A 1,153,433-nucleotide genomic window follows, 5' to 3' on the forward strand; every position below is an offset into this window, starting at 1 on the left:
GCAGTGGATATCTTTAGATTGGGTTTTCATCATATACTTTAATTTTCTAGGCCGGGGGATGACCATAATTGCTGAACAATTCAATGTAATGGAATGGGCTAATTCAGCGCTTTTTACTGCATTTTTCCACATAATATCTAAAATCTTTTTTCCACCATAACCCATGTTTATGAAAGCAAGTACTTAACCCGCACATTTCCTGGGCTTGAATCATTTCCTTAATAAGGCATAAAATTTTGCAAAATCACTCCCTTTACATTAACACAACACTATAAGGAGATATCAGTGTTTAGCACGTCAGAGGCATACCTGAGTCTGTGCAATGTACAGCTACACCGCTCAGCTTCAGAGCCATGTACCATGGCTTTTGAACAATAGTCATATAAAAGCAAGAGCTTTCCTTTTCTTTTCTTTCTTTCTTTTCTTATGTTTTTAATTCAATGTTTTCTTCTGAGCTAGTTATAGGTTGTTCTCTTGCACAGGATGAAGTATGTCAAACACGCTAGCTTTACTTTTAGTTTTGGCTTGGAGTTTGGTAGTAGAAACAAAGCAGCAAGCAATGGCAATTTGAAACTGCTATAACTGCAGTTCATAAAATAATATTAAAAAATGACAAAAGCCATAAAAATCTCTGTGTTCCCTTTTATTGCTGTGTTTTGTCAGACAGAAATCTCCCTTTCTACGGAGACAATGGAAAGGCTGATATAGTACCTAAAAAAAAAAAAGAAAAAGAGTATATAAACCAGAATTTCCCTTGTCAAGGGGCCGTGAACCTATTGTACTCCCACCGAATGCTTGAACTTTCAGCACCCAGAGAACCGGGCGTCCGTTCTGCATGCAGGTAAAGCAATTCCTCTGACACAGAAAAAATTGCTTGCATCAAGTTAAACATGCGCTCAGGACCTGGTCTTCACAAGGATTTTTTGTTGCTACATGTGAACTATGGTTTGGAAACAGACTTTTTACCAGAGCAGTTACAGTGCAACAGCCTTTTGAGTAGATGGGGTCACCGAGCTCAACGCTGAGCTATATACGGGCTTACAAGTTGACCGCCTCTTTGAGTCCACTGGAAGGGGACAGAGATTAAGGCTGTTCAGAGCAGGCTCCAGGGATGTGAGTTCGGGGCTTCCTCTGGCTTTGTGCCATGGGCTGCCCTCAGACAACATGGAAGTAAAAGGCGATCTAACTATCCAGACGAGAAAGCCAAAGGCAGCTGCAATATGTTCAGCTTTGCTCCCCCGTGGGATGTTGGCTAAAGAACCTGGTATGCCTGGTATAAGTGCTTTTATTTCTCTTAAGCACCCTCTATGCTGCTGGAATTGTACTCCTTTAAATACAGGCAAGTAGCTGAAAAGACAAAGTTGATGCACTGACACAAGGCATTAGTCTTTGCAAGCACAAACACGTAGTACTTGTGTGTAGCAAATAAGGGATAAACCTCCTGGTTTTGTAAAAAGTACCTCAGAGGGTTCACTCGGTCTTTCCTTGTTGGGACTATCCCTCAGCAGCCCCAGAACAGACTTCTGAGGAATAAAAGCAGCTGTGTTAACTAACGTCACTAACTAACATCAGGAAACACAGGCTGTTTCCTAGGAGAAGGTCTCGCAACTCTTGAAAAATTACTAGTTTGTCAAATCTTGCTTCATTTCAGATTTGTGATAGAGGTCAGGTCACTTCAGACGCTCAGATCTTCCACCTGAGAAGGCAACCTCTTCTCACTTGAAGGCTGGTAAGCCGTTTTGTTCTTGGCTAAAACATAGTGGGCTCAAGTTTACATTAATAACAATGTTGTTAATTGAAAACTCTTAAGATGTCATCATTCTGTAAGCCACCACAAATCATACTCTTTCTGCTGGTTCCCCTGCGCCTTCTCCTGTTTTGTAAACATGCAATCTGAGTTTTGACACATTTAGATGAGCATATAAAGAGTTAAAAAAATCACAGATTTAATGAAGAATGTGATGTTTTGCACTCTGAATGGTAGAGGGTTAATGAAAAGTAAACACAAGAGGGCTAGCCACAACCAGAATTAGCACTGGTAGCCTGCTGGTTCAGGTCTTTATAGCGTGTTCAGGATTAGCATGAGTGGCTAGCAGCATATTACTACAGTGAGGCTATTTGTGTGGGACTGGGCTTATTTCTCTTGGAAATGAGAAATCATAATTATTGGGTTTCTTTCAGTTTGAAGCAATCCAGAAATGATACATCTTCTAAGTGTGTGGGAGGAGAATTTCCTTTCTTCCTTTTTTTCTTTCTCTCTCTCCTTTTTTACTTTTTGATCCTAATGTGTGACAGGAAATAGTACTGAGAGAATTATTCATACTGAATGATTTAGTCGATATATTTCACCCTGGAAGCTCTGCAAGCATGTTGTGATTTCTCTCCAATGCATTTTAAAAATCCACTAAATTTAAGCCACGTGGTACTGTTTCCCTTCCCCAGTTGGATGACAGACTCTGTGAGGAGGACTCTGATATGAATGCTCAGATAGGTCAGGAATATGGAGCACATCCAAGTCCTGTGAATTTTTCATGAGCTGCAGGATTTCCGTCAGGTCAGAGCCCATTTCTTTGGTTAAAAAAAAAGCAAGCTATAAAAAAAGTTAATTCCCACAAAGTTAGCCAATTTCATCCAAATTTGACAAGTAGCTGTGTCAGGAACCCTTATTTCCTACAAATAAGCAGATGGGTAGAGGAGAGAAGCTCTATCAACATACTTGGGGAGAGTAGTCAGAGTAGAAATCCAACTCCCTATTAGACACCAGAGAAGCCACAGGGAGAGGCGGTATCACAAATGCTCCAAATAAGTGAAAAATTCCAAGTGTCAAGCTTTATTTCAGGCCAGAGAATCCAACTGCAACAGTCATTGGGAAAAAAAAGGAGCTGCACAAGAAGAAAAATAGTTTAAATTGTGATCACTAACAGGCAGCAAATAATTAGGTGTATACATGTGTGTGTTTGCATGGGGTGAATGCCCCAAAATGAACTCTTGAACTTTCAAGCAGAATCCTGCTACTTGCAAGCTACAAGTGGTACAGGCTTGTTGTAAATTTCGATAACATCCGAATTAAATGAGAGTAGCAAGTCCGAAATCCTCCAATTGGTGAAGAGACATGGGGCAGAGCCACCAATTAGGAGGCTGATCACATGCTGTGCTTCTGCACAGAGGCTATTTAGACTGGGGAAACCGGCGTTTTGCGTCCCAGAAAGATAAGGAGGCCAAAAAGAAGGGTTACTATAAAGAAGAAGTGACTTTGGAAAGAAGGGAGCTCAGAAAGGAGGTGAAGTTCCTGGCTGCAATAAGGACCCTGCAAGTGTGAGGAGATCGTGGAGATCAGGGAGATGTGGTAGCACTGGGCCAGTCCAACTCAGTCACAGTACCATGGCCAGCCCAAGCACAAGTGGTGTGAGGACTGCAGGTTGGGCACTGTACTTACCGTCCCGCAACATGTGCTATTTCTGCATGCTTTCCCTTGCCTGCCAGGGGTTTGCAGAGCTTGGGAGGTGTGTGCAGCGTGGATGTGTGGTGGGAAGAAGGAGCAGGGCAATGAGTGCATGGCGGGCCGAAGCATCATTTAGCGATTTGGGTGTAAGGACAAACAATTGTATTTGGAAGATCGACAAGCCAGCTGGGGACAGCTAGGCTTGTGGCTTGTGAGAGCAGTGCCACCTCTTGTCCCTTCCCTGGGCCAGCCCTAAGTGCTGAAGGGAAATCATCACACAAGGGGGATGCTGCTCTGCCCCGAGCTGGGGGCAGGGGGCATGCTCCTGGGGCTATACCCCATGGCGTGAGCGTATGCCTGCATTTTCACCACAGCCTCATCACACGGCACGTGATTATGACGGACCTGTACTACGTCATACATGCTGGATATGTCAGAGCTATCGGGCCCGCAGGAAACAAGCACATGGCGTGTCTCGTGTGCGGGGCATGAAACCCATCATGAGACCTGGCCACTTTGCTGGCCGAGGCAACAACTATCCATCCTCGAAATATCTGGTGGCCCTCACATACCTTTCGCATCAGTTGTCTAGCTGAAAGCACTACTGGTTTAATAGGGACCTTACCCAGGGCCCTATTTCTGGATAATTTTTCTATCATATTCAACCACGTGTGGTTATGCTTGCGTGGAAAAATGCTCTATCTAAAAAGACCATTTGTGATTTGGAGGGAAACATTTTCGATGAAAACAATTGATGAAGGTGCTGAGTAATCTGGGGAATGAAAAAAAAACAGCTAAGGCCTGGAAAAGTGGGAAAAGTGCTGATCATCATGGTGAAATTGTCCCTCTGCAAAGGGACAAAAAAAGGACAATATATAAGGTCATGATGACAGCTTTTCTTTTTTCTTCTCTTCTCTTTTCTCTTCTTTTCTTTTCTTTTCTTTTCTTTTCTTTTTTCTTTTCTTTTCTTTTTTTTTCTTTTCTTTTCTTTTCTTTTCTTTTCTTTTCTTTTCTTTTCTTTTCTTTTCTTTTCTTTTCTTTTCTTTTCTTTTCTTTTTCTTCCTTCCTTCCTTTTCCTTTCTTCCTTTCTTTTTTCTTCCTTCCTTCCTTTGCTTTGCTTTGCCTTGCCTTGCTTCGCTTTGCTTTTCTTGCTTTGCTTTCCTTTCCTTCCACTTCCTTCTTTCTTTCTTTCCTTCTTTCTTTCTTTCCTTTTTTTCTTTGCTTTTCTTGCTTTCTTGCTTACTTTTGCTTTCTCTCTCTCTCTTTTCTCCTAGTAAAAACAAGGAAGGTGGTAGAAAGGTTGGTTATAGCTCCCCTCAGGTGGGAGGTAAGGAGCATCTTGGGGTCAGGAGTGATCACAGCTGGCATTAAGGTTTGTACTTATTGCCTTTCTGTTTTTCAGTTTGAGAACTAGATCCTGCCTGTTGCTCATGTTGGTGATGGTAGATCAAGGTGGTTTGCCTAGTTATTAATTCTCTTTCCAACCCACAGAGACCTAGTTACATTGAGGCTGGTTGCTAGAACCCTAATTCACAATTTCATAAGAGGCTGCTGTCTAGGCCGTTTCCATGGACTGGGAGCTGGGACTTTGGTGCTCTCAGCAAACTGCAGAGGCTCCTAACAGCAAGGCGTTCACAGGCAGCGTGACCTTACTCTGCTCCCAGTGTGAGTGCCCTCTCTGACAGAGACACGAAAGCCAAAAGAGAGAGAGAGAGAGAGAGGGGGAGAGAGAGAGAGAGAAAGAAAGAGTGAGGGTGTGGGAGAGGGCAGGAAAGAGGGGGAATTAAAAAAAAAGTTTAAAATGAAGACTCACAAAGGGTCTTTTACTGAGGAGTCTTGAGCTTGGCATAACACAGAAGGTTACCAGGAAGGCACTAGCAGAAGCATACAGGCAGGTTAATGTCCCTAAAATAAAGTGTGAGCCAGTAATAACAGGGTCTTACAAATAGCAAGCTACAGCTGGTCAGAAAGTCTGCACAGTAACACACCATTAGATTTAGCAATTGCTGTATATACAGACACATGTCCCTGCTTCCCAACGGGCGCCGCAAATGTGTAGAAAAGGCTTTCCATCCAAATGACAACCCAGTTTAAGTCCCTCAGGAGTTAGGAGAACCTGAATATTTGAAGTTGTTCTTTGTGCCCTTGGCTGCTGGGGTCAGATCGAACTGGAGGCAGCGAGGGCTGGCCGCAGAAGCAGGGCTCGGAGCCTGGGAAGCCAAGGGCACTCTTCTGTATGGCTGCGGTTTCCTATGCATGGTAGCAAACTGGATGCTTGCTTAAAAAAGGGAGGGAAACTCGAAAGCTTGACCATTAAAGTTCTGTCAACATGGCAAGGCAATGGCTGGGACAAAGATCATCCTTTCTTGCCAGATTTTCGTAACCTTTGGGAACTCTGCAGGCATAAATGACTTTTTTCCTGTTTTTTCTGACAGTGAAATTCCTCTTCATGGCAAAACTAGAGCTACTACATGAAGAGAAAGGAGACACAGCTACCTATGCCTCTAAAATGCAAAAGAAGCCAGAATTCACTTGTTAAAGTAGTTCACATCATATTTTTGTTAGTGAAGTCTTTCTTTAATAGATTTTGAATACCAGTTCTCCTCCCTGTCATGTTCATTTGCCTCCTAATAAAACGTGCATATACACAAATATTTCTTCAAAACATGTAGTCTGAAAATAATCTACATCTTTAGGGGCAATGGCAGCTATTTCCCAGCTCCCTCCTGTCATTTTCTGAGAGTGAAAGCACAAAAAAAAAGCCACCTGGACATGAAATATTGTATTTGCAAACATTTCATACAGGTGGAGAAGCTTAAAAACTATAGGAATGAAAGAGTCGTCTATTCACATGTATTTGAGCATCCATTTAGCAGTTCATGTGCTATGTAGTCCCTGAGAACTCAAGACCCCACCTCTGGGCTCTACACCCTGCTCCAGGTTTTTCACCAAGTAGCACAAAGCCACTGCCAATGTAAGGGCAAGCAAAAACCTGACACAAGGAATTAAGAGTGACTCAAGTGACTTCACCGAGGATTGGTCAAGAGTGAAGGAAAATGGCAATGCTGATCTGGTCAGGTAGTGGCAAGCTACACCTGGGTAGGAGCAAATCCTTACGTGGTCTGCTCATCGGTAGTTTTGCACAGGATAAAGATTGTAATTTTTCTGAGAGGCCTAATGACTTAATAAAATAAAATTAGTCTTTTTTTCTTGGCACCGATACACTTTGCGGGACCTTCCTGTCCGCAAGACTTGAAGTAACTTGAAAGGTTATAAGCAAACAAACAAACTATCAGGCAGCAAGAATGGAGAAGGCATCTGTCCATGCACAGACATGCCGCTGATATTTTGGGGAATAAAGGAAGTTTCAGTAGTAGAATGAACTTACAACTTACACAATTAAAAAGAAAGGGACCAAAAAAAAAAAAAGGAACGCATTTATATTACCCAAGGTTTTTTTTTTTGGTTAAGGATGTGACGAATTTGTTAGAGGATGAAGTTTGGGGGGGTTAATGTTGGGGGTAGGTGTATGTGTTTGATATGGATTAGATGTATTTATTAAAAAAAGAAGGAACAGCCACAATCTCATCTCGGAAGGATCTGCATCCCAAGACAGTATAATGCATGCTTGCTTTATGTATAGCTCTGGACAAAACGGGCCCACTGAGTAGAGATAGTGCTGCCTGAAGAGAGGAGATTTGGCTTCATTTGCCCAAAAAAGGACCTTCTTTGCTCTTGGCACTTTCTGGCTGCTCCTGTGTTTGTCTGAACGCAGAAAGCACCAAGTCAAGTAGTTGGGACTAGGATGTGATGCTGCATCTATTTTTAAAGCTTGACTACTACAGACCAAGCGATCACTGCTCTTAGCCCTGAATTGCCTACTAATCTACTGCCTCTCTTGGGCCAGTTCCCACTGCTGCTGGTTTTAAACCCTTGTAATGCCATTGATTTCAGTGGAGCTAATCTGAAAGGTACACATGTGGGAGATAAGAATCACTTCACTCCCATGCTGAATGACATGGCCTGCACTTTATAGTTGGCAAATGTGTATGTTTAGTGGCACCACCACACACTTGGGATAGTAGATGTTGAAATTACATTAATCTGAATCGAATATTCCAAGCAAAACTACTGCCAAAACACACACCCGTTTTGGTAGTAGGGATGGACGGAAGCCAGCGCTCCTCCTTCAGCCCCCTACAAAGAGTTCATGCAGAGTCTTTAAAAAGTTACTGAATGCATAAAGCGGGGGAATGTCATCGTCACCTGACAGTAATGATCACATTTCATGGCAAATAATTACCAGCTCCCAATTACAAATGTGAGCTTCTTAAACTGCCATAATTCATGGCAACATGCGCGCTGCCTCCAGCCATAAATCACAATTTTTGCTAGGGTGTGGGTGAAAGAGCCATCTGTGCTGATTTGCAGCAAAGCCTTCAAAAAGCCAGATTTATCAATATTACATTCGTCTTTCTGCCCATTCCTGCTGGCTTGAGCTCTTCTGAATGACTCTCCTAATTCTCCCTCCCAGTGATAGTCACCAGGACAGGTCTCCCAAAACACACGTCTGCTCCTGAAACAGCAGTTTCACAGACCTGGGGACCCGCTCAGCAGTTCCCTTTGTCTGCCTGCAGCACTGGAAGGACGTTTTAACCAATGTACACTGGTAAACACTCATTTTAACAAGGCACCGATGTGCCTTGCTCGGTTTTCTGTAGCGCGGCATCTCTTTTGAGACTAGCAGGCATTATTCTTTTTTTGCCTGGCGGTACACCTAACAGCCAAGTGCCTCAGTAAGCAGGCAGCACAGCAAAACTCCTACCTTAGTATTCACATCTCTATCATGGTCCAAATGACTCACATACAGCTGTTTCAGCATTCTAATTTTTTTTGAAGTCAGCTCTATTGGTGACTGAAGCTTATGTAAGTAATCTAAAACCTCAGCGTTTACAGTATAAAAGCACCGCAAGAGACCCCTCTCAGACTTTAAGCTTCTGTAGGATTTTATCTTGGGGCATTTTATTTAAAAATGCAATATTCCTTTTACTGTCTTTTTTTTTTTTTTACTTTTCTTTCTTTTCTTTGGGGAATTAAAAGAATAGAACTCAGATGGCAGTACAGTATTTTTAAAAAGGAGCTTACCTCATTTGTGTAAGAAATGAAAGACTGTCAACGTTGATTAGAAAGCAGTAATTCTTAAAAAGAGTCACGTAAGGTTGAATATTACTATCTTCTCCAGGCCTGAAGTGATAGAACTTTTCAGGACTTCTTTTAAATAAAAAGTGAAAAATGAATTTGCAACTCAGGAAATCAGTGTATCTGAGAAGCACTGCCAGGGTTGGTTTAAAAAAATATCCAGAATAGCTCATCCTGTTTTAAGACTGGAAATTTTACAAATTGAGGGAGTGCTATTGAACTATGCTCCATTCTGTGTTTTACTACAACAGGCACGACTCCAGCCTGACAACAGAGTCACACTGAAGCACTGCAGTGCTGAATCAGGTCCTAAGTGTCGTTCCTTTATCTGGTTGTTTCATTCATCTTTTAAATTCATGCTCCTTGGCGCAACAGTGGGATGCAATCTACACAAAATAGGTTTAAAAATGATTTAGTTAAACTGGTGCAAGACTTGGTCACTTAGAGTGATTTAAATCTGCTCTATATCAATTTAGTTTAACTCATTTCCAGGTCAGATTAAGCTTAATCAATATAAACCAACTTTAAATAGATTCCAGGGTTTCCACTGGCTTAAAATTTGATTTTAAAATGCACCTTTAATTAAACCAGTGCAATTCTGAGCATGGAAAAGCCTTCACAAGGAAGAACTTCTTGACGGTGAGAATTGGCTAAAATTTTACCATGTTCTTGTGTTAATGGTAACCTGGAAAACACAGTGAAAAAAACAAATCTGTGTGTAGGAAGCGTGACAGTAGGTGTGACTTAAAAAAAGCCTATACTTCCCCCATGGCCTGGGGCAGTCCAGATGTGGGCAGATAGCTGTGGCCTGTCGAAAGACAACTAACATATTTACAAGGAAGATGTGTTTCATTTCTGAAACTAGCCACTCTCCAAATAATAGACAGCATTGGGAGAAAGTGTTTGTACTTCCTGCTTGGGGTATCGGGGGTGTTTCAGTGCAGTTTTTATTTTGTTTCAGGCTTTTTGACTTGGTTGTTTGGAGTATTTCTCACTATTTTTTTAGACGTGCAAAAGAGAAATTTTTACTGGAAGCACTGGCCATTTTTTCTGCATCATGCAGTAATGTTCATGAAAATACTACAGCTTTATTTAAAGAGAATGTGAAATTTACAGTTTATTCCAGGGTTAGAATTATGACCATTCTTTTCTATTTTTTTTTTGCTGTCAGTGCAAGCCTATTTATACATATTCTGCTAGTCACATAAATTCTGAGCTTGACTCAGATTCAGAAATTCGCACAATATTTTTGGTCAGCAGTACCAAAATATTAGAAACATGCATATTTTCCTGAAAAGAACTGATGCTCCAGATAGTGAACTAGCCAGGAAGTCTATGTTTTATTACTGCCATTTTGCTAACGGCAACCTGAAATGCAGGGAAACTCAAAGCGGAGACCCGGGCCACCTTTGCTAGGTGCCTCATGTATCACCAAAGGTGGGGCCATGCTACTAAACCGAGCTGCCGGCAGGCCGCGGGGGGAGGCGGGTGGGAGTGAAAAGCGGCAGAGAAGGAGCTGCTCAGGGTCGCTCCGATTCCTCCCTCACTCTGCCAGTTCTGCAAGGAAATTGAAGTCCTCCAGGGCTGATGGTGTCTGCTTGAGCAAAGCGCCAACTTCTTCCTTAAGGAGCCACAGAACCCACACGAAACATTATGTGTCTCCAGATACTTAGGATTCAGGTTGCCCTCTTCTGAGGGCAGGGCAAAAATGTGTATTAAGTATGTATTAACAGCATATTTTAAGTGCCTTGTACCTGGTTTTGTTGTCCTTTAGACTGTTCTATGGGAATAAAGCAAAATGAACATTATGAAGCAACCAGGTGGTAGAAAAAATCCATCTCTTCCATATCATGAAATTTTTATACGGTTTTGTCACCGTGTCTTAGACGTCTGCAAAAAAAACCCGAGCCTGGGCAGGCAGGCAGCAGTGTGCACATTTAGTGATTTTTGCAGAGTTTAGTGATTTTGCAGAGTTGATCAAGAGACGGAGAGAGGAAACGACCTGCTCCCTATGTTTCCCTGCCGTGTCCTGGCACTGTATAACCGGTGGAGGATGACACTGCTCTGTTTTGAGGAAGGAGAGCGGGGTGTTCAGAGTTGCTGTCCTTGTGCTCTCCCTGTCCTCTCAAGAAAGCTGGAGCAGAAGACATACTGTGTTAAATACTTCCGGGGCGGGGGGACAATGCGGAAAGGCTAAGCAGAAGCCTTGCAAGCGCTGTGAGGTGTGGAAGCAGCTGTGGAAGACCTTAACTGACAAGGGTCTTCTGAAATGGCGTACATGTATCTTGTGTGGTCTTCTGTGCACATCTGACCCCGAAGGGCCAGGGCAGGAACGGCAGATGCAATCTTCCATCTCAGAAAAGCAAGCAATGAATAAGCAGCTGAGGGTAGTACAGGGCAACTAGCCCTGACTAAACTTGGCTGTGCTTGGGCTAGTTCGCTGGTAGCTAACTCGGGTGTTGCTGCATGCTGCAGCCGTCTGCCCAAGGAAAGTCAATAGTGCTGCCTCGTTCCGCACGCACCTTGGCTTTACTGTGGAAGATGCACCTAGAAGAGTCCTCACTTACACACCATGGATGAGAAGGAAACTTTCTTTTAGCTTTGGTGCAATGCTTTGATGTCTAGAGGCCAATGTCACCCAGGAAGTGCTGTGTGGCAGCCTGCAGCTGTTCTCCTTTTTTAATTACAGAGATGAGTTCATGGAGCCCCAAACCCCGTAATGCAATGCCCTATCGTGACTAAAGGGTGTTTCCTCTCATCAAGATGAAACAGAACGTACCGGAACCTGCAGCCTGGAGGCCTGCCTCCCAGATGGATATTGTAGCTGCTCTATTTAATTAATTCAAATTGGTTGGGACCCTGACAAGCTGCCAGTGTGCCTAACAGGCAACGGTTAAACATGGCCTTGCTTAGAATGCTTTTGTAGAGCATAAAAGAAGTTAAGAATGTACAACCTGACACATTTTAACAACTTGCATCCCACCTTGTAACTTCTGTTTTTAAAACCTATCTGGATGAATCAGAAGAAGCATACAGAGAATTCAGCCGCTAGTGCAAAGAAAGCACACCACCCAGGACCCCTTCTTTAATTGCAGGACTGAAAGTTGCTGCTAAAGCCCAAAGACTCGATATTCCCCATGTTGGGTTGTTATTGTTATTCACAGTGTCAAGTGTCCCAATAGATATTTGGGGCTGGTTACTGTAAGGCCCTTAGGAAGGCTGTGAGAACCAATCCCTGCCACCTAAAGCAGATGAGCAGAACTGGGAAGGTGAATGAAGGATGGGATGAGGAACGGAGGAATGGAGAGATGGAGTGATTTACGCAAGATCACGCAGTAAGCCAGCAGCGACAAAATTAGACATCAGAGCTGAAAGTTAGATCTGGAGTAAGAGATTATGCATTCACTATTTGAGAAACAGAAGCGAAACTCCCTTTGATGGGGATCAGACCTGCTCAGGTACACATTTAAGGAAGGCAGGCTAGAGTGTTATCCTACAGGCAAAAACACCTCAGCAAACCACCCACCCTGAAACTCCTGCTCTACCTGTTACAGGGCTTACCATTGGTATTCAAAATTGCACAGATGACTGAAAGTTGGACCAAAGTTTGCCTCTGTTAGTGACACACAAAAAGTCTGGGCAGAGGAGATGCGAAAGAAAAATTGTGAGAAGCAACCTGAGGTGGGGTAAATATTGTTGAATGTGGAGGCCAGTGCATACCCACTTACTTTGCTAATTGTAGGTGACCTCCTAGGGAAGAATCATCATTCCTTAACAACAGGCTTAATCCAAGCCAGTAGCGGAGTCAGTGCAGTGGAGTCGTTTGTAGATTATGAAGGACTGGGAGAGTGACACACTGCTTGAGCAGGAGGGGGCTGTGTTACGAAGTGAGCCAAAGAAGGGTGAAGTCCTAAATCAGCCCCATGAACAGCTGACACTAGGAGACAGTAGGATCTGCAGATATTGCTGAGGACTTAGGAAGATCGTCCATAGTGGGTGTGAGGGATGGAAAAAACCAAGAGTTTTGCAGAGTCATGTTCACCTCTACAGTAGGATAACAAACAGGACCTTCTTTCTCTGATGATATTTTGATGGATAAAAAATCTGTGCCCGCAGAAAGCTGCAAGTGCACATAGAAAGCTGCAAAGATAATACTGGAGGGCTCTACAGAAGAGCGAGTTCACATACAGCTCCTCACCAGCCACACACCCACACCATTCTTGCAAACTCCTAAATGGAAAATTTCCAAAAGCAATACCACAAAGTATATCTCTGCCCTTCTTTTTGTGATAGGCAGTGGTGTAGTTAAGGGTAGACTTGGTTAGACAGAGTATAATCACTTTTTATTTTTGGAGGCAAGAGTTTGTCCACTTTCTGGCAGCTATAAGTGTGGGTACACCAGGAAAAAAAATACAACAGCCCTGTTTACCTTACATAGCTTCCAACCCTTCCACTTACTGAAACTGCCCCCAAGATAATATCCTTTATATACACCATGGTATATGCAATGGGGTTGTGATAGAATCCTTGATAATATCTCAACCGCTCAATGAATCAGACATTGTCTTCTGCATAATTGCCTGGGACGCTAATCAAACAAAACAAAAGAAAGCTAGAACTTCAACTACAGACTCTATTTTCCCCCTTGCAGGACCTATTCTTGTCAGTTCCAAGGACAGTGGGCTCTCTAAGCCGGCTCCTGTCTGACTTGTTCTCCACTGCAGAGCATGAAACAGCACCGCTCTTCACATAAGTCCTTCTTCATGGCTCGGGTTTCAAGAATTTTCAGCCGCACTGACGTAGATGTATAAGTGACAAAAGCACTGCGGTAAGTCTTATCTGGCAGCTAGATTGCTGAAAGGGACCAAAATGGAACAGGCAATTTGCTGTCTCTACATCGGATCTCTGTCTGACACTCAGATTTTTAAAAACAGCTGACCAAAGTAAGAATTTTTCAGTACGTGCAGAGGTACCAAAAAAAGTGGTCTGATTCTTACTGTGATGAGCATCCTCCGCCTTTTGTTCTCCTCTAACGATGCAAGCAAAAGTCGAGATAGGAGAGTAGCAAACAATGATAATTTATGGACCGACATCCTAAAATTTGTAAATGTTATTTCACGAGTGTCACATACCCAGTCTACGGAGCTAGGCAAGAAATTAAGAAATAATGATAATAAAGATAATTTATTTACATTTCCCTGGGGGGTGCATTAACATTGTAAGACCTGATCTTATGTCTGATGCACTGAATGGACAACTTTTCACTGTTTTTAATAAGCTTTGGATCCAGCCATTGACTATCATTAGGGCAGCTTTACTCAAAAGCTGGAAAACGTCAAAGTCGATATGACTTTGTTTTGCTACGTTTTATTTTGCATAGCCAGCACGGTGCAAACATATTTACAAAATACTTTTCCAGTAAACAGCCCTTTTCAAAGATATTTTTATAAAATATGTCTTTAGGATCACTTGTTTTTACTATAAATTGAATCACCTTTGTAAGACTACATGCCACTGGTGAGAAGTGTCTAATTTTTGACGTTGCCTGACTTTGCGTGTTTTAGTTAACTTTTACATTTCAGGAACATGGATTCTTTTCCCAAGAGTCTTCAATGCTTATTAAGAAAAAGAAGGGCACAGGAAATAGCTAGATCTATTGTTTGGAAATTCAATTTTGCAAAGTTGGACAGTTTTTGCAATGTTTGGCAGGAGGGTTTCGAAGTTCATTAAGGAGACTTCTGCAACCATATCAAGAATGTGAGGACCCATTACCTTGGGACTCATCCCTCTGGGTGAAGAAAACTGGAGGAGATATAGGTCCAACGCCCTATTTGGATCATATACACAGCTTCTCAAAGCTCAAGAATGTTCTCGTCCAAGACTGAGTTTATTTCCTAATAAATAAAGGAGGCTAGATTCAAAATTTGCTTGTGGACCCAAGTCCAAACTTCTCCACAGTTTATTTCAGGGCTGAATATTTCTGCTCCTAAATATTCAGGAAGAGACTCAGTGGAGAATTCAAACTACCGGAGTTATATGATGGTGTAATGTGTTTATCTTTTACTATTTCTCCATGTTTATTTAAAGAGCACCCATCAGGATGACTCCACGCACTTGGGTAATTATTTAAAATATACACAGCTATGGATGAAAATCCAAGATATCTTAATTTGCTATGCTGCAACAGTTTGTGCGCCAAAGCAATAGCCTCCCTCAACTTGCCATCTTGATTCGCTCAGCCTGTCATCTCCAATAAAAACTAGGAAAATAGATGCATCTTGCCAGGATGCCCCCAAGTCAGTAAATCTGAGCTTTTTCATACAAAGAAGGTGGAAGTTATTCCAGAATGGAGGACCCTGCAGGGGAAAATACCCGATATCAGTGCCTCCTTTCTAAACAAAGGATCTCTTTGCCCAGGATTACACCTGTGGCGATATCATGTTTGGGAGAAAGATCTCTTGAACAGCCACAAGCCAAGTATAGGGGCTAAAACCATCTATTCCACTTTGACACTTTATATTCTGACTTACTTTCCAATGGTTGTAAAACACTAGCCTTTTGGAGCTTTTCCACACTGGAAAATTGCATCATGATAAAACACAACCCCGAGGAATCCTGGTAACTAAGACAATGCTAAACACGCTGCTAAACACTGAACACAGACAGGGGCTGTTGTGTTTAACATCACATCAGCTGGTTGTGGTTAAGCCCAAGGGCTGACCAGCTGCCACAATGTTAAACATGATGGTGTCTGCCTGTGTTGAATATTTAACAGTGTGTTAGTGGCCATAACTCTCGAGGGTCTTTTTTTTTAACATGATCTAGTTTTCCAGCACAGACAAACATTACACTGATATATGTGACTGTTGCGAGGTACCAGAATAACCAAATTAGGGCAGCTTAAATGTTACTCTGATTTATGTCAGGGATTTCACTCTCCTAGCTGAGCTCCTAACTAGAGCAATTGCAAACACCACGATAGTTCATGCCTTTCCTTTATTCCTGCACTAAGCATATCCGACCCCAAAACAGATAGAGAGTTATTGCAGTGGACTGATGGTGAAAATAGCAGAAAAATGGCACCCTGACATGTCACGGTTTTTACAGAGGTCTTATCCTAGCACAGGAGAAAGGAGAGACAGATACTTGAAAAGTATTTGTGTACCAGCAAGATGGTGAGGAAAGAAATGACAAGCATCTGCTTTCCTTCATGTGATTGGGCATGACGTATTGGAAGTAGTCTCAGCTCTGTAATGTAAAAGGATAACACAAAGTTAACTCTACTAATGGATCAGTTCCAGAACTATTTCAGCCCTAAGAAATATGTGACATTTGGATGTCTCTTTTTATTTATTACCAGATATCAGACTCCTGCAGAAACAATAGATCAGTATGTGAATGGTCTAAAAATTAAGGCCAAGTTTGTGAGTTTGTGCAGCTTGATTCATGACAAACTCTCCATAAGACTGTTGGGATGACCAGATACTTGGCTTTTGAAAGGGAAAATAAAAGCATATAACAAGTGAAATTGGTGCTTTTCCTGAAAATGAGCGAGGAAAAAAACCCCTACACATATGGCTCAAAGGTAGGAAATGGAAACCTAAGTAAGTGTTATTAAAACAGTGTGTAATCTGAGATGTTAGATAATCAAGTGTGGAAAGAATAATTGGACACATTTTTTGGTAATACGAGGTAGAATTCAGCTCTTGATTCAGACAACTAAGTGTAGGTGACTACATGTGAGCAAGGTGTCCAAACTCTCACTGCAGACACCGGAAACCTAGTCAATATGCTGGTCTTTAGCATCTGGAGAGTGATTCAGCTGGTTGAATGTACATGTCTATGTTAAAATGAGCACAAAGGCTCTCCAGGCTCCAAAGACCAAAGATTTAGTACTGACTAGATCAACAGTTATTAAATGGGAGCTTAGACCCAAACGCACATATAGACAGATACCTACTTTTCTATATGAGAAAGCCTCCTGCTTTCAGGAAGACTACTGGTCAGGTGAAGGGCTGTCATCTAAGCTGCTCTACTCCCTGCTGTGTCCCTTCGCTTTTGACCTTGGGAGTTGCAGACTGTTGTGAGAGGCAAACTGGCTGCTTTGGACCTGACAGCTGGCCAAGACACAAGTGCTCCTTGGAAGGTAGTGGGCTAATCCAAAAAAGCAACCGGTCAGATCTCATTGCAGCTTTTCCATGGGTAAAGGACTGTTTGGGGTCTTTCTCCTCACCTTATCCACTGATTTCCAAATCACTGAAATTACGGTTTCAACTGCAGTACTTACAATTTCAAAGCTGTTAGAACTGAATATTTTTGAGATCTCTTTTCTCCTGTCAAATTCTACTGAAATGAATCAGTAGCTTCTGCTGTGAGGGAGGAATAAACTGGTAAGCAGAGAGACTCTGAGATCATGTAAATTTTGCTGTCACTAAAAAAGTGGGTTAAAATTAATGTGTAACGTACTATTAGTTAATGACAGATTTTTCTTTTATTTATAATTTTTGATAATCTTTTATAATTTTTCTATCACTTTATATAAAGTTTGGATTACTGTAAGAAAATGTAAGAAAAGCAGGCAGTAAAAGACCAGGTATTAGTAGTGAGGGATCGGATATAAGAGAGAGATTGATAAGATACAAAGGGTGAGTCTGACTTGCAGAAACAGAGAAACATAGAAGGAGAGCAGAGCTGGAGGACAAGATGATCTGAGAAATGGGGCAGGAATAACGAAAGGGCTGTGAAGAGACCACTTAAAAAACAGAACACAGAGACTGAGCTTTTCATGCGAGCACTGGGGCTCCTCAAAGATGGGGTGGGAGAGGTGCTATGAAGGGTATAGAGGAGAACAGTAAATTCTGCTAACAAATGAGTTGAAGAGGGAAGAGATGGGAGGACAGAGGACTGTAGCAAAGCTGAACCCTATCTGACATCCTTCTCCTATCTCCACTTGCACTTATTATGAAGCCTTAAACCTGGGCCCAGATCCTTCTAAGTAGAATAACATCCGTTTTGGTGAACTGATTTCATACATGATCATCAGAGTCTACACAGCAGCTTGTACCAAGTGAGCTTTCCTCCAACTTTGTGGTGTACCCAATATGTAATTGGGCTCAAGAGCTCTTCTTCTTCCTCCAGGTGCTGCTAGTTGGCTCCTCCCCAAACCTTTCATCATCGCTGCAGACTCAGAGGAGGTAGTCACTTTTCCACATTGGGCTAGAAGCTGACCCTTTATCCAGTCTTTCACTGGACAACAGACCCTCAAAAACTGCACCTGGAAGATGACTAACCTATAGATGGAGATGGAATCCAAACCTCTCAAAAATCTGACCAATCTGTGACAGTGCGGTTATAGAGTAGTTTTAGGCAAGATAGGGATGTAACTGTGGGTAGGGCTGTTGGCTGTGGAGAGGATGAAGAAGGTCCTGACCACAGAAATTTTGCACAGAGGAAAGCAGCAAGATTGGATGAGAAGAGAGCAGAGCAAAAAGGACAGTACCAATACAGCCTAGGATGTTGAGCATATGTTTCAGAAAGAGGAGTTTAGAAAGCATGGGAAAATGAAGAGGGCACAGAGAGGAAAACTGTTGTTTTTGCCAACTAGTATAAGGAATTTGCAAGATATTAATGAAGCGTTTTCAAATAGACGTGAGCCTGAGCCAAGGCGGGGTTGACTTAGGGTAGAGAAGATTTAGGAGTCATCAGCATAAAGATGATAAAAGATATGTCGGGAGACAAGGTGGTGTCCCACAAGGAAAGAGCATTAGAGAGGGAGAGAAGGAAAAATGGAGGATCACAGACAAGCTACCGGGCATACCAGCTGAGATAGGAAGGGGACAGAAGAAGGAGATTGCTAGAGACCTCTGAGAAGCTGAAACAGCTGGAGAAAAAAGGAAGGAAAGAAAGGAGATAAGAAGGGAAGAAAGAAAGAAGAGAAGAAAGGAAAGTCATATTCATAAAAAGAACAGCTGAAGTGTATGGATCCATGGACGGTCTTCAATAAAATTTGACATCCAACTGAGAGTTCTTAGTGCCTGAGGGTGAGCCAGAGAAGTAACAGTCATAAAGCTCAGGTCAGGTTGCATGTTACAGAAAAAGTTCTGAATATTATGACTTTGGGATGATTCAGAGATGAATGAATGTACAGAGCACTGGAAAAATTTGAAGATGAGATATGGGTACAAGGGAGATGCAGTGCATACCAACAGCCTTCACTATGCCAGAGAAACTCTGGTGGCACTAGTGAGACTATAGAAACCCTTCCCTCAGCAGACTGAGCAACACCTTCAGAGCTACTGCGCTGCTCCATGGATGCTTCTCACCAGATGGGGAGCAGGACAGCTGACGGTTATGTGCTGCCAATGCCAGTTGACCTCGGTACGGTGAGGGTTTCACTTCTCAACTGCATGGCTAAAAAAATCCTAATTTGACCTAAATTCCATTGCATCCCTTAGGTCAAGGATTTCCTAGCTCTGCCTAGCCTCTAAAGTGCCCTGGTCAATGGGTGCGTGGGCACTAAGCTGGAGTTTAGGTGAGATTAGTCAGGGCCAAAGGGACCACTGTGTGCAGCCTGAGTCTGAATTCCCCCTTAACACAGTCCATGGACAGCTCTGGTTCTGCGCCCATGGTCTCCCAGTGTTTTGAAGGAGGCAGATATTCCCCAACAAGAAGTGGTGACAGCAACCAGTCTGCTCCCAGGATGTCTAGGGTCCTTGTTTCCTGGCCCCAGAGTATGAGGCAGAGTGAGATGATTATTTATTATCTGTATTGCCACAATACTTGGGATTATTCACCCTCACCACGGTATCTGATCTTGAAAGGGGAAAACTGCAGTACATAAGGAGGCTGTGTCACGGGGTCACTGTGTTCTGGAAGAAGCGCACCTCAGCAACTGGGGATTTCGCGTTTGCAAAGGCATAGGGTTGTGAAAACCCTTCTTGTGTAGCCCCCAAATTATCCTGTCTAATGGGATAGTAGAGTAAGAAAGCAAAACTGTTGAAGGATTTACTTACTGAGCCAGAAAAGCCTGTAAGTAATTAACCAGTGTTTAGCCTTGCTGAACTTTCACAACACTGCCAGTGATAGCCAAATGGGACCTGCACTGCACAGGCTCATGGAAGAAAAGATCTAGATTCGTCCTTTCTCAATTATAAGAAGTCTCTTAAGCCATAAGTGGTGAAAGATGTCAAAGCTAAGATGCTAGTAAAAAGAGACAGCTGGAGGCAAAGCCATTGCCCATTTTCTTTGACAGAATTATAATAAATAGGGTGGTCTGGCAGCATGTGTAGTAGGACTTATATTGTGTTCCCCCGGCATGTCAATCTGGGGGACAAAACTGCAGGAGATACAGGGAATGTTGCTGCAATGGACAAAACTTTTGTGCTCAAATGTTTGGGTGAGGATGCTGAGTACATTGTAAGTAAGAAGCCACAGACAGGTTAAGCTGGGGGTGTTCTCACTTTTATTTGCAAGACTGAAAACAAGCGAGTTTTTATATGCAGGCTCGTTTTTAATTTGATTCCCAGAATTCAAAGACCCATAAAGTTTGGCACTTTTTTGTTGGATGAAAACTGGGACTGGAGTGGGTTTTACATGAGATTTTCATTTGATGACTCTGCCATAAAACTAAAGTAAGACATCACTCAAAACCATGCTAAAGTTTTATAAGTACTTTTCCCACCATGGGGTGGATTCAGGTAAATACACAACTAATTAGCAGACACATATCTAAACTTTTAGGCAGTTATCTTCCAGGCTTATGAAGCCCAGTTAGAGATGTTCATTTTTAAAATATTCTGTGACCATTCTAAACTGATGACGAGTGGGAACCTAATTCAATTATTCCCTCTCTTCAGGAGTCTCTGAACATCCCCAGACATCAAGATATATATGGTCTGACTCACCAGAGCAGGATGGCCAGATTTCTGAGCTGCATACCAAAATATGCAAATAGCCAAGAGCTATTGCACATCTCATCTGTCAGAGGAGTGACGGAAGGGAAGACCCAGAAGCAGCTCCTAGGCAGGAGCTTCGCAAAGGTTGCACCACCACAGTCTGCCATGGGCTGCCCGCTGGCTTTGGGCTGAGCACACAGCTGGGGCTCAGGACAGCCAGTAACGCTGGCCTGAGCTGCCCTCCTGGCTCACTTTTCTCCCAGCTGGGCAAGCAAACTACGAACCAATCCTGGCACCTGATGAGCCCCAGCTGCTAATCACCTGAAACAACCTCAGGGAAAAGCTGCACTAAAGCTATTTGTAGACCTGTACAGCTTAAAAGCAACAGGGTGCCCCTGCATCCCCTACTGCGAATTATTAATAACTCAGAGTATTTTATACGAGGGGATATGGCATGTGGGAACTTTATATAGCCTGTCTACACTGGGTTACCTAGTCTGAGAAAAAAGGCAAAAATACAGAATGTATGTAAATATACTTCTAAGAACATAAATTGAGGGTGTAACAAAGGGGGGAAAAACAACTTAGTGTCAATCCTGACTGCAGAGTAACAGTCCTGGACCTAGCACTGCTCTGATCTCATAGAGGCAGATGGTATAATATGGTGCTGACCTCCTGAACCGCTTTAAGACCTGGAGTGGCTGTTGTGGGACTGTGCTGGGCACCTCTGCAGCCAGCTTGCTTTTCACATAGTCTGCCTAACACCCTCACTGCACCTAAGTTCAAACTGCTCAGGGTGCATTGTCATTGCTGTCGGAGTCATCAGTTGCTATTAAAATGGCCAGTTTTCTGTTTTGCATTTAACTGTACTACGCAGCCAGGCAATTTGTGAGGCTGTGCTCATTCCATGTGGATGTATACATACAGCCCTCCCTCGACAAAGCGCAGTTTGTAGTGCTGGTAGTGGAGGCAATGAGCAGCATAAACCTGTGGTCCTGCACTTAGATGCTTCCTTTCCAGACATGCATGCAAAACAAGTTCCAACTGTTCGTCATGTTAGGTGGTATCTGCCTGAAATGCTACATTTGTGCACGGATCTGTAATGATGTGTGTTTATTGTGGCCTTTCTAATAGCTGCCAGATCTGCTGAAGAACAGTCAGAAGATCACATTTTCCTCTGAATTCAATGGACTTCTCCAAACAAGTTTGTAAGCGTAAGGAGAATCAAGCCCAGGAAGCCTGTAATTATCAGCTAAATAAATAATTTAATTAGTACAAACTCTGGACTAGATCCTAGTCTGACTTGGCAGTTTTATTCTGTTTTGGGGAGGTAAAAATCAGTGCTAAAGCCCCCAGATCTAGCCTTTAGGAATTATTCTGTTAGAAAGTCCAGGTGTCACATAGAGGGGAGGACCTAGCCCTGTAGGCTAGCAAAATATGTTAGAAATAAGTAAGAATTGACCCAACTGAACAGTTTTTATTCTTTTAGCTTCTCAATATCTCAGCTCAGTTCTTCACCCCCATCTTCCATCATTTTTTTTTTCATCTTTGCATACCTCTAAATTTCCTGCCTTTTGGCTAGGATCAGACATGTAAGAGCCAAATACTGTTATAGCTGTTTTTGTGTTGGTTCCAGCCCAACTGGAAGCAGGAAATACTAAAAATCTCCTGGGTAGGGCTCTTCTCAGGAGACTTCAAGTCCAATTTTGCAGATTCATGAGTGTTTCATGCTTTGGGTAAAGTTCAGAGATGTAACCAAAGCCAATCGCTACAGATACATAGGCATGGGACATGCAAGGAAGCCAATTGAGTTTTTTTATATCTGCGTCATCCCTTGATGGCTGGGTGCTTGCTTGAACTAAACTACTGCAGAGTCTGTTTTGAGCTGAGTCCAAAACTGTGTTGTTTCTGCACACCTCCAGAACTTGCTCTGCACTGCTCAACTGAGGGTTGAGATCGAGGGTCAAGCCTCCTCTGGACCTGAGAGCAGGGACAAGAAAAAAGTAAGCTAACTGCGTCATGCTCACTTCTATCTGCACCTCTGCGCTCTTTGAATTTTTTCTGTTTTATGACATTGATGATTTCAGGTTGCGGCATACCTCCTAACACTATTTTCACTCCAGATGTGACAGACTTATTCACAATCGTGTAAGTGGCTGGAGACACCATTCCTACCACGTGCAATGGTAGTGGCAAGAATTCAGGATTGGGTGTTTATACAAAGGGCCAGATGGGTTCCCCTGTCCTAAACACAGCTTAGCTGCACCCTGTCCCTGCCCCGGGAAGACTTCGTGCTTCTCTAACACTTTGGCCCTACAGCTTCTTTTGCTCCACCAAAGCTGTCTCCGTGTTTTCTTTCTTATTTACACTTGCGCATGCTCTTGCTGTGTCATTGCATCATGCTACTGCTGGCCCTCTTTTTCGCCTTAGCCTATCTCTTCCCTGTGCACAAGAAGTGATCTTACTGGCCTGAACTGAAAGTTAAGTTTCAGGCAGGGCATGCCTCCGTGTAGGAAACAGAAGAGACTTCAGCATTTGGGTAAACAGCTCCTTGGCTTCCCACAGAACAGCCACTGGCATTGAAGACAAACCCACTGGCTGCTGTACATGTTGGCGATTATTTGCAGTACCTATCTTTAGGCATTGCAGCTTGCTTAAAAGACTAGCATCCTCACAGAGCCTGTGCAGAAAAAGATACTTTTCCCAAGACTGGTTCATAAGAAAGGTTTAGCTCTGTTGCTGTCCTGGCTCTGTCTATACTGTGAAGGTTTTCAGCCCACAGTCACAAGTTCCTTAGGACACTGGTAGAGGCTGACTTGTGCTGACGCTGCCCACTGTGAAACCTACTAGAGTAAACCCATCCATAACCTGTAACACTTGCACACATGCGAAAATCTCTTAGTTTGAGCTTCCTCTGAGCCTCATGTGATGTCCTGAGGTCCTATTGAGCCCTTAACACGTATGTATTGTGTATTATTATTATTATTATTATTATTATTATTATTATTATCGTTGCTGTCGTCGTTATTTTCCATTCCAGGCCTTGGAATAATGGGATCATTATCCCATACATCAGAAATAGTGTTTTAATGGTGCAGTGATGGAGAGTGTGCATTACACGCCCTTGGGAATGGGAGGAGGGTGCTTGGCGAGGTGCCTAGGAAATGATAGACACCTCCAACTGCCCTGATGCTGAGTGGCACTTGCACTGGATGGGGCAGAAATGGGACACTCGAGCTTCGTCTGAGACCCTCAGGACTTCTTCTGCCAGCTGCTCTCTCCTGGAGGCCTGACAGCAGTTTTAAACTGATTTCTTCTGAGGAGAGCACGCAGGGATGACAGCTCTGCAAATACAGGTTCTTCTGCACAATAAACTGGAGCACAGATCTGCTGATGGCAAGCATGTGTAGGGCAGTCCTTTTTGGCACTACCATGCAATGGAAATTTCTACTGGCAGTAAAAACAATAAAATCTTTTGGGGAAAGGAGAAAAAATGTCTGCGAATAACCCGGGGAGCCCTTGGAGGAATGGAAAAGGAAGAGTGCTGAATTCTCTTCATATCAATGTGATTTTTATCACTAGTGCACAAATAATCCCACATAATACCCCTGTCCTCACTGTGTGCTCAGCAAACAACATGGGCATACAAAGATTTATGGACATCAGCCACTGTCAGTGAACCAGGGAGATTTACTCCATGAGGCCTGTTTCTGGGGAAAAAAATGAGAATGTGTTTCTTTGCCTGCTCTGGAGCCGATCAGAAGATATTTGTTTAATAAGACTATTATTTTGTATTGTTTGTATGACATTAGCACTACATTAGCATGTGTTAAAACTGGAGACCCATTTTAAGTGGCTCTGTACCCAAACACAGTAAGAGACAGTAGTCTCTATGCTTATCAGCTGAACAGTCAAGAACCTTTCCAAATGGGGAATTGATACACATAAACGATGAAGTAATCTACCCCACAGATATGCAATATGCAAACTCAAGCATGACAGCCAGCTGCAATACTGAACCACGGTAAACGATTTAACAACATGGAAAACAATAGGCATTGTATACTGTAGGCTTATAAAATAGGCCTGGAAAAAAAAAGGTTCTCTTCTTTTCCCCCCTGAGAAATGATAGATTTTTGTCAGACACAATTTAGCTGAAAACTGGAATATGTGCTGACTGGAGTATCTTTTGTTTGGTGGCCTTCACTTATTTTAAGGCAAAAAACAAATTTTTTCTCCTGGAAGCAGACACCTCTCACAGATAATTTGTTTTTAACCAAAAAAAGAGAAGCAATTTTCACTGAAAATTTATTCTGATGGAAAATGCGCAGCCAGCCCTGATGCAAAGTACCTTGTCATAGGTGCCTTCTTTCAGTTTGCTCTTGCATCCAGCTCTGCCCTGAGGTCTCCAGAGTCCTGCACCATTTTTGGCCTTCATTCAAGTACCACCTTCTGCTCCTAGTATGCTGTGGCCAGCTCCAGCAGCTCTAGCAGAAATCTTCCCAAATTTGAATGTTGAGGTGTTGCTCAGAAGAGATGGAGGAGAGGGGAGAGAAGCAACTCCGAGCTTTGGAAGACATGTCTACCTTTGGTTAAAAAAATTAAAACGGAAACTAAGTTTTAGCTGTTGTGGTCATAGAGAAAAGCTAGAAAATGTGAAACTCACAGGCTCAAAAAACACCTGTCCGCAGGAGAGGATTCCTGATTTGCTGCTCCATATGTAATGCTTGGGGCTGAGGACCTTGTCTGCACCAGGTGTGCTGTGAATAGCTGTGGACATTGATGGCATTTCCCCCCAGACCCTGGGAGGAGTCGGCCAGTGTCTCTGCCTGGCTCCTGCCTCCAAGGCTGGCCCTGGGCTGCTGCCACCCACTGGCTGCCTCCACTTGCGCATGGCCTCCTCATGGCTCCTGGAGCTGTGCCCCAACCCGTCAGCCCCATGCAGGAGGACGAAAGAGCAGCCTTCTCCCCACTGCTGACTGGAGACCCTTAGACTTCCTTTCTTCTGTCCTATCACTGGCAGAGCTGGAAAGTCCATAAGAAGAAGCAAGGAGGACCTTGCAAGGACCATGTTTGGGCTTTTGTCTGGAGCAGCTCTGCTACAGCGACACCAGTTGCAAGTAAAATGCCCAATAACTGCACAGCCACCTCTCTTTGACCTGTTAGGGATACTTAAATTAGATATTCCACTCTGGTTTTGCCAATCCAAAATGCATTCTTTCTTTTCCAGCGTGAGCTATCCTTGTGATTTTTCTCTACGCCTGGATCTCTCCCTTCCGTTTGAAGAGCAATGTTCATTTCTCCCTGAGGAGCTGCTTCTACAGTAACAACAGAAGAGCAACCAGTTTTCCTTATCTTGGGTTACTCACTCCCCCACTTTGAGCTGTGTCCGTCTCCTACCTGCTGCCCTGGGATACTTTTGCTGCAGGACTGATCACTGTGAGTCTAGAGGATAGCTCGAATAAGCTTAGCAAGGGTGTTTTCCTGCCCAGGACTGCGGGTGATAGGGAGTGGTTCTGGTGCCATTTTTGGCTTCCAGGTGCACCTGCAAGGAGCACCGGCCTGGCCCGAGGTGCAGGGGACACAGAGGTAGGCTTGGGCTGCAAAACTAGTGAGTCTGGGGACAACTGGTACAAACGGGAGCCGAATAGAAGTACAAAGGCAGAGGCGGGTTATGAAGTTAAGAGGAACTGAGCAAGCAGAGATTATTTACTGCAGAAAAACACAAGTGTGTTCAGAGAGTCCAAGCGAGGTGCTTCCTGGCGGAGCTGTGGAGAAAGGCGGAAAAACACTGCACTGGGAAGGTGCAGCTCCGAGGACCGCCCCCACATGTCAGGAAGGCTGCGTGGACTTCTAGGACTGCAAGGAAATATGCCTTCCCCTGAAGCTGGTTGCTGGGGTAGCAGAGTTGAGTAGCTAGGCACATTTTTACCCTAGTGTTTAATAATAATAATTTAATAATAATGATTAATAATCGTAATTTAATAATAATGATTCTGTGAACAGACTCGTGCCAATGTGCTTAAAATGGTGGAAGACTGTCATGTTTGAAGCTCTTGCGTATCAGCAGTTCAACTCTTATTCCTAGGTACATGCCGCTAGACCTGTACAATACTACTGGAAACGTGAACAGAATATATTTATGGATTTACAAAAGTGAGTATTTCTCCTCTATTGAAAAATGGTATCATTTAATTCTTAGAAACTACTGAGTACTTTACTGTGTGTATCAAAATATCTAGGTCAAATGTTCTTTATCAAAAACATTTTATGAATTCTAACACATTAGAAGAATATTTCAATCAAAGCTAAGACCAGATGTTTTGTAACATAAACTACACAAAGAAATACACTCAGATATTTTGCTCTTTGCTGCCTGTTACTTTGTGTGAGAAGTATACCACGGAGTAATGGAAAGGTTGTGCCAAGCGTTAAAGAGAAAACTCTCAGCTTCAGATACTATATAAAAACGGAAACATAAACACAGTTTTCAGAAGGATGTGTCTCCAGGGGGCAGACTGGGTGGCCCTACTGGTAAGAAAAGCCTCATTGCACAGGGCATCTTTCACATACAGTTACTTGGAGGACAACACACATTGTTTGTAAATTAATTCCGTAGCAGAAAATGAGTTGAAACGGTGAAAACCACAAAAATGTAGGCAAAAATGTTTTGCAGAGCTGCCCGTATCTTTTGAAGTGAAAGCAACTGAATAGTTACAGTAGCATTAAGACTTGTTTGGGTGGAAAAGACCAGGGCAGTATATATTCGTAGAAATTCCTAGCATCTCTGTGTTAGCATTGCTTGGGGATTTTGTGTTGTTTTTCTCTTTTCCAGTTTACGGCATTGAAATCCTTGCACAAAGACCCCTTTACTGAAATGTTGGGTGAATGAAAGATGTGCCATTGGGACAGGATGCTTTTTTAACGTGTGAGATTGGCACGTAGTCAGCACACAGTGAACACTCTATATATTCCCTACCTGAATGCTTCTTACTAGCCGTTGAAAATTAACTACAGTGACTCTCAGAAAGGAGGAAAATTATTTATATAAAGTTTGATGTCAGATGTCACTGGTCAGTTATTAAGGAATTTGTTTTGCTAAGTCATCTCAGGTCATCAGCTGTTCTCAATACAAATTAATATATGCCTGCAAGGGTTGTAAGAAATCTCTTTGACTGACTTGCAAAACTTTCGACATTCAGAATTGCCCTTTAAGTTAGTGGGTACTCAGTGCTAGAAGGGACTATATATGGAATTGAAACGCGTGTGAGCAGCCCAGTGCAGATATACTTAACACTGAATCCCTGTCTGAAATGGCCTCTAAGCCAAGACTATCTGCATATCACTTATTAGGCTATGGGAGACCTTGAAACACTTTTATTAAGTGTTTATCAAAGCATGATATAGACCATCTGCCTGATGTTATCACCTATTCTCCATTTGTGACCGAAAAGGTATACCTAATACCAATAGCTCTTTTTTCTTGTGAAAGTTTTAGGAGAGCTAAAATTTATATTTCCTCTGACCACAGAGAGCTACTTTTTGTATACTTTTTCCAACTGCCTGTGTCTTTCTTAAGCTCATATTCATCAGCAGGTGATAAAAACGGTCTGTACTTTCTTAGCTCATTTTGATTGCAGAGATACTTCTAAGCCCCTGATGGAAGCTTTACTTTTTGTCCTTGTTATTTTGTCCTACAAAAGTTGCCATACAAGCACAATCTAAAATTCAGGAGAATGTACATATGTATATAGATACATATGTGCACACACACACACACACACATATATATATATAACCATGGACAAACTGTGCTGATTACAACTGAATTGCAAATAGCTCTTCTAACAGGGAATCCCCCAACCCCACGTTATTCTGTACTACTAAAGTAGCAGATGAGTCAGGTTTCCCAGTAAACAGCACCAGAAAGCAGCAGCAGTGAGGAAAAGCAAGTCTTGTCACAAGACGACTGTCACGCTTACCTTTTTGTCTGTTAAGTAAGTACTAATAAAGGGAACATCAGTTACTAAGTTATTACTCAAGGGACTAGAGGTAAATCAGGGAGATTACAATTGCTTTCTACAAGAATGGGGGACCCGGAGCACTTTCTGAGCCATTAATTCACTAAAATTCTCTAGCAGAGAGTTAAAAGTTTCACATATTGCATCATCAGAAAAAAGCTACCATTGGCTAGTGAATTCCCCAGGGATCTGCCGTGGTAATAGCAGCTTCTGGGAGCTCAGTAACCCTTTGGTGTCTGTTAAACATATCATACGGCTGGGGAAATAACAGAAGGGCAGAGTGACTGCCCTCAGTGACTGCCCCTGCTATATAGATAAAAAGATACAGATTAGGGCTGGGTAAGGAACTGTTTATTGGTTTGACAGCCACCAAGTAATTTTCTTCCCAGAAAAAAATAAAAACAGGCAGCAAAACTGGTTTAGTTTCACCTGACATTTTCTTCCAGTCTTCCTAGCTTAAGTAAAAACCTGCATCTGTTTTGGCCCGAGTGGAGTCTTGTCCCCTTTCAGATCATAATGAAAGAACTGAAGGGGAGGAAGGGCTAGATGTGAGAAACAGCTCAGGGAGGAGGGGAAACCGGGCCGCTTTTATTCACGGGTCCAATGTCCAGGCCATGCAGCCACCTCTAGTCCTGTTCTACCAGGGGGGCATGAAGGGCACCAATCTTGGGGACCAAGACAGCCAGGGGAAGAGGAAATGTGCAGGGAAGCTGAGCCCGGGAAATCACTGACGGGTTTCTCAAGTGCCAACTTTTCTCAGGTTGAAGTTCATGAGAATTAGCAAGTTGTTTTAGGGCAGCTGATTTGTTTTTTCTTTTTTTTAACTAAATAAACTGTCTCTCAGAAAAACAACTGCATAGGTCTATGATACATAATATTAAAGATCATGACTCATTGAATAGCAATTGGCTCCTAAATAGTTTTTGCTTAAAATTTTAGTATTATATGTACTGCAGTATTATACCAAACCTTTCAAGTACATAAACGTAGCAAGACTTGGAAGCTAATCCTGAAGGTGCTCCAGATTTTAATCCTAAAAGGTCCCAAGAGCTCAGATAACAGATATTTTAGTAGGCTAATAGAAAGGGGAGGACGCGAGAACTCTATGTATGGTGGCTGGCAGATATTTTTTAAAATGCTGGGGGGAGATGTTTCAGTGGAAAACAGAGAGGCAGAGCTGAGCAGAGCCTCTAGAGCGACACCTGAGACAACAGCTGTATATGGCAGTTTTGATAAATTTAGGTAGGAAGAAAAGAAACCAGAGGGAAGGGAATGGGGAGCTGCAGGGCTTGCAGAAACACTCTGGTATCTCAAGCAAGGGTTTGAAGATAGGAGGGGATGTCTATTCCTCGGTATTCCTGAATTATGTCTCCAACGTATGTGTGCATTAGATTGGTCTGTCTGTTCCTTGCTGCCCGAAGCTCTGACCTGGGGTTAATAGTCGCTATGTACTTTTTCAAAAAGTAGGAGTAAAGAGGTCGCAATAAAATTAAAGTGAAAAACTACCTGAATTCCTACTTCCCTTACAGCGTAAGTGCAGAGAATTGTACTCTTTATAAAAATGCAATGGGAGGTTGCTGCCCCCCAGGATGCAAGGTATAGTTTACACACAGAAACTATTCGTGTTTCATTTAAGCTGCCTTTTAAATCAGTCTAGTTAAAATTAGTTACTTCTGTCCATTCTGGTCAAGCAGCTCATTTGGTTTAGCTTAAGTCCTTGAAGAATCAGCTGCAATGTCCCAAGTTAGCAAAATTGTTTTAAAAACACACCCTTGGTTAAGTGGCGCACGTCAGGGTAGATAAGGCTGGAGTGTCGGCTGCCCGTGCGCTGTGTTTCCTTGCCTGCAGCTGACGGCACAGCTCTGACCCGAAGCTGTATTCCTCATGTTGATTAAGGTGATAATGACTGTAGCAGGGAGCAACACGCAAGCCCTCGGCATGCCTAAACTCAGCCCTCGGCAGATAAGTGAAGGAGGCACTTATTTTGAATAAATTTGCTTCAAAATGCATTTATTTGTGGTTCTCACTTGCTCCTAATAGCTTGCGACTCCATTCTGGGTTTGAGATTCCTGCAAAGTGGTGTTGGGGGGGGGTCTTCATTTGCAAATCTGTTTTACAATCTTTTGCTTCGCTTCTAAAGCAGACAGATTGATGGAATAACTACGGTACGACAGTGCCACGGTTGTAGAAGTGCACGTTCTGCTACATTTTGGTGTGGTTTTGTTTTCACACACTGGCTATTTTTTTGTTGAAGTAACTTTTTTTTTCCTAATACCTCCAGCCACAAAGTAGTTTCATCTCAGCAGATGTCTTAAGTGTAGTTCAGCTGCATCAGCAGATATTCCAGCGATGGTATTGCTCCCCTGTGACTCTCAACAGGGATTTTATTTTTTTTTTTATTTAAGTGCTGGCAACATGGTTTATTTATAACAAGGAACATATTTCAAGAGCATTTTCTATATCCATATCTATTTCTTCAATCTTTATCTCGGTAAATAGAACTTTGTGTTCACATTTCGATTTTCCTTGCCCCCTCCACCCCGCCCCATACTTTTTGCTCTTCAAACAGCAGCACGGTTAAGAAACGTTTGGTGAAAGTGCTGTTTGACCGGTGTTATAGTCTAGAGCAGACTCAGCGGCACTATGCAAACATTTTCTTTACAGCATTAGTTCTTTCACCTACCAGATATATCAAGCTAAAAGTTCGTAACACTGCTTTTTTCCCTCATGTGCGTTTCAATCTTTCTGACATCTGGAAAAAGTGGTTTCTGACTTGGTCCTTCCTGCATAACTTCTGTTTAAACTCGATTCACAAAAAGATATAGTGTTTGCCTAGGGTTTGGGTGATTAAGACCATTTCTCCTTTTGCCTGGCAGCGCTACAACTCTTTGGTAGAAGGAGCCCCAAAAGAACTACTCTGGGAATTGTCACGTTTTATGATGTATGAGCTTCTTTTTCTTTATAATTTTACCACAAGAAAAGAAGAAGCAGGCTTCCATCTGCACAGATCTCCTCAGCCCCTCCGAAGGTCGAGGCTCGAAGCTGGTTAACTGTTAAAATGAAAGGCCTAAATCCCGCAGATTCCTTCAGGCAAAATTCCCATCAACTTTGGTAGGTGCTTGTCTTGTTTAAACATGGAGGGCCAAATCCTGAACACGTGAATAAACTGACCTTGTTTGACGATCTCACCCTCTGTAGCCAGGGCTGGGACAGGGTATTTTCCCTGAGGGAGGGACAAGAGCACTGCTAATGCAACCCCTGTGTTACCAACAGTTGACACACTTTTGTCTCCTTTTGGATAATTTTTTTTTTTTTTAATCAATGAATTCTCACAACTGCACACCCCCTGGCTGATCTCCATTCCCATTTTCTCTGTGCGCCATTCCTGAGCAGAAATGGGCAAGGAGCCAGTCACCTCTGTGGCCCCAGGCATGTCAAGTCCTCACCACAGATTCAGAGCCAGAATGGTTGGTTACATCATCGGTCTAGGAACTAGGGCAACACCTTTTGCTAGAAGTTTCCACTGGCATAAAACAACCAGGTTGGAAGACCTTCAGCTTCTGCTTCTTAGCTGCAAGCAAGGGGAAAGCTGATTGAGCTAAATGAAATTTGTCTGTAGGGTAAGCTGGTCTGGAAGTCACTTCTGGTGTGAGCTTATCTATTGATAGCAGCTGAATGGGGGCAATTTGCATATGTAGGCAAGCTCAGTACCTCTTGCTCTTCTGGATAGAGGAAATATTCCTGGGCACTGGAACACAAATGCAATCTCCACAGCGCAAATTTGTCAGCAGAGCCCTTAGCATGGGTTTCACTTGAGTCAACGACTGTGCTCTCAAGCTGGTCCTGGGTGATGGGTCTGGAGCTGGCACAGGTGAGGAACAACCTCAAGGGAGCTATTTGGATGTGGCCACTCCATTTTGGGGAGTAAGGGAAGTTTGTAATACAGATCTGGGCTGTTCCAGGCCTGCTGGCCTCAGGGCTAGAGCCTGGTCCTGGGCACATTTAATGTACTTGTATATTTACTAGTAAATTATATAGACTTGTTTGCCCTTAATGTTTCTGAAACATGAAAGAACAAGCTACAAGTGCCCAGAAAAAATACTTCAAAATCTTTCTGCATAACCATTGCTTAAAGAAATATTCCTTTATTGTGTTCATCAGGAGATTGGGCTGTTATAAAATGCTAGTCGAAGGAACAATGTTTTTCTCTTCTCGCTTTAATCCTGTCATGATTGATTAATAAAGCCATTTAAAAAATATTTTCCATTTCTCTTTTCCAACTGCTCTACCTTGCTCTAACCTTGAATTAGTTAAACGAAGTGGTGACCTTCCTGAATGTGCCTTCTCTTTCCATATTGTAATACCAAAATTTGTTTTGTCCCACCTAAAACATAATTATAAGAATTAGCTATCCACCTCCAGTGCTGCTTTCATATCATCCCAAGGTAGCACTACTTTACAATCCCCTTCATTCATGACTGCCTCGTATTTTCACAGGAGCGCCATGGTGGATAGTAGAAATGGGAAGAAGAGAGAGCTTCTCCTCCCCATTGTCCATAATCACAAAACACAGTCTGACCACTCTGCTGAAAAAATCTTCAGAGCAGGACTTTTGAGACCTGTTCTTCTTTTCATTCCCAGTAGTGTTACCTTAGAATAAAATTGATGCAAACGAGAAGATAATCAAACCTCTGTCCTTCATACGCATTTCTAAAATGTCTAGGGCAGTTCTGTGTATAAATAGTGTTGATAATGTGCATTATTTTATGCACCCATAATAACCTCCTTTTGGTGATAGGGAAGCTTTCTTGCAGGGGAAGGAGTGGTTAAATGATCTGTTAACAGATGATTTTGGTTATAGAGCTAGCAAGGTAGGCACTAGCTATTTATTTCTCTTTAGGAAAGGACTGTCAGGAGACCATCAAGGGTTAAGGGACTGTTATGCAGTGATGGCCAGGGCAATCTGGGAAGGCCTCCTAGTGCCAGCTGCGTCCCAGAGCCAGCACTAGATCTGCTGTGGGTCTTGGGGTGCCTGTGTGCAGTTGCGTTCTCACTGCAAGCAAACGCATCCTGCCCTCGCAGCATCAGGACTTTTCAGGCAGGATCCCGCATGCTTTCAAGCCTTCGCAGCCTGATGCGATAAACACAAGGGCAAATGGGTGGCTGGAGACCTGGGACCTGTGTCTGCACTGGAGACAAATTTGCCTTTGGGTGGCACTATAAAATCTTGCAAAAGCTTAAGTTTCTCCCAGGGAATAACATCAGGCTTTCTGTGACCTGGCTGTGTAGATGTTCCTCCAGGTGGGCAATGAGGGCTACCACCTCCTCGTCCTCGGACCTACCCTTTGGGCCACTCTCTGCAGCAGTGCAGATGGAGACACTTGGGATGTCAACAACACGGTATTTGCTTAACCTGATTGAAGTCATGAGAGTCTTAGCAATGGTGACAACTGAGCTGGAGATGGCAGCAGACCCTTATCATGAAAAAGGAGGCCTTTGGTTTCAGTTCGCCTTTTAAATTGTCTGTTTCCAGAGTGTCCTAGGTACCTTTTCTGAACTCATGTACTGAATTGACTCCTCTGCAGTTAATCCTGCTTTATCGTGGCGTAAATGCTGTGATTAGGTCCTGAATCACCTAGAAAATAGCCTGCTGGTAGCACTGGAAAAGAAGTCCCTTTCATCCACAGACACACTGACCTCATTGTTTTAGGTAGCTGGAATCTACATCGCTGCTGTCAAGGTGCAAATCCTGCCCATGGTATTTATTTAATCAGCTCTAGTAGCTCAGTGAAACAGTTTCTTCTGTGAAGTGAAGTGAAATATTAGGAGTCTCACGATAGAGCCTTTAAACATCAATAGCAGCAATAGTGGATGCACTGTTGTTTCAGATCCCCTTTCTGCCATCTCGATTATTTAGGCGCAACTCCTAAATCCACCTTCATGCCAACCAACCTACAGGAAGCCTCCTCTGAAAGTCCCTCTGGAGTCTCAGCGCAGGGCTAATCTTTCAATTTCCTTCAGATTGAAGCAAGGGCTGTTTCACCCGTCTGGGAAAACAAATGAAGTTTCCTGCATCGTTTTATTCTTCAAGGCTTCTTTAGTGTCCTCAAAATGCTTAAAAAATGAAAAGGAGAGCCCGTGGTGGCACCTGCAGGAGCTGTTGCTGCCCCTGGCCAGTACAGAAGCAAGCCCTCCTTCCCTTGGCTCAGCCTCCTCTCCGATACTCTGTGCTTGGTGGTATCTGCAGCCTGTTGAACTTTTGGAGGGTTCAGCATCTTCACCTTGTCACTGGAATCTGTCACAGAGGTAATCCGCTTTTCCTTCTCTTCTTAATAGAGAGGGGCAAATGTGCAATGTTACTATTCCACCAAGCACTGGGGGACTCACCACAGACCTGCACCCCTCAGAGATATGGTACACTGAGGTACCATCTCAGGTACGCTGAGAAGGTTATATTTTTTTTACTTGTTGAAAGGGGCAATTCCACATCCCTAAATTTGGTGAGCAGCACGCAGTTAAATGTATATTTTTCTCTGTCATTTGGTCATTTTTTTCTCTTGATCCTGTTTCCCCTCTACTTTGGGACAAATTCAGTGCTGGCAAATGAAAGTTGACCTATGTTGAATTTAAAAGAGCCACATCTATTTTCATTTCTCCTTTGTAGGAGAAATTTCTACTTTGTAGGAGAAATGATGTAGGAATCATTTGTCCTGACTTTCGCTCAGAAATTGACCGGGTAATGTTCTCTTTAACATTTTTAAAACAGTATAGCCTCTTAAAGAGTCTGAGTGTTTATGCAGTGGGAGAGGGGAAATTTAGGGAAGTGGCATGTTACATCACAGCAACAAAGAATTTCAGCAGGTTGTATAATATTCTATTTCCACTCCTTCCCCTAGCATCTTTGTGAAGATGTGGCATTCAGGCTTTAAAAAATATATTTAGCAACAAAATCCAGACCAATTAAACAAGGCTGAGCAGCGTCTGTCTAGGATCATGACTGAAAGTCGCTTTTCACTCTATTTAACTGAGAAGGCTTTAAAGCACAATAACTGTTTGCAAGAAAAGAAAAAAAAAAGAGTGGCAAAGAAAAACTACTAATTTGTAATTAAAAAGAGTTATCATTTTAAAAAAATCACTAAATAATAGCATTGAACTTTTTGTGTGCTGACAAAACAAGGTTCTGAAAGTAATGTGGAAAAAGTGATTTCATTTAAACACCTTTTAGCCAAAAAACCATATGCTGCTTTCAGTGCAGCCTAATAGCTGAGCTTCGTAGGGCACTAACTAGCCTACAGAGTCTTCACATCTTGATGTCTGTGGTTTGACTGCTTCCTGCAAGTTAAAACTACAGCTGTGTTGAAGGGTGAGCGTTGGAGCCCTGCCGTGAGCCGTCTGGGTGACGTTTGTTCTGAAGCACTGGTACCCTGGGAGAGGGCAACATTTTAAATGAATGCAAGAAAGCCACTTGGTGCCAGATCTAAAATAAATTCGTTGGCACCTTGGTAGTTTTTAGGTGAATAAATCCAGATCTGCGATCCCCAAACTCTTTTTCCTCTTTTTCCATGTGTCCTCATGTAGCCATTTCCTTTTTGTCCTGGAAAGCCTTTAGATGCCTACAGATCAAGGTAGCCCCTTTGGGCCTTTACCTGAACTGCACCGTGTTCCCGGCCGTCAGAAGAGTATTTATCAGGGTCATCTCAGGGATGTGATTGTAGAGCCATGCTCCATGCACTGTGAATGTGAGACGAGAGGGTGTTCACAGTGTGCAGTCCTTCCCTCATTTAAAAAAAAAAAAAAGTCAGTCCCTTTACATATTAGGCCCAGAGTTAGATGCAATGACTAAGGGGCAGTAAAGCTAGATTCATCCCTTTCATCAGCCTGAGGGCATTCAAACCCACATTCAGCATTGAACTGGGGAGTACCCTGAATCATGCCTTTGGAAGTGAGGTTGTGTGGGAGGGCTCGTCCAACCCTTCCTACTGAAGTGGAGCTATGGTGTAGCAAATAACATAGGATTCATGTAACAGGAATGAAAACCAAGAGGGAAGATGACTCAGGCTGCTAAGGGTGAGGGTGCTCAGCTGGTGGAGTGCACCTGGGGCTGAGCTGTGCTCCCAGTGCTGCTCATAAATTTCTGTTTAAACAGACCTTGAATTAAAAAAGAAAGAACCATGGGATACTGTCTGCTGGGTTACAATGTTACGTGTCCTCACGTTCCCTTTTTCTGGATGTAGCTTTTGCCATTTTTATTGTGTATGTGCAGGATGGAGGAGGATGCTTCCTGGAGACTAGTTTGGTGGCAGGAAGAGAGGGAATATGTGAATGGAAGCCCTTCAGACTGAGGTCTTCTGCTTCCCAAGCAAAGAAAAAAAAAAGCAGATATTTCCACTGTACGCCCCCAAGGTTATTAAAAGAGTGAGCCTAGTTCTGCATTTCCAGAGAGCATTGGCAGATCCCATGGAGCACGCTGCAAACACTGAGTAGATGGAGGCAGTTGCTGCATTTGGTAATCAAGCTCCAAAGTGGTCCAGAAGTTCAGCCCCACCAATATGACTCGAGGCTCCTGTTGACCCCTGTGGAGTGCGGGTTTTGGGTTTTGGGGAGGGGGGTTAGATTATTTTTCTATGGCCTCAAGTCTTCCCTACCTGAGGGAGCCAATCTGGGTTTGGGGTTCTCTCCTGGAGACCAAGACCCCTGCAGATGTGACAGCATCCATCTTTGTCTTGGCCTGGCCTTTGGTGAGTGCCTTTGAGCTGCTACATGAACCCCACCACTGGACACAACGTGCCATGCCATCTACTTCTCTCAACCCGCCAAGTGCCCAGCATTGTCACTGCTTGGTAACTAATGCATATAATTTTGACTTTACACAATGCAGTGCAATATATTTGGCTCAACAATTTGAAAAGGGTCTGCCCTTTGTCTCTTGTTATCAGTATTATCCGACACTGAGTTATGAGCTGCTAACGACCCAAAGATAGTGAAAGTCATGTCTCAGAGAGTTCACAGTCTGAAACACTGATGCAAGAAGGCAGGAGAACCATTCAGGAAATCCAGTGGGAAGAATAATCTGTGCTTTGAGTATAATATAGATATTAATTACCGTTTGTTTGGCTCACTGATAGGGAACATAGAAGAAAAAAGCTTTTAGGAGAGTTTTCAGTGGGCTGAAGGCAGTGGTTTCATTTTCTTCAGCTGAATACCCTCCCCTTAGCTTCTCCTTCTCAGAGTACTGACACTTTGATAAGTGTTGATGGAAAACTGTCTTCCTTGCCTAGTATGAGCACGGCTGTTGGAGAGAGTATATTGAAGGCACTGCATCCGAGTGCCAGGAATGCCTGTGGTTCCCACACTCGAAGGACCAGAAAAAGTCCCCCTCTGGAGGCCCAGCAGTATCAGAAGGCGCAAAGCAAAAGAAGAGATGGGCTATGGCTTGAGCTCCACTCTCTCTTGTCTCTCCCCCAGGTTTTCACTAATTTGGAGAATCTAGCAGGAATGCCTAAGTTAGGAGTTCAGTGGCCTGGACTGCCTTCTGAAGTTGTTTCTCTCAGGTGTCTTCATGACGAAGTCCCACAGACTTTGCTTAGGCCAGTCTCCTGTTGAAGCCTATTGGCTGCTTACTCTTCTCAGTTGAAACAAGATAATGATTCTTGTCTAAATTTTTCAAGATTTACACTGGTATGATCTGGAGCAGGATCTGGTGCAAGTATCTTACAGATATGCCAAGAAAGGAGGCAGCTCTATGTGAACACATTCGTTATACATATTACCCTACAGAAGCAAGCCACTGTCTCTGTTTGCCACTTCAAAGGAGCAGAGTGGGTCTGTTCAGAGAAAGGCAAAATCCTCAAGATGCCTCGAGGGAGAAAAATTGAGATTTCGTTGGTTTGCACAGACAGCGATGGAGACAGAAATCTCACGCTTGATTTTAAGTTTATACAGCACCCTTTTCTCAAGCATGCTGTTGTATGTGAGTCTGAAATCTTTAGCTAAACCACTGTAACTCAACAATGAAACTCCAGGATCTTCACAATATGCCTTTGTTTTTTTTTTTTAAAAGTCAAGAATATGCAGCTGATGAAAGTCAGTCACAGATTTCCTGCAGAGCACTCCCAGTCTGAATCTTTCTCTCATGCAACCAGAATGAATCAGTCTGTAGACAGCAGTTTCTAGCAAAGATGGTTTATTAACCAGGGCTGTGGCACCCACTAGAATGAGGAAACTCATTACTTTTAGAAAATTATTCTTACGTTTGAAGTTCTTTCACAACCCCAAACTGGAGAAATTGCAAGGCTCCACATTTCTTTTTTTTAACGAGAATGAATGCACTGGATGTCTTTGATTGGACAGAGGTGAAAATGTATTAATTACCAGTGGATGAATTTCCATCTTCAAGTAGTGGTACAGATGGAGTGGCCTGAGCTCCCCACAGTAATAAAGCATCCTGGCATGTTGACTCACAGCCTGTGTGCCTGCTGGATCAAAAAGAAGTGAGAGTGGTGGATATTTCCAAATCCTCACTATCATGAAATACCATGAACAAGCGTTATATACCTTTGGAATACTATTTGCTAATATTACATAGCACTTTTATCCTGTGTCATCGATTTACATATGAAAAATAATTGATTATTGCATTTTCCTCTCTGTTTCCACACCATCCTTATTTTAGCAGCAGCTGTCTTGAGGACAGAAGCAGTAGACTGTTTAAAATCTTGTTACTTCCATTTTCAAGTAGAAAACAATATTTGCTGAGTCTAGCAGTTTGTGAGAAGCTTGGTTGCTAAAAATCTTGCTGAAACTGAAGAAGGGGAAGGAGAGGAAGGTGATAATCAGACCAGCTTGATTTTTAAGTGGGACTGTCAATTAACTTATTCAGTTTGAGTTCCTTTCTGCTGTTGGTCTTTATCAGCCGTTGTTATTCCCTCATCTGTTACAAATGCTCACATAAATTAAGTACAGAAAAACATTGGATGTCAAAAAATATTGACTGAAATTCAAAGTGTTTGGGAACAGTTGCAGCTCCTATGGCTTGAACAGGGAACAAGCAATTGTTTGTGACGGCAGCAAAAGCCCAAGTGCGGAAAGCCCTTGGCTGAGTTGAAAGGTAATTATTGACATCACGGTTTGCAAAAATATTGGAACTTTATTGTTAACAGAAGATATTGCATTTCTGTGCTGAATGTACACTTTTGTGCCTCCAAACATGGCTGGAGGCTTCAAGGACACCCTAGGTACTTGCTGGTTCTGATCAATTTTATTTTTAGATATGACGACTAAAAAGCAGGTAAAGAAAGTCTAGTTCTGTTGGCCAAGGTGATTTAGTCAGTGGAGAGTGGTATAATTAACTTAGCTAACTGTCTCTGGCCCTCCCAAAAATCCTCTGTCATCTTGAATGGTGCGTTAGCTTATTGTTTTGAACGCTTGCCTGAAAATGATACAACAGACCATGTTTGAAACTGTTCAAGTAATTAGTCTACAATCTTTCTGCTGTAATAGTGTCTTGTGTGATATTGTGCTTGTGTGATATTAACAGCAGGTCTCAAAGTAAGGAAATGATATTGCATAGTCACATTAGGGGTGCATGTTAGTACTTTTCCCTGCCGTTAACCCTTCAATTCATTAACTGATTTCAACAAACTTTAACAGAGGAGTGGAAGTCTCAAAGACAAGACATTTCTGCAAAAGGTCTGTGAGACGTATGGCCAAACCCCATTTATTTGACACGCACTATGCCCTGTCTTCTCCCTCCAAACAGGTATGGAGCAGAATGGTTCATGAGGTGGCTGCAACATAGTGGTGGACTGGGCTGTGGAAAAGCATTTCTCTCCTGACCAGCTAGCTGGTGTGTCTCTCTACCGGGCAGCCAAGCCATGCTTATGTAGTCCTGTACCCTACAGAGGTCCCGATGTCTCTTTTCCCATTAGCAGGCTAGATAAAGCTGCTAGAAGATATTGGTGGGTGGAAAGAGAGTGGAAGGGATGCAAGGGTATTGTGGTAGGAGACTTGGGAGTCTTGTAGAGCTCAGAGATGAGGGTGCTGAGGTTATTGTGGTGGGGCTGCAGGTGATATGAGGATGAGTTCATTGTTGTAATTCATTTGAAGATTCAGTCAGCCATGAAGCATAAATCCAGAGGAAATCAGAATTAATTAGTGATAAAGTTCATAGAACTGCTTGTTGACAGTATATAGCATTCCTCTGCTCAGTTTCCTTTGCCACATCAGGTTCTTCTTTTCAGACCTAGTTATACAAAAGATCATCTTTTTAACCTTAAAATAGTTATGTAATGGCTTTAAATAATGGATTGCTCTGTATCTTAATGATGGTGGCACTTGAAAAATGTGGTAGTGATGTACGGATGAGAAAGACATGGCTTAGACTCCGGTCTCATGCCAGGGTGCTGTTAGTCAGGGTCTCCTGTATTTTGTTTTGTTGTGTTCAAGTACCCATATAGAACCCAACACTGCATGCACTGCACCTGATTTCAGCAATCAGTTTAGGCAATTTATTGGTCTAATTCTAATCTAATAGTAAGATAAATCAGGAGTGATTTGAGTTACATTGACAACGACAGAGTAACATATTTAAGGCGATGACATCAAAATCAGGCTCCTAAGATCTGATCTGACTTCACTGTACTCATGCAATAACTGGAAGAAGTGCTGCCTATTAAACGATAGTCTCTTTGCTTTTTTGACTTTATACAATTTTTACAGCTGTCTCTAAAGAGTTGAAGGCCTTTCAGGAAGAACTGTAGGTTTCAGGCCCCTATTTATCCCCAAGCCAGGAGCAATGCTGGCAGGTGAAATGTGAGCTTCTCTATAGCTCTGTAAATGACCTCCACTTGGACCCAGAGGGCCATCTTCTCATGGGGTAAGAGGCAGTTTGAATATAGCTTAGTTTTCTGAGTTAGCTTTACAGCTTATGATTAGAGGGCCTCATGTTGAAAGAGTGAATGTGCCCTTTTTCCTCCTCCAATTTAATTCTTTCTGAAATGCACGTCAAATATGGTAGCATGTTATGAATGCCTCAGTCATCCCAACAGTCCCCTTCTGGCTTTGAATCTGGTGATTCTATTAAAGTCAGTGAAGCGGAACCATTGCAAAACTGAGCAGCTATGGGCTTTCTTGTGATGCATCTTGTTTTGCTGCTCAATTCTATTCCTGGTGGTTTCTACTTGTATATAGTCAATGTTATTCATCTTTGCAGAGATTATTCTTGTAACTATGTTCTAATCATTTAACAATTTTCATCTTTCGGGAAGGATGCTACTGACTGGAAACACCTATCTTCTACAGAGAGAGAGCAATGGCTCATACCTTTTGCTAGAGCTAACAAAGTTTGCGTTAGACACGAGTCAGAAGTCATTTCTCTGCCTCTTGATGAAGAACATTAGCATCTAAGTTTAGCGTGACTCAGCAAAGAGCCCTGTAGAGCTCCTCAGCGTTGCTCTCCTGCTACGCTGGCAGGTTGATTCATACAGCTTCAGTGGAGATCAAGGACTTCAGTTAGCATTTCATTTGAGTACAGGTCCAAGAGCCCTCATTAGGACTCCTTAAAGGACAGCCTACTCAATGGGAGGGAATGAAATCATTATATTACAACCAATGATTTTATTTTTAACTAGTGAGTTAAATCAATCCCTTTTCAAAACAAGTTTGACTATAACCTGCTACCTCAATTGTTTTAAGGTAATTTTGAGGTGAAAGAGAAGAGAAAAACAAGAAAGTATCAAAAAGGAAAGATGGAAAGGTGAGTGAGAAAAATGCTAATTGAAGAGCGCTACGATGCTATTTCTAGATAGGCACTCTTGCCCTTGAGTTGAGGGAAGGTTTTGCCAGCAGAAGATGGCAAAATGCTTTCTTCCTTTTCCATTTCCATTTCAGGATATAAATGTATTTACTACCAGTCAATAGGTAATACTCCCTTTCTCTTGTGATGTGGTACTACCCAGCAGCCTTTAGAAAGGATTGCTTTGTATTACCACTTGCCTGAGAGCTGCTCTCCTGCCCTGATGAATGCAATGTCTGGGTCATGCTCTGTTTTATAAACAAAATGTTCTATTTCTGTTTCATGTACAAAATGTGAAATGGTTTACCATAAGAGTTTGATTCAAGTAGTTGAAAAGACCAAGAATTGCTTGTGTGGGATTAGTTTTGCTTTGATATCAAAGACCCTTTGGCTTTGGCTTTTTCTTCAGAAGGGAGAACAACCGTGCAGAAAAACCACTTTAGTCTCTGTCTGCCTCAAATAGCACATGGGATATGAGAAGCTGGAGACTGCTTCTTCTATGCCAGGTTAATGCCAGAACACTACAAAAAGCTTTATGTAGAATTCGGCCTGGTATGGAATCAGGTGGGTAGCTTGTCTGAAGGTCTTAAGAGCTTCCAGCCCTCCCAAATGCACACCTGTAGGTCACTAAAATGAATCCTGTCTTGCCATATTGCTGTTAGATACTGTTCCGTACTGAAAACTTGCATGTGTGAGTACATCATGCATGCCAGTGCTAGATGTAGGCATCTTATAAGTAAAAGCACGGCCTGTAACGTGTGTTTGCCGCATTTCCCTATGACGTGCCACGTGCCGTGTGTTTCCCACAGTGAGCTCCTGTTAGCTCAAGAAGTAATAACCATATGGGTACTTGGGGCTGGATGAAAAGTGTTCTGCCCAGGGTATTGCCATGAACTGCTGGCAGTCAATATTGGGTACTGCCTGGCCAGCTTGATACAGTATGTACTACCAAAAGGATTAGAGAAAGTAGCAGAAGAATTTAAGATTTCCTAACTAGTTTATTAAGATTCCTTGGACAAAACCCATTAAAACTCACATTTTTCAGAATCCCAGTCACTTTTTCAAATATAGCTTATAGTCTGAGACCTATCTCAAATTAGCTATAATTAAACATGTTTAACTGTAGCCTTTTCTTAAGAAGAGTAGATGTAAATTATGCCCTTCTCTATACAGCGGTTATACCTAAATGTTTGGTTTCAGGTGTGTGACTGTGAACAAGATCTGTCTTTCAGCTTTCTTTTAAGGTGGTGAAAAGTTGGATGATAATTCATTTCACTTTTATACCATGCTCATCTCTGTAGTGCTTGAGTGTTTTGTACTACTACTGTTGAAGTAACTTCTGCTGCATGCTTGTTCTTTCAGTTTCTTAGGGAGCGAAACGTGCATGATGAATAGTTTTGAGTTTCAACTGTATGAAATGTGTATGTATTTTTAGGTTCATGTGCACACACCCAATCTGATATATTTCTGTCTGAGTTACTTAATGATCACAGAGGTCCTTGGAAGTTGATTAGCATGGTAAAGTCCAATCAACTGAGACTTTGAAAATTTGTTTCAGGTTCTCTTATACTTCAAACTTAGTCATCTTGCATGGGACGGTAGCCAAGAGGTTTCATTGCTACATGATGTACTATGAAATCAACACACAGTACAGACTAAACTAAAACTGGTGTTAGATAAACAGACCCAAGCATGGAATAAGTCTGGATGACCTGAATGGATGTGTCATATATTGCCATGAGTTATTGATGACCTTTCATAATTCACAAGTGGCTCAGGTTCCCTCCACCACTTCTGAGCTATGAGATCATTAATAATGTGTGGAAATAAATAACACATCTTGAGTCAGCTCATTGTATTTCCTATCGCTCTCTCTTTCCCTACATGTATGGTATGTGTGTGTATAATATTTATTTCAGAAACAGCAAAATTCCCACCAGCAGCTGTTGAGAAGAAAGTTATATCTCATAGTTATATCATTGGAGAGCTATATTTCATAGCTGTGAGGTTATAGTCATAAAATATAGCCTTTTAATGTGTTAAGAAAACTCAGAAAAACTTCTATAGTTGTTTAAACCAATAGGGCTATTGTATTCAAATGAATTAAACTTTACAGTACAGTCTACATTTGCTGGGTCAAATTCTACCCTGACTTACACATTGAACACATTGGGAATTGCAAAAGGCATCAGTCAGTACAAAATTGACTTTGCAAACCCTCCGGGTATCGTGGAATCACACCAGGGGTGGATTGGTCCAGCAGTAAAGGTCTTTTGACCCTAAATGTGCTGTAGCTTCAGTTATCCTTTGCCAAGTCTTCTCTCTTTTAACTTGTAGTAATGTGACTCTCTTAGCCAACAGCTAAACTGATCCCAAGCCCGCTGAAGTTAAATCTTTCCATTGAATTCAGTAGGCTTTGGATCAGCTCCTAAGAGCAGCTGCCATGTTGGAAAAAAAACTATGTGAAAATTGTGCTTGATTTCACTATTAATGACCCTTTCCCTTCAGTTGCTTCATTCCCATATTTTTCCAATACTGTATGTAAATGCTGTTTTCCATTCTTCATTGTTCATGCAGCTTTCGAGGTCTGTTCTCATCAGTGGGTTTCTTACTGTGCTAATAAGAAAAATATTGCTGTTTCTAATCTCTTCTTTCATCTTTGTGTTTATTATCTTTTGAGAATATATGCAGTTTCATGGGTTAGTAATGCCAGTGAAGGAAGTTTTGTCGTATCTCTCAAACTCCCTGCTCAGTTTCTGGTGGGCTCCTCCTGGAAAATGCTATACATTGCTGAAAATGAGACATACTGTGGCGGAGGAGGGGAAGTAAGCTAATGGGTGTTGTTAGGTTATGTGGTAAAAAAACTCGTCTCTGCAAGAGACCCAAATTTGGAGAGGAACCAAATTACCCACCTAGAGGAATGGGCAGCTGCCGGGCTCCTCCCAGGAGAGCATCCTCGCTGTGACCTAGGTGCGAAACCCATAATGAGGGGGCGACTCTTTGGAGCACCATCTGGACTTGGGACGGGGCAGGGGGAGGGTGTTTACTGCTGAGGGGTGTGGGACACATTGTGGGATGCGGGGGAAGGACACTGGGATTGGGCAAGAATTACTATGGGATGTTCAGAGGGGGAACCAAAGGTGCAGAAAGGGAGGGATGTAGGTAATTTGGGGAGGAACAAACATGAGAAAATAGAAGAATATGGGGATAAAAAGGGATGGATTGTGTGTAAACAGTGCTGGTCAGTATGTTTGTCTGGCCATGCCCTGCACCTGATCAGTACAGTTTACATCTCATTAATTTCCTATCTAACTATTTTCCTGGGTGAGGGACTCTATTCTGGGTGCGTGTGTGTCTGTGGAGGTCCGAGCGCTGGTAACTGGAGTGGGGCCACAGGTTATAGGTACCCTTGTGTCTGGGGTGCCAGCAGCTGGAGCGAGTGAGGGGACGCAAGAGAGTGTGCTGAGAGTGTCTGTACATGTTGATCTTCACGGCTGCACATGTATATATATATAATGTTGCATATGTCGGTGTGGGAGCCTCCTGGGAATACATGCTCAGCCTCGCTACCAGTGTTACCTAGGAACATGGCACTGCGGCAGCCTTGCCCCATCTGGCAGCCAAGTTCGGCCTCCTGTGACAGGTATAATGTCCGTATTGCTGCTGTCTATATTCCATATATAGCAGTGCCCTGATAGTTAATTGATTGATTATTTATGGCTCATTCCTCAGATGGGCAGTAATCCAGTGTGCCAAACCTGCTTTAACAGAAGCCAGGTATAGCAGTGTTCTCTTAAACATGATATCAGATTAGTATCAAATTAGTAAACCTCTGCATTAACCTGGTGCCTACATTAACAGAAGCTAGGTTTTCAGGTAGCAGAACCCTTAAATAATATACACAGAGGAATCTTATTCAGACTTTAAGATTGCTTCTTCTCTTTGATATACGTTGGACTGTGATTTTGCAATTATTTAAGTAAAAGAGAGGGGGGGTAAGAAATGTGCATAAGTGGAGTTTGTTCGGACACCTTTAGTCGCACTGTGTGGTCCTTCATTCCAGGACAGAACGGGAACATTTTGGTCCCTCTACTGATCATCCTGGGAAGGCTTTTACACTGAAAAGCGATTTTAGCAAGTGCAAGCACCCAGGGTGAGGAAGCCCAGGAGTAAGGAGGTGCAACTGGTTTTAATATGGCCCACTGTTTATTCCTACTCAGCAGTGCTTTGCAGCAATGTCTGAGTGGCTGGAGAGTGAGGCAGCCTGAGTAGTTTCCTTAGTTTATCTGAAGCTAGATGTCCAATGGAAACTCTCGGAGGAAGAGTTTAGTTGCAAGAGAGAAGTGGTTGAACTCCAGACGTGTTGCCCAGAAGGCAGATTTCAAGGTCTGGATGGGGAGGGGGGGGAGGTCCTTTCCCTGCAATGAGGTGATGCTGATGTTCAGAGTAGCTGTTTGAGATTATGACTGAGCTAATTTGAGATTATATCAGTGCGTTCACTGAGGATCCACTTTCCACATCTCTCAAAGAGATCAGGGAACCTGATACTTCCCAAACTGCTATTGAAGCCACTGCTACTGCTGGATCACAGTGGCTACGTCCTTCAAATAGGAGCATCCTTCACTTCAAATACAATTTTTGGGGGGTTGCCCAAAATGTGAGTCATTTCTTCACAGACTGTTTTTCAAAAATCTCTGCCTCTATGTTAGCGGATACCTGTCTTTCTGCTACGTAAGTCAAGGATTCTGCTAGTTGGACTAGCTGCGCAGAGCGAATCACCCTTTGGCCCCCGCACGCAGTAATCTTTCCACTATAGCCATGAAGGAATTGATGCAGTAGCACAGGAAAGCTTGCATTCTTACTGTCTGGCAAAACAATAAATAAAAATGTATCATTTCTTAGCAGACTTTGGAGAGGTGAGGGACTTAAATCTGGTAAATGTATGAGAGCTGCAGCCCTTTTTTGCTTGGATAGTAGAGGAAAACAGTGCTTTAAAAATCATTCCAATATCTTTTTGCATTTAGTGGAAAAATGTTTCTAATCCATCTAAGAAGAAGTAACTAATATTTTTTGTTCTGGCTAATCAGTTGTAATGCTATCCAGAGGGTTTCATCTTCTATGGATGGAAGTCAGCATGGAGTCTTTCGATCTACTCTAATGGGGTTTGTGTTACTCAGTGCTGATTTGAGAATAATAATGAAGCCAGCAACCAAAAGCTATTGTGAGTCATCAAAACAAGGAGCAGATTTACTCATTGTAAGAGCGCATAGATAATTACTTCCTGAAAAGTTTGATAAATTAAGAAGCTCAAAACTTGCCCATGGCCTCTTTGATGTGAGTGGTAAAAATCCCACTGGCATTAGCAGAAGCAGGATTGAAGCTTTAAAACTATTAATGGGAGAGAATTAATTAAGGTACAGCAGATTGTAGCTTTCCTCAAAACGGAGACTATGAAGAACAAGTATAGCCTCAGTGTAGCTTATTCCATGGATTGGGACTTCAGACCACAGTGGAACACCACGGAAAATAAAATAGTGCTGGCAGCAGGAAGGGCAAAGAAACCTAGCCAAGAATATTCAGAAACTGTTAATAACTGTTATATTATTGGTGTGGGATAACAGTAAACTGAAGAGGGCAACGATGAACTTGTTCTTGTATAGTGCAAGTTAGTCATCAATTTTTTTTTCTTTTTTATCCTTTCTTTTCTTTTTTTCTTAGGAGAAAAGGCTCTCTTCTACATGAATGAAGTAAATAAAATCTTTATCTTTGATTTTTAATGGATGCAAGATAAAACCCCTCCCGAAAAAAAATCATTAAGTTAGCACACATGTGTAATTAGTGATAATTCTGAGACTGAGATAATGAACACCTTTATAAAATATTTCTCTAAAAAATAAAAATATGACATTAATTTAGATGGTAAGTTATGATATGATGCAAATCTAAGGGTAAAGGGACAACACTTAGAAAATATGAACTGTGTCTTAACGATCTGACAAACTTACCAAACCATGCACAGTTACTTTTTAGAAGGGTACTGGGAAATTACTAGAATGGGAATAGAAATGTTCTAGCAATCCTCAGAAAAGGAATGATCTTAGTAATTGCCATTTTAGTTAGGTATTTTTAATCTGGAAGCCAACATTTTATATGAAAAATAATCTTTAAACATCTAGAAGACAACAAAATTACGATCAGTAACCAGCACTATCTCTCAAGACTGATGTTGACACACAAACTATTTTCAGGGCCTAGAGTAATTAGTGAAAAGAAAATGAGGTAAATGTTATACTGAAGGTCAGAGTCCCAGCTGGAGAAAGTGAATGTAGGCATATTGACTTCACCGTACTTATTAAAACAAGCTGAAGATCAGCCTTTATACTTTAAAACAGCATTTCTCAGAGTCTAATGAAGTCTTATCTGAACAATTAAATTGAGCTGGTTCTTAACATTTCTCATAACCTGGAATGTTGTAGAATAAGTACAAAACTGAGTAATTTGGAATGCTTTTAGACTTGCCAGCCAAGACTGTTTCTAAAATCTGTCTTATGTCCTGACTTTGTTAATAACCCAGGAAGGGTTTAAAATTTATTGATTCTAAATCAATAAATGCTATGAACATGCTATGAACATTAGAGAAAAAATAATCCAGAAAATACATAGAGTTAGGGCAAAAGGTGGGAAATAAAGATGTGATACTCTTAAGGAAAAACTTTCAAAATACTTATTCAGAAAGAAGAAGAAACCTGATAGCAGTAGTGCAATTTTGCTTGCACAAGCGAGTATGTAACTCCAATTTTATTATGTGTGCATTTTAATATATAATCTATATCTTCTATGTAAAATCTCTATGTTGTATATTTCCATTTGAAATAAATGAAATCAATCCCAGGATTTCTCTTCTTTTCCTTACATTATCTCCTGAAAAAATTAATTGATAGCGATGTTATGTAATTGATAACATATATGTTAATAAATGTAACCAAAAATATGTTGTTACATAGAATAAAAAAGAGCAGTCCTTTGCAAACTATGAGACAAGAGATAAGGCATGGATGCGGACAATCAAGGAGAACATTCACTATTGGAAACTCATATGTCCAGACTTGCACACAGATTATATGCAGTATTAGTGTTCCCATGTTCCAGTTTGTAGTGAGAATGTGGGGCAATTAGGAAAGTGAAATTTGCTTTTTCTGCAGTATGTGCAACATCTATTTAAAGTGAATTGTTCCAGGGAACATCTTTGCCAAGAAACTCTTTCAGGAGATAATTTAAGGAAAATGATCACTAAAGAATGGAAATTATGGGATTGAATTCACTTAATTCAAATGGCGAATGTCTTCATAGTTTCTACCCAGCAGGTAACGCATATGTTTATTGCATTATAGAAATTACAGAGCTAGTTAAATTATTTCACTATTTTTGACATTCTGAAGATCTTTCCATTTTTTGTGATCTGAAATTGATCCTTTTTCCTGCTTATTTTACAATATATTTCCATAGATCTTTTGCCAGCATTTTTATGAAAGTCATTTTAGAAAACCTTGTTTACTAATAAACTCTCTTCTTCCTGAAAGTAGGAATAATAATGAAACCAATGTTAAATCATATTTTAAAAATATTGACATAAGCAGTTACCAAAATTTTAATGAGAATTAATGATACCGCTTGAAACATTCCCTTTATGAAAGGGCATGCTATTTTCAACAACAAAGTCACACGAGATTTGGTAGGAGCTATCATAAATCATTGTTTTACAGAAAAATTCAAGCCAGAAGTGACCTCTGGAGATCTTCTAGTTCAACCTTCAGCTCAAAACAGCGCTAGCTTTGAAGTCAGCTCAGGTTGCTCAGTGTCTTGTCCAGTTGTGTTTTGATTGTCCCTAAGGGAGAAGATGCCACAGACTCCCTGGGCAACCTCTGCCAGTGCTCGACCACCATCATTGTGAAAGTTTTCCCTTAAGTCAGATGAGAATTTCCCGTGTTGTAATTTGTGACTGTTGCCTCTTGTCCTTTTGTTGCGTACCCTGAGAAAAAGGGGAGCCTGTGAGGGGAGCCTGTTCTTCTCAAGGCTGAGCAAACCTAGCTCTGTGAGCCTCTCCTTCCACATCTGAACCCCTACCCGTCTTCTTGGCTCCATCTCCTTTGGACTCTCGCTATTTTGCCAATATCACTCTTGCACTGGCAGGCCTGAAGCGGGACATGCTGTTCCAGACTTGGCTTCACAGGTCCTGAGTAGAGGGAAATAATCATGCTCTTGCTAATACAGCTCAGTAAGTGCTTAGCCTTCATTCCCACAAGGGCAGACTGTTGACTCATGTTCAGCTTATCCACCAGGACTGCAAGGTCCTTTTCTGCAGAGCTGCTCCCCAGCCGACTGGCCTCCAACCTGTACCAGTGCAGGGGGTTATTCCTCCCCAGGTGCAGGGCTATGCATTTGCTTTTACTGCACTTCACAAGCCTCCTGTTGGCCCATTCCTCCTGCCTGTCTGGGTCCCCCTGAATGGCACCCAGTGCCTCTCACTTTGGTGTCATCAATAGACTTTCTGACAGTTTGTTACATCCTGCTGTCCACGTTATTGATGAAGACACTAAGCAATATTGGCCCCAGCATTGACCCCTGAGGAGCACCACCAATAGCCAGCTCCTTGTTAGGCTGAAACATTGAGAGCCACTCCCTGAGCATGACAGTCCAGCTGTTTTTTCATCCACCTTGGAGTCCACCTATCCAGTCCCCTGCTCCCCTCTTTGCTGCTATGGGAGATTGTGTTAAAAGCCATGCTGAAGTCAAGGGAAAGAACATCCCCTGCTCCCCTCTTCTACATGGAGCCAGAAGTCAATTGTATTAATCAAGCTTGATTTGCCATTGATTAATCCATGCTGACTGTTCCTTGTCACTCTCTTTCTCTTCACATGCCTTGACATGGCTTCCGTGAAGACTTTCTCCATAATTTTCCCCCAAATTGAGGGAAGTCTGGCTGACCTGCTGTTCTCCGGATCCTCTTTTTTGAAGAATATATTTTTTTCCCTTACTGCCAATCCAAGAGTGCTGTCCTTTCTGAGGACATCTTTTCTTTGTGGAGACATTTGCCCGAGGTATCCAGAAGTTAATACATGAATCTGTCCTCTCCTAAGTAAAAATATTCCATACCCTCAAGAAAAAGAGGCCTTCACGGGGCACAGCATTCTGTTGTCCCCGGGGATGTCAATGCTGTCTATTAATCATGAGTCTTTTCCAAATCCCACATCCAGGCTTATCTGCTGTCCACATTCTTTACATGCAAGCATATACTCAAGCATAGACACGGGCTGAGTTTTGGAGCTGTTTATGAGAGCTGGGACGTGCCTGGCACTTTAGCACAGGGCAAAGATCTTGTTCGCTTGAGTAGGCTGGATAGAGTCAGGACCACACACTCCGCTGCCGCGGCTGCTGACCTGTGCCCCAAGCTTGGCTATTCCTCAACACATAGCGAAAGAGTCAAGCCTAGGCCACATTTGAAGAAATACCCAGTGATAAAGACAAAAATGACAGTAGGTTATGGGCTCAGCATACTTGTGCTCTGACCCACTGTGAAAGGAGGAGGTGCGCAGTTTCTTGTTCTCCTCTACCGCACGGGAACGTGATGAGCCTGCAGTGTTGTATGTTTTTTGTAACTGGAGGCTGTGGGAGTAGATAGGCTTTGCTTGTATCTCATGCACTTATTTTAAAAGAAATGCTAAAATAACATCTATGGAGTCAAGTAAACGAGGGCACATTTTGTTTGTTTGTCTGTTTACTAAGAGATTCTAGATTAAACAAAGTCAATAGAGAGAGGTTGACTATCAGGCTATAAAAGGGAAGCGTTTCAGCTTTAGCTTTACTTCACTCTGCACTGCGGCTGAGCACTCTCTAGGATGCAATTTCAGCCAATTTTACATGAAAATAAAATAGAAATTAAGGACTTGATCTTCATACCGTTCAGGTAACAAGCCTTTTATCTTTCCGAATCAAAGAATCTCAAGCAACTCCTGTTTTCATTAAGTGATAGTCAGCAATGAAGGTGATACTTCAGTGGCATGTTTGTCTGGAGTGACATCATCTTATTTTGGCTTTGAAAAATCCTGTTGCCCCTGTGAAAATGCAGGCGGATCAACACTTGCTTCTAATGTACTGCTGATGGCTGAGCTCAGCCTGACAGTTCCCAAACAAGCCTGTACATAAACTGGCATTACCTCATATGTCACTGTGATATTTTAAAATGGTTACATAATTACTGACTGTTGCACTCAGACTGGGTGACAGTACTATGAGAACTGGAATTTGTTCCAGAAAATGATTGGATTTTGTCTCTTTTCTCTTTCTTGTTTTTCCCCGATTGTAGCCTAGGGGCACACGGATTCCCCAGGCGTTACGTGGGGAGGGAAAGTTACAGAGGAGGACAAGAAGAAACAGTGACTACCAGAACCTCATATACTTTCCTTTGTTCCTCCAAACTTGCAGGAAGGGTGCACAGCCTCCTTTGCTTCCATGACCATCACAGGCCTAACCGATGCTGCTGCGCTGAGCATGTACATCTCTTGTGGGTATTTCTGTATGAAGTGACTGTCTCCCAACCATGGTACTGTCTTAGGAGAAAAGACAGAGCCATGCTCAGAGACGCCATCCTATGGGACGCGCCACGTCCAGAGCTGGCAGTGAGAATTTCAGTTTTAAGCACTCCTCTGCCCTTTTTGAGGCAATGTCTACTGATCTCTCCCAAAAGGAACTTTTTGGGCCTCAATAATGCCCATCCTGCATTCAGAGCATGATCTGTGGTCAGAGGGACCACAGGGCCCATGGTCCTGCCTGACCTCTGCTTAGCTCAGTACCTGTTGGGGGCGGGAGGGCTGGCACCTCAGAGCTGTGTGGGCCCTCACACTAAATGATGACCCTCAAATCAGCATATAATGAAGTTACTCCATGCAAAGTAAATGCCCTTGGCTTTGAAAGGAATAGGAAGAAAAAGAAGTCTTTGTTACTTTTATAATAGATATTTACAGTCAGCCTTTAGACCATGACCCATGCTATCTGATTCAGACTAAACTGCCATTAATTTTGGGACCTCACAGGACCGTACTTATGATGAGCACACTTTGAAGCATGTGAGGATCTACTGAGTAGTCTGAGTAGGCTGGGTTTCTTATACAGATTTTATAGGGCAGAGATGAAAAATGAGTATCAAGAAAAGCATTTCTTACAGACATATAGAAAGCCCTTTAAGTATGGACTGTGCTCCACACAAAAAAGAGAGCACATTAAAAAGACATTTAAACCCCTTAAAGTCTTTTTGACTTTTGACTTCAAAAGAGTTTCCTAATAGAACTGTACCCACAGTATCTGCCTCCTGATCATATGGTCAGGCATGAGGGAAATTCAGCTGATTTCTCTATCAACTATACAATGAAGCATGTTACAAAATGAAAAATTGGAAAATTATGCTGGGTTCTTAATCTTTTTGTGTCAAACAAATGGATTCTTTCTTTCCCACTGTCTCTACTGGAAATGCAGACTGTGATGTATGAGATGAATTTAGAAGCTGGAGGTTAGTAAGGTTAAGTTTTTAATTTTTTTCCAGAGACTGGGAAACCTCCTTGCTGTCTTGTCTAAACTAATAAGATGACTGAACCTCTCAGGCACTCTTATTACCACAGTTCAGTGATGTGGTCCTTGACAAGTACCCTGCTGGGTAGAAGATGCCAGAGAGACACCTGGGATAATTTGAAAACAACTGACCTGCTTCCATCCAGACAACATCTACATAAAACAGAAATAGGAGAAATGGGGGTAGGGTTGTACAGACAACTAACTAATACGTTTGCTGGCTGATCTGAAAAAATAATTAAACTCAGCTTCATAATCGGCTTTCCACGCAGTAGATTGTTTTCCTTGCCAACGTGGAAGGAGTTAAAAAACAAAACAAAACTTTGGGTAAAACGTAGCAGGAAGTTTTCCTCCTGAAGATTTGACATAAAAGCCAAGAAAATGAAATGGCAAACTCACACAACTGGCAGCAGGTTGTATTTCCCTTTGACTCAAGGGGAACCCCCTGGTCCTGCGTAACCCAGGCTGCGAAGGGATGTGGGCTATGCTGACACAGCCAGCTTTGCCAGTGTTATGCCTGACTTGAGCTCCCTCCTTTGCCTGGTTCATGTCACCTCCCCACAGTGTCCCACTCCTCATGCCTCAGAGCGCTGGTTGGAGCATCCTCAGCCTGCTCACTTGGCACGGGCTGGCTGTGTACTGCGAAAAACAGAGGAACTGACAACTGGTCATGCAATTCCTGTCCTCCAAAGGTGACTTTAGTTTAAGTTAACGCTCTTAATCAGAAAGGACACGCTTGATGAACAAGTGTTTAGTTAGTCTATGGAAACTACAGCACCATCCACAAGGACCTGTGAGAGCGGAGATCCACCGGCACTGACTGATGGCTAGCAGACTGCTCTGGGACAGGGGTTCAGCTCCTCAAGGCAGAGGGAGAAATCAGACCTGAATCTTTCATTTTTCAGCTGAGAGCATTACTACTGAGCTATTGGGTAAAAGGTAAACCGCCGCCAGTATACCTTTGTTTACATGATTTTTATTGTAAGTATCTAGAAAGCTAAATATTTCCAAACTGTCAAGAGCTTATGTTCGGAAAGTGTCTAAACAAGCTGCTTCTGACTCCTAAGAAAACCCAGTCTTTATTTGCTTTGACCAAAACTATTTATTGAATTGGGTAAAAATTCAGAAATTCACCAGCCAACCTGAAATGGCATTTTTTTGGGTGACTAATGGTTTACCAAAAGAAGCATGCTCTCTTCTTCCCAGGAGGCATATAACTCATTTGGGAGCTTATGGTGGATTTTCCTTTCTTCTCTTTTATTCCTTTACGAGGGTGATCTGCGCTTCCGCAGGAGGTAGTTTGCTGCCTTTTACTTCACTCGTGATTTGGGCTTCCAAAGTGGAAGAAGTTGAAGCCAAGTGGATTGCAAAATCTGTGCACAGTAGGTGTCTTGCCCAGCCTGCTAAGGTGGCTCTGGGTGGGCCACTTCTGCATGGCGCAGGATCTTCCCAATGCCTAACCTTTTGGCTAGAGCAGGCCAATTTATCCTCCAATGGACAAATTCAAAGACTATTTCTCATAACCCTGCTTTGTGCAGAGGGGGATGTTATGTGCATCACCCACACGAGGGGCATGGCACATCCCCAAGCACCGTGCTGCCCTCGGGGACGTGCCATGCACCTCGTGCGGGCAGAGATCTCACCTGTCACATGCCAAGTGCCGTACGAGGGCTCTGTTACATTAGCTCTGAGTCGTTAAGATGTTGATTACATGTGAAGCGGAAATCCTCCTGGAAAAGTGGGTGGTTATCTTTTAAAACGATCTTTGTCTGGCAAAGCAAGGCTTCGGTTCAGTTTTGCCAGTGTGGAATGCTCCCATAACCTTAAATCATATCAGGGTGTGATTGTGAGTCTAAATATAAGTAGCAAACATTAAAATCCTATGCAAACAAAGATCAGACAGAGGCCAAGACGAGCTGAAACGTAAGCAGCCATATTGTTCCTTCTCCACTCCAAGAACTGGATTCCTTCACAAAACCCTCTGCGTAGCAGTGATAAAAAGATGAATATTTGACATAGTTGCAAGATAACGCTCAGATGCCCTAGTAAACATAAGTGAATTAGTACTTATGAAAGGGAGTCTATGACGCGGTTGCTTGCAAGAGCAGTGAGTTGGATGCAGTGCCCCAGAAGGCCCCTTCCAGCCTGGTCTTATCATTTGTCAGCATAGATTCACGAGGAGACGTTCAATGGGATTTGGGTTGCTGTGCTGTTTCGGTGCTTTTGAAAATATTTACAAAACTTTACATGTTTACCGTTGCTACATAATGTACTCAGTGTACTGGACCCTCACTTGAAAAAACAGGGTTGGATCCCTCCCTCCCCCTCTCTCTCTCTCATTGGGCCAAATTGTCATACTTCTACTTGCACTGGACTGTAATTTATGCTGCAAATAATCCCCTGAAGGTCACTGCAGCTACTTGTGAAATAAGCAGTGCTGAAAGCTCTCCCCTCTCTGCTCTGTTGCATGTCCAGGACACACTGCTGTAACTTGGTGGGGTCATAGCCACAGCAAATAATACAGTAGTCCACTGAATTCAGGGGCCTGCTGGAGAAGTCTCATACCCGTATTCCTGGGAAACAGGAATGCCAGAGACTAGCTGTAGAAGAAGGAAAGGTGGATAGACTTTGGATCTATGCAGGCTGTAGCTTGTAAGTTGTTAGTAAAACGCTCAGAGGGGACAGTTTACCAGAATGAGTTCCATTTAAAAATTGAAATAGATGCAATTTTAGAATCCTGTGCAAATTGGCATATCAGACTTACAACAGCTTTCAGAGTCCTTGTCCCTCCTGAAGCATAGAGGTTTTTTATTCCTTCAACTTGGTTTGTTAACATGTCTGCTGTCAAAAGGTCTGTTTCTTATTTTTTGTTGAGTTATACCTTAAATGTGTCTTTTTTTGGCTACTTATGTTCTAATTTCTGTACAGCAGCAGCAGCCAAGCGGGGGCCCAAGTGCTCATTCCTGGCCCTAAGATTTATTCCCACTGCTTTGATGGGTTGAGTCTGGTGCTGCCTGTATCACAGAGCACCTGGATGGGCCGAGCACAGACATTCATTGGCACTGCAATCTCAGCTGTGGAAACAATTTTGCTGGCAGTGGAAGTCTCGTTTTGTTCGGGAGGGGCCCATATTTCTTGTTTGAAGTGCATGAAGCCTCATAAGAGCTTTGTTATCAGGCCCATTGGAATTTTTTTCCCTTGTTCTCTTCTTGGTCCACCTTCTCTCACCCCCCTAAATCTTACTTTACTTCTGTTTCTTTTCAGAGTCCCTAATGTATCTTCTCTGGCTTCTTTTGCTGTAACCTCTCCTTCATTTTTTCTTCACCCTTTAGCTCTTCCCGCACTCTGCTTCTCCACTACCCACTCCATTTTCTGTATCTCTCCTCTTCATTTCTCAGGAGCCTTGGGTTTTTCTTCCTGTGTTCCCATTTTCATTCCCTCTGCAGGAGCGCTGCAAATGGCAATTGTTTTAATAGGGCATGTTCCTTGAAAAACAGCTCTCAGTCCTCAAAGATGCTGCGAACTGGAGGTCCAGGTGCTGTTGTTATCATTAGTATTTTATTAACAAGTGACACTGGGGCCCCATAGTGCCAAGCACTGCAGAACTGAACAGCTCTTGCCTCAGAGGCCTCACACTTCATATACTCTAAAAAAGGGATTTCGACCTTCTTGTTGCACATGGAGAACTGAAGCTTATGGAAAATAAAGACAAATTTACTAAACTATTCTGGTATATAAAGATGCTGATACATATCTTTCCACCAACCCGAAGTCCTCATGCATGTTAACCGCCTAACTTTGTTTAACCTATTGATTTTACCAGAATATAGGGACAACACCCAGGTAGAAACCTTGGAAAACTTTGCTCAGGGTGACTGGGTCAGGGCCACACAGTGCGCAGAGTTCAAGAGCATCCATTTCTCTGTGTGGCTTCTTGGGGAACATGAAAGCTAAGCATAATTTAAGGAAAAGAGAGAAAATGGAGGGAGAAAAACAAAGAAAAAAATCATATATTACGCTCATTGTGCTGTATCAGACTCTGGAAAGCCTATTTTCCTGGGGCAAGACTAGAGTCTTGCTTTAGACTAAAATACACAGCACGGTCCTTACCTTCTGTACAGCACTCATGAATACTGTGTCAGCTTCATTACTACATTAAGATGGAATACTGTAATGAACTAAGGACGAATATCATTATCCACATTCTCCTATTTTGAATTATTTCGATGTTTACACAACACATATTACACTTTCTCCCAATAAGCAGGTTTTGATGTGCCACAGCTGTTACCTGTTACCTGGAGCACACTTGGTGCTTTGCCAATAGGGCAGTGAATAAGTGGAACTGCTAAACTTCAGAGGAGTGCAATGGTTAATTTGGTAATATTTAACTTACCAGAATCTTAATTTACAGAGATAACATGCTGGTGAGCTGAACAGGGCAATCTGATCTCCCTTAGCTATCATTTCAGGTTGCCTGCAGAATCAGGAAGACTATGTATCGGTTTACACTCAGCTTGGTAATCTTGCATGGGGCCTGTTTGTATCTCCTGTGCTGAAGGCTGAATGTAAAATGTACATTGTTAGCCAAGAAAGCAAATAAAGGGAACTATTTCCCAAGGCATTTTACTCTGTTTATTTAACGCCTCTGAACAAACCCCTTTCCACATCCTCTGAACCTACTGGCCACTTCAGATAGCTCCGTTTCCTGCTGGGTGAGTTTTTTTCTAAAATGTTTACTCAGCTCCAGGAAATGATGATTTCCTGAATATTCTAAAACTTCATATTTTTGTTGTATCCCTGTTTATTTAATAGTCTTACTTATTGTGCAAGTGTGCAAAGCACAGCAACACCCCTTGCCATGTAACTGCAAGGAGGTAGTGGAACTAGATGTAGTACATCAAAAATTAGTTTAGATGAAACTAAATGTGTATTTTCTAATTTATGCACTGGTGTGTTTCCATTAGTTTAAGTAGTTGCTCCTTATTTTTACTGCCTCTAATGAGTTCAGAAAGACACTTTCTCCTGCTCTTTAAGAAAAAGTGCCTAAAAATTTGAGCTAGTGAAGGAGAATTAATTAACTTAAAGATCAAGATTTTATAATCCACAGTTTTCATTAATGTCTTTTTGTTTATTTTTTAAGCAGTAACCTAATGCAAGGGACTATCTATTTTCCTCACCCTATACTGGAGATTAAATAAGAATTGCTTATTTTGTGAGCTCAAAGCTAACCTATAGCCAACACTCCAGCCTGACATGGATTTCACTGAACAGAGTGAAAATTATACATCATCTTGATAAAAAAGCCATGATACTTAATGCACAAGGTTGTGATTCAGAAGCAACTATCCTGAAATGAGAAGTGTAACTCTAAGGTAAATCAAACAGGATTGGGCCAGATGAGCCTCAGGAGTTACATAGTTTTGTCATTAACCCTGGGCTGAGCCATGCATGTCTTCCATGCTTTCCTCTTCTTTTGTCATGTCTACTTATTGTCTACCTGCATCTGCTGGTGCCATTGGCTGTCACTCCTTTCAGCTTGTTGCAGACAAAAGCAAGGCTTCACATCACTACTAAGTCTAAAGACAAAGGCGATGTGGGCGTGCTGGACCACCATGTCCCTAAATGAGGAATTAATATAGTGTTCAAGTAAAATTGCCTCATCCTTGTCTGGAACTTCTACTCTCATGGAAACCACATCCTTCGATTACCACCCACGTCTCCACTTAGAAAGGATTTTGATGGAGGAATAGACTGAGCACTAGACTTCCCTTTTCTGAGCCTTCCTTTTATCTGTTTTGCTCCAGAAACTAGTCTCCTCCCCTCCTATGAGTCATTTGTTGCTGCTCCTATATTGTCTACGGTTAGGAGGCAGGCTGCTTTCCCCTGATTAAAATGCTCTTTTTTGGTTTTCTCTCCTTCCTTCCTTCCCACAAGCTGTTTCTACTTCCTAGTTTCATGTGAAAATTTCTGTGTTGTTATGCATTCCAAATTAATCCACTATTTTTTTGTAAATCAGGTAAAGACATGCTGTTGGTGGACTATTGCCTGCATGTCTCTGTCGGTGATGAAGGCTGAACCTTTTACAGGAGTTAGCAGGGGTCTGCTTTCAAATCACCCCCTTATGAAGAAATACGATACCACTGAGACTCTGAGCTGAGCACTCTTGGTTTTAACATTGCGAATATGTGATTTCCACACTGCTGAGCTAAGTATATTCCGAGGTGGTATTTCTCCTCCCCGAGTTTGTGCCACACTACTGGCAACTGGGTGAACTCTTCTTCCTCCTTCACTACCTCCTGTGCAATGTTACTGCTGATATCTGAGTTAAAAGAATGTTAATTTTACTGTAACTGATTCTGAGCCCTGCTTGGAATGCTATCTCAGCCAGACTGTCTGCTCTCATTTATAACATTTTGGGAAAGCCCTTCAGTAGAGCAGAATTTAGGTCCTGAAGGCTTTTCGGTGTCTCTCTCCACCCATCCTCTCGTAAAGCAGGGAAGTCGAGTGAAGACCTGTCATCATGTCTGCGCCCTCAACGAATACAGCTCTGCGGGTTTTGTCCCATTTGGGGAAGTCTCAAAACAGGAATAAAGAGAAAGGAAAGATATGCTCCAGGTGAGAGAGAAGAGGGAAATGGACAGACAAAACATTTCCAAGAAGACATTTTCAAGTTGCTGTTTATATGAGGGAGCAACTAGAATGTATGGAGCTCTGCCTAGGGGTAGGTGAAGAGCGAGTTGAGAGCTTATGGGTAAGGATTAAAGGGCAGGCTAACATGGGTGACACTCTTGTGGGGGTTTACTGCAGGCCACCTGATCAGGAAGAAGAAGTTGATGAGGCCTTCTACAGACAGCTGGAAGTAGCCTCACAATCAGAGGCCCTGGTTCTCATGGGAGACCTACTTGGAGGAATCTCATGGGTTAGGGCCCTAGAAGGAAAGGGGGGTCCAGGAGAGCTGGTTAATATTCAAACATCACTTCCTTCAGGCTCAAGACGGGTGCATCCCTATACATAAGAAGTCCAGCAAAGCAGGCAGGAGACCTGCATGGATGAGCAATGAACTCCTGGCAAAACTCCAACAGAAGAAAGACATCTACAGAATGTGGAAAAGGGGACAGGCCGCTCTGGAGGAATATAGGGACACTGTCAGAGTATGCAGGGATATGATGAGGAAGGCTAAGGCCCATTTGGAATTAAATCTGGCAAGGGATGTCAAGGACAACAAGAAGGGCTTCTACAAATACATCAACAGCAAAAGGAGGACGAGGGAAAACGTGGGCCCGCTGCTGAACGGGGCTGGTGCCCTGGTGACGAAGGATACAGAGAAGGCAGAGTTGCTGAATGCCGCCTTTGCTTCAGTCTTCACTGCTAAGGCCAGCCCTCAGGAATTCCAGACCTTGGGGACAAGAGAGCAAGTCTGGAGAAAGGAAGACTCTCCCTTGGTCGAGGAGGATCGGGTTAGAGATCATTTGGGCAAACCCGACATCCACAAATCCATGGGCCCTGACGGGATGCACCCACGAGTGCTGAGGGAGCTGGCGGATGTTATCGCTGGGCCACTCTCCATCATCTTGGAAAGGTCCTGGAGAACAGGAGAGGTGCCTGAGGACCGGAAGAAAGCCACTGTCACTCCAGTCTTCCAAAAGGGCAAGGAGGAGGAGCCAGGAAACTACAGGCCGGTCAGCCTCACCTCCATCCCTGGAAAGGTGATGGAACAGCTCCTCCTGGAGGTCATCACTAAGCATCTGGAGAACAAGAAGGGGATCAGGAGTAGACAGCATGGATTCACCAAAGGGAAATTATGCTTGACCAACCTGATGGCCATTGATGATGGAACGACTGGCTGGGTAGATGAGGGGAGAGCGGTGGAAGTTGTCTACGTGGACTTCAGCAAGGCTTTGGACACTGTCTCCCATCACATCCTCCTAGGTAAGCTCAGGAAGTGTGGACTAGATGAGTGGAAGGTGAGGTGGCTTGAGAACTGGCTGGATGGCCGAGCTTAGAGGGTTGTGGTCAGCAGCGCAGAGTCTAGTTGGAGGCCTGTAGCTGACCTGGAGGAAGGGACAGAGTGCACCCTCAGCAAGTTTGCTGACACACCAGAAGACTGTGCTGCCATTGAGAGGGACCTGGACAGGCTGGAGAGCTGGGCAGAGAGGAACCTCCTGAAGTTCAACAAAGGCAAGTGCAGGGTCCTGCACCTAGGGAGGAAGAACCTCAGGCCCCAGTACAGGCTGGGGGTTGACCTGCTGGAAAGTAGCTCTGCAGAGAAGGACCTGGGTGTCCTGGTGGACAGCAAGGTCACCGTGAGCCAGCAGTGTGCCCGTGTGGCCAAGAAGGCCGATGGTCTCCTGGGCTGCATTAGGCAGAGTGTTGCCAGTAGGTGGAGGGAGGTGATCCTCCACCTCTACCCAGCTGTGGTGAGGCCTCACCTGGAGTACTGTGTCCAATCCTGGGCTCCCCAGTACAAGAGAGACATGGCACTACTGGAAAGAGTCCAGCAGAGGGCTGCAAAGATGATTAGGGGACTGCAGCACCTCTCCTATGAAGAAAGGCTGCGAGAGCTGGGCCTGTTCAGTCTGGAGAAGAGAAGACAGAGGGGATGTCATCAATGTATACAAATATCTGAAGGGAGGGTGTCAAAAGGATGGGGCCAGACTCTTCTCCATGGTGCCCAGGGACAGGACAAGAGGCGATGGGCACAAGCTGAACCACAGGAAGTTCCATCTGAACCTGAGGAAAACCTTCTTTCCTGTGAGGGTGATACAGAGCACTGGAAGAGGTTGCCCAGAGAGGCTGTGGAGTCTCCTTCACTGGAGATATTCAAAACCCATCTGGATGTGATCCTGGGTAACATTTTTTAGAGGACCTTGCTTGAACAGGGAGGTTGGACAAGGTCATCTCCAGAGGTCCCTTCCAACCTTGGCCATTCTGTGATTCTGTGAAGACCTCAAGAGGACCAAAGCCAGCCAAATCAGGTTTCAGATTATTGTAATTTGGGATACCTTACATTTACCTCTTCTTTGCTAGGAACATCAAATGTAGGAGGAAGCAGAATAACAAAATACGGGAACTCAATCAAATGCATAAAGCACCCAGCATGACAATTCTCATGAAACTCCATGAGTTGCAAGGTGCTTTTTTCTCTGGAGGAAAGCTCAAGAGCTTTTTTCTCTGCTACTTCAGTTGTCTCTAAGTGGCCTTACTTCCTTGTGTGAGTTGTTTTCTGCCTTTGCAGGGGGATATTTCCATCTCTTCATCTTGTCTAACATGGTCAGGTAGAGCTGTAACACTTGTGTCTTTTTTCTTTTCAGGAGCCTTTTCCCTCCTACCTTTCATGTTCTACTATAGCTATGATACCTGACTGTCAGCTCCAAGATCCTCTTCCCTAACTTTAACAAAAGATTGCATCATCCTGTGAAATCTGTTCTTTTTTCTTCAGGCTTGGTGAAGTTGTCAGAGGGTGTAGGAGAGTCATGGAGAACGGTTTTTACCTCCTATGGAAGTTTTGGCTACTTGGCCTCTATTATCACTTCAGCTGAGGCTGCTGGGAGGCATTTTCAGCACCATGTTTAAAACTGAAATTTCATGAGAAAAATCTACCCCAGGCTGCTATCACATTTGTGAAGTAAGTTGCTAGGTGCTGGAAAGTGAGAGAATCACACAAATAAATAGGTTTAAATTAAATCCAGGTCCTATACTAATGTGAGATGACATTTACAGCTGCCTTGGCTTACCCTGCCATCTTCTGGTGATACCTGCTGCAAGATCAAAAGTTAGAGGTGAAATGAGATGAAATGTTTTACTACTAAGAACACAAGGGTTGGCTCCAGTCCAACAGAACAGTTTCCTTAAATAACCATTTTTAATATACAGCACCATATAAGATTCCCGCAATAAAAGTTAGGATTTTAGATTTTGATTTAACTCCTTTCAATAATGTATTTATTTTACTGAATGATACTTCGCTAGGCTAAAGAAATGTTTCTGGCCTGACATTGCCTGCCCTGGCAAAGGCAGATGAAAAAATGTACCACTCATTTCTCTATCATTATAAAGCAACCAAGGATATTGAGCCAGCCAGAGTGGCTGACTGGCCAAGTATTCAAGACTGTGACTACTTGATCTCCAAGTCTTTAGATGTTCAGTTGCAAACTGCTTCTCAGCCATCCAAAACCTGACTATTTGACACTTTCCACAACAAAACCACTGATCTGCTCTCCAATTCTCTCACTGTGTCTCCCCACCTAATAACTTTAATGATTTTCTTTTTGCTGGTTTTCCTGCTTCTTTCCATTCCTGTTTGCAGCCTGTCCAAACTTATGCTGTTTGTCTGCTTGGTTTTGCTCTTTGACCTGACCTCAGTATTCTTCCTTTAAAAAGGCTTCAGTACTGACCATTCCTTAAGGCAGGAATTGGGTTTGAATTTTTCCTTTTGACATTTAAAAATCATTTAAACATTTGACATTTAAAGTACTGCTGGTTTGGAAATTCCCCCCACTTACCCCAAGGAAAATTTTGACTTTTTATTGGAAAACCAAAAAATATTCAGTATTTGGCAACAAAGGTATTAGTCATGTCTCAAACCTACAGGCCATTCTTTAATGTTCACTAAAAATGTTCATTTTTTTTCAGAAAATGTTCAGTTGCCATGAACAGAGGTTTGGGATTTTTTTGGTGTTTCCACAAAATGTTGGAAATTTTCATGAAAAGCAGCTGTTGTGGGCAAAAAGAAAGAATATTAGAATAATCATATAAAAGCCCTCTTTTACTGTTGTGTAGAGAAGTTTTGATGGAAATTTTTGACTAGCCCTGCTTTAAGACCTTTTATGGTGCTATGTTATGAAAGGATTAGATTTAGACACTCTATCTGGCTTCCTCACTTATTTCTGTTTATATTTCATTATGTTAGCCTCTTTGTTGCCCTCAGGTCTGTAATCCCATTTCTTTTGATATTTACAGTATTTATTCATTTGATTTGTTTAAAATGTTTTTCTTGTTTCTAGTTTCATTTACTCATCTGAGTATCTTAGTTTGGTCTTTTGTCAATTTACCTTATTTCGCGGTGGCTGTACAACTTTGCTTTGCAAGATCACTCTCCCGGGCTGCTGTAGTGGCATGGTACTAGGTCTTTAGGGCACTTTCATGTTGCAGACCTTCCTGGCTCCTTCAGAGTGCCCCAGCAGCATGAGGCTCCCTAGCATCCTTGCAATATCTTCATCCTGGGAGTGAGTAGCAAAATCAGATTTTTGTCCTCCTTGCTGTTTCACCATTGAGGAACTCCCAGTTTATAGCAGAAATCATTGTTATTAGTCACTAATTGCAGGATTTCCTACATGGTATTGTTGCATTTTATGTCATCTGTAACATGCCTCTTCTTATGGTGTTCAAGTTTTTCTTGTTTTTCTGGCTCTAAGCCTGCTTCTGACCCAGCTCGCGGTGGCTGTTCTGCAAGGAACTGCACCCGGGAAGGACTGTGTTTCTCTACAGGTCCTGCTCCCACACCAGCCCTAATTATGACCCTAATTATGGCAACCTGCACAGCCTAATTCCAGATGTTGAAGGCTCCTGGTATCCCACAGGGAAAAACACCTAGGGGATGCAGAAACAGGACTCTTACAGGCAGTAGGGCTTCAGAAAGACAGAGATACATTCCAATTGAATGTGTCACCTCTGAACACTTTTGAATTCTTCTGCAAATGGCAGAAAACAGTGAAGTTTATAAAGCATGCACAGAGCTGTGTCCATTTCAGGATTACACAAGTAATTCTTTTTTTCTTTAATGCATCAAAGGTCTCCAGGGAAATGGTAAGCTGATTTAGGCAATTGTTTTGTTTTTTCCCCCAAACTGTGTTTATCAGAACCAGGACTAATTAGCTCTCCAGACAGTATGTAAATGCAAACGTATCAATCTTTTATTTTCCTTCCTCTAACTCCCACCTGATCATATTTTGGTTTCACCTTCAAGCACTGAACACATTAAGTTTGCTGCCAGTGTCTAGAGCCCAAAAGCAAAGGATACGACGGAAGCGGGGTCTGCTGTGATTCGTGAGGTCATCGTGGGCGAAGCTAATGCCCACAGTGATGGCAGGCAGGCAGTCCTGAGTCTCCACCACCTGTCATCTCAGGCACTTTCAGTTCTAGCTCAGCAAACAAGTTTGAAATCCAGTCAAGTCAGGCTACCTATACCCAATATCCCATTTATGCTTTTAATGCACTGAGGAAAGTATCATTTTTCTGTTTCAGGCAATCAAAACCCTGGGTCCATTGTTGCAGGCAGGGCAATAAACCTGCGTGAAGCATTGGTTCAAATAAAGCAGGGAGTTTCCTGCACAAAACTAGACCCATACAGGCTATGTGGGTTCTGGCTTTCTCTCAAACCTTGCCAGGATGCGTAAGTGCAGTCTCAGGTAGCACCCAGGCAGAGTAGCGACCCAAAATATTCTCTAGGCAGTGACATTTTGTTCATCACTAAGTCTGGTCCCTTGGTGCCTCCTGGAGTACCCACTGCTGCAGGACACTGTGAATTTTTACAGAGGTAATGGTAATATCTGAAATAAGAATGACCAGATGGTAAGAGGTTTCTAATAACCACGGACATGCTCTTAGTCTGTGCCTGTACTGTAGAAAAGATATTTTTTGGCATCTTTTGCTAAACATTCATCTTAAAACAGGCAGAGAAGCAGAGTCTGATCTGAGTGGCGCTGGTGTAAGTCCAAACAACCTGCAGTGAGGGACTGAATTATGCTAGATTCACAGCAGGATAATGAGATCAGACCCTGATCTGCAGTGACTGGTCTGCTCCGCAATAGGCGTCGGAAATTCTTATTTGAAATTGGTAGGGACTGCAAACGTAAAGGCTGATCTTGAAAATTAGAGAGTTTTACAGAAAATGTGACTGTTAGCTGAATCTCTGTGACTAAAGAAATATGAAAACACCTGAATTCTGCCAGCGCTTGTTTTTGTCATTTCAGCGACCGATGGCGCATCGCAGGTGGTGAATTGCAGGCGGTTTGCGAGGGCAGCCGCAGCCGTGGCCTGCTGGAGCTTCTGGCTCTCCTGCGCGCAGCGTGAGAAGCCGGCAGCTTTCCAGAAGCATGGCAAAGACTGACACAATTTCGTGCTGCAACACTACCAAGCAAAGCCTCATTAAGAAAAGCGGAATTCCTTCTCTTTCTGTCTTATGGGAAGATGGCACAGCCGTCTCTACAACAAATATTCTCATTAGACTGCCTTTCCGAGACATCAAAAACTTATTTAGTCATCTCTGAAGCATGTGGTAGGTGTTTTTATTAAATCCCTACAAGAGAAACTAAATAGCTATTCTACGAAAAATGCAAGGGATCAGAGCTGTTGAACCCTGGTACATGTTATAGCTGTTAATTTAAAGGTTGTAGCTGTGAAGACTGTGTTGAAATGCCAAGAGACAATACAGTCCTATGGCATTTAGGGGAAAACTCTCTGAAGGAAACATAAGCAGCCCCTCCAAAAGGCAAATTGAACACAGATATTTCACTTAAAACAGTGGGTGAAATGATATATCTGCAGCACTGGGATATTTTGATTTGAGGGAAGCAGGAGCAGGTAGCAGTCAGGATGGTAGAGCCTGGATAGACATTGCCAAACATAGATCCAAAGTAACTTTGTCTTAACTTTGGTAGCAGAGTTTTAAAACCAAATTTTCTGACACTGCCTGCCATTTTTCAGTGTTTCCTTGGCTGTGCTTCCTAACTGAACAATTCATATTCTGATGCACTTAAAAATAAATAAACCTGTAAGAAGATTAACTGAGAAAAGAGAGGCATTTGTGAGAAATTTGTATTTTTAATTGTAGCTTGTATTCTGCAACAGTCCTTCAACAGTTCTGCCTTCCTGCTGTGGATTTCCTCATCCTACCTATAACAGGATCTCCTAACAAATCCCAGGTTTCAAGGGTGAAAAGCCATTTCTATTTTAGGTGGGCTTTTTTTAAGGAAGTGATGCAAGCAGAGCCACCAGATCACTGAGTCTGGGTCCTGCCGTACCATCCTATCTTACTTTAAAAAATAATTAGCTGCAAAATGTGTGAGTAGACTTGAAACAGTGAGATCTTAACATTTGAGTTTGAGATTGACATCCCATTGGGGCTAACGAGAGAGGGTATTGAGAGCACTCAGCTGTGGTTTGGGGCTGTGGCAGGCACACACCACACTTTTTATGCCTGTTTGATGGTCGGAAAATTATTATACCTGGCAGGTCAAAAGCTTGACTTTAAAAAATAAACAAAGAAGTGGAAAATGGGGATCCTGTAGAATCCAGACATGCCAGGTAGACAAAATGACGTTTTCACGAGGGCCAGATACAGCTTGCATGTTAAAGCCATCTGTGCAGCTTGGCTGAAGCTGTGGACCCTGGCAAAGGCTTGTCACAGTGTGAGACAACGCAGGCGTGAGTGTCACCCGACACCAACCGCTGGGGTGGGAGCAGTCATCGCTTTGCTGGGTCAACACAAACAGCAGATAGGAAGCTAGGTGAATTTAGCATGGCCTGTGCCAACCTTGAGCCAGAGGCCTCAGCTCGGCACGGTGACATCATGACCAGAACCCAAGCATCTGGGATCAGGAAATTAAGAGCCATAGTTAGGGGCCAAATGCTTTGATGATATGCAGAGTTGCACCTGAGGAAAGTCCTATTATTAGGACTCAAAGTCAAAATATTAAGCTGTCAAACAAATCCTGAAAAACTAGGTAACTTTTCAGTTCTTTTTTCCCTTCTGAAATAAATTATTATGGAATTTACATTTACGAGATTGGTAACTGAGAGAGCTTTTTTGAAATGGGATTTAAGCACCCAGATAAATCTGATAGGACATTACCTTCCTGAGTTATGTACAATATTCCTTGGCATGCTGCTTGTTACTTAACACAGCCATTAAATGTGGTTTATCTGTGGAAGGGGAGGGAGAGATTAACGAGACCATCAGAAATGATGAATTAACTGACCGTGATGAGGTGTGCTAGCAGAGTGAGCTACCGAGGTGAATAGTTTTGTAAAAACAAGAAATATTAAAGCTATATCCTCTGGAGAGGGTGAAAGTGTTATGACTATAGACAGGGTTTCTGCTACAAGGGTTACAGCAGACTCGCTCCATGGGTATAGGAAATGGGATTTTTGTAGGACTTATGGGAGTCCTTTAGGACTCATGGCTTCTGGCACCTATGGGCCTACCCTGTGATCCTACAGTGATATGTTGTACAGGCCTAATGTATGACATCCCTCTAATGCTGGGCATGCAATTTCGGCAAGCTATTCAGCATGCTTGTTTCAAATGTAGACTCAACTCATCTCAAAGTTTCTTGGGATTCCTGAGTGGCTTACAGTTCAACAGAGTGACAGAGCCTTGGGACACACCTGAAAAGGCCTGAACACAAGAACCTAGCATTGGCCTGACTAAAGTTAATTTAGTTAAATAAGTTTAATTTGAATGAAATAGCCATGAGGAGATAATTTAGTGAAGCCTGTTCATGATCCTGAAGACACGTGGGTGACACCTGAGTCTTCCAAAGACCTGATGCTCAGAGGCAGTATGACAGTGCCATCAAGTGATTAGGAATATGGGGCCAGAGGAGCCTTGGAGGGGCTGGACAGGGTTTTCTGCCTCCACTAAGCCTCTGCTTCCTACCTGGTCTGATCCCATGGGGGAGCTGGGACCTGTTCCTTGAGCTATCATGTAAGCTGCAGCACAAGGCAGAGGTAGGAGCCTATGCAGCTTCACCACCCTCCTTGGGCCTTAGCCCAAGACATGATCTCTTCCTTCACCCGCTCCCCTCCTAGGGCCCCCTGAGCTTTTTAGAAAAGGATCTGTGCTTTTTAGAAAAGGAAGAGCTTTGCAAGCTCAGTGGGAGTCTGAGCTCCTTCCCTTCTGTTTACTAGAAGAGACAGAGAGTAACAGTAAGATATAAGACTAACATTTCCTTTAAATCCTCAGGAGTACTGGCATCTAGCAGTAAGCAACATGATAGCATCGCTGGATGTTACATACATTCAGAACGGTGACAACACCATACACCCCATTATTTCTGCGGCTGCTACCTTTGGCTTAATTGATGTAGGCTTGAATATGAGCCAGGTTAAGACCAGATCTACTCCAAAACCAATTATTTGATTGAAGGTCATGATTATTTGTGTTAAAAAAACCGCAATGACGCCTTATTGCAAACTGATTACAAGAGTTAGGTTGAGATCCACTAGTGAAGAAAGCTGGATAACTACTTTTGTTTGGGATTTTTTTTGAATTAATAAAGGTGCCAAAGAATGGTATTTTGGAGGAAATGAAACTGTCTGCTGACCAAATGTAAATTCAGCAAGAAGCTTCGACTATAAAAGAAGGGAAGAAATTTTTCTGAAACCCACATCTCACAGGAACATTTTCGAAACAACACTTTTTACTGAATTGGGACACAGAAAAAAAGACTTTTTTTCCCAAAATTAAAGTAAAAATTGTATACCAGGTCAAATGTGATGGTTTGGGTTAACTTGATATGAAATGTGCCAGTTTAGCTTACAGCAACGTTTTCTCCCCAGTTAAACCATGACTGCCCAGCTCTGCTAATGGCTGACCTATAGCTCCTCGTGGTGGCTGAGAGGCTAAGGCTCAAGGATTACTCAGTTCTTCTGAAGGCAGCAAGGACTTGGCTGCCTCAGCCAATTGTGAAATGTCAGATGATACCTTCAGAGCTGGCCCAAGGCACAGGCAGAGTATCCCTGTCCCCTCTTGCCTTTACCTTCAACTGCCAAGGTATAAATTGCAGAGTGTCTGGAGAATGGTTACCGCTGTGTTGTTGACCTGTCCTTAGAGGCGCCAAAGCAGAAGGGCTTCTTCTCCAGGGTTGTCCTCTGGCCACCCTCCCTGGCAGCACCTTTCTTCCTCTCCCCTAGGAAAGGGTCCTGGCCCATCTCTTCACTCACATTCATCCTGTGTTGTGGACACTTGTTTCTGGGGAAGGAGAGTTGGGGTTGCTTCTAGTAGCTTGGAATGGCAATAGGAAGCAGGGTTTATGTGTCCCTGCACCTTCAGAAATGGAACTGGGGAGAAAGGGAAGGGGTCCCATGAGGGAGAGCAGGAACAGGAGAGCTTTGCAGGGAAAAGATGTCCATCTTCCTGGAACAGAGCTGGTTCTTCTTTCCTCCTCCATCCCTTCAGCTGTCTATTCCCTGGTTGTCACTACAGAACTGAACTTTGCCTCTGTAGCTGCCAAGCCTTGAGTTAGGCACACTGGGATGGGGTAAACAGTGTTAGGAAATAGTAGAGGGGCTGGCTGCAAGGCGTTGTTCTTCAGAGAATAAGGAGAGCAAAAGGGAGCACAAAAACTTGGTTTGATCTCTGACAGGGTGGGCTGGGTGGCAGGATCTTGTGTCATACCATGGAGAAGAGAGGAAGGACCTTATCTGGTACCTTAGTGCACATATGTGATACCAAGGCAATAAACTTCAAGTCCTAGGGAAAAAGGAAGGGTGTGATTCTGTGGGAGGAGTGTCTGATACCAAATAGAGGAAGCATCATGCTGGGTCAGACTAAAGGCCTGTCTAGTTTGGTAACATGATTTTGGCAGTGGCTAATAGTGGATGGATGCTTAGGGAAGAGGGTTCAAATGTATTCGTTAATTCCCCTGAATACCCTCCCAGCATTTAATAATTTGCAGGTCAGGGGCTTCCTGAGGCAGGATTGGCTTTAATACATCTATCCACCATCAGTGGATTTTTCTTCTTAAACTTATCCAGTTTACCCTTGAGCCCATGTGCACTCTTAGCATCCACAGCATCACACAGTTTGCGTTCAAACTCTGTGCAAAAACATTGTCTTGCTTGTTTTGATCCAACCACCACCTGTTACCTTCATGGTGTGCCTCTGAATTGTTGCGCTGGAAGAGGCAGTGAACAGTCATTTCCTATTCCACCTCTCCATGCTACTCATGATTGTATGATTTTTGACTCTGTTAGACCCTTTACTCCACTTCCAGGTCTTTTATTTTCCAGGCTGAAGTGTTCTAGGGTAATCAGCTGTTCCTGTGTGGAAACCGCTCTGCACTTTGACCCTCTTTGTTGCTTTTCTCTGAATCTCCTCCAATTTCCATTCTATCTTTTTTAAGATATGGGGGTGGAAGAACAACCAGGACTGTACAAAGTGTTCATGATGCAAGTCCATCATGGCTTTATGTGGTAGAAATGCTGCTGAGCTAGTTTTTGGCTCATCCATAGCACTCTGAATGGTACTGCAGTTAAAAAAAGATAAAGGAGCTCTGGTGGGGGCAGATTTTCTGGAAAGGGGCAAAGTGCTTCCAGGCAGTTTAGGTGCCCTGTGCCTAGGAGACCCCACTGACCTGTTAGGGCAGAGCTTCCACAGACTAATTCTGGAGGAGAAAGAGAGAGGAGAGTAGGAGACCTCTGATCCTTCTCCTTTGCAAAAGATTCAAGCCTATAGGGCTGTGACATACAGCACCCGATCCCTGGTAGGGGACTGCACAGGAGCAAGGGAGACAGGACAGAGAACTGGCTGTTTTCTGAAGGATATGGTCCTGGAACAAGGCTGGGTTGATAAAAGCGCTAAGCTTAGGAAGGGAAAAGACCTCAGAGATGTCTGGAAGCAATAGAGGGCAACTGCTTTAAAGCAGGCGATCTGTTAGGATCTGGTACAGGATCCTGAGAAGGGGGCATTTATACAGGCCACCCAGGACACAAGCCTTCTGCCAGGATTATTCCTTTTCCAGTAAATTAAAAAAAAAAAAAAGAAATAGATGCAAAAGAGGTCCCAGTTACCAAAGGCTTTACTGGCGCAACTGTTCATGCCAGTGTAGCCAAATGCTCCATCCGATGTACAAAACAGTACGGAAGATAACCTCTGAAAATCTGTCTTCTCTGAGGTGTCTCATGATCTCTGCTGCAAGCAGTAATTTCTATGATAATTAAGGGAACAGGATTGCATTTTAATCTAATTCATTCCCCTCCAGTATGTGAAACATGTGGAAGAACTGAAAATCACTTGTCTAGTGTATGCACCTTCATGGACATTGCTTATTAAAAAAATTGCTGTTTGATATGAACTTATTTTAACATGAGAAAGGTTTTTGAATAAGGGACACTAAATGCCCTTAGGTTTGGAGGCCTTGATACACCAGATCTCAGCTTCCAGCTGTGTCATCTTTTACTTCAACTTTTACCACATTAATATACTCCAACCAAGGAGCTGGCCTCCCATCTCAATTACGCTGTATTTGCTTCATAGGTATATTGTTTGCCAAAGGCTTTAGCTCTGTCTTTGTGGCTCAGTTTATCAAAAGCAGAGCCAATGGAGGCTGCTGTAAGGGTGGGGCCACAAGTTAAACTCTCAGTGCTTACAATTTCTGCTTCAGATTAAAAAGAGATTTATTTCTGCATTTCTGTATTTCATTTTGCAGAGGGCAGGTAGCTCTTATTTACTTCAAGATATTTTTACATCTTCTTTTTGGGTACTTGATATAAGGTAGGCTGCAAAAAGGGAAAGTAGGAAGAGTTAATCCAAGTAGAAGTTTTGACTGCAGCTGTGTGAAAAATGGGCCAAAAAGTGTTTTATACATTTATCTTTGTTTCAACAAAGCCTATTTCTTTTTCATACTTCAAGGACATGAAAGGGAGTAGTCAACCTGAAATCGTTTATTTAATCCAAAATAGAACATCTTGGTTTTGGCCTGCTTAATCCTAATAGAAAAAATAAATAAGAAGAGTCAGCCTCTAAGTGAAAACACCTTCTAAACACCAATTTGAAAACATTTCAGTTTTGAGAATGGTGAAAGAATACATCTAGGCTGTAGGAAAGATGATTGTTATTTCTGGCTGAAAATCTTGTTTAAAAAAAAAAAAAAAGAAAAGCCTATTGGGGGAAAGAGAGAAAGAGAGAGAAAGTTTACTTTTTGGTGTTCACAGTTAGGTCAGTGACAAAACTTACTGAGTGGGACTGTTTCGTATGTGTAAGAGGCATAGGTACTCTGAGTTAGACGACTTTCTAGGCCAGGTTACCTGCACCTTAGACAAATCTGATGCTGCTGAGGAACAGAGGGCACTTAACTGGCTTTTGGTGGTCCCTGATCCTGATGGTCCTTTGAGCCAACTGAGTCAAGGTCGTCAGAGGCAGCTGGTCTTTGCAATATCACGCTGCACATGGCTACAAAGAGGCAACGCAGGAGGAGCACGCTGTCTCTCCCTCGAGTCCTCCCTTGGCTAGCCCCGTCCTATGTCCTCTCGGTGCTTTTCCACCAGATTCCAAACTCTCATTTGGGTATTTGGAAGCTCGTCAGCTGAGCAAAGTGGCCCAGAGCTGGCAGAGCCAGGTCGCAGACCTTGCTCACCCTCTGCTGCTGTGAAAACCAGGGTTGGTCCCATGCAAGCACCAAGGCTTCAGTGGGCTGAGCTGCCTTGGACAATTATTACAGCATGTAAGCCAGATAAAATCTTGATTGAATCTAGCTTGATTGAATCTAGAGTAACTCACTGAAAACTCCTTGAGTTACTTGCACACATTTTTCTAATAAATGAGCCATGGAAATACTTAACCCTATTATTGCTTCTTAAGAGGAACATAGTAATAGTTTATGTTTAACAGCACCCTGATTGAAAAGTTATCTGTGGTGCATTATAATTTATCATAAAATTTAAAATCAAATAAAAAATCAAAGAAGACCGTAGAAGACAGGTAACAATGAAAATAATGTTTCACTAAGCCTTCTGATTAAACATTTGTAGTGGGTGAATGAGTATTTTCCTGCAAAAAGAGCCTTGTGGAAACTTACAGGTGTCAATGAATTTACAGGCAAGTTTCTGTCAGGAATCAGTGCAAGGAGTCCTCAACAGCCTGCTGGCTTCGCCAGCACCGCAGGTGCTGAGACAACTCTGTGGCTGGGGACCTCAGGCCTCATGATCCAAACCGCAGGGAACAGCACGATTAATTATTCTGGAACAAATCAGCTCCAAATTCTTTTTTATTAGTTTCCTTTCGAAGGATAACCTTTTGAACGAGTAATCTTATTTTTAACATCAGAATTCACATGCAAAACGGAAAATCCTTGCTTCCACAAGCTGTTTCCATGATGGAGGCAGTAATGCAAATCCATGCCCTAGGTTTCATGTTGACTGTTAGCCCCTACTGGTACATGGGATGCATCCACGAAGTGCCCTCAAGCTGATGGAAAGCGCAAACAAAAGACTCTCTGAGACTTTGAGAATAGCTAGCATGAAGCAATGAGGCAAACTGGGTGATCGTTTGCTGTTTGCAGGAGATGTAATCTGGCACCACCAGCTTATCCCTTTGCCATCTTCTCACAGTGCCACTTGGCAGTGCCAAGACTGTTTTTTTGCTCATTCACTCCCTGTTTTTTCCCATCTCTTCACCTGTCCCGCCTATTACAGTCTTTCTCCTGTTTCTCACTTTCTTCTCCCTCCCTTGCTTTCCAGCTTTCTGTGTATTTTTTTGCACAACCTCCCCTCTCCCTGGAGCATGAGCAGGGAAGGGAGCCCCAGGACATACTGCTGCCCAAATCCGCAGCCCTGGATTTCTGCAGTAGCTGGGGTGGGGTAAGGGGACAGGCGAGCAGCTGCTTTTACAGACCCCAGGGGCCTGTGTAAGCATTTGGGCATGAAGCAAAGGGAGCTCAAGAACTGTGCAACTTGGCTCCTCTCTCCTGCTCCGCTTATCTTCCACCTTCCCAGTTTAGGAGATACTGGCTACAGATCTCCCTCGGCTTAAAGAGAAAAAGAAAGGACCGTTCTGGCTTTTGAGCCGTGCTGTATAGTGCGGGAGCAGCCAAACGTCGGCCGAGCTGTTGCAGAAACCTGACCCGCGTGCTGAGTCAGGCCGGGATGAGCTGGCAGGGCAGCGGCTGCCGTCTGGTGCTCGTCGTCCCCACCTCGCTGCCGCGGCCGCCAGCCTCGTCCCTTGATCCCTTCCAGGATGCGCTCCTCTGACTGGGAGCTGAGCGCGCTCCTGCTGCCCGGCCGCTTTCCCGTGGGTTGTAGGACACCACACCCTGGGCAATACCTGTCCAACCAGCTCCCACATCTCCCCAAGGAAGCTCGTCGGCGTTTGCAGGCAGATCGTTCCAGCGCGTACCTGTCCTCAGTGTTCAAAGACTTTTCCTCCTGCTGAAACAACACTTCCCCAGTGCTCTCACTCTTCTTTCTGTTTTTTTCAGTGTGGCATGGGGGAGCAGGCTTTCTCGGTCATCCTGTCCAACACAGGACCAGTCCTTCAGTCTTCCCTCCAGGATTATTTGTGCTTGACTTCCGATCACCCATATTTTTCCCTTTTTCTGATTGCTTAAGATCTATTGTGGTGGAAGATACTATTTTTCCCACTGACAGTGAAAGTGTTTTCAAGGACCTGTGAGATTTCTTTGCAGGTGGTAAAAAACCTTTACATCATCTGCCAGATCAAACTTCTTTTGTTACAAAAAGTTGCTATTTGGTCCCCTTGGCCTATATATTTGGGTGTCAGCTGCATATGTAAAAGCAAATTCAGGGACCTGGCATTATCTAGCATGAAAAAATAAGAGGGTGAGGAAGTCTCAAGAAAGGGAGAGTATTTTTAAATCAGTATAATATCTTTTCCACTATTTAAGAAGCAGTAGGTCTTTTTGTAATGACACGCTACATGACAGACCTTCGGCAGATGTAAATAGGTACAGCCCTGTGATGGAGGTATGGAGTGGAAAATCTACCTCTGTGCTGACATTTTGGGTACTTTCAAGGAAGAACATCCAATTTAAAAACCATAGTTTTTAAAAAAATTTGTGTTGGTGTCCCAAGATACATAACTGAAAAAGAGTGGAGAAAATAATTCTATTTTTGTTTGTTTGTTTGTTTTCTGATGTTTTAAAACTGAGCTTTATGTATCACTGAGTATTGCCTATTCACTGCTTCTGAATACAGGCGCTTGTTCCTTGTGCAGGTCTCCCATGCACCTGGAGGAAAGAAAAGCGTTTTTAAAAAGGAGTGAGCAAGTAAAGAGCCCTAAAGCCGGATGAGGGATTCAGAAGTGTAATGCTTGCAGCATATTTAACATTATTTTTATAACTGATTAGAATTAACCTGGGACAGAATCAGCTTTGAAAGGTAGGGAACCTACCCAGAAATTAGAAAGTGGTTCAAACCATGCCTCCCTGCCCCCAGGTCATTTATTGCAGCTCTAATCATCGGCGTTAAAGGTCATTCTGAAGAGAGGGGAGAATAAGGAAGGTTCATTTATATATTGTATGAATAAGTCAATGCTATCACCTTGCACGTTCCTGGAGGAATATTTTTAAATGAAAGTGTTTTTACTGTACTCTTTATTGGTCCTAATTCAACCATACACTTAGTGGAAATAATACTGTTTGGGCTTACAGCGTTACACAGCAGTAGAAATATGTAACAAACGTTAGCTACAAACATTGCAGTGGGGACATTTTTATTGCTAATTAAATAATTACTTTATGCAAAAGCAGTGTAAAATGACATCAAGTATAAAATATGTTTAATAAAAGCGGTTACTACATTTAATAAATCGTTTTGCTAGAGATCTTTTCCGTTGAACTAGAATTTATGTTAAGTTTTGTAAGTGCTTTTCCCATATTGTCTTACACTACAATGCAACAATTAATTAGTGGCACAGATGACTGGTTTTATTGTATGCTAACTTAAAAGAAATACTTCTTCAACTGTAACATAGGAAAATGTGTGCCTGTATATTGCTACAGCAGCTATCATTTAGATGACAGCATTTTGACGTCAAAAAAATCAGTTAGAAATAAAGGGCTATAAAGCAAATTGCAGTGGTAAGTCTGCAAATGGTCAAAGTATTTCTGTGGTCCTTTGAAATTTTACCGTTGCTCTCAGTAAAATTAAATTAAATTGCAGGTACTGCAGGGGATGCCTTAGTTGGCGGGGAGTGGGCTCCCTCGAGGAAGGCTCTTGGGATGCTCCTGAAAGATCATCTCCCCCTTGGCATCTCCCAGACCTGTTAAAGAAGGGCTGCACAGGGAGCAAAGGGCTGCCGTGCTGGGCCTTACCCTGCCAACGCACCGGAGAAGTGGGAGGAGGAGGGGAAGAGTTGCAGCATTGCCTGGGGGGGACCTGGGTTTGAACAAACATTTCATATCTTTGGAAACCTTGGCAAGGAGCACTGTGCTGTTGTCAGTAACAAGCACCAAGGAGAGTAATTTCCAGCCATGCCTGAGTGTTTATTCTACTTTCTGCGTGTTGAAGAGCACAACAAAGTTGAGGCAACGGGTATACTGCAAGCACTATGCTTGTTTCTGGCTCATTGCTTTTCCTTCTCCTACCCTGTTGTTAAAAACTGTTGTGTGAAATCCTGTTCTGAAATTCTCCTTTTCCCGTGGCATTTCAATGAGAGTAATTGATCTCCTGGCTTTCTCCGAGGGGGACTGCGCTAGCAGAACAGGCTCTCCTCATGTTATTTCAGGAGAATTATTTATGGGAAAAGAGCTGAGGAAATAGGGTTATTACGAAGGACTTGGGAATGGAGGAAGATGAACAGAACGGGAGGTTGTAAATTAAATAGAGAATGGGACTGAAGGAAAAAAAAACACAGCAAATCACAGGATCCAGTTCTGCGCTTGCCTTACGCCGGTTTGCTGTCACTGATTTTAACACTTTTATGCAGCTGTGAGGAGAGTATCAGAGTCTGTGTTGTTATTGTGTATAATAGGCCTGAATATGATTGCTGGGCAAAAAATTAAACCATCAGATAAGTGTTCATCCTAGGGTAGATCCTTAGACAGGAATGAATGGCATAAATCTTGGGATTCAACAGAGCTACACTGAGGTGGGCTTTTGGAGGACCTGCTGCGTTTCATTTCTTGGTGGTATGAATAGCTGATAATTAGGCAAACTTAATAAACTTGGTTGACCATTTTGTGTGTGGCTTGCTATTTTAGAGGTGTATATGCATAGCTGGATCTAATACAGAAATACCCATCAGATTGCCTCCGTCTCCTGGATTTATGCTGCCACAATACAAATCCAAATCTCAGTTTGATCTTTAGGTGGTTTGAAATAAATTACTAAATTGCAACCTTGTTATCTTGCTTATTCGATTCACTGTGCAGTCGCCTACTAATTCAGCAAAGTGGCCTTTTCAGCCTGAAATTTTTTCTTGCCCCGTGAGTAGGACAGATGAACAGCTAACTTCTGAGGAAAAATGCTGGAAGGTACATGTAACTTCACAGCCGTGCCTTCTTGCATGTTTTGGGAACGAGCTGCAAATCTGCGTGCTGTATCTTTTATAGGACATCAGAAACAAAATGATCATTGAATGGAAAATTGCAAGAGTGAGTAATTCATTCACAGATTAAAGAGGTCATATCTAACTATGAAGCAGAATGAACTGCCACTTACCTGAATGACTGATTTTCTACATCTGAAGTGTCCTTTCTGTCCACATGCTTGGCTGAATCACTTCCTCGGGACTTCTTTTGATTATTTAAATCTCTTTTTAGCCAAATAATTTTTTGTTTTTCTGTAGCATTTCAGATAAATGAGATTGTACTGAGAGAAAACGAGAACTAACATCGTTCCAGTGTAGAATTTCTTGGCTCTGCAGCTTGTCTTTTCTCACTTAAGAGACTCTCCAAGTAACAGAACATATAATATAGCCTTTTAATGTGCATATTGTTTCCAATGTTTTCTAATGGCAGTACTGTAAATTGAACTAACTGTTTGGTCATGTTTTAATGATTAACACTTTAACACAAAAGAGTCTTTTTGGTATCCTGTCATTGAGTGAGGTTTCATAGGTGATTTAAAAAGTCTGTTTTGTCAATCTATTCTGCAGTCGGGAGGAAAGATGTTCTAAATTAAACCTAACAACGGGCCTTTTTTTTTTTTTTTAAAGGGCCTCAACCTAGGTTTAATTTGTGTCTGTAACACGGTAGTACAATATGTGTGATTTTACTGCCTCACTGTAGTAACGGCTCCCGCAACAGCTGCCGGTTTTGTTGTAGCGAGAGGGGCTCTGCGCCCCGGACAGCCCAGGGCTGCGTTTCGGGCGCTGAAGGTGCAACCCTTGTGCTGAATGTGATGTCCGTGTGGGATATGGCTAGTTACACACCCGATTTAATGGGAAACAGGTCGAATTTCCAGAGGGAAGGTGGGCTTTTTGGGGTCTGTTTCCGCAACCACCGTCAGGGTCGGCGTGAGGGAGCCTGGCACTGCCCGGCTTTGGGTCTGCACAGATCTGGCAGAGCTAGGAAGAGCTCTGCTTTCTTATCCCTGATGGGCTATTTTTTGCTATTTATCTCCCTTTGAAGGGAAAAAAAGGCAGCCAGTCAGTGGGCCTCGGTGCCGCTTGCTAGAAATTGCGTTTCCCATAATAAGAGCAGGAAATGTTTAGCAGACAGGATACTGGTGTAAACCATGGTGCGACTGCCTAGTGCTGTCTTGTAGGAGGTGTGTGCTGGGAGAGGAAAGTGATTCATATTCTGACATAATTCAGCAGTGTTTGCTCTAAAGATCTATTCACATCACTGCACGTCAGGCACACACCTGAGGTGCTTAAATTAAGGAGCTGTTCTCCTTGGCTTCATCTCTGTAGTCAGCTGGGGAAAAACGTGTTCCAGCTCTTATTTGCCCTCTGGAAAAGAGAGGGAATCCGCTGTGTAGAGGGAGACTTCCTTCCGACCATAAACACCTACCACAGGTGGTGACTGAACCGTGACTGAACAGAAGTGACATTTCTTTGCTCCTTGTGTGACGAAGAGGCGTATAACAATTCTCTGTGCAGCCTCTGCCATGGCTTTCCAATGCCAAATGCTGAGTCCCCCTCCTCTTTCCTACTTACTGCTCCTAGGCTGCTGGAGAGCCCTCAGGTGTGTTGATACTCTGTGGTCGAGGGCTCTACAGAGGTATCAGGGCCAATTTTGAGCAGTGCGGTGTGGTACTGGAAGCAGGCTAGCAGGGTGCCCAGGAGAATGGTATGTTCCTCCCTCGTGTAGTGCAAGAAAAAAAACAGTCTGCAAAGAATTTAATCCAGAAAAAAATCTATCTACAGGGACCACACCCACAATATGAACCTAAATTGCCAAATAACCCCCTCTCCTTGTGAAATAAATATATAACCGCAATGCTGCAGTGAAACGGAAAAAGCAATTTTGCCCAGAGAATATTGTTGCTAAAGGCCCTGTGTGCAAAGCTCAGAGCCCACCACACCCAAAAATCAGGACAACAGCAAGAAATAAAATCTCATAAAAATAATGCAATCTTGTAATGAAAAAAACAAATTATTTCCCTCCTACCCGCCCTGCCTCACTTCCTTATGTTTCTAGTCCTAAGCAGATTTCCAGATAGCTGCATAACTGTATGGAATTTGTAAAGAGAAATCCAGATACTGGCCATGTACAGCACCCTTTCTCTTTGAAACGTCTTGTTTCCTTAGCAAGTCGGTCTGTACCTAGCACTCAGCCTATGGTTGGGAAAAGCAGGGCACTAAGTGCTTTGAAGGAGCATTTTAGACCTGCATGCCTTGTTTGGCTGAAACCCTAGCAAAACACTCCATCATCGGCTAGTTCTCTCACACCATTTCTCATTATTCATCCATCTTGCCAGCATCTTTCTCTCACAGTTGCAGAATACACAGGTTAAATCTAGTCTTTCTCCATTTTTTCCAGTTAGTCAGGAATTTTCCTAGTCTGATATTATATTAATAAGCTGTTGCTGCCGGTTGTAACATGTAAATAGTTCAAATATAACTGGTGGTTAGGACTTCCAGAGGTGTTCTCCATTGGTCTAATTCTGCATGCACTAAGATGTGCAATAAAACTCCTATCAGCTTCGAAAGGAGTGGAGTTTGGACAACAATGAATCCTCCTGGAAATGCTGTCCTTTGTGTTGACAACTTCTTTTTTTTTCTTTTCTTCATGAACTGAAATCAAAATTACACCAATTTCCCTCTGTCTCTACTTACTCCTACTGAGTCATGAAGACGCAGAGCAAATCTCTGGCTATTTCAGTACCCTTCAGTGCTGCATGTCATTACACCTAATTCTCTCTTTAGTACCCCATTTTAATGCTTTTATTCCCCTTAATTAGGCGTTTCCAATAAAACCAGGGCAACCTTCTTTTTCTTGAATTAAGTGCTTTGCCAGGAAGTTGAATTCTGCAGGAAGCTGAATTCTGTGTAGAGGTAGCGGGCCCAGACAGATGAGCTCTTTGGAGTTATTTTACTAGAGGCAATTGATCGAGGTGGTTTGTGAGTAATGATGGCACTGAAATTACCACAGTTAAAATCCATGCTTTTAGGAAGGGAACCTTACTGAAGTGCCTGGGCAAGAGGAGCCAGGCATCCCTCTTAAGGTGCTGATACATGTGGTCAAATACGTCAATGTAATACTCTGATGTCATTTACCAGAAGGAACAAGGTGCCTGGGATTTCTCTAATGCATTGCATTCAGCACAGCCTTCTCGACACTAAGATTATTTAGGAGGAAGGAGGACACTGGACCGATATCTCTCCTCCAGAACCAGAACGTTTTGTTGTGGCCTCGAATTCGGTGAAGATTGGCATCTTCCACTGCAACAGAACAAGCAGTAATAGTGAATGAGGCTCTGAGGTCTCGAGCTCTGTTCCCACCTGGCCACTGTCCCAAAACTGCAATCCCCGAGTAGTAAAAATCATGAGTCAGCTCCCCCTCCCTTCCCAACAGCGTGCTAGAGTGCAGTCAGGTCATGTTTTCAAACTTTCCTCCGCAAACAGGAGGAATGGAAACTTCTCTTGCAGGAATGAAAGTTGAGGTTTGTATTCAGTTTCCTCATTCCAGCAGCTGGGACTTGAAGATCAGCTTTAAATTTGTGAAACGTCGGATAAAATCATGACAGCTGGCAACCCTGAGGAGTGATTTTATGCTGGTTTTTGTAGGAACAGAGTCCAAACTACACCCGAGGATATGAACACTTGTGGGTTTGAAATTCAGTGTCCCATTTTTGAAGCTCTTTCTATGCTGAAATATGCTTTAAAGGGGAAAAAAAATGGGAAGGGGTACCTACAAGGCACAGTGCAATGCAGACAGACAAACTTGCTCGGGAAGTTTTAGAGTAACTCACTAAGCACACCAGTGTAAGGTGGGAAGTGGGTTTTCTGGAACAACTGCTAGATGCTTCCCTTTCCTCCCTGAAAAGTTAGACTGATTAAAAAATGACTTTAGATGAAAGTAACAAGTAGGTTTGGCCATTAGCAAGAAGTATAGGTGTATGAATGCTCAGGAGGAGGTTAAATTAGCTTTTGCGACACACTGTGCTAAGGAAGCTGCCTTGTTTCTCGTACTGAAGCAGGCCTGTTCAGAGCTAGTTCACAAACAGAAGAAAAGAACAAGTGCAGGGGGGCTGAAATGTCTCACTTTCCTTTTCTTGGAGGCGGCAGGCTGTGATCCACTGCTCCCTGACTGTTCCTGTCCTTGACTCTTAAATGAAAAGGCAGTTGTATAGTCGTCTTCTTTAGAGTATTTTTAAAGAGAGCAATGAGGGAGTAAGATTCAAAGAGAAACCAGGGCACCTTTGGATGAATGAATAATGGAACAGCACCATCATTGCGGCCACATGTGGCATTGTTTACTCGTGTCAGTGTAAATGATTAATGCAGAAAAGCTGCATTTGAACAAGTGAGATTGATGAGAGCTTTACAGGCTATTTTTGTGTAATTTAAAACAGTGCCTATATTGGATGGTGAAAAGAAGAAGGAAGATGAGACAGCCAGTGCTGTTAGCTTTTCTCCCTCCTGATTTGGTCTTCGGCTATGCCCTGTCTCCGGTCCAGAAAGTCAGAGTTTCAGACGAAGATTGGAAGGAGAAAAGCAGGAGGCTGGGGGAAGGTTTTGGTCATGTCCACGCTGGTAGGTGCAGAGATATTTGAGCTCGCTCTTCCACGTTAATCCTGGAGCTTGTAATGAGAGAAAGTTGGATGGTGGGGTGCAGAGACACCTGAGTGGGCTGGAGGTGTGCCAGCAGGGGTCCGGATGCAATTTAGCTATGTTTATCTGACCCTGGGCCCAAACTAATAAGCTCATAGCATTGATACTTACTAGCTGCTGTGCAGCATCCAGGTTACTCGGATACATTGCATCTGGATCTGACCTAGTTAAAGGTCAGGTATCATGCTGTGGCTAGCGGTTTGCACTAACAGTGCTAACCCTACTGCATTTCTTCTTACCCTGAAGATATACCTTTAAGGTTCTTTACATCTGAAAGCCCGGTTTTCATAAGTCTTTGGAGCAAAATAGAGGTTACAGGTAAGTGTCTTTTATAGTTGAGCAACTCCAGCTAGGAGATAAACTGAGCTGCTACTTCAGCATCTGTTAATAATTTTTTGGGGATGTGGAAAATAACAACAATAATCAAAAGGCAACTGAGAAACTTCTCATGCATAACTTCAACCAGAGGGCCATTTGCTGCTGATCTCCAGTGGCCAATAACAAATTTCCTTAGTGTTTCTATAAATAATAATGTTGTCTTCTCAAAACAGGAAGTCCTGTATCTAGTGCAAGGTAACTCGATATTGGACTGAAGTCCAGTGAATAGAAAAGGGTTAGTCACAGACCCCCAGAAAAGCAGTTGCTGAAGTACCAGAGACCATAGTCAATTTAAATTTATTACATGCAAACAAACTAGGGCACTGACCAAAAATCTGCACATTTGGAACTTTAACAGGGCCAGTTTTCCAAAGCTTAAGGCATTTGTTGGCATAACTGACTGAGTATACACGTCTTTAGTGGGAAGGCGTTGAGAAAAATCAAGAATTGTTCAAGAATACTGTACTAGCTGTTCCAAAACCCATGACTCCACCAACACAAATAGGGTTATGTAGAGGGGAAAAAAATAAAAGAAATAAAAAAGAGAACCCAAAATTGCCTCAGTTAAATTGAGAAACAATAAAACGTTAAAGACTGTATTAAGAATAAAAAAAGGAGGTCTGATTCCAGTGGAGTAAAAAAGATAAGGAATTTTCTAAGTCTGTTAGGATTCAAAACAGGACTGTGCCAGGTGAAAGTCAACTGCTAGATACAAATGATAAAATCATGAACACTGATACAAAAAGGCAGAAAGACTGATAAATACTTCTCATTTGCGTTTATTTTGCCCATTTGAAATGATGGACTATGGGACAGGGGCTTTTTTGGCTGTAACAAAGAGGAATATGAACTGTTCTGCTAAAATCAAACACTTAACCTATGCCATGGAGATGTAAAGTTATTACTTAATGAGGTATCAAATCATTACTATTAATTTCTTACAAAACTGAGAGAATGAAGGAGTTCTGAAGGCCAGGCATACGTTAACTGTAATTTTGCTATCTGGGACAATAGATGGTCCCTGAAAAGCTGCAGTTAAAACGTTGCATTTTACCAAAAAAAAAAAAAATCTCTTGTCACTGAATTTTATGAAAACCATCAATTGAGATTTCTCTTTCACTATTTCCTGAGACTGGCGATTGTCAAGCTAACTAGGTTGTTCGACCTAACTAGCGCTAACTAGTGCTGTTGGACCAGCTAATCACTAGCTAATAGGAATAGAGAGAAAGAAGAGTCAGAGATGCACATTGATAAGACAGGAGGCAACGAACAGGTGTTGCAATGAAAGAAGTTCAGATTGGTATTAGGAAATATATTTCACAGTGAAGGTGGTCAAACATTGGCACAGGTTGCCCAGAGAGGTTGTGGCTTCTCCATCGTTGAAAATGTTCAGAACACAACTGGAGAAGGTCCTGAGCATCCTGATCTAGTTGGATCTGCTTTGAGCAGGCTGGACTAAATGAGCTGCAGAGCTCCAATCCAAATTTTTCTGATCCCTTTTGTATATCAGTGGTTAAACTGACTGCTTTATTGCTTAAACCTCCATAAATTCAGAAAGGGAATCAAAATGAATGAAAAATTGATTTTAAAGTAAGTTCCAATATAGCAGTATTATTATATGTGATTTCTTAAATCTGTAATATCCCCTTGGCATAGTTTCCGACTTCTCTCCGTACTGAAACTAACTAAACATGGGACTAAAATACTGGACAAGATAGGAAACCCACTGCTGCTTGAGTCATTTAAAATTAGAGAAGCCATGCTTAACACAGCTTCTGACAGAAAAAGAAAAGATCTATCTTGGTTGCACTGGGTCTGTTCCGGGCGGTTGGGGTACCTCTTTCAGTCTCTCTGCTCATTCCCTATTCTTATGACCACTGTAGGAACCAGCCTGCGTGGCCCTCAAAACTCTGTCAGGAAAATAACTATGTATCAGATCTCAGACTACAGTGTTTCAGCCCGTGACCTGTAGAGTTTGGGAAGACTTCCACCTGCTCTCTCTTATTTTCCTCCTTAGTTACGAAAGGGTAGGCTATGATGACAAAAAAAAAGGGAGTCGTGCTTGCTGCAAGTAAAAGCGCTGAACCCTTAAGGGGTAGGAAGAGTTAATACCGTATTTCAAAATTTCTCCAATATGTTGCAGAATCTAAAATTATTATAATAGTAGCATTGCCAGGCACATAAAGAAGGCAATATGAATACCTTTTTGCATGGTTTTTATTAGGCTGTGGTAGAGTTTGGGTAAAGGGATGAGGTTGGAAGAATTCCTACCGAAGGCCACTCTGTTGAACTTTAACACTTTGCACATTTACTTATTTTGCTCAAAAATCACAACCGCTGCAATCTTCTGCTTATTCGGAACTCTGCTAGTCTGTTAGGGTGGAATGAGATGCATTACTGCCAGCTTCACACAAAACACCTGAAGCAAAAGGAAGAAGAATAGAAGATTTGCGCTATATTAAAGTATTAATCTGGTTCTTGTATATGTTCCTTTTTTTTAATCAACGAAAGGTTCTGTACCTTCTGCCACTGTTGGGCAGGGAAGTCAAGGTAATCTGCTCCATTTTAAAGGCAAGTTTGCACAGCCTTTTGGATACCTAAATATCCAAAAGCTGGTGAAGTACTGGCTAGATAAGCAGACAGAGAGGTGGAAAGAAAACTGACTGAACTGCCAGGCTCAAAGCTTTGGGATCAGTGGCACAAGGTCCAGCTGGAGGCCAGTCATTACTGGCGTCCCCCAGGGGCTCATACTGGGGCCAGTACTGTTTAACATCTTCACTAATGACTTGACTGATGGGGCAGAATGCATTTTCAGCAAATTTGCAGATGGCAAAAAACCGAGAGGTCTGGTTGATGCACTAGGTGGTTGTGTTGCTATTCAGTGGGGCCTTAATGGCTGGGAGAAACAGGCTAACAGGCATCTCATGGAGTTCAGTAAAGGGAAATGTCAAGTCCTGCACCTGAGGATGAATAATCCCATACACTAGTACAGGCTGGGGGCTGACCTCCTAGACAGCAACTTTGAAGAGAAGGACCACAAGCTGACCATAAGCCAGCAACGTGCCCCTGTGGCAAAGAAGGCCAGTGGTATCCTGCGTTAGAAGAGCATTGCCAACAGGTCAAGGGATGTGATCCTTCCCCTCTGCAGAAGGAAATGGATAAACTGAATGGGTCCAGAGAAGGGCCACGAAGATGATCATGGGACTGGAGCATCTCTCATATGAGGAGAGCCTTTGAGAGCTGGAATTGTTCAGAGTGGAGAAGAGAAGTCTCAGGGAGGATCTTATAAATATTCATAAATATTGTATTGGAGGGTGTAAAGAAGAAGGAGCCAGACTTTCTCAGTGAGGCCCAGGGACAGGATGAGAGGCAATGGGCACAAACTGAGACACAGGAAATTCCATCTGAACATAAGAAAACAGTACTTCACCATGACTGTGGTTCAACACTGGAACAGGCTGCCCAGAGTGGTTGCAGAGTCTCCATCCTTGGAGCTAAGTATATGAAAAGAAATTTGCAGTCTGCTAGTTGTGTGCAAGGAGACTGTGAAAATGAATTGCAGCAACTTGGTTGAATACCTGCTCCGAGTACTGAGCATTTAATGTCATTAATGGAGGTTGTTGGAAACGAGGAGGGGTATAAGACTGTCTGCAGAAGCAGTAAGTGAATGTGACAATTATGTCCCATAAGACCATATGGGTCTACCAATGAGATATCTAGATTAGCCCTTTATGCAAAAGATAGCTGAATCCTTCTCTGTTATGTGAATATCTTCCAAAGGGGCTCTGGATCCGGCATGGCTGGAGATACCTAATTTTTGACCAGAGTCGGCTAAGAGTGAAGAGCCCAGAACGTGATCACAATTCTCATTTTTAACAAGTGAGCTCTAAGCAGTTCCGCAATCAACATGGAGCTTCTTAGGGTGCTCTGCAGAGATGCCTAAGCCTTTCTGAGTAGATGGATATTGCAGAATGTACTGTTAGCAATCTCAATCTTGCCCTTAGTGCCCTTAGGGAAATCTCCTAGCTTCAGTTTCAGCTTCATAATGCTATTAAGCAGACTTACAGCTTGTCAGACCTAGAGATTTAAAGTTTTGCTGGGATCATACTCATTAGACTGCTGTTACATGATAACAGTTTTTACGGTGGTTGTCTTGTCAGAACAAGAAGACATCCTTTTGAACAAGGTAGATGGATGTGTTGGGACACCATTTCAGTAAAAACACTGTCCACATCCTGGGAATATTTACACCAGACACTCAAAATCAAATTCTGTGTTTTTATTTCCCCTTGGTTAAATAAAAGATTTCTATTCTTCTCAGGAAATGCAGTGCTGCAGGCAGAAAACTTCAGTGTACAAGGCAGAGACCAGAGAGTCAACAAAACAAGCTATTCTCCTTCATTATCTTGCCTCAGCTCTGTCCTTTCAGGTAAGCCTTTAGCAAAGCCAGTTTAATATATTTTTATTTCCATATTCATCAAAACCACTAAAGATTTTTCAAGAGTTATACTGAGTTTGCTGCTTTGACTCAGGATCACTGTGAGGTACTCAGACTGGGACCATATCTGAAATGTGTTTGAGTGTTATGGGCTCAGAGTGCAAAATGTTTATTTAGTGCAGCTTTGGATTGATTTTTGAATGCAGCGCACTACACAGGTTATTAGCATCCTTCCATGCTGACTTCTGCCATCAAAAGGGAACAATTCAAGAAATGAATCTTCCTCTCCAAGGTCCAAATTTTCTGCTATAGTAAAAATTTCTACCCAGAAAGAGAGGCGTATCAGGAGGCAGATGTTCAGATTGTACGTTTGTAGTTTTTTTCTAAGAGAACCATTGCATTTTTGATGCAATATAAACTAGCGATGATTTGTATTCATTAATACTCTATCTGAAATATACATTAAGCTGTTAAGTGTTCTGCAGCCATCTAAGTTCTAGCCACCTAAGATCTAACCATCTAGAAATAGTTGTTATAGAAAATGGAATTGAGAAATGGACTGAGTTTTGCTCATTTAGGGTTGTATTCAAGTGTTCACAGACCCAAAGATCGTTCCTTTCTGAGGATAGGTTGATGTCTGCAATCCCTATTTCCTTTTGAGGAATCAATATTCCTCGCCTCTGTAAAGATGAAAGGCAACCTGCTTATGATGACAGGATAGATAGGAGGGGACTGGTAAAGCCTTAAGTCCTGAGGAAGCCGAGTTGTTCTCCCAAGATGCTGAGAGGTAACGTGCAACTCAAGCCATGTTGAGGCATCGAAACCACTTTAAGAGCAATGAATATCAGGTTTGACTTAGTTTTACATCTTTTAGTAGTTGCTAATGTACTTTTCAGTGGTAATGACTTCCATATACCATGGGACTGAACCAGACTGAATCTGCGCTTGAGCTAGTCAAGACCTTCTATGTTTTGTCGATCACTTTGCCTCTGATTTAGTTGCAAAGACTAAACTGTTTTGAGTGTTCATGTTCTATTTGGGAAGAGCCCATAGGTTTGAGGACTATGTGGAATTTGATCCATTCAGACTCAGAGGTCTGTAAATCAACTGAAACACTTTCTGCGAATACCTTCTTTTTAACTCTGTGTGATTTCCAGTGTTTTGGGCTTCTTCTTTCTTTCTCCAAGAAAATTGCTTTCTCCAGGCAAATTTGCAAGCCTGTGTCTTTTTTCCTAAGGACTGAATCTTGATATGTTTGCTATATAATACTTCCACAGTCCTTCAAGGAATAACATGATAACTTTCAGCAGAGGAAAGCTATCCGAACTTGGTCAAAATATGGTATCTGGAAAAGCAAGCTGTGCGCCATTTCTTTTAATGCGACAAATCTAAATAGAATGCAGACAGCTGGCCTTCTCAAGCTTCCCTGAAAATTTCATAGACAACTAAGATCAATATGATTTAAAGGTAAGGATTTGCTTTTCCATGTTTCAAAGTGGAAAAATGAGCTATATATCATGAGCTCCAGCGCTTTCAGCACCGGGTTTCTTCAGTCTGATAAAACAGGATATGATGTTTTGAGAGGAACTGGCTAAAAGTGATACCGTCTGAGTGAAAAGTAGACAAAAAATGCGGGAATTTTGGTGGCCACATCTTTCTTAAGCTGCTGATTTGATTTCTGCATTTTGCAGCTATACTTTTAAATGCAGGTGGAAGAATAGCTTTTTCAAAACACTAATTCCCATCTGCCTAGGTTTCTCTATCAACCTCTATCAAAAAATGTTTGCATATCAACCTCTATCAAAAAATGTTTGCAATGAACTTTAGGAATAATGTTATGAGAAGCATTACACTGAAATATCTTCAAAAAATAAATGATTGCATTCTCACACAGTTTTCCGCCATGGTTTTTTTCCGTTGCCTTCATGTTCCTCTTCCTATTCTGATATGTGACCACCGGACACTTTTCAAGGGCTCTAGGGCTCAGGCCTTTGGTCCAGAGACCTGCTGCTCACAGAGGGGCCAGAGGAAGGATATCAACAGCTCCCTCTTGTCACAGGGCCTGGATCTCAGTGAGGAGGGAAGGCGGAAGTGAGTTTTCTGGAGTTTGTCAATAAACCCCTAGGTGAAACTGAAGAATTATGCTTGCACTTCAGGTCAGGTCTGCTGAGAAATGCCTGTGAACACTAGTACGCTGGAGAAATGTATTCAAGAACATTTCATCCTTGTGAAAATATTACCCTGTTACAACTGCCAAGGTCACTGAGACCCAGAGTGATCTGTTGTCTGAGTGCTGGTCATGAAAGTTAAAGATGCCTGGCGGCTACTATAATTAAGTTATGAGTGCTAGGAGAATAGTGGAAGCAGTTTTCCCACAAATATTTGTTTGAATTTATCAGTCACTTCAGACACTACCATGCTCAGAAATCCTCTGCCTTTTGTTTTTGTTTTTTCTCCTTGAAAATATTCAGATGAGCAAGCTGGATGTGAATGCCCAGGGCATCCCAGGTTTCATAGGCTTTCACTTGCGCTGTGTCAGCCTGAGTGAAGAAGAGAAGCAACACGTCACAGCTCTCTGTGAAACACAGTGGGTGTTTTGGATATGTTGCCTGGGTGAACTAACAGATCGATAGAACAAGAAATGTATTTTAAATGCTCACCAGGGCCTCTTTGTGGATAAACAGCCAAAAAAAAAAAAAAAAGCATTTGGATAAACTGCCTTGACAATCAATAGAAACCTGTTTTCGTACTAATAGATGTCTTAGGAGAAAAACTGAAGAATTCATCTTGCTGCGTATTTTGAATCACTCTTTGGTCAGCTTTAACTGCTGCTTTTTGGATTTCAGTTCTTCTTTTCCTTTCCCTCTAAAATGCTGAGTTAGCAAGTTCCCAGCCAGTTAGGAGACGACCCTAAAATTCAGAGTGCACACACTTGCAAAACTGAAGTGCAAGAGATGGAGATAGTACAGATTTTGTGTAGCGGATAGGACTGCTATGCCTCTAGGCCAGGCACTTAATTTTCTGTTGTTGTTTACAACGGAGAGATTTAGAAATTGAAAAAAATACAGCAACAAATGACAAAAGCCCTCTAGCTGTGTCTCATGTGCTATTTTAGCATACACTTTGTAATGAACATTCAACCTCTTTAAGCACAATTAACCTGCAGCTAACTGAGGGATTAGACATGACTATTCTCAACTTGAATGACCCTTTCCCCTAAGTTGAGCTGCCCATTTAGCGCCTTTAATAAATACAGGGATAATTTAAACCATGTGGCTGCAAATTGGAAACATGGGCTTTTGAACTATGTATTTTCTTTCTCATGTTGGAACTCCTCCCTGGAGATAGACTCAAGTCCCATGATCTTGTAAAAGACAAATCTGTGTATCTTTTTTATTAAGTGTTTCATGATATATATTTTTTCAGCTCCATTGCAGTGGATGCATTTGAAAGATGTATTCTGCTGACAGTACACAATACCCTCAAAGACTCTTGATCCATTTATCAACTCAAACTAATAAAAGAAGGATAATACTTCTATGAAAAAGAATGAGTTTTAAAAGCAGCTTGACAGCTTGGTAGAATACATCAATTAAGTGTACCGAGAAACTGGAGGAAAAATGGCGATCCTACTTTCTTTGCTAGCATTAGAATTAATAAAAAAATATTTAATCTGTCCTTCAACAGGAAAAAAATAGAGTTCATTCCCAGCTTGCATACCTTGTGGTTTGTGCTGAAGAATGTTACACTCAAGTCTATATTCAACCACTGGTTTAAATTATACCCTTTAGAAAATAATCTACCATTCACTTTAATTAATATCAACAATCACATAGTCAGTTAAAAAACTCAGCACAACATGCTAATGTGAAATTAAAAATGTTTCTGTCCATTTTTTTTTCATAGAAAACATCAAAGAGTCTCATCTACTGGCAGCTTTGGTACCCCGTAGCCTTAGGCTTCTTTCATGTTGATCCAAGGAAGGTTCACAACCAGTTTTCTCTAGTCGGTGGCCCATGAGACACATCTGGCCCCATCATTTCATCTGCGGTCGGGAGAGACACAAAGTACTCTGCTAGACTATTTTACCACAAATGCTCTTTTAGTACCTTCTTCCCCGAGACAGAATCCTTGGGCTTGCCTTTCCTACCACTGTTTTGCGATTTATCTCCATGGTAAAAAGAACGACTGAGATTCTCCTGCAGCTTTAGGTCAGAGACGGCACCTTTCAGGATTCTGTCTCAGATCCTGCTCAGTGCCTCAGCCGGGCATTTTTCCTGTTTAAACTGGCAATGTTGATGCATCAGATACCGTCACGTTGATGGACTATTCTTGCCTTCAGCTAAAAAATCCAGATGTCACTTAAAACAACAGGGCTGTAGCGATTCAGAAAAGCAAGGAAGATACTTCACTCATCACAGCTTACATGCAAGGACCTGTATGCAGCCTAAAATTGTTCTGTATAACTTTGCAGAGGACAAACCTGGCCTCTGTAATGTTGTGTGTGTTAATAGCCAGTTCCCCCTTTAAGAAGAAAAAACCAGGCAGCTAACTTGCCAGACCAGGCTTTTGAAGTTGCACCTGACAGAACAAAAACCCGTCACAGAGAAGTTACGTGCGTAGGTTTGTGCGCGTGTGTTTGTTACACTTGTCTGCTAGGCAATTTTGAGAATCATTTATTTTAGGTAGAAACTTGTTTTCATACTGTCAGTTTTGAATCTACGTGCAGCCCTTGGATCAACAATGCTTTTCTTCTGCTGACAATTTACTAAAACAAACAGAGTTGCAGTAAACTCAGTTTAGGGCATGAGATATCAAGGGGTCAGAGTAAACTACTACTTTTTGGCTTGCATGGTAAAGCAGTTGTAGATATAACATTTTCTAAACTATGTTTGCCTGGAACAGCAACTTTCATTTGTGTTTTGTTGTTCTACCACCCTACCAGCAGCTCTATAAAGCTCCTCTACAAAATACATATGTACAGCATTGTCTGCAGAAACATAGCAAATTGATAGCAACTAGCCAAGCCAAGAAGCTTTTTTTTGAAACAATTTTTCTATCTTCTAACAGTTCACTAAATAAATAGGGATTGTCCAGTTGTGTCTGTAAATGACCCTTATCAGTGATAAGCGTTCACCAAAGTGTATTTCTTATGCTTATGTGACAGTGTAGGATGAGGAAGTGAATCCTATGCTTTCAGATCTTAAGAGGTGTTTGTGCAGGACCTAACTTATCAGTTTTCCATCTCAGCAATGCTGAGTAATGCAGAGTAATGCAAATAGCAGTCCAGCTCACCCTTGGGAATCTAGCAATTGGGATGTTCAGTATTGCTTGTTCAGGTCACTGTGCAGTGCCACAGGTTTGGTGAGAAATCTTCTATTAATATATCTTCATTTTTCTTGACTTGGTTTTTGAATTTGAAGAATGTGGTGGGGAGAAAGTTGAATTACATTCCTAAATTTTTGCAAGGCTGAAAAAATGATAACTGGCAATTTTACTTGACGAGCCAGGAATGCAGTTATTACATTTTTCCTTTTTTTTTCATGGACTATGCTTAAAATTTTATGACTCTACTCTCATTGTAAATGTTCCTTGCTTTGTATATTGCCCTCCAGTTCCATTTCCATTGCCAAGAGGCTATGTTTTTCCTCAGCATTTTCCTCCGTGCATGAGATGGCTCAGTCCTGCAGTCTCTTGGTGCGTACTTTCATGTCTATAAAAGAACGGTGACCCCATGCAGCTTGTTGGCAAGTCAAATTGTTGCTCATTTGTCAGAGTTACATCACCTTACTGGCATCAGGAAAGCCTCGATATATGAAACCAAAAGACAGGAAGGTTGCCTTACCTCTATCAGAAAGGCTGCCAAATGAAAAAGAGCAATATTACATACTCTTAACTCGTATTATATGGCTCATTTTAGATGTGTCTCAATGCTTTGTTAAACACGGCCCTTTCTGGATTTCTAAAATAACAGGTCTTCTGTGGGTGCTTTCTTTTAGTCTTGTCTCTGCATTTGTCTTTGTGCTAGTTCAGTGTTGCTTACTTACCTTATAAATACCTACTGTCAACAAATAATAAGAGAGATGTTGATGACTGCTGTTGACTGAACATCATCGGCTAATTTCTGAAGTTTAAGTTAATATTTCAGTCAAAATCTCCAACTCTGAAATGGAGCTTTGTCTTGATTTAGTTTATTCCTTATAGTATCAAAATGTGGTGACAGCTTAAAAAAAGAAAAATAACATACAGCTTTAGGGAGTAAAACCAGAGTACAGCATTTTTAATGGTTTTAATTATATTACAGCACTGTTGGTCTTTTTTTCAAATATTCACTCCTCATATTTTTCTTTTGTTAGTAGCCAGTTGACAAGGGGAAGCCCTTATTCCCTCTTTGTATTATTGTATTTTCCTCTGTAAATTCTAGTCAGAAACATCCTGTTTATCAGAGATATATGAAGAGTTGTAAGTGGATCTTCTTTAGCATCAGTGTTTGAAAGACTTGTTTCGTTGAAACAAAAGTGTATAATTCCTCTTTTCCTATGTTCCCACACTGATTCTCTTTTTATCAACTCCTTGCCTCTGTGCAAGGGAGATTATATTAGATTCAGCACAAGGAAAACCCACAGAGTGTAGCATTTCTGCTTATAAACCCTAGCAAATAATGAAATAGCTGAGTAAGAGCAGTACACAGCGGAGCAGCCCTGCACATGCGGTTGTCTTCTCTGCTTTCAGGGCTTATGTGCATGGAGCCTTTCCCAAGCACCCAATATTTGGAGTATAAAGCTTCCACTGGGATCGTGGTAGTCTGGGAGGTGATATCTGTTGGCCTGCGGCCCTACTGTAAACATATAGTAGATAGAAGAGATTTGGAAAGGACTGTCTGGGGCAGAGTGTCCACCTGTATGAACTTGTGAGCATGGTGATTCCTTGAGGAATGTTCTCAAAAGGAAAGTGTTGTTACAAAACTGCAGGTTTGTTAGAACATTTTGAGCTTGTGTAAGATTCCTTTTGGGACCTGTAAAAGATGCGTTCCATTTCTTCTGACCCTGAAGCCTGCAGAAGCCTCATGAGGCCTTCAGACCCAAAGGAACCCTGTCAGAACTCAGTACAACCGATGGTCTTGCCAATGGAGTATCCACGTCAGGGAATCGACCAAAAAGGGGTCTTTTTTTAAAATCTAGTTTGGCCGAAATCAGCCTTGAACCAAATGAGAGGGGAGAGAAGGAATGATTATGTTTATCCTTTACCAGGAAATGTCTGCTATTTTGCCACCTCCAGAATGAAAAATTATTCTATGGCTGAAACACTGCCGAGAAGGTACCAAGTAAAGTATCAAGGTCTGAGTATAGAGACTCGACCTTTTAAAACGTTTTCCATCCATCTCTTCTGAATTTACCACATTTATTGTAGTTGAAAGAGAAAAGAAAGGAGTAGAAAAGTAGAAAAATGGGGAAAAAAGTTGATTATCTCAATTTGCTTGAACCTGCCCCAGAGCAAGGAAATGGACTGGAAGATCTCTCGAAGTCCTCTCTAGCTCTTCACTCTGTGATATTATTATGGGTTTTCTACTGGCAGTATACCATTTGTTATTATTTTTGGAGCACCAAGTAACGCAGCAACCTTTATGAAATGAAGCCTTTGCTTTAATAAGCAGGTACACACTGATGGGAAATCAAAAGGCAGCAACAAGAGGTTTAGAAAACATAGCCTACAAGGTAAGCTTGAAAGAATGGGGTTTGTTTTCTGGAGGAGAAGAGGTAAAGGGGAATGTGATATATTTTCCAGAATGCAAAGGCTGTAAAAAAGAGAACAGTGATTAAAATTGTTCCCTGTGGCTGTTAGGAAAAGGTCAACAGGGAATTTAGCTTAATTTGCAGCCAGGAAGATTTAGGTTCCACATCACGAATCAACTTCCCAGCTATAAGGGTGATGAAACCCAGCCTGCTTAGGGAAACTGTGGATCTCTCCTTCATACATCTCCGAGAGCAGGTGAGAGTAACATCTGTCAGGGGTCACATACTCGTTACTGCCCCACAGGGGAGGCTGGAGCAAATGAACCTGAACCTGAGCCTCCTCCAGGTTTTGTTAGTGAAACGACCACAAGTGGTGGGTGAATTGCTACCACTGATGACTCCCGGCAGGTTGGCCTCTAGCTTGGGCCCATGAGAGGTAACTTCCCCCAAAGCACTGACTTTCAGGCTCCCAAGCCCCCCTGGCCTCTGTGTCCTGGTGGGATGGATGTCTTCTCAGCACCGGCCACATCCCTGAAGGTGCAGGTCCCATGCAGGTCTTCCTGTACCTTGATTGGGCTAATTAGTGGAGGCAATGCATCCTTAGGTTATCCAAATTCAGCCTGTGCCACCTGGCCACGCCAGGCTTCAAACAAAACAACTTCTTTGCCAAGTGAGAGGTAAATGCCTAGGGCGACAGCTCCAAGCACTGGAAATGAAAGGGGTTACAAATGCAGTGAAACCTAAAAAGACACCCAATCTGACCTCAGTGCAGCAGCTCATGATGCTCTTCCCTGACTTGGTGTAGCCCACCTGAAAGCCTCACCCAGCACTGCTCGTCTAGCACCCACCGCTGCTCTCTGTGAGATAGTTGCCTCTGATTTCCTGGCCAGGGACCATCAGCAATCCCTGCGCAGCAAACTGTTGAGCCTGGCAAGGGGGTTTGGGTAAGCATGGTATAGGCTTGCTCTGTTTTTCCCCAGTGAAAGGAGAAAGGCATTTTTTCCCCCGGTTGGCCACTTTCAGAGACAGGATACTAGGCTAGACAGGGCTTTGGTATGAGCAGATATAACCATTCTTTGTTCTTTCCCTGCTCATGTTCAGGACCCTTTTATCAGAAGGAATGCCACATAAGAGCAAAACAAGAGTTTCGTCCAATCCATGACAGAGAAGCACTTGTTCCTCCCATATCTAGCCCCCTTCTGTCAGGTTTGTGATTGTCACCTCACCTATCTGTGACTCCAAGGGGTAGAGGTCCGGCAGTACAGGACGTGAGCGATCAGCTCCTGCTGAAACTGGTAGAAATTCCTTCTGCCTTCCCCAGGAGGAAAGTGAAAGCCATCATTGTGCTGCCTTGGCCAGCCTTCTCGCTTTTGTTGTTAAAACTTACTGGAAACGTAGCCTATGTATAGATACCATCGCTTGTGAATCTATGAGTTATTTCTTCTAATGGCCGCTTCAGGGAAATACTTGTAACATTGCAAAGCTGAATCCCCATGTTCCCTGCAGTAATAAAAGAACAATAAATAGATTTCCTAGCGAGGCACTACACTATTTGCAGCAATGAGCTCCCTCTGACTATTCAAATCCCAATAAATTATTTCACTCCGGAAAACAGATTCCACTAAACACTTGTCAAAAGCAATGATCGAGGAATCTTAGCCTCAAATACGCAGGATTCAGGTGCAGCAGCACCTTGTACCATGCTCCCAGCATGCAAAGTAATGTGCAGAAAGGCTGAATTAAAAGGGCTGGGGCTTAGATGCTCACCTGAGGGTTAAACGGTGACTAAATGTTTGTAGGCCCTGGCGACTTGCCTCATCAGTCTGCATTTTTCTTATCCTCGAAAAGACTCAGCATTACCCAGTTCAGCCGGGAGCTGAATTTCATCCCAAATGATGTCCCAGCATGTTGTATTTGAGCCATAGCAACGGCAAGGCAGGACAAACAGCCCTCAGAGAGGGTGCCCCAAAGGGACAAATATGCCTAACCTCTGGAAGCGGTTGCTGGCACCCAGATAAAAGTGTTGAAGCCAGCATTTGAGCAGCCTGCAGGACCTGAAAGGAATGAGGTCCAGGCAGGGGACCCAGGGGGTTGAGAGTGGCACGGAGGGAACGCCAGGCATCATAATGTCTCTGTTGACTGCACTGAAGATGGCACATCCACTGCGGAGCCCTGTGTGGAGCTGAGCTCAAAGGGGTCTTTGTTACAAGGCCTTTGCAAAACAGTTGTATCATTTTAAAGTTTTAATTATTAAAATATTTTGCAAAGACTTTTTGCAAAATGGCAACTTTCTCTAGAAAGAGGCTTAGCAGGCCAGAACACTGAAATGCCAGATCCAAGTTTCAGCAGGCCCAGCAGTCGCTAACATAGAGCGTGGCGGCTAATGACGGAGTCATGCCAGCTCTGAATGAAAACTAAAGCTAATTTTAAGCTAATCCTGTGCTGAATGTTTCCTTTGGTCTGGCCACAGGGAGCCGTCTACAGATCGTTTCAATCTTGTCATTTTCTTTAACGTTCCTGTGTCTCATTTTAGAATAGAGCGTGTTCTGCTTTTCAAATTCAAAATCTATTCTGAATTAATTTACAAACTAGGCAATGTGAAGATCAGAATATAGCTAATGACTGATATAACTAGTATTTATAATCTGAAGGGTCTTTCTTTCCTGCATTCCCTTGCACTCTTTGACCTACCTCCTCCAGTAAAAGTATATTTTTAGTAGTTCAGTTTAACTTCAAATGGGAAAAGAAGTGAGAAAGTAAAGCAGAATACTTTCTGCATTTTATCAAACTTGATTTGTGATAAATAGCTTTCTTCAATTTCATATCTACGGTTTTGTAACCTTTTTAATTCCTTCACCATCCCTTCTCCCCACCCCCTGCCAGCTCTGGTTCATTTCATTCCTAAAATTTTCCAAACTCATAATGTCAAAACACAAACTTTAGCCCATGTAACAGCTTTGCAATCCTGATGGCCATGAGGGACTGGGTTTTCAAAAGAGCCCTGCTTCTCTGTTGGGATGAGACCAGTCCCTTTGCATGTTGAAACAAGAGCTGACTGAAAAAGAACAACAACAATAATGACAAGAAAATTTGGCTCAGCTCCACCTCCAGCTACACCCCTGTGGCCCCTGGATATTTTTTCCGTTTTCTGTTCCTGAATTAAGTGCTGAAAGCCTTAATGCACCCATTTGACTTGAGACAGAGCATTTTGGCAAGCAGGCCACTGTTGCAAAGATTTGGCCCTCTGATTTAACACAGATATTCTGCTACTATCTCCTCCGTAACGGGTCTCTCCGGATATCCAAACTTTGCCTCCGCAGAATACAGTGAAGAGAGAGACATCGCAGCCTCTCCTGCCACTGCTGTGTCCTTCCTTTTCAAACTCAGCTGTGTGACCTGCCATTCCTTTGGAGTCATTTCAAGCCTCCAAACCGACAAAACTAGTTCACAAAGTCTTCGACTGTATTTATCTTCTGTGATTACTAATGCAGCCAGAATGTTGTTAAAACCTGGCCCAGATTGTCCCCAAGTCCTAATTCTGATTCTGATTCTGAATTTCTTTGGTCGTTGGCCCAATGCTGCTCCATAGGCCGGACAGCTGTCATTCATTGCTTTCCTTTATTGTTGTCTCTTTCGAGAGGCCAATAAAGTGCTCTCTCCCAGTAACGGAGCACCTTACTCGCAGCTGAGCAGCTGTATGGGGCACCTCTTGCAATGCCTCAGGCCCTGGGTTACAAGCCCAGTAGGTCACAGCAGGCATGCTGGCATTTGGTGGTGCCAAAGGCCCTTCCCATGTCACCCCTCCTTCTTAGAAGAACTCCCCTGCTTCATCTCCACCACACAAATACTGTCTTGTGAGTTTAAAGGCATGTGACCCTTGCTGCATGTTGATTTTCTGAGACTTTCCAGGATCTTTATCAAATCATCACTTGTTCTTTATACCTGGACTTCTTCCAAGTGTAGCTACACTGCCTTGCAACTCTCTTGACAATATTTCTAGCGGTCTCCCACTGGGAAATCAGCCTACCCCCATACCCTTCATGCATGACTTTATTCTAGAGTCTCAGACTTCTTGGTTGGTTGATATTCCAGTCTGTAGTTTTTATTCCCAAAAGATTTTGTGTTGCATTTGCAGCTCAGCTGTTTCCTTTGGTTCTTCATCACGGAAAGTCTGTCTTTCACCATAACTATTACCAGGTAATGCTTTGCTCCCTTTGGGCTTCTCAGAAACTGGAATTTATTTTTGTGTCTTGAATCAGTAACTTTAAGGTTGACCTGCCTGGAGGTGCTCCTTCTCTAAATTCCCAGGTGCTGCTGTGGATGCTCTTACAAGGGAACACTCACTCTGCGCAACTGTTACTTCCTTTTCTCGTAGCCTGCTATCACTTCCCTTGTGCCATTTGGCAAGGGTGTTCATCATCAGTTCAGGCCTATATGGGATTTGGTCATACTCCTCAATAAATGTAGCTGTTTTTTCATGACGTTGGGCAAGTGTCAAGATTGGCTCGAACCCACAGGTAAGGAACAAAACCTACCTCCTGGTGCCTTTGCTACCTCTAACTTTCTCTCTTTCCTTGCTACATGCTAATTCCTGTTATCATTGAAGACAGTGTCTGTACTCTCCTAATTTTTGTAGTGGGACTAGGTTTGGCCGTTACCCTGTGTCAGGCTAAAACGTCTAGGTTTTTTTTATCATGTTCTCCTACCTGTACGGCTTGGATATTGGAGCCCTCCTAGCCCCACGTTGCATCACCCACACAGCTCGCGTCCCATGCAGTTGAACTGCTGCAGCCTGAAAGAAGTGGCTTCAAGGCAGATGAGGTGTTTCCCGACTGTGCAACATTTAATCCATTGACAACTGAGGAGTGAAGCATTGCTGATACGGGAGTCAGGAGCAGTAATTTTGCATCAGCAGAGTGAAGGCTACTCAAGGTAACTTTAATCTGATTTTGGTAACAACTCAAGGTAACTTTAATCTGATTTTGGTAACAACAGCGGTGAAGATGTAGCAGTAAGGACCACAGCATGTGAGAAAGCTGCCTAAATACCTTGAGTCCCTGGAGAGTTCTTCTAGCTGATGCTCCCGCTATTTCCCGCACTACCTACGGTGTATATACACATGCTGTAATCACGCCATTCAGCATAGCCCTGCTTTGGTTCAGCCTCAGCTTTTGCACTCTGAAGCAGGAATTAATTTGCTGCAAGACTCTAGGGCCTGTGTTACGCACAGTGGTCTTTCTGCTCTTAAACGACCGTGCAAGTTCCTCGGGCACAGCACCATCCGTTTTCCTCTGGCACCTAGCCCCTCTCAAAATGCTCTTTTGTGGTTCTGTTGGCAATGCAGGAAGGAGACAGAATTTGCTCCAAATGGAGGCACCTGTCAGGGACCTGCTTTGAAAGTCCCTTCAGGACTCGGCTCCGGGAATAACAGTGGCTTTTGAGAAATGTGAGAGGAGTCCCAGCTCCCCCTCCTCACGCAGCTCCACCAGCCAAGGCAACGGGAAATCGTGGCAGGTTTCTGCCCGGTGAGATGGTGCGGCGCCCAGCAGCCTGGAGAGCCACGGGAGGGTTAAAGCGGTGCGTGCCCAAACCACACCTCTTCGCTCGCCTGCCTTTGTTCAGGCTGAGCCGACTGCGGGCACGGAGGTTGTGGGCAACTTGCCACTCTCCAGATGGACTTGCTGCCTCTAGTTCGCTTTTTTTTTTTTTTCTTTCCTTGCTGCAGGCTAAATCCTGATCCCGAGGAAGTCAGTGGCAAAACTCTCATCTGTTTCTAGGGGACCCAGGTCTGGCCCTCTGTAAATGAGTCAGGGCAAAATGGCAAATGGGTTGTGACAGAATATTTGTACCAAGACGTGTAGGTGAAAACTTGAATCGTCTCTCATAATTTTGGCTGCTGTAACAGCTGAGCTAATACTGAATTCCCTGAACACATGCTGAATTATCCATGCTCTTGAGATTGCACTGAAGCATCGAAATACATCTTTTTCCCTCAGAGTCTGTATGCAGCCCGACGTGTTAAGGTCAAGATCCGTACTCCAGAGAGAAGCAGATGGTATTCTGAGTGATGTGTTTTCACTCGCTGAGCATGAATATGAAAAAGCCTTCTTATTTTCCAAGCATATGAAAGTCAGTAATGTAGAACAGTCTCAGAGAATCTTAATATGTGAATAAACATGTGTGCTGCAAGAGTTTATTTTGGTCTTTGTGCTCACTATGAATTCCTAAGACTAAATGATACCCGAATACTATATATCATTGTTTTTATTAACTTGGTTCAAACATCACATCTGTGCCAAAAGGCTATTTCAACTTGTGTAGATTTATAATAATTCTGACCTTGGTAATGAATTAAACAAAAGCAATCCTGCAGTCAGTAAATGCTCACTTTGCAGAAGTCCCTATGTATGATAAATACCAAATACCTCAGGGATGTTCTGAAGTGTGTATGACATAGTCAATCTATATTGTGGAGTGAATGTGACGAAGTCAATTGCTGGAAACTCTCAGCAAACAAGTTACATTGAGTTTTAAAGCCCGTTCCTGCTCTCTGCATCATGCAGCCTCTAGGAAGGAGGCTTAGGCCAAAGGCAGGTTTAATTGCACTAAGGACCCTTCCCATCCTTTATGTCCCTCAAAGCACGTCTCACCTTGTCCAAGTGCACAGCCGTGTGTGTCCCTCTCCCTAGCACCTTCACCACCAGGCAGCTCAAAGGCTTGTGCCCTCCTAGCTTTATTTCTCCCGTTCCCCCAGCTGGGTAGAAAGGGAGGGTACCAGCCACACAGGGAAAGAGCAAGACATCTTGCACCATCTCCTACCGCCTTGGTACCCTGGCTCACTGTTTAGCCCTACAGTGGGCAGAGTCAGTCAGGTTGTTTCTCTGAGTATATGCCACATAGGGAAGCCAGCTTCTGTTCCCTCTCTCCAGAACAGTTGAGCTTAAGAGGGGAGAGAGGGAAAACAAAATGTTTTTAATATTTGGAGTGACCACGTCAAGTCCTATTGAGTCAGTGGAAAGAGATCCATTGATTTCAGGGAGACTTGGAATAGACTTTAAAATTGCTCGTACATCTGAGAGGGATACAAAGTAGAAAATCAGGGAAAAGGTTCTTAAACATTTTTCCCTCTAATCCTTCACCTGTACCAGCTGTTGGAAAACATCTTGCCAAACATCCTCTCTCATCATGCTCACTACAGAAATTTCCTGAGCTTGTCCAGCCAACCAAAACATTAATTTCTACTAAGACACACACAACCCCCCACCTTTCTCGCCAGCTCAAGTAACATTAAATGTTTCACTCAAACACAGAAAAACAGAGATTCAGAGCCGAGGCTGCTGCTTCTCCATGAGCACTGTGTATTTTTAATGTTTCTGGCTAAAGATGTGAGGTAAGGAAGAAGTGGAAGTGAGAACAGTGAATTCCATGTTAAAAGAGTCATATGCAGGTTTTAAACAGCATTTTTAAGTGCACCTAAAGAATTTGAAGCTATATCCATTTTGTGCACAGAAAATTGCATGGTTGTGCCACTTCTTTGTGCACAACAAAGAAGAAACTGCAAATGCCTGTATAAAATGTCATCTCTCTGCTCATTTACCAGCTTGCCAAATGCAAATAGATGTGCCTGCAAATTCTGCAAGGGCAGTGTGGGAGTCTGTGTTGAAAATATGCCCTTTTCGTGGTGTTTAGATGTTTCCTTAGCTTGTTCTTATCTGCTTATTTTTCCCCCGTACCTCTAAGCCATGTAACCAAGAGTAAAAAAAAAACCTCTGACAGCCTGAAGTACCCCAATAATCAACAGGTCGTTGACTCTCAAGAGTATTAAAGCCCAGAAATGAAGGCTGCTAGAAACTTTATTTGAAAGCTGACTGACTGATGGATGGAGCAAACCACAATGGCAGGCATTTAAAAACCCAGTTGGCTGTGCCACACTCGCACTCTTGAGTGTGAACAGAACGCACTGTACCTCCTCTGAAAAGTCTTGCAGCACAGTAGTTCCTTTATGAATTTTGATAACCAGGTTGCACACCATGCATTTTAAATACCCCAAGACACCAACCCACTGATTATCTGCACTTGTTTTATTTATTTCAAATGTGATTTTTTTTTGAGTGAGATAACTAGCAGCATACACTAATGCTAACAGTGGAAAATTGACATTAAAACACTCTTTTGCCTTGGAATAGGTGGAAAAATCCTTTTAAAATCACAGATTTCTCGTGCACTCTTTTTTTTTTGGCCAGATCTGTACTCTAAATCTGCTTTTAACCCATTTTGACCCTAAAGCTTATTCGTTTGTTAAGAAAATAGATCCCCAGAGACTTTAGTTGCCCAGTATGTGCACAGTAATAGATGGTATTGTATGGTATTTGGAAGTAGATCTCTGCAGTCTTAATTCTTTTCCTAGTTCTGATTCACTGGCTGACTGGGGGAAATATTTTACCAAGTATGCTTTATTTCACCTCATTCCTAACAAAATAACTTTAGCCTTTATTATGGCTGTAGCTTGACCCACCAGAACACTGAATACACGTCCCGGACTTGCGGTGCTGCTGTGTGGATTCTCAGACCCCTTAGCACGGACCCAGGCTCCTCAGCGTAATCAGTATTATGATGAGGAGGAGCTGGGTCCCCGTAGCCAGTAGGATGAAGGAGATGTTAACTGGTGATAATGCCCAAGGATGGACTGTGGGGCAGCCTCAGTGAAAGGGAGCTGCAGCCCATCTTTCAAAAGTGAAGCAGCCAGCTTGGAGGAAGGGCAGCCTCTGCTCCCAGCTCCTCCCTGCCCCTGAGGGTTGCCCTAATCCAGGGACAGTTTAGTGTAAAAGCAGCCCTGCTCTCTCCTATCGCCGTGTGTTGTGCTGAGCTCAGGGAACATTTACCGCCTGGCAGCAAGGTGGGAGGATCGTACTGAGCCTATGCATCCTCGAGCAGGCTGGGTACTCCTGCATGGCCCTGTCAACACCCAGGATGTGCTAGTACCGGAGAGAGTGTAAAGACAGGCAGTAAACCTCAGTCTTCCCTCCTGTAATCCGTGCCTATCTCTTCTCATCCTACGTGCCGTAGCAGAAAAATCTTCTCTTCTCAAGTGACCTTATTATTTTAATCTTTTTTTATCCTGTGCTGTGTTTAGAGATCTCTTATGAGACCTTCTGCTTTTTTCTGGACTTAGGGCAATTCAAGCCTATCTTTCTTGCAGAACAGTGCCCCAGACTGCACACAGTAATTCCCAGTAACTTTATAGAGGAGAAGGCTGATTGTGTGTCTCATGGAGAGTAATTCTGTTTGTGCATTGCTGGTCTGGGGCTACCTTCTTTCGCAACAACATGCAGTTGCTGTTCCCGCTTGTGATCCACTACAGTCGCTAGACTGGTTTCTGCAGAACGGCTATCCAGGCAGCTGTTCTGCGTCCTACAATATATAGTTGGCTACTCCTGGTGAAGTGCAGAATCTATAAGCTTGTCTCCAGAGTAGCATGTTTTTCTGTTAGACCTTAAAAACACCAGTTTGCCAAGATCATTTTGAATTCTAATCCTGTCCTCCAAACTCCTGACAATCCCTCCCTGCTGGCTGCCATCTGTATATTCTCTCTGTTCCATCGTCTGGGGCATGAATAAAAAATATTGAATATGACTAAACCTGGGAAGGACTGTGCAGCACCTAGTCCCTATGTCCTTCCATTCTGACTGGCAATACAGCTATTCTCCAAGTATGGCCTTCCTGCCTTATTGTGTCTTCCTCTAGACTATGCTTCTCAAAGCTGTCTTTTACGACAATTTTCCCGACTCGGTACAAATGCCATACTAAAGTGAAAGGCTGCTATTCAACTCCTTTCCTTTTGCTATGCTTGTGTTTACTATTGCTAAATTATTATTTGCTACAACAACATCAGTTCTGAGAGGAATGATCTGATGGGTGCGTTATCTCCTAGATCTGCCTCATTTTCCACTTTAGAGGTAGGCACCGCATTTGCCCTTCCCTACTCTCCTGCCTTAGCCAAGGTGATCTCTTTTGCAAGTGAAATAGTGAGTAATTCTAACATTAATCCAAGTTTTTTAAGAAGTGTCCTGCCTTCTTTAAGAACTTCTGGTTTAGATACATTTCTCAGGGAGTCTTATCTATTTACTCTTTGATCCTTTCGAGATCTGTGTTCTAGACCTCCATTATTTTATTCTGCATCTCCTCCTTGTTGTCTCACTCTGCCACACTGTTCCCAGAAGGTGTCTGAGCAGCTAACCCCTTCCCCTCAGTAACGTCATGGTGTAAGAGCAGCACTGCCTCGAATTTTGGAGATTGCTGTCACTTTTCAAAAACACTGTCAAGCCAGTCTTCCTGGTCTGAAGGCCCAAAGTAGCTCTGTGCTATAACAACAATTGTGCAATTTTTCCCTTTTATCATTTCCTAAAAACCTTCCTCAGGTCTATCTCCCAGTTCGATCTGAACCTTAGAGCAAATGGGTGCATATTGGTCTGTAGGGCAACATCTGCAACCTGATTTCCCAGCCATTCTTCCCAGGCACATGACATGCATTTATATTACTATATCCCAGATACGAGAAATGTTCCATCAAGTCCCTCTGCCACTATCAAAATAATAATTGAATTGGTATAAATAAATCAGCTCTTTCTGCAAGGTCCCTGTACATCCAGGAACGCATCGAGCTCTGCAGATCCTGGAGGGTGTTCAGGAAGCTCCACCTGCCCCCTCATCTTTCCCAGGGCAGGTTGTTTCCTAGCCCTTCGCAAAGACTTCGGCCTCTCTCCAAGCCACGGGAGCTGATGCTCACAGCCGCCTGCATGAGGCTGGTCAGCCCTTGTGCCGAAAAAGCCGGCAGCAGTGCTCCCAGGAGCTGCGGCAGCAAAGAGGGGGCAGAGCGTCCGGCTCCTGTGATGCTTCATCTGTGCAGGAAAGCTGGAATTTTAGGCTTGCTAAATTGCCCTGTCATTATAGGAGTGCTGCAGAGGCTCTGATCTAAAACCTACCCCAGCAGATTAGGAATGTGTCAGATGCCGAACCCCTCAAAAGTGCTAATACCTTGCTGCCCTTTTATGTGGTTTAAGTCCTGCATTTGTTTTGGAGCCAACCGACAGTGCCAGGAAAGAAGATGAAGCAACCTTTGCCAGTCCTCCCTTTGTAAACCTACATTGCACAGTGGGAAGCAGGAGAATTTACTTTAACTAAAGCCAAGTCAGTGGTTTAATCTTTGTAAACATGTCTTAAGTGCTCTGCCTCTTATCTTTATGCCATGGCTTTTGTACCAAAAAGAATGGGTAAAAAGCTACTCAGCCAGAAATCACAGTTCTGACATAAAAACTGTTCATTAATCACTTTCTGTTGAGCTCTGTGTGTGTGCGCCTGCGTCTATGTCTGTATGTATTTGTACTCTTATTTTGTTCAACCAGCTACTGGTGACCTGTAACGCAAACGCAGGCTGCTCCTAAAAGTGCCAACACACTTAGAAAGAAAGAAAGAAAGCAGGCGAGAAAGAAAGAAAGAAAGGAAGAAAGGAAGAATGCAAGAGAAAGAAAAAGGAAGGAAGGAAGGAAGAAAAGCAAAGAAAAGAAAGAAAGAAATGAAAGAAAGAGAAAGTAAGTAAGAAAGAAAGGGTTAAATAGTTCAAAAGAAAAATCCTGGTAGGACAAAATTTGGATTCTTTCGGATTCTCTGGAAAAGTCTTCCATGGAGTTAAATGTCTTTTGGACCCTTAGGATGATAGAAGCTAAGTTCAGGAACAGAAAGCAGTCTAGCACTCCATATGTACGTGTGTGCGTGTGAATCAGAGAAGTGTTTTAAATTGTTGTTTATTGAAAAATGGAAATCCTTATGCAAGTCTTGTTTGCTGCCTTTTTAGGACTTTTTAAAATAGGTTATCATTGTGGATGCTGATAACACACAAAAAACAGTCATTGCCAAACAGTAGTGTGAAGACTCAGCTTTTCATCTAAGACTTTCAGAAAAATATTTCCTTCCCACTGCACGTAAACATAAATATATGTTTATATTTAATTTGCGTGGAGCAGGACAGCCTCATATATCACTCCCCGCTGCAGCATAAAGAATGTCACATAGAGTATGAGGAAATTTGAGGCACAAAATAATACTGCTTTTTGCATGTAACACTGAGTAACTGGACTTCTAAAGTGAAAATAGGAGAATGATATGGACTTAAAAATGTTGGTGAACTAGAAAAAGTCAACAGCGATCCCTTAGATACAAGGTGAGCTTGGGGATCAGCTGTTTCTTTATTTGTATGAGGCAGTTTTATGTATGTCTTATCTCTATGCTATGCAGTTGCAGGCACTCAAGGCACATTTTCTTAGGTACTGTATTTACAAACCTTTCTTCAGGTAGGTTTCTTTTTAGCCCTTTGTTATTATAACGGTAAAGGACAAATTGAGTGTACTGTGCATGAAAAAGGTGCATGAAAACTTCTTACCCAGAAGCTTTAGGACATAACCACAGCCAGACCATTTTGGTATTGACATCAGAAGGGGTCCCTTGGTACAAATGAGGCACAAGTGAAGAACCTGTGTGTCTTCTGAATCCCTTCTGAACTGGGACACTAACACGACGGTGACATTCATCGTGGGTTGCTGAAGCGCTGCTTCTTTTGAAGACTGTAAAACGTCGTGAGACTTCAGTCCGCAGAGAGGCCAGCAGGAGAGGTTTCCTTGGAGCACAATCAGCTGCAAAGAGAAGTAAGGGATATATGTGTGCATGTGTGAATACATATATGTGTGTGTATATATATTTTTTAACTAGATTTAAAATAAAATTAAACAAACCCTCTGTAGCACAAGAAGAAAGACCTGTGAGAGCGGAGGGTCTTCGCAGAGCCTTCAGGAAGGCTCTTCAGTGGACTCACTCACAAGGTAAAGCGCTCAAGAGAAATAAAGCACGAGAAGTCACTCTGGGCTCTGAGAGAAGCTGGGGCTGGTTTCTTGTTGACCAGAGGGGCATTGCACTGTTTAACATCTCTGAGACGCAAGTCTGGGCTGGAGAGAAAGGTCTTCAGAGGCACTGCAGGCTCATATGTCCACCCAGCAAGGCTTGCTAGCCAAGCAAGGCGTTATGCTGCCATGGCTCCCCTTTTCCCAGACCTAACAAGGTTTAGGGCTCGTTAGTCTGGGTATCAGCACAGTGCAGTGCTGCATACTCCGCGGAGGTACTCCATACGCCCTATTGACATGGCTGCACACTTTAGCCACAGGCAGATTTCCCAGATCGCTACAGAAAATCAAGGGCTGTCTCCTTGAATAGTTTTTTGTCTTCTACCTTTTGTTTGCCCTATTTTTTTAAAATAGCCCAGATTTTTCTGTATGAGAGGAAGGCTACCAATGCAAATGTTATAGATTTTCCTGTTAGATCCAGTTTTCCTATGATAGACCTCCTCTTGACTGTAGCAGAGAGACTGATTATAAAATGAACAATTAGAGATGGCTTGGGTGTAACTGATGACAGCTGGATTATATTTATTGTTATCTCCAAACAGAATGAAGTCCAAACCAATGAAGTATATTCATTGTGCCTTAAAGAGCAAATTTCCTTTAGCTGAAAACAATGCTGGGAGAAACTCAGCTGGGAGAAAGATTTTATTAACAGGAAAATCTGAATGATGATTGAGAATCACTGGATAATACTTAAGTAGATGCCCAAAAGCCACACCCAAGAAAGAAATCTGCACTCATTAAATGGTCTGCCTCAGAAGGGAAGTAAAACTTCTTATGCGTATGTGTATATGGACCCCAAGAGAAAATTCAAAAAAGGCTTAATGACAATGCATATAAATTAGAAGGCAGGATTTTGAGAAAATTGGTAAAAGGAGTATCAGGTCACAAGGAGAGCCACGACAAGCAGAGCTAAGGAAATTTGCCCATTGAGGAGTATTTTGTTGTATGTTTGGGATTTTATTTAAGTATTTCCAGAACATAAAGGAACCTAATAATGACACGAGTTCATTACGAGATGGAAATAGTAAAACTGCCAATAATAAGGAAGTAAAAGAAGGCTTATTCTGCAATATTTCTGTTCTATATCCAAGGGGAAAAACTTTAATCATTTATTCATGTCACCTAACGGTAATCACATACTTTTTTGTTCTAGTCGTAACTAAAGAGGAGGTTAAACAGCAGATAATGAAGTCGGGCAAAGATCTGAGTAACCTGCATCCAGCAGTCGGAAAAAAGCCAGCCAAAGAAAATAAATCTTAGTACGCTGGGGAAGTTCCAGATGCCTGGGAGAAAGCTAGCGTGATGAATGGCACAGCCTGGGTAATTTGTGGGCCTGTCAGCCTGACACTGATCCCAGGGATTCGACTTGGTACTGCACAACATTTTGATCAGGCAACAAGGGTGATACAAAATCAATGGGGCACATGCCAGATGCACTGAAAGCAGGCACACTTCTGGCCTCAAAATACACTTGCACATAGGGTATGTTCACTATTAATAGATGTTTCTGGTGTGTATGTGTTTGTGTGCGCACAGAGGAAGAGAGAGCCGGATGAGGAAGGCAACAGATGGGAGTTAGATCTTCTGGCCTTACTGAGAGTTAGACCTTATGGTGGTGGTAATGTTCCCGAGACTATTCAGAAATAAACCATAAGAATATCCTGAACTGGAAAATGTAGCTAATAGTGAAAGATCTAAAGGGACCATCCAGGCAAAAGGTGGTTTGATCACAACATATAGCCATCCATATAATAACAAATGCCGCTAGAGGCTGTTTCAGTCTGGCAGCCAGACACACAAGATTCAGTGGCTGGAGTTTGAAATAAATTTCCAATTAAAATTAATTAACTGTAAAAAAGCACTTCATCGCTGGAACAACTCACAATGGGTAAAAAATGTTTATACTGGAAAATTTTCTAGAACGATCTGTTTTATTCCAACCATTGTCTTTGGACCTGAAGCAGGAGCTGATCTCAGCAAGTCCTGTGCCCCATGTAAAAAGGACATTAGACTGAAGGTCCGCAGCGAGCTAGGTTCTTAAATTCTATGACCTGCAAAGAAACAAAGGCAGTGGTGCTCGCTGAGGGACTTGCTCCGCGTCACGTGCCTGCCAGCAGAGGCTCCACTCCTGCTGAAGTGAGTGGTTTCTGAAAATGAGGAGATGCTTCATTCCAGATGAAATTCATGTAGGGGCAGCATAACAGGATGGCACCAAACAGCTTGGTGGTCCGAAAAATAGCAGCGTGGTAATCTAAAGGAATCAGTGAAGAGCATGGTGGGAGAAGGGTGGTTATTCTCTATCTCCAGCCTTTCCTTTAGCATATTACATTCAAATAATTCCTTGGACTTGAAGTGACACTCCTTATCACATAGATTAGATTGAGCTATTTTGGGAAATCAGAGGAAAATATTAGGGTTTTTGCTTTGTTCATTTTATAGTCATTTGGATCTTAGTGTAAAACTATTGTTGAGCAAGTTGGCAATACTACCAGTTCCCAATAGCACCGTTTCATCCCCTCTCTGCACAAGCCAAAAAAAACTCCAGAAAGTGAGAAGCACTATGTAAGGTAAAAGACGGTTAAGAAAATGGCCATCAGAAGCTATCAATCAGAGCTGCTGTCTGTAATGTCTCCTAGCTAAACCAGATCAAACTTAAAATAAACTGTAACCAGCAGTGGGAGGACATCTGTGGACTGTCAAATTTGGTGCAAAGGTTGGCAAAAATCATTGTGGCCAGTGTGATTCATAGATATCAACCAAATACAAACAAAAGCTGTTTCTTTTCTGACACACGTGCTTTTGTGGCTTGAGTCACACAGAGACCTATTGTTGAATTATTTTATCTTTTTTCTTTTGCAGATTCCAGTGGAGAAATAAGCTCAAAGAGCTGTTGAGGCAGAGTGTGTCCTGCATGCAGACTAGTGAGATGGGTCTCTCATCTCAGGCTCTTTTCTTACACCTTTCTGTCCTTGTTCCTTTTTTCCATCCCACTAACTGTCATCCAGAGATGTGATTGTAAATGGTGGGGGTCACACTTTCATGAGCTCAGGGTGTTGTGACCACAGGAGACCTCAGTGCTGTTTTCAAGAACCACCGGGGCTCTGGCTAATTATTTGGGTGTTTAAAGCATAGTCAAGTCCAACTACACCAACAACACTAGAGGCAGTGCCGATCTGGGATGTTAAACCTGGCTCTACACATGTCCCAATTACATGCTGCTTTGGTCTGCAGCAAAACCATGCCAGGCAAAAGACACACATATACATTCTTTCCTACCCTGCACAGCACCTAGCTGGGCCTCAGCTCTTATAACAAAACAAGATGGTCTTCCTCTCATTGTAGAACCAAAACTCTAATGTCTGTTCACCCCCCGATATTGACCTAATGTGATATTGCTTATATATAGCCTTGGCCCTTGCTGCCAGCATTTCAGCTGGTTTTACTCATGTGAATAATGTGCCCTGCAGAGGACTGGCCTCGAAAGTAGTTTGGATAACCATGGGATGGACTTCTGGCTGGTCTGTGAGCCACTTGATTCCTTGATTCTGTATTTCCTTGGCAAAAATGATGAACGAACATAAAGCAAAAACAAAAGGCCTGCCTCCGTGAGTGATCTGTGCTAGGGGCTGCTAAATCAAGCAGCCTGACAGAGGTGAGGCTACCACAGCTCCATGTCCCCAGGTCTAGCCAGTAGCAAGGCAGACAATATATCCCTGATAGGCGCACAGGCACACACAAGCAAACGGGGCTCTTGGCCAACCCTCAAACCACACTGTTTCTCCAGTCTAGTAGCCAGATGGTCCCTCCAGTCGCCAACTCCTAGACCCTCTGGTGTCTCCAGTGTCCAGCTCGGACGGATGGCCACTTCAATACTGAGCTCCCAAGCCTCTTATTCTGTTCACCCGCTAGTCCAGTTTCACATTCACTAGTGATCACACATTGACATGCATAGCTGCACAATATGCACAGACTCCAGTCTCCCCACTTGCTGGCACTTAGACCTCCAAACACACAGGTAAACACATAAGGGAAAGCTCTTCACCCAGGAAAATACTTAGAAATGGAATTTAATGAGAAGACAGGACAGACTGTGCTGACTAGGTGCAGGGCACAGCCAGACAAGTGTACTGACCAGTCCCATTTACAAGTAATGGGTCCCATTTATCCCCTTAACCTTCTATTTTCCTGTGCTTTTTCCTTCCCAAACCACCCTGATCTCTCCTTTTTCCCCACTTTGGTTTCTCCTTGAAACATACCATAGCAAGTCTTGTACAATCCCAAGGTGCTCTTCACCAGCTTCACATATCCCTGCAGGCAGGAACCTCCCTCAATCTGAAAGGGGATCCTGAGAGCCTCTCCCATGACTCATGGTGATGGGTGTCCCCACTGGCCCCTGGGGCTGATGCTCTTCTGGGACAGCCCCAGGAGGAGCTGGGCCACAATGCTCGGCTTTCTCTGAATAGGCTATTGGGTCCCTCACCAGCCAGTGCACCTCCATGCTCCTTCGTGTGTGTGGAGATGAGCCAGATAATCCGACTACTTGTATCATGCCCAGATACCTCAGTGACCAGCTGTGCAACTTCAGTGCCAAATCGTGGCAAAGGGCAGGGAAGAGAGACGGCTGAACTTTTGAAGCACCACTGGAGAAATCTAATTTGGAAAAAGTTACTATAGCACATAGATCAGCATGAGTCTGCTCTGTGTGGATACCTCATTGCAAAGACTAATGTGTAATTTGCTGTAATTTTGCATCTCTGAAGTTTTACATTATGTCAAGATTCCTGATGCTTAGGAAGTCTGTTATACCGTTATACACTAATGAATGTCAGGACAGGCAATGTCATTTTCCATGCCCTGTGCCATAGAAAGTGCGCTCCCTAATCTGCCTGTAGCATGCAATTTCCAATAACGTTAGTGGGGCTCATTCACTGGCTCTCCTAAAGCTTCTCCTTACTCTGGAAATGAACAGAAAGGAGCTTAGAGGAAAAGGTAGAAAGTTAATTTTCTTCTCATTAGACCTGGACGGCTACCTACAAAGTATTTCCTAAGTGTGCCAGCTCATATAAAACATTTACTTTCCTTCACCCAAACGCACATTCCTGTCTCTGCTTACTACAAATATTTTAGCAACAGAGTTTGCTGGCAGGACGTCTCACGGAAACAATAGTTAAGTGAATAGCAGGCAATATTAGATTTACAGATAATAGATAAGTGCAGATTAGCAAGCCTGAGACATTTTGAAAATCCACTTATCAAAAATTAGGTCATAGCTGGCGGAGGCAGTAATGGGATCTCTGGCCATGCTGTGATCGAAGAGGACTTTGAGGCTTTTTGTTGAAAGCTCAAGCCCCGAGTCTGGCTTGGGAAGGTGACTTATCATCCATCTCCCTGCAGAAAAACTGTGTGTCCCAGCTGAAAAGAGGAAAAGAAGGTACAAGGTTGACAGGTCTTTCTTCTCTTATTTGATGTGCGTGGAGTCTTGTGAGCGCTCTGCCGACTAGCCACCACCTCCATAAGCCCCTTGTTACACCACTGATGAAGAGGAATGATGTCATGATGACCTTTGCCTTCAGCAACAGGCTTCTCCCTCCAAGCTTCAGCACTAAAACCTCTATGGAGAAAGGTCAGAGTTCTTGCTTTAACTCAGTGTGATCAGAGCAGATATCTCAAATGTGTATGGGTCCTTCACCAGGATGCTCCATGAGTCAATCTTTGATGTAGCCATCCCCATCATAAATGTCCATCACTGAAGGTCATGCTGAACTTTGCTGCTGCCCTTACCAGTCTGGCTTCCTTACAGCTGTTGTCTCAGAAAGGGAGGGCTGAAAGAAAGCGCAGAAGGTTTTACACAGCTGATTAATCAAAGGCACTTCTTCTGTCCTCAGCTTCTTCACGTCAGTCAATGGGCTCCTTCTCTATTGCTTTTTTTTTTCCCCCAGGTCTCAGGATTTTTAGGTGGCTCAGGCAGTATTCACTATTTTCCTTACTGTCCACATTCCCAGAGGCAAATAATTCCTCCAGAAGCAAAGGGAAATTTATGTTCTCAGCTGAAGTATCTAACAAGCTGACCAAGTGATCTCTCAAGACTTAAATCAAAAGGCAGGGAATCTAAAAAGTCACTATTGTCTTGTTCAAACTTAGTTTTTCAGTGCTGACTGGTGTTTGAAAACAGCAGTAGCTTTTCTCATTTTTATCCCCTTCTTCTCCATTTCTTTCCCACTTCAGTCACCAATGAAGGAGTTGTTGAGATGGTCTTAGTCTAAGCCTGAACCATTATCCAGAAGAAATTCCAGTCTGCTCTTTCTAGATGTTAGTGGCAGTTATTAATATTTACCTTTCCTGCAGTGGCTTTGGAGGGCTGACATGTGATTTCACAGTACTGTATTTACAGATCCTCCAAGGACAGAGCACTTGTATTATTTTGCTAATGCCCTTGTCCTCTTCTATGGCAACTCTGCTGCCTCTGAGCTAATGTATGCTTCAGAAGAAATAGAGCCCAAATGCATGCACTAATTTTTGCCAGATAGCTCCACAATACGTTAGAAACTGGAATCTATCTCTGCTACACACCTGTTGAGAACTACACTACTGTCATCTTTTCCGCCTATTTTCCCTTCTGATATAGCCAGTATGTGGAAACTTTCATTAAAAAAGTATTATTCTTACTAAGGCAATATACGGATTTGCTGTTGTGGATAACTTGCTTGGCAGTTTACTGACACCAACAACAGCAAAGCACACAGTGGTAAAAGGAAGCTAAATTCTTGTGCTGGCTTTATGCTGAAGGTCTTTGTGTTTGCTGTTTCCTAATTCCAAGAATTGTTTGGAAGGTTCTGCAGGTATCAGCATTTTAATATAATAATTTCCATATAGTCAAAGAGAAACTCAAGATTTTGGTTTTTGCACCTGAATTTGCAGGTTTCAGAGCGAACTGAAAGACTTCTGAAGGATATCCTTCTACAGTTACTTCTTGAAGTGTAAAGCTTTTGAGGATGATGATTCATAAAGCATTAATGCCTGTATACCAATGCACGCAGCATGGGGAATAAGCAGGAAGAGTTAGAGATCTGTGTGCGGTCGCAGGGCCATGATCTCATTGCGGTTGCAGAGACATGGTGGGATAGTTCACATGACTGGGATGCGGTCATGGATGGCTATGTGCTTTTTAGGAAAGACAGGCCAGGAAGGCGAGGTGGTGGAGTTGCTCTTTATGTGAGGGAGCAACTAGAATGTATGGAGCTCTGCCTCGGGGTGGATGAAGAGCAAGTTGAGAGCCTATGGGTAAGGATTAAAGGGCAGGGTAACATGGGTGACACTGTTGTGGGGGTCTACTACAGGCCACCTGATCAGGAGGAAGCCATAGATGAGGCCTTCTACAGACAGCTGGAAGAAGCCTCACGATCACAGGCCCTGGTTCTCATGGGAGACTTCAACCACCCTGATATCTGTTGGGAAGACAGCACAGCTAGGCACAAACAGTCAAAGAGGTTCCTGCAAAGCATTGATGATAATTTCTTGACTCAGGTGGTGGAGACGCCAACGAGGAGAGGTGCAATGCTAGACCTTGTACTAACGAACAAAGAAGGTCTAGTTGGAGAGGTGAAGGTTGGAGGCAGCCTTGGCTGCAGTGACCATGAGATGGTGGAGTTCAGGATCCTACGAGGAGGGAGCAGGGCAATGAGTAGGATTGCAACGCTGGACTTCAGGAGAGCTGACTTTGGCCTCTTCAGGGACCTACTTAGGGGAATCTCATGGGGTAGGGCCCTAGAAGGAAGAGGGGTCCAAGAAAGCTGGTTAATATTCAAGCGTCACTTCCTCCAGGCTCAGGATCAGTGCATCCCTCTGAGGAAGAAGTCCAGCAAAGCGGGCAGGAGACCTGCCTGGATGAGCAAGGAACTCCTGGCCAAACTCCAACAGAAGAAGGAAGTGTACAGAATGTGGAAAAGGGGACAGGCCACTTGGGAGGAATACAGGGACATTGTCAGAGCGTGCAGGGATGCGACAAGAAAGGCTAAGGCCCGTTTGGAATTAAATCTGGCAAGGGATGTCAAGGACAACAAGAAGGCCTTCTTCAAATACATCAATAGCAAAAGGAAGACTAGGGAAAACGTGGGCCCGCTGCTGAATGGGGCGGGTGCCCTGGTGACAAAAGATACAGAGAAGGCAGAGTTATTGAATGCTGCCTTTGTTTCAGTCTTCACTGCTAAGGCCAGCCCTCAGGAATTCCAGACCTTGGGGACAAGAGAGCAAGTCTGGAGAAAGGAAGACTCTCCCTTGGTCGAGGAGGATCGGGTTAGAGATCATTCGGGCAAACCCGACATCCACAAATCCATGGGCCCTGACGGGATGCACCCACGAGTGCTGAGGGAGCTGGCGGATGTTATCGCTAGGCCACTCTCCATCATCTTGGAAAGGTCATGGCAATCAGGAGAGGTGCCTGAGGACTGGAAGAAAGCCAATGTCACGCCAGTCTTCCAAAAGGGCAAGAAGGAGGAGCCAGGAAACTACAGGCCAGTCAGCCTCACCTCCATCCCTGGAAAGGTGATGGAACAGCTCCTCTTGAAGGTCATCACTAAGCATCTGGAGGACAAGAAGGTGATCAGGAGTAGTCAGCATGGATTCACCAAAGGGAAATCATGCTTGACCAATCTGATAGCCTTCTATGACGGAATGACTGGCTGGGTAGATGAGGGCAGAGCAGTGGAAGTTGTCTTTCTGGACTTCAGCAAGGCTTTGGACACTGTCTCCCATCACATCCTCCTAGGTAAGCTCAGGAAGTGTGGGCTAGATGAGTGGACGGTGAGGTGGCTTGAGAACTGGCTGGATGGCCGAGCGCAGAGGGTTGTGGTGAATGGCGCAGAGTCAAGTTGGAGGCCTGTGGCTAGTGGTGTCCCCCAGGGGTCAGTCCTGGGTCCAGTCTTGTTCAATATATTCATCAATGACCTGGAGGAAGGGACAGAGTGCACCCTCAGCAAGTTTGCTGATGATACTAAACTGGGGGGAGAGGCTAACGCACCAGAAGACTGTGCTGCCATTGAGAGGGACCTGGACAGGCTGGAGAGGTGGGCGGAGAGGAACCTCCTGAAGTTCAACAAAGGCAAGTGCAAGGTCCTGCACCTAGGCAGGAATAATCCCATGCACCAGGACAGGCTGGGGGTTGACCTGCTGGAAAGTAGCTCTGCAGAGAAGGACCTGGGAGTGCTGGTGGACAACAAGTTAAACATGAGCCAGCAGTGTGCCCTTGTGGCCAAGAAGGCCAATGGTCTCCTGGGATGCATTAGGCAGAGTGTTGCCAGCAGGTGGAGGGAGGTGATCCTGCCCCTCTACTCAGCCCTGGTGAGGCCTCACCTGGAGTACTGTGTCCAGTTCTGGGCTCCCCAGTACAAGAGAGACATGGCACTCCTGGAGAGAGTCCAGCGGAGGGCTACCAAGATGATTAGAGGGCTGGAGCATCTCTCCTATGAAGAAAGATTGCAAGAGCTGGGCCTGTTCAGCCTGGAGAAGAGAAGATTGAGAGGGGATCTCATCAACGTGTACAAGTATCTGAAGGGGGAGTGTCAAGAGGATGAGGCCAGCCTCTTCTCCGTGGTGCCCAGCAACAGGACAAGAGGCAATGGGCAGAAACTGAACCACAGGAAGTTCCATCTGAACCTGAGAAAAAACTTCTTCCCTGTGAGGGTGACAGAGCATTGGAACAGGTTGCCCAGAGAGGCGGTGGAGTCTCCTTCGCTGGAGATATTCAAAAGCCGTCTGGACGTGATCCTGGGCAATATGCTTTAGAGGACCCTGCTTGAGCAGGGAGGTTGGACTAGATGATCTCCAGAGGTCCCTTCCAACCTAAACGATTCTGTGATTCTGTGATTCTGTGATTTCTTCCTTCCTCAGGGAACCAAGCCTGCGAGTGGAAACAAGGTCTGCAATTCCAGTGAGGAAGTCAGCACAGGAGTGTCAGGGCTCACACCACAGGAGACGATAATGAATTGATGGGACCGCATGACTGGACCATGAGAACCAATTGACTGGGTGAAAGAGAAGGCAGGAACAGAGGAACACCGTTAGTCAATCCAAAGATGAGACAAGAGAGACCTCGGTGCAAACGAGTGGCAGACCGGAGGAGTCCGTAGGCTCATAGCTGAAGACAGCATGTGTACATGGCTTTCTGAAGGGAAATCTCTAGCAGATGGAAAGTCACTGAAGACCCCACTTGGTACCCCACTTAATACTGAGTCACAGGGCATCAATCCACAACACTTCAGTGAATCCTGCAGGAACAAAAAGCAAGTTTGGCTCAATCTATAATTCAGCTATATATTTAAAAAGCAACATAGGCCTCACTAATGCCATGTAGCTTTGTTCCTGAATTATTTAAGCTTAGCTTTTTAAATCAGGAGGAAATTAGACAAATGTAAATGTATTATGAGATGGAGCCAGAGCACCTGCCTATGCCTCTTTACTCATCATCCCCAAGATAACTCCAGTGGTGAAAAGAAGAAGCAGTTAGCATTTCTTCCACAAACACTAAAAGCAGCACCAAGTAATGATATGTATGAATTACATCTACTCTTGTATGTATCTTGTATTGTTTGCACCTTCCTTTAAAGCATCTGCAGCTAGCAATCATCAGAGGCAGAATACTAGATTGCAGGAGGTATTTGTCTTACCTACAATGGCAATTCCTATCTATCTCACTACCGGCTATATTTTGTTTTCCTTTCACCCTTTCTTTAAAAGGTCATCAGGGTGCATCCATGTCCCCACTATGAGAATGTATCAAGAATGCCATTCAAAGGCAAAAGATGGACATCCAATATTAGATCCGCCAGGTAATGAAATGTTTCTTTTTCATGCTTCTTTAGTCATAGCAATTTCTGTGATGCTGTAATATATATCTAATAAAATGATGATATCTTGCTTCCGTTGATTATATGAGTATCGTGCTTAATGCACTCACGCTTCCGAAGGTTACTGCTCCTTTTGTCTTGTCTCCTGCAACAATACTCAGAAGACCATACATTTAAAGAAGCAATTAGCACATTGCAGTGGTACAGACGTCAACTATTCCCCATGGTGATGAAATCCCAAAGGCAATGCATGTGCTAACAAACTGAATAATGCCAGGGAACATTCCTGGGCACTGAGACTCAGTCATCCATATTGCTAAATTGTCATACCCGTTTCAGGCACATTTTTATCCCAGCCCAACTAGCAGTCTCTCAAACATCCCCCAGTTTTGGAGTCAGTGTGGGCCGCTGACCATTTCCCTTGGGTAGTTTGGATGTGGTCCAACGCCTCTGCAGCATTTCATAGCGTATGTGTAGGTCCTCCTGTGCCCAGTGGCCTTATTTCCGGAGAGCAGTGATGGACATGGTTAATTTACCAGCCTTGGTCCAGCCAGAGTGTCCTGTCTGACGTTCACATCTTATCTTCATTCCTCACACTCCTAGTCTCGCTACGCTTACCAGGCCTCTCCTGTCCGTTAACATGTCACAGAATGCACAGCTAATGAGTTGGGCAAGGATAGTCATCATCCTTCGTACTCCCTTACAGTTAATGTGTTAAGGTCAATAGGACTCTCAAAGGGTCTTGGGTGGAGCAATTTTTCATATTTAGGGCTCTCCTCACCCGCAGTCAGGCACTGCATCCATTCTGCAAAGGGTGGGATCTCCAGTGGCCGGCAAGCTGAGAAGCACATGAGAGAGCCGATGGGGAAAGCTGTGGAAGAGAACGGGCTGTACCCCCGCTTTGGGGTGGGGTGCCTACGGCTGGTCCCTCTGGCACAGACTCATGCTGCCTGTCATTTTTCGGAATTAAATTCTTAAACTAGCCCTTTCTTAAGGGCTGTTAACGGAGACTTTCCAGGCAGGCAAGTTGCTTTCTAGGTGCCATAGCTATTTGGTGAATAGGAGGGTTGAGGAAACATAATATGTTTACACCTTTAGAGGGGAAGCAGGTTGCCCTTATTTGCCTAAATGATCTGTGGATCAAGCCCTCAGTCGGGCACTGCTGAGATTTACAGAGTTGCCTGCCAGTCAAGCACCGTTCCCTCCTGCGGGATCTCCGTAAGCCTCGTTGTAGCTCCTCTATCGCTAAACCCCACTGCAGCTTCCTGAGCAAGCGCCCCATGGGGTGCGAATGAAATGCAGCCCCCGCGCAGAGGGCCAGGACAAGGTCAGCATCCCTTCAGAGTCACTGTAACGGGGCCAAAAGGAAACTCAGGCAGTGTCGAGGCGCTGTGGTGCTGCAGGGCACGGCATTCCCTCTCTCCTCAGTAGCCCTGTGCGTCATCTGACACTGCGTGACATGCAGAGCCATAAGCACAGGCTTTCTCCGTCTGAGCGCACACCATATGGGTGCCTCGTTGCCTTTACATGCTGCTGCAGGTTTCCTGCAGCATATGTTCAGCCTCTCGCAGCTGGAAACAGTAAGAAGTAGTTTGATCTGCATGTTATACTCAGGAAGGATTGGAGTTTGCAAATTTTTAGCACTCTGCACGCTAGCAAGCCCATAATAATCTTTATTGGCTGGTTTGCCTGCTTTACGGCTGCAGTTTTCATCCTCCTATGAGAGGCTGCAAGCGCTTCCTGCAGGAGCAAAAGGCTATTGTCACTTTATCACTTCACCATCATGTACCTCCATCCGCTGCTCGCTTTTTTGTGAGAAAACCCCCACATTCTGCATTGCTTCTGTCCATCAGACGAAAGGGTAGAGCTGGCATTTTGCCATATTTGGCAAGTGTGGGTTGATATAAACTGTCTGGGGCTTTTTATAGCACCTATCACCAGAGTATCAAAGCACTGAAATACTGTTGTTTCTACTTGCCTCCCTACTGATCTTATCACCAAAGGCCAAACCTGCTAGAGACCATGGGTCTTCCATGTGGTATCACTTAGAGGTTTTGTTTTGTTAGATAGTCAACACTGCGATAGTCTCTAATGCCTGAGTCAGATTCCAGGCTTTAATTAGAAATGATGGTAAATGCGCTGTTCATAGGAGCTTTTTGCAAGGTGACTTTAACACAGTTTATAGAAGTGTTTTCTTAAATTCATTTCTTTCATGCCATGAAGCCTTTAGTGCTTGAGGAAATCTACGGACATTGTAGCCATTGAAACTGATGTCACAAAGTTCTGCCACAGGTGAAGCCCTCATAGGAAACATCACAGAAATGGATTTATAAGAGATCCACACTGTTTAGAAAATAGCTGGCTGTGCCATTCCGATTTGACTGATGGTTTTGTCCATAATCTATATAGTAGTTATATTAGACCTTTTAAATTTCAACATATTTTTATACTTTGGCACTCTCCAGACACTCTGAAATAAATCTTGTGGGTTTCTTTGCATGTTGCAACAACTGGGTGTGTGTAACTGTGGTCAGTTTTAATAGGTATTAATACAGTGAGTAGCAAGCAAATTATAACTGTTTCACATTAGACATAATTTTACAGCAGACAATTTTATAAGGAGAATGGAATGAATCAAATACAGTAATTTGTATTAAAATATCTTTTACATTCCCTGTGTTCCAGTGGAACTGATGACAAGCCTAGAGAAGCATGCTAGGACAAACAGACCAGAAAATTAAATTCTTCTAGCTTTCATATGCCACAGCAGGAATAATTTGCATTTCTTTTTCTTTCTCAGCCTTTCTTTTTGTTTTCTTTTTTGGAGAGAAGATAACAATTTAATCTTACATTTCCAGATCGTATCAAAAATATTTTTTTTCATTTTCATAGAACTGTCATCTTTTTTGGTTCTTTTGGATGGAATCTAGTATGGTATTCATGATAAATGGCATTCACTTTGCACACGAATAAAGCCAAATGGTTAAAGCCAAAGTTGGAATCTCAGGATTCCAGATCTTTGGGGAAAGTTTATTCTCTTAATTGAGCATATATATGTGCCAGATGTCCAAGATCCAACTGTATTTTTGACCCACACCCCGTGATAAAAGGGGCTGTGCTCAAGCACATATCCCACTGAAAGTGGAGTACTTAAATACGCTGGGTGCCTTAGCACTGAGGCACTGGCAGCTTTGAGCTTCGTGCATCCCTTTAGTTAGGAGATACCTCCAAGGGCTCTGAGGGCTTCATAGCTGTTGGCACTGTGGGAAATCTGAGGTCAAGATTTCCTTAGCATAATAACTCCCTCAGCCTGATCTTAACTGCCCATAAATTTAGTATCTTGCCCAAGTCACTCATCTAGCAATAATCAATGTAGAGAGAGATAGATACACTTGTAAGGGGGCCATTTATCCCATTCTCATATGGGTAGTCAAGATAGGTGTGAAGACTAAGGTCCAAAGGTGCCTGTCTTTATCTTTGATTACAAAGAGAGCCCGAACAAAAAGCTTAGCTTGATGCCTGACATTTAGATAGCTGCCCTAAAGTTGGCAGGCTACCACTGCGGCAGAGGCAGCAGTATCCATGGAAAGCATGCAGGTAATGGACGGCATCACGTCTGAGGTTTTGTTTTCAAACCCCTTCTTTACCTTGCAGCAGACACAGCCTCGGCAAGTCTCTGAGTTAATCATAAATCAGAACAATTGCTGCCTTCTCCACCAGATCTTTACCACTTGTAAAATAAGGGCTAGTAAAATATTTGCAACAGCTCCTTACACAAGGCTAATGCACAGTCATTAGTCAACATATGCAAAGGGCTGCGTGATTCATGGAGCAAGGACGTTGAGTCTGCCTCTTTGTTTTAGAGTTTTCCATAACACTCATCAATTGCTCTGAAGTTCTGACCCTATAAACACTTCTGCATGGCCATAACTTTTTTTCATATGAGGAGTTTCATCGATGAGCTAAGCCCTGATATCACTCACCACACAGTTACTTATACCCACTCACTTTATTTGTAAACTCAAAGACCTTTTCTCAGAAGGTCAAAAGCCCAAGACACTTTATACTACTTACATGACTAAACTCAGGTACGTCTCCTGAGTGTCTTTGAAGACATTTGAAGTGTCTTTATTTCTTGGCAATAGATAATATTTTCTGTTTTCTTTAGAAAAATACAAGCTCTGTAAATACATGAAAACAGTTTTTTTAAAAAGCACTAATTCTTTCTTTCTTCCCCCCTTGCTTTTTTATTAATCTAGCCTTATGCCATTCCTGCGGAGAAGGGCTTAATTTTTTGGGACAGCTAATATTGGTGATATTCAGAGCTAAGTGATGGGAAAGTTTAAAAAAATGATTGATCATATTTCTTTTTCATATTGTATTATTTATTTTTTCATAGGGTTGATACACTGCTCTGCATGCATACCTTTAAGAGATACTGAAACCCAGCAAAATCTTACCCACCAAAATGGTTTTTTTCTTTTAGATAACTTGTTTTCTCATCACTGGCACAATGTGGTCAGATTTGAGGTTTTATCATAAGTCTGGCAATGAGACTTCTTTTTTATGAAGCCTCAGTTTATAAGGTCATGTGATTACATGCAGATTAAGGCTTGCATTTGAAGAGGAAAAAGTTGTCGACGGGTGCAGAACCTGGAAACTACACTCTAACATTAAATGTAAATTTTTCCAACAGGCATCCCCTTGAGAAGTTATTGGGGTCTTCACAGCACTAGGTTTTATTCTGAGGCATCTTCAGAGGGAAAGAAGGGGCAGAAGTGAGGATGAAGGCCAGGAATGAAGCTGTGGGGCTTTAAGACAGAAAGGAGAGAACGATTCAGAGGAGGAGGGAGCTGTGAAGGGATGGTGATTTCCCAGAGAGCTCTCCAAGCAGCTGCTACTTCATGAGCCTTTCACAGCCCGACTGAGCATCTTGGGTGAGCCTCAACCCTCCCATGCATCTCGATGAGACAGAGATAAGATGGCCCCATGGTTTGGAGCCAACTATCCTTCCATCCTCCGCTATCCACCACATGCATGCAATTTAGCTGCTCAGTGTGGTTTCTGTACATGCATGTGGCCACAGAGTGGTTGCGCAGTTCTCCTGGCCCATGACATTATTTCATGCTCAACAAAAGCTGTTGCTTTTATATTAGCATTTTATACAAGATTTTTAGGGGAAAAAAAGATTGCTTCTGTACAGTGGAGCAGAAGGCTCAGATCTCTTGACTGCAGACTAAGAGCACTAACTGTAGGTCCACCGCCCAGGGATAAGGACAAGGAGGGGAAAAGGAGGTATGGGCTTTTGAGAGCAAGAAATGTGGATACAGGAAGGGTGCGTTCTGTTTCCAGCCAAGCCAGAGAGATTTTCTTGATATTGTTCTTCTTGAACAATATGTTCTCTTCTTACACTCCGCATTTGTTAAACAGGTATAACTTCCGCACATCTGTTTGCCCCGCTGCAGAATTATGGACACTCATGTCTGCATATCATTACTAATATGTCAAGACCCATATAAATAAATGACAGGTAGTGCTACCTGGGGACTCTGCTTGCAGGCCAGGTGAGTATAACATGGCCTTGAGGCTTTTCCCTGTGTTGCCTTCCGAAAGCCTGTCTTTTGCCACAGCTCAGGAGAATTTGCTACTCCCTTGATCCTTTTAACATATTCTTCTTTCAGGCTGTCTCAGCTCAGCTTGGTCTGTTCTTGCTCTAATTTTAAGCCTTCAGCCAGTCCCCAGCTGTCTCGTGTACTGAAAAAGTGCTATGCATCACTAGTGTATTGTTTGCAATATGGCCTGTTCTCCATGCATTTTATAACATAACTAATAGCTAACAACAGCTAGTAGTTGTGCATAGATTTTACATGTGTAGTAATAAACAGATGCACTGCAGACACCATATTTGAGTATTAGGTCTGCTCTCCTCAATCAATTGCATTAAAAAAAACCTTCTTTCCTGTGAGGCTGACAGAGCATTGGAACAGGTTGCCCAGAGAGGTAGTGGAGTCTCCTTCCCTGGAGATATTCAAAACCCATCTGGATGTGATCCTGGGCAATATGCTCTAGAGGACCCTGCCTGAGCAGGGAGGTTGGACTAGATGATCTCCAGAGGTCCCTTCCAACCTAAACCATTCTGTGATTCTGTGATTCTGTGATTCTGTGAAAAGTCAAAATAGCTATAGCAAAGTTAGTACAATTCTACCAGTGCCTTCTAGTATCACCAGTGAGAGGGTTAGCAGCACTTTAAGGTCACTCTGGTCAAAGACTAGCTGGAAGCCCAAGTAGAAACATTACTGAAGGTGTTTGGAGTTGCCTTCCCCACCTCTTGGCAGCATTCAGAAAAGAGATAGTTCACCTTTGGATCTTTTCTGGTGTGGTAAACTCTCTGGATCTGCTTATTTTTAGTCTAGGCAGATGCCGAGGAGGAATCTGTGACGAATTCACACTCTTTAGCTGACTGAATTTTCCAGGTATGTTCCCTCTGATGTTTTTGCAGAGGGTGAGATTCTCACAGTTGAATAAATGTCATTACATTTTCTCTGTGTGTAGCACATCTGCCAAAAAGTGTGAAGATCTACTATCTAGTCAAGACACTTCTAGTGCTTTCCTTTTACTTGGCATAGTAGTTAGAAAGATCATCACAGGCTTTCCTTTTACTGTAATCAGTGTTATTGAATAGCAGACATTGAAACACTGGTTTCAATGGAAATAGAAAGAGTGGAAATATAAGAGCAATGCAAGCCCATCCACATCTATGAGACAATGCCATTATATGCTTCCAACCATCCTGGAAAACAAAGAAATGTACAATGTATAACACTGCAGTCACAGCCTTAAAACTCTGAGCAATAAAGAAAACAGCAGCGAGTATCATGTTAAAATTTAACAAGTTGGAAAGAATAATCAACCCGTGCTTAGACAACAGTCACATGAAAGTGTCCTAAAAATATTTGGCATCACGGTTGTCTCCCTCCCCCGACTAAAGGGGTAACCACTTTCCAGCAGCCCCAGGGTTGATTTGCCTCTCATTCCCTCCAAAGTAGCTGATGAAATAACTGAGCTTGTGCGATGACCAAGTGAGCCACCTGTGGAAGGCTGACTGAATTTGACAATGAGGTGGACCGCTATGAATTAAGGTCTTAGGAGCTTGTCTTTCAAGTAGCCCTGTGCTTCGGAGCCAAGGTGTGCACAGGAGAAGAAAATAGTTATAGACAGAGCTAGTGTAAGAGGGAAGCCCTCTTGGCAGCTATCCAGGACCTTGAGCCAACACTGCCCTGGTAGGTCTGGCTTATCAGAGAGGCATCCAGCATGCAGATGGAAAGCAGGAACAGCCCATACCCCAACCTTTGCCCTGACTCCCTATGGGTCTGATACCATCTGTAGAGCAAAGCTCTCCTGTTTGCAGACAGCTTTGTCTACAGAGGTGCCCAGAAAAGATGAGTTTAAAACCTCTGCTGACTGCCCAACTTGCACTGGACACACTCTTCACCAGCTCTATCATGTAGGTATTTACCCAATGCTGTCCCAGCTCAGGTCCTGTATCCAGGGCAGTCCAGAGGGACTGTGACACCTTGTGTCCTTCAAGATGCACTTGAATTCTTTTCCAAGTATTTTGTAGAGACATAGGACTAGATGGGACTATCTGGTTTATCACGTCTGTCCCTCTGTAGCTGTGGAGAGTACAGCATTCAGCCAGTCAGAAGTACTCACAAGGCACTCCCTGTCCCACTACTAAAAACCTGAAGCCTGTGCAAAGTCCAAAAAAAGTCAAAAGTCACAAACAGAATGGCCACAGCAATGCCATGGCTTTGAAGATATATGTTCCTACTCTGTTGAATTACTTTTCCTTACTGTGATATCAATAGAGGAGGCAGAATTTGCCCAATGTACTGAACTGTGAAAAACTATTACAGCAAAATCCTTTTCCAGTTAATCTACTCATGTCTCATTTTGTAAGAAAATTAGGCTGATCTGGACTCCTGCTGCCGTCAGAAGCAAGGCTACAAATGATACCCAGCCCTTATGGCTGATGCCCACTTGGGAGAACGTGATGCCCGTGTGGCCCAGCAGAGCCACCAGGCAGAGCGCATGCCAGGGGCTGCACAGTGCAGCCCCCCGTGCACATATTGCCCTGGACATTGCTGACATGGGGAAGAGGGGCTCCCACCTCCTACCACAGTACTTCCATTTCTGGTTTCCAACTATTTCTGCATAATTCTGCGTATTGTATTTGATACTTTCTGCCTCACTGAGATGATTTTTTAATGCAAACAAATTGGTGTATCTTTGTCTCTCTGTTTTTTAAAGATGTCCTCAATTAAATAAGATTCCTGAGAAATGAGAAGTAACAATTGATTTAAGACCTGATTGGTTGTTTCTGGACATATAAAATGATGGTGTCTTTAGACACCTCTTTCATATCTCCTCCTTTCCAATGGAGATTTGGCTCTTACCTTTTTTCCACAGAAGTTTCTTTCTGAGTTTTGAGCTCCGTCCTCTGCCTATCCCTCTTAGTTTTCTCTTTTCTACCAAAGACCTGAGCAGCACTGAAGTCTCACAGAATACATCCAACAAGACCCAAATGGCTTCTAGGTAGCCTCTCTGCACAGAGATAAGACTTTCTCCATGTGCAACTCCAGTTTTTTATAAGATCTTAAATGTTATGAGAGTCACAATAAAATGATGCTATCTGGACATGCTGACCAGCTCATGTGTCTGATTTGTTCCTTGGACAGAGTTTCCCCCTTGCAGGAAGTTCTAGGGCTCATGCCCTCGGTCCATGAGCATCTTTGGTTCTCTGTATCTCCAAGGCGCTATCTGTATTGTGGTGGTTGCTATGGTTGCCACTGTAAGTGCTCATATAAAACCTTTGCTGGCTGGAGTGCAAGTCAAAGCAGCCCCTGAGCAGGCTTAAGTCATTCAGTGGCCTGCTGGGGAATAGCTCTAAATGTTTATTTTTACGGCTTGTCTTTTCATACACTCAGTTTGTGCAGTTTGCAACTTCCCCTTACTCCCCTGGCTCCCCCATGTGGACCACGATTTGATTGACCACTGATCCATGCAGACCTCCTGGAAATATTCTTCAATCCTATGCACTTAGGGAGGAAGATGTCTAAAAGAAGCCATGCGTGCTCAGCGTGTGCTGTTGTGCTGCAGGAGGAGGCACAAGGGAGAAGGAGCTCGGCACCGAGGAAGTCCAGCCTTGGGTGACACCCATCCCACCGCACAGCCTGAGGCTATGGGGAAAAGATATGCCTTCGCATCGGCTGGACACCTTTGCTCCAGAGCCAGGAGAGCTCACGGGCTCCATATGCCTCCACGCACAGTCCCCACATGCTGCCACAAGTCTCAACAGTGCTGCAGCTCCAGCCCCTGAGCTTGGGTTACACTTTACAGTGGCATTTGTTAGTTGTTTTACAGGTTCAGTTTGGGTAAATGCAGTTTTAGCTTTTTTTTTTCTGCAGGGAACAGATTAAATCAATAAGGATAATAACACATATTAGGTGCAGCTGATCTATCTGGTTCCCCTAAGCAGGTCTGCCACACTGTTTCTTAACGTCAGTCCTAACCCAACAAACTCTTACAAATCTTGGTAAGTTTTACACATGGGAATTTTTCCTGTTGCATTGGTTGGGACCGATCAAAGTGCAAAGTTGAGCCCTAACACAAGTGTGTGCAGAACTGAGCCCACAGTTGGAGTGACTAAGTCTAGTCTAGTCTGTTGCCATTCTTAAAAAAAAATCAACTAAATTATGAAACATTACTACAAAAAAGACCAAAGAGTCCTCTATTGCTTTACACGTGCCCTGACCAAATCTTGATGAATATCTTGATATAATTATGTTATTAAAATGATCCTTTTCATCGTAGAAATAGTCTTGCCAAAGTCTGTGGCTGATTCATGGCTGTGTCTCATCTTAATGATGTACAAATCTGAAAAGCTACGTACTTTAAAATTTAAGAATGAAGTCCTTTCTGTACATCTGGAACCAGGTAAATAGTTATCTGAAATAGGGAAGCAAATGGAAAATAATTTACAGTCAATCTTTTTAATGTGTAGCTATATCTGGTGTATTTATGTGTTGTAGAACAAGCAATAGCTTTCTCTATATTTTTAATTTTTATCTGTAATATGAAAAACAATAACATAAACCTTAAATAAGAAAATAGAAATGAAGATAACCTAAGTACTACCATAAAAACTACAGCAAATCATTTATTCCTCTTAATTACATATATTTGTATTGGCCATTATGGTATAATGCAACTTACAGTATACACAGTATTTTAAAATAGTCTGGGTTTTTGCATATCCAAATACATTTTTTCTGTACAATGGGAATAAAACTTGCTTCACAGAGAAGCTGCAACGTTAGACTAATCTTTACAACTCATGTAGAAATCCTCACACAGCAGATATAATACAAAACATTTTCCAGTTTCCAGAATGATCAATATTGTTTTAATCAGGCTTGAAGACTAAATAACTTAAGTTTGTAATAGTTCAAGAAATTTTCAGGATGTTCCATAGATGTTTCAGGACATGACCCTCAGCTGGATAACAGTCGTAGTTGAGTCTCTTGTCTAACAGTTGAAGACGACTTCCATTATTTTTTCACATTTGTGATTTTTAAATTCAACTTTCGTATTTTCCTGTCATTGCATTGTGGTTTTTCTTAGTTTCTGCCCCCTTTGACTATGGTGGATAAAAGCAGTAAGCTATTGTGAGGCACTCAGAGACAGAGGGGGAGCAAATTAATTCTGCACAGGGCATCTGGCATCCTTTGAATTTTGCAGACTTGTCTTTGCCACTTAACAACGTCAGGAAAACATTTGCATTTAATATAGGGAAAAAGCAGAGGAGAAAGTGAAGGACAGCAGATCTAGCTATGACCTTAATAGACAGTGAAAGGGAAAAGAAAAAAAACGTATTACAATGCTTCATGTAGCTGGAGGCCAGCGCCTTTGGCTGTTGTTCCAACAACAGTGTTAACAGTACTAATAACAGGAGAAGAGATAGATGATGGAACTTGGAAAAACGTTTTTAAGGAAAAATGACCATTCCTCCATTAGACTTACAGGCACAGCACGGTTAGTGTTGCAATCCTTCTTTGGCTGAACAGCAAGAGACTAGTTATTGTTGGATCACTTTGGGTACATTAACAGCAAAACAAAAAAAAAGTGGCTAAATAGCGCAAAATATAATTTGGAAACAGGAAGGAAGTTCTTGTAGGTGAGACAGATGGCAGAAACTTCTTCAGTAACTGTAGATACTTCCTGTTCTGAGAATAAAGAAATAAAGTCAGTTATAGAAATATTTTCCCACACATTCAAAGTACTTGCTTAGCATAGAAAATGGACGGCATCAAGTTTGCACTTGTTGTCAGTATCTTTGATGGAAGTTTTTGAGCCACAGTCAGTGAGGAGCATGAGTAGAGATGCAAAATTGATAATATCTGGAAGAAGTATATGCCTAACCAGAAAAAAACGTCTTGTCGTGGCCAGGGCTATGAGGGGACAAAACTCAGCTCTTTCTTGTTCCTCGTTTTGTCTGGAAAAAGAGCTGTGGAAAGGGGAAGGAGCATAGTTCCCTGAACAGAAGGGAGGTATAAGCTTGATAGCATCACTTCTTGGAAGAGAAATCATATAACAATGGGTGTCTTTTCTTCCTTCCTTGCCAGGAGAGACTACAAAGGAAGCAGTTCAGCGTATTTTTATTTGTGGAGGCATCCTAAAACAGTCAGATCACCATACAGAGGACAGGACAAAAGCTCGGAAGGGTATGTATCTCGAGTGAGGACTTTATGAAGGAGACATAGATAGTTCTTGATAGGAATTAAATGACATAAACAAACTTTATGAGGATGCTGTTTGAAGGTCTGCAGGAGTTTTGGGGAGGCAAAGCCTTGCATGTAACCCTGAGGAGACATGAAGTGGGGATTGTTTTCTGTTGGTTTGAGTGCCTTTACCATGTAGAGCCTGAGTTTGGGTTTTGAAGAGGAGCAAACGGAATCCCTGTGTGGTTGCGAAGGAATACCTGGGAGTATTCACCTCCCTTTGGAGGAGGTGAATCACCTTACTTTGGGAAGAGACAGGGGTCTGGAATCATGAAGGGCATATGGGAGCGAGGTGGGGAGAGGAGATAGCAGCTCGGAAGGGGAGGATCTGGATGAACCAAAAAGGTAGGTAAAGATAAGAGATAAGGTAACATTGTTATTCTCATTTGATTTTGGATTTCCATTTCCTAGAAGGGAGAGAGGACTTGGTTTACATTGAACTATCTTACCAGTGGGAGGACAGCAGAAGGAAAATGGAAAGCTGCCAGCCCAGGAAGAGGCTATTCCAGGGGCATGTCAAGAGCAGTTCCCAGTTAAGCAGATCAATCATTTGACTCCTAAAAGGAAACTTCACAGATGTGTCCTTCCCAGACACATCTCCCGTTCTTTCCTCAGGGATATCTGGATACTGGTATCTTCCTGTGGATAGCTGGACAACCTGTGCTGTATTGGCTGGATGCAACCATAGGCTCCAGTCTCTAGTGGCAATCTTCCAGTCAAAACAATACTCTTCTTCACCAGTGATACAGACCTAGCAGATATCTCATACCATAACCATTTACTCTTCCTTTTTTTCCTTGTTTTTGATCACCAGGCAGTGATTTTATTTTGAATGAGCATGACAAAGCAGGAGGCCATGGTAGCAAGAACACATTGTCGGAGTTCTGCGCAAATGCAGTTAAACTGTACCAGGCATCCCCGTTCTTCGTAGCTAAGGCTATTCTTGCATCAGTGAGGAGAAGAAATCTAAATGTAACCCCTGCACTTACATGTCAAGCCTTTCAGCTGACTGTTTATGAGGCGGATGCCTTCAGCAAGACCCAGGAAACTCAGGTAGAGTGAAGATTTATCCTTTTCTAATGTTTCTTAGATCTAGGTGTCTCTTATCTTACTCTAAATTTTTGGGTCTTGTTTGAGAGATTCAGACCCCCTGTAGGCTTTTAAGGCCCTTTTAAGGAACAGAGAAAATGTGTTTGCATTCTCAATACTGTAGGCTCAGAGGGGACTATTCACCTGTAGAATTACAATATTGCCAAGCAAATTCATATAAAGAAGAAATCTCTCAAAGTCAGCAAAGCGAAAGCAAAACCAGCTCCACACAAAGTTGTGTATTTTTTCCATTCTAATGGTAGAAACACTGCTATTTTCAATAAATAAGAGCAAATTGTCCTCTGTCTGATGGCAGCTGACGGTGACCAGCTCAGATGCTGAGGTCTCCTCTGCGAGGGTGTGTTGTGAGGAGAGGTGAAGCCCACCTCGAGGTTTTCGAATCTCCTTTTGTTTGGGATGTCTAGGACAGAAGCTCTGTGGAAGCCTCGACCCTGGGAAGAAAAGTACACATATATTTAAATGTGCCTGCAGGCCAGCCTGAGCCTCTATGGCTGTTTGTGCCAGCACTGATTTTGGATATCCATGTGCAAAGTGCAGCCCTGCACGGTATTTCAAGCAGGCAGAAGAGCAAAAAATGCGTGGGAGGTTTGTGCAGGAGAACAATGCAGCATCTTTCTTTCAAAACCTGGTTGCCATAGAACAAAAAGCAGTTAGCTAGACTGTTTGGAAAGAAGAGTTTCTTTCTAATAAATACTTAGGACAGTGTTTATTCCTTGCTTAATAGAGTCTCTGTAAGACAGCAGACTTAATTGTAATTGTAGTCTTTTGAAATGACATATACTTTCCTGCTCTGTGATCTAAGATCTGTTGAGACTGTCAGAGATTTAGAATATAACCAGATAAAGCTGACATTTTTCATGAAGTGGAAAATTGGAAACATTTGATGATTTGAGAAAGCTAGCTCATTTCAGAATTTCTTTTCTTTAATTTTCATTTAGCTAACGTAATGTGATCTTCGTTTTTGTACTTAATAACTTTATTTCACAACATGATATTAGTGATGGTATATAATTACTTAATTGAAATATTCTGTTATTTTAATTATCTTTAAAAATCATGGAGGGGCAAGTGCTATTTAGCATATTTAAATCTTGATCTTCTTTTCTATTTCAGAATGTCTCCTACTTGTGATATTTGACACTAGCATAAATGTTCCCTCCCCCCCAAAAGACCCTTAAAATTTAAACATTGACCACTTCAAAACTAGATAATGAAATTCTGAAAATTCTAGAATTTTTTTAATGGAAAAGTAATAAATTGACAACTTTTCCTGAGATGTTATGAAAATTTACTTCTTTCAATTAAGTTTAAATTTTATGAAAATTATACTTTCACAGAAAAAAAAAAAGACTGTGAATGAGTTCACACTGGCTTTGCTATAGAACATTATTCCCCATAGCAATTTTCATAGAGATTTTGTTCAAATGCATAGACCTTTGGTCTGGAGCTCTCTCCTTAGAGACAAGACTGTAATTCCAACTAAATCCAAGAGATATGTGCATGCCATTGCATGCACAAATCTGGAGAAAGAATTGGGCCTAAAGTTTGAACACAACAGAGTGATCACATAAGCTAAATAAATCACAGTGATGGAAGACGTGACTACCTAGTGACGGCTAAATTAATTTAAATTGCCTCATGTTTGCCATAGGCAAACACATACCACAGGTTGGCACTGAAACTTGCTGCAATATTGGTTTTTTGTGTGTCCTGATTTGGCCTAGCTATAGCTATAGGTGATAGAATTGCTTTAGAAATAAAATGTGCATTGATATTATTGTTTTTATAACATAAACATTGAATTAGTTAGATATTTCAGTGTAGCATATATATGAGGGAGAGTGAAAACACGTCAGTATTTAGAGCGACAAAAAAGCATTATGTGCTTAAAAAGTTATTGAAGTCCTAACCTGGAGGTTAGCATCTGAGCATGTAGAAACATAAGGGTTGTTGGACTTTCACATGTGTTGTTTTAAGGAAGAAAAAAACCAATCTAATGGGAAGAAAATAGCCCTGCAAAAGTGTGTGAAGTGATGACCCAGCGGTGGGCAAAGTAAGGGAGAAAAGAGACCCTAGTGGAGCTCCCCCACTTTTCAGACTTGGCCTCTGGGCATTGGCGAATACCCCAAGAGGGAAAGGGGGAGAGGAGAGAGATGGGGTGCAGCGAGGTGCTGGTGCCAGTTGGGACTCCTCAGGTCATGCTCTTGCTCCCCTACACAAAATCAGCTTTACGGCTCCCAGAAGGCATCACTGTATGGGGCATATATGAGTCCCCACTACAGCTCTGGCATTCAGAGCTGAAAACCTATCTGCTGAGATGAGATAGCATCTGCTGCTGCTGCTGCTGCTGCTGCTAGATGATATTAGTTAAGTAGTTCAAGCAGTAGCAGGCTGTGCAGCAAGGGAGAAAGTTCAGGTTTAAAGGCAGCTGTCGATGCATGGCTGAACAGAGCGGGAGGGAGACTCGCTATAGCTGCACATGATGGCGTTTGCTTTTAGGAGGGCTTTTTTTTTCCCCCTCATTTAAATAAAACCTTGAAAATTAATTGCTGCCTCCAGTTAGGGCAAGAGCTGATCGGGGAGCTTCTAGTGCAAAGAGGCCCCAAGGAGACACACGCGCACTGATCGTGGCCAGCAAACTTGCCAGTGTGTCAAAGCTGCCTCTTTCCCTGCACATTTCACATCTGCAACCTTACAGCAAAAAACATGAAAAAAGTGCTTTAACAGCACTTAAAAAACCCAAAGTCACCCCACCCCCTTGAAACAGAGGCCAATTCCACAGCTCTGTCCCTGTTCCACATGTGTGATAATTTGTATTCACCCTGTTGCTGGCAAAGTTGTCATATTTCCAAGCCGCCTCTCACGTGACCTCAGCAGGTCCTGAGTCGCCTTAATAATCCTGAGCAAAACCGCGAGGGCTCTGGCGGGTGCCTGCTCCCGCTTGGACGCTGGAGGGGCAGCAGTGCCTGCAATGGGAATAATTTGACCTCCAGGTATCGCAGGAATGGACCTGCGATGACCTTGGCCATTCAGCGTGGGCATCACGGGCTAACAGCAAGGTTTCCATGTCACCTCCTATAATTTCATGGAGAACATTTTGTCCCTGTGCCCAAAGCCGGACATTCAAGCACTCTGCAGAAGACCCCCAAACCTGGCCCTCGTGGTGAGCCCGTGGCAGCTCTTCTTTTGACTGTTTGGCTGTTATCCTGCTTTTTGGGGGTTGGGGTTTTATCGATTTGGGTTTGGGGTTTTTTTGACAGCCTACATCAACGGAACAACGCCGTGAAAAATACAGCAAGGGTTAATTTCTAATGGAAGAAACGTGCAGACTTTTGAGGAACATAGAGCAAGAGCCTGTGAAGACAGCTTGAAAAGGATCTAGGATGTGTTTTCTACAAAAAGGGTTGGTTTCTCCCTGATTTCACACAGTGTTCTGGGGAGAGAGGGAGAAAGTGACGCTCTTAATGTCTGCAGCCGCCTCTCTGTGAAAACGGTGATAGGCATGCACACGCCGGTCCTCCTCTCGCCAGCGTAAGCCCGCCACGAATCCGCTGGTTTCAAGCAAGCGGGCGCGATTTATACCTCTGCCCCGTCGCTGTGCCGCCCCGGCGTCCCCTGGGGGCCCGGCAGAGACGGCGAAGCCGGCCCCGCGCGCTCGGCAGCGGGCAGGGGGACGGGAAAGGCAGGAGCGGGCGGCGGCGCCACGTGACGGAGCGACAGATAGAGGCAGCCGGGCAGCGCCCGGGATGATATTGATTTCACACAGCCCCGGCCTCTTCCAGCTGGAGATGCAAACTTTGACTTCTGCGTTTGAAAGAGATATTGTTGGATGGAAGTGTGTGGGTGGCGAGTAAAACAAGCAGCTAAGTGTCAGCGCAAGAAGCAAGCACGCTCCTTCCCCCCTCCCCCCGCCACCCCGGCCCGCCCCGAAATGTAGTTTTTGACGTAATGAGCATCGCTCCCAATTTTCCTTCCAAATAGGCATTACAGCGGTCACCATGGCAACTGTCATGCTCAAAAGATGTCCTGTCAGGAGCCATGAAAGGCCGACAGACATTTGTATTAGCTGGTCACAGCCGCGCTAGCTCGCGCTTAACAAATGCGCTGCTCAGCTGCATTCGTCAAAATGAAGAGCACAAACATTTGTGTTCCATTAAATAGAAATTAATAAGATTCGAATAGGAAGAAACCAAACTGGACTGTTTTTTTGTGTATACAGCTGTGTTATGAAGTAATACAGGGAACGTTAGTATGAATAATGATTGCACATGTGCATTCAATTTATTTCTTTTACTTCTTATACGGTCTCCTTTAACCCTTTTTCTCTATAGGGTTTTCAGAAATCAAACACAGGTTTAACAGCTGGGTTAGACAGGGATTTCGACTGTTCCTTTCACACTGCAGAGGTCCAATACCACTTCTTTATTTAAAGGCACTCTGGGTCACTGGGAAGTTGTGCTTTTGAAAAATATTCACGTACTTGATGATTGAGTACATGAATGTGGTGGTCTAATTTTTACCAAGGAAAGAAAAAAAAAAGTTCCAGCCTCAAAACAATGAAGGACGTATCCTGAGCTCCTGTGAATCCTCATACCTTCCTCAGCTATAATGAAGCAGAGCTGATTTATACCAGCTGAGGATCTGGCCTTGGATCCATACATTAAAAAAAAGAAAAAAAAAAAAATCGAGTCTCTAGCTCAGCTGAAAATCAAAAGTGAAAGTTCAGGAAGAAAGCAGAGCCTCCTCCTCCTCCTCCGACAGCCCTTCTGCTGGCTCCCTGTCACAGAACATAATTTAGAGCAGTTCCTTCCACTCCTTGCTACAAGTAAACAACAAAAGTAGACTGTGTTACACGGTTGGACAATGACAGTCTGTACTCAGCTTTATAGGCCACAAAAGGCTATGGTAGCTTTGCTTTCTCCTCCGGTCAGCTTAACCTCACTTCTTTTCTTCCAAGAATAAAAAAAAAAAAAAAAAAAAAGGAAAAAGGAAAAATTGGCCGAGATCCTGGCTCAGCAATGGGCCCGGGCCAACTGCCCGGCACATGTGTGCGTACCAGTGCCTGGCGTCCCTCTATCATAGCTGCTCGTAATTCTTCCTCACTTATCATTTTCCTGTTTCAACGTTCAAACTTCACAGGCAGCAGAAATAATCGTCCTAGAGGCTGTTTTTCTATCACACCAGGCTTTTACTCCCGTGAGGCCTGGTTTTGCAACAGTGTGAATGCTTGAATTTTTGTGCCAGGACTCTTACCTCCTCCCCCTCCCCTCCCCCCTTTCTCCTCTCACTCCCCTCTATCTTTCTTTTAGTCTCTGAAACTCCTATTATCCCATTAAACCTCCATCTTTCAGGCTGAACTGAATAAGACCCTTATCCCAGGCTGGGCAAGTGGGAGGGGGACAGCAAATGGAAAACATTTATCTTTCTAGATGTAATTGCTAAACAGGAATTTGCTATTCCATTAGCATGCACACGTCCAGACCTGGAATTCTACAGAAAAGCAACTTTTGCTAAATCCTTTGGACAGGTATCCATTCTTCTGAAGAGGTTTTTCCATGTTGTATCCCCCAACTCCTGCCCTTTGTTTCCCCACAGTTTCAGGACAGGACAACAACTGGAGGAGATTAACAGTACCTCTGCTTCCCTAAATCAAAACACCATGTTCAAACACAAAAGAGCTCTGAGCAGTTCTGGATCCCTATAAAAAAGTTCTGGTTTAAGCTCATCCCTGTTGTTAAGTCTTGTCTGTGTGCCATGTCATCCCATGAGCTGATGGGCCCTCTTTACCCATGCTGAGCATCTTTCACCTTAAACACCTCTGAGCTCTGAAGATACTCAGTCTTGGAGTGCGGCAGGAACTGCATATTTTAAACTGGGAAATGCCTATTTGTTGAAATGAAAATCTTACAAATAAATCCTTTTCAATAGAACTTCTTTTCAGAGTTGCCAACCAAGCTCTCCCCCACAAAGAGAAAGGAGACAACTTCCACAGAAGCACCACTTGGTTCAGCCACTCAGCCAGGATTCCCAAGACTCGGCTCCAGTCCTGGCCTGAAATAGGGAAAAAGCAGTGATTTGAACTGTGTCTGCCCCCTTCCAGGGAGGGTTGTGCTTCAGGAGATCACTGGTTATTCTGGAAACAGGGTGTGTGAGTACACAGATTGTAAAAATCTGTTTCTCTCCTGAATATTTTTGAAAGGGCTTAGTTTTGCCTTGCACTAGAAAGGAACAAAATGTGATTTTTTTAGTGAAATAAAATTCTCATAGTATCTTCTTTGTTTCTTTTCTTTATCCAGCAGCTCGAAGGAGAACAAGCCAACATCCAGCATTCCCATAATGGGTTCAGCTTTCCTTCAGATTAGCTAACCTACCCAATGTGTGTTATGAACAAATCTTCCCATGCTCATGAGCTAAAAGCACAACAATGGATGTCACTTATTACTACTGAACTTCTTATGAATAGTCTATATTTCCGTCATGCCCATCTACATATAAAAGACTGCAAGCTTTCATGACCTTGCATTTGGCATATCACACACAGATACTTGCTCTGCTTAGACCATTGTTTTGGTGAACCCTTGCAGTCCTTGCAGACTCCAAGCTCACACAGAGAAACTTCTCTGAATGATGTTGCTGGGCTAAAATCAGATTTCAGGTTTTTATATATCTGTCACCTCTCACCTGAACAACATGGTAAATGATACGAGCCTACAGCACTCAGGAAACAAATGCCATGCACCACTTCAGCCATGCAAGCTACCATAAGCCTTTTGGACTCATTCTTTTCTCTCTACAATTCTTTCCTATAATGTTTAAATGAAGCTTAAAAGCTTAACGTTTAAAATTTAAATGAAGAGGTGGAAGCAGGGACAGTTGACCCAAGAGCAATACAGAGACACTGTCTAAGCATTGAGGGATGGCGTTAGGAAAGCCAAAGCCTTCCTGCAGTTGACTCTAGCAAGCGATGTGAAAGGCAACGAGAAGGGTATTACTTGTCTATTAAACAGGTGTTACCTATCTGTTAGCAACAAAAGGAAGACTAGGGAATATGTGGGCCCATTTGCTGAAGGAGGCAGAGGACCTGGTGACCAAGGACATGGAAAAGGCCGAGGTACTCAATGTCTTCTTCACCTCTATCTTAAGTGGTATTTCTTGCCTCAGGAATCCCAAGCCCTTGATACCAGTGGGAAAATCTGGAGCAAGGAAGATTTACCTTTAGTAGAGGAGGAATAGGTTAGGGAATATTTAAACAAACTGGAGATAAGCAAGTCCATGGGCCCTGACAGGATGCAGCCATGAGTGCTGAGGTAGCTGGCCAATGTCACTGCCACTCTCAATTCTCTTTGAAAGGTCATGGTGATCAGGGGAGGTTCCTGAGGACTGGAAGAAAACAAATGTCAACCTTATCTTCAAGAAGGGCAAGAAGGAGGATCTGGGAAATTACAGGCTGGTCAGCCTCACTTCAGTCCCCGGGAAGGTGATGTAGCAAATCCTCATGGATACCATTTCCAAACATATGAAGGACACAAAGGTGATTGGGAGTAATCAGCACGGATTTATGAAGGGGAAATCAATGCCTGACCAACCTGATAGTCTTCTACGATGAGATGACAGACTTGGTGGATGAGGGAAGAGCAGTGAAAGTTGTTTATCTCGACTCTAGCAAGGCTTTCAATACAGTCCCACATAACATACTCATAGACAAACTAATGAAGTGAAGGCTAGATAAGTGGACAATGAGGTGGACTGAAAACTAACTGAACTGCCAGGCTCAGAGGGTTGTGATCAGTTACACGAAGTCCAGCTGGAGGACAGCCATTAGTGATGTCCCCTAGGGGCTCATACTGGAGTCAAGCTCTTCTCAGTGGTACTCAGGGACAGGACAAGAGGCAATGAGCATAAACTGAAAAACGGGAAATTCCACTTGAGCACAAGAAAACACTTCTTTACTGTGAGGGTGGATGAACGATGGAACAGGTTGCCCAGAGAGGTTGTAGAGTGTCCAGCCTTATAGATATTCACAACCCGACTGGACGTGGCCCTGAGCAACCTGCTCTAGGTTGATCCTGCTCTGAGCAGTGGGGTCAGACTAGACAATCTCCAGAGGTCTCTTCCAATCTCAACCATTGAATGATTCTGTGAAGTTTGAAGGCTTGGCTCCTTGTCTTAAGAAACTCAAAGTTCTGGGCCTAGCTCATCCTGACAACTGTCTAGGGCTTTGAGAAGAATATTGGTCTCAAAAACTTGATTACTGTCTACATGAGGAATAATGTTTATAGGTACGGGGATAAAAGACCAACGGGAGACTAGAAGGAACTTCTCCAGGGAAACCCTCTCTCAAGGAATAAATGCTGCCATATGCCTCATCACCTTTTACTCAGAGTACAATCTAAATTCCTTTGTCTTACCTTTCCCCAGCATAAACCTGCAGCAACATGCATACTGAGAAAAAACGCTAATGAAACAAGGCTGCCTTCTTCCCTGAGGTGAGAATGGGAAAAGACCAACATGCATGGCACATGCGAAGCATGTCACTTGGCATATTATGGGAAGACAGCCAGACACTGCAGTGATTTGTATGCCATAAGAACCTGGATGGGCTACAACTGAATATGCGCACATGCTCTGATTTTTCAGCATCACTAAGCATGCTCATTTCTCACCAGCTGCAGTGGGGTTCGTGGTTGTTTTACTCCTATGTAAACCTTTTGCTGCTGAACCTTATACTAACAAACAAAGAAGATCTGGTTGGAGATGTGAAGGCTGGGGGCAGCCTTGACTACAGTGACCATGAGATGGTGGAGTTTAGGATCCTGCGAGGAGGATGCAGGGCAATACGTAGGATCGCAATGCTGGACATCAGGAGAGCAAACTTTGGCCTCTTCAGGGACCTACTTAGGGGAATCTCATGGGGTAGGGCCCTGGAAGGAAGGGGGGGTCCAGGAGAGCTGGTTAATATTCAAACATCACTTCCTTCAGGCTCAAGACGGGTGCATCCCTATACATAAGAAGTCCAGCAAAGCAGGCAGGAGACCTGCATGAATGAACAAGGAACTCCTGACAAAACTCCAACAGAAGAAAGAAGTCTACAGAATGTGGAAAAGGGGACAGGCCACTCGGAAGGAATATAGGGACACTGACAGAGTATGCAGGGATATGATGAGGAAGGCTAAGGCCCGTTTGGAATTAAATCTGGCAAGGGATGTCAAGGACAACAAGAAGGCCTTCTTCAAATACATCAACAGCAAAAGGAGGACGAGGGAAAACGTGGGCCCGCTGCTGAATGGGGCGGGTGCCCTGGTGACGAAGGATACAGAGAAGGCAGAGTTGCTGAATGCCGCCTTTGCTTCAGTCTTCACTGCTAAGGCCAGCCCTCAGGAATTCCAGACCTTGGGGACAAGAGAGCAAGTCTGGAGAAAGGAAGACTCTGCCTTGGTCGAGGAGGATCGGGTTAGAGATCATTCGGGCAAACCCGACATCCACAAATCCATGGGCCCTGACGGGATGCACCCACGAGTGCTGAGGGAGCTGGCGGATGTTATCGCTGGGCCACTCTCCATCATCTTGGAAAGGTCCTGGAGAACAGGAGAGGTGCCTGAGGACCGGAAGAAAGCCACTGTCACTCCAGTCTTCCAAAAGGGCAAGGAGGAGGAGCCAGGAAACTACAGGCCAGTCAGCCTCACCTCCATCCCTGGAAAGGTGATGGAACAGCTCCTCCTGGAGGTCATCACTAAGCATCTGGAGGACAAGGAGGTGATCAGGAGTAGTCAGCATGGATTCACCAAAGGGATATCATGCTTGACCAATCTGATAGCCTTCTATGACGGAATGACTGGCTGGGTAATTGAGGGGAGAGCAGTGGAAGTTGTCTACCTGGACTTCAGCAAGGCTTTGGACACTGTCTCCCATCACATCCTCCTAGGTAAGCTCAGGAAGTGTGGGCTGGATGAGTGGACAGTGAGGTGGCTTGAGAACTGGCTGGATGGCCGAGCTCAGAGGGTTGTAGTGAATGGTGCAGAGTCAAGTTGGAGGCCTGTGGCTAGCGGTGTCCCCCAGGGGTCAGTCCTGGGTCCAGTCTTGTTCAACATATTCATCAGTGACCTGGAGGAAGGAACAGAGTGCACCCTCAGCAAGTTTGCTGATGATACTAAACTGGGAGTAATGGCTAATACACCAGAAGACTGTGCTGCCATTGAGAGGGACCTGGACAGGCTGGAGAGCTAGGCAGAGAGGAACCTCCTGAAGTTCAACAAAGGCAAGTGCAGGGTCCTGCGCCTAGGAGGAATAACCCCAGGTGGGGTTGGGGAGGAAGAACCCCAACGCACCAGGACAGGCTGGGGGTTGACCTGCTGGAAAGCAGCTCTGCAGAGAAGGACCTAGGTGTCCTGGTGGACAGCAAGGTCACCGTGAGCCAGCAGTGTGCCCTTGTGGCCAAGAAGGCCAATGGTCTCCTGGGCTGCATTAGGCAGAGTATTGTCAGCAGGTTGAGGGAGGTGATCCTCCACCTCTACCCAGCTGTGGTGAGGCCTCACCTGGAGTACTGTGTCCAATCCTGGGCTCCCCAGTACAAGAGAGACATGGCACTACTGGAAAGAGTCCAGCAGAGGGCTGCAAAGATGATTAGGGGACCGGAGCATCTCTCCTATGAAGAAAGGCTGTGAGAGCTGGGCCTGTTCAGTCTGGAGAAGAGAAGACAGAGGGGATGTCATCAATGTATACAAATATCTGAAGGGAGGGTGTCAAAAGGATGGGGCCAATCTCTTCTCCATGGTGCCCAGGGACAGGACAAGAGGCGACGGGCACAAGCTGAACCACAGGAAGTTCCATCTGAACCTGAGGAAAAGCTTTCCTGTGAGGGTGATACAGAGCACTGGAAGAGGTTGCCCAGAGAGGCTGTGGAGTCTCCTTCACTGGAGATATTCAAAACTCTCCTGGACATGATCCTGGGCAACATGTTTTAGAGGACCCTACTTGAGCAGGGGGTTTCGACTAGATAATTTCCAGAGGTCCCTTCCAACCTCAACCGTTCTCTGACTGTGATTTTCTTTAGTTGCTGAAATAAAGTAAGAGAGAAAGATTGATTCTTTAGGGGAGTTAGGCACCTGAAGTGGGAGAATTAGACAGAATACAGATATCAAAATTATCTTTGTACTGTTTCTCCCTTTAGATAGCTCCAAAAGAGATATGGCAAAATCTCAAGCAGGATTCTGGCCTCCTTCATATCTGACCAAGCTTGTTTATATGTGTGGGCAGTTAAGTACCCAAAATATCTGTAGTCAAGGTTGAATGACCTAATTTGAAAGAAGTCATACTCCAGAAAAGATATTGCCCTTTGTGCATTATTCAATATTCTAAGCTTGAGTATGTTGTTTGCTGGAAAACTGTATTGCATTTTGTTAGTCTACATGAATATGCAATAATGATTGCAGCATGAACATTTTGGTAATAATTTTTATAACAATGAATGCCCTGGCCCAAATATTTTCCTTTATGTCAGTGAAATTTCTGACAATGAGTTTTGACATTCTGTATTCAAGAAGCCCTTACTGAGCTTCTTGAGCCAAAATTGTAGCATAATACTCAGAGCAGCAGACTGTCAGAAGGATGTTTGATTTGAGAAAATGGAAATGTGTCACAGCATCTTACTCAAACTTTGTCACATAAATGTAAATATGACATTTAATTTTAGCTTATTGAACTGTCCTTAAAGTATTCCATGACGGTCTACACCACTGAAATCTTTGAGTTTTGAATTCAAATGCTGCTCTCTGAATGACAGAGCTGGAGAAGGTTAGTAAGGGCCACTCTTTCATTGTCTCATCTGAGACAAGAACAGGGAGAAGGAAAGGGAAGAGGCAAGAGGGAGTCAAATGCATGAAGCAGATGTCAGGCTGAAAGCAAGCAAAAGGAGATACTTTAGTGTGTGTTTAAGCTGAGGAGCTCCTTCACACGAGAAGTTATAAAAGCTAAAAGTTCAGGGGCCAAACCTTTTGAGGGCTACTATGTACAAAGACACCAGCTCTGGCACACAAAGTCTCTGAGCCACAAATCATTGGAGACTAAGAGCACACTCTGGTGAAGAATCGTCATTTGCTTGCTGTTAGGGATTTTCCTAAGGGAGGCCTGGTTTTGAGCAAGATGCATCTTTGATCCTATGTTTCTGGACACGTAGGAAGTGCTATTTCTGACTAGCTCTAGTAGCAAAAAATTCTGTTTTCATCTGTGCACTTTCTATCCATTTGTTCTATCCTCATCTTTTGCAGGAGAAAAATAATAGTAGTCAGAGATTTTTATTACAAATGATGAAATTTGCTAGGGAAAACCCAAACTTTGTAAATTTTCAAGTTTGGAGTATAAATAATACGAGCAAAGGAGAAAACAGCAAAGGATATGAGAGAAATTATTCAGTCAAACTCCCCTGAAGCTGAGAGCTCAAGCAACAGGACAGGAGCTAGCAGAACAAAACATTCTTTTTTCATTTCAAACTAACACTCTGTCCTTAATTCACTTTGTTCTTTCTGCAAACTGTACCCTGCGCTATATAACATCACACAGAGATGCTGTTCAATAACCAAGCCCAACTTACAGACCTTCATTTCTGTAAGCCTGCAACCTAGAAGAATTCAGGCCAGGTGTATCCTCAGTTTTCGGGAGGAGGGTTTCGTCCATTTTCTCAGGGGACCAGCAGAGGCCTGAGTGCATGAAAATTACTTAGCTGGGGTCAAAGTCTAGATTGGAGATGTCATCTTTAATTTTTTTTGTCTTTGGCTTTTCCTCTTGGCAGGAGAACTGCAATGTTTTACTATTTTGGAAAGTTTACTTCTTTTTATTTTAAAGTAAACCCTAAAAAAAACCCATGATTAATGATTCCAGGACTAAACATGAAAATCATTAGAAAAAGCCTTTATAGCTTATTGAAACTATTGCTAAGTATTGTGTGAAGATATATATTTACTAGCCCTTTAAAACTACGATTTTTTTCCAGGACATTGGAAGGTCTTTTAAGATTGGAGATTTCATATCATAAAGTATCAAGCTATTTATCTTTAGGTTATGCCTCGCACATATATGTAGCGAGTTTGTAAGTTTTAGGCTGTCATGAATATTTCTTGAGAAACAGCCTTGGACAGAAGTCACTTTTCTAAATTAAATAAATATGTTGTTTTGGATTTTCCAGAACACCCAAAGGCACTAGCTCGCATTCTAGATCAATGTGCTATAAAATTTCACTTTGAAATATGATGACATTTTTTACTTAGTGAAGCACAAAATATCTCTGGAAACAAAGAAACCCTCTGCAAAGGATCTGATCCTGCAAACCTGCAAAATGAAAGTTCTCCAAGTAAGTTTCCCTACTGACTTTAAGGACCGTTTATCTAGTTTTTCCTGTTAGTTGAATAGCAAGATGGAACATTATGCACAGGTTTCGGTACAATCAAAATTATTTTGTAATTAAAGCACCCAATTGATTAATGCTTTGCATAATATTTAGATTTTTAAAAGAAATCAGGATTGTTGAGTTTTTTTTAGAAAAGATGGAAAATTTCAACCCTCTGAAGAATAAGGATTTTTGAAGGTCAAATTCTTAATCATTTTAGACATAACACCCAAAATCTTTTCTGCGTTGTGGGTTCATATAAACTGCATTTAAGCCTCCAAGTTAAGAAGCGTGGGGGTAGGAAATGAAATCTTTTGAAGACTCTGGCCTCTCTGAAGGCAGTCACTCAAAATGTACTGGGAGGTCTGAGTACAGCAAACTGCTACAGATACGAATTCAGTCTGCACAAGGTTGTTGCTGGGTCTGTTTCAAATGTACTGAGAGCAGTGACTAAAGCCTTTAGAAATCAATGGAAAAATGCCCATTGATTTCAGCAGGTTTGGATCCAGCTCTAAACGAGCACTATGGGATAACAGATTCGTTACAGAACAGGGGAAAGAACATCAAAGAACTTCTGTAGCCCAGATACCATGGGTGCATTCAAAATACCAAGGCAGAAATATGCATGCAGAAAGAGACACCAGCCCCAAACAAATTCAACCATCTTCTACACCCACACAGCACCCACGAAGAACCAAAGGCAAAATGGGTTCCAGGATGTTTATGACTTCACTGTTTGCTTGCAGTTATACATCACTTTGGCTTAAATTTCTTTACAAGCAGGGCTTTGTCTTGCGTAAGATCCGCTTCTTGTTAGCTTTGGCAAGAGCTGTACACAGCTACCTCTGTTCTAGGTCCTCTGCCAAAAAGGTAAATTGGATGTGCAGAAAGACTTGGGCCTGCTCCACAAAGTGTTATCCATAAAAATAGAGTCAGAGTCATATGGACATGCCCAGAAAGGCTTTTAGAACATCAAGACCGATTTCCCAGGATAAAATAGGACACACTTTTGTATTTTTTATTAATCAAGCTACTTCCATATCACATTCTCTAGCTTGATTTTCCCTGAAACACAGTCTTCCATAAAGGCATCCAGTCTTGAGATGAAGACTTTTGGTAGTTCAGGCCAATAACTCAAATTATTCTGGCCTTCTGAAACATCTACTTTGTTTCTCTTGTGAATTTGTTTCCTTTCTGCTCTTGATTGCTCATCACAGTAGCTTTCCCCACTTTAGAATCCATTGGCCCAGAGTAGCATCCTGAGATGAAGGTACTTCCGACATATTCAGATTACCTATTCTTCCTCTTTTTGATCAAGTCGTTAGGGTCGCAGGGTGTAGAATTCTTTTTGCAGACGTCAGATATTTTTTTTTGGCTCATTTGCTGCATCTTCTTCAGTTTTTCAACATCTTCTTATAAACGTGGAACAGGCAGAACTGCACATAGTGTTCCAACATCTGTGTCACTGTAGCTATGTACAAATGTAAAATTGCATCCTTACTTATTTCCACCAATTGTTCTTCCCTTTTTACATTTAGGACTTGCTTTAGCTACAGCATTGTATTATGAACTCTAATCCAACTGCTGTCCATGAAACTTAAGTCCTTCTCCAAGGCGCTGCTTTCCAGAGTCCCATATGCCGTGGCCATCCTTGCCTTCTGTGGTCCTACATGTAGAATTTTGCTTTTTGCTTCTGTTAAAGCACATGCTCTTTATATGCCAAGTCTATATGATTTTGTACATCTGCCCAGTCCTCACCATTACGTACCGCTCTGCCAGTTTTTATGTCATTAAGATACTTTCAATAGTAATTTTATATTCCCTGCTAGATCACCAACAGAAACACAGTACTAATTTGCACAAATTCTATTATAAACATCTGTGTGATGATCTGTGTGGTTTTCCGCTTAAAATGCTATTTTAGGATCTATCTGTTATTCAGCTCTTCACCCATTCCAGAATTGCTTCACAGGTGTTGTATTTTGCAATTCTTCACAGATATATACTTCAATATTAAGCCAAACAGTATTTGTTAAGTATTGTACATCTATACAACTCACTTTACCAACCAGCCTTCATCAGAAAGTGAAATTCTTTTGTTTAACAAGATTTATTTTTCTTTAAATCATTTTAGCTGGCAATATATTCTCACCTGTTATTCCTTATTACAGTTTAGTAAAAAGTTTGTCTAGACTTTCTTTTTCCCGCTGAAAATGCAGATTGAAATAAACCAAGGCATCTTCTGAATTTATATTATTTTCCTCATATTACTTCAGCTGAAAACAAATGCATCGCCATATGTACGTACTGGGGGGGCAACCTGCAAAAAGAGATCAAAGACATTGGTTTAACATTTTAAAAATGGAACAGTTGGGATTTTTGGTCTGAATTACTTCATTTCAAAATTTGTTTGAGTTTTAAGTATCTTTTCTACTTTAAAGTCAAATAAAATATTTCTTTGAGGGTCAAATAAAGCACTTTATTGAATCTGAACTTTTTTTTATATTAAAAAATCTCATCAATCTAGAGCAATTTAAAGAATGCCATTGCAAGCGGATTAGCAAGGACTTTTATTCACACAGCTGCTTCCTTTATTGCTTGAAGACTACTTAATTTTTCCTGTGTTTCCTAAAATTACTATTAGACTAGGGTATCTCAAATTACTTTTGTTTATAATAACCTATTTGCTTTTATGGATATTGGCAAAAAGTTGACATATCCTCAGTTACCTGAAATTATCCTGATACTCCAAAATCTCTTACATATCTCTTAAATATCTCTTAACTAGAAAGCCAATATGCCAAAGGTCTCTTCTCAGTTAAATCTGCCTCAGGAGCAGGTGCTTTTTAATAGTCTCCTTAGCTAAATTATTCTGCAATGCTTGTGTGATCTGCATGTGCTTTATTTTGCTACTTCCCGAATATCTAATGGAATGATTTATTTCGAATGTCACTGACTGCATCTTTATTAGAAATTTTACCGTCTGTAAATATTGCAAGGCCTATAGCACTCATATGCCTTTTTTCATTCATGATCTATTCACATAGTTCTGCCACTGAAATATAGGTATTTAACAGCCTTATCCGACTCGTTTTTTCCTGATGTCTTTACTTCCCATATTGCTTTTCTACATTGTCGTACTTTGTGTCTGCTTCCCCTTTTTGCCTTCACACGTTATACATTTTCACTATTGCCGTTCTATTTCTAGGTACTTTTCCTCCTCTCTCTCGTTTGTGGGATTAAAGTGGTTTGGTTCATGCAGTAAATGTCTTATAAACAACTCCCTGTTTCTCACCATGACTTCTTTGGGCTGTTCTTTCTAATCAGTGAAGACATTAAGAACCTATCTCCACACATAGTTGAAACTGTACTAATTATTGTGTATAAAGATGGGTATTTTTCACAGGGTGTTTTTTTAGCATCATTTGCCTGAGCACCCTAAACTAAAGCTTTTCGTCGTATACTACCAGCACAACTGCACGCAAAGCATGTGCAGGTTCACAATGTGGCTCATTACAAAAAGGTGAGGTATGGGAAGAACCTACTAAATTCAAAGTTAATTTTTTTCATGTGGCAATGATTTGTTTTTTTCCTGGATATATATTGTTTAAGGAACTTATCACAATCATTTAGAAAACACCACCATTCTCTATCTAGTTTGGTGTAAGCAAGTCTGGGTTTGGAAGAGGGCTAAAAGTCCACCTGCCCCCTCACACACTCCTGCTGATGAGTGGGATTCACAGTACAGCTGCGCACCCCTGGTCATGTCCACTCGGGGTTTGTGCACTTTTTCTCACGCCACCCGCACGGGAGAATGCAGCCAGCCTGAAAGCGTGATATAAAGACTAGGAGCGTGGCCTCTCAAGTGTGAATTGATTGCAAAGAGGAAGAGCACTGGAACAAAAGTTAACTTTATTGACACCGGTGGGGAAAGCCCTGTTCTGTGGAGCTAAGTGTGTAAATGGTGAATAAAGTCACCTCTAACAAGGAGAATCTCAGTGCATAAATAACGGGATCACAAGGTCATATGAAATCCTCTCTAAGGATTCATTATATAAATCATGGGAGCATAATCTCTCTGAAAAGCACAAATAACAAAGAGGACTCAGTATATAGATGGTGGGACCACAGGTCACTCAAGTTTAAGTCTCCTATAAAAAAGGAGAATTCAATACCTAAATACTGAGAGAACAGTGCCGTTGTGTACCATCATAGCACTATGGAAATTATTTTGAAGATGGAAAAAGCAAACCCTTTTGCTCCTCCACAGAAGTCTGTTGATAATGTTGCAAGAAGCATTTCGGTGCATGTGTACAGTAAGAACTGCTACAGCCACTCTGAGAGGCTGCCTGGGATGGAGGGATCTCCAGGCCATATTAATAACTTCCTCGCCAGGGTGAGCATGTGTCTTTGTACCCAGGAAATACACCAGGCAGATGGTGTCCACGCTTTCCCTCTGTCCTCCTCCCCTTCCACGTTCTCCCTCTCTGCTTGTATCCCACCTGTGTGTCGCTGCATTGTGCTCACAACCTTTGCAATGGTCCTGACTCCATCATATGGCAGCTCTTATTTGGTCTGAAATACTGATGGCTGCCCCGGTCCAAGGCAGAGGGAACCTGAAAGCCTTCTCAGGCCCATCAGGAGAAAACACACTGCTTCCTGATACAATGCATGGAAGCGGGCACTGCCAGGACAGGTAGGGCTATGTGTCCATCCTACGCATTTGATTAAAAGCAGCCACCCCTTCCCACATCCCAGATGGGAAACCACCTGGCCACGCCGCAGCACGGCTGCCTCACTCCCACACCACAACTCCTCCTCCCAGTTAAAGCTGGCCAGTGGATTGAAGAGCTGGTGCATGGAGGAGGACGGGTACCACTGCTGCAAATGGGTACATTAAGGGCCCAGCTGCAAGGCAGCATGAGGGACAGCTTACTCTTCCAGAAAGCTTCGGACCACTGGCAGCTCGACCCCGGTCTTTCCTGAATGATGCTATCAAGATCCTGTGGAGTGCTGCACAAATCAGTGACCTATACGTCTGAACCCAGCCTGGTATTTCTTCGAAGAGCTCAAACTGGTTTTCAGATTGCACTTGCGAGGGCAAAGGGCTATTGTCTTATCCCATGAATTATCCTGCTCCGCAGACTATCACTTCGAAGATTGCCATGTAAAGAGCATTTATACTAAATTTGCAACATTATAATATAAGAATCAGATTACACACAAATATTCAGCCATAAAATGAACTATAAGTGTTTTATTACATGTTCACAGGCAAAACATTTTATTACACTTTTATATGTAATGCGGTCATGTCCATGTCCATATGTGCACTTAGCGAGAGAAGAATAGCTCCCGTTATGAATGTACACACATACATCTTCAACTCAAATGGGCCCTCTTACACAGACATAAATCCAACTGAAAAGGGCAAGTCCTGACAGTCTTTTTATGTGTTCTGTTAAGAAGCAGTACATCTGTCTGGTGTAAGATCAGAATAATGTCTTTTGTCTCGAACAGAAGTTACAATGCTATAATTGAGAGTAAAATTCCTCTCTGTGTTTAACAGAGCTCCGTGTCATTTGGATTACATGTCTATATATATTTCTGGTAAAAGTGTTATCTTGGTTTAGTTCAACAAAAAGAACTGCACAGAAAAGCAAAGGTTTCTGTTGTTAAAATAATACTGGCTTGTGCTCTGATCAGATAACAGATTTACACGTTTTTGATTAAACAATAAAAACATATGTTTGTGTGCATGGACTGAGTGTGTGCATATATATGTATAAATAGTATATGCATATTTTTCAAATATGCCATTCTAAAAAGAGACAACTCTGGTAGTCCAAGATGCTGAGAACCTCAGAAAATGGAGGCCACATATGTACATATCAGATTTATAGTCCTTATTTAGGCCTGATCCTGAATGATGAAATCAAAAGCAAAATTCTCCTGACTTCAGAATTCCAGAATCAGGCCTGCTCTGCAACTGCAACTGAAATATTTCAGTTAAATTTCAGCAGAAGAGAAAAAAAGAGTGGCAGGCCGTATGTGTTGAGAGGAATTTTAAAGCTAACTGCATAGCCACAATAAAATGCGCTGTATCAGTTCAAACTTGGGAAAATGAAGGCATTGGTCCAGCATGCAATGTGTGGGTAGCATCTCAAGGTGTAAGTCCTCACACTGACTTCAGCAGAGATTTCCAGATGTTTAGAGTTAAGATATGTGTTTAAAAAATGTTTTGGATTGGGACTAATTACCGCTAGTTTAAATCATGTGATATAGTCATGGGTACGAAGGTCTGATCAGTGATTAAAGAGATGGTAAGGGGCTTTAACAGCCTTGTTTTGTCTGTACACCTTTTGCCATTTGCATTATATTCCCTCTTTTCTGTGCTTGTGATCAGTCCTTTCAACTTTTTTGAACAAACTAATTTTCCATACCTGTCATGAGTGTGGCTTTGGCCTTTTTTATTCGTCCTGTGAAGTAGTTTAACTCAGGAAAACCCTGGAGAAGGTAAAGGGTTGCCAAGATCATGGTTCTGTCTTGGTAGGACCTTTTCCTTTTCCCCATTAAAAGCACCTTAGAGGACAATTTTAGAGCCGGATTTGGTTGTGTGTCAGAAAAGTGAACTGGCTGCTCATTTTGCCCCCATTTGTACTCCTGGGACAGACAATCTTGTCCTGATGTGGGACGTCCTGGCCCATAAGTGGTTTTTGGATAACAAAGTGAAAAAGCTGAAGTGATGCAGCGCTGAGCCTCTGAGCCCCAAGGCTGCAGGAATTGCTTCTATAGCATTGAGTTTCAAGTATTTTTCTTGCCCGTGTTTCCAACGTCTGAGCTAGCTTATGAGCTTACCTTTTGTTGTCCACTGTAAGCTCAATCTCCTGTCTCAGTTAAGAGTGCATTAACCCATCACTTCACAATCCAAAGTGATGGAATTCAATATCCCACCTCCTCCCAAAAGACTTTTTAGATCAGGTTCCCTCAGGAGTTTTAAAACATTGTTCGGGGGCTTTTAGTCTTATATTTCTAATAGTTGTATTTTTTTGGCATGTGGCACCTCTTTCCAAACTTACTGGTTATAAAGATCCGCCTGCGATGTACCTAACGGGCACTATACAAATTAACGTAAATTGTAAATCATTTCAACAAAACATTTGCTCTTTGAGGCCAAATCAAACTCCAGAAAGGCTGATAGTTAAAAAAAATAGAGGGGGATGAGGAGAGAATTATGTTCGTCCTGCAGGAAGCAATTACCACTTGTCACCAGCAGCCTGTGAGATACCGAGACCCACCAGTCCGTTTTTATGAGGAGAGAAGCGACTGCCTCCAACTTTGGGCTCCTAGGTTGCTTCTCTGCTGCACCCACAGTGTGCAGGCAAGAGGGATTAAAGGTGAAAGAAAGAGCCCAACCTTTGCAGCTTTGGACAAGAGGCAGTGTGCTGGCGCAGGTCCTCCTGCCTCTCCCAACTGGATGTGCAACTTTCAGGCATAAAACTATTGTTTTGCTTTCTGGGCCTTCCACAGCAGCCGGGCCAAGCTTCCTGCCAGGAGCCAGGATCTGCAACCTTATGAAAGTTGCAGGGCCCGGCAGGCTGTCGGTATTTTCAGCTGGATCAAGCCCAGAACAATTTTATTTTCATCAGAAATGTTCCCTGGCCCTACCACATGTGCAAACCTACATGAAACCACCAAGAAGGCTCCCTCCCCCAGCTATCTTATTCAGCTCAGACTCAGCTGCCCAGCAGAACTGTTTCTTATCCAAGCCCTTAGAGACTGGAGAGGAGTGCAGAGATTTAATTATAGTCTTTCTCTCTCTCCACCTCCCACAGAACATTAATGCTTTTCATTAGCTAAAGCCAAAACCTTGCTTTATAAGCTGTGAGAGCTGTCTTTAAAAAAAAAAAAATACCCAGCTTTAAAAGAGTTCTGAATGGTAGTAACAGCAGCATAACCCCTCATCCACAGGTGTGGGAGATTCACTTGAGGATTGCTGGTAGAGAGGCAAGTTTTATTTGAAAGACATCTGATTCCTATTTCTGTCCATTGGCTGATTACCTCTCACGATACAACACTTCTGTGCCCACTGACAATTTCACATACACGTCCAAAAGAATGAGAGAAAACCTTGGCATCCAGGAGCTTTGGATGATTTTTATAACTATCCAGATGTTCAGGCCTTTATCAGAAGCTTATCCAAAAATGTGAGGCTGCTCCTAGCAGCAGCCTGACAAATATCCACAGCCATTTATTCTCTGTGTGTGTAGGTCTATAACACACATTTATATGGACATATTACTGGCATAGATGCATCTGTTGACCTCAGTAGTACATAAATGCAGGTAAATGAAGAACTAAATTTTTGATCCACGATGGCAATGTGCTTTGAGTCATCTAATGGAAAGGTGCTGTGTTAGTATAAGATGCTAACCTATTTGTTGTCATTGCTTTATAGAATACATAAAACTGATTGCCATCCATGAAAAATTAGACTTTCCTTGCAGTACTTCCCCAGAGGTCAGAAAACACTAGCCTAAAGATGGAAACTGGCTCCTCACGGCAGTTGGTTTCTTTCTTTTTTTTTTTTTTTTGGATTAAATATTACTTTTCCTCTCATTCCCTTGTGATCTGCCAGCTTTAATGGTATAAATAGACAAATGGACCTCAGCAAATCGCTAGGATGGCTTCAGGAATATTTGTTATCTGTATTCAGTAGCACTTGGAAGCGTCAAGCAGGCAGCTCTGTTGTGGCGGATGCTGTGCAAACATGCACTACAGTAGGAAATCCTCTCGTGTGAAGAGCTGACAGTCTACTTGGAGGGAAGATGCAACAAGCTGCATAACAAATACCTGCCTGATTGATAAAGGACAAGTGAAAGGGCCACATGGGATTACGTGGATTACAGCTGCTGGTTACATAGATTAACCAAACAATTAAAGGCAGCAGGAATAACAAATATCCTTCCAAGAGAAGGAGCTGTTATTGGGCTGCAGGCTGAATTTAATCGTTCATACTGTAAACTATTTATGCCATAAACACAAAAGCGTAGCGAGAATGCTTAAGGAGAGGGAGGACTCCCTGGAAGCAGTCCCATGAGTAGGACACGCTTTCCTTGATTCCTAAAGAAATTTTACACAGTTGACTGGTTTTTATGTACATTTTGATGGTTTCTTATCTTACGTTTTAATAGGAAATTTGCTGAATGTCTGAAATGCCTTTTGGCAGTCAGATCTTTTGTTGCTGATCTCCGTGACTTAAAAACAGTTTAACTTATCGTGATGCTTTGGTGTAGAGCTGGTGTAGAGCATAGGTTCATTTGGTTTTTAAATGCTTTCCTTTGGATCATTTTTAATCATCACTTACACTGCATATGGCCATTTATGCACTGACAGGTTGATGGGGACTTTAATGTACATAAAACTTTCTCTGTCAGGACTTCTGCCTCTCTGTCAGATTTTATCCTGCAATAGAGAGGGTTCATGTACAGTTGCTGACAGATAAAATAAGCTCCTCTAGCAGCTGCAGTTCTGCCTCCCACAGATTTTTTCTGCTGTGATCCTGTGTCCCCAGTCAGACGTTCAGAAAACACAGACAGTAACAGGGGAGGAGAACAGCGCGAGAACCTGGAAGAGGGTAAATCTCTCCTAGAGGATTTTGAAAGTCACTACATGGAAGAGGTGCACAGACACTTTTATTCACATTTGAGGATGGTCTCACTGGGGCCAGCTCCTGTAGTCTGCCAGTCTGATACTTGGCGTTTTTCTCTAACCCCAGCTGCAGAAGACAGGCAGGGACAAGAAAAACTTAGGTTCTGTTTTAAACAACAGTGACTTTTCAGTTCTGATTCCTGCGGAGAAAACCAAAAAGGCAAGAAACCTACTTTTGAAAGTTTAAAATCTCAAATCACAGAAAAACTGGAAAAGCTCAAGAATTTTAAGTCAGTCCCATGATTTTAAGGGCCAGAATCATAAATTTGAAATGCTTGGGTTTGAGAATATTGGGACCTGCACTGTGCGGTTTGGAGGGCATGCACTATTTCTCATGTCTGGTACGATCAGGGTTGAGACATGCTGATATTATATCTAATGCTGAAAGGTGCCCAGCATCTGTCATTTCCACAGAAGCCAATGGAAACTGCAGACCCTCAGCTCATAGGGATCAGGACTTTAATCATTAATATGCTTCCAGATCTATAAAAAAATGTTTCCTAAGATACTTTATTTCTGCAAGAAATTCCCTGTTGGCAAGAGAATTTTCATAGCTCCTCAAAGACCTATAAGGAACTGTGGAAGAAATAAAGTGGGGCTTTACTTATGGAAATCAGACCTACTGGAGAGCAACTGGAAGTGTTTTTTATGAGTCTTTATAATGGAACTACAGTAGCAGTTCCATGTTGATTTTCATTCTAAGCCTTTATATTTTTTTTCTTCTTTTTAAGCCAAATTTTTTCCCACCTGAAACTTCACGTGTGGTCTCTTGGCAAAGAAGAATATTTTTGGAAAGTTTAAGGCTGATCTGATAAGCCTTTTTTAAGTAAGGAGATTTGAAAACAGAGAGATATTTTACCTTCTTAAAATCTTCAAACCTTTCATTGCTCATTTAGATGTTGAAAACTGCTTACACTAAAAAACTTCCATTTTGTTTTTATATTTGCTCTTAAAGAGATTCAGCTCATGGACATATTTTTAGTAATTTTAGTTGTACCAAAATTTTGGGATTTGATTAACTATTTTGCAAAGATAACTTTAAGAAGTGGAATAAAATTGGCACTAAAAAAATCAGAGAGATATTATATTGATAGAAAAGTAGCATATTACACACAGATGTGGCAATCGACACAAGGATGTATACCGAAATCTTTCAAAAGATCAAGAAGAATATTAATTTTTATTAAAACTATTCAGATTTTCTTTTGCATTGATGATAGGCCTTTTTCATAAATAATTTGGTCCAAATCTATTTAACTCAAACTACAATTCATGTCTAATAGCTGATGTAGCATGTCTAATAACTGGTGGGCTAGTAGCAGCTGAAAACTGGCATGTGCTCTCACCGACTTGGTAGGCAAGTAGCAGATTCTTTTAGGACCAAAATAAGAAAATGGTAGTTTCAGTGAGAATATCATACTGAATTTTTATATAGACATATCAAAGTAGACAACAGTGATATATAAACAATAAATATGGTTCTGTAGCAATACTTAGAGATCTGAGTATCCCTGAACAGTGCTTCAGGGCTGAGAAACTCGTCCCTGGAGCAGCCCAGAAAAGAGCACATAGTAGGTCCTTATCCTGAGCTGAAGATGTCTCTTCTCATTTTTAAAAAGACTTTGAATAAAGTTTTCGCAAACAAGTCTTGGCGTTTTGATAACGGGCACACTTTAATTTTAAATTGTGATGTCTGGCCTGAATGTCAAGGTCACCAAATGTGAGCTCTGTTCATGACTACTCGCTCCAGGCCTTCCTCCACAAGCACGACCACGTCCGTGCAACCCTCAGACTTGCCTCCCTTTCAGTATGCTGAATTGCTGGCTTGTCCTCTGCCTTTTCAAGGTCTTTGATGGACACTTGATTTTCAGCCTGCAGAGAGTTTGGCTCGGTTTTTGCAATGGTTGTTTCTTGAGCAGTTCTGCGCTTTTTGCTACTTTGTTTTGTTCTAGATTTACTTGCCCTGACAAAAGTCTTTACCGGAGATAAAATAATCCCTTTCATCTTTGGGAAGAAAGTTTTGAAACAATCTCCTTCCAGCAGATAAGCAGCACCTTTTCATTCCACACACTCCTTTCCTTCTTCCCTCCAATTCTCCCTTCCTATTCCTCCCCTCACATTGGTAAATCCATGCCTGCTCGTTTGCTTTATTTTCTTTCTTCACTAAAGAGTTGTTTTCTTTCTTTTCTTATTGATACTTTCTAGTGCCTCCCTTTCTTTTTAGAGCAATTTCTATCCAAATGGGGCCACGTCTGATTCTCTATGCCAATGCACCTATCATACACGTAGTAGAGGTACATTTAGATTTTTCTTCAATTACAGCAAAATATGAATCCACCTGATTCTTAACCATATGCAAATACACCATGCTGAGCAGGGAAGGAATTGCTTGCATGGTAAACCTCTGTCTACTTTTGATGAACAGCAAATGCATGCTTGTGTTGACAGGTCTCCCCTACCAGTCGTTTCATGACCGTTACGGAGTTTTCCTGCTCTTCTGCCCTCCTCCTATATGTTGTTCAAGGGACCAAGGGACGTGGCTGCTAAAATTTGGCTCATTATAAATTCTGTCAGGTCAGAACCTCATTTCAATAAGAATGTGGCTACTGTACAGTCAAATGTTATATCCATGGTAACAGTAACTTCAGTAGCTCTGTATTTCTCTTTTAGGGAAAGACTATCCATCAAAAGTAAGGGCAACATTCAGTAGGCAGAATATAATGTAGTTGGTCAGCTTCTGATATGAGGGTCAACTTGAACTCCTAATCTGAGCCAAATATATTTCAAGTTCCACAAAAAGTGAACAGCATCACTTTTTTCCTTCTTATGTATTTTTGCATTTCTCATTTTAATGAATACCTGTAGCAGAAATTCCAATATCTCACACAAAACTTTTGCACTATTATTTCTGGTATAATTAGAGATGAAAAGCAAGAGTAATCTCATTGAAGTCATTTTTCATTATCAGGGTTAGATGGAACGGACAAACCTCTTTCCAGCACTCAGTGCTTTTTATGACTGCTTGACCCAGATTTACAGGGATTTGCCCATCATTACTAATCACTGTGGCTGGAATTTGGTCTGCACACCTTGTCATAGACTGATAGCTGTTTTATGTCATAGCACTTATGGTGAGGTAATGCCGTGCAGTGCTTTCCATATAGCATCCCCTTTAATGCTCTCCCAGTTTGTATTGCATTGATTTCAGTGAGCTTTGTGACAGATCTTGGACTGAAGATTTGGGAGGCAAGACTGAATTTGCAGGCAGATATTAGCATAAGCTGCAATTGTTCAGTGATTTCGTATGCAGACTGAAGGATAGGACATTTAGTAACTGGAGACGCAATATCAGTGCAGGTTGTTTCTTGGTACTGAAATAACTCCTTATGCGGTATTTGAATGGCTCCTTCAAAAACATAATCTGTCTCTTTAGAGATAGATCCTTATTGGCAAATAATCTTTCTTAGGTCATTAGGCTGGCCACAATAGTGTCCTCCTCCAAGCAAACATGGCGGCAATGATATATGAGGGCTTGCTCGCATTATCAGCTTTCTCAGATGTTTCCTGGCTATATCGAGTTGCTATGCTGCTCTGTGTGTTTTATATATGTATATACGTTATGTGTAATGTGAAAAAAAGATACATACATATATATTCTATTATTCTATTTTGGGAATCACCGTTTTTTATGTTGATCATATTGTCTGGGAAAATGCTACTTGTATAGGTTATCTCAGAGATAGAGCAGTAGCCGACTATTAAATTTTTGGCAGAAATTGATAGGGAAATCCAGGATTTGAGCCTAAATGATGAATATGTCATCTCAGGTACAGGTTGGACCTGGTGGTAAAATTTAGAAACTCATTTAGAAACTCTTCTGCAAGGTGGATCATGAAAAGTTTGGCATATAGTCAGCCATTTTAACTCTCATATCTGTACATACATTCTGAAGAAATATGGGTTACTGGAAGTAAAATTGTTGTGGGTGAGGATGATGTCTTCACACTAATATGCTGGATGCTGGTCTCACTCAAAAATATTCAAGTCAAGTTCTGATGCTAACATGATCACAGAATCACAGAATCACAGAATCACAGAATGGCCACTGTTGGAAGGGACCTCTGGAGATCATCTATTCCAACCCCCTGCTCAAGAGGGGTTGGACTAGATCTGGGCTATGGTCTGGATTCTGGTATACAAGCAAGGGATATATCTGGGAGCTAATAAGGTAACGATGAAGAGGTGGTTTACAGTAAGTATTCTATGGCAAAAATCTATTGTACCTTGAAAAAAGGTTACTTTTTAGTTAATGGGGATGTTGGAGATGGTTCTGATGGATCTGGTAAATTCTGGTTCTGATGAATCTGGTAATTCTTCAGAGAAATTCCCTTGGTCAGATATTACCAGCCTGCCACAATTGCTTAATTTGTGGATCTTGTAATAGAGGAAGAATAGGAGATGAGGGCTCAGGTTGTACAGTTTCTTTTGCAGCTGTTTGAAAACTAACCTGAGGTTTTCTTTAAACTCGAAGGTGAAGGGGAGCATAGGATCTTCCTCTAGTAAGTAGCAGCAAAAATTTGTCTATTGGCTTTATTGCTACATGTAGTTATTGAGATTTAGGATTACTATGTCTTCTCACTTAGGTTTTGGCTGAACCATTGGTAAGCTAGATGAGGCAGACCCTTTGCCTCCCGTCTGAGAAAAAGAAGGGTTCTAATAATGATATTTTAGGTATTTAGAATGGCATTCATCTCTCCAACTTTATCCACGGAAGAGTTTGATTTCTACCATTCCAAAACAAGTGCCTAAAGTAAGTGGGATCATTCCCTTTCTGCCAATGCCTGTCTCTGTTAACTCTAGAGGGAACCTAGAAAAGCAGCTGAGACTGCCCTTTGGAAGTGGAAAGGGGATACTGTCAGGTCCTTTAGGGCATGGACACGGCAATCTATCAATTTATTGTGGTTTAACAATTTATTCATCATCAACTGAGCCACAGTAATTGATTGTGTGCATGTTCCTAGCCCACCCCAGTTAAGTGCTTGCTTTAATCATTCTCTTGAGACACTCATTAGGTTGTGGTAACTTAATCGCTTGTGAATGTCTATTCAGACCTTCATTTCTCAAACTGCATGATCATATTCACCAACTTTGTTCCAGAAACCTAACTAAATGCTAGCTAAAACTATACACATAGACTGAGACACACAAGGCTAGAATAATGAGATAAGTAATAGGTTTTTCTTCTTATTCCTATTAAACCTTCCAAATAAGTAACAGTGCAAATGAAAAAAGTAACATAAATCTAACATTCCTTTTGGTGAAAATTTGATATTATTGAGAAAGAAAAACAATAAAGCTATTAATTGTTTTTTAAATGATAACAGTCACATTATATTTTTATTTGTTTTCAAACAGGAGCTGTGTGGCTCAGGGAAGGGATACACTGACCTTTCACTTCTGTACTCTCCGGCTCCAACGCTGCCACAGGCCTTAAGTGAAAATGAGCCTATTGGCTTCATCCAAACCCCTGCGCATGTTAGCCCACATTACAAAACACCAGAGAATTTGGCACGATCAGCAGTTTCTGCTTAAGAGAGGCCCAGGACTGCAATAGCAGAGGTGTTAGAGATCAGGACTCGGGAACACTGGTTGAGCTATGTGGGAAAGCAAAATTCTCAGTCTCTCACTTTCATCGGGACTACATTCACTTGCACAATAAAAACATACTATGTACAATGCAAGAAAATATTTATATCACACTAAATGATACCTATGAATAAAGCAAACAGCTCATTACCACCATTCATTCGAAGGTCACAAACTGCTTTTTAAGCAGAGATTTAGCTGTGTAGTACACTTGTAAAGCACTGTAACATCATTCTTATTTTACAGATGGAAAAACTGAGGCACACAGACACCTTCCTATCCAAGACCGCACAGGAAATCTGTGGCAAGACCAGCAAAGATTCCTGATCACTGGAGTCTGCATCTGTCAGGGTCTGGAGAGGACTGACGAACTCATTTCCACTGAAGACCCGTGGCAGAGTTGCAGCTGAAGAGTACCAAAGTGAAAGGTCAGTGTATCCTCCCCCTAAGCCACATAGCTCCAGTTTGAAAACAAGTATGAATACAATATGACTTTTATGATTTTGTTTAATGTTCACACTTTCATTTTTCCTTTCCCCTAGAAGTCGACTTTACACCAAAAGGAATTATATGTTAGATCCTGTTATTTGCACTTTCTCTAATTTGGAAGGTTTAATGAGAATAAGAAGAAAAGCTGTAGATCACTGGAGTCTCAGGCTGCTATTGTCCACTTAGCACCACCTAACGACAAAATGTTCTGGTTGAAATGGATGAATGTCCTCTTCCCCCTCTTTTTCCATGTTATTGTTTTTTCCTGAACTGACATCCATGTTACTTGCTCCCTACACCCTCTGAGCTGTAAATTAAATTGGTCATGGTTCTGGGTCCTGGACTTCTGGTTGTAAATGTAGTTGTATGGAAGAAAAGCAAGAGTTCAGGAGAAATTAGCCCAGAGGAAGCAATGCTAGTGTACTGCGAAAGAAGTGGCTTGAACAGGCAGTGACCTCGCAGGACAACAGTCGCTCCATGGCTGGACACCCTCCCAAGCCTTCTGCAGGGCCAGTGATGCTTGGCACGTGTCCCCAGACTGCAACTCCTACAAACTATTCTCCCAGCTCGTTTCTGGTTGCCTGATCAAATAACTCAGATTGCTTTCATGGACTTACATGCACAGCTGCCTCTGCCACCCCACGCGTGCTTTGAAGACTGTCTCCTAATGTGTTGTTTGCTCCCTGCAGAAATAATGTGGTGTGAGTCATCCCATGTGAACTTCTCTGTGGATTCCTTAATTAAAAAGAATGACTTGGATGCTTGCCACCCAGTTACACTATGTTACAGTGAGCCCCCATTAAGTGGGATTACTGGCTGAGGGTGCAGCTATGCTCACTAAGCACTAATCTGGTGTTTGCAGTGATGTGGAGCTGCAGGAGTTCCCAGAGTTTCCAAGTAACTCAGGGCTCACCGACAGTCTTCGACCAAGGGGGCCTTCCACTGGGGGAAAGCCCCTTGCATTAGAGTTGGTATTTCAATAGCACCACTCATTTGAGTTTTACTGGAGAGGAATGGGAAGTAATGGAAAAGAGGACTTGATCACAGCAAACATCTGCCTGGCTACCGAGCAGGTTCTTGTCTCCCCAGCTCCCAGCTCACGGTAGTACCACTGGCTTCCTATGTGAAGCACAAGCAGAAAATACTACAGGGAGGCCACCAGGAAGAACAATAAATCAGTGAAAAGTCACTCTGCATGAAAGTTTCTTAGTGCTGAAACATCTTATTAACTTTTAAAGCCAAAGTGCAATGGTAGCATTAACGCTGCTCAGGGTGATATTAACTATTCCACTTTCTTAAGACAACGCTGGAAGAGCGAAACTCAGACTGAAATAAGAAAAGTTTCCCAAAGGTGAGTTCACAGATCACAAAATGTGGAGATGGAAAGAATCTATTCACTCATCTATCCCATCTCCCTGCCAGTTCAGAATTACTCCCCATGATGTTTTTAACATAACTGCTTTTCTCATTAAAAAAAAAGTGAAGGAAAAAAAATACCTAGAAAAGGTCTATGAAAATTTCTATCAAAAAAATATTTGGTTCCTTAACTAGTTCTAGTGTCTACTGCTGCTCTGCTCAGATTAGTTCAGCGTATGCCAAGATGAAGGATGAACCAATATTTTCTGAAGGGACTCTTCCACCATCTGCAATACCTAGCAATTGGAAAAATCCTCCTGATGTTTGGGTTGCATCTGCATTTTCTTAACTATTCATTTTTTCCTCACTTTGCGTGAGACTGAGGAGTCATTCTTTCATGGTGCTGTTCTATGTAGTTATGGACTAGCCAACCTGGAAAGTGCTACAAGTACCCCTATTTAAAATACTACATGCAGACTGAGACACACCTTTGCTAAAATAATGGAAATAAGCCATGAATCTGAGAAGTGGTTTGGACGGTGCACTTATGAAAGAAATCGTGCTATTTTAGCATGGAGAAGAAGAAAAAGCCTTTTTTCATCTCTGAGGAATCCATGAGTATAAACTTTTTTTTTTCTGGTTTAATTTAGCTCCTTGTGTTGCAGCGTCTGGATGCCTTTTTCCTGGTTGATTAGACAATGAAGCTTGTCTCATCCCTAGTTTAAACTCCATATTTTCCTCACAGAGGCCAAATTTTACGAAGCTCTTGCAGGGCTCTTTGATGACACAAATATTTGGGACAGCACTGTCCATGTGAAATGTTCATGAAACCAAAGACAACCCCACCTTACTCAGATCATCCTCATAGCTCTGTTAACACAGGTTAAGCTGTGCAGGAGCAAGAGTCATCCTCACTGACTCTGGCCCTGACGTTACAATGGGCTCCATGACAGCTGGCGCCATATGGAGTCCACAAATTTTGGTTTTGGACACCTCAGCCTGCACCAGGGACACTGCACCTAGTTACACATTGCTGAGGTTGGAAACCCTGGTCCAGAAGCAGCTAATTTTGTCAATGTATTATCAGTGACTTTCAAAAGGAACAAAAATATTCCTGCAACAGTGTGGTGTGCTGTAAAGACTCAATAGGTTTTGTAACATCAGAGCTGACAAAGCTGTATTTTGTCAACTTATACTAACAACAATCAAACACTTTTTGCTCTGCTCCTCCCTTGTATTTCTCCCAGAGAAAGGAAAAAGCATGCAGAGAGAAGAGTTGTGCCACAAGCTGTCTCAGCAGCCCTAAAACCAATGGCCCACACAGGCAACTTTCCCTTTTATACAGTCTTGGTATTTAAGATTATTTAAAGGTAGGAGAAAGCAAAGCAAGAATTTTTCCTAAAGAGAGCACTTCAGCCACTCTCAGAATGGGTTTGAGTTTTGACAGCAGTGTCTACCCACAGACACAAGGAATGAATTGCTTAATTATCTGTGAAGATTAAGGGAGCCATGTCATGCTTGACTCACCAGTGGTTATTTGCAAAGCAAAAACATAAATGATTAGCAGCTCCTTCTGGAAAGTGAGTTTTCCTAGCTTTCCTTTACGTGCACATCAGTACCACCTTGCGTCTCCAAACAGGATTCTGCTGACCCTCTCTCAGTTGGCTCTCCCTGGGGCACAGCTCCCATCCAGTGCATAGGACCGTGCTGGGGTGCAGGGACCAAACAAACCCCCAGGCTTGGGCATTGCAGAGCTAAAGGCCTTCCAGGGGTCAATGCAGTGAAACAAAAGAGAAACTGGAAAATGCAACTTCCTTTAAAAAAAACAAATAAACAACATTTTGGGTTAAAAACTACCATATTAAGCAACTTTCCCTCATCCGATTTTATGTACAAAGCTTTCAGCATTCCCGAAACTGGCATTAAAAGAAGCGAGATCAAATAGTACTACATTCTGCATAGTTTCATATTACAGATAAGGTTTGATCCTATTCGTTTAACTCTGACCATAAAGCATACCTATTAGATGCCATAGCATAGTCGAAGTGGCACAGCCTTGATCAGGTGGCCACAATTATACCACAGATAAGCCACTTGCCTGTTAGTATATTTTTTTCCTCTTTGGTAGAGACAGATGCTACACTGGCACATCGTAATACTAGTGAAAGCACAGCCACGCTTGTGATCTCACTAAAGCAAGTACATGATTAAGAAAATAAATTTGTCTGCTGATAGAATTATGATGGTAAAAAAAAGACTGTTTATAGAGTGGGCACTGTTCAGAAATTGGGCTGAAAGTCTCGCAGAACACCCTCTTTAGATTTCTAGTTGGAGTTTGGCTGACTCGAAAATATTATTTTTGAAAATAGCCTTCCTGCAGTATTTGTGTTTCTCCACTTCCAGTGTTAGCATAAAGTGTGGAAGTGAGTGGAAATTTAAACAAAAATATAGTAATAGTTGACTTAATTATTTTGAACTTCTGAAGAAGTTGTGCAAAAACACAGAGCAGTTTGTTTGCTCTTTTTTTCTTTTTCTTTCGCTCCTCCTCCATCTCCTTCCTTCCTTCCTCCCTCCCTCCTTTCCTTTCTCCATTACATTCACCACTACAGCCCAAATTCTGCCTTCCCATCAAACACCAAGCCCTTTTCTGCCTCGACGGCAACATCACAATTTCTACTTTTAATCTGTCCTGAGTTTTAATCCGTCCCAACTTTTCATTTGTCCTGATTTGGCATTTGTTCCAATTTTATAAGTCAGCCCGATTTTACGACCTATCCCAATTTTCAATCCCTCCCAATTTTTAACCGTCCCAGCTCCTTTGCTATACCCCTCCGCCTCCCGCTCCGGGCGCCATCCCGAGTGGCCGGCGCTCCCCGGCGGGCCCGCTGCTGCGCGCCCCGCCGGTCCCGCGCAGCGCCCGTGCAGCGCCCGCGCAGCGCCTGTGCCGCTCCGCGCAGCCCCGCGCCGCTCCGCGCCGCCTCGGCGACTCGACAGCGACACCCGCTGGGCGGCGGCGGGAACGGCGCTGGGGGGGCGCGCAGCGCTGTAGGGGCCGCGGAGGAGCCACCTAAGTTGCGCGGGTTATTTTAAAGATGGGAAGTTGCGCGCAGGCAGGTTACCCCGAGCAGGGTGGCAACACGAGAACTTAGCAAACGCCAGATGCATACGCCTTCGACCTGGCCCACTGCGCATGCAGCTTCCGAAACACTTTCAAGTCCTCTAGCACTGTGTGCTGTGCTCGTTTTTAGTTCTTTTAATTCATTTAAAATCCTCTAAGCAAGTTGGTACATCGTCTGTTCCCGAGGGGTGGCTGAGCCCAGGCCCCTGGCTGGGTCTGGTGTGCCGGTGGCATCAGCCCGGGGCTGCAGCGCAGAAGTCAGTGTGGTGGGCTCAGCCAGGAGTGCCGGAGGTGTGATGAGGGCCACCAAGTGCTCAGATAGACGAGGCGGTCGCCAGCTGGGCCGCCTCTGCATGCGTCGTCCCTCCTCTGCCGAACAGCCGTGCCTCCCACCTCCTCCTTGCACGGCGGTGATGCACACAGCAAGCACGAAGCCGTGCGCTCTACTCAACCCCATGTAGCTGCTCGCTCAGTGAATGCTGTCCCGTCTGTGCACTGAAATGGAGCAGGGGCTGTGAGATAAATGGTTTGTGATCCTGGGATTAAAAAAAACACTCACGTGCCACCTGTGCCAAAGGGACTAAATTGAAGGATGAGTAGGAAGCGTAACTCTGATTTCCATGGCTTGCTTGATCTTTCTACTGCACAGTGTTCTTCGCACTGACCTTCTTCTGTAGCGGACACAAATAAAACTGAGAAGGTAAAGATAACATACTGTGGTGGGGTGGACTACCGAGTTTTCCTAGTGCAGCTTTAGAAGTGCTGCTTTCCGTAAACGCAGCTTAACCATGTTAAAAACACTCAGTTTCTAGCTGTAGTGGTCCAACAGATATTGCATATAGAGCCTGGCATCGATCTAGGACCAAGCATTTGGAGCTGGCTGTGAAGGAAACACACTTTAATGTTTGACAAACAAACAGCGATGAAGTTAGAGCAATTTGAAGCTGCTCAGGCATTTGGAATGCTAAAGCAGTCTCAGAAATACAGATTCATGAGTGCAGGTGTGCTGCTCTAAGGTGAATGATAGGTGTAATTTATTACAGAGATATTAAAAAGTTACCTAGATGATAGGACTGGCCAAACCAAAAAATAACACCTTTTGGAAAAATGTTCCAGATTTCTTTTTGATTTTAAATCTCAAAACAATTTCAAGCCACTAAAATAGAATGCAGGGCAGCTGCTGTAAGGTTTATTTAGGAACAAAAATCAGTGAAAAAGCACTGACTTTTTTCTAATTGATTTTTTCAGTCTTGAATTTTCATCAATATTTATATTTTGGAAATAAAATGCAAGTAGTTCTACATATGTAGTAAAAGAGGGTGTGCAGGCACATACTTATTGCCTTACTGCATACATTTTGTGTTTTCTTGGAGTACTTTGCCACATGTGTTAACCTGAGCCTCACCTGCTGAGTGTAATAGGAAAATACGTTTATCAGATAGAATTGCTGATACACCTCATGATTAGGATTTCTTTGCTGGTTCAGATTCTTACACACTAACTTCCTGATGTAGCCAGTGTATCTTGTGCTTTGAACCTGGCATACTGTGATTTGGGTAGTAGGGAGACCCACTATGTAGGGAGACCCACTGGAAGCAAAACGGTATGTGTTCAAGTAAGGGCTGCTCAGGGTTGAGTCGTCAGAGCCCAGAAGCACTGTTAAAGAGGAGGAAGCTGTTTCATGAGAAGCCTGGAAGCAGAGGATCTAAGTCCATAATCCATCCAAACAGTCTGATTTTGTGGCTCTCAGGCACAGCAGTTCTGCTAAATGGGGTGATGCTATTTGGAGAGCTTAACAGAAAAGACGCGTATGCAGGGCTTTGAGACACGGCCGCTCTGGAGCAGAATGCCAAAAAGGGTATATGAAGTCGCAGAGGTGCAAACAATGTTTGTTCACCATCAGAACCCGAAGTGGAATATTTTAGCATGGAAAAAGTCAGCTTCGGGGGCTGCCTCTGTGACAGCAGCGTGTGTGTTGTATGAGCTGGTGACACAAACACAGCTGAGCGAGGACAGCTCTTTCTGGGCGGTGCCAGGTTCCCCGGCACATCAGGCAGCTCTTGCTTCCCGTGTCGGAGGTGGGAAGGGGCACTTCGAGTCATTCTCTCTGGTGCTCTGAATTTCGTCTATCAGGTAAAAAATGCCATGCACCACACAACACAGCCCACACTCTTACTCGAGGGCTGTTTGCAATGACAAAGGTCCGTCAGCTCGCGGAGGCCACAACATGAGGTGAGCTGCAGGTCCCCACTGCAGATGCACGTTGGATGCTAACATCTTTCACTATGCTTCATCTCAATTAAAGTATGATTAAACAAGACCTTGAGCCTCAAACGTGCTAATGGATAACTCGATATCATCGTGCAACTGTGCTGATCTCCTAACAGTGGGTGAGCTGCACGTTTTGCAATTAGGGTGAGCTAATTGTCTGCACACAGGCAGTTGCCACAGCTCAGTTGATGGGTGGTAACTTATTAAACCACAGTAATGTGAGCACGTTGAGTCATGAAACCATACCTAAACTGTTTGCAGATTCAGGGCCTGAGAAACCGTTGCCCTCTGATTCAATTGCACGGTCATCTTGAAGACAAGAAAACGAATCAGAAATCTGTGCTGTATAGTCAAATGTAGGATGAAGTTTCTCAAGGGATTCTTAAATTTCTGGCCAGAATTTCAACGAATTGAACAATGTTTTCTTTTTAAATGACCTCGACTCAAAATATTCATTTTAAGTGGGAATGTTTGGGAAAGAAAGAGTTCTGGAAATTTCCAGCATAAACACAGTAATTCTTGTAAAAAGACAGGAAGGGTCATGTTCAGAAGGCCTAAATTTCCCCTAAGTCCCTGGTCTTGTGTTTCTTACCTGCTGGGAATCTCTACAGGCCTAGAGCCATCCAGCAAGGAACCTTTCTTATTTGATGGAACTGTGGCTGGAGCATTTTTTTTAGATATAATACTTTATATCTGTACTTTAGATAAAATACTTTTGATCTGTTGGGCTTCGCAGTTTCTTAGAAGCTTGAAAAGAAAGCTACCTGCCAACGTTCCTCTGTACCTGGTCATTAATTTTGTGAAAACATGCATGTGACTGGGCAAAGGGAGTTGAAATCTTGTTGTTAGTTGCTCTTTTTCAGAGCCTTCCTAATGCCAACCCTGTTAGCAACACTGATGATGTGAGATTTGACCTTAAGAGCATAGATCAAATTCTCGCCCTAGTGAAGACAGTGGGAATTTTGCTATTACTTTTTTGAGACCAGGATTTCACTGCACTGAACTGGATGAAAGTGAGGGATGTAGAGCCCTTGGGGAAGCTTTACTTTTAAATGACTCTCTAATGAAACTGGAGATCAAAACATTTGTGTTCAGGGCTAGTGTCCTGCTGAAGTAACTGTAACGTGAACACTGTAATATTGTGCTTGTATGTGAGAGTGGATTGAGTGAGTTTAGTAGAAACAACTGTGGAAAGCCGGCAAATGAACTGCCTGAATGATGGAGAATAAAGAAACGTCACCCTTGTGGCCAGTGCTGGAGGAGAGGCAGACAGTGTCATCTGGCATCCAGTGGGCGACAGTCACTCCAAGAAGGGGGTAGGATGGCACCGCTTTGCAGAGCACAAAGTAGGGGGTTGTCAGGTCTGCAGGCCTCACCTAGTGCTCCCCCTTAACACACACACCCCAACTACCTTCACCCAGTCAGTTTTCGTCCCCTCGCCTCTCTGCTGGCCACATCTTTCCTTCAAGGGGACAATATTAAAAAATCACCTAAAGATATACTTCTCAGAACTTCTTCAGGACTCTGTTCCTTTGCTATGAGGGGTGATGCCAATGGCAGTAGATACATACTCATAAACGCCAACGTAGGGATGTATGTAACACCTTTGTGTAAATCCAGCCTAGAGAGATCCTTTGTTTGTTTGCTGTCTGCCTTTCAGCTCAGCGTTGCCCGGGAGATCACAACATTTTGGCAAACACCACTCTATTCTGCACCAATGGAGCCCTTTTGCCCATTGCCCTTTAGGGGGGAGTTATTCTTTAAAAAAAAAAAAAAAAGAGAGAGAGAGAGAGAGATTTGATTTTGGCCAAATTTTCATGGATTTTCTTCTCGTTTCTAAATGAACTCTAGGCTGAGACATCCCAGCTAAAATTTCAACCTAGGGCAGTTGTCTGCAATCAAAGTAAGAACCAATGAATAAGCGTTTTGAGGTAGCCTTAATTACAGCTGTGAGAATGACACCAGTGTAACATTTAAAGTGTGAACATAAAATATGGCAAATCAATCAGAGTATGGAACCACACTCGGAAAGTATTCAGCTGATGATGTTCATGATCACACATAAAAAAAAGAAAAAAAAATCACATGTGGAAACTCACTCCTCCAGCCAATGGAAAGAGATACTTTTCTATCTCATAGTCTACAAAATTCCCTCACCTACTACCCAAATCACAGTTAAAAGGAGCTTAATTTATCCCTTTGAAAAAAAATTTTTACAAGCCGTTATTCCTGCTCAGCAATCACACAGACATTAAATCTTATTGCAAAAAAAGAGGTTGGGAATGCCTCTTTTCAGCATTACAGCTGCAGCTGTTTGACAGAAGTAAGTGACTTCATAAACTCTCCTGATTTGGCAGTAGGAGAGCAGGATTTTATGCTGTCTGCTACACAGTCACAGGGGCTGAGAAAGCTCTGCAAAGCAATCTTCACAAATGTTTCACCTCAGTTTATAAATACCTTTGCTTCACTGTGTTAATGCCCTTTTTGCTTTGCTTTCCATTCCCCTCCACTGGATCATCTACCAAGACCTTTATTGCTTTAAAGCAATTGCTCCCACTGGTCCCACATATTTCTTTTTTTCTTTTCTGAACAGAAGACACTGCACCTTCACCTTTCCATTGATTTGTTGGTTTACTAGAGTAAAATGTGGCACAGATTTAGAAAGCTATCTTTATTTGCACTGTAATCAGGCTGGTTACCTTGTGCGTCTTCTCATGAAAGCACCAGTACTTAAGTGCTATGTTTTTTCTGTCTCTCAAGTGCCCACTCCACAAAGAATTACTTGAAAACACATTTTCCCAAGCTATGACGAAAACAGACAGATTTCTGATGGTTGTCTTCTCAATCTCCTCCTTTCTGTTTTCATTTTGAGACCTTATTATTTAAGAATACATTCCTGTTCCTCCAGAGCAACTCCTGGATATGTTCCCAGCTCCCATTAATATGACTTTGATATGAGTAAGATATGAGAAGGCTATTCAGTACTTTGCAGGAATGTCATCTCCATTAGGAAGTCTTCACTGATGTAAAGTCAGCAGGACTCTTGCTACAGTAATATCTTCAGGATTCACCTTTCAAGTTATTTGTTATTTTTATAGGACCATTACAGCTCATACGCATTCCCTAGTGCCTTGGCCAAACATCCTTCTGTTTTACATTGCCAGGAGATTTTGTAGGATTTGTCTCAGAGCTGATCGGACTGGGATATAAGACTCTGAGGGAAAAACTGCCAGTGAACAAATGAGTTTCTCAATGATGATCTTCAAACACTGGTGGGCTTCATATAAGTCTCTCTCAAATTGCTGTCCCTCTTTCTGTAAAGCCATATGACTACAGATGTTTCTAAACTCAATGCTATCCTAAAAGCAAAAGCAAAAAGAAGGGAGTGAAAAATAATGTTTCCCAAGTTTTCTAGACACAGTTTTCTAGGCAGAAATTTCCTAGCCCTGAAAGTTCATCTCTGATTTAGTGTGAAACAATTTCAAGTTTTGAGATACATGTAGCGCGACCATTAAATACTGCTGCAAACTGTCTTGGCAGGAATTCGTGGGTGGCAGTTTCACCTATTCACTTTTAAGGGACGCCTGCCTTTCCCAAGCATTAACTATTAATTTTTTTAATCCTGTTTCTACCAGACAGAGCTTTTGTGGCTGTCCTCAGTAATTTAATGGCCCCAACCCTAACATGCAAGGGTTGGACCTCAGGCAAGTGTTACATTCCGGATGTCCCGGTAGAGCTCCCAGTAACTTTCAAGGAAACTTCATCTGTGACAGTGACCCTTGCTGAAGCATCGCTTCTGTGTGGGGTCCCTCACCTGTGAGGTGACTGAAATCATCAGTGAGGCAGGTAACCTCAATAGCTCTGACAATTACACACCACAATGAAGCATGAAGACTTCCCGGTCCCTTGGATGTAGCGTGACCTGCAGCATGTGAGAAGTGCTACTCTGCTGCCTATATGTGCTAGGGAAACGCACTGAGGGAGGCAAAATGTGTTCATGTAACCCATTTCAACCAATATCACACTTTGCAATTTGTGGAAACCCTTGCCTGTTGTGTTTGAAAAAAAAGCTAAGTGGAGCCAGTTCATCCCAAAGAACCCTCTTACGCTGCTGGCTGTAGGACCTTGCCTACAGCAGGGGCAACCTTTTGCCTGCTTTTGAGCAGGGCCAGCACATTTTTATGAACCCTGTAAGGTGGTGCAGGCTGACACAGCTACTAAAAGAAAAACATCTCTCTCTACCCCATCTGCTCCTACTGCTGCCTAAAAAAGGGCTAGAAGCAGATGGTAGGAGCAGAGTATTAACTCATAATGCTACACCAGCCTAGTTCACTCTACAAAAGCGCTGTATCAGCACAAAGGAAGGGCCTTTGTGGACCTTTCTCAGTGGTGGAAATTAACATCTGGAGGTGAAGAAGACAGGATATCTTGTTCTGCCAGCAGCATCAGCCTCTGGCAGCCTAAAAATCCATGTGCAAGTGTGGTCTCAGTGACAACCTGTGCTTTCACAAACTCCTTTGTGCAATGAACACTTCTGGACAAACTGTAGGGGATGAGGGAGCCCTCTCCCATAGTGTGTGGCACATATGAGATTTTGGCATCTGTTACCTCCTTCAGGTGATGTGTTTACTCTTTTAGTAGCAGCCTGTGCTTTTGGCTGAGAGGAAATTGAGTTCCAATGTTATTCTTAAAAGAATGCAGGTTCAGACTTCTTAAGGGTTTTATCCTTGTTATTAAAACAAACAAAGAAACCAATTTTAAAAACTTAATTTCACCTAGACAATCCAAGCTCCATGACAGTAACAGCAAAAAGGATTTGCAATCGAAGTGTTAGAATGTGGGTTAACACTGAATCTTGTCCTGAATGGCAGCCTCAGCCAGCATATAGAAGGCATTCAGCATGGGAACAACTAAACTAACCATCCAACAGCATTCTTGGGTCCTTAGGTATTGTAAGATACCAGTTGTGAGTCTGCTGTAGGCAAGGCAAACTCATCACTCTGGTACGCCTTGACGCTGAAAAGCCAGGGAGTCCTGAGTCAGGAGGTTAGCTGAAAAGCAGCTTTTTCACATATATTTCCAAAGTTTCCTTTTTCAGGAAGATTTTGATGTTTCCTTTGAAGGTCACCTTTCAAATCTGTTCTGTAAAGTTGCCTTAGGTATAAAGTCCTTACTCAAATATATTAAAAGGTCAAATAAATTGCACTAAGTAAACAAGCTAGCTTTGCTAGCTTTCGCAGGTGTCCAGCACATGGGAGCTTTAGGATACATGACAGAGAATAAAAACTTGACTTATCTCTCTCCTTTCAGTAAAACTGGGCAGTAACTTGCTGAAGCAAAAGAAAAAGTTTCAGACCAAAAATTCTTTCCATTCTAAATTCAGGAAGTAGGGCGCTTGTGAGCTGAGCTGATAGAGAGCAACAGTTCATGTAGTATTTTGCCATTTAAGAGAAGCTAACAGGAATATCTGCAGTGATTTGATTTTAAGCATTTTCAATTGCAGGACAGGAACATAACCTCCCTGCATCTTTCATTTGTCAAGACCCACATGTTTAGACAGATGAGTTAATAAAGAACCTCCCCTCAAAATAAAACCAGCATAGCCTACTAGTTTCAAGGCTCTCTAATTTATGGCTTAAAATTTTCCACTGCTCTGGGTCTGTTTCATGCAGTTGTCACTCAGTGGTAGGCTGAAGTTTCAGGATGTTTCTGATGGCTCAGCCTTTATTTTTTAACCTTAACATAAAATTGATATTATCCACTGAGTTGCTTTGAGTTTATGAAGAGGGCACTTTCATAAAGACCCCCTCAGAGAATGTACAAACCACTTTCTTCTATCTTTTATTTTACTCTGAAATGCCAACCTGACCCATCAAACAGATTCCTACAGCTGGCTCTTACAGACAGCTGCCTTTTTCTTTAGCATACTCAAATTTTAGACCCCAGCCCGCTGCCAACCCTCAACATTTTTTCTTAATCTCCATGTGCCGTGGTAGACAAAATTTCCACTGAAGGCAGAGTGGCAGTGGTGGTGCCTTGGCTCAAAGGCTGATGCTTCCCACAGCCGAAGGGCGGAAGTTTGGGAGTCGCAGCTGGAGTGCCAAAGTTCCTAATGTCCGTTCCTGGTAACTCAGCGCCTTTACCCCCTCACCTGATCTATTTTATATTATAAATATAAATATGTTATTTATATATTTAATATTAATTTTTACACATTATATATATATTTAATATATTCTATATTTTTATATATATATATTTTTCGCCAAGAATTTCTCAGGATGGCTGAACTTCTTCTGGAGGAATAAAATGGTAATTTAGAAAGCGATTCCTGCAGCATCCCTTGGAAGTCTAAGCCTGACCTTCCTCCTTGAGGCTTTCCACGTGGTCAGCAGGGAGGAATGCGTGCAGTTTATCTGACCCACCTTAGATACTTGTTTTAGGAAGAACCGAATCTGGAAGTGCCTCCTTCTCTCTGACGACGCTGAAGAGAATCTGGCTTGAGTAGCTTGGACCTAGTTAATGCCAGAAAGCCTCCACAGGGCAGACAAGGCCCACCTCAAGTCTGTACCCATCTCTCATCCCCTGGCTTTTGAAAGAGTTGTCCTTGGAAGACTTCTCCTAAGAGTTACATCTCCAAGAATGGTGGAATTATTAATAATTCCTTGTAAAGTCACTATTTCTGTGGGAAAAAAAAACCCCAAACCCCCACTGTAGTTCATTCTGCGGTTTTCTGTCATAAAGCATCTTTCTAACACAGCAGGTGCAGATGCATGCAGAGTGAAGCATTAGAATATTATTAAAATGGAACCACTTACGCATATTTCCTCCACGCTTCCATAAAGATCTTGGAGGCAATTCTTACTTGAAGAACTTCAAATTGTCCATTTGTCGGTATTTTAAAATATCCACACAAACTAGTATTAATGCCTACAGCTTGCAAATAACTTTATGGATGGTGAGACTTTTTTTTTCCAGGATCACTCTTCATACTAATTGTTTTTAAAAATGAACACTCAAAGTGTTTAGGTCCACGAATAATTTCATAATATCAGTGGCCGCAAAATGAAGAATGTGCTTGCTGGCACATTTCTTTAATCCGTGGTGGCAAGCAAGGATCATGCTGCTGTTTTATGCGAATTCTAATGAAAGCAATTCATCTCATTTCCATCACCCTCTATGCCATTATTTATGAATCAGTCTTCAGATCTCTTGCATAAGGAAGAATTTTGGTAGTGAGAACTGATCTCTGATTTGTGCTAGGAAATCAGCAACCGGAAAACAAGCTTACTAAGTACCATTAGAAATGTCATCTAGCAACAGCCACTGGCTCCATATTCCTCCCCTAAAATGTGCAGATCCCATGAGTGCAGAGCTCCGTGCTTATGCCACGCTGAATGGCTGGCAGAGACATCTGGCTGCAGCAGTGCTCGCTGGCTGCTTCAAGATCTGCTGTGGAGAAGGACCTTTCCAGGTCCCCAGTTTGCATGCAGCCTAAGGCAGCAATGCCCGAAGCTGGGGTGCTGGTTCCTTGGCTATTGTTTGGCTTGCGAGAACTTGTGGCTTCAGCTTCGTTCCCCAGGGACAGGTCTCAATGTATTAGGAAAACAAAACCTCCTACTGACACTGCTGCAGGCCGTTTCAGCAGAGGGAATACACCGTGCCCCTGCCTCTGCCTGCTTGTGGGAAGTCTGACGCAGCCATCTTCGTGCCGCTACTGGAATCTCAGTGAAGCGACTCGCTCTTGATACAAATTAAGTGCCCCTGGGCTGACTTCACAGGAGCTGCAGTTACCCCAAATCGAGGTCTAGGACAAAGGGACTACAGGTAGATAGAAGTACAGGCCTGCTGAAGTTGGCGCTTTCCATTAGGAGCGCCGAGCCTGCCGCCCTGTCCTTTTCCTTTCCCCATGCTGAACAGAGCAGGGGCATCATAGCACGGGGGCGGGAGCAACTTGCACAGTCAGAAGTTTTTTTATTAACCCGCCCTGCCAATCTGGCACCTTTTAAGGCCACTATTTTCTTTTCCCCTTTAAAGAAAATACCATGACTGTTTGGCAAATGGGATGGCTATTTTAACTTCTTAGCATGATTTATATTCCATTCCCTGCTGGCTGCCATCAAGGTTAGTCCAGTCCAATCTGCTACACGTTTCTGATTTAGTACCATTCTAGCAACCCCTCAGTAACTCCAGTGAAGGAGACAGGATGTTATCAAAAAGCTAGAGTAATGCATAGCTGCACCTGAGCACAGCCAGGGCAAGCCACACACTGCTATTTCGGGAAGCTTTTATACCTTTTATTTTTCCTTTTCAAATGCATTCAAACTGCTGCTTAAAATACAGAATCTCTCTCTGTTGACAAGGCTGTTCTGTTCGCTTTGGCAGTGCGTGATTATGGGAGACAGAAATGTGGACATTATTACAGAGCATCTTTGTGAAGTTAGAGGGCTCTAGGCTCTAGAGTTTGCTTGTGGGTGACGATGCCAGTAAACAGCTGGTTAGCCAGTGGAGTGATGTGGTTGTCTGCGTCCCAGGCCAGCGGGGAAAGAGAAGCCCCTTGCCCTTCCACATCTGCTCACGGACCCTTTGGCTAAGCAGTCTCCTTGCAGTTGTACTGCCTGAAAAATCAACACTCTTGCTGTCACTTAAACTTGGATTCACTCCAAGTTCTTGCAAGGTTGTCACTTTTCTTCAGAAATTAACACCCACTTTTAGTTGTTGTGGACTATCATTGTCTAATGTGCACTGGAACTTAGCAAAAAATACTGCTTCCTGTATCTACAGAGGCTGGACTACATGTTTTACCCTTCTAGTTCCTTGAATCTATTTTTTCTTCAAGCCTGCATGTTTCTATTTTGGGCCATTTTATAGAGTGACTTTCTGAACCAGTTCAGCCCATATACCAATAAAAAGAAAACGAAGAACAACCCCTAAACAAATCAGAAACAGGAAAGCCAGGATTGTCAAGACAGAGCTAAAAGAGACTGCACTATAGTAAGAAATCAGAATAAGTGTCAAATATTGACTACCTGCATCTGTGAGTGTCTCTGAGACATAAAACCAGCTAGAGCTTTTCTTAAAGTACAGTGACTAGAGGGGCATGCTACCAAGGGCTGCCATTTTGGAGGTGTTTTGGCCAAAGTCATTGGCTTAGCACTTATTTTTAAAGGCTTGTTCATCTGAATTTCCCAATGGGGTATAATATATAAGGAACTCTTGGAATCTAAGTTACTTTAAAATCATATCTGCCGCAGGGAAATTACTCATAGCTAAAGGGGCTGGTTATCAGTGTTGCAGATTCTGCAGAGACCTGCTGCAGAATTTATGCAACCTTGCTGTAAAAGCGAAGGCTTACAAGTCCCAGAGCTCCACTGGTCATGATAATGGATTTCCAGTGAAAAAGGACCTAACTTTGCTTCATGTAGGATACGAAAATCAGAATCCAAAGTAAACAGTATTCCCAGTGGCATCTAAACACATACTTTCACACACACAGATATTAAAGTAGTTCTGGGAAAGAAGAGGAAGAAAATAAAACCTGGTTGCATTTCATCAAGCTAGCATTTGTTTGTACAAAACACGAATGTCACTAATCTTGTTTATTTAAAATTATAAGCAATGAAGGAGTCTTACTGGAAAATTGGTTTTACAGTAGTTCAGCCCATCACAGTACTCTCATTTTTCAAGAGTAATGTCTAACAATTTTAGCTGATTTTTTAACATGTTCTTTTCGTATCGTAAACGGCATCCAACATTGCCCCTACCATCTCTAGATTAATTTATTCCTAGTAAAGTCTTTGACTGTTATTCCTGGAGACTAAATCTGGACCCAGATTGTCAAAGGTCGCTTCTGATTTTTGATGACTGAGTCTGCAATGGAGTTTTATCTTGACTTGAGATAAGCTGGATTTGTTTCTTCACAAACTGAACAATCACAAACCTAGCTGGACTCTGTACATTGATCTAGCACCCTCCAAATGATAACATTGCAATATCTCAGATTTGTCCCTCAGATACTGAGAAATCTGAAGTCAAAACAAAATGTTATTCCCAAGTATGTATCAAGCCGATGAGACTCTAGGTGGCTGCAACTTTGCTGCTCCAGTCTTCCCAAACATCCCACATTGTGCTGGTCTGTGCTGGGAAGGTCAGGCTACAGGTAAAAGGATAGCATCTAGTTTTAGCTTAGCTGGGCCAGCAATTGGTGGCAACTAGTAACAGTGTTCCTGTGATATATACCTTTGCAGCCAAAAATTGGGCAAGGACTGCCATCTTGTTCTACGTGGTTCACCCCAAGACTCATCCTAAGATAACAGCTTTTGGCCCATGCTAAGGTAATCTAACTTGGCATGAGAGACGTTGGACTCCTTAACCAATGATGAAACTCATGAGTTGCAACCTCCTGCCTAGACCTGTCCTTTTCTGCAAAACAGGTAACAAGAGTTCTTCCTGGGATAATATGCATAGTCATTATAGTGACCAGAAAATGGAAGATTTCTTTATTATATATTCACTGGATCTCACATGCTGGATATATAGCAGATCATTATGGGACAGCCATGAGCTCTGTTGGTCATTCATGTCTCACGAGTTACTGGTCATCTCTGCATTTCTTGTTGTCTTTGGCTCTTTTAGAATTGCTGAATAGCTTCAGAGTTTACGACTTTATGTATATAAATTTATAGAAATTTAGACATATAAAACTAGCTTCTGAAAAAGCTCTAAATAATCTTTCCTGGCTCCTCGGCATGTGAGTAAACTTTTGTTCTGCCAACAGCGTTTTTACCTCCCGCACCCCTGCGATGCCGCTACTCTGAACTGTCGGTATTTCGTCGACCGCGCGCAATTACTTAACTAAGTCACTTAACGGAAAATTAACGTTACGCGAAGCTCGTCCAGGCCGCTTGGCAAGACGCAGCACGTGCAGTTATCAGGGCGGGCACCTGCCCTTCTGCAGAAAGCCCGAGATCGGAGCCCTTCAGTCTCTCTCCTACTTACTTTCAAGTGGACGGGGAAAGGGCGCTCCTGGAGGAGAGGGAGCAGGAGGGTTCGCTCTGCCTCCACCAGCCGGGCGGCCGCCCCCGCGACGCGGGCCAGCTTGCTGCGCAGAGCGGCCTCCCGGAGCGTCCCAGGGCTCGCCGGGCCCGGCTGCGCCGCCGGCTCCGGCCCGGCCCCCCCGGGGTCGCGAGGAGCTGGCTCTCCGCTTGCTGCTTCTCCCTTAGGGCTTCCCCCCGGGGCTTTTCTCTCTGCCTCCAGCCCCCGAGTCCGGCCAGGCCCGAACGCCTCTCCCGGGCCGTGCCGAGACCCGCCGGCACCAGACGTTTGGGTTTGGGAAGGGTGGTGGGAGCGGTGGGGCGGCCCGCGGGCTGCGTCCTCGTGCCCCCGGCGCCCTGCGCCCTGGAGGAGCCGCAGGGTCCGGAGACCCCCCAGCTGGTGACTGACAGAGACCAGCAAAGCGGCCGGACCCGCCATAGCCCCGCTGCCTCTGCTCCCGCGTCGGGGCCTCGCGGCGGCCTTTTAAACCCCGCGCGGCCCTCTTCCCTCCCGCTCGCCTCGTATCTCTCGTCCCGAAGTGGGTGGCCGCCCGCCCTGCCCCAGCCCGCCCCTCCGCTCCGGGCTCCCCGGCCCGCCGGCGCGCGCCTCGGGCACGCTGAGCGATCCCCGCTCCGCTGCGTTTCTTGGCCCCGCGCGCCGGCCCGGCGGGGCGGGTGCGCGGCCGAGCGCAGGGCAGTGTCAATCCCCCTGCGGTCCCCGCGGGGACGGGGACGGGGACGGTCGGCTCACGCGGGGCAGGGGGCCAGCAGGAGGTGGCCCGCTGAGGGCAGCGCTGTGGAGTTCGGTGCTGAAGGGTTTTACAGTGCGTGTTTTGATGAGGAGCTGAAACGGAGAGCAAGGGCCGGGAGCGAAACCAAACCCCTCCCAGCTTCAGGGACGTCCAGCACAAATTAGGTCCATGCTCCTCCATCCCACACCGTCCGAGCTGGGCACCTCTGAAGCCCAAAGACCACCAGAAAAGTCCTATTGGACTTGAGCGGAGGTGGCCCATCGGTTTCCACCAGCAAGCTACAATTGTTATCAGTTAAAACTTCCCAGAGTTACAACGTCCCAACATATCCTTGGTTTTCTTGCTGTTATTATTATTAACCACCCTAAAACGCACCAAGCGCATCTAGACCTGTCAGTCTGACAGTACGGCATTTGGAGCATGAAGGAAAAAAAAAAAAAAAGGCTCAAGTAGGAAAACAGTGGGTTGGAAACGGGAAGGTTGAATGAGCCCCACCTGAAATAACTCCAAAAAAAAGCATTTCTGGCTTTGGTGAGGCAGCCAGAAGGATCCTATATGTTTTTGTATACGGTTCCCAGAGGATTTAAAACTGTAAGATTTGATGCTAAACCTATTTCTGTGCTCTGAAACTAAGGACAGCTGTACAAATATTTGCTGCTTTTAATTAAACCCAACATTGCTACTTCCTTGATTTAAGTTAGGTCAAAGGACTGGCAATTTTATGCTTTGATAGATGAAGAAAAACAGTTGTGGGTGTTGTGTTTTAGAAATATGTTATAAAATAAGAAGGCTGAGGGAAAAGGCCTCAGAGGCTATAATAGCTCTCCCCTTGTGCTTTCTTCTCAGAGATGTTTTCCTTGTCAAATATTTTGCCTTATCCATATAGCAACTGTTTCTACTGTAATTCTGCTCATTATTTTTCCTAGAAAGACTTTTATCTAAAGTTTCCATTTGCTCTCAGTTAAGCTTTACATAGCATTTTCTCAGTTTTGCATTCTTTGTAAATCTAAATACATTTGCTTTGTTAAGGGGAAGCGAGGAGGGAAGTGCCCAGTCCCACCTGCTTGGACCCCCATATGTCACCTAAACCACGCGGCAAAATATGTCACAGAAATTTTCTCAGGAGAACTGCTGGTCTTTGCTGCTACTCCTCAGGACACACACGGTCTCTTCCAAAATCTGATGTATCTATTCTGTCTCAGTGCTAGAAATAAACTGCCAACTTGCAGACCCATTTTTTTGTCACACAGCAAAGAAGTCAGAGCACTAACGCAGGACTCAGCAGAGTAAAGTTCTCATTTCAGCTCTGTGGCTGGTTTGCTACCTGTCCTGGGACAAGTGCCTTAGACTCCACTATGGGAAATGACGATAATAATACCGACTCCAGCATCAAGGTGTTTTGGTACCTATACAGTAACAGAGCTATATATTAGAGTTTTTCAGGCTTTTAGAGGTCAAAGATGACTTTGAATTAAGCAGGAATTTCCCCCTGAATTGTCTTTTTGTCAGACAATCCTGATTTATCAATATGCATTTTCTACTGGAAAACATCCTTTTTTCGTCAACTTTAAAAAAAAGGGGAGAAGTTTCTAGAAAGTCAGAATAATGCATTTGAATATCCAAAAATATATTTATAAGTTCTTTTTTTTTAATACAAGTTTTTCAGTCTGCATTTAAGCCAAGGTAAAGACAAAAGATTCCAAGGAGGAGTTAGATAAATGTTTTGCTTGCCAGGACTCATATTTTGCTTTTTTTTTTTTTTTTTGGTGGGGTGCAATTCCTTTTAAATTTTGATTTACAAAGATTTTTGAGATTTCAACTTTTCGTCCCCAGGGAAAATCTCAATTTTTCTGTGGAAAAAGTAATCAATTTCTTCCACTTTGGTACATATAATAGAAAGACTGGTGGGATTGTCCCTACTACTAGCATAATGTTATTTCTACTTTAATAGTCACGTATCCCACTGTGTTTAGTTTTCACTCAAGTGAAAACTAAGTTTCACTTACTGTGGTAGGACTTAAAGATTCTTCAATATAATTTCAGTAAAGTTCTTTGTTATTATTACTAACATTAGTATTATATTACTGCTACCACTAGTTTTATTGCTGCTGTTGCTGTGGTGCTCAGTATTGGTATTGATTTTAAAAGATATCTGGCTCCTTTTCTAAAGATGTAGCCCTCATCTATCAATAAGAGGCATCTGCTCATAGATAGATAGACCTCTCTTCCTATATGGGATTATCAGACTAGACCAGCACTAGTGCAGGACCCACGCCAGGCATTCAAACAGAGCAACTGCAACTGAGGTAAAAGAGCAGAGAACTGTGTGTAAGAAAGTGAAAAACAACTGATGCCTTTGCTTAGTTTATCAGCTTACTTGCTTCCTAAGTTCTACAAATCTGGTCTCTGTAGTAGTGCAAAGTTTGGGATAGAATAATATTTTACACATTTTTTTCTACAAAAACATAAAGAACTCCAAACTCTCTAACAAGCCCTTATTAGGAATTCTGTTAGACAAACATTAGGTTGGGATTATAGTAAAAATGAAGAGTGTAAGTCAGTCTTTATTTCCAGCATCTGCCTCCCTATCTGTTCATTGTTTACTCATGTACCATGTGGAATCCTGAAGATGTTGAGCCATCAGTCAAGTAGAGAATAAGCCAAGAAGAGATATATCATGAATTGATGTTAAAAAAATCATACGGTGGGACAGCCACCTTCATTACTGCTAGTACGTTTCACCTCAAAACTAAAACTGTGGCAGAATGGGTCTGTTATATGCTTTTAACAAGGTTCTGATGTGTATGCATAAATCCAGAGGTTCTCTTCCTGACACTGATGCTGGCCTATCTGCTTTGCAGCGTACGTGCAAAAGGACAGACATGAATGTAGGAGATTCTGCCCCTTAATCCAGGATGTGTAAGGAAGTGCCAAGTTTGTCCCTACTGTGCTTCTACTATAATTGAATGTATTTTTATAGTCAATTACTTTTTCTCAATGAGTTAACCATCCTTTCAAAAGAATAAGATGAATAGCTACTTTTTTAAATCTGGCAGTACTTTGAGCAAATACAGCATTTTTTTTTCTGTCTCAAATAGCTCAAGGCTAAAAACCCAAAGAGCAAGAAAACTGCTCTTTCTCCCCCTCTTTCAAAATGAAAGTTAAGGTTTTGTGGGATTCGGCCCAATCCGTGGGATTTATGCTGCACCTGTTAAATTCTCACAAGAAAAATCAATTAAAGTATTGTGACTTTGGAAGAAACATAGGAAATCTGCTGGGAGACTCTAGCTCCATGGATTTTCTGCACCTGCAGCTCTCTGCAGTCCCAGCTCAGTGCCTTTTGGGTAAGGAGGGGCTCTTGGGCCAGTGCCACAGGCCACTCGCTTTCCCTCGGCACACAGGGAGAAGCCCACTTCTCTGATCTGCTCCTTGTTTGCTCTCTCTTGTTTGAGTTGGCATCTGCTGATGGTGTATGGATGATGAGGCCTTCCAGACACAGCACTAGAGCATTTGGTCATGCAGCTTTGGAAGTCCCCGTAGTGGATGTGGCTGGCAGTTGTAAGAGGGCTTCACTGCTCTCAAGTGTCTGGCCCAGGGTCCAGGAGGCCGAGATCTTGTAGCAGTTAGCTCCAAAACCAAACCAAATCTGATGGTAATCTTTAAAAAATTTGGAAGGCAATAAGCCCGTAAGCCTTCATCCTCAGTTGGCTAAAGTGGGATTCACCAGGAATGCTTAGGCCATTGCTGATGGTTATTACTGTTGTTGTTTGCAAGTTAGAGTACTCATGGGATGGCACTAGGAGAGCAGGGATATAGGGAGCACACAGTTTTGGAAGAGGATGTATGTCCAGGAAATGTGCTATGCATGTTCCCAGAATGTGTTGATCTAGTTTGTACATAAACACTAAGTGGCAACCAGGAATATATATTTGATTGTCCCGATCATGTCTTTTTTTATGTGAATGTTAGCAAAGAGAACTCTGGACTGTTACAGAGATAGATTAAACATTCATTAACAGTCATAAACCTACTAGCTTCAGCACAAAATCCAAGCAAGAACTGATGAGGATTAGGAAGAACTTTGTCTCTGGGGAAAAGATAATTCCATGGTGTCTCTTTACAGTATGTCTTGCACTTTTATTTTCTGGCACTAAATATGGTCAAGGAAAGAGGCATAGTCCAATCCAGGGGGGTTCAGGTCAGACTCATTAGAGGATCTGGGTTTATAAAACTCATTGCTATAGTAGATAGTTTTTAGAGCAATCCCTACTGTGAGTGCATGAAGAGTTTCAACCTTTGGCCTCCTTATGAGTTAAGAAGATATTTGTGGAAATGTTCTATCCCTTCTCTTCATGCTATGTAAGAAAAGGGTCCAATGCTTTGCTAGAGAAAGAGGAGAAGGGAATGAGATTTTGCAGCCCACAGAAGGGAACATGATATTGTATGTAGCCTTGCCATTCTGGGAAGAGTGGGTGCTGGATCCCAGTCTATGTGCCGGGGCTGTTTTGGCTTTTCACATAAAATTAGATATAATATAGATGGCATCACGGAGATAGGCATTTGTACTCTCCCCTGTGGTCCCTTCCTGCCATTCCTGTGCCCTAGCCAACAGCCACAGCCACCTTGCTCCCCACTCATACTGGTTTCTGGACTGGGGAAGTATTTCCAGCAATGCGGCAGTGTCAGCAGGAGGTAGGAAGACCATGGCATAGTGTGCAGGGCACACTCGCAGGAGCTCTCACAGGAGCAGAGCAAGTGGGACATCCCTGCTGCACTTCCCTCCAGCAGGGCAAGGTGCGCAGATAGGAGGCAGCAGATATGCCTGAGCTCTGCTATAGCTGCTGCAACGTGGAGGGATGGGCAGCAGGAATAAGCATGAGAATGAGAAAAGGCAAGTAAGGTGTAGAATTTTTCAACCTAGTATTTCCACCGCCTCTGACCATTTTAAGCACAAAGGATTTTCCTTAACTGTGGTGATCTCTTTGTTTAGTAACCTGTACTGGATCCCTCTTCCAAGTGATTGTCTACTCTCTTTTTAAATCTATGTAAAATCGTTGCAGCCACAAAGTCTTTTGGCAAGGAGGCCCACAAGTATACCTACTTGTTGCTTGAAGAACCGCTTCCTCACATTTGTTTTCAGCCTGTCTCCCTTATGGCCCATTGTTTTTGTAGAAGAGGCAGTGAGTAGTCAGTCCTCCTCCGTGACACCAAGGATTTTGCAGACCTTTATCATATTTCCCGTAAGATACCTCTTCTCCAGGCTGGAGAACCGTGGCCTATTTAGCCGTGGAAGACACTTCGTAACTTTGATAATCTGAGTTGCTCTTCTTTGAGCCTCTGCCTTTCTGAGGTGAGGACACCAGAAGAGCAGGTGAGCTCTTCAAGGAGTGGGTGAACCCTGAATTTAAACACATTCACTGCTGAAACAGCCCTTGAGGTGTTACTGCTCCTTCCTGGCCTCTTCCCATTTTCCTGCTGGAGGTTATTGCCCCCACAGAGGGCCAGATGGGAATATTGCTTGTCCCAGAAGCATGAAATCAGCCTAGCTGAAGACAAAAATATTTTCATGCTCGTACGTGTTGTTCACAGGAAACATTTTGCCCTTAGAACCAACCTTTTTATATAACAGCAACTAAATACACGTTTCACCTAAGTGGAGATACTTTGTTAGAAATAAATATGCTTATAAGCATTTGGAAGCATAAAGGTGATATTTATAAAGTGATCAGAACACCCACTATGCACTGCATAAGCCAGTGAAAATAACAGCTGCTGAGTTTTATCAGCTTTAGAGCACCACGGGAGCAGCACATGGACCAGTTAATCTGTGATGTGTCGGTGCTGAGCACAGCTGACTAATGTACTGCTGTGGCTACAGACGGAGTGATCATATATAGACTGTAAGTAGATGATAAAATAAGATGCAGTTTTATGGCTTTTCAAATGCTTCCTCCTAATATCCACATCTGTACTATATTTGAGAGAGTAGAAGCAATGAAAATTCCTGCAGGCCAAAATAACTTTATTCTTAAGAGTATACCTAGGGTGTTGTCTTCCCTCCACCCAGTGGTAAACATGTTGATGTTGGAGTAAAGAAAGGGCTGGTATTTTTCCTAGGCGAGTGAAGTACAGCTTTATCATTCTCCATTAACTCTTTCAGGTGCTGTATTTACTTTTTTAACTACTGAACCGTCAGCTAACTGTTTATAATTCATAAAAGTTTTTTTTTTTTCTGAAAGCACTAAGATCAGAAGAAATTCTGATAGGAGCTGAAGAAAACGTAACTACCTAAAGTGAAAGTTTTGTTCTCAGAACAGATTCCACCATGGAGTGGCATTACTTTTTAAAATTTTCTATGTCTTTGGAAGAAATGGGACTCACTTTTTCCTTAAGGGTGAACCCTCAGGTAAACTAATTGATGCTGCAGTTAATTGACACTGCAAGCCATTATAAAGTGACAGCAGTGCTGAGAGAAATAGTCCCACCTTTGCCTGATCCCTTCTTCATTCCCACTTCTGCACTGCCTCCTCCCTTGTAGCTGTGCAGTGAGCTGGAGCGAGAAGCTGATCTGGGTTAAAACTTACCCAGCAAAAAAAAGGATCTTCAGATGGATTCCTTCCCCAAAGTAGCTCATTTTACAGATATGAGGACTCCTATGCTGACCGAAGGAAAGGATGCTACGAGGCAGCAACAAGTGAGGCAGAAGACTGGGAAAATGTGAGGATTACTTTTCTCAGCAGCAATACTAGCTTTTACCAATCTGCAGTCTTCATAGCACTGCTGCTACAACTAATCTAACAGTAGCAACATTAGTTTTAGCCAGGAATAATCAGGAATTGTTATTTATCTGTAAAAACCAGAAATAAATGTAAACCTATATGTTTAAAGTAGGGATAAGAGGATGGTTTAAGTTCTTCTAAAAATCTACATACACATTATTTGGCAGGAAGTGATTTGCTACAGGCTCAGTCTCACCTATGTTAGCTGCAGTTCACTTTGCAGATGTGCTGAAGGATGTTTCGTGTGTTAAGAGCAAGTGACTCATAATTAGACCTTTTGGGAAACATTATGGGTCACCTGAATTCAGCAAGGAGTTTAGGGAGAGGAAGTTGAGCTTAAAAAAGCTGGGAGGCTAGAGCTTGTGCTGCACACGGGATATCAGGTGGCAGGAGGAGGAACTGCCTCTGACCAGAGGGGGTTGGAAACAAGCTTGTCTTGGTAGGGACAGACCTGAAAGGCTCCCAGCAAGCATGTGAGCTGGCTAGGGAGGTGGGAGGGAGCCTCAGGATAATTTAGAACTTTATGTTAATAAACCTGGTTTCCAAAGGGGGAACATTCTTGGGAAAACAGGAAGAGAAAGAAGTTGAGGCAGAGCCAAAAACTAGACTAGGTGAACAACAGGAATCATAAATCTATGTGCAGTTTTCACCTGCTCTTAAAGAATCCCAGCCATGAAAGAAAATCAAAATTTCACATTAGCAATCTGCATAGCAGCATGTGAGCACTTTACGTGAGTGAATGCTCAACTGAGTATCCATATGAGCGACTGAACATTGGTCAAAGAGTTAGTGACTGCAAAACAGAGCTGTTTACGTAATTGAGGAAAAATGGCACACAAATATCCTATTAAAGAAAAAAGGTCAGGTCAAATGAATCAGAGGGATAAGACATAATGTTCAGCTAACAAAAGACGTTGAGTCAGGGCTTCAGATTAAGATGGGGATGAAGCTGCATATAAACACTAACACTAATGAATCTGTCTGTCAGTATTGTACTCTGGTTTGCTGTTTATTGCATGTGGGTTGGGTAAATGTCCTACTAAGTACACATTTAGTGTACTAAATTTTAGCTGTCTAAACTTAAGTGTCCCCATCTAAAAGGAGTGCTCTATATTCTCTTCTGTCAATGGAGAGAGAGAAGCAGCTCCAGGGGGGCGATTCAGTCCATTCCAGAATGGACACAAAGTTCCCTTTTAACGATGTCTCTAAATGAATGGCTTAGACCAGGAACCTATTTTCTGCATGCTTGAAGTCAGGTACGTGAATCCCTGCTGTAGAAGCTAATTTTCTGTTTGAGTCACTGCAGAGTCTTCAAAATGCAAAACTCCCATGTCTGAGAAGCTGAATGAAACTTGCTGGCACTAATATTGATCTGCAGGTACAGTTCCATCTTCCCCACATTATTTATTCCTGGATCCACACATCTTTACATTTATGATGGCAGCTCCTCCTAGATTGGACCAAAGAAGTATTGTTTTGCCATTGAGGATCCTGTAGTTTAGGGCCACAAAGATGCTGAGGGGACCGGGGCATCTCTCCTATGAAGAAAGGCTGCAAAAGCTGGGCCTGTTCAGCCTGGAGAAGAGAAGACTGAGAGGCGATCTCATCAACGTGTACAAGCATCTGAAGGGGGAGTGTCAAGAGGATGAGGCCAGCCTCTTCTCCGTGGTGCCCAGCGACAGGACAAGAGGCAACGGGCAGAAACTGAAGCACAGGAAGTTCCACCTGAACCTGAGAAAAAACTTCTTCACTGTGAGGGTGACTGAGCACTGGAACAGGTTGCCCAGAGAGGCTGTGGAGTCTCCTTCGCTGGAGATAATCAAAACCCGTCTGGATGTGATCCTGGGCAATATGCTTTAGAGGACCCTGCTTGAGCAGGGAGGTTGGACTAGATGATCTCCAGAGGTCCCTTCCAACCTAAACCATTCTGTGATTCTGTGATTCTGTGATCCCATGATACATGAGTTCATCAGTCTGCTGTTTGAAACAAGCATATAAGGGGCCAATTCATTGAGCACAATTTATTCCAGATCTTTGCAGAAATATACGATGCTCTTGAGCCCGTACAGATGTGTAGCCAATAGGGAGCTGTCTGGCTACACAAGTTTTTTATACATTTTTCAACTAAATCAGAAATCCAAATGCAAAAGTCAGCACTCAGGGATGTCTACATGGATTTGTGACTCTCCTGCCTGAGTTCTAAGGCTATAAACCAATGAAGGGATTAAACTCATATGTACATTTTTTTTCTTTATGTGACAGACCTAACGTGAATAATATTGCTCGTTTACAGAATCAGAGAATGTTTAGATGGGAAAGACTTCTTCAGGCAGTCGAGGTAAAATCCTTGCCCTATTAAAGGTAGTTTTGAGACAGATTTTGATAGCATTCAGTGTCACCATTTTTCACAGGAAGACATCTTTTCTGCCAGCTTTGCTCTTTCCCCTGTGCATTTTATAGGGCCTAGTTCACTCCAGATGAAAAATATCCAGAAATGGGACAAATGTTAGGCAATCCTGAGGTATTTACTAACACAAAATAAATTGAACAAAACTGTAATATAATTCACTTTATTCAGTCCTTTCAGGAAGCCGTGTGTGAAAGAAATATGGAACGGAGTAGAAAAATGATGCTGTTCTCAGTGTTTCTGTTTGAATCCACGGTAATGGGAAGGGTTGAAGGAGAATTACAGCTCCGTATACATACACATTATGCACCTGAATCCCGTCATGCCCATCCCTGTGACCCCAGTGCTGCCTTCATCAGAACTGAAAATCAAAGCCACCAACAGCTAATCAGGTGCTAAGCTAAGTACCTAGAGGCTGTGTCACACCTGCTGCAGAGCCCTTGTTCCAGAAAGGGGGGGTCCGAAATCACAGAGGCTGCATTCTGCTGAAGTAGGAGCATTAGCGCTCAGGGAGCCTTAAATTATGGCATAGGGGAGCACTGAGCAGTGGGAGCCTGATGGATAACTGCCCCTACTTGCAATCAGGTGCAGGGAAATGCTAAATTACTATGTTCCTTTCCGTCCCTGCCCCTGCTACTGGAGAGCTACTTTGAGCTGGTGGGCAGCACAGGGCACTAGCACTCATCAAGGCAATGCAAGACCCCTTTGTATCAAGGCACAAGCAGCACAGCTTAAATTTAGCAGTGATGTGGAATATTTGGCCCAGCATGCCTTGTAGGCAGGCCCTCCTTGTCAGCAGACCTTAACTGCTGGCAGCAAGCACAAACTGAGTGAGGGCATCTCTGAGTATTTCTACAACGCTAAGTAAAAGAGGACCAGGAGTGAGCTTGAGGACTGGACCCTCGATTGCACCCGCTGTCAACTGGTTTATCCTCTCCCTGGATCTATTTTAGACCTCTCCAAATAACTCTCTGCAAGACAGTGCCCACATATAGCTTTGGATAAGCCTGTGCCGGGTGTACTTTTCTCTGCCTTACAGAGTCCCCCTACTGCTATTCCAGCAGATTTTGCATCCCTAAACACCCCCATATAATACCTTTATAGCATAGCCCAAAGCATGAAACATGGACCCTTGCTATAAAACATGAGTCTGGTAGGCTGCAACTTTGTCCTTGCTTTATTTCAGAAACTTTGAGCTGAAAAGGATACACAGAATAATAATGACCTCTGAGGGCAAGGAGTACCACATGAGGCTTGCAGGAGAACCTGAGCCAAGTACAAGGCAACGTAGATAACGTAGATGCAGTCTGCTCCAGAGGGTGTTTGTCCTATGCAATGTCGATGAAAGCCAGTTAGTGCATCTTGACCCTTCACAATTGTTTCTCTGGTCCTTTCAGGACTTTAATGCCTGAATTGACATTCTTGAATTGTAGCTAGATGCTAAGGCAAAGCCAGGACAGGAAGATAAGCACCAGTCATGGGCTCAAGCTGGTCCCAGTGCTCTGGAAATGGCAACCTTGTTCTATCCTTATCATTGCAGTTGTGAGGTCTGAAGAGACAGAAGTGAGGAGCTTGTGATGGAGAGCAATAACTATACATAGGGAAAGGCAATGCAGGCAGCTGCTTCTAAACTGATGTTATTAATCCAGTTAGACCTTGTGCTGGGGTCCAGAAGCTGAAAAAAACTGATATCCATTCCAACTTTCAGATCATGTGCTGACTTTCTTTTCGTCTAGGTTGCATTTCAAACAGATCCCAGGTTTTCCCGGGATTTTGGTTTGATTTTTGATTTTGGTTGGAGTCACTGCTGGGAAAATACCACAGACCCTACAGCTGTGGCATACTGCTGACTAGAATATAGGGCTGTGTAGGTCAACTAACTCCTACCCAGGAAGCTCCAGAAGAGATAGTCCCTGAACTATGTCATCTCACCATTGCCTAATCACAGAAGAAGGAAGGTTTTGTCTTTTATAAATGGCTGGAAGAATCCAGGATGAGGATGTGAAGCAAAAGTAAGGCCAGCTTAGGAGAAAAGTTTTGTTTTTTACAGTTAGCTTCTCGGTGTAGGAAGAAGTGATGACAGCCTGTTCTCTTCTATCCAGAACCCTTTCTCATCTAGTCCTGGGAGACGATGGGGGTCTCTACATGGGCCACAGTATATTTTTAATCCAATTATAACATGGCTCAATTCAAACTGAACCATGAACACAATTAGGCAGCAACTGAGTTTAACAGCCATAACCATAAACTTGATGGTTTGCATAATTTAGATGGGGGATTCCTCAGAGATAGCCAGGAAATACTGAAGTTCAGGTTTGCTTCAGTTTCCTCTTTCAAAGGCCAGAATGAAGACTATACAGCTCTTTTGCAAAGGCTATAAATATCTTACAAATAAAGGCAGTTTCTCTAGAAATATGAGCCTATGAGGTCCAGTCTTGTTTTGAGAATGCCATTGTAGTCTGCTATTAATTTCAGTGTGGCTTTGGGCTTTAAGTAAGAGTCTGCAGTTTACAGGATTGGGCCCAGATCCGTGAGATTGCATGCCAACCCTTTCCCACATCCAGTGTTACCTTTTTGTAACACAACGTGCAGTTTTTACAGATAGACTGAAGAGTGCGGATACAAAAAAAAGACTGTGGGACTCTTTGAAGGTAAAAGTCAGGCAAGTGTTTAAAACCAAGGGTAAAAATGATGTTGATCTCCTGCTGGCCAGAGTGCCAGCATGCAATGGGAGTATCTGTGTAGCTCTACTGCTAGCCTCCACCCAGATCAGAGAAATATCTGTGACCTTGCTAGTGCCTCACAATATAGTCCACGAAATGGAAAAGAAAGCTCAGTTACTGAAAACTTCCTGGTGCTTGCTGTAGGTGATTTGGTTTCTAATGTCATTACAAATTAGTATCCCATTATTATAGTAGGAAAATTAACTCAAATTTAATTTTATTTTTTGCTGGCTTGTTAATTTACTGTAATATGTTTTGGCCATGTAAGCATTTAAAAATGTAATCCAACAAAATTGCTACAGTTATTGTGTGCCCATGACCAAAGAGCACTGACTTCCTTAACACAGAAATTTAGACAAAACACAATGTCTTATTATTAAGGCAATGTGCCTAAAAAGAATCAGGTTCTATTAGATGTGGTAACAGGGTTGTAAAACATGTATGCATGTTTTGGTCTTGTTCAAGTAGGCAAGATATTATCATTTTCTTAAATAGTTGAAGGAAGTTGTTAGTTTTCAGATGCAGATCTTTGTCTGCACATGTTTGAAGTTGTAATGGGTGATTAGACCTTTCACAATGAATCCTCTGTATCTTCACTCACCTGAATGCCCCGTGGTCAAACTGAAAGTTATTTGGAAGAAGTTCTACTTTTCATTACAGAAGAAAAGAGAAACTTTAGGTTCTGGTAGACTTCATTTGAACCAGTTCTAATTTTACTTACCTGTAGATTCGTACCATGTGGTGATTTATTCAGAGTCAATATTACGGATGGTTATACTTAATGCAAGAACATTTGTAAAAAAGACATGTGCATTGGATACAATACCCAGTCTCTCTCTTCCCAAGAAGAAAAAAACTTACAGAAATCTTCCTCCCTCCCCTCCCCAAAGATCTGGGACTCTGTCCAGGTATCTGTCTGCTTTTGCTCCTAATTTTCTATCCAGAGCTTGTGAAATGTATGTAAAGCTAATTCTGTAGGCCATTCTCATGGCAGAGCTGGAGCTAGTTACACAGGGCTCCCAAACCAGAACGGGCAGTTAGCTAAGCAGGTGAATGGGAAAACAGACATGTGCTGTAGCAGAACAGGCAGACGTATGCCAGATTTCTCCAAGTTCACCTTTGACTTCCACTGAATGTGTGTTGATGAATGATGTTCAGCTCAGGGCCTCAAAAGAGCGATGGGGAAGAATTGGCCTGTGGTCAGTTGTACGTCCAAGGATGATGGCATGCTGTGAAATATTTGACGACATCCACATAGGGCTGACAGATGAGACATAGGACTATGGCAGAGCACTGTCCTACAAGAACAGCAGCTGGAAACCAGGTGAGATACACTAGCACATCTCAGAGACCACTGCCTGGTTACACTTAGGCAATGGTGTGAATTTCCTAGAAAATTTTCTTAAAATGATTTGTAATCAAATTTTCCAGATGAGTTAAAAAAAAAAACCAAATCAGCTAAATAAATAACCTCAAAGTAAATATTTAATAAAAATTTTCCAAAAATAAATTTTCATTTTTTTAATAAAATCAGTATTTTCCAGTGGAAGAGTGTTGGTTTTGCAGAAACTACCCTTTCATGTGTGGAAGGTCATTCCAAGCAGAAGATTCCCAACAAGCTCTAGGTCTTTAGCAGGTTTTTTTCAGTCTCTAAGATGCCGAAAAGTACATGCTGGGCCGACCATGGCTTTTCATAGCATGTCATACTGGCTCATTTGTCTTATTGTTTGTATAGATAGGGGGCTGCTAAGAAGTCTGTTCTGGAACTTCCCATCTCAGATGTCTGGGACACTTTTTACTCCTTCATTTTGAAATTAGAATGAAAGGTTCTTTTCTGCTCTTTTTTCAGTTTTTATCATAATGCCAAAAGCTGTCTTAAATTATGCAGCTTTTGTAAAATGCCTTGAAATGTGTTTATATAAGAACAAACCGTAGAAATTGAAGTGAAAGGACCAAATCCTGCACTGCACTTGCTATCCGTTGATCAGGTACTCAGAGAAAGCCTGAATGGCAGCATGTGAATACGGGTAGAACAGAGATTAAATTATTCTCTTGGGGAGTAGAGGCACCATGGGCAGGCAATGTAGATCCTTAACATATTCCCCTATGGAACCAATACGTAATGATGGAATGAGAGTTCATTTATGACACCGCCAGAAAATAAAGATTGAACTTCTTACCCACTTTGCATGACAAACGCTTGAATTAGCTCACAGCCATTTTTGCAGCAGTTACACTTTGAAAATTCAAGTACTGGTAAACAAAACACAGTTAGCCTTCTCTTTAACGGCTGGTTTCTCCATGGCTAGGGCATTAGCACTGCCCAGTATGTGATGCATGCTGCGTCATGTCTGGAAAAAAGACCATGAGAGAGCAAGTCTCCTATATGGGGGCTACATCCTACTGCGACAAATACATCCGGGTCTGTAAATATCCTCCAAAACTAGAAATCTTGAAGGTCACTAGAGTCCTTTTTCTGTCATATTCCCTGTCACAGTCATTGCTGTCAATCAAGTTAATATCATATTTTAGTATATTTTTAATTAAAACAAAATCACTAGAATCTCCTTATTGTAAATACTGCATTCAGACCTCAGCCACTGAGTTCCCCTCCCCTTTTTCCAGGGCATGGGCAGCAAAGAATCTTTGGATTTAGAAAATGTATAAAATCTAGAGACTTAAGGTCTCTCCAGAGAGAATAGATATTCTAATTGCTCCAAATTTAAAATTCATCTTTTGAAAATTATGGAAGCAGACATGTTTGCATAAGCATTCAGGGGGATTCCTGCAAGAGAAGGGGCTGGGTCTAGAATTTGAACTGTTTTGAAGGTGTCCTTAGCAACACAGATCTAAGCTTATGCTTTTATGTGTTAAGAACCATGTTCCTTCACCATATTAATAAACTTCCCAGTCAGTTCCCTGAACACAATAGAAAAAGTGACATTTTCATCTCCTTCTAGAATTTACACTGAAGCCAGTGTCCGAGACTTAAAATATTTATTTTGTTAAACATTTAATTTATTATCATATCAGAAATCATAGAATCACAGAATCACAGAATGGTTTAGGTTGGAAGGGACCTCTGGAGATCATCTAGTCCAACCTCCCTGCTCAAGCAGGGTCCTCTAAAGCATATTGCCCAGGATCACATCCAGACGGGTTTTGATTATCTCCAGCGAAGGAGACTCCACAGCCTCTCTGGGCAACCTGTTCCAGTGCTCAGTCACCCTCACAGTGAAGAAGTTTTTTCTCAGGTTCAGGTGGAACTTCCTGTGCTTCAGTTTCTGCCCATTGCCTCTTGTCCTGTCGCTGGGCACCACGGAGAAGAGATTGGCCTCATCCTCTTGACACTCCCCCTTCAGATGCTTGTACACGTTGATGAGATCGCCTCTCAGTCTTCTCTTCTCCAGGCTGAACAGGCCCAGCTTTTGCAGCCTTTCTTCATAGGAGAGATGCTCCGGTCCCCTCAGCATCTTTGTGGCCCTCCGCTGGACTCTCTCCAGTAGTGCCATGTCTCTCTTGTACTGGGGAGCCCAGGATTGGACACAGTACTCCAGATGTGGCCTCCCCAGGGCTGAGCAGAGGGGCAGGATCATCTCCCTCCACCTGCTGGCAACACTCTGCCTAATGCACCTCAGGATACCACTGGCCTTCTCAGCCACAAGGGCACACTGCTGACTCATGGTGACCTTGCTGTCCACCAGGACACGCAGGTCCTTCTCTGCAGAGCTGCTTTCCAGCAGGTCAATCCCCAGCCTGTCCTGGTGCATGGGGTTCTTCCTCCCTAGCCTTTTTTGTTGAACTTCAGGAGGTTCCTCTCCGCCCAGCTCTCCAGCCTGTCCAGGTCCCTCTGAATGGCAGCACAGCCTTCTGGTGCGTCAGCCACTCCACCCAGTTTAGTATCATCAGCAAACTTGCTGAGGGTGCACTCTGTCCCTTCCTCCAGGTCACTGATGAATATGTTGAACAAGACTGGACCCAGGACTGACCCCTGGGGGACACCGCTAGCCACAGGCCTCCAACTTGACTCTGCGCTGCTGACCACAACCCTCTGAGCTCGGCCATCCAGCCAGTTCTCAATCCACCTCACCGTCCACTCATCCAGCCCATACTTCCTGAGCTTACCTAGGAGGATGTGATGGGAGACAGTGTCCAAAGCCTTGCTGAAGTCCACGTAGACAACATCCACCGCTCTCCCCTCATCTACCCAGCCAGTCATTCCGTCATCAATGGCTATCAGGTTGGTCAAGCATGATTTCCCTTTGGTGAATCCATGCTGACTACTCCTGATCACCTCCTTGTCCTCCACATGCTTAGTGATGACCTCCAGGAGGAGCTGTTCCATCACCTTTCCCGGGATGGAGGTGAGGCTGACCGGCCTGTAGTTTCCTGGCTCCTCCTCCTTGCCCTTTTGGAAGACTGGAGTGACAGTGGCTTTCTTCCGGTCCTCAGGCACCTCTCCTGATCTCCAGGACCTTTCCAAGATGATGGAGAGTGGCCTAGCGATAACATCCGCCAGCTCCCTCAGCACTCGTGGGTGCATCCCGTCAGGGCCCATGGATTTGTGGATGTCGGGTTTGCCCGAATGATCTCTAACCCGATCCTCCTCGACCAAGGCAGAGTCTTCCTTTCTCCAGACTTGCTCTCTTGTCCCCAGGGTCTGGAATTCCTGAGGGCTGGCCTTAGCAGTGAAGACTGAAGCAAAGGCGGCATTCAGCAACTCTGCCTTCTCTGTATCCTTCGTCACCAGGGCACCCGCCCCATTCAGCAGTGGGCCCACGTTTTCCCTCGTCCTCCTTTTGCTGTTGATGTATTTGAAGAAGCCCTTCTTGTTGTCCTTGACATCCCTTGCCAGATTTAATTCCAACTGGGCCTTAGCCTTCCTTGTCGCATCCCTGCACACTCTGACAACGTCCCTGTATTCCTCCCAAGTGGCCTGTCCCCCTTTCCACATTCTGTGTACTTCCTTCTTCTGTTGGAGTTTTGCCAGGAGTTCCTTGCTCATCCAGGCAGGTCTCCTGCCCGCTTTGCTGGACTTCTTCCTCAGAGGGATGCACTGATCTTGAGCCTGGAAGAAGTGATGCTTGAATATTAACCAGCTCTCCTGGACCCCTCTTCCTTCTAGGGCCCTACCCCATGAGATTCCCCTAAGTAGGTCCCTGAAGAGGCCAAAGTTAGCTCTCCTGAAGTCCAGGCTCTCCTGAAGTCCACCTTATTAAGTTAGCTCTCCTGAAGTCCACCTTATTCCTTTAAAACTAGTTGGCCTCAGCTCACCATCCACTCTCACCCCAAGGCCACATTACAGAGTTTATTAGGGACTTCACACTTTTGCAGTAAAGGGAGACTGAAACTGCACATGTTTGCCTGACCTTTGTGTCCTCCCTTGTAGCTGTTTATTCCCATTGTATCAGTGCAACACAGCATCAGTACAGGACTGACCCTCTCTAGTGCCTCTCACCCCCATGCTGAGCTGCTCTGGACAGTGATAAGAAGCTTCCCTACTTCTTACTGTCTTATAAAAAGAGGATACGTTTGGCCTTACGAATGTGACTGTCCCTGATTTTGGAGATACTGACACAATGTATGTTTGCAAAGAGTGCTCCTTCCTCTGGCCATCCAAGTACAGTATTTGAGAGACTATTTATATTTAGATACATGAGATCAAAGAATTAGGCGAACAAAGGCTTCAACAGAAAAATAATAAATATAACACACTTGCAAGAGCTGAACAAAGTTGACAGCACAATGAATACGATAAATACAGGTTCCTGTGCTGCTGTATACGTGAAGGAAGAGACCAGGGATAGATACACCAGTTTAGCACCACGGCCACGTGCTGCAGACCCCAAAGCAATTGCAAACCATGTCCATCAGGGAGTGCATGAAACAGGATCTGAACTGGGTACTCTGAAAATCTTTGCATAGAAGGTCTCATCTAACACTCAGAAAAGGCAATGGAAGTTCCAGCTGAGCTTTGGAAGGACCTAGAACAAAACTCAAAGACCCAAGATTGCATTTTTCCGACCTGTCAGATCCTACACAGTGTTGCCACGTGAGATTTCCCAGTCTGCTGGCCCAGCCCAGTCTTTTCCCTCCGGTACTGAGAAACTGTTGTCCTGTCAACCCATCTTTCACTGAGATGGAAGAGATTTCAAAGGATTGCTTTTCTGTAAGGTAAGAGAGCACATGGGATTACCAAGATATGACATGTCAGTGGATTTGCAAGCTGCTCTTCCCCATGGTAGTTTATCTCTGTCTCAGCGGAGTCTAGTGCAATGCAAAGCTGCAATGCAATTAAACATAAAATCACTTGGGAGGAAAATTCCTCCTAAACAGCTACACATGCTGCACTATCCCTTAACTACCTCTTGACTTTGTCTACTGCTCCATTCTTTCTGAAACAAATAGCATGACCATTTGATTCTCACGTTTTTTCTCGTACTAAATCTTCCAATTCATTTAACCAGAGAGAGAAACTCTTTCGCCCCAGCTGTGAATAAATATGTTGAATGCACATGAACCTTAAAACAGTTCTCTGAAGATCTTTAGTGTTGTGCTCAGTAAAATAGCTTAATTTGGCATTAAATTAGAATGACAGGTACAGGAATGCCTGAATTCATGCACTTTTTAGCTCATAAAGGACAGAGATGAACAGTGCTACCAGGACTCATGCCACGAACAGCAGTAATAACATTCACAAAGCAAAATAGTGGATATACAGTAACTAAGTGCACATGCAAGCAGACAGAGAAATGATTGCTCAGACTAATGCAGAGTACAGCAAACAAGGCATCTTGAAGTAAGATATGTATACAAAAATCAAGATGACCAGAAAGCAGAGCAACTGACATATCGCAGGAATTGTATATTTTCCAGTGTAGGATTCCATACAGGTCATGTACCTAGGGGCTACGTGCTTTACAAGAATCAGTCGGTTTGGTGCCTTGACGCTGGCGGTTCTTATCTGCACACTGCCTGGATGTCTGGTGGTTCTGGTTTGCAGTTCATAACAGCAGTAATGCTGAGAGCAACATTTTATTTGTGTTTTCCATTTTCTCACCAAAAAAAGCCTAAAAAATTTGTCATGTCATTTTAGTGGGGAAAATTGTAGTTTCTCCTCCTTTTTCTCCTCGTGTACTTTCACTATCTTTTCTCACAGTTTCTCTCAAGTATCTTCTATTATATGAAAAATTGGAAAATTTCCATAGAAGACAATTTAACAAATAATATGAAATTCAAATAAAAAATACAGTGAGTACACAGCTAAGTGTTAGTTAAATAGCACACAGACCCTGAAAAATATATGAGAGAAGCTTAAATTTGGATGTTTTAGGTTGAGTAAGGCTGATTTACTGTACAGACTCACTGAGAGTCCAGGCTCATGCGGCATGGCCTCCTAATCCTTTCCTCTGAAACATTAAGGGTATGGCATACGTACCTTCACAGTAAAGGTGGGTGATGAACCTAGTCTTCTCTAAGTCAGTGTTCAAAAGTCCTTTTTCCAGAAGCCTCCTGACTTGTCACTTAAGGTAGAGTTTGGCTTCTATCAGTGCCTATCTGCAGGTGTTTATTTGTGAGCCTGTTGTGTAAGCTCCTGACACAGTCGACAGAAACCTGTTCATTACAGTCCCTGGAGCCCAGCTGAGGTGCCTAAACACAGATGTCCAGCTGAGATTCCCTAGCACCATGAGGAACCATCTACACAGGGAAATAATCTGAGGTATCTCTGCAGATGCCTGGTAGATGCAACCCAGGACTTAGGGCAAATCAGCAGCAGCAGCTGGATGCTACAGGGGTACATTTGACCATCTAAAGTGACACTTTATTGTGTTTGGGCAGCTGAATGAATCCCAGTAACTTCTGGTTTTGGCTTTACTCTGATTTTAATAATTGCACTTTTAAGTGTATGATTTATTTAGTCATCTGGGCCTAATCTTGACATATAGGATAATTCTGGAGAAGCAGTAAACAAGTTTTTTAAAGGGTCATGATACTCCCTGCTACAGAGCAGTGAGTATGGATAGTTCCTTACAACCAGCTTAAAAAAATGTTAAACATTTCTTCAGACTAAAAGCTGCTCTAGTGCTGATGGTGGTCCTGCTTTAAGAAGGAGGTTGGACTGGATGACCTCCAGAGATCTTTTCTAACCTACGTTTCTCTGATTCTGTGAGCCTGGTTTGCTCAGTCCTACACTACAGAGCATCTTCCTAATCTCTTCATGAGGTCTGCTTTGTTCTTGAGTTGAACCAGAAGCTAGTATTTATTTTTATTTTAAGGCATTTCTATGTGAGTCTGAGTTGGTTCATCAATTCCCCAGAACATGGGCTGTGTCAAGACACTGCAACTGTTCTTCCACTATGTCTAATTATACAGAGGCCTTATATCAGGAAATCACTACACTCAACATTGACTTAAGGACGAGTTAAATGTGCACTTAAAGTAGAGCAAATATTTAAGTGGTTTCCAGTACATAGGTAATAAACAAAATAGTAAGCACTGTTTTTTAATCAGACTAAGACACTTGTTCTGCGAGCAGCAAAGCCTCCCGGATTGCGAAAAGGGAGGGAGAGATAATAACAGCGCCCCAGGTGTGCCTCTGCAAGGGCAGCCTGGCTGGGTCCAGCCCCGGGAGTTCTGTCGAAACAGCGTCACGGTGACTGGTGGCACAGCTAGAACAGACACATCAGCACTAATGCAAGAGAAAGGCCCAGAACAGGGGATTTATATGCCATTTATCTTTTTCACCTGAGAAATTAATTTCAGAACAGAATGAAATAACTGCATGTAATTGAACAGACATCTAGCTTCATACTTGTCTTTAAAATATACAATAACTATATATTTCTTGGAGAACACAGTGTTGGATTCTCGCTTGACTCATTCATTGTACAAGTATCTATTAGATTTCCAACCACTGAGATTTATTTCTTTTCATTAAAAGTCCACATTATTATTTATACAGTCAAGGGCATAAGTGATGTTGGAAAAAATAAGTATGAAAAGTCAAAGAAAAAATATCCAAGTCAATAATAACAGAAGAAAAGAAAAATATGTAGTACATATTAAAAATGAAAACAATTGTTATAAATATAATGGCCTTAAATGTTTGCTTTTATGTGACAGATGTTTTTAACAAAATGTCTGTGTTGGCAGTTTGAGCACGCTTATGATTTTAATTTGTGTAATATTCCCTTTTAGTATTGATGTCTATTTACAACATCTGTGAAGGGTCTGTAACCTGAATGTGACAGGGAAAAACTAGCAGACTGCTATTGGAATCTTTCCACTGGGTCCATGTAACAGACTATTAACAAAAATCTTAAATAGCTATTCTAATCATCAACAGCAATCTTGCGCAAATTATATCAGACCCAAAGGACCCAATTAACTTTAAAATGCCTTACAGACCTGAAACATAAATTTTGCTCCTCCTGCGGAGTCAGAATCAGATCATATCACATGCACCAGTTTTAACTAGGCACACACAAAATCAGTATGCAAGGCAGGCTGCAGACACGCAGGCAGGGTTTCATTTTCATGACAAGGAAAGCACATTTCTGAGCACTGAAATTAAATGTAGTCCTCTTTTTTTTTATCTGTTGCTCTTCTATAAATCTCCAGGCTGGAATTCCCATTCCATAACAACTCTTTTAACCAGCTGGAACTCGGACAAAATCTTGGCACAGGGAGGCATTAATATGTCAATGCAGAGCTGCTGCTAAAGTGATACCACTGATAGCACGGTAGATTCAGGATATCTATTTGAGCAAAACCAAATCTTACTGACTGAGATGCAGCAGCAGAGCATGCAGTTTGCTCTTGGAAAAGGGTGAACGGGAGAACATGAGCTGTGCTTTGCTATTAATTGCTTAATAGTTGCACCAAACTTTGAAATGTTAAGTATTATTGTGCTTTGTCCCAAAGGCCTTATCCAGAGAGTTCTCGCTTGTTCACTCCTAAATCAGGAGCCAAGATTCCCCCCACCTTTTGCCACTTAGGCCTTCTCTTCCCCTCCCTCCCACACATGCCCTTTGTTTGACCCCCTCTACACTACAATAACTATTTAATTAACAACAGTTTTTAAATTTGTTTATGGCCTGACCTTATAACGCAGTTTGGCTGGCCAGTTTGGATGGAGCCAAACTGTTTTATATCTAGATTAAGAAAAATGCCTAGGTAGAGACCTAAACTAAAGAGCTTTTCTATAAGAAATAAAAAACAAAACACAACAAAAAATATAATTCCATTTATATTACCCTTTGGCATTGCCCACGCTGGCTGTCCAAGCTGCATTATAACCAGATCTTTAACAAAGGAGTCCTAGAGGCATTGCTAAAGTTTGTCGATTTTCATACAGTGGAGGATAGAGGGGGCAGTCCTTTGAGAGCTTTTATTATGGCACTTCCTTTCAAAGCAACAATGCAAAAAGTTCCCTTCATCTCTTATCCCCGTTTTCCTTGATGTTTGGAAGTTAGGTCCAATTTCCGGAAAGAGAACCCCAATGTCTCTGACAATGCAGGTCTCAGCTGGGCACAAGTGCTTACTTCTGAGCAAATGACATGGTCTGTAGGGTAAACATTTTCTGGTATTACTTGCAGTCATTCTTTTTTTCCTTCTCTCACACTTGACATATTTCATTTTTCTTTTTCCTTTTCTTTCCATACCTTTTTCTCCTCCTTTGCCAAAGTCCCCAGTTTCCTGTGTTTTCATTTCCCTTTTTTTTTCCTTCTTTTGGCCTTCATCCCTCAGAATTTCCACATGAATGAGGAGGGGCAAAGCACTAAGAAGTAGAGTGGCAAAGTCTTAGTATTAAAGAAAAAAGCTATTACCTTCTGTTTGCCAGTTTTAAGTGCATTGGACGTGGAAATCCTGAGGGCTGAACTAAGAAATTCCCCTAAAGGCTTCTAGATGCATTCTATGTAATTCACAAATTATACATTAGACAAATAAAGCCATGAATGTTTCCTATAAAATTTAGGCTTTCTTCTTTTTCAGAAGCATTCACATAATGAATTTAGTACCTGTAGTATCTTTTGTAGTCCAGTGCAAATCTCCTTCTCTCAAAGTCCGGAACCTTTCCTCAAGCATTTTGCTACAAAAGCAAGGCTGAGTCTCAAAGTTTTATTTCGTCTCTACCTGTGAAGAAAAAGGTGACCTCAGATGGGTCACTTCATCACAGAGTCGGAGGGTATTTGCACATCTGAGAAGGAAAGAACCAAGGCCTCACTGTGTGTGAATAGGAGAAGCATAAGGAACACACCTTTCTGCCCTCTGAAGAGAGGATGGTTATTTAATAGGGAGAATATTCTTGGTTGTGCCAATGTCACAAAGAATAGATGGTGATTCAGCGCTGCTGCAGATGTTGTCTGTAAGACAAAGCAAGCCTAGGCAAATAGAGATTCCTCAGCACATTTCCTGAATGCATGTTCTTGCCAAGCTGGCACTCAAATTGAAAAAAAAAAGAAAAAGCAAGCATGCTAAGAATAGGTAGCAGAACAGACAACTACTCCATATTGTAAATGTCAGGTTTTTATAGTAGAGTCTTTGAAGATTCGCTGAAGAAAACCATATATGTTCGCTCTCACCCACACTTCTTTCGTCTGCACAGCTGAACTAGAAATGGACTTCCTGTGAGATTTCATCCATTTCACATGTGTGCTTGAGTTAGAGAGAGCATAGTAGTGGAAGTACTATCAGAGTATGTCCTCATTCCTGCCTCACCCCAACAGAGCCAAAAGGGCACAAAACTGAATTTTCTAATGTAGTCTTTGTTTAAACAAATGCAAAAAAGTTTTCAGCTTGAAATTGGTCATATTTTTGGATACTGGCTCAGGCTATTTCTTATTTTATCCAAATTGACCTATATGAAATTCTGTTAATGTCCTTTTGAACTGGTTCGTGTTCTCTTGCTCTCTTTGTGTAATGAACTGTATGTGTTCCAAAACAGTTGAGTGCAGTTAAATCATAAAACTGTGGATATCTGCTGAACCTGAGTGTCAAGCAAAAATTAAAAACATATTTCTGAGAAAGGTTAAGGAATCACATCAGCCACCAATCTGGGTAGACTCAGAAGTCTTAGGAATATTAATAAACTGTCTGGGTTCAACTGTTTTGCACAGCTTTTCTACAGGAGTTTCTGTTCAAAAAATGTTTTAGTCTTCTGTTCAGTTCACTTATGATGTATGTAGCAGAATTAGTTCCCATACCCAAACAGACATCTTGGAATGAACTGTTGTATATTTCTTGAATTAAATTGTTCCAGGTAGAAATAAGTTTTGGACTGGTATTCACCTTCTCGTAAAAAGTTTTAATGGTACTAAATGAGAATTTATTGTATTCTTTGCAATACTTTTTCTGCATTATCTATAATGATCTTAAAGCAGATAAATCACTATATTAAATACATATGTTTCCTAATTGCTAATATTTTTAGCTTGATTTCCCATGATTCCTGCAATTGGGCAGTCTCTTCTGAACATAGTGGCAAGTTTCAACCAAATCAGAAAAAAGGGTGAGGCCCAAAGACAGCTGCAACTGGAATCTTGTCTTAGGTTCCTAACTTGAACCAAAACTTCGGGTAACTGGAGAAGAAGCCATCCTAGAGCAAGGATCCTCTCTACAGTCAGTGGAGACAGAGCTTGTCTGCCAGGTTTAGGTGTCCAGTCTTAGGCAGAGAGGCCCTGCTGTTCTTCTGTTGCTGGTAGTCAGGACAGAGCCGCTGTAAAAAGTCTGGCTCACTAGTTTCCTTAAATTTAAGTTCAAGTTAGGTGCCTAAGATAGGCAGGCTTGATCCCATCCTGAGTATCTACAGAACAATGAAGTCATGAAGGAGAGAGATAAGAGAGTCAGACAAGTTGCCCTCACTGAGAGGGAGATGCACTGAATTTAGCTTTTGCATGGTTCAGCAGTGGCCAGGGAGCTAACCTGCATATGCACAGCTCTAGACTAGATGCAGTATATGCCAAATCTTGGCAGATTGAAACGCTGAAGAGAAACTGGGCTGGGGAGCTGGAGCTGTTATGGCAGGGGAGAATGGAGAAGAAAGGCTAGAAATCCAGAAGAAACAATTTGTTCCTATTAGAATTTTCTTCTATTAGTTGGTTCTGCTGCTCACAAAACAACTTATTTAAGTAGGTCAGTTACTTTTGTTTACTCTTTTAAGCTCCAAATGCATTCCAAACTCAACCGTGCTGGAGTAACTGGTAAGGCTGTCTTTACCCTACCAATTGCTTTTCCGGGACATCAGATGCAAACCCTGCATTGTAGGAATATATATTTTGTGGGAGGATTTGCTGCTATTGTAGTCCAAAAGCCTAACTCTTACAGGAACAACCATTGCACTGACTCTTGCTTACATTTTTAATCTTTCTTTGGCCTCCGGCCATTTTCTAAATAAATGAAACATGCCTGTATTGTTCTGTCCAGACAGAAGACAAAAAGTCTATTTCAGACCATAGGCAAGTCAGTCTTCAGCCAGTCACTTCTAAAGATATGGAACAAGTACAGCCGTCTAAGTTTAATACTACCCTTTCACATTTTAAATCAATTTACAATCTTTCTTTGTAATCAGTTTGGTTTCCTCCCAAATCCAGTATGAGGTATGATTTATTGCCAATTTTTCATTTCTGCTATGATGTTCTTGATAAGGGTTATGTCAAAGACAACACTTCTTGATTTGTACAGAACTTTTGATACAGCATCTCATACAGGCCCTTTGTTTAAAAAAAGCTACAGATAGTGCATATACCTTAACAAGTCATAGTGATTTGCTTTGAAGGTCACAAAATACTGTTAATGATGTTTCAAATAACAAGGGCCCTTTGCCTTCTAGAAATCCCCTTGAGTACATACTTGGCTGAAATCTATTTTTATGCATATTAACAACATAATCTCCTTGCAGTGCTCACCAAATAATAGACTTACTTGCATTAGTGAAGACACAACACTTCATAAGCCAACATATAATTCAGCTGAGCTTTCTGATTTTCACTCAGATTTAGAAGCAACCTTAGAATATAGCTAGTTTCAGTATGATTAACACGTGCAGCAAACTAAGAAATCACCAAATACCTAATTATCAGTAAGATTTATTTTGCACGTGAATTTGGAAGACTTTTAAAAGATACATGAAAAACTGTTGTGAAATGAAAAGCTTTATATAACGTGAGAGCCATTAACTCAGAATAAATTCAATTACAAATCTTAAATATGTAAGTTAGGTATACCTGCATATTTCCAGAGACAACTCTCTTTTTCCACCTAGAAATTTTGTAGCATCGAAAAAAGAAAAACATGGTAATTTGTCAAGGATTTTTGCATGTCTGTCTTCGTTTGGAGTGATAGTAATAGCTCTGGCCAGGCTGTCAGTTCTGGGCAAATGGCCACTGTGCATGCACCAGTACTCACTCTCCTGTGCAGTTGTTATACAGTCTATTTGCACACATTACCGATGCAGATGTACAGTGTGCTTTCTGCATGTGCAATAAGCCGAGATCTCCAGAAATGTCAGGCATGCTATGCATGAGCTGGCCACCTCCGCATGCTATTCATCCACAATGCCTATGAACAGAAGAACCTTATAAAGTTTATTTGAATATTCACCTCTTGTTTCTGCTTGCAGAAGACCTATTTGGCAAAAATTCTCACTGACCACATTGTGACACACACATTGAAGCAAGGCTGTGTCTATACTAGCAAATCAGACAGGCCCAGGCCTCTTCCATTGCCTTAAGGGAAGAAGCAGGCATGTATCCATGATGCCATACTCTCTTTATCCCCAAAACAGGGTGGCCTGTTTACACTGTCCACTGGAATTGTCATGTTGTCCCTTAAATAGTGCCAGGCCGCTGTCTGGGAACACGCTAGCTGGCACAAAGCACAAAGCTTTACCAGGAGCAGCTGACAGTTGGACAATACAGATAGTCTCAGGATAATGTTTGAGGCCATGCTCTCACTCTATTTATTTTACCTCTCCTGATGTCACCTATGGTTACAGTAAAACAGCCATAACCAGGAATTGTAGAACAGGCAAGCGAAGCAGTCTCTCTGTGTTTTGGGACGCTGTGCTGTGACAGTCTGCTTTCACAGCAGAAATACTGGATCCTGGTCTCAGAACTGCACAGAAGCAAACAAGGAACAAATAATTTGAATTAAATATATTTGTATTAAATATATTTCTATGTTTGTGAAGGCAGTGTTTGTGTTCTGCTTTAGATTAAGCCCTTTGGGTTCAAAAATCAGATGCCTTGGTCTGCTCTAGGCTTGGTCATTCTTTTTAACTACACTCATACCAGCAACCTTCAGCCTGCTTCCACCTGTAAGCAATGTTCAGCCATCTCACAGTCCCTGTGCAACCCATTTTTGGCCCTGTGGAAGTATTTTTGTGCATAAGCATGGCTAGAGACTAGGCACATCACCCTTCACAGTCTTTTGGGCCTTTAGGACACAAAAATAAGAAAATAACCAGAAGTTCCACATCCATCAGAACCAAGGAAGCCTGGTTTGGAGAGGATTTGTGTCCCACAGCTGATTGAGCTTTCCATTGAATTGCAGCTTGAGCTCAGCATCTTATTAGACATCAGATAATCCACACAGAGTATAGCCAGTTTATGGACATTGTCATTCATAGCGGGAAAGGCTTCAGTAATATTCAGGCCTAGTCTGACACGAAATAGTTCTTAGAAAAGCAAAATCTTAGCTATGATGTTGATATTCCACTGACTTTTAGGGCCTAAACATCAAAATACTCATGGTTAGGTCATTTATAATCTTTATTTCTCCATCATATAATCCTCTCCTCCCCCAGAAGGGACAATAATGTCATCTCTAAGATACCTTAGGGTATCTGAGACATCCATACGGAGCTAGAAGATACAACAAAAGATCTATGGGAGACCAAAGCCCTACTGGATCAGAAGTGGGTGGCCAGGTGTTATCGTTCAGCAACCAGATCAAGCCTGCAGTTAATAAATGCCATGGATTCTAGTGAGCTGTTGGGCTGTTCAGAGATAGGCATCTGTTTTAGGAGGAGCTGAATGTCACCTGAAGAGTGTTTCCCTCCTCTACTTAGCTGCTTGTTTTCATAAAATATGCAGGAACTTGTGTCAAAGATGGCTGCAGTCAGGCACCGCTTACTGAGAGAGGACTCTCAGATGTGCATAGTTACGCACAGTAAGGCGTAAGCCCCCCATAAGGCTCCCATAAGCCTTGCTTCCTTCGGAGACTGGGCTATAAACACCGCTCCAAGCTTCTATAATTATTTTTCTGTTGTGGTTAGTTCCCCATCTCTTTCTGTCCTGGGCAGAGCACAGAAACCCTCCACCCAACCTAAATGAGCATTAGTATGCCATTTCTGGTGACAGAAATTTAATGGATCAGCTGGGGGCCAACTCCGCTTTTTGAAGCACATGAACGACCATCTTTGGCACCAGCAAACTGGCATATTGTATTTGCCAGAATAAAGATCAAGCCTATATGGAAAGATGTATCTAAAGAAAGTACTATAAAGAGTGTTGTCCTTGAGGATCCCACCTGGAGGGTTTCCTGTAAGAGGATAACTCTATCGGTTTATATTTGTGAAACTCTATCGGTTTTTTATTTCTGAAAGCAGAAGTTGGCTATTTAAGTTTCACAGTTAACCATGATGGAACTCTGTAATGATTTCTGAATATATAATACTGTCTTGATTATTAGTGGATATTAAAATTGTGAATATGTTGGTTTAATAACAGGCTTCCTACCAGGAAAAAGTGGGGAGGAAAAAAACTGGCAGCAATTAAGCCATTAAACACACAGTGATTGTTCAGAGAGAATTCCTCAAAGGGGAAAAATGGGAGCACAGAAGATCAAAGGGAACTATAGCTGTTTAAAGAAGGATGAGAGGAAGGAGAGGAGACATTTTCTGAACTAGATAGATAGCATTCTAGAACAAAAAGTGCTGATTTGTCTGAGAAGTCTTCTCTTTCTCAACATCAAAGGGATGAAGCCTCAGGTCCAATAGGCTGGCACATAGACTTATGAAACATTTCAGTGCACACACGCACACACATACATGCACAAAACATACGAGCAGATCTATAGCACTCGTTTTTGTATATAAATTAGATAGTTATTAAATGTGTGCGTGTGTCTGTGTATGTTGATACATATGCATATGTGCATGTGTAGGTGAACTGTGACAGGAGCGTATTGTTTCCTTTTTTTACTTAAGGTTACTACATTTCTAACTGTTGATACTATGGAGGAAAGGTGCAGGGTCAAAACTGCTCAAGTGCTTTTGGCTTATAGTAATAATGCTATTGCGTCATATTTATACAGCTAACTATATAACATTTAAACTCAAGAACTGTCTTCTTTCTCACCAACCTAGATGTCTTTTGTTTTCTGACCTGTTCTATTTGGCATAATTTCTTTTTGTGCTCTGTTTATCAAATGAGCACTTGTTTTCTGAGACTCTCCCGATGGTGCTGAGAAATTCCTTGAGATCCACAGTATAGGTAGGCAGGGTTAACATGACCACAGTAACACTTTTAAGTTAACATTTTTTATTCTGAAAACGTTCAGAAAACGTCTCCATACGTTTTTTAAAGTATGTGTTAGTGTCTTTTTTTTTTTTTTTGTCAGTGTCTGAGTCATAATCTGGAGGATATTTTGCAGTAGCTTACTGCTATGGATGAATGTATCATGCACATTAGACAAATGTTGCTACCATTCACTTCAAGCCAGCTCACAAACTGTATACTCATTCAATTTTTTTCTCCAAACAGTATACATCACACTGAGCAGTTTCTATAAACAGACCAAGTTCTACTTGCTATAGCAACACACTTCCAACAAGTTAATTTGCTGGTTGTTTAAATAGAGAGAAAAAACCTCAGGTGCTCTAAAAGAAAATTGTGAAATTGCATCATTCTCAGGTTGACAACTATCTATTTCTGCTAACACCACAATAAAGTTCTCTCCATCCTTAGAGTGTGAAGGATGTACAAAGACATAAAAAGTAAGGGATAATGATAACAACTCTGTATAAAAAGGAGCCCAGTAAAGAGAAAAAGTAAGCGGGCGAGGGGTTCCTTTCTGCTAATCTGAGACATCTACAGTTTGGATATCTACCTCTAGCTAGCTGGCTGCCTCTGAGATAAACTTACAAAGTAGGTCCAATGAATAGCCATCCTGTTTCTCTCCATTCCACTAAGAGGCATTAACTGACCAGTTTATAGGTAGGTATTTGCAGTGCAGATGCCTAAAATCAGGCAATATGAATCTCATAGTTTCTATGGGTGTGCCTGTCTTTTCCCCTTCTCATTCTGATCTCCTCCTTTTTCCATCTCTTATCTCTATTAAATCTGACATGTAGGCAAAATCTGGAATGCAGTGGGCTATTTCTGTTAAGGCAAAAATTACTGATAATCATCTATAGATGTGACACAACCTTGATTAGTATAAAGAACAAAGCAGTTGCAGGTCAGAGCTGATTAGAAGTTTTTTCATTGCTGTTATTTAAATGCTTCTATACAAATATTGCTGTTTAACTCAAAATGGAATAACTTCAATGAGAAAAGCACTTTTTTAGATCAATACTATCATGAAGAACTATTTTAAATGATTATTTTTCAGCTTTAAAAACTGATTTAGAATTTCAGTTAGAAACTAAAACACAGTTTTGAGAGTTATTTTATAAATTCTTAATGTTTATAGTAACGCATGTGTTCTTTTTAGACATGACATCTTTATTTTAGGCCTATGTAGGTTCTTCTGAACAATTGCAGCAGAACATTTTCAGGTCACTAGGATTTGAATGGAGGGATTAACCAGCTCTTAAGTATTTCTGAAGTTATAAACCTGAGACTGGGAAACTGTTATCAGAGTCAAGGAAACCTATTCTGGAGGACAGGAAGACCACATAGTTTGATCTCTGTCCTCTTATGTGCCAGGATGTAAGTGCTTCATGTGACCAAAATGGCATTTTTTCCTGCTGCAGAATGAAACTGTGCCAAGGCATGTGAGAAGAGATGGTCCTGGTACCCGAACTCAGGGAGATGGATGTTGCATTTTAGTCACATCAGAAAGTACTTTTTGGTAATGAGGAAGGACTGTGATTTATTTTGGTGAGTCAGAACACAGATACATCATCACTGTTTTATGCTCTGTTAAAGTATGCTTTCTAAGACTATAACATTTGTCATTTAAATTAGCTTATTTTAATGTATAATGAAGCATGATTCATGTTTCTTGATACAGTTTGATTAGGCTTTTCAGTTTTCATATATATCTAATGTTTTCTTTTTTGTGTATATCCATCATTAATCACGAGGGTGAAGGGGAATAATTCTTGTCTAATACAAAGAAAAACAATGAAAATAAAGACTAAATAAAATATTTTCAAATAGTTTCAACGCCACACATATTTTGTTTTTAGTAAAGCCAAACAAAACAATAATTTGACTTGTAATGAACAGAGAGCAGTATTTCAAACTAGACAATTTTAAATGAATCATAATTACTTTTATATTCTAGTACATCAGCTAAAGTTACATGTATCAATAGACCTCTTACTAGGATGAAATTTAATGCTGCTGCATGCATACAGATGACCCTTAAACATGCATGTCAATAGATTTGAAGTTATGCCTATAAATCTTTGAAGCATCAGAGTATAAAATAGCATAAAATAGCTAAACTTGGCTCATAATTTTAATTTGTTTGTTGGAACATTGTAAAGTGAAACATAATCGTAAGTGGAAACATTTTTGTCTTTTAAGTGACAACCTTGGCTTAAAAAACAATCACACTGCTTTCAAACAATGTTTCAACTCTTCCCTCCAAGCAAGATTTAGAAATTGCTTGTGTAGCTGAGGAGGAAAGGATAAATTCCACATCTGAAGGTGGACAAAGGTAGCATTTTTTGACAGCAGAAAGTAAGTAATTTTTGTCTGGCAAAAAGGGATGCTTGCATCTGTGTCACGAGCCCACTGTTGCAATCCAGGCATATGCTATGGCAACTTGCAATCACTTTGAAAGCAGAACTTGCCTGTGATTTCAGTAGGGACTTCTCTTTCAAAACGCATGGTGTGATTGTGGTCTTTGGCACTTATATTCTATTCCACTTAAAGCAGAAAAAAAATGGGAAGATTAAAATAAAACAAGTTTAAATTAATGTAATCTCAGAGTTATGAATGTATATGCCCAAACTTCAGGAAATTGTTTTTTTCAGCCTTACATCAACTCAGCTGTTTTGCATATGTTGGCCTTGGTTAATTTTGCTCTGTTTTAGGGCACAAATGTCAGTATGTTTTTAATATTTGTTTCATATCTCTGAGATTAGCAATTGATATGTATACTTTAATGCTTTCGATATCACGTAATATTTGTCTCTTAAATCTCTGGGACAGTGGCCATCAACCCATTCTTGTGTTGGTGAAGCTATGTATGTCTACTTATGTACATATACAGGTTTATGAAGATATACGCAAGTGCAGATCTTATTTAGTGACTAGGGCTCCTTGGTGCTATCCATAGGTATAGGACATATTTAACAGGGTCATATTATGGACCACAGAAGATGACAGTTACGAGGAAGGTCTGGATCTCCCCCTGCCCAGCTCGGAGGACTGGCATTTCAAAGAACCGTTTCACAGCGTCGCTGAGGTGGGCAGGGACCTCTGGAGATCGCCTAGTCCAACCCCCCTGCTCAAAGCAAGGCCAGCTAGAGGAGGTTGCTCAGGACTGTGTCCAGTCGGGTTTTGAACACTTCCAGGGAAGGACGCTCTGCTGCCTCTCTGGGCAACCTCTTCCATGTTTGACCACCTTCACAGTATAAATGTGTTTTCGTAAGCTTAAGTGGAATTTCCTGCCTTTCAATTTGTGCCCATTTCCTCCTGTCATTTCACCGGGCACCACCGAGAAGAGTCTGGCTCCTTCCTTTACACTCTCCCTTCAGGTATTCATACACATTGCCATGATCCCATCCCCCCCCCCCCCGGGCCTTCTCTTTTCCAGGCTAAACTGTCCCAGCTCTCTCACCCTCTCCGCGTGCGTGCTCCCATCCCTTAATCATCTCTGCGGACCTAAATCTGTGCCACTCGGTCCAAATTCACCACTTCTCACCGAAGCTGTGGCACCTTTAAAGACAGCATTCGGCAGAGATGCTGCCTCCCTGCCCGTGGGGCAGACGCAGCCCTCGGGTGCGCCCGTGCTGAAGCCCGACACAAGCCACCTGAGAAACGGGCCCCCTCCGGCCGGCAACCAGCCGGGGGTTAAAAGGCGGGCGCTGCCGCTCAGCCCTCACCGCCCGCCCGCCTCTGCGCGCACAGGGGGCAGAACGGCTCCCTCCCGCCCTCCTCCCCACACGCCCAACGGCCAACCGACAGCGGGCAGGGGGAGGGGAGGAGCTTTGCCGCCCTCGGTCCCGCCCGCAGTGGCTCGTACCATTCCCCGGAGCGGAAGGGGGGGAGCGGGGAAGCGACGGCGCAGCCGCAGCGCTCTAAGCGCCCCGCTGCCGCAGCCCCCCCCCCGCCCCCCGTCAGCGGAGCCCCGTGGCGCGCGGCCGCCGGCTGCGGGGGCACGCGGCGCTGCTTCCCGCCTCTTCTCGCGCTGCGCTGCGCGGCCCCGCCCCGGCCGCCATGTTGCGGCGGCGGCGGAGGCGGCGGCAGCGGCGGCGGGAGCGTGGGGCGGCGGCCGGGGGGTACGGAGCATGCACGGCGCGAAGCAGCGTCCCACGGACGCGCACCCCGGCCAGTGGGTGCTCATTGCACCAGGTAACCCGCGGGGCTCGGCGGCGGGACAGGCTGTGCCGCAGCGCTGCTTCTCTCACTCGCCTGCGCGCCCCGCTGCCTGGCCCCGGCGGTGCTCGCACGCCTCGCGGCGGAGCTGGGGCCGTCGCTGGGGCCGGAGACGGGTGCCCTTCTCCACGGGGCGGGGGCCGATCTCCAGGCTGCTGTGTGCAGCCAGCCCCGGTCCTGGTGTGACACGGACGTTTTGTGACACAGCTTCCTTCCGTACGAGCCCCGACAGAGCACGCCCCCGACCCCGTTTCTCTCACAGCCTCTGGGCGTTTTATTTTTCCATGGTGTTGGAGGAGCTTTGCAAAGGTCAGCTGGTTTGCAAACGGCATTGGGAACCCCGGAGACACGAGCTCTAGGAGAGCAGTCTTGTCACCAGGGCCCCGATGGAGCCTCGCCGTTGTATCCTTGCTGCTGCTGGCCCACCTCACCTCCGCCCTCTGCCCATTCCTGTGTTTTCCGAAGAAAATAGTTTCGTGCCCTAAGCATCAGCTTTCAGACAAGCTCCTTGGAAGCCATAAATCCTAATCTGGAGTGAGATCTGCTCAGCATTTTATACACTAAACAAGCAGAGCTCGACTTAGCAGCCCTGCGGACATGATGGACTCAAGGCCTTAAACGCTACATAGGCAGCATTTCTTTCACTTGGTGTTCAATAAATGTGAAGTTGCCTTTCCTCCTTTATGTTTATTTCTGCCCGGCGTCAGATTTTAAAATTTCAAATTCACTGATCACGAAGGGTTGTTCTGTTAAAGAGTATGCGCAGAACAGGGTGTTTTCAAGCTCCAAGACGCTAAGAGGAGAGAGACATGTCAAAGGTGGGGTTTTTTTAGTTTGGTTTCCTAAGGAAATGAGACTTACCCAGCTGCCATCTTGGTGGGTCAGCTTTGTACAGCGCTCTTTTCTTATCCTACTGACAACTTTTGAGCCTCTTTATTAATTTTAACGAAATATGATAAAGAGGATGTGCTCTTAGGGATATTTTAGAGTTTTGTGAAAATGGCAGTTATGAAGTTGGAGCAAATACCTTTTCTTCAGTGGTGCCATTTATAGTATTGCATGAGCTTAGTTCAGCAAGGGTTTAAAATGAGGCAGGAGCTCAGTCTTGAGACATGCATCCTTCATAACGCAGACTTCTTTAGTTACGTGAGCAGCAGAACCAATAGTTATGATTTGCTGATTTCTCTCTTCCTCTGGGTTTAACTTTTCTATTCCACCCTTTTGGTATCTGACATTCTTGATGCCTAAGAAAGGAATTTATAAGTGAGGAATTCATTTTTCTAATATTGACTCTCTGCTGTAAGATTTAAAGCTAAATATTGTATCAGATGACTGGCTATGCCAACAGATGTCCGTACTGTGCAAATATTTACAAATATGCTTAACTTACGCGCAAGTAGTCACTTCTGTGCAGTAAGTTAAATTCTTAAGTAAGTATTTGCAGGATTGGAGCCAGAGCTTGTAACTTTTGTAAAGCCAGACAGTTTGTATTAACAATTATGCCAGCACAGTTCTGAAAATTTTATATAGTACTCCAGACCTGTAAGAAAGTTTATTAAGCTTTAGTAGAACCTCAAAGCACACAGTGATTAAAAAACAGCCTCAGGCGGTAACTTCAGAGCTCAAATGCTGATGAAGCTTGCCTATCAAATGAATAGGACTGCTGAAATAGATTTAATGATTTTAGAATGATTTTAATGATTTTTCAGAAATATTTTTAAAGTTATGAATGATTTTAATGATTTTTCAGAAAGGAGATTTTTAAAGTTATATGTATCACTTTTCAAAGTTCTGCATTTCTGAACTGAATTTTCTGATGGATCTCAGAAGTTCCCTGTTGTTTAGCAGAATTTGTGACAGGAAGACCTGACTGCCTTTAGGAAATAAGATGGACAAAGTTGCTTTTTTTATTGTGTCTTTACATCTTTGCAAAATGCTTTTTTTGTTTGACAATGTTCATTTTTAATCATGCAGCATATTGTCGTAATATCTGCATGGTATTATGCTACACACGTGCTTAAGAATGACTTGTGTAAATAATTGCTTGCAAGGTGTGGTTCTGGTTGTGAGTTTAGTACCATGTGTTCGTAAGTCTACCAACATCTTTGCAGGTGTACGTAGCATGTTTATAACCCTGTATCTTTGGCTGTTATCCTGAACTTAGTGGGAAGGAGGAGAAAGCCATGTTTTAATGCTGTGCGGGAAGCTCCAGAGACCTAATTGATAGTTTTCTTGTAAGAAAAGAACTTTCTAAGGCCCCAGTTTCAAGTCCTTAGGTTAGCTTGTAACAACTCACCTGGGTAATCTGTCTCCCAGAACAGCTTATGAGGTTAATAATGTTGTATATCATCCTACACGGCCTAATAGCATCTCCGTTTGGATATGTCATTCATCTTGCTCTGCTTATGACGTCTTAAAAGTTCCTGTATGGCTGGAGATGCTGACTAGCGAAGACGCTAGAAATCTTAGTCTAAAGGAGAAGGAGGTCTGTCAGTATAAGGTCAAAGCAGTGAGAACTGAAACTTGCTTCCTTGAGTATCTGTATATCTCAGTCCCCTAAACCTTCAGAAGCACAACAACAGCTTCCTAGAACAAGGCGAGGATATGGCTGGAGTTTTGAACGGTGACTCCTGTTCTGCTCCCATAGTCATGCCACTGCACTGAGAACGGATCTCTGATTTTACGGAAGTCTCTGACCAGGGTTTTGCTGCTAATGTGGCACATATACTTTTTAAATCTAGTTAGGTAATGCTAATGTGGCACATATACTTTTTAAATCTAGTTAGGTATTTCTATGGAAGAGGAAGGTGAGGTCCTTTTTTCTTTTGGACTTCCACAGCTGGCAACATTGGATTGATATTTGCAATACAGCAGCTCAAAACCAGGCAGATTTCATTTTCTAATATTCCCTAGAAAGTAAGCAAGGTGTATTTATGCGCTTTAGGATGGAGATCTATAAAGTGGTTATTTATTTCCTTGTTTCACTACACATATATACAATATATCATACTGTGTAGACAGTAAATTGCTGGTGTGGTGGTTGGAGCGTGATTGTTGAGTGAAAAGGTAAATTTCAATTTTAATTCTGATTTTTTTTTGTTTTTATATTGCTTTCAGCGTTCTGGAATCAGCTCAGAAACATGGTCTTTGTTAGAGTCATGATTATAACAAGAGGAGTAATGCAGTTGGAGTGGCTGTTAGATATATGCTGTTCCAAGCTTCCTGAACAATTCTAGAAGGTCGGACTCCATCATTTTGTGCCACAAATGATTAACTGTATCATTATATTTCCAGTACTGTAAAACTTTGATCGCTGATGTTCAGCTCATGCCACACATTACAGGACAGAGCTGCAAAACACACAGCTCAGGGAGTATTTTGTGTGGACTAGAGAGGTGAGTGATGATGGGAAGGGGGAGCAAAAGTGCCTGAGCTGAGAGACAGAGCTGACGTCCGGTCAGCAGGCCAGTCACCCTGTGCTTCATCTCAGTCTGCCTTTGCCTACCTTAATTCCTTTCTATGGCAATGAAAGAACATCCTTTCCTGTTCTTATCTGTGTAGCAGCCTGAGGATAGTCTTTATTCTTACCAGCCCTCTGTTATGCCAAGACTCTCAGGCCTGCCTGGCATGGGGCAGTCACACAAGGCAAATAGGTGGGGGAAGGAAGAAGAGCCTCAGACACTTATATCTAGGCTGGCAGGTAAGCAACTTCAAAGTGATGTAGTAGATTTTATCCTTCAAAGTGGTTCCTTCCCTGGTGAGAGCTCTGGTGGTGGTGTTTCTACTGATACCGCTGCTAATACTGTTTTTTACCATGGAGGCAGGATGAATTGGTATGCCAATACAAGCATCTTTTGTTTTTATAACTGTAGTTGTTCCCATGTTAGGGATTGAAAGGCCAAGGGCAGGGCAAAGAGGGCAGCCTTCGCTTGAGAGTCAGGAGCAGAGTTAGAAAGTGTCAGTCTGACGGAGAGGGTGGAGCAAGGAGAAGGTGGTAGCCGTGATAATTACTCCTAAAAGACTGAGAGCCACCGGTGTACATTGCGCAGCCTTACGGACATTTAGAAGAAGATTGAGAAATGGAGGTCAGCAGTCAAGAGATATAAGGATGAACGGACAGGGAGAGAGTGGTGTGTGGTAGATGGAGTGCAGTGACGAGAGCAGAAAACTTGGGCCTCAGGGTGGGAGTAGAGCTGTGCATGTTGGGCCAGAATTAGAGTCCACTCTTTCAGCAGTTTCTGCAGTTGCAGATTAACTGTGCTATGGATATAGAGGCACCAGGTTTGGCCTAGAGCAGACTAAGCTTAGCACTAGCAGGGTTTATTAGTTCAAGTGCAGTGCCATGTTAACACATCTCTGCTGTTTCCAGGACCAGGTCTGCAGTGCAGCTGCTTTCAGACAGTGTCTGAGCTAATAAGTCCTGATGGACCCAAGCTGGCTCTGTGCACACCCACTTGGGTGTTTCTACACTGTGCTCCATGTTCCAGGGGATTTTATTAGCTTGGCTGGAAAAATGGATCTGAACTTGCTTTGTGCAGGCTAGTTGGCATCAACAGCTAAGAAGACCTCCCAAATCTAGAGCTTTGGGGGTTCATGGTACAGAGACATCAAAGTTCTAATGTTTTGAAGGACCCGCATGAACTTCACTAATGGGTGTCTTGAATTTCCAGATTGTGCTCTTCTGCATTTCTTATGGTAGTTAGATAACCAGAGTTGTTATATTATCCATGTATCTGAGACCTCTTCACCTTGGATAAGATAGAGCTTCTTGTTGTATTGGTCTAGCTACTGAATAGATACAAGGGGGAAAAAATGACTCTTGAGGATTAGAAGCTGGCCATCTCAGAGCTAGACAAGTGCTAATGCTACACGTTAGTACAAGACGTTCTGTCCATGTTTACTTAGTATTCATGTTGTTTTTTAAATCATACTACCTGGATCAATGACTTTTTTTAATGTGCATATGGATATTTCTACTTGTTTTGTGGAGCTGGGCCCGTGGAGCTACCATTTTCAAGCTTTTTTCTGACACCATAAGGACTAGAAATTTGTCTTTAGAAAAAGAAATGCTATTCAGATCCCACCTAGTTGTAGGGTTCTAAGAGTAATGACTCTAAAAAAAACCCTGAAATACTATGATGAAATCAGTGTGTGACATAGATCTGGTCTGGGTTTTGTATGACAAATACACCGCCTTCTGTAGCGGCTTCAAACTAGTCTTGCCAATAGCAACTGAAATCACACACTGGCTGCTTAACAGGACGTGTGTGAAGGGCAGTCTCTTTGCAATAAAGTTTTCAGGGATAGGTGTTGTGTCAGAACTGGAACTGTTTATATCCTTTGCAAGTTTTAGCAAAGAGGTCGGGGGTTGAAGACAGTTTTCTAAGTCTGTTCCATTCTGCACTTAAGGCTAAGACTGTTGTACTTAATTTGTTCCATGTTTGTCTGTGTTAGTAAAAGAAGCAGGGATTAGATGCAAGCTGAAGATTATTTTCAACCTTTAGTTTCCTAAACTAGACAGATGTAGATTTTTCAGCCTGCTATTTTCTTAAACTGTAAATTGATTAGCTTTATTATTATTTTATGGGAAATGCCGTATGAATAGCACTGGAAGGGTGGCAAGGCAGGGGGAATTTAACAATCCTATTATTTTTAGGAATTACTTATTTAAAAATAAAAAGAGCGGTTTCACATGAGACTTGTCAAGATTTTTAGGCAAATCTCATATATGCAAAAGTCAGATGGAAGCAGGAATAAATGAACGGTGTTGCCAAACCATAGGGCATCAGCATGCATTAAATTAATGCTCAGTGCCTTTAAATGAGACTAGGGAAGTTCTGTCTCCCTGCAACAGAGGAAGCATTTGACTTGGGAATTTTGGGTCATACTGAGAGAACATGTCATATGAAAAGACACTCTAGAATACATAGTACGTAAAATGTAGTTTTCTTCAAAATCTTAGGTCAACAGTTTTTATTTTTACTCTTTTCCATTCTTGCACTTTGCACTTAAAAACAATTTGACACATGCTTTTATTTAGTGTTTAAAAAAATTAGTTCAATTTACCTGCTACAGAATAGACCACACTGCTGGGCTGTTAGGAAGTTTGATTCGGAAGTTTTAATGAATATCAAAATTTAGCTGGGCACTTGAACCTTAATATTTCCGGAATAAATTATGTAAAGATCTTTGAAATAATGTTTACAAAAAAGAAATATAGATTTAACAGCTGACTTAAAACGTTACAAAGATTGTATGAATAGATGCGCGCACATATGTGCACCTTCTTAATAAAGTGACTGTGAATACACTTATTTTAGACATTAGCACTCTGTTGGTATATTTTACTTAACCTTCCCCTAAACTGGCATTTGTATCCCTGAACAAAGCCTTTTGCCTGCAGGTAATTTGCACCATTTCTTGTATGTCATCTCTTAAAAGGGCGTACTGAGCTCAGCTGCATATAAAGCAGATATAACTGGCAATCTAAGGAGCCAGAAGGAAGCGTAGCAAATAAAATAACTGAAAAGAGATGTTTTAATGTGTAACACCATCTCCTACTTCTGCTTTCTGCCATCTGGCTTGGAAGAGACCAGGTTATGCCAACTTAGGTCTCTCTGCACATGGGAATAGGGCTGATTCAGCCGGTAATACAGCTGCAGCAATGTTGACCCCATAAATACTGAGAAGGGGAGTCTGAAATATTTATGCTTCAAATGATAACCTGTTCTTGAACTTCTCAAGACTGACCTCCCCTTTAGTCAGTACAAACCCCTGCGTGACCTGCCTAGCATCTTGATTTCAATAATTGCTGAATTAATGCTGTGCATCTCTGCTAGTGAGTCCGTGAGCATATTTTTTGGCCTAAATGAACTGTGCTGGCTGTCAGGTGAAGCTGAAGGATGCTCTCAGACAGTAAGTCTTAATAGCCTCATTGTTTAGCTGTGTACAGGGGCAAAGAAACAGTTGGTAGCATTTCTGTGTGAAATTTTGTTCAAGATAGAGATCTTAGCGCCATTTTTGGATGGCAATGTGTTGTATGTTAAGATTTCCAGGTGAAGTGAGAGTTGAAAATTTAGGGGGTGTAAGTTACACCACATTAAACATTATTTGTTTTAGGGCATCAAATAATAAATCTGTGATTACTAAGCTGACTACAATTCTAGCTTTGACACAGGCATTGTAGAAGTCCTCTCTCACTGGTGAGGGGACTACGTATGGTACTATATATAGTACTCCCGGTACTATGTATGGTCAAGGAAAGCAGAAGGTGGTCAGATAACATCAGGCAATGGATCGTAACTGAGTAACGAATAAGAAGAGCGTTTCCAAAAATCAAGTGGGTGCAAGTGCATTTATATGTAAGCATCTGAAAAAAAAAACCAAAAAAACCCACTCTTTGCAGAGGTAATCAAGCTGTGTGCTATTCAGTATTCTGGGAGCATTGTGAACCAAGGAAGCAAAAGTATAGTCTTGTGTGCTGACTTGCTTTCCCACCTCCGTGAAGTCAGGTGAGACCTAGCTGTCTAATGAGCTTAAACTGATCAAAGACACCACTGTCACATGAAGAATAAGTTATTTTCCATGTCATCTGCCCCTGACATGGGTTATCTCCCTTTGTTCTGGTGATCATGTAATCATATGGTGAGTCAGAATAGCTTACCTTTATGGCTGAAAATTAATACTTCTCTTTCGTGGCTGGTTACTTCTTAGCAGGATCAGTGAACTGATCCAGTGAACTGATCCAGCTCACCATGTGTCCACAAGATTGCTAGCTTCGATTGAAAGAAAGCAGCAGAGGTGTGCAGTGAGGAGGGAGAAGAGGTGAGGACCTCAGGACTACCCTTTTTAATGGTGTGTGGTCTTAGGACAGTTGAAGTTGATTGTGAAACTGCATCCTAAATCTATGCATACTTGAATTTGTTCATTGTGCTAACACATAATTACCTTGTAACTTATAAAATTTGTCAGAAGTTTGGAGGATATAAAGTGCTAGCTTTATTAATTAATTTTCATTGGGCTTTTTTCAGGGCATGGAGCAGGATCGAGGACACCTTGCTCATATGCCGTTAGCACAGGCACAGAATTAAAACCATTTACTTAAGAGTTCACTGATTCTAAAAAGAACATAAATAAAGTGAAATTATTAGCACTAACATATCTGCAGCTTTAGACTACGTAGTTTAAAGTCTTCCATAAAATGCCCATTTAAATGAGCTCTATCATAACGTCTGCATCAGACTCACGTTTTGTGCACAGCTAGAAGTTCAGGAGGGAATGGAAAAGACTTGTGTAGGTGACGTATGGTTTAATATCTGTTTTTAAATGAAATCCTAACTTTATATTTCCAGACTTAAATGATTCTAGATTTTGCAGGGTGATGGTGGTGGGGAAATTTGTGCTCTCAAAGGGTTTTTTTCTTTTATGCAATTGACAGATATTTACAGCCTTTTTGCTTGCATGGCTGGCAGCTTTTTGCATGGGAATTCCATATAACTTGATATTGGTCTGTTATATATAGTATTCTATAAGCAGTTAAAAAAAAAAGGTGAATAGACTTTGCATCATCCATAACAGTTTTGTAGTTCTTGGTGGGAGTTTTATATTCTTTTCCAATTTATTCATGTAGCAGTACCAGCTAACACTTTTTTTTTTCAATAGCCAGATTCATTAATGCCTTATATCTAACCATTGTGGAAGAAATTATTGCCAGAAATCCTTTGACAGCTGGTTCGTTTTCACTTTGTTCTGTTTATATATTTTATGGAATTTGCCTGGTTATATGTCTGACCTCCATGAAATATGATAGGCTTTCCTCCTTTTTTGTAATGGAAAGCTTCTTTTAAGCTTTTATAGTCTCTCTAACTCAGCTTCAGGATTCTGAGGTTCCCTTTGTAGACTCTTAGAGCTAATGGATCTGTCGCCCACATTTTTAGATAGCCTTAGTGTAGTTTGATTAATGAAGAATAAATAGTAGACTATAACTTAAGCAAAGTATACATATATATCAGCCCACTGTTGGCACTTGTTTTAATTGTTCTGCATTGGGTTTACATCAGAACTCCCTCTTCAGGTGTAGCTATAGCAGTACTGTGGTCCAGATTCATTCTGCCTTGCTGAAGATGTCTGTAAGAGGGAGGCATAAACTTGCAGGGGGTGATTCAGGCTTTAGGTACATTCAGCTGCCTACTGAAAGTTTCTGTTTTCCCTGGCAATTTAAAGAGGGGCCTCTAACTGAGGTGCCTCTTTGGAACAGGATTAACTGAGCCTCTCTGTACCTTTACATCAGTTTTTTGTATCCTTCTAGTGAATGTTGTCCTAGGAAAAAAGCATGCTCTATTGGCCTATCTGTTAATAAGCTAACCTGTGCTGGCTGTGTGTTACCTGCAGTTTACAGCTGCAAGACAGTTGATAGAGGGTATAACATTTAATTAGAAAGATCTTATCCACTCTCACATGTTATTCCTTTGGATGAAGCAGGTTTACCAGGGCTGAGTTATGGTAACTGTGGTAGTGAGTGTAATGGCAATCATCTGATGTTTTCCTTTAGGATTTAACAGAAGAGCTCTTCCTGTAACGTCCCTTCGGTATGCTTATTTTCTGTAGGGTTGTTTCTTACCTGGTTGTGAATTTTAAAACTCAAAAAAAAAAAAAAGAAGTTGTTGTTTAACTCTAAATTGCTACAGTACTGCTTTTTAAGAAGTCTTTATTTATTTAGCTGTAAGATATCCTTGCCCAAATACAAGGGCTGATAAATGTAATGACATTGAAGAAATCCACTTACCTTTCCTGGCTGAAGGCCAGAATACACATAGGAAAGGGTTTGGGCACCTAAGTCCAAAAATCTCTTGTTCAGCGTTTTCCTAATTGTGCAGTACTTAAATTCAGCTATGTAGGGCCTTCTTCACCCATGAGGCCAAGCTGGTATTGCATCCAGTTTTCCAAGCAGACATTCTCCCTGTTGCCTCTTTTTATCTGCCAACTTGATTTCTAGAAGAGCCAATGTCTAATGAAAATATACCTCAGCTGCCCCTGGAAATGGAGTGGGAAAACTGAGATTACAAGAAACTTGGAGAAACTCCCTTTGTGTTTGCCCACTTCTTTCCTTCTTCATATGTGTGTGTGTGTGGTTGTGGTTGTGCCTGCCCGTTCTGCGTGAAGAATGTGGCATTTACATTGATTCCATGGGCAAGAGATGCTGGGGCTGATGGCTGCAACTCGGACTCTGTTCGTTACGGGCTGACTGGTAGGAGCTGCTTTTCTCTGTGCAGTGATGAACCAAGCTGAGCTGGGGGAAGGAGGAAAGAACTGACCGGGCAGAGCTGTGCTTTTCTTCATGTGGGGATCCAGGGCCCCTGGCTGAGCCACAGCAGCTGCAGGGACAGGCTCCGTGTACGGTGGGGGAATCCTTGTCAGGCTGGGGGGTACTGCACCTCAGGTAGCACAGGGCTGGGGGAGTGGGGTTGGGGGTGTTATCTGCTCTGGGAAGGCAGAGAATTGGCAAGGGCCGTTGTAGCCCTTCACTTTATGACATTGAATGTTCCTTACATGCAGGTATCATCCAGTCTGAGTGGGATTGGATACGTTCAGCATGTTAATACAAGACTAGGAACGGGACAGATCAACTAAACGAAGATGTGAACTTCATCAAAAACAGCTACATTAGGAAGGATTGTCTTCTTGATTGTTCATGTTATACAAGATGCAAGTTAGGGCTCAGCTGGACTCCTTCCCAGTGTTCATAAATCTATGCGTGAAAAAAGCAGAGCAAGTGAGCGCTAAAAGTTCCTTTGGGGTTTTCTTTTGTTTTGTTTTTTGTTTTAAAATTTAAATCTCACATTTAGTATGTATATTTTAACATGTTCATGTGAAACACATCAAAGTAAACACATGCAGTATGTTACTTTCACTGTCATTAATCACTGTAGTGATTTAAAAAGTACGCTGATGTTAAACTGTGGTCAAGAATTGAAACATACACAGCTTTAGAAATTTGAAGTTCTCATTTGCCAGGACAAATGTAGCTTGACAGCCATGTGTGTGTTTATGAATCAGCATATGAAGCAAGTCTGGTTAGAAAATATGGACATTTTTTCCATTTAAAAACCAACTTGCTTTGAAACGTTTTCAGGCACTTTTTCAAGCCACCTGTAGACTTGACTAAAAATTCGAGGAAGGAAAATGACTGTAAGTTCTCCAAAGCAGCTTTGAGAACTGTTATCCTCTGATACATTACCACAAAGCACATTTGCTTTTTAAGTCCAGCCTATGTCTTTATCCAGGCAATCTCTGTATGGCATGACTGCATAGCCAGGAGTGGATGTGAAAGATGAGGGTTATTTGGCCTTTTCTGCCACTGAAGTACAAGTGAACAGATTAAGAGAAGTCCACTTTTCCTTTTCTTCTGTTGGGAATGGGCTTTTAGACAGAGTGGACAGCTATTCTTGGTTGTATTTGAAGTTCCTACTTCCCTGTTGCGCATGGAAAAGAACTGTGCTATTCCCCCCATCTTACCAAACCTTCTAGGTGCCACGGGAAGGTAAAGGTAGATGTGGCACTTGTATGCCTTCCAACAGCTCCCCTCTGCTTTCCTCAGCAGCACCATAACCCGGATGTCAGCCTGGTCCCTGTCAGTCCTCTCTCTGGGGATTGAATGGATGGTGGTTATATATGTGAAATGCTGTAGTAATTTTCCTTGCTCTGATGAATGCCTTTATGAGAGGAATCAGGACAGAACTGGCAGTCTGCAGGCTAAGAAAGATGATGCTGTCATGTTGCTCTTCACTCAGATGTGAGAAGTTGTTTTCATAAATATAAGTTAGACTTTCCCTACAAAGAAAACTTGGATAGAATATAATTAACTGGGGACCCTTATAAAATCTTTTTCGGATTTGAATCAGCATTCTTAGGGGAGCTGTTTCCTTTAAATTTTTTTTTTTCTGATTTCACAGAGAAGTTGTACTTTTCTGGCTTTGCTTTCTGTTTGACTTTTTTACTTTAAGACACAGAAAAGGGAACTGTCAGGGGCCTAAGCCAGAGGTGCTGTACTCTCTCAGCTTCTTTTTCCTGTGGAGAGAATTAGATGCGGTCTTTATTTTTCAGGATTTTACATAACAGATAAACAAGTGTACATATTTTTCACAGAAATAACAGCCACACAGATAATTCCTGATCCATGCATTGCTACACAGACTGAGTCTTGAAAGGCAGGCTTTAAAGGACCACTGTTTCTTCCTGCAAATATTCTGCCTTCTGCACTCTAACTTCTTAATGCCATGCGCTATGCTTAGTCTAACTTACCACAGTGTTTTCATTGTCTTTCAGACTAATCAAGGCAACGCATCAGTTCATCTCACTTAACTGAGATGTCAAACTTAGGAGCTCTGTGGCCTAAGGCTCTTTCTGGGGGAGTGGTTTTCAAAATCTAAATCATCCCCAGGTGCATGTGTCTTTCCTGTGGCAAAGAGAGGATGCCAGGATGTCTGGAATCATAGTTTAGGTGCCTTGGTCAGGTTGGATGAATTTGGGCTGTTACATATAGCTTTTAGGCAGAAAATGCATGTACTTCCAAAAAGTGTCAAACCAGCTAATTCTCAATGTCTTGGAGAAGCATAGCAGAGCGTGAAATAATTCTCAATTTACAAGTTCATAACTTTTTCCTTCCCCCAACAGAGGCTGCTACTGACCTCCCTAAGACACCTGACGGTGAATCTTTGTTTACGAAACTACGCAATCCAAGCACAGGCAAGTTTTGGAATTGTGACATGAGCCTGTTAATGTTCTGGCTGATTCCCTCCATCACCAAATTATTCATATTTTGCAAGCTGAAGTAATGATGATAGTGTAAGTCCTGTGTGCCAAAGATATTGCTGGCGATGCCAGATAGTTAATGCTATGCAAACATTTAGGATTTCTTTTATAATTTTAATTGGTTGAATTGTTTATTCATCAGTACTATTGGCAGCACAAAAAAGAGGTATAATTTAAGTTCTACTTTTAAGTGCGTTAGTTTTGGGGAACTTTAAGTGTAGGGAGTTGAGCCTGGGTTTTTTTTTAATCCAAATTTAGGCTTCATAGCTATTCCGTTTATGCTATAAAATAAATAATCGGAGTTAGAAGAAGTGATTCAATTATACTTACCAAGCATTTGAGCCTTTTTTATTTTTAAATCTAATTTTGTTCTTTCCTTGGTCCAAATGGTGGTATCCCTTTTCATGTTAGTAGATGATGAGGCACTTTGAATTAAAAACACGTTGGAAAGACCAAGTAATGCTGGTAGTTTAATGATCCTCCCTCCATCCCACGAACAGTCACTTTCCTTAGTCAGATTACCCTTTTTTGTCAAGGATTTGTTACTACTACACGAGCAATGTAATAACTGCAATATGAAATACGGCAGCAGAAACTTGCAATAAATCTAGGTTAGGGTTAACTAACGTATTTTGTTTGAAAAACCTGATTCGTACTGTTATTTTCTCTTTTCATAAGCTCATTTGTTTTGTATAGAATTAAGCTATATGTTTTTGTTTTGAAATTCACTGTCCGTGTTCACTTATGTTTGTAACAGAAATCTTCAGGTACATTTTAATATTCCAGTATACTGATTGCTACTTGTTCTTGAAAGAGGAGACTAATTTAAAACAATAGATACAGAATGTGAAATCATTTATTCTCATCAAGGTTTCTGTTTTTTTGATTGTTCAGAATTTACAGGGAAAATATATAGCCACCTGCTTTATTATACTGGTTTTGTAGTTTATTATGTCTGAAAAAGCATAGATATTAATTTGTGTTTTGCTGTGGAAGAAGAGATCTATTCAGCTTGTAGAATCAGAGATCTTGGGAAAGCTTTCTGGGGAAAACCTAAAGTACAGTGATTTGACCGAAAGCCTGGGTGTGTTCCTTTAGAATTTACAGAAGCTTATTTATAGACCTGCATAAACCTTCAGTTATGTAGCCAATTATAAGTATAGGGTTTGGAAATGGAAGAACTGAGAACACCCTGTTAATGTCTTTTCCTTACATTTGGGTTTAATAGATGAGTTGTTGATGTCAGGTATTGTATAAATACCCAGTGAAGGAGTCGGCACACTATAGAGTTCTTGCTAACCACTTTATTAAATAAAAGTACTCATGGTCCTTTTTATAGACAGGTAAAAAGGACAAAGTCTCTATCCCTTACGGAGAGTGTAAACCAGGGTTTCAGCCTGCAATTCCGAAGTAACACAAGAAACATTTGTCAAAGTGCTGAACTAAAACACGGGGAAGACCTGTGTTACTTGATTTAAGCAACTAATTGAAGTCTTGAAGTTGGGAGCAAAGTAGGCTCTCTCTCCAGCCTCTGCAGTTTCTGTCTAGCGACACTGTTGGGAACCTGTACTGTCCTTTTAACATAAGCAAATAAATTAAGGAGCTAAAGTTAGACAGTAGGAATGCTCCCTTTCCAAACATTCCCCAGCTCTGCAATGCTTTTGGCTAGTGTGCTCACTGGTAGGAGTCTTAAATTGTTCAATGAGCACTTCTGTGAATAGTTTGATGTCTGGGGCTGATCAGACTATGGTGTAGACCCTTCACTGAGAAGCGCATGGTAATGCTTGAAACCCCTGCTTCCCCTTCCGTCTACTCTTTGCTCCTCCTCTCCTTCCCTCCCCAAAAGAAAAACGATGATCAGAGAATTGAAACTATATCCTTAGGTGAGGCTAAACATCTGGTCAGCCTTTTGGATAAAGGGAAAAAAAGCATCATCAGTCATTTCTGTGCAGAGATGTATCTGCCCAGTTTAGCTGGCCTCCCTGTGCCTCTGGGGATCTCTAGAGACTGAGAATAGCAGTGCTGACATCAGCTTGCAGGGGCCCGCACTGGGACTTTTTTGAGCCAGCCCATGATCTGCAAGTCAGTGCAGCTTTGCATTTTATGTATTGTGAGCAGGACTGCCATGTTGCAGTTGTTCTTGTCTTACCCCGTTTTCTTTGTTTTTCTCAAAGATGGATTGATAGCCCAAGGAAGACTATCAAGCCAACAGACTCAGCACACCAAATTTTAGTGGCCCCTTCTGTAGTTTTAGTGACTTCCTGTTTTAAATGTGGTAAAAGCCAATCCTGTTTGCAACTTCCCCATCATCCCTAGAACTAACGTGAAATGGCAGAGCTGTGCTATGTGGTGGTGTGAAACAAAGCTTTTCTTTTCTTTCCAAAATCTCAAGATACTTATGGACACTTTGAAGCAACTTCCTTCAACTTTCTTGTTCACCTTATTTGTCTCCCCAAACTGAGTCATCTGCAGTCTGTTTTAATGAACCTGCAAAAATTATTTCAAATTGTCACTTGAAGGTTTGAGAATTTTGTTCCCCTACTCCTGAGTCCGATATCTCGGAGACTGGCATGAAGAAGGGAGAAGAAGTTTTCTGGTTATCCACCTTCCTCCTTCAGTACAGACAAAAGCTAATTTCTTGTGTGATTTGGATTTGGATCAAAGGCTTTATGTTGTAAGATGAACTATTCACACATCTTATTTATTGATTCAAATTCAGTTTGGTTTATAGAGCTGGTAAACGAACATCTGTATATAATAGTTTTCTTTGTCAGAGCTTTCTTTGTAGTGAGTTTATGTGGAATGTGTGTGTGTCTGTGTGTGTCTGTGTGTGTAAGGCACATTCTTCAGATGTATTGGATATTCTTTTGATTTTTGTGAAAGCTTACAAATGCAAACCAGATTTCTTTTCAACAGGGGAAGCAACCCTTTACTTATTCAATAGTGGTGCACAGCAGCTGTTTGAAGTAAAAGTTTTTCAGGAGGAATATCATTCCTGGTTTATAGGTCAGACTGTTCAACAAGGTGAGTAATATAACGTATCCTTCCCCCAACTGTAACTAGTGTTCGTACTCAGACCTTCTCTCTCTCTTATAATAAATTTACAGGTGTTTCTCCTAGTTGTTGAGGCATGCTGCATCACGTCCCCACCTTCTGACACGCTTGTTTACCATCTGGACTTAACCAGGGCTCGGGGCTTTGTGGTCTCCTTTTAAAAGGCTGCCTTTGGCAGCCTCAATTAGACAGATGTTCATTTGTCTTTTGAAGGAGAGTCATTCAATTGTATTTAAACTGAAATGCCATAAAGTACTTAGCTTGCCTTGTCAATCAAACCAGCAAATCCTCCGTATGAGTAAAATATATTTTATTCTAGGGGAGAGCGAAGGGGCTGGATGGCCTGAGCTACCTAAGCAGAGCAGTGTGTTAGAGCTCCAAGCATTGCGATGCATGGTACTACTTTTACTTACTGCTCTAACTCTAATCTCCTGTGTGAGTGCTGGGATCTCAAGATAGGGCTACTGTCTGAAAGCGCCATTTCAGAGTTTTGTTACCTGAAGTGAGCTCATCTATCGAGTCCCAGCCATTTCCTGATCCTAGCTTGACTTTCTGAGTATGAGACAAGATACTTATGTAGCTGCTTGTAACAACTGTAACAATCCAAACAACTGTAACAGTCTGTTATCAATAAGGATGTCACTGGAGTAGCGTTTCTCCCTGAGACTGTCCATGGACCAAGTAATAGGTATTATTAATTCAGGAGATAACACTACACTTATTTTGTCCTTTCTTTAACTAGAAAAAGACCATTTATAATAATAAATAAATAAAAGCAACCCCACCAGAGGTACGCTTCCTTTAATGGTAATATCCCAAAGCGTGCGTTAACTTTTAAACATCCTTTGCAGGTGCGTATAGCAATGCAAGTGGTATGTCTGTGAGCTTTGCCTTGCTCCATCTGGAGGCGAGCCAAGAAACTGGGTCTGCTCCCTGCTCCCAATTATGTCCACGTTGTATTCCCCACCTCCCTTTCTAACCTCTATTTTGGTCTTGGGAAATAGTCGCCTTAAGGAGTCCTCACCTAAGTTTTCTTTAAGAGATACAGGGGAAAAATTGTTCCTGAATGTTAGGGCTGCTGCATCTCTGAAATGCTCAGGGGAAAAATAAAACACAAAAGCTATGTGTTTGCAGTTAAAGCAAATTATCTAGTTACCTGCAAGGAAGAGCAGAGGGCTTTATAAACCTGCAGTGTGTCTGTGCACTGAAGGTACAGTGGAAAGCACGTACATGGGAGCTTTGGGAAAGTGGCAGGGTTTTTTTTTTGATTCCTTCCAGTTTTGTTATCAAATCTCTCAGGTTTGTGAGTAAGAAGTCCAGGTGCTTTCTTTGCTAACGGCTGTGTAGCTGAGATAGAGAACTCTCTTTGCCTGGTCCTTGTCCAGGGAATGTATCCTCTTGCAGCTAGCGACTTTGCATGTGGCAGTACCAGTTCACCAACTCACTTAGCTGGAGAAAAATTCCCCACCTTGAATGCCCTCGACTCCTCTTGTTTCTGCTTGCATGTGCTGATCTGTATCAGTTTGTCATAAATGCGAAGTGCCTTATATTTTTCTGTTTCACCCAGCTCATATTGAGTACTAGACCCACTTTTGGAGGCTTAAGTTTTTACTACAGAATTGCAAAATGGGGATGGCAGAGCGCAGTCTAAGAGTCCACTCCACTCCAGCCTTCTTTACTAGGTGTCATTTAGGATCTTTGAGGCTTATCCTGACATAGAAGGACTCCTTGATGTTCTCTCTGGAGAGAAGAAATGAAATTAGCTCGGAATAAATGTGAACTGGATCTCCAAGCTAATCTGGCTGTACAGATTTATTGCAGAGACCTCATGCAGTGCATCATGTTAGTAAAATGGGTGTTAGACTGGGTATCAGCTTTGCCCAAACCACCTTCTTCCCACCGCATTTTTGTGTTTCAGGGTCATCACAGTAGGATTCCTTTTCTTTAAGTATCTTAATCATGTGGACTAAAAATACTCTGTCTCTATTTGCTTTTGGTTTGCTAATTAATGTCAAATTGTCGTCAATTATTGGGTCTCATTAGTGCGCTTTCTTCATGTTGCAGTTTCCAATTATCTGCATTCATATGAAAAGCCTGACTAAGCCACTGTCCTGCAGTGAGCTCCATGTGGGCAGAGGTGTTTGTTTTAATGGAAGACCGAGGCCTGCCTTTGTCTGCAGTTTTGAACACACTGAGCTGTATTTTCTGGTCCATTAAAGTTTATTTTGTTCTATAAGAAACTGCATGGACATTCTCCCCTTGCAGATGGTAACTCTTGCGCCTTTGTAAAGCAGGCAGAGGCAGCTCTAACTGATCAAGCTCTTGAAATTATTTTTTGCATTGAGTGTGTCTTCTGCCAGCGCAGCATTGCTTGCCCAGTATTTGGGATGAAGTATACCAGGCAGAGTTGATGTACCAGAACAAGGGTATGTTATGCCCAATTTTGCCAATAGAGGGCAACTTTAATTTTGCTGTTTTTAATATAGTCCAGAAAAAGACAAAACTGAGTAGGAGTATTTGAAGCTAGCAAACGTGCAACAGAGCTTGTAATTTGGTTTGGCATGGCTGACAATTGAGCTCTCTCTGCATTTTTAATATAAAGTCACAATTACTATTTTCCTTCCCATTTTATTGAAATGTTTCGTGTAAAAACCCCTTCCTCCTACCCAACCCCTGAGAAACATCCTTACAAAAAAAAAAAGTTGAGCAACATACTTGTGCTTCTTGGTACTAAGCTTTCTTTTACGTGTCTGTCACTTAGATGGACGGCTACTGTTTGTGACACCGATGGATCCCTTATTTCTGATACTTTATTACCTCATAAAGGCAGACAAAGAGGTAAGTCTTTTTATTTTCATCGAGTTTTGTTGATCAGTAAAGTATGTTTCAGGAGGCACCTTGCAATCTGAACAGATACCCTTGTGTTTGTAAGAGAAGCAAAGAATCTCTTTTGTCCTTTTGTGAGAGCCTATCCCTGAGCTATTGAATTTAAAGTGATCAGATGTCATCAGAATAAAAAAAACTGATGCTCATCCCAAGGCATCAGTAGATGAGTCATTTTGGGGAAGAGAGAAAGATAGATAGATGATTTGGTTGCTATGCAGAAGGAAGAAGAAACATTTCTGTGGCAGGTTGATCGTAAAAGTAAAAGTTGCCTTTTTAGAAACAGTGTTTGTAGAGATGGTTTATCATAGAATGGCAAAGCAACAATCAAGTACAAAAGATGAGTAATTAATAAATTGGTTTATCACAAATATAAATTTAAGTAGTATCTCAAAAGGCATAAGCAATGCTTTTGATTTATTGTTTGTAATCTCCTGCCTGTGAACTAAAGGGCGTAAAAGAAAACGTAAATGTCAATCCTTGTTATTTTTTTGATGGAAGCAGTAATTTCACTTTATGCATCCTAAGAGCATTTCTTGTAAGGTTGCTTGCTGTTTTCTGCTTTAGGTTGCAAGTGGAGAATGCAGGAAAACAATTTTTGTATGCTGAAGAAATAAAGTATTGTTAGAGATTTGTAATTAGTAATCTATTACTCTATAATTATTTTTTAATTTTTTATGATACATGCTGTACAAATGTTTTCTGTATTTCGGTAGTCTAGTCCTGCCTCAGGGTGGTCCATGAGAAGACATTTCACAGCAATAGTTTAGCTGATTCTCTGCACACTGTGTTCTGCTTGAATTTAGCACCTCTTTGAAAGCTTTATACCAAAGTTAAATTATGGAAACAGTAAATCTCCTGTCTACGTGATAGAGTGCTGAGGTAGCCTGAATAAAAGAACACTGTTGCTCTTTCCATGTGTGGGAAGAGTCCTGTACTGCCCTTTACTTCCTAAGTACCTGGTTCTGGGAGGGTTTTCTAGGCCAGGCATGGTGCCAGGTAAGTGCAAAGAGCTGGTCTGGGATCCACATCAGGACAAATACATTCCTGTAATGCTATGCTCAAATTAGTATATTCTCCAGTAAAAGGAAGTTTTGAGGACTGTGGTCCGGATACCTCATGTGAGACCAGCTTGAATGGAGCGCTGTCACTTCTGGCTTGAACTGATAGGGACGTTAAGGTTCCCACTGGGTAGTTTTGAATCATCCTTTGCACCATTATTTGGTTCTGCTAGTGTAACACAGGGTTGCCTAAGTGTCCCTGAGCAGAGCCAGCTTCTCTCCAGCAGGCCTTCTTAGCTTAGGTTCTGTGCCACTGCACAACATGAATGTTGGCTGTAGTGCTTCTGGACACAAGCTGGCTTGTACAGGTAAGTTTTCTGTGGGTAACAAAGGAGTTGATTGCAGCTTTTTTGCTGCCTCCTACAACCTTCCTTTGCCATTGTAATTTTGTCTTTTCCTCTTCCATAGGAAAAAATTAAAATCCATTTTGTTTTGTTTTGGTTTTTTTACCAGATTTGACTATGGATGGTTATTTTTATTAGGCCTCTGACTATCTAGTAGGAGGATTAACTAATAATGAAAGCTGTTCAGCTGGTTCAGCACCCAGGTGCTTTTTTTCATGCTGACCAGTGTAATGACTTCACCTTTGGCTCCCTGAGAGCATGCCCTCTGTCATAATGGAGAACTCACTGAATCTTTGTACTGATGCACTAACGGATCTTTCCAAGGGGAAGGCTGCCAGTCATGCCAAACTGTGCTGAATGATTATGCATTATTTGGCAACGGCAGGATTTGTTTGATAGTTCTGTCATGTGTGGGGCTATTTAAGTTTTGCCAAAATCACTTTATATACATACTCTAGCCAAACTGGAATTGACTTTGCAGAGGTGAAAGGTTAATACTATGTTCCAGAAGCTGCACTGCTCCTTCGAGATTTATCTTTATGGAAGAATAAGCAAAATTTGAATGGAAGTTATGACGCTGGGTTTAATCCAACAGATTTTGGTCTAAAACACTATTGGCACACACTAACTGCTGTGTCTTCTGTCATCTTCCAAAAAATCTCCCTGTGCTTCACATTAGTTTCTCCCCATATTGTTTTAAATTTGGACTTTTAAGTGCATTAATCAAAGAGTTCAGCATTTTGCAGGTATTCACTAGTTTGAAATAAATATTCATAGTTGCTTTGTAATCAGTTTCTGAATGTGTCACGTGGTACCACTTGAAATATGACCTTCTCTAAATACTTTATTTTAAAACTATGACTAGTGCATGCATATATATGCACGCACACACGTATATTTTTTTTATATATATGGTTTAACAATGACTTACTATTAGTCTGTTGTTATTTATGATAATGCTTTCAGAATTCTTTTGATGTTTTTTCAGAAAGGAAAGTTCCAGCCATTGAATCAAGTTGTGCTAGACTCTGAGTACCCTTGCTGCTCATTGTTGTTGAAGTGTACAGATGTTAAACAGTCCATACATCATATAACAGAAGAAAAAGGTAAAAAAAAAAAAATTGAATTTATTAGTTCCACTGACAAACTCAAATATAAGCAATAGTTTACATTGTACAAGGTGTAGTTCTTTTGACTGACCACTTTGCTAGGGGAGAAGCCACTTTGCAAGATAGAGTTAAGACTGGTTCCTTGTGTCTTTAAAGTTATACTGCTGTGTACTATACAGATGTGGTGTTAGAACTAAAATAGATTTGTGTGTTGTTAGTACTAAAATAGATTTGTATTGTCTGCTTTCATTTTGGTTGGGCTATATTTGCAGAATGAATGGTGAGCTCGATTTCGTTCTTTGTATGCTTGTATTTAGATACCAAGTTAAGTTTGTTGAGCTGGTCTTTAGAAGAGCCAGTTATTCATTCACTAAAATGGATACATTTGAGGTAGCAAAACAATAATGGCCTTAGTTTCTCTCATCTCACTTGATCTAAGTCTACGTTAGCCATCTAGACATTTTCTATATATGTAGTGGTAGAGAAGAAGTACTTCTGGAAAATGGTTCATTCATCTGTCTTAATCAGCTTTCTCAGACTGGAAAGAAACACTGTTTGAATGGTATCTTTCCCTCAGTTGACTACAGATAGAATCTAGTTAGATACCTACCATTAGGTGACGTGCATCCCAGCACTGTCGTCATTTGCATGGTGCCGTTTCTCAGGATGGAGCAGTACCGTAAAAGCAGAAGCTTACGGTTAGAAGTCTTCATTGCAGTATTGTAAATGGTAATATGTGGATGTCAGATTATCTGCTGTAGGTCTAAAATAGTTGTTGCTTGGTGGCATAAAAATGATAAATTGTTCAGAGCTGGCTTCTTGGATCTTATTGTACATGCTGTGAACTTTCTTTGCCTTTTGCTGAAAGTTGCACAACTCTGAGTTCTTTCGTTAGAGTAGGATGATCTAGTATGGAAGAAGTGAACCACTGTCCACGTGGCCTTTTTTCTCCCTTTGTAGTAGAGCATTCAACCCATAAGTAGGCAAAAGCTGGAGAAGGGCGAATACGCTGCTGAGAAAGCCAAGCAGTTTTCTAGGTTGGCATAATTTGGTGTGTGTTCAAAGACATGCAGTTTTTTTAAATAAGAACCTTGCGTGGAATATGTTAAGTGTGTATAAGGGAAAACCTAAATGGAAAAAAGTAGTCAAGTATCAATTATATCTATTTTGCCCTCAACCTTTGTCCAGAATTCCCTTTGTTGTAGGGGGCTTTTATTTTATCTGAGGACAATGTATGACCTTTAGGGAAGAGAAAGGAATATTACATAATTTTCGCAGCTTGGCAGACCTGCAAAAGATGGAAGGCTTCAGTTTTTATATTCAGTCCTTTAAAGAGCATTATCTTTCTGTTTATACTGACTTCCTGATAGCGGATGGAGATCTAACTGTACAGGAAGGGGTACAGGAGTCTGAGAACATGGAATCTCGGTTGGGTTTCCCTTTTCTTCCCTACCGCCAAGTGAAAAACAGCTGAACTGTCAGACCCCTATGTATGTAGAGCTGCTCTAAGGCGTTGAGGTATAGAAATAAGAGGCCAGAGATGTTAGGAATTTGCTTTCACAAAGCACTCAGCCCTTGTCACTGGTATCTACAGAAGAAACGCTTAGGTGTTCTCCTACAGATAACTGGGAAGTGGCCGAGACAGGATGTTGGAGAAATAAACACCCTGATAAGAAGTAAAATACCATACCTCTTTATTGCTGCATGGAACATCAACATGGAGAGGTGTAAATTTTTCCTGAAAGATTTAGATGCATGAGTTTAAATTTTTCCTGTATGAAATGGTGCATAGGTAGTAAAGTGAAGCAATTGCTTCCCCCCCAAAAATTGATTTAAACTTAGAATAGGACATGTTCCCATTGAAAATAATCATCTTATCTTAACAGAGGAGTAGGAAATTTGTGCAACAAAACAATTTTTACATTTTGCTGGGACTGGGATAGTTGGAATTGTGTGCTTCTGTGATATTCCTGGATTTCCAAAGGAACCTTCAGAAAGCATTAAGTTACATTCAGTATCACTGGGAACAAGCAACCTTTTTCCTAGGGTGAGTTCCGACTTTTGAAAAGGCTTGTCTGAGACAGATGCATCTCAGTTGCAGTTACTTTCTGCTTTTGCCTTCCCATGAAATGCTTAATTCTTCCAATAAAAACTAATAGTAAAGTTGCAGGCAGTTGCTGTCCCCTACAACTTGTCTGATACTGCCTAAGGAGTTAGGGGTGAGGGTGGGGTTACTAGTGTTTAATTCACCAATCTGAGAAGGTGAAAAATCTTGCTGTCGAGTTGAAAGGCTCAAATAGAATACAGAGCAAGGTCAGGATTATTTTTTTTTTGGAGGGGCACTTCCTCTGAACAACTGTGCTGTCTTTGGGCAATATTTATGTAGCAAAGGAAAATTAAAAAAAAAAAATCGATCTTTGCCATAAAAAAGGTCTTACATCCTGCTCAAACCTCTGTATCTATTCTGGAAATCAGATTTGCAGTTGTTATCCACCAGAGCATCCTCTGAAAGTGTACTTCATTAGACAATTGAAAATGCCTTGTTTTGATTTTTGCTTTATTGTTTTTAATAACATATTATGTATGCCTGTAAACTTGAGTTGTCTTTTCAACAGCTGATATTAACCATTCAATAAGTTATTTTCACTTCCTGTTCTTTGTTTTGAAAGGTAATGTAAAAATTACTGTTGACATTAATACTGTACGCACATGCAAACACTGGCTGTACATGATGTTCTTGGATGCCCCTGGACGTGTACCTGCTGCTTCTTGTCTTACTTGGGTTTGGTTTGGGTTGAAAGTACTAGCAATGTGGCTTATTCTTTAGAAATGTTTTCATTTTTTAGAATATTGTTATGCAACAAACTTGGGGCTTGCCTGTCATGCATAGATCACCCTTCTGTTCGATCCACTTCTCTCTCTTTGATATTTTTATATCTTGTTGTTACCTGTAAAACAATATCAATATTATGCCTAATGTACTCTTTTTAAGAATACTTGTACTTTTCTAGCTGTATGACCAGTTGTCTGCTTGTAGCCTTTCCTGTTTAAGGTGTACAATCTTAGGGCAAAAAGTATCTATTGTGCTGAGTCTTCTGTAGCTCTGACCTGTTTGGCAGAACCTACTAACATGATTATCTAACCCTTAATTTAATCTTAAGGCATTTAACATCTGTATAACAAATTCTTATCCTAGAGCGCTCACAGTTTGCAGTTACTGAATTAGTAGAAAGTCCACCTTCTCTGGCCTCCGTGGTGAAGAACAATGAACGTTCATTTTACTGGATTAAATTCCCATTTACCTGGTTTAGTAGTTGGGGAAAGGGTGTGTTCCAGCTGGCTAAACGTGCGTGAGGCAGGTTGTTTGCTTATAAAATCAAACACAGGGTGGAGGGTAGAACAGAGAAAGTTTAAGAAAAGGGTTATGAACTCCAGTTCCAGAGCATTACTCTTTGTTTCATTTTGCAAGGCAAAAACTGCGCTATGATCTTGTCTGATGTGATTAACATGAAGAGCCAAGAAAACTTACCTGATTAGAATAACTAAGTAATATTGCCAAGCTTGTATTCCCAGAAGGTAGGAAAAAAGGGGCCATATGAGTTTCTGAGTTATGGAAAACACTGAGAAAATGGATGTTAAAATGTGCTTTAGGCAGTTTGCTCAACAATACATCAGGGAAACTTCCAAGTCGACATAGCGATTACCCGATCGCTGAACATATTATTTAATTGTAGAACCACTTATATTCCATCTGTATTTCTCAAACCCAATCTTTCCAGATGTCTCAGACCAGTTTTATAGGCACCAGACACATTAGGGAACAAAAGGCTTTCCAATATATACTCATATTATCAAACATAGTCGCTTACTCTCTCACCAATATCAAATGTGCATCACATGTTAAATCCACGTTCCAATATTGAATCCTTTTGTCAGCAGTTTGTGACTTTCATAACTCACTTTAATTCTTCAGAGGTCTGAAATATTGTCAGTTTCTAGAGTTTAATAGTCAAAACTGTCAAGCACACAAAATATTTTCAAACAAAGTGATCTCTGAAGGGTTTGGCATAATTATTTTTCACATGTTTTAATGAAAATGGCTTCACAGTTCTGCATTTCCTTTCCCTAACTGAGTCACTCTGAATCATGCTGTTGTGGGGGAGTCTGCCTGGGAATCTGGACCAGAATTACTTTTCAGCATGGGTTGGGGGATGGTGGCAGGAGGATGTCCCTTCCTCGAACTTTCTCAGATAAGAGAGGAATCCACGAATCGTACTCACTGTACTTGGACCTAAACCACGTTAGCTCTTTGAGAAGCAGGTTCATGTATCCAGAGCCTCTCCCCCGTTTTCTGCTTCTTTTCTTTCAGAACCATTTAGAAACAAATGTTTAAGTCCTGAAGGTTGCAGCCAACTGCATCACAGCTAATTACTTTACCTGCAACTCGTCAGCTTCATGAAGCAAAGTTTATTAGGGTTTTTCCTTTTTTGCTCTAAAGAATTTTTGCTTTTCACTCTTCTACAACCATTGAGATAGATTTAAACTTTATCTTGTATACAGCTTTCCCCAACCTTTTCATACCCCCGCCATGAATACACAAAAAACACGTAATAGTTAGATATTTGTATGCAATTTGAAAGAGCCAGAATAAACCCCAAAGAAGGAAATGCTGAAGGAATCATAAATAATGTGTTGTTGATTGTTTGCAAAGGGGAAGAAAGAAAGTCCGTGAACTTGGTGCTGGAATATGAAATTGGATCGGTAAATGACATGAAACAGATGTAGGTATTTATGGGAATGGTATACAGGAGATTAAAACTTAACTGAAATACCTGTTGAAGAACAAGATTGGCTTCAACAGTGGGCTAGAAAATCTCCTATGTAATCTTACTAGGCATTTCATTCCTTTTCTAAAATTCAGCAGTCTGTGAATTGAAACTCAGTAATTTTTATTGTTAAAACTTCTATGAGCATTTGTAGTTTTTTTTTCTCCTTTGCCTCAGCATCCTGAGCTCACATACCTCCAGATAACTGATCACATGTGAATAGTGAATGTTTGTGGTACCCTAGTTATCACAGGGGAAACACTTTCTGAACTTCTTATATCATCAAGTTAATTTACATTGCTCAATAAATCATAAATTAATCATGTACTTCCTCCCACAAGGAGTGTGTTTCGCTATTTTGAATTCTGGATTTTCTTTTGACGTTATATTAAACAATGTAAAAGAAGGATGGAAGTAAATGCTTTGCTGTAGTCACCCTGTGAAGTGAGGGGGGAGTTGATAGGAAAAGAGATTATTGAAAGGACAGCTGGTTTATCTTCACTAACCATCTTTCTCTCGGCCCCGTTACTAGGTGTTGGAATGCATAAAGTAAAGATTTAAGGTTTTTAAAAAAAAAAAAAAAAAGAGGAGTCATGCACCTAACATTTTATGTTACAAACTGGGCAGTTAAAATGACCATTCTGATGATACAGGGCAGTAAAGGCTTGACAGACCACAAAAGCTTGAGAAGAGTCTTAATCTATGAAGCCTAGGATTACACAAATATAAATAAAATATGTGCTTTGATGGATTAGGGCCTAATCAGAGAACTGTCACGTTGTTCAAACTTGCGCATATCAGCTCAGTCTGTTTATTTTTCCGTATTTGCAATATTTTTGAAACTGATATCAAACATGTGCAAGCCACAAATTAACTTTTATGCTATATCTGCATCTTATAATGTTTTTAATGTATGGAAAATGCAATCTAAACCACTCATAACTGTCTTCTCCTCATTTGATTTATCTCAGAGATTGGCAGTCAGAAATTTCACAAATACAGTCAAGAGAAGACATTGAAGTGGTTAAAGAAAAAGGTATTGTGATTTTCTTTTGCTTTTAAATTTGCTTTCTATTCACAATGAAAATGCTTGCTAACTTGTCCATATCTCTGTTTGAGTCACATAGCATGGCTCAATTCAAAAGCCGTGTCCCGTCCAAGGATGGACACTGCATTAAAGCTGTTGAATTAAGGCATGTGATGAAGTATTAGGGAAACACCAAGTCTGTTACAGTTCTCTTTTTGGTGGTGCTGGCACGCAAGGGGATCATGAAAGAGGGGTAAGGGCAGAGAAAGGGGCTGGAGTGAGCTGTGACTGTATTCCGTACCTTTTGCTCAATGTGAGGGGCTTCATTCACTTCATAGGTGGGCTAGACTTCGGAAGACTCCAACTGTTTCCCCTCACAACTTTTAAATCCTACCACCCAGTAAAGCTGGATAGATATACCTTGGTTTTGTACTATAAGTGTATTCTCTTTTGAAGTTTGGGCAGTATCTCCCAGAATGGTGCTGGTATGATTGCTGCTGTCCTGATCTCATCACACTGTATGAAAAGCCAGTACAATACGCTGAAAAGAAACTGGTACTATAGCTAAGCTTGCTGTGGTCTCTGCTTTGACATAAAGAAGGCAAACCTCATTTTACACAGAAACACACGTATACACATGCACACATGTGCCGCTGCTACGATGGGACTTTGTAGGAAAAGACTGTATGCATCACATGAAGCAAGGAAGCCTTGTCATTTAAATTAGTCCCCCCAAGCACAAAATTTATTTTGCTTTCTGCCATAATGATGGGACTGTGGAAAAACAATATTACTTTTCTTTCCTGTTAAAATAAATTGTGTTTTATGGGCTGGTAGGAATACTGTATGGCTGTGGTAAAGGATGAATACAACAGAGACAAGTTGAGGTATCAGAATATCTTCTTTTGCAATGAATGCTTGAATATTTATGTTGGAACAGGTACCTGTTTGTGTTATTGAAAATTCCTTGTTCTGCCAATGATCTCTGTGTGACCTCCAGTATAACAATGCCCTGTAATGTCCTGAAACGTAAATTGCCATCAGGATTACCTTGGAAATCCAGCTGAACACAAGAATTCTCTATTTTCCTAGCAGGTGTATTTCTCACCTGTATAATCGTGGCTGTTGCATCTGAATCACTCAGCTCATCTTAGAGTGCTGCAAAACTGATGCCGTGTTGCCAAGGCAACATTTTCAAAGACATGCTAGTTTCTTTGGGGTTTTTGAGCTCATGTGCTAGTCATTACAAATGTATATTAAATTTCACCACAGTCCGTAACTTGAGTGTTTTATGTGCTTCAAACAAAATTACAAGAGCTTTGTCACTGCATTAACATGTGCATAACAACACTGATACAGACATTTCATTCTATGGTTTCCTGTAGGTCAATCAAACAGTGAAAGCACTTAAAAGCAGCAATGTAACTGTAGGTGAAAGGGTACAATCAGCTACTTTTATCAGCGGTAAACAAACCACAGATGCTGAAGAAGGTAAGAACACTAAGCATTGTAATGATTGCATTTTTGTGAAATAGCATACCTGGAGATAAAACACGTGATTAGAATCTAAAGCTTATTGAAAATGGCCTTTGCAGTAAACATGTTCCTTGCACAGAAAAATCCATACATGTTGTGACTGTGCATCTTAACTGTTCTGAGTTGTTTGATATCTTAATCAGGTAAAGTTGTAATTAACACTAGATCTTAGCTGGGGTTCTTTTAGCTTCTCCTTAGCTCAGGAAAGGGGCATATGTTGTCAGTGAAAGATGTGTGGAAATGCTTTGCTGAACTGAGACCATTTTGGACAGTATAGCACGTGCATATAACATGTATGAATATTCACACAATAAGCATAACTATGTGAGAACAGACTTTGTTGTTGTTATTAGCATGCAAATATGCTTTGTAGAGTTCTGCAAAAAGGAAAGGGATCTTAGGAAAAGATAGGATGCGTGCTTCTGGCCCAAATATAATTATTTTATATGACAAACTTATAGAATTACACAAGTATGTGCTTTTTAAGGGCAAAAAATTTAATAATGTGTATATTAAATCTCCTTGGAAGTGACAGTGCTGATACTAAAAAGTCTAAAGTAATCCTGTTTGCTTCTGGTCACCTTTTTCCTGAGGAGGGCAACATCCTGAATGTCTCTGGGATATGAAATTGTCTAGAGGAATCTACCTGAAAATGGACTATGCTAAGAAAATACTATGACATGTTAATGAAAATTAAGACAGGTTTAGAACAAGATGAGCGAAAGCAAGTTATTTCTGATTACTAAGGCATTCAGAAGTCTGCCTGCAATTGAAAAATAAGGAGAAACAAAGCAACTTGCTGACAAAGTGGAAAATGAGTTACCAAGTAATGATATCAAAGGAAACAACATAAATGAGATTTAAGAGGCAGCTAGACAGTTTTATAGAACAGGAATTGTAATATATGGTTTTTGAAAAGAGGCAAAGCTGCAAAACTTATAAGTGCCTTTAACTTTACAGTAGCTTTTTATCCTTTTCCCAACCCTCTCTTTTTAAAGGAGGGGGGAAATGACCTGTTCTGACAGTGACTATCTTGACTGTATTTAAATATTTTGTCTCTGAAATTTGTAATTAAATAGCTAAACATGTATGTACTTGTCTTCTTAAAATGTTTTAGAATTAACAGAGCAGCACTGAGCTGGGGAATACTGGGCATTCAAAATAACTAAGTTTTGGATGCAGTCCCACTGTATGTTGCGAGGTGAATGACAAGAAGTCAAAATGGACCTTACCTAACACTTAATTTTAGTAAGCGTAATTTTCTTGTCTGGTCCTTTCACTACCATGACAGTGCAATTTATTTCTGTTCAGAATTGCTTGCATAGGGGTATTGTCAATACCCTATAAATGTGTGGGTGTCTGTAGTTAGCATCTACAGATGTGGTAGGGCAAAAACCTGGGAGGATATAATGAGTGCTAATGGGGAATGAGGGAAGGTCTGATACTTTGGGCCTGAGTATTTTGTTAGGAAGACAAAGAAGGGAGGTGTGCAAATATCCCTAATGTTTGACAGGAGGTTAATAACAAAGCAAGGCTGGGGTGAGAGAGCAGAGTCCCTGGATGGCAAACTATGATATTTTAAAATTGGTAAAGGAAGTCAATGAAGGCTGCTTCAAGGCAAAAAAGCAAAGACAATGGATTTTATATTTGAATTATAACAGTAGTTGACTTGGCCTCACCATTCAGCAAAGAGTGTGTTGGTGAGAATATTTTTCTTAAGCGATAAATTGGACACAATGAGTGCTGAGGTGAATTTGTCTTGGTTTGGAATCCTTTCTTGTTCTCTCCTGCCCCTAAAGCGGACTTAAGGAGTTGACAAATATTTGATGAATGTAGGCAGTGGAGGCAGAAGTGGTGCAGGTAGGAGATACTGCGTTTGATGCCATTCTAGCTGAAATGCATGTTCTGGTTTCAGTTTATTAATGCTTTCTGCTTCATTGCCAATTTACACTGGGCTTAGCAGATAAAAATAGAAGAAACTATCTCTGACATAGAAGAAATAGTTCTTTACTAGTCTGAGGCCAGTTTGCCACGTGTTTCTGAACTTTCTGAGCACATAGGAGTATGAGCAGCTAGAACTGGTCTATTTTAAATGGAATCCAGAGGTGAGATTTTAGCTCAGGGTCTGGCAAATGCCTCTTATACATGGGTGAAGTTACTCGCAAGCAGCCTTAAAACCAGCAAGTTAAAAAAAAATCCAGCCCATGATCAGTAAATGCTTGTGTAGAATGGGACCAGAAAATGTGATTTACGACTTCATGTTACAAAAGGGTCACTTTTTTTTTCCCCCCTCTTTCAGAAAAACATTTATAGCAGGAGTGCCCTGTACTGAAAACGGCTTCTAGTAGTTCATATTTCCACAGATAATTATCCTGTCTTGCCAGTGATGTTTAGATAGGCCTTGGCATTTTCTGTAAAGTACTGAAATGAAGTACAAGACTTTGAAATAGACTCATTGTCTCATCTAATTGTTTTCAGTTGAAGCCAGAAAATGTACTTTAGTACTGAAGCCCTTGCCAAATAATTGTAAGGTCCAGATGCTTTAAAATTAATGATTGCGTGTTCTGTTGAGTCAGCTTTTTACTTTTGCAGGTTTTTAAAATTTAATTTCTTTGGAAAAATACACGATATCTAGTATACTCGGAAAGTGAACAGCTTTTGTAGAGTACATACAGCAGAGATTAATAACATGTGCTGACAAAGTGAGTGTAGTAAGTCTTTACTTTTTAAATAAACCTACAAGTGTCATATAACATAAACTACTCAACACAGAGAAGCATCACAGTGTATCCATTAGAAGTCTCTTACTATTAGCTCAACCTTATGATTTATGATAGCGCACACACAGCATGGCTAAGAGAGCATGACTATATAATGTGAATTTTCTTTTTCTCCTCCTTTCCATTCCCTGGCCTGTTCCCGAAGACTACGTACGATATGCCCATGGGTTAATATCAGAATATATTCCTGAAGATCTGAGTAAGGAGTTGTCAAAATACTTAGAGTAAGTACTGTTCCAGCTGCTAGTTTTATGTGGCATGCACTAATGAATCTTCTGGTCATTTCTATTGAATATTGAAATTTAATCATCCAGGTTAGAGTGAATGCAGTGAGATTATATTTGCCGCACTTTAAAAGTGGTATTTTCAAATGCGAGTTGTGGATGTATTGTTTCTTTGATGCTAAAAAGCATGGGCGGGAGGAGAGAGGTAATAATATCTAAGTCTGTTATGTCTGTTATCATAGTTTCATCATAAAGCCCAAACAATTTGTCCCCTTTTAAAGGAAAGGAAATGGAAATCCAAAGAGGTAAAGTCGATTGTCCAGAATTGTCAAGCACAAGAAGCGGAGCCAGCAATAGAATCCCCGTCCCCCTGCCCCCCTCTGTCCTTTTCCATTCTCACTCATTCTCTCCCCAGTGCTGCTGGGGATTCAGTTCACATATCTAACCTGTGTTAGTTCATGCTTAAATCTGGAAGGTGAGCCAGGATTCCTCATCCTGGTATTTGTTCTCTGCCAGCAGATTTTGCCTGGAGCATCAGTTGGGCCCTGTACCTGCCCTTCAGTTCAGTGCTGTTCACTGGGTTGTATTATTCTGGCTTAGGGAATAAAAGTGCAATTCAGAAGTCTTGTAGCATAACAGAGATGCTGTATAATATCGTCTTACTAATAATAGCCAAGGTTATCAGAAGTGATATGAGGTTCTCCTGTTTTGGCTGCTAGACTTAACCTTTAAAAGAGCCCATGTTTTTGTTTGGTGCCTGGCTCTGTTTTAGGTATCTGTCAGGCATACAGTGTCCATGAGCCACTTTTTTGCAAACACGTGCCGTATGTGAGCAGCTGATATCCAAAGCATCCTTTATGGGGAAAGAATTGAGCTTCAGATTGTGTCATTCAAAAGTTTTATTTAGCTGTCTTAAGTTACACTATAATCTTTTGTTCTGCAGACTCCCAGAACTTACAAGCCCAGCACTGGAGCCGCCACTGAAGGTAGGAGGATATGAAGAAGAAGATATTGACACATATATTATGTTGTCAGCTAATTTCTCGGTGTTATTATTAAAACTAGGCTAAGCCAAGCACTGGGTACACTATACAATGAGTAAAGTAAATTGACCTTGTAAAAAGCCAGTCTGAAATAACACAAGAAAGTTACCAGGTACTTTTATATTTCTTATTAAGCAATATTTTGGTTGATTTTCCTATTTAAAAAAAGGGGAGGGGAGGAAAGAGACATACTTTATGTTTTCAATCAGCAGTCTTACGTGGTTTGCTCATTTAGTTTTATTGAGGTTGATGGGACAATATGACCTCATAGGTTTTCTTTCATATGTAATTTATGAGGACCCTGGAAGGGACCTCCTGGGTCATGGATTCCCAGACAACCATGGTGGATAATCTCTCCTACACTGACCGTTCTCCACTGTAAGTCTCATTAGAGTTTTTATTTTCTGTTACTTCTCTGGGAAGGCTGTTCTATAACCTCATTCCTCTGATGCTCAGAAACCTTCCTGTAAATTCCACCTTGAATTTATTCGTGGCCAGTTTATTCCCCTGCGTTTTTATGCCAACTTTATAATTCTTTTTTTAATCAAAATGGCTCTTTTCCCTCCCTAACACTACTTCTCTCAGCGTGTAAGGGGAAAACATATATTCTCCCTGTTTTCATTTTGTGAAGCCAAACTTGATTGGGTAGGATGGGTTTTCTGTTCTCTCGTCATTGCAGGAACATTTCTCTGCACCTGTTCCAAGATGATTCAATTCCTTCAATACAGGTGACCAGAATTATGCATAATTATTCAGGATAAAATCTTTACCAGTGTAATATGATAGCATTAATCCCTTCTTATCTTAACTGGAAGGATTTTATCTCACTACATCTTAGAATCCCAGTTGCCTCTCTTGTTGTGTGATCACAGAATCACAGAATGGCCAAGGTTGGAAGACACCTCTGGAGGTCATCTAGTCTAACCCCGCTGCTCAGACAGGATCACCTAGAGCCCATTGCCCAGGATCCTGTCCAGGTGGGTTTTGAATATCTCCAGGGAAGGAGACTCCACAGCCTCTCTGGGCAACCTGTTCCAGTGCTCTGTCTCCCTCACAGGAAAGAAGTTTTTTCTCAGGTTTAGGTGGAACTTCCTGTGTTTCAGTTATGTGCCCGTTGCCTCTTGTGCTGTCACTGGGCACTACAGAGAAGAGTCTGGCCCCATCTTCTTGACATCCTCCCTTCAGATATTTACACACATTGATGAGATCGCCTCTCAGTCTTCTCTTCTCCAGGCTGAACAGGCCCAGCTCTCGCAGCCTTTCTTCATAGGAGAGGTGCTGCAGTCTGCTAATCATCTTTGTAGCCCTCTGCTGGACTCTCTCCAGCCTTTTTTCGTACGAGAGATGCTCCAGTCCCCTAATCATCTTCATAGTCCTCCGCTGGACTCTTTCCAGTAGTGCCATGTCTCTCTTGTACTGGGGATCCCAGGATTGGACCCAGCACTCCAGATGCTCCCCAGCACTCCCAGGCTGAGTAGAGGGGGAGGATCACCTCCCTCGACCTGCTGGCAACACTCTTCCTAGTGCAGCCCCAGGATACCATTGGTCTTCTTGGCCACAACAGCACATTGCTGACTCATGGTGACCTTGCTGTCCACCAGGACACCCAGGTCCTTCTCTGCAGAGCTGCTTTCCAGCAGGTCAACCCCCAGCCTGTCCTGGTGCATGGGGTTCTTCCTCCCTAGCCTTTTTTGTTGAACTTCAGGAGGTTCCTCTCCGCCCAGCTCTCCAGCCTGTCCAGGTCCCTCTGAATGGCAGCACAGCCTTCTGGTGCGTCAGCCACTCCACCCAGTTTAGTATCATCAGCAAACTTGCTGAGGGTGCACTCTGTCCCTTCCTCCAGGTCACTGATGAATATGTTGAACAAGACTGGACCCAGGACTGACCCCTGGGGGACACCGCTAGCCACAGGCCTCCAACTTGACTCTGCGCTGCTGACCACAACCCTCTGAGCTCGGCCATCCAGCCAGTTCTCAATCCACCTCACCGTCCACTCATCCAGCCCATACTTCCTGAGCTTACCTAGGAGGATGTGATGGGAGACAGTGTCCAAAGCCTTGCTGAAGTCCACGTAGACAACTTCCACCGCTCTGCCCTCATCTACCCAGCCAGTCGTTCCATCATCAATGGCCATCAGGTTGGTCAAGCATGATTTCCCTTTGGTGAATCCATGCTGACTACTCCTGATCACCTCCTTGTCCTCCACATGCTTAGTGATGATCTCCAGGAGGAGCTGTTCCATCACCTTTCCCGGGATGGAGGTGAGGCTGACAGGCCTGTAGTTTCCTAGCTCCTCCCTCCTCCTCTTGCCCTTTTGGAAGACTGGAGTGACAGTGGCTTTCTTCCGGTCCTCAGGCACCTCTCCTGTTCTCCAGGACCTTTCCAAGATGATGGAGAGTGGCCTAGCGATAACATCCGCCAGCTCCCTCAGCACTCGTGGGTGCATCCCGTCAGGGCCCATGGATTTGTGGATGTCGGGTTTGCCCAAATGATCTCTAACCCGATCCTCCTCGACCAAGGCAGAGTCTTCCTTTCTCCAGACTTGCTCTCTTGTCCCCAAGGTCTGGAATTCCTGAGGGCTGGCCTTAGCAGTGAAGACTGAAGCAAAGGCGGCATTCAGCAACTCTGCCTTCTCTGTATCCTTCGTCACCAGGGCACCCGCCCCATTCAGCAGTGGGGCCCTCGTCCTCCTTTTGCTGTTGATGTATTTGTAGAAGCCCTTCTTGTTGTCCTTGACATCCCTTGCCAGATTTAATTCCAAATGGGCCTTAGCCTTCCTCATCATATCCCTGCATACTCTGTCAGTGTCTGTATATTCCTTCCGAGTGGCCTGTCCCCTTTTCCACATTCTGTGTACTTTTCTTCTGTTGGAGTGAGTGTAGCAGATAGCTCGTAGTGATGCTGTGAACAGTTAAGACATAGAGGTCTTCTTTCTCCACTGCAATTTCTTGTTGATTAACAGTCAGGTTATACCAGAAATTTATACAGGTAGTTATTAGGTACATAACCTTATACATCTGTACATTTCATCCGTTTGTAATGTTCTCAGTCTTCAAGTTTCTCTGACTTTTCCTTTGCAGTGTTACACGCTCTTTAAGTATTCATAATGCTTCTCAGTGATGTATAGTCAGCAAATGTTAGCATGCTGCTACCTTTAATTAACAAGTAATGAGCATTTTGAATAAATATTATTCATGGAACTCCAACAGTAATCTCTACTCAACCCAATATCATCCCTTTATGCATTACCTGCTTTTGTTACCCTTTCACCCAATTTCTTACCTACCTCCAAATTTTTATGCAATCTTCATTTTCTCTAATTTCAGTTCCTTAGGTAGCTCCATGTCAAATCCTCTGGTAATCCCTTACACATTCAGAAAATGTGTTATCTTTGAGAAAAAAGATATGGGTTAACAGACATTACCTACATTTATACTCTATATCTTTAATTACTCCTAATCCTTTCAATTTTTTTCCCCTTCTTTTCTGCTGAGGTCCAGTTAAAGGACCTATTATTGAATACTGAATCACTTTTTCCTCCTCGTTGTATGTAAATGAGTATTTTGCTATTCTGCAGCAATATGGTCCCTACGTTTGCCAGGTCTTGCTCCTGGACTTATGATTTCTGAAGTAGTCTCCCAGCTTTAGCATACTGAGTTTTACTTCTACCATGAATCCAGTGATTTCCATTCTCTTCTCTGCCGCTGTGTTTAACCTTTTCATCTTTATTGAAAACATTTAAATGAGGTGAAGGATTTACTTCATTTTGCAGCTATACCTAGGTTAGGTTTAATATCTGACCAATCCTTTACTGCATAGCAGCCTTGCTTTGCCTTTTCTGATTCCCTTTTTGTTTCTATGGCTAAACAGCCTTGAAAACTGTTTGTTTTAATTTCTTGTCTAAGATCTAACTCAGCTTGACTTTTTGGCAGCTCTCACTTTATCCCTATATTACCTGACCCCTGAAACAAATCTCTTTTTTTATCAAACTTTTTTCCCCTTTCATTGTAGGCTTTCTGCTCACTTCTAATATATTATTTTTTCTTTTTTCTTGGGGGGGATGTGTTTCTTGTGTGTGTGAGCGTGTATAGGGGGAGAATTCATCCAGTTTAGTCTGAGACACCCTTTCCTAGAAGGCTTTTCACCTTATTTGAAGTAAAACATCCAAAAACACTTTTTCCATCTTTTTCTTTTGCATTCCAAGGATCCTCTTCACACATCAAGTCCTTTGCTTTGGCTTTGAGAAGTAAGGAAAACGGTTTGCAAGGTCTGATCCTCTGGACTGAGGAGCCCTACTTTTGATTATCCTTTTCATTTAATTTAAACTGAGGCATCCTATTTCTGCTGAAACTAGGTTACTTACTGGAATGACCTTTTCTGCAATGTCCCTGCTACTTACCAAAACCAAGTCTAAAATAACATCATTTCTGGCTGGTTCAGTGACTGTTTTTTTAAGCAGTGTGTCAGCTAGCACATGCAGGAATAATTGGGCCCTACTGTTATTAATAGCATTTGTTCTGCAATGTATATCCATGCATATAAGTTATTTCCATGTGGTTGGATAGTTGTTCTGGCTGTGCAGTTACTTGGCCCTTTGATTCTGTTAAGAATTATCTTTATGTATTGTAAGAAATATTAAACACACATCAGGAGCCAACTGATATTCATTAGCCATATAAGCATGTTACAACTATATTAAACTACATGTGATGTGCATTACATATTATGTATGAATAGCTTTTATACCATTGGGATAGTTCTGAGAATCTATTTTTAAAAATAGTTTTATTTCAGCAGTTTGGTTACAGAGGAAATGAGGCTTAGAACTATGTTCAGTTGTTGGGTAGTGAAATCTTTCTGAGGATCCCATTAATTTCCAGAGGACTGACCAGGGTGTGCATGATGCATTTGTGTTCAAGTCTTTGCGGCTCCAGAGCTTAAAACACTCCTTTATTTCACAAGCTCAGTGGAGCAAGGCAGACTTGTTCTCTGAAATGTGTAGTCTCCTTCAGATCTTTTTTTTATTCACTTGCATTTAAATTTCTCTTAATGAAGGCAAGGTGTATTCACAGGCACAGTATATGATTATTACAAATAAAGAAGGATCCAACATGTACTTCTGATTACAGGAAAGAAACTACCTGTTCAGAAATAATGTTAAAATACATTTTGAAGGGAGGAGAGATTTAGAAACTTTAATGCTCAGCATAAAAGCTACAACAGATTCTGTCTTGTGTACTACAAGGGTCAGCTGGGTATAGTCTGGACTTTGTGATTTAATGATTAAATCAAAAGTACATGTTATACTTAATCTTTGTATTAATTGTAAGACATTGATCTTGTGTTGTAATCATTGTACTGTCCAGCTTTTCAGCATAGGGAATCTGGCCCTTGGCAGATCATAACAGGATATGTAGGATTTGCTACAACTAAACACCAAACGCTCTGCTGAAATGCAAATGTTTTATCGTAAGATTTAAAAACTTGTTTATCAGATTCCAGAAAGAGGAGAATAGTCGTTATTCATTAGGTTGTCATTTGAAAATGTAATCACAGTGAAGTAAACAGCCTCCCAAAGAAGCTGATCCAGATCCCATTGAAATCAAAAGAAAAGGCTGCTGCTGGATCTGGTTCTGAGAGCTGAGAAATCTAAGCTGCAGACCTGGCTTCTGTGCCAAAGAGAGAGAGAGAGGAATAGAGGGAGGGAGGGAGAGGGAGAGATCAGAAGTGCCATAAACAAAATGAATATAACAGGATCTTAAAATGGTATGGTACCATCCAAGTTGCTTGCAAAATCACTCTCTCTGGCACAAAAACTAGGAAGGCCACAGCTTAGATTTCACAGGATATTAAGGACAGGGTAGTAATATCAGATCTATAATAATAATATAGCGTTGTAAAATACTATGTACTTTTTTTTTCCTTTTTGGAAGCATACCAGAAATTTTTCACCTTTAAACTAAACACATGCTCACAGTTTATGGAAAGAAATATTCATTCTTATGGCCTGATCATGTGAAGTGCAGAGAACCCTTAACTTCCATTACTGCTGAATTTAGAAGGCACCCAATACATGCAGAGTCAAGCTTCTTAATATACTGTTGAATTCAAGTGATAGAGCCATCAGTAGATCTGCGCCAGTGTTTCGTTGTTGCTGAACTGTAGAAACTGATTACTCTGAGAGGTTGTGCACAAACAGATAGAGACTAGATGATGATCCACTGATGTTGGCAGATAGCAATAACACTGGAGTTGCTGGTCCTTCATGGTTGCATGAGACCATGGGGACCTGAGTGTAGCTTCCCTGGCTGTTAGACAGTAACTTCCAACACCTGCTCCACAAAGGTTCTCTACATAGACTTTGAAACCAAAGTCAAAACCATGGAAGTAGAAAACTGGATTGAATTGATTTCTGTAAGTCATTCCTCAGGAAGCTAAAAAGAAGAAAATACCTCCCACAACATTAAATAATCTCTTCTAAATACTGCAGAGATGCTATATGTTCATGCCTAAAGAAGACAATTATGAGACGAGATCTACTGCTGTTACTGCGTATTCTTCAGATGGTTCCAAGCCCTGTTTTGGTGCTATGGTTACATTATAAAACCAGAACTTTAAACTTCCTTGCGTGTACATCATAACAGTGGTTGACAGAGCAACTTCATCATTCTTAACGTTTCAGAAAAGGAAATTATCAGATGTCCCTGTGGAAGCAGAAGACGACTATACTAAGTTTAATAGCAGCAATCTGAAAAACAAAAAGGTAAGCAAGCCTTGCGCTCATGCATGTTTTGCTAACGCATAGATTAGTACCCAGTAGCTGCACGTGGTCCCTTCTTTTCTCCTCCAAGCGTGTCGGAAAAACAAATAGAAAATGGCCGATATCTGCAGCTGTATTCAACCTGGCTCTGACTCAGGACAATAAGCTTCACTTTTTACATGACTTCACCTCAACAAAGCCAGCTCTTCTGAACCAGTGTTTTGAAACATTTGGTGGTGAACAATTTAAGAGATATCTTAAGACTAGAAAACGGTAACATTTCCCTGCCTCTGTTCGAGATATGGTTTTTGATACTGGTTTCAGAGTGCTGAGAGAAACACAGAACTGGCAATATAATCTCCTTGAACTTTTCTTTCAGTTTTACTTGGACCTTGATACTCTTAATGTCTCACTCTAAACTCCTCTATGCTGTCACTGTTTGACTATATTTTATCAGTGAAACTTCTACTGACCCTCAGAGATTAATAGATGTGTTAAGGTGCTCAGCTAATGTTGCAAAACCCTGAGCTCTCTAGGTGAGAAATCCCATGGCTTAGTGGTAGCAACTGTTAAATTTCAGTTATTTGAAAAAGAAACAGAGATGGCAGCATTCACTTAAGTTTTAAGACAGGGCTTATTTTTACCAGAAATGTTGCTTATGCACTTATTTATGTCAATTTAATGAAGTTAAATCAACACAGAGCTTGCTGATTGCCAACTTCAACGCAAGTTTTGAGGCCAATTCAAGTCTGAGTCCAGTAGTGTCTGCCACTGTACCATTCCTAGGGGAGCAACAGAGATGCGAAAAGAAATAGAGTCTGTCTGTGTGTGCCAAGCTTGTGAGGCTTTCACTGGGTTGTTTCTCTGAACACTGACGGAAAAGAAATCCTTCTCCAGTCTACTGGGAACCAAAAAGGTCCTCTGTGCTGTTCTTGTGACCTTCAGATTAATGCTGACTACTCTTTATTCCTTTACAAAGAGCAGCAGCTGGTGATAGATGCGTTCCTTCCCTTCCCCACTATCCCCACAGACTTTTCTGTATTTGGGGCACACGCTAGTTTTGAAGTGAGAAAAGGATTGCCCCCTAAACAAGGTGATAAATAATTTAAAATATGCATATTTTCTCCCCATAAGGTTCTATAGCTTTTGATCTGAGCATAAAGATAGAACAAGACTGATGAGAGGTAATTCACTTTAACATTAAATATGATTTACTTGTAAAATAATGAAGCACGTTGATGAGAGAATCTGGGAGAGAAAAGACAGCTCTTGGATTCTGTACAGTATACCACTCTTTTTTAAAAACTTTGGCAATGTTTTTGTTTGTACAGTAACACAGACGATTATACTGTAGTTGCATATCTCCATCCTATCCAGAACCTTCTAGCTGATCCCAAGTAGTGGAATTGTGAAGTCCTACAGTCTGAGATGTATCATAGGAAAAGGTCAAGGCAAAGATTTCTTAATAGGGAAAGCAGCTAGAGATTTAAAACATAACATTTCAAAATGTAAGAAAGAAAAGAGGTCAGCTCTATAAAACGTGGCTTATAAAATGTGTTTTAGGTGTCTGGGAAGTTATCCCAGTGGCCTCAAAATGCTTTGCAAGTGTTGGTTACCTTCTTCCATCTTAGTTCTTCCGTCTCTTTTCCCTTTATTTCACTGTACGGGGAGATTTTCATAATAATTCAGTGTGAATTATTCATCATCTCTAATGCAAGGCTGTAATTCATTCTGCTGACAGCATAATCATGAGATTGAGTCGGAGGGTACAGTATGCATCTGTTATATTGCATGCATTATTCCTCTTAATGTACACTCAGGGATTATTCCAAAGTAAACGTTTGAGTCAGGATACCACATTCTGCAGAAGGGGAAGATGCTTCACCTCCTTGTCCTTGTAATTGATTCTCTATCTTTGTCCTAGGTTAAGTAATTCATGACAAGTATTTTTCTGTTTGAATAATCTCAAATTTGTTTTGTAAGGTTTCTCCCTTACCATTTATATCCTGCATAACATTATCTTTACTCCCGCATGCTAAAAAAGCAATTCAACTTCTTACTTGACTTCCATACCTAAGATTTGATAGCTTACACCCCACTCCTATAGAGATGCTGCTTAACTTTCTCTGTTTTTCATTTCACTAACAGGCAAACAGCAAGATGTCTGCAGCTCAGAAGGCTCTGGCCAAAGTTGATAAGAGTGGAATGAAATCCATTTCTACTTTCTTTAGCGCCAAACCTAAAGCATCAAAATAAAGGCTTGTTCCTGAAGCAGTTTTATACAGTTTTTTTTTTTTTTTTTTACATTAAACTAAAGATGTCCTTTGGGGCTTTTTTTGTTTTTAGTATATTTAGAGCAAGCATGTCTGCATATACAGTGGAGTGTGATGAAGAGATCTGTGAGCTAGTGTGGGCAGAGCTGTTAAGTTTCGCTGGTGCAAGGCAGTGCCATACAGAGATCCAGCCTGGGTCTGGAAGGCAGCGTAGCTGCATTAGAGTGTCCTGCATGCTGAGAGTCAGGGCTTAGCATGGCACCATACAGTGCGGCTGTACTTCTTATTCCAGAGCAAGCTTAGTCAAGGCTACCACAGAGTTTTCTCCATGCACTCCATTCTGTGCTGGAAACATGCCTTTCACTGCCATATGTTTTAGAGGAGAGTTTTTTGATTCATTAGGAGCATTATTTTTTGAGACTGTTATACCAAGTGTCACACCAGAGTAGGATGGCATCTTCAGATTTCTATGTGGACCTAAATCTAAATGCTGATATAAGCATTGCCATTGGTTGCAATTTATCCAGGCAAAGAGAGTGCCTGTATTGAGGTTTTGGTTTTGATTTTGCCAGAAACAAATTGCAATAAATGTCAGTGTGAATGTAATACAATAAACTGCTTTATGTAACAAATTTGTGCATGTTGTGCTTCCTGTACGTTTCTAGAGTTCAGTTAGGCTTCAGGACATTAGCTATGGGCTTTTGGTATTTCCCTGTGCATAAATCTTTAATCCTTGAAGACTTAACAATATCACTGTAGTCTTATGTGATAAATCTTTTAACGCATAGCAATATAGGGGTATTTTTTATGTTTAGTTCCAAGGTCCATAGGTCCTTACAAAAATAATTAGAAGAAGATTTATTTAAAGATGAAGCTGAGAGTCTTGAAGAAGCCTATTTGGAGCTGGATGCATGGTTCAGAAGCTTAAACATGGATGTCTTAAGACAAGGTTTAGCTTTAGGAAGACTTTCACAAGGTAGGATCATTATTTAAATGATATTTAAATTTTTTTATTTAAAAAGCACTACTCACTCCTGGGTGTGTTCTTTCCTCATTACAGAGTATTTTTATATAGGTAAGAGGATAGTTATCTGCTATGTTGTAACTTCCCCAATTCACAGAAATGGAAAGGGATGGAGTCACTGGGATCATTTGTATAGTTCTACCCGGTCCTCAACGACACTGGTTCTTAGTTTCATCTAGTAATTCTTTCACTGCGCCATAACTGTGGATGAAATACAATGTGTGTTTTAGAAAGACAGACAATCTTTATATACTTCATTATTTGCTGCTTCAACTCAGTAGAGTGTCTGCTTGTATCCCTTGATAATGGGGACTTCAGAGAAACTAAGAGTTTCTTCATTCTTAGTAAGTATACTCTTTTTCCACTTCAAACTTATTTGTCCTAGTTTACAACCATCAGATTAGAGTGTTTCTCTGCTAGGTTAAAAGAGCTCTGTGGCATTTTCTTCCAACTGTAGATGAATGAAAAGTCATGCTGAGTGTCATACGCTGTTTTGCAGTTGCAGTTTGTTGGGATTTGTATGCCTTCCAAACTAGTGGTTTTTTTCAAAGTTTTGTATGCAGTTTGTAAATAGGGAAGTCAATATGGGTGGAATTTCAGATAGAGAGAAATCTGCTATGAAAACCTCTCTGATTATGGGAAGATTTATTTCACAATTGTGGATGCCCCTTAAAGATACTGGGTCATGTATTCCCAATGAAATTAGACTAAACAGAGAACAAGTGTAGAACTAATGCTCCCAGTTTTAAAAATGTTTGTCTGAAGTGGATTATCTGGACCCAAAATGAAGTTCCTTGTTAAAATGCTTTCGTTCTGAGGAATCATTACTATGTCTTCCTTATCTCTGAAAATCAGCCTATAATATGAAAGTGTTTGAATGTAGATCAAGAAGTCAGTGATTCAGATGCAGAGGTTTTATTGATACTTCAATTCAAATCATTCTCCCAAGTCATTTGGTACTTCAATAAAATTCTCCTCATTCATGATAAATTTTTACAACAATATAAGAGATGGGAGCAAAAGAGAACAGAAGAACGTGGGAAACGCTATGCAGAGTCACAGAGAAATTCTTGCTATATCATACTGCCTTGGTCTTCAGCTATCTTAACCGGAGTTCAGCAGCTCTATCGATAGAATTTCCAACTCTGACGTTAGCTATCAGACAAGTTTAAAAAGTAACGCTAGGTGTCATTGCATGTGACATTTCTCTATGTGCACTACCTTAAGAATTGCCATCTTGCTTTTTTCTGCCTTAACTTGTCTAGGGTGTAAGTGAAGGCCAGCTCTGTAGCCGCATGTATTGCATTAACAAATGGGTCCTTAATATGAATTGGATGGAAAGAGCTAGCTTTTGGTGAGCCCAGAATGAGCAAGTGTGATCATAAGCTAGAAGGATGAGATTTTAAAAAGCATTCAGCCTAATCCAGCAGTTTCCTTTGAAGTCATCTCCTCCCCCTGCCCCAATTCATATCAGCAGGAGCAGGGATACGCCAAAGGTGACAACTTTTGAAAACCGCCACTCAAAGTGCAAGATAATATTATGAGAAAAAAACTAAACTGGGTACATACTGTCATGTTAATAGAGAAATTTTGTGCAGTAAAAAGCATCTTAGGGAGCATTTTGGTCAATGAAAGGAACTGTGTGTCTGTTAATGAAAAAACAATTTCAAGCACTGAAAGATGATGAGAAAGCAAGCAAGCATGGGAATGGAAATGGAATGGAAAACCAAGAATGGAAGATAGTTCCGTTGAATGGAAAACCACTTGAATGGTTCCTTTCCACTTGAATGGAAAACCAAGAATGGGAGATAGTTACACTAGAAACAAAAAACTGAGGTGGGACAGATGCGTGGTGGAAGCTCTTATTCTGGATATTTAAATCTACCAGTTTCAGGCTTTTTGGTTTTAACAATTCAAATATTTTGTGAAATAAATTTTAGAAACATGTCTTGTCATTGAACAGTTTGAGAACATTTCTTCTAGTAAGAAAGGCCTGGTTTCTGTGGTCAGAAGTTAGGACAAAAGGAGGACAATCCTGATAGAGATGGAAGGTCTTTGTTTTGACTTCTGATCTGGGATACCTTTTGTTTTTCTTCTTTTTCTGTACATGACATTCACATCCGTCTCTGCACATGAGTCTAGAGTTCTTCTTTCATGCACAGATGCATTGTGCTTTAGTGTGTCACATCTCAACTTCCAGCTGTCAGCTATGCCATAACTTACAGGAATAGTAATTTTATTAGTGACTGTCTCTGGTTGAGCAGAAGTTTGTGCATGACAAAAAAACACAAGCTATTTCCAAGAGCCATTAGAGCTTTCACATGAAAACAAAAACTCTCTTCCCATTAGGAAAGAATGAAATACATTTAGTGACTTTGAAACTTCCTTAACATGTAGCCGTAAGAAGTTATGAAGAGCATATGGTGCCAAATACATAAAACAATATTTCCTACCACAACGAGGATTTGAATATAGTTGCTGTGACTGGCCAGCAGTAGCAGTAGGTCATTATGAAGTGCTGCTTTGCTAATTCTTGCTTGCTTAGCTTAGTATGAAACAACATGCCAGCACCATTGTAGAAATGTGGTCTTACTTTATTTTTCTGGGATTAACATGTCGTCTCAGATTAACATGTCGTCTCTACATATTCGTGTAAACATCTGATGAGGTGTATTACTTTTATAGTTGTTTGAGGATTAAGCAGCTCTTATATTTGCACTTTTTTAGTCTTCTCATTGCAAAACAATTGACATCACTGGATATGGAAAACTTCATATGGAAATACCAGTATTGACTTGGGGATATTTCAGAGTTGGACTTGCACGTCATTTTCAGTCTTAAGTAATAAACTTATTTCTATCTGTAGAAGTGACAGTTGTTGATTTGAATATTTTCAGTGGAAAAGGTGGTACAACTGGCAAAATTTAGATTCAGATCTGAAAATTAGGAGGGTTCAGTGATTCTGGTTTTCAGGTATTTAATTGTATCTGTCTTTAAGCTTTTTGGAGGGAAACTAAATGTATGGATGCTTATTTGAATAGATTGATGTTTATGCCTAGGGTTTTTTCTTCTCTTTTTAGATGCCTGTGCAAAGACATTCAAAGAAGAAGTGAAAGGAGCCTAAGGAGACTTGCTAGTATTATTTTAACTCGCCATAATCTCAAAGCAGCTTTTAAAGGCTTTTTTAACGCACTTTCTGAAAATAAATGCTTAAAGTTAGGCATGCCCTGTTCCAAGAAAAAGCGAATCTCAGCAGATTAACATTGTTAAATATGCGGTGTGTTAAGCATACACTGCTTTAAATTTTATAGTTAATACACTATTGGTCTATCGGGCCCTTCCAGGAAAGCACTTATGAGCATGCCTAATGTTAAGCACATGAGCAGTGATCTTAAAGTCAGCAACATTGTTCGTGTGGGTAAGTGCTTTGCTGGATCAGCGCCTGAAGTCCTGTTAGGTGCTGAGCATCCTGATCTATATCCAGCAAAGCACTTACGTCCACGCTTATCTTGAAGTGGAAGAGCCAGTCTAACTAATATTTGTGCATTAGTGTTCTCCATAAAATCTCTCCTGGCACAATGACTCACATGCTTAAAATTAAGCACCTGCCTAAGTATTTCGCAAGGTCAGACCAACAGCATCCTCAAGTCTTAAATAATTACTTGATTTTGTATGAATTTTCTTTGTTGTTTTTGTTGTTTTTTGATGAGCATATGATTTTAGTGGCCATAAATTCAAATTTTAGAAGATACGTAACAAAAAACGTTTTACACAATTTTCCATTTTTTTCAAAATCTAGCCAAAATCAGCAAAATACCTTTTTGGACTGAAATGTCCAAATGTTCAGTCTTAAAATAATCAAAAAAACCCTTTATTTTTTAGGATGTTTCAATTTTTCTGACAAAGCCTATTTCACTGAATTTGATCAGAATAGTTTTGGCGAACCCTGACCTGTTATCCAGAAAAAGTAATCTAGCTCTGACTCTGTGAGCAGTCTGATTCTTGAAGTGCTAAGGTTTGAGCTAGGATATATGTTCGGAAGGGCAGCTCTATAAAAATAGCAGAAAGGATGGAGAAGTTGTTTTTATTTTACTTCATTTTTTAAGAGAGTGATACCTAAACGTGCATAAAATAGTTGTACATTTTGTGTTGAGAATTGGAAGTTTCATTTTTCTTTTTGAGGCCACTAGTGTGTTTATTGGGTTCTTGTTGTCCTGTGTAATCCTGCAGGTAAAAAAAGAGACTTAATTTTACTCTTTTTTTTTTTTTTTTCTCATGTAAGAGACACTTTCAGTGCAGTGTACTTCAACCAAAATGTCAGCCTGAGACTACATAAAACATACAGGAAATAGATGCTTATGAGATGCTTAACTGCTGTGTGTCATATGCATAGTTTATGTATTTTTAACTTAAATACCTGGTTATCCAACTACCATTAATATCTACATCTTTGTTAAAGGACTTTATTTTAAAGTAATCATTGACGAGATTTTGAACGTAACGAGTGTATATTTCTGTAAACTTTAATTATGACCCCAGTTCACAGACACCTACAGCAAATAGTCAAAATGTTAATGTAAAGCTTAACTGTATTTGAAGCATTCCAGATAATAAGTAAAAAAATATTTTGCTTCCACCCTGGCAAATCCTACATAACCTCTATTCAAGTCAAATGAGAGTTCCGAGTAGAATATATTAGGACATTTCTGAAAAATAAATTCCAAAAGGAAGAAGCAACAGCAGCTTTCTTTTCAGTTTCTGATCAACTCACGTTTGGAATATGAAAGAACTGCACTGTTAACCGTGTTTAAATCATGTATGAAAATAAATGTAATCTGAATGGTTGCTTTAAAAATCTACACTGAATTTTCTCTGTTAGCTTTAGGTAAGCAATGTGCGCTGTCCCTTTTCAAGGAAAAAAATATTTGTTTTAATGTAGGTTTCTAGGCACTACCACAGAAATATTAAATGGATCCAAGCTGAAATTTCTGTTTTTCTAGCCTATATTTAAAAAGTATTTGAAGTATAAATAAGATTCTATATTTCAATAAAGAGTGTGGTTTAATTTTTATTTCAGATTTTCTTTTTAATTCATGTGAAACAAAGAAATAAATACCTTTGGAATAATTTTATTGACTATTACTTCATTAACTTCACAGAGCAATATAGTGCAATCAAACTACTGGTACTGCTAGCCTCTGCAAGTAAATGGGTAAATAATTCTTAGTCTGAGTTGAGGGGAGAAATGGATCCTGAGATAAATAGGTATAAATCTAAAAGTTCATTGAAGCAGATTCAGTAAAGCAATTAGGCTAATCCTTGAGGGCCTTACTGTACAGATGTTCTAGTGAAAATTTGTTTATGGGTACATATAATATTGTTGTTGGCCTTTGTGCTTTGGCCGTTTGATTTTCGTGAACCCAGGAGTAAATCTCAGGGGATGAGAAGAGTGGACATGGAGAGAATGAGGTGATATTTAGGTCATTTTTGACATATTTCACATTCTTCACCATCACATACGTAGTATATGGGTGTTCAGCCACGGAACTATACAGAACCGATAGCCAAGTCTCTTCCTTGGTTTTTGTAGCAGACAGTTAATCAAGCACAGGGGACAAGCTGTTCTTTTGCCAAAACACTTTGGTGTCTATATGATGCTGTGTGAGGTGCTGACATAAGGTGTCATGACTCTTAGGAGACTTAATTTATTGCCATCTCATTTGCAAAATCCAGAGAACAAGGGGAAAGCAAAGGTGATGGTGTTTTTTATTTGGTGGTCATGTGTGTTTATTGGTATTAATGAGAACTGAGCAGGAAAGGCAGTAAGATTTGTACCTTTTCATAAACTCATCACTCACCTGCACTTATCTGTAGAAACAGAATTACCAGTGCTAAGGACAAAGCACTAAGGCAGCTTCTATTTTCACATGAAATAGCATTTACGCTGCGTGGCTCAATAAAGTCAATTCTCAAAGTAATGCAAAGACTAAAGAAAATGGCACATCGCTTTTACATCTTTAAAGAGCTGCCACAGCTTGAGTGTCTAAGCTTAGCTCTCCAGTATCCTCTCTGTGCACAACAGTTAAGTCTCTTAGGGTCTATTACATTGAATTGCCTTAATTTTTCCAAAGCTCCTTTTTAAAATGCATTTGGTACCCTGAGCAAAGGAACCAAGTGGCTGGTACTTTGATAGTTGCAAAGCAAAGCAAGCAGTGTTATCCCAGCTATAACAATGCCACAGTGAGGCTCAGCAGTTTCGAAAAGGGAAGCTAATTAATAGAAAAGTGAAAAGCTATGCTTTCAAATCTGACTTTTAATTGGAGGGCGTGTTCATTTTTGTGGTCGTGCTTTGTCTTTTCACTCTAAGGGCCTGATGCTTTCTCAAAAGATGCTAAGTTAGTGCAGCCCCGCCTGGCCTTGACTTCAGGTGAGCCGAGCAAACTTACTTAAAACAGGCACCCATATTTAACAAGATAACCAAAATCAAAGCTTGCTTCGAGCCTGCAAATGAATAGAACTGGTCCTGGCTGTGGATGGAACCACCAGCCACTTCCTTTAGCCTCACTCTTGGAAGTCCCTATTTGCACTTGCCATTGCTATAGGTTCTTCACAAGCTGTCCAAGCTTGATCTAGTAGCAGCTGAACCAGCACAAAATAGTTGATGTACTTTCTGATCTTGTAGTCCTACGTCTGAGAAAGTGAGCAGGATGCCTACAGAGATTAGTAGCTAATGAGAATTGTAGTTTTATCCTTGGGAGGTTTTGGTGTTTACAGACAACATACGGAGCACACAAACATCTCCATGACTTAGGAACAGAAAGATAAACACGAAGAAGATACCGGCAATGAGTCAGATGTTGCCGCAGTTCCTTATTTGTTACAAAACAGGAAGCATCACTACATTACCAGTGGGTTCGCCTTTCTCAAATGCGGTGTATAAGTAAAAAGTAGCTCATTTGACAAAGAGAGAAAGGCTGGCCCTTTGATAAAGGGATGCTTTGGGATGTAATAGATTCCACGTCTTAATCTTCCAAAGATTACCTACCTGGCATTGGTAGGTCATTAAGGAGTCATTCCACCTATTTTAACCATCCAAAAGTTAGGTATCTACTCGTAACGTCAATTCTCTGTTATTAATAGCATCCTGAAAAGGTGACTTCTGTTATTCCAGAAAGAATTGTCCATTGGAGCTATGGCTTTTTCTTGTTTACTGTAAGATGCACCTGGACAACTATGTGTGCCTGCATACAAAATTTATAGATGACTGTCTTCAATATCACTGTACTGTCTTCAAGAGTTGGAGGCAGTGCTGTATTTGAAGTATAGGATTTGCCTTGGACAATACAGTAAAGGCTCTCAAGATCTTTTTAGCTTGCCACTAAGTATTCTTTCTCTTTCTCTCTCTCTCTTTTTATAAATATATAATCAACTTAATTTTTAACCTATTCTATTCGGGGGAAAGTCTCCGCCCTCCAGATCTTATGCAGTGTTGCCATGTGGTTTTTCTTTACAGCCCACTAAAAACACAATCATTCAAACTTTGCCCTATTACTTTTATCCCTCCATGTTACACTTCTGTGTGTGAGCGGGTACATTTGTTTGTAATCATTTTGCAGTCCACTTTCAAATGCCTAAAACGCTCCCATCATCCCACAAGCACTGAGAAACTGGAGTAAACTATTTGCTTAATTTAAAAGTGGTGAGGTTAGGTAAGTGGATCTGGACCCCCCTTTCCAGATGTACTCATGTGACTGATTTTAACGAGCTTTAGCTCCTTAATTTCCAGTTCTTTTTTCTCGGCTGTTAACTGCTCCTCCCACCTCTGTGGCTGCGATGCTGTGACTTATTATGTGAGGTACATTCAGCCGTTCAGTGTGAATTAAAACAGCAACCAGCAGCCAAAGGATTGTAACTGTTTAAGCTGTTAAGGCTCAACTGAAAGTATATCCAAGTGTACCCTTAAACTCTCTGTCCCTCAGCCTTCCATCTATAAACTGTGAATTATGTCTCCCTACCTCATCACAGTAAGTTGTGACAGTTACTAGCTCACAGGATTACAGCTTAAACAAAAATATATTTAAAACTGAATCCAGTGAACTCAGCCTGAACTTTTTTGAATTCCCATATGCCCACCAAAAGGAAGAATACCTCTTCAGAGAGCAGAGCTGCACAGAGACATTGATTTGCTCTGATTCTGGGCAAGGCAACGTAAGATTACCTCTTTGTTCATAACAACCTGTGAGGGAGATGACCTGTTCCAGAGTAGCTGGGTCCTGACCCAAATCTTGGTGGAGGGAAGTTTTTGTCTAGATCCAGGTTCTGAGTTATTGGTTTAGGCTGGACTCTATAAGTTTTGCAGAGGAAGATTTAATGCTGCAATTTTTTCCCACAAACAAATGCCCCTGTAGTTCTTGTGCTGCTTTGGCATAGTTCTGGCTTTAGTAAGCACAAATTGTAACTTCTGAAAGGATGTTTCTCCCCCAAAGCACACAGTGGTTGTTGTGAGCCTGAGTTTGCCACAAACCCAGCAAAGAACACGTTCATGGGACTGCAGCAGAGTGGTTGTTCCCAAGATATCATATTGAATGACAAATTAATTGGACAACTTGCAAGATCTCTGAAGACAGGGAGAGATTTCCTGTGCAGCTCCTCCCAGGCTGGACAGTATTTTAACCTTTGCAATCAATCCACACCCAGCCCAGGCATAAGTATGTACTCTGTTCATCTCTAAGAGCCATCAGCTGGAAAAGTGGAGAATTGGAGTTAAATTAAAATAGAGAAGTAGGAGTTGAGTATGGTGGGGAAATCCATAAAGGATGTATTGCAACAGAGATGTGCTGAGTTTGCTCTGCCCTTTTTCTCCAACAATTTGGTTGGAAAGTGCAGCTTTGACAGAGAAATGTCCTCAAGGAGGGTTGTCTGTTGAGTTTTATTTCCAAGCTAAGTTATCCCTGTGTGCTCACAGGGAGGTTGAAGAGACTGAAATTTCCCTTTCAGGGCTATTGCTTAGTGACCAGCAGCATGGGCCAAATGCTCTCTTACAGGGATCACAGTATTCTTTGTAGGAAGTTAAGGGAGAGATAAGGTTCAAGATGCAAAATGAAGGAGTAGAGACAGGAAGGGCAGATGGGAGAGGTCAAGCTTAGACAGAACAGGGGAGAGAAGAGTAACTTGGTTTAGCACCTTTCCATCCTCTAATTTTGTGTAGGAGTTGTGCAGAAAATGTTCTCTACCAGTGCCAAGGGTATATGAAAACCCCTAGGTAGCAGACAAATGCTAAAAAACATTAAGTTATTGGAATGGACATGCTACCCCATGGCAGGAAGAAAATGTTAGTGGACCTTTTAAATTTAAGAGAAATCCACCATAGAAATTAGTTTGCCAGTAGCAATTAGAAGTATCAGAGAGATTCTGGGTCCAGAGTTTTCCTGAGCCCTTTTCAGCAGTTCTTCATACAGGACTGTTTATCTTCACAATGCAGAAAAAAAGTCCTGCTTAACTTTGAAGACCACTGAGAAGATATCTGTCACAAAGAAATGGCAGAATAATTTCACACAGTAACATTCTCGATGTCCTTATAGTTGTCTCCATGTGTTCTGCTCTACGTGTGTGTTTTAGTTTTTCAACTTTGGCAAAGTTTAACTGCACAAATTTTACTGAATGGAATGGGAGTTGTGTGGCTAAATTCTGTCCTGGGGTTTGGAAGTACTGAATTTAAATGAACAGTTTGTATCATCATACTTCTATTATATTTATAGGTTAGCAGTGTCTAAGCCACTATACTCATCATAGCTGGTCTCCATCAGTGAAGGAGAAAGGCTTGGGGAGGAGCAGAGGGATTCTTTAGGTCAACACTTGGTTGTGCACCTGCTGTCATCAGCAGAGATTTGGCATTTACAACCGTGGGACCCACTCTGAGGACTGAGGACTGCTAGGGAGAGATGGAATCCGCCTGACAAAGTTGGGCAAAAGCATCTTTACCAACAGGTTGACCAACCTGGTGAGGAGAGCTTTGAACCAGGAAGGATAGAGGAGGGATATGTTGACCCACAGGCAAGTGAGGTAGCAGTGTACAGGGATCAGAAGCAAAGGGTCCAGGGTGTTGGGTACAAGAAAAAAGCTCTGGAATGATAAAGCAGGACAAAGGGACACCCACCTCAGGGGTATGTATAAGCAGGAGGAACTAGAGTTCTGCAGGTGGTCACAGCGTTACAACAGCATTGCAATAACTGAGACATGGTGGGACAGTTCACCCAACTGGAGTCGTGTGATGGGCTGATAAAAGCTCTTCACGAAAGACAGGCAGGGAAGATGGGGAGGGGAACTGTCCTCTCTATGTGAGGGAGCAGCTCACCATGTGTGGAGCTGCTCCTTTATGGGACAGATGACAGGCCGGTTGAGGGCTTGTGGGTCAGCACCAGAGGAGAGTTCAGTAAGTGTGGCATCATGGTGGGAATGTATACAGACCACCTGATAAAGGAGAGGAAGCCTAGGAAGTGTTTAAAGCATTTGAGGAAACCCCTGAATCACAGACCCTCGTTCTCATGGAGGACTTTAAGCTCCCTGACATCTACTGGAAGGGCAACTCAGCTGAATGCAAGCAATCAAGAAGATTTCTGGATGGTGTCGGGGATAGCTCCTTGATACAGGTACTGGGTGGGCCAGCCAGGGGTGATGCATAGCTGGATCTGCTATTCTCTAACAAGGAAGACCTGGCTGTGGATGTGATAATGAATCACTTGGCCTTGAGTGTAATGACTGTGAAACAGTGGAGTGAAAGATCCTAATGGGAATGAGGAAAGAGAGTAGCAGAGTACAGGCTCTGGACTTCAGGCAAGCAGAATTCAGCTTATTCAGGGAACTGGTAGGTGAGATCCCATGGGGGCTGCTCTGAAAGGTAGCGGAGCTCAGGAAAACTGGCAGGTCTTTAAGGATAGCATCCTCCAAGCACAGCAACAGGTCATCCTAAAATTCATGAAAACAGGTAGACATGTCAGGAGACTGACTTGGCTAATCAGGGAACTCCTGGCAGAACTCCAGTGCAAAAAGACAGCATACAGGAGCTGGAAGCAGGGCCAGACTACAAAGGAGGAATTCAGAAACATTGCCCAGGCATGTAGGGATAGTGTCAGGAAAGCCAAAGCGCAGCTGGAATTGACACTTGCAAGAGACGTGAAGGGCATCAAGAGCTTCTACCACAACATTAATAGTAAAAGGCTGAATAAAGAAAATGTTGGCCCACTGCTGAATGGGATGGATGATTTAGTCACAGCAGACACCAAGTCTGGGGTGCTATATGGCCTCTTTGCCTTAGTCTTCACCAAAAAAAGGTCTCCCAACCTCTGTGCTTAGTGAAAGAGCTCAAGGAGGAGAAAAACGACCACCAGTGCAGGGCTGAGTCAGGGATTACTTGAGTGAACCCAACCCATACAAGTCCACGCGACCAACATGCTGCATCCAAGGATGCTGAGAAATTTGGCTGATGTCCTTGCAAGGCCTTTCTGTATCGATTTTGCAAGGCGATGGAGACTGAGAAAGGTCTCCAATATCTGGAGAAAGGCAAAAGTCACGCTAATCTTCAAAAATAGCCAGAAGAAAAATCCAGGGAAGTACAAGCCAGTTGGCCTCACTGCAGTCCCGGGAAAAATTATGGAGCACGTTTCTGGGCACATGAAGGAGAAGAAGGCGATGGGGAACAGTCAGCATGGATTTACCAATATTAAGTCATGCCTGACTCACCTCATTGCTTTCTGTGATAAGATGATTGGATTTGTGATTGAGGAGAGAGTAATGGATGTCATTTACCTTGACTTTAGCAAGACTTTTGACACAATCTTCTGTAGTATTACTGTATCCAAGTTGGGATATTATGGTCTGGACAGATGGGCAACCAGCTAGTTAAAAACCTGGTTGGATGGCCAGGCTCAGAGGGTCATGGTTAATGGGTTGTACCCTAGCTGGATGCTTGTGACAAGTGAGGTACCACTGAGGTCTATCCTGGTCTGTCCTGTTTAACAGCTTCATCAGTGACTTGGGGGAGGTGAAGGATTATGTTCTCATGAAGTTTGCAGATGACACCAGATTAGGAGGACCAGTTGATACGATTAAGGGGCGCTGTCATTCACAGGGACCAAGGCATCTGGAGGAATGGGCTGATGGGAACTTTTTGAAATTCAGCAAGGACAAATGCAAAGTCCTGCCCCTGGGAAGGAAAAGTCCCCTGCAGTGACACAGGTGGGGGATGCCCTGGCTGTGGACCAGCTTTGCAGAAAGTACATGGAGGGCAGGGAACAGTGAGCTGCACAGGAGGCAGCAGCGTTTCCCTGCATTGCAGAAGAGCAACAACACCCTGGGCTGCATTAAAAGGAGCAGAGCTGGCTGGTAAAGAGAAGCAGATTATCCCCCTCTAATCATCACTCATTAGACCATGTCTGGATAGTGCATCCAGTTTGGGTTCCTCAGGACAAGAAAGACATCAACAAACTGGAGCGAGTCCAGTAGAGGTCCCCAAGCTGTTTGGGAGCTGGAGCACTTGCCTTCTGAAGAAAGGCCAAGGGAGCTGGACTTGTTCAGTCTGGAGAAGAGACAGCTTCATTGGGACCCAACAGCAGCCTCATGCCTACAGGGAGCTTATTGAAAGGATGGAGCCAGGCTCTTCACTGTGGTAAAGAACAAGAGAAAACAAATGGCAGTGCTTAAAAGAGAGGTTCTGACTGCATGTAAGGAAAAACTTTTTCCCCATAAGGAGAGTCCTGCACTGGAACAGGAAAGAGGTTGTGCAGCCTCCACCCCTGCAGGTTTCAAGACCTGATTAAATAAAACTCTGAGCAACCTGGTCTGACCTCATAGCTGGCCTTGCTTTGAGCAGGATGTTGGACTAGACACCTCCTCAGGTCCCTCCCAACATGAATTCTCCTGTGGTCCTATGATAATACAGGACCTGGATGAACTTCTATATAAATTAAACCACCATTATTAGGAGAATAAGAAGCATCCAACCTTGATTTGCTCATACTGTGCTTGGCAAGGTGTTCTTGTGCTTAAAGACCCTCCCAATTTTATCCTAAATATATTGGATATTTTATTTTTATCCTAAATATGTTGGGCTTTACCTTCCAGCCACTGCCTTTATTCCTCCTTTATGGAAAACACATTACTGTCCTTCTATTCCCTGTGTTGTCACCCTTCAGCTTCCTTCAGGGAAGCTGAATAGATTGCAGACTTTCATCACTAAGACCTATTTTCTTGTTCTCTTGGTTCAGGTCTGATCCCTCTCTATGTTTCTCAGATCCTACTTGGGAATCTCCAGTTCTATATCCCAGGATCCTATTCTCTCTTCTGACCACAATATTGCATGTGGTGTGGATGGTCTATCAACAGTCCACTTGGACCCACACCATGCTTTTTTCTGAGATTCACTGCTTCCCAGGATGGTATATGCCCTTTATCCCTTAACATAAGTACTCGGAGTGGCAGTGCTGCCATGCATAATGATTGTTTGTGGCCCGCTGTCCTGACAGTCAGTGTCACTAACTTATTTTCCTTTTTTAGCTCTCTATGAGGCATCGTATCAGCTGCAACTACTCCTATGAAGGACTTTTTATGCATTTTGCCAAGTTGCTGGTAAAATATGTTTTTGCAGAAGTCCAAAAAAAGTCCTTCTGCCTCCCTCCCACCTCAGTAGAAAGAAGCCCAGCTGATGCTGATGCCCCTTCTGCCCTTGCAGAGAGCTCTGTCATTTGGATTTATTTGTTATTTTATCCACCTAATGTGTGGGGCACTGATTTTCATTTCTTTTTGAAGAAGCCATGTGGTGTTAACCCAAGTGGTGTTACAGCAGTGCTGTTCTCTTCCTCTGGCAATCTTGTAATCTCTTCAAGGAGCACTTTCAGGTTTGATGGGGTTTATCTTCTGTCAAGGGGCTGAGAATGAAATAAATGAGAGGGAAGTAAGAATCAGGAGAGGAGCATCTTAATGAACAGGGATGTGCTGGCCTGGAAGAAGGAGACACCTTCCCTTTCCTGAGGGACTGGGAAAAGGTGAAAAAGCAGAATCTGAGGCTAGGGTAGCTGGGTAGGTAGGAAAAAGGAGTGAGGAGGTGGAGAAGACAGGGTCAGAAATGTTAATATCCTCCATCCAGTGACATCCGCACTGGTTACCAGCCAGAGGGTTATGAATGGCAGTTCACACAATTTACTAATGAGGCTCGTTACACTGAAGGGGTACTGTAGAATAGTCTCCAGTTCAGCACATGTGTCTGGGTTCTAACAAATACTTCTGTATATCTGGAAGAGTAGACCCTAGACACCTACACCCCCCCGGCTGTGGGTTTTAGTCCCATCTCACACAGGGAAGCCTGACCTGACCTGACCAAAGGAGGTGTTTAAAACACTTGACTGACACCTGAGGTGGGTTCTGTTCTTGTCTTGCTCCAAATTTCCTTTGTGACCTGGGATGAGGAAGTTACCTTTTTTTGCCTCGTAAGTGGGGTGTGTGTTTGTGTAAATCTCCACTTTTGACCCTGTCTGCAGTTTTGTGATCCTTTGTATTTTTAATGTGAACTCCTTGAGATGGGCTTTCTTTTCAGCTATATTTATGCAGCTTTTGGCTAACAGGAGTCTTGATCTCCAGGTGGCCCTCCATAATCTCAATCATAAGAATTTTGCCTTAGTGAAGACTACAGGGTTTGCCTATCTAAAATATCCATTAAACAAATAAATTCTCCCTGAACACTGCTAAGTGCTTTTTGATCTAGCCTGGAAATCCATTTAATTGGATGCTTAGCTTTCTATTTACCCTGCTACACTGCTTTACAGCCTTGCTGTATAACATGTGTGTTTACTGGTGAATATTTGATTGAAGCATTAAAAAAAAGACTTTATTTTTCAACATACTCCATTCCTTGGGCCCCAGATTCCTGTTGATTTCAAGTGGACGTTAGTACAGCCCCTGGTCTGCATTCACTGGCTGCCGACTTTGTAATGCTGTTGGTCTATTACACCCTGGAGAGTAGTATGAAGCTAATGACCAAGGGCAGAGGAAAGTTACACAAAAGACTGCTCAATAAAGCCTGTAAAAAAACAAAAATAACTGAGGGAAGGAGAGGAGGAGGAGGAGGGTGGGCAGGCTGCGCACCACGAGATTCTGGACCGACGTTGCGTGCTGCGTTACGACTGCAAGCTCTGGGCTAAGCAGAAAGCACCCACCACTATTTCATAGACGGCACCAGAACTGCAGCACATGGTTCTTGCCAGGCAAATGCTCCTGAGTTCCCTGCCCCAAGGAAGCGACACAGCTAGCAGAGCTGGAGAGCTGATCATCGATAAACTGGGATGCAGCATGGCTCCTAGCTCTTAGAGCACTTGCACCCGTGGCTACTTAAACAAACTCCTAACAAAACAGTGCAAATAGTAAACATGCAGCAGCCTCCTGGTTTAACCGGGAGTGGAGGTGAAGATAGGGTTGAAAGCATTTATTTGTGTTTTCAAAGGCTACTTGAAACCGCCTTTTCAAGGATGAGTTAAGTAGTCTCATTCTCATGTCATCATTGCATTTTGAAGTTAAACAGCTATGTGATCTATGAACTCGAATCACACAGTTAATTACCCTTGTGTTGCCCCTCCTCGCTCCCCTCCCCCTCCCGCTCCACTCTTGAAATACATTATATTTCTTTGACAGTCCGCCGAGAACAATGTCTGCTTTTGTGACAGCGACATTGCCAGTGGTGTAAAAATCTATGCGTCTGTCAGGTTTCCCCATGTGAAACATAATTGCTTAATTTCCATTTGAAAGTACATCCCTGACATTAGAACAACGTAGACACACCAAGGATAACAATGATTTCCTGACACCTACAATGGGGCATAATGCGGTAATAAATATGTGTGCAAAATGAATGCTCTGCACACAGAGGGAGCAGGTCTGAATTTACAGCTGCAGATGAAGTGTTCCTCAGTAAAAAAAAATAATAATAATAAAGAGAAAGAAACCAACAGATTAGCATCAGTGTGAGTCTATGTCAACCAGATGGCTTACTATGGAAAAAGAGCTTCCCTGCTTTATTCCAGTAACCCTGGCTAGCAGGCTGAATATCTGAGATGAGAAGAGAAAAATGATCTCATTCAGCTATTTTTTTCCTCTTGCATACATGCAGCTTGAGCTGGAGCAGAGAAAAAGGTCTGAAAAGAACACAGAAGTTGTCCCTGAACAGTGGTGTGTGAGATGAGATGGACCAGGAGAGCTTGCGGAAAAGGGTTCAAACACGCAGAAAGCAAAGCGTAAAAGCACTGAGATTAAAAGGGGTGAGCTGAGTATGCTTGGAAGAGGGGAACCCTCCTGCTACTTGCACTGTGCTTTAGGCCTCCCACGGACCCCTCTGAGGAGTGGTTCACCCAAGATGTAACGGGAGATGTGGCACCTTGGGGAAGTCGTACCATTTGGAGATAAACTCAGGAGACACAGCAGAGACAGTGCACTGGCTGGGTGTCCACACTCATAGTTGGAGGAGAGGCCTTGCTGAAGCACAGACCTGGGCCTTGGGTAACCCGAGGTAAGTCTGAGGCCTTGACACAGTCATCATGTGTGGATACCATGACTCCTATCTATGCTACACCTTGAAATGATGATGTGCTTTTCCTTCTACTTCTCTCACATTTGTGTAGCCCCTAAACCATTCAGAGCTGAGGCCACCTTCCCAGGCCCCAGGTGCACTTCTTAGATGCTAACGTGATGGCAGAGGCAGCTAGGCATGTTTATAAAGTTGGTCTTCATTTGCCAAGGTACTTGGCAATGGCAGTGAACCGTATAGGCAGTTCATGTGGAGGCAGTCACACCAGGGTATTATCTGGTCCAGGGTTATCCCACCTCATTTTAGGCGTTGAACTAGAATGCTTATGTTAGGAGTTCAGTTCCCTCTTTGAGTCACTGGAGACAGAAACGTGTCTTCAATTGAATGCTGATGGAGGCTGTGGTGGTGGGTCTTTCTATTGATTGTGAAGAAAAAAATCGCAGGGTAATAACACTCTCAGTTTGGCTTTAAGTTAAAACAGGATGAATCTAGGCTCGGATGTCTACCTTCAGGGCAGTGATGCCTTCCCTTTGCAGGTCAGGACGTCCTCACAAGCAGGCTATCTGAATCACTTCTCACTGAAGACACCATAGGTTTGACAGCTAAGTGAGGGACCTGTAACTGGCAGTTTGAAGAAAGCCAACTGTTCTTATCTTTACAGGCTTTTGAGACCCAGTACTAGATTTATGGCAATAGCTTGCTGCTAAAGTATCATTTCAAGAAAACTCTGATACAGTGGTTTCTGGGTCAGGCATCTTCTTTGGACAATGTGCTTTGCAGAGCAGGCAATTTGGCTTGGAGTTTCTGGATTCCAGTGAGAATTAAATGCATTCTAGTGACAATGTGATGAGAGCTGTTCTACAGAGAGGTTGTAAAAGTAATCAGGGTGATTTGACCTGTCTTATCTGCAGCAAAGGATGAGATATGAGTATGCACCAAGAAACAGGAGCTGAGTTCTCCTTCTCATGGAGAAAGTGTCAAAACCTGCATCACGGCTGCGGCATGATTCACAGAGGAAGGGCTGAATAGTTACTTTTTGTTTTTCTTTGTTTAAATTCTGTGCCCAATGGAAATTTCTCACAGTAATAAGGGAGGATGTTTAATTTCAGTTGGGTCTATGGTCGAATTAATGTGCATGGAATATCCAGTCCTTGATTCTTTGCTTGTCTTTGGCAGTGACTGAATGTCTGTCATTGCAAATGTCTACAAAATTACTATTTTAATGACCTGTTTGCTTCAATTAAGGCCTGGCTATTATCTTTCCAACAGGCAGAGGGCTGAGCAGGGGGAGACAGACTGGGAGAGAAAGAGCTGATCACTGGGACATGTGAGCAGAACATTTAAGAGGCAAGCAGAAACAGAGAGTAGATTTGGAAGGGCTGTGTGATGAATCTGTGACATTGCAATATTTCAATCATCACATTTCAGATTCTGGTTCATGCATCATTTGCTATGAAAGTTTTGAGATTTTAATCAGTGTTTCAAGAGTAAATTGATACAGCCTAATCATTTAGAATCTCTGGCACAAGACCAAAGTGTATTATGTTAAGTGTATGTTATGTATTATAAAAGCTGCTTGCTGAAAATTAATTGAGTATTCCCGTGCTAGATAATGTTTCTCCATTCCCCAGAGCCCGTCCCTTTGCGTGCGAGTGTTTTCCCAAGTGCAATGCAGATGCCAGAGAAAAGGTGAATATCTAACATATGTAAAAGACTGGCTCAGTTAGACACAGCACAGTATCATCAAGCCTGCTAACCTCCCTGGCTAGATTGTGTGGCTGTTTATTTGTCTGCACGATGTGTAGGAGGAAAACTGCTGTGTGCAAAATAAAAAAATAAGTATTTTCCATCGAAGTGAAATATAAGAGAGCCTGTACTGTGACTCTATCTCACATTAAAAAACGGAAATGTGTTTGCATTTCTCCTGATGACCTATGTGGACTTGGCAGAACAAGCAACCTAAGTAAATGACACAGTTAGCAGCCAGTGAGTCTAGGTTAATAAATGAACATGCCATCACACTGTATATTCAAAGGCTCTATCGCTTCCCATGTTATCCTTGTCCTTCATTTTGTACCTGAGACAATGCTGATAAAAAGAATGTAGGGAGTTGGACACACCTTTAATTTGCCAAAAGCTTGCAGTGGGTGGCCACCAGCATTATTTATACTCAGTGCTGACATTTCCAATACAACCCATTTCCACTTGAAGGAGAAGCTTTCTCAGGGGGCTTGGGTCCCCTTTGCAAAGTGGGCGTTGTCGTTAGAGCTCCCCCTAGCTACCTAGTGTACAGGCAATAGGTTCAAATACTTTTGACCTGAGTTAAAATATCTCTGCTGCCTGAATAGAACTGGGGCTGTGGACACAGGCCCCCCAGCTGAATCTTCTCGCCATGAGTGTATCCTTCCCAGTGTCCTGGCGGAAGCCACTGGGGTTCATTTATGTTTTTCAGTCCTTCTCAGTGGCAGGTGCAAGAATGTGGATTCACTTCCCACTGCTGGAGCTCACTTCCTTCAGCTCCAGCCTCAAGTTAGCCTCACACACTTGCTTCCTCCTGCCCTTCAAGTAACTATTCTTAGACACTGGAAAAACAGCAGCACCCAGAGTGTGTGTGTCCACCCTATCACCTTCTCATAAGATACCAATGGAAATCCTTTAGTTTGAACAAAGCAGACCAAAGGTTGGAAGCCTGTTCATCCACGTCCCGCGCAAGAGCCCCAGTCACTATTGTTTAAGACCTTTAGCCACAAAGTGGGGAGAAAGGCAACATTTCTTTCAGTGGCTTTGCCTAGGACACCAAACCACCCCATGTGACTGTCCTTTTTGCCTCATTTTAAAGCCCCAAACAATGGAAGGAAAACGTTTGTTTGGGGTCACTTGAAAAGCTTTAGCCAGCAGAATTAATTGTTTCAGTTTGCTAAATATTTGGTAAATTTTTCTTTCTGTTTCAGTTCCAGCTACATTTTTCTCCTCCAAGTGGAAAATCAGTCATTCTCGGTAGTCTTCATCAAAGCACGGTCATTACCAGGCTTTGTAAGGTCCAATGCGGTCCATAAGATGGAGTGGTAGATGGACGGGAAGGTGTCATTCTGCTCTGCTGAGGAGAGAACATCCTATGGCACTCAAGTGACTCCTTTCTAGTTTGAAGGTATGCAGCCCTTTTTGGCTCCAAGGGGACTCCAAGGGCCCAAGCTCATTGAGGCCATCACAAAAGGGCTGTGAGTACCTATTCTCGGTGCAAACATACTATATTTCATTTTCCGGGTAGGAAAATCCCACAGCCGGCTTCCCCTTCAGGGCCTAGTCATTCTGCAGCCTCAGCCATAAGTCATATATTTGCAGTGCTGCTCTGTGGTGCTTTCCCACTCTCTGATCTTCCTTTCCAGTGACAAGCTGTGAGCAGCTTATCATCATCCTGCAGCCACAAAATAGCTCAGGGGTATCCTGTTAGTCGGCTCCTCGCTCCCGAAGGAGTCCTCCTGCAAGCTGTGGCTGCAGCCTTTGCTCTATCACCTGACTAGTTGATGTGCCATCTTTTGTCACTAAAGAAGACACTTTCATGTCCCGTGAGAGAGGCTTCATGCTCATGATAACAAGTGATTTAATATTGCAAGGAAGTGTGTCTTAACTATCAACTCTGCTCTAAATAGTAGAAATAATCCAAGCATTTAATCGTTAATTCTCTGTTCATATTAGCACCTTCTGGTAGGACATTGAGGAGAAAATAGAAATGGGGTATCCTAGAAGGTAAAATACCGTTAAGGTCACAGCTGATATGCCTCTTCAACACTGAGGTGTAGACAGGCTCTTCTTTAGGAAGAAGTGCTTGCTTTAGTGACCGTGAAATCCTCATCTTCTTTCCATGTGTCATTTGGATGTAGATAACGTGCCCCCAAGGATGGAAGGCCATGCTGTTTTCACATAGGTCATGGAAGAGCTTGAGGAACTTCCTTGGAATATCCTTCAAAGGCATTGTGGTCTTTACACTGGGTGGCAGAAGAGACGGATGCTTCAACTTCGTTTAACGTGTATGTAAAATGACTCAAGCAAGCATAAAGCCTAACAAGGACCTAGAAGCTCTGGGCTGGATGTCACAGTCTCCTACCTAAAGTTCAGGGTCCAGCACTTGCTTCCTGTTGCTAGCTGTTTATTCAGCATAGTGCAACAGCCATCCAAACACACGTGGTCCTACTTGCTGAGACTTTCCACAGTGAGCCTGTGCCTTGTAATAACACTGAGTAGCCATGAAGAATCCAGACAAACTAGCAAACTGGCAGCCTTGGGCCAGATGTGCCCTCACAGGGAACCTCCTTCCAAACTCCTTCCTCCTGCCTGCCCTGTCTCATCCAGCTGGTCTCTAGCATGGGAATTGCTATGATCCACTCTAATGCTATTGCTAGGTCTCTTGTTTCTCTAGCCCCATCAGTGCCCATCAAGGCCCCATTCACCTCTCAGCTCATAACTGCATCTCCCAGATGTACAAAGGGATGAGGCAGGATGGGGACCTTCCCTCTCTCCCCTGTTCCCTGTTTCCTTTACTTGGGCCAGCTAAATGCTCTGCTGCTAAATCCCTAACCTCGTGCAGGCAGCGATAGCAGTGAGCATGATGTCTACATGATCAGTTGTGGGCTGGGTGACATGGCTCTTCCAGGCTCCAGACTGGCTGGAAGTTGTGTGAATGTTGTTAACCCAGTGAACTAAAACAGGCCATAATAATGACCCCAGCTCAGTGCTGAATTCACATGGTTTCCAGCCAGGGAGGGTGGAATGAACTCATGGCCAGAGGGAGACAGGACAGCGTGAGTTAATGTTTGCCTGCTCCAGAGGAGCGATGAATTCTTTTGTCTTCTAATACCTCTCAGGGCCGGGCTTGGGTGTGCTTGCGGGACCTTTTCTCCAAATTACCACACAAAATGGTAATGTTGAGATAATGGTGGATGTTGAGAGCTCCAGCTCTTTTTGTTGTTCACATCCTGACTTTTGCCAAGTTATTTTGTCTTTCTTTGTCTGCTTCCTCTTGCACTAAATCAAACAGTGCTTATGCAGCATGGTGAGGCATCTAGTGCTCTTACAATGAAAAGGGCTAAACTGTGTCAAGGAGTAACCAAGCTACTGTGAGCTGTTTATGATGACTGACCTTAGGAACATATGCAGCAGAAAAAGAAGAAATCACAGGAAAAATACTCAGATGGGCTGTCCAGACATAAAGTGGGGACAGATCCCCATCATCATGGAAGTCAAGTAAGTGTCAGGGCCAGAAATCACAGCTTTACTCAATTCTGTGAATTGGTAATTTCCAACCTTTTCCTGCTCTGTTTGCAGACCCCTAAAAGTTTTCCTAAAGGAAGGACATATTGCTGTTTAGTGCATTTAAGTCTACTGGCAAAAGGCATTCCTCCTCTCTGTAGGTCACAGAGAACCCAGGTTGAAAATATCTGCTGTAGCTGTAAGTAATAAGTCTTGGGTACTTGCTGTTCCAGACCTTTAAGGATGAAACAATCATGGATTCTTAGCCAAAGTATTACATGGACCGCCTACTGCCGGATCTCTGGCTCCCCATGCTTAACTTCATGCTGTGCTTCACTTGTGAATGAAATCAAGCATAAGGAGCCAAAGTCCTTGGTCAACGTTACCTCAGAATCTTCTGTATAATGCAGAGGACTTGAATTATGGATCTAGATACAGCTCATAGATACCTGCCCTCATTCTGTATGGTTTTTATTAAAATAGTCTCTCAGTGAATGTCATATTGGCAAACCAAGGTTTGGGCACTCTTTCCTCATTTAAAGGGCAATTGCTATGTCATAACATTATATCTCATCATCTTTATATTAACAGCCAAAGAGAAAAGCTCTAGACTGCATTTGATTTTTTAAAAATACATAATAAAACTTCTTCTTTTTTCATTCTGGGACTCTACAGCAAAAGCACTGAACATTGCTGTTTACCTTTTTTTATTACACAGTATTGGCATTCTTAAAGCCTGGACTGGAAACTCATCTTTTTTCATTAAAGTTCTCAATATCAGGCTTTCTGCATTTTATTGTTCCTTATTTGCCAGGTATTACAACAAAACACAAAGCCTAGGATATCTGTTGCCGTTGCGAAAATGCTGTGTCCTTGTCTGATTGGAAAGCCATTCTTCATTTTTCCCTTTTGTACACTCTCCATTAAAGCCAACTGGCTTCAGCTTCTGACAGATAAGAAGTGAGAACAAAAAGAGGTGTTAAAAAAAAAGCCAGGAAAATCTCCAAGCAGTTCTCAGTGTGAACAGATCTAGCTTGTTAGCCATCCCAGGAGAAAACTCTAGCAAAGTTGACAATCCCCTTTCTTAGATGCCTGTGCGGTCCCTTGAGAATTGTTTATTCTCCTGGTAATGGCTGGGGCTTTGAGTACAGCTTTATCTGACAGAGCTGCTACTTTCCTTCTGGTTTCTATTGTCATCCGCCACATCGCAAGTTCTGCAGTTCATATAGCAAAAAAAGCAATGACTAAACCAAAAGCCTCAGAGCAAAAGTGTGCTAGAAACTTGCTTATGGGACAAGGAAGAAGACGAGAACGCTAGAACATACCCAGAGACAGAGAGTGAGCGTGAGGGGACTTGAAGAAAGGCACCAGAATAAAAAAGCAGAGGGCAAAGTCCTGAGAATAATTCCCCTCCTGCTTAGTAATAGTTCCCCAGCAGACCAGTGGTGAGGATGATGGGCTGAGGAGTAACACTACAAAAACATGGGGTGTCTGCATTCTTATATCCCTTTCTCTTTTTTGGATTTATACTGACTTATCTGTCTGCATTTCCCCATAAAGCCCATAGTGATTGCACGATGTTTCTAGCAGATTCCAAAGTCAGGAAGAGACAAGTGGAACAAATAAAAAAACTCTTTAAAAGCCAGTGATGAAGGTGACTTGTGATTTTGAAGTGGGGATACTGCAGTGCAAATGACTGGGAGGCAGGTGATTTGACATGAGCATGGCTGGCTGCTGTTGCAGCCTGGGATGTGATGGTTTGTTCTACACAAAAGTGAATGAGCCTCATAGTAACTCATCATTAACCCATAAAACTCTGAGTTCTGCTGTGACCAGACCAGATTACTGCTATATTTGATGACAGCAGTGTTCAGAGTAAATAAGGCCAAATCAGCTTATAAAGCTGCTTTAACTTGTGTTAGGGGGTCCCACACAGGGCAAGGTTTGTAATTTGGCTTTTAGCACACATTTTGGTATGGTGGGAACCTAGTGGTGATACCCGTTAGCTACAGTTGGGTTTAACACTGACAAAAATCCCTGCTGTCAAACCTCGTTGCTGCTGTGCAGGCCCATCAGGCTGAAGCACCACTTTTCACTGGCGTCACTGTCATGAGCATTTGCCCTGGGAACAACAGGGACCAGGTGCAAACTCAACTCAGCTAACAAAGCCACAGCTTCTGCCAGCAACACACAGAGGTAAATTGGCTGGGATGTGGGTACTCCAGTAGCAAAGCCTACGGGCTAGATTTTTAAAGGGACTTAGCTGCCTCACTCCCAGGGCAATCAGGCAGAGTTGAGCACATAAATACTCTGGAAAAAATCTGGCTCTCGGGGTGCTATTTGCCACGGTAACCAGATGAGGTATGACCTGGCATTTAGTAGGCTCATCTGGATCATCTTCAGCCCACCTCCCCTTGTGTGAAATAAAGTGTCAGGACCATTTTAAAATGAGCCTTTGACGTACTGACCGCCAGCAGTGCTGCTTGTGGTGAGCAGCTGGTCATCCTCAGTGCACTCCATCACAGTGACCGTCTTGCTGCTGCGGCTTCCCACAGCATCTGCCTCTAGGAGTGGAGCGAGAGGAGGAAGAAAGCAGAGTTGACAAAAAGCACACTCCATAATAAACTGAGGAGCTTAGAAACCAAGGCCTGAAAAGAGGAGTGAGAGGGAAGGAAGGCTTTTAAGGGCCAGACTTTTTTCCGTTTTTATTTTCTTTTAACGAGCACAGGCTTGCTTGGATTCTCACATACACAGAAGGGCGTGCGTGTAGTTGCCAAGTTGTGTTTGTGTGTGCAGCTATCAAAGAGTTATGAAGTAATAGGTCCAAAAAGGGATTAGACAAATTCAGAGAGGGTAAGTCCATGGTGGCTGTTAAACTTGGTGGTCTGGACACAGCCGTGGGCCTAGAGAGTCTTTAAGTTGCTGGTTGCTGAAAGCCAGGAGAGTATGCCAAGTGGAACCTCAGTCTCTGCATTTCCCATTCTTAAGGATCTTCCCTAAGGATTTTCTGCTGGCCTCTATTAGGATACTCAGCTAGATGGACCTTTGATCTGACCATGTTCCTCTACCTCCATGCTCCTGTTTTCTTATGTAACCTGGGCACACAAGTGGGAAATGAGCTTAGCTGCCCTCTGTTTTCTGAGCATCGATCCCAGGGCTATTGCCAGCATGCCCAGGCACCACAGGCTTAGCATGTGCTGGCTAAAGGATAACGGCTACATGCATCTAGGAGGAATTCATAAATCTGTTACTGTTTTCACACTCCTGAGGTTCGAAATGTAGTCTTTGCCAGAAACAACAGTCTTTTCGTCTTGCTAGATGGCAAGTGGGATCTCACTGACTCGCTTTCTGCCATGGATGTTCCCGCTTTGTCAGTATTTCACTCCTTCAGTGTGGCAAAGTCCCTTCTCTGCATGGAGTCATATATGAGCAAATGAATAGGCAAAGCGTTTTGCATCTGGACTGAGGTTCATGGGCCACTCCATGGCATCCATGGGGTAAGAACAAACATTCTATTGATAGGTGTTTCAAAGACAAGCAGATAAGCTCATTTTGAAGCAAAATACCCTCCACGCCATGGCAGAGGTGCGTTAGTCTAGGATTTTTCCTGGCTCCCGCTGGCAGAAGGCAGAGTGATGGCGTACGGCATGCGAACAATGTGCAGCCCAGAGATGCACCTTTCTAGGCAAACGCATATTGACTTTGTGTTGTGTCCTCCAGTTCCAAGACCTCTGCTTGGCCCTATCCGTTTTGGGCCAGGACAGCATTTCCCTGTTTTATGTGAATGGTTTCCCAAATATGGGGAGGCATAGGTATAATTCCATGTCTACTGCTTACATTTTCCTCTCCATCCACTTTCAAAAGATAACCTGCTACCTCCATCCAAAGTGCTCACTGACAGCCAAAGGGGAAGGAAACAAAGGTCTGTCTGGCCACTATGATATAAATTGAATTTCTTGAAGGATTTTCTTTGGGCTTTAAATGAAGAATGGCTGAATTGCCTGAGACTTTAAAATAAAATGAGCTTGCTACCATTTCCTGGAATTCAGAGCAATATTGTTTTATCTGTGGCATACTGGGCGGGCAGGCTCCCTCTGCATCCCGTTCTGGTCAGCCTGTTTGTGGTGAAGCTCTTTGCTTCTCCCCATGATTTCTGCTTGCATGCAGATTCTTCCTCAGAAAGTATGTGGTCATTTTCCCTTTTCCTTTCACTTCAGTTTCTCCTCTTGCATCAGTTTTGGAGCCTTGGTTTTGCACAGATCTGCGGAAGAGAAAATACCGTGGTTAGGACAAGGAGGCCTAAGGTAACACTGGGACCAAGAATTATCAAAAGGGGATTAAAAAACAAAATGACAGTGCAGGATCATTAGTACTGGATACACTTTGATGGCCGGAACAGAATGATACCCAAAGCAGTAGCTTATTGTTCTAACTTGGTTGCCCATGCTGTAATTGGTTCTGGGGGTAAACAGCTTCCTATACTATACTATATACTATACTATATACTATACTATATCCTTTTTCATAGCATTATATAAAAGCACCAAATAGTTTAAGCCCAATCCTCCAAGCCCTCAATATACCACAGAGTCTTACTTTCAATAAGGAGCCAGCTGGATTGGAAGGGATGTAAGAAGTTTGCTTAGTTTGAGAAAGAAGGCAATTTTTGAAAAGCTAGAGGGTGGGTGATTTCTCTCAGTATTAAATAGCTATGCAAATGAATTCAAGCCATGATCCAAGCAGAAAGCCCAAAAGCCTCGTTCATGATATACAGCACATGGGTAGACAGCTAAACTACAAGGAGCCTCCTGCTTCCCTCCCTGTACATGAGGTAGCACTCTGCCCAAGCGTGACATGTTGCAGGATGGGGGTTCAGTGAATCCTGCGATGGCGTATTTGATTTAAGAATCCAAAACGCATACATAAAACAAAACAAAACAAACAAGAACGTGAAAAATCAGCCTGTAAGGAAAGTGTGTGAGAGTCCACATTTGTGGCTTCTGTTGTGATTTGCCCATTTTTTTACCAAGAAATCTTTTTCATGAACACCAGCTCTGCAACCATTCAGCCTTTGCTCTTTTTTGGCTCATGCATCATTACCAGTAATAAAAGATTTTGCAACTGGAACTTAACAATTCCACCGCGAGGCATGAATCAGAAAGGAATCCGGAGTTCTCTCCTAGAGCTCCATTAGCGCTGCAGTGTTAATAAAAATTATTTGTTGCTAGCAAATTTTTTGAGCAGAGAAGAGCTTTGCAAGACTTCTCAGAGAGGGATCTGGTCTGAGCATTTAAGACTTCATTTGCACACTTATTTTGCTCTTTGACATAGCGCTTCACAGAAGTTGTTGCTGGTGTGAAATATGTGAAGTTGTTATATGTATAGCACTTAGCATGCAGAGTTTCATGGTTCTATATTTAATGAGTATTTCTATGTTTTCATGGGAGCCTGTGTCTGTAATGCACAGTGCAAGTCAACGAGACTCTGTGGTGCTGAACTCTCAAACTGCATTGCAATAGCATTTTTCCTGCTTTGTATAACAACATGTGAATGTTTTGATCTGACAAACTGTGCATTGTTTTTCCTGCGTTGTTTTAAAGCCAGAAACAATCATTCTGGGTTGTACAATGTGAAGTGATGCCTGAAGTGACTACAGTGTAAGGATAGCCAGTTGAGAAGGGAGCTGAGCAGACTAGCTTCAATCAGCAATGTCACAACTAGGACAACTGTTGAGCCCATTTTAGTCTAATTAGGTGAAAGTCCCATTAACCCCAACAGAAATTTTGCCTGAGTATGGAATGCAGAGTAGGACTCTTTATTTGTTCACTAGGGGAGGAAGTAATGCCACAGTAAGAAAACTGTTCTTGTAAGTTATTTATTGCTGAGTTTGGGGTTGGTTAGGACTGGTGCCAGGTACTAAATCACTGCAGGTCATGGAAATTTTATTTTAAAGCATTGCTGTTTTGGATGCCCGAAAAATTGCTTTAGCTGTGAATTATTCTGAAAGACCATGACCAATAAAAATGTGCGAACCATAAATCAGAGCCAACATGTCCTTATTGGAGAACGTCAGTACGAAATAGGAAACCAAAATCAGGAGTATTAGGAAATAAGTGGGGGAAAGGGGTTCTTTTTTCTTCTACAGGTACAGGTAAGTGTAAATCCTGAGGGTAAGTTTTCAAAGGGGCCACCCTGATTATTCCACAGAAGATACTTGCAAAAAATGCATGCTTACGTGCCCAAGCAACTTCCCTACATCCTCTATATATTTCGCGTTCTTCTTCCCTCTGTTCTATGTTCTGAGTTTACTGCATATACACAGAAGGCCTGGTTCCAGCTTATCTGCCCCACATTTAGCACTGCTGTAATGCAACTAATCTTCTTCTAAGCTGCTCTGGAGAGCTCAAGGCCAAGTTGTTCAAGGACTCTCTAGATCTTCTGCAGCTCAACTTTCTCCAGGTAAAAGCCTGAACAGAAAGAGAAGGAGAGTAAGTCCAGACACAGAAGGTAGTGGATGTTATACTCTTTCTAAATTATTACTCCACTCAGCACAGCCTGTTGCTCTGAGAGGCTTTGAGCCCAAGGAAACCTATCCAGAAAGAGAAGCACACTTACTGCAGAGAGGTCTAGGTCTGTCTGCCAACAATTGACTCTTGTGTGGGCAAAGCATTTGCTAGGATTTGTTTAAAAGGTGAGCGTTAGTAGAATCTTGCTCCTCCATTTAAACACCTGGATTTTCGGTGGTGGACGGAGATACTAAGTAACGTGAAAATGATGCCCTTCATATGCATGTGTGTCTGTGGGTGGCAGCATTCACACTTAAGGCTTCCCTTGAGGTCTCTCTTAGACATGCTGGATTGTCCCCCTCAAGCACCTACTTTTTCCTACTGATTCAAGTGTTGAATTGACTGATGTTCTAAACCATCCTAAGTGAAATCGCTCAAGCAGCCTGTTGTAGGTAATATCAAAACCTCTCTTGTCTAGACTGTTCTAGGCAGAAGTGATGGAAAAGAAAATACTCAGGTTGGCTTTGTTCCATTTGATACTTTTTTAGCCTACTTAACTGCTGCTGAGCTGAGATGGATGCTGTTGGGAAGGCTGTGACTCTGCATCTGTGCAGCTGTGTTGACAGCGTCTCCACACAAGCAGTACCTTGGCATTTTCTCACCAACAGCCCCAGCCAGGACTGGTCCAGAGTGGATGCCACCTCCTACCTGATCTGTCTGTCATTGTGACTCAAACAGGAAATCTGGTCAATGATACTGGCTTCTCATTGTCACTACCTATAATGCTTTAGCAGTCTTTCTTGAACCACCAAACTATGCGTAGCCTTGAGTAGACTCTTCCCCACCTCCCTTTCTGGGGATTAAACAACAGCTTACTCCTTCACTGAACCCATGCACTTGCTTGCAGAAACAAGAATATAGCCTTGGGCTGTTGGTAGGGAGTGCATTGTTTGTAAGGAGGAGAAGAGGATGAGGAAGTGTAACAGTTTAACTGCTTCCCAATCTTGTGACCTCCCTTGTCTTGTGACTGTCACACTGGTGGTGGTATTCAGCAGAGGAAAGAAAGATACCACAGCCCCACTGTATCCATGGTAAACACTACTTTGGACACCTTTCCACTGGACTGTTCCTTTCTCCCCATTATAGCGCACTGCAAAGTCTGTGCTCTGTGTAATATACAGTTAATGTTATGCTTTTATAGCTGGCCAATAAAGTGTTGTAAAAATGTATATTATCAACAAACAATTTAATGCCTGCCCTTGTTTAAGCAGCTCTTACAAGAAAGAAGCAAGTTTAATTGTCGAGGCAATTACTTTTGTCTCCACACAGGAGTTACTAAGTGACTTTCTAATGGTATCTGAACATAAATTCCAATAACAATAGGTTCTATGTTTGAGTACTCACTTCTCTAAGTTGTCAATGTACTGGCTACGTGGCTACTGTTAAATGCATGCTTCTATGCAGTACCGGATTCTGGACTGCAAAGTTCTGCTTGCTGCAAAATTTAAGCACCACAATTTACATTTGGCAAAGCATTTGTGTGAATATTAACTTGAAGCACAAGTTTGTTAACTTTCACTGGAACTTGAGGTCTTGCTTAAAGCATCTACTGACATATAGCATGTATTTCAAGGCAAGAATTCAGCAAACCCTACCTAAATGGGCTCCTCAGTGATGGGGTTCATCATCTCTTGGAAGGCAACTCCCATACTAAGCACAGGAATGGCTACTCTTGCTTCATGACTAGCTTTGGGGACCAGGACTTGTCTGCATCTGCTATTGTTTCTGCAACTCACTAAAGTCAATGGAAAAGCTTCCACAGATGTAAGAAGGACTTAGATATGAGTCAAGTGCCTCCATCTTGTTTTAATGGCAGGGGTGTTTACCCACTGACAAGAGAAAGAATGACCTGTATCTTGGAGATACAATAACTTTTTCTTATTGTTTCAAAGATTCTCCATTGACAAATGTTTAGTTTGTTATTTTTTTATGTGCTCACTGTGGCCATAGGAAAGACTCATCTTCCTCTACTTGTGTTGGCATCTGGATTACACTGGCTTGAGGTGTAGACACCTCACTTTTCAAGTGTTTTTTGACATCCTAGCCTGACTATTCTAATATACTGAGATATATTGGACAGAGTTTGAGTAATTTATATTTTGCATCTGTTTACAAAGTTATCTCTTCAGATAGGATTCTTTTTGAGAAGTGCTAGTGGCCAGAGCCACAGAGCAGACCTCATGTTAAACAGCAGGGTGAGACCAAAGGAAACTTCTAAGCTGTGCTGCGGAGGTGTGCTATGGAGTTGTGGGCTAAGGAGCTGGGGACCAGCTACCAAGATATCTCAGTTCTTTCCTCAGTCAGTGATTTTTCCTCTCTGTAGAAACTACTGAGCTGGGGTGGGAGGTGGGGATAGGGGAGGTGGTGTGTGCCCGTTGTGCAGTTGGGAAGGACCAGGACGTGATCTGGACCCAGAAATTACAAGCGCTCTTGCGCCTCCCAGTTTACCCCTAATCAGAGAATCTCTTTGAACCCCTATTTTCAGTGAAGAATTAAAGGAGCAATTTTGCAGAAGTAACTCCAAATTCATGGTCACCACTTTGTGCAGACAGGCTTTGAAACTCAGAGTTCCAATGCAAATAAGCACATGCAAATTGGACAGCAAAACACATGTGCTAAAGAGCAGACATCTCTCTGGAGTGGCTAGAAAAGCACTTGCTTAGCAAGTGTTGGATGGGACTTTGCTGAGCTAGTAGATTCCAGATTGAAAACAAAGCAACGCATACTCTACAAACGCCCTCCTTTCCTGTTGCAAAGTAGGCCTCTACTTCTTCACAACAGGGTTCTCTCTTTAAAGCTTTGTATTGGTGGTACTCAGGCATGAATTTATGAAGGGCCCTTCCCCATAGCAGGAGTTTCCAGGCAAGGCATGCTCTTCATGTGCAGCCGTCTGTGCTCCATCATCATGGAGTGTCCCTGATGATGCTTATATTCTCTCTGTGTTGTAATTCATCACGTAGGAAAAGAAACTGCTCTGGTAAATACACTGTTATAAATGGAACTGCACCACAGTTTAGACCAGACACACTGGAAGAACCATAAGCAGAGGAATAGAAAGTAAACTCCAGTACTGGCATCCACCTTTTTCCCTTCCTTACGCTGACTGGCATTGTGTTTGGCAGCATGGCGTACAGCAAATTCTCTGTTGTCTTCTTTTCTGCCTCCAAATTCTTGGAAAACATCCTGAGCTCTTCCTTCTTCTGCTCCGGCTGGTTGGACATCTCTGTCTCTGCCAGCTGCTTGTGGTTCAGCAGAATAAGGACCCTCATCATGTCAGGAGGTGCAATATCAGAGAGGTGCATCCTCAGTTCCTCCATTTCCTCCAAACGGTGGAGCTTGAGAGAGCGCAAGTAAATCATGCATGGGCCAATGACGTTACCAACACATATGTTTTCTCCTTTACACCTTCCCAACCTGTGGATTAGTCTGTGATAGAAACAACATACACAATCTAGCAAAACTTAATATTTTTCAGACACATCTCATATTGCTTCTCACAACACACTGAGACACTTGCAAAGGAAAACCGCAGTAACAGGCTAGCATGAATAACTCAGTCAAGCCTCCTGCACAGGCTGAGGCACAGCCTTGGCTTCCTGTCATCACACTCCTTTGTAGATAGAGCTATACCTCATCTACTGGCAACACAATGCTCTCTCCCAGTTTCCATGTCATAGATGCAGTTGGTAAACCCTGCTATGTGTTTACTTGCTGTATCTGGCCATGGAATAGGAGAAGACCATGAGTATGCGTTGCTTTGTTTTCAATAGATCTGGCCATCTAGGAAGAGCTCTATACACAGAAGAGCCTTCCTAGGAAATCTATCCTCCCTTGGTGCAACCTACCATTTGCAGTCCCTGCCCTATGACCTAACTAATGCAGGACCTGTCTCATGGAGCAGAGAGAAAAGATATTTGGAAGGTTCTTCAGACATTTTAACAAACATCTATTATCTTCATGGAAAGAAGGACAAAGTGTCATGAAAAAAAGAAACTGTTAGAAACAAGATAAGAGCTGACATCACTGTAACAATGCATTAGTGAAAGGCTTTTCCAGTGTGCTCACGGGTGTGTTACCTTTGTTCCCATTGAAGTCAGCACTAAAATGCTGACTGGAAGCAGCTATGGCGATGCAAAGAGAATCTGAACATACCAGAAAATGATATTTGGGATCTTGGGTGCTTGGGAATGGAGGAGGCTAACACGAACAAAATCTCCAGAAGATTTGATATGCTGTGTCGGGCTTCTTCTTCCATAAAACATGTATTCACAGAGGCTCAACTTGCTCCATGTTTTTTTTATTTTCTCCTCTCCCTGCTTTCAATCCACAAAGACAGCAGTAAAAAGATACCTCTGAGCTTCAGCATGGACTGGTTTCTCCATGATTTAGATAAATTTTTTCCTTTCATTTTGAGAACAAACTAACTGTTGATGCTTATTGATCCTTATGCTGAAAATGGTGAAGGTATCTTGTGGATGAATGATGGCAAAATATTTGTCTAAACGGATCCCTGGGTTCCATATTCCTGGTATGAACTTCTGAATATTCACACATGCTTGCTTAATCTATAGGTAAGTGAAAGAAGAATGAATAGAGATAGAATAGTTATGAATAGAGATAAAAAAGCCCTCTTTCAAAAGAAGCGTAAGATATTACCACAATGTCTGTCTGCAGATGTGTGAAGAAAGGAGAGAGAAGGAAAGAGTAAGATCGTGGTGAGAGAGGGAAAGAAGAAAAGACACTCTGGATGGTGTGCAACCCTGTTTCTCATCCCCACTTTGGGAGAAGGGTCTGCTGCTATTATTGCCTTAAGGAGGATCTCGAGGGCAGATATTTATAAATACATATACTAAGGCACTTAATGTAGGAACACAGACACTTTAAGTTCCCTCTGCAATCAAGGGATAAAGACAGGTACCTTAAGAGAGTACCTCAGCTGATCTGCTCTCTGAACTCTGGACCTCTGAGGAGGGTATTCTGAAGATATCTCTCTCCTCTGCCTATAGAGCAGCCCTTAGCTGATAAAACTCCTATATTTTGCCCTTCAACTTTTGATAGATTTGTGATTTCACAGATGCCAGAGCCCTACTCTGGCCTCAGCCCCATTGTTTGGGAGTCACGATAGTACGATTTAACAGTGAAGATCAAAGAAGCCCCAGCCTCCCGGTCCTAAAACAGATCTCAATCTGGGAACACTAGCTCAGCTGGTTTTCATTTCCCAGTTTAATTATACAAATGCAAGCATCAAGTCAGCAGTGTGACACTCCTTGATTTCCAGCATAAGGGAAGAGTCTGCAAAGAGTCAATTTATCATCTGCATTATTTTCATGGCAGCCTGGGGCAATTTATGCCAACAAAGGAGCCAGCCCATAGACTTATTTCTCTGCAATGAAGTTTTAGCTCTGTGTTCAGAGCTAAAGGAGGAAGGAAAGGAAAAGCACAGCAGAATGTTCTTTCTTCAACCCAGAGCCTCTGTGGATAAATAGGATCAAAAATAAGTAACGAGTTCTCTGTTAAAGAACAAAGCAAGACAAAATAGACACTATGTGGACAAGGAGAGGATTTTAAAAGGCATAAATGATACTGATGCAAAAAAATCTCACTGAATTCAAGTAGATATTGGATGTCTTTCTGCTCTTATGCCTTCAGAAGCCTTCTTTATCTATAATAAACTAGTCTTAGAGCATCAGACAACTAATCAAAAAGTAATTTTATTTTCCAAAAAACAAAAAATCGTAACAAAACTGATTTGTAGAGACTTTTCCAACATTTCCAAATGTGTTTTTAATGGGACAATAGAAAATATTTTTGTTTTCAGATTTGCAAGGAAATCAGAAGCATTTCTGAATTTCAGAAGCAGTATACTTACTTTTTATTTTGCTGCAGAAATATTTTTGTTACACCTTTCATCAAAGGAATGAATTGAAAATGTGGCTAGCTAATATAGTCTAATAAGGAGAGAAACACAAGCTAATGCAGTAGTTTGAAATACTTACATGAAGGAGGCTGAATGTGGTTTTTTTTTTTTTTTAGTCCTTGTGACAAGGTGCAGGTACACCGTCTTATTCTTGGTGAATGCAAACTTTAAAGTGTCAGGTTCATATTGGTGATCCAAGGAAGAGCCATAAAAGCATTACAGGGAAGAAGTTTGTGCCTACCTGAATCCAGGCACAGTCACATGCAAATTAGCAATGACCAAATTAATTTTCATTTCCCAAAGTAAACCTAAAAACAAAACGTCAGAAAGCCTTAGTTATCAAGTTGAAACTGCTCCCCTGATGCCAAATTTCGGCCCACAACATGGTTTTATGGAAAATGTAGTAAGTTCAGAAAACAAGTTGTGTGAAAATGCTGTCAGAAAAAGATCTGGCTATAATAATACAAACAAGGTTATTACTACTGGAGAGATCTGCTCTGTATAACACTGGAAGCTACCTCAGTGACTTCTGACATGATGCTTTTGTCATTACAAATGTTCTGGAGATCACAGAAAAGCATTAGTAGCAGTTCATGTGGCTTGGTAGGAACAGCAGTAACTTGGCTCCCTGTTGAAATCCTTGGCTCCCATTGAAATCATGTGGCTGCCCAAGAGTGGAGTTATTTTCTAATTGCCAGTGGAGGAGTTCAAAGAGAAGCCAAAGACAGTACCAAATAAACATGGAACTGCAGCATATCTGGGAATGAAGTTTTAGGGGAGTGAATTAGTCCATTAGATTTTCACCTCCTGGCATCCTGTCTTCAGCTACCAAGGAGAATGAAGGTTTCACCCTAGTTAGGGCTCACAGTACCTGCAGAACAGCTGGCTGCCTTGCGTTATGAAAGTCCTTTGACTCTCAGATTTATTCCAATTTAAGAGGTGAATAGGAAGGTGCTTAAAGAAAGGGGGCACGAGGACTGTTCGAGCTGTACCACGCATTTATGTTACTACAGCATCAGTGTTAAAAACTACTTTGTTTTTTTACTGTGTATGAATTCAGCCATGCTCTAGATCCATGCTCCTCAATACTGAGATCCCATCTTTAGCTGGCAAACATATATTTATATACACTGGCAGTGGTAGTAGACAATGCGTCACTACTCAATAGTTCAAATCCAGTATCTGAGGGGTTATCATTCTGATAAGGAAAGAACTGGTGCTTCCTCTTCATCATCCTTCCAAACATCAGTAGCTCATCTGAGACCACTATCAAAGATGCTGACTGTGTTCCTTTTTTTTATTTCCACTTCAGACACTTCTCAGGAAAGCTAAATGAAAACGGTTCTTGTGTTCCCTGGTTGTATAAGCAACTGCAGCTATTATGTAACTGCCGAAAAACCAACCTCCTTTCAGGACAAAATGTACATAAAATAATTGAAAGAAACAAAAGAAGATCTAGAGTATATATTTTTCCTTAGCAACTAACCCAATGCATCCAACTATACAAATGAAAATGAAGCACAAGATCTACTAAAAACAGAAGAAAATAAACTCACTGCATATCATGATCTGCCTGTATTTAGACAAGAAAACCTCTCCCAGCAAATCCAAACTGCAGTCCCTGCATAAATCAATGACATCATCTTTGGTGACTCACTGCCTACAATATTTATATTCAGCAGACTATCTCCCTCATGGGAAAGTGTCTGTGCAGCTGAGACCCATATCTCATTCTGATCCCTGTAGAGGAGGTAAAGAGGATGTACTCTCACCTTGCCTTAATTTCACAACACTTTGCACGATATCCCAGTAGGATTTCTTCTCTCAATTTCATTACACTGTTGAATAGTTCTTTGTCTGCTGAGAAGCTTCATCTTGTGCTGCCTAGGGACTACCATAGGGAAGAACATATGTGAGTATGCTCATGTTCATATGTATAACATGAATCATCTTAGTAAACCATTTTAACATGATACACTAAGATAACATGAAGGCTGAAAGATAAGCACTTACTAAACCTGAAATGGCAGCAGTGCATGCAATATTCATTTTGCTTCAGTCTATGAAAGAGTGATGATGCATTCTTTCATTACTTGCTCACATGTTCATTGTCAAATATTCTCTCACATTTTGTATTATGCTTTCCTATTATTTGAGCTGGTCACCCCAGGCACCTTTTACAGTCAATAGGAAGAAACAGGCATTTTTACAATGCAATTCATCTAATCTGAAAGTAGACATCTAAAATATGACAGCTGAATCACACCGGAGGAGTACTCTTCAGACATTTACACCTGCATAAAATACACCCCTTGGCCTCATTTAGCTCATAGGCAATTGCCCTGTGTGAATAGCAAGATAAAGGACAATTCAACATCCATCTCTACCCCTCTTTAAACTTTAGGGCTGTAACATGTGTGTTATCTCTAAAATATTTCTGGTAGATGAAAAGAAATCCAAACTGGAATAGAGAATTGTAAGTAATTTTCCTCATTTCTGTAAATCATTGAATGCACCTCATTATCTTTATGAAAGGCTCCATTTTCTGAATTTGTATCCATTCTTGTTTTCCTCTCTGGGCTGTTAAACTTCTGCAGGACAAGGAAAATCACATGCTCCTTTTTCCCTGTATGCTCCTTTTTTTCTCCTTGGTTAAGAAATACCATTGTCACTTCACTGTTGAAGAACTCTCTGGCAACCGACTAGGGTACCTGATTTAAAAGGAATCACAGCTTTGTATTGTGGCCTAATAATTTAAGCAACATTATTCTACGTCAAACCCTTCCATTTTTTTATATTTATTTATGAAACATCTTTTCTCTTCTCCCTCTGGCTTAACCTGCATTTCTCATTAATCTCTGCTGTTATCTATCTAGCTCAGCAACAGCACTATTTGGTATAAAATATGCCATATAAAGGAGAATTATAAGCAGATTCAATAATGATTTACTTTCCTGCAACTTTGTAAATCTCAAAGAATTTGAGTCAAGGCAGAATGATTCCAGATTTACACCAGAAGAACTGAGGTCAACATCTGGCTCAGGATTTCATCCAGAGTAAGAACGGTTCAAACTGTGAAGCTTCTGTGTGCATGTGTTGGTGGGGGGTGGAAACAGCAACAAAACCGGTGTCTTTGAAAAGGAATCACCAGGCAGTTTTATAATTATGTTATTAAAAGCTGGGAAAGCAAGTAATGTCTCCCACACCCAACATAAAATTATAAACCCCAAAACACAATGTTCTTCTGACCTTTTAAATGCTATTTCAATTACTTTCTATCTGACTATGGTATTTATAGAGCATCTGTCACTGCATACAGGCACCAGCTGCATAACCACAGCAATTTGGATACGATCAAGTTAAAGCCATAGCACTAAGAGGAGCAATCATTAGTTTCTGTTACGACTTTCACTGTCCACAACAATGTGATGCACAGTAATACATACATATGTACAGAAACGAAATCCTGAACTTCAGATGAACAACCACGTTGTATGACAGTGCTGTCTCCTTGCAGGTGTATAGGTCTTAAACACCCACAGAGATCTAGGATCTCAGGCCCATTCTGAAGAAAGATAATGCAAAAGCATGTGTTGAAGCCAGCGCAGAGCATTTCTAGACACAAAGCAGCTTAGGGTTCATTCATACAGCCTCTTCCAGTTGCAGTTGGACTCATAAAGGGACTAGCACTCCCAGCCTGCCCAAAAAGTGTGTCACCATTCTATCTGCTGGTCAGATCTGCTGGCTGTGCTGCTTGTGTGATTGCTCCCTATCTATTTCATTGAAAGCCAGGCCTGTAGAAACAGCTTGCTAATTCAAAGGAAAAAAAAGATGAAAGAGTAGTAGGGGTCTGAGGGGTGAGAGACCTAAGTATGTTAGCATTATGGATCTCTGCATGTGACTGCACCCCCTCCGAAAGTGTCCTTTATTCACAGGTTTCCTTGAAGCAAGGGCATGCCTGGCCAGGTGCAGTGCCAGTTAGATAGCACTTCTGTCTGTCCTACCTGGCATGATAGGACAAAGGCTTCCTCTGTCCTCTTTTCCACATAAAATGATGGTGGATTCATTTCCTAGTGCAGAAAGGTAAGACCCAGATTTTTGCATAGCAAAACTTCATAACCTTTCCAAAGGACTACAGACACTAAAAACATCTTGGGCGCATCATCTGATAGTGAAATTAGCATAGTGCCTTTTTGGCCTACAAAGACATGATGTCTTGACCAAGGGTCAGAAAAATAACCCAACCTAGTGGAATAAGGCAGCCTCTTTTGCTTACGTCATGAACTTTAGCTGTATCTTGAGATATTACTAATGAAATTCAAGGCTAATTCAGGGCAGACCACACAGAACTGCTGCCAATCTGTCATTAACTTCAATTGTTGCCAGAGAAACACAGAGAGGGCCATTAAACTAGTGAAAGTGTGAATCCAGAGAATGAGGCACTGCCTCTTCGTGCAGAGGTGCTGCCCTGGCCATTAGCCTGACTGGGCCATTCCTGCATCATGCTGTACGGGTGGTCTCTAGAATGGGCTCCAAGGGAGATTCACTGCCCACCCTTTAGCGGGGTAGTTACGAAGGGCATCTAGCTTATCAGTGAATTCTTTCAGGTTCCCTCCCAGTGTCTGCCGCATTCAGTCACATCCCGAGGCCTTACAGAAATGAAGAAATACTCTTAAAAAACTTTCAGAAACCCTTCTTTAGATACACTCAGAATGACAGCTCTACCTCAGCTAGCCAAATCCTGTTTCATTGAAGTGCTTTTGGGAGCTGAATGAGATATGGACAAACAGGTTAGGTGCCAAATGTGATCTGCAGTCTTTCCAGGATCAGCTTTCTCAACTGTTATTAATGTAGCTGGCTGTCCTGAAGGTGGTCAGGAAGCACTGTGTACAATGGAAAATGCTGAGATCTATTTCATACTTGCAGGAATTTCACTGAATTTCGTGGAGTGAAACCTTGTTTACATCTGCGTAAATGAGATCATCATTAGACCTGAGAAACAAATTTCTTTGGTTTATGCCTCTTTTCCTCCAGCCAAACAGATCTATGGGTAGGATTAACTCCAGCTTGGAAGTTCCTACATTAAATTGTTCACATGTAGGTTTCTGCCTGTGACCTAGATGTCTAAACTAAACTCCCATGAGAGTCAACAGACTGCTCAGGCTCTTTTCCATTGCCTGAATATAGGTCTCTAGTGCTATTTAAGACATTCTAGGGTCTCACCTGGCCTGCCACTGCTGCTCCAGAGGGGTGTGAGTATCCCAAAGGTTATGTGCCATATTTACCAGCGTGTATGGATACCTTGGATACCAAGAGCATCTCAAAGGGACAATAAGCCTAACTGAACTGAGCTCCTAGTCAATGAGTACACAGAAGAGTTTAGTAGTAGTAGTCTGGAGAGCTATTCAGTTAACCTAAAGGCAGATATGTACAGCCAGTCAGCTGAATAACTGCAGACTCCATTAGCTCTATTGCCTACATCTCCGTTGTCTTTCATGGGAGCTTTGGCATCTAACTCATGCATGGATACCCCCATACAGACACCTAAAGTTAGGTGCGCACGATCTGGAGCTGAATCCCACACTTTGGGCTCAGTTCAGTTACCTACTCATTGGTGTCTCATGGCATGTTAGGTGCTGTAGGGTATCTGAAACATCCACCTATTGTGGGCAGGTATGATACAGGCTGTGGGAGACCTGTGGGTCTCTGGGAGCTGACCTTTTGGAATAGCACCTGGAGGCTAGGCAGTACACCCCAGGGAACCTCAAATGAAAGCAGACACCTTGATGTGGACATCTGAAAAGAGCCCTTTGGGTCCTTACTGGTCATTAAGTCCTTGTTTAGAACCTGGTAAAGCAGCTCTGTGTAAACTCTAGAAACAAAGCATACGGATTGTCTGAAACGAGTTCCATAAAAGAGGTTTCAAAGGAAGCAGGTGTAGGCCAAGTAACCTGCAGCTGGTATGAGCAACAGTTAGCATAATAATACGTAGTTATTATAACTTATTGTCCACAATTTATTGTCCATAAATCTCACCTCAAGTAACAAGAAGAATACTTGCCGTTGTATGACTCCATAAAGAGAAGGCAATGAGGTAAGGAAGCTTTATCTCTTTGGAAAGATAAAGAAGAGAATGTTACTGCTGAAGCAAGAAAAGCAACTGATGAGGAAAGCAGAGAAGATACAGGCCTCAGAGAACTGAAATGATGACAAATCGTGACAGGAATAAAGAATCTGTGAACACTTTTGGACTTGGGAACACTGAACAACCAGGACAGAGTTCTGAAAAATACCATTTTTAGGATGAGATTCCAAGGTTGTCTGGCCAACAGATCGGTAAGATCTTATGAATGGGGCTATATTTCACTGCTTAGTTTTGCACAGTAGTGATGATACCCTGTGAAACTTATCTGTAAGAGGACTAACTACTCAGCTGCTGGCCATCTAGTTGTATCACTTTGGCAACAGAGGGAAAGGCCTGGGACACAGTCTAATGCAAAGGCTCCTTTGCAAAGGAGTAAAAGGAGAGTATATGTCCTACCTCTACAGTCCATGTCCTTTGCATGTCCATTCACCACACGAAAGTGAGAGACCTATCTTTCTGGAGTACAAATCCTCATAAGGCTTACCCTGGATTGGGAAATGATCCCTCTTGCCCTCAGAAAGAGGCTATGGCAGATCTGCCACAATCTTAGCATGACAGCAAGGTTTACCAGAGGGCACTGAGCGGGATATCAGCAAATAGTCTTTACTTAGCAACTCACAGGCTTCTTGAATCAGCTGGAATGTCACATAGCATCATCAAACACGGTACAGGTCATGACCCTTTTGACTCCTGCCTCAGTTCTGAAAAATACAGAAGGTGATGACTTCAGGTAACATAGAGGAAAAATCATCTAGCCTAGTTTCCTCCTGAAAATGATCCAGCCGTTGATAGAGAAGAACCAGAAAGCAGGGCTCAGCATACTCTAAACTTCTTGATGTTGTAAATACAAATCCCAAGGAGTAATAAAGAAAATGCATCAATCCCTGTCAAGAAGTTTCTGGAGCAGTGGCTGAAGGTAACTCCAGGAAGGTGAAAGAATTGTTCTCTGCTCTGTCCAGGAGGTACAGTTCCTAAAACAGAAATGCAGGTGGAACAAAGGTCATGTGTGCCTGCTGGAAGGAAAATATAGTTGTTTAGCCTTATTTCTTTAGAGAATAGATTTTATGTCTGTTCATCCTAGGCATTCTCATCTGTGTACAGAGCTCTCTACTCCTTCTCTGTTAATAAGGAAGGTCCCTGTTCTAGTTAAGAAAACTAGGCAGAAAGTCACAAACGATAGTTGTGCAGAGCATCTGTGTAGTCTGCATTCCTTAGCATCTCCTGCACTTAAGTAACATCTAGAGGGCTCAAACAAGGCTTTGATCCTGGTGTGTCAGATGCTACAAACATATGCATAAGAGAGAGCCTCTGGCCCAGTGGGGGCAGGCAAAGGCTGAGAAGGAAAGACAGCTATGTGTGAGTTTAGGGGAGCTATTACCACCAAGATTTCACAACTAGCCTTGTGACTCCCAGTTTGAAATATTTCAAAGGCCCTGATCTTAAGCCGAACACCCAAAATCACTAGAAGTTTTGAAAAACCTTGACCTATACCACTGTATTACAATCAGAGAAAGTCAGACATTAATATTCCCTCTACAGAGGCAACATTCAGGATCAAATGCTGATCCGCCCTACCCTACACTAAATGTTACTCATATCTTCCCAGTGAAGCTCCTGATAGAGCGTCACGATTGGTCTCTAGATCTGAGCAAATAATGGCATAAAGCAGCCAGCAGTAAATTCAAGTTTCTTCCCAGGGAAGTTGCTGAAGTTGATCTAAATTTCAGTCCTTTACTGCTGTCCCTGTAACGATCATCAAAGTAGCATGAAAACTACAGAGGAAGGGGCAGAGGTATACTCAGATCACCCACAGCAGACTTTTAATTTAAGCATATGACTCCTTTCTACTTATGATCAAGAGGATTGGATTTGAGCAGCTCTGGGCAGCAGGCAAGCTGAATGGCGCATTGCTCTAGATGTTGCAAAGACAAATTTGCAATTCATTTCACCTAACTGTAGCTAGCTAAAGCTTATATACGTAGGCTGAGCTAATTGGCCAGGCCCTTTTATAGACTATGAGAGAGAGGTATTTTCAGAAGGTGATTCATCCTACCCTATAAGACAGGTGCCTCAGAGAGGCAGGATGAATAGCCTGCAAAAAAGGCTATCAGCCTCCAGTGACTTTACAGGGAGCCTAAGCATGGCTTAGACTAGATGCATAAAACCTTAGATGGTAAGAGTTATCCCAGTCAGAGCTAGACAGGCTAAATCCCATCTAGTTCTGAATCGGAACAGGGCCCACATACCATGTTCAGAAGAGTTCAGGCATAGGCATTTCCTTATATTTAACAGAGAATGCATATATCAGTCAGTCCTTTTTCTCTCTGTGCTCTTCCATTTTGGCTATATCAATCGTTACATTTCTCTTCCCATTCTGCTGACCTCAATGCAGTAACACAACCAGAGAAATACAGTTTTTTGTATTTCTGGGAGAAGGAGGAAGAATAAAACACAGTCATATACAAATACCAGCGTGCAAACCCATTTCAGAGGTTGAGAGCAGAAAATCAGAGTACAGGCAGAACAGTCTGTGTGTTTCTGGCATGCTTGCAGGCACAACACCAGTAAGTATCTGAAAGACAAAACTACTATCGGCTCAGCATAGAAAGAGAGTTGCCAGATTCAGACAAAAATAAGTGCGAGGCCCAACCTAAGCATGTGTGTGCATGCTGAAGGGAGCCAGGAAATCTCTACAAATGTCACCATCCACTCCATTTTGATATACAGACCCCAGAGGCCAAGAACTGCACTCCCGGATCTTTTTGTGCAAACTGTGACAAGTCAGACTCACATCAAGAGCTCTCTATATGTTTTGGCTCGATATCTGCTCCCAGTTATGCTGGTGGAAGGAACTCCAGATTCACACCAACCTAACAGAGTTTATTTTGCCATCTGTCTGTGTTTAGTCTTCATATTAATAATTAAGGCAAGCAATGCAGATCGGGATGGAAATTCTTTCCTGGGGAACAGAGCTGTGTGCCACGCAAACCACCTAGGAGCCACTGAAACTGTTGTTTCAAAAATCATTAGTGAGAAAGCTCACTGCTCATTTTTCCATAAGTTTCTGCACTTCTAGGATGCCCATTGCCATGGGCCTGTTATTTAGCATTTCTGCTGAACAAGAGCATGTCCAAAAAGCAATGATCCCTCTTAACACTATGCTGTGAACTTTGTGATTTTCGGGGGTGCTATAAATGTGCTTTCCGTGGTTTGTTAACAAAATCATCCTTCCTGTCAATGAATTAGGGCTGTGGGGAGGCAAACTGCATGACATTTCCCTTAAGGAATTTTTCCCAGTTCACTCCACCAGGGGAAATAGAGGGTTCCAGATCCATCCCCCTGGCTTTACACACACACACACACACACACACACACACACGTGACACACACACAGGGTCTCCATTCTGCCAGCAGCTGCATAGGCCGTAGGAGATCTGCCAGAGGCACAGTGCAGGGTTATTTGCATGGAGGCCCCTGCCCCTTCACTCATTCAGGAAATCCTTCTCATCAATGGCCACGTAATTCTAACAGAGGATCCGCATTTAGTGCGGCCTTGGCTTTCCGCTTTCCCCCACCCAAAGCATGGGTGGAGGGTCACTACCTAGCTAAGGGGGTCTCTGTCAGCCATTCACTGCTTTCCAGCGCAGGTTGTAAAGGAGCAGGTCTGAAGAAACAAGTCTGCTTTATTGTATGCAACAAATGAAATCCCAAAGGAGAAAAGCAAATGTGGCAAAAGGTAAAGGCATTATTAATCTCATGGACAAATGCGTCTGTCACCACTGATGTGGGATGTCTTTGCTTCTTCTGGTTCTTTCCTGATTTACGCTGAGCACAATCCGCTCTGCTTCTGTGGGGATATGACTCAGCACTCAATTTTGGCACAGGCTGCTCGTAATTAATTATAACTGTGAAGTGCAGAGCTGTGGGGGCCCCAATTCTATTGATAAACCTTTTCACAACATAATCAGATTTTAACCTCATCCAGTCCCATTACAAAAGTCCCCATTGAGAATCAGTACTTCTCCTCTGAAGGATAAAATACTTCCTTGAGCTTTTCCCAGGTCTCTTTACCAAATCTCTCTGTAATAAGAGATTTCAGACAGGAATTGATAAATCCATACTAAAGGGAGGGAAAATAAGATATTACAGTCATGGAATAGAAGAGAGCTCTTGAAGTGCTGGTTAAAGAAAATGCAATGGCAACCCTTTAAAGGAAAAAAACAATGTCCTCATTTTGTATGCACTTGTTTTTTTAATAGCTCTGCTCATTTTGACTCCCAATCCTAAATTCTTGACATCATTAATTCCAGTTTCCATGGACGAAATACATTAAATTTTGAAGCCAGAGTGTAATTAAAGCTAGTTACAAGAAAATCATCCCTGAGCAATTTGAATCCTTTTAGAACCAATATGGCTAAACTTTTGACAGAATAAAGAGGGGAAATTAATGGATCTCATATCAGACTTGAGTGAAAGGCAACTGTTTTGTTTGGGAAAACCGTACTGCAATTGGCATTTAAATCTGACTTACAAAGCTTGCTATTGAATTTTTTTAAGTGTTCTCTCACCGCATATTTTCATCTTAAACAGTGATGCTGAAAGAAGCTTACCACGGTTTGGCTGTCTGCTCTCAGCTTCTGCAAGGCAGGTGCTCTTGGCTCTCCGCAGCAACTGAGTTGCTCCTGCTTGTTGCTGTTCTGCCACACCAGCTGTGAGTTTCTTTTTTTTCTTCTTTCTTCATTTAAGTCTATCAATTTTGAACATCTAAAGCCCATGGTACACAGGACTGAGAGATTCACAGAGAAATAAAACCCCCAGCATTTGCCTTTCTGTGTATCCTTGTCCAGGAAAACAGAGCATATTGCTCTGAAGAAAACAAAGAGAAGAGCATTTTTGGTTTGCCTGAGTTCGAACCAAGTGTTTCAAGGTGAAAACCTGAAGGTGCTCAGGAGATATTTGTGCATGGGAGGGAGAGGGTGTCTATTTCTGATAGAACAGCCTCAGTTTCAAAATCCATGGATTCTAGGATTATACTGCTCACCCTTTTAAGCACTGCTGTTAAGCGGGATCAAATGCTGCCCGCTTGTGCCTGTCTCAGGGTATGTCTGTCCAGCCAGGTGCAGGCCATTGCCTGCCCAGCCTCTCAACTGACCGGATGGTCTCCAGAAGCCCTGCAAGTGCACGCCAAATGCATCTGGTAAGTCCTGCCTCCATAAGGCCTCATACCCTACAAGAAGTAGAAAGACCAAATACTGTGTTTATAAAGGCAATATTTGCACTGAATCTCTTCATCCTTAGATCTTTCCCTAGGTTAATTTATTCCTTCATGTTCTCTATTTCCTTTTAGCCTCCTGAAGGCAACAGAAGAGATTCAGGTCTACCATAGTAACAGTGATCCGAATCTGGTCCTTAATACCTGGCTTCACTGTAGAATAAGAAGTCCAAAATCTTCCTTTGAGGAAAGAGGTGCATGGTGAGATGTTGCTCTAACAGAACAGCAGGTCTGTGGAAAATGCCATGCTGCCACATGCAAGTACCCCCAGCGGTGGGGTACTTTTGCAAGTGCCCCTGGACATGCTCAGGCAAATATAAGAGCAGCAGCAGTTCTTATATTCACATGACATTTATAGAAGTTCTGCTTTTGAGAGTGATAGCACTTCTAGGAATATTATCAGGAAATCCTGTAGGGCCTAAGTTGCATGGGAGCATCAGTAACAAATAACAAGCCTGCAGGAAGAGAGCGGTAAAGGTTGTGGAAATGTAACAAAGCTGTAGGACAATCCTTTCTTTCAGAATTACATCACTCCAGAATTTACATGAGCAGTGTTAGAAACAGGCAGACTGGGCTGATTCTGGACTTCTTGTGGATCCAATCTCATTGCTAGAAGTGGAACTGTGTCTGTTGAAACTTGGCTGCATACCATCTTTTCCAAAAGAAGTCAGACACCACTGCAGTTGTCAGAGTCACCTGACTCCCACTGATGCTAGTTATATGCCTTTTGAAAAATCTCACTAAGGACCACTGAAAATCTGGCCCCAAGTATACTCACTTCAGTTTACTCAGCTGTAATTATGGGTCAGCTCTGCTCACACTGGAGTCCTTCCATTGAACTGCTCTCTTTCCTGGCACAGCAAAGATTTATATCATTGCGGTGAGGGGGCAAAAATTAATTCTGCATATTGGAAACTGAAAAGTGAAGCTATTGAAGGGTAAGAATGTGATGAATCAGTTCTGTACAGTGAAGTGATACTAAAGCTAGCTCTAACTTATGAATAGCACAAAGTATTTTATTGTTTATCAATTCCCTTCTCCCTTTGCTCTTCCCCATGCAAATATCTGGAGACAACGGTACTGTGTTTGTTAGTTAACAAGGATACAGTGTCATACATCAAACCAGAAGCAAGCCCAGGCTGAGAGCCTGCGTGTGAGCAGTCCCAGCGCTGAGGTCATACCTGGGCCTTATTAATGCAGAGAACCTCATTAATCTGAACACTGTGGGACTGACTACAGAACCATCTGAATTAATGAAAGTTCCTGTTCCCGGTGTACAGTCATAACTAGTGCAAGGACATATTCCTTTTCTTTCTGCAAATGAATATTTTGGCATAAAACAAAGCAAAAAACCTCAAGAAGTTTAGAGTGCGTGCACTACATATAAACATTCTCCTGGAAGCTGCAGCAGCAGCTGACGCAGGAGCAGGTTAGCTTTTGACTGAGCTGCTTGGATTAGCAAATTCTGGAATAATGATGTTGCAGACTCTAAGAAGCTGAAAACCTCAGATATTGATTCTCACGGGCTTTGGAAGGAACTTCAGAATCAGGTCAGAAACTCTCAGCTAAGGCCTATTTCAAGACTGAACTTTTGAATATTCAAATCATCTGCTCATTATTTTTAATCTATCTCTGTATTTTCTGGGCCTAAAAGTGCACTGGTTTTGGCAGTGACAATACTTTGTCCATTTGCTTCCAGACAGTCAGAGGCAAGTGGTCAGCATCTCGGGAATGATTTACTGGGGTCTCAGTGTCTCCTATGATATCATCGTTATTTATTTCCTAGGGAAATCATCTCCCTGGAAGAATAAACTCATTTAAAGAACTAATGTAAACTGGAAACTGCCAAATAAACATTTATGAATTAAGGAGTCTAGAAGTGACAAACAGATACACATACTGACCTTCTATTGATGAAGCAGGACAAAACACTTCTACTTCCCTATCATTCTCACTTCTCTTGCTGATCATAGATATAGGAGGGCTGCAGAATATTTAGGAATGAACTGCCACCATGTGGCCAAGAAACAGTTCTAGCTATTTTCTAGAAATCTGCAAGAGCTGTTGCTCTAAGATCAGTGACAGTCCACAGCACTTACTAGTGAAAGATTTCTGCTTATTCACACACTTCCCTTCAGCAGTACTTGCTGTATGGTGGCTCATTACTAGTGGCCACAGCCGCCTTTGCTCCCGTCTTATTCTCACTATAAGAAGTGAAATGTGTATTTTTTGTTCCATAAATTCTTTTTATATTTTCTCTAATGGGTCCTCTCATCTCTTGCCAGGTTTCAGGGTATCATATTCACTGAGTCATGTAAGTGATGATGCCTGGTCTTGAGTTAGAAAGGACTGATGAATTTTTAATATGACATTCTTGTTAGTAGAAAACATCCCAACATGCACTAAATAACTCCTAATCGAGTAACGGACTCTACCCTCTGCTTCTCAGACCAGTCTGAAGCATCTGGCCTCGTATCCTCTGATTTGCCCTAAAAATTCTTTCAGAATAAAATGCTGTGCTAGCCCTTAAACTCAAGAGTAATTCCACTGATCTAATGCGACTCAGTTCCACTTTACCATGGGCTTAACTCAGAGCTAGAGGCCCGAAAGGTGGCAAAGGCCCCTAAATGTAGGCTGTGGCTGTCCAGCTTTGTTTTGCCTACATCTCCTTGTGGACTTGCTGCACCATGGAAACAGAACTGGTGCGCTCCTGAATTTGCACAAGCAGAACTAGGAACTGGCCCCACAGTTGAGAGAATTTTGAAGACAGCTGTTAGGTGTTAATCTAATATTTTTCACACATCCCACTCACTCCTGAGCAGCAGATAACCATATATCTTTCTTATGTATTACCTTGGAGGACTTCCTGCATTACTTAATACAGTGCTGACACCTTCTGCCGTCATTATAACTTTACAGCACTGAAAGATTCAAACCAGAGTGCACATCTTGTCCGGTTGCCAAATTTCCATTAGCTGCCTATATTTCTTCTGTTTCTGTCAAAGACACTTATGATTTCAGGTTACTTACGTGCTTACACCATCATGGTTGCAGCAAGTTGCTGGACACAAAAGGACGTTATAAATAACACGATTTCTTCAGCACGATTTCTTCAACAGACTTCATCTCTCTTTAAATTACTGGGTTCTTGTGTACCGTATCTTTAGTTTCTCATAGATGATTGGAGGTGTGGCATGAGAGAAATTCATACTTAGCGTCCCTCTAGTGCTAGTGCTCTAGCTAGAGGAACTTGAAATACCCCCGTACTTCAGCTGAGCTGGACTTTGAAACAATAAAATAAGAGATGCTCTCCTAAAGATTTTGCCTACTACTCCAGTGCATTATGGGAAATAGCTTTTGGAAACTAGTGCTGCAAGGAACGCTTACCCAAAGCGGCCTTGATCAACAGAGCTCCTAGTTTATGCACTTCATTATCAGAGCCCAGGGATATGACTGAAAAAGCTCACTAATAATCTCTACAAGGGATCTAGGTCATACAGAGCTCTGCTGGTCATGAATAATTCGGCTGTATGATTTGCATAGTCAGAGCACCTACGGTAGATATTTAATTTCAACATCGCAATGCCTGAAAACAGCTGCATGTCACCACAAGGTGATTTAGAGGGCAGAGAGACTCCTCGGTCTCCAAAGTCCTTGTGGAAACAATTCAGAGTAGCTGGTGAGGCACCTTTCTAGGGCGACTGACTGATCCTGGAAAGGTAGTTGGAAGCTGCCTACAGCATGTTAGGCAGAGGCATGTTTCTGTCTCGGGGCAAGACAGAGAGTGCTTACATCCACAGTAAACCCTTCTCTGAGGAGGCAGCTAACTGCCTGGGAGATGAGAGAAGAAATGTCCCCTTTTCCTCTTCCCGACTCCCCTTCTGCACAGCAGCCCCGTTCCAGGACGGGCAGCAGAAGGCCTGCCTCCTGGGCTCCTCTTGGCTAGTTTGAACACTCAGCTCCCACTCCCTAGAGACAGCTCCCTAATTAACAGGCTAGGGCCACTCTCCATAACTCTGTTGGAGCTAGGCCATGTCTAGCTAGAAGCTCAACGGGGGCTCAAAAGCCAGAGAGAAAACGAAGAGGCCTGAGTCTGTGGGCTAGGAGGCAGATGTCCTCTGAGATATCTTTGTTTTCCTGGCTTAATTTAAATTCCTAAGACAATAATAGGTTTGGAGTGAGCTTTAAGTAAAGACCAAAACAAGAAAATACAGAATCCAAAACAAAATTACAAATCTTTTTTTTTTTCTCTCTCTCTCTCTCTCATTCATAAAAGCAAACATATATTTCACACTGGAATTTGTGCGCTGGACAGCAGGGGGACCCTTACCCTCTGCAGCAGCAAGAGTGATCAGAGATACCTCAGCTTACAAGGACAGTCAGGAAGTTACAGGACAGGTACCAGTGCTCGAGTGCACTGATTTTGCACATCATAGTGCATCCTTAAAACAAAAACAACAGCAAAAATATTGGCCACTCCCAATGAGTAAAACCTTGGCACTATGAATAAGAAGCACAGCCCAGGGTGGAACACCACCGGAAACCTTTTCTTCTTCTTTCATCAGTATTTTAACAACATATGTGTCTAATCCTGCTATAGTTTTTCAAAAAGATGGTGAGGTTTTCTATAAGTATCCCTGTTATGGGTTCCAGTAGCAGTAAAGGTGACTAGAGACTCATTAAATATGTTCCTCAAAAACTTCAGCATGAGATTCTGAGAGGGATTTCAGGGTAACAGAGTTTCCAAAATAATGCGGTTTTAAGCATCCTCCCCCATTTCATATACACAGAGCTGCAGCCATGAGGTACCCCAGAGAGGACACGGGTGTTTGGAGCATGTTGTGCTCTTCCCATCCCACCTAACTGTGGGGCCTTGAATGGACATATCAAAGCTGGAACGGCTTTAAGGACAGTTATGATGTTCAGTTCAGGGCAGTAAGGACAGAACTGGGGAAGTACGAAGGCAGCAGTACCATCCGCATATAGAATACTGACACTGAATAGAACCGTTCCTGTGAGCAAAAGCAAAACGTAGACCTTCATTTGAACTTTTCACCATGATGCATCAATGATGTTAGTTAAACTGGTCATTTTGAGGAGGTTATAGGCTAGACTGAGAGTAGCAAGAGCACTTCTAGAACTGAAGTACTACGGAAACAATTTCCCCCTCCCCTTCATGAACACCACTAGAAAAAGAACAAAAGGTTTTATTCAGTCAGGAGATGCCAGTTCTAAATAGATGAACACATACTTCTTGGCACTTTCCTATCTCATGACAGAAAGTGTCCTAGGCCAGCAAGATATGAGAGAGGTGCTTCCACCTAATGGCAGAAATGCTGGTTGAATAACTCAATCCCAAAGATTAAGAGCATAGATCAGCAAGAATTGCATTCTGCCAAATGTTCTATGCAGTGGGCACAAGGTTTAGGAAGATTATGACATAGCAAATGTGTTATATTAATGGTTAGTGCCTTCAGGAATTTATCCAAGTGTTTGGACACAAAAACTACTGAACACAGAAAGAGTAAATCCCCCATGACTCATTAGCTGGTTATATTAGTGTTGCCATGATCCTTCTGTCACAGAGAAACACTGATTGAACACCAGTTGAAAAAAATTATATCCGAGTAAACAAAGGCTTGCTCCCAAACATCTTATCAAATTCTTAAGACAAAGCATGAACTGGGAGATTTGGCTCAAACTGATGCCAGATTTACAAATGGTATTGCCCTATCTGAAGGGCAGCAAGCTAGTACTTCCATAGGATGCTAGGTCTTGGTCTATGCATTTTTAAATTACTGTACATCAGTAAAACAGGCAGAGAGTGTGACACAACAATTCCAAGTATCACATGGAAGACATCTCACCTCTCAGATGAAAGAGCCTGAAGGAGAACACCTCTACACTGTGTTCTTCCTAATGTTTAGCCTTTAATGATGAACTGTGCAGAAATCCAAATACTGGGTATAATCTAATGCTGATGTAATGGGATTTATCTGCAAATTGCCTCCTGCCCTTGAGAACAACCTATGCTCCAGTTTGCTCAAACTGTTCTGCTCCAAGACATTAATAAGCTTTTCTAGTGTACACTGGGATGCTTTAGATTCCTAGCATTTAAAGAAGATTCGTTCTGCACTTGGCTGTTGAAATAGATGAAAACTGAGAGAAGTGTAACCATATAAAAAAAGCTGTAAAAATTTTTGCGTGCAATGAACCCCTTGATGTTGTATCCAAGAACAGAACTGTTCCTGTTAGCAAGCAGAGTACAAGATACCTTAATCTTTCAAAACACACTGGAGAAATCCCTCAAAACATTCCTCTGTGCTGGTTTCTTCACTGCAGCTCCTTTTGCTTGTACCACAGCCTCTTCGCAGTGCCACTGGATACTCCCAGATGGCAGAGTCAATGATGGCACATTCTAATTTTCACATGCAAAAAAAAAGGAGAAAACTCTGCTTCGCTGCTCTGAAGTTGGAGACATTGGTGCAAAAACTAACAATGTATTAGCTGAATTGCTTTGCACTGCTGGAATCAGAAGAAAAGTTACTGCACCAGGCAATCTTTGAATCATTGCTTTCAAAACAGCACTATAAAAAGGCTTGTCAAGTTGGAGTTCCCCCCCAGTACGATGATAAAGCAATATTGTTAGGCACAATGAACTTGATGAGCAAAACACTCACATGAGTCCAACACTGGAAAAGCCATGGCTTAGAATATATCCCACACAAAGAACCTTCAGTGGCTGCACATATGACTTCTACAGGGTAAGATACAGACCAGTGGTAAAAAAAGAAGCAAGTCTTACACACACAGTCTCATATATATCTTCAGCTGAAGATGAAATATGCTTTCAAAATTCTTTCTTATGTGTTTTGGGCTTAAATTTTAAAGTGTTATATGCCCCTTCCACAGCTTTAGGCAAGTACATGGGATGTCTTTCCAGCCTCTTTCTAGAGCCAGTGGTTCTCCACTGGTTGTTTCCTTGAGATTGGTTTGCAGCCTTTGCTGTTTGGGCAGTATCTTGTGAGTATCTCCGGGGAGCACGAAGGATCCAGTTTGAGTGTAAACTGTGTTCACTTGTGCTGGTAGCAACTGAAAGACAGAAGATAATCTGGAGTTAGCAGAGTTCAAGAGTGATATTTTTACATCCACCGCAAAAGAACAAGGTGTCTGCTATGTCCTTCCTGGAGGTAATGCTGAGAAATCAAGCAAACACTTACTAATGGCTTTCAACCTGTTTCACTTCAGGATGCCGCTTGGGATGGGATTCACCTTACCTAATATTTCAATGCTTGAAGTGTAAATGTGTATATCGGGTCTAGTCTCTTTACAGGCACTTTTAGGGACAGTTAATGTGACTTGTTTCAGATATCTACTTTAGCCTAAGACAAAACACTTGCAAATGCCAATTTCTCTCCACTGATTATATAGGATGGATGAAGAGCTCAGGTGGGCACATCTTCCTTTAGTCAGGCAAATCTCATCCTTTCTAATGGAAATGTACCATTTTTTAGCCTAATCTCTAAATGACTTCTGTTTTGCTGGTTGGAGAGAAAATATCCAGCCATTTCTTAATGAGAAAAATGAAAAACACATGTAGGAAGAATTATCTTTACATTTTTTATAGCTCTCCTCCAAAGATGGCTGAGGGTAGAGATGCAAGGGTAGAATTCAGCCCTGAGCAGAAGGTAAGCACTACTCCACGTGCTACATTTCCTCATGCAATGACTACACATAAAATAGTGCACTCTTTCAGTGGGGAACAGTGTATTACTATAGTTTCACATAGATGCACATAGTGATCCTAGATTTGTGAAGCAAAATTGGGATGGAAAGTGTGTCTATTAAATAAACAAATATGGTTTCACATCACCACTCCTCCACCTACTCTCTACCCAGCAAGAGTAATCATATTTGGGCTGTTTTATACTGCACCATCAAAATCAACATCCACATTTGGCAGATCCACGTCAGGAACTCCCCGCCATCTCTCTGAATCCAGGTCTGCAATAACTGAGTCGAAGAAAGCTATTGCTTCTCTTACATCTGAACTGGACTGTGGAATTTTTCTTTCCATAGGTGTCTGTTGAACAGATAGGTAAGAGTTAGCTGATAATTCAAACTGTCAGAAAAGGATATAGGTCCAGATTACTCCAGTTTGTAGCCATCAAAGAAAGCAGGACAGCAGACTAACAAATATCCATCTTGTCACTTGCTCAATACCAAACATTTTCCACTCGGACATTGCTAGCCAGGTTTTCCAAAATCCCTCAGAATCCTAGTACCAGGCTATTTGATTGGGTGCCTAAGTGACAGCTAAGCTTTGTGGGCAAATTTATTCTACCTAGCAGTAGGCACCTAATGAGACATGCACATTAGAACTTTAGTCACGCAGGGTTCCCTCTATAATTAATGCAAGGCTCCAGTACCCTCAGCAGATGAGTCAGGCCTTAGTAGGCTGAACACCCCTCTGCAGACAGCTCTTGCTGTTAACTGCAGAGGAATCGTAGGGTAGCTTGGTTACTAATTTAAGCACCTCATTAAAATGCTTAGGTTAGGTGAAATAAATCCAGACCTAAATTGCTGGAATCTTTTTGAAATGGAAAAGGACTATGTGCATTAAAATACGAGTCATTCAATTCTGTGATGATAATTCCCACAGGAAAGCCCTGGGTCATGGAAAGCCATAGGAGCCTGTCTTGATAAAAAAGCAAACGCCTGTCTGTAAATTCTGAAACAGTCATAAAGCCTTGGTTAGCAAGTCTGTAGGTCTGTGTAGGATGAACTCTTTCTGCCATTCACAGGGGTTCCACCTAATAAAGGACTGTGTATTTTCTCTGAGAGTCCAAGCCAGGCACCTTGCCAGACAGAAATACAAAGTCAGAACATTACTACCTTGGGTTTCAAGCCTACAAGGAAAAGGTACATGCTCTATCCCATCTCAGAAGGATCAGCTTGCTCCGCATTCTGTGAGATGATGGGGGCAGAGAGATGAACTAGCTTATTCCCCTCCTGCCATTATGGGTTGATTGACATCCTCAGAAGTGCTAAAAGATAACTGTAAACACATATCTACTGAGAACAGTGACAGCTATTATGACTAAGCCCTTAGTGGTTAAAAGGCATTTTAAATAAATGCTTGTTTTTCAAATATCTGATACAACTCTATTTTTCTCTCTCACTAGACCCAAGCAGCAAATTTCGAATCCGCAGTCAGCCTTGAAGTCCAGGCCCCATTCAGAAGCCAGGCGTTAGTTCAGCCCATTTTTTATCCAGTAGAATCTTTGGGACCTGAGGACAGGGATGTCTGGACAAAGTACATTCCCATTAATCGTGCAGCAACTAGGGGAAAGAAGAGGATTTCCACTGACAGCTGATTTAACACAAACAGGTAGTTAGGTACAAAACCATTCAAGCCTGTTGATAAAATGAACCTTGCAATCTGTGAATAAAAAACTTGCAGTTAGGAAGCAGGGGAGTCATCTGTATATTCTAGAAGTCTTCTTGATCTCTCCTTAATTTTTGCAAAGCCAGTACTGTGCTGCTGTGACCCTGGCATGTGTTGGCAGGAATGACTCAGTTTATGGCATATCTTGCTGATGTTTCTGTCTGTTCATGAGGGGGAGGCTTGTGGAGCTACAGCGCCAGCCTGTATCAGGGCTGTTCATGCATAAGAGCTAGTCAGCCACAGTCAGATGACAGCTTCAGCCTCTATGAGATTCATTTGTTTACTAAAATAAAGCTTTTGGCATTTTTTAAGTGGAATTTTCAGTGGCAAACCTCAGGAAGTCACAACCCTACATGAAGCCTAGATGTGCAGAGTCTATTTCACAGGCTCTTGGCCCATAGTTAGAGTATCCTTTCCTACTCTTTTTTCCCCACCTGGCTGATGGTTAGTCACATACTGCTGTGATGTATGGCCACTCAGCTTACCGGGGGAACTAGCGTGCTATAAATCTGCTCTTCATTACGCCTGTCTTTGCGAAACAGGACACAATGTCTGTTCACAGACTGTGTACTGATAGTGTGGGAATCATCTCTTGGCACCTAGCACCACCATGCAAGTCTTTCTTCTATATCTCAGTCATTCCTTTGGATGTTTCCCTAGCCCTGAATCATTTTATAAATTATAAAAAAATTCTTTATAAAACTTTAAAAACTTTTTATAAAACATCTTTATGAAAACTGTCTCCTCCAGTTCAGGGAGCTGAACATTGTTTCCTGCTATTATTCCTAGATTATGAGAGTCACTGTTCAAACCATTATAAAGGTGATACAAAGCCCAATAAGACCAAATGAAAGATTCCCACTGACTAAATGTGTATTAGATCAAAACTTAAAATAAAATATGTGGTATATAGTCCTACAAATGTGAGGCTTGTGCTTTGGTTAAGCAATGTCTGTAACAGAGCTCTGTTTCAGCTATTTTGAGATTCTGGAGTGGCAGAACATATAAGTGCAGCAATACCTTTCTGGTAATGTCTACCTGCGCTATTCAATAAGTCAGCCATATGTCCCTTCTTCCTATGATCCCTGTTGGTGTCCAGTTTAAGGGCTGCACTAGGCAAGCTGTGAGTCTGCTGTTAAAGATGTGTTTGTGATCATGTTACCTGAACAGATCACCCCTCCTGCTGGAATTCTTTCCTTTGTCCCCACTGAATCAAGTCCAGAGTCAGATCAGCCACTGAACTTTCTAACCACATGCACTCCATAAAATGCAGCTAGGAGGAAGCTTTGCAATCGTTTCCTCTCTAAGGTATATGGAGATATCAAAGACAATATTTCAAGGTTATTTTGTGATGTCATTACAGTAAAAGGTGAGGAATTACAGTCTCAAAACTTCCTGCCAGTTTCTTAAGTAACAGAGAAGGGAGCCCTAGGAATGCCTCATGTCCTATCAGTTAAGCTTGTACTCATGACAAAAGTAGCATTGACAAGCTGTCTGATGAGTCATAGAAAATTCTAGCTGTTTCAATGTATTTAAAATTACTTTGTATAAGTAATTGTAAAGCCAATAAAAGTACTGCCCATAAACCCAGGGATTGCTGTGCTTGCCAGCCAGTAGCAGCTATAAATAATCATAGGAAGAACTCTGTAGCTTGTTAGAGTACTGAAAAAACAGCTATCTTTCAGAATGTGTTTTCACATACTTCCCATACTCACATATCTATTTTCTTCTCCTCTTTTTCTCTCTCTCACACACAGAGACATCTGATCAGTCATTTATATTTGACCTCACTATTCTAAAAGAAACTTTAAGGTATTTAGTAGCATTACATATGATGTAACAGAAAGAAGACAATCAGCTGGAGACCAATAAAGTAGAAAATTGTAGGTCATATGACTAATTGCTTCATGGCTTAGGACTAATCACATGGCAAAAGTTCTTAGGAATTACCTTAGAAGAATCTTTGAAAGGAAGAGGAGGTGATGACTTTTCTCCAGTTTCGGATGATTTTGTGGGCACCGGGGAATCTGCAGCCGTATGCATGGATTTTAAGTTATTGATACTGTCAAGATATTTTTTCCTCAAGGCTAACAGATCCTGTAAGTACTTCAAGCAGTCCTGAGTCCTGGAGTACATCCAGGCCCTGTCTTCCTCTTTTGGCTGGAAGTAAGCACAGGAGTCGATGCTGGTTGTACTTTTGCATTTTTTCAGTGGTTCACTAACTTTCTCCTGCTCACCACCAAGAACATACATAGAAGTGCTACGGATCAGTCTCACTGCAGAACCTGTGCCATCACAGTAAGGGATGTTGTCTGTCACATTTCTTCGGTGGGAGTTTGGGTGAAATATAGAATGGATCTTTTTGAACATAGTGTGTCACTTCCTCCCCTTTGCACCTCTTCTCTTTGGGCTTCTTAATTTTGACCAAAGGTCTGGTAATCCAGTAGCTGCAACTATTGCCTTCAGCTGACAGACAACTTTGCCATTTACTGATCGAGGATAAAAAAATCTAATACTATTCAATTGCTGTCAATCTAATACATCATGAAGAGCATGATGGTAAGGCCAAAGTGAGTTTTCTGTCCCATTTGTGTCAGTTATTTAGCTTTGCTCTTCTCTTGGAGTAAAATACAGTACAGGAGGTCAAACGTCATTCTTTGACCCTTTCTTTGATTGCTCCCCAAACAAAACAGCAGCACCTGACGGAAGTTCCCTCTTCAGCGTTTCCTTCGCTTTTCCCTGTCGGCCTCAGCGTCACACCGCTGTTTCCTTCACCGTCCGGCGCCGCGGATGGGAGGGCTGCTGCCGCTGGCCATGGTGCTGAAACGCCTCCGCCGTCCCAGGAGCGTCCACCCGCCTGTGCAAGTCCCGGGACAGGCGGCCCAGCAGGCCTCTACAGGGTATTTTTTGGAAGAGCCTCGATCAACAGGGACTAGCGACTGACTGGAGGGGAATCGTTTCTATCAGATGGAATTCAGCTGCTGAGAGAAGTTGTTCTGGGTTTCATCCTATGGTAAGCAGGAGATGGTTACAGCTACCCGATACCACAGTATTGCTAGGAGTGGTGTGGATTCAGATGTCAGGATCTATTACACTCAATACAAAGCTTCACTATGTAAGAGATGCTGTAAAATAAAACACTCTTCCAAAATACTCATCTGTCAAAATAATGCAAGAGAAACCAATGCATCTCTATCTTTCCACATCAGTTCTTTTCCTGGATTAATGCATGAGCATTTTAATTCAGTGTTTTTGATGACTGGATTTTGGCTGAAAACTATTGAGAACATTAACTATTAGTGGCATATTCAAGCACTGCTAATACTTGTGATAGTATAGCACCGTCATGAACGCTTCAGACAGAAATAGAGTGAATTTGATCAGCTCTCACTGCTAAGACAGTCAAGAACTTTTTGAAACTAAGTAGGAATGTCCAGGCTTAAAGTGTTCAGAAGAGTTTTGACAATTCATCTTGCTCAAGCTTTAGGTGCTTGGAAAAAAAAGCCTTTATTTTGAAAGCCTGTGACTATGACTCTGCAGACTCTGCTGAGACAAATTCCCACTAGTGCCACTGGAAGTGTTGACTGAAGGCTTAAGCGGTCTAAGAGCTGTGGGATTTCAACAGCAGAGAGAGCCTTTAATATACATCCGCATGCATTCTCTCAGCAACTCTGATCCACTAAGCACTAAAAACATGCCACCATTTTGTTAAAATATGCACTTTGTCCTTGACTTTAACTTTCAGGGAAAGCTGAAATGTGCTTAACACAAAACTAAAAAATGAGGCAAACTAGTGTCTTGATACTTTTGCAGCCCTCTATTAGTAGCATACATATGACTCCCACTGCAGTGTAGAGCAGCCTAGAGATTGCTCTAAAATATATTCAGCTCCTTGAGATGTAGCACCTGCACAGAGGTATTCTATGATTGACTGTCTCCCAAGTCTCACTCAAGTCCCCAGCTAGGTCATAGATCAAGGTGACTTAGTGCTCCTGTAGCCCATTAGAACTATGGAAAAAAAAATCCTAGTTCTGATCCAAAATTGCAAGTCTAAGATGGAGAACATTTCTGGTCATCAATAACATCAAACAACAAGTTTTTTCATCCAGGGATTGATTTCCTTTTCTGAGTAAAAGGCTACAAGGAGCTTGTAACACATTGTCCTGAAGGGGTGAGGTACATATCAATCATAGTCATTTTAGACCCTGCATATGCTGGCAAAGTTTCAAAAATGAGATTGTTCTAGAATATCCCTACTAAAAAAGACTTAGATTTGCTATACTGGATACTGGTTTTGGTTATAGAGATGATCTAGTACAAGTGAGCCCTAGAGAGGCACTCTTTAACTGACCTTGTAGTCACTTAACCCACAAAAACCTGTGATTCAAGATAATCAGTGGGAGCTCAAGGAATTATTGGCAAGGACTGGAAATAGTAAGGGCAGTGGGAACTCCACAGAGCAACTGCTTATAGGACAGACCCTACCTTTCAATAGCAGATTGATTTCTAAGCTCATCTGTATTTATAAAGAGCTACAGGGAAAAGCAAAAAAAAAATTTAAGCCACTGTTCATGAAACAAAAAAGATGTATTATGTACTGTGAAGAGTAAATCTGATGTTATACATATGATTTGAAAAACATTTACTTAATATGAGCCAAAATTTTCCTATCCTGCTTCAATAAAATAATTGTAACATATGCTGATATCTCACTGATTTCAAATGCTTTCAGGCTCTTAAGAGTGTCCTCAATTTCAGGTAAGCTCATTTCTCATTTTTAGAAAAACTTGCTGGGCCAGATTCATTCTTTGCCAACATGTGTGTGGCTCCTGTTGTTCACTGTGGTGTTCAAATAAGGAGAGATTAATAAATTCATGAGTCAATACAGTAGTTGCGTTATATACTAGAATTTCCCTTGGAGTAAATAAAGGGTCATTTACAATTATTTCATACATTAATATTTTATTCTGTACACTGGTTATGGGCAGTGGGAATACAGAATCTTACACTTCTATTGTAAAAATAAACATTCATTTGTATTCTTCAGAGTCTCTAATGTAATTTAAATAGCTCCATGGATTTAGGAAGTTAAATGGCAAAACTATGGATATCTTTAAAGGTCACAATTGTCTCCTGCGTTTTTTGTGAGAAAAAGAATGCTCTATGTCTTTTCAAGATATTCTCTTATAAGGCATTTGCATTCAAACGTACTTCTTAAATATGACCGTATTTATTTAAGGTCAAACTCTAGTCCTCTTGTATCTGTAATTTAGCCAGCAGATATCACAGTTCTCTTCCCCAGTCCCCCAGGGACTGAATATACTAGTATATCTAAGCCTGCTGGTAATTAAAAACCAAGCTCTTACTCCACAATGATTTCTTTCTGCACAAAGACACTCATCAAGTGGCAAATGTGGTTGAAGAAGAATATTCAGTCTGTTCATTCAAGGTACCAAATTTACGGGCAGCTTTCAAATCATAAACAAGACCTCCGAAAATAGGAGTTTGTGAGAAGCAGATCAAATGGGCCACACTAAATATTTAAAGGCATCTAAGATTACTAACTTTGACAAGGCAATGCTCATATCTTATTTGTTCATTTGGCTACTTGATTTTGACTTAACTTAATGAAGATTTTTTATTTTTAAAATGACTCTTTTTCTACGATTGCTTTCAATGTGTCTGTTTTGCTTTGCAACTGAAGGAGAGGTGTAAGTTCCACAGAACACCTACCAACAGCTCACAGAATTGCCTTTGTTATCCACCCATAGTATTGCGGCACTTCCTGAACCCTCGTGTCTGGGAAAGAAAATACAATTAGAAAATCAAATGTATGTGTTCTGTTTAAATATATTAACTACACAGTTGAATAAAACCCATTTAATCCAATGTATAGACAAATACAATTAAAATAAAATAGGTTGATGACAAATTTTCCTGATTGTCGGGCGTCTTAAATCATAAAATCACACTTCTTTATCATTTTTTTTCAATAATCTATTTGTCAAATCTTAGACTTATCTCCAGAATAATATGATAACATGAATACAAATTCTTTCTGATAGCTACATTTCACCTAAATTACTAATACAAAAGAATGCCAAATCATCCTTGAGATAAAGTAAAGTTCTAGTGTCAAAGAAGGAAACTTTTGGCACATTGTAGATGATAACGTATTCTTTCTCTATCATAGAGTTTACCAGATAGTTCTATCTCATTCAGGATAATATATTTTATTACATTTAAAATATTAGAGTAAAAACACTTTCCCAACTTAAAAAAAAAAATCCCCACTTACAAAATGCACACATAGATAGTGAAGTTATTGATTCTGGTGCTATTTTAGATGATTCAGAAACTAAAGTGCAGTTGTCAATCTCTGTTAAACTCTGGCTATATCTATCTATCTAAATAAAAGAGCAGATTGTCTAGGAAAGAGCTGGCTGAAGCTGTCCAAAACAGATCCAAAGCATCAGCAAACAATTAATCACTGTGCGCAATAGGTATCTACCACTTTAGTTTGCTCCCTCGTCCTTTACTATTTACTGCTTCATGTGTCTCCTTTAAGTTCTGTAAAGAGACACACACACAAATACGCAGTCTCCTTAGAGATGCGTGAAAAATTCAAAAAATGCAGACATACTGAGGCCACAACCTAATACTAAAATAAACAAACAAACAAAGTCTGACACATATATGTAGTAGTATATACTCTATATAGTGGTTAACATGACTCTTACTGTTTCAAAATCCATCCATACTTGAAAGGACTAGCTTGGGGGGACATTCCCAAATCATAGACCAGGTGCTGAATGTCATTACTTTTGGCAGGTGGTGAGAAACAGTAGATACCTGAGGTGCAGTACTGCAGGATTCCTACCTTCCATTGACTAAAAGGGAAAATGGAAAAACAGACCTTCTTATTGAGTAAAAAAGCATCCTCAGAAATACTTGCTTCTTTATATTCTTTGGAAGTCATTGATACATCCTAGAGGATTAAATAGACCACCTTATGTGAACAAAGTTCTTCGTCTTTCTGGAAGTTCCCAAAGTATGGGAAGAGATAGCAGTTCTGATAGCATGCAGTTGAAATAGTTACTATTGCTTCTCTGAACTATAAAACTGAAGACATTAGTTTCCCAAGAATTGAGATGTTACAGTATGAGATTTTCATCTGAGCTTTTTTAGATGTAAACATGATGAAATCTAGGTGTGTTGCCCATGCCAGATTTAACAGTGGCCTTTTTTTTTTTTTAAGGGTATACACTTGAGTCATGCTGTCACCAGGGCAACACTGACCTGCAAAACCAGCTGAATCATCAAATGAAGGCTTCTGTCAGAGGATGAATAGAATTTTTTGTCAAGCTGGAGCATCATCTTTCTATGTAGCCTACATTTTAATCTGAATATTTCCATTTGACTTAGAACCTGCATGTTTTCCATAAATTTTCACTGCTGCAGCACTTGAATTCACTGAATAGTTTTTGTTGCACCATTAGCACTGACTTCAACCAACCAAAGGAGCGACTGCATTTCCATCAAACACGAGAAAATTAAGAATTGCCATTTATGTATAGAGAAATGCTTAGGAAATGATTATAGAAATGAGATATCAGTCAACATTTTTTTAATTTAAGTTACCCTGGCATCTCTGTTTGGCAATGTTTTGTGTTCATTCTGTGACAAAGTAATAAAATCCACTCTAGTGGAGCACTGCCACTTTAGTGCTATCTCTATAGCTGTTGCCTGGCAGCATTTTCAGAGGGTGAAAGGTTACTACACTTATCCACTGCTGTATCTAGCCTTCTCTTTCCCTTTGTTTCCTAGAATAACCCTGCTGTCATTAAAAGCTCCACCTCTGTGACAAGCCTGACAAGGGAACTTTGTCTTGTCTTCTGTCACAGAAGGTCAAGGGACAATCAGTTGGCCTAGCTTGCTGCATTGGAAGAATTCATGTCCTTTTAGTATAAACATTGTTAGAACCTTTTTAAGCTTTGTTAGTCTTTGTAGAATTAGTTATTCTCTCGTCTCTTGAGGCTTTTGTTCCAAGGATGGCTGAAGAATTATTGTGATGTCTAACGTGCTGCCTGTCACATCCATCATCTATTGATAAAGTCTTTGCCAAGAGAAGGTGATAAAGAGTTAAGATTCCTGCATGATAGCTCAATGAAGAATGGATATTGTAAGCAGCAGTTCTTCAAATTAGTTTACAGAAGACAAACTTTTCAATGACCTGCCTGTCTTGATCTTTAAATGGATCATCTGTTTCTCACTCCAATTAAATCCTAATACACTATTCATCCTTCTAACAAAGGAAGCCCCTAGGAGGATTTATGAGAGGGGAGAGTCTGGATCCCTAGCCCTTGGGTAAGTCACAGAGTGGCCAGACCGTATCAGTCATCTCCGGGCAAGGCCCGCTCAGGACACCTAGAGACATTTTCACAGGTACCCTTGGATTCCTATCTCCCATTTGTATCTCCTCCCAACTTTGCTGACCCACGAAACAAGGCAAAGACTCGCTAAGCTGAAGCCAGCAAAGAAGGCGTAGCTTGACAGGAAGTTAGATAAAAATAACCAAATCATTATCTATTCATGTTATTTAAGCAACCTGAAAAGTCTTAGGAAAGGTACATGGATAAGATTCCAGTCAGGCCAGAGAACTACAAAGACACGTAGGTGTTGGCAAGCATGCATGGTGGGCTAGGGCTGCAGCTTAGCAAGATGATTGCAGTAATCTGCAAAGCCCTGAAAATGGCACTTTCCAGGCTGAGCTATAATGTCATTAAATGTATGAATCTTTCAAGAGAAATTGAGTTGTGCTCGAAGGAATATGGAGATTTACACCTTCACTCTAAAATCAGGTAGAACATGTGCCTTTGACTCCAAAGTGAACAAGATATGGACGTTCTTTTTTTTTTTGGAGACCTTTAGGTCAGGCACAAGGGAATGTGAGACTAGGTTAACTGAAACTGAAGGAACTATTTATGTGAACTGAAACAGCTGAGTCTACTGAGGTAACTAGCGTTCCTCTTGAGAATTTTTCTATAACCATTGTTAGTAAAAAACATATCCAGGAAACTGAGGTAGTTACAAAAGTGCACAGCCCGAAACAACATATGAAATCATGGTCAGAGCTAGCAGCAAGCAAAGGTCACTGTATGTCTGATTCAAAACACAGTAAGCAAGGACTTCATTGAGGATCCTTTACTTGTCTATTGGAGCTAAGTGGATACAATAGAAACATCCACAAGAAGTTGCTGCAGTGGAAATGAACTGCAGCCTATCATCCATAATTCTTCCTGCATACAGAGAAATCCAATTGCTTGAAAATAGGAGGCAGCAGGAACTAATTAATTTAATATTTCAATTTAATTCAGTTCCGTTCCCCTTATTGACTTCAATAGTATGCAGAGCACTATCTTTCACCATTCCAGTGTCACATCTCTTCATTCTTTGAATATAAATATGGTTATGGCTATTGATATGCATATCTAACATGCACTTGGGTTCCTGCACACTCTATCTAGATTTGTGTTTGTGGGTATCAAGTATTGTTTTATTTTGGGGAGGAGGATTGGAAACGGTTGGCTAATACTTCAAAAGCAGTCTCTACAAGGTTGCAAACCTCTTAATTTATCCACTGCCTGACCCAGAGCCTATAATGACATTACAGTTTCCAAGAAAGACTCTACTTGTTCCGTCTCTTTGGCATATCCTTGCAGAGGAGATTATGGGCCTGACTACAGTTCTAAATAATGTGACGGAGAAAAGACTATCAAAGGCTCTTGACAGGAGGATCTCAACTTGGGAAATGTCATACTCCTCACCCTCCATGACAGTGTCATTTTTTTGAAAAGGAAATTTGAAAATACCTATTAACATGCAGAGATCAGTTCTGCTTTATGCCGTATGCCTGAGTCCAGTACACCTGACTGCCAGTACCTCTTTAAAATGTCATGCTTGATTTTAAATAAAAGACAATACTCACTCCAGTGAGCTGTAATCCCTTTCTCCTTGAACTACGCTGGTCCTCCTGAACCTCAGTGATATTGTGGATTGCCTGTCTGCTTTTTGTAGTTTTTTCCATTGTTTATTTTCTTGCTGTTCTTCTCAATCAGTTGTAATTTGGAATTAGCAATCTCAGTCCTAAGAAATCTGCAACACTAGCACCCTAGTGAGCAACGCTTGTCAGCAAGCGTCTCCTCTGTGAGGTAGTGATATATAGACCAGCTCAGTACCTCAGCCATTAGCTCTGCTCACAACAGAAACTTGCCACTCTTTCTCCTACCTTTCTGCTAAGTTAGAGGCACAAACCACTCCTATTCAGAAGGGAAACAAGGCATGTGATTTTTTTTAACACCTGTATGTTAACTTTAAGCATATGCTTAACTAGCAGCTGAATGGAGACCTCATAACAGTAGTCCTCAGGTCCCAGCCCTGTGAGTACAGTTTCTCCAGTGGTCTCTTCCTCGGTCTAAAAAGATGCTGCACTGCCTGTATGCTCATGTGGCTGTTTACAAGGACCTCAGACATTCTCGTTCCCACAAACAGCAACTTTTGCACCTTTCCATTTTACCACTAGATGGAAGCCTTGACCTCCAGAGTTAACTCAGTTAGCTTCCTGACCGTTTAATAGTATAGCCCAGTTTCTTAAAGAGTTGTTCACCTATATACAGTTAGATATTTAAGTAAGAATTAGCTGGGCTCAGGCATTATTTTAGTTTATTGATTCTTATATGGAAGGCATAAGACCGCATGATTGTCCCAGGCATTCACAGATAGAACTGTATAGACTATGAGGGCTATGTAACTCTTTACTGAAAATATGGAGCTAGACTGGGATCGGCTTTGGCTAAGGAAAGAAAGAGAAGGAGATCAGTGCTTCCATCAGCCTCATCTCAGGGTGTGGTCACAATGATACATACTTGGGGTTGCAAAGATTGTAGAAGGCTATTCCTTTCAGCAGCCCTAAGCTCCCCAATACGTTGCTGATGTCCCTCATGTATAAATGGTGGCTATCTCCTCTGAGTTTCCCAAAAGATTTCCAGCTGCAAGCATAACATTAACCAAGTGTGAGTTTTCAATTTTTATTTATTATAAGAAATTAATCACCAAATACTTCTTAGGAATGAATAATTTTTAAATTTTGTTTCCAAGTGCCTTACTGTGAGTTTTTATGTTCAGAATCTGAGATGTTTAGGACATGAGATGTATTCTCTGACTGGGTAACTAGCTTATAGTAATGGCATGTGAACTATGAACACAAAATTTGCTTCTGAAGAAAAAGAAGCAAATTGGCTCATATAGCCAATGTCAGTGAAATCAATAGGAGATATTCCTTGTTCTGAGTGCTAACTCAGGTCCTGAGAACTCTACTGGTTTTAGCAAATAGTAAATTCATTCCAATACTCAGACAAAGCTAATAGGAAACACAGTTTATAGAAATTTGCTTAAAAACTCAGGAGGCTATTTCTGAAAAGAATTTCTGCTACTCATTACTCTTTAATCCTTATTTTTATAGGGCTACAGAAAGCTTTGGAGGCAAAGGTAAGAAGTTCCTTGTTTCTTGCTCTTCAATTTTGAATATAATGCAAATATTTACATATCCCAGTCTTTATCTCTACAAGTGTTCTCGCATACAGTACTACAACTGTTATTTCTGTAGAGCAACTGAACTATAGAGCGGTTTACATGGGATGGTGTGTGTGTCAACCCATGGCATCAGAGGCTACGTCTATATAGGTACGTCAAATACTATAAAGTCTGATCTCTGGCTCTGAGGGCAATAGACACGCCATGGATTATGTCCATCTGAATAAATGCTGTTCTCCCTCAGAAAATCTGGCTTTTTATCCATTACGCCAATTGGACAGATCCCTGGACCGTGCTGTTGCTTAAATTGTGCTGGGCACTGTTGGAGTTCTGGTTAACATAAGTTATAGCGGTGTCAAGAGTATGTAACCAGTATGGACATTCACAGGCTACTCATGATCCCATAGTGCCATGGCTCTGTTTTGCCTACCAGTATAGACATACCTCTTACAGTTTAGGCCCTGAGCTGGCAGAGATGAGCTAATTCAATGGATTTACATGCATTTATGCTAGTCAGGGTTTTAGCCCACACTACCACAGATCAACAGAGGTTAGAAAAAAAGATTTGTTCTACAGATTTGCTTTCACCATATCTTACCCGGAAGTTTCACGTTACCACTGCTCACTGTCATATGCAAATGATTTGCATGTAGTACTAATAGCAAAAATAGTTCTCTAATGGGCTTCACAGGTGGCATTTTTCTCATGGGCTCTGCTGGGGTTAGGACTGTGTTATCATTATTCTAGATGTAATTAATCTGTTTTGTTCATTTCAGTCAATTTGTTTCATGGTCCTGTTTGTTTGGTTTTATTGGGTGCCCTCCTTATGGATTGGGGCAGGAAGCTGTACCATAGTTGTGAAGGATTATTCCTAGAAGGGGAATACTTCATGTATATGAGCTAGTCCAGATCAAATACACTGCTACCCAGTGGGAAACCCTATTTAATGTCTGAATGTGGTATGTCCGAACTTCAAAAAGACATCGTAAAAATTATTTTTCCCGGGAAATTGTTTGTTTGGTGTTACCGCTAGTAACACTGGAGATTACTGTAATTGAAAGGGATGAAAAATTTTTGGCTTGGCAGTGGTTTCTTTGTGTATGCATCCCTGGTAGAGCATTGTGTGTGAGACAGGGCATGGTCCTACAGCAGTTGGAGTCTCTGGCTAAGCTCTCTGCAGTGGCCTGAAGTAATAATATTCAGCTTGTACGTGTCTTTTATACGGGTTCTCATTCCTGTAGCAAGGGAAGGAAGAAGCCGCAGTTAAATGCAAAAATTTGGCAGGAATCATCAGTGACTGTAATATCTAAAATTACTTTGAATTTGTTTCTGAGACCAAGTGCATTTCAGGTTGACATTGTCCCTTTAAAAGTGTTACTTAGTGTGAACAAAAGCTATTTAGAGAAAAGAAGCAAAAATCTCATGGATAATGGTATCAACATGGAATCGTGGATGATGTCACACCATTGCATTTCTGCCTTGTGTAATAAGGCTAGTGTTTATTGAATGGAAAACTGTAAATAATAAACATGTGGTAAGCCTCTACAAATAGCACCCTTTTTTCACACTAATCATTTTCAGTTTTCCATGATTTGCAGACTCCTCAAATTTTGTCAGTGGAAAATTCACATATACAGAGTATATGGGTAGAGGTAAGAATGCCAGTCTGGTGGCTAAAATTTAAATTCATATTTGAGTTTCATTTTAGTCTATGGTTATAACAGTCATGTGAACGTTAATTTTATGGGCAAAATTGCTTAAATTTTTTCTTCCATTAATAAGCCAGCTGCTGCCCAGAGAGTCTAACCAAATTCAGTAGATTCACAGTCTGTTCCTTAATCTTATTACTAATAAAAGTAGATTGGTCACAGAAGATTTTTTAATATTGCTCAATTTTACATAGTTTAACATAGCTTTACCAGCCATATATATAAGTCAAAGGCTGAGAGATCTGCACTGGTTCCAGTGTCTGATACAATTAGGTTAATGGAATGAAGCTGCTGGAGTGGAGAAATGCAGGCAGACTGCTCTGTGCCCAGAAGTCACATCCATGATCATGTTTGCCCTTATTGTCAAAGAGGAGAGAACAGCAGTGACAACAATGGCTAGAAGGGTCTTTCTAGAAATAAAACCTGTCAGCCTCTCCTTACATTCTCATGCCCTTAGGTAGTTGTCCTACAAAGTACTCTCACTTCCTAGAAATTTCAGTAAGTTTTCCTGGACACTGACAGAGAACTTTCCACAAAAAATGAACTTGGTTTACTGAAATACATGAACTGCTGCGCTCCACAGGCCTGTCTTTTCCTTATGTATATGGTAAAATCACAACATAAGGAGAGATCAGAATCAAGTCTCCCTGGAAGTGAGAAGTCATATAAATTGATTTCTAGATCAAGAAAAGTCTGTAACTTCTCAGACATTTTGCAGCAGTCTTCCTAAGTACAGGAGCTTCCCCCATTTTTTTCCCTGCTCCTTAACTTCATTTTGGAGGCATTTTTGCCAGCTGCTGACATCCGGCCTCAAAGTTGTCTTTATTTCAGCTGCACAACATCAATACATGAATGGCATACCGTCCTCCTTGACTATTATTCTGGCTATATTATGGCTTACCTCACTCATTCTTCAAATTTGTGATCTGAATGACAAGCCTGCAGGGCTATCTTTCCCTGCTGACTGTCTTTTGTCTCTAAGCAAGTTCTCATCCCCCCTTTTCCACACAAAGATGCCATGTCTGATGTCACATTTATGCACTCCTCCCACAACTGTTTCTTTTCTACAGAGGTGTAGATAAAGTCAATTTCTACACCTTCCATCATATAGGTTTGCTTGTGCATTATATTGAAATCATCACTAAAGGTTACTGAAAGAGAACCTAGTTTATATACAAATGAAACCAACTGTCATTAAGGCAGTCAGATTTCAGCTATTTATAGATTGGTTCTAGCTTTTTCTTTTCTTCTCATAGAAAAAAGGACTCTCAGTCATAACCCAGTTCTTGTTTAATGTTGAAAAGGAGGCAGCTAGGAGGGACTAGAAAACACAGGATAGATGAGGTGGAACGTCCTCATCGGTGAGATGACTAATTATCATGACAGGGTCAGACTCAGCTCTCTGCTGGCATTACCCTGAGGGCCAGATTAGCTGTTGGGATACACTATGCTGCATAAGCACGAAAAAACATCAACAAGAGCCTTAAAGAGGCCAGAGATGCCTTGGGAGAACCCCTTGATACCTTTTTACTGGTGGTATCACAGACCCAAAGTCTGCTCTGTTTGCATCAAGCCCAGAACCAGAAGTGATGTGGAGAAGGAAGGGAGGTATCTGGATATGGTGCAGTTCAGGTCTAGAAGCAGTTTGTTTTCACATGTCACTAAACCCAGTTTCACAACCCTTATCTCAGATACACTACTTTGTGAATTCAGTCAGAATGATTTTGGACTTAAGCTGGGTAGTCTACACAGCTTGGGAACATCTCCATTAGCTTGGGAATTTCCGTACTGTCATCCATTTCCTGCTATAGATATCCCTTCTAACATCTCCCCTCCACACATGTATAGCTTCACCAGGACTAAAGGAGTGAGGGTTGCAGTTAGGACATTTAATTGTGGGGTGGGAAAGGAAGGGCTTGACTGCCTTTCGGCACACAAACCTGGGCTCACCCCAAGTGACAAAAGCTAAAGTGGATTTCTAATGCTCTGCAAGCAGTCCCTCTCTCCTCTTGCCCTCATGTAGTAGTGGAAAATAGAGTCTGTGACTTGTAGAGAGATTTTCTTATGAAGGGCTCTTGAGTTACTGGGGACTTTTACCATATCTTGAGTGCTTCCAGCAGTCCTGAGATACACATCTTTTAAAGATTTTATTGTAAAATGGAACTCAGACTATCAAAGATAAACGCTAGTGGCATCTTATCATTCAACTTCTGTCGTCTATGAAGCTCATTTCTGTCTGCCCTGGCCTCCCCTCTGCAACGGACCAGTGACCCATGAAGATCAATAAATGTGCATTGCAAGTACATACATGGGTATGTGAACCTGAAGCAGTGAAATTAGGTGTTTAAGATAACACTTTCTTGCAACAAGTGTGCTGTATGGACACTTGGAAAGGAGCAAATTCCTCCAGTGATGACGCAGAGCACCTATGACTTTGGAGGCAGTCCAGAGAGATTAGTCTCCTAGCCTGGGTGTCTAAACTTTGGGAGTCCAATCAGTCATCTGCAAATCTGCTCGAAGAATCTCAGTTTCATGGGAGGCCAGAAAGCCCTCCTGGAGCGCAGCCACATTCCTCTGGCACTGCATCCCTAGTGCTGCAGGACAGCCCTGTGAGGCAGACTGACAGAGCAGACAGGCAGCTCGTGGACAAAGTCCTTACTGGAACAGCCTTACTGATCCTCCGTCTCTAGGCATCTGTCCCCTGAACAGGGAATTCAAAGGCAAGGAAGCTCTTTTCTGCACAAGAGCTTTTTACTGGACTATGGTGCAGGCGAATGAGGGCTGGTCCTAGTAAAATTCTTCACTGTATGGAAACAGAAAAGAAACCTGGGCTGTAACTGAGGAGCAGCCCTAAAATCAGCCTAAAAAACAATGATGTGATGAATATAATGGAAAGGTTTCCTCCTAAAGCTGGATCTGTACAAAGAGTGAAAAAGGTAAATAGCAATGTCTCCTTACTATAAACTACATAAATATTCCACTACTGAGGATGCTGTTGAATGCTACTGTTCCGCTGTTGAGGATACTGAGAACTTACTCTGGGTAAATAAAGAGACCAGGTTACCAGAAGGATTCATAGCCTTTTAGATTTACTAACATATGCAGAAAAACAAAGGCAACAGCTTTACAGTGCTTCATATCATCATAGAACTGTGTTAACATTACTTAGTCATATACCCTAGAAACAGCAGTATCTTCACAATGCCCCAGCAAGACCTAGCTTTAACCAGACACCTGCTCTGTCAGAAGGCTGGCTTCCCTATCCGTCCAACCTTGGCTCTGCTACAAGGTGGCTGGATATGGCTGTAGTATTCTATCATTTACACAAGGAGAGAAACCCACAGCAGACAAATAACTATATAGTTACTGGGCTGTAAACCACTTCTGTTTTTTCTAGGCTGCTGAAACGATCCACAGCCCACACTCAGTTCTCTGAGCCATCTAATACCCTTTGCATAGCCATTGCAAAATTAGTCTCAAACTATACCATAAACTTCCACCATTATCACCCATTAAAATTCTTCCTTACTTAGAGAATGTTTAAACATGTGTTATTATATCATGGCTGATAAAATCATGGCTGGCGATGTGGGTGGGGAAGTGAATAAGATGTTTTTGGTCCATTTACTTCTTCCAGTGCCCAAAAGCTTTGCCAAAAATACAAGAAAGGAAGCAATCGCTCCAACAATCCAATAAACATTTTCTTCACGTGGGTGATCTCATGATACAGCAACCACAGAAACGATAGTAGTTACTTAAAGGAACTTTTCCACCCTAGATAAATGATGTTATCCCACAAGAAAGGTTTGCCTAGCAGAAATAGTCAGTAAGCTAAGACAGTTACATTAGCTGCAGTTTATTAGATGGTATTATAAAGCTCCTTCAAGAACCAGGAATTTGAAAACATTGGTCTACATACAAGATACTTTTAGAAGCCTGGACACACTCCCCCCTACCACCCACCTAAGCTAGGAGTGTGGTCATTGTAGGCTACTCCTGTAGTGATATATACCGACCCCATGCAACGTGAATTACCTTGAGGGTGTTTATCTTTCTCCATTGACTAAAGAAGGCAGATAACTAGGTCAGCTAAGCTCCTCACCTAGAAGTCTTCAGAGGACTGCCTAAGACTAAATAAAATTAATTCTGTCCTATATATTTTTGATATGGTCACTGTTCCCCTGGAAAACAAAATGAAGCTGCACATACATTTTTATACAATGAACTCACCCCCTCATTTTCATCCATTAATAACTTTCCTTTTTCTGTTTGAGGATTTTCTTTAAGACAAATCTGTCCCTTTAAACTTTTCACTGAGGGGAGACTTCTGCTCTATCCTGCGCATGTACTATGGGCTGGTGACTGATGCATCTGTCTTTTACCTATAAGTTAACACCACTAAATTCTCTGGGCAAAAACAGTTTCTCTCTCATATGCTCAGCACAGACTCCTGAAGAGTAAGAACTGCTCTGAATGGAAGGAGAGGATTACAGTGCCCTTGTTTATACTAGTACAGATTTCTCTATGCTGCTGTACTGCCTTATACAAAGTGTTCTTCAAACTTCATCTGTCTAAGAACAACAGGCAGTGAGATGCTGCAACAAGTAGTAAAATGCATTTTCTCTGTGGTTCCCCATGAGCACAAGAAAGAAGTGGATTATTGAGAGAGACATAAAACAAATAGGGTAGGGGCTGTGAAGATGAACCATGGCAGTCAAAAAAAGATACTTCTAAAAATATTATGCCCTTAGAGAAATAGGCCAAAAAGAAAGGGCAAAAGAGGGGAATGGATACAAAAATGTGAGCAAAATAAAAGGATGTTGTAAGCTTAGAAATGACGACAGTATCCTCTGTGCTCTTCTATCAGTCTCTCCATCCCTTTCTTACATGCTTGGGTGCTTTCTTATCCCCTGCAAACAACATTGGAACTAATGGCTCATATTCAGAATAGTAAGAGACTTGGATTTTGAGGCGTGCTCAGTATCTGCATTGCCCACAGACAGCATACTCTGAAAATCTTATCAGTTCTATGTGGGAGCCTAAATATGGGTGTAGATACCTAATTTTGAATGGATAGGCTTGAAAGTGATTGTCTACATGTAGGATAAGATTTTATTTGATAAATCCTAGGTAAATAAATTGGCATCAAAAGTAGTACTCCATGCACTAAACTTCTGGAGAACAGCTATGGGAGTAACTTCTGGACAAGCAGAGGTAACCAGCAAAACTTCTTTCCACATTCTTTGAGTAAAGGCAAGTGCTTAAAATCTTACATTTTTCTTCTTTCTTTGACAGCCCTGGAGTAAAATTTTTACAAGCTTGTAGGCTAAATCATTTTTTTTTACGCTTTAGTTTTGCTTAAGGGTTTTTGCAACTCTTATAGCTATAGCATTCTTATGAAAAACAGTTGGAAAGGAGATGAGGAATTCATGAGATGAGGAATACTGTCAGTAGTGCATATTCCAAAAAAACAATGCAGATCCATAAAATGCTATTCAGTAATAGCACATAGTAAATGGTCTTAGAAATGCCAACATGCACACACACATACGTGGCTATAAAGAACATATATATTCAAAATGAAATTTGAAGTACTAGCACCACTTGCTGAACAGATACTAAATAACCAACAACGTTGCCTTAGTGTTAAGATTACCATTTCATTTTCAGACAATGAATCTTGCTGTTTCGTTGTTTTCATGTATTTCTATTTTGCCTAGAATGCATGCCTAAGCCATTTCATGAAAGTCACCCACCATTTCTTGGAGCATAAACAATATTTCTTGCTCACAGACAAGAGTATGATGATCAGCTTCCTTGAGTAGCTAGTTAAAGGAGAGATGATGAATTTATTTCTCATTCTCCCTGCAGACTGTCATTTTTCCACATGTTAACGTGCTGCAATGAGCACTTCACGATGCATAGATGACTGGCTCTAATACCACTGATCCTTTATAATTTAAGAGGAAAGAGGCTCTAGCCTATCATGTAACTCCATTACTGGGATTTGGATTAAGAGAGTCCTGCCTATGCTATTGTCTTTCCTTTAGTTGCTACATCTAAGGTGTACTGAGAATAGCTTTTGCAATCCTTTTCTCAAATTGTCCTTTTACTACCCATCTCAGAATCCAACAATCAACAGAGAAAAAGAGTAAGGTTAGACAGAAATTTTCCCATTTCACTTCCCTCTGCCTTACCAAACCTGACCCTGGCTAGTAGAGTAAATGTCTTTGTCTGCATTATAACTTCTAAACTCGTCCTATAAGCATTTTACCTATTATATTATGGAAATCACTGCCTTCCCAAGAGATCTGTTATAATAGCTATTCTGTTTATAAAGTAAGCCTACTTGTTTCCTTCTAATCATTAGCTTTTTGCCCGGACATTTCCAGATATTCCAAAATTCTCTGCCTCACAGTACCTTGAGTACCAGCTTTCTCTGCCTCACAGTACCTTGAGTACCAGCTAAGCTTGTTAGACAAGTCAAAGGGAGGTCTAGCAGCTCTATGCTTTGGAAATTGGTGATACATGGTTTGTGTTACTTAATGACAAGTAATACCAGGAAGGTATCAAGATGCCCTCAGGTACAATAACACTGTCAGACCTTTCGGTTTCATCTTCGAGAGTGAGTGGCTTTTTAAAGCCTAGGGATTGCTCTCTTTCTCTCTTGCATTTCCCAGCAAATGCAATCTAGCTGTTCAGCAGTCTCCCATTCTCGAGACATTTTGGGATGGCTATAACACATAGCGGTAGTTTCTGTGGCTGCCATGCTCCTGCATTCTCCTGGGGTACAGAACTTCCTACTGCAGAGCACCCCTCCTTCCTACACCGTCCCTACATATTCAGCAGATCTGCTACTCTATCATCTTACAAGAAGAAGTAAAATTAACTAGGATGAGGGATATGAGTTTAGACCACGTCCTCCCCTCTGCCAGAGTGGGGAGGCCACACTGATTCCAGCAGTGGCAAAGGGGAAGCAAAGCAGAAGACCAGTGCAACTACGCAAGGTTGAGCCCCGCCAGGGCAAATCCTGTACCATAATACAGAAGACATATATTTCAGTCTTGTTCTCATGAACAGGACCTTCTTCGTCTTGAAAGGAAAGATATTTAAATTCAGCTGGGTTTCTTTACACTTGTGAGCAGCTGGGCTTTGGTCTGTGCATCAAATAGGTTGGAGCCAAGAGGTTCAATTAGCATCTTTGACACATCTTCCATGGTGATTGATTGATATGTTGCCTTTGTTTTTCCAGACAAACTTTCTCCATTAAATCAAACAGATATATTCAGAGAAGATATATCCACCCATCTGTGTGCAGGGTGATACACATATATCACTAGAGCTCAGCTTCAGGCGAGTGGCACTGCTGGCCACTAGTGCAGAGTTCCAGGTAGGTCCATCAAGAGACCTTTGATAATCCTGACTGAGGCATACCAGAGTTGAGGACAAAAGCCATTAGATGTTCTGTCATCTACAAAACGCAGACTTCCAGAGCAAATTAATTTCAAGTATAACTGCTGTCAAGACAGCTTTTCTGTTTCATTAAGGTTTTTTCCCACCGCTAGCTAAGTAGCATTCATAAATCAGCCACGTATTCTGACACATGCTCATAGTCAAACTGCTCCCACAAGCAGACAAGAGGGTGGGCTAAGTGTACCCATACTCCATACAGTTCTTTCGCTCTTATGATTCCTGCCCTTCTTTAACATCAAAGCTGCTTCTTGAGATGAATCAGGGAAGGTTCACTAGATGCTTGTTCTATTCTTACACTTTTCTTAAATGTCTGCTTTTGGCCATTGAATGAGCTATTAGGCTAGATGGATCTTGGATATGACCTAGTACAACCCTTCTTATAGTCTCTAATAAAAGAAGATTGAAGAGCAGCCAGGGATTCCAGGAGGCACTGCTATTCTCAAGAGAAGGCATTCAGACACTAGAGTGATGGGAAGCCATCCAAAACTCTAAGGTACATAGATGGCGATAAACTACAGAGATAAACAGATGGTTCCCAAGCAGAAAAAAAAAAAGGATTTATAACAACAAATATTAAGAGTCTTAAGCCACTTTATGAACTTCTCTCAAAATACCAGAACCAACTATTATATGTCTAGGCTTCGTAAACATTAAAGCATTTTTTAAAGCTGATTTATACAAGCCAAAAAAAGTTATGTAATTTTCAGTTAAAACTTGCAGACCACAGAAATAGCATCCAAAATTTTTCCTAATAATCCTTTCTGGCTAAAGGATTTTTACGCCAAGTTTCTGCCCTCAATACTTTTACAGAGCCCAGTTATAGTTCTGCAACTCTTTCAGTGCAGTCGACAGCAGCAGCTGAAGTCAAAGTGAATCAGGGCTGGTGTAGGACTGTCGTCTCCTCCTGCCCCTGAGGAGGGTAGCCATTTTATTCTGACCTCCTCTACTGTCTCAGTACTAACATTTGTGCAAGCAGGAAATTAGTCTCTTCAGGAAACTGATTTATCCCACTGAGGACTCACAACTTCCTTCTCTTGCTGGGTTGTTTTTCGGTCAGATCAGCTACTTGAAATTCTCCAGGTAGTTTGGAGATGGGGAGGTACAACCACATGGTCAGGGAGCTAAGGGCAGAACTTCTGCAGTTTCAGATTAGCTGTCAAGGAAGTTTCTAATGCTAGCAAAAATATAAGGACATCCTGGTTCTGCAGAGCATTAGAAGACCCAATTTGCAGATTTAGTTGAGACCTTTAATTTGATTCTTCAGCTCCCAGAAAAGGCCATTCCAGTACAAATGGATCAACGTGAAAACTGTTCGCCCTCAGGGACGGTTTACATTCTTTCAGTAATCTGCCTTCTGCGAGAGAAACATTAAAGCTTTGTCTGGCACGTAACTTGGGGCACAGTGCTCCCCCTCAAGTCCCAGGGATGTTCTTTCTATGGCTCCTGTACAGGACTCTGCTTCCATTCATCGCCAGTTTTTAATGTAAATTCACATTTTTATCAAGTAGAATTTCTAAATCACCTCCCCACACACCCCTCCCCACACTGATAGTCGGAGATGGTGTCTCTCAAGTAAAGGATACCTGACTGAGAATTCACTGGAAATCACTGTCTCCTAATATTCTCAGCATAGCTAGAGACACCATGCATGTCTGGTTACTTCCAGCATTAGAGAAGGGGTCTTTTAACACTTCTTCCCCCACCACACCAGCAAAAGGAGTGACTATAGCCTCAGTCTATACAGGGAAGACTGCACCGCCTGCAAGCCACAACCACTGCACACAGGAACTCTTACAGCATCAGCCAATGTATATGGGACTTCGGCATCTCCTCTGGGACTGTAAGTCTACTCTTGTTTACAGTTCTCAGAAGTAGAAAAAGCACCAAATATCTTCTAGCAAAAATTAAGTTCTATTCCTATGATCTAATTCTTAATGACCACTGTCCTAGAACATGCATAAAACAGGCATTTTTGCTGCTTGCTTGATAAATCAGTTACTGCACTACTGCTGGATGAAAGGCTTTAATACAAGCATCATTTAAAGCTAATACACCCATCTAATTTTCCATCAATCTTATGATAAAAAAAAAGTATATCAGAGGTAATTCAATGCGGTAAAACAATTAAGAAATGAAATCCCCAATGGAGATCCAACAGTGTTTTAAATGGAACTGTTTCCCAGAGTAAAACGTTCTACTGTCATGACAAGCTGCAAAGGAAAAAAAATAAAGAATATCATTTTTTCCTTCAGAAGAATCTACACGTAAAAATTGCTATAATATTTACTACTACTGTCCGATGGGTTTAATCCTTCCTCGTTGAACACCGGTGGGTACAGGAATGGGCCTTGAAAGCAGATGTTTCCTCTGCCTTCTAAAGCTATCTTATGAAAAACTTCATTTAATGGGAGGTGTCAGGGTTGCTAACATAGGACTGTTTATATGAATATTATAATCATTCCTAGTAGGGCAGTGATACTGAGTGTATCTGAGCGGCTCTAGATGCTCCCCAGAAGCCAGAACTGTCTCATAAAACTGACCTCATAAAACTGATGCAAAGTTCTTTTTCCTGGCAAATTTTTCACACCTGGCAGTTTGTTCTAAGATGCTTCTAAGATGCGTGGGCACAATAAGAGACTTGTTAGCGCTCCTTTAAACTTGACAACAGAAACATTTCCACTGAGCTTTAATAGATATGTGCCAAATTAACCTAACACTCCCATCACGGGAGGAATCAGAAAAACACCTAAGCATCACCTAAAACCCACCCCTGACTCTAGTGTTACCCCCTCCAGCTCAGCAAATCCACAGAAGGCAACTACATTCTCCCTCCGTAGGTGAACGCAGATCAGAGTAGTCTCTGGCCAAGTGGGCAAAGAGTACCTGTAAGTATGTGTAAATTTGTAGGACCATTGAGATCTTGACAGCACCTCTCCACCTCCAAAAGGCATCCCAGATGGCCTTGTTTGGATTGTACTGATGTACTCTTTTGTAAGGCATCAAAGGAAATTCCTCTGACAATTCCTGTGCCTGTTTTGACACTGATGCTTCTTTACAAGAGCTGGTAACAAAAACAGGGGAATTCACCTGCATAATCTCCACATCCCTTTACAAAACCGTGGCACGTAGCCCTTGTACACCACGTTTTCCACATTCAGGTTGCTCAAACTGGTGCTAAGCTCTTCTAGGAGCCCAAGCACCACCTGAAAGCTAGGTTAAGATTTGGAGTGAAGGGTTGTTTCTTACACTTTGTCTAGGATGTCAGTACAGATCAGTCAACTACTACCAGCCTGGGGACTGATTCATTACCGCCACAGAGCTACTGCCCTAAAACCCAGGGCTGAGTGCCAACTCACTTCCATAGAGTAAACCCACTGATCACAGAGAGTGAAAAGATCTGGCTGAACAGATCAGTTTGTAATGTGAGGACAACTGGAATTTCTTCAGGTCCATGATTGAATTACCTCAGCGTTATACCCCCTGAAAAGGGCTTTCCACTGCCCAGCCTAGCTGGAGGCTAGTTAAGCCTCCAGCTGGATGCCTGCACAGAGAAGGGGGTGCAGCTTTGCTCGCTTTGTAATCCCATTGAGTTCCAGGGTTCAGGATGGTGCAGAAAGAGACTCCAAATGCTCAGGTTTTTATAGTGGTTGTTACTGAGTGCTAGAATTTCTCAATAAAAAAGTTAATGTACTAGAACTCAAGTAAAAAAAGGCAATTTGCTTATAAAATACATATTTGCTGTGCTGTACTATACAGGACTGTGCATACTAATGTTTTCAAATGAAACTTACAGTAGTGGGACCTGGGAACAAAATTCCCTTAAACTCCACTGAAAACCCTTGCCTCAATGCTTTGAAGAAACAGCTTTTATTGCATAGTTATATTTTAACTCAAAATTGTAGAATTTTAGGAGGTTGGGTGTCTGGCTTGAGACCTACCACAAATGAAACTGACCTCATCATAACCCTTAAAAAAGCCAACAACCCAACAGTCTATGTGAGAAACTGCCACAAATATTTTGGCAATGTGCACCGGTCTCAAAGTTAGCCTGTTAGGGCTGACCTAGCATGAAGACTGAACCACATGCCAAGCTGTAACTCCCCTCTTCCTTCCAAAGCTGCAACTGTCTCTCTTTTTTTTTTTTCTTTAATTCACAATCCAGTTTCTTAAGTTCAGTACGGAATGTTAACAAAATCTTGACCTACAGCGTGCTAAATTTCTCAGGGATCGCTAAAGGAGAAAACTTCTTCTAAAAAGGTCAGATATAGTAAACCAAGAAGTTAGTCACTGCAGCACCTAGAGTGGAATAAAAGGTGCCTGGAATAGAATCCAGAACCCTGTATTAGCATACAGATCCTACCTACAGACTGAGGCAGCACAGGATGGAGACATCAAGAATATAGTCCATTATGAAATCTTTTAGTCAGCTATGAAAAATCCCATCTTTCAGTGACTTTGTCTTTTTTGGGTCCACAGTCCTGAATCATCTGCTAAGCCAGATCTCTGTTCTGTTTTTCAAAGACTAGAAAGACTCACTAATTTATAGTGTAATGCAGAAGGAACTGCAGTGGCATCTGCCCCCTTTTCTTTTGGAATTGCACAGAACGGAAGAGACTCAAAATGTCACATGAAAAGAACTGAATCAAATATTTTTTTCCTAGCAGATTGCCCTGATAACTACAATTTTCTCTTCTCTCTCTACCCTACAGTGAAGTTCTGCCACTGTGCAGAAAGAAATATAAGGAAGAGATTAGAAACATCCCATAAGTGTCCTTAATCATTAGGACATTCATATGGGGCAGTGGAACTGTCACCTCTCTTCCTTCACTTCTCTTTAGGCTAGAGAACCAGACTCATACTCTTTCTTCCATGCGCACTCTATCCTCCTGGCTGAGGCAGGAAAGATGATAGACAAGTAGACAGAACTCCATGAGTAGAAAAAGAGATTGAAATTTGAATCCAGGTGTGGCTTCATCAGGGAAATCGATGCTTTTGCTTCCTCTTATCCTTCAGCACACGTATGATCTGACATGGGTTCATCCACGCAGCTCTTCGTGATGTCTTTATCCCCCTTCAAGGCTGCAGCTATCACTTTTCCGCACTGTGTTCTCAGTTACTAAAGACTAAGATCATTATGTGAGGGAGGTGGGAGGAGGTTTTACTGCCTGCATTTGCTTCTGCAAGGATGGAGGTCTCAGCAGCTGGTGGTTGCAATTAGGTACTGCTCAGCTCTGGTATGAGGTAAACTGGTTAGCCTTGTAAATTCTAGACATATAGCATTAGGGATATTGAAAATTTTAAATTAAAAATGTAAGTTGCCTTTGAAGGTTAGGCATCTCCTAATCAGCCACAGTGTGGAATCACAGATTCGAACTCAGGCATTTAAATTTTCTTTACATCCTCCTTTAAGTTAAGTTATATTTTAGATCTGGTCCTACACAACTAACAGCAAGAGAACTCTCTGCAGAACAGGCATTAATTTCATGTCCTCAGTGTTAGTTCCATTACTTTTTGATAAGAGAGTGGTTTATTTTTTTGGCTTCTTTGAAGATTTCTCCTGATACTTTTATGTCTGACAGCCTTTGTGACCACTGCTATTAAATGCTGCTTAATGAAAGGCTTGAAATTTGGGGAAATTTAACCCAAGAATATTTTCACTATTATCCTTACCTTGAAACTGGTATCACAGACTCATAAATACAAGAGAGTAAATAAAACGTAACTTCTTTTTTCAACAGACCATACAGAAGAGCTAATGTGAAGAAATGATAACAGAGAAATGCTAAGTAAAAGCAAGGACATAACACCTCATTCATTAGAATCTCTGAAATGCCGAGAATTTATTGCAGAGAAGACTTCTTTTCACCATAATTACGTGAAAGACCAGAATAAAACTGAGTTAAATGAGGCAAATATATAAATAAGAGAGTCTAGAGTTTGTGGTAGCTTTACTTACTGTCTTAATTATATATTTTCTTTAGAATGTTTCTTTTTTCCCTCCCTTGGACAGATGGAGTAAATTAATCCTAAATGCAGCATAAAATCTATTCCAGATCCTCTCATATGCCAGTGCTTAAACATAACTAACTAGGATAATAAAAGTCAGAGACAGAAAAGATGTATTAGCTGACCACCTAAAATTTTACATGCAGAAATGTATCATTTTAACTAAATCTATTTCTAAATATTTAAGAAGGTTTGGTTACATCTTAAATCACATCAACAGTGGCTAAACTCAATTTATTTGACTTTGAGATTACACTTAAAAGTGAGTGGGAATGACCTGCTTTTAAATAGAGTTGTACTGATTAAATAAATTTGTGTGTGTAGACTAAGAATCAGAGAGACAGCAGGGTCTGTGCAGTGCTGGTACTACAGAATACTGAATATGTCCTTTGGGACGTTCAGTGTCCTCCATAGTCATTACAGTCGTTAGAGAGGAAATCTTTAGCTGTTTCAGAACAGGAGCCCGAACTGGGAAGCGAGATATACTGAATTCTTGTCTCAATTTTGCCATGGTGTTGCCTTGGGCAAATCACTTAATACACAATGTCTGAAAACATGTTAAGGCCTTTTACCTGAATGTGGTGATTCCAATACTAAGAAGTTGAGGACCAGATTCTGCCACAGTTATTCTCACAGCCTGGCACAGCGCCTTGGTCCCAACCCTAAAAAAAATTACACACATTTAATTTTGCACATATAAGGAAATTGCTTTAGATGGTATAGTCTACCAGTCAGGAAGGATGGAAGAGTTTGTTTTTGTATTTTTGGAACTATTATACATATGCCAGTATAGAACTGATGTGTATCAAGAACCTTTTATAGCATTTTGCCCAAACTAGCATTTAGTAACTTGCTAGAGGAAAGAGGGAAGAGGGACTCCAGTTAAGGGGGCTTCTTCCATACCTAGCGCATTATTTTTATTGGGATATTATTTATGTTAAGCCCTCCACATAAACTGAAAAATCATCTATATTGTTTTTAAAATGACATGTGTGCAAATCAAGGCAGATAGTCAAAACATTTTAAACACTAAGGTCCCCATACACCACTAGGATTTTTTTCCAGTACTTGATGAATAGATACAGGAACTAGAAAGTTTCTTCTAAATATCACTGGGGATACATAGTGGACTGATCTGTGATACCCACAGGTCCCAGGGCTGCACATGAGTTCAGTGTCCCTTCCGTGGTGGGACAACAGGAATTCACTGCTTTATCGACTTAGCAGTTTCGTTATGAGCATTTCCGGCGTTGATGCATGTTCATTGCTCCTACAGTGTGCTAAAAAGACCTTTGGTGTTGTTTCCAAGTCACTCTTTCTGTTTGATTTTACAATGTTCCTAGCTACATATAGATTATTTTAGAGAGCCAATGCCATACACCACTAGAGACATCAGTGGCACGAAGTACACACAGCTTGAGCCTGCTAAACGATGTTAGTTGTTACTATTAAATTGTGTTAGCGCATGCCTACACATGGCTCACTCTACTACTGACAGTATTCAAATGAAGGACATCGATGTCAGACTATGTAGACAACTAAACTAGCTCAGCAATTCTTTTGACAATGTAAGATTGTCTTGTACAGTGCATTTCTACAGTCTGGTCCAGTCTGGTATTTTATGTTTCAAATACTGAGATTTTCATCATTTTCCTTCTTCCCTGTGAGGTACAAATAAAAAAAGGTGGAACAAAATACTTATTTTTTAATTTTTTTTTGCTTGTGATCTGGAAGTGGCTGTCTCCTGCAGCTGACAGAAATTAGGCAGTCATTGGTGATTTTTTGAGAGAAAATTCCAGTTCCTCAAAGGTGAAATTTTCCATACAACATTAATGGAAAAGGTTTCCTAGTTTCCAAGGTGGAGTCATCATCTTCTTTTTTTTTTTTTTTAAGTCGTCCCATAACATCTCAATTGCAGGGAGCACAGGAGTACTGACTTTTAGCTTTATGCTTGACCCTGATTCAGGAGACGCATGATTTGTTTCAGGTTGGAGACAAATCAGTTCTGCCCCCTTCCCTTATGATCTGTTCGGGCCTGAACAACCAAACAGACTAACAAATGACTGACGTTTTGGCTGAGTGCGATCTAGGTTCACATCCCTGTGTTGGTGAATATTTACACCAAATGTGAGTGACTGAGAAAAGGAGAAGTGTTCAAATACAAAACAAGGCTGGTGGGCAGGAGATGTGCAGAATACAGGAGCCCATTTCCTGCTTATAGTTCAACCTCTTTGAATGCAACTGCCCCACTAGTGGTAAGTCTTGCTACATCAGTATTTCTCCCCTGGAAGCCTCAGAGCAAAGTGGTTTTTCCTTCATTATTACAGAAATTCTCACAGGGCTAGGAAACCATTCCCTGTCCGTTTTTGCACATCATTTCAAAATAATGATATTTAATATAACGAGTGCGTGCCAGGTGACACTCAGGGGGCAAGAGAAAGCTCAGCACAGCCTAAGACTTCAAAGAGAAGACAGGGATAGCACCTACCCCAAAAATGAAAAGAAGATGGATAGCAAAGAGACAGGTGCCTTTAACTTCCAACAGATACAGGCACCACACCTCTTAGCCCTTCTCTCTACTGGAAGAATAGCAGCGATATAAGGAGGCTGCGGCAGTGCTTGCTAACGCAGGCATGATGATGCATGAGGAGTTTCTAACACGTGAGGGCTGGAATAGGACGATCCCTCAGCACGTGCGAGCGCAACAAGGGTGCCCCGAGGTATTTTGCCGGCGAGATTGGGGTATTTTGGGGTGGGGGGAGCACCGAGCCCCATGATGCAGGCGCTCCCTCCCCCTCCCCCCCCGCCTCAGTGCTCCGCGCGGCCGTTAACGGCTGAAGAGGGGGGGCGCGCGCGCGGCCGTTAACGGCTGGGGGAGGGGGCGCGCGCGCCGCCGCCCTGCCCCGCCCCGCCCCGCCCCGCCCCGCCCCTCCCCTCAGCGGGGCGTGCGCGCGGCGGAGCGGTTCTCTCCGCCGCCGCCCGCACACGGCGCAGCGGGACGAGCAGCTCCGGCGGCCATGGAGCTCTGACGCCTCCACCATGGACAAGAAGCCCGGCGGCGAGGATGAGTGCGTGGACTCGGGAGCCGAGACGGGCGGGTGAGTGAGTCGCGGGGTGACCGGCGGCCGCACCCCCCCCCCTTCCACCTCCCCGCGGTGGCGGAGCGGCTCCTGCCCCGCGGCCGCAGCTGCTCCCGCCCGCCCGGCCGCCCGCCCGCTGCACTTGTTGTCGGCGCCCTCCGCCGAGCGCGCCCCGCGGCGGCCCCGGGGAGCGGGTGTTTCCTCGCAGGCTTTGTGTCCCGGCATGCGGCAGCCAGCAGTGGGATTTTTCCCTCCCTGCCTGCCGGGCAGCACCCCTCGCGTGTAGTTTTCTGGCTAACTGTCATGTTTTAACCCACCCGCGCTTGCTGTGGGTAGGTGAGAGGCCGCGGGCCAGCGTGGGGTTGGGGGGCGCCGAGGTGGCTGCGGCGGAGCCCTCCCGGCCGCTGCGGTCCCCTGGGGAGCAGGGAGCACTCCTACCTCGGAGGATTGCCGTGTTTTAAAGGCCCCGGTGGTCCGCCCTCTCCTGTGGTCGAGTTAGGGAAGAGCTCCCCATCGTCCTCGTCTTACACGTGGGGACCAAGATGCGAAGGTGTCACGGTGCTGTGTTTCAAGTGTGAGCCCCAAACCAACTCCTGCGACTTCACCGGTGGGGCCTGGTGCTGTGCTTCATGGGCCATCAGCAGGTGCCAGAGTGTGGTGCTCAGGGTTTGGTTCTGCCCCATCCCTCTGTGTCCCCTGATAATCCGTGTTAAGGATGGCTGGGAAGGTGCCTGTCCTAGCCTGTCACCATCTCCCATCAGCCCTTGTGGCAGAAACCTTGCCAGCATCAGGCAGACAGGCTGAGTCCTTGGAGGGACCATCGGAGCGCCACAGAGGCAGGTTAGGTTGGTAGCACCCCGGAACTGGGTTGCTGCTCTCGTGATTCTCACCATACTGACCTGTGAAGTGCCATAAGCTCTTTTGGTAGTTGTCCAACCTGTAAGTGTATAAGAGGCATGGAGAGTGACAGTTCAACCTGTGTCATACAAGAGTCAAGGAGAGTTTTATCTGGCTCTGTGCCCCAGCTGCCAGAGGTACAGTGTGTTTGAAAGTTAGATGACTTGCCCTAATATCATGGGGCTGCAAGGATGAGTCATGGGATCCCCAGTTCTGACTGCTGCAGATCCCAACTCCAACCTGTCTCTGTGGTGGAGAGAGGGAGGCTCTTTCCGGCCCATTTTACATGCTGTTGCCGTGTTGTCTTGTCAGGAACGGTGGTGAGCCCTTGCTCATTCTTTGGATCCAGAGGGACAAAATGAGGTTGCCTGTTCGCTTTGCTCTGTTCTCTCCTAGGTCTTCATTTTCCTCCATCCTAGCTTTCTCAGCCGTGTTCCTCCTGGCTCCTCGCCTGGTCTTTCTCCCTTGGTCTTGAGTCTGACCGCCTCATGGGTGTGAGGGTGTAACACACAAACGGGGTTGGACAGCGTTCCTGTTTTTTCTTTGACCCTGTCTGCCTTGCTGCTGTAAAAGCACATGCTGAGATTCAGAGAAAAGGGAGCACCCTAATCTCAAACTGATGCAAGTAAATAAAAGTGCTTACTGTTTGTGTCAGGGCACTGTGCTTAAGTATGAGACTGAGAGCATAAAGGAACTGTAAAGCTAATTCTTGATTGTGAAGTGGTGGCACTGTACCCAAATTAAAGTAGCAATATTATAATCTTTTTTTAAAAGTTTTGGATGAAAATGGAATATTGCAATCTTTTTTCGTACATCCAACTATTCATTTAAATCAAAATTTTTGGTTTTGAACTCCTCTGTCATCAGAGAAGTTGTGGACTCTTTTCCTTTCACTATAAATTGTTGCAGTATTGCAGTATGGTGAAAGTTTTAAAATATTTTATGTGGCATCAGCATAAAGGAAAAAATGCAGGCCACCTTCCTAGTCCTTGGGACAACAGTTTTTTAGTTCATCTTTGGGGAATGTGGATAAGATTAAGACAGCATAATTGGTGAATTCATGGCTAGTTGAAAGCTCAAGAAATCCCTGATGGGTCAAGTCACTCTTAATTTGTTGAGCTTATCCAGAATAGAAAAACCTGCATTTTGTTGGGAGGGGCACTTGGAAGGATTTGACCCAGATGATAACATTAGCCTTTAGACCTTAGTGATCAGCAGGACAGCTGCTCATGTCTGGCGCTGATGAGGTGTTAAAGCTGATGATTTTATGAAGCATCTTTGTTGCAGGCTTGACACTGGAAGGCAGAGTTTAACAGTAGAGGCTGTTGGAGGAATTTTAATCGTGGCATATGGTAATTAATAAGTGCAGTTCCTTTCCCTGAATTTTATTTTGGGGGGGAAAAAAACAGACCTCTGCATTTCAGTTTTATTTTTTGTTCTATTTAGCAGCTATTTTTAGTTCATCTAGTTCATTTAGTCTGATAAACATGACACGTATGTCCCTTTCACAATGTTTATATTTCAGTTTTCTCACCAAGCCAACTGTTCACAGTGCTTGCCTTTTCTTCTTAGTGAAGATCTGCCTTTTACTTTATCTAAGTCCTATAATAGCTATTGCCAAATTGAACTGTCCTTGTTCTCCAATTACTCAAATATTAAAAAAAAAAAAAAAGGTTTTTAAGTTCAGCCATCATCCTATGAATGTCCTATGTATTAGGAGAGACAACTGTCAAAGTAATTCAGTAACAGTTTCACATCAAGTGGTCTCTTTCTGTCACTCAAAGAACAGTATTGTATAGTGACTGTAGAGTAAATCCAGGCGCTGCAAGCCATTGTCACCTTGATGATGGTATACGAGGATGTGTGAGCTCTTATGGAATCTGTAGTGCTGAAACCATTTATAGCAACTAATAAATCTAATACATTAAATGTTCTAGATGGCATATGTTTCTTCACGTTTTGCTATGGCTTTTGCTATGGCTTCCAGCTACAGAGCAGGCAAAACTCTGTGCTACAGGAAAGATCAGTTACAGTTTTAAATCCTCATTTTACCAATCCATTAGAAAGTATCTTTATATTACTGCATTTGCCTCAGTAGATAGGAATGGCAAAGAAGCTGCAGAAACAAAAATAGTATATTTTAAGTTACGGAATCCAATAAGAATGGATTGAGGTGTTGTTGTCAAGAACCTAAATAAAGGAAATAACACACACAAACCAATTAGTTTATATTGGCTCCTCATTAATGAGATCTGAAAGAGTTTCACCATCCTTGGTCTTAGATACTTTGCCTGTACATAGTGTATTTTCTTGGAAAATTTATATTTCAGCTTTTTAGTATGAAAACTTAATTTCATCTGTTACTGAAATCTTCCAGCTAAGAACTATGGGCCACAGACAATTTTCTGTGGTAATGATTTAATCAGTGATTTTGTACCATAGAACCTGAATTTTTAGAAAGAACTTCATCTCTTTTTTTTTCTTTGATTAGAAAGCAAACAGGAAAAAACATGAAAGAAAGAATTTTAAGGGAGGAGAAATACATGTTTAAAGAATTGTAGTTAAAATATAATGAAAAATGCTAAAAATCTAATACTAAACTGCTAAAGAGAATGAGATGTAGAAATGTAAAACAAGACATCTTGAAAATGCACAAGCCATGCAAATATCAATTTACTATCCCTACTCTGAATAGCAAAGCAGTTTTCTGTGTCATTCCTTATCTCTGAGGCTGAAATACCTAAACTGACATAAGCTTTAAAAAAAGTTTAGAGGTGGTTAGGCATATAATTTTAAAGCACGGGGACACATTCTTGCTGCCACTGATGTCAGTGGTGAAGTGTCAGTTGAATTCATTGTATTCGCAATTGAGATCCAGAGTGAAGCATAATCAGTGTGAAAATCATGTAGTTTCTAACACCTAAAGCCTTAAAATTTAATTCCTAAATTAGGTCCACCTACCTGCATTTCAGGATTTTTTTCTATAGGCATGCTCTTTCCTATCTATCAAGTGTATATGCCTTAACTGAGCGTAACGCTTCAGTGAGATAGCTGTCATTAATGGAGATTTTGATACATGTGACAATTCCCAACAGAGCCTCACTTGTTCCCTTATACAGCTGTAAGAGCCAATGCCTTTAAGAGCTAACACTTCAATCATTAGCTTACTAGTAATGCCAAAGTTACCAAGCATCTAATTTTTCCCTTCCTTCGTTAGCTGTCCAAAATTATTAGACACTAACTTCTACCTTTCTCTTGAATTGCAACTTAAAAGAGCTTTTCTGCTTTTTTCAAACAACTCATTAATTTTTTTAGAAGAAGTGGGGAGAACACCATTGAAGTACCCTTTTTCTGTATAAGTTAGAAATGTAAAATAGAGGTTTTACTTATGATGCAAACTGAATTCACTAGTAGTTGATTGCTGAGTAATTTACACATTTTAGGAAGAAGGCAAATTGTAGTATGTATTTGGTAGCCCACAACTACCAAGGAATAGCTCGACTATGTGGAGAGATCCGTTTCAAAGTCGACAGTCAAAAGGTATTTAATGCTTAGGATGCTGTGCACTGTGCAGCAGTTAATTTTAAGCATATAGGAATGGAATTTGCTCAATATTTGTTTGCAGTTATTATTTGGGGGTTTTGTTCCATCCCTTTCCCTTCCTCCTGTGGTTGTAAATTCCCAAAGTTAATTTCTACAGAGCTTATGTTAATTTCTTGACTGTGCTGTAGCTGCCAGTGAGACCCTCAATAAATTAGCAGAACTATTTCAGCCTCTGTTCATTTATCTGTTAAAAAGGTTAAAAAAAAAAAAAATCCTTTCTTTGTTGCAGCTCTGTAAGCTGTGAGGTTTTAAAACAGAAAAATGCAGTTGTTAACTGAAGTCAAAGTAGCCTATAGAAAAGAGGGTGTATCCACTTAAAAGTATTAACAGTGTTGTAATTCATTGTGTCCTCAGTCAGAATTGGCTGTTGAAAATACGAAACAGCCTTTTTTTTTTGTTTGTTTTCATGCCATTGTTCCATCCTTCTAGCTTAAAGGGTTTAAACGTTTATGACTGTCATCTGTGTGATAGTCCTTCAGTTTGAGGCATCTCTTGTCACACATTGCATCAATTTATGTGAAACTCAGGAACACAAATCACTGCTACTGAAACCTATTCAAAGTCTATTTTTTTACCTTGGGGTTTCTTCTTTTTTGCTGAGACATTAACTTTCTGCATATCAGTCACTCTGGACATGTCAAGGTATACAATTTGTCTGTGATTTGACATCCAAATAATATAAAATTGAGCTTTTTGTTACAAATTGAGCTTGGGGCACTGTTTCTAAACAGATGTGATTGGTGGAGTGTAACTATTTGATTGAATCTCTAGCAGAAGACCTGTTAGTGTGTTGCACTAGGGCTAGTCACTAAAAGCAACAGGTAGGTAGGCTTTAAAGCACGTTCTGCTGGCCAAGGAGATCTGTGCTGATATTTGTGGTGGCTCTGTTCCAGCAGAGAGGGAGCTTCACCTCTGCTAGCTGTGGGAAAGTTGAGCATTTGGTAGTGGTGAATCATTTAAGCTTCTTCTGCTCTGGAGCTAAAAGCTCCAGGACCACGGGAGGATGGCAAGGGTTACCAAATGCTTTGGATGCCCTGGTACATGTTAGCTGAGTCCTGATGCATCCCTCTCGACAATGCTGTGTGGCCGACTAGTGAATGAGGTGCAAAGGCAGGTATACTAACACACTCACCTGCTTGATCACATTTTGGAAGACTGTAAATGACGCTTCTTCATGATCCTCATCATGGGGATGATAACGTATCTTGCTTAGGGCGTCAAACACTGTTTTTGCTAATAATCTCCCTAGTATGGAATTTACAATTGAGGCATGGGACTCCATCCTCTTGAATTTGCTCACTCACTCTACTAGAAATCCAGAACAACTCATTTTGAGACAAGTTGCTCTAAGTTATTCCATTGCAGTAGTCTTGATTACAGAAGTAGAAGTGTGATGAAGGTAATGGATTTGCTTTGGATTTATATCAGTGAAACAGATTGTAATCCAGCCCACAGGAATATGATGAGAAAAAACCCATGACAGAATCACACACTTAAATCTCCTGACTCACACGTTCTGCTTAACTGCTCTAAAATCCTCCTATGTGCCCTGTAGAACACTTTCCTGGGGATGGAAGTTAAAGAAGCTGTTAAATGCAACTCATATGAAACAATTATTTCCTAGGTAGAAAAGGCAGTGAAAAAGTGTGACTACAGCAGGTGCCATACCATCAGTTCTAGGCAAGCTAAGGTTGCAGACAACAGAAGAAGTAATGAACCATATAGAATTTCATTTTGCCAGGGGATTAAAGAGTTCTGGCAACGGTGACCCTGGGCATATTGTCGTGGAGTATTGTGTTAGAAATAACTTGAAAGACATATGTTCATTTTACACAGTAGTGTGCCTTGTGGAGATGTTCTTTGGCTCAGAAACTCTAGTTATATCTATACCAGTATGTTAAACACCACTCGGGAGAGTTCCTGACCACTGCAATAGAGTTGTCCTTATTTCTGAACACTTAAAGGGTTCATGGCATCAGTTTGGGCAGGCCCACTATAGCCCTGTCCCACATGATTCCTGGGTGTGTTTTAGCATGGGCCAGGGACTTGTTTTCCCATGTTACCATGGGCGAGGGATTATTCCCAGGAGGCCATTTGGATGCAACTACTACTCTTTAGGAAGGCAGGAGGTTTTAATGGCACAGGCTGTTTCATGGCAATTGGCCTTAGTCCCGGAAAATTTTCTTTGGCACATTTATTTATTAGCATAGATGTCACCACTATAGCCATGTTAATGTGATGCTGGGTCGTGATTGATCAGCAGGCCTAAGTAACCCAAGCACAGAACCATCACAATGTAGCTATATTGCTTCTGTGATTCGAAGAGACGTAAGAAAGCAGTGCTTCTGGAGCAAAGAAGCAGAGGTTTACAGTTTTTTTAGATATCTTATTCAATAACTGCAAGTTGTGCTAGCTGCTACTTGCTAGTACTCATTGGTGTATTTTCTCTTAGATATTCTGAAGCTCTGTATTGCTAATCGGGAGTGAGTAGAGTGTGATGATCTCAGAGACCTGCTCTGGTTCTCTTGCGCTTATATGGTCTAATGCCCTACAATAATGCACTGCCTTGATCCTTCAATAACTCCAGTGGGAGCCTAGGTCCCACATCTCTCAAACTTCTACATTTCTATTTTAATGTTTCTTGACATGTTCACAACTAGTCTTTGCTGGTGGGCTGACCCTTGAGCATGAATACTTTGCAGACTGAAGTGTCTTTTGACTCAGCAGTGAGCCCTCTTTTCAATACCTCCCACTGCTTCGATACCCTTTTTGATCATTTTTTCCTCATTATATGCCTATAAAGGGAACAGTCCTTCATTAGTTCAGATTTTATCCTGAACGTCTCTTTCCTTTTCTCTATAAAGTAGTATCTATCAGTTGCACAGAGGAGGTAGCTTGCTGCAAAACCAAGTAATTGCCCTGGAACTTCTGAGCAATATGGCCCCAGCCTTTCACCATTAAGGTCGCTAAGTGCTTTACTGTTGAATTATCTTAATGAGAGAATCATCTACCAAGGGGACTGATAGAAGTGTATACTCAGGATGTTTAAAGCAGATGGAAAGAATTGGAAGGAACAGAATTGCTTGATGACCAGAGGGTCTTCATGACCTTGGAGATGTTTATTTCTATATTTAATTTTTCTAATACATAACCATGTCAAATGGAATGTTTATTGGGTACAGAACTCTGAAAAGCTTATACGACTTACAGGACCTTAAGAATCCAATATCCTAAATAGTTGACTATAAGAAAAAAGTAAAAAAGGTTCTTTTTTTATTTTGTAAGCAACTTACCACTGCAGGTCATGAATCTGAATGATTAATAGCTAATATTTTGAAAGTGTCAAGGATTTTATTAACACTATCATTTTTGCTTTAAGGACTAGATTCAACTCAAAGTTCAAGGAAAGAAATTAATTGGAGAGAGAGCTAGAGGTGATTCAGGTTTCCACTGAGAATACATAGAGACATGCATATTCATGCCATTGGATTTTAGGCATGTAGCCGAGAGTCCCAGATTAGGAGTGTACCTTCTGTAGGTTTCCTCTCCAGACAATGGGGAGAGAGAAGCACTTCATACTTCCCTTGCTATTGACTGTAGTGGTAGCTTAGGTAGAGTACAAGCCTCATTTAGGCATCCAAGGTTAACATAAGCCTTTGAACTTAATTATCTTTTTTTTTTAATTCTGTACATGTCAGTTATGCTACAAACATGAATTAAATATTAGGTTGAACCATATTAGAATTACCAAAAAAACCCCAGTGCAATTCTAAAGCCTATTAAAATGTGTCTGCAATTAGTCTCTGAGCACACTGTTGTATCCTCCTTTCTCACTCCCCTTCTTTTTATTTTTCCTCGTGTCTCATTTTTCATGTCCTACCTGTATGTAGAATGTCAGTTCCTTGGTTCAGGACTCATTAATTCTCAGTGCCCTATAATGTGCCTGCAGCACTCTGGGGAAAATAAAATAGCAGTGTGAGGTAATAGAAGGCTGCTTTTACTCACAATAAGCAAAAGACAAAATGTTGTCTCGCTTCTATCTAAAATCTAAGCAGTGTGTATTTATATTAAATTAGCCACCAACTGCTGAACACAGATACACTGAAGGACAGCCTCAGGCTATTTTCAAACAGAAGAGCAGACTAACTGAATCCTTGCTTGAGATGCTTGGAGGCAGCTGGATGTATATTGCTTGCCTCCGAGTTTGTGAAGGGTGACATGTTACAGTTGTATCTCTAGTCCAAATATACGGGATGCCAAATCATACCAACATGACTAGCTGATGGAAATACCATGCAGTTTTATGGCCTGCACCACAGTACCTAGCTAGCCCCCAACATCTCTTTCCCTTGGTCGCTGTTCAGAACTGGACTGGGTTGATGTACATGGCCTTTCCACTGGTACAAGTGGGAAGGGGAGGGCTGGAGACGAGGGATGTTCTCCCTTCCTGCCCTTTCCCAGCTGCGCAAGGGTCCTGGGGGACATGTAGTTGAGCGATAACGTTTGATTCACAGGGAAGGTTCTATGTAGCAGGGTGTATATATACAGGTTGAATGAGAGGGACTCCTGACCACCTGATTCTGTAGTTTCTGCCACGTGTAACATAATGTCAGGAAGCCAAGAAATATCTTTACCAGTGACTGGGGTGCAGGGGGTTAATAAAGGGAAGAGAGCAACACTGAGCTGCAAGCTCCTGTTAGCAGCTCTCCTCCCCCACGCTGCACAGACCTCTTTCAAAAGCTTTGGTAGCCTCATAGTACTTGGTGGTATTGGGGGGTATCTTTTGCCATTAGTGTTGTTAAAAATTCAAATTATCCCACCTCTGACTGATCAAGCTGGATGGCAAGAAGAATTGGGGGCAATGCCTTGTCCTCTTTCTCACCTGAACAAGCAGTCTTTGGCATCAGACCTGCAGGAGGCAGCGTGCCAAATAGAGGGTTATGAAATACAGGGACGACAGTAATTGCTTTGCTCCTTCTGCAGAGATATGTCCCTATTAAAACCCGAAGTAGTCATGATGAATACAGGGGTTGATGGCCTTTATTCCCTTGGATGCCAGCAAGCATGAGGTATGAAGGTATCCTGAGAAGACGCCTAGATGGTATTTGTTTCCAGACAAATGCCATAGGAGTCCAAGTTCACTTTTTTTTTTTAAATTTAAAGCAATATTGCAAACTTGTTGCAATTGTTTTATATAAAACAAGCATTTAGATTTGGATCCAAGAACTGTGTTATGCCTCCCTGAACAGTTTGCCTTTTCTGTTCAGGGCACTGCAGGGCATATAAGTATGCAAGAAGTTAATTGTAGCAAAGAGTTCTGGAGAGTGGGGTTCTGTTTGGGGGACCTAGAGAATAGTGGAGTTGATGATGTGTGGCTGTGAATTCCAACACCAGCGCTCAGAAATCATATGTATGGCCTCACAAATGGAAATGAATAAAAAAAAATCATTCAGTGTTGGCATATTTTTCTTACCTTAGTATTTCTGAATCTTTAGGACTTAAATGGGCCATGTTTGTGAGTTTAATTAGCCCAGAATTGGGTTTCCAGAAGTTTAGGGTAATATGAACCTGCAAAATAAAGTGCAGTATCGCTCAAAATGCTTAACATTATAATGGATAATCGAGTATGCACTGAAGTAGAATCTTTGGCCTATAGTTTTGCTGAGATGATCTGAGGAGGAAGAGGATTTCCTAAAGCAAAATTCTTCCTAACCTAAATGCTCATATTTCGGTACCTATTTTCTGTCTTCCCTACCAGTTGTGTCCAAAGGACAATAAAAATCCTACTCTATATAAAGAGTTGCCTTAAAAGAGATTAGCTGCAAAGCTGCTTTTAGAGGATAAAAGATGAAGAAGATGGAGAAGGGGGTCAAAATCTGGCAGGCTTTGACTCTAAACCTGTGTCTGAAGCAGTTTATTTTTTTTCCCTTGTAGAGAGCCTTTTGAGCTCTAATTTTTTGCCCAAAGTTGAGTGGTATAAATAGCAACTCCCATCCCTAATTAAAACCTCTTGCTTCACTCAGTCTGTGTAGATGCTTTTATCATTTCTGCAAGGTGCCAGTTTTTCTGAGGCCATGTTCAAAATGTTTTCCAGTTATTATCTTAGTGTAAAATTAATACTAAGTGGGCTTTAAACTATTTTTAGATTTGATACATTTTTATTGTCTCTTTTAGATACCTAGCCCTGTTTAACCAAAATCTTTGTCTTGCAGGTCTGAGTACAGCCGTATGTCCTCTACGAGCAGTGAGTATAATTTTGAGAATTTAAAAAATGGAAAAAGGTGAAATTCCCGTTGTTACTATTTATTAATATCAGCCTAATGTTGTAAGGGAGAAAACTACAAGTTTTGTTTTGGGGAGAAGTCCTGGGTCCTTCTATCTTTCTGTTTATTACCAGTAGCATGAGGAAGAAAAAGTAAAGAAAGTCAATAGCTGTTCCATGAATGGTAGCATTTATGAAGTCTTGTTTCCTGTTGTTCATTCCGATGTGGATTCTGTAATGTTTAACCATATGATAGGCTTATGTGTGAACTCTTTCCCTCAATGGGAAACATTCATTTTTGTCTGTCTTTTTTATGCAGTTGCTTGTTTTCATAAAGTTCATAGAAGCCTAGTTATCTTTGAAATCTCTACCCTTCTGTCAGTTTTGTTGAAGTTGGCCAACACTTCAAAAGTTACTTGGCTGGGGAAAGAGAGGACAATGACAGAGTATGATTGCTTGAGCCTGTTTCCTTAAGAAGAAAATATCAGCTTTGGCTGATAAGTCTCCCATAAGATTTCAAAACCCTGTCAGCTAATCATTTTTAACTTAAACTAGCTTTTTAGTGAGAAGATTAGTTCTTAGGTGCAAAAACAGTGGCACTGCTGTAATGACTCCTGTTGAGGTGATCTTGTCTTCATCTCTGTGGTAGATTTCGTGGAGAATGCAAAGGAAATCAGACAGGAGAGTTTCCTATTCCCAGGCAAACAAAAATGGACGTTATACTTCTTTATGAATCTAGTCCCTTTTGAGACCTATGAGGATTTGTTCAGGGTGAGCTGGAAGGGCAGAAGGGAGGGGAAGGACCAAATTAACTCCCAGAAGACCAGTCCAGAGGGAAGGAAAAAAAAAAATTAGAAATGCCTGAGGGGAAAGACGGACATCATAGGGATATGTCTAAATAGCACAAGTCATGAGTTGGCTTATCACTGCACAGCACTGAAGTTCAGTATCAGAAGTAGTATGGTTGCATTGGCACAGGATTTCACTTCCAGCTGTAATGCTTCCTGTCACCTAAGCTATTCAGAATGAGCATGCTAATATATTTTTCACTGCCTTCTGCTTCACTGGGCCTTCAATATGCCATGCATTTCATACCATGATGAAAACCTCTTTTCAGAGGTTTTAACAAAAAGACCCTGGAGTTCTCACTGGGACAGTATAGCTCTTTTCATTGACAAATTCCTGCTCTTCCTGGAACTACGTTTAGAAACAATATATAAATTAAACTGATTGGATGTTCATGGCCAAACTCATGAGCACTAACATTTATGACTTTACGCATGGCTCTTAAAGTGCAAGGCAAAATGAGAACAGAATTTGTAAACGTGGTTTGGCCAGTGTGAATGGGTCTTTCCAACCCAATGAGTTTGTGATGAAGAATGTCATTACAACTGGGGCTGCAGAAATGATTGAACTCTTACTGTAAACTGATGCCAAGGAAGTACTTGAGAGCTAATTCTATGAGACATCTCTTTGATTTTAAAGACAGTAGATGCTCTAGTGAGTGTCCCAACCTTTCTAGATGTTTATCATAAACCAGTTGAATTTCAGTTTAACCAAATGATAAAAGATGAAACCTGCTATGAGTTACTTTTTCTTTCTTTTTTGCTAATGCAAAATAACAATTTTAAGTTCTATCAATAGGAATTTCACAGCATGCTTTTTCAGTACTCTGTCTCCCCACTCTAACCTTTTTTCGTAATGCTTATTCAAGCACAAATACTAGCAGTTCTCTCTCATAAAACGATAGGATGATGTCTGTCTCCCTGATTCACACATAAGTGTGAGCTTTATTTATCCCAAATAGGCCAAAAATTCAGAGGTGACTAATCATATTTTGTTATCTGGATCTTTAATCACCATGAAAATCAGAGGGGAAGAAAGTTGTCACTTTCTCTTTGATCACACATTCTGGCTGAAGCATGGAAAAGCTTATTTTCCATCTCCCGTGGTCTTCAGTGGAGGACTTTTGTTGATTTCAACAAGAGTTGGATCAGACAGTATTCTTAATGTCTGCCTTCTGAGCTGAAGTGACTAGCAGGGAGCTTGCTGTCTGTTTCCTGCCTGCTCTGTGTATGTGTGTTTGAGAAAAAATTTAGTCCGGCTTTTTCCTAAATTTTGTTGTTAAAATATTTCTAGTTTCCTGCTGGCAGGCATAATTCTTGAAACAATTGGGAGGCAAAATCCATTCAACCAACTTTTTCCATGATAGTAAAAGGATTTTGAAGTCGATTTGTTACCCCATGTGTGTACCTCCACCCTCCCAGCTCACACTTTTTGGTAATGGGTTGGTGAATATGCTGCCATCTTCTCTGTTTTTGGGCAGTAACTCAGTTATTTGCCCAGTAAGAGTAATTATTTGGCAAGTAGGTTCACAAGACAAGGCTTAAGGTAAAGTATTTCTCATCTAAAAGTTTGGTTTTGACCTATTATCAACCTTTTGCAACTGCTGTGCTTTTTATAAATAAAGGTAACAAGTCAAAGCTTTAGATCTTCATTTTTATTAAATTAGCTGTTTGTATAGGTAATTTTTAGTTGTATGCCATCTACAGTTTGTCATGTTAATTCTGGTCTTACTGACCAAAGCTGTCCAGAACATGTGGGGATTGCAATTATATTTCAACACGAGTAGTTTGTTGGTACAAAGATGTATTTTCATTCCAGGAAAGACACAAAAGTTCAGGAGACAGGACTGTCTTTCTCCCTCTTTTCTGCTTCCAAGGCAAATTATTTTGATGCAGCTTCACAAGTAACAGTATTTGTGTTTTGTGTGGTCAATTTGGTCAGACAGTGCAAGAGCAACAATAACATTTACATAAAAGAATTTAAGTGAAATAGAATTGCTTTCATGTTAAAGGCTGTCAGTCAGGGGGTGTGTAACATAATTGAAAGCATTTGAAGAAAATAAGATAATTGGGAAGAGATATTAAAGAACCCCGATACTTGGTCATTTTAAGTTCTTTGGGGAAAAGATTCAGAAAGTGATACCATTTCTAGCACAAAAAGCACTCTAGTGGTTCTGTTAGGTGCTGATGTAATACAAAATAAGCAATCCTAAATTAAAAAGCAAAGAGTCTCCTTTATCTACAGCTGCTGCATCTGAAGCCCCTGTTCCTATGAAGCAGAGTTTATCTAAACCAGAAGGATTATAGGCTAATTTAGTTTTGCAGAGGTTTTGTTCTGAGGTACTATTGGGGCTCAGGTTTCAGTGTTTAATAAATGAATAATCCATTCTGTTTGGTAAATCTCTGGATGAACTCCACTGGACAAACGTTTTCCTCAGGCAGGCCAAAGAAAAGGATAGGAAAGATTTGGCAGGTGAATTAAGTACAGATGCCTGCACTGCTTGCTCTGGGGACAGCAGCTGAACAAACTGCAGGACCTTGCACCAGTGCAAAAGTATATAGGAACCCTTGACCTGGGGGAGGAGACCATCCCCAACAAAGCTGGAAGCAAAATCTGATAGGGTACTGTATGACAATCTTTGCACGCTTCATTTTGAGTACTTTTCACTAAGCAAATATCACCAGTTATTGTGGGAGACGTAATGCTTCGCCAGCTCAAAGGCCTGGGTGGTGGGTTCGCTGGGCCATGCTGCATCTCAGTTCTTTTATTCTTTACTCCTGCGTCCCAGCTCTGGGCAACCAAAGAATGCTTTTTGGCAGCACCATTCATCTAATGTTTGTGGGTTCATATAGCAAGTACTTCAGAAAAGAGTACCAAAGTTTGCCAAGTGTATCTCTTTGTATTTCTCTAAGAAAATGCAGCAGTTCATCTGCCAGGTCTGCTCTGGCTGTTGCTAAGGTGACAGTGTGCCACTTTTTTTTTTTTTAATTGAGCAGAGTAAATAGGCCAAGCAAACCCATCTACAAGGTGTGTGGTTTTGAGATATTACAGCTTTGAAAGGTTCAGCACTGTGGTGTCATGGAAGAGAAGTGCTAGATTAATTTCTACCTTTTTTTCCTCTCCAGTTATGTGTATAGCCCACTTCTCATTTGTTCTTTACCAGAACGCATGTGCCTCTTAATAGGATGTTTTCCCACTGGTCTGCCCTGCGTTCATCAAGAAATGTAATAAGCTTCTTGTTATTCATATTTTCAACCACTGTTTTCAATTACCATTAGGGATTGCTAATCACATGAGAGAAGCAATTGCGCTAGCCCCTTTACATCCACAGAAGAGTCCCTTCTCTGAAGTACATAGAGGAGGCATTTGGATACAGGCATTTAGAATTACAAAGAAATAATGAATTAGTATTGTTCAGCACAGTAGGCAACAGTCTCTGCTCACCGCCATTTCAGTTATCTTCAAGTTGTTTTGAGCTGTATTTTTTCAGGGATGATTTTCAAAGAGAGGACAAGTTTTGATGGAAAATGCTTATTTCCTCTTCTGCATAGTCCTGCATTTGTAATAATGGGTCTTCAGAAAGACTAAAGCCAGGAGTGGACATTTTGAAGCAAGATTTTTGTGATTTGTAACATTTAAAGTATTGGTGAGATCTGGAACCAATTTTACCAGGTCGTGTTAAAAATAACTGTTGAAGTATGTGATTTTTTTTTTCTTTTCCTCCTGACATTTTTCAGCTATTCAGTCACTAGGGAGCTGCCTGGATGCACTTTTTTACTCTCTCAGCTAAGTCAGTAAATGAAGAGCAAAGCTAGCCTTATGGGATAAGATGTAGGCTTGTGACAGGCTAGAGCATTTGAGATGGTAAAACTATGTAGCATGTTGTGGTTCATGCTGCACTCCTAAGTGAAGGAAAAGGCTTGTCACTAACTGGCTTTGCAGTTGAAAAGCTGATAATTCGCCTTCCCCAGCTCCCCTGGCTTTCATTTAGCAGCTGGGAAATGATTCAGAGCTTCTGGGATGTTATTAAATTGTTTATATTCTTTGACTATAAACCCGAGAGGTGGGATATTAAAATTTTTATTTCCATGTTGTTTATACTTCCTAACCCATGGAATTTCACCCATGTCCTGCTTTTAAAAATTAAGTACAGGACAGTTTTTTTTGGCAGGTTTACAACTATGTAGGTTACCAATGGTGTTTCTTTTTCTTTTAAACAAAATTTATCATACAGTTATTTTCTATTTTGTATTCTGTTCCTGTGTTGGTATAAATTCAGATCTTTGTTTTGAGACTTGATGGATGTTTTATCAGTGCTATCTGTATCAGCTTGCCTGGACTGTTTTTGGACTCAGGTTTCTCAACAATGAGTGGCAACAGTCCTCTTCTGTAAAAATGCAGTCTTTATTGTGGGATAGTAAGGGCAAGGTTGCTGTTATTCTTGATTCCAGCAGAGTGAGTTGCTAAGGCTGTATCTTACCTCTACTTGCAAGCTGTAGATTGAAATAGGCAGATGATTGTTTGGACAGTGCATTTTATTTCCTGAGTGATTTGTTTGCCTGAGGGGATATACCGGTCCTCATACTCTCTCCTACCCCGTTACTGTTTTCACATTATTGGTCTAAAACGTTACAGATGAGCAAGGCTACATACAGCAAATGAGTAACATTCTCCTAAGTTACTCTCCTAGTTTTCTTCACTTCTGAATCCTTGTGCTTGATCCCGTCACAGAATGGCCAAGGTTACAAGGGACCTCTGGAGATCACCTAGTCCAGCCTCCCTGCTCAAGCAGGGTCCTCTAGAGCACATTGCCCAGGATTGTGGCCAGGCAGGTGTTGAATATCTCCAGGGAAGGAGACTCCACCACCTCTCTGGGCAACCTGTTCCAGTGCTCCGTCACCCTCACAGGAAAGAAGTTTTTCCTCAAGTTCAGATGGAACTTCCTGTGCTTCAGTTTCTGCCCATTGCCTCCTGTCCTGTCACTAGGCTCTACTGAAAATAGTCTGGCCCCATCCTCTAGATACTCCCCCCTTCAGATACTTGTACACGTTGATGAAATCACCTCTCAGTCGCCTCTGTAGCCTTCTGCTGGACTCTCTCCAGTAGTCCCATGTCTCTTGTACTGGGGAGCCCAGGACTGGAGCCAGCACTCCCGGTGAGGCCCTCACCAGGGCTGAGTAGAGGGGCAGGATCACCTCCCTCGACCTGCTGGCAACACTCTGCCTAATGCACCCCAGGAGACCATTGGCCTTCTTGGCCACAACAGCACATTGCTGGCTCATGGTGACCTTGTTGTCCACCAGGACACCCAGGTCCTTCTCTGCAGAGCTACTTTCCAGCAGGTCAGCCCCCAGCCTGTCCTGGTGCATGGGGTTCTTCCTCCCTAGGTGCAGGACCCTGCACTTGCCTTTGTTGAACTTCAGGAGGTCCCTCTCCACCCAGCTCTCCAGCTTGTCCAGGTCCCTCTGAATGGCAGCACAGCCCTCTGGTATATCAGCCACTCCCCCAGTTTAGTATCATCAGTAGTGCTGAGGTTGCACCCTGTCCATTGATCCAGGTCATCAATGGCTATCAGATTGGTCAAGCATGATTTCCCTTTGGTGAATCCATGCTGACTACTCCTGATCACCTCCTTGTCCTCCACATGCTTAGTGATGACCTCCAGGAGGAGCTGTTCCATCACCTTTCCAGGGATGGAGGTGAGGCTGACCGGCCTGTAGTTTCCTAGCTCCTCCTCCTTGCCCTTTTGGAAGACTGGAGTGACAGTGGCTTTCTTCCGGTCCTCAGGCACCTCTCCTGTTCTCCAGGACCTTTCCAAGATGATGGAGAGTGGCCTAGCAGTAACATCCGCCAGCTCCCTCAGCACTCGTGGGTGCATCCCATCAGGGCCCATGGATTTGTGGATGTCGGGTTTGCCCGAATGATCTCTAACCCGATCCTCCTCGACCAAGGCAGAGTCTTCCTTTCTCCAGACTTGCTCTCTTGTCCCCAAGGTCTGGAATTCCTGAGGGCTGGCCTTAGCAGTGAAGACTGAAGCAAAGGCGGCATTCAGCAACTCTGCCTTCTCTGTATCCTTCGTCACCAGGGCACCCGCCCCGTTCAGCAGCGGGCCCACGTTTTCCCTCGTCCTCCTTTTGCTGTTGATGTATTTGTAGAAGCCCTTCTTGTTGTCCTTGACATCCCTTGCCAGATTTAATTCCAAACGGGCCTTAGCCTTCCTCATCATATCCCTACATACTCTGTCAGTGTCCCTATATTCCTTCCGAGTGGCCTGTCCCCTTTTCCACATTCTGTGTACTTCTTTCTTCTGTTGGAGTTTTGTCAGGAGTTCATTGCTCATCCATGCAGGTCTCCTGCCTGCTTTGCTGGACTTCTTATGTATAGGGATGCACCCGTCTTGAGCCTGAAGGAAGTGATGTTTGAATATTAACCAGCTCTCCTGGACCCCTCTTTCCTTCTAGGGCCCTAACCCATGAGATTCCTCCAGGTAGGTCTCCCATGAGAACCAGGGCCTCTGATTGTGAGGCTACTTCCAGCTGTCTGTAGAAGGCCTCATCAACTTCCTCTTCCTGATCAGGTGGCCTGCAGTAAACCCCCACAAGAGTGTCACCCATGTTAGCCTGCCCTTTAATCCTTACCCATAAGCTCTCAACTCGCTCTTCACCCACCCCGAGGCAGAGCTCCATACATTCTAGTTGCTCCCTCACATAAAGGGCAGCTCCATCACCTCGCCTTCCTGGCCTGTCTTTCCTAAAAAGCACATAGCCATCCATGACAGCATCCCAGTCATGTGAGCTATCCCACCATGTCTCTGTAACTGCAGTGATATCATGGCCCTGCGACCGCACACAAATCTCTAATTCTTCCTGCTTATTCCCCATGCTGTGTGCATTGGTGTCCAGGCATTTCAGAGAGGCAATCGAGCATGCAGGTTTCTCAGGAGAGGTGCAAGAGGATCCTCCATAGTCATGTCCTGAGCACACTTCCCCAGCTGCAGGCACCCGCAGGAGGCATCCTGACTTGAGCTGTGTTTTGCTGACTGCCCTGTCTCTGTAACTCTCTCCTTCCCCCATCTTTCCTAGTTTAAAGCCCTCCTTACCAGGCTGGCCAACCTGTTGGCAAAGACATGCGTGCCCCACCTAATGAGTTGGGTCCCATCTCTCTCCATCAGCTGTTGATCTTCAAACGGGGTCCCATGGTCATAGAAACCAAAACCCTGCTGTCGGCACCAGTGGCATAGCCATTTGTTAACTTCGAAAAGCTGTCTACTCCTCTTTCTGTCCTTCCTCATCACAGGCAGGATTGAGGAGAAGATGACCTGGGCTCCCAGACCCTTGACTACCATCCCCAGAGCTCTGAAATCCTGTTTGATGGTATCCCCTTTACCCTTGTCATGAGGAACAGGAAATTACCAGCACTCCAGTAACAGCTCTATGAAAAGAGGCTTGAAACCTTGTGTTTGTGTATGCACTGTTAACTCATCAACGTTCTTTTTCTTACAGATTTATTCCCAGTCTTATTTGGACACTTAGCAATTTTCATGAAAGACAATTAGTCAGGTGCTGATATTCAAATAGGAAAAAATTGTAGCCCAAAAGTTGGATTAATTTTGAGGTAAATCATTGTGGTTTCTTGAAGCTGTATTACACTTACTTGCTCACTCAGTTCTATACTTGTCTGCTTTTATTTTGAGCAATTCTTTTTACTTTGAACCCTGCTGTGAGGTCAGGTAGTTGCTGCACCAGGTAACATAGGAAGTAGAAATTTAGTATTTGCATGCACTTGCATTTTTGAAGACTCAGCAAAAGCTACTCAGCTTTAGCTTTAATCCATGAGATAGACTGCAAGGAGTCAGTATTAGGCCATCTTTCTATCAAAGCTCAGTGCTTTTCAGGGTGCAGTTACAAAATAGTTTTCACACCATATGCGTGTAACAAAACACTCCCTCTCTCTTTTCCCCTTTCTGTTTTGTCTGTCTGTCTCTCTCTCTCTCTCCCTCTCTCTCTCTTTTTTTTCCTGACCATGGCCTCTAGCTCTTGATGTTACCTGGCAAGAATCTTATTCTTCCCTGCTTCAGTTTTTGTATTGTAACCATTGTTGGAAGGAAACGTGAAGAGGAAAAAGTACCCTTGAATAAAAGAAAATGTAAATACCAGCCTGAGGACTAGACCTTTTGTACAGGAAAGCAAAGTGAGTATCTTCACAGGTTTTCCCATGTCTAATTCTTAAGTATTTGTATTACCAAGCACTCAGACTGAGGAATCACATTTGTCAAAATGGGCACTGCAGAATAATTTCCAGTATGTTCTTTTTTTCTTTATTGTCTAATAATGGAGTTTTTCACTAAAGATAATAGATTTGGCCTTCCTGGTTGCAGAGATAAGGGGAGCTACAGAAGCTTAAGCAGCTACAGTAATACACCGATTTATAGGCAGCCCCTAACAATAGCATATGGAGGAATGGCCTCCCTTTATTCATGTGTCATTTCAAAATCCGGTTGCCTTCATTTAACACTTAGAGGTGATCAAAACTAACTAGGAACAGAAAGGAATTGGGTTAGATTTTTGACTTTAAAAATATTTTACAGAAATAAAATTTCATAATACAGTTGTTCGCTTTAAGCTTGGTTAGTTCAAACCAATTCTGTCCCAGGCACTGCTGGACTAGGGATATTCTCAGTCTATTTCTCCAACTAACGTCATTTAATAAATGTAAAGGTATAATTATATTATTTTACTGCAACACAAAGGCACATGATAGCATATTTTTTCTTATTTCCACAGAGAACTGAGATGCTTTTACAGTGGCTGGCAAGAGGCTATATTAAGTACAATTGTAAAACCAATTTCCAGTGGGCTTGCCAGCATCATGTTGCATTTCCAGAAGGTATTATTATAAGAAGAAGACTAATTAAAATGTAATAAAAATGAAAGGGGAAATGGGGTCCAAATCATCTGGAACTCTTAGCCTGCAGTGTCTGTCAGTATTACAAATTAAGGGGTTTTATACTGAGGTGAAATTGGAAATATCTGCTCCTGAAAATGTAGTGAGCATCTTCTGCATATCTTGCCTGGCCAGTGTCATGGTGCTAGAAGTAAAGGGCAATGCTGTCTCCCAGTACAGCTGTGTGAAGAAGGAAAATGTCATTGCCACATGCTGCCAGCAGTATTCAGCTGTTTGTGTAACTGCTTGTCATCAAATTCCACTGTAATAAAGGAGGATATGCTTGCATACAGGATAAAATGTCTAGTAGTTAATCACGGAATAGTTGAGGTCAGAGAGGACCCCTGGAGATCATCTGGTCCAGCCCCCTTGCTGAAGCACGCTCGACTAGAGTAGGTTGCCCAGGACCGTGTCCAGTTGAGTTTTGAATATCTCCAAGGACAAAGACTCCCCAACCTCTCTGGACAATCTGTTCCAGTGTTCAACCACCCTCACAGTAAAGAAAGTTTTTTTTTTTTTATTTTTTTTATTTTTAAAAGGAATTTCCTGTATTTCAATTGGAATCATCTGCCCTGAACAACAGCAGGAGGCCCTGTTGCTCTAGCCCCTTATTTGCTGTCTCAGCTGCATAATTTTTAATCAACCTCTTCTTGTTTTGCTATGGTATTTAGCCACACAGCACCATTCTTCTCCCAGGCCCACCAAAATCCCAGCTTCGTGCACAAGCAGATACAGGTGATGATTCCTCATTTTTCAGGAGGTGCATGTGGAGCATTGTGTATGTCAGACCTACCCGGAGTTACCACTACTGCTGAGTACCATTGCCTGGAAACCATGATTAAATTATTTGCACTTCTGGCTTTTTAGAAGCTGAGCTTAGGACTCTATCCTGGCAGGGAGATACAGTAAGACCAACCTCAACATGTTACATGGTTATTCAGAAGCATAAGAATTAGAGAGGAAACAAATATCCTTAAAGACATGATTAAAGATGGCCAGTGACCAGAAAGAGAAAATAAAGAGAAGATAGACAAGAGCTGATGCACAGACACATGTAAGGACATACAAGCAAATGTATGACTGTGCTTGAAATCAAATCTAGATTTAATTATTGCATGTCAAGTGTGTTGCCTTAATCACAAGCGTACTCTTTGCCTTGTGAGGACTGAAGTTCCTGTTTAAATGCATTTTAGCCTGGACTTACCCATTGTCTCTTGTGCTATGTTAAAATAAGAATTTCACTCTTAGCTCAATGAGTGCTAAATAATCCCTGTGTGTTGCATGGTTAAATTACTCCCTACTAGCTTATTGCTTTATTGGGATTTCTGTATCAAGGGGGTGTAAGTGTACCCTAAACAGTTACTGGACCAGAGTTATCAGATCTCTGTATTTGTTGTTCCTTATATGATTATTGCATATAGTTTTCTAACTGTGTCTAGTCAGTTCTTTTTTCTGTCGTATGGACACAGCAGATAAACACCGGACTAGTTACATGGAAAAGAACTTTAGGTATGAATAACAACCTGAATTTTTTTCTGGATCCTGTTTTAAGCACATATAATGAAAGCTAGCAAAACAGTTTGTCTTTCTCATTACTGGGCATGATTTACTGAAAAGAATTCAAAGAAAATTAAGTCAGATTACTGAGTGATGTGGATTGTATTTCCCTTTGTGGAAGTGTTACTGCTGCTGTCCCAGAAAACCGTGACGATCTAGGTAGGAATTTAGTGGATCTGTCATCCTGAGCAAAGATTTACAGGAAAGATCAGGAAAATTTGAGAACTGTTGAGGCATCTACCCAAAGAGAGAAGTGAGTGACAGAGAGAAGCAAGTGAGGGGAGGGGGGAGTATCCCATGGTAATTCCTGACTCAGAGGCGCTAGTTATGATAGAACAGTTGAAAGGCTGTTTGATTCATTGAGTCAAATGACAAAACACTTGTGAAGGCAGAAGCTCTTCAGACAGCTGATTAAAGGAAGTGCTCTGCCTGAAAATTAATATTTTTAGGCAGATCAGTTCTCCAGCTACAACCAAAAGGCACAATCATGATTACTCTTTGTCTGAAGGCTTCTTTTCAGTCTGCTCAGCAAGCTGCTTCAACTTGCACGTAGAGCTGACACATGGGAAGCAGTAGAAACACTTAGCTGGGAATGGTGGGGAGGGTGCCAGCAGTGAGGTCTTAAATTGTCTTAAGCCAATCATAAAATCACACTCTCAGTTAACTAGAGTACATTGTGTGAGGTATGGAGCTCATTGTTGGACCAAATTCATCAGCTGCTCAAGTGTACAGAGCTGCTTTTTTTCGTTTTTTCCCAAGGCAATGTTCTTTCTACCCTTTTATAAAAACCATATTTTTGTGAACCTCAGCTTTACACAGGATTCTGATTTTAAGAAAATACAATGCTTGTAATCAGAGGACTTTGAACAGCCTATTGCTGGACACAGTTTGAATGCTGACATGCATTGTACAGCTTTTGATTTATTGGTGGATTATTAATGGGAATTTTAGTGAATTACTACACCTTGCAACTCTGTATAGAGATCTGAAATGAATACCAAAGATCAGTATCTGGGTTTTTGCCAAGTACAACAATCCATATCTTTATTTAGAAAAATTTTATGATTGAGAAGGACTTACATCTTTACAGAGCTTAAATCTTCTAAAACGGAAATCTGGAGTTGTTTAGAATACAGCTCTTGTCGTGTTTCAGTTTTAAGCCATCTTTTTCCTCCCGCCATTAAAAGTTAGGCAGCTTTGCTAAATTCTGTGTACAGTATCAAATAGCCATAAAACAGATTAATAATTAAACATTATTAATTAATGCTCCTTTACTGTATTTTTCGAATGGACTGAGTTTAGCAGTGGCGTAGGCTGCTACTTAAAGCCCTGTGTTTTACCCAGGTGATGCAGACTCATTTGTGCCAGTAGTGTCATTGAACTCACTGGGACAAATCTTGTGAACAGCAGCTTGCTGATACGATTAAGGGTTTCCCATATGGGATTTTCTGATTGCTGGTTTTTCTTGCATGTTTCTGAAAGATGCAGAAAGACAATTGACAGCTGTTCTGTCCACGGATCAGGAATACTTTTCAGGGTGACAATAAAAAAAATTCTTAGTATTGTTTTTCCCATGGGCTTCAGATCTCCTGTGAGAACTGTCCCCTGTGGAACCGTTTAAGCCCGTAGATGGGGAAATGGAGGTAGAATTTGGCTTTTGAGTGAGGACAGCTGTTGAAGATGCCAAATCGTGTGAATCTGTTTTGTGATATTGACACATGTGCAATGCAAACTGGACTGAAACTCCAAGACAGCTCGCAAATTGTGGTAAACTTTGTGGGAGGGAAGAGGGGAAATTCCAACCGCTGGCCTCCAAGAAAAATGGCTCAAAATTCCTTTAACAATACTTTATGCTAAATTTCTCCATTCTAGCTTACATAGCTTTTCAGTGAACGATTGCTCCAGACTGTTTTTGCACACGTTGAACTGAAAACGGGTAACGTTTGCAGAGACCCAGGATCTGAAATGCGTCCCTTCAAGGTGTTTTTTCTGAAATCGTGGCTGTTGCCTGCAAACTCTTATATGTTTTGTTCGTTGCGAGTATACATAATAAGTTAGGAAGCGAGCTGTGGAGTAAAGGATGAACATGAATTTGATGTAAATGAGGTTGAAAAGCTGATATCTCCGGTGAGAAGGAGGGTCCCATGCAGATTTGGATTCATTATATAGTGTAGATGAGTGTGTCCAGAAACACAAATGCAGCAAGCCAGCATTTTGTAAGCAACAGGTAAAAGTTCAGAGTGAGTACCGGAGGTAGAACTCTAAATGTGCTCTAGAAAAATCAGTTAGACATCCCTAGCACCATCATGATAGATGAAAGCACAGGCAAATAGAGCTAAGTGTTGCCTATTTCTGCCATTTTATCCCTAGTCTTGCCATAGTAGTGAATTTTCTTAAATCTCAATCCCAGAAGCAGTATGAGGATATTAGCACTTTGCTGTTCTTGCTTTCCAGCAAGTTTGTAGCTAAAGTTGTAGTTAAGAGCACTAAAATAAGACCTCCATGCTCTCCAGAGAGTAAATAATAAGGATGTTCTTAAAAATTTAAACTCTATTTGTAACATTGCAGTTATCAATATAGGGTGCAGTGTCAGCAGCATACTTTGGGGGAGGAGAATACCAGGTTGAATGAACATCATGCAGTATGAAGAGTAAAGAGCTTATGGAGAAGACCACAATATTGGTGAAAAATCTTTATCCTTGGGGGTATTTATGAGGGATTGCCAGACAGTTTGCTTGCTTGCTTGTAACCATGGTGTGAAAGCACCTGCTGTGGATTCCTACTGATTGTTTGTGTGAGGGTCTCATATACCTTCTTTTTGGGGTTGGAGGCCTTTTTTGCGAAGTGCTTGATACAGAGTAAAGCACAAACTTTGCTTTGATGTGCCCACAGGATGCATAAAGCCTAGACAGAGCACATGGGTGTTGCAAAGAGAAAGCAGTAGTGTCATGGACACAGGATTACAAAGCACAGCTAGAAATGCAATGTGGCACTCAAAGTTCCTTTCTCTTTAGCCCTTTTTTTTTTTTGAAGGGATATATATGATATGATTATGCCATCTGTCTAAAAATCATTTTTCGACCCCTTGCCTATGTTCAGGGAACTTTGATAGAGAAATGATCATCTCATAGATGTTAAGTTCCCATAGGTTTCATCAGAATCAACCACTGGATGGAAGACAGAGGGACAAATTTTTGTCACTGTGGAAAAAAAAAAGGCTGTGATATGAGGTCAAGTTACATGTTCTCTCCGGCGTACAGCTGGGCATTCGGCACACAGGCAGCACGTACATAAGTTTATACGAAGTGTGAACTGCCTCTTGTCTGCCAAGTAGTTAGGGAATATGTGAGAAAGCTGAAGTGCTGTGAGAAGGGAGATGAGGGAAGTAGGGATTGAGGGTATATTCATGATCTAAGTAAGTGTTGCTGTGATGTATTAGCAGTTTGACTATAAAGGAATAAAATAAGTTGGTTTCAAGGATGTGAAGGAAGACATGGTAGTCCCATAATTCCAGAGCATTTCTTCCATAATGGTCATTATAGGAGCATGTATCATTTGTTGACAAAATGGTACAACAAGATAAGTTACCAGAATGAGAATGTTCTTAAAGATAAGCACACTGACCCACAACCCATTCTCTCTAATTTTAGTTGCGTAGCTGAGGTGCCCAAGATGGAAGGGTAATTACCCTTTGGCTCCCACTGTAGGCATTGGAAAGTAATGGGCCCCGTCACAGGTTTGATTCTCTCTCTCACTATTGACTACAAAAGGAGCCCCAGACAGCCAGCCTCTGAATGGGGAACATCTGTTAAGCGCCTAATTTTCCACTGGATGACTCTGGGCCACAATGTTTGTGTTTCCTATGGGTAAGAAGGGATGGTTCTGAAGGCAAGCTGAGATGGTGATCTAGGCACTGTTGACTGGGCTTGACTACAAACAGCTGAGTGAGTGTCAGAGTGCAGTTTCAGGATCAGCTTGAGCTGCATAGCTGCATGAGTACCCAGGCCAACATGAGGGAGTAGGCAGGAGTGCATGGGGAGGTGAAGGAAGAGAGAGATACAGCACCTTTCAGCAGCAGCTTAAGTTGATTGTGAGGTTTTACCCTTTGGTAAGTCAGGGCAATGGTGCAGGTGAGGGAGGGATGGGAATTCTCTTGAGAGCTGTAGCACTGCAGGGAGTTACAGTAGAGACTTCATGCTACGAGGGAGAGCTGCAATTGCTGCAGCCTGTAACAGTAAAGATGCCAGATGGTAAGAGCTGCCGTTGCCTTCAGTTGATTATGCAGTGTCTGGGTAGACCTTAAGTATCACTTGGAAAGATTCACTGCTGCAGGGTTGGCTGTATGCTGTACACTAAGGACACTGGCATCTTGTCGTAAAACTGTTCATTTTAATGTATCAGAGAAAGCTTTTTCCAGCATGCGGATAATGAGCTTCATTTTCCAGCCTTATTTCTGCTCAATATGGGTTTTTTGGGTCCGAGAGTGACTGGATAACAGCAGAGAGCACCTTTATCTTTGCCTATCCGGAGAAGCAGACTGAACATGTTGCATTACATGTCAGTACGCTGGTTCTGCTCTGCAGTGTCTATAATACATTAGTAAGGATGGAGAAGGGAGCACGATGGCACCATTATCTCCATCAGAGAACATCCTCCTCAGGAAAATGCTGCTTTGATGGGAGCATGAAAGAAACTTCTTTCATGCTATGAACTTCTTGTAGCTATGGCATGCAGAACATCCCCTTCCTCATTGCTTCTGAACGTCCTTCATGAATTTGAAGTGGTCAACAAAGGAGGGCATGCTGAGAAACACGTTATCCTGTAGTCCTGCGTTTGTCAGATGCTGTTAAACTCAGGGGAAAGAGAATGGAGTTGCTGGTGAATCTGTCACATCGTGCTTGTTCAAAAGATTATTGGTGCTGCATAACTCATCAAAGCCTGACCTTCCAGTGGGTTCTGCTGCCGGAGGTGGCCAGGAACCACTTCAATCACAGCTGCCCATAAAATGGTGCTGCTTGTTTATGAAAATAGGCTCTCTCTTTGTGGCTGCCCGGAAGCCTTTCAGTTACCACGCCAAAAGGGTCAATCTTGCATTAGAGTCAAATAAAATGTGAAGGTCCTGTTCAATGATAAATGCAAGCATTTCAGCATTTGTTTATGTTTCTGAATGGAATTAAAATAGGGAAATACTGAAATTCCCTGTGCAACAGAAATCTTGAGAAGTATCAATTAGGAAATAGTATGTTTTGTTCTGACATTATTATTACAATTAAAATTCTTCTGATTCCCACAATTGAAATGTTTCTATTTGTTAACAATAAACAAAATATCTTCTAATGATCTGTAATGATTTGTTTTGAATTATTTTATTGTTTCCTGATAACCATGCACTGCCTGGTGGGAGCTGTAACTCAGGAGCTTAACGTGCTCGTTCCGATCCTCTGTCCCTTCCTGGTTTACATCCCTTGTAAAGTGTTGCACAATTTGGTTAGAATGAAATTTGAAATCTTGCTGCCTCGTGTAGCAATAAGGCAGTTCAGTATGTAGGGGAGCAGAGAAGTTCAGACTCTGGTTCTCAAACAGCATGCCACATCAGGAAAATGCAAGTTAGAGCGCTAGTGTTCACAATGCAATGTTGTAGGCCAGCTCAAGAAATGATTTATGTCAAATATTTGTAGGATGAATATTTTTTCTCAGTTTCCGTGATAAGAAAATTGAAAATGTAGGTGCCTGGAAATCTGAAATTATCTAACAGTTTGCAAATGCATTTTCCCATGCAGAAACTGGGTTTGGGATCCAATGTGTCTAAAATCTGTCTCTGCCTCAGACTACATCCTAACTCACATACTTTCCAGGTTTGCCTAACCCTGTAGGTAACTCAGTTCATTAAGCCTCTCCCTGGTGAGTCTGAGGGATCTTTGGGTCTATATTTTGATTCACCAACAGAAGTTTAGGAAAGATGTTTTAGGGAGACGAGTGCTTATCTCCTACCTAAGCTCTCCTATGGTCTGAATTTAGGCAGACAGCCAACTCCTGCTAAGTCCACTGGAGAAGCCTGGAAAATGAGATGTCATTAAGACTTCCAGTAATGGGGATGATTTTTTCTGAAATAGAAGAGTGCTTTTAGCACTCCTCCAAGAAAGGAAGGGCCATGGGCTGTTCATGGATGACAGCTTTGGTGGGAGTGTATCTATGCCTCCCGCATTGTAAAAGAGAGACCAGACTGCCAGGCCACGGCCTGATAACTGCGGTAACCCTTCTCCACCTGGTGGAGCCAGGTATGCAAGGGTCCTGAGGCCAAAAGGCAGATGCAAGAGGAACAGTTCTCTGATCCTGCGGGGGGAAACATCTGCTCTTCTGTGGACATTTTGCCTCTGGTGTGGTCTAATGTATAAAATTCCCAGGGAGAAGGGGAAGCAACTGCAGTCCTGCCTACTTCCAGCTGAGCCTAGCTACTAGCTGCTGACCTAAAATTATGCTTTCTTGTGCTTCCTTCGGCATGAGGAATCCTGCATTCCTGGCCGGGTTCAAGAAAAGCGGTGTTACCCAGATACCACAGAGGCTGAGCTTTATAACATACTGCCCTCCAAAGGAAGCAGAGCACTTAACTCCTTCCCACTTTGTGCTTGGGTGTTGATGTCACTAAATCACCACTGCTCCCACCACCATCCCACTAGGCACGTCTTGTTGAGGTGGACTAGGCAGTCGCTGGACGTGAGAGAGAGGCTCTTTCTGTGGAGGCATCTCCCCTCTCGACAGAGAGGGAGGGGAGAAGAAAGAAATTAGGCAGGCAGGATCAACCTCTGCAGATTTTTTCAGAGGCAGCAGCAGCCTCTCTCCATGTACTGAGCAAGAAAGGAATGAAGACAATTAGTCTAGACAGACCGCTCCCTGTCATGGCCATCCCCAAGACAAGGCAACTAGAATTGCACTGAAGTAGTATCCAAAAGAAGCAGCTAGCGCAGACCAACTTGACACCACCCACTGCTTTTTGTCAGAATATCTTTTTGACAAATAAATCCTGATACTGGGCAGGGAAAGGAGGGGAGGAAGAATGGAGGGCAAGATTACGGTTCTGCTTTAGAGAACTTTTTTTTCTCTGCTCAGGAAGTTTAAAAAGTGTGTAGTTAAATATTGCATCAGCAACAAAATAGCACATAAAGACTAATCATAAAGTAGGCAGGCCAGCTTCAGCTCGCAGCTTTAGGACATGAAGTGTAACAGCCTCTCAGCATTTGGGCTGTCTTGTTTGCCAACAGATCTGTGCTTTAGCCTCTCAGGCTCGGTAGTACTAGCTAACAGATGAGTAAAAAGTTTATAATTATAAAATGCTCTAAATCTTGGTGGTATTTACCTCTTAGCAATGTCAGTGCTTTGCCAGCTCAGAAGGAACTAATTCCCTTCTGTCATAGGAAAAAAAAATTGTAATAGCTGTGAGAACTGTAGAGCTTATTTTCAAATAGATGCCTCAGCATTTTCATATTTTCTGTGGGATTAACTAGTAACACAGGAAGGCTAATACATATGCAGAGCTTTCATTTGCTTCTGTGACAGTTTGCCAGAGGGCAAATTGAACTATGTCATGAGAAATGGTGCCATTTCCCCCCTCCCCTGCGAGTTGAAGCAAAAAGACTTGTTAGTAAAATAGAAACAATTTGCAGCTTATCGCCAGCTCAGGGGAAGTTTTTCTCAGCTTCTTGTCTCATATTTCTGCTTTTCTTATATTTCTGTTTTTCATTTCTAAGTGAAAAGGGCTGCCATTCTATAAGTACAGAAGCCACATAATGAGAGATGTAAAAGTGTCACCCGTTTACAGGAAAAGTACTTCTGCTAACATAAAATAGGTACTGAAGCTCTTTCTGTACTGATCTGTTACACTTTTTCCCCTTCAGCATAGTTACTTCTAGTTTAAAAAAGGATAGTTTTCTCTGCTGTATGTATCACCTTAGCTCCTAATGATGGTTTTGTGCAGAGCTTTGGTGGCCTTCCGGGGCTGGCTATTCTGGTGTCTGGTGCTGATGGGCACAGTCGGTGATAACTACAGAATACTAATACTGGCGCTGGCTCCCCCAAAGCCTCACTTTTGAAAAATGCTTTAGACCATTCAGTGTCTGTGCACCATGCTGAGCAACAGGAGGGCAGAAAAGCCATGCTCAGGGATTTTTTTCAATGCAAAACAAGTAGCCCACAGGAATGATGGCTCTTTGCTTTGCATTGTTGAGCCCAGGCTTCTTTCAAAGCTGCAGTCATTTATATGCATAAATATCAAGCCTGTCACTTGTTGCAGGCTTTGATAGCATTTGTGTGACAAAGGAAATGGCAGGAGAAGAGAGCTGAACATCTTCAATACCAGTCTTAGAAAACGAATGACTACGTAGCTATGGTGATTGTTTTCTTTCTAGTTTTATTAGATCACTGTACCCTGCAATTTGTTTTCCTTCCTGTTCTGCTGCCCCATGCATGGGGCCATGAGCCATCTACCCCCATACACAGCCCTTGACTTTCTCCCACACTGTGACTATCTGCAGGAGATAGCTCTAAAAATTACCTACCAGTAACAAGTGTTACAGCAGAGCCTCCTATGATATACTAACAGAGTTTTTTTTGCTTCAAGTTTTGGTTTTTTCCATTAACCATGTGACAAAGTCACTCCACATCACCCTTTTCATGTGGAGATACAAGAACTTTGCTGTAATTGTATTTTTGATTATCTGCTCAGTTTTTCTAAACCTCTTCTAGGTAAAATTCGTGCTCTATTTGCTCTGCATACTATGTTTTTCAGGAGCACCGAAATGGAGACTGGTGGTATATTCACTGTTCACCTTTGGAAAGCTACACAATTGCACTTAGCTTCTCTGTGTGTCTTGCGGCTATTCTGCATTAAAGGCAACTAAAATACTCTGCTTGTATAATATTGCTTTTCCATTAAAGCAGTGGCTGAAGTATCACAGGAATGTTATTCAGATGCGAGGAGGGAGGAGGGAGAGGTTCATACAATTGCCAATAGGAGGGGAAGCAGTCTGTGAGACAATCCCTCTATTAAATGTGGTCTGCACAATGAAAAGTTTGGGAAGCCTTTCTGAGTTTTCACACATTTAGGCTTTGTGCTCAGGCTTGGGTCTCATACCCGTAGGTAGTTTCAGAGCACCAAATGGAGCCATTTCAGCAACAATATCCAGATTACGTGGATGATGTATTAAGCCATCTTAGATCTTTTATATGTACCTTTTTTGGCACGCAGCTCCAGCAGAACAGTAATGACAGTTTCTCCCCTGCCCTCCAACCAGCCATTGCTCTGCTGCTGAGCTGTCAGAGAGATTTTAGGGGCCATGGCATACAGAGCCCCTTTGAGGATTCCCAAGGATAACTAGAAATTTCTTTTTTCCCTTGAGTGAGTAATTTTTTATGCTTCCTGCTTTTACCAGTCTTCCCTGATCTTATAAAATCCTTGAAGCTGTGGTATTGTTTTAGTCATGATGGTCTAAAGATATAAACAGTGCAAGATTTGTATAGAGAGGTAATATCTTTTTCTGAAGAAGGGCTTGTGTGCCTGAAGGCTTGTCTGTTTTTTTTTTCCTAGCTGTATTGGTTGGTCTAATAAAAGATATTACCTCTCCCTACAAACTTTGCCTTGCTTGTTAAAGCAGTTGCCTTCAGGACACAGAGCACTCTTAGGCTGGTGGAAAACTCCAATGGCAAGGCGGTAGAGTGAAGTTCAGTGGTGTAATTTCCATGCCCTGAGCCAGATAGCAACAAATTAAAACAAGATGAGATGAATGCTATCCACCCCAATCATTCTGCACATTATTAGTGCCCCTTCCATCCCCACTCTGTATCAATTTTTTTGTCTTTCCTACCTATCAGTTGTTTTCTAGCACGGAAATTCACTTTGGGTAACCTCTTTTGGATGCAGCCTCAGTAGATAACTATTGTGGTATGCGTGATAAAACTTCTCTGTCTTCCTAGTTATTTTGTTTGTTGCTATATCTCTGTAACTTATTTTTAGATTATTGTAGGTGAGCTTGAGAGAGAGCAAAACAAAGCTCAGTGTGACTGAGTAGTCTTTCTCCTTTAAAGATCAGCTAAATCTTTACAACAGTCAAGGAAATTAGTAGGTTTAAAATTCTAATGGATATTTTTCGTTTTATACTATCAGGTGAACTTTCTGTGGAAGATGTACAAGACCCATTCCTTGTTAGTGTACATATTATCACAGACCCAGGAGAATCTAAGACTCTCCAGCAAGCCATCGATAAGCTTCTAGCCTGGATCCATCCAGACCTCCAGCTGTTTCGAGTCTCAGAGAGACGAGCATCACAGAAGCGCAGGAAGCAAGGTAAGGTTGGTGTTTCTCAGCCAGCCCTTGCTATCATTCTGTTTCTGCAGGAGGAGTATGGAGAAGAGCCCATCTTGCAGCTCCATGAAAGCTTTCAGCGGCCACCTTGGCATTACCATCACACAGAGCGAGTGCATGGGAAGTTCCTGCCTTACATGCCATGCAGCCAGGACTTCTACACTTTGGCTCCAGGGACTCCTCTGTGGGCCATTCGCCCAGTGCATTATGGAAGAGAAATTATCCGCTTCACCATATACTGCAGGAATGAAAACTTTGTTGACATTTTGAAATTGTATGAATTAATCCTGAAAAGACCGGTATGTCAGAAAAAAGCAGACTTTTGTGTTTTCCCTGTCTATTCTAACATGGACATAGACATTCAATTTTCTTTAAAAAAACTCCCAAAGGGCCAAATTCCAGCCCCGACTGAGTCAGCAGTGCTGGAGTTCAGAGTAAAAGATGTTGGACAGCTTGTTCCTCTCTTGCCCAACTCCTGCAGCCCAATCAGTGAAGGCAGGTGGCAAACTGAAGACCACGATGGAAATAGGATCCTTTTGCAGGTAAGTTCAGTATACAGGGAAACAGAAGCATATTTATTGATTTTGCACAGGAAAGCTTAACCTAAGACAGCAACCACGAAGGGAGGCTTTTCTAGTGCTGTGTCGTAGCTGGAAGAGCTAGGATGTTATTGCTAAAGAAAGAACTCAAAAACCCTTACTGTGTGAGTATAACTAATCAGAAAAGTAGTTGGTGATGCTGTCCGGATATCAGTCAGCTTCAGTTTACACAAAAAATGATTTGAGATGAGGTAATAGTTTAAAAGAATGAGGGGAGAAAGAATTACGAGTCCAAGTGGATGATGGGTGTTGTTTTATGAGAAATATAGGCACAGACAGAGTTTTATAAAATAGCTCTCAATTAGCAGTTTTTTATGAAAGACAAGTGGAATTCCTGATGGTGCACAATGTTTTCTTGAATCAATTTGGAAAAACAGGATGACAAACTGCACCTCTCTTCTGCACAGTAATTATCAGGATGGGGAGAAAGGTGGCAAAGGAAAAGAAATGCACCTTAAAGAGCAACCTAGCAGACACACCTTCATAGACTCTCCTTTCGAGCTAATATCAGGTGCTCATAATCAGATCCTAAAAGAAAATTTACTTATGAGGACATCTGCAGTCATCATATCTCTGCGTTGTATCAGCTAGCTTCACCACATTGCATCCGAGGGAGTTAAATGGGATAACAAGCAGCAAGCTTTTAATAGCTCCCCTCCTCTGCAGAGGGGTATATGTGGCAATCCAGAGAGAGGTTAATGTGCATTCCTTCATTGCAAAGGTATTTATTGCTGCTAAGCATGTCAGTCAAAGAGCACAAACCCTCATCTTTAGAAGACTGCTGTTTAGACTTTAGAGTAGGGTATATTTTAGAGAGAATTTCATTCATAAAGCTTGCCAAGTTGTCCAGCTTTATTTCTGCAGAAGAGGCATTGTGGGTGTGATCCTTCTGCTGCGTGGACCTCTTGCAGAGCTGGGTACCTTGCATGCCCACTGCAGCATAGTGCCTCTGGTTACGTAGCTGTGTGACTGAAAATCCATGTATACAGGGCCTCTGCACTCTGGTAAGTCACATCCAGGTGGTGGTGAAACCCTTTGATGCCTTCTGGTAGATGATGCCTGTAGAGATGCCTCGTGTCAGAACTGAACAGCACACATGCAGGGCTTAGGAGGCAATTCGACTTCCCTACCCCTCTGCCAAGTTAGTCACCAATTTGTCAAGATGATTGCTGGCACTGTAGGCATATCTGTGTTAGGCTGAGATAACTTGCAAACTTAAGTTTACAAGAGCCATCACAGTGCTTTTACACAGTAACCACTCATAGCTATATCCGTTTTTCCCTGTTTTTTCTGTAGATCTCTTCTATGTGATATAGCCTTGGTTTATGTGATCTTGCACTGCCTTTGAGTAAATTAAAGGGAAGGAAAAAACCGAGAGGGCTTGTAAATAAGGCTTTCAATTTCAAAACAGCAGTTTTTGAAAAATAACAGGAAGAAGGCAGTACAGAGGAAAAGCAAGACTTGCCAATCACCAGGCTGAGGTAAACCTTGCAAAGAAAATTAAAACACAATTTTAGCCATATGCATCAAAAGAGAAGAAGAAAAGTCTGTTAAGAGAGGTCCCTAAATTAAATTATTTTTTTCTGCTTTCAGTGAGGGTGATTGTGCTGAACGGGAGGGGAAAATTGCAAATGGGCATGAAGCTACAGAAATGGAAATTATCACATTAGAAGTGCGGTGAAACAAAAGAAGTTTAATATTTACAAAACAGGGGAAAACAGAGACTTTGGTTCTGAATTATGAAATTGTAAAGTCATGAAGCCTAGGTCCTGGTATACAGGTTTTAAACAAGTCTGTAGAATCAGAAGTGTATAACTTCTGTATAACTATATGAGAGGGAATATATGAGCTGTTTGTGCTCAGGTGACTTCAAGTTTCCAGTGCAGCGTGTCCATGAAAAGAGAAATGCAGTCCCAAGCATATATGAGACATGGTATCTGCTACAGAGTGTGGGAAGTGCTAGTGCCACTACAAAAGATACTGCTAGCCTTACCCATGTGCAGTTCTGGACTCCAGAAAGGTGACTTCATACAGGAGCAAGTACAGGGAAGGGACTGCGGCTTATCTCCGTCAGAGGGATGGAGAGACTGGACTTTCTTACAAATAGAAACTGAAAGAGTTGGGCAACGTGAGCCTAGCCAAGATAAGTTTGAGGAGAGCTCTGACTGCTCTCTAAAAATATTTTGGAAGGTAAACAGCAGGGATGGGAAAAGGCTATTTTGCTTAAGTGACTCTTTTGGCACAGGAACAAAAAACTGGCAATAAACAGATTTAAGCTGGCAGTTATTCATATTCATGGCCAACTTCATAACAGCCATCCAGCAGGTGCAAACAAGTTAATACCTTAATTTAAGACAGGATAATCATGAGTTCAAGCGAAAGGATTATATGATGGAGCATGGGCTATAGGAAGCACTGAATTTGGTGATACATGGAGTCCTTATATTGTTTTAACTCATTCTGAGTTAAAAACAAATTATAATATCTACCTTTTAAAAGTGAGGTACAGGAGTTCTCAGAAAGTGTAGCTATTAATAATAATAACTTTCATCTTTTCACAAATATGTGACTCCAAACAATGACACTGTAATATTTTTCAGCCTGCTCGTCAGTTAGTATTCAGTAGTCGACAGAATATTTTTAAATGCTGCATTGATTCTATGCCTCTCTACAGATGAAAATTAGCAATTATACCTAAATGGTAGAAAGCAGTGTTTAATGTTTGAAATTTGAATGTACTTCCATGATTAGACTAACAAGATGCAACTTCTGTGTTTTTCTTGGTGTGCTTACAGGGACTGGGATACTTGCCAGCAAGATTGATCCATGTTCTTAGCCCATTTTGCAAATGCAGTTATCAAGGGGCTTAGATAAAGTCATTGCAAGAGAAAATAAAGATATTCATGGGCAGGACAAGTCTGTTTGATATCAGAGTCCCTATTCCTTCATTTGCAAGAAAGCCCTTCAAAATTTTTCTGTCAAAGTATCTTTTCCATATCGATGAGTTAACACTGAGGGGCTACCTATATACCAGCTGAAGCATAGGACTAAGCCTCAATTGATTTTAGCAGGAGCAAGACTAAAGAGCACGTCTGCATCCCGGAGGAGGACACCCACGTTGCTTCACTGGTGCTAAGCACAGAAGCAGGAGCTCTGGGGAGGTATTGTAAGAGCAGTGGGAAAAATATGCGGACAGAGTAGCTAAGAATGTACCATGTACTGCTGGTTTAAAGGTCTCGTCCATATGCCTGGTTGCCTATGGGCATAATCCCCACAGAGACAGCTGAAGTGCTAATGAATTTGCATGCCAGGCACTGCAGTGTGGGAAGCAGGGAAAGTTAATAACTGACGGGCTAGCTTGGCCATGCATGTTTGGGAAGCAAGGGGTAGTGAAGAAAGAAAGTGCACAGATGGCCTCCTTAAGTTAGGAGGATGTCTTTGAACATGGTAGGAAAGGTACAAAACATAGCATTTTGGCAGTATTTCCTAGATGCTCTGTGTATGTATGCACATGCAGACATACCTGGGGAGAGGGGGGAAGATCAAATGAATATCTCATCTAAGTAGTGGCTCCATGCCTAAGCATAGGATGTACTGCCATTTTACATGCCTGAGGGTACCTGAGATACCCAAAAGAGGTCTGGCAGGCTACACCCAGCACCCACAGGAGAGCTGTGCCCTCCTGGAAAGCCAGGCAGGCAACCCTAGAGAATATCAGATAGTACCGAACACCTATGTTCAAGCACCTAGTTCAGTCCTGTAACAACCAATTTCTTGCTGAAATCCTTCTTCCTTCACCGTTTCTGGCAGCAAGAAGTGGACAACATTGCTGGAAAGGCAAGAGAAATAAATCACAGACTCATTGCCATTAAAGATTATACTGATGACCCTACACTGCTTATGGGACGGGAATTTTCTGTCTAGTGTTGCTTTATAGAACATCATTGAAGTAATACTGCAAATGCTAGCTGCCTGCAGGTTTTAATTAGAGCAATTTTTCAGCTGAGTTGCTGAAGTAATCAGGTAACCTGCTGGTTACCTATACTGGGCAACTATATTCTTGAGTTCATATACAGTATAATCGTATTCAGGAAACATGGTTTATTCACTGAAGCTTTGGCTTTGAGAAAACATTGCTTGTGGACCCAGCCATTAAGTCTCCTCATTAATTGCTGCTGTGCTACCTGCAAACTCAGGTCCCGGCTACCTTGAAGATTTCTCCATCATTTGGTGTACAAAATGAGTATCCTACATCTATGGTCAGGCAGTATTCATCCCCTCATGGTTTCATGAGGTGATCTGTAGTCATTTATGTATTAGCTCAGTATGTAATTGTTGCAAATGTCTGGCATACAGACATGCAAAAAAATACAAAGTACAGAAATCTGGGGTTGCAGATGTGTGCCATCTGCATGCATAAGGGCATTCTGTGATAAGAATTTACAGTGCAAACGACTTACAGATGAGAAGTAGCATGAAGGTTATAAGCCTGAGTGGACATCAGCAAATGTGTTATACAGAAAAAAGAATCAAAAGTTTATAGCTAAATACCTCTTAGTTTATTCAGTGTGATATATACAGGTGACTATGAGATTCATGCTCTTTTCTTCATGGCCTTTTGTCTGGGGCCATGAAGAGAACATAATTGCCTTATTGCCTTTACTTCCCACAGCTTACTTAAAACATGTACATATTTACATGAAAAGTGTTTTATTTCATTTACATGAAATGCTGTCAAACCTTGCACCTAAGATGGCAAGTATTTTTCCATGGTGCACAACTGACCGAATGTATTTTAGGCTGAGAGAAGGGAATGGGGATTGTGCCTTCTTATAAAGTACTGGAGCCTGGCCTAACTGAAGCAAGGAGCTGGGACAAGAGGACTCCAAAAATGCAGAGAACATCCTGTCTTAGATATGTGGGCAGCAGGGGTGGATGTTATGTAGCTGCTGAGGGCCAAACTAATTACTGGATCTGAGGTTAGGATAAAATTCTTCCTTTTCAATTCCCAACCCCAACCCCAACTGAGGGAAACAATTTACTGTCTTCTGCAGCATGAGGAGAGGTTTGCATACCAGACTTATCTTGGCCAAGGAGCGCCAAATCCTGCAGGCTGAGGAACCACTTCTGTTTCTTTCCAGACATTTAGGGGACAGATCGACATGGTCATGGTTGCATTTACTTCCGCTGACCTAAGAAATGCTGCCAGACCGCTCCTGGGTCTGCATTTCCGTTCTCTCACACAAAGCAATAAAGCAATATTCCCCCTCTTTCCCTCTGCTTTCACTTGGGTCATCCGACATTTGTATGTTTTTGATAAAATGTGCAGATAGTCTAGGAGCGTTAGTCAGTCCTCAGCTGTTACAGAAGCCTTGGGCTTTGAGGCACCTAAGTGTCTTGTGTGCCCTGCCTGAAGCATACAGCAATTTAGTCTCAAGAAAACTGAAATGCTTTTGTCTAGCTAAAGGGTCAGTAGGCTCAGTGAAGGAATGGCTTAATGATTTGTGAAGTCATAAACAGGAGGTTAGACTGGATGATATAATGGACCTTCAATTCAGTTAAATTACCTAGTCCCTGTTCTTCAAAGGCATCACCAGCTACAGACTCTGGGAAATAAATGAAAGAAAGCACAGTTCCACTGTTGCAGTCTTGAACCACTACAGTTAAGTACAAATATAAGAGAGAAAGAGGAACAAGTAAATCAGGAAGCAGAAAAGGCAAAAAGGAAAGACAAAGATGGGAAAAGAAAGCGCGCTATTGCAGGGAACCATTTGATCTGTGAGAAGAAAACATGTAGAAGAGAAAAGAGCTGCAAGTTTGATTAAATTATTAGTGCAGATAGAGCAGATTAGAACCCAAAGAAAGGCAGAAAGGCAGGAAGAGCATAAAGGACAAGGGAGAATGTATAAGAGGGACCTTTACAAACATTCCTTTCAATTTCTGTTGAAACTGGTGAAAATGACAGACTTAAGGGATAAAAATTGACTCAGTCAAGACAGGTACCTAAATATGAATTAATTCATCCAAAAGTCTAATACTAGCCTCCCATTTTTAAAAATCTTGTACTCTCAGCATTTTCTCCTTTCCTTTTAGTGCCTTAGGTGTTTGGTTCTTCTTAGTGCTAATGATCCTTTTTGGTGGGGACACAAAATCGTGAGCTGAAGTCATGATAGCTATCTCGAACAGGAAGGGATTTTTCAATTGTTTTTTCTTCATCGCGCGATACTTTCTCTATGTCTTTTCTTTTAGTGCAGTTATCTTTCATGGCATAGCAAGACCTCTGATGACTCTATTCCTATAATACATCCAACAAAAACTATTGACAGTGAATGTATATAGTGCTATCTGCTACCCACCCATCTTAGTTCAGTAAGCATAGTACATGCCACTTTTAAAAATACATTCACTTCAATTTTCAGCTGAATTTGTACATCCTGTCTTTTGATATTCTGCCCTTCTGAATACATTCTGCCTTTCGAGGAAGATCTGTTAAGAGGGCCTCAGTACTTTGTGTTCTTTTGAGGTATGTGACCTCAGTTTTGTCAGGCATAGTGAGACAGTGATTTCTCAAATCTGAGAGACCATGATTTCATCAACTGGAGAGCAGCAGAATTCAGGATTCCTGACGTGTGGCCTCCTGGCTGTTAACTGTTGTCTTACATTGTTTGCCTGTGTATAGACAAATCTATAAGTCTTCTCTGGAAGATAAATAAAAAGAAATTAGTGTCTTGTCAGTTTTTCACTAGGAAAAAATTATATTGAGAACTAAACTCTGCCACTTTTTCTCAAATTGAATTGTTTTTTATTTCTGAATCAGTCCTAGTGGTTTAAAGCAGTTAAACGAATGTCATCAAACTCCTGTTGAACAGGCTAGCAAAATCTAATGGTGATGTCACTGCTGTAATGACTGTCTGACTGGGTTCTGAGCTCAGCTGAGGCCTGTTGACAATGCTTAATGCAGATATGTATAAGATGATCAGTATCTACTTTCTTAAAAAGCAGATAACAAAATAGACTGCACAAACATGCGGGGATTTTTCTCATCAGCTATAGGCAGCCCAAGGGAAGCTGAAAGTACATTTCTGTGAAGTTCTCCCCAAGTTGTTTATTGAATTTCTGCATATTTATCATGAAATTCTTCTGCAGTCTATTGTAATGTACTAAATCCCGCTAAATCCCTCCAGGCTTCACAAAGGTTTGTGCAGAGATTGTAAATGAATATCAGATTAGCCCTAGATGAAAAAATGTGTTCTAATAGAGAGCTAATCTGTTCAATCAATAGCCATTTTTGTCATGCATATTTATGCAAAGGTCTGACATATCTCTCCTTGTATTTTGAATTTCAATCCAAGTCAGTTTTTCAGATGTGGTAGAAGCTTGTGTTAGTGGCACATGCGTTCGTATCAAGGCTTTGTTCTGTCAGATGGCTGATTTCTTCTCCAGCATCTTGTTCCTGACAGGCAGCACAGCTATACCAGGCGATGCCTTCTCAGGCTGCACTGAGGTAATAGCCAGTGGAGAAAGCAGACTGTGAGGAGGCTGAGGGTAAAGACTTAGAAAAGAAAAGAAGAAGAATTAAGAAAAATTAAAGCTGGCAGAGCTGCTTCCAAAGTCAAAGGAAGACTCTTAGAGGGGAAAAAAGCCATTCTGCTAAAAAGAGTAACTGAGTGTGCATGACACCGCCTTTAACGCACAGAACCATATTTTGCTGTTTTCAGCACCCCAAGACCCAAGCAGCAGTGGAAGATCAGCATCTCCCATTTGTTTATCATTGTGTCTCCTTGTGAACAGTCACACAGGGAAAATGCTGTTTGGTTCTTAAACGTCATAGAATTATAATGCACAGTATGATCAAAATAAAAAGGAGCAGTAACATGAACATGCACACTGTGTGCTGCTCTTGCATGTACAGTTTGAGAGTAATATGAAGGAGCACAACCTATGGCCTTGGCACAGGAGTAGGAGCTCGTTTTGCCTGAGTTTTAATCCTGACTAAAACACAGAATCCTCTCTGTGATCTCTGACAAGCAACAGAATGTAGATACAGAGAAGTCTTATTAGTCCACATAATCCAGTTCTGCAGATTATAGGATTAGCCTGTAATCTCCATTCATCAGTCTTTCCTCCAGTCTCCCTCGTGAGATGGATCTTCTGACACTCTACCTGTAGCACAGTTGTGCAGTCTAGTGTCCTCACAGTCAGGAAAACTTTCAGTTATGTTGCTTTAAGGCCAAGGTATTAAAAAATCTCCCCCTATTATTTCAAGCGTGCATTCACCCTTTCCACCCATGTCATGAAGAGCAGCATTGGAAAATAGGTCTTCTAAATCATAACATTTCTAAACGAAAAATGAGCAAGGTAAGCAATTCCTCCCATAAACAGAGCTGTTCAAAAATAAGCTGCATTAGTGACATCGCTCAGCCTCTCCTGCCAGGCCAACCGGGCTTGACCAGGAGCTGTGACCCAGCTGTGACAATAACAGCAAATAGCTTGTACAAAATCAAATGTTCTTATCTGTCCACAGATATGTGAAAATAGCTAAGAAAAAAGTGATTAAAATAACCAAAACTTAAAACATATACCTTATCTAAAGTAAAATTTCCTCTTCGTTTAAGTAGGTTCCAATTAGGCAACATACTTAAAGCTCTTCAGCTGCCTCTTAGAACTGCATTTCCCCTTTCCTTTGAGTCTCTACTTTTTACCTGCATCTTGGTTAGAAAGTTGCTATTTAAGAGCCCTCAGGGTTTCTAGCAAGGGTGATCTGTCTCACCTTATCCATCTATCCTGGCCCTGACCTGCCCTCTGCTGCACTCCCCTGCAGGCAGTGCATCAGGTAAGCATCCTCCTGAATCCTGGGAATTTGGTTGTGCCTGTAGTCTTTGTGTTGCATATCTACAATCCAAAACTAACACAAGCTTATATAACTTGAGGGATATGTCAGTATTAGAAAGAGCTTAAAACATGTATTCTCGTGTCTGTGCTTTATTCCCACATGGGTTAAGAGTTTATCTCTGTTAATAAATTAAACATCACTGAAATCCCTGACATGGAATGGCACTTGGATGTGCTTGCAGGCCAGAGAGGATATTTCAGACACCTATGATTAGGCAACTATCAGACCCAGTATTCCTCAGTGTCCATTGAGGGACCAAGTTACCAAATTAATTACTTGTTCTTTGGAACACGTCAGTAAAAAGTTATGTCAATAAATAAGAATAATAAACTAATACCATCACTTAAATGCATGAGACTTATAGCAGCGTCCAAAATACCTTTGCATAAATCAGATCAAAATAAGCGTGTTGGAGTTGTTTCTGTAGGACTTGGGTTCAGCTCCAGATTGTAGTCACCTAAAGTGATGTCTAACTGCGGATATTTTTATGTGACCTACACTCTGACTCATGTTGTAGTCAATGGATATCTAGTCAGTACAGTCCAAGGATCTAGAGAGCAGTTCAGCTAACGAGATACAGGAATCTCCTTTAGGGAGAGCTGAATTGCTCTCCAGACTCCATTAGCTGTGTTAGCTAGACAGTTAAATTCTATCTGTGATGTCTGTGGTCTCTGTTTTACCTATGGTGTGGTCCACTCAAGATAAAGGAGAGGCTTTCACACTGCCCAAAGAACTGTTCCTCCTGTAAGTGTCTGATCTGTCCCAAAAAGTTCTGTGTTTTCTGGTACAGCTTCATCTGAGTTGCTATCAGTGCTTGTGGCCCCAAAGGCCTTACCTTTGCGAGGGAGTTCAGAAACAAGCACTTGCTTGGAGTATTGGGTTCTTTAGGTGCTTGATGGGCCAAATTATCAACTACATGTGCTTAAACACAAGGTTATGACATAAAAACAAGCAATGGCTGCCAGGCAATCCACAATCCTCTCTCTAATAGGTAGAAGAAATCTGTAGTACTTTTATCAACTGATCGAGTGTAGTGATTGATTCCATGTAGTTTATCTGATATCAGAGCTACTGCACAGAACAGATAAAAACTCTTGGTTAGTGCAAACAGCAATATAATGAATGATTGCTTGTACAAACCCACTGAAAGAATTTGTTTGTGTACCTTCAGGATATAATACTCTTTTTGAGTTATCTATAAATGCCTTTGGTTAAAAAACAGCTAGTATTTTCTCTTGCTGAGTAATTTCTAAAACAAATTAACTTACCTATTACGTGAGTGAAATAATGTTGCACATACAGATGTAACTTCATTTCTGGTAATGTTTCACTGATAGTTTAATTCATTTTATTTGACTCTTGCACTCTTGATGCTTTATCAATTAATGAAAGTGCTACAGTACTGTTAATTTTACTCATGAATTCATTTAATTCTTTACGGCATTAAGGAAAACAGCTTATTATATTATGCAAAAATAGATTATGAATTAACATACCTCATTAAGGACACATTGGAATATATTTATCTGCAGTGCCTAAGTGAACTCCTAAGTTTTGGCCGTCCTATAAATCACCTCTAGCCAGGCAATCACAAATAAGCAAATATTTTTTGCAAATGTGAAAATTCTTTTTTGCCTATAAAATCAGTGCAAAAAGAAAAAAAAGATAAATATGACAGATCTGGGTCACTAAAACAATACAACATGCACTAGCAAGATGTCATCAGCAGCAATCTAGAAAGCTCTTTTAGAGATGAGGGATTAAAAAGGACCTCCTGGGTTGCCAGGTTTCATCTCTTTCTGTCACATCATATAATCTCTTGTGTGAACTGATCAAGCTCCATCTTTATCTAGTCCTAGCAGGAGGCTCTTGCACTTCTGTTGTGACTAGAAATCTATTTTTCATTTGCAGTTTTAAGTTTTTTAATGGATAGTTCATTCATTCTTTATTTTTCCCTGTGCCTACAACTTTTTTTAATTCTTTTTCCTATTTGGGTGGCTTGAGTCATGTGCAGCATTCCAGATGCGACCTTCCTGGTGTCCTGTGCAGTGCATTAATACTTACTTAAATCACCTGAGACTGCCTGGAATCATGTTTCTCACAGCCTTGTCACTTTGATAGCACATAGTGACTAAGATACCTTATTCTTTCTCGTCTGCTGTTTCTGACTGACAAGTCCCATAGCTGAGATTATTGTTCATCCTCAAGGGTATGATCTTGCACTTTGTCCCATTACTTCCCTTCCTGTTTGGAACAAAAATCTAGAGTTTTGTATCGTGAGAAATTCCAGTAAGAGGAATTTTAAATAAATTTTTTTAAATGCAAAATTCAGAAAGCTTTGCAGAGATAATTGGGATGGAGAAAAAGGTCATGCTTGCTTGAACATCCATATCTAATGCCACATGAAATACTCAAGGCCATCTGGCCTCCTGCTGCTGAGGGCATTGGCTCCCCAGTTGTCACAGCTGCTAGCTTTTTGCAGATTCTTAAACGTCTGGCATGTAGAAAGCTGAATCCTGCCCTGGGAGTGAGATTCGGGATTCAAGTTGTAACTGTCAGGTGTCTTTAGTCCAGGTATCTACATGCAAATAAGGTGTCTAAAGCTCTGCTTTTAGTCATTGGTTAACACAGCATGTGGATTCTAGAGTACCATTCAGCTACCAGGCATGAAAGAGAATATGTGAAAGAGAGAGTTGAAGGGAGTGGTGAGTTCCTGTTGAAGTGAGGGAGAATGAGGTTGCTTTGCTAAAGGCTTTTTGATCTTTCAGAAGAAAAAATAAAATTATTTGCACCACAGTAACAAAGAACATATATTTCTAGTCTCTTCATTTTTGTTCTTTAGCTTCCACTAAGACGGTAATGATGGAAGACAGAACATGAATGAATTGGAATCAGTCAATAATAAGTGAGAATTCCCAGCTAGTATAATTCAGCCCACAAGGCAGGGCTTCTCTCCCATTTATTCTTGTTGCCTTCAAGGCTCCTTATGTAAATATTTGGGATTTTGACAGGGTGTTTTCTCTTTGTTATAGAAATGAAACATTTGCTGTGAGCATACTGAATGAAGTCTGCTTCATAGTTATTTGCAGTAGCAGCTCAGCAGTGGAGACTTAGGATTGTAAGACTGCCAATTCTGCATTGGTATGATCTTTCTTCTTTTCTCCCTCTCCCTGTTGCAGCAAGCATCTAGTTGGTACAGGAAATCTGCAAAGCAGAACAAGCTACTGTATCCATCTGTGTCAACAGATTCCCGCCTCACCCCTTTGCCAGCCTGTCTTCCTCAGAGCCACCAATCTGTCCCTGAGCAACCAAAAGAAATGGGTCAAAACAAGGTGCATCACACAAATGGCCTTGGTCATTACCTTGGTTTCTCCCAGCAGGACTTGAGACACAGTGATCAAGGAGACTTCACACGCAGATCCAGCAGTGCCTCCAGCATTTCCTGGTCATTTCAACGAAGCAAGTCTCTGTTCTGCTTGCCCACAACGAGCTCCTCTTCAGCCTCAGAGACTTTTCATTTCAGTGAACCATTTCAGTTTTTAAATCCTGGGTCACCTGCAACCAGGTTAAAAACGTGGAGATGCAGCCCCAGGCTTAACATTGATGACTTGGAGGGTGCACAGGAAACTGATGTGGACACAGGGAGGAAGCTATCCTTCTCAGACCTGTCTGTGGTCTCTGCATACTCTGCCCTTAATGGATTTGGCAGTGACTTGGAAGCCTCTCTTCCCCCACAGAGGCAAAGTGTCAGTAAGACTAAACAGGCTGCAACTAGTGGAAGACCTGTATCAGTCATGTGCAATACCTTTGAGCCAGTGGGTGGTTCATTGCCTTTGCTCTCTGAACGGTCTTCCAGCTCATTCTTGTCCTCTTCAGTTTCTCCTTCAGGATCCCTCTCCAGGGAGCCCAAACAGTCCTTGGGACCTACCCCTTGTTCTCTAGATGATCGTGTTAGTGTTTGCCCAGCTTCACCAACTAATGAAGAAGAATTTTACATCTGAAGTTTCTCTACCTTGCGACTTCCAGGTAAAATGTGTTCTGTTTGTGAATGACAGCAGTGGACCCACCTTGAGCTTGCAGAAGGTTCTTCACTGAGGAGAAGGTGATGCAGTAGAGCATGCTAAATATTTGAAGAAAGCACTCAGATCCCTAAGAGATAAGTGCTGAAATATGTACAGTAAGGCAGTGTGAGGTGGGGCCAGTACCTTTGTATCGGAGAGGAAGATCTGCACAGAGGCTTGTCCATAGCAGTGCAAGATAGATGATTTCTATAACTGACCAACCCTTGGACTGGTGTTGAAGGACATGCAAGGAAAGGCACATAATAATCCAGTTCTCCATCACAGAAACGGAAGAGTGATTTGTGACACTAAACTGCTTTAACTTTTCGATGAAGTTCCCTCAGCTCAGAAAAGATGGGAGGTTAAAGGGGTCTTCTTTCCTCTGTACAAGTTCCAAAGGCAGCTCTAAGCAGAGCAGGTCCCAGTAGCGTGACTCCAGTAGAGTCAGACAAGAAGACACCTTCTTGAAAGGTTTCTTCTTGAAAACCTCCATGTGAAGACACACATGCTTGCAGCTAACCTCAGAGTTTACAGTGCTGAGGAGGAAAAAACTTTCATTCTTTCCACAGGGAAGAGGATACTCTACTATATCTCTTACTTTGACAGTCCAGGTTTTGGAAAGTGCCAAGAGAGAAACCTTGTGGAACATTTTCTACCATCCCCTCAAAAAGCCCCACCTTTCCAATGGGGAGGGAGCAATCTGCTTGTTTGAAACACTCTGTGCAGTCAACAAGTAAACAATGTTTACTCTTTTTAGCTCAGGCAACACAGAGTTTATCTATTTAGAATACAAAAAAAGTAAGATAATTCACTGTTTTTTTTATATCCCTACAGCACCAGTTTCTATATATATCAACTCCTTATTTTTAAGGGGTTATTTTACTGTCGAAAATATTTCATGCAGAAACTTGTACTTCATATTTCCAGCCCAAGGACACTTGTTTCTGGGCAAAACAGATTTCTACTCAAATATATCAATCCAAAGGGAAAATAGGTCAAATTTTATGGGCTTTGTTTTTTCAAGTCACATTTTTAAAATTTGCATTCTTGGTTACCTGTTTTGCTTCAGTTAATTTTATATTAAAAAAAAAAAAGCAGGTAAATGGCTGTTAGTATGACAAATAGCTAAGTACATTCACCAGGATTTAGGTCATGTAAACGGATTGCATCATGCATGTACTAAAAACTTAATTTTGTGCCAGAGAGAAATGACACTGATTGCAGCTGTGGAATAGCCAGTAAGAAAATGATGATATTAAAAAATATATGTATAAATCTGTATGTAATCTATATACAGATGCAGATAGTGAAGATATGATGTTTGTTGTATTACCAGGGAGTTTTACTCAGAAGAATTGCTACTTTAGAAAAAGCACACAAGTACTCTAAATAATAGTTACAGAAAATGGAACAGCTCTGCAGGCCCATTGTGAATGCACACTTTTTACAAGCAATTCTGCAAAATGTCTGAGGGAAATTGCATACGGATTTATTGAGGAGGAGGGAGAAATGCCATTAAAGTTGTATCCCAGATCCAGAAGAGGCCAGAGGGAGTGTCAGGGTCAGGATAATACTCTTTTCAGGCTTTTTGCTTTCATTTTCTCCACATAGAGAATGAAGCATCGTGAGGTAAGCCTTGTTTTTTGTAATAAATACAAAATAAGAGTAGGAAATTTTATGCTCTAAGAACATAGGATATTGTCAGCCTTCTCCTGCCCTCAGAACTGCTTAGTTTTACTGCAGTTGTTGGTAAACTGTGCTGTTAAGAGAGGACTGGAAGCAGAAGTATCACCAGTGAAGGATTTGTCATGCTATGCATGTGTTTCTCTGCTCCGTAGTCCTTCTAAGTCCATAGAGACTTTCCTCTGACTTTAGTGGCCTTTAGATCAAATCCTCTTAGAACACAGTGGAACTGATTTATTTAAGGTTGTGCTCCATGTCAGGTCAGACCAGCAGTATTTTCCATCTACCTGTAAATGACTGGGCAAGCAGCAATGCCTGGGACAATCAGGCTCCACAAGTTTAAACTTATGATTCAGGATTTTTCTTTCATATTTGTGGTGGAACAAAAAAAAAAAGATGAAATAGCATTGTGTATCCATTGGGCAGCCATTTTATTAACACAAGCTGCTTCCAGATGTGCCCATCAACAGGGTAAAGCTGGTTCAAACCTGTCACAAAGTTTTAATATTTATTATTTAGAAGAGAAAAAAAAAGTATTTTCAAAATATTTTTAATAATACAGATAGCATTTGGTCTGAACAGTAAATCAAAAAGTCTTCGGAGATCTGATTTCAGCTGATATGTCTGTTAGATCCTGGAATCATGCCAACATTTAAACTCTTGACAAAAGCTAATTGGGGCTATTAATGGAGAGGAGGTTTGGAAATATGTTTCAGCCTAGAGTGTGCCTCTGCGATAAGTAGTTCAGCCCATCTGGGGGCCATCTCGCGACATGGCAGGAAGCGCTGATATTGGAAGTCTACAAGCAAGCACAAGATAGCTCAAGTATCAGTTGTGAGGCTCATGTGTGCTATTAACCTGCAACTGTACAAACATCTAAACTCACAATTTTACCACATTAATGCTAACAGGAAGAAAGCCAAATTAAGTTCCACAGACTCTGAATTTGTATTGTCTCCGTTGATTCTGTCTCCCCAGTGTTTCTGTTCTGTTTACTGATACTTGCCTAGAAATGAAAGTTTTAATTGTTTGTATTCATTGTGCTTGTAATGAAATTTTGGAATAACTTGAGCGTTCGACTGTCAGGAAAAGCAGTGATGATAGTGTACTGAAAACTTTTTGTCTGTAACAATGAAAGTCAGATCTTGAAGAGTGTTCTGTTGAAGGTAGTATTCATTAATACTCTTTCCATTATTTAAGCAGCGGCTGATCTATTCAGAGTTGAGTATGCACAAGTTTCAAGGCACTTACTTATGTATCATATTGTTGTGGTTAAATTATGAACAGTGTCATTAGAAAACTGCAGGTTTTCTTTAAACTCCTCTCCTTCTCATCCAGAATGTGTTGCTTTTATTAAATAAAATAGAGACAAAAGATCATTTGTGCTTAACCCTCTGTGTGTTCATTTATGAGGTATTACAGACTCGCTGACTATTTTAAGTAGGCTTTGCCTGACTTCAAAATGAGTGCAGTGACACAAGCTCTCCAGTTCTTGGCAGTGCGTGTCAGTGGGATAATTACAAAATAAACACAGCAGAAGTATTTTTATGTTAGGCTCAGCTTTGCCTCTGCAAACCGGATCTTTTTTTTCCTCACTGTATTATGGTAAATCATTTGCTCCAGTAAAACTGAATGATTAAATAAGAGCTGTGACAGATACTGGTAATCCTGCACACTTAAATCCCATCCTAGTTCATTTCATGTACATTGGCCTTCATGGTAGTGCTTGCCTCACATTTCCATCAGCATGGTGTTATCTATTATATTTTTTTACCCTTTTCCCCTGCCCTGTGGGATTTGTCTGTATGTCATCGTTACATTGTACATGCAAAGGTATGTAAGTTTGGTTTTGTTTAGTTTTTACAGTTTTATGGTTTAACAGTGCTGTTTTATATGTTTATGTGGTAGTTACAGAATCATAGAAACATCAAGAGTTCAAAGAGCCCTCTGGAGACAATCTAGTCCAAATTATCTGCTCAAAGCAGACTCAAAGCTGCTCAAAGCTTCAAAGTTAGTTCAGGTTGTTAAGGGCCTTGTCCAGCCAAGTTTAAAAAATCTCCAAAGGTGGCAATTCCACAGCCTCTCCAAGCAACCTGTTCTAGTGCTTAACCACTGTCATGGTGAAGAATTATTTCCTAATGTCCAGTCAGAATTTCCCATGTTCAGACTTGTGACTTTTACCTCTTGTTTTATTGTGTACCTCTGAGAAGAGTGTAGCTCTGTCTTCTTTGTAATCCTCTGTAGGTAATGGAAGATTGCAATTGCTCCCACAGCCTTCCCTTGTACATCATATGCTCCAGCTCCCTAACTATCTTAATGGCTCCAGCTCCTCTGAGCTCTCTCCAGTTTGTCAGTATCTTCCTTCTACTGGGGAGGCCAAAAACTGTACACAGTACTCCAGATGTGATTTCAGGAGTGCTGAGTAGAGGGGGAAAATCATTTCTATCAACCCACTGGCAGCTTTCTTGCTTATGCTGCCCAATATGCTATTGGCCTTATCAGTGCAAAGGTGCACTGCTCGCTCCTGTTCAACTAGTTATTTGCTGGGACTCTTTTTCTGAAGATCTTTTTCTGAAGAGTTGCTCCCAAGCCAGTAGGTACCCAGCCTGTGCTGTTGTAGGGGGTTAGTCCATGCCAGGTGCAGGACCTACATTTGTCTTTATTGAGCTTCATGAGGTTCTTGTTGGCCCCTTCCTCCCGCTTGTCAAAGTCTCTATGAATGCAGCCCTGCCCTTAAGTGTATCCCAATTGGATGTCATCTGCAAACCTGCTGAAGGTGCGTTACACCCACTTATATGAGTCTCAGATGAAGATGTTAAATAGCATTGGCCCCAGCATTGACCCTTGAAGAATGCCGCTTGTAACTGGCTGCTAGGTAGACTTTGAACTGTTGGCCAGTTTTGAGTCTAACAATCCAGCCAGTTATTCACCCACTTTGTTTGTGGCCCTTGTTATTCACCCCAACAGTTTGTGGCAATGAACTGCACTGGATTCATGCACTACTTAAAAAGATGCTGAACTCCTGTTTCTTTGAAGCTCATGTGTTGGCTTTGCACCTCCTCCAGCAGCTTTCTGCAAGACGGTACCTGGAGTGCGATTCATCCTAAGGACTGTTCCCACTGTGGAAGGGGCTACATCTAGTCTGCATTCCTTTTGCCTCCAACACTGTCCCATCAAACTGCGCACCCTCATGTCCTTCCCATTCACAAAGGGGAATTAACAGACAAAACAAGGCAATATAGGAAAACAGTAGGTGATATAAGAAACAATTAGCCAACAATACAACTTATTTACAGGTAAGTGCACAATTCAACCTATTTACACAGAGATTGGTGTTCATTCACATTCATATGAACTTAAGTTATTATCACCTGTTGTGGCTATTACCGGGAACAGGGAACGGGAACGGGAACAGGGAAGGGAGGGAAAAGGAATATGCAGCTATCCTGTATTGAATCCCCTGTTGGAGGGAAAAGGAATATGTATGTATCCTACAACAAGCCTCTCTCTCCTGTGTGGTACCACTCACTCGCCCAGTCCCAGTGAGCCATCTCAGTATTCCTTCATGCCTATCGATCTTCGAGTGGCGTCCCAGTCCGAAGGGAGTTCCTCTCCTCCACAGAACCAGCTGTTTCAGAATGGATGGTCTCCACAAGAAGTGAACACTTTCAGCTCTGTGTATATGCCTATGATCAAATTGTGAGTGGGGTCATACCTCACCCCGTGTCTGTTTGAGCATAACCGAGGTGGTTCTGGCAGGTTCCCGAAGGTTCCATAATTGACAAGCATGATTGACATTGCCTGCATGGTGGGTGGAGGTTAGTTGCGTCCTCCAGTCATCTCCTGGTTGTAGGCCGAACACCTAAAGCCACCAGGTCTACTCTCAGAAGGTCAACTGGAGGTTAACCGAAAGGCTATCATCTGATCTATCCATTATTGCCTGTAGTGGGGGGATGCACCACCACAGGCTGCAGGACAGCACTGACATTATTTCAGATAACAACCACCACCCCAAAATGTGATAATTGTGTCCTAGAGCCATAAGGATCCTGAAGCAGGCCAAGAGGAAACTCGAGCCAAGAGCTATACGGTGTATTCGTGGCCGATGGGATAGCTCTGGAGGATGTGGACGTGAGTGAAATAGTGCTGTTCTGGCTTTGGAGCCAGAGATCAGCCTTTGGCCCTCTTTTGTTTAGCAAGTTATACATAGACTGTGTTGTTTCAAGTTTGGCCACAGAAAGGGCAGCTGGTCTCTTAGCTTCGCAACTGAGCAGGCTCACTCTATCTCTGTATTTTGGGTCAGCCTTTTGAATTAAATGTAGTTCACTTTAGAATCAGTTGTCTTTTTAATTACTTTTCTCCTGAATGTATGAGGTGTAAAATACAAAATTTGCTTCGTACATGGAGGCCATTACTCTAATCTGTCCATCATAAATAAAACCTGCTGACCATTAACGTATAATGAAATGGCAAATGAAATGGATTTAGCCAAAGCTAACCAGGCAGTGTAGTCCTGGTAACAGTAAGAGGAAACACCCCAACCAAAAGTAGGACTGAAGGTAGCTCTGGGAGTTCATGTGTCTCAGTGACTGCAGAATATCTGCGTATTTAGTTTGGGATCACAGCAATGTAGCAAGCTACTTATCCCTGCCTCTTTTAGCATCCTAGGAAGCCGCAAGCCTGCAAAAGTTGCTAGTGCCATCTCGTGGTTTTGCTGAACACAAGTGCTCAAGCAGGAAGCAGCTTTTCCCTGCCAGTTCGAGTGAGTGACATCCTCACAAAGCACACGGCAGTGGGACCCTGCAGGACCCCTGCATCCAGCCCTCTGCACCCAGGCGGGGACTGCCTGACAACAGCCACAAACGTGCCCAGTTCCTGAAAGTCCATCAGGCTCTTTGTAGAAAGGGTCCCCAAAGAAGGTAGCGTCATGAATGTAGTGACACTCGTTTCACAGCACAATAGAAAGCAAGCCTTGCTTCAGCGACCTGCCGACTCGCCCTGCCTGCCCTCCTGCTCTGTGTGTGCTGCATTTCATTAGTATTTGCTGACAGTGTTTGTGCTGGGCTTCCATCCTCTCCACGGGTTTCACTGTGCTCCCTTCAATCACAGAGCCAGCGAGTGGAATAACTGAATTGCCTGATGGCCCAAAGGGGTCTGCCGGGTCGCGTTGTTTCACTGGTGCTGAGAGCAGTGGCACCTGCGTGCCGTGTGCTAGCAGGTGTGTGCAGCCCATAAGGCGACTGTTCGGCGCTGCACCAGGGATCGAGCTGAGCATCTGCTGTGAGCAAACCCTGGAGCACAGCGCTATAAGCTGGCTGGTCGTCACAAATTCCACTATTACTTTGATGAAAATTTTAGCCCTCCTGGTACGGCAATAATCTGCTAAGTATGACCCAGCTCCAAGACAATGGTTCTTGTTAGGCCTGAACTTCCAGCGATACCACCAGAGCATTCCTGCTCCTTCGATGTAATGCACATAGTGACAGGGCTCTACAAAATGATACAGTTTAAGAACACAATACATACTTTGATACCAATTTTATAATTCGTTCCACTTTAGCAAATTAAATAGATTTTTGTGGCCTGGAAAACAAGGTAAGAACACCAGAGTATTTGCAGTTCACTTGCACTATTACAAGGGCAGATTTTTTTTTAACAGAATAGCAATTGAGTGTTATCTTTTTACATGGTTTGCCATTAAACAGCTATGACTTTCCTGGGTTTTACACTCCTTTTTTTTCCTTTGGTCACAAGAAAACAAAGCTTTAAGTAATTGCTCTGTGGTTCGACTTCTGGATTTTGACTGGTGGCCAGCGTTCCCTTGTTGTGCCACATAAATCCACAGAAATGCAGCCTCTGCCCCTAAATTTCCCTCCCTGCCACTTCGCTGCCCTCCTTTCTTTTAATAGGTGCCCCTTGGGTTCCCCACAAGGAGGAATGAGGATGCTTGTCCTCCCCTGCCGTATTTACAAGGGCTATGTGGAAATGTCTAAGAAAGGAGTTTCAGGGCTGCCTGTGGCAGCAATGGGGACAGCGGCTGCCAAGGCTGCCTCTCCCTACTGCTTGGGTAGGCACTGGGGAGGTGAGAGCTAGCAGTGAGGTCAGGAGCATGCTGGGCTTAGCAAAGGATGGGAGAGGAGCGGAAAGATGGGATCTGGACATGACCTTCCTTGCCTTTTCTGGTCCCAAATGGTGCATCAGCTCTGGGCACGGGTGCCATGCAAGGCTCCCCTCCTCAAGACATGCTGTGAGAAAGAGAGGCAGTGGAGGGCAGCTGTCAGCCTGGGTGCTGTGGACACCAAAGCTGTCAGGTTGCCAACAGAGCCTGAGTGTGCAGAGTGTTTTCCACAGGTTTCCAGGACAACCTTTGCTCTGAGCTCATAGGCTGGCTCATCCCTTCCTCCCCTTTCTTTGCAGATGAGATCTGCATGCTCTCACAGACCCTTCTCTTTGGTTGCCACAGATCCTCCTTTTTCCTGTCGTTACCCTCCTCTCCTCAGTCCTCCCCTTTTCTTTGGCTTCTTGTTCTGCTCATCCCTCTCCCCCAACCCCAACAACCCACACTCAGAACAGCACCAAAGCCTCCTTGGCCAGCACGCCTCTCTTGCTTAGGATCTCCTTATTATGTTGATGGGATTTGCTACAAACCTTAACTCTAGCATTCTACACGGTAAAAAAACTTTGCTTTCAGCATCACTGGGAATTGCTTAGTGACGTCCCTGAGGATGCAGCTGCAGATGTGCCCTGCTCTTCTCTGCTCGTGGATGGCTTGTTATCTGTCAGATATACCATGTCACAAAATGTAGCTTTACTGATGCATGCCAGTTTTCTAATTCTGGGACAGTTGCTTGACTTTGGAAGCTGTGATTTTTGGTAGATGATCCAAAGAAAACTTGTCTGCTCTCTGCAGTGACAGCGAGGCCTCAGCCTGACAAGAATGAATAGCATAGCAAGATTGAACAGATTTTTACCTCAGACCATCTCCTGCTGATGCGTTAAGTTTGGCATCATCATTTGGTGAAGAAGTGAATCAACCTTACTAGAGTTGTGTGCAAAAGATATTGCAAAAAAAAAAAGAGAAAGAGAGAGACGATGTGTGAATCTATGTTGATTATTTTGAAACCATAAACAAATGGCATCAGAAAAAAAATCTGACAACCATATGGACTTTCAGAAGTGTGAAATCTTCTGAAAATGATATGCAATGATGTAAAGACAAGAATGAAAGAAAGACGTGAGATAGGGATGGACGAGAGGTGTAGACAGGGGACTGCAATGCATGGTACAGAAGTTAAGATTTTGGGTATACAAAATGCATGCTAGATAGCAAACAGTATATAAGGTAAATTAAATTAAAAGAAGTTACATAAAAGAATTCCCCTAAAGGTGACAGGAAAAACACTGTAAGCCCTATTTCTTGTTGCTGATTGCCAAACTAGACGCTTTAGGAAACTACAGTCTTAGGGATTGAGCCTGCAACAACTTTTCTGTGCTTTTCATGGGAAATTCACTAAAGATGCCTTAAGCAATATGAGTTTTGCACTGGGCAAAAACTACAGATACAAGAAACCAGGACCTAGCTGGAGCTAATCAGGTTCTTTCCACTGACTTTCACCAATGACACACTTCCCATCCCAGATTTTGGGAGATATTGGCTTTGCCACTAAGAGGCAAGTGGGACAACAAGAAACCAGACTCATGAATTTTGTAGCTTCAATATAGCACATTTCCGTATACATTATGTGTCCATATGGCAGGGCACACCGCAACAGGCTGAAGGTGAATGACATGAAGTCCTGCACATGCCGGGTTCACCAAGGGTCTGGCTGCACCTGTTTTTCCAGCTCAGAGGGTACAGCAGCCTGCTCCCTGTCCCAGAGCGTGTAGGCACCAGGGAAAAGCCAAGCAAAGGGCATTGAGCTTTGGGGTTTGTGTAGCTGAGTCTAGTTAGGAGGGGAAAGGCTAACCAGAGTGATGAAGAGGGAGGAAAAGATTGTCCTGAAGGCATCTGTGGAGTGAAGGAGATGGGAAGATGGCAGGCATTGATCATTTTTATCTCATTCAGTGATCAGGGTGAAACTCTGCTAACTGGTTCCTGTCCCGTTTCTCCCCTAAGCCCGTAACTCATTTAGGGTGCTACCCCTGGCATCCTGCCTCCTCTACGGCCATGTGCATGAATTGCAGCTGGTTAGGCTGAACTGTGATCTGCCTACCAGCTGCATCTACTCCAGGGCGGAGGGAGAGCCTGACGTCGGGAAAGGAGCTGAACTCTTTGGTTTGCCCACTTGGCGGAGAAGGGGGCTGTTGGATTTAGTGGCAGACAAGTGCCACCATGATGCATTATTCTTATCTGCCGGCAGAAGAGAAACTTAAGAAGTCTGGACTCTAGCCATGGGGCTTTAAATGCTAGCACTCTTACTCGCTTTACCCACTGAACATTTGATGCTTTCTCCCTTGTGAGTATTGCAGCGCACAATTCCCTAAGACGTAAATTGCAGAAAGTCTACTGATGTTTGATTTATTAATGGCTCTTCTTTGCCTCTTTAGTCTTCCCATGTGGCAACAGTCAAGATCTAAATACTGATTTCTAATACTCATCATGATGGAATGGGAAAAGTGGCTGAAAGGTGAAATACTGAAAGTGGAAAACAAACTGGTTGAGCCATGCCAAAGAAGCAGGAAGAAAAGTAGGCTGAATGCACAGAGGAAAAGCAATCATGACAAAATACAGATCAGAGCAAGAACTGGCTTTCAAGCAATGAAGTATATCTAGTCAGGCAGTTTGGATTATCACCATTGGGTCCAACATGTCAGCAAAACTTCAGCTGTGGTGTTGCTGTGGTTTGGAAAGAGAAAGATGATGCTATCTGTGCTTCTTGCAATGCACATCACTGTGGCTTGTCAAAGTACTGTCGTCTTGGCCCAACGAAATGCGTTTGGATAAGCAATACAGGGGAACCCAGAATCGTTTTGAAGATCTTGGCTTTTCTCTCAAGGGAGCACTTGTGGTAGTTCAAAAGCCCTCTCAAACATATGTTTGCTTAGCTTAGCAGAGGTGTGTGAAAGCTAGTAACAGTCAATGCTTCCCCCTTCAAAATGACAGTCATTTGTTAATAGCCTAAATGGAAGTGCTACTATTTGAGCCCCTTCTTAGCTCATTTAACAGCCTCCCAGGAAGGAGCAGCAGGTGGTGGTGGCTGTTCCCTCTCTGTTGATAACATATTCCCTGAGCCTCAGAGAAAGCAAAAAGCCTCTCTACTACATGCTATATAACCAGGCACTCTCATGGGAGCTCCATGATCCAGGTATCTAGGGAACAGTTCAAAATTTCTTAAGTGGCTGATTTATTACTACAACCTTAGCAGTCTGGAAAAGGCTTAGGTGCCTGGAAGTGTCTCTTGGCTACATCCAGTAAAAGAAACTGTGTCTCCCTACAAACTCATTGGCTTTATACAAAGTGGAAAGGTTCAGCAGGAGGACTTCAAAGAAGCCTACCTCAACTGCCCAGGGAAGGTGGCAGGAGGAAAGGAAAGGAAGCTCTCCAGAGAGATCCAGGCATTAAAACTTTGCTGCAGATAAAGCAGCGAAGGTGGGACTCAGTCCCTCTTAGCCCAAGTATGGTCTCCCATTACTAAGGCATCGCAGGATACCTACTTTGGAAATAGCTAAAATGAGGTGAGGTGAATCCCAACCTCTGGGACATGTCTGTCATTGCATGGGGCTAATATTGAGGAGACTGCAGAGGTGACACGAAGCACTGAGCACAGCTGGGACATGTTGGAACTGGACAGGTTTTTCCACCCTGAGCGCCAGTAATGGGAAGCTTCAGGCCTTTACGTCCTTCCTGCGTTTGTGAGAGGCACTAGGTTTCTGGGGAAAGCTCTTCAGGTTTTTTTGCCTTCAGTCCCTCACCCCTCTCACCCATATTGCCCAAAGGCATTTTCTGCTTTTTTCCAGTGTGGTCTGTAGCTCAGCGGGGTATATGTTGCAGAAGTCCATTCCTGGATTGTGCTTTGCACCCACAACAAAGAATACACAGAATCCAGGACACATGCAAACCTAACATCAACATTTTTGAGGCCCTTCTTCCATTCTGTAATATTCCCATTGAATCACTGTGTCTTTAAGAAGGCAGCACTCACACAAAGGGTACACACAAATTTTCCCACATGTTACCTTCTAAATATGTCCTTTCTATCTTTTCCATTTGCTTTCATTACGCCATCGCAACACTGAACAACCTTTTGTTGCTTGGTGACATTAGCAGAGTCACCAGTAAATTTAATGTCGCGTGCTGCTTTGGGCTACATCCACCGCTGAAACTAAAGCTGGTAGCTGAAGATAGTCCTAAAAGGGACTAGCAAGAAAGTGACACTGATGAGAAGGCAGATTTACAGAGGAACATTAGGCTCTTCTGCAATTTAAAAAGGAAAAACTCGGGAGAATAGTTTAAGAAGCAGTAATATGTATTTCAGACAGTGGAGTGACAGGCCTGAAGAAGAGTGCATCAAGATTTCCTTATTTCTTTATTTAATGAGGCCTTGGATTTAGCCAAGGAATTTAAATGATTGATTGATAAGTATTTAGAATTCTTGAGGGTCAGAAAGACCAAGGCAAATGGATCCATCCAAAATAATTAATTTTGACACCATGACAACTGCTAGCTGTATTTTTTCCCTAAGCAAACAGTCAACGTTTTTTCTCTTCTTGAAATACTGAAGTAAAAGAAGAGTCTTATTTGCCAAGGAACTGCAGTGTTAAATGTCCTGGTATTTGAAAGGAGCACTTACAGACAGATGTACAGGTTCGATCTCCAAAATAAAGAAAACATTGAAAAATAGCACTCTTAATTTCATGATTCATTTGTCTGCTGGTCCTTTGACACTTCTTCTTAATTAACAGAATTGTTAAGAGACAAAGCAGAAAGAGAGAGAGAGGCATTAAGCAAAGAGAAAAAATCTGTTGAGGAATAAATGTTTTATATTTAATTACAGCAATCATGCAGTGAGCATACGTGCTATGCCACATCTCAAAAGCAGAATCAGAGCATCATTGCACTCTTAAAGATGTGACCCTCCAAAAGAACAATTAGCTTTTTAACACTTTTTCTTTTCTATTACCTGTAACATTTCTCTTGAAACACAGATAGTTTAACAGTCGGATTTTTTTTTTTCTTCCAGAACACAGATTACAGATTTGCCATGTTTACATTTCTAAACACATAACACCAGGGGGACTGGGGATATAGCAGTGCTCAGGATCCTAGTTTGGAAGGGATCTTAAGACAAAAGTGCATCAAGAACAACTCGAGATGTAGAGTTTAACCTGAAATACCAGCCATGCTAGGGTTTACGGTACATACCTCCTGCATGGCTTCACGTAAGCTCCTCAATCACAGAATGCCTTGGTTTCCCTATAGGAGAACTGAGATTAGCAATACTTTGTTACTGAGCCTAGGTTTACAATAATGTAGAGAGGCTTACTACAGAGAAGCATATTCCAGCAGCCTTTGGGATAAAGGCAGAGAAGACATTGTATGTTTTCTGCGTTACAGAGCCCTAAAAGCTCAGCATGGAGCCAGCTCTCTGCTGCTGCAGTACTCCAGCTGCCTCAGAGGAAACTCGTTGCCAGAAATTAAGGAAACTGCTCACTGATACAAGAGAGGGCACCTTCCCAAAATTACTGCCACTCTGCATATTATTTGAGCTTTCTTGATCTCCAAGAGCTGCTGTGACCTGGGGAAGAAGGTTTCAGCATTGAGAAAAAGAAGAAAGAGCTTAGCAAGCTGATGAGCTTCATGTCGGACACCAGCAGCTGTTTGCATGAGTGCATGCTCACCTGCTCCTGTGGCAGGAGTCAGTTGTTGATTTTGCTGTTTGGAACCAGCTTAGCAAAGGTAAACCCAAAGTAATGAATTATTTCTGTGCTCAGAGCTTCTGAGGTGCCCCTGTCACTGCTGCGTCTGTGAGACCTGAGGAAAGTCCATCCAGCTACTGGGGGAATTTGCCTCCTTATTTGCTGCTTCCAAATCAGAGAGGTGCTTTTCAGGATGCCATTTTTGGGAGATCCTTCTCCCCGATCTTTGCTGTGCTGCTTCCACCCTTTCCCCATCTGTACAAACATCTGCAGCAATACAAAGAAAAAAAATCAATTTCAAAGTTGTTTTCCTGAGCTGTAAAGATGATCATATCTTCCTGCCTTTATATGCCATGGAGGTCCTGAGCTACTATCACAAATGAGGTGAAATTACAGTCCAGCAGGACTGAGGGCCTTTGCAGAGCCTCCAGGTTACAATCCCTGCTGTGCCCAGGACCCACCCTTCTGAAAATTACAGTTTTATTTTAAGATCTTGGTTCCCTGCTCAAGTCCTGGTCTGGCTATGCCACTGTGGTGAAGATCAAGTAACCAGCACGGCTAACATTCAGCATGAACACTGAGTAGGGCTTTTTCAGCTTCATAACAAGCTTTTCCTACTACCTTGTGCATGCAGTTTTCTCTCTGTCACGTTAGCAGATAGCAGGCCCAACTCTGATAGGTGCTGAGCACCATCACATCCCAACAACAGTGTGGTAGGAGGGTACAACTGCAAATCCTTGCTTCTCCTGTGGGACTGAAATCCATGAAGCCCAACTCATCAGCTTCAGCTCTAATCCCGCACTGCATTTTCCTCCATGTAGTCACCACCCCCATCTGGCAGTGGAGAAACGCAGCTCCCGTGGGTAACCCACTGGTACCATAGCCTGCAGCAGCTGCCAAAGGTCTCAGCCTGCGATGGAGGGGGGAGGGAGGAGGCCAGGACTGGAGAATGGTCACCAGGCCACACCAGGCCATTACAGCCTCCCAGAGAAGACTCAGGGCCTGCCACTGGCAAGAAAACCAGGTGGATGATTTACTAAGCTCTTCTCTGAAGAGTAAAGAGATCTGCTTTGCCTGCGTTGAGAAAAGCCCTTGTTTCCCCAGCTTCTTCTTAACAGCTAGCTCTCTCTCAAACACAGTGACAAGAGACAGAGAACTTCCTTCCAGATGAGCGATGATACCCTCAGAGAGTCCATCTGGAGAGAAAGGACAAACACTGGCCTTAAGTAGTGGGTATTGGACTTCCTTGTTCAGCAACCCATGCCAGGTGCGGGTTGGAGTTGGCTGAGACCTGCTCATGCCTGTAAAGGATATGTGCGTGGGCAGTTTCCTTGCTGGAAGAAGGAACTGCTCTGAAAGCATAGGTTTTACAGAAAACAGCCACCAAGATAGCAATGGTATATGGCTGGGGGACTTCACTCATGCAGAGCTGGGAGACTTCAAAGTGATGGTCCCTTTCTTAGCCAAATGCACCAGGCCACATTAAACTGGGTATCAGGAGGAGGTGCAGCCCATTCACCGTGCTGTAAATTAACCATTTGTTGCCATCTTCTGTACTAAATTTGGCTAGCTTCAACCAGTAGTGCGATATTTTCATTTGAAAGGGGAACCCATTGAACTTCTTTACTGATCCAGTTCTGGATGTTCTGCTTTTCCCCTGCTCTTATCCGTATCAGTCCAAATTAACTTTGCCTTTTTTCTAGCAGGATTCTTTATTCTTCTGCATGGGTGACCCTCGAGTTCTGCTCAGCTCCTGCTCACGGCAGTCACAAGGACCGACTTAACTTGATTTTTGCCTTGGCCGCTAAGCAGAAGGACTGCACATCGCAGTTCCTTTGTGGAGTCCAGTAAACCACAGGTAAACCTCTCATTAGCTCACAGTGGTGCAAGAAACCATGGGTTATTTATTGATCCCAAGTCAGGCAGAGGGGAGAGCAGGATTCAGGCGTCATGAAGGCTGTTTCAGGCCTGTTGTTTTTGCTTTACATTGCTATCATAAAGACCTTCAGCCCTCTGCTTTCCCTATCACATAGGGAGGGCAATTCAGCAGCTCAGCCCAAGGTTTTGTAAGGAAAGATAAAAGCCACAGTGGGCAGAGTGCAATGAAAGATGAAGCCGCTCGCTTGCACTTTCTTGAAGCTCCATCAGAAATGGTGCTTGTACACAGGAATGAAGCAGAGAGAAGGAGGAGGCTTATACAAAAGTCGTGTTCCTTTACTGCTGAAAAAGAACAAGAAGCTGTTCCTTTCTTTGGATTTTTACGCTTTTAAGTTTCTACCCTGTTCAAGTGCCACAGTGACAGATGTTGCCTATAAAAAGGAAACTGAGAAACCTGGACAGAAAGCTGTTAGGAAGAGGCCTTTCAATTAGTGGTTACCAGATTCCTTAAAACTTCAGCTTCCTGCAGCAATTTCCATGCTCTGCATCTAAAGCCGTATCTGCCTGGAACTCAGTCACAATACCAAGTACTAGACCTCCCTCCACGAAGCACATGCACCGGCAGATAATCCAGATCAGTTTACCTCTGTGTACCTGGCAGCACGCTACTGTGCAGTGACCAAATATCAGAAGAGTTTGTGGTTAATTAGGATCAGATTAATCCCGGCTGACTGCCTGTCTCTGTGTAGAAAGGGCACTAGAGGTTAGAAAGTATTAAGTACCTTAAACATCTACTTGCATAATGTAAAACCTGCTGAAGATCCGGACTTTGTGTTTGAAAGTGTCGACGTGAAATAGTTTGCCCCTAGAAGCATTTAAACATTCATCTTCTCCTACCAAGACAAGAAAATCCATTTAAAAATTGCAAGGAGGAAATATAATAAATACTTGACCACAAAAAAAAAAATACCAGTGGAGATATCTACCAAGAAAAGAAAAAAAATGAAAGAAAGAAAAGGACTTAAACATTCTGAGCCTTTAAAGTTTAGTTCAGCATATGAGGTATAATTTTTTATAGTTGCAGTAAAGCTTTTCTGGGCTATTATTGTACCTAGTTTTCCATTTTATTATTTCCTGTTTATCACAAAAATAAAATATGTAATAATTAGATAGCTTTATATTTACAGCCCACCTGTGACACTCCCTGTGGAGCCCAGGTTCACAGAAAAGACACCTTTCCGTATTTTTATATGTTCATATTACTGAACATACTCATAATTCACTTAGGTGTCTTTAAGCACATAATTCTTTACTGGACATGTTAAGATAAAATTTGGAGATTATTTGTCTTTTTAAAAGAGAGGAAATCTTGAGGTTGATTAAAGCAGTTGAGTAGCCATATAAAAGGAGATAACGGCAGAAAGATTTTTAGGGGCAGGACAAACCAATAAAGGATCTACAGATCCATGGGAAAATGAAAAGTCTAGACACATCTTCACATGTGCTGGTAGACTGCAGGTCCGTCTTCCTTTCTTATTTTTTATTACTAGTACATAAGTACATAAGTATTAGGGACTTTTATATAATGACAGGATATTGGTTCCTTTTGAGGTCATCTGTTCTTATGGCTTATTCCCCATTTACAGTCTTAAGCTTCTCATTGTGACATCACCCTGGCTGTCATGGCAATACCTGTGATGTCACCAACACGGGATTATGACTTGAGGTCGGCTGGAAGCTGCAAGAACAGATCAGCTCCCAGAGAATAAAGGTTTTGTTTTGCCCAGCTAACAATGAAGAGGAAGAATCCTACTTGCCCTTTCTGCCACAGCCTGTCATGGTTAAGCAGGACCATTTTTAAAGTTTTTCCATTGTACCACAAGGAACTATGGAGAATATTGCTTCCCTCCCTAGCTGAGGAGCACATCACAAGCCGGCATCATAGGGCAGGACACCGGCAGCGGGAAGGAAACCCATGCAACAGCCTACAGGAAAGCCAATAGCAGAGTTTCAGACCTGATCTCCAAGATGGAGATCAGTGGATCTGCTGTGTTTCTGACCTGATCTCCAAGGTGAAGAGATGGTACCTGTGGGATGCCGGGCAGCATACGTTAGCTGCGGCTCAGCACTTAGTTTGATAATGCAGCTTTCGAAGTGGAGCTGCCTGGTTGGTTCAGGCCACAGGGGAAGCAAAAGCACAACTGATGAATTGGCCTGTGTAGAACTGCCCTGTAAATAACATTTTTCCACTTTATTCACTCTGAAAGTTTATATTTGATTTCACATCTCTCTTTTCTCCTCTAGAGCCCTGGGTGGCCACGAGGCTGCTTGTCACCCCAGTGCTGGGGAGCTCCTGCAGGAAGGAGAGGAGTTTGGTCTGAGCATCCATCGCTTTCACAAGGTCCATCGGCTGTTTTTTCTTTTAGTAAAACCCCATGGAAATGATTCACTTTGCAGCTGATGGTATGGTTTTTCACACTATAACGCTGCTTGTTACAGTGGCACTGAGTTGTTACATTCGGCACCAGTGCTTGTCCTTTGAAGGGCCAGATTTTGTCTCCATGCCCCAGTAGGGGAGCAGTGCAAGAAACAAAGGCAGCAGTGGCTTTTACTTGACACACGGATAGTAGTAAGTAAATTCACTTGTACTTGCTTGACGGGGTGTTTCACAGCTCCACAGCCAACTGCTTCCCCACAGAATAATCTCCATATGTAATCGTGATGCAAATTTTTGTTATCCTGAAATTCAGCAGAACCTATTTTCTAATTGAACAAATGTGTTAGCATCTTACAGCGAGAGCTCTCTTGTGGACCACAGATGTAAGCAGGAAGGAAGCTGGTGTGGATTCAGTTTAATTTCCCAGAGGTTGTATATGTTAGAGAGAGCAAGCACAAAAAAAGACACAGACAGAAGGCTAAATTCCTTTCTCATTTACGATGGGGTAAATCTACAATAATTTTGCTGATGCCAGAGTTGTCCTAGAGTAAAAGAAAGGTTATTGGAGACTGAACCTGATATAGAAAAGCAAATGAGGCTCTTCTAAAGAGAAAAACCTGCTTCACAGCTTGCCCTCTCTGCTTTTTCTTTTCCAGTCTTTCTTTGGGCTCAGTTCTGCTCTGAATTTCCTTGCAAAGTTAGTGCAGCAGGAGCCCAGGTTGGCCAGAGCCTAAAAGCAGAACTTACCCTTTCCCCCTTTCCTTTAGGCAGACACTCCAAACCCAAGGCTTCATTTTATTAGGAACAATTAATACAATTTAAACAACTAATACAAATTAATATAAAAGTCCAGTCTCCTGGGAGAGGAGAAAAAGTACAAAGAAATCTTCGTCTGCCCACAATGTCTAGGTAGACTGTGTCTTTCTCTCCAGGGCTGCTTTTTAGTCCAGCAACATTTAGGGCTGGTTGCTGCTGGCAGTGAGACCCCCGTCCTGCCTTCCTCAGGGTTCCTCCAACCCAGCGTGAGAGAGTCGAGGGGCACAGTGAGCCAAGCTGTGCAGCCATCCCCATCATAAGTGATGTACAGCATGTAGGCACCCAGCTGTGGCCAATCCGCACTACCTGCCACCGTAAGTAGCACAAGTTGTAAGTTGACGCTGATGGCAATAGTTTGACTTTACACTCCTGTAACAGAAGACAGAATTTGGCCCACCAATACCGTGAGGATGAAGGCCTGGAGAAGAGCCACTCTCCCGTGTCTCTCCTGCCCCAGCTCTGCTCTCACTTCTTTCCTTTGTGCATTCTTTCTGCTCTTGAGCGTTTTTCACAGCAGACATTGAGGAGATACGTATGACTATTTTTTAGTGTTCAGCAGTTTGTCCCCATGTTCACAATGATGTTCACATGGGAGGACATGGAGGGCTCTTATAGCAACAGCTTTTGCACGCAACAGAGGCCGACAGGATCAAACCTGTTGGCAAAAGGAGCTGTCACCCACAGCTTCTCCCCAGCACTTTCCATCAGCCTCTGGTGTCTGGCTCTGCTGATTTTCATGAGATATTTTGTTAGGATACCCATTCCCCTGGTTTTGTTCCCCATTTGGGGGTTTGCTCACAGATCAGGGGCCTGTATGTGATTTTGCCTCCCAAACACAGTGATTTGTTCAGTTCAGTGAGGAGAGAGGTGCTCCTTCTGAAGCCCTCTGAGCTCCGCAGAGCCCACAGCACCATGTGCTCCAGTCTCTGACCAGCACAGCAGAAGGCCATATTTTCTCCAGATGCACTGGGTTTGTGCCTTTCATCACTTCCCTCAGAGGCAGTCTAAGTTATTTCAATGTCAAGAAGCATTTCTCAAAATATAACTTTTTCCTCTGCCCTTTTCCATCTTGTAAGAGCTAGCTTGAACACTAACTGCATTCTTTTTTTAAAGGCTTCTCTATTTTCAAGCAAAATGTGTTCCAGAAAATGTATCATTATTTTCCTCAGGACTTTGTGATGCATATCCAGATTAAGACTAAAACAAGGATGTGATGCTTAAACTAGGACATAGGCAAGTTTTAAGAGCCTAAATAAAAACTAAAGAAGAGCCAGAAAACCCTTGTTCAACAGTGGCTCCAACCTAAGGCCTCTACAGTTTCAAAACCACCTTTCTTTCTGACCTGAAGTTTCTATAATTGGGCCAAATGGTCTGCAGTCCCCGGGGATATGCCCCAAACTACCCTTGGTAGTGCAGCTCAGCTCCTCACTTATGGCTAATCCTGCCAGATTTGGACAGACGGCAGAGGGGGCTCGCAGGTCCCAGGAGAGGTCTAATCTAACAGATGTGCTCAAAACACATCAAAAAACATACTGACATTTTTAAGCTCAGCATAAAACAGCTACCATGAACACACCTGACAAATGCAGCAAGTGAAGCTCAACCACATGGGCCTGTGGAGTCCCTGGCCAAGCTATCACCTCTCCTGACAGCTGGATAAATTTAAATTCTTCAGTTTGGGAGCTGTCTCACAGTCGTGGTTAGTGTTTGAGATGGCTTACTCCAGGTGGACCAGCCCTGCCGTCTTGTCTGAAGCAAAACGTCTGCTCATACCTTCACCTTACCGCCGCCCAGCAGGCTCCAGGCTCTGGATCTGGGGGAAGGTAGCTCCCGCCCATGGTCCACAGCCGGACACCCAGTTCCTGGCCAGCTTGGTAGTGTTGACTTCTGCCTCACCCTCATGTCACACCAGCTGCTCTTCATACACCATCTGTGAGGTCTGGACCCAGTTTGTAGATGAGGAACCTAAAATTTGGACACTGGCGCTGCTAGCAGGAAGGGGCACAAGTTGCCCCAGGCCTTCACCATCCTCATTTTCCCCATGTTTATATCCCAATATCTCATCATTTTTACTTCAGCTACAGCTAGTTTCCTAGACTCTCCCTTCCTTTTGTTCCACTGCCTTTTACCCTTCTGATCATTCGCTAATGAGTTTTCTTTTCTATTTGTTTTCCATCCTTATTCCCCAGGAGCTTCTTTAGGTAGCAATGTTTCGTCCTAGTTTTCTTAAGTCCTCTTTCCTTGTCTGCAAGCTCTGTTTATGCTGCCGAGGAGCGCCCCCACCTTTCCTTTCCTAAACCAGGTGTGTGCAGGGTGGAGGGGGATGTTAAAACAAACAGTCTATTTTCTAACTCCCCTCTCTGAGGACATATGGGCCAGATTTTTTTTTTCCTTTCCCATAGAAAAGGCATCTCCTGCACCATATTTATACCAGGTCCAATTCTCAGTTGCATCTTCCATAGATACTTAGCCCAAATCTGAATGGCAACATGGGTTTCATTTTTGCCAGGTGGGAGTTGAATACATAGCATTCTTAACAGTTTTATTTCCCTTGGATGTGAACGGCTATGAAAAAAGGTTGATTTTTGACAATAATGTCTAAAATCTTCATGGGCTCCTTATCCTTTTTCTAAATCTTAGTAAATCCACAGGAGAGAATCAGCCAGGGCCTCACAGGCCCTGCAGCCTCTGGCAACATCACCTCAAACCCAGGTGTACAGTCCTTACCAGTGACCATAAGCAATTTATTGAATGACGGCTCCAAGCCCTTTGAGAAATCATTTAGTGGCCTCAGTTTAATCCCCTGTGAATACCTGTCTGCATGTGAGTGCGCACCATTAACGATGGCTTCAGCAGAGAGGTCCTTGTTCAACTCTTCAGCCCATGTGTAACCTTCAGCATGCAAATACTGCCATTGAAATCGATGGCAAAACCTGCATGCTTGCTTGTCCTAGTCTTGCCCTTCTCCATCTATCCTACCAGGAATATGATCTAAATCTCAGGATGCTGAGGCAGCACCCTGGATCAGCGTTTATTTTGTCATCTTCTAAAAGAGGAATAGCACAAGCCCAACTAGATCTGCCCATTGCTCCAGTGCTCCTTTGGGCCCTGATTCAAGTGGGTGGCTGGTTCTTCCCTGCTAAAGAGAAAACAATGGCACCTAAACACGATTACTTTATTATAATGATTTTTTTCTTTGTGTTTCTTTCCCAGTTGCAACGGTACACTGTAAAATAACTCAGAATATATACATATTCTCACCGGTAGGCTGCATTTTTACACTTTTTTTTTTTTTTAGGCTAAATTCCTGCTTGCCTTAGGTGGCATTGTGAGGCTGAGTCTGCGAGTACGATGAGCAGGATTTCATCCTGTCACATGCAGAAAGCCATGAGCAGCTGAAGCTGTGTTGAAAGTGGTTACAACCCCAGGTATTCTGCTTCTGGCTCATTCCAAGCGACCTCCTTCTCATTTGATCGCCTTCTAGTGCACTGCTTTGTCATTTCTTCCCACCCAGAAACTAAAGAGTAAATGAAAATCTTATAATTTGGGATGGTATTAAAAAAAAAAAGAAAAAGAAAAAGAAAACACAGCAAATAAAGACATTTTAATTGCATGGGATTTCTGAATAAGGTTTCAAAGTGGAAAAAAAAAATAACTATGCGCCTGGTACACAGAGAGCCCTTTCTCTTCCCCTTTGTGGCAGAGGAATCAATGGAATTCATATAAAAGGAGGAGGGGGTGGGAAGAGAGATAGGAGATGCCTTGCTTCGTACCAGCAGGTCACAAGCCTAATGAGGCTTGAGCAGTGTTTGAGAGGAAGCTGCTGACCGTATCTCCATGTGTACCTTTTTGTTCCTTGCCTTGGATTTGCTGGTCAGTGGCATGCTGCTTTGCCTGGCTCTCCATAGAGCCTGTAACCTACAGGAATTTGGACAGAGTGGTACAGACATCGCCGACAGAGACTCTGATCACTGACTATCCCTTTAAATGCAGTCTCATGACTTAGTCTTTCCTCCATTACCTATTAAAGAAGGGGACAAGACGTGCATAGACAGCTTCAAGTCAGACACCCAGAAGGACCCAGAAAGGCGAGACAATTTCACAGAGCTAACTGTGAGTAAATATAAGGCGTTAGAGGTGCTCTCTGGAGCAAAGGGCATAGAGAAAGATTTGTAGGAAATCCTGAAGGGAAAGAAGGTGCCGTATTTTTTACGATATGTTTGCATACTGTAAAATTCTGTAAAGAAAGTTGTTCTGTCATTTCAGCATTTTCCCTTTAAATACAAATCTATGTCTCGCTTAATATAACATTGACCAAGGCTTGATTTCCCACAAAAATCTAAAGCAGTGATTCTGTGCGGCAGGCATTTGTGCCTTTTGCAAATACCACCTTTTTTCACCGGGATAAATTTCATATAGATTGAATCAGAGGGGCGTATTTTGCAGCCAGCTTTTTGCAAACTTAGAGCGAAACCCCAGACTGGAGCTCCTGGTTGAACACCCGCGCCTCCCAAGAGGTAGCCCTCCTGTTGGGGGGCTGTGGATGGCACCCTTTCTGGTGGGGCAGAAAGGAGCTGCGGGTGCCCGGCACTTCCCTAAAGTGTCCCATCATACATGCAGGTAGCTAGCTTTTAAGTGGATGGGCACCGTACTTCCATGTACTCTAAGGGTCAATCATCCTCTGTTGGTACAGCATCCTGGAAAAGCCTGGTCCTTGCTAGCCAACAGAGTCATCAGTAAGTCCCTCCATTTTATTTTTTATGGCAAAAGCTGCTGGCTAGGTCTGGAGAGGTTTTATACTGGTAATAGTTACTATTGCAAGTGATAGTTTAATGCTGATGTAAAGAGAAAATTCCTCTGTCACCTTGGCACACTGCTTTTCTAAACACCTCTATTATTAACTCTAGGTATGATTATCTGTTGGGGACAGCGCTCTGGCTTGCCTTCATGTCGCCCATTTTCTTCGCTGCGTTCGTCCTTTCCGCTTACTGCTTAACTAAGGGTGACTGCGTCTCCCACGATGAGCTGAAAGAGCTGAAGACTGAATTTGCCATCAACCTCTACCAGCACCTGGCCGAAGCAGAGAACAAAACCAACCTGGTGGTGTCGCCAGCCAGCGTGGCGGTTTCTCTGGAGCTGCTGCAGTTTGGAGCTCGAGGAAACACCTTTACGGAGCTGCGGGATGCCCTAGGATACAGCATTCACGGTAACGTACTGTTTGAAAAAAATTATTCTCAGTAGTGATTGCCTTACATTTTGCAGTCAATTCACAGCTTTACTAAGGAGGCAGCAACTGCACACACTGTACTGAATTTCTGTCCTATTAACAGGCACTGCAAGAGGTAATTCAGGACTGCTTTCTCCATATTTGCTAGCTAAGTATGAACTAGACAAAGGAAACTCTTTCAGTAGTTTATATGCACATATCTCTCTTTCGGTGCTTACTCTTACTGCACCAAAATACAACTCCATCTAGGGTAGCTCCTTCCAGGCTAGCAGAATTTCTCCTAGTTTCCTGGGGGTTCCCGGTGCACAGCGTGCCCCAATCTCCCCCAGTCTTCCCCAGCTGCCCTGCCCAATGCCACCGAGCTTCCCACCACTGGAGCAGTTGTTTCCCGTCCTGTCCCCCTGACAAGTTGTACAAAACCTGGAGGAATCGAATAATCTTGAAGACTCTACCCCTTTTTCTAATTTTATTACAATTGGCCAGCAAGGTGAAAAGTTATTAGGAGGAGACTGGCAGACGGAGAGCTACACGGACAGACAGATGGTGCGATTGCATCTTTTCCTGAAAGCAGACTAAAATAAAAAGCTCCCTGAAAATCTGGAGGGAATATGGAAAAGGCAGATGTCTTGGAATCCAGCATTAAGTCAGATGAATTGAAGGATGCTGTCTTCATTTTAACTCTGGCTTATCTTACCGTGTCACACCATATACCAAAAACTATTTTACGTTATGGGCCCAAGGTTTATGAAAACCAAATGACTGCCTCATCTTCAAAATTTGCAGCTTGCATACAAGACAATATAGAGGTGATACCACTACCTCTTGGCATAAAATTTACTTTCATCATATGAAGACTAAAGAGAAAATCCACAGTAATTTCACTCTCCTGTGCTGTAACCTGCCTTAGTCTTTATCGCTGTTCTGTGTATCGTTCATAGTCAAAACTAACACAGTACTAGCACTGGCTAATACACACAGATACTGCTACATGCACTGGCACAAGGACAGTGCATCTTTGTTATGAGCAGCCAATGTAGTGAAGTCTTGCTTATAAGACTCCTGTTTCTGTAAATTCAGCAAGGTCATTTTAAACAACGTTCATTCATGCAAGGATTTTACCTTGCTAATTGCCACACTGCTTGTCAGGTAGGTGCTCAGTTATAAAGAAAAAGTCTTAACAAGCATATCGCACAGCGAAATTTAGGCAAAAATCTCCACACAATGTATAACACAAAGTGCGGAGGTGTTTTAGAAGCCTGCTAACTCTTTTGCTGGGTGTCCTACTTCTTCTCCTGTGGCACATAATGTCAAACAGACATTTTCTCACCATTTTAGTGGTGTGTGTATGTCACCAGTTTTTGGCTTTCAGAAATATTAATGTGTGAATGGGAAAATAAAGCAGGACGGGATTACCACTCCTGGTTATGACAGCGCATTTGCAGTGATGCCTCTGTCCAGGAGGAAATCACTTCTTCAAATGGCACTTTAAGGCCAAATAAACAAATCAAACAGTTAGATCTTGTTTCCTATCAGATGAGTAAGACCATATTGTATATACATATGGATATCTGATAATATTCTGTTCTTCAATTAAATGTTTGCATTAATGTTTCTGTTGACCGGTCTTCAACAATAATGAAGGACACGGTAAAAAAACTTAGCAGGCTGAAAACAATGAAAACATCGATAGTTCAGCCACTACTCAGGGAGAATCAGCTCTTACATGTACTTGTAATCTTCTTTTAACATTTGGAAGATTTTTTTCACCTCCATTCTGGTACTGAGAAAAACAAAATATATAGAGATGTCTCTCTAGACAGCACAGAAAAAATGAAATACTTTAAAATGTTTTCTCCTCGCTGCTTTATTTTATCCATGGTAGAATATTTTAAAGCAATTTTGAACTGTTCTCTGAGTAAGAATTCAGGACTTCGGTTAGCTAAACACTTTGATATTGAAGTTACAAGCTCAGGATACCGCACCTCACATTAACATCTGCTTCCAATTTACCATCTTTGATTTCTTACATCCTCAAAAGAACATGCCAAATGCTAGCGCACTAATGCAAAACACATGAGAAAAGCGCTTTACACCTCAAACCGTGTGATTTTTCTTGACATCTGTTTAAGGAGTCCAATGTTTTATCCCTTAAAGAATAAAAGATCTAAATTTTAATACCGAACTTCATACAGGTCTTCCCAGGTTATTAAAGGGACACTATTAGATTAGAAAGCGGGCTGGATTCTCAGTTGGTAGCAAACCGTATATATTAAACTCACCTTCTGCCTCATCAAGGTAAGGTCTCTCTGGAGTCATAAACAAGATTTCGAACTGCGGTTATAGCAGCAAGCCCTGAATTGCCTGGTTTGGGGAGCTGGATGCCTGTGACCTGCCCAGGATGCCCCAGGTTTCAGACTGAGGCAGAAAAACACTTGAGCTGAGCACAGCACCCTGGAGGTGCAATATTGGCCTCCTCGGACACGGTGGCCAACAATTCTTTTCAGCAGTGAGTTGCTGAGATTTCACACAGGAATCAGGACACCTGGATGCTGGCGTCCTGGGAAATCAGAGAGGCCACAGTGGTCCCGCAGAGCCAAGAGGTGCTGATTTCTTGACTGAAGAATAGCAGTCCTCCAAACTTTTCCCAGAACTCAGGGAAAGCTTATTTATGAGAGACGGAATCAGTTATTAATTTCTTAAAGGCAACTGACAACCTAGACAGGACTTTTATTTGGTGAGTGCAAGCAGGTCACCCCTGAAGCACACTAAGGGACACAGGAAAGGGGCTGAACCACAAACACGAGGAGATGTGACAGAAAACCCACCAGCATCGCTCAGACTGGGTACAAGTCCCGGGCCGGGGTAGGTCACCTCAGTATTAACCATCCCATCACAAACCACTAGCACGAGCAAAATAACAACAGGCAGAAATGGCTGCTAAATCACCCTTTAGGATAAACTACTAGAAACTTTTTGATTTCATATACACAAGATTCTCCAAGACTGCAAAACTCCTTATCCTGTGTGGCCCAACCTTGTATCCGTCACATCAGCCACTACCCCTGACCTACCGTGAACTCCCAGGAACAGGAGACTGGGGCACTATTCAGCTGTTTTCATTAGCGGGTTGGACAATGCACTAGAGAATAAGTTAGTGAATTTCTGAATGACACTGAGATAGGAGTTGCTACAAGCATTTTGGAGCACAAAGATAGAATTTATAATGATCCTGGCAAATTGGAGGAAGGTATGAAATAAATAGGATGTAATTCAATAATGACAAGTGAAAAGTTCTACATTTGGTAGGAATAATCAGCTACCCCAGCCGGGGGCAGTGGACTAAAGAGCAGTTTTTCAGGAAAAGGACTTGACGGGGGGCTCTTTGGAATTAAAAAAATGAACTTTGAATGGAAAACATAATTGTGCCACAAAAAAAGCAGACACTTGTGGTTTCTATAAATGGAAGAGTCATTTGTAACTTACATAAAGCAGCCTTTCAGCTCTAGTTAGCATTGCCAGGCCTCACCTGGAGCACTGCACCAGCCTGGGGCACCATCATCAAGAAAGAAGAAACAGAAGTGGGGGTCCAGCCCCGGGGTAGTCAGAAAGACGTATTTCCTGGGAGAGGTGGAATCGATTATGGCAAGAAAGGGAGACTGCAGGACTGTGGCCCTGGAAGCTCAGCCTGGCACGGCCAGAGGCACCAGTTCTCAGTCACGGGAATTCAGAGACAGCCCAAAAGAAAATAATATTCCTTATGAAACAAGAACTGCGTTCACGTAGAGGAGTGAGACAGACTGAGATGTGAAATCAGACACTTGGCATATTGCGCTATAGTGATTTCAACAACAACACGGAGAGTGCTTTGTCACGTCCAGTGCATCATCGTGCGTGACAGTAGTGCTTGACAGTAGCACTTCATAAAGTGAAGGGTGCTTCAGTTATTACATTGCTTTAATTTTCAGAGGACCTCGGTGTCAGCACTGGAGTTGAGAGCTGCCGAGCCCTGATGCAATCTCTGCTATTCTTAGCCTCACCATGATAATCACAGTATTTCCTTCTGTCTTACCTGGCAGATCAAAGCGTGCAGGATTTCTTGCGAGTGGTATATGAAGGGGCGACCGGCAGCTCTAGCCAAGGCACCGTGGTCCAGCTGGCTTGTTCCCTCTTTGTGCAAGCAGGACTTCAGCTCTCGCCCCTCTTTGTTGCTCATACCGTGCGCTGGGCGAACAGCAGCCTGCAGCAAGCCAACTCCAGCTACCCTAACGCCACTGCAGCCCAAATACAGGAATGGATTACCAGTAACATTGGAGGTAACATAAGAATGATTGTACAGAATGAAAATGTAAAATAAGAGGGACGAGAGATCCTGAATTTAACCAGTATAAAGTTTTTTTGCCACCCTCCGTATTGCATAAACCAAGACTGGCAGCCCCAAAACCTGATCCCTGTGCTGATGCTCATTTCTAACGTGAGGAAAGAACATGGACTATATCTGAACCTGCCAGTGTAAGTTTGCAGTATTGAGCCATTACCCACTTGGCTTTATTTCTCTAATTTTTGAAATGGCAATCCTTTGCAGTGTTCTGAGTTTTAATGAGGAGCAGCCAAGATCCCCAGAGACTGAGTCTGCAGAGTTGGATGTTTCTGTGCTGCTGAGGCAAATACGCAGGGCAGGAAGCTCAGCGCTCACGCTCTGAAGTCAAAACGGAAAATAAAAGGAATTTACTTTCCACACAAGCAAGAAAAGTAATGAAACTAAATTGAATGTTAATGAAAAAATAATTGAAAAAGAAAGTCTTTAGAACCAGTAGGCCAAATTAATCCTTGATTTGCCCCATTGACTGAAGTTACATGAGTGTTAATTTGGCCATCAACGTGTTCAAAAGTAATGCGATGTTAAACACGCACACGTTAAAGCTGCTATCGAAAAAAAATGTCTATCCTTCTCAAATGAACTGTAATAAGTGATCCAGCTTTATGATAGAAAAGTATTGCTCTAGAAGCCAAGGGAAATGGGAGTTCATATTCTGGCAGTCACATTAATATTGATGAATTAATCGTGGATCACACTTTAAAAATCTTTGAGAAAGCCAAGGCAGGATCAATTAAACTGCCAATTAAATAAGGGTTAGGGATAACTAGGATCTCAGCTTTGTCTGATTTAGTTGCTTCATAAAGTGGTCTTTAATCATGAATACATTTCATGAGGGATTTCAGCAACTAAAGATCAAATACTGCAAAAAACATATCGGCAATTTTAAGCTAGGTCAGTACTAGTAAACTGATTTGGAGCCAGGGCATGATGTGGAGCAGTGGCCTGCTGCCATCCACACTGTTCAGTTATTAGCACAGTCCTGGCACAGCTTTAGCCCATGGCATCTCCTAAGCTTACTTCTGGGGAAAAGGTGGGCTAACAGGCACCAGGGACACGTTCAGGTGGGGTGAGGAGGGTTTGGCTGTGCAAATGCAAATTGTACCGTGCCTCTTGCCCTTAAGGCCAAAGAGAGGTCCTGACCTCTCTAATACAGACCTGGGCTTTATGTCTGTGTATGCAGTGCTAGGTGCATCTCCTCGCAACTCTTTTCTGTGCAGATGGAGACCTCCACGGCATGGCCTTGGAGACGGCTGCATCGCCACTCAACCAGGTCACTGTGGTGAGCACCACGTACTTCAAAAGCACGTGGCAAAAGAAATTTTCCTTCATGGATACCCAGATCTTGCCTTTTACTACAGCAGAAGGCTTAACCCTGAAAGTCCCCACAATGCATCACACAGCTGAAGTTAACTATGGTAACTATCTTTCTTCCAGATCTGGTATATCATACAACATAGAAGAGTTTTATGTATTGACTTCCCACAACCACTAAACTAAGATGTGATCTTTTCCCAGCCTGGAATAAAGAAATCCCATAAAATGAGGAGCCCACCTGGGTGACTGAACTGAGTCCAGAAGCAATCACGAAACAGATGTTTTGTTCAAAACGGTTCCTAAAACGTTTACCATCCATGCCCATCCCTCCCAGACCAACACCTTCCTGCACCCCTTAACAAACTTGTCAGCTGTAGCAAACAACCGAAAGACACTGGTGTCTTGAGCTACGAGAGGGGAACAGGCAAGAGTAAGGATGCCATCAAACACAAAGTCCCTCGCAATAGCAGGGAGATTGTTAAATAAAGCTCCCAAAGGACCCTAAGGAGCACATCTGGCCCCATAACAAAGGGGCAGTTAGAAACTAAAACAAGATCAAGACTCTACCTACCAATTTGACCTAAGGAATGGATAAGACATTTCCTGCGGCCCCCAAACCTGATCGCTGTTTGTCCCTTGAGCATGTGAGCAGCAGAGAGAGGTTAACACCACCGTGAGCACCAGCACTGCACACCCGTCCCTCCTGTCTCTGGTTACAACCCATCCCCAAGGCAAAGTAGTCAAAGGTAGGGCAAAGTCCACAAAAAAGATGAGAGGAGTTTTTCTGGCCCTTATATTCAACTAGCAGAAGCCCTTAGTATGGAGTGAAAGCAGTATTAATACAGGGCAAATAAGTAAGCATGTATGCTGCTTTCAAAAGTCTGGAGCATGTGCGTTATTCACCCAAGGCTAGATTTATTTATTGCAGGCTTAATTTCATATCATCAGAAATTCTTCCACTTAGTTTTACAATCCCTTTTAAATTATAACAGCTTCCTTCACTTTCTACCTTATTTCAGAACTTTACTTGGGTAGAAATCCGTCTAATCTCAAGTCTAATCTTTTTCAAAACTAATTTATAGCTTTTGATATTGTGCCAACTTTATCCTTTAACTTAAATAATTTCTTTTCAGCTTTAGCATTTATTCCCAAATGTACTTCTGAGTCACCAAGCTACCTCTCAAGTTTCTATTGGCTAAGCTGAAGATGCCAGGCCCTTTCAATTTCTGTTCATAAAATAGATATTCCAGGCCTCTACTCGTCCTTTTCTGCACTTACCCAATTTACATTAAGTGGAGATAAGTGATCAAAAGCATACATAATAATTTTAATGAGGTCATACATATGTGTTAGAATGCTTTTAGTACTTCTATGACCTTGCTAGAAATACCTTGCTTAGAGCCTCACAGAACCACATCAGGGTAGGTACTCACCACAGTCTTTTTTGCTCTATGGTTTCAGTCTTTTTTTCCTCTCCATTTTTTTTTCCACTCATGAGTGCTAGGTAAACCAAGGGGAGGAAAATCTCCAGAAATACATGCCTTCTTTTCTTTTTTTGGAACATCATTGTATTTCCACCAGTTCAGTCATCAAGGTATCTTCATTGTTCTTCTTTGATGAAAGTCTTCTTGAATATTGGAAATACTTTGGAAAGCTGTTGGTAACCTCTTTTCAACTTGGGAACCTCACTACTAACATAGCTCATTGCTGTTTGCTCTTCAAGCAATTGCTGGCTAACTTGCATTCCTTCCAGTAGTCACCATCACCCCTACCTGTAAATAGTGTCCTGGTGAAACAGTGTCTAATGCTTTACTCAAGACTAATCAATAGGATTTACCCCTATATAACAAATCAGTTATCCTGTCAAAAAAGATCACGGATTTGTCTGCTTTGGCCTATCTGATGTTCCAGTTTATCTCACTTTCTCTCTCCCTCTGTGACTTAATTATTCTTTCCTCCAGTGCATATTCTAAAATTTTTCAAACAAAGACTTACAACTTCTCATATTACCTACTTTTTCTTATAAATATGCTCCTGTTTGCCAGTCATGGGACACAACCTCTGAATCTACAGATTTACTGAAAAATCTTTGCTAGCACACTTGCAAATTGACATCCGAGTCCTTTCAGTGTTCTGGGACGGTGGTTATCCAGGTCAGATAGATTACTATTTGTGAGTAAAAACATAGCAAGTAGTTTGAGGCTTTTTTCTAGCTCCTTTTTCTGTCTTCTTCCCTCTGCTCAGGCACAAGCTCCCGGGAGCATTAGCACCTCTGACTTAGAGAATTCCCATTCCTCTTGCGCACTCGAACCTTTCAGAAGTTAATTGGCTTTACTGAGGAGCCCATCTCACCTTTCGCAGGTCCTAAACCTTATCATCTTCATTTCCAGGTAACATAAACTACTGCATCAGCTCGCAGTCATTCAGCCCCAGGTGATTTTGTGTTACCAGCTCACTGCAAAGCCTTTGCTACTCATAAAATCTGGAACAGTGTTACCCACCCTTGCTTCACTAGCTAGTCAGTTAAACAAGCAAACAAATGTTTTTGGGAGGATGAGCACACACTAATTAGCTCAGAAGCAAACCTCTCCTTGGAACCTATTCTTCTGTTAGAGCAAGATAAAAAAATAAGGAGCCTAGGCTGAAGGCAGGGGGTCTGCAGTGCTGTACGAACAGTACCAGTGGAGACCATGGGAAAAAAACAGAAATTAATTAGCTGAGCTGCAGTAACTGACCACATATCTCTTCCCAGGCCTTTGTAAACATGATATAAAATTTTTAGTTGTAATTGTCTGGCCATTTCCATAACTATAAGAACTCCATCCTTCCCTTCCCAAAGTAAATAGCTGGAGCATTAGACCAGCAAAGAAAAGAAAAGTTAGCCAAAATATTGAGATTTTCTTTTCACTCAGTCTGAAATGTGTGAGCTCTCTGCAGCTGGAGAGACTTTTGAGGAACGTAGAAAGCCGAGGGCTTTCCTTCAATTTGTTGCTTGTCAGATTTGACAGGGCCAATTCAATCGTTACCATTAGAAATGCTAGAAACATTTCTGATAAACCAGTTTGAAATTAATTCAAAAGACAGGTTTACTGCAACAAAACAGAGGCATGAGATAACTTTCCTTCAGTATTAAATGAAAGCAGCTGTTTACCATCAGGATACAAAATATAGAGAAAGAAAGATTAGCTGTGGTCTAATATCAATCTCGGTATTTACAGTTTCATTTATCCTTTTAGCATGGCCATGTAGAAAAAAATAGCCCAAGGTCAATTAATGTTGATCTAAGAAAGTGCCAAAATTACTATTTACGTGGTAAATAGTAATGTGTACATAGTAAATAGTAATAGTGTTGTCTTTTAAACACTGCATCTGTTTTACATATTTGTTTTTTCCAAGTAGTTTGTTCTATACTTAGATACTAGTTTAGCATATATAATCCCTATGGGATGCTCAAAATCAGTTCAAGTGAGGAACGTTAAACATCCTAACTCAATAATCTCAAGTCTTTGTTTTTCTTTCCAGTTAACAAATAAGGTCTTTATAATCTCTGTGGACAACATGCAGACTTCAAATGTTCAGTATACCCATAAATTAAGTCACTCGTGTCCAGTATAGCACTAACCTAAATCTTCTTTGCTCGCGCTTTACAAACCAGAAGGCCTTTTCTCAGCAAACTGATTTCCTGTGTTGGAAAGTGTTTTCAACAGCACACTTCCCTCTAAGGGCTGCATGGTGGGAGAGCAACTCTAAGGCTCTAAAATTTAATCTAGCAGAATAAAAAACATTTAATTAGTCCTGTCTAATCTAGATTTACAGACCTAATGAAAGTTATCCACTGAACAATCAAGACGTTCTGTAATTATATTGTATTACGGATATTAGCTAAGTTATGTTCTGCTGTTCATAACACCTGACTTGAAAAGCATCTACCTTAAAAAGAGAGCTACAATAGCTGGGTGGAGAGGAATTAGATTCAGTATTTGGGATGGCCTACGGCAATGGCAATGATAGGTCACTTGCTTACAATTTGTATTTTAACTCTTTGCCTGCTAACTATTGCTGAGCATTCTTGAAATGCCATTTCTTGGATTAACGGAAGATAAAATAGGAAAGGGGAACTGTGATAACTGAATCTGTTTTCCTGTGTGACAGAGACCATTTGAGAGGTCTGGATTAATCCTTCTTTGAATCAAGGAATCTCTTCTACAAAAACAGTACTTTTAAATGGTTGTTGCAAGTCTTTACAAGCTTAGAAGCCCACTAGCTTTTATTTTTGAGTCTAGTTTTTATGACCTTCACCTGATCTTGTTAGGTTTTAGGCCCGGATTTTCAAAAACAAGAAATATACTGCTTAAATAAGTATGAGCCTCACTACGTTAGAGTTTAATGCAGCCGTTTGTTTTGGGAAATAAGATTAAAGCTGATTTTTAATTGATACTAAAGATGGAAACATGGGTCAAAGTAGTTTTCAGCTACTTAAATAGTACACTTCTTTTTCTCATTTTGTTTTTGTAATTTCTTTCAGTAGTGATTTTTTAGTGAAAGGTGCTAGATGGCAATCACTGAGAAAATCATGAATTTATGCAGAGAACAAGCACGGCAGGACCAGCCCCAGAGAAGTTACTGGCATTGTCTCAGTAACGTTTCTAAACTCTGAGCAAGGAGGGCAACGCCTACATGAGAAAGTAGCAAAGTACCCGTGCACCGTTGAGCTGGCACTTCAGACATGGTGATTCTGGTCATCAGCACTTTTCTGCTGAGATATATATATATTGAAAGGATTGGGTGTGTTTAGATGAGCTGCTGCGGTTCAGTGCACGGCAGCCAGAGCTGGCCCCGGGGCTGGCGCGTGGGAGAGCCCCTTGCACCCCACTTCTGGTGCTCTGAACCACCTGCCTCCCCAAACCGGTTTTTTTCACTTGAGTGATGAAATAAGGATGCTATTTGCCTGCCTCCAGGCCAATTCCAGACTGCTTCTCTGGAGCCATTCAGCGTGGTGGAGTTACCATACATCGGGGAGAAAATCAGCATGTTCATGGTGCTTCCTGGCCACAAAAGCACATCTTTGTCCCAGATTGAGTCACACCTTTCTGCCAAAACCATAACCCTCTGGGCCAACAGCTTAAAGAGAATGAAGATGGACATTTTTCTACCTCGGTAAGTGCTTTTATTACTTCAAGAGGGCTTTGCTACTTCTGCTGTTAGAATTACGTATGATAGCACTGACATGAGCAAAACCAAATGAGACACTTCCAGCTTTGTTCTTCTGATCACATCATCAAAAAAGCTGCTCTGACCTTCACTGAAGCCATAAAGAGATGAGCTGGGAATGCTAATACTTTCCGGTATGTTATGTGCTGTCTAAAAAAAAGGAATCTGAGTTCTTTCTACAACTCTTATCTAAAATTTGTTTGGGGCATAATGATCCTTTAATGTTCTAAAAAGAGAGAAATATTCTTGGCCCTTTCCCACACCGCATTCTTCTGTTTGCTTAAGGAAGAGTAAATATATAGCCTTAAAAAAAAAAAAAAACACCTTATTTCTTCAGCTTACGTGTACACTAAAAAATATATGAAAAGAGAGTTTAGCAGTCCCCACTGATCATTACTCATCTCTCTCTGCACAACTTTCAGCTGCCCATTCTGCATGTTACTTGTTCACCATTGCTAGGAAATGCACATATCCTGACAGCATTTTCTATCAACTGTTCAAATGAAATTGGGTAGCGGGAGGAATCAGCTGCATCTCTTCCACGAGCAGGAGGGTCTTTGTGGCAGTACCTATTGTGTGGATCAGCACGGAAGGGCTTTAGTACACAGCTCTTACAATACAGGCCCCATGCTAATGAAGCACTGAAAAACAATTTGTACATTAATATTCCTTTTTCCCCAAGCTAATCTTTTATAAATGTTTCAAAGGGCCCTTTGCTACAGCCAAATAGGTTGTTAAAAAGAGCACATTCAGGCAAACGCAAAGTTCAAGTGTCAAGAAGACTGAGAGGCAACCTGATTGCAGTAGATGGATGTGGATATTTCTGTCTGTTAATATCTTCAGATCAAGATGAGATGCTTTTCTGGAAAGTACATTTTAATCAGACAGAAAGCATTTGGCTCCTAAAGCAAGAGATGGATGAAATTCAAAGTCTTGAAATAAATTGTATACTTTCCACCTTTTAGTTCTATGAAACTATGAATGCTGCATTTAAATAAAATCTATCATGTTCATTTCAGATTCAGTATCCAAAGCCATTTTGACCTAAAGACAGTTTTTTCTGCCTTGGGAATTACAGATATATTTGATCCCCTCAACGCTGATTTTAGAGGTATTTCAGGTAAGAGGCTCTACCGAATAGGTGATCGTTGACTGAATAGTTGTAGACTTTCTGATCATACCTGAGTGATTCAGCAGACGTGGGCCTTCTGAGCTGATCATACTTCTGTCTCTGTGAAACTCCAACACACAGTTCATATTCAGCTGTTGAACTTTATTGTTAGGATTTCTATTTCCGTCTATTGTTCTGTGATAAAGCAGAATCTGATAGGGACAGGGTTGTCTTTGTGTGTATGTGTGGTTTTTGTTTTGTTTTGGCTTGTTTTTTTTTTTAAGATTAAAGCTGGCAAGAAGGTATAGACCTGGTAAGCAGTTATTTATTCAGAGCTTGATGATGCCTTAGTATAATTTGTGTTTCTAATATTATTTCAAGCTATTGTTTAACAGTTAGGGAGGCCAGTCCAACAAACCCGTATTCCAGCTCCTGGCATCGCAAACAACATTGCCTGGTGCCTATGGTATTTTGTGTTGCTAATGCAACAACCAATGGACTAAATTTCACTTTCCCTTTGTTAAAACACCAGTGTTACAAAAAAAAAAAAAAACTGTTTTGTTTTCAGAAGCCTGAGATTACTCTGCTCCTTGGAAAAACTTTACCCTGATTTAACACTAAGTGCTAAAAGACTCCAGATCATCTGTTTTCTTTGTTTTTTATTTTTGACTACTCCAGCAAAGTGAATTATTGCAACTTGGACATTCCTGCTCATAGCAAAGATGCAAAGTGGTCAAAAAAACCTACTGAAATACAGAAAGAGCCTGTGATATTTGTGTGCGGGGGGGTGAAACAATGGAGGTAAAACAAGAGATTTCTCCAGTTCAGAGGACCTTGCTTTCACTAGAAAGTTGCTTTCCTGGGACAAACCTCAGATGGCACTTTTTTTTTTGGGGGGTGGGGGGGGAGGATATCCCAAATGTAGGGTTTTTTATTGCAGTATGAACCTCAGACTGTAAGGACGTGCTTGTTGAGATGAATGCTTTGAGGAGATGAACTTCATCATACTTTAGCAACCTTAAAGCAGCTTCAGCAGCTTCTTTCCTATGCATGCAGCTTGGTAGCATTTTGCTTTATGTCGTACGGAGTGAGGTTTATAGAAGTATTTGATCCTGCTCATGGCAGGGTTATGGAGTAAAAGATATCCTGAGGTCCTTTTCAGTTCTGTCCTTACGTGATACAATTCCGTTTTGCAATGGTAGGGTTATAGCCACGGTGGCCTAAGAATTACATGAGGCAGAGTTTATAAGAAAGGGTTGTGTTTTTATTTAACCAGTAGATACAGTCAGAAAAAAATAGACAAGTTTTCAGATTCACCTTCAGGATGAAGCAGGCACTGTAATTTTCAGAATATTTACTCTCAGCTCACATTCATTACAGAAATTTGTTGCTTTATTTCAGACTTGGAAAAGCTTCTTTGTGTCTGAAAGCTTCTATTTTTTTCCCAAAATATGTTAGTTTATCTAATTAAAAATTTCTGCTTCTCCCAACAGTTTTGTCTTTCTTGCTTCCATCACTGATTTTTGGCTAAACGAGATTCCGATAGAAACAGATTAAATGTTCTTTTAGTGTTTCCTTCTTTTCATCTGTGTAATTCAGACTTGGTGGACATATACTGAGACAAAAAAGAAAAGCCTCACAACCGTCCCTGCTTTCTACCCTCTGCGGTTAGCTGGGGAAAAATAGACTTGTGACACTCGATACCTGAAATTCCCTTTTTTCAGAGCTCCATTTTATGTCACAGTCCCAGCCCTTCTTCCTGAACAGCAGCGTTTTTGCCGTTTCTCTCACAGTGGTCCTTTGATCCAGTATTCATTCATTGTCCCCCCGTGTTAATTAGTTTCTCCTCTTGCTGTCCATTGCACCTCTGATGAAAAAAGATGAAAAAAACCCTTAATATCAAGGTAGCTCATAGCTTAAGGGTGTCTGCACTCATCCCTATTGCTCCAGCTAAGGGCACAAGGGTTGAAATCCTCTGGTCTGGTTAATCTTCAGAGCAATTTTGTTTCAGTTATTAAATTAGTTGTTCAGATGAAATGTCTGACAGTTGAACCTGGGTTTCTGCACAAAAAAAATAGTTCAAAGTATTCTAAAGTTTTAAAAATGAAAAGCTGTTAGCAATAAGATTCAGACAATTGTCAATATTCACTTTTTTTTTTTTTTTGTCAGAGCAAGGCAGTCTTTATGTTTCAGAAGCTATTCACAAAGCAAAGATTGAAGTAACAGAAGATGGTACGAAGGCATCAGGAGCTACAGGTAGATCAAGTATACAGACTTTACTTTTCACTTCCGAAACATTTCACTACCAAACCAACTACTAAAGTCTTTTATTTAACAAAGCGTGCTACTGTGTAGATCACTCCAGTTGTTCTGAAATTTTAATATATATCTGCCTTCTTCGCCATATCACATCTACGTTTTTACATTTGTATTTAACATGCTTTCACTTCACCTGCTTATTTGCTCATAAGAATTCTTAAAACTCAACCCTTTTTTTACATTTGATCTTAAACCAACCCACAAAAAGGCCTGAGTGAAAACTGGTTTTACCAGCCCAGGAGAAATACAGTTTAACAGAATAAACCACCACTTTTCCTGTTGGTCAAATCTTGTTTGCTCAGGTCATAGAAACAAGGAATTGAAAAAGACTACTCACATTTTATCCATAGCTCTTTAACCACTAAGGTGGTTTTTGTTTTTTGTTTTGGCGTTTTTTTTGAGGATGAACTTCTTGGTAGTATTGAGGTTCGGGATGCAGAAGCATAATCTTCACGGAGGTGTTACAGGTTTACGTTTTTTATATACTTAGAGCAGCAATGCTTATGTGCTGTAATTTCTGGAAACAGATGCATTTCCACACGAGAAGCTAGAGAGGGAGGGAAAATTCTGAGTAAAACCCCCATTATTGACTATAGTTTCAACAAATGACCTAGTTGAATGACATTTCAACAGAAATCCTCCTTTACAACTTACCTAAATTAAAATTTTACAACAGGGGAACTACAAATATTGAGCTGGATAGCCAGTTTTTCAATCACATGGGCTTTACCAAAAGCCCTCGCGTTTCTGCTTCCTTGTTGGGAGCCTGGAACGCTACAGAGATGCTGCAGCCCCATGCGGGAACAGCTGCTGCGAAGGGCGACTGCAGGCCTGGACCCCCACGCTGATTAAGTAGCCACCTTGCCGCTTGCTTCGCATCAGAGCCTGAGCACGTCCTCAAGCTGCTTAAAGATTTTTATGCTAAGTTTTATGTTAATTCTCATTTTTATTGAGCATTAAATTTTTAGTAATATTTCTGATAAGTCCCATACAAAAAAGAAAAAGAAAAAGCTTTTGAGTGGCTTCAGTTACATACCACGGCTAAGGCTAACGGCAATCAGTAGACTACATCAGATCTTTATCCCACTTAAGCCAATGCTAGAACTTCCATTAAGTCCAGTCAGACCAAGCTAAGAAGCTGGTTTAGCAAAGTATAACTATATTTACTGTTTATGGTAAAAGTTATGCATCTAGTCACAACACTGGCTTGATGCAGAGAAAATGCTAAAGCAGGTACTTCTTTTCAGAGCACGGAAACGGTGCCACTCAGACTAGTTTAACTGAGCCTTACCAGCATTTTAGATGGGATTCCATTGTTCTAACTGCTCATTAAAACAATACAAATCTATTTGGCTTTTGGAAGAATGTATTGTTAATACTTCATACCTACAAGGAAGCTAAACGGAATAATTGTGCCATTTGTGAAATTTTATTTAAACAAGGCTTTCATTTCAAAAATTGCTTTCTGGGCCATCACAATTCTGAAGGAACATAGTTGTAATACAGTAATTAATCCATAACCAGAGAGGGGAAGGATAATCACAAAGCAGTTCGAGACTCAGGATACTTAGGTTTCGTTGAGAGCTCTAACAGAGGAATTCCAGGATCACTTAGGTTTTTTCAGCTGTGTGTTTCCCATTTACAAAATGGGACTATGTTTTAGCAGAACAGCACGCCTAGAAATTAATTAAGCAAGTAGGTAATAGCATGGTATGACTTTGGCACATTTGGTCTGTAAAAACAGCAACGACACTGTATATTACCTTCGAGATCCAAAGTCAGATGGAATCACTTCAGCAGCTAAGTACGTGTTGTCTACATGTAGTCTCCCAACACTTGACTTGCTCGTGACACCTACAATGATTTTGCTGTTGGTTAAAATCTTTTTTTTTTCTTTAATACTCTTAACATACAGTAGTAACTCAAAACACTAAACATCGGAGCACAGTACAAAAAATGGAATGAAAATGGATACATTTTACTAATATTTGCTTCATTGTATTGCAGCAATGGTATTACTGAAAAGATCTCGAACACCTATTTTCAAAGCAGACAGACCTTTTACTTTTTTCCTGAGACAAGCTGATACAGGTATGTATACTTTTGAATTCAGTAGCAGAATCATTCACAAGTAGCAGTGAAATCAATAAAAAGGTCCTCCTAAATAGCATGCCATTCTTTAGTCTAGGACATTTCAGCATCAGCTCAGGGCTTTGTTTTTAAAGCATAATCCATGGAATAAAGTTTATTTTTTTAAGAAAGAAGGCATGGTAAAGATTTAATTCAGGGAAGTTAAATTAGCAGTTTTCTGTGTATATGTAGTATGTGCGTAAAAAGATTTCCATCCTAATTGTAGACACCATAAATACCTTACTGAAAATCTTAAATGCCCTAAGATTTGAGACATGCCTTCACAGGCAATTTGGTACAAAAACTGGTTATCACCTGGATTAACATTTGAAGAAGTTAAAATCTGAAGCTTCCCTTATGCATGAAACTCGCACTTTCACACAGCAACCAGGCTTCTACTTGGAGGCACCAGGATTCCCGGGCCTAAAATTCACTATGTTGATACCTACCTCAGCAGTCTTTAGGGAGATATCTCAGAAATTCTGGAGACTAACAACCTTTTACTTAGCTACAACTCAAAATATACAGAAACAAGTTTCTCTTCCACCTATATCTTAGATATCAATACTTTCGAGGGGATAGTTTTATGTTCCAGGACTCTTCACTGCTTAGTATCTTCATGAGACATTCAGGTCATCAAAAGCAATGGGTATATACTGTATGTAACTAGCAAAGTCCTTACCTGAGACCACTGCTCTGGAAAGAGCCGAACTTGTACCTTCACTTGTACAAGAACTGCTAGGAAATGCATGTTTCTTTTGTAAGCAATAATCTCTTTCTTGCTAACAAGCTCCTCTGGCCCCCAAAACCAAAAGCCTACAGAACAGTCCTGAAAATCTGAAGGATCACAGTGCTCTTGGCCTCAGTATTATGCTAATATGCCGTTTCAGTCACAAGCTACTCCAGAATCTCTGGCAAAGAAAGCAGTATATAGCTTGTTGAAACTAATAGCCAAGAATTGCATTATGTGTATTCGCTCCTTTGAAATGCTAGGCCACCTCCAACAACTCCTAGTTCTTATAAATGCACTGCACTTGCATCTTATGTATTTTTCTATAAATCCCTCACATCACCAGGTTTCTCTCAAAATCAGCATCATTTCTGTGTAGATTTTAAGGAGACAGATATGCGTTTATAGAGTTCAGTAAAACACTCTTTAGGGCCTTGCAAGACTGAAAGAAATCATTTTCCTTATCTTTCAAGCTACACGATTTTGTCCTCTTAGTCAGTGAATAGTTGCATATGTAACATTCTGCTTTTGAAGGAACGTCCCGTTTTGACCAAAATACAGAGATGTCTTTTTAAAGAGAAAAGGACTATCTTGGTGGAGGTTTTGTTTAAAAAAACTTGGATAACTATTACCGTTCGGTGAATAGAAAACATTATTACTTAGCAAGTGCAAAATTTTTAAAAAGGTATTAAAAAGAAAATGTGATCTATGGAAGCTGAGCCACAAACCCTTCAGGATTAAGAAGGAAAAGTGATTTTGGTGAATTAATTTGCTTAGTTTACAGTGTATAATGAATGATATAAATAGGAAGGAATGCAGATCGCAAAACAGTATTTATATGAAACAAAATACATACTTTGCAATCAACTAAAAATAAATTAGTACAACTGTATCTTTTATAATTTAAGTTTTTTAATGCAAAGTGTGAAAATTGAGAACATTCAATGTTGTTTTGTTTATTCAGACCTAGTGAATGAAGTTCTTCACATATGAAAAGAAGGAAGGGTAAACGCGTCCTGGTTTTAATGAATTTTATTCACCTAATTAGAGGTACTTAAAACTTGCTAACCCCATAAAGTGCAGAATGAATCTCGATATAGGGCGAAACCCGATCTTCAATGCATTGCTTTTCTAGTAACCGCAGAAACATACTAGGCATTTTCCAAGGCTTAGAACAACATAGCTCTACCTGAAATAACTGAAAAAAAGTTTTTTTGCTTTTTTCTCCCTCTCCTCCTGCAGAACTTCAGTTTTGAACACATCCCCTTTGAAAGCCAGGCAAGCTAATAACAGCAACAAAAACAACTTAAATAACCACAAACTCAGTGAATCTGAGGCAGTGGCTTCATTCGATGGGTTGTAAAAATCTCCACTGTAACTTCAATAACAAAACAAAGAAATTAATTTAGGCCCTGTTTTGTTCCATTCAAAAGGAGTTCTTTCACTACCTGTTTGGGAAAGTTTCTGGTTTGGGCTACCAACTATTTGGCAAAGGACTTTTTCTTTTAATATAAAATGTTCAAATTGTCACAGGCAAGCATGCAATGAAGGGATCACAAATCTGCTAGCTCCATGATTAAGCATCTAAACTGCATTACACACTCTAAAAACTTGGTCCTAAACATTCAAATAATTTTAATAATTTGTTTTTATTTACAGGTTCTGTACTCTTTATAGGAAGAGTTGCAAATCCTCCATAATAAATGCCAGTCAAATATACTGTCTTCTCTTCCTCCTGTGGTGAGCTATCCTTCAATGAAATTAAAGACTGCACTGTACATTTATTAAAACAATGTTTAAAACATCAGTTTTGCAAGAAGATAAGACTAAGTCCCCCACTACCTTATTACTTTGTGTACACTACAGGAAACTTATTTTGTAGCTGTATTTGAAGCATCAGAGTCACAACTACAACAAGTAAGCTACAGTAAGCTTACTTATATAAGCTTACTTATAGTAAGCTTACTATAGTAAGCATATAAACATCCAAGAAAAACCTCAACAGATTTTGCCACCTAAACGCAGGCTACCTACATGTGGGCCACTGCTTCTGCTTAAATTCTTCCTTGTGCTAACAGGTGACCAGCTAAAGTCAGTCGGACCGTTGTTGAATATGCAGCTCATCTGAGAGAATGTCCCACAAGAAAGCTTTGCAATATATGTTATTTTTCAAGCATAACTTTATTCCCCCTCTCCTGAAGTCAAAGACATAAAAAATTTTCAGTCTGGTTCTTATCTCTAAAGATAACTTTAACGAACTTTAAAGTTATCTTTAACTATTATCAAACTGAGGCACCATGGTAGTCAGCAAGCAACCCAAAATGTTGTGAAAAGGAGATCAACTTGAGAGGCTGTTTGAAAACTGACAGAAGAACAGGTAAGCAGCAGATATACCACTGAATCAGTGACAAAACAAGTATTACTACCAAAAAACGATTTTACATAAGGGACATTTTTTAAAACTAACAGTGTGCAGAATGGTCATTCCTGAGGAACACTGGATAAGGCTAAAAGCATCTAGAAAATGCCTTTTTTTTTAAGCATCCCAATAATATTTGGCATAGAGGGAGTGTTTTAGGACGAGAGTCAGCAACTCGTGCCGCCACAAGCATCACAAACCCATGCCCGTAACAATTCTGAGTAAAGACTGCAAACCACTGAACCTTTAAAAAAAGCAGAGGGGTGCTGCTCCCACTGAATCAAAGCTTCCAGATTTTAAGAGCATCTAACACAGATGAAAGACATGACCAATCAAGGATTCAGTGATATTTTGTGTCCCAGAGGCAGCATCTTCTGGCTATTGCTGCACTTGTAAATCGGCAAAAACTTTAATACAGAAAAGAAAAATTCCATACACCATTCCTCAAAGGCCACTGCCCTATTTTACTACATCGTATTTTCATAAAACTGATGTTTGTCATTGCTTCGGGTCGGTGTGCAGTCCATTAATTTGCCATGCTGTTCAGCAAATAGCAAAGCACAGAGTACAAAAGGCTATAGATTATCATCCTATTTTAGGTATGATTCAGCATTAGCTTCTTTTCACTAGTTCTCAGATTAAGATCAGAATTTCCAGTGATAAAAAACTGCTCCTCTTCCCTTAACACCAGCACTGGAACACTGATGTTCTGAAAAGGGAAGGCAGAACAAACCATTCCAATAAAAAACATACTCAGTCCTACACAAAGATTAAAATAGAGCTTTTATTGATGGAATAACAAAAGTGCTTTTCTTAAATATTTTTCAAAATACATTTATACAACTTACAATAATATATCCAAAATAACTGTATATACAAAACATTACCTTGTTTAATGTATGTGCTTTTTTTTTTTAATTTTTTTTTTTTGAAAATTACAAAGCAACTTTTTTGGCAAAGTTCAACCTTAGAGGTGATAGTTTTGAAGGTTGGATTAAGAAAATAGAACCTGAGGGAAAGTGACACTTAAGTCAATGACAAGCAAGAAATTCTCCATTTAGTTAAATAAAAATGTTCTAGTGATATTTTTCACATTACAAAAATAACAGAAGTGAAGAAAAAAAGATGATGGATACTTTTCTCGTCATATTATAGAGCAGCTTTTCATTCTTTCAGATATGGGATTCGAGATAAGAGTGCATGTCAAAAATGAATGCAAGTAAGGACAGCAGTGCCCTGCTGTGGCTTTCTCTTATATGCAGTCTTTCTTAGCTGCTGTTGATATGGTTGACCTGATTGGATCTGCGATGGATTTCTTCCAGAAAACTCTCAAGCTGTTCTATCAGCATTCGTTTTTTAAATCTGTATTTAAAAGAAAGTATAATAATGAATGTACACTATAATACATGAAACATTATTTTAAAAACTTCTACTGAACCCTGGAAACTCCAGTTATTATTCAAGATCCAATGAAAGGGCAGGGGTTTAGTATTATACATGTTACATTATTATACATTAGTATTATATACATTTAGTATATTAGTACAAAGCATAGTATTACACATTATACATTATCCTGTTCAGCCTGGAGAAGAGAAGACTGAGAGGTGATCTCATAAACGTGTACAAGTATCTGAAGGGGGAGTGTCAAGAGGATGAGGCCAGCCTCTTCTCCGTGGTGCCCAGCAACAGGACAAGACGCAACGGGCAGAAACGGAAACACAGGAAGTTCCACCTGAACCTGAGAAAAAACTTCTTCACTGTGAGGGTGACAGAGCATTGGAACAGGTTGCCCAGAGAGGTGGTGGAGTCTCCTTCCCTGGAGATACTCAAAACCTGTCTGGATGTGATCCTGGGCAATATGCTTTAGAGGGCCCTGCTTGAGCAGGGAGGTTGGACTAGATGATCTCCAGAGGTCCCTTCCAACCTAAATGATTCTGTGATTCTGTGAATAATGAGGTTATACATACTGTAGTCTCCTAAAGTTCTGATAAGTTACTAGCTTGCTTTTCCATTCAGTGAGAAAATACAAAGCTAGGGTCACTACACTGTTCCAGCACAGTGCTCAACATCACTCAGCCCTTGGAAAGCCAGGGAAAATAGCATTAACCCTTTGTGGTTTTCAGAAGTAAAGCTCTGAAGTACAGAATTAAGGTATATGCTGAAAGAACTGTATCCCTAAAGCCAACAACAGCTTTTAGGGATTATTTGCATGCCTTCATGGTGCATTCACAAAAGTTAGGCAAAGCTGGTGCTGCTGGAGGGATCGCTATTACAGAGACGAGAGCAGATTTCCTGAGAAGAAAATACCAATGAAAAGTTTGAGAGAGACATTAAAGAAAATACAAATGTAATCCACACCTGAAGGCTCTGCAGTTCTATTCCATGCTGATTACAGGAATTTGAGCATTAGACCAGCTTGGCTCCTTTACTTACACCCCTGCCTTGCTGCATATAGTTCCTTGCTGTTTCCAGCTAACCCCCCCTTCCGTTACAATGTTGCTGCATCTGAGAAACAACTTCTGACTAGTGGCTTTGGCTGCTGTATGCATACTCATTCATAAGAAGCAACGAAAAGATTACACACTTTCCCAATTCAGTACTATTCTGAACTGTACAGCGAGTCCAGTCCTGTGACCTTATTAAACCCTGACAAAAGCCTCAAGTCTCAGCCAAGGCTCCCAGTCCAGGCTCCAGGCTCACATAAACATTTGTCCCAATTCCCAGACTGCAGATTTCCCCCAAATCCCAGCTTGAGTATGGGGAAACAGGCTCCCATACCCAATCACTTACTTTCTTATTAAATACCCGTGCTCTGGGCCCTCCCCTATCCTTTTCATCATAACTCTCCTCTTCTCAATAACCCCAAAGAAACTCCACACTCCCAGTGCTGCTTCCCCCTAACTCTTCCTCACTGTCTTCATAACTACTCCTTGCTTGTCACAAAGCAGGATAACCTGTGAAATAGATAATCATTCCTTCTCATTCCCTCTAGTAAAAGGTAAATGACTTAAGCTTATAGTGAAGTGCTTTACTATAATTTACTCTAGTGAAAATTTAATGTTCGTATTCTGTGCAAGTGACTGGGCAATGTTACCTTTCAGAATACTGTCAAGCTCCTTTGAATCAGCTGCACCACTTTAAAGGACACATTTCCTAGAAACTTAAACCCTGGCAAAAGGTGGGAACAACACATTACTAATTATTCTCACATTACTGTTGCCACGAGGATACAGATTTACTGTGCACAGATGGAGGACTTCTGTACATGCCACTGGAAGTTCTCTTCCAAATGCTGAGCCCTGCAGCAACCAATTTTTCCCATCTTTAGGAGTCACACATCTAAATTTTCCCTGACAAAGACCTCAAATCATATTCCAGAATAGGCTGAAAGAAGCAGTTAAAAAATGTTACCAGTTAAGTGTTTCTCATTCATTGTTGCACATTTTCTCCCCTTAGTTGTTACTAACACAGACTGCATGAATCATGCAAATACCATGAAGAGTAAGCACAGTTTCAAAAATTTACACTTAGTATCCTTCTACAGTAAAAGCAACTATGTAACAAGCAGCCCAGCAGCACGCTTACAAAGATGGCCTTGGCAGGGCGCAGAGCGCTGACTGCATGCATTTTTCAATGAAACTCACTTTTCTGCATGGATGTCCTAGGGTATTTCTGCAAATTTCCTAAATGTGAACATACTAATCTATGTAAATTTTAGCATCTTCACTTTGAGATCTAATATCTAATTCTCTAGGGGTGGGGGAAATCACAGAACACAAAATGGTTGAGGTTGGAAGGAACCTCTGGAGGTCACTTAGTCCAACCTCCCTGCTCAAAGCAGCGTCACTTACAAGCAGGTTGCTCAGGGCTATATCCAGTCAGGTTTTGAGCATCTCCAAAGATGGAAAGTCCACATCACACACAGCACACAAGTTCTGTCTTACGCTTACACAGAATTTCTTATATTTCAATTTGTGTCCATTGCCTCTCATCCTGTCACTGGATACCACTGAGAAGACTCTGGCTGCGTTTGCTTTACTCCCCTCCTCACCAGGTATTTGTACACATTGATAAGATCTCCCTGGAGCCTTCTCTTCTCCAGGCTGAACAGTCCCAGCTCTCTCGGCCTCTCCACATATGCCAGACGCTCCAATCCCTTAATCATCTTCAAGGCCCTTTGCCGGACTCGCTCCCGTACATCCAAGCCCTCCTCATACTGGGGAGTTCAGAACTGGACACAGTGCTCCAGATGAGACCAGCAAGTACAGATACACTCAGTGCTCTTGAAAAGTACCTTTCAAGAGTTAGTAACGGTCATTTATTGTCAATATCTTTCAAGGAAGCATCAGTCAGCAGAACATTATGACAGGCAAACAATTCTTTCTGTTAGAAGTTCTTTTTTTTAAGTTCTTAACCTCAAAGCTACAGGAACCATTTTTCTCTTGACTAGGAATCTCATTCTTTCATTTCCTAGCTTGAATTTTGAAGATGACAGCGAGTATGGCAGCCCAGGGTGTGTGACCTGTTACTTTAATTACTCTTTGGATTTGGGGGAAAATCTATAGTAATACCAATGTGTTTATTTCATTAAACAACATTATAGTTCATATCTATTGCTTGATGTTAGCTCAAATCCACTCAACTATGCTAGAAAAACTAATACAATTGTAATAGACAAGACTTGGAAGATGACAGTAGTATAAAAAGATCAGAGATCCACTGTACTAGGCAATATGCTAAACTTTCAGACCTTGCTTGTCATAATATTTCCCACAAGCAATTTTTTTGCAATAAAAAATAAGGGTGACTAGATCAGTTAATCAGGTCTACGCATCAACGTCCATCTCAATACCGAAATGCAGAAGTCAAATGTCAAAGATGGGCAACTTAACATTGTTTTTCAAGCAAGGTCTTCATTCAGTTTCAAGAAACCAAGCCTTTATCATAGGCCATCAGTAACAGTTCCTTAGCGAGCAAGTTTCTTCTGGACTAGCAAAAAACTAGAAGGAAGACTAATTCTTACAATCCTCTTTCACTCAAGATTGCTGAAATGTAGCAGTTACTCTTTTCCTTAATTTCTTTCACAAAATTGTTTTACCTGCATTACAGTTAGGTTCTGTAGTTATAGAGCTGCTCAATCCCCAGTTTTGTACCAGGTGCTTGTGGACAGAGACCACTTCAATGAGCAACACAGCTACTATATAGTCTCTCGTGTTCTTTTTAAAGAAACTGGCATTGGCAAAGAAAGCTCGCTGAACTTGATGGACTCTGGTCATATGTTCAAACAAAAATAGAAGTATCAAAGCAAACTGAAAGGACATGCACTGAGACTCTGGCTTGTAAATATTCCTGTCACTACAAAATTTAATTTTATCTGGTGCATACAAGAATCTTAGTGAATATCAGTCTCACTTCCAATAAATTTGAACTTATTCAACAATTTTGTACCTATTCCTCACAGAAACATTCAAATTAATCTGTAAATTATGTTAAAGTTAATACAATACCAGGTAATGGATTCACCTCTGAAATTTTTGCAGCCACAATTTTTGAGAAGCTTAAGAAACCAATAACGTAGTAATAAGACTCCTAGCCTGTAGAGACAATTTACTCTAGCAAAATAATTAGCAGCATTAACAGGCAATTAACAGAATTAAGCATTGACTCCTAGTAATTCAACTATTCACTCTGCTATGAAAACTACTACTCCTAGTTGTAAAACTTCTAGGAATGGAGCACATTTCATGTTTATTTTGAAATTGTATTCTTTCTTTCTAGTATTTTTATCACAGATAGACACTGCCTAGCATGTTGTCTAGGTACACATGCTATATGTATTAATAACTTAAAGCTCTTAATTTGATAACTTTTAGATAAAAGGGAATTGAATTTCTCATATTGAGAAGTTCATTGATTTGGATAATTCTGATCAGTTTTTTCTTGCTAGCTTTTACTCTACACTATTTTACAGAGAATAAAAACACTTATTCTTAGTGCTAGGGCCATGAATGAATCGCTACACTGATGAGAGATAAACTAAAGACCTCTCCTCTATGTAGTGTAATTCCTTTTCACCCTTTCCTAAATAACTCTTCGTCTTGTGTATCCAAACATATAGTCATCTATTGGGAACCCATGGCTTTTGTGTGCAACAAGGACTCATTATAACCGCTAATAAAATTCGCTTAGGCTGAGTGTCACTAAGCATAGGAAAAATATTTTCAGAATAGAAATCACCAAGGATTTGAAATTAAATACGGTATCTCCTCATTCTTAACATTTTCAGCATCAATTGGAAAAAATTTCATTATTTACCCTATCCTGGTTTCTGCCTTTCAAAGGTGACTCCTTTATTTTGCCACAGGTTCTGCAGTCTCTTTCGAAAGATATAACCCTAAGAGCCTGTCACTGTACAACAGAAGAAAGAGGAGCTATATGGCAATCAGTTCCTAAAGAAAGCGGAACATTTCGGATTCTTTCAGAAATTTTCCTCTCCCCCCAAAATTCTATTGTGGATTGACCCCCAGAATTGAATGGAGAGTGTTTTTACACAGAGGCTTTCCTGCTGAAACGCTCAAGAGCTTTCTTAAGTCTGTATTGACAGTCACAGCTCTTTGGAGCAGGGAAAGAGGCCAAGCATCTCCAATTCGGATCATATTCCATGGCACTGCAAGGGTCAGCTATCAGTTAACATTAAAAAACTATCTTGACCTCTGAAGAGCCTGTAGATGCTTTCTGCAGGGAGCAGGGCAGTTAAATTTCATAGTTTGCTTGGGCAAGGACAGAAGCAGAGAAGCACATAAGGATTGTAGGCAATATTATCCAGGTGAATAAAATGACCACACTACAAAAATCTTATCCAGAAGAGGAGAGGAGAAAGAGAGAGATTAACCTGTTCCTGCATGTAAATTGATAAAAAAAAAAATAAAGTTAAACAAGTCAAGAGAAACAGAATTGCTACTCTTTCCTCCAACAGATGCAGAAAACTGTTGGCTGGTGCTTTAGACAGGATTTAATTCTCATGCATCCAATAGCAACTCTCAGCTGCTGCCAAGTTTTGTAAAGGAAGAGTCATCAGCTTGAGTGAATGGAATAGAGAGGCTGTGCAACAGAAATGAGAATTACGAAAGACTGAAAGAACCTGATTTGAGAGGCAAAAATATTCCTAACCCCACTAATAGCTGCCACAGACTCCAAGAGCAATGTAATTAAGTGTGGTTTTGGTGTGCTGAGATGGTGAGGAAGTAAATATATCCTACAGGCTATGGAACAACTTTGACAGGTGGTATAACAATAAAGACAGATCAAGGAAAAGTACGATACATAGTTGAAACTATGGAACGATCATGATCCGCATGTATGTACTACTGCCAGCATGTTGGAATTCCAAGGCTAGAGGAGCTGTATGAACATCCCACGTTCAATATACCTTACAAACTCTCAGGATGACTTTGTCAAAAAGTTATTTTGATTTTTATTTGATCATTAAATCTGATTAATAATACCACAGGAGAAAGAAGTTAACTACTACAAAAAACAGTTGGGAGCAAAAAAATCAACTATTCACTGAAATAACCCTCAATCATAGTTAAAGTTGTACTTACTGTCAAGACAAGATGTTAAAATTATTAATTTTTCCTTGTACCTTAAACACTCTTGGCTCCAAGCATAATGACCTGTTTTTCCTTCCTTTCTTCTGAGTGAACATGCAGCAGATTAAGCAAGTACGGTCAGTCTATAAGGATTCTGTAAGGACAAGTTTCTATCTAGATCAACACCACTACTTTTAAATCCCTGGCAAGTTTTTTTCCTTCAGTGATCTAAACTACCTCCTGTCTGAAGCTGTGGAAATAGGACTACAATATTTCTGAAGGAAATAAATCTGCAAAGCATATCTGGATCTCAAAACTATTTAGGACAAGGTTTTGAGTTGATATAAAATAATGAATTTCAACTGTTTCTGAAGACCTAATTCATAATAATATCCAGTATCTTTAGTTTTTCAAATTAGTAGTACACTCCTATTGGAATTTCAGAAATTGAGTGATTTTCTAATGAGCTGACCTTCTCTTTATAGACCACTGCCTACCTACATTTATGTTGATTTGGTTAGTCACTACCAACATTTTTAAACACTGTACTGAAAACAAGAGGCAAAAGGGTGAGCTTGTGCAAACAACACACATCAGGAAGTTTAAGTATTTCTCGTTTTTTTCTAGGAAATTATTTATCTGCAATGCATAGTGTGAGAAGTTTCCAAAAAGAATTGCATGGTTGTCCAGCAGTTATGTATGGCAGTACATGGTGCCCTCTGACATACACTTTTTTTTTTTTTTTTTTTTTTTAAAAAGATTACCACAATTCAGCCACCTACCTTGAAGCTTCTTTAATAACATTTTGTAAAAATATCAGTCGGGTTTGTAAGCTTCCTTGTACGTGCTTCAGTAAAAAGAAGATTCTTTCATACTCTTAAACAGATAAGAGCAAAAACACAGTTATTTAAGAGGTGCCTATGTAGATAATTGCTGTAAGACTGTTTTATCTGAGCGAAATACAACAACTTTCACTGAGCCTTTGTAAACTTTTAGGACATATCACTTATTAACTATGCCTGTAACAACTACATACTGTTTTATCAATGTTAATGTTTAAAAAAAACAAACAAAAACAAATAAAAAAATCCAAGATACTGGAGTTTATGATATTATTGGAACACCTAATCTATTAATTTTAATACCCACAATACAAAAATACGACTTTCATGACTGTTGACAGACACAGTAATGTTTTAATTGCACATCCAATAAGTTTTTAAGAAGAGGTTTTATAACATATATTTTCAACTTTAGATTTATTTATTTTACTTCATCTCATGGTTTAGTATCTTCCTAAAATAGCAATCTGTCCTGGATTCTTTGTCTAGCTCCCATGCCAGTCATCTGAAAAAAGTGATTCGGTATACTTACTCCTTCCTGGTTTTCGAATCTCTTTCATAATTTGTGCTTTTAGCTCAATATTAATCTCTCTGGAACTTCTGCAATGCACTGCTTTTTTCCCTTTGCTTGGTGAAGACATCGGCAAGTTCTCCTCTGTACTTTGTTCTTTACTACCTGATTCCTCATGATTTTCCAAAAACCCATCAACATTCAAGTTATTCCCTAAATGTTCGTGGCCTACATCCTCTGAATGAGCCGCTGGTCGATCCAAGGAATTAAATGGAGAAGACGACATTGAAAACTCTGAATGCAAAGCATTTGGGAAAATATCGGATGAAAGTGAGTCTGCAACATGATTCTCAATCACATCATCCATTGCAATCTCATTATTAGTTTCTGATGCTGAAAAACAAAGATTACACATGCAAGTTTCACATTTTGACATCTGATACAGGTCATCAAGCCAGGTTAGTATTGATTATATTCTTGCAAAGCTATGATCCAGCTTGGATAGTCTACTATACATATCAGGCAAAAGAAAACATTTTTGTGGGCTGTAACACATGCCATACTGGTACATCTGCTGGTAATTAATGTCTTAAAAAAAAAAATCGCAGGGACACTGTTCATATGAAAAGGGAAATGGCTACACAGACTATCACCAAAAGAAAACATCTGTAAAATATGTTTTCATAACATTTGTTTTTCCCCATTAAAGTGGACTAACAAAAGCTTATTTTAATACCAGTCAAAAAGACTGTTACACCATACCTTAATTCCACATTAATGGAATTTAACTCACTGCAGTACAGTGAAATTCAAATTAAATCTGTGTTATGATACTTTTTGAGTATCTGGATTCACATGCAAAGGAAGAACACCAGTTGCCTGTTTACACTGTCTCTTCATTTAATACAGGAAATAATTGTTTATACTTGGAAGTTCACACTTCTGTTCGAAAGGCTACACCCATATCAGTCACTTTAACTCTCTTGCAATTTTCCCCAGATGCACAATTTAATACTCATTTTCAGAAGAGAGGAATAAGATTGCCATATTTGGGAAATTAGCCTATGGCTAAGTATCTTCACAAGTATTTGTGCATAAGCATTTTTTGTTTGTACAAATAAAAACTGACATCTCTAAAGATGAAGATTCACTTACTTTTGTGAATTGGAATAGGTTTAACAAGGTCTGGCTGTGCTTGTGTGATTGGTGTGGGTGGCCCTTTTCCTCCAATATGGTTATTGACAACTGGAGGAGTTTGTGGTCGGCCTCTAAGCAGCGGGGACATACACCGACGTCTTTTTGGAATCCCTTGCATATTTGGTTCTCCAGGTCTTTTATGTTTATTTTGAGGTCCTGATACAAATTCATCTGCTTCATCTATCATCATTCCCTGTAATAAATTTAACGGGGACAATACTTGAGTTTTATACCAAAAACATGCAATATAAAATATAGTCATCTTTACCACACATAAGGCAACTAGGTACAACATGCCATCATGTGCTGACTTCTCAAATGTCAATCAAAGTAACATTGGAAAACTCTCTAATCCTTCCTAAAGTAATGCGCTTAAGGCCATTCTCCAACAGACTGCCAAGTAAGACAGCCGAGGGTGACTGTCAAAATTCCTTTTAAATAAGCTGCAGTATGACTCAAATATTTTAAGGAAGAGCTTTAAATGATACTGATAATTTGGTCAAGTTCAAGACAAAGATTTGGAAGAAAGGAGGAGTCCATATATTAGCTACCTCATACACTCAAAGTTAAGACAAACTTTTTATGGGGAAGTTTGAAAAAGAGAAAATTATTAAATATTCGCTCTACCACACTGACAAACATATTTCATTTATAAAACAATTCAGAGAGGCATAATTGAGAGAGGTTTCTAATAAAGCACGCCCCCCTGTGATAATACTGATCTAGAAACGTCTGAGGAATTTGCTTGTAAACAGTGATTTTCCAAATATTTGGAAATGTTTCTCCTACAAATTGCTCTTTGCTTAGCCTAATCCTCAGCAAAAACACACAATAGCACATTTTTTTGAAAATAAACTTTATAGAAAAGTCACCTTTTTGTCCAATTTGAATGGATTGCCAAACGTATGGAGCCTTCGGGGTTGATCAGGATCAAGCTCTCGGAGGGGAGATGGTATTTGTTTTAGATATTCCTGGTAGTTTCCCATTTGTGCTATAGGTACACTGTGAACTTGATCTATCGTAACAAAAGGGGTTTATTAATGTACGATACTGCTCATCTTATGGGAATTTAGTTTACATCCACCTCAAAGCTCAAATTTTCCATCTTGTCTTTCACCAAATGCATTAACAAAACATGTGCAAAACCCACTTGTTCTTGTTTGACTGATATTTATAATACATCTGTAGTACAGACAACTTGCTTAAATGAATCAGTATGCCTTGGGTATTTATCATCCTGACACTGAAATACAGAATAGTTCTCTTATGCATGGATTTTAGTTTTCCAGTGTGTCCAACAGCTTTTCCACAGGATAGATGGATAAAAAAACCTGAAACTGGGAATGAACATCTAAAATGGTTACTTAAAAGCAAAAGCTGTAACATTAATGCAAAACAGTAAATCCATGTTGCATACAGCTTTGATATAAAGCTTCCTGTTCTTAGCCACCCAAAACTTCTAATATTCAAAAGACTAGCACTTTCCTAAAGCAATAGTGATTTTGGACTATTGGACAACTTCTTAAAATCCATAGGAACTGACCCTGAACTTTTAACAAACTTAATAAGCTGTTCAAGTTGCCAGTCCTTTGATTAACCTGAACATATGCTGAGTATAAGGGAAAAAAAATATTTTTGATACAATATACCCCCTCCCCAAACATCAACTTGTGTACATTTCAAACGACATTAGTTACGCTACTAAAGTCAGATTAACATCTGTGATCAGGTGATGCAAAAAATATACTTTCTCCTGTATTGCCCTTCCCCATTTGCTTCATTTACTTCATCATCTTCTACTTGTTAGATGCCATAACGTAGCGCCAGAAGCCACAGCAGAAAGGGAAAGGAATAAATTAGCATGGCAACTGAACTATTCACTGTTGGTCTGAAGGGCAAAATAATCACATTAGCAGCGCCCAGAGACCAAGGTTACTTTGCCACTGCCCCAGTACACTTATTACATGGACAGAGGACTTAATATTTACAACTGCCCTGTGATTTTTCTCCTTACATAGGTCATGAAAGCTGGGAAAAAGCAGTAGGACAAAGAATCTTAAGTAAAGTCCAAGACTTCTCAGATGGACTGAAGGACAAAGCAGTGAACCTGTATCTTCTCTACCCTCACCTGTTTTTCTTGCAATAAAATTATGTAAAGAAAAAAGTCTAAAAACACATGAAGTTACACCACAGTATCGGACATCCACTAAATTTTTAAGTGCTAAGCCATTTGTTACAGTCTTCATCTTTTCCTTCAGTGCAGCAACCCAGTTAGCTTCAACTAACTACATCACGATAGACAAAAAATAAACCGTTATCTAACCTTCATCTTGTCCTTTGAGGAACTTGCGAGTACTCTTCAGTAAATTAGATCTCATTCGTGTTAACTGATCCAAAAGATTTCTTCTGGGTATGTCATAAGCATTTCTAAAAGTCTGAGGTTTCAAATCCTAGGGTTTCAGTAAATAAAGCTTCAATTAATACCATATATGAAATAATATCTAGCATTTCAATGGAAGTATATTGAAAATAACAACATTACACACAGTGGTGCTTACCTTATTCAGCAAAGCTATTTGGAACCCAGCATACTCCTTCATATTGAGGTCTAGAGGTCTATGAGGAATTTCCCCAGTAATCCCCTGTAGCAGATGTTGAAAATCGTTCCTATGTGCCATAGACAGGTTGTGTGATCTGCTTCTGACCTTAATTCCAGTCTCTTGCGCTACCTTTTTGCCTACAGAGCCAATGACTCTATCGGACTCTATTTTGGCCTTAATTTGAAATAAATAAATAAATAAAATTGACAATATGCTCTTAAAAGGATTAGTCAGACTTATTCATTTTAAATTCCTACCTAGAAGATTCAACAATGTGCTAATACACTATGAAGATTATAACCTGGATGAGCGCTTAAGGAGTGCTTAATACATAACTGCTTAATGTTTACTACAATTTTAAATAAAGTGAACATTTTGAGCCTAGGTCTTCTGCATATTTCTCCTCTGCTGCCCATTATGGTATCTAAGCACCAATATGCATGCAATGCTTTTATTTTCATAAAAATGCCATAATTTGACTAGTAAATTCTTTGCACATCTGTCTGTACTCACATAAACTGTTTTCTGTTGTAACTACATACTATGAGGATTCTCAAAAGACTGATTCTCCCACAACTATAGCTGTGATCAGTCAACTTAATGGTATCCACTTTTAAAAAGCTCAATACAGATAGCTATGAGATTAAATAAATAAATTGGAAATACATGATAATGCCTGCTTCTGTTTGACAACATAGTCATAACTCCCAACTTTTTACCTGCTAGATTTGTACCAAAATTAAACATGTTCATAAATGCCAGCTTTTTGGCAGAATACAGCTGAACAAAGAGCCAAAAGCAATTTGGTAACACACCTGCCAATGTTTGTTCTGTAGTTTCACATAAGTTCACAGGCTACTCAAAATTTGAATATATCCTTATTTTAAGTATACTGACTGTCAATTGGTAGAGCCTTTCAAAAATTAGAAAAGCTTTAAGTATACAATTTTAGATGCTATTGCAGCATAGGTCATTATGTTTTAGGAGTCTAAAAAGTTTAAGTCGAGAGATTAGTCCATTTAGCAGAATACTGAGCAATGTGACCTCATGATCTGACATAACGTACTGTAGACTTTAAAAGGCTTGTTCCTTCCCTCAAATAACAATTTATATTAATGTTTTAAGAAAAAGCTAGTCCACAAGAACTTGTTAGCTAAGTTATAAGTATTTGCTTTGCTATCGCCTGAAGTTTCAAACCTACTGCATTCTTTTAATATCTTGAACAAGCTTAACATGCACAGTTCAACAAAATAAAACTACAGTGGAGGTAGCAGGGCAGAAATGTCTTAGCTGGTGCAGGAGACTAGTCAGATATGGACATTATGCAAACTGTTGACCATGTTCAGAATAACTTTCAAAAAGTTACTTGCTACTTCTATGTCCGTATCTTCATTTAAGACTTTGATTTATGTAATTTGCTTTATATTTACCAAACACTTTCCATTTAATTTCACACCCAAAGAGCAAACGCTTTCTGGTTCTGATGCACAAAAGTACAAATCCCTGTCTTCTGAGAAATACTAGAACATCTTTAAGATCTACGATAAGATAACATGTTTTCTTTTGGACAAAAGTACGCTACTGATCATACAGGTAAAAACGCTCCTTAAATACAAGAAATCTTAATTTGTACCTCCATACATATCTTTCTAATCCAGGCTATAAAAGTCTATATTTAAATGTCAAGTTTTTCTTCAGTTCAGAAGACCAAAATGCTTTCTTGCTAATCACTTATGGGAATGCACTAACTTGATCTTTCTCCTCTTTTTCCTTCAGAACCTTTGGGTTTGGGTATTTTAAGATTATCCTGATATAAGAATAAGTTTTTACTGCTCTTTTGCTTCAACATTACCTGCTGACTCAATTTTTTGAGATATGAAATGACACTGTAACTAAGTCCATATTCCACATTGTCAGCTATAAGGTTTGGTGCTCCCATCATTCTCACAGCTTTCTTCAAAGGCTGAAACATGGAATATATTGTATAGTCACATTTAACTTCACAAGTCTTATATACATACTTTAACTAATGTATCTGTTTCAAATAGAATCTGAAGTCCTTAAATGTAGAAAAGAAAAAGAACAAAGGCTTTGGGGCTAAGTTCTTGTTTTTGTTGGTTTTAACCGTTATTTCATTCATAGTGAGCCAGTTATTAACAGCGATATCAGTAATGTACTAGTTCCGGCTAACTACATTTTCATAGCATTCAGGTCTCAAGCTTATCCAGAGGACCCCAGCGTAAACAAGAAGTATCATTATGCACGAAAGCTTAGCAGTTCACTCTTAGATTAACACACATTCCACTTGAAATAAGGAAGAATACATCTATAGTGGAAAGATAACTATAGTTACATAATAAAATAGAATTTAACACAGTAAGTCATCTTACCCCAAGGTAATAAGGAGGCATCGTCTTCAAATAGCTTTCAAATGACTGCCGCCATTTTAACGTTGGCTTTGCCTTGTGTACTTTAAACAAGTCATCTGACAGTTATAAAAAACAGAGATAAAATGAAAGCTATAACTCCAGATAAGTGTATCATTTTTTTTCCTAATAGGGAAATCTTTCAAAGAAATGATAATTCATCAGCTCTTAAGTTAAAGAATATATTTTAACATACATATAAATAATCATAAATACATGAGATTAAGGCTGCACCCAAAAGGTAGAACCAAAAAAAAAAATTTATCAAATTGATTTGATAACCTGAGACAACGGATTAGGAAAAATAGCTAATGAAATAGCCACAGAAGTGGGACACAATGTATCTGAAAGAACAACGATTAAGCAGATCATTCGTACAGGTTGGATCAGAGTCACAAAGGTCAGTCAGTTGGGCGACAAGGGAAACAGGAACACGGATATGATAAACCCATTCTCAACATTCTAGTGTTCTACAGGTATGTGATTAATACCAACAGCATTGATTTCCTAGTAATCTATTTAGATCAGATTGATTTTTCAACTGCCTACCATTTAGCAAAATTGTTTAGAAAGCAGTATTTACCTAGCAGCGGGAGGAGGACTGGATAATTGTAAGGCATCACAAATAAGTTCACACAATTCAGGGCTGTACTAGCTTTCAAGTAACCAAAAGGATGGCCAAGCTCACTGTATTTTGCACTATTGCTCACATACACCTGCAACAAAACACACCACGTTGTACACAAATACAAAGCATCGTATGTTAGAAATTCACACCCTATTCTGATTTTAGAGTAAAATATCTGAAAAATTCTACTTGCCTGCCAGCAGGTCTGTGGGGATTTTCTTTCCAGGATAAACTGGGTCAGCGGTGAAGGTTCTAACTCGTACTTATCAAAGGGCAGTTTGTCAATGACCATCGGTTCACAGTCAGTGCAGGAGAATTTCACCACAGGATGAGATGTGCGGGGTGGCTAAACACAAACATTCCAGTGTTAAGGAGTCTGCACAACGATTAAAATTCAACTGGGCTACGACAACTGAAGTAACACAGGTTCTTTGGAAACAGCCTTACTTAAGGGACCTATTCAATGTAGGATTCATATTTATTATTAATAAAGTTCTAAACATTTATGAAATAGGTACAGTCTTAAAATCTGAAGAAAGTTTATTTTCCAAATGAATGCCGTTTATTTTCCCTACTACGTGTAACACAATATGCAAATAAAGTTACTTGCACATACATAAAAACTCTGTAAACAGAAGTAAATCCTAGTGTGGAGTAGAAAAAAACAAAAAAACAAAAAATCTTTGGGGCATGCCCATTTCTACTCCCCACAGAAACAGAAGTCATTTTCATATTTTCTGACTTCCTCTATTTAACAGCAGATTTCCTTCTTGCCAAATATAACATCAGATGCAAAAATCAGACTGAATTACAATGATCAAGAACAGCATGAAAACAGAAAACATCAGCTTTACAAGAACTCACAATTTTAGCCTGTTAAAAACTATTCCATTTCAGGCAATTTAAGTGTTTGAATTTTCATCTTTATATTAACATGAGGAAAAGGCCTTTGTGCCTCAACTTTCATGTATAAGTTGATAAGGTATTGTAACTTCTTTGGCTGAAATGGAAAACAGCTTTTTTTTTTGATGATGATGATGAAAATTGGAGCCCTAAGCCTTCCAGTGAACACTTTTCAGGAGAGGAACTTAAGCTCTTCTACTTACCCTTGACCTCCAAGACCACTAGTATCTGGGGAGAAATTCAACTGGGAAGTCTCCTTCCAATTAGTTTCTTTACAGGTAGGTAACTAATAAATGCATAAGATGAGCTGGGAAAAACAGGGCTTCTTGGACCTTCCTATCACCTCACTTTCAATTAATTTTTTTTTTTTTTTTAAAGTCTGTAAACTCTAGTCTCTTCCTTTCAGGATGAGCCACCCAAATGTTAGCTGCCCACAGAGCTGGTCTTGCCTTGAGGGTCTCCACTCTGAGGAAGGTGTACTGTCCAAGTGCACACAAAACAGGAGGCCCAAGCAACTGAAGGAACTGCAAGTCTCTTCAAAGAAGATGCCTCCAATAAATACTTGTGGTGGAGTTTCTGACCAAGCCATGAAGCAGTTATACTAGGAATAAAAAGGCTGCAAAAAAAGTTGAATGCTAAGACTTGAGAAGTCAAAAAACCTTTGGGTGGACAGCAGAAGCTATTTTTACCCCAGAGCAGTGGGAGCAGCCATTCACATGTTTAACTACCAATAGAAACATGAGCAGACTTTCACAAACGTTTAAGAAAGCCTTGATAGTGTTATTTACACTATATGAAATGCTGCCTGGGGTAGGACTGTTTGAGACAACTCCACTGTGAATCAGAAGACAGGGAGAAAAATAAAAATATCCAACTATAGACTCTTAAATAGACAAGAGTTATGACATATGCTAAGTTTTAACACTATATTCTCAGAACAGTCAGGAAATATAAGTCTTGAAATACTATCAGCAAACTTAACTCACCCACATTGCATAAGGAAGGTTCAATTTGGACTCAATTCACCTGTGGAATTCCAATTGAAGTCAACAGGAATTTAGCTGCATATCCAATAATCCAGTGCTTTATGCAGTTATGAGGGCTATATATGCTACAAATGAGATAAGAATTTTTTCTTATCTTCTAGCAAATTGGGTAAGCCGACCTTGTGTTTTCAGAGGATTTAGAACTACAACTCTTCACTTGGCAAGATCTAGTTTAGTAATTTCAATCAAGATCTGCAATAGCAGACAAATTAAAGGCTTTATAGGGTGAATGAAGGGAGGCAGATATGACATTGACGGTGATTACAAGGAATACATAGGACAGGAGAGTTTTCCTACAGAGCAGCTTTTCAACATCCAGTGAGTAATGGCTTTTTTGCTTTTTAAATGGCTACTACAGACAATTTACTTTTATTCACAAATGTTAACTTGCTTTGTGGTTCACGAGGACATCCATGTTTTTCACTGAATGTGGCCACAGAGGCCAGCAATACTCCAAGCTTTTGCCTGTGACTAAAATTTCATGGGTGTATTACTTCTCAAACTGTACTTCAAAAGACTTTGTGTTTTTTAACCGAGGAGATAAAAAAACGTATTTCATGACAAATGTAATGAGTTTGCTATTTAACACATTAGTCTCAGATCAAAAAAACCACACAAATCAAAAATTATCACGAAAAGTAGGGAACACAACAATCACATGACTATCAGTTCCACTTCAATGATTTTCAAAGATAAATCAGAAACAAAAATACATTATACTATACTAACAACTAATTCTCATGCAAAATAAAATGTTGTTCATAAAGAAGGCATGCAACTAAGAACAAATTAATTCCGTAAGAAATATTAAGAAAATAAGGTGAGTTTCTCTATTTGGGATTAATTAAAACTATATCTATACTGAACAGCACACAAATTTACATTCACCTGCTAGAGTGAAGACAGAGCTATCATTAGGATTCAAAGTTGGGAAGATCATGCTATCTTCCAACAATAGCATCTCTTAGGCAGTCTATATTTAGTAGCATATAATCAGAGCAAGTGCCAGCTTATTTTTAGACCCTTCATATTCTAAATTGAGTCACAGAAGGCAAAGCCATAGCTTGACTTTTGAACAGAGTTCAAGCAAACATTTCAAATACATCTGTTATAGGCAGTTTTTTAATGCCTCAAAGTTACTTAAAAATTATTTGTTCATTGGCAATTTATCAGGAAAAACTGGAACACAAGTTTATATATGGCATTTCTTCTCGGCTCACAAAACCTTATGGTGGCTACAATGAAGGACCCATCTCAAAACTTAAAAATCAGTAAATAGGAAACCCTGGAATGTTTCCCCTGTTCCTCCCCTTTGCTTTGATCTAACTTGCAGTACTTACCAGTGTTGGAGAATTTTGATCTGGCCAAAAGGATTCAGGTACAGGCCAATGACCTATGGGCACCCCAGTTTTAGGGTTTGGTCTGACATAAATAAGTTTGTGACAGCTGTGCCAAGGTTGGGGTCCAAAGGGCCTAGATATATCCACCTGTCCATCTACAGAAGAAAAAGGCATTATAACTATCAGTCAAAAATAGTACTGAACTAGCCAAAAATTGTATTAAACAATTTTTGTGAAGAGTTCAAGAAATATATACCAGTTAATATTATATTTCTAAAAATAGCAATAGTCGTCAATAAGCATTTCTGCAAAAACCCAGAAAGGTTGAGAAACTGAATGAGCATTGAATGTTTACCGTATCAGAGTTGAGAAAGCCAATTATCTGGAGCCCTTCGAAACAACGAGGGTTCTTTCTCCTCCCATCGTAACTATCAGAAAAGCTTCAGATTTCCGTGCATGAAGAAAATATGTGATACAGACAACTAAGACACACTGATGACTAACTTTTTATTGCAGCAAAGCAGGATTATCAAATCCCACAAACACTTTCCAATAACATCCTGAGAGACCTAGCTAAGCCATTTAGAATGAGAAGTTAAGGCTACACAGTCACATTTGCTATTTTAATTCTTAACAGAGCCACTTTACCACATTAAACAAAAAGAGTAAGTGTCTAAACCCACAGTATTTCTATATCAAGCTATTTACATTTCTAGCTGGTTGAAAACTACTGCTTAAAACCCTTGAACCCATTTTACTATGCTGGAAGAGAATAACTGCACATAAGACTACCTGAGTAACATGACCAAATGTAGAGATTTTATACAGTGTACAACAGTTATAAGCCAGTATTTTGAAAGAAAGTACAACAGAATTTTAGACAAGGTAGACCTTTTCTGTAGCAATGTCTTTCAAATCCCAACAATTTTTTTTTTGCAGCTATTAGGCTAAATTATATTGATAGTCACCACTCCGGTTTGATACCAATATACGTCCAAAAATTCTCAAGTACCGTCAATTGGTGAGGGATCCGGTCCAGCTTTTTCAAAATTTATTACTACTCCACTCTGCACTTTTTGCACCAATGACTCAAGACACTGATTCAGCATTCTTGGAGAGCATACACAATATGATCGACCTAGAAGGAAAGAGTCAAGGTTCAGGTTGCTCAGTGTTCATGCCCTTGTTTTAACGTGGATCAAAGTTATTCCCCTGACACACACACCGATTATTTATGGATCACTGATTTAAAGCACCTACCAAATATTCTATCTTTTTAAAACAAGAATGCATGACGTAATTACACTGTATTTTCAAATCTGGAACACAAAGGCAAACAAATCCTAATGCATATGGCAGTGACAATTACAGTAAAGTTATTTACTGCAATGTGGTATTTCATACAAGGCAGTTATATTCTAACAGTATCAGAACATTCTAATGGTATCATTGTTATAACCAAGTACTGTTTTTATAAATCTCAGTGGCTTCTAGAAAATCTGATAGAAAGGATGTGATATCATACTCACAGACACAACTCACATTTGAGATTAGCTTTACACGAAGCTGTGTAAACAAACCAAATAGGTAATTCTCTCCACAACCAGTGCAAGCTTTTTCTTACAGTGAAGCCTTTAGGTTCACCTATTTTTAGGATGAAGTTTCAGCCACCTGTCTTGGGAATCTTTCATAGATTCAGACAACTGACAAAGCTCTTCATAACTGCACTTCTTTGTTCTTTGTTATATCACTTACACTCAATTACTGCCAATTCCAATTTAGTTTAATGCCTATCAAATTTTTTTAGAATTACATCCTCTCAATCATCCAGTAGCCATGCTATTCGCTTTTAGTTCTTTTAACTTTTCCCTCATATGTCACCCTATTGCAACTTCTTGTTTATTTTTGCTGATCTGTTTCCAGGTTCTCTACATAGGGAGGCAAATACAAACCAGAAGTTATTTTCCTCTGTCTAAGCAGCAAGGCAGCATAGCAAAGCTGAGACAGTGTTACATGCGTCTCATCAGAAATGCTTGTTTTTCACCACTTAATGACTTAACCTTAAAATCTCTGTCCATTCATGGAAAATGGGCTCCCCCTTGTGACAGAGATCAACACTTAAACTACCCATGAATTTCAGTCAAAGCAGTGATAGCGTGGTCTGCATTACAGTCAGAACGCAGAGGAATCAAACAGTTTTGCAATGCTTGTTAAATCCCTTCTCTTGCTTTTTACTACATCCCTGTCAATGTGTCAAAGGTATCATTATACTTTCAGTATGTGATGTAATCAGAACTTTTTACAAACAAATTAAGAAATAAATGCCCGAGTTTATGTGCGAAATATAATTTTTAATAGGTTAAGAACATAGCTAATGATGGGGAGAAAAATATTGCTTTTGCAGAAATATTCTGCATTTAGCTTCTCAGGAAAAAAAAATCTTAAAACATTTTCTTCACTTTTGGCTTGCTTAGATGGGAGCATAGCAGGAATTTAACAAAATCGTAGTACAGAACAAACTCAATTCTTACAATTTCTAGTTGTAATACCAAAATGCATTGCGAAAAAAATAAATTTTCTCTTCTAAAAACTGTTGAAGAAAACTGATTCACATTCTTCCATTACAGGTTAGATTAAAGCACCCTTAGTCCTATTATTTCTAAGTTTTAACAAGTGATACAAGAATTCAAAAAATACTTCTTCCACCACAGGTAGATGATTAATAAAGCTCAGTTTGTTTCATTTTCATTTTTAAAAGAACTGACCTGTCAGACAAAGCCAAGGCACTCACCTCCCGTGACTTCACACATTGGCGTGATTGCAGAGTCATCCACCGGCACTCCCGCTATCTGCTCCGACTCTGGCGCTGTGATACCAGGCAAACGGAGAACCAAAGCAAATAACCGCTGGTCCCATCGGAAGGGCTCCTTAGTCAACTCACTTCCAGGTAAAGGGGAATTGAGAGGTAAATGGAGCTGCAAAGGAATTTAAATCTGTGAATATGCCACTTTAAAAAAAAAAGAAGAAAAAGGATTCAGGTTACACTGATGGCACTTCACTGTATACCAACATACTTATAACCTCTTCATAGACATTTATAATTCTATTCAGGTATTGTATACGTTAAGCTAGACATCCACCACTTCTCAACACTTTAAACACGTTTCATGGTGACGTGGTGTGCAAACTTCAGAGCTAGAAGCCAATAGGGCACACCACCTTTTAAGCTTTAAATAAATAAATAAACAAACAGCCTCAGAGTCAATAGAATATTTTCTTTATGACTGCAGCAACAAGAAAAGCTTGAACAGAAGAATGCTGCAGTCAATTTTCAAATGTTTTTTTCAGAATAGGCCCATTCTCAGCTCAAAGTCTTTTTTTGATTCTTCAAGATAAAAGGTACAACTAAATGAAAAGGTAATGTTAATCTAAGAACTCTGGAAAAAAAAAAATCTTTGTAATGGTTACTCAAAAAAATCTAGCCACCATAGTCCTCTACTCCAAATAACTCAGCTTCAGCCAGCAAACTAATGTGTGGTTATGGAACAAGAAGGCTACTCATGCCCTGCTCTAAGTGAAAAAGGGGCAACTAAAATCAACATTGAAATGCAAAATGAGTTCTCACATTTAGGCAACAGATAACAATAGCTGTAGCTATCTACAAAAGAATTGCTTGCTTGGGCTGTTGTGTCACCTCTATTTGGGAAGAGCTACAGAAAGCATTTAATTTAAAAGATGGAAGATACCATCCACAAACATACAATATAAGAGTATGTTTCATTTTTGCTTTAATTCCCAGAAGATTTGGTAAAAAGATTCAAAAGTTTCTGACTTCAAACATACTGAGCTAAAGATAAATAACATCCTGACCATTGCTGTATTAACCACTAACAGCAACAACTTACCACTGAAAGACTGATAGAACATCTAAAAATCCTCATGTTAGCAGTAGTTTCATAACTAGTTAACCGAAACAAGAGGGAAAAAAAAAAAAAAGCTCCAGCCTTTAAGTGTAGCACAAGGCATTTAGAAGACTGTAGTCTCTTATTTGCACCCGCATACCTCACACAATGTAGCAGGAAAAAGACAACTGACCAAAACGTTCAACTAAAGAAGCCCTGAACAGCTAAATTGGCTTTTAACAAATAATTCCAAATTTCAGAAAAAGTTGATAGATCCCTGGCTGATGATCTCACTCTCAGTAAAAGCAGAACCCTGGCTTCATCTAAAATACTACAGCTATAAGGGGGGACAAAAACAAAACAAAACAATGACTGGAGTGGTACAAACAGTTCCTTTGCCTGGCCAACATCACTGATGCCAAATTCAAGGGCTAAGCTCAAAAAACCAGAATCCCAGGTACCCCATAATCAAATCTCAAAACACTTTCCTTTTCACACAGCATTAAAAAAAAAGTTCAAAACTAAACCTAATCTGTATGCTAGCAAAGGAAACTATCAGTCTGTTTCAAAACTTGGCGCATGTCCATATAAAAAAGTTATTTTAGGGTGTCCAGTTTTTATATCTGCACAAGCTAACACAACAAATTGCCTTCGTTTAGTTCATATTGGTTAGTTGAGGAGTTTGCAACAAACTGCTGAAAAAGAAGTGTTTTATTTTAAATAGATGAATATGAAAGCATTAAACCTAATTATCAAACTGGAAACCTCAGTTATTTTTATTTGTATAACTGCAAGCATCTTATATTGGGAAAAAAACATATGCTTACTGAAGAATATTCTATTTACTGATGCAATGTCAAAGCGTGGAGCAAACATGACAAGTCTTTTGACAACTCTTTTAACATGTGAGCAAGTATCAGAACACACTGGACTTTTCAGCCCACCTGATACTCTCTCTCCTGAATTTCTGCTTTTGCTGATGCAAGCAGATAATACATGCGAGAAGAGCAGTATTTTTCCCAAATGTTTCACATGAAATTAGTCAAAGAGCACTCGGCTATGCACCAGGCTTATTGCTGATTCACATGCATGTCTTTCCCCTCTCATACAAACAGCCAGCAATGCCTGCCTGGCAAAGGAAAATCAGTTAAAAGAATAGCCACTTTCCTAGTAAGCAGCCCAGAATCCTGATTGTAAGAAGGTTCAGTTGCAAGCACTATGCTGTCCTCACTTGAGACTATTATTAAGGAACAACATTCACCAAATTTCCTACAAAACTCTGAGCAACAGAAGAGTAGCATTTACTAGCCCTACAGAGTACATTTCCTCTGGAAAAACAGACCCATAAGCATTCTACCTCTTCAGGCAACATGGTTCAGACTGTTGAGATATATGGAGAAGTGCATACAAAGATCCCATAGATCCTGCACAAATGCTATTCTCAGTTCAGTTTATCTCAAACTATAAAACCTTGGCTCAGTCAGTTATACTGAGTGAACCCCAAAACCAAATAGTTCTCAGGAGCAGGCCACTGCATTATATACATGCTGTTATCAGAAATGTCTTCAATCTGCAGGATGACATGAAAAACTATCAGCATCAAGTCAAATGTCCTCACTTCCTTCCCCACAGTTTAATCAATATTAAATTTAATATCCATGTTATCAGAGAAGATATACATTCAATTCAGGTCTCATCTTTCACAGAGCTTAGTAACTTAGTCTTTTCATCTCCAGTTAATTATTCTAACTGGTATTACCACAGTAACTGGAATACTCAACAGAAAATAAGATAGGCTAAAAATGGTCCATCTTGCATCTTATTTCCCTTTCCGCATTCATATTTCAACATGAAAGCACGCAAGCCTCTTAACTCCGCTTTGACTTTCATATTGCTTGTTGCAAAAAAGATAGACTGAACAAGTGAAAGGGAGCAATGGTCTTCAACATGTTGTCTATCTATAATCACACATAAGCATCCTCACAGCTTAATACTGAAAACCAGATTTGTTTCAACACTTGTTTGCAAGATCATACATAAGCACTACCACTTCAGAATGCCATAATGCTATTTTAAGATAACAGTGTGTTCCTTATGCCCTTCTTCTTCTCAGCCTCTAAATTCACTAAAATGTTCAAGAAATGAATGAGAGGAGCTGGAAGACAACCTGTTGCAAGAAGACAGGCTGTCTTACAGAACTCTGATATCAGTGAGAAGGTCTTTAAGCACTTGTCTATATGTACACTCATGCTATCCTAAGTAGAAGCACAGCCTGAAGTCCTCAAAAACCATCATCCAGAGGATCCTAGAGTCTCTAGGTTGAATAAAAGCTAGATCAGCATTACATTAGAGAACTCTGCAGTGGCACAGTAGTTGGTGAAAGAGAGTAAGGCATTTTTGGTAATGACTGCAAAGAGGCTCGTACGTTCCCAGGGACAGCACCAGCAGGGTTTAAGCTTTAGTGAAAGGTACCTGACAATTGTGAGACTTCCCAAGACATAACTGCCTGTAAGAGGTTGTTGCACAATTAGGCACCCCATAAAAACATCCCTATTTAGATAGTGAACTTTTTTGTCTTTTTGCATCTTAAAAAAAAAATCTATCTGCAAGTAAACTTCTTGAAGAGGCTTTTCTTGTACCCACAAAAAGACAAGGCACATCTGACATTCCAAACAAATACAGCATTTCACCCTTAGAGAAGAGAAGGACTAAGAAAGGAGGATAAGGTTCAAGTCCAGATGAGAAAATAGGCCCCTGACAGGCTAAGAACCCCTACTTAGATCGTTAGGAAATGACAGGATTAGGTTTTCCTGCCTTTTTCCATCCAGTCACTTCCAGTTGTAAAACAGAGATAGAATGCCACAGTTTGCTCTTCCACAGGGGACAACTTAAAATCACAGAAGCACCAGGTCAACTGCCACACCATGTCAATGGCATGATGCATTTTGCCATCCTGATACTGGAATTAACTATGAGCAGGTTTACATAGGGCTGACAGTTATGCTGCATTCACACATCAAGAGCACTGGGGCTCATTGTCACATGCTGTGATTCTGGCAACTGCTGCTAACGGGACTTTCCAGGTTCTTGCTGGACAGATTACTATCACCTTCACTGAGCATGGATCTCGAGTGCGAGGCTGTCTCCCAGTTACTGGATACTCAGTCTTGCTGGATGAACAGCCTCCATTTGTTCATTTGCAGCAGCCACCAGAGAGTGCAAATGGTCTGAGTTCAAGAAACCGTGGGAATTTTCTACCTCTGTTCACTTACAAGGAGGCTGAATTGCACCTAACATCCAGTTTTAATGATCCTGTACTATGCTTGCCTAATAGGTTGAGAAGTATTGGATTACATTATTAGACTATGGACTAGCTCTACAGTGCTCTCAAATCCTCGTAGTCACACACAAGAAGTTCAGCCTATAAATGCCAAGTGTAAGAAACTGCATGAGACTAGGAAGACATATGCTTCAGAAGACACCTCATTCTCAGGGAGGCAAGGTACTAAAACTTCAATAGAAGCTGAGATAGAAGATAAGTAGCAAAATTACTCTTTTCAGATTGAACTGTTGGGTATCATTCAGGAGGGAAATGAATCCGAGTTGCATGATGCTAGCAGAATACAACCAAGACTAGCAAGAATTATCTAGAGTTAATAGTAGAAAATATTCTGAATGCTTAGGCAATAATTAATGCTTATGTCTACTTAACAATGGATCATACAAAGTGTAAAAGCACTACTAAGGAGTACATCTTTGCTTATCAATTCGTGCCTCTATTAAATTTCAGGGGATTTGAAAGAACAGCACATCATAACAAATGGACTAGATGAAAGAGGATCTCAATGTCCTTTGTTGGAATACCATCTCATATTCCTCAACATGGATGAGGAAGAACATACTGTGAAAGGGCTCTGACCCATTTTTTGCTGAGCTGATTAGAAACCAGTATTTTAGCTGAAGAGGAATTACTATTAAAAACATTAGGAAAAACCACTCCTGATCACTCTTGAAAGTAAGTGGGATCTTGCCAGTTGTTACAGATATTACAGCAGGGAAGCAAGTTGATTAGTCCTGGAAAGGATCAATGTGACAGTGCAACCAGTTCTGGGATGACGGATCCAGGGTCTCTCCCAAGACTCTTGTAATGGGAATATCAGCAGAATAGCAACATATAGAAGCCAAGAAGAATCGCTTATGTCTTTGCTTGCATAATCATGCGTCGGAAAACATCAAAGAGTTAAGAATCCAGTTTCGCTCCGGGAAGGGCTAAGATCAAGGAAGGGCTAAGAACAAATTTGAGGGACCATGCCAGAAAGGAAAGTCCCCTGGAAGAAGAATCTATAGCATAAGATCAATAATTAATGATGGTTCTTCCATCTGTTCAAGTTATAATGACAACAAGCAAATCCAGGAAAGAATCAGGTCAACACGCAATGCTGGCTGTACACATGCTGGCTGGCACTCTCAGTACATCAGTACTGGTGCATTAGAAGTCAGTGCCAGAAGGGACAGGACTGAAAATCCTATTAACTTGCGCTGGTGGAGATGACAATTGGATAGATCATATCATTTCTTTGTCTTCAGTCTGAGGAACCACATCTGTCAGAGGCAAGGTAGTGCTGAAGTGGGTAGGCTCATTATCTGCAAGAACCGTACTAAATTCTACAAAAGGATAGGAAATCTGAAGAATTACGCTAGAGTTCAGAAATGGAGTTTGTGCTTGACTGCTTCACGCTGGGGCAAATGACAAAATTTTCAGGTTCCCACAGTGATAAAACTGTTTTCATTGGTAAGAATGCAAATGTTCACTTGAATGACAGTTTTGAGAAAACTTGCCTCCTGGTCCCATACTGTCTTCACAGACTTTCCAAAAACAAAGTTCTGCCAGTTCCCTTGCACATAAGATTTAAAAGAACTAAAATCATACTGCCTTAGTTCGTAAAAAGTTTACACAGGAAGCAAAAACACCTGTTGCCATAGTCACTCAGTGGGATATGATCACTTCCAAAACCACCTCTGAACAATCTCTCCAAAGTCAAACGCAGAGAAACAGAACAGACATCTGGAAGCGACTGAAAACCTTTGTTATTGAATAGAATAGCAACAACAGACTTCTGTATCGACTAGGTGATTGAAAAGAACTAAAACGGCACTGTACAAATTCTGCTTCATTTCAGCACAGTCAACCTGAGAGCTGATCATAAAGAACACTCAAGCAACACTAAGAAAAATTTTGATCAACAGGACACCTGTTGACAGAAGTAAAAGATCATCCCTAAACAACAAGCCCCCTTGGATGCTTTGTTCCCCTGCTCTTTGGTAGCGTTAGGGACATCCCTACTGGTGCAGGATAACAGGTACAGCCAAAAAAAAAAAAAAAAAATCACATCCAGCACTGGGTATGAAATACATATCCTGTAAATACATATAGAAAAGGACTCAAAGAATCCTGCATTTATTTTTGCAGGAGGTAAGAACCACGGTCACTTCCACTTTCTCCAGAAGGCGATGTGTCCTTGAATCTGCTCATTTACCAAGAAATCATTAGTCCACTATTACTAGTTGGGCAGATGTCGCCTCTCTAGAACGTAGTTTAGCAATCATCACGTCTTATAAGTGTCTTTTTTGTAATGAAGCACCTTACCACGAGGCTGTAAAACACTAGCATACACACACCTAACGGTCAGCATTGCTCAAGAGCCAAACCTAATGCAGATTTAAAAAGCACACAGAAAATGCATGTCTTGATACAACTTGCAGCAATTTAAAGATATTAACATGTGACCAAGTGGTTGCCTAACCGTAAGAAAAAGTCTTCTTGCAAAGGTGAAAAAGCATTAAGCATTTGAAAACTGCAATAAGATCCCTCTCCCTTAAGCCTTCTCTTCTTAAGGCTGAACAATGTCAGCTCTCAGCCTCCATCCATATGTCATCTGCTTCAGTCCCCAGTCATCCTGGTGGCCCTCATACCAGGATGTCAATGCCAGATTTTATAGGTTAGTCATCTGACAGCAGAGAAGTTGCTTATCCTCACGGAAGGACTTATTTAGTTCACCGCTTACCCAACTGGTTGTTCAAAAAAAATCACCAGTATTCTGCTGCTAACAATACTACATGTTGTAGGAGTGTAAAGTGACAAACTGCCCTCTGTGTAGTTAACACCTGCTTCCTGAGAATCAGGACAGATACTGCTGCTATTCTATTCAGTATTTTGGACCACACCTAGTTCACTGCACTTAACTAAAAATAGCATTTTGGATTAAAAAATGCAATGAAAATGAGGTTTTATATGGATAACTACCTGATATCTCGGATCCAGGCATGCCCTTTCAGTTACTGGGCATGGCTATTTATTAGTAGTCCTTATAGAATTATATGCTCGACTTTGCTTCAAAAATGTCAAAGTCACTCGACTTTGACAAGTCACACTCCTGCAAGTCAAACACATTACAGAAATACTCACGTACCATCTTTCTATACAAAGAACTGCTGTAAATGTCACAGGAATGCAACACAACAGAGTAATAGGAGAAGTCTGAATAACTAATGAACAGTGATACCCAACAAACTAATCTGTTTATTCAAATGCGGTCTACCATATGGAAAAGTCTGAACTCTTTCTTTAAATTTTAGAATAGTCCTTTGTACATTAGCCTTTTCCATGAAAAGGGAAAAGTCTTGGATTTTTTTCCTGCTGCATGAAGTACGCAGTGTGAGGCTGTGAGACCAGCCCTGTTCCAAGGGAACACCTCCCTATTTTCAAGGAAAGAGTTCAATAGGCAATGCAGCCAATAGCTTATATCGCTTAGACCTTTCATAGCTGCTATTAAAACCATTCAGTGTCTCAGCTCCAAGTTTGCTAGATGGCCAAACAGGTACTTCAGTTTATTAAGATCTGGTGCTTCACACTGTTGTACAAATTTAATTTGAGATATATTCTTCAGCTCTTGTTTTAGATTATAACGATATTACAATCAGTAATCACTGAAGGGACCGCTGTGAAAGAGGTACGTGTTTCATGTATTCCCTAGTGGCCACATCCTTTGGGAAATCACTGCATTAATTTAGGTCTATACGCAAAGAACAGTTAAAGATATACACGCTTCACAGATATCAATTTCTTTTGCTAACATTTTTTAAGAGCCATGACCTCATTCGATAGAAACAGTGAAACAGTCAACTAAACAGAACAAAAGTTGTATTACATGTTTCTGCCAGAAGTTCATGTGATAAGAAAAAAGAACAATTCAAATTTTTTTGAAAAGTCCTACTGAAACAGCACTCTAATGCAGTATTTGGTATAGTTCATTGTAAACAAAGGTCAGATCTTACCTCTTCCTGTATCCCACTGGTAGTAGTTAATTTACTCCCATCAGTAACTGTAATAATTATTGCTGGCTCCAGAAAAAAGGGGTTTCTTCCCTAAGGGAAAAAAGTAATTTCATTAAAAGTGCTGTAGCAAATTTGTAAGCTTCTGCTCAGTCCTTAAACTGTCATCAGCATACACTGATGAAAGGATGAGGCCCTAGGAAAGCATTTATTCCCATGCACAACAATAAAGTGCCACGGGTTTCTCAGTTTTATTACCGTTTAGCCATATAGAGGTCGCTACTTGCATTAATAAATCCACATTTATCAAAAAAGTGTATTGCTCTTGAAGTCCTATAACACGCAGTGCAGAATTCAAAAAAACTTGCAGCTATTTGAAGGAGCAACATTCTCTTCATACCAGAACTTTTTCTAATTTCCTTATTCCAGAGTTGATTTTTGTGCTTAATTTAATTACTGTGTGACCAACTAAAGCATTTTCATAGTATCTTGAGATCATGATCCTAAGGTTAAGAACTAATGTTCTATATATGAAGGAAATTTTTTGAATTCAATAGCCCCAGTTATGTTCTGACCCAAGTAGTTCAACCATGCATGTAATGCTGACTTCAGAAACAGCTTAAATACTTGAAGAAAAAAAAAAAAAAAACACTTTCCACATGAATTAGTTAAGATACAAGCATATACAAGGTAAGACATTCTGTGATCCCACTGACAAAGCTGTTCAACCTGTTGTAACAAAAAGACTTGGTTTGCTTTTGACACTTCCTATTTCTACTGCCAGTATGCTAAGAGCCTTCAATGCCTCCTGAAAGGAAAGGATTTCAAAGTAATCCATGGCCACATCAAACCCAAGCTGAGTAAGCACATTTCACTCTAGCTAGGGTTGCAGACAGAAAAGGCATAAAGGCCACCACAAATTTTTGTTTAATGGCTCCCAGTCTCTTTCCATTCCCAAGCTTGAGGTCTTACTTTTCTTCTTCAGCAAACAATGAATAAAAACATAATTAGAACAAAGCCTACCGAAACATCCATTCTTTTTTGCCTGTTTCGTCTAATATTATGTCTGGAAAGGCACTGCACCAAGAGACTGAGTAATCTGACCATCCCTCGCTACATGCTTGAAGTTCCTATTTCATTAACCTTTGCTGCCATAATCAGTATGTAAACAAAATCATATTATCAAAAACAAATATTTATTGAAATAAAACATCTCGTAAATACTTATAATTCACTCCAAAAACATGGAGAGAGAATTAATAGATTTTAATAAAACGACCTTTCAGAACCATTTTTTAAAACCCATTAATACAAAGGATTACTTACTCATTGTGTGTTTAGAACGGAATCATCACCTTATTGAATTTCAATTACATTGGGTAAGAGATATCTGTTTTAATGGCAATATCTTTACAGTGGACAATTAACTACAGGTCAACAGACAAACTGAAGTGTAAAAGATTATCTGCTCAATGTTTTCCTGAAAACCTTGTGAAAGTTTTTTTTTTTTTTTTTTTTTTTAAACACAGCACATCATTACTTCAGAAGAAAACCATGCAAAAATAGAAATTAAACAGTAAAGATCAATCTCTTCCACAAAAAGTATGCTAGTTTATAATCTAATTTAAACAATTATTCAGAATAATTTGAAGACTCTCAAATAAACTTATTTTTTATTAAAATATTTTCTCAAGAATCTTTAGTCTTATTTAACTCTCAAGAACAGTTATGGTATATTATTCTCCCAACTAGTAGTTCATTACAACTGCAAAGCATCAGCTGGAAGTTAATTGTGTTGCATTGGAATGATATTTAAAATGAGATTTCTAACTAGAGGAAAAAGATATTGTTCTCTTCAACACTGAACATAGAAGTAATACTTTTGATTCTATCACTACTAAACGATAGCGAGAAGAGAATAAACTTGTGATTTTAGCTTTAGAACGTTATAGAAGATGTTCTTCCAGTGCAATTTAAAATTTGAAGTACGAATATTAAAAATTAAATGATAACTACAACTCTGACAACCTCTATTGTCCAGATAGCGCTATTATCTTAAACATTTATGTGTACCCTGATTATCTTTATCAGTTTTATCTAAAATTTAAGTTTCAAATTTAAACACTTTGGGCTCAGAATGATTATGAAATTATAACAAATGAAACAGAGATTCTAAGCTTCAGCCCCAAGAAAAAGGTCTGAAAGTGACTTGCTGAATTCCAACTTCTCTGGACTAATTTCACAAGCATTTTAACTGTTAAATCGATGATGACCAAGATACTAAGTCAAGAACGTGACTATTACAAAAACATATTTACGAAAGCAAGAATCTAGAACAAGATTCAAAGAACAAGATTCAACCAGAACAAGAACAATGTTCATTTTTAGCCAGAGTAACAATTGATTTGAGAATCTCTGAGCAAAGAAATCTGTCATGTTTTCACATGTATAATCTACAGGTTAACTGTAGAAACATCAGCAACGCACTGTGGCTGAATACTACACACCACAGAAAGTAATAAATGAAAGTTTGCCTTGGAAATCTCTTCTTCACTAGCTACATGTGAAAATAAAGCAACTCTCAGTTCATTAACACAGCTGTTTACAGCTGTGTTAACATTATCCTCTCTAAAAAGCAGCAATGAAATCAAGTCAAAGTAGTATTTAAACACAAATGAACAGAGCAGAGTCCACTTATCAGCTGGACTCAATTCACAAATGCATGCAATTCAGAAACACGAATGAATATCTGTGTTCACCTAAAGGAGCAGAAAGAATAAGAATATATCAAGGCGGCATAACTTTAGCTAAAAGGTCCATTATTGAAGTTTCATATTTTTCACAACAAATTTCATTATTTTTAAAGGAGATGACTACTTATCTAGGAGACTGTTTATAAAGGAGACGATTATTTTTCATTAATTTTTAAAGGAGATGACTGATTCTTTGGACCCTTCTCCTCACCTTATCCATAGGACGGTATATAAAATCAGCAGTGAGTCAGGCATTCATTAAAATAAAGAAAGAAAAACTTATTTATATAAGCTATCAAAATTTAGAAATGTTTCAGTATTTGGCAAAAGTAAATTCCAAAAGACTTAGGTGCATCAACTTTTATATAAGCTGCAGCACTTTCGTCAATCACTGTTTTAGAACTTTATTTCCCATTTCAAGCTAATCATATTATTTTCCATTTTCCTTTCTTTTGAACTATGCTGTCATAATAAAACACTATGAATTTACACATCTTAGAAATAACCTTCTTTAAAACATATAGCAACACTATTGACTGTGAATATATATGAAATCAATTCAACACAGCTCAGTTATTTTAGTTATAATCAGTGAAACAGTGACAGAGCACAATCACCAATTCTCTGGTGGCTTACAGACATACTGAAATGTCCTGGAAATCAGTCCAGTACACAATTTGAGATGAGGTATAAATATTAACAGGTCTGCCTATAATTTACTCTTACAGCTAACTAATCACCATGAGCTTTTGTTCATGTCAAAGCAAAAATAATTCAGCACCAAATTTTAACAGTATCTAACACTCCTAAACAGGAAAATGAAAGATCAAAAGTATGAAGCACATGAAACTCTGAGTTCTTTAAGTAGGGTAAACATCAACTCAGCCTCAGTATCAATGCCCAGGAAACATAAGAGCCTCGCTTGCCATTTATGCTAGCATTATAAAGGCTTATTCTGCCAAGCACATAAGCAAAGATACTTGTGTTTCTATGTTATCTATTCTCGGATACATTATAACCATTGACAGTGGAGAAACACTTTTAAGGTCTAGAAACGCAATTGCTGCATTTAAACTGTGGCAGTTTGTGTCTCAATTTACTGCTCAAGCTACAATAAAATGAAAGGTATTTTCAAGTATTCTTTTAAATTTTGTTTTAACCATATTTGCTTATAAACAAGTACGCTGGAAAAGCTAAACTTTATTTTTCTTTCTGAAAACTCAGTGGCAACTGGGTCCTGCAGGGACTTCAGTTAAACAGATCACATAGGCAAATCAACTCATTCGGCATTCTCTTTAGTCCAAATAGCTGCTGGAATCATTTGACTGCAAATTCCTTTGAATAATATGTTCTTCCTTCTGAAGGCGGCTTGCAGTGGTGAAAAAAGGTACCAAGGAAGAAGTACCCAAGGTTTTACCATTTGATCATTCTATTCAACTACTAGCTGTCAGAAAGTGCCTTTTCAAGAACAGATGTGCAAAGAGACAAAACCCCCAAACATCTTATTTTGAGAGAAAGCTATTTAAAATTAGCATAAACATCAGGGCAAGAGATTCAAAGCCCTAAAACTAACATAATGTTAAGCAACATGAATTCTTCTGAACAATTTGATAGCTTTGTGACTATTTGGTCCATATCACGAAGCAACTCAGTTATGTTAGTCGCCAGTTATGTTTCTCCTGTCTCCAGATGAAGTAGTTCTGTGGTCACATAACACAAAATGAAGCAAGAGCTGAGGGCATTACAAAGTTCCTCGCTGACAAATAGTTCTCAATAGTCACAGTAAGAGGCACACCTAGCCCACCCTGGTTTGTGTGACATCCTGAGAAGGAGCTTCACATTGAGCCAGAAGCGTATGAAACTATCAAGTGACATTGTCTGGTTAAGATTGGCAAAACTACAAATTTACTTTCATAGGCAAATAAGCTTAGTAAATAGTTTCAGCACGATCCATACACATCTTTCCTTCCTCAAAGTGTGTAGATAAAGCAAGTAAAAAGTAATTTTGATCTTTAGATATGCAAACATAGAATATACAATAAGAGAAATGTGATTTAAGACTCCTGTTATCTCATACACACAATTAAATATTATTTTTAAAGTCAGAAGTGTTCAAAAATTTAAGAAACAGCTGAAGTAAAAACGTGACTTACAAAAAGAACAAGTCAAAGAGACTAAAAATTATCTGTTCAATAAGCACCTATGATAGAAAAAAAGTATTTAGTAGTGCAAAAGTTTCACATCTAAGGAAAAAAAAAGTGTAAATTCCAAAGGCTTGAAGCTGGAATTAAATGTAAACTGAAAAAAGATGCACATTGTTAACTGAACACACTGCTAGTCACTGGAACAAAGTTTACACAAAAACTTTTCTTGCACTCATTTTAAGATCATGATGAGGTGTCTGAAAGGAATGTTTTCATTTACTAATTCACGGAGTTTAAAAGAAGAATAAAAGTTCTCTTGCACATGCATCATACATCAAACTATCTTAATAGCCTCTTTTTATTTTCAGAAGTATCGGCCCTAACAGCCAGTAAGCTGAATTTAGTCATCTAAGAGTACAGAAGTGCACTATCAGATTTTTCAATTCACTTTTCTGCGAGTTTAACAGGTAAGGATTCTTATAATCGATCATGAGAATGTGTGAGCGGTAACTGCCCAAAAATAACAGTTTTAAAAGAAATCTAAAAATATCAGCATTACAACAGAATTATTAGCCTTGATGCTGGAGGATTCATATCCACAAATAAGACACTAAACTGGTAACAGTTCAATAACACCATTAGATCAAATTTAAGTAGCTGAAAACAAATGGCTGAAGTCTATCATAGTAATACATTGATACTTCCTTTTATTTCTCAGCAATTTCTGTCATGCTTTAGCAAAATTAAGAAATGTTAAATTAGCATTTTAAACATCTCATTTGTTAGAGACTTCTCCCTTAATTGCTCAAGGCAGAGTAATGTCAATCAAGTATACAGAGGTATGCAAGAATTGCTCCATGCTCTGATAGTCAGCTACATAAGAGCTGTAGCACTTTGTTCAACTGTTTTGTTCCCTTACTTTTTTTTTTTTTGTTCCCATTCACTATTGTCCATTATCCCTGCAAAATCAATCAATAGTCATGAAAAGCTGTAGGTTCAATTCTATTTTAAGCATTCATATAACAGTTCCCCAAGTTCTAAACATAGCTGAATACATTGGAATCTTATTAGTATTTTAGTGACTATGTAATTGGCTATACAACTGTTACTAGAAACTACTTTGTCGTTAAGATTTTTAAATGTATGTAGACATAGAGCATAACTATTATACACATATACATACACAGTGTATAGTACTCAGAGATGAATAAGCCTTCTATTTCAGAAGAGTAGTGAATTCTTTCCCACTATTTGATAAGAAGCTAAACAGCTCTAAACAGAAGCTTTCCCAGAGGAAGCGAGGCTGCACGCCATCTAACTAATATTCAGCACAAACACACTGTGGTACTTACCAACTTATTAAAAGGCAAGGAAAAATATGCTGGGGGGGAGAAAGCGCAAGAAGGTTAGGGTCCACCAGAACATTACTGATCGACTTCTCAATGGACACGCCATAGGAGCTCCATGATGCTGTGGCCAGATCGCCTATGAAAGCCAAGCCCACTAAAGCAAAGTATCTAGGAACTACATCTTAGCATTATCCAAGTAACTGATGCTGCATCATAAAGCCAGCTCTGAAACAGCATTTGTTATGGCTGTCTTGGAATGGGAACCACTGCCTAAGTGTCAGGTAGACCGTGATGACTTCACTTTGAATGACTAAAAGCTGAAAAATATACTGGAATTCTGCACATGATCGAGATCTCTCTGATAAGCCAGAAGGAGGCTTGCAAGAAGGAGGTTGCTAACTACCATTTTTGTCATGGTGCCGCTAAGATTTTGATACATTCCCTGTTGATAATTCAAAAGACAATGAACCTTTGCAATGGTAGTAGTCCTGAGTTACTACTAGACTATCAGAAATTTGTACAGTGGTTGCATTTCAAAATCATTTTCAGAAGCCTCACAAGAAAGTTTTACGGAAGCTAAACTAATCATTTTGAGTCTTACCCAGGATATAAGTGTTTCAAAGTCTGTTATCTAGTCTCCCAAATAATAGAAGATATTTTTATATAAAACAGAAAAGTCTCTTGATGCCTCTTTTAATACCAAAGAAGATAAACTGGAGCATTATGAAATAACCTAGCGAAATCCTATTCAGAAATTCCAGTATCACCATGAAAAAGGTCAATATTTTTCTGAAAGGGATAAAGAACAGAGGAAAGCCTTTTACCATTAACTCTAGCTCTTCAAGTTCTGCAGTCCATAAACAGCTGTGGTATAGATACGCATCCTCTGTCATTAACTCTGCAACCTTTTTGTTATCCTTGCAGTATCCAAGACAGGAGGACCTATGCCTTACCTTCCGTTCAAGCTCAGCAGGTGAGAATACTTCCTCACCCTTAAAGACAGGTTTCAGAAAGAACACGGGTAAATTAATTGCCCGTTAAGGGTAACTTGAGAGAGCTCCAAAAGAAGAGAGCTTCACCGCTTGTTGTGAAAGTTACTGCTATCAGGAATATAGATGATTTAACAGGTTGCTAGGAGCTCAAAGTGCAGCCTTCAATAGTCCCAAGAACCATAAAGGCCTGGCTCCTCTATATATGCAACAATTTAACCAAGTCCTTAAGGAATTTGAACACAGGCTAGCAAAAACATCAAACTTTCTACCACAGAGAGATGAGGGAAAGAAACTGCTTTGATGAATGCTGCATGAGTCTTGACTGAGCTTGAATGAAGAGCCCATGATGATAACGGCAAACCATGAGTCACATGGTGACTTCTGAGAACATCAATTCCAAATGCCACCACTGACTCCCATAAATTGAGCTAACAAGGTTTTCATTGTAGCTTTAATCCGATAAAAGGAACATTTATAAATTGATGTTTGGCTAAAATTGCGTATCAGAGTTTCCCATCAGCATATATTTGCATTTTTACTTTGTAATTGTGAAACTAGCCAGTAGAGGGGGCATGAGTTAATAAAATATATCCTCTTATGTGCTAATTACATAACAATTAGATTAAAAACCTGAGGCATGTTCTGTATGAATGCTATCTCAAAATATACAGAAGCAGGTAAGAACTTTTTTCTGAGTGTGTACACCTAAAGAAAAGTTGAATAATTGTATTAGCGCAAATTAGAAGTAATCAGTCATGGCACCCTACACTCTTGATCTACCTCTATGTTTAATCTAATGGTTCACTGTTTCTAAAACCAAGGGAAGAACATACTTTTATTCCAGTTTTGCTTGTTTTAATGCCAATTGCCCTTATTTTATTTCCCTATCCTTTGGAAGCCTTGGCCACAAGCATTCAACTGTATTCACCCTCCCTCCATTTTTTTGTTTTGAAGCTAAGAGAGGGGAAGAACTATTTTATCTTCTTAAAAATGTAGTTTTTAAAAATACTCTCCTAGAATTTAGGAAGGTCTAAACTAACACTTCCATTAACGCATCTTCTTTTTCCCAGAAGAAATGGAAATTGGAGTTCAAGCAGCCTTGATTTCTCCTCCACTCATTCACGCTCTGAAAGTCAGGGTATCAACGCAAAGGATTTAGCAGCAAGGGTGGCTACCACAAAGGATCTTCCCTCCATGAGGTAAAGAGATTCCTAAACCTGTATTAATTTGAGTACAACAACCCTTCACTACCAGCTACAGCAAGATTATTACAGGCAAAGTAATTTTTCATGTCCTAGACAATTTTTTAGTTAACTACATTACAAATACCTAAGAGTTGCTCCAATAACCAAGACATGCAATAATCACAGTTTCTTATTTTGGCATGTCTATGGATGATTACAAGTTAGTTGCAGGGTTGTCACTTCATCCCCTAGTGGCACTCCAGACTAACAGTAGATTAAGCAATCTTCGCACATGTAGCTAGAAAACTGCTTCTGTAGCATGATTAAAGTTTTCTGTATATCAGGTGACAGGAATGAGTGAGTTACAGGCTTAAATAAAAGTGGTAATGAGATACAGTTAGCAAAAGGTTCTTCAAAACAGAACACAAGCGCAACAGCAGACTCTTCATAAATCCAGATCAGATATTAAACTCATCAGCACACCAGTTACAGACCATAAGTAAAAGGAGCATTCTTGAAACAGCAGCTATGTTCATAATATAGGCTATGTGAGTTCCATTTAACAGAAGGAGATTTCAGGTGGTTAGCATGGATGAAATGGGATGAAAAAGTAACTTGCTTCTCAGACTCAGAACACCAAAAGAGGATAAAGCAACCAGGCCACATCCCACAACTGTAACAAACACCTTAAAGGTCTATACTGCTATTTCACTCAGTGCAAAACATTTTTTCAAATTAATGAGAACCAGAATGATACATTAAGGTTAGCAAGCCCCCCAAAAAACTGCCTGCTCCTGATTAGAGTATGAGAGATAAAGATTTAAAGTTATGAAACCAAAAATTAAAAGGGATACATTTTTTCAGCAGCTACTTAATAATTAGTATCAATGTTTAGACCTACAAAATGTAACCATTTATGGCTTCAATTAACTACTAAAGCTCCAAACATATGCCATCTTATAGCTTCTTCTTAGTCTGGAAGCCCTGCAGCAAAAGCTAAGATCAAATCAGATATCACCCACTATAGTTAAAAGGTTATGGAGACAGAACATCTGAATTGCCTAAGAAAAAAAGATCCCAAATCCTCGGTCAAAAAAAAATATATAGAAATATATTGAAGCCTATAATCTTCTTGCTTTGCCTGAGCTGGCAAATTTAAGGTCTATAGATAATTACTCCATTGCATACCCATCTTGAAATGTGCAACATAAAAGTTATCTGTGCTTAGTATCATTTTTATAGAAGCTCATAAGTTTACACAGTCTAGGTTCCCAAATCTGGCACTGAATACACTGCTTAAAGACTATTTAATGACCTGTTGTGCAACTTCAGTCATTGCAGAGTTCTAGTCAAAAACTTTATGCTAAGAACAAAAACAAAACTAACAGCAAGAAACACTACTGAAAAGTCAAAGCAGCCTAAAAAGGAGATTCAGTGTAAGAGAGAATCATTTTGGAGTACCAAATCTCCATATTGAATTGTGCATGTGTGAAAACAGGAGGGACGTATGTCAAAGATGCATTTTTATAGACTACATTCATACTGAACAATACCGGAATGATGAACACACAGTAAAATTTAAGACATCAGACTTCAAACCCCAAGACTCATTGCAAAACAATGAAACTAATGTTCCTACGTCACATAGTTTCAAAAATGCTGCTTTAGTATAAAAGTTTGTCCTGTTTCTTTCATCTAAGAACAAATTTAATTGAGTTCTAAATAACGTATTATGTAAGTGACATCTTCTTGATTAACTTCTAAGTGTTCCAATTTAGACCAGGTCCTTGATAAGTTTCAAAAACAATTTAGTCCTTGAGTCTTTTGGAATTTATGACAATAGCTCATTACTTGCCATCCTCAGAAAAACAGAATGGACTTCATATATAGTGAACTGCAGCACATAACTGAACAGTGAAGAACAGCAATAAACTGAAGACCAACCAAAAAACCCTACAAATATTTTAAACATGTAAGCACTGAAGTTACAGATTTATGATAATCCCAAAAATGAAATGTTTAACTTTTTTGCATGAAATTAATTGAAATATATAAACAAAAACAACCGTAACTATACCTGGAACTTATTTTTAAAGCAATGGAAACTGTCATTCAAAAAAGGGATACATCTTATCACCTAGTTACAGATTAGTAAATGAATCACTAGTAGAATCACTCTGAATTTGGATAAATCAGCTGACTAATCATGGTGGTTTCCAAACTTATTTGAAATCTAAGTCTCTGAATTAAGCAAATGCAAGCTGCTAAAAAAGAGATTATATTTGAGCTTATATAAACTTCAGAAAAACAAATGCTAAAATAACCAATCCAGACCCAAAGGTAGCAACTCTGTCTTTAACGTCAGCCCCAAAGAATTTGGCTTTCAAGATTATTTTGGTCATATTTTCTAAAAATATTTCTGAATATTTTCTTCCAAAAATAATTGACCTTGTCAGGCTTTGGATCAAATCCTTAATTATTGCAGCCTTTCTGCTTCAGAGCGATGACTTCACATAGCTGCTCCTGGCTCATGCAGTGGAATTCATAACGCTAAGATGGGCCTGTAATCTCCATATACTGGAGAAGGGCAAGTTTCACAATTACCAGTATACAGAGTAATAAAGCATCAAAAAAGGGGGAGGGGGGAGTTTAAGAGAGGGCTATGTACAAAATTCTCCCCTTCTTTTTCGGGGGGGGGGGGGGGGTATCAACCCAGAGCACTGCTAAGCAGCCTGAAGGTGGCATATTGATGCATGAACTTCAGATAGCTGCCCCAACACTCCACCATGATTCTCTCCTGGAGTTTTATCACCACTACAGCAGGAGCAACTTGACTATTACAAAACAGATTCTGATCCATCACATTTCACAGTCCAGCATATTAAGCTATCTGAATCAGTCACCACTCTAATTTCAAGTCACAGTCATACCTCACTTCAAGTTTAGCACAACTATGATCTCATTGGATGAAATCAGGTTAACGCCCTGTTCCCCACAAGCAGCAGCAGTTACATGTAGATAGAAAAGGGAAAGTAAGTTAAGGAAAGTGAGAGTGGCTACAGTAGACACATGTGATCACTCAGGTAAAAGCTTCCTAGGCAAGTCAGCAACAGCACACGAAGCTTGATTTTCAATATGTATATCCTTCAGTTATAGTCAGAAACTGTAATAGAGACCCAATCTGTATCACGGTTCCTGCCAGATCAGTCTTTTTAAAAAGATCTCAGTGTTATAGCCATGGATCTACGTTAGACATAATCAACACCTATTTATCTACTACTCTAGTTATCTACCACTGCAGTGCTGCAAGATACACAGTAGGATCAGACCTTGACAAATCTGTTGTCCTCTCATGCAATCAGAAATCTTATCTATTCAGTTTCCCAATCATACTCATTGAAGTTGCCTGATTATAGTTAGTTTCATGTCTTGCACTCAGTCGCTTCCTACCTGCGTGCTTTAATTCAGCTGTAGGCACTAACCCAGTTTCCCACCAGAAAAATGTAGGCTTAGATCTACAGTGGACTGTAGATTTATATAAGCTAGGGCTGGCAAGTCAATTAACTTGGCAAAGAAACTATCTCTAGAATAAGAACAACAGGTGCTCAGATAACAAAGAGTTGATCTCTCAATACTATAAGACTGAAATTGCCTGTACAATACATTTTTGAAAAATCTAGCCCATTAGGGGTCAGTTTCACAGTACTAGATCCCTTAAATACATCCTTCCCATCTTAATTTAAAATAAGATATTCAGACAGCAATAAAGAACTTGAAACTCTATTTGCTGTCAACATTCAGAATTATGACAGTAAAAATATGTTGATGAGTAGGAAACACTTCATGATCATCTGGTATCTTTTATAGACATCACAAAAATATATTACAGGATCATCAGAAATATCTGATGGGTCACTAGCTAGTCCACCTTCTTTTGATACACAAAGATTTATCCTAAATACTCAAACGACCATTAGCTCCTATTTGAAGTACTACTTTTTCTTGAAATAAGAGTGGTCTACACTTTGGGCAATTAAAATTAATACCATAATCCTGCAATGCAAACCACACACTCTGATAGAGTTCTGGATTAGCCAGGTACTAAAACAGGACCACAAATTATATGAAATTCCAATGTTGCATAAACAGCAGTTGAAAACAACTTGAAAAAAAAAGGGTCACATGATACGATGCTAAAAGTCACAGCATGAAACAGAAACATTAATGTTCTTTAAGTGGGAGATGCAGATACTGGAATATTCTGTGAAGTTAGACTCATTCTGATGTTAAAGGTATACAATGTATTACAAGAAGACAAAAGTAACAGCAAGCAGGACCCTCACGCAACACAATTACAGTTTCAACTGAGCCTCAGTTGAATAAGGAAAGTTAGCAGTCTACACAAATAACATTTCTTCCCTTCTCCCTTCAAGACATATGGACCATCTACAACAGAAATCCAAGGCTTAGAAATTGTAGCTATCCAGTAAGTGAAAACAAGCTTAAAGAGAATAAACAGAACAATGCAGACACTGGGGGCGGGGGGAGGAATATTCATGCTTCACAAGAAAACTGATCTCCTGGCTCTGTATCTATAAGGTTTAACTTACAATCTTCCCTGTCATGATCAAAACATAAATAAAAGCTTGTGCTTTGTTTCTTTGCCTCCCCGACGTGTGGCTGTGACAAAGTACAAATGGATGTGGAAAGTCAAGACTACTCCAACTACAGGCCACCTACCTTTAAGCACTTAAATAAGAGAGCTAGTACATCTAAGGAGTCATGGATGAACAGAGGCAGATAAGCTTCTCCAGATAAAAAAGCCATGGCAAGAGATATAATTTTGGTACTCCAAACTGCCCTCAGACTTCCTCTGCTGATTCTTCAGTGAGGCCAAGAGTATCAGCCAAAGACAGACACCTGTACCAGCTGCTTAAGCTTTGGCAGCATGACTGCCCTCATCTGATTTTTAAAATCAAAGCCACAACTAACATATTAAAGTAATACCCCTTCCAAATCAACTTTTATTAAAATGCTGAACACAAAGAACTAAAACGGCCAAAGCACCTTTGATTTTCAAAGCATGAGGAAGTTTCTCCCTTCTTTCTGTTAATGAAACAGACCAGTGAGATCATGTTGGCCAGGAAAAAAATATTTTGTGCAAGTTTGCTTTAGCTTTTTAACTCTTTACAAAATATGCTGGATTAGAACCAGATGAGTTAAGAACGCACAAGTTTGAAGTGATTATTATTTTTGAGACTTTCAGCTTTCCCGGAGCAACAAAGTTCACTGAAAGGCATGCAGTTCCACCTCCAGATGTGAAAAAGACACTGGCAACAATGCTTGCAATGGTGCTCATTAAAGGATGCCATGAAACAAAGTTATCTGAAAAGTAAATATTTCAAGGAAAGAGTGAACCTGAGGGCATGCTTAAAGATTACAGCCACCAAAAAAAAAAAAAAAAAAAAAAAATTAGGACGCAAAATGTTTCATCTCATCATAAGAGGTGAGAAAGATGCAGACTTCCACCAGCACTTCACATACAGGTCTTTGACATAACAGGAACTATATAGGTTTACATTAAGATCATTTCTATTCCATAGAAAACAGGAGACTATGAAAAGTCCTTTTCCTATATGTATTAGAATTTAATGCTTTTCAAATTGATCATTACCATTATCATGCTCAAGCTTGCTATACTGAAATTCTCCCACTGGGTTTTGTTGGGGAAGGGGAAAGAAGAGAACAGGAGAACAGCTGCTCTAGAAAGCGCAAAACTGCCTCTACCAACATGAAAAGCAAATTGCCTGTGCAGCAGTGCCAGCATGACAAAGGAGGAAATGCTAATCTAAACTTTGGTTCCAAATTTGGATGTACTCTCCACACAGGCCATTCCAGTGCAGTGTTTATGACCCTAGAATGCCAAGACAAAAGTCATACTTGAGGGATTTTGACTTTGGAAAGCAAGGAATTCCGGTAACAGTCCTGAAACACCAATGAGAAAAAAGAGCTGCCCAGCTTCTTAAAGAATACAGAATTTACCACTGCTGAAATACAATGTATGCAATGTTAGGGAAAGATATTTTGTATTTTTTTTTTAAAACTTCAGCAGACCTTAGGCATAAATAAGGACATAGGCAAGGAGCCTAAAATCTACACCCGGTCTAAAATAGATGCCTTTTTCTTTCTTAATCAAAGCTGAAGTGTGCCTATAAACAGTTATAATTGATCTCCTAAGCATGCTGTTTATATGTACCTGAAATATGGGAGGATTTTTGCCATCATGTCAAAACATGCTGATCTCTACAGACCAATGAGAAGTTTTATTGTGTGAACACATCAGTGATACTGTTACTGTAGCTACAAGTGGGTTTAATCATACATTCAGAGAAAACTACAACGTAGCAGATAACCTAAGATTAGACTGTTTGATGGCCACACATGATATGAATAAAAGCCTCGGATAAAGTACTTTGTTTCAAAAAAAAAAAAAAATCACTATATGCAGGATGCCTTTCAACTTCCAGGTCAGGAAAACATTCTTCCAGCCCTTAGCATATTTTTAAACAACTCAAAATATCCTTACTCTACTGAATTCCATTTAGACTTCCGTTTGCGTCAAAACGTCTTAGCTGTGGTTTTGTACGTAGGTGAAATGCATTGTAGGAAAAAGACTTCCACCAGACTGAGCATAGACTTGTAAGTCTTCATAACATTATTTCTTATATTAGTTTAAGTTCAGAGTAGCTTATTCACCACTGTGAAAGAAAAACACCTATCCCAAGTGCACTTGGATTGCAAGTGTTGTAGTTTTCCTTTTGTTTCACAACTCAGTTAGCACATGCTTTTGTTATATGAAACCTGTTTATCAAATTAAACTCATCTCTTGGCCAGTTTTACCGTATCAATAATCATGATTCCCAAGGAGCGCAAGATACTCCACTTGAGAAAAAGAGCTTATGCTTTTGGCAAGAGCAGTTTCTACCCATAATATTAAAAGGAAATTTCATCCTGAATAAAATTCGAAGGCGCAGTTGTTAGTTAATACAAAAAAGCTTGATATCTCCACTTAACTACTTTGAAAATCTATTTGAACAAGTGCATTTTATCCTCATTCTACGCAATAGTGACAACAAGAGATTCAGTTTTAGCTATTGCAAACATCCATCAGAGTAAAGTTTCAGCATGGCTGTACTGGTCCTTTGCATATGAGTATTGAAACACCAGTGATATATATTTTACCTACCTTAGTTTCATAGTTCAGCCTGAGAAACTTTAATACGAACTACAAAAAGTTCAGCATATAGGTGGTCCAGCTCAACCACTTATTTACATTTTTGCTGTGTCTTTTAATGCTACGTTTTTCATGCTTTCTATTTCAGTGGAAATAACAGTTTCAGGAACGCATCTATTGTTTGTTCTGTCAACCATAACAAACTGCGTTTGTTTGCCTCATTCATAAAAATATTCAGTCAAATTGTGTCTACAAATGTTTTGCTGAACAAGCCAAAACTGGAAGATTCACCAGTGTATTACAAGAAAATGGAAAATTTGCTAGTAAAAGGCTTGTTTTTTCAGAGTACCCAAAGCAATGGAGAAGCTGACCTGGGGAAAACATAATAAAAATGACAATTAACTAAGTGCAAACTGGGCTAATGAAGTGCAATGTTTTGTGTGATATAATAGTGAGCTTAGTGAAATTAACGTGCCTAAATTGTTTTCTTACTAAACACATCTAGCTCCTGTGTGCTTTTCTATTAAGGTTTTTATAAAGATACAGAAAGTGAAAAGGACCACTACTTCTAGGTAACACAAAAAGTTGACATCTTAGCTGAAGGTTCATTCTTCTGCTATCATAATCAGCACAAAGCACAGCATATGCAAAAGATCGGTAGCTACTATTGGACTTAAGCAATATAATACAAAATTTATCTAACTGAAAGTTCTGTAGAAATTAATGGGATAGTCACCTTAAAAACATATACCCTTTTCAAAAACTTAACAAGTTCACCTCAAGTATGTGAAAATATTTTCCTCTAGTCAGCTTTACTGCTTCTCTGGGTACTTTTTAATTGACAAAAATCTTCACAGAAATGTGGCTCTAAATAACCCTTGACAAGATAAAGGGTTTATACAGACTATAGCATTAATATGAGAAGCAGCTGATGAAAAATCTTCCAGGTTCTTGATAATCTAAATGTGTTGACAATGTCACTTTAAGATCTGAATGTGAGATACTGTGGTCAGCTAATACAGCTGTACACTTGGTAACCCAATCATCATGAGCAACTGACTCAGTACTTACTTACTGAAAAAGTAATATGATAAACAGAAAAACTCATATTAAAGGTGTGCACATTAATGTTGCAAGAAAATATGAAGCTGGAGCTTTTCCTCAATTTCAGAATGACCATTCAGCCATCACTCTTGATCAGGAAGTCAGCTGATGGAGAACTCTGGTCTACTTCAAAAGAAATCAAGTGCAGTGAGTCACGCTGCCATTTAAACAAACACTTCAACGTTAGCAGGGGGACATGACATCGTGTTGTTAGATGGCATAACCAGACAATCTCACCAACTTTATGTCATATGTATGTATACTAAAAATCTGATTTACAATTCATATATGAGAAACAAAAGTGGATCTCAGCAAATATTTTAGAAGCCTGTCAATCCATCAAAAATAAGCATGTTAGCAAAAAGATGTTAAGCCAGAGAATTTATTAAGCTTTTTTTTTAAAAGCTTAATAAATGTGTATTTTTATTACTTCACACAATACCACATCCAAGATCATCTGAATATGGTGCTTTTGTAGAACTATATTCTCCTCCCATTCTAAGATAATTACTCTTTAAACACCTCTGCTGTATTTTAGTTAAGTGCTAACTTAATGCTATGGTATTAATTTTTTTTTTTTTTAACTCCTTAAAAACAAGTGAATCAGTACTTTATGTTCAGGGTGAAAACTATTTCAAATATAACTGAGTGTTCTGACTACTTCTATTATCCCGAATTCTTAAGGTTTCTCATGGCATGTATGGGTAAATACCCACTGAAGTAAAAGTAAGTAACATCAACAACGACAGGTTGATAAAGCTTATTGCTCAAAGGCCAATGTGAACTTGAGGAAAGTTAACTGCACCAAAACTCATCCCGCAAGCGCTGAGGGACCAGTTAAGTGCTCCTAAATTTAGTCTGATTTATGAAAACCTGCAAATTTGATTAGTAGGGCCAGAACAGGAACCAGAGACTTCAGCAGCAGATGATCTGGTACTTGCCATAAATCCATCTGTTAATCAGGACTAAAAAAGGTTAGCATATAGTCACCTGACTGCACATTTGAACACCTCTTCAACGGTCTGTTCCACATGTGGAACAGAGCAACTAAAACACATAAGCCAGGGTGGGTTCAAGCCCTGAGAGAGCCTGGTAAACAAAACAAACCAGACAAAGAAAAAGCCACTGCTATACAGACAAGAGCGGCTATTTGCAGTAATGAACACTAACCAGTCAAAACAGTCATGACGTGAACTGAGCTGAGCACAACTGGCTCACTTGATTAGAATTTTAACATCATCCATACCAGTGGTAAAGGGAAAGTATTTAACGCGTGTGCCTTGATTTTTATGTAAAGTTACAGCTTTGTATAGTTCATGTAACTGAACCAAAAAAGATGGAAAGCAGAAGATATTAGCACACAGACGTATAAGAGGAGAGCAATGGGAACAGAGAGGAAAAAAAAGCAACGTGTAGAAGTAGCACTTTTTTTTTTTTTTAAAGTTTCATCACTAAACTGGCATTTTAAAAATGTTTAGGCTCACTTGATCACCTAGTGGCAAAGTCATACAATGCAACATGAGAGAGATGAATTTCCTTCCCAAACAAATATGGCATGTTATCACAGAGACTGTGCTCAGACTTGGAGGGAGGGGACTTATTTTCACAATCACATACCCATGTTAACTATCAAGTGGAGTAACTAATCCACAGACAGGAGAGCAACATTTTGCATGAGAGCAACAAATGAAATGGGGAGATTCAAGTTAGTATGTTTTCTGTGAAAAACGCACAATATACTTGCCTGATACTAATCATGTCCATTATGATGCAAAACAAATCCAGGTTTGATCCAGTGCCAGATACAACTGTGAATGCTTCCTAAAGCATATGTTCAATGTAAAGTTACTGGCTTATGGCAACTCACACTACTGACCAAAAGAATGTTGGAATACCCCAAAAGATGTCCTGCTTTAAAGTGACAGGCATTAGAAAAGCACATCACAGGCATTAGAAAAGCACAGCTCCAAGGCTCTGATACAGCAGGGAGTTTTATAAAATACAGGTGTTCAGAGAAAGTAGTAACTCACTAGAAAGAAATGACTTTGAAAAAGACATGCTCTACTCAGTATTTCTGAAACATGCTGTGCCTTTCAAAAAGTAGCTCATTTCTCAGAGTGTACTTTATAATTACTTGTAATTGATTATGCAGCACTGTATATGCAAGGAAAAGTTTTCAAATCCCATCAGGCTTATCAGCTAAGGTTCTGAAGCATAAAATTTGTTATGAAAAAAAAGACAAAGTTTAACTGAAAGGTCAACTTGAAGGCTAAGCTGGCGTTTAAGAATTGAAGAATAACTGAAATAAGAAAGGAAAGTCGGATTAAAAAAAAACAAAAAACAGTGAACTACCACATTTCCTCAAGCTACCTGAGCTCTGTTTTTCTTTTGAAGAAGCCCCACATTCAGTATTTCATGAAGATGCCATTTTGGACAACTAGTTAACTGCTGTCCCTGGAAAGTTTGTCTTTTATGATTTTTCCCCCTATTAATAGTCAACCTACCTGCCCATAGTTGTCTATGCCAGTTACTAATCTATTTAAATTTAATAAATCAAAAGCTGTCCTTAGGGACTGGCCAAGAGTCGTAAGTCCTTCAGCTTGAAGGTTTTTGAGTTCATTCATAAACGTTGCATGGTTTTCTTTCCATCCAGCCTGAAAAGAGAAACGTGAGAAGACGTATCCTTCAGACAGGAGCTGTGCACAGGATAACGCTTTCCTCTGGGGCTACAGAGCAGCGCTTTCCCCTCCGCACACAGCAAATGACAAGGGCTACCCAAACGCCTGGCGAGCGAGCAATATTTTAGCGGTTGCTCCCTCAGGCTGGCGAGCGCGTCGTCGTGGAGGAGAAAAGGAAAAAAAAAAACCAAAAAAAAACACACAAAAAAATCGTAGCAGCCCACCCCTGCCAGCCGTATTTTGGATTCTCTCCGCAGGACGAAATCTCGGTGAGGTCATCCATGCCCAACTCTTTCTTGCAGCTCTTCAAACTACGGCAGCTCGGCTCTTCGCCGGCTGCGCGGCGCTCTCCGGCGGCCGTGCTCGCCCCGCCGCCCGGCCCCCCGCCGGGCACGGGCCGCGACGGGCAGGCGGGCGGCCTCCCTTCCCCTCCCCTTCCCCTTCCCGACCCCCCCCACCCCGGGCCCAACTCTCGGCGGAGTTGCTGTCACTTCTCCCAACTCGAATAAATATCCCCCACAGTTCATTGCTGCTCGCGCACCGCACGGGGGGGGGGGGGGGGGATGTCGGCCATGTTGATGTCAGCGCTGCCGCCGCCGCCGGAGCCCGAGCGTGCGTGTGCGCCCAGGCGCGGCGGGCGGCGCCGGCCGCGGGGGCCGCACGGGGCGGGGGAACGGGGTGGGGGGGGCGGTATGTGTGTGGGGAGGTGGGGGGGAGGGTTAACGGGGGTTACCTTGATAGCGTAAGGAGGCTCCTCGAAAGTGACCAGCATGTACCTGTCGCCCCTGCTGGCCGGGTCGCGGGCACGGAGCTGCGGGGGTGGCGGACAAAGCGAGAGGGTGAACGCGGAGGTAGCGGCGCCGGGGCGGCCCCCGCCTTGGAGCCCCCCGGCCCGGCCCGGAGCGGTGCGGCCCGGCCCTCCCTGCCCGCACACACACGCACTGCCGCCCGGCCGGCCGGCCGCCCTCGCCCCGCGCCCCCGGCCCCGGCGGCCCCCCGCGCCCTGCCTCCCCCTCCCCTTCCCCGCGCAGTCACTCTCGCTCTCTCTCGCCTCCTCTCGCAAGGCAGAGCCGGTACCTTCATGAAAGTCTCTACAGCGCCTTTGGCTATGTCCAGATAGGTGGTGCCCAGATGGGTGCGCTGGTTCATGGAGGCGGACGTGTCTATCAGGAAGAGTAAGATGGGCATAGTGCGGAGGGGCCGGCGGCCGGGCGGCTACATGGACAGAGGGCGGGGGGCTGAGGGGGGACCACGGGGCGGGGTGGGAGGAAAAGGGGAAGAAGAGGAGGAGGAGGAGGAGGAGAAGAAGAAGAAGACGGGGTTGGGGGGGACAGGAGAGGAGTAAGTGGCTGTGAGTGCTCTGCACGGGGAAGGGCGCCTCCCCGCTGCCCCTCGCCCAAGGAGGGGGGGAAGGGGGGCAGCCCTGCCTGCCCTGCCCTCCTTTGTGTGAGGGGCCTGCTCAGCCCAACACAGGCTGGTTTATGAGGGAGAGGCGGATAGGGCTGCGCTGCTGCTAACCTTCCCCCCCCCCCCCCCGCCTTCCACCTTCCTCCACCGCCGCCCGCCCTCCCCTCCCCCTGTTGATGTTACTCAGAAGTTTCAGGCGGAGCAGCCGCAGCCCCACCACCCCGGCACTTTCTCTCTCTGACTGAGGCGCTTCCTCGCTCGCCGCCCGCTTTTAAGGCAGCCTGGGCAGGTCGGGGCCCGCCCCCGAAAGACACGTCCCCACGCCACGTGACCGCCTCCCGGCCCCGCCATAGGGCACCGGGCAGCTCCCTCATTAGCATATTCAAATCAGCGGGAGGAGGGGCGGCCGGAGCCGCGGAGGGAGAAGGCGGCGGGGGCGCGCGCGCGCCTCGGCGCTGCCGCCGCGCACGCGCGCTGCCGTGCCCGGCGAGCGGGGTGGGGTGAGGTGGGGGGGGCGGAAGGGGTGACACAGCCCTGTGCAGGGAGGGGCGCAGCTCCTCGGAAAACGGTCGGGGCGGGAAGGGGGGAGAAACGACTGAAATGAAACCCGGGGCGGTGGGAAGGAAAAGGAGAAGGGTGGCGGCACATGGACGGGGGAAGACCGCCTCGCCCGGCGGGCTCGGAGGCGACGCGCCCCGGCTGAGCCGCCTGGCTCGGGGCGCGGCGGCGGTTGCCCGCGGTAGTAACGGACCCGAACCCGCCCCTTGACTGGGGCCGGCCGCCAGGCTGGGCCGGGGCGGGGATGAAGAGGGCGGGGGAGGCCCCGGGGAGAGCGCGGGCCGCCGGCGGCTCGACTCGGCCGGGAGCGGGCGGGTGAGTCACGGGGGAGGGGGCGGTGCCGCCGCCCCCCGCCCGGCGCCCGCCGCGGCTTCTCCTTGAGGCTGCAGGAAGGTCTTGCGGGGGGCCTGGCGGCGTGGGGAGCCCCCCCCCCCCCGGCCTTCCTCCGGAAGGAGGAAGAGGAGGGAGGGGGACTCCCCCGTCGGGGGCGGGGGTAGTCGCCCCCCGCCCCGGCCGGCTGCCCTCGGCCCTGCCTTGGGGCGTTTCTTTACTTCCCCCGTCACCCGCTTCAGGCGTGGTGAAGGATTGTTCCTTCCAAGGTTAGTGGGGTGGGGGTCCTCTAAACTGTGCCGATGCCAAAACTGCCCCTTCCGTGAGGGGGGAAGGCCGGAAAAGCCGAGGTCCGAAATGCCCCCGCCTTGGGGGCCGGGGTGGGCGGCGGGGGGGGGCCCTTCCTCGGGGGGAGCTGGCGCTTGGGGGCCCGGCACGCAGTGCCTGCCCAGTCCACGACATGCCGTGGCTGTAGGGTGCAGGTGACCGTTTAAATGGTACCTTCTCAGGGACCTGCACTGGCTTTTCACTCGATGTCAGGAGGAGGGAAAAATAAATAAATAAACGTTGGCTAGCCCTAGCAGTGGCCCTTTCCCCTACATACAGACGGAGATTAACGCTAATGTTTCTTTGATCTGTGGCAGGGCGCTCCACATTCACTCCCGATCAATCACATAATCGGGGAGTGTTTCCAACGATGAAGATCTCTGCTCTTGGTTGTTGTTTTGGGGTTTTTCTTTCCCCAGCAATTGTGTCTCTGTTTATGCTCTCCTACCTTGGAGCGCTAACTCTGAAGTCGTTTCTTAGCATAATCACTTCAGGAGATGCCTCTGCTTCCTATCTGACTTGATATTTTTCCCCAGCTCGAGCTGATGTGTTCTCCCAGTCACTGCTCTAGCAGGTTTAAAGCCACTGTGCTCCTTCCTTCTCTTTAAAATACGAAAATATCAGCAGTGTTCTGGTTTGATTCATCCTGCTTTTCCAGGCAAGATTTCTGTCTTGTTCGACAAGAGCTGTTTTTGGCGTTTTGTTTTGTTTTGTTTTTTTAAGATTAATGAAAGATTAACATTCAGTTTCTAGGAAGGCTGGAGAGGGATAGGAATCATACTTCCATTATAGCTTTGTATGCATTCTTATGCCAGGGAGCAGATTATTTTGGCTTTCTTGTCGGCGCTGTATCTGTGACCTGAGGCATTGGGGTGAAGTGAGGGATGCTTCCTTTCAGTTCAGTTATCCATTTAAGGCCACTAAGGAGTCTCCAGTGTGAAGGGCTCCACAGGAGCAAGGAAAGAGTCTTGATCTTTGGAGTCTGTGCAGACAAAATATGGTAACTGGGTTGGCAAATAAGTAACATCTCTTGCTATGAGTATTTCTCAGTGTGGATCTTGCTGGCAGTGAGAGAGTGGCCAAGCTTGTGTGTACTCGCTGGCTCTTGAGCAGCTTGCATCTTTCCAGCAGTTCAATTTTAGAGCTCCAACAGTGGTGGTGTGTCTTGTGACCAGCAGCAAGGCTGTTCTGGTCCAGGTTCTACCGGTTAATCTGAATCCCTGCTGTCAGAGGAAGTGAACCAGCGGGTGCTGCTGAGGCTGGATTGCTGGGTTGCCCTGGAGTCTAGCTGCATGCCTAGCCCCATTGTGCAGTAAAACGTTCGGACTGTTGGAGAAACGTGGTTCACAGTTATCTTCTGTCTGCCAATCTGTATTGGAGCACCTTGCTTCCCCTCGGCCCTCCACGGAAAGTGGCATGTATCTTCTGGCTCTCAGGTATGCCACTCCTAAGGTCAACAAGGCTGGCTGCTGCAGGACCAGTAATCATCTCCCAAAAGTGGTGGGATTCAGGTTGTTAAGTGAAGGCTATAATGCTGCTTTAACAAATCGTGCCTTGGGATTAGTAGCTTCATTTGGGAGTAATGTTGGGTAAGTGTGTGTTGTCAGCCTCTAATTGGCTTCCCTTTAAATCTCTGAGATAGGCACATTCTTCAGACATGCCATCTTTTCTTCTATTTTTATTTCACTGATGTTTCATTGACCACCCAAATAAAAATAATAAATAAAAATAATGTCACTCTTAAGTGCCAAGCCTTATGCATTTTCTCGAGGAGCGTTGTAAAAATGGGAAACTTCTGGAACGCACCCTTCTCCAGAGGTAGGGGGAGGGGAAAAAAAAGTAAAGGCATTTTATAGCACTGCCACACCAGGAAAATGTCATTGTGAAAGGCAGCCTGAGACATGGAGACTTTGCATAAATCCTGGAAGGTCGTTTGGAATTTCTGATTTTTCTTTTTATTACCAGTAAGTGAAGAGAGAGAGGGGAAAAGACATTAACTCTTAGTGGTAGAATCAGTCATAACCTACCGTGAATTCTGAATCAGCATGACAATTGCAAGCTGTAGGCACACTGTAATTTTCTCTTACCAACACGAGAGGAAGGTGGGACTGAAGCAGCTGGACCTACTCTATCCCTAGTTCCCTTGGACCCAATGATTACCACTGATAAAAGAATCTCGTGCACGAAACTTGTATGCAGTTCCAATGGGACCTCTACCAGCAAAAACACTTTGTGAATTCTATATGTACTTTTTTGCCATTATCTTTGAAGTAATTTGGAACATTTGGTCCTTCCTGCTCCTGTGCATGTCATATGAGACCCATATTAGATCCCCTATAGGGCAGAATGAAGGTTAGTTTTGTGTTGCCTGTGGTAGGCATTAGTACTTTCCTACTGGGAGCTGGCCAATTTGATTAATGTTGAGAAAGATTCTTTTTAAGAAAAGATAATCAACCCAAGTCTTAAAGTGCCTGTCGGCCTCTTGATGTGAGAGTCTTAATGGGTAGTACTGCCATCAGAGTCACATTTATAAATCTGTACAAGGGATTTGCTATGAAGGAACAAAACCTAGTGATATTAGTGCTTATGCTCATTACTGGTAGAGCTGACACAGGTGAGCAGGGAGAGAGCTTGCGACTATCCCTGTGAAAACAGATGTATCTTTCTGTGGTTTCAGCTTTTTTACATGGTAGGTAAATTTATACCCCATGTATAGTGTAAATGAGACAGTTCTATGTTTTCTCTTAAATCTGGATGAATGGTCTCAGCTAGCTCTGTCTGAAGGAATACTTTTGCTGTAGTGATAATGCATAAGATTATCAGTTTAGACTTAAGGTGTAGAAATTATTCATTTTCCAGCTTGTTTCATACACAGATTTTGTTTCTATTATTTTTCATACATCCGTGAGGGATTATGAAAACACGTGCATGTCTAAGAATACTCATTTTCTCACCTTCAGAGAGGCCACTGTCTGTTAGACAATAACTATTAAAAATGCAAATTTGGCTTTAACTTCCAATGAATTTGAAAATGTATATTGAAAAAATCATTTGAAAAATATTTTGATATCATTTACTATTACTGAGTTTTTCCTTAAACTTTTTTGTTTCCCAATTGATACTCGTGCAATCATCTTTTTCTATATCATCATTTATTGTTAGCGTTATTTTGTCCTAAATAACAGGCTTGAATGGAAGATGTTATGTTAAAAACCTTCAAGTGGATCTTGGAACTAGAATTGGCAATATAACTTTGTTTTTTCTTTTTTTGGCTGGCCTTTCTCTTCCTCAATACAGAACTGTTTCGTGAAGATTATTTCAAGATCTTTGTCAGCCCAAGTTTAATGGCGCAGAGTAAGTTTTTCATAGCTTCCTTTAGAAGGCCCTTTCATAGCCTAGTAGATTGTCACTACTCAGACTTTTTTTCCCCATATAAAGATCTTAAATTTTCTATTGCTTAATTTTATTTATTGTTCATCATCAAAGTATATGTCCTTGAAGAGCACTCTGAGTCTCAATTTATTATCTTTTAATGCTTGTATCCTAATCCTTTTAGTGAGGTGCTGTGCATTCCCTTTATTTGCTTTCTTTATAAATAAAATGTTATTTTCCACTTATCTTGCATTCATAGCAGTTTATATTGTTGGGCTTCTTGGTTGTTATTCCACTAGTTTCAGTTCAGTGGTTTTTAAGCCTACTTCTCCCCACCCCCCGAAGTATTACCAAAGAGAAACTCACTCCTCCTTACAATTCAAGGTAGCTTAGGAAAACATACAATATCCAGCCTAGAATGAGTAATTACTGAGAAGGCTCAGTTAAGCTGAGATGCAAACCCAAAAATTTTTCTAGAAAAGCACAAGTTGATTTTCAGACTTGGAAAAAATGTATTTTTTTTCTTTTAGTGTCAGTGGAAATCATAGGAACTTTCTACCTACAGAACAAAAGCAGTGACAATTCTTTTTTCCTAATTCCTACATTATTACACAACCCTTTCCCCGCTCCTTGTTCAGTTTTTCAAAATATTAGGAAGGCTTTGAGGGGAAGTACAACTGAGATGACATTAAGATAACTGGATCTCGAGTTTTTATGTATGTTCTAGGACTTTGATTGAAAATGTCTATTTTTTTTTTTTAAACTTGCAGAGCCAGTTGCCTGCTTTTGAAACCTTTTAGAAGTCTGCACTTTGGCTTTCCCAACACTAGAACGCAGTGAAACTACATCACTTTGCAGAACGATGACCTCTAAAAGAAGTTGCGTTCCGGCTTCTCTTGGCCCATCTTCAAAGACAGTCTCATTTTCATTATTCTTAGATTGGGAAACCCAGAGGATCGCCTTTGAAGCTTCCTAAGGATTTTTGTATTCTCCGCCACCACTTCAGTCTTCCAAATCCTTTGCTGTGTTCTGGCTCAGTAGCTGGAACAGCAGTGTACAATCCAGGAGTATAACGTTAATGTGGAATTGCAAGGAAACTGGGATTATAGTACTTGGATGCTTTGATGTAGTTTGCTTTCCAGCTGTTTAGACTGTATGTGGGTACAGAGAGACTAAGTTCCTGAATATTTGGGAAATACTTAAAGATCTTCCAAAGGAACTTATGATAGAAGTACATGATAAAATTATTTTCGGAGGAAAAACTAACCTCTTCAAGGGCCATCTATGCTGTGACGCTTACGGGAAATCAGTCGATTAATGATGGAGAGGTTGCAAGGCACCTGAATAGAAGATAAGCAGAATTTCGTCATTAAAATCACATTAAACTGCATATTTGATATATACTTTCCCTTTAGTATTACTGGCCCTAGATTGAAAGGTCTTCTAGGCAATGGGATGTCTTCGTATGTATTTAACAGTATTTAACACAGTAGGACCTTTAACATTTAGTACTCTGGGGGATTATTAAGTTTAACATGGAGAAAACTGCTTAAAGCAAACACAAATTACAGTTGCAATAAGGTAGCACATATGAGAGTTTAAATTGATTTACAGTTTTTATGTATCCTTCTTGGCATATTACATTGCCATTGCTCCTTTCACTCAAGGCAGGATCCTGGTCTATAAAAAAAAAAAAACCTGTGTTGATTCTAGTCCTTCAAATTTATGCTTCCTCTTGGGTATCTCAGCTGGCAGTGTTAAGACCCAAAGAGAACAGAAAACATCCTCTAGCATATAAAAGCGAGGAGGTTTTTTTTACCTGTCACTTTTTTTTTTTCCTTCTGAACTTATTTTCTGTCCCTTGAGATGTTGCTAGCAGCAGGCAGCAGCATTCCACTTGATTCCTGATAATAGCACCGTGCCCTGGAATTACTGCTCTAGGCTTCTCATCTTTCTCCCCACTGTGCCCAGGCCAGGAAAACAGGAAGAATCTTCTCTGTTCACTAGAACAGCAGGTCTGAGGAAATCTTTGCTTATTATGCCAGTGGAAAACATTTTTTTTTCTTTGAGTAGGGCCAGAGATAATAGTTATATCCATCAGCTGGTTTGAGAGATAAGATATCATTTGTAGCAACCCATCCTGGTTTCATTTAGCTTTCTTTTCTTGTAGTCGTGGTTGAAAGCTCCAGAGTATACTGTAATGGGTTAATTTGGTCCTTCATGCAAGTACATGTAATACACAGTGTTGGCATTTAGGCTATTCTCAAGCTGACAGGAACAAAACTATGATACTCTTCCCCCACAACACCATTTTTTAACCATCTTTCATATAAGCTGTTAAATCATTTGCGAGAAAACTTTCCTTGGGTTGTTCGTGCCCTGCCCATATCCACTGACCTGAGCAATCCCATTTGTCACTATTCCAGAGATTTCTTTTGTTTGTTCCTTCAAGCATTCTTCCCTGCCTCCGTTACAAAGTTTCAGTAGCCCAGGAAATCATATCCTTTCTGAAGGGTTGGACTCTCCTGCACATTTCATAGCATAGCAACGTAACTCTATTACCATGGATCCCAGACGCAGGAGTGCAGAATTTATTTAACCAGTCGAGTAGTTAAGAAACACCCATTCCAGCAACAGTCCACTTGGAGTGTAAAGTGGCTGCAGCTAAAAGATATTCTATAAGCACTTCCAAGGGAGGCAAAAAAGGAGGTGTGCTTTTTTTTTTTGGTTTTAATGGCCAGTGTAATGGGTATAGTCTTTGTAAGCAACAGGACAAAATTTATTCTTCCATAAATTGTTTTCCACGGAGCTATCACACCTGCATGTGGTATTTGAGAGCTGGGAGCTCTTTCTGTAAAATATTGCTACACTGTAGAAGCTTATTATCCAACCTTTACTCCAAAAGTGATTATCATGCATTGCCATCTTTTGCCTAAAATCAAAATACACTCAAAAAAAGATGCTCTTGGTTTCTCTCTACAAAGCAATTGGCATGACTGGTGTCAAATGGAATATGTATCAGTTGGTCTGTCTTTTGCCACTTAGAAGTTAATGAAAACTTACCAAATCTCAACTAAATCTCTAAAAAAGACACCTATAAAGCAAAGACATAAGTCTCTGGGGATAAAACAAAGCTGATTGAAATAGTTTTTTCGTCCAGGGAACAAATCCGGTAATCTGTATTCTTTGTCTTTAAGCACCTTTGGCTATGTGTTGGGACTATTTGCTGAGCATGTTATTTCATTTTAACTCTACCTTTTGTATGAGAGTTTTTTGTACTTTTCTATACACATTGAAGTCTTTATGTAAGGCCTGTTTGTTACAGAGGTCCTGGTCTTGCACAGCAAACGTGAATGGATGCCAGAGTGGGCAAATTTGCCTGCACTAACTTGCAGAAAAAAGGATCTTCTTTTAGAAATACTTCTAATGGGAAGGGAAGAGACTTACAGCATGGCTTCAAAAAATACAAAAGAATAATTTTTACCTAGTTGAAACTGCAAAAGCATTTCTCATTAGGAAAATTTTAGAACCAAGTTGAGACGGGCTTATAATGAACCTTGAATTGTAAGCGTAATCTTTTTTTGTAACTACAGGCTTCACCAAACAGTGCTATTTTGGTCAGCAATGAGTTGTTTTGTTGTTGGAGATGGCTTTGAGTTCATGACATTGCAATTGGAAAGCGTTAAACATTTCAGAATCAGTTCTAATATTTTCCTACTTGTAAGCCATTTTAAGGCGATATAGTTTATGGTTATTTTCTGAACATTGATCCAAAATAAGAAGTCCAAAGAAGCTCATCCCATAATTCAGACCAACTCTTGCTAAGTGTACCCTTCTCCAATTCTGACAAAGTGTACTGTGTACACTGGTTCTGTGATTAGTGTAACATTGTCTCTGAGATTCTTCTACTCCTTCCCTCCTTCAAGGTACCTGTTATTTCAGTTTTCTTGGGGCCTTCTCTTGCCACCTCTACTTAGATATTCGGTATGGCTCTCTTCAGCTGGCCGAGGGAAAAAAAGCCAGAACTACTCGTTTGCCCTGACAAGTCTCTTCACTCTCCATGTTTTAGATGATTGGTTGTGCTGTGTGCTTGACTCCAGCAGTAGCTAAAAAGTAACTTCTGATCCAGCAAAAGCTTCCAAAGGTTGACAGATATCACTTGAGCTCTCCTTTCAGAGGTAAGTGACAGCCCTTTAACCCAATTACAGTCCAGTGCAGCAGAATTGTATTCACTTGTGATCCTCTACCAAGCAGCTACTGGCAATTAACTTACAGGGAACAGGATAGTATTCCTTTTTATTTTAAGAGGAATTAAGATCTGCTGTACTTTAATTATATGTTGCTTGGAATGCTCCATCCTGTTTCCACCATAATACCATTTTTTCCATTGCTGCATCTGCTCACTGTTTCCTAATTCTCTTGTTTAATACCAAAATCTATTACCCATGTATTAGCGTGCTTTACAGTAGTTTTCACTCAAACATGTGCAGTTTTTACCTTTGTCTAGTTAGCATTGGCACAGTGTTCCTCTAATTAATATGGACAATTTTGCTATAATGTCCGTTAGTTTGTGGAGTTTAGAACTGTAACTGTGACCGTCATGTAAATCTGTTCCTTAGCACACGGGTAGCAATCCAGTAGACCACTGTCACTAGTACCAAAATTTCCTGTAATTCTGACATTGCAGTGAATTCCTCCCCAAATGGCAGTAAGGAGGTCTTTTATGTTTTTTTCTCTGCTTCAATTCTCTGTTTTCTGTATTGTGAAATTATCCTCTGCATAATTTAAGAACTGTTTCATGATCTATGTTTAGCAGAATTTGTTACCCAACAGATGTCTGAACAGCTAATGACCTCTGTAAGTACAGCCCAGTGATTTCTTGCTACTGATGGTCAAAGAATTTTTAATCTCTTCTGCTACAAGTCAGCACTAGGGCAGCATGTCACCTCTTACTAAATGCCAAAAGCATAAGAAGTGGTATTTCTCCCTCATTTTCCTTTGAATTTGCCTGTTCGTGTGTGTGTGTGCAAATGTGTACGTACATGTGCATGCTTCACTTTTTTCTGTTCAAAAACAAAGAACATGAATAAAAAAATGGAAATGAATCAGAATATAATTTCAAAAAAAACCCCAAACTTTAAAAATACAAGCCAGAACTGACACTCAATCATCAAGTTGGAAAAGGGGTAGATGCCTAGAAAAGTCCATGATAGGAAGTCCCTTTTAATGCCACCTTCATCCATGTGGCAAACATAGCCTTACAAGAGGATTTTGAGGAGCTCTAGCCAGATCATTAGCCCTGGTTAGTGTGCTATACGTGCTCCAACATCACACTGCAGCTGCACAGTCATTCCCTCTCTTTCCTTCTCCCTGTTCGGATCAGAATTGAGCTCATCCCTACATAGGAAAATTGTCCTAGTTTCTGCTTTTTCTCTTTTTCTCCTCAACCACCCTGCACTTGGGAGAAGAAAAGTATCAAGCAGGACTGCATCAGAGAGGAGGTAAGACAGCCCGTAACATCTGGCACTCCTTTTTCAGGGGAGGGAATTGAGGAATTGAATGGTGATTGATACAGGTCTGGTCAGATATCTTTATGGACGGATTCTGCAAGCCAGATGCCGAAGTCCCTAGAATATGAATTCATACTGCTTGAGAGTATAGGCCATACTTGGCTGCGTGCCATTGTGGAGGGGAGAACTTGGACTACCTGCACGCAAGTGCTTCTGCAGCGGTCAGGCTCCTGAGCTGCTGCCTGCGACTCCCACTACGTAGCTCCAGAATGCCAAGAAGTTTGCTAGGTTTGTTGTTGAGATGTTCTTCTGTGATGAAAGGGTCATTGTGGTGAAATTGATGGTTGGGAGGTACCGAAACTGTGGAGAAAACTCATCAGCTGAATCTATACTAGTAAACTTAAGAGGGCCAGCACTCTGGCACTACTATACAGAGTTGTTACAGTTGAAGAATTAGCATGCTCCTTGGCAATTTGGGCACATGTCGCTTGGCACTCTCCCAGATGGTATCTGGGCATGGCTTTGAGGCTAGCATGGAATAGGGATCATTCCCAATAGACACTTTTATATCACCACACTTTCTTAGGGGGAGGAAGAAAATTTCGCTCCGTGATGCAAACTGGGCCATAGTGGCCTCAGGACAAAAAACCGCCAGTCTTTATCCTGTTTTACTAGGTAATAGAACTGGACCAATCCTGATGCAGATACCACAATTTCTTGCTACAGGTTTAGCCTCAAGGTCTCTAAGTTTTGAAAGTTTTTTTTTTTTTCTGTGTGTGTATACATACATATCCATTTGGCTTTTCAAATGGAGAAACCTGTTTCCAGCTCTCATTCATTAGGATTTGAGAGTCTTTACATGCTCTTAAGGAATCTCTGTCCTTCCTCTAATGTCTTCTCACTTGAACACTTCAAGAGCACTAATGCAGCTAATTCTTATCACGTTTCTTGTTGATTTAAGTGTTTCAGTGAAAAATAACTATTGCCTAGTTCCCTACTACTACTGGGAATGATCTAACACAGCAGATGAGCTCTTTTGACTTCAGAGCATCGCTTGGCCTCACATGGAGCCTTTTGAGCACCTTTCTTTTTGATTCAGTTCTGATGTACAGCCTCTATGTGGAAAATCTCCTCTGCTCATATTAATCATACAATACAGAGACTATTCTGGCTCCAGTTAACCTGAACATCAGGGGCTAATCTAAACTACTGAGAATGTCAGATTTTTTTTTTTTCAGTCACTCCCAGATGGGCTGACTCAGGGGTTTCCTTTGATTTCCCATCTGGTCTTTCCTCATCCACTTTCAGAGGTACAAGATGCAAATTCCCTATTCCTCAGTCTTCACAGATGTAATTCCACCTTCTTCTCAGATGATAGCTTTACACAAGGAGATCACCAAGTTATAGATGAAGACATGGCTAAATAAGTGTTTTTCCCCTCCAAACATGTGTGGCCTCTTGTCTCTAGAGCATTTGCCGTTTTACAAACGAGGAGTATTGTACCCACTTTAATGAATCCTTTCATTAAGTGGCTGTCCTGGAATGGGCCAGTGCTTCCATACCCACTCTTGTCCCAGAGGACGTCTCCCCAGGGCAACTAAACCACCGTTAGATATGCTTATCACTTCAAAATCAAAGTGCACTCTGTAGATGCTGACTGTGGGCATATGGGCCTGCTACTGTGCAAGATGTCCAAAGCAATCAGACATTTTGGCTGTAATCTATCTAGAATAAAACTGATGCTTATCAGGAGTGGCCATGAAGTAATCAGGGAACCAAATGCTCCACAACACCATTTGCAATGGTACCCATCTAAATGTAGTGTCGCTGGGATGTCTATATACGTTCACAAAATGAGGAACTCTGTTTGAGTGAGGGACAGAAATGCCGGCTTATCTGCAAAAGCAAAGGTGACTGTGCTAATATTTACACAGAGTAAGCCGTGAAAATGTTTGAATAGACAATCCAGGATTCTTTTTTGACTTCTAGACTGTGGTACTGAGTCATAAGCCCCCTGTATACACTCAACCTTCTGCATTTCACTGTCAGGCTTCCTCCAGGACTTCCTTTTCCACAAATAGGAGTTGTTCATCCACGCTAGTTCAGGAACAAGACGCTTTTAAATCAGTCTTTCATCACAGGTTTAAATCGACAAAAATTGACATCTTTAGTGCGGGTCTACCTATTTTCTTAAAGACTCAGGTGCTTGTTTGGTACAATATGAACCTTTTCATATAATTGGAGTAAGAGGTAATCTACAAAATGGCTTGACTCCTAGAAAAGTGCCCAGCTCCAAAAAGTTCCTGTCAAAAAATGCATATCAAAATGATGCTAGAACGTCATTAGTAGTAGCAATATTAGAATAATTAGGGCTATAAGCTTTCTCTATACCAGACTTATTTTTTTGTAAAATATTCCATCACTGCTCCTTCTAAAGTACTTCCAATTTAGTGAGCAAAACCCACTGTTTGATAGTTGTTTTCTTGTCTGACTTTCTCAGAGCAGACTTTGATATGTGGTTGTCAAAACTGAAATGACTGAAAGCATCCTATCAACCTGACAACTCCTGCTGTTGGGCCATGAGACTGGTAGTAAAGGTGAGACAATTCAGGAAAATAATTGAGAGAAGAAAGATGTAAGAATGTGTTCTTTGATACTCCCTGGATATGTTCTTAACTGTATACTTTAAACAAAAGAAAAAGCAGGTGTACTTCAATTCATATAGTTAGTACATCACGTAAGAAAAATTTATTTACCTTTCAGGTAGGCTACACAGGTTATTTGTAATCCATTTTCCAAACAGAAAATGTATTTACTGATGATATTCCATGATTCTTCAATATCACAAAGGGAAAGAAGTTTTATAAAAGAAAGTTTTGATGTTCTGAGGCCTAAAAAGATATGAGAATAAAGACCTTAGAAGAATTAGTGATCAGAGACTTACAGCAAAAAGGCAGTGAATTAAATTACAGAGAATTTTACAGCAGGCAAGTAGGAAGCCCAAAATGTGAGGAAAACTATAGCTGGATCAATGAGGACAAAGGAAACAGAAATAAGACTGCATACAAAGCAAGAACTGCTTATGGGGCAAAATGCGTGAGCCAGGAGTTCTCATTTGCAGCCCACACACTGACACAGCATCGCTTTTTTTTGTTCCCACATGTTCACAGTCAGTTACAAAGCCAACAGTACTTGCATGGTAGGTGAACATTAGTGTAGTTTTTTTCTCAATAAGGTACTACACAGTGATATTACCAGGCATATTTTTAAAATATAGTCTTTCTCTCCATAACTTTGACATACAGCAGACTCAATCTGCCTATCAGTTTCTCTAGCAAATACAGAAAGAAGGTCCTCATTTTCTGAACGTCCGCATAAAAAGAAATGAAATACAGAATAAAACTGTCATAATAAGCATGTAGGATTTATTATTAGAAATGTGATATTCACTGTATGAATGATAAACATCTGAGAGAAAATAAGGAACAATGTTTAAAGGTGAGAGTGCATTTTTATAACAAAGTTTCTGTTTTTAATGAAGATGACAAGTGAAATGTCCGTGGAATATTTTGGTTCTCTATGAAGTTTGCCTTTTTCTCTAAAGAGTTTATCTATACTTGTATCCCACATCTATCTAATAATTATTCCTGTATTTAAGTTTTAATGATGTAGCACGTGAGATTAAAAATATTTTTAGTAACTGTCTTATGAAAGCTATCACTGCTTAAAATGGAATTGCAAAGGAGAGAACTTTAAAAACACATTTTTGCAGTTGCATAGAACTTTTATGTTTTATAGAGTTTTGTTGCATAGAGTTTTGGGGAAAAACATTTAGTTTGTAAACAAGCAGAAAAGGAAAGCATGGGAGAGAGTAAAAAAATGCTGCATTCTGTGTCTATTGAGTGGTGGCGCTATTTGTTGCCAACTGTTTTCACCTTTTTTACGTGGTTATCTTTTGTGTGTGCAAGTCCTTTGTTTTTGCGTGGGTGATTAAGGAAGAGGCCTCAGATGCCGAAATCTGGCTCCCTGTCAGCTGAGCACTTTTGAATTTAAGCACTAAATCAGTTGAAGTGCAGTTTCTCTCCCACACTAGCCCCCCTCTTGTAGAGTGCTCAAGTTAAGTAGTTCCGGCCTAAAATTTAATTGCCAAAAAAGTTTTCTTTATTAAAGGCCTGTTTGTGGGATTATAAATATTACTCTTGTTATTACAGAGCACTTTATAAAAGGACTATTTTTGTGCTATCTGCAAAGACACCAATCTGTTTATTGAACTTTTCCACTCCTACTCAGTAGCCCCCACGCTTGCTGGCCTTCCACTTGCCATAGCTGAAAGCTGTGTGAGATGTCACTATGTTGCCAGGCGATGTAATGGTCGTAATTTTTCAGAAAAGTTTTGATAATAGCACAGTGGCGTATACTGCTGTGTTTTTTGAGCTAGCCATATCCCCTCTGGCCTAACTGCAGTAACGATTTTGCAGATAGAAGTATCTAGGGCTGATGAACATCCAACAGAGCTGCGAGAACGTCCAGCTCCTTCCTCACTCTTTCACCTGCAGGTCACGAGTGTCTCTTGCTTATCTGAACTATCAAGCACGATTACCTATTCTGTTAAACAAATTTGGCTTGTAATACTCAGACGATTCTTACCTGGCTATACCAAAATTAAAAAAAATAAAACAGAAGATGGCGCCAGAGAGCAACCTGTTAAGCAAATCGCCCGGGAGATGGTAGGGAATTCAATTTGCTCCAACCCACAAGCTTCAAGCAAGACTGTAGATGAGAAATTGGAGAAAGTACTCTGGACAGTGGTAAGGTACTGTGGACATGGAAAGTGGCTCTACTGTGTTTAAACCACATTGGTTTAAAATACCAGTGCTTCCCAAAAGTATGCTGTCATTATCAAACACGTGAATTAAAAACCAAGACCACTGCTAGCAAAAGGCAGGCAGGCTAATTTCATTCTATCCGAAGCAAAGGGAAAGTCAGCTTGTACCAAGAAGAAAAGACCAAGACTAATATAGAGAAAAATGTTTTATTTGCTACTACGTGCCAAAATGCCAAGCAAAACCAATAAGGCTAAGCAGCAAAGTTGAAGCAATGTTAATATGATACAAAGTAAGCTGCATTTTCACTTTGTTTCACTGTCTCAATAACCAAACTTCCTATTGATTCAGAATTTATGTTAATGACAGAAAAGAGAACCTTTAAATGATGTCATCACAGAAGTTTTCTTACATTTTATGTTTGCGATTACCTGCAAAAAATACATGCCAGAGTCCCATCATATCATTTTTAATCCTACACATTTTATTTTAGAATGTGGAAAAAGAACTGAATAAGGAGGCTTTCCATGGCAATAAAATTCAATTATAGGACTGCTTGCTTTCCATTCTGTAAGTATCTTTAATCCATGCAATTGAACCTGAAATCTGTTAATGCCTAGTAAATGAAAAGAAATCTATCTGCTGTGAAATATTTTTAAGATTTTCTTGATTTTTTTTTAATTAGATGGGAAAAGAGTTTTCTAAATTACCCTAACTTGGCATCTGTACGTAGTCATTAAACTTGATGTCTACAGCTAGTCTAACTTGGAAGTCTTTCTGTCCATTAGTTTATGCGCTTATTATCATACCAATAAAAATTATTTTTAAAAAGTGAAGTATTTTTGATTGGATTGTGTATGACAATGGTAGGCCTGGAAAAACACACAGATCTTATTGGTAATGTCAATACCTTTTCCACCGTTACTGGCAATATTCCTGTAGCCCATGGGATGCAATGCAGAAGCAGGTGCAATTTCCTAGACGCAGGAGTGAGCTTCAGGTGCTTGGCTTGTTTTGAAATCTTTTTATTTCTTCTCTGCTTTCCTTCCTGCTCTCCCCACTTTGTCAAGCATCACTTTTTCTTCTCTCAGTCATAGCAAGATTGCAGCTGTGTGCAGTAATTTCCCAACCATATTTTCCTATCTTATAAGGGAGAGCAGAGTGTTGACCCCAAATCTGGGTATGTGTGGTAGAGTAATGTAACAAATCCCAGGACACCTTTCACTTTCCATCGCTCAGTTGCTTTCCTGGCTTTGCAGAGGAAGTGATCATTCACAGATAAGATTTAAAACATGCCCTTAAGATTTGTATCTTGACTGACTACAAGCCCACTGGAGCGTCTCCTGCATTGTGTTGTCTTTTCTTCAAAGGCTAACTTGTTTCCAGAGATTAAATCTCTACACAAACCATTTTATTTGATGCCAGCATATTACTAGCTTCAGTCCAAATGCATGCCCCTGGTATCAGGGCATGTCCCAGGAAGCAGCCTGTGGGACCTGTATCCAGCAGGTGCACCTGAACCGCTGTGTCAAGGCTACCATGTGGAGTTTCCTTTACACGCTTTGGAGACAGTGATTAAAATTAAATGTCTGGTCCTGACTGCTTTCAGTTTTTTCCCCCTAAGCAGTATTTTAATTCCTGGAGGAGCAGCACAGTAGCCAAAACTGTAGCGATGTAAGAGAGACAAGGTTAATAGGGAAATGTAACATTGATTAATAAGCAAATGAAAAACAGCCAGCTAATCTGGGGGATATATAGGACCTACTTCAGGTCCTATGAACCATGCCTCTGCCTTTTAAAAATACTCATTTTCTTCATTACTTTCTTCTCCCAAGGCCTCTCTGTCTGGCAAAAAACATTCTAGGTCTCTCAAGGGCCTGCAATATGTTGTCCAGCATGCTCTCAGCCATTGTTTATCTGTGAGCAACACAGGCTGCCAAGTCTTGAATACAAACAACTACAAAGACAGCAGACCCTGCCAGACTTCCTCAGACTTCAGTTTTTAAAGACATTTTCTGAGACATGTCAGTTCTGAAAGCTGTCAAAAATATAGACAGCTTTAAAGAACAGTATAGTGCATGTCTCAGTAAGCAGCAAGACAAGCACATTCCAGCGGTGTGTTTGGCCTAGAACTGCAGGGTCATACATAGCAATAAGAGGATTGGTCTGCATCTTTGCTTCTTTAGTAGTAGTTCCCTTTTAGGACCTGTGAGAAAGGGATGCTATTAATGGGATCACAGATGCATGATCACACTCTGGTAAATAGTTTGTGATTACAGACTCATTTTCTATAAGCCAATACATAGCCATTGTCTGCTCCTGACCAGGTCTTCCCCCCCTACACCGTATACTGTGAATCTCAAATAGTCCAGTCAAGTAAGGCTTGAATGTCTTGCTGTCTTGCAATATCTGCAGATATTGCTTGCTTGTTTGGTGCAACACTATCAGATTACTAAACATTGTGAAAATTTAGTCCTGCCCCAAAGAATTAACTCTTTCCTTTGTTTGCTATCTACTAGATAAGCAAGGTAAGTGCTGACCCTGCAAATAGCACTGGTATTCGTTCTTTTGCTGATAGTGTATGTTACTCTCATAGAAAAAGTAAATTCCCGGGTTTGGGGTTTTATGTATCTGTAGTTTGGTTTCACTTCTATAAATGACAATCTTTTGTCACAAACTGCACAATAAATATATCCGTATCTGCTGCGCTCAGAACAGTCTCCTCCGTTTTTCTGCTGATGGGCAGGAGCACCATTTTTGCACAGACAATTGCTATTTTTTGGCTTACTGTGGGTAAATTTACAGTTACAGCTTCAGTAGCATTGTCCAGTCTGCAGATCACTTCTGCAATGAAGGACAACCGTTCGGACATGTTAGTGTGATTTTCCAGAACTCTAGAAATAGATTATGAACGTTAGCCTTTGGCATACACCTCTAGAGCAAGTGCTTTCTCCACTGACTTCAGCACAGACCTTTGGGCAAACGCTCTGACCTTGGGGTACACCCTAATGAATCCAGCAGGAAAAGTGGGTGAAAAGCAGCATCTGGCTGAAAACCAGGTGCTAGAGTTCAGTTGCATTTCTCTTAGGAATAAACTTTCTAAGGGTGAATTTCTGCCTTCATCACAGAAGAAACCCTGCACGCGTTCTGTTATGAATCTGTGCATACCGGGAAGCTTGGGACTTAACAGTCAGTTCTGTTCGGAGGCCCGGTGTTTTATTTCACTCATTTTCAACACCGTGCATAGCACTGAACACCACTCAGAAATTGTTCAACAGCATAAACACTGTGTGATGCAGAAAATAATAGAAATGGCAATTTAATATAACAAGGACCTACTTATCTAAAGCACCCGCAGAAATCTTCTATTTATCTCATACGCTGACCTTTGAATCGTAAAATAAACTCGGATGGGAAGAAGCAATCTAACCGCAGCCGAGCCCCGCAGCCGCTTGGCTGAATCCGCACCCACCTGCCGACAGCACGGACCGCTCGCCCGCGAAAGCGGGTATTTAAGACGCGTATGCTGCAACGTATGTTTTAATTGACCAGTCTTGGACCTGAAAGAAAAAAAAAAAGTCGGTAACAGGCGAGATGAATTGCCGTCTGGAAGCGCCTCTTCCCCCCCACCCCCGACCACAGCGGGACGCCAGGCGTTAACAGGGTTTCGGCCAAGCCCCGTGTTTGGGGGTGGTTGGGGGGGGTCCCCCCTGGGGCGGCCCAGCCCCGCGGCGAGCCCCGGCCCGAGCCGCGACATGGCGGCGGCGGCGGACAGCCGCCATTTCCCCCTCCGCCCCCGCCCCGGCGCAGCGCCGCGCCCCGGAGGCCGGGCCGGCCCGGACGCCCCGCCCCGCCCCGCCGCTGCCGCCCCGCCCCGGCCCGGCCCGGCCCCGGGGGGGGCGCCGCCGCCGGCGCCGCTGCCGCCGCGCTGGTTCCTGCTTCCCAGGGAGTCCGCGGGGCGGTCGGGGGATGCGCCGCGGCGCCCGGCACCAGCGAGTCCCTCCTCCTTCTCCTCCTCCTCCTCCTCCTCCGCCGCCGCCGCCGCCGCCGCCGCCGCGCCAGCGCGGCCGCCCGCCGCTCGCAGCAGCGCCGGCGCCCACCCGCCGGCCCCCATGGCGGCCGAGCCGCAGCCCAAAGCGCTGACCCGTAAGCCGCTGCTGCTCCACAAAGTGGAGGGCTCGCCGGAGGTGGTGAACATGGCAGCCATCGTGCCCAAGGAGGACGGGGTCATCAGCGTCTCCGAGGACAGGTAGCGGGAGCGGCGCGGGCCGCCGCCGCCGCCTCCTCACGGCGCCGCCCCGGGGCCCGGCAGCTCCCGTTAGCCCGGCTCGGGCAGGGCCACGCCGCCGCCGCCGGGGGTGGCCCCTCACCGGGGGGAGGTGGTGGTGGCGGTCCATCAGCGGGGCTGGTGGTCCCTCACCGGGGGGAGGTGGTGGTGGCGGTCCATCAGCGGGGCTGGTGGTCCCTCACCGGGGGGAGGTGGTGGTGGCGGTCCATCAGCGGGGCTGGTGGTCCCTCACCGGGGGGAGGTGGTGGTGGCGGTCCATCAGCGGGGCTGGTGGTCCCTCACCGGGGGGAGGTGGTGGTGGTGGCGGTCCATCACCGCGGCTGGCGGTGGTCCCTCACTCATCAGTCCATCACCGGGGTAGTCCCTCGCTCGCGGGATGGTGGTCCCTCTCCACTGGTGGCAGTGGTCCATCACTGGGGGATGGTGACCCACCACCAAAGTCCTTCTCTGTCTGGCCGGCTGGGTCTGCGCCCGCGGCGTGGCAGGTGTCAGGCAGGCGAGCCTCCAGTAAAGCACCAGTGGGGCCCAGGGGTCCCACGTACGGACTGGGGTTTGGGCTGGTGACCGCATCCGCTTGTGGTCGAGAGGGAGCCTGGGGCAGGGGTCACCCGTCACGATGGGGTGACAAGCATGTTCCCCTCCCCCCCCCCCCCGGCAGCTGGGTCAGTAAGTAAAATGAGTAGGCTGGGGCACTGCTGAAACTTCCAGTGTGACAACTTGTATGCCTTCTCTGAACGTGTTAAAAATGGGACTGCGGATAGGTTTCATCGCAAGGATGGCTGCGTGGCTGCCGGGGGGGCCATGGAGGTCTTTCGCTGACCTTCCCCAAAGAAAGTGGTGCCATGGGCCAAAGCAGTAGTTCTAGTTCCTGTTTCCCCTCCGCATATTTCTTGGTAGTTGTTTAAAAATACCATATCTCAATGATAAGATCTTGGAGTTAAATCCTGCGTTGTAAAGCTGCCAAAGAGCAGAGTGCTTTGAGACCATTTAGTTGTGCCGTGCGCGATGAATGCGTGTCTGAAGCTCCTCAGAGGCAATTCTTGCCCTTCTGAAGCTGTTAAAACTTTTTTCAGCCTTACAGCTGAAGTTTCAAAATTAAGTTCTGAAGATGTCTTCCTTTAAAGCAAGAGCTTATTTTTCTTATGGAGTCCATAAATAATTATTTCACATATTTCTTTATAGCTCAAGCACATAGAATGTAACATGTGTTCCCAACTGCACATTTGAAAGAAAAATGTTGATCTATGTGTGAATACCTTTTGATTTTCAAGGTGTTTTTGTGGACTCTTTCTCTTCAGACCTGTATTCTCACAGGGAGTGTCTGCTTTTTATCTCTGTACTAGCTTTTCTAAAACCTGTCAGTATTTCTTTCATCCTGTCTTTATCCTCACTGTGAGTTAGTTTTCAGCTAGCTGTTAAAAATGTAAACCGTGCAAACTCAAGATCACTTAAGTTCATCTAAGCTGTGGCCTCCAAGTGAGCTTTCGTGCCTTATAGCAAGAAGAAATAGATGAGCTACTTAGAACAGGTACACTGCGAAAGAGACTTTAAGTGGAATTTTACATTGTTATTTGACCAAAATTTTACTTTCTTTACTTTTGTGCTTACTATTGTGAAGCTGAATAAAGCTTGAGTGTGTTTTGGCTTATTGTAGCTTGTTAGGCTTACTCGGCCAGTTCTTTTTATCTATAAAAAAAAGTATTCCTGAAACATTTTTGTTCCTGTATGAGGTGTCTCTGTCTCTCCCCTCACCCCCATTAGAAAAAATAAGTATCTTCTGTTATTGTTATTTTAGCAGGTATGAATTATTAAGAATAGGGTGATGCTCCAAGTTAGTATTTCTTTGTAGAGAAAGCGATTGGCAAGAGATCCTTGTTCCACTAGTAACTGAGATGTCAGGTTCAAGAAACAAGTAGTGAGGTGGAGACCAGGAGTTTCTCACTAAGAAACATGCTGGTTCTCTTGCAAAACCCTCTTCCATCCCATCCCAGAACAAAGCCAACTCCTCCACCCTGGGTCAGTTAGGTCCTGCCTACTGATGAAACTGGGTAAAGAAATCTTCTACCTGAGGCTCTAAGGATACTTCATATACTGTATTAAGTCTGGAGGTTCCCGGGTTATTTTCTTTGTAAAGGTGCTAGCCAAGTAATCTCTCTGCTTGTGGAACTGGTTTGCAGCGTTTTTGAGATGCTGTAAATTTTCATTATGCATTTTATTTCTTTAGGCACAAAGCTGTTGGTTGATGGCTTTTGAGCAAAAAATAATGCCTCCTTTAATTTTATATCTGTGTTAAAATTTTTATTGTAATGAAAACATTTGGAGTCTAAAACTTATTTGGAAAGAGTAGCAGTATGGGAATCAAACTTGGAGTTTTCTCAATGTCTAGGGTGGAAGCATCGCTTCCCAGACTTGAAATAACTGGATCTTATGATTAGGTTTATGTAGATCATTACGATATTTCTTCCTGTTTAGATCTGTCTTTTAGTGTTAATGCTGATGTTGTTTAATGGCCTTGGAACGAATAGGGAGGGCTTTCTGAGATTCCTGGAAACTCTAAAGGATGATTATGAAGATGTTATTTATCTCTTAACTTTTTATGAAAATAAGTGATTTTTGATTGAGTTTACCAGCCTGCAATAAGTATTGACCGTATGAAAAAGATGTTCTGAAACTTTTGCAATAAACTTCAGCTGGAATGATTTGGCATTTCCAGCATTTGCTTTAGACTGGATAGGACAGCTGTCTTGAAATGAAGAGGAAAGAGTCCTCCCTTGGCTCTGTGGTTAGTGGCTGAATATATCAACGTTGAAGTTGCTAGTGGTCTGTTAACATACACAATAAGTAGGCTCCACTTTAAAGGCTTTATTTAGTGCATAAACCCTTTAAGATGTATTTTAAATGGAAAACTAAGTAAGCTATGCAGATATAGTCACGCACTATATAGCATTGAACTGTTTTTATAGCGCATAAATGCACATACTTTCAGAAGTAAAATGAAAACTGAGTAATACTACAGAGCGTGGTTGTTCCTCGGAAAGAAAGGAATAGGTGGAGAAAGAAGGTAGCCCAGAGGTTTTACGTATTTATAACTGTCTGAACTTTACACATTGTGCATCACCTGTGTATTCTGCATATTTTCCTTCCCGAATCCTAATCAATCATGTCAGCTCAGCTGCGCACATTGTCTCCGGCTCCTAATTGTTTTGGCTGGTTGCTTATTATGGCAAAATACACTGAATCTCTCTCCCTTTACAGTACCAGCCACTGAGATACCGTGAGAAGGATACAGTGTAATTTTCTTCTGTTTTTACCTTCTAAGGAAAAGGGATGCACCTACCCAGGCAGGTGAAAATTAAGAGTGGCAGAATTTGTTATCCAAGAATTTATTAATCTGATGAGATGGGGGTATAAGAAAGAGATTGTTAGCTTTCATCCATGCTCTTTTGCCTGACAGCAAACCAGTGGAATTATCAGACGCGTACATCCAAGCACGTAAAGTCTCAAGTGATATATAGAATCAAACACCCGAGAGTCTACACGTAAGGCTAAAACTGTGTTTTTCTAGTGTGCACAGAAGGCCCTAAGTTTTCATTAGCTTCTTGTATGTAAAAAGCATGTACTGCAGTTTTGAAATTGCAACGTGTCCTTGTCTTTTGTTGACTTCAGAGGGAGTCGTGGGTGTTGGGCACTTCTGAAAAGTAGGTCACTGGCCTGTCAAGTTCAGACATATCTATTTCTCAGTGCTCCAGAGAAGAGAAGATTTAGTGTCATTAATCTTACCTGAGCATGGGGATACTGTGGGAGAAGTGTACTGACTCACCCGGTTTTCAGTAGCACCAATTCTGTCTGGTGTAAACAAACTTCTGGATTTCCCAAGAGTCTGCCAGTGATGTGGATGCTAATTCAGTTGGGTGTCTGATGTTTTGATCATGGGTCACCACGCAAAACTGGTCAGAGGGGGGTAGATGTCGTAGTGGTAAACCTGCTCTTTGCCCCTAACCATCCTTTTTTGGTGCTACTGACAGTATTGTAGGTGAAAGACATTTTTAGGAAGGTGGTGGTGTAGACAAATTGCCTGACAATGGTAAACTCTGCTCTGTGCCTCCTTTGGGGTGAAATTTCCGTTCTAACTTGCATGTAACATGGCTTGGGGGTGTAGGTATTGCAGACAAGAATTGCTTTCTTTGAAGTATTCATGTGAAATAAAAGCTGTTGTAGTCCACAACTGAAAATTGTCAAAAGCCTTCCATTTTCTTTTTTAAAAAACAGGCTTTCTGGTCTCCTAGAAGGAGACAAAAATCTATCTGTGAATTGTATGCCAGAGAAATTAAGCTATTTAAAAATATGGGAGTGGAGACCTTTGTCTTCTCTACTACCTTGTATCATCTTTAGTTCCTGTAGTACCGAGATGTCTCAACTTCTTTATATGGAGCACAGTGTGAATGTAAGTGGCATTGAGCCCAGACTGTCATGTGAGTTCGTATTAGTGTCTTTATCTCACATCAACCTAACTGTACAGAATTTGTATTGCTTGGTTTGTTTTACGGTTTGGGGATCTTAAACGTAGATGTGCCTTTAGTTTGTTGTCAAGGCTTGTCTTCTGGATATGCTAATAGGCAGTTTGCTTAAGGGATATACAGAACGAATGACGTTCTTGTATAGATAAAGTCTAGAGTTTACTAAACCAGTGCTGCACTAGGAACGTATACCTGGCAAAAAATGTGGGGGTTGTCTTTGACATCCTTCTGATGTGCGTTCCAAGTATGATCTTTCAACTCTCAAAAATTAGCAGTCCTTTTTTCCTTGTGATGTTCTTGTCTGGATCCAGAACATAAAGTATATAGCATTATAGTTCATGCACAGTTAAGATAACCTATGCCTGTGAAACACTTAAGGGAGGGGTGGGACTCTTCACTCTCGATACTGCATCCAGGCAGGACGTGAGGCATTGCAAACCCCTAGTAAACTTGCTTGATTTCCTTTCTGCTGTGGTGGACTGATATACAGAGATTGCTCTGCAGAGCTATGGTTGCAAAATGGGTTTATAATTCTCATCCAAACATAGGGTTATGTCCCTGACAGCCACTCTGCTTTGTGTGTGGCTTTCGGTCCGCACCAGAAGTGGAGGTGGCGAAAGAACTAATTTTGATACTGGGTCTGTGTATGTCGGTCCAAGCCTGTAGATTTCACACCAAGGTTATTGCAGTAGGAACAGTAGTTTAAGCAGTGCAGAAGGTGTGAATGTTCTCCACCGGTGTAAAAAGACTTCTTTCTACCTGGGGGCTTTTAAAAATTTGATTAAAAACATCAGTGACAGATAAAATTGTTGAACGAAAATGAAGGAACTTGGGATTACCAGAGTGAAAATTCATAAGAGGCCTATTGTTGTAGATGCAACTTGTTTGCTCTGGATTTATTTATTTGTTGACTAAGTGGATGTGTTGCAACTTGATGACTGTATTTGGAATAAAGCTCAGGGCGGAGGTTAGTGCTGGCTGTCTGAGTGTAAGAAGTGGATGTTGGCAAGAGGTTTAAGAGAAGACAGAAGATCCAAAAGCTCATGGAAACAGAAATTGTTCCAGATGTTGAAAAGTAACTGTTCCTGATTTGACTAACATGTATCCTGTTGAGATGCCAAAATCCTTGGACTAGCACATAAAATATTTTGCCAAGTACTTGTTGGTTATGAGAAACTCTACTTAGTAATTTGTCAGGTAGTAAGGGACTTGCGATGTATTTTTTCCTCATCCCACCATGGCATTTCATGCCACCAGGTGATGAGCTGGTGAAATCTGATGATAAAGTTTGTATAAACCTTGCCTTATGCCGCTCTCCCCAGAGTACTTAGTGTTACTTAAATTTTACAGGACAAGGATTTAGTCTTGTCTTTCTGATTTGAGCTGTACTGTTACTGCTAGCTCATGAAGGTCAAATTGGGGCAACTCCTGCAATTGTATTAAATGCATGTCTTAACTGCTATATAGTACTTGAAAAGATGTGATATTATGGCATGGCTTGGACAAAGACTTGCACAAACCCAGTTTCAGCTGTGCAGTAAGACCTCAAAACATGGTGGAACATTAGGTGCTTGACCTGCTAGAGTATGGAATGTAGTATATTTTTCCCCCTCTCTGATTTAGAGATTTTGCTTTATATAAAAAGTACTTGTATATTCAAAGACACGTGTTGTATCTTAAAAGCTTTATTTGAATAGCTGCTTAATATACCTTCCATTGGAATTAATGCAGCCTCATTTTCTGCCAGCTCCTGCACAACACTCTGAGCTGCAGCAAGTTTAGGGATGGTGCATGTCTCCTGTATTAACCATTTTGCCTTTTTTCTTCTTGTCATTTGCAACCCTGTTTTAATTTCACTGGCACCTGTTTACATGGTGATTGGTTCTCTTGTCACCACGTCTTATACCTCTCACGCTTTGCTCTTTGGCTCGGTGACCTTCCTCTGCAGCTCTGAAGCTGCACAATGCTCCAGAGAGCGTTCAAGGGAACTTCACAATACCGCCCTTAAGTTTGCCCCGCAGCCCCTGGAAAAGAAACAAATGCCAGTTATCGAGTAACTATGCGATAGAGAGCTGGTGCTTAACTAAAAATGCACCATTACAGGAAAGCTATTTTTTCTCCTAAAGCTAAAGATGTCCAGAGGAGGCAGTGATGCTACAAACAGCTGCAATACCCAGCCTTATATTGCAGTGTTTTTGAAGCTACTAAGCTAGTAAGGCAGATTCATTCAGTGAGGGTCAGTTAGTGGACTGAAGCTCTCAAATGGCACCTGAGGTTGTGGCACAATAAAAATATGTCTGTACCTTGTTTGCTCTGTCTTACAGGATTTTGATTGTTGAGCGATGGTTTTTTTTTTTTTTTCCCTCCCCCCCTTTCCCTTTCCTTCTCTCCAGCTGCACCAGTTCCTGCACGGTTTCTACTGATTGTGATCTCTGCACAGGTTTCCCAGCAACAGCTTTCATGTGCATGGTAATATATGCAAGAGAACTGCTCAGAAGTGGCAAAGGAGCGCTTCCAAAAAACTGCTGTCTCTTGTTTTGTAAAATGCTGTTTGCAACAGCCTTAAGAGAAGTTAGGATGTGCTCGGGGGGGCTGGGGGGGGCTCAGAGAAGAAATGGAAGGGAGAAAGTGGGGAGGCATAATACAGGCATGCTCTGCTCCTGTGCTAGGGAGCTTTAAAAGCGTCATAAACAATGGGCAGTGCCCTGAGGAAAGAAACGGGCTTTTGCAGGAGTATCTTCTGTACAGCACTGCATTCTGTGCACTGTAACCTCTCAGGCTGTGAAAGACCATTGACATGAAAGCTCCCCAGAAGCCACATTTAATTGCCTTACCCATGGTACTTACATCATGCCTGTCAAATACCAGTGGTTTTATATAAAACTCCGCAGGTGTCTGCATATATTTGCCCAGGGATTTGAGCAGAATTGCAGTAGTTCCTAGCATAATCTGTTGCAAACACAGGATCAAGAAAAACTGCAGCTATTTCCCTTCTGCATATGGTTTGAGGGCGGGATGGATGCAGCCGTAGTTCTGCAGGATGTAGTGGGCGCGGTGGGAGGGGAAGGAGCGGTGGCCACAGAGTGCAGCGCACGGGTGCTGAGTATAACCACAAGCAGTAGAGACAGCAGATCCTGTTCAGCAGATCCTTGTCCTGCACTGGTCATTTTAGGCAAGAGAGAATGAAATGGTCCTCTTAACTTTTGTGGAGTGAAAAATCAAATGCATAAATGGAGAAACCAGAAAACGAACATCTGCCCAGGCATAGTGAGCACCCCCAGCAAGTGGGTTGAGTGAGTGGATGGAGTAAGCCTGGAAAACTGGAAGAACGATGTTGAGAAATGAGAAGCAGGAGATGGGAAGATTTACCAGGCAGCCCTTCAGGGAGGGGACTTTACATAATGACTAAACCATATCCATCTCTTACGGCTCTTCATGTGTCATAGTTTGTGTGCCTAATGATTTGAAACTACAAATAAATCATGGTCAGACTAGATACCTTGGAGATCAGAAAATGGAGAATAAGTTTTGGAAAGCAGACTTTGCTGAATTTTTTGATAGACCCAGTACAGCTGTCATCTTCATAAATGGGAGAACAGCTGTGGAGGCTGGGTTGAAAAAAGCAGTGTTTTACTTTTCCTCTTAGTTGGTGTACAGGAAATAGTGTTGTGTAACTAACCTTGTCCAGACTTCAAACGTCTGGGCTTTGCTTGTTGTGCCATGTGTATTCTCCATTTAAATCAAGTTTTTCAGGAAACTCTTAAGGTTTTGAGCAGTGAATCTAAGATGATGCCAAAGCACAGTTCTAGGTAGGAGAGCACTGTTCTTCTGCTGGCAGGTTTACTGAGGTGTTTGAGCTAAAGTTGCCTTTTATTTTTTAAATTCTGTATCATTCTAACTTAGTGTGAGGTGAGTGATTGATGTTCCTAATAGGTTTTCGAAATAATAATAGTCATCGATCACCTCCACAAGGCAATGCTGTTGACCTTTACCAACCTGTAATAGAAGTTACCTTCAATGTTGAGTCCTGTGGAGAGAAATGAGAAAAGGCAAGGCTGTCCTAATGTGAGTAGGCCTATTTTGCCACCAAACTGAATTCTCTGATTCCGTCTGGATTCAGATGAGAGAGAAAATACATTGCACTGTCTTGAAGCGGTTCAAAAAGAAGATGCTCGCATATGTGTAGAATGTAGTAGATAATGAGATTTTGCACTCCCAGGAGTGAGTGCAAATTTGGTATATTTACCTTCAGCTTCAAATCCATTTATAACAGCAAATAAATGCTTAATTGTGTTCTTAAGCAGACAGTGCTTAGAGTATTTTAGGGTCTTAAAGTAAACAGCTTTTGGCTTTTTTTTTTTTTTTTAAGCTCTACTAAGGTCTAATCATGACTTGATGCTAAAGCTTTTACTTTAGCTTAAAAGGTAATAAGGAACAGCAAAAACATGATTACACTTGTGCAAGCTAATGCTTGGTAGAAGATGGGAGATCAGACAGGGTTTTTCTGTTGGTTTAGAACAATAGTACATATCCTCTTGGTTCAATGGTTTCAAGATTTAGATCCATAGGTACCAGCAGTCTCTTGTTTCTGCAACATTTAGCTCACCTGTGCCTTGGAATAAAAAAGGCAGGGGGATGGGGGTGGAGGTTTAGCCAGTGATTAACAGGAAATCTAGCCTGTTTATTGTAATGGAAGATAAGATGAAACAGGAGAGAACTGAAAACTACTCCGTTCTGGTGCTTGTTTTCTTGTCATTGCTTAGGATTTCTGAAGCAGTACAGCCAAGCTTATTTAATAGATATGTCCGCTGGCTTGGATGCTTCTCTGAGGGTGTATATGCTGAGATTTCTTTCCTTACAGATGTCGGCTAAATTCTGTATTCCGTAAGGTTTTTCCCTGTGTTTGTGTTTCTGGTCCAGTTTACTACACAAAGATCTAGAAGGGATTGCCTGGATACGTAATCCACTTCCCTCTTATCTCAGAAAACCATGTAATGTAATCCCTTTTAATGGATGGGTCCAGCTTCATCCTCATTAGGTATTTTGCCCCCTTATGTTTGTTGGAAACTTTAAGAATCTCAGTGCTGTGAAACTGGAATGACAGCCCGTATGTAACTAGTTCTCACCCATTTTGCCTATTTGCTGAATTTTCCTTATTTTGAATATTTCTAAAATAAATATCCTTATTTATAAATAAATATCCTTATTTTAAATATTTCTTCTTGATCCTTATTAAGCTGTATCTCCTCATTCCCCTGCCCCCTCCCTGTTTTCCTATTCGATACAGAGAAATTCTGTCTCCCTTCTCAGCCTTTATTTTACTAGAGCAAACATAGGCTACAGGTTTATCCAAAGAGTGGTTCAAGTTGACTTGGTGAAGGCCTCCAGTCTTAAAGCGGATACCCATGGCACAGCATGCAGGTAGAACTCCTTAAGAGGTGCTTTTTGCTTTGGTGGTATGGACATAACTTGTGGTGCAGTATAGCTTTTACTGCATGCACAAGTGACTAAAGACAGCTGCAGCATTTTGGTGCCAGGGGAGATCCTCTACACAGTGTCTTGGCTGGGCTCATAAAGCATGTCTCTTAGAGTGGCTGGGATTGTAAACGTTGCTTTTAATTCCCTGGACAAGCTTCTGTCAAAGGCTGATTGCACTTCTGCAGTTCCTGGAAGGCCAGTATAATATCTTGTGCCTCTGGTTTGCTGAGCCTGTGCTGTTTTCCCACGCAGACTGTGTGCCATACAGCTCTTGTGCCCGCTCTTGTCCTTTTGGTCCCGTTGCTTCAAACTCCTGTAGTTCAGGAGACCTGGAAGAGACAGCGGCCTGAACATAGACTGCTCTCTGCAGGCCAGCTGCTAAAGGGAAGGTGGAAAGGTCTTTGCTGAATGCTTATTTCCAGAGCTGAATGACTGCTTTTAATATTCCACAATAACAGTTATTTTTTATCAGTACCTGCTTCTACCTGTGCTAGAAACTGGAGGTCAAAGCAGGCTTCAGTTAGGGAAGTTATTGGTCGCTGAAAGAATAGTAAGTACTAGCCCGAGGAAGACAGGAATAGAGCTGGCCCAATATTAATTGTGTTGAGGGAGAGGAGTGGGAATAGGATGCATCTGTCAAGTCAAAATTGACGCCTTTAGGTTTATTGTGCTCTAAACATAGACTAGAACTACTTAATGTCTGGAATTACAAACTTGGTATTTTTTTTTGTGCTGCAGTGAAATATGCATTGTAAGCTCTTCCAGTCAGCCCCGTTTTACATCTCACTCTGCCAGAATAATTGTAATTAAACTCCAAAAGTGTATATTAGGTCTACCAAAGCCTTGCCTCGGCAGTTCTGTGTACTGCCTGAGAAGTTAATATTTTTATCGCTCTCTAAAGAGCGAAAGATGGGATAGGAGTTTTTGAAACTATAGCTGCCATTATCAACTAAAAATAGACATATACTAGATTTCTTCAGGCAGGGGAAGCAGTTAGCTTAAGCACATCAACTCCAATGGGTGTTAGGCCACTATAATTGACACAGCGTGTTATATAGAAGGGTTGGTTATACAACCTATAGATGATAATCCCTTGCCTAAGAAGAGCGCAGTCTCTTCACGTTGGGAAGTGAATCAGGCTTTATAAACAAATCTCCTCTCACTAACTTACTGCAACTGTCAGCCAATGAATGGGAATAGCTGAATCCGTTATCTGGCGTTAAAAGTATCAGCTGGCAAATCATTCTGTCTGTCTTGGGCAGGAACATCAGCTTAGTCTCTTACAAACATTTACTTTACAAAATCCTTCATGTTCAAATTCGGATTCATGCTGTTACTAGCTTTATTTCAAGCGAAAAAGTAGAGAGGCTTTAAAATGTGGAGAGCTTGCTGCAGGGTCTGGAGTCCTGCAGCAGCGTGAGCCGTGATGTGCCGGCAAACAGGAGAGGAGGCGCGTTGAGCGCGAGGGGCAAGGTCTGCCCCTTTGCCTGCACCGTTTCTGCAGTTAGCTTGCCAGGCTGCATGGATGCCCCCTGTGCTTGGCTCTGCCTCACGGAAAATAGGTGCAGGAACCAGATGGAAGGAATTATTATGGAGCGTTATTTCCAGATGGGCATGTAGGACCACGTTTGCTTGGTACCTTATCTTTTCCTTTGTACACACTTTCCTCCTTACAGTTGCTTGTGTTCGTCATGGTGGGGGAGCATGTGACCCACTGGAAGGCAGGAATTCCCACAGTAGCTTTAACCACTACTTTTATCTAAAATCTTAGTTCTGGAGTAGGAGTTTAAAAGAAAGGGTAAGGGGTTTTATTTAGTGAAAAGTTCTATGAATACTGGTAGTCATAGTCCTTAGGCTTCTGGTGGTTAACTTTTTCTCTAATCCTGTGACTAATCCATATTAGGTACCAGAGAAATCAGTCGGGAAAGAGATAAGAATGAGGTGATTGTTTTTAAAAAAGTTATATCTGCTTGAAAATGCATGAACTTTAATTTAATTCTGAAAGCTCTTCTGTGATTATGAACGTTTGTATTCCTTCTCTCTCTGCTCCCCAGTAGGTTCTTTGGTGGATAAGAAGCGAGCTTGGTAAGGATTTCTTTAATAAATTTTCATTAATAGGAAGCCGAGCTAAGAGATTGCCATTCCGGATTCCTTTTGTTCATAGAGTCCTTTTGGGTCACAGCTGCTTTTCATCCTTCTAAAGAGCTCTGATGACTTAAAACTGTTTCTGAAGGAACCCAAATGAGCACATTGTCTGATTTTTTTTTTTTTAATTATTATTATTTTTTTTTAAAGTGTGAACAAGTCTGAATGAATGGCCAAGTATTGCAAATTCCTAGGTGACCTCACCAGCAGGAAGTGTGGAAAAACCTGCAGAATGGGTTGATCTGCCTTGGTCCGTGTCTCCAACTGGCTTTCATTGGGCTTGCTCCAAAACTGAGCTTGTGCTTTTAGTGCACTTTTTGACATAAAAAGACATTTTTATATGCTTTAAAGAAGCGCATTCTTTCAGAAACAACTGCAATTGTTATTCAGCTGTTAATCACAAAAACGTGACTATTAACTGTGTAGGCAAATGTTTTGTATACTGAGTGATGTGAGAGAAGCAGACAAATGACCATTTTGACAAAAATTCTCCATGTGGGAAAACGAATGACATGGGTAATTGCTTAGTGATTCATAGTCAAAAGTGTTTTGCATGCAGATTACAAGTGCAAACAGTGGTTTCAAAAAGTGATGTATGTGCGTATACTGACACCTCAAATTCAAAGGTATTCTTCCAGAAGTAAGTGATACTGTCTGTGTTTGCAGGCGGGCTCCTAATTTGTAAACTAGGACTTTGTGATAATTCTGAAGGACTAGGCTGACAATAGTCTGCCCTCCTGTTTGTTTTTAGCTTGCCTTCCCTTTATGGCTGTAAGCGATGACTCTTTTTAAGCCAGAAATTGCTGTTTGTTCAGTTGCTGGCCAGTGCCTTCCCACTGACCTCAGGCTCGTAAGAATGAAGGTGGAAAAGTGGGGAAAATATGGACCATCTTGAGATACCGTTGTGTACAGTGTAACAAGAAGAGAGAGGGCTGTTGTGAGGAAACATGACAAACTCCTAGTCATTTTGACTTTCTCCTCAACAAGGACGATATTGCACATTACGATGTATGTAGGGCAGACTTCAGTGAGATCGATATTGTCTCCTCTTTTCAATAATTCCATTAAACAGCTGGGAGAAACAGGCAGCTGAACCTAGGACCAGTTGTTATAATAGCTACATTTCTAGTAAATTAAACAGTGCCAGAGAACATTCTTGGGCGCGGGATTCTGGCTGTCTATATGGCATGATTGTAGCAGGGACTGTTCTTGTTGTGGGCCGATCTGTATGGCGTTAAACAATCCCTGGGCAGGGTTTGTGAATTAGCTTCTACCAAGGATCATTCCCAGTGTATGATTTGGATGCAGTTGTTCCTGTCTATGCCAGGTGGCCTCCCTGCCAGAAACTGGTCCCAGACCTGTATCATTTTTTAATATAGCTTTAATTTACACACCCAGAGTGCACGTATCTTGCGGCCACCCGTGTTGTAGAGGTGTTAAAACGTCTATGGGAAATTGGCTTTGTGATTATTTAACAGAAAACCCAAACAGCTGGCTTAAACAAGACCCAGCCTTTGAAACTGGTCAGCCTGTAACCATGTCTGTTAATCTGAGATCTATAAAAATGAGTTTAAGAAACCTGAATTTGAGACCGAAAACAGTTTGAGGTTCTTGAAACTAACTTCAGCCAACTGTCAGGGGAGGACAGATCTTCTGAGGCCACAGCGCTGAGCAGCAGTGTGTGTACCGCTGTATTCCAGCGTACAATGTCCAGTGTGATGCGGCTGCAGTCAGGACTGAAACCCAGCGGGAGCGCAGAGATGGCACTGGTGGCCTCTGTGGTAGGGTACTCCCATCAGATCTCCATGTTTCCATGCTGCACCTCAGAGGCCCAAGCACTGAACCTGTTACCTGTGCCAGTATTTCTCCTCATGCTTCCCGACAGTGAAGATGCGTGCTGTGGTGGTCAAGGTGATTTCTCTCCACAAGCTTTTGCTTTTGACACCCAGGGGAATGTTTGACCGATTTGAGCTGAGTGTTGCTTTGTCGTGTCCCATGGATCTGGGAGACAAGATATAAACATATACCAGCTCATCCCCTGCTGAAACCGTCCTGGCATGGCATCCTTCCAGCAGGTTTGATGTAACTGCAGCTGCTCTGTGGGCTGCCAGTGGAAGAGCCCAGGCCTAGGCTATGATGAGTATAACAGTCCTTCCACTGTTTCAGGCCACATGAAAGCTTTGGCCCTGTACTTTCAGAGGAAATAATAGGACAGTGTCAAGCTTTAACAAAGACCAATTTTGAAATACAAATCAATAATGCCTACTCCTTTGAAATAAGCATCCATTTTGGGGTTATGTATTGAAGAGAAAGGATTCTTCATCAGGGTGATTCAGATGTAGAGCAAACCTTTGAGATCAGGCAAACATGGATACTGTCCACAGGAAGGCTTCACTTAAGCTTTTCATCTTGGAAAAGACCTTCAGTCATAAACATGACCCTTCTGCTCCTCTTAGTCCCTACAACACTTGAAATAAGTTGGACCTGAAGTACCCTCAGACCTTACTCCAAGCATTGTTTTTACCCCATATATCTTTCCTGTAACCAAGACTTCAATAAAATCTGCAAAGATCTTTGGCGCTGCTGCCAAATGGCTCTAGAAATATCTAACTGTAGTATGTATTAAAACTTTAAGATAGATAGAAGATAATAAACTTTCATTTTCTGATTAAACTGGTAATGCTATGCAGGAACCAAGAGGAAGTATTCTACTTAAATAGGTTGTGAACTTCCCTACCTGAGAAGAGCGTAGAAAACTTCAAGTACAAAAAATCAAACAAAGTATTAAATGAATTATTTTAGAGTATGTTTGCAGTGAATTGCACTGTACAGCTACAGACACTTGTTCTGTAAATTTGCTGTGGGTCTTCCTGCCTTGTCCAGGTTACCTGCCACTGATAATATAACAGAAGGTAGGTATGTTGTTAGGGCGTACATATGTTACATATGTTTTCTTGGTGACAGTCTTGTATAGCTTATTTTTGTACAGGCTATTTCCATTTGGGTCCGTGGCTGAGGATTCACATTATATTTATTTCACTTTTTTTTCATTCTCTTTTGTTTGCTACAGCTTTGTGCTCTATTGGATAAGCCTCTATTTGTGGGGATAAGGCACTATTCTAAACTGAAAAATGTCTTTTCCACTTCCCATCTCAAAACCGCTTACTGATATGTCTCCCATTGGGAAGAATAATTTGCTTTTGCTTCAGTATATAAATGAACACTAAAACGATCATAAATCGTTTCACCCTGCTCCAACATCACATCATTTGAGAGTTTTGCTGCTGACCTCGGTGTGAGCAGGATCAGATGAGACGCTGGCGTTATTGGAGAAGCGTGTCTACAGCTGCTGTGTAAGGCAGAATTATGATAGGAATCCCTTAGCTTTTGCTGCCACAGTAAATGGCGTAGGAGAACAGTGGAGGCAAAAGTACAATGTAGACATTGGCTGTAGCATTGTTGTTCAGCATTTGGCATGGCGCTGGCTCATGGAAGGTATGTTCTCTTCCTACTCCTGAGCTTACTGAGTTACTGAGCCATGTGTGACTGTTCAGAGGTGGGCCCTTCAGGCTGAGGCATGTTGGGTTTTCTTCATCTTTCACAATACGCTATTGTTCTTTCCCGGAACGTGAGAGTGCTCATCTGCTCTCGTTTGAGTTTCTTCCATGGGATGTTTTGTTGTAGGAGCTTTTTGTATTCACTCCCTTTTCATAAAAAGCGTCTTGTTTAGTTCTTAATGTCACTTTAACTGTTCTCAAGCTGGTTGGTCTGAAGTTCTTCCGTGATGTGAGTCCTCTGGTACTGAGGAAGTTATATTGGGGATTATAGTCCAGCCCTAAGTGGTTACAGGACTGTGATTGCCTTTTTGAGGTACAAGATCAGAGGATTAAGAAAGCAAAAAAATTTTTATAGACTCGTGTGTACCTTGAAGACTCAGGACGTATGATTTTAAAACAGTCTTGATAGGATTTTTCTACAAAACATTCTTCTTTTGCTGTACTACAAGTCCATACTTTCTTGCTCATGGTATGAATAGGCTCTGCCTCCATTGCATCAAATCTCATGGAATCAAGGACTGTAACCAGACAGTAAGATAAAGAGGAGCAGATCTGGGCTCTAATAAACTTAAAATATGAGTAGATATCAGCAGTGCAAAAGTAACATGAAAATAATCAGAACAAGAGGTCTAACTTGGCTCCCCTTCCTCCTACATAGCTACATTGATACCTTTTCCTGATATCACAGATCTGAGTGACACTATGTTGCCATTTGGTGATGTTATGTATTACCTGAAAAGTTAGTAGGCAATTTGGAGAAAAAAAAAATCAATTGCTGAAGCTGAAAGTAGAAATGGAAAGTTTCTCTGTAGAGGGAGGGCGTAGGAAGAACATGTGATTATCCATCCTGTCTAACATAGGATTTTAATTCTTGTCTACTCGGAGAGTATCCAGGCTTCGGCTTATGTTTTTTTAAATGCTGTCGGTGGTAAGTACTTCACCCTTGACAAGTCTTCATAGTGGTTAGTTATTGTCATAAGCACTTAGCAGGCACAGGGGACTTCTGACTTGACTAGGTCTCCTGGGGAGAAAATGGCCAGACTGCCAAAGTAATGACCGTCCTATGAGATGACTTAGCATCAGCTATTTTTGTTGTCAGACATATGTTCGAGATTTGATTCTGGGAAGTAGAGTTTCAACCCCTGGGTGCTCAAAAGATCCTATAGCTTATTTTGTCCTCTTGGGTGTTCTTACCACTAAGCTATTATGGAACGAGGGTGAGCAGAGTATGGGTATTGTGAGCAGAGAGTTTGGGACCCAGGTGCTTACGCAGTCCAATGCGGGCCTGCAGGTGTGTGCCAGGGCGTGGGTGGAATGAGGGATTTCACACACCTTTTTGGCATTGATTAGCTTGATCCGCCATATTTAATGCACTGTTTTAAGAGTCCTATTTTTGAAAACTCACCTCTTTCAAGGCAGCTGTGCTCCCAGATCTATGCGTTTATATTAGACTTGCTTATGTTTGATATCACCATTTGTAGGTTCTCCTGCTGAAGCTGGATCATGCTGCTGCTTTCTTTGTGTCCTTGATTGATCTCAAACACCTGTTTATTACGCAGCTCATGTTTTTTATGCAAACTCATGTTTTGCAAATATTTCCTAAACAGGACTGAATTTGAATCTATGCTATGTGTTTGTTTATTCAAAAACTAAGCTGCTTTGAGCACAAAAATGTTTTACTGTTGAGACTCAGTCGTACCTCGACTCAAGTTGGGAAGGGAAGAGGAGGAGGAACTTGGCAGGAACCAGTGCTATGGCATTAAATGTTGAAACTTTTCACAAGCACTACAGAGGAAACCAATTGAAGTGAGGTTTTTTTCACTCCCTGAAAATATGCGCAGTGAAAATATTTTGTTTCAAGTACAAATTCTGCAGTATTCAGTTGAAGAAAAAAGATAACATGAAATCATACTCAGGTGAATAGTCTGTATTGGGTGTCCTTTTAAAGCCATTGCTTAGTTTCCTATATGTTTGTTTCACAGGAACAGATGGTGAACCTTCATTTGGCCAAAATGCAAAAAAAATCCTGTCTGTTAATGAAAACTGCCTAATGGATATATTGTCTCAAGTAACAATGCAAAAACCAACTAATTGTATTTGTGAGGTACCAAGCAAAGTAAAGTGTACTATTTGAAGAATCCTTAATGTGGTATATGCTTTCCATGATACATATTGGGAGGTTACATACAGAAAAAATACTTAACTGTCTAGTGTAGCTGGAAAGGTTTTCATTACTACATCTGTCACTGCCAGAATGCTTCGTAAATGAAAAGTATTTGAGTTGAATTTTTCCCTTCTTTCTGGTGCTGGGCTGACTTCATGTGAAAAGCCTTCTTGATACACCAGCAATTCTAAGAATGGTTGGGGAGAGTTTTGGGGTTTGAGGGATTTGTCTTCAGCCTGCTGCCTCAATTTGGATAATCTTTTATTGTCAAAATACTGCACTGTTTTGGATGTCTTGGCTAGGGTTTACTGAGCCTGGGAAATATGCTCTAGAGGACCCTGCTTGAGCAGAGAGGTTGGACTAGATGATCTCCAGAGGTCCCTTCCAACCTAAACCACTCTGTGTGATTCTCTGTGATTCTGTGAGCCAGCTGCTCACTACTGCCCTTATCCACTGCAGATTCTGTATCATTTGTGCTTTATAACCTGTTGCCCTACTGCTTATTCTCTCCTTTCCTTACCTTCCTTTCTGTTTATTCTTTCAGTGGCCCTGTCTTACCAATCTGAAACTGAAAAGAGGCAAGGTGTCTCTTCCCTGCCCAAGCTCTCAGAGCGGTCACGCATGCTTAATAATGCTGAATGCTGTTAAATAACATATTCAGTAGTCATCTGATTTAATTAAAAAAAAAAAAGAAGTGGGGTAGCTTGGATTGGAAAAACAGTGGCACACAAGAAATCTGATAAAGAACCTTGTGTATTGGTGATGGAAGTGTGTTTGGCTTGTTTAGCTGTTTTTATCTGCCAGATGTTGCCTTCTGAAAAGCTAACATACCCAGTGTATCTTCCAGCAGCTTCCTTGTGCCATCTCATTGAATTTTTTTTTCTTTAACTGCTTAAATATTATTAAAATGCATTCAGTTGTTTGGAATAATGAAGACCCCAGGTGTGTGTGAAGCCTCCAGGCAAGGGGGAGTGGGCTGGGATGCTACAAGCAGTAGCAAAATGGAAATAAAATGGGAAGAGATTTGTTCCTTTGCAGTGAGGTGGAAGGAATGGCAATTTTTGCCTTTGCCTCATCGCTTCAAAGCATGTTTGACTTGGTGAGGAAGGGGACAACAGCTGCTTGAGCAGGTATGTGGGCTAGCACTTCAGTTGCCTGGGGATGCACAAATGCTGAAAGCTTGCTGCTGCCAAGGAAAGGAGACCTTGGTGGGCTGGTGGCTGTGAGTTAATAGGTACTTCAGAAAACAGGAGAACTGGGGTGAGGAAGGAGTGTCTGCATCTTTCCCACACATACATGCACATTTGAAATTTCAGTTCTTGCTTACAGAGTGAGTATTTTTTAAAAAAAGCAAGTCTAGCAGGACTTGTAAATCGCTGTCAGCCCTTGCCTAACTAGGGTGCCAGAGCTAAAACTCTGGGGAAGGAAATAGCTTGGTTGAGATGTGGATAAAAATGAAAGCAGCCAGAAGGTCAGACAGTGTGGGTTGGCTGGGAGAACTAATAGAAGAATAGAGAAATGTCTCCAAAGTTAAGCGATGGATTTGCATGGAAGGAGACTGCTGGGCAGTCCTCTTTGCCTATGTGTCTCAAGTATAGGTTACTAGTCAACCCCAGGGAATGCTAGGACATAGATCCCCAGTGCTCAGTGGCTCCTAATTAACATGTAGCTGCCGTGCCTTGAGCTTTTGTTTCCTTCCACAGAAATATTTTCCTTTCAAAAAACTCAAACAAATGCAACTGTTAACTGTCTTGGCCAGAAAAAAAGAGAGTAGGAAAAGCAAAGACAAGCCTTGGTCTTTCAGACTTGTGTGAATGAAATAAGCATTTTAAAGGTGCAGTGCTGGCAAGGGAAAGACGTTTGTGGAATGATCTGGTTGTTGCATTTCTAAGAGCCTTTGTTAGCTTGCATTTAATTAATACTGTGCAGTGCAGGTGATGAAAATTTGTGTGTATTTCCAAAACAACCCCTTTTGTTCACTTCAGTATTCAATGACATAACTTTTTCAGGTCTTTCTTATAAACTTCCTGTTCCTGTTCATTGGTATTATTTAGAGCAAGCTGTATGGCTGATCTTTCTGGGGGGTCGTATCCTACCCATAGGATAGCACTGTCTAACCTGAGTAGTGATCCCCTTCTTCCTCCCCACTGCAATAAAAGTTTGTTATAAAAAATTTTACCTCCCACTGGCCTCTGAGTAAATTATTAAAGTACCTCCCTCCAGGTGCCTTCCCTCCCTGCAGATGCTTAGTACTTGGAACATCCCTGAACTAAATAAACTACTCAATCTGCTGCAGACTGTTAATGATTTACATTTCTTGGTAAGAGCTCATGAATTGCATATAGCCCTCCAAAGTTCATTGCATACGTTTGATAGTAAGATACAATTCACGTGTATTAGAAGAGAAGTACTGGACTCTCAGGTCGTTCTACCTGGATGTCTTCAGTCGGTCTCAAATACCAGAACAGAAGAATGGGAGGAAGACCTGCTTGACACTGCAGATCATGTGTGGATGTTGGAAGCAAACCAACATTTCTAGTTGTGGGGAAAGCTTGAAGTAACTGGACATACTACCCCAGTCCTTTTGCATAGTAGTAGCTTTATTCCATAAGCAAAACTGTTTCGCCGCTGCCCCAAGATCTATGTAAGAAGCAATCCTGTCTGACCTGTGAATAGCTGAGCCGGAATTACAAACCTGATTTAATTTTTCAGGCAGTGCTGAGCCTGCAAGGCAGCGGAATGTAAAGGACCCTTTCCTTATTTACTGCCTTTCCTCCATCTCAGCTCGTTTTGTTCCCCAGCAGATGCTGTGAGCTGATTTTATGCTTTAACTATTAGCACCAGGATTTACTTGCCCAATAGGTGGTCTCGAGCTGTCTTCTCTCTTTCTTGTATTAGCGTTTAGAGTCTGGTGTCCGTGGCCAAGGTCAGTGCAAGGTGTAGCCTGCTTCAATTATCTGCTGCCATCCTCTGGTTTCACCTGCCCTAGAATAGCCCAAAATCATAAACAGAAAGCCTCTGTGTGTATGGTCTATACCTGTGCTGACTATTAGCCTGCTGGAAGGCTACATCTATCTCCTGTGAGGTAGCGTGGCTGCACACCTGCTGGAACGAGCGGTGCTTGTTTGCAAATAACCCCCCTGCACGTAACTGCGGCTGCTGGGAACACCAGTTCTTAACTCCCAGGATCTGTGACATATGTTTGTCTTGAATAACTCCCAGTTACCCTTTCCTAAAAAGAAATCATACAAATCATCCTTTTGTTCATAGCAGAATAGCTTAGTCAGTCCAAGTCTTCACTATTCTTTAAACAGGATTGCCTAATTTGTTGAAAAAGGTAACAGGCATGACATCATCCTAACGTATGAATGGCTCGTACAGTGTTCACAGAGCAGCATACAGTCCTTCCAGCGGTGTTGCATAGTGAATGATGTGCTCTTCATGCCTGCGCGTTTGCATTGTGCTGCTTTTTCAGGGCAGCTTTGTGGTACAGGTTATACAATAGTTTGCATCTATTATAATCTATGGATTTGTCAGCTCTCAGTGTCTTTATATGAGTTCAAGAATGTTTGTTTATCTGAATTTGGATGAGTGCACTATAGGGTACAGTGTATACTTTCAGGTAAGGAACCCTGTCTTTATTCAGAATGGGCAAAGCTGATCAGGTACGGTTGCTCAGGAGTTAAATCGTAAATTATGTCGAAATTCATTGGTTTGAAGTGCTCTGTCTCAAATCCCTAATTCCTGTGAATATAAACGTTAAAGCCTTTGTTGGGATCACCGTGCCTGATGGCATGATGTAGTAAGAACTTACTACTTTTGAACTTTGGGCTGTTGCCCTTTGCGTTAGCTTGGAAAAAAAATTAAATGTGAGGCGATTGCAAAACAAAAAACAAATCCTTTCTTTAGAGCTGATTTTATCTCAAGACCTCAAATCTACTCCTTTCAAGATAGGAGTGATACTTCCCCAATGAGTGGCAACAGTAAAGATCTGGAGAATGCAAGCCTAAACCACGTCTGGATAGGAACTGCAGGACTCTTGTAACCCTCTAGAGAAAAATAAGTCAGTAAAGTAAACTAGTAACAAGGTGCAGAATGTCAATAGAGAGGCTTTGATAATGCTTAATGGGTTTACCATGAATGGGGAATTGTCCCTCATTGCAAAGCAGAAATTGTGTGTAAGGTAACAATTAGCTAAATGAAGTGGAGCTGCTATAGCTTTTACTGTTTTGGTAGATGCATAACAGTCCCTTGAGCATTGGCCTCCTGTCAGTGCAGAGCTCCACCGGAAGTCTTTACAAAGCTGCGCCATTAATGTATTGCTCCGTTCCACATACTTAAATAATGTACTTTTCCATACCTGGGAAATGAGCTGGTGTTACATCCTGTACTTGCCAATGTGGTAGACTTGGTTTTCCTGTATTATCTTTGTAAAGGGGTGGTATGATGTATACTGCCAAGGTTTTCCCTGGCACATAATTGCCTTTGCCTATTGCCCTCTTTTATCCTTTTCTTTTCCATCTCCTTTGCTAGGAACATGTGGTTCGAGGATTGCCCCTAGGATCTGTAGCTAGTGAATCCTCTGCTGTTCCACTCACCCTACTAATGCAATCTGGGCCACTCATCAGTCCCAAATTAGCAGATAAGCTGGTTGGGTCTGGACAGATGAGAAGAACTGCAGGGGAATGTGGTAAGTGGATGGTAGAGTATTGCAGAGAGAATCTAATGTTGAAAAATATAAAATTTTCTTCCTTGCGTATTTTGTAAGATTCTAAATTATATCAATTTGCATTTAAAAAACCACACATGTACAGCTGTTATCAATTAAGCAAACAGTGCTGGGATACATTAGGGGAGAAGATGGATAAGGAAAACAGTTATAAAGCTTTTATAATTCAGCAGGTTTGTCTGTCTGTGGATTGCTGTATTCAGTACAAAATATACCAGTTCAGACAGCATATTGGATAATGAGAGGGATCTGGAGACAGGTAAGGAGAGCGGGACACAAGAATAGCTTTCTCAAGAGATCAGAAAGACTGAGTACATTAAAGAGGAAGCATGTATGAAGTGATGGAAGTATGTACAGCAAATAACCAATGAGGACAGTAGAGGGAACAGAAACTACCAGTCTTGTAACACAGTAACAAGAGGATGTTCAGGGAAATTAGCAGTTGACTAACTTCAAGAAAATATAAGAAAATTAGCGCAATATGAAGTTGGATGCTGAAGGATGGGAAAGCTGTAACATGCCTATATGAAGGTGATGGCTGGATGTGAAGGCGCATTGGATGCTCAAGGTGGATAACAAGTCAGAACTCTTTTTTTTTTTTTTTTTTTTTTCATAGTAAAACCTAAAGTTTAGGATGGCATGTTTAGCCTTGCAGTACAGGTTTAAAAACAGTTTCTGTTCAGGTGTGTTGATTTCCACCCCACACCCCCACTCCTAGGGAACTGCAGGGGTGACCAGCAGCCTGTCTGCTAAGCCCTTGAATGTCAGATCACCCCTAAATTGCACATTCTGAATTTTGGGCTTTGCTTGCACCTCACAAGGCACCCTTCAATGTGCATGACGAGAAGAAGCCCAAGAACCCTGGCGTGGCAGGCTTGTTCCTTTGCAGCTGAAGAACAAACCTTTTGGGGTTGGGCTGGGTTTTTGCTTTGCCCTGCTTTCTGTCTGTCTTTTTTTGAGAAGTGCTGGCACTAAAGCTGCTGGGCTTGCTTCTCTCCTTCCCGGAAGGAGAGACTGTGACTCCCCAGCCAAAGTTATCCTGCTTAACCAGGGCAACAAAGCAGCTTCTTGCCTCCTGTAGCAGTGCAAGTGGTTAGGAGTAGGGTGTGTGCAAGGACAGTGAAAATAACTCTGAGTCAGGCTGCCTTGAGAGAGAAATGGTAATGAGCAGAAAAGCTGAAGGAACTTTTTTTCATCTGTGAATCATTGCTGAAATTCAATGGCAAACTGGAGGAACTGGAAATGGCACTCTTCTGCAGAAAGACCTTGATGCCCCTAAAGAGAACATTTCCAGAGGCACCTTGGTGTGGCACGAGCAGGCAAATACATTCCAGGTAGATGTGTCTTTGGAAAAACAGTGCCATGATTGTTCACCAGTATTTTAAAAACAAAAGCCCAACTATTCTTGCAAAGGATGTTTCAAAAAGCCTTCCACATCCACAGCCTCATGTGACCAGCTGATTGTCCTGTCTGTTGGCAAAGGAGCTTACCTGTACAATACAAGGTATGAGGGTTTTCTTGTATGGAGAGCAAAACCAGAAAAATAACTAGTTAAGCTGTCAGTTCGTTTAGTAATAGAGATACACATGTAAATTGGAAGGTAACAGCTTTATTTGGAACTGTGTGAATGTTTGGGCTGAAAAGCCGTTTGTTTGCAAAGGTGCTCATTTGCATCAGAATCTTATTGATGCTCTTCTCAAAGTCAAAGAAATTCATGGAAACAAGCTCCATCATACTGGCATTTGGTTTTCGTTGTAAATTCATGCTAGAAGCTTTAAATTAGTGTTTGGGATCAAATATAAATATTTTCCTGTAAATTAACCCGTATATTAATGCAACTTTTCAGAAATGTAATACTTGTAGTGTATATATTGAAAATGTGTATGCCCCACTTTCAGTACATAACAATGATTTCATGCTTTTGAATCTATGTATGCTACATAATTAATTCATTTTTATGTAGAGTGAAGATGCATAAATGATGAATTTTAAAATGGTCACTAACTTAGTTGGTAGCCTGTAGCAGCTCTGGAAAAAACGTTTGTTGTTCCACAGGACAGGTTTTTCTACAAGACATCTTGGAAACAGGCTGATGACCTGGTCGCTACTTTTCTTAGCCTTTTACTGCCTTGGTGATTTAGAGGGGAGCAGGAGGGTTACTTTCTTGCAAGTGACTGATCTGTTAGATATTTTTAGCATGGTTCCATTGAGTCATTCATTGCATAGCAAGCTTGCATTTTAATCTAATGAGGATCTTTCTAATAACTTCCATTACTTAAACATTTGAATGTGGGAAGCAGGTGAAAATAATTGGATTGAAATAATTAAATTATCCAATGAGATTACCTTCAAAAGGTGGTGTGCTTCCTGAATGCGAACAGGAATCGATCAGTATTGGAAACCTTGAAACAGTGTTTGGTCTGGAAGGAGAGCATTTGGTGGGGTGCAGGTGATGGGGATCTGTGGAAAAGAGGGAGGGATGAAAATCATTTTGTTATGCCGTAAGGAAGGCTGACGGACAGATCTTAGTGAGGAAATTAATTCTGAAACTTTGCTTGAAAAGAAGCATATATGGTATGATATAACACCATTAATAGCTTCAAAGCTGTAGGTTGATGCTGAGAACTTCAATTACCTGCATTTGCAGGTAAAATTAGGTTCCCTACAGCATTTATGCAGGAATATGGTATAATTGCTGCACTGCTTCAAGTGATATATAGTTAGCAGTGCTTTTCTGGAGCTGCTGAAGACCTGAGGCAGCTCAGCCTTCTGAACCTTGTGCTAGTACCCTCAGGGTAACACGTATTTTCTCTGCTTGTGACTTCTGGTTCATTTTTGCTGTCTGTTTACTTGTCCAAAGTCTCTGCAGAGGAAACTGGCCAGAATCGGATGTTGGTCCTGCGCCTGAATAGCGGAACATACACTGCTTCCAGGCATATGTGCTTGGGTGACTGGAAAAGTCACTGACCTATATTGCTCATTGTCCAGAAAGCTAAAAAAAAAATAATGGGTGGAAGCTGTTTCACAGCTGAGTAGAATAATTGTCTTGTTGTTCTCATTTTCTGGGTAATAAAAATCAATTTCTCCTAAGATTGTTTCCTATGAATCTTGGTGTTGTAGTCACTTCTCCCAAAATACCAGAAGTATTTCTATTTAAAGCAAAACTGGAAGGCTAAATAGAGACGTCTCTCTTTCTCTTAGTTTCAGTACCACCGATGAGTGCAGCGATTTTTCCCTGATAAGTGCATGAAACTTGATATAACTCTATATAATCTAACAGAGCTTCACTAGTTCCCCTATTATGCAATCTGCATTTGCTTTAGTTTACAGCAGCATAAATTAAATGGGGAAATATCTTATAAAGCAAGGCATGAATTAGAATATTGTATAAGCTGAGTGTGAACATGTAGCTGTTTTCTGAAAGCAGCTTGAATATGCCAAAAAACAACAAAGACAAAATAGTGTGAAATTTTTCCATCTTTCAGTACACCTGCCTGCTTGCTTGGCATACTATTATGTGCAAGGTTTTCCTGAAGGCAGATGATGGATGTACAGTACTTTAAGCCTGTAGTTTCTTTCCTAGTGCACAGTCTAATACCTTATAGTTGCTGCAGAACCTTCTATCAGAATGGTGTAATAGTCTCCATGTGGATTAGCATAAAGTGGTTCTGAGAAGTGCAGTTATGTACTTATGGACGTTTTGGGGGGCGGGTTTATTTAGTTTTGGGTTTTTGACGTAGGATTTGAGTTTTTGACATAGGAAGCATTGCGCTTCCTTCCAAGGCTTTTCCACGCTTTTGCTCCCAAGCAGAAATGAAGTAGCGAAGTACTCCACAAGATCATTAACCTCTGACCTTAGTCTGCATAACTCTTTAGTAGTTCGTTTTCTGTCTTCTCTGAAGATGTTGGCTCAAAATGAGATTATTCATGATGAAAATTGTATATAAAATACATACTTCAATCTTTGCAGGATTCAGAGTCTTGCTGGAGCTCCATGTCATGAAATGATACTGTGCAACTCTGAGAGCTGATGCTGAGTGTCAGGAGGCAAGAGACGCTCAGATGCAGGATTATGAGGGAGGGCAAAGACTGAATATGGACTATTTAGACTGAATGAGGAGAATCATCAAAGGTGACAGAAAACAGATTCTTTGTCACCAGCTGATGGTCAAAAAAGTCCGTAATTGAACACCCTTGTGTGTTCCTCCACTCCTCTTTCAACCAGACTATAAAGTCACTCGGAGGTCCCTGTTGTGCATTAGATGGGTGCTTGCTCACCATCACAGAGCTTGTTTTTGTGGTGAGCCACACCTAAAACCTTCTCAGCTAGTCCAGGAGTGGCTGAGAGCAAGATACTGGGGGTTTGTGTCAGAGGGTGGGTTTATGTCACTAGGGTTTTATGTCACTAGGGCTATGCACAGCAGTTGCTTGGTTTAGCTTCCTGGCAGCACTTGGGGCTCTCTGGTGCATCTGAGCTTTGTGCACAAGGGTTGTTGTGCTGGTGGCGGTCAGACTTTGGATGCAGGCCATGAGGCATATGGAGCAAAGAGTACAACTACAACTGCTCAGAAGGCTTTTATTTTAGGAAGCCTGATGCTTGAGTTACAGACTAACTTTACAATGAAGATATCGTCTCTCCTAGAAGTTTGTTTATGTAACTGGCTCTAAGCATTAACCTTTCTCTAAAACACACCTGAAATAAAAGAGGTTTTTCAAAACTTGTATCTTTTTCCCACTTGCTGTCCCCCTCTCATGAACTAATTTGTTATATTTCATTTAAGAAACTGAACCTGACCTTTTTTCATATGAGAGACCCTAAAATAGTTCCATAACACTGAATAGCTGTACACCATCTCAGAGTCTTTAGTTAGAGTCATTAGTAATTGAGTTTAAATTGCACATGTGTTCAACAAAACCGGTGAAAACAATGTAGGACTTGGAATGTACCCTAATACATTATAGTTGCTGCAGAAGCCTCTATCAGAATGGTGTAATAGTCTCCATGTGGATTAGCATAAGGTGGTTCTGAGAAGTGCAGTTATGTACTTCCCTGGGTCTTTTTGGGGGAAGCATGTTGGACGTTTGGGGGGACAGGGTGGTTTAGTTTTGGGTTTTTGACGTAGGATGACAGCCTGCTAGAGAAGCTCCTCTTGGTGCCTGAGGTTTTGACACTCTACTATTAAATTTTTTTTTGTTTCCCCTGAAACACAGGCTAGTTTGGAGATCAGCTCTGCTTTTTGTCTTTTGTTTTCATATCTGTCCTTGCAAAATTTATCATGGAAACGAAACTCTCCATCGTGGGTTGCATAACGCTGGCGTTGGTTCACAAGCAGCCATTAAACATGAAAGGCCTTTTATTCTTTCAGAACCCCAGTAGCAGCTCTTATCGTTAATTGGCAGGAGCCAGAATCTCTTCACATCTCTTGCCTGTAAAAGTCCCTGCAGAAGTTGAGCAAGCTTATAATACTGTAGTATCTTCAGTGCAGTTAAATATTTTTCTTCATCCTACTTCTAATGACAATGTCCCTCTGTCAAAGACAGTAAAACTGTCAGTGCTCTGGTTGGATTTTAAATAGTACTGTTGTCATGTTTATCTAATGATAGCAGATAAAGCTTTTGCTGTTTCCAGCAGAGATGCTCAGTTTTCAGAGAAACATGCCTTTTGAATGCCTCTGAATTACCTGTTAATGGATATTTAGGAGCAAGTGGGTTTTTAAATGTCTTTTAAGAAAAAGAGAAATTTAATGTATTGATGGTGGGACATATATGCCAATATCCCATTAGGTATGCAGAAAACCTTGCGGATAAACACTACCCCTGGATACACTATTATCCTAAACTACCTGTCTGTGTAGTGCCTGTTAAATAGCTAGATATGAATTTTAAAATAATTCTACTGCCTGTTAAATAGCTAGATATGAGTTTTAAAATAATTCTGGTATAGTCAAGCGTCTTCCTTTTCCTGTTTGGAAACTGTTCTTTGACTGTTAAATGAGCCCTGTGGTTAGGATAGCTGGCATAAGGGTTTTTTTTTTTTTTGGTCAACCGTGTGATGTTGTTTGCACTGAAGACTTACCTTCCTTTTCCAAGGAGCAAAGATACTAGTGGAGGCTAGGGAGGTGGATCTCTAGATGAACTTGTTAAGACTTTAAAAATTGACAGATCAAAATTCTTTTTACCATGCACTACAAGTGGAAATATAACCCATTTCATACCTCGTACTAGGTTTGATGCTTACTTCTTTTTTCTCAGCCCCTCCTTAAAACAGGAGATCAAAACCACAATGAATTAATAATTTTCTTACTATGTTCCTCCGACAGTGTGTTGACACTTTTGGGTATGGAGCGAAGTTATTGCTCCTTCTGCCTTCTCATTTTATTTCTCCATCCTTCAAGTTGGAATTCTCCACCAAATTCACTGGATGCACTGGCCCCGCATGGCTTTTGCAATCGAAGGAAGTGACATTATCTGTAGGATTTTTTTTTTTTTTAAATCTTGCAGCAACCCAAAGATATAGGAATCTAACTTCGGTGTGGTGAGTGGCTGAAAACAAACTGTGGCAGTTTTTAAAACTTCTGAATGGTATTGAGGAAAAAGCTTTCTAAACAAATGGTGAAGGAACAGGAACTTCTTGTCCTCTTATCGATTAAACATACATCAAAACGAGCAAAAACTTAGAGTAGGCTAGGAATAAGTAGGAGGCTGGCATAGATTTTATATGTACAGTTGCAGAACACTTCAAACACTAAAACTTAAGGAGAAAAGTGACAGGTACAGGATGGACAGAAACTGACCATTTCTTATACAGCTATTTTAAAATTATTATTCATGAGTTGAATATTCTTGGTATAATAGGTAGGATAAGATTTGAGATTTTCCAGCTTGAAGCATCAGCTTAAGTCTTGCTTCCACAGGTGACTGCCAAGTGATGAAAGGTAGGAAAAGTGAAAGTATCAGTGACCAGGCTGACAACATCAGATTGTTCAGATATTTAAGGCAAAAATAGTGTTACTTTTTTCTCTTTATAAATACAATTCTTAAGGGTAAGTTCTGCTTTCTACTGCAGTGCCTCACACAGTGCTTCTGTAGCACAGACCTGAGTGTCTTTTACTGTCTTTTTATGGGTAAAATCTCTATTTAAATATGAGAACTTATCTATCTTGAAGGACATCTCCAGTGGTTGCAGTAAAGCTTCCTCTCAACCTTCAACGAGTTGTTTTGCTGGAGGTTTATTTTGTGAAGGGTTCTCTGAAATTGCCAGCCCATGTTTCTTTCAACAGCCGATATTTCCATTTGTACCCAGTTTCTTAATTTATGCAGTTTTGACTGTTGAATAAAATACTAATGCATTTTTCTCCACATGGCTTATTTACTAAGAGACTATATTGGGAGGCAGCTAAAAATAGACCTTCTAGAGGCTAGTATCACTGCAGCGTGTTATATTCTTCAGGTGCGTTTTGTCTCCCATTTATTTGAGATCATCACCCGAGGATGCTTGACAAGAGGTTTTTGGGGTTTCTTTAGTGTGTGTATATGTATGTGTATAAGAAAGTGTATTTGTTACCATTCAAAATGAAGCAATTTTGGGGCCCTCCCATTATTTGTCTGTCGGAAAGCTGGAATGGGATCAAACAGTAAACACACTGCAGAAATCTCCTTGAAGTTAACTTAGAATTTGTCTGGTTGGTGGCTATTATGGGGATGGGACTGAAACTCCCATGTTGCAGCTATCCTCTTTGGTTTGTGGGTATTTGGCTCAGCAAGATCAGTATTTTTTTGTAAAGAACTGAACATAGTTGACGATAGGAAATGTTGCAAATACATCTGCTGTTTACCGACAGAATTGTATGATGTCCCCATGTCTCACCAAAACCCCAAATATTTCTGTGTATTTCATGATAACACGTGTCCCTTGGATAAAGAAGGCAACAGATTAATTAAACTTAATTAAGTATTAATGAACATGATCATAGTAATGATTCAGATAATCTGAAATTTTAAAAAGGGTCTGAAATTTTAAAAACTGTCTTCTATATGGTCTAAGGTATAAAAGATGATGAATATGTTAAAATGCTATTTAAAACAGGTTCCTGAAGCCCAAGGATACTTAAAAAATACTATAGTAAATTCTGTGTGATGAGGGTGACCTTTGTTTGATTGTATAGCTGGCAGCTAGTATATGTCTGGGGCATGAAGGCAATACTGTGTTATACAAGTACATCTGAGTGAACTGAAATTTTTAAACATTTCTGGAGAGAGGAATGAAGAAGGAAATCATTCCAAAAAAGGAGAGGGGATCTGTTTTAGAAAACTGATACATCAGATTTACTTACTCACACAGCATATTTAGACCCAGTGTTTATATTGATATCCTGGAGAACTAGAGTCTAGTGGATATCTCCATCTAATGGTGGTATTGGATCTCCCTAAGGCAAAGGTCACAGTATTGCAACATGCAAGCATCCATAGACAGTGCTTAGACGTCTTAGGTATGTCTGTATTGCATGCAGCATAATTTTTCCCTTAACTTCACGTAAAGCACCAAGAATAAAAGACAGGAATCCTGCCTATGGTTCAGTTGCAGGGCTCAACCCCACAGCTCAGAGTGGCACCCATTTTTCCAGCAGCAAGACAGCAGGAGCCTCAGGCTGGAACAAGGCCTGAGCAGAGAATTTTGCCGCATGCACACCAGCATTGTGCAGATTCATATTTCTTGGCACGCTGCAGGCTAAATGCGCAAAGTAGGATTTCTACAGGCAAAATATCTTAATCATCAGAAAGAAGATACCATGTTATGTATAACTGATTGAATCGGTTTCTGTAGATGACAATTAAGTGCAGGGCTGCCGTGCTGAGGTGTATGTGCTGCTGTTGCCATAGGCGCTGCCTCAGCAGTAGTGTGAATAACATCTGAGCAAGTGAAGATGTACCTCATGCACAGTATGCAGCCCCACAGGATGTTTGAGACCTGCTGGCAAAACCACAGGCACCTGGACTTGAGACACATACCCTTGGGCATAACAGGTAGAAGCAGTTTTTCTTTTAAAATGTATATTTTCACATGCACCTAATATATGAGGAGTTAGCCTGTCTTTTGCGTGGTGGAATTATTTTGATGTAGTCTGTCTTGTTTAAAAAAAATCTGTAGATGAAATCAGTCATCTCTGTTATGAAAGCACTAGAAAAGTATCTGTTGATTTGACAGGTTCGCAAAGTCTGTGCAAGCCAGTTCAGTGGAGAGGCCAAAGGGACGATGCATGGCCATGGAGATGCCTCGTGATTCGTTCTAGAGCAGCTGACGAGTGGAGCTGCCTGGGTGGGGACTTGGTGTTGCAGTTCAGTAACCGCTCAGCCAGCAAGTAGTCTTCCTGCAAAATGTCCTTAATAAGTACATTTTTATTCACATTTGGGTTTTTTTTGGCTTTCCTTAGAGACTTTAAAAGCTCTATGTTTTACTTCTAGTAGGTGTTAGTTTTGTTAGGAAGTATATAAAAATGTGCAGAAAGGCAGTCAAGAAAAAGACGCTGTCTCCTATCAGCACTTGGCATCTGCCAGGTTCAGTTGTTAGCAGTGTGTTCTGCGGCCTCAGTCTCCTCAGAGAACATGTTACTTACCCAGAAAAGGTTAATGAACTGAGGTCAGTTTTCCTTCTTTCAATAAAAGGCTCTGTCTAATCTAGGGATCTAATAGAAGAAAATCATAATCCATCACTTTCTGACCTAAGTAAGAATTTTTACACTTTTATTTCAACTTATGCTTAAATACTGGAATTTCATTGTAATGCTTAACTTTTAAATAGTTGTTTTAGAGATGCTTACCGTAACTGTCCTTGATTATTAAAAATAAAAGTTTAAAATTTCTAATGGTTTTCTTCATTTGAAATGGTTTACTGAGGAGAGAAGTATTTCTCTAATGAGTTACATGAACTGACTTGCTGATTATGTTGCCTCGCAGACACCTTCGGGTTAGATAACGTCCTTTCATACTCGTTCTTAGAATATAAAAATTAAACTTATCATTATTTTCTTAGATATTTACTTACTCTTTTTTTTACTTATTTTCCTCCTTTAATTTGTTTCTTATTTTGCATGCATTAGTCATTGAATTGAAATACATATGACTAGGTAAAGAAATGGAAGGAACATACTATGTACTTACAGAATAGGCCCAGAACAGTGAAAGTGTTTTCACTTTTAACAAACAACCTCTACCAGATTTTTTATTTTTCTTTAACTTAAGCAAAAGATGTTTTGTTTCAATGTAACTTTATTAGCAATGTTAACATTAACATAATTTTCAAATTAAGTAGTAAGCCTATATTGTTTCAGTGGGTGCAGTTTAAAAAAACCCTCAAAGCATCTGAATTATTGCCCTTTTTGCAAATAAACTTGATTTTTATTTCCTTCAGCTTTTGAAAGTTTTGTTTTATAAATAGTCTTTTTTTTTGACAAGTTGAATAATAATCTATAATATGTTTTATCTCACTGGATTTGTTATTTGCCAGAACCTTAAAGTGGAAGAGAAAGGCAGTCTGTCCAAGCCTGGGAGTTTTGAAACCGGTAGCACTGAAATATATAGGTTGGGAGGCCAAGAAAGACATCTCAGATTAAATGTAGTGATTTCAGTTGCCTGTGATTTATCCCATTATATTTTTGGACATGCCCTTTCTCTTCCACAATTACTTCAGTTGTGGAGGATAAACATGTTAATAAGAGCTTGTCTATTTGGGAACGGAGCGGTTGATCCATTTCCAGAATCACAGTGACCACCTTTTTAGCAAGCCGCACTAGACCATGTCCCAGACCTGGGGTTACAACCCTGTGGCTGCAGGCTTTAAAAGGAGGATGTCATATTCCCAGAGCTTTGTGTTGAGGTTGGTACACAACTGGTATGGTTATCTAAAGTGAGAAACGACAGAAGGATTTGACCATCTCACTATCTGCAATATGATAGTAATATTATCAGCCAATTAAGTCATCCCCAAAAAAGTATTAGTAGTTTTCTTTCAGTTGTGCTGAGGTCCTGCTGATGTGTTTGTTTCAAAAGGGCCGTTAGACTTAGGAGGTAATCGTACTGAATTGTGTATGTTTGAGCAATTTGTGAGAGCCTTCTAACACTGGCACTTGCTTACCCAGCGAAGCGTTACTTTTTAGAGCAGCATACAGTCTCGAAGTGTGTGTATGAGGCCTTTGTTACTAAAACAGTGCACCTTGTGTAGTGCTCAGATATGCAGGTCTCTGAATTATTGGTGAAAAATCAGTTTGGATGCAGGGCAGGATGAGTAGAAGACTGGTTTTGGATATATGCAATCCAGGAGGAACACATTAGTGCAGCCCTCTTTTTTTTTTTTTTTTTTTTTTTTTTTACATTTGCATACTAATGTATTTAAAGGATAGATAACTGATTTTCAAATTACTTCTATTATGTCATATGACGCTAGATTTGCTTATATAATATTTTAGTTCAATTAATATTATTGCTCTAAACTTTTACCGGCTGTAAAGGTTGAAATCTGCTTTTCTGTGAAAAAGAGATAACAACAGGACCACGTAGCCCTCTCCACATGCCGTATTTCCCCATGTTTCCTGAGCTGGAAAGAGTCATTCTTATTTGTTTGTTTTCTTAATGCTATCATACATGAGTTATAGATTTGCTACTACAGAATAAGGCTTGCAGTTAACAATAGTTTTTTAGATCCCACTTGTAACTACCATTACATGCTAACTTTAGGGGAAAAGAATAAACTGACATGGGCAGTGTGAGCTGAAACGTATTGGGCTCCGTTAGCAAGATGCTGTCTAGGATAACTAAATTTTCTAGATAAGGTTAATACATTCAGTGTGAATCAGCTACATACAGAATACAGTATTATATACGAGGATTACTGGTTAAAATTAGAGATAATAAGGATTTGAAGAAATGTAAGGGAGGTAGGAGTTGACTGAAATAGGGATGACAGTGGGCTATGCAGGAACAAGTAGGAGATTACTGCTGAGGTTAATTGGGGACTGGTTGCTTGCTGCTTTAATTGGTGATACTAGTATTAGACATGTTTTGATAAAATTAGCTGATAAAGTTACGGAAGAGTTTCAATAGAAACATCTGATGGGGGCAGATGGACCCAGGCCTACCTTGAAAGCAGGGGGAGGGATTCAGCGAAGTAGGAGGCTGGACAGGTGATATAGGAGTGCTTTGCTGGGCTTTCTGGTGTGTCCCAAATCCTCATCTGAGAGGTCAATGAACTGCAGTTCAGCTGAGATGTTGAGGCCTGCATAGTACCAAGGAAGATGCTACTCATAACCTTATGGAGGTTAATCTGAGGCTGCTGTATAGGGCTGCTCTAGGAATTTGCATATTTATTTTTCCTGTGAGCAAAATCATTTCATTTCAAGGATGGTCTTGTGCATTCCTCATCACCACAGTGTTTTCTTTCATGGTTACCTTTTAATTCTTCCTCACGTATCTATTGTGTTTTTTTCTTTTGTAGAACAGTTCGTGTGTGGCTGAAGAGAGACAGTGGGCAGTACTGGCCAAGCATATACCATGCAATGCCATGTAAGTATAAGTTCATTGTCTACTATGTATTGGCAAAATGATTTTGCTGGGTTTGATGAAGCTTCATGTTTATGACCATTTCCACGCTTGCCACTCCCTGTTAAATACTCTGCTTGAACAATCCTTTCAGCTGCTGTGAAGCTTTACCAAGTTGCGTACTAATACAAAATCCCATGTCTTAAAATTCAATGTAAATTATGTGATATTTTTACTGCTTTATTTTTACCTCTTACGTCCTTTTTTACCAAGTGCCAGTAACATTATTTTTACAAGCATTTAATGCAGCACAGCATTTACCTACAGCAGTCTATATTTTAGATTAGACACTGTGCTTGAAGTGGGAAAAGGAAACCTCTGGTAGATGGGGTGCCCTTCTCTTATAGGAAGGCCCAGTACCAGAGAAGGTTGGAGTACAGTCTCTTACCAGTGTGCCATGCAAAATGGCAACATGGATATAAAGACTTTAGGAGCTGGTGAAACATGTGGTGAAGATAGATGTGGGTACTCTGAAGTGGGCTAAGTAGGCACTAAAGGGAAAGTGGCAAGAAGCAATAGGATAAATGCAAGTGGAGGGTATTAGCACAGGGCAGGGTAAGGCTGATTGAAAAAACGGATGAGAACAAATCCTCACAGGGAGAATCCAGCAGTAGAGAGAGGGTAAAGGTTGCACTTCCGAAACATAAGAGGTAGAGTAGTGGCAGGAGACAAATATTACATCAAGGGATGAGTATTAAATGTGAAAGCAGATCGACAAAGGCTGGAGCTCAAAATGCAGCCTTGCATTCTGCCTCTAACAGAGTCCGTAAAGGTTTATAAGTCTGCAGTATAAATCACTCTGCCCTTCCCCCTGCATGTGCTCAGTCCATTAGAATGCAATGGTAAATGATTTTATTTGATAAGAACTTAATATCCAGTAGCTAATATGATAGAGGAGGTTACTAGTAGAGAAAGCAGATCTTCCAGTGAAGGAGCAGAAGCTTTTTACCGTGCTCAGATCTGGAAAACCAAGTCTATCTGATGGATCCCGCCAGTATGATGTGCTGTATGTCTCCCCTCCCAAAGAGGGTGTTCATGATTTAAAGAAATCGCAGATAACCGTCCATTTTTTCCAACAGATAGTTGAAGAAAGCACTTTCCTGGCTGTTTGTCATAACCCTTATGCTGAAGAGCATGCAGCTCACTATGAGGAGTTTAACAGGTGCTCCTCGGGCAGCTTCAAATATACTGCTGGGTTAGTCCATCTTTGGTGAGCTGATGAAGCTGCTGACCTTATGTCAGCATTAAAAACTTCTTCACTGTGAGGGTGTCTGAGCATTGGAACAGGTTGCCCAGAGAGGTAGTGGAGTCTCCTTCCCTGGAGATTTTCAAAACCCGTCTGGATGTGATCCTGGGCAATATGCTCTAGGTGACCCTGCTTGAGCAGGGAGGTTGGACTAGATGATCTCCAGAGGTCCCATCCAACCTAAACGATTCTGTGATTCTGTGATTAGCCCCAGCTCCACTGAGACATCGCTGCTGTGCGAAGAAAGTAGTATATTAAGGTAACACAACTATATTTGGAAGATGGCATCTGTCTCCATGATACATAAGACATTTAATAGATATAGCTCTGAAACAGTTCTGGTTCCACGGTGACATAAACTTGAGGCCCTAGAGTGGCCGCAGTGTTTGACTGCCTGCTCCAAGGAAGCATGAGTTTGGTAAACAGAGAAAAGGATCTCTCTTCTTCCTTTTTGCCATGAGCAAGCTTATGAGAATATATCAGGCCTTGAAGGTATTTTCTCTTCAATTTTTTGCTGAAAAAGGTATTAGAAACTAACTAGAGGTGTGGCTATCTTGCAGAGCTCTGCCACATTCGCTAGCAGTGGCCTAGGGTTCTCTTAACCTGACTGCAGAGATTTGCTTTCTCCAATCCAACTGTTGTGAAATGGCTCTTCTAGCAACTTGGCACTGATGCTTCTCTTTTTCTATGTGGTGTTTTTGCATGCATTTGCATTTTAAAATCCTGTTAGCTCTTCCTCCAGACTTAGAGAAGCTGCATTATTGCCAGTAACAGCAGTTGCACTGGACATGTTTGAGTAGGCCCCAGATCCACTGCAAGGATGTTATTTTAAAGCTTCTTCATGACTTTAAGTACCTAAGTGTTTCTTTGCTTAGAAGGTTGGTAAATTTTCGAGTCATCAGACATTAAAATTATGCCATGTTATCACTAGTTTCAAGAATGATTAGGTATAATTAGAGATTGGAGCAATGCCAATTAAATTGTTTTCAGCCATGGCTTTAAATCTGTAAACCACAGGATGAGCTCTTGAGTCAGTCTCTGCACCAGTCTGCACTGTACTGGAAAAGATCTTTTTGTCTGCTTGTGTGTGGATCATCTCTCTGATGGACCTCTCCTGTAGGTTCATGTCATTTTTTGTTGTCTAGAGAACAATAACTGTCTAGAGTTTTTTTGTAAAAAACGCATTAGGCATGAGGCTGCCTTGGTGCTGCTAGCAAACTGTGAAATTTGCAGTCCCACCTCTGCTACCCCATTAGTGTGACTCATGACTTTGGTTGCAGCATTGCAAGGCTTACACCGTTTTTTAATTTGTTCCGAGGTAGTCTTAAAAGCTGGATTTGCAGCATAGGCAGTCTGTGAGATGGGGAGGATGAGGTGCTGGTCTGAGTCACCTGTGTGCTTTGGATGAGCTCTGCACCCAAATGGCGCCACCAGGGCATTCTGAATGTGACAGCCATTAAATGTCTGGAAGAAAGATAACACTGTAGATTGCTTTCGACTGGGGACGTTTGCTGCTCTTTAGAGGTGGGGTTTCCCAAATATGACGTTTCATGCCCTGCCTGCGGATGTTTCTGTGACTGTAAAGCTGCGAACAACATAGCGATCACATTTTTGATAATCTCCGGTAGCACATGAGAGAGAAAGAGCTAGTGGCTGAATTTTTTGCAACGGTATCCTTTCAAACCAGATCTCTGCATAGCCAGGCCTTTGCAGAGAGCATGTGATGAAAAATCCCAGGGGCTATTATTTCTGTGGTCTTTTGCTGCCTTTCGCAGCCAGAGCTCCATAGCAGCGTTTAGCACTAAAAGGCTTTTTGAGAGCACCGGCACAGAGCGTGGTCACAGGGGCTAGAGGTAGGTTGTATTTATCAGTACTGAACCAATGGCAGACCTTGATCTGCTTTTAGAAACCAGCATAAACAAACCCAGTATCGAAAAGTCATGCTCTTAAATCATCAATAAAGCAAAGCAGGTAAGCTGGAAACTTGGCTAACGCTTCACCTTCATGTCAGAGTTGTCTCAGCAGCTGTATTAACAAAGGACCTCTGAACAGCTGGTTAATCCTCCCAATGGTTAGACTTGTAACCTTTAAACTTTTGGGTAGTGTCTGTACAGGAGATAAAAAGCTTATAGGCATGAAGTTACGAAAAGGAAAGGTATTGTAGTCGAGAGTAGTACGCTGTACCAGAAAAAAACACACCCAAGGAAAAACCTCTCTCAAATGCAGAACTCAGAAAAGGCTTTATTGTAATGAGGAACAGTGAAATATCCAGTATTTGAGGCGGGTAATAAACTACCTGTCTTATGATAGTTTTCATAGGTTACACTTTGCTTTGAAGAGGAGGGTAAAAACCTGTGCGAAGGCAAATATGTGCTTTTTAGGTCTGAAATTGCACCACTTCTAGACACTTCCAAGGTGGGAGGCCTCCAACTGCAGATGCAGAGTGTGTATTTCTCTTGTACTTCTGTCATCCTCTGATAGAGGTGACAGGCTGTTGGGAACATGAAGTATATAATTGGATTATTCCTGCGTAATTCAGTTTCTAAAGGCAAAAATCAGAGCATCAGTGTATATTTGCCCTGTATATAGGGGGAATAATACAACCAAACTTCTGCAGGAGGAATATCCTCCCCACCCTATGTAGCAGCTATGGGGCTCCTATCTTGTTCCACTCTGAAATCCAAACCATAGTAAGGCACTAAAGTAGAGGGCCTTCAGAGTGCTAATATTTTTCTGGCTGTTATTTTCAAAGGATCCTAAATCTCATTAGCTTGGGTGCCCCCCAACACGTGCACACTTTTTTGGCTCTCCTTTTAATAAGCCTAAGCGCTTATATATCGGAATGTCGTTGTCTAACTTTTACTAAAGCGTAAGCTGCTGCAGTCATGTCGCAACAAGTGATATCGCTTTAACTACATTGCTGTAGCTCGTGTGGGCATAATTTTAGTGCTGACGTAATGATTTCTCCAAGAGTACGTTACTGAAGAATTCCCTTAGGAAAATGATTATAGCAGAATAAGTGTCTTTACACTGCTATGTTTATGTACGCACGGGTCTGGAGCACAGGAGTGCTTTTTTTTATTAGCCCATCTCAAGCAATTGCTTGCACCTTTGTGTCTTAAGTACTTCAGGCTATTTGGGAAAAACATACTTCAAATAGCTGATTTACCTGAGAGGTTTTCTCTATGAGCTATTAATTGTCTTCAGATATATTAATTGTCCTTTCAATGTGTGCACAGTCTAGCTTTTTACAGCTAAAATACAGATTATGACAGCATTAAGCACCTTTAAAAGGATTTGATATTTACTCTGCTTAGAATTGTTTTTCTTTATTAGGTATTTTTTAATGTTCTCATTCCACTACAACACCACCGTCTGAAGAGCAGGTGAAACTGAAGAGTCAGGTTTACCTTTTCTGAGGAGGAGGTATAGAGAGGAGCACTTCAACACTGTTAGTAGCCCTAACTGAAGTGTTTTCATTATGACAATTTGCTTAGACTGAAGCTTTTTCTCTGATTTAATTGAGCCAGTCATTCCAGGAATGAAAGGAAAGAATAAAGAGAGCTGCCTGATGGGATGGGAATCTGGTAGGTTTTCTGCCTGCTACTGGTTATCCTGCAGGAAATGTTTGAAGGGGGAGTCAGTACAGAGGGTACAGCGATTTCTATTTAATAGCCAACACAGGATTTCCTCCTCTTCGTATAGCTCTACTGCCAACTAAACTGAGGATGATCTGCTGAGCTGTGGACCATTCAATCCTGGGTGAGACATTATGCAAGTCAAGAATATACCAGATAGGCAGTACTGCAAAAGGAAGGACTCAGCTAGTTAGTAACAAGAACACTACAAATAAGCATAATGGAGAATAGAAACCAACAGGGGAAAAAGCAGAACTAAAAGCATATCTGACTGGACTCTATGTACAAGAATATGTTTTTTAAGAAATTTGCCACTACAGAAGGGGCAAGATTCTCTGACCATAGCTACAGTTGGCAATTGCTACTGAAAAATTATTATTGAAGTTTTCTTTTGGGACAGCAAGACACCCAGCTGCATGCTGCTGTGTTAAGTAATTAAAACAATCCCTGCCTGCTGAATATAAGTTCACAATTTCTCAGTTAAACTAAACATAGCTCTTATTACAAAATTCTGGTTTTGCCCTGGCATGTGAACTTCACCTGATTCTCAAGAGAGCATAATATGACTTACCTGCATGCAATTTCAGAGTATATCCTGATGTTTATAGAGAAATATTGGTGTAAGAAAACAATGTCTACTTTCAACAGTCTTTTATTTTGACCATAGTGTATGATACTATAAGAGCGTTGTCTGTGGCAAAACTAGAGTAGGAGATCCAGAGTCGTGACTGGGATACCTATGAGTTAACTTTCTTACTCCAGGTATAAGATGCAAACCTCTGACATAACAAAATGTTTTATTTTATTGTCAGTAAAGTTCAGGCAAATGTAGGAAGCTAAATTATTCTGTTAAGTAATCTCTCAGATTCATACTGGAATGTCCGGTGTCTCTCATATGAAGATACCACCACTGCTCTTGTATGACACGGCAGTTTTCAGAAAGCTTCAGCAAGAAAAAATGAGGCAACTGGAGCAAATAGGTAGCTGTTACTCCATATCCTAATAGGATAGGGTTGAATGAATTGCAAGAACGCTTTTTTTAATGCTTGGAAGGGGCGAAATGATGAACACTGTCATAAGGCATGTTAGCTAGTTTTAGGCTTTCCAGAACTTCAAGATAATGAGGATCATGGTTTTGTTAACTTCATCAACATGTTCATTTTTTTCAGCTCCATGTTCATGCATGTCTTTTAACCCGGAAACCAGAAGGCTGTCCATAGGTCTAGACAATGGTACAATCTCAGTAAGTACATACAAAGATTTCTAGTTGAAATGCTTCCCTTTTGAGAAGTATGTGTGTGATGTTGTGGTGAGGATATTTTTGTTAGTGTTTGGGGAGAGAAATTTTACTGCTAGTAGAACTGAAGCTGTAGTGTAGAAAATGGAAGTTTATTACGAATTTCATGTTGACTGCCACATAGATATTGAGTGGATTTTACAGTATTTATTAGAGATCTAAACAAACTGACTTAATTTGCATATCTCTTAAAAATAACAACATAGAAAAACAGCTGTCGTTTTATTAAATTTGAGTGCCTTGTTAATCATGCCATACCAAAGTTTTCTGAAAGCAGCAATTAAGAGGAGAAAAATCATCTTCTGAGAGGCAGAAGGAGGATTTTGAATCCAAATCTAGCTGCTTTTCCAAACTTTGTGGTTCAGATTTTACGTTTTCATCTCACTTCCTTTGAAGGAGCTATTCCTAATTGATAGTGCTGTTGCTGAAAGATTTGGTTCATTAACATCTAAGAGGATCTGTGTGCATGGAAAGTAGACAGAATATTAAAACAGGATTCTGCCTTTCAGATTTGGGACAGAGAGTAGCAGTTGACCTTATTCCTTGGATCTGTCTTCTAGGGTGACTGGCTAAGAGCTATATTACTTAATAGACGAGAGCTGTGGGTCGGAGAGGTGTTTTTCACCTATATCTGATCAATAGGCTCCTCTTTCAGTTGAAGAACCTTTTACCACTGTTTCAGTCTCTTACTACTGGTGTCTCTGCCTTACAGGCTTTACAACTAAATTAATTTGTTTGCAGGTTGATACATGGGCAGCTGTCTGCACTAAAGTCAGCCTGGTATTTGGGAGAGGATGTATGACCCTTTTAGCTGTTGCCTGTGAGCTATATCAAAGATGTGAAGGTTTTGACCTATCAAGCTATTAATGGCTCAGTAACAGAGATTTTTGGTGCCCATAGGAGATTTCTGTTTTTGTATCTAGGCAATGGGACAGCTGCCAGAGAATTCTCTGCACCTCTGAAATTCCCTCCTTCCCACTCTTTGAAATAGCATTAGTTTGCCAGTCCTGCTAGGCACATTTGTTTCACCAGCCCTTTAAAGAATGTGAAAGCGACTATAAAGGAGAAGGTATTTAAATGCTCTGGCTTGATGTAAGAGATGTGTCCTTTGTCTTCAGGGCATTTTGCCTTGAAGAGTGGGAAGGTGCTTGAGTCTGAATGGAGTCAAATATTTTCCATTCTAAAGCTAAGACAGTAAATTAAATACGTGGGTGGTAAACCAACATGCGATTTTGGGTATTTATTAGTCTATACTGCTGTGTCTATAAGCAGATCCTATCTGTTGCCAAGCTGTGCTTTTTTCCTTTGTTCTGGATACAAGTATTTATGGGGGTTGGCTTGCTTGTGTTGCTTGGTTTAGTCGCCCATAGCCGCAGGCAGCTGTGTGGTAAAAGACTGTACAGAACGCATGCTCCACAAACTTCCGTGAGCAGCAAAATGCTTTACATCCCTCTGTAGCAAACCTAACACTTGTAAGAAAAGCCGCAACTGTAATGTGCTACAAGAAGTGGTGGAGGTATGGAGGAGAGAAGAAAGGAAAGGGTGGCCCCATATTCAAGTCTTTGCTGTATTGGGGTGTTGAAAAAGAATTCCCAGGCACTTGGAAGCAGGCTATAACTGCCTTCTGGAGGAAGTGGAAAATTTTCCTTCCTGGGCACAAATATGATGATGATCAGTTTAGACAAGAAAATGCAAATAGGGCACTCTAACCACAAAATAAGAGAACTTACTATCTTAGGGCACTCATTTTTAATTCTGTGACCTCAAAGGAAAGTACAGGTAACTTCCTCTGGTAGCCTCGGTATTTCGGAATTGGTCAGCTGTTCCCATACGCTTCTGGTTCACTTCTGGTAACGCTCAGCATCCTTGTATATGCTGAGTGCAGGGCAAAAAGGCTCTGTACTGACATTCTGCATTTTCACTTTGACTTTGTAAAAGGAGAGGACTCCTGGAAAATGGCATCATCTATCAGTATACATTGTAAATTCCTTGGTTTGCAAACTAGGCTGTGAATGGGTAAGACATAGGTAATATATAAAGGTTATTGACCCTTAGGATGGAATTCAGTTGCCTAAGCAGAGATCTCCAGAGACATTTTGGGATGTCTCACTTCATGTCCACCTGAAGGGTGTGGGTGTCCTGTAGACCCTGGGTCATATCAGCCAACCCCATGGCCCTGAGGAGTCTGAGGTGGCACACGACATGAGTGCAGGTTTTGTTTACCTTAATAGGAATCATTTGAGACAGGATACTGGTATCTGGAAAAAACTTCTTCACTGTGAGGGTGACAGAGCATTGGAACAGGCTGCCCAGAGAGGTGGTGGAGTCTCCTTCGCTGGAGATATTCAAAAGCCGTCTGGATGTGATCCTGGGCAATATGCTCTAGGTGACCCTGCTTGAACAGGGAGGTTGGACTACATGATCTCCAGAGGTCCCATCCAACCTAAACGATTCTGTGATTCTGTGATCATTTCCAAGCTGAGGATTTTCAGTGGTCATAGACTCAACAGGAGAAACTCATTGTGGGTGGTGGGTGTATATGTGAGGAAGGTGCACTCCATGAAGGTATAACTAAGAGTCTTCATGTACAAATATTGCGGGCACCAGACTGGACAGTCTTTTTCAGATGCTCAACACCTTTCTGCTTTGTGAAGGCTTTCATAGTACCAAGTCACTAATGGAATAAGCTTACCTTAAAGAGCAGAGACTGATAACTGACATTTTCAGTATGGCAAAGAAGGTAGCAAAGTCACTTCAAAAAAACTGAAGAGCAAAGAAAAATTTTGCCAGAAAAATGTTTATAAATCCCTGAGAGGAAGATTTTTGGTTTTGCCATCCTAGGTGCTCTAATATTCCCATTACCTCCTGTGCAAAAGGTGTGATAGGACTTTCTCTGTTCTGTTAAAAAACAAGCACTGACTGAGCTGAGTGAGTGACCTCAGCCTTTCTAGCTCATTAAGAAGAGCCAAACAGCTGTCTAATGAGAACTGAGTGTCAGCAGCTTTGCGAGGAGCAAAATATCTATGTATGGAAGGATAAACACCTCTCTCTGTTGGTAACATGTTTTTAAGAGATGCGGTCGGTTATTTCTGTGGTGCAGATGCACAATGAATGTGCAATTGGGCATGAATTTCTTGAGCAAGGTGCCCTGTGTTAAAATACCTGTCCATGGAAGCAATTAATACATTTGGCCTTGAGAGGGATAGGGGAATAAAAGCAATGGAAGAATATGTGATGATGTAAAAGGAAGCAGGAAGTAAAAGCTGGTGAAAGATTAGAAAATGCAAAACAGGGAGATGTATCTCCAAGTAACTCATACTTTAAAAGGAGGAAAGGAAAAGCGAGAAATCTTTTTAAAAAAAAAAAAAAGTGATGTCGAGTATTCGGGCTAATGGAACTGCATTTATTTTGTATTGTGTTACAGACATCTTAAACCAGTTCTTTCCTTTTTCTCTTTAGGAAGAGTGGTATGCCAATAGTAAATAGGTGCATTTTGTATTTAAGCATATGTAGGTAATCAATACTTGGCTGAACATTACTATTCTTGTTGTGCTTAATTCTTTGCTTTATACTTCAATAATAAATAGAGATATTCAAAAGCCTTTTCAGTCTTCCACTGAAGATATCTTAATAAGATGGTCATGTCAAATTTATTAACGGCAAAATGCCAGGAGAAAAATGAGAATGCAAACTACATTCTTTCTCCTGCCTGAAGTTCTGGTCACCTGTATCTGTGTGTCGTCACAGTGAAGTTTGGGGTTAGTGCCAGGACATCTGAATTGGTGGCAAAGGCAGACGTATTCTCGTACTGTGTGTTGCAGCAGTTAAAGCTGTTTCTCTTCAGTTAGCAACAGCAGAAAGTTAATATTCTCATAACAAAGAATGTTGCTTCAAGTGGTCATTGTAGTAAAGCATTTCATGTGGTAGTTTAGGATTCTTCAGGCAATGGTTAATGAAAACTACTTTCCCCAATAAGCAGATAAGGAGGTATAGCAGATCTTTAACGCTCCATGATTTTTAAAGTCAAGATGACCCTGGTACAGAAATCCAGCTGACTTAATTGATTTGTTACCGCTGTTCAAATAACACTCTCCATTGTAGTCTTCAACTGCTAGGGTGATATGAGGTGGATTAGAGTAAAACAACAGAAGATGAAGTAGAGCAATTCATGAGAACATATTTATAGCCAGCTTATAAGCAGAAACCTAGAAACAGCAAAATACATACGTGTCTCAACTCAGTCACAGTTGTTTTCCCAGAAGCTGGGGTCTGTAGATGTCCAGTAGATCAATATTGCAGGGCAGCCTCTCCACATCGGTGCTAAGCAGGACATCAGATGCAGTAGGATAGTCCTGGTGCTGGAAAGCTGTGAGTGGCTGCCTGGAGCAAGACGGCCTTGGTGGTACTGATTGCCTACAGTGACCCCACAGAAAATGTAGAGTGACTTACTTTATTCCATTTTGAAAACTAAAGGTTAACAGCAACTTCTTAATGGTTAACATGTCTCCAGATAGTTATGCACTTCTGTACACTAAATGATTAGTTTACTTTAGAAATAGTCTGTAGGCTTATAAAGCCTAGTCCTTTTTACGTGATTGTTGCACAGTGCTTTTGGCTTATAAATGAATATTTCACAGCTGTATGCCTTAAAATTTAGCTTATCTTATTCATATTTCTCTTATTTTCACATTACTTCCAGATTAAATCACTTAAGTTGTACTTCTTCTGTCTCCTAGGTAGGTTAGACCAGAGCATTTCTGTGTAGTTTGTTATAAATTATTAATAGGAAGTGTCTTTAGACTCCCTTGATTTTTTCCTATGTTTCTCTGAGTACTTGGTATATGCATGTAGATACCTGATGGTGGTTTGAAAACCAATTCGTGTGATGGTGCTGCTGTGATGGCCCACCTTCTGCCTGGATATTTGCTCCAGAGTAATGTTGCAGGAGTTTTGTTGTGGCCACTGTGTTTCCCCTGCTTTGAGTAGCTCTCCTCTTTGAAACAAGCAGCAGGGATACCCAGGTGCTCGTTCAGTTTAACCGTATGGGGTTTTTCTGAGAGTCAAGGCTGCCTCACAGACTGTTAGCTACTGTTTTTTGTCATGTCTTGAGTCAAAAGTGAGATCAGCAGTTAAACAGCAGCACAAGGGCAGCAGGACTGCATAGGTGTGTTCTTCCCTGGCGGTGGGAGCGAGCCAGGTTGGGTCATGCCACCTTCCTCTCCCCAGGCAGCAGGGTTTGTCCTAAGCCACACTCCGTGCCCACGCACAACTGCTTGTTAGCTATAAGGAAGCAGTAATGAAGTAAGAAAGTCTGTTTCTGAGATTCTGGAATAAGTATTAACCAATAGTGGGATAAAATCAAGTGAAAGTCCAGATTTAGTATTAGTCTGAACTGCTGAGAGACTTAAGCTGAGCAGAAATCTTAACATGTATTCCCATTATGGATCATTGATACGTAGTTTGAACTAAGAGGCTTCAAGGGGATCTTACATTTGGGGATCTTACATTTTTAAATTGGATTTCTGAAGTGTTTGGGTTGGGATGTGATGTATGCACACACACACACGCATGCATGCACATGTCTGTATGCACACCTGTGCACATAGCTGCACACAAATACACATACATGCAGATTTTTGCCCAAGCTTTCTGCCCAAGTCCTAAGGAAGCAAGTGTTTTGTGTATGCTGGATTTCAGGTCTCTCATTTTGCGGTAGGTTGACTCACAGCCAGCCATTTCTGTGGGCTTTTTTGAGTTTTTTTTTTTTTTTAATAATTCCTTTTTTATCTCCATTCTGTTTAGAAGCACTCTTGATGTGGTGTCTCAGCAGTTTTAAAAAGTGAAATAATTTGATTACTTAGATGGAGGTACTCAGAATTAGCAAAAGTATAGACACTGTTGTAATTGAAAGGGAGAGAGAGCTTTTGCTGGTAACAAATTCGAATGAAAACATTCTCAAACACTTTACATCTCTAAGCACTGTTTCTTTGTTTTTTTTCTTCCTTTCTTTTCCCTCCTCCAGGAATTCATTTTATCAGAAGATTACAACAAGATGACACTAGTGAAAAGTTACCAGGGTAAGAACTGTGATCCGTGTTAATTAGTTGGCATTGTCATTAATATTTTTTTAATGTTCTCTTAAGGAATATGAATGGAGATAATTCTCCTTTAATGTGATTGATTTTTTTTTTTTTTAACTAAAGTAGATGCTGGTTTTATCAATAGATCTTGATGCTTTGTTCTGAGATTACAAGACTTTTAAAGAGCTATTTTATGTTCTGTTTTTCCTTTAAGTGTTCCTTGGCAATATCTTTCTAGATAGCAAACTCCTCAAAATCCAGAGTGTGGGGAAGTAGGGGTATTTTTTTTTTTTATTTTAGTCTTCCACAGCCCAGTGAAAAAATGTAAGAAACTAAACCCATCTTTTTAGGGATGAGGCATTGAAGACTAGAGCTTTTTGCAGTTAGTCTGGTTACATTTCAGTGATGCCTGTTTCAGTAATCTCAAGATTATCAGTAGATAATATCATAGTAAAAGATCAAGAAATGCTGATCCATAACTTTCCTTTTCTGGTATTCACTAATGCAATGTTTTAAGAAACCTAGCTATTTATCCTTGTTAAACCTGTAAAGAACACTGCACTTGTGATAAGTATTGTTATAAAAGTAACAAATACATACTACATTTTGTTCTTCTCTCTCTTGCTGTTAGACTAAAGGATAGCACAATATTATTTGCTAAGCATTATGCTTCTATATAGAAGCCTCAGACGTGTTCGCTTGACATTTCTCACATACATTTTAAAATATGTATTTACTCATATGTTTAAGTTATATACCTTGAAAGGTTGAGAGGATAATGTAAATCTCCAAGTGAAGACTCTGGGGATCATTTTGTTACACTTAGATTTAAAGGTGTAAAGAGAATCTTGATTTCACAGAACATGGTTAAAATGTTTCTGCTTTTAAGTGTTTTACTTCAGCTCCGTCATGGATGCCTGGTGGGTTGTAAAATCAAGCTAGAAAGCCTAAATCGTTTCTTAGCTTGTGACAACTGAGCACAAAGATGATAATATATATATTTGATTCATAAATAAGATTGCTGCAGTCTTACTTTATAGATCTTTAATATCTGAATTTGTGATTCCTCTGCAATCACAAAAGTTTGACCCACCTAGGTTACATCTTCTAAGAGCTGTTGCACTGAATAATCACAGAATCACACAATGGTCCTACTGACTGTTCTATAGCTCCCTTTGTAATTAGCTTATCCATTTGCACATTTGGATTCAATCCTGTAGTCTAGTCACACTGATTACACTGATTAGGTAGCAGGGTGAGCTGAAACCTTCTCTTTTCTTTCTTCTCCATCTTTGACCATCATAATAGATTTATATTCTGATATATCACGTAAACAGATTTCATGCTGTTACTGAAGTGGTGTTCAAGCGCTTCCATTTGCTGCAATTTCTGCAGAGCGGTGCAGTATTGAGAATAGATAATAAATGCTCTTGCTTTCTTTGACTTTTTTCAGCAAACAAATGGAAAGGGACAACTCTTTGTAAGATACCAGGTGTGTCTTAGGAGCTTAGTGCACAGCACAGGTTCTTTTTAGGTGCAGGACCTCCTTGAGCCCCAGCATATTTGCTGCGCAAAGCTTATGTGTGATGCCAATATGCAGGTAGGGGGTTTCTCCTGGTGAGACCAACCTGGAGGCACGAGTTGCCTTGGAAGATTGTCGTGCTAGTTTGTCTAGAAGGACCAGGGTGCCATGTAGCCCACCCTGTTGATAAAGGGGAAAACAAGGTACTGAAGCATGGAGTGGGACATGTCAGTTCTGGGGTCCTTTAGCAGTGATTGCTCATAGGACACATTTACAAGAACAGGATTCTGGAGGTCTCTACAGGTTTGTTCATGCCCTGACATGCATTTTCAACACCAATACCTTTCTTAGGTGATCATTGTCAAAATAAAAGTAGCTTTTTATAGAATACTCCAAAAGTTGAATCTTGATCTATTTCATTCAGCCTTTGGACTTAAGCTCCTCATTAGTGATTGCAGAAGGTCACAAATGGAGGAGGCAGAACTCAGGTCATGTATCTTGGAGGTGGTATTCTGCTCCCTCAGAGACCACCTTTGTTGCCAAGCTCTTGAGAGAGAGGGCTGAAAATTTTGGGAGCACTCTTTTCAGTGGTGCACCGCAATAGGACGAAAGGCAATGGGCACAAACTGAAACACAGGAAGCTCCATCTGAACATAAGGAAAGATGTCTTTACTGTGAGGATGACAAAGCACTGGAACAGGTTGCCGAGAGAGGTCGTGGAGTCTCCATCCTTGGAGATATTCAAAACTCCTCTGGACACGGTCCTGGGCAACATGCTGTAGGTGACCCTGCTTGAGCAGGGCATTGGACTAGATGATATCCAGAGATCCTTTCCAACCTCAATCATTCTGTGTGATTCTATGTCTTGGTGATGGTGATCAAGGAGTGATAAGGAAGATCCCAATCAATTGCTACTGAAGGGGTGTGTGGGGCAAAAGGCAAGAGTTGGTGAAGGGACATTCCGATTCAGTAGGAAGCTTTCTGAAGTTTGTTAGAGCAATGAGTCAACAGCTGCGGCAACACAATCCAGCAGGACATGGGACTGGAGGAACACATCCTCTGCCTAGCTCTCCAGCAGTGGCAGCAACCCACAAGGGGTTGCACAGCCCCTGTAGCAAACTGCTCTGGACTGCTCCTCTGTCTGGATCAACAATATCATGGCATGGAGTAAGTTACAGCAAATCACGGACGATGTCAGGTTGCCTGTTACCCAAAGTCCAGAAGGGCAATTGAAGCAGACAGAGGTTTTTGACCACACAAGGGAAGAAAATGAAGCAGAGACTCCTTGCTGATTACAGTGCATTAATGTCTCAAGGCTTCCCAGTGCCTCCTGCACCCCGATTTTTCCTGCTCCCTCCTCCTATCTGCTGCTGCTTCTCTACCTTCTATACGGCATAATCTTCTCCCATACACGTGTTCCCTTCTCCAGCTTTGCACAGATCTACTCTTGCCTGGTGCTGTGTGGCTTTTCCCACACTGTGACCACATTTCCCCTCCATCCCCTTTTCTCCTTCCTGCTGTTGTTGCAGCAAGCAGCTTAGGAAGTGTTTACTCTGCTTTTTTTCTGCACACAAATGGTGATCAAACCTTCTGCTGATGAAGGACCAGCTTCCTGCTGGCTGCTTCATGTCCCCGATCCTGTCTTAATCCTAGGCCCCAGACCTCTTCCTTGCTCTCGTATCAACCTCAGTCCTTCTGAAATTCTGCTTCTTGAAGCCTTACATGGGTCATATTCCCTCCAAATGACAAATGGCTTTCTACATGCATGTATTCTCTCTTTCCTCCTGTACTTAGGTAACCTCAACTGCTTTTTCACTTGATTCAGATATTTCTGTCATTAGCACTTGTGTGGTGGTACCAGGTAATGTGGGCAGCAGAGTGCTGAATGGAAGCTCTTTTTGGGGAGGAAGGATAAGAAAGCTGGGACCCTGTCCAATTCCACAGTTGGGCAGTTAGGCACTGTTAGGTTTAAGTTTTCTTAATGTCATCTTCTTACTTAACAGCAGAGGGAGCAAACCTTGATTTGCTTCATCACCCACAGGTAGTACTTTTAGCAAAAGGTACAAGCCTTACCTTTCAGAAGAAGTTTTAGGAGCAGATGTCCCGGCACAGGGCTAAGGACAGGCTTTGATATGTTGCAGAAAGGCATATAACAGTATTCCAGAAGTAGCAGAGTTATCAAGTAGATTGTGAGTCAAAGGGTCTAGGCCAGAGTAAGCAGAAACAGAAAAGATGTTTAAGAAGAGTATTTAGGGAAACTAATTAATTTTTAAGCCTAAAACACACCCAGAAACAAGTTAGATTTTCAAGTTAGATTTCGTAGGGTAAAAAATAATATCTGAGAATTTCACTCACATGACCTCTGCTGTCATCATCACCTTCTGTGATAAATCTAGAGCTATAATCTCTGATTTTGAGACCTTCTGTGGTACCACATTCTCTACCAGAGGTTGCAGCAGGCTGGGAATGCTGCAAGAAGATTGCGGACAGTTGCGGACGACATCTCCCCATATCAGAGCAATGGTTGCAGTGGCCGCAACAGACACTAGCTATCTGCAAAGTATTTAATATGATTGGACCTAGCATGTTCCACAAACTTCTTAAAGGAAGTCTTCCAGATGCACATTTCACATCACAGTGGTGCACAGAATGCAGCTGAAGTGATGAGATGGTCCATCAGCATCTGGGCAGGGCTGCATTAATCCAGAGAGAAAGTGGCTATGCTACATGAACCACAGTACAGATGGGTATATACCCTCCGTTTTTCACTTTCTTTCTATTCCAAAGAATACTTAAAATATTGCATTTAACTTCCAGGAATTCCCATTTAATTTTGGAATATGCAGGCATTGTGTTTTATATCCATATACACTATGAATCTGAGTCTGTGAATCTCCTCCTGTGTTCCCTCACCAAAGTCTTTGCTACAATCGAGTTCTGTCCCCTGTGGTCAATGTAATCGTATAAACCCTGCACTGGACATTTGATGGGCATGTGGATGCCAGTGGTGGCAACTGCACAGTTGGGAAAACCTTGCGCAGAGAAGCCGTGAATAATTTTGTCTACATCCCTTAGATGGACAACACTGAGAAAAAGCACGTGGATAATTGCTTCAGATACCTCCATTACGTCTTCTCTGTTGTAGATTGGTCAACACCAAGCTATTTCCATGATGAAAAGGAACAGGCTTCTCAAACTTTGTCCTGTGCCAGTGCTGCCATGCTGTTGGTCTACCAGCATAATGCTCTGAAAGTTGCTCTCACTCAAAAGTTTTGCACGCACCACTCATTGCTTGACCGCTCACCACACTGCAATCCTAGCCTGTGTTTATCAGCCTTGTGCGTTGACTGCTGGCAGCAGCAAGGTTTCCAGAAAGCCTGGACCTCTGGCTGAAGAAAATGATATGCTGAAATTCTAATAGGTAACGGATGCCTTTTAAAGGCAACAAAAAGCACATGGATGGTGGAAGCAAAGTTGGGCTTCTTGGGAGAAATACAGTGATGCTGCCTGAGTATACAGGGATAACATTTGGAACGCTAAAGCTGAGCTGTAGTTGAAAGTAGTAAGGACGTGCATGGCAACAAGAAGAGATTCAATACATATGTCTAAAATGAAGGAAAGACTAATAAAAATGTGGTCTTGCTGCTCAGTGAGGCAGAGGACCTAGTAACAAAGGACGTGAAGAAGGCTAGGGTACTGTGCGCCTTTTTTTCCTCTCATTTTTTACTGGTAAAGTCTGCCCTCAGGCCACCAAGATCCATGTACCTACTAGGAGAATCTATGAGAGTAAAGCAGTATTCACACTAGAGGAAGATCAAATTAGGGAAAGCTTAAACCAGCGGGACTTGCACAAGTCCCTGGGTGAACATGGGACACATCCAAGGGTACTGAGAAATCTGAACAGGGTCGTTGCAAGGCTGCTGTTTATCATCTTCAAAATAGTAAGGTGATCAGGGCAGGTCTCTGATGACTGGAAAAATGCAAATGTCACGTCTCTTGTTGGGAAGGACCAGAAGGAGGATCTGGGGAACTACACAATGATCAACCTTACATCAGTCTCTGCAAAGATTAAAGGGCAAGTCATCCTGGAAGCCATTTCCAGGCACCTGAAGAGCAAGAAGGTGACTGGGAACAACTAACATGGATTTACCAAGGGCTGATCTGGCCTGGCCAGCCGGATTGCCTTATTTGATGAGATGACTCTCCCTATGGACAAGGAAACAGCTGTGGATGTTTTCTTTGACTTCACCAAGGCTTTTGACAAGGTATCCATCCCATAGTATCCTTATAACCAAACTGGAAAGATGTGATATGAACTGGTGAAGAAGGAGGAGTTGTCCTCTAGGAGTGGCTTGAATGCATGGAGCTTTGCTCTGAAATGGGAGGCTGGAGGGTTGTGGTTTAAACTGGTGGACGGCAAGGTGGGAGGGAAACCGTCTGGACGGTTGGGCTCAAAAGGTGGTGATCAAAACAGCATGAAGTCCATGTGGTGGCTGGTTACTAGTGGTTTCCGTCAGGGGTCAGTACTGGAGCCAAAACTGTTTGCTATCCCTCTTAACAGCCTGGAGGATGAGGTGGAGGGTGCTGTGCGCCAGTTTGCAGATGATCCCAAATGGGGGGAGGAGTAGCTGATACATGGGAGGGAGGGCTGCTATTCAAAGGGATTTACCAGGTGAGGAAAGGGGGTGACGTGAACCTCCTGAAGTTCACCAGAGGCAGATGGGCAGCCCTGCCCCTGAGTGGAGTAACCCGATGGCACAGTACAGGCTGGGGCAAGCTGTCTGGACAGCAGCTTAGCAGACAAGGACCTGGGGGAGAAGCAGTTGACCGAGAGCGAGCAGTGTGCCCGGGGTGAGGAAGGCCAAGCTGGGCTGGGCCGTGTTAGCCCGAGTGCAGCCAGCAGGTCGAGGGAAGTGCCTCTCCTCCTCTTTGAGCGCTTGTGAGACGAGATGAGGAGTCCTGTGTCCGGTTTTGGGCTCCCCAGGACAAGGAAGGCATCGCTGTCCTGCAGAGCCCCAAAGGTGACTAGGGAGGTGGGGCACGTGGTGTACGAGGAGAGGCTGAGAGCGCTGGTTTTGGTGAATTTTAAGAAGAGATGGGTCTTAGTGCTGCCTACGGCCCCGTAATGGGAAGGTGCAGAGACGACAGTGTCAGGCAGTGTCTTCCTGGCAGTATACAGTGAAAGGGCAAGAGGCGCTGGGCAGAAATTGCAGCAGGGAAAAATTTTGAATAGATAGCAGGGCCTTGTTTTTTCTCCATGATGGTGGTCAGTGGCTGGAGCAGGTATCTTGTAGGGGCTGGAGAATGTCTATCCTTGGAGATAAAGGAAGCTCCCCTGGATAGGCCTTGAACGACCTCATTGTCATGGCCTGCTTTGCACTGCCTGTGTCCTGCAGGTGCAAGGGCCTGATCATGGTACTGCCAGTGCATGTAAGCCCCTAGGACACATTTATGGGCTCCCCAGGTCCTTGGACCAGCACACATCCCACTGTGGCCATTCCCATAGGGCACCACTCCCATTAGCTAGCATAGATGCTCCCATGGAGACCAACCAAAAGCTAGCTAAAGACAAGCACTAGTCACCCGTGTGGTCACTGAATTTTTTTAAAGAGATTTGGAAGGCTGGAGCAGGGAGATGATATGTTTAAACATGTTCCAGTTACTCCTGGGTGGTCTCCATCCCTCTGTCTTGGTTACAAACCTGGAGTTTAAAAGTGTATGGAAACAAGGAACATGGTCTAAGCTCTACTGCAGGTGAGGGTAAAAGCATCTGGCCCAGTTCAAGTCTTACACTGTAAACTGGTCCTGCTGCCCATCAGCGATAGAGCGACTTGTGTCTATGTATATATTGATTTTGCTCCTTGGGGAATCTGAATTTAAAAAGTGGTGTGGATCAGTGACTGATGTCAGCTTGTACAGGCCTTACTACAGCTAACTCCTTTTCATAGGATTTGAACACAATTCTAGTCTGTACGTTAAATTTGTATAGGGTAGGCAGCAACCTTTCCATATTGTTCTGAGGAATTTAACTCTGCATTTTAGAGGGAGGTTTCGGGCTGGTTTTTAAGCTTCCAGAGCTGCTTAATCCTTTCAGCGTGTCAGCTTTTACACAAATACAAGGAAGCTGCTTTGTGTGACACATGGTCCTGGGTCCCAGAACACTAATAAACCAGTAAGCCTGTGGATTGAGGAATATGGCATTTATTGTTAAATTACAGCTGGGAACAATTCTGCATGTCTTTCAAGCCACTTGTTTTATTAAAAAGTCAGTTCCCTCGACACTTTACCACCAAACCCACTGGTCATTCATACAAAAAGCCCTCTATAAAAATCTGGGTTCCATTGCTTTAATGAAAAGCTTTTGATGGCTTTGTTTAGGTAGCAGGAGAAATTCAGCTGTTTTATTCATCTTGCCCAGCTGTGATCTTTGTAGGGTTCCCCCCCCCCCCCCCCCCCCAATTTCCTTTTTAAGCCAGTTCACATGCAAGGCTAAAACTTTCCTGTGGTGTAAGGTTGTGCCCATGCCCATGTGTAACTCACCAGTTGTCTGGGGTGCCACAATCCTTAGCCCAGATCCACCAGAGCTCACAGTGGGAGAAGTGGCAGCATGCCACAGCATGGGCATCTGCACTGCTGTCAAAAAGCCAGCTCAGAACAGGTTCAAATAAAGCCCAGAGTCCTTTCCACAACAGCAGCTTTGTCAGTGATGATACAGTGACATGAGGAAGACATCTCTGACTGAAAAACCTAAAGAGCTAGTATAGGCAAGGAAGGAATTAAGTTCTGCCTCTCCACTTCTCATGCAAACACTGAACCTGCCAAGCAGGAGCCTTACAGGGGTAGCTCGTGTCCACTTGCTCATTAAACACAAGTTTCTTCTGTGGGGAAGGAGGAGCAGGTGAGGAAGAAGCGAAGGAGTTGTGTGCAAGCAAGTGGTATTTGCAGCAGTCTTCTGCCCATGTGTTCTTCTCTGCAATGAAATTAGATGTTTGTCTGCTTACTTTGCAGCTCATCAAAGCAGGGTCATGATGATCCTGTTTGTCCTGGAGATGGAGTGGGTGTTGAGCACCGGACAAGACAAGCACTTCACGTGGCACTGCTCGGAGAGCGGCCAGCGGCTTGGAGGGTACCGCACCAACGCAGGGGCCTGTGGCCTGCAGTATCCTTTGCTGAGCTCTTAGCTCTTTAGTTCTAACATAGAATACAGAAGAGAGGAATGACTCTTTATTTTTGCTGTATGGCACTTAAACAGCCTTTTGGGTTTTTTTAAATTATCCTCCAACTTTTGTGCCCTGTTCAGTGCTTTGTGAAACCGTTATTTAAAGCCAATTTAAAAAAAACCATCTGTTCTGCTTGCTTTGTGTCTTTAACGCGTGGTGGCATGTTTAGGTCTAAGCATTTTTAAACAAAACAATGGGCGGTCTGCAACCAATTGTAGTCTGTTATTGTAATAAATGTGGACAGGGTCCTCATTTAACGATGCAGAGCATTTTTCTTATAAGAATTGACAGTAGCAAAGTAGGTCAGTGATCAGGTCAGTTTGCCTGTGTGTATGCACGGTAAAAATTAAATGCCTTAAATATAAAATAATGAGTACTTGTCCTTCACTCTGGAACAGCCCACTGTGCCTCAGGAATATGGGTTAACTAAATGGCTCCAGAAATGGCACTCAAGTGCCTTATTCACCTAGAGCTGCCCCAGCTGCCTGACAATAAAAGAAATATTAATTCAGCTTTATTGCAAATGGAAAGGGAAGTTGAAAAGTATGAGCTCTTAGGCTAAAACCAGGGGTTAGCATAAACAGACTTTTTAGTGCCCTGTAGTGTATGTGGTATAGAGGGTGTGTGTTTTGCTAGTTCATGGGCAATGAGACTAATTCAAAATTATTGTCTGAACAAGTAAAATATGTATGGACTTGCTTTATATCATGTGGCTGAGTGAAGAGTGAACTCTATTTTTAATTAAATGATATTTTTGAAGGTGTGATGCAGGAATTTGTTCTGTATTTCCTAAGCCTCTCCGGGGAACTGACCTTTTCAAATGATTTAAAATTTGGGAGGTCACTTTAATTTGGCAGGGGAAGGGGGAATCATTAACAAATATCACAAAAAGCTTGACAGAACCAGGAATGTGGTTGTTCCTAAAGTCCTGTGTGCAAAAGATTAATGCTAAGAAGTAGTTCCTTAAATATACAGTATAGAATCTAAATGTGGAATTAAATTAGATTAAAATGTCAGAATCTATCCAAATAGATTGTTCCAGTAGTTAGTTGAATGGGTTCAAATTTTACTCAGTTTAGAGTATGATGTGTGATACACCTGATGAAGCTAACACTTCCCCAAATATGACAAAAAACACAGATTGGCTCTTACAGCACAACCAAGTGCCACCAAATTGTTATTAGAAACCATTTAAGGAGATATCCTTCTGGAAGATTTCTGTGAGGTTGACCAGTGGTCTGGGAAAAAGATGTGTGTTGTATTTGTAAACCTAATTGTAATGAAGAAGTAGAAAACTTGTAGTTTATTTTAAACAAATTGAGGAAGGGATACTGAAGAATGAACACCATCCGACTCTAGCACCTGAGTTAAAGAGCCTGGGGGAGATGAGAATCCTCTACTGACAGCGAAGGGTTTCTTCATAGGTGGTCGATAGTGAAAACACAAATTACATCCTCTGGAGTAGTGTACCCAGGGTGACTCCACTGTTAATATGAACAGCTGAAGTTGGAGGCCTAAAAGTCCCTTCTGAATTCCTCCTTGAGATTGGAGCACTATTCATGAGGATGCAGTATACGCATGTTAAAAGAATTAACAAGTAATGAAAAGCAATGCATAGCTTGTATAAGCAATGTATATTCCTCAGCATTTATCCCATCAGATTTGATGTGGAAACTCGGCATGTGTTTGTTGGTGATCACTCTGGACAAGTGACCATACTCAAACTAGAGCAAGAGTCCTGCAGCCTCGTAACAACATTTAAGGGACACACAGGTAAGGCTTCAGGAGGAGATCCAATCTGGTGTTCATCTGTGCTCAACATCACTGCTGTGACTCTCCTGTGAAACACTATGATGGCTTGTGCCAATGCATAGTTGGTAGGGAGGCAGACCAGCTTAAACTGCCACCAAAACTCAGGGAAGTAGTTCCCTATTAGTGAAAGTAAGAGAAGGATGAGACTTCTCAGAAGTGCTGAAAACTCCACAATCAGTAGCTGCTAATTAGAGTAGAGTTAGGACAAGAGTTGCAGTAACTCTAGGGGAAAAAGGATACTCATCAGGGAAAGACCCACACTGGTAAACGCTTTTGCCCAAGTGGGTTAGACACCTCTTGGATGTGCGTATTGGAGGTGCTAACTGCTTGTTTAGCTGCTGGGACTTGTGCCCTATGACACTATAAAAACTGCAGCCGTGGGAAGTGAGCCTAGCATCTAACAGAAGAATTGCTGGTCATTCCTCAACATCTCTTCATGTCCCTCCTCTGTGGTGGTATATTTGTCTTCAGTGCACTTCCACAGTAACCAACATCTCCCTTCCAAGGCTATCCTAATTTTGAGGAAATGGCCAGGCAGAACACTAGATAGTTCAATCCTCGTGCTACAATACTGTGAAGATGCCCATAATATTCCTCACTGGCTTCTCTTTTATAGTGAAATTTATCTCCTGGGAATGGTGGAGATGAAGTGCTGTGCAGTCACACTGTGACTGTCATATGACAGCTCTCCTTCTACCTCTTTATTGTTTAGTGGATTCATGTGAGAGACAGCTGAGCCCTCTGCCTGGAGAACGGCAGGGCAGAGGTTCAGTAAGCTTTCTGGGTGGCTTGTTTTCAATTGGCAAGCACAGTGTGTTGGCTGCATGGCCTTTGCTGGGTAGACCTACATTATAATCACCCTCTTTATATTTTTTGTGGTATTTTTAATGTCTATGTTTTTAGCTACATTCTTCTCTTCCACTTTCAGTAATGAAATGACTGTGCATCTCCTATTTTAGGTGGTGTCACTGCTCTCTGTTGGGACCCAGTGCAGCGAGTTTTATTCTCGGGCAGTTCAGACCATTCCATTATAATGTGGGATATTGGAGGAAGAAAAGGAACAGCGATCGAGCTGCAAGGACATAAGTATGTTCAAAGCCCTTCCTCCTGTTTTTCTGGGAGAAGAACTAAAGGCAGAGGCCACATGTGGAAACAAAACAGCCCAGAGGATACAGTCTTCACATGCATTATGTTTGTATATGTGACTTCCTATGGTTCATATACAAGCAGAATAAATTGCTTTTAGTAAGGTTTTCAGAGTTGGGCCCACAGTTTGCAAATGGTAATGAAGAAAAGCACAGCTGTTATCTATGGTCTTGAATGTGTTGTGCAGGAGTCTACACCTCTGTAGGGAAAGGAGGGATCCTCAAATGAGAAGAGCTGCCAGAGAATTCTTGCTTTCTAGGTGCCAAGTTCTTTCTTTCCCCTAGAGGGAGCATCAGGCTTGGTGAATTGGTCCCTTTTAACTCAGTGCTGACTATATGTTTTACATGCCACTGTATTTAGAATCTGGGCTATATCTAATGCGGTTTACTCAAATGGGCCTTCACCATCTCCCTAATGCAAAGAAGCTTGACCTTGCAAATACAGACCTCACATTTGCATAGTAGAGTAGATATCTTTGAAGGAGAGTAAGCCTGTGCTGGACACTGAGTAAAGATTATCTCTAGTAGCAATGAATTCCTAGCATTTTAAATACTGGCAGTGTTGGAAGGTGTATATATGTGAGACTTGCCTGCCAAGGTCGGGTCTGGAGAGGCTTCAGCGTTTACGGCTTCTTACATGCAGGTACATCTTTTGTGCACAATGCTGTGCTCTGCTGAGTGATTTGGTTTGGTCACTTGCATTTGGGAGCTCTGCAGAGCTCTTGCTGAAATTCCCAGCTCACCCTTAAACCCCTAACGTGAGTGCTTGCTAGTGCACCACAGCTATATTTGTTGCTGTGGAAATCAGTTCTTCTAAAATGCAATTAGACTCTGGATTTTATGTGTAGCATGGCTTTTGGCTTACACTGTGCATGTACAGACCTGGCCCTAACCACAACAGGGACTGAGAAGCATTTCGTTTAGTGGTGCTTCTGTTCTTGGCAACTCAGTGCTGTCTAGGAAGGCTATAGTATACCAAACTGCCCTGTAAAATGTTGCTGTATGGAAGAGCATATGCACAGACAGATGGGTCAATATTAAAGGCCAGCTGTGGTGGCAAACAAAACTGGTGCCCAGAAGTGTGAGGAATTTCTAATCTGTGTATACTGAGTTCCTGTCCTCGTAGTACATCTTGTGGTATGGTGCTTGTTTCCCAGGTCATAAATATTTTGAGATGAGATCCGATCTTAATTCTTTTATGATGGACCAACCTGAACCCTGGGGGCTTAAACCGAATTGTTTATCCCATGTTGTTTTTTCCTTAAAAGAAGAAGAAAAAGCACCTAAATCTTCCACTTTACCTTGGGAAGACTGAGGAGCAATTTAGGGGTTCCTGTATTAATTTTGAAATTTCTCCTCGCTTATTAGTGCTAAAAGAAAGTCTTCAGCAGCTCTTCGGTGCTTCATTTCTGGATGTTGCAGATATTTATCAAAACAACGAATAGGCTACATGTGTGTTTTCAGAAATGTCTTCTGGGAGGCCCTGTGTCTCTGTCTTTGTTCTGGCTTTACAACAAAGCTAGGACCTCCTGTCTCATGAGCAGGGAAAGCAGTTATTGCAACAGGCCTTGGTTTTTGTGGCTCCTGCCCAGATGAGCAACAGTCCGGTTCTGGCCCCACTTGGATAACAAAGACCCTAATTTGCAGCACTGTCCAATGTGTATTTATGTTTGCATTAGTGCTCTAGCACATGCTCTGTACTGTGAGGGGAGAAAAGATATGGACAAACTGGAGTTTTATGCTGCTTTATCATATGTTCTATACCTCCTCTTTGTGTTAGCCAAAAATCATTAATTAGTAACTCTCTTGTTTCCTTTTCAGTGATAAAGTGCAATCTCTCTCTTATGCTCACCACACTCGACAGCTCATCTCTTGCGGTGCAGACGGTGGCATCGTTGTCTGGAACATGGATGTTGAGAGACAGGAGGTAGATACTCAGGTCTTGTTGGTTCTATCCATCTAACCATCTTGGGAAGAAGGAGCCTTTCTAAAATGTGTAGCTTTCAGTTTGAATAAGGTTGTTCCAGGTGGTAAAAATGTTTTCTGGTCCAGCAAACATTGGTCCAGTTATTATACAGCAATTATGCTGGGCCTTTAATAATATGGTACGGGGTAATTATCTGACAGAAACTTTGTATTAAGTATGCCGTGAAATGGTTTCTATCCTTTACGTTGCTGCTCTGAAAGGCATCCTCTAACAAGGATGTTGTAGGATGCTCTTTGTTTTTTCAGGACATCTAAGAAATATTATCAATTCTGAGGTAAATGATGGATTGATTATTATTTTATTAGGTTTTTTTAAGAAAACAAAACCAGAAGGCTCTTTGCCATCTCTGGAAACCTGCCATTTGACCCAGGTTTTTTCCTCTGTTCTTGGTAAAAAGGCATTTAATTATGCCTTCAGTCTCACCTGCTACTCAGTCTTGCTACCTCTGGTGCAACCACATAAAACGGTGGTAAACAATGACGTTGCTGATCAAGACAAAAAAAATGTTACCCATGCAATCGTGACTGCTTTTGTGCTGTGTGGCCAATGAAGGTGAGCAAGCGCAAAAATGTACCTGAGGCCTTCTGTGCTATGGGCACAGCCTCCATTCGGCAATTTCTAAGACCTGACTCAGAGAGGTAAGGATGCTGCAAGTCTGTGCTGAGTGAATCAGGCTTTAGCCGTACTTGTGAATGTAGCAAATCTCAGTAAAAAGAGTCATGGCAAGCCTCTTTCCTTCCCTACCTGGAGATTGCAGCTATGCGTAATCATCTGCCATATGCCTAAGGACAGGCACGGGCCAAGAGGAGGCTCGGGTACCCTGATTAGCCATGGCGGGTAGGTCTGAGTATGGAGAGGTTATTGAGCCAGTGTGTAGTGTGGGGTTGTGGCTGGAAAGGACACAGCTGGATGAAAACACCCTTCTGTATGAATTCTCTTACCTTTCGCTTTTCACATGAGATGCAAAAGATTGCCATAACTGAGTGGGACTAGAGAAAAGCAAGGAGGGGTAAGGGTGGTGAATTTTTCCAGTTCACTCGATGCTCTTGACAACACAGTGTTTAATCAGCTTTGCTGTTTCCCCACAAGGGTTTTTGGTCTGGTGGCGTGGGTATCTCTCAAGCGAGGGCTCAAGAGACTTTCCTAAGTGGAAAATTGGATTAAAAATCTGCTGAAAAAGGCCTAGGCAGGAACTGAACTACTCTTACTCCCTTTTTTTACACGAATTAACATTCCAGTTGGCTCTCTTTAATTGCTAATCTAACGGCCAATTATGTCATACGCTCCGAAAGTGAAACGAAAGCAGAGCGGCTTCCTCCCTCCCAACAGATGTTTCCTCACTGCTGCAATTCAAACATCCAGAAATGAAAATCTTATTTATTTGATGTCTTAGAAAGGCTACAGTAAGGGTTAAAATTGGTTTGTTGTGAAACAAATGGGAGTGTTATGAGAGGAGTGGTTAAAAGCTGGAGGAGAAATATAATTCGCTAAATGAGGGTTTAGCAGCAGGTGCTAACGGGTGTTCTGCTTTCTCTAGCTATGGCTGTGTGGGCTCCTCCTTGTTATCAGTAGCGTGATAGGGGGTCCATTGTGCTAAATCACTTCCAAAATGTGAATCTTTGGAATTTCAATACCAAATCTTGTTTTGGGTTCCTAGAGCACTTTCTTCTGCATTTTGACTATGGTGTTTTTCACCTGTTTTTTTTTTTTTCCACTTAATGTTATCAGATTTTCCCACATCTCTGAGATTGCATTAGAATGCATTAAGCCATTTTTTCCCCTCAGTTCCTTATTTTAAACTCTATTTTTAAAAAGCTGCAAGAAGAGAACATCTGAAAGATGCTAGAAGCTGTGTTTGCATTTTACTGCAAAGCAGTAGTAACTGCACAGTAGTGCAGTAACTGCAAGTAGTGACTTGCAGTAGTCGACTACAAGTAAATCATCTTCTTTATGTATATATAGTGTTCAGGTGCTTCAGAGGTGAAAAATGTGTTCGTGCAGATGTAAATTTATAGGCATTAAACTAAAAGACATTTGTGGGTAGGAAAGGCAGGAATTTAGCCCTGCAGAATGACCTGCCTTTAAAATAGCTGACAGAAAAGCTGAAATAGGCAGTCACTTTATTGTTGGCGGTCAGAGCAATCAGGGGAATTGAGAGACTCGGTCAGCCTTACTGTATGGTTGTCTGGCTTTCATATTGTTTTTAATTCTTAATCTTAACTGTGGCTCTTCCCTTTTTTAATTGAAATACTTGAGAAGCTGGTGGGTCTGACAAGTCAACTGTGCTTTGTTAGTAGCACTTCCTCACAAAGTATCTAACTTAATTTATTATGTATTTAATTTTTTTGGGTGGTGGGGATGGGTAAGAGTGTGTTACCGTGCTGCCTAAGCAGCCCTGGGAAGGCTGGGGGCTGTCTGGCCATGGGGACGGGAAGGACCCGCTTGCCAGCACCTGCTTTGGCCCAAGCGCTTGTCCGGGTGGACAGGCGAGAGGAGCAGAAGTCATCCACTGGGAAGGAGCCCCGCGTAGGACTGACAGACTGTCCTGCTGATGGACAAACAGCTGAAGGAGGGTCAAATGCAGCTGTCCTCTGAAACGGGGAACCGAGGCTCTTTCCGTAGAGCATGTCCCGGAGAGGGTTTCTGAAGCATGGTGGGGAGAAGCACTGCCTGTCCCCCAGCAGCTCAGTGTGGCACGCATGTCAGAGGACCCAAGAGTACAGGAGGAGGCCATCTGCTCCCTCCACGTGCCTCCCGGCTGCTGCAGGCATTTCCTGACATCATCCAGGGTTGGACAAAACTTGCAAAACTTGTTCTGCTTGGCCAAAACTTGCTTCTGTTCATTCCGTGCAGAATGGCTGGAGGAGGGAGAAATGTCTTTAATGTTTTCTTTTTGTTTAACCTTCTCTAGCCTTACCCCCTTCATCTACAGCATGAGCACGAAGCTACACATTGCATTAGGAAATGGAAGACTTGCTTTACATCTTTATTGTTTAAAAACAGGGAAAAGAGTTGTTTGGGGTTTTTAGGCTTGTTCAGGAGACGCTCATCTTGCTCAGCCCTGCATGTGATTTGTAGCAGATACCTCCGACAGCAGGAACTTTGGGAATATCTCTCACAATGTTAAAAGAAAAAAAAAACCGCAGTATTTCAGATATCACCCCCTCTTCTTCCATTCAGATGAGTAGCTCAGCTGTTGGAAATACTAATTGCCTCCAGTTTCCACCAGAGGCAGTAGCAGATGGAAAATGCTGTCCAGTCAGGACATTCATTTTTATATGCCTAATTCTAAACGTGGAGAGGTGGTGGGAGACTTGTTTGTTCTTGGGTTATTTTTATCTTCTTATAATCAAATTCTCCTTTATGTATAGGGTGAGAAGTGTTGCGCCTGTGTCCTTCAAGGCTCAAAGCTGAGCTAAAAAAGACATCTCAGGGAATAGTCAAAATGATTTCTTGTGAAAATGGAGATTTTTAATCAAGTTCACTTGATGAAGCTACTGCACCCAAAACTTCTTTCTTGCCCTGTCTCTGGGCTCCAATGGATGATTTTCTGCTTGTTGCTCCTTTCCTCTTTTTATATGTGTTGCAGACACCCGAATGGTTGGACAGTGACTCCTGTCAAAAATGTGACCAGCCTTTCTTCTGGAACTTCAAACAGATGTGGGACAGTAAGAAAATAGGCCTCAGGCAGGTTTGTATGGGTCTCTTGGTGTATTAACATAATGCAATTAGGCTTCCCTCTCAGCAGATTACAGTAACTTTTTTCCCCTAAAGGCTGCAGAACATGCACTTTTTTTTTTAAGCGCTCGATAGTTGGGTAGGGAGCTCCCCTCAGTGATCAGGCTTGGTTTTGCTGGGCGGGGGAACGCTGAGAGCCAAGAGCCTTGCCCGTTAGAAGCAGAAGAAATTTTTGCATCTGGTCCCAATAGTAAATGCATATAATAGATGTTGGGCTGAGTAAATTTTCTGTTTCTGGGCTGTCCACAGTTTTAGCCATGTGGGATTTAGCTTATTGTCAGTTGAATTGGTTTTAGAAAGAAATTTGCAGCTGATTTCTGGAGATTATGTTGGAAGCAAAGCTGTTTTCCACGGGCTTGGGTAAACATCTGTAAGTGCTCAGGCTGTGCTGGAAAAGGCTCATTGGTCTGCTTGGAACGCACAGTTACATTTTTCTGCCCGGTAGAAAAGGGCCACGGCTTGCAGCCTTTCAGGAAAGGAGTGTAAAAAAGCAGAAAAGGGTATTCTTATGGAGCTTGAAAAAGTCAGGTGTCTGGGCCACAGCTGAGCTGCATTTTCTCATTCTTTATATAACGCTTGTCACCATAGTGCCTGGCTCTCCAATGGCGGGCAAGGCAGCACTGCAGTCCCACGCAGCCAGTGTGTGAGGAAACAGGATCCAGGTAGTATCAAAATGCAGGCACACTAGTACCTCTGAGGCTGAAAACGGCCAAAGGGATTGAGATGATTAGGTGACAGACATTTATATGTAGAGGAAGAGAATGAGATGAGACTCCAGAACGACACTGCACTAATGCTGATAACAGCAGCATAGCCCCATGCTACTTTGCACTGGGCATGTTTTAATGTATCACATGTTGCTGAGCATTGTTGTTGTCCTGTACATCCCCAAAGTAAGAAATGAGGGGCTTTTTTCCCCTAGGAAAAAGACCAGGTTGAGAATTATTGTGCTCGCCACTTAGTGTTGTATTACTAGCTGTCTTCCAGCTTGATCATTCAATACCTGGCACCAACACCAGTGCTGGAGAAAGGGGATTGGGTTGGAATTTAACCTCAGCAGTTCCTGAGCCTCTGCTGCTCCACACATCGGCACAGGGAGGAGGTGCATCTGTCTCATCCAGGGACAGTAGGGACCACAGCTCCCAGCAACGTGAGGGCTTCCTTCCAGAGGGGCTTCTTCATCCTGTTCCCCCATCTCTATCTCTTTTAATGAAAAGAGCACAGCTTGGATTTTTTTTTCTCCTCCCATCCTGTTACACCCACATTTAGCACTGGCCACACTCACACTCAGTGAAGAAGTCTGGACCTGCAGCTACACCCACAGATCCCAAAGCACTTAGTAAGAGAGGAGATGATGATGTACTGAATGATGTACGCTGTGACTATGGAGTGTGAGGAGAGAGGCAGAGCCTACCTCACCTATGCAGTGCTTTATCTGCCAGCTCTCAGTGTCCATGTTAGTGATCAGCTGCTGCTAGCCCTGGGTAGAGAAGGAGAAGAAAAATTGACAGTAAGGTTTTTTTCCCCCCATTTACTCTGATGTTACTGCCTGTTTTCCTTTGTTTTCCCTGGAAGAGTCACTTTCCCGTTTGCTTTAACTTTAGCCCAGTCTTGTTAAAGTGAACTGAAAGAGTCAGCTGGAGCTGAGCAGTGACTGGCCTCTGGCTTGGTGGGTGAAGATGCCTTTTTTTGTGTTGCTTCCCACAGCATCACTGCCGGAAGTGTGGGAAAGCCGTGTGTGGTAAATGCAGCTCCAAGCGCTCCTCCATCCCGCTGATGGGATTTGAGTTTGAAGTGAGGGTCTGCGATAGCTGTCACGAGTCCATAACAGACGAAGAGTAAGTGTGGGCACTGAGCAAGCTTACGTTGGATCGAGGCAAAACTTCTGCATCTGGAAGAGCCCAGGCAGATGCAGGGGTGTGGGGGGTAGCAGCAAAGGGAGTGGTCTCTAGGCCCTTTCTCTAAGGGATGCCTCTGCTGTACCCCCCAAACCAGGAGGGATAATCTTCCATCCCTGCCTCCTCTGCTAGTGAACACTTAAGGGGAAAATGCTGCAGTCATGGGTCTTTGCTGATTTTGGATCTCTTCTTTCAGGCGGGCACCCACAGCTACTTTCCATGACAGTAAGCACAACATAGTTCACGTACACTTTGATGCCACAAGGGGATGGCTGTTGACCTCGGGGACAGACAAGGTTATTAAGGTACGAGTGAAGAGAATTCTCCAGTTCTTGTGTTTCATCTCCCCTTTCTCTCCCTTGTGAGTCCAGGTATGTCCCACCTGCTTTCTTTCACCTGCAGAGACCTCTCTCACAGTCACCAATTCCTCCCTTCTGCCATTAAGGATCGTCGATATTCTTTCTGCATGTAGGAAAATGGAAAATTGCTCCATTCTTCTAAAACTTACTTAGTTTCAAACTAAGAGTTCTGAAATCCCTATCAGGGATTTTTCTTGCATGAGTCTTGTGAAGCACTCAGAGCATCAATAAGATCCTGCAAATTCCTCCTCCTGTCACGGCACGCATTTTTAGGGGGTGAGAGGAGGGGTTAGTTTCTATAGCAAGAATATGAAGAGAATGTCATTTGTGTATAATGAAAAAAACTATTCATGGGCCAGAGCTTTCTGTGTTCTGTAGGAAAACAGAGAAGTTCAGCTGCTCAGATAGAGCTCACTTTTGGAAAGGTGAAGGTACATGCCCAGCTAAAATAGACCCTGGATCACATATGGAAGGTCTTCTACGTACATGGTTTGGTTGTCTGACTGGATATATCACTGAAAATACATTTGAAGTCGATCTATGAAGTTGTTGCCTGAAGTGGCTGGGACTAGACTAGCTACATCCGAGTCAGTGTTCATTGTACCTTTTTCTCAGGGAAGACAAACTGTATTTCAATATGGCTAATCTCAGCTGATGTGGCTAGATGAAAAGAGGCCCTTCCAATGTCAAATCCCCAGGTATGGAAATAGCTAAAATTATGAATAATTTTGTAACAAATGCTCTGTTTTAGTGGTTAAAAAACCCCTCATGACTATGGTAACCATTCAAGTTAGCAATACACTGTGATTTTTGGTTTCTCTTAAGGACCTGTTACAGCTATGAACCTGGCTTACAGTGTAAAGTATAATGGTCAAACTCCACCAGTCTGACATGGGTGCTGGAAAATGAAATCAAACTTACTTGGACCAGATGTTTCCATTTTTGACCAAATGGCCTCTCTTAAGCAAAAAAAAAAAAAAGGTGCAAATTACATAGATATGGCATTATATAATATGTTATATTTTATTATTTTTACCGTTATTCACTACGGTATTATCTTTTATTATATTAACAGTTGTGGGATATGACACCAGTAGTGTCTTGATGATACATCAGTGGAACTTGAAAGGTGGTATTTACAGAAGAAACAGATTTCCTAACCTTAATCATACTGCAGAAGATAGATAACGCTGGGCACCTATGGCAGATGAGGAAGAAACTAATGTGTTTACGACGATTTTATGTCCTCTGCTTGATCAAGGCTGAACATTTGCACGAAGACTCTTTCCACTTATTCTCAAAATATACAAGAAGGTATTTTTTTAAACTAATGGTTTGTACGATCTGACTGTGCTTGGTTGTCTTGAGTTTGTTTGGAAAATCTGTGTGCAGTGCAATTTTTAGTTTTTATATTTCATTATGTCAGAATACTTGCTGCTTTGTACAGAAGGTTCTTGGGTTGTGTCTTGCCATGTAAGTTTTCAATATCAGCATACTGTATAAGGCAATTAGATCTCCCCCCAGTGAACACCTATTTGTTTGTGATGTTTCTGCTGACGATATTCTCTCAAGTAGGGAAACTTCAGGCCAGGCGTTGCACGTTCTCTCATTGCGTCACTAAAGATCGGAAGGACTATGGCAATTCCAAAAAGGGCTCTACTCTCTATTTCTCCGAGCAGACGTCATCTGGAAAATGTTTTATTGTTCCATGGTAGTTTAAAATACAGCTTCCTGGCTCTTTCCTTGCTGCCCAACTTGCAAAACCAGGGGGCAGGTTGCTTGGCAACTAATTTCTACAAAAGCTGAAATAGTTTTCCACCTCAGAGCATTGCAAGAAGCACACAGGTCTGTTTGAATTTGATGAGGCTGACAGGCTCATTCAAATTAAATTATAGGCAACTGTGGCTTTTGGGAGTGTGTGCACGGAGGGGAGGGGGATCTAAAACTGGTCTGGGTTTGAAAAGTCTGTTTTACCTCTACCTCTACCTTGCATAGCAGCATTTCAGCATTTGTACCTGTCTGTTGTTGAAGATGATTTTGATTTTCCTATTTTCCATATGGTTAGTCATATTTATTTTTAAAATGCTGATGTTTTTTATTAATTTCCTCTATAGACCAGAAACTGATATTACTGAATGACACCATTGTCTTGTTGTCTTATCTGGCAGTTTCTTTTAAAAATAAAAAGTATTTAAAAGCCTGGATTGACATTTTTAAAAGGACATTGTCAAGATGAACAAACAAAAACAATCCCTCTCCCCTTTTTTTTTTTTTCCCAGAGGGATCATATCTGAAAAACCATCTCTTGGTTTCTTTATTCCATTTTACTTTGGAACACACCATTGTTGGTGCTCTTGGAAGAAACTGGCTCAGAAAATAGAGCTGCAGAGCAGACTGAGGAGTTTCCTGTCTCTCCTATTTAAGCAGACCTTGTGGTCTGGATTGCTGTGACATAGCAAGTCATTGGTGCTCAATTGTGCCCCATTTTGTACTTTCCTTTTCCCCTCTAAAGTGGGGAGGTGATTATTTTTACCACCATAAAGCACATTGCTACTTAGAAAAAAGTCACATTTGAGGCTGAGTGATAACTCTAAAAGAAAAGTAAAGCTTATCCTTTGCTTACCTGGCAGTAATTCATGTTTGAGTGGGGCAGAGGAGGGGAAAAAGCAATCTGTGGCATTAATTCTTGACTGATTAATTGCCACAGTAAAGAGTGAGTAGTGTAGCACTGCTACATATTTTCAGTGAAATTTTTCTTTTTATGCACCCTAGGAAGTGGGCTTAAGCATTTTTGCAATCCTGTTGTCTAAAACTGTGCCACTTTGACTTACCTGGCCATAAAGCCTGCTGGTCCCCCTGTAGGCAGTGTATTTTAATGCATATTTTCAAACATGATTCACATAGCACTAAAAAGATTCTTTTTTCCAGTTTAAAAGTTAATTCTTTTGTAAGTTCTCCTACTTTCTCTCCTGGAAGATGGACTCTTTGACATCTTTTCATTACATCTTGTGCATATTTTCTGATGACTGACGCATTCTTGCCTGACGAAGCTAGGCAAGATGAGCAAGCGGCCTGCCAAACTTTCATTTCAGCTGGAGAAGGGATGTGCAGCTTTGCCGGACTATGCTGTTCCACGTTACCTCAGGCTCGGGGCCTTTTGGCCAAAGACAAATTTGCTTTGCTCCCACAGGGACTCACACACTGGCGGAAACATGGGAGCACTGACATAAACTTAAATCACTGCTCAGCTCTGTGTTCCTGAGGAGACGAAATAGTTGCAAGAAGCCCGGATGCAGCGTGAATTGTGCTTACCTTAAGGGACCTGTGAAGTCGGCAGGCTGAGGATCTGCCCCTGGGTCAATACCCAGTCCTTTTGGACCATGTGGAAATTAAAATAAAAGTGAGGGACCCAACTCTAAAGAAGACTAAGTTTAGGAGCAAGGTGTGTTTGGACTACTCTGCAATAAACTCCTGGTCCCCCTTCCCTTCCCAGGGAGTTGTGGTTTCAGTGTCGCAAAGAAACTTGTGGGTGGATGTTGGGTATACAAATCCATTTTGCAAAATTTCCCTTTCTGTTTTTTCTGACTGAGTACCTGCAGGGTTATCTACATTTAACTTGAATGTCCGAGTGTCTTGCAGTCTTGGGAGAGAATGGTCTTGGCTTACAAAATGATATAAGCTGAAGGAGGAGCTGTCAGGGGAAAGGGAAGTGTGTCCCCTTGCACACGCTTAAGAGATGCAATGTACAGATTAAGAGATATAATGTACAGATATATGAAGGGAAATAGGCATATGTAACTCAAACAGTAATTCCTTTACCTCCCAAACGAAATTAGAAGGATTTGACGTTGGGAGAGTTAAATATGCCTCCTCTCCTGTTCTGCTTTGTTAGTGTAACGGTATCGATTTCTTTTGTCTTCTTGATCAGCACAAATAAGGGTCCCTGCTGCCTGGATCTTTCTTTCCATTTTAGTTTGCAGAATAACAAACCTGAGCTATTTTTATGAATCGCACTATTTGGAGGGGGTAGGGTGTCTTTCAGCGCAGATGCATGCTATGCAATACCCCTCCACATGTGCACACACTCAAGCAAAGGAAAGCTCTTTTCCCTGGGGTTGGTGGTTTGCAGCACCAAGCTTTTAGTAACATTTCCTGCTGTGCCAATGGGCATGCAACCAGTGCCGGCCTTCCTCCGCTCTTGAGTTTAGAACAAATAGATTTTCATTTCTTAGATTATGTTTCCGTGGCGGAAGAAGCAGTGCTGTTCAGAGAATCTACCTGCAATTTCTAGTTTTAAAAATGAACAGCAGCTGTAGTGCTTACGCAGTGATGAGGCAGGCATTGGTCCCGTACATAACACCTCAGCAGCGGACTTGAGCCATGCATGTACGAGGCCACTGAAGGAAAATAGACCTGAGCATTTATTCTCTCCCCAGCCCCAGACTTAAGTCCTTTGAAGCTGAAAATAGGTGAAGGGAAAAAGTAGGCAGCCACCTGCCAGGATAGCGCTGATGTTTCTTCCTTCTGTGGGAGGCTAACCTAATGGTTAGTCATTTTGAAATAGGGTAGTGCTAAGGGTTAGAAGTCAGGCATTATTAGAGACACTAGTTCTGTAGGTTGGTGGCCTTAGTGTGCCCATCTGCTAGCGCTCTTTTCTATAGCTACTTCTCACAGCAAAGCCCAAGTGACCTCCCCACCTGAATCTCTTGAACTTGAGGCCACCATCTGAATGTCAGCGCATTACCTCTTAGGGCATGAAAAGGGAAAACTGCAAATGTATGCTGTGCTTTGCTTGGGAGAGTGGTATGACTACCTCCAGCACTAGGAAAAGGAGGGACATGTTCTCTGTGCTTAGGGTTGGCTGCCGATAAGAAGGTGGACTGTTGGACACACAGAAAGGATTGTGTGGAATCCAAAAAAAGCTGTAGAAAGAAAACATTTGCTTGTTTCCTCACTTTGCCCACTGAGGAAATCACTGTTGGAGAGGAATATGCAACTTTTTTTCTAGAGGAGTCCGCTAAACATTTGCGTCTACTGCATGACTTAGAAAATGAGGAAAAGATGCATCTTTCTTTAAATCTAAAATGTTAGGGCTATTGATTGTATTTGTGAATGCTACATGTGACTGTCCTAGCTGTTTACAGGGTTTGGGTAAAAACAACCGAAATTCGGTTTTGTAGCACGTAGGAGAGAGTTCTGCAGTGTGTGGTTTGGCATGCCCTGGTCCTTTCCAGGTCACTTCATGGAGCAAATGGGATGTTTTCAATTAAGAGTTAAGGGCTTTGTTTCTATATGTGACAACAGTATGCAACAATAACAACAAACTTGCTCCCTTTTCAGGATGGATTAATGTGCTAAGTCCCTTCAGCCTTGACCTCTTGTGTAATACTGATGGAAAGGGGGAGCCAGATTTTCTCTCCAAAATCACATGTGAAAGTTGGCAGGAATCTTTGAACCTCAGAAGAACCCCCCCTTAGTTTGACCAATAGCTAAAGTTCCCAAATTTGAGTTTCAGAGATTAGCTCTTTGGGGTCACATGTGACTTTTCATTGCTTTTCCCCAGTTGGGGGGGTTTTGCACTGTGGCTTGTCTTTGGCCATCTCTGAAATTTTGTTTGCTGCAGGACAACATTGTGCTGCTAAGAACAAAAGAGTTCAAAGGCATTGAAATCGCTGTCATGTGGGAACATCAACCTCAAAGCAAAATGGAAACAAAACAGCACAGTCAACTGGCAAAGTGACTGCAAAGAAAAGATGCCAAGAGTGAATGTTATCAGCATACAAATAGAGCCAGTAGCATAGAAATGAATATTCATCAGAATTGTATGAAGCTGAACCATCCCGATCGTCACGTTATAAGCCAACCAGCAGTCCTGAACAGGATCCAGACGCCATGAGGAGTAGAGTTGTTCTGGTGATGGGGTGGTAAATTGAACCTACGAAGATCTAACTTGTTTGTTATTCTTTGTCTTAGTTGCCCCATAGTAGCATCTGTCTACCTCAAGGAGTGCTGTGAGAAATGGATTAAATGTGGATTCACTTAGATGTTTAAATGATGGGAGAGAGACATCGCTATTGACACGGTACTGGGAGCTGTCAGGCCTTAAGAAGATGCTGGGTTTGCCCCTGTCCAGTTACTTAAATAATCTCAATGTATTAAAAGTTTTATCACCTTTACACTTTCCAAGCTTCTTTGCACAGTTTTTTCCTCCCTGTTATCAGAATTCAGCGACTTTGTAGATACTAATCAAATACAAATATTTTGTAACAGGACTGTTTTTTCCTCAGATTTGAAAGAGTCGCTCAACTTTGTCCCGTCCCAAGAAAATATCCCTACTAATTCTGTAGGGTTGCTGCTACCAAGTATTCAATAAAGCTGCAGCAAAAATGAGTACATGAACTTGATTCATCCTTAGTTTCAAATTAGCTTCTCTGAAGTTTTCACCACTCTGTCTTTGATGTTGAGTAAAATCTTATTTCTTCTCCCACCCTGCCTTCAGCCAATACTATAGTTCTCTGGCTTACAGCTTGGATGTAAACCTGATTTTCTCCGGTCTGGACACTGAAGTTACATGCTGAGTGTCCAGACAGTACTGCAGCAAACGAAGATGCACAGCTGCAGTTATGTTTTAAGAACAGGATGGCCAACAAAAGCCACATATTGATAAATACTTATCTACCAGGCATCTGCTGTATGACATTGTTACTTCAGAAAATCTGATTTTTCTTGACTAGTTCAAAGGTATGATTTAGTTTTCCAAAGGCTGCAAATGAGTTTTGACTCTGTCTTTATTTGGTTAGTTCTTAAGTCCACCATGCTAACCCAATACATCTCTTGTGAACTTCCTGGTCTTTTAGAATATAGGGATGTTACATGAAAAATATTTCTGGCTTTGGTTCTGGTCAGTGTTTTCTGAGGATATTGCTCGGCAATTAGACCACTTTTTTTCTCCTTTATATTGTAACATTTTCCTCTTCCATTCCTTTATGTAAGTAGGTGTCTCCAACGTAACTGAATAAATTGTGCTAGTTCAACTCAACTGGATTCATTTCCATCAACTTTGGTCTATTGCTTTTCCTCCTGTGTGTGTGTGTGTGTGTGTGTGTGTGTGTGTGTGCGTGTGTGTGTTGACTTGTAACAAGGAGTTTGGAGTATTGAGTTTCACTGGACCCATTCATCTACCCATTCTGTTTGTTGGCATAAAATTGGCAACTATTATATGAGCAAATGGGGTAATTCCTTTAACATGATGAATTTTTACTTTCACTACCTGGAAATGGGTAAGCAGCCCGTGGAAGTGGGCCATTTGAGCGGTGCACTGATTGCCCAGTTCTCTGCATCCCCCCAAGACTGCCTGCTGATTGCCTTTCTCAACTCCTGCCGTGCCTGGAAAGTAAAGGGGCAGTTACCAAGAGGAAGTTTTTTAAGCAGCAAGGAAAACCTGAAGCTCCCTGAAGTTTGCATTAGTGTGGGTCTTGCCACTCTTCTTCTGTCTATCAGCGTTTGTATCTGTGGAGCACCACTGCCGCTACTGACACAGCAAAGACTTGAGTTGTTTCTCTTGATTTCTCCTGACAGTTGGCGGAAAGCCTGCCCTGCTGCAGCCCTTTGGCCAAGCTGCCGCTGTGTCACTTTGGAAGGCTGTGCATTAGGGTCTGCCTTGCTAGAGAGCAGGTTTTCTTCCCAAGAATACACCATTTTTCCAAACGTCTATCTGCTAGCTCCCTCTAGAGGGAGGAACACAAATACTGACGTACTTTACAAACTAAAGTTCTTGCATTTGGACACTTTTAGTCTCAGAAACATTGTTTATGCTACACTCCTCTTTAAGTTTCTTGCCTTTTCAGTACCTCCTTTCTCTTTCTTAGTGTCTAGATCACTGCTATAAGGATTGCTGTTGGAATACAGCTTTCAAGTTTTCTTATTTGCATTTCAAAATTATCTTCTGTAATTAATCACTGGGTCTGTCCAAATGCACCTCTCCCAGCAAAACGTAAGAAATGCAGGACACTGATGGACAAACAGGGAAATATCCTGAGGTGAGATGGGAGAGATCTGAAGCTCCCCACTTTCCTTCAAAATGTTAACAGCTCATTTTAAAAGACACCTGGGGAATGCTGACCAGCACTAATTTTAGATTAAGGGGATCCAGTGTCATAAGAAGGGGAACTTCTTTTTTTTTAGCATGGAGTGTGAGTAAGCATCACACAAAAGGAATGTAAGAAGGTCCTAGGCAAAAGGAAGTTATGGATTAAACTGGTTTATAGCAGCACTTCTCCACTGAAGTCAATGATCACCAGGTTCTTCTCTGAAAGAATTATTTCATACTCTGGCAATAGCACTTAAACCCTGTTCATGCTCCGCTCACTGAAATAAACGTTGTTTAATGAAAACTAGTACTACTCCTACCGTTATGTCTTTAAAGACTGCTCTGTCATTCCACGAATATAATCATTGACTGAACTGAAGAATGAAAGGTCTGGCCCAGAGCTCTGTTCCACCAAAGAAAATGTTAACACTGAATTCTTCAGCACTGCCTTAAGCCTGTTTATATTGAAGACCTTAGTAAAACTCCCAGCTCTGAGCCCAAGCTGGGCATGTTTCAAAATCCTGTCTCCATCATCTTTAACGAGAAGGGGTACCCCTGCTTGAATCACCTTACGAGGGACTGTAGACTTAGGACAGCACAAAGACTGGCAGGTATGTTGGTGCAAATGCAAACAGTATTTGCAGTTTATGCCAGAATAGTGAGGTATTTACATTTAAAATGCTTTCCAAGTTAGCAGTAGGGTTTGGGTTTTTATGGGTTTGGGAAGTTTATTTGCGGTACATACAAAGTTACTTTTTCTGGCCCACCCCGCTTTTATGGTGAACAGTTGTACAGATACCAAAAATATGGGAATGTTGGCAGAGCCCTGGTACTCAAAAGCAGACCATTAACAATTGTTTATACCTTTAATCAACCGTAGTTTTGTTTTTTTTTTTAAACCATGAACAAACGTGGCCCAAAAATGAAACGTCAGGAAAAGAGGAAATGCTGTTCCACTGGCATCTGTTACTTGTGCATCTGCACTGCTGCAGTCAGTCCTGCTGCAGTGGTGATGGGCCGTGTTTTTCACTGGGACATGGGGAAATGACTCCACACGTGGTCTGTGGTGTTGCATTCCTGTTTGTACAAAATCCCCAAAAGCAAAAAGCCTTCTCACTGGGTGACATTAAGAAATGAAGAAAAATGAGAAAGTCTTCAGAATGTGAATAACTGAACAATTGAGGTCAGAATCCTGTAAGTTTGAAAGATGATATAAGAAGAACTGCGCTGTGAGTGGAAAGGGAAGTGAAGTAAGAGGAACAGCTGTTGCGCTAGTATTTCAGGTCCTATAAAACAGGTGTATTTTAAAGTCCTTAATGTGCATGGCTTAACAGGAATTTGTGCCACCTTGTATTTCTGATAATCTTTTGCTGGATGCTGTTTTTCTCTTGCCCCTAAAAATTTTATAGGTGACACTAAATGTATTTGCTTACATGCAGGTACAATTTACTCCAACCTGCATTAACACAAAACATCTTTATAGCTACATACCTCATTTGCTTTTATGGAAACGGGGTGAAATAAATCATCATTGGGAACATAATACCAATAGTGTGGGAGACTGCAGATTTTGTTTCTAGCAGCTGTCCTATATTTAATTATTTTATCACAAGTGCACTTAAATCATAATATATAGTATCTGGCTCTTTTTTTTTTTTTACACTGTGACCAAACTTAGATTAAAGCAGTTTTCATACTGTTGCCCTCATTTCCAACTTAAGCTGTGACTAAAAAGAAAGTTATAGGATATTTAAATATATCAGTACAGAATGTGGACTAAAATATATGCTGAAGTGCACTTTTGGTTATTTTTATGAACTGTTTAGATATCTGTCATTCAACTTTTCTTTTATACTGCAGAGCTGAGAAGTGACTTGAGTTAAAACACTCAAGTATGCAAACATTGTCGTGATTTGCTTTGAAGCTACTAGATTGAGAAATGCAGTTACTATATATGCTTTCTACAAATGCTCTTGTTTTCAGGAACTGTATCTAACAGTTTGTCCAATGTAAAGTGCTGTAAATATAAGACTTTGGGGGAAATAAACGTCTGTGCAAACCTTCCTGTTGTTTCACTTCATTGCAGCGTGACAAGGACTTAAGTTTCTAAAACGAAGCAAGTTTGAATGCTGCTCCAGCCTCTTCAGGAGGAAGTGTGACAGCAAGTGTTTCCGCAGTGCTTTTCATGGGAAAACTTATTCCAGTGCCTCTCTTAGAGTAAAGCCTGTATTTCTGTAGAAACTGACAACAGGCTGAAAAGCAAAGTTTTTCTTGATACTTAATAGAATACCTTTGATACTTAATAGAATACCTTTGAATAATGAGTAAATGCAGAACTCTGAAGCATGGTCTTGGTTTGAAAGTGGACATCAGCCAGTAGGATATCTTTCAGGAAACTAAAGTATGTAAAGTAGACATAATGATTTCTCCTCTGCCCATCAGCATGGCCTCAAGCTGTGTCACTGTAGAGAGCTCCAAAGAACACCTGTTTTATTTTTGTGTCTAATTCTTTTGTCCTACCACACTGCTCTCCAACCATGTGTAGAAACAGGTAGCTTAACTTTGTTGGGTTTTCTATGAAGCTTGCAATTAAATGCACTCAGTTAAGGAGAAGATGTGTCACCAGTACTGCTCATAATAGTCTCGGCTTTGCAGTAAATAATATCTGAAACACATAAGCTAAAATGAATCCCACTGTAATGTCGTAGACTGAGCTGGGTTATCTTTAAAGTCAGTAGAAACATACAGGCACACAGGAGTTGTTTCTAAAGTATACACAATAAATCACTGCAGAAGAGCTTGTTCTCTCTCTACTGATTTACAGTGGGAGTCCAGATAAGTAGTTCAAATGTCCACAAGCCAGGTAAGATGAATCCCATCTTCCCTATCTGGAAATAAACTGTTCCAGGCAAAATAAGGCCCTCTCATCAGGAAGTGGAGCTCTCCATCCTATAAAACTCGAGACTCCTAGTGTTCTCCTCCTCTTCTTAATCTGTTCATAATGATAAAGCAATTCCATTTGATCTCTGACAGAAAAAGCAAGCACATTAGGCTTAGCATGTTATTTCTTTTTATCCTGGAGTCATGAAGCCATTTCTCCATTGCCTGAAGGGGAGGGGTCCAATCACATCAAGGTGTGGTGCCTGTTGAGGTCCGCTACCTCATAGTGCCTTCACATAAATGGGATAATATTCTGTCCTGGCTCCATAAAATAGTGCGGCAGGCATTTGGCAGCATTCCTAAATTTTTGCTGTTTAAACACGAGGAAGTAGATCACTTGTGCATACCAGGGTTGACCTATAGAAACTGAAGGCTGTGAGAAATCCTTCCATTTGAACTAAGCAAGCACTGCAAAAGAGAATTTCTGCATTCCTGATCATAGGTTAGAGCCCAGGCACTCTCACTCCCGCAAAGAAAGCCATCAACCTGCCAAATACAGTGTTTAATAACACTTCTTTCCTGAAGTCATTCATGAGAGCTATTGAAGATGTGCGTCTTAGGATTTCTCGGTACACTGAGTGTTTTTAAAGGTTTTGGGAAAGTCACAAAGTCTAATGCTATCATTTGGGCTTTATTTCATTTTAATGGCTCTGTATTTTTCTTCCAATTCAACCTTACCATGTCTTGAGATAGCAGGTGCGTATTCGCAAGGGAAGGGACTCTCAGCAGCAGAACAAATTTGCAAGCACCACTATCCCCCACTATGAGCACACCTGAATGCAATTTATTTTTAACAGACCTATGGCATCCTACCTCTCCTCTACATGAGGCACACTACAGTACTGTTACTGTATAATTAGAAGCTTTGTGGTTATGCTGCGTTAGCAGTGACACTAAGTTCCTGAAGAAGTGGATTTAAACTTCTGGGAAAATTCTTCCAGCACCTCCATTAGCTTCTCCTCATCCTCTGGTGGACTGTAGGTTCTTGCGAGGGGTAAGTGTGTAGCAACTGGTTGCCTGTCTGGAAGAAAAAATAAATCTGTTTAACTATTTCTTCTAGCACAAAGGAGATTTTTTTGCAAGGCTCTGTACTTCCTAAACAAACTTCATGGTCCTGAAGCCAGAAGACTTACCTTCTAGGCTTCTGTAAACCATGTTAGTTAAGTACACCTTTCAAATCAGAAGTTAAACTAATTTCATTTGAATTATTGAACTAGAGCGATCTTTCTGCACAACATGACTTAAAGTGGAGAGTGAGATCTCATTGCAGCTAGGCACAGGATAGATAAAGGAAAGCCTTATTGTGGGGTTTAGGCCTGCTCTCTGTCACTAGTGTAACTGTTGTAGATGAAGATCAGTAACTTTAGACTATTGGTGCAGGCAGAATTTGCTTTTTCACAGCACGAGATGAGGTTTCTGAACAAGACTTCTAGTGCTATACAAATTCTGCAGCTGGGACTTCATAGTCTGGATTATTTTCATCCTTAAAATGCTTACTATTTAAAATAGTTAAATTTGGAATGCTAAAGGGCTCTGCTAATTGCTCAAAAGCTAGGAGTAACTGTATCCAATATCAAGATGTCTAACCAAGCTTGCTCAATTTGATGCTTTGGTTGGTTTCCTGAATCTCATCTTCCTCACTCACTCTGCATAAATATAGCTTGTAGCAGTGCTATATCACTGTCTATTCTAAGCTATCTTCCAATGAGAGATTTTTCTCTCTAAAAACATCGTAGCTAGAGCCTTGGGACCATATAAAAATGCTCTCAGACATCTACAAAGCAACTGTCAGGGCACTGCTGCAGTGCTGTTAGTCTATTCAGTAACTCCAACTTCTGCAGTAGCCAGCTGAGAGAAAAAGAACTAGCTGTTCCAACACTGGGCAGCAGATTCTCTGAAACCTAACAGTCTGCTTTCCGACTTCCTAGGGGAGGAGAGATATTTGGTCTCTTAAGAGCAAATGTTGTAACTGGCTGCACACGCCACATTACCTCTGCTTATGGAAAACTGAGGAGAAAGACATGCAGAGGAATGTTCCCTTCTCTGTCACTGAATATGAACTGCTTCCCACCTCAGTGGGGCGCAGGAGAGGAGTGTTTCAAGTAGGCTGTGTGCAAATGTTTGGGAACTATTTATGTAAGCCAAGCTCAGCATCACGGAGAAGGTGCTTCTAGTCTCTGGAAAGCAGGACCCTGTCAAACAGTTTTTATTTATTTTGGCAGGTGCAGAGAATTCTGGTTGTACGAGTCATGTTCTCACTTCCCATTTCTTTTCTCAGGAAGAAAAATGCTGGCTCTGGTTTGCACTCAAAGGGAACAGAATAAAAGAGAACAGAGGAAATGGAGGAAAGGTGCTACTGATTCAGGAAATGGCCGTCTAGGACTAGAAGAGCAGGGTCTGTGGTAAAGTGCTCCTGCACACAAAGCCCTTTACTGAAAGGTGTAAAGAGCATGCATTCCAGGCTGTGGTTTCCAACGGGTAGTCGGAGAGAGATCTGTCTGACTTCATCTCTCTGTGATAAACACAGGACACGAGACTGCTCTCGCAGCCTTAAGTGCAGTCATGCCAAGACCAAAGCTTTCAAGAGTCATTATCTACAGCTTAAAGAGCCAAGGCTTGCTCCCCGGTTGCTAAAGCTGGGGGTGGACAAAAGCCAAAGGCAGGAGTCTTGGTGAAATTATGATCTAGAGTAAGAACAGCTGAGCAGAAGTGTCAGGACCAGAAGAAAAGCAAGGTGACAGGAATATGAAAAAAGGCAAAGCCCGGATATACAACGAATGACCAGCTGGGATATGTAGTTTGTGCATACACAACGGCACAAATACGGCATTAAAAAGGCCTGCTTAAGTTATCTGTCAACCAACCATTTGTGACTGTTTGGGAGGGGAGAGAAAGGACAAAGTCAACCCAACCCTGGAAAGGTCCAAACTTCCTGCATGCCCTGACTAGAAATGCCAGTGAATCAGGCTGTGAGTGCCACATCCAACGGAAGGACGAGGCTCCTGTGAGCAATTACTCTGAGCCTGGCCTTTCTCCCACTGGACTGACCTGCATCACCATTTAGACATCCATGCTTACAGCCACACCTACTACCATGCCTTTCATCTGCCTGGAAGAGAGAAAAGCTCTGTCCTATTTTTCCATTTACGTTCCCTGCGCCAACAGTGCCAAAAAAAGCCACTTAGCTCAAGTCTCTGCACAGCTTTAGAGAAAGAGGGAGCTGGCAGTTCTATGCTAGCATGGAGAGGTAGGAGGAGGAGGAGCCTGTCAAAGCAAAGCCAACCTCCAGTGCTCTGTGAGAAGGATGACAGTTTCCCAGCATCATAAAAGATGCTGTTTGACTGCTGTGATTCACCTTCCCTCTGGCACAGTCCTGCATGGAAACATCTGCATAAAAAAACAAAGTACACCCTAAAAAAATGCTTTGAAGTCTCTACCACCTGATTTAGAAGACAAAAGTAGGAACATAACAGCCAGCTTCACGTAGTCTTTCTCTGCTTGCACAATGCTTACTTGAACCTTTAGTCACAGAACAATTTTGAAAAATATTTTATCCTTTGAACAACAGTTGCCTAGCTGGGCCTTTGTTCCCTCCCAGGCCAGATGAGAATCCTATAGGCAGCTTTAGCAGCCTCCACTGAGACCCGATGTAAGACACTGCTGACTTACCTTGGAAGAACAAGCCGCTTGGTAACTTTGTTGCTTCAGATGAGACTGCCAACCATACAACAGTGTCAGCTCCCTGTGCCTCTGTGCGCAGGACATTCTTCATCTTCTGATAGAAATCTGGCATTGATGATCTCACAGCTAGAAAGAAAAACAAGAATGGAATAATGTTGTGCCATTTAAGGCTTTTTTTGGTTTAAATATTAAAAAAAAAAAAAAGGTTAAAAATTGCCATTGTGAGTGTGCGAAGAAGAGAAGCGATCTATTGTGGTGGAATAGAGGTAAATTTCCAGGTGATCAACCAGGTGTTTGTTTTGGTCAAACTATAGGGAGAAAACTACCAGAATGTGAGAACAGGAATCAGTAAGAGATTTCCGATCCAATTCTATTATAAATTGCAAAGAAGTAAAACATGGGGTAAACAGAAATACAAAGAATCATGACAGGATCTTTCATTGTTATTTTTTCACCAGTTTTAGGAAAACAACTGCAGCATAATATTTCACAAGTATATGGTGAACAGCAGCTAAACCAACAATATAACTAATGCTTAAAAACTGGCTTCTTTTTATTTTGTCGAACAGGTGATGATTGATCGTCCCTCCTCTGCAGCTCTTTATTTTTAGGGGGTTAGAAATTCCTTAAACTTTAAGGCAGGATAACTTTAAGGTCATTAGGTTTGAAATACATGAAGAATATAGCACAAAAATAAATATATTTTAAAGAAAAAGAAATACTAGGGTTTCTAATTGGAAATGCTAGTTTTCAAGAATAAAATCGATGGGACAAATGCTTCAGTCATCAGAAGCACGTTTGGGAAGCTGCATCACGAGAAAAGCCATGGGAGATTGGATTGCTAGTCCACATCTCAAGCTTGGGTCTTAGGCAATGGTAACATATTGCAAAATGCAACATGCACATTGGATAACTGATGCTGGCCCACCTGCTGCGACATAGTCACTAAAGGACAGCTGCAGCTCAGGCAAAGGGCTGTCTAGCGAAATACGCTGCTTCTTGACAGCAGTAAATGATTAGAGGAAGAGCAGAGGAACAAGGCTTGCACAATGGTGCATGCCCCATTTTCCTATATGCCCTCTCAGAGTCCCACCATCTGCATGTTGGGACTCACAGAGGCAGAAGCTGTATCTTTGTGTTTAACAGTCCCATCGCAAGCGTAACTTAAAGGTTAGCTTAAGGCACTATGGCTTTTCTGTGCATTTGCATGGGACTGGAACCATTCACATCCCTTTATGACTCTCTGGCTACTCACAGATAGCAGACACTGTGCAGAACAGGACTACCAAGGGGGTACAAAACTACCTTAATCACCGATTTGGAGACAGGAAATTGCTGCACCTGTTAAAGAAATTTATCAGAAAATCTCAATTCTCTTTGCTTTTAGACTAATCCTGAAAAGAAAAAACACAGGCAGAATCTCAAGCAGATGGTACCTGGAGTGTCTGCCCAGCCAGGGTGCATGACAGAGAAATGGATGTTTCTGTGAGCTTTTGCCCATTGTTCTGTCAAGACAACTTGCTGTCTCTAGGATAGAACAAAAACAGCCAGACTAGCACTGAGTCCATTAACCTGTCCACTGAGTTTGTAATTCTGTCTCGCTATAACCAGTAGCGAGAGTTTCCCAGGGAGATAAACTATACCAAACGTGCTGTAATTATCAGGGCATTCTGGTACAGCAGAAATACACCTCGGCTCATCCTGACTGGGTTTATTGGATAATGTTATCAGAGACCACTGTGGTCACTGCAGTCCATATCGTGGCGGCAAGCTTATCTTTAAAGCAGTTACATTGCTTTTACTGACCAAGCCTGCTTGCTGCAGCCTGCAGGTAAGAATTGAGTAGGCAGAGAAGACTTATCAGCTAAAGATAGTTTTCTCCCCTCGCCTTAAATCAAATAAAATTAAAGTCTAGCCATGTTCTCAGTGCAAAATGGTATGTACTCATGGGTGCACGCCACGATGCTCCTGAAACTGCTCTCTGCTCTGCACTTTAAAATGCAATGGTTGCTCTACCTGAAGCAGGAAATTTGTTGTACTGATGAATATTATTGCCTGTGGGGCTCTCTAGGGGTTGGATGCAATGGGAGAGCAATAGTGAACACAATAGGGTTTTTGCAAAGCAGATGGTATGAGCCGCCCAGCAAACAACTGCTGGGCTTTGCTTTCAAAACCATGGACTGTACCTTGTTTTGTGCATACACCATAGTTCCATCAAATGTGCCATTTGCTGACTGCAAGTCAGATATGCTTAATTTTTGAACCAGCATGCCCCCAGAAGAGACAGTTATCTGTAATCAATTGAATAAAAACAAATGAGTGAAAAACAAAACCAAGAACTCCTCACAGTTGCACTCATGCATGTAATTTTGCCTTCAGGCCCTATATTGAAGTCCCTGGGAGCAGGATTCCTCTGCATACTCTTTACACTGTGCCTGTGGCCACGTTTGGAGCACATCTGCAGACGAGGTGAAAGAAAAAAAAATCAAGTGATTTTCATTCAAAATGCCGTTGAGCCCATCAGGGAACTCTCTGTGCTTTTTCCTTCTGAAGAATAATGTAGAAACTACACTCTCTGTAGTTTCTATATTTAGCACTTACAGAAGCTCATTAGAAAACAAGAAATACAGTACAAAACATAGGAAATTTCATTTTAAAAGTGTACTTGCTGTCCTGTTTTACACCAAGACCTAGAAGGTTCCTTTAAGCCTATACCCCTGATATAGGTATTTTGCACTGTGCTGCAGCAGATTACTTGCCCTGGAGACGTCCGACAAAAATAAGTTTCTCAGGAACTGTTTTACTCTGCTTTCCAATGAAGGGTTGAGAGCAGCAGGAAAGAACCCTGCCTTGGAGAAGGAGCCTGCTGTTAGCAAATTCAAGAAGATTCTTGAGATGCTTATGGCATTATAACTAATCCTGGATTGCTAACACAGCCAAAGAGATATTGTCACAAACCACAGGGAAAGAATGGTAGAACACCACTTTTCAGCAGCAACACACGCTCACCACTCTGGGATCAGCTTCTTTTTCCAGCAGGGGTAGCAGGGCAGTTGTCAGAATGTATGTACCTACAAGAAAGATAAACATGAACATTAACTTTTCTTTTTGAAAAAGCTTTCTTCTCTCCTTGCCCCCTATAACAAGTCAAAATACAAGAAGTCTCTTTATTACTGAAATTTCATCTGAATTTAATGATTTCATTGCTGCTTTACCTGTGTCTATTTAACTAGTAGCAGTCCACATTGCTACATACTTCTCAAAGGACACACCAACTATTTGATAGGCTTTTATGAATGTTGTACCTATAGTGTAAACTGCTCACCACATTCCCACTATGATTCTAAAGCAGCTTGGGTCAGATATATATTTACTTGGGGTAAGGTGATGCCAGGGAAAAAAGAGGCAAGATATTTCCTCTCCATGTATGGTGTGTATGCACATATTTAGGCCAGGTTATGAACAAGAGAAGCAAATTGTTGCTAAATGCTTGTGTTTCTCAGGCCTTGCATATGGCAACTATATCCAGCCCTGGCTGTGGTTTAACTGGAGAAGGTGAAGATGCACTAAAGATTTATCCATCACTCTGCAATGTTTTTGCCTTCTCGCTGTGAAATCACTTAGGGTACCCCAACATTTCTGATTTGCGCTGCACATAAAAACTTCCTTTTTAATACCCAGCATGACTATTATAAAAGATAAGCAGTCCCTAGCGGGAAAATACTAGTATTGTGCGCCCAGGGCTAAAACTAAGATTACTTGAGGAAACTTAGCTGTGTTCCTTCCCTCTTTAATCACGCTCATTTAGCACAGATTCATACACACAGCACAACTATATTCCATTACAGCTGTTACCATGACTAGCAAAGTTTGTTTATTCAAAACATTGTTCAACTGATAGTGTGTTTGATTCAGACACACCTAGCGATTTTTCAGCTAGCTCAAGGGCAAGACAGCGATTTTGGGTTTTTTTTTAATCTCTTAAGACATATTTTTTACATATGTTTTCCTTTAAACTGTATTAAAAAATTCTCAGCTGTTTAATTCAAAATGAATCTTTGTAGCCCCACTTAGTCTAGTGCTTCTGCATTAAGGAAAAGCATAATACTTCCCTCTTGTCCCTTCACAAGTGGCTCTAGTTCAATAACCTTGTGTCAGTGATGAATTTTTTTCCACGAGCTACGAAGCACTAGACATGAAGACACTTCAGCATGTGTCTTTATAACCTCCCTTCCACAGAGGTGATGAGATCACCCAGCTGAAATATAGCACGTTTATAAATATGCTACCAAAGTTAAACACGTTACATGCTTGGTGAACAAACTGTTCAGTTCCCCTGCCAGCCACAACAGTCTTCATTTTCCCAATATAATCACAGGGACATCCATATGCACACAATATATTTAAAACCCAGGCAAATCAAACAAAATGAATGCGCAGCAGATGAGTAAATGCAGGCTGCCTTCAGCAGAAAATGCAAGCCAAGGCAGTTGCCAGTGAATAATGAGAGAGCGTAAGTCTCCCCTGGTAGCGGCGGGGAGACTGAAGGATGACATCATTAGGACAAGAACTACTGCTGATTGCCATGGGAGATTGCCGCGAGATAAAACAAAAAAAAATAGCTTCAGTACAAGCTGAAAGCCCGGATTAAATGTTGATCTGCCACAAATTCTTCAAATGCAAAGTAACCTCACGTTTTGGTTAAACAAGCTGCATTTCCTTAAAGCAGAGCTGCAATGCACCAGCTATGACAGCGCTTGATTTGACTCCCCCCAGACTAATTTATGCTTTTAAGGGCTTCATTTCTGTTTGTTAATTCTAAAGAGATGCAAAGACGAATGCATTAACATTGCCTCATTAACGACTGCGTTTTGTTTTGTTTTCCAGCTGGATGAGAGAGAAGCTCGATGCCAAAAATACTGCTTCTAGCAACTACAGCTTGTCAGAAGTTTGTACGTGCAGTTAAAACCACAAATTGCAAAGCTCATGTTTCTTCTCTTCCTCTCATTTCAGAAGAATTCACTAAATCCTACATAGTCAGATCATTCGGTCTTTTTGCCCCACAAAAACCACTTGCTCATTCACTTTGGGACAGAGTGTCAAGAGACTCGTTTTGATCCCTGTTTCCTGGGGCAGGCACTAGCGTCTCCAAACATACATACATCTGAAGCACTGGGCTTCAAAACCAGTGTTTTGTTCCTCCTCCTACTAAATATTTCACCAATGGTTGTTCCAATCTTAAGTGTCTGGACACAGACTCCTTAATTTTTTTAACAAATACATTGGCTACTATACATTCTTATCTGCATGGCTGGTCTGTGAGGCAAAACAACCTCACCAAGTAATTTAGTACAGTAAGATTAATTGGGTCTATATTTGGTTGAAATACATCCTCACCAGTCTAAACCCATACATTTTCATTCACATAAAAGCTAGTATGCAGTTTGATAGTTACATTCAAACCGATAAGACTAAAAACAGTGCTAAGTACAGCTGGTCTAGCGGCCTGTTGCAGTCATGTACTTCCTGGCATGCATTTTTCCAAGCATGGATGTATTACAGTAGGCAGCAATAGAGAAATCAATTTCCTTTAAGTAAATAGGAAGCAATAAATGAATGTGTTGATGGCCACAGTCCTCATGCAAGCATGAACTGCATGAGCAGTATTAAAATTAAAAGAGAAAATTTTCTTATTTCTAGTAATTATTCCTCCGCAAGGAAAACCAACATTTTGATTTGGTAGACGAGAGACGAGGCTACCCATTAGAGAAATCAAGACAATATCCAAGCTATTTATATTTTTGCTAACAGTTGATTATTCATAACCACGCATTGGGCACCTAGCTTTCCAAAACAAAAACCTCATCATTCTATTATGTTGTTTCCTTGACACAGAAATCATTTTCGCCTGTTGAAGGAGGCACCTCCTCCCATAGAGCTGAGTTAAAATGGTAAGGCATATCAAACGTGATTAATTCTTAATAGTCACTGTGTTCAGTCACTGTAGAGATTTTTTGATTATTTTTTTCTCTTTATTTTTTAAGAGACCAAGAGAGAGCACAAAGGGGCATGGTGGGGAAGGTGACGATCAGCAGTGATGTGCCTTGCACTGAAAGAGCATTGAGTATCTCGGAGATCCTGCCCTTCCTCCGACAGCACCTTCGTGATTCTGCCAGAAACAAAGGGAGACTTATTCTGGAACGGCAAGAACCAGCAACGCAACTGGGGGTATTCTGGAGAAAGAGTGTCCTGGTCTCAAGCAGATACTTTGTAAATGGAGGCACTCAGCCTCCAGGCCGTCGTGTTTCTCAGTGCCTGTTCCCCACCGCCTGTACCTATGACAGAGGAGGAACTGAGAGTCCTCTGGGAAACACGGCAGCGAGGAGCACGATGTTTCTCACCATGGCTCACCAGGACTACAGCCCTTTTCCTGCACAGGGCTGAATAGTACCTGTGTAAGAAGACAGGCCACCTGAAATACTCACGTGGCAGAAACTCAAGCAGCAGCTTCCCTCTTTCCCGCAGGCATCTCAAACCCAGCAGTCAGGAAGCTAGGAGTAAACCTACGAGGCACACTTAGACATACTGATAGCTGCACTACTTGCAGCTATCAAATCTGATCGTGTGGCGGAGGCCAGACTGTTATATATGACCTGTTCCTGCAGTCGGAAGTATACTGCCTGCCTGGCCTGAAAGTTTGGCTCCACTGGTGTAAGGGTAAAAAAAAAACATTTTTGCAGGGAGATGGTACACAACACTTCTCTTTAAACAGGAGTATTTGCTGTGCCACAAAGGAGTCCAGCAAGTTTAATTCTGGAGCTTGCTCAGAAGCAAGCAGGAGAATGCAGAAGGTGGTAAGTAGGCGTGCAGTCTGTCACCCCCACATACAGGATTTCATTTTGCCTTCGCTGAACTCTGCAGAGGTGAGGAGTCAGCTAGAGAAGCCTACTGGGCAAGCTACAGCTTTGTTCCACATAATGAGGTTTGACATAGTACATGCTGGCCACATCTTTTCGAGTCAAAGAGGCTCCTGGGATTGATGTACAATTCCTTTTAAAGATAAACATCCTCTCAACATTTGCTTTTCTTTGGAAAAATTCCTAAAAGTTTTATATCTCTAATCTGAGCTCACTTAATAGGAAATTATACAGCGCAGTTAAAGTCTTTTCTATAAGGACATAGCAACGCTAGCATTACATACCATCCAGCCAACTCTGTCATACAGTAGACTAGATAGTGTGGGTTCTCAGTCCGCATATTACGTATCATAATTCTCGTAAAAGTTACTAGCATGACACTTAATGAGAATACATTTTGTTCATACACATTTTCTCCCAAGTGCTGATCACATTAATGTTTGTTTAGCTTTCAGGTTTACTTGTTTGGAAAAAAAAAAGAATCACCATGCATTCCCTTGTGTCCTGTTGTATATGTGTTCCACTTGCTCTGAGGTCTTCTCAATTTAGTTGAGTAATCTGATATTGTGCGCTAGTTAACATCTCCCGTTTTTAACTCCATACAGTGAACTCCTCTCTGATCCTGTATAAGCAATAACTTATGATGCAAGTGTAGAAAATAAGGAGCTGTTAGGAAGACAAACATTAAATTCCTACACTAAGCTCTTTAAAAAATACTAAAAAAATCTGTCTGGCTGCTTCCTAAACTCTTAAAATCAAATTAGGCCACCTTACACATGACTTGAAGTGGAAGTTGAGGGGAGTCTATGGAAAACACTATGGCTAGCTCTTGCCAGAGGTAGTTATGCACATTCTTCTAACAATTAATTCATCATTGATCTTACCACCTTGGTGACACCATAACCAAAGTGAGAGCTATCCCCATGCAGTGGCCAGAAGCCTACAGTGCATTACACTCTGCTCTTTCCCACACAAAGCTACAAATCTTTCTATACTAGATCATGAAACTAAGCAACACACGGAACACCTCAAACAGAAAAGAAAAACAAATACTTGAAGGAAGACTTCAAGAATACCTTTAAATCAGTGTTGTACTTCAGCTTTACCATGCTAAAACCTGGAGGAATCCTCAAGATTCATGTACTTCAGACTTGAAAGTCAAACAGGATATAATGTGTAATAACAGCACACGAACACATACTCCTATCTGCTTTACAGAATTTGTATAAAGTGACCCCAAAACCTGACCTTGAACATTAATTTATAAAGAAAATTATAGCTGCAGAAGTAGTAGTATTGTAAAGTCACTACCTGTTTATGACAAATTAATTGATGACACAATTATTGCAGACCCAAGTGTCTTGGCGGATTCTAGAACAGTTTTTGCTTGATGTTCTATCTGGCAATTAGTGGTAAAGTGTTGGTGAGGTTTTTAATCTGCTAACATTCAGATAAGGGCAGGCAGCCAGCACCACACTCAGTGGAGTTTTCCATCTGCCTGCGCTTTGCAGCATTATCAGGGAACAGTGTTATTTCAACTGTGAAAAAAGTGGAAACAAAAGAAAGAAGTTTGATTGTACAGATTTTAGTGGCTCATTCATCTGGTAAAAATTAGTTAAATACACTGGCTTGCTCTTCCTATGTCCAAGCTTAAAAAAACCACACACACACAGCAAGCTGACATTCTTCCTTGACCTGGTTATCTTTTCAAGCCTTGCAGCTTATGGAGTTCCAAGTAAGGAGACATCTCTGAGCCTGTATTTTGAACATGAGATCAGGAGTGAAGATGTGAGTGTGCTGTCTCTGAGGGAATGAACATGAAAGACAAAACAAAGGTTTGCATTTCCCTGGAATTACGAAGCTAAGCTCAGCTCACTAAGGGTTCGCCTCTGTTCTGGGAACCTGGACCTCAGCACAGCTAGTGGATTTAAGCTACATTCAGCCATATACTTTTATGAAGCACCTCTCATCCGTAAGCCTCAAAAGTCTTCATAAAGGAAATTGGTAGCATAATCTCCTTTTTGCAGGTAAGATGGTCTTGCCAAAGATCAAGCAGTGTTCTTATGGCACACTGCCAGCTGGTATCCAAGTTGTCTGAATTCCCAGTAGTTCAGAACATAATTCAGTAGGCAACACCGTCTTGTGTGAAACACCGGTTAGGTATGGTTTGTGTGTACGGAAGTGACTGAAAAACATCCATACGGGTTAGGCGATTTGCCACAGACGGGCTGTACTGCTACTGCAGTAGAGGAACAGCTTATTTTCTCTGGCCCTACTGCTTCTTGCACACAGAGTAAATGTATACGCTGTTATTAAAACAAGGGAGCAGAGGAGGTTTCATTACAGTAAAGAAGAGATGCAATCTGGGGGCATCATTTATTTATCTCCAAACATGTGTGAGCACACCCTTGGCCGGTGAATAGCAATAAACTGTAACATACATGCCATTTTTCCATGTCAAGTGAAAAGATGGGTTGAGTAAAAGTAAAGTAAGGCAGGCTATGAAATGGAGAAAGGATCGTTTCAGCTAAATTTCTAGTGTTTCAACAAGAACATGCTTCTGTTGCCTCTGCTCGCCTACCAATGCTGACAGTTTTTTTCCGAAGTGATTGAATACTGTCAGTTTGAATAGTCTTTGTTTGGGGTTTTACATAAAAAAGAAGGAAGTGCTGACTCAGAAGTCTGCAAGTCTCATCAGAGAAAATTATTGCTTGTTACTGCCCAGCTCCTGGATGCAACCCTGAGTACAAGGCCAGCCCACAGGAGGAGACATAAGGGCGGCAACGCACAGAACGAAAGGACAAAACACAGCTTAAAACTGCCCATCAGCATCTGCAGCTCCCCAAGGAATCAGCCGGCATTACCCCGGCAGAGACTCAGTTTCATCCCAAAGGTGTGATTCAAGCAGCCGTGTGCAGTTTCAGACTTGTGCCTGGCTAGCACGCCCCCATTGCAGTATAAGCGTTGCACAGCCGAGCAGCAACTCTTGGGGATCTAGCTGGGAAAAGAGGCAAGATATTTCACCTGATAGCAACAACAGACCCACAATGAGCCACACGGCATTTGTGCCTGAGTCTGGTTTGAAGCACGCTACGCACCAATGCAGGCCTGCGGTGGTGGGTGAGCACAGATATGGCCAGTGCTGACTGCTCGAAGCACATTACAATTCAGACTAGAATACTAAACAAACCATACCAAGTCTGAACTATCAGCTCACATTTTGCGTTTTCTTGCTCTTCACTATCTGCGTACTCTGACAGCACCAGAGAGGATTCTGCATCTCCTATTTGATTTAATTAGTCAGTCAGTGGAAATATTCATGTAGCTCACACCTAGTTACATAAACCTCATATTACAGCTTCTACTAGCTTTGCAATAAGGGATGAGTGATTTGCAAAGTGTAACAAATACATATGGAAAGCAGTAAGAGGACTGTTAGTTTCTTCAGTGTTAAAAGAGCTTTGCAGTAAAATGTAAATCTCAGCAAGGGTCTGGGAACCCAGCAGTTCTCATTAATACTATTTATTATACTCCAGACCTAGAGTTCAAACACCGATGTTTCACATACAGGAATGTTTACTTTCTATTCCAACTAGTATTATTTTCATATACATTCATCTTATCTCTCAGAGGACTTATGCATTCATTTTTGCCTGATACTGTGTAAGAAAAGATCGGGATATAAAGTATGTTTCACAAGTCAAACGACCAATTAGAACTGAACTTTAGCATCCATTATGCAAAATATCTGAAAACAGACTAACAAGTCAGTCAAGAGGAAAATGTCCCTAGCCTGGATTTAAAAGCTTCACAGCATTTTAAACATCTAAATGAGCAATCCTACAGCTCCTGTAAATGTTAATCAGATATCAAACACAGAATTCAAAGACTCTACTCTGTATTTAAAGCATGTTACAGTTCAGGGTCTCACATTCTTAGACAGATACAACCTAGACACTCCTTCACTAGATCGGCGCTAAGATCCAGGCTAGATGCAGTCACAGAAAGAAAAAAATGCCTTGTATGTGAAGATTTGAAAAAATAGATAATTCAACCTTATTTCCACAGAAATGAAGCAGCTGTGTTACGGTTCCCAGGCTGCTGTCAAGAGGGGGACAACTGCAGATTTCCAAAACATGGGTCTAGAGCCCATGACATCTTTTAGGTTTTTGCTTTTCTGGGGTAAAAGGGGGAGAGGGAAATCCAGTCTGCTCATTCAGACGACATACTGGTTTACAGCCATCCTATATACCAACGGTGTGTAATTTAGCAAAGGCTTTCTCTGGAAACATATAACCACAGATAATTACTGATATAGAAATAGCTTCTCCACAGCAAACCATGCCCAAGGGTACACAGCGTTTACGGAAATGACTTAACATAGTACCTACTGTGATATTCATTTTTCCATACAGCTTTCTCCCACTATGACTCCAACGGGCATGATTTACTCCTCCACCTCTCACTTTAAAGAGAAAACCTGCACCATGGATGATATTGGTCCTCTATGTGTGTGTGATTTACAAGCCACAAAACTATTCTCTCTTGCACTCTGAACAGTGTCTCCCAGCTCAACCAAGTTCCACTCTGTTCTCAAGGCTTCACAATTTAATCCAGTTTGCTGCCTAGACAGAACCAGCCTCAGCAAACAACTGTTTGTCAGTCCTTGTCTAAACTGTGCAGAAGTTGGACAACAGAGGACGACTTATCTATTCTGCCTTATCTGCTCAAATGTGTAATCACCTCTCTGACCTTCTTTTACATTCATGTAGAAAGTGATACACAAATGAATAAAGGAAATCTGTACGTAACATTCGCAAAAGGAATACAGGCATTTTCCTAGTTTGCTGAAACTGTAATTCAGCTTCCTCTAGTACGTATGTGCAGCTGTATTCTGCTGTATATCTCCAGTGTGGCTGATTTACAGCTGGGAAAGCTGTAACTTCTGCTTCTCCTATTTGTACTATAAAATCTAATTCAAGTGATGTCCTAGTACTGTTTCTTGGCAATTAATTTCCTCAGTGTTTAAAACTGAACAAAAATATGCCTTTATCTTCAGCCTATTTTATTTATTTCATGCTGCTTCCCTCTGGAAGAACTGCAACTTTGCACAGTGCTGAATTTTTGTTTGAAAGTCCACAAGAGGGTTAAACTAATTTAAAGTGAAGAAATTCTTCAAGGTAGAAGTTCTTGTATTTCTATGGCCAGGGGAAATTTGATGGTAAAAAATAAAACTCATTTTGAATTTGGACCACAAGAAACAGAAGAATTTTAGCTGAAGATTAATTTTAAGAAGATGAATCTATGTCTTTATACTTGGATTTTTAATTGTCAGTTTAATGTAGTCAGACTTACAGGAAAACAAGCTGTGTGCCATACCAGCTAAGCATGAGCCATTTATACCCAAAGTGTTAGTTTTCAAAAGTAAATGGGAGCTGAGGAAGTCAACCAGGAACAATATCAAGAATAAAACCCAGCAAGGGTTTCCAGGCTCCAAATGCATGGCTCTATAAATGCCCCATCTACGTAGTGTAAGCTTCTCCCTTTCCAGCCCCAGATACTGATGAACAGGAGGATGACGCAAAAACTGAGCACCACAGCTTCTCCTTAATGTGTCACTTCTCAACAGACTAAGGAGTCTCTCAGGAAAACCATGTGTTGCATGGAGGGCAAGGGAAAACAGAGCGACAGGACTTCTGGCATATGGAAGCATCGCACCTCCCATTGCAAGAGATGTAGCTTTTAGTCCTAGAGCGTTAGCAGCAGCAGCAGAGAGCTTTTCTCCCTGCTGGCTGGATGTTTGCTCACATCTTTTCCATGGCTTTTTATGAGGCTCCTTCCACTTTGTTCTCTATCTTTCCCGCTCATCCACATCTCCCCTTTCTTTGTTGCCAATATTTCATCCTTCTTATACCTCCACCACTGAGTTCCTTGGCGCTCCCATTATATGTGGAATGCCTACGACTTATCCAACACTGCTCAGTCACTTGATTAAATGTTGTGTCCCTCCAAGTGTCTAGGGCACTGTACAGGGCACAGACTTTTTAGACAGCACCTCCATTATGTCAAATGGGGCTGCTCAAGCATACTGAAACATGTGCCTAGTCACTCTTTTAAACATCTCTGGATGCTCTAAGCACTATCCAAGACATGAGAGCACAATGATTATACAAAGACTACCAGTAGCAGTACAGCTTGGAACAAAGTTTCCTATTGTATTTCAGAATCGATTTAATTAAAATCTTATTTTCATTTGGCCACTGCTGCTATGATAAAGGCACTCATATGAGGAGAAGTGAAAAATGGAGAAACTAAGAAACGCCACTCCAAACAAGCTATAATATTCCTTCTTTTCCTTTTCCACTCCTTCCCTAACACAACAATAGTATGATCCCTCTTGGAACAGGAATATACACTTCTGAAACCAGAAATAAATATTATATTTCAGAACTGAGCCCCCAACACTCACCTAAGGTGTTCGTTGCAAAGTTCTTTTCAAGTCCATCTTCTGTTAATTCCCGTTGGTTAACCATACATCCTGCATTGTTGATCTGTAAGACAACTCCTATAATTATAAACAATCTATGCAAAGATCTAGAAACAAACGACACATACAAGCAGTCTACACTAGTTTGCTGTTTTCTGGCACTGCAATATGAAGCTACAAATTGTTTCAATAAACCTGGCTGGTCAAGTTGCACTAATCTGTTGCTGACCGTGAAGTTTCTACACAAAAGAAAGAGTCTTCAAAGAAACGGACCACCACAGATGCTTTACACTAAGAGCCAAGGGCCTTCTTAGTGCCTTACTTTCACGTTTTTAAACTCTTTCCTCACAGAAAGTAATATGCAAATTGAGCTCAGATATTGTAAGCAGTGTAGTTCACTAGTCTCATCTGAGATCCCACTGACCCCACATGATGCCTGCTATGCAGAGATGTATTCTCTGTTAGATTTCTGTACCCGGGAAAATTCACTGGGGGAAGCTGCACAGCACAAGGTGGAGTGTCCTGCAGGGACCCCCTCCCTCAGTAAATCAAATGAATTAGTTCTTCCAAACTTGGCAGCAGTGTAGCCAGGTCAGCAGACTGCTGCGCTCAAGTTAATTACCCTTGAGAAGAGCAGAGCTAACCAGCGGAGGTGCTTCATAATGACTCTGTGGCCTGTTTGTAGGGACCCTAGCTTTTATCGCTGACTGGCAACACCACAGAGATGCCCAGCCTGACTCAGGCATTGCAGAAATAGTGCTGCATCACACAGCCTGCATGTACCATAAGGCAAAACTTACTACTGAAGAGTCAGGAGCTCACAAATTATGTGCAGGCAGAGCATTCTCAGACACATTTCTTTCTCTGCCTTATCTTCCAGATGAAACTCAAACTCTTCCTTCACATCTTTAAGAGATCTGCTCCTATTTATCTCCCTACTCATTCACTGTCACTCCTCGCAAGCTACTCTTCTGTTTCCATCAGAACTTCCTCATGTAATAAGCACTAAAACAATGGTTCCAGGTGCCTCAGTTTTAGTACAGCCAATTTTCACTGCTAAATAAAGGACAGCACTGGGCCTCGATCATCCAGGTTGCTTAACTGTTAGCTCCCTCTCTGGCTCTGTTTTAGACTGCTCCAACTAGTCCTTCTGTAAAAGTCATATCCTTAAGAGGGACTAGGCCTAAGCGGGCCCTCCTTGTGAAGAGGAATCAAATCAGTCCCTGCCACATTATTGTTTAACAGAATATTCATAGCCTAAACATGTACCCTAAATGCTGCTAAGTATTAGTGACGAAAGTCAAAGTGAATCTATGTGTGGTAAAAACCTCAAAAGATGCAAGCAATAAAACTGTTGCATTTCTCATTTTACAGTATCATATCTATGTACACAAATTGAGAATGAACAGGAACAAACGGACTATGGAGACATCTGCAGCAACATTTTGTGAAAATTAAGCAGAGAAAGCTGGCTAAATTGTGAAGTCTAGACTATTTGTCTGACAAGTTCAGAGGCTATATACTCCAAAGACAGATCCACCATTTAAATATGCAGACTTACCAAAACATTCAATTTATGTTCATTTTTGAATTTTTCAGTAAACTTCCAGATTTCCTTGGGATTAGACATATCCAAAATATGTAAGAAGATATTCTAAACAAAGAAAAGTAGTCATAATCAAAACGGGCAGTGAATAGACCATGAGCAAGTTTGTGACCTGCCTAGGTGAAAGCTATGTAAGCCATATAAATTCTAAACATATTCTCTTCAGAACATAACTAAAGCCCTTTTAGTTAATACGCACAACTGGGAAATTGAATTCTAGTGCTTAAAACATGTTTAGTCACTTGATTCAGTGACTTCCAAGCTATGTTTTTTTAACACTGAATTCATTAAAGAGAACCCTACTTAGATAAATAGATGTCACAGACAGTCATGCACAGCAGAATACTATAAAAATATAGTAAAGCTCTCAAAGCTTCTGTTCAAACAATTAGCTTCCTCTTTAGCTCAAAGCAACTTTCCAAAGCAGTGCACTAAGCACTAAGGTCACAGCACTAAGGATAATTTAGGTTGGAAGGGACCCTGGAGGTAACCTGGACCAACACCCTGCTCACCACAGGCCATGACAATGAGGTCGTTCAAGGCCTATCCAGGGGAGCTTCCTTTATCTCCAAGGATAGACATTCTCCAGCCCCTACAAGATACCTGCTCCAGCCACTGACCACCATCATGGAGAAAAAACAAGGCCCTGCTATCTATTCAAAATTTTTCCCTGCTGCAATTTCTGCCCAGCGCCTCTTGCCCTTTCACTGTATACTGCCAGGAAGACACTGCCTGACACTGTCGTCTCTGCACCTTCCCATTACGGGGCCGTAGGCAGCACTAAGACCCATCTCTTCTTAAAATTCACCAAAACCAGCGCTCTCAGCCTCTCCTCGTACACCACGTGCCCCACCTCCCTAGTCACCTTTGGGGCTCTGCAGGACAGCGATGCCTTCCTTGTCCTGGGGAGCCCAAAACCGGACACAGGACTCCTCATCTCGTCTCACAAGTGCTCAAAGAGGAGGAGAGGCACTTCCCTCGACCTGCTGGCTGCACTCGGGCTAACACGGCCCAGCCCAGCTTGGCCTTCCTCACCCCGGGCACACTGCTCGCTCTCGGTCAACTGCTTCTCCCCCAGGTCCTTGTCTGCTAAGCTGCTGTCCAGACAGCTTGCCCCAGCCTGTACTGTGCCATCGGGTTACTCCACTCAGGGGCAGGGCTGCCCATCTGCCTCTGGTGAACTTCAGGAGGTTCACGTCACCCCCTTTCCTCACCTGGTAAATCCCTTTGAATAGCAGCCCTCCCTCCCATGTATCAGCTACTCCTCCCCCCATTTGGGATCATCTGCAAACTGGCGCACAGCACCCTCCACCTCATCCTCCAGGCTGTTAAGAGGGATAGCAAACAGTTTTGGCTCCAGTACTGACCCCTGACGGAAACCACTAGTAACCAGCCACCACATGGACTTCATGCTGTTTTGATCACCACCTTTTGAGCCCAACCGTCCAGACGGTTTCCCTCCCATCTTGCCGTCCACCAGTTTAAACCACAACCCTCCAGCCTCCCATTTCAGAGCAAAGCTCCATGCATATGCATTCAAGCCACTCCTAGAGGACAACTCCTCCTCCTCGTCTTCCCAGCCTGTAGCTGTATACATCCACTGCAGCACTTATGCAAATCATGTTTCTATAATCCCAGTGAGATGATAACTCTGTAACTATACACGGACTTTTAATTCTTTCTGTTTGTTTCCTGCAGTGTGGGTATTCACGTACAGGCACCTGAGATGGGCCCCCAGTCATGTTGCCATCACAGGGAAACAGTGAGAACCTCCTCCATTATGCTGTCCTCTAGACACATCCTCACTGTCCCCACACGTCTACTGCTCTTTGGGTTTCGATCACCATTCCCCAGCGAACCTGGTTTAAAACCCTCCTAACTAGGTTAGCAAGACTGTTTGCAAAGGTCCCTTTGTCAGAGGGATCCCATCTCTGCTCAGCAATCCTCATACCTCAAAGAGAGTCAGACAGGTCATAAAGGCCAAAGCCCTGCCTGCAACACCAGCTGCCCTATCAGGTTTTGGCCTGCAGGATGTGTCTGCTCCTCACCAAGCCTCTCCTCTTCACTGCAAAGATTTAGGAGAACACCACCTGGGCCCCCATGCTCTTCAACCTCAATCCCAGAGCTCTTGATCTAGTCACTCTTGATACGCTCAAGGTTCCCCTCCTGATAATGTCATTGGTGCCCGTTTGAATGTGCAACAAGGAGTACAATCAGAGGGCCATACGAGCCTTAGCAGGCTCTTCACAGTACCCTAGATCTGAGTCCCTAACAAGCAACAAACCTCCCAAGAAATCAAGCTAGGTTGGCAGATGAGTGCCTCCATCCCCCACAGGACAGAACCTCCAACCACTACCACCCACTGCTTCATCTTGGTGTCGACACTTGGTTCAGGCTCAGCTGGCTTCAAAGCCTCCCCTGACAGAACTTGTTCTTCCTTGACTGTTACCATGGCACTATACCTATCCTGTAAATGCACATCTGCAGATAGAGAAGGAATCTGCCTTCTGTTACCAGAAGTCATAAGCTTCCACCTTCCCCATCTTGGGAGTCTCTGTGCACTGCTCATTTGAGTGTAGCCTCCAGCTGTCCTTCCTTCCATGCAATGTGGGGTTTATGCTTTTTTATTCGGTGCAAAGATCCTGTCAATCTTCTGTTCGTCCTCACTGAAGCTATACAGCCTGTTCACCTCCTGCAGCTCAGCTCCTCAACCACAGCAGAGCCCAAGAGATGAGGCCACCATCATGGTCTGCTCCAGGCTTGGGGAGAAGCACCAGGTACTCCCTGGTGCCCAAGATCTGCCACATCCTCTGGAGCTCTGTCTGGGTCAAGGCCTCCCATGTGCCAGGCACAGTCAGTTCAACCAGTGCAGGACAGCAGGCCTTGCAGTGCTGTACCTTCTGCAGTAGTTTCAAGCAGTGTCAGGTCCCTTCTGCATCCTAACTGCTGCATGAACCGCCAAGTCCCTCTTGGGTGCCCCATGTCACAACAGTCTTGCAGTGTTTCAAATACTGCAGGCAGGGATGTGGATGCAATAAAATAAAAAAGGGAAAGCTTTACTTGAGAACAAAGTTATAATTTCTCACCTACTAAAGCTATAAATATTTCCTCTCTCCAAAACAGCACAACTCTTTTACTGTTTGTTACAGACAAATCCCTTGTTTTTTGAAAATTTGTGTTCTATCCAGTACAAGCACAGTAGCATTTATCATCATGCAAAAGGCATGTCAGCCACTACTCTTCTTCTAGATAGCACTTAGTCTCAGAGACATAGCACAAATAGTCTTATGACACATCCCAGGAAAAGGTAGTTCTAAGATAATTATGCAGAGAATGTGTTCCACAAAAAACAAACAATATTCATTAAAGTACCCCCTCCCTTTCCAAGCTGTTTCTTTAAATACTTATTATACAAGCAAAAGAGATAAGTGAAGAAGCTGGGAAAATTATAAGGTATTATTCCCAGCCTATAATTCTGCTTCCCTGAAGATAAAAACACATGACTTCTCTCTACCTATTGGATTTCAGTTTCTTAGTTGAGGCAAGTCAGAATTTCTCATCCTAATGTTCATTTCTGACCAAAATCCGACACTGCTTTACAGTTTCTGCCCAGAAGCCTCTCTAAAACCTTTCCACTTATAGAGCTACTACCACTGGAGCAGAACACCTGGAGATTATTGGACACATGTTCAATTCTACAAATGATTTCAGCATGATTACAGACTGAAAGAGATCTGAATCAGCACTTATCTGCTGAAGATTGTAATACTGTCTCAGAGAAATGACCCTTACTTCTGTTCCCTAAAGAAGTCTTCGATGGCAGCAAAGTCATTTTCAAAGTGAGACCTAATCTCTATGATTAGATCTACTTTAACAGACCAAGAGAACTTCCAGGTTCCCAGGTGTAGGTGCAGGCACCTGTCACAAAATAACTCCTTCTCAGCTCTGAACTAAGGCATGCTCTGGTTACTGTTAGTGTGGAAGATGGAAAAAGTCTTTGGCGTACACTGCAATAGCATCTCTATCCGGATGATCAGGAGCAGGACCCCAGTAAGGCAAGTCTGGATGCAGCTTGTCAAATTGTAGATAAAGTAGTTTATTACCACCCTGGAGGAAATCTTTTGCTTCTGAATGAATATTTACAAAGAAGGATTTTTTTTTGTATTCCTTATTAAAATTACTTTTTTCAGTGCAGTCATACGTCCCAGGAGGCCTCTTACACAGCTGGTCTAACACTTCACTGAATGCTCCTTTCTGCCTTACTGCCCTGTCCTCTGGATCAGGCACAAGTTCTGCAGTGTTCTCATACCCATCCATGACTAGAGAACCTACAGATCTGCAGCCTACCAAAACTGAAAATCCATTTACTGCGCTGTGTTTAGAGAAAGAGCATTATTTGCCTCTAGCTTTGTTTCCTCAAGTGACAGAAAATAGAATGGAAAGGAGCCTTCAGGGGTCAGCTAACCCATCCCTGCTCTTCAGGTCATCTGACTGCATCTCTGCTCACTGCCATTCTCTTCTGGATTAAAAAGGGACGTAACTCTGATAATCACCGGTCCTTCCACAATTGTATCTTATTACAGTCAGGGGATTATGGTGTTATAGACAACTGGAGAATATTTATTTCTACATAAGGACTGATCTAATTCACCTCCATTAAAGAACTAAAGTGTAACGTTGGCAGTGTCACACCAAGGAGCTAAAAGCAAAGAGCAGAAATGTAGTCAATATGGTATCTTTAACCATAAAAGGTCTTTAGAATTTTTGATCCACATTAAAAACTATTACTGGAATAAAAATACTGGGTTCAAGGGCCAAGTCACTATCGAGTAAGAAAATAGCCCTCCATGCAAGGTAGAAAGACACTGACAGCCTTTTTCTACAAGCAATCCCTCCTGAATAATTAGCAGAGCAACACTGACAGCTACAGGGCTGTACTATAGAGTGGAATATGCAGAAGCAAACAGAAACTATAAGCAGAAAAGAGGAGGCAAGGGAAAAGATACTATGAGAAAGCAAGCTGGAAAAGTTTGTAGTGCATGGAACTGGGGCTGCGCACAGGACTTCACAGCCCAAGAGGAGGCAACCTTAGCAAATCAAGGTATCTTATTCATACACATAAAAACCTTAAACTCTAAGGCTGTAAGCTGATAGACATTGTTGCAAGAGCGTTGCAATGCATTAACCTTAAAAAGCCTCAGCCATATAATTAGGAATAATAAGCAAGATATCACAAACATATCAAAACCAAATATTAGTAATATAGCATGCTACTGGTAATATTATTAACCACAGAAAAAAATCACCTATTGAAATTATACTTCGAACTATAGGGATGATAAACTGTCAGATATTACCATGTCTTTATGAAAACACAATTAAAAATATAACAGCAAAACAATGAAAGAAAATATCTCAAGGCTTCTACGATCTTAATATTAGCAAAATATTTAAGAGTAAACAAAAGACTGAATAACAGCTCACCTGATTACCCGTTTCTGTCATAATTTCTCCTTTGGCTTCCTCAGCCCTTTCCTTATTTCGACAAACCAAGTGAACTGTGCCACCTGGTGGATTTCAATAAGAAACACATTTGACAATTACTAAATGTGCATGCGGGGTGTAAGCAAAACAGAGAGGGATACGAAGTGATTTCCAGTTTGCAATTTTTGCTTGAATATATTTTTTGACACAAGTCAGTTGAAAACTAAAAATTTTTCATGATTGCTTCCAGTTGGTGGGAAATTCACAGCCTACTAGTAGCACTGGCAACACTGACAAGACTTACATTCACTGAAGTATCACAGGGGCTTCCCAGCAGGCAGAGTGCTCCCGAGGTGTACACACACCTCCAGTTCCAGTGTTGAACTGCCAGAGGTGTTGCTGAAGCTTAGCTCTGAGCAGCTCTTCAGACTCCCAGGACACTTGCTGAAGAGCTGGGAGCAAAGACCTGGGTTGTTTGTCCAAAAAATCCCACAGTCTCAGGTTTGCCAGCCTTGCTCGTCCCTTGTGGCAATTACCCCTTCCCAGCCAAACTACCAGGCAAACTGGACGCACCAAGAATCCCAAAAAGATCTGCCAAAGCGCTGAAGTAAAGGTATTTTAAACGAAATATTAAGGGCTCAATGAGTGGACGTACAAAGAAAGCTGGAAGATTTCTGCTTGGCTCTAGTCACTACAAAGGGAGGCAGAAGGGAGAAAGCATCCTGCTGTAAAAGGCTTCCCAGACATGGCTGTGTGTAAGGCCACTGCAGTGTATGCACTATCTGCTCAAACCATCTTCCATCAAGTTTGCATGTCATGTTTAGTGTTGATGAAATACCAGGGCTGCACTGGAAATCAAAGCTAAGACATCTGTATGATACAAGCTTCTTATGGTACATGCCCTACAAACTATAGTAAAGGCCTTGAACAACACAAGTGATTTGAATAGCTATGTGAAAATCAGAATAAAAGACCAGATATCAGAATTCTTCGCAGTAGTGGCAGAGGACGTAACAAGGACCGTGGTCACAAATTGTGGCTTGCGGGGTTCATGTTAGGCATTAAGAAAAAAGTTTTCACTAGGAGACGAGCGCAGCATTTCATCAGGTTGCCCCAGAGGCGTTGTGGAATTTCCATCCTTGGCAGGGTTTCAAGATCCAGCTAGACAAAGCTATCACTGATTTGATCTAGCATTGGCAACAGTCTTTCGTCAAGCGGGATGTTGGACAAGATGACCTCTAGAGGTCCCTTCCAACCAACATTTCTATGAAAATAATATGCAGGACAAGGCTCTTCTGAAAGAACCGGATACCTATCGTGACTTCATGGCTTAGGCACATCAAAGAAAGCCTTCAGAAATAGGACCAAAGTACAGATAGGCATTCTCTTTTATTTCTATATATTGGTCTCTGATCATAACAAGGAATTTTTAATGTTTCAGTCACAGGAATACATGCAGACTTTACTTTTACCTATTTTTAAGGGTGTTCTAGGGGTTGCTAGCAGTCCACTGCTAGAAAGCACAGGCAGTCTAATCCCAAAGGAATGATAATAAAAAACAGTACTCTTCTAGCGCTCAGAACCCAAATATAAGAAATACCAAGCGTACCCTAGCAATAGAGCAATCATTCGCCCATGCGTTACTTAGCACAGTTTGGGGTCTGATAATGCGGTTGTCTGTCTAGGAGAGAGATTTTTCCACTGATCACCATTACAACAAGTATCCTTGGCATGCAGCTGACAGGTGGCAACAAGCCTGGAGGATCTTCCAAAATTTCTAACAAGGTGCAATTCTTCCACCACACTGCAAGAGTTGGTTGGGTTACTCACACTGAACGCACAGCTGCAGGCAGCAGGGGGAAGCTCCTCAGCCTGGGATAACTACACATGTGACAGTAATTGATTTTTAGTGCAGGTTTCCATCTTCAGCTTGTGTTATAAATGTGCTGGGCATGAAAGGGACCCCACACAGGCGGGCACTGAATGTAGATAGACCAGAATGAAAGATAATCTTTGTCCTAGGGAGCTTAGATTTCATAAGTAAGAGAGAAGACAAGCATCAGGATGGGCAGCGTTGTCTAATGCTTGTCTGTCTAGCCATTTCTCACAGTAACTGTAGGCTTCACTGCAAAGGAAGGCTTTAATTAGAGACCTTAAGGCAGATAAAGGAGTGCATTTGTAGACGTTCAAAGAGCTCTTCCCAAAGCATAAGGGAAAGCACAGGCGACAGCACAAGTAATCTGTGCATGTACAAATTAAACAAATGAAAGAGTGGCTGGCCTCCAGGGTGATTGAGAGCACTCTTTTAGTCCACGGTGAGAAGCGTCCTACAAACTGAGGTGGTTTTTGACTCTGAATAGGAACCTTTTTTTTTACTGCTAAGGTGAGACAGAAGTTGCAGTGTGATCCATGGACTAGGAAAGGCATTTAAATATATTTTCCACAGTAAAGATCTGAAGTTGTCAAAACTTAAATAGCACACGGGAACTGTAAAGAGTGGTTGGGATAGGGCGGCACCGAACTGGAGTCTGCAGTTCACAAGACACACAGGAAAGCCCAAACTTGCAACACCCATAAGCTGGTGATGCACAGAACAGTGGAACTCAGGCTACAGAAGGTGGCCTCTCAAGACTGCAATAATTTATAAAGATCTGAAGTGCTTGAACATGTCAGTGCGAAGTCATATACCAAAGGGGCCATATGTAAAGCCATAAAGTCAATGTAGCTTGGAAATTCTCTTGTTAAGTCTGAATTCCTTATCAGACAAGCAGTTTGAACACAAGACTATCCTTTGGGCTCCAAATACTAGCCACAGTGACCTGGCAAACAGATCCATTTGTGACAGAACAGTCACCAGACAAAGCAACTCTTTATGTAACCCAGCTATTATGTATAACGGCAGTAGTGGGAACCTGAAATCAAGCATGCACTAGCACTAACGGGGATCTTTAACCCAAAGGCTCTTTGATGCTAATAATTTTGAATTCGTTGAAGCTAACCAAGCCCCAACTCTCCTTCATAAAGGCAGTTGCTAGAGCCTAGGCAGGCAAAAAGATCCCCACAAGCTCCCTTTTATTCTACACGCCAAAACTGTTGTCATTCTTGCACTAGGGGAATTATTCTGACAGCTCTGAAAGCGATTAGGTTTATCCTTAAATACTATCTAGTTCCAGCTCATAGCATCTCCTTGCTTACAGACAGCAGTGGAAGAAATCATCGTGTGCAGTTGGTTAAGGGACACAGACTCCAGGTTATTACTGTTAAGACTAAGTACAACTACTTTGGTTCTTTTAGACCCTCACACCTCAGTTTCGCACAGCCAATTGTTCTCTTTCACCATATGATACATTTGTAAGTTGTTTAAAACAATGTAAATTCTGCCAGGCTCTTATTTGCACTGAATCAGCCTTAAATGGACCTTGGTCCATCACTAAGATCTTCAGATGCCGCTATAACTTATAAAGTATTGGTAGACTCGCACTTGAGGGACAACCTGTAGATCCTCTCCGCTTTTTGTTGTTGTTGTTGTTGTTGCTGTTTAATTATTTCCAGTTTTCACACTACTGATCATGCTTAAAGCTCTATCGCGTGTCAACAGCCCCGTAAAATGACGTCTGGTCGCTCGCTCTAGGGCGCTGTGTCTTCAGCGTCCGTGCTGGGGGGCCAAATTTGCTTCCGCTCATCTTCTCCGTAACAAGGCGCTCCAAGGAGCTATCACCGCTTGGGCTCACCTCTCTTTGCTAGCTCCTTCGCTGTTGCCTTGCCAATGCCGCTGTTGGCGCCAGTGATCAGGAAGGATTTCCCAGCCGCGTCCACCTCGACGTCCGCGGGATGGAAGCGCCTGGAAGCGGACTCGTAGCCGCTCCTTAAATACGTCGAAAGAAACCCCTGAGAAACAGAGCATCGCCCACCCCTACTAAAAACGCGAAGGGGAGCGGGGCAGGAGGGACAAGCGCTCTCCTCTCCCTCCACAGCTGCCCCTAGGCTTGTGTCGGGGGAGAGGGGGCGGGTAGGACGAACTAAACGCCCTCCACACCCTCCCTCCCCCCAGTTTCAGAGTCGCGGCCAGAGCGAGAGCGGAGTCCTGACAGGACCAACGGCCGCTGCCTCGGGGGGCGGCGGGAGGCGTCGGCGGCGCCGCTCTCAGAAATAAGGGTTTAAAATGCACTTTCCCTCGCGTGTGTGCGGGGGGGAGGGGGGTGATGGGGGAGGGGGAAGGCGGGCGCTTTCCTTTCGAGGCGGAAAACATTCAAAATGGCTAAAGAGAAAACGCTACAGAAACTTTCCGCCCGCCCCGGTACCTCGTGTACTCCCGCAGCCCCTTCACGAACCACACGGCGTTGCGGTACCAGGACATGATGATGGCCGTGGTGGTGGTGGTGGTGGTGGTGGTGGTGCTTTTCCTGCTTTTCCTGCTGCTGCTGCCACCACTGCTGCCGCCGTGCCGGCCCCGCCTCTGCCCTTACATAAAGGCGCCCGGCCCGGCCCGGCGCGACGTTAGATAAGGGCCCCGCGGCGGGGGCGGGGAGCGGGGCGCCGCGGCGCCATTACGGGGCGGCCGCCCGCCCTGGCAGCGCGGAGAGGGGCCGTCGAGATGGAGGGCGCCCTGCCCGCTGCGCCCCCGCGGCAGTTGGGGGCCTTGCGTTTGCTTTCGTTGCCCCCCCCCCCCCCCTTTCATTTTATTCTCTTCTTAATTAGCCAACAAGGAAAGGGATGTGCGTGGAGCCCCTTGATGGGAGTGACGTGTGCGGTCTGCCCCGCTCCTTCACCTTCGCCCCTGGTGCCGGGCGGCCGCCTCGGCCCGCCGGACGGAGCCAGCCATACGCCAGAAATGGCCCGACCTCACGCCCCGCCGGAGGGAAAGCCCCCGGCCCGCATTGCCCTTGCCCGCTGCCTCGTGGGGAGACCGCCACGGGGATTCGGGTGCCGGCCTGGCCGCCGCCGGGGGTGAGCGCGTGGGCTGGCAGCGGAGCCGCCGAGGATTTGCCGAGGCACGGGCTCGGCGCGGGCGGACGTCGCTAGCCGCCTAGCCAGGGCTGCAAGCGAGATGTCGAGTTTTTTTGGTAAGCGGGGACTGTGCTCAAGGAGCTCGGCCTCCCCGCTGCGTTCCTTCAGCTCTGGAAAATTATCAACGGGAAGCTCTTGCATAAACATAAGTAACCTCGCTGCACCACCAAACACTGTTTTATGTAACATGTAATCCTGTGAACTCCCTGCTCCTGCTGACAGGGTGAAGTACAGCAATACGGGGGGGCACTCAAGTGGCCATTAAGGTACAGGGAAATGTAAAATGTTTTCAGTTCCTCAGAAGTGTGTGTTGGAGCTATAAAGTCCAAGACCATCATTTGGAGTTGCACATCTGGATGATCCATGTTAGCCATTAAGGAAATTGCAATTATAGGCATAATTACATTTTTAAACACGATAAAGGACTGTGCAGTTACAAAGTTCAGTTTGCAAAAGTTAGATAAACTCGTGTGTTATGAAGCATGCAGGGCCACACACATAGGACTTACTTTGGGAACCCAGTCTAAGTTTTCAGCAGCTTAAGGTACATGGTTTCAATAGCAGAGATAGGCAAAGAAAGTAGGCACCACTCTTGTCTTTTTTTGACCGTATATATGATGCTTGTTTCTCTGAATCTCTTTGCACCGACAAAGGACTAGCGCTCAAGTCTCCCTCTTTCTCAGCAGTCTGTGTAAGTATTCGGTGCTCACACAAAAGGTGCTTCCCGCCACGGAGTTACAACTTTTGAATTCAGCACTGTCTGCATATGCTAGACATGTTGTGTGTGAAATGAGATTTTTCAGAGGACAAAAGGATACATTTTCACAAAGGTATCCTCTTCAGTGATCGCCCAGCTAAATGACAAACCTTTTCACCAAATCTGAAAATGCTTGTTCTTCTTTGAAAGAATTTATTTGGACACTAGCAACCCAAGGCGATTTTAATTTAGTTCTTGCAAATGGCTGGGACTTTTTGACTGAAGCGTTCTAAGTAATTCGTCCTGATTCTAATGCTCAAAATGAAGACTTCTGGCCCAGAAGGGAACAGCTTGGCAATAGCGCAAGTGACAGCACATTATTTCCTCTAATGGAAAATGAATTGCAACCTGAACTACAGCTACATCCTATGATGTCTGTAAGTATATAATTGTAAGCAATATGGAAATAGTTTTGTGATTGTCACCTACAAAGTGCAATCAGCAACCCAAACTATACAGCCTAGGCTGCTATAATGATGTTACATAAAGACATTCACTGTGAGCAGAGCAGATGTTCGGCTTGTGCGAGTCCTGTGTACAGGCTGAGATAATGTATGGATGAGACCACACTCACTCTTCTTCTTCTTTGTCTCCCAGGCTCCACAGTCCTCTAACGCTGTCCTAACAGCACAGCGCTTTCACCATCATGCACCCACATATGTCCCTGTCCCAAGGCATGTGACACACAGCTTCAGCTTCACGCTGTAAAAATGCCACTGTTGGACTGCAATGCAGCCCATGCTATTTCAGATACTTTAGAAAGGTGGGGGAAAATATATGTATATATCTTACATGAAAATATACGTATATGTCTTAAGGATATCACATGAGGCCCAGAGAGGAAATAGGGCCAAGTGCTACACAGAGTGAACATGGGCAGTCTGCTCTTCAGAGACCTAGCACCAGCACCACGGATGTGAGCCACTGTGCACAACTTGGCCTGCAGTTGGGGATCCCTTGTTCAGGTGGATGTATTTAGCAATGTAGAAGTAGCATCTGAGTTTGTTAGACAGGCGCTCCATGAATGCAAAAAATTCTCAAAGCAAAAAAAAAAAAACTGGAGTGTTGTGACTGCGACCCTCTAAATAGTAAGGTTTTTCATACAATAACTAATTCAGACTTTCACAATTTCTTAAAACACAGCAGCTGGTGAAAAATGCCTCTCTGCACCCCACCTAGATTAATTGAAAATTATACCTAGAGTTGATCCATCTTTGTTCTGTTAAAGAACAGGGAGTTTTAAGCAAAGTTTTAACTACCTCCCAAAACAAAAGAAATGTTGAAAATACTCATTGCTGTGAAGGGCTCTGTGCTATACAGTGTTTCAGCATGTTTCATGTTTTCTTCCCAAGGGACAGTTCCAAAAGGTAGACAGGGTACTCAAGAGCTGAATAGTGACTGTCTATCATACAAGATGTTTAAGAGCAACTTCAAGGCCATCTTGCCAAGCTCTTCTATTATCATTTTTTGGAGAGGCTAAAATCTCTGCCTTAAGGACAACCAGCTCCTTTGCTGGCTTCTTGTAGGAGATCTGACAGCCTGTTGTGCCTTCTTTCCTTTCCTTGCAGCTACCAATTTTCTAATTAAGTCTCTGTGCCTGCCCCGTTAGTCAATCAGAACATCACCACTGATTGCAATGGGAACAGGAGCAGGCTTTAAGGGCCACACTTGCGGAAAAGCTAGCATCTATAATTGGGGCCAGGTTTTCAAAGGAGGTGGCAGCCACATGTGAGCCACTGTCATGACCAGAGCCACTGAGAACCGAGCATTTGCCATGCTGGCCTCAGCTCTGGATGCTGAATGCTTGAAAACTCCTACTTTAGAAACTAGTGCTGCCCCAGTGAATATAATTACGATGAAGAGATGTGAGCAGCTTGGGAGAGGCAGTCAGCACTCTTTCCTTTGCCTGGCTGAAGCAGAGGGTTTGGTGAGTGGTCAGAGAGGAACATCTAGACCCTGAAGTCTTAGGGATGCATCTATCAGGGACGCTGATAGCAGGGAGAGAGAAGAAAAAGCTGCTCATCTCGGTAGCGGGGGGGTCCAAGTTGTGAAGTGTGTAACGTGTTTTTGAACAGTAGGACGTTTTCTTTGTTGCACGCTCTTACACCCAGGACACTGCTAAGTTTGCCAGCAGCTGTCATCAGCAGTGTCATTTTTCAACGAGCAGTCAGGCTTTCCCGAGACCAAATGGCCTTTTGTTCTTGAGAAACAAATGTGGCTGTGTGTCATCAGCTCAGCTCAATCACTCCTTTTTACTCAGCAACCAATGAAGGAATCTCTTCCTTTGCCTTATCAGCAGTACAGGTTTGCTCCCTCCGCTTGAGGCCCCTGGTCTCTTCCTGGTCTCTGAGAGTGTGTAGGACCTCCCAGGGCCAGGCATGTCCTGGCAAGGAGAGGGACCACCGAGGGTCCTCCCAGAGTGGGCAGAATGGACTGGGAACAGGAGCTAAATCTTATGAATTCATCTTGTACATCATGTCAGGTAGATTTATACACTTTAGTGTAAACTGCTTTAAAAACAATAGGAGCTTTATAGTTGATTTTCATCTCAGAAAATAAAAATTTCAGTCCATAAAACCTCAGTTTTATGCCAATGATTGAAAGATGATCTCGATGTCCTTACAGCAGACGTCAGGCTTGAACACATATGTGGCTGTTGCTGTGCAGTAACAGTAATGCGCTAATACTTTCTTCAGCTATCTATTTCTCTTCTTAGTGCTTTTCTCTGACTATAAGTAATCAACCTGCCTGAATTCCTCATTTGGGAGCCTCCCTGTTCAGCTCATCCCCTTCCCATGCAGATGGAGGGTCTGGCTGGTGCTCTAGCAGTGACCCAGGATTTCTGAGTGATGCTCCGAAGGTCTGGGATGAAGCCTGGGCTGTATGGGGGCAGCAGGAGTGGGGGGGATCTGAAGAGAGCAAACCATGGCTATTATGTATCACCTTGGAGTATTATGTTTCTCTGAGCCCTACTCCTGCGTTTGTTTTTCACATCAAGGCCTCAACAAATTCCCCTTGGAGTTAATGGGGAATCCATTAACCGAAAGGTGGTGGATGTGTACTACCACACAAGCAGGGCAGCATACAAACTTCAGCTTATATCCCTGTTCTACATTGTGTTCAAATGCCAAAGGAGCGGACTGAAGTTTTGTGTCTATGAGTAGTCCAGGAACCAAAGAGATATTTAAAACTTACCCATGTAAAGCTATGGGGCCAAACTTTCCCCCCACCCAAATAATCACCAGGACCCTTTATTAAAAGCCTTATTCCACCAGCTATTGGAGGATTTTTTCTAGAAGTTCATTAAAAGTAATAAAGCAACTCTTTTTTTGATGTGCTGTTCTTCTGGAAATAAATGGAACTTAGTGATGTTAAATACATGCAAAAGTAAAATAGCAATACAAAGAGCAAAAATAAGCAGCAATAATAAAAAGTTGTTGTCTGTAGCAACCTGTGAATAAGTGTGTATAGTGGATTTTTATCTGTAGTTTGTACTCTGTGTACTCATTTCAGGCTTGATACTGAAAGACTAAACATTTTTTTCAAAGGACTAAAAATCAAATCTATAAAGCTATGTAGGTACCTAACTCATATGGAAATCAAGGGACCCTGGTTACCAAAAAGCTCACATGCATGCTGGCCTATGGGCCTGTAATTTGCATCTCTTTAACCGTCTCACATTTGAGCCATTGCACTGCAGCATGGAGAAAGGTATATAGATTTCCCCTTTGCTTGGGTGTTAATGATCATACAGGAGTTTGTACGGCAGATTCAAATCTGGGCATGAAATCAGCCCCTGATACGACTGCTCATCCCAGCGAAATTGCAGCAGGGTTCATTATAATTAGCATGACTGATAAATGTAAAGTAGCCTAATTTTTAAACTCTCATCAAATATGCTCATGCGCTCACACTGGTCAACATTTCCCCCCCCTGTATTTCTGTTCAAATGAGACGTTTGAGTGTTTCTATTCAAATGAGACATTTGAATGAACAAACATGTACATGTGATTTCTCAGAAATGCATACAGTTTTCTCAGAAGCAGTTTCTTGCAAATAACTGCTCTTTTCAGCAGTTTGCTTGCACTTTTCATGCAATATAAGATAGCACTTGTCAGCCTTTTTTGTTTCCCCCTAAACATTATGCTTTCTAAAAATGTTTTGCTTCTCCCCTTATTAATAGTATCTGTAGGACTTTCATGTACTCCAGTAGCAAAACAGGAACCTCAGGAAACTAAGAGAAGAAGGAACGATTTCAAAGTGCATTACTGATGGAACAATCCCATCTATATTATACAGAGAGCATACATGAGTCTTCATCATGAGGCAAAGTCCATATCAATTAGAGCTGGGGGAAGATAAATAATCAGATATGAGATTCAAGATAACTTACAGAAAAATCTGTTTTAAAATGTTTTGCAATCTGTAGCCCTTTGCCTGTAAAGCCAAAGCATTTGGGCTCATTTACACCAGCTGTTCACATTTCAGGATCTGAGACATTTAAAAGAGCTCTTGAAATAACCTAGAATAGCTTCTGCTGCTTTTTTTTTTTTTTTTTTTTCTGCACAGTCACCTTGTAGTTTTTAAGTCTGATGTCTTGGGACATCATTAAGCTCAGAGCAAGTGCTGTGTGAGAGAGATCTCTCTCTCTCTTTCACAACTGCACAGAATTCCTGTTTCTACTCCAGAGGAGATTAAGCCCGTGATATGTCTAATGTCTGTCTTTCCTCTCTTCCTTGAGGCAGCAGGTAGGACTCCAGAGCTGTCTGGATTCAACATTTTAATTGAAAGAATGAGACACTTATCTATCTGGCTGTGGCTTTTAAAATAGCTGTGGGAAGCTGCTCCTTAGAGCTTTGGTATATTATGCCAGTTCCCAAATAAGGTGGAGTAGTGGGAGGAGAAATTTAATGTGGGCAATAAAATGTGCTAAGTGGAACTTATTTTATGACTCCTGCCTTTGCATATGTCGTATGTATATGTCTATAATCTGTGTGGTGTGTGCAGAAATGTCGTTGTATCTTTATTAAATTTCCATAGTACACACAAGTAGCAGTGCACAGGCTATGTAATGCATTGAAATCAACATTATTTTTTCTTTTAAAAGCTAAAAATAGACCTTTATTTCTCAAGAAAGGGAGATGATTTAACTAGAACAGCTACAGCTGATTTCCTCCATTATAGTCGTCCATTTCCTCCGTTACGAGTTCATAAAAATTAGTTTAAGAGTATATTTTGTTCAATTTCCAGAAGCCATTTATATTACTGTGACCAAAAAAAGATGGATGTTTTTCAATTTGCAGTTTTAGTCTAATGGCAAAATGTTAAATGTTTTCATGTCAAGGTGTAGGTTGTATCTTCAGCTATTCAACCTCTGGGCTTTAACGTCTTCAACCACCTACTCCTGTTTGCTGAGGGAACGTGTCTAAGCCCACAGGGAATGAGCATATAACTGGGACACCATCAAGCTATTTAAGAAGTTTAAGCAATTTAAGAAGTTACTGTTTGCAAATTAAGGTGCAGTGGACCAGGTGCGTCTTCCTGGCTTACCCCGAACTGAGATAAAATGCCTTAAATTAAACTACTTCAATTTAGGTTTAAGCTAAAGCCTTTGGAGCAGCCCAAGAGAATTTATGCAGTTAATGTTGGGTCTGGGGAATAGCGGTAACTCACTAAGCTGCTATAACTCCGTTTTATTGAATCATGTGCCCAGCCCAGGTGTCGCTGCCCCACACAAAGGCCCTTAGCTTCCTTAATACCTCCTTGGTCATTTTGCATTTGGGCAAGCCAAGTACTGAACATTAGCATTGTGATCTGGCAGCACTTTCCCAAGATGTCCATGGACGTACCAGGTTCTCATACCTAAAAAATTAAGCCTCCGTGGCAGACTGTAGAGAATTAGTCTTAGTCTCCCTTGAATAAGACATAGGCCACAGGCTCACAGTGTCACTAAAGTTTCATAAATCACCGCACATTTGCTGAGCTTCTGTAACTGTCCTCACATAGCCACACAGAAAACACAAGGCAGTGTGACTTAGCGTAATCCTCTTTTTTTGCAGCTGAACTAAAATCACTTCATATTTGCTCAGATAGGAGTGCATGCATGAACACTTGCTGCAAGGTCATTAGATGTGCAGTGATGTAGTAATCAATTCTGACTTGATCGGGAGTCTGAGTCCTTAATTATTGGTAATCGAGAATGATCCTAGAAGCATTTTGCAAGAACAGGGAAATTTATATGGAGTCCTACATATGGAGTATATCTAGCCAATTTATTGTTAAACTTCCTTTGCAGTATCAACTGAATCTAATTTTCTTTTTCATGCCTGCTCTAAGCTTTTGGGTAAAGTTTCTGTCTAATGTTAAACAGCTGCTTTGTTACACTCAAGTGAAGGATGGAGTTAGTCCTGCTGATACACAATTTCTTAAACACTTTGGCATCTTAATGATTCAAACATGCTCCCCACTGAAGGCAAAATCAGTTAGACCAGTTCAGAACTGAGCACCGAGGATCTGCCTGCATTGGAACCCAAGAGCTCAGGTGCTGAGCTGGTGAAGTATTTGGGGTGAGAAGGAGCAATTCTAGCGTTCCACCACTGGCAACAGTTATATTTCAGAAGCGTGCAGTACCCTCAGACAGGCAGCGGAGAGCGCAGAGTGGAGGAGCTCTTGGAAAAACGTGGCCTATGATTTTTCCCAACACTATCTCATGCACGTGCGAAAAAGGAAGGGCTGCTGTGGTCATATCTTCCTACACCCAACCATGCATAGCCTAAGTCAGCTAGCAGTGTGAGGAATTTCCATTGCTTGGATTTCTGAGCATAGGCAGACTAATCGTGACTCCTTTGAGTGGCTGCTGCAGAGCTGAGGAATGCTACCCTGTGACGCTGCACTCTCATCAGATTTTTCCACCCATCTTTTCTCTAAGCTTAGCTTTCTGCAGTTACCAGATATCCTTTTTTAGTAAACAATTCCTAAAGCCAGGGCCTGAATTAAAATCAATATGGACTAAATGCACTATTAGTTACGTATGCAATATCCGCTGAGGTAAAAGTTCCTGGCTGAGGACAGCTGGTTCCCAATGGCACTACACTGTGTTCAGCCTCAGACCCAAGGTGAAAGGCTGAGCAGATCTGATTCAGCTATGCCATATTGTTGAGGTTATTCTAAAGATCTCACCCTTCCACCGGCATCCTCTAATTCTGTTAAGCTTCTGTAAATGAAGGTTTTGGTTGTGTAGCATTTAACGGAAAAAATACCCAAAACGCACATCCAGATTCCTTGTTTGGGGCTGCCTTCCTGCTTCTGTAGTAGGGAGCCCCTCCACTTTCACCACATTAACAGAACTGCATAAGAGCAAAAGCAGAAAGAGCACTTTACATTGCGTTCATCAACACATAAATAACAATGTGCCAGGACCAGTTATGGGCTAGTTCCATTACATGCCACAAAACAATTGTCTCTGTGCATGCTGGTGCTTTTAAAGCTGACACTGCTGTTGACTTAAAAGGTGCTTTCACTACATCCATCCATTAAGTACAGGCTTCCATATGTACAGCAGCAATGTAAACAAATCAAACATACACTCACACCACAACCAGAGAACTCCTGTAGTAAACACATCCATCTGAAATTTTCACTTCCCCCCCGTGTCTCGTTATCATGTGTTGTATTTAAAATACACCATCAGTTTTTCTATAAACGTAATCACAATGACTTGACAACCATCTTTATGTTAGTGTGGTACTAACAAATAATTGTTGTACAAAAATGGATGAAGAGGAGTTACCCCAGGCTGGGAAGTGTTGAAGCACTGGTCTCACACTCAGTAGCTTTTGGCTCGGTTCCTGGTTCTGCCAAAAATTTGCAGTGTGGCCTTGGCTCAGTTTCTGATGGATATATTCAGACTGTCTGTTTTAGCAGCGAAGATGAATACAGATGCTTCCTACTTGAAGTTCAAGAGAGACCTTGGGGGCCATATTCAGGCTGCCTATTATACACGCCCATACTGCTATTACAGCTACTTACTGACTGGTCTAACACTGGTGTGAATAGCTCTCTGGTGAGCATCTAAGTAACGACTGAAGTCCATGCACCCTGCAAAGTGATCTGAATACAACCCCTTATCTCTTCATGTCTCAGCTTCCTCATCTGTAATGCATGGCCAGTAACCTACCTCAGCAAGGCCATGGAGGTGTTCAGGTCCCAGGGAAGAGGACAACACGGCTAATTTTATAGGAAAAGGTGTACTATGCTGAAATTACATAAGGAGACCTGGTTTTAAAAGAGTTTGTCATCTGCAGGAGCTTATTGCAGAATTTGACACTTGAAATAGAACATCCAGCTGTTACAAAAGGGATGTAAAAATTAGAAAGAGTGCACCCTGGTACCTCTAGCAGCAGTTTTACATGGCTATGCTGTATTCCAGATTAGCTATTTCCAGATGGTACGATATTCTACAGTTTCCTCCTGCAGTTGACAGCTATCATACATATATACATGTACAACGCAGATGTATACAAGGGTGAATTATTGCCTTTTCTTCTTGTACACCCTTTCCCAAACATCTGGAGCTTTACTTCTGTAGCATTTAGTCTTCCTCAGAGGAGTATCTTTGCCTGGAAAAACAATATATACAGCAACTACAAAAGACAAGGAGAAAGAGAACAGTATGGCTAATGATGAGAACACCAACAGCAAAAATGTACAGGGTTTTATCGCAGTAATCCTGAGGCTGGTGGAAAGGTGGGATGAAATTTGGCAGGTAAACAGAAAACACCCAGTAGTTCCCAAGAATGAACCAGAGAAAGAGGAAGAGACTGAGGGTCAGATGGATGTAGTACTTGTGAGCATTCTGTCTCCAGGGATATTCATCATCATCATCATCATCAATCACAACAGACTTGGAAAGCAGCTGCCTCATCCTGGTTGAGTCGTACAGGAGGAGAGTCACCTGGAGGCATTGGGGAAGAAAAGGGAACGACTTGATTAGCTGTGAAAAGGCTGAACACCATCTGGCCTCTGCCAACTTTTGGACGAAATTAAAATTGCGTGTGGGGAAGTCATGTAAGAGAAAGTTGAGGAGCCACAAATAGGGCAGATCCTGCTGGAAAAGAGTGCGTTTTTTCCTACAATTTATCAATCAGTGAATTTAGGCCAGACATTAGGAAAAACTTGCCAACAGTAAAGGCGGGAAGGCATGAGAACAGATTATGTAGGGAGATGGCAGTAGCTCCAGCACTGGAGACTTTTACAAACAGATTGCAGGAACTTCTGAATGACTTGATTAGAGTAGTTCCTGCTTTGTAGTAAGTGATTTGTGTCCCTAGCTCTATCTTGTACTGCCATGTAGGTGAATGAGCTTGCATAAAATTATGAAGGGTCTAGACTTCCATCTGGACCTCAAAGAAATTTCCTCACATACTTGGGATGATTCTGACCAGTTTTCTTTAGCTAAGCATCATTGCTCCATTCCATCCTTCAGTCAGAACCAGGAGAGAAATAGGTAGAACACCATGAGGTTGGGAAGGTCTGGTGAAATGCAGTAGGACTCATTAGCAACACTTGAATGATTTCTAGTTTAGTCTTCCCTATGCAAGGTACGTAGGTAGGATGACAACAGTACAGAGAAGCTTTCAAATGTCTATGTCCTAAATGAATCTCTTAATTTTGGTAGATTTAGGAGAACTATTTACAGGAAGTCTGACAACAAAATGGAGGAATTTCTTCTTGTCTTTTTCATGGCATGGTCTCTGTTGAAGGAAACAGGAGAACCTGTGCAAGGATTTGGGTCAAACATTGTGCATCTTGTGTTACCTTGCTACCCGTGAAACATATGGCCCGGTCCTCAAGGCACTAGGTATTGTAATCCCAAACCCCCAGCTATCCTCCTTTTAGTCCCTCTTTAGGTACTCAGGTTCCCATGCAAGGCTCCCTGGAGGTAGCTGTGTCCTTGGGAAAGGACAGCTGAGCAAGGAGCAGCCTTGGTCAAACAGGAATTAAATTCAGAGGGAAAGGTAAAGGGTCTAAATTTATTAGCAGCTATGCGGAAAGACGTACTGTCTGAGCAGGGATTCTCAGCTGTGTTCTCTTTCCTGGAGTTGTACTCTGTGCTCAGTTTTCCACATGAAATGAGAAAGAAGAGCACCCCTCACTTTGTTCTCTTCCTTCTCCACTAGTCAGTGGAGAAAACACTTTCCTGAGCCAGGGAAAAATTGATAGAATGGTTCAGTTGCCTTGGTGCGTATACATAGGCTACCAGCACCTTTTAAAAAGGTGGAGATACTAAAGAAACAGATGAGGAAGCTACAGATACCTAAAGATCTGAGCCAAAATGACTAAATGGAGTCCATGGCAGGACAGTGTTCTTTCAGGCCTTATCCCATATGCAGTCTCTGAGCCTCTAACTCTAGGAGTTGAAGCTAGCCAAATATGCAGCTTAGTCACAGTTTCCATAAGCTAATACTGAAGTCAGTGCAGGCTCCTGAGTGTAACAGAGAGCAGAACTGAGACGGCTGGAGCTTAGCTAAAAGATCATGGCATCATGAGAAGGCATATGAATTAGGCAAATCAAATTCTTCTGATCAAATGTACTGCTAGATTGCAAAATACCCAGTCCTGCTTTCATTGATGCCACATTCAAGCCAGTATTTGATTTCAGCAGGAATATTAACTGATCCACTTACCATCTTATTTAAGACAAGAAATACTGACTTCAAATCACAATAGCTAACACATGGTCAACATTTTTGATGAGGGCTTCAGTTCGTTAGCATGAAATTGTTCTTTCAGTTCTGATTTAATTTTTCCTGAACTACTGCTAAATGAACTTTTGACTATACAGAAAAGTCCAATGGTGTGATCAAATGACTAAGCTTTTGCCAGTAGAGCACGTAGCATTGCAAATTCCTTATGTAAAGATTAAGCCCTTTTTTTTTTCTCCACTTACTTATTTCCTGACCAAAGGCCCTCAAGGGGGATGATTAGTTTCCCAGCAATATACTGTGGTCTGGATACCACTGTGTAAAGCTGAAGGGAATGTAGAAACTTGCAGAGGAATCCTCTTCTTTCCTCCTTTCAATCCTCATAAAGGAAGGAGACTAGAAACATTATCAAAGGGGGATGTAGATAGTTCCTGTCTACAGTGTCTAGCTGCCACAATATTCAATAGATACTGCTGTTAAATAAGAGACCAGTGGGCTCCCGTTCAAGGGGCAGACTCCCTGCCCTGGAGCATTAGGCCTTGGGTCTCAACATGCACCCTGTGTGCTCTGCCTGTGCCAGGCTGGGTGCTGGGTTGCTGCTGTCCCAGTTAGCTCTGTGTGACAGCAGATGGTACCAGTATAGGCACTCTGTCTAGCAGCAGCAGTTACTGTCCTTACCCTTCATTCCCCCAGTGGTGGCTTTCCAAAGCTTTTCCTTCAGTTCTACCCCTTTTCTTTCCTTTGGCAGGAACATCTCTGGGACAGCAAAAGGAGTTTTGCTCAATACTGCTGAGAAGCCTTGAACTAGCATTGGCTGCAGTCTAGGACAAGCCCATCCATGCCGGCTAGCAGCCAGCTAGCACGGTTGAAAAAGTGCCTGTCAGCGGTGAGTTATTGTTTGCCCCAGAGACAACCCCGTTACAGCTTTATAGTGCCCAGGCTGTAACATGGATATGGGGGTATCTCTGTTTGTCAACCATTCTCTGGCTCAGTGAGGATGTAAGCGAGCACAGTTCCTGTAAGACAGGTAGCTGTGGTTAGAGAATGCTGTGCTTAGATTAATGAGCCCTGCTATGAAGCAGAATATATTTACTCTGGAACAAGGCCATGCTACTGCATCGCCATTGCTTTTAGCCAGGCTGGAGCGTGGGTAAAGCGAGCTCACGTTTGCTTGCAAAGGACTCTGTACAAACACCTGTAGTTTTATAGCATTCCCAAAGCTAGGAGAATAGCTTCACCCTTTGTTCAGCCTCTACATCTGAAAACGAAAGAGAAAGGTGTGACAGGCTTGGAGGACTGCTTGAGGAAGGAGGATCCCATTTACCATGGTCCTCCATGTTCTGTAGTCATTTATATCAGTAGGGATGGTAACACAGATGCCCGTGATCTAGGAGAAAGTCACAGAGCAATGTGTGGAACAACACTGAATAAAACTCATTAGAGCCTCACTTGACTGATTTGTGCTTTCAGTGCTGGAACAAACATGGTTTAATCCAGATAGCTGTCTTCAGTGCTGCACACACACAGCTTTCTGGAGCCATAATTAAGCCACAACTTCAGCATGTCAAAGTCTAATCACACAAAATATTTTTCACACATAGAAGGCACGTTACCTTTAAGCTGCCAATCACGCCGCCCACCAACAGATATAATGGAATTAGTGGCTGAACTGGGCAATCTTCCAAGAACTTCATTCCTGAATAGCAAAAATTAATAATGTTTGTTATCTCAAGTGATCACGTAGTGCAACATGCTGTGTTGTGAAAAGTAAAACTGCTGCAAGTGTGATTCTTATAACCAAAACTTGTATGCAGCATCCATTGAAATGGGGGCTGAACTGAATGAGATTTGGGTTTGACACTACAGGTGTGAGGGTGAGGAAGGAACATACAGCAGGAGAAGGAAGAGAAAGTGCACAGGTCACAACAGGGTTACAGCATTACTCAACTGAGCCATCTACACAGGTGTATTGGCTTCAACCATTGTACTTTTGTTAAATGAGTGATAAGCTTAGCTAGTCAGGAATATCTGGAGGAAGCATAATTTTCATCACAAATAGAACAATCCAAACTGTTCCTGTAAATGAGGAATTCTAAGCAGCTTCTCCCAGGTCTTTCCTGCTCATTAGCTCCCATGAATATGGCATGTTCCTGAGTCAGATGCCTTGAAACTTGGGAGCCAGAGCTCATGGGAGCTCCTGAAGCCGTTTTAGCTTCCCAGGCAGCTAACAGGGAACCAGAGAAGCCCGAATTTCCAGGATGTTTGGGTTGCTGGAGGCTTAAAGCACTGGTTGTTATGGAGCCAGGGATTCTGGCAACTCTCAAATCTACTGGAAGAAAGGGAAAGCTGAGTAAGTTTTAGGGAAGAGATTTTATGGCAGTATAAGGATGATGCTGGCATTAAACACCGAAGCTTGTGATACAGGTCTGTGGTAGTGAGCCTCATCTGTCCAAATTTAGATGTCTGCAATGCAGGCATCCATATCTGAACTACTTTCCTAGACACTCTTTATAGTCAATAGGGAGAAATAGACACTTATAAAATCCAATTCATCTTGTCCTAAGATAGACAGTTAAAATAGGTCAGATGAACTGTGCCCTGAAAGTGCCTCTTTCTCTCTATGACTGTACAGGGAATCTAGATAGCCAGCTATAAATGTCTAAAGTTAGCTGAGATGAATCCCCTGCCTAAGTGTCCTACCCATTGGCATCTTTACTCAGTTTTATACTGCTTGTTGCACTACAGTTTTACTGTGATTGATCCCATGTTTCAGGCCTTCTTCTGATCACTTGTAGAGGGCCAGAAAGAATTTTCTGTTTTCTTCTTCTTCAAGTAAGATTTGTTTTCTAGGAGGATTTTTTACTTTCCTCTGAAGCATTGTGGTTATCTACGCACAAGATGCTGAAAGCAATATGCTGGTCTAAATATCTTTCAGGTGGAACATGTTACTCCCATGGCCAAGATTATAACTAAACAGGTGGCTTGGGTTCAGAAAAGATGTACAAGCATTTTTTTTGCCTTCTTCTGTAGGTGTAATCTTTACCTTGACAGTTTGCCTACCAAATTCACTGCTATTACTGGTCCAGAGCATTGCTGATGCCCTGAATCTCTCCTGTGCTCCTTGTATAGTGTAATGTAGGTGTTGTAGATTTTTGTTTTCTTACTGTAGATTTTACATTAGTCTTAGGATGCAGGGAAGTGTTTTGCGGTCAGCTATATGTAAGGGCTACAGGGTCTAATGAACTCTTTCATACTAAATACTTGTGTTACCAGCCTTCCCACAACTGAAAAGGGCTGGACTTGGATGGACTTGGACTCTGTGCCTTCTTGTCCCCTATTCCCAGGCTGTCATTTTTATCTATTTTGCCACTACTGAACACTGAGGATCATTCTGGGACCTGCCCAGACTCCCAACTTTACAGAGTGGGCTGCAGGGAAATCGGCAAGAATTAAATCATTTTCAGAAAGCAGCTGCCAGGGTTTCCAGAGTCCTGGCCCTGTAACAGCCTGCCACAAAAGCAGCTGGCTGGGGACCTCAGGGAGTATATTTCAGTTAAGAAACTAGGCAATTGCTACTTCCAGTGTATTACTGAGATTCTGACTTGAGAGAGAATTCAAGAAAACGTGCCAGTTTTGTCATGGAGTTGAGAATCCATTTCCCAGACAAGTCTATTCTGGAGTCACCTCATACCTGTAGCATGACAGCCGTCAGTTTTGGGAAAGATTTGAATGACAAGTAATGGTACTTAGTAGTTTTGGGGAGAATATTCCAGGCAGAGATGATGGTGAAAGAGGAGGTGAAAGGGGATAATACAGCAATAATTTAAAAAAAAAACAGCATTGTGGGTGAAAAAGAAATATGGACCTACCATTGATAGATGGGCAGTGACATTTGTCATAGTGAAATCTAGGCGCATGTATGATGTACCAACCAATTCACACGCAGCGTGTGTGTGATTCATTCAGGAGCACCAAAACTAGGGTGAGTACATCAGTGCTAGCACTTCTTTTTCATGAGCACGGGCCATGTTCTCCTTTGACTGTTAATGCTGGGAATAGATGGACCATGAGAGATCAAAGCTTTGCTTCTAATCAGAGTTTCCAACGCTCACTAATAGGCTGAATAAGAAAATAGTGTTCGGACAACTACTGGGAGCACTTGAGAGGTGAGGAATTATTTAATTTGGTGTAGATATGAGTATGAGGAATAGTACTGGGTTAAGTTTGAGCGGGGGAAGATTTAGACAGGCTATGAAGAAAAAGATGTCATCAGCTTTCAAATGTGATTTGGCTAACCGAGGAGATCACTGTGTGTAAAGGTAGTCTGGACAACATGCAGGACTGTGTTACTTGGAACAATCCTTCATTGTCGGGGAAAATAAAAACAAATTAAAAAAATAATCTAGGTGGCCCTTCCATTGCTATTTTTATTTTTGGAATGTTTAGTGAAAAAAGTATCAATTCTACTAGTTAAAAATAGAAAGCTGTTAAACGATCTGTGGCTTAAATGGTGTAACATGTGTAGAGCTTGGAAAATTTGCTAGGTCCTCTCCATGTATCTTGACTTACACAAAATTTTAAGACTATATAGTGTTAGTGTGTCATTACTGCTAGGGCTACCAGTCATTCATCTCTGAGTTTTAACTAATAGTATTATAATTTGTCTATTAACATTTGAAATTTCTCGCAGTTGTCCTCTGCAGAAAGCAAGGAACAAAATGACTGGAGGCACATCGGTAAGTCATTCTCAGGGATCATTGTAACAGAATGTTATCCAAAAATCAAAGGGCTTTGTTTCAATAACAAATATCTGCGTTTTACTTTGACATTTAATATTCCTAAAAATGCTTTTGCAGATAAGTAGCTGCGGGAAAGCAATATCCTCTGACAACACTGTATTACAGTGACATTATCTCTTAATTTCAGTAAGTTGTGAAAAAAAAGGGCTCTATATCTGATGCAGGAGTTACCCAGAGCTCCAGGCTAATATCTTACAATACACTTTCCATTTCTCACTGATCGTAAAGATATTATGAAATATTCCTAGGAAATTATATTTATAATTGGTTGGATTCCAGCCCTGGATTCATTTCCAGAAGGCTAGCTGTCAACATGCACGCAAGCTGTGCCACAGTGTACGTGATACCTTCCTACCCCTATTTCATAGCTCAGACATATTCAGCCTGGCAAAAAGCTAAAGCTAAAATCCTCTTATGGGATAAATAGCAATTTTAAGTCACGGATAAGCATAAGAGCCTAAGTGTTGAGATGTAACAGTTCAGCACATCTACCAACTTCCTAGTTGCTCCATAAGCCCTAATTAGAACTCCCTAATTCCTAATTAGGGCTCCCTAATCAGAGTCCTATCACAGTCATCTCCGATACTCAGAAGGGCCCAGATAAAGGAAGGAGCACCAACCTTTAGCTGAATATATTTTATGTGAATCTGGCCAAATATAGATGTCTACAGCTAGGCTAGTTGTACAGATGCCCTTAAAAGTCATCTCACTCTAATGCAGGCACCTAAAAGAGGGTATGGGACTTGCGCTGTCAGAAGTGCCTGTTTCTCTTCACTGGCTGCAAGGGAAGCACAGGGTTACAGTTACAGATGTGTACAGTCCAAAGCCAGGTGGGATGCATTTTGCCACAGCATCTGCACGTCCGTAGAGTTCATTTGCACCATCTTTCATTAGTAATGAGAGAGAAGGTGAACAGCTTCGCAAGGACACCAATCCGTAACGATTGCAAAGGTTCTTGAGGACGAGACTTAAAATTCAAAGTGATCCAGATAGACTGGAAAAAGCCGTCTGCAACGTATGAGATGATATTCGATGAAGTCAAGCACTACATACAGGAAAGAAAACTTAAATGAAAATAAAAAATAAGAAAGGTCTGATAAAGAGCAGCATTGCCAAAAAGCATCTGGACTTACAGTGCCCCATAAACTAAATTGGAGCCAATGAGCTGGAGCGGAGAGAGCGTATTTCATTATGAGGTGTATTTACAGGAATCCTGCACGTTAAACAGGGCAGCTAATTATTCTGCACTACTCATTCCTGAGGTCTCAGCTGGAGTATTGTGTTCTGTCACATTTTTTGAGGGGAAAAATAGTTACATTGGCCAGAGGCCAGAAGAGAGAAGCAAAAATGCAAAAAAAGCTATAGAAACAATGACCTGTGAGGTCAGGTTGAAAGAACTGAGTTTTTGAGATCTCTGGAAAGAGAAGACTGAGTGGGGATATGCTAACAGCCTTCAAATACTTCAAAGGTTGTTGTGAGTAGGACAATGACCAATCTATCTTTGTGACCGTGGCATATAGGACAGGTTGTAATCTGTTTAATTTGCCGCAGGGAAGATTTAGGTTGGATATAGGGAAAAATATTTTGTCTGTGAGAGCTATAAAATGCTGAAATAGGCTCCTTGGGAAGCTGTGGAATTTCCTTGAGTAAGGACAAATCAGACATCTGTCAGAGATGCCGTGAGCATGCAAATCCTGTCTGAAAGTGGACATTGGCTGGCGGCTCTATCAATTTTTCTCAAAGTGTGGATCACAACCTCGGGGAGGATGTGAAAGGCCCAAAGGAAGACACAAAGTGTTAGAAAAAGGTCTTTTTAAAAATATAATGTCTGTGTTAATGATAAAGAAAATATGATGCTTAAGAAAGCAAATGAGAGCCTTACACATCTTAAAAATGTGTAAAATTAGGCAGCTCATAGTATGTGCTTTTCCTTTCTTAAATATTTGATCTTGAAATGCTACTCACAAATCCAGCCTTCAGGGGGTTATACAGAGACACATGAGTCAAAAAACAGGTTACATTTTCAAAAAGTTAGAGAAACAGCAGACTTGATGATCTCTTCTTTCCTTCCAGCCCTGCACTTCTAGGATTTTTGCAGTGCGGTTAATACAGAGTAGATCAGATTAATGAAATCGCCTCATCCGTTGGATTTGAAGCTTCCTCCCGCAGAAGAAACTGAAACACCCACAGCACTTTGCCAAGCGTTGGTAGCCTAAGCAGCAATTGTGCCAAAGGCAATACTCCAGTAAAAAAAAAGTGAGTTAAAATAGGCTTAGGGCTCAGAACATGTCGGCAATTTCATGGTTAAAAAAAAAATTGAGGAAGTGTTTCAAATACCACAAAAATAAGCAATGCAAAACCAGAAAATTCAGAGGCGTGGTTAAATTTAAAGAAATTTAAACATTTTCAGATATGAAAATATATTGTTAAGGCCACCAAATACGCTGTCTCCCACCCTGTATTGGGGTGACAGTGATGGAGTATTTAAGGACAAACAAGCTCAGACTCAAGAACTGCTTCCTCCATGCCTCTGCACAGTTTTAAAGGGCCCAATATGAGAACGGATGATGCTTATGATGTTAGTCTGATTATGCCCTTTATGTGAATCGCTGGAAATTTAACCCACCTGGGCTCACCAATCTGCGTTAACAGACCTGTATTCCCTGTAACAGAGGATCTCCAAAAGAGACTTTAACAATTACCCCGAAGTATTCAATGCACTTACATGAACACATCTATACTAGCTGCTATAAATCCAGTTCCAACTTGCCTCTCTCACAAGTTCCATTAACCTGCCACACAGTGCCAGGAAGTTCATATTTTTATGTTTCTTTAATAGTCAACTTACCTGTAAAAGCCATGGACAATGGTAAAGCAAGGAAAGCAAGGAGCCCAAATATAAAGCATGCTGTGAATTAAAAACAAAAAACAAAAAAGATAGCATTACTGGGGCTGGCTGAAGTTTAAAGAACAGAAGTGCAATGCAATGTTTTGTAGACTCTTACCCGTATAGGTGTGTAGCAAGTAATGGGTTGAGTACATTGTGTTTATTGTCCAGCATTCAAGATGACCAGACCCGACAAGGGGTTTATCACTCTCCCACAACTCAAGCTTCCATTTTTTAACTGGCACTTTTTTAATCCTCCTACCAGTGTTAATAGCATGAGAGACATGAACTGCTTTTGTCGCTACTGTTCCTAGCTGTCTTATTGCAAGGGCAAGTATCTGCTGCATCAGCAGCAGAGACGCCAACAGGTTACTGTGCCATAGCAAGTAACTTTGCACAAGCTGATCCATGGCAACTGATGAGCCGTAACTGTTTGCTAAGCAAACAGCAGCTTTAATGCCATTCCACTCAGTTTTCATTGATAGCTAAATAAACTGTACTGCAGACGTGAATAGTTTTTGCCTGGCCTGGCTTCCTCGTCCAGCTCAGCCCATGATCACAGAGGCGGCAGCTCTGCTGCAAAGAGTGGGACTTGTCATGGGGATAGATCTGCTTACGCTGCATGGACTGATGCTCTTGGGGTGCACATAAGCTGTTCTCATGGATGATCTGATCTGAGATGCTCAGTTACTCCCCAGAGAGTTGCTAGTGTAGCTGAGCCCTGAAACTTTCACAGCGCTTGCCAATACTGCAGTGGCTGCACGCTTGTCTTTGCAGGAAGCGAGAAACAATACCATCAAGAGCAGTGTGAAAGGGCTGTCTTCTTCATAAGAGCTGTCACCTCTGTGCCTAATCATGACCATTTGGCAGTGTTAAAGTGAAACACTCCCTGGCAAAATGAGGTTAAAACATAATGAGGAAATTCGGTACTTAGCATCCCTGCAGAGCACTTCTGAAAATGAATTCTATAAGAAGACAAAGTGGAGGCAGATAGAGAGTGCAGAAGGGCTGAAAAGGACATGGAAAAGGAAAAAAGTAGGATATCCCCCTGGAGGTTTATGAAACAAATTGGAATGTTAGAGTAAGCATTTGGTGATGGCTTGGGACCTACCCTTCCCCAAGTGTGATGCAGTTCCCAAGTAGCCCTGCACACTCAGTGCCACCGAATCATACTCTCTGTGAGACACGTGCCTTCCCTGCTCCGGGCAGGAGCGGGTGCACTGCCAGCCCCTTGGCTATCTGCGTTGCCACTCAGGGTAACTGCGTAGCACTGGCGATCTGGAGCCGTCAGGGTGCCTTCCAGAGCAAAGCAAACATCATTATCTCCATTTTACAGAAAGAGAAACTGAGACAGAGGACATAGGAACGTCATCAAAATTCAGGGTAGACCCACCAGCTTTTCTGATCCGTAGTCACTTTTCCAGGGAACACACCGTCCCCTCCACACATTGCCTATGTTTTCTCAGCAGAGAAGAACGATCTCGTACTTCAGCACTTGAGAAACATCTTTATCAAAAGTAGCATGTTTAATACATCTATGAATTGGTAGAGGCTGATAGTATTTTGCACTGAAGAAAGCACTTCTTTTCCTTTATGCCAGCTGCTCCTCCTCTCTCTGCTGGCCTGTCTCTCACACTCCCATTTTTGCTCAGTTTCTTCCATTTCTTGAATGCTGCACAGTACAGAAATCCTTCCTCTCTTTCAATAGCATCCTACACTTGACTAAGCTCTTTCAAGCGCTGACAGCCTCTCATTAGACGAATTCTGCCCAGAATTTCCCTTTTCACCAAATGTCACATTTCTTACAGGGCACTCTTGCTGTTACGTTATCCGGAGTATTAGTTTCATATTCTGAACCAACATTATTATAGTCAGGTTGGCTTCTAAACAAACCTGTGAATGTTACCGCCAAATAGTGCCCGATTGCCTGGGTAACTACTGACATCTATTACCCAAATGAATGCAGTTCAGGCATGCAGGAGCGACATCAACTGGCTGATGTTACCGTCAGGACTGTTGGCCCATCACCACACTGTCGCGGCTTGACTCTCGAGAGAGAAGGTCACCCCTCTGCCTGAGGTTTCATATCCTGCCTCTGTTTCTGCCCATGCTTCATGAGCAGCGTGCAATAAGGAGCCTGGTAGCAGGAGAAATTGTGTCATTTCTTAATTGTGCGGTGACGAGTGCCTGAGCTCCCTAGGGAGGGATGCTGCGGCGTGCTCTGTAAAAAGCTCAGCAGGGCACAGGAATATGTGGAACGGTGCATCTGGCACACAGGTGTCTGTGTTTGCATTTGTCTAGCATCTACCCAATAGCTTGATTTTGGAGGGGAGGTAGGGGCCTCTTGCAGCTCAAGAGAAAAAGATAATGGCTCATTAATTCTCTTCCCCAAAGCAGTGGCTGGGAATGTATTTACTCATTATCTCCCCATTCAGCTTCAGCCTCTTAGGTTTCGAATTAGAGGGGCAGATGCGTAGTCTGGGAAGGCTTCCAGATTTGTGTTTAACAAAGTGAGACTCTCAACAATCGGCACAATCGACTACACAACTGGCAGAGCTCGGCAGTCACTCTGAATGCCGCTAGCAGCACCAAAGACTGTTTTCCCCTAAATGTGTGGGGTTTTCACAGAAATACTCGCTCGTCAGGGCTCACACATTCTGCCTGGATTTGTCTGGGTTTTGCTGCCCCATTCTGGCCTGAAGACAAATTGCTTGAGAAAATGTTATTTGCCGCAGGGCAGTTAGGCCAGCACAATTCTGCAGAGAGGAAGGTGGTATCTGTGCAGTTTCATGCATGTGACTTGTGATATTTCTGAATAAGTGATAACTCCTCATGGGCTGATCAGAAATGCCCCTGGACCTGTTCCCAGAAAAAGTTGCAAGAAAAAGCTGGTAATCTGTAAAAACATAAGCTGGTGAAGGAAAAATTTCCAGATATGGCTCAGAAGAACATCTGCCCTGAAAACCTGATGTCAAGGTACGTGGGCTAGCAAGCGGGGGTGAGGAGAGCCCTCTGCTCTGGCACGTGCCTGTGGGGCAGCACGCAGTGGGATGGCTATTCCCCTGCTCTTCTGCATTTGGCATGGGTGAAGTCCTGCTTTGGGAGGCGTTAATGAACAGGCTCTAACCTGCTGGGAAAAGGCCGAGGAAGAGCTCATGTCTGGGATCACATCAGGAAATGAGGGAAGGGAAGGAGCTTTGCATCTTGCGATTTCCCTGAAATCTATGGGCAAGAAAATCAGATCTGAGGGTGAAGGGTCTGTGTCTCTCGCCCAGCAGAACACTTAGCAGACCTAAAGCTGACATTTAGCTTAGTTTTCAAACTCCTGCTGGAGTCTCCCCACACTCTTCCACTATATGGTAATAAATGAACTTGAAATCACTATTAGCATTGTGGCCGTATGTCATGGTCTCTCTTTCTTCTGCTCTGACGCCTGAGCGATTACATTTTCCCTAGCCATGCCCCTGCGTGGCAGCTCTCCTCTCTTCCCTCTGCTGTGCTGCTGTACGTTGTCCTCAGGTAAGCGCCTGGCCTCAGGGCACTCAGTGGATTAGCTCTCCTCCAGCACGTGGGGCAGATCTGCAGGCAGTATTGAATGTGACAGCAGTTCACCTGTGGGCTCCTCAGACTTCATTTTGCTGCCATGATTTTTCCAGGCACTTGGAAGTTTCAGATCAGCTTAGGCCATCAGTGTTTGCTTTAAAGATAAAGCAAGATTTCCTTCTTTTCAAATAGTCAAAGGTTCTCGTGGGATTTTCAGAGGTGATTTATGAGTGTAAATCTTAACCTACCCACTGTTCTTAGATAGTATGCTCATACGGTTGTAGTGCAGCCTCCTCAGGAGGGTAGGTGACAAGGCCTACTCTAATAAATATAGTAATAAATGAAGTGTTATACACATTAACCACCACTCCCAAATGCTGTTTGTTCTGTAGACTGTCAGGCTTTTGCCATGAGTCTGTATCTGGTAAAAAAGGAGAATTTCTTTGATGAGATGCTGCCAGCTTCCAGAGAAATTTCACAGTTACCCCAGGCCTTATCTGCAAAGGCAAGCTGAGCAAAATGTGGGGGTAATTTTATGGTGCTTCCTTCTAATGCCTTGTGGGAACTTTGCTCTGGAGGAGGCTAGATCTCAGGAGTGCGGAATGGAAGCAAATTTGGGTCACTTGGCCTGGGGACCAGGGAGTGATCACTCCTTAAGGCAGATGTATATGGCGGTGTACATGTTTCTGTTAGGATCCCTTGAAATCCCAGAACACACAGAGGAGCTAAAATAGGAATTAAAAATCAGAATCCACTGTTAATCTGGACCTTAGTGTGCATGGCGAGGACTCTTCCGGGAGGTTGATTGCTCATTTGGCAGCACATAAAATGATACTTTGAGGGTGCTGCAGGTGTCCATTTGGGAAGCACTGGCATAGAAAGCAGTGCCACAAAATGCTGTACAGCAGCATGGAAACTAGCAGTGTAACCGACTGGAGTACATTTGTGTGGCACTCAAATTTTCACCTACATTTTATTCCTTCCTAGCATTTGAAGGAATCCTCCACAGAAATGACAAGGACTTGGAGAAGAGAAAGGATATGGCATGTGTGGGTGGTGCAGAGGAGCAAAACTCAATGGATTTCGCGAGGGAACCAACTCCAGCAAGGTCATAGGTTTTACATGCTCTTCTGGGCATTTGAGTGACAGCAAAGTGTCACTATATCAGATGGGCTTCCACAAAGGAATGCAGAAAAGACTTGACGAACAACTTCGAAAGAAGAAAATTAAATCTATTCAGCATGGTTAGCCAAATAAGAGAAAATAAGAACAGAGGCTGAGCACTAAGGAAGGACCATGGGTGACCTGGAGGGTAGAGAAATAAGAAATGAGGTGAACTTCAGTGAAAACAGAGATTGCACTGGCCATGAGGGGAAATGTTGTAGGATATATATTAATGGAATAATCTCTTTGGACAAATGGCAGGAATCCCATCCCTGGGGTAATTTAATCCCTTAACCAAAGTAGATATTCGGCAGCTGGGAGGTTAAATGTTAGGAACAGCCATCCCCATGGAGGTCTTTTGTTCCATTGCAAAGCCACGGAGGGACTGTGACCAAAATGGCTTACAGGCCAAATCCAGCCTCAGAAGCACTTACTGCTTACTGCTTACTGTATGCCATTACTGTTGGGTTAGAAAAGGTTGTATTACTGTGAAATAGCTCTTTGATACCCAGGTGACCTATGCCAACCCTACAGCTCCTAACATTTAAGTGCCTGATTCCAGCACTGCCACCAGGGAACCAGTGATGCCACTTTCATCAGAAATGCTTTTGAACAAGGAAGAGCCTGCACTTTGGGAACCTTCAAGCTGATGGGGCAGATGCAAGTGGATTATAGGTACTTTGAGGGTTAAGCAATACTGCAGAGTGGCTGGTCTAAATTGTATGCCATGGTTTAGGCAGTCTGGATTTGATGCCTTGTGATTAATTTCCAGAGGTACCTTTTAAACAAGTTTTTAGGCATTATGTAAAGAATGTCTACATAAAGAACCACCAGTTTGCTTTACAATAGAATTAGCCTTCATTCTTTTTTCGTGAGTTAAAGAGTGCCCTAATGTTTTGAACTTAAATTGCTGTACCAAAGAAGAAGAGATTTAAATGAAGTTGTACAGGTACATTGACTCTTCAAACGCATTTAAATCTCAGGAGACCGTTGGTACACATGGGCTATGTTGAAATGCTGTTTGGAAGCAGTATACAGGGCGATGAGAAAATGTGAAATTAAGTGTCACTGCGCTTTGTGAAGGTTTGCATTTTAATGATCAGAAAATCAATTTGGGATGCACTAACTGATCCACTGCAAAGGCTGAGCTGATTTTGAACTTAAATGCGAAGAAAACCTAAAGGTAACAGGTTTCCTGGAATGCTCTTCCTGCTTCTGGACAGGTAACTTTGCGGGTATCGAGGAGTGAACTCCTGACGTAAGAGAGCGTAGATGATATCTGAACTAATCCCATTCATCCAAAAATTTCAGAAGGATCGTTTATGTTCTCAGTCTTTATTAAAGTCCCAATGGCAATACAATACCAGCAGAGAACAATGACATTTTGCTCATAACTGGTAGGAGCAGGAATTGGAGCACACAGTCCCTCCGCAGGCTGGGCTAGCTGGCTGGGGGGCAGCCCCAAGCCCAGCCCCACTCCCTAGGGCTCCTTGGAGCAACAGGAGCGATGCAGGCTCCACGCACCCCTCGGATCTTCCCTGGTCCCCAGGTGACCAGCAAGGCTGGGGAGAGGGAAGCTGTGCGGTCTCCAACCCCCTCTTTTCCCCTGGGACAATAAGAACCGGATAAAGTCAGGAAATGTCTTTACGGACCCTGCTTGTGCCAGATTACCAGGGGAGGCTGACTGCTCTCTCCTTTGGGGTCAGATCTCAGTAATATGAGGTCATTTTAAACCCATATCCAAGCTGTCTATGCTGGAGGGTGTTTGTCCCCATGGTGGTAGAACTGGAGCCAGTGGAGGCCCCTGCTGACTCCTGTGACAGAGGAGTAAGAGCAGCTTGGCAGCAGCAGTGTCCTCATCCCTGGAGCAGCTCCAAAAGGTCCTGTCAGAGCCTCGTATGCTGCTCCTCAAAAACTAGACAGACTAGTCAAAACTGCTTTGCTGAAGTTTCGCTCTTCTAGAATCTGTTACATTAAAATGCATTTGGGAGGCATTTGCCATTTCTGCAAAGGATGGTTTTATCTGAAGGAGTCCAAGTCCCTGGGTTAGGCAGCAAGGAGTTAAGTGGCTTAATTATTAATAAAAGTTCATTCTGAACTTTGAGAGCCTTTCAAGTGAAGCCAAAAGCATTAATATAAAAGGCCGCAAGGTAACAGCCATAGACTGACAATAATTTGTTTGGGTGAAGTATCAATTATGATGAGTAGTCAAGTATGTTAAGGAGTTTTCTTCTTCTCATTTTTGAGTGGATTTAGCAACTGTTACTGCCTAAAAGTAAAAGCAAAACGAACTTGGAGCTCAGAACAAAAAGGAGATACAGTCAGAGAGAGTACATTGCATTAAAAACTTTGGATTTTAACCTCCTGCCAACTACATTGGATTCCCCATCTTATGAAATCCCCACCTCTGAGGTGTATTTCTCCTGGGCTCATGCAGCTGCAGCACAAATCTGCTTTCTGCAGAGCGGCTCCTCAGGGAGCAGGAACTTGCTTGTTGATCTGGGCCAAGGAGCAGCCAGCTCTTTTTACCCAACCTCTGTCCTTTACCCTGATTAAGATGAACTAAATGATTACAAAGCCTTTGATCGCACGAGCCCAGGCTATCATGCGAAAGGCTGCAGTCGTAATAACTGACATTTCTCACCCATGATACCTGCTCTTTTCAGAGGGCTGCTCACACCTCCAGTCGCAGCTGTGCCAGGTGCTGGACAAGTGAAAGAGAGAAGACCCTGCCCCAAAGAGCCTGCAGCCCGAGATAGGCTCATCCTGGCACTACGCCGGACTGGACCATTTTCTTGCAGAGTTCACGCAAGCTGGCAGCAATTTTACTTTACAGGAATAGCTCCTAGAGGAATTCATTCCCAGATTGTCTACACTGCTTTTTGTTAGGTGTTTTCCCAGTTCTTACTTATGCTGGCTGGACTTGAAACCACTTGAAACAGAACAGGAGACAAAAACACTGTATTGCTTAGGCTTTCTGTTGCAGTCCAATTTTAAGTACTTTATGGTGTTTATGTTTGTTTGAAATTTTATACTGGTATGCAATATGCCAAATAGCACAATAGGCAGGTGCTTTAGAGACACAATTATTATTCTGTGCTCTATCAATTTTTCTCTAAAATGATATAGAAGAGAAAACACCTCAGAAAGGACGGAAGAAAAGGAAACTTCAGTGGAAGCTTCAGGCCGGATCTGATATCATCTTAACTTCTTTATGAAGCTGCCTTAGCCTCAGCGCTGTTAAATACAGAGGGAGATTACTCCCAGAACTGCCTTACCGTTGCTGGCAATTTTAGATATGCACCGGTGACAAGCTTTCTCCAGGCCAGCAGTCATGGTGAAGCACTTTTTGCAGTGTCTGTGGAGATACAGAAAGGAATATGGCTATGAAAATAATAAGCAGTGTCTGTAGTTAACTAAATGTCTTGGCCTAGAGACATTCCACATGCTTAAGCAGACTTTCACTACCCCAAAAAACCAAAGTTGCCACAAATCCAGATGGCTGGCAGAGTACAACATACCCAGCGTCAAATAACAGCTGGAAGCTGGAGTCTCCTCTTGTGCCACACTGACATCAACCCTCTCCCTTCACAACCCTCTCTGGTTTGACATGTGCCAAACAGCAGAGTTTGTGGCAACGTAAAGCTTTTTTCCCCACTGCTCCTCATCATGCCCATTGCTTTTTGCCATGCTCTTCACATACATTTTGCCCAGTGCAGGATCCAAGTCTTTCTCAGTAAATAGAGGAAATAAATACAGTGGAAGTGTCCACATCTACAAAAGTTACCGCTATGTGCTGGCCACATTACTAGGCCATGCTCAGAAAAAGAAGTGAATGTTATCTTCCGGCAGCTTTGTACTTGGCTGCCGAATGAAGCGATTCTTTATACATAGCCCCAGTGAAAAGATGGGTGGAATCATGCAGGATCTTCAGGATCAAAGCTGGGCTGGAGGAGAATTAATAATTCTGTGTCTCTGAGAATTATAAAAGCATCTATTTTAATTTTGATTGGGATTAGGGTAGCACAAACTGTATTTAGCTGCCGTGAGAAAATTCAATGAAAAGGGCAAGGTTCACTACACGACACAAACCTCTGCAGAGATTATTTAGTGAATAAAGTGAATTAGGTAAAGAAAAAGGGAGAAGGGGGGAAGAAAATAAATTAAAATTGAAGTGAATTCTGGAGAGGAACGTACGATAAAAACCGTGAAGAACCACATGGAGCCCAGAACAAGATGCCTTTCATTTAAAAGTAGCTGAAATAGAAAGTAGCTCTTTGTAAAGAATAACTTTTATGAAGCTGTGTGAGGCATGAGCAACCAACTAGGCATCACAGGCCTGGATATAGGGCAGCACCAGCCAGTTAAATGTCATCTAGTGTGCATGAAAGTGGAAAGAGCCCTGGTCCCACTCTGAGCCTCAGCCTCTGGCCAGGATCACCACAGGGCTGTCACCAGCACTGACCCTGTGACAGGTGGGGAAGATAAGACTGGGGATGCTCTGGGGTGCAGAAGATATATTGATCAGAAAGGGGCATGCATAGCTATGGTTAAAGAAATAGAATCATCCCAAATCATATCGCTTTTCCCTGTGGTCCACAGGACACAGGGCCTCCTAGGTCAAAGGCCAAGTACACACCATTATACTGTTATGTTGCTGCCAGTCGTGTCTGCTCAACTGCTGGAAAAAAGATTTCAATGCCTATACCTATATCTGATGTGACAGCTATGCTAGGATCCCAGCAAAGAACTTTGTATTTGAACCTGTCCAAAATAATGACAAAAGGAATAAGGAGGTACGGAGGAGGCAGGGACACGGGGAGTGATATTTTTCCAGGTGCCCTGAATTAGTGCTGTCTAAATTTCCTGATGATAAAGAAGCAATATTTTAAAGTTAGCCTCATTCTGTTCCAAGCTGAGATGAAACCCACTTCAGTGGGATTTTTCATCACGCAACACATAGCCCAACCTGGCCCAGACCCTACTAGGGACCACAAGGCCCCAGATATACAATAAAGTAAGATGAGGGCAGACTGGCCTATATGTGGCCACACATACCCTGCACAGCCCCTCCGAGCCCTACTGGCTGTGGCACAGCAAGCCACAGATGTGTTGTTAGTGGCCACCTCTTAGGAATTTTCCTTCTCTGGCAAGCAAAAGTCCCGCTGAGTTTTCGCAACCTGGGACCCTCTGCTGCCATGGGGAATGGGGTGGAGTTCACCCCTTGCCCATGAGCATTGCAGTTTATTTCCTGACAGCACCGGCAGTAATCGAGGCAGGTCTGGCTTGCTAAGTTGGTGAGCAGCCAAGCAAGTGCAGGGAATGAGGCTTTTCCTGGTTATCCCGCCTGGTTGGTAACCCATGTTGAGACATTGCATGTAGCAGCCAGCCACCAATCTACATATGCAAGTTTCTAGTGGACGTTAGATCAGGTGCCTTGTGAATTTCGGCTCTCCTTCTCCAGGCTATTCTCTACACACCATGCCACAAGTCCTGTTTGACTTGTGTGTACCTGACGCAGTTACCCTGGTAAGTCTCAGTGATTTCTCAATGATCTCTCTCCATCCATACTGAACAATGCACTGGATTGGAGATAACCTATAGCAGCAGCATTTACCTGATCTCTGGGAAGAGAAAAAAACCCTTCTGTCCAGGCGGTCAAACCTTCTTCAGATGCTTTCAAAGAGCAAACACTGTGCCTCTAGATGGCAACTATTTAAAAATATTTTAAGGAAGGAAATGAGCACTGTTGCGTGCTCAGGGAAAACTGGAGGGAGAAGGGGAAGCTGGTAGTTTTCACAGCCAAATGATATGTTAGTTTTAAACTTTAAAACTGTTGTCATAGATTTATTCCTAGAAAGTGCACAAACAGGCATTAATTTTGAGTATACCATAGGCTGCTTACAAATAATGTATTCTAAATTATGAAAAGAAATCAAAAATATTAGTCTTTGTGTGAATGTGCGTGACCAGAATTATCTTTATAGCAGTAACTTTTACACAAAGCGTGTTAACAAAACCAGTGCTATAATAAGAAGTTGGTTGCATACCAAATTATCCTGAGCAGAAAATGTGTACGGCTGAGAATGCTATATTTCCATAAGCAGAGGGGAAAACATATGCTCTGTCTAAATTTACTGTTGCTTTACACTAAAGAAAAAAAAAAACGAAGACAAAGTAACCCGAAGAAGGAGTAGACTCGGAATACGTGAGCATGTCCCCATCTAGTGACGGATCCCAGAAATGGCTGTAAATCAACCCCGGCGTGCACGTAGTTTTGGAAAGGGAAGTATAAAAAGCAAATTCACGATGGCTCCACGAGAGACCTACTCACACAAGAGTGTAATACATGTAACCACTAGGAGATGGTATCGACTTGTTCCTCAGACCCTGGACTCCTATCTGAGCAGCAAATCCCTCAGAAGAGCTATTTGGCCCTTTGCCCCAACCCCTCAGTGTATCCGCAGAGCTGCTGGCTGGGTTAAAGACAAGTCTCTTCCTGCGTGCCGATGCATGGCCGTGCTAACGTGCGACTCAGCAGCCAGGCAGCTAGAGAAGGGGGTTGCGGTTGCTGAGGACTGTCATTGCCATGGCTTAAATGATTGCTGAGACCGGCAGCAGACCAAGGCGCAGACGCAAGGCAGACGCTCCCCCGGGCAGTGCCTGCGCTGGGGGTTTGCTGGAGTGTTGGGAGCACCGTGCGCAAAATGGAAAACTCAGCCGCAACCGGGAAAAGTTAGAGACGAAAGCCAGATTTGAACCTCCTCCCGTGAGCCGTCCCCTCTTCTCACATGGCACTAACGCGTGTGATATCCCGCATTGCCAGCTCCTTGCTGCAAAATCTCTTACATTCAGTTACTTGTTGCCAGTGAGCAGCAGTGGGAAGTCTCCACAGCATGCACCTGTCAGCCTAGTCCCTTCTTTATCTCAGGCATTTTCAGCTTTGAACTATTTTCCCAGTCATTATTCTCATCCTAAATATGTAGGTTGCACTGGTCAAAAGAGGTGAACTGACTGAATGGTGCATCCCTGGCCCGTCACGAATCCTAAACGCAGCTTCGTGCTGGCCCCACCATACCTCGGCCCAAATGAGAACCACTTCCACGTTTGTCCTGCACTAGTCAGCCTTCGCACAAACTTAGCTCTGCCCTCCCCTACCTCGGGACTGATGGACACCGCAGTCCATCAGCACACAGATCCTCCGGCGTTCCCTAAAACCTCGGGTCCTGCTCAGCAGCTCCTAACCGATGAAGGGTGCACAGCCCTGCTGGGACATGGCAAGCGCACACGGTCCACCTAGCCCCTGGGAACCAGCTCTCTTCTCTGACCACTACTGGAGGGATTGTTTGTTTGTTTGTTTTTTTCTAAAATAGTCAGAGCATCCTATCCAAAGTCCATATCCCAAGCCACTTTCTTCCTGACGAAACACAAAGCCCCACATTGGCTGTTTTTCCACAAGCCTTCCTGGCACATTGTGGACTTCCCAGTAAATTCCTCTTACCTGAGAGCGCTGTGGGTGCTGAGTTAGGTCACCTCAGTGGGTACGAGATCAGGCTGAGAAACCACAACACGGCCTTTCGACGAAAGTCTGCTGTGAAAGTGGGGTCCTGCCTCCCTCCAGAGCCACGCGCTGCTGCCGGGGGCTCTGCCAGCAGGTAGTGAGCTTCAGTGGGATCTCAGCTGCTTTTATTGCTGCTCCTCTCCTGCTCACGCACCTTGCTGCTGTGCCGCCGTTGGAGGTTTTGCAGCCGTCAGGCGACTCCGGCGCTGGAGCGCTTGCGAGGAGCGCCGATCCGCGCCGCTCTCCTGCTCCCGCAGTTGGCTGGAGCCACAGCCCACCCTGCGCGGCGGTGCGGTGTCAGCAGGGGGAAGCAAAGGACCCCGCAGATTTGTGACTGTACTAGAGGTAAAAAAAAATAAAAGGAGAAAGAAAGAAAAAAAAAAGACTTTTGCTTTGCAGAAGCTTTTATTATAGAAAAATTTAGTTTATACAGAAATCAATAGAGAAGACTAAGTACTTAGTACATTTTATGCGCCATTGCTATTGCCCTTCCTATTGAGACAATCGATATAGTTCTTTGAAAAACTGCCGCACACCTAACCTTAAGAACTCGCTACTTTATATTTCTTGTGTCACCATGGTAGGCGCATTTGTTAGGTGGCTACTTGCTAGGTCCGCTTCCCCTCGGCAGGTGACGGTTTGGTATCTTGGGTCTAATTATAGGTGTGGCATCGTTTCTCTGGAAAGCGCTTGTTCCTATGCAAGAGCAAGCGGATTTGACAACGAGCACGTCTCCGGGAGAAGTGACAGCGTTAATAAAGATTGACGTGTATTTAAAACGCTTTCAGAAAGGCTCTGCAAGGAAAGAAAAGGTTACCTGCCGCATTAGTCATCCGCAGGGAGCTGCCAAAGTGCCTGCTCTGCCTTAGAAGGAACAGCTCTGCCTTCAGCTGTCAGATCTGCACGGTTAATTACAAATATAATTCCCAGGTTAGAGCAGCGCTGAAGGCTTTGCATTAAGAGAAGGGCATCCATGCTGGGGCCTACCGAGGAAAAGAAAATGACGGCATTCGAAAGCAGCCTTTGCCTTGCCATTGGGTTAATAAAATGCATACATACGTATATATCCGTGTGCCTGTGCTGTGCCCTCCCCTGGTTCTTACACTCTTCACACTTTTTCCTGCCGTGTGGCCTCTCCTTCTGCTCCTGGACGCTCCTATTCTGGCACACGTAGCACAGGGCGGGGGGGAACCAGCTTGTACTGCAGCTGCAGCACTGCCCACCTCAGGCCTGGTCAATCCAAGGGCCGTAACAGGCGGCAACGTTTTAAAACACAGTGTAATCAAAGCCTTTGCTTTCTGGTTTTGAATCTTTAGGTCACATTTTCTAAGCTTTCTGCCTTCCCACGTGTGGCCTTAGAAAGGGCTGGCTGGCTCGAGGAGAGCTGCCGCACTGTCCCAGGATATGGCTTTATGGGAAGACCACCAAATAATAGGAGTTTCTTTTTTTTTTGACAAAATAGTGAGAACTGTTTCGCACTGAAAGTGGTAGCTCAAGAAAGAGGGCTAATTTCCCAGACTGACAGCTTGGCACTTTCACGAGCAGTAAACTCCATGTGAGGAGGTATCACCAAATCCTTGGGAAGGAGTTAGGAGCAGGAGGTGGGAGGGCAGCAGACACAGGACAGAGTAGTAAAATGACAATTAGAGCTGTTTCTTCAGCTGTAAAGTGAGATAACTTCAGAGCGAAAAAGCAGGATTTTGCTAGTGCTTCTCTAAATCTAAGACAGGAAGCCCGGAAGGTTTTAGAAAGTGGTTCAAAACCTAAACAGAGAGTGAGCTCGAGGCATTTATTCATTGCCCTTAACAGGGGTTTATTTGAGCAGTTAAACAGGGAACCTCGTTCCTCTAAACAGTCAATAAAGAGAGGAAAATGCTTCTGAGAGAATGTAATGCTCTCCGCGCACAGTGGAGGAGCACAACATGAAGGGACTCTAGACACGCTGGATGACTGGCCCAACCCAGATAGCTTGGACTTGTGTGGGCTTAGTTCCCTTTTGCAATAGTCTGATAAAGCTCCTTGTCCCAATGGAGAAAGCAGCTCTTCCTGTGCCTCTTCCTGAGCTTTGTGACATCGATAGAGCTGGAAATGGTGCCCAGCACAGTAGATCTACAGGTATTGAGGTTATCATCTCCAGTTAGTGCTCTTCTTAAGACCAGTGGGAGCTTTTACAGCCCCATAATACACATTTGTGATTCTTGCACAAAGTGCTTTTTTTGGAAGCCATGGCACTCACCACAGATTTTCATGGCTACTTAAGGATTAGTGTGGAGATAGGGAAAGGTCCCTGTGGAAATGCTATCTTGTTTTCAGTTTGCGTTCTCTCCATATAGGGTGAGTGCTTTTGCCCTAGGGCTTTTCCGTGCTTGATGACTCAAGTCAAAATACACATAACAACAGGCCCCCATTTCCTGTGTTTTGCTTGTTGCTTTCGAATTGGAAAAATCTGACTTTGTTTTCTTAAATGCTACATGGAATAGGGAATGTTACATTTTCTTGTAAAAACTGTCCTCGCATGTTGAAACTTATATAGGCTTATATCATTTATAAAAACAGCGCACAGGAAAGAAATTCAGTGTTTTTTTTTTTTTTTTCCATTTCTTCCATAGTGCAAGGCAAAAAGTGCACATGTGCGCTGACCAATACTCTGCTCAGCACAGAGGAAAGCAATCATCAGGACGGGCTTTCTAGCAGTGCTTTTAATGACCACCTAAAGGGGTAACAGAAAGTATAACATTCAATCATCACGAGGAGATCACAGCAAAAAATAGCAGGAGCAAAGAGTCCATGTGATAAATGCAGCCAGCTTTGATCCCAGCTAATCAATAGGAACATTTTGGGGTGCCACTAAACTGCTTGATTCTGGTAATCTTAAAAGAAAGTTTAGGGCAGCCTTTACAAGATACTTGCTGCAAATCCAAGTGCTGCCCATGCAGTGGGTCACTGTGTGCCTAACCCAAAGGCCTTTGAAACCCATAAGCTAGGCAAGTTGAAGTCTCCAGGTCTAGCTACAGATCATCGTGGGATGATGTGAAAGTTGCAGAGCTCAGTACGGGGAGGTGAAATGTTTTAGCCTGTTGATACAGACAAAATCAGACAATACGCTTTCTTCTCAGTCACATCGCCGAGGAGATGTTTTCATGTGGCTGTCACAATAAATTACAGAGCCGCGTGAAGCCTGCCACTGGGGATATTTCAGTTCCTCTGCTCCCTTCCTAAAAGATTGGCTTGGGGAAGTGAGCTTTATTCGCTGCTCTCTGCAGCAGTTTCCTTGGCCAAGGGAGAAAATTAGAAAATACCAGACAGTCTGCTTCATGCTTCTCCTTGCTCGGGACAATTTATCATAATGTAACTCAGGCCTAAGAAATAGAAAAAGGACAAAATGTGTTGGATTAACTAATGGGAAAAGTAACTTAATAACATTGAGTACGAGATAAACCACTCCTATTGCAGCTTTCCCTCCATCAGGTTACTTAGGAGGCTTCATGTTTCTGCTTTAAAGATGCAACGCACAAGCAGAGCAGGACTGTATGTGCCGTGTTTCCATGGGAAAGCAGACTACGAGACACGAAGATACAAGCTGTGGCTAAGGAGATCTGAGCCTCTAGGCCCCGGGTGCTAGGAGATAATCCTGGGAAAGCAGCCGGAGATGTTTCCCATGTCCTTAGCCCCTGTGGCAGGCGGCACAGCAGTGAGGCGGCCTCATCTGACATGCTTGTACTAACCTAATCTTTGAGTCTTCAGACTGAAGTCAGCAAGCACTTTCAAAAGTTATTAGGAGGAATAGCTGGAGTGAGCCCCACATAGGTGGGGCACTGTAGGTGTGTAAGCCGTGTTTCCATAGGAAGGCAGACGAAACCAAAATGCTGGTATTTTAAAAATTACTAATGAAATGACTTTCTTAGGAATGAATGTCTGCAGTTTTCCTGCAACGAATCACAGAATCACAGAATGGCCAAGGTTGGAAGGGACCTCTGGAGATCAGCTAGTCCAACTCCTCTGCTCAAGCAGGGTCACCTAGAGCACGTTGCACAGGATCGTGTCCGGGTGGGTTTTGAATATCTCCAGGGAAAGAGACTCCGCAACCTCTCTGGGCAACCTGCTCCAGTGCTCCCTCACCCTCACAGGAAAGAAGTTTTTCCTCATGTTCAGATGGAAGGTCCTGTGGTTCAGTTTGTGCCCGTTGCCTCTTGTCCAGTTGCTGGACACCACTGAAAATAGTCTGGCCCCATCCTCTCGACACCCCCCCCTTCAGATACTTGTGCACATTGATGACATCCTCTTTCAGTCTTCTCTTCTCCAGGCTGAACAGGCCCAGCTCTCGCAGCCTTTCTGCATAGGAGAGGCGCTCCAGTCCCCTCATCATCTTTGTAGTCCTCTGCTGGACTCTCTGCAGCAGTGCCATGTCTCTCTTGTACTGGGGAGCCGAGAATTGGACCCAGCACTCCAGATGTGGTGTCCCCAAGGCTGAGGAGAGGGGCAGGATCACCTCCCTCAACCTGCTGGCAACACTCTGCCTAATGCACCCCAGGATACCATTGGCCTTCTTGGCCACAAGGGCACACTGCTGGCTCGTGGTGACCTTGTTGTCCACCAGCACTCCCAGGTCCTTCTCTACAGAGCTGCTTTCCAGCAGGTCAGCCCCCAGCCTGTACTGGTGCATGGGGTTATTCCTCCCTAGGTGCAGGATGAAAATAACATTCTTTCATTTTTATTGAATTGCATTCATCACAGACTCTCCCCCCCCCCAGTAATTCAGGAGCTAAGCCTGTGAGCAGTTTTGTGTAAAAACAATTTGCCTTGAAACAATGAATAGACTGATTTGAAACCCCCAGTTCTCAATGCCCCTGCTTACCCACCAAAGTAAGGAGTTGCCCAAATTAATGTGAGCAAAATTTGCCCAGAAGCCCTGAATATTAACCAAGAAATTCCAATGCTCTTGCCACTTGCAATAACAGAGAGTGGAATTATTAAAAAAATAAAACCAAAGCTCCTGTTGAGGTCCATGTATTCTTTTTATGTCACTATGGAGTGTGCTAGACAAATGTATAGAGTTCATAAAATCCTTCGGGAATCCTAAAAAAGGAAGTGGGAAAAAAGATGCCCTCACACAAGGGCATAATGAAACTACTGAACATTTCTATCTTAATTGTGCTTCATGCTAGAATATAAGGGAAAGTTATCAGAGTTGAAAAAAATGCTAAGCTCTCCTAGCAGCAAAATGCCTCATTTAGTATAATAGCATGAATAAACCTCTCAGTTCTAAAATAGAGTTGAAAAAAAAAAGAAAAAAATCAAAGCCTGTAAAGTCTCTATGCATAAAATATGATAATCTAAATCAGCAGTTTAATTTGCACTTCTCCAGATTAGAGCTAATATTCCCACTGTATACAGCCATAAATAAAACTTTCTATTCCACTGACAGCAGAATAAAACATTGTACATTTTCATTTGTTTTTTTCCATTTTCTCACTTATAAAATATGCCTTTTGCCATTTGTCAGTGCATTTAACTCAGTTGGAAGACAACAATGAAAACATACTTGACACAGTATCTGTTCAATAGGACTAAAAATACTAACTCTTGGAAGACAAGGACCAAAATTCTTATTTATAGACTTAATTCAAGGGAAAAAAAGAACCATATGTTTAGTGTAAAGCAATTGTGGCATAAGATAAAGAGAAAAGTTGCTGAAAGGGTTTCAGAGCAGAAACACTGCAGAAAGTTTAGGTGACTACCGATGACTGGGTATGGCGAGCTGGGATGGAGCTCACTGCAACATTCAGCTATCTGGAGTTAGGTGTCTGCAATAGTCATCCACTCTCAAACTTCCACTATGGCCTGGGGAGAGCAATGGCTTGATTCAGTTCCCAAAATGTAGGCATTTAGTCCTACCTGAGATGCTCTAGGTATGCTGCCTGGCCTGCAGCCACCAAAGCACACCCTGCAGGTTCTGGATCATATCTTCTGGCCCTGTACAGATATCCTAGGTAATCAAGGGCATTTCAAGCAGCCCTAGCAGCCTATACTTAGGCACTGAATCAGGCCCCCCAGCTGATACAGTCGATGGAGAACAGTTCAGCTCTTCAAAAGTAGGTATCCACTGCAGGGTGACTGAACAGCTCTCACATTGACCAGACCTGCAATCCGATGGGAGGTTAGACACTTGCGTTGCAGGTGGACGCTCATACTGTTGACAAGCTCGCTTCAGTAGCTACAGTCTGGGACCGAATCCCACCCTGCTAGTCTGTGCAGACAGGAGTTGCACTAACTTTGGGTTGCTTTCTGCTGCAGGACTGTGTTGCAGGTGCCAGAGTGAGAACGTGTGACCTCTCACAGCCACATGTTTCCATGTGTAGCGCATAACGTCATCTCATGGCTAGAGAGGAAGATAAATTTAAGTTAATGAGATTTAGTGGTGTCAGATCACCCTCAGGGGAGCTTTGTAATCTGTTATGGATGAAAGCATCTGAGAGAAGGAGAGAAAGGTAGACTGTGGTGGGGAACACCAACAGAAAGCTGAAGGAGTTTGTTGAGAGGAATGGCCATAGCTGGAGTGGTGGATGGAGATGGCCCGCAGCAGAAACTCCTGGGGCAGAGACCAGCTCCGTGGAAATGGTTGCGGCATCCGCAGTGGGAAAAGTGCCACACCAGCATGGGCCGTCAGTGGAGGAAAGGATTACCTGTGGAGGAAATGCTGGGGGAGGGAGCAAAATACAGCATGGAGGAGGAATGTGAACGTCAAGCTGGTGAGGGGAGACTGCAAAGGGTGAATGAAGCTCTTTTTAAAGAAAATGCTTTCTTCGACAGCAAAGTTTCCTTGTGGGCCATTTTCTACTTGTACGAGATCACTGGATTCCCAGGGGACTCTGAGACGTTCCTCCACAAAGAGGTGATAGTAGTTTTCTACATAGCTGACACAGTATTGGTATGGCATAACAAACTTTTTTTGTACTCCTTTCAGGTCTGTTCCAGCACCTTCTGTATCCTGGGCTTCAGATGCCAAAAGGTACAATTTTAGGCTTAGTTGCAGCTGTGTGAAAGCCAAGTTAGGAGCATAATTCAGCTCAGAGCTATAGGCAATCAGGCCTCTGGCTGACACCTAAGCGAGCAGATTGGTCCATTTCTGGTGAAATGCTAGGCGTATCGTTGCTGCTCCTGCAGAAACTATGTTTCTGGGGATGCACTGCCATTTGAGGCCAAGTTTTAAATCATACTGTCCCAAGTTTTCTTCTACTTTAATGAGTGAGACGTGACTTTGTTTGGGCTGCACAAGTATCTCAAGTCTCACCAGATGGCACTGTGCTCAAAGGTTGACTCTGGACGGCACAAGAGAGGACAAGGTGTCCAAGCAGAAGGTGCAGAGGTGTTCAGATACACAAGCAAGTTCCCAGAACTTGCCCAGCAAGCTGCAGCTGCTGGTGTACAACCTTAGCCTGCCCCAAATGAAATACCACTCAAAGCTTAGGGAACAGGTTTAAACTAAGTCACCTTCCCTTGCATTTGGGTGGGTTAGGAATGCATCCAGCACAGCCCTCTGGGGAAGCACCATGTCCCCTTCTGTTCATCAAACACATCAGAATGGCAACCCTGTTCACACAGATGTATGTACATGCGGGTTTGTTGTACATATGAGCAGACATATGGGATTGTACATATGGGATGTATGTACATATGGGCAGACAAGATATGGGTTTCCTGTATTTTCATGTGATCTTGTCATGGGCAGCATTTTCAGAAATTAGCAGTAAGACCCACACAGGCTTGCACGTGAGGCGCAACAGCTTAATGCTGAGGTTCCGGGGCTGAGGATCTGTGGCCACAGCCAGGTCCCATGGATGGGCCCAGACTGAGGGCACCGCTGAGGCTGGTTCAGGCCCTTCTGTAGGCACCAGCGTGGGATCACTTGCCCCTGCAGCGTGGCTTCCAGCTTCCAGGTTTCTACCATACTTGCCCGTAAAGAGTGTGAGGGTGATCTGGGCAAAACTTACATTCCTAGGGCTTTCCAGGTTTATAGCCAACACGCAAAATGTCCAGCTGTGGACCCAGAGCTGGGAAATCTGCCATCTGCATCAAAAGGGCAAAAGGGCTGCAATGGAAGCCTGCAATGGTCTATGCCCGCGCTCTGACACAGCAAGCACCAATTTACAAGAGAAGCGTGTGGATTTGACCAGGGCTCTTTGCAAGTGTCAACCTCTCCACAGTGCACCACCACATGCTTCAGCTGCTGAGCTGCAAAGCTGCACTTGGTGGCATGGCCAGAGCCAGCCTGCCATGGCCCAGGCATGTTCAGGTGCCTTCCAAGAGAATTAGGAAATAATGAGAAGACTAAGCCAGCTGGGACTGTGCAAATACATGTAACTCTGCAGAGGAGCCCTGACGTAAGCAGTAGACTGAAAGGTAGGTGCCTGTATATGTTGATCCCTTCCTATTCACAGTGGGAAAAGAGAAGAGAGGCAAAGATGGAGATATTTGACATACAGGCTCGCGATTGCAAGTAGCACAGTTAAAGCTAGTTTTTAGGGTTACCACACTTGATTTAGGCCTTGAGTAGAGTCCCCAACAGAAACCCAGCACATAAAGATGATTTTAGTGCTCTTTTGCCCTGGGCAGAATAGAAGTACTGGATTATTCACTGCTTTCCACATTTAACCTCTGCCTTTGAAAGCAGTTTACATATAAGGCCTGAAGAGCTGGTGTACGTTAAACTGTACACTCCATGGCGTTTCTTTGGATTACAGTCTGGGGGCACAGGATCCTTAGATTTCTATATGGAAGTGCTCAGCTGGACTTAGCAAACAGTAAGAAATAGCTCAGAATAATTTAGGACTGCAGTCTCCTTCGCAGGTAGCCAAATCAGCTAAGAAAGCATGTCACAAAATGTGTTGAATATATCCAGGAGGGTAGCAAAGGCGTACTGAAGACAGAGGGGGACACTTTTGTTGGCTGTACTTTGCTCTATGTTAGAGAGATCTAAGCAGTAATTGAAAGAGAAGGGTCTTTATCCTTTTTGGAGTCTGCCCAGCTCAAACCCTGCCTGTCTGATCTCAACCTAAAACATAGAAAAATGATGTTTTCTTAATCTTACCGTTGCATTTGTTGCTTTATGTGCTCACCTGTGAGGTGGTAGAGTGGGGAGACCTCTCTGGAAGATGTTCTCAGGACTATTGCTAATCGTGGGTCACGGTTTGCTGCCTTTGGCTGAGGTCAATTTAGTGATCACTTCCCACAGTTCACTGATTCACTGCATCAGGTTACTTACAGCCTAACGTTCAGTTTTTTATTTCCAAGAAATTTTTCCATACTTTTTTTGTACGTTTTTCACCTGAGCTTTTGGCCATTAATTTCAAATTTTTTCTCCAAAAGCGAGCAATTGCAGGTGCTGTTCTTTCACGTGTGGCACTGTTTATTAAGCCATTTAAGCTGCCATTTACTGCCAGCTACAAGAGACAGCCCAACTCGTAGCACAGCAGTCCTCTGTTGAATAGAAAAGACAGATTCTCTCCACTTAGTGTCTCTTCTTCCACATGTATTTAACACTTTCTGGGAGAAGCCAGCGTGATGACAATATTTTTAAAAACAGCTGGCGCTTTTCCAGACTCTTTGGAACAAATGAAGGGCTTCACGGTGCTGGGAAAGAATGCAAAGAGCCTTTTCCCTTTGCTTCAGTAGACAGCTGATCAGGATCCAAGCTTCCTTTAGTCAATGTGGCAGATCTACTATTCAAGAACATAAGGTCAGCATGAATTGTATCTATACTGAGCTTTAACTTTCCACATTACTTCAACCGAGAGCTCAGTGGGCTCCAAGTTTTCCCTTGTCAGTGCAGCAGATCTAATATGCAAGAATTTCAGGACCACAAGAATTGTAATATGTACTGAGCTTTTTCTTAATGCACGTAAGACTTTGCTGTTCAATCTCGCATGAGGGCATACTCGTGATTTAGTAGCTGTGAAGGCATTTCGTATCTGATCTCTGTTTGTGGGCTGTCAGATAGGGGTGCCTATGCACCTTTTCCCCTTCATTAAATGTTTATTCTGTTTAAATTCCGCGGAGCAGTCGCTGTTTTCTACTTTGCATATGCAATGTGCAGTCCGAGTCCCAAAGCTGGTGGGACCCCTGTGGGTTACTATAATGAATAATAATAAAAAAAAGCATGGTGAGTCCTTCCAGTCAACACTACTGACTTTTAACTTTTTCAGCACTAGGAAAATAACAATATTGATATTTGCCAAAATATTATAACAGATTGATCTAAATATAGTGCAAGACCATCAGGAATGCAAGCTCTTCATCTGGTCTGATACAAGCTAGCCTGAAACTTCAAATTAAGTACAGTTGCCTGAGTTTGATTAACCAGATGAGAGCTTGTTATGATGGAGGTTTTTCTGGTTTGCTGGCTTATTTGTTTTGCTTGCACTGATGGGTTTGGAATAGGTTTGTTAAAAGATGTTTTCTCAGTGTTCCTGAAGGTTTATGACCATACCACGTGTGTGGAGTTGTATGCAGTAGTCAGAAAGCTGCCCCAGAAAGGCCTCTTTGTTGTATAATATAGCTCTAGCTGTAAGATGATGTATGCGATGGACCATCCATGAAAGAAGGGAACTGAATTTAAGAATTCTGGTGGAGTTTTTTTGGCCAAAGCTGAATTTCACAACAGGGGCTTGTAACCACAACTGGGAGTTGATTCACCACTGAAAGGTGCCCAAGGTTTCTTTTACAAATATAGACCTGACTTGCTACGGGTTATACAGGGCTTTGCTTAAAGTACATTAAGGTATTTTGTGATTCTGTAACTCCTATTTTCTCATGTTCTCTCTAAAAATATCTGCTTTCCGTGTCCAAAGATACCCGAGCACTTCCAGCAATAACAAATGAGCTCTCTTGTGCACCACACCATTTCCATGCTCCTTTGAATGATTTAGCTCAGTATTGGCAGAATTTGAAGCCACCTGACAGGAGAGAAAATCTGGCCAGGCAACTTAAACATTAGTCAAGAAGTGATTACTGCTATTTTAACATGGACAAAGAGCAAAAGAGGCTTGTTCAGAGGAGAGCGCAGTAGACAGTCCGCCCTGGGAACAGTGGCCGGGGGGTGGGGGGACAGGGGCCGGGGTTAGTGACAAGAGGAGACAGGCAGAAATTTTCAACGCTCAGATTTCTGTGACTGCATATACTGAGGAAACAAGTGCTATTTTATCACAGTAGGCAGATCTCTTTTCCGGAAGACAGAAGGAATAAGAGCTGTTGTAGCTGTATTCATGCATTTAGGGCTTATCTGCAGCAGCAATCTTCAGCCTTCACAGGCTCCCAAGCAACAAAACTGAGCAGAGAAAGAGCTGGGAGCAACATTACACTTTGCTTTCCCTCTGAGCTCTAGAGAGACCTAACTCTTTTTTCCTGCGAAACAGGAATATTCCTATTTCACACACAGGAAGTCAGAACCCAGTGAGTTCAGGGAACGTGATGGAGGTCACACAGGAGAGCTGGAAATGGAGCCTGAAGCCAGAGGAGTCACCCACCGCCTGCTCTGCCCATCAGTAGATAGCAAAAATGCTAGTGTCACCAAAGAGCAAAGCTTGCCTTCACTGCAAAGAGCCATCACTGGTACAGAGGCAAATGACTGTGCACACGCACACACACACAGGCACACACATACTCACACAAAGTTGACTGTTATCACCTAATGGGTGAGAACTGGGACTCAGGAGGGGCTTGAACTCAATTCCCACCTCCATTGGACTCTTTGAGTAGGATTTAGCTCCTAATTGCAAGTACCTAAATGTTGTCAAGATGCCCCAGCTGTGAGCCCCAGCTCTCACTAAGGCCAACAAAAATCTACCCAATATAGTTGGCGGAGTCTGTAGGAAGATTCATCTCACCCCAAAACAGAGTATTTGGTCACCCGAATCACTCTCCAAACACCACTGACACATAGCCACCAGCATTCGGACACCTACACATTGGTGTCCGCAGTTGAGAATTGAATCGCGCCCTCCATCTCATACCACCAGTTTGGATAACTATCACAAGCAATGCATAATAGCTCTTCCCCTGAGGGCTCTTGTTTGCTAAGCGCGTACGTAACTCACGGCTCTTACTCTGCATCACGTGCCATTCAGTAAGTCTGGGATCTTAATTGGGACCTCTTGGTGCTTCTGCAGTACAACCACGGACAGCAGGTAGGTGCTGGGATTGCTTGGGGCGGTTGGCAAGGGAGCGCAGCACAGGTTGTCTCTGGAACCTCCATGTCCATTGGACCCTTGTTGCTATGGCAGCAGCATCCTCCCTCCAGATCCAGCTGCATAAGACCAAGGAGCAGGTGATTCAGAGACAGAAATCATCCAGGAAAGTCCTCTTCCATCTGTAGATCCTAGCCAACTTTTGACATCCCGTGAATAGCTTATGCTTTCCCTTGGCTCTTCCTCCCTCAGGAGGGCTACAATGGCCTTTCGCTCTTTGTGCCTTGAGAGGAAAATCATGTGGTTTTTTTATTGATGTGCCAGAGACTAATGTTTCAGCAAGTCAGTTCTTCCCAGGAAGCTTATTATTGGTAACAGTGAGAGGAGGGCTGAAGGTGAAAGACTTTGGGTGAAATTCATCTCCACGTTTTTCCAGATAATTTGTGTTGCAATGGAGAAGGATGAAGAATTGAAATCCAGAAAACCCTCTTTGTTCTCTTTGGCACTGAGATTTATTTGGCGAGGAGGAAAGAGATTAATTATAAAAAAAATGAGGAGAGGAAGAAACACAGCCCATCCTGCTGCTGCAGCCCCGTGGACTAATGGTAAGAGCTGGAACGGGCTGGCATGTCAAGTATTTATACCCAAAAGTTTCACTGTGTTACCTCCGAACGCACCGTCTATTGTGCTGTAAACTGGACTTGCATCGCCAAAACCTCTCGTCTAGAAAAACAATGTCTTCCTTCAAGTTCAGAAAGTAGTTGACTAAATATTCTGTCGTTATTATTTTCCAGCTATAGTATCAAATGGGGAGCTATAGCGGGAAGATACAGTGCAAGGAAACATTCCAGAAAGAAGAAATAGCCCCTGGAGGAAGGGATGGAGCAAACTAGGAAAAAGGAAAAACGTTCCCAGAATCAAGGCATCCCATTTGCAAAGAAGGAAATAGCTGGTCTGGGAAGAAGGAAAGAAGAGGTTTATCAGGATAGTAAGACTTAGTGAACAGCATTGTATTTGAACAATTCCCATATAAAGAAATTATTTTCTGGTTTTCAGACAAAGAATGTCAAAGCCATCCCACGAGAAAAAAAAGTATTTGGGTAGAAGCCTTTTTATGGCCTTCTACAAACAACAGAAACCAAACAACCTCCTCTAAATTTTAATATGATTTTGATAGAAAAATAGGGACAATATCACCTGTCAGTAAAGCACCTGTTTCACATCCTGCATCATCAGTCATTGAGCTGCACAAAACATATTTATAGCATATATAATGATACCGTTACCTGTGTTCACAGAGAAGTTCAACTGGCCAAGCTTTCAAAAACAGAAATCTAAATCCAGATTGAAGTACCTCCTATAAACACAGGCCTGAGTTTCAAATCCACTCATCCACCGCTTCTTCCCAACGACTTTTGTCGGAGCAACCCATTTGAAAACTCGGGATACTCATTTATAGCAAGTGCTTACAGATGGATTTAGAATCCCGTACTGACTTTTGAAAAGCATCTGGTCTTTGCTATAGCTATGCTTAGTTTTAGCTCCATTACTTGTTCTTGTTCAAACAGTGCAAGACACAATAGCATTTACATTGGGTGCCAAATTCAGGCATACAACCGTTAAGAGCATAATCTGAGTATGAGCCTAATATTTGTGTAAGTGCTGTTCATGATTTCCAGGAGGGGAGCTGGGAAGTGTAATATAACCCAAGGATGGAGGTTCTTCATAAACAGCCAGGATGACAATGAAGCAAAGTCCCAGTGAGAAAGCCGGTCATGCCTTTCAGCTCCACCCAGCATCACTTATTTTGAATCAATGGTTTTAAACTTTGTGAAATGACATCACTATAGGGGACCAGCTGGTCAGTGTCAGCGGTGGGCATCAGATACCCAGCTGCCATAAGGACTGTACTTGTGTAAGTATTGTATGCTCTGCTGTTTTAGAGTTTTACAAACGTTAAGTTTTTCAGTAGCATAACCACACTTGTTAGATATCACTGGATCTTTATTTTTTGATGTTAAGAAATGTTAAGAGCAAGATGAATAATAGAAGTCTCACCAAGTAAAGAGGTAATTCTATCAACTTCAGTTATATCTATCCATAAGGCTTCACAGTAGTAGGAAAATAGACCTAAGCTAGCATCAGACATGTTAGCCATTAGTTCTGCATCTTAGAGGTGTCTGCAGAAAATCAGCAACTATTATTTTGATGACAGTTGAAAGAAGGTTTGCAAACTTGTGGAACAAAATGATATAATTTAGTCATTTTCTATGAGATAATAATGATGTTCTAATCAAAAAATGTACTCTGATATAATTATCGTACCTCTTTATGAGCCTGCCTCAGGAGCACAGTAAAAGAATAAATGGGAATATTTTTACCATGCCATGTGAGAAAAAGCTCTCAAAGTTTTATTTGTGTCATTTGATGCGCATTCTGGAGATGGAATCTCATGTCTGGCAACCTCCTGGGGCCACATCCAGAAGAGGTTTCAGGCACATAAATCAGGAACAGACTTAAAGATGGGACTCATGGATAAGCACAGGTGCCTTGTGCCCTAGAAGGCCTTAGGGCATCTCCCCTGGCTTCCAGCTGCAGCTCCAAAGGATATAGGTCTCCTTTTGTCATTTTCTGCCAGATCACCTACAGACATCTTATATATTCTTGGGTGTCTTAAATGGTGCCATGTGCCTATGCTTAGGCACCTGGATTGCTTCCTACATGCTAGCATCAAAATTGCTATCCTAAGGAGTCATCCAGCTGAACTTAGTAGATGCTTTCTTGGACTACCTGGAGGTCCCTGTGTCCTGTGACAACAACACAGCTCCAGTGGCCCCGAGCTGAGCGTGGGACTGGCAAGGAGGCAGGAATTGTCAGTGGCAATCCCTGGGCCACTTGTCCAGTTCTCCCTGTGGCCTATACAACAGGCTGAAAGGAGTTTGTCTGACTTTTACCTAAAGCCTGTTTCGTACAAAATACATAAACTGTCAAGGAAGCAAGGACCAAAATCCACATTTCCCCTCTCCCATCCAGGTGGCTATAGAATTTGATGCTTTTGGTTTTCTCCTGCAGCATAATACAGCTTCAATAGACAGGGGAGAAACTGTTGCAATCCTCAACAGAGTCTATCATCTTGAAATTAGCACTGTTTTCCTAGGAGAGGGGATCTGTGGATTTGAGTCACCACAGCACAGAAAAGGGAGGGGAGAGGAATTGCCCTGGCAAGGATTCTGGCTTGTTCCTCCTCCATCTGCTGTGTTTTCAAGAGTCAGTCTGCTCTGTTTTTGCACAGAAACCTATCCAAAATTGCTATGCAAGGCTGTCTGTCCACAGCACTGTCTGTCCAAGGGGCAGGACAGGACACGATCCCCTGTGGTTTCCCTGTGGTCAGCTCAAGGAGGTCCTGTTTCTGCACACAGGTCTCTCTGGGATTATCCTTCAGAGGCACCTAATTCTCCTCCTCCACTCTGCCATGGCACTTAGCTCTGGCTTTTGGACTTACATGGTAGCACCAACTCTAAGCAGTTATGTCCTCCACTAAATGTGGCCCTCTGTCTGGTTGGGGAAGATATCCTAACATATAATCTTCAATGCACAAATTGTCACCCTAAATCTGCCTCATCCTCATTGTGCTGCTAGAGTAAAACTACAGTGAGTGAAAGTCTGTATGACTTCCTACCTGCTGAAGCGCTGGAAGTACGGCGCTTCAGCAGGGTTGTGCCGGAGTCCATGAAATGCATCAGGACATGGGGTATGTACATAACCTATCTAGACTACAGACGACCTGGCCCAAAATATTAGTGGTATCATGTTCTGTGCCAGTGACCACAACAAAATGAGCTAAGTAAAAGAAATACTATCTTTGCTTTAAAGAAGAGACTATTTGCAGTTGATAATGGGCTGTGAGCCTGTTGCTGGTGCTGCCAGTGATGGCTGTAACTGAACTGCCATTATCCTGACTGCTGCTGACAGCAATCCCATGGAGCAGAAATGCAGCAGGTCCTATTTACTGATATTTCTGCTGTGAATAAAGGGGAATTGCCTACCGAGGAGACTCACCAAAAGTGTAGGGACAGCAGAGTCGTTGTCAAACCCCACTTTGGTTGAGAAGAAATGGCTGTTGTTTCAGTAGCTGCTCTGTGACTCAAGTAATAACACGCTCCGGGCAATTAGTTTTTGGCACATTTATTCACCCAATTTTTCCTCTGTTCTAGGCATGTGGTATGGTATGGAGTGGTATGGAGGTACATATGTGGTATGGAGTGCACTAGCACTCCAGTTCAGGCAGCCCAGCTCAGTGGGCACACCAGGTCTTGCAGGGATCCTCACACAGACTGGAGGCAAATTAGTGGGCCCAGGAGCAACTTGAGAGTGAAGCTGAACATCTCTGCTTTCCTCCTTCCCCCTGACCTCTCAGTGCACCTCCTGCTGTGACAGGCGGGTTTAGGAGCCTGGAAGCAGCATTAGGAGAAACCAGCAGAACCCAAATTCTCCTGTGTTCACTGAGAGCCCCTGTAGGTCTCCCCTCTGCTTGCCCCTGGGATAGCTCATCCCGGTTCCTCTGATGGAGCCATCCGCTCTCAGGCCTGTGTGGTAACTGCAGAGGAGGCGAGAGTGAGGAGCTGACCAGATGTCACTAAAAGATGCCTTGGCCATACCTAAAACGCCAGGAAGAAGATGGGGGTATGTCGCTGCCAGCGGCCCAGCTCAGCTTTGAGAGGAGAGGAGAGGCCTGGGATGAGGAGGGAAGAGGTCTACGACACAAGCACAGGCGTGACAGCAGTGTCACCCACCAGCTGTCCCAGGTGGAAACAGGGCTGTCTGGGAGGACTTGTGTGGCCAGATCTCCAGTACCCAATGCTATTTGCAACCAGGGCAGCTTGGGCTGTCCATCCAATCTGTCACCATGCATTGAACTGCCACAGAGGCATGGCACCCTCCCTGCTTCCTCAGTCATCAACTGAGAGCAGGCACATATTGCAGTTTTCTACCTTGCCTTTGCTGCCCCTGAGGCCTTTGCTGACTATACAGCAAGGGATAGACAGGCTTATAATATCTTAATAAGCAAGACGTTTTATTTACAAAGCAACCTGCTCCCTGCTATGGAGCTGGAGGGACTCTATAATAAGTCAAAATAAATATAATGGAGCAAAACAAGTAAGTAATCAGCTTTAATCCTAGCTGTAGAATTATTGGGCAAATTAGTAAATAGAAAATTAGATTATTGTTTTTTTCTCATTGCTTAAGTTTCTCATGATTCTGCAAAGAGTAATTTTACCTGAGACGCTGTGAAGGGACAAGAGACACAGCAGGGCAGGGACATAGACTGATCCTCACACAACTCCGCACCCCACTCACAACCACAGGCACCTGGAATCACTTTGGAAAACGACTTAGAGAAATCCTGGCCTTATATTGTGGAGCACAGATTCACATTCAGATACCGCAGCAATTTGTGCTTTCTGAATCCTGGGCAAGGATTTCTTTTTTGCTCTAGGTAAATGTCTTCATTTGTGGTAGAATGCCATTTTAAGCCGGTTATGACATAGGTTTTAGTGGCATCGTCACTGACACCCGTCACTCTTCTCTCTGTTGGGCCACAGGGTGAGACACGCTGGGTTGGGCTTGGCCTCGGCCCCCTCTGCCAGCGACGAGCGCGTGGGCAAGTCCATGAGCAAGAGCTGCCATTGCCACTGGATGTCCTGCTTTCCTTATTTCAACTCCCGTCAGCAGAAGCTCATCAAGAAGCTGTGGGCTGAGAAAGCTTTCCGGGAGGAGATTCAAAGTTTTCGGGAGACAATGAGGAGCTTTCGGGAGAAAATCAAGGCCTTTCGGGAAAAAATCAGAGCTTTCAGGATCGCCATCCAAGCCTTCTGGGAGGAGGAAAAAGCCATCTGGGAGGAGGAAACTGCCTTTCGTGAGGACGAAAAGGTTTTTCAGGAGGAAGAGAAAGCCTTCTGGAGGGATTATCGTGACTTCTGGAAGGAATACAATGCTTTCTGGAAGAAGGATGAGGATTTCTGGAAAGAGGATCAGCTCCTCTGGGAGAAAAACAGGGTCCTTCTGGATGAGGACATCACCCTATGGGCAGAAGAGATAGCCCTGTGGGCAGATGAAAAAGCTCTCCTGGAAGAGGAGAGAGCTTTATGGAAGGAGGAGGAAGCCCTCCGAGAAGATGAGCAAACTCTCCAGGAGGATGAAATATTTATCTGGGAGGGGGCCTTTGGTCCCGAGAGAGAACGACTGCTTCTGGCTGTGGCTGTTGTTGCTGAGACGCACAGCCCTGCTGGCTGCAGAGGAAAAGCATAGCTGGAGAGAAAGAAGGAAAGTACAAATTACTCTGCTAGGCTCAGAAACTCACATATACTGACGTGGCTACTTCATTTAACTTGTGCTGTGCTTCAACCAGGTCTCCGAAATAGCAGCTCTCATTCCAAAAAACTCAATAAAAACCCTACGGAGTAAATCACAGCAGGGTTTTGGTTTGTGCTATTTGCATTAAGGTGATTGTGCTCGTGTTTTCAGGACATGGCACTAATCGATGAGAATCTTCTGATCCCCCATATTTAAGAGTCACCGCTAAGACTCCTAGATGGGGAAACCCTTACTGTTTCATCAGGCCAGAGCTCCAGCCTCCCCTGGATATCACTGCTCTCGGGACCATGATGGGAGCGTTTACTAGCCCCGGTTTACCTCACGCTGCAGCCATCTAGATGAAAGCCTCTCCGACATGGGCAGAGGACGTGCAGAGAAGTGGGAAGGACTGAAAAAAGCAACAGCGTGAGGACAAGACGCAAGCCAAAGGGAAAGGTGGCAGTGAGTGATTCCCCCCTTAAGCAAGGGGGAAATAAATTTAGCAGTGAGAGTGTCTGTGCGTGTAAGTGTAAAAGCAGGAGGAGAGGACACATTCAAGGATTATTTTGGATTTTGTTTGTGCTATTATTTACCTGCTGAGCTTCTACTGCCAGAGCACTTGGCGCTGTAGCGTACAGAAAATCTCTTACGGAACTTCTTACAGAAAAATCATAGAAAAATCACTCTGCAACGCAACATGTGGCCAATATCTAGCAATATTTTACGCGATCGGAGCATAGATCCAATGCCTTCTGCTGAGAAAAGCAGCTGGGGCACAGAGAAACAGGCTGTTTTCTTGCCTTTCCTTTCTGATGCTCTGTTTTTTCCAAGGAGGAGCTAAACTCACATGTTTCAGATTCTCAGAGGCAGAGCTGTAAGGGCTGATGTAGAGTTGAATTTATATTTGACCCTCTACATTGAGTAGAGTTGCATCTACATTTGACCCAGGACAGTGGGGGACAAAAGCAGATGTGAGAAATACTGGTCTCACTCAAATCAACCATTGAATTTTTCTCTGGTGTGGTAGCATTAGTAGCTCATTCCTCTTCGATATGGGATTTTCCCCTGAAAAGGCTCAAGGGCACGCTGTAAGAAGCCTTTACAATTGCTGCTGAAGAACCTGATAACTTCTGCAACTGTCAGATATATTGAGGCTGTCACTCAAGTCCATCATGCAAGTTCAGTCCTTTTGGAGCTGCTGGAGGATAAGGCTGGCTGTCCTCTTTAATTATGCTCAAAACAAATTATATGCTATGTCTTTCCTGAAAAATTCATGAATATTTTTTGTTCAATGAATAGCTAGCTCATTAAAAAGCCAGCTGACTCAGCCAAGGTAGGAATGTTCTGCAACCTTTGTTATTGTTATTCTACTATTACCATGTAACCTAGAGATGGAAATGACCTCATAGGCCATTCGATCCCACTTCCTGCAAATGCAGGAGCAGCCCTGCGTTAGAGTTTTATCATTAGATACTGTAGAGGGAAAGAACCTTTCAGAAAACAACAATAGTCAAAAGGTACTTGTCATTTAATATATTTTAATGTCAAAAAAGTCAAGAATTTAACTCAGTTATTCAGATCCACATGTCAAATTAACATCTATTTATACTAAAATTAGATATAATTTCCCTTATGAAGAACCTGAAGCACATGAAATGCTCTTATGAGAGATCCTCTTCACTTTTTCTTTCACATGAGAGCAGAGCAGTGCTTCTCTGCCGAGAGTGCTGTCATTATAATGCAAAGTTGTGAAACTTGCACAGTGCAGCACAGAAGAGCTACAAGTTTAGCTGGAGAAAAGGATATGCCAATGTGCTTTTAGACTGCCGGTAGCTCCCCTGAAAATATTTCACCTGGACTTGCCTGAAGAACTTTAGATATTTGAAGCATTGACTCACCAAAACTAGGATGGAAGGATGTGCAGAAGCTGCAAAAGCCACCTGCTCCTCAGAAGCAGCTGCACCTGTAATGCGCTAGGCAAACGCTTGTCTAAGTTGTTTTATTTCATTTAATTTCCAGTGCTAGAGTTGCACAACCACCACCTCCTTTCTAGGGCTTTACAAGCCTCCTTGTTTTAATTTTTCTGTGGTGCCTAAGCTGAATCTCCGTAACTGCAGTTCTGACCTCTTTGACCTTGCAGTTTCACCTGCTGTCCTACCCACAGTAGACATGGAGAATAGTCCTTCCTTTCACCCCACTTTTATCCATCTGAAGCCTCTCCACCTAAGTATCCCTTGACTAACCAGCCCTAGCTCCTTCTCTCTTCCTTCGCTTTAGGCACCTGAAATGTCTCTGTCCTGCCTCCTGGCCCTCCCTCCGGAAGCCTGAAAACCTGGGACTTGGCGGTTTAAGCTGAGCGGAACCGAGGTAACCTGAGACTGGAATCAAACTTCTTGTGGTTGCTGTTCAAACACAGAAGCACAAAGAAAACAGCACAACAAGTGGTGTAACCTCACGGTAAACACAGGGATAAAACCCGAATGCTTGGAAACACGTTCAGTCCAAATAAGCATTATATATTGGCAGTGCAATTCATTTAATTACCCCTGTGTGCTCAGGAAGGTTTTGAAGACTTGGCAAATCCTGCACAGGGCGGATCTGATAAAAACATGCCTGGAGCAGAAGATTCCCTGCTTTATCCACATGGAAAGTCAGCCCTGGCCTCAGTCACAAGCCAAGCAGGATCATGATAAATTGAAAATTCATATTTCTAATACTCAAGAGTTTTTTCTTTCATAAGTTTCTGCTCAAGCGATTCTCAGCAGCCTGTTTTCTGCTCAGGCATGCAATCAAGGTGTAAGTTATGGACAGCAGGTTTGCACCTCTGGAGGTGCCGAGCATCCCAAGGGCAGCACCTCTAGCAGGCGGCTGGCCACGGCTTCCACGCAGAGCAGTGAAGAGGTTCAGTCACTGGTGCCAACTCAGCATAAAGATTTGAATGGGAGAAAAAAATAGTTCCTGAGCTCACCTGCACGTTTTTAAAGTAAGTGCAGCGTTGTCATCGAAAAGCATTTTTGACGCATCTGGGAGCAAACGTGGGAGAGGCAGAACATGAAAAATAGTAAAGATTATTATAAACCAACTGACGTGTCTGCATGTGTCATCAACTGGATTAAGAAGAGTGACAGAATAAAATTAAATTTACTCAGTACATATATGTGTAGATATATGTATAAAATCTCCAACTTTGCATGTCATTCATTAAATAGGCGGAATGTAGAAAAGCGGGGCGGCAGGCTTGTGACTCATGTGAAACTGGAGGTATGGAGAGCTTCCAGTAACAAATGTAAGTCCTGCTGCTCTGCTAGGAAGTATGGCTGAGTGGTTGAAAAGTCAATGTAGAGGGTACCATTGAAGTTGAAGGAGCAATTAGAGTACTGTTACTGACAATGTCAGATTGGGAAAAAATAAGCACACTTTCATCCTTGAGAATCTAAAGAGTTTACTTTGAGTTAAAGAAGAGAGCACCCACTAAAAAATTATGTTTTTAAACAGTCTTTCAACACTAATTTCTCTCTCTCTCTCTTTTTTAATTTTCTATTACTTATGTGACTGAATTGTTCCTGATCGTCAAAATTTGAGGGCTTTTTTCAATGTTTTAGTCCTGATCCAGTAAATATCCCTCAGTCTGCACTTGCAATCCCTCAGAGCACTTGAAGCGCTCCAAAGCCCCATCTAAATCCATATTTAAAGTTAAAATGGTGATTCTGCTGCGGCTGGATCACAGGTAGCGTGGGAAGCAGGGAGGGGAGCACTCAGTGGTGGGTGTGAGCACAAGCACTAGTGCTTTGACAAGGTGGACGAGAAAAGGCAATTCAAGACAGGCACCTGGGGTCTGCAGAAACTGTGGCGGCAGTGTAAATATTAGGAGTTCTTGAAACAAACCCAGATTATATTTTGGATCATCAGGTCTGCCATACATTATAAATGACGGAGAGCCACCGCCAAGCAAACAACCGATGGCCATCGGCTGCCAACTGCCCTCTTGCCGTTTGTGGTCTTTGACTGCAAGTGTCTGTGCGTGTGTGTGTGTGCAAGAAGGGGCATTGAGCCAGTGGGTGCGAGCAGAGCGAGCAAAATATTATGACCCTCCTCTATTCCTCCGACAGCCCTGTCTCTGGTATTAGCAGCTTTGCTTCTATTACTAACAGCAGGAGCCGTGAATCTAGTGATTTACCAAATCACAGCATTAATGCCATGGAAGCAGATGCCCTCAGCATGGGGCCGGGACAACATGCCTGTTATCACATCACCTTCATTCTCATCCCGGACCTCACCACAGTATGCCAAAAATTCATTAAGGGCGGTATTTCATTGGGCCAAATGAAAACACAACTATCCATCCTCTAAATTTTCAACCTGAGTTATAACATCATGTTTTTCTTATCCTACAGAACAGCTTTCTGAGCATTTTGGTGTGGGAGCTTTTCAAGTAGAATTACTGTTGTTGTTATTATTATTATTATTATTATTATTATTATTATTAATGTGAATGTCACATTTCCAGAGCTCTACTTAGATAGACTGAGAAGACTGAAATAGAAATTGGGTTGAAAAGCTGTAATTTGCCTGCTCACTCTGCTGGTAAATTTCCATTCATTTGGGGTTTTTTTCTGCCCCCCTGTTCCTAAGGCTCGACCGGTAAACCTGCAGCCCGGCTGCCTTAGCGCAGGCTGGAGGAAATAAGTAAGAACAAAAGTGAAGTCTCCCTGGAAGCACAGCGGGCGCCTCTTGTGTGAACATGCTCTGTCTGTGCTGGCTCACAAAACAAGCAGCTTTCTCTGCAGACTCCATAGAAACTTTAAGCTGCAGCCCAAACAGACAAAGTCACACTGAAGCGATTGTTGCCTCATACCTGTTACATATACGCTTAATTTTTGAAGTGATCTGCATTGGGTTTACATTGTACCAAGAGGCATGGCATTTTCCTCGTCTCGGCAGCACTCAGATTCGCATCTGTGCAGTTTACACCTCAGTTGTTTAATTTAAAAGACCAGCTCAAACAGTAGTCTAATGGAAAATCATTAATACTGAGAAATAATTGGAAGATGGAGAAGCGATTCGATGAGCCTGACCTTTCCAGCTGATCAGCAGAGGAGTGATATCTCCCCATGAGCAGACGCAATCAAGGGTTGATAGAGACAGAAGTGATTACCAGGATGGATATAGTGTGAAATATTCATCATTCACAAGCATACGTCGCCCCGAAAGGGAGCAAGACGAGGAGAGGGAATTTGTGTAAACTGATGTTCTTCCTAATGAAGGAGTAAATAACAAAGCCGCCAACAATCTCTCCAGAGGGAACCATCAGCCCTGCACCAACCCCTCCAAAACCATAACAGAGTACTTTGCACATGAAGTATATTGCCTTCTCGTTTGCAGATCTCAAAGCACGCGATGCCATTAGTTCATTTACCCCACAGCTCTCCGGAGAGCTGTGCAAAGGACGTTATTGCCATTTTAAAGGGGACAAGAAGAGCCATGAGGCTAAGCGAGGTCAAGGATGAAAAAGAAACAACGCAGCCCCCTTCCTTTCCAGCTTTCCGTGTCACCCATGAGATTAGCCTGTCAGTGGGACTTAAAAAAAAACCACTCCCAGATGATGTCTTTAAAAAACATAGTGACCACTGGGCATCCTAATCTATATCACTGATACACAGCAAATCTCCTTCAGTTCGTGGCATACGTGTCTCTATCGTTTTTCACTTTTGACCCACCCTGCTCACAATTGTTCATCAAATGGGAACTTAGAGCCAAGCAAAGCTTTCAGCATCACGGGCCAACACATTCCACCTCGTTATTCCTATGCTTAGAGCAGTAATTACCGCATATCCTTTTTTTCCATTGAAACATGCCAGTTTCTACCACTGACTCTAGATAAAGCTTTTTTACTACATTAAAGGGAATTTTCATCACCTGGAATTTTTCTCTTATAAATCCACGGGTGGTAGCTGACTGCAGTCCACACCAGAGTCATGATCCATGGCTTTTCCCTTAAGAGTCCCCAAGAGATCCCTGCTTTCCAGGACAGCCTTCCCTGGTCCAGTGTATAGCGTTAACTGTGGCTATATTAAAATGCATTTGAACAAACCCATGCTGGACTATTTTTTCATCATTATTTATCTTTCCCCTTACTTTTGCTCCATTCACAGATTTAACCAGTCATGGCTTTATTCGCACTTCCAAAACTCTTCCAAAACTTCCCAAAGTGTCACTGTGTGCAGGATGCTGGTGCCTCCACCAGGCACCCATCCCCTGTGCTTACCACTGTGTGGCGGCCCCAGTGGACTCGCCGGCAGATGGTAGAGGACAATATATCCCAGCAGCACCTTACTGCCCACTAGTGCAGTTCCCATGCAGCCTGACACACCTTGGAGCTACCCCAACGTCCACAGTTAGCCAGCCTTGCCTGGGAGTCACAGCATGGCTCCGGCTTGGTACAAACGGATGGAATGGACCTGCTGCAGGTTTTAATGCCAAAAGTGGGTCTTTTTGGTGACCTAGTATTTTTAGAACCCAACAACATCTCACAGAATAGCCTTTAAACTAGAAGTTAGAAGTTATCTTGCAGAAAGTCAAACACATCTGACTGAAGGACAGCAAGGGAGTCTACAATGTCTCTACATACATATCCAAGTATCCTGCTCCACTTGTATCTCCTTTCTCACTTACATTCATGACTGACCTGCTGTCACAAGCACTTTCTACTAAGCTGAACATCTGACATCCTCCAGTGGATTTATGCTCCAGCTCTTCTGTGTGGTAAGGACACAGATTATGCCAGTGTAACAGGCTGGAAACTGAGGCGCAGAGCGCAGGTCTGTGATACCAGGCGCGTGCTCTGGGAGCACACTAATGCTCTCCTGGAAGCCCAGGTGCACACCAGTGTCCTTCCCCAGGGCCCAGTTTACACAAGGAGGAAACAGAGATGCTATGAGAGATGCAGAGAGGTCTGGAGGTGCAGGGTATAGCATCACAATTGTACTGTAAACCTAACATCTCGATTAAGGTCCAGAGCTTTAGGGGTGGATATGCAGGCACAAATCTCATTAATGCCGCAGAGCGTTAGGGTCCTGCGTACCTCCAAGGGCCTGGCCTGGGGCAACTGGTGTGATGCTTGGCTGCAGCCACTGTGGAGGCCCCAGAAACAGCAGTAAGAACTGTGTTGTACGCAGCTGTACGCAGCTCCTAAACTCAAAACTGCCATTTCCAGTGTCTCCCTTTTGAACATTTGGTAACTTCTGACTTACGTATGTGCTTATGTTCTGTTTAATCTTACACCTAACATGTCTGCAGCTTGTTCACACGTTACATGCTCACAGTCTTACTGCCAGGAACAGGCCAACGTCTCTGTATGACAGTCAAAACAAGAAGAATACTATTTTTACCCAGTTCTGTTGATAATACACCTCAAATATCATGTGAAACCTGTGGGCTAGGTTTTCTAAAGACCAGCTAGGTCACCACATAGAGAGCTTTCCTCCTGCAGGCATCATCACCTTCACCCCTCTGATATGCATGCTGGCAGCAGGAGCAACAAAATTAACCCTCCGGCATCCTCCGAAAGCCTTTTAATTTCATCTCTGCCACTTCTCCTTGCTGGAGCAGCACAGCCTAGCTCAGCCCCAACCCTTCGCCCTCACAGCAGCAAAATTTGTCTACAGTCCGTGCCTGTACCTAGGATTTCCTGATGCATGGCAGCCTGCCTAGAGATTATCATATAATGTCCATTTAGGCGCTGTGAGAAAGACAGAAAAAGTCAAAGTCAGCCAGGCAAAAACGTTGGTTGGAAAGAGAGGATGTGGCTGGGAAAACCCAAACGGAAAGTAGTCACTGCCAAGACTTTCCTCATAACATGCCTATTTCCTACCAAGTAGCAAACAATGGCTTGACAGATACATGCAATGTTTAGTTGCTAAAAGGCTTTGTATTTCATGCAGAGATGCTGGACTGCTCAGTTTAAAGCAGGAATGTGAAATTATCAGTTCACAACCTCAAGCACAGAAATAATAACTGATGCAGTACATATTGACAATGGTGCATATTTTTAGACTGTCGTAGGCGTTTGCAGTCATTTTGAAGTGCCTTGATTATTTTTCATGCATTTTTCCAGTAGGAATGAAGATTACTTCCTGTGATGTGATAAAATGACCAAATGACTGTGTTTTCGTCTGAAATCAGGACAGATATTTTGTGGCAAGTGCAGTTCTGACGCTGTACAGCTATTTCATCTTCTTGTCTCTCTGAAGGGCCTTTGCCAAAACCCTTTCTTGTGAATCTGCCCATTTTGCCAGGCTCTCAAGCGCGGCTGTGCTCCTTGCTGGCTACAGAGAGATTTCAGGCATAGATGTTTAGATGGGGGCATGTTTTCTCCCTGCACTCCCTGAAGGAATCCTGTCCTTGTGACATATTAATAAATGCTTTAATTACTTTTAAAAAACCCTGAAAAGATAGAAGCAGGAAGAATGTTTCCATGTGCGGGCCTTCTGTCTAGGAGCTCCAGAGAGGAGAAGTCTCTGGGCCACTCTGATACCAAAAACAGAGACACATTGACAGACCATGGGACTGCCCCAGTCAAAGGTAGCCTCCTCCTCACATATATGAGTTAGTCTAGAGCAGTGGAGAAAATCAGGCTTTTCAAGGACTCTCTTCATCCTAGTCTAACATAGGTGTCCCAACGGGCTACATGAATCCTACACAGTTTCAAATAGCTACAACTTCCATATCGCAGGAAACATCTCCTAACCACTTCATAACTACTAACCAATTTGGTTTTAGCAGGTAGCAGGCTCTCAGTCACTATAAGGTCAATGTTGAGCAGTTTGGGCCATAACATTGCTTTTCCGCCAGATGCCAGCAGGGCTCAGCAGAGGCAGGTGCCATCCAACAGCTTTCTTGGGACTGGCATCAAGTTTGTAAGAATATACTTGGACTATAGCTCATCTCTAATCAAAATAGGGCTTGTTAGGAGCACAAGAGCAAGGGATAACTCTATTATAAACAAGACGATTCTCCTTTATGGAAAAGTGTTTCATGAGCTTCCGTTAAAACTCTGCTTTTCCCCCATCTCTAAATGAAATATTAAATTCCTCAATGTGAGTATCACGTGCTGTTGTTCTTTGATACCTATATGTATAGGTATATTCACATGTGTTCGTACGTATGTGTGAATGGGTGTCGCTGGGCATATATTCACACGCACAATGAGACTCAGACCTGCCTGAGGCCACATATACTATAGAATAAGCTTTTCGCTCAGAGGTCAACTCTAATGGTTCTAAAAGCCGCGTGAAATTTCTAGTGCCTTCTCCTGCAGCGCTTCTTGGGGCCTGAAGCTTGCTTCATTTGACAAGGGAATTCATGAGATATGAGGGGGAAAAAACAAACAGCCAGCTTTTTAGTAAAATCAACATGTTCTTAAAAACAATCATGCATGCCCTGGGTACCCATGCAAAGCTTGCTCTCCACACTGACCACTTGATGTTTATTCTGGCTGGTGCCTAATAAGCCCTGGCCTTTAGGAAAGTGATGTTTAAGGTTACTAGAGGAAGAGTTTGAGTCTCTACAGTGGTCTGTACAGAGCACCCTGGCACCACCAAGATGTAAATGTGCCTGTGCACAAGGTTACGGCACTGCATCTCACTAAATTGTAATTTGATGGGTCAGAGAGGCATGGTGGATCATTAAACTTGGACCTACATCCATAGTCTGTCGGTCCATCTCATCCGTGGCTATCATCGGCCAAACGGCTGTCAGGAGCATGATTCTGCTCACTTCTGTCAAGGAAGTTTTATTGATATGAGGGAAATGTGCCCTGCAATTTTTGGAAAGTGCTTGGACTATTCCCTTGAAAATAATATGTTGTGCCCATAGGAACACCTTCAAGACGTGTTTTATTTTTTCCCTTTGAGACTCATACTAGACTTTAAAATCAGTTAGCTGTGACTTAACAACTGGGAACGCAAAAGGCAGAGTCATGTAATTGCTCTCCTCGAACAATGTGTGTGTGCATAATGCCAAGGTATTCTGTGCATGAGGTGTTGCTAATATTTTTAGATGTCTATCCCTTTTTGGAGATAGATTCCTGGAAGAGGAGGGTGAGTGGTGGGGGCAGCAAGGCAGCTGGCACTGGGAGAGGGGTTGGGGTGGAAGGTGAGGAGGGCGGAAGGGGAGGGTGGGAAAGTCCTGGCTAGAGTGAGGGGAGCTCATGGGAGGGTGGCTCAGAGCAGTGACCTCTGCATTTGCAGCTCCTGGCCCGCATGGCACTGCTGGAGGATGTTGCCAGCCCTTTGCACTCTCCCTAGCTGTTGTGCAGCCCCATCTCCCCGCTCCTGAGGGGACCCTTGAACACTGCCACCTTGTTCGTGGGGATGGTGTGGGGATGGCGTGGGGATGGTCGCCCAAAGATCTGTCACCCATGAGATGCAGCCAGCAACAACCTGCCCGGTGGCTTCCTGGGGCTTCCGGGGCAGCCGGTGTGCAGCACGCTCCATTTCTCACAGCTCCATTGCTAGCCAAGCTTTATTAGCGCCTGAAGGTAGGACTTCTAGGTAAACCCATTTATTATTTTTATTGCTGCCTCAACAAAAGCATTCCCAGTATCAGGAGAGTTATATGGGCTCATATGGAAGAGACAGACTCTGGCATCAGTAAAATTTCTATCATTTGGATTATTATATGTTCTAAATAAACCCTTAGGTGTCATGGTTTCTGCTAGTTAACATCAGTCAAACTGCTCCCCTCACTCATCAATTAATGTTCATAATGAAAATCTACCTGGCCAGTTTGCCTCACCAGGCAAATTTACCATGTTTGTCATCATGGCATCTGAATATCCACTGCTATAATTGCATGCAAAGGAAGAGATTGTCCATGGTATGATTTTTTTTTCTCATCCCCCTGAGATAGCCAGAAGAAAACAGCAGTGAGAAATAAAATCTTGCTGCTCTTAAACATGTCAGCCACAGCCACCAAGGAACTAAAGAAACAAACTTTTCTTATTAAACTGTAAATCACAGGTGCCATATTTAAAGGATTATGTTGGACTATTTACGTTTTACTACATTAGATCAGCATTATCTTTTTTCTTTTTTTAAAGACTAACAAAAGAACTGGACTCCAACTGCTTTTATGAGTTTAAATCTTTGGGACGTGAAGAGCCAGCCCAACCAGTCCCAGCTACATGTGTTTCTGTGTCATGGCAGACCTGCAAAGGCGGGTCCCTTTCCTATCCCAAAAAGTTTGCAGGAAGCCAGGCTGGAAGTTGCTTACACATCATGACAAATATTTGTAGCTGTTGCAATTGTTATAGAGCTCTCAGTTATTTTGTGAGGGGAGAAGGCAAGTACTTAAAAGTACTTAAAAGTACTTATTATGTGGGAAAGTCCAGATGACAAAACACTACATTAGCAATAACGCTGCACCAGTTATAACATAGCTGTCCCATAATACAGCTAAAAATACAGTGTAGCTGGGATCTTACTGTGTTTTGCGTGTTTTCCCAAATATCTGAGAATAATAGCTTTTGGACACAGTTAAGCAAAAGGTTTAACAAGGCTTAGGCACAGCCCTAAAACAATACTATTTTTTACCATTATTACTTTCATTTTTAAATAGGCCTTTCAAAGTATTTCAGGAATACATAGTGTCTTCGGTGCATGCACTAGCTGCTTTAGAAGGATGCCCTCAAGGCCTCAGGCAGGTGTCTTTGGGTCTGGCCATGCCTCCCAGAGATGTTCCTGCCCCAGGGTTGTGCCAATGGGAAAGCAGAGGTGGCACCTCTGGACACACATCGAGGTCAGCCTTGATGACCCCGCAGTGAAAGGCTCTGGTGACACCACAGACTGGATCTCGGCAGGCCGTGGAAGGAGCTCGGACACCCGGTGTGCTGGTAGATACCTATGTGTTGGGTAGATACCTACTTATGGGTATTGAACTCAGCCTGACCCTAGAATGGGTTTGCCATTTCAGTCAACGTATTGCACCTAGGTAGCAACTCTGCTTTTCAGAAGTAGTCACCGAACCTGGGGAAAACATTTCTGCTAGAAGACGGAGGCCTCTGAGCATGCCAGAGAGAGCAGAGACAACTGCATCCATATGTCTGAATTGCCTCTGCAAGGGTGAATCGAATTGCTCCCACCAGCATAGGTTCTTAACACACTACTCTTTCTTTATTAAAAGCCTCTTAGTTAAAAAAGTGACTTGGAAAAAGGCAGGTAAATGTTGGTTGACTTTCATTACCTATTTCCAATTTTCAGCTTTTACAAGCAGGAGCAAGCAGTACATTCCCAACCAGTGACAGGAATGGCCCTGGGAAATTTGTTCCCAACACGATGCCACATGATGCTTGGCACAGGCCAGGCAATGAGGCCAACAGCACGTAAGGAAGCAGAAACTGAACTTGCACATGGGCTTTGGTGGCAGAAATGCATTCCTCGGCTGTCTGGGGCCATGGGAAGCACGCCGGTTCCCTGCTGTTTCTGTAGTAAAGCCAATCTTTTTTTCAGTAGGAAAGCCATCTACCAGCTCTCTGGTAATTGCTTTTGTGCTAAATTCAGTTGGGGCTGAATAACACTAATAAGGATAATTTTTATGCCATTAATTATTTTCAAAATGAATTGGAATTTGGCCAGGTGCTAATGAAGACAGAGGGAAATGGGAGCTGGGCCATGCATGAAGCAATGAAAAAGCTTTTCCAGCAGTTTAAAAGCCATACCATTTTCTTTATAAAACCAGATGGATACATCTTTCTGCAGCTCTTTGCAGTCACATTTCACACATGAGCTCTCTGTTACTTCTCCAAATCCTGCACTAGTATTTTAAAAGAGAAACTAGTAACTAAGACAAAAGATTGGCATAAGGTAGAAACGTCTGAGCCAGAACCTGAAAATGATAACAGAGTGAATGAGAAATAACCCGCTTAGTGTGAAGTAACTTGCTTAGTGTGGAAAACAGGGCAGGGGAGAAAGGTGAGATGGAAAGAAACCCAGGCATGAGGGACTGCCTAATTTTTTTGAGGAAGCAGGTGAACGAAGAGCTGTAGGGGCACAGTGGCTTGCAGGGCTGTAAGTTGTTATGCTGTTATCACCGGTCCTGGGTTCAGTGAATAAGAGGGTCTACCGTTCTTGATGCTACACCCCTCCCCGAGAGCAGTGACGAACCAGACGCTACACCCCTCCCCGAGAGCAGTGACGAACCATGGCAGGAACGGTGGTGGAACGGAGAGTGCAGTGTGCGGTACGTGAAATCCCCGGGCCGACACACTGCTAGTGACTGTAATGATCTGCAGCCTGTAATTTTGAGATGAGACCATAAAGACCATTGATTCTATTTTTTTTTTTCCTCCAATGTTTTCAGGCCTCTTTTGGAGTAACAGCCAAGGTATGGCTCATCCAGCACAAGGGTGATAATTATCTGGCAGGCTGTGCTCTTGGGCTTTCATTGTATAGAAATACACCCACCTAATCTTTATGATCCAAATGACTTTATGTACTTTCTGTTAAGCAGGAATAACATCTTCCCTTAAATCTTCCCATTCATATGCAAATAAACAACATGGAGGTCTTGCCACTGGCTGCTTCCTCATTTCAAAAAAGCTCAGTCATCCTGTTTTTCCAACCCATGCAGCCTCTATTAAAAACACATTATTTTAAAATAAGTTATGTGGAATTGCTGAGTTTCAGGTAAAAAGAGGGTAAGGCAGGCAAACTAGCTGTGGGCAAATAGCTGAGAACCATAAAGATCAGAAAAGGGCCATGTATAATCACCTCAATTAAAAAAACATTTTTACAGTCACGGCTAAGTTATCGGGAAATAACAAGTTGCCTTCACTCCCCTTGATTGTGGGTTGCTGTTAGCCAGAATGAAATAATTAAAATTATTCATATTGGACAGTTTAAGTCCCTTTTCCATTCCCCGGCCACCTCTCTGCCTGGGATTTCCAGGTGTGAAATACATGCAGAGATGCCATGCATGAGCGTGCAAGGCTTGATTTGGTGAGCACGCATGGGATTTGCTGCACAGGCCCTGCACAGCAGGGTGAAGCTGCCCATGGGGAAAACGTGCTAGCGCTTTCTCGCTATTACTTTGGTGCTGCCCTGTTTGCAAGCGACTGTGTCAAGAGGCTGCCTGCACAGAAGAGCTAGCCGGAATAACGAGAGCAGGCCATCTGACACGGCTCGCCGTTCCTGCCTCCGCTTTGCTGGTTCTCCGGTGCTGAAAGGGTTTTTTGCCTGCAGCAGCTAGTGTCCGCGTTGCAAAAACGCTGTGGGCGTTCACAGCGCCAGGGGCGCGCGGGCACAGCACGGCAAAGGAAACGGGGAAAGTGGCGAAACTGATGTACCTGCAGTCGTTCCCGTTGCTTCGACGGCCGTTTCTAGCACGTGCTTTTTTTTAATCAACGCGGAAGCAAGTGGAAGAGCAGCGTTCACGGGCGGCACTGCAGTGAGCGCAGCGGGGTGACTGTAACACGCAGCTGATACATACGCTTTGGCCAAACTTTTAAGTCAGCTCACTTCCTCGCTCTTCAGGTTTCCTACCACAGGGCTTTCCAAGGTGTCTCTTTCATGACTTATTCGTACAAGGTGCTAAAACATAATGGCAGGATTGGTGGTGAGGATGGGGCCGGGGAAGCAGCTGTAGGAGGAGACAACTGCGTGTACCTGAAGCAGAGACGAAACGACTCGCCTGCTGGTGGCTCCTCTCGTTTGTTCACTTGCTTTTACCAAGTCAATTCAGCTCCTTTAAATTCAATTCTTTTAATTAATTTTTTTGTTTTCCAAACTAGCCAAGCAATTTGGAGGACGAGCCCAGGGGGCGGCGAGGGGGCAGGCTGGGATGCACAAGGTCCCACAGGGGCCAGGTCGCACCGTCTCTGCGTCTCCCTTCGGCCCGTGTGAAATGCCGCCAACGCTTCCCTCTTGGAAGTGACCTGACTTTTTATTGCCTTTAAAGCGCTCTTATCTTATATTATCTTATCTCATATCAGGGTTTGCATTTTATAAATGAGCAGAGAATTAAATAGCAACGGCAATGATGGGCCGCGCGCAGGCAGCTCCCCCTCTTTCCCTGGCGGGCAGCCTGGTGTGGAGATGCATCATGTCGGGGGTGGTTAGTGCTGCCCCTTTGCGCACCCCTGTGCACCCCCCTGCTCACGCCGGTGCACCCTGCGCACCCCTGTGCTCTCCAGCACCCCCGTGCACCCCAGCACCCTGTGCAGGCCTGCGCACGCGGTGGGCGCGGGCTGAAACCCCAGCAGTGCGCTGCAAACAGCCTGCCCCGGCCCGTGGCTGATGCAGCACCCGCTGCACCGCCTGCGGGGAACGGGAAGAAATCTGGCAAACTGCCCGCCTGAGGGCACGGGGACACGCACGCACCCTCCGTCTCCGTCCAGTTCTCCAGTTTCCTCTCTTCCACTTAAGCAGGCAGAGTTGTTGCTATTGCCATTAAGAGGCGGGTAACGGCTTCTGCAGCTAAAGGGAATCGATGTGCCGACTCTCGCTGCGAAGGGCTCCTGCGAAAGCTGCCCTGCGCTGGCAGACTTCTGCCTGCTCCCGGGCTGCGGCTCCGAGCTGCGAGGCAGAAACCTGCAGTTTGCATTAGGCAGAGCCCGGCATCCCTCCGAAGAGCGGCAGCTTTTCTGCCTGCCCAGCAAAACTCCTGCAAAAGGTGGCCGGCTACGCCTCCGTGCCTGCTCCCCGCAGAAGCACAGCGGAAACCACCGCAGGTCCAGGACACGCGGCCGGCGAGCGAGCGGGGGCTGCTCAGCGCTGCAGCAGGCGGCTGGGAAGGAAAAGGGGGCGAGGGAGCTGCAAGGGCACGCGGTGCGGCACGGCACAGGCTCGGCTGGTTTGCTCGTGGGATGCGGGAGAAGACCCTTTCCAGCCAGCGAGATTTGGAGAGGACTATAAAAGAGGACTACAAAAACCCTTGGCGGAGGAGGCAGCAGAGGCCGGCGAGCGCAGGCAGCTCCCCCCAACGCTTCCCGGGCAAGCGCAAACTACCCGCAGCCTCGCCGCCCTCTGCTCGCCCCCAGGACGACGACCTGCTGAACAAGCTCCGTTTTCTCGAAGCGAAACAATCCAACAACAGATTCGGGGCCGTTTACTTGTGGCCCGCATCTATTGGCAGCGCTAGATGGTTTTTTTTTTGATCCGTCTGCCATACAGAGCAGATAAAATCCCCGACACAAGTGGCAACTCTGCAGCGTGGCTCTGACTTAATCACAGTAATTACATGGTCTGCGCGCGCTCTTACAAATCAGCGACCGTAGCTATTTAATGAGCCGTTTCCCGCTTGGCAGGTTGCTCCCAGCCGCTCAGATTTGCGCTGAGCAGCACCAGATTTGCACTCCCCAGCACCGAGCGGCACCCGCTGCCTCCGGCCCCCTGACACCCCGCGAGGCAAGAGCCCGCTGTTACGCAGCGGAGCCCGCTCCAAAAAGCAAAAACTCAAGTTGCAAGGATGGAAGTAATAACAGAGAACGACAGCGCTGCTGCTTTCCACCACGCTTGCGGTCTGCCGCTTGCCAACAGCGCTGGCGTGTCCTGAACCGGCCCCAGCGTTGAAATGAGACGGCAGTTGAAAAAAGATCGGTCGGGCGATCTTCTTTCAACGCCAGTCTATTTGATTATTTTGAAGAAATTGGTAGGGATTTTGGACAGCTTCATACGTGTTTAGAGGCCTCAAATATACAAATTTACACCTAGAATTTTTTGATATCCACCCTGAGAGGCCCCTGTAGCGCAGGGAAGCAACGAAGATCAGACACATGCTCGTGACTTCAGGAGGACTCACACCTGTGCTTAGGTGCTCTCCTGAACAGAAGCACATCCTGAGGTCTTAAGGTGGGTCCGTAGCGTGGCTTCCCCCAGACTAAGAGTCTCCGTAAAACGAAAAAGAAAAGTTTTGTACCCTCATCTACCTGGAAGGTTTGAAAACTCGCATCTAAACGTGCAGATTTGTCCTAGGCGCGTAGTGCACAGGCACGACCTTCAGCCTTGCTACAGCAGTGCTCTGCTTTTCGAATCCCAGCTTCTCCGACTAAAAGAAAAGCTAACAGTAATTCCAGCGGACAGCACAGGCAGAGCTCAGGAAGCACTTAGCTGCCGCATAGTACAAACAAGGCACCACTTCAGAGCCCAAGGCAAATAAACACCTGCCCGAAATCTTCTGCTCCAGGATTACATGTTGTCAACACAACCCAAAATTTTAGCCACGCTGTATTATTTATTTGACTTAAACCGTCCCTTTGCACTTTTTGCCTCCCCGCCGTTCAGCATCACACGTTTGGATTTTCACACGGTTCCACACGAAGGGGATCGTCTCGCCGGGGCTGGGCCGGCGGGGCGCGTGCTGGGCCAGCAGTGACACCCCGCGGTCCGCGCGCAGCCGGGCAGCACGGCCCCCCGGCCAGCGCTGCCCCCCGCCGCCGCCGCCGGCCTGCCCCAGCCAGCTTTGCCCCTCGCCGCCTCTCCTGTGGTTGCAGCTCGCAAGGGGTTTCGCGCTGAACGCCGAGTCCGCTGCTGTTGGGCTTTTGGGCTTACTCGGTAGAGGAAATAATTAAATCCGACAGTTCGGTCTTATCCGATTGAACATCCCTTGTTGCACCGTCGTATAATTTCGCCACCTACTCGCTTGTTCTCTTCGCACGAGCGCCTTCGGCGGAAACGCGCGCCTTGTGAGAACAGGTAGTCGTAGAGAAGCTGTAATCGGCTCGGGTAGAAATCAGCCTGAGTTCGTTTGCTTGGAAACAGGGGGAGGGGAGGAAGACATTAAACAGATGGACTAATTTATTCCCTGTAAATTTAAGGTACCAAAAAAAACTATGGCAAAGCTATAGCATGAGAAGTATGACAGTGAAGCATGATCTACTGCACTAAAAATAACATGAAAACAAAAGATCTTATTCATCAGATGATTTCTGTGTTCCTTTAAAAAATAAAAAGACTCACTCACATTTCCCAGAGCAAAATAACTAGACAGCACTATAAATTCAAAGCAAGTGATGTGACTCTGCCACATGTCCGGGACGATCCCCTGTGTATCATCAGCTACATTAACACTTAGGCTCAGACTGGCAGTAACTGCTGCACAATTGTGTAAAAGGTGGCACCATTACCATCACTGTTTAAAAGGAAAAAAATTAAGGTAGGTGCCCTACCAAGGTCGGGAGGGCGGAAAAAAGAAGGGAAAAAAAGAAAGAGGCATAAGCATCTAGGTCCAGATGCCAGTCCTGGCTCTGAGCAGGCGCCAGCCTCTCACCAGACATCAGCTTAAAGTTTGTCCCTGTCCTTACTCAGCATTTTGGTTAGAGTTGCAGAGTCCTTCCTTTCAGACACCTTCATCCAAGCCTCTTATCGGATCCAGCTTAGGCAGGGGAGCACGAGCTCCAGGCCAGTGCCCCACTCTGCGAGGGGCTCTGCCACTGAAGACAAGAAAAGCTCATCGCTTATGTTATGCAGAAATGCAAATACTGTCCTCCATCTCCTACACCCCTCCAATGAATCGGTGGTGCAGGTTTAACAAGAATATATGATCACAGGTGTCAGTATTAGGGCTTAAATTTGTTATTTCTTGACTACGTTTAGCTATTCTAACTTCCTTATAGACATTTACGCATCTTCTGCAAGTTTCGCAGGAGTTTACAGTTTGAGTCAGTGTGCGAATATAGTTAGGAAATGTTAACCTATTTTCCAGATTATTTGAAGTTATTGAATAAAACTCAAAGCTAGCCTTTCTTCCAGGCCTCTGTCACCTTTTGCAAACGGAATAATGGGATCAGTTCAGAGTCCTCCGTTAAGTCTCGTGGCTGTTTTCAGAACTGTCTCTGACTTTTCCTAGCAAGTATGGCATACAAAACTAGACCTGCTCCTTCAGCTGAGGCCTCACCAGAGCTGAATAGAAAGAGAGAATTATTTTGTATCTCATATAGATGATACAGTCTTTATACACTTCAGTGTATCTGTCCATTTTGCTGCCTCGCAGTAGTAGAAGGGGTCACAAGCTGAACGTGAGCCAACTACCTGACCTTTCTTTTTCTGCCAAACTGACCTTTAGTACTTCTCTTTCCAATTTGCAAAGTTTGTCAATTCTGTCCAATCTGTCAAGATGATTTTGAATCCTAATTCCCCCCTTCGGTATGCTTGCAACCACACCGACCTCAACATACAACAAAACACTTTCTCTCTTTTTCTCCCCTGCTTTTCTGGCCTGAACTAGATCACAGGGCAGTCATATGAATCATCCACAAAATATTTCTTATCCCATATATGCTGCAATTTTATTATATGTATTATGATCTTTGTCTTCTTCTATTTTCCATACTTCTTGCATTAACAAACAGAAACTTAACTGACAAGCAGACTGAGCAGATTGGTGCGACGTTTCGAAAAGTGGGGAACACGTCAACTCTACAACGACGTCAGTCTTAGTTCAGTCGGAATCGACCACAAAACTTCTTGCAACTTCAAACAGCACTGAGACTTGCTCTGTTACATTCATTTGCTGAATTTCTTGTTTTTATTTTTGTCAGGGGAAGCATGTTGAGTCAAGGACTTCTGAAGGCCATGTCATATAAACCAGATTGCTCATTGGCAATGACATTTTGCATATGAATTCTACAATCCAACAATTACTGCTAAAATTTTTTTTTTGCTCTCTCTCCCCAAAAGAAGCAAACACAAGACACAAAGGAGGTATTTTTTAAAAAACATAATAGTTTTATGTAAGCACCCATAAGAAAACATACAAAAAAGTGAAACAGTAGACCATCTTCTCTGTGGAGCCATATCTAGGCACCTAAGGCATGTTTTAAAAGTCCATGCGCTTTGAAAGTAATCGCTACACACACAAAAAGGTTCTACAGCTTTAAAATTGAATTGTAATTATATTTAAGCCAATGCTGTGGATGTTTTCTAAGGAAAGCTCAAATATAATATTAAGAGGAAGAGAGAATAGTAAGACCTGCCTAATGCTTTAAGCACAACTCTTTTCCTTTCTAACTTGCTGTTCATTTTTACATTAGGAGGAGCAAGATTTGAACTCCTGTTGGAAACAGTTTTAGATTTAAGTCTGTGGAATTAAGTGGCTGTTTCACCTTGCTCAGTGCACTAATGTCAACTTCCAGATCAGACTATAAAACTCTGGTTTGGTGACTTCTGAGCCCCTCAGCTCAGCAGCACTTCACCCCAGGACCAGATTCAGGGCGCTGAAGCGGTGATCTCTACAGTCCAGACTCTAAAGATAAGCGTTAAGGGATGAATTCGACATTCAGGAAGATAAAATTATGGAAAGCTTTAGTAAAGACATTAAAGTGAGAAAAAGAGTTGCCTATCCCCTTGCTTTCTCATTAAATTAGAATAAAGAGGGAAATTAAAATCAATTAAAGACATTAATACCCACTTGTATTAAAATTCAAGTTACCACAAATCTTCTTACTTCACGTCCTTAGTTCAAGCCTTAGTTCAAGCTCTATCATCAGAAAGAATTATTCACACCATAACAAATAGAAGCCCTACCCTTTCAAGCCATTTTTTCACCATTCCCATTTAACCTTTTGGTTCCATTTTAAGCAATAAGCAAGTTGGGGTTAACTTATACAATAAACTTACTTCAACTAGCCATGCTGAAGTCACATCAGCACTAGGCTTAGTTCTGTTCTTGGGTGCATCATAGTAAGTACTATCATCATTTCCACTAGCATAAATACTTCACTCTGCTAAAGCGAAGAAACTGTCCCTTTATCAGGAACTTCAAGGGATTCTGCAAGGCATCCAGAGAAAAATCATAGCCAACTTGAACAAGTAATAGCTCTGCCCTTTAGAGATTTCAGCAGGAACTGAAAAGTTCCTAGTGACTTAAAGGATCTTATCCCAAACAGGAATATCTGTAAACATAATAAGTCAAAGAAAAAATCTTGTGGGAAGACAGAAAAAAAAGAAAAAAAAAAACGAGGAGAGCAATGGGAATCACAAAACAAGTTCAGCAATGGAAATGTGCATCAGAAGAACGTGATAGTTGAAAGCAAGTGAAAATCTGCGGAAGAGAACTTTCAGAAAGTTATAGTCAGTTAAACGTTGAAACATTTTTGGTCCAAGAAGATGCACACAAATCCTAAATATAAAGTGCTCCCAAGTGCTCCGACAATGACGTGCCTAGTTAGTATTCTGTGTAAAAATACAGCTTCCAGCCATAGAGCTCCTTATGCCATGGATGTTTTCACTTTGACACAGAAATCACCATTTGGCAGATCTGAAAATACTCTTGCTATATGTGCTCTTGAAAGAATAGATAGTAAGCAAGAAAAGAACGAAATTTGGTGCTCAGCAAACAGTCCAATATAGAGAAATTCTATTAGACTCTGACAGTTAGAATTTTACATTATTTTGCTATTTTCTGTGTGCAAAGGAGCCAGTTCATTTTAGAGCCTCAGATCCTGTCAAAGACTAGAAGTAACCAGTGACCTGAAAAACCACAATCCATTCAACCCAACATTGAACTGAGTAGCAATTGTTGTGCGAGTTGAAAGAATGACTTCTCCTACAGCTTGAAATTCTTGATGGCATAACTCAGTCCTTCCTGTCACTGACGGGTAAGAATGGTTTCTGTTCTGCTAAGAATACAATGCTTCAGATGTACTGTTCTTCATCTTCATTCATGAGTAATGACCATTTGTCACCTTCCTCCTCTACAAAATCGTTATGTCTTGGCAGCTTGTCTGAAGTCAAGGAAGAGAGAGACACTTGACTAATCTGATCCCAAGGAGCCGTTCTGGATGAATCCCTCCTCCTATCATCCATTCCAATATGAACACTGATTTGGGAAGGAGTAAGTGGCTTCATGCGGCCTTGAGCTTGTGCTTCATAACTTTCTGCATCTGGCTTCTTGTAACTAAGAAGAGAAGGAGGGAAGTTTAGTATCACAAGGTCAATTTACAGAAGCAACTTCAGCATTAGAACATATCAGACACTTTTGATAATCTACGTGGTAGCTGCACTTTAGAAGCAATGTTTAATGGCTAAGAGTACTGGTCATACAGCATTAAGGCATTTGAATGGGAAAAGAGAGATTCTCAAGACAAGGTGCTTTAAGAAAAATTATGAGCTTGCTGAATTATCAAAGGGTTCATAGTAGGCAGTTCCAGCAATTGCAGAGGAATGGATTTGATGACCTAAGAGACATTTCCTAATTTGATATGTTCCAGGTCAAAAAAAAGCCCAGCAATAGCAAGTATGTATGGTCTTCTTCACACACATTATTGTGTTCTTTGGAACTAAACTTCTATCTATTTGAAGTGAAGCTTCTAGAAAGATAATTATCCCACAGAGCATATTATAATATGGTTTCCTTGAAGCCAAATGTTCTGGATGATTTGCCAATTATGTGACCATAAAGATGCCCAGCACTAAACACATCAGCTTAAGACTGAAAAAAGTGGAGAATAAAATAAACCCTAATGGAAATGTCTCATCTTTCGCATAGCTATGAAGAGATTTCTTTTTCGGGGGGGAGAAAAAGCCTTGTAGCGGTAGGGCTGATCCTGCAAACACACATAAGCACATATGTAGTTTTTATTCAAGTTAATGGTCTCATTGAGCATTTGAAGGAACAGAATCATGATGCTTTCAAAGATTTCTTTTTTCTTCTAAGCCAAGGATTAGACAAAGCAACCCCAAGCTAAAAGACTATCAGGCACTTTTGGGCATACAAAGCTCAAAGTGCCGTCTCTACCATCTCTGCTGTCCCATCAGCTGTACTGTCTATGGTTCTCCAATTGCTTAGTGTAAGATAACTTGCCATTTCAGCTGCAGGGAAGATAGCACTACAGACACTGAAGAAGCTGCCATTGCAGCTGACCCCATCCAAGGCTGAAGCACAAGGCCAACAGGCATGAACACACCTAGCAGAAAAGAACATGGACACATCATCAGCTGGTGCAGCCCATCCCAATGCAGGCACTTCTGTTCCTGTATAATTACAGAACAGATTGGTAGTCCTAAAGAGTGACTTGCTGAGACTCCATAAACACACATAGGTCAACATATATTTACTTATTTTTAAACATGTCTCTTCAGGTGCAAGGGATGATCCTTGCACAGACTCAGCTATATAAGACTGTAACCACAAGGTAAGACTGATTGTCTCTTCCAGCTATTCTGCACGTATGAAACAGAGCAAAAGCAACAGAAGGACAGGGTAATGGTCCAGACAAAGTACGGTAAAATTACTGATAAAGGAGAAGAGGATTACTTGAAGTAGATTTTAAGGAGAAATCTGGAGCCTGAGAAGATGTCTGACAGAAGCACAGAGAACGCAAGCAGCATGAGAGAAAGTGTGTGACTGAATAAAAGAGAGAGCACCCAGAATTGGGATGAGATCTCTGATTAGAGCTCGTTTTGAATATACAAAACTAATTTCCAAGTACTGCTATGTGAAATAATACCCTGGGTTTCATTTTAACATATAGGAATTTATTCCTAAGAGGTTAAAATTTGGGGAAGAAAAATTTCTTCTACCAGCATGAAAAAAAAATCAATATTTTTTTTCTCCTTTTGCCAAGCTCTAAAGGCTCCACAAACTTCCCTTCAGGTGCTTGAGAAAGAAATCCTGTAAGAGGCATCACAGAGCTCAACTGTGCTGCTGTCTTCCACTGAGCTCTGGCAGTCACCTACCTGCTGCTATGGGTATTCCAAGCAGATTATAAATTAAGGCAAGAATCAGATTTATGCGTATTCTTCGTACTGTTCTCTTTGATAAGTGAATACTGGCAACTACATCCAGTAAGTCATTCTGTAAGACAGAAGAGCAGTGAAAAGGTTTTCCACATACAGTCCTCAGAATAGCAAACTAAAAAGAGGAGCATCAATGACAAAAGGGGACAGGTCAAAATTGCAGTGCTCACTCGGATAAGAACAACATCTGCTGCTTCAATGGCAACATCAGTGCCTGTTCCAATTGCAATTCCAATGTCAGCCCTGGCTAGCGCAGGGGAATCATTGACTCCATCACCAACCATCGCAACCTTCTTCCTCTCATTTTGGAGTTCCTGGACCTTTGCAACCTTGTGAGAAGGAAGGACCTCAGCAAAGACTTTTTTGATCCCAACCTACATATAAAGAAAGAAACACACCCTCGTTGGTGATACACTTTCATGTTGAATGGAAGAGCCATCTGCTCTTCTGCGTAAAGCAGAAACAAAGGAAGATCACCCAAACTAAACTATGCCGGAGGCAGCATTTGCAAGCTGCACAGGAAACTGAAGAGCCACAAGCCGCTTTCATAAGAAGGGGACAGATTACAGCCACCTTCATCTTCGCTACAGAAACACTGGCAAACTATGCTCTTCCCTTAGTCTCATGCCCCACAGAGCATCTGAGGCCCTACTGCCTGCGCAAGATATACAAGTTTTGACGGCTAAAAGAGCCAGTTTTCAAAACAATCGTGCTAGTTGATGCATATGCACCAATAAAGCTTTCAGTAAAATGCAACACAGGAGCTATATATGATCAGGCATCAACACTAGAGGAAACACTAATTACATGAAAGTCTCAGGGAAACTCTGAAAATAAAGCAGATGGTTAGCGAAACGCTTTTACCCATCCTCATCTCAAATTATACAGAGTTGCTACGAATGGCTCTAGTGCTGCAGCTGAAAAAGGGGTGGGTATACTAAAGAGGGCTGGGACCATGCCCCCTGGTTTGGCTGGATCGCCAGATGAAGATTAGCTTGGAACCTTCTACTATGCTAGGTAGAGGCTCTCTTTTAAAATTTCAAAAAGAAACATTTTTAAAAGCTTTTAGCCCTCAAATTTTTTTCCATTGGGAAAAAAGTCAGTCCCAAAAATTCAATGGAAGCACAGGCTGGCATGTACTAAGCTTGTTTGAAAACGTCACCTGATGTGCCCGTAACAATAAATCAGAGCAAGTTTCTGAACGATTCCTTAAGAAAGAAAGGTGCGGTGGGAAAGCACTCTAACCACAACTGAACACAAAGGCAAAAGAGTGAATCAGAATGTGAGAAGGATTAAAGCACCACACTGAGAAATAAAACAGAACTCACAACATAGCAGAACCTGTACATCACAGTGCTGGCTGAGTTAGCCGTTTGGTGGGTAACCTGAGAAACAGAAAGTAGCGGAAGGTAGGATAAAAATAGACCAATGCCAAGGGAAAGAGGGAAATGGAGATGCAGAGGGTGGAAATAGAGCTAGACAGAGCAAGATTTTGGCTTTGCTTTTGGAGCAGTGTTAGCTGGTTACAATTTATGAAACCTCATATGAATCCAACCTCTTTTAGAGTGCCCCACTTCATAACAATCATTCTCCCTACTATTATTATGATACTGTTGAAGTCAATGGAAATCTCCTTTCTCTCTACTGGGAACAGGATTGGATCCTAAAGGAACTTCCCTTCATCACTAACAAAAAATAAGATTGCCTTTCAGTGAAGAGAAGCAGAAGGCTTCAGTTCAGGAATGGAACAAGTACTTCAAGAAACTCCATACCCCAGGGGAAGTACTGAATGCTTGTCTCCAATTGCATCTGAGGATTCTTAATGCAGTAGCTGGCCTTTACTACAGCCAGGCTATAAGATCTGGCCTGATTTTCAGCCTAATTAAAAAAAAGATTTTCTTTAATACATCTATGGAAATGCTGAATTCGCACCCCTAATTCAGCAGCTTAAGCAGAGTTTTAGAGCCCCATCTCACATTTTTTTATACACAGACAAGAGGGTTGTGCAACCCTCTTACTTACCTGAGTAGCAATAGCTTTTGCAGTTTTTCTGTTGTCCCCTGTTATCAGCACCACATCTATTCCCATGTTTTTCAGCGTGTGCACAGCAAGGGCTGCCTCCTGCTTGACGGTATCGGCTATTGCGATCATGCCACACAAAGCACCTTCACAAAGAAAGAAACATCCTCTGATAAACAGAGCTGTGGGAAGCAAAGCAGCAGCAAGAGAGCAGGAGTTTCTCTCCATCACACCTTGCTGACTTGTAAAATAAACCATTCTGAGCAATACTCATATTCTTGAACAATTCATATTGCTTGAACAACTGCCTAGAGTTTTCTAAGGTCTGGTCTTTCTCACATACACACTTCTCATTTACCTGTTTCAGATATAACAATACTCTTGCTATTTAGGGACCAGGAGAAAGAGGAGAAGGGGAGCAAACCTTTTAAACATGCCTACGTGAGTCATAGAATTTTTGATATGAACAAATACAACTGTGGGCCAGACAAAGTTTTGGTATTTGTGCCTAGGTCAGATCTTGAAGGCACTCCTGTGGGAGGAAGCAGAAAAGAGTCTCTGGTTTTACATCCCCTAATGTACCATGGATGGCTCTCTACTCCAATGAATTATTTTTGCACAGAAGTGTTGCACCTCTTCCAAGACATATTGACTGAAAGTCGCACCATGTTTCCTTCACGTGATTTACAAAAATCTCACACTGCTTTATTATTGCACATTACCTTTCAAAAGTAAGGGCTAAAGTAAGTTTTGCACCCCTGTATCTTCAGTTGCTATCATTAGCAGTGACAGAAATGCCAACTATACCTCAGCACCCTTATTTTCATGTTAACAGCATTTGATTTTACCGGATCATTGATGGTACCCAGGCTGAGACATACAAGTGCCTCTGAAAATTGCTCTGTGGGAGCAGCAAGAATATTTATTCAGTAACTGAGTCAGAAGCTCCATATCAAGTTCATAGATCCACTGGCAGTCTATCACCATTATACCAGCTGCTGATATTGAGGTATTGTCTAGGATCCCTTTCTGCACAGCACAGAACATAACCCCGTGGCAAAACTCATTCAGTCTAATCTAGTGCTTCCTCTCGTACTTGAGTGATTCAAGCAATTGTCATGTTTATTCACGACATGTTTTGAAATCCATAATGCAGTAGGTCAATTTGTGATCTTTAAGCGATGTAAAGTGATTACGGGACATATGGCACACCTGCACAGGCACTGCTTTTTTGAACAACAGTCCTGGACAACAGGAGGTTCAGAAATTAATACTTATATTAAAAACTCCCCAAGAAAATTTTATAAACATTGTTTTGAGGTGAAAGCTTCTTTTAAGAACACCTTGATACTTAACAGTTCATAAACAGTTTTGTGCTGAAAGATAAGTAGTTTGTCACTAATGCTAAGACATAGATCAATTACTTTAGTTTGCTTTTGTTCTTTCAACTGCAGTATCAATCGATATATATTAAGCCACTTCAACAGCAGTTACCATCTATAGCCACTAGTATGGCAGTCTGTCCTTTGGTTTCATGGTCTGTCATTGCATCGTTAACATCATTTGCAATATGCAAGCCATTGCGTCGCATCCACTCACGATTTCCAATCAACACCGAGTATGTCTGAGAAGCTGATGGACCTTTGTCTACAAACAAAAGAAAATTGAGCAACTTCAAAATTGTGGACACAAGCCAGAGACGTTTAAGAAGACAGTGTCAAGCTGCATTAGCTACAGAAAGATACTCTGGAGACATTTTCTTAAATTTTTTTGAGTTCTGCCAATGACCATATCCATGACACTTTATCTGGTGACCTGTCAAATGGCATTAAGCGTTGTTCAAAGTGCTGCTGTCACGTTCAGCCAAAAACTCATAGACGCTATTTGAAGACAGCCTCATAAAACTTTTCTGCTTCAAGACTCACTTCTGTGCTTGTTTATACAGAAGTACGCAGGAGAACAGTGGCATGAGCTTAATGGAAGTACTCACATACATTTGTCCTTGCACATTTGCATTGTTTTTTTAAAAGGTTCAGTATTCACATTTCATAAATGTCATGCTGTATTGTTCTCACAACCAATGACTTATTTTAAATATAAAAGGCATTTTTAGTTTTAAAAAAAAGTGGTTTTGTTCTAATAACCAATAAAAACAACTTGTAGATTACCTCATTATGGTAAGAAAATATTACATTAGCACCATTCACAAATGGCACAGTTCTGATGATTAAAGTCTTTATTTTAATCATTCTAATAGCTTTCCTCAAAAGGTCAGGAAACAGAACGTCTCCTGAATACAACTGATGACCTTCCTGACAAAGGCTTTAAATACTTTTTTTTTCCGTCCTACACTACAAAGGAGCGGAGCGGTTTCCACAGAGCCTGAAACAAAGAGAAATATATTGGCTAAATCAAAACATCAGGCACTGAAACTTGGTTTACAGATTATAATTCACCTTATTATGCATTTACTGAATAGAATTTTTTTAAGTAAGTGCCTTGAGAGATACTTGAAAAGAAAATGAAAGGTCCAAGTTAATATGGAACTGAAAGGTAGGATATAAAATGCAGCATTAAGATAACAGATGAAAAAGGTAACTGCTCTACACGGGAAGATAGTGCTAATTAGCAGACTTCGCTCTCTGTCGGATCATTTTGTTTTCCTAAAAGGAATTTGCTGGGTATGCCTTATTGCCTATTTATTGTATGGACTTTTTGAGCACCCATTTAAATGCACCTAAAATCCTTCTTTAGAAGCATTTAAATCCTTCTTTAGGTTTCTGAATTCCAAACAGATTGAGAGTAGAGGGAGGAGAGAGTTTCAGTTTTCCTCAAGGTGTATTTTATCCCTCACATTCCTTGCCTCGTTCTGCCATTAATCTACCTTTCTATTGTTCCTAGTCTGGTAGGACTGTTTTACACTGATCGGCACTGTTGGTTCATTGTGTAGCCCTCACACTGCAACTGGCAGTCGCTTTGGAGGCAGACGTACCATTTGATTCAGAGAGCATGATCAGAGTGTTATCTCCCAGGGGATCGCGGCCGTCCCCGCTCCTGTTAGCGTCCTGTTTATCGAGGCACTCCTCGGCCATGCCCAGGACAGCTTCAATGCCACCGACTTTGCAGCTGATTCCACAGCCTGGGACTGCCTGAAAATCTGTGCAGTAGCCCAGGCTCTGAGTGCCCAGCTCCTGCAGACATAATCAGAGTTTATAATCAGTTTGTGTTGTCACTGTGTTGTACAAATATCAGATAGCTCCTACTGAAAAGAGGCCTCATTCCTCCTCTTTCAGATAACTGATTGACTGAAAAGCATCATGGACTATCAGTAGCACAGAAATAAAAAGAAGGATCTTCTGGATGTGTTGTGCTTTAGACTACTGGAAAGGGACTGCTACACAAATCACATCCATATCTCAACCCTAGCACCAACAAACCATAAAGGATGACTTCTCCAGGTAGTTCAAGAACCTAGCAGTTACAAAGGTGGCTCATGACATCAGCTATGATGAGGAAGCGAAGAGAAATACCATAATAATAAACCATAAAGCTTCTGAGAAGAAGCAACTTATAATCAGCCTCACAGACAACTGGCTGCAGAGGATCAGGCTTTTTATTTGTATTTTTTTTTGTATAAGTACACCAAAAACTGTATCTAATTATTGCAGTGATCTAACAGAATGACGATACCAAGGAAATTGGGTCTTACTGTTGAGTAAGAGGGAGAAGATAGTGAATATATTCAGGCTGAGAGAATGAAATTCCCAGGACACTCTGAATTACAAAAGGAATGGAAAAAAACACTCATGTATAAACACGTTATTCTCGGTTATCTCTGGAATCCAGAATTAACTGCACCTTTCAGAGTGACCTCCATACAATTTAGGAATGATAAGGCTAGTAGTAAAAATTTCAGCAAGAGGTATAGCACTGTAATTCATACTAGCAACGATCCAGTAATGACCCATGCATGTGATAATTACGGAAGTGTCATGGGAACAAAATAAGCAGATTTGAAAACAGAAAGTGTAAAATGTAAGACAGGCACCTGCATCATTACCCATACTCTCTTTTTCCTTCTAAATATGTATGTTAATTTCTAAACTTTACTGCTAAAGATTTATCATTTGATATTCATACTGTCGCCAATTACTTTTTTCCACAAATCAACTAATGGCCAGAAGCCCAGTGACTTGTCTTACCAGGAAGATATTTCCTGCAAACAGGAAAGGGGAGCTAGGCAAGGACAACTACAGGAGGCCTTAACTTCTCCTGGGAGAAGCTCTAGCTACATGCAGCTGCTGCTAAGGAGTTCTCTTGGCTGCCCCTGATCAGAGGGAGTTGGGGCCTTTGAAACAGGTGGCCCTTGATTAGTGTGGCTCAAGCACCCTGTGAGCCAGTGCTAGACAGAGGCCTATATAAGAGCCAGGCCTAAAGTGCAGCTCCTGGAGGCAGTGAACAGATGCAGCAGTTTGTGCAGCAGGGTGCAAGATGGCACCTTTGTTTGCAATCTTAGCAGTGTATGCTTCCTCAGGTACGGTCATGACATGCTGCAGAGCATGTTCCCCAGTAGCTGTTGGAGTTGCTGCATCGGCTGTGTCTGAGGCTTCAACCCAGACAGACCCTCTGACAGCAGATGCAGCTCTACAGGTGTCAGTCTGCAGGGAGTGCCTGGGGCCTCTCCACGAGACCTGGGCTATCAGTCAGCTCTCCCGCAGAAGGTGTGCTGTGGTTGATCAGCTGTATGGCCAGGTAAAGGAGTTATGGGAGGAAGTCAGTAGGCTGCATAGTATCCAAGAAGATAAGCAAGAGATAGACGGTATTCTCAGAGACTGTGCAGCTCCAGGAGTCCCAACCCCCCACAGCAGTGGAGCTGCCAGAGGGCTCTGTGCTATGTGAAATGGTACATCATAACACTGTTAAAGAAGGTTGGAAACTGGTCACTCCTTGTAGAAGGAGAAAGGCTCTTGCTCATCCTCAAGACTTACCCTTGAAGAACAGGTTTAGTGCCCTCCAGGCTGAGGAGGAACTGGGCATGGCTTCAAGGGAAGCAACAGGCCTGAAAGACCCTGTGCCATGTGGGAACACCCGGAAGAAGCAGGGAGTGATTGTTGTGGGTAACTCCCTGCTGCAGGGGACAAAGGAATCTATCTGCTGACCGGACCTCTTGTCTAGAGAGGTTTCCTGCCTGCCAGGGGCTCAAATGTGAGATGTCATAGAAAGACTGCCAAGGCTTGTCCATGCATCAGACTATTACCCTCTGCTGCTCTTTGATGTGGGTACTAATGACACCAAGGGCAAATTGGAAACCATCAAACAGGATTTCAGAGCACTGGGGATGGTGGTCAAGGGTCTGGGAGCCCAGATCAATCCTCTCCTCAATCCTGCCTGTGAGGGGGAAAGATGGGAGGAGGAGTAGATGGATTTTCAAAGTTAACAACTGCACCACTGGTGTTGGCAGCAGAGTTTTGGTTTCTATGACCATGGGACCCCGTTTGAAGATCAACAGCTGATGGAGAGAGATGGGATCCACCTCACTAAGCGGGGCACATGTATCTTTGCCAACCAGTTGGCCAGCTTGGTAAGGAGCGCTTTAAACTAGGAAAGATGGGGGAAGGAGAGAGTTACAGAGACAGGGCAGTCAGCAAAACACAGCTCAAGTCAGCCTCCAGCGGGTGCCTGCAGCTGGGGAAGTGTGCTCAGGACATGACTATGGAGGATCCTCTTGCACCTCTCCTGCGAAACCTGCATGCTCGATTGCCTCTCTGAAATGCCTGGACACCAATGCGCGCAGCATGGGGAATAAACAGGAAGAATTAGAGATCTGTGTGCGGTTGCAGGGCCATGATATCACTGCAGTTACAGAGACATGGTGGGATAGCTCACATGACTGGAATGCTGTCATGGATGGCTATGTGCTTTTTAGGAAAGACAGGCCAGGAAGGCGAGGTGATGGAGCTGCCCTTTATGTGAGGGAGCAACTAGAATGTATGGAGCTCTGCCTCGGGGTGGGTGAAGAGCGAGTTGAGAGCTTATAGATAAGGATTAAAGGGCAGGCTAACATGGCTGACACTCTTGTGGGGGTTTACTGCAGGCCACCTGACCAGGAAGAGGAAGTTGATGAGGCCTTCTACAGACAGCTGGAAGCAGCCTCATAATTACAGGCCCTGGTTCTCATGGGGGACTTCAACCACCCTGACATCTGCTGGGAAGACAGCACAGCGAGGCACAAACAGTCCAGGGGGTTCCTGCAGAGCATTGATGATAACTTCTTGACATAGCTGGTGGAGAAGCTGAGGAGAGGTGTGCTGCTAGACCTTGTACTAACAAACAAAGAAGGTCTAGTTGGAGATGTGAAGGTTGGGAGCAGCCTTGGCTGCAGTGACCAGGAGGTGGTGGAGTTCAGGATCCTGAGAGGAGGAAGAAAGGCAATAAGTAGGATTGCAACCCTGGACTTCAGGAGAGCTGACTTTGGCCTCTTCACAAACCTACCTGGAGGAATCCCATGGGTTAGGACCCTAGAAGGAAGGGGGGCCCAGGAGAGCTGGTTCATATTCAAGCATCACTTCCTCCAGGCTCAGGACGGGTGCAACCCTATGAGCAAGAAGTCCAGCAAAGCGGGCAGGAGACCTGCATGGATGAGCAAGGAACTCCTGGCAAAACTCCAACAGAAGAAGGAAGTCTACAGAATGTGGAAGAGGGGACAGGCCACTCGGAAGGAATATACAGACACTGACAGAGTATGCAGGGATATGATGAGGAAGGCTAAGGCCCGTTTGGAATTAAATCTGGCAAGGGATGTCAAGGACAACAAGAAGGGCTTCTTCAAATATATCAACAGCAAAAGGAAGACTAGGGAAAACGTGGGCCCGCTGCTGAATGGGGCGGGTGCCCTGGTGACGAAGGATACAGAGAAGGCAGAGTTGCTGAATGCCGCCTTTGCTTCAGTCTTCACTGCTAAGGCCAGCCCTCAGGAATTCCTGACCCTCGGGACAAGAGAGAAAGTCTGGAGAAAGGAAGACTCTCCCTTGGTCAAGGAGGATCGGGTTAGAGATCATTTGGGCAAACCTGACATCCGCAAATCCATGGGCCCCGATGGGATGCACCCATGAGTGCTGAGGGAGCTGGCGGATGTTACTGCTAGGCCACTCTCCATCATCTTTGAAAGGTCATGTCAGGAAGAGCATTGCCAGCAGGTCGAGGGAGGTGATCCTCCCCCTCTCCTCAGCCTTGGGGACGCCACATCTGGAGTGCTGGGTCCAATTCTCAGCTCCCCAGTACAAGAGAGACATGGCACTGCTGGAGAGAGTCCAGCAGAGGACTACAAAGATGATGAGGGGACTGGAGCGCCTCTCCTATGCAGAAAGGCTGCGAGAGCTGGGCCTGTTCAGCCTGGAGAAGAGAAGACTGAAAGAGGATGTCATCAATGTGCACAAGTATCTGAAGGGGGGGGTGTCGAGAGGATGGGGCCAGACTATTTTCAGTGGTGTCCAGCAACTGGACAAGAGGCAACGGGCACAAACTGAACCACAGGACCTTCCATCTGAACATGAGGAAAAACTTCTTTCCTGTGAGGGTGAGGGAGCACTGGAACAGGTTGCCCAGAGAGGTTGCGGAGTCTCTTTCCCTGGAGATATTCAAAACCCACCCGGACACGATCCTGTGCAACGTGCTCTAGGTGACCCTGCTTGAGCAGGGGAGTTGGACTAGCTGATCTCCAGAGGTCCCTTCCAACCTTGGCCATTCTGTCATTTAACCCACACTTCCTATTTGGGTTACTATTTGTGCTTTTATTCCTCTTGAAACATTTGAGGAACACAAGCAATATATAAATGACCTTTGAGGATTTGCAAAATTTGCAAAGATGAGTAATCTACTCATTTGTGAAAGTCACAAATATCACAGTTTAATATTCAGGTTTGTTTTAAAGCTTTTTGCCTAACCTATTCAGATAAGGAAGTGACTAACAGAAGTGACTACAGTCAGGTAATATGTGGAATGTCACCACACACATTTGCTTTCTGATATTATTTCAAATGTAAGTACTCCTCCTCCACATATTCTATAATCCTTCTTTTCTCTAGATACCTCTTATGTGGGGGAAAACTTGGTAAAATTTTGCTTGAGAACTCCAAAACTTTACCGGATTAGAAAAGCAAAGCTTAGAATATGCCTTCTAGGTATTGCCCAGAGTAAGGTGCAAGATCATAAAATCTGCCAGCTTTTCAGCCTATTACTTTTCAGCCAGGCTCTTCCCTCTGGGACTAGTTCCTCTGATGCAACATTGCTGCATTCACACAGATCCCCTCAGGCCTTGGATGAAATAGAAAAGCAAGGTACCTCTTTGCAATATTTAGTGACTGCCACTCCTAAAGGATGTTCACTGCTGGCTTCTGCAGTGCCAACCACGGCTAGTACCTTCTTCAGAGGCAGCAGAGCTGTCTCTCCCATCAAGAGCACCCGCATGACTTTAGGAACTCCGCAGGTGATGGTCCCAGTTTTATCAAACATCACAGTCTTGATCTGCAAGAAATAAACCAGGGTTACTGCCAAGGCCCTGTGAGCATAGGCATTCTCATATGTTCTGCACACATAAATACAGGCCAGACCTCAACAATCAGCTGACTGTATCCACACCAAGAGAGAATAAACCTACAAAAGCTAGAGAATCCTGCACCTTGAATTGTCCATGTGGTAGCTCTCCTTATGTTTTCTTATTCATTTCCCATACAGTGATTTCACTGAAGCTATAATATTTACCATCGTGTATCTATATCAGTATCTCAGACAACAGAATTGTTGCAGTGCATAATAATTGCTTGTACTGGCCTTTACTAACAGACACTTGTGTGTGTGTGCACACGTGTGTATTAATTCACATGTAGGTTTCACATAATGGTAGCTTAATCACTTTTACCATATGGTATACAATGCAGGTAAGGCCTTTACCAAAACAGAGCATTTCTATTCTAAACAATAAACAATAGCATTTAGAAAAGAGGATTCAAGACATTATTTGGAGATAAAGCAGCTCTAAAAAATTCCAGACATAACAATCAGTCTGAAACCGACCTCACACTATTCACCAAATTCAACAATCAAGTGTCATCCAGCTCAGTGGGTCCAGAGGAATCCAGCAATGAACCAAGAAAAACAGCCCCACATACACCAAAACCTGCAGTTAGACTCAACTGTAATCCAGAAATGTGAACCAAAAAGCTCTGCAAGCTGGGCATTATTCCCATACTGCCTAACCCACCAACCTTGCAGAATCCAACCGGTCATTTAATTCCCCAAATCCTGACTCTAGCCCTACTTAGAACCAGAGGTAAAAAAAAGTAACACTTACTAGCAGCCTTTTTCTGCTTTTTGCAAAGCCTTGTAAAGACTTCTGGCGTATACTTTATAATGTCCCCTAAGAAGTAGTATTATAATTAGTCTGAATAACTTATTCCCATTCTTAACTATCCTTTTCAGGTAAAAAGTTCTCCCTGTGTCTAACCCCGGTTTCCCGTAGCATGGTTTAAACTCATTTCTTCTTTTTATTGGCTGTGGACATGTTAAACCATGCATTCTCTTCCTCTTTTCATCAATTTCTTCTGCCTTTGAAGGGATTTTTCATCTCTCTTCTCCATCTTTTTTTCTCCGAACAACCTCAGATCATTCCATTTTCCTCCTGCATCCTATATTTTAAACCACTGATCACAAACAATATATATTTCACCTCAGCCCTTTGAGGAAGGAGGGAACACACGGGGTTATCACTGTCTTCCACAGAAGAGGTAAAGTGAGGGCAGAAGCCAGACTTCTCTCAAGGCCATGTGGAACAGCAGCAGCCTAGCTGACATTAGATTTCAGGAACTGCTGCCTTTCCATGCTTTGCTGTGACTACTTTGAATTGTGGAGAAAGAAGGTCGGACCCATCTTCTTTATCTTAATGAATTGCAGCCGAATTTAAAAAAGGTCTTGCAGTCTTTCTCTAGACCAGTGAGATTTCCGGTGAAATCGTGTTTTATGTAGCAACAAGTGGGTAAACTACAAAAGTACAAAACAAACTGTTCACCTTGTGTGCCATTTCCAGGGGTTTTCCGCCTTTGATGAGAATACCATTCTGTGCTGCAACTCCCGTGCCTACCATCACAGCCGTAGGGGTAGCCAAGCCTAAAGAACAGGGGCACGCGATGCTCAGCACAGTGATTGAGGTCTGAAATGCAAACCGCAGTATGACTTCAGCTTTTGAAATGTGTTTGTTCTGATTCTGCAAGAAGAGGGAGGAGAAAAAAAGAAAAAAGACATATGCATGTTTGCTGATAGGAGATAGCACAGGTGTACAATCAATCATAGTCATTTCAAAAAACACATTTACCTGGAAGCCTCCAGGATAGGAAAGCAAAGTATTATTATTACTGTAACAGTAGAGAAAGGTCAATGGTATGAATTGTTTATGGTATTGTTTTCTGGCAGTTTTTGCTGTTCAAGAACACATAATGCTTCAGAAATTCCTCTTGGACACCTTCACCTATTTAAGTAATACACCCCACAGAGCACACATCTAAACAGGGCACAACAGTCTGGTAAGGCTGCAAAAATTGCCTTATGTCCCGGGCACACTGGACACATCAGCTACAGGCCAGTGTTTGAAGAGCAAATCCTGCTCAGAAGGCTACTTGCAGAGGCTGTCCCCTGTGCAGGCAGAGGAAGACCTCCGGGAGACGGAAGAAGCAGAGTTCTGCTCCACAGAGAGGTGCGTGCTCAGTAACTCCAGGAAAGCTGCAGAACGACTGCTCTTGAGTCTCTCTTTCTGTTATGAACACAAACTATTTCTATACAACACCCAGGCACACTCCCCATCCAGGGGGACACAGCAGAATTACCCCTTACACTAAGGGGTGAGACAGAGTGACTCTGCTCTCGGGCTACCAGGTGACGACACAACTTGCTGCCGTTTCCCTTATAGTCTAGTAAAGGTGAACCCTATTTCCCGGTGCACAGTTCCCCTCAGCTGCTGAGCGTAAAGGCACATCCTAAACACAACAGAAGCTAGTCTTCTCCTCTAAAGCCAAACCCACTATCTGCTATCAGGAACAAGGATGTTTAAATATTTTCCAGGCATGAGAGCAATTTCTCAGCTCCCTACAAGCCAGCTATGGATCATATTTAATCCTGATATAATGCCAATAATTTCAGCCTGTAGGAAACTCATGTAGAACTAAGGGGCAAATGGACAGGTATATTTAGACCAGCTGATAGATTCTAATTAGCATAATTATCTGTTCTGTATAGAAAACAACACATTGTACAGAAGTACTTGCCAGGTTTGCAACATTAAACCCCGCACACGGAAGACAGGCTAATTACACTGGGAGATATACTAACAACAAAATCCAACTCTCAGTGAAATTACTTACTGGAAAATATTTCTGAATAATATCGAAATTTATAAAACCAATTGTGATCCATACTATCAATGTCACTGTTGAAATGATGATGATAAATGGAACAAAATATCCACTAAACTTATCTGCCAGTTGCTGGATGGGTGCCTATAAAAAAGAAAAACAGGTATTTGGATGTTTTAATGATCAAAACACATAAATATGCACTGTTCATGAAAATATCTAATAGTCTTTATCTGATCCTTTTTTGAACTGTGGAAAAGCATGTTTTTCCGAACCTTGCAACCATGTCAAAATATAGACTCTTTTCTGATTTAATCAAAATTTGTAAATAAGGTTTTCCTTTTCTCTTTTTATTATTTTTACCTTTGACATTTGAGCTTCTTCCACCAATTTCACAATTTGTGACAGGGTAGTGTCATTCCCAACATGAGTTGCATTAACAAGAACTGAGCCATGTGCATTTATAGAACCAGCAATCACTGTGCTCCCAGGCTTTTTAGTGACTGGCATAGCTTCCCCTGGGAAGAAAAGGTATGAATAAATGAGCCAGACTAGTGCAAATATCTGTGATAACAATTAACACAGTCCATTAATGCACAGTTCTTTGTGTGCTACCAAAATCAGTATTCTAAACAATAAGAAGAAGAAATCATGCATTTTATATCTCTGTCTAGTGAGGACATTTGTAAGTGGTGTCATACTTCTATAAACCCTTTTCCAGGTTTAGTTTCACAGCAAATGCCTTAGCTAAAATGTCTTGGGCTCTTCCTTCTCGTCCCGTCCAAGATCCAGGGCTCCCAGTCTCCAGACGCTTGGTCCCCACCTACAAACCCCAGGGGTGTTTCTTTCCCTCAGACAGAACACAGATGCTGGCACCCTGCTCTGATATGTGATTGTGCTCAACATAGGTGAACAGTCTCCACTCCCAGATTTTCCTAAATTAGTCAGGTGACAGTTTACAAAGCCTTCACCGGAGCCTGGAGACAAACGGGAGGGGAGGTGTTCTTATTAATTGCGCATCTCAGCCAAGAAATGTATCTCAAAAAAACGGTCAAAGGGAGCGGGTTACTGGGAGAGAAGAAAGATACTTCTGGGGCACCCAAGATTCAGGCTAATAAGAGAGCAAGAGAGAAAAATTCAGGATAAAATTTGTCTGAGTATTATGTGCCTAAAAACCATGATTTGGCACCAGCACAGGTTAAAAGTGCAGAACCTGCAGACTGTGAATGGGAAGACACAGTACAGATCCTCAAAATACTCCACTTGGAAGCAGTATAGGAAAAACAGATGGCTCAGCCAGCACTGTGTTCTGTGATCGCACTTAGAAAACAGGTCGGAAACTAGATCTTATGCCTTATGCTTTCCTGCTTTCCTCATGTAGAAATGTTTAGCAATACAAAATCAGCAGATGAAGTCAGTGTGGGCCATAAAATGCACTTCCCAGCTCTTTAATTACTTTGTAAATGAAGGAATTTGGGCAGGGTCTTAGTTGATTAACTAGACAATAATCAGTTTAATATTTAAAAACACAAGGCTGAGCAGTCCTCTGTTAAATGCAGACAGCTGCCTGCAATATCACTACCCTGCTCAGTGCAATAACCACCAGAAACCTCCAAAGCTGGGGGTGGATGGAAACCAGAAGTCTTGTTCCGGAACGTAAGAGCCCTGACCCTTGGGTTAAAAGTAGCCATTCTGCTCTGAACCACCAAGCTACAGCTTGTCCTGGCTTTTTGACAGATCACTAGTGGAGGAAGAAGGCAAACTTTATTGATTCCAACCTCCTAGCCAAAACGGGTCAGGAACAAATTGATCGTAAAAGGAACTTCTAAGAATTCCTTCAATTCATACATTTGCACGGCCATGGCAGATTGAGCAACTTGTCTCCACTTCCACCTCTTGCAGCTTTCCAAGACTACAAAACTTGTCATTGTGGCAAAACTCCTGTTCTCTCACTGTCTTTTCAAGAACACTAGCTCTACAAAATCTGTATTTTCTCTCTTCGTAGGGTTAGTGAAAACAGCTGGTTCTCTTAATTTTAAGGGTATCTCTGTTCCTCAGCTGAAATAAATACGTAACTAAAACATGCAAGTCAGTGATGATGTTAAGTTTTTAGATCCTTTAACATATTTGTAAGAGTTGCACAAACAAATATACATAAAATAAAGTGAAAATTTCACAAGCTGTGAAAAAGTCCTGTGATGCTTAAAAAGCACCACTTCGTGAGGCTTGCTTTCTCTCTCCTGCCTCACTTGGCAGCCCCTGTCGGAAGCCCCTTCTGGTTCCCATGCACAAACACTTCAACATATCAGCATTATTTCCTCATTGCCCTTCAGAAGTTACTTCTGAAAAGGTATCATTTCTGCAAATAAATTTTAGACGAAACTCCCACCAGATCCCTGGAATAATAACAGAAGTGTTTAGACTTCACCCACCCTGTCAGTATGTTAGTAAAAGGAACCAAATTGGCAGAGATTCCTCAGTTTTTTTGGGTGTACTCAGACACAGGGTTTGGATTCAAGCTCACAAAAGCCAGGCACTGCGTACATTAAACTTGGAGGTTATTCAGATAACAGCTTTTCGTTTGGGTCTTTTTACAGAAGATTCTGCTTTTTTGCCTAAGCGTAAGGAAAGTTACCCGTAATAAGAGACTCATCTGCCATAGAATTGCCTTCAATGACTTTTCCATCCACTGGGAACTTTCCACCAGGAACAACCTTTACGATATCACCTCGTTGAACTAATTCAACAGCTACCTGCTCTTCCCTGTAAAAGACACAAGTAGAACAGACAGATCATTTATGCCATCAGCTTCAAAAGCATAATAACGCTTTAACATTAAATGCATCAAGCCTAGCCAGTGCATCCAGGCAGGCTGAAGGGTTTTGATGAATAAATATGTACCTGACGATAGAGTGGTCAGGTCCAAGAGTCACCACAGTTGCTTCTGTGGCTTGAAGAGATATCAGCTTAGCAAGAGCTTCTGAGGTCTTACTCTAAGAAACATGGACAAATGCTTGAGATATATTGAGCTACATAAATGCTGATGTTCTAGTTAAAACAATGATCCGTGAGCTCTGAATGACCAAAATGGCTACTACTTCCATCAGAAACGTTTGACTAAAAATTCACCTAAATAGCTTCACTCTGTTCTTGTTGGAAATACACAGTATTTAGTGTGTAGATGAGTTACCTTTGCTATGTGTTCCAGCCATCTCCCAAGGGCAATGAATACAAACAGCATTGGAGGTGTGTCAAAGAAAGTGATAGGGCTTTTCTCCGCCTTTTCAGCTATCGCTACCATCAGGATCACACATGAATACACATAAGCAATAGTCGTGGCCAGTACAATCAGCACATCCATATTGGCTGTCCTGTGCTTCAGTGATTTGTAAGCTTGTACGTAGAAGTACCATCCACCAAGAAACTGTTGATGTAAGCACATACAGACTCTCATTAAAATCACAGCAGAGGAAAGCAGGGAGTACATCATACTACCTATAGCAGAATTATAAACATGTTATAGATAAGGGAAGGGATTCTTATCCCGTGCTGGTTTTATATTGATATAACTTTAGTGGAGCTGTCCACTAGGAGACTGATTGCATTGTCATCCTTGCATTCACCCTTCCTTGTTCTCAAAAGAACTCTGCAAGCTAAATATTGTCACCTTTTTCTCATGCAATGGGGAAAAAAAGAATAGAAATTTAAGAGATTTACCTACAGTTACCCAGGCGGTTTGCAGCTGATCAGTTTTTTTAATTGTTCTAACCTTATGTTCCCATTTGGAAAAGTCACTGACACAACTTTGGCACAAGTGAGTATTGTGAGAAATTACCTAATCAATAATTTATAGGCAAGTGCCACTTCATTCTGCGTAGGTTGTACAGACACGAGGCCAGGCATAACCCACTAAAGCTTTCTAGTTGCCTAACTCTTTCCACATCAGATTAAATAAACAGGAGATGAAAAGAAAGCAAATACCTAAGAAATGGTGCGGACATACCTGAACAAAAGTGCACAGGACAAAGAAGAGAAGATTTAAAACAGATAATCCAGGAATGAGATTCTGTTCCAGCACCATAGATCCGTGGTGCTCGCCATCAGGTATTAGCATATAAATCATTAGGATTAAGACAGGGATACCAAACACTAGGCTGCACAAGAAAGATTTCCTCCACCTGAAAAGTAGAACCTGTAAATCACCAGCAGTAATACACCCTAGTAGTACACCGGCCAAACACTGTGCTCACAGTACAGAGTTAGAGGTATTAGTACTGTACTAACACAGAGCTTGGGATATTTCACTACTTCACTCCAGGACAATTGCACTGCCCCCTACATGCTTAAATGCCATAGACCTCTATCTAAAGTAAAATTAATGACAATGGACATAAAAGTACTTGCACCAAACAGCAAATCACAATCTTCAATATGCTTTACATAAGTTAAATTAACTAGGGAAAGTGAGGGGGGTGAGTGACAAGAGATAATCTATATGATATCATTAGTGAGAGAGAGAAAGAGAAATACTTACTGCTGAATTTCCTTTTTATGATCCAAGTTATGTGCATTAGGTACTCTTCTAGCCAAGGAAGCATGAAAGCCAATTTCCTTTTTATTAGAAAAGGGGCAAAGGGGAGAAGAGTTAGTTTTTATTAAACTAACAGTATTACTTATCACATACTTAAATGACACTACTTTTAGAAGAAATTAACAGAAATGTCAGAAAAGGACACCCTTCCATATTTAATAAATGCCAACTTCTTATTTATTTTTAGATTCTGCCAACATGAGAGGATGTTCCAGACAGTATTGATAACAATGGAACAAAACTCAAAACGTGGACTGGAAAGGATTTCTGCTGTCTCTTCATGGACACAATCACAATGCAGCAAACGTCCTGTTTTTTTTTTAAAGCATAGACAGCTCACACTGACAGCTGGAATCCTGCTGTTCTCCTTCCCAAGGGAATTTTACGCCCTTTGATCTCCACTGAAATAAGTACAACAGAAGGGACATACCATAAAGGAAGGTATAAATGTATACAAGCCCCTGGTCTAGTCAACCTTTCTAGCACGTCCTTAACACTGCAGCAGAGTAAACACACCTGAAGTTGAATATCAAAATGGTCGGACCTAGTTTAAACCTAGAGAACAATACACTGCGGGCAAAGTAGCCTGTTTTGGGCACAGCGAATTTTAACTGAGACTTCAGAGTTACTGCAGAAAAAGAAACAGAAGAACCCACTCTTGCAAGTATAACACATTTAAACCTCATAGCTGCATTAAGAGACACTTCTGTGGCAAGACGCACTTTACGGAACTACTCTGTTGGGCTGAACAGTCTAATATTTACATATTTACATGTTAATCACTACTGCTGCATCAGTGCTGGGTGCGTTTTCTGAGAAAATATTATAGGCCATGAAAGGAACAGTCTCTGCAGTTCCCCTGACGATTCTCTGTGCATGCCTCATATGATGAGTTTCTTTGCTTCTGGTCAGGGAGGGAACAAAAAATGTTGTTAAAACGTGGGCCCTGACAATCTCCCAGTAGTATTTATGATCCACATCGTTACTGGTAAACTGGGATTTTTTCTTTAGGAGCTGTATCACAAGTTGTTTTGCTTCAAACAGTTCTCCTCTGAATTGACATGGGAATAAACGTCAGTGCACACAAAGATGTGTATTACTTGTGGTGCTAACTGGATTTAGTTCCCTGCTATTGCCAAACTTCTTTTACAGTCTCTTTAATGGCAGGAGAAAGCAGTATTTTTTCCGAAACATGAACACTTCACTGAAACGACTGGAATTCAGGGAGACATGATTCTACACACAGAACAGCCAGAATGGGGACATGACACTTTTCCCAGATATAGGTAAGAAAGGAGGGTTTCGTTGCTGTTTTTCAGGTGTGCTTTTAGGGTAACAACCCAGGAGGTTACACACTTCTGTGAGGCAGGGCAGCTTCACCACACAGGCAAGAACATGAAAGCATATAGCAATAACCATACATGACCTGCAACAGTCAGTAAAACCTCTCAAATACCAGCTGCTTCATTTTCTTAGTAACTTCACCTTATAAATGTTCTTATAAAAAAAGTTCTAAAACCTACCTCAATTATTTTTATAATATCTCGAGGTCCAGTAATTTCAGGATCAAACTGGATGTGAGCTTTGCAAGTAGCAAGGGCAACCGAGGCATAAAATATGCCATTAGTTCTCATAAGTCTGGATTCAATGTTGTGAACGCAAGAAGCACAAGTCATCCCCGTAATCTAAACAGAACATGATTTGATGTATGGTTAGCAGTCTCTGGAATCGGCAGCAGCCTCTTTTCACCATTAATGTTGAAAAAGAACCAGTACACTTGTCATTTTGGGTTTTGCTTTGTTTTTTTTTCTCTCCAGCAACGCTACTGCTTGCTCACACTAGGAAGTCTTACTGAAGGGTAAAAGAACTTGAACACAGAGATGCAGGTTTCAGTGTTCAAGGATGTTTATTGCTGTTTTCAATGAACTCAATATTCACCCAATAGTTATGGATGAATTTGAGGCAAAGCCTCCTCTTGTTACCAGGTTATAAACATGTTAATGACTGCTCAAGCTCTGCTGGTACTGACCCAAGGCCTCAGCATGAAGAGTTCGTAGGGCTGTCTTAAATGAAACAAAGCTGAGAACATAATGACCCACTTTTATTTTAAAATTCTGCCACCAGCAGTCATATTCACAGCCACATATTTATGTAGCAGCACTGGTAATATAGTATTAAATGTAATAGTATAGCTAACAGTCATATCAGCAACTATATTAACATTGCCTAAATCAAACTCTACATGAGTAACTTCATCTTGCCAACCTGAATTTCTTGTGGCTTCAAAAAGGCACGTTCCCACTTTCTGGTCTAACTACCGGCATAATCGCAGACTGTTGCTATGTGTCTGCGTAGTAGACATATTTGAGAAAATAAAACCGGACTTCTGAAGAATCTGTCCATAGGATGAACAATTCACTAACTGCACCCAAGGATCTCAGACCTCTATACAAAGCACTGGGCATTAGCATCATGTACTTGATGATAAATTCTCAGGTGCTCAGAGTCTGTACCGTTGACCAAAGTGCCTTCGCAGGACAGTACTGTTTTATTTTTCCTTACTAGAAAAAGTCAATTCTATACATACATCTACCAACTTTTATTTCAGCACCTTTAGACACGTTCCTCTAAGACAAATTGATTTCATCTTTACAGTAACTAAGGAATATCTATGCTACCTGCTGGAACTGAACTGCTGAAGCCACAACTCCTTAAATGAAAACATTTGCAAGAAAAAGCTTCTTCCAAACCTGACATCTCCAAATCCAACATATAATTTCAAATACACATTACTTACAAGAAGCTCCACACTTCCTTCTGTTTCAGTATGATCTTCTATGACAGTAGCTTCGAAACCCAAATTCTGAATCAGCTGTGCTATTTCAAGAGGCTGTATGAACTCTGGCTTGTATTTTATCTCTGCTTTACCTGCCATCAGTGCTACCAGCACTGAAACAATACCTGCAGTGGCAACAATCAAAAATGTTAGATATGGTAGCTCCTTTGGGAAAAGCAAAACAAAACAAAACACCATTACAAGTGAATGTCAAGGTAGGCCGTAGCAACATAAAGATGTTTTATGCTTAGTAATCTCGCTCTGTCTCCTTCTAGTGTTGCTTCCTGGGTACAACAGCAAAGTTGTTACTGGGATCTAGCCCTTCTGAAGTTCCCTTTAGCAATGAGAGGAACTGCAAAAGTCAGAGAGGGAAGGAGGCAAGTCTTGCTAAGGTCTAACAAACTAAAAAAGAAGTTCATAAGCAATCTTTGCACTGATTTCTATAAGCTCTACCCTGGACGCTTTAAATGTGGAAAGCCCTAAACAAGCCCCAGAACATAAAGCTAGGCCCTTTCTTTTCTTTTTTCTCTCTTCTCTTCTCTTCGCTTCGATCTCTCCTCTTTCCTCTTTTCTTTCTTCTTTTTTCTTTTCCTTTCCCTCCCTTCCCTTTCCTTCCCTTCCCTTCCCTTCCCTTCTTTTCCCTTCCCTTCCCTTCCCTTCGCTTCCCTTCCCTTCCCTTCTCTACAGCAACACATAAATCTAAATTTAGAACCTAAAAGCAAAGCGTAAAATCACAGGCAACAAAATCATTCCAGAAGTGCTAATAGTTTCTCGGAGTTTTATCCCCTTCACGAGGAGGTAGGGGAGACAGGAATGAATAAGCAAACCCCTTGGTAATGCAAGGTGATGCAGGCAGCTCTGAGGCTCTTCTCTCTATGACCTCTAAGGCCAGAGGAAAGCCAGTTCCAGTCTGCAGACCTCTAGCCTAATAAGCAATGCTGTGTCTGAGCTAATATAATTACCCAGGTACCGGGGCCACGCATTTTACTTGCACCTCCTTGTGCAAACGTGCCCTGAAAGGTAGGTTTCACATCACAAATGTGTCAAAGCTCTTAATAGCTCTGGAGAGGATGGATTGCTGTGTAAAGCAACAAGGCCCCGCAAACTAAATGAGAATAATCCTTCCACTCTTGCCTTGAGCCTTATTTGGATTCTGACCATATTGCAATAACTTAATGTTATGAAAAAAGTATGTCCATCAGGTATGCCCATCAACTTTTCTGCTCACTCACAGAATAAATGCTGTAGGATAGTCAGATAAGGATGTTGTTACATTAGCACTGAGAATATTTAGTCTATTTAACCTCAAGATGTTCTAACATATCCACTTCCATGAACCACACAGAATGCCTTTTCTGCCTGGTAGTAGTCCCTTACAGACTCATTACCGGAATGTTAAAGTTATTACCGTCTTCTTTCTGCAGATTTCTTTCAATAGTAGACACACATGACGCACAGGTCATGCCTGTGATTTGTAAAAAACACTTTTCGGCTGTCATTCCACTGGGCTGGTTTGGCATATCTGGGCCAGGACTCTCTGGAACAGCATCTGCACTGCAGCCTTGGTAAGGAGATTTTGGAGCTTGAGGCTGCACCATGGCGCTGCTGGCATCAGATCGATGCACATTTTCTCCAGTAATGGTATCTTGAATAAACACACAATGAACAGGACAAACACTATCTACAGTGCTATAGGATGATGCAGAACAATAAGCAAGACATGTATTTATTGATCACGCAAAGTCTTTTAGATGTTTGAAAGGCAACATGTTAATCTTGGACTCTTCTTAGAAATGATATAGACCATTACCATGCCTACAACAATATACCCATACCAGTAATCCTGCACCACCATTTAACTCTAACTCTACAGAACTGTTTTTCCAGTGTCAAATGGCAAACGATTCCCTCCAATTTCAGTACAGAAGGTTTGTGCAAAGGGGCAAGAGTTGCTTTTGAGCATTTTAAATACAAGGTTCCCTTCCTTTTCCACAGCTCTCCCCCGACTAGATCACAAAACAAATAAATCATAATTAAATACCAGTATATGCACTCCTCCTCTTTCATAGCCGTCCCTACAGATTCAGAGGGATTGGTCCCAGGAGTAAAGCTAACAGCATTCGGTCTCCTGTGATTGAACTAATTCATTCCAGGTAAACCACATCAGTATCTCAAAGCAAATCTGTTCTGAGTGGAAGCAGATAAATACTCCTGCTTTTGAAATTTGCTAGAGAGGAGATTATGCACCATGGCAACTACTTAACCATTAGGCACAGGTACAAAAGTACAAACTGTGCTGCAGTTGACATGTAAAAGCAATATCTTCTCTCACCAAAGAGAAAGGGCATGTTGCCATTTATCTTGCTGAAAGTAAGACTTAAGTCCCTGGTAAAAATACTTGAGAAATAAAGGTGAAAGATTAGGACACTAGAAAGAAATTTCAGATAGAAAAGAAGTGGTTTTAAACGAAACGTATTTCATTAAGTTTGTATCTTTTAGGACTTTAGAATATAAATTAAAATATTTGGTTTGACAGATCTACTTTGGCAGCTTGTAGATATAGGAGGAAACCTACTTCAGTGGGTAAGGGGATCTGCTATTTAAAAGACATCGTACGAACTTCCAAACTTTTTAGCTTCATAATGTAAGTCAACTCTTCCGCCCACTAGTGCAGTTATTAGGGGCTGAACTAAAGCACTTCACAGCTGAAAGCGCTCTCCCTTGCTAGGTGAGATCAGACCAGCCCCTTAAAAAAGATAATACCAATGCAATGTTTTAAAACTCTCTGTCAAGTAGAGAGTCTCACGGCCCAGCTTGCAATGCTATTCACGGAAGAAAAAACACTGTTACCTGTGAGAACTGACGCGTCAAACCCCATGTCTTCTATGGCAGCTCTTAATTCTTCTCCATTAGTTACAGTTGAATCATAACATATGGTGCCAGTCTTTTCAGCTAGAGAAACTGCTATATGTTGCACTCCTTTTCTCTGTGATATCATCCCTTCTATGGACTGCACGCAAGAATTGCAGGTCATTCCGTCAATCCTAATAACAGCTGTGCATGTTGTATCTGTTAGCTGCTCTCTGAAGAGATCACAGAGCAAAGCAGGTGACAAAGATGCTCTGCTATTTGCTTCTGAACTGCTAAGGAGGCATACTTTAAAGTTTCCAGGTGGAAGAGACTCAATAGCTTGCTGCAAAGATGACAGGGTAATTAAATTGGGGCTATACTGTACTACAGCACGCTTTTGCTCCAAAGACACCTTAATGCTTTGTATGCCTGGGAGAGCCGCTATATTTCCTTCGATATTTCTGACGCAAGACTTGCAGTGCATGCCTTCTATTTGTACTGTAGCTGTGCTGCTCATCTGGACAGCCAGTGGGACCACCCCACCGCTGTCTTGACACGCTGCGGTTGTCTGGGTGGTTGTATTCTGCAGGCGTCCTACATCAAGCATATCAAGCTTCAAAGGGGCTGATTTACTCTTAATGGTGCAGTCATATCCCAGGTTACTGATATGGCTCTTGAGGTCTTTGGGCTGAATGATGTAAGGATAGTAAGCAATAATTGCTTCCTGGTTACCAAGTGACACCTTGATTCTTACCACACCGTTCAGTTTCCTCATGTTCCCCTCGATGCTGCTGACACAGGACTGGCATGTCATGCCTTCTATCCGAAGCTTAATTACTGCCTCTCTTGAGCACGGCACACTTAAGGACGACGGTGTTGATCTCTCTTCTGCTATGTTCGCATCAAAGCCCATATCCTGAATTTCCTGGCAAATCTGTTCAGGACTTACTTCTGACTCTACATACTTGATTACCGCACTGTTCTGCTCGAGGGAGACTTTAATGCTCACAACACCTTTCACCTTGGAAATTTGACCTTCTATTGACTGCACACAAGACTGGCAAGTCATGCCCAGAACATTGATTGCAACAGTGTGGGTTTGGGAAGATGAAGAGGGCACCGTTTCAAAGCTCTCCTCGTAGCCCATGTTGTCAAAAGCAAAACTCTGTTTCATTGTGGGTTCCCACGCACAGCTGGAAGGAGAATCAGTCTTCGACAGAGCCTAAAGAGGAAAGGGAAAAATAAAAATAAAATGCATGTATCTTCACCTCTGCAAAAGCAGCATGCCTAGAAGTGCAGTGCATTCCACTGGAACACATCACAAAGTTAATTTACATGCTGAAAATATTACCAGTTAGCTATGTACACAATCATGAATCAGACCCCTTAAACTTCTCTTGGGCTGCAATTCTAAAGATATTCAAGTAGGGATATAAAAGCAAAGTTGTCTGAACATTCCCAATCCAGTCATTTAAAATTTGAACTCTCCGCGGCCACAGAGCACATTCGTTATGCAACCTAAGCTCTGCTCTTCAGAGCACATGGTCACCTGCCCAAAGGTTCACAGGTGAAAGTAGTCTAAACGACTTTCAACAGATGTCCGGAGCCAGTTCGCTTTGGCCAAGCCACTGTTGCTCACCAGGAGTTAAGAAAGAAAGAAAGAAAAGAAAACAGGTTCAACAATTACCCAAGAGTCTGAATCAGTAGGTGCAATAATATCTGAAGAGCTGTATGTATGCACACAAGTGTCTGCGTTGTCTGCATACCTATGGATCTTCTAATTTAAAATCTATATCTGACACATACTAAGAAAAAACTTGTATCATAGGTGGATATTTTCACTACAGTTTAGTTTCTTCTGCCTCTTTGCAAGGCACCTAATAAAGGGCACAAATTGAGCTACAGAACTCACTGGTTTGATTCAATAGCAGTTTTCAGGACACACAGCCAGTGTTGAAGTAGGTCAGCCAGAAGCGGACTATCCATCAGTCAGATCACAGACTCCACAGTACTTCTACAGTTTGGTGTAGTTCGGTTCAATTGAATATGAGATAACATTAATATGAATATGAAATAACAAAAAAGCAGAGCATAGATCCTGTCATCAAAGTTAACTGCTGACACCAAGAGTTTCGGAAGATTTAAAAGGGGAGGGACAGCTTCAAGACTGTTAGTTTTTGCAGACGGAACATTAAAATTCACGTTCGGGATCTAAGGTGACCTTAACTCCTAAAAACAAAGATGAAAGCTACTATGAAGAATCTATGATCTTGTATCTGCCGAGGCCGCGGAACCGCCACTATTTGACATATTGTGCCCAAGGCTGGGCCACAGATGGGATCACCGCATTGCACTTAGTACCGCAAATCTCACGTTCCTACTACAGGCAAGAAAACTCCCTCCCTAATACCACGGTGCAGATTAGGACCATTTAGGCCTCTTATTAACACTAGACTGCATCCCGCTCATTTGATGTAGTATTCAAAATTCATTAACCTGATTTCGTTTCATGCTCCGACAGCTTGGGAATAATGATGGCTGGGTCACAACCAGAACGACAGAAATTTAACACGAGAAACTCGCTCTCATTAGTCTTCTCTGTACCCTATTTGTTTGAACAGAAGGAGCATGTTCCCGTCTGCTGTGTGAAAACGTTAAGCGCTGGCGAACAAGGAGAAGCCACCATTTCCCTCGCAGGGAGGGGGGCTCGCCTTCAGGTGAAGGCAGAAGAGGGCTGCTGATCTGTCAGGCACCTGCTGTGCTTCCTGGAGCCTTTGGGAGCACGCAGAGGCTGCTAAATAAAACTCAAAGTGACTGAGGCCTCCAGGTTGATTCCTGTTGACACCGCCAAGGCGTGGAGCAGCCTGCTGCGAGCCCCTGCGCCCTGTAAGCGGAGCAACGTGGTGCGCTGGCTCCCAGCGGCAACGTGCCTGTCACCGCCGAGGCACCGACATGCGGCACCCGAGGGGCAAAACCTGGTCGTGCTGGAGCCACGCTGCCCCGTGGAGAAGGTGAGGGAGGCCCACAAAGCCTTGGCGCTGCCGGTGACAGGCCATGCGTGGGGCTGCAGGTGGCACAGCCCACAGAAGAGGCGTCTGCTCTGGGGGGCTCCACGCCAGGTGGACCATGGCCGGTGCCACCACGCTGCGGGGTTGCTGTAGGCTGGGGGTGCATGTTCCAATGACCTCATGGTTGACAAGTTCAGACAAAGGAGAAGTGGCATCGCTATAGCTTTGCTCTACTTTTACCTTTGTTATAACCTCTTATCTCTAATGAAGTCTCACCCTCGACAAATGATGCTCTCGCGAGTTCAGTGCAACTAAACCCAGACTCCCCAAAGAATCCTGGAGCCCCGGGATTATTTCACCCCGTTTCCCACCCGGTCCTGCACACCGGGGTGCAGGCCCCCTCCTTGCGCTCTCCTTCCCTGCCTCGCATTTCTGAAGCTGTCTTAAGTCTTGCCACAACATCAATGGAAATATGTAGCCAGCCCTCTCTTCCAAAATAAAATATAAGCAGTTAACTGGACCTCCCTGCAAAGGTGGTTCTTCATTTACATGCACACAGAAACAACTGCAAGCTTATTTCTTCCCATTTGTGCCCTGTCCCCCATGGTTTAACATATTAATAAGGCCTAGTATATGGAAAAGAAGCACTCAGAGAATGAAAACAGTCTCTCCTACACCATATTTCAAACCTGCTTAAACTCAAACACGCGTTTATTTTAATGTCTACCTTAAGAAGCAACATTGAAATACTGTCCCTCGTCTTCCCCCTGCCCCGCAAAAGACACTTTGCTCCTAGCGGCCAGCTCTTACCACCACGAACACCCGATAAAGCCAGAATCCCAACACGTGTTACGGGAGCCCACTCTGTCCTTTTACTTTTGTTTCTGTGACAATGGCATTTGTGAGAAGGGCCAAATAACATCGTCCTGCTCCCTCCTCTAGCTCATGACATTTCGGGGAGCAGCTCACAGGTGAAAAATAGGAAACACCACAGACCTTATGTCCTTTACTCCGTCCTCACTCTCACTAACCATTTCAGTTTTCCTCTCTGCTTTGACTAGACACCCCATGACATAAAAGTAATTCAAATTAAATTTATAAAAAGATTAAAAGATATTTCCTTGTATCCAGTCTTTCAACAAACAAAAAAGCAAGTACTGATTCTGCTATTTTAATGCACTGTTAACCACAGAGACATCAAAACTTGGCCATCGCTTTATATTTTGGATAAAAAGCCATGCTAACATTCAGACAAATTGGTAAAAAATATGTTTTTTGCTATTTGACAAAAACGGCTGTTTATGATTTAAGAGAAAAATCCTTGAATGCAAATTTTTTAAATGATAAGAAGAAAAATACGCAGGGGAAGTGAAGATAAAAAAAGAAAAAGAAAACAAGTGCCAAATCATTCAAGAATCCCCCAAGAAGTCCCCAAAAGCCAGAAAATTTTCACAGGTTAAAAGTTTATAAGATTGAGAGGGAAAATCTTTTTTTTTTTCCTGAAAATACCTTGGTTTAAAAATTCGATTTAGAGTATTTGCAAAGCCTTTACTGTTGTTTAACACTTCCAAAAAAAAGATCTCAGGAGAACAGGCACAAATATACATGTGTATAGGGGAGTGTGAAGGGAGGCTTCTACACTAGGTCAGAGGAAACCAGTAGGTAAACGTAACGACGTAAACGCGAGGCATGTGGAAATATGCCTGTAGTTTTCCTCAAGTACATGCTAGGTCTCAAAAGGGGTTCTTGACACCAGCTGAGACATACATATATAATGGCATCTATGTGGCTGCACAGTAATTCAGAGAGACCATCTGCAAGAGGATCAGAGACGTTCTCATCTCAAAGAGGCCAAAAAGGCATTTGGGAGACCTAGGTAATGTCACTGGTGTCCGAGGCCTGCTCTATAGGTGACCAGCAAGAAGAGAGCCAGCACCCAGTTAATCCAGGAGTTGCGCAACGTAGTGCTACGCAGGCATTAACCCTCCTGCTTATTTCTGAATAGAGAAATTCTAACGAAGTAACACAAATGCATCTGTCTGTACCATGGTATTGGTGTTTTTGTGCTTTCCAGTTACAGTTACCGACTATTTTTTTAACCACACTAAAGGAGGTCTGCCTACTTCTAAGGGGAAGCATACACAACATCTGCTTGCTCTACAAGTTTTATGTGCATTTTTACAGTGACTATGCAGAAACTATGTAAATTATGAAAACATGAAATTATGACAATTACTTCCCTGCTCTCCTGCACATACAAGTTGCAACTCAGCATGTAAAACAGCCTGAGAATCTCGTTTGTCTGCTTCAGACTAAGACTCTAGCTTGAAAACTAAGAATCCCTATGAAAAGCAGGGTTATGAAGAACATTTAACCAATAGCCCTTAAACAGAAAAATTAGAAAAAAATTAAAAAGGGATCCCTTGAGACAGAGGCAGTAACAGCTGGAGGCAGCTGTAGAGGAAGCACCAAAACCAAACGGGAAACATTCCTGCCCATAGGAGACAGCCCTGAACTCGGCCCAAGAAGAGGAGCAACTGTGGCTGTTTATAATGAATGAGCTTGACGTCTGAAGCCCAACTCCCTAAAGCATCTCAGAATAAAATCATCAGTATTAAGAGAAATGCTTGCTGTCTCAAAGATGAACGTAAGCCTCTGCGTCTGCCTGGGGCGAGCTAGGACGCCCAGGCCATGGGAGCAGGCGAGGGCTCCTATTACCTGCCCTGGCTGCCGCAGGTCTGCAGGAAGGAGATCATACAACAGGAGCGTGCTTCAGGGCTAGACTAACTTTTGGGAAGAGTGCGGAGGTTGGAGCAGGGCAGGGAAACGCTAAAGGACTGCGAATACCAAGTTTCAAGACCCGTCTTGATATGCACCTCTTGGTGCTAGGGTGGCCAGAGCTGTGCTGGGCAGAGGGACTGAGCACCGCGTCCCCTCCTCACTCCCACGGGCCGAGCTGCCTCTAAGGCAGCAGAGCCGAAGCAACCACCACTCCCTTGCGGAGGGAGAAGCCTGGAGGAGCCCCTCAGCTAGGTGCCTGCTCTCCCCAGCTTCATGTCCCTGCCATCAACCACCCTGCATGGGTCCCCCACATCGGTGCCCCAGAAAGGCTCGCCCTCTCCAAGGGCTGGGAAAAGCAAAGTACTGCACCCTATCCCATCTCCACCAAACCAACAACCGCCTCCCTATTTCCTCCACACTGCTCCTGCTCCTCGTTTTTCATACCTGCCCTTTTAGAAGAATGAAGTCTAAGCAGGAGGCTTTCAGGTGACGGTCCTGAGCACAGACATCCCTTTTCAATCCCTTGTCCAAATTCTGACACTGGGCAGCAACATCTCACCTTGGGACTATTAGTCATAGTTGTCTCTTCTTTTGCTGGCCTACAGGGATACCAGTTTTCATATCCTGAAATTCAAGAACTGGACTTGTTACCAAAATGCCAAGCTGTCAGCTGACAAGGAAATGAGGCCTGGCCCATTCAGCTATTTCTCTACCCCTTCCACTCAGCAACAAATGCTACCTCTTACTGCACTTCTTGCCCAGGGATCTCCAAAAGCTTTGGGCTGCTGTTCTCCCAGTACGTCAACAGGCTAAAACCAGCTACTGTCCTCTTAACTTCAAGCACACGACTTCTAAAGAATTATCTTATCTGTGTCACTGTTTTACCTTTCCTGCTTTGTTCTTTCACAACCTGCTGATTCATGTCTTTGAACTCAGGCAGGCATTAACACACAAATGAAAAGCCACATGCTATTAATTAAATACTTCAGATGTTTTCCCAGTTTGTTATAGCTAGCCAGGGAACAACGAAATGAGGACAGCACGGCCACTGGAATGTCAGAGGTCCAGGAGTCCTCAACTTCCCACCTGCGACAGCACCATTTCTGTGAGCGGGCAGGAGGCAGAAATACAATCCTTATCCTCCTCAACAAATTTCAGTGCAGCATGTCCATCCATCTTGTTAGCGAATATCCTTTGACTGTATCAGATCCTAAATGGTTGCTCTTCCTTCCCTTTCCCCTCAAGTTTAGCTAATATCAATAAATGTTAGTAGCTGCTACTCTCAGTACCTACTTGTGATATAACACACCTTTTTGGTTTTTAAACAGTTCCTGATTCTTAGACAAGGGAAAAACCAACCGCCTCACTGTCGCTAGAGATCCAGATTTGATGAAAATATTAAAGCAACATAACTTCATGGTGCTTTTGGTTTGAAAATACTAAGCAAGTGCCATAATAGGTCTGTCAAGGGACAGGCATCCCCATCCAAAACAAGAACGGTACAGAAGATGTGGAAAGATTTATGTAACTGTAGCTAGTCTTACTAAAATGACGCCCCCACACATCATATTTATTAAACCTTTGTGGCTCCAGTATAAGCAGTGCGATATATTCCAATGAACTGAGTACAGAAAAGTGATAATTGGGCACAACAAAGTCATTTATGTCACGACTGGCTAATAGTAAACATCTATAATATGGGAAGTAACTACAGACAGAAAAAGGCTTCAGGTATACCTGGCACGTCCTTGCTGTTATTTCATTCTAGTCTGACACTAATTATTTAAGTCATTCTAAGCTTACACAGTTTCAGAGAACACAATATTTGTTGGGAGACTTTGTTTTCCTTAAATATACACTAATCCAAATTACATTATTGTAATTTACATACCTTTTAAATAGTAAAAACTTTCTCTAATAATAAACCTCATCATATTTTTATCAGCATAATCTTTCCAAAGGCAATAACCTCTTCTCCACAATAATTAATCTACAAAACCCCAATACAATTACATGCAATATGGGATAAATAAAATCGCTGCTGCAAACATAATATCAAGACCTTTTGCTAGTATCCACTGAGCGGTTACAGATAAACCACTTACCTGCAATCATGACCTTTTCATGTTTCTGCAACGTCCATCATTCCAGAGACTTAGTATGATCTGATGTCTCACTGCTCAAGCAATTGCAGTTCAAAAGGAGAAATACAAGGCAAATTTCCTTACTAGGAATCAACATTATACTATTAGAGGTGGAGCTGACAAAACACTCATTAATTAATGTTGCACTACTCATTATTAACATTTGCTTTCAAAGTTTCCTTTTAGAGGCTCTCGAGAGGATTTTGCGTTTGTGCGCTGTATTACAGGGCAGGCATTGATGCTTGGGATTAAAACAATTTAGTATATGAAGGCATAGCACAGGAACATACAAGCCATGTCCAGCATGCTCTGTTTTAAATTCTCCCAGAGAGACCCCCCGCCTTTCCCCAGCACACACCCCAGCTCACTGACCTGTCTTTCAACTGCATTGACTTCTGGCATTCCCATGGAGTAACTCTGCAAAACTTTCTCTTCTTTCTGCAAGTCACTGCTTGCCTTTACAGGAGATCCTGTCTTGGACTTTTCACCAATAATCAGTAGTTCAGGCACATCGTGAGCTGTCTGCCGCTTACGAATAGACACCAGTGTTATGTTTTTGTTGTTTAAAGTAGCTAAGCAGGACAGTTCCCTTTTCATTTTATTGTCCAGTTTTCTCTCCATTATCTTTCCAGGCTTTAAATATTGCAAGGTAAATGAAAGCTTCGTGAGAGCGCTCGGTTATTCCGTGTGTTATCAGCAACGCTTCTCTCAGCTACACTTACTGCAGCTTGAGGAGCTCTGCCCCTCTAACCAACCTGCTCCCAAGGCATTCCTAACAAAATCCCAAACGGAACCTGCCACCTTCGCGAACGCTGCTCGCTGCACTCGGCGTCCTACGCTTACTGCCAGTTTAAATGCTTGCCACCGACTGGCATGTCTCGTGCTTACCAAACGGCACTCAGCACAACTACTAATCTTTGCACACGGCGTTTCAGCAAGCCCAGCCAAGGCTGCCTTTCACAAGCTACTCAAACATGACCTGTGTGCAGCAACCCGGTGCATAATTAACTCAGACAGTCAGGCATTAGCTCCTTGTGGCCATGTGCACAACCGCAGCTCCTACAATTGGCAATACTATTCCACTTCCTTTTACTATTAAATTACAAGTGATTTCTTGGATAAAATACAGTCCGGTCTAACAGTTCAAACACGCCTGCGATGACCTCATTAGGTAAGATGGTCTGAAGGTCTTCCACTCATTCAGGCCACAAGGATGTTCATTCTTTGCTTCAAGGGGGGGAGGAAAAAAAAAGTACACTATTTATATTTTTAAGTGCACTTCTTTATCACTGCCAACTTTTATTAAAAAAAAGGCAAGAAGCAATCAATAAGTGAAAAATAAAAAGTATAGCTTTTGGCAAACTCGGTTCCCCTTAAATCTTCTTGTAAACTTCTGGAATGTCTAATCTAGTCCACGATAGGAACCATCACTAGACGTGTCTAGAGCCAAGACCACTTCTCCTTCTATAGGCTTGCCTGCACACTGAGCAGGAAAATTACAGCTCTCTGTTCTAATTTGGTGAGAGGGATCTGTCGAAGTCCAGCAAGCCTAGAGTAGTTTAGTCCACTTCTGAAGACACCCCTGACACACACCTAAAGAATGGTGATGCAGTGAATGTATATAATAAATATAGTCAGTGTGTCATGAGTTCACGCCCTCGCTGACTACGCAGTAACTTCACTGCACAAGCAAGCCTTAAAATTGTTGTCATAGTTTAATCGGAAGCTCTTGGGCTTGTTGGAAAAATTCACCAAATTTACTGCTATGCACAGATTGGCATACAGGATCAAAATCTCAGCATACCTCAGCCACTTCAAGAAAACCTGACGAAATACGTGACATTCCAGCTGTCTTACTGGATAAATTCAGCTTCTTTCTGCTTCCAAAAGCAGAGGCATGTCCCTCACACCCCTGCCACAAGGACAGTGATACAGAAAGCACCTGTGCAATACATTAGTATCCTGGCTTATCTTCCTGTGATAACTTCTCCAGAAAGATGAATCCTCAGGTCTGCTCACACAAGGCAGCCAAATAATCTTTGCAGTTAAGGGTCTTCTTTAGAAAAGGAAGGTCGTCTATCAGTTAAGTGATTCTAAGCAGTGAAGATATCCTTATTGGTCTTAACCAATTTTAATTTACAGTCTTTTGGGGAAGAAGAGAGACAACACATTATGTTAAAAAAAACCCACCCCCACACAAGATACATACATAAAAGCTAGCTAGCAAAAAATACTGTGTTTCCAAGAAAGGCAAATATTAATGCTACATCATATTGCATCTATTTTATATCTGATTCTAGAGTTGATGACTGTCATATTTTTGCACAATCAGAAGAGAAGAAAACAACAAGAATGGTTTATCACACTTTTCATAGCAAAAAATATTCAACTATTGTTGTAGCGCCATTTTGTATTGTTGCCGCACTATTCAAGATCAGCGACAACACTAAACTAAAATAAAGTTATTTTAAGAATGTTTTGAGAATTGGCCCTTCTAGAGTATTACTACAAAAAGTAAAGAATCTGTATTTGCTCTGTACTATCAATTCAACAAAATTTAAAAATCTCATTTTACCTGGAACTCTTTTCTGAAAAAGACAATTGTGTTAAAGACAAAGTATTTTCAGGAATTATTGATTTTGAAACAAGCATATGAAAATCACACAATTTGAATTGCATGAAAATTTTTTATTATAATATACCATTTACCCTGGTTTTTAATACTAAAACTCCAGCTATATACTAAAGAGATAAATAAGTTAAAAATTTATTTTGGTCTTTTTAAAACAAAGCAGTTTCCTGGTCCTAAATCAAAGATACTCAGAGATTCAGCTGTAATTGTTAATTAAATGTTAATTAGCATTTAATTGTTAAATGTTAATTCCGAATAATGGAAATTTTAAATTCTGTAATGTCTTAGGGAGCAGAAACTCCAGTTCCTGGCCACCTTAAGGTATACATACTTGAGGTCACTCATCTCAGAGAGTATCTGTACTATTAAAAAGACCCTAAACTCTACCTAGCATGCTTCTACAAGTAACTAATACTCATGAGACAACATGCGATAAAACATACTGTGAAAACAAGCTTTTTTGTTTTTTTCATTTTAGGTTTTGTTTTTAATTTCAGGTTAAACCAGCAAAGATCAACCTAGGCTGAAGGAATAAAGAGGCATTTAGTAAGGACCTTCTCTCTGATTCCCCTCACTAAACTACCTAAACACACCCGACTGAAAATTCGGAGGCCCTGTCCTATCCCAACTACTCTATGAGTCTTTTATGGTTTAGGAGTCAGTTCAGGAGCGGATCCGATGCTGCATTCAAGGGCAGCCAGAGCAGCAAGGCAGCTCGCTGCAGTTAACCACTTCAGTCACCTGCTCCCCAAGGCTGCTCGTTTCTAAGCTGTCCTGGCTTAGTTAATTGTCCCCTTATAACCCGTGTGAATTGTGCCAGCTGCCTAACCGCGGTTAACCTTTTCGCAAAGGCTGAAATAAGAAAGGTGGCTTTTTTTGTCTCATCCGATAACAGCCACATCCCCTGGTTCAGGGCTAGATTTTGCACAGCTTAGGAGTTTCACTGGGAAGAATCACTTGGGCTTGACAGTGTGAAATTTAGATGGCAAATACAAAAGATGCTTCCTGTCTTTGTAGTTCTCTACTAGTGTTGAGGTGAGATTTTTTAATTTGCATTCCATAAAATGCAGAACATCCCAGGAAAATCAAATGCCTTTGCTTCAAAGCCTCAAGAGTCGATAAGACATAATTTTTCCTCCTCTTAGGTACTTACCGGGGGCGTTAGTCCGTAGCTTTAAAGGATGATCCACCCTGCTTCTAATCCCCTTAGGCTCCTTGCCCAAAGAAAGCACCTTAAAATATTCTTAACAATGCCCTGAAAGATGAGAAGCTTGGGTTCAGGGCAGAACCTGGGGGCCTGGAGATAAGGGAGTCGTAGTCCCTTAATCTGACAGACAGACAAGAGGAACCGGTTCAAGATATGCGCACATTACGTCAGTGTAAGGTAGAGGGACGTACTAGTACTAACACATCACTCTAGAAAGCCAGTCTGGCCTTGAATGGTAAATTAGTAGCTTTCCTATTCTTCACATTGGACATCTTTTAAACCACTGAAATACAATCCATCCTGAGGCATACAAACAATGATGTGAGGCTAAAAGCTGAGAGATCTGACATTTGACTATATTTTCGTTTCTTTTCAATTTGACCTTTAGGGTGCACTCCGTTACAATTTTTGAAATGTTCCCCCCTCACAACAGAGCTAGCCCGGCCTTGTTTTTTCACACACAATGCAGGCGCTGCAGCTCTAAGGAAAAACAAAACAGCCAAGTTTGGCAAAGCTCCCAGTAATATCACACACAACAATGTCGATAACCCACAGTTATCAGCAAGTTGCTAATAACATTACCTGGGCTGGGGGGAGACAACCCATAAAACACCCAGCTAGCGTGTGAATGAGAACAATTTCTCAGACAGGGTCCTTTGCAAGCCAACAGGTAAGCAGTTGTTAACTGCATTTAACATTAAATGCTTGCGTTTCTCATCAAGCGATCCTGTGCTCTTGCACAGCAGTCATTTTTCATCCATGCTGAGCGGGACACAAGTCTCACGTTTTTCCCATGGAAGTCAATCAGCTCCAGCTGAAAGTTCACTGGAAGCTTGGTCAGATTCACGGTACCTAACTACGTCCTTGACTTTTCCAAACTACCTGACATACTTATTACAGAAAAAAAGAAATGGCCTAACCTTGCCATTACTTAAGAGGCAATGAACAAGCCATCCTTCCCTCCTTAGGTACATTTGCTCTCACTTTTGAGCCATGAGATCAGAAAGGTAACTCCTTGGCTACAACATCGTGAGAAAACTGGCAGCCAGGAGATTCGCAGGTGTCTCGGTAAAGTGAATGGTATGCATATTTCTCTCAACAGATACGGAAGCATGATCATAAGTAATATCATTTCTTACGCTACCAGAAAAAAGAAGTACTCAACTCTAAAATATAAGGAATCAGATTCATACCTGCTATGATTAAAATTGTGTAACAGTTGACGGCCTCATTTCAGATCAAATCGGGTCAGACTTTGGCTTCAGCTTTTCAGGAAGTGGACTCAAATCTTCTCTAAATATTTAAAAAAGGTGTTTGTTCTAAACCAGCGAACTCAGCGGAGCGCCTTCTCTGTAACAGTGCCCAAAAAGCTGTACTAATTTTTTTAATGTCATGGCTGCTAATATGGTTGCGTATTATGTGGACTTGGTACTTTGTCTGCTTTTAGCAGTGTTGATTTCATTATGGTAATTTCTGTTATCTGTGCACTAATCCTGCAGCAGTTTGTTTTAAAGTGCTTGGAAATTATGAGGCTGATCATATTACCATAGGAAGAGGCGCACCTTTTCGGTCAGAGTTTAAGTGCAAAGAACAATTGCAATCTGTATGAATTAATTCAAGTCCGTATTGCCACTCACATTAATTCACCTCCTATAAGTGTGGCAGAACTTGTCTGGCAGTGTCACTACCAAAACAGTATTTTAACTTCTGTGTTTCCTACTGCTCTAAATTTTCTGCAGTTTTCCATGCTTCGCTTTTGCTCAGAGCTGGTTTCGCTTGTGAAGTTTGAGCAAAAGTATTTTTAAATTGCACACAGATACAAAGAACCAAAATTTGCTCATCTTAACTACAATATTTCAAATACAACTTGAGAATGAGTAATGTTACAAAACTATTTATTTTTAGAAGGCTAATTTTAGAAGACAGAAAGACCTATTACCTGTGAACTGTATCAGTCATTGCTAAAGATGATAACTTTTCTCACCTACATTTGCTATTCACATTTAGAAATAAGACTCAAGTTCTTTATTCCTTTTTTTTTTTTGGTAAACTCCTCAGGATTTGTTTGGCTTCTTAAAAATCTCTTCTACATTTGTTTTGAATAGATAAAGTAATAAGATCCTGAATTGTCATTAAAGTAAATGAGAAAACTGATTTTTTTTTTGAAACTGTTTATCTCATTGCAAGCAAGCTAATAGCAAGCCCTAAAGAGCCCTGCCAAGTGTGCAAATAAATTTGTCCCTCAACAGACGAGCAATGTAAGGACTAGGTCTTAAATGCCACTCACATAAAATATATACCCTCTAAATCTGCCCCTGACTGCAGAGTCCACACCATTTAGATTTACTATCAGTTCCTCCCCAGCACTTGTTTGCCATCATCCTTGCATTCATATTTTACAGGCAGAGAGACTTCACTTTGATGAGACACCTGACATCTTGATGAGATACCTGATAAATAACACAAAGCAGATCATATTTGTAAGGCATGCAAAAAAAAAAGAAAGAAAGAAAAAGAAAAAAAAGGAATGTAACTCTGATTTAAGCCTGTATTTCTGGTTCTACAGCCAGCGTTTAATCCCAAGCCAAACTGCAGGGCCTCCGAATAGAAGGTTACTTCGTCCCAGTTCATTTATATACAGCTCAATCACCTGCATTTCAAGAAGGTGACAATATAGCATCTTGTGTTTAGATTATAAATGCCATGTCTAAAATAAAAGCATACTGCGTTTGTTAGGCCAGGCTAGATACATAAAGGTGAGCCCAAATTCAATTCCTCTTAACTGTTGTTTCTGGCTCTCTTATGCTGGCAGCTCTGGGAAATAACCTCTGGGCAGATAGTGAGGTGTTTCTAGCCATTTCCAAGTCACTGAGGAAGCGCTGTCCCCATGCTCATCACCGTGCACAGTGCCTGGGCTCCTACAGCACCCAATCCGAGCAACATCCTAGCTCCCTTCTTGGTGCTGCCAATGCCTGATAACAGACCAAACCCCAGCTGGGAGGCAGGGTTTTGTTTCTTACATTACCCAGTTGATTCTTTCACTCCCTTTTTCCTCCCCCCGCTCCTTGTGGAGTAGCTGGAGCTTCTGGGTGGAAAAAGGCATCAGTGCAAGGACCCATTTTGTGACCTTATGCTGGCAGTGAGGGTAGACTTCGGTAAACCTACTGCCAGGGACTCACCAGGACACAGCTGCGGGGTGACCCCGGCAGGCCCACCCACAAACCTGGGGCCAGCCACAGCCCCGCAGGGCTGGGGCAGAGGCCCTTTAGCTTATCTTCTACTAGCTGCCGTTTTGGGGACAGCTGACAGCCTGCTCCACTGCGTGCTGCCAAGACAAGGCTACTGCCCTCCCGCGAGCTACCGAACACAGGTACTTCCCAGCATCATCACCATATGAAGGGGACAGGCTTTTGGCAGCCATGACCTCCCTAAATCTGTCTCTGGCCTTACGTGGGTTTTTTTCCCCTGATTCTCTACAGAGACTTATAACAAGTGAGCAGGGAAATAAAAAATAAAGATGACAAGATTATTTACTGTTATTTTTTTCTGCTGGAATGCCTAACTGATTGTAATTCCATATTGCATCACATAACATCCGGCAGCATATGATAAGTAACGGAGAAGAATTTGGATGGAAATGTCAGAGCAAAAACAATAGTCAGGGATGAACACATCAACATATTGAGGAAACTTCTGCTACCAATTTTAAGCAGGACTACCCCACTTCCTCAGTAGAAGCAGACACTTAAGAAACCTCTAAAGAAAATGACAATGCAGAGCAAAACTCTTTCTCTTTACAAACATTTTTGTCTGAAACATTTAACACCCGAGTTGGAATATGCAGTCAAAATCCTGCTTTCAAATGCATAAAGATTTTCTGCAGTATACATATGGGCTCATCAAAACTAAATCTCACTGTAAAAACAGTGTTTTTTAATTGGATAAGCACACAGAGGAAACAGTTGACTCCTAAAAAAAACAGTTCCTTTAAGCTTGCAATTGTACAGAAAGAAAAATGCAAAAAAAAAAAAAAAAAGCCTTCCAACAGTGAGACGGATGGTTTTTTCAGCTCCCAGCAATCCTTTGACATGTCCAGAGTTCCCGTTAGCCTGTTCTACAGAAAAGAGATATTTCTTCCAAAGACGCTTTTACTCCATACTAATGCATTCTGCAGCTCATCATAAAAGAAGGTAACCATCCTGAGAGTTGCTGAGCAACCTCCCAAGGTTCATTAACTGCCCTCAATTCCCAGGGAAGCAGAGCTGGTAATCCGTGGAAATTCAACCGCCACCTCATTTATCAGTCCCTCCCTCCTGCGTGTTACCTCTGCTTGGTGAAAGAAAAGGTAGCGTGTCAGGGAACCACTTTTAAGCAGCCCTAGTTCACACTCCAGAAGAGAATCGTTGACTGAAACTTCAGCATGGGAAAACTGCTGACCTTTTCAAGCTTGCTTTATCCCCAGAACAGAAAAAGGTCAGAGGAGGTGGCAAGGCACAGTGCCTACATCTCTCATGTCCGGACTAGCCAAACAGTCTCCTGCAATAATAGGAACTCCCCGCTGTCCTGTTCTGCAGCCAGTTTCTGGCTTCTTCCTCCCGCTCAGTGCCAAGGACCAGACGTGAGCGCAGAATGCAGAATCCTGCCTCGTCCCAGACTGTTTGAAACAATCTCGATTTTTGTCTAAATAGCATTCTCCTTAGCCTCCTGTAACAGGCTAAAAGCACGCACAAATGCATGTGCACAAATGCACCTTAACCATTTAGTGCAAGGGTTTTCCTCTTCCAGTTTGTGTCCCCTTCCAAGTTTGATGATGGAGGTATAAATTTCACACAGTGAGGTTTTGCAGCTTAATGAGCAGAGTCATAGCTAAGTTAAAGAGATGTTAAAGCAGTACTGTGAAAGAGGTGATGCTTCCCCTTCACGTCAGTACTAGGTGCATATGGCCATAGAAGGGTTAGTATCTGCACAGGGGAGAAAGACAAGCAGTAAGGGTTTGCTAACACCGACACTCAAAAATAGTCACGGCCCCTTAAAAATCCCAAACTTTCAGCTGAAAAAGCAGGAAACAGGGAAATAGAGGTGTAACTGCGTGCTATTTTGAAAGCTTGGTGCTGCTAGCAGTAGGGCTACATCATTTGCAATCTCAGTTCTGCCTGTGCTCTTATTTGCAACCACTTCCTCCACCCACTCTAAAAATGGCAGACATTCTGATTTTTCCTTCTGACGACTGACAGTTTAGGACAACTAGCAGGAGAGCCCACGGGAGGTTAAAACACTGGCACAATCTACAGGATTAAACTCCAGCAGTGGAGCTGGTTTGTTTTCATTTCTGGTCCTTGCTCAGCTGGGACAACTTGTTTAAAAATAACCATCTCTTAACCAAAGCTATAGGTTCAACCTGTTTAAGTCGTAAGGTGATACAAATAAATATGGTTTGTAGGAACTCTTGCAAAAATTCTCTATAGATCCAAGCTGCTTGATTCTTCATTGCTTCTGCTCCCAAAATAAAGGCCAGCTTCTACCCACAGATACGTGGTGCAAGCACCCATTCCCTGGAACATCTAGCTCAAAGTAAAGCTGACAGTTAAAAACTACTTTCCACTAGAATTGCTTGCACTTAGCAGTTGTAATATTACAACACGTCAGTAAAATCTGCCAATAGTATTTTGCCCTAGATAAGAAAGTGCCATTATTTATTTCTAAGTTCTTTCCCTTTGCAAATGCTTAGTACACAACCGGTGCAACTTTATTTCTGCCTTCTGTTCCCATGCAATGAAGAATAAATGTACAATAAGATGTAACAACCTATCACAAGACATTTGCAAAAAGGAAAAACTTACTGTGTATATGAATGATCTAAGATTTCTTCTGCTAAAAATAGTCCCATGCATTTTGTTAGCTAAGACAGCAGCCCAGTATGAGAGACTCAGTACTACACAGTATACGTTTCAGAAAGAAAGTGGTCAGTTGTACAAGAGACCACATGACAGTCATATGACTATCCTTAGATATCCTTATGATATTAATCTAGCTTCTGTGTGTTTATTACATGCCAGTGGTCTTATCTTACAAAGTTATTTGTATGACTAGTACGCAGTGAGAATGAGAGTTACAGAAATACACATAATTGTCTCAAAGGATGCCTCTTTGCAGAGAATTCACTGTGAGTGGATTTTGCTATTTGTTCTGGATACCGCTCACCTCAGAAGGCCTGTCTGCATGCAGCTTATTTCACACTAAGGACCTTAATAAGAAAAGCAATTAAAATGGGACAGAAATGCTTACAGAGGCAGCAAAAGAAGAAAACCTTTTGTACATGTCTAGGAAGGCGGGCACAAAGCTAACTTCATGACGACCCTAGTTTAATTTCTTTGGCACATCTGCCACATGGAATTTCTACAGACAAGGCTTTTAATAGTATTCTCACTGCTGGAGTAGGAACACCACAGACAGCTCAGCTCTGCTCTTGCTGAAGGTATTGGCAATGCCTTAAATATAAACATACAATCTCTTCAGCTACACATGCATTAAGGTGGGGAAGTTGTTAAGTGGTGCCAACCCAACCAGTCTGTGTTTGACTGTTCAAACATAAAAGGTAGCCCTTGCAGTCTGTAAGGCCGTCAGCACCACAGTTTTCACATTGCTCATGTCAAAAGGTGAACAACCTGTGATTAAAAAAAGAAGTTAACAAAGAACTCCAAAAGCATTTATGCATCTTTTTTTTTTCAATTACCACTAGATGGACCACAGAAGAAATAAAGCAACTATGAATTATCCGAACTGAGAAAACTATTTTACTTGGTGCTCCCACCATCAAGCATATGTATCTCTACAGCAAGCAAGCGCAGTGTTTCCCACAGAAAAAGAGCCTTCCATGAAAAGGACAGCAGTCTGAGGTGACTACAAAATATGTAGGAAGCACTGCAAAAGAAACAGGGACACTGCATCAGCAGACAAAACATCTGACTGCAAAGCCAGGTCTGGGAAATTTCTGCCAGGACTGGCAGAAATTATTTCAAAATTATCATTTGAACTTGTGTGAGAATTTGTACACAGTAACTTCAGTCGCTTCTGCAGAAAGAGACATATCTAAAAAAGGAAGGCAGGCAGAAACTACAAGCAGATACACTGCACCTTTTCTTCACATCCTGTGTAGTCGGTCTGGTTGTCTTGTGAAAAACTCTTCTTTCCCCTGCTTAGAATTGGTAAGGATCGGGAAAAGTTGCACCAGAATATCTCCGTTTGCTTACGCACATACTTTATCACAATGCACTGGAGCTACAACTTACAGGTCATACGCAGCTTACAAGGGCATTGTATTTCCTGGATTCCTCCACGTGGAAGTACCCATCAGAAGGCGACTGCACATCCAGCCCGTGAAAGGTAAAGGGCCAGGAAGCTTCAGAGAAAGGATGACAAATCAGAGACGGCTGCTCCTGCCAAAACAACTCCTTTGGCCTGCTGGCCTATCCGTTGTTTGCCTTAGGAGAGAAAGCAAGACAAGAACAAGATATATGAATTGTTCTTTCAACAGCAACACCCACAGTTTGCTCCTGAAGTGTCACCAGGCAATTTATCAGACTGTATACGCTGTATAGCACTAACACTGTACAGTCAGTCTGCATCTGTACAAAAAATTCAATGCTTCTGAGAAGTGCAGACCTATGTCCCACAGCGGCTATACGGTACGCGCAGAGCATGCCTGGTAGTACAAACAGTTGAATGAACTCTGAGGCTCACCTTGCACTACATGTTCATGCACTACAAACAGAATACATGGCAGCAGGCAGAGCACAGGCAGCTGTTTCTATTGTGATTGCGCAAATCAGTCTCTTTCTTTCAGCTGCCAAAGGCTTGCATGCACACATTCCTTAATAGGACAATTAGGGAACTTTCAGGAAATTGATTAGCTGGTTTCAAGAAAAACAAAATATTTTGTTGCACTCAAGCTAACACATGTCCTTGACGCTTCGGACTGAAACCCTGAAGAAACTGTATGACTTTTGCTGCAAGCTCTGCAGGTTAAATCCCATAGCTAGAGTCCTCATTCCCAGTACACCTAACCTTGCAATGAGCCTTGACTGGAAAGAACAAGTTGTACTCTTCCAGCCACATGAAAACAAAGGTTTTCCTGAAAACTTCTGCTATACGATTTACTGAACAGAGTGTTGCATCTAAACCCAAAACATTCCACCCACCATTGGGTTGTCATTTACAGCCCAAGCAACTCAAAAGCCAGGTATGTAGGTGTCTCCCTCTACCTTCTTGCTTCCTGAACTCTTCAGCATGACTTCAGTCTCATCTTAATTAAGCCGCGGCTGACCTGTAATCCTTTGGCTTCATAAAGACACTCAATTTAAGACTCATACCTTCCAAGGGAGTGTCTTAAGCTCCTTTTCAAGTCAGTGGGGAGTCATTAGCTAAAATAAACCAGACTTCTTCTCTCAAAGAACCATGTCTTTCCTCTGAACCCAGGCAACTACCTTCAAACTTTACCATTTACAAGAGATGTCTTGAGCTGAGAGGTGCGAATCCAGAGAGGTTCCCACCTGCAGGCACCCCACATGCTTCTTAGGCAACTGAAGCGAGGGGAAGAAGAGAAGTGAGAGAGAGCAATGCCTGTGGCACCCTACATATGAGAGCTTTGGTTTAGAAGTGAAACGGCAGGTCATGCTTGCTGGGCATCTCAACCAAAGTGGTCCAAACTAACTTCATCCATTCTTATACAAAGGCAGAGATGCCCAGTTAAAACCTATAGTCAGTGGTATGTAGGACAGTGAAGAGATTTAAATAAAAACATCGCTTCTCTATAGAAGTAAAATAAGAGGAGTTGACATATTTCCAATTCCATCCCCACATGCTGATGCACGAGAAGTGGAAAAGTTACTCCAGGTCAGCACCAAATAATCATTACTTAAGCTGAACACTTCACGCCCCCACTATCGTGGGGATTTTGTCTCTCTGCTTAGGGCCCAGGCAATGGCCAAACCAACTAAAGATCCAGCATTTTCCCATCAGCATTTTTCTGACAAGGAAGACACAGGATGACCCTCCATCAGCATCCCTAACTTCAAGACCTCAAAACACGCCCAAGGGTGACATGAAAGAGATCACTCTGACCTCAGAGGCTGAAAGACTACAGTTTATTGAGAGGTTCTGTTCAAAGAAAATAAACTTGAAAGGCCCTCAAAGTCTGGAAAACCTCTGCAAGAGATGGGAGACAGCAAGGCTTCATCTCTCTAGAACAAACTCACCACATGAAGCACTGGGGTTTTTTTATGAAGAAGGTAGTGGGGGAAGCAGCTAGCTATAGAAGATCAGGTATGATTTGGCATAAATGGTTAAATTCTGCCTAAGCTCCTCCTCACCTATATCGTTTCATTCCCAGAATGCAAGGGAGCAGGAGTTGTTTCTTACCCTGATCAGTGGGAAACCATTTTAGAAACGCCAAGGCTTGCTGTTTCATGACACCTCATTGGTAATACTTTGAAAAACAGCACAGTTCAGTTTTACCTCTAGACTAGTCCATCAGCACAGCGCAGGTTACAGAAGACTGAAAGCTTTTTTTTTATAAATTCTCATGCCTTTTCCCTCTTTTACGATTATTTATCTTTAAATTCACTTGCAGTAGACACCTTTCATGGTCTGGTGGTTTGTCACGAGGGCAACCCCAGGAGTTCCCGCCGAGCTGCGGTGCCGTGCTCTTCTCTCCTTTTCCTCTGGTAACGCTGACATTTTCTGGGCAACGTCGGTGCCGTCCCTGCAACGATCCTGGAAACAAATTGCTCCCAGAATCCCTTTTGGAGATCCGCAGGGAGGCGCCTGACCCCGCCGCGCAGGCCTTCCCAGCATTTTTTATTTAGGTGTGCTGAAGTCTGAGTAACGTAAGCTGTACCTAGTAGAGTGAGCAGCTTTATCTGTATTACATGCCTTCAGTTTTCTCTCATCAAAAGCTGCAGTTCCTGGCAGCAGGCGGTACAGCTGCCTCCTCCCATTTCACCTCATTTCTGCCCTTTGGTCTGTGCGTATTTTCTCAGTGACAACAAAACGGAAGGGGAAATATAAGTACAATAGACAGAGAGGCAAACAGAACATCCTCCGTGGGAAACGGTCCCTCGCAAGCACGTTCACAAGGATGCTCTTAGCGAAGGAGGCCCGATACAGCGTGTTTTCGGCAAGCCTCACGGACGCGAGTGGGAGCGGCACGCGTGGGCGGAGAGCAGAGCCGGCACCCCTCCGTCAAGAGGCACTCGTTTACGAGTCAGAGGCTAACGCATGGCTTGAAGACTCCTTGATGGCCAGAAGACAAGTGAGGGGGCAGCAGTTACACGACAAAAAAAAAAAAAAAAAAACCGCACTGAGCGGACGCACGAAGGGAGAAACCGCCCGTCAGGGCGCGCGGGCGGGCGGGCGGGCGGGCGGGCAGGCGGCTCCCCCCGCAGCCCCCTCTCAGCCGCCGCCCCGCCCCCTCGGCCAAGCCCAGCCTCTTCGCCCTCCCCTCCGTCAATCTCCGGCGGGAGCCAATGAGGAAAGGCCGCTGCCCGGCTAGTCCCGCCCCGGCGCGGGCGGGAAGCGCTGCCTTCCGGCGGAAAGGCGCGGCGGCGTTGTCCAAGATGGTGGCGGGAGGGTTGTGTCTGTGTGGGCTCCTCAGGTATTGGGGGCGCGAGGGCGGCAGCGTCCCGTCGCGGCAGCAGCGAGGGAAGGGAGAGCGACCCCCCGCTCCCCCCACCCCCGACCTCCACGGTCCCCCGCCAAGCCGCGGTGCCGGCCGCGCCCCGCCCCGCGGCCGTTGGCCCTCGCGGCGCCCTTCCCCCCCCGCCCGCCCCTCTTGAGGTGGCGGCGGCGGCAGCGGCCCCGGGGCAGCGCCGGGGAAGGGGAGGGACGAGGCCCGCCGGTGCCTTTTCGCCCCGCCACCGTCTACAGATTAGTTAACGCTGTTTTCGGGTCTCTTCACCCCAAAAATGAAGGAAGGTTGTGCAACTCGTATGTGCCTGTCGTGGTGCTTGGCCTGCCGTGAGCAAGGCTTTAGCGTCGAGTGGAAGGTATCAAAGGGAGCACGTCAGAGAGCTGAAACCGTAAAAACAAGTCACTCAGGTCTTCGTTTCTCAGGGTGCTGGAGAGTGGGGTAATAGAAAATACAATATAATAGTGGGTAGCACAGTGCAGATTTAACCCAAGCAGCTGTGCGCTAAGGCAGTTCACACTAAGGTGGGCTAGCAGTAGCTTGGACTAAAGGCGGCTCTTCTGAACCCATTAAGAAATCTCTGTGCCGGTTACGCTGTGCCAGGCTGCTACTGATTCTTGCCCCAGGTTGCTACTGATTCTTGCCCCGACGTACGTACAGCAGGAATTGTTATCTTGGGCTCCAGGCAAAAGCAGCCAAGCCGCTTTTGGAGCCAAGCAGGTTTTGAAGGTAACCTATGTGCAAAGCATGTAATGTGCAAGCAAATAATATTGCTTGGCCAAAGCTGGTGTGCGAATCTGCGTTTGCAGCGTGACTAGACTATAATAAATGATTGAGAGCCAACAGGGGGAAAAAAATTCAACCATCTTTGGGTAAACAATGTAGAATAGCAATTTTCTTTTCTGTAATCATTGAAATGATTCCTGGGATTAAGAGAACTCAAGAAGTTGTCTAGCTCCCTCTAGTTCTACCTGTAAACTCTTCTGTATACATTTCATATATAATACTTCTTTAAAGCAGTTTTATATTTTAAATTTTTGTGCTTGTTTCAGATTGTTGTGCTCACTGTTAATCCCTGCATTATTTCTAAGCGGAATTTTGTGTGTCTGCCTGTTCGTGCTACTGTGGGGAATACGGCTCTGGATACAACAAAGGAAAAAACAATTGACCTCAGCAGGAAAAGATGGGAAACAGCCATTGGTGGTTGCGTTTTTTCACCCATATTGCAATGCAGGTGGTGGAGGGGAAAGAGTCTTATGGTGTGCCGTAAGAACGCTCCAAAAAAAGTAAGCACATAAATTTATCAAATACCATATTTCAGTGTCAACTTCTGAAGGCATTATTTATGCACATATTGGAATTTTGTATATTTAAATACATATCATTAATCTATAGATTCTCAGTTTCTTTACATCTGGGTCTCACCAGGTTCCACCTTTGTGCTTTGTTCCTTGCTCCAGACTTTGTTCCCTCCTTCTCTGGCTTCTGCATAGCTGTTGCACATATCACCTCATCTTTCTGTCCTTGGCCTTTACTTCTGCTCCCCCATCAGTTTTGCAGTGCTGGTATGGGCATAACTGATCAGTAGATAACTGATGACTTAATCTAGATACTTGTCTCTTGGTGCAGAAGACTTAAGTTAATATCTAAAGTGGATTTAACGCTGGCGTACACTGGCTTGTGCAGTCTTTCTGCATTTCATTCATGCTACGTAGTATAAGGACCAGAATTCATAGAATCAATTCATTTAACTCTGAATCATTTCAGAGGTAGGCCAGACATCTGTTCTCATTCTTCGGGTAATTTTGAGATGGATAGTATTTTAGTTTCATGGTACGGAATTTGAAGACAGGAATGTGTGAAATTCTTTTTCTTTACTCTTCCAGGTACAAAAATATAACGTGCGTTGTTTATACTGGTGATAGAGATGTCACTGGAGAAGATATAGTAGAAGGCGCATTCAGAAGATTCAATATTAAATTATTTCATCCTGTGAAGTTTGTATTTCTAGAAAAACGGTATCTTGTGGAAGCTTGTCTTTACCCTTACTTCACTTTGCTGGGACAAAGTTTAGGGTCTGTGTTTCTTGGTTGGGAGGCTCTTCTAAAGTGTGTTCCTGATGTTTATATTGACTCAATGGGCTATGCCTTCACGCTTCCACTCTTTAAATATTTAGGCGGTTGTCGTGTTGGATGCTATGTTCATTATCCCACTATCAGTACCGACATGCTTTCTGTAGTTAGGAATCAGGATACCAGATTTAACAATGCAGCGTTCATTACAAACAACCCTCTTTTCAGCAAATTTAAACTTGTCTACTACTACTTGTTTGCCTTTATGTATGGATTGGTTGGTTCTTGCAGTGATGTGATTATGGTTAATTCTTCTTGGACGCTAAATCACATCCTTTCCCTCTGGAGAGCTGGGGCTTGCACTAGCGTTGTGTACCCACCGTGCGATGTTCAGACCTTCTTGGATATTCCACTGGAACAGGAAAAGAGCGCTGCTGAATATTCCATTGTTTCTGTCGGCCAGTTCAGGCCTGAAAAAGATCATCCTTTGCAAATTAGAGCCTTTGCTAAAATGCTGAAAAAGAAGAGACTGGGGCAGCAGCCATCACTGAAGCTTATCTTAATTGGAGGCTGTCGTAACCAGCAAGATGAAGAGCGTGTAGGTGATCTTAAACGTCTTTGTGAAGAGCTAGGAGTTAGTAACGATGTGACGTTCAGAATAAACATTCCATTTGAGGAGCTAAAGAAGCACCTGGCTGAGGCTACCATCGGCCTGCACACGATGTGGAATGAACACTTCGGGATTGGTCAGTATCTTTTCTCAATTTTAAACAGTTTGTCCCAGGGTTAGAATACAGTTAGTGCAGGGCTTCAGTTCATGATTCAGACTCCTCAGTGTAGGTGTCTCAGCATAGAGGTCTGCATGTAAAGCAGGCCGCCTACTCCCATTCTTGTCAGTGGCAATCTAGCTGAGGTGAAGCCTGCAGACCAGTTCAGGTGACTAGCCGCTAGGTGTTACTGTAGCACAAGCTGAATCACTGTGGACTTTCCAGGTTGTATTGATTTTAAGCTCAATTTTAGTGACCTAAAAAGACAGCTAGTGTCATCTGTGCTGCCCTAGGATGCTCTGACTGACCTCCAGCTGTCATTCTGCAAGGCAGTGGGTCTCCTTATGGTCCTGCATTATGTCTGCCAGCTTCACACAGATGTCTTCAATACCCTGTAGTGCCTCAAAATGTACTAGGTACTTAAATGTTTAAGCAACTTAAATTGCGCTGTTTGGACGGTAGTGGGAGTCTAGACATTTAGCTGATATGTAGACATCCATGTGTAGAGGTTTTGAGCATGATTCATCTGTTTCAACTGTCATGTGAAACGTCTAGCATATGTCATTAGGACCGGCTGCTGTTTCAGAGCGCTGTGTCTCCAACAGGTACTGTTCCGTATTTGTAAGCCCCATGTGAACGCCATCAGGTACCGTAGGTCATTCCGCTGCACTAGACACTTATGTTAAGGCACCTAAACTAAGCCCTTAAATCAGTTTCCTTAGCGTGAACCTGATTCCCAGAGCAGTTGGGACCTGGCGTGAAATGTGCTGTCGTATGAAATTAAGATAGCAGACGTGGTTTATTGGGATGAGTTGTGTTTCCCTAACTTTGAAAGGGAATGTAAGATTGCCATGTACCATAAATCTAAAACAGGTAAGTCAGCGGCCAAATAGATGGATGTACGTAGATATAATGTGGCCAAACTCCAGTTAATGTCTTCAGACTTTATTAGATTATAAGTTAAGTAAATACTTGTAGTAGCTTATATTCTGTAGGAACTTAATATAAAAAATTGACTGTGAATCGTCTCCCAGAGGCAACTGCCTCAAACTGGAAAAAAAGATTTCTCATATTTTTGCGTCCATAAAATACAGTTTATTTTAAAGTTTTATTTTTAATCATACTGTGGTTTTGAATTTCAGCATGATTTCACATTCACCTCCAATGGCTTTTTGCCTTTAGAAAACGCGTTCCAAAATTTTGGAGCGTTATTTATAGCTGGCAATTTTTGAGCTAGTGGAACTTTTAAAAATCAAATCAGAACTGAGAAAAATCAGCAATGAAATGATGTCTGAGGTCTGTTTTGGAACCATGGAGGAGAGCTGGAGTTGATCCATGTGCTATATGCTGTTCTCCTGCAGGTTTTGGCTAAGGAAAGCTTATTATCTATCAGATTCCTGCCATTGCTGATTTTTCATTAAAACTTTTTATTGCCAAAAGTATAGATTCAGCGATACAAATCTACTTAGTTTGTCTTGCTGAATTGGTCAAAAAACTGTATTAGTTTTGTTTCATCAGCATGTTCTGTTTCTTTTTTCAGGCGTAGTTGAATGTATGGCAGCTGGCACAGTTATCCTGGCTCACAATTCTGGAGGCCCCAAATTAGATATTGTGGTACCCTATGAAGGACATATTACAGGCTTCCTAGCAGAAAGTGAGGACAGTTACGCTGAGACTATGGCACATATTCTCTCTTTGTCTCCTGATCAAAGGTTAGAGATCAGAGAAAATGCTCGTCAGTCTGTGCACAGATTTTCTGACCAGCATTTTGAAGAGACGTTTCTGTTATCTGTGGAGCCATTATTTAAATAAATGTATATGTATAAAACTGTATGTGAATAAAATTAACTTTTTGTATTTGACCATATGTCTCCTGTAAATATATTGCAATCTATGATCCCATGGTCCTATTCAAAAAGATTTTTTTCCTTCTGTCAGGATATCTGCTGTATGTAATAGAGATTTTTTTTTTACTAGGGAAGAAATGCTGCTGAAATTTTTCTGTGTTGACTATCTGACAATACAGTGCACTGCAAAACCGTCTGAATTCACAACATTTTCCTGCTTAATAGAAGAACAACTGGAAGATCTTTTATTTATTGAATATTTATTTTGCCTTCAAACAGTCCCCACCCATTTCATAACTTTTCACCCACCGTCACACTTTTTTAAATCAACATTTTTGTGTGATAGCTTTCATATCCAGATTTTTTTCCAGAATCTTTATCACGTTTTAAATTTGCTGTCCCTCACTGAGTGGCATGCCCGGTTTTAAATGTGGTTCTTCTTGATCTTCTCATGCATAAGATATGCTCCTTTTTACTTCTAATGAAAACGTTAATTCTCTAATAATGTGCAGAATCCTTCCAGAAACGTACAATGCGTCTGCAGGCACTTGTATCCATGTATAGACTTCTTCCATGGTATAGTTAAGTACTCTCTCACAATATGAAAAGCAAATGAATTCATTTTTTGGAATCTTTTGCCTGCATTTTCTAATGAGAACACCTAGGTAGCTGTTTCTCAAATGGGCTTAAATGGAGATTTCACTAGCATTAACTACAGTGATTGCTTGTTAATAAGTGTAATAGCTGTACTTGTATATGCTACTTACATTAACTCTTTTCTCCTGTTCTTCTACTGTATGACAACAGTATTTTTGCAATCCTATTCTATTGCAGATTTTTCTATCCTTAAGGAAAAGGAGGCTCTAGATTAGAGGACATGTTTAAATGATACACCTTTGTGAAATTTCCAGCTGTAAACTACTGCTTATTATTAAATTGAGAACAAAATGAACCAACTGTTAAAAGAATAGATGTACTTTTTTTGTCAAAAGTGGAAAAATGTGTAGCCTTTTCTGAGCCCACAAAGCAGTATTTTGTATTTTAGCCAACTAAAAGAGCGGTGCAAAAAACTACTGAAATCAGAGTTAAAATGTCTTTTTCCCTCTATTTAAACTTTACCTGGATTATATGAAATTTTGTATGTGAAAAAATACAGTTGGAAGAACCTGTTGTTCATGTCTTATTAGGAATTTGGAAAAGCACAATCCTCATGGTGCTAATAAACACTGCTACTGCTACTATATAAAACTGCTGAAGAGTTGGTGACGCTATGTACAGTCAGTACTGCGTAAATCAAACATGGGGATTATAAAGCTATATTGGCAACACAAAGAGGTAATGACAACCTGGAAAAGCTTGTTAAAACAGGAGCTTTGCTGAGAAGGGAAGAACAAACATACTAGGACACTTTTCTTAAACGATACAAAAATGGTTGAAGAGAGCATATAGTCAGAAATGTACTAAAGTCAATGTTGTCAGAGATGTCCAGAGTTCATTAGAATAGTAAAGATGAAAATTCATTTCAGTCTGTATCAGGATTTTTCAACATTGAGGCATCCAAGTAAGTAGCCTGATTTTTCTGTTTTTTAGACAAGAATGACACCAACCCTCTATTAATTTTGAAAAGCAGCTGATTTACTTGGCATTTAATGTCACATGTCTATTTTTAAATCTTGCTACTGATGCGGCGGAAATTTCAAGCAAATTAAAGTTTTGAAACAATAGTTACTCTGGTACTCTAGGTAGCTGCTGCTTCCTGCTTGCTTTTTCCAGTATGTGTGTCAACACTAAATGGCCCAGGGTTATTTCCTGAAACCTCACCAGATTTTATAAGTAGTTTGCTAGGTGAACTCATCTTTTCTTCATCTGTTTGACCTTTAGTTACTGAAGGGACGGGAGACTCTATGGTTCTGTCTGCTGAAGAAGTTACCACTTTTTCCAGAGATCCCTTCAGCCCATGTCTCAGTTCATCTTCAGAATCTTCAAAATTTCTGTAAAGAAAAAAAGAAAATTATATTAATTAAACAGACAGCTCTGTTATAAGCTTTTCCAGTTTCAAAGGCTTTGAGTTTTTTTTTTAAATACTTTGTAAAGTATACAGAAGCTAGACACAAAAATGTGACCTGCTTGTTCTCCTTTCTCCATCAGATTGTTCTCCTGTATTTATAACGTCAAAGAGCAGGAGATGCAAAAGCCATAGTAAAATACTTCTGCGTAACGTTTTGATGACGGCATTGGCATTTAAAATACTAAATTGGAGAATTAAAAGCTAAATTAGCAGACTTTGTAAAACAAGTAAGTTTTCTTGATTTATGAATTTAAAAGGACAGAGAGGAAAAGCTTCAGGCAATGCAACCTGCCATTTCATGAAAACTGTTCAGTTGCATGGATTTCTTCTGGTGTGCTTGACTTACGTGTCATCATCATCTGATCTTGGCTCAAGTCTCCCTTCATCAACATCAACAGCAGAGTACGTTTCTGAATCATCTTCCGTGTTTTCTTTTGGAGGCAACAAGGTTAATCTCCCTTCTGGAAAGGGAAAGAAACGTTCCTTTATTTATATATTAAGTAAACTACAAAAGTGTGTATAAATTAATAGGAAATAAATGAGTAAATGCTTGAATTTTTTTTTTGTTTAAATTACAACAATGTAAATATCATGCTTAACTGACTTCTGTTAATCACAAATGTTTTAGTCAGTGGTTTACAACTTTTGCTCAAAGTGTTTTGTAGGTCATGACCATAGGGCTGTAAAAGGTAAGCAAGGAAGGGAATCTGTTGTTAGAATGTTTTAAGTTTCCGATACAGGGTTCTGCGTTTTCAGTGGGAAAGCTCAGGGACTCTTTGGGAAAGGCTGAAAATTATTGCTTGGATGTAGCTGTAGTTCTCTTAAGAATGTTCACTTTCAAAGGCTAAAGGGCAATCCAAACCTGAAAGGTGAGAAAACAGTGATATAAGAGTTGCTATCTTACTATGTAAAGGCTAAATTCTGCATTTCAACAGAAATCATCAGCTTGAGTAGCAGGGCAGAACTGGGTATGGTGAATGCTTTAAAAATATTTTAATAAATGTAACTGATAAAAGCAATAGCAGTTAGAATACTTGTGTGACCTTATTCTTGCATTAGCCCTATGAACTACTGATATTAGTGAAGTGTGGCTTGATTTCCTTTTCCTTAAGGGTAAGCTATAAAGCTAGTCCTAGCAGAGGAATGTACGTGTAGCTTGTTTAGCCTTCGGGATGGGGCAGTTTTAAAAGACCTTGTTATACTATGAGAAGACATGCATATGAGGCATAATTAGCAGAAGAGTGCTGACTGCACGATTGCAAATGAAGGATATTTCTCACAATCCATGAAAAATGTTAGTATTTGGCATGTACAATGTAGCTAGCTGGCTTAAAAGGCCTGTCATCTAATTAAACATTCAGTAGATTGCCCGTACTGCAAAAAACACAATCTCAAGTTACATTTACTGCATTTTTCTACGGGCAATATTCTTGCTTTGCGTTTTAGTCATGCACTTTGACTCAAAGTAAATGTAGTTTTTAAAACACAATGTGTTATTTCAGGAAGATGTGCTGCAGTATAAGTAAGCTGGAATTAATTTCAGTGTCAGCTGTATCAGCGTGGATGGTGTTGTAAAATGGTGTGTCACCACTGCAGTTTAAGCCATCATGTACTACAGTTTATAGCTATTCCATATAAATACATGTATTTGTATAAATGTTTTTACAGGGATCTTCAGTCTCCGCAGTTGCAGGGTTATGTTTTCTTCTAACATGCTGGTAGTAGTAGCTTACCTTCATCTACCCAAGTAAATGAAAATACTCTATATGAAGTAATAGCTGATAAGTAGAGCTTCCCCTTTTTCCTGCAATTGAAAATGGCAGCTACCCAGTTAAAATCCTGAAAGAAGCTTCTTTCATTGCTACAGGATAGAGGCTGACCTTGTTTTTCTGCTTTGTCAACTGTTTCAAAATTTTGGTGCAAGTCCTCTCTAAAGGTAGTAGAACAATACACCAAAGAAAAACTTGCAGAATTTACAGTAACAAACATCCTACCTCTTTCTTCTTCAGGCTGAATAAAGGAGTCATCAGACAGCTCTGTTTTTGCTAAGATGTTCAGAAGTGTCCCTGGTGCTGTTTTTTTCCATTCCTTTCTGTTTTCCAGGGTGTCTTCAGGCAGAATAACTTGGTCAGCTGAAGAACAGGAAGGTTCTCAGGTCAGTAAAGCATGCCTGTGGCTTGGCACTGTCTTCCTCTGTCAGATTCAGGCTTTCTAATTTTAACACTGATTTATTCCTTTAGGGTAGTCCTGAAACTTGACTTCTCTTTCCTTGAACTTTTTTCCCTTTTGAAAACTTTTTTTCCTAAGTATTCGATCTGATTGATACTGTAGATAAAAAATAGTTTGGACTATTTGCCACTAAAAATTTCTAAAACCGATTTTAATGCTCAAATAACTGCTAATTACGCCTGGCTGGAATAGACAGTTGCAGCTTCACTAAGTAGGTCTTGCTTTCAGATGTGCTGGCTTCTTAGGGCTGAAAAAGCTTCATAGAAGTTCCTGCTTCTGCTGTGCCCTACACTCATCATCTAAGGCAGAATGAAGGAATAAGAAGTGGAATACTAACGCAATAGTCTGCTTTGTCCTGATTGTCCATGCAAACTCTTCAGGGAGTTCTGAGTACATGAGATACTAGGAGAATGCTGGAATGCTGGAAGAGTCCCTCTTTTGCAGCAGTCAGTCACTGGAGATACTTGGCTGACTGGGAACACACGCTGTGGTACTCTGAGAAACCTAGCAATTCACCTGTTGCGAAAAGGAGCATCACCACAGCCACATTTGTGTGAGGGTGCAGCAGCCCTTGTAACTGTGTAGCAACACCACTGTGTGTAGTGTTCTTGGATGGTGTTGGCCACAGACTGTTTTAGTTCTTGTGTATCACCGACTCAAGGCTCAAGAAAGTCATGTTAATTAGTTGGTCGCTTAGCTGCATGGGCTGGCATTTTCAGCTCTTGTTCACGCAGCACACAGTGTAATTCTTATAATGCAGCTTTGGTCAAGCCCTGTTTATATTTATGAGCAATATCTCCAGGTATCATCATGAGCAGCACAGCATGACTGCTATACTGGAGTGAGGGGAAAATGACAATTGCATTCTTTGGTTTAACACACAGGACAACCTCAGTTAGTGTGAAGTCCTGCAATTAAAAGTCTGTCGGATCCTGTGAGCATTCTAGTGTGGAACTGTCTTGGCAAAAGTCTATAACTACTCTGGCTGAATTCTAGCCGTTCCTGTCTTCACTCACTGAAAAATACAGCACATTCTTACCTAGTTCATTTTCAGCCATAGTAGGGCATACAGATGTGCCATTAGCATCAGCTAAAATATTCAGGAGTGTCTGAGGGGCTCTAACTTGCCAATGTTTTCTGTTTTCTTTGATATCACCTACATCACTGGACTCTAAGGAGAAGAAAAGAAGAGGCAAAGTTATTTCAGGTTTTTCAAGCAGATTTCAGTGTGATTATAATGTTGACTGTGTCCTTAGAGAGCTCATCAGATAAACTTGCTATAGTCTGAAGTTAACTGAACTTAACTAGCTCCTAACGAATTTTCAGGACAAATATATTCACTTTGCTTTGCATTTCTCTATGAAATACCTGTTCGGTATCCAGCTAGTTCTTCCAAACCCCTGTCTGTATGATCTTCATAAACTTCCACTAATTTCTCCTTAAGAGTCTCACCAGCCACAACAGTTAAAGTCTTGCTGAGTTTATCTAGTACCTGAAACAACAGTAAGTTACTTAGAAATTTGGGACAGTAACTAATTGCCTTCCATTTCATTGTGTTTTACAACCATTATTATGCATGCACAGGCAGGTTGTGTAACAAAAGTGAAACAGTAGGACTCAAAACACATACTGTGATTTATGTATCACAGGGCTGCCTGAGGCTCTGCAGAAAAGTAAAACAACAGAATAGCAAAATAATGCTTAATAAGTTAAGTACCTATATTCTGGAAATGAATTCTACTTCTACCAATGTTGCTATTAGAAATACTTTAAACCTCCTAATATGCTAATAAAAATCTTAAATTAATAGCTAGCTATGATGTGTTGACTGGCTATAAACATTCTCATTTTAACAAATGAAACCACATTATGTTGTCTGTAGTCTCACTTCGACTTTGTCTAAATAATACCTGTTCATCACAATGTCATTCTTGCTTTGTGATGTAATACTACTGAAAATAAATAGAACTGTGCTAATATTATATTAAAATAGCACTATAATGAATCACGATCAACTTTTAGTATTATTTGTGGGGGAAAGTATGTCAGGCACAGAATGGACAGAGATCTTGTTATATAATTGTTTGTAACACAGCCCAACCCTTCCCCAAAAAGGATCGAAAAAGACTTATGCAAGCCGAAGAGGATGGCACACAAATGAAAACAAAACAAAAAATGTAACAGGAAGTTGACTTAGAAAATTATTTAGAATAGCAGGCATATGTGTCTTGCCTGAGAAACTTTCCTCTCAGGTGAAAATAGCCTTTTTATACCATGGATGGTATGATTAGATTATCGTATTCTACTTAGAAACTATACTAGGGAGAATATTGAATTGCAGGCCCATTTCTTCCTAATTCTACTGACTATTCTTGCACAGTTCTAATAACTCTGCTCCTACTGATCTTATGAACCTTGCGCGTATCTTGGCCATGGTCGTTTGTCAGTTTTGGCCTATTCTGAAAATGAAGCAGGCCCAGAAAGAAGGACCTGAGAAAACTAATGTTCTGAACTTTAGACTTAAGTGGTGTTTACACTGAGAAACAGTACTGGTCTCAGGTGTTCGCTTTGGTCTGTTGCATGCATAAGCTCCAAACACAACTAAGACCTCACAGGAATATCTGTATGGACTGAGTCACAGATGGAGTTTTCTGGCATGTCTAAACTGACAAGGATTTTGCAGAGTTAAGTACTGAGTTTTATAAAAATGTTGTAACTTCTGATATTCATGAAATAATCACATTTTCGAAACTAATGTAGCTAATAATTGCAGAAGTGGCCATTATCATTTCAAATAATATTCAAAAAAAATACACAAAAGCAATTTACAATTCAAATTTGGCATTTGCAGGCTAACTCATTTTTGAAATATTTTCCTCTCCCCACCCTAAACTTTTACAGAACTGAAATAGCTGCACACCTTCATCCTTTAACATGTGAAAGACTGATCCATATACCATCCAATTTTATTCTAAGCAATTATCCTCTTGCAGAAGGTCAGATACATACAGTATATCAACAAAGCTTCAGTAGGGAGCTCCGTTATAACAGAGGTAAAGGAGGATGGTAACAGAAACAGTAAAACCTTAAATCATGGAGCTATTGTCATGTTTTCATATTACTAATGGCAGTGCTTTGAATATAACTATAACCTACCTCTGCTTCTTGAATGCTGACTTCCTCAGGAACGCGTATATCTAAGTTAATTTCAAACTTTATTCCTCCCTAAAGAAATTTTACACACTTATTAAAATATTCTATTTAATAAAACCATTTAATTAAAATGTACACAGTTTTTATGGAACTACAAACTTGAAAATTATCTTTCTATTAAAAAACAACTCTTCTATTTAACAAGATTTTTCTTCCATTTAAAGATTACAGCTAAACAGATTAGACAAAAATAGGTCTCTTGGAAGTATAGTTTGTGCTTATTTTAAAATTATTAAATCCACTACACAAGGCTGGAATATCAGTGATTTTTAAGAAAAGCTGTCTTAGATAATCATTTAATTCAAAGTCTTGGAAGGCACAGAGTGGGTTCTGAACTGTTGGTTCTTAACTAGACTGAAGAATCTTTCCTGGTGCCTTATGTGTATTTCCACTGATACATTCCCAGCCCCTTCTACAACTTAAAATACACTGTAGAGAATAAGGTACAAGAAAATGTTAAGAAAAAAACATCCTGACCTGACTTCTCTTAAACTTAGAGTCAGCATGAGTTTTTCTGGACACAACTAATGCAGCTTGATTTAAAGATACGTAGGTAGGGACTGATCACAATCTGAGAATTTCTAGAGAGCCTCAAATTATCAGAAAAGCTCTGCTATACATTTCTTTTCTTGGTGATCCTATCTTCCCATAGAAACTTTTAACAAACAGTAGACCAGCACTCTTAATTGACTCTCAGACAACCTAATCTCCAGAGCTATTGTGTCATAATAGGGCCAATTGAAACAAACAGATGAAAAAAGAAAACAGAAGAAATATGAAATGAACACAGATACCTTTGTGTTACGTTTCTTCTCCAAAACTTTTTGATCCTGCAAATCCTGCAGTCTAACTTGTTTAAAGTTTTCTTCTATGTCCTGGAGGGAAGAAAACATCACCATGTTTAGAATACATTCTTTGGAATCAGAATATGTATTAACCCTATATAAAAAGACTTATTTAAGTAGTAAATGTAGTCATTGATTCCTTGTGTATATGCCTGTAAGAATATTCCATTCATTGCTTTATTGTTATTTAGAATCTAATAGTAAAAGAAGACATTACATTTCTGGCATATTTGGCAAAAAGAAAAGGTACGATACCTTTCATAAAGTACAAACCTCTGATTTTTTGCAAAGTTATGTTTGGAGGATACAGTACTGTGTCAAGAAATAAATAACACCTTTTTCTTTTAAGTTGATCTTACGCAAGATAATCAGACTGATTGCATTCTGGCAAAAACTGGAAGTGATGAAAGTCAAAATTACAATGGCAACCTGTACCTGTAGAAAGTCTAACCATGTTTCGTATCTTGTTTTCTGCTAACACCTAGAAGTTATTGAATTATTATAATATTATATAGCATATCACTATATAATATATTATTACAGTATCATATTATTATATTTAGTTATATATATATATATATTACCAATCATATTATATTCTTTTTAATCATATTCCTTTGTCTAACATTAGAACGTAGCTTCACGTCAGATAAAAGCAGAGTAAACAAGAATTGTGTGTAGTTCCTTCAGTAAGCTATTGCTATTAGGACATATCTTCAACCTCAGATGAAGCCACAACAATTCACAGATTTTAGGTTTTTTTAAACATCTTAGGCAGTTCCTTCAATAGATGGAGTGCCCATGAACCAAGGTGACAACAAGCAGGCGCAAAGTCTACTGTTTCTTTTTTTGTCATCATGCATTTCCCAGTAAAACACTACGAATATCATTTCTGTCCTGTCCTGGCTCTGGTTGCCCATAGTCTAGTTTATCCAGTCAAGCGATGTGTGAATTCATTTTAGAAAAGCCTCATCCAGGGTCCATGAAAATCACTGGAGAGAATCCTACTAATATTGGCAGGTTTGACCGAAGTACCAGCTGCTGGAGGGTAGCGGCGTCTGTCACAGCTTTATGTGAAAATCTGCCTATCAGCACTGCACTGCTGAACAATGCAGGAAGTCCTATGCTAAATGTGGCAAATCCTACGTGAATGAGGCAAATTCCTGCTGCAGCCCAGCAGTTAGATCAGGGCTGGCTTCCCCTCAGAACGAACCGGCAATTTGCACGCTGAAATTATTTTTAACAAGTTGAGGCTTTAATTCTTTTCACTTGGAAAAGAGTATCATATACATTATATGCTTATTCACTAAGGACTACACCTTCTTCCCAGACCCCGTCCCACACAGTGGACTTGTTGCTGCAGAACTCTGTGTGGTCTGGAAACCTCATCTGGTCTTCACCGTGCCAATACTGCAAAGTAAAAATGGAACGGTTCTGAAACTCTATTGCAGTAGCTGCTTTGGCAGTATTTAATGAGAAAGAAGTGGAGGATTCCTGTAACAGGAAGCCTTTGGCTCTCTCTCTTACTCCTGCTTTTCCCAAATTTCCGTTTAAGGAAGAAATCCACAACAAAATGCATTCTAAAATACTCCCCATATAGCATCTTCCTTACAAGAATCATATTCATGATCTGCTCTGTGCTGTGCAGTAATTCTGTCATGATTTACTGGCTTCTGCACAGAATTCTTAGGAAAATCTGTCACTATGACTGGCTTCTTCCATGCTTTGCTCATACAGCAAGGAAAAGAAACATATTTTTGAAAAGATATATTAAGTAAAAGTATATCCTAATAGATATAGGGGAAAGATGGTTACCAAAACAAATCAGGACTCAACCAAATAAATTTCCCAGGCTATTCATGAAAGGAGCTTAGGGAGATTTTCACATACAGCGCTAGCATCAGGTGAGATTTGAAATTCACTACTTTTCAAAATTACAACAGAGAGTGAATAAAAACCCATGTGGAACTTGCACTATTCTATATAATTACTCTACAAGTCCTGTTTAGACTGTAAGACAGTACTGATACCTGAACTGATTGTTCTCTCGTTCCAGATGTATCCTTGGTTTCAAACTGGTCCTCAGCTTTCCTTTGCTTCACAAGATAGGTTTTATCTTGTATTTTTGGATTCTCCTAAAAGATATGTTTATAAAATGTTAATTTCAATTACTACATAAGTGTACTAGCTTTAAAGACTGTGATTATGTTTGAGCTTTGTTACCTGGAGTACGCCTGCTCTGAATCTGAGTTCTTTTAGATCACAGTGGTATTCTTTCCGAATCTTTTCTAATTGTTTCAGGTAATTCTATGAAACAACAGCAAAGCAGACCATGTTTGTATTAGGAATATATACAGGAATAACATTAGTTAAACAAAAATATTCTATGGATATACAACGGTGTATATATATAAGAAAAAAAGGATCGGTGTGCTTTACTGCCAATTTTTAAAGATTGTTTGACACTTCCCGTTACAGGACACTTTTACTCTCATTTTTACTATTCTTTCAGATTAGCCCTTTTGAAATTTTCCAGACTATCATTGTGCATCTTCTGTAGAATTATATCCAAAACAGTTGATTCTAAGAATAGCCTATGGACTGGCTAAGTAAGAAGTCTAAGGTTGGGATGTGAAACTCAAGGACTAGGAATTAGAATGGGTTAAGTAAGTAAGAGGAAAAAAAAATACAAATTATTTATTCTACAGTAACCTCCTCTGCAAAATGAAACAAAACCCTGTAATCTTTTCATGGAGAAGCTTCATCATCCCTATGCTTTGAAGCAAAAATGTCAAATTTGGCCAGAAGATAACTTTCGCATTAAGGACCTCTCTTTTACTGTTTCTATGCAAGTCTATCCAAATTTGTCCATATTACAAGTTTCTGTAAAATCTCACTTTTAAACAGCAACAGTCTTTTAAGAATCTGCATATGATAAGTATGTTCTTACTTCCAAGTCTGACCTTTAGGTAAAAATTAATATATTCATATTTAGTTGGACAATATATTCCTATAAATTAAGTATATAAAGATCAATTGTATTTACATGCGTTTATATAAGAAAGAAGTATCAGTTTGTTTTCTCAGTCCTATAAAAGGAGAAAAAGGTTATTGTGTCTTTATAGAATATACATAATCTCCAAAAGTTGTAATATACCAGGGAAGCAGTATGTGTCACATACTACTATATTACATTCTAAATGTCACGGTATGAAGACAAATGTATGATTTCTGAATAATGAATATGCATACATAAATAATGCAAGTATCAATATTTTCTCTGATTTGTAAATGTGAGGATCTATTGTCCTCCGATATTAGTTTGCTCAAGGATGTAACTCCGCTGATCTCAGCAGAAATGAGATCAAAGTCAAGGCCATGGTTCTTGACATGATTATGGAAGTCAGACTTGTGTCAAGTCTTTACCAGTCTATGAAAGATGGAACCACATGAAAACAGCTCATATTTTCCTTGTCATCAGATGGAAAAGAATCACTCCTCACATCAAAAACACCATTGTCAAGGAGTGTAATAAAACAGCTTTAGGCAGCTAAGAAAGATATTTCTTTTACCTGTTCTTTCATTTCATCCCTTCTAGCTACATCCTGCTGATCGCTTTTGAGATGCTCTTCCTTTATTTTCTGCTGCTGTGTTTGGTCATGATATGAGTCAGCAGAGGATGGCCGCAATCCCTATTGATACACAAATAATTCACACAACAAAGGAATTTTCATTTAGAATCCTTTTCTTCAGTGTTCTTTCAATTCACTCTCTCTGTTCCATTGAAGAGTGCAATAAGGCAAGTGTATATTTTTTGAGGAAAAAACTTATAGTAGGATTTCACATTACTGTACCTTTATATCAGAAAATAAAGCCTCACGAGGAGCATTGCAGAGCAAATCAACAGATTTACTAGAGCAGAACTTTCTACTTGTTAATCTTACAATCTGCTATTAGAAAGACATGAGTTCATCTTTTGAAATTTCTTTCCCTTTTTTTACAGATTTTATTCAATGAATTAGTATTTATTTACCAACTGCTTTTCCACTTTAATCTTGTACTGCTGGGCTTCAAAACGCCTTTGAAGATAATCTGCACGCCTGAGAGAAGAAAGTAATGTTCATATACCACATTTTATTTCACAGATTCTACTATATTCTGTACATACACTTCGCTATCAGTTTTACCACATAACGCGAACTGAGCTCTCTTTGTATTAAGTGAAAGGTGTAAATATGAAGCAACAATAAAATAAAAAAGAGAAAACATATTCACTTTGTGTATTCCACTTCCTATTACTTCAGTTGCATAAGCCTTCTGCAGCAAAGTGCTTTTCTACCTTTTATTTGATAAGTGGTATGTGGCAGCGTCAGTCAAAACAAAGTTGTTCAGATCCTCAAAACGAGTGACAATTGTGAGAATGGAGGTGGCATATTCAACAATAACTTTTTTGTTTCTCCTCTGTGCTTAACTCACTCCATCTAACTTGGTATTTATGTATTTGGTTTTTTAACCTTTACCTCTTTTTTGGTATAAAATAATCCGCAGTTGCTTGTAAGCTTCCTGATTTCTATTTATTTCACTTCATTCCCTCAGAATCCACTTGTGCCTCAGAAAGCCAAAATGAACTGAGCTTGTCCTTAAATAAGACACTGTAAACTCAGCTCAGACAAGATGTTCTAAATGTGATGATCCTTAACTGAAACATTCCAAATCATGGAGTGAAAATTAATGATCTAGCCAACCTTAATGGAAGGTTCCCAAAGTAGGCAGGATTATAAATTCCTCACTTATCTTTCTCAAGGTCTGTAAAGCGCACCCACTTCTAAAATGGCCAGTCATGGAATGCCCAGGCAATGTCAAAAGTGAAAAAAAATGGCTCTACCCCTGCTTTGTGAGAGAAAGGCTGTGAAGTACACAAACTGCTGGATAAAGGGTCTCTTATCTGAAACCAAAACAGAAGCTCAGCAGGAAAAAAAAAAATTGTGTGGCCTGCCTCCCAGTCTGTTCCCTCAATTGGAGAACTTCTTTTTGCTCTTTAGATCTTTCTGATCCCAGTGGGGAGGAAAGGCAGTGACACTTACATAAAAAACTTGTCAAAGACCAACCAGAGAAGGAATCATTACTGATGTCCATGTCCATACTGCTACATGATCGGCAATGTGATAAATCAAAACGCATATAACAATTCACTACTAATACAGTGATAAAGACTTACCAGTTGGGTGGTGGGGACGAAGGTACAACTTGTCCCTTCAGTTTATAGTATTCCTCAACTCTTTGGCTGATGTGAGAAAGGTCATAGTGTGCATTAGCTTTCCTTTGCAAGTTGTCAAGCTTATCATAGTAATGACCATAATGCCCATGTACTCTAATACTTTCTGGCCTTTCTGCCATCTTAAATCTGGAGCTCTGTGGCTAAAAATATAGGAAAGGATGTTAATCTTTTCTCTTCCATATCAGTATCATTTTGAGGTAACTTCCTGTCCCTCTCCTCATTCTCAGCTGCATGATAATGTAGGCCATCTACATTATACCTAGTGCAAGTTCTCCAAATGCTTTCACATCTAACCCAGAAACCTCCTAGCTTCCTGGGGCCTATGCAATGCAGGATTGTACACTGCAGTTACAGTAGACCAGCTGACAGCAGGGATCTTTAGAGTTCCCAGAATCCTATGTCTCCCCCTATTCCATCATCCTTTCATTAAGCAACAGCCCATATTTTTGTGTGAGTCAGTCAGCACGGGGCTTTGTACCCTGTAACTTACTTCCCCTAGAGCTACTACTAAGGCCACTAGCCACATTGCTCCGAATCCCAAGGCACTGAATTGATTGCGGGAGAGTCTTATTTTGACATGTGAGAGCAAGGGGATCCTGGGATGTAGTTCTGGGCAGTATACATATTGACCACAGCTTTTAGGGGAGCACTGGGCTAGTTCATGCCACCATCTCTTTGATTATGTGCCTGGGGAACTGGGGAAGCTTGCTTTCTTTTCTCAAAGTCCTTACTGTATTTCTACTCTGTGACAAGACTGTCTTTTCTACATCTTATAAAAACAATGGAGAGAAGGAGACCATCTAGCTGCTGCTACATGATACAAAAAAGTATGGTAAGACATCCATGAACTTTTCCATGGTGGGAGACTAAAATGCACCAGATAGATACTGTATTAGAAGAATGATGAATTTTACTTACTTTACTTACATAAATTAAAAATAATCTGAACATCCCTTCCTTAGACAGTAAATATGTTTCCTATTCCTCCTTGTTTATCTTATTAGAAACACTGGAAATAGACTCATCTACCTATGGTGTAGTCCAAATCACAGCAAATTAATATAAGTTAATATCTATATTAGAAGAAAATTTTCCTCTGCCAACGATGTTCCTGAGGAAGAGGTAACTCTAAAAAGGGTACATCTTGTCCCTCTTTGAAAGATGTTTTGAGAGCATGGTATCCAGAAGCATGATCATCCCAATCAACAGAGAAAGCAAGGCTACCTAACTAAACATAAGGGGACTGTGAACTAATTCAGGGTTATGACGCTGCAAGTAACCTCAAAACCCTGCAAACTGGTTGTTTTGTTTGGATGCTTAAAGAATGTGGGAATCTGCCCAGTGTTAATAATGTCTGTCTGGTAGATTAAAACATTATGGACAAAATTCTGCTTTTCATTATTGCAGCGCACAGCAGAAGGAAACAATCAGTACCTCTGGATTTGCATTGGATATGCACCAAAGTAACTATAAGAAAAATTAAGTCCTATATTCTGTATAGGGCGGGGGTAGTATAAGCGATTGCTTGAGGGCTGCAGTTCTGGGAACTCTAAAGATCCCTGCTATCAGCTGGTCTGCTGTAACTGCAATTTATAATTACTGCTGGGAGCTCCCACCTCCTACATTTGCTTTGCTCTGTGTTCACTAGCACCCAAGGCAGTACTACACGCTCTTGAAGATAAAGATGCAGGTATGAGGTGATGTCTGGTAAGAAGCTGGAGATGGCACAGAGCTGAAATCCAGCTTGAGGGAAGAAGTAGATGGACAATGAGTGAGGGACACAGATGATCTGAGGATCTGAGGCTGTCTGCTGCAGGATGTGGTCCCAGTTGGTTGTAATAGTATCTCAAACAGGGGCACTGGGTGCCGGTGGTTTTGCCCATGAAATGGGCTCTCAAGTGGGCTGATGTAAGAGGATCAGGGTATTTGCTTTTATAGCAAAAATGGAATAGACTCAGTTTATTTGTCTTTCAGCAAATGTAAATGTAAAACATGCCTGACTCCTTCTGTTACAAAGGACTATACTGAAGGAGCCTAAACTCGGTGTTTCCCAGTTAGGCCTTTTTAAATAGCTCTTCTAAGGCTTTAAGAGTGCTTAACTGTCTTCACAGACTTGGTATAGGGCATTAAGCTGAAGTTAGTCCACCTTAATGAGACCTTTGAAAGAGTCTTTGTTAAGACCAGGAATTTTCCTTCTGAAGATGATTAAATCTTAGGAGAAAGTGGAGTTCATGTAAGTTTTCTGTGCACGGTACCTGAAAAATAGGCTGTTGCCCTCTTGAAGGATGTTTCCATTCATTTCTTTGAAATAATTCCTGTTTCTTGACAGGTACCACCATCCCACATTCTGGAGGAACTTGGCCCTGGGCTCTCATTTTTTGAAGCTTATGTGCTTTTTAATGACAAAAGATTAAAAAGTTATCATCTACTGGGCTTTCTATGTGATTAGTTGCAAACCACAGTAAGATGCATACCCCTAACACTGACAGGCTGGGCTTTTTGCCTCCTTATGTCATTTCACCACCATCATCATCACCACCACACTTCACACTTCTTACGCATCCTGCTTTTCATTCTTAGAATTACATGTTTTTGAAAACATTAACATTTGTCAAGCTAACGTGAAGTGGATCTTATTCATTAATTTTACAAAGAAGTACACTGAATCAAAGGGAGACTTCTATAAACTAAAATGTTGATTTGATGCTAGCACCAAGAACAGAAATCAGAAGGTCTGTTTCTTAAGCTCAGAAGAAGAGAGTAACACAATATACCATTCCAGTTTGGTCCAAATCAGTATTTTATAAAGACTTAAACTGAAATAAAGAAAACCGGTGTATTTGTTAAGATTAAGTAGTTTTTAAGTGAGTTTTAGGTTCTTTCTGAGTAATGACTGTTATCCACCACAGAGTATCATGTCTGAGACACAAAATGTATGAAAATTATGAGTATAGATATTTTTAATAATGCATAAGTGACTTAGGTGTTCAGGTGCCTCTGTCAAAATTGCATTACATCTGAAGGCACATAAATCTCATTGAAATTCATTTGCAGAATAACGTGGGCTCCTACACTACTGAAGAGCTTTTGAAAAAGAAAAGCTCGCCATGCCTGTAAGTACACTCGCCATGCCTGTACACTTAAGTAAGTGTTTTATTTTCACAGATCTGTTTAAACTGTTTTCATATTTTCAAAGAAAAAATTTGAAGACTAATTATGATGCACTGAAGATGGCAGAATTAGGAAAAGATCACACTGCCAGAACCATGTCAGACATCCAGCAGTTGATACAGAGATGCTATTTACTGTCATCCATGTTTTCTAAGAATGTATATACACAATCTGATCTACCAATGAAAACTAAATCCAAATGCAGTTCATTGTCTCTCACAATTTATTCTAAGTGATACTATTTTGTAAAATACATTTCTATTATTTTGTAAAATATTGTGAAAAAAATGCAAGATTTTTTCATTTTTGCATGTTCCATGGCAAAATGAAGTAAGGATGTTTGTCATGTGATGGAGACCTGAACTACATCTAGACCAAAGTCTCTCAGTGTTGTAAATTCTATTCTTAAAAGAATTAAGGTTAATGTTTCAGCACTTTCCTACAGTAGCTTTTCTGACTGAACTGCGGTAATGATTCGGTCTTAAAGCTGTCTTTCCCTGAGCAGGACAGTGATGCACTGTCTGGGATCAAAGTTTTTGCTGTTGCAGTTCTCACCTCTGTTTATTTGCAACTTTGTGTGAAGCTCTCGTGTAAAAATGTGCATTAAAGACTGCTGGATAGAGTTACAGTCATCATCGTGAGCATGCTTATTTTGATTGCAGACAGAACAAATGTTAGTGTAGAACTGATGTTAATTAATATTACCATTACCTTGTGTCAACTTTTCTCCAAACTGTAATGCTGAAGGCCTTCTTCTGTGTATCACAGTGTGACTGAATTCTTCCTGTATTATCTATAAGCAAAAAAGTACCCAATAGAATTGTTTATGCTACTTTGATAAGTATTTTTCCCTCAGCAAGCAGCAGCACAAAGCACTCACCTCAGGGGGCAAATGTCTGACAATGAGCTTCTCCAAGAAGGGCTTCCTTAAAATAGAATTGATAGATGGTCGATCTCTTGGAGATATTTTAAATAACTGGGAAATTAGTATTCTCAGGTCATATGAATAGTTGGGAGACACTGGCTGAAAATGTCCTCTGCAGATCTTCAACACCAGCTGGTGCAGACTATTGCCTTCAAACTCAATGAAAATAGTAAAAAGATGACAGTAAGTACTGCTAGTTGATAAATGACAGGCTAGACACCCAACTTATAATCAATGTGGCAGACACCTGATGAAAAACAGTACTGCTGACAGTAGCCCTGTGCTATGGAAATCTCTTCACAAATCTTTTCTCACTATCCGTAATATGCTGGTTTTGAGCAACTTCTTTAAAGGGAAAATTAATACAACCGCTCTGATTGTGTTTCCTGGTTACTTTCTCCTTGTTTCAGCTGCACAAATCAGCAGATCAAATAAATTTGGTATGTGGAAGAGTTTTGTTCAAACTCTGCTGTCACACAGTGACACAGAAGCAATTTTTCCAGAGTGAAAGGTGATTTACCTTGCCAAAAACTGTACAACAGAGAGACCTGTATTCATACTATCTTACCAGTGTTCTCCTTCAAAACCTCAGTCGACAACTTAAACCTTTGTGTTCCATGTTCTCTCAGGAAACATGGCACAATTTGATTTTAACAATTGATGCCACTGAATCAGCCACACTGAGCTCATCAGTTAACCTTTTCCTCTCTGTTCAGCAGATCTCATAGCAGGTTAGCATCTTTCCAGTTTTAGGGCCTGAGACAGGCAAAACTAATTTTGAAAGCAACATCTTCCTATAACAAACATTTTATTTACTCATATGTTTTGAAGGTGTGTAACCAAAATTTGCCTTACTCACACTTCTTTTCCTGCCTACATCAGCATCTGGTTGCTGACTTCAAATTCAAAACTAAGCAATATGAAATAAAACGGCTAATATTCATAGGAAGTAATATTAATGTTTTCCCTGTGAAATCTGGAATTTTCCTCAGCAGTATCTCCCTGCTCTTCATTCAGCACAACTGCTCTCCCTATTGGTGCTGCTCTGCCATCTCCCTCATCCAGGCCAGGAACAGTTCGCCTTTTGCTGGGCCCAGGAATCTGATCCTTTTCCTGTTGTAGTCTCTGCTGTATTCCCTTTTCCACCAAATACTCACACGCTAAGACCATCAGGCAGAGATGAGGCTAAGGACAACCTTCCTTCCCAAAGATGCTGCCTGTTATCTTCTGGCACAAATGTGGTTCCAAATAAAATAAAACCTTTAGGAAAATGCTTCTGGGGACTTGAAATGCTTTCTGCATCTATACTTTCTGCAGTAAGTATAGATGGGTGTTTTCAAACAGAAATGAGTAAGTGCCTGAAGACTAACCTTGAGGTTTCGCTTTAGTTCTTTCCACTGCCCACCTGCCTTTTTAAAAATATTAAAGAATAAACTCTGGCAGTCGTGCTTTAATTACCAATAAGTAAACTGAAAGTAATTCCAGCAGCTAGCTATGAATGCTGTTATCACCAGAATTTTTTAAGGCTTCCCACTACCTTTTTTAATAAAATGATATTGATCTGATTCTAAGGTACTTACAGGATGCTTTAGTGCACATAGTTCATAGAGCACACAGCCAAGAGACCAAATATCTCTGTGAATAAAAGGAATAAAAATTTCAGGGGGAAAGGCTGTAATATTTGCATACATGTAACCAGTACCTCTTCTCAGCTCTTCGAGTTACTATAATTTCATCAAAGATTAATATTGATGGGAATTTCAATTTTTGATACAATGTAGTGAAAAGAACAACATAAAATTTCTGTTTTGGTTGTGGCACCAATGTTTCTATGGTACCTAACTAAGTACTTCTGTTACTACTGGAAAAGGCATGTACCAAAAGGAAATGCCTGCTTAGTATTCCTAGAAGGATGAAGGGCAAAGTGATTGCTGGCTGACTTGATAGTTAAGGAGCTAGCAAGAGAGTAAAGTTGCATGGCTAGCATCTTATTGCTGAGATGCCAGGCTCCAGGAGCATTTTGTATTGAACACATCCCCCACAGAGAAGGGGGCCTAGCTCCATAAGCTCCTGACTTTTCAGTGCGTTTCATCTGAAATTTTGTGTAAGTAAGTCTGAGTGAGCCTTTACAATTCTCAGACCTATTTATCTTCTCTGCAGGTAGCTATTGCAAAGTATGTTCTAGAATAGTCAGCCTAGTAGCTTTCTTTCTAGTGTATTTTTATACATCGTAAATGAGCCTGTCAAAAATTCACAAATTTGGAACTAAAAAGATCCATACTTTTATTGGTTACTGCATGTTGGAAACAGTGAAAGAATGTTAGTATTTGATGCAGAACCAAATAAAGCAAAGGAAAAAATATATTTTCCATTTTAGGTCATTACTAAAAAGCAGTATGAAAACAGAGTGAGATTAACTTTAGGTAAGTATAAATAATTTTAGAAAAATAAAAATACAATTATGTTAAGCCTGTGGATAAACCACAGCAACTTCATGGTTTTCATGGCTACACTCTGGAAACTGTCAGTCAAAACACAGCCAACAGTGTTGTACACTATAAAATAGTTGTATACAATTGTTGTACACATTTCTTGTACACAATACAATAAGAATAAAAAAGCTTTCATAAAGGGTGCTGCATGTGAAATCCGTGATGCCCTGCAGAAATACCATGAGATTACTAAAATAAGTTCTCTCACACCTGCATACACTCATGCACAAGCATATGAAGAAAAGACAGAGACTTACGTTTTATTGTTATACGGTTGATTTTCACAGATTTCAGGTGACAGATAATAGGGGGTTCCTACACAGGTGCAGGCAAGCTCCATAGTGCTAATGAAACACAATCAACAAAAAGGCCCATACATTGAAAAAGCAACTGCGATGAAGGCCTCTCTGCAGTCAGGTGAAAAGCCCGTGGGGGATATTACTTCTGTTCTCGAAAAAGTTCAATAACAGCCTAATGGAACACCCTAGAGAAAAACTGAAGTACCCCCTTAGTTTTGTGTAAAAACAACCAACAATTTTAGTAATGGAGAGCATTGGTGCTTCAACAGAAAGCACAGGAATTCTCTTTTGCCCTCCTTTCCACAAGCATTATAATCAACATTTTCAAGGCATGATTATCATTAACATAGATTTTTGAAAGCTTTCAAACACACAGTAAAATATTACAAGTGTCCAACGTACTCATTTAAGTAAGAATATCCTTGGTGGCTGTCAGTTAGGCAAGCCAGAAGCAGTGGAAAGAGGAAGCACTGTCTAGAAAGTGAAGTGGGTATCTGTAAATTCCATTTCCATCTTTGCCACTGGCTTGCTGTGTAGGTGTAGCCAAATATCACCAATCGGATTAATTACATTTCTACAGAATGCATAATTAAATTGTGGAACTTCACTGCCATAAGATCTTGCCAAGGTCAAAGACAGTGGATGGCACAGACTTGGAAGATATACTAAGGACTCTGTACATACTCTTTTTATAGTAAATGTTTAACGCTCTTCACTGTTTTTTCTCTTTATGAAACAGCAGACCTGACTAGCAACATGTGCAAGAGTAACATTTGTGCCTCCAGAATCTCTTTATGTCAGTTCCACAGAGAACGCGGAAAGATTGAGGCTTCCTCAGTCTATGTGCCATACGCAACAGAAGTCCAGTTACTAGGCTAGACAGGTCCGGGTTTTTATGCAGTTTGGCATGTTTTAGGATAAGACCAAAAACAGTAGTTTCAGGCCTTTGGTATACTAGACTTCTTCAACAGGCCCAATCCAGCATATGAATATGCACATTCTTATCGCATTCTGAACACTCAGAAACACTCATATTTGGTGTAAGTCACAGACTAATTAAAAAAGGTGCTTACTTGTTCAACTCTTTTGCTATGCCAAAGTCCCCAAGCTTTGCTACCTTTCCATTATTGCTAAGAAAAATATTCTGCAAACAAAGAAGAAACTGGTATGCAAAATGAAACATGGCAGAGTTTCTTAAGCGTATTTTTTACCAGATAAAATTGCCTCCTCCCTACTTCCAGTTTTGCTACCTGTGCTTTTACATCTCTGTGTAATATCTTCCTGTCATGAATATACTTCAATCCCAAGGCGATCTGCACAAACCAACTCAGAATCTGCAGTGAAAGATAAAGGGATCAGATGTTCGTAAATTTGTGTGGCTCTAATTTCCAGTGGGATGTCTTACTTAAATATATAAAATAAAGACAATGGCAAAATCTAAAATATATAGAATAAACAAAATATAAAAAAGAAAACAATAAGAAATAAATTTTTGATTGATTAAAATTAATGCCATAGACTTTTCCTTTCCTTCTTAAGTACTATAACAAAACTAAATGGAAATAAATAGCTGCTCCCACTTTCCTTATCAAAGCCAAACTTTCACTGACTGTGACAGGATCTATATCCCAAAAAAGATTGTAGCAGAAGGTCAAAGAAGAATAAGAACGCTCGATTTTTATTTAGAAATGAGTGAGTACAAATAACAACTAAGAATGGGAATAGCGTCTTCTTAATCCTCAGTGAGGGAAGTCATACATACCAGTTATGATAATATTTGTAGTCTTACTGAATGTGGCACAGAAAAAGGAAGCAGAGTCTGAGCGTCTGAAAGGTGGTTAAACAGCAGAGCTATGAACTTGCGTAACAACTAATAATACAGGTTTATCCTTTACCTAGGACAACTCTCCAAATGAAAACATGTTTTACTGAAAAAGGAACTTTGGACTTAATTCTGAGAAGAAGGTAAACACGTGCTTATATGCTTCTCTCTTCAGGGAAACTGATGGTTCTGGTAGGCTTTGGCTCAATAAATCATCTTTTATTTAGTAATGCTGCAACTTAAGCAGATGATTTCCTGAATATGGTTAAACGAGACTTTCTCAGGCTTACATTTGAAAATATAAAAATATTTTAACAAGGTTAGGTTTCATTGGACCATTTGCTTCCTTTTTTGATTGTCAGATGTATCTCTAATTTCTATAATCTCTTCATCCGTCTTTACTTCATCTTTCTTTTGATATTCATTATTCTGTCCTGCTGTCAAGGTTTTTGTGTGTGTTGGTGCTCTGCTTTGTATTTGCATGATCTCTGATTTTGTCTTCTCTTTATTGTCTCTCTTGTGTTCTCTCTACCTCTAGTATGACTCCCAGCAGGATCATAACATACAGTATTACTGAACCAGTAATTCACTTCCAACTGACTTCTACACTAGGGACTTTCTCTTTTCCTTCTAGAGAAAAAAGAAAAGTGACAATATTTCTTTTTTTCTGCTATTATTTTATTTTAAGAGTAGATTTCCACTAGCAGGTTAGATAACAGGTATCCAGTATCTTAGATACTAGGTATCTAAGTAAATTTTTATTGTACTTGCAAAACTGGAATATGTATGAATACTAGAATGCATGAATAACTACCCTCAGAGTTTAGTAAACTAAGTCCAGTATATAACTGAAAATTCCCTTCAGAAGGCTAAGAGGCAGTAAAAATATAAAAGAATAAGGGCTTGTGGGAACTACTGTTTCTGTGAATTGCAATAGCTATCACATGTTCATATTTACAAACTAAAATATATGTGAACATATTCCAAAAGTAGTCAGAATCCTGGAACTGTTTTTCTGTACTGGTTTAACAATTCAAACAGCATCAGAGAAGTCTTGATCCAAATGAAATGAATGAGAGATTTACCACTGACTTTGGTATACACCAGGACATGCCACGATGCAAACAGCGTAACAGAATGAAGAGCTGGTATGTAATATATTCCCCTATAATACTAAAATACCATTTAAAAAAAAAAGTCTTTATGGCTTAACAGATATACTACTAATATAAGGAAACAGTGCATCCACAATGGAAGGGGTGATAAAATTGACATCAAAATACTGCTAATGATTTAAGATCTTAACGTCTTTTTCATAAAAAGCAAATTCTAAGCTGTCACTAAAATCACAAAGTTTCGCTAAAATGTTCAAATTTTTAAACAGTTCAGACAAGAAACAGTATCCAATGTTGTCTAATTCAAATCATATGTTTTATATAACTACTTTTCTCCTAAAAGTAATTTATTTCACCTGGTCCTCGTCAAACAGCACTCCATGCTGCATATTTATCCGCTTCATTAAATCTCCACCATCGCAGTACTCCATCACAATATATAGCTTGTTTTTTTCTGCAAGGAAAAGTATATTTTTCCCTCTGTTACTTCATTACCTATTAATAGAGCAATAAATTATTTTGATTTTATACAGTCATTTTTTAAAAGGGAGTACTTAATCCTCTACTTACTCTTCCATTTCAAAGGGTTACCGATAAAAAAATGGATACTTGTAGTGAAGCCTGATGGAAAACTGACTTCGGCAAAGCTAAGAAGGCATGAAAATTTCTTTAAACGGAGGTTCACCAATATATTAAATATATGCGATAACTCTTCAAAGCCCACACGGATAGAAAGAAGACGGACGTTCTTACAGCTAATGCTTTGCAAAAGGCTTCATAGTTGGGACAGCAGCCCAATAAAAATTAAGTATACAGTTAGGGTTAGGGAAAGAGTTAAAAGTAGATAGAGTCCAACAGTAGAAATATATAGCAAGGGTTACTTATGGAAACTCAACCTATCCTCACTTGGGTCCAGAAGACTACCAGATTTACCTGTCCATTAAAACATTTATAGTCCTGATCACAGAAAACAACCTGAACACAAGCCATCACTAGAGTGTTCATTACAAAAGGCATTCATTATGACCGATCTCAACAGTAAAAGTAAATATAAGGAGTTAGCTTTTTATGGAAAACAGACTTCCTTCTTTCTCTTTCGGTCCTGAAGAATGCTTAAATAAAGCTTAAGTTAGAAAGCTTTCCTTCTCTCACGTTACATAAACATAACCCTATCAGTAAGTAATCTGCATTAAATCCGGTATGGACATATATTATGAATTATGAACATTGTGAATTATGTGTAATCATGACCTTACTGTTGACATTGAAAAAAATCCTCTTTCAGTCAACATCAAAGAATAACACAATCCCCCGGGCCTAGATTGTTCACAGGCCCTTACCTTTGTCCCAACTAAAAAGCTCATCCTAGTCTTCATTAGAAACACGGATCCATCTTCAAACAAAAATTCAAGAGGGGACAATCCTCTCTGTGGTTACCAAATCTCTTCTTCTTAGATTAAACTCAGAACAATCCTAGAACACCATGAGCTAGGGAAGCTTAACTTTCCCCAACCCAAACCTGAACCCAAACCCAGACCAACTCCAGCATTTCAAACACACACAAAATGCAAGGTCCTGCCAACTCAAGCTCTCTTCTCCCTCTGGGCCTCAATGAATCCTGAAATAACCTGGGCCAAAGAACCTTGACATTCCCTAATACTAACCCAATACTAACCCAAAGTCTAAGCTGAGCCTTCATTAGTACTTAGGATCACTTCCAGCACTAAAATTAACATGGAGATATCAACCTATGTTGATTCTAGCCCTCTTTCCAAACCCAGAAATACGGCTCAAGACAAAAGGTTTTCAGGATCCATTTCCTGCTACACTCAAAAACTCTCATCTTCTGTTAAGACTCCTGGAAAAAGTCCCACAAACTGGACTCCAAGTAAAGGTTAAGATTAGAGTTCAACTTAAGCACTGTAAATACCCCAAGATCTAGCATTCACTCCACATTACCTAAGATCCCACCTACATATGGGAAGAGGGCAAGTGAGGACAGAGTCTGACACTTTGTGTTCATTTTTAGGAGTTGGGACCTGTCTGTCCCCATTGTTAAGTCAGGAGTTGGGGGCAGGCTTAGGGTTGGGCCATATGGACAAATTATGTTTGTTGCATTCCACTCCTGTAATCACAAATAAAACAAAAATATTAAAAGTAAACCTTGCAAAGAAGTATAGAAGGTTACTATATTTGCATGCTTCATCTTGGCCAGAAGATTCACTTCTTTCCGAGAGGCTTCTTCTTCTTTCGTAGGCATCTACAAAGAAGTAAGAAGCTACACGCTAGCAATGCTGTATTAAATCCTATTCATAAATAGTGACATTGGGTCATGGGTCAACCATTCCTGCCAAGAAAGAAAGATTTTGCACCAAGGTGATGCAGAAATACAATAAAATATGGTGCACATATAATATAAAATATCAGTTTGGACTATACATTCAAAAACATTTGGAATTTTATTAAAGTCAAACCAAATTACGATATTTTACAAACAGGCAAATGTATATCTTCAAACTTTTTAAACAAATGCTATTGCTCTTACCAAGTTAGTCAATGAATAGAGTTAAACTGGGACCTCCCCTTAAGTTTGAGCAGAAAAAGGGTCTAGGTGATTTTGTATTCTTAATATGGGTAATTTCAATTTCTTTTTCAAAAGAAAAAGAAAAAAAGAAAAAAAAGTAAAAAGAAAAAAAAAGGGTTTCTGTTTACTGCTGTTAGGAGCTCTTGCAATATTTCAGACAAAATCTTTGGCCTGTTACAGTAAATGGAAAACTTTTACTTACTTCACTGTGATCAGACTTTCATTACTATTATTTCTGGATAAGTAGTATTTCAGAGTATATTTATACCATATAAACATCCTTTTATTTATAAAAATAAAAGCAAGTTTCTTACCTCCATTCTTAAGAAACAGTTTTGAAATATAATCCTTAAAGACTCAAAAATCAGAAGGTGAATGAAAGAAACATACCCAACTATACAAAAAAAACTTAGATGACTTTAAAGTCTTAATTTTCTATATTCAGCTCAAGATTTCTGAATGATTGGAAGTGGCAATAACATTTTACCTGCTTATATTTTTCTATGTGGTGCACATCAAATTCTAAAATTAGAAATAAGTGCTTTGTTTGTACTGGTGATGAACACAGACAGAAACTACTCATTTTTTATTTAGCAGTCATTAATAGCATATCAGTTTTCTGGGTTTGGATCTAGAAGTTATATAACTACTTCTAGAAGTGAAGTATAAAAATTCATTCTTCTGTTATAATTTTTGCCTAATACATCTAGAAATTCAATAGTGTGGCTTAGAATATCAAAAGACCTGTCAAAAGTATTTAAACACTCATTTTCTATCAAAATCATGGGAAGTTTAATTGCCTGTCTTTCTGGAACTAGATACCTGTGCTAGTCACCCTAATCTTCCTTTATAGTCAATGCAAAGAAACATGGCACTTTTATGGAACAATTCATCTCATTCTAAAGCAGAAGTCTAAAATAGGCAAGAAAAATAGCATCCTAAAAATGTGTATTTCTCTTGTTCTCTTAGAAAGGCAGTCTAGCCAAGTATCTCAGATGCTGACATCTACAGAATGGGCATTTAAAATGAGATGAGATCAATGTCAAACTGCCAATAAACATAAACAAGAATCTGATGAGCTCCATTGTGAATTACCCACATTTGAAAATATGGCTAGGAAAAAAAGAACTGAAGAAGTTGGGAAAAATGTATTGCAAAATTGCGATTTGTTCAGTTACTTCAACAACGATAGTCTCATTGTAGTTGAATCATCTATTATAAAATTTAAATTAGGCTACTGTCATACTTTGTAAGTAGAGAGAAGTTTTGAAAAGAATTAAAATGCAGTGAAAAACAAACATGTTAATACGAAAATGCATATTTATTTTATGCTTGTAAAATCACTAATTTAGCAGTTGAAAACTACCGTCTTTGAAAAGTTTAACTCTATATAATCAACAAGCAACTGTAAAGGAGATAAAACATAACCCAAGTTCACACCCTTGTTCAACATAATATCACGATCAGGTAAATAATAACCATTGTTTCACACAGGTTTTCTTTTACCTTAGTTAAATCGATCTCTTTGATAACACATTGCTCATTATTTACTTTTCCTTTTGCCAAGAATACTTTGCCAAAAGATCCTTCTCCAATTTCTTTTATGATTTCATATTTATCCATGATGTCTTTGTCTTAAAGCAGTGTCTAAAATAAAAAAGTCCCCAAATTAGTATTGCACAGGTAGTTAGTGCTGTACCCTCAATGACACGAGTTTGTGCCACTGACACACAGGCTACCTCTCCAGACTATCATTGTTATCACAAGTATTATGCTGTTGATGATTTGGCTCAAAATGTCATCTCCTGGAAGACTACAAATTACTGAGGACCTCAGCTTTCAGTAAGCAGCAAATTTACAAGTCTCTTGTAAAGAGAAGCTTGAAACATGGTCCTAGTATACCCTCAAAATTAAAAAAGACAAGTACTGTTTAAGATTATGAAACGATTTTGCAAAGCCTGACAATATTTCTTGAAGTTAGCAATACTGCAGACATGGTCTCTTCATGGAAAAATATAATAAGAAAGCATTTCTTGTAGATTTAACTTATCCTAATTGATTTAATGCTGGCGGCAAAAAAAACCAAAAAGGTGTCGTCAAAAACTGACCTTCTGAAAAACGCAACTAAGTGTACAGTGAAGCATTAGCGATCAGCTGGAAACCTCTGGCACAAGCAGTAATGTCACTGTTTTATGTCACATGTATTCGCAATCTGTCCACAAGCAACCACACACTCTTTTACTAAGAGGGTGCCAGAGCACTGGAGCAGGTTGCCCAGAGAGGTTGTGGAGTCTCCTTCCTGGGAGATGGTCAAAACCTACTTGGACGTGATCCTGTGCAATGTGCTCTAGGTGACCCTGCTTGAGCAGGGGGGTTGGACTAGATGATCTCCAGAGGTCCCTTCCAGCCTCAACCACTCTGTGATTCTGTGATACACAACAAAATAAAAACACGCACTCTAAAACTGTTCTTTCTTAGATGGCCTAAGTTTTAGCAAGGGAGATTTGGGGAAGATACTAAAATTTTGGGAGCGCTAAGGACAGGCAAGCTCTGGAGCAGACTCCCTAGGAAGCCTGCGCCGTCTCCATGACTAGAAGTTTTTCAGGACAGCTCACTGGTAAGGCGATGCTCAGGTACTCCTAACGTAGAGATCTGTAGGAGAATCAGCTCCCCGTCACCGTCATCGGTGAGAAACAGTCGCTTTGGCGACATGCTCCAGACCACCCTCATGCGGGCCTCCGCCGCAGGCTGCACCCCAAGCGTGCCTGCCGCCGGCTGCGGCGAGGGCTGGCCGCGAGGGTGGCCCACGGCCAGCGGTGACCGGCTTGGCACGCGGAAGGAGGGCCCCGGGGTGCGAGGAGCTGCGAGGCCGGGCGGCGGGAAGGACGGCGGTGTTCAGCAGCAAACCCCGGCCAACGCACCGCAGGGCAGCCCGGCGAAGGGGTAGGGGTGGCCAGCACTTCCCGCAGGACCTACAGAAAGTCACGGCGGACTGTTTACAAGGGGCTGCTCGGGGCGGGGAAGCTGCAGAGGGGGAGGCGCGACGTGGGGTTTGGCGGGGTGCGGGCTGAGCTCGGGGGGAGGGAAGCAAGATGGCGGCGGTTTCTCGCAGCGCGGCGCCGTCGCCGTGGCGACGGGGCGCGCGAGGCGGGCGGCCGTTGTGGCGGCCTCCCTCGCCCTGCGGCGCGGCGCGGCCCCGGGGAAGCGGTACCTGCGTGGGCCCAGCCGCGTCCGGAGCCGCCGCGGCCACAGGGAGCAGCAGCCGCGGGTGGCCCGGCCTCCTCGGGAGGCGGCACGGGGGAGGCGGCACGGACGGGCAGCGGCGGGCTGCGCCCTGCTGCGGCCGGGCGGGAAGGAGCAGGGAAACCGGAGTCTCACGTCCTGCCGCTCGTGCAACACCGGAGAGGGGGCATGAAGTAGCTCCACGCTCAAGTCCGCGGGATTGCTAGAGTTCGTATTCGCTGTTCTCCAGGATTATTTTATAGATTTATGTCACGGTGAGACATTAGCACAGTGAAAAGAGCTTCCCGAGAATACCGCGGGAGACGCTTCTTGCACTTCCCTCTCGTGCTGCTCTCAAAAAACTTACTATTTAGTACCGAAGAGCCCCTACAAATCCCAAATCTGATGTTGCGCATGCTTTCTGCAGCATCAAACGTCTCCCGTCTTTTAAAGTAGTCTGTCTCCTTATCAGAATGACAAAATTAGTCCGTATTTATGAAAACGTTAAGCTTTCTTCCACACATGCAATGGCACCTAGAGGGATATTGCCATGGAAGTAATTAAGGCAAAAGCACAGCCTCAGGTATTTTCAGAGGATTAGTAACTGCATGCACTAAGCCTCAAATATTTAGCATAGAGAAATATTTTCAATGAATATGCCCTTCGGAAAAGCTCAGTTATTCCTAGTATATAATATTTCAATGTGTAGTCACGAAGAAAAACTTTAAACGTTCTCACAGTGCTACACCATTTCTTGAATTCGACAGCGGGCCAATTTAAACAGTGCTGTTAGCACTAATGCTTTTGGCTGAGCTACAAAGCTGTTATCAACTCCAATTGCATTTGTTACCTAGATTTGTTTATTTATTTGCATCCATTCTAGCTGGAAATTTTATTATGCATTTTTCCCTCTCTGGTATAGGATACACAAAATATGCACACTGAGAATTAATTGATTGAGATCCTTTTATTAATAAGTACAACAAATCCTGATTTCAATTACAAATATCAGCAAGTATAACTTCTCCAGTTACTGTAGAGAACTTCAAGCTTTCAGTTACCGTGTTTCAATATCATTTTCAGTTCTGACACCCAATCTGGGTCATCTTCCTCATCAAAGTCCCTAAAAATAGATTTCAAAATGTTATTTTGCAAAGCAAAATCATACAACTTTATAAATCTTTATTTACTTTATTTTTTCCAACATTACTCCACAAATAGGAGAAATTATGTTAAAATATCGACACAAGAGATTTATTCCCTACATCATTCTGACTGGGTTGAACCAGTAGGGGTTCTCTTTTGAATTTACCCAAACTAAGTTTTATCAAAAGCAAAGACAAATGCATATCTTAAGATGCCAGGTATATGTTGACAACAATGGCTTGCAGTTGAATTGCAATAATGCATGCCTAAGACTTTCACCTCCAAGAATCATGGAAATAAAGAAGAATGACATATGCCAAGATTCCAACAACCCCTCCAAAACATATACACATCTATAAAATAAAATATTTATCTTCAGAATGTGTTGTGGTATACTTGCCTTTTTTAAAGACATGACAAATGAGTGACTAACATGAAGCAAACACAAGACAGAAGTTAAAAAGTTTGTACAAATATAAGTCAGTAGAAAAGCAATTTTATTGCCCTAAGCATGAAAAAGTAGGAAGAAGTGTGCAAACAGAAGGCTTGCACTCTCTTGTGGATCTAATCTCATGCCTTCATTTTTGCAAGGTCACCAGCAAAAATAATGTGCTTATAGAAAGCGACCTGTTTAATCTTGACATCATTAATAACTATAAATACTGTAAAGAAGGTAAGTGCTGCTAAATTTTAACATCATTAGGTTAAAAAAGGATAGATTTAGATGCTGAGAAAAATACTGTTTTCAGAGGAATCTGGGGGGAAAAAATCACTTTAAGGAACCAAATTAAACACACACACACAAAAAACGGATGCCATTTGGACATACGTGTCATCTTCATCACTCCTAGGCTCAAGGCTCTCCAAATCTGTGATAATAGCTTCATGTTCACCATCTACTTCATCAGATGCCTCAGTTCCATCAGAAAGTGGCCCTTTTAATATATTTTCAGACGCTTTGAAAGTATTAAAAATGAAAAATCAACAAAAATAGATTAAAAATATAAATACAATATAGTCTTTCTAACTTGTCTACAGTTTTTAGCAGATTCTAGTACAAGTTGTTGCTTAAATGAAGAGATAAACTAATAAAGCAACTGAAGTGCCGACTGCTATCTATGACTGTGGCGATGCATATTTATAGTGTACAGCTTGAGCTAAATAAAGCAGTTCTAACAGAAGAAATTATCTTCTGCCGTACTTTTGTACCATCCTGCCTTCAAGAAAGGGCACTACCGACTTAGTCAAAGTAGATTTGCTAGATGCATCTGATGGAGCTGCATCCTATTTATTGCATCTCCCTCACACATGCACCATGACACTTTGCAGGGTGGAGACTGCATGGCTCTGCAACCTCTGGATTTACGGCACAGCCTCATTTAGGTATTGAGCTGTAAGTGAAAGTCCTTCATAAAAAGATGTAGTGAAGATGCACAATTACTCATAAACTCTCACTTTGGTCTTTAGTAAAGCCACATTTCATGTGGTAAAAATTAAAATAAAATCAGTCTGTTGTTACATGAAAGCAAACGCACAATTTCTCTATATAAAGGAGCTATGTAAAAAAATTCTGTATTAATGAACTGGTTTGCAGAGAAGTTTGCCTGAAAACTTCCAGGATTTACCTGGTTTATAAATCGTGTATGTTTTAAATGCTAAGCTGACATCTGCATTACTGAGAATGTTCATCAGGGTCTGAGGAGTTTCCTTGTTCCACCGCTTACGTGGCTTATTTTCGCTGTAGTTTGTAACGCAGCCACCTGGGTATAAAATCATTAATAAATACTACTTAGATAAAATGACATTAAGAGCATAGATTACAAAGACGCCATTTAAGAGAAAAATACAGCAAGAGTCTAACTGTTTCTGTAGCAGTGCTGCCCTCTGTCAACATACCGAGGTTTACAAGTATCAGTATTTTAAAGAAAGAAGAACACAGAAGGCAGCAACGGAGCCTTCTCTTGTCAGGGAGCCAGCAGAAACCAGAACCTAGTGTTAGGACTCAAGAGTCTCTGCATGCTTAAGCAGCGCCTCTACCCATCTCACAAAATGGAGCCTACGGCCATTTCTACGCCTGTTAACAGGAGAACATCTAAATACATGCATTTTTCTACATATTATTATTATGTAACATTCCCGCCACAGCTTGGGAATGTTTTGATTACTCTTATCTTGATTACTTACTTCAGCAACATGTATTCACGTATTATTGGAATGTTACTTAGAATACATACCCATAACCACAATAAATAATTATAACAATCACATACAGTGTGGGACATTTTAAAATCAACACATTTTTCAAAAGAAACCCCACATTAAGTCCTCTTGGTAAAAGCAGGTGACACAGAAGAAGGAAGAGTCTGTCTCGCATTTGAGCTACGTCATTAATAGTTCTTTTCTCTGGCATTATCTGTGTGTTAACTAATAGCAGAAGTAAAGGTGCCAATGTCACACGCTCCCAATAGCATGCTGTCTGAAAGATAGGCAGCTGCATTTTGTATCAAATGAACCTTGTACAATATCCTCAGTATTACCTCAATGAATAGCATGTTAAGGCGGGGTTGGCAGCACAATTTCTTAGTAATGATGATAATTGTAGGGCCGCTATTGCTAACTAGGCAGCTTTCATCACTCTTTGCAATCCTCCTGCCACACATTTGAGACTTTAACAATTTCTTAGAGGTCCTGCATCTTTTATGTTTAGCACTGTGGACTTTGAGCGTTTACCAACAGAAATTTTTAAAATCATTTTTACATCTTTTAAAAAATATGCTGTGTAAAATTCTGCCTGCTTCATAGTACTTGAATTAAAAATGTGTGAAAAGACATTGAACTGGATCTTACTTTTAACCTCTTCAGATGTAAAACTGGAAGAAAGCAAGGATGCGTTTTCCAGGACATCCACTATGGTATTGGATATCCTTTTCTCCCATTGCCTCCTGTGAGGATGTGACAAATCAGAACTTCCTGGGAGAACTTCAGAAGCTTCTGCAGTAACAGCCACAAAAAAAAGAAGGATGATAAAGAGGATCTAACTCATTTTTCTGTCCTTGCAAAACAGTACTAGGTACAAGGCACTTCACTAACAGTGATATTTAATTCTATCAGTCCAAGTCTGAACTTGGTGAAACGTTGTAAAATGACCCCATGCGTTAACTCTAAATCAAATATTTTCAAATAATGCTTTTAATACTTCAGACAATTTTTTCTTTAATCTCGGATGAGAAATAAATCTATAATTCCAGACACACAGTGGCATGTTCTTCGGTTGATTTAGACTTGTACGTTCTACCTGTTTATGTTAAAATGTGGCTGGATCAATGGCATTGACACATTACTACGTGGACGTAAATTCATAAGCCTTAAAACTGCAAAACTTACCCTCCTCATCAGATTTCCTTTGCTCCTGTGTGTTTTTGCTCAAATCCTTGGCAATATTTTCCTGTCGCAAGGGGCTACTTTTCCTACTTTGTTCTTTACTTTGCTTTAAAAGAATCAAGACCGTATCACTCATTAACTTTATTGTCCAAAAAATAAAACAGTAATATTCACATGGCATTCGTTATTTTAGTTTTGCTGCAAATTGGCTGGCCTGAGGATCTGAAAACTAAACTGCTGACACCATGAAGGCAATTGCAAATGCACTATATCTATTACACTATATTTCACCCTGCATGTCCATTTTTGACAGACAATCTCAGTTTTCAAAGCTAAGCACAAATATAGTTACTTGACGCAATTTCTGGGCTTATTTTTTTATATTTAAAAATAGTAGCAATATAAAGATAAATGAGTCACATTCCCAGAGAAAACAAGATGCACCCAAATATCAAGCTTCTTGGATTGACAGGTCTATTAAAAGAGAAAAAATGAGCCCTACTGGCAACATGCTTTGAAAGATACGGTCAATATGGCTGAGACAGGCTGTGCTGTAATTTACCCAAAAGTGATTTCTTCGTCACTTGTGACTTAATTCTCCTCAGCTGAAATCTCACATGGGCACTAAACCCTAGTGAGAATTATGTCCAGGCTGGACTGGTTCTATAGCAGCCTGTTCAAAATGTGTCCCTAAAGCAAAGAAAATGCATAATTTCAGGCAGTATCCCAAAGTTCAGAAAAGCAGGAGAGCTTTTTTTCTGCCAAGGCTATAATGAAATCCACTTTGGAACTGAACTAAATGTGGGAAACATCAGCTCATAACACATCAACATGTTACTTAGGTGTGAAATTTAAACTGCAGAGGAAAACACTGAAACTTGAACACAGATGACACCTGACCTAGTAGGCCGATCCATGGCTTAACAAATACAAACAGTTTTCAAAATGATTTTTCTATAATACAGAACTTTCTAACTCGCTAAAAATATAAGTATTGTATTTTTATTTGAATACTTACTCTATTTTTTTTCTCATTATTTGACCTTCCACCAGCTGTAACATTACCTGGTACATTAAGGGACAGAGTCAAGAGTTAAATTAACGCCTTTGGCAAACATCTATGATGAAGCTGTATTCCAGAATTATGACAGTAATGTCATTGAATCAGACAATGAAAGAAAATTATGTGAAAGCTTTTTCACACTTCTGTCAACATATTTCGTCCTTAATAGGGGATCCCTCTACTATTCAGTTCACCTGAACCCTTCCACAATAGGATAGGACCTCCCTGTGCTACACAGGTGTACAGATTTGGATGCAGTTAAATTTATGCAAAGGAAAAAAATCCAACACCCTCTTTAAAAATCAAATAATAGTGAAAATAATTTGCTTCGCTATATTCTGCGAAAGAAAGCACTGTCATGTTTAAAATGGATGCAACACTAGAAGTTTCCTCTTTTTAGAATTGGAAAGTTTATTTCTAACACAAATCTAAGAATTAGACTTTCAGTGTAGTTCAGCTCTGCCCCATATTTCTGACAAGAGGAAGCTGATAACATATAGCACTCAGTTATGCCCACTTCAAAAGCCTCCTATTGGAATATAATTCACACTTCAAGCATTTTCCATAAAAGTTCAGTGATATTAGATTTTGAATTAACTAAAAGTCTATTTGAACATGTAAAATTGATGGTCTATAACTGTATTTTAGATCTTACAATTATTAGTCATTTTGTCCTTCCTTAGCAGTACATAAAAAAAAAAAGTTTGTTGAGTTACCTTTCGGTCTTGCTGCACTGCCTTCATGTTTCTTGGTTTCCTTTAATGCCTGTTCAGATTCAGCTGTCATCTGGAATGTGTACAAAGAGATGCTAGTACTGCACTGTTTTAATCCTTCCCAACCTATTATGTATGCTATTTGTTAAAAATAAACTTAATATGTAAAGTACTGTTACAACTATCTATCTAACAGTATCTATCTAATCTTAGCAGTATCATGTCAATACTCAACTTTTTAGAAGGGTATATTTTAAAAAGAAAACTCACTTTCCTGCAAAGTCTACAAATGTATTTATGGCTTTTTGAGTAGGACCTATAGAGCACTACATTTCATACTGTTTTACACTGACAACCCGACCACAAAGGAAACAGAATTAGTAGCTAAAATGTAGATAGCATTTCTTAAGTCTAAAGACAAAGAATTTACTATACCTCAGAAGGCAGACAATTTTTCATAAGTTTAGTTAAACAACCTCTTGCAAGAATTGTAGTGGCTGATGGACGGTTCTTGGGATTTCTCTTAAACATCTGTTTTATTAAGTAATGAAGCTCATAGGAGTAATGAGATGGTAGCGGATCGTAGGACCCTTTGCATATTTTAAGGATGAGATGTTTCCAGCTATTGGCTTGAAACTGCATTAAAAAAAAAAAAGAACATTAGAACACAGAGTTTAAGTGTAAGATAAAAAGAAGCTGACATAATTTAAGAACAACTTTAACATTTATTATATAAAAATGCATGGCTACGTAGCTACATATCTATGTAGGCTCTCTAGAACCATACTGATTTGGCTTGCAATTTGACAATTTCAGGGGTCTAATTCAAATACAGGGAATAAAACCCCTGAGTGAACACATCAGTATCATCTCCATTTAGGTATTGCAGGGCTATTATATGGGTGCTTGTTTATATTAACAATTAAAGAAATACAATGTGCTGTGAATGAAAACATCAGAGTTTGCATACAAAGTTTAACTGCAATAAAAAGCAAATCATAACAGGCACCTTGCAAATGATAATCCGTACAACCACACAGCAGCTAGGAGTTACTCTCGTAAGTTTATGACTGTTCACCTTTTTTTTCCTGTAGGTATATAGCACTGAGAAAATTTTGATCATCTCAGTGTCCTCTTCTTCATATACTTAAGATTAGAATCAAACTACAGAAGCAAAGCTGTAAGGCAGTATAGAGGCAGCCACTGACTACAAAAAAATCAAAAGTAGCCTTTAAGGGCACAAGTATCCTCTTCCAAATCTAGGTGCTTAAGTTGTTACTTTTCCCAGCTAATTGCTACAAGTTTGCAGTGCAGAATTACTGTCTTCAAGCACAAGTGATCTGGTGACTGCAAAACAAGCTGAAACAGCTAAAACCATAGGTGGCAACAACCTGACCTAAAATGTCTGAACTTCCATTTCCATGCAGAAAAAGCATTCTTACAGTACATCCCACCCGCTCAGCAGCAGAGAACCAAGCATCAGCGGGGTGCAGTATTCCTCTACATCACTTCCGATCTATAATGCAGTAACAAATGTGACCATCACATAGAAGAAGAAGAAAACTCAGGTACATAACATTTTGCTGCTGCTCAAAAGGGAAGGAGACTCTCTTGAGTTGATAACCCAACTACGAGCATGGCCTAAATACCTGGAACACTGCCAAAGTCTTGCCACAAGACCTACTTAGGCTAGCACAGGCTAACCATTAGCCTTAGCACGGGCTGATGCACAAATTTCCTCATCGCTCACTCGTGCGCATTATAAACTTCTAAACTTTTGTTTCGCTAGCAGTTGCAGCTATAGAGAATCTTTTGCTGATACATAGGATTTCAAGGTCTATTATTAGCTTGCTGAAATTAAACTACTGCTAATAAGAAACTATGACAAGATGACCTGAAATTAGGATGATCACAATGTGTTGTCAGATAAACATATCCTGCTAAGGCCTATCAGGTGTTAGCCATGTGTCTGCATACAGAAGCTAAAGGACGTTAACATACAGGAAGCAAAGCATCAATACTGTAAAAGACGGTGGCCCCAGCTAGAGAAGAAAGAGAACCATTCATCAAGATGTCCTCTGCCCCATCAAAGAGGGCAGTGCTTGGAGAGTGACTTCATTGCTTTGGACGAACAAGCAAGCAGGTATATCAATCACCAACGTGAGGTACTAAACTGCTCACAGCTTATTACGTTTAGCTATACTTGCATACAATATAGGCTCACTAGCAAAGATTTCACGTGTCCTTTCCTTCGTCTTCTGCGGTCATCCTGATCCCATAAAACAAGAATGCTCACTGCAGCGTCCCTGCAGATACCTTGAACGAGTCTGGCACCTACTGGACTGCTTCATAAACCCCAGTTCATCTCACTGATACTGAAGAAAACCAATCAAGAAAGAAAAAAAGAATTGTTTTTTAACAATTTAGAAAATTGAATGATTCACAAAAGGGTCTGGCGAGTCCAAGAACCGCTAAAAATCAGAAAGCATGCAACACAGGTGGGGTGCAAAAGGTGGAGCAATACTTCCCACTTTCAAGAGCAGCAGCAAACGCATCAGCCAAACATACAATTGGCTGTGAATCCATCGATCTGTAGCCAACTGCTAATTAAATTATAAGGAAGTCCAAGACTTTTCTGATAGCAACAAGCCATACTTACTGGATGTCTAAGAGTGCACAGCTCATATAAAATGCATCCCAGAGACCATATATCACTGTAAGTACAAAGAAAGATGAGAAATTTTGAGTCAAAGTTTACAATTCAATATGCTGCCTAGCAAAGGTGAAATACACTATCCATGTGTTAAGCTAATTGAATTAAATAAACTAAAATAAATATGAGTAATCATAAAAGACGATACAATTATTATGTGTTTAGTTTCTCAAGTGAAAAGGATCTTGTTACTTTATCTGGCCCTGATGCAAATAAGGATGACTATCATACACTAGTAGCTTGCATATGCTACAGAAATTTACTGCAACAATATTTATCCTTCCAGTCCGCAAATTCTTTGTACTCCACAGCCCTTTTCATCAGATGGCAGCCACATAATCCTTATTTTGAGAGCTGGAATTCTGGCCCCCGTCAATGAGAATTCTCCTGCTGATAAAAAAACATGTCCTGCTTCTGCAGAAAGTGAGTGCTGCCCTCTTCACAAGAGGCAACAACAACTTTCTTGCAAGAGAAAAGGCTTAACTAGCTAGATAGCTCTCTTCCCTCCTGTGGAAAATGAGTTGCTTTATAAATTGGATTCATGTGCAGCTAGGGTCAAGGAACGGGTCTGTGAGAGGAGATGAAAAAAAGGCTTAGTATTTTGGAGTCTGGGAGAAAACTGTAAACACCATACTATCAGGATGCTATCACAAGTTCTTGCATAAGGGCCAAAATAACAGGTCTCGATATAAACTTGAGGGAGTTATCAATTCTGTAGCCATTATACCTATATGATGAGGACATGCAGGAAGAGCTTAAAAAATAAGGCCAGCCAAAAGACACAAACGCATACATACATACGTACCTACATCTATACATTATGTATATTTACTCTCACAAATTCACAGACAGCAGTCTGGATGCCAATTTTTGAACTTGTAAGACTACAGATACTGCATTTTCAGTTACTCAAGCGAAGAGGAATTTACGCTTTTCATGTAAAAACCTAACATTACCAATTTCCAAACATTCTTCAACTCAGTACCTTCTCCAAACCAAATATGGATCAGCTACAAGGCCAGATTTAGACAACAGTAAAGATATACAACCGTAAAGACACATATCAATCAGGCATCGCCTGTGACCACTGAAAGCACGAGTACCTTTTGTTGTTGTATGGCATGCTTTCCCATATTTCTGGAGGTACGTAATAAGGAGTTCCCACATATGTGCAAACACACGACGCTGGACTATCAAAATGACAAAGAAGAAAAGCCGCATGAAAAGCTTTGCCTTAAGACGTTTGTACTATTTATCAATGGTAAAAATGGACTTTACACCACTGAACTCAGTGGAGATATCACATACCGTGCAAGAAGACGTGCAGACCCAAAATCTCCCAATTTTACTTTTCCATTTTGAGTGAGGAAGACATTCTGCATTTCAAGAAAAGGATAAAGATTCATCAAAATTTTTCTAGGAAATGTTTCTGCAGTTTGTATATATGGAAAACAAAACAACAATCACTTCTGATAGTTTATCTTTTTAACAGTTTTTCACTTGCTTCTTACAGTACTTCTGCAAAAGAAGTTGAGAACTATGTTTTCTGTAGAGGGAAATGGAAAGGTTAAATGACTAGCCTAAGGCCCCACCATAAGTAGCACAGGAAGAATCAGAGCTTAGATATGCCTCAGTCTCAGCGCTGTACTCAAACTACTACGGCCACACTTTCTTCTGAAAGTCTGTCTTTCAACCAGGAGAGAATAAGAAAGAGAAAATGAGAGCTAAGACATTTATAAACTGCATACCCCATAACTACTAGTTTTTTTTAAACACTTCTTTTATTGCTTTAAATTATCTGCAGCCTGTCACCAGCAATTGGTGCCATCAGCAGCATGGAAACCACATAAAGGCGTAGATACAAAACGTTTATCTATACTTAGATATTTTCAGCCCAAAATGTTAGATCATTCCATACACTCAACCTTTTCATTTGCCTAATATTCGTAAGCTCAAATGACAAACATAGCATGCAGAAGTAACAGGAAATTATGAAAAGGGGAATTGAACTACTGCAGGCAGAAGAGGGTTTATTAATGGCAGTGAAACATGCTCCAGTCACCTTGGACTTGATATCCCTATGTAACACACGTTTATCATGAATGTGCTTCACACCCAGGCACATCTGTACAAACCACTGAAGGATCTGAAATGAGTAAATAAGAGTTATAAGAGCTCAGTATCGTATGTAATGAATATTTCACTGATGGAACAAAAAACATAAAGAGCGTAAAAAACAATTGTGTTCACAATATCTGTAACTTACAAGTAACTCCAGCACGATGGACTCGAGTTAGCATGAAAGATTTAGTTCTTTAAGATAAAGTATATTTTAAAATGGTAGGAAGAATGTTTGCTGCTTGTACCTAAAAAAGCTAATAGTTAAAAAAAAAAAAAAAAAGAAATTAAACTAGGGAGTCAGGAGAGGACACTATCTGCTGGTCTTTTTATAAGCATGTCGATTACAATTTCACAGATAATTAACAAATTTTTTAAATTAGCACTGAGATAACACACAGTTTCTAGAAGGAAAAGTATTCTCTTTACACGTACAAAACAAAGCTCTTAGAGACACCTGGCAAGTCTAAATACTAGGTTAGGTGAGGGTTCTGTTTTTTTCATTTTAACTTAAGATGATGTTTCTAGCTGCGGCAGGAAGTGGTTTTCAATCACTGTAATGTAACTTTGCATCTTTTCCTAAGCAACTTTATAGCTTCTGTGATAGAAGAAGTTAATGCACGCTGGATGCTTTGAACATTTAATGGGTACATAATATGCAGCCATTTAGTCTCCTGGCTACTTTCTGTTATCTCAGAGTGCGTTATTTACTGTTCATTTGCAGTACCTCTTATTGTGCTTTAAAATCTGGCAGAATTTTGGATTAAATTCTTCACTTAATTGCATGCACTTATGCATGCCAACCTGACCATTTTTTGCACACTGTCTGCATATTTCTCAGATACAGACAGCAATTCAATTTCTTGCTTGTTCCTTTCTCATTCCAATTCTTATCTTGTTCTTGTTCTGCAGGAAATTATCAAAGAAATAATGCTCATATTCTACCTATAACTAGATAATTTATTTCATTTAAAGTATTTGCTTTAAGGTTTTTGTATATTTATAATCTTTTTTATGTGATATAGGGTGCTTCAGTTTTCATGAAAAAGGGCTCCTAGGTCCTATGTCAAAATCTCGTCTTTTCTTACCGTATCTTCAGAGAATAGCTTTCCTCTTTGGTGTTTAATCTTTTGCATTAGATCTCCATCATCACAATATTCCATCACTATATATAGATGTCCATCAGCTAAATTTTAGGTAATTTAAGAATGGTTAGTCATTTAATCAACAGGATAAATTTAACACTGTTATTATAAAACTTCAACTACATGCTACATATATTATAAACAAAAAAAATTAATCCTGCTCCCTCAGCAGTATGCCAGTTAAACACTGGATTCTGTAAAGCAAATAAAGATACTACAAGTGGTTATATTTACCTTCAAATGATTCTTTATAGGCAACAATATTGGGATGTTTCATTTTAGCCAACAGAATAGCTTCCTTCCTAGAGTTCTCTACATCAGATGAAGACTGAAAACGTAAGCACATTTACATAAACATTGCTCTAATGTCTTCATATATACGCATTACATACCTCATCTCCAAAAGAGAAATATTTTTAAGAATTGGTCTTCAACTTATTTTCTTTAGTAATTTTAAGAAGTCATTTAGTAAGAACCTTGGAAATTCCCATCATTTTTCACCTATGGTTTACTATTAGTTTAAGATTTCCTACTCTATTTTTTAAATTGTGAGGGCATCTTACTACTTTAGTTAAGGATTTTCGATTTTAACAATGTGCACCTATGTAACAAAGCAGCACACAGTGACTATGGAACACCTGGCAGTCTACATTGCATAAAGTGAATGTAAAGCCACGTGCCTATGTATTAACTTAGCTTCAGCCTGGATAAAGCAAGTGCCTCGCATTTTGTGCTCTTTTGGTTAGCTAAATACAGAGCAGGTAAGCGGAGTACCTGATTGTCCAGCAACAATAATATGAAGCTAGTTTCTCATCAGGTACTGCAGATGAAATCGTTGTTCTAGTGAAGCCAATGGGAATCCAGTCAACCACATGGAAGAACGTGGATCTCATCAGGTACCTCTTCCTATACTGCTACGCTTCCTAAAATGTATCCACAGACTTTGGGAAACCAATTAGATTTTATTACTTTACTTGTTACCAATGACATCAACTCAGATATAGTCATATGGATATATATCATTATATATATACACAGAGAGAGAGAGAGAGTTATGTCTATATATTATTATATATATAAATTAGATATATAGTGATGTATATAGTTATAACTCGGATATAGTTATATAGCCATGTACAGTTATATAGCCATATCCTGCAGATGTCTAATATGTATAACTCTCACGCAGCATTTTGAAAATATATCCAAAACTATGTATGTCTGGCTTTTTTAAAGCAGAGAGGGAGGTGATACAAATGTAACACTCACCACTGGAAGTCTTATTTCCTTCATTGCATACTTTTGACCACTGCTTTCATGATGAACTAAGAGAGCTCTCCCAAAGGATCCCTCTCCTAGTACTTTCAGCACTTTGTATTCTTCCATTCTTTGTAAACCAACGTTCAACACTTCTCTTTAAATGTTCTTTGTCACAGGATAAACTTCTAAACCTTGTCACGGCCTTAATTCATTTTTTGAGAAAAATGTTGGCCTTTCTCAATATCTGCATGAGAAAACAACTGCAAAAAACGGTGAAGGGATAACATAGTATATTGGTACCTACAATTGTCCCGTCTGACTATAAATTCAATTTCTGATCGCTGTTATCATGATTTTACTGCAAAATGAGACCTTCAAAAAGTCTAAAACAATGTAATAGAGTGCATCTCCACAATCTTGCATCCAGAAGGTTCAAAGCTCTTTGAAAGCATAAATTATAAGCCTGCAGCCTACCAACATTTTTTTTTATCTGCACTTCTGCAGATGGTTTCATAATTCTAAACAAAATCCAAAAGCAAAACAATGATAGAGAGTAGCAAGCTTCAAGCTGTCGGAGACAACTCTCCTGCAAAACGGTATAAGCAGGATCAGGATAAAACAGGATTCTGGACCGTCAGAAAACGTCATTGTTGCTCACGTGGAAAGACCTCAGTGACGACCAGATTTCCAAATTGCGTATCCTCCTTAGAGCGTAGGGACTTTCAGCTTTGTCATCAATGATTCAAATATTAATTTAGATATATGCACCTGTGCACACACAGCATTTAAATGGATCGAGGAATTATTTTTAGAGGGTGCATCTGGGGGCTTAACCGTTTCCAAAAAGAGAAAACTCACTTGTTCAGAGGTTCAAAGAAATAAACACACTGATCGTTTTACTTAAAAATCCGAAGACACCCGCATGCTATCTGGATGGTGTCTTTCTTACTTGTTTAAAACACACGTGAAAAAGCGGGGATGATAAAGGAAGTCCCACAACTTAAATTACCCCACCACTCCGTAAACGTCCTGTCACGCTCCCCTCGCGTGCGGCGGCCCGCGGGAGCAGCGCCGTGTTTAGCGCGCCCGCCCGCCCGCCCTCTTCCCCTCGCAGCGGCGGTTAGCCCGGGGCGACGCGGCTCAGCCGCCCCTCCCTGCGGGACGGCGCCAGGCGGGACCGCCTGCCCCCAACGCCGTCACCGGCCTTTCGGCCTTGTCTGGGGGCGGCTGCAGACCTGGAGGCCCCGGCGCTGCCCTGAGAAGCGTAAACACCCTGAACGCCGCCAACGGCCGGGGGCGATGTTTACCACATGGCGCTACAGACCTCGGGACCCCTCGGGAAGGCGGGTGACACCCCGCCGAGCGGGGCAGGCAGAGCTCCAGCCGCACGCCGGCAGGCCGCCCCCCGCGCTCGCCGCCCCCTGGCGCCGGGGCGAGGGAGGGAAGGGGCAGGGCGGGCGGCGCGGCCGCGGCCCCGCCCGGCTGAGGCGGGTCAGCGGCCGCACAATGGCGGCTGCCGGCCGTGGCGGGGGGGGGGGGGGGGGGGGGGGGAGGGGGCGGCGGCAGCCCCGGCCTAACCCGAGGGGAGGACTCGAGCTAGCAGTCCGAACCGAGAGCCGCTGGAGACGGGGAATGTTCAACTGTTGAGGTTTATTTAGTTACAGTTGAGCTAATCCTCGCATACCGAAATAAACAAATCCAACTTTTTCCTTGGATGGGAAAAGTTACAACATTCCGCATATTTCAGCTCACTTTCCAGAATCAACTACTACGATTACGTCCAGGGCTCCAGTCTCTCAGGACTGTAGCCATGTTCCACAGTTACCATTTCCAGCCTAAAACCCATAAACAAACAAATACATGTCAGTTCAGTTAAATAAACCTACCCTATTAGGCTAATGACAAAACAATATTAGAATAGTCATAGTAGTTAGTGTATGAAATCCCATCTAAGGTTAATTAGTTGGTCAATAATCCCAGTAACTCAAGGGATTAAAGTCAGTTTTGTTGAAATAACCGCTAAAAAGGGATAGTGCTTAAACTAGTACCACTCTTTGCTAGCTGGTTTCAGTTTTCAAAACTAAAAGTTGCTATAGTAGACATTGCCCTATTGAAATTCCTAAGGTATTTTTGTTCTTTAAACTGAACGTTAGAGGAACGTGCAATTCTAATGAACATATAGGAACTAACAGGAAAACAGTAGCTGCTAGCAATACACTACAATCACAAAACTGTTCTATGTAGTATCTTAGTCCTTAATTCAATAGTTAACATGAATCATACTTAACATGAAGACACTGATGTGTTTAAGTACCAAAACAGACCAACAGATTTTCCACAAGAGTCTGAGAACATACAAATTTACAAGCTTAAAAGTTTAGTGACAAACAGTCAAATCCGATCCTTAAGCCATCCTTAAAATTTTTGGATAGCACCTCTAAGTTGTTAAAAAAGTCAAATCTCTTTAAAAAGGATCCAATTCCTCCCCCCCCCCCTCCCCCGTTGCAGAATTACTACTACTTTTACTCTTCTATTTCAGTACTTGTTTCTTCCAGTGCATTGTTCTGTTTCTGGGTATAGGGTTTTGATCCCATTTCTCCCAGCTGCTCAAGTGAAGACACATAGGGATCATGATCCTTAACGGTATCTGACAACTTGCACATCTTCTCCCGAATACGTTGAGAATATCGCAAAGGGGTTACAATTTTCAGGTCTTTAGCATTGAAGTCATTTGCCTCATGGTGCATCTTCATACTTAGGAAAAGAAAAAAATTGCACTAAACATAGGTACGTAATTATACAGACTACTTCCGTAACATCTAGTAGAAACAGCCAGTCATGATTCTTAGTCAAGTCTTCCCACTTCCACAGCCAGAGGAAACAGCAAACAGGCTCTTCCTCTTCATACAATTAAAACCAGAGGACTATTGAGTTTACATGCAACTCTTTCCTTGGGCAAAATATTTTAATCTGGTGAACCTTCTGAAATGTGTTCCCAACAGTAGATGTTTAGGTTTTGGGTGTTCCATCGAAGGGAACTGATCTTTCTGCTATGAGGGATAGCAGACAATGCTAGGGTGCAACTTCAGATTCCAAAGTTGAACGTGACTGAGTTTGCTATCTCAGAAGAAAGCTTTGTGCCAATAAAGAGTGTAAGTGTTATTTGTTTTGTCCCAGGATTACTATCCAGATTTTTGCCTTGATACAATCAAAATTATCTTCAAAGGGTAATTATATATTGTTCACTTCTGTTCTATTGTAGAACATGCAGCCACATTTGTCTCAGAAAAGAAATTACTGTAGAAACCTACTTTCCTTTCACCCAGCCCAGTGTGGAAATGCTGCCACCACATGGGCTCTGAAAGGGGGTTTTGAATTCGTGCCTTTGTTACCCAAATAGATTTTATTACTCTGTAGTTAGGGATTCAACAAGCAAAACAGTTCATTTGAGTTTGAGGCCTCCATTCTGATAGCTGACTCTAGGATTAAAAAAAGGCTTTTCTCTGAAAGACAGTTCTTAGTAGTCTTTTAACTAAATGTTCATAAGCCCAGATACTGCAAACTGTCCATAGTTACCTTAAGTAATCTTACCTTTCCAAGTAAGGAGTTGTAGATAGATTATATTTCATTAAATAAGATGCATCATTCTCTTTATCAGGAGAATTAAGAGCTTGGATTGCATCTTTTACCCTGTCTTCATTCTGCTCTTCTGTTTCGCATTTTCCTGACTTCTTTGTACGTTCTTTAGTTTTGTGCTTTTTATTCTTTTTTGGCAAGATCTCTTCTCTTGGTTTCAAGTCCACATCCATTTCTTCATTTTTGATCACTTCACTGCTAGTCTCTGCCTTCTTGTCATCTCTCTCTGCTTTCTGGTCCTCCTCTGAGTTGAGATCCTTGAAGACCTCCTGAACCTGCTCTGCAAATGAGTTAGCTTCCTTGCTGACTTCTGCTATCTCACTTAAATGAGCTTCTGTCACAGCTCCCCCTAAAATGAAAATATTGGAAGTGCAGCTGTATTAGTTGCAACTAAAAAGAGAAGTTGTTCATCATGTGATACAAGGGCTCAACAGATTTTTATCTTTTTAGGGAGATCACTCAAAGATTTTGCCAGCATAGTTCATAATGAACACCTATATTGAACAGCTGTATGGCTGCTTGGCTTCCAAAACTGAAGTACTGACCACTTTTAATTGACAATATGTCATAGCACAGAATTGCTATGGTATCTACTATTGAGACAGCTTACGTGTCAAAGAGGCAACTGATTTTAGCTCATAAGAATGTTTTAATTTGCTATATGTTTGATTCTCAGGCTAAAGCAGCTGATCACAGATCTTATAGAGCTTAAGTGAAAAGTTTGAAACATGAGAGTGTCTCCACCATCAGGTACTACCCTTGTTAACATGCCTACAATTGAAAAGGATTAGTTTATCAAGATTAATTTTGAAGGACAACTGAGTTCAAGTACAAAATCATCACAGGGGAAGTTTCCCTAAAATAGAATTTCATATAGGCACAAATAGTTTATACAATTGATTTGACTTAACTGAGTACTCAAACTTACCATCCTCAGACTTAAGCAGGCTTTCAGTATTTTTCATAATATCTATTAGCGCACATCGTAGCTCATCCTTAGGCTGAAAAAAAGGTTACTGTTTTAGAAAAAATTCCAAAACTAATCATTTCAGCTTTTTTGGTGTGGCAGTAACAGGAGAGTGGTACAGACTACACAACGTTCATGCTATAAATCCTTTAATGCTGTTTGAATACCAGTCAGAACATAACGAAATCCTGCAAACCATGGCCAAGCTGTTTTTGATGCACTAAAATACTGCTGACATTAAAGCACAGGAATTAAGTCCACTAATAAATGCAAAATTAAGGTCTATTTTGAGTTTCTAGCAGTACTAGAAGTCTCAATCCTTTATTTCTCCCAGACAGAGCACCATATGGTATTATGATGACCTTAAACCTTTCTCCTTGAAAATAATAAGTGAATATCTATGGATGTTACAGAGCAAGAAAAATCCAATTTTTGCTCAAGTAGCTAAGATTGTTATCCTATTATAAACACATTTATTAAAATTGGAAGTAGTTATATTTTATAGACAATACTTCTATGCCTTTAAGCTTATTAATCTTAAAAATGAGTTTCTTACCATTGCTCCTGCCAAAATGGCTTCCTCATAGACAACAATGAGCTTTTCAAGAGGGCCCATCTGTTCAAGACGCATACAGCAGATCCAATATTTCGCAAGCTTTTTAGCCCCAGGAATATTCTTTATCAGATCTTCCAACATGGCACGTACTTCATCCCCTTGACTTCCCTAAAGCGTACATAAGAGATTTAACTGCAGCAGACATCCTCAGGCACTATATTTTAGCTGATTTTGACGTTAAAAGGAAGCTTTTTTTTTTTTGAAGAGTAATTCTGAAAGTTGAAGATAGCAGGTATTTACAAGACTGAACTATGCAGGAATAGGATGTGATCCCTTGAACAGGAGACTTCATTCATCTGTTCTTCCAAATGAGAACTATTTAAACAGTATTGTAAGCAGAATGGATAACAGAGTCCATAGCACATCTTTACAAGTTTCTACAAACGCAAGCTTGTTCTAGCTTACCTCATAGCTAACGTAACTACTTTATGGCTTTTCTACTTTATTACTTCAACATTTAGCTAATCTCATTGGATAGCTCAGTAAGCTAGTGAAGTTTAGCAAAAAACAATTTCTGCGGGTGTCAGAAAACTATGATATTGCTTAATCTGGGGTAATATGAGTCTCAATTCCCCATGTCTGCAGACTTCCATGCCCTAGGCACCTATATGATTATAGGATTAACTTGGCAGGCAAGAGATCTTATACCTGTTCAGTTAACTGCAGACATTCTGTGAGAGTCTTGTTGACTTTTTCACCATGTAATAAATGCTCTAAAGAATCATCAGTAGAAGAGAATTCCTGTGCTTCACTTTTAGACTGGGTTCCCAGGAACACAGAAGGAGGTGGTCTCTTCATCACTTTTCCTTTAGATGCCCTCCATTCAGCCAGGGGAACTCTGCATTTAAGAACATTAGCTGTGATCAAACAGATACTTTTTTCTACATTGATTGATAGTAATTAGGGTAAATCACAAAAAGACATTGAGAGGTTAAGTATCCACAGACAGTCCTCCTTTAATCCTAAGAGGCATACAGTTGCCACACAGGTCTGTGCAGAAACCTGAGAACCATGGCTAACACCTCAGCTGCTTCCTATCTACCAAGTCATAATACTTAAATCTCTCCCTGTCCAGCAGCCACAAGACTAAGGCAAAAACTCCATTTTTCAAGGGAGGGTAAAAGTGCTTCTGATCTTATCCACTTCAGAGTAGAAAACTGGAGAAGATTGTTTCTAAAGACAAAAAGCATGCAGAGCAACTGCAAACACTATCACACAGCTTTTAAATATGGAACTGATGTTGTCTTTAAATGTAACTGTCTTCACATCCATTTCATTTTCCCTCCTTCCCCCAGACTACTGATTTGTTAAACATGACTTCCTACAACTTTTAGATCACCACCATCACCTCATTATCCAGGCTATATTCGCAAAGCTGAAAAATATTTCATTGAAAAGTGATCTCCCTCAGTGTATGGATATGCTCACTTCTATACACATATTGCCTGAGGTTTTTTTTTTTTTTAAAGTACTGGTATAGATGTGCAATTAATTTACAGGAGTATTACAGGAGTATGTGCCATGCTTACTAAGAATGTCACTTAGCCTAAAAGAACTGGAAACACAAGAGTTTTCTATTCATATATGCACAGGACAAGCTGTAAGCTGAAGAGGTGCTGCAACTAGTCAGAATCCCAGTTTCTCAGTATTAAGACCGCAGTTTTACAGTCTATTGACTTTTGGTCAACATGAAGTTCTATTTAAACATTCAGTTCTCATTCTTCAGTGCATCTACAGCAACAGGTAAGGTCACTTTAGGTGTTCTTGAAAAGGTCTAACTACCTCATGTGCTCAAGGGGCAAGACGCTAATTCAATTACCTTCTCTCTTCCGCTGACTCTTTTGGCAGAAGAGATTTTCTGTTGCAAATAGTTTTAGAATCCTGTCCTGATTTAGTAACAGGAACAACAGAAATTGCTTTTGCTGTAGCTTCTGGTCTTGCATCTTCACAGGAATCTGCAAGTTTCCTCACTCCTAATATTTTGTGCTCAGAACTGTTTGAAGTGGCCCTCAGTGGCACTGGTCCCCTTCTACCAATCACCTTTTGGCCTGTTACTTTTGTTAGTGATACAGCAGACGTTGACTGTTGCTTATTCAGACTGGACTGTGAGTTAGCTTTGATAGCTGGTTTACTCGGGAATGGGAGGACACCCTTTGGCTTTACAGAATTTGGGGAGTTTGTGACTTTGATGGTCTTCATAACTACATTGCAGTTGCTTGTGGAGAGAGATCTCACTGATGGTTTAGTGGCAGAAATAAGAGGCTTCTTGTCTGGCAAAGAACTCTTCCCCCCCTCACTTTTTGGTGCTTTTCGGAAGGAGTTTATCTTGGATTGGATAACTTTGCCACGGTATGTACCGAGCACTGGTTTCTTTGGTAGGCTGACATTTGAATTTTGTTTTTCTGCAATCAGTTGCTTCTCTTTTATGCTTTTGACATGCAAGAAGGACCGGCTAAGTGACACATGTTGAGGTTTTATTTCAGCGGCTTCATCCTTGGAAGTAAAATCTTCAGGATTATAGCTTTTCCCCAATGTGGAATTTGCCAGAGTGATTGTAGAAGACTTTAAAATAACATTTTCTTCTAAGGTTCTGCTTGATTGGTCCCAGGAAACTTTATCAGCATTCTCTGTATCTTCCTGAAATAAAAGACATGTTAGAAGATGGTAGAAGTACATTCATGCTGCATTTTACTCATGTTTCTGAAAGGTCTTTCACACATTTGCAGGAAGTGATCTACTATTACAGCAGAATTCACATCCGAGAATCAAATAAAAAATATTCTAAAAAATAAATGGATTAGGCTGCATACAGTCAGAAGCTCACTTTGAATATCCTATCACTTAGCCATTCCTCTCCTAAGTGTGGATAGCCTATTAACACAAGGTAACTAGTAAAGCCCTTGAAAGGAGAGGTATTAGCATTTGTTACCAGAAGAGGAAGAAATCTTCTTACTAATGAGCAATAGGACAAAATAAACGAAAAGTAGCAAACAGATAAAAAGGCACTTGAATTTTTATGTATGGCATTCTCCCTTACTACTCCTTGAAACACTTGACTCTGCATTTTCTCAGCAGGATTCTAGCTCAGAGGTCATGGGGAAGCAGGATCTAGTCTCTTCCTTCAAAAGAGGTTCTGCAGCAACAAATGCAGCACCATTCAAGCAGCATCTTATGGAAAAGTAAAACATTCAAAGGCAGGAGAAATACCAGAACAGCCTATCAAAGTTTGCAGAAACTGATCACTCAGTTTGCTCACGGCTAGGAAAGTACTGCTGCAGAGAATATTGTTAACTCTTGAAGTCATTGTTTAGGATCTGACTCACAAAATTACTCAACCAGACCATAACATGCTCACCTCTTACAATTCAAGGGAATCTTCCTTGGAAAACTATACCTCAAAAACTACATATTTTCTGATTTGTCATTCAGACTTAGAATTTTAGATTTGACCAGATCAATAGCAGTTCTTGTACTCAAGAACCAGTTATTTAAAGGATGCACCTAATTTGTCAACTCCACTTTAAAATGAAATGAGAAATGAACACAGACCAAATAATTCCCCTCCTTCAGAAAATTTCTAAAAACCTTTGTTTTCACCACTGGAATTTTCCCTCTTAACATTCATTTTCAAAGTTATTTCCTCACATAACCCCAGATTTCTCAAATCTTTTGCAAATCGCACTGCCAAACTCAAGACAATCTAACACGAATGTAGGCTTTGCCTAGTGTTTCCTCACCTTTTGCTAAGAATAGGTCTAGGAGGGAATCTGTATTTTGCCATTTCTAGCAGCACTACCGTGAACATGGGTACATCTTAATTTCAGAAGAGTTGCACAAAATGATATAGGAGAAACATTTCTTTAAACTCTGATTAGGTGTTCAGCTTCTGCTTCCAAGCACATTAAGTTTACCAGTATTATAACTTAAAACCACACATGTTCATGACCCGGGTTTGGTGGGGTCCTTTAAGGTTTTGGGGGAGGATTTTGTGCAAATAAGTTAGTACAATAGAAATTCTTCTGACAGCAGAAGACCCTGCTCAAATTTTAAAAACATCCTGAAGACTAAGTATATCCAAAAAGTTCCAAGAACCCCAAGGTGGGAAAATTGAATCCAATTTATTATTTGAGCAATAATTCTTTAATCCCGTGTTCAGTCAGGTACAAACTAAGTGTCAGTATGATCCATTGCATACAGTAATGGGGCAGTGCACTAAAACAGTGAGTGGAACACTAGCCACAGAAGACTGGCATCAGTGTTTGCATATCATTCTAAGAAAAGACTTACCATTTTTCGCTTTGCAGATTTTAAGGCCTGTATTTTGTCTTGCAGTTTATTGCTAGTTGCTTTCCCAGTTCTGCTACTGCTTTAAAAAAGACGAGAATTTAAATTATCTTGTGAAATAACAAGAATATATAGTATTTTAGAGTAAGTTAACACGCTCCAGGTAGCAGTCTGAATTCACACTGAAGCATTTCTATTCAGCGTATATTCTTCCTCCAGAAGAGATAAATGGCTAATTAAGCAACAGTCATGGCTCAGACTGCAGAGCATGCCTTCCTCCACCAAAAAGAGCCGACAAACAGAGAAGAGCAGGGAGCAGAGCATATTTCCTGCAGTCACTTTAGGTTTAAGGAGGAACACCAACCTGTTGTCTAACGCATCTACTACAGAGATCAAATTTTGCACATGCTGCTGTGTTTGCAGGGGAAAGAAAGAAAACAAGCAACATCCTGCAAAAGGAAGTGAAGCTAGGTTATTGCGGTAGTCAGAGGCCAGGCCTTTTGGGGTGAGTCTGTGCAGGGATACATAGTTCCCATCATACTGAGCTTCCAAAACCTGCAATCAGGCACCAGAGCTGTCAAGATCACACTACCCAGTGAGAACCAAAACCGCTAAGGCCAGTGTTACTTCCTAGAAGCTATGAAAATTTAATGACAACTCAGAAGAAAACATTTCAATTTCAAGTTACAAATTCAAATTCTTCCTCAAATGCTTCATAATGCAATATATAGAACAAGTAACACAAGTTGCATGCAACTTAAAATTAATATTTGTTAATTAACAACTAATATCTTTGTATCAGAAGACATTCCGGAAGCTAACTGAATTGAAAAGGAAGGTAAAGACACATTAGTGACTTCTAAATATTGGAGAAAGCAGTCTGCATCACCTCATTTTTACCTACAATACAGAAAATACATTAAGGGAACCAATCAGAAAACCCAATCTTAAGGCCAGCCCTACAGCGTAGGCTAGTAACAGCTTCCAGAAAGGGAAATATCTGCAAAATAAAAGCATTAGTCATAACCACAAACATGATGTCACTTAACAGTGAGTTAACTGAAAGCTATAAATAGCCCTGGAATTTAATAGGCAGAGAAGGAACTGAAAGCAAGGGAAAGAGAAAGTAGACCAAGCACTAAATTAAGATGACTATCGCTACAATGCAAGTAGTTTGCACTGATTTTCTAACACAAGATAGCCTTGTACAACATGAAAGTAGCTATCTTTTCCTGCTACACACAAGAAGCATCTAGCAGGGGATATTTATCCTTAGCATTTGTGTATTTTATATTCAAAAATCATTGGTCAGCTAGATGCGTGCCACTAAGCGGTTCCAGCTACTGTTGAACAACACAGGACCATGCCACTTTAAATATATGAAGGGGTAAACGAGACTTCCCAAGTAGGTGAACACAAATTTCAGACTGAAACAGAAATTTTGCTAAAACAGATTAGGGTGACAAAGCTACACCACAAGCTAATGTTAGAGCTAGAACCCTCTGTTCTACTTCTCACCATTATGTTCTCTAAGGAAATCTGTTGCTTATTTAGAAGCCTTACACAGTAAAAAATATTTATCTAGACTTTAGCCAACAGGAGGAAAAAGATTTAAATACAAAAATAAAATGTTAATAAGTACAACTAACTGGTGAGAGAGAGCCCACATTCTACTTACAAAACATTATGGTTACCTGCTTCACACAGGCTGGATTCAATCACAGTAGATTTGCTTCAACAGAAAAGAGTGAATTAGTAAATACTACGCATAATGAAGCTAAACTAAGTAGATACAATGAACAGACAGCATAACTTGAGTAGAAACTGGGGAAAAGTTATTTGCAGAATGAAGGTTATAGAGACAAGCCATAAAGCGGAACATAAAATAAGAGCTCTGCCTTGAAGACAGCCTGCCCTCCTCCTGTCTCAGTCTCAAGAGAAGCAGATGACAGTTCATAAGTTGCATCTATTAAGATTCATTCCTTTCACAAAGGCTTTTAGTACTTGCTGCCAATAAAAGAACCTTAGGAAGTCGATGGTTCTCTGCAAGAACTGCTATTTAATTCTTTCCCACCAACCATGGAATTTTCTAAAGGAGCATTAGCCATAGCAGAAAGCATAACGCTACCTGAAAGATGCCTGTTTTTCTTGAATGCGCACACCAGAAAAGGTCTTCTTTCTTGACAGATATTCTTCAACTTTTTGTCTTCTTTGCTCTAATGGGTTAAAAAAATAAATTTTGTCTTCATTTTCTCCTCAACTACTAATTCAGCACAAAGTGTCTCCTAAGAAAGGAAGTGCATTTAGGAAAGTACCAAGACAATATGAAACTCAGACACAGGAAATTAAGAAAGTCTTTGGTTTAACATTCACATCTTATGACATCTCGTATTCTCTCATTTATTTAGAGAGGCTATATTCAAGGGTAACTGAATACTCTTCCAAAGGCCTGTCTCTGCTGTGCAGTGAACAGTGAAAATGGGATACAGTATTCTGTTCTGGAATGGCTTTCTATATTAAGACAAAGGCAGCTGGTTTAAGAACCTTTTCAGGATTGCTCCACCCTGTTCACACTCCTGCAGTTGGTCCAGCATTTGTGCAGATGCTCTGGCGACAATGTAGGAGGAACAAGTGATTTTACAGATAGTCTGAGTTCATGTTTCTTGTTTTCTACCTGTAATGTACTTATCTTAAAACTGTATGCCTGCTGAACCGACAGTAGGTATGGGAATTATTGGACAGGCATCCGTATAGGATGCATCCAGGACAGGCATCCATATAATTATTGGACAGGCATCAAAACCCGTCTGGATGTGATCCTGGGCAATATGCTCTAGAGGTCCCTGCTTGAGTATACTGTTGATCTTTTGCAGAGAACTTTTTCTCCTCCTCACAGGAGCTAGTGACATGCCATGCTGGAAAAAAAAATGGGACAGGATGGACCCACTCAAAGCAGAACAAGCTGAAGCATACACACAGCCAGTCTTGACAGCTAGGACCCCGTCTTGCAACCATTTCTAATGCAGTGGGATTGCAGAGCAGGAAGTTAAAGTATTAGCCACTCTGACCAATACTTTATTCATGGCAATCAAGAACTTGTAGCTTTTCACCATCCTCCACCATAAACAGGTTCATTAACCAGTGGAAGCTTTCCTCAAACTCACAGATCCAACAGAACTTGCCCCTCCATAGCAGCCATGATGGCCCTGTTGAGCCTGTGCTCATTTTCTTCCTCTTGCATGTCTTGTCTAGCCCACCATTCTTGATTCACAGTTAAGAAGCCTCAGCAAGTTTCCTCAAGATTGAGGCACCCTGTGTTACTCAAGTCAGATGCCGGAAACTGCAAAAATATCGTTGCCTTTAAGGACCTGAAGGTTAATCTTGTAAAGCAAGAAAAGAATAAGCACTTCATTTGGCAGTTTCCATTGGTTAAAGTTTTCATCCCACAGAATGTGGCAGGTATCCTCAGGGCCTCCTTTTAGTATGGGAGAGCCCAAAAAAGGCAAGTGTTCTCATGCACTGGCACACCAAAGCCTGAATCGCATTAGCTGACAGAGTGGGTCAAGACTTGGGCTTACTGCAATGCCATTTCATTTATGAGGTCGGGTCAATTCTGCTGAAAAGCTAGGTGTATGACCAATTTGCTGGCTACCTATGGTAAGTGACAACAATTAATAGAGATACCTCAAACAAGTCATAGAAGAATCATCTAGAACTGGCAAAAATGCACTCAAGCTCAGGCAAAATTTAAAAAAAGAACTATTTTATTGTGTATTTGTAAGGACCTTGCTTCCCAGTTGGGAACAAGGTAAGTGGTTTGCAGAGCTAAAGTCCAGCAAAGAAACCTGCGTCAAGAATTCTTGTAGACATGCACCAAGACTGCTACAACAGCTATTCTGCCCCTTAATGAGCTTCAGGTATCAAGAGAAGGACTAGAGTACAATGTTTGTGCCTGGGCATTTGTATTAGGAGTCAACTTTTGCATGGCTCATAAGCCGGAAAGCTGTTTTTATAGACTTCACTATTTAAAAGGATATCTAAGCAATCCTGACTATTCGAAGTCTGTGGTCTTTTTCAAGAAGTGTTGAGACAGAAGTTGTCCCAATTTTCTGTGTTATTTCCCTACATAAACAAAAGCAGCAATGCTTCAAAAAAGCTGAAGGCTCTGCTTATGTTTGGTGCAGCTGAATGACCAAGCAGTGAGGTCAGTGACAGTGTGAGTGCAGTGATGCTTACCAATCACTGCAGCTGTGCCAGCCTCATAAGAGTACCCTGCACTGAAATCCTGGCATGCAGTTTGCTGAATGGTTAAGTGGTTGGAGTCATGCCACAGCACATGCTGTGGATTGCTAGCTGTTTCTGAACCGCTGTGGTTACAGCACAGGACATGCCAGCCCATGCAAAGCCCTCACGTGATCAACCACTTTGATCCCACACTGTCTTGCATCTTCCCTTCTAAGAAAAGGGGAACTAAAGCCTCAGAGCTTCTATTGGAAACATAAGAAAATATTGTACCATGGTAGCACAGCCACCGCAGAGGTGTACTCCCAGGTGTTTCCTCTGAGCACACAAACACAGGGTGCAGAACAGTCATGCATCATATTTCAACAAAGGGATGCCACCCACTCCTGATTCCCTGGGAAAGTCATGCAGGTGACCAGAGAAACCAGTCTACAGAGGAAACAAAGCTGTGAAGGTGTGGTGCATTGCTGGTCTGACAGGTCACCTTACTGTTCTAGAGCAGAGACACCCACAAGTACTACCAACAAATTAGCATCAGTACAAAACTATGCCTAGCTCCAGTAGAAATGAAGGCTTGTGATTTATTCTAGAATTTACCTCTAAGGCAAGGAGTTACCTTCCACGAACATGCATCTTTATTCGGGTGCAAGTGAACTGTACAGAGAAACCCTTTTACACTCAGAAGCGCAATGCTTTGCGCTACCGCTATCCCAGCCAGCTGTGAGGGCTCCCCGAGAGGCAGCGCCCATCGGCTGCTGCCGGAGGCTGCCTAGTAGCCAGCCATGGCTATACAGCCGCTGCTGGAGCCGCGCTGAGCTCCGCTCCAGGTACCGCACCCGCGTACCGGCCGGACACACTCCGCTTCAGCCCCTCAGGGCTTCGAGCAGCAACGTCTGCTCCAAGCCGCTCCGCCCGCCTGACTGGCGGAAGCCAAGCCAGGCGAAAGGCGGCCGGCTCAGCTCCGGTAGGCTTTGCCGCCCGGGCCGGGCCCCGCTTCCCTACGACCCTTACCTCTGTAGGCCGGCTCGGAGCGGCGGCTGGGCGGGAGGTGCGGTGAGGGGCGCGCTGTCATGGCCGCGGGCGCTTTATAGGGGGCTGCGAGGCCGGGGGGGGGCCGCGGCGCAACGCTGCCGCCGTTTGAATTACCCGCCGGAGAGCGCCTCCCTGATTGGGCCGGCCGCGGGACTTGAACTGGCCAATGGGCGAGCGCGCCGCGGGGGCGGGCGGAGGAAGGGGCGGTTCCCGGCGCGCGCGGGGCGGGGCGGGGCCGTCAGGGTGCGCGGTGGGAGGGGGGGATGCTTGTTTTGGTGTGTGTTTGTGCGTGTTTGGGGTGTCCGCGTGAGCCCCAGGGCAGCGTGGCTGCTCTCCCCGGGCACGCACAGAGCCCGGCGGCCGGGGGGGGGGGTCAGGGCGGCCCTCCCCCGGGGGGCGGAGCGGGGCAGGAGAGGGAGGTGTTGGCCGAGCGTTGGATGTCCGTTGGGGTTCGAAGGAAAACGGGAGGCTCAGCGGGCGGGTCTCCTCGTTCCAGCGTTTTGTGACGTGTTTTGAAAGGGGCATCGGGGCTGGCGGCGCGGAGTGACCGCAGCGCCTCGGGGGGGGGGGGTGGGGGGTGGGGGGGGGGCCTGCTGCCTTTGCGCCGTGCGGCCTCGTGGGCACGGCGGCGCCCTGGCGTGGAGCGAGTCCGAGTCGTGCTGGGGGGGAGGGACGGACTGCAGCGTAGAAGCGCCTCGGATCCGTGCGCGGTGTGTTTGGGCGAGCTGTTTTCTGCGAAAGAGTGTGTTGTGCTCCTTCTAACGCCGTGACTGCCTGCTCTTCGTGACTGTTTTAACGGCACCGAGGGCGGACTGCCAAGTCCGGACCGAGCTCCGAGCCGCAGCCGGAGCCTGGCGGTACTCGGCAAAGCCTCGCTGCGGGCCCGGGCTCAGGGCCGGGACGGACCCGCCGTTGCGGAGGGCAGGGGCAGCTGCGGCGGGGAAGACGTGCCGGAGCCGATCGCCCCCAGACGCGGCCTCGCCGCCGGGCAGCGGGAAGATGGCGGCCGCCCGAGGCGCCCCCTGGCGGCCCGCCGCAGCGAGGCGACCGGGCCGCCTCAGCGGGAAGATGGCGGCCGCTCCCGAGGGCGCCGCCAGATGGCGCCGCGCGGCCGCTGGTGCCGGGGAAGCGGCGGGGATGGGGCCTGTCTGCCCGCCCGCCCGGCGGCCGCGGGGGGGAGACGGCGGCGGCCCGGGGTGCCGGCAGCAGCCAGGGAGGGGAAGGGGAGGCCGCCATGGACAGGTTCGTGTGGGCCAGCGGCCTGCTGGAGCTGGAGGAGACGCTGGTGATCCAGCAGCGCGGCGTGCGCGTCTACGACGGGGAGGAGAAGGTGACGCGGCGGCGCCGCTGGCGGCCGGGCCCGGCGGCCGGGCGGGCGGGCTCGGGGGCCGGCAGGGGCACACGGGCCTTGGTGCGGGCCGTAGGGGCGCGGCGGTGCTGGGACCGCCAGGGGCCTGGCTGGGGGGTAACCGGGGACGGGGCTCTGGGGATGGGAGACGGGCGTTTGGGGCCTGGGCGTGGAGTACGGGAGAAAGGGTGCTTGAGGCCTGGCCGTGGGGTGTGGGAGAGGGGGGCCCGGCCGTGGGCTACGGGGGGGTACGGAAGAGGGGAGTGTTTGGGGCCCAGCCGTGGGGTATGGGAGAGGGGGGCGTTTGGGGCCCTGCCATGGGGTATCGGAGAGGGGGTGTTTGAGGCCCGGCCGGGGGTGCGGGAGAGGGAGGTGTGCGGGACCTGGCCGGGTGGTATGGGGGGGTACAGGAGAGGGGGGTATTTGGGGCCTGGCCGTGGGGTACAGGAGAGGTGCGGTACGGGAGAGGGGGGCGTGCGGGGCCTGGCTGTGGGATATGGCACAGAGGTTGTGGTCAGGGTATGGGATATTGGACAGGAGATGTGAGCAGTCTTGGTTTTGGGGTACAGTTAAGGGTTTTGATCTGGCTATAGGGTATCAGACAAGAGACGTGAGGAGCGTTGCTATGGGGGGTATCAGGCAAGGGATGTGACGTGGCTTTGAGAAGCATCACTCAGACGTCTAGGATGTGCTTGGAGTAGGTTTTGCTCTAAGGGTCTGACAGGGTTTGGCTCTATAGGAAGATTGCTGGGAAGAGACCCAGGGTTTGCGGGAGCAAGAAAGACTGCAGACAGTGGGTGTCTCAGGGTTCGTGGAGGGTTGAGGTCCCAACAAGGTATAGCTGGTGTCCCTCTAATGAGACTTGATATCCATTGCTTTGAGTTCTCATTGTCTTCCTGTGCCCAGGCTCAGCCCTCCCTGATGTTGCTCCACACAACAAGCTGTGCTCTTTTGCTTTGATCTCGTGTACTAGGCATGTCATATGTTTCGTACTTGGGTCATTCTGGTAGCCATGAAGTACTTTTTAACTTTAGTCCTGAGTGGTGGTGTTTTGCCCTTTGTTCTTATATTTCTGAACCAACCCAGTTACTGCTTCTCTTCCTTGCTGGACTAACTCTTGAGCTCTCTTCCGTTTTCTGCACCAGAATAGTTCCATACCCTCATAACAAGCTGTAAAAACTTGCCGTGGTTTTACAAATAGGAAGTGATTTACTAACAGGGTTTCCAAATAGCAATTGGTTTCTGATAGAAAAGGAACTTTTTCTTTCAACAGTAAAATGGGTAGACTATTCCTATGTGATAGGCCAGAAGATTTCAGGCTGTGTATAACATATTCTTATTAGATTGCTTTGCTTTTTTGCATAACTTGCTTTCTTTGTCCACGAATAATGTTCCAAGGCCAATAGCCCTTTTTAAATATAATATTTTGGAGTATTTGTATATCTTACCCAGCATATGGAGGGGAGGATTCTTCAGGATTTCCTGGGGGAAAGTTTATACAGTTGAAAAGGAAGTTTTTATATATGTATCTAATCCTTTTGTACTGGTTTTCTCTATTGTTTCATAAACTTCATTTATCTGAAAAAAGAGAGTGTTCTCAAAATATTGGCTTACTGAATCTGATTGCTGTGTTGTGGTAATGCATAATATTTCCAAAATCAATATTGATGCAACTTGCTGGTTGCATTTGTTGTTAATCTGTTCTGTTTTCCCCCTTTAGGCGAGGTTTGATAATGGGATATTATTGCTTAGCACACACCGGCTAATCTGGAGGGATCAGAAGAATCATGTAAGTCCCACTTTTTCTCTTGTGTGTTGTTCAATCTTAAATTCCATAATAAAGAACAGGTAGCTTACAATGAAAAAACGACAGGTGGGGAGGAGATTTTTCTTTCATTTGTATGTGTGTTTTGTCCTACAAACATAGTCCATTTCTTCACTGATGGTGGAAAGAAAATTATGTACAAGGCATCCTTTTAATGAAATGATCGTGCAGAGATGAGAAGGGATGGAAATTATTCATTCAAATTTTCCTTTTCTACAACACTCAAATTAGAGAAGAAAAGACACTGATAGCATGTACTAGAAACTGTTGGTTTTGAGACTGAAGATGAATGTGTCAGGCATATCATAACGTGAAGTCCTTTCCCAGGCTTCTTGTCTAGCTAGATCTTTTCTTCCTCATTGTGTTTACAAGTTCAAGTTTCCCTCTGTTCTGTTTCCAGCATGGCCATATCATCTTGTACAGGCCTTACCTTTCCAACTGCATGTTCCTGTGCCGAGCCATCCCTTCAATAAGTCAGAAAATTGTCAACTACTATGAAATGAACCAGATCAGAGAATTGATTCAGAGGTTAAGTGGCAGTGTCAGAATTACATTGTAATACTGCTGCTGAAGACTTTGTATCATCAAGCCACAGCCTGAGATTACAGGCTAGAAACTGGTGAGAAAGAAATTAGATTAATACCGCTATCCCCAGCAACTCTCTTGTCCTCTTTGTATTAAAATCAGGTGGCTTCTTTCTCCAAACTTCATGAATGGGGTAAGGATGTTATTGAAAGCATAAGAAGCCATAAAGGTAGACTGACATAACATGCATCATCTTAAAGCTACGATTGAAAGAAAAATCCTTCTCAGAACCAGGTTAGATCACGCTTGTTTTGGACGCAATCTTTAAGAAAGGTTAGCTGTGGAAGCCAAAACTTAGACAGAGCATGTGCTGATGACAGCTTTTCAAATGTGTATTTTTCTCCGCTGGAGCGCATTTTCACAAGGATGGCTGAAGTGCCTCCCACACCCAAAGGTATACCCAAAGGTGTTACACCCCACCAAATATCGTATCCTTGCTCCAAAGCAAGGAGCTACTAACAGCATTCTAAAGGAAAGCTCACCAGGATGTTTTATTTTGGCAAAACAACATATCTTTTTATTTAGCAGTTGTTCTCAGAGACAGCTGCACTATTTTTGGTTGAAATTTTTCAAAATGCTTCATTTTGAGAGCTAGTCTGCAGGGCGGGATTACTGTGAAATAAGCCCGGCATTGATTGTCCAGGTTATGAGATATTCTATATAAATTAACTTTTTCATGTCCAGTCAATGTGATAAACTTACCCGTGCTAAACTATCTCTGTATATCAGCTCTTATTTCTTCATCAGAATCTCTTCTTAAGGTGTGTGTGTCCTGCAATGTATACTGCTTCTAGTCTGCTCATTTAGATTTTTTACTTGCTTAAGGCAACATTACACATCATGATTTGAACCAGTCTAACAACTGTCCATATCTCCATTCTGTTCTTCCCACCAAAAGGAGGATGTTCCTCTCGTCTCCCCCACTTCACTCCCTGCTTCTAGACTGCATGATTCCCTCTGCTCTCCCAAGATCATTGAATTTACTAAGTCAACAGAGAAGAATCCTGGAGAAGAGCAAATAGTTTTCTTTTGAGTTAACAAGTTAATTTAATGCAGCAAAGATTCTGACAAACTCCAGACTTGATTAAGAGGAGGAACACATGGGCAGCAGATCGATAACAATTACTCAGTGCTGATCTGGTACAGACCTAATTCTGTCTCAGCAGAGTCAGATTTTTTTTTTTGTTTTGTTTTAACCTGTGGTATACAAATAACTTTGTCAGTGTGATAAATGAGGCTGATTCTTTTCTCAAGCTCTTAGGAATGAAGCAGGGAACACAATGGCCGCTTACATTGACAGCGAGTGGTTGTCTAAGGTCAACTGTAATGTAACATCAACCTTAGAAACATTAGCTAGTTTACCAGAAATAAACTTGTAGACAGTGTTCTACTGTGTCAGCAAAGTTTAGTAATAAATGGTGCTACCTGTCGTTAGATTAACATCACAAACCTTTTTATGAAAACAAACAGCTGTGTTTTATAGCTGATGTTACATACCCTCTGCTGTTGGAACAGTATAGAAAATACAGATTTCCAAAATAAAAATTATGTAATTCTTTTGAGTTTGTTACATAGTTAGACTTGCACAACGTTTCAAATTACGAAATGGCACATGATGTGAGCACTGGACATTTAAGAAACATATCAAAATAAAGTCTTTGATTTCAGATTTGCACAGCATTTTTAACTCGTCTCTCTTATTGTATCATTTCCTCTTGCTTCTCATTAGGAAGGTAATTGTAAGTCCTTGTGTTTACAATAAGTTGATAACTTTCTAGTTGTGAACTACAAATGAATGAATCATTTTGAAAATGTATGTACAATATGCATACTTATATACAATGTACACAATATAATTTTTTTTTCCTTTAAAAAAAAAACAGCATTGATTTGCCTGTATTTAAAGTATCTAGAGCTATGTGGATATTATACAAACACTAACAGTTTTATGTATCAGTTATAAAAGCTGGAGCCATAAAGGAATCTAAATAGTTTATATTTAGAGTTTCTAGAGGAGGGATTACAACCCACGTTTTTTCCCAGTGAGAGATTTACTCATTAGTAGGAGATCTTGCAAGTATTCTTCCCTACTCTCTGACATAGTGAGTGTTTAATCGTTCTGAGCAAAGAGGAACAGTTTCGGTAGTAGGGACTGAGAAGACCCTATAACAGTACACTTTATAACCTGATGTTAGCACTAACGAGACTGGGGCTTTTGGGTATGTTCTCGGCTCCCCAGGTAACGTGAATGGCAAAGTTTTAAGAACCTGTGAGCATTGTGCACCTACAGGGATAAGCTGCAGTAGTGTGGAAATTTTCGTGTTTAAATTTTGGACTTAGATCCTAAAGCTTTATTAAATTCCTACGTCCTTTATGAATCTAGTCTGAGGTGTCTACAATTGACACATTGACATGTAAGTCTCGTTTGATTATCCAAACCTCAGCTTCAAGTTGGTGTTAAGTTTTCTGTTTAAATTTGTCTCTAATAGATTATTTCTACTCTTACCAGGGTATTTTATATGGAGTGCCTCTGGCAGCATGTATGGAAATCAATGCTGTTTTTAAAAAGCTAAAAGAAAACATTTGATTTTACAGAATCTTCAGGAAAATGATTTTGATTTCTGCTGTTTTTGCATTGATTTTTCTAGGAGTGCTGCATTGCTGTACCTCTGTCTCAGATTGTCTTTATTGAAGAGCAGGCAGCTGGGATAGGAAAAAGGTAAGGTGATATGTAGTCTGACTTTCCCGGCTGGGTAGTTTAGGCGTATAAATTATGTGACATACCCAAGGTTATGTATAAATTTATGGTAAGTTCAGGATGTAATCCAAATTTCCAGACTGATAGCCACAGAAGCCTGGTTTTGTCTCTTAAGATACAGGGATTGAATGCGTAAGAGAGTCATGACAAAAACTGCGCGTTTGATTTGATTTGTTAAATCATCTTGTAATCACTAAAAAACATGCTCTAGCTTGCCGTTTTCATTTGATTAATCATCAGTGCCATAGTGCTGTTGCTGGATCTAAACTTGAAAGCTGATTTATAGTCTTCTATGCCACAGAACTGATTGGGGATAGAAACTCAGTCAGATCCTGGTTTATGTAACTTTCCCTGACCATCTGATTGATTTTTAGCTTTAAAATACCAGCCAAGGTTAGAAGGAACGCAAATGTTTCCACTCACCTGGATAGATGAATCAGTATGGTTATTATGCGTGCAAAAAAGTTTCACCAGAAAAAGAGAAAAAGCTTAGCTGGAGAAATATGAACAGTTTACATCTGCTTGCAGCCTACAGTCAGATGGGTAGAATAAGGTAGTAGTATGCTGGAGGTATCCAGCAGAGATCCTGTAATTCACTCATGCTGGAGGAGTCAACTAAATAAAGACTTATGAAAGAAAGTATCTGCAAGATGAAATAGGAATGATGGACTTGAAGTCATGCTGTGACAGTGGTCTCTTGCAGTCCTAAAATAATCCTGTCTCGAGGATTGTTTTGCTGGTAGGTATCGTTTTAAGACTGTTATTTCCATGCACGTTACCTTTGAATGTTGGTTTTGGACACGTTCATATACACTGTTGACAAGTGGCATATACAAGTGGGATAGGTTAAACATAATATTGAGACCTTTTGTTTTCCTGTGACAAAGACAGTGTATTTTGGCAGTAGTTATTGCAAGTCAAAAGCCAAATCAAATGCACAGCTTGACAATTAGTTTTTATCTTAGCTAACATTTTCAGAAATTATTGCTCGAAATGTTAAAATTTATTAAATTTATTTCTTAAGAGTTGATGGTGTGTACATTTTAAATTTGTGAGATATTGCTGTTTTAGAGATTACAGTCATGTTTTTGTGCAAGATCTGCTTCAATATTGGGGCAAAATACTTAATGTTGTTTATGCACAAATGTAGAGCAATATTTAATACATTTTAATTCTTATGTGAGATGAATATAATACATATTTTAATTAAATGATTAATTTCGTAGAAATAGGTTTTTAGTTATTAACAAGAGTCTCTTCTTCTCTGTCCTCTTACTTAGTGCCAAAATAGTAGTTCATCTTCACCCTGCTTCTTCAAACAAAGAGCCCGGTCCATTCCAAAGCAGCAAATATTCCTACATCAAACTCTCTTTCAAAGAACATGGTCAGATTGAAGTAAGTTATGTACCATGCAAACCCAGTATATCAGCTCTTTGAACACACCTTTCTGCTCCTGCTGTGCTAGTGACAATTATCCATCTTTCCATGTTCACTTTCAAGAGGGAGCTTTCTCCATAACTCTTTTTTGAAGAGAAGCACTGTGATTCTTCAGTGTTTTATGCTTTGGTTAAATAGTACAAACAGAATTCGAAAAATGTCAGGAAATGTTATTAGGCTGCATCATTTTAATAGTTTAAAGATAATCTTATACCTCACATCTTATGTTTTAAGTTCAACACAATGTTTTCCAAAATGATGGCTCTGGCATCTATTGAATGTTTAACAGAATAAAACTTGTTTCTTTGCCCCTAACTCTCTGTTGAATAGGAACTGAGCAATTTATTCCTAAGCACCTCTCTAATTTATTACTGCATACTTTTTATTGTCTCAGAGATGTATGTTTCATTTATATATTTTACAAATCTTGATTTTTACTTGCATCTAATCTCGAAGGCTTTGAGCATTCTAAAAAAAAAAAAGGTGTGATATACTTTTAAATGAATAATTATCCTAAAAAAACCCCAAACATATTGCGCTCTGCAAAAAATTTCAGAATGTAAGTTTCTTGCTTGAGGAGACCGTGAATTTTGATTTTTGCAACATGAAAAAAGCCTATCTGTTCACTGTGGAAAGTCACTTTCAGCTTGAATGAGGTACAAATGTCTGCAAATGCATGTGCTGGACCAGACTTGCTTTCACTTCTTTGTGAGCAGTTTCCGGCTTATGAAGGGGGTTGATTTGTGCGTAATTATAATTATATGTCTATTTTACGTAATCATAACTTTATTTATTTTAATTTGAATGTTCATGTCTGAAAATCAAACGCTGTATTTATTGGTTGTCTATCATGCTGGTTATACTCCAGATCTTTGCTTTTATGACGCTAGAATACTTTCCTGTGAACTTTGAATGAGAAGTATGGAGCAGACTTTTCATTCTGGGTGTTATTCAGTGGGATACACTTATTAGCTAATTAACAAGTGCCGCCTTTTAGAATTAGCATAAAACAACTAAGTGTAATTGGTCTACTGTGGTTCTCTTTACACTGTTGAATTAACAGACCAATAGTAATGGGATTGATCACATTTCCCACCTGTTAAAAGCCTATCTTTGAGCAAAAACGAAACCTAGATGTTTTTAACTTTGGTATATCTTGGAACATTTGAATGTCTGGAAGAAGATGTTATTACAGTAGTATTCATGCAAGCGTAAGTAGTAACTGACGTGGCTTGTCCTCTAATGTGTGTATTTTTGAGGACTGGAAACTTTTAACTTCCAAAGAGTGAATGTTTTATTGTGAATGCGTAGGTCTTACCGTGCTTTGTCTTTTAGTAAAGTTTATTTCATCTGTCACCAAGACATGAAAAATACCCAGAGATGCTCTGCGCAATTCATGAAACGTCGGTTGTCGCTTTTTATCGTTTGCAGTTCTATAGACGATTATCTGAAGAAATCACACAGAGGAGATGGGAGAACATGCCTGCCGCTCAGAACGTCCAGGTTAACAAGAGCCCACAAGTACGTGCAGAGCATTCTTCTTTATGTCCCATGTCACTTTGTTTAGCTTAACTGCCAAATCTGTAATCTCTTGTTTCCACTTTGTGCCGCTCCATATATTGCATCAGGCAAGCTTCTTTAACCAGCACTGTGGGGACATGCATGAATTCAGCTGTACTTTGCCCATTTCTCTACTGCCATAAATTAGTTTCTACTTTGCAGATGTCACTTGATATAGGACAGAGCAGCCTCCCTTCCTTAAATGTGTTCAGACTTGAATGAAATTGATAGAGCTCCATTCTTTATGTAGTTGTGTGTGTGTGTGTGTGTGTGTATATGTGTGTATGTGTATTTTGCCTAATCATAACTTTATTTTAATGTTCATATCTGAAAGTCAAACACTGTATTTATTGGTTATCTGTCATGCTGGTTAAACTCCAGATCTTTGCTTTATGACTCCGGAATACTTTCCTGTGAACTTTGAACAATGAGAAGTATGGAATTGATTTTATATATATATATGTGTGTGTGTGTGTGTATGTATACATATATGTGTATATATATGTATATATACACATACACGTGCGTGCACACGCACGCACACACAGACACACACACGTATATTTGCCTATAATTTTATTCAGCATGATACACCTGAGACTGAAAGATTTTTGGTTTTACTGTGATTTCTTTTCTGTTTCTCTGGGTCTGGAAGTCAAATATATGACATGTAACCTTTATATAGCTGTTTGGAACCTGTATGTGTCTCTTTTAAATGTATATTTAAAGTGGACCATTGTTACTGTGAAGAATCTCTTCGTCATATGTTAAGATTGCCTCCTTTAATCTGTCTGCATACTTCTAGGTTATATACTGTGGATAAACATATGGATGTTGTTTGTCTATATCTTTGTTGCATATGTAGTACTGTCAGTGAACAAGGATGCTTTAGAGCTGGCTCGGTGTTGAATCACGTATGTTCTCCTTTATAAATATAATACCTATAAACACACTTGCATTCGGTGGAGTAATGCACTTAATGAAAATGCCTTACCTCCTGCTCTTATTCTTAAGTTAGAGCAAATCACTTCCACCAGTACCAGGCTTTGCAGGCAGAGTTTTGAGGGCTGGCACCAAAGCCACTTAGGGACCAGCCTTTTTAAAACACGTGTGGCGCCACACCAAAAATTCTCCATCACAGACTTAGGTAACTCCATGTTGATGCTCATCAGCAAGGTAAAATAGGCTGTACATAGCTCGTGTTGCTGTAGCTTTGTTTCTTCAGGCTAAATTTCTTCAGGTAATTTTGTTTAGGTCCACTCAGGCATTTCCACTACTCTATACTGTAGATGTTTGCATTCACTTGCAAGGTGTTAGTTGAGATGAGCTGGAATGCTTAGTCTAGATGAGGCTGTTAAGCATAACTATATTAATAGCTTCAGTATGTTAATTATATTATCTGCCTATGCTACAGCAAGTTCATACTTGCTTTGCATTTATTGTTTACTGTGTGACACTGATTTTAAAAAAGAATTTCAAGAAGTGTATGAAATATTGTATGCGTGATTTCAGTTCTTTGGGGGAACTTTTTCGGTCTTCTAATGTGAGCTTTTTTCATAGTGAGGCGATGAGAAAACCTAGCATTTCCTATTTTGATTCCTAACATTATTTTCTTTTGCAGGCAGGAAGAATAAGAGCTGTAGGAATTGTAGGGATCGAAAGGAAATTAGAAGAAAAAAGAAAAGAGACCGACAAAAACATTTCCGAGGTAAATACTACTAAAGTTTCAAGGTCAACCACCTGTCTGAGCTATTTACATTCATTCACGCTTTCTTTTAGAGAAAACTGAGAGTATTTGTTGTTGATATTGAGAGTATGAATTGATTATGGATATGTGATTTACAGTTACATATTTTGTTTAACTGACTTTTCCGATATAGGTAAGGGTATTTCATTTAAACAGTTCCTTTGAAGAAGACTCTTCTTTGGAACCAAAGTGGTGTGTTTTATAGATTAATTTTGATGGAATTAGAAATTTGAGTTCAGTCACTTTCCATCGGAGAAAAGAGAGCACAGATGCTCCTGCAGAGAGAGTCCATTACAAGGTTTTCTTTCCTTTCTACGTGCAGCTAATTTTGGTTTCAACTGAAAATTTAATATATATCAAGAAGAACATGCTGGTCTAAACGACTGCAGTAAGTTTCCGTCTGATAAATGTTCAGTTTTTAAATGTTAGATGTAAGCTCGTAATTACAGCAAAATGTTCCGTAGTCCAGGTGCCAGTAAGATGTTACAGATATTTGTGCAAAATCCTTAGGCTAGATGGAGACTATCCTTTTCCCCAGAAACAGCAGAGTAGTTGAATTCCAGATATCAATAGTGATGAACAATAGAAAATATGAATTTTTCTACTGAAAGTCTCTCAGATATACTGGGAGTGATATCCTCAAAAATAGTCTGGTTCTGTCTTCGTAAGAGATTAATGTCAAACAGAAGTAGTCATAAATTAACTACAGTGAATTACTTTGTGCAGCGAAGCTTTATAGGATTCAGAGTACCACAATAAGAGAAGGCTTTCACTGTTCTGATTTGTAAGGTATTTATGTTGGCTTTATAGGCAGTATGCTGTTTCAGTTACTGCTAGGATTAAACTTTTTTTTTGCTTATAAATTTATAATGAATGAAGTTCTGTGTGTGTGGTTTAAAAGGTATTGTAGTTACATGTGTATTGTAGTTACATGTGTATTGTAGTTACATATAGTTCAAAAGGTATTGTCTGGTTATTTTTTCCGTAGTAACTCTGTCAGAGAGTAAAAGAAATCCATTTGTGTGTGTTGTATGAACGGGAAAACCATGACTGTGAAATCCTGCCTTCCTCCAACTTTGAATGTTATAAATGACTTAATTTAAAAAAAATGGTGCCCTGGCTTCCAGGAAAAGGCTTCCTGCATGTGCTGTTCACTGCTGATAAGAATCCAGCTCTTTAGCCTTTTGTTTATCTGAGGAAGTTCCTGTTAGGTGTGTGCACATTCCCCTTTGTTTCCAGGCCTGCCCTGGGTGAGTCAGGCAGAGGAGGAGTTATACACAGCATGCTGTTTATTTAGCTAAATCAAGGGTTCTTTTGATGAACGATGTTTCCATGCATTTTATTGAGATTAGAAATAAGCTGGGAAAAGCCTAGATAGAAAACTTTTTGTTTGTTGATACAATATAGAGGTACAGTAGAAGCACTTTAATTTATGCCAGCGATTGGGAAACCTATTGTAAATTATGAAATTTGGCAGATTAGGAAGTAAAGAAAAATATTTTAAACGAGAAGCTTTTGTTCTGATATTAGTAGGTTATTATTATAAAGTGGTACATTTTCCTTTCTCCATTTGGATCCAGCTTTGTCCCTCTTAATTTTGCATACGTGCCTGAGGTACCAAGCGTTAGAAGGCTAGTCAAGAGAGACTTCTCCAGGCCGTGGAGAAACGCTGGCACCCTTAGGAGGGCATTCAGATGACAAGTAAACCCTGTACCCCCATCTTCTTTTCTTTGCATGTGAAGCCTTGGTCCAACAAGCTTCTAAATCCGGTGCCTAAATATAAATGGAAACAATTAGGTCTTGCTGCTCAAATCTGCTCAATCTGCTAAAATGTGTGTTTCTAATGGGGGATTAGTCAGAATCAACTAGGAAGCTGTTAGATTGCATAGAAGCAATACTGTTATTACTGTAGGGTTAGCAAGGATGGCTTGAAACTCTGGGCCACAGGAGTCTGTGGCCAGAGGACACATGCTGACTGAACTCCCTTCTTTTTTTGTGGCTGTGGAGGGGATTGGGTCCTGCTCTACGGCAAACTTCACCTGAAAAGGCTCTGGAATTTTTCTCACGCCTGTTGTTCAAAAAAAGGTTGTTTGGCGGGGTTGACCACCTGGACATCTTGTGGTGTATTTAAGAGTCTAGGGAGAGGGCTGAATGCAGGTTGTTGATGCTAGGAGAAATGAAGGCTGCTTTTTAATGGTTTAATGCTTTTTTAATGCTTTTTCAGTCAAATACCTAATTATTTTTTCTGCTAGTTGGTTATCTTTATGTAATTGTAAAACTTCTAAATGTTAATATATCTTCAGCTTTCTTTTAAATAGGTTTTATTGAAGCCTAAAAATGCCTTGGGGGTTGTTGTAGCATTTTTGTGTTTGAGACTGTAGCAATTTACTAAACGTAGTAGACTTGATATAATCACGGTCCTATGGTAGAAGTCCAGATTATTACATGTTTTGGAGGAAGAAAACTATAAAGTTCATTAGAGTAGAAATTTGATATTTTGTACAAATAAGGTTTTCCCTTGCTTTAGCAGATATTTTGTTTTTCTTAGGTCTAACTACTACAGAGGATGCTTTTAACGTAATTATTAATGTATTTTTTTTCCATCCAATTTTTTAATCTGATAATTTATCTCATGGATGAATTTCTTTCTAATTTTAACTGTTTTTTACTTGCTGTGGTAGCATCACTGTTTCTATATGTGAGATATTTAAATGGAAAGATGTTGCCACACATTTTCAGGGTTTTTGGCTCTTCATTTAAGCATATACGTGAAAGCAGATACCCTCTTCCTTGCTCATTTTAAACTAACTGCAGTCTTCCTAACTTGGTAGCATTTAGTGATTAAAGTAAAACTGTCTTGTCAGGAGGCCATACTTCCGTAGCTTTACAGCTGGCTTGTTGCTGGCCAGAAACAATAGATATCCTTCAGGGAGGTTTAACTCTTGAAGGAAACCTACCACCACCACCCAGAAACCCTCCCTCATATTTTAGGAGAGCCTAATGAAGTTGGTGAAAATAATCTTTTCTGGGTCTTAATATCTCATTAGTTCTTTCCTATTATATGAACCTTATAAATCATATTGAACGAGTGTTCAGATACTGGAAAAGCGTGCAGTTGTCTGATCTTCCTTCATTCCTTGTTGTTCCTGGCTTGTCTGGTTTTGATTTTAAGATGTGTATAAAACAGATTATTCACCTATAAGCCATTTATATAAAATTGTAAATGGTAATATACTAATCTAAGGTGATAGGAGCTTATGTGTAACCTGGGTAAGTGGACAGAGGCAGCTCACTGTATCTGTGATCCCGAATGATGTACTTGCACTTACCTGCAATGTCTGCTTGTCATTGCAGGCTTTTGAGGACCTTAGTAAACTAATGGAGAAGGTATGGCACGTGTCATTTATCTACATGGGCTTGTGCTTAATTTCTTACTGTTAAGCACATTGTCTCTGTTGAGCTGAAAGTTGACTTACGTGTGTATCTTTCTTGGTAGGCTAAGGAAATGGTGGAGTTATCCAAGTCAATAGCTAATAAAATTAAAGAAAAACAAGGTGACATCACTGAGGATGAGGTAAATGAACTTTGTTCTTAGAGTCAACAGAAACGTTCCCCTGCAAAGCAAAAAGATATCCTTATAATACATTTCATGTTAGTAAAGAACGCTTCAGTAAGGCTGGGTTTTTCTGTTTTACTTCAATTTCCAGTGGTTAATGTTACCTTTTGCTTTCACCTGTTCTTAAGAGCAAAGATACTGCTGCCTTTCAGTAGGGGATGGTGACAGTTTTCAGTTTTTCATTGGTTTGCTGGTCAAAAGCGTACTGTGTTAGTCTTGCCTTTGCTTTGCTAGTAAATGACTTTATTGATAATGAACTGATTTGATTTATTTACCAAAAATGTCTGATAGTAATAAAATCGAAGACTTAAAAAACTAGAATCATTCACAACAAGGTGGTTATACCTTGTTATTTTTTTATTTAGACTATTAGGTTCAAATCCTATCTGCTGAGTATGGGAATAGCTAATCCAGTTACCAGAGAAACATATGGATCTGGTACACATTACCATATGCAACTGGCAAAGCAACTAGCTGGAATACTGCAGACTCCATTAGAGGTAAAGCACCTAATTGTGCATTTTCTGTATGTTGCTGAGTTTTGATATAAATATCTTTTGGCTGTAGTACTGTGCCTTTAGCAATGCAGCCTCATATTCAGCTTTTATGAAATAACTTTTTTTGCCTTTTAGGAGTACATACTCTCTATTTGAATGAGAATTTTTAAATATAAACACAATACTTTGTCTTTGGAATAGTGGTATCTCAACTTCCAGACAGCGAAGTATGAGTGATACTTTTTTGTAAATCACATTAGCAGTCTTTTTCTCGTTTAAAGAGCCTTGTGTTCACCCCTTGCCATAGAGTATTTCTTTTTTGAAAAAAATGAAAACAACACTGATTTTGAAAATATGAGCCAGTCGATTTTTAAACTGCTTAAAAATTATATATTTGGCTAATATAATACTTTATGCTTTCTATTTTGGAATATCTAATATTTTATTTTATCTGAAGCTCTTGCAGAATTCAAGATTCTCACTAAAAAGTTTGATTTCATATTGAAACTTATAAGGCTATGCATCTTCTAAGAAGCATACATACTTGAAGTATGTTTTATGAAAGCTGTATGCCACCTGCAGTTATCAGAATGGAAAATTGAATGTATCTGAAAAGTTGAAACTGTAAAGTGATTGATAGATTTAATGTATTGAAATTCTTTGTTCCTATAATTTATTCTCTACTTTAACGTTAAAATAATTAGAAGTCTTTGGATATAGTATCAGTGTTTTGCATGTTAAAATAATTAGAAAAAGATATAATCTAACAGCTTTTCTCTAATGTTAGAAATACGTGGTATTATCTGTGTAAGTTTTTGCATTAAAACCCATAATTTAGCTCCTCTGTTTTGCCTGTGTAATCAGTTGATTGCAAGCGAGGTACTGTGTTTACTAGATTAATGCTATTTCTCTTACCAGTCTTGTGCTTACACAGGAGCGAGGAGGGATCATGTCACTTACAGAGGTTTACTGTCTGGTAAATCGGGCACGAGGATTAGAGGTGAGAAATTGATACTCTCAAATATTTTGTAGAATGTACTTACTTCACTGACCAGCTAATTCAGGAAAAAAGCATCAGATTATTCCCTAACAATTGCTCACTCTACTCTGTCTAACAGTATAAAGCAATCAATCCTTTATTAAAATTAGGAATTTTCACCTTTTCCCCTTCTCCTTCTTGCCCATAATGTTTACATTCCTCAATAGTTTTTCGTAATATATGCTGCTTTTATAATGCCAACAAAGAGAGATGTGAAAACATTATGTGTAATGGAGAAATCCATACTTATCTAGAAAGAAAAGTGAAAGGACAGAGAACGGTGGAAAGGTTGCTGTTGCCCAAATACACCAACCAATTTTCTCTGTAGACATGACAAGAAGCAATATTATAGAAAACGGAGAACAGAAAGGAGTGTAAATGCCAAGAGAGTAGACTGGAGGATGTAACAAAAGAATTGAAGAAAATTATGTAACCTGGTGGCATCTTATGGCCACAGTGATAATGACTGCTTGTTTTGGTATGATACTGTATACTTCCTGTGTAAACTGTGAATAAATATGTATGATTGTTTTAATAGTTGCTCTCTCCAGAAGATCTAGTAAATGCCTGTAAGATGCTGGAGTCACTGAAACTACCTCTAAGGTAAGAGACTTACTGATGCGTTTTTAAAACACAGCACTCACAGGCCAGGCCACAGTGCTTCGATGACTTTGTATTTTACGTGCAGTAGATGTTTGAAACAAAGTCATCCAAGAACTGTTCCATGCAAGAACATCCACTCCGCACTACAAAATGAATATGTAACTGTGTTTCTCTTTGCTAGGAAGACAGTATTCTTTTTGCTTCCTATACAGTTTCCTCTAAGTTTGATAGTTAAAATTTACGCTTGAAGTCTTTTGATTGAGGGCTTTCAGATGGATTTATTGCTGTTGTTCTTTAGCATCTGGCGCTCTTTAATTTAAGTTGTTCTTTCTAACATCCCTGCCAAGTGAGGAAGTATTCATTCTGTTTCGGATACTAAGGAACTTGGACAAAGGGAGGAGACTCATCTTCCTGAACTTCTGATATGTAAATTGTAGTAGTCTACATCCAAGGTAGAAGTCTTTGGCTTCATCTGACCAAATGTAGTCCTCTGTTTTAGACTGAGATGAATCAAATCGTTGACTGTAACAACTAGGTCTCCATAAAATTTTAAAGGAGTTTGAAGTGACTAGCTCGGATGTAGACACTTACACCCTGGAGACCCAAACTAAGTCAGATGTATTTAAAGAGATTGTAACTTAGATCTTGGGGGGAAAAAAAAAAGTATTTACACGCCTCTTGCCTGTTTAGACATCTAAATACCATTAGTTTCAAAGAGACATGGTTTGTAGCTTGTTTTTTGGGTACAAAACCTTTTTTTGGTATACCTGTCCACAAATCTCATCTCATTTACATCCCTTAGACTGTCATTGCTACAGTAACCTGTGCTATTCTGTTTAAGGCTAAAACAAAAATAGGAAGATGAATAACTTACTGACCGCAGTAATTTTCAAAGATTATACGGGAGGTGAACAGAAGAAAGGTGCAGAAGAATAAACGTAGATTTCTTATGTCCCCTGGACCCTTTTTTTCTGTCCACAGATATGTCATACCTAAGGCCCACAGAACTAGTTTCACGGGATTTCCTTTAAAAGTGAGCCATCCATACTTAGAATGAGGAATTGTTCATATTTACAAACAGAAAGTGCTAACTTCATGAAACACTAAGCGAATGGTCACTTAAAATGTAGCAAGTGTAAGCTGCTATTTTATTTCACCCAACTATTGCTGTAGTTGGTGTTTCAGACTGGGATAAATGTTTAACTAAGCCCAGGCATGTACTGTGGTCTTTTCAGTCTCTTCAGATTTTGAAGATACTTAATAAGTTCATCTGACAGCATTTTTTTTTCTTTTGTAGTGTGTTTATAGGTGTGGACATACTAGAAATGTACTCATGGGTAATGTGCACAGAAGTTTTAGTTACTCTGATTCTCTCTTTTGATTTTAGGCTTCGGATATTTGACAGTGGTGTGATGGTGATTGAACTCCAGTCTCACAATGAAGAGGAAATGGTAGCTTCTGCTTTAGAGACAGTATGTGACATTCATTTCCTTCAATGTTCTGACCATGCTGGGGAAATTTGAACACATTAGGTATAAAAAGTTAAGGTACAGGATTTCCTTTAGAGGTTTTGAAATACAAAATTTTCCACAAAATCTTCTAGCAGTAATACCTTGTACTTAAATATCACTTTTCAAAGTGCTATGCAGGCAGTAGTGTTAGTCATTGCTTTCTCCTTAAGGAGTAAATCACTTTTCAGTCTCTTTTCAAACTTCATTACCTTCAACCTTCCTCTAGGACTTTTGTACTGTAGGGTGAAATTCATGGCATGGTGTTAGGCACAAAAGTGGACTTCATACTCTGTACACAATGTGATTGAAGGGAGTGAAATTAGCTCTTAAATGTTGATATAGGCAGTTTTTGGTTTGGGTTCATTTCATATAATAATAGGACATTGTACGTGAAACATACTGCTTGTACTGACTTTCCTGCTGCGAAGAGCTCTCTGCTGGGGAGGAGTGTATACAGAATTAAACTAGATTCGTCACAACAAAAAAAAGTAGTACAAATTGCTCAGTGTGATAAAAACTTATTGGTCTTACTTTAAAGAGTCAATATGTAGGTAATACTGTCCCTTTATTTGATGCATTTTCCTATGAGTTTTTCAGCAGGATGTTAAGTTTTTGTTTTCCACAAAGTTGAGTAAAGGCTGATTCAGTCCTTCCAAAGTTAGACATGCAATCAAAGAAGAAAAAGTTAGGGCTACCGCAGGCAAGTTCTCACTTGGTACATGAGATAGATTCTTCAGTGTGTTCTGCATGATTGGTACCCTAGAGCTTTCCTCTCACCAGAAAGATTTTAGGATAAAAGAAATGTGTATACCTGTCTCACAAATACCGTCTTAAATTATCAAAATTAAAATGTTTAAATCTTTCAGTACATGTTAATCCTTTCAGCTTATTTTTCATATTTCGAGAAGAATACCTAGTCCGTTTCAATTGTTTTCTGATTATTTTTATTTTCTCATTATTTTGTTGCCTTCAGCAGGAGTGTTGATCTCCATAAAGGAAAGGAGAAACCCCTTCTCAAGAAGGCTATAGGGATACTGACATAACCAGTGAGGTCAGCCACAAAAGGCAGCAGATGGTGGATTTATTACAGAGCTTCCTTTTTTCTTTTATTTTCATAATATTCAGCTTTTGACTTCATAAAGTGAAGTAAAATGTAAGGGAGAGGCTTTGAATGAGGAAGGCTAGCCCATAAGGGAAAAGGAAGATGAGATCAGAACTGTGGCCAAAAGAAGCCATATATTTAGTGTTTAATGTACAGTAACATGAACCTTTTGAGAAAAAGTGAAAGGAAGTCACAGGGCTTCAGATAGGGGAGTGATGTGGGTTTGAATGGCTGGTGAAGAGAGGAAACGACATGGAAGTCAAAGGAACCTGAAGTCAGTCTTGATGAGAGCAGTGGTTTGGGAAGGAAAAACATAATTAATTACCCATATGCCATGTTAGACTGTCTAACTGACTTAAGTTACTCAGATTCAATCATTTAGCTTTAGAAAATCTTAAATTAGGACTAATTTAATTTGAGATTCTACAAAATGGAAACTGCTATGCAGAGATTGCTGAGAATAACACAGTGTAAACTCCTCCCTACCCAGCTATGTGGGAAGCAGGAAATGGCAACTACATCTGCATTTAAAAGTTGCTTAAATTTGAAGCAATGGAGAAATAGAAGAATTATTTGTTGTAGGGTAATAAAACCTATGTTTATATGGGAAGTTCAATGCAACGTTAAGCCTGTAATACACAACTAATGTTCTAACATCCAGATGTCCAACCTTTGTGAGAAGGCTTCGTTTTTGCATGTGTAAACTAACATGATTGAGACAATGAGACCAAAGTTTTGAGTCCCAAGGCTGAACCTGTCCTTTGTGTTGTCTGAATGTGATAGTGGCTTTTACTGATCCCATTAGTATGCTGTAATTAGGGTGGAGTACTAAGGTTTTTGACATTGCTACAGGCAGTGGGATATTTTAAACTAACTCAAATTCTCCACCTCCCTCTGAGATTACTTAAATTTCTAAATTGATGACCCCTCCTGCCCTGCTGCCTTTTATTTCCTCTCTCAAGCTTCACTGTTTACAGAATCACTTAGTACAGTTGGGCTGTGTAAATACTGATTGCAGCCATATATGCTAACTGTGAGCTATTTTAATTTTTCCATTCGTTTCTCCTGAGGTATCTTTCGGAAAGAAAGAATACAGTATAATTTTTACAGATTTAACTCCTTTCTATGTCCCTTTTTCATATATGGCAAGTTTCCAAGGACGCTTAAAAGGTATTTTTGAGGGAAGTTGCTTATAATTATTTGTAATTTTTTAAAATGCAAACAAACTAATTGTTTTAGCAAGAAATTTGCTATCAATTTGTCACTTTGCAAGGACAGCTGTGTTGCTAAACTAAAGAACTGATTCAGTATCTGAGAGAACAACTTCATTATTATTTTCATGCCACAGTTTATTTGTGTGTTTGTTTTGTGATAGGTATCTGAAAAGGGTTCTCTCACAGCTGATGAGTTTGCTAAGCTTGTGGGGATGTCTGTTCTCTTAGCCAAAGAAAGGTAAGTAATAATTGCCCTATTTAGTAATACCTTCAATTATCATGTTGTCCCCAAGTAACAAGACAAACCTTTTTCTTTCTGTAGGCTGCTGCTAGCTGAGAAGATGGGCCATCTTTGTAGAGATGATTCAGTGGAAGGCTTGAGATTCTACCCAAATTTATTTATGACACAAAGCTAATGTAGTTTGTGCACATTTCTTATGTAACAGTTGAGCATGGGAGCAGAGGAGAGAACCTTTCCAAAAACTAACGTTACCAATTTTATTTTGTTAGTCAGCTGCAACAGTGACGAACATTGTAATGTTTTCCAGTTCTCAGGTATTCCAAATGATGAATGGTTTTATGTGGAACAGAGAAGAAATAGGAATCACTAAGTCAGAATTATGTTATTGTCGCAAACTGGCTGGCTCACGTGTGTTAAGTTGTATTTGATATGCTCTGTAATTTCTCATTTCAAGAGAAATGAGATGAAGATTCCACACAAGTGAAAGAATATCCCTGTAGTCTGCCATGAAAATCAGCACCCAGAACATAGGTCACTGTATACTCCTGTTTCATTTTATTTATATCTGGAGCAACAAAGCAGACAGATGTATCCATAGCGATAAGAAACGTGACTTTGGTGCGTACTGAGGTGTAAGGAACAAAACAGTATAAAATAACCCCTTTTCCCTGTGAACAGTTTTCTAAGAGAAGCTCTTGAATTTTTTAAAGAGGGTTCTTTATACTTTTGGGCAGAAAGAACCTGATGCAGAAGAGATTAACATATGCTATATGAATCTAGAAAACATGGTGTTTACTTTGTCATGTCTTATGCTAATATCTCAATTAGAAGCATTGTCAGTACAGATTTCCTCCCTTCCCTTTCTTTGCCATCTCCCTTCCTGTTTCATGATGTTGCACGGAGGGTGCACTTTCTGCCCCCTCTTTGTGTAGTGCAGAGTGCAATAGCCCTCTGTCACTCTACCATAGCCGGTGCTCTAATATGCTTGTTTTTTATCTTGTACTTTTAATGAAAGATCATTTGATAGTTCCATCAGCCCTTTGTCTGTTTCGGAGAGACAATTAATTTGCATGCAACTCATATGTCAGAAGGCTTTTAATATTGAAGAGACTAAAATTACCATCCCCCGATGTTTAATAGTCATGAGGTATCATATTGTTTGGTATTCCTTGTCCTGTGTTCAGACTGAATGCAATTGGATAGCCTTAGCTTTCATAACTCCAGTGGAGTTATTATATTACTTGAAGATCTGATGTCATGGTAGTAGTGGTAAGTGGATGTTTATGATCCATAAACATGGGTCCATGTCACTTACGTTTTCAGGGTTTTGAAATGACCAGTTTTAATAAATAACAAATAACAAAATTCATTCAAGGTATGGTTAAGAACAGCGTGTATATAACATATGGATATAGCAACAGCCAAATGAATGTTACAGCAAAGAAGAAAAGGTTTTTAACCGCTTGAAAACATCTTCACAACTATTTCAGTGTTACTGTAGGATTAAGAGCCTGCCGATGAGTTCAATGCAGAGATTATGCTTTTGTTCTGTAGGATGCGCATTTAGAGCCAGAGAATCCTGCCCTCTTGTCCCCTTATCCTTGTCACTAGCGAAATTTTATTCAGTGCTTTCTTTAGGGCAGTTTTCCTCTGTGTTTCGTGAAGATAGAATAGCACTAAAACTAATGAATTTGGCATAGCTGAAAGAACTGGTACCACACTATATTTACCCCATTAACCATCCATTATGGACTATTCAGGAGTCTTATGGCTTATTACTTTTCTTCATCCTCCCCACACCCCACAGAAGAGATTTGTACAAGGTACTCTAAGCATCATGCATCTAAGGAGGGACTGAGAAGAGAGAAATGCAGAAAAAACAAAGCTGGTGCGTGAAAGCTGTTTCTCTTGCCTGATACACCTATCATGTTAAGGGGAGACCAGTGGTTTACAGGTCTGAACCTCTATCCACAAGGGGGCATATCTTCTGCCAGAAAGCACGAAACCAGAAAGGAAATGCCAAGTGTGAACTCCCAGCCTCAGTTGCCCCAGCCATATGTACTTCATTATCTTAATTAAGCAATAACAATACAATGTATGTAGAATGATGGTACCTTCTTGAGCTTTTCTTCCCCAAGATTTTCCTTAACTTTTTTCTTTCTACAGGGAAGAAATCTGTAGGCTAAATTGTATAGCTGGTTTAGAGTGTAAACTTGTATATGAGAAAATGATTCCGAGAAAGTAATAAAAATTACAAGATTTTCTTAAATAGACTGTTTTATGTGTGTGTGTGTGTTTTTTTTTTTTTTTATTCCTAAATGTTTTGGGCAGCTTTAAAGCTACAAACTTGGGGCAGTTTTTTAAAGCACAGCATGTATTTGTTGTCTCATTTTGTACCCAAAAGGGTACAAGATACTTTTTAATTTAAAATTAAAAAGTAGAATTACGTGTAATTAGAATGCCCTGGTTCTGTTGCTCAGTAGCCTGTGACCCGTCACAGGCTGGACTCACAAAACCGTAGAGCTCTACCAGCTTCATGAGGGAGCTGGTGTGAGTCAGAGCCAAACATGTATGTTGTGCTAGCACTTCAAAGGCGTTTGACATGTTTGAATGTGCTTTTCCGACTTAAATCATATACCTCCTGCTCATACTCTGATATTCAAACCGAGAGCCAGTTGGCATGAGAACAAATGTAGTGCATAGTTTCAGGTGTGTGGTGTCATGCTAGCACATCAAATTGTCAGAAATGCTCCTCAGGCCTAGTCGTGTTTCCATTGGTACTATTGGCAAAAATCCATTGACTATGTTGAAGGAGGATTAGAGGAGTGAGCAGGGTATAGGAGCTGTTATTTCCTCAGATCATTTCAATTTAAAACAGACAGTCCCTGTAGGAACTTCATTTCCTTGTATGTTTTGATGATCCCTAGAACGTCACGATATGTGAGCCCTATGTTATTTTTCCACAGCTGCCCAATAAGAAACCCGGAGATTTGGAACAGGGGTCTGTTCAAAAGGTGTTTGTTTCTTTATGGAGCAGTCTTAAAGGGTGAATATTTTTTTCCTTTGGAAACACGGGCCTTTTCATACCTCTGAGAGGAAAAGAATGTTCCTTAGGAATCTATACATCTTTTCCGTTTCTCCTTTCCCTTTGTTTCCAGTCATAATTACTTTATATTTAGCATATGGAAACACGGATCTGGTTTGAACCATATTTCTGAGATGCAAGCAATTTTTTTTTTTCTGAAAAAGTAAATTTGAAAATATTTGGAGGTATATCTTTAATAGCCACTACTGGTTGCATATTGATTAGCTGAACTCTTCAATGCTCAGTTCTTCTAATGGGACTTTTACGATCTATCCAAAGGCCTGACTCTGTGCTTATTGTAAAATTAGCGGAAGTATTGTTACTGAATTCATAAAGACTGTAGCGGGAGCAAACAGTAGGCTGTTGCCAACAGTAGAAGTTTCTTGCTTCCTAAAGCCCGGAAGGCTTTCACTGGGGACTGGACAGTTCTTTCAAAGGACACCCTGAACAGGCAGGAATGATTGGTTCCAAATTATTTGTGTGGCTGATGTGAAATCACATTGTTTTGTTTGGGAGGAACACCTCTCCAATGTTTTTCTGAGCTAGATTCACAGATCTGACAATTAACGTTGCTTCTCCTGTTGTAGCAGTTCCCACTTTATCCTAATTTTCAGTGCTTAGCGCACGCAAGTATAGTGTGAGAAACTTAAGGTTCAGGTCTTCCTCTACTGGGAGGATTTAAACTACCATTTTGTTCTCCCACAAATGAGCTGTATATACACTAACAGGATATTCTGGGCATGTCCGTTGGCAGCGTTCCTCTTTTAAGGAAATACTTACATATTTTTTGGAGCAGAGGTCCAAGTGTCATACCGCCCAGGTAGTTGTTCTGGCCAGCAGGCTTGAGAGTCATTTTTCTTTGTGGTTTAGAATTAAAGTATTATGCAAGAATTAAAAAGAAAAGAAAAACCTCAGGAGAGAGTGAGGAAACCTCAATTTCAGAATACTCCATAGCCTGCTAGTTAGCACACACTCATGAGATTTAGACCCGAGAGAAACATCCTGCTTCAAATCCCTGCTCCAAACCAAAGAACAGTTTTGAACTTGGGTTTCCTCTCTCCCGGTGGACTGAAAATGACGTAGCTTCAAATTCCCCCGACAAAAGAGGGAACTAAACCCTCCTTTGCCATGCTCAGAGCAAGGTTTGACAACAAGTTGCAGATACAAGGGGCTGGTACCCCTGGAATAGTAGCAGCACTTTTGTGAGCGTAGTCCTTTGCCTCTGCTTTTCGTGTAAGGGCTCTAAGTATTCAGAGGTTTTGGATTGTTCTGTTCAACTTGAAGTACTTATATACTGGGAGGGGGTTCGTTTAGGTGGAAAATTATCTCAGAGAGTGAATAAAGGAGACTGACTCCATTTGAATGCTGTTTTACCATTTATATTTTTTAAATCAACAGTTAAACTGAGAAGCCAGTGCTCCTGCATTCCTTGATTCATAAATGCTCCTAGAAAATCAAAGACAGAAGTTGTTTTTTCTTTTCACCAAAAGGTTGTAGGAGGATACATGCTGTGTGAAGTATTCTCTTAGTCCCATGACTGCTTTTGTGGTAAACAGAATATTTACAAAGGACTATCAAGGCAGCACAGTCACACAGAATAAATGTTCTTGTCTATTGTCAGTATGACATTTATACTGTGGCTATTTAATGATTCACTCTGTTAGGTAGAATTCTTTTCAAATATTGCCTAGATATAACAGCATTTCTCACTTTCTCTCTCTGTGGGAAATGTGTGTCCTTTCAGGCAGGCTCAGCATTTCTCTGTGCGGCATAATTCCCTTGAGTCTCACTTAAAATCTAATGGAGATTTTGAGGTGGGTCCTTAATTTGCAAAGATACTGTGGTTTGATCCACCCATTAAATGAGAATGGTAAAACTCCCGCGGACTTCAAACCCATCCTTTGTTATAATTATGAAATGTTAACTTGTTAGCAGCTTTGAAAATAGGTATATTAGGTATGGCTATGCTCTGATAGCAAGAAGGAAGAGTTTAAGAGGTGTTCTGGAATAAGATCACAAAATGTTTTGGTCTATTCAGTAGAAATACAGAACTAGGCATAACTGTTGCAAAGTGACTATTTCTGATCTTTCTACATTCCTATTGTTTTTTCCACAGTATTTTGGGAAAGCCCAAGATAAAGATAATCGCTTCTTTTCCGCAGGGGCTTTATCTATTTATAGGTTACAAGGCCAGAAGAGACTCTTATGACCCTCTAGCTTGACCTCTTGCATAACACAACCTGTAGGACTTCCCTTAATTAATTTGTGTTTGAACTAAAGCCCCTCTTTTAGGAACAATAAGAGATTTTGATTTTTTCTGGGAAATCCCACCACAGCTCTTGGCGAATTATTCCAAAGACTTTTACCTGCTGTAAAAATGTCTTCAGTGCATGTAATCAGAGTTTGTTTGGCTTCAACTTCCAGGCCTCAGACCTTATATTTAAAGCATGCTGTTAAAAGGTGTGTTCCCTTCCGGCCAGGTGTCCTGCAAGTACATTATAACTGTCTCTTAAACAGATAAATCAGGTGGAGTCTCTCTGCCCACCACGTTTTCCTATTTTCTACTCCTCTCAAGGGTTTTCCATAGTTAGCTAATGACCACCTTGAACTATGGGCACCAGAACTGAGCCAAGAAAGGCTACTGCAAAAGTGCTAGTTACAGAGGTGGGGTGCATCTTTCCCCATATTTCCTGGGATTTTATACCCCCAACCATTGCGTTATCTTTATTGGCTTCCATTATGTCTATACTGTCAAACCTGTGCCTGAACCTATGTTCACGCTCAGCTCACTTACCACCCACGTAGTTTAGATGCAAACATGACTCAGATGCAGACTTCTGCTAGGCTCTATATCCCCATGGGTATCCTAAGAAGGAGTGAAAATGGAGGCTTGGGGGAGGTCTCTGTACAAACTGCTCTAGACTAAGTGTGCTACAGCCTCATCTACCAGCAGATGTCCCAAGCTAGACTTCTGCTAAGCACAGCAGAAAAACCATGAGCCTGACCTACAGCAGGGCTATTAACCAACAGTGTAGATGGAAAGTCTTAGGGCTTGGCCCTGCGGGACCCCTTCAGCTTCCACAGGCTTTTCTGCACATCTGCTGCCATGTCAGCTGGCCCTTCATGCTCTCTTTGTGTGGCTGATTACTTTGGCATAGTTACAAATGAATTTCACCTGATAAACTCTCCATTTTGATAGTGAGTCATTGGTAACGACTCTCTCTCTCTCTCTCTCTTGTTTTCCTCCCAAGTTTTTTCATACCAATTTGATCTAGGTCATGCTTCTTGTGCTTGGTCACAAGAGTTTCAGGTGGGATAGCGGCAAAAGCTTTGCAAAAGTGAAGTGACACCTTTTTCTGCTCCAACCCTGTGGGCAGCCAGCGTAAAGTAGCTGATGTGTCAGTGGGAACTCATGCTTAGCTAACAGCTCAGTCCTATCCCCAAATCCTTTAAAGGAATGAGCGCCCAGGAGAGCGCTGCACAGCCAGTAGAGCATGTCCTGCGTTCTTTGCTCCTAGATATGTAATTTTATGGGGGCTACATTAAAATACGTTTGCTAAAGCACAGTTTACTAAGAGATCCAGATTGCTCACTGTTAGTGACCTGTTTCAGTTCTTATCACTCTCCTAATTAGGGTGTTATCTAAAAACTTGAGCAGTGATGATATGTTCTTTTTTATGTCACTGATAAAGTTCTGAAATTGCTAAAGTCTACTCCATGCTTAAATCCTTAAGTAAATATACCCCCTGTACAAAAATGCCCTGTTAAAATGACATTTTGAGACCAGCTGGTCAACATTTAATGCTTTTAATGCATGCTATGTTAATTTTGCAGAAATTTCATCGGATGAAATGTCATGGGTTACCAAGACAAATAACCTACAGAAATGTAACCATTATTACTTTATAACATTGCTACCTTTATTCACCAAACTTGTAATTGTATCTGAGTGATAGTTTCCATCTACCTGTGTCAACTGGCATTGATGACATTACTGTCAACTCTTCAGTGATAGATGCCCAGAATCAGTATAAGGCTCACAGCCTTAAATACATCCATCCATCCATATATATACACATATATATATAGGCCTGGGCTGTTCTGTTTAACTTTATAACCAAAACTAAAACAGTAAAACCCAGCATGAGTGTTCTTTCAGTTTTCTGAAGCTTCTGCAGCATTTAAAGGCTAATTGATTGAAAAAAACACGTTACAAGTTGCTGGGTGCAAGTTACGTGGACCTACTCATTTTAAATTGTTTAACTTGAATGGCTATCACTTTACATTCTCAAATTTATATTGGAGAAATTTATATTTCTCAAATTTATATTCTCAAATTTATATTGGAATTGGAAGTATTTTGTTGCCATCTTGGAATATGCATCTATCATCTGTTTTTTCCCCCCAAAAGAAGAGAAATAGTTATTGAAATAGTTATTGAACATCTGTCTTTCTTTTGCATTGCAATTGACAAGTCATATTTTATCAAATACTAGTAGATCAGTGGGATAGTTAGGATTTTTTTTCCGTTTCAAATAGATATTAAAAATCCTAAGAATCGTCATCGCTCTTTACATTGCTGACTGCCAATCTTGTGTTTGAGTTCTCTATGAGTTTCATGCTTCTGACTTAGAATAATTGTAATAATTTAAAATGCTAGATACTTGTTATAATAACTATTATAATTACTATTATAATGAATTTCTATAAGTTCTGATTTATAATGATTATTATAAATTGTAATTTATACTTTAAATATAATTTATATGCATTCTACAGTTAAGTGGATAGCATTCTTTTCACTTCTCCAGTCAAGACTGTAGGTTTTTAACCAGTGAAGCCTTCTTTTTTTGGGTAGCCTGAGAAATTTTCTTGAACAATTCACAGTTATCATTTCCACAAGGACAGGTTTCAGTTTCTCATTGTTTTTAGCTTTCTGAAATTTCCTTCTAAAACACCAAATATTTTTGTCAGTGCTTTGGACTTTACCTTGTTCATTCATAAAAAATACTAAGTCTGTGAAGATAGCATGCATCTGAGCCACCACTGCTTTGGGGTCCCAGGATTAATTCTTCCTTGTCAGCACAGATGAAGGCAAACAGAGCTTTCTCTTGCCTTCGATTCTTGAGTTAGGATATGGTTACCTCTAGTATTGGGAAGTTTGGGGACATTTTAGTATCAGCAACAGGGGACTTTGGGCATATTTCCCTCAGACTGAAGTCTCGCACAAAGTCACGTCTCTTCCCCCTAACCATAGCAGAGAGATAACTAGGTAGCCAACCAGTTTGTTTTCAGATCTGGAGGTCTGTGCCCAAAAGGCACTAGTACATTATCTTGTTTCTATGCCAAAGAAAAAAAAAAAGACATTTTCTTCTCAGCCCAACTGTGCTGACAGAAGAGATAACCCCAGCCAGCATGTCACCCTGTGCCCACTGGAGGGAGACTACCAGCCTCAGACACTGCCCCAGCACCTGGAGTCGTTTCTTCACAGCTATCTGCAACTAGAAAACAGATGATCCCATTTGTGCAGGTGTTGCCATTTCCAGGATCCTTTTCCCAGCCTGACCCTTCCTGTAGCTGCCACCTTTGGCATTTCCGCCATGCAGCTCTCCTCCCTGCTAGCCTGGATTTGGTCTCAGGTGTGATCAGTTTGCATGCTCTCCTGCTGTTTTATTACCCATGCCGCTACTGCTAGAGAGAAGCAGCTAAAGATCGTTTTCTCTTTGCCTCCCTTGGTGTCTCCGTTCTTTTTGTTCTTGACATTAGGATTTGGGGCTAAATGAGTGTTCATTTGTTCCCTCTTGTTCCTGTCCCTTCTGTTATTAGTTTCTCGCTCTCCAGGGAAACCAACTTTAGCAGCAAGGAACCAGACGTTTTATCGGCTGCTAACCAGATGCCTCAGAGATCAGCTCTGCTGAAGTATTTTAATGAAAAATATGTTCCCGATGAAATTTGGACGGCATGCTAACAAAGACAGATCTTAGTCCTTAGCATCACAGCAGGTGTGTTATGTGCAAACATAATCCAGTACGCTTCAAAGGGTTTAATAATGTGGTCTGTGTATTTATACTGTGCTCATCCTTCTGTTATCTGGGTTCTTTACAATTTCTATTGTGTAATCGTAGAGAAGACTTGTGTTTTTTAATCACTATTTTTTGGACTGTGTCCCTTTTTGGGAACGTTGACACAAAGGCAAGACGGGTCTAAAGAAGGCACCAACGGGGAGTGCAGTGACCTGATCTGTGGTCCTGATCTTGTCTCTGCCTTTACAATTTCAGCATAATCTCAGTGAATCAGCTTACTCAGGCATAAAAATGAGGACAAAGCCTTTTTCATCAGGAGCGGGAGACAACAGGACCAAAGATTACTTATAACTTGTAAAATACTTGAAGGCCATTGGATCAAAGGCACTACAGAAGAGCCAAATACTGTGTTATGAGTAAAACATATTGCCACATGTTCCAGACTCTTTCCTGCTTTGTCAATTTATTTATTTTCTCCTCTGAAATACAATGGAAGAATGACATTTTTTCTTAGCGATTAAGTTTTTAAAAAACCTTGTTCAAAGGGGAAAAAGCCTGGCAAAGCGTTCACCGACATAAGGCTTTTTTCAGATGTCAAACGCAGGCGGCGGGTGAGACGTGCGTTTCGGTCGTGGGAATTCAGCAGACTTCTCAGCGCAGAAAGTCATTTGCGGCACGCTCCCTCTCCGCTCAACTTCTTCATCGTCGCTCACCTGACACGAATGTTTTATTAATGTGTGTGACTTCTTAACAGTTTCATTCAAAGCAAGCCCTGTATCATGTCGCACCCAGTTGTGTCTGTTGGTACCTTAGATGACTGATAGATGCGACATGAGCTTCCGGCACAACTCTTTACGCCCGTGCACATCAGTCACCCCACGGTGGTGCTGGCCGGAGCCACCTTCTTGCAGCCAGACCTGACACCCAGACCAGGGCCTGACGGGGCAGGCTCCTCAGCGCCCGAGGAAAGGCTTGCACCGCGTCCTCGTGAAACACGAGCAGGTCGTGTAGCCGCATCTTCTGTGATGTTTTTCTGCTGGTGAAATGGAGCGAATTTACCTTCAGCGGACTGGACGTGCGCGCACGTGCACGTTCCTTCTCCTCGGAACAAAGAAATCAGACAAAATCATAGTGACCCCCAAAAAGACTGAGGTAAGACCGGAGCTAAGGAACCATATGCACGTCTATTAAAATAAAAGAGGAGACTATCAGGTTATTTAAATTAAAAGGCTTAAAAACAGCTTGAAAAATCTTTCTGATACAGTGATACTTTAGTCTTTGCTTTGCGGCGCCCAGCCCGAGCTCCTAAGTGGGTGTTTATCTTGCTTCCCTGAACGTTGTTGACGGTACTCCCGATGGCAGTCTGCCTTTGAAGCTTCAGGCACTGCGGACCCCAGCTCGCACATGGAAAAGGGTTTTTAGTGCGCGTTGACCCGAGGAGAGCGGCAGTGGGAAGGCCGGGGACGGAGGCGGCGGGGCTCCTCGTCTCCTGCTCGGTTTCGGTGTCTAGGTGAAGCAGAGAAGCTCGCGTTTTTTCGGAAGCTTTATTCGCCCGGCCACGGAGACGCTACGAGTGAACTCTGAAAGGGGGTTCGGTTTGTTTTCAGTTGAGGGGCTGAAAAAGTAGGAAATTACTTCCATTCCTATCGTTAATTTCACGCCCACCCTTATTGTAGCTGAACTAGCGGCGAGGCGAGGCCGGCCCGGGGCCGGGCGGGCCTGTGAGGGCGGCGCGGCACCGCCTCCTCCTCCTCCTCCTCCTCCTCCCCTCGTCAGGGCGGCGCCGCCCCCGCTCTGCTCTGCTCTGCTCTGCTCTGCTCTGCTCTGCTCTGCTCCCCTCAGGGCCGCGCCTCGCGCCGCCGCCGCCGCCAGGGGCGCGGGCTGCGCCGCCTCGCACCCTCCATTTAACCCTTCCGCGCTGCCCGGCCGGGCTGAGCCGAGCGGCCGCCGCCGCCGCCTGTGGAGGTGAGTGAGGGCACCCGCCGCCTGTCAGCGCCCCGCTGCCGCTCGGGCGGCGGTGGCCGAGGCGGCTCCGCGGGGCGCCCAGCCGCGGCTTCTCGCTGCGGGGACGGCGGTGTGAGAGGCGGCGGCGCCCGCCGGGCGGAGCGGGCTCGGGAGCCGTTGGGCGCTGCGCGCCGGCACGTCGGGGTCGGGCCGGGCCCCGCGGGACGCGGCGGCGCTGCGCTGCAGCGGGGCGGAGGGGAGGGGGGGGTTGCGCGAATTTGGGGTTTCCCCGCAAAAGCGGCGCCGGAGCTGGTGCCGCGGGCGGGCTCGGGCGCTTCTGGGCGAATTCCGCGCGGTTTTGGGGCTCGGAGAGAGCGGGGTGGCCGCGGAGGGTGCCGCTGGGCGCCCCCCGCGCCGGGGGGGGGGCTGCCCTGCCGGGCGCCGTCGGGCGCTCCGTGCGCTGCAGCGCGAAGTTATTTCCGATTAAAAATATATATATATATATACACCTCTAACTCGAGATTCTGTTTCCGTATTTATCCTCCTTTGCCTGTGATCACCTCTGCCTTTGGGGCAGGGGTTGTCGTGCCCGAGTGCCTGACCCTAGTTACCACAGGTGCGGAGTAACAAAAATACCAGAGTAGGCGATAGCGCTTTTCCCTGTGTCTGGTGATTTCTGCATGGCATCGGTCCTCAGAGCAGACAGACAAGAGGCGCGTGGGTATGGGGCGAAATCACTGGAAAGCCCAGTAAGCAGCTTTCCAGTGCTCTTTTAAGGCTGATAGTTCATGGTGTTTCAGACCTGCTTCTCAGATGTACTTCTGACTATTTCAAGTAGGTAATTACATATATTGCATTTACAATGATCTTTAAGAAAAACATCAGCGGAAAGGGATCCCACAATGAACAAGACAAAAAAAAATCTGCAGGAAGAAGAAAAGAATGGGCGATTGCATTCTGTCTCTCATGCCGTGCATGGGGTGATCAGATGCGTTTAATTCTTCGCATCCATTACTTATTATTGTTTGGATGTTCTCCCAAATCCCCCTATGCTTAATAAACTTATTTTCACTGTACATTTTCCAAAGTAATTCTCATCCATATATTCACTGTACTGTAGCCCTTGTGTTTCAAAGGATGCACGTTGCTGGCCAGCTCTCGAATTGCTGAGCTCGTATAAATAGGAGCTGAGAAATCCCAGGGTTTTGTGAGACCAGACCCCAAATGTTGATGAAAATAGACTTTCCAGCTAATAATTTCTTCTTTCTTGCACGCAGAAAATCTGGCGCTATCTGTTTCAGGCTGTTGAATTTAGATGCCTAATTTTAATAAAATCATTATCTGATAACAACATAAAACTGTCTGATGTGTAAATAAGAATGAAAGATGCCTTTGAGGATGGCAGCTCCAGCCCCCTGCTGTGGCAGAGCAGGCATCACATCATATGCTGTTCTTCCTAAACTCAGTTCCATCCTGGAAGGAGCACATGTCTGGCCCTGAGTGGTCAGCAGTGATTAGACTTGGATAAAACGTGATGCACACCTGAGGTACTCCCTCTTTAATGCTGAGGTGGACGATTATAGGCGAAGTTCTGAAATTCCCAGCAGGTGGGAGCACTTCAATAGCAGGCTAATCCTGCACCGCAGTAAGCGCATGCTGGTTGAAAATAATTAATCTCTTTCCTGACATACAGACAAAATATCTTAAATTTACAGAAATCTTGCAGGTACAGATTTCTTTTTGCTGTTCATGCTGCTTGGCCACCTCTTTATGGCAAACGGAGGAACGATTTAGGGGCTGTGAGGCTTTTGCGTCTCTAGCCCATTTCGTTGTCGCTCCCTCATGCATAACCAGAGCCATGCAAATTTTGGGTTATAAACACAACTGAAAAAATGTTTACTAACGTTAAGGAATTATTAAGGAAACAGTTTTGCATCTGGGTCCCCCCCGCTCCCTTTACGTTCTGACAACACTTTGCTCATCTTGGACTTTTGTATAGGTGACTTCGTTTCTCTGACAGTGTCACTGCAGAGCCCGGCTGGTCCCCTGGGGGCGGCCGCGGCTTGTGCCGCCACTTGAGGTAGTGGGGTGGGGAGGGGGAGCAGACCCCTGCCGGCTCCGAGAGGATGAGCCCTGCCCTGCCTCCTCCACGCGCCCCTTCCCAAGCCGTCTCCTGTGCCTCGGGGCCGTTCTCCGGGGTGAGGTGGATGGGGACGCCCCTCTTCCCTACCCCAAAAAGCCAGGGAGCGCTCTCGTAGGGGTTAGGGTGATGGTGGGATCCGTCAAAGCGGCTGTCCACCTTAGCCTGCATGCGGAGCAGGCTCTAGACAGCGCAGAGATTTGAGGTTCAGTGTGTTTTATATAAAAAACTAGTGTTTTTTCATGGAATAGCTGATTAATTCCTGATGGCCTTCTCTTAACTGCAGCCCTAACTTGCCTCTCGTCTTCCTTACGAAGAAGGAGTAGTTGCTGGAAGCAGAAATATATTATTGCAGCTGAGGGCGTTAGTAACAAATGGTTATCTGTCATAAACCAGCTGGTTGTAGCACTAGGATGAGGTGGCTGGCTTGTGAACCATTGTGTCTGTTCTTTGGACTTCTGGTACTGCTGCAAAAAGCGCTGGAAGGCATAAAATCCAGTAGGCTTGTGAGTGGTTTGTTGTTTGTTTGTTATTTATTTATAAAACTTGTGGGATCTCCAGAATGATCTCAAAACAATTTATGAATTCAAGGTTGTGGAGAAAAAGGGACAGTATTTGAACAGCTGAATGTATGTGACTCTAATAGTCAGTATGTCCCCTTTTCTATTACTTTATTTACAACAAAAATTGTAAATAAAATTGTTAATTGTATCTTTGGTGCTCATATGGTTCCTGACACTGTAGTGTCCGTAAGCCTTACAGACTGTGGAGGATTTATCTTCACAGTACCCGTATCAGGCAGTGAAGTAGTATTTCCAGTGAGGAACTATGACACAGAGAAACTAAGTGATGTGACCAATATCACACAGGCGATCTGTCGCAGAGCAGTGACTTGAAGTTCTCCTGTGTCTTTTGCATTATACACAAACCTCTTGGTCTTCGTTTCCTTAGGCCCTTTATGGTATATCCCTTTCTCATCTGTCATTTCTGACTTACTTTGGAGAGGAAGTCTTCCATTTCCAAGCAGCCCATTATGCCATCTTTTGGAACAGAAAGCATCTTTTTATGTTGCTGTGCTACTGTAGTGTCTCATACAATAGAGTCTTAGACCATGCTAATCCACTAAAGTAATAAATTTAAAAAGCCAGTTATTCAAAGTCTGATAGCCTGCTCTTTTGGATCTTTTTTCATCTCATCAAGCTAATGAACTTGATGTAAAAGATCTGAATAGAAACGTACATTTTAAGATGCACTGTCTGCCTTGAAAAGCAAAACTTATCTGAGTAGGAGAAGGGGAACAATGATAGAGCAGAATGCAAAGATGTAGGGAATTTTTAAGAAGAAAAATGAGAAGAATTCCAGGAAGAAGTTGGCTGAGGGAGGAAGACTGAGAGGAGAAGAGAGAAATGTGAACCAGGCTTACAGGTCAGTGCAAAGTATGTACAAAACTGAGACAGAGGAAGGAAGAGGAGAGAAAATGCAAGGAGAGGAGCATGTGGGGAAAGAGGAAAAGGAGAGGGGGAATATGGAACTAGAAATGGGGGACTGCAATCTCTTGATTATACTGTGAATTAGCAATTCTTTCATTACAAGCTGCTATTTCAGTTGGGCTAGCAAAAGGCAAAAACTCAGACAAACTTCATGAACGTGTTTTAATCATTGCTTCACTTGAAAGTAAAGCTGTATTGTAGCTCGTAGCCTCGTCTAGCATTATGCTAGATAGAGGGGCTCCAGTAGCAGTCCAGTGACAACGTAGGCTTACAGAGCATAAATTAGCCCAGGGCTAGACTTTAGAGGTGCATGATATAATTAATTGGAAGTTAGCTTTGGTACTGTTTCAAATACCCCAGTTTCAGCTTGGGTGTTGCCTGCATTACGCTGTGTTGTACGTGTCTCCGGTGTCTTTTCCGAAGTGAACCGAGATAAGGCAGATGAAAGGCAAAAGGGAAGAACGTTATTATTCTAGTTAACGATCTGTATTACTGAGGCATCAAAAAGCCCTGGTGTTAGGCTTTATCCACAAGTTTGCTTGGAAAGAGTCGCTATCCTGAAGAGTTTATACCCTAAGTACAAGATAGGAGGGATGGGATGGGAAAGAGAGGAGTGGATTAGTGCTGCAATTTGCTAACATCATATATTTGACAATAGCAGAACGACGAACAGAAGTCAGGTCTCCCGTGTCTCACTCCAGTGCCCTGTCTAATGAACCACGCTGTCTTTCCATCTGTCAAGCTGACATGCACAAATTAAAATGTATGGCAAGTAGCTCAAGAGTATTCTCCCACCCAATCTTTTCTCTTTCTTCCCTAGGATTCTTCCCTAGGATTCTTCCCTTCCTTCAGTATCTTTATTTCCTTTCTACAGTGTGGCACTGATTAGATAGAAGTTAGGGTTTCTTCAAATTTTACCCATCAGTGTGTGACTATCTAAAAAAATATTTATAGAAAACATTTGAAAAATATACAGCTAGGAGAACTAGAAATGGAGAGTATCTATTAGATCGTTCAGCACACTGATGATTGTTCCCCGTAAAACATTTTTTTTCCCTCTTAAGTTCAGTGCAGTTTTTAAAAATGCCACGTAACTTCTATTATTTTCCTTCAGTGACTATGCTATATGTCTCATCTATCACTTTTTTTTTTTTTTACTAAACCTGCTTTTTTAAAATTAGACCACTTTGATTCTTTGTGTGCTTTTTTTTAAGAAAATGCCCTGATTAGTAATTAGTAATGACTAATGAAATGAATTAGCAGACTATCAATATATTGAGCCTCTGATATGATATCATGTCCCTGACAGTAGCCAGTACCGTATGCTGTGAAGGAAGACTCAGGAGTACATGGAAATTGCAATTACGGAGCAACCTGCCCCGGGAAGAGGTGATTCTTAACCACGCTCTGTTAACAGTCTACCAATGTCTTGAGGCATAAGGTTTGTATCCCTATAATTTACAGCGTATCAAATGAAACTGTGGGTGTTCTTGGTATCACTGTCACTATCTAATTCTCTTTTGGAGCCTTGTCAAGCTCATGGGTGAGATGATGATTATTTCCTTCAAATATGTACAGCTATTACTGTAATGGCCTTTCCTGATGCCTTGGCAAAGCCCTGCATGCTACCGCTAATCTTTTTCCTGGAAACTGTCTCCAGCCACTTGAATTGTGTGCATAAGAGAATCTGGAGAGAAAATGGGCACAGAAGATACAGGAGGGGATGATAAAATAATTAAAAAAGCTTTTAAAGGATATGTCTGCTATGTTTTAGTCCAACAAGTTTAACGATCTTATTGTTGAAATATCTCATTATTTTTATAATTCCTTGAATTATACCTGGTCTGTATCAAACTGGTTCTTACATTTTATATTTGCTCTGCAGAGGTCTTTTCCAACCTCACATCTTCTATGAATCTGAGTTTTGCACTCTCCTAACTTATTTCTGCTGCAGTACCAGATTTGTCCCATAAAATTATATTGTAAAAATTATTGAACAAGAACTTCCTTGCATGTTTGAGTGATGCCGAGCACAGTAGGGCTCTGGTTTTCTGACATTCCTATACAGTGCAAATGAGAGCAATTCTTATGTTTTGAGAATGGTTCCTTTGGGCAAGGTCTTCTCCTTTTAGATTCTCCCTTACTTCTATTTTTGAAGCAAATTGTTGGTTTTGCTGCTGTCATTTGTGCTTCCAACCTGTTTTATGATTGTTGTGAGATTCGTAAGGACTTGTTTAAAGTACATTGAAATAAAATTGTGATTCTTTTAATCTGCACAAGTTGAAGGAAAAAATGTGAGCGAAATGCAATATAAGAGAAACTTTCCAAATTGGGGTGTGTGTGGTTTTTTTGGGGAGGGGGGGCATAACCAATGCTGTAGAGAGTATAAACTTAAAAATCTATGGAGGAAACTGAAAGTTAGCATCTTCTCCGTCTGATCGATCTGAATGACATAAAAAGTAACAGTAAATATAGTAAGATTATTAAACATGTTGCTAGATCTGAATAACAACACAATCTGAGAACCAAAATGATAGTGTTTTTTTTTTTTTAAAACTAGGTGTCTTACTGTCAACTGCTTTCAAGCATGAAAGTAATGAGTTGTGTAGCAGCAGTAAACCTGCAATATCTACGTGTGCTGAGGTCAGAGTGCTTGTTTTACTCCTACTTTTAACCATTAGATGTTTTTTATATTTTGTATAAAATACTTGTGTTTTTTTTTTTTAATTGCCACGAGTCTTGATTTCCATCCACCTTTCCACCCCCCTTCCCCCCCCCCCCCGCCATGTTAGACATGTACAATAGCAGTTACTGCAGTGGGAAGGAAAATCATTGTGACCTACCTTTATTATTCCAGGTCAGGAGCTGATATTTTAGGAATGGAAGTTTATTGTGCCGTGAATTGTAGTTGTACTTAATCAAGTCTATTAATACAGTGTTAATAATTGTTAGGTAAATAGGAGGAAAAAGTGTTAATTAACACTGGGTGTTTTTTGTTTTGTTTTTTTTTTTTACTTATCAGTGGGACATCTTCCTTTACATATTTTATGAAGTGAAATCAATGCAGGTGTGACTTTTTAATCTTTCAGGTGTTCTTGGAAAGTGCTTGCCCTTTGGAGCTGAAGAAGGACATGAGGAGTAAAAGGACCTGGGATCTCACTGGTCAGAATGAAACAGATGTTGAAAGATTTTTCAAATCTATTGTTAGTAGTGCTCTGTGACTATGGTGAGTATCAGATCTATAAAGGGAATACTGAGAGATGCTTATTCACAGGGTGTTTTTGGATGGTGCTGTTAACAGATGATCTGTTGAAAGAGGAGCGCCAAAGAGGCAGTTTCTGATGTACACAGAATTCAGTCTGGGTCTTAGGCAACATATAGGTATAAAATATGACTTGCATAAACTGCACCTTTGGATCAGGGTGGCAGGAACCTTTCCTGCTGTGAATGTGCTCAAAGAAATAAGCATGATAAATTAACAGATTTCTGTGGGCATCATTGAGGGACTGGCTGTGTTAGAAGTGGCAAATAGAGCTCTGCTCTCTTGCAAGCCTTGTATTTCATAACATTCATTAAATGCCATGTAACATAGACCATGGGTAAAATACTGCAGAGCACTAGGGCCTGTCAGTATGGGGAAGCTAGTATACAGTGAGGTAGACATGAATTTTCACCTCTCTGACTCTGTGGGTGGGTACACTTTAGTGAGTACATACAGTCTCTCATGTTAGGATTCTGCTTAGGAGCTAAGGATTTCTATACAGTCAGTAGAGAGAGGTGGGAAGAGAAAGTTTCACCTCACCCCAATTTAGACGTCTGTACTATGGAAGCTAGTCATACTGGATCCCCTTATCATCAACGGAGAGAAACAGATGCTTTTAGTGTGTGACTCACCTACCCTATTTCAGGTGTCCATACTAGAGTGGGAGGACTGTGCTATACAAGTGCCTGTTTCTCTCCATTAACTATTCAAGGAGCCTACAGTGGTTAGCTCAGATGTAAGCATCTACAGTATAGACAACTTCATTTGATTGAGTGAGCCCCCATCCAATGAACTTAAGTTGTCAGCCGTGTTCTCTCTCTCCTTGCACCATGTAAGAAGCCAAAGGACGGGATTCATATTCATTCCGTTTTAGTCATCTAAAATTAGGCAGCTGGTCTGTAGCAACTGGTTAGTTTCCTTCCAGTAGTCTACACACAAATTGGCACATCTTGAGGGCAACTCAACCCATCCACAGTCTGAGGTGTGCTGAATGAGAAAGCACCTCTTTCTCTCCATCAGTACCTAGGGAGGCTAGACATCCAGTTTAAGTTAGACAACTATGATAGCTACATCCAGCTGAGGTGCATCCAATGCATGATGTCTGTCTTTTCTCAGAATATACCAAGTAGAAAGTAGCTTTGAGAAGGCAGTTAACTCCTTACTACACCATGATTTAGAAATTTTGAAGATGGAACTCTTAATTCCTAAATTATTCATATCTTTTTTGAAAATTAGACTCCTATTTTAAAAGCAGGTGGTGTTCTGACATTTACAATACATTGCCAAACCATGATAAAGAATTAAGTGATGCACTGCTGAAATATTGTCTGTAGCATGGAAAAAGACTGTTTAATCCCCAGTTATGGAATGAGCTGTGGCAGGCAGCAAGCAGTTCACACACCAAAGGGCTGAAGATATCTTATAGAGGAGAGAAATGGACCAAGAATGTAAGTAATTTGCTCCCCTTATACGGGTGAGAAAAATCTGACTGTAGGTTATTATGAATAGCTGAGCATATGCACTATTCATGCCCCTATGCTTGCTCAATTTCTGCACTAGAACAAGGGATCACTAGAAGGGATAAAGAACAGAGTTGCAATCTTTTAGATGAAGCTAAGTTCAATAGAGGTGGAGACACTTGCCTGACTTTTATTGCCATTTGTTGTTTTGGTAGAACGAAGTTAACTAGTCTAGTTAGGAATGCTGCACTGAGTGGGGGACACAGTGAAGATGCATGGTGAATTCACAACTGAGATGAATGATTCCAGTATCCGCAAGTTCTTAGTGAGCCAGTCCTGTAGGCATGCATGACTAGTTGAGTCAGGAATAATAGCTTTTACCTCCGAACTTTGTAGGAGCTAAGTCTGCACTGAAGACTATAGGTGCATCATATTTTGCCATATTGCCAGCCAAAGAGCAGTCCATAATTCATAATAAAACTTCCAAACAGTTCTGCATATACGCAGTCCATAATTCATAATAAAACTTCCAAACAGTTCTGCATATACGCACTTTTGAGAGAGTATCACATGTACGTACTTTTTAAATGACTATTTCACTCATCTACTTCTCTATTTTACACCAAGATTGCACTTTAAATGTACCAGTATACCCAGGAAAATGACTGTAAAGCTGTTTTAAAAAAAAAGAAACCCAAACAAACCCCCCCAAAACTTAACAAACAACAACAAACCAGTATTCTTATCTCATCAGTGTTTCTGATGTTTGTTCTTTATAGCTCTGAGCTACTGGTGGCTCACAAGCCAACATCACAACCCAAGTTGGCGTAAACACAATTTAAAAATAAATACATATCAAAATAACATGCTCAATTAGTTCTCCCCACTCTTCAGTGAAAACAAGTTTTTCCTTTTGATCTTTCTAAGAGTGAGGTCTTGTATAGACTCCACTGGCAGATTGTTGGCGCCACAGCCAGACTCCATTCAATGGAAAACTATTGTAATGACAACCAAAAATATACAAATGCATTGAAAGCTGCCCCTGATCAGCTGTCCAAACAACTGGGACCAAATTTTGACTTGCAACACGGTCATGTCTGCACAGCAGGCTGAAGAGCAGTTGAAGGAACATGCAGCGGAAGCTGGCTACTTCTGACTGGTGACTTTTGGAGCATTGCAGAACACTCTGTGAGCCCACTATGACTACAGAGTTCTTGTGTTATTAGACAAAGATGGGAGAAGGGATCCTGTGAACTGAGGCTGTGTCAGCTGGAGCTCTGCAACGCTGTGAGAGCGTCCTCTGTTAATGCTTACTTTCATCTTTTCTCAAGTGATTCACATTAGGGTTGATGGGAGCTACAGGGCAGTCCCCCTTCCTCTCTCCGCTCTTCCCCCCACACGTACACACTTGTCTTATTTCTTCTGGTATGGGCCAATTCAAATAAAAAAAAAAGTGCGAGAGAGTAAGGACAGTATAGTAGCAGGTGCAGTCATCAATGCTTTCAGTTACTTTTGGTTGAGTGCTTTTGCCAAAAAATTAAACCTCGAAGTTGAAATTGTCCATGCTGGGTTTTTGCCATGGGTCAACTTCTTTTTTCCTATTAGTATTTCAGCTAAGGTGGATCTGGCCAGTTCCTTTGCAGAAAAATACATCATTTTGTTCATGTTTAAAGAAACAAAAAACAGCTTGCAACCATTTCACTGGGAAACTCTAGCATGCTTGCAGGAAGTTATATTTGTGAGAGAGTTCATCCTTCTGGTCTAGGATTTGCCCTTTGCTGTCCCAGTAAAGATTTTCCCAAACTTGTTCCATTTCTAAGACCTTGTAGATGAGTTAGTGACTAAGTTTTCTGAAGGGCTGAGCTTGTCCCAGCTCCCGTGGCTCCTCTTGCCAATGCCACGCAATCCTGTGTACACTGCAGCCCAGCATAGCAGAATTCCCCCACGTTCATAACGTCACGTGCTAGGACTGCTTGTCCTGTGCTCTCCGATCCCCTCGCTGGCATGTTAGAGGTGTGCGAGAAAGGGGGGGACTTGCTGGAGTTAAATGCAGGCCCAAGGAAAAGGATAAGGTAGAATAGCTATAAGGGAAAGAGGTGGGAGCAGGGGTTTGGAGTACCAGGGCAATAGGGTGGAGTTGAGAAGGTACCCAACAGAGATTGACAGGGGTGACAGCAGGAGTCAAGGGAGCAGCATTGGGAGATGTGGGCAGGCAAGGATGACAGAACCAAAAAATGAGGTGTAATGAGAATGCGGTCCTGGGCAAATCATACAGAGCTGTATTTCACAGGCGTTCAGAGTTTGTTTCCTGCTCTCTCAATGTCCAAGTTGGGATCAGGTTTGCTGGGATGCCATGTGCTCACTGCAGCTAAGATCAATGGGAGCCAGCTGTAGATGTCGAAAAGATTGTTGCATTTGAAAATCAGGTCCTAGGTTTCTTAAACAGGGCATCCAGAATTAGTTGATACTTGGCAGTTTTCACCCTTATGTCTGTGCCTTAGTTCCTAACACGCTAAATGAGAACGGTGTCATCCACTCATCTTTCAGGGACTTTGCAGGGATGAACTCAATTAGTATTTCTAATGCACTAATAATGTACTATGATAAGAGCAGAATAGAAAAGTCCATAGGGGAAATGAATAATTCTGTATTATCAGAATGGATTTTGGTTGGTGTGCGGTCAATAATACATGGGACCACCCATGAGAGAATGAGAATAAAAGAGCCCCCTGGTAGCAAGTACCGTCCATCTGCCAAATGAAGCAGAATCCTGTGGAAAAAATAGTATTAAATGATGCAAATTAAAGACTGAGTTGTAATACATATATGTAAGGTGTATGTGTGATTCATACACGGAAGGCTGTGCATGCAACATTCAGACGTTATGGGTGTGGTTAGAGCTAGTTACCTCAGGCACTTGTTATAGCTGATGAAGAGCAATAGCCTCTTCCAGTGTGCACTGCACCTCACCCTGATATAAATATGTACAGCTGGTCAGATGAATTGCTTCCTGAAAGTTTTCCTTACTGGCAAGGAAGTGAATCCAGGGTGACTAACTGAGATAGGAGCTTACAGTGGTAGGTGTCTAATATTATGTGCGATGGGTCCTGCATCTCCTGACTGCTCAGTGCTTGTCTTGGCAGTCTCAATGTTTTTTCAGTAAAGCCTTCTTTGAGGCTTGAAGTGTGTGTAACGGATTTAACAAGTCAAAGTACTCTCAGTTGATACTACTTATGAACAGATTACTTTAACTAAGGTTTTACACTTCCATAGCACTTTTCGTCCAAGATTCAGAAACCTTTCCCCAAACAATTAGTTAAATAAAGCTGTCTCACAGCATATTTCATATCTGGAATAGATATATGCTGTTCCCATTTTTCGGATAACCTTTCTGTCTGAAATCCTCATGTTCCAAGCAAAGCAGAAAAACTAGCTGAACTGAGACGTGAAATGTGATCTTCCCAATCCAGTGCTTTAGATACCATCTATCTCCACTAGTTACAGCGTGTCTCAGGATAATTTGGCAACTTGCACAAACATGGACATGCCAAAAATTAATTTTAAAAGACTGTCCCACTTATAATGAAATGATGTAATTTAGACATGTTGCACCACATCTGAGAGAAGAAAAGTGCTGCAGTCACCGTCACTGTTATTTTCAGCTCTTTCACTCAAGTGTCTCTGTGATGCAAATGAGCAAAATGAAAGATTCATAAGACAGAGCAAGAGAAGAGGCTTCAAAAAGCGTCATGCAGGCTTCCTATTTTATTTAATTTGAGGGACATTTGGCATGTTTCTGCATTAAGAAACTACTGTCCTTTTTGCTGAATTACAGCTAAAGCACAAAACTGGAACAAAAGCTGGCCACTGTGAAGTGGATTTTAAGAATCTAACAAGTGAAAGAAGCTGAGAATTTTCATGTTTTTTCCCTAGAAATTAATTTTTCTGTAGATCTTTTTTTTGTTGCAAACCCTCTGGTTTTTAACCCTCCTGTACATGTTGTTACCATAGTGGACTTTGAGCTGGTCCAAACAGCGTCCTTTCACAAACAAGACGTCATAAACTTTAATGGGTATAGCTAGGGCCGTTTTTGGTGAATTGATTCACTTGAAAAAGTTTGAGAGCCATTTCTTATATACCCACATTATAAATCTTTGTTTTCTTTCATAAATTCCACAAACCATCAGTTGTCTCTCTGTTTTTTAATATTGTTGTGAAATTGTTTTCTTTCAGTTCTCGGTGAAGTGGAATACCTCCTCTTGGAGCGTCCAGGTCATGTAGCCTTCAGCAATGACACAGTCTCTGTGGAATATCGGTACTATGCTAGTGGTAATGCGACAGCAGAGAGTATATCCATCCTATTGCTGGATGCTGGTACCAACCAGATCATTGCAAGGAAACAGCTTCCAGTAAATCAGTCCCACGGGATGGTGGAGTTTGAGTGTTTCTATTTCAAGAGTGCTGGGGACTTTTGGTTCAGAATGGTTTCTCCAAACGATAATAGTAGTGAGGTACAGTGGAGTGGAAGAAGAATGTCCCCCCTCCATGTGGAGTGGCCCGTGTTTCATGTTGATTTGAACAAGACCTCAGAGGTGCTTGGAAGCTCCCTTCAGGTTGGACTTTTCACAAATGAACAGTTATGTGCCATGAATGAGACGGTGGTTTTACTGGACGTGATATTCACCAGCACCCTTTATGAACTAGGAAAACTAACCTCTGATGAGACGCTGGGCATTAGAACTAGAAAAGGAATCTTGCTCTCCAGATCCCAGTGGGTAGAGTTTGATTGCCCACCTGTTGGTCAAGAAACGTATATCACTGTGTTACTGAGGTCACTAGAAACACATTCAGTCATTGCCTCCATGGGACCCATAGACCTCCTGCACAAATTTGGATACAGACTGGTTGTGGCACCAGAAGCAATGTGCAAAACTTTGGTTCAGGTCTTTGTGGTCTCCCCACCATGCACTTCAACCAGTGGAAAGATTGTTGTCTATAAAGAGGCTCTCAAGCATCCTAGTCAAAGAGCAACTTGGCTGTATGAAACCACCATTCACCCAGGAGACAACAGGACAGAATTTAATTGCACTTTGTTTGATGTGGGGAAGAACAAATACTGCTTTGACCTCTTTAATTTTTCAAACCGAAGCCATTTCTCGGCAAGAGTTAAGGAGTGTATGATGATCCAAAGGAATATGGGTTTGTACTGATATTTGTCCTCTTTTAGTAGAAATCAACACCCTTCTGAACCAACATGGGTAAAGATAAATGAATTTGATTATGGTATCTTCTACTCAATAGCTGCTTTTTTGAGTCTCTTACCCAAGACAAAATAGTTGTAATGGCTTATGTGGATGGCAGTAAAATGGAGTAGACTGTTAAAGAGAGGGATACATAAGGTAGTAAACTATGGTAGTTTAAATTACACTCAGTTAACCCTAAGTACCAAACGGAATCCTTTGGGGCATTTTGAATGATTTATGTATCTAGTCCCAGTAAAACTGAAACTGGGTCTTCTTAGTGACATAAGAAGCTACTACAGTAGACCTGGCCTATTGGAAACACGAGGATAGGATTAATCTTACCTATATTTAAGCATCTAAAAGCCATATTTTTAAGCTTAAGTAGTTGTCTAGTCGTCCTTTTAGTTAAAAGAGAGAGGCATCTCAGAAGGGTGATACATCCCATCCTAAGCTAGGTTTATAAGCTAGGTGAGCAGAATCCTTGTCTGGGCGTCTTTTTCTCTCCATTTTTTATTGTAGAAGTTTAGAAGCCTGTCTATTAGATATATAAATTTTAATTAGATTAATCAGGATTTGGCCATAGTGAAAAGACACTCCCTTGTGTCACTTGGAGAGCTTGTGTTTTTTCAGCAGCCTTTCAGGCCATGTCTCTACTACTGTTTAAAACAGACTGTGGCCCGTTTTCTGACCCAAGAGGCCACCTGGTAGGTCATGAGTTTATGGAGCAACTGGAGCGAGTCCAGCGAAGGGCTGCTAAGATGATTACGGGACTGGAGCATCTCCCATATGAGGAAAGGCCGAGGGAGCTGGGCCTGTTCAGCCTGGAGAAGAGAAGACTGAGGGGGGGATCTTATCAATGTATATAAATATCTAAAGGGAGGTGTAAAGAGGATTGGGCCAGGCTCTTATCAGTGGTGCGCCATGACAGGAGGAGAGGTAACAGGCACAAACTGAAACACAGGAAGCTCTATCTGAACATAAGGAAAAACTTGTTTACTGTGAGGGTGACATAGCACTGGAACAGGTTGTCCAGACAGGTTGTAGAGTCTCCGTTCTTGGAGATATTGAAAAGCCATCTGGACACGGTCCTGGGTGACCCTGCTTGAGCAGGGGGTTGCGCTAGATGATCTCCAGAGGTCCTTTCCACCCTCAACCGTTCTGTGATTCTGAGAGAGTCACTTCCATACCTCTAAATTCTTCTCCTCATAGAAAAGATTAGCTTCATAGATACTGCCAACTGGAGACTGCCAATGGGCCATATGGTCCCTTGAGACCAGGCATGCTCTGGGAGAGCGCTGTTTGGCAGAGACCAAAACCACGTCCAGGAGTATAGATGATTGCAGTTAAGGAGTAGGGGTGATCACAAGACAGAGCTTGAGCCCATTCCTTGGTCCTGTTTAAGGAACATCTATATGTTCTATTTATATCTATACATCTTATATAGGTGTAGTCTCAAGAGACTCTGAGAGATGGCAGTTTGAGGTTCAGCAGAGGCTAAAAATCACAGTAGCATGGCAGAGGAAGGAGGTGAGCCATCTCCCCTTCTCATTCCTGAATTGTGTTAGGCAACCAGTTGTGGTAGGCTAGGGATGATCTGCACATGTATGAGGGGGTTGGGGCTGGGCTAGCTTGTGTTGCCTACACCCTGGAATGGAAAACTAAATATTCTCAAGTTCTGGAGCAGGCTTGTATTCATTGGTAATGTGTTAGTCGTTCCCCTGTGCCATACTCCACCTGGAGTTCGGGCTGAAAGGTTTGAAATGAAACCCGTGCTTCACTGTGACAGTCTCTTACGGGGGTGCTTCATTATCTCTGGGTTTTTTGTACGCTGCAGGGATAAAACTGGCATGTTAGGGCTGAACGTTGCTATAGAGCCTTTCCCCTTCCTCTCCCGCCAGAACTCAGGCTCTGGTATGTGCCCTAGCTGTATGCCAGTCCCGTGTCAGGAAGCCACCTTGACGTATACCGTTTTCTGCCCCTCTCCTGGTCTCCCTGAAAAGGGAATGCAGGTACTAAAGACAAAAAAGAGTCATTGCACTTTCCGGGTAGGTCTCTTGAGTGGGATAGTCAGGAGACCAGGAATGTAGGACGTGCTCCGTAGTACACGATCCAGACACAGCCTACCTTAATTATGTTTCTAGTGCCGTGTGGTTTTACTCTGTACTATTGCAGAAACTCTAAAACTATTAGATCTTTAATTGGCACTCCAAACTAAAAATGACCTCTATTTTCGCCACATGCCAAACTCAGTATATAGTTAATTTCTTTAACTGAGCTTTCCATCTGTATTCTCTGTTGGCACTCTCTCTCCTTCTCTGGCACAAGTAAGTCCATTTAAAAATGAAAACATATTATTTTCTTAATCAACATAATTCTCCTAAAGCAGAAAGGAAGAGAGATTCCTAATTCTGTCTCTGTGCCTGGGTGGCATATATATGTTACGCTGATACAATCTAGCTAATTATCCTGACAGATGAATACCTAGGGTATGACATAGATAGGTTTCTGTGCCCAGTATTTGACTGTTTTCGTTGATGAGATCCACCTTAAGCAATGACTCCCTGCAATTTGCTTTGTTTCTTTTGGTTCCACAATAGTACATTTACAACTGCAGTTGACAAACTCAAGACTACATGTATGAAGAACAGCTTTAAGTCAATAGCTGACAAGTTAGAAGTGTCAAATCTACAAAGCCGATAAAAGCAAAACCACACTGCATCACTGTAAATGAAATGTCAAGCTGAAACTAATTAGACTGCGGCACATTTGATTGCGTGACTGTATCTGTAAGGCTTCAAAGCCCCAAGGCAGCGTTTGAAAGGAATAGGGCGTTCTGGGAGGGGTGCATCAGCCTGAAGCCACAACAGGCAGCATGAGCCTTCGCTGCCTTGGTGGCCTGCCGTTTGCTGGCTTCTTCATAAAGCCCTTCTCCTGAGCTTCTCACCCTGCTGTGGGTTACTGTGCTGAGTATTCGTTCTGAGATTGTGTGCACAAACCTTCGTCCCTAACGGCTATTTGTGTGATGAGTGCTGTTGCTACGCAAAAGGCATCTCTCCATAAATCAGTGATTTTCTGCTTTGGACCTCCTAGACTCCCTCAGATTAAGGCCAGGAAAGGTGATTACCTTATTTAATCTGGGCCCTGTGCAGCATGGACCGTCGCTATTCATCCAGTCACCCTGGTGTTGAGCCCTACAGCTAGTCTTTGCATTCAACCACAGCTTATCTTCCAGAGAGATATCTTCCTTTTGTTGAAGACACCATAAAATTGAGAACCTTCTGGTAATTTCTCTTGATGCCGTGCTCTGATAAAGAAAAGGAAAGTATGTGTTATTTATTACAAAATATCATCTAGCTTCATCCTCTAGTGATTGGCTCTTAGCCTGCTGCTCTCTGCTAGATGAGAATGCTTTATATACCTGTTGTCTTCCCCACGCAAAGGTGCTTGTACGTCCAAATGGTATCAGTCCTTCCAGATAATCTCAGTGTTCTTCTTAATAAACTGGTCTTGGACAGTCCAGTTTACCAGTGACCTTGGACTTGGTCTTTAATTGGTAAGCATATTCTTTAGTATTTGATTAGTTTTCTATCTCTTTTCTGCTGCCTTTCCACTTTTTAACAACCCTTTTTTTTTTGACAACATGGACAACAGCTTTGGGTGAAACGTTCTGATGTCCTCACCGATGCTGTCTGAGCAGTCGCACTCTTACTCCCACTTACTGCCCCTCTCCTCATATTTTCACAGATTGCACTAGCTCATTTAACCACAGCTTTTTACCGTGTGAACTCCTCTTGAGCTGCTTTTACAGACGTCCTTTTAGTGTTCAGTCTGCCATTCTGGAGGTAGAATTTGTATTCCTCCTCCCTGTCTGTGTAATTTTGCATTCCAGTGATTTACAGTCAGCTTTGCTTTGTCTTGACTTACCAAGTAACCTACACTGCTCCATATAATTGCACTGTCTACTTATGTCATCACAGTAGTGGCATATTTTCTCAATAACGATCTTGTATTTACTTTCCTGTCACTGAGGCAAACACTGCATAGCGTTAAGCCTCGTACTGATCCACTTGGAATCTCTCCAAATGCATCCCCACTCAGTGATGATTTTCTGTTGACAATTATATATCAAATCTGTCACTCAGCCAGTTCTTGTTACGTTTAGCATATGCTCTATTATTATGATACAATGATATTGTCTTGTAAAGGATTAATGCTCCTAAATCATTAAAATTATCTTCATCCAAACCACAGAGGATGAGATAAAGTTTATTTTACAACAGCCATTTTTCATCACCTGTACTCCTGACTCTAAGTCAATCCTACTCATTATTCTTCATTCCCAACAGGTTTAGTACAACCTGTGGAAAAGGAATCTCTTTTGTGTCTTGAGTAGGAAGTAGAAGGCTCCTGATAACCCTGAACAAACCAGAAGGCCAGCTCTTTCAGCAGGGGCCATCAGCTTCAAAACAAGTGTTGCAAAAAAGCCAGTGCTTTTTAAGGCTGTGACTCTTATCTATTAAATGTGGGGAATATATCTATTAAATGTGAGCCAAAACTTGTGCAGCTTTCTGTAGACTCCAGCTGGAGAACCTGTGAAAAAATAGCAGAGAGATGTGAGTCACTTCATTCATCTCAGTGGGGTGTTAACTGTCTCATGCAGATGATTTAGAGAGAATCATACGGCTATTTTTTCCCCTATATTTGACTGGATTATTTGAATGTCTGAGATAGAAAACTGTGTTAGATCATTTTATCCAGCACCAGGAGTGCTGGAAGCTCATTCTTTTCAACACATTATCCTGTGCTTTCTTCAACTGAGATTTGAATGTTCCCAGCAGTGAGACTTCTGCTTTCCTTAGGAAGGTGTTCCACGTTTAGCCAATATCCTGTGGCAAACATTCAGGATGACTCTGACGAAATTAGTCGGTAGTGCTATGGCGTATAAATGGGCATATTTTTCTGATATTTCCAGTGTTAATTAGGTTTCTTTTCCAGTTCTCGGTTACACTCTGGAGACGAATTTTGACATTGATATAGCTCCCAGTGACGTCTATTGTGCTTGCTTACAGCAGGGTTGAGTTACTTCCTCTCTCTGACTTCTCTACGTATCAAAAAAGAGCTATAGGGCAGGGCAATGGCAAAAGGAAGGGAGGGGAAGAGGAAAGTGGGAGAGAGCCCTTCTGAGGGGAGAAGTACTCAATAGGGGAAGGAAGGACTAAGTGGAGTATCTAGGGGAAAGGCAGGGATCTAAGCCTTCCATCAAATTTTTGCTCCCTGAATAACGTTGTATGAGTCAGACCTGCCTATTATCTGTAGGAAAATCTGGGAACCAATTAGTCCTGGTGCCTGAATCCATAGCTGCCTCGCTTTTGTTTAAAAACAGACTGACGCGAAGGACCTGTGTCTAGCAGCCTTACTTTGTAGCCCAGTTCTGCTTCGCTTACGGCAGTGAGTTCTTAATCTCCACACCCCCGGCATTTTAACAATATATCTAGTGTTATGGACTCACTGGGTCAGGTTTTAGCTTCTGAAAGGATTTGTGGACTGTGTGCCTGCATGTCTTAAGGGTGCCCATTTGTGGAAAAGGCTGCGAGTTGCCCAGGCAGAGTCTAGGTTTTCTGCTTTGGAAGGGATCCTAGTCCTTTCATTGTCCAAACTAGTAACCTGTTGGAGCATGCCACCATTTCAGTGCTCCCAGGCTTCATTTCCGTGGAAATGGTGAAAAACAGGATGAGTGAGAAAGGATGTATTCCCAGGTCTTATCCAGACACCAATGCCATGTGTGTACAGCCAGTCTCAGCCCCTAGGAGCTGATCACAAGTTCCACAAATAGCCTGCAATCCCCTAGGCTGCATCAGGAGTTTACAGGAGTAGCCTGTAAATCATTAGTGATCTTATGGCTTACTAGTGATCTTGTTGAAGTGCTCAGAGCTATCACCTGTGTCAGGCTGGAAGAGTAAGGCTAAGCATCCCTCGCTGACTCTGCCGTGGGATTGCTCTGCATGCTGAAGTTCTTACTAAGTGAGAACAAAAAACAGAAAATTGAGAGGAGAGACCATGCAGAGTGACAATTAACACAGTTAATTGCATTTATCTTTCATGCTGGCGGAACTGCCAACTGTCAACTATTTCAAACTAATTCGTCAGTTAGATGTCTGTGTGGTGATAATAGATTCCTCAATTGTATATGAAAATTTTCACACTTTAATAGAGCTAGTTTGCAATACATAACCTTCTATTTTTTCCTCTGGCACTTTGGATCTGTTTGTCTTAAATGGAGGTTAATTATTTCATTTCCTTGGGGGAGAATAAACTATCTTTTATTTTCTTTTATGCTTTGGTTATTGCAGGAGGTTGCCGAGCAAGTTGCAGGAGTGTAAATCTCCATCTTTCACAGGAGCTGGAGAATTTCCTGCTCTCCTGCTGCTTAAGGCTCTCATTCTTAGCCTCAAAGCTATGAATGCCAAGTGTTTTTGGTAAGGAACTCTGTGTCCTCAGCTGAAGCTGAAGTCAGTGAAAAGTGCCCCAGAGCAATGGGCATATCATAGGTCTGAGGAAATTACTCATCTTAAATATTGTTATACACTGAAGCCCATGGGCATGAATGTAGAGGTTGCTGAGCACCCTCCGCTTTCACTAACGGGAGTAGCACTGGAGACATTCAGCACCGTGCTGGATCTGGCTCTATATCTGCCTGTAATTAACAGAAGTTAAAACAAGCAGGGAATGTGGAGATACATGAATGAGCTAATGCACACACTGGAAGTTACGGCAGGGACTAACTTACCCAGATGCTGACAGTAAATTAGTCTGCATGGAAGTCTATGCTTCCCCAGCTAGCCTACCTCCCGCTGCTGGGGGACGCTCTGCCAGTGGTGGGTGACACTATGGGAGCCTTTCATGATAGTGAGATCAAGAAAAGTATCATGATACTCCCAAGTACTGTGATACCATTAAATCTTTCGGAAGAGGAATTAGCGGGCCCTGGAGGGGCTATTGGTTTTAATCACCTTTTCTTGCTGCCCTCACTAATAAGTGCTCACTGGCGGATGTGATCTTGCAATGGTCCAGGATCCATGCCCTTGAGAGACTCCCTCTTCACCCCACGCTGTAAAGGCCTGCCTACCCCCCGAAATTACTCCCCAATTCCCCCCTCCTTGGCATCCTCTGGCCTCTTCTTCTGCCTGATGCCATGCATCATCCAGTCCGGCTGTCTGCCATACTTTGCTGGGAACTGGCATGATTGCAAGCAGGCGAATGGGTGTGAAAGCTCAGCCTGCCTCCAGGCTCCTCTCCATTGTCAAGGTGATTGTAGGAGGTGCAAGAGGAGCGGGCAGCACACAGTAGGCCGGGCGAGCCAGAGTGCAAAATAAAACGTAGCTCCGATCCCCGGTAGCTCGATTTTGCTGTGGAGTGAGGGTCAAGTAGCCACTGAGGTCACTTGGTATTGCATGGGCTTAAAATTGCAGTGCTGCCAGGGGTCTTGCCAAGTCTGTCTGTCCTCTGTGTTACGCCAGGCAGACGCACTCAAAGATGTGCACGCACAGACGTGCATGAACATGTGCCCACACGTGTTTCACAGCGTTTGTTGATTGTACAAGTGTGAACTAAAAAGCTTCAGGCCCCATGCTGCAGTGCACGTGAGTAACCTTGTACGTTACTCACGTAAGAGCGACCCCACTGGTTCTGTGGCAGGACCCAAAGCTGTTAAAATTTCACATTTATTAAAACACAGCTGCATTTGTTTTTGTTAGAGACTTTAAAAATAATAACCTACTATGCACAGCACAGCAACCAATATAACAGGAAATCATAAAGCCATTTCCAGTGATGAAACACTGTCTAGTCCTTTAACACTATAAATTGTTCACTGATCAGGCACTCGGTAGTATGCTAGCAGCAAAACAAGCATGTAATAAAATCAAATATTATGACCTATGTTGGCAGTAGCAACATCAAAAACTATTAAAAAGAGCAAGCTTTAACAAATCTAATTTACTTTTTATAATTTATCTGAGTTTCTGTTTTATCTGTGAGCAGTTAAATGGACCAATCAAGTCTGTTGTTTTTATTTCTGATACATTTCAAAGCCAGACCATTGAAGTCAACTGACCCATAGGACAGCTCCCAGGATATTTGTTCCACATGGCTCTGTCTCTCTAAAGATTGCCCCTAGACTTTGTTTTGGAGTTTAAAGTAATAGTCCTATTTTAGCTTTCAACTATTGTCAGAAACGGTCCCTTTCTATTTCTGGGTTCTCACTGCTGTAAAGTTTGAATGTTGAACACTGGATGAGGATGTTATCTAAGCAAAAAAATGGATTTCATTTCTTTAAAGAATGGTAATATTTGAGTTAACATTAAAACCTGAGCCTGCCTCCTAAATAAACAAACCCTCAAAATTTCATCTTGAGTCAATTGCCTAACCATAAGCAATAAAACAACAGGGACCTATAAGCTGTCAAATAAATGGTTCAATAACACGTTTGTGTGTTGAGAAGAAAATAAGAGGAGAAACAATATTGTCTGTTCATTAGGCCTTGTAGGCTTATCCTCCTCTGATGATCATATAAATCGGGAGTAACTACACTTAGATCAATGAAGTTATGCTGTTGTAAAAACATTATTTGTCAGGTAGGAATTGAAATCTATGAATATATAAATTGCTAAGCTGTTAAAAAGATTTGTGGATTAATTTCCATTTGCTGTTGTTCAGGCAGATCCTGCCAGGTTCAGTTAACTGACCACTGTAGTGTGGCTGGCACTGGAGTGAAGAAAGGAAAAAAAAAGTGGGAGCTTTGCCCCAGTCTCTAATGGGTACGGGAGCATGTCCTGGACATTGCTTGTTTTTTGGTGTTGCAGTTTGCATTGTTTGGCTATTTATTGCTGTTTTTCTTAAATAAGAGAAAACAGTTAAATGCTTTTGTCTTTAGAGGAAGTGAAGCAGAGATGTTCCTCCTTGCTATGAGCTTATGTATTTGCAGAAACGTGGAGCCTGTGGCAGCCCTGGAGCCCATGCAGCGTGACCTGTGGAGACGGCGTTCGGGAGCGCTTCCGAGAATGTCTCACCTCGTGGCCGGCAAAACCAGGCTGTGCTGGATCACCAAAAGAGACTTCCTTGTGTTCGCTGGAGGAGTGTTTGGGTATGTAGTTCAACTTTTCTTTTCTCTGCATTCACGTGTCTTTCCAGGTAGAAGCAAAAGGCATGTTATCAGAATAGCTTTGTAAAACTGAATCGTCTGATCTCTTCAGTCATACTGATTTGGGGGTGGAGGGGGGAGGAGGAGGAGGAGGAGATCGCATTTCTATCATTGATGCAGTAGGGCTAGTCCCTTCATAGTTTTGTGGGAGAGCTAGAGACAGAGCTTTAAGGCTTGATAAGAGACTTTCTGCATGCTCCAGGTGCCATGCAAATGGTTTCAAATGTCCAGCATGGTAGGGAGTTTGAAGAATGGCTGCAAGAGAGAGCTCTGTGCCAGTAGAATGTATTTGGTACGATAGGCCACTCCAGTCCATAGCAATCTGTTAAGAAGGCAATGTTCTGTCTTGTGCCTGGAGGAGACATATATTTTTGAAGTGTTTTGGAATATGTGTGAAAAATATACTGCTTCCAGTGCAGTTATCGGTGAAAGAGCCAGAGTTATGTGTAATTCATAACACACATGGTATATTGGGATTGATAACTGTACGGTGGCCAGTGCTGAGAAGCTGTCCTGTGTCACCTGCATGGTACCTTGTAGTATTTCCAGCTTAGCCTACTTGGCCATATTTTCTGGTTCCCAAGCTGCTTCGTAATTGACTTTCAAGTTGTCTCTGCTCTGATGGGACAGGTCAGTGCTGGTTTGAGCTACAGGACATGGATATCACTCAGGTTGTGTTGGGGGGAACTTTCTCCCCAGGTCACATCAGGTGGGAAGTGCCACAAGTGTTGGTTACAGTTGGGAAGTGTGATGTGAGGTTCCCACTGCAGGAATGTTTCTAGGTGCCAGTGCCAGGTCTCCCTCCTGCTCCAGCCTCCCACTCCCGTTGACGGGTGACAGGTCAGGCTGGCCAGCGTGGTCTGGTGGCACATAGGTCATGAAGTGACAAGTGGCTGTGGATAAGGGAGACCCAACCCTCCCTGCAAGGGTGTGTGGGACGAGAATGGGTTGCAGCAGTTGCATGGCTAGCAGGTGAGGCTGGACAAGGCTGGGCCAGGACCGTAAATGAATACTTGCAGCCAACATGAGGGACAGGAGAAGTGGCCTCTTTCGAAGGTGGTGGTTGTGCTCAATCAATGCAAAACTTGTGCCTCTTGCAAACTCTCTGCTGGAAAAAGGAGGGTGCCAATGCCCAGGGGCTTGATCTGCTCAGAAGCTGGCTGAGCTACAAGGTCCTATATATCTTCGTGTCTCATAGGTGCCACAGCCTAGCAGTGATTGGGAGGGGAAGGTGCAGTTCTGCACAGGCTCCTAGGTTCTCAGGCTGTCATTTAACAGATTTTTTAAACCATTACAAAGTGAGCAATGCCTTACCCCTTGCCTTGGCTGCTTCCATGCTGCTCGCTTCTTTGCGCTGTCAAAAGTGCAGTGTGGTGAACTGGAATTGATCCAGATAGAAAATGAACATTTTGGGGGTTTTGTGAAGTGGCTTATTACGTGGCCGTTACAATGCTTGTGCCATTGAAAAGGAAGGACAGCAGAGGGGGAGAACGTGTAGCTGAAGCAGGAAAAAGGCAGGATTGCTCTTTTGATGGAGGTGTTGGCTTGAACCAGCTTCAAGATGTTTGTTGAATGAAAGCCTCAGAAGTATGCAGACAGGCCTGGAAAGTACTGTGGAGCACTGTAAGAAATGGGTTAGTATTGAAGGTCAGGTCAAGGGTAAATATTAAAAATAATATTCTGTTGAGCCAGGCTTTGCATGTTGTCAGTGTTCGCTCAGGACTTGGAATATTTTAATAGTTTATTGTTAAGACTTTTGATGTTTTAATGACTAGAAAATGCTGGCCGTGTGGGTTTGCTTATATCACAAAACCGCAAGTGTAAGGAGAGAGGAACAATTTAGATGTCTAGGGGCCCAGTTTAAAGCTAATGACCTGCTCTAGGGCTGCTTGCCCTCTCTCTGCCGATCTCTGTCAGACTGCTGAGGGTCTGTGTGTTGACACCAGAGAAAATCGGTGGTGTAGTTGATGTTTTTCTAAAGCTGATATCCAGCTATGCTTTTCTGTGCCCTCTAGTTACCTGCTGTAGGGGTATCTCCATAAACACAGAACTGGATTATTTGACTTGGCTCCTTTTTTGCCAGTTTTACCGTACTTTTCTGGAGCTCAAAGAGCAATTCCAGTGCCAAGGGCTCCTGTGGTCTGAGACTCCCTAGAGGGAAATCCATGTGTGCAGAGTGAAAGGTCCCTGCAGTATGCCCACCGCTTTTGGGAAGTGTTGGGTCTCCTGTGTGTGTGCTGGACATATGACCTGTGTGTGCACCTTGCACTTTACATACGCAGAACTAACAGGCTTCTCCAGTGCTTCCCGGAAGCATCGGTCTTTCTGTACAGGTGTGCAACAAGCCTAAGACATACGGTGCTTCCCAGAAGGTACGGTGCTTCCCAGAAGGTACAGTGCTTCCTGGAAATGGCAGCAGACTTGTGCATATGCAGTGGATTTGCCTTAAGCGGTCTGGTTAGAGATACCGTGTGATAGCACTGAGCAGATCCAGACAATCCTCAAATTCCAGCAGGGTGTTTGGTTAAAAAAAGAGGGTTTATATATAGGAAACTCAGATGTACAGAGCCCGGTGTCGGCACCCATTGCCATAGCATCATCTGGAGAAGTTAGCTTGCTTCTGTCTTTCACATGGTTTCTCATCCTCCTGTTCCCATGTCAGGCTGCTTCCTCTATAGAATTATACCAATGTGATTTCATCTCTTTAAATCTTACGGTGCTCAAGCAGTGAGTGCACACTGATCTTAAGGCCTCATGTACTGCCTGACCTTGGGCTGGGAGTGTCTTCCTTCCCCCCTCCCCCACCAGACTGTCTGCACCTCCCCAAGACAGCCAATTTTGGCATAATTACATTTGCAGTCATTAGTCCAGCAGATGGAGCAAATGGCTGAATAACTGAAACCAGCACGCAGTTTGGGGACAGAGGCAGATAGGGTGAAGAGAGAAGCAAAACTAAGTCCTGTTTTGGGCTTTGCTGCTTGCTAGCTGGTTGCTTTGTACTCCAAATGATGCAACACAATGTGCCTTACAGATAGAAAGCTAAGCCTTTAGGAAATAGCTGTGGGCAAACAGGACTGAGAGAAGGATAAGCAATGAATGAGTTGCTCTGCTCCAGTGGTACAGAACAGGGCAAATGCTGGTGTTGTTTTCTCCCCTGAGATCAGCATATCCATTCCCCAACTCAGACCCTCAGAATGGCACTGCTTTGTGCTCTGGGCATGGTGGCTGCAGGCTGAATGGACCTGTAAATTTTAGGAATCCTAAGGAAAAAGATTCACCAGGCAATGCTGCTGTTACATTCTTTATGCTGATGTTGAGCTCTCAAAATGGCATGAAGATTCAGGTAAATCCCATGGCAGGATTTTTCAGGCGTCTTGGGGCTGTCATATAGCTCTGAGTCAAAGAAAGGGGTCCACATCAGTTCCTTTCTCCACTAAGAACCTACTGTAGAGGGAGAACGTTTTGTCCTCTGAAACCGTGATGTGCCTGCACCACTGGGCAGCAGTGAAGGAGGCACTCTCAGAGCATTCCTTGCAAAAGTTACACTTCCACTGGTAATGCTGTCCCTCTTCTCTTCAAAATCCAGAGCTCACAATCCAGTAACTCTCACGCCAACTTAAGCCATCATAAGATACTTTTAAAGTGATTCCTGGACTATAATTATCGCATTTTACATATATTTAGGAGTGCCTTATAGAACGGGCAGAACAGGCAAAGGTAACAATAACACTGAAAAGGTCTATTGGACCCTTGATTTAAGGCAAGTAGATCTGTTTCTGCCAATCCAAAGTGATCACAGAATCACAGAATGATTGAGGTTGGAAGGGACCTCTGGAAATCATCTAGTCCAACCCCCCTGCTCAAGCAGGTGATCAATCCTTCTGTGTCTCTGACAGAAGTCATCTACAATGAGAAAATCTTACTGGCAGACAACTTACTGTACTATATTAGTTGGTTGCTTTTTCTTAGTAATAAAGTGGCTCTCCTAAGATACTGAAGAATTGATGAGGGTGCAAGTCTAATGATAGACATGTTTGCTCTTTGTTACAGCTATCCAGTCTCCCATCCCACCTTCTGTCCAGCCAGGAGAAGACCAGAAAGCAAATAATATAGTCACCATCACAGGTATCTCCTTATGCTTGTTCATCATCTTTGCCACCGTTCTCATCACACTGTGGAGGAAGCTCTGCAGAGCTCCGAAGTGCAGCACTGCCGTACGTCGAAACTCCATCCATTCCCCCAGCTTCCGGAAGAACTCTGATGAAGAGAACATCTGCCAAAGCAACAAGCAGCGGGACAGCTTCACTGAAGGAGGTGATGCCCCTGTGAACATTCCTCTGACCTACAGGCGAAGCCTCCAACTTGCCCAAGAAGATGATGCCTCTGGAAGTGAGAATTTTCAGCCAAATGCCCAAAAAATAATCCCTCCGATTTTCAGTTATCGCCTCGCCCAGCAGCAGCTGAAAGAGATGAAGAAGAAAGGCCTGACGGAGACCACCAAGGTGTACCACGTCTCTCAGAATCCCCTCACGGACACAGTTGTTGGTGCCACCACGATGCTTCCCTTGAGCACAGAAAACCAAGAAGAGGCAGCAGCAAACAAATTTAGGATCAAATCTCCATTTCTGGACCAATCAGCCAGTCAGCCCAAATTCCTAGGGGAAAGCTCTAACCCTAGGCTGGATTTTCCATTCTCACAGGCCAATCCTGCAGTGAGCCCTACCCAAACCTTGATAAGAAGAGCTCATTTCAAACACCAAGATAACAGAGGAGAGTTGTCAGAGAGGAGCTGTCACAGAAACCCACAGTTTAGAAGAACAGCCAGTTTCCATGAAACTAAAAAGGCCAGGCCATTCAGAGAGAGAAGCATGTCCACCCTCACCCCACGACAGACTCCTCTTTATAACTCCAGGACCAGAACGTGGGATCAGGGTTTGGAAGACAGGATGCGGCCAAAATTGAGAAATGCTAATCCAGCTTCTGAAAAGCTGGATCCGTCCCATAGCACTGTGCTGCCATGTGAACCACAAGGCCATGGCACAAAATGCCATCAAAGGGCATGTGTCCCAGTGAAGAAGTTAGATCTGATCGTTGACCGCCAGCCTGCCAGTCAAGAAAAAACAGCTGATAAGCCCGAGCCCAGCCGAAATAAGAAGGGCCCTTCACCTAACCCCAAAGGTGCATGGAGGAAAGAAACGGCAGCTGCAGCTGGCAAAGACAATTACCAGAGAGGCCTGACTATAAGCCCCGTCCAGTACCGAAAGGACAAGTGCCAGAGCTTCCCACTGGACCCCGAATTTGCCTTTTATGATAACACTACTTTTGGCTTAACTGAGGCAGAGCAACAAATGATCGACCTCCCTGGGTATTTTGGCTCAAATGAAGAGGATGAAACAAGTACTTTAAGTATAGAGAAGCTGGTGATCTGAGTGAATCATTGTAACCCTATAAGAGGGGTACATGCAAGAGAGGATTTGCAAAATCTCTTGGCTTCTGATGGAAGGAGCAATGGGATTATGTTCCCTCCATTTGGATAAGGAGGGAATTCCCAAGGTCTGACTTGTGGGAACACATTCCTTTCTAATAACTGTAAAGTGCTTCCATATAATTATTTTGTGTATGTGTATGCATACAATACCTGCGTAATACCATGGGAAAGCACGTGATAATGAAGGCTTGACACAGGAATAATCCAGTAGGCTTTACTGCAAATAATTGTCATGTTTTGTTCACCATCCTTAATGAATGCTATTGATCTAGCATTTTCACCTTATGGACCTTCTACTAGTAGATTATGATGTCCTAAAACATCCGTTCCCCAGTATCCTCAAACAACAGTACTAATTAGCGAATCAGTTCCTATTTTGAAAACACAGAACACAAGTTGTGAGCAGTTTTCACTGTTTCTTTCATAGACATTCTGGAGCTTTGTTGATTGGTTGTAATTGCTCAAATAAGTCATCTAGTGATGTTCTTTTAGCTGGTTGGATGAAGCTGCAAACAACTGATACTGATTACTTGGTGTGCATTTAAAATTGAGGGGGTATTTCTCAAGTCTTTGATATTTTCTTTCTGCCAATATTTATATAAAAAACCTCACAGTAATGTACAAATAGCTGCAGGAAATGAATAGAAAAAGGCATGGTACTGGGAAGGCCAAAGAAAATTGATTAACAGCTTTTAACCTTTACAGAAATGTTACTGGCGCGTTTAAACCCCTGTGAAAGAGACCTTTTTAGTCTCCCATCCTTTCTATAATCATCTGCCTTTATTAAACATTTTCTTTTGTGTGTGTGTAAACAAGTGGACAGTGATACTACTACAGCAAGCTCATAATAAATTATGAACAAAACCAGTGAACAGCACATTTATTTGATGAATACCTGTTTTGCAAACAAAAAGGAAAAGGGCTTGACAACATCTGATGATTCCTGGAGAACCTTATGGTGAAGTACAAAAGTTACATTGATTTTTTTATGCTTTAAAATCAGAGATTAAAAACTGGTAATTATGCACTGCTGCAAGTATTGAGATCTGGAATAAAAACTCCAGCCGACAACAGAGTCAGAGCTCAGGCCAGCAAGAGTGACACAGACACTTTGCTTGCCGCGTATTAGAATAATCATCTATCTCTTCAGAGAGTTTGCAAGGAATGCTAACGGACAGAAAAGAAATAGTGGCAATTGAGGACTGAATGAGGGAAGATAGGTACAGGCAGAGAATTGTTAGTCTTAAAACAACACTCCCGTAAAGAGCTGATCCCTACATGCCTTTTAACCCACCTTGGGTGTGAAGGCAAAAGTGGCATGTGCTTAATCCTTGGGCTGTAGTCTATTATCTTTCTCAAAACTGGCTTTCAGAGTGGAAAGATATATTTCCAAACTCATACTTTTTTTTTCTCCAAACCAACAGCAATTTTAAAAGGGAGAGCAGTATCAGGTTGTGCTTTAGTCAGTTGGCACCCCACTTACGTGTCCACAGTACGCACAGATAACTCGCAAAGGCACGCAGTGGTAGGACTTATTGCAATAGCCTAGGAGGAACAAGGATCTCAGTGTTTGGCTCCATGGTTAAACTCCACAGTTTTAACAGTGTTTTTGATGAGTAACATTTTCCAGCTGCTGCTAGAATGCTGCATCTGACTTGCAGTGTGGTGCAAGTTGCTTCTTTCTCAGTACCTGTTCCAGCATGCTGCGTTGCGGAAGTTCAGCCCTTTGGCCTGGTGCAGTGTTATTACCAGGTACATATTGCCATTAACTATCAGCTTAAAATGCTGTTTAAAGTATTTTAGAACATGTCCGTGCTTGAGGACGGATCCAAAGCTAATGAAATGTAACAAGTCTTTAAATTGTCTTCAGTGAGCTGAAAATCAGGCCTCTAAAGCAATTACTGATTTGGTTACTTACCACCCCTGTGCTAAGGGAAACTCCGCTGTATGAAGCACATTCAGCCTGAAGCAGTGATCTGTCAGCTGTAGAACTACATTGCTACAAGATCTGCTTACAGCCTTGGTGAGCCTCTCAATGCAGGAGACCCTGGAGAAACAGAGGAGATCAAACGTACTGCACAACAACATTCAGTAAGCATTTCTATAACCTTCTGTGGGATTTATTGGTACTTGGCTGTAGCTCTTGTACTCGACTAGTTGTGTTTTACCCTGTTTATTAGGAAAACAGAGAGTTCTGAAACACCCTGCACCTCTGTGGGGAGTTCCCATGTGCTGCAGGTAGAGCAGAGGAGGGGAAGCCTTTTCCAACCCAGATACCTCTTTCTGCAGCCTTTTCTCAGTATTGGCCTGCATTCAGACCAGATTAGGTACATCTTAAGTCTAAGATGGCAATGAGTGAGTGAGACCTCCTACTCTCTCAGACTGCCAGATCTTGGCCCCCATGTTGTTTGGAGAGAGAGAAAAAAAGCCTGTAACATTTACATTGGTGCTGAAGGCGATCATACCTTTACCCATACCCATACCTTTATGTATTGACACAGAGGGAAACAGGCTCTGTACTCTGGACAGAGGTGGCTTTACATTGCTCATCACTCTTGGGGAATCGGACTGTGTAGCAGATGTCTGACTAAGCCCTACTGACTTTAGCCCATGCTTGATGCTCTAGTAATCGGATGGGCTACGGGGCTGCTCAGTGAGCTATCAAACCACTAGTGCTGGCCCTTTGCTGCTGCAGCTGATTTCCAGCATGCAGTCGGACTGAATACCAGCCTGTAATGTTTACCCTGGCATATGCTTCCTCAGCCCTCTACTGAAGAACGAGGTTGAGCATGATCTGCTAGGAGGCAGTTGGCAAGAGCTTATTGCGCTCACACTTGTCTGCCTTCTGCCTAGATAAAAGTGTCCTTACTGCCCTGGATACTCATCAGCCACAACGTTGTTATTTTGTGTGCTGACTGATGCCTTCTTTAAGCAGATACTCCTAATCCATAGTTACAACCTTGTGCTAAAACTTTACTACTGTAAAATTGTATTAGTTCTTCACAAGGGCACACTCGTTCCTGAGACATAGGCGTAAATCTAGTTCCACATGGGTCAATGCTAATGCTTGGAAAGAAGGCAAGCCACACAGTCTTGCCAGGCCACAGGTTTTAGGAGCACGACTCACTGGAGTGCTGGCCCACTATGCACTGGTGTTCACTTTTGCAGTCATTGGGAAGTCTAGGAACAAACGTGAACAAAGTTTATTTGTTGACAGCGCAGAAGAACCAAAGCGACGAAATTTCACGCTGAATATCCACGTCTCAACAGTGTCTCCAGGACATGCTTGAGGCATGGAAATTAAACTTGCCTTACAGACCTTCTGAGCTAACCAGGACAGCAGGTGCAAAAGCACCAGCAACAACAACAAAGAATGAAATATATTATGAGCTTTTGCAAGACTTACACCCAAATCTCTGTTCAATTTCCTACTGTTTAAAAACAGATAAAAAGTGTTAAGTCCTACTCAGATGGGTTTATTTCACACTTTATGGATATATAATACAAATTACAATATGTATTGATCTAAAAGCAAATAAATGGAAAAGAACTACCAATTTAGAAGACCATTATTATAATTCAGAAAAAATAGGCTCATTCTACAGCATGAAAGTTAAATGACTTGTGTCAAGCTCATATTACTGTTCATTTTTAACTGTTACTAACAACTTCTTAGAAAAGAAATTTTCAGTATTCCATTTCTTTTAGTCATTTGTGTTACTTTCTTTTTCATTACACTCGGATGAGACAGTGAAATTAGTGTGTCTTATGTTTCCATCATTTTTCATCTTCTGTTTTCCTTTTAGTAACTCCAAGTTGTCTGTTAAGTTACAGAAGAACATACAAATGAATCATGACAGCATTTTACGAACTCCTAGGAATATCTGTGCTCATCTTAAATTTAGTAAAATCCACATAATCTAAATCTGGGGCAAAGTCTGGTTGGCAGCATCAGCTATGTCTGCGTTATCATGTAGTGGTGCACTATAGCGGTGGATCTGCAGGGTGAAGCTGTTAACAGTGACAGCCAGTGTCCACGTTGTCTTTGTTCTGGGGTGTTTACTTTGAAGTAGGTCTAGTCTGGATGCTCATCAGCAGTTGGACTGCATCATCTGCTTTGGTTTTATCCAAAAGGAATCCAGTTCACACGCTCCAGGACTGTCTGAGGCTGAAGGGTGGGAATGGAGGACAACAGGGAAGAGTTGTTTAAAAACATGCTCCTGATCTGAAGTAAAACCCTAATGAAGGCACCCCAGAGAAGGCCTGTTCCTCATCACCCTTTTGTTTCTTTTTTTATGCTCTCATACCTCAGACAATGACCACTGAAATCAAGATGAGAGAGATGTAACCCTTGAAGAGTACAGAGAGCTAAAAGAACATGCTTGATCATCTGAGGTCTGGAGAGTTTCTTATAAACACTCTCCAATGAAATCCTGAAAATTATGGAAGAAGAAAATTTTGATTATTCCATGACTGAGATCAGTATATTTTCCATTAGATTGTTGGTTAGCTGTGCTCAAACAGCTCATGACTTCAGCCTCAGTTGGTAGAAACAGGTCCAACTCCAGTTATCTCAATGCAGGTTTGTGACTAGCAGCAGCAGAGGGCTGGGTTATTGATTTCTACAATTCTTTTTTGCCCATAATTTCTTCTTTTCAAAGCAGCAGTTTTCAGCTGTCCTGACTGTTCTCACCATCTCCACTCTCCCTGTCAATAAAGAACGGAGCTCTGATTTTCATGGCTGTATATTTTAATGAGTACCACACCCCATGCCAGGTAGACCAAACAATGCCATTGTCGTGGGATCCATTGTAGCTTCCTGTTTTGTAATATCGTCCATTGAGGTTTACGGAATGGCACCTTGCAACAGTGAAAGAGAACGGAAAAAATTACATTTAAGGTGGAAAGACTTTACAGCAAGGTCAGTATTCACACAATGTACATTTAGAAATATCAAGGGTGGGATTCAGTCCATAGATGTATCTGTCTGTATTGAACTGGGTATCTAAAGTCCCGCTGCAGCCAATGGAGATCTGGTTAATACAGTCTGCAGAGCCCATAGAAATATGTGGCAGCTGTGACGGTCAGCTCAATCCATCTGCTGGCTCCCTTGATTTGTATTGACCGTGGACATGATTCAGTTGCCTGAACAGAGCTGCCTAGTGCCATTTGGTAGCCTCCAGCTCAAGAGATGGTACATACCTATTGACACCTAAGAACACAGCAATCTTTTCATCATATTGAAAGCCACTACTGATGTACGTTTTTGTACGTTTTTGTAGCTTCAAAGACTTCAATTTATACATGATGAGGGCCTGGCCTTAGCAAAGAAGAGGCTCATCCTGCACTAGAGCAGAGAGAAACTCCTGCACGCAGCATGTCCATACTCCCAGGGCTGGTGAACCTGACTCCATAACTGCTGATATACTAGACATGCCTTACCAGAAAAAGTACCAGCAGGAATAGTAAAGAGTAGCTCACCCCCTTGACACTCTCCACAACAGAGAAATATCCTTGGTGCACACTTCACTTTACAGTGGCTTCGATTGTTTTTGTTCTTGGGATATAATCCAAAGCACTTCAAGGAAATTTCAGTCAAGCTCTTCTCCATCCATGTCATTTCTCCCATGCTTTTATTCTCTTAAAGTGACCTCTTTCTTAAAGTGATTGTAACTTATCTGCTTTACTTCACAATGAAAGAAGCAGACTGCTTTCCTCTGAGGATCTCTTATGAACATCTCAGATCTGGCTGCGTGAGGTGGCATGTGCACATAGCAACCTGCCCTGAAAAACGCCAGTGGCTGTAAGGCAGGCAAGTTCTCTCAGCTGTACTGCCACCCACCCAATATACACTATACATCTTTCTGAGGGCTGGGTGAAATCAACTCTTTTCCATACCTGTTAAACCACCAACCGCACTTGTTCTCTAGCGCACAGTTGCCTGCCACGAATCGATCGTGATCCTTGTCAGATGTGGTGAACTGCATCCCTCTGTGAGAGGCTGACCACTGCTCTTCAAAACTGCTCCCACCAGACAGAGCGTCGCCAGCATTACCAGAATAGGTGCCAAACCATAACCTGTAATTGTCCTGCAAGAATGATGCATGAAACTTGTCTTTGATACCAGCTCTTTTTGCCCTCCCTCCCCTTTTTGAGATCAAATTTGCTCTGTGCATTGTATCCACTGCCAAGGTATGACGGTGTATGCCAAGGTATGATGGTGTTGAAGTCAAGGGTGACTTTTGGCCCTATGCTTAGTGATACTAGTGCAGATCACTATTGGATTTAAACTTCCAGAAGGGATTGCTAACTACTGCTGCTGCAGTACAAAGTACTTCAGGTTTTATTGTCTTTCATTCACCATTTGATACACTATACAATAAGCTGGAAGGCTCTTCCTGGCTCATCAAGAGCAAACGCTACTGGAGGAAACTGTGCCAAATAATTGCCTTCATAAAATGATCATGGTTCAGCTAAAACAAGTCCTCCTCCAAGAACTAGAAGCCATTTGAGTTTTAGCTAAATGGTCTGACCTGGTAGGAATACTTAGATGAATAGTTCCATTGTGCACAGCTAAGAAATTTAGGAGATATTTGATAAGAGTTTGAGAGTCATTTTTGTGAAGAGTTTTTTTTTTTCTGTCATCATATTTGACTTTTATTTATGAAAAAAATAGCAATAAGGCATTAAAATCAAATTGTGCTACCTTTTCATAAGAAATCTTGAATTTCAAACTGAACATAATGCATACATTTCTGGAGTGGTGATGAAGTTGGAGGTAGGCTTGGTCCATACAGTGGAACTCAAATCCTTGAGTAGCCAAGCTACTTATCATGGTGTGCAAAGAGGCAGTCCAGAAGAAAACAGCCCCTGCCTTGAGCAGGAAGCTGTTTAAAAGCTAGTAAACAATCATGGAAATACAGAGATGTGGCTGTCTTTTGGCTTTCTGTGCCTGTAGCACTCAGTATAGTGCTACAGATACCTCTCTTCAAGATAGCATCTTAGAACTATTCTTTCAAAGTGTTGATTAGAATTAACTGTTTTAAAGTAGAGTAGAGGGATTTTGTTATGCTGGTGGCTTTTTATTATGACAGCCTGAAACACTCAAATTATGAAGTAGGAGAACAGTGTTAAGTTTCCTTGTAGAGGTTGAAGGCCCTATCTCCTCCCTCAGGAAAGGCTGTTTAACCATGAGGCTGGAGGCAACGCATGTGGGACCCTCTGCACCCTACGGCAGAGGGCTGGCCTTTGTGCAGCAGGCAGTTTGTGGTTCATGAGCTAGCAAGAGAGTGCACGTGACTCTAACTTGGTGGTTTGGGCACTCCGGAGTTGTGAGAAAGGAGTTCCAGGCTTAGATCCCTGCTCCCAGGACTGTTCTCACCCATGGAGAGACATGGACTATCCGTTCCAGAAACAGTTGCGAGAATAAGGATGGGAATTCCAGAGCTCCCTGTGCTCAGCTGAGTGCCCTAATCACTACCTTAAAGTCAGGATCTTTTCCTCTCTCTCCTAGATGCTCAGAGGATCTTGCAGATATACCCTTTGTTTTAGGATTTCAGGGTGGCTTAGGCAACAGCTATTGCCTGAGGTAGTTTTGGGCGTGTGCAGAAACAGGACTATTGGTAGGCACCTATTAAGTAGGTGGGAAGAGCGGTAGGCTCTTCTGAAGTTAGGCAACAGCAAGTCTGCAGGCAGTGTGACATGGTCCCACCTCTCCTCAGCGTGAATCCCAGCAACCAAACCAGGAATCCCAGGGAACCAGAGCAGGTGAGCTTTGTAGAGCTTTAATTACAGCCCTGACACTAAAACCTGATGCTGCACAGAGCTGCACGATCACTGATAAAACAAGCAAATCACTGCTCTCCCCATTTCTTACCTGCTCATTCCTGAGCTGAAATTTTTCATAGATTGCGTAACGTCTTTCTCCATGCCAGTCCATCAGGTCAATCTTTAATGAGGTCTCTCCTAAAGATGAAGTGGTTAGATGAAGTATCTCATGCAAATTTGAAGAGAATCTGTGGAGAGAAAATACTCGTACCTCGAGCGAGCAGGTCATAGATGTGCTCGTTGCCTAGCCAATATTCATCATTCTTCCCCTGGAATTTTCCAAATCCCAGTTTGTAATCATCCCATTTCCTGCAGTGAGATACAAATATCAATTTCAGTATGTGAGTAGATTAGACAGCTTGTAGTACCCAGCTGTGGTAACAAGTAAATCTTCAGCTGTATCTCTAGACACTGTTTTCTAAAAGTATCTGATTCAGCGCAGCTGAGCTGATATTTGTCACTGTGCCTTAGAAGTAAATACAACTCACATCTTACTTTGCCTGTTAAACCTGTGCACACACATATATTGGGATCAATCTTTCAAACTGCCAGATGCAGTGCTTGCAGAATGAGGTCAGAAGCTAGGTGGAAAGAGAACGCGGTAGCTGTCATATAAATCTTCAGCACAGCGTATGATATTGTTCCTCACACAGTCAAATTCAAATTCATTCCTGGTTGGAAATTAATGTTGCAGTCCTCCTCATATTACAGTCTTGGATGTGACGCAGTAATTGAATAGAAGATGCAAACAAAAGCATCTGGAGGAAGTTAAAAGGAAAATATCTGGGTCTGCTTTGGGCTCCTGTTCCACCCGTGCTGAGAGCTGAACTACTGTAGCTAGGTAAGTACCACTCTATGGGCAAGCTACCTTAGAGCCGCTTGAGGTAGCTCTGCAATGGACTGTGCTCACTTCAGGAGGCTTGTAACTGCAACGTTAAACATGCCCTAAAAGCAGGCATGCTGTGTTAGTGAGTTAATTTGCATGGGCACGTTTCTTCTGTGATGCTACTAGTCACCTCCCTGGGCTTTAGCATAGAGAAAGGACAATCTTGAGCAATGGTTTGGCATCTTTTTGAATGGTCTGAATAAGGAAATAGATTTTGCAACATGCTGAACATGATTCTTGATACAAGAAAGAATAAGATGTTCAAAGGGTCCCAAAGGGTCCCGTACACAATTATTCAAAAGCAGAAAAGCCGTGGAAAAGGCATTATAAGCCCATTTTGAAAATGGGCTCATGCTACAAATACTTGTCCCTTCATTATTCTAATACCAAGAGTTATCATCATTATAGTCTTTCATACTTATCTTCTCAAATTTTAGGTTTTGACAGCCAGTGTGGGGAGAGCTGGAGGCCTCACTGAGAACCTTGCTGATAGGACACCAAGCCACCCACCTGTTGAAATTCTCCTTGCCGTGACTCCGCCGCTGAATTACAGTCCACCCTCCACCATCAGACATGTCGCAGTACACCAGGAAAGGCTCTTGGTCTGCTCTGGGCCTGATCCGGTAGTACCCATTTTGAGTCTTCTTCCTATTAAATACTGCGGAGCAATCTAAGCAGAACGGTGTTGGTTTGTTAAAGGAGGGGACATGCAAACAGGTACATTTCAGCCAACAAAAGAGATCACTGAGAGGCTATACAGGACAAGAACACTTGGCTGGTCAGTGTATAGCTCTGCAAGCCCAGCAAAGCCAAAGCAAGCAGTTCAGCACAGTACTAACAATGCAGCTTCCAGAGCTTTACTGCCATTCCCAAATCGTTGGGGAGATACGGGACAGATGCAGCACAGCCTGAGGCAGTGGCAAGTGAGGGCTGTAGGACTAGGGCAGACTCTGTCAGCAGGCACTGTACAGACTAAGAAGTGGCGGATGGGGTTAGATGGGTCCAACCGCTCTTCAGAGCTCAGTCTTGGGGAATTATGCAGATCCTACTGCCGTTGCAGAGCAGGTAATTTCCATGAGGAAGATAACCTGGGCTGAACCTGGGAATGGATGACGGCCTAAAATGCCTAAAGCAAGAGGCTAAGTTCCTGTGACAGGCTATATCAGGGTTGTATTCAGGAGGCTTTCAGAACCTCAGTGCTTCCCATTTTAAAATTAAGGCCTATGAATGATAAAATCTTGGCCATAGGTTAAATTAGTCCACATTACCAGCTATGGCAGTATTTTCAAAGTGATGCAGAGGAACAGAGCATGTTCACGTGTTGCTACACAGCACAAGTGACGGAGGAACAGAGAAACGGGGAGGCTGGATTCCTCCAAAGAGGTTCCAGGGTCTGCCGCACACCTAGGCACTCTGGGCTCCCTATAGTCAGTGGAGGGAAATGGGCACTTGGAGAGCCCAACCCATCTCTTCCTAAAGCAGATGTCTAAAGCAGGCCAAACAGATCACACCCTAGAGATGCCCGTTCCTCTCTGCACCGGGAGTCCCAGGTGACAAGTCCAGATTCAGATGCCTGTGTAGTATGTGGCTGGTAGCTGCCTAGAGCTGGACCAGCTAACTCTGGCCTCAAGGGACGTCTGTTAGTGCCAAGGCCACCAGTCTGCCCTTCTCCTTCTCATGCACCTGACTGCATTGGAAAACACAACCCACTTAACTATTTCAAAAGCTAAAAAACTTTTTTTGCAGTAGGAGCAGAAACAAAATACAGCTCTAAACAGGACACTGCAAGAAGAAATAAACATTTTGGCCAGCTGAAATTTCCTCATGTTCTACTGCAAAATGTACCTTGGTCATAGACTATCAAATTTCCACTGGTGGTGGGCAAAAGCACCTCATGCTGCATGCTCCTGTTGCCTGAGAATAGCTCACTCCTTGTTCTATGATAAGTATTCTCCAAGATGTCCTTCAGGTGTAGTTCATATAAATAAAGCAAATCCTGAAGCTGTTTTAACCTTTGTCTTAATTTGTTGTTATCTAGGAGGCAGATATCCTTTTCCTATGGAGGAGAAAAGAAGGTACAGTGGTTAAGAACAGAAAGACAGAGAAAGAATGAGCACATATTTTGCGTTGATCCTACCATGTCACACTGTGCATCGAGGCCATTCAGTGTCGGTTCCACTCTAAAAGACATGAATCTCGCAGCCTAGTCTGTTGAGTTAAACCCAGTGGAAAAGGATTTTTTGCAATGGTCTTGCTACTGATGTAGGCATCACAGAATATGACAAGATATGAAAAAAATGACTTTGGACAAGTAACATTCAACTCGACTCCCATTTAATGCAATCAAAGGGAGTGTTTGCAGACTATGAAACTGCTCAGGATAATAACAGGGGAAAAACCTGGCTCTTGCACTGCAGCCAGGCCAGATCAGTGAGGTTCCAGAAACCTGTTCGTGTCAAACTGGAAGATAAAAAAGCTGATGTTTGGTGCAGATCTGCTGAAAGCAGTGAGCCTACCAGAATCAGGGAAGTAACCTCAGACCAGCATTACCATAACCAAGACCAGAATCTGGTCCACATTGGCTGGGATCAATGTTTTCAGCAACACTCTAATCTGTGGCTGGTATTATTCCATCAAAAACATCAAGAAAATAGAGCAAAATCTCTTCCAGGGCAACCAAGCAAACCCTTACAGCAAGAACCACTTGCTATTTTTTAATTTTGAGTAAGCTGGCTTGAGTGATACCAGATCGGGACCAGCTCTAGACCTAAGCAAAATAAGCAGTTGCCTAAGACAGCAGATTGCCGCACGTGCTAAAACAACCGTGGCCCAGCTGCCTTTCCCTTCTCCTAGGCCTCCTTGTTTCCTTTGGGAGAGGAGGTCGTCCAGGCTGGCAGCATGCAGGGACCGGCTGCCAGCAGGCCCAAGCTCGCTATGCCCTCGCACGGGGAGCTGAGTGCTCCTTGCCGAGCCCTGCAGCTCCTGGGGATGGCCCAAGCGCAATGTGCTCTTCACAGCATGCGGGCTGCCGCAGCCTGTGCCTAACTCCTCTTCCCCTTTCCTGCTTTTTAAATTTCAGTGAATAAAAATAAGGCAATTTTCCTTGAGAAAATGGAGCAGGAGTACTATATATCTTCACCATAAAATCTCATTTTTTTCTTCAAAGGGCTTTTTTTATTGTTGTTTTTAATTCTTAGTAATGTCAGTCCAGCCAACTGCAGAGTTGCCCAGACCCTAATGCTGTGGAAGCCCTATACTCTCAGGATAGCAAGAATAACCTTCCTTCAGCTGCAGACAGACACCTTTTTGCTCTTCTCTTGTGGACTCAGGTGACTTTTGTGGGGAGGCACCTAGCCCTACACGAACAGAAATGCTAAGCTGCTGGCACGCTGCAGAGGGGTTAAACAGACTCTAGCCAAGGGATACGCACCGAAAACCTAGGTGCAGGCGAGCCTAAGCTGACCAGGAGAAGGAGCAGCAGCAACCAGGGCATCGTCATGCTCACCTGAAAAGAAATATTCACAGACTGCACTGGAAGTTTCTTTAGTGTTTCTCATAACTTAACCTCCCCCCTCACAATCACATTTAATTCCCCAGTAAACACTGCAGGGCTTGTTAAAGAGGTTGCTCGAAACGATAGGCAGCACAAAATAGGGGAAAAGACACATGTTAGAGAGGCTGAAGTATTGCAGTGCACTGACCCCGGGACCCGGGCTTGGGTCCAAACTCCTGCTTCCCGGGATAAGTAAACACCCGGCGTGACTCTCCAGCAGCCTCTGCCCTGCTCCTGAGGGCCCACGCACGTGGGAGGTTCCTTAGCAATAACGCCTCTGTGGAGCAGTCCTTGCCAAACTCGTTGGCCAAAATCACATCGCCCTTATTCAGTCTAAATTCACTGAAGCTAATAGAGATTTTGCTTCACGGGTCTGGGAGCGTAGGGATCGCCCCTCCATGCACTAGACTAAAGTCTGTCAACGTGGGAGCTGCAAAACTGCAAAGGAATTACCTCGGAGGCAGCGGGCAGAGGACACACGTGGCAGGCACCCTTGTGGCACACCAAGCTGTGGCACAGAGTGGGCACGGGATAGCTGTCGCCAGGATTTCAGGGGAACAGATCTCTGCTGCTGGTCCGCCCCAGTACGCAGACAGGGCTTTGGTCTGAGCCTCTCAGCGAGGAAAATGCTGAGCGACCGCCGCCGGGAACACGCAGCTGAATGCGAGTGAACAGCACAGATTGTTCACAGTGTGCCTGCACAGTACCTTTTTCTTTCTTTTTTTTTTTTTTCTTAAAAAACAAAAAGAAAATAAAAAGAATTCTGAAAAATATGATAAAACAGCTCCCCCACTTCACTTCTGGGAGTGCTGCAGAAACTTGGCAACCCAGATCTATGTCCTCAGTAGCTTGGTACGGCTCTATTAGCATCACCGCCATGGCTCAAAGCTATTGCTGCTTATAGAGTTGGCAAAGCTGACGTGATACTGGAGCTGTCTGACAAGCGGGGCAGGCCAGGGCCCAAAGCAAACAGAGAAAAGAACTGTCCGATGGAATTAATTAATAAAAGATGTTGCGCAGGTGTGCACTCTAGCCCATGACAGCTTTCAGATTATAGAGGAAAAGAGTTCAGAACTATTGTATAGGCCCCCCTCATTTATACAGCCCTGCAGCTGTGCCTGGGGCACGCTGAGATCAGAATCAGGCCTAATGCAGAGGAGTGTGGATGGAGGCAAAAAGCTAACAGGAAGGATGGATTTGAGCAATAGCTCCTGAAAAACAGATAGTGAAGACTGGAGGGGAAAAAAGCAACTTCATCTGTACCTTTATCAACACACATTAAATGCACATACCTGTAACTCGCCTTTCCTTCAGACTTCCTCCTGATAAGATTATCTCCCTTAAAAGTCAACTGCAAAAGAAAGTGATAATAAACCTGGCTGCATTTTTAGAGGATGATTAGATTTTCCCTTCCAGATGGCCCACATTAAGGACTCAGATGAAGAACATTTCACTGCACTAGGCAGTTCCACAGAAAATACACTTGCAATTTCTTGCATGGAAGAGTTACCCAATCCTGATTTATCTGCTGTTACCCAAAATTCATCCTGCTGTTTCGGAGTAAAAATAAGCGACGGTTACATTTCTATCAGTGGTGCTCTCTAAAGGAGAGGGACTCTGCTGGTTGCACTCCATTACCCACCTTAATTTGACTGTGAAGCTCAACCACGACTGACTTGTTAAAGTGTTTGTATGAATCACTGAGGCTAATGCTCCCCGTGGGAGTTTTATCTCACATTTAGTACAGCCAGGATCATTTCAGTAAGTTCTGCAAGGAGGAACGAACGCAGCTTTTGCGCTCAGTGTTTATTTTGCTGTTTCATCTGGTTTATACGTAAAAGTACGGCAAATCAGCTGTAACGCCAAAAGAGCTGAAAATCTGAACCGAGAAGTGAAAAGGAGTGTATTCAGCAGAGCTTGCTATTAAACTGAAACCTCCGAAGGTTTGCCGTTGTGTAACTTCTCCGCGGAACCGGACCATGAGATTTGCTAGTTACCACAAACAAGGACATTCGTGGCAGAGAAAAAAGCTACAGCTGGGCCCCTCCCTTTGCGTTATGGTGAAGGAATTACAGATTATTTTAAGGACAATAGTGGGAATGTTCCATTTCACAGAGCTGTTTTCAGAGGAGGGAGAGTGGGGCCGAGACACAAAACATATAAACCCATCATAAACTTCCCTGTTACTCTCCGGGAGAACAGGACTATGCAGCTATTACGAAGTACAGCGATAGTGTTTATTTCTTAAAAACTGCATTCCTCTTCTCCTCCCTCAAGAACGGCTGACCCATTTCACTGCCAAAGTCTTATGTAAGTAGTGCTTTTCCTCCCGCCTGTTCTACACCCCTGTTTTAAGGCTAGCTTTGGAAGCTGTTAAATTGAATGAGTGAAACGTCTCCTCCTCTCCTTTGGGCGGGCTGAGCGGTGGCTGGGCTGCGCTCGCCCTCGCTCCCTTGGGACAGCAGCTGCAGCTCGCAGCTGGGCGCCCGAGCCCCGCGGTGCCCCAGAACCCGGGCCGCGCGCGCGGCTCCCCGAGGCTGCCGTGTTCGGTGCTCGCCGCCTTTTCCCCGCAAGAAATGACTCCTTTTTAGCTTGAGCCAGCCAACCATGGCTTGAGACCCTGCGGGCTGGTTTACGCTCTTTCCTACGTGCTCTCAGAGTCATTGGAACCACAGGGGAGGAACCAGCGACAAAATATTGCCAGTTCTGTGAACTGGCTGCCCCTAAAATTCAGCCCTACGAGCCTACCCCCATCGGCCCCAGACCGCTTCGCCCAGGTCTGCAGCGTGGTGGCAGTGGTGGCTCCCTGTCTGGGCTGTATCTGAATATCTGAAGGATGTCTGGGGTATCTGAAGGATATCTGGGGATATCTGGAGCAGCCAAGAGGGGCTGCCACGAGGCCGAGTTCACGTGAAGCTGATCTAGTGGGAGGGTATTTTTGTGCCCTGGCCCTGAGTTAAAATAATCAAGTCATCTTAAGGAACATGGACACTGTGTGATTGCTAATGTTGTTTCCTCACAGATGTTGGAGTCCCCAGGCAGTGGGCCTGTAAAAGCTCTTTGTTTTCCTGGAATACGCATGCCTCACACGTATGCTGCAGTGCCAATTCCTCTTTAGTTACTTGGAAGGAGACCAAATTCCCTCTCCATAAGATACTCGGTGATCTTGTCAGCAAATAATAACCATTTTGTTAATGAAAAATCTCCCCACCTTGCTCTCCTCCTTCTCCCTCCTTCCAGCAAAAATACATAGGTGCGGAAAAACAGTCATAAAAACTTTTGTTCGTCCATTAAGCACACTGCCACTGGAGTGGGAATGCAAACTGGAGTTTATCCATGAATGAAGAGAGCGGCTGCCATGGTACGCTGGGCTCCTCCCACCAGAGCAGCCTGGGATGGAGACGCAAAGATGGCACCGAATGGACGCACGTCTCCCCAGGCACGATCAACCGTCGCTGCACCTGGAAGTCAGCGGTGGCATTTTGAAACTCTCCCAAGGCAAGTTTGTTTCCCAAACGAGTTTCTAGCTGTGATTTGTTTGTTTGTTCTTGAAGTGGGAAGGGAAGAAATGAGCCAGCCTACTCCAGACGCAAGTGAATTGCAGAGGCCTAGGGTTTTCACAGCACGAGCCTGACCGCCTACCTCTGTCCCAGGAAAGTGTGGAGCAGTCCAGGGCTGGCTCCAAGCAAGGAGCCCATTTGCACTAAATCCTGGTGCTTTATGTATTTGCCATTATTTTTATACTTCTCCATCATGTCACACTTTCCGTGAATGTCCTGCTCACCAGCAGAGACCAGGGACCAGTGAAACTCTGCAGGCCTTGCAGGTCCAGGGACCCCTGGAGCCTGCAAGGTGTCCATCTCTGAGCTGCTACACATCTACAGGAATCCGGGCTGCCAGTTTTTTTAAAACAAAGTTAATTTCTGAGGCCTGAAACAAATATGTATTTTTTAAAAATCTAACAATAAAGGATTTCATCAAAAGTAAAATAAATTTAGAAGACCAGAATGACACTAGCCACCATTGTTTCAATCTTCTATAAAATAACTGAAACCAGCATGTGTATTAAGTCTGCGGTTTGTTAGCCAGGAATAACCGCCAAAGTCTGTGTACAGAGAGGGAGTAATGGTGGCAGACCATGAAACATGCTAGGTCTGGATATTTTGATAAAGTTCAAAGAGCAAAGACATCATTCAGGCTAACTAACAAGTCTGCATGCAGCCTATGAGAACCTAATGGGTTGACACAACAAATATAATTAGCTTGTTAAGTTCCTGAGGGCAAGCACAGGTCCAAGCTGATCTCCCTTACATCAGGAATACCAAAAGTATTGTAAAGTACCAAAGTGAATTAGTCACAAGGCCAGAGGGAGTATGTGGATTATCTGCGTGATCTTCTACCTACCTCAGGTCAGAGAACTCCCTTGACCTAATTAATTCCCATTTGAACTGGAGGATCTCTTTGAGGAAAACACACCTTGGTATAAAATATTCAGCGATGAAGAATCAACCACAGACCTTAGCGTGATCTTCCACTGCTTAGTTACCTACATTGTTAAATATTGTTGCTTTTTGCCCGAAGTCTGAATTTGTCAAGTCCCCTCCTCCAGCCTTTTAATTTCACCATGCCTTGCTCTGTGAGAGAGAAGAGCCCTTTGCTGCCAAATTTCTTTTTCCCTACTTGCGGCTAGATCCAAGTATGTACAAGTTAAGTGCCTGCCTCTAACTGGGAACCCAATGTGCCAGGGGAAAGCCAGCAGGGCCAGGAGTGTGGGTACAAAGTGGGACTGCGTGAAGCCCATCCTGGGGCAAAGCCAGGCACCAGAGTGCAGGCACATCCCCAGGGTTGTCCCTCTACCAGGGTTCAGGATCCTGATCCGCCTGAGGCAGGGACAAACAGCCAAGATCCATAGTCAGGACGGACGTGGGCAGAAGTGCGGGTAGCAGCAGGACGTCTGAGGTCTAACAGGGGATACCTGATCAGTTTAATTGCCTCCAGGCCAGCTGCTGAACAGTTTCTTTTTAGATCAAAATGTTGATGCCTAAAGTGTGCTAAAATCCCCTTTTGGGCACTTAGACCCTTTTTTAGATCCAGCCCTGACTGCCTGTGATTGAGTCACCCCTTATCTTCTCTTTGAGAACCTGGGCAGTTGAGCCCCTCTACTAGGCATGATGAGGTGGACTTCACAGTCCTTTACTCACGTCATGTCTCTCCCCTCTTCCTTCTGGAGTTGTGGCTACTAGCACAGGAGCCAAATAAAGAGCTCAAGCAATGTTTCCTACCCAACATATTTCTCATTTATAGATCCAAGGATCTTGTTATTCCTTTTAGCCACAGAGCCACATAGCACAATCACCTGCAGCTGACCTCTCCCTACTGCTGCCCCAGGTTTTGTGGAGTTACCCTTTTACAGAATAGAGTCCCTGGTGCTCTAACCCTGGTATTGCTCACTGCAGTCAGGACAGCTGTGATTTGTAAGGCACGAGAAACTAGTCATGAAATGGTTGTCAGTTTTTTTGGCATGTACACACGTTTCCTATTCAGGTGGCCGGTGTCTCTCGGTAGCCATCAGTGGGGCTACAGGATAGACCAAGGATTTTGTAAAGATTTTGCATGGTCCTGCATGTAGCAAGGGCTGAAGAGCACTGGCCTGCAGCCCTTTGTTCTGAGACTGATGTATGGGATGTATGGGATGTATGGGAATGCCCATTGCTCACTCACCTCCACTCACTGGCGTTACAGTTTGTTCAGTGCTAGACAGCAGTTCCCATAACTGACAGCTCCTCCAATCTCTGAGTCAGACTTTATCAGTAAGGATTTTATCTGCGGCATTGCTCAAAAAAACCCAGTGCAACACAGCAGTACACAGCATAAGACAACACCCAATCCCTGCAGAACCCCTCTGGAAATTAATTGCTTAAGGGTGGTTCCCCTTTTACAGTTACTTTAAGACTAGCGTGCTGGGTTTTCACCCGAGTGAGGTGAACAGACTGATTTTATATTCTTCTACCTTTTTAATCAAATGTGATTTTCTAGCCAGACAGTTGCTTACAGAAGGAACGAAATACCTTCATTTTATCAATGAAACTCCTGATCTTGTCTTAGAAATATAAATTAGTTTGACGGGAATTATGTTCCATAATCCCATGTTGATTGGCACTAATTATGATTATCATCACTAGGCTTCCTTAATATTTTATTAATTGAAGCCTGTATCTACTCTGCTCTCATTTTGTCTGGGAGCAAAGCCAGGCCGAAAGATCTATCAGTGCCAGGTCATTTGATCTACCTGCTTTTAATATTGGCAGAGAATTGATTTTTTCCCCACTTCTCTCCATATTGCTGTTATCCCAAGACTTACTGAAAATCAAATTATTTTTCCTGGCTGTCTCTTTGAAGACTGTCAGATATAAATGAGCCATACTTACTGATTTGAAATCTCTCAAGAGATTCTGTTTACCACCCTTCTCTGTTATTTTGGGAATTTAAAGTATTTCATCCCCTCTCCGAGATGTGCATACTTCATCCTGCTCTTTGCCCACTACAGAACTGGATTGTTTACTGAGCATTCAACCTTTTCTGCATTGCGTTGGCAATTCTTCTATTTCATGCTGATGAATAATTATCGAGGGATCAGAACTGGATTCTGAGGGGTTTTAAAACGTCATTGTCATGAGCTAAACACCAAAATATAATGAAAATATGCAAGTCATGCATTTAAAAACCGGAATATTTTCAGCGCTTCTTTTTTATTTCTGGCTTTATGAACTTTGGGTCATGTTTCTAGACTTTTCTCCCCTAACTGAGAGATGGAAATCTAATTTTATTAAAAAAGAAAAGCAGTGTTTTTATTTTAATCCCCTGACCCCTGAAATTGGGGTTTTGAGGAAGTAGATCAACGATCGAGAAAATGATGATGCCACAGGAGAGCTTGCAATACTGCTACCGCACCAACCATGCTATGAGATTATCAACGCTGAAGGAGCATCAGTCATGGTGCTCTCAGTGGCAGCGAGGCTCCGGAGTCAGGCTTCTGTCCATGCCGTGCTAAATGGGAAGAACTGTTTTTCATTTTTATTTTAAACGGAAGCGCATTCTTTAGGAAGCTGGTTCGTCCATGGCCCTGGTATTTGGTCTGCGTGCGGTTCATAGCCCCAAATCAGAGGCCTCCCAGCCTCCAGTCCCTCCTCCTCCACCTGATGCACAGGCTCTTACTTGGAAACCTCAGCACTGCTTTCACACCTTGCTGCTTACAGAACCCTGGACGGGGAAAACTAGACTCCAGTATTTCCACAGTCTTCTCTAATACAGCCCTCACCCTGAAGGCGCTCCACAGGCGTAATCTCTGCCGAAAACAACTCCCCAGATACCCCCGAGGTCCACAGCATCAAACGTGCAGCGAATGATCTGCGCAGGCAAAATTTTTTGGAACCACAAGGAAATTATTCTAATGTTGCTACTCATCGTCCAGCTTAATTTCTGTCCATACTTAATTATTTCCCGAATACGTAAAACTGTCTTACCAACCATATTTAGCTTGTCCCTTACTGCTGTTACCTGTACTAGGTACTTGTTTGTATTTCCTTTTACCCTGAATCTGGAACAAACCTGAAGGGGAGACTTTCTATTTTAGTCCAGAAATTCCCCATGTTCTCAGCATCCCTCTTAAAGATTTTATTTCTCTCGGGGAGGGAAACACAGAAAAGCTCCTGCCACGGGTGAATCACCCACGCGTCTCCCCGCAACCAGACTCCAGCAGCTCTCGGAGCAGCCCCCAAAAGCTCGCCTTGAGCTCCCTCTGCCGCTGACCGTGCTGCAGAAAATCCTCCTGGGTTAGATAGCGCCTTAAAAATAACAAGAAGCGGTATTTTATCCTCAGAGGCTCCTTTAGAGCTATCATTAACGAACGGACTGTCGTCAAGGGGTGATGGCGGGTGAGGGGGCCTCTGCGGGGCACGGGGCGGCGCACAAGCGCCCAGTCTCGGCGCTCGCCGCCTCGGGCTCAAGAGCGCGCGCGGAGGGGAGCGCTGGGTGCTGAGGGCGGCGGGCCGCCAGCCGGGTTGGGGCCAGGGATGGAGGCAGGCCCCTGGGCCCGCACCGCCGCGCCGCCTCCCAGGCCAGGCCTCGGCCGCGCCAACCTCAGCCCGAGCGGTGCCTGTGAAAGGCTGGGCGGCAAACCAACGTGTTAGGAAGGCGTAAAAGCAAAGCAGCAGCAAAATCATAAAAAAAGCCCAAAAGAAACAAACGATGGCGTGGCCGGCTCCGACGCCTCTGAAGAGGGAGACGTGCGGTGGCACGGCAGCGGGCTCAGGCGGCCGCCTGCCTGCGAGGCCAGGTCTGGGCCGGCAGCCCTGGCCCTCCCCAGGGAGCGCCCCGAGGCCTCCTTTGTGATTACCCCATAATTAATGGCCGCTGGGGTAATTATTGTGAAACAAGCAGCAGCAGCGGGCAGGTGGGTGGGGGCTGGCCCGACCCGGGCCGGGCCCCATTTAGCTGCCGCCGCCGGAGGGTCTTGCTGTGCTCTGGCTGTGTGGCCCAGCCTGGCCTTGCCTTGGTGGGTGAGTGGGGGGGAAGGGAGGGAGGGATGGACGGAACAGGCTGAGGAAGCTGCTTTTTTTATTTTTTTTAAATAAAATTGCTGAGTCTGCAGGGTGGGGGGCGGGTGTCCGGGCTCGACTTTGAGCTGGCGGCCACGCTGAGGTAAGGCGGCGGGGGGCCTCCCGGCACGGCCCCAGGGAGGGGGCTGCGGGGCCGGCTCGGCCCAGGGCGGCTGCCGCCGCCTCTCCGCTGGGTCGCAGCAGGGTGGGACGTGGTGGCGCTGTGTGTGCGGGCCCTGGGCGCCTGGCCCAGCTCAGCAGGCTGGGCTCTGTGCCCGGTGACAGAGGTGGCGCCTGGGGACCTTCCACCTCCCGCAGCTTGAAGTGGAGGGAAAGGGGTTGCCCTGGCATCAGGGAAGCTGTTGAAAGCCATCGGTGCTCTGGTGGGTTAGGTGTATTCAGCGTGTCCCGAGTGACTCCTGCTGGCTTTGTAGGCAAGCGGCAGGAGCCTGAGACTGAGCATGAGGCTGCCGTGGGCAGGGATGCGCCTGTCTGCTGACTTCCTTGTCCTCCTCTCTCTTAACTAGATGTGCTTCTGTTAAGACGACCAGAGCGAAAGCAAAATGACTACCGTGAGGTACGAACAAGGGTCAGAGCTGGCAGAAGCTTCCAGGTGAGTGAAACAACCTGTGCCAGTGTGCAGATGTGGCCTTGAAGTGTGGTGCGTGTGCTCCTCTGCCTGGAGTTGCTTACTGCCTTAAGCGCAACAAAGTGAGAGGAAAAATTACGGAATATGTTATGTCTATGTAGCATACAGTCTTGGTATTTATCGCCTCCTTGAAATCCTGTTATTTAGGAAGAGGGATATCTTTAAGGAAGGAAGTGTGCTGTTGTGATTGACTTAGTTACGTTCTTTAACTACTCTTAAGGACTACAGAGTACCTAGCCCAGGTATGGTAGTTTCATGGCAGTTAGTCCTGCTCTTCTCTGGCCTTTGGAAACACTGTCAAGGCCTGTTGTAGGCAGCACCTAGCTCTGCTCTCCTAAAAGCCTCAAGTCTTGAATTCCCTGTGTGAGCAGTCACAAAGCTCATGCTTTGTGTGCAGCTGAAAAACAGGTTCTCTTAGGATGTCCTCCTTTTCTTACCTTCCACTCCAGTGGTGAAAGACTAGATGTGGTAGCTTGTGGCAGAGACCTCCTTTTCAGTTTGGGTGAAAGGTAATATGTAAGATATTCAGCATCTCTCTGGAGAAAGCCTTATCCAGAACTAGACTCCTGTGGGAGCACAAAAGAAACAATGTCCTTGGACTTGTCTGGCTTCTTATTTTAAAGGCTGGCTCCCTGACCCAAGACACAGCTGTCACTCTTCATTAGGTGTAAGAGGTGCCAGCATTACCTCTCAATGGTGCTGAGCGAGTGTCTTGGGTTCTTCTACCTCCTCTGCTGTGGAAGCTGTCTCATGAGTCTGTGTAGCAGGTTTTGCTCTCTTAGACATTAAAAACAGCTGCTAATAGTTAATTCTGCTTCTCACAAGCAAGCCTTGAAGGTGCCAGTAGAATCTAGGGTACCACATGCTCTGATATTCACCTCCAGAGCTTGAAAAGGATCTGCTATCCTTGTAGTGACCTGACCTGTGCTCCACTGCATATCTGAAGCTAAGGCCTCAGGTTCTCACTTCAGCAGCTGAGACATAGTGAAGTCAGTGTTCTTGTGTACTTAAAGGGGCTTGGGGCATGTAACTCCAGGGTACATGGCAGAATTGATAGACAGTGTTTGACGCTAAGCGTATGGGTGGTACTGGCTTATTCAGAGCAAAGGATAAAGTGGTATTTGGTACGTGTCACGTGTGCACAAGTAAAAGCCTGTGACCTGCAGCAAAAATCCTGTAACAGCAGAAACATTCATTAAACCTGCTTTAATGAGTGAAGTGTTCCAGCTGTATGTTAAGTGGAAATTCCAAGGTGAATATTGCTTGAACAGCCAGAAGCATAGCTGATGCTACACGTCTCCAGCACTTTGCCTCAGCTCTAGGAAGAAAGTGAGGAAGCTAGTCTGGAGATACTGAGGATGGAAAACTAGGCTTAAACACTGAAAATGCTTGAGGAGGTGGAGGAGAGAAGGGAACCTTCTCCTTCAGCCTGATCTGAATACAGATCATGCAATATCAGCATTGGTTGCTGGGGCTATAGGACGTGAAAAGTCATTAGGCCTGTAGCTAAAAAGGGGGAATGGCATACATGGTGGAAACAGTGCCAGTACGTGGACCTGTTGTGAAGGATGAAGAATATCTAGATCTTCTGAACTGCTACACTAATGCCTCAAACATTTTGGTTTGCCTCAGAACAGCATGGAAACATCAATGTTGAAGGTATATTCAGCTGTTCCTGCAAAAACAGCAATGATGCCAGAAAGCTACAGCAAAACTCACTGTGGCTGTGCTATTATGGAGCATGGACTACTTCTACAGAGAAGGTCGAAATGTGAATTCTTGGGTGTGGATGTTGCCCTTACTTTCTCTGAAGTTGTTCTGGGGCCTTCAAGGCTTCTTTTCAGGTGGCTGAATGAGAATTTGATCTGAGGAGACCCTTTAAGGAAGTTATGGCAAGCAGCCACAGACAAAAACTGCTGTTCTAGCACTACCTCAGCTGCTGCTGCTCTGGTCTTCCAGTTTCTGGTCTGATATTCTGCTCTGCACAAAAACACCTCTGTGCTATGGCTTTTCCTGATGCAAATGTTTGCTCTCTGAAACAAGTACTTTACTGTAATAGCATTGATGTTTTTGGATTTTTCTGACGCAACTCCGTCTGTGTATTTCCTGTACTTCCAGAGTGTGGACTGGATACTGGAGCCCTCAGCAGAATCTTCGAGTAGTTGTAATTTTTTTGAGTGAATTTTTCTTCTAAAAATCTAATTCCAATTGCTAAAGTGAGGATTGGGAGGGGAAGGAGGTGGGACAGAGGAGGTATCTTAAGAAGCACAGGTAATTAAGCAGTTGAATGAAGTGAGATGCTGCAACTTGGTGAGATACCTTTTAACTCTTGTAAGGTCAGTCAATCATGATGCTAGAATGCCAGTTGTTGTACAGGTGCCCTGCTCAAGACCCCTTATGTTATAGCTGAATGCGTCTGTCCTCCTCTAGCCTCAAAAGAAACTTTTGAAAGATAGTTTGCTAAGTGGAACTAGTACAAGCCAAGGGCTTCTGCCATGCTAACATACAGGGAAGTCTTCCCCCCTACCCCTGATAGTGTGCCTGTGCTGTCGCCCAGGTTGCTGCTCACTACTCCCTAAGTGTAAGTAACCATCCTCCCTCTGGAGCAATGAGGGGTAGCAATGTATAAAGTTGACATCTGCATTAGGATGTGATTTGTGCTATTCCTTTGCCAGCTCTCCAGTGGCAGAAGAGCCCACTATAAAGATTGATGATGGTCGTGATGAGGATAATGAACCAGACAGCTGTTTCAAGTAAGTTAATAGCATACTAAGTGCCTCATTTACCCCCAAAAGCTTGAATGTAAAAACAGAATGAAAAGGCAGACTTACTGGGCTGTTCTCTACTTCAGCAAGCCACTTGATACAGAAACTTGCTTTAATGCATTAAAACAGGCAAGTAAGTGCAGGAAGCTTTATGTCTCTAGAGATGAAAGCTCAACTCAGGAGCTGGCTGCAAGTCCATCATATTATGGAAAGCAAGTAGCTTAGGTTGTATTGCATGAATTTTTCCAACCCAATGTGTCTGGGAGAGTAAAAGCACAAATGCTGGTAAGATAAGGTGAAATCGTATTTGGGGCTAATGGCAAGTGCATGTCCCTGTCAAAATTGGGCTGACTGAAGTTAGTAATTAACTCTGTTCTTGAAGTAGTTATTTTCTGACTGTGTTCATCACTTCTTGCTGACTTAAGACAGAAGTATGCTATAGAAGTTAGTGATCTGGTAATGAGAAGACAAGCTTGTTTTCACTGGTCCTGCATGAGGAGAAGAGTGAGATTAAGTCTGCTGTCATAGTTTACCTTGTATATGACAAGATGTCTTTATAGAATCCAGAACTTGGTGCTTACAAATGCATCTCAAAGTCTTTAAGTACTTAAAGTGAATGCAGCACAACATATAACTCCTCTAGGATGTTGGCAGATCAAACGGGAGTACTGTATATACTTTAGGTTTTTTAGTGCACCTAACAAAGGTACATGTCTTTAGCCTGTGAATTCAGGTCCTGATGGACTTCCTCCATTTAGGCCGTAGGAATCACTGGATGGAGGCATGGGGACTAACTATTACAGTGCTGCTTTATATATAAAGGATTTCTAAATGTGAGGACAGCCTTCTAGAGGGTAGGCTAGAAGAGGCTGCCTTGAAGGTGAGGCCTGTTATGTCCTTGACTTAGTTGTACCCATTTCTCATCATCCCAAGTCTCCTTCCTGTTTAAAGAAGCAGATGTTGGCTGGTTAGACCATGTTTTGTCTGAACTTGACAGAGGAGAGCGGCTTATTTCAATAAGCCCAGTGAGATACTACTTCATCACTTCTAAGATACTCAGCCTTGTCTTAGACTGAGTTATTGAAGTGCTAAGGATATGCACCAAGTGGAACTCGTTTCCTCTAGAGTAGTTTGAGCATCAAGCAGCTCAGTAGCATTTGTGTGCAATATGCATTACTGAATTGACATACTTCCTGTAACTGCAGTTTTTCCCTCCATACCATTAAAGATACTACAGCAACTACAATTTAAAGGGCAAGAAAGGATGGACGTGTAAACAATACAAAAAGGGATCTGCCAGTACTTGCTATTTGTATGTTAGAACTCTCATCAAGTCCTGCTGTTAATCTACATGGAGATGTTCATTCTTACGTAGCTAAGAACTTGCAGTGCTTAAAGTAGTTAAGTGGTCTGAGATGACTTAGCAGATTGCCAATCTGTTCAAGCTCTTAGGACATCTGAACATGGAATATGCAGAGAATGGCTTCTATCTTAGTTCTTGGTGGCATATCAGGAGACTTGCATCTTGCTAGCTGAACAAAGGCTTAGCTTTAAACCAGAAGGCTTCAAGCTTACTTGCTAGGCAATAAATCTTCCTTAACTGAAAAAAGGAGTTGGAATCCTGTTGGGGCAAAGATTACTCTTGCAATTGAAAGAATTTGGCTTCAGTGCTGGCTGTCTTAAGATGCTTGGGAATCTTCAGTCTGAAAGCCAAACCGAGATTCCCTTTTAAAAGTAAAAGAGGAACCTCTTCATATTTCAAGAGCACAGAGATGGTAGTGGAGCTATTAACAAGTACTCTTTTCCAGATCCTCTGACTCCACAATAAACTAGTATCTTGTATGACATGCCATAAGAGTGATGTTCATGCTTAAGTCTTCCTCTTGACCAATAGCTACTATATAAACCTACTTAAAGCTTGTAGCTTATAAGTGGGTGTTATGTTGCAGACTTACTATCACTGAATTTGTGACACTGAATAGTGTTTTGCAGAAGTAGGAGCGCTGTGCTTCTAGGGTCTGTAGCTAATGAATATGGTGTCAAGCAAGCTGACAAAGCATTATTTTTCAAGTACTACCTTAACTTAGGTACTTCATGATCGTAACTAAGTTTCCTCTTAAAGAAATCAGTATGATACAGAACTCTAAAAACAAAATGTGCACTGCAGTAACACTGCTCTTCTATCTAATACCAGTAATAAATGTCACCTCTCCTCACTCTGTTTCTCTTCTCTTACAGTACTATTAGGAGAAAAATATCTCCATTTGTGATGTCATTTGGATTCAGGTAAATCATGCATGTTAAGATATAGGGGGGAGTTAGGTGTAGATGTTACTTCTAGTGTAAGATCATCTTAGAGTTCCTTGAAAAACAGTGACTCCAGCCCACTTGTGGAAATTACTGAACCCTTCTGTCTCTCCCCTAAAAAATGACTTCAAAAATAATTGGGAAAGATGCCTTAAACCACAGGTACGACTACATTCTCCAGGAACAGCAGAAAGGCAACTCTAAATGCTACTGAACTGAGGCAAAAGCTCTTAATGGCTTACCCTAGGTTAAGTAGCAGTCCTTGAGCAACCAGTTGGTCAGCTGTATGCTGTAGGCCTTTAAAGGTAGTTCCTTTTAAGGGAATGCCCTACCTCTTATGTGGGAGGGGCGGGCCATAAATGTCAAAAGACAGCATTGATACTTGTGAGCTTAAAGCATTCAGGTCTGCAGCACTGTTAAATAGTTGTAGAATCACTGATTAGTAACTACAGCTGCATCTGAGTAGAAAATATACAGCTCCATGTGGATGATGCACTCCTTGCAGATTACTTCAAAAATGCAGTTCTGAATCCTTGAGCAGCTTATGCGTGCAGGCCTGAATCTTGTCCAAGAAACCCCACAGCTTTTTGTCCCAGTGTGAAACAAATCCAGGCTTGTGCTCCTCAGTCAATGTCACTAATTCTGTTCTACTTCTCAAGTTGATTTGTGTTGCTGTCTTACAGAGTATTTGGAGTTTTGCTCATCATTGTGGACATTATAGTTGTGATTGTGGATCTGGCTATTGGTGAGAAGAAAAGGAGCATTAGAGAGATTCTTGAAGGTGTTTCCCTGGCAATAGCACTCTTCTTCCTTGTCGATGTTCTCCTGAGGGTGTCTGTTGAAGGGTAAGGCATGGTCAAAGGTAAAGTCAGTGTGGCAAGCCTTCAAGCTAGTCACAACACAGTACTTTAAGCTTGGGACTAGGAATGGAGATTGTCCTGTAGACTAACTGCTTGATCATAGGCAAGGGCCTTGTCCTCTGCCTTGGCTGCATGGATGGGCTGTTACCATTATATAGAGTAATCTTGTAAAATGATTTTGGTACAAGTGAGCACCTGGAAACTGCATCAGCTTTGCTATAATTTAAACTTACACTAAGTACTGAAGTATCACTTAATACACCTGGTCCACACTTTTTTTAAGTACTTCATGAGAGCCCATCTCTAACAGTAGCTTTGTACAGGCTCTTCTCTCCCTTTCTCTAACATGGCTTTTGGTCTTTATCTGACTCTTCTGGGTTGCTTGCGAGCACTTCAACCTGTGGTGTAAGAGGTTTGACAGCTGTGTGGACATCTATCTAAAACTTGCCTTGTTTCAGCTTCAGGAACTACTTCCGATCCAAGCTGAATATTTTGGATGCATTCATAGTGGTGGGCACTCTGTTAATTAACATGACGTACTCCTTCTCTGACCTTGCTGAAGCAGATCAGATGCCAAGGTAAAAATGGCTTCTTACAACTGTGGCTCATTCTAAAGAGAGAAGCTCTGGAGTCCTTACTCCACCATTTATTTGTTTCCTTGCCTGGCTGCTAGTTTCAAGGAAACTTTCTAGAGACAATAGGGTGATCCTGGCCTAAGAAGGAGGTGAGGAGAAATGGAGACTCGACCTCCAGGTGTCCAGGGCAACATTGTCCTCCTGACTTGGAGAAGCTCTGTGGCAGTAGAGATCACACTGTCTTCATTTGGAAGTAACAGGATAAAGTTCCAGTAATGCTTCCCCTGATCTTCAAGTATTCACCAAGCAGAACTTAAGCAAGATTCTTACCTAACTGTATCAGGACCCGAAATATGTGCATGTTATTAAAGTATCTGCTGACATACCTCCTTAAAGAATGAATAGTTTGCGTTAGTCCGCAAGGATATGCAAGAGCAGCTCCCCCTATGCAGTTTGCTTCTGTAGAACCACTCATAAGTGTCTTGTCTGCTTCAAAGTTCAGTGGCAGTTCAAAGTTCCTTAAAAAGCTAAGTCTCAAATGACTGAATGATTAAACAGGATTTATACTGTTCTGTTCTCAGACCTCTTAGTTGCTAGTAACAGGCTATGGCCTGTCTAGCTTCTCTTCTTACCTGTTTTTCAGGTGGCTATTTACATTTAAGTGTACACTTGAGATTAAGCTTCAGGGAACAAAAAAATTCAGGGTTAATAACAGATATTACATGTTTGGGGAGGTTGTTGCTTGCTGAGCAGAAATAACAGTAAAAGCCTGTTCAGGTGAGTAGGGCAGTTCGTAGTTCTGCTAGAGCTGTTCAGGACTTGTACCCCTGAAACCTACAACAATAAACCATGGTGTTCTTCAAGCTTAATATTACCCTTTCTTCAAAATCAACCTGAGAGATCTTAGTTCAGTGCCTGAAATAAAGCTCTAGGTTGTAGCTGAAACAGCTTTTAAGTAGCTTTAAAATGCCTTTGTATCTAGGTTTAACTTTTTTTCTTTCATGGTGAACCTGACTCTCATCTAGAATGGTTGCTGTCCTTCGAGTTCTGAGAATTGTCATCCTGGTAAGAATATTTCGCCTAGCCTCACAAAAGAAACAACTTGAAGTGGTAACTAGGAGGATGGTAAGTTGGCTTGGTAACACACCTAGGGTACTACTGCTGTTTCCAACTCTACTTTCTTCCCCAGATCACTATTAATAAAGAGTGAGTGGCAAGACTGCCCACAGCCCATTGGTTTGAAGCTAATATTGCTTAAGCAATGCCCTTGCCCTGTCACTGACAGGGTACTGCACTTCTGCCTCCAGCTTCAGTGTAGCTAACAACCTCTAGATCTCTAGTGTTCAAGCAAGCAACTCCTCCTCCTGTGAGGCAATGGCCAGCATATCAAAGTTTGATTGTGATACCACAGTGCGCTCTGATTGCTAGCTTGTGTGGTGCATAGACTGCCTTCCCTCACATGGGAAAGGTTGGGAATTTTAATGCTTATGCCACTTTCTGCAGGTAGAAAGAAAGCAACCTAACTTTCAGATGCTGTGAAGCCTTATCCTGTTGTAAGGGCTCTTTTCCTAGCTTCATCAGGAAAGCTGTCCTTGAAGCTTAAGTCCGCTTTTGTGCTCAGGAGTAAGCACTCTTGGTTATGCTGCCTGTGACTCTCTCCTTCCGCCAGACATACAAATCCTGATGACGTTCATACTGCAGTTTCCAGAATTGGTAGTGTTCCTTCCACTAAAATGAATTTTGATTAAATCAGAGCAAAAAATCTATATGGAGCCTCTGCTAAAATAGTAACATCATAAAGGTTACTCTCAGTTAGTGCTGTTAACTTTGCTATAGTAAAATAAGGCTCAACTTCATAGTCTAGATGGATGGTGTTTCCTAGTAATAGGCAACACTTATCTTTAACGTTTCTTAGGAAGACTTCTAACTCCACTCCTTTTTGGCAGGTCTCAGAAAACAAAAGGCGTTACATGAAAGATGGCTTTGACCTGGATCTTACTTACATTACAGGTTTGTAGAACTCCTGTAGGAACAAATGCACCTTGCAGCCTGTAACATCCTATTAATAGCAATAATTGCTGTTAATGAACACTGATATGAAGCAGAAGAACATTTTTAGTAGACTAATGAAATCTAACTGCAAATTTAAAACTGGCTTACTTATCTTCTGAACTAGAGAATGTGGATTCTTGGCTCTGTCCTTCTCAAGGATTAAGTGTTTTGGGAGAGGCTGTATATGCTGTACATAATGATACAAATTCTCCTGAGGTCTAGGGAACCAGAGTTAAGAAGCTATTGACTGACTTACTGTAGTATTTTGCCTCTGTGATCCTTTGGAGACTGCTTAATGGTAGCTGATCTTCAGGAGGGCTCTGTTCTGTATCAGCAGCTGATCCTGCTCTAGCAATGCTAAATGCATGACAATCTTGCAGAAATGAGCAGACAGTTCTTACAGCTAGGGTAGGAATTGGCAATTTTATAATATTATTCTCTGAATCATGTGTTTTCTCCACAGATCGTGTTATTGCAATGTCGTTTCCATCTTCTGGGAAGCAGTCTTTCTATAGGAACCCTATAGAGGTAAAAAAAAAAAAAATCCCTCTGCTCTGACAAGTTCAGTACTTCGCTTTTAGGTTCCCAATAGTTTGTCAAGTTGCTTCTAGTGCTGCTGGTTGGAATGACTAATCTAGTCCACACAAATAGTGGTCTCCACTTTGCTGTGCTGCTCATGGTGTAGACTTCTAGCTGAGCCTGGTGAGATGTATCTTGTATGCAGAATGTGGACATATTGGTGCTCTGATAGCCTTTTTTTAAGACTTCAGAGAACCAGATCAGTTCTGTCCCAGGCTAGTAATAGTGTGAGTAGTCAGCATTATCTAGTCTTCTATTTTGCTGACATCACATGTCCTCTTTTAGGCCTTCTTGGGGCAATGCTGCCTCATATTAAGCATAAATGTGGAGAGGAAGGAGATAGTCACAGCAGTGCTTTTGAACAGATGAGAACCTGAACTGTTGGGCTGTAAAAGCTTGCTGTCCGAGTACTGTTTGTCTGTGCAGTTGCTGACTTCACTAGGAGGAAGTGAGGGGGTAGTAGAAATAAAGAATAGAGCACTAACTACTCTGAACTTGGAGTTACTGTCTTAACTTTTCAGGAAGTTGCGAGATTTTTGGACACCAAACACAAAGACCACTATAAAGTCTACAACCTCTGCAGTAAGTATGGTTATCAGTCTTTCAATATATAATGTGTAATTAGCACCTAAGCAGAGAAACATCTCTTAAATGTGATTCTGACAGCATGAGATCTTTAAGAATTTCAAATCTATCAAAAGTACATAACTACCTATGCCTACTAGTTTCTATATGACTATTGATCTGAAACATCGAATGATCAGTGCTAGCAAAACAAACACTTGATGCCTTGCAGTTCAGACTTCCTTGCCCATGCGGAACAACTGCTTCCATGTTCTGCAACTCTTTACATGGTGTGTAGAAAACCAAGAACCTGGACTAAAACTTGAAGTGATGTTGGAGAGTTTTCTAGTGAAGGCTTAGAAGGAGGAGATAAAGGAGGAGTTAAAAGCCCTCTTGGTCAGAGATGACTGAAATGAAAAAAGCTACAGGCTCAGCTATCCCAAGCTTTATTTTCAGATAAATAGTATAGCATCATAGTATAGCAACTGGAAGCTGGCAAGGTATGACACAAAACAAGAACTGATACTGAAGCCCTGAAAAGGCAGAACTCATCTGCCAACATGACAGAAGCCTTGGAGGAAGCTGGCGGTAGCTCCTCACAGCTTGTCTGTAGGTGGCTAATACTTCAGAGCACTAACTTTCAGATCCCTAAGTAATCTGTATGGGAAGGAATGGCCATCTTTGCCCATAGATGAACTTTGACTTGCAAATCAAAGGTGTGGGGAAACGGAGCCTGTTTTCTAGCCCAACGTACTGATGGTTTTTTCCTTGGATCTGTCGTACTGTACTTGAACAGTCTAGTATATGCTCAGAACAGCAGTCAGTCTTAAGCCACTCTTGTGAGTGTATTCTCTTTCCTAGCATAACCCTGGATTTTTTTTGTAGGCGAAAAAGGCTATGACCCCAAGTACTTCCATTACAGGGTGGAAAGGATCTTTATTGATGACCACAATGTCCCAGCGCTACAGTGAGTCTTGTCCAAAAAAAATACAAGGCAGTAATAGTTCTAGATGACAGCTTGATCACACTAATTTCCCCCTTACCTAGGGACATGCTGAAGTTCACTGCCAGTGTCCGTGAGTGGATAAATCAAGATGAAAAGAATATCATAGCAATTCACTGTAAAGGAGGCAAAGGTAGGACTCTTTTGTCTGTGCATATCACAAATTACTTGCACACCATTCTTATCCTGGCTTCTTTAGTTTAAGTACAGTTTCAAAACACAGCAGAGCTAGTATTTGTCAAGCTACACTAAACATCTTATGCCAACAGTGAATAGTATCAGTATAGTGCTGCCTGTTTAGTGTTGCACAGCCCTGTTTCTAGGTAGTCCAAATCAGTTCTTAATCTAAACTGGCACCTGATCTCTAAAATGATTTTCAGCCAGGACGGCAGGAAATTATTGCACTGACAGAGGCTGGGAGTAGGAAGCTGTTGAGGCTGGCACTTTCAGAAGTGTTAAGCTGCTGCTGCAGCTCCCAGCCAGCCTGTCACCTACACTGTTGCATGAATCAGGATACTTCCTGCATGATAACGTAGCTAGAGTTGTTGAATTCCTGGATGGGGGATATCCTGGGTACTGCTACATCTGAAAGATGCACAGGCCTTATGAGATAAGGAATACGATGTCCTCTCCTGAGGACAGGCTAGTGCAAGCTTCTCTGTGTGAGATGATCTGCAGGTGCTTTCTGTGTCTTGTAGTAGTGCAGCAGCTGTTGAAGTATGTAGATGGCTGTGCAAATAAGCAAAATTACCCTGTACACATCTGCCCCATCTTCAGCTGCCTGCTCTTACCAGTCTAAATGCTTGGATTAAACCAGGGGATACTTAACATATATTTCACATTAGGGAAAAAGGCTTCCATAGCTTAAAAGGTTTTACAAAAGTAGGCATTGAAACTACCCACAGGCCAAAACCAGCCTGAATGTGTGTGGGGGTGGGGGGTTACTCCTCCACCTTTGAAGCAGTAAATCCAAATGTAAGACAACAATGGAGTCCTTATGTTAGCAGTCTTGACTGCCTTAGTAGGCTGGAAAAAACCTGAGGCAGAGAAGTAACTCCTGAGTTCTAGGATTGGCAAGTACCAGTCTATAGTCTTATCTAGTGTGGGATACTTGACTCTGTCCCCTGCTGAATGGAAGCCACGGATGTGGGTCAGCTTCCTAAATCTCTGTAGTAATCCCACAAGACTGTGGTGACTGCTTTCAAGGAACAAGTTAGCCAACTGCTGTATCTTGTCTTAAACTTATTCTTCTCAGAAATACTCTTTGTGGACTTTTGACTATTCTAGCGCTACTAATCTCATTCTTTTCTGTCATGGTTTATAACTTCATCTTTGCAAAAAGAATTCTAAATACCTCTGCAAATTTCTGTAGTTCAACCTGTCTCACTCCTATTACAGGCAGGACTGGGACAATGGTCTGTACCTGGCTCATAGACAGTGACCAGTTTGAAAGTGCAAAGGTAAAAACTGTTTCTCTTTCCATTTGATTCTTCTGGTGTTGAAAGTGCTCCTGTAGAACTTATTTAACTGGTGGAATGCACTAATCTGCAAAAAGTCTATATTGAAAAAATGACACTGTAAACAGTCCTTGAAGAGAGCTTTATGTAAACTCTTTTCTGACAAAGATTTGGGACAGTGGAGCCTAATAGGATACCAGCTTTGAAACAATTTTTTGGGGGAGGCAAAGTAGACTAGGATCTTGAGCAACATCTTTTAAACTGCCTAGGTGGCTTTTGAGTGTGCTTTACTAAAGCTAGCATCAGTGTTCTTAAGCAGCCTTGTGGGGTTCTTGCTTTCTTTACCACCCCCAAGTGGTGTGGAACATCAAGATTTGTGTGTGATGTTGACTTGACTGCCTGAATTTCTGCCAGAAGCCCTCCTTGGAAAAGGGAGAAAGATCAGGAAGTGCCCAGCTGGGGCAGACTTGCATTGATACTACCAGACCTGGGATACTGATCTGGAGACCTGGGTTGCTAGACAGCCTAGAGTGACCTAGGCCTTTCAGTGGTGTGCATGTCAGTTTGGTCTCTTCCTTTTTGCTGAGTTTAGTCTGTAGAGAACCAAACTAATGTTTAACTTTGCTACAGACCACTCTAGAAATATTGAACAATTGATGTAGAATCATCTGAGTGCAAGCTCTTTAAAGGAAAACAATTATTATCTCTCTTCTCAGTGACAGACTTAATGTATCTGGCTTCTACTTAGTAATTCCTGTTCTAGTTGAGCTCTCTTAGGAGGTACTAAAACAAGTAATTTCTACTGCACCCCTTCACTTGCATAACTTGGTTTGTGCTCTGTTGCTAGGTTTGCACTCTGCTAAATTTGAATGAGTTAAAATTGTATTACTGTCTGCTGCCTGGGAAGGGAAATGGTGGGGGTGTCTTAACATTGAAATCCCTCTATGTAGGAGAGTTTGGACTACTTTGGGGAGAGAAGAACTGATAGAAGTACAAGTACCAAATTTCAAGGAGTTGAAACTCCATCCCAGGTAGGTCTGAGCAAGTCCAGCAGCAGTAGCCAAACTAGCTCTGAGATTTTTAAGTCATCTTCTTTTCTTGCCTTGTTTTGAGTTGTAGCTTCCTGCTGTGTTCTGAACTCCCAACTTACTGTATTCTTTATTCTTTCTTTCCTTTATAGAAAGGGCTATCAACTGGTAGGGTTGTACCACATCTCCCTCTCCTTTGTCCAAACTTTCCTTATGCTTCTGTTCGTAACTTCATTAGATCTGGTTCCTGATATCCAAGATGCATTGACCCTAAAGACAGTTGGGGTGTGCATCAGTGGCTTGCTGAAGCCTGTAGCCTGGCCTGGGAAGGGCTATGGTACTGCTGTGGTTGGGTGGAAGAATGCGTCCTGCAGAGATAGCAGCATGTTTAGTGTTTTCCCCATAAATGCTATCTCAGACCTCAGTTTGGGGCCCTTACTCATCTTCGTTCACCACATGACACGATATTCACAGGTATGTTGAGACGAAGCTGGCAGCTGAGGCATTTCAGTTGCTGGTGTAAAACAAAATGGAGTGCGACTGTCTCTGAGTATGTGCTTCTTGTTTAAAATAGAAACATTGTTTGGCTCCCTAAGGGGCAAAATACTTAAATGTACAATATTAACTTGTCACTCCTCCTGGACTCAAAAGGGAAGACTTCCTCTTGAAGTGCCAACTATAGATACTGCTTGCAATTTAGTTGTTGAACCTGTCTCAACCCTTGATATAAGGGTTGCTTGACCTGGGGAGTGGGGGGGAGAATGATTGAGTACTTTCTACTTGGCACTGGAATTAAGGGAGCTAAGAACTTGGAGATCTATTTAATCCTAATCCTGACAGGAATTAGTCTGTGTGGGGTGCAAAAGCTGTACATAATGTGTCTGGGTTTTTTGCATTACAGAGTAGGTATGTTGGGTATTATGAGATCCTGAAAAACAAGTATAACTTGAAACTCCCACCAGAGAGAGAACTCAAAATAAAAAACCTCAAAATCCACTCTATACATGGTAAGAACTCTTGAACTTGGCTATTCCTCTATCTGGTAATAGCTTCCTAGTACAGGTGAACTCTGTACTGTCTCTCTTGCTAAGCCCATAATAGGAACAAACTTACTAGGATGTGAGTTTTCAAATGGCACAGTTAAAATGCAGTGAAAAGCACATTGGAATACAATTCCCCCCACCTGTGTTCTATCTTTTTCTGGGTGTCTGGTCAAATGGTGGCTCACATCAGACCTGCTCTGTTCTGGGAGGGAAATCTGTTATCAGGTGAGGTTGATATATGGAACTGGATTCATTAATGTTCCTCAGCTTGATATACATCTGTTTCTCTGTACATGTAATAGCAATCCTGATAAAAGGCTGAATAAAAAAATTCAGCCCTATTCATTCTGGGGGGTGTTAAACTGCTGTTCTTGTCCAGTCAGTGGAACTAGACTCTGTGTAGGCCACTCCTAGCAGGACTTGCTGCTACTTCAAAGTATAGCTTTCAACCACTGAAGCTTGAGCTGCTTTCAGCTTCCAGGTTCCCTAAAATATATTGAAAGGCATTTTGGAAGAAGACGCTTTCAAGTAGGGTTGAATCACTTTGTTTTAGTTACCACTTATGTTTCCAGCTAATGTATGCACTCTGATAAAATGCAACTTTTTCTTAGGAGTTGGGAAAGGCAATGGAACTGATATGAAGGTGCAGATAATAATGAGGAAGCAAGTTGTACTAGAGTGTGTATGTGCCAGTCAGGCTAACTGCAAGGTAAGAATATTATGAACTTGTGTTAGCTGAGTCAACATATAAATCAACTTTCAGTTTCTATGAAAGTGTGTTCCTGAGGGAACTGAATATTGTACATGAGTACCTAAATAAATGAACATTGTAAATTCTCAAGGTAAAATATTTTTCCTATAACTTAGCAAGGCTTGGATAATGGAAATATGGTGAAAGACTTCTAATTTCCCTAGAAGTCAAAACTTAAACACAAGTAACAGTTTACTCGGGCATGAGTGACTTGAATTGTTGGCTACTGTCACAGTGCTGCAACCACTTGTTTGCAGTGAATGAGTAGCTTGGTATTGCCATGAGTCTTGTCTCCTTGTCTCTTTGTGGTAGGCTTTAATAAAAGTAACACTTTATTCTGTTACCCAGCTCTTCTTTGATTCTGAAAATGACTCTGTAGTCATTGGCTTGGAAGACAGCCCTGTTATAAGTGGTGATGTGAAAATCCGATTTGAGTCACGTTCTGTAAGTATAAGAGCATGAAGACAAGCCTCTGAGCTTGAGTCAGAGCAGTGGTGCAAGCTGCAGCTGGATCTTGGCTGGCTCTACTGCTGTGTGGAGCAATCTGCCTCCCTCCTGAGTGACTGCTGCTCTGTGGGGCAGCTCCATTGCATCAGCTGTTATTCCATCCCCTGTGCAGTGAGTGGTGGAGAAACAGCAAGTGCTGCTGTATCAGCCTGTGCAGGAGTGGGGGGAGTCTGGCTGTTCATATGTGTATTGAATTAAGATGTCTTAGTTGTACTGCTGCTTTTAATGAGTCTTAACTTCATCATACTAAGTTTGGCCCAGTTTCAACATCTCAGTGAGAATAACTATCTGGTGTCATATTGGGCTTTTCAAGTGTATGAGCTACAGCTGGAGCTGTAGCTTAAAGCAAACTAGTGAGAGCAGGTGGGAATTCTCCTCTATCTGTAAAAATGAGTCCTACTGTCTAATAGAGTCCTTAAACAAGGTCTTTATGCCTAGGATCTCCCAAAAGGCTATGATGACTGCCCGTTCTTTTTCTGGTTCAACACTTCCTTTATTGAGAATAACAGGTAAGTGATCAGTGACTGCTTTCAGATCCTAACTTTTGGTGTCTAACCAAAGCTGACTATCCCTAAACATAGTGCTGAGAGCTGAGGTAGCTGGCTGATAAAGCCTCTTTTGACTTGTGTGGTACTGGTCTGACTCTCCATTTTAACTTGTGAATGGGCACTGTGCATACCTTTACTTGTGTTGTGCCAAGTGCTTTAAACATGTGAGATCTCTCTTAATCAGCTTAATTTATTGGACTCTTCCTAGCTCTCTTGGCATTTAAGATAATTATATTTAGGAAAAAGATACTGCTAACTACTCAAGCCATAGGTAACTCTGCCAACCTCTCTAGTGTGGCTGCCTGAGCAGCTAGAACTTAAATTCAGCAGATGCTGATGCTTGGGATTCTGAGGAATGGCTCTTTAAGTTTCTGCTTCTCAACCCCTTGATAAGGTGAAACTAGTGGTAGACTCTCTTTATTGAGACTAGAACTTTTGCTGGTTGGTGTTCCATCAGAAGCTTCACTTATCTGTCTTTCTAGTAGAGTGTAGAAATACAGAGACATGAGGTCCTTCTCCTGTGTATCTAAATGTAAGTGCACTGTTCCCCTGTTTAGAACCTCACAGTATATTTACTCTGTGAAATAGAAAGGGAACTGTCTTTACTCAGTTGGTTCCATCAGTGTGTGAGGGGAGGCAGCAATGAGTCTGTGTTCACAACTCTAGACTTAATACTGAGCCAGCAATGCACCTTATAGTCTCCCTGCATCACTGCATCTAGACTAAACTACTGACAAGCGTCAGCCTGCTGGCTGATAGCACTGCAACAGTACCATCTCTGCTGCAAAGGCAGAACTCAGTCTTCTGATTCAGCCATGGCTGACTAGCAGTTGCTGCTTAGTGATCGCTATAAACAAACTCGGTAAGCAGTAAAAGTAGAGAACATGGCTGATAGGCCTGATTGTATTTGATTCAGTATTCAAACTGACCTTTCTGGTAGTTAAATTCCTGCCATATGTGTTTCTACAGAGGCATTTAGCTGAAAATAATACGAGATTGTTACCAAGTAAAAATAGCAGATGTATCTTGAGGCCCTGGGAGTAGGGGGCCTCAGACTACTTTCAAATGAAAAGCCCCCTGCAGGTATGGCTGATGTCTGTCTGAGCTCAAGATGCAGGGCTATATTTAATACTTCAGAGCTGAGCTTGAAGTTCTTTTGGTTACCTTAAAGCAAAGCATGTCTCAGGTGGTAAAATACATGTCTGAATCTGTGTTTCAGACTCTATCTTCCCAGAAATGAGCTGGATAACCCTCACAAGTCTAAAACGTGGAAAGTCTACAGTGAGACGTTTGCTGTGGAAGTAAACTTTATTGAACCATAAGGGAAGGCTGAAAGAAGAGAAACACTTGAAACTCATCTTCATTCCTGAAGAATGTCTTGCTCTTTCAGTGTAAATTGAAGTAGTCTTCTTCCAGTATACTTAATGTATTTCTGTGTAGATACAGCTTCTCAAATAAACGATGACATGAAGTTCTGTTGTGCAGAGCAATAATACTCTGAAGAACTAGCTTAGTGTCAGCTGTCATGTTAATGAGTTGCTGGATCTTCTGGAGCTTTTACCTACAGATAGTGGATGCATTACATGATAACTGGATGCATCCACATACACATATCCTTCTTCTATTAACTGAAGACTCTAATGTTCTTGCTTGGAGACAGACAGTTCTGACAATGGGTGGAGAACAGCGGTCTGCAAGACACCACTGGGAGAGTTGGACACCTCCCCTCAGCATCAGGGTTTTTCACAGGTCAGTAGGATGGGAATTTGGGGGAAGGAGAAACAGTCATCTAGCACAGGCAGACTAACACTTTTTGAGTAGAAGTCCTCTGATGAAGAGTGGTTCAATGCCAAATGTAACTCAAAGCCCTGCTTCACTGGATGTTACACCTGGTCTGGGAGCTAACTGGCAGCTTGCTGTGGTGTTGGAGATCCTCCTACAGCAGGGGAGTTCTTGCAATACAAGAAGCAGGTTGTTCCTTTGTTACTTCTTTCGGCCTCCACCCTCTGTCTGGCAGTCTCTGCTCTGCCATTGTATCCCTGCACTCATCAGCATGCCAGTTATCTGGGGTTTGCCTCTGCCTGCATGTGAGGGGACTGATCTGCGCTTTTGTATCTCTGGGCTAATACTGCAAATACTTACTGAACATCTCTTAGCTGCACCTAGCCCTGTGATCTATGAACTGAGAGGACGATTATTTTGCTTCAAACTGTTCTCAGCAGTGTAGCTCTTCTGTGAAGACTGCTCAAGCCTTCCTTGTTGTGAGGCAGTTTGAGGTTGGCTTTTTGGTTCTGGTATGTACTTAGAGTACTCTGGATACTCAACATGTGGAGCTTTTTATTGTCAGGAACCAAGAGGAGAAAGTAGAGGGACATATAGCTTCCTGTAGTTAATGCCCAGTTAATGAGGTAGGCATAGAGCCTACACCTTCCATGCGCTTATTTGGAGGTAGTGGCATACTGCAAAGTACATGAGTGTGGACTCAAGTGTGGCTATTGCTGTGGGGTCACCTGGGATTTGGGAGCAGGAGTGTCACCTGTATCCCATTAGGTGAGGGTTTCTATGAGGCCTGTTCTTCAAGTCATGATAACCTTTTTGCTTCTCTGGTTAGATTTTTCCCATGTTACAGCTTGCGCCTGTTGTCTTGCCCTCTTCCTGTGTGTCTGAAGAGTCTTGGCCCTACATCTTCCCACTATGTAGTTGTAGACAGCAATGGCATCTCCCTTCTGCCTTCTCCCAAGGGTGGACAAACCCTAGTTCTTGCCACTGTCCATCTTGGTGTTCTCCTTGACTTGCTCATGTATGCCAATGCCTTTCCTGGTATTGGGGAGCATGAAACTGGACATTGTATTCCAAATTTGGTCTCAGATGTGAGAGGCATGAATGGAGGGCTAGAACTGCTTAACTTGCTGGCTCCACAGCCTTGTATGCAGCTGGCCTTTGTTGCAAGGGTACATTGGCTCATGTTCTACTTGACCACCAGGCCCTCTTTCTGAAAAACTTTCTAGCCCATTTGCCCTGAACATGTAGTGCTGCATCTATCATCAGAGGCTGTAAGAACTACCTCAGAGCTGTTACTGCACACAAACTCCACAATAGGCCACTGCTGAATTATCTACATACCTAGAGCTGCCCCTCAAGGTTGAGGAGTGTTGGCAAAGTTAATGCAATCCCTGTAACTTTGCCACTGTCAATGTTTGGCTCTGGAAAAGGAAGAAATCCTCCTGATGTAGGAGAATGAAGCTGTGTCACTAGAGGGCGATAGAGCAAGAACAGGGAGAGGCCTCTGTCCAGACTGCCTATACTAGGAATTGGAATACAAGGTGTTACTCTATTGCGGCCAGGAGTGGCTCATGCCCAAGTTCATTTTAGCTTAGCTCTGAGGATTGTGCGGTCCTCAGATGCCCTTTCTAATCATGTGCATGGCAGTTACTGTGAACCTTCTTTCTGCTTGTGAGGCAAACTAATCTCATGGCAGCAGAGGCTGTTACTGCCAAAAGTCAACCCCTTTTTTTCTTCCTTCAAGCTGAAGCATGCAATTAAGCAACAGCTACTGCATAAGCAGGAACGAATAACAAAATAAGATAGCTGCATAGGAGATGCATTGAAGAAAAAAGATCTCTGCCTTATGGGGCAGAAAATAGTTAACAGTATTTCCTCAATTCTTTCTTCAGCAGCAAAAACACTGCAGACAACCTGTTCTGCTTTTCTGAGTGATGGAGAAAGAAAGATGCATCTGCAGGTTCTTCAGAGGAAAAACTTGCATTGTTTAGACCCTGTGTTCCTTCAAGAGTAGAACTTAGATGACCTCTACAAAGCTTTCAACTATGCTGGACTCCTGGCATTCTTCTGGCAAGAAACTTGCTCTTAGTTAACTATCATGTTCATTAACCATGAGTTAAACCTTAATAGTAGACCCGGCTTCAGTACTAGGAAAGCCATATTAGAGTCTCTGAAATCTTTTGTAGTAGATAACAACAAGGTGCTGTGAATAACAGCAAGTTTGGTAACTTACACTCTTCTCTCAGTTTTGAGAACTTCAGTGATTCATCGATTGCTTCTGGAAATTTTTTTAACTCTAGAGGAATGGTGATGCTGACTTTAAACTACAGCTGTTTTTCAGCTGCACAGGTTTGGTAAGCTTCATTCCATAAACAGTAATCAGGTACTCAGTTTGTCAAAACAAACTTTATTCCCATGAGCTCTTATCCCAACATTAGGAAGTTTTCAGGGAGCTGAACACTCAACAGCTGACAAAGGTGTACAGCCTAAGCAGTTGTGATACTGATGCATTACTGCTTCGTTCAACCTGAAAAGGTAACCTAAAAATGCACGTCTGCTTCAGCCTGTAAGTCCAGTTCTAAAAATCCTGCTTCACTTGAAGCCTCAACTTTTGTATTAAAAATTCCAACTGTCAGCTTTAAAAAATGAAAGCAAAGACAAATCTAAGAAATAGATTGAAGTATTCCACTGGTGTGGATTCAGTCTTTACCTTTCCATGACTATTACAAATGCATATAAATATACCATATGTTATGGTGGACAAGTTTGAAAAGAAGTCTAACACCCCTGAAAGCCCTCCCTTTGTACCTGAATTGTTTAAAATACTGACTATGCACAGTGTTACTGCCTCTAGTGCAGCAGTCAAGCAAGGTAATGTGTTGCAACAGTCACTGAAGATTCTTCAGCCATGCACTGCTGCTATCTCTTTTTCTCATGGGTGTTCAAAGTGAAACGATTGCAAACCCTTCTTCATGTGTAACAAGAACCAGAATTGCAGAAACCACTCTTCACAAGGATGTTAAAGCAATGCAGTGGAACAGCCAATTTAAGTGAACTCCAGCTGCACAGTAGGTATTGATATGACCTGTCATCTGTGCCCAAAGCCTTTTCTTCCTTCCAGGGTATGAAATGTAAGTTTCAACAGCTCAGTTTTATAGGCTACAACTGTGCTAGCTTGTATTTCCAATGAAAGGGACCTAATCTCCAGCAGGAAGAAACTCCTTATTTCTTTAGGACTGCCATAGCTCAGATGATCTGGGTAGGCAAAGAGCTCTGCCAAGCATAGAGGGTAGCTTGCCTACGTGCTCCACAAGGGTGAGATACCAAGTTAGTTGTTGTAAGCACCCAGTCACCATCGTTCTGTGCAGTTCCATGCATGATTTCTGAACTGTGCTGCTTTGAGACCTAACTGTCAGGTCTTTTTTCAGGATAAACAGCACCCACTTCATACAAAGTAAAGCCTGCTTCTATAAAGACCATCCTACTTCAGAGTCAAAGTCGCATCTAGAAATAGGTATTACTATATCATTATGGACAACATTGACCAACTGGCCTTGGGCTGCATGTTTAATCAAATGAGGTGAACAAGCAGACCTGCCCTTCAGGCCTGAAGGTGATAAGAGCTGTCCCGTCACATGAGCTTTTTCCACTCAGCTGAAAAGATACAGCAAGTGGCACATGTGGCAATATGCCAGCCTAAGAGACCACGAGGTCAGTCATCTTAAAGAACTCAGTGCTGGCTTTTTGTGCCTCTTCAGCTTCCTGTCCTTCAAGTAGATGGACTTGTCTGGGTTGAGGTGGCGCAACTAGGAGTCAGCACAGGGTTACAGCTTCAAGCAGTCTCCTTTTTTACAAGTGCTTAACCCACTGATATTTAGTGTGCCCCAGCCCTTCTCTAGAGTCTTAAAAACTGTAACATAATGTCACCACCCTTGTTAAGAAGCTGCTTGTATCCTTTAAAGCCAGTTACTTCAAGTTTTATCTATCTATCTCTAGCATAGGCACGTCTCAGCTTTAGCTCATATGAGTACAAATGTGTGTGTGGGGGGGGTGGGAGTGGACACATCCTGCTTGCACAAGCCCAAGTCATAAGCCAACTGCATTAGCCTTGGAAAGTCACAGAGCAGAAAGGTGCCACAGAGAAGGACACAGGTCTAGCTGAGGGTTAGATACAAGTCATACTCAGCAAGGCTAGACAAGACTAGAGTCACAGATGCTTGCCAGCAACAACTGAAAAACTTAAAACCACAGCATAGATTCTAAAACAGTGCTTTGTTTTAAATGAATCAGGGCTTATCATTGCATGTTACATTAAACCCAACAGGTCAACGTAGTGAAGTCTTTTGAACACTGTTCCAGGTGGGGAAGACCTTTATGACATGAATGTACCTAGTGCAGTATCTGGGGGAGGGAGATAGTTCTGCAAGTCCAACTCAGGAAACATATATGCAGCATGTCTCTAGAAGTCGCTTGAATTTAAAATGTTACAAATTCTAAACTGGAGCTGAGTTCCTTAAAATAAGGTCACTGGTTTGGCTCGATTCAGACCCTGATGTGGCCTACAGGTTTTTGTTTGTTTTAAAAGGTTGCTCTCTATTTACTAGAAGGTATCAGTAAGACTCTATCTGGTCCATCATGAGTTTCCGGCTGTACTCGTAGGCAAGGAACAATGCCCCATTGGCCAGGAATGCACGGATCATTGTTGGCTTTAGTCCAGAATACAAGGCAAATACACCTGGAAATGAAATCAGACCTGGTTAGTAAAACTTGAGTGTTAAAATACTGATCAGCAACCACCTCTGCTTTCACTTTTGAAGGGTAGTAAAGTAATGCTTCTGCTTAGCGGGACACACGGAGCTGAACTCATCGATGTAGCAGCTAACTGTTCAGGATTGTAGAGTATTTCAGGCTATTGATACGGAAGTTAGTTATAGAGTTATAACGTGAGTTTAGCCATTGAACTTTAGGTGAGCATGTCAGAAGCACGATCTCTGGCACGACAGGGTCATTCAGAAGGCTACCTTGGTCAGAGGATACAGAGAGGTCAGCAGCCACACCAGAACTAGGAGGGGACAGAAAGGAAGGCAGGACTACTGTGGAGCTGCAAAGTTAGACTTCTGCTCTCATGATGAACATCTTCCTTAGTAACAGGGACAGGATTCATATCTCCTGCTATTAAAATTCTTGTACTAACCTCAGTAGTGTCTAGTACAGGCCTTTTCCAGATATGAGACATTAGGTGACTGCTCAGAATTGCCAGTCTAGATCAGATTTATCAGATATCCCTCAGTCAGTCATGTATTAATTTATAAGGGGAAAAAATGCTCTACTGAACTTGAATGAACTCCATTTACCTGTGACCATCCGTAAGCATGACATGAAGAAGGAACCATTTATTTTTCTGCTTGTAAGGCTTCCAAAAATTTTTGCTAGCTTTATGTGAAATGTCTCTTGAACTGAAAGCTACAGTAGAATGCAGTAGGTCTCATTTTCTAGTTGCTAGAATATAATCAGCATCAAAATTTATCTTAGAATCATTTATCGTCTATCTCTAACACACTATCAATAGACTAGACTTATTCACTAATTTTCACTACTGGAGAGGATAGGTTTGAATCTGCAGGCCTACAGATTCAATTGATATCCAGCACACTCACCTTCATTTTTAACAATGCTTGCAAATGTCCTCATAAAACCTATCTGTTTTCCAGTCATTGAAAGAACCTGAATTCTGGATTTGACACAGTCTACAGGATACACAGCAATCCACAAGCAGCTGCCTCCAATACCTCCACTTAGCAGCAAAGGAATGGGACCTAAGGTTAAGAAATAAGCTTTTATACACAACAGAAAACATTTACTAACATAAACAGCACTGTATTTCTTCTACAGAAGTATAAAAGAGAATGTAGAGTATCCCGCTTATGGCAAAAGAGCAGCTTCCCCCCCGCCCCCCCCAAAAAAAAAACACAAAACAACCTTGAAGTTAGTTTAAGCCAAAGGTTGTAAGGAGTGCCTTTTAGCTTACAGGTTGTGTTAAGTGTAACTCAATTTAATTAATATAGTCACGACAGAGTTTTAACTCCACCCCGCCTTTCAGTCATAATCACTTTCCAGGGCTCATTGTGAAAAGTCATGTCACAATTTCACTGTACCGAACAAATCTCTGTAGGTGATCAGTGTCACTGTTCCACAGTCAGTTATTTTTCGCAATGCAACCTCATTTTGCGTTTCAGATTGGATGGTTATAAACGTTTTGCAGAAACAGAGACCAGAAAGCATGCAGTTGACTCCCAGCAAGACAAAGTGTTATTGTTAAATCTTTCAAAAGGACACTAGCAATCTTTATTCTGGCATCTCCTGATTTTTGTATCTAAGTTTAGATCTTAGTGTTCTCTTACTATCATTATAGTGACATTTAATGGTCAGACAAGCTGCAACTTTATATAAAGACCAGCATACGTTTATGCACTCTTCAGGAGAATACAGCTAACGACTTCCAAATCACTCTAAAGATAAACAACTAGTGAAATAAAGTAGTTCAGTGTTTAGTGTTACTGTAGTGTCAGATATTGAAGTCATTTCTTAATATTACTGTTAGCTCAGTATATTTACTCTCCATTTACAAAGGCCTCTTCAATGATTCTTTACCACACATACATGATAGAGATGTGCATTTAGTAGATCTCCAGTTTTCTTAGCTTTACATGCATTTGACATCTGCATCATTACATCTGCATCATTTACATCATTAGCGTATCTGCAGGCAAGCTATGCCACCCTCCCTGGTGTAGCCAGTAACAGCATGCGAGAATCCATTTGGAAAACAGAGAGCCATACCTAATTCATCTTTTGATCTCCCAGAGGCAAAGAACGTCCGGCTTAGTTCATACCCTCCAAAGAAGAAGAAATACCCTGGGACTTCCCGCAGCAAAGTGCTCAACAAGCCATGATAAAATCCAAGGGGACCATCCTTTTGAAGAACACCCTTCACTACTGACCAAGCTGTACTGATAGAGAGGTTGATGCAGTTAGTGATGTCCGATAGCTTAATAAATAGAAGGTTACAGAACAATAAATAATTGCAGCTAGCATTAACGGTTAGACCCACTGTATAGACAACAGGACTCATGTAGAGTTAGATCAAGATCCTGTCTGCAGCTTTTCCCTGGCACCCAGCTTAACTAGTGCCTGAAAGGATCTCCAGGCACGTGCTGTGACCTTCCCCTTCACAACTCTTCCCTGGTTTATAGCACAGTACAAACGTGACAATGCTGAGCCAATACAGAATTAAAACACGTATGCATAAAGAGCAACAGATTTCAGAGATACCTGACAGGGGTCTATACTTACTTGTGTCCTTGCATTATCTTTCCTGACAGCTGCATTTCATGCATGGTCTGCAGACGGCACTTCACCAGCTCTGTGGGGCAGAGGACAAGGGCGGCAAAGGCGGAGGCGAAGGAGCCTGCAGTAGCATTCTGCAGATCACTGCAAGAGAGAAGCTGCAGAGGGTATTTGGGCACTGGCCTTCAAGTCACACCGGAGCTATTGCACCAGCAATCTGCTTCCTGAACCTATACTCTATAAATATTATGAAGAAAAACTGAAGGACAGTCTTGGGGGAAGGAGAGTCTCTGGAACTACAGAGATGGAAAAAACTAGCTAATTTCATCTTCATATACAGCTGAAATAGATCCTTTCCTTTGACACCTAGGGAGATACGTGGCAGCCTTTACATTTTTTGCTGTATTTTAGTAATTGCAGCAGAATAGACAGAACCAAATCTTTCCCTCTTGGCTTTTATAAGAATTTCCTTAGACCTTTGTTTTACTGGGCAATTTTTGGGGACTAATCACTTTTCTAAGGATAATGTGGACAAGAATTGCCTTATGCAGATGTTACAATGTTCTCAAATCCACTGAAGTGGTATTAATACAAATTTTCAATATTTCTATTAATACAGATGCTAAAAGTCTGAAATCAAAGCATGCTGGACCGGTGTAATCTTTGCTGTGGATGAGCTAGCATGATTGCAACTACACGACTCAAATAATGCAGATAACCACAGAACATACCACGGAACAGGACAACACAGTAACCTGCATTAACTCACAGTATTACAAAGTAGGACTTACTCTGTAGTAATTGATTTTACAAATATTGCAAAGACTGGACTGATAAACTGCCAGGACTTGAAGGCTGGTACTCCAAGATTATACTGCTTATGATACGCTTAAAACCTGCTGCTACAGACCTTGGTGTCTTGGACAGGAGCTGCGTGATAGCAGAGCACAAAAGTGGAGCTTCTCTCTCCTTTCAGAGCCTGGAGAGCCAGTACAGCAGAGACTGACCAAGCTGCTGCACAGAACCTCTTTCCATGCAAAGCAGAAATTGGCCGTGCGCTCCGCAGTTCTGAACAGCTGCAGTATCAGACAGGGATTACAGCTACAACTTTTCACCTCACAGAAGCATCATGAAAATAAAGTTAATGCTTGTGAAATGTTCAAGTATGGCAGTGACAAGAACTGTCAAAGAAGGAAGAAATCATTAATTGTCTGCAGAGCAGCAACTGAATAGTATACAGTAAATAAGAAATTACAACACCGATTACACAACCTTTCTATAGCACACAGCTTGGTACAATGGGGGACTGAGACGAAACCTGATAAAACTCAAGACAGAGCAAGGCAGAGGTAAAAATACAGTATGTGACTGTTCCATGCAGTCATTAAGCTATGGACTAGAGCAAGGCAATAAGATTACACACTGAAGAGTCAGGATAAGAAAAGATGGAAGAGGTGCCCTCTAACTACACGCTAAAAAGTACATAGAACCCGTTTCCTTTCGGAGGAGAAAAGCCTAGCGGCTATCAGACATGAAAAAAAGATAATGACACATGTACATAAAGGACTAAGGCATAATTAAGACCTTTCCTACTTTGCCTGTCTTGATGTTTTTAGTTCCACATGCAACAGTTCAACTAGATTTGCTGTCTAGATGTTGGTCTCTAATGCAGTGAACTTCACTGCAGAAGCACTAAGCCCTGAATCCTATGCAAGTTCCCTCTCAACATAAAATGCCTAATTCGGTATTTTTCTCAGTGGAAAAGTTTTGACCATCCCAACACAGGAGCAAAAATGTTCTATTTTTATGCTGCTGTTTCTATAAAATACATTTATCAGTTTCTAAACAGCAGGCACAATGAAGGTAACAGCTCTCTGCTTGTTGCACCTGGGGGACAGCCGCTGATTAGGGGGTTTCCCCTTCCTCTGCTGCACGCTACAAAGGCTTCCTGACTCCTCCAAACGAGACTAGGTGGTGATACAGACCATGGGTATTCAGGGCACCATTGTAGGCCATGTCAATACAACTCTCTCAGACATACCTCGTAAGATGACCCCCAGGATAATCCAGATGAAGAGAGTAGGGCTGAGGGAGAAGTCTTTCTGGTAAAATTAAACCCTCTAGTGTTTTGTCCCAGTACAGTCCTGCTTGGAGCTGCAGTCTTAATATTTACTTTTTGACCAACACTGTGTTAGGCAGCCAGGCCGGATTTGAAAAGCACCGGTATCTGACCAAGGAAAAGCAGGGTGAGGTACTTGTCAGAGGTACTTGCTACTGTTACATATTCAATTTACATTCCCATCTGTATCCTGCTCTGTAGACGTGGAATACACTGATGCACACTATTTGGAAGTTTCCTGGACTACCCCAACTACATAAGTCATAAACAGGCACATGGCATTTCTCAGTCAGTGGTTTTCAAGAAGTGATCCTAGGACCTCTGCAAGTCTGTGGGCTACTTCCACGGGATCCACAAGAGATAACTAAGAAAAGCATGCTGTCAGTAGGACTACATCCTACATTTTAGTGGGAGAAAAAATGCTCGGTCTGCTAAGTTAAGCAAGCTGAAAATTCCTGATCTATGATAGTAATAAAAAACGTGGTAACAATTCTGTCTCGACTGAGAGAAAATAATGGTGAAAAAAATGCAAATGAAGAGCAGTTAATATAACTTGCTTCTTCATCTCCTCATATTGCCTCATACAAAGCCTCTGTCCAGAACACATCTCTTAACACCCTGACAGGAGGTGTGTAGTATCACTTTTGGATACCTGTCTTTCTTACACTTCTGTAAGTGTTCTTGTTACCTCAGAGACGTAGAACGCAGAATCACGACTCCTCAGCCACTTCCATTTAGAGATGAGAATGACTGAAGCCAGAACAAAGCTACTAATAAAAAGCTGAATGTGGTTCAGCCTTGCATTGCTCTCAGAACAATGAGAAGAGTTTCAGAGAAAGGCAGCTGGGATGGCCGGAGGAATGAACAGCCTCTGGTTGCCCAGTGACTGGGTGGGCTGGGACCCTTCAGCCTAGGGAAAGGCTCAGGTGGGGAGGGGAGCACAGAGCAATTGATAGGTGTTTGCAAAATCCTGAGTGGCAGAGACAGCAGCTAGCTGTCTGAAAGCTCGCTCTCTTGTCCAGTTACAGAATTAACGGTTGTAACCTGCCGAACTCTTTGCCAAGAGGTACAGCAGATTCAAGGAATTTATAAGAAGTCAAAGAGCGACTGGACAAGTGCTTCAAAAGAGATCCGCTAAAGACACTGACTAAACAAATCATACCAGGATCAATGAATCCTCTGATCTAAGAATAACAGGCTGGCAGAGGAGTTGGAGGAAGTACCAGACGGATCCTCTCTTCTTTCTCGTCCCTAGGCATCCCCACTTATTGCCAGCGCTGTAGACACAGGCTGGGCTAAACGGAACTTCAGTCCAACACCATGGCCATTACGTAAAAGCCTTTGTAACAAAACAAAATAAGAAAACCAAAACAAAAAACCTCACAAGACAACATCAGAAAAAAGTCCTCTCCCTTCAGCACGTCTCCCATTACCTACCCTGCAAAGTCAGAACCTAGGGATAGAGGGAATACCAACTTTACAGGTGTTGCAATGCTCAGTTCCTTTGAGGAATATTTCAGTTCTTAAATATTCCAGTTAAGCTGTGACTACCTGAACCAGCTAGCTGCGGTGACAAGCAGACTGCTTTGTTGTAGTTAGGCACCATACCCTAGCACAAAAGTCAATACTCCAAAACATACTACATAACATATTGGCAGGGAGAGGCCTGGGGCACCTCAGATGCATCATGACAGTATTTGTAAATAACAGTTGCTTTTTTTTTTTTTTTTTTTAAATACAAAACAGATTTCTCTTACTAACCTGAGCTTTGTTTTCCTGTCTACTCCAACAATTTTCCTCACAATTTGCTGGCAAAATCCATAGCACATGAACAGAACAGAGTTCTCCGCGATGTTGGCTACAAGCGCTGGTGTGGTCCCTCTGTAGAGGCCTCGAAACCCCACTTGTTTGTGGGTCTTCACAAAGCAGTCAACAATTCCTTTATACATGTCAGGGAACGTCTGCATCTTCACCTTCGCTGTGTCAAAGGGCTGGCCAGTCACCACGCATGCAGCCCCACCTAAGCAAGCAGTGGAAGTTAAGAGGGTCACTGAAGATTATCATGAATGAAGGGCCTATATACAAAAAGCGCTATTATTTAATTTATGCAGTACGCAAAGATGGATGAATTCTCTCCAGAAAAAAACTACACTGATTTTAGTTCAATGGCATCTAATACATCAGCAGTGAATTTAGTCCCCTCGTAAGAAAAAAAAAAAAAAAATACATAAAAGCAGCAACAGCTTGATTCTCATTAGACATTTCTCTACTTTATTAAAAGTTAGTATTTTAATAATCAATTTACTTATACAAATAGGTACTTAAAAGGTATTGTCCTACAACTGAGTCACCTGTGATTATAAACTAAGCAGCATTTTGCCTTGCTCATTAATGTAGTGGTTCAGAAGTCTGATTTTACATGCCAACAACAATAAAACTGAACGATTTGTAACCAAGTGAGACAAAAATTCCTCTTAAAGATTAGTCCAGAACAAGAACGCTGCTGAGAGAGTGTTAAAACTAGTGACACATTATCAACTGATAACCAAAGATAAATCCTTCATTTCAAGACTCCAGATGACTCTTATTTACATTTATTCCCACATACTGTAAGAGACAGTCCATGAGAAGTTAAAAAAGGGCAAGAGGGCAACATTTCTCAACATGTTATCTTATCCAAACTGAACTGCAAGGTCAATACCCTAGAAACTTGTCAGATACTTTCCATTAATGTCTTTTATAACCACTTTACCCACACTAGTATTTTTCCATGAGATCCAAGTTAATCCAAGAGTCTGCAGAAAAGGCTGAAGATAATACAATTTCAGTAAGAAATACTAATGTACAGTGACAGCAACATACTGGGAACTGTGTCTAATAGCATGCAGAGAATGTACCTTGTATGGATTTCGTAGTTTCTGTTTTTTAAAAAGAGAGAAAAACTATCCTAAAACAGAAGTTGATCTTTTACCAAAGCACTTGGCACACATATACCTTAAAGGGGGTAAGATAACAAGGTGCTGTTTTTCACAGCTATGAAACTGAAACAATTATCTGTAAATCCAGATAATATAAAAAGACTGAAGTAAAAGAGATTGAATGTGTGAAGCCAATTAAGACTAGTTAATTTTCTTCTAAGGGAGAAGAAAAGTAAACAAGCTCTGGTTTAACTGGGGGCAATTCTCAGATTTTACTCTTTGCAAACGTGTTTGTGTTGCATCATTGTCGCTCCTCTGCGACGAGGTACTTAGGGCCTTCAGGAAGAAGTCAAGATCCTATCCTCCATAATACCTGATTCTCAACAGATAAGTCATTAAAAGCTCCAGAACAAACTCTGTGAGGAAGCAACACCTGAAGAACTCATCTCCTTGGCTATCCCTGCAGAGCAAGAAGCAGCTGGCTTAGATAGTAACAGCAATGTAAACCTCAGATGAAAAGCAGAGAAGGAGCTCTAAAAAGGCTCGGCCAATGCTATTTGCAGGGAGCTCAGGTAGATACACATCTACAGGACAAACATTAGGCTTGTGTGGGATGACAGACCTAGAACGACCGCATGTACTAAACTAACAGCCTTGGAAGAAGCCAAGGAGAAGAACCAGGAAAACAAGAAACGGCCTTGGGAATCCAAGCTGGAAAATTGGGATCTGATTGTGAACGGCTACTCGAAAGAGAAAGACCTCTCCTTACAGTGTCTCTGGGGGCAAAGCCCAGCAAAGAACAGCAAACAATTTTGTAAGCTTCAGGGTAAAGACTGAGAGTCCTGGTTAACATTTCATAAATATTATGGTGGGCGGGGAGAAGAGAGGGAGAAAATCTTTCAACCAGCAGTATAGCTTGTTAAAATAAGCAACCCCTGCCCCCCCCCCATCCTGCTCATTAAACAGAATTTAATGTTTAGATGAAGACAGTCCCTATTAATAAAAAGGGAACAGTGCGGGAAAAAAGGGAGTCCTGCTTAATTAAGAAGTGATTTGAGGTTGCTCAGATCCTAGGCCACAAACTATGACTCACAGGCAGCTAAATAACTTGCTGATTCTTGTTCAGAATTTATTTGCCCCCAAAAGAAAGGGCTCTAACTAATAAGACATTACCTACCAGCTAGTAAAAACTATCTGGCAAAGGAGGTTATGCATGTGGTGAGGAAATAGTCGTTTGGCTTGTTAAATACTGCTTCCAAAGGGGGCAGAGACCCACACCTACCAGCGAACATGAGCAACAGAGAGGAAGTTTGTGAAAAGAGTACGGAAAATAAACAAATACTAGAGGAACAGCAAAACTTTCTATTACAACAGGGGTAGCAAAGAACAAGAACGACGATTTAGGAATACCGAAGTCCTATTGAAAGAGATTTGAATTCCTTTATACTATCTGAAGAACGAACTACACCAGAGGAGAAAACTCTGTAACTTACGATTCCTCTAATCTCTACCGCCAAAAAAGAGACAAACGTCAAGAAGCACATGCATTGGTTGCATGACTGTGTGCACGGAAGAATACCACAGAGAAATGACTTTCTAGGCTAAGGCTAATTTCCAGCCCTCGTAGCAGCCAAGAGGAGACACTCCAGGCTTCGATTCAGAAAGACACCTTGGGAGACAGGGTGCTCCATGGCCCTGGCTGTTAACAGCATCTTTCCTGAGTTGAATTATTGGAAAGGAAAGCAATCACTCTTCCCACTTAAGCACCTGGGAACACCAGCAAAAAACCTGCACAGATATTAAGTTGCTACTTTTGAAACAGGGCAGATAAAATTGCTATTCTTTACCCAAAGGACCTAAAAAAAGAAATGGGAAAGAAAGAACAGACTAACAGAAATAGATTTTTCTCAGGCAATGAAGGAATAACAGCAGAAACACTTCTCTTTCCTAGCAGGGAAAGAGAGTGCTGTCAAGTTAATGAACACAAAGCAAGTATTCACTGGGGAAGACATAGTGGATGACCAAATGCTTTATGAAGATGCTACGCTGGATTAATGTAAGCTGTCACCCCTTGTCTCCTTACTGCACTAAGGTAACTGCATTCTGACAACCAACCTCCAATAACTACCCTTGAATTGCATGAGCTTAACACTGTTGATGTGGTCATATCCATGGCAGTAATACTGTCATAAAAAGACTGTCTGTAATAATCATTGTATAAGTAAGAAAAACCCATTAAACTGTTTAAACTGATTACAACAGCACATTAGATAAATCTTTCCTTCCACCTTTTCTCTGTAAGACATCACATTATCCGTTCTATCCCAACATTTCGTCTGTTCCAGACATCATGTAAGCTTCTTTGGGATACTAGCATCTCTCTGTGGCTAAGCCTGTTCTCAGGACAAAAGCTTTTGTAGTACTGCTATAGTTGTATTCCCCACTCCCTCCCCAAAATGAAACCTCTAACATCAAGAGACGCCTTTCCGCAGTAAGGTTAAGAACCACGTCATCCCTCAGCCACAGACATTATCAATACAGTAATGTCAGTGACACAGTGCAACTTTTAACACACTTGGACCAGTTGTGACAACTGCAACAAAACTTTTATCACACAGACCAGGCCTAAGTGGAAGTTAGTTAAGTGAAACGATGAACGCTAGTCATACCATTAAGTTTCTCAGCTTTTAAAGATTTACATTTGAATATCGTCTGAGCCAACAGCCCTCCAGATAGCCTCCTGCCTGTTTCAATTAGAGGGAGTTCCTGCACCAGAAGCATTATCTCAGTCACTCATTCACTGAATGAGTTTATTGCAAAGCTCTGTTTGTGACCGATATTCAAAAATTCATGTAAGCATGAAAACCTAACACTGATACTTAAATCTACTCCTGGAAAATTATTAGTCTAAAATAAAGGTTACACACGTCCTTTTTGGCAAGGGTTTCACTAAGGAGCAGTGACAGTGATGCATTGACAACACTGGCTGAAGTCAGCTGCTTCACCTTTATATCCTTCTTAAAAAGGAAGATGATTCCTTGGCGGGGCGGAGGAATTGCTTTTACACTTGTCAAAATCGTCCTCAGAAGTTTTGTGCAATTAAGATCTCTCCATCCTTACCTGCAGCTCCTGCTGTGAGGTCAATAGCAGCCTGAAGAGCAGAGTTCATCCTCATGCTTCACCCTTCTTTATTTGTTACTACAGAGTGAAAAGGCTCCAGTTTCCTGGCAGGTGTTGAGATATTTGTTCCCTGAGGGAAAAGAAAGAGTAAACTTATACACTATTTACAACAATACCTCTGACAGGCAGAAGCATCATATGGATACTTTCCCTTCCATTCAGCTTCATTTAAAGCATGACAGAAAATCCTTGTCCCAAAGACTAACCTGAGATGTAGCATACCTCCACTTGGTTCCCTGACTGCTACATACCTTTGCCACATTAGGCAAACCCCTGGGATACCACACTGCCTAGCTTCAGATTATTTGGGCTCTCCAGCTTCCAGTCTCCCTGGATTTCTCAAATGAAAGCAAAGAGCACCTCCAGGGAACAACGCTGTTCACCTTTCTACTGATTATAGGAGCGTTGTCTCCATCACGTGTCTAAGGCTAGCTGGTAAGAATATTTTCCCCTCTGTCTCAGCTCCTCCCCCTCCAGCAAAACAGGGTTTTGCTCTCCTCATAGTGAGCAACAGCTAAGCATGATCACACAGGTTAGAGGCACTTTAGGTATTTCTATGCTACTCTCAGAAGATATGAGTAGAAAAGGAATGGATATGAACATCTAGCATTGTGTCTAGCTGTCACGTTCACAGTGCAAGTCCCCCACAGAACAGCATATTACAAAGTAAAATAGGAATTACACCTCATCTCTCAGGAAGGCAGCCGGAAAGCAAACACCTAACACTTCCAAATAAAACATTCAAATGAATTCAGTTTTCAACTTTGCAGCAAGGTAATTGCTTGGGCAACCAGGTTAAAACAAGCTAGCTTATTTAGGATAAGACCACCGAGCCAAAGAGCTCCAGGTGTTTCAGAACTGGGTCACCGAGTTGGATACTTGGCTGGCAGTGCCGCCAAACAAGCTGCATGGGTCTTCAAAACAAAACAAGCACATACATGAACCAGCCCCTCATTAAGTATTAAGCTTGTCTTCAAGTAGATTAAATCAGTAAAAGTAATGTTATTTATTCTTCTACCTACTGTAGCACTGCTTTTGAAGCCCGTTGTCTCCGGAAACACGCTTCAGAGTAAGATGAATACTTAGCGTATCTTCCAGTAGCTCACGCTGAAAGAGCACAGAAACTCTGTTCATAGGTTGGTCTGAACCACATAATTCTGAGAGCGTTTATACCACAAACAAACCTTTGCTTACAAGCAAGGCTTTCCGAACGGCTGTTTCTAAACAGGCTTAATATTCTTGAAGATTAAAAACAAACAAACAAATACTGTCACTCAGTTACTTCAGGTGTCAGATCATGCAACACAATCATCTTGAGCAGAACTGAAACATAATGGGTTAAAAAAATAATAGAAAAAATCACTACTGTTGTAATAAAAGACAGTAATGCATGCTATTTCTGAATTGTGGTTAAAACGTGAACTGTGTCACTGTGGAAAGCACAGCCAGCGAGGTGTTAGTTCAAAGCAGATGCTCCAGGACTAAGCTACACCTGGCTAATGAACACAGTCGTGTTTTCACAGCACTAAGGAATTTTTCCTCTCGTTTAGAGGCAGAGCAGCAGGACGGCTCAGGCATGCAGCCCTTGGCCGAGGGCGCCACCACAGAGCGGCAACGGCCTGCCGTCGGCAACGTGCGCGCCGCCTGCACCGTGCCGAACACTCATCCGCTCGCGCCAGTCCCCAAAGGCAGCACGTGCCAGACCTCCGCACGGCCCCTCGCCGAAAGCTCTGGCAGCACAAGGAGCAGCAAAGATGCTTACAAAAACCACGAAAGCTTTAAGAGCCGAGTAAGTTTGGTCGCCCAATCCACGAGTACGCCTCCGCTTTCAGAAGACGCGCGACACGGCGAATGCCGCACCGGCACGACACACGCACACACCTCCCCCTCCGTCTCCCCTGTCCGTAATAACGCTAACGGCTCTGAGAGCTGCCTGTAGCTCCAGCGAGGCAACAACCGCTGCGGGGACTCCTAGAGCAAACCCACCGCCCGAATCGCGGAGACGAGCGGTGAAGACAGCGGGCCGCGCAGCTGCGCGGAGCCCTTCAGCCGCAGCCCTGGACGCCTTCGCCAAGCGCCCGGCGAAGGAAGCCGCGGTAAAGGCTGCGGAGGCAGCGCTGCCCCGACGGCACCCCAGGGTGACCCGGGCAGGCGCGGCGGGTGCCACCGCTACCACGCGCCGGTGGCCGAAGCTGGTCAGGCTGCCAGCTCCGGCCCCGGGGCGAAGGCGAAGAGCAGGCGAGGGCAGGCTGGACGGCGGCCGCCGTAACGCGGCTTTCCTGAAGTACCTGTTCGGCCAAAAAAAAAAAAGGAAGAAGAAAAGAGAGGCGGTGAGAGCAGGTATGAGCTGGGCAATGAAGTTGCGAGGAGCGGCGCGGCGCAGGCCCGCGCCTGCCACGGCGGCAGGAGGAGGAGGAGGAGGAGGAAGAGCGTGCCACACGAGGAAATGGCCGAGCGCAGCGCCGGGGGTCGCTGCCGCCGCCGCCCGGGCCAGCCGCTGCCCGTTATGGCGGTAACGCGCCCCCGGCGGGGGGAAGGGAGGGGGGGGCGGAAGGCCACGCGTGACCCCAAACCGGCGCCGGCCCAGGCCTCCCTCCCGGCCGCCCGCCCTGCTCGGGCTGCGGGCCGCCCCCGCCATCACGCGGCCGCCACTCACCGCAGGGCCGCCGCGGCCCTGTAAGGCGGGCGGGGGAAGCAGGCGCCCGCCGGGCCGGGCCGGGCGGAGACGGGAGGCGGCGGAGGGGCGGTTCCGGGCGGGGATGGCCGAGTGGGTGGGTGGCCGGACGGAGCCGCGGTCTCCCCCCCGCCCCCGTCCCCGCCCGCCGAAAACGGGCCGCCGCCGCCGCGGTGCTCGGGGTGCGCCGCGGGCCTCGGCACGGGGCCGAAGGCGGCGGTGAGAGGCGCCCCGCGGGCCGCGGGCCGCCGCGCCCGGGGCTGGCGTGGCGCGGGAGCGGGCGGAGGTGCCCGCGCGCCCGAGCCGGCTGCTCCCGGGGTCGAGCTGCACAGACAACTACCGCGGCCTCGGTCTCTTTTTCTCTTTGTTTTTTCTTCTTTCTTTTTCCTTTCTTTTCCTTTTTTCTTTTTCCTTCCTTTTTGTCTTTCTTTTCCCTTTCTTTTTGTCTTTCTTTTTGTCTTTCTTTTTCCTTTCTTTTTGTCTTTTTTTCTTTTCTTTTTGTCTTTCTTTTTCTTTTCTTTTTGTCTTTCTTTTTCTTTTCTTTTTTCTTTTTCCTTTCTTTTTTCTTCTTTTTCCTTTCTTTTTCCTCTCTTTTTCTTCTTTTTCCTCTCTTTTTCTTCTTTTTCCTCTCTTTTTCTTCTTTTTCCTCTCTTTTTTCTTTTTCCTCTCTTTTTTCCTCTCTTTTTTCTTTTTCCTCTCTTTTTTCTTTTTCCTCTCTTTTTTCTTTTTCCTCTCTTTCTTTTTCCTCTCTTTTTTCTTTTTCCTCTCTTTTTTCTTTTTCCTCTCTTTTTTTCTTTTTCCTTCCTTTTTGTCTTTCTTTTCCCTTTCTTTTTGTCTTTCTTTTTGTCTTTCTTTTTCTTTTCTTTTTGTCTTTCTTTTTCTTTTCTTTTTTCTTTTTCCTTTCTTTTTTCTTCTTTTTCCTTTCTTTTTCCTCTCTTTTTCTTCTTTTTCCTCTCTTTTTCTTCTTTTTCCTCTCTTTTTCTTCTTTTTCCTCTCTTTTTTCCTCTCTTTTTTCTTTTTCCTCTCTTTTTTCTTTTTCCTCTCTTTTTTTTCCCTCTTTTTTTTCCCTCTCTTTTTTTTCCTCTCTTTTTTCTTTTTCCTCTCTTTTTTTCTTTTCCCTCTCTTTTTTCTTTTTCCTCTCTTTTTTCTTTTTCCTCTCTTTTTTTCTTTTTCCTCTCTTTTTTTCTTTTTCCTCTCTTTTTTCTTTTTCCTCTTTTTTTTCCTCTCTTTTTTCTTTTTCCTCTCTTTCTTTTTCCTCTCTTTTTTCTTTTTCCTCTCTTTTTTCTTTTTCCTTCCTTTTTGTCTTTCTTTTCCCTTTCTTTTTGTCTTTCTTTTTGTCTTTCTTTTTGTCTTTCTTTTTCTTTTCTTTTTGTCTTTCTTTTTCTTTTCTTTTTTCTTTTTCCTTTCTTTTTTCTTCTTTTTCCTTTCTTTTTCCTCTCTTTTTCTTCTTTTTCCTCTCTTTTTCTTCTTTTTCCTCTCTTTTTTCTTTTTCCTCTCTTTTTTCCTCTCTTTTTTCTTTTTCCTCTCTTTTTTCTTTTTCCTCTTTTTTTTCCCTCTCTTTTTTCTTTTCCCTCTCTTTTTTTCTTTTTCCTCTCTTTTTTCTTTTTCCTCTCTTTTTTCTTTTTCCTCTCTTTTTTCTTTTTCCTCTCTTTTTTCCCTCTCTTTTTTCTTTTCCCTCTCTTTTTTTCTTTTCCCTCTCTTTTTTTCTTTTTCCTCTCTTTTTTCTTTTTCCTCTCTTTTTTCTTTTTCCTCTCTTTTTTCTTTTTCCTCTCTTTTTTCTTTTTCCTCTCTTTTTTCTTTTTCCTCTCTTTTTTCTTTTTCCTCTCTTTTTTCTTTTTCCTCTCTTTCTTTTTCCTCTTTTTTTTCTTTTTCCTCTCTTTTTTCTTTTTCCTCTCTTTTTTCCTCTCTTTTTTCTTTTTCCTCTCTTTCTTTTTCCTCTTTTTTTTCTTTTTCCTCTCTTTTTTCTTTTTCCTCTCTTTTTTTCCTCTCTTTTTTCTTTTTCCTCTCTTTTTTCTTTTTCCTCTCTTTTTTCTTTTTCCTCTCTTTTTTCTTTTTCCTCTCTTTTTTCTTTTTCCTCTCTTTTTTCTTTTTCCTCTCTTTTTTCTTTTTCCTCTCTTTTTTCTTTTTCCTCTCTTTTTTCTTTTTCCTCTCTTTCTTTTTCCTCTTTTTTTTCTTTTTCCTCTCTTTTTTCTTTTTCCTCTCTTTTTTCCTCTCTTTTTTCTTTTTCCTCTCTTTCTTTTTCCTCTTTTTTTTCTTTTTCCTCTCTTTTTTCTTTTTCCTCTCTTTTTTCCTCTCTTTTTTCTTTTTCCTCTCTTTTTTCTTTTTCCTCTCTTTTTTCTTTTTCCTCTTTTTTTTCCCTCTCTTTTTTCTTTTTCCTCTCTTTTTTTCTTTTTCCTCTCTTTTTTCTTTTTCCTCTCTTTTTTCTTTTTCCTCTCTTTTTTCTTTTTCCTCTCTTTTTTCTTTTTCCTCTCTTTTTTCTTTTTCCTCTTTTTTCTTTTTCCTCTCTTTTTTTCTTTTTCCTCTCTTTTTTTCTTTTTCCTCTCTTTTTTCTTTTTCCTCTTTTTTCTTTTTCCTCTTTTTTCTTTTTCCTCTCTTTTTTCTTTTTCCTCTCTTTTTTCTTTTTCCTCTCTTCTTTCTTTTTCCTCTCTTCTTTCTTTTTCCTCTCTTCTTTCTTTTTCCTCTCTTCTTTCTTTTTCCTCTCTTCTTTCTTTTTCCTCTCTTCTTTCTTTTTCCTCTCTTCTTTCTTTTTCCTCTCTTTTTTTCTTTTTCCTCTCTTTTTTCTTTTTCCTCTCTTTTTTCTTTTTCCTCTCTTTTTTCTTTTTCCTCTCTTTTTTCTTTTTCCTCTCTTTTTTTCTTTTTCCTCTCTTTTTTTCTTTTTCCTCTCTTTTTTCTTTTTCCTCTCTTTTTTCTTTTTCCTCTCTTTTTTCTTTTTCCTCTCTTTTTTCTTTTTCCTCTCTTTCTTTTTCCTCTCTTTCTTTTTCCTCTCTTTTTTCTTTTTCCTCTCTTTTTTCTTTTTCCTCTCTTTTTTCTTTTTCCTCTCTTTTTTCTTTTTCCTCTCTTTTTTCTTTTTCCTCTCTTTTTTCTTTTTCCTCTCTTTTTTCTTTTTCCTCTCTTTTTTCTTTTTCCTCTCTTTTTTCTTTTTCCTCTCTTTTTTCTTTTTCCTCTCTTTTTTCTTTTTCCTCTCTTTTTTCTTTTTCCTCTCTTTTTTCTTTCCTCTCTTTTTTCTTTTTCCTCTCTTTTTTCTTTTTCCTCTCTTTTTTCTTTTTCCTCTCTTTTTTCTTTTTTCCTCTCTTTTTTCTTTTTTCCTCTCTTTTTTCTTTTTTCCTCTCTTTTTTCTTTTTTCCTCTCTTTTTTTCTTTTTTCCTCTCTTTTTTCTTTTTTCCTCTCTTTTTTTCTTTTTTCCTCTCTTATCTTTTCTGTTTTTTCCTTCTCTCTCCCTTCTCATCTTTCTCCCTTCTCCTCTCTTTCTTTCTTCTTCTTGAGCAGCATTTAGTTAGGAATTGCGTACCTCGAAATAACAGCAGCACCGCCGTGCCCAAGGCAGGCCTCCATCCGGCAGTGAGAATGGGAGCAGAGCGAGGTTTTTGCCTCATAATAGTTTGCGGTATTTGACACTTCCAAACAGTACGGGAGGAGGGAAATTAACCTGTGGCTGATTTTTTTACTATATGCCTGAATAATGCTTCCATCGAACAATGACTTTTCCTGCTTTCCTAAAATAAATAAATAAATAAATAAATCCTGTCAAATTTCACATATCTCTTAGAGGACTAAGCTGTGCTGGTTTGGAGCTCCCTTATGTCTCCAGAATAAACATACAACGGTCTAAAGCTTTATACCTGAAGATAAAAAGGTATATCTGACATCCGTGGTACTGACAAAAATAAAAGGGGGGTTCTTGTGCCTTCTCAGTGGGGTTAAAATAGACTAGTTATTGGGGAGATGCAAAGTAAGAGGTGTTCCTGTTCTGAAGTCTGCCAAAAACTCTAGCTTTACCTGCACCTAAAACATGCTGACGTGATACAGGACATGGACGGACGACCGTAAGCTATTTACTGCAGTTTAGCAAGTGACTTCTGATCAGCTGAGTCAACGCACACAATTTTGTGCTCCTAGCTTTTTGGGAGTATGGAGTGGAGCATAGCAAAGAGGGGTATCACTTCACTCAGCTGAAACTGTGCGAAACTCCATACATTGATTTTGTCCCTTTGATTGGGAGTTAATCGAAACACTTCTGGACCCTTCAGAAGCAACCTCCCTGTTGAAATCACTCTAGGATTCCACAAGCTGTGGAAAGGTAAATTAGCAGTAGCTACAGCATGTATCAATGATCAGTAACGCTCAAAGTACTCAGAGTACTCAAGTACTCTGCAAGAACAGGTCGTGTTTCTGGGAACTGCCCTATGCCTGCAGTCCCTGCTGAGCTGCGCATGTGAGTCTATCAGTACATGCATACTTACCTATTTTAGCTTAGATTCATGGTGTTTTCCCTCAGATATAACTGAGCGCTCCTATTTGCAAAGCCCAAACCAAGGAAAAAAGCATTTTGAATTCCAGAAAGTAAAATATGTTTTTTCCCATCAGTTTTAACAATAAGTTGTAGGCTTCAGATCTGGGTGATTTTTCTGTGTGTGATCATTTTCTTGACAACATTCCTTTTAAATGATTTGAGGCTCTTCTTCAAAATACAGCAAGTGTTAACGAAGAGCAGATTCGATTATAAGCAGTTCTATAAACAGTAAGTCAACTTGTAAATGATTTTATTGCTTTAATTTAGAAATACGCTGCTGAGTCTGTGACAACCTTGAGGGCCGGCGAGCTGACTGTGCATCTGAAATGATCAGGAATATTTAAGAGATTAGTGTTTAGCCGCAAAGTATTTTGAATTGTGTATTGATTTCTTTTTCCTAGTGGGACTGCAGCGCTACTGGAAGATCTAATTGCTGAGAAATACCTACGCCCTGATGCCGTGAAGCTTGTGACTGATATATAATTAAACTGCGTGTTGCCTGCAGTTGCCATCGGTCTGGTAGAAGATGAGGGTTTTAGGATAATTGTCCAGATTCAAATTCTTTGCGCACACCAGCAGGCCTGACCAAAAGATGCACACAGTGACTACTGACTAGTACAGAATACAGGAAACGTTACCCGCGGGGCGTTACAGCTGTGCAATGCAATACTACAAGGAGCATATTGCCGCCGTGTGGCTATTTGTGTTACCTACATCCGTTTCTGCTAAGCCACATGGTATTTTTGCCTCTTTGCACGGCGCTGGCAGGGAGGTAACTTGGTGGGACCTGGTGGGAAATCTGTTTGGAGCTTAACTTCAGCTGCCCTGGCAGGAGTTAGGCAGGACAGAAGTGTGATGGGTGTGCAGGGAGCTTGGCTTTGAGGCGCTCTGCAGGAAAAGGAGGTGTTTTCTGGGACGGAAGAGGTCTGGCAGGGAGGGCTGCCTGGGGTATGGGTATTTGGCCTTGGGATGTGGTGGCCCGTTGTGCGGCTGGAGAGGCACCATCCCTCCGTGAGCAGAGCGTTTCAGCACAAGAGGGATGGGTGACTTCTAGGAGCCGACAGGCTGGGAGGGGGATGCCATGGAGGCTTGTCTGACTCCAGAGAGAAAGAGGTTTCCTTGCTACATGTCTTCCTTTCCATCCACAGTCGCACCAGTCCAAGCCTATCTCCTGGGCCCACTACTGCTAGTCAACCACAGGCAAACCAGTTGCAGAGGCAAGGGCTCCCTGAAAGCCATTTTGCCTTTCTTCATCCTTGGGGAAGTCCTCGTTGCTGAGGAGGATGGACATCAGTTCTTCAAAAGGCCAACAACAGGAGTTCCCTGTTCATCACAGCTTTGGTTTTGGTTCAGTTTCAGTCTAATCTGAGCCAAACCCATGTTTCCTTCCCGTTTTTTTTTTTTTTTTTTCTGGTGGATCTGGGGCTCCTATGATCCGTTTCAGTCAGATCGGGGGTCCTGCTAGTGTTCCTGCTCACGGCAGGGTGCCGTTTTCCTCAGCAGCAGCCAAGGCCCTCAAGGCAGATCCTTCGGACACGGCACTCCCTGGCTTGGACGCGGAACGCTCGGCCGCGGAACGCTCGGCGCGACTCTCGTTTCCAGCCGGCAGCGCATGCGCGCCGCGGCGATGTGGGGGGTGGGGGACCGCGGAGAGCGACGGACCGCCTGCGCGCGGGCGGGACGATGTGGAGCCGCGTCGCTGCTTGGGGCGGCCGGGCCGGCGGCTGCGATCGCCTCGCCGCCCGGGGCCGCCTCGCCGCCCAGCTCGTCACGGGGCCACCGAGGGGCCAGCAGGCGGCGGGGACGGTGCGGCAGCCGCGCAGGTATAGCGGGGGCGGGAGGGCGAGGCCCGCCTCCCGTAAATCCTCGGCCTCCGCGAGGGCGCGCGCGGATTGGCGGTGCGCCGCAGGGCGGTGTTTACGGTAGCGCGGGGAGCCGGCGCCCTTCGCGCCGGGAGCCGCGCTGCTCCCGCGGGGGCGTCCGGCCGCGCCGGCGAGGAGCCCCGACGGGGGGCTTCCCGGTTGGGTTGGAGTTGTGCTCCTCGTTTTGCTCTGCTTGCCCCTTATTTCTTCTCTTCGCGGTTTAGTTTTGTGAGTAATACGGCTTTGCGAGCTGAGGAGAGTGTCACACCTTGCATGCAGAGGGGAGAGGGAGAAAGCAGAGCAGTGCTGCCTGTTGGCAGGGCTGCGTGCCCAAAGAAAGCAGCGTATGCAAAGGTTGCTTGGAAGTCTGTCTTTCTCTTTACTGAAAACATTTCATTCCTTTTAATAAAACGTCGGATGCGCGTTTCTTACCTCGAAGCTCCCCATTTGTTTTTGGACAAACTGTGGTAACGTGATAGCCCAACGTTTAAAGCAGGTTGGCGCCTTGCGTGTGCTTCTGGAGGTCAGATGGGGTTTGCCCAAGCAGGGGAAAATCCTAATACTGTGTTGCACCAAGCAATGCAAACTCTGCGTAGTCCTGGCTTTAAATGTTTCAGGCTTGTATTCTTGCTCTCTGTGTTGTTTCCAGTGCTGCAAGCAGAGATTTCTGAATGGATTAAATAGTTTTAGGGAACATGCAGCGTGAACTAATGAAAAAGATGTGTTTGGGGAGAAACCTGTGAAGAACAACTCTACATAAACCGGCAGGATTCCTGCCCTCTTCTCAGTAACGTGGTTCTGAGGTTTTGCTTACGTTTTCTTGTTGCCTGTTGTCGTTGAAATTAGGGCTTAACGCTGACAATGTATTAAGTGCAGAGCTACTGAAGTAGCAACGTGGTGCCTCCTGACAATAGCAGATTTTTGTCTGTTTGTTAGCCAAAGATGGGGGGGAGTGCGTGTGAGAGGAGGAAGGAAGTGTCAAAATTACTTCAGATCTGTTGCAATAAAATATTCCACTGCAAAATAAATATTCCATTGCAGGTTTCTCTTAGTAACTTGAGGATGGTCATAACACAAAAAGTATCTTTGAGTTGAAAGATTCAAACATTTCATTTTAAAATGCTGATGAGAACTGTTGTTTGAATTTTATGATAGTTTTTCCAGAGAAGACGGTTGCACCTCTATTTCAGCAATATCTTAAAGCAGCCCCCCTCTGTCGTTGACATCACATCCTTGCCTGTACTATGCCAGGTAGAGCATAGTGAGTACTTGGCGGTGAGGTGGTAAACTAGTTGGAGGAGCGGTTCAAGATGGAAAAATAACCAAAATAACTGTTCTGTTTGTTTCTGAATTATTTTGCAGCAGGATCCGTTCTCCTGAATGGCTGCACAAATGCTTGGCTGGTATCTTGCAGGGCACAGGGTAGGGGAATGAAAACGATTCTTTCCTTAGTGCCCCAAACATCAAATTACAGTGAGAGTAAACAATGTGGAACTGAAATGTGTATGTACAGTCTGGTTGTTGCCAAATTTTTTTTTTCTTTTTTGAAGGGGCTCAGGAGCAATTTCTTTGGTGCTTAGTTTTAAGCATTTCAGTGAGTTTTCTGTAGTACTAGTGATTTAAGTATCAGGTGCTGGAAGTTTGGCGTTTTTTGTACTTTTGTAAACCTAGATAAAAATCTCAGATGTGTTCAAATGACTCATTCAAATTCACGTGGTTACAAGGTCTGTAGTTTTGAGTAAAGCCAGCAGCTGTGATAAAACGTGGGGATTTCAAATTCTCAGTGTGCTATCTAGTGCAGGGTTACGTGTTAAGTTTTGTTTCAGTTCGTGGTTTAAGCACAGTTTATTTGTGCAGGAAATAAAGTTGCTTACATGACTGGGTGATGAAGAAACCATAAATAGCCAACAGTTATAAATTTTGCCCTTCACCTTTCCCGAAGAGCAAAAAGTACATGTTTGAGTACCTAATTCAGTTTGTACGTAGTTAGGCCTAGACAGTTATAATTAATGTTTTTTGTAAGCTTACAAATGTAGCATTGGAGCCTATTTGTAACTTCTGCTTTTTTTCCTCTCTCTCCCTCTCTTTTTTTTCTTTCCCTTTTCTTTTTTTTTTTATTTTTAACTTTCTGTATTATCTAGCAAAATGCAGAAACTCTTTAGTACTAGCACTGTCCTGTCCACTAAGGAAGACGGATCGACCGCTTCAACAGACAGCACCACCAAAACGGCATCAAAGAGTCAGGGGGATTCAGCAGAAACACCAAAGCAGAAGTTGTTAAACATTATTGGTAACATGAAAGTAGAAGTGAGCTCCAAGAAGAAATTCCAGCAATTAAAACCACGTGAGACCGAAAAGCAAGCTACAAACCAGCTGGAAAGCCTGGGCAGTAAAAGTAGTACATTTCTGAAAGCTACAGAAGACATCCAGCGGTAAAGCCAAATAAACACACTTCCTCTCTGTTTTCTTCTTTTTCAAATTGTTCTTGTCATTATGTATGACAAATCAAAGCATCAAATGCTGTTACCAGATAGAGAAACAAATATTGTAAGGGAATTTAGTGTAGAAGCTTACATTACGGTCACTAGGGAGAATCTGGACAAAAGATGTTATGTGCTTTCTGTGATATGCAACTTTTTCTCTGCAGTGAGACTCTGGAAAGGTAACATTAGCGCCTGTCCATGGGAAGTTATTTTAATGGGAAGGAGAAAATATCATTGTTCAAACAAAATGTAATAAAACTGAGGAGAAAGAAAAAAGTGTTTTATATGAGAGTGGCATCAAGATTAAGTCTTGTGGGTGGCTCTCCTGCGCAATCTGTTATTTCGGGTTTATAACATTGCAGGTCTGTGCTGCCTGTGGTCATCTCAGCTTCACTTCTGACACAGTACTCAGTGGTATAGGGCTCTTGTTTTCACAGATTTGAGAACAACATCTTGTCAGTGTCGTTTAGCGGTTGATGAATAGTGGAACACAGGACAAACATGGGCTTCCCCGGACCGCTAGGATAATGTGTAACTGTTATTTCTGAGTTATTAAAGCCTAAAATGACAATGTGAAAATGATAATTTAAATACATTAAGGCTTTTTTCTTCATGTTTTCATATTTCTTCTGTCTCTTACAGAGGCAAGCCTTTAAAACAAGAACTAGTGGAGGCTGCTTCTGCAGTTGCATCTTCTTTACCGCTCAACAAGGAACAGACAGAATCTGATTTACTCGCACAACTAAGAAGACATGAACAAACCACAGATAAACAGAAGACGGGGGGGACTATTAACATACGGTCTGTATATTGAATGTTATTTTCAATAATGATCAAGCTTCTAATTTTCTGATTTCATCTTGAAGGTGACTGGCTTCTCTCTTGAAAAGGAGGCCTTAAAAGATACATTTGGGAAAGTTATCTCGGGATTTGTGTGTAATGGGGATATCATTGATGTGGTTATGTCCAACTCCTTTAATTTTTAACATCCTTCTTCTGAAATGCTTTCGCAAAAATGGATTTTTTTCCTGCCCAGGATCATTGTTTTCTTGGATAGGCTAGCAAAATAACAGTTTTTTTTCCCAACTTCCCAAATTGTCATACAGTGGATGCACTTGTAGACCTTTCAGACGTTCTGTCTGGACTGGTCAATTTTTGTGACTGCTTCGCAGAACTGAACTGAAGTAGAGCAACTCTAAAGCCCCACCCTTCCTTTCAAAAATTTCCAGTCAACCCGAGAAACTCATCTCTTGGCTTAATTCCGTTTCCAGTGTGGTTTTCAAACAGATGAGAAACATTCGTTTGGAAACTGACAGTTGCACGTACTGCTCCTTCTTTTGGATGATAGCTAAAGGCAGATTTTTCATTCTCTCTTTTTAGGTAGTATTAAGATAGCTGCTCAGAAAATAAATCATTGTGTGCAGATGAAATGTTGAACTAAACAGAAAATCATATCTTCAGCAAAATAGGAATGTGCAACCTTTATTTATGCCTATTTGCAGTGTGAAGTTGTAACTAAATTTTAGTTTATTCTGTGCAAATGAATTTGTCCCAAACCAGGATTTAAGTTTAGTCCATGAATTATTGTTTGTAGCTTGCTATAGAGATTAGAAAAGAACTTATTTGTGCTTTGTATGTCTATTAATGAACTGCGAATGGTGTAGCCCCAAACTACTGACATCTGCCCTGCAAGTGAGTGGAGACTAAGGAAGAGCGTGACAGATGGTTACAAATAGATGGAGTAATAGGGAAGCACAATGCTTTATGAACGATAACTTTGAACAAAATGCATGTTTTTCAGAGGTTATAAAGGGAAAAGGGAGAGACTGTCCGAGCTGCTCTTTTAGCCTGAATTCATGATTCTCTGCCAAGAAAACTAACAGTTGTTATGGACAGCCAAGTGAAGTTCTCTCGAAATGTGTGAAGTCTGTGGTATCTGAAGAGAAAGGGGGAGAAAATTCCATGGTTCTAGGTAGTATACACAAGCATCTCCAAAGGCTGTAGGCATGCTCAGTTTTCATAACCTCCTCTCACTCGGAATATAAAAGATCCCAGGAACTTAACAGAGATGTTTATCTCCATGGGCTTTTGGAGCTGAAACGAATAACTTTAAAGAAAGATTAGAGATCTGACTATTTTTTAAAAAAAAAAAAAAATAAAGAGAGACACTTCCTAATTTAAGAAGAATAAATAAGGAAATCTTTTTATATTAAAAAAGTGCTTGTTAAACTCTACTCTAGTGAGATTATGCCATGCCTGTCACTGGGGTTTTTACAAGAGCAGTGCAGACAAACATCTTAGAAACGGTGTGGGCTGTGGATGACCAGCTTAAACGTGATTGGAAGCTGCTTCAGTTTTTGGTAAGTTGCTGGGGTCATGCTAACACTGACTAAACTAGTAGGTGCAGTGCCAAACCTCATGTGTACCTGCCCCTTACAGTATATGCACTTTTCTGCAAATTTGGTTGGTTTGCTTACTGGCAGCAAGGGTTCTCTCTCCTCACCACCCGTTGTGCTTTTCCTGAAGCCTTACCCAGCTGTGGGCTGCTATGGAAGGAAAAAGGTGTCTAAGGAATTTGTAATGTAAGCAGGAAGGCTTTTTTCCTTTAAAAGACAGTTTAAATTCTTGAGAAATTTAAAAGCTTAAGTCCCCGCATTGTGTGACTCTGTATAGTTGCTAGATCGCATAAGATGTGCTAATATAAAATTTAACATGCTTGTGGATGAACCTCTGTGGTTAAAAAGACATGTTTTCCTCATGTACATAGCCTTGCTGGATGGCTAGGAATGTCATAGCTGGTTTGTTGTGCTTTGAATTAGCAAGTTCTTCTATACCCTGAGGCAGCGTTTTGAGCTAGTTTATTTCCACCTGGGAATATATATTCATTTTTATTGTATATTGAAAAGTGTTGTTTTCCGCCTTAATAGTTAGGTGAACGTTTTGAAACTGTAGCAGTGGATGAGTTCTCTAGGAAGACCAACAACTCCTGATGATTTTTTGGAATGATAAGTTAGTTGATGATAACCTTTCACGTTAGACTCTGAGATGGATTTGGTACTATTGGCTTTCTGTTCAGTGTAAGGAGGGAGAAAAAAAAAAAAAGTTGGTTAAAAAGTCCAGCAGCCCTCAGGCTTGCCTGGACTTAGCTTTATCCTCCGGAGTATGTCAACCTATACAAGGGGCTGAAATGCTTTTAATATATTAGAAAGTAATCTCTTTTATTCATGCATGACTATTTTGTGCTTATTTTTTATTTGACAACAAGGGAATATGGGCTGTTAAGCTTTTCATTTTCTTCATGAAGGTTTTACAGTCACTATATTGATGTATCAAAAAAGCCGATATATATTCGTCCTTTATTCAAAACTTGAAAATCGATTTAAAAATGAGAGAGCTGCACATGCATTAAAATCATTTAATATAATGCTTAATTGCAGCAAATTGGGACACTGCTATTGAGATTTATGAAGGTATGAAATAAATTATACGTTGTCAGGATCTTTTGGTTTGTATTATGTTTTTCAGTAAGATGGTATGACCTCCAGAGGTCACTGTTGTATACTGTCTTCTCCCATCGGCTTGTTTTGTAGCAGTTGTGAGGACAGCATGTTCACGAGGAGGGGAAAATATTAATGATACAGGAATTTATTTTTCTCAGTGTGGGATGAAGTTTCAATCAATGGAAATTACAACAGCAGTATACTAAAATAAAACCAGTGGCACTGCAAGTTGAAATTTCAGCTTCCTATTTTAGGTAGAGAAGAAGGAGCGTAATCCAGAGCTTAAGGCTAAAGTATACCTTAAGCTCCCTGTATTTTTGTTTCTAGTATTTTAATTATTGGTTATTATTTAGGAAAGAGGGAGAATCTGTTTGGTATAAAAGCTCTACCTCTCTCCAGCTCTGGAAGGCATAAATATCTACGAACTTACTTTTTTAACCTGATGTTGGGACGTGAGATAATGTCATGTACTATCTAACCACTGTAGATATGCTGGGGTTGGAGCATGACTTTGTCATCTGATGTTTTTTGTCATAGAAGGCAATAAAAATATCTCTGTAGCCTTGTTTTTAGTTAATGTAGAAGATAATTATGGTGTGATGAACATTCCTGCAATTAATGTTCCTATACCCATGATGTGGTGACATTAGGACATTTCCATGAGAAGTACGATACTGCGTATGCTAGAAGCTTGGTAGTACAGTCTGTCCAGAAGGAAGTTTAACCTGCTGTGCAAACCCAAAAATAAACCTAATTCCGTAGCGAGGAGAGCTTCTTGGAGGAAGCCTGACCCCTTGCAGCACAGCAGTGCTCCAGCCTTAAGGGCTGCTGCCAAGTCGAGCAGTTGGGCTGGGCAGTGTGTGACTGTGACCTGAGGAATTACATTAGCCTGACCCTCAGACATGTGTCAAGTTTCTGGCCCGACAGCAGCTCACTACTGCCAGTAGTCACTTCATAAAATAACTTCTAGTGTGAGAGAGATGCAAGTAAATCTGAGATTATTTTTTCTTTAAGGTTAAAATGTTGCCATTTAAAATTTACTTTCAGATGCCTTTTTGTTCAGAGTAGATACTTGAAGAGCTATGCTATTCCTGGTCTGCCATTCAGAGCCATGTCTAAGACAGAAGAAAAAGTCCTACTGTGTTGCTGTGGTGATTAGCTTTTACAACTTTCCAGAGTATCTCTTTATTGGTAATAAAATCTCTTTTGACTTAAACTACTAAAAACATAGTTTGAACTTTATTTAGGTTTTCATAAAATGGATATGCAACGCCTTTGACTTGGCCTGTTTTTATTTTTGAGACCATCTTTATATCTTAGAACTTGAGCACTGCGATTTAGGATGGCTGCATTTTCTTGCTCTTGTTTGAACTGGCCTGGTAGCAGCTGGAAGAAGAGGGTAGATACAAGGAAGAATAACCAGCTTGGTCTTTGCCAAGTGGCGGACATGCACATTAAGGGGGCTAATTGGCTGAGGCAGAGAGCTTGTGTGTTTTGGTCTTTATGCTCAGAATGAGCTGCAAACTCCACTGGGAGAGACTAGAGCGTTTGCTCTTCATGTATGATTTTGACTTCAGAATTATGAGGGAAGATGTCGTCTATTGATGCTATGATGTAATTGTGCAATACAGCAGATTGCAGAGGATCAGGAAAGGTGACCTACTTAATAGGGTGGCATGACAGACCCGTGTCAGCTGATGTGTGAAGGCCAGCTCCATCACTGCTCCCTGGATGAAGTTGGTTCCTGTCCAAAAAATTGGTTATTTTTACTCCTATTCCAGCAAATGCTTTGTATCCAGAGGAATTCCTCATTTACTTAAGCAAAACATGCCAAAGGTACTCTCTGAATATAAGTATGTAGATACATGAAGTAGTAATTTTCTCTTAGTTGGGAACTGGATTATTTCAAAGGGAATTTGTTGCAAGTTTAATAGACTGAAATAGCGCTTTTCATTTATATATGTAGAATGTAACAACTAAGTTTGCTTAAAAGGTTAGACTTGCATATTTGATGACATAAAAAATGGATGTGTCTTGTGAGGAATGTCTAATTCTGTTTTATAGGCTCACAAAATCAGGAAGAGTAGCTTGCCTTATTAATGCATGTGACAAAAGTTCCTGCCTTGTTGTTTTTGTTAACTTTTTATGTTCACGTTTTTGATTTCAGCAATGTTATTTCAGACATGACGGTCAAGAGAGAGTCCCCAGCTCAAAGAGGTGTGAGGATATCCAATCTCATTTCCTTAGGGTTGGAGGAGGATGAGAAAAGAATCAAGCCTGAAAGACTCGCGCCTGCTTCCAGAAGGTATTTTCTGTTGTGTTCCCTCCCACTTCCCAGAGAAGGAATATGCAAAAAGTTACTAATGGATGACCTTTTAAATTTAGTCACAAATATTCATGATACCATAATACTTCAAAGCTTAAAGATTGTTTTAAACTATTTTTTAATGAAAAATGCAGTCAACACTGAAATTAATTTGTATGAGAACACATCAGTTAGTGTTAACCAGCTAATCAAATAACTTGCACGTTTGGACATTAAATCTTAGTTAATTAAAAATGCTTGGTGCCGAAATGTAATCTTGTTTTTGCTTTTTAACTACTTTAAGTTAGTCACGCTTACGCATAGTACGATTTTACATCACTCTGGTCACTTTTTGTTAGAGGGAGGCTTTGAAGTCTTACTGTCACCTGATGGAAAACTTTGATAGATGTTCTATGTTCAGAAGTATTTCGTTTGTTCTGCTGTTTTTTTGAGAGACTTTTAAAGCTTTTTTTCCAGTAACCCTCATGCTGAACCTGTAAAGTCATTCTATAACTGATTTCTCTATTGCCTGTGACTTTCTCATATATATAAATGAACTTCATAATTTATATGGTGATTTCCAGATGTTTCTTAAAAACAGCTTACTACTGTTTTTTGTGGCCAGTATATTAGTGAATTAAGTTAGTGCTTACATGATTACATTGCTTCTCCGTATATTATTTCTCTAGCAGTTCCATTTTCAGTCAGATTAACTTCTTCACAAATTAGTTATACGTGACTTTACTCGGGATTAGGGTTTAGAAATTGAGGTGATCATTGATGTTTTGATGGTTAATGCTGAAAACAGAATTTAGATAACTTTATGCCTACTTTTTCTTAGTTACGGGTGCGCAGATGTACAGTATTTTACCCTCTTTGGCTGAGACAACTATTTCAGTACATCATAAGCAGAGTTGTAATTACCCGTATTGAACGAATTGGAACACGCGCTTCCTTAAGCCATGTAAATCATGCAAAAGCCTCAAAGAAGTGAACGTAGTCAGTCATTAGAAGAACTTGACATGCTTGATGAAGTGTTTCTGAGTAACTTCCTTCTTCTTGAACTACCACCTGTTAAGGTGTGTTAGGGAGGTGCCTCCTGGGACTCCTTGATGTTGTAAGACCTGCAAGTAATGTCGTCTTTCCCGGGGCAAAGCTTGTAGAAAGTGCAAGAGAAGCTGCTTGTAAGAGAGGCTGAATGGAAGAAGTGGAACAAAGGACTAGAACAAGCCCTTGCTGATTTAGAGATTTCTGTCCTGCGATTTTCAGTCAGCTTTAAGCTACCGGCTTTGAGGAGCAAGGGGACTGACTGCATTATGAATTGCTGAATAACTCTATAGCCTGATATTTTTAATCTGGGGATAGTTATCCCACAAGACTGGTAGTCAGGTGAAAGTCATTTTGTTATGCAAAGGAATGGTTAGGAAAAATACATGCATGTTTAAATGGAGTTGGTAGTTGTCAAAGAAAAGGATGATACTGCTTTGTAGTAATTTGAACTAGCCATTTTTAAAATAAATGTTCTTCCAAGTTAGACTCATATCTTCAGAGCCAACATTATAGGGAGTCAGACACACACATAGGAAAATGCAATCCCAAATCAACATTCTTTTAAGACTGTGTAATTAGATGGCTCTGTGCTGAAATAGATCCAAGGTAGTTACATCAGTAAAAAGTAATACGACAAGAGCAGGTTTTGCAGTCGTAGTTCTGGCCATCAGAAATCCGTGGGAAGAGCAGAGAGGTGAAATTTAAGGTCAGGAAAGGCAAGCGTTGCTAGGGTAACAGTGAATATGTAATAATGCAAAGTAGGATCTATTATAATTTCAGTGGAAAGCTACAAAACCAAGAAGGGTTACATAGTTAAAAGAATAATCTGTTTTAAAGTTCAGTGCATTCTACAGTAAAGACATTGTTTTTTTCCTTCATTTCATTTATATGAAAATATATTCGGATTAGTTGTTAATCTGCTGTTGGATTTTTTTTTTTTTTAAATATAGGCTTCTGCTGAATGTAAATATGATTAAAAATAGATTATCAGAATAAAATATTGTTATATTCAGAAGGAGGAGCACTGGAGTGATGATATTTAAAATATAATATACAGCTATGCCTTGTGTGTTTGTTGTATGGCAGAGAAGAAGAGGTGGCAGTGTAATCTTCCAAAAAGGCTGTGTAATAAAGCAGGAATTGTTTGATTTAGTTGCTGCCCTTTTTCTGCCTGAATTGTGCAATACAGAAAAAAAAATCACAAAATTCACTTTTTAGTTGCTACTCTGTAAAATTGCTTAAGTACTGTGGTTTGATACTGTTTAACTTCACTCAGATTCCTAAATACTTTGGTGAAAAATGCCTGCAAACATTATATTTGATTTATGCTCATTCTTTGACACAGGAATGTTGAGGGAAGCTGTATTACAGAGTAATAATTCAACCATAAATACTTTCTCTGGTTAAAAGCCTGAGGATTTAGAGAGAGTCACTATCTCACTTTTTTCCCCCCAGAGATCTATTAGTTTCATGAGAATATTTTATGCTTTTAAATTTTTTTTATCTGGCAAAGTTGTGAAGTGTTGTGAAATACCAAATATCATTTTTCTTTTTTGTTTATAGGAGTCTCAAATTAGGAAGGAGACTTAATATTTTCACTAAGGCTTCTCCAGATACAGAAAAGGCACTGAAAACAGGTTAGTGGAGATTGAATAATGAAAAATCCAGTGAAGACAAGTTCTGAATCTTTAGAGTATCAGGGGAATTCGTTGCTGTGAAGGAGACTCATTGCCTGTTAACTTCTGCTTTCAGACCTGTTTAAAAAAAACAAAAAAAGTAACTGCTTCTTAATAAGCAAAACTTCCACAGAGCAACGTGAATTAATGATTTCAGTATTAATCAGAATCCTCTGTTATTGAACTTGAAGGGTAAAACTAACTTGTTGTCACTAAGGCTGGTGTTTCTTTGACAAGTATTAAGACAGTCTGCAGAATGTACGTGTTTGTTCCCATGAGGTATTTGTGCAAGTTGCAAATTGTTGCATTCATTTTATGGCAAAGAAACACGAAGCTATGATTCCCGCAAAAGAAGTGCGCTGCAGAGGTGGCTAGGCTTGAGTAGTGTGGACCCAAACTAGGCTATGTACTTGGCTCCTTTCTGACCTCCTTTTATTTAGCATTATAGATGTGGCCTGAAAGATCCTGTAGAGCCTGACAAACAATGCCTTGCTTTACCCACTGTAGCTAATTCCTCACGTGTCTAAGCTTCAAATACACAGCAGAATTCATATGGGATAAACAACAGCAACAACAAAACATGGATATGACCCACCTGTGTGTTCGCTGAACTGCACAGCTCTGCAGGGACAGTCTTAATTCCCATGTAAGGTGAATACTTTTCACAGGTGAAGACTGGCATTGAAGCATGTTTTAAGATTTAGCACAGGACTGTGTTTTTTGACTCAAGGTGGGTGCATGAATGCAGGCAATGCACTTAAAGAAGTTCTTACCTCAACTTAACTTTTCTGTACAATGAGACAGTGCACACGGTTAGTGCTAATCTTTAGCACACTGATTTTTCTAAATTATTCCGAGGCCCTTTGAAAAAAGACGTTACTCCATACTTAGAACGACCCATAAATCTAGCATCTGCAGAAGACATAATACTCCTTTCTGGTATCTTAGAAAATGATAGTTATTTGTTCCTCTTTTAAGAGTAGGATTGTTAGCGTTTGCCAGCTTCTAGCTGACGGATTTCTTCCTTTTTTACACTTGAAACTGCAAGGAGAAATTAATGGCTTGCTTAATTTCTTTAGTAAAATGTCAGACACTGCTATTTGCATATTACCAAGCAGCTGTGTGCTCTCTGAATGCAGCTACCTCTGCAATGGACTATGAAGGCTGCTTACTGGAATGGGATTCAACTTGCTGTTTTTTAAGACTGTAGATTTCTGTAAAATCTGTCCACTTTTCGTATAAATTAAGAGTGAATGATACGGTATTCTTTTAGCTATCTTGCCAAAAGTCTCATTCAAGTAACTGTGGTTTGATTTGAATCAAAAATGCTCAGGAAAAATGTTGAGAATTTGTAATATTTCTTAAGCAGCCCTTTGCATGATTGCATGTAGATGCAGTAACCCATAGTAGTCACACTAAATATAAAATTTAGCATGCAATTTGTACACATTCCAGGTTTACAAAAAGAAATGTGAGAAAGCAAGTGGACTTTATTGGATTTGTAGTTAAATATCAAGAAATACATTTCTTTCAGCGTTTTCTGTGGCATTTCTGTGTCTGATTCCTGTTAGCCTTGAGGAAATCTATAGTAGATTCTAAGCCTTATTACAAGACTTACTGACTAAGCCTGATAACAGTTTTTTGCCCTAATCTCAGGAAATGCCAGCATGCTACTTGATACTTTGAATCATCTGCTATCACTTTCTTCTTGGCTCATATTAGTGGCAATCATGAGTTAAAATATTGTTTAGACACAGTGGAAAAGCAAGTTTTATGTTGTGCATTGAATATTTATTTTGAAAACGTGAATGTTAACTGCAAAATGAATTAACATGCAGCAAAAGTTTTTCAAAACTCTTAGCATGAAATGTCATTTATTATTTTCTGTTTCATAGAGGTGAAAGTACAATATTTATCACTTTTTCGCCAAGCTTGAAAATTTAAGTTTCTGCAGGCTTCTATTAGCAGATTTATTAGTAACAAATTATTAGAAGATGTACTTTAAGATGTGGACAATAATTCTATTCTGGTGCGTTTCCATTGCCCTTTATTTATTTATTTTTATTTTTATTTTTATTCCTGCCTCCAGCCCTCACATCGAAGTAGATGGCTGAGAAATGCAGTTCTGGCAATTTCTCTGCTAAGTAAGAATAATTTGAATTTCTCATTTGACACGAAAAATTAAAATGACTTCCAGCAAGTAAAATTTCTGTTTCCCTGTTATTTTTTCTTAGAAGGAGGGGAAAAGATTATTATTATTTTTAATCTGATAATGGCTGGTTGGCCCCAGTTCCCTTACAATGAACTATAACATTTGAATTCAGACCAAAATCTCTGTTTGGGGTGACCTGATAACTGGGCATGAGACAAGAAGACAAAGGGAAGCTGGACTTGGGGTGCTGTTTCTGCAGTGGCCTAAGGCGCTCCATCCCTATCTTGTGGTTCCGGCTTGTTGCCTTTACTTCAGTGATAGAGTTCAGGGTGGGCTCGTGAGCAGTTCTTCTGGGGTGGAGGGGCAGGAACTCCTGAAGTGCAACTATACTGCCATATGGGTAAACTTTGAGGAAAAAGTCCATGTTTTACTTCTTGTGGTTCAGCCTTTCTTTATTCTTTCTTAATTAACATTCCTTAATTAAGATTCCCTTTAACTCCTTCCTTTATACACATCAGGAAAGACGCGTCCCTCAGGGGACTGTTTGACGTTTAGAGAGAAATAGGATTTCTCAGGCCCAAGGGAGAGAGGTTGGGAAACTTACCAGGATGGGGAAAGAGTTGCCATCGTTTGCAGATTAAGAGTTGTCTCCTTGCGTAAGTGGATAGTTGTGAATATACCTGAAAACTCCTGGGGTAAGCAAGGTTCTTACAGCAGAGAGTGCAGCAGTCAAGTTCAGAGTTTGTCATATGTTCAATCTGTGGAAGACAAAAAGAAAAAAAAGTTGTGAATAATTAAATTCCTGCTTTGGGGAAAAAATGGTTTAAAAATAAACTGTCCTCTAGCAGTTCAGAATAAATTTTCACCAGACACTTGAGAATTTAAGACTTTCATTTCAACAGCATATTGAGAAAGACGATCTAACATAGAAAAACTTGCACAATTGAAAGTACTAGTCTTTGTAAAGATTGATGTTAAAGTGTATATGTTGTTTTAGCCAGTGAGAAATCTTTGGCATGTTGTCAGATCTTAAAAAAAAAAATAAAAAAATAAATAAATAAAATAAAATAAATTCCTTTCTTAGAATCTTCACCAACAATTTGGGATGTGGAATTTGCGAAGGAGGTTACGGCAATAACTGAGCAGCCGCCCCGAAATGGTTTTGAGGAAATGATCCAGTGGACGAAAGAAGGAATACTGTGGGAGTTCCCAATTGACAATGAAGCCGGTACGTGCACTGTTAACTTTTGTTACCTGTCTATATTTACATTTTTGAGAATTAGAGCATGTTATGACCCTTGACGACTTTAACATAGTGTTTCAGCTATAGATCATACATCTGATAGTAAACAGATGTAACTCTCCGACTGTCCCAGAGCAGATGTTCTTCAGATAAACTCATTCTGGCACACTTAAGGTGAAGTCCTGCAGGTGTTTTGGCTGATCTGAGGGCTGGCTGCTGCCAAAAAGGGAGAGCTCGCTCTCTTTTCGCTCCTCCTTGCTCTCTTTGCCCTGATGATTTTAACACCCAAAAGACCATTCAAGTCTGTTACGTAATTCCTCTTACTATGAAACTTCTTTAAAATAAGCTTCTAGCAGAGGAAGGAGAATCTTAAAACTGCCCTCCATGTTTTGTAGTGCTTATTCTGTTCTTTGGTGTGATTCTGAGACAGGGTGGCTAGCGCGATCCTAATCAACTATCTGCCAGTTACACGTCTGCACTGGCTGAGTGTTAAATAGTCGTTTGCTTCCTTTGTTCTGTCTGTTTCATAAGAAAAAACAGTCACAACACTCGCTCACTCTGGGCATCTATGTTAACTAGACATCTTTGTGCACTGTATTTGCTTCATTTTCCATTAAAAAGAGAAAGTTCTGTGGGAAGTTAAGTCAGCAGAGAGAGAGAACGTTAAGGATGGGAAGAAGAACTACAGAAAGGAAGTGAACACTTTAGAAAGGGGACTTTATAACGTCGGGGGGAGTTTGGCTGTGTGTGTTCTTGTGTTCTTTTTCTTTTTTTTTTCTTTCTAAGAGTTTAAAGACATCAAACAAAACTATTTTAGAATGATTCAGTCACTGAAAGCAAAAACAGGTTAGTATCTGAAGCTAGGAGTCTTTGAAAATCGGTTGTATATTGAGTTGCAAATTGCATAATGTGGTTCATTGTTTCTTAATGCTTATTCTCATCCCGTTCTGGCGGTTTCTTTACAGAGTTTAATCACTGTTCAGAATTGATCTGTTCCATCATGCAGAAATCCAAGTATATTCTAGTCATGTTTTTGCAAGCTTAAAACCACTGCGGCCAATGGTTTTTCTGTTGTTGCAATGTGGCTGGAACCCTGCTGTCTGGGGCAGTAAGTGGACCAGGCGTCTTTGGCGGCCAGTGTTTTTTCTGTTGTAGCAATGTGGCTGGAATCCTGCTGTCTGGGGTGGGATGGCAAATGGTTGCAAAGAGTCTTTACATATAGTTAAACAGGAATCTTTATTGATTTGTCCACAAAGGCTGATCATGTGGAATATTCCAGTGGAGCGCTCCGAAATTTATCACCTCTCAGGTTAAAATATCAAGTCAGCGCATTCCATCCTATCAAAGTGCCAGCTCTGTTACAGGTTGTTAGTCAGATCGGGTATGTCAAAGTACAGTTAAAAGCTTGAGAATCTCACTACAATGAATTCAACATGTCATAATTTCAGTAGCTTTACAAAAGAAAGATGCCCCTTCCCCTGTTGATTTTGCATTTTTGTACTGTCATCTCCCTCAATAGCAGGACATTACTCCAGCTTGTTCTGCATCAAGAAATGTGTGATTGTTCCGTTATGCCACAAACACGTGGTTATAAAAATTTATGTATAATTAATTAAATTTTTTCCTTGGGAAGCACATATACTCCACTTTTAGCATTATGACAGCCTTTAAAGTTTTAAGTGAAACATAAAAGACTGAGAGGGAAAGCTTATAACTACTTTTCTTGGCTTCAGAGCATCTCCAGTGTTCTCATTAGAGTGCTTTACTGAGGCGCTGTGCTTTGAAACACTGAGGCGAGGTCATGATTTTTAAAAACTTCTGGTCTGAAGATGTGGCTAGACTTCTGTATTGGCTCGCTGCGATGGCCAGTAGCAGTCCTCTCTGCTGCCCTGGGCTTTGTGCCTGCCTGCATGTTCTTTCCCTCCTCTTACGCAACTGAGGACACTGTTAGGCATCTCTCCGCATCTCCCAGGCCCACTGATTAATTTTTTTTACTGGATTAGCAAACTGTTAGTGTAGCTTTTAGAGCATCATCCTCCCTTGTCCTTTTCTCTGCTTGCCCTCTTTACTTCTAGTAGCTCTAGCTCTACGCCAAGCTTTGCTATGCCAAAAGGGTGAGGGGAAAACTGATTTTTGTCTCTTTCTAAAATGGTTTCTTTGTATTTACGCTATGATGACTCAAATTCTGAGGAGCGTGGTGGTTAGAAAGGACACTACACGTTATTGCTGCTCTTCTGCTTTAGCACCTCGTTCTGAAGAGCAAATGCTTCCAGTGTGTCAAAGGTTGTTATGGCAGATGTAATAGGTTTAATGGAAGTCTCAGAAATTTAATGTCTGTAATTGCCTCTGGTAGCTTCTCTAGGCAGAAGTTCACAAAGTCCTGTTCTGGCCATTACAGCGAGATGCTGTTTGCCAGCAGAGAAGTGTTGGATCAGTTTACCAAGTGAGGCAGCAGACGTTACACAGTCTGGGATTGTTTTTAGCTGGGGGTTATTTTACTAATTTTGGATCTATTCTAGGCACCTGCAGTAAGCCCACAGTTTATCTCATTATAAAAATGCTTGGCTCTCTTTATTGACTATGAGCTTGTCAGCAAGACTCCTTATAAGTACAGGTGTGCACATTTGAGATGAACCCCACCCTTCCATCATCCTTGAGGCAAGTTTGATCATCTCTTGAAGGTTAGTTTAATACCTGGAGAAACAAAACTTCTTTTTTATAGTAGGTAGGGTATTGCAAACAGGATATTGAGAGAGGGTGACTTTGTGCTTTGAGACTGATAAAGAAAATCTGCTTTAGATGCCTGTCTTGCATGTGTTGCTCGTGTGCTGAGGATCATACCAGTTGTCAGGTTTCATAGTGGGAAATGGTGTGTGGTGCGTTTTTTTTGTCCTTGTTTTTTTTTTTTCAAATTAGATTTCTGAGGACAGTGCAAGAAGGTGAGGGACAGGCTTGCTCTTCCCCTGCAGCATGAGGTACCACTTGCTGGAGGTGGGGGAGTCGTGTGAACATCTCATCAGTTCCCATCAGAGGTCTCGTCCTGTGATGCTTTGTGCAATTGTGATCTCTTTTTGTGATGCACACTTTACCTTTTTGAAGAGTGAAATAATGTGGTCTAACTGAACTCTTTGGACTTAACACTTCATACCATATATCATGTCTTTGATAAATGAAAGATTAAAATAGATGGTGTAATAGTTACCTGTGACCTGAATTTTTTGTGAGACTATAAACATCGAATTGGTTGTCTTGTACTTTTTCTACAGCCTGTTTAATTTCTTTTGGGTTACAGATGAGAAGTTAGAGAAATTACTAATTAGACATCATCTGTCCTGGTACCCTTCTATCCCCAAAAGACGACAATCCAAAGGACAACTTTTATTGGCAGCATTATTCAGATTTTTTCAGTAGTGGGTTGGTCAGTTTTTCTCTTGGATTTTCATGACCACTAGAAATTTGGAAAGAATGTTACTTGTGAAAGCAGCCACCAGTGTCCCACTACAATAAGGTTCTGCCTGCCCTTGTCAGTGAAAGGTAATGTGGGACTTCAGTGTCATGATAAAAAGAAGATTTCTGTGCTTCTTTAAGTGGACATCGGTTTCCAAGCACAGTAGCAATAAACCTCTTGAAGCTGGTGTGAGCAGGAGGAAAAAAAAAAAAACACAAAGAGGGAGAGCTTCTGGAAGAAGGAAAGATCTGCTTTCCTTTTTCTAGGGCAGGAGAGATAAAAGTGATGTATAGCTGGCATTGATAGACACTGCACATGTTTCAGATGCTGCAGTTGTGGAGAAAAATAGATGCATTTCCCAGCTCTTTCAGGCATTGCACTGCTTAAAGCTTCAGACAGGAAAGAAATAACGCTAACTTTGTGAACAGGACGTACAAGCTGCGAGAGACTTCCCCATCCCAGTGATGTGCATCTGAATTTGAAGAAGCTCTAACATAGCAGGAAGCTTAGGACTGAGATGGCTTCATTATCTCATGTTTACTATGCTGTTTTAATGTTGGCAAATAACATATCATATCCTCGTTAGTATTTAAAAAAAATATGCTCACATCTATAGCATAGATCTATCACTTTTTATGATCTGAAAATGTTTATATGCAATGTTTTTTTCCTCTAAGTTATTTTTATCTGAAGTTGCAAATGTCATCTACAAATCTATAACAGATTGTGATCATCTAGGAATTTTGAAATACCTCTAATTTACCAAAAAAAAAAAAAATCCTTTCTGTCAGTTGCAAATCCTGGTTTGTCTTAATTTGTTTTTTAAAGCCTCAGAATTGCGAACTTCTAAAACAGCCCTTCTTTTTTGCATATGTAAGATTTTGTGTTCTGAGTTGTCCTTTGAATGCTAGCATCGTGATACGAACAACAGCAAATGAAATCCACAGGGTAGAAAACAGAAAATTACCATGTGATTGAAGCTATGTTTCATGAAAAATCTATAATAATCCCTTGTCCCATGTTCCTATGGAACTGAATGCTTTTGTATACAGTACTTTTTATGTTAGTCTCTGCTTACAAGTAGCAGCTGATGTGACAAACAGCATTTTTACGTGATGTGACAAACAGCATTTTTACTTATGAATTCAAAATCTGTTTGAAAAACAATTTCTTATCCCATTTGATAGCCATAGGATGCTAAAACTAGGAGTTGCAAATGAAGATGCAAGCATTTAGTAGCTGTTCTATATGAGATGTTTTAGGAGGTAGCTTTGTTCATTCTATATTAGTTTGGGTTCTTTAATCGTCTGCAGCATTAAGCAATCCGTATTTTCTTGAAGAATCTATTAAGAAAGCATTGACAATTTAAAATGTGGTACTCACGATGAGTGAAAGTTTTCCTCTGTTGAACGAACAAGAAGATGGATTTTGGCATCAGCATTGAGGAGGGTTTCCAGGCAAAGTTGGTGTAAATATTGCATGCTCTTACAAAAGAGAACACAAAATGGAAATAGCGTGGTAGATGTGAGTATGGTATGTACAGAAATTTTCTCTGTGAAGGGAGATGTTAATGAATCTTAAAAGTAGTTACTTACACTAGTAACTTTCTTCTTAGAAGAAACTTGCACTAGTTTCTTCTGCTCCTGTGTGGTTTGCTTAACTGTGCAAAAGAATTAAAAGGCACAGAACTGTTTTATTAACTACAGGTTTATTTGCAAGCTATAACTTTTGTTTTGTTAAATTCACTGTTACGTAGTGATAATGACTTTGTTGTTTTATGCCCTTTTAGGGATGGATGATGACGCCGAATTTCATGAACATATTTTTCTGGAGAAACACCTAGAGGACTTCCCCAAGCAAGGACCTGTTCGCCACTTCATGGAGCTAGTGATCTGTGGGCTTTCTAAAAACCCATACATAACTGTTAAACAGAAGATCGAACATATCGAGTGGTTTCGGAAGTATTTTGAGGAAAAAGAGGAACTTCTTCACGAGATTTGAGACTTGAGAAAGCTTAACCTTGAAATGAAGAATCTAGTAAGGCAAAATAGTTAATAAAAGGAATACTTTGGGTGCATAATAGGCATATGACCTGAAAATTGTTCTTAAAATATTAAAATGTTTGAAATTTGTGCTTTCTTTTATGTATGTGTCTGTGTATATACTTTCTAACACCAAAAGAAGCAACTGAAAGTTGTAGATCTTCTAGGTTGTGCGTGTAAAAACTTAGTTTGTGTATTAAAATCATTGTTGCTTAAACTTGACGCTAATCTTTTGACCATCTAGATACCTGTTAAGTTTGATTCCACTTCCTGTTTCTTTTGTGTTTGGTGTCTATCGTACTGTTTCACTGGGGTTAACACTTACTGACACAGTTCTTGACAGGTTTGTTCATCTTTCCCTTTCTTTAAGATCTGTAGTGCTTTCACTTTTTAAAAACCCCTGATACAGCACTAGTTTAGCTAATTTTTAAAGACTCTTGCTGAGATAGTTTTTCATTTTGCTGATTCATTAAATACACTAAAATATATTAATTTGGAATACTCTCTCCTTTCAGTAACCATCTTGGTTTTATTTTAAAATCATTGGTAAAGACCAAGTCATTTGAACTGAGAGCCTGTGTAGTTCATCTATGCAATGAAGAGAAAGCTATTGTGTTCCTCAGATGTGTGCGCAGTATAGTACTGGTGAGCTATTTAACATAACATGGGAAGCGGAGGTCTCTCTGGCTGTCCGTGCATCCGTTCTGAGGCTTTTGAACAACTTCTGATCAGTTTCCAGTGTTTCTTATTTTAAAATGGTCCTGATTGTGTCAAGTGATCCCTTAGTTCTGTTTGGTTAGAAAAAGCAGTTTTATGATTTCTACAGCGTCTAGACCTGAGGCCTTATCCCCTGCATCTGCAGGGCTAGAAAGAGAAGTAAGATATTGCTGGAAAGAGTCTACTCATTGCTGGTGCGTTATGTTGCTGCTGCTTTATATCTAGTGCTCTGATGCTGAAGTAATTTCAGATGATCCTTTTTTTTTTTTTTTGATAAAATGCATATGGCTCTCCATATCTATTGAGCAACTACAATATATTTTACTTCAGTTATATTTTCTTAAACTTTCTTTCAGAATTATCCTGGACTGTATCTGGCTTCCTAACTTCCCAGAGCTATCTTGACCTCGTATACTATATTCTTGATTATTCTCTCTGATTTACTCCAACCATGTCAGCAGCTATTAGCCCTCTAAATATGACCTTTTTTCACGTTTCCTCTTAAGCAATGATGCAGGAAGTCATGGAATGAAGGTAAGACATTGACTTTCTGATTAAAATTTAATTTGCATATGATAATTACAGCAAAGCAAGTTAAAAAGTTGGCCTTTTTCTCTGAGTTAGAATATCGTTGCGCTAGTCTGTAGGACAGGAGTTTGCCTGTTTAGCAAAGGATAAGCCTCAGGATATGGAAGGGAAAGTCAGCTTTTTAACTTTTAGCGGTAAGAACAGCAAAGTTCAAGTTTTGCAGAAATTTTCAGAAGCTTTCTGCCTTCGGAAATGGAGAAAGCGAGAATTACATCATAGCATCTCCATTTAGTGCAAGGAGAGTTTTAATTTTCAGTTCAATGCCCAGACATGTTTTACTTCATAACTATCATTCTTCTCAAATTTCCACCAAACTGATGATGCTGGGAACATCTCAGAGACCCACATAACGGCAGCATGCTGCTGTATTTCAAATCTTTTTCTAAAACAAAGCACAGTGACTTTGGGTTCATTGTGGGCTTTTAGAAATAGCCCCTCTGTATTTTCTTTCTTTGCATCTAGCCTGTGTTTTGATATGAAAGACAGGACGCTGTGACAAGTTGTGTTCATATTCAGAGAGGTTCAGATGCTTTAGCTGTGTATGAAAGTACTGAATTTAACAGCTACTGGGAGTGAGGTGAGTATTAGCATTTGAACTGATTCATTAGAAGGTCAATACTTTGGCAAGCTCTTAACAAGAGCTCTTGGTGCTTAGAATTTTTGAAAAGCTGCAGTAATTCCTACTTAAGTGCTTAAATATAGATTTGAGAGTTAATACTAGGCAACCGCATTTGAATAATCGGACCTAGCTGCATATACACGCATATGCCTATTGGGACTGTTCAAAGCACATTAACAGAGCCCAAGTTGCATGGCATTTATGTGATTTTTTTTTTGTTGTTGTTGTTTTTGATGCATGTGTCTTGATATTCCTGAAGGAGTAGGCATGCAGGAATGTAAAGCGTTGATACTTACAGATTAGTCACTTAAAAACATAAAAATTGCTCCTTTCTTTTGCAGCCAAAAGGGTAAAGAGCTGACAGTGGCCTGCCGTTGTACTCAGAATAGAGGCAGTGTTGTAACTGTTGATTCCCTCACCAGTCGTTTGTGGATTTCTTACGATAGCTGCTTTTTTTCCCTCCTCCCCCCTTAACTGGTTAGGTGGTGTTATATGTAACTTAATGGATTCAACGTTAGGATCTGTCCAAGGTAAAATAGCATTAATTATGTACTGTTGTCTTAGATTTCCTTTTTTCTACCTGAAGCTGAGGTTCTGTTAATGCATTGCCAATGCTGTACCTCTGTGACACCTGCAGTGCTGGCATCACGTGGTACTTCTGCATGGGCATCCGGAAACTGTCTAGTTTTTCCGGGGGGTTGCTGCAGCCTTCAGAAAAACGGGAAGACAGAGCAGGCTGGAGCAGGTAACTGTGGGCAACTATGTCCACGTGGGATTTTTTGGAGATGGTTTTCCCATGGGGTGGCTGCAAGGGATAAATAATAGGAAAACATTATTGGGTGGAGATGGTTGAGCCACTGTTAAGTTATACCCAAAAGAGTAACGCAATAACTTACCGTCCTTGTTGGTGACAGTGGTAGCTCTTGATCTCTTAGATACCATAGCGGCAGCACCCAAGGAGCAAGGGAGGAGTGAGGGGAGCCCACTGGCAAGGTGGATTGGCAAAATCGCGTGCACTGAAAGTAAAACATCTTGTTTGCTCTTGCCTCTTGCGTTCCCAGGCCTCTACCAAACCAACGCAGCACCCTGGGTCCAGCAAACTCACTTTTAGCTGGAAAACTATGTGCTAAATGATTATGCGTTATGTGATTATAGCACTATTCCATTTTGTATTTCAATGCGGATACCAGAAAAAGCAAACACACACAAGGTTTAATGGAGAAGTTCAAGGCATAAAGTTTATTACCTAACTGTCTCTGTCCCTGTAACTTCTTTCTCTCTGCTTTCCAAGTGCTGATCTCTTCCTTCCCAAAGAAAACTGTCTGATTACCATAATTAAGTTAAATTCAAAGCACTTGTTCGCAACTTACATTTAGCTGCTTTTTAAACTGTATTTAGCAAAAGTTTGCTGCTTTGGTTTTGGGGTTGTGTACCAAATGCATTCTCTGGGGGTTTTTGGTTTGTTTGCTTCTGAATTTTTTCCCAAGAATATCAGACATTCCTTCTCCGTACAAGCCTTGCTTTGTTTCTAGGCTCAGACTGCCCGCGTTGCAGCAACACTGTACTGTCTTCATCGTGCAAACTTCCAGGGCTCCCTGCGTGACGCTTCCCTGCTCTGAGCGCTGCTGGGTCTGTAAGTCGCTCACACTCGTGAGGGCGCCTGACTGTTTACATGATGTTTGAATCGGGCTTTGGGTCTCTCCTACCTAACCTGACGTGTCAGAAATTGCAAGGGATAAGTAATAACCTGACGTGTCAGAAATTGGTCTGGAAAAAAACAGGTGTCTCAGTGATGATCCCTTGCTGAAAGGGAAGGATAGGAGCAAATAGAATGAAATCCCTGTGAATGGCTTGGCGCTTTACTGCGTCAAGTCAAGGGGATGGTGGTGGGGTATAAATGCCAGCCACTTTGGTTGTATGCTAACCCAAATTTTATCTCTTGACATCTGATGGCACCTTGTGTCTTTTCAAACCTATTTGATGTGAATGGTTTGCCAGAGATCAGACTTGATTGAGCACTTCCTCCCTCCTCCCCCATGAGGTAAGCCTGAAATATTTGCTCCCTAGGAGGAAGCAGGAGGAATGACTGTATGGCGTGGTTGCAGCTCTTACCTATGCTTGGGTTCTGGCTGTTGGTGTTAACCCATACCAACTAACTATGCAGTGGTGCTGGAGTGAGATGTGCTTAATGGGGATTTTGTGCTCCTTGGCTACAAAGATGAACCGTTCCATGAGCACTGGAAGAAAAAAAGGCTGTGACTTAATTTAACCTTTCTAACCCATCAGAGCAGCTAAAACGAATGTGGTCAATAGGGAGGAAGATCTTGAACATGTTCTGCATGTTCAAACTGCAAATTCTTTTTGCTTAAACGAAGTATTTTTAGATCAACAGGAACATTACAGGAGTCCTGCGGTGCTACTTGGGTCTGTTTTCTTCTGCTGCCTATAGAGTTAATAAAATTCCAGCATGAAAATAGCTCCTCGTCAGAGGCTCCGTTTGGATAAGAAGCTTGACGTATCCTGACATTTATGAAGGGGTGTGGGGGGGCATACTTTTGCTTTCAGCAGTGATTTAAAAGTAAATAGTCCTGTTGTAGTTGGGATCAAAAAGGTCGTTTAGGAAGACTCTTCCTCGATGTTTGTGGGCACAGAGTGCTGCTTTCTGAGACTGAAGGGCATGGTGGTCCACCAGTCATCGTTTCCATTGCCTGTAGCGTGGGATGAGGCTCTTTAGGAAGTTGGGCTGCTGGCACCTGCTGCTGCCACCTTGCCCAGCATGATGGCTTGTGGGCGAAGGGACGCGGAGAGGCTCCTCGCTGGGACTGCAGGGTGATGCCAGCATGCACCCAAGTGGGCGATCCCAGCACCAGAGCAGGGGCTGGGAGATAGGAGAGCTTGGTCCCTAACGTGTTGGCACGACAGAAACCGGCCCCTCTTGGCGAGGGTGTAAATCCCGCTGCGCTAAGTGGCTACAGGCATTCTGGTCTCATGATCTCCACAAGATGTCAGTGTTGATTTATTGGATTAGATGCAAAATCCTTGCGCAGATTAAAGCAAGAACTGTTTTATAGCTGCACAATGGGTCCGATTGTGCCCTGGAATGCGTCGCCCGTGGAGGAGCGGCGCGGCGAGCGCTGATGGCCCGCGAAGGAGCCGAGCCCAGCAGCGCCCTGACATCAGAGCAGAGCCCTGTGCAAAATGGGATAATACTTTGCTAACATGTGCCCTGACCCCCTTGGGCTAGTGCTAAAGGAGGGGTGGTGAATTTTATATGCGTAATTTGTGCAGTAAAATGCTCTAATTTGTATTTGAAAAGCTGAAAGCCTGAACAGAAAGTAGAAGAGCCAACACAGGTGGAAGGAAGGATCCAAGTGCAACTGGATCAAGTCATTTACTGGAGCAGTTTAACTGGTAGCATGTGGCATCCAACGCTTGTTTCTCAAAAGTTGTCTTGCAGCATTAGCATTGAACTAGGACACTTTAAGGAAACGGGGACATAGTGTCCCCCAACCAAACACAGAGTTCCCATTTGTTTTTTAGCTCTTTGAGGAGTCTTTTTTTTGTGTGTAACAGTCCTTAAGTGTCAGAGAAACTTTCAAATGCTGTGAAGAGGCAGTGAGACCTCTACAAGGCAACCTCTCTCCCAGGAGAGGAGGTTTGCTGTTGACCGCTGGCAGGCGGTGGTGACAACAGCGCTATGACAGCGGAGACCCTCCTGGACCAGCCCCGCAGATGGAGGTGGCAGGATGCGGAGGGGACGAGCCCTTCCTTCGCCGTGGGAGGGGGTGGCCACCCGCGCTGCTGCCGGAGCCGCTCGTCCCGGCGCCCCTTGCACTCCCCTCCCTTGGGAGCATGGCAGCCGACCTTAACAGATAGCAAACATCTCCCTTGCAGCCCCTGGTGTTTTGTACCCATTTTTATCATAGCAGGGAAGTGTGGTGCTGGCCGGCCGGGAGGCAGGGGAAGGGAGAGGAGCGCCGGTGCTGCGCTCGGCCCTTCTCCCAGGGCTCCCTTGCAGCCATGATGGAAAAAGAGTAGTAAAACAGGTGCCCTACCTTCCTCCTGGGGTTTGACTTGGTTAACGAATTAAGCATTTACCCACTGAAATTTGTCTGAGAGGATCCCACACAGGGCAATGTCTGTGGCCGGGGCTCCAAGCCTAGGGATGTGCTGTAAAGCAGGGCAATTTTCAGAGATAACCTTATCTTCTCTTTAGAGCTGATTTTTAAATATAATGCCAGCAGATATCCTGCCAGCTGTAGCCGCATTGTATGGGGGAAAGGGTGCAAACAAAGGGGCTGCCTTGTGTTTTAAGGGTAAAACTATGAGCTTGTTCCTCAGGTTAGTGATTACCCATGGAAATCAATGGGATTCCTCAAAGAAAGCACCGTTTTTGATCTGAGAAAGCTTCGCTGTGAACTTACCCTAACGGAGCCTCCTGGGGAAGGGATGTTTGCTTAGTCCTTTCCAAGGAGAAAAAAGGAGCTGTAGGCACGTACCAACAGGTAAAAGCTGGGCAAAAACCCTCTGGGTATCTTAGGCCAGGGTTATCCTATTATATGTACAAATATATAAAATATATGATACCTATAGGATACCATCAGGAAATGCAAAATTGTTTTTATAAATCCACTAATACACATTCCCTACAAGCTGTACAACAAAAAGGGAGAGAGCAAACAAACATTTCAAGTTTAGCCCATTTTTCACTTATAACTGAGCTTCATAACGGTGTTGTTGTCAATGTGATCAGTGGAGGCGTTTCACTCTGAGAGGCCATATGGTCTTTGAGATGAAACCCCCGAGAAACACTGCTCTCAAGAAATTATTGGAAGTTGCATTTTTTTTTTTCCCCCCTCCTGAAAGCATCCTGGTATTGCAGTTTTTGAAGGGTTATTTAGGACGATTGCAAGGTGTACGGGCCTGAGTGTGGCAGGGCTAAAGCAAATCTGACTGGCAACGATGCTGAGCAGCACCTATGCAGACTCAGATTGTGCTGGTACCTGGCCTCTCAGGGTATAGATCAGTTTAGAGTTTCCAATTGCTCCGAAAGTGGAAGGGGCTGCCAGGTGCATGAAAGGTTGGTTGCTTGGATTAAACACCACAGGGCCACAGCCAGACCAGTTTTTTTTTCTCATTACAGCCCCTGTGGCCCACTAAACAGAGCAGCTGAGAGTGATAAAGACTGTCTCAAGAAACTCAAAGCATGAGCTAGTGGCATGTGTTTTGGTGGCTAGTGAGATATGGGAAATGCAAGCAGCACGGTCTGATGCAGTTGGGCTGCCCTAACTGCAGCAGGAGCTGCTGTGAATCCTACCAAGATATAGGGGTTTCCTGGTGCTGGTGGGGGTCCCACCCCATTTAGTTTTCCACCTCTCTGTCCCCCATTCCCAAAGCCTCTTCTCCTTTTAAGTGACTTTGGCAGATATTTTAGAAGTGATTTGCAAGCTGCTTCCACTTGGAAGGTTTCTTTGGAAGCTGATGAGTTTGTGTCTTCCTCCTATATGCAGAAAAGACCTGAATTTGTGGGGTATTTGAGAGTGTGAAAGTTCTTAAGAAAATAGTTTTGCAGCTGTCAAATAAATGAATTCAGGCTACTTTCCTTGTTTCATAATCTTTAAAGACTCAGTGTTGTAAAAACAGCTCCAAGCTTGGTGGTCTTTCCAGGTGTTTGGTTTGCTTTCCTCTGTTGTCCAAAGCCCAGTGCTGCAGATTGTTACTCAAATAAGCCTTGGAGGTTACTACTTTGCCCTGACTCTGTGCGTTGATTTCTACGGGAACTTTGCCATTGCATTATTGGTCCCAGCCGCAAGCCCTGTGTGAAAAAAGGCCAATACCAGGGGTTGGGAATTTTGGGCTTGGGTCCTTGGGCTGTCGAGTTCCTGCTGCAGGATGCTCCTTCCGTGTCCTGCACAGCACAAAGCTCTCTGCAGCCATAAAAAGCAGAATAATAATAGTAACGTCTTTGTGCAAAATGGGTCCCCGCAGTGTCTGCTGTGGCTGGCCTGCCTGGGACGGCTCGCAGCTGAGCGCCTGAGGGCAAAAGATGTCGAGGAGGGGGCGAACGTTTTCCAAACTACAGGCATGTGTGTACAATATAATACTTAGGGTTGGTTTTAGCGTAACCGTCACTTGAGGCAGTTCTTCTGCACGGTGATGATAATAGGACTAAGTAAAACTGTAGCTAAAATGCCCAAACCGATGTTTTGCTGTCGTGAAGCAAGGAGCTGGCAATGATAGGTATCTGGAAGGCTTTGCCCAGGCTGGGCCGTGCAGTAGTTAATTCTCTGCACAGAAAACCAGTGGCAAGATGGGGAGGGGAGAGCACAAGTCAAAGTCCAAGCCTCAGAACTCGCCCTGCTGCAAGGGCTTTGTTGAGAAGTCCATGACCTAAATTCGGCTGGGCTGACAGCAGCCAAAACCTTGGTCTGCTTAGCAAGCAACTGAGGTTGCCGGCAGCTTTTGTGTCTGACCTCACTGTGCCAGCGGTGAGTGGCCTCCACTGCTGTGTTGGGTGCTGCTGGCTCTTGTGGCACCTCGACTCCCGGCCTGGGCTTTTAACAAGCTTCTAGAAGAAATATGAATTTAAGTGAATTTAATTGAATTTAATTTCAGCTCTGCAGAGAAGGACCTGGGTGTCCTGGTGGACAACAAGGTCACCACGAGCCAGCAATGTGCCCTTGTGGCCAAGAAGGCCAGTGGGATCCTGGGGTGCATTAGGCAGAGTGTTGCCAGCAGGTTGAGGGAGGTGATCCTGCCCCTCTCCTCAGCCCTGGGGATGCCACATCTGGAGTCCTGTGTCCAATCCTGGGCTCCCCAGTACAAGAGAGACATGGCACTGCTGCAGAGAGTCCAGCGGAGGGCTACAAAGAGGATGGGGGACCAGAGCATCTCTCCTATGCAGAAAGGCTGCGAGAGCTGGGCCTGTTGAGCCTGGAGAAGAGAAGATGAGAGGCGATCTCATCAGTGCGTACAAGTATCTGAAGGGGGGGGGTGTCGAGAGGATGGGGCCAGACTATTTTCAGTGGTGTCCAGCAACTGGGCAAGAGGCAACGGGCACAAACTGAACCACAGGACCTTCGATCTGAACATGAGGAAAAACTTCTTTCCTGTGAGGGTGAGGGAACACTGGAACAGGTTGCCCGGAGAGGTTGCGGAGTCTCCTTCGCTGGAGATATTCAAAACCCGTCTGGATGTGATCCTGTGCAACGTGCTCTAGAGGACCCTGCTTGAGCAGGGAGGTTGGACTAGATGATCTCCAGAGGTCCCTTCCAACCTTGTCCTTTCTGTGATTCTGTGAAGTGTAGGCAGTAGTATCATATGGAGTCCAAAAATGTGCTTTGCGAGGCTTATTTCGAACTCTCTGTGGCTGTTGGTAATAACTTGTTCTTTTTCTCTTTCTGCAGCACTTTCTGCAAATGGGCATTTAATTAGATGCAAATGTAGTAAGCAGAACGCTTTCAGCCATCCTGCCACCAGTGCTGAGGTATTTTAACAAAATCAGGGGGTTAGAAAAGATGCTGCAACCCTCCCCAAACCAAATCCAGGTCTCATTTCATTGCCAAAGAGCCATTTTTTGTAATAGGAGCAGGCTTGGGCGTGGCTGAACTGTGTGTCCCTGGGATACTTTGACCTAAGCCGTTTCTCTCCTTGCTTAATGTTTCCCCTCTGTGTGTCCCTCACCCCAAATGGCTGTGGGGGAACAGTTAAGATGGCAGAAGATTTTAACACTGGAGGGATCAGGCCCTCAGGACGGTCCATGCCGATGACATATAAATGGATGTCTGCATAGAAATGGGCCTGGTGACCACTTGGAGACTCTTCCAACCCTGTTTTTTGACATTACAAGGTAGCTGGCTCAGCCTTGGTCTCCATTTTAGTTGGTGAGGGGGCACATCTGGGTATGTTTTGGGGGAAAGACTTGGGGACAGTCCCAGATGCAGTGCTATGACCTGCTGCTGTGGAAACCCTCCATTGCAAGGCTGAAGCGGGAGTGAGCAGCTCGGTGGCGGGTGGTGGCCTGCCCCATTTGGGATTTGGCCCAGGGCCTCCGGACCCCATGGCAGTGCCGGAGGTGGCAGGGTGATGACCACCAGTTTCCCTCTTGCTCAGCCCTGGGAAAAGAGTAAAGACATGTTAATCAAAGCTTCTCCCTTCCCACTACCATGTGAAAATGGGGAAGGGAGAACCTGCTCCTCTCCCTTCCTGGTCATGATGGGAAAGAGAACCAACGTTTGCTTTCCACTGCCTCGTAACCAGAATGAGAAGGAGAAAAGAGGATGTGGAAAAGGAGAAAGGAGAAGCTCAGGGCATGAGGGTCCACCGAAACCTGAAATCGACTCAGGAGATTAGCACTGTGCAGTATGGTGCCCGCGTTTGTAAAGAAAACGTTTGTTCGGTCGTACAGTAACAGTATAGGAAGGCAACCCAGAATAAAATCTGTCCCATCTGTGGTCGTTGAAAGGGGTGTTGCTGAATGCTATTTATAACATTTAATTATTATTATTTTTACTTTTTCCAGTTCCTCCCTGACAAAGAAGGCCAGTCAGGCTGCTGCTTGGGAAAGAAAACTGCGTTAAGGTGTTTTAAAAAAAAAAAAAAAAAAAAAAAAAAAAAAGAGAGAAGCTCCTATGTCCACTCCCTCCCCCCTCCCCCCCCCCCAATAATTTGGCCATCCTTATTTTGTCAGATGCTGAGACTTCCTGCACACCTGGAAGTTCAAGTCAGGAGCTGAGTGTGACTGTGCTTATCTCAGCCCTGGTAAAAAGACAGGGAAGGGAGGAGTAGCAGGAAGACAAGGGTGAGGCTGGATTAAAATTTGCCAAATCTCTTTTAAAAAAGAAAAAGCCAACCCTCTAAAATTTGCTTGGAGAAAAAAGCCTCAAGGGTGGTGGGGCCGTGCCTGAGGTGGGCTGGCGGCTGCAGGAGCGAGCGATTGCCGGTGAGGGGAGCCGAGCCAGCAGAGGGAGTTCAGACCTTGCTTATCCTCGGCTATTTCTGCACTATACCCACTGAGGGGCGAGTGCCTTGGAGGAAATATCATGCTGTCACCAGGGCCTTGGCGCCAGGCTGGGCTGTGCTGATCACGGAGATGATTGCTTTTGGCGGTGGTTGTGGACATAACCAGGATTTGGCTGTTATCTTTCGGCTAACAGGTCTTTTCACTCCCAGAGAGGAGAGTTGGCCGTTTTTTGGCTGAAAAGCCCAACTGATGTCCGTATTGCTCATGACAAACTGCCAAGCGGTGAGAAGTTGCTCCTAAATTAAGCAAGCAGGATAAGGAAAGGCATGCCGGGTCGTCTTCTTGCCGTTTTTCTTGAAGGCTGGGGACCCTCCTTTTCCCCCCTTTTTAACCCTGGAGGTTTGATGTCCCAACTAGGCTTTCTTCTTGACGGTCCCTTTCCTGTGACCATCACTGTGGCCCTCTAAACTCCCTGGAGGAGTCACTCGACAGTGGCACAAAACAAAAAATTAGAAAAGGATTAAAGCTCTGCTATTTGGGTCTCAGCCCCAGTGCAAAAGGATGGAGGTCTGCCTGCCCGAGCGGATATCGCAGAGACAGACGAATCTGCAGCTTGCTCTGGCTGAGCCTGTCTCCATCGCTTGTCCTCTTGCAGTGAGACCAGTGCTCTGGTTAATTCCTTTCTGACTTTTTTAAAATTTATTTTTACCAGTTTTTGTGCTGGCATCACTTATCTGAGTCTGGAGGAATTGCTACTGCTGCAAGAGGAGGCAGGATCGGGCACAAAACATGAAATACGGAAAGAAATGAAAATCCCATGGCAAGTTTCTTTTAGTTTTTTTTGATCTCTCTGTACTTAAAGAGGAGGATCACAGGGGTTTTGGGGCCTTCCAGAAGCATTTTCCCTTGGCCTTTGGCTCAAAGCCTATGCTGGTTTGAGCTTAAACCCCCTAATCTGCTGTGGTCTGGCGTAGCGGTGCCGTGTGGGATGAACCGTGCGTATTTTGCTCTGGCAGTGTGACACTGCCCAGGAGTAGATGACTGTGTGGGCTGTCAAGCAGCAACAATAAAAGTCAAGTGTGGCTCTTAACATACCTCTCCTTACTCTGATACTCATAATTAGGCCGTACAGAGGAGCTACTAATTTGAATAGTTTCTGTGGCTCCCTTCAGACAGTCTTTGTAGCAGTTATTTATTTAAATCGGGCTATGGAAAGACATTACACTTTCCTGAACCATTTGATAGCCTGACCCACCCCCACAAATGGTGCCATATGATTTTACTGCACAAAAGCCAAATATAACAAATAAACAAATAACCTGTGGTGTCTGATAATTCAGGTGACGTAGGGGAATAATTGCTTAGAAACTTACAGGAAGACACTCGAATGCTTTTTTTGATTGTGGCACATGAACTGTGAGTAGCAGGTTGCATGTTTTGGCTTTTAACAGGAATAGAGATAAAGATTTGAATCCAGGCCATCTAAGACTGATTCAGCTCAGTTCAAAGGTCCCTGACAAGGGTTTGGCTGTGAGAGGAATCTCCCTCACTGTCAATTAAAATCGCCCTAAATGGGTTTAGCTACACTGTGCAAAGGCGCTCTTCCTGGGAGGCCAGGTTGGCCGTGCCGTGCCTTGGCACCGTACAGCTCCCAAATTCGCTATGCGGAGAAGACCCTTGTTTCACAGGTTGTAAAGTCAACGTGAGTCTATATAATCACCTAATCTGATATCGTGTGGTTTATTTATTTCAACTAGAGCATTTTTTTTTCTTTTTCCCCAGGAAAACAAACAAGCAAGCGAGCCAGCCATCGTGGGTTTAGTAATTTCCAGTGATGGAGAATCCACAACGGTGCCAGGTAAGTTGTTCCAATGGTTAATTATGCTGATGAAGTCAACGGAGTTACTGTAAACTCAGTTTATTACCAGTGTGACTGAACAGAAAATTTGGCCTAGTTACCAGAAAAGAGTAGCAGTCACTGTTTGAAGTTACTGTATTTCTTTAAATAAAATTATTCGCCTGTGAAAGATATGGAAATGCAAGACTTTTCTTCCATAGCATACTACAGCTACTCCAGTATACCGCTGGAATATTATTAACAAATACAAATTGCACACACATTTAGGGCAGTGAATTGGGCTTAATTTGTGCAGAAGTCCATGCCCTTGTTAGGACTATATTACTGTTGGCTGTGATAACGTTTTTATCTGTTAACTTCCAAGCTGCTACGACTAACACCAGCTACTCATGAAATGAGTCAGCTAACTTTCCTTTTAACCGTTTGCTCTGCTCGCTGAAGGTGTTATGAATGTTGTGTTATGACAAGCTGGTCGACACTCATTCCTTTAAAGCTTATGTAGCAATTTTATTGTCACAATAGGCATTTTAAAAAATGGAGTCAGAGTTTTTCAGCAACTGGGCAAGAAACTGTTATCGCTTCAGTGCGAGGACCTGACTGAAAACAATTGTTTTGATTTATTAAAAAATAATCTTACGATAGAAATTAGAGTTGCCATATCCAGCTTTTTGCTCCCACAGGAACAATTCTTATAGGCTTTCTGAATTATCCAGAAACTGTCAAGGCAGATTTATGCTTAAACTGGTTTATACGGAAATACATTGCAAACCACTGCCACAAATCATTACTAATCAAAATGAATCTGAATGATTAAAGGTCTGAAATCTCTCCCCAAACTGCATTAGTGAATTAGAAATTGCATTAAAATTATACTGCAGTTCTCAGTTCCAGTCAGATTTCTGCCTCTTCTCCCCCTGCTTGCACATTGAATTTGGAGCTATTACCTGGAGCCAGTGCCCTGATAAATGGCTTTTCTTTCCCCGGTGAAATTTCCACAGGTAAACGGGGAACATTTGTCCCTGGAGAAAGAACAGAACATTGCTGGGACTGAAAGATAGAATAGCTTGTTACACCCTAAGAAAGATGGTAAGCCCTATATACTAATCACACCCCTACTCAGGTAAAAAAAAAAAACTTTCATGCTAGCAAAGTTATCTCTTAACATTTAAAATGTCTGTGGTATTCTTCTTAACTTCCTGTGCCTAACTGCTGGTATTATTATTGCCCTAAGCTGCCAAATAGTTATTCTTTCCCAGCCCAGATGTGAATAAAGTGATGCAGTGTATATTTATCTTTTTTTGGTTACTTCACATAAATATTCTGAGGCTTAATAAGTGGTGATGGGTGGTGACGTGTTTCAATAACCTTCTACGAAAATGCTCGCAAAGGATTATTCTTCTTTCTAGTCCACGATGATTTACTTATTCCTTCAGCTAAATGTTTACTTCATGTTGATTATAAGGTGCATAAAACCATAGCAATGGAAGGTATCATTTCCAGAGGCCATTTTGGCCAGGAAGTTAAGCTCTTTGCTGGGAGAATATATGGACTCAAAACCCAGAAGGTGCCTCCTGAGCCTGCTCTCAAGAGCTGCAGGGAGGAGCGATGACCCGGTATGTTCCTGGCTGTTACTGTCTGAGGAAGGCACCATAAAACATGATCTTTAATCCACCTGGAAACTGGATTTTTAAAAAAAACCCACTTAATCTTCTTGCAAAGGCTGATGCGGTCGGTGGGACGATCGTGGGTCTGAGCCCTTCCAGGACAGACCTGGGTGATGATCCCTCTGTACCTATTCCCCTGGCTGTGAACCTGACCTGCCAAATATAAGCATTTTACACTGTTCCTGTGTTTTATCCTGATCCAAACTGGTCAAAAACCTAGGGGAAGTCAGGGACTGCCCAGCACAGGTGCCCCTACCCTGTATTAGTGGCTGGCAAGTGCTCCTCTGCTGCATCACCATAGCTCTCCAGCAACCCCGACAGATCTTCTGGAATATGTTACTGTCTCCAGGTTGCTCCAGCTCGAAGGCAAAAGGTATTAGCAGAGATGTCGGTGCATGAGCTTGCAAGCGCCGCAGGTAATTGAGTGGTGAGCGCAAGTTCATCGTGTGCTGGGATAGTTCCCCAGGCTCCTTTCCTGTTTAGAGGGGAGATTAGCTCAGCCCATAAATGCACCTGCAGCCAGATAGTGTTGTGCAGCTACCTTCCACATGGGAAAGGTAGTGATGAGGATGCCGGATGCAGGGAAACCCATGCACCAACAGGACCGTCCTCAGGGCAGCTTTGATGCCTAATGCTCTGCTGAAGTGGCTCCTCCAGCCTGAAGAAGGCCACTGCCGGGAAGAGCTGTTGATGTCTGCTTTGGGATCATCCAGTATACCCAAACAGCGTGGACTTCCCTGTGAGGACAGGAAAAGGGATGTGGATCCAATGCGACACATCTGAAGGGGGCTGCTGCAGACTGATGCTTCTTGTTGCAATTGCTTCTACCTGACAGGAATGAGGTAGGTGCAGTTTAATCAAGAACAGCTTTTGCTTCCCAGTGAGCCTCCCTGGGAAGGATTTGTCTGCCGGGGGTGGTCAGCACTGCCAGTAGGTTTGCCGGGCTCCTTTGCGCAGCTGCTGGCCCCAGGCGCTCAGAGATCACCTCTTTGGCTCAGGTCAAAAGTCACAGAAAGCTCTTGCTGCAGTGGTGCCAGTGGTGGTTATGGAGATGATGAGCTGGACTGATAATTGTGTCTTTTTTAGAGCCGCAGATAAGCAAACGTTTGAGGAGGAAGAAAGTGAGGGGAGAAGAAGAACCTGTATTTCTCACTGTATCAGGATACTAGGACTTGACTATAGCCCGATGATCACTGAGGCTGTTTCAAGGCAGAGTGTTTTAATATCATAAAAGGGCCAGCTGGTCTTGGAGAATCATCATCTTTCTCCTTTTGTAAAAGTTGAAGGCCTGTCTATCCCCTAGGTCTGCTCTAATTAACAAGCAGGAACCAGGAGCACCTCTCCAAGCAACTCAGGCTTTTCTGAGCCTGTGCTTCATCCCTACAAACACACACGTGGTTCTGTGCGCGACAGAATTTCACCTTGTGTGGTATCACAAAATGCTTTCTGCTTCATTTTTCATGGTGTTTACAAGAATTCCCTGTTTTTACAGGGAATTTTTAAAAGTAATTCTTTACTATTCAGCTGTTAGGGGGATGGTCCTTCAAAGAGGTATTCGTTGCTGGCATTCATCCTAGATGACCTGGACAGCCGTCTTAGAGCCTTCGTGTGCATATCTGTTCTTGCCTTCACAAGCCCTTGTCCCACAATGTAACCTTGCCTGGAAAGACCTGGTGTCTGACCCTCACCTATCTCCTCCGTTTCTGGGGCAGTTTTATGGTTTGTATGTTTGAGACTGTGTCCTGTCTAGTTGATTTGTACTCGCAGCTGGAACGATCCCCTAAGTCTGAGCTGACCATCAGGTGCTACATTCAACAAAACTGGATGTCCTTTGCAAAACCTTTCCTGCAGTGTTTGATGCAGCATTGCTTTGTGAATCAAGGACTTGCTTTTGAGGCTTAAGTGTCCCACTCCTATTCAGGATTGTGTTTCAGTTATTGAATAAAGCTGTCTTCTGTAAAAGTCTCTCCCACTCCTATGTCATCTCCCACTTTTTAATTGCGCAGAATGTGCATACTCTGTTTCTTAGGAGGTATTACAAGTCCTTGTCTGAGGATTCTTGCAAAAAAGTTTTGCTGCTTTTAAATGAAACAGCTCTTTTGGAGAGCCAGGCACTGCTAATGGGTATGTTTCTTTCCATACTTTAGACAGCCTTTCACGCCATTCCTGTACGTTCACTCTTGTGGCTTCTTGCAGGCGTCTTCTCTCCAGTTTGTCTCTGCTTTCTGTGCCTATTGCTTTAAAGTAGTTCTTCCTGTCTTCGTGAAAAGACAAAAAATCCTCTTGCAGCCATGGGTGCATTCCTGGGATGTTTGGGCTTCGCTGGAATCTCTGGTCTCCGCTGCGCGAACTTCTCCCCAGCCGGCTTTCCTCCCACGCTGCTGCTCACACGGCTGTTCTTTGCCCTACCTCCACTCCTGATGTGAAATAGGAGTTCTCTGCTCGTAGATAAGGTGAGCCCGGTGGCACAGCTTATGACTAAGGTGGGTCTCTATTATAATAACAGGTTAACAGGTGAAGGGAGCAATTAGAGAGGGAGAAATATGTCTTACTCTGTTGAGATGATAGCACCAACTGACTGTATCTGCATTCCTTCCAAACAAGAATATTCTGGTCTCCTAAAGGCTGTTGGTAACTTATACTGTACCCCAGATAGGGAGATCGGCTTTAAAGACCTTGTCAATCTTCTCTCCCTTTCCAGTGACACTGGTCTCCTTTCAGGCAGACACTTTTATTTTTAAGTTTCTAATAAGTGTACAATACTGGCCTGGCATTTTGAAGTAAATTTGGTAGCAGAGGTTGAACAGTATTCACAGATTACTACTTTATGTGGCTTTTACCAAAGCACAGTACGCAGGTGCTTTTAAATAATGCTGTCTTCTATTAACACCATCAGTGCTATTATTGCACTATTCTATCAAACATTAAATTTGAAGTTTAACTGTTAATTTATTTAATAGGAAAGATGATGGTTTGTACTTCCGGATGAAGACTAAGAACATTAAGAAGTAATGTTATATATAATATTGCTATTGTCTTTGATTTCTTACCTGGAATCACTTGATTTACCTTTGCATAAAGAAAATGTCAGAAAATGTCTCTCAGTCTTCACTGGCGTTGGATACCTGTAAAGCTCCTCAAACTTTAGCAGCATGTAAAGGCTTTCCTTTCAAAATTGAAGTGATGAAGCTAGCTATTGTGTTGTCTTCACACACATGGATTTCCTCAAAAATATCTCTTGGTATTTGGCTTTGATTGGATCAAGCATTTGTCATGACCTGAAAAAACTGACAGTAGACTGACAACTGTGAAGGCAGATTGCATTTATTTTCTGCTGCTTTGAGGGAGAGCTTCCTTGGTCAATGTGCTTTCAGTTGGGTGACTGTAGAGTTTGAGCCAGAGATAAAACTTACCAACTCACTTGTTCCTCGACATGCTCTGATGTCTGATTGCTTGCAGGCCTGGAGGGCTGGGATTACCCTCAGGGCACCAGCACTTGGTATAGAAGTAGCTGCACATGTTTCCAGCAGGCTACGTGAAGGGTAGGTTTTGCACCCAGCAGTAGAGGTTTGAAGGTAACTAGCATCCAAGGTCGAGCTAGTTCCTCTAGCTCGTATTGTCTTCAAATCGAGACAGAAACACAGGCTATCTGGGCTTCTGGGCCAGGATTTGGATAAAGTGAATTATTCTCTTCTTGTTTTTCTTCCTCAGCTACAGATGGAGCTTAAGGTGATGGGCAGAGACCTGAATATTAAGATTTAGCTGCCTGAGTCATGGCAGGCAAGTCTTACCCACACCTGCATCTTCTGGACTGAGCGGTGCTCGGGCTCTGAAATGCTAGCCGCCCCAGAAGCCTTGGCTAGCACAGGAACAGCTTCAAAGCTGCTCTTCTACCTTGTAACCAGGAAGAGGTACTTTCCCCTTTGCCTGGAGGTATCATTAGAAGGTGGCAAAGGCCAGTTTTACTGCGACAAGTTAATTCACTTGATTTTTTCCCCAACGAAGCTGTGGAAGGGTTCTGTGCAAGCCACAAGTGCTATATGGAGAAATAGGGCTTTTCTCCCGTGCTCTTGCTGTATGTGCAGTGCTATCGATAACAAAAGCAGCTACCTTCTCAAAAGCAAAATCCTATTTCTGAATTGCTTCTGATGGCCTGGGCTGATCTTTTTGTTTCTGACTGAACTTGCTGTATTAGCAGAAATTCCTGCTGTGAAGTGCCTGTTCCCCTCACCAAGTTCTTGTGAAACATCTGTGAGAGAGTAACATGGCGCTGCTGCCGTGCTCAGCACAGCAGCTGCCAGCCTGCTTGCCTTGTGTGCTGCCAGGCCGTGCCCAACGTGAGCATTCAAGAGCTTTCATGGGTCATTTACACAGCTTTAAACAGTTTTGGTAAGCACCTTTCTTCTCAATCAATTCAAACAAGATGTAACACCAAGGTTTTTCAAAAGAGTTTTCCAAATACTTTTTCATAGCAGGGTTGCCCAGGACACGGAGTGGTGTTAATGATGCAAACAGTCTCTATGAATCATGAAAGTGTTACTCTGTGGTGCAATCTGTATAGGATTCACTTGCCACGTTTTGTACTTGGCTCTAATGGTGCAGATTCAACATCTTGCAGCTTCCAGTTCTGCAAAGCACTCTCGACCTGTTTGTCATAGACAACTTTTACTCAAAATCTATGGGGACGTTACAGGCTGTGCTACATAGCATGCCATCACATTTGAGAAAAATCTTTTCTGGATGCTTATCACTTCTCTGTTTAGCATTTACCTTTGCACTTGCTATAGCCATTTTCTTGACCTGGGTTTCCTTCAAGGGCACTTACCCACTTCCTTGCGCAGTTGCAAATCTTATTGGCTGGCTCACAGGCTTTGCTGCACTTACTGTAGATACATCAGCTAGACAGTAACCCCACTGAGGAAGAGATTTGCTGATTTTTATCTGACGTTGGCACTTGAGTTTGCTTAAGATATCAAACTAAAAATCCACTGACGTAGGCGCGCTTGTAGACCCGTGTGCAAGACTGCATGGAGGTTATTCAAATGGATGATCTGTATCAACCATAAGAAAATCTTGGGTTTGATCATGGAGAAGTAGCAACCCATGCTGTAGAAATGGTGTTTGGGACTAAGAGTTGTGTCATTAATGTGCCAGTGCTCCACAGATGATGTTTTGCAGACCTCTCCTTTAGCTGCTGAGCTGTTCTGGCTGCTGTTTTCATAGCACCAGCAACTACTGAGTCTCCTTTCTTACCAGCAGCTAGATCAAGCAGAAGACCGAAGGGTGGATGAAGGTGATATAGGAAACTACTACTGAAGGACTTTTCCTCTGGGCTGTCTCAGTCCACAGAGCACTGCCTCAGGCCTGGAGAAACAAGAATCGAGGGGAAAGACTATACTACAAATGCTGTAAAACTGCAGTAGGACAAAGACATATTCCTGAAGGTTTGTCAGGAAAGTGAACAAAAGTGACAGCTTTTTCAGTGTGTTGGAGATATGTGGCTGTCACTGTCTGGAAACTCCAACCCTTGTTAACTAGTCAGCTGCTAAGAAACTCAGTTTAGTCATGGCGAGTTTTACGAACTCCTTTCTCAATAGCAGAGTTTGATAGCTTTTTAGGAACACGACGACATTTTTGTAGGCTTCTTTGTCCTTGTCTTCTCTTGCTGTCGTCTTCTCTGTTTGTTATCTCGGCAGGAGGGCCCATTCTTGAACCACCTTCCCACCCCTCACAGAGATGTCTGAGCATTGCTTTCTTGGCTTTTCCTCTCTTTCCTCAAGCTGGCAGATGGTCCATGCTGGTTAAAAGTAGCGCCCTGGAGGGGCTTGCAGGAGATAGGTGCCAACATCTTAAAAAAAAAAACAGAAAGAGGTGTAGAAGGCAGTTACAGTTCATCGCTCAGTCTCCAGGGTGACAAACTTTGGAATTTTTTCAAATGTCCTCTACCAGTGTTGGGCTGATGTCCCTGAAGCCTCTCTTCCTTCAGCCTTGGAAGGGTTTTACCATCTCCAGAGCCTCCTTAGCTCTTTGGTAGGCTAAGGCATGAAATGATGGGGTCAGCCTCCTAACTTAGGAGTGAAGTTCAGTGACTCCAAAGTGCTCCCAGGCCAAATGCTAGCAAGTAATGCCAATGGGGCCTCGGCATTTATTTAGGCGGGCCAGGAAGAGAGTGGCTGGCTGCCTGATTATATCCCCTAGACAAGGGTTGCCGGTCCCTGACATCCCTGGGCCCATCAGCAGCCTCAGAGATAGAGTTCAACACACGTCGTGCCCAGCCGTTTAGGATGGAGCACCGCTGGGCAAGGGCTTCTTTGCAGATTGCCTCCGAATTTTGTATTTTTTCCAGCATTGCCTGCTTTAGCTGTAAACACCGCAAGGAAACATAACCCAAGGGTGCTCGTTCTAGACCTGTGGGTGCACCAGGGCAATGTGAACTGCAGGCCAGGATTAAACAGAGAGGAAATGCAAGAGCAGCAGAGGCCGCATGGTTAAGCGAACTGATGCATGGCACAAAGCAAGGTGGAGGAGCAGCTTTGCAGCACAGACTCGACCACATGAACTTCAGTACCATGTGAACTACACCGGTGCAAAATTACTTCTGATCGCAGCAGCTCTGAATCTCTTTGCCCATTAACTCTCTGTAAGGTGCAGCGCCGTGTGGCCTCACCCCTCTGAGCATGACTATTCCTGGGGTGAACCTTGTGGAGTCAGCTGAGGGGACCAGCCTGCAGCGCTGAAGCAGGGGACAGCCTCCTTGGAGGTGTCCCATCGTCACTTGGAGGCATGGCACCGGGATGGCAGTTGTTCAGAGCCTTTCTGATGTTCTCCTGGGTCGTTTTGCAAAAGCTCCGCTTTGAAGTGCTTTGATGCATTGATATCCTCTGCCCTCTTTCTTCATACTCTGCAAAGTTACATGTCTCTCTTTGTTTCCTGCCCATTTTCCTCCTTTCTTTTTTTTCCCCCCTTTCCTTTCTTGCTATTTTTCCCTTGCTACAAACTCTTTTGGCAGTTTCCTTATCTCCCTCCACCCTTTCCTTCTTATCTTTTTGCTCTCTGCTCACTTTTTCCCTCCTTGCCTTTCATTGTGTTTCCCATTCTCCAGCAGCTCTGGCCCATCGGTAGGACGAGGCATCCCCGCCAATCTCTGCCTCGATGAACAGAGTCCCCTGGACCACAGGGGAGACGGAGTGTCAAGTCACTGCCTGAGCCCCCACTTTTTTCCCTTTTTTTTGCGAGCTGCTTTTGCAGCCAATGAGGTTAATAGCCGCAACTGGAGCAATGAGAGAAAGTGGGTGGCTTTCAAGGAGCCACTGCTGATTTCTCTGCAGATGCAGCAACATTTCTGTAACGTGTGGGTGGACGGGGCTGAAAGGCCCTGCCATCTACCCCTTTGCATCTGATGCTTTTCTCTGCCTTGAGCCCCCTCCTAAATCCCGCTGGTGATCCCTGTCTCCTCTGATATGAAGAAAAGCAACCAAGGCATCTCCTGCTGTTTGCCTTCCTCTTGCTATCACGTGGCAAAGGTGCATCTGATCCTAGCCGAGGTTCGCTGTTCATGGTTCAGCAGGCGCAAATGCAAAATTGAAACTACCGGTTGCTGCTCTTATCTGTTCTCATGCTGGTACATGATGCGCCTTTGACTTTAGGAAGAACCTGAAGCTGAGACCTAGCTAGTTTCGGTTTCATTGGTGTATCCTCCTCGCAGAGCAGGGCTTGCTAATAGCAAGAAATTTTTGCATTTTCAACATAGGCTCACAAAGCACTTCAACTTTTAACTTACAGAGTCACGGCAGTCGGACATGTTTTTACACCCGTTTTACAGAGAGGTAAACAAAGGCACAGCGTTACTGTGTTTCACAACAGGGGAGAGGTTCCAGCTGCCTGGGGTTGCAGCCCCTTAGAAACACTACATTTTGAGCGCAGTCGGTATTTATATACTACATACCTTCCTATTGAGCATCTTGTCCAAACATCACCTTCCATAAAGCATTAATCACCAGTAGAGTAGGAATGTATACATATATGTCAAAATACTGCCTTACTATTATTTTCTAACAGCCTTGCCATCTCTATAAAGCTAGTATAATGTATATAATGCTTATGCACGTGTAACATATACTTAATACATTTGTATTCAAACACAATTTTATGCATATATAAATATGCTAAGTAATGACACACATGCTTTTCAAGCATTAAATCAACAATGGAAAAATATATCTGTTTTTAACAGCAAGCCTTTATTATGTCACAGCCTCTGTGCTGATTCTGGATGTACGTTCTTCTTCTCCTTGATGACAGGTAGCTATCAGTTTTCCAGTGAAATAAAGGAGGGGGAAAAAAAAAAAGATGAAATAGTTGTCAAGCACTGCATTGTACTATGCCATGAATTTTCCTTCGTACAGGCTCGACAGGAACCACTGAATTATACCGTAACTGTCAAGCGTCCTGTTTTTAGTTTGTTGCTCAAACACAATAAAATTATTTAATATACAAAAGCTATCATGCGAGGCAAGTCAGTTTTTCCTCAAGCGATATATAAAGGAAAACAACGAAAGAGAAATGTACCTGCAAATGCTGAAACAGTGAATGTAGGATGGGGGAGAATGTTGTAATGGATCATATTTACGACAAAACAGAAACGCGACACCCTGGAAAACACACACACTATTTGAACTATGTTTACTTCCAGGCACATTGGCCTGTGCCTAGGGGTGGGCCGGGTGATTCAGCTAAATCTGAAACCTGATAAACTCTCGCCTTCTGTTTTTACATCACAGTCAGCGAATGCACATGACACATTAAAAACAGATATAACTACGTAGACGCCACCTTTGGTATTTATTATATTGATTCCTGGTAAGCAGCATATTTCAGCGGTCATTTTGGGAGCATATTGTACTTCAATTTTTCACATGTGTATGGGTGTTTCAGCCGACATATATTTAAATGAGTAGGTCTCGAGCGTGGATTGTAGAGGTTTGTGGGAGAGTTGAGAGAAACGTTTGTGTAAAACACTCCGTTCACTTTATCTGCTTTTCCTGTTTATGAAACCTGCAAGCAGACTGTGATTTCCAGCAACGCATGCCTCATCTGAGTGCATTCAGTGAATACGATTTTGTCCAAGAATTAAGTAATAGCCACGCTTAGCAGCAATCTGAGCTATATTAATCACAGCAATCAGCAAACCCATGTTATTATTTCTTTTCTTTGACTGGACAGACATATGAGCACTTCTGACGTGAACTCGTGCATACGCTAATTTAAAATGTGATTCCTTCAAACAATGCAATTCAGAAATATTGTTTCCATGATCCCCCCCCCCCACCCAGCTTTGCCCTCAAATCTTATTTGGTTACGTTTTTGCTGGTGTGTGATGAACAACCTTCAAAATTGTCCAAAAATATTTACTAAATGTTTGTACTAGTGGTTTTCAATAAAAATCCTATTTTTTTTTTTAAATAAGTATTCCTTACGGTATTTCTTTAAGCCGGGGTGGGCCAACCTCAGCAGCCACTAGGTCTGCATCTAGATTTTGGGAGCCCGCTGCCAGCGGCTCCACGCCCCGGCTTTGCGAGCGCCATCCCACCTTAGTCCCCTCTGGCCCGTTCGCTTCTCCCCTTCCTCCCGGCGGTGGCAGCCGCTGAGCCCTCCGGCCTCTCGCTGCCGTCGAGAGCGGGGCTGCTCTGACGAAATTGGGGAAGGAGGAGGGGGGCTGGCTGGGGACAGCTGCTGCTGTCCGATTTGGAGACTTGCTGCTGCTCTCGCTGGTGGCGGCGAGGAGGAGGAGGAGATGGTGGTGGCTGTTAAGGAGGATACAACAGCTGCTGCAAGAGCGGCGGCCCCGCTCCCCGCGGCAGGCGGTGAGTAGGTGACGGAGGCGGCGTTTGGCTGCTCGGGCAGCGCTCGCCGCGTTAGCAGTTGTTCCCCAGCTCCTCCGAGAAAACGGGGGGTGGGGGGAGGCTGCCGGGGAGCTCGCCGTGGGCTGGGTTTGGCAGGCAGGCGGCCAGCTCCGCCGCGCCACGGTGGGATGCTTCTCGTCGCCAAAAAAAATTGCCGGTGTGAGAGGCAGCCGGCGTGCCAGGCACTTGGGAAACGTTGGTGGCCCCGGTTCCAGCCGTATGGATGTAAATCCGAGAGGGTCTGGCTGCCTCCGCTGGGAGCGTCCAGGCTTTTCGTCTGTACGTAGCAGGACACGGAGCTGGGACGAGGTACCTTCAAATCCGAAACCGATCCCTAAAAGCTACTTGGTGAAATGAATGTTTTTAACCCCGTGGACCGGGACTTGACAGACCTGGATTCAAAGTCTATCGCTGCACCTGCTTCCTCTGCACTTTACATAAATTCGTGGTGGTCCGAGCCCCCCCGTGCAGAGTAGGACTAATAATGCCTCCTTTCTCTTGCCTCCTACCTGTCGTGCCCTGTTAGCCTGCTCTGGCGCACGGCCTCTTTCTTACTGGCGAGTTCAGGAGGGTTGCAGCCCTTCTGGGACTTATCAGGACGAGCATAAAATAGATAATAAGAAGTGACAGAAAAATTTGCATCACGCAAGGCTGAATGCCACTTGCTTTGCTCACACAAGTCGCCCTTTGAAGTCAGCACTCTCCTACCCGTCGCTTCTGGCTTACGTTGAGCGGCCAGACAGCTGGAAGGTGAGGGAGGCGAATGGTTAGGTTTAGGCTGGATTTGGGCAGATCCTGAAGGCACAGGGCCTAAAGTGGGGGCATCAACACTACAACTGTGGTGAGGGATCAGCACATCCTTAAACTCCCTCTGTGGTTAACGGGGAAAAGATGCAAGCTCCCAGCAGGTAATTCACAGCACAGAAATTAAGCTCCTGCTCCGAAACATGCTGCAGAGGAGTCTGCATTTCTTGTAAGCAGCTTCTGGTGGGTATGGAGGGCTTCAGGCTCTTAAAATTCCCTTAAATTAGGCAGCGTGCCCACACGGGACACACGTAAACCCTGCTGTGGTGGGAGGCCTTTGGCCAAGCTGCTGGACTGCAAACCAAAGTTACTCCCTTTGGAGAGACTTTGGAGGAAAATGGAGGTGCCAAACTGCCTTGTCCTTCCTCAGAGAATGAGCTTTCTCCCAGCACAGCAGCTCTTGCGATACCAAACATAAGCTGGTATTTCATCATTGCTTTTTGCTCTGTTAAAATGTTTCTACTGTCTTGCTATATATATACATGTTGAAAAAAGAGCTGTACATAGAATACGAGTGCTTTCAACTTCATGTAGTCCCTGGCTGAATTTGATCAAAACCTCAGGAAGTGAATTATGCATACTGGAGTAAAAAGACAGTAGAGACCCTCTATTTTGGCTGCCTCAAACCCAGAATATGGATAGCAGGCTATGCTTTATCCCAGTGATGATAAAAGGCAATCTTTAATTTGAAAAAAATACAAGACGACGCTATGGATGATAGGAGAAATTGCATTGTAGAGGAGTGGAAAATGGGAGCAGGAGTAGGAGTAGAGAAATGAAAAGGTGGAGTGTAGGAGGAGGACCGTGGGAGTAGAAAATGAATTGTGGTGCATCCATCAGCATTTCGGCATTGTGGGAGATGAGATAAACTTAACGCTGTCATTTGTAGATGTGGTAAAAAACTCTTGTACTGAGCCATTGCTGTATGCAGGGAGCCGCTTGAGGAGGAGGAGGAGGAAGGCCCACCTTCGGCAGCAACCGAACGGGAGGCTTCGCTCTCGGCGTCGCGTCCCTGAGAGCGGGCAGCGGCACTGGGAGGTGCTGGGAGAGCAGTGGGGTGCAACATGCAGCTTGAGCCTCCCTCACGTTATTTATGGCGTGTGTGTGTTGGACCTTGTTGCTTTGACTCTGGAAGCGGTTGACGTGAAAGGCTCTGCTCCCAAATGCCTTGGCACGGAGAAGCATTCCCATTCGGAAAGCAGAGGGTCTCACGCGCAGGGACGGGGGCGTTACGGAGGGACTCGTTCACCCAGGCAGTTTCGCAGGAGTCAGATCAGACTGCGTTACTCATCCGAGGAAAGCGCAGAGCACTGTCTCACAGGCCTTCATCCTTCCACAGCCCTTTACAGGCCTTGGCCAGAGATTATAGCGTGCAATCGTCAAAATCCCCAGCAACGTTAGCAGTGCAGAAGCTAGCTCTGTATGTTGTATCGTGAGTCATATGGCCTGACTTGTTAAGAAAATGCGGTGTTTTGAACCTTCCGATTTTATGTTTCCTTGCTACCTACCTTGAGATCCCTAACCCCTCGCTACAAAGTGTTTTCTAACTGAACTTACTGGTAAGATTTGAACTGCAAGGAAGGATGTCAGTGAGATGTGGCACAATCGTGACAAAGCCTCTCCAAGAAGGGGAGGTAAGCAACAGCAACGAAATATAGGGCTAAAAAAGGGGGAAATACACTTGTCCTGCAAAAGGAACCAGGCTGAACACACCAGGACTTGGGAAAATCCCGTAGCAGCAATCTTCTTCCAGGTTTTCACGGTTTGTATCTGACAACTAAAAACTATTTTTCCAACATCTAGGCATGTCAATGGAGGCCAGAGAATAACACCTATATTTTTGATTAAAAAAAAAAAAAAGAAAAAAAGCAATGAGTGCAGGATTTAAAAAAAAATCCTTAAAAGAAAGCCTGGGTAATAAATCCATTTCCTTTAGCAGGATGGGTGCCAGTCCAGCTCTTAGCCTTCTTTTCAGACACCAATGGCAGGCAAGGAAAAGAAAATGTTGCAGTGTTCTCAGGCACTTCTTTTGTTTTGGCTCCCTTTTAAACGTGTCCGTTCGCCTTACGTCGCTGGCTGCTTCTCACACGTACCACCTCTCCTTCCATTATATAATGTGTGCTTCTCCAAGTCAGGGTGCTCTCCCTTATTGCAGGGCAACTACTGTAGCGCAGTTGTATAACACTGCCGGATAAATCTGTTCCAAGCTGAAACGTGGCATGCAAGTTATTAGGTTGAACTGGGACTAGTTTCCTTTTTTTTTTTTCTTTAACTGAAAAAAATCCCCTCTGGTTGTTTTAAAAACCGTAGGCTAAACAACATAGATTTGTGGGTTGAATCCTTTACAGGATTTGGATAACATAGAGATGACATAAAGGCAAAGCAGCTCTGAAATTTTACAAGCGGGTGTAATCACCTTCGGCATTTTGGAAAGCAAACGTGACGAAAGCTTTAGAATTTGATCAGTTACTATGCACTCTTGCATATGTGCGCCAACTATATATATAGTTAGGTGTCCTCGTGTGACTTAAAAAGTGTTTTTGTAATAGACAGCGCGTGTACGTAGATGTGTGATCTGCCACTAAATTATATGCTGTGGGCCTAAATTCAGTCTCATACTCTACGTCCTTCATTATCGCTGCTCATTCTCAGAAAACATTTTTACGGGAAAAATTTGAATAACATTACTGCTCTCTGTCCGGATTCAGAGACAAGGGAAAAGTAACATGTTCACTGGCTCACGGTGGCAACTACCCGCTCTAGCAGGTCCTTTGACACGTAATGTCAAACGTCGTGGACAACGGCGGATTTTGTGCCTTACTAACCCCTGCTTAAGTATGTTGTTAAAAGTACTGCTGCTATTTAAAAGAGGACAGGACTTCTAAAAAGCGGGGCTGAACAAGGCGCTGAAAAGCAATCGTGCCTCATCCCAGATCAAGCAAATGTCTTCTTTCTAATTTTGGACAGAACGTAACTTCTTGTTGCGTTGCCTTGAACACCTCTTTGCCCGTTTGCAGCCCTGGGAGGCAGAGGTGGCACGTCCCGGAACCGCTGCCTCTTTGGCAGGGGGGAATAAAAGCCTTCCTAAATTAAGCCATTCGTAAATGTCTTAGGCTTTGCTGGGGCAAGTGATGCAAAGCGTGTCTAAGGGCGGCTTTAAACCGTCATTATCTCGAGGTCACGTACGAGCCCACGGTAGAAAACAGCGGCGGACGGCGCGGAAACACGCCCGGGAGGCGGTTTGTCCGGCAAGCGGGCGCCGCTCGGCCCGGGGGCAGCTGCGGGGGCACCTCCGGCCGCTCCGCGCCCGCGCAGCCCCTTCCGGGCGGCCGCCCGGCCAAAGGGGGAAAAAAAACCCAAAATCAAAAAAAAAAAAAAAAACACAACCCCACGCCGAAGCAGCCCGGGGGCACCGGCACCCTCCGCCGAAGCGGCCCCGCGGCGGGAGGCGGGCGGGCGGCTCGGCGCTGCCATTGGCCGTCCGCCGAGGAGGAGGAGGAGGAGGAAGGCTGGAGGCGGGCCCGCGCGGGGCGGTCGCTGCAGACGGTGCGCGCCGGGCGGCCGGGTGGCTGCAGCCGCCGCGGAGGGCAGGGAGCCGGGCAGGGCAGGGCAGCGGGGCCGGAGCCGGAGGGCAGTTGGCGGCCGCGCCGCCGGAGCCTGCATGGGGCGGCGGCGCTGAGGCTTCCCCCGCCGCTGCCCGCCGGGTCCCGGTGCTGGGTGCCGGTCCCGGTGCCGGTGCCGGCCCCGCCATGGCCGAGGCGCCGCAGCTGGTGGACATCGACCCCGACTTCGAGCCGCTGCCGCGGCCCCGCTCCTGCACCTGGCCCCTGCCGCGGCCGGAGTTCAACGCGCCCAGCTCGGCCACGTCCAGCCCGGCGCCGTCGTGCGGCGGACAACCCGAAGGGGCGGCGGGGGCCGCCGCCGGGGCCGCCTCGGCGGCGCTCGGCGCCGACTTCATCAGCAACCTCAGCCTGCTGGAGGAGAGCGAGGACTTCGCGCCGCTGCCGCCCGCCGCCGGGGCCGACTGCCGCTGCGGGGACTTCCCGGCGCCCGAGGCCGGCTGCCGCCTGCACCCGCCGGGGCCGCCGCCGGGGCCGCCGCCGGTGCCGCCGCCCGTGGCCGGGCTGTCGCCGGGCCCCGTGGCCGGGCAGCCCCGCAAGAGCAGCTCGTCGCGCCGCAACGCTTGGGGCAACCTGTCCTACGCGGACCTCATCACCAAGGCCATCGAGAGCTCCCCGGAGAAGCGGCTCACCCTCTCGCAGATCTACGAGTGGATGGTCAAGAGCGTGCCCTACTTCAAGGATAAGGGCGACAGCAACAGCTCGGCCGGCTGGAAGGTGAGTGGCGGCGGGGAGGCGCCTGGGGGGGGGGGGGGGCTGGTCCTGCTTTGCCGGGGGAGCTCTCCTGACGTCCCCCCGGCCCGGCCCGGCTCGGCGGGCGGTAAGGTGCCGCCAGGCGCGCTGCGCTCGGCGCTGCGCACGCTGCCGCGGGCGGCCCTGCGCCGGCCCGGCCAGAGGCGGCGCGGAGCCGCGGTGTTGCAAAAGGCTGGGAACTCTGCCCTGTGCTCCCGTCCCGTCCCGTCCCGTCCCGTCCGCCGGCCGCTTGCTGCCCTGCACGGAGTTTGCTGCGCTCCGACTGCACGCTTCGGGCTCGCTCTCTCTCTCTCTCTCTCAATCTTTTTTTAAAAAAAAAAAAAAAAAAAAGCGTTTCAGCCCTCCCCCAGCGGGGCTCGGCGAGGGCAGGAGGCGCGTCTCGCCTCCCCCCCACCCCCGCCGGCAGAGGGTGGGGGGGGGGTGGGGGCAGCGCGCCGGGGCTCGCCGCTCCCCGCCTTCCCCTCCGCCCTGCCTCGCCGAAAGCAAAAGTTCAGGCCGTGTCACCGCGCCGTGCCCGGGCCAGGCCGGCCGCAGCGCCGCCACCTCCGGCCCCCCCGCCCGGCCCGGCCCGGCTGCGGCGCGGCCCCTGGCAGCGGCTGGGGCTGAGCCGTGGCGGAGCCGCGCGGCGCCGGGGCTGCCCGTCCCCGACGGCGGTGCCGTGTGTGTGCCCGTGCCGCGTCCCGGCGCCGCGGGGTTTGCCGTCTGGCCGCAGGGGGGAGGGAAGGAGGGGGCAGAAACCACCAGCGATGGGGAAAGAGCAGAGGCAGGACAAGGGTTGCAGAAATACCACGCGTTTAATAAGTAAGCTGCCGTATCTGCCCTGCTGGTTTTGTTAAGCTTGGCTTACGGGGGTTTCCTTCCCAATAATGGCACAGGCTTCGCTCCTGCGGCGCCGTCCCTAGACGTAGCAGCTCGGGAGTAACCCGCTGGCAGCAGGGTTTTCCGCCCTACCCTGCGCAGAGCGGGGCCGAGCGGCGAGTTCAGCCTGCCCCATCCCCGAGGCCCGTGGGCACTCGCTGCGCAGGTGGCTCCCGGCGTCACCCTCGGTGCCCGCGGCCCAGCCCACGCTCTCCGTCACGGTGGTGGCTGGCAGCGCGCAGCGGGACGGTGCTGCGGCGGCCCCTCGTCCGCGTGGGTGGCGAACGGGCAGCTTTGCTGCTGCCAACGCATCGCCCTCCCAGGCCTCTGTCAAGAACACCTTGCCCACCGGGACCTGATTTTAGGACGGAGCTAGAGCAAAGGGTGTCGTGGCACTGTTGCGTTAGACCGTGGCTGGAGTAGGCTTTAGCTGTCTGCGTGAAGGCAGAACCTTCCGCTCCCTTATGGTAATAAATGCGTTAAGTGCTCACACGTAGCCCGGTATCGGCGCGTTGTGCTGCTGTGTTCGTGATTTCGTTCCAGTTAGGGCAAGGCGCGGTCCGCGGTGGTGCGGAGCAGTCTGCTTCTGAGTTACGCTACGCCACGCTTCGCTCGCTAGTGTCTGCAGTACTCGTGTTTTAAAAATAATATCAACTCAAACAGTGTACTTTTATACATATACTTTTGACTGCATGGCTAAGAATGTGCGTTAGCTCAGATTTTTGTAGATTTTATTATTTTATTATTTTTTATTTTTATTTTTTACAGGTAGGCAGCATCCCTTTAAGGAAAAGTAGTGTTATCTTAAATTAATTTTTAGCTGAAGGCTTTAAAAATAATTTATTAATTACTATCTATGTGTCTGACAGAAAAATCAAAAAGTTAACTGTCTGAAGACATCTTTCTTGAGAAAGTTTAACAAAAGTAAAATGACTGATACCTGACAACTTTTGAATAAGGTAGCTTGTCACTTGAAAATGCTGTTTTTTTCCAGTGGTATTTCAGTCTTCTGGAAGAAAGTCAAGATATGCCAATTGCCTTTTCAGAATGAGTAGGGGAGAGTAAGTAAATCAAGGCAGAAATAAAATCAAAACTCCCAAATCCAAGCAAACAAATAAGTTACACTGCTAACAGAGTTTCTCATTAGGAGCTTCTTATTTTATTACTTCTTCTTCCTGTGTTGCTTCAACACAGAATAAGTCTCGCACACCTTCTTCTGGCAAACTAAGCACTTCCGATGCCTGCAAACCTATCTTACCACCAGGAAAGCCGTTCCTGTTAACTTGCTGGATGTGGAGCATTTCCCCTTGTCCCTCCCTTCCGCTGCAGTGGGTATCCTGCGACTTTTAGCCCGTGATGTGCACATCCTGTTTTAACATAATTAAATATTAGGAAGCTGTATGTAAATAGCATCCTGGTGCGGTGGGCGCATGTCGCCGTAATTCCTTCCAGCCCCCGGGTGTGGTACTGAGACGATGCTCACAAAGTTACACGCTTGCACCTTTTGTCGCTGCTGATTGTTCAGCTGGATAGAAAATTTTTTCCTTAACCCCCTTTTCAGGCTTTGTTATCCGGAGCCTACGGACGGCCACTGGGGGTCAACGTTATAATGACCTGGCTGAGACGTGAAGGCGTTCAACCCTTGCCTCGCTTATCGTGATGAATCCATGGCTCAGCCTGAATAGGGGTTTCTTCGATTCAGGATGCGTTTCCTTACGCAGCTGGCCTACTCCTCTCTTAGCTCTAATCTCTGCTCCAACTGAAGCCTGAGTGAGTTGTGGGCGCTGGGAGAGGAGGAGCCTCGCTTGAAATGAGGGGTGTAGATAAGTGGCAGCCTTTTCTGCTGACACGACGTGTGCGGGGTGTGCCTTAGAGCCTGGCTCCAGCTTACGGCCTGGGGTACATCGATTGCATGGGGGTGTTTCACAGTCAGACAGATTCCCCCCCCCCCCCCCCCCCAGTTAAACTTCGAAACACTTTATCCTGTTGGAGCTTACCTATTTGTAAGTGTGAACAAGGGCCCTTTGCAATTATGCACAAAATCTGTGAAACTGCTAAGAGATTGAAAATAATTTGCTCTTTGTGCATGGTGGTGGCAATCTCAGGTTAGTCATCCAGAAATCAAGAGCTAACTGCTCTAATGTTTGCGAATATATACTGCCCTGATCTAGTATCCGATGACGAATCGCCTTTTTGTTTTTCACTGAACAAAAAAGCTCAGTGGTGTCGACCTTATCTGTTGGGAGGTCAGAATAGCATCCAACCTCTTATTGTTTCCTTCCAAATAAAAAGTAAAGGTAGAAGCCAAAAATAGTAACTTAAAATCATCAGTATTAGCTTACTAATTGTTCTCAGTTGTACATGCAAAGTGCTTTATTCTGGACTTTCTTAGGACAAACTCTGCTTTAAGAAGAAAAAAAAATCCAGCTCCGAGCCATAGGGGGGGCAAAGTCCGCGGGAGCACCAGCACTGGCGCTGCTGCGTGAAGCCCGTGGCGTGCCCTGCCAGCCCCGCTGCCTTGCTGAACGTGAGCAAGTGCTGATAGCAGCCCTAGTTGCTCAGAGAAAACTGAAGCAAGAACAAGATCTGTTTCAGAGATAACCAAGAAATTGTGAAAGTTACATGGAAGAATGAAACTTTTCAGAGCAGTCTAGTGAAAGCAGCGCTTGCTTTTACCTGCCCTAGTGAGAGATGTAGGGCTTGAGACGGTTCACAGGCCCTGGAGAACTTCATCGCGGCTGTAGGTAACTTTGCTCAAACCTGACAGCTTTTGGCGAATCATCGTACGTAAAAAATGAAGCACCTATGTGCCGTGCGTATTGCATAATGTCTTTGCTTTATGTCAAAGTAGTTGTGCGACTTATCATACAGGAACTATCAGTCCTTCCATGGATAGTCGTCTTCCACTTTCCCAAATGGGTTCAAATCACAAGCTATAGCATTATGTTGGCTAAAATCAGTAATTGTTTGGATAGAAGTTGTTACTGAACAGAACCTGTGAAGCTTTGGTGGCATTCATCTCGAGCTGGTGAGGTTACTTATTTTGTAACAGTGGCAGATGTTAAGGCTGCATGCTTATTTACACCTCTGAGACTTCTAGTCCCCAGGCAGCTTGATCATCTCAACTTATTTGTTACTGTTGCTGAGCGAAACTGGATGATATCTGGTTGCAGAAGGATGAATGGATGTAAGCCTGCGTGCCTGAAGACGCAACAGGTGCAGAGTTGGTGCCCTGAGTGGCGTTACTATAAGAACATTTCGTGGCCAGGACTTATTCTAGGATGAATCGGTCTCCGTACAAAATAAATTCTGGGGTGCGGTGTGCTTGATTCGAAAGTCACACAAGTGTGTTGAAGTGTTTGGAAAGACTCTGGGAAATGAAGAATGCTCTTTGTGGAAGTCGTCAAAAGCATTTGATCCTAGCGCTGTCAATGATTTAAATCACAGAAATTTATATGGAACTCGAGTGTTAAAAGGGGAACGAATAGGTCTTTGTGAGGTTTTTATCACATGGTTCTTTTTCTACGTGGAAACATCACTGTAACTGAAGATCACCTTGAAGAATTGCTGTGTGTTCCCTCGGTGCTGGTTAAATACTTGTAGGTATTTATTTCCTTTGTAGTAGAGTAGATCCTTTCCTTGGTGATTTGTGAATCTCTAGCATCATGCATTGTGTTGTACATTTATTTGTTTGTGTGTGTGTATAGTTCCCTCCTATTTCTATGTATGTATATATATATATATGAATAAATGAAATATTTTTCTATTTATGAATTCTACCAACTTAAATCCTATCACAGGTTTATCTTCTTGCCTATGACACTGGTAATAGCTTGAATACCTGGAAGTGATAGTTGTGTTCCCTCTGCACTGACCTGCTGCAACATCTGGTCTGATTTAAGGCAAATTCAGGGAAACTGTCATACCATTTCCATCTGCTGACCACCCAATTCTGATTTTTACTTTTAATGACTTAGACTGTGCAGTGCCACTAAGTAGTTTTTAATAGTAACTTTCAGTGTTTACTTGTGAGTCACCAGCTTGAATTCTGCTTAGTAAGTTAGAAACTTCATGTGTAAAAGCTCAGCTTAATTTTTGCAAGTGCAAGGTGTTCTCCTTGCCTGAACCCAATAACTTTTGAAAATGGTAAAGCTGTATCTAGACGATAGCACTTAATTGTTTTTTCCTTTTAGAAGGAGAAATAGAATTAAATCTATGGTTGCATTTTTGATGACCTCAGCACATGCGTGAAGGAAAAGTCTGTTCTGGCCTCAAACCTGTACATGGCTGCCCCTTCTTTGGGACTGTCGGTAGTGTCTCCCTTTCACGTCCCCCTGGGGTTTTGGTTGCCTCTGTGGACGGGGAGGACCTGACTGCAGGGTCTCTCGCTGCCCTGGGTGTGCCAGACCTTCCCTCTCCCCGACACTTGCAGCGTTCTTGTATCCATCAGTGGTTTTGAGCTGCTGTCTTGAGTTAAAAGTTGAAAAGGCTCTGTCTTGCCTTTGCCCATTTTCTCTTTGCTGTAATTGCTGTGCTGTCTCTTCAGTTACTTGCATCATCATGGGCAGGATTAAACACCAAAACAAAGCACCTGAGTGGCTCTGTATACTGACATAGTGAACTAAATCTTCCTAAAGTGCCTGACTTTCTCTTTGAAGAACCTCAATACAAAAAAGAGGTTTTAGGGAAAAAGTTAGTATGTGAAAACAAGGATTTCTGATGAACATGTTTTTGTAACCTTGAGTAATGAATGCTGAAATAAGATGCAGTGCATATACCTGATAAATAGCTTTTTTTTTTCCTGCTTTAAGAAACATATAAGAGATAAATGCATCCACTTTTTGTAACCTTAATGTGCCAAAGTGAGTTTTAAACGTTGGGGAAATGCTGCTCTTCAGCATGATAAGCTGCACTTCAGAAATGGAAAAAGTGCACTGAGAAGAGGCACCTTTCAAAGAACTGCACCCGTGCTGCTCCGTAGAAGGCTTCAGTTTGAATTGTATTTCTCTCGGCAGACGAGTGCTATCCACCTTCAAGTATTATTTCTAAATAGTAAACGTTACTCCTGTGTGTTCAGCAAACAAAGCTGCTCCGTTACTATACTTCACTGTGTAACATGCAAACCTCTTAGCTGAGCAGTGCGGCAGCTATATTATGCGTAGTTTCTTGGTTGTTCTCAATACCTAGTGCCGGTAGTGGGGGAATAAAAAGCCTGAAATCCACTGCCTTTACTGGATTGATGATTATCTCATATTGTGGACCTCCAGCTTTTGATAAGTGGGTGTACAGAGCTTTACCAAATCACTTTAAATAGTATCCAGAGAAGCAAATTTATTCCAGTTTGGAAGCACTTCTGCAGTAAATGGTAAAGGTTTAGGAGTGCTTTACTTCCTGATACCTCAGACCAAAAGTGGCTAGGCTTAAAAACGCATTTGCTTGAACTCTCCCGAGACTCCGCTGCATCAAACGGAGAGGAGAGTTTGGTCAGGGCAGCGGAGGACAGTGCTCGCTTTGCTCAGGCAACTTGCTCTTGTCAATGGCATCTCGCACCGCTGCGCGCTGTCAGTGGTATTATAGTCCCGTTTGGAAATTTCTGTTATTCGAGAGCTAATTAAACTTAAAGGTACAAGTCAGCTCTTGTCCTAGCCTCAGAAACCTAATTTGGGGGAACGCTGGGAACTGCCGCTTCGAGCAGCCCGCCTTTCCCCGAGCGCTTTGCTGGTGCGTTAGCTGCAGCCCAGACTTGGGTTGGTGAGAGTGTGCGGCTTCTTTTTTTTTGTCGAGGCTGTTTTTACGGCGCCGTTCTTGGAGGGTTAGGTTTTGCAGCTTGGCACGTACCTACGTGAGAGAGCGTGCTGTGTGCGTGTGGTACGTATTCTCTAAAACAGCCCGTATTCAGATGGAAACCTGGACTGACAGCCAAAAAAGTGCTTGCAAACAGAGCTGCCCTTAACACATAGTATTTGCCTAGTAAATTATATCTCCTAGCTGTGCTCTGTTATATGTAAGAGCTCTTATTTAATTAGCAACCTTTTTTTTTTTTCCCCCCCCCCGAGTATCTACTGTACAGAGGCCGTTTCAGGCCAGACATCCTGCGTCAGGATGCGAAAGGATCGAGCGGACTGCACTCGTTCCTTCTTGCATCTTGGTGTCTCCTTCTAAAAAAAGTTAGATGCTCACCCCTCCTGCCCCTGTATTTAATCTAGTTAGTGTTAGAATGAGATTTTAATCACGCATGGAAATTAGGAAATTAGAAGCGTTTTTTTGCAGTGTTCATATATGAAATATTCATACGTGTAAGCAGCCTTTCTGCTCTCCATGGAAACGGTAACTTTGGGCAAAGTTGGAAGGTTTGCGAAGGAGCCAGATGGCAGGGTGCAGCTGCTCTCTCCGAAGGCTGATCCGCAGCTCCGGCTGCCCCGGCGCCGCTCTCCTGATGCGGAGGAGAAGGGCAATAAGTGAGGAAACGCGCTCTATCCGGGGGGGTTCGCCAGTGGGGTGCTCGGTGCCGTGCGGCTGGTTTGAAATCTGCGGGAACTGGCTGCGTGTAGACCTGCAGCAGCATCTCCAAGCAAGCTGTGTCACTGTTGCCTTGCTTTCTGCTCGCCCATCCGCAGTCCGGTGAATCCCCGTCCTCGCCTGTGGCCTCACCTTTAACGCTGCGGCTGTATACGCTTCTTGACATATGCAGAACTTGACCGGTTAGTTTATATGCCGACTTATTTAAATTTAGAGAATTAGCATTCTATTTGTTTAATTTGCTTTTTGGCAGTTAGCAGGCAACAGGGAGGGTTTTTCTTCTTGCTTTTTTGGGGCTGGTATATAGACATTCATTTTGCAGGAGAAAACCAAAAAGCAAAGTACAAGCTTTTTTCTTCTCTCTCTCTCTCTCTCTCTCTCTCTCCAAATAAGGCCTATATGCATAGTTCAGAATATGGACTTTTCTTTAATTGTTCAAATATTATTGCCCAAATATTATTGCCAATCACGCGTTGCAATGAAAAGTTAGCAGCTTCTTAAGTTTTCTTATGCTTGCCTCCAGAAGCTGTAACGTGGGTGGAGTTTCACTTACCCATCACTAACTTTTCTAGCTATGCAGTTAGATAAGGCTGAAGCAACTTGCTCTAAATGTGGTGACTTGTTAGACCGCATTTATTGTGCAAATGAGCTTCCATCCTGCAAGATCAGCAGAAATGCTTGATGTTTGCCTGGATGGAAATTAATTAAAATTTGGCGACTGAAATTAAAGGAACGGATTTGTTGCCTGTTGCTTTATATGGAGCTGTCTTTCTGTTCCCATAATGTGAATTAGCACAATTGCAAATCGTTCTTGACTTGTGGAGCTTTTCAAGTTCAAGCTGGTGCTGTGTTCTGGCACCTGTAGTATCCTTAGATTCAGGCCAAACTTGCTTCACTTTGCCTGTTGTCCTAGAAGATGAGTTTAAACATATTTGAAGCAGCTGATGGGAGTAAGGACACTCTCAATTCAAAAATAAACGGGGGGGGGGGGGAATGGGGGCTGATCTGCTTATAGGTTGCATTTGCATAAAACTGTTCAAGTTATTTTGCTAATTGAATATAATTGCTAGTATAAGAAAGGGCCTGTGCAGTACATTTCTAATGTATGTGTATATATATATATCCAGATTTAAATTTTGATTGCCAAAAGCATGCTTACAGACTGAAAGATCTTTAGAGTTTGCCAACTAAATCATATCTTATAGCAATGCTTTGCAATATACAGAATCTCTTAATCAGTTATTCAAAAAATGAAGACGCTGTTATTCAAAGGTGTTTCATAGCAGGCCTCCGCAATCCTCCGCCGTCAGGACGTGAAAGGCTTATGTGGATTTTGCTCCCATTTTTTTGTTATGTGTTGATTTCGGTTTCCAAAAATACCCTGTTCAAATGTGAACCTTCAAATTAAATGTAATTGTTGGCAACCTCCACAACCCCTTCTCCCAGAAAGCCTGGCTCTGAAGGCATCCTGACGGTGCAGTGAGGGGAAAAGGGATTATTCCTGTTGCTCTCTCCCCTCTGGAATCACGTATTTTGCCCCCAGCAGGTACAATTTGTATCCCTCTGCTTAGTCTCTCTCTCCTTTCCTCCTCCCGTCTTTGCTCCCAAACCTGCACGTTCAGGCGTGTGTTTTGGCGCACTGATATGCGTGCTCTCTGCTTTTGGGTGCTCAGCTGGCTTTGGATGCCTAGTCTTTAGGTCTCTGAACAGGTGCTTTTAATTTTTCGTTTGCGTTTGTGATCCTTAGATGAAGGGGAACATCTGGTTCATTTGCCCATCACTGACTCTTCCTGCTGTCTTGTTGCAGCTTGAGATGTACTTTGAGGAGGAAAGACCTTTTTTGACCCTTCCCCGGTGGACTGCCCTGCCAGACCTCTGCCGGTCTGGTGGCGGTGCCTTGCTGTGAGGACCGCCCCGAACTACGTTTAACACTCGTTGTCTCATGAGTTGCTGTTGGATGCAAACTTTGGACGGAGTGAAAAGGTGGGGAGGTGTGAGCTGAAGAGAGGGGAAAACCTCGAGCCCGGCCTCTGCCCTTGGCTGGCCGAGTGCTGCGCAGAGGTTTCCCAGAGCGGCTGGAGCTGCGATCCGGCGGCTTTTCTGAGCCGGAGCTGAACGCAGTAGGTGGTCCCACTAAAACACTCGCTTTTATTTATTAGCCTAGCTTGCTGATATTTCTGTTGTTCACCTGTGATGGGGCGGTCCCAGAAAGGAATCAAATCTCCTGTTATCAATTACAGGCAGTAATTTATTGTGGTTCATCATATAGGCTAGACCTATTTAAAACTGCTTAAGGTATACTCCGTGGCTTCTCAGGAGGATGCTGTGCTGCTGCACTGATTTTTTTTCTTTTTTTTTCTTTGTTTTCTTAATGTAAGGTGTTTCCGCCTTCCCTAAGGTTTAAGGTGAGGAAAGCAACGGTTGTGCTCGAGTGAAAGATTCACGACAGAAGTGCTCTCCCAAGATGAATACTGATTGAGGAGATTCTTTCAGGTGTATGTTGTCTTTTTCTTCAGTGAGCTTGGCGGTGGTGCGTTAATTTGAGGTTTAACGAAGGCCAAGTTGCCAAAGCCGGGTCTGGTTCGGGTGTTCGCAGTTACTGTTTGCCCGCACCCCTGCTGCACTTCTCCTGCTTCAGCCCTGCGTTTTTGAGCCGAGTTGTGCTCAGCGGCTGGATCTGCAGTTTAAATCAGCAGCTGTTTGAAATTCAGGATGAGAATACACCCTCGCGTGTGACCTAATCAAATTACGTTATACAACTCAAACGTAAGGATCCATCACATGCTATTATCTAGATAGATAAATTTCGATCTGGATTAGTATCTGGAAACGTATAGTGAAGGAAATAATACACAAAACACACAGTTTTCTTTTAGCAGCGAAAACCCAGAGTGTGTCTGCATGTTTAAGTCAGGAGAACTTTTTTTTTTTTTTTTTTTTTTTTCAGTTGTTATGCTACCTTGGCCTTGCCGTCCTTGTCAGCTGCTTTTGCTGGCATTAAGGCAGAGGGGACAGGCACTTCTGCGTCTTGCATGCAAGCAGCACGACGCTCGGAAAAACTATGGGAATGCTGGAGAGGGCTAAACCAAGAGCTTTCGCTTTCTGCCCAAGCTTAATGTTTTTCGCTTTCTGCCCAAGCTTAATGTTTTTCTGCCTTATTTCCCCTTCTTCCTTAATGAATATGCACAATCTCCAAGTTAAGTTGTTGAATTTTTATGTCTGAGGGCTTGCCTTTCTGGCAAGAATGACTGGAGGTTTAGCGCGGGTTGAGGGTCTCGTCTCTCGTGCAGTTGGTGGGTTGTGCCCTTACCCCCAAAGTGCAGTAAATCCATAGTGAGTACGTTCCCCAAACAAAAGCGAGGGCAGGAGTTTAAAGCAGAACTTTAAAACGCAGCCTGTTGCAACTGATTTTTGGAAAATAAATAGGTGCGATGTTAATGCTGACTTTTCCGTGCTTGTTCAGAAACTTGAGAAGCTCTTGAGTAATCCAGTTCATTTAGTCTGCAAAAACCTGATACGGCACTCTTGCCTATTTCTTCTTTACAGTTTTAGGGCAATTATATAGTAATAAGGATTAATACGAGAAACCGTACTCTCCTCTGCTTACAGTCCAAGCCAAAACTAGTCATTCCCTGATGCTACGCAGTCATCGTTTCTTTGAGGTTTTTAACTAAACTTTGCTCCAAATGCCTGCATTAGGTGAGCGACAGTGTTTTTTGGAGGCTATAAATCCTGACACACTCTTACTATATCTACCCCGCTCTTCAGAGCATCCTTCTGTTGCAGACCCATGGCAGAGAAGTCGAAACCTGCAAAAATCATGATGTTGTTTGACAGGGATCCCTACTGAAGCACTGAAACAAAAATGAAGATGTAAATGAATTTGCAGTTATTGCACAATCTGGTTATGCAACAAAGCTGATGGGGTAACTTATACATATACAGAAAAAAGCCTTTTTGCGGAGATGAGATTAAGCACAGTTTCGCCACGTTCTTTGCTCTGATGAGGGTAGCTGCGTTATTGGCTTCAAGCCCTGGTTAGCGAACTTCAGTGTTAAAGAACACAAGATATTCAGCTTTAGTTGACCGAGGATTTTTGTTGATGGAGCAAAAACTTAATTGGATCTTATGGACTGTTTATTTTGAAAGGAGCTTTTTAGCTCGAGGCCCAGAGTCCAAGCAATTAGCATTGCAGTAGTCAATCCTGGGGAAGGGTGCTGTGCTGTACTAAATGTTTTGTACTGTCAGCGTAATCTGAAACAGTGTTCAAGTGCATTTTGGGGATTTTTTTTTTGTTTGTTTGTTTAATGGGTGATAGAGTTTCAGTTGGAGGCATCGGGTGCTCATCCAGCAGGTCCTTGGATAAGTGTTCGGCATTCCTTGCAGCTGGGAACTTAATTTGTTACTTCCTATGTTTTATTATTGCTCTGGAAGAAGTCGTACAGCGCTTCTGGCTCCTTCCTTTTGCATGAAGGTAGCGACGGACGGCGCAGCGCTGTGACTGTGGTTTCTCAGGCGGGTGAATAGGTTGATTGTTAAGGCTTTCCTGAAATTCAGTATGATACAGGGGTCTCTCTGCCACTTGCCTTGAGAAATGCCATGCCCACGCGGTTCAGGGTTGTCCCTGAGCGGGCACCTAGCAGAGCATAGGCAAGAAAAGATGGGTTGCCTCACTGATTTAAATAAATTCCTCATTGACTTCTGACTGCTAGAAGTGTCCTCCGGGAAGCTGTAAGTGAGCTGGGGTGCTGCAGGTAAGCACCAGCACAGGCTGCGTGTAGGGGTTTGCGGTGTCTCTTTCTCTGGATGCTATTAACAGCTTCTTGCAAATATCTTCCACATCACTGCTAATGCCTCGGGGCAGAGGTTTGGACTAGACAGACTCCTTGAGGTCCCTTCCAGCCCTAGGTCTCTATGGGTGTATTTATGCTTTATTATGCAGTTAGCTGATCGGGGTTTTCTGTTAAAAGTGTATATCCTGCAGTAAAAGAGTGAAGAGGCGATTTGGTTTTTTTTGGGTTACAGATGGCCTGTTCATTGTAGGCAGAGCAATATCACAAGAGCTCCATTGTGTGTCTTCAACTGAGCAGATTTATTTGCAGCTCCTGGGCCTGTGGGAAACTGTTCTCGCAGATAAAACGTGCAGCCTCTAGAAACAGAACCTGTCGCGTCTCTCCAGAAATGGCTGGTATCTTTGTTAATTCATGTGCTGTGGCTCTTGGCCTGATTTTCATTGGTACTATTTTACTTATCCGTGGGACAATAAACCTTTTTCCCCCTCATCCCCTCCGTTGTTTCCCTTCTTACCTCTGTTTATATTAATTCCTGATAGGAGGAGCAAATAGATGATGATGTCTCCATGTGTAATGCTTATTGCTGATTGAAAGAAAAATTTTGCAAAGTAATGCAAAATTTGATGACTGCTCATGACAGCTCTGCAGTATGAGTTAACATTCAGAATGTTTTTATCCTAGTTTGCTCCTTAGAGGCTAATAGGGGGAACGCTGCTGGACTAATTTTAAGATGAATTATGCCATCTGCCATGCATGGTTTGCTGTATCAGCAGTAGGGGAGGAGATGGGATATATACAGTGTACAGATGGAATATGTACAGTGATCTGAAACAATATGTTTGCGTTCACTATAAAACTAATTAGAGCCGCAGAGCCTTTTTTCTTGGCGGCATTTTATATTCTGTGCTTTGGTTATCAGATTGATATGTGACTCCAGCACTGCAATTGCTCTGTCTGGCCAGTGCCAAACTTAACAGACTGCTTGTTCCAGTGAGACTCACAAGTCACAGGTTATGCCGGATCCGTCCTCTTAGTGAGTCAAAGCGAAGCGTTACCAAGTACTTTTTTTGGAAAATACGGTGCGAACGTTGACCCTTGGGACTGCCAAACTGAACCAGATGTGACGTGCAACCCTTTCCCCTCTTCCCCTTCCCCAAAAAGAAGAAGAAAGGAAAAAGGGAAGAAAGTAGGCTTAAATGAGACTGGGGAAGATATCATGGCAGCGCGTTGGGAAAAGTCAGTCGTGGCATGAGTTGCGTGCGTCTGTTGTGCAACGCTTGTCCTGCCGCAGCTCTCCCAGGCTGCCTCTGCTGTGCCGGTGGAGAGCGTCCCCAGGATGCGTCGGTCTTGCCGTCTGCGGCTGTGGGAAAGAGCGAGCTGGCGTTTGAAACCGAGAACTCATAACCACAGTGTAGCACAAAACGTGTTGTGTCCCATCTTGTGTTCTGTCCAGAAACGATGGTTTTGGAGGCTCGCCAATCCGGCAGTAAGGTAAATGGGTTTGCAGCTTGGAGGTTGTGTGAAGGGGTATTGCAAGGGGTGGGATCTTAGAGTTTATGCTCCTTCAGCTCTGCCCCACCTTTGAGAACAGGATATAGCATTAGATAGTGCTTTAATTATTAGCAGGCTGAGTGAATTCTGTTCTAAAATATAAAAAAAAAATCCTCCCTTGCTGTCTGTCCTAAAGGTGTAATTTTCTTATAAACTGATTTGGCTGGTGAACGGTAACGCCAAAAAGTACTAATAGGTTTTTGTGCTTTGTTCATATTTTGAGATTTTTACCAGAATTTTATCTCATGCACTTGTTTCTTGTGCCCTGAAAAACTGTATTTGAGAAATTCAGAGCAGAATATTGAAGCAGGTAGCAATTAAACCCCTTTCCTCCCTTTGCATGCATTTTACTCCTCCTCCTCCTCCTCCTCCCCACCCTGCCCAAGGGAATTGTATATCTGGTGAACTCCAGAATTAATTATGTGAGGTCAGTTGAAGGCCCAAGCAATAGCATGTTCTCTCTTTCAGTCAAGCAAAACAATTTTTAAATGCCAGGAATAAAAAGCAAAGGTTGCTTGCCTATGGAGAGAAGTATTGCACCCGATACCAAGCTGACATGCAGGGAGATCTCTGCTACCCTTCGAAGAGGATTAGTTTATGCCCTGGAGCAAATGGGTTATTCATCTTGTAATTTTATTTTAGCATGTTTAACAACAGATATGGTTGTTTATAAAACCCACTTAATCCCTTTTTAATCACTGCACGTTATTTTCCTGAAGTTATTCTGCAGCCACGGGTTCCAATGGTTAGTTATGCATTGAGCAAAATTCGGCGCTTTTCTGTGCGTTTCTCTTGGCTCATTCTTCAATGCCTCGTATTAGAGGTGTGTGTGTGTGTTGTTGCTGGGTTTTTTTTGTTTTTTAATACGTTGGATGTTGCCTTCTCCTCCCTCTTCATTCCCTGACTCTCCGAATTGTTGCAGCAGCCCCTTTCTTGCACTCTTTACCCTCTGGACTCTCCCTGCTGCGTCCTCATTTCACTTCACCTCTTCCTCGCTGCTGCTAGTGCTGATGTGAAACGCAAGCAGGCACTCCTGGTAGCTTTTATTAGCCTGGGCTTTGCTCTGTGCCTTAAGGCATTTACTAACAAATAAGGGCCTTGTGTTATGGGGTGTATAACCAGGAGCACGCGACTGCTCTGTATACTGGATTCGTGAACGTGTGAAATAGCGGCAGCGAGGCCGTGCTTGCGATGCTCTTCAGGGCACGGGCGAGGTGGAGGCAATGCCTTTCCGCCGAGCAGATGTGCAGTGGGGCAAAAGGCTGGTAAACGTTCATGTGCACAGGAGGCTCTTCACGTCTGAAATAAAAGCCACGAGCTTCAAAACTACAGCTGAGAACAAATATTTTCATTTTAATTTCATTTGCAAAGGTGATCTGAGTGAGAGCGCAGTTGGTAGCTGTGGAGAAAGAAGGGATATCAGGTGAGGAGGAGGGCGCTTCCCAAAGGAAAGAGATACTGAAGCTGGTGGAGCACGGAGAAATTGGGAGGGGAGGGGGAGAATAGCTATCTCAGTCACCGACACCGTTGCTCAGTACTTTACCATTTTCCCATGTTCCCCATGTGCTCCCAAGGTGAGAAATTATTGTGGGTTCAGAGGTGACTGGAGACTCACACCTGCATGGGTTTGTTACTTCATCCCAGTCCCTGGGCTACTGTGGGATCTTTCTGCATCTTGCAAAAATCTGGCCTTTCTGCGTCAGCCACAGGGATGCAAAGTAGCAATACTACATTGCACATGTGGATGAGCATTGTGCTCGCTCTTTCTGTCATGTATATGTATGAAATTATATGTATAAATTATATATATATATTTATATATATACACACACACGCACCCTATGCACTACTTTCCAAGGCAGTGTGAAAGATTAGGAATGGGAATGAGACAGCAGTAATGTTTTATGTCTTCCTGGCTGTAGGAGTGTTGCCTGATTCAGCTAGCGTTTAGCCTTTGAATATACATTTTTTCTGCTGGGAGATCTGCTATTGCAAGAGATTCTGCCACTGGGGCCGGATGGCTTTAAAGTGAGTACCTGAATGACTTGGAATAATTTTATTAGTCTGTCTTTCACCGGGAGAATCCCTTGCTTGGGCAATGAATCATGCAGAGGAGAAATTGAAATTTCCAACTAAGACTTTGAGTTTGTTGCCATTAAATGGCAGATAAATGAGCTCTGCTGCAGGAGACATGCCTTTTCCTCAAAAATATCTTTAACACGGTCTATATTATACTGAACTGTGAAAAATGCTACAAATGTACAGAAAAATTTCAGAAAGCAGCATATTCTTTTATTGTTCGAAACTTCTGATCATGTTTTTTGCTAGTGTTGCTAATTTGCTAAAATATGTCTTATACTGAGTCTTTTCACGTGAAATAGAGTAGGAAAATGTGTCTGTACTGACCTGAATATTCCCTCTCCCCTATTAACATCTTTTTCCTCTCTTCTATGTAATTCTTGCGTTAACGTTCACATAGGTAGCGTCACTAAGAACGTAGGTAGCATCAGTAAGAAAAGCAGATGTAATGTACCATTTCAGATTTAGCTTTTCATCTTGTACTTGTAACCTAAGATCGTGTGTGTAGCTGCTGATGGGATTTGGTTGTGCGAGAGCCTAAGGAGGTTCTGAAAAATTCCTTTGCAGCACTGAAGGGTCAAAGCACAAAACAGAGGTTTCTTGTTTGTCCCTGACCAGTTGGCTGGTGCTTCGGCCAGAGTCCTCTTCTGAGCTCTGCGTGAGGTTGCCTTCGGTTGGAAAGGCTATTTAGAAAAGGCCTTTGGTTTGAAAGCCTAGTGGTGCCTTTCCGTGAGTTGACTTTTGTGGCTCAAAATCCCTCTCTCTGGTGTGAGGAAAGCCCTCGGGTAACAGAAGGAGGGAGGGAAGACTACTAGGTATTAAGAAAAGGGTTACATAGTCTGCATTTAGCTTAGGAGGTTGGTCCTTCCGTAGTCTGTGGACCGCTCCAAATGTTCACGAGGAGACGCTTCATCTAGCAAGGCGACTAAGTCTCCAGGAAGGAGATAGCCCTTGTGAACATCACCAGAAGTCCTTGTAGGCTCAAATTGTGACATATTATCTGTTTAGGAAGGAGACCAAGGAACACCTTTGAACAAAATAACCCCATCAAATTCAAGTCTGTGGTCCTGAGTGTGTGGGACCAAGATGGTACCTCAGACCAGGCCGTTTCCAGCCCATGCAAGCACTTCTGTTCACATTTGGAAACCCAGCTCTGTGCAACTACTTGTCTGTACTACAGTGGCCTTTGGTTGGGCATTAAAAGACTGGTAAGAGCGTTCTGTAAGACGAGTTAAAAAGCAGGAATCCCGCTAATCTGTAGAGAAGTGATGGGCATCGCATGCGGTAACAGCAGGCTGCTGCTCCTGGGTGGTGGGACGGTGTCTGTCCTGCCTGTGCTTTTACCAGTGCCTCGCTCCTGGCTTGCTGCCGCTAGGAAGCCCTGACTGCAGCCCAAGCGCAGCGGCGCAATTCACACGTGGATGCGGTTTGCAAATAAGTAGCATAACTTCCATCGTCTGCCACCTGAGCCGGTTCTCCCCCCTTGCCCTTGGGAGAGCAGGAAAGAGGCTCGGGAGCGGTGCGCTGTGCCTCGCGGCTGCGGGGGGTTGGTTTCATCGCGTGCCGCTGTAGCCAGGCACCGTCGGGACGTCCGTCAGTCACAGGCTTGCCTGCTCCCAGGACAGACGTAGGAAGTACCTGAAGCGCTAGCGCGCTTCCTAGAAAGTTTCCAAAGGCTGGAAGGTTTCAGCGTCGGGGCAAAGGCTGTAGCGTAGCGGAAACTTCAGCAGGTTGCGGGGAAATTTCCTCACGTTTGGGAGCGCTGAGAAATCAAAGCAAACAGGAGTGTTTTGGTGGTGGTGTTTATAACAGAAGGCAAGAGAGGAAATGAGAAAACTTTGAAACGTGAAGTCAAATAGCGATTGGCATGGGATGTTGTGTGTTTTTCAGTTTTTGCTTAGTAAAATCCTGCTTTCCTTTGTTGAGGCTTAGTAAGGAAAGTTTCTCTTTCTAAAGAGAAGGCAATGTGTGTCATACAATGATTATCTTAAAGGTATACAGTCTGTTATGTAATGGAAGATTTTGTTATGGAGAAAAACTGCTACAGGATTTCCTATTTGTTCAAAAAAACAATCTTTACTTGGAAGCATGAACTTTTCAATAATAATTGCCAATGCAGATGAGGGGGAAAAAAAAAGTAGCATTAAAAATGAGTGCTATAAACAAGCTGAAATTAAAATGGAAGCTAATTTGCTATGAATTTTTTTAAGAAAATGACTTTTCCAGTGCAGATTCATTAAAATAAGAAGAAGAGTCAAAGGAAGACCTTATATAATTCAAAGTGGTCTACTTTTTCCAGCTTTGCTAGTTGTCCAATACAAGATACTCATCCGTTTGAAAGTCTTGTCTTTAAATATATGTGCTATTTTCTGTGATCTTTGGTGCAGAAAGAATAATTTTTGCTCTTATTGTTGTATGTTAGAAAAGAGCAGACTTTTGCTTTCAGAAGCAGTGCTGTATAATATCGTTAAACAGGTCTGTTCATATCCCTAGCCAAAATGGAAATGAATAAATAAAACGCAGAAATTTAAAATGATGCATTCTTCCTATGTTGTTTAGGGTTGAAATCCAAAGTGTGAAAGGGATTAGAAAATTATAAATGTAAGCTAATTGATATGTATCTCAGCAATATTTGTAAATTCTAATTTCTTGCTATTCCAAACGCTGGGAGTTTGTGCTTCCCTGTAGTGTTGTCATTGAAATTGTTTTGATTTGTAACGCTTTTTGAAGTGTAGCTCTGATGGCAAATGTGGCCCAAAAATTATGGAAACTTTATTCAGTTTAAAAAAAAAAAATCTTTAATGAGTCATAAGGCAGTAATGAATCCAGCTTCTGTGCTCATCACTGTAATATTCAGTATTATGGCTCACAGGAGGAAAATGTTTTTAAAAAAAAAAAAATCTGCTCGTGAATTAAGTGCTTGGGATCTCCTTTCTCTTCTGTGATAGGTAGCAAGTGGCTGGCTGGCCGGGCCAGGGTGGTTGTGGTCCTACCTGGCATGGTGAGAGATGCGGTGCTTCCTGGGGGTACGCAGGGTTTTGCCCCATGGACCCGGTGATGGACATGGGATGGGGATGGAGGGTGCCGAGGAGCTCAGGAGCAGGTGCTGCTGATTTGTGGGGGCTGCAGAAGATCAAGGAATGAAAACAGCCACGTTGGCAAGTGAGTACAGATGGTGAGGTTGAGGTTATGCTAGTGGGAAGTTATGTAGGACCCGGGCGCAAATCTGTAAGAAGCATGACATGCCTTGTTGGGCTTGCATGGCTTTTATGTGTCAACCTGTTAGTTCTTAGTATTTTCACTTATTCTGATGTATATTTCGAACTGAGGACAGCTGGGAGGAACAGTTGCAAGCGAAGTCAACACCGAATTCGCCAGAAACCTCCAAGGGCCTTATAAAAATAGTATAAATGAGAGAGGAGCCAAGAGGACAGGGCTTTTGGTGTCCTCACTGTCCCTGTCAGGGCAGTGCGGGGTGACGAGGGGCTGCAGCCGCACAGGTGGCTGAACCTGGAGCCGAGTCTGGTCCCAGCGTCCAAGTCCCATGCGAGACCATTAGTCGTCTTAAGTAGCTGCTTTAAGGGCTGCCAAGAATTAGGGCTAACAGGGGGAGTAACGGAACAGAAGCCGAATTATTAAGGGTTTTTGAGCTAGAGAGCAGCATGAGGTAGAAAGTAACACTGCAGCGTGTCTGGGAGGCAAACGCTGGCACACTGAAAAGTGCATGAAAACCAAAAAAGCCAGGCCTGTTGCAATTGTAGCTCTGAGTCCTGACCACTGTTACCCAGAGGATCCTGTGGTTTTAAAGGTCATGATAAATTTGAGTTACTGAGGCGAGTAGAAGAAGCTGCAGAAATGGTATATGATAAATTATTCATTTGTGTATTTAAATTGTATGTTTAAAAAAACTTGCATTCAAGAGGCACTATTTAACTTTAAAAGTTAACTTTGCACTTTTATCTGTGTTTTTGGTACCATATTAGACATTTAGTCTTGAATTAGTTGTTACTGATTGCCAGTTTATTACTACTAGTATTCTGGGAATGAACACTGGCTTTTTGTACTCTGGTCTGAAGCAGTAGTTTGCAGTTTGTTATTCTACATATAATACAGCAAACTATGTTTTTCTTTCCCTACAGTCAAGTATGGGAGAAATTTTATATTCTCTCTGTATGTTGTTTTTATTCAAAGAAATTTTCAATCTTTGTATGTCTAAACGCTGCCTTCTGTATATCTCAAATATGCAGTCATAGAGCTTGCAATTCTTTGAGATTTTTTTCCAGAAGGAATAGCTATCAGGACTGTTTTCATGATACTCACCCTAGGTTTTCTTCCTTCTACGTTTTGTGCAACTTCTGGTTTATTTGTGCTTTCTAATATGTTAGGTATTTGTCTTTCCTTTTTAAGAGTGATGCTACTTAAAATTTTTAGGTATAATTTGGTAATCAATTTTTCTATTTTGTCCTATTCTAATTTTTTCTATACTGCTCTGTTATTCTTGAGTGATATAAATAAGTATATATGTGTCATTTTGTATATGTATATAAAAATGTGAGCTGTTTGTACTAGAAAAAGCTAGTATGTCTGTGTCTTCAGTCTCTGTCCATAATTTGGGGATGCTTATTTTTGTCCATTTCTTGTTACAGTTCTTTTAGCTTGTAAATGGTGTTAAGAATGGTTACACTTTGCTTGCAATGCTACTGTCGTCATGTATTTCTGTGTTAGATCAGGGATGAGTATCTTTGGGATGCTGGTGCACCACCTCTTTCTTCATGCAAACTGTCCCATTGAAAGCTATGGTTTGTACGGAGAGTTTGGGCAGACCTGCCAGACGCTGTTTGCTTGCTAGCAGTGCATGAAGGAAGAGATCACAGCTTTCCTCTAGGGTTTGCAACCAGCGGTCCTGACTGTGCAAATGTGCGGCTGAGTAGCTTTGAACGTGTTGCACGGGAATCTGATTAAAGACACCTTTTTGGGAGCAAAAGTGCAGGTGGGGTTAGAGACTAGATCTTTACCTTGGCTGAGGCAGCCAGTTGTTTACAATAACAAAGTAGTGGAATCACTTTGGCAAAGAGGATATTTGTCACAAATTTCATGTTCTTTGGCTGTTTGTGCAAGTACTTTTTTTCTTCTGTATTTTTCCTAAGGTATTGTTTTTGCAGACCATATTGAAAACATGCTGCTTTTTTCTTTTCTAATTTGATTGCAATAAGGGCTTTGTTAATCAAAAATAAGTGCAATAAGGCAGAATGACTTGGTTATTTTTACATTTTCCTGTTTAAGAAAAAAAAAAAAAAAAGGAAAAAAAAACCAGCCTCAGTAAGTGAGCCACAATGAGCCGTGATGTATTTCCTCCATCAGGATGGAAAATAAGCCATTTATTATTTCAGCTCTGACTCACAGTGAACCTGCTGACACTGAGACATTTTATAATCGTAAGGAACAGGTTAGGGCAGTAACTTGGACGCCAGGTTGGGGATTACCTACTTATTACAGTGTTTTACAACCTGGATGCTTTAGGTTTTCTGGCAGAATGTCCTAAACCTCACGCTAAACACCACGTTGTTATTGTACAATTACTGCTTGCAGGTCTTGCTGTAGGTGGTGCCAGCTAGACAGATGCCTTCGTTATAATTATCCTTTTTACTCTATATAAAGATTTCATCCCTTTAATCCATGTAAATTTTACTGCTCTTGAAAGTGACACTAATAGTTCTAGCACATCTTTCTAGTGTTGTGTCCCTGAATTAACTGAGGCTGGACTTGATCAACATAGAAATGGGAGATGCCCAAGGAGAACCCAGATTCTGTGGAAAGTGGTGTTGATGACTCAGTAGACAGTGCTAGTGGTCATTGCATGGTCCCCAACACGGTCTGCAAGAATAGCAGTGCTAACTCCGGTATCCTGGCCCTACTCCAGCTGAATAATTACTTTCTGCCTGTCTAGAATTCCTCTGCAGCTTCAGCTGGAGAAGGTAAGCTGCATGTCCCTTTTTATAAACAAATCTGTAGTGTTAATGCAGAGTGCCTGCTACTTTACCCCTTGGAGGTAACTGTACTTTTATGTTGGGTGAGTGACTCTATGCTTGTGTACAGCCTGTGAAATGCTCTGGTTGTGTTCTTGGATGACAAGTACTGCGCTTAATTCTTTGCATTCATGAAAGCATCTGACCCATCATGTTGGGCAATTGTATAAATAACTTCAAAATGTATGGTCTGAGAATAACAATCAATGGGATTTGAATGTTTGACTGGGCGAGCCAACTCCTAAAATGCTCCTTTTACCACGAAGTGTATGACAGATGATGATCTTGTACTCTATTTTTCAGAAACAGCCTGAGAATATTATTGCATTTGCTGATAAGTCAGGGCATATGTGAAGTTAATGGCCTTTTGACAGCTAGATGTTGAAAGATGAATGGGAAGGGGATATCGAGATCCTCATTGGAGGATGAGCCAAGAAAACTCTTCCCACATAACTATTTAAACATAGCAGGTTGTCTCTTGCTTTTTGGTAAGCATGAGAGGTGGAAAGCTGCAACTGGATGTCTCTAGTCTACTAAAACGCATGGCCCCGGGTGGACATAGACACAGTGGACCGGAGAAGTAGGGAGGTAGGTCAGAAAGTGATATCTACTTTGAGAGCATCTTCAAACCTAAGTGTGCAGCTTGTGCTCTGTTCTGGGCTTGTGGGTGCTCAGAGAACTTCATCCCATCGTGGTAGGGTGGCTCAGTGAGGGGGCCAATCCTGACTGCAGGTGGGTGCTCTGCCCCTTCCATGCGCGGAGGGTCTGCCAATGTTTCATGGCTCTTGCCTATAACGACAGAGTGACTCGAACTCCAGTGCTCCTCAGAGAGAAGCTGGCTGACGAGCCATTGGATTCGTTTGCCCAGCTCAATGGGGTTAATTTGGTGTCCAGGCTAATGTATTCCCTGACCTGCATAGCTGACACTCTTGTGGCAACTTGATTTTTGCCAGTGGGTGACAAATGGAGTGTGATTCATATCTATCTTTATACATTTAAAACAAGCAACAGTTACTTATGAGAAAGAAACTGCAGGTAAGAGAACTGATTGATGTGGCTGAAGACCACGGTCCCTTAATTTTGTGGTAGAGCTCACGTGCACAAGAGCTTGAATTGTTCTCTTATGAGGAAGTTGGAGAAATTACTTTCAGAGTTAAATTTATTCTGAGATTTGCTTTTGAGCTCATCTGGTGGAGACTGGACAGTCTTTTGTTTGCCCGTTATTATATGTTTGAGTACAAATACTAAATCAAGATCGAGGGAGACTTCCTATGTATATGACAGCTTTTTTGCCATTTATTCTCCTGAAGAAGTCAGGCTTTGTATGATCCACTGTTAAGCCCTCCTTTAATTGCTTCATCCTTTTTCTTCCTGACCGGGAGACTACATGACTTTTTGATGGATGCTACTTAACAACATTGTGTAATTAACCATCAAATCCTCAATTAAGCACATATTTTACTATTTATATTTCTGTATCTGCCTGAATGCTCAGAGTACACCAGCGTTGCCACGTTTGTATCTTGCTAGGGTTGAAGCCAAAAGAATGGAATTCTTAACGAATTGCAGGTTGCACCTTTAGCTGTGCAGAGTAATATGAGCAAGCCATCAAAACACCTGCTCATAAGGTTCCCTTAACAAATGCCACTTGGGGGTTTGTTCTGAAATCACTTTTTGGGAGTACGTGACACTTAATGCATTGTCAAAGTCACTGCTGAAGAAAGCATGTGAATTAAAACCAAGGAGAGAGAATCTGATAGCTTAAGGCTTCTTAGAAGTGGAAAAATGGGAGGTACGTGCACTCTGTCAAAGTAGCCCAGGAATTTTTACAAATTGTATTTAAACTGTAGTGTGTGATGAGGGGCAATACCAAGAAAAATGGGTACTTTCTGACCATAAGAACGTATTACAGCTGAATGCATGGACTTTCTTAAAAAAAAGAATCTGACAGTGAATGTGCAGTTTGGTTGCTAAGTAGATGCTAACACCAGACTTCATAATTTACTTTATGATAGAAGAGGCAATTAAGGTATTGGTCTCTGCATACTTGCATGTTAAAAACTAAAGTATGCGATCAGTGTGGTTCTCCTTAAATTATTCAAGGATCCAAACCGTATTTGGTTTTCTTCAGGATTGTCAGGCCCTGGAGCCACAGTTCTGTAGAGATGTTCTGAGATGAAGGAGCAATACCAGGTTCAAGGCCAAAACACACAGTGGCATATCTAATCTGATAAATCACAGTATGGGAAGAGATTATCCAAAATAAGCAAATGGAAAGACAATGTGGGCTTGAAGGGAGGATGTATATCACAAACAGTTTTTTATCATATGAAGCATGTTGGTAATCTGTTAGTTACTTTAATAAATTATTGTTATTTTTTGGCCCGGATTCGTGTTGAAGGAAGAGCCAGAAGGCACAGGTTTTGCAAACTGAGGTTGCCTGCATTGTTTGCAGAACCAGAGCACTTCTTCCAGTGTGGGATTAGCATGTGAAAGCAATTGGAGGTCTTGCGTGAAAGAATGGTTCCGAGTTTGGAAACAGAGTTGTAACGCGTAAGCTTTCCTACTTCCTTTGGGATTATTCAAAGGTGTAAGTAGGAAGAGCTGTCTGATTTAACCAGGTATTTAGAGTAAGAAATTACTCTTGTATTTGTATCAACAAAGAATGTCTAAGTAGGTGTTTTTGGAAGTTACAGTGTAGTTTTTTAAGCAAGATTGTTGCATTTGTTGTCAAAATACTTTGTATTTTCTTTTTTGTTGTTACTCAGTCTGGCCGTAGCACAGCATTGCATGTTTGTTACCGCAAGTCCTTTTCTAGACAATTCAAATGTCCAGCTAGGGTGGAGAGGAAAAGTAGTGATTTATTAAGTATTCTACTGCAAATGTGGATTAAAGTCTGTAATAAATAAAGATCTTTAACTTTGACAGTGGTAGAAATTTCGAGAAATGTAATTAACACAATTTTCTGCTGGATAGTTTCCTTTAAACTTCAAAAGACAGATGCAAGTCATTACGTATTATGAAATGGTCGAGATGTAGTTGTGTATTTTTGGGGAGAAAAAAAAAAGCAACTTAGAGTTGTAGAAACTAAATTATAGGCACTTAAATTTTTCTCTACTAGATTGGATTTTTGGGGTAACATCTTCCCTTATGGGATGGTGCTTGATAATGGCAGCTTTAAAATCCTCAAGCAGGAATGTACTGATGATTAACTGTACTTTACACATGCCAAATGTCTTTCTGCTAAAGTTATTTGATATGATTAGCTTCATTCTTCTTATTATAAAATAATGCTTTAAGGCTAAGAGTGAAAGAAATCCTGTAAACCTCATCTCACTGTCAATTTTTAAAGCTAGATTTGCATTAAACTCAGGTATGTGGGCCTCTATCTTAAGCCATTTTCTTTATGATAAGATTTTTTTGGACAAACTGTAGCTGAATATAACTTTTTTTTTAAATACTCTATTTCTGGAAAGACTTTGGGAAGGGGAGATGGGATTTGAATGTCCATCCTAAGAATGAGTAATTATAACTTGACCTCTTCTAGATGTGCTCAATACAGACAGACTGACAAATTTTGTGAGCTGCATTTTGCTAGAGCCTATTTGTGGCAGCAGTCACAAATATTTAATAGGAAGGGTCTTTCTAACCAAAATTTTTCTTCCTAGAAAGACTTTAAATTGAGCTCACAGTGCAGACGACCGCCCCTAAACCTTATGCTATCAGAAACCATGGCGTGACCCTTAACGGACTTGGCGTCTCCGGTCGCCTTCTTTCTCCAAACAATTGTTTGCTCTGTGAACCCCCCCCCCCCCCCCCCCCGGATGCGCCCTAAGGATCCTCTGCCCCCCCCCAAGGTGACATCCTGGGAAAACCTGAGAAAGTAGCAAGAAGTTTTGAGCCGCTGCATTGTAGAAAGCAGACAGATGTGGTGTTAAGTCGTCTTTCTTTCCATGACAGAGGAACGACCAACCCTTTTGGTAATTGCAGTGCCCACCCGCAGTGGTTTTCTCGAGATGGAGAGCTCGATTGCTTCGTGGAATTGGCAACCATCCGCCCCCTTTTTTTGGTTGAATATCTTGTTCTTCCCTGCTGTCACGTTCCTGCTCCCCTCCCTGCTTTGTAAAATACACACCCTGAAAAGAAGTGCTCCCAGAAAGAGCTTCTTGCTTTGCAACTATTGGCATTTGCATTGTCCTTTTTTGAAAATGCACCTTCTAAATACAATCCCTGCAGAACTGGCTGGGGGAAACACCTCTGTGCATCCCAAAACTTCATCCCTCATGTGTGAGCCCCTTGGGGATGACCACAGCGATGTGGGTGAAGCAGGTGGGGTGCCCAGAGGGGAGGACGGGGTGTCCTGCCTACTGGAGCAGTGTGTGCTGCCTGTGAAGCTGATCTTGGCTCCCGCTGCCGCTTGGGGAGGGGTGTGGAGCAGGCAGCCCATGTTTTGGTGTGGGGAAAACCCTCTTCAGCAGCGCCGGCCATCACCCCTGTGTCCCCCTCCTCTCCTCGAGTTGCCACCCTGCTTCCTCTTCCCATGCAGCAGTGGCCTGAAAGGTGCCTGGCTGAGACTGGGGCTCGCAGCGGGGCGAGGAGGAGGAATAGCTGGGGTGCGAAGGAGTGGGACATCGATACAGTTAGTTGGGGGGCTGGGGAGGAGGGCGGCGATGCTGGCGTGGGGTTGTGCGTGAGGTCGAGGGATGGAGGATGTGGTGCTGCAGGGGCTGGAAAACACCTTTCTTTGGGGCCATTTTCAGCTTCCCACCCGCCAGCCTGTTATTGCTACAAGGTTCAACGTTGCCTACACTGTTGAGAAACCTTGAGCTGGTCCTAGGCAAGTATCAGTCATACGCAGTTTGTCTGGGTCACGGTTTGATGCCAGGGTGCTAACCGGGTCAGGAAGTCTGGGTATGCTTTTTTCCCCTAGAAACGTGTGGGCAGAAAGCTGTGCTGTCTCCTCCCTCGGGGGCTGGAGTTTGCTGGGTTTTGCCACTTCGAGACTTCGACCTCTATCACATGCGTCCGCATGAAAGTGGTGCCGGGCTGGAGCCTCTCAGAGAGGTATTGATGTGGCGAGGCTGAATTCAAACCACCCTTGCTGTCACTGACTGCACTAACGCACTTGAGGGGCCGAAAAATCTGAGACCAAAGTAACCAAAGGTTTACAGATATGCTCAGCTAAAGGCCAGCATTTCTGCTGTGAATGGGCTGGGCAAACAACAGTTTTGACTGCAATGGGTAGAGAGAAACACAAACGCAAGTCGTGCTTTTATTCTAGTATGGCGGGGTAAGCAGATCCGAAGCTCTGTTATTGTCAGAATGGGCAGCTTTTAGAGAGATTTTTAAACATGTGTTGATTTTGGAATTTCAAAAAACTATAAATAAATAGCATGAAGTTAAAAACGTGGAAAACAGGATAGACACGTGACTGAGTGTTTATGAGCAGCTACCCCATCCCAGACCTGCAGCACAGCATGTGATGTTGTTGTTTCTCCTCCGGCAGTAGGTAAGGGGAGAGCACGGTCGCCAGAAAGGAGTGAAAATAACTTGGTTTAATTTAATACGAAATCCTTTGGCAAGGTTTGCTTTAATTTAGGCTGCATGATACTCTGACTCATCTCAAATAATGTGTGTGTTTTTTTTTAAAGATGCTTTTAAGTTCATCCTTTGTTGCGTTATTTCTGCTGTAACCAGTGTCTGGTGGTGTCGGGGACTGCAGCAATTCCCGAACGCGTCCTCGTCCTGCGGAAGCCAGAAGCGCGCGTTTTGGTGAGGCAGAAGCTTCTCTCTGAAGTACAAACCTTTTGGCGGTCTTAGGAGCAGGAGAAAGCCTTCCTCTGCTGAAGCGGGTGCTGAAACTTCTCCCGATTCAGCGAGAAGGAGGAGGCTTTAATGCTGCTAGAGCGCTAAAAAGCAGACCCGGCCGTGAGCTTTGCAGAGCCGGCGTCGGCTGCAGGGCGCGAACTCGCCTCAGCGTTTCGTGAAGCGGCGGCTCTTAACGCCACCGTGTGCCCTGATTCCTGGAAAACTGTAAAGAGCAAAATGCGTCTCCTTTCTTTCCCCCTCCCCAAATCCGTTGAACTGGAGAGGCCCGCGGGAGGCGCTGGGCTCGGTGTCGTTTCCTGCTGCGCCTCTGCCCTCTCGTCTCGGGGCATCGCCGCCCCGCGGCCGAGCTGTCACCCGCTCCCTTCCTGCCATTGTTGTCCCCACGTCGCCCCTCGAGCGCGCGCTGAAGCGCAGTGCAGGGAGGAAGGAGGGGAGGTGTTTTCCTACTAAAACCGTTATTTCTACCCCAGTATCCATCCCGGCCAGTGGGACCCCGTGACGGCAGGCCCACGGCGTTGAGCTGGTGCACACGGGGAAAAATGTGGCCCGTGGTGCTGAGTGACAGACTTAAAACCGGTTCATCTGAGTGCGCTCATCGCTGTGTGCGCGCGGACCCCGTTGGGTGCCTCACCCTAGCCAAATGCCATTTCTAAAGCTAATTTAAGGATTATGAGGACAGCTTTTACTGAATGAGGGCCTAACGACCTTTTACTCCAGTATCTCCTCTGACAGTGGCCTACCGTATTTAGAGTACCAAATCAAGGCGTGTATCTGTCTAGCGAAACACCTTCACGGTCAAGCAAGGGGTACACGTTTATTTTGTAGGCATAACTTCAAGAAAGTGGATACCTGGAACGCGTTGGATTTTCGAGTCGCATGTATGTCTTTGTAAATATTATATTTTTGTTTTTTTTAATTTGCCATGTTAGATTAAGTGGCTGGCAAATAACGTTAATGCTGTCACGTCGGCCTCCTAAATGAGGAAATACTGTGTGTTAGCACTCTCAGCGGTGGGCATGAACTAATAATACTTGTTAAACTTGACAAGGTGAGGATCTTTGTTGGGAAGGTGCTTGCTGCTGCTCAAGTTTTCTGTTGTGTTTCCTGTTAAGAAGAAGAAACCAAGAAAATATTAAATAAAAAGAAATGCATTTGGGTATCTTAAGCCAAAAAATGTTATAAGAGTCCACGATGTTCTAGAATAACTTTCACTAAAACCGCTGTAACTTTCTCAGAAACGATCTTTTGGGTATGTTATGTCAAGTCCTAGACTTAAGAAAGTGTAATGAGGCTACTCGCGTGCGCGGACGTGTCTGCAAATAGCAGCAAGGCCAGGGTTCGCTCATCAGCCGTGGATGGGAATCGCGAGGACAAACTAAAATACTGTTGGTTATTTAATTTAAACCTTTGGTGAAATGTGAAGTCGGAGTGAAAGAGATATGCAAAAAGCAGCTGAAAACACATGCCAAGCAAAAATAATCTGGAATTTGTGTGTTGGTGTGAACCTTAGGTGAAAGTAAGTTACATGAGCCTGGCCCTTCCTTATTCCTTTAGAGGCAGACAGGGGAAAAAGGAGGTGTTTCCAGCTCCTGGGCAATATAAGTCTGCAGGCTCAGACTGCAGACTTACGTCTCATCTAAACATCTAAAAATGTATGTTTTGGGAAAATATTAGTGTTCTGTTGCTAAGATGTGTGTATATATTTAGTATGTATATTTATAAAAGCCCACAAACAAGCCCATGTAGAATAGCTGATGCACAAATACCGATCCTGCTGCAAAAGGGAGGAAGGGAGGTACTTTACTCGCATGCAGCCTTTAGGGGACATGTAACATCTGTGTGCTAAAATCCTGTTTCTGCAACAGTTGTTCTCTCGTTGTGGAGGTACAAGCTGGATCAAATATGTTGTGTGATTGTCTGAAGATTAACCTGAATCAGACTTGAGGCTTTTCTACTGGAGATAAGGTCTGTCATTTTTGTAGTCCTGCTGCTAAGTTTCCATGCACGGTTTCTTTTTGAATAGAAACTTCTGTTGCTCTCATCTTTTCTCTCTACCATGTGTCATAGTTGGTTTCAATCTGCCGGCACATTGTTATAAAGTGCCGTTTTTTTATAGGAAGTCTGAGTGGGAAATGCTGTTTAAAGGGTAACGTTTAGGCAGCATTACTACGCAGGGAGTTGTTTTCTGTTCTTCTGGAGTTTCTGCTAATTCTCATGTGTTGCGCACTAAATCTGTCATCACTAATGAATACGTAAATTACTTTGCTTTAGTGGTGGGCATGGAACTAAGGTATTCCAAGACCCAGTTTTGTGCTTAATGCATTTCCTCTATTCACGTTTCACTTGGTCATTAAGGATAGAAGGTATTATGGAAACAAAAATCAAATTCATGGAGTTGGAGGGGAGAAGGCAGATTTTCCCTGGATCATGCACCATAAATAAGAGTAAGCTGTAATTTTTGCAGGCGGGATAGTCTGAAATGCCAGAGCAATGGTGTCATGTGCAACAATGTTAAGGAGTCTTTGCAGGAAGGAAAGCTTCAACAGATGATGCTGTGGATGAAGCCGCTAGCTGATATTTCCAAAAGAATAACGCCCACTTGGATTTTTTTTTCTTTGAACTATAATTTACTGAGAGCCAGAGAAGATAATGTCTTAAAGATAAGTGAATCCTCTCCTCCATTAAAGTCTCTTGTTTTTTTTGGACAGCACCGTGGCATGTTTGTATAGAGTAGGTCTTCCAAAATCTATCTCAAGATCAATTATGACTTGTAAGAGAAGTGTTAATGGGGAAGTGTAGATATGTTCATGGAGGAAAGCTTGTTACCAGTGTTGTATATGACAGAAAGGTGTTATGTCTCTGCAGTCAATGTATTCTCCTTAGTCTCTTTATGTGGCCTGATTGTCTTGGGCTGTCAACTTTTTGGGTCAGTGACTCTGAGCCTGACACAATGAGGTCCCTTTCTGATCAGGGTCTTTGGGTGCTGCTGCAGTACAAATATTTAATGATAAAACATGCTTATCTCCTGCCAAAAATCTGGCAACGTGCTTATTGAGATATTATTAAATTGTCAGTTCAACCATATGCCAAGCATTTTAGTGTAACAAATGTTCGCACTGGCTCGTTCACAATATGTGAAGACCTCTCTGAGAGAGCCAGGTGGCCACGTTTACACCATCTAGTACTGCCCAGTTCCTTACAAACAAAAATTCACATTAAGTGACTCTTGCTTTTATAGCAGCTTAAAAATGTATGGACTTGATATGCTTGAGACGTTATTAATTTGATTATACTTAAAATGTTAGGCATAGATTGGTGAAACCTATACAGCTTGCATATTAAAGATATCTCAGTATTGCCCATGAAAAAGAAATGGGAAAAGTGAATTTATCAGAACCCTTCCCTCACCGCCCCTGCCCCCAACTTTGGTAGTGAAAGAATGGTTTAAAGTTTAACAGGATTTTTCTTTCAGAGTAGTTGAAAGAAAAATGCCTTCAGCAATAGCAGTTATTATTTTTAGTATTTGCCATTGATAAATGTTTAAGAAAACTGCGAAGCCTTTTTTTAAGTCATTTTTCATCCATCATCTACAGCTTATATCACTTATTTCATGTTCGTTCTCGGGGTATACGCACTTCAAGATCCGCCATTACCCAGCAATTGTCAACTCTTCCATTTTATCTTCAGTTTGTCTCTTTTTAGGAGTGAGAAGTAGGGATGTTGTTCTGTCACTGTACTAGCATTTTTCCCACACTTTTATTCTTGGAAGGTAGCCTGTCTGGCAAAAAATCAGAATAGTTTGATTTTTGTGAACATGTTTGGAATTTTCTTTTAGAAATCTGTAGTAATACTGTGCAGGCTTAACTGCAGTTAATCAAAATGATATTTTGATTCATTTCAGTGCTGGACAAATTTTTCCTCTTATAGTCTTACTTTAAAAATAAATTAAGAAATATTGTGAGAGCTGGTGTCTATTTGTTCTTCTTTCATTAAGAATTGTGTTCTGAGTTGCTGATCTGGTTTTATCAACGGATATCCCTTTGTTTTACACCTGCTTTTCCTGCCCGTTTAATTTATTTGGGGGAGAGAAGCTCATTTACCCCCAAAAGTTTATAAGAATAAACATCAGGAATATTAATATATACTTGATACTTGCTATCTTTGACACTCTTATGTGAAGCATCAGTTGCTTAGCTAATGGCTCTGTTACTTTTCTGATGTATATTGCTTTCTCTGCAGTCTGTCTCGTCAGAATAAGAGCCTGTGACCATGCAGTTGTCCTGCAGCTAGAAAATAACAAGAATAATGTTACCCAGCAGGCAGCGTCCTCTTAACACCTTCCTTTGAGGTTGAAGGCAGAACTGCTGGACATCCCAATGGGTAACACACCTCTGATCGCTCTTGGACCTTCCTCGGGCACAGAGGAAGCAAGGAGAGGCTCTCTGGTGTTTTGAACAGGGCAGATGCCTGTTCATGACTGTCTGGGTCTTTTAAGGTGCTTTAAACTTTATCCAGTAGCTGAAGAACAGCTTGCACTGACTGCATCTGAACACTGATCTCCTAACTAGAGAGGCAAATAACATCTCTCTCCTCAACCCCTCTGCTCCTCAGTCTATCTGGTGCTCTGTTTAGAAGTCGCTGGCCACTTGGCCGCACAAGAGTATAGTCTGACTGTTACATTCTGCCAGGAAAATCCATTATCCCTCTGAAAACTACTTTAGAGCAGTGTAAGCAAAAGCTGTGCGAGGCTATCTCTGTTTCAGGAGGTAGAGTATGTGAAAGCCTAGGTGAAGTGGCTTTGGAAGGCTCAGAGTAATGGATTGTTGTCCCAAAATGGTTTGGCCTCATTATTTTTCACTTAAGTATTTGAAAGTGTGTGTGTGTGTGTGTGTTTTTTCTTTTTTTGGTTTTCATAAAATCCGATTTCTTTGGAATTTTCATGGGCCACATTGCCAAGACTGCAAAGGCAGTGTGGATCAGAGTGCTGCTTAAGACAGGGCTGGGTACTCGATCATCCCTCCCGCGGCAGTGCCAGAGCCTCCAGGGTGTCTACCAAGATCATCAGTGCGGACGGACCAAGGGAGACATCACAGAAATGCTGAGGCTGGAAAGGACCTCTGGAGATCATCTAGTCCAACCTCCTGCTCAGAGCAGGTTGCCCAGGACTGTGTCCAGTCAGGTTTGAGTATCTCCAAAGATGGAGACTCCCTAACCTCCCTAGGCTACCTGTACCAGTGTTAAACCACCTTTCACAGTTTAACACTGTGAAAAAAAAAATATATTTTTCTTTCTTTCTTTCATGATATCTTCTGTCCTTAAGAACAGGGAGATGCTGATCTCTAGCAAAAGGGGAGGACAGGCCCATAGGGGCCTAATGGGATGGTATCATGAAAGTGCATCAACTGTGCAGTTTTGTTAAGGTATCAGAAACTTCTGTGGAACAAATCTGAGGCTAGCACTGAAGAAAAGCTGTTGTACATTTGTACTGGGTCTCTAGCCTCAAGCAAAGCAGCTTTGCCCTGCTCATGTCCATTCGGAGTGCTGTTGCAAAGACTGCACCTCTTGCTGTGCTGTACCGCGTCCTGCCTAACCACCCCTCCTTCCTCTGTCTATCAGGTCAGATCTGGGTGTCTTGTCTTCACCTTTGGGGTTTTGTTTAACTTATTGTTATTTCCCCTGTCATTTTTGTTCACTCTTGTAATGTTCATGCCTGTCTTTAGTTAGGCTGCTATACCTGTCTTTGTTGCCTATTTGATGCATTTGTACGCAATCCGCATTAGCGATTTCTCCTGTTTGATGGCCAGTTGCTCCTGGGAGAAACCTTCTGCAAAGCTGCCTCAGTGTTTTCATTCAAAAACCACTTTAAAGTTTTCATAGCGTTTTAAAGATCTGGATAGTTGACTGGGTTGCTGATGTGTTCCTACTCTCCCTTGCAAGATGAATGTCTTCTCCTTGATTCCTCGTAGTGCTGCTCACACATCCCCAGTTGTCTGTAGCTATATCTTCTTATCCCGGATTGTAAACCCTTGCCTGAGAGTCCACCCTTTTTCCTCCTTTGCAGAAGGCCTAGGAGAATGGGATGTAATACATCACTCAGATGAATTCCCCAGAAAATAAAATAGTGCAAGGTTATTTGCTGGGGTTTGTGGAATAATTTTCTGTATTTCAGCGTGCTTGATCTCTGTCTTTCGGGCAATGCTCTGCCCACATCAGCCATGTGCTTGTGGCAGCAAAAAGCTGCCTGTGGTATGGGTTGGAGTGTGAGGGAAAGTAATGATGTTGCTTGGGTTTACATGGTGGTATGCTCACTATCATGACCAGATGAAGTTGGGGACCACTGGTATAACCCTGTCCTATTTGCGGTGATGTCTGTAAAGCAAAGTGTCTACCAGTTAGCAAAACTGGGTGGCTGTGATTGATAGCTGTAATAAACATTCTAGAAGACTTCTTTCCCTCTTCAAGGTAGCATCACTATATCTAGAGAGAGAGTAGTCCAGCGGCAATAATATACCAAATGAATACTACTTTCTTTCTTTCTTCCTTCTTATAATGCATCATCTGTCTATCTGAGGCCTAAAGCAGAACTGCGTTTTTGTAAGGACTGAAATACCGTAAAAGTGATGTTAAAGTTGGTGAATAAGTCTTAAAAGACATACATGGAAGCAGAAGGACCTCTCGTTGCTCCTCTGCTTGGGAGTTTTGCTGGCAGTAAATGAAACTTCAGGGCACATTAGTAATCACACAGACACAGCTTATTCTTTAACATTTAAATGTTGGCTTTGAGCGTTTGCTTTCTGTCATAATTGTTCTCCATTATGAAATAGCTTCTGACTGAACAGGCAATTAGTGGTGCTTTATCATTAAGAATACGGTTTTGCTGATGGCTCAGGAACGCTAGTTTTAGTGTTCTTACTATTAAAGGTTGTATTAAAGGTCTTAGTATTAAAGGTTCTTAGTATTAAAGGTTGAAGTTTCCAAGAAATGTGTTTAGTTGTGATTTTTATCCTCCTTGTAGGAAGGCAACATGCAATCAGATCTTACTTCCTTGTGTTGCCTTTTCTATATCGGAGATCCTTCTGCCCGCTTCTGTTGGAGCCCACAGCTCCAGAAGCAGCTTTTGGACTTCCAGTAGGACTGCACACTTGTTACTTTATTTGGGATTGCCAGTGGATAGCCCTTCCCATGGCTTCTTCTCTAAAGAAAAATTTATTAGGTGGAGTTAAGTTTGTTTGTTTATTATTGGCTTTTGAGTCCATGAAGTTTTCTTGTGCTCTTTTAGTTCTCTTATTCCTTATTTGAACGCTATACAAAGCTGCGTCTTTTGTAGCATGGTTTTTGGATTTCAGTTGCACGGGTATGTAGCAATCTGAAATGGAAATTCTCATATACTTTGGCTGAACTACCGCTCTCCATCTGGCAGTACTCCGCTACCCTTTCCGTGGATTACAAAAGGGGCAAGTGTAAAAGGAAATGCATGAATATTCCCTGTGCTTGGGAACTCAAACCTGTACTTACTAGATTATGGGAGTGACTTGGAATATCTTTTTTCAGTTGGCTTGTACATTTATTGGGTATTTCTTCTCTTTTAGCCTGCTTATTTTTTTCAATGGGGGAAAAATAAGGAAGTTTTCTTTAAAGAAAATCTTTAACTGTGACAAAGTTTTAACTGCTTTTACTTGATTGAACTTTGAATTGGCATGTAATACTCTTAGTCCTGAGTAAGTTGGTTGTTTAATAGAGCCAATGAATGCTTATTTAAATAATGACACAGTAAATATTTGTGGCAGAGTGCTTTACCTATGAATGTTATACCTCTTGGCAGCAATACAGACTTCTCCAGATTCTGTCCAGTGACTTAACCTGCTCAGAACAAAGTTATATCAGATGAGCATTGTTTCAAGCCTTTTCATTTGTCTGTGTGTGTTTTTTAAGTGGGGTTTGCAGTGCAGCTTAAATAAGTCTTCAGTGTGTTGGAACAATAAAAATTGCATGTGAGTATCCTAGATGAATGAATAGATTCATTCAGAGAAAGATGAATATAATAGCCAGTAAAATGCTGAAAAGTGGTTGGGTTTTTACATTATGGGCTTGACGTGTTATTGCTGACTTTCTTTTGGGCCAGGAACTAAGTTTTGGTCCAGTTGTCATTTGAACAAATTAAATGCTGGGAATAGTAAAATATAGTGTGGTAGCAGCAGTGGTGCCTATTTTCCCTGAAAACTCAGGATCATGACTTGAGAACTTATACTATATCAAACAAAGAAAAAACTTCTGTGTATGGATTTTTAGCAAAAAAATATGGGTGTGAACTGTACCTGCTGATGTTATAAGGTGTTGGGTTTGTTTTCTATTCATCCTACCACATTCCTTTGGGCTCTGTTGGGTATGATCAAGCTTTTAGTTGAAGCCTTGATTTTATGTCATCTCCTAAGCTTAAATAAATAAATAAATAAAGCAAAATAGCTTCGCTAACTTTATACATAGCGGGAAACCTGGAGCGGGAGAAAGGGAAGGGCACTGTTCGCTTATGAGCGCTGGACTGTAATGCTCTTTGTTATCATGAAATCTCATTATCCCATTCTTGTTTCACTTCTCCTTCTCCCCCCATCCATATCGTGTTTTTAAGTCGTTAATGCAAAATATGACAAGCCAGTTATTTAATAGTCTAACTGAAAAGTTTGGTCTCGGTTGAGTGCCAAATTTCAAAAATTTTATACTAGCATTTGTGTTTCAGGCTACAACTATGTTAATATATGCTTTTCTTCTACCAAACACTGCTCACTTTGCATACCTGTTATGAATAGTATTTATATAGGAAGATGACCATTGCCAGGGAAGACAAGGTCATGGTGAAAAGCATGTTAAGGGAAGAACTCCACATCCTGGGGATCAGGAATATAGTGGCTAAATAGGTCATTTCAAACAAGCGCCCATTTTCTTGCTCTTGTTTCAAAACAACTTGAATTCCCTGTAGGTTCAGCATCTATTGACAGTGAAAACCAAAAATACAGTAAGCGTGGTTGCCTGGCTCAGTCGTATTTAAGGCTTTCAAAAGCAAACAAAACAGAGTCACAGAATGGTTGAAGTTGGAAGGGACCTCTGGAGATCACCCAGTCCGACCCTTGAAATATGCCTCCCCAGAACTCAGGAATCTTTTTTATTTTTTTTTATTTTTTATTTTTTTAAAAGTGCAATCCAATGACCTTTACTTCTGATCCTGCCCTTTAAAAAAAGGCAGATGGGAAGATGATCTGCAGCGTTAAATCTCTCCATGCCTGTTGATGAGAGGTGTCTCAGACATCTGCTTCTGCCTCAGCCCGTCGCGCTCTGGCGGCCGCCCCTAAAGCGTGACATGTTTCTGCGCTCTGGGCCAGGTGAGCGATCTGGAGGTGGCCCCAAGTGTGATGGGGTAAGCAGGTCCCTTCGGCCAGCCCTGGGACCCTTGCAATGCTGTGTCCATGGCTCTGGTGGCAGCATGCACCCATTGCTTCTGCAGGTGGCAGCCATCTGATTTCAGGGCTACCTTGCGTGCGAGGTAGAGTCTGGCGAGAGCCAGCCACGCTGTTGCGTGCTGTTTTCTGGGTTACATGGCCTGGACGCCGGACTGGGTTGTGTTTCCTGAGCCTCTCGTGTTTCTCTACCATGCAGGCTCTGGAGGGTTGTGGTTAACACGCGCGCTTGCCTTGTGCGCGCCTATGGGGGCCCCGGGGAGGCCCCGCTGTGCCCCGTGAAATGAGCAGCCACGTCTTGTTTGAATTCAGCTCTTATTTTTGGAACCCTGGGCGACTTATTCTTGGAACCCCATTTTTCAGAAATCCATCTGCGCGCAACGTTGCCAGAATTTCTGGTGCAAATATTTTGTCATTTGCTCTTGAGACAATCTGTTGTTTCAGTCCTGGATGAAGTTTTGTAATATGTTACTTGAGTTATCACGGAAAAATATCAAAGTGGCGGTGTAGTCTTCTATGTGAAAACACAGGGTTATAATTTTCTAGTGGAAAATTAATTATTTGGTTTTGTCAAGACATACAATCTAAAGCAATTTAAAAAAAAAAAAAAAGAAAACTCCACAGTCAGTGCCCTATTCTTTTTCCATACTTGCTTATAAAACTTGGGTTAGAGTGACCCTTTCTTTTTGAAGGAAACAATTGAAATTGTCACGTTTGGTATTCATTTTACTCCATCCTTTCTCATCGATTTCAGTTGCTCATAGCATGGTGCCTGGGAACCTGTTTTTCTTCATTTATTTATTTTTCTTCCTTTAGTGGCAGAGCTCATTCCTTAGCTCTTAGCTCCCTTGGTGTAAGGATGAAATCTCACCTTTACTGGATGATGGTAGAGTAAAATAGTTTATGAGAACTCTTAAAAATCTGGGCTTAAAAACAAGGCAAACTCTTTACTTCTGATTTGCAGTTCTTGTTCTTTGTTGTGCTACTGGATAAACTTCTCCATTTCTCGCACTCACGCGCACACACACATACACACATGCATGTATATGTAGAGAAAGAGAGAAAATATTTTGTAGCAAATGGCAGTATGTTGCAAGTAATTTTTCTTAGGGAGCCTAATTTGAATACTCTTGAGCTGACAACCCATTTAGTGCCAACAGCGTTGGGTTGCCGGCGTTGACCCTTCTGGGGTTGCCACAAGAGCGCGATCTTCCCTTGGGTGAACGTGTAGGGGGCGGAGGAGCCGAATGGAGCCTGGTTGCTTGTGGTAACCCAAAGAGTGTTAGATTAAGTGCTAACTGGTGAAATTCTGTTTACTGGGATTATTTCAGGGACCAGTGAAGATTGACTGTTCTGTCAGTCAGTTCTCAATTCCAATAGATATCCCAAGCTGATTTTTAAGAGAACTAGACTTTAAGTCAGGTTTTAAAGTGATTTTGATACCACATAATCAGATGGGCTGAAAATGCCTTTTATTGGTTCAAGGCACTGTTAAATTTGGGATTTATTTTTTTTTTCATCTTGAGATATTCCATTTATGTTTTATTTCCAACTCAATAGAATGAAATGGAAAAGCCCCCTAATAATAGTGAGGATGTCTGGAGAAATTTTTTTGTCTCAGTTTGGGGAAGAGAGGGCAATAAGTGCACTTGTCATGGTTGGTACTGGAGAGTCTATGTTTACTTGTTCTCTTGATTCCCTTGTTCAACTGACAGGCTCTGAAAAATCAGATCCCCAAGTTAGCAGATGGCTTAAGATTTCAAATGAACAGAAAAAACCTCTCAGCCTTCCAAAACAACCTTTTGAGTGTGAATCTTACTGAGCTGGTGGGCAGGCAGCTCCAAAACCTCTGAAGGCAGCACCAAAGTACTGTTGGAGAAGACCATAATTAAAGGGTTTGATCAGCTTCGTGCATCTGGGAAAGCAGTTGCAGACAAAGTCGTTAACTGTAAAGCGAGAACGCTCTTCTGCTCCAAAACTGGAGCCTGAGTAGTGTTAATGCCAGATTTGTTTTGGTATAAAAGGTATTGGAGGTGTTTTATGCTAAAGGTATATTAATAACACCTCCTTTCTGCAAGGATTGGCTTTAAGTTTGAGAAAGCTTCGCATATCCAAACTTCATATATAGTCCTTAGATATATAGTGCCTTTGAGCACCCACTGCTCTTTTTGTTTTTGTGAGATGGTCCTAGGAGCAGGTAAGCTATGCTTTTTGCTTGGCTGTTGCCAATAAACGCTCTCTCCTTGTACTTCGGTTGCTCTTGTTTTGCTCCCTGGCTACCACGTGCCTGGCAAACGTTCAAGCTCCGGTAACTCCATGCAGGAGAGTCAGGCAGGTCTGGCAGCACGTAGCTTTGCTAGTGTTCTTAACTTTCACTTGTCTTCTCTTTTAAAAATAAATAAATAATTGATGTGTGAAGGGGAAAAGCGTGGGAGGAAAAATGTCAGGAAATTCAAAGGTGAAGCTATTTCCTCCCTGACTAATATTTTTCTTTTGCGTGTTATTTCTTCTCCTCAAACAATGGGGTGAGTTTGAATCCATTCTTAACTATCAGCCTTGCCATTGTTTATTCATAAATCCTTTCATGTGTTTGATGGACGTTAGGAAAAACCCACACTTCATTGTGAGTTCTCCGGCCAGGCTCTGTCTTTGCGTGATGCAGTGCCTGGTACAGTCGGGCTCTAATCCTAATCTGGGGTCCCTAAGCGCCTCTGTGTTAGTACTAACGGTGAAGTATAACAACGGCAGGCATGGGTTAAAGGTGTGTAGTGTATGCTGGGAAATCTGATGATTTTTGTCAAGGTCAAGCTATGTTAAAAAGCAAATAGCCAGTCCAGATACTCAGAACAGGGATTCCTGGTGTTAATCACTGAAGTGTATGGTGTTTGCCTGTTAACTTTGTGCGTGTGTGTGTGTGTGTGTATGAAAGCACACACTAGCATTGGGGGAAGGGGTGTTTTGCTGAAACAGGTGAAAGTCAGTTCTGTAGTATAAAACAGGAAGCAGATGGGTACTAATAAAAGCCCTGTTGATGATAAAAGGGTGACTGAGCTTTTGAAGCAGCTGCTTTCCTAATTTTATACCTACATGGTACGAACCCTTATATAAGGGCCGGCCTCCCCACGCTTCATTGTTTTCTTGCAGCGGGAGGAAATGCGTGTGCATGTGCGTGCGTGTTGCGACGGCTGAGGGGTAGCGCCTGCAGAGCCCGTTGTCCGCTTCCTCCTCTTCATTAGAGAAAACGGTGTTTTCTGAGTGTCTGACAAAGGTGCCGGGCACCTTTTCCTCTCCCCGCTGTTCTTCCCTATATCCCCCCTTTGCGTGCGCGGGTAGACGCCGTTGCGGTGGGAGAGCCTAGCAGTTGCGCCGCAGATGAGGGAGGGCAGCTTGGCTCATGCTACCGGCCTGTGTGTCTCAATGCTCCCCTGGAAGAGCTGCATCTGGGAGTGAAAGTTAGCTTTTGCTGTTGTTTGTTGTTAGGCTTTCACAAGAGTCAACAACAGAAATACCTGTGGGTGTGCCTGCCTCCTGCATGAGACACGCACTTGTCTATGGTCTTTAATCCTCGCAAAGTGTAGCACTCTGTATACTGCCTTTATTGCCTTTTCTTTTTATCATGGAGCTTGTAGGATGGATAGTAAGCTCATGGTTTCCCCCCCCTCCCCCCCCCCAAAAAAATACTGAAATGTAGGCAAAGGAAAAAAACACCAAAATAAACACAGGCCTCTTTATGGGCATATGGTAGAACAAGGAATGTTAATTGTAGTATTTTAATACTGTTAAGAGAAAATGGATAGTAAAGTTTCTGTTGACTTGAGCAGAATAAGAGTTTTTCCCGTCAGGAGTGCATTAAATGGTTGATGCTGTTGAGCTTCCTTGGCCAGTGGCAGCTTTTGTCACCAGGAACTGGTGTGGGGGAATAGATATCTTTGCTGGGGAAAATATTTCCTTTCAGCCCTGGCGCTGGAGACCTTATTCCAATAGAAATAAAGTGAACTTGGAGGAGGGCAGGCAGAGGAAGAGGAAGATTTTGCTCAGACATGGTCTTGAGTCAGTTAACCGGCGGATTTAATGGATGGCAGTTTAGATGTGGAAGAGCACCTTCTGCAGGAGGAAACTGTTGTAATAGTGACCCAGTTTCTTAGTGAGCAATGTTTGGAAATCAAGATTATATTCAGCTGAAGCTCTCACAGGGATGCTATCTGGATCTTTCTTTGGAGAAGCAGCCTTTCTCTTTCAAAGCTGCTGCTGAGGCTGCACGTTCCCAATTTGTTCACTTGAATAGAGCAAATCTGATTTATGAGTAGTGGCTTTTGTTCCTGCCACTCCATCAGATGAGTGTTCTTGCTTAGCCAGCAATTTACTGCTAGGAGCCAGAGGATCCTCGGTGTTCAGAGAAGTGTTATTTGATTCAGTAGCTGGCACTCCTTCCCTCAGCGTCATGCAAATGTCACATCTGCTATATGAGCAATACAGCAGAGGAGGCCTGCAGATGAAGTGAGAAAGGCATTCGTGCAGTGCTGTGAGACTTTTTGCAAGATCAAAAATGTTAAATGCATTGCCTCAGTTGCATTTCCAGTTTAGGCTTTTGTAATTCAGCTTGCCTGGGACTCTCCTCATCATGCTCTTAGATAATCCTCACTTCCTGTCCTGGCCTGCTTGGTGTATCTTTGTGCAATTAAACGCTATGCTGATGTCATTCTAAAGGGTGAAAAATATTACTATGTGCTGTGGCTCGTGGAGCAGCTATGGTGAAACTTCTGTATGATATGAGGTGTATTTATTTAAATTCTCTCCGTTAATGCTGTTGTGGATTTTTCCTCCGATATCTTTTCACTTGTGTTTAATTACATCTCTTATTCCTGCCTTATTTTAGACTAGTTGCTTTTTTTTCTAAGTCAAAAACACGCAGGAACACCCCCCTAACTGGGGGTCGTGGAAGCCCTGGTGGAGCTCTGTGTGCGAGAGCATACGCAGGATAAGCTGGGAGTATTAGAGCAGTTACATTCCCTGGCTTGCTGCTTTGCTCCCTTCCGGTACCTGCATCCTCTGTAGTGGGGACGTTCCGATGCGTGTGTTGAAATGCAGCTCAGGCTGGCGCGGTGACGTAGGCTGTATCGTCGTTCATTGAATCCCTGTGCTATAGCTGCTGCTCATTACCTATCAGAGGGCAAATGAAGTGGTGAAACATGAAAAGTCTCTTTAACAAGAGGTGATGGTGGTGGTACATTTGTGAAATCTTAGTGGCTACATATCTGATACACCTGGAATGACACAGCTTGCTGGGGTGGTGAAAGGTGAAGTTTCTCGATGACTGTCATATGCATGCTTTACATGTAAGCAATAGAGCACGTGGGGTGGGGGAAATCTTCACAAATTGGCAGAACTTCCTAACCTAGTCCCTGATTTTCTTGTTTTTCCTTTTTCTCCCACACCTTGTGGGTGAGGGCCTGTTTGGTCTCTCCATAAGAATGGTCCTTTGAGGTCCAGAAAGCTCTACGCCTCTTGTGGCGGAAAGGAGAGGAGGAAGGCAGGACTTGGAGCTGACAAACCCATGACTTGCCATGTCCCTGGCCTTTGCAAGGGCAGCATCTCTGTTGTTGACTGATTTTTTTGAATGTCCCCTTCTAAACTGTGCAGTTCTCCGCTATTGAATTGCTTCTTCCCGTTCTGGCCACTGAAATGAGGACAACTGCCCCTCTGCAGTGCAAGCTTGACTATGGGGAGCAACACTGAAATGCCGGGATCCAAAGCTTGCAAGAGTGTGGAAGGATGGTAGTGCCTCCCTTCCAGCTGGACAACACAACAGTCTTCCAGGAGAGTTCCCCTGCTCTAAATTTAAATGAGTTCGTTGCAGGTAGACCTCTGCCTTTACTTGTTTCAGACACTTCTGGTTATGGTCTCACCGAGTTGTGTTTCTGCCTCACAACTGCATTGCTGCAACAGAAAAAATTTTGCTTGAGTTTACTAGGTCCCAGAGCCCTGGAACAGAAGAGCTTTTCTTGGAGCACAGACTGCATAGTGATTTATTTTCTGCAGTGTTGGTTCTGAAATGTTCTGGTTTTTATTACCCTGTAATGTTTGCAAGAAGTTGTTGCTGTTTGAGTGTACTTTGACATCTTATTTATGTTAATCCCCTTCAGGCTTATCCTCTAAATCAGCCTTTTGACAAAGTTTGGAGGCTGGGTTTAATTCAAGGTGGTTCTCTTTCTAGTCTGGTTCTACAGTCAACAGCTCAAAATTGTCTATTTTCTACTGGTGGTACACGTGCACTTAAGGAAGGATTACAGGAACACCAGTGTAATTGTAGGAGAGGACATACGACTAAATTTACCTTCCTAGCTGCATTTTGAAGACTTATTTTCAGGGTTCAGGGGCTTGAAGTGTCTGTGGGCTTCAAGGTGAAAACAGCTACAGTAGAAAGGGTGCATTTTTGAAAAGTTGACCGAGACCTTTGGAAAAATTGCTGATAGATTTGATTAAAAAATAAAAAAGTATGGTTAAGGCTGCTTGAGAGGTGATAAATCTAGTGTTTGCTTTACAAGGTGGGCAACTTCTGTGGCAGTCTTGGGTAATGATGAAGAGGAATTATGAAAGCTGATAAGCATTAAAAGATTGCGGTATGCCATTAAGTGTGCCGGGAAGCAAGCATATTGTCACTGCTGCTCTTTGACAATTTCTTTCTGAAAGTAAACGGACCTTAAGCCTTCTTTAAACATGTTCCTGCAATTTTAATTAGCCAACCATAATGTGTAGAAACTGCAGCAGCTGGAATTTGTGTGGATTACAGACTTCTCTGTAGTTCTCCATAGGGCTGAATTTGTATCTTAATGCTTTGCTTGCTCATGCCCGTCACTGAATAGTTTCGTGTTTGAATATCTAACAAAAAATTGACTGAAATAGGCAAAAATTGCTTTAAAAAAAATTCTGTTTAAAATATCACTTTATTAAAAAAAAAAAAAAAAGTACAGCAAGGAGATTTGTATTTGTTGTTGTTGAAATTACCTCAGCTAATGCTTTCCTTGGAAAATAAATGTGTATATATATGTGCATGTAGGAGAGTGTGGGGTGCGGGGCTCGTTGTTGTTGTTGTTAAACAAACAAGGAGTAAGACAACTCTAAGCTTCCTTATCAGATGTCCCAGAAAGAGAGGCCTATCTTTAAAGGAAGTAGGCAGCAGTGGAGGAGTACATCAGAAGTCCTTCTATAGTTAATTGAGGAGGAAAAAGAAGAATTGAGCCCACATCCGTTTTTCCTCTTTCCACTATTGGAGCCTCACCCATGCAGTATGTTTTTTAGGTGGAAGTCAGTTAATGCCATGAGAATACTATTAAAAGAAGTGTGTTGGGAGGAAAAATCTTTGTTAAAATAGGAGTGGGTGCCTAGATATTTTTGAGGTACTACGTCCAGATCCTTCACTCACTGTTCCAAAGCTGAGTTTGGAAGGTACCTTTTTACAGTGCCATGCCTAGAAAAAATGTTCTGCTTTCCTTCACTTCCCGCTCCCTACCAACTAAATGAGGAACACTTGGTTAAATCAGAGTAGTTTTTGCCTGTAGCCTTTTTAAGAGGTATCAACTTGAGCTTAGAGGAAACAACTGCTAGCTTGTAAATGTTAAGACCAAGACTCTTCCCTATGAGCAGATAATTATTTAGTTGCCATCTTTTTCTGATTTTAATATTTTTATTTCAGTTGGGGAGCAGTAAATGGGGGCTGGGAGAGGAAAGGAGGGAGTAGGAGTAGGGTAGGTAAGCTTACTTTTGCCATTTAAGGCCAAGCCTTTGGAAGTGCTTGAATATGCTTGAGTATTGTATGTGTTCAATATTGCTCAAATGTAGAAGCAGGTAAAATGCTGTGTTTACCCTCAGCTTCTACCAGTGCTGTTTTGAAGCTTCAGGTACCAGCTTTGTTACAGAGGCTCCAATACAACATGGGTCTATTGGAGAGGCTCCTTTGATGCAGCTTTCTCAAGCTGGCATGCTTTAATGTAGTGTAAAATAAAAGAGAATGGTGATGCCTGATGTCAAGCATGGCATATGTACAGCTGGCAGAGGGAGAAAAAAAATTAATAGGTTGATGGACATGGTCAAATCTCCAGGAAAACGATCTTTGCCCCAACTGTTATTGCCCAGGCGGCAATAATTTAGCACAGCCTAATCTCCATGAACTCTTCTACGCTACAGGCTTGCAGGTCTGCTCTTTCTTGCAAGTGTCCTTGCACTTTTATTTAGTGAATCACTTGAATTTAGGGAGTGAGGGGAAGGGATTCTTCTGTTGTTGCTGGTTTGCCAAAAATATGCTGCACAGAAGCCGGTAAATGTGTTCCAGTTCCAAAAGGAGGATATTTTTGGATCGCTGTAGCAAACTGTGATTTGATTGGGTGGACTGCAGATTTCAGTGGGGAGGGGGAGTTATCTTGCCAAGTGCCTTCATTTTGAAGAGTCAGAAGTCTGTATTTTCCTAGAGAATGAGATCTTTTAAAGCTTGCATTAGAGTGAGCCAAGGGAAGGCATTGTTAGGTGGGGCCACCTTCTTTGCCCACTGAGAGCAGAAAGAGTTGGTTATTTGTGCCTTTGTGTTTGGAGAACTTGATACATCCATCTGTTCTTATGTCCAAACCCAGGCTCTTAAATTCTGAAGATATTTTATTTTTCCCCAAGATGGCCAAAGGAAGGCATCTAATGCAACTGGAATGTTGTTCCTTTCTTGCTCTCTTCAACCTGGCCCGTGTTAGGGGCTGTACCTGTGTGCATGCACGGACTCTAGAAGAGTTTTGAGTTTTCTATGATTTTAAAATCAATCTTCAGCAAATACTTTATATTCCGCTCCTTATTTGTCCTGTTCCTCGCTCCTTTTTGTTTGTGTTTTGTTCTGCCCGTGCTTGCAAGCCAAATCGTGGCTGTGTTTACGTATTGCAAAGCTGTGTAAAATTGTGAATTATCTTCTTGCTGTTGTAAGCCAGCAATGGACAGGAAGAAAGTTGAAAATACTGAATAGGCAGCATACTGCTGTGTGGGCACTTAACGTTGTTACAGGGCGATATAAGTTAAAATATTGGTTGTTTCCTCTTTGCTGTTCAAAACAACCTGAAGCATGTTATGATCTGGGTCTAAACAATAACTGAAAAAGTAAAAACAAACATTTTAACAAAAAAAAGTATGGTCTGCCAAATACTGTGAGAAATTTATGACTGTATGAGTGATCAACAAACAAAATACTTGAAAGGACCTCACTTTCCGGGGGAAGACTTTACTTTTTTTAAAAAACAAAACAAAAATGTGGAAACATCCCTGTAATATCTTCAAAACTGAAAATAACCTAAAGATAACATGAGAGTAGTGAGAGCTCACTGTTTCCTAGAGTTTGCCAGCCGTTTAACAAATCCATGGATATAAATCCAGAGATATGTCAATGACAAATTATTATAAAACTTTATAAGCAAACTTAAGTTAGATAAATAATATTGGAAAGCAAGCCTCAGTAAACATGCTTACTTTTTTCCCCTGTTTCATCCTTGTTTTTGAAGAGGCCCTTATGTGGTCTGCAGAATAAATAACTTCCTGTGTCTTGATAGTTATTGCAAATGACAGCTCCTACTGCTGACATCCCTGCTATTTTTAATCTGATGAAAGTTTGTCCTGTCCATTTATTTATTTATTTATTTTAAACAATTGCCCTGTTCTGACCTAGCAAGCAAATTCTCCCAGAGAAGAGCTTGTACATCTTCTGAGCTGTGAATGGAGACGTTAGGCAGGGGTTTGAGTGGGGATAGGAGGAAAGATGAAGAAGTTTGCACCAAGGGATGCCTGTGACCTCCGGGAGGAGGGAGTCTAATCGGAAAGTTGAGAAGAGCTTTTTGAGCTTGTGGGTTTGGAGAAGAGGGATGGCAGGCTTTTCAAAAACAGTGTTTTCTTCTCCTCTCTGAAGCTTTAGCGTAGTTTTGGATGTCCGATCTTGGCTCAAGCCCATGACTGATTTCCTAGAGTCACTTAGATACAAGGAAGATTCTGTAGTCGCTTTTTAAAAACACAGTGAAGGCCGGTGGTCTGTACAGAACACCGGCATGAGTTTGCCGAAACTGTTTTATGCTTGCAGTCTGTCTTTGAATCCTATCTGAATAATCATTTTTTTCCTCCTGACAGTGCTTGAGGTGACGGTGATGGCAGTGTCCTCTCCAGCACCCATCCCATTGCACCTGGTGGCCCAGAGCTGCCTCGTGCCAGGTTCTCTCCAAGTCAGTGGAAGAATGAGGTCTGCTTTGAGCAACCTCCGCTGAGGCCAGTCTAGTTGGAGATATCAAATGGACAGTAGTAGGATACAGGGGGAAGACATATAAGACTTGGTTAGCAGGAGAAAAATAGGAATGGCTACAGAAAAATGCCCAACAAAGCTTATTTTTGCATGACAACATCTCATTCTGGGAACTGTCATACTTTTAGAGAGGTGCAGAACCACACGGGACACATACCAGCAGGTACATATGTAAAAGTCATAAGCCACAGCATTGTGGGTTATTTTCCTTTTTATTTTCCTCATGGTAATTATTCTCATTAAAAAAAAAAAAATTATATTTGTGTATTACGATGAATGTTCATGCATCAAAACTCTTGCATTTACTCTATTAACTTCATTCTCATCATTTAAAAACATGCTTTTCCCTTTTTTTACCCTTCTTATTTGGGAAGGAGGAAAGCAAGTAAATACAGAGCCGACAGTTTAAGTCACTGCTGCCAGAAGACATTCTATGGGAATGTGAACTTGCCAGTATGTAAATTGTAAATAGTCCTTTGATTTAACGAGGATCTGTTAAGTACAGAGCACAACCTACAACAGTGAAGGAGTAGGATTGGTTCCAAAACTGAAGTGAGGGAAGAAATTATCGTTTAGATTTCCCTTCTCTGTGTGCACAGCTTGCTCTAAGAAATAGTATTCTACCTCCCCTAGTCTGCTGAAACTTGGATAAATTGGAGTTAGTGATGTACATTTTGCAAGATTTGGTGATCATGGCTTTATAATGCTGAACAGATGTCATAAAAAGCAATGAATGCTACTGTTTCTTGAAACTTCAGTCCAAAGAACATCATGGAAAGCAGTGTTCAAGACACTGGCATTAACTTTGCAGCCATTCATCATCACTTCTCCAAGATCTGAGACCCATGTGAGGAAAAATAAACTAAAAACCCTTCAAGTACAAACCACACCTTATTCGATAGAAAGGTGCCTAAAACTGGTTAGCCGGTGGAAGGGGGCAGTGCGCATACAGGATAGTTACAGGTTCAAGGCTACAATGAAATTTGGATGAGGGCTTTTTGCAAACCTTATAGTGATAAATTATGCTATACAAAGTCCACTAGGCCATGACAGCCACCTTTAATTGAAAAGAGGTCTCTAGAAGAGAGTGATGGTGGTCTGACATGTTTCTGTAGTGGTGGTGGGAAAATGTACCAAGATAAACGTTGTTCAAAGAAGCTTTAGAGACATAATGCATAGTATATGTGTTGTATTTTTAAGATGCGTAAAAGGTGTAATTGGAAATTGGTACTTGCGTCTTGTAATTTTAGAAAAAAACCCAAGTATTAAAAAACAGAACACAGAAAAATGAATGAATGTTGGTTGCATAAGACAATATTCTGTAACTATGTATTTGCAGATCCTGCCATAGTTGAAAGAAAAGTGAAATCTAATCCTGTTCAAGCTATTTTAATTAAAAACTTGCTAAATCTATCTTTCTGCTAATTTTTCTATTAACTGAAAATCGTATATCTTCTCTTTTTATGATACACATATCCAGGGAGAACTGACAGAAGAAAAAAAAAAAAATGGTGACTTCATACACTGAACTGTATTCTTATGCGAAAGATACCAAAGAGAAGAGAAATGTCCCTGTCGTCTTCTCTCAATTTCTCATGGTTACTACAGCAACATCTGAGATATACAACATTAGCTGAAATCTACAGGGATTTTTTTTTTTAAGTTGACACTGTCCCCTTGCCCGTATGAAACCTTCAGCATCTTTACTGCTAGATGCAGTAAAGAATCTCTGAAGATCCACTAATGAAAAAAAAAAAACCCACTCAACTCTTTTTTCTTTTTTTTTCTTTTTTTTTTTTTTAGTTTGGGAGAATATCTTTAAATGTTGATATCCTACCCTTGCACTTTATGTAATGAAAATAAAGATCAAACGTGTCTTGAAAAGACGTAGCAAAAGATCTTGTTCAGTCTGTAAATGGAAGGTTTTTGCCCTTCTTCTTACAAGAATTGCCGTTTCCTTCAGCCAGGGATTTCCTGTGGGGCACAGCTAACCCTGCTGCAAAGGAAGCTTACTTCTTTCATTGACTCTTTGTTTCTGAAAAGCTGGTATTTAGTGACACCCATTTCTGGAGAATCTGACTCCTTCACTTGCTTGCTGAAGGAAAACGCTCCCTGTGCTATATCGGTACCAGTGTAATAAGGAGATGTGTTTAATATTTTTTTAGCTGCACAAAGTCTCAATAAACAACTTTCCACATTTATTGCACCAGTACATCTCCCTTGGTGGGCTGATTCCCCCAGGTAAGCAATATGTATGGGCTCGATGACTTTTGTGCAGACAAACCAGGCTCTCGGAGCTGGCCTCACCAGCTGAGCTTGTGCTTCTTGAGTGTCGTAGGTGGCCTCTGCGGGGCTCCAGGTGCGCTCAGCTCCGACCCCAGCTTGGAAACCGTTAGCTGCTCCATTCTGCAGCCAGACGACGGGAGTTTCCGCAGGTGAAGGAAGTCCTTGAGCCTTTGCAGCCACGGCTAGCCCACGGCCAGTCACAGCCGCCAGGGAAGGGTCATGGACTTGGTTCATGTGGTCAGCGCATCGTACTTTGCCAGCTTCAATTTTAATACGAATTTTCCAGTGCTACGGTAGCACGTTGCGTGCAAATCCATCAGTTCATGACAGTGATTCTAACCCTCCAGGTTATCATTTGAGCAGTTGAAAACAAAGGTTTAGGGTCAGGTCTGCATGTGCTTTTACATAGGAAAGTAGCAAATGACTGCTTTGGTCATTATCCAGGGCTTTTAACATGTAAAGTTTATGTGACTCCTCAGGCAGAGACTGGTATCTTTCCAGCTGTTTACTCCTAAAGCTTTGATGGGGTAAGTTAATCTTATCCCTTTCGCTTTTTTCCTGGAAGTTTTCCAAATGCCCACAAAGGCTCCTGTAAAAATTGAGCCTTATTTTCAGATTTCAGTATGTTTTTCACCTCAATGGTTTACACTGAGACTTTGGCTTATTTCTCACTTTATTGCTTTTTATTGATGATAATGTATTTGTAGTGCTTCTTTTTGCGATTATCTGCTAGTCTAATTAGTATTGATATATTTAGCATGTATACACGTTTCTGCCTCTTCATTAGAGCTAACAAATGTCAATAAAAGGCAGCTTAGATTTAAAAAGAAGAAAGGGGGAAGCTTTCTATAAACAGTACTGTAGTCTTTGTGATGAATTGGGTGTAACCGTGGAGAGTGGCAGAGGTGAAACAGGCTGTCTGTTAAACAGGAAATGAGTGATTAACATTTTTGTCCTACTGATCATAATTATTCCCACTGGCTGAAAAAAAATAAACGCCCCTTGGTCTCTCTTTAATATACACATAGAATAAAATTTTAAACTATTAGTCGTTCTAGCACTGTATGGATGAACTTTATTAGGTACTTTATTAGTCCAGATTTTTATTTGTTTTAATAAACTTTGCTTATAATTGTGATTCATATTTGCTTTACAGTGACCCATTCGTGCTCTGTTTTCAGTAACAGTGTTGTTTCAAACAGTTACCGCTACCATAGTGCTTGCTTTGTCCAATATAATTGCACTTTTGGTTGCTGCATTAAAACTTGCAGTGAGCAATTGTAAGTAGCAGAGCTGCTCACTGTAACGAATCTCTGCAGCGTTCCCCACTGCTTGTTTCGCTACAGAAACTTCTGATTGTCTTTAATCCCTGTGATGTGCACACCTTAGTGGTATTGTATAGCGCTGATCTTGGCTGCGAAGTCATTCAGTGTGACATCGGTGTATCTGTAGATGTTACAGAGTTACCTTTCTCAAGCAAACTAATAATCTCTTCAAAAGGTATTTCTTGTACATGTGATGACCTATATTTTGTAGGGCTGTTTTGAAAAGTATTAATCATGTTGCTGGCCTCTGATGGTTTGTTAATTGAATCCTTTATCAGTTATTCTATCATATCCCTTGGGATTGATGTCAGGCAACGCAGGTTAGGCATAGATCATCCTGCTTTGCTCTTTTTGCGTGACTGACATAATTGCAGCACAGGCAGATTCTGAAGGCCGGAGATCTGAGAATGCTTACAGTGGTAGGTGAGGAGGCTCCGGTTTTCAGGGCATGCCGAGTTTGAAATGTTCCTCTTCAGTGATGTTGTTTGTTTGTCCTCCTGTGTCACTGATGAACCTGGGAAATGCTTCCTCTTCGACATATGTATCTCATACATCATACACACACATACAGATATGTTTATGTACACATACGTACAGGTTCCACGCTTGTGGAAAACAAAACAGTCTGTTTTTCTGCAAATACTAAATCCGTGTATTTGTTGAACACTCATCTTTTTCTGTCTGCTGTAATAGCAGTCTTATTGCCATTACAAAACTGAAGCTATACTAGGGTTTATCTGGATCCCTAAAGTTAGCCCTACTGGCTGTGGATTTTTTTTTGTCTCATATTTGTATCTTTCCTTACTTTCTACACTTCCATTTGTGTTTTATACTGATTGCAATTTGCTTTTCTGTTTTCATATTACTGTATGGCTGCCTTCTTTTTGCTGCCTTCTTTTCACCCCTGAAAATGAATTGCTTTTAGACAAGCCTGTTAGCTGTCTTGGCTTCCCAAATGATTTTACCGGAGAGGGAGGAAGTTCCATTTCATAAACCTCTCTTAAAAATCCTACAATTTTCATATGCATCTTCGTCTGTTGTTTTTCCTAATCAGTGTCACTTATTTTCCTCGGCTTTGAAATGCTAAGAAATGTTTGTGTGTTTGGTATATTCTGTGTTGATATTGTACCGTGTCTGTACTGTGGTTATAGAAACAAATGTAGTTGTAAAACAGAGTGTTGGCACTGATATAGTTGATCTTTAACCGGTTTGTGTCCCTGTCCTCTCTCGGAAGTACAGAGCGCATAAGGGTGATCATAAGACGCTTTGGTTGGGATTGTGACATCTGGAATGGTCTTCAGATGTATGTGCTTGCCCTGAGTGCTTTTCATTTTATGCTTTACATTGTTCATGTTTTCACACTCAGGCTTTCTAAACCTCTGTGAAGGGAGAGTACGCAGGTGTTATCTTTCCACTGGAAATGTCCAAACTGCCATTATGGAAAAGTGCTTCAAATGAATCTGCCTATAATTAAAAAGAGATTAATAACATATCTGGGGATACCCACTGGGAATTTTGCAAATACATGTCAGTAGAGTTCCTAGTTCTGACACGTAAGTATGCATAGCCAAGTCTCTTAAATAGCAGTGTCTGCTGGAGTTATACACGTGTTTTCTGATACTACATATTATATTCCACAGGAGAAAGCTATGGAGGTTGTGAAATCCCCTCCAGTTGCTCATGCCCACGTGTGGCAGCAGGATTGAACCAGGAGAATGGGCAAGCCCTTTGGTGTCCAAAGTGTTCAGTCTTACACAGCTGTGAAGAGCAAATGTAGATCATAAATCTGCAGACTTAATTGCAGAAAGAGCAGGACTTGGATGAACACCACGGAAATATGGGCACAAGAGATCTCCTGCGTCCAAGAGAGGCATGCATAGCGACCATATGGTAGATAGCTTATAGTCTTTCTCGTTCTTATATATTCAAACAGGACACAAGGGATGCCTTGCTGAAATCTCATCAAATAAAGTGGTCTATGAAGGTCTCTGCGTGTTTGGAGGATGCATAACGTTTCATGACTGAAGTTCTGGGATAGACGCTAGGTTTGGGACCTACCCATCGTGAAAAGCACAGAGAAAGAGTACAAGGTCCCTGTAGTAGGCTTCAAGTGTTTCTGCACTTTTCCCAGCTGACACTTCTGGACCATATAACAGCACAGGACAAAAATGAAGTCAAACAAAAGCACCCCCCCACCTCAGAACAAAGGACCCAAAAAAGCATGACCTGTTTGGGAGGAAATCCTGCCCTTCCACCTTCATGCAGCTGCAGGTGGCAAATTGCCAGCCTCTTCTAGCTATGACTCTTTGACCTGAGGCTAAGTGGCATGCTTTATGTCCATGTTTCTATCTGACAGCAGGAAAGGTTTCTGGGTTGTAATCAAAGAGTGCTGCAATTGGGTGGCAAAGATGGCTATTTCATTAACAGCTAAAGTCTCTGACACTGCAGCCAGATGTGTAATCCTGTTGGTGAACATTGCAGTGTCAGGAATGCTCCTGATAGAGAAATACAGTTAAGACTGTTTTATAAACACGTGCTATCTGTTGACCAAACATTTTTGGACGTAGAACAGTAACTCGAAGGTAACCCTGCGCTCCATTGCAGTATGCACATCTGAACTTCTCATATCTCATAGCCAGTAGACAAGACAAACAGGATTGCCTTATCACACCACCCTGTTGTACCCAAAGAAATCCTGGCACATCTAGGGTTATCTATGTTTTCTTTGCTTCTTAACCTCCTCACCCTGCTCCTGCAAACTTGGCAGGATGGCTGGAAACCACAGCAGAGCAAGTGCAGACAGCATCACTATTCAGAGCAGTCTTACCTGTGTCACTAGGTTAACTTTGGACAGATGTTACATGATGCCACTTGCTAGGCTTAGCCCCTGCTGCTCTCTGTTTGATACTGCTCAAAGATCCCTGAAGAAGCATGGTGGTGGACATCTTGAAGGTTCTTGTTGTACTTTCCTAGGAGATTTTTTTTTAATTACTTCCTGTTATAGTGATGCTTGTCGCTGAGGGTGATTCGAACATCTGGAACTGTTGTGGAGTCCCATTACGCACACCTTGAGAGGCAGGTCTGTTGTCCTCTGTAACAACATAAGGAAATCCTTGAGTCTTCCCGTCTCTGCTCTCAGGCTTTTGCTTTGGTGCTCTTTCCACAGAGTGATTCCACTTGTGCAGCATCCTCCTGTAAGCTGTCAGTAATGTGGAAGACTAACATGGCTCACTAGGTTGCCAGTCCCTAGTGATCACAATAGACAACTTTCAGCAGTGCTGATATGTTGCTAGTTGATGAGTTTCTGAACTTATCTCCCAGCAGTTCCTGAGCCTGAATTTCTTAGCAGGTGTGTAAGGTAAAACTGGTTATGGCTAAAGCAATCTCGACTGCCATACTCCCTGAAAGATTATTTCAAGCTTCCAAATCTGTCTTATAGCTGCCTTGATGTTGGTGTCCGTGTGTGAGGGAGGCAGAAGCCATGGGCAATCATCTTAAGTGTTTTCACGAGACTTGGGTGTCTCAGACCCACCATCTACGTCCTAGTTGGAGAACTCTACAATGAGGTTAAGCAGCGGTTCTTCTCTGCTTCCCTATTCTGTGCGTATTCCAATTATTTGTGTGGAAGAAAGATGACCCACTTAGTTGTATAGCCTCTCTTAATTTGGAACAGAACTACAATGTTGTCAAGTTTCATAAAACAAATGTGTTTCCATGTGTTTCTCTTGAAGTAAAATAGTATGGAAAACAATTTACTGAAAAACAATTACGTCTCTATTTTAATCTTGAGAGGAGTATGATTTTTTTCAGTAGTCAAGTTGCTTTTTTTTAATATGAATGATCTCTTGGGTTTAAATATAGTGTTAGATATCAGCTGAGCTATTTGCATCCAGGGAATAAATGGCTGAGACATTTACTACTTTAAATGCTTTAAAATGCAAAGCGGTTGAGTCAATTTTGTTGTTTAGAAGAAAAATTCCAAGCTGGGTGTTTTTGCAGTAGTCTGCGTTCGGCTTTAGGAAAAGTTGGAAACTCGGCTGAATGATACAAACGCAGGGCTTCAAATGAATCATTTTGTTGGCTTCATTAGTTTCATTAGCTGGTATTTGCTCATCACGCTGTGTTTAGCAAATCCTGGGTTTGTATATTTTGGCTCTTAAATCAGCAAGGAACGATAAGCATATTCACAGTTCCTGGTTGTCAGGCTGAAGTATGGCACTTCTTTTGAAGGCCAAATCAGAGCAGAGGCTTTCTGAACCCTGCGTCAAATACATGAACTCAATCCCAGGAAACACCCCCCAGGTGGCAGCAGTCCTGCTGGAGCCGTAATGAGGTGTTGATAAAATTCCAGCCTGGGCGCCGTGGAAGCGAGCTGGCACGGTCTGCGCGGGCACGCACGCTGGGCTCGAATACAGCCCGCCGCTTTTTCACGTAATCCGGGTCAAGTTTTGGAGGTTTTGCTTCAAAGGCCTGTTGAAAACGGTGGGTTGCAGGGTTTTGCAGGCTGGCGGGGCCCCGGCAGCGGCAGCGGCGCGGCGGCTGGTATCCCGAGGAGCGCTCGGGCTGCTGACAGCCGCACTGCTCATCTGGCTGCCAAGTCCCACTGCTGAAACTATACTTTTTTATCAGGTCATGTTTGCGTCTGGCAAAGATTTGTAGACACAACATCATTAACAGCGGTGCATATTTTCACAAGATTTACCTCTTCAACACTTTTTCCAAGTTAGTAAATCATAGCTTCTTTAATGTCCTGCTGGCTGCGTGAAAAACAGGAATTTATGTAACAAGCTCTGGGCCGCAAACCTTTTCCTGTTAGGAAAATTTTTTTTTCATTGTTGGCACAGTTAGGAGACAGCTCTGTTACTCAAAGAGCGACCTCAGATGTCCTCAGTACAATAATACCAGATTATAGTATTTTTGATGACTAAGGAATAGCAGTAATTTCTTAAATATTTAACACTTCTTTTGCAGGGAAGAAGGAATTGCATATTAGCACGCTATTTTCTACATCTGATGTTTTGTGTGTTTGAGATGCTTATTTTGATAGTAAACAGTAGGTCTGAGCCAACAGGGTCTGTTTACAAAATACAATAAAAAAATGAACTGGTGCAGGAGGTTTTTTAATCAACAGACATGCAGAAAAGCTTTCTTGCGACATTTCTAAATCTGGAATTGTGTCAGCTTTGCATTCAGCTGTGTCCCTAAAGTGAGAACAAAGGGCTGCGTGGGGCTGCCTTTCCGAGGCGTCCCGGCCCTTTGAAATCACTGCTGCTCTCCGTTGCCGCATGGAAGTCCAAAGATGGACTTCTGACTTGCCCTCCTGACACCGCACCATCACTAGCCAACAGCGTGTCAAAGCAGGGAGCTCAGCCTGTTGAAAAGGCTGAATGGCCAGCCAGACAGTGGCTTCTGAATGGCCAACCAGACAGTGGCTTCTGAATGGCCAGCCAGACAGTGGCTTTTTCATCGCCAAAGGAGGTCTCTTCTGTCCTCCTTAGCCAGCAGCTAAAATGCCAGCAGTGGAGGAGGGCAGACGTTGGATCTAAGCCATGTATGCAGCCAAGGACCCATAAACTTCCCCTAAGCGAGGGAAGCCCCAGACAATGTTATCTAGCAGGACCAGACCTCGTGAAAAGAAAATTTCCAGGCCTTCTCTAGTGTCCTATAGCTAGATAGATAGAGGATGAGGTTTTGATTGCCTAGTTACCTGTAGTGGAGAGATACAGACATATGTTAATTAGTTAACATTAGAAAGATTAGTTTCCTTTCAAAACTAAATAAGGAGTTAAATAAATATCAGCAATAATTTGAATAACAGGGATAATATGTTAAAACTAATTCTTTGGAGGGGGAAGAGAGATTGGAAAGGCTTTGAAAATCAGGAGCATGTATGGACTCTGCTGCACTGGAAATAGCCTGAGTTGACATGCGGCTGCGTTCTGCTGTCTTTTGCTATCAAAGAGCATTTTGTGCCCTTGTATGAGGGTGAGGCTGCACTCATGGGGAACAAGGTAGGCTTCCCAGGGCATTGCTACTTATAAGGTTTTACAGTCCTGTACCAGCTTCTTCCTGCCCTCCTCTGCTGGAGGTTTCTTCTTGGGCCCCAAAGTGACAGTTTCTGTTGACCTTTGCAGATGTCCAAGCCTGCTTTGGCCAGCTGGCCTTCCACTATTCCGGGCTTAGCATGACCCTTCCAGGGAATTTGAACCTGCAGTTTCTGATTTCAGTCAGGCCCTCTGAGATAACTGCTTTCACCTGGCATGACTCCCTCTTGTTGCTCCTTTTCTTATGTCAGCTGGACATGGAGAGAATGAGGCAAGATGTGCGTCTTGGTAGTTTTGAAGATGACCATCAGAAAAGAAAATGTTTAGGAGTTTTGGGGACAAAACCCTTGACATGCATTTTGTCACACACACTGGAAATCAGTACTGAGTACGATACGCAAGATGAAAAAAATTACATATGGCAGAGCATTCAAAATTAGTTTTTTAAAACTAACTGAAATTTTGAACAAAACCTCATGTTGTGAGGAAATATGTCTATTTTGTCAGATTATTATTCTTAGTAATCTAGTGTTGCACATGGAGTCTGATTTTGAATAGTGCTTGTTTTCCACACGTTTGAGAAAGCAGATGGAGGCAAATGCGCAGCTGGAGTAGGGAAGGTGGAGAAAGATGCGTTTCTGGAGATGTTGTGGTTACACAGGTGGCACTTTAGGTTGACAAATACAGCAAAAGTAGACAGAGACCAGAACTGGTTCCCCTCTTCCCCTGGTTCGAGCCACAAGGCAGGCAAATCTTGATGAGCTGGTTCATCTTCTTGTTTTGGTGCTGGGTGAGGTAGTGGGTCTTGGGATCAGAATAAAAGCTTAGAGAGGATAGGTAGGAGAAAAACTATAGGAAATCAGACAGGAAGAAAAGGCAGAATGAGGTTATGATGATCTGGTAGCCAGTTTGGTTTTTGAGGTGATTGGCAAGGCTTGCTGGTCGCGATGGACACTTCTACTGTCCTCCAGAATCTGTCTTTCCGTTTCTGTTCCCCTAGATTTTTCTTCAGAACCTGTTAAAATGCTTATAAATGGAATCAAGCTACTTCCATGTTGAGATCTCCAATTTCATGTGTTGTTTTGTGGTTCCCTTCTACTGTTCTTCACAAATTGTGATCCTAGACTTGTGTCTTGCAGACTATGCTACTGTCCTACCCTCCTACTAACATCCGTGGTAGGCTGCTTCAACACCCTTTTAGTTTCTGGCCTCTTGTTAGCTGTTATTTCAAAATTTAGGACAACTTTTCTGTAGATATAGTGTTCTTGTGTTCTGCAAGAAATTACATGACAAAAAAAATGTTTATCTGCAGCTTGGTATTGCAAAGGATAGTCTCTTGTTAACCTGACAACCCTTGTTAACCCGACAACCCTTGGGCTTGGATTTTTAAATTTTAGTTTTGAGGGTTTGGGATTTTTTTTTAATATTTAAGAACAGAACACGGAACCTAACTTGTTACTCAGGACATAATGAAGAGCTTTGGCAGCTCCAGTCAGTCCTGGGACAAAATATCTTTATCTTGTGCCTTCAAGTATTAGAAGAACCGATTTTGCATATTAAAATATTAATTTTGAAAAAGTAAGATGGTTTTAAGACTGAGTTTTAATGCAGTTTCGTCTGTACTGTTTGCATTCCCTTCTCCCTCGTGATTTCTTAGGCAATTTGTGATGCTATATATACAACTTGGAACTTAATCCTCAAATGATTTTCTGTACGTATATTCTCATATAACACAATTAATATGAACCTCACTGAGTTTCAGTGGCAATACTCACAGGCTGATGCATTGGCAGGATTTAGGGATGTACATGATGAGATTCCATTATAAGATCCATAAAACAGGATCTAGCATTCCTGAACTTTGCTCTGCCTAAAAGCAATCAGCTTGAACTCATTAGAGCGAAGCTGGTAGTCCTATCTTCAGTGAGATTTGACTGTCTGATATATTTCGTCTCCTATAGGAGGTATGTGTATTTCAGAACGACTCCTCCAACATTTTATTTAACTTTTCAGAACGTCAGACTTGATCAGGCCACGTGGCAGACAAATTATGTTGCAACTCTGCAAACTTGTTTTAGCCAGTTCCAAGTGGTGAGCTGATAAAAGATATTTCCAGACTGGCATGTTTTCCTCTTTCATGCTTACCTTTTACATTTTCAAATAAAGCGAGGGTATGTTTGCAAAGGCAAATCAGTATCAACATGCCCAGAAGAGAAGCATCTTCTCTTCTCTCTATCTGAACGAGTTAAAATTATATATAAGTAAGGGTTTTAGCAGGCTCTGCAGAAGGTCTATCCTTACAGTAGGTTTCTTATAAGGAAACTTGACATGAAAGGCTTTCCCGAAACTTACGTCATCTTGAGCATGTTAAGTAACTCATTTTCTATGGATACATTGATGCTGGAGCTTGCAGTTAGGAGTACGGTGTTTGGAAATTAAGCTCTATGTCTCAGTCATTTTCAGTTATTTTTTCCTGAAGTGCCTCTTATGCATATAGCATCAGAATAGGCTGATCTTTGAAAGTGAACAGAAATAAAACCTGTGCTCTTACACCTTATTTTGTTTTTCAGAATTCAATCCGTCACAACCTGTCTTTGCACAGCAAGTTCATCAGAGTGCAGAATGAGGGAACAGGGAAGAGTTCGTGGTGGATGCTCAATCCCGAGGGTGGAAAGAGCGGCAAATCTCCCAGGAGACGAGCTGCGTCCATGGATAACAACAGCAAGTTTGCAAAAAGCAGGGGCAGAGCTGCCAAGAAAAAAGCATCCCTTCAGTCTGGTCAAGAGGGAAACGGTGACAGCCCCGGATCACAGTTCTCGAAGTGGCCGGCGAGCCCCAGCTCTCACAGTAACGATGACTTTGATAACTGGAGTACGTTTCGACCTAGAACTAGCTCTAATGCTAGTACAATTAGTGGAAGACTTTCCCCTATTTTGCCAGAGCAAGATGATCTTGGAGATGGGGACGTGCACTCCATGGTATACCCGTCGTCGGCCACCAAAATGACTTCTACTCTACCCAGCCTTTCAGAGATGAGTAATTCTGAGAACATGGAAAATCTTTTGGATAACCTTAATCTTTTGTCACCTAATACATCAATGACTGTGTCAACCCAGTCTTCATCTGCTACCCTGATGCAGCAAACGCCAGGTTACTCGTTTGCATCCTCGACCACAAGTATAGGTTCAGCAAATCCAGACTACAGGAAATTTACTTATGCTCAAGCTAGCATGAACTCTTTGCCCCAGATTCCTATGCAGACTCTTCAAGACAGTAAATCAAGCTACGGATCGATGAGCCAATACAATTGTCCTGCAGGACTTCTGAAGGAGTTACTGACTTCTGATTCTCCTCCGCACAATGATATCTTGGCATCAGTAGACACTGGTGTTTCCCAGCCTGGTGGCAGGGCACTGGGCCAAAGTGTGCTGATGGTCACTAACTCGGTGATGCCAACATATGGCAGTCAACCACCCCACAACAAAATGATGAACCCTAATGCCCGCCCTCACCAAGGACATAACCAGCCAACACCTGCAGTTAATGGTCGTGCCTTGTCACACACAGTGAACACCATGTCACATACTTCAGGTCTAAATCGCTTGTCGACGGTGAAGACTTCGTTACAAGTGCCTATGAGTCACCCGATGCAGATGAATGCTATGAACCCGTATGCCCCTGTTAACAGTTGCAACGGCTATGGAAGGGTGGGAATCGTTTCCCTCCACCAGGAAAAGCTTCCCAGTGACTTAGACGACATGTTAATTGAACGATTGGACTGTGACATGGAGTCGATCATTCGTAATGACCTTATGGATGGAGAAACGTTAGATTTTAACTTTGACAGTGTATTGCCTAACCAAAGTTTTCAGCACAGCGTAAAGACAACCACACACAGTTGGGTGTCAGGCTAGGATGTAGTAGGAGGTAAGCTGTGCTTTTTATGATAAATCTGAAAAACAGCTTAAAGGGAAAAGAGAAGTCAAATGCTTAAAATCTGAGTGGCTTCCCACGTTGGCATGTGAAGTGCCTCTACTGTCAGTCACTTTCCAGTCCTTTATTAGTTTGTAAATCAGGTTTTCATTAGGATTGCCGTGCACCCGCTTCTGTTATATTATGTAGAGCACTGACATTTTGCCGTTGCTATCTTGAATAAAAACTCGCTGGTAACTAACATTTATTAAATACATGTTTCCCCTCTAAGTTGTCTTAAAGATAGTTTGAGCATGTTTTAATTGGTAGCCTCTTTTGGTGTGAATGTTGATTTAATTGTGTTTTTATTTTTATTTTCCTAGGCTACAGTTAAATTCTCCAGACTTGTCTGACAGCAGGAACTGAGAAAGCAGTACAAAGATGTCCTTCACCTTCCTTTTTAATTTTCTTGACAAAGCTGTGCGCATGCACTAGCTTTTTTGGGGGTCTTTTTTTCTTTTTTCTTCCTTTCATCAGAGCTGGCAGCAGAGAGAGTATTTTCCTGTACAGGATGTTTGCCCAAGGTTTGCAGGTTATGCGCTGCTGTAGATAAGAACTGTGCCATTGGAAATTTCATTACTCTGAAGTGCCAAATTCACTACACCATATAATCACAGCAAAGACTCTTACATCATGTTGTGCTTTCGGTTTTGTACAGTATGATCTGTAGAAGAATTGTTTTTTAAGACTATCTGTTTTGGTCCAAGAAAAGTTTATAAACTTTTGTAAGAATACTGTGATGATCTCATGCCCTAAGTAAGTTTAACCTTCACTGATGTTACCTGTGTTCTGATGAATTGAGATAACTGTGGAATTGCTTTGCAGCAGTATGAACTGCTTTATTTTACTCAAAATTGCCACACATTTCGTATGGGAACAGAATAGCCTGTTAAATATGATCCTACTAAACTCACTGACTATTCAAAACAAGCAGCAGGTTAAATGCCATTTGAGAAGTTACCTGTATTCATGTAAATTTATGCAAGAATATATCTGAATTTCATAGTTAGACTAATGACTTTATTGTTGGACTTAAGATAATTTTTGGAGTAGTTTCCAAGCTATTTTTCTTATAATTAAAGTCTACTTTTGTTACATAGGCAACTTAAAAAATTGCAGAATCTGAGATCTGGCAGCATTCATAACCTCTTCATTTTGTACAGTATTTTAACTGGATTAAGTACATGTTTTTATAAATTTCCTAGCGCTTGGAAGCGCTAATAAAGGAAAAGCTTAATAAGTATCTTGAAAACAAAAACATTTCTGTCCCTTTTTTGTTGTGTGATGTATAAATATAGACAACTTTATGTTTAGGAAATATTTAATCAGTTTTATATATGCATTTTTAGAAATGTCATCTGCTTCTATTATCATTTTAACTCTGACTACCACAAAGTGTTAAGTATTCACTGTTAGATGCTTGTACAATGCTTCACATTTATATTTATTTCATGGAGGTCTCATAATGTTTGTGCACTCAAGAGCAGGACCATTTGGAGAAAGTTCATAATTTCGGTAAAATTAATGACAGAATTGTCCTGTGTCTCAATTAGCACTAGATTTAGGGTCTGTCAAAGTGTCTGTTGTCACGCAGGATGTTTGAGGAGGTGAACGTGCTACTACTTAATGGGAGGCTAAAATTTCTGTGATCCTCTATTTTAGGGCAAGAACATTACTTTTTTTGAAGTAAGAAAGAAAAAGTAAGTGTCAAAGCTATACAAATATACGAACTTCAGGGCAGGGAATAGAATTTATGACAGAGGCCTTGCTTCTATAAAAAAACTTTTGCTCTTGTTTGAGTAGGCACACTGACAACTACCTGAGCGTTTTCAGGATTTGGGTCTTGGATAAATATTTCTGTATTTTTGTAATTGCATGATGTGGTTTTCACAGATGTGTGGAGTACTGGCCTCGTTTGTCTTTTCATTGGTTACTACTCATCATTTATGTTACAAAAATATTTGAAGCTGCTTTATGCACTGACAGTATGAAGAGTTTTTGTGCTACGACTGGCTGTTGTGAAGAGGGAGAGAAAGAAGTATTTTCACTAATTTTTGTTTTCTCTAAGTGACTTAGAACTGGAGAATGTTCTAATCGGAACTTATCTTTTCTCTAGTGATGGAGTATGGTGGAGAAAAAAAATGCAATGTGCCAAGAAAGCAAAGTTTAATAAGCCGTGTATTTAATGATCTTGGTATGACTTTCCTAAAACTCTACAATATATTTATTGATGTGCTAGCGTTTAGCTCCCTGCTGGGCTTAAATCACTTCTAATTACAGCTAGTCCTACTTTTTTAGATATTGTATTGCAGTTGTCAGCAGTTGCAGAAGTTGATGTTAAGCTGTCCTGTGATATAGGATCTCCCCAACCGTGAAATCTCTCTTTGAACTTCTTTTGAGCAAGATGAAATTCCTAGTGCTGTAGCCTCTGCGAAGTGGCCTGCTTTTACTGGCAGGTACCTCTAGTAGCATCTTCACCACCACGTGAATAGTCCCCAAGACTTGATTGCAAATGCTGGCAATGGAACAACCTAGGACCTCACAAATGGGTTTCTGAAGATCCTTCTTTTTGCTGCATGTGCAAAAATTTGCTTGCAAATGGGCACTGGTATGCATAGGCCAAAGTAGTCCAAAAGTTCACCTCTGTGCACAAAGGAAGCAGTATTTAACCCTAAGCTGCATGGGCTTGCAGCTGAACGTGCTACATTTAACAATATACCTCCTCTTTGTTATTTACTGCTACTGTATAGCTTCCTGTATTCAGATATTTTCTTCATTTGCATTTATAACTACGAATACCATAAACGTAGCAGTTCCTTGATTGCCACAATCTGTAGGAAGCCCCTTGTAATTATTATGAAAAAATAATCGTAGATAATCAGATGTTTTGGGTTATGTGGTCAAATTTATTTTCTTTTAAGTGGTGCCATTCTAATATTTTACAATTGTAATTCTGGAATACTGTGAAGTCTGATGAAGGGCATATTGGTTGTCTTGAAAACAAACATTGTGTGACCTCTAGTAATAAATCCTTTTTCAGTAAAAGTATCAAGTTTCTGGAGTAACTTAGTTTGTCGGAATTGTTGTAAATGGTCGGTTTGTGAATTGTGCGGATGATCTTACCTATGCAGCCTTGTTTTTGACTTTTCTCTGGTTTGTACTGTTATTAAAAGTTTATTGTATTATAGAGCTGTTCAGATATTTTAAATATAAAGATGTTTTGTTTCCATAATATAGCTATATGGTATATGTTTAGGTAGTAAATGCATTAATTGGAAAGCTCTGCTTTGATAAAACTGACAATTTGCCTACACTTATAAGCAAAAGTCATACTGCTTATTATTGGCTTAAGTCAACAGAGCATCCCTAGGAAGAGGAGAAGTTAAAATTGGACCAATTATAAAACAGTATAAAATTTGCACTTGTTAAACCACTGGATGTATGTTAGTACTTTTTTATTTTTTTACTGATTTGAAATTCCTATTTTCATTATGAAATTGCTAGGATCCTTAATTTATGACTGATTTAAAGAAGGTATTCTCTCTCTCTCTCTCTCTCTCTCTCTCTCTCTCTCTCTCTTTTTTTTTTTTTTGTAATCATGATGTAACATGGTTTATGCAAACAAAAAGAAAATTCCTTGGCATTAAAACTGGCCTCCTTTTTGAGGGTGTTCCACAAACCAGCAATATCATGAGAGATTGGCATGTACATACTGCTAGTTCGGCTTGTGAGTGATGTGACAGCTCTGTAGTGCTTCACTGCTCTTAGTAACATTGCAGAATTTAAATTCATATGTGGATATTTTCAGAAAAAGTGCCTGATGTACTTTTACAGACACAAGAGAACAATCCCTTACAGTTTGTTGTATAAAGCCATAAATGTATATAAATTATGTTTAAAAGGTTTTGTGTCCTTTCTTGTATATTGAGAATGAGATTTGTACCAGGATTCTACTTGTGATTAGTAATCCTTCTACTCCGACGTCGTAATCCCTTTCGTTACTGCGTAATCTTTTTAATGCTCACGATCCCATTTGGACAATCCTGATGGCATTAGCAATTTTATGTAGAAAAATACCTCATGGTACCAAGTCTTGCCTGGCAAGACGATACCATATTAACAAGCAAACACTAACTGCAGAATCGTTAACAATTTTTCCATGTCTTGATATAAAGGAATTTCTTGGAATTGCTTCTGGAATTGGAACTGTATCAGGTACAGTGACTTAATAGGGCTGTGTTATAAGTGTTTTATCACAAGGTAGTGTGCTAAAAGTAACTTGTTTACAAGTCTTTGAGACTAAACGCAAGGAGAATCCATGCCTGACCCTCAGAGTTGGTAAGAGATCTTGTGGAGAGACTTTGTCACTGGAAGCTGCATTACACAGCATCAAATGTTGTTGCCATTGCTTCAACGAGGCTGGTTCAGAGAAAATCACAAAATTTCTGAAACCCTTTCAGACTGGGTATTTGTAAGTATAAGCTCTTAATAAAATTGCTATGACATGAGATGGTAATTAGTGTATCAGAATGTTATGTAAGACATTGTTAAAGAAGAAAAAACATCCATCAAACTCCAGGAAAGAATTAGTCTTTTAGTCCAAATTACTTGTTAGATCTAATGCTACTCGATGTGGGAGGGAGCCGGCTCTGGAGAGACATTTTTCTCTTCCCTACACTCCCCCTGTTATAGTGAGATGGTTCACAAAGTCCTCCTGCCCCTCTTCTCCCTCGTTTTCGCCTCTTGTCTTCCCCGGCCCCACTTCTTTCCTGAAGTATACGCTTTCTCTAAGAGTAGGGTTTTTGTTTTTTTTTTTTTCTGTGCCAAACGGTTGCGCTATCTAGGCCAACCTGCTCAGCGCTGCTCTTCTCGCAGCCGTGTTTTACTCTGCGGAGGCAAGAATGCTGATGTGAGTAGAGAGCGCAGGAATGTCTTTTTTTTTTTTTTTTAATTTAGATTGTGTTTCAAAACAGAGCTGGAAGAAAGGAGGAGACGCTGCCAAAACAGACAGCCAACAACACCCACGCCACGATAGTCTTGAGAGGCCCAGATCCCTGCTTGCCTGCAGGTGGGGAGGGAGCGGGATGGCAGAGAGCAGGCTTCTAATGAGTTGTTGGCCACAAAATGCCAGTTTGGTCTTAAAGTGAGCAGAAGTGGACCTAAAGAAAGTGAAAGAATGCAGCAGTATGGTTGCATATAAAACCAGAAATACCTAAAAATATTTTAAAAATAATTTTCCCTTGCATTTTTCAGGTCCATCGTTATTTTAGCTTTGTCCTTTTTCTTCCGTGTACATACATTTTGGGGGGATTTTGCGCACTAGGAAAAACAAGCTGAGGGTCTCTTCAATGATGTATTGAAAAGCCTGACTTCTGGAATGGGAGGATTATAAAATCCCAAGATTCTACACTTGTGTGTTTGCGAAGCTGTTGTTGGAAAGGATGTTCATTTAATTGGTACATGACTAGTTACTGCTGTCAGGAAAGATAGTCAAAGCTTGTCTTTTGGGAATGACTGGCTAGCAGTTAATGCCCATCTGGCGACGAGGGATTTGAATCTGCTGATCAAGCATAGAAACCTTAAAGCATCCTTGTGCTCTGAGTCAGTTTTACCTCAGTGTAATAAACATGTTTTTGTGCAGAAACAACAGCTATTATGTCATGTCAATTGATAGTCCAATTAAAAGTACAAATGATATTAGATGTTGCAGCCATTTATTGTGCAGCTGGCGTGCACAGATGGGTTTTTTGAAGACCCGGAGAAGGAAAAACTTGCACTGAATAGTGCTTGTGGTCATGCCCACTGCTGGAATTGCATACAAAACTCTGTTCATTACCTGATGATGTTTTTTACCTGGGGTAATGTTTTGGCATGTGCCAAAATGATAGCTAAAATGAGGAGGCAGGGATAGCGCCCTGCCTTATTTTATGTTTTTCTACTTGCTATTGGATCCCTGGGGCATTCAGAAATTTTGCATGTATTTTTTGCTAGTAAACTTCTTATTTGGGTGTTTAGTACTGAAATGGTGGGATAAGGGATGAGGGCTTTGTGCAGTACTTCTGCAAGAGGACTACAGGAGGCTTCTGATGGGTATTAGTTTGTAGGGCAAAGAATCTGATAAAGAACTTGTTTGTAACTTTGGATATAAACAGCTGAGGTTCCTTTCTGTGTGCCTACCTACAACTGCTCATGCCACCTTAAGGATGGTGGCCTTTCCAAATGGTTTCCTATTTAGTATCCGAGAGTGGCATCAGCTGAACAAGTGACTGCCCAGAGGGGCACATGAGCTTTGCCAGGGAGCTATGAAGTTTGGTGGTAAAGTGTGAATTCCTGATGAAATATTTGATCAACCTCGATTTTGCTGAAGTCAGAGGAGTGCATCTCAACATGGAAAAACCCATTACAGAAGTGCGGATGTGGATGACAAATTCTGTAGGTCTTCTGAGCTGTTTCCTGGCCAACGAAGCAGTGCAAATGTTTGCTTCAAAGGTTGAGGAAGGATGGATTTCTTCTGGGGGAAGGGCCGAGTCCAGGAGCAAAAGAGATTTTTTTCTCTTGGATTTTGAAGTTGCATTCAGTAGCTGCCACTGTGGCACAAACTGCAGAAAATCTTAGGCTGATTTATTGCTTTAGTCTTTTTGACTAGGTAAAAACAAGTGAAAAGCAATGAAACTCTGAGAGCTGGAGTCTCATCTCAGGAGTCCAAATAAGTTACCACTTCCTGCTCCTCCCTTTCTTCCCCCTTCACCCCATCAAGTTAGAGAGCTCAAGAGGATGGTTGCTGCTTGGGGTTTTCTTTTTCCTTCCCACCCCTGCTCAGAGGAGCTTTTCTGCATATGGGTAAGTCAACTTGCTAAATGCCTCTCCTGTGCCATCTCTGCAGCCTTTGGGCCACTTGCCCACCTTTCCTTTTGTGGGACGTAGCAGGACGAGTGAGAAGGCCTGAGGCGTTGCACTAGGAGGCAGCAGAAAGTGGAGCTCTCTTGCTGGATTAAGACAGGCCAATCTAATATGTGCCACTGCCCAGTGTTGGCTTCCTTGTAATTAAGGTGGGGGATCTGAGGGGTAGGAAGTCACTGTAGTCCCAGTGGTGGTGATTGACCTGCAGTAATGAACTCCTCCTCCTCCTCCAGCCCCTACAGCTGAGCTCTTGAGCATATTAGTGGCAAAATGAGCCCCAACCTACTTGGTCAGTTCATTCCATGGATGAGTCCAGGAGTTCTCTGAGGTGGGAAGACATGTTTGTAGTCTACTGCTGGGGGTTTCTATTAAGTAAGGCCTAATGTCAAAACAGTCTGTGGGGGTTGAAGAAGCCTTGCAGATGGAGCTCCACCTGGGGCCATGTTGGCTGTCAGCTCCTTGCCTTGGTCCTCTCCCAGGCAGCCTGGACATCTTTTAACTCACAAGCTGTGCCCTACTAGCCTGCGTTAGTTTTTCACAGGAAGGTTTTCTGAGCAGGATTTCCTTGGTCCAGCCATCTCATTTGGCCATAGGCAAGCTCTTCTTGTGTCTTTTGAAGTTTTTTTTCCTTTGAGGTGAAATAAGAAGTGATGGCCTCCTGCCTACAGACTCCTTGAGCATCCGGTTTTTATCTTAGTGGCTCTGATGTGGTAGAGCTGAGTGTCTGCCACTATCTGAGAAGAGTGACAGGTGGTTGGGGCCAGCTAGTATTCCCCCCCCCCCCCCCCCCAAAATAAAAGAATTTGCATAGGCTGGACTTAACTGGTGTGTGAGCCATTGTTTAAACAGGACTGCATGCCAGATAAATGAAGTAAAACTTGGTGATGCCAGTCTTTGAAACAGTCCTACCATGATCAGAAGAACTAGATTTGACTTCCACGTGTGGTAAGTTTCACAGACTCCATAACAGACTCTGTAACAGCATGGAGTGACATGGGGAAATAGTGGCCACGTTACTCCTGGAGAAAGCTGTGCTTCACAAACACAGATAAGTTGACGAGCGTGAGGACATGGGTGACCACTGTAAGCCTTTTGGATTTCCAAAAGCCTTCAGCAAGTTTCCTCACTGCAGTTCCTGAGAGAGTTGGGATGTAATGGAGGTCCCCTCCGTGCCTAACAACTGGTTTAAAGGATGGGCCATCAGAGTGGGAACAGTGCTTAGTTTTCCCAAGCTAGGGAAACTACCACTGCCTTCCCTTAAGGACCTGTTGCTGTTCAGTGTATTTGAAGAATGATCAGGAGAGGCAGCTGATGACAGAAATTGCTGAGCACACCATTATGCAGGATAGTGAAATGTCACACTGAGCCAAGAGTAGTGGGAGTGCTTCAGGATGTTTTGTGACTAGGTGATAAAATGGCAGAGACCATTAAATGTTGATAAACATCAAGTAACGCACAGGAGAAACAGAAGGAAAAGTAAGTCTGGAACACAGATGCATAATGAACTGTGAATGAGCTCTTACTACCACGAGAAAGATCTTGGGGTCATTGGGAGAATTTCTTGCAAAGAGCCAGCTCTCTATTAGCTGTGAACAAGAAGACAGAGTAGAAATAAAAACAGGAAAACTGAGCAGAAAACCTCTGCTGTGCTACTATTTACATGCAAAATGTCTCCATATCTTAAATATTGTATGCTGTTTGGCTCTCAAAGAGGCTATTGAAGAGCTACAAAGAAAAGAGTCAGGAACAGAGACTAAACAGGAAAAGGGATGAGGGAGGGTATATATGAGATGATAGAGGTGCATAAGATTGCAGATGCTATGGAGAAGGTGAATGGGAAATGATTAATCAGTATTTCTCGTGACACAGATTGGGAGCACCCAATGAAGTGATCAGGCAGCAGGTTTAAAACAAACAGAAGGAAGTACTTTTTCACACAATGCATAATTAAATTTTGGAACTCATTGCCAGGGGATGTTGTGGGGGCCAAAAGTATAAATGGATTCAAGAAGAGATTAGACAAATTATTAGAAGACCAGTCCATCAGTTGCTATTAAACACAATGGTGCGGATGCGACCTCTAGCTCAGGAAGTCTCTAAATGGCCAGTTGCTGGAAGCTGGGAGCATGTACCAGGGAAGGGATTACTCAGTCCATGGCCAGTTCCTTATGCTCTTTTCACCTTCACATCCGTTGCTGGCCACTCTCAGGGACAGGATATTGGAGTGGGTGGACCTTTGATCTGACCTGGCATGGATACCTTCACCTTCTCAATTGTATTGGGAATGGGTACAGCAAGAAAGGCTTGCCCCATACCTTTCTGGGAGAAAGTTTCAGAACATCGACGCCTCCCTTTCCAGTGTCTCACCTTCTGGTAGGGGTGATAGATTGGTGCTCTCTCTTTTGGGATTCTTGCTTGATACCCTTGACTGAGATTATGTTCTCACCATAATAAGCTGTGATGTAACAAATGCAAAATATTAGGCAAGGCCTGTAGGCTTTTAGGGCAGAAAAAAGTGCACAGGAAAGACAGGATCAGGGAGAAACAAAACCTATGCTCTTCCCAAGCAGCTCTGCAGAGGTTATGCTGAGCGCAGGGTTAAAATGATGTTCTACAAATCCCAGCCTCACCCCCGCTCCCATGATTACAGTTTGGTTTTTTTTTTTTTTTTTTGCTTTTGTTGGCAGATAAGGGGTTAAACTCATTCATTTGGCTACATCAAAGCCTTTCAAAGATTGTCAGCACTGTTACTGGGCACTTAGCCTAGGAGAACTGGTTTAGAAGTAAAAGCATATCTTGTGGTAGCAGCTTCGGTGCTGACAGCCGAGGTCAGCCAGGAGAAAAATGTGTGAGAAATATGCAGTTTTATCGCTTTCTAAATATTTTAATGATGAAGAATGGAATTCTACTGGAGGATAGAGGGGCATTTGCTTGTTGGATCCATAGTTTGAGCTTTTTCCTTTGTATATTAACAGAACAACACTAAGATTCTAACTCACAGGAACTGATTAGGAAATGCTGACCTAGAGATGCAAGGAGAGAATAAGCCTTGTTATTCTGCTTGTAGCTGAGAGCCCATTATAGGACTTCATGTGAAGAGATACGGAGCAGAGATCACAACTGAGTCTTGAATGCCGGCAGCTATAAATACTGGGTGAGAATGAATTTATGCTGTAGCTCACAAGCCAACATGCAGGAAATCACAGACTTCACTCAAGTGTTGAAAATGTAATGCTAATGGACTGCCATATGCATTGCAAACTTAGCTTTATTTCCTTAGATCTGTGTCCAAAACCGCTTTCTCTGTGAGGCTTTGAAATATGAAGTCTGATCAATGCAGACTTTTCTCAGAATATTCAAAAAGAATTTTTAAGAAAGCTGTCACCTCTCTATGTTCCCCTTCAAGTGCTAGTGGTTATTTTCTCTAAATCTCTACCATGAAAAGAAAATGGGAATATCTAAAACCCCATAAGTGCAACCTGTAAGTTGTTTTAATTGATTTAATGTTTGGCACCTCAACTCACTGGAACCTGGACTTTTTAATGTGTTTCAAATTGACTAACAGTGAACTGTGTGTTTCATAAAGCTCTAGTTAGGCTTTATTATCAAAGCAATTCCCTCCCTTCTTCCCCACCTTTTCTCACTCACCTTCTCCTCAAAGGTACATTTGGTAATTGCTTTTTGACCCCAGTCACCGGTGGAATCTCGCGGGCTGGACATCCCAACCTACCTCCTATTTTTATTAGAACCTATTGTTATGTAGCAGCTTCTATTTTACTGGTTTTTACTGGTAGTGCTCACAAGATATTAGACACTTTCCAATAAAAAATATTCCTATTCTGAAATAGCTTATAACTGACAGCTTGCAGTATAACATGTTTTTTTGTGTAACTTGAAAGGCTGCTATGTCTCTCCCCAAAGTTTCATAGTTTGTCCTGAATACCACTTCAGCTGCATTAGCCATCAACGTATGATGTGTCGAGGTCATTGTCAGAAGTTCAAGAAACTCTCTGCCAAGCCCCCCTGAGGAGCTATGCAGATGCTCTAAGGCTCTTCCAAATTGAAAGTAAAACATGTGGGCCTACTTTCGCCAAATAACCTTAATGTGAAGGTGGGTTATATATATATATATATATGTATATATTTTGGTAGGTACATACGCAATGGTCTGGAAGTATTCACACAGTTAGTTACTGCTGCTCTGCTAAGAAGTGGTAATAGCAGTAGCTGTGACTTCTTCTAAGTGCTTCTGACCATGTAAAGGGAACCTATAATGTAGGTGATGGTGGCAGCTCCCTTACTCGCTACTGTTTCTGTGCATCCTCCTAATTTGTCTGAGGAAGGACTCATAACTCTCTAAGAGGCAGCTGAATACCAGTATTACAGTTGTGTTTCGCACATTAGTTAACTGAGTGATGATACGAAGCCGTTTCTGGCAGCTGGGGGGATGAAATCCAGCTGGCAGCTCTGCGAGCGGGGCCTTCGTCGGACCTCCCCGCTCCCTCCGCATTCCTGGTGCGGCCGTGCTAATTGCTGGAATGTGACTGCTACCCACGGCGCGAGGGCAGAGCGCGGACCCCGTCAGACCAGCGCCTGCACAGCCCGCTGCCGGAGCCTCGGCCGCGTCCAGCTCCAGAGGCTGCTCCACTCAGATAAGTCTCTCCTCTCATGCAAGCGCTCGGAGATCTGCCGTCGGAGAGCCCTGAGCGGTCCCTGCTGACCGCAGCACGAAGGGAATGGTCCTGGTGGGCCACACGATAGCTAAGATTTTTTGATTTTCCTTTTCTGATTTTCTTTTCAGGTATTGAGCTTACCCAGTCGAAAAAACAGCCATCAAAGGCAGTGTGTAAGGTGCTCTCAGATGCTATGTGGTTAGCTTTTTAGCAGTGCTGGTGGTGCAGATATAATGAAATAGCACTCAACAGCTGTCAGAGCTGCCCCTAACCTCATTGGCACTGGAAATGATGAGAAGACAGCAGCTGTGTTTGCTTGGTGTGCTCTGTATCTGTTGAAGATATGACCAGGGAAAGCTCTCTTTTTATGGGAGTGCAGTTTTAGAATTTAAAAAGTGTGATCTTTAAGGCCAAGATGCAGTTACCATGTTTTAAAGTGATTTCTTCAGTGCTCAAAGGAGAATGGATTCTAATATATTGATAGGAGCAGGTTTAATGAGACGGTAGGAAATTTCTAACTTCTTATTTTTCTCAAGACAGGACAAAAATATGTCTCTCTGATCAGTGAACTGAAATTAAAAAAAAAAAAATTTGTATTCCTTCATGCTCTTCTGGGATACAGACAATTCTGAAACATACTTTAGCGACATATTTGAACATGACACATCTTTTTTTAAAAGTATATAAGGAGAAACAGTTGACTTGCTTTTAGTACGGCACTGTCGGAAAGAAATCTTTTAAATAATGTAGAGCACAGATAAAAGCGTACTACTTGACAGCTGGCATAAGTCAAGGGGTGCTAGGCTTCCGGACACCTTAGTTAAATCATTCCCCTGTAATCCTTCTCTCTTTGAAGACTTTTATGCTGCTACATTGTATACAGGAGAATGGGGCCACATTGGGCTGTGTGTCGGAGAAAACTACTACGGGAAATTGTCTCTGATTTGCAGCATTTATGATCTTTGTCGCAAAAAGGGAAACAGGGTGGGAAATGGGAAAACAAAAAATGGATTGAATAGCATGTTGGCAACTAATGTTGTAATCTAAGTATTTTATGTTTGAATTTGATGTATTTATCGAGAGGGAAGCTAAGGGGAAGTAAAACTGAAAGGACATGAGTTGTAAAGAGGAATGGAGGTAAATGGAACAGGGTTGGGGTGGAGAGATAGGGGCCGGGTGGAGATAGAGATGGGAAAGAACAGACTTTGGAGGAGAAGTTTCGAGCCATCACCTGGTCAGTGCAGAGCAGAGAGAGCTGAGAAGAGTTACCAGACATTCAAACCAGTGGCCAGGTGAGATATTCCTGGTCGGACAGTTACTGTGGTGCATAAATGCAGTAAAAATTGCTGGGAAAGTGTGTTCTCAGACACATGTCCAGGCAAAGCAACTTCTCAGCCAGTATGTCCCATCTGGTGGCATTTATGTCATAGCTGACAACGAACCCAAAATAATGAGCTTAATAGAAGTATTCATAGCTCTATGTGTAACTGTGTAATATTAATGTGTGTATTAACTGTATAAAAATAATGGTTCAGCCTATGTATGGAGAGCATTTGTTCACCAGGCTGCTAGGAACATGCAGGAAATGTGGTGGTGGTTCTCTGCCAGTCTTAAGGGAAATTGGAATTGCGATTTGTGTAGCCAAGTGCTGAGTTTTGGGATGGGGTTATTATTGGTATCTGCAAACTAGCAGCTCCAGCCAAACCCAGTGCTGCCTGTGGCTCCACGTGCAGTGATTGCAGACCATAAGCATATGTGGCTATGTGTCCTGACCTTTGTGCTGACCGCACAGGGCAGGTGCTCAGGCAACCAGCTTAGGCAGCTGATTTCAGCTGAAAAACAGCTCACCAGAGAAGAGGTTCTGGGCATCACAGCGTTGGAGAAGAGCAGCAGCAGCTGAGAGACAGAGATGTGTTAAGCTGGCACTTCCTCCAAAGGAGGGTGCAAGAAACCCCAAGCATCACTATTCAGACTAAAAAATAAGCCCCAAGACCCACGCCAGAGCTTGTGCTCATGAACTCAAGTGACAGAGACCACTGGCCAAACGAGGAAGTTTTCACTCTAGTGAAATCCCCAAAGGACCATACTTTAGGTGCCACTTAGCCTGTGCTCTCCACATTTTTTTTCCTCTGCAAAGCAAGATCAATTTGATTAAGAGAACTGCAGACTGTAATTTGAAAGTGATTGCTTTGGGGCCCTGGATGCTCTCCTTCAAGTCTAATGCTAGAGATAATATAGGCTGCTTTTCCTACGGATGTGGCAAGGTGCCATGCAGAGCACATCCTCTCCTATTATGGTAGGACAAGTGTTAAGGAGGTTGGCATTTCTAATGTGTAAAAAGAAACCTTGGCCACTGATGGTTATTGCGCAGTTGCTCAGTACTGGCAGCAGCTTAGGTAGTCCTCTGTGAAACACTGCAAGTGCCTGGAACATTTGGCATTTCCAGATTTGACCTGTATCTGATGTATTCTTCGTGAAATCATAATCTCGTTGACTGGTTCACAGTGACTAAGTGTGTGGCAATGCCCTCAGTACTAAGACAGATGTGCCCCTAAAAGAAACCTCCCCTTAAAATTGTGAAGGAACAGAGGTGGCCTTGGCTCCTTTCTGGAGTGGGATTCTCCTAGGCAGCCACCATGTAATCTGTCCTGACTCCATGGGGCAACCAAGCTTCCCAAGCACATGCAGGACCCCAGCACTATCCAACTTAGGGTCTCAGTTCAGTCCTGGAAAGGAAATTCCTCACAGCTTGTCTCTTGTTTGAGAAGCCTGAGTCCCATATATGATGCTGGCCACCACGTTTCCGTTTGTTTCTGAAAAATTGAAGCGCTTAATATGCACCCTCCTTGCTATACTCCCACCCTCTGTGGGCTCCGATCTACAATATGACCCTCTAGAGATACTAGTAGAAGCAAATAAGTGCAGGCTTTGCAATGCAGAAGGATTTCTAGGAGGTACTTTACTTTTAGATGTGGATGGATCCTTGCAAAATAAGACCATATATGCACGCTCAGATTTTCTCCCAGCTCCTAATAATTCTTTTGGAGACAAAAGGAGGAGAAGACTGTGGGATTTTTCCTCCTCCTATTTCTTCCCCGTTTCCTATTTTTAGACTGCTCAGTGTTGTCATTTTTTGGAAACTATGGTTGATGTGCAGTGGATTTCACTTTCAGGGTTCAGCTTCTCAGCGCAACGGCCGAGTTTTCCACAACCAGGTGTTGCAAACTGCCGTTTCCAGTCTAATGACCTGTTCAAACATGACTTTGTGATAAGGCATGAGCATGCTCACAACACATGATACTTGGAATAGGTCACTGTTGGGATATTTTGCTGTGCTTTTATTAAACTGGCTGATGTCCTCAGTTTGAACTGTCTGGTTCTAGCAATAAAACTCAGCAGCTGTGAAGTCTATCAGGTGCTGAGGGACCTTTGGGCATAGGTTAAGCCCGAAGTCTTTAGGTCGGAGGTCTTCAGCCTTGGAGACTTTATGCTATAAAACTGCATTTGTTGGAAAATTTAAGCTGCTAAATCCACGAATGTGTTCCAGTTTTAAGGTCTCAGCTTCAGCATTTTTTTAGGTTCCAGCCAGCTCACTCTCAACTGAAATAAGTTGGTGAAAGGAAAAAAAAAACCCAAATGACTCCAAAACCTCTACACATTGTCCCCAAAGCCGTGGGGATGCCTACCTCTTTCACAGGAGGTGAAAGAGAAATTCTAGCAAGAGATTCTAAGTGTTTGGAGCTCTTCAGCTATGTGTTGTTCTGACAGAGGCCCACTTACTCATGCTACAGGTTTCCTCTCATCCTTGTGCAGACAATAGAGGCGGTCTGCATGGTACAAGCACCTTGCACAAAAGAACCGAAGGAGCCTTTTGGTCAGTCCCTGACATTTCTAGGGAACAGCAGGTGAATGCAGCAGGTGTTTGAGCCAATTTGGAGTTGTGGGCTCAGAGTGAACACAGGGGAAAAAAAGCCTGAAAACTTCTCAGCTTGCAATAAAGTATTTTCTGTCACCTGGCAATACGGAAAGCCACCAGACATCCTCTGTTCCTAGCAACTTTTCTTAGTAACACTATCCTTTCCTTGTGGCTGCTCAACCATTTGTTAGTGCATTGGATTCTTGGCTAGCAGCTGTTCTTGTGTGATATAACAGTGACCAAACAAATTTGAGTTATGTGCTGTATTGCAGAACAGATTTCACTGTGTAGTTTGAAAATAGTCGCGTCACCTTCTGTGTTTTTGCCATTATTTTATTACCTTCATTCTTTGGGATGCTGAAACAGTGAGAGTCCCAGGTCTACTCTAGCTTGGACAGGTTAAGCTAAATGTTTTCCTTTTTTGTCACACACGGAACTTTAATAGCCCTTGGCTGGATGTCAGAAAGCAGAGATGTGTAATTCTGCGGCAGCTCCACCCCAAACAGAGATGAGAGAATGATTCTGCCTGATTTACAGTAGTGAGAGCAAGCATTCCCTCCCACAAGGTTGCAACACAAGACGTGAACTGGCCTAGCTAACCATTGCTTTCCTTTGGCCTCAGCTTCATGCTGAGGCAGAACCTGAAGGGCAGAAAAACAAGTAACTGGTGTCAAAACAAGTAATGGTCCTATTAGAGATGCTAGGCCAGGCTTTGTAGGCATCATCTTCAAAAAATCTGTTTTATCAGGAATGTGGACAAACAACAAAGAAATGCTGTCAAGTTCTTATGTGTAGCTGAGCCTAAACTGACAGCTCTTGCAAAACAGTTTGAATGTTTTGATACGAATTTGCTGTTGCTCCTGCGTCTCCAGGGTGAGGAAAACTGCAGGCCCTTCACTGGACAAGTAAACAGGATCAACAAGCCCTGTCTCTTTGTCTCATACTGTGTGTCACAAAACTGGTGAGTCTTCACCACTGCAGGTTTCTAGGTGGAAACTGCTACTGTTCTGAAGCAAGGAACTGCTAAAGAAAGACATCAAGAATCTAGATCTAAATGTACTGGAGTGAACAGATATCTCTAGTTTGGTCATTGCTGGTTAAGATCCAAGCATAAATATGAAAAAGAATGTGAAAAAGAACAGATCACCACAACCCCATCTCTATACCTACACACACGCTTGTGCACACACACACACGCACGCAGGCACACACACAGACACACATGCAGTGCTTGTTTAGGCCCGTATTGGATAGACATTGTCACATGGCAATAGACAGTGAATAAATGGACTTGCTCATGTGAAGAATTAAAGCTGCCTTGCAAGAAATTTAGCTAAGCGTAGATTGATGGGAAGGCCAGAAGGAAGCACTGCATCAGCACAGCCTGACCACCTGCATAATGCAGGCCACGGGACTTGTCACAGCAGCAATACACCTTCTGACCCTGATTTAAATGCTTTTGCTGAAGGATAATCTCCTCTGCCTTTGGTACGTTGTCTCAGTGCTTAACAGCTGTTAAAGATGCATCTGATTTCTAGTCAGCCTAGGTGGATTGCATCTCTGCCAGCTTCAGACCTCTACAACATAGGTATCTAGATTCAAGCTTGCTTCCCCTGAGATTTTCTTTCTAGTCAGTGAAGGCAATTTTAAGTTATGATATATCTTGTCCTAAGCTAGACATTTAAAAGGGGATTAAGTGAACTGCATCCTGCAACAGCCTATTTTTGTCTGTTGACTATAAGGGAAGTCTGAAGTGACCAGCTCTGAGGTAGGTGCTACACCAGTTGCCTAAACTCTGCTTTCAGCCACTGAATCTTGTCCCAATATTTTCTGCTAGACTGGACAAATTTCTATTCCCTTGGGGAAGCGCTGTGATTTTCTCTCCTAATCATCTTTGATACACAAATTGGAGTGATCTTCCGGAATATTCACAAAACTCTTTTGTAAAACACTTGTCATTCTTGGAGTTCTTCTCTGATATCTCAGTGTCACTCTTGAGATCAGAACTGGGCGTGGTGAATCAGCAATAGCTTACGGTTCCCAGCATAGATCTTATACTGGACTGTTCATACACCTAAAGACTGGATTTGTGTTTTGGCCAAAGTGCAGGACTGAAAGTTTGCTGTTCATTGTGACCTGTGATCTGTCAGGGTCATGGATGCCTGAGGGGATTCCCTGCCATTCCCCAAGATAGATGCTTGATTATTATTGCCCATCACATTTTGACACTACCAGTTTTGATTACGCTTATCGTGCATTATGTTGATTTTTATCTTCAGCTTTGTTGATCCAAATATCATATAGTACCAAGCAAAATACTTTACATATCGTTAAGCAGCTCCACTGCCTCTCTTACCTCTACGAAAAACTATATCATGTTAGGATATCAATTTAATTTGATGGAATTTATTTTCTACAAATCCGTGTTGCTTGTCATTAACTGTGCAACTCTCTATCCTTTCATCAATCGTGCTGTCATTCTACTAGGGTCAGTATCAGACTGATAGAATGGGGTTGACCTACTTATTCTTTAGACTAGTACTAGTATGACTTTCCCATTTGTTAAAGCTCTTCCTCTTTTTCCAGTTTTCTTCCTGCCGTGAATGCTGAGGGGATCTGAAGTCCTGATGTGGCTCTGTCTTCAGCTTGCCGAGGAACTGTATACTCAGAATTTCTTATGGTTTTACAGAAAGACACTAATATTCTGATTAGAGCCACATAGAAGTTAAGGCATGAAGGACTGAGAAATCTAAGCATTTGGAATTTCTGGATTATCTTACTCTACGAACTTCATGTTGCTTAAGAGTTTTAATGTCATGGGGTTTGAGTCTTTCTTCCGTTAGTAACTTGCAAATGTTTGATGGGAAGCTTGGAAGCAAGGCTTTAGAAAGGGAGGAGTGATTTAAAGGCAAGTTATTCACTTGTAAATCCGTAAAGATAAATAGCTTTCATAAAAATTAAAGCCATGTAAGGAGGTTTTTGTATTGTTAAAGAGGTTCCTTATTAGAAAGGAGCTTAGAGGTTCCTAAATTATAGTTCGTGGATCACCAGTGGTCCTTGAAGCCATGGTAAGTCCTCTGTGTATTTCACTTGTACAGCATATTTGTCAGTTACAGGGTGATATCTTGTCTTAGATACTGGGGAGGATGCTATGATGCTGATGTGTGCTCTGGGAGTAGCCCACTTTCTTCAGCTCCTTTGAGCATTTGCCCTTCACTCGGTGGCGTAACCTCCTATTGTTAGGAGCACAGCATCCTGCTCTCTTCTCTTGACATACAGCCCAAAGCACCAGATAGGATGAGCTCTGCTACTACACACCTTGTGGCTGTCAGATGGTCCATGGGAAAAAAATGCACTGGGAACCGAGTGTGTGGAAGAGGTGTTTGTTGGTTGCCCTGGGACCTAGGGATGAGCTCTGAAGAGGAATGAGTTGAGAATCATTAGCTCTCTGCAGCCCGTAGACTTCTACAAAATGAGTGTAATTAACACAGAATAGTCACTTAGAGGCACTGAAAGACACTGCTGTTTGCTGGAAAAAATGGGTGCGGACCAAGATAAACTGCTAGATTTTTTGGACGAATAATTAAGAGGCCATCTGCAATGTAAACAGTCCCACTAAGGTAGGCAGAGTCACAGCCAGAAGCCAAAAAGTGGAAGCCAGCATAGCTGGTGTTAGCCCACTGACAACATTAATTACTGACTACATTAATTTACTGTCTTGAAGTTGCAAAGGATGTAATGATGTGGATACTGGATTTTTAGTTATGTCTTTAGGTTATAAGGGTGTATCAGGCTAAAATGATATATGAGATGAAGGAAGAAACCTGTAGACCTGTCTGACTGGTTGATCTTGGAGGCAGCACAACTATCCAAATGAAAAATATCCTTCTAAGGATATTTTATGATGGAAATTGAGTTGTTTAGTGGGAGGAAATGGATATTATCCGGTGAAAGCTACTGCCAAGGTCCTTGCATTATTCACAGAATCAACATATTCCTAACTCTGGGGAGAGGTACTCCACCAAACAGCATTATAATTCAGGAGTTTTTTCTTTGGGGACAATAGGAAAATCAGAAGTGTTGAGAAACCTGTAAATGGAATGGAATATTTGCTCTCCAGGATAGTTGTTTGTGAACAACTCGTTTGCTCTCCGTGGGAGGCTCCAGGCATGTCTCTGCTGGCAGACCTCAAAGCTCATGTCACCTTGCACACCTACACACCCAGCTGCTCTCACCAGCTGGGGACTTGAGGCCTGGAGGTACCCCCTGGAACTGGTCCTCAGTTTTGTGTGAGAATCAGAGCCCATATCGGGCAGCCCTCTCCCACGGTTCGGCAGAACTGCAGGGGCTGGCAGGGAGCTCCTTTGTGTCTGGGATAACGACCCATACCACCTGGATGAGAGCTGCTGATGTTCAGTGTTGAGTGTTACATCGGCATCGCAAGGCAGCCGATTTTAGCTCCGATGCAGAGATGATGGCAAAAAGTAAAATAGACGGTTGAAAGGGTCATATGTGGCTTCAGGGGCTCGGTGAATCTGATTCAAGCAGTGTGTAAATGTTCTGCAGCTAATAACGTGAAAGCTTTCCTCCACTCTAAGAGGGGGATAAGACCACTTTAGTGGTTATTTCTAGACTGCATAGAGGCTAATGAAACATGTTAGGAGAGTCCAAAAAAAAAAAAAAAAACCCACCCCAAACACACAAACCTTTTGGAAACTCAGGGCTCACTGGTGCACATGTGGCTCAGTTGTGAATTTTGTGTCTGCTTGTAGATCAGAACAGGAAGCAAGGATTTGAGAGCTTTTGTCAGAAAACCTCAAAGCTTTTGATGGTATTATAAACGTCAAGTATATTTTAAAAAGGAGGAAAGTACCAGACTCTGTTCTGTAGAAGACAATAGGGACTTTATAATATTACAGGAAGCTGCATGTGAGAATTGCAGAGAAGTTAAGGTCTGTGGCATTAATGCACTGTAATAACTGAGCTCTCGACACATTCAATTTGTACTTCTTTCAGTATATTCCCAAGCACGTGCAGTAGCACACTGGTTGAATTGTGGAGCATAGACTTGCCTTTTAAAAAGCACTTAAAGAGAATTTTCCCCCAGCTAGGGTCCTCCTAAGTGAAAGGTTAACATAAAACAATCAAAACCCAGCTTTTGTACATCGGATAATGTAGTTGGCGGAGACCATTGTCTTTAGCTGCTGGTCATGAAAAAAATGGGAGAAATACTGATGTCAGAAGGACTGAGAGTGGGAAGGTAGAATATGTCTGGACCTACACAAGGGGTGAGCTAGTAATCGTTCATGTCTCAAAGGAATTTGAAATAAGCAGGGAAGTAAATATTTCTACCTCAGACCTGGATATGCGTGGAACATAAGAAGCTAAGGTTACAATACATTTGGATGTACTGTAGGAAGCTCAGAATAAAAAGTGACCCTGAAAAATACTTCAGCCATCCGCCACTCCTTTGCTGCTGGCCTTGTACCAAGCATCTATGAGTCTGTCTTGGCTGAACTGAAGCAAAACCTATTATAATCCACCCAAGACTAAATTGTCTGTAGATAATTGGACAGCAGGGAAACTTAGTTATAAAGTACACATGTATCCATGGGTGAATATAAAAAACACATTAAGGAGTCCAGAATGAGACCTATCTACCTTATTTGGCAGCCTTTTAAGAGAGTTTTTTGTTCTTTGTTTCTTGTGATAAATTGTGGTGGGGAAGATTTTGTAGCTGATAATATACGTGGCTCCAAAACACTACTTTGAATGTTTTAGAAGGTTTTTCCATTTTATAGCAGTGGGCCAATGTTGACTGTGTATAAAGACGGATATGTGTAATTAAAAAAAAAATTCAGTTGCCTTGTTGTAAGCTGAAAGAGAAGGAGAGAGAGAGAGAGAAAATAACACATACTGCGGAACATCAGAGCCCCTGGGGATATTGTAGGCTTTGTTTTGTTACTGAGAAGTATCTGTCCGGTTTAAAATGTATGAGTAGCAGGGGAGAAGGTATCCTGTAAGGAACTTCTTCCATTCTGAAAGCATTTGTTTACGAGCTCAAGAAGAGGAATCTCTTTGTCACCTTTCTGAAGTATTATCCTTTCCCATTAGCTTTGCTAGAGCACACCAAATCTCCTACTCCAACAAATATGAGAACTGTAGACTCAGTAGGGATAAAATTTCCTGAATTACTGGTCAGCACAAAGCCGAGCTGTTGTTTCCAGCTGCCTCGTGTTTTCTCCACAGGAGTAAACGCCAGTCTGCGTGGCAGACAGCGCGCACGGCTCAGGACCCGTAATGCTCTCAGTCGTTGTATAAGCACTGTGTCTAACCTTTGACTTTTTTCTGATCTCATCCCGCTTGGAAAACACATAAGCTCTTAGCAGACACAGGAGTACGTCTCCTTAGTGGATTCAGTTGCCTGGTCTGCCCTGCTCCTTGGGTGCTTTTCTATCCCCTCACTGTCCTTGCAGTGACTGAAGCAAGGCTTGGAAGGGCAGCGTTCAAACTCACTTTCAAGCATGCTAGTAAGCAAACCCACAGTCAAACATGCTTGAATGTGTGCTTGCATGCAGCTGTATACGCATGTGCTTCTCTGAACGGTTTCTTCTGTATTTATAGAGGAGGAGGAGGAGAAAACAGAAAGCACAGCAGAATTTTCAGAAACTATTTTGAAGTAAGTCCAAACAGTTCAACTTCATAGGGATATTTTGATGATTTATATTTGCATAATGAGCTTTATCATGCCAGAGACTTTCACTAGCTCAGTATTACTTTTCTAGCTGTGCTAAATCTCAATATCTTTATGTTTTCTTAGTCGGACCAAATTCTTGGTACCTGAAGTAGAATTCGAGTAGGTGAAGAATGCGGAAGATTGAAGTCTGGGTAATCATTATTATTTCAGCTCCACTTTCGTGGCTTTGAAGGTCGTAAAAATCACCCTTTGCTGCAGATATTATTTTTCACCCACTAAAAAGAAAGATTAGAGTAGGTTTTCCTTTTTTGTCCTGGACTTAGCGAAAGGCTTTCAGGAAATATATTTCCCTTTCTTGAAGCAAAAAAACATGTAGCAATTTGAAATGCTGGGAATCATTTTCATATTGTTCGTTTCCCACTGCAACTCAAACAGATCACGCTTTGGAGCTCCCCAGAACACGGAGTTTTTGATAATGTTAATGATATGCTCGAGATCCAGTCATTCTTGAGTTAAAAGGAGGCAAACATTGTCTTGCAAACATGGCATTTCCATAGGAGATTGGATTGGTTTGCTTTTGTAGTGCCGTTGCAAAACAGGCACACAGAACCACCTCACAAGCAAAACAGAGGCATCAGAAAGACAATATACCTTCCTTCCTGAGTCAGATATTTCAGGAGTTGGGGAAACACAGCTTCCTGTGTTCTCACACGGATTTAGATAAAGAAACTCTTGGCTGATTCAGAAAGAACAGAGCACTACATAGTTGCTTGAAAATAATGTCATGTTATTGTACAGTGTGCCTTAGCATTTAACTACCAGCTATCGTGAAATCTTCTGCATACATGTCCTAGAAAACAATCGTAACCCTGAGTCTGCCACTGGCCTTTTAACAATGTACTGGGGCTGGGCTGTGAGGAGCTGGAGAAGAGTGGTAGACCAAAAAAAAAAAAAAAAAAAAGTGAATAATGAATATAAAGAGGTTTGAAATGCCTGGTTCATTTCTGTTCTTTAAAAGATGTGATTATAGGTGGGGCTGATAGCTTTGATTATCACTAAAGTCACGTGATAATTCAAGACTGTTTTTAATTACTCATATTCTCAAAGCTTGACTATGTGGGTTGAAATTTTTAATGCTATGTGCCTGCTGCCTTAAGGTAAGTGTTAAGGCATATGCAGCCAGAATGGCTTTTTTTCTACTCCCCGAAATGAATTCAATGTGAAATCAAGATTTAGAAAAAAATTATATTAGCATTTTAGTGATTTCTTTCTTTTTGGAATGCTGTCATTTCTATGTGCTTCATAGCAGGGATTCAAGCTACTATAGGAATTGGTTGCTTTTCCATCAAAGATATCTCTTTTCAATCCCTGTGAAAATCTATCCAGGCTTGATCAAGCTTTATGCCACTTTGAATTTGCATTTTGCAGAAATTTGATGAAAAGACTTGCAGGTCTTTTGAGAATTCAGATCCCTGAAGATTTCTTTCTCGCTGTGCTCCACCTGTCCTCCAGCCCTGGCAATGTCCTCACATGCACACTTTATCCCCATCCTAGGGCATCCGAGTACATGGCAGGTTGGAAAGAGTCAACAAAGAGTTGTGTCCTGAGCCGCTCGCAGGCTGAGCGGGGAGCGGTGGGCGCTGGAAGTGAGAATGGGAAGTCTGCTCTCCAGTTCAATTCGTGATCTTTTCCTGGCACCCTAGCAGTATGGAGGAGAAGGCTGTCTCATCCAGCCACGGTAGGGAAAGATAAGGACCTCAGCAGACAGAGGTGATTGATAGTTGCCAGGATACAAGAGGAGAGAGACTCAATGTCAGAGTTTGAACAAGGGAAAACCAGTTTTGACGGACAAGGGAACTAGCAGAGTGGGAGGGAGTGGGTGGTCACATACATGACTGAAAAAAAGGACAGATTGGGGCTGACTGAATAAGGAGAACTGAAACAAGTGGAGGGAGGGACATGGCAACACAGCAGAGGTATGCGAGGATGTCTGGATTAGGACCATTGGGATACAGAGATGAGAATGGAGTAGAAGCCCAGGGTGAAGCTTGAGTCAGGGGTAAGCAACAAGGATGGAGGCATTTGGAGGTGCTTGGAGAAGATGGCTCAAAGTATATTCATATTCCCCTCCAGGCCCAGAGTTCCTAAATTTCATCAACTGTCTTGTTCTAACAGGACATTTCTGTACTATCCAGCGTACTTCATCTCTGCTGTATCACAATTCTGTTTAACTAGGCTATTCAAAAAGAAGAAAAGTTCAGGACACTTTTAGACTTCCTAACTCTGGAGCGCTAAATGATAATGACGTTGTCTGCAAGTGCATGGTGTGTAATTCTCTACCCTGTATATACCAAAATGTACAGATAGGTGGGTCCTTGTCCAAACCTCTTTCAGTTCAAAAACAAGGTGAAGTGAAAAGCTAGTGCAATAAAAGAATCAGCAAAGTACATGGCAGTACATTAGGAAAGTAGCAGCGGCTACACACATAGTGAAAACAGAGGTTGAACACACCAAACCTATTTCCTGCCCTCCTGAGCGTCTGCAAACCTGTTTATCCCAGTGAAATGTAGGGAACTCCCATGAGTCTTACAGTCAGAGCAGAATTCAAAATTTGAGGTTTGAGATCTTTTTGGCCCTGGTGCAGTAGAAGTGTTCAGTGTCCAAGGTCGGATGGGTTTTTCCCTGTGAAAATCCTTTTCCCTGTGCATGAACCCTTTCTCTTCAGACCATGTGCCTAACCTGGGAAATGTTAGCTTTTTCTCGAGGTCCTGATGAAAGATCCACTGAGCAGGCTAGCTCTGTGGCTTCTTCTTTGAAACAGCCACCAGTTTTTCCAAGTATATGAGAACCTGGAGAATTATAACTGCTTGTGGTAATGTGGATTTGGCAATACAACAACTGAGTGCAGGATGTCAATATTGCAATTCATTGAGAAAGCAGCTGAAAAGATTGGTCTAATTGGAAATGAATCCCCAGACCTCTTGAAATATTTCTATTATTGCTGGTATATATTGATTTAAGAGATATGGGAATTTGTATCTTCCACTTGATTCACGTTAGAGCCTTGCTGGAAGGCAGAACACAGCACAGCTGTTATCAGGGAAGACTTAAGGTTATATTCAATTGAGACATTTGGCTTGTATGGTGCTGAACAGTGCTGAGCAGCACTGCATCAGCGGTACCGCTTGTCGTGCATGTCCATTGCCTCTCAGTGTAAGGTCTGAGATTGCTTCTGGGTAAACGGTTTGATCTCCAAGGGCATTACCACGCCATGTTTCTGCCTGAAAAGAAACATTGCCTTGCTGAAAACAGTTATTGAACGTGGTTAATGGCAAAAATATGGAACTTCAAGGCAATGATATTCAAAAGACTCTCTCTAAACAAGCCAGGTAAGGCAAATAGCCTGCACCAGTAGTTCACTGGAGTGATCATCAATCCGTACAGAATGGGGTACCTCCAATCTTAATGAGGGTTTCTGTTAGCTGACTCTGAGGGTCTCTGTTTTAATTCTTTTCTCCCATTTCCTTTTTTCTCAGTTCAACAGAATTAGAACTGATGTGTAAAGTGCTTATATTACTAGGAACAACAGTAGGAAACCCTTTGTTAACCTTAATTTCCCATCTAATATTTCTCTGCAGCGTCAGCCAGTTTCCAAGGAGATAGGGTTGTTGATAATAACTCCAAATTGCTATGTGACTGTCAGATTGTACAGCTTCTAAAGAGCAATTTGTTAATTTTGCCCCTGCTCATTCGTTGTTTTTCCCCCCAAAGATAGTGCAATATCCAGAATTTCTCACATTTTCCCCTCTTTAATGCTAAGTAAATAACAGACCTGACTTTCCTGCCTCAGAAACTGCGTATTTATGTTTCTATCAAAGGCTAAATTGTGCAGGTTGCTCAGATCCTACTGTAAAGTACTGAAAATACTGCATGATCCTACTGTAAAGTACTGAGAATCCTGTACTTTTTAGCAAGCCTACAGAGGCTGAGAGCATTCGGTACTGCAGGAGTTACGCAGTTATTTGCTAGATCTTGAGTTTGTCTTTTAAGATAGGCTGTAGCACTTCAGATGAAATTCTGAGATATGCAGAAGCCCTGTCTGTCAGCAGGAAAACCTGAAGGTGTTCAGCATGATTTACAATCCCATTTCTGGACTGCATGGAAGTGGGTTTGAAAGCCCACGTTGCTGTATGGAAAGTACTTAGAAGAACTGCAGATATTCTGAATCTGCAGTACTCTCCAGGTAACTAAAAGACCCCAAAGTGTTACTTCAGTTTTATACAGTTCCATTGATGAAGGAACCGTGATAGTTTTCACGAAGGAGCCTTTGTATTTTCAAGACATGTTTGACTCAGTACAAAGTTGATTTTTTAAAATGTATTGGGATCAGCAATTGCAATCTTCCAGTTGCATGCCCTTGGGTTCTTCCTTCACCACTTTTCTCTCTTATTCTGTAGTGCCTGCTCTCCAGGACTATCGCTGCAACTCTAATTCTCCTAGCAGGAGGGAATGTCAAGACTCTGAAGCCATCATATTCGTTTTTCCTTCAGAGATGGTAGGAGGGTGATCTGTTTAGGACAATTTACCCAACAGTGAGACATGAAAATGAAGCACAGGGTCAAAATAAGAATATCTATTATCTTTCTGGCAGAATGAAGAGCACCATCCACAGGAAAGATGGTAGGTGAAAGAGGAGAAAGGCATTAGTCTAAATTCTCATTCAAGCTCTATCCAAGTAACTCCTTGAAAAGAAAGTAACTTCACAGGAGCTACATTTCATGTGTATGAAATCACAGTCAGATTCATCATTTTGGTATTTTAGTTGCACTTAACCATTAAGTAGATTTAAAAAGGTTGGAACATTCAAACATAGGTTTGGAACATCAACATAATCTTGAAAAGGAGAAATAAAATACATAAGAACATGAAAACAAAAAGATGCAAGGTAAGGAACAAAACAAGGTTGAAATATTCCTTTGCTTCTCTCCTGAAAGAAAAAGAGTGAGGCAATTCATAGCAACAGTGACTCAGAGCAGTAATGATTAGTAAAAGAAATAATTAGTTTATGATTAGCCTTTTTTCCTGTGTAGTCTTGTGTTTGGGTAAAGTATATTGTTCTTACAAATGTTGAGCGGACATTTATCACGTCCTCTGTCATAATTATTAGTGACAAGTCAAGTCTGAATGAAAACAAATGGAAGAAGTAAGTGTTTATCTCACTGTGAATTCTTTCTGATAATGTCTCTTGAAATTCTTTCCATCTTGTATTTGCGGGAACTGAAGGAGTATTTTGGCCCTAGGACATACTGGGTGTATTATCATCTTAAGTGAAAAAGAATATCTCTGTTAGCTCTCCTGACTCTAGAAGCAAGAAGCCAGTTTCATTCCTGGGGACTTTCTACCCTCATTTTTTCACTCATTTTTTGGTTTACTTGAATTATACCAGACATACACTTAGCCTCCCTGCCCTACTCATAAAGCAATCAAAAGTGCTCCCAAGTTTCACACCGGGAGAGTTTAGCCCTGACCTCTTCCCTCCCAGTGTGAACTGGTTTCCCAGAAGAGGAAAACCAAGGCAGGAACTAGGATTCACTCTGATGGATTCTCAACCTGGGAGACACAGGACCAGCGTTTTGTGGAGTACCTCAATGTCTATAAAGGTGAGAACAGAGGTAGCCCTGGTACCACCATTCATTCACGACCTTTCCTACCAGCGGCATGTTGGCAGTTAGGAGCTGTATTATGTATTAGCAGAGGAAGGACACAAACCTGTTCAACAGGGGACTGGATTAATGCTTTAGTGTGTGTTTGCTCCCAGAGACTAGACTGATCTAAAACAAAGAGATGTTTTAAGACGGGACCTTCAAAAGTGCCCTGTAATGGTCGCTCCTTTTGACCCCTGAGGGAAAATGTGTGGGGATTTCAGGTGCAGCTTTATTCTAAGGATAATTGTAATTGTTCAGGAAACTGATCCTGTGAAATACTGAGCAGCCTTCATTTCTGATGCTAGTTGGCCCTCGGGCAACTGGGTTCTCACAGAAAAGGGCCCCAAAGTTGCCTGAAACGGAAGTGCTTGTTTTCCTTAATGTTTGAATAGTGTGCTTGGGCATTTTCTTAATGTGTTTTTGATGCTTAAAGGATTTTTTACATTAGGTATGGCCTGAATCAATGCTTCTCATGGTTTTAAGAAACGTAGTACATATGCATCAGGTAGCACATCTGGTAACAACAAATGGGCTTTGTTGCTTTTCATATTGTTGCCTTAGAGCCAGTGTAGACCAGTGGGCAGGGACGCTGTATGTGTTTGCACTGTGCGGAGCTTAGATCAGTTCAGGCTGATCATGGAAGTCCTCCAGAGCTGCTCTCCAGGGCACACCTGTTGGACTGGGGAGATACAGTAACTGAGGGAAAAGAAGCAAATTCAGTGGGGAAGCTCTTGGTTTGGGAAACCAACCCTGGTGTCTGGTGTTAAAGGCAACCTACTTCGGAGGGGAAGGACATGACTTCACAGACAAGCCCAGGAAAGCTGCTTCCTCTTGCAACATGTGCCAAAAGGGAGAGCCATTTTCATCTGCTTTCACACCTACCAATAGCATAAAACACATTGCCAAATCCACGCATTTCTGTGGGGACTGCTCTAAAGCCACATGCTAGTCTAAAGTCTCAGGAGCCTGGCTTGGGCTACTTACCTCTCCTAAAAACTGAGTTAAAAAAAAAAAAAAGGTGTCTTTTTTAATGACACTTCTCTCCTTAGCATGTTAAAAAAGTCCTTAGTGTCCTTCCAGACTCTTGTGACACTGACTTCTAGAGGCCTTGCTGTGAGGTGCTAAGGGGGTGACTGAGATATGGGGATGGGCAAGCTGGAAACATGGGTGTAAAATCTGAAACGTCAGGAAACGGAGCGCACATTGTAATTCTATGACTTAGATGCCAATCTGAGCAGGTTAGGTGGAGATTAAACGTGCAGCGCATGAACAGAAACTCTGAGTCCTGCCCAGAATGGTGGGAGATAAGTTATACCTCAGTAAGTAGCTTAAACGTCCCCTATGCGATGTGAGACACAGAAGTCATACTACATAAATACCTTTCTAGGCTGGCTGTTTGTCCTTGTGGGTGGTTTGGAGCAGCTGGATCAAGTAGGTCCATTACTCTGTGGGGAATATTGGTTGGACCCCAACAAAATGCATGAGGTCAAAGGAACCACCTCTGGGATTCAATTATTTGTCTTGCTATCTTGGGACTTCTGTATAACACTACTCATCACGTCATCATTGGCTTGCAGAAATTTTATGCTGCTGCTTGTACTCTGCAAAGGCAATGGGAACTTTTCTGGAGCTGGTTCCAGTACCTTTTCCAGTATTTTTTTTTCTGGCACTTCTTTCTTTGACTTTGCTCGAGAGCAGCTCTGAGATTCCCCTCCCATATTTATTTGCTCCTGTATTCAGACTCTTGCAGGTGTGTTTAGGTGACTGGGCTTAAGCTTGCAGCTTTTTCAGGCCAAGACTTTTTGGGCTCTTTGGCCCCTGTGGAAGCTGAGGAGGAAGTGTTGGCTGCTGTAACGATGCACCCCTGGGAGCTTGTACTGGAAAGGGACCCTTAAGGCTGGCAGCCAGCAGTTAGAGAGAGGTGACACCCAATCCCAGTGATTCCAGAGTGGTGGCAGATACATAGGAATGGACACAGGTTGAACACAAAGCTTTTTTCTTTAAAGGCAGCTCCTATTTCATATGTTTTTGGGGAGGCTGCTTCAGTAGATCAATTGAACCAGGAAAAGAAAGCAAACCTGTTTGGTTCTAGACTACAACCACTCTGGAAAAAGCAGGGGAGAGAGAAATATTTGATGGTGCTCAGGCTGAAATTAAAGAAATTTTAGGAGGAATGGATTAGGCTTTAGCAGTGAGTGAGCCTTGGTGAATTTGTGGCTTTGTATCAGACTGTAATGGACAGATCCACATTTCAGATAACAAATCCCCAAACCATCCTTAACCAGACAGCTTTCCTGAGGTAAATGAACTGAGATGACTTTTAGGTCACAGTTCTGTCTTTTTAATTTTTCAGTCCTCTCTGATCTGGAAATACAGTAAAAAATATTTTTCTCATGGTATTTCAGTATTTCCCTGCTGGTCTGAGCAGAGGAAGCAGAGAAGAATGGGAAAACAAATAAAATCAAGTAAGTTTTTTGGAAGATCAAAAGATTTTCACTTGAATTTTTGGGCAGAAGTTTCAATTGCTTTTTATTTTCTATGAGTTTCTTCCTTCCACCCTGGCTCTGAACACTATGTACTTTCAAGATAACATTGTTAAAAATCTTATAAAATTTACACATAAACTGTCTTAAATGAGAGGGAATATTTCAGTTTGGAGATAGTTGTGGAGTGTCATGATCTAATTACAATAGCATTTTTGAAGGATAACAAGTGTTAAAAAAAATAAGCTGGATATTATGGAAAACAAAATTGGGGCCAAGTATCTAAGTCCAGCCAGAGAAGTTAAACATTGAGGCTTTTCCTTTGGAAGGTTTTAAATCAATTTAGTGTTGTTGAAAGGTGCCAGATTCATAGCAGAAGAAAACGCCTTTTATTAATTTACAGGTTAGGCTGGCATGCGCCAGTAGCAGCATCTCTTCTTTAGACTTTCTTTTATTTAGTATCTAAAATTCAGACTACTTTGACACTGAGCTGAACTGACTACCAGGAAAAACAGTTGAAAAGTCCTTCTGTTTCTCTTCCCTGCTGTCCTCTGAGCTTGCCGCCAGCTTGGCTACATGTTACTTATGGAAATGTTTGTGATCACGTGGATTTATCCATCAAGAACTATGCCGAGACAACTGACTCCTCACATACAAGTCTAGGAACAGCTGTTAGATGGTTAAAAACAACATAGAGTATTTTTTTTCTTTTATTTGAATGTAAATTTAAATGCCGGTGGATCAGGAGACAGACTGGGGACAGGGTTTCTTTCTTTAGCTCACATATTTTATGCCTAAGTTTATTCACGATGTATTTCCACCGTGCTTTGGGAACAGCAGGCAAGGAGACCCTTTGCAAATGTTAGCTGCCTTGAAGTGAGCCAGCATGGTGAGGAGGTGAGTAAAATAAAGTGGTGTTTTTTAAGCTGCTTGTAGCATTTTGATGGTAATAAATACATCTTTTCTTAATTCTTCAGCTCAGTTTCTTTTCAGGGTTGAGCCTTCAAAATTGGCTAATGCAGTAGTATCTGCAAACTTTGTACAATCCCTGTGGAACTCCTTGTGGGAGTTCGCAGCTGGTAAGTTAGGTTGGACGATCAGGAACTGTTCCATAAAATCTAATTTTTCATGAGGCTTTACCTCCTAATGGATGTAGAATTGGGGCTGAATGAAGGAATTCATTTTTGTTGGAGGTTCATGGAGTAGCTATGAAGAGAGTTCTTTCATAGGGCACTGGTTTTGGTGGCAGGGGCTTAGTTATGAGGCACTTGCACCATGAGGAACGCCCAGCTGAATGGTAGCCTCCTTATAACCTGCCTCCTGTCTGAAATAGAGTTCAAAATATCCTATGGTTCATGTAGAGAGTGCTATGGTAGCAGATGCGTCTCATTTCACAGGAAATTCCCCTGCCCTGTGGGCTCAGACTCTACATCACTGCATGGTAAGAAATCAGGCCAGATAAGCTTAATATCTTCACACCGTCCAGCCAGTTGCATGCAGACGAGGGGAAGCCGACAGTGCCTGTCTGCAGCTGCAGATGACACAACTTTGAATCACGGGGGCTAACGGGATCCACTGACTAACTGGGTACGTCACAGCGGGCAGACACTTGGCAAGAAAGCAAGTTGAGGAAAGTGTCTGTCAGGAAGTTGTCTGTCTCTATCTCTGGCATGTGGTACCATGGATGCTGTGAAATTTGGCTTTGGATAAGTCAGAGCAGTTCTACGGTGCTTATCTTAAGTCTGAAGTCCAGCACCAGGGTACTAAAACAAAGGTTGAGAAGGAAATAGTGACCTGGTTTTAAAATGAAACATGACCAGGCATTGCAAGAAAAGAGCAGAGGGGAAAGCAGTGCTCAGAGGGCTGTTCTCAAATGTCTGAAGTCAAATCCATAGGAAAGGGGACAAAAATAATCAGAAGGTTGACGAAGCTCTGCAACTTGCCCGGGGCCCCGTGGCTCAAGCGTGGCAGGAGGGAAGGGAGGATGGGGCCCCCTCCAGGGCTCCCTTCTGCTGTGGGTGCTAGCCGTGGGGCTAGCTCTGCTCTCCACACGAGCAGCCCCTGGGGACACAGGCCCTTCCCTGCAAGCTTCAGGGCTTCAACAACCCTGGCAAACTCTTCTGATCTGCAGCTTTGGGAGACTGCTTTGCTATATTTAGCAAAGAATAAGAGTATAACGGAATAAGAGACCTGGCTTCCCGTGGGCACTGTTTCTGGCTTGGGACATTGTTACAGGGTGGTTGGCTGGTAGGGGTTGATGCTGAGACTGGGAAAAGCCGAATGCTGGCAGCCTCCCATGAGGGAGGTGTTTGCATGCAGAAATGTCACTGCTGGTACTTTCAGGAGAAAGAGATGTCTCCCTACAGAATTCAAGAGGAAAATGTGAAAGTATCCCCCCTGCCTCCAATAACAAACTTGAAATGACCAAAGGAAGTACTTAGTGCCCACCAAAAAGTTTGGCTTGCAGAAAAACCCTGGAGACCATAGAGCTTCACTAATTTGTTTAAAGGCTGCGCACTGGCAAAGAACTTGCCAGCTTTTATGCACTGCCCCACCAATCTAAATTAATTTGATATCTTTGGGACTGACTCCAAAGGTGATAAAGTCGGTTAGCTTTCATTTCCTTTCATTCTTTGATCTCTCTCTTGAGGCTGCTTTCAATGGAACACAATGAATTGATTTTACTGTTGTTCTTGATGATGAGATGACACAGGCCCAGTGGGAATAGAACAGAACTCATGAAGCATTTTTGTTGTTGTTGTTTTTTTCCCTGTCACAAGATTTCAAGGATTTTAATTTACTAATTAAGAGCATTGCTCTGAGCTGATCTCTTTTCACTGCCTGGAAGCTGGGGCTTCTCTGTGAGGTGTCTAGGAGGTGTGAAGTGGGACATGTGAAACTCTCTTACCTTCTCTGTGATCCATCCTGCAGCAATTCTTGAAGGAAAATGAGAGAGGGGATCTCAAACTAGCATTTGGGTGCTTCTCTGGCTGGCAAAAGGTAATTGGCTATCATTTTGTTGAGAAAAAATGTGTATGAGCTCTGTGCATATACAGCAAGTAATCACATAAAGAATCTTATTCAGTCTTTAAATGGATCTTTTTCCATGCAACTTATTGGAAATGCTCCATACCTTTTCTTGTTTCCAACAAAGAGCTCACATTAAAAATGGTAATTCTAAAATGTTTTTTCCCCTGCGTATGTAAAGAAAATATAGGGGTCAGCATTTAGTGTTGCATAATAGTTACATGCATTAAGATTATTTGATAGGACCTATCTATGGGATAGGTCTGGATTTTGGCTGGATGACTTTGGAGACTGGCACTAGAAAACAGCACTTTAAGGCATGTTAGTAGTCTGAGTCTTCTGAGATTGTCAATGACATTAAACAAATTGGCAGCTGTTTGACAGCTGATGTAAAGAGAATTTTACAAGACTGGTCTCAGCCTTTTGAATGCCTGTTCATGTAAGAAACTGCCATCATAATGGCCATCTCTACTGGCAATTTAGTAAGGAAGACCTTACTTTTTACTGCTCCTGCCTGTGATATAAGCTCTCTTCGAGCTTATGGAAAAAACGTCCTCCCAGTTTTCCGACCTCCCAAGAGAAAAGAAATGCCTCAAAGTTACCTTGCTCTTCTTTGAAATGCGCTTGCATTGTGCAGGTATATAAAGGAATACCTTTTGCTTTCTAATTCTCTAGCATGAGTCCTCTAGTGTTTTGGTGGTATATCAAGTGATAAGAAAAAAAAGTGAATCTGATGGTCCTGAAGACTTGCGGAGATTTATTTATTTTTTTTTAATGTGGTGGCAGTTTGAGGTTTCATAAATACTGAGGTTGAGGAAAAAAAAAACACTAAAAAGCCACTCACGCCAAACCAAAATGCTTTGTTTGTCCATCCAGTGCTTAACTCCACATTCCTGTTATCTGACCCACTCTAACCTAGGGTATTTGCAGTAATGGTCACTCAGGGTTTATCCACGCAAGGAGTAATAAACGAGGGGATTAGTCAATTCATAAATAATTGTTTAAATGATTTAAGGATTTAATAAGCAGTTCTTTAAGCAGTTAGGAATTATATAAACTGCCCCTCCCACTGTTTCTTTGCTCTGAGGTAGAAGGATTAACAAACGTTTCCTACTCCCATGGACCTACCCAAGATAATTCTTAGTCTAGTAACGGCTTGTTTAGGCAGGGAAACCTCCCTGCCTAACTAGTATCAGGCTTTCCAGCCTGCCTCTGTTTCTCTACCTTTACTTCTTTAAGGATGCTTCCAGTATATCTCTGAATGTCTGTGTTCAAAGAAACTTACTCCATCCTAAAAGAAAAGGAAGCAACATTGCCCCAGGAAGGCCTAAATGGAGCCGCAGAGGGAGCTAGTAGGAGGCACCGAGGACGTGTTACTGAACCTGGGGGGGGGGGGGGGGGGAGGCGGGCTCATGTGTTATGAATCTCCTGCTGCTGCAGGCAACTATCCTGTTATAAACTGATGATGTCCTATCTTGTAACTAATCTGATTTTTTTTTTATCCCCTTCCTACTGGCAGGCTATTCCAGAGTCTCTTGGTCCCTGGCTTTCTTCTAACCACCAGTCTGAACTTATCCAAGCCTAATTTCCATCCATTTCCATCGTTTTTCTAACACTGTCTTTTAGCCTAAATAACTCTGCTCCTTGCCTGGTGTCTTCAGTGATGTGAACATACAGGAATCCTAAGCGTTCCTTCAGCCTCAGCTCATGGGATAGATTCCCCATTTCTCCTTTATCTTAGCCTGATTTAGTACCTCCTCAAGATGAAGCTAATGTTTTTTGGGTCTGGATAACAGAATAAGACATGCAAATATCAGCTTCATGGTCATCAGCAGTCAAAAAAAAAAAAAAAGCAACACAAATCAAATGTAGGAACTACTACGAAAGGAATAGAGAACTGAACATCTTTATTCCCCTGTATAAATCCATGGCTTGACCATGCATTGAGCACATGTCAGTGCAGTTCTGCTCTTCTTAGCTTGGAAAGGTTATACTGAAACTGGATAAGGTTCAGCAAAGAGCAGTAGGGATGATCACAGGTATGGAGTGACTGAATATAAGGGGCTTGCTCAACCTGCAAGAGATGCTACTTGGGAAGATATAACAGGGGGTCTACAAAACTTCAGCGACATGGAACAGGTGGATGTGGGTCGACTGTTCCCTGTTTCATCCAGCACAAGAATTAGGGGCCACCAAATGAAACATTTGAGAATTGCATTTGAAACAAAAAAAGGCTGTGGTTCTTCATCTGATGAGCAGTAAACGTGAGAAATTCCTTGCTGAAAGGCACTGTGGATTCAGGAGTGGACTGAGAATCATTTGGAAGAGACATCCATTGTGGGTTACTTAACAGGCAAACCACAACTAGCTAAGGAAATCCCCTGAGATGAAAATGTTTCGAGGCTGTGAGAGTATCGGAGGGAAGTCTTACACGTGCTTGTCTTATTCTTATTCTTCCTGTTCCTACTCTGTTGGAGATAGAATAATGGGCAAGGAGGACCCTTGGTCTGAATAAGTATGGCCGTTTATATGTTATTACTACTCCACGTTGCATCACTGTTTTATGCTAAGACAACCACCATCTATCTATCTCCTCTAGAAATACCTTGACTGACGTATCCTAGGATCACATTTGCTTTGTCTCATAGTTGCGTAACACTTGGTAACTTAAGTCATCCTATAATTAACTAATACTCCCTGCTGCTTCTCCTCTTCAGTCATCTCCAGTTAATGAGTTCTCAGCTTATGGTAACAGTTCTCACTGTTACTCCATAAGTATTTGATCTTGTTTTCAGTAGCTTTGAATTTCATTCAATTTCTGTTGCTCCAGTCACCTTGCTCCACCAGCTCTTGGCTTTGCAAGCCTCCTCTAGAAGAATGGGACCTTTCTACTTTATGACAAGAGCGAAGACGAGCAGCACGCTTGCTTTGTGTACGAAAGTCATTTTTGGAAACATTAAACAAGACTGGGTCAAGGCTGCTCCTTGGGTAATTCTATTAGTAGCCTCTCTACAGCCTGATACTTCCCCTTTTGTCAAAACCCACTGCTGTCTCTTCTTTGCCTACTTCCTTCCCACTTTGAAGTTCTGCTATTTGGGCCCTGATTTTGCACAACCTGTGCGTGTGGAGTTCAAGGGCAAGGCCTTCTGGGCTGGAATTTTCAACAGCAGTCTTCCCATGCCATTTTCTTCAGTGGTGGTGGTGGTGGACCAGCATGGACATCTCAGAAAAATGCCACTCAGGTCTTTTTTTGAAAGAGCAGATCCACTTTAGGAGCCAAATACTTGGTTCCTGTCATGAAAAAGCATGGAAAGCTAAATTAGAACCAAATTATGGTGTTTCTTCCTCTCTCATTTAGAAAAGTGACACAGTGGCGTTGCTAATTTCTGGTTAATACTTACTTCATTTCCTTCTGAAGTACATTTACCTACACAATGCTAATTGGTGGGCTGTGGTTAAAGCCTGAAGGCTTCAGGATCCCACTGCTATGGTATATGTAATGTGAGGCAAATTACAGAGATGCTGCTATATTCCCGCAAGTTAAGCAACATTTTTAGGAAGAACACACCCCTTAAAAAAGAGTCAGTAATACTGATTATACGTGCAGATGAGGATGAGGATGGCACTTGTGAAGATGTCATCAATAGGGACTGATGTTCACTTCGGGTCAGAGTTGCAGAAGTATTTAGCACGTGAAGGTGGACGAAGTGCACGGGTGTTGGTGACGATGACTTCAGGGGCCTGAAGGGTGAGAAAGGGACACTTCTGTGCTTTGACCATTGTTCCCTTCCTTCTAACCTTTTGGGTACTTCTCTGCATCTTAAGGGACATTTCCAAATGTCTAAGCTACCTTTGTGACTGTCCTGTGCTGTTATTTCTGTGCACACAGAATAGTGGAAATCAGGCACCAGTGCTTCAGGGGTTTGCACCAGGCAAACAGAGTGTGTGGTAGTGGAGGCATCTGGGGTGGGTGCTGATCACGCCTCTCCCGCCAGGTCATTCCTAGCTAAATTGTAACCCACCTTTAAGACCCTATTTCTTAATGTGTAAAAGAGGAGCAAGAAGCCGTTTTGGTATAAAGAAGAATCAGTGTTGCCCTTTGTCTCAACAGGATATTCTTTATTTCTTGAAAAGTAGCACTTCAAAAGATGAGAACTGGCAGATCTGAAGCCTACAGCCATGCTCCCACCCTCAAAATCGTCACCTACAGGCAGGGGCTAAACAAAAATTGACTTTTATTGGAGTAGCCAGGAGAAGTAAGCTGGGCAGGATCAGTGCTGTAGTCAGGTAACAAATAGAATTCTTTAAAATTGTGCCATGTATCAGCTGTTTTTTTGACAAGAGCATGTAACATAATTGTAGCTCTAAAAAGTGAGCTCAGTAAAAGTGTGGTGAATGTTCCAGAAATGCTGTCTGTACGCGTGAGCAAAGCTACTGAATGCCTGCTCTCTTAGCCAGTATTGCCTGCGCTGCTAACCATATGGACTCAACAGCATGGCTCTAGGAAAAACTAAATTACTTGGAATTTATTGAAAGGTTGCTCAGTTACTTAATCATTATAATGACTCACCTTGCAATTTCCTCCAACCTGTGATATCTCTGTTTGCATTTTACAGAGACTTGAACAATGATATGCACATTGATTATAATTGGATAGACTTTCCATTGGCATAAAAGGGCAGGAAACCACAGGTTTCGGGATGTGCGCATTCAGGTGGCAGTACAGGGTCTATAGCTTAAACTAGTCTGCATGTGGAGAAGGGAATTTTTTCTAATGTGTGTGCTCAGTTAGTAATTGCCCTGAGGCCATTCATTGATTGAATACAAATCCAGCCCTCTGAAAATACTTGCATTTAATTAGTAGGAGTATGATAGAAGCTGTTTAGTTACATTACCTACTATTGCTGATGTGCACAGCAAGGACTGTAATTTTACTGTCCCCAGTTTTAAAACAACTGTGTGGAGCATTTAGTGCTAGTGACAATGATTTCTGTACAGTGTCAGAAACAGCATTTCTTCCTCTCATGTCATCTGGTCAAGGGTGATTTCCAATTACATTTTCAGTGACTGAATGAGAAGGAATTATGTTTTCCTCCTCTACTCACGGTAATATCTTTTCCTCACTGCTAAAGGATGTTTCCACATGGTGGTGATGTCTATTTGAAGTGTTACAGTCCCTCAGCTTATACTTAACACTTAGCTCATGCTTTTGTATTTGTAGCTCTCCAAAGACAGTAAATATTTCCACCTCTGTAAATCAGGCCGATAGAGGCGTAGTCAAGTCAAGTGACTTGTGCTGGAAATAAAACACTCTTCCTGATTTTATGCACTTGCTATCACCTCTAGTTTATTGTGCACTCCAGCTCAACCCCTTCTAAATGAATTAAAGTGGATGGAGCTCAGCATATCGCCTACTCAGGTCCTTTATTCTTATCTATCTCACAGCAACATCTGATGGAAACAAGCTTTGACAACTCCAGTTGTCAAAACTAAGTCGTATGTATCAGGCAATATATAAAGTTTGCACATCAAGATAACTCAGAAATAATGGGAGAACCTGAGGAACGGATACAGTTAATCAACGTGTTTGAGCTGTAGTTAGAGAAACCGTGACCATATCTACACAGCCCTGTAGAGCTGTTCTCAAGGGCTGCTCCGCAGAGGGTACTCCAGGTTGGAGTGCTCCTCTGTGCTCACCTTACCTAGGTCTGTGCCACCTTGAGTGTGCTGCAGGTGCATCTGAAAGGTGTGAAGCAAGTCTGAGCCTGATCCTCGTCCCATCAGCCAAGCTGAGACAAAGCTGAGGAGAGCAGGAAGGAAAGGGAGAGGATGCTTGGGAGCCTGCTTGTTAGTAGTGGTCTGCTTTCTGGATTTTGCCTTCTAATAAGTGTTCTTCAGCATTTCTTTTTACCTGAGTCACTTCCGTGCTGTGACACATGGGTAATCTCTTCGCAAGACTGTGAATGGCCTTCCCAAAACTGTTTTGTGTATCTCTTCCAGATGAAGAAGAGGCTTTGTGATGTCCTGCAGGGCAGTGTGACTCCCATAGGCCATTGCCTATGGATGGGCTGTCTCTGCTAGCATGGCCAAGACAGCTCTCTAAGGGTCTAACACCAAAGCAGAGCTGGGTGCTGTAAGAAAGCCCTTAAGAATGGGTGTAGGGGTGAGACCAAAGGTAGTTTCTCTCCAGCAGGCTCATAGCGGGCACCTAAGGAAGAGGATAAGTAGGGCAAGTGTGTAGTAATACTTTCACGGCGAAGCTTCCCAGCTTTAAAGAACTAGCTTTCTAGGCAATGCCTGTATAGATTTTAACTCCCTTAAAAGATTTTTTCTTTTTCCCAAGCTTTCAAAGTTTTTACAAGTTTTCTAAACTTATTCCATTGCTTTTTTAAGTATCCACAATAGCCTATTGTATAGAGCACACAGCTAAACTGTGTGTGTGTGTTTCCATTTGCTTGTTTTGAATCTGCCATCTGCTAGGTTCGTATAATGTCCAATAGTTCTTTGCATGTGAGGGGAAAATGAAGACACGTTCCCTGTTTTCTCCATACTAAACATTTGATATATATGCGATTACAAATAATGTTATTGCCTCCCTCCAACAGTCCCTATCTTTCCGGGCTGAAGTGTCTTTGTCTCCAGCCATTGCTCATACAGTAGTCGCTTCATGCCTTTGCCTCATATAACTCCTTGTGGCCCTGCACTCTACCCTTTGTGATTCTATATCCTTTTCAAAGTAGCAGGGCCCAAATATCCCACAGCATTCAAGATGTAGCTACACCAGGAACACGTCCTACCTGTGCTAAGGAGCATTTGAATGGGCCTGCAGACAGAGGGATGCTGGGTTACAGGATGCTTGGCATGATTGTGCAGGTAGGTTATGCCGCACAGCTTTGCGGGATGTCTGTTGGCTGACATGCGCAGCATATTCCAACTGGAGGTACCTGTACAAGCGCAGTTGTGCGCAGAGAGCTCAAAATAAGGAACCAGTGCTTGCAAGCTTTCCCACTTGGCGTAGCAAGGGACATGCTCATGCTCACTTGGTAGGCTGAGGAGTCTCCATGGTCTCTGAAGCAGGTGGTGGTCAGGGAACATGGCCTTGAGAGTGCTGCCAGGAGCATAGACAGGAGAGCGCAGCACAGCCAGCAGTATCTTCTAGCTCTGAGCAATCATTTTTGATATCAATTAGCAGTCCGTAAAACACTGCAGGTGCTGCTCCCTCTCTTCCATTTAATCCATTGGCTAAGATAGTTGAAAACCATGCTTAGAAGCAGATAAAACTATTTAATCCTCTCCACTGATCATGATGTAATGATGTCATGTTCCTTGCTGTCCTTGGGTGAAATATAATACCTATTGATGTGTCCCTCTATTGAACAACTTCCTAATTCTTTCAGCTAGTTAGAAGAGCGTACTGGGTTTGCTTTTCTTTTGAAAAAGACAAGATAAGGGGAGGAAAACATCTCATGCCCATGCACAATGCTGTCAACTCATCTTGACAGCTTAGATTTTACTTAGTAAAATACACATTACTGTTAATGAGGTTTGTGCTCCACAGCCCTGGCCTTGGAGATGAGGACCTGATCCACTGCGCCTAAAATGTCTTGCTCTCATTAAAGTGCCATTTTCATAAATACTTAGAGTAATAACACTAATTAGGCATACCATGTTTTCTACAAAGCATAGTATTAACTGGGGAAGAAAGATAAAGTAAAGAATTAGCTCTACGGTGAATCAGCTGAAACTACTGAAAGCCCATGTAAGAGCTATTGTTCTAAATTAGGTCTATGGTAAATTATTGTAACACTAGAATCATTAAAACCAATAGAACCCATGCAGCAAGGGGCCTGTGTCTCCAGAAGATAAAATACCCTTGTATATGTCTTTTTCCATAAAATAGTTCTTTTTCAGGACTGTTACCTTCAATCAAGAATTTATTTGACCGCTTAGGCATTTCTGTCGCTTAGCAGAGCCTATTGATAGAAGATCTGCATGGTTTTAGGTACTGAGAAATGTATATCTCTGCATTCCCTGGAGTATTTGACCCCATTAAAATTAATTCTGCTGCTGTACTCCCTTGAAGGGACTGCTTTGGGCTGCAGGAGTGGACAGTGCAAGCTCTGTGCTGACCGAGATCTGAGTGCTAGGCCTGACTCCAGGTTAGGCCTTTTTTCATGGCTTTGTTTCTTAATCTGTAAAATGAGACTAATACACTTCTGTGTAGGGGAGAGTTAGTGCTGTTGCTCATACCAGCAGGAAACGTCTCTTTTTCTTGAAAGTTAAACCCCCACAGCTGAGCCCTTTCTTGGATGATTCTTGCAAAGCTACGGTGAACATCTGGCTAATGTGGAAAGTCTCAATGAATCTGGATTATTTCTACTCATCTGGTGCACGTGAGGCTGTCGGGGCAGTAGGACACTGTACTCACTGCAGTGGTGTGGTGGCCAGAAGTTGTACGGCTGCAATGTCACACTAAGGAGAGGCTTCGAACTAGCCAAGTGAAAGGGAAGGAAAACTTCAGTGTGCTTTGCAAGTTAAAGCTCTTTAAAAGGATATGCACACAGGGGATGCAAGTTATTGGGAAAGCATTTTGAGTTAGTCATAGGCAAAGGCTGTTTATAAAGTCATTGAACCAGACATGGCAGATTAATCTTTAGGGGTTGTTTCCAGCAGCACTGGAAACAGGTCTATCCGTTCCTGTGTCGCTGCAAGGAAGAGATTTTGTGTGTGTGTGTGTGTGTGTGTGTGTGTGTGTGCGTGTATGTAGCTTCAATTATGCTCTGCCTGCCCTGAATAGTTCCACACTTCTTTTTTCCCGCTGTCACATGTGTTCTCTAGACATACTTATTTTCATATAAATATAATGTGTTTAAAGGGCTTCTCTCACTAACACAAACGTTGAAAACCAAAGCAGCAACTAAGAGCAAGTCACTGGGAGCTGCATTTTATTTTTCACCTTGTATGACACCTGCAGACCATGCCCTTCCTGGGTAAGAGGCAGGAAGTCTTCATAACGAAGCATGCTAGCTTCATGCTCATCCGTTCTGCACGCTATTAGTGTGACTTTCCTAAAAACACTCTGTACAGTTGTTTTGTGCTGAGGTGGTGGTGGTAGGGATAGTGTGTGAGGTCTGGTCATAGACAGTGAACAGCAGCAGTGAGATGGGCTTATCTGCGATGCTGAGGTTTGCATCGGTGAGGTTAGCAGTCTTGCAACCTCACGTCTAACTTACGAAAGATTTTGTACAGTAACTTGTCAAATGAGTTTGCATCTGAGCTGATATTCACACAGATAGTGTACCACACGTAGAAGCAGATCTTTCACCAGACATGCACTGCTTTTGTAACAGCCTGGTCTCTGCTGCTTTTCCCAAGCATGGGATTGGCCTCTCAAAGCAGTTTTGTTTCAGCATCATGCCTTCCTCTGACTAGACCTTTTAATTTGACAAGATCAAACAGCAAGGACCATAATGGGGCCATTTTCTAATTTTGTCTCACAGCTGAATCTCTGTTTGCTCCAGGTTGCATGAAACTCCTCTCCTCTGTCTGCCTTGACAGAAGCAGCTTATCTGTATGGCCAAGAAACACAGACCCTCAACAACTCGTGGAAACACATCTTTTAAAACGCCCCATGTGGTGGTTCTCACAATGCCCTACCCAGGAGTTTCTGTTTCTACCAGATGATGAGGGTAGCACAATTTGCTACTTGAAGGATATTGTCATGCCCTCACTACCTGAAAGCCCGAGACAGCAGCTGGTAATTTGATGGGATGGGGCACAGAACTGGGAGGTGGGATCTGCCCTAGGCTTCCTCTCTCTCAGTTTTTCACAAGGACACCCAGCAGGGATAATAACTCAGGATGGTGAACCCACTGCTCCGCGCTGGCAGAAACTTTTCTATCAGGAAAAAAAAATCTACCTCCAAAGGCGCTCTCTCATTAGATGCAGATGCTGGACCACTCTGTTGTGAAGAGGTTGCTCTCACAGCCCCTCCCTGCCTTGTGGTTTGTGGTTTATCAGGTCTACTGGCAGCGTGGGGAGGAAATGCACTTGCTGCTTAGCCTGCCTCTCCGGAGTTTGCAGAGCTGGTCCTCAGATATGGGAAAACGTATGTGCTCGAGACAGCACATTAGGGGCTGGGTCCTGCAGAAACTTGTCAAAACCACCCCCTGGGCTCTCAGTGGCTACTCCTGCATACAAAGGGTCTATACCTCAGCTCCTAGCTGTTGCTGTTAACAGCATTGCTACTTTACCAGAGACATGTTAATGGGAGTGCACGGTGGCAAGAAAGGGGCTTATCTTTTTAGTATCTGCCCTTTATGAGTTGGGACGGTACCAGGGCTAACAGGCTATGAAAGATCTTGGCATCAATGTGCAGGGTAAATTTCAATGTATGGAGTATGGTGCAGGTATAGCTTCACCCACCATCCTTGGGTACTAAAGGGACGCGTTCATCCACTTTTTAGTTTTTATGTTATGTCAGTGTCTAGCATAGACTACAAAGATCAAGGGAGCAAAGGAAGAGTAGTGGACAGGACTGGAGACTCTATTACCTTGTCTATGCCGACTATATTGAGGAAATCTGGCCCTTTTGAAATTAGTGGTGACTTTAATCTGCCTTGGCAGAAGAAGCTGCTCATTAATTTTATCTCTTTAACAGTATGGAAGCAGTATGACCAGTGTAGAGTCTGGGACAAAATGGGCCTTCAGACTAGCCACGTGCCCCTTCCTGGGTCTGTTCTGATAAAGCTGCAACCCATGGTAGTGACAATCCCACCTGGAAGAAAGCAAAAAATAGGATGGGAGAGCAAGCAGTTGGGTCAGGCGTGTCTCATGACAGAGAGGAGGAAAAACACCAAAAATCGGAAGCAGAAAGGACACTCTTCTTGAATATTTCTCATATGAGGAAATGGCCTGAGATCTTTTTTCCAAACTGGGAACCTACACCTGCAATTGGTGGGCTGAAAGAAAGGGAGGAGATAGGTCATTTGACTAACGTGGTATTTTGTACTGAACGGATTACTTCCATGCATGTGCTATTTTGCCATGACCACTAAGCTTTACCACGCTCTTACTCTAGGAATGAATGAATATGTTTATGCAAAGATACTTAGCATATTCTAGCGTCTCTTTATAAAGATCATTATCTATAATTAGGTAAGTGTGCATAACTGTTATTCCTCTTGTGCTAAAAATTGCTGCAAATGGAGCTGAGGAGGGAGAGGATTATAATTTAGACATCAGATAATTGGACTTAATTTGCTTAAGAGAACTACTAGTTGTGGCCACTTGAAACAGTAGGTCTTAAGGCTCAGGAATAAAATGGTTTTCTAAAAGTATTTAATGTTGCCGTTCATACCCATGTCAATATTTCCATTAGAGATAAGTGATTCTGTGACTGAAACTTAGCATATGAAAATGTCAGTCAGCTCACTGCTGAACATAATGCTCTTGATTTTGCCTTTTCTCACAGAAGTCTGAAATTAGAAGCAGTCTGCCATTTCCTAAACCTCAATCAGTTCTCCTGAACTATTCTGAAATTCCTTTGCTCCTTTCAAACTGACCAGATTTCCAGGCATGGTTCAGAGGTGCATATGCTACTGCTGTGGTCATAAGCATGATAACAGTGAACTTGGACGGGGCTAATAAAGGTATCTCTGAGCTTAGTGCATATTGCCTGAAGGCTGAAATTCACCTTTGCATAAAAGATTGGCACTAGGTCTAGATATCACCAACTGTTTTGTCAAAGGCTGTGCTGTCATTACTTGGTTTCAGAAAGGAATTGCTAAGTGAATGTAATCATCCACATCACCACCTGCTGCATCATGTTGGTACCCAGCTGCCCTTACATTTCCTGCATTTCAGATGAAGGCCTGGCCCGGACTAGCTTAAAGGGCACAGAAAGTCCTACAGCAGCATGGGGTGACTGAAACACGTGCAGAGTGTTAGTGTTACAACGTGTGTGAGGTAGGATCACCTAGTACTTCTGTCAGGTGGGGTCTTTTTCATACTGCCTGCCCATCTATTGTAGGTTTAAGTGTAGCCCAAACTTGTTTTGGATGTCTGCGTAAGGATGAATTTTACCCCTACTCTCTGGACCCCACTCTGTAGCCTGTTCAAATGTCTTTTGGAGGATCATGATATACTTCCCTCTCTTCTAGAAAGAACACACCCAGCTCTCATGCTCTCAAAGCAGTTACTAAATGCCTGCACTATATTCTCAGTTTTGTCACTGAAAATTTATCTAGATTCATTTCTGCTTTCTCTGTTGTCTCCAGCAAGATCTGACAATTCTGGAGTTGGAAATCAGCTGTTTGTCTTGGGGCTGATATGTGAAATAAAAAAAGTTTAGCTATGCTGCTTACACAGAGCTGACAGTGTATAATATTTGGGGCTTAGCGTTATTCTCAGGGTGGGAGTCAATGCTGACTAAATGGTTGTTCCTTTGCTTGGGTTGCTGTGCTGGAATTTAATGACTGAAGTGTGTTGGCAATATGGACTGATGGACCCCCAAGGACTGGCCCATGGTGGAATCACAGTAACACATGGCGATGCTGGCCTTCCGTAGGCTGAACCGCCGCAAACCTTCTGGCAAGACAAACTCAAGTTTCTAACTCCAGAATGAGGAAGAAATCCTGTGAACGTGAATCTGAATTTTTTTCATGGAGTTTATTCCCAGGAAGGGACCTATTTGGACCAAAGTTCTGCCACAAGATAAGCAATCATGGCACAAAAGCCACGGAAATAGCAGAAGAGTATTCTCCTTGGTGCCTTTCCCACCGTTATTGCAATCATGCACGACCTGGGCTCTAAAGGCACTTCAGCAACAAAATTTTTTCGGTGTCTTCAAAGTCATGTCTCACCAGTGTTAAGCCAGCTCTGGTCATGGGATGGACATTCTCCAGCAGAACCTGCACTTTACTTCTCCTTTTAAGTATCTTGCCAGCTCAGCAAGCCTTAAAAGTGACCTCAGAACATGTCTTTTGTAAAAGCTATATATCAGGCAGGCAGAAAGAATGGAAACCCAGTAGTTAAAAGCATCCCCTTTAGGCTCAAACCCTTCTCACTGATTTCAAGTAAGAAGTTGAACCTTTGTCTGTGGAGTATTATGGGGTGAAATTTTCTTAATCTTCCATGTTGAACTCTGTACAAATGGCTTACTAGGAGGTTCTAAACCTCAGTCTCTTATATCTCATACGAAAGCCCTCTTCATTAGGTTGTAGAGACAATCTCCAAATAGACGTGGAAGGGTGGAAGAAGAGGAGACATAGCTGTAGGTGGAAGCCCACCCCGGAATGCCTGAAAGCCCAAGTGGAGATATGTCCAAGTTTGCTCCAGCTTAGGCAGAAGAAGAATCTCCCACAAATCACCAGGTAAGTAACCAAGGTGATTTCTATGCAAAGATAATTTTTTTAAATACTATCTTCTGCAAAAATTATATGAAAGTCTTCTGAGAATATACAGTCATGCTCTATGTGTATGTGCTTGCCAGCCCTCTTCCCCCATTCCCTGATAGCTTTTAAATTCATTAGCTAATTTCAACCAATTTCAGCAGTGGGAAAGAAGCCTCAAAGATACCAAATTCCTTTAAAGGACCTTTACAGTGTATAGCCTGGAGACCTCGCGTGGCTTCTGCAGCCAATCATTTGCTCCACGAGCACAGTTTGATAGGCTTTGCTGCAAGTCAAGAGACAGCAGCTGGACAGTCAGTGAGCGCCTGAATACTAGCTAGGCAGTCATATACATTGCTGAACCACTTAGCCTCTTAGGTCATGTCTGCGCTGCTACTGCTGTGCCCATGTTTCGTCTGTTGGCTTCTACAAAGAAGATCCCAGGTGTGAACTAATATATATGCAATACGGCTGGCAAGGGGGCCAAGGTCCAGGAGATTAGAATAGTTTATCACAGGATTAAACTGTTAAATAATGGAGATAACCCTTACATACCTGAAGCATCAACTCTTTCCTCTGTCTCTTTTCTCTAGCTTAAGCAAATCCCAACTTAGCTGGTTTCCAGGACCCCTTTCTTTAGACAATGGCACTGCATGCACTTGTGGATGAGGATTCTGCTAGAGAGCAGGGTGCCTAAGATAAAAATAAGCATTGGATACCTTCGAGGTGAATGGTGGGATGGAAGAGCAAGAACATAAAGACTTAATTTAGAACATAAGCTGTATAATCTTTTTTTGTAGCCACGATTTCATAATAAGTTTTAACACCCTGATTAGGTGTGGCTGTGGCAGGGAATGCTTCATCAGCCTGAGCTATTGCAGCCTCATAGAGAAATGATTAAAGAAATAAGATAAGTATCTGCTCAAGAACCCGTATGTGTTACCATCACCTGGGGAGAAGGGAGATACAACTGAGTATCCATCTGCACTAGTTATTGTTGGCTTATTAGCTTGATTATTCTCCTTGGATATGTATTCACTCAACAGATCACAGCAACTCCAAAGAAGTTAATTACATGTATTTTAAAATTCCCTAAGTGCGTATTTGCATAACTAGCATTTTAAAATATTCATAAATACATATTTGCTTGATAGATTGTAGCAGCATCATTTGCAGCTTCAAAAGGGACCTTCACTTAATCAAACCAGAAATGGTAATCATTTCTTCAGGCTCAGACATATGATCAGCATATTGTGGTACAATAAATATACTGAGCATCAGCCGGGGCATGGTAACGGAGTGCATGCTCCTAGCCTATGGCACATGTGAGGAAACCTGAGCCAACTTAAGCCCCTATCACGATGGTTTAGCTGAGTCCTCTTTGCTCTTACTACAGACAGAAAACAGGCTCATAAACAGTTGCCATCGATCAGCTCATTTGGGGTAAGTGGATCATACATCTTAGCCCTCACTTGCAAGCAGTCTTGCAAGACTGCAGGTGTGGACATTGCAGGAGAGGGCGTGAGTCTGCATGGCACTCAGCACCCTCTGCCTTACAGGAAATATCAATAGGACCAGGAAACAAGACTGAGAGCTGGACCTGTGATCGACTGTGCTGCTTAACTCATTCTCTGGCTCTCCTTTGGACTCCAAGACACAGCCTCGGCAGAGTCCTGGGAACAGCACACACTGCCAACTGAGAGTGCACCAGATGTGGGTGCCTTCACCCTACGCAGTCTCCAGCACTATTTCAAAGGGCTTTGTATTCTCAAACATGCCCTCATGCCTTCATGCCACTCCAGAAGCATGCAACATGGACTTTTGGTGTCATACTGTAAAAGTACTACCCCCTAAAGGGAAGCAAATTTCTCACTTTCTTTCAGTCATGTAGAGTTAAGACAAAAACGCAAAATACTACCACTGTCATAGCAGAACTACAATGGAGGAGATCTAGGGTCATGTAATATGTAGCATAAGCATAGCCTGTTTGCTGTAGAGGGGCTAGTCCTAACCAACGTGACGGTGTCTGCGCCGTTTGGGCTCTCTCCTGTGCAGCAGTATAGATAGATCCACTGTCTACCCAAACCAACAGCAGCTGAGGGAGCTTTTAATTCAGACGACAACTGATTTGCAGTTCCCTGTTCTCCACGCAGTCTGCCTATGTGCTTATTTAATTGTGATTGCAAGGAAGTAGTCCTGACTGATTGTCTCCAAGGCGAGAGAAAGGAGAGCATGATTTTTATTCATGCAAGCAGATTGTGACCAGGTGTTACAACCAACAAGGCTTTTTTTCCCCCCCTTTTCCTTTGCATCGCTACATGAAGACTGTTTGCAGTATCAAAGCAGGAAACCTCAAAGAAGGGCCACAAGGAAGTTAACTCCTTCTGAGCCTGCCTGTGTGGCGGTGAAGTGAAGGGTGGTCCCTTCCTAAGCAACTGAAAAGGAAAAAAGAAAGACAACAGCTGTCCCCAACAGCTCGGTTTTGAGATCATGCTCAGGAAGAGAGGCGCATGTGTCCATAGCACACGAGAAACGCTGAAGTTAGTGCTCACACGTAACAGGCTGAGAGCTTGTGGCTGTGAGGAGCAGGAAGTGGGGCCTCTAGAAAGGACGCAGAAGTGCCGTGTGCCACGCAGGTCCGCTGGGGAGCTGGCAGAGGCAGCAGGCAGGGGGACAGTGATTTCAGAGGAAGGAAAGAAGGAAGTAGAAAGAGGGAATGATTCACATGCATCGGTGTCCCTGGTGCTATACGGCACCCAGAGGAGCTGGCGTTTGCCAGGGAGGAGGGAGGCCACCAAGGGGCAACCAGCAATCTGAGCTTGAGCGTGGTCTGGTGTCACCCAACCACATCCCTGTAACCCTGTTTTGCTGAGTCAGTGTGGGACATGTGCATTTTAGTTTTTCCGCTGAGTGATATTGCATAAACTGTGGCATCTACACCAAATCAGACCCCCACCTGCCTGGGCGAGCGGGAATCGAGGATTTGAAAACGCAGCCTGCTTAGCAGAACAGATTGCTGCCCCAAAGTCAGCCTTATTCCCTCGCACTTGCCTTTTGAAACCGCTCATAGTATTTCATCTTAATGGAACCAATCTCCTCACTGTAATCACTCAAGGCAAATTCATTTTAGGGACTTAAGTTTGCTCTGGGCTCAGCCGTTGGTAGGTGAGTTTTGTTTTGAGAAATTATTCTGATTCATTGCAAAGAAAAGCCAAGATACAATTGCAAATATATAGTTTTATTAAAAGACAGTACTCCTTTCTAATACCAGCCCCTGCCCATTGGAGCACCCCATGTAGCCAATCATGTATTTCGAAAACACACAAATTCCAGCCAATAAGATCAACAATTTGATCTCTGAAAAATAAATTAACTTCTTATAGTAGCTAAAAGCTAATCCTAGTGGGTATCTCTTTGAATATATCTTTGTCAGGAACCTGCTGGCCTTTTAAATCTCACAACGGAGAACAGTGGAAGATCCTGAGGCATCCAAGTATCTGTCATTTATATTTCACTGCTGACAGTTCCTTTCCTCAAGGATTAGGCTACCTTTGTTTTTAATTGGAGCTGTAAAGAAAACTTACCCCTGCAGTTTTGGATGAGTTAAGAGTGTGGTGGCAGTGAATTATTAATAATAATTTCTGCTTAAGTGGCACTCAGATAAATACCTTGCATCAAACAGGGAAAGCAGCTTCCCGTGGAACAGGCCTATCTAACTTGCCTTCAGTGAGCAGTAAAGAGCAGAAGGGAATACTGAAGTGGATTGCTTTTTTTCTGTACAAGTTTGGTATCTAGAAGGATAAGCAGGAAAGGAGTCTAGTGATGGATAAGGAGCTGAGAGTTCTCAGTGCCATTAAGTAATCTCTGAATTGCCACTAGACTGGCTTCCCTTTGAATGTTCCCTTTATAATTTTCATGTGGCTGAACTCTTATGGAAATAGAGAGTCCTGACCCACCTAGCGCTGTCAGACCTGCAGCTGGGCTGGTTGCTAATGGCAGAGTTTCTCTGAATCACTAGTCCTACCCAAACTGAAATTAAATAATTCTTCCTTCCAACTTTTCCTTCTTATGGCCTTATGCTTTGGGCAAAAGAACGTGCCTGGCAAGCTGAGGAGTCTCTACTTACCCTACATTCAGATCTAGCCTCTTTCCTTTTTGTGATAAGAAGAGGCAGATGGGATGGGATGGAGAACAGAGATGAAAGGAGGGGTGCACTCAAACCTGTGGGGATGGGGCAGCCCCATCCTGAGAGGGAGCACCTGAGAGGGGAAACTTGCCCAGGTGCTCGCTGCACAGCCAGGCTGCTTCGCTGCTGCAGGAAGCTTGTTCGTCCAGAAAGCGGCTCTCCCGGTATCCCAGAGCCATGCTTCCTCCCAGGTTGGATACCCCCAGGACACACGGACAGCTGCCTACTTGGCAGCCCTCTGCAAGGTAAACACCAAAGCTGCTGCAGCCTCAAATGTCAACTTTCAGGGAGGCAGTGAAAAATAAGGGCAGTCTAAGATCCAACTAAAAGAACCACAGGCTGAATTGCACTGACCCTGTGACTACTTGTCCTGCGTAGCACAGGAAGGTTGGGTTGGGTTTCATGGATTAGGGGATGCTGCCACAGCCTCTCCAGGCCATAGCCCTGGAGCTGCAAAGTGAATGGGTCTAGCACAGAGTCCTGGCTGCAATCAACAACAGATCTTTCTTGATGATCATATCTCCAGTGTATGAACCCCACCAAAGGGGTGACTAAATTCCTACTGCCAGAGTATGAGAGGTTCAGTCTAAAACCTGGGATGCATTATTTAGGGATAGTCTTGCCTTTGCTTTTCTTAGGTCTTGGAGACGAATCTGCAGGGGAAGTCACATGCAGGCATGTATATGTACCCAAACACACACACACGCGTACCAGCGAGAGCCAGAAAATAGACATCTAGTTAGGTATTAGCTCAGTCTTGCTCTAGAACCCGATTGAGATACTCTGATCACAGATACAGACGTTCACTGATCACCTGGCCTGCCATGATGGGAACTGTATGGCGAAAACCGGGTGGAGCTCCTCTGACTGCCCCAGGCCTTTGTGGTCGCAACTGTCTTGTACGAGAAATGGATTGAAATGCCCTTGGGCAGGTGGAGAACTTGCCCAGAGGTTCTTGTGTCCACAGGGAGTGCTTTGGTCATTGGGCTCCTGAGTCACCTTCCTCCAGCTGACTCTTGAGAAAACAGGATTGCTGTGTTGTCCAAGTGCTGAAGAATCCCAAAGGGGTGAAAAGTCCTTTCTATAATCTGAAGTCAAGCTCTAAACTTTCTTAGAGGTTATTTCTTAGAATAGCTAATAGATCTTCCCACTCTTTCATGGGTTCCTGTGTCCCGTAGTTACCTCCATGCACTGCACAGCGCTTTAAGGTGCCTCACTAAAAAGCTCTGTTTGCATCCCAATGTGCGGTGAGCCCTAACTGCATCCTATCTAATTTTGGACACTTAACAGAGGGGGTCTAATTTAGATGCTTGGATGCTCCAAGTTTCCTCTGTCAACAGTGGCTGAAGAGTGAGACCTGTCAGTGCAGTGCAGATCCTGGGAGGGATGGAAATTCCTGTCTCCCTCCGCTGACTGCTGAGGAGCGATGAGGCACTTCAGTTACGTGCCTGAGTTAGAAGAGATGAATCGAGGCATAAGTCCCCTAGAAGTCTGGTGCAGAAATGCTGAAAATCACTGCTGTATTCAGCTGCTCTCATATGTAGTTTGCTTCATGTAATGACCGGTTCTTTGTTGGAGTTGTAGGATTTTCCTGTAGATCATAACATCTCTGTATGTGTTTGAGCCTTCACACAGGCAAAGGGCTTGCTGGATGATGGAAGCAAAAAAACAGGTGGCTCAGTGGGATCTCTCAGTCATCATTTGGATGAGGACCAAGTGAATACTAGGACCTGAATAGAATAAAAATTTTAGTGGAGGAATGTGACTGAGACTTGGAGTTTCTATTTTTTTTTTCTTTTTTAACTCTCATTTCCTGGTTTCCATGGAAAGCTCTTCCAATAGAGTAAGATAACAACGATATTTTTCTTACAAAAGTCGATGAAGAAATAAGATGCATCTCTCTCTCTCTCTTTTTAGAGGCAGGAATCTCAGATATGTAAAACTGAATTATCCAAAATGGACTGAGTGGTTAGTGTCTCCCAGCCTTCGTTTCCCTTTGTGAAATGTGCACACCAAATAAGAGCTGCTGGTCAGATCACCACTGGAAATACTTTTCCTCTAGTGCTATTAAGCAACTGCTCTTTTTTGGCATTGGAACAGTAATACACAAAATAAGCACTCATTTGCTAGCCTGCCTGTCACTGAAGTTATCTGACTATGCTGCAGGGAGGGCCAGTTTAAATTACAAACTCAGTAGGCTTTCTTGGAAGCTTCTTCTTTTGCTCATTGGCAGTAACAGCTTGGAATAGATATTTGGCCTAATCCAGTCTAATCTGATCTGTTTCACAATGCCATCTGGATCTCATTGAGGGCTGGATGCTTTCAGTATTTGATCTAGGCACATTTTTGTTCTCAATGGCTATTCTTTAAGAATTAAGTATTTTGGGAATGTGCTGGTCCCAGTTCATTCCTAGTTGTTCTGTGGAAGATACTCAGGGACAGTCACTGAGATATTTATTGCCTCTAAGGAGCCAATAGCTAATTGAATCTGAATCGGTTGCTATCAGTTGTTGCCTTGGGAGTGGCTCAGAGACATTCCTAAATCTTTCACGGATGGCATAGGCCGGACCAAATGTTAGGGCTAAGTACACACCTGTTGGTTTGTGTGTCAGCACAGCATTACCTTAAAGCATTTTTGAGTAGCTGATCTATCTCAAAGTACATGATTCTACATATTTGGAAGAAAATATTTCTGATGATAAGGTTAGTTATGCCCTAGCACCGGTTGCCGTGGGAAGTGATGAAATCCCCATCACTGGAGGTTTTTAAGAACAGGTTAGACAAGCAGCTGTCAGGAATGGTTGATGTATAGTTAGTTCTGCTTTTGGGCAGTACTAGGTGACCTCTTGAAAGCTCTTTGATTTCTCTAATCACTGAACTCAGAGATGAACTATGAACTGATCAATAAGAAATCACAACTGGGCAATTGGAAGAAAATTAAGAGTTACAGCACACTTTGTTTAAAACATTTCATTAAAAATAAAAAGAACTGAATCACCGGGACAAGAGGCAGGTATACTCAGGAAGGTAGGCACAAATGTGGGGATCCCTCCCCCACCCTCAAACAAATCGGAGAAAGCCTAACTACTGCCCAGAAACTTCCTTTATAGGGCTTAAGGGAGAGAAATGGAGTTAGATAATGTGTTGAGAGATAGAGCAGACAAATTTATTTCACAGTCTCCTGTATATGAGCATCATGTTTAATATATATAGAGGGAATTAAATTATTTTGCATTCCAAGAGACTGCACAAACTTATAGGCTCCAAAATATGATACTGAAATACAGAACTGAGCCTGATTAAATGGCAGATGTGGTAAAATTCACCCTGTACAGAAAATCTATGGGTCTCTTGTGCTAAAGTATGGTCTTCTTCTCATCCCAGGGCATTGGGTCATTCTTGCCTTCATCCAGTGACAGCAGAGCTTCAATTCTCACGGTGCAGTGTCCTGTGTGGACCTCTATTGTACTTGTCCGTGGGTTTAAAGTCTTACTCAAGAATATATCAGGTATTTTTCCGGGATGCTGCGTTTATAAACAGTATTCTTAGCAATAGACATCAACCATTGGACTAACCCTACAGCCAGAATTAATTTTAGCTGTAAAGATCTTCCTAGATTACTGCATTTATACTTCAAACAACTGATGTGCCTTGCTTTGCAACCTCCAAATAAATTTAAAAAGTCATTACAACAGAAGAAAGTGCCTTTGAAACAATTTATCTTCAGTCTATTTCACTTCATAACAGTCTTTTAGAGTAAATTAATATCTTCTCTTGTTTGAAGAGTAGGCCTCCAAACAAACTTGAGCTCTGTGCTTCAGTTTTCTCAGCAGTAAACCTTTCTACTTTCTTACAGGGCTGTCCAAAAGGTAGCTATTTCTGAACAGAAAATGCTCTAATCAAGTTTTGCAGAGCTATGAGACCAGACTTTAGTTACAGATCTTTGAAAGCTGCATAAATACAGCATTGTTCATTTCTAGAAAGCTCATCACTAGATTTTTGAGAGATGAGGAGGAACGGGAGCCTGTTGCCCCACTCCCCCATGTGCTTGAATGTGTCCGGGGTGACGTGCTGCAGACCTGTGCATACATCGCTGGCTGGACGCAGCACGAGGAGCTTCATTTTGAATTTTTAAAATCTTTAGTGTGAGATGCGATTATCGCTATAGCCTGAAGTTTCTTAGCATGCATGGGACACCCCATCAAGTCCAGGAGCACCATGATGCCCTGTAGCAGCCATCGCAGTCCCTCTGCCACTTGCCTCGGTGTTCATTGCCCAATACCTTGGTCCCGTGATGGACTACATGCATGTGTGAGCTCCTCCTTGTAGTCACTGCTGGAGGGAAGCTGTAGTGCCGGGGTGGAAGATGACCCCGGGCAGCCCAGGGAGCTCTACACTGGCTTGCTGCTGCATGGAGGAAAGCTATGTGGATCTGTGAGGCTGTGTAGGCTCTGCTCCAAACTTTCTGCCTTTCTCTGAGTGCAACTTTCTCCCCTTGCACTGATCCCTGAATTCCTGCTATGGCAAACCCCTCTTTCGGCGTAGACATCCCAACTTCCACGGGCGCTCCTTTTACCTGCTACCCGTAACAAGAGCTCCTTATACCCCCTCCTTGGCTCTCCCTCTGGAAGGCACTGTAAGTTACCTCACTTTAGACACCACAAGGACCTCTCCGGGCTGTCCTCACACCCAGGGCCCCTTGCCCAGAGACCCTTTCTCCATGGCCTCACCTCTCTCCTCCCAAGAGTCACCCAGCTCACTGCAGCATGGTCTTCCTTAGCCAAGGAGCTTCGCAGGAAAGCTGCTCACCCTGTGCTCCAGCTGTGGAGGAAACAGGCAGACAGGGCTGGTGCATGGGTGGCTGCTGCCCCTATGCCATGTGCCACCCATTGGTCCTACTGGGTCCCTGCTCCCTGTTATGCTCTTCAGGGGGCTGTCAGGAGACGGAAAAGGGGGACAGGAAATGAAGCCTGCATAGATGGCTCCCGGGTCTCTGTCTTTTCCCTCCTCCACCATTATGAGGACCATTAAACTAGACACTGCTTTACTGTGGTTGTTGTTTTGCTTGGTCATCTCATTATTTCTTCTGTTTTAAAATGGAGGTACTTACTTAAAATATTAAAATATAAAATATCCCAGTGTGTCAGTGACGATCTTTTTACTTTATTGGAAAGTGTTCCTACAGACTGACAATGTCATCTGTGTTGTGCTAATTTCTAAGATTCTTTCCCCAGTTCCTACTCAGTTTTTATTCAGACCTCCCATTGACTCACTGAAATCAGTGTGAGCCAAAACATTTTTTTTTTGCCTTTCATATACTTTTTTACCTTTAAGGACTGGTTGTACAATGAAACCACTCTGATTAGGCCAGGCCTAAATGACTCTACAAAGCTCAAAACTGTGGAGCACCAGGTCTGCTGGGAATTTAGCTGATTAGTAGCTAAAGATGTCAGGGTTTAGCATGAAGTGGATAGCCCACCTTAAGAAATGGAAATGAAGTGTAACGCTAGGAAGTATTATTGCAGCACTGGAAAAAAATATTTCAGATGTGTCCCTCTTAGCTGAGGAGTGTGAAGACACAAGGGGTAACATCACATGTGCTCAGTATCTCGTGAGCAGGGTGTGCTGATCCTGGCGTCATATTAGAACAGGCCCCTAATAGACTGCCCTTTGGATCATAAATTTTTATAATCAGTGCATCTGTGTACCAGCTTCTTTAGTCATTCATCTGGTACAAATATAGTGCTTACTATCATGAGATTTAGATCAGAAGCATTTTAGGGATTAAAGAGGAAATTGATCTTCTTTTTATATGAAGGAAATTTGAAGTTCAGCATGATCAAAGAGATGGATGTGGTTCTACTCAGTTTTATATCCTGCATAACTTCTGTAAGCGATGTAATAACTATGGTAAGAGGTGATAGATTTGTTTTACAATCTGTTGCTCCTGTCTCCCGTAAGCAGCTGATCAAGGAATGCAATTTGCAAAGGCCATTGAAATGAATCCAAAAGCTTTTATAGATTATGCATAATTATTGCTTTCAGTTAGCAAGCAGGTCTGGGCTATACGTAAGGTTTAGATCAACTGGATTGCTTCCTCCATCTCTTCTTGCTTATCAAATCCTATCCCCTAAGAATCACTTTTGTCTCAAACCCATCCCTATAGGTTAGGATAAGTCTGTCACCCTCTGTTCGTTTTCTTGCTTCCTTTATATTCCTTTGAACATAAGGCTTTCCTGGGGTGTGTAAAGTTTTGACACAAAGCTCTACCGAACCCATGTAAAGGGATGTTCTCGGTACCAATAAAAACAGGCGGGAGTGAGGACAATAGCAAAAGTTCAAGAAGGAAATAAGAGGTGGAGGGAAAATGTACCTGAAGATTCAGATCAGGAGGCAAACAAACTAGAATGCCTACAAGGAAAGAAAAGTAAAGCTTGTTCAAGGGGTACGTGTGAATGACTGGACAGCAACAGGAAAAATGGTTTTGTAGCTAAGGCCGGGGTTGGGTCTGTGTCCTGCCACACAGTTAGTGCAGCTGGTTAGCTCAGATACCTAATCTTTCTGTGCGTCAGTTTTCTATCTATAAAACAGGGATGATAAAACCTTTCTAATTCACCAGAATGCTTTGCAGCCAGTTCTTGCTATTTAGAAATGAGGTGGGAAAGATGCAGCTCCTGTGTGACAGGAAGAAAGGAAGAAGCAACCAGGGCAAAACAGAGGAAAAAAAGGAGAGGATGAAGCTTTGGGAAGACTGGATTAAGCCAGGCCAAGGAAAAACTGGCTGGTTCAGCACTCTCATTACAGATTATTCCTCCAAAGATATTCCACATGCTCAGCGCGGCTGACTTGCAGGGACAGCTGTTTTGGGGAGAGGGACAGTAGGAAGTAAGGGCACTAAGCAGTTCGGCTTTGACTTACCACACTTCAAGCTCTTGTCAAAAGCAGGAACGCTTAAGAGAGTATTGAGGCTGTGCCTCTCCCTCAAGGATCTTATGGATTTAACTATCTGCAGCATTAAATCCTTATTTCTTTTCACTGACTGCAACCAATGCAAGGTATGGTTGTTGTTTCCCTGTATCAGCACCACCCCCCCATTCCCTTTCAGCTGACACTGAAGATTAGCTTCAAGCTCTAAGCTTGTAAAGTCTTTGAGGAAAAGCTCTAATGAAGATCTGATCCTTTTAAATTCTGATCTAATTACTGTCAGAGCAATATTTCTATTTTGGATGCTGCAAGCGGATCGAGTTTGCATATTTGAAGGTGGCACCGTTCTGTGGACAAGAAGCAAACCCCACCCTGCACGTTAAATAAATTTTCATACATAAATAAAAACATGAATAGAGCCTATGTAAAGCAGCTAGCTTTATTTCAGAGGACTTTAGGAGCTAAGCTTAGGGGACTAAAGGAATATAGAAAGACTTTTTCCCCTCACTTTATATTTACCAATCAAACAGTAGTAAGAGATCTGAGGCCACAGTGGTGTAATCTATTCAGTGTCTCTGGAGGGAAGAACGGCAGAGAGGGCTGGAAACCATGGACCTAGTCATGATGAGTCTTCTGGAGCTGCGAAAGCATTTCCCAGGGCATGACTGAAACTTCATAGGCTCTACCTCAGTGATAGCAAAGAAAGGAGAGGGTGCGTTCTAGAAGCCAACATTTTAATTTCATTTATTGCTCCAGTTTCAGTGTTTTGTATGCTTTTATCACCTCAGAGTCAGCCGTTGCTGTTAGCTGAACCCATGTGCTGAGTTCCAGACAGTGTTTGAAGACTGTTTCCCTGCTGCCATTGTCACATGCAAGAGGTACCTTTGCCCACTGTGGAGCATGCATTCATGTGCCTGTATAATGAGTGCTCGTAGAGAAGACCTATTTGAGAGCCTTCAAATATGGACATGGCTGATCTACAGTCTTTGCCTGAATTCCCCCATGCTTTCTTTAAGAGATGGAAGAACGTTGCTTGCTTTCCTGGCTGTAAAACTGTCAGCCACTGCATGGATCCCTGTGCTGCTGTTTGGCTTGGCTGGCAGCCTTCTGAATATGAAATGCTACCACTGGCAAGCCAGGTGTGAAGTGAATTTGCCATGTTCTACTTAATGGGCTGTTACAGTAACTTCAAACCCTTGTGGTGACCACTTGTAGGTTAACACCCTTCAGTAACTAACCCAAACCCAAACTTTAAGCAGAAGACATTTTAAAATGCCATTATGAGCCATGGTTTGGTCCAATTAGCAGGCTTTGCTTCAGGCTTGACTCAAGTGGCTTGTCTATATAAGGATGTATTAGTCATTTTCTTTTTTTCTTATTTTGACCATGAAAACAACAGATGAGATGCTCTGTGGTCAGCATAGACAAGGATGAGTCATGGCTAGGCGTATTTAAAGCCCCACTGGAAAACATACGCATGATACATCTGAGACTCTCTCCACCTCTTCCCCCTCATTGGAGACAACCAGAGCTAAAAGCACCTGTCACATGCTACAACTCAAAATTCATCAGTGATTCTCTCCATATGTCATAGTTTTGAGGTGGCCAGGAGGTATCACCTGCTTCTGCCTACTCTTTTGGGACCTCATGACCTTTGCAGTATTGAGATAATGACAGAGAAGAAACTCCAGTGCAGCAATACTGTGAGTGGGCATAGGAGCTGTTATTGCTGAGCAAGGATCAGCTCACACATGCTAATTTGGTCTTGGGAAAGGTGGCAGGTCCTGCCCTGTAGCCTGCTCCGTAGCACTTTGTGGAGGAATTCAGCTAATAATGGAGTCAGTACTTTCAGCCAAAGATGTGGGAGTTGGGTGGGCTCAGAAAGTAGGGAAATGGGGCTGTGAGAGGCTGGCAGTCAATGCTCCTTCTGTGGAGTAATTGGAAGAAGAACTGGGAAGCAGAATTCAAGCAAGTGAGGCTGTGTTTGGAGCAGTAGGGTTTGGGGAATGAGAGTAGCAGTAATCTTCTTACACATGGCTTAGGGGGCCTGGGCTGGGAACCTGGGGTTTGTAGAATGAGGCAGAGCAAGAAGAGGGATTGGGGCTCCAGGGGGGTAGGGAGGAGACAGCAAAAGGCTATTATCCCATGACTATTGGCTAACTCTAATCCACAGCTAAGTCTATGTAGAATTGCCTGGAGCCCACTGAAAGTGCTCTGCCTGGGCTGAGATGTGTCTGCTTATGCATACAACTGGTTGTTCTACAAGAGGCTTGGCATTGCCTGTGATTTAGGCCTGGAAAGCTGGGATTGTGTGTACCATTGCCTTCTTAGTACTGTCACTATATCTGTCCTCCTGCTGCCTCTCCAGTAGTCCCTGGCTATCCTGTGGTATCTGAGACCAGGACACCTGAGTAGCTTGCTGAGGACTCTGTTGAATGGTGGCTCACAGCCTGAGGGTGACATCTGCAAAGGAAACTAAACTGGGAGAAGATCTGAGCCTCACTGATCGGAGAGAAACAATAAGAGAAACATTATTGTTTAAAATGGTGTGGAAAACGTAACACAATGAAATTCAATGTAGGTAAAAATAAGCCACTCCTCTAGAGGTAATGTAAGGACTCTGTCCACAGAAGGATGAAGCTGGTGGGAGAGTAAGCTTGAAAAACTAGGATGGGGGACAGGTAAAGGAGATGAGACAGCACCGATGAGCTTTGCCTCACAACTGATCAGATGTGAGATTAGGTCCTGTAATCTGTAGCACAAACAAGGCTGGCCAATGAACTTTTTCAGCTGAAGAGTCAGAAGCAGTAAATCGCAAAGAAGGAAAGTGCATGTTTTGTATTCTTGGCTTCTAGCAGAGAATGGACTGGACCTGTACTGTGCTATAAAGTACAGAGGTATACGTACACAGAATACCTCAGAAGAATGCTGAGGCTGCAAAATGGAGCACTTCCAACTTAGACCAACAATGAAGGCTCCTTCTACATTTTTAATTCAACCGTAATTTGCTGTGCTCCCTTGTGTCTATGTCCTGGTACATTCTTTAACTCCTTATAGTGTGCTCAGAGGCACTGCTTAATTCAGTGTACAGGATCATCACATTCTTGTGCTTTGTCTTGTCCAAAATCTGGCTACTTGTTCTCATCCATGTCTCCATGTCCAGCCGGTCTCATTCTCTCATCTGCAGCTCTTCTATCCCAAGTTATTGTTTCCTCACCTAGTAAGTCCTCCATTGACTTCCCATTGTAAATTCCCCAGCTGGTTTTGGCTGGAAAGAGTCATTCCTGCTTGCCGTTGTAGCACTTCATTCTTGCCACCAATTTCCTCTTCTCTTTCTTCATTTGCTACCTCCACTTGTCCTTCTTTACGTTTATCCAGATTAGCTCCATGGACCAGTCTCCCTCTGGGACTTCCTATCCAATGTCGGTATCCTGCCCCTGTGTCAATCTGCCCAGTTAGCCCCAGTTCTCCCGTCAGGTTGTCCTTTACCTTTCCCTTATTCATTGCTTTCACAGCCAATGGTTGAAAGTAAGGGGCTCTCCCAGGCTCCTTGTTCAGTCTCAGGCTTTTCTGCCATTCTTTGGCTTCCAGTTGTTCTTCCTATTTTTCTCCACACTTTCCACTTTCCCAGTCTTCAAGACATGGAAGCATCTGATAAATCCTTGCAAAGGAAAGAACAGGGATTTTTAAGGTGGAGAAAACAATAGCTGCAGTTAAAAGTCTATTGTCCCCTTTGCTCAAGAGAAGCTGGATTCTCATCACGCATGGGTTTTACTGTTAGCAGAACTCACTGGATTTCCTTGTGATCTACATAGATATGGGCAAGCTTGAAACAAGGGTGCTGGATCCTGGTAGCCTGAGGAGTTTATGAAATCTGCAGAACAGCTGCCTAGCATGAGCCCATTCAAAAGGGAGGCACATCTGCTCCCTTCCTGCTTGCACAGCCTAGCCACCGTCGTGATGGAGACAATGTCTCCATGATCAGTGGAGCATCATACAGAGTCAGAGTTGCTACTTTTGAAACAAAAAGGCCTAACCAATTACAATGCTATTCCTCCTGCCCCACTACTCAGAGCCTGCACTCTCTGGAGAGTGGGGCAGGGGCACATCTGTCTCCACTTGATCCCACCTTCCTGACCACTGCCTACCTCACAGCCATGCTGCTCTGGGACTGGCAAAAATAACTGTTCACCCGTCACCTGAAAATGTCAGCTTTCTTCCCTCTTCTTCTATGTTTAGATTGGGCCAATTCTGAGGGAAAGAAAGGAAGGGTTATTGACCCTGGGACAAAGCCTGAGGCATTTAGTAGGCTCTGTGTACTAGCTGGAAATGCCTGGTCCTTGCCTACTTCCATAGGCTGATGGCTCCTTCCATCTCCCCGTTCTCAGCTTCTTCCAGATGAGTCCACCCTAGGCCGACTGGTAGATCAAAATATTTTCCCAACAGCTAGTGAGTCCTTGGAAACCGGATAGGTAGTGACCCAGTGCAGAGAGCTATCATCCACTAGGACAATGCTAGAACTGAAAGTGGACTGACAGTTTGGGGCTGTATTTGAACCTGTTAACCCCGTGGAGAATTACCTTTATTTGCTCATGACTCTACTGCTCTCGGCACCTGAGCTAATGTCTCTAATGCGCTATATAATGGGGTTGTACTTGTTTAGTCAGTTTTTTAGAGAAACCCACGTATTAACAGGCTAGCATCAGTGATGTTCCTAAATGGGACACTGTTCAATGACATGGAGCTTATTCAAGAAGCAAAATGGATCCTTTTTCCTGTGAAAACTTGCAGAAACGAAACTAGAAGGAGGAATAAAAAAAAAAACATTCCAAACCCAAGAGAAGGCTATCTTGTAAAAGTAATTTTTCTTTAGGTTCCAAGACTATTTGTAGGAACTGACAAAGTAGATCTTTACTGAAGGAACATTTTTCTCCTTGTTCCTCTGTAGATACACAAAGAAACAGCAAATCTGCTACATCTGCTTTTTCTCCTTCTGGTGATTTGACTAGTTGTGGATGAAACTATTCCAGCTTCTGATACCTGGCATAGGAAATTAGTTAAAACGCCTAAGGACCTTTCCTGACCTATATGAAATACACTGTTGTCTTTAGGTCTGTGTTGCCGTGCAGAGTTTGTCATCTCACACAAACTGCCATCACAGGTACTCTGGGAATCTTAGACCCAGTCACAAGTAAGCCCCAGCACTGAAGCTCTTTAGTTTTACATTTGTTCTTTTTATTTGATGCCGAAGTAATTTTGGGGAAAAATAACCTTCTTTTAAGAATGATCTTTCAGATGTTGTTCTGGTCTTTTAATACTTCAAAAAGCAATTTCATTAACTCTTATAACTCTTGGTGGAGGGGTGAAGAACCTAACACATTTTTGTCTTGGTTTAGGGCGAAAAAGAGAAAACTGGGGTCAGAGGCACATTGCATTTATATTTAGATTTAGAGCACATAGTTTAATCGAGCAGAAACGATCATTTGTGTTGAGGAAAAACTGTTTATCTTCTGAATCAATGCTGGTAGTGTAGCAAGATGTCACTCAGCACCTTGAATAAGCTTTCTGAATTACTCTGTAAAGGCCTTGTAGGTGCCTGTCTGTCTTTATTAGTTCTAGATACAAATTTAGCTTAAATTCTACTTTATCTGAATGTGGCCCTTCAAGCAGCCTGCCTGACTTTTAGAAAGCCTCACACAAGCTCACCTGCCAGTTACAATCTGCAAGTTCAAGGGAGCCGAGAGTGGTTTCACATACTGCTGCCATCCAGGGCTGCAGAGCCGGCTTTTCATCCAGCCATCGGAGATGTAGAGGGTATATTTTCTAGTTGGTTCTTAAAAGTGCCTGACATGGACGCTGTCACTATTTACCTCCAAAAGCGCTGTAGGGAGCCAACCCAAACTGAATTGCTCCTGGTCCCTTGAACTTACGCTCTGAAATAAGAGCGTTAGGTGCTATTTAGGTAGTCTGAATATAGCCCTAAGCAAGTGTTTGTTATATTAGCAGACAGTAAATGGCTGGCATTAATAGTGGTACAAAGTATGAACTGCACTTTTTACAAGCTTTCATAAATTGGCTATTAGCCTCGTACTGTCAGAGTTTAAAACCGAATACAAAGATATGCAGATAGACCATACTTCTTGGTAGGGCCTATTGGGAAAGAGGGCAAAGAACGAAGACAAGGACTGGGTGCTTGACTTAGTGTAGCCTGAGAGATAAACAACAGGACAGATGTATCAGATATTACCCGCTTGACAACCAGAACGCTTGCCAGGTATCAAGAATGATGAATATACAACAGCCAGTTAGGTTAATGATGTTTATTTATCAGTAAGAAAGCTTACTGCGCTGTTCCCTGTCAATAGGCTACTGATGTAACATAAAGTAAATTTTGTTTTGATAGGGGGAAAACTCCCATGCCCTGCCAAAGAAGCAGCAACGACAGCAACCGAAGGGAGCCGAAGGCTGAAGTGAGCATCCAGGGCTTACCTATGCTAGGGTTGTAGCAGGTCTTCACACCACGGAGCTCATTTCTGTAGGGGCAGATGCTTATCTTCATGAATGTCAACTTGAAAAGCAGTCTGCATTACCAGCTTGACAGAGGCACTTTTAATTGCCTAGTAGGCCCTCTTTTTTTTTAACATCTCCCTTGGTGAAGTCCAGAGTCAGCAGTGTCCCTTTGCAGCAGACCCTGGCATTGAAGCGTTTCTTGAAAACTCCAATGGGACCTCCCTGGTGCAGTGCTGTCCTGGCAGTGTTCAGCAGAGCCATGTGCCTGTAGGCAGGCAGATCAGCTGTCCTCTCCAGGATGTCCCTTTCCCCTTGGGAGGTGTGGCCACACGGGGACAGGTGATGAGGGAGGGAGGCCAGCTGTACTAGGCACCCCAGGGAGTGTGTGGGAAGGGCTGGAGCTGTGCTCTCCCTCTCCTGCTTGGTGACCCTCCATGGCACTGCTAGCTCCTGGACCGGCCCTGCAGGTTACTGTCTACAGGGCTGCAAAAGTCCTCAGGATGGAGAAAGCTCAGAGAGCTCATATCTGTACGTACAAAACATCTGTATGAACCAGACTTTGAACTCCCCTAAAACTGGAGTCATTCAGGTCCGAGGTTTTGCTTTGGGCCCCTCTCAGTGTTGACTTTTTCTTACATTGGGACTGTCTAGTTCAATACTGGATTTTTAAACCCTTGACAGCTCCTATTTTTAGTTACCAAAGGAGACTTTTAGATTTATATTTAGCAAAAAGGGTAGAATGAGGATAGGTTTAAAGCTGTCCATCCAGATGCTGTCCTTTGGTACTATTACAAATAGATTAATGCTCAGTGCAGCAACTTTTTCAGCCTTTCTGATGACCTGATAGCAAATTAGCTGCTCCTTCACAGGCAGTCATCGATCTATTTAGTAAATAGAGATGAAAGCTGGTGAGACTGTTGTCTGCATTTTAGTCCAAAATGTGAGAGATTTCAAGATTCTCCATTTTGAAAAGTCAGTGTATAGTCAGTGTATAGTTCCAGTGCTCCTATTTTTACTTTACTCTTATAATTTATGCTACTAATAATGAGTAGCAATATTAAAATATTAGTGGCATAATCACTGATATTATTAGCTTTATTTAAATATATTAATATTTTAAATATCCTATTTTATTTTCAGAGTGTCTGGAGCTCAGAGTGTCACTGTATGGGGTATTCTTTAAACCAACAGTATATTCTGATTTCTGCCACGGTAGGCCTGTGATCTTGGCTTAGGCCTTGTATGGCAAAGTCCGTAAGCATGACCCTAACTCTAATTATGATGTTTTTCAAGTGGGGAAACATACGTGTTCTGAAAAATGCCGTGCTGCATCCTGGAGGCAGGATAAGTTCTAAGTGGAGGAAAAAACTGCCTGCTATTCCTTTGCAAAATGCTCCTGGCAAGGATGGGAATGCATTTCACACAACTGCCAGGAGCGGTGGCACTGCTGGATCCTCACAGATGTGCCTTGGGAGAGGACTAGCTCAGCCCTCAGGACAGCTAGCACAGTGTCTCCCACCTTTCAGGTGGAGTGCTGGCAGAGCATGGGGACCAAGAGCTCTTGCCTGACTTTCCTGCCACACAAAGCAGCAGCAACCGGAGCAATCTGCTATGGTGTCTCCATCTCCCTGTGCTCCCTGGGATTCTTATTCCAGGAGAGGAGTTGGTTTCTGCTTTCTCAGCTTTCCTTAACCTTCTGCTGTCTTTTGTGTGCTTTCATTTCCAACAACTGGAGGCTGCGATGGGACATCCCCCCTCTTGCCCCACTCCCCTTTGTTTTCCTGGCCAATAATTTAACAATTGATAAATGCAGGTTTGAGCTGGCTCCATATTTTTGTAAATTTACTAGAATTAATAGAACAGATACAGTGCAAAACTTTCCCTTGAAACATCCACAAAATGTTAAGTGGAACAATTATCCCACTCTTTGTCCAGTTGCTGTGGTTATTGCTCCCTCTACTTCTTTGTGAGTCCTGAATGCTCAGGCTGAGCATTTTGGGATGGGTTTCTTCCAATTTCCCGTGTTCAAACCGTTCCAGTTTGCCTGGAGTGATTACGTGGAACAGAAAAGGCTGTCTAAGTCCCTCAGTCCCTGCTTAAATGCTCTGATACTTGTGGAGTCATTTCTCGGGCTCTTTCTTTCTCCCATCAAGCACTGAACTATTTCAAAGAGAGGAGCAGCTCTAACGGAGGTTGAGGGAGGCCTCCCCCCAGTGGTCCCAGGACCCCCCAGATGCAGCACACATCCTGGTCCTCTGCCTCCCTGCCGAAAAAAACCCAGCTGTGGGTGATTGCCTCTCTGCAGCATTGTGATTTGTTTCCTTAATTCCTTGCCGCTCTGCCATTGTGTTTTGGCGGTTTAAAAAGAGTCCCTGTTGTCTCACAGTTGTCTCACAATATAGACAAATGGTAGGCACGTGCTCAGCCTTGTTTGCTGCGTGGTGTCTCCCCTATTTGTTTTGGCCGTTGTAGCTATACTTAAGAGACAGTTGATCTAATAAAAGCATTGTCTATCTCTACATAAGTGGAGATTCAATAGTGGTATATGCATCTCTTACTTAAATAGAGTTTATCCCATATTTATAGTCTATTGGGATAATACTGGATTTTTCCGTGGGCAAAGAAAATTTGAGGTGAGCCTGAGTGTTTTCATCACCAATGTGAAGTCACTATGTGTTCCCTCCTGCAGTCGTATCCCACCAAGCTCTACAGCGTCCTGGCCGCCCAAGTCACTCTTATCGATATCCTCCGCGAACGGCCTGCACTGCAGCTTGGACATATTTATCAATAAAAAAGATTTGATTTATTTAGTTTTAATTTTATGGTTTAGATTCATGCTGCTATTCCTAAAAGTACATTTTCCAGAGATGAGTTGTGGAAAATGATAGCAGCAAAGTGTCAAATTTAGAAGAAAGTGGGTGGAAACCTGAATTTTGTCACTTTGACTTACTGCTTAAGCTGGCAATAAATAGGAGTTTACAGCTCCCCACTCCCTTCCTCATCTCCTTCATGGAAGGAGGGTGTGATTGTGCCTAAATATGATGTTGTGAAAGGGTCACGGTGAGCTCCTCTTTCTGCAGTCCAGGTGGAACACAGTGTACGGAAGCGTTGTTGCACAAACATAAGCTCTTAACACTTGCAAATGTTACACCCAGCTAAGGTTACAGGGAAAGGGTTTCCATGATGTATTCCTGGTCTTTTGATATAGTTGCAACAATTTATATGTATACTGAGGTGAGGCGGGGGAGTTTCAGTGAGCAGCAGGTGTTTTGGGAAAAGCTGCTTCCGCTGGCGCACCTCGCTAACCCCCGGACGCAGGACACGCTGCGGCTTGGCACTGCCGCTCGCTGAGCAAGGAGTCTGGCAATGGCAAGCTGGTCATGTAACCTCAGCACCTGCCCTAGTTCCTCATTGCTGGAGAGCGTTTTGCTCTAAGGCAAAGGGTTTGTGTGCGGTTCAGAGAGAACGCAAAAGCCAGTTTGGGAGTATCGTATGAGCAGAAGCAGACATAGGCCAGGCCTTGTGGTTTGAGAGGATAATGTAAGGAAAGGACTGAAGCCGAAAACCAGTAAATATAGCCACACCAAGATACTCTAAAAGTGCCGCGTGGCAAGCTTCCCTTCTACGATTTATGGTCCTAATGCAGGAATGTGACTGGTGCCGTTGGCATGATGGGTATGATTACCAGTCTCCAGAGGAGATCTCACTGGTACCCACTGTGCAAGTGACTCACTCCACATCCTGTGAACCAAAATGAGTATCTTCCAGCTATTTAATGATAACTCACCTTGCAGGCTGTTAGCCAGCTCCTTGTGATGATGTTGTGATAGATGCACTCTGTCTCCATGCTTCATTCCCTCCTGAACAGCACGTCTTGTTTCCCTTGTCAGCTGGGCAGGCTCAGCTAAGTGCCTCCATTTTAATATTATTTCGCTTCTGCAATACAGCCTTGACAGGACTATAAGAGTGTTAGTAACAGCACACACCTCATGGCAAGGCACATGTAGTTATGAACAAGATGTTGTGCCACGCTGCGATTTACGTGCAGATGTCTGGCCTGACACGTGCCATCAGCTCTGCCCAGGGCTGGTGAGTCCTCACCTGTAAGATATATCTGGTTTTAGACACTGTGGACTAGCGAGAGGGAATTCAGAGGAGAGATGTGTAAGTGATCAGAGGTCCAGAAAACGTGCTGGGTAAAAAAGCTGACTGACTGGGGAGATTTAATGGAAAGGAAAGACTGTTGGGGATTGGAGGGGATGCTAACAGCCCTCAAACACCTAAAAGACTGCTGCATAATGGAGTCACTTGTTTTCCATGTCCATAGTGGGTAGGATAGGTTGGGTTTAAACAGTAGCAAGGTATATTCAGGTTATATGTTATGGTTATAGGTATTCAAGTTATATATTAGATATATATAATATATATATTAGTTCATCAGTCGAGATAATGAAGTGCCAGAGGAGGTTGTGCAAGAAAGTTGTGGACCCCCATCTTTTGGAGCATGGAAGTGTATAGGTTGCGCTAGTGGACACATGATGGTACACAGATAGTGGTGACCTTGTCTTGGAGAAGCTCCATGGCTGGCCCTGTGATCCTGTGTGAGAAAAAGGGCTTATGTGTCTCCTAGTTCAGACCTTCCTGTGTGCAGGAAATAAACGGAAACTGAGCTGGGATGATGCAACACAGCACAGGGAGCAGATTCACATGCTCTTACAAAGCAAGTGCACCTCAAAAATAGATGAGAAAATCCCCTAGCTTTCCAAAGTCTTTCCTGCCAGCCTTTTGTGCCAGCCTTGCACTTCTTTAACATTTTTTAGGATCGGTACTGTGACTTCAGTGAAAAAGACATGTTGCAAGCCACCGCATTTGGGTACTGAGATGAACTTCCCCAAAATGTGGGTTGTGTGGACTCAGTGCTTCAGCTCACTCACATCTACTGAATCAGGGCCAGGAATAAATCAGAAAAAGACCCAGTGTGGGCAATTTTTTGACCTTGTTTATGTAAAGTCTGGTTGTGGTTAGCGGTAAAGCCCATGTCCTTTTGAGAGCAGAGTTTGTCTTTTGAAAAGCAGGGGTAGAAAATTTTAGAAGCAGTGATCTGAATGTCAGAGGGAGCTGAATGAAGTTTGTGTGCAAACAATGTTATGCTGTGTTTTTTCTATTGTTGTTATTCCAAAGGTATTTATTCTTAAGCAGTGTGAATAACCCTACTGTTATTGAAGCTGCTCTTAACACTTCCTTATAACTCTGTCACAATTTCCTCACCTGCCTGCAGTGTTTTACCTTGATGTGGAGGCATGTGAGGAAGGAAAAAAATCCAGCCAGATGTATCCATTTCCAAGAGGAACACTTGGCAAATACATGTTTCATCCATATTAAAATGCTCTAGTGGGCTTTCTTCTGAGAACACTGAGCTTCCCCATTCTGTGACATGGTTTCAAAATTTGGCAGGAGGGTGGTCTTGCATGAGGGATGTACCTTTGTATCTGTGTGTAAATCTGCCCATGGCTGCAAAACTCTCATCCCTTTATAAATAGCCTGCTCAGTGCAGCTTTGTGACTTAAATCCATAAAGGCTTTGTTCCTCTCTGGATGGTTGAGCTGAGGGGAGCAAGTGAGTGAACAGGGGTTCCCCCACAGCTTGACTACTCCCTCCCCTGACATATCCATGTCCAAATGCAGAAACTGGAAGTAGGAAGTGTATTTGTCTTGTATTTTCAATGCTCCACCAATGAGGGAACAGAAGCCAAGCTTTGAGAGAGCTGGGCAAGAGAGCCAGTTGGCGGAAACTTGAAGTAGGTGGGCTTGATACCCAGCAGGAAGAGGAAAAGGGAGATTCTTCTTAAGAGGAATCAACATATGCATGAAATGATGGTGGCGTTGTGGCGTGGCTGAGGTTGGAGGAAGAACCACAGAAAGATGCTTGGCTGTGGGAGCCAGTAGGCAAAATGTGTGGTGGCTCTCATCGCTTGAGGAGAGTACACTTTCTCGCTCTCTTCTTTTGATCTGTGAAAATAAATTAAGCATAAATAAATACATTTCCTGAATATGTGCACAGGAAATTAAGGAACTAAAATAAATACAGCTGAAATAAAAACAAACCATCAAGTGGGAGAGATTTTTACTATTTTCTTAAAGGACAATAATGATCAAAACATAGAATTTACGTAACATTGTATTTGCAGGAGAAGTAGCAGAGCCAGGTAGGTGTCATTATTGCTGCTTGTACATGAAACTGAAGTGGAGAGAGAGATACTTGCGAAAGGTCACCAGGGATGAAATTAATCTAATATAACTATATATCTTCACCTGAACTAGACACCTACGCTCCCTTTATAGTCAATGGAGAACAATTGATACTCCCTGAGACTGACTCATTTGACCTATTTTAGACACCTACTTTAAGATGAGGTGAATCTCACCTTAGAAAGACCTCTTTCTCTCCAGTGTATACCCAGCCCTCAGATGACTTATTTCAACTGTAAATGTCTTCACTGTAGAGATTTACAGTTAGATGAAGCGAATCACATCCTGAGGAGTCAGGATCAGTGCCAAAGACATGGCAAAATGGTGCCCTTGGATTTAGGCACTGTCTTGGCAGGATGAAAGGTGGAGGCTCAGGGAGCCAGGAGGAACGTGCTCCTCATCAGGCTTTCCCCTGAAAGCACCTGAAATGCAGGCATGCGTTCCCCTCCCCAGCTCCTTTCTCCGTAACAGTCCTGCCTCGAGCCATTGTTTGCCCAGTGTCTGACAGGTAAAATACCAGAACAACCCCTTATTTCTTCTTGCAGCCATCTCTGGATAAAAGGACACTGCTGAGTTGGTTTACTCTTGCTTTCACTCCAGGACCTAGTCAGTGTGGTGCGCACACTAAGGGTGTAGGAAACTCTGGCAGTAGGAACACAGGACCGGATCCTTCCTTCCAGGAAGGCTGAGTCTTTCATTTTTCTGTGAAATCACTTTCTCTCTGAGCAATCACTCTTCTGCTAGGGGTGGCCCCTTTCAGTACTGAGGTTCAGAGTAGGCTTCGGCTGTAACGGCATTGACACCATGCCTAATTCAGTAGAATGACTCCACCATTTAGAAGAGTAAAATGTAGCCATCTTGGTTCAAATGGCTTGGAATAAGTCATTTTCCAATCTACTAACTTGAGAAATACCATGATCTGGGAATGGTGCTTGCTTTCCCTCTCTTTTTCTGTATACATAAAGGGGGAAAGGGGCAGTGGAAGTCTGTGTGCAATCTTGCATTCCTTGTTATTCTTAAGTTTGTTTGATATTTTCCATTAATTCTGGTGTTTTGTGTTTCAGTGCCTTTGTTTTCCTTTCCTCTCTTTTTGGGAGGTTAATGGTGAGGACTTTGTTATTATTAGGTTTGGCATTACTTGATTAATTTTTTTCTTTGCTGCCTCTGTGTGATGGGGATTTGGTTTTTTCCTGCCTCTGCATTGTAATGATGTATTTGTTTTTACAGTCAGCACCTTGCTGTGCAGTTGCTTGAAGGAGGAGGACGGTAGGCACGTTCCTCTGCTCTTGTTTTGCAAGACATTTTCAGTTTTTCTCCATATGTTAGTAACCTGGCATGCCTCTGTCTCCCAGACTTTTCCTCCTCCTTCATCCCCTTCTGATGGAAATGAACAAGTCTCCTCTCTGGGACTGTGTCAGCGTTAGGGTTTTCAGGCTGGGTTGGATTGACTTAAAGCAATGATTGTTGAGTGAAATGTGAGTTTGAGACATGTCAGGAATTGCCACCACCACCTCCCCACAGCAATGTTTAGGCACTGGAAACAGCTTTGACATTGGGGAAGTAAAAATCTTCGACATTTTGTAATTTTTCACTTCAGCTGAGATAATTTGTGACGAACTGCTGCCAGCTGGAAGCTTCATTTTAGGGGTTAAATGACTGGGTTTTTCCCAACTCTGTTCCCGGGGTCACTGATTTGGTCTTGCGGGGCTTGAGGGCAACACTGCTGACAGTGTCTCCCACACGCACCAAGAGGCATGACCACCCTAGCTCCACCCGAAACCAAGTTTTTAGGCTCTACATCCGTTTCACGTTGCAGAACAAAATGTTACCCCTCGTCAGCCCAGCCCTTCAGTTTTGATTCAGCCAGGCTTCCAATGACGGCGCTACTGCTCTCTTTGCATAAGGAGTGTGTGAGAGAGCCTCCCACTTACAAACCTCTCTGTGCATTGGTGCCAGCCTCCTTCATAAATAAATCATGGCTCTTCTCCTCCGCACCCCTGGAAAACCAGTCCCCCTTCAGACTGTCTGAGTGCTGCTGGGGACTGAACCTTCTCTGAACATTTGAATACATTGCATCAGTGTTGGTGCAGCTCCGCTTGTCATTACCGGCCATGGGGCTGCCAAGGTCGGCTACCTCTAGGCGCTACGAGGGCTGTGTTGTCTAGACCAACTCTCAGTGTAGACAGGGCGGAGGGGGAAGAAGCTATTGCCACTGCAGCAAGACCTCCCGGGTTTGCAAATCCATCTACGTACTCAAATGACCCTAATCACCATAACATCTGTATAATTACATTATATTTCTGAGTTATCTTTTTCTCAACCCACCTTAAACTCCTTGCTCTGCTGGATTTTTCTTCTTTGCCTATCAGTTATCATTTGGCTCTGTAAAGTAGCTGGGAATTCAGTTTTCAGAAGGTGAAGTGTATGTTGTCCCCTGAAGGGAGGAAGCTCTGGGAGGCAGGAACGCAGCCAACGCTTTCCTGGCAGGCATGGGAACGCCAGTGTGGAGCTGCCAGTCGGTGGGTGGGCGTAGTACAACTGCCTCTCTAGCTTGCGTCCAGCTAGTTTGCAAACGCCAACCAGGGAAGTTCACGCGACCTGTCCTCTGTCCGTGCCAGAGCGGAGCACCATCTTTCCCTCTAGCTCTACTCTGATGGCAAGCTGGTGTCTGCAGTTTGGTTTAGCAGAAAGAAATAAAATCAAAGCAAATAATGATTTTCAGAAAAAAACCTCTTTCCACAGCAAGCGTGAGTAGCACAGATTTCTCTCCTGCTTGTCCCAAGCTGTATGTGTCAGATGTGTTCTCCATATGGCATCTATATCTCTTGGTACACCCACACTGGATGTATGCATTGGTATATTGGTTGCTCTGCTGAGCCACAGACAAATGTTTAGCATTCCTCAGTCAACTGGAAGCTCAGAGTGCGTGCGTGCATGTGTGTGCATGGGGTGTGTGTGTGTGGGTGAAGCCCAAGGATTATAAAAACAGACATATGGCATCTTTTTAACTCATCACACAGATTAAAAGGAGAAATAAATATAAAACAACACACTAAAATAGCATCAACGTCTTTGAAGCGAACCCACTGGTGAGAGAAAGTGAAGCGGAGGCTGCTGCATCAGCCTGCAGCTCCTAGCCCTGCACCTTGCTCTGTATTTTTGGGTGCTCCACATATGTTGCTCCCACCACGGGGTGAGCATAGGAGATATTAGGCTGTGCTCTCCCGGATGGGGGTCCTCAGACCCCCAGCAGGGCAACCACCCCTTGACGCCAGAAAATGCACTGTGTTGTCCTTCCAAAGCATGTGGAAACCTCTGCCCTCCTCGTTTTAGGGAACCCAGGTTGCACTGAGTTGAGCACGAGGCAGATGCTCCAAATCCTGCAAGATGCCTCCTGCGTGAACGCCATAGGCCTGATTCAGTTACTTAAACATAGGCATCTGGAGCCATCTTAGGCACCCTTGGGTATCTGGCATGGCCTCTGCTGCCTCTCCAGAAGGATTTCAGCTTGTGCCAACGGAGAGACTGAAATCCTAACTGAAGCTTGTCAGATAAATGCTCCCGTGAAGTAATGGCCCATAGTGATTTTTTACTGAAGGCCTTTTGTGCAAACAAGAAGGTGGATGGCTGCCAAAGAGGCGAGTTCAGTCCCTTGCATGACAACACACTGAAGTGTGAGCTTTTCCATACCACACGTGAAATGCCAGGTAGGCGTGCTGGTAATGTATCACGGTGTTTCAAAGCTGCCTCACCTGCTAGGAAATACCCCCACCCCCTGCTTGGAAATACCTTTAGCAGGTGTTGTAGTAATCGGAAAAAGTGCCTTATGGTGTGTTCTTGGATTAAATGGATTATAATGTGGGGAAATTCCTTTCTCCTCCAGCACAGGAGGAACTGGGAGAGGTTGCTTACCAGCAGCAAAATGAAAGTAGCCCGAGAAAGGGTGGGGGATTTCCAGGGAGAGAGCAGCACTGCTGGGCCAGGGACGGCATCCAGGTGCTGGGAGGAGAAGAGCAGCTCGGGATGGGAAACAGAGCCAGTGCACTTGCCAGCAAGCATCATGGTCACTGTGAGCAGTGGCAGGGCTAGGCTGGTGTGCTGGGCAGTCACTGGGTGTCACTGGTGCAGGTGGCGAGCATGCTTTGAATCAGCTGCTTTTCTTCAAGCATCAAATATCAATTATCCCTCTTTCACATATTTGTTTTTTCAAAGTACTGAAAGGAAATAGTTGTTTTAAAGATGAGTCCGTCTCACTCCTGCCTTGTTGTTGCCTCCCCACTCACATGCACTTTATCAGCTCTAGCGGCGTTTTGGCTGACATATATATTTTCATCTGGTTCTATTTAGCCACTCCTGAATGACAGAACCGATGCAAATAGCTCTCTGACTCCCATTTCTATGCTCATGCTGCAGTGGCAACCTTTTTAGAGCTGAGGAGATTTCCATCTCCTTAAAAAACGAGTGGCAGGGTTTGAGAGACGCTTTTCAGACCAACGCACTAGCAATGCTTTGCTAACACAGCCCAGGGCCAGGCACAGGTGCCTCTGTACAGAGCACACGAGGAAGCCTACAACTCAGCTATGTACTCTTTGGAAGAGGTGCTCGGTCTGCAGGAGACTCTTGTCACTCGGAAAGGAGCATCTTCGGCCCAGGTCTTGCACCAGCTTCCATTCCAGGGGGAGCAACGGCTTTCTCCGGGCTGTTTCTGCTCCTGGTTGTTCAAAGGCCTTTATCTTGTACTGCTTTAGGGATTACTCAGGCCAGCTTGGGTTTTACTGGTTCAGGGCTAACAGGGGGAAGAACTCTTTGAACAATGGCCTTTTATCTTAAGAAATATTAATTTTATTCCTTTGGGACATGCAAAGCTGTTGGTGTTTGTTCAGGGGATTCGAAATAGCAAAGGGAAATGTTTTCTGCTTCTGCCCTGGAGTTGTTTTTCTAGGCAGAGCGTTTGAGATCTACATACGGGATGCCTATGTGGGGAAATAGGCAACCCATGCAATAAAACACTGGCCTGTGTTATGATAAATGGAAAATGATTAAGAGGTGAGAGTAAATAGACTTTGGTACTTGTCTTTATTTATTTTGAAACGCCTGAGTGGGGTGGGGAGAAAAAGAGAGAGAAGTGATTTGGCTGTCCTGGGGGCAATGAGGGATTATTATTGGCTGAGAGTCTGCTGCAGGGCAAGGTGCCAAAACCTGAATGGTGATTTCCACCATCTGAGTTATATAGCAACCTCCCAAAAGTATGCTGCCCAGGGTATGGTCGTTCCTGCGTGAGTCTGAAATCAGAGGGGAAAAGCAAGAAAGAGAGAGGGAGGAGGGATGAGCAGGGAGCTCGAGCCCTCACGGCAGTGGCAGCCCCTTGGGCCAGAGCGTGTTGTCCCTGTGGGTCTGGCTGGCGGTGATGGCTAGCACTGCCAGTGTGCATGCATCCCTCCTCAGTGTATCCCCGCACCAGCCGGACTGCCAACATTTGTATTTCAGCTGGGCCATTGCCATGGCCTGGGAGGAGGAAACTTTTAAATGACAGTGTGGTCATGTACCCAAAAGTAGATGAGCGCATGTGGGTGTGATTTTTGTGGTCCCATGTAAGTAGACTGAAGATGGAGACAGGCATGCCACTGAATTCAGCCTGCACTGCAAGGTGTGCAGCGAGGTACAGGGGACACAAGCTCACTCACCTGGAGCAATGGGACATACAAGGTTGGATACCTCCCTATTGCGATTTAGGTGACAGCACCAGTATTCAGCTGCAACCACCCGCTTTATAGCATATTGCAAGGGGCAGATCTCCTGGTGGTATAGCAGGGTGGCAAACCCTGTGCAGGGATTGGAAAGGACTCCCAGTAAACCTGTGCTCAGAAAATGCAACTATTAACCCAAACTGTTTTATTTGTTTGATGCAATCAATAATACATGCATTAAAATTTCAAAGAGTACTGGAATATGTGAAACCCTAAATAATTATTGTTACTCAGTAAAACAATGCAATTTTAAAACCGTCAATGAGTTTATGGACCCATACAGACCTCTTTATTGGTAAAATGTCTGAACATTTTTTCTCATGGTGATATGTGATTTAGTCCATTGCACAGCAGTTTCAGTATTTGCAAAATCTCAAAACAGACTTGGGGCTCAGACTCAGTAACACTTAACTGTGGGATAGCAACTGCTGCAAAGTCATTGAAGACAACTGTCAATGTGTGCACTTTTAGCCTGTGACAAATAAAAGGTATTTTGATTAACTGACCTTAGCTCACAATGAGACTGTTCAATCAGATGACTTTGCATGTGCTGAAGGTGCCTGTTTAATTGATGTCATGCTGGTAACTTGATCCTGGGTCTGAGCTCACAGCTTTAGCTCTCTAATTATATGTGAAAAATGATATTTTCCTTTGTTTTGATGCAAACTGCCCATCCTTCCAGGTTCATTCAGTGAGTTTGAAACTGCTAGTGAACCTTTGGGGGAACTTTCTTCTGAACGTTGAGTTAGTAAGGATGGACCAAATTATGTTCCTTTGTGCGGGTTACAGAACACAGCCTAAATTTTAATGCTTCCTGAAATGCTTTCTTGAAGGGTTTGATCTTTGTAAAAATGCACTGATGACAGCTTGATACTGAGCTCACACCCACTTATTACAAAAAAACCAATAGACCAACACTCGATATAGTCATTTTTCAGAAGAGTGGTATTCCTGGTGCGAAGAATTTTCTCACACGCTGGCAATTCTGCATTTTGCTGGAGCATCTCCAAGACAGACGAGTTAATGCCCTGTGTAGTCTGTTTTCATATTGAGCAAACCCTGCTGAGAAGCCGGAAAATAATGATTTAAACTGATAAGCTTGCAAAAGGCAGCTGACTCATCCCGTACCATGAAACAAGGATTCCCACACTGTGATACACCTGAAAATGCCGAACTTGTACAAGTCCAGTCCCCCTCCCTTCTCTTCGAGGTGTTGAGGAATCACCAGATGCTTCTGCTTGGTCAGAGCATAGCTGCTACCACCATATTATAAGTCCTTCTCTCTAGTGGTTGTGCCTGAGCAAAAGGAGATGACCCCAAACCACAGTGTTGGTGCTCTGCCTGCAGAGGCAAATGGGACAAGGCATTCCAGCATGCTCCACAGCTAGTTTGGATTAAAGCAGGATCATGGTAGATGACACTCTTTAACTTTAGATCAGACTAAGGTTTAGAGTGGAGTTTGGGGTTCAAGCATGGGGAAGGACTTCAGCTGGGATATATCTCTTTGGGGAGACTATAATGCTGCTTTGAAGCTAGGCCTGGGGAATGCCATTGTCTCCCTGCTCTGTACCAGACAAAGAGGGAAAAAAAGAAAAAAGGGGGTTTGGATCTGTGTTTGAAACATAGTCTGAAATTCAGCAAGAGGTCGCTCCCTCTAACAGCAGACGCCTCTGCCTTTTTCTTAACCTCAGTGGAGCAGGGTCTCTGCTCCCACAGCAGCAAACAGACAGACAATGCCTGAGGATATGGCCAAGGCTGTGTTTTGGTTTGAAAATGGCCAAATGGCCACTGGTGGCATCTCGCTTCAGTAAATGGAGCCTACTGGATGTGACATTTGCATTCCTGCATGTCCAGTTCCTTCTCAGAAGGGGAGCACATGCAGGGTCAGGCTTTTGAGCAGGTTAAATCAGGCTGTGGTCTCCTCAAGGAGCTGGCTTTCTGTGACTTGGTCTTGCCAGTTTCTCTGGAAGTGCTGCTATAGCAGAAGGCAGGTGAAGTCTCTTTGTCCCCCATGAATGTGATGGTGTCTTTTGAACTCATGTGCTGTGGATTCATCTGGTGTGTTGGTACATGGAAAGGAGAAAAAGTAAGTCTGTATTTGGGGACATGCCATAGAGGGGGTTCTGTCTAGGAATTACGTAGGGAAGATTCAAAGCCTATGCTTTTTAGGCCAAAGGGCAGCTTCTCCTGGCATACCCTTGGGAAGTTTTACCTCTGGCATAATGGATGCAGGTAAATTGTGATCCTGGACAGAATATAGATCTTGGGAAAAACTGGAGGTTTTCTGCTAGAGATACTGATGGCTGTTTTCCTGATTACATGTGCATTAAAGTGCCTTCTCTTCATGGTTTCCAGCTCCAGAGTGAAGCTATCGGCAGTCAGTGCTGGAGCAGGTCAAAAGCCAAATATCTGTGAGAGGGAAAGCTACAGGATTTAGAGCAGAAGAAATTTTTCCTTTGAAAATATTCCCTTACTGAAAGTTTTTGCTTGCAAGTGTTTACATTGAACTGTATGTGGCTTGTCTTAGGGATGAAAAAGTCTAACAGTTCCATGCTTGAATATAATTTTCTCCTGCTTAGTGAGAATGCCAGCTGCCTAGCAAAGACCTAATGGGCAATTGCCAGCACTGTGAGTCTTCCTTGACACCACCTGGTCATGACCAATTAGCTGCTTTGTGCGTCTGCCAGGCAGCTGGATGGTTGCTGCAGAGTAGGCCTCTTCATATGGGGTTGCTCTACCTACCCCACACTTCTCTTTTGTAAGCGGAAGGTGGACTACAACCATTCACCTCATGTCAGGTAGGCGAAGAACTGCCCTGAAGTGGTAACAGTTTTGTCACTCTAGTCAATTTTTGTCCAAAGGGAGGAGAAAAAGGGAAATTAACCCAGAAAAAGCAAAGCCTCAAATCAGACAAAACCTGCATAGGTCAAATTATTTGAAAATGTGGCGAAGGTTTATAAAGAAAATAGAGGCCAGGGGCATAACTATCGGTGGGCAAACACATAGGGCAACCCAGAACGAAGGAAGTGACACTGATACCAGACCCATACTGGCTCCCACAAAGCACCCTCTACATGATTAATTCCCAGCCTGGATAATCCACCCGCGAAAAATCAAGGGCAAACTGTTCCTATAATGACTTGGTAAAAGGCAGGGGAAAAGCTCTGTTTTGCAAAAGATATTGCTGAGCCATCCACATGACAAGGGTTAAGAATGCTGATGTCTCCTAGAATGACAGTATTTGGACCCAAATTCTTCTAGCTATAATGTAAAATGCAAAGTGCTTTTTCTTCAATTTATTACATGCTCTTACCTTTAGCAACTCATCAACGCTTCCTGCACAGAAGGATTGTTTTTTTTTTTTCCCTAGGTACTTTGTTGGAAATGTAGGTCACCCTGTCATGTTATCCAAGGGAAAATTCAGTCATATACTCTGCAGTCACCTGTGGTATTGTTTTACTCATTAAATCTGAAGTGTAAGGCACTCCCACAACTCATCTAAATGGCAACCCTGACAACTTCTAGCTTGAGCTATGTTTGTGCAAGGAAGGAGAGTGATATTTCTAGTGTTTTCGGGGCTTGGGAGATCAATCTGGGTTGTCTCCTCTGGAGAGGACAGGAGCAAAAATGTAGCCAAATTTCTACTGGGTGAATTCACTTCCTAGCTGACAGAAATAATTAGGAAACCACACCTGGTTTAACACCATTTGAGATGATGACTAAAACTGAGCAAGCTCTGCAGAACAGTCTGTTGACAGCTGAAAGTGAGTGAATGAAACCAGCGGTCTCCCATGTGCTCTGTTCTCATCCTGGAGGCTGTAGGCACTGCCATGGTGCATCCAGCATGTTGGGTCGCGTGGTGAGAAAGGCCCCTGGCAGGCCATAACTTTCAACTGTGGTCCTCCAGCAAGGGTCATTTGGCTGCAGACCTTGAAGCGACGCATCCTTTGGCTGCAATTGGCTGAGGCAGAGGCTAAGCCGCCTCTGTCTGCCTGGTTTGGGGGTTACCCAATGGTTCAGAGGCTCCAGAGCTTTGTCACAGGTGGTAAAGGACTGACCCTAGCTTGGGGAAAGCTGAGGGTTGGCATTAGCATTGTAAATGACGGTGGGTGCCATATAAAGGATTTCATGCCACTTTCTCTGCCTCTGTGACAAGCAAAGGCTGCTAGATGGAAAGCCTTTTGTCTCTACTCGGTTTTGAGTATATTATAATATGCACATATTTGAGGCTTATAGTTCAGTCTTCCTCAGGATATTGGAACATCTGTTTAAAAAATACACAAGAAGGGGGGAATATCTGTTTCAATGTTAATGCCAATCATACCAGGAGAATATGTGTACAGAATTTAATTACCCAAAAGTTTAGGACACTAGGGAGGTTCTGAGAAGTTTCAAACCTCTGTTTGTATTCACTTGACAATCTGTCACCAAATGCACTGAAGAAAACTGGAATAGAATAAAATGGGAATCTGAGGAGTTGTCTGCATTTGTTGACAGATCTGTGGTTCCCTGTGCTTCAAGAAATAGATGGCCGTCTTTGAGGAACTGCCCATTTTGAAAGAATACAATAGGGCATTATTTCATGGTGATGGGATGCAGAAGTCAGTGGAGATTATGGATAAGGAGGCCACATTAATAAGCAGCCAACTGATTGCATATTCCTCCTTTCAGTCTCCTGGTGGTGGCAATGGTGACAAATAACAATGATTATTGCTATTTTTTACAATGTCCCAGTTGAGCTCAGCAATGTGTCACCGTGCACACAGATCTCTAATGTTCAGCTGAAGTTTCAGAATATTGTAGAGGAAATCCAGGCATTGTAAGGGATCAAACAGTCTCTTGACAGATTTCTAAAACATCATTAGCTTTTGACAGTTTTTACCATTAAATGTTAGATCTGGGTCACTGGCCTGGAGAAACTCACAAGCTCTCAAATAGAAGAAAGTCTTCTCCCCGAAAGACCTTCCTTTTGTCACTGTACTTTTGTATTAGGGACCCCTCTAACTAACAATAGTCACTAGAAGGGGGAAAGATGATTCCCAACAGCACTTTTGAGATGTCTGTGGACCCTAATCCAGCCCTAGCTACTCTTCTTGGAGGGTTTGTTCACATTTTTTTCATTGCCAGTACCCCCCAAGAGGACTAGCAGTTAATTCCCCACTTCCTTCATCCTCTCCACCTTACTGTTCATGTTTGAATCCAGTGTGGAAGTGGAGAAAGAAATATTTTGGAAATGCAGGAAATAATTGGAAGCAGCCAATGACGACAAGATTCTGGAGTTGTTTTCTTAATTGCAGTTATGGCTCTGATGCATTTACTATAAAGGTGGGTAATTTTTGTATCTGTTTCTGTCCCGAGACATTTTTATGTCACAGTACTTTCGCTACAGGATATGTCTTTGCCTGACAAACCAGTTATGATGCTGAAAATAGCATTAGGCTGTTTGTGACAAGGACCAGAGTGGGCCATCCTGGGAGCAGGGAGGCTGCCCTTTTCCTCTACAATTAATGTGGAAGCAGTGCTGCTGAGCGTCGCTCAGGATGGGATTTCCTTGTCAGATGTTCTGTTGTGGGCTATGGATGAAGGATTAGTCCCAGGTTTAAAAAGGTTTGAATTAAAAAACAAAGGTAGCCTGGGGGTAGGGGAGTTAATAAGGGCAAACAACAGAGGTGAGGACCTTCATGTGAACATAGCTGTATTGTAAGAAGTAGAGAGAAGAGGAAAGGGGGACACCTTTGCGTCTGTGTGTCCCAGATGCATAACATGAATATAAACCTACCTGTTTCTTCCTTCTGCTATCTGTATGCTCTTCTGTCTTCAGCGTTTGACAAAAGTTTGAATTATTTTGTCATTTTCAGGGAAATACCTGAGAAGGGGACAACATAGCTGAGAAGACCAAATGTTGGAACCCAAAATGTGGATCTTGGCTTTTGTACTCAGGTGGTATGAATATGTCAGCTGGTGCTCGAAGAGCATGAAAGCACTCCACAGACCACGGGCTGCCAGAGGGCAACAGGACAGTGACCTGCTGTGCGGGTGGTTGCTGCTGGCACTGCAGCCAGGGTTGTCTTCTCTTGATCACCCATCCGGGATGGCCACCACCGTGAGCTGAACATGGAGCAACCTCGCAACGCTCAAACTCAGCAGTCCCCACCTTGCACATTAAGAGGGCAGCATAGGAAAGAGGTCATAACCTGTGCAGTGTTTGGCTCCCAGTAAGTGGATGTCTGACCTCTGCGCTTCATGTCATGCCTGGTGGAGCAAGACAGGCAGACACCCTGCAGAGTGCATGTCCTTGGCAGCCTTAAGTTAAGGTACGAGGGAGGCCTACAGCTTAATAAGAGAGAAGGTGATAGCAACAAGTGGGGTGCTTCATTGCATTCCTTCTCGTGAAGCCTCGTTATAGATGCTGTGGGTTTTCTGCTGAATTAAACTCAATTGAACTGACCGTGCATTAAACCACTTAAACCATTAACATTTGCTTTAGCAATAATGGAAAATTTAACAATAAACTACCCACCCTCCTGTTAAAAGGTAATTTGCTTTTCTGGGAAGTCTCAGTGATCTATACTGGAAAAAGAACAAGAGTAAATTGTGCAAGACATCCCAAAGGAACATCAATCCAAGCTTTCTGACGCATCATGTGTTCTGCGACATATTTTACAGAAAACCTACTAGAAAAATGTTCAGAATCCTTTTTTAAAAATAGTATTTTCCCACTATTTTGCCACGTGCCTTACTTTTTAAAAAACAAACAGTTTTACCCGTCAGGCTAACTATCGCAATCTGGTAGAGAATACTAACTTGCAGCCAGTAAAACGATAGCTCAAAACATGTAGCATACCTTTACTTGTCTGTAATAAGATTATGATTTTAAGGTCTGCTGAAAGGTCACCTGAAAAAGTGTCTTCTATTGTAAAAGGCATTACTGGTTTGTGAGAGATTTCTTCCAACTAAAATAAGACGTATAATTCACTTAAAGAACTTCTACTCTATTTCGGGAAGTTCTAGAGAGAAAATCAGTCGTAAAGGAAAGAATTTCCTTCTTTCATTAACATCTGATCTCTACTCTGATTAAGAGCTCAGGATCCATCCTAATACTGATTAGCAGCTTTTGCAGAGTGGATTACTGGATATTGAGTAATGCTTGACTTCTTTAGCATTGTAAGATACTGAAATAGAATAAAGCAAATCTTGGCAGGTGGATGTTTTGGTGTATATTCTTACTAAATAGTCTTGATTTGAAGCTGCCCAGACTGAATTTTAGCATAAATGCTAAAGAGGTGGCTTGGTGTAGAAAAAGCAAGTGAGGCAGTTAGAATCAAGTGACTTACCTCACTTTTTGCACTTCTATGCAGTGTATGCATTTTGCCTCCATAACCGTGCAGGGTACCGCTAGAAATTGATTAATCTGCAAAAAATATTTCTGTTACTTTTTTATAGATGCGTATATAAACTTGTAAGCATATGTTTATCTCTAACGGTAGACATATGTTTGTGTTTACTTACAAATATATACATGGCACGTATGAATGCCAATGAATTAAATGTATTAAAAATGTAATTATTCCCTATGCCATGGCTATTGTTTCAGCCTAGTATATTTGCTATTTCATGAGGCAATGCATACTTTTCAAGGAACTTACCTTTCTCTACTGTTTCTACTTGAAAAAACCCTCAAGAACATGTTTGGGAAGTTCTGCTGAGGCACAGCCCACTGCCTGAGGGATAAGCACAGCTCCTGGCTGAAACCAAGTTTCTGGTGCATGCTGTTGCACTGGGAATTACAGCCTGGTGAGCTGTGACCAAAACGTCACATTCCAGGCATAGCAAACCTTCCTGTTTGTGGCAAAGGGGCTGAGGAAAAAAACAAGAGGGAGTCAGGGGAAATGGCTTCAAACTAGAACAAATTGCTGGATAACTCTGTTGTCAAAAGGTCAGATTCTTTCTTTAGGCAAATCTGCACAGCTCTGCAGAGGTTGGAAAATTGCATGAGTGTGAGGAAGAGGAAGGCATACCGAAGAAATAATGCTTCCCATATGACCTCTGCATGCTGCTGCTTGACCTGAGTAGAATACAGAAAAAGGGAAGAACTGGAAGTGAGCACACCGAGCACTCTCCGATGGAGAATTTTTTGAGAAACATTCAACTTATCCTTGATATCTTGGTTGGGAAGGACCTCTCAAGCTCATTCAGTCCAGCTGCCTGCTTGAAGCAGGACCATCACCAATGCTAGATTAGGTTGGCTGTTGCTTTCTCTAGCCAAGCCTTGAAGACCTCCTGAGATGGAGACTCCACAACTAGCCTCAGTAGCCTCTTCGAATGCTGCACGACTTTCTTGGTGCAGACCGTCCCGCTGGAACCTCCTAAACTGCAATTTGTGGCGGTGGCCTCTTGTTATACCGTCTACCGCTACCGAGAAGACTTTGGTTCCAACACTTTGGTAGCTATCCTTCAAGCAGTAGTTGCTGGTATTAGATTGCCTTTCAGCCTTCCTGAGAATGGCTATTGTAGGTAACTCTGGAAGGCAGTCCATGGGGCAGCTTTTAGCCGTCAGCTGTGCAGCAAACATTGTTTCCAGCAGGCAGTTGCTGCAGTTGAACCTTTCTGAAATGGTGCTCATAAGTCAAAGCTAAATGGCCTGAAAGGTTGCAAATATAAAGAGAAAAATCGTAAAATGGAATGTGATGGAAAATGAATCGCATATTTCAGCACTAAGAAAAGCTTTGTTACTGTATCAAAATACCTGTGCTACAAATATGGAAATACTAACTTCAGCACAGAATATTATGCCTATTTTCTAACCTAACAGGCAGCATCTTACTAGGATACTTTGGGCTACATCTATAGCACTAACGTTCCTGGGACCATTCTCTGGCATTTGGGTTAACTGGCGCACAATGACCTATGGTCATGCTGCTAAGCTTTCTTATCCTCCAGATAGAGACTGCACCCAAATTTCCTCTTGGGAATAGACCCTGGCTCATGCTAACTCCCAAGTCAGGCTGTGGAGAACGTTATCTGGCATAGGCCCGAGCCATGCCAGGGACAGTTTCAGCAGCATAGATGAATAAATTCTGCTGCTCAGGAGCACTCCTGGCACTGTTCAATGCATCTGTCTAGACATAGCCTCAGTGTCTACTTTGGTACACAGAAACATTCTTTGTCTTTTGTGTTGTGGTTGTCTTAACACAGGCCTTTTTTTTTCATAAAAGCTTAAAGGCTCTCTATTGGCCGTATTAAAAGCCAAGCTCTGGCAGGATGGCAGGTGATCTGAATATGGGCCGATGTTACCGGATATCTGTCCTTTGTGCTATGAAGAGCTTTAGGTCCTGACCCAAGCTGAAGAAGCACAATCTCGTTCCATTCAAACTGACCCCACCTGCCCCATGGGAGCACGAGCAAGTGGAAGTGAAGGACATCTGTTCTCAAGAAATGGGACCGGAGCAGCAGCCTTCTCCGATGAAGCCCTACCAAAGACTTGCCAGTTGTCAAAAAAGTAAGTCATTATGGCGAGTCATCTGTCTTCTCCAAGCTAACCATCTTCACTCCCTCTGCAATCAAGAGGTACATGTATCTCCAAAGGGTGGTTCGTCATCCTCACAGGGGTGTATAACAGCAACACAATGAATTGCCCTCTGAAAGTGCCTATTTCTCTCCATCATCCACAGAGAGAGCTTTCAAATGACGTGCTTAAACTAGATAGTTAACTTTTAGACAGCCAGCGTTAGGTGAGGCAAATCTCTCCCTGTAGGGCTGGATGATTACCAAAGAAAATATTTGCAAACAAGGATTTGTAGACTTGCTTTGGTTTTCAGAACCTCTTTTATCTGGCTTCCATGAACAATATTTCAAGCAATATTTTATATGGGAATATTTTATAAGGAAATGCATTATTGTGGTGGAAATACTTACATAATACCTGCCAAACTGCAGGTGAAAGCATGGCAATTGGTGAGGTTTGCAAGCCGTACTGTGGGTTCTAAAAATTGGCCTTAATCCTATCCCTGAAGAACTCTGCAATTCAAAGGAGGAAAACCATTGTGGGCCTCTGAAGGCAAGCCACTCTGTCCAAGTTGCATATAGTGAATTCTTAAGTCACTACTCACAGTGAATAGGCTGACATCTGTTTGTGGAAAATATTTGCTGGGTCATTCTGGATAACAGACTATTTTCTAAAAATCTACACCCTCTTCCTGATTGATATTCAAGCAGAAGAAGAGGCTGGCTTAGTTAGATAATTTGCAAGTGACTCGCCTCACTCTTGTTCTTGCTAACCTTGATACGGTTACTGGGAAAAGAAGACTATTTCACCGTCGTACTGCTCCTCCAGAGAGTATTTTTATTAAAGCCTTTTATTTTATTTTAGTGCATTTTATTTTATTATATTTTATTTTATTGCACTTTAAAGCTAGTGAGTTTAAATCTGTCAAAGAGATTTTCCTCTTTGTAGAATGGATCATTACATTTTCAACATTTAGTATCTCCACCATCCACAAGCAGTCTGAAATTTAAAGTAGGCCTCTAAACTTTGAGTTAATAAATATAATTTTCATGATTTCTGAATGGATGCTAGTGTTGAGATAAACTGGAAGTACAATTGCTTCCAGCGCTACTACCATCATTGCTCATGTACTTTGCTGGAACTAGATCACATTAATATCTATCTCTGTTTTCATTATGCCCTTATTGCATTAACGTAAATAGCTTATACTCAGAAAGCTGTGCTCATAAACGACATTACTATCATCACTACTAGAATCAGTTTTGGAAAAGGGATTTCATTTCCCATGTCAAAAAAACAGAAAAAAATGTAGTTGCTGAACATTTGAGAGATTTTAAGTTGCTATTGAAAAAGCAAAAACCAAATACCAGCAAATTACTGCTCTGAGTTGTCAAAGCTTTTCTTCTTTATCCTTCCCTTCTCCAGTCAATCTTGCTTTCTTTTGAGGACTTTCATATCTTTTTTCAGTTAAAAATCTGAAAATTTTCTCAGATAAGTTTTCCTGAACTTATCAAATTTTCTCCTAGTGAGAAGTAATGAGAAAAACCCCTTAGCATCAGCACTTGAAAACAGCAGCTACTATTTTATAAGACTTAATGAGGTGCTGCTCTTTCTTTCTGTCTATTCTTAAGCTGTACTTGCTGGCAGCTGCCTGGTGAATTTGGGGCTTCGGTCTGTCATTTGGACATGAAACAACTTCTTTAAGACTGTATATCTTATCATTTCTTCAAAACATACAGCACTGCCACTATTTTCTAGCAAACTGCAATTGTGTTAGCTTACTCAGCTACATCTTTCTTCCACTTCATTCTTATTCCCTTTCTTTTAATTTGCCTTGAGCCCATTTAAACGATCATTGTATTCCCATTTGTTCAAAATGGGTAAGTTCTCAAAAACAAGTAAAAAAAATCACAGGTTCACTAGTCTCCTAGTAACAATAGCACTTGAAGAACCTGGGTCTCATGACCTTAAGTGTCACCTGCTCACCACTCCTTGCCATGACTGCTCTCCTAAGACCTTCAGCTGAGGGGCGATCCCCTCCCTACCGATTTCCTGCTGCCTTTCACTTGTTGTCTCCTGAGCTGAGGCCTTCTTCTGGTCCTGTCTCCTCGCCTCATCCCTGCCCTGCCTGCCGCCTCGCAGGCACACCTGTCTCTCCCTGCCTAGGGCTTTATTGGCAACGTCTGCGCCAAAGACTGTTCTGCAAAGGTATGTGTTCAGTGTTCGCACTGCTGTAGAAGCTGGTCTCAAATTGTGGAAGGAGAAAGCAAGTTGTTGGGCCAATCCCAATAAAAAAACAATATTGTCTGAACTGTTGATAGAGGGCGTTGCAATCTTCCGACTAACCTGCACTTGAGACAGATAAAAAGACATGAGTCTCATGATTTTATTTTTTGCCAACTTTTTCCCTTTACTTTGCATACACAAACTCTGCTTCGAGGGAGAAAAAAAAAAATCAGGGTAGCGGTTTCACAATGTTTGAGGCTTCACTGTCAATTCCTGCTTACATGGTTCCCCAACCACCCCTTCTCTCATAGAAGTTTACCACCTTTTTTGCTATTTTCCTCTGTAAAAGAAGAAGAAGGAAAAAAAGGTGTTTTTAGCCTGGGTTATGTCATTCATCCAGGGCTCCACACTGCTTTACAAACAGTTATGTTGGCACAACCGAGAGGTCAGTGAACTGCAGTGTAAAGGCAGGAGAGAGAGAGAGGGGAATTTCTTAAGCTGACACTGCTGCCAAAACCAAATCATTGTGAAACTGCACCGTCGGATTCCAAAAACACTTTCTTCCAAATGTTATAAAACGATAGGAAATGGTGAAAATCAATGGAGAAGGCCCTCGGGTTGCGCTGAACTCTTTTAAAGGCTCTGATGGTAGCTGCAAAGTGGACCAGGCTGGTGAACGGCTGTCACAAGCCTAAGCCACGGGCAATCATTCATTCCTTTAATAACACAACATGAATTCCGATCCCTTCAGAGCAAAGCCATGGCTCACACAACGCGGTTCAACTCCTACAGAACTGAAAAGAGTGAATTATAGTCTTAAATACGCATATGACCACCCAAGAGAAGTAATCCCACCAGTTGGAACTGTGCAAACGAGGCCAACATCTGACCACAACGGCATAAGAACTGCCAGCATATCCAATTAGTAGGATAAAAGTAACTGCCCTCCTGGCTCCCTAATTATTTTCAGTCCACGCAGTATGATGAAAACCGGTCCAAAAATCAAATCTCTTTTGCTGTAGTTTGACTTACCGGCGGTGCAGAATGGAATGTTACAAAGTGCTTTGTAATTAATTATGCTTTCAAATGGATTGACTAAATTTGGCTGTGCAATTAGATAAATAATAAATGAAGAGAAAGGTTATATTTTGGAATTACACGTTAAAATAAGTGAATACGCCTTTTGCCCCAGCTGCTTGTTCCTGAGTCACGGCATATATCTTGCTGTGGAGCCCTGTGTGCTGCAGACTGAATGCTTGTACAAATGCAGCCTCCGTGTCCATTTAAATGCACAAGTGCCATTTTCATGCACTCAGCACAAGCTCTTCCTTTAATTTATTCATGTATCTGCCTCGAATATCAAAGAGGATGACATTTCAGCAGAACGACAACCAAATAGTAACATCAAAGAGCCTGGCTTGGCAGCCTCCACTCTTTTCAGGCAGTATTGACTCAAGCAGTGAATGCCACTGATTTCAGTCCAGGTGTGCCAAAGTGGCAAAATGGGAACCATATGCCAGACCTCTCCACACTGAGCAAATGATTCAGGGTGACGGACATATTCACAAAACATTGCCTTTTCTTTTTCTGTCTTCAAATTACCCATGCAGTAATTGTGCAATTCCTGAACATAGCCAACATTAAAAAATGGCTCACAAGTGCTCAACAAACAGTTCTGAAAATACAATTTGGAACTATGGTTTAACTCACAAGGGTTAAAGCAGGATACCTTATAATAGGAAGGTATCCTTGCGTAAGGGGCAAACAGCAGTGATAGGAAAGTACATTCCCATCACTGAACCTTTTGTCTGTGGATTCCCACAAGAACCATTTATTTTCTTACCTCTCTTTAATGTTCACAATCACCCAGAAGGCGAGCTCCTCCGATAACACTAATCCCAGTGCTAGCAGCAGAGGAATGATGCACTTGCTAGCTGCATTTACTGCCACCCTGGTTACCCTGTGGCTTGGAAGGACTCAGCTATGAGTGAAGACCAGGTGGCTGAAAGGTGAACTTGAGAGACGCCAAACATTGGTGAGTGGAGAGAGCATTTCATGGCCTTGGTGATGATTTGCCTGGATGAAGGGACATGATAAGGACTGGTAAGATCTGCCTGCAGTTAAAGAATGCGCTTGACTTTCTGCTTGCACGAAACAGCATCAGCTGAATAACACTTTTTATGAGCTTCTGCTGGCTCAGACCCTGCATCCCACCCTTGTCAATGATTAACTCACTTCAGTTATTCATGCTTTCTTGGATTGACTGTAGTAATTCATACAGTCTGGGAATGAAATCCTCTGCAGAACATAGCAGTGGGTTTCTGCAGCTGCATAGGCTTTGGAGAGCACCTCAGACCTGCTCTCCACTTTCTACACTTGCTTAGCCTAGACCATCAGATCAAGCTCAAAATTTCCCACTGAGATCCAAAAAGATACTGAGGTGCTTGAATCCTATGAGGTGCCTAGGTCCCACTGCCTCCAAGGATGGGATTCATCCCACCTCCCTTCAGCTGCCTAAAAGCTGGGTATCTTGTTTAAGTCGATTCTCTGTAGTCAGCGGGTAGAAAGAGAGGCATCTGCTGTCTCTCTTGGATACTTACCTTAGGATAAGGCGAATTTTCTGCAGAAGAACCTGTGTCTCTCCATAAGTAGTTGTGAGAGCTTAGACTCCTACCTCAAACTGGGTGCCTAGCTTTTAGGGGGGTCAAGTGAGGGGAGAGCATTGAGTCCCAACTGAAGTCTGTGTGCTTCAGTGCCTCTCGAAGGCTGTTTGAATAGCTGAAGTTCCCGGGTGGTCACCCTTGTCACAGATTTCACTCTGCCAGAATAATGAAATTTCTGGCCATTGAAACAAGCCTCAGCTTGTTATCTGAACATCTGGAATGAACTCCTCCAGGGATTAAGGCAGGTTACAAATTGCACCTCCTTCTTCTCCAAGTGTAAGGTCCATTTCTTTGCTCTGGCTATCACTATCATAAATGCACAGCAACAGGTCTATTAAAAAATTAAATTGCTCATAAAATGCTTTTGAAAAACAACAGCCAAACAGAAAATGACAGGTTATCAGAGCAAGACACTCCGCCGCATGTATTGCACCTGCAGAGGAGATGAGAGAGCAAATACATCAGGACTGGTACTAGCGACACCGCTGAAGGTTGGATGGGGAGGTATATGTGTCCAGTGGAAGAACCCCTGAAATGGAAGAGGTACTTAAGAATGGCAAAGGCTTGACATCTTTCCAAGAAGGATAAACTGACCTGGAGTATATTTGAATTTGCATGAGTATTTGCAGAGAATGATTTTCGCTGTTTGTGTGACTGGCAGCTGTCTCAAGATCTTATACTTGCAGCAGTTCTGACTGAAATAGGCAACTTTAAATTTTGGCCTGAATGTTCCACCCTTATTCTGAAGCTTAAAGGAAGTCAATCTGATTCCACATCTGTGGAATATATTTCCAAGATGAAAGACATATGTATGAACGCATGAAACGACCCTTTAAGGTACAATGGTACAACTGCAGGAGTATTCACTGTTCTCCACCTAACTGGGAAGAAAACTATATGCTTCTAATATTACTATGAGCAGAAAGCTCTGGCTGTTTAATTGCCACCGAACATTTCACTTAAAAAACGAATAAGTTTGGATCATTTCCCAGATGTCGCATTGTCACTTCTGAATGACACATTGGAAAAGGAAGTTGAATGAGGAAGTGGATGCTGGAGTGGCAAGCGTTTAGTTGGTCCCTCTTGCTTTTGGGGATCAGCCAGGAATCTAGCAGCTGGCTGGGGGTGTGAATGTGTGTGGGCTGAAGTCAGCATGTTGATTTTAGGTGCCTAACTTAGATGCCTACTTCTCTCCATTGCCTATATAAGGAATAGAGTCTGGCAGTCATGGAGCGTGGGGAGCCTGAATTGCCCATCACTGTCTTACTCGTTGACATGACAACCAAGGCAGGCACCCAGAGGAGATGGCCTGAGTGCAATCCCACCTGCCTTGCCACAACATGTGTGCACGAAGCTAGACAGCGCCACGTATCGCAGCTCACAGTCCACACTCACCAGAAGAGCTGTGGTTTGAAGCTGGCCTCCGAGAGCCTCAAACAAGAAATCTTTGTTTGTCCATCTGGTTTTGCTCTCCATGCTTCGGGCAAACTCAGGCATGGAGCTTGCTGGGAGGACACATAATGCTGCAGGAGGCAAACTCGCAGTCCTAGTCCCTGCTCCTCTGGAGGTGCATCACTGATGGGAGGGAAATGAAACTACTTTACTCATGGTACACACTCCTACATGGTGCTGGGGAGATGCCCTTGTGAAGCCAGCGCTGCAACCCACGCCTTCCTTGGTCAATTACAAGATGTGCTTTAAGAGCCTTATGGAATTGATCAGTTAATTAATCAGTTTATCTGCCTGTGCCCTACATTTACACTTAAATCTTTGTGGAAATTCCATTCAAATCTCTTAAGCTCTGCTCAAAAAATCAGTAAACGGAAGAACCATTAGCCATTATAAATTACCTCGCCCACAAATCAGATCCATTTTAGTTATGGAACCATTTGTGTTTTTTGAAGATGCTCCTGCACCTGCGGAAGTTATGCGCTCTTTTGATTATTAGAAACATTGTGCAAGTGAAAGAATTGGGCAATCTCACAGTGATGCAAACCATGCAGTTTTCTATGAAGGCATTAGCAAAGAGTTGGAAGCATTCAGAATTAATTTCAATAATGAGCTGGGATTTCAAATCTAAATACTTGGTTTCTAGCTGCATTGCGAACTCACCCCCACAGTCCACTCTGTATTACTTGCCACCTTTTGCAGTCTTTAGCAATAGTAATAGATTTTTTATTATACTCAAAAAAAAAAAAAAAAGAAGACAGCAATAGAATTAGATTTCAGGCAAAGCTAGCAATGCACTTGAACTCAGCTGGGATCCTGACATATGGAAGCCATTAAGATCCAAGATTTTTGTTTTCTGTAATTATATATTCAAATAACAGTACTGAAATTCCAGAACAGAGGCTCGGGTCATGGCAGGATTGGAGGGGTAGGTGTTGAACCCTGTGCTTGCAGCTGTTGAAGAGCCTGCACAGTTGTAGCAGAGGCTATTGACTTTGCCTTGCTGCCTTGCTTCGGACTGCCTTTCTTCTTACCTTGATTTAAGCCTGTACTACAGCCAAAAATCCAATCTTTGGATATAAAGAGTGAATTGCAATGGATCTGCATTTCAGAATAGTTTTTCAGCTATTAATATGCAGATCAAAGCCCCACAACACTGTGCAGGGATCAGGTGGAGGTATTACTGTAGAATGAGATGCAGTCATTCAGCAGTGTTTGCAACAAACGATGTCTCTCAAGTCAAGAAACAGGGAATAAAATTGTTCAGGCCAGCACATGTAGAACTTTACAAGCCTGTGAGAGATTTTTGTCTCTTTCTTGCATATAGATACCAGATTTGATGTTAGCAATTTGGCTCATTAATAACTGATTTACATTTCCCAGATAGCAAATTGCTATCTGACACAAATTTATAAAAGAGCTTCATATTGTGAAATTCTCCAGCACAGTGAGTCCTTTGTGATTTTAACTTAAGGAGTTTGTGATTAAAATTTTAATATAATCATTGTAGTCTCCTGGGATGTTTAAGAAAAAGAAAATCTTATTTCCTGCTTTTGAGAGTCCATCATGATGGTTATTCCAGCATGCATTTAAATGTCATCAGTGGGATTCTATCTATCTGCTCTGAAAACTAGATAAAATAAGAAGTCCCTGAAAGCAAGTGAAGAAGCTAAAAATTGAAGAACTCTCAATCTCAACTGAAGCACAAAGACTAACTTACTATACAGGATCATGTCAGCTTATCTCCATGAGTTGGATTCTCAGAGCACACTTAAAAGTGTGCTGAAAAAACTAAAAATGGAAGAGGTAAGGGAAAGGCAGATATAAAGCTCCCTTTTGCGTTCTGAAAAAGCAGGGTTTACTGGATGTTAGCCAGCTCACCTCAGTGAATTAGATCAGCTGGTTTGGTGCTTACACCTGTAGCAGCTGTGGTCAGCTCAGAACAGGGGTGATCTGAGTAGCAAGGGCTATGGGTGGCTTTGCAGCAGTCCTTTTCTGCAGCCTGGGCCTCTGCACATGGCTTGAAAGGGAGGTGGGATGGGGCCTGTTGCAGGAAGTGGTTCTTCCACAAGGAAAGTTCTCCAGGAGGCAGATCTGAAGATCTAGCTGTGTGTTTGCCCTACTGAAGCAGTCCTAGTGCTCTGAAAAATTGGGACCAATGGCTAATTTAAGAAACCCAGTGGTATTGTTTAATTTATAATGCCTTTGTTCTACTCATCCGTAGCTCTTTATAGGTTCTGTTGTTATTGTCTCAAATTTCTCCTTACTGTGAAACTGTAGGAGGACTTATGGTCTGCAGCTTATCCTCTGTAGCAGTGTGACATTTAAAATCTCAAATGACAGAACTGCTCACCTCAGACCACATTGTCCTGTCTGCTAAGGGAATGGCTGAAGGTAACTGCTGGAATATATTTTGCAGTGCATGTTCACTGTTACTATTAGCTATGGCAGTGCCTATAGGTGTTGGTGGTCAGGTCTGTTACTTACCAAGTCAGTGTTTTATATACATATATGTGTGTGTATACGTATATGTATATATGTACATATATATGTGCAAACTGACAAACTCCTTTTGCCCAGTTTCCTGTTATTGGCCAGATCTATACTAGTAAGCTAAACAGGATGAGGGTTCAAGCTTGAGCACAGTCTTGTGAATGCCCACGCTGTGAACTGATGTGTGTTCCCCAGCACAGGTGTGGCTGGTGCTAACTGGTGTGCTTCCCACCAATGCCTGGGCACCATTCATGGGACAGCAGGGTTTGGTATGGACGAGGCCCTTGCGGAAAGGGAGTTTAGCTTTATGAATGCAAACTGTATTTTACCTTTGGCTTTTAGAGCCGGAGATAGACCCTGGTCCCTTTTTTCAACTAGTATGGTTGTGGCCTTTGGGTCCAGATCCTTTAGGGTGGTTTCAAATCTGTATTTAGACAATTATGGTTTCTGATGAGTTCCTGCCCTTTGTCTGCTATGGCTATAAACCATTCAAATCCTTTTTTGAGAACTGTTTTTATAGAATGTATGTTGCTTTTTCTTTCCCTTTTCCCAAATCAAAAATGCCTGTCACGCTTCAGTGGAAAATCTCTCTCCCCAGAACTCAAAATGCTTTCTTTGCACTTTTCCCCTCTGCTTTTTCCAGTGGCACATGGCAACAGGATATGATGACTGGAGAAGAAAGAGCTGGAGATATAACCGTGAAAGCTTTTCAGGTTTTGCCTCTTGGCAGAAACGCTGTGACCTTCACTGCAATCCTCTAACATTTTTGACTTTTTCTCTAAGTAATGGCTATTGTGAGACGGTCTTGCACGGTTAAAATATGGTCTTGAGGAAGGTGAGGAGAAATGTAGGTGAAGCAGAGAAACAGCTAGGATCCTAGTGGGGAGGGGGAAAGGGTCTGCTCTGCCCTATCCTCCTGTCACGTGAGCTGCAGCAAAGGTGGTGCATGGGATAAAGCTAAGCTGCCCCTATTGCTAGTCACTCAAGGGCAAGATATCTCGAGTGACCATTTGCCATGGCTTGTGGACTTTCTACCGTAAATATTAAATTTTAACAAATATTAAGTATGAAAAAGCAAGTGGATGGGAGATGAATTTTTTTATGTGCTGCTTACACATGCACATGTTGGAATTTTGATCTCTCTTTAATGAGGAAACAAGGTTGTTGATTAAAACATCTTAATGAAAAAATAATAATTTGCAGTTTGGAAGCTGGTGGCATCCACACTGCAAAACTGCACCACATTTCATCTATTAATCATGTTTGAAGATCCTGGACATGGTTCTAGTGAAGTTATAAGTAGGCTGAAAATGAGCCAAGAACATCATTTTCAAGTTGCATTGTCCTGGTCATGTCACTTTCCAAAGTATCGCTAAATTGTTCCTTTATTTTGTCCTTTTCCAAGGAGCTAGGAGACTGTGTTGCTGTCTGGAAGAAAGCCTGCCTAAAAGTAGAGGTCCAGATCTTTAACAAGGGTAAATTAGCAAAACCCCACTGATTGTAATGGAGCAACGCCGATTTTTGTCAGTTCGGGATCTGGCCCATCAGATTTTCAACTGTTATCACCACAGGCAGAATTCAAATTGACACAGCGTGGGCTAACATGATTGAATGCAGAGCAGGCTGCCTGGTTTCCTAAATTATTTTAATAACAGAAAGAATGTAGCTGGAATGCCAGGCTAAGATCTCTACCTGGATAAGGGCCCAGATTTTATTTAATCTCTAAATGTCTTTTTTTTTTTTTTTAATAAGCCCATTGCAAAGTCATTTCTTTTCCATTATCAGGTTTGTCATGACATAGTCCCCAGGAACAAAAGTCTCAGATTCCCTTCAGAGCTGCAAAATCCTGCAGCTCCAGGTAGAAAGCATTGCGTTGAATAGGTCTTGTAGAATAAGCGAACGGTGGCAACAAAGAAACCTGCCCGCCTCCAAAACCCCATTGTAGATCAGCTGCTGAAGTGCATCTCTGAGACGTGTGTGCACCCTGGCTGTGCTGTGCCACAGCCTTTTGTGAGCCATTGGGGCTGCGAACGATCCAAAGCGACGTAGCATCCTGGTGTCCGCGACTCCCTGTGATCGCACTGGTCTCGAGCCGCAACACGTCCGTGCGGGTGTGTTTGGCAGCGCTGCCGGAGCCGCCGTGGCTACCTGCCCGTGCCCCGGAGCGCACAGGCAGCGCGGTCCCCGAGGGACACGAGGAAGAAGTGTCAACTCCTCTGGGCACGCGCTTGCTGTGTGGGCAGCGATGCTTGTGGCAGAGCAACTGTGACTGGGCTCCCTTCGGCATGGGCTTTGGACGGGGTGGACTGAAACGGGTGTGGGAGCAGGAGTAATCTGCACATAAATAGATATGCACATCGAAGGAGACAAATTAAAAACAAAATCAGAACCGTTTGATTTCTCCCCTTAGGAAAAAGAATCGCGTTTTCCCTCACTTGAAAGAAATCAGACACTTTACTTTCATCTGCCCTTGTTGCGTCTGAACAAAGCGAGCCGATTACTTGATATCTCAGCTATGATTTGGGGGGTATTTTTTATTCCTCCAAGAGATTCAGAGGGTGGTAAAAAGCCTCATTGTAATTCAGTAATTAGTATGTCTCCTTCTTCTCTTGACCAGGAATGCAAGGGTATCCTTTTCTGTGAATGTCATTTTCTCTCTGGGCTCTTGTACTTTAATTTCCTAGATGTGAAAACAGGAACAGAAGATGAATTAGGTATTGAAATGAGAGGATATGAATATGACTCTGTTCTGCTATAGAACCTTTTACTTAAAAGACTTTCATAGTTAAGCAAAACAGAATAAAGGGCTTTATAAATCAATTGTAATGACCAAAATGTTCTTATGCTTTCAGAACTTTATTTGGGAGAACAAATTTAGTTTAAAGAAAATCCAAAACTTTAGTGTACTTACTGTTCCAGGGCATTTTCTCTTCTCCTACCTCTCATCCCAGCAATGTGGCTTTACTTCTCTTGGGTTATTAATCTAGGTTTTGTGTTTTGGGGGTAGAAATAATTTTTTGTTTTGCCTAACACAGCAGTGCCTTGATGCTTGCTAAGTTTCTCTAGATGCTACTGATCCGTGAATATAAGAGGTAGAAAGGCTGTGTTTGGTACTTGGCTGAAGGGGTCTTAGGTAAGATGAGCTTATCTGTCCCTGCTTTCAAATACACAGGGATTAATTTGAAAGAAATGAGATACCTCTCCTGAGTAAAGGAGGGAACTCATGCATTGCTAATATTTGTTTTCTCAGATATATATTTATATATTTGTCTTAAAGGCATATTTGTATTCCGCCTTTCCTGATCACACTGGGGATTCTGTCTCACCCAGGCAAGGTTAGTATACTGCTTTTTCACCTCCTGCCTGACGACGGGTGAGCCCTTCTGAGGTAGAAAGCACCAGAGCTAGGACACTACTGTCGGTGTAGGAGAGGGATATACCTTCCTCAGCACCTCTCTCCTGCTCTGCTCCTTCCACTGACCTCTTTTTACAATACAGAACCACTGAGACCTCACCACCTTGCTTAAAGGGCTGTCTTTGGGATTTTGAAAGGATCATTTCATTCCTGAATACTTCTCCACCTCCCTGAATCAGCTCCTTTTTGGACTGCTGGTGTTGCCAGTTGCAGCAGAGAGAGTCTTTGTGAGGGAGCCGGGCTATTCTCAGGGGCGCCCCAAGAATGTGGAACTTGTCCCAGAATGACCACAAACCTCACTTCTTTCCGGCATATACAAGTGATATGTCTGCCCTCCCATCCTGCAGGATCAACAGAGGTTTACGGTTTTTCTTCCTAAGGATTGGGCTGAGACCTGCTAGGCAGTAATCAGTTCTCCATTTTTTCTCCTTTGGAAGGTGCTTGTATGTGGCCTGAAGACCTGGACAGATGATAGGAAAAGATACAAACCACCACTTTTCTCCACTGCGAGTCCCTCGGATGCCTCTGTGAATGCCCGGTGCCTGGATGCCAAGAGCTGTGCCACTAAACCTAAGCCCGGTGTTTGTCCCGCTCATCAGAGTGCTTCCTGTGACGTCTTCCTTGGTAGCCAGAGCAGGGAGTATTCACAGTAATGCTGCTTGGTAAACACACATTTCATGGAAAAAAACTGAGAGACTTTCCCTTTTGTTGGAAATTTTTCATGAATTATTTTTGTTTAGGAAAACATGATATCATTCTGATGGTAAGAAAACAAACCAACAGTCCAGCTTTCTGTTACTTCTAAAATATCACCTCCCTCTTCTTTTTTCATTTAGTAATGTAAAAGAAGAAAGTGGAGAAATAAAACAACCAAGACCCAACCCTAAGTCTGCTTCTCAGCTTTTTCTTCTTTTTTTGCCTTTGGCCAGTCCTTGGAAAAAAAGAAAGAGACTGTGCTAAAGAGCATGTTTTCCCCTTGCAACTTGAAAACTTAAAAAAGGAAAAAGGGTAGATTTTTTTTTTTTCCTGGGTATAAAATGACTTTTTTGGGGGAAATTTCTCTTAAGCGAATTTCTATTTTTCAGTCAAGGCCTTCTAACTGGTTTGGCTCACCACACTTCATGGTTCTGCCTTCTTAGACCACAAATTATAGATGCCATAACAAATGTCAAAAATATAGCAGGACATAATAAATTATATATGCACAGACACAAGCACACACAGTCATATATACACACGTATGTAAGTGTGTGTATATATAGTCATATGTGTTTGTGTATGTGTGTATACATATATATATATACATACACAAATATATATACGTGTATATATATGCACAGATATAGAGCAGACCTGTCCACACTTGCAAGCCATGGGAGTCCCTGAGATGCTCTACTTCAGGAGGGTCGTCTTTGTCCCTTCCGAAGATCCCTTTCCCTGCAAGATTTTCCTGTGTTTCCCTCTGTTTTTATTGGCCCTATCAAATGTTGTGGTCAGAATAAAATTCATCCAGCAGTATACTATGAGGCTGTGCTTCAACCAGCTGCTTGACACATTTATGAACGGTGCAAGTAAAGCTCGAAAGATTTGCTTGTGTCACAAGAGAATGGCAATACAGCCTGAAAATTACACTTGGGTTGTATCTTATATTGATACAAAAAGTCGGTCCTTAAAAGAGGGTGTTTCAGGTAAGAGTGGGAACACTTTAAAAATGACAGTTAATTTCATTAGACCTCACAGCAACTGCACATACTAGGTAAAAAGCAAGTTCGTTCCCTTCTGAAATGCTACGAGAGTTGGAGTAGAGACTTTTGCAGTGCTACGCAGCAGTCATGCAGAGATGATAAAGAGGAACTGTTTATTCAGTGGGAAAATAAGTGAGCTGAAATTATGAGAGCTCTGTGTTGGCTGTGTTAGCAGAGTTAACTAGCACCTATACGGGGTGTCTGAAACAAGACCTAAGTTTAAATCTTGCATAAAAGGTGGTCCTTCAGACTGCTCCCAGTATCAGAGCATTGGTTCAGCATTAATTCAGACATGTTTCTCAGTTTTCTCAGGACAGGGCAGACCTAGGGGGTGAGTAGCCCTCCACCTCCCTTGCCAACCCCTCTCCATGTGGTGTTCAGTGAGACCACAGATCTCCCCCCGCTGTCCTGGTCCTGTATCGCTCTCTGCAGTCTCATCCTCCTCACATGACAGTCGTGCTCTGGATACAGTCACAGGTCAGTAACAGCTCTTCGTTTTATTAACTGCCTCTAAGGTTTTTGTTCCAGCAGGGAAACTCATTTTTAAACAGGTAGAAGGGGAATCCTTTCTGAGCCTCCAGACCCCCGTGCATGACGGAGAGAGATGCCCTGAAAAGCAGTTCTCTCTGGATCTCATATGGCTGTGCTGACTGAAAGTACTACATCCCCTTAAACATCCTTTTTCCTACTTCCTCCACGGGGCAGCTCGGGAATGTACTGTGCTCTTTTTATCTTGCAGGCTTGCACCCAAGATCGAGGTGGACCAAAGCAGCTTAAGGCAAGTGTGAGGCAGAGCGCTGATGTAGAAATTTTGGCTGAACACAGAGCGAACCACTGTGTCCTCCCAGCTTACTTTAGCCAGGCTAACAAGCCTCTCTGCAGGGCTCTTTCCCTCTGGTGTGGCTTTGAACTGATGCATCTATACCGCCTCCAATTTCAATGTTAGCTCACTGGCAACCAGCCCTGGGATGTTTGCACTGTTCTGTATTGCACTGCATCCTCAAGGCTGTCCTGCTTCTCTGCAGCCACTGTGAAAACTCGGGCCTAAATTGTAACCCCAAAGCACTGCTGAAAAGCCAGCTCTTAGGACGGTTACTGCATCTCCCCTTAGCACTGTAGCGATGTCTTACTGTGAAGGTAATGCCTTCCTACTCAGGTTTCGATGAAGCTGCTCAAGGATTAAGGGACAACTTAGTGGGACACTGGCAGAAGCTGCACGCAAAGACTACAATCTCAAACTCCCATGTTACTCCAAACCCTATAATAGTTCCTCTGGTTTGCAGCACCGGCCTGTGACCGCAGACCCACTTCCCCGGCTGCCATCAGCAGAAGCTCTGCGGATAACAGCAGGTCAGGGTGCCTGTCTCCAACCCTGCAGCCTTCACACCTTGATCCTCCCTTAGTACCCAATAAAAGGTGAGAGGAGCTTTGCAGCATGATCTGAAGGTGCATTCTTTTTGGTGTCTGAAGGATCAAATGGAAAGAGAGGGATGTATTTATTCCTAGTACAAAGGACTGCCTGGTTTGCAGCAGTGTTGTGGTCCACAATGTTCCTGTGCCCAAAAAAAGGCTCTCTTGGTTAATGATGTTTCTGCATCACGTTTATTTCAGCCTTTGATTTTGTTATGCAATACTCCCTTGACAGATGTGCTCATAACATTTAGGGTCTCCATACTAAGAGGAGTGTAAGCCTAGTGCTTTTTATCCCTGTTAAATATCCAAGAGGGATGTGAAATACAATCTGTTTTTAAAAGACATTCATTGAAATCTATTTTTGTTGCTACTAAAAATATGTATTTATTATGTGACTAGGAAAGAACCTCTTGGTCTGGCTGAGCAGCTGCTCTGAAGTGATCTGTACACATGGTCTCTGTCTCAGGTACAAGGCAGTGGCCTGAGGACTCTGATTTGACCCTGCAGAAGTCAGCGGTGAAACTGCCCTTGGCGAGTCTGGAGTACAGCTACGAACATTTTCCCTCCCAGTGAGTTGTTTTAAATACTCACAAGAAGTTTCTGCTGCCAGACAGACATTCCTCTCTCGACTCTCTCCTCCTATATGTAAGTTAGGTGCAAACCCGCTGGGATAAATCAGGCTAGGCTTGGAGCAAAGAAGCCAGTTCATACCAGTCAGAGGACTGAGGCAGCCACGTGGGTCAGGAAACCAGGAATTCAAGGTTTCAGTAAAAAAGAAAAGATCATTCATCTTCATCTGAGATGCAGAGTAACCTCCCTTTTCTCTTGGGGGACTGATATTCTGACTCCTGTCTGCTTGAGACATCCTTGCCAGTGCTGCACTCTCCCCTCAGAATAAAAATACAGATAAGCAGAGATTCCAAGTGAGTCGTTGCGAAGAGGCCTGGATACCCTGGGGATGATGGCCACGATGAAGCAGCTGAGAAGGATCTCCCCACCATGCACTATGCCATATGGTGCTCTCCAGGGAAAGGAGAATCTCTGATTATTTCTACCTTTCAGATTCTTATTTTTAGGAGCTGGTTTCTATCCCCGGCTTCTATCTGTCTCCTGCATATCACAGAACAAGCATCTGCTCGAGGGCCTAGCAGAGACACCAGCAACACCCGTGTGCTTTGAAGGGGGATTCACAGAAACCTCTTCTGCTAGGACACGTAGCTGCTTTGCAGTTTTCCTTGTTTTCCAGCTGTGCTTCAGGAATACCCAGACATCCAGCTCAGGGAGATAAGATACAGATCTAGTAAGAGTCCTTTTCATCTCCTGGCTTTAATATGTGAAAGACCCCAGAGGACAGTCAGGTACGGGTAAACAGGCACTTGCCCATAATCGTACATGACATAGTCATCTTATTAGGTCAATAGGGAGAGTTTTCATTTAGTCTAAAGGTATTTTATTAATATCACTGGCTAGCACAGCATTTATTTTAAATTTTGAAGCGGAATAATCAGATTGTAGAATCTCACAAAAATATCAGAGCTCCTTAAAGCCCTTTGTACTGAGGACCAGTTTGGGGTTTGATGTGAGTGCTAGGTCGGACTTGGGATTCATTTATTTTATCACTCCTATTTTGTTGGACGTACAGGGTTTTAAGAATCAGCTGGAGCAGGTGATGCTTTTAGTTATCTTAATGCTACACCTCGCCCCTCACACACAAGGCAGTTTTGCTCATTTGCAAGGGGTTCTGAGTAACTTTGGTTAAATAGCGATCTGATGTATCTGATTCTTTTGCTAAATAATCTCTCAGCAACTTCCTGCTCCATTTATACGGCTTTAAGTTCAGGCAGGAAACACTGATCGTTGAGGTGAATGCTAGGTTTTAATATTTCTTTAAGGTCTTTAACACTTACGTTTTTATAGCTTTAAAAAAGATCATTTTTTTCAGTTTCGTATTTCGAAAGGGACGGGGGGGCTTTGTTTCTGAGTCCACTTAGGAATAGCATTTGTGCTGTGAGGTGGCTGCACCACGAACCTTGTAACACATAGTTTGCTCCACATTTTACTGACAGCTCTGATGCAATAGAAAAGTCAGAGGGCAAGATGCACATTGTATTCAGACAGGAAAATGGTTTCTTCTGGGATCTGTTAATAAATGGTAAATGGTTTCACACCTTTACTGTAATCTGTTGTCAGTGACCACAGGGAGCTATGATAAGTACCGCACACAGAGAAGGGTTCTTCGTTAAACGAAGCCTTTCTGAGTAGGAAAGACCCAGAACTAAGACCCAGAACTCTGCCTGCCTGCTGAAAGAGAGAATTCTGTCGAAGAGGAAAATTGAAAAATGAAGAGCATCTATAAGCTATTTAATTTTATGTCTGTTTTTAACTTAAGCTAGTCACATACTGTTTTCCTGAGAAAGGGAAAAGTAAACCATAACCCCTAGAGTATAACGGCTTGAGATAATCTCAGTGCTTCAAAGTCAGAGGTTCTTTTCTTTAGATGTTAGCAGGACTTTTATTATTGATAATATTGTCTTTGCTTCTGGACAGCCCTGCGTAATGGCATTTGAGGAGGTTCACAGTCACTAAGGGTGTGTCTGCACTGCTATGTAAAAGGGAACGAGCTGAGCATGGGACCTGACTTGTACACGTTGCTTAGCTGTTGGCTTGCTCCCTTTCTTGATTGCTCTGAATGACTTTATCCAGACCGATGCCCGGATGCAAGTCTGGAGATGGCTTGCCTGGAACTGCTCCCAGCTGGCGCCATGAGCTAGCCAGCAACAGCTGAAGTTCCCATCCAGTCCTCCCACACCACCCTAGTGGGCTTCATGCCTTCACCCTCCTGCTCCTGTCCTGCCTCAGAACATCCAGCATAGACCACCAGTGCTGTAAAAGCATCACTCTGGTGGGCTTCAGCACGCTCTTCGGGTAATTGCCCAGAGAAAATGGTTGTGTCCTAGGGCTGATGGGGCACTAGACGGGGCGCAAAGGAGGCCCGGGGCAGAGTCCTTGTTGAGGGAAGAAAGGTCATGGCCAGGCTGTTGTAGGGGATCTAGCTGTAAGCAGCCTACATGCGAGCCAGGCTGTGCGACGTGGCCTGGCTGCTGAGAGAGAGGAAGAAGGACTAGTCCTCAATGCCTCTTAATTTATCAGTATAGATATAGCCTGTCTGCTCGGTGGTGCCACTCTCCAACGTGATTCTTGTGCCTCACTGGAGCTCCCTCATATGGCTTCCCCTTTCCCACAGGACAAAGTTATCTGTTTCTGGGTGCATGGGCAGGGGCAAACCTTGCTTCACTGCACACATAAGAGGGTTGAATCAGAAAGGATTAAAGTTACTCAAGCAAAGGTAAGTCTGGCATTTCTTAATTTTGCAAGTGAAACACTGTTCTTTTAGTGTATGCATTAGTGTTACAACTGCTTTGCTGTGCAAGCGCTGAGTATGAGACTAGATCCTACCATACAACTTGACCAGGCAATGCTTTGTCTTTGATGAGCGAGTGCTGTTGCTTGAGTCATTCTGAAACAGATAAAGGAAGCAAGAGAGAAATCACAAGGGAAGATGCAAATAAGGAGCATGGGTCACTGTTGGGTTCCCACAGACTCTGCACAGTTGAGGAGTTGTTTTTCAGTGGCAGTACCTAGAGACATGCCTTTAATGCCTGCTACAGCTTACCTGGGGATCTTGGGCCCAGATATCATCTTTTCCATGGAAACCATAATTCAGGATGGCAAAAGGGTCATGGTGCACACCCACGTCTCGCCCTCCTATATATAGGGTTAGGGTGTAGCTAGGGTACACGTTTGAATTCAGGTCCAGGGGAGAGCTAAGTCTGCTGTAATAGGTGGTGGAAGTGGAAAGAATAGCAAGCTGTTGTTTTGCTGTCTCTTGCTTTGTGGAACAGCAAAGCCCAGCCTTTCTTAAACGAGTTGAGTGTCAGCATTGGTCACAAACTTGGGAAAATTAGCTTTAGTATGAAACAACACCAATGGCAATCTGTCCCTTCCACTTCCTTCCTTTACTGCTATGTTAAAAGGTCAAGGATGAACGTTAAAGCACTAAAGACTTTGAAGCAGTGTTTCCTTCTCTCAGTTTCACCCCTTCAATGCTTTTAGCCCTCTTTGTGCTAACTGAATGACTTGCCAGAAGCTGCTGCAGTTTCTGTGAGTAATGGGGAGAGCTGCTTAGAATTGGTCTGTGCAGAAAAAGATTGGCTTTTGATTGAAAGCAGACAAACAAACTGAAGTGATACAAATTAGTGTGGGCTTTTTCTGAGTTTTGGTAAAAATAAAAGTAAAATTTTCAGTATTTTTGGCTAAAGATGTTCTTAGGTTTGGACCAAGTGCTCTTTGGGTTTCACAGTTTTTGGGCTGCAGTTTTCTGTTCTTGGCATTTTCAGTTTTCTATTGGGAAAGAAGATATTTTCTGTGCAAGTTTTTGTCAAGCTGAAAAATATCCTTCTCTAGGGGGGTGATTTCTTGAGTGATCCTCTTCAGAAGGGATCTGCTGGCAGGCCCTCTGACATGAGGCAAGGAGGATAGGAAACCCTGAAGGAAATAGTTGCATGTCGCAAATGCTGGCAAACGACAACACCCTCAAATGGTCGTTGCTTCCATCTTCTCATCAGACATAATCCATAGACCATCATTTTGCTCCCAGTTCTTTGGCTGAGCCTCCAAGACACTTTGGTGAATGCAACACAACACTTCATTTGAGGCTATGATCTGCTTTCAGGGTCTTCCAGCGATGATGTGCTTGTACCAGTTCTCCAAAAATTGTGATACCTAAGAGGTCCTCCTCCAGACAGATCCAGAAATAAGACTTTGTACTGGCCTCTGCTAGCAGTGCATCTCTCTCCTTCAATCTCAGCTCACCTTGGCCACCGAAAGGGAGCATGGGTCTGGACATTGCCTGCCACCCATCTGCACTGCGACAGCAAAAGTAACATGACAACAGGTATTTTATTCCTGCATCCCTAAATCTAAGCTCTAGCTTGTTTAAGTAAGTTCATTGTCACATCTGGATTCTCTGAGCTGGACTCTGTTCTGTGCTTTTACTCCCTGTCACACACAAAGTGAAGACATTTAACCTCTGGAGCAAGTTACTGTAGTGATGGACTGGTGAACCAGGAGTTAAATGGCATAATGTGCCATCTTTATTTCTCCTGGCTGCCCAAAGCAGGTACGATCAGGAGAGTATATGGTAAATTAGCCAAGGGTCATGAGTAGATGTAGAACTTGTAATACTGACATCCAGTGTGGACCTGTATTGCAGTCACCAGAAGGATGACCTCATACAGCCAACACCTTTCTCCTCTCTGCATACCCTTTCCTTTGTAAGGAACTCCACCGACAGACTGTGTCATCCCCTGGGTGTTGCCCTTGATCATGTTTAATTTTTAATAGAAGTTTGGCTAGCTAAGCAGAAATCAAAGTGGTGGAAGGTCGTTATAACCAATTCACCTCTTGAAATGGGAGCATAATATCGTAACTTGCCAGAAAACTTGTGCTAATGGACTTTGTTGAAGATGGAGAGGTCTGTCATTAGATATTTATGTGACTTCAGCCTGAGTTAGGAACTGATGTGGTAAAGATCTGGAGAGGACACAGACCTAATGAAGAGTCCTCAGAAAGAAGCATTGCTTTCTGGCTTCTGGACTACTGTCAAGTGTCTGTCCAGGCATGGTCGAAGGGGAAGGGACTAGGTCAGGTAGTCCAGCTTGTCTGGTTAAGCTTGCCTATACTCATTTTTCGCATGATCCTTTCAACTATTCAACACGACCCACTGTGATGAGAGTGATCTATCTTTCACCTCTTTTTATGTTGTCTGTCCTACCTCCATTTAGTCCCTGTGGATTGTCTCTGGGGCTCTGTTGTATCACATGTCCAGCAGGTGGGACAATAGAGACATAAAAGTGATCTGGGGCACCTTGACTGCTGTAAAAGATGAGCCTAGACTGAGCAAGGCTAAAAAATCCTGAGAAAATAAAAGACAGACACAGGGCTGAAAACCACACCTGTAACCTATCGGCTGCTCCAGCAAAGAAAGAGGGTGGCCAGTCCCTTTGTCGGTGAAGTCTGCATGGGCTTCTGCTTTTCTTTTTTCATTTTTTTCCGCTCCACGGTATGCTTCTGGGTCAAGCTGTGTCCCTAACTTCCAGATCCTAGTTCCGTTTACCGGACTCAGAATATTTTCCTGCGCTGTCCCAGATTCTTTGCTGCCTGTGTGGGTGCTTCCCTTCTGTCAACAGAATACTTCTGCCAGTGGGATTCTGGGTTGGCCTCAATGGTCAAGAAACCAATGTCTTGCTTGGTTTTGTTTAGATGCCTTCTGTTCCTTCTTTAGTATTGACCTCAGGGGTGATTATGGCATATGACTCAGACGGCAGGGCCAGTATCCTCTTGTTCTAGTGGTTTTGGGGATAAACAGGTGGCAAATTTAGAGAAAGCACTGATAAAATGCATCTACACTGTACTTTTTTTGCTTTCTCTCCCTTTCTTATTTTTTAATAATTTCTGTCTCCCTGCCTTTTTCCCAGTAATGTCTGAGTCTGTGCTTACTCTAAAGCCAAGCAACCACTTACAAGACAGACTATTGCATCCTCTAGATGTCTCTTATCAGCTAGCACAGACAGGCAGTCACGCAAATCAGCATACGCTGAGGGAGGACTCTCCTCACCTGGATGATCACAAGTGCAGAGGGGCATTCTCAGCCCATCCACAGCGCTTCTCAGAAGGGCTGGGGAACGTGCGATGTTAGCTTGTACCTTGCACATCACACCAGATGAGCCGTCAGGCACTGTGTTCCCAAGCGCAGCTTGTTGCCCCGTTGGCCTGTGGGAACACTGCTGTCTTCAGCTGAATTTGATAGGCCGGTGGTTTCTTCCAGGTCATGACTACCACACGAGCTCTGTGGTACATGTTTGGGAGCAGTAAACTAGCGGGATTTTTCTGCTGTCAGCTGGATGGCAACCAATTGACACTGTGCTTTGGTCATGTAGGATGCATTTCTTCTCACTTGACTTTGGATGTAATTACAGAATTAGGTTTTCTCTGGAGCCAGTGGCATATTGGCAGTTTTGGTTTGTCTGATTTTGGAATGGCAAGGCTGCATGTCTCCCTTCACTAGGAAGAGGTCTAGTTATGACACTCTGTCTTAGCATGCCAACAACCCTGTTAACTAACGAAGAACAAATTCACGGAGGAAGATGTAGGGTGGAAAGGAGGATGAGGGCAGTAGGACAAAGCCCACCGTGAGGGTGATCAGTGATGCTGAGGGTGAAATTAAGCCTGAATATATGCACAAGGAGAACTGAGCAGACCTGTACCATGCTTTTGAGGCTCACATAACTGGCGCCTGCCTTCTGTGTTCTCTGTAGCTTAGTCTGGAGTTCAGGTCTTTGCCGCACAGCCTCTCCACCATCCCTTGGTCCGTATCTAGCTGTTGTCTTGATTTGCTTCCTACGATTTTACGTCACTTGACAGGACCTGTCCAGGGACATGCTGGAAAGACACTGGGACACTGGTCTGCAGGGGAGGATGAATAGTCTGGCTGCCAGTCCTTACCAGTTTCAGTCTGCCACTTACCCCATCACATAATCTGATGCACTGCACCTGCCATGACTCACAGAGCACGTGGCACGGGGGTTTCAGGCTCTGGGAAATCTGGGCAGTCTGAAGAAGAGATTGTGCAGAACCTCCTCCATCATCCCCTCCAGATCTTTTACCCTGCTCCAGCACCCCTGCCTGGGAGGGTAAGCCTGGTTCAACCAAAATGCCTTCCTATTTCCCTTTGCAGTGCTACTCTTGTGTCCGATGGGACAGTACAGTTAATGAGGGGAGAGAGAAATTATTTAGGGCAAATTTTCACAGAAAGGAGCAGTTGAATGATATTAAAAGAGAAAACATGTAGGCTGAATATGACAGGGAAAAAACCTTGGCTGTGAGGTATGCCTAATCTTCCAAGGGAAGTGGTGGAAACCTTATCACTTAGGACATTAAAAATAGGCAGCACAGAGCGCTACAAAAAATGCTGTTGTGAAATATCTTTAACTGGTAAGTAGGTGGACTGATGTGGCTTCATGTATCTTATACATTTATTAATCCTTCCCAGAACTACTCTCTGCATCCTAAAGAAATATTCCTTTGGCTTCCAGCACTTTGTCTCACAAGTAATTAAGCAGAAACGAGTATATCACTAAGTGCATTTCAATGTGTGTCCTCAACTGGCTGGAACTCAACCCGGGGATTCAGGATCTGCTTGTAATTAACATTCCATAGTAAGACTCCACACCCTCTATTTGTCTCTTCCTAATTATGTGTTGGAAATACACATTTCTCCTACCATTAACAATTTCAGCAAAAGAGTTATAGCTGGGCTTTAAATTGCCTTCTACCTCAATTTAAATATTCCTTGTTATTTTAGGTTTGTAGACATTACGCAGGTAAACCTTTTCTCAAGGCATCACAGGGAAACAAGCCCAAAACTCAAAAACTGCTGAGCTGCCTCCTGGGCTGACGATATCACAGATTTAGGCTGGCATCTGCTAGTTCTTGTGGGCTTCAGTACTGGCTGTTGAAGGTGTCACTCCTAATTAGCACCAGAGCTGGCAGATGCGAGGGGCAATTGGGAATGGGGCTGGACAGGGATTTTTTTTTTTTTCCCGTGCAACTGTTTTTCTCATCAGTTCATCAGAGTAACTTTTTCAAGGCAGTGTATCAGCCGGGGTAACTTTTCATCGGGGAGTTTTCTCTGCCTTAAGACAGGGAGAAACAAAATGCTTCCAGTTTGGCTGAACGGGGGCTTTAACTGGGGTCTTTTATGGGCCCAGCTAGAAGTGAGGGGCTGAGTGGCTGCAGCTCCAGGTACAGTTATTTGACTGGTATGATAACAAGGTCACGTCCATTATGGACTAGCCTTGAACAAACCCATCAGCGACGTACCATGCTGCTTGTCTGTCCTCTCTCTGTTTCCCTCCGCCTGCCTGGAGCCCGCTGTGCCGAAGGAGCACCCTGCGCGCCGTGGGATGATACGGCTCTGCCACAGCTGGCACATCTGGCCAGGGACCTGCAGGCAGCGGCACAGCAGCCGTCACCCTGGATCTAGAATAAAGCCTGAACGGGTCTGCAGGGACACACACACACCACCCCCTGCGCCGGCCCTGCGAGGATCCCCAGGGAGAGGGTGAGAAAGTAGCGGGGTCAGCCCCTCCGCTTCGGTGGGAAATTAAAGCTGGCCACCCCAGCGGAGCCTCCTCCGGCTGGGTACTGCTAACGCTGCTGCTGCCAGGGCGGCAGCAGTAAGAGGGGCTGGGATAATGTGCGTCTGAGGGAAACCAAAACAGTTTGTTCCCAGACTCCACGCAGCTTTTAGTGCCCTAGACTGTAATTGTAATTAAAAGCAAACAAACGTGGATGAGCCCTGCGAGGCTGCCAGCTCCCCACAGAGACACCTCAGCTTTCCTTTATGTTTTTTATGGTAATGGGAGGCCTGGTGGTGAACTCTTTGCTGCTACTAGTAAATGGTGACATATGAGATGTCCCTCTGGAGCCAGTGGATAAAATCATGGCTCTGCTAAAGCCAGTGGCAAAATTCCCATCGACTTCAGCAGAGCCAGAGTGTTTTGCGCAGTTATTTTCCACATACAATTCACTCGGGGGGAAGAGGGGGGAGTCCACCCCTCAGACAGTCCTTTTTTTTTTTCCTCTAATGATTAATAAGTTAACAATAAGAAAAAGACTTTTTCTGGAATTGTTTATATTTGGGAAATCCAATTCTGACCTACTAAGCCTGCTCTGACTGTTTTAGCCGTGAGGCAAATTTACAAACTGGCCTAGGGAAGCTGGTACTTGTTATTGTTGCTTCAAAGACAGTCTATGTGGGAGAGGGAATGAGATGTGTTGGGATTAAAATACCCTAGCCGTAAAAAGCAGTAATAATTACTGTCTACATGTGGGCAAGTCAAAAGGGGTTATTACCAAAAGAAATTTAAACTCTTTCTGTTTGCAGAGAAAAACTGCCTGAAATCTAGCATTATTCATGCGTGCAGCATGGATTGTTTTTAAACGCAGTTTTCTTCAAACACCACTTTTATAAGTCCAATTTTAAATGGGTAGAGATGACATCAAGAGGTTTGGCATCAGTTTAGGGAGGGTATAATGGAAATTATAGACGGCAGGTCTGCTCAGAGGAGCCCTGGGAGCTGGTGTGCCAGCGGGGCTGCCTCCGGTGAGAGCGCACAGCACACCAGGGACGGTTGGCCTGCGTGTTACTAATCTCGCCTCCATCGCGAGTCTTGACAGTGTCAGTGTGCTTCCTGAGCCGCCGATCACTTCGTATAATAGTCCTGTCCTCTCCTGAATCTAGGTCAGGCAATTAAAAGATTCATAGATTTTTAAAGGATTGTCAGGTCTTCTGGTCTGATTTCATATAGATACTGTGCACTTCCATATATCCTCATCTGCATTCCAGTAACTCACGATTGACTAATTCATGTTTTCCCAAAGCAAATTCACCCTTGATGTGAGAATATCACAGTTCAGTATATATGTAATTTCATGTTAATTATTTTTGCATTTGGTCTCTTTTCATTAGTTTTCATGAAAATCCTCTACAGACTTATCCACAGAAATGGGAGGAGAACCAAATCCCAGTTGTCCCTCATATCTTTCAGGATGCCTTCTAATGGAGAGGATCTTGGCTTGGCACTCTCCCATCTTCTGCAAGGACCTTGGCAGATAGACGAATAGACAACTGTTATTTTTGCTGTGTTTGGGCTGCTGTGTTTGTTATGAAGTCACCAAAGCCAGTCCCAAACATTTTGTGAAACTTGTCCCATGTGATTGAAAATATTAATTGAAAGTTTTCTAAGTGCTTCTCAGAAGGAAGTGCTTCTTCCATTAGCTGTAATTAACAGGACAGTTTCCTAACCTACAGCTGTTCATGTGAGAAAATTCCTTGTGCTTGAAAAATCTTGTCTACCGATGCCAGATGCTGTTCCTTCAGCCTTCAGTTTTGTGTTAGAAGTCGAGTGTCTGAATGTCTGTCTGTGTGTGTGATATCACTCCCTTATTATAACTTCTTCTACTTGCAAGCTGCCATGCCACAATTCTGTCAGCTCCAAGATTAGGGTATTTAATAGCGTCATTCGGGTTGTGTCTTATAGCAAGATTCAATCAGTTCTTTGTTGCATACGTTGCTGGCTATCGTTTGATTGGGCAATGCCTGAATGTACATTTGGTTTGGAAAAGCTGTTGCACAATGCTATATTCCCTATTGCTTCATGGAAACTTGGACTTCCTCTTAGCTTCACTTTCTGTGAGTTATACTCTGCTGGGGAGCTGTCTTTGAACCAGAAACCAGTCACCATGAGAGCATCTGTTTTATTTGTCTTTATTTATTTTTTCTATTCCAGGTCCACAAACTTAATCCAGTGACACATGGGTTTCATTTATATGGTTATCAAAGCCTATTTCTTCATTTGCTTCCTGGCTGTACATGGGGCAGAAGCAAGAATATTTTCCTTCTTAAATGTCTCTGTATTATAATTGCTTTCAGTTTGGCAAATACCTCCCTTTTATTTTTGTTAGGTATTTATTTTTCTTCCCTTCTGTTGAAAAGATTTTGGTTATATAACAACTGTTTTCATCACTTACCTATATCACCACAAAGTAAAAATCACCTATAGATATAGCAATTTTATTGCACTCACTGCAGTTTAAGGATCCAAAAGTGTCCAGCTGCTTTACAGATCTAATGAGAGCTGTATCTGCAGACACGAAGAAATACTGCCCACAAGCTTTGCTAAATTTTCACAAGTTCTGCTGATTCATGCGGGGGTGACCTAGGAGGTTTCCAGGATGAGCTGCCTTCCTCACCCCCCCTCTCCAGCACTGCAAGAGGTTTCAGCTGAACAGTGAAGGAGGCTGGATGAGGCTCCTCTTGTGTCCCCACGAGTAATGCAGCCTTCTGTGCTACTGTTCGTAGAGAGAAATAGCACCTATTGGATACAATTTATCACATCCTCACACAGACGTCCAAAACAGGCCGGCTGACTTGCATGCTAAAATTATATATTTCTTTACCAGTGATTATAGAGGGATGCCAAGCTACTACTTCATGTGTAGGTGTCTATAGCGTTGCCATGTTAAGGTGACTGAAACAAAATACCCAAGTATCCTGGTAGAATAGGCTGCTCTATAACCTGGTGTTATAGTCAAGTGTGTGTTCATTCTTTACACTGCTGTTAGCAAACGCATGGGTGCCCCTGGCCCCAAGAGGCAATAAAGCCCACAGAGGCCACAGTCTGACTTGCAGCAACTCATGAACTGCAGCAAAGATTGAACTGGGGAAGCCAGGAGCAGGCAAAGAAGGTAGTTTCATCTGGTAAGTGAGATGGTCTTCATACCATGCTGACTCTTAACCAGCTGATGGAGATTTAATTAAAAACAAATGAGACGTGTACTTCAGAGCTTCTGCTGCTCATGGTTTGGTCTGTGGTGCAGCTCCATGTTGCAGTGGGCCCCACTCGGGCTTTGCACTTCCACACTGTTGTTCTCCCAGAGACCAAAGGGCCAGCCTTGGCAGCCAGGCCGAACCTAAAACAACACAGCCACGGGTTTCGCTCTGAGTGCAAGTTGTAGGTTCCAGTTCTCCCATAAGGCTTTGGCTTTCCCAAGCTTTTTCTTTCTTCTCATGGGTGCCATATGAGTATATGAGTATGGTGAGCTTGGCTTTTCAGTTGTCCTGACACCCTTGTCATCGATCTGTCCCTCCTACCATCTGACTGCACTTTGCAAAGACTATTCTCTCGTTGTTGCTTGCAATATGTCTTGTTCCAGTAAGTGATTCCTTACAATACAGGAAAGCTGCCAGTAGGTCCCCATGGCAATTGATATGTTTGTGTCATCATCTGAAAATTGCTTAAATGGCCCAAATAGCAACACTCACTGCCAGCTGGTCACTTTAAATCATTGGGGCCTTTAAATCAACAAGCATTTACTGCCTCTTGTATTTTCCTCATGCCATGAACTGAGAAGCAGCTGTTTGTTTTTCCTGTTTTCTTTCCCAGCTTTTATTTGCTGCCTTGCTGCACATTTGTGAAGGCACTTGTAATAGACCTATATGAACTTTTCCGTTGTCACAGTATGGCAGCTCTTTTGGATACCGATTGCTAAGTTGTAGGAAGTGACAGGTCGCAGAGTACCTTCTGTTGCAGGCAGGAGAGAACTCTGAATGAAGACAGAAATGCTGTATTTCTAGGTTCCCATCTCTGTGGTATTAATACGTTTGTGAATTAGAGAGGCAACTGTTAAGAGTGGGTGATATGTACAAAATCATGTTTTGGGAGAAGGGAGATGATCTCTCTAGGTCCTTAAGAACTCTGTGATTCAGTACTATGTTGCTGATTGTATTATATGTGATCTGGACTTCATGATGGACTACGGAATATTAACCTTAGTGCAGACACACACACACAAAAAGGTCTTTATTTTAATAACAAGCGCTCCAAACTTGAATCCTTTGGTGGACGAAAACAAAAGCATATGTTGCCGCTCTTGCTCTGCACATTCTGCAGTGTCAGGGTATCCCTGGCATGGATTGCCAAAGGCCAGGATATTTTAGTTAAAAATAAACCCAGAGCAATCATGACAGACCTGTAAATTAATGTGGTGCGTTCTCTGAACACCAGCTCCCATCAGGGTTGCTCTGGTGATCCATCAGTGTCTTCCGTCACCAGGGCCCTATCGCTCTAATGATGCATTTCATATTAAAGTGGCTCCAGTTGCTGGGAACAGATTTCGCACACTTAAATTGTTAAAAGTATTGCTGCTGTTAACCTCAAGTGTTCTCCTTTTACCTATGGTGTCCTGGAGAATAAGCTAAAGAGCTTCCCTAGATAGAAATTCTTTGTCTACGTTTAAAGCAAAGTCGGCCTTCACTGCAGCCTTTCAAACTCTGTCCAGAGCTTTTGATTATGTTTAAGTGAGGAACTGCTTTATAAAACCGACATTGCCATCCAGATTAACCTTTACTAATAGGCTTTTAGGCTGGACTGAAATAATGCAATCTGCCCTTGAGAATGGGTTAACCATGTGATTGCCTAGGCCAGAAGCACAATGGAAAATGAGCTGTGACTCAGAGTCTCAGTTTGGTGGCTGGTTCCCCTTTGTTCCAAGGGGAATTCCTATATATTAGATCCTTCCTAGGCATAGGTTACTTCCCTCTTTGCACTGGGTCATCACTGCCTTTGTTAAGTCCTCTACACTCACAGCATTTACTGGCTCTTCCCCCCTCTTCCCCCTCGCCAGCTGTAGCCCTCCTTGGGCTCTTTGCTCCTTTGCCCAGGTGCATGAGGCCTCATATCAGCGTAAGCTGCCACATGCTATTTCCACTCCTTTAGACAAAAACATCTCCTTTGTACATGCAGAAGCAGGAAGTCAGACATCTGAATAGTCTTCCCACAAATTTCAAGAATTACTCACATTCATTGTCATTCTCTCTGCGCTGCACTGCCTGGGGCAGCCTCGAGCTTTGACAAGAGCTGAGGGCACACCCATTGACTTGAAGAGGAGCTGAAACCTGTTTATTTCAGGGCAGACGCTAGCCACTGGTTATTTGTCCCAGATTTTGTGCTGCCTCCGATGCCTGACGTGCGCCAGATCAGTGTGCTGTGGGCCTGAGCTTCCTCCCAGTCCACCTTTCCCACCTATCTGCCACTCTGTGCAGTGAAGAGCAGGCCTGAGGGCAGGCTTATACGTGCTTAAACATATTACCCTTGTGTTTTCTGTCTGCATTACTTGTGTTAGCTCGGCCATAGCTTGTTTGCGTTTGTGGCTTAGCTGTGTTGTGTTCTCCTTTATGCTGAGAGAAACCTACTCTGCCTTGCTGCAGAAGACAAGAAGCCCCTCTCAAAGTGGTCATTTGGGGTGTGATTCTTCACACATACAAGCATGCATTGTTGAGTCAGGTCCCTGGCCTAGGCTGCTATAGGCTCCATTTGTACATAGTAGGGACAGATGGGCATCTCTGGAGGCTGATTCTTCCCATCCATCTTAGACATTTATCTTAGAGTGGAATGACTCATCCTCTGGTCATGCCCCTTTTTTGCATCGACTATGAAGAACGGCTGGACATCTGGCTTAGACCAGACGCCTACTTTTTCTATATGGCTACATTTAGGTCAGATGAATCCTACTCTAGATTTTTCAGACTATCTGCAGATAGCTTCATCCTGAGCTTACTCCAGCTTGTCTGGGCTTGAACCATTCTGGCTAACTGGATGGGAGAGCATGGACCCACATATAAACTGAACATGCTCTGCTTCCTCACCTCCAGGGAGCTGTTAACAGTGCGAATGGTGTGTGGGTCTGATCCTGAGAAGCCTGGACCAGAACCTGTGGTTCTTGCAGTACCCACTTGACAGTGTGGGCATATGTGTAAACACCTGCTTGCTCTTATCAGTTCAGGTCATACCTGCCCCTATTACCTGTAAATCCTCCGCGTCAGCAATGTAGACCATCCTCTTCAGAATGTACCAGTGATGCTTTAGAAAAAATAAATAGCTCAGACAATTTTTATATTTGGCTCCCTACTGGTTGGAATAGATCCAGACTTGAAGAAAGGTGAGGTAAATGTGGACTGAGCTTCCACCGTGGTCTGTACCACAGATCTTGGTAACACGCAGGTGATCATCACGCTGAAAACCAAAGGTCTGTTCCCCAGAGAAAGACAATCTTTTAGAGAGAAGGTTAGCTTAGACTTGTCATGGATAAGGTAACGGACATGTGCTGACTAGTATGTGCTGCAGTTCAACAGCAGTTCATCTTGTACATCACAGAATTAAGGGAACAAACTCCTCAGCTCTGTGTTTTGGGTTGTTTTCCCGAAGCAATTGTTTATTTCAAACTTTTGATAAACACAGTGATAGTGGAACTGGATGGTGGCTCAATCCTCTCTCCTGTTTCCCTGTCTGCTCTGATTGTTAACCTCATGGTGCCCCTCCGCTACCTTCTACATGAGAATCAGGTTATAAACTATCTATCTGAGATGCAGCACATCTTTGTTCTATGTTTGTCCAGGGTCCAGCAGAATAGGGTCTTAATCCCTGGTGTTAGAGTAACTTAAGTAATAATCATTCAAAGCTTCTGTACCTGCAGAAAGAAAACCGCATGCAGTATTGGCGATACAACTGTTTTGGTTTGAGAGATTCATTTAAATACTGACTCAGTGGTTAGGATATGTAGGTTGGGATTATGGTGATAAACAGTTCAGCATTACATCAGTTAGTCATAAGTAGCGATAAAAAAGGGCCCACACTATTTCTAATGCTTCCCTGATGTCATTTAATTGGAAGGAAATTTGGATTGCCAGAATGCATATGGAGATGGTCCGTGCATAATCTCTAGGCGGGTGAGGGAGAGATTTCTACTTTCATGCCATGGTTTTTGTCATAAGTAATGTTGCAAGTGACTCCTTTTTTTCTTGCCTATCAGTTATGTTTTATATAATTAAGACTAATTACTAGGTATGAATAAATCTGATTCTGGTGGGAGTAATTGCACTTACCATATTTATTCTCTCCATGACTGACCTTTTCTGTGAAAGGCTTTCTAAATCCACACTTCTGAGACGTGGGGAGAAGTGTTCTTGCTTCTATGCTGACTACTTTGCAACGCAATTCAACACTAGTTAAACATGTATAGCCTTAATAACTCAAAAACCCCAGTCATGAGAGTGTAAAATGCTCTCAATTACTTCAGACCCTAAATAAAAAGAAAGGTAAATAAGACACTCAGCTCCAGTTTGTAAGGCTACCTGTCATCTCATTGCTTGGCCCAGAATGAGGGTTCCTAGGTTCTAGCCTGAGAAGCAAAACTGGTCTGCTGAAGACATTCTGCTTGTTCATATGTCTGCTTTCTATTTCCAACTACTAAATGGCATTACAAGAGAGTTCTCAACAGAGTAAATATTTTCCTTGTTTACTCTTCCAGGTGATTGGATGCTGTAACCATCTCTGGGATGTTATCTCTTCACTGTGCAGGTGAGGATAGGGATACTACGTGACTGTGAGTTGAGTAAGTGGAGAGGGGGAGGGAAGAGAAGAACTCTCCATAAGACATTCTGTCTTTCTAAAAAGACATTTCAAGTCCTAATGACTCTGGAAAAAAATTAAAGATGTGATCTTTGTGTCACCAATGTGCACATCTGCCTGAGTCTGTAGGCAGTCTGAAACAGTAGCATTTGCCTTTCAGTGAGAGGAATATGCTGGCCATGGCTATTCTAGTAAATGGGCCAGATCCGCTCTGACTCTGAGGGCAAGTGATGTGGCTTGGCTTACATGTGGCTAAACCTTCTTCTCCTCCTGAAACTGGGTGGTCTCAGCCACATTACCTATTAGGAACAATACCTAATGAGTGCTTGAATCATGCCCAGGCATTGCCTGGGAGAGTGAAAGTTGGCTAGTAGGCAAATTGCGCCTGAAAGCATGGTAACAATTAAACTGTTTTGATCATCTCATGCTGGTGTTTGAGCCTATGCCCTGGCCTGAGTTAGCTTACCACCAGAACTGTAGCCTCTGAGACTAGGAAGTCCGCAGGTGACCCAATGTCACCTTTCAGAGCATTGCAAGGTGGTTGAAGGACAGGTTGTTGGGTTCACTCCACCAGTGAAATCAGACCCTATCTTTCTAGGGCAAGTTTTTTTTTGGGGGGAGGTCACTTTTGGGGAAGAAGGTGTTCTGTGATGCCTGACTCATTCCTGCCTTGTCAGCAAGGGGTGAAGTCTTTGCTGCACCGCATAAATACTGTAGTGTGTGGGTGAGAGGGAAGGGTCATCTCTTAATGTGGCTAAGGCTTTAGGCTCACTCCATGTTAGCCCGCATATGGTTTGTCTGCATACTTATACACTTACCTCATAAAATAACCAAAAGAGTCCTGTAATGGAGAGTCTGGAGTGAAATAGAAATTTCTAGAGCTTCATTGCTAAGGGTTTGGGATTTTTATTGTAGAAGGTACCCCAATTCCTAGTGCTTTCTGAACATGACAAACAACTCCCAGGTGTAAATGATAACCCAGAAAAGACTAAGAAACTCTGTCTGGGTAAGCAAACTTCTAGTCTTTTCACCCACTCAGTTCACACTGTCTTCTAGATGGCCTTTCCCCTCTGCACATCCACTCCTACATGGATTCTCCAAGTGCTCAAGGACAAGACCTATGCTGACTTGTACTTTCTCCTGATTTAAACTAAGGTGCTATGGGATGCAAGCCTACTTTTGTTTAGCCAGTGCAGATGCAAATGTCAGATAACCAATCCACCCATCAGCTAGAAAATGACAGCCCGTGTGAGAGTGAACAGCTCCCAGGAGGTAGAGGCAGCATTAAGACTAATGGGTTGGGTTATGCTTAGGCCTTAATTGATCTCAGTACTTGAACTACATGCGCATCCAACGGGACGCTCTTCCAGGTCTCCTGGAGATGATTCTTTTTGCAGCCCCCAGCTCTGTGACCGTGGCTGGCCTTGCCGCTTTGCCAGCTCTGGAGCAGAAGGAGCGAGGACCTTGCAGCAGAGTGCATTTGTGAAAGTCCCGACCAGGCAGATAAAGCTCCTCGTGTCTGTTTCATTTACCATAAGAGAAGATCACTCTGTAGGAAGAGAAGGAAACCTCTTGCCTATTCAGGAGTTTCACAAGCGTGGTGTGCTCATGTTTCTAGTTGTGGGAAAGCCCCAGAACTCGGGTTGGGTTGAAGGGACTGAGCGGGTGATTTTGCGGAAGTCCTGCGAAAGTCCTTGGTGAGATTTACTTGCATGTAAACTTAGTTTTACTTTAAGGTTTGCTACCTGTGACAGTCAGTCATGCAATGACTGTGAAGAATGACTTAGTTTTTTTTTTCCCCCAAAAGCAGTATCCATCTATCATCCATAAAGTGGTCTGAACCAGAAGAAGATCAGAGGTACTGTTTCCTGAGAAACACATCAAATACTAGCAGGAAATGAGGGTGGTCAAAGCTATGTGCAGCCACAGTGCTAGTGGCAGAAGTACCCAGACCCTTTGCCTTCCTCCTCTGCCCGCCCACTACAACGAATCTTTTGGCTGGAAAAACAAATACTCTGACCATGTTGCTCTAATGCAAGCCAACAGGACAATGGGGCAGAAGCAGGAGCTGCAGAAATAAAGATTTCATTCAAACACCTGGAAGTCACATTACATTGGGTCTTGTGCCAGTATGACATGTGATGCACAACATGTTAGCTACCTATCAGAAGGAAACTTACATATGCGGAATAACACACAGCAGTTATTACCACTGCTGTGGTAATAACTGACTGTTCTTAGCACATCCCAGTGTGGGCTAGATTTTGTGACAGATATTCCTGCTGACTAAGACAGAGGATGTAAATAAGTATTTGAGGCTGCTATTCATAAAGTGTACCTTTAGACCAGCGAAGTCAGTCTCCCTTGCCTCCCTCTTTGAACAGTGTGGGGAGAAAGGCAGTTCAGAGCAGGAGCTGTGCAGAGCTATTAGGTGCTCTGAACAGCTTGCCAAAGGTGCCTCTCACCCGCCATTGACTACAAAGGCAACCTGTGGAGACTAGCCTTCTTGGGCGAATGTTAGCCTTTGTTATTATTTCCCTAGGCTCCCTCTGTAGTCAATGAAGAAAGACAGCAACCTAGCCATGAGTTAATCCAGCTTGACCTTTGAACCTTCATTTCTTTTAGTTGAGTATAGAGAGGTGTAGTTAGTGAAGGCACCTAAGCTAGACGCCTTAGTTTGGTGGTGTGAATCCTCCCTCAGATCTGTTCTAGCTCCTTAGGATCTGTTTGGTTCTGTAGGCTCCAGCCCACTTTAGCTGACTAGCAGGACTTTTTCTCTAAGTGGACCTTCTGGTGATTTCAGGCTGCTAGAGTAACTCAAGTGCCACCATGGAGAAGAGTGGCCAAAGAAAGGAAAGTTCTCCTGGATGCACTGTTCTTATCTGGGCTTTTAGTGCAGAAATAACTGTTGGGCCTGCATCTTGTGGAAGAGAAATGTGAGTTGCTCGAATTTCCCTTATCCGCCACCCTAAAAAGCACAGCTCAATTGTATCAACAATCTGAGCACTTCAAAGCCACCGAAGAATGATTTCAGGCTCCGATGTGTGTAAAAGGGTTGTTTTGGCCGTGTGTGTAGGGCAAAGTTGCTCTCTCTCTTGAGGATAGACCCAGAAGATCTCAGAAGAATTCCCATGAGGAAAAGAGACACAAAGAGCATCTCTGTCCTGATTCAGCTCACATGCCAGGTCTGAGGAACATGGTGGTTGGTGTTACATCAGTGTGCTTTTCCCCCAGTTTTGGGAGGTTAATGCTGTTGTAAGCTATGGAGACAGCAGTATTCCTGTGCCTTGCAGGTCAGTAGGGCCTGGCAGAAGGTGAGAAAGATTTATTGGGACCACCTCACATGTATGAAGACTGAGTTTACAGCACAGTCTGCTCCATAAATCTTGTGTTATTTTCCTGGTGCAGCTAGTCCCCTAGGGTTTGATAATGTACTGCTGCAGAGAGCAGCTCACAGAGTACAGAAGAAATATATCCTATGCACATATCTTTTCGATCTCATTCCCATCTAAAAAAACTCACCCTCCAGTGTCTCCCAGGCCTTCAGAGGTTAATATCCTTGGAGCATCACATTGGGAAGCAGCACAAGTCTGTTCATGTAGTTGACAGTGCCCTTTTATTATTGCTTCTCTCTCTCCTATCACATGTCTCACTCTTAACAGGGTTGTTATTAAGATAATTAGTTAATGTGGGTTATTTTATTATTGTAGTCTTATTTGGTTTGATTGCACGCTCGGCTGACACATGCCATAAAAGCAACAAAAGCATTAAGAAGTTGCATAATTGGCAGAAACTGAACTATCAGTGCTGCAGAGTTCAGAGAATCACAGCAATGTAAGGATTCCATAGAGACACAGGTCCTTCTGTCAACCTTGTATTTCTCCTGGTAGCATTTATTAGTCAGGAAAATGACTGGCATTTCCTTTTCTGTGTTTCAGTTTTCCCTACTTGTACTATATTTTCTGAGCTTTGCTTTAGCCTGCAGAGAAAGGCAGCTCCGTCTTGTTTATCTTTGCCAGAGATTCCTTCATTTTGGGAACCGCATCGGAAATAACTTTGGATGCAGGCAGACAAGAGGCTTTAAAAAGCATCTATCAATGAATCAAGTGGGTCCTTGTGTCATGTTTCCTGACCATCTACTGCCTTGGTATCTGCTGTTGGCACATATCCCAGTACTGCCAGAGCAGGATGATCCTGTTTTCATTTATATCCCGCGCTCTTCCAGTCACATACTTTCATCCAACTTCATCAGTGCAAAGCCCTGGCAATTTTCAGCCTCCTTACCTCATGAGTTTTCCTTGCGCACTCTCCCCTCACATTACCTCGACAAAAATGTTACTTTTTTAGCCCTGGTCTGAGAAGCTGCATTTCAGCTTATCCCAGGAGGGCTCTGTTTTGAGATTTGACCAGTGAAACCAACTCATTGTTTATGTTGGTCTTCTCCACGCTTGGATTTAAGCTGTGAGTGGAACACTCCCCAGGCTGCTAAACTCTGACCAATTTGCAGCCATGTCGACCTGCAAATATTTCCTCCAGAGCTTGAGATTTTTGGCATCCCAAGTTTCCTGGATGTGCTTACATCATCCCTGTGCGGAGGAGGACTTGGCTGTATGGCTTAGAATGTGCTCTGTGTAATTGAACAAGTTCACTCAAAAATACCCCAGCAATTTTACTAGCTCTTGTCCAGGGTTACGAGGCATGTGATGCAGCCTTGTGGGCAGGAGAGGAAAAAGCACTCCCAGGAGGCATTTCCTGAACAAATGTGATAACTTTGGGTGTTGGAAATGGCGGGGAAAGAAAAATCTCAAGCAAGAAACAAGCTTATAATGGAGAGAGATGCACGAGCACTTAAAAAAAAGATACTTCCTTGATTTTTCAGAGCAAGGCTGGAAGAAATCAGTCAGTAACGCATTAAACAAGCCCTAGTGTATTATGGACACTGTATATTCATAATAACTCAATTCAAGTCCATGGGCACTGCTGCAGTGAGGATTTGGCCTTTGCAATCCCCTTTTGCAATTGCAAAGGGGGATTTCAGAAGCAAGCCCTGCTGCATACACAGACAACCTGATAGTCCTTTCTTGCGCACTGTCCTTTCAAAGTGTCCTGCTAGAGCCTGAAGCACTGAAGAGAAAGGCTCCTTATAGTTTTCCAAGACATCGAACTTATGTTTTTTGGTCACTGCTTAAAAACCAAAAGCAGCAATAAGCGCACACAAAGGGGTATTAGCTGGAGCTCTTTTCAATCTCCTATAAAAGACAAAGGATGCAGTTCACAACCAGGCGTACAGCTGCAGTTTGCTAGTTGGGAGGCTGCACATAGAGTAGAGATCAGAATTCAGAACGATTAAGCAAGTCGCCTGATTGTTACTGACAGATTAAAAAAAACCCTCTGCCAGCTTTACACATTCATGGCCTCTTGTCTTTGTGAGTCAGGAGGCAGTTCCCGTTGTGAGACACACACACTCTGTACTACAGGATGACTTTTGGCAGAGGCCGGATGATTGCGAGCCAGGCGGGGCGGGGAGGGCATTCCAGTTTTATAACACAATTCCATAATAGGAGACAACATTCTTTTCATATTAATGTTCATACAATAGGAATTTTAAACCCCAGCTTTTGGGCTGTGTGGGAAAAAAGGCCATATTTTAATGCTGTGACAACATTATCCTACAACTCACTGGACAGGGCTGCTGGTGGGCCAATCACTTGGAGCGCACTATGCATTTTGTAGGATGCTTTCATCTCAAGAAACAACAAACTGAAAAAGCGCAGATGTAGTTATGTGCTTGCTGCTCCCACTGTGACCTCCTGCTTGGATGATTCACAGGTGCTCAATCCACCTGTTGCTGGCCTTGGTGGAAATCCATGTCACCCTTCTCTGCATACTCCTCCTGATGCACTGTGCCGTATGTATCTATCATTGTTGCTCCAGAGTTATCAGGCCAGAAGATGTGCAGCCATTTCTATGGCTTTTCATGGTGAGAGTTTTGCAGAGTGCAACATGTGGCTGTTTCAGGACGGTCCCTGCTGTACCCACCACCAGGGACACTTTCTTCTTCACCGTTTCAGGGGGCTCTGAGAGGAACCTGAGGCCTTGTAAGGTGTTTCTCATGCCCTGACTTAGATCTCACAGTGCTTTGCCGGAACGCTAGAAGGTTTAAAGGAGAACTTCTCCTGTTGGGGTTTTGATCAATATTTGACTTTCATATCAAAAATAACAGTGAGTTTAACTGAATCAAGCTATGCAAAGCAGCTGCAGGGACTGCTGACACTAGTCACTAAAAGCTCATGTTGTCCTAATCTAAACTATTAAATTCATCTGTTTTAGATGAGCAAAGACAAGTTTGTTCATCAGGTTTGCCTGAGAAGGGCAGAATTATCATTGCTCTCTAGCAACACATTGACACGTTCAAAAGAGCAGAATAGGGCTGGCCTCCTGAAAGGATGTCTTGAGCCTTGCCTGAGCAGCTAAGATGACTGTGGATATCAGTAAAATTATGCATGTGCTGGGGATGAAGTGATTCCAGATTATAACGAGGTCTAACCCTTGCAAGAATGGTGGGGTGGCATTGAGAAAAAGGAGAGGGAAAACCTCATTAAGCACACACAAACAGAAGTGCTAAGACTGCTCTGACATGCTTTATACATGCTGCTGATTTCAAGGACAAAGGTCTGTAGTGACCATTTTATAATGCTGTTATGGTATTTGGATAGTGCCAAGAGACAGAGAAAACGGGAGTCTTTGGGGTACATATATGTGCAGCAGAGTGCATCAGTGGGGTCTGACAGGCGTACCTGTTGGTTTTGAGGTTGGACTCAATGATGTACAGCACTGGTATAATTGCAAGCACTATTTTGTGCAGTAAAGATTTTGGGGACTGATAATACAGTCTTATCTGCATGCACCATCTCTGCTTAGTGTCAGTGAGTTCATGGGGAATTTCTGCTTGAAGAAGATTTTGCAGACTGTGAGAATGTTTTCTCCTTTGCTCTCTCCCCAGTATCGTGCTTAGACAGCTTAGCGTGCGCCCTTCAGAGGAAGTAGCCAAGTCTCCAAGAGGAGGTTGGTAGCCGAGGAGGGTGCTCTGCACCGTCCCGGGCTGAGCTTGGGCCAGTCAGCCGGGGGAAGAGGCAGCTCGAGGCACTGACGTGAGCACAACCCAACCTTTGAAAAAGAGACTTCCTGCTTTGGTGGAAGTGTTGAAATGTCTTGCTGTATTTCCCTGCCTTCAAACGAGAGCCCCGTGTGCCTGATGTCACTTCCTCTGGTGGCGCGCTGATAACAGGATGAACCTGAACTCCCTCTGAACCAGACATTCCACTGTGTCATTAATTATTGTGCGCTATTGCGGGGCAGGATACTTAGCTACCAACATTGTTTTTGTCATTTTTGCTTCACACATGATTTTTTTTTTCCCTCCAGCAGTTTGAAAGGAAGCAGTATAGGAACTTTTGCGATGTGCTTACAGGCACATATGAGCAATGTGACTCATCAATAGATGAGGCTTTGGGAGCTGGTGCCTGTTACAGCGTGAAGCCAGCCTGCTTCTTAACAGAGCTCCAAAGGCAGCTGGCTATGTCAAAAGGGCAGAGAATAAAGCGTGTAGTGTAAAATGGAGACACAATTAAGCAAAGATAAAAGAGCTATAAAAATTTTCGTTTCTTTACTCAAAGTTCCCTCGGGTGGCATTTGCTGAAGCAAATAGTTCTGCAGCTTGTTGCTGTAAATAATGGCACATTGATTTTGCAATAGCACTCATTTATTTTTAAACATCTCAATGAGCAATCATATAACATCTACCTTTGCGTGCACAGAGCTCATCCTAGGATATGTCTTTATCTGTTGGCAGCTCTGAGGAAGCAGCATTTAAATGATATCTCTACGAATCTGTTCCCTCTCAGCCCTTCAGTTGTTTCAGCTTCATCTCAGATCTTGTACTAAACCTTAGCCAATCTGGATGTAGTGTATAATTTATTGTAATTTATCAATACATTCTTAGACTTGACATAGCTCTCTATGTTTCAGAGCATTTTAGAAAGAAGCTTATATAGAGCTGTCTGCATCTTGGAAATGGGAAAACTGAGGCACTTTTTCTGGAAAGGATGGCAATTTTTAGATGCCTCCATTTGGTTTCAGGCATACAACCTCAGAAAAGACGGTAAGCCTGGGTGCTGACACCATTGTTTCTGTTTTGCTAACCAGCAGGCACTGCAGTAAGCCCCAATAGTTTGGTTGTATTGGATTGTATGACTGTGTCTTCAGATGTATGTGGCTTTTACACCATTGGAAATCCACATTATTTCCAATTACAAGTGGAACTTGGAATAAAAGCTGGAAAAAATACGGGACAAATTGCTTGAAAACAAATATCATTCTTAGTTTCACATTGCTTTAATAATTGAAATTAGACTGAAATGACCACAAGAGTCAGAAAGATGTAAACTTTGACATTTCTGATTCTACAGTA

The 1,153,433-nt window shown here is 42.3% G+C and overlaps 22 protein-coding genes, 3 long non-coding RNA genes and 1 pseudogene across 86 annotated transcripts; 13 read left to right on the plus strand and 13 right to left on the minus strand.

Moving 5' to 3' along the window:
* Window positions 1-172,343: 172,343 nt before the first annotated feature.
* DLEU7 (deleted in lymphocytic leukemia 7) lies at window positions 172,344-180,663 on the minus strand. Its single transcript, XM_068932849.1, has 2 exons — window positions 180,190-180,663; window positions 172,344-172,550 (listed from the first exon to the last, which is right to left on the minus strand). The coding sequence occupies exons 1-2, from the start codon at window positions 180,661-180,663 to the stop codon at window positions 172,344-172,346; spliced, it is 681 nt and encodes a 226-aa protein (XP_068788950.1).
* A 33,768-nt stretch (window positions 180,664-214,431) lies between these two features.
* On the plus strand, window positions 214,432-262,489 carry RNASEH2B (ribonuclease H2 subunit B). 6 transcript variants are annotated; one of them, XM_068929896.1, is made up of 11 exons: window positions 214,432-214,640; window positions 227,337-227,408; window positions 230,391-230,498; window positions 233,290-233,366; window positions 235,805-235,922; window positions 241,723-241,787; window positions 243,164-243,269; window positions 246,240-246,318; window positions 247,262-247,304; window positions 254,044-254,124; window positions 256,270-257,026. In XM_068929896.1, exons 1-11 carry the CDS (start codon window positions 214,577-214,579, stop codon window positions 256,375-256,377), a joined length of 921 nt encoding a protein of 306 aa, XP_068785997.1. In that variant the 5' UTR covers window positions 214,432-214,576; the 3' UTR covers window positions 256,378-257,026. The 6 variants fall into 6 exon arrangements, 5 of the variants coding, with proteins under 5 accessions (XP_068785997.1, XP_068785999.1, XP_068786000.1 ...); XR_011138633.1 differs by having other exon boundaries at window positions 214,502-214,640; window positions 253,852-254,124; XM_068929898.1 differs by lacking the exons at window positions 254,044-254,124; window positions 256,270-257,026 and adding exons at window positions 247,659-247,739; window positions 251,566-251,796 and having other exon boundaries at window positions 214,502-214,640.
* Window positions 262,490-288,701: 26,212 nt separating this feature from the next.
* On the minus strand, window positions 288,702-292,251 carry LOC138066065 (guanylate cyclase soluble subunit beta-2-like; annotated as a pseudogene).
* Window positions 292,252-309,982: 17,731 nt separating this feature from the next.
* On the minus strand, window positions 309,983-315,276 carry C1H13orf42 (chromosome 1 C13orf42 homolog). Its single transcript, XM_068929901.1, has 3 exons — window positions 314,531-315,276; window positions 311,068-311,215; window positions 309,983-310,224 (listed from the first exon to the last, which is right to left on the minus strand). The coding sequence occupies exons 1-3, from the start codon at window positions 314,948-314,950 to the stop codon at window positions 309,983-309,985; spliced, it is 810 nt and encodes a 269-aa protein (XP_068786002.1). The 5' UTR covers window positions 314,951-315,276.
* A 27,015-nt stretch (window positions 315,277-342,291) lies between these two features.
* Window positions 342,292-391,516, plus strand: FAM124A (family with sequence similarity 124 member A). Of its 2 annotated transcripts, none has more exons than XM_068929902.1 (4): window positions 342,292-342,458; window positions 353,153-353,184; window positions 374,705-375,444; window positions 387,574-391,516. In XM_068929902.1, exons 1-4 carry the CDS (start codon window positions 342,400-342,402, stop codon window positions 388,393-388,395), a joined length of 1,653 nt encoding a protein of 550 aa, XP_068786003.1. In that variant the 5' UTR covers window positions 342,292-342,399; the 3' UTR covers window positions 388,396-391,516. The 2 variants fall into 2 exon arrangements, with proteins under 2 accessions (XP_068786003.1, XP_009676886.2); XM_009678591.2 differs by lacking the exon at window positions 342,292-342,458 and adding an exon at window positions 344,678-344,689.
* Window positions 391,517-411,205: 19,689 nt separating this feature from the next.
* SERPINE3 (serpin family E member 3) lies at window positions 411,206-439,069 on the plus strand. 2 transcript variants are annotated; one of them, XM_009678640.2, is made up of 9 exons: window positions 411,206-411,238; window positions 412,033-412,331; window positions 416,429-416,665; window positions 417,948-418,145; window positions 423,003-423,201; window positions 424,275-424,375; window positions 426,536-426,622; window positions 428,693-428,776; window positions 431,205-439,069. In XM_009678640.2, the coding sequence occupies exons 2-9, from the start codon at window positions 412,073-412,075 to the stop codon at window positions 431,243-431,245; spliced, it is 1,206 nt and encodes a 401-aa protein (XP_009676935.2). In that variant the 5' UTR covers window positions 411,206-411,238; window positions 412,033-412,072; the 3' UTR covers window positions 431,246-439,069. The 2 variants fall into 2 exon arrangements, with proteins under 2 accessions (XP_009676935.2, XP_068786008.1); XM_068929907.1 differs by lacking the exon at window positions 431,205-439,069 and having other exon boundaries at window positions 428,693-428,820.
* On the minus strand, window positions 425,660-428,571 carry LOC138065588 (uncharacterized). The gene is made up of 3 exons (XR_011138639.1): window positions 428,449-428,571; window positions 427,023-427,232; window positions 425,660-426,233 (listed from the first exon to the last, which is right to left on the minus strand). It is a non-coding gene; the product is annotated as an uncharacterized lncRNA (long non-coding RNA).
* INTS6 (integrator complex subunit 6) lies at window positions 432,735-483,385 on the minus strand. 5 transcript variants are annotated; one of them, XR_011138637.1, is made up of 19 exons: window positions 482,802-483,383; window positions 482,458-482,535; window positions 481,551-481,700; window positions 462,290-462,379; window positions 453,844-454,027; window positions 452,065-452,190; window positions 451,053-451,207; window positions 447,957-448,109; window positions 447,719-447,851; window positions 447,100-447,194; window positions 446,562-446,672; window positions 444,668-444,883; window positions 444,433-444,559; window positions 442,982-443,124; window positions 442,068-442,302; window positions 440,934-441,305; window positions 440,342-440,435; window positions 439,613-439,713; window positions 432,735-433,326 (listed from the first exon to the last, which is right to left on the minus strand). XR_011138637.1 is itself a non-coding variant. In XM_068929903.1 (19 exons), the coding sequence occupies exons 2-19, from the start codon at window positions 482,910-482,912 to the stop codon at window positions 433,233-433,235; spliced, it is 2,667 nt and encodes an 888-aa protein (XP_068786004.1). In that variant the 5' UTR covers window positions 482,913-482,962; window positions 483,315-483,385; the 3' UTR covers window positions 432,735-433,232. The 5 variants fall into 5 exon arrangements, 4 of the variants coding, with proteins under 4 accessions (XP_068786004.1, XP_068786005.1, XP_068786006.1 ...); XM_068929903.1 differs by lacking the exon at window positions 439,613-439,713 and having other exon boundaries at window positions 482,802-482,962; window positions 483,315-483,385; XM_068929904.1 differs by lacking the exon at window positions 439,613-439,713 and having other exon boundaries at window positions 482,802-482,887; window positions 483,315-483,374.
* Window positions 483,386-483,935: 550 nt separating this feature from the next.
* On the plus strand, window positions 483,936-498,887 carry LOC138065589 (uncharacterized). The gene is made up of 3 exons (XR_011138647.1): window positions 483,936-484,288; window positions 487,644-487,700; window positions 488,489-498,887. It is a non-coding gene; the product is annotated as an uncharacterized lncRNA (long non-coding RNA).
* A 3,054-nt stretch (window positions 498,888-501,941) lies between these two features.
* On the plus strand, window positions 501,942-584,118 carry WDFY2 (WD repeat and FYVE domain containing 2). 6 transcript variants are annotated; one of them, XR_011138640.1, is made up of 13 exons: window positions 501,942-502,300; window positions 537,417-537,484; window positions 543,574-543,647; window positions 549,724-549,778; window positions 558,312-558,462; window positions 560,184-560,296; window positions 561,295-561,421; window positions 563,302-563,407; window positions 567,057-567,158; window positions 568,913-569,043; window positions 569,300-569,408; window positions 570,538-572,904; window positions 575,086-576,501. XR_011138640.1 is itself a non-coding variant. In XM_068929908.1 (12 exons), the coding sequence occupies exons 1-12, from the start codon at window positions 502,164-502,166 to the stop codon at window positions 570,565-570,567; spliced, it is 1,203 nt and encodes a 400-aa protein (XP_068786009.1). In that variant the 5' UTR covers window positions 501,942-502,163; the 3' UTR covers window positions 570,568-576,501. The 6 variants fall into 6 exon arrangements, 2 of the variants coding, with proteins under 2 accessions (XP_068786009.1, XP_068786010.1); XR_011138643.1 differs by lacking the exon at window positions 575,086-576,501 and adding an exon at window positions 582,770-584,118 and having other exon boundaries at window positions 501,943-502,300; window positions 570,538-570,776; XR_011138641.1 differs by having other exon boundaries at window positions 501,943-502,300; window positions 570,538-570,776; window positions 572,653-576,501.
* DHRS12 (dehydrogenase/reductase 12) lies at window positions 576,544-609,338 on the minus strand. 4 transcript variants are annotated; one of them, XR_011138646.1, is made up of 11 exons: window positions 608,968-609,338; window positions 608,398-608,531; window positions 604,667-604,749; window positions 599,138-599,230; window positions 597,559-597,640; window positions 587,182-587,243; window positions 586,359-586,463; window positions 585,609-585,699; window positions 585,478-585,513; window positions 584,161-584,298; window positions 581,254-581,512 (listed from the first exon to the last, which is right to left on the minus strand). XR_011138646.1 is itself a non-coding variant. In XM_068929911.1 (10 exons), exons 1-10 carry the CDS (start codon window positions 609,021-609,023, stop codon window positions 581,385-581,387), a joined length of 924 nt encoding a protein of 307 aa, XP_068786012.1. In that variant the 5' UTR covers window positions 609,024-609,338; the 3' UTR covers window positions 576,544-581,384. The 4 variants fall into 4 exon arrangements, 2 of the variants coding, with proteins under 2 accessions (XP_068786012.1, XP_068786011.1); XR_011138645.1 differs by having other exon boundaries at window positions 585,428-585,513; XM_068929911.1 differs by lacking the exon at window positions 585,478-585,513 and having other exon boundaries at window positions 576,544-581,512; window positions 609,016-609,338.
* Window positions 609,339-617,792: 8,454 nt separating this feature from the next.
* Window positions 617,793-641,358, minus strand: TMEM272 (transmembrane protein 272). 3 transcript variants are annotated; one of them, XM_068929944.1, is made up of 5 exons: window positions 641,028-641,358; window positions 636,805-636,884; window positions 628,781-628,840; window positions 622,747-622,829; window positions 617,793-619,383 (listed from the first exon to the last, which is right to left on the minus strand). In XM_068929944.1, the coding sequence occupies exons 2-5, from the start codon at window positions 636,860-636,862 to the stop codon at window positions 619,021-619,023; spliced, it is 564 nt and encodes a 187-aa protein (XP_068786045.1). In that variant the 5' UTR covers window positions 636,863-636,884; window positions 641,028-641,358; the 3' UTR covers window positions 617,793-619,020. The 3 variants fall into 3 exon arrangements, with proteins under 3 accessions (XP_068786045.1, XP_068786046.1, XP_068786047.1); XM_068929945.1 differs by lacking the exon at window positions 628,781-628,840 and having other exon boundaries at window positions 641,028-641,326; XM_068929946.1 differs by lacking the exons at window positions 636,805-636,884; window positions 641,028-641,358 and adding an exon at window positions 628,938-629,111.
* A 17,531-nt stretch (window positions 641,359-658,889) lies between these two features.
* On the plus strand, window positions 658,890-659,637 carry CCDC70 (coiled-coil domain containing 70). Its single transcript, XM_009678637.2, has one exon. It carries the CDS (start codon window positions 658,940-658,942, stop codon window positions 659,576-659,578), a length of 639 nt encoding a protein of 212 aa, XP_009676932.2. The 5' UTR covers window positions 658,890-658,939; the 3' UTR covers window positions 659,579-659,637.
* A 19,681-nt stretch (window positions 659,638-679,318) lies between these two features.
* On the minus strand, window positions 679,319-728,828 carry ATP7B (ATPase copper transporting beta). Of its 10 annotated transcripts, XM_068929913.1 has the most exons (23): window positions 724,660-724,725; window positions 715,353-715,508; window positions 707,048-708,269; window positions 705,606-705,842; window positions 704,159-704,322; window positions 702,885-703,046; window positions 701,305-701,381; window positions 700,774-700,948; window positions 699,961-700,194; window positions 699,672-699,763; window positions 699,406-699,533; window positions 697,134-697,288; window positions 696,780-696,914; window positions 695,435-695,629; window positions 693,712-693,894; window positions 688,364-688,562; window positions 686,866-687,018; window positions 685,375-685,517; window positions 684,681-684,737; window positions 683,523-683,726; window positions 683,293-683,410; window positions 682,418-682,520; window positions 679,319-681,511 (listed from the first exon to the last, which is right to left on the minus strand). In XM_068929913.1, exons 1-23 carry the CDS (start codon window positions 724,708-724,710, stop codon window positions 681,250-681,252), a joined length of 4,605 nt encoding a protein of 1,534 aa, XP_068786014.1. In that variant the 5' UTR covers window positions 724,711-724,725; the 3' UTR covers window positions 679,319-681,249. The 10 variants fall into 10 exon arrangements, with proteins under 10 accessions (XP_068786014.1, XP_009676879.2, XP_068786015.1 ...); XM_009678584.2 differs by lacking the exons at window positions 684,681-684,737; window positions 715,353-715,508; window positions 724,660-724,725 and adding exons at window positions 726,109-726,300; window positions 728,237-728,828; XM_068929914.1 differs by lacking the exons at window positions 715,353-715,508; window positions 724,660-724,725 and adding an exon at window positions 726,109-726,248.
* Window positions 728,829-729,327: 499 nt separating this feature from the next.
* On the plus strand, window positions 729,328-734,204 carry ALG11 (ALG11 alpha-1,2-mannosyltransferase). The gene is made up of 4 exons (XM_068929932.1): window positions 729,328-729,470; window positions 730,556-730,789; window positions 731,390-732,321; window positions 733,883-734,204. Exons 1-4 carry the CDS (start codon window positions 729,343-729,345, stop codon window positions 734,152-734,154), a joined length of 1,566 nt encoding a protein of 521 aa, XP_068786033.1. The 5' UTR covers window positions 729,328-729,342; the 3' UTR covers window positions 734,155-734,204.
* Window positions 734,205-734,413: 209 nt separating this feature from the next.
* On the minus strand, window positions 734,414-763,906 carry NEK5 (NIMA related kinase 5). 6 transcript variants are annotated; one of them, XM_068929923.1, is made up of 24 exons: window positions 763,442-763,519; window positions 762,552-762,656; window positions 761,737-761,877; window positions 759,810-759,906; window positions 758,003-758,100; window positions 755,960-756,043; window positions 755,783-755,853; window positions 754,668-754,754; window positions 753,499-753,553; window positions 751,874-752,074; window positions 751,705-751,786; window positions 750,078-750,214; window positions 747,763-747,962; window positions 746,578-746,644; window positions 746,117-746,236; window positions 744,768-744,851; window positions 744,575-744,679; window positions 742,494-742,574; window positions 741,643-741,711; window positions 739,855-739,978; window positions 739,526-739,657; window positions 738,252-738,389; window positions 736,604-736,718; window positions 734,414-736,180 (listed from the first exon to the last, which is right to left on the minus strand). In XM_068929923.1, exons 3-24 carry the CDS (start codon window positions 761,851-761,853, stop codon window positions 735,928-735,930), a joined length of 2,517 nt encoding a protein of 838 aa, XP_068786024.1. In that variant the 5' UTR covers window positions 761,854-761,877; window positions 762,552-762,656; window positions 763,442-763,519; the 3' UTR covers window positions 734,414-735,927. The 6 variants fall into 6 exon arrangements, with proteins under 6 accessions (XP_068786024.1, XP_068786025.1, XP_068786023.1 ...); XM_068929924.1 differs by having other exon boundaries at window positions 762,339-762,656; window positions 763,442-763,490; XM_068929922.1 differs by lacking the exon at window positions 762,552-762,656 and having other exon boundaries at window positions 763,442-763,906.
* A 494-nt stretch (window positions 763,907-764,400) lies between these two features.
* Window positions 764,401-778,450, minus strand: NEK3 (NIMA related kinase 3). Of its 4 annotated transcripts, XM_068929934.1 has the most exons (17): window positions 778,316-778,443; window positions 777,001-777,251; window positions 776,506-776,672; window positions 775,966-776,059; window positions 775,675-775,772; window positions 774,531-774,614; window positions 773,777-773,844; window positions 773,572-773,658; window positions 772,415-772,469; window positions 770,191-770,391; window positions 769,759-769,828; window positions 768,998-769,044; window positions 767,983-768,085; window positions 767,446-767,589; window positions 766,224-766,358; window positions 765,428-765,554; window positions 764,401-764,575 (listed from the first exon to the last, which is right to left on the minus strand). In XM_068929934.1, exons 4-17 carry the CDS (start codon window positions 776,006-776,008, stop codon window positions 764,506-764,508), a joined length of 1,332 nt encoding a protein of 443 aa, XP_068786035.1. In that variant the 5' UTR covers window positions 776,009-776,059; window positions 776,506-776,672; window positions 777,001-777,251; window positions 778,316-778,443; the 3' UTR covers window positions 764,401-764,505. The 4 variants fall into 4 exon arrangements, with proteins under 4 accessions (XP_068786035.1, XP_068786034.1, XP_068786036.1 ...); XM_068929933.1 differs by lacking the exon at window positions 776,506-776,672 and having other exon boundaries at window positions 778,316-778,450; XM_068929935.1 differs by lacking the exons at window positions 775,966-776,059; window positions 776,506-776,672.
* A 172-nt stretch (window positions 778,451-778,622) lies between these two features.
* CKAP2 (cytoskeleton associated protein 2) lies at window positions 778,623-791,923 on the minus strand. Of its 4 annotated transcripts, none has more exons than XM_068929931.1 (10): window positions 791,748-791,923; window positions 788,623-788,710; window positions 786,498-786,573; window positions 784,030-784,847; window positions 782,859-783,048; window positions 782,151-782,318; window positions 781,556-781,628; window positions 780,583-780,976; window positions 779,534-779,745; window positions 778,623-778,826 (listed from the first exon to the last, which is right to left on the minus strand). In XM_068929931.1, the coding sequence occupies exons 1-10, from the start codon at window positions 791,806-791,808 to the stop codon at window positions 778,813-778,815; spliced, it is 2,094 nt and encodes a 697-aa protein (XP_068786032.1). In that variant the 5' UTR covers window positions 791,809-791,923; the 3' UTR covers window positions 778,623-778,812. The 4 variants fall into 4 exon arrangements, with proteins under 4 accessions (XP_068786032.1, XP_068786031.1, XP_068786030.1 ...); XM_068929930.1 differs by having other exon boundaries at window positions 786,498-786,576; window positions 791,748-791,905; XM_068929929.1 differs by lacking the exon at window positions 778,623-778,826 and having other exon boundaries at window positions 779,231-779,745.
* Window positions 791,924-792,530: 607 nt separating this feature from the next.
* Window positions 792,531-815,125, plus strand: VPS36 (vacuolar protein sorting 36 homolog). Of its 2 annotated transcripts, none has more exons than XM_068929940.1 (14): window positions 792,531-793,010; window positions 794,837-794,905; window positions 798,175-798,245; window positions 799,565-799,679; window positions 801,153-801,242; window positions 802,903-802,989; window positions 806,383-806,415; window positions 806,525-806,602; window positions 807,010-807,144; window positions 808,076-808,141; window positions 808,719-808,783; window positions 810,171-810,255; window positions 812,772-812,848; window positions 812,933-815,125. In XM_068929940.1, exons 1-14 carry the CDS (start codon window positions 792,768-792,770, stop codon window positions 813,024-813,026), a joined length of 1,308 nt encoding a protein of 435 aa, XP_068786041.1. In that variant the 5' UTR covers window positions 792,531-792,767; the 3' UTR covers window positions 813,027-815,125. The 2 variants fall into 2 exon arrangements, with proteins under 2 accessions (XP_068786041.1, XP_068786040.1); XM_068929939.1 differs by having other exon boundaries at window positions 792,927-793,098.
* An 8,608-nt stretch (window positions 815,126-823,733) lies between these two features.
* On the plus strand, window positions 823,734-853,052 carry THSD1 (thrombospondin type 1 domain containing 1). 3 transcript variants are annotated; one of them, XM_068929921.1, is made up of 8 exons: window positions 823,815-823,924; window positions 828,192-828,296; window positions 828,843-828,974; window positions 830,094-830,176; window positions 830,623-830,759; window positions 836,489-837,454; window positions 846,482-846,640; window positions 850,748-853,052. In XM_068929921.1, the coding sequence occupies exons 5-8, from the start codon at window positions 830,702-830,704 to the stop codon at window positions 852,124-852,126; spliced, it is 2,562 nt and encodes an 853-aa protein (XP_068786022.1). In that variant the 5' UTR covers window positions 823,815-823,924; window positions 828,192-828,296; window positions 828,843-828,974; window positions 830,094-830,176; window positions 830,623-830,701; the 3' UTR covers window positions 852,127-853,052. The 3 variants fall into 3 exon arrangements, with proteins under 3 accessions (XP_068786020.1, XP_068786021.1, XP_068786022.1); XM_068929919.1 differs by lacking the exon at window positions 828,192-828,296 and having other exon boundaries at window positions 823,734-823,924; XM_068929920.1 differs by lacking the exon at window positions 828,192-828,296 and having other exon boundaries at window positions 823,800-823,924; window positions 828,846-828,974.
* Window positions 853,053-855,641: 2,589 nt separating this feature from the next.
* On the minus strand, window positions 855,642-866,112 carry LOC104146515 (fibrinogen-like protein 1). Of its 4 annotated transcripts, XM_068929941.1 has the most exons (9): window positions 866,094-866,112; window positions 865,744-865,802; window positions 864,329-864,403; window positions 862,744-862,954; window positions 861,409-861,568; window positions 860,224-860,321; window positions 860,062-860,150; window positions 858,084-858,274; window positions 855,642-857,045 (listed from the first exon to the last, which is right to left on the minus strand). In XM_068929941.1, exons 3-9 carry the CDS (start codon window positions 864,395-864,397, stop codon window positions 856,856-856,858), a joined length of 1,008 nt encoding a protein of 335 aa, XP_068786042.1. In that variant the 5' UTR covers window positions 864,398-864,403; window positions 865,744-865,802; window positions 866,094-866,112; the 3' UTR covers window positions 855,642-856,855. The 4 variants fall into 4 exon arrangements, with proteins under 4 accessions (XP_068786042.1, XP_068786043.1, XP_009676869.1 ...); XM_068929942.1 differs by lacking the exon at window positions 866,094-866,112 and having other exon boundaries at window positions 865,744-865,862; XM_009678574.2 differs by lacking the exons at window positions 865,744-865,802; window positions 866,094-866,112 and adding an exon at window positions 864,905-865,183.
* Window positions 866,113-867,844: 1,732 nt separating this feature from the next.
* LOC104146514 (phosphatidylinositol 3,4,5-trisphosphate 3-phosphatase TPTE2) lies at window positions 867,845-893,670 on the plus strand. 4 transcript variants are annotated; one of them, XM_009678573.2, is made up of 19 exons: window positions 867,845-867,949; window positions 873,576-873,661; window positions 876,373-876,450; window positions 878,701-878,748; window positions 879,453-879,614; window positions 880,088-880,207; window positions 881,230-881,329; window positions 882,151-882,214; window positions 882,720-882,784; window positions 883,357-883,417; window positions 884,285-884,366; window positions 884,447-884,535; window positions 885,801-885,862; window positions 886,810-886,890; window positions 887,789-887,894; window positions 888,542-888,639; window positions 889,030-889,125; window positions 889,627-889,697; window positions 890,956-893,670. In XM_009678573.2, exons 2-19 carry the CDS (start codon window positions 873,612-873,614, stop codon window positions 891,056-891,058), a joined length of 1,536 nt encoding a protein of 511 aa, XP_009676868.1. In that variant the 5' UTR covers window positions 867,845-867,949; window positions 873,576-873,611; the 3' UTR covers window positions 891,059-893,670. The 4 variants fall into 4 exon arrangements, with proteins under 4 accessions (XP_009676868.1, XP_068786050.1, XP_068786049.1 ...); XM_068929949.1 differs by lacking the exon at window positions 867,845-867,949 and adding an exon at window positions 872,921-873,005; XM_068929948.1 differs by lacking the exon at window positions 867,845-867,949 and adding an exon at window positions 873,092-873,151.
* Window positions 893,671-893,899: 229 nt separating this feature from the next.
* On the minus strand, window positions 893,900-909,899 carry SLC25A15 (solute carrier family 25 member 15). Of its 5 annotated transcripts, none has more exons than XM_068929958.1 (9): window positions 909,739-909,879; window positions 909,069-909,370; window positions 908,105-908,189; window positions 907,023-907,152; window positions 902,746-903,004; window positions 898,872-899,009; window positions 898,359-898,528; window positions 897,176-897,334; window positions 893,900-896,253 (listed from the first exon to the last, which is right to left on the minus strand). In XM_068929958.1, exons 4-9 carry the CDS (start codon window positions 907,075-907,077, stop codon window positions 896,129-896,131), a joined length of 906 nt encoding a protein of 301 aa, XP_068786059.1. In that variant the 5' UTR covers window positions 907,078-907,152; window positions 908,105-908,189; window positions 909,069-909,370; window positions 909,739-909,879; the 3' UTR covers window positions 893,900-896,128. The 5 variants fall into 5 exon arrangements, with proteins under 5 accessions (XP_068786059.1, XP_068786061.1, XP_068786058.1 ...); XM_068929960.1 differs by lacking the exon at window positions 909,739-909,879 and adding an exon at window positions 908,277-908,405; XM_068929957.1 differs by lacking the exon at window positions 909,069-909,370 and having other exon boundaries at window positions 909,739-909,899.
* On the plus strand, window positions 909,397-936,249 carry MRPS31 (mitochondrial ribosomal protein S31). Of its 6 annotated transcripts, XM_068929954.1 has the most exons (9): window positions 909,397-909,422; window positions 917,284-917,389; window positions 917,491-917,550; window positions 918,270-918,560; window positions 919,254-919,412; window positions 924,279-924,416; window positions 927,030-927,103; window positions 930,379-930,522; window positions 935,775-936,129. In XM_068929954.1, exons 2-9 carry the CDS (start codon window positions 917,373-917,375, stop codon window positions 935,984-935,986), a joined length of 1,095 nt encoding a protein of 364 aa, XP_068786055.1. In that variant the 5' UTR covers window positions 909,397-909,422; window positions 917,284-917,372; the 3' UTR covers window positions 935,987-936,129. The 6 variants fall into 6 exon arrangements, with proteins under 6 accessions (XP_068786055.1, XP_068786051.1, XP_068786054.1 ...); XM_068929951.1 differs by lacking the exons at window positions 909,397-909,422; window positions 917,284-917,389 and adding an exon at window positions 915,927-916,089; XM_068929956.1 differs by lacking the exons at window positions 909,397-909,422; window positions 917,284-917,389 and adding an exon at window positions 916,214-916,624.
* A 10,409-nt stretch (window positions 936,250-946,658) lies between these two features.
* On the plus strand, window positions 946,659-959,710 carry LOC138065592 (uncharacterized). Of its 3 annotated transcripts, XR_011138655.1 has the most exons (4): window positions 946,659-948,615; window positions 948,696-948,771; window positions 949,770-951,277; window positions 951,522-959,710. It is a non-coding gene; the product is annotated as an uncharacterized lncRNA (long non-coding RNA). The 3 variants fall into 3 exon arrangements; XR_011138654.1 differs by having other exon boundaries at window positions 949,770-959,710; XR_011138656.1 differs by having other exon boundaries at window positions 946,659-948,601; window positions 949,770-959,710.
* A 5,106-nt stretch (window positions 959,711-964,816) lies between these two features.
* On the plus strand, window positions 964,817-1,030,460 carry FOXO1 (forkhead box O1). Its single transcript, XM_068929962.1, has 3 exons — window positions 964,817-965,478; window positions 1,025,156-1,026,512; window positions 1,026,881-1,030,460. The coding sequence occupies exons 1-2, from the start codon at window positions 964,891-964,893 to the stop codon at window positions 1,026,497-1,026,499; spliced, it is 1,932 nt and encodes a 643-aa protein (XP_068786063.1). The 5' UTR covers window positions 964,817-964,890; the 3' UTR covers window positions 1,026,500-1,026,512; window positions 1,026,881-1,030,460.
* The last annotated feature ends 122,973 nt before the right edge of the window (window positions 1,030,461-1,153,433 follow it).

This window comes from Struthio camelus, chromosome 1 (genome assembly GCF_040807025.1).
Source record: "Struthio camelus isolate bStrCam1 chromosome 1, bStrCam1.hap1, whole genome shotgun sequence".
Taxonomy (NCBI): domain Eukaryota; kingdom Metazoa; phylum Chordata; class Aves; order Struthioniformes; family Struthionidae; genus Struthio; species Struthio camelus.

What these genes read in the sequence shown, in the direction of transcription:
- DLEU7 (XM_068932849.1), bottom strand. Translation starts at nt 180,663, where the DNA reads ATGGCGGGTCCGGCCGCTTTGCTGGTCTCTGTCAGTCACCAGCTGGGG. An exon ending in CTTTCCCCGTCCACTTGAAA is followed by an intron (nt 172,551 to 180,189) that starts GTAAGTAGGAGA and finishes TTTTGCTTTTAG; the next exon opens with GATAGCATTGAGTTTAGAAA.
- RNASEH2B (XM_068929896.1), top strand. Translation starts at nt 214,577, where the DNA reads ATGCACGGCGCGAAGCAGCGTCCCACGGACGCGCACCCCGGCCAGTGG. An exon ending in GTGGGTGCTCATTGCACCAG is followed by an intron (nt 214,641 to 227,336) that starts GTAACCCGCGGG and finishes TTCCCCCAACAG; the next exon opens with AGGCTGCTACTGACCTCCCT. An exon ending in TGAAGTGGTTAAAGAAAAAG is followed by an intron (nt 241,788 to 243,163) that starts GTATTGTGATTT and finishes GGTTTCCTGTAG; the next exon opens with GTCAATCAAACAGTGAAAGC.
- C1H13orf42 (XM_068929901.1), bottom strand. Translation starts at nt 314,950, where the DNA reads ATGTTCAAAAAGATCCATTCTATATTTCACCCAAACTCCCACCGAAGA. An exon ending in CTTTCAAAGATTCTTCTAAG is followed by an intron (nt 311,216 to 314,530) that starts GTAATTCCTAAG and finishes TCTGTTCAACAG; the next exon opens with ACACCTATGGAAAGAAAAAT. An exon ending in TGTGGATGTTGATTTTGATG is followed by an intron (nt 310,225 to 311,067) that starts GTGCAGTATAAA and finishes TCTGTCTTTCAG; the next exon opens with TTGCTACCAGCACAAGTGAA.
- FAM124A (XM_068929902.1), top strand. Translation starts at nt 342,400, where the DNA reads ATGGACAAGAAGCCCGGCGGCGAGGATGAGTGCGTGGACTCGGGAGCC. An exon ending in CCGTATGTCCTCTACGAGCA is followed by an intron (nt 353,185 to 374,704) that starts GTGAGTATAATT and finishes TTATACTATCAG; the next exon opens with GTGAACTTTCTGTGGAAGAT. An exon ending in GAAATAGGATCCTTTTGCAG is followed by an intron (nt 375,445 to 387,573) that starts GTAAGTTCAGTA and finishes TCCCTGTTGCAG; the next exon opens with CAAGCATCTAGTTGGTACAG.
- SERPINE3 (XM_068929907.1), top strand. Translation starts at nt 412,073, where the DNA reads ATGTCGCCCATTTTCTTCGCTGCGTTCGTCCTTTCCGCTTACTGCTTA. An exon ending in CCTAGGATACAGCATTCACG is followed by an intron (nt 412,332 to 416,428) that starts GTAACGTACTGT and finishes CTTACCTGGCAG; the next exon opens with ATCAAAGCGTGCAGGATTTC. An exon ending in GATTACCAGTAACATTGGAG is followed by an intron (nt 416,666 to 417,947) that starts GTAACATAAGAA and finishes TTTTCTGTGCAG; the next exon opens with ATGGAGACCTCCACGGCATG.
- INTS6 (XM_068929903.1), bottom strand. Translation starts at nt 482,912, where the DNA reads ATGCCCATCTTACTCTTCCTGATAGACACGTCCGCCTCCATGAACCAG. An exon ending in ATCAAAATTCTCCAACACTG is followed by an intron (nt 448,110 to 451,052) that starts GTAAGTACTGCA and finishes GTTTGTGTTTAG; the next exon opens with CCACCCCGCACATCTCATCC. An exon ending in ACCTATTCCAATTCACAAAA is followed by an intron (nt 441,306 to 442,067) that starts GTAAGTGAATCT and finishes TTTGTTTTTCAG; the next exon opens with CATCAGAAACTAATAATGAG.
- WDFY2 (XM_068929908.1), top strand. Translation starts at nt 502,164, where the DNA reads ATGGCGGCCGAGCCGCAGCCCAAAGCGCTGACCCGTAAGCCGCTGCTG. An exon ending in AACATTTAAGGGACACACAG is followed by an intron (nt 560,297 to 561,294) that starts GTAAGGCTTCAG and finishes CTCCTATTTTAG; the next exon opens with GTGGTGTCACTGCTCTCTGT. An exon ending in AGAAAATAGGCCTCAGGCAG is followed by an intron (nt 567,159 to 568,912) that starts GTTTGTATGGGT and finishes TGCTTCCCACAG; the next exon opens with CATCACTGCCGGAAGTGTGG.
- DHRS12 (XM_068929910.1), bottom strand. Translation starts at nt 609,023, where the DNA reads ATGTCCTGGTACCGCAACGCCGTGTGGTTCGTGAAGGGGCTGCGGGAG. An exon ending in TGACAGAAACGGGTAATCAG is followed by an intron (nt 599,231 to 604,666) that starts GTGAGCTGTTAT and finishes TTCTTTGTTTAG; the next exon opens with AATATCTTCTTACATATTTT. An exon ending in TGGCTGGGCAGACACTCCAG is followed by an intron (nt 584,299 to 585,608) that starts GTACCATCTGCT and finishes TTTTCTTTCTAG; the next exon opens with CTGTGAGATCATCAATGCCA.
- TMEM272 (XM_068929944.1), bottom strand. Translation starts at nt 636,862, where the DNA reads ATGACTGCTGGCCTGGAGAAAGCTTGTCACCGGTGCATATCTAAAATT. An exon ending in ATCTAAAATTGCCAGCAACG is followed by an intron (nt 628,841 to 636,804) that starts GTAAGGCAGTTC and finishes TTTAATTCACAG; the next exon opens with CATGCTTTATATTTGGGCTC. An exon ending in GCGTGATTGGCAGCTTAAAG is followed by an intron (nt 619,384 to 622,746) that starts GTAACGTGCCTT and finishes CAATGCCTCCAG; the next exon opens with GTGACTCTCCTCCTGTACGA.
- CCDC70 (XM_009678637.2), top strand. Translation starts at nt 658,940, where the DNA reads ATGAGCAAGAGCTGCCATTGCCACTGGATGTCCTGCTTTCCTTATTTC.
- ATP7B (XM_068929912.1), bottom strand. Translation starts at nt 715,601, where the DNA reads ATGGAGAGAAAACTGGACAATAAAATGAAAAGGGAACTGTCCTGCTTA. An exon ending in TTATTCAGAAATATTTTCCA is followed by an intron (nt 695,630 to 696,779) that starts GTAAGTAATTTC and finishes CTCTTCTTGCAG; the next exon opens with AATCAGAACAAACACATTTC. An exon ending in CAAAAGCTATTGCTACTCAG is followed by an intron (nt 684,738 to 685,374) that starts GTAAGTAAGAGG and finishes TCTGTTTCTCAG; the next exon opens with GTTACCCACCAAACGGCTAA.
- ALG11 (XM_068929932.1), top strand. Translation starts at nt 729,343, where the DNA reads ATGAGGAAAGGCCGCTGCCCGGCTAGTCCCGCCCCGGCGCGGGCGGGA. An exon ending in TGTCTGTGTGGGCTCCTCAG is followed by an intron (nt 729,471 to 730,555) that starts GTATTGGGGGCG and finishes TGCTTGTTTCAG; the next exon opens with ATTGTTGTGCTCACTGTTAA. An exon ending in GAATGAACACTTCGGGATTG is followed by an intron (nt 732,322 to 733,882) that starts GTCAGTATCTTT and finishes TTCTTTTTTCAG; the next exon opens with GCGTAGTTGAATGTATGGCA.
- NEK5 (XM_068929922.1), bottom strand. Translation starts at nt 761,853, where the DNA reads ATGGATAAATATGAAATCATAAAAGAAATTGGAGAAGGATCTTTTGGC. An exon ending in TGGAGAAAAGTTGACACAAG is followed by an intron (nt 750,215 to 751,704) that starts GTAATGGTAATA and finishes GTCATTAAAAAG; the next exon opens with CACATAAGCTTCAAAAAATG. An exon ending in ACTAGCTGGATACCGAACAG is followed by an intron (nt 739,658 to 739,854) that starts GTATTTCATAGA and finishes TCTTCTCCTTAG; the next exon opens with AGTCCAGTGATGTAGGTGAT.
- NEK3 (XM_068929933.1), bottom strand. Translation starts at nt 777,117, where the DNA reads ATGGAAGAATACAAAGTGCTGAAAGTACTAGGAGAGGGATCCTTTGGG. An exon ending in AGGAAATAAGACTTCCAGTG is followed by an intron (nt 776,060 to 777,000) that starts GTGAGTGTTACA and finishes TTACGTTTTCAG; the next exon opens with TCTTCATCTGATGTAGAGAA. An exon ending in TGTGCACTCTTAGACATCCA is followed by an intron (nt 770,392 to 772,414) that starts GTAAGTATGGCT and finishes TTTTTAATGCAG; the next exon opens with TTTCAAGCCAATAGCTGGAA.
- CKAP2 (XM_068929928.1), bottom strand. Translation starts at nt 791,808, where the DNA reads ATGACAGCGCGCCCCTCACCGCACCTCCCGCCCAGCCGCCGCTCCGAG. An exon ending in GAAAAACAGGCATCTTTCAG is followed by an intron (nt 786,577 to 788,622) that starts GTAGCGTTATGC and finishes TCTTTTTTAAAG; the next exon opens with CAGTAGCAGAACTGGGAAAG. An exon ending in AATCTGCAAAGCGAAAAATG is followed by an intron (nt 784,848 to 786,497) that starts GTAAGTCTTTTC and finishes CTTTTATTTCAG; the next exon opens with GAAGATACAGAGAATGCTGA.
- VPS36 (XM_068929940.1), top strand. Translation starts at nt 792,768, where the DNA reads ATGGCGGCCGCCCGAGGCGCCCCCTGGCGGCCCGCCGCAGCGAGGCGA. An exon ending in GGGGAGGCCGCCATGGACAG is followed by an intron (nt 793,011 to 794,836) that starts GTTCGTGTGGGC and finishes TTCCCCCTTTAG; the next exon opens with GCGAGGTTTGATAATGGGAT. An exon ending in GTTCTCTTAGCCAAAGAAAG is followed by an intron (nt 812,849 to 812,932) that starts GTAAGTAATAAT and finishes TTCTTTCTGTAG; the next exon opens with GCTGCTGCTAGCTGAGAAGA.
- THSD1 (XM_068929919.1), top strand. Translation starts at nt 830,702, where the DNA reads ATGAAACAGATGTTGAAAGATTTTTCAAATCTATTGTTAGTAGTGCTC. An exon ending in GATGATCCAAAGGAATATGG is followed by an intron (nt 837,455 to 846,481) that starts GTTTGTACTGAT and finishes ATGTATTTGCAG; the next exon opens with AAACGTGGAGCCTGTGGCAG. An exon ending in TTCGCTGGAGGAGTGTTTGG is followed by an intron (nt 846,641 to 850,747) that starts GTATGTAGTTCA and finishes TCTTTGTTACAG; the next exon opens with CTATCCAGTCTCCCATCCCA.
- LOC104146515 (XM_068929941.1), bottom strand. Translation starts at nt 864,397, where the DNA reads ATGACGATGCCCTGGTTGCTGCTGCTCCTTCTCCTGGTCAGCTTAGGC. An exon ending in TTTGATAGTCTATGACCAAG is followed by an intron (nt 861,569 to 862,743) that starts GTACATTTTGCA and finishes CGTTCTGCTTAG; the next exon opens with ATTGCTCCGCAGTATTTAAT. An exon ending in GGCAAGGAGAATTTCAACAG is followed by an intron (nt 860,322 to 861,408) that starts GTGGGTGGCTTG and finishes ATCTCACTGCAG; the next exon opens with GAAATGGGATGATTACAAAC.
- LOC104146514 (XM_009678573.2), top strand. Translation starts at nt 873,612, where the DNA reads ATGACTACCGTGAGGTACGAACAAGGGTCAGAGCTGGCAGAAGCTTCC. An exon ending in GAGCTGGCAGAAGCTTCCAG is followed by an intron (nt 873,662 to 876,372) that starts GTGAGTGAAACA and finishes TTCCTTTGCCAG; the next exon opens with CTCTCCAGTGGCAGAAGAGC. An exon ending in AAGTGGTAACTAGGAGGATG is followed by an intron (nt 881,330 to 882,150) that starts GTAAGTTGGCTT and finishes CCTTTTTGGCAG; the next exon opens with GTCTCAGAAAACAAAAGGCG.
- SLC25A15 (XM_068929957.1), bottom strand. Translation starts at nt 907,077, where the DNA reads ATGAGGATGAACTCTGCTCTTCAGGCTGCTATTGACCTCACAGCAGGA. An exon ending in AAGATAATGCAAGGACACAA is followed by an intron (nt 898,529 to 898,871) that starts GTAAGTATAGAC and finishes CCTCTCTATCAG; the next exon opens with TACAGCTTGGTCAGTAGTGA. An exon ending in AAGCATTGTTAAAAATGAAG is followed by an intron (nt 896,254 to 897,175) that starts GTGAGTGTGCTG and finishes TTTCATTTCCAG; the next exon opens with GTGTATTTGCCTTGTATTCT.
- MRPS31 (XM_068929950.1), top strand. Translation starts at nt 915,697, where the DNA reads ATGATCCGTTTCAGTCAGATCGGGGGTCCTGCTAGTGTTCCTGCTCAC. An exon ending in GGGGGGACTATTAACATACG is followed by an intron (nt 919,413 to 924,278) that starts GTCTGTATATTG and finishes TTTTGATTTCAG; the next exon opens with CAATGTTATTTCAGACATGA. An exon ending in CTCGCGCCTGCTTCCAGAAG is followed by an intron (nt 924,417 to 927,029) that starts GTATTTTCTGTT and finishes TTTTGTTTATAG; the next exon opens with GAGTCTCAAATTAGGAAGGA.
- FOXO1 (XM_068929962.1), top strand. Translation starts at nt 964,891, where the DNA reads ATGGCCGAGGCGCCGCAGCTGGTGGACATCGACCCCGACTTCGAGCCG. An exon ending in ACAGCTCGGCCGGCTGGAAG is followed by an intron (nt 965,479 to 1,025,155) that starts GTGAGTGGCGGC and finishes TTTGTTTTTCAG; the next exon opens with AATTCAATCCGTCACAACCT.